At 40.1% G+C, this 1,153,433-nt stretch overlaps 26 protein-coding genes, 5 long non-coding RNA genes and 1 other non-coding gene across 75 annotated transcripts; 24 read left to right on the forward strand and 8 right to left on the reverse strand.

The window, feature by feature from the left end:
- Positions 1 to 2,366: 2,366 nt before the first annotated feature.
- LOC121889091 (ADAMTS-like protein 1) lies at positions 2,367 to 8,340 on the forward strand. The gene is made up of 7 exons (XM_042400775.1): positions 2,367 to 2,487; positions 2,633 to 2,755; positions 4,144 to 4,264; positions 4,446 to 4,650; positions 5,113 to 5,222; positions 5,349 to 5,569; positions 6,427 to 8,340. Exons 1-7 carry the CDS (start codon positions 2,460 to 2,462, stop codon positions 6,534 to 6,536), a joined length of 918 nt encoding a protein of 305 aa, XP_042256709.1. The 5' UTR covers positions 2,367 to 2,459; the 3' UTR covers positions 6,537 to 8,340.
- Positions 8,341 to 8,710: 370 nt separating this feature from the next.
- On the forward strand, positions 8,711 to 13,386 carry LOC121889089 (NLR family CARD domain-containing protein 3-like). Its single transcript, XM_042400773.1, has 6 exons — positions 8,711 to 9,124; positions 9,330 to 11,052; positions 11,233 to 11,316; positions 11,471 to 11,554; positions 12,842 to 12,919; positions 13,013 to 13,386. Exons 1-6 carry the CDS (start codon positions 8,809 to 8,811, stop codon positions 13,338 to 13,340), a joined length of 2,613 nt encoding a protein of 870 aa, XP_042256707.1. The 5' UTR covers positions 8,711 to 8,808; the 3' UTR covers positions 13,341 to 13,386.
- Positions 13,387 to 13,840: 454 nt separating this feature from the next.
- Positions 13,841 to 13,914, reverse strand: trnai-aau. The gene has a single exon. It is a non-coding gene; the product is annotated as a tRNA-Ile (tRNA).
- Positions 13,915 to 15,251: 1,337 nt separating this feature from the next.
- On the forward strand, positions 15,252 to 22,260 carry larp7 (La ribonucleoprotein 7, transcriptional regulator). 2 transcript variants are annotated; one of them, XM_042400593.1, is made up of 13 exons: positions 15,252 to 15,414; positions 15,895 to 16,109; positions 17,420 to 17,520; positions 17,693 to 17,776; positions 17,983 to 18,147; positions 18,257 to 18,359; positions 18,485 to 18,793; positions 18,927 to 19,083; positions 19,192 to 19,334; positions 20,062 to 20,165; positions 20,831 to 20,990; positions 21,283 to 21,374; positions 21,787 to 22,260. In XM_042400593.1, the coding sequence occupies exons 2-13, from the start codon at positions 15,908 to 15,910 to the stop codon at positions 21,862 to 21,864; spliced, it is 1,698 nt and encodes a 565-aa protein (XP_042256527.1). In that variant the 5' UTR covers positions 15,252 to 15,414; positions 15,895 to 15,907; the 3' UTR covers positions 21,865 to 22,260. The 2 variants fall into 2 exon arrangements, with proteins under 2 accessions (XP_042256527.1, XP_042256528.1); XM_042400594.1 differs by having other exon boundaries at positions 15,253 to 15,414; positions 18,930 to 19,083.
- A 221-nt stretch (positions 22,261 to 22,481) lies between these two features.
- On the reverse strand, positions 22,482 to 24,982 carry saxo2 (stabilizer of axonemal microtubules 2). Its single transcript, XM_042400595.1, has 4 exons — positions 24,640 to 24,982; positions 24,017 to 24,184; positions 23,620 to 23,792; positions 22,482 to 23,529 (listed from the first exon to the last, which is right to left on the reverse strand). The coding sequence occupies exons 1-4, from the start codon at positions 24,705 to 24,707 to the stop codon at positions 22,583 to 22,585; spliced, it is 1,356 nt and encodes a 451-aa protein (XP_042256529.1). The 5' UTR covers positions 24,708 to 24,982; the 3' UTR covers positions 22,482 to 22,582.
- Positions 24,983 to 27,575: 2,593 nt separating this feature from the next.
- Positions 27,576 to 173,621, forward strand: LOC121888957 (collagen alpha-1(XXV) chain). 2 transcript variants are annotated; one of them, XM_042400592.1, is made up of 38 exons: positions 27,576 to 28,635; positions 28,803 to 28,872; positions 110,948 to 110,992; positions 114,832 to 114,839; positions 126,409 to 126,435; positions 128,737 to 128,763; positions 135,145 to 135,216; positions 135,866 to 135,982; positions 137,153 to 137,188; positions 143,596 to 143,622; positions 145,300 to 145,344; positions 147,390 to 147,434; positions 148,101 to 148,127; positions 150,920 to 150,964; positions 155,663 to 155,695; positions 157,063 to 157,098; positions 159,081 to 159,125; positions 160,590 to 160,652; positions 161,805 to 161,873; positions 162,658 to 162,702; positions 163,308 to 163,352; positions 163,697 to 163,774; positions 164,181 to 164,204; positions 165,060 to 165,104; positions 165,217 to 165,261; positions 165,449 to 165,529; positions 165,668 to 165,730; positions 165,896 to 165,946; positions 166,662 to 166,688; positions 167,141 to 167,221; positions 167,538 to 167,573; positions 168,104 to 168,157; positions 168,331 to 168,384; positions 168,642 to 168,668; positions 169,320 to 169,373; positions 171,436 to 171,513; positions 173,082 to 173,120; positions 173,549 to 173,621. In XM_042400592.1, the coding sequence occupies exons 1-38, from the start codon at positions 28,339 to 28,341 to the stop codon at positions 173,549 to 173,551; spliced, it is 2,064 nt and encodes a 687-aa protein (XP_042256526.1). In that variant the 5' UTR covers positions 27,576 to 28,338; the 3' UTR covers positions 173,552 to 173,621. The 2 variants fall into 2 exon arrangements, with proteins under 2 accessions (XP_042256526.1, XP_042256525.1); XM_042400591.1 differs by lacking the exon at positions 171,436 to 171,513.
- LOC121888960 lies at positions 30,260 to 44,126 on the reverse strand. Of its 2 annotated transcripts, none has more exons than XR_006093391.1 (3): positions 44,038 to 44,126; positions 38,097 to 38,218; positions 30,260 to 30,593 (listed from the first exon to the last, which is right to left on the reverse strand). It is a non-coding gene; the product is annotated as an uncharacterized LOC121888960 (long non-coding RNA). The 2 variants fall into 2 exon arrangements; XR_006093390.1 differs by lacking the exon at positions 30,260 to 30,593 and adding an exon at positions 37,478 to 37,542.
- Positions 173,622 to 178,218: 4,597 nt separating the features above from the next.
- etnppl (ethanolamine-phosphate phospho-lyase) lies at positions 178,219 to 189,824 on the forward strand. The gene is made up of 13 exons (XM_042401486.1): positions 178,219 to 178,398; positions 178,891 to 179,009; positions 179,520 to 179,679; positions 180,831 to 180,905; positions 181,109 to 181,202; positions 183,621 to 183,737; positions 184,536 to 184,618; positions 185,125 to 185,350; positions 186,000 to 186,154; positions 186,553 to 186,642; positions 187,589 to 187,719; positions 187,871 to 187,941; positions 188,142 to 189,824. Exons 1-13 carry the CDS (start codon positions 178,340 to 178,342, stop codon positions 188,241 to 188,243), a joined length of 1,482 nt encoding a protein of 493 aa, XP_042257420.1. The 5' UTR covers positions 178,219 to 178,339; the 3' UTR covers positions 188,244 to 189,824.
- Positions 189,825 to 190,658: 834 nt separating this feature from the next.
- On the reverse strand, positions 190,659 to 192,595 carry ostc (oligosaccharyltransferase complex subunit). Its single transcript, XM_042401484.1, has 4 exons — positions 192,367 to 192,595; positions 191,857 to 191,950; positions 191,541 to 191,738; positions 190,659 to 191,359 (listed from the first exon to the last, which is right to left on the reverse strand). The coding sequence occupies exons 1-4, from the start codon at positions 192,503 to 192,505 to the stop codon at positions 191,341 to 191,343; spliced, it is 450 nt and encodes a 149-aa protein (XP_042257418.1). The 5' UTR covers positions 192,506 to 192,595; the 3' UTR covers positions 190,659 to 191,340.
- A 1,668-nt stretch (positions 192,596 to 194,263) lies between these two features.
- rpl34 (ribosomal protein L34) lies at positions 194,264 to 197,616 on the reverse strand. The gene is made up of 5 exons (XM_042400317.1): positions 197,552 to 197,616; positions 197,021 to 197,092; positions 196,349 to 196,448; positions 194,574 to 194,677; positions 194,264 to 194,391 (listed from the first exon to the last, which is right to left on the reverse strand). Exons 2-5 carry the CDS (start codon positions 197,083 to 197,085, stop codon positions 194,307 to 194,309), a joined length of 354 nt encoding a protein of 117 aa, XP_042256251.1. The 5' UTR covers positions 197,086 to 197,092; positions 197,552 to 197,616; the 3' UTR covers positions 194,264 to 194,306.
- Positions 197,617 to 205,376: 7,760 nt separating this feature from the next.
- Positions 205,377 to 252,705, forward strand: LOC121889359 (sodium/potassium/calcium exchanger 2-like). 5 transcript variants are annotated; one of them, XM_042401243.1, is made up of 10 exons: positions 205,377 to 206,041; positions 207,354 to 208,440; positions 225,193 to 225,240; positions 226,438 to 226,546; positions 238,699 to 238,797; positions 240,552 to 240,634; positions 245,853 to 245,987; positions 246,116 to 246,205; positions 246,543 to 246,709; positions 249,064 to 252,705. In XM_042401243.1, the coding sequence occupies exons 2-10, from the start codon at positions 207,532 to 207,534 to the stop codon at positions 249,311 to 249,313; spliced, it is 1,890 nt and encodes a 629-aa protein (XP_042257177.1). In that variant the 5' UTR covers positions 205,377 to 206,041; positions 207,354 to 207,531; the 3' UTR covers positions 249,314 to 252,705. The 5 variants fall into 5 exon arrangements, with proteins under 5 accessions (XP_042257177.1, XP_042257178.1, XP_042257180.1 ...); XM_042401244.1 differs by having other exon boundaries at positions 207,357 to 208,440; XM_042401246.1 differs by having other exon boundaries at positions 205,378 to 206,041; positions 225,202 to 225,240.
- Positions 252,706 to 266,854: 14,149 nt separating this feature from the next.
- Positions 266,855 to 279,053, forward strand: sepsecs (Sep (O-phosphoserine) tRNA:Sec (selenocysteine) tRNA synthase). The gene is made up of 12 exons (XM_042400894.1): positions 266,855 to 266,985; positions 269,726 to 269,841; positions 269,927 to 270,081; positions 270,914 to 271,032; positions 271,205 to 271,363; positions 271,707 to 271,860; positions 271,956 to 272,058; positions 272,242 to 272,371; positions 273,418 to 273,509; positions 275,515 to 275,608; positions 275,799 to 275,889; positions 278,308 to 279,053. Exons 1-12 carry the CDS (start codon positions 266,889 to 266,891, stop codon positions 278,552 to 278,554), a joined length of 1,557 nt encoding a protein of 518 aa, XP_042256828.1. The 5' UTR covers positions 266,855 to 266,888; the 3' UTR covers positions 278,555 to 279,053.
- lgi2a (leucine-rich repeat LGI family, member 2a) lies at positions 275,802 to 289,068 on the forward strand. 2 transcript variants are annotated; one of them, XM_042400892.1, is made up of 9 exons: positions 275,802 to 275,889; positions 282,683 to 282,801; positions 283,030 to 283,101; positions 284,159 to 284,230; positions 285,278 to 285,349; positions 285,682 to 285,753; positions 286,008 to 286,177; positions 286,333 to 286,497; positions 286,593 to 289,068. In XM_042400892.1, the coding sequence occupies exons 2-9, from the start codon at positions 282,692 to 282,694 to the stop codon at positions 287,408 to 287,410; spliced, it is 1,551 nt and encodes a 516-aa protein (XP_042256826.1). In that variant the 5' UTR covers positions 275,802 to 275,889; positions 282,683 to 282,691; the 3' UTR covers positions 287,411 to 289,068. The 2 variants fall into 2 exon arrangements, with proteins under 2 accessions (XP_042256826.1, XP_042256825.1); XM_042400891.1 differs by lacking the exon at positions 275,802 to 275,889 and having other exon boundaries at positions 279,152 to 282,801.
- A 2,208-nt stretch (positions 289,069 to 291,276) lies between these two features.
- Positions 291,277 to 299,925, forward strand: LOC121889283 (serine/threonine-protein kinase/endoribonuclease IRE1-like). 4 transcript variants are annotated; one of them, XM_042401126.1, is made up of 7 exons: positions 291,277 to 291,807; positions 294,495 to 296,454; positions 296,589 to 296,752; positions 296,839 to 297,062; positions 298,534 to 298,663; positions 298,739 to 298,839; positions 299,342 to 299,925. In XM_042401126.1, the coding sequence occupies exons 2-7, from the start codon at positions 294,513 to 294,515 to the stop codon at positions 299,559 to 299,561; spliced, it is 2,781 nt and encodes a 926-aa protein (XP_042257060.1). In that variant the 5' UTR covers positions 291,277 to 291,807; positions 294,495 to 294,512; the 3' UTR covers positions 299,562 to 299,925. The 4 variants fall into 4 exon arrangements, with proteins under 4 accessions (XP_042257060.1, XP_042257064.1, XP_042257062.1 ...); XM_042401130.1 differs by lacking the exon at positions 294,495 to 296,454; XM_042401128.1 differs by lacking the exons at positions 298,739 to 298,839; positions 299,342 to 299,925 and having other exon boundaries at positions 298,511 to 298,576.
- Positions 299,926 to 306,341: 6,416 nt separating this feature from the next.
- On the forward strand, positions 306,342 to 309,549 carry LOC121889900 (sensor for unfolded proteins in the ER ire1-like). The gene is made up of 6 exons (XM_042402125.1): positions 306,342 to 306,438; positions 306,573 to 306,736; positions 306,823 to 307,043; positions 308,522 to 308,651; positions 308,727 to 308,827; positions 309,330 to 309,549. The coding sequence occupies exons 2-6, from the start codon at positions 306,674 to 306,676 to the stop codon at positions 309,547 to 309,549; spliced, it is 735 nt and encodes a 244-aa protein (XP_042258059.1). The 5' UTR covers positions 306,342 to 306,438; positions 306,573 to 306,673.
- A 4,732-nt stretch (positions 309,550 to 314,281) lies between these two features.
- Positions 314,282 to 322,460, forward strand: LOC121889318 (serine/threonine-protein kinase/endoribonuclease IRE1-like). 3 transcript variants are annotated; one of them, XM_042401182.1, is made up of 11 exons: positions 314,282 to 314,347; positions 315,156 to 315,858; positions 315,970 to 316,133; positions 316,220 to 316,440; positions 316,648 to 316,777; positions 316,861 to 316,967; positions 318,386 to 318,515; positions 318,608 to 318,705; positions 320,154 to 320,283; positions 320,367 to 320,470; positions 321,625 to 322,460. In XM_042401182.1, exons 2-11 carry the CDS (start codon positions 315,174 to 315,176, stop codon positions 321,857 to 321,859), a joined length of 2,004 nt encoding a protein of 667 aa, XP_042257116.1. In that variant the 5' UTR covers positions 314,282 to 314,347; positions 315,156 to 315,173; the 3' UTR covers positions 321,860 to 322,460. The 3 variants fall into 3 exon arrangements, with proteins under 3 accessions (XP_042257116.1, XP_042257117.1, XP_042257118.1); XM_042401183.1 differs by having other exon boundaries at positions 316,870 to 316,967; XM_042401184.1 differs by lacking the exons at positions 316,861 to 316,967; positions 318,386 to 318,515.
- Positions 322,461 to 325,092: 2,632 nt separating this feature from the next.
- Positions 325,093 to 330,438, forward strand: LOC121890116 (serine/threonine-protein kinase/endoribonuclease ire-1-like). 2 transcript variants are annotated; one of them, XM_042402397.1, is made up of 9 exons: positions 325,093 to 325,180; positions 326,849 to 326,949; positions 327,398 to 327,410; positions 327,526 to 327,632; positions 327,715 to 327,935; positions 328,082 to 328,211; positions 328,295 to 328,401; positions 329,455 to 329,718; positions 330,133 to 330,438. In XM_042402397.1, exons 2-8 carry the CDS (start codon positions 326,923 to 326,925, stop codon positions 329,687 to 329,689), a joined length of 840 nt encoding a protein of 279 aa, XP_042258331.1. In that variant the 5' UTR covers positions 325,093 to 325,180; positions 326,849 to 326,922; the 3' UTR covers positions 329,690 to 329,718; positions 330,133 to 330,438. The 2 variants fall into 2 exon arrangements, with proteins under 2 accessions (XP_042258331.1, XP_042258330.1); XM_042402396.1 differs by having other exon boundaries at positions 326,849 to 327,410.
- Positions 330,439 to 331,918: 1,480 nt separating this feature from the next.
- Positions 331,919 to 334,134, reverse strand: LOC121890117 (guanine nucleotide-binding protein G(i) subunit alpha-1-like). The gene has a single exon (XM_042402398.1). It carries the CDS (start codon positions 333,858 to 333,860, stop codon positions 332,787 to 332,789), a length of 1,074 nt encoding a protein of 357 aa, XP_042258332.1. The 5' UTR covers positions 333,861 to 334,134; the 3' UTR covers positions 331,919 to 332,786.
- Positions 334,135 to 335,862: 1,728 nt separating this feature from the next.
- LOC121890154 (coiled-coil domain-containing protein 149-like) lies at positions 335,863 to 350,352 on the forward strand. Its single transcript, XM_042402440.1, has 12 exons — positions 335,863 to 336,036; positions 337,512 to 337,673; positions 337,902 to 337,940; positions 338,911 to 339,018; positions 339,117 to 339,233; positions 340,069 to 340,241; positions 340,724 to 340,796; positions 340,963 to 341,047; positions 341,650 to 341,794; positions 342,054 to 342,130; positions 346,787 to 346,891; positions 349,143 to 350,352. Exons 1-12 carry the CDS (start codon positions 335,986 to 335,988, stop codon positions 349,685 to 349,687), a joined length of 1,680 nt encoding a protein of 559 aa, XP_042258374.1. The 5' UTR covers positions 335,863 to 335,985; the 3' UTR covers positions 349,688 to 350,352.
- An 11,108-nt stretch (positions 350,353 to 361,460) lies between these two features.
- dhx15 (DEAH (Asp-Glu-Ala-His) box helicase 15) lies at positions 361,461 to 385,891 on the forward strand. 3 transcript variants are annotated; one of them, XM_042401051.1, is made up of 14 exons: positions 361,461 to 361,680; positions 363,587 to 363,899; positions 365,580 to 365,773; positions 365,960 to 366,119; positions 367,569 to 367,787; positions 371,780 to 371,947; positions 377,596 to 377,682; positions 378,068 to 378,217; positions 378,724 to 378,832; positions 382,058 to 382,249; positions 383,310 to 383,432; positions 383,525 to 383,715; positions 384,560 to 384,729; positions 385,504 to 385,891. In XM_042401051.1, the coding sequence occupies exons 1-14, from the start codon at positions 361,673 to 361,675 to the stop codon at positions 385,619 to 385,621; spliced, it is 2,202 nt and encodes a 733-aa protein (XP_042256985.1). In that variant the 5' UTR covers positions 361,461 to 361,672; the 3' UTR covers positions 385,622 to 385,891. The 3 variants fall into 3 exon arrangements, with proteins under 3 accessions (XP_042256985.1, XP_042256983.1, XP_042256984.1); XM_042401049.1 differs by lacking the exon at positions 361,461 to 361,680 and adding an exon at positions 361,706 to 361,859; XM_042401050.1 differs by lacking the exon at positions 361,461 to 361,680 and adding an exon at positions 361,866 to 362,494.
- A 9,051-nt stretch (positions 385,892 to 394,942) lies between these two features.
- Positions 394,943 to 672,174, forward strand: ppargc1a (peroxisome proliferator-activated receptor gamma, coactivator 1 alpha). 7 transcript variants are annotated; one of them, XM_042400798.1, is made up of 14 exons: positions 395,175 to 395,246; positions 616,250 to 616,288; positions 629,967 to 630,146; positions 649,109 to 649,303; positions 650,350 to 650,475; positions 652,613 to 653,984; positions 654,899 to 654,944; positions 655,149 to 655,222; positions 658,745 to 659,981; positions 662,668 to 662,760; positions 663,779 to 663,899; positions 665,802 to 665,923; positions 666,301 to 666,452; positions 669,087 to 672,174. In XM_042400798.1, exons 2-14 carry the CDS (start codon positions 616,274 to 616,276, stop codon positions 669,188 to 669,190), a joined length of 3,837 nt encoding a protein of 1,278 aa, XP_042256732.1. In that variant the 5' UTR covers positions 395,175 to 395,246; positions 616,250 to 616,273; the 3' UTR covers positions 669,191 to 672,174. The 7 variants fall into 7 exon arrangements, with proteins under 7 accessions (XP_042256728.1, XP_042256732.1, XP_042256729.1 ...); XM_042400794.1 differs by lacking the exon at positions 616,250 to 616,288 and having other exon boundaries at positions 394,943 to 395,246; XM_042400795.1 differs by lacking the exons at positions 395,175 to 395,246; positions 616,250 to 616,288 and adding an exon at positions 626,999 to 627,235.
- Positions 672,175 to 680,080: 7,906 nt separating this feature from the next.
- Positions 680,081 to 750,499, forward strand: LOC121888890. Of its 4 annotated transcripts, none has more exons than XR_006093373.1 (4): positions 680,081 to 680,172; positions 680,871 to 681,088; positions 682,733 to 682,836; positions 750,277 to 750,499. It is a non-coding gene; the product is annotated as an uncharacterized LOC121888890 (long non-coding RNA). The 4 variants fall into 4 exon arrangements; XR_006093374.1 differs by lacking the exon at positions 750,277 to 750,499 and adding an exon at positions 703,015 to 703,232; XR_006093375.1 differs by lacking the exon at positions 750,277 to 750,499 and adding an exon at positions 686,367 to 686,871.
- A 30,558-nt stretch (positions 750,500 to 781,057) lies between these two features.
- Positions 781,058 to 794,464, reverse strand: gba3 (glucosidase, beta, acid 3). 2 transcript variants are annotated; one of them, XM_042400792.1, is made up of 5 exons: positions 794,368 to 794,464; positions 787,484 to 787,708; positions 786,562 to 787,364; positions 785,915 to 786,038; positions 781,058 to 781,367 (listed from the first exon to the last, which is right to left on the reverse strand). In XM_042400792.1, the coding sequence occupies exons 1-5, from the start codon at positions 794,447 to 794,449 to the stop codon at positions 781,165 to 781,167; spliced, it is 1,437 nt and encodes a 478-aa protein (XP_042256726.1). In that variant the 5' UTR covers positions 794,450 to 794,464; the 3' UTR covers positions 781,058 to 781,164. The 2 variants fall into 2 exon arrangements, with proteins under 2 accessions (XP_042256726.1, XP_042256727.1); XM_042400793.1 differs by lacking the exon at positions 794,368 to 794,464 and adding an exon at positions 788,467 to 788,909.
- Positions 790,530 to 818,233, forward strand: adgra3 (adhesion G protein-coupled receptor A3). The gene is made up of 19 exons (XM_042400791.1): positions 790,530 to 791,573; positions 799,048 to 799,119; positions 804,073 to 804,144; positions 808,068 to 808,139; positions 808,246 to 808,317; positions 808,499 to 808,659; positions 809,272 to 809,485; positions 809,593 to 809,757; positions 810,377 to 810,578; positions 810,782 to 810,931; positions 811,644 to 811,802; positions 811,890 to 812,057; positions 812,286 to 812,493; positions 812,689 to 812,897; positions 813,325 to 813,449; positions 813,684 to 813,807; positions 814,420 to 814,565; positions 815,570 to 815,665; positions 816,436 to 818,233. The coding sequence occupies exons 1-19, from the start codon at positions 791,368 to 791,370 to the stop codon at positions 817,880 to 817,882; spliced, it is 4,068 nt and encodes a 1,355-aa protein (XP_042256725.1). The 5' UTR covers positions 790,530 to 791,367; the 3' UTR covers positions 817,883 to 818,233.
- Positions 818,234 to 827,354: 9,121 nt separating this feature from the next.
- Positions 827,355 to 964,608, forward strand: kcnip4a (potassium voltage-gated channel interacting protein 4a). 8 transcript variants are annotated; one of them, XR_006093488.1, is made up of 11 exons: positions 827,355 to 827,628; positions 841,072 to 841,165; positions 841,947 to 842,101; positions 953,926 to 954,050; positions 959,160 to 959,229; positions 959,782 to 959,852; positions 960,805 to 960,912; positions 961,747 to 961,851; positions 962,411 to 962,473; positions 962,559 to 963,466; positions 963,870 to 964,608. XR_006093488.1 is itself a non-coding variant. In XM_042401077.1 (10 exons), exons 1-10 carry the CDS (start codon positions 827,568 to 827,570, stop codon positions 962,604 to 962,606), a joined length of 900 nt encoding a protein of 299 aa, XP_042257011.1. In that variant the 5' UTR covers positions 827,355 to 827,567; the 3' UTR covers positions 962,607 to 964,608. The 8 variants fall into 8 exon arrangements, 7 of the variants coding, with proteins under 7 accessions (XP_042257011.1, XP_042257014.1, XP_042257012.1 ...); XM_042401077.1 differs by having other exon boundaries at positions 962,559 to 964,608; XM_042401078.1 differs by lacking the exon at positions 827,355 to 827,628 and adding an exon at positions 835,256 to 840,041 and having other exon boundaries at positions 962,559 to 964,608.
- Positions 964,609 to 965,137: 529 nt separating this feature from the next.
- On the reverse strand, positions 965,138 to 984,792 carry sec24d (SEC24 homolog D, COPII coat complex component). Of its 5 annotated transcripts, none has more exons than XR_006093487.1 (25): positions 984,682 to 984,792; positions 984,473 to 984,573; positions 982,565 to 982,768; positions 981,300 to 981,402; positions 980,785 to 980,921; positions 980,263 to 980,691; positions 979,804 to 979,922; positions 978,468 to 978,579; positions 978,060 to 978,187; positions 976,195 to 976,333; positions 975,983 to 976,098; positions 975,084 to 975,208; positions 973,045 to 973,236; positions 972,745 to 972,838; positions 971,816 to 971,932; positions 971,272 to 971,442; positions 970,593 to 970,689; positions 970,307 to 970,452; positions 970,063 to 970,201; positions 969,319 to 969,437; positions 969,021 to 969,200; positions 968,577 to 968,768; positions 968,062 to 968,151; positions 967,640 to 967,858; positions 965,138 to 965,255 (listed from the first exon to the last, which is right to left on the reverse strand). XR_006093487.1 is itself a non-coding variant. In XM_042401076.1 (25 exons), exons 3-25 carry the CDS (start codon positions 982,710 to 982,712, stop codon positions 967,718 to 967,720), a joined length of 3,204 nt encoding a protein of 1,067 aa, XP_042257010.1. In that variant the 5' UTR covers positions 982,713 to 982,768; positions 984,473 to 984,573; positions 984,682 to 984,792; the 3' UTR covers positions 967,536 to 967,717. The 5 variants fall into 5 exon arrangements, 2 of the variants coding, with proteins under 2 accessions (XP_042257010.1, XP_042257009.1); XR_006093486.1 differs by lacking the exon at positions 965,138 to 965,255 and adding an exon at positions 965,680 to 967,525; XR_006093484.1 differs by lacking the exon at positions 965,138 to 965,255 and adding an exon at positions 965,680 to 967,529.
- Positions 973,201 to 976,297, forward strand: LOC121889262. The gene is made up of 3 exons (XR_006093489.1): positions 973,201 to 973,286; positions 975,962 to 976,103; positions 976,209 to 976,297. It is a non-coding gene; the product is annotated as an uncharacterized LOC121889262 (long non-coding RNA).
- A 1,089-nt stretch (positions 984,793 to 985,881) lies between the features above and the next one.
- Positions 985,882 to 1,006,808, forward strand: LOC121889156 (synaptopodin-2). 2 transcript variants are annotated; one of them, XM_042400885.1, is made up of 5 exons: positions 985,882 to 986,087; positions 993,017 to 993,168; positions 994,526 to 995,292; positions 997,139 to 1,000,173; positions 1,004,426 to 1,006,808. In XM_042400885.1, exons 1-5 carry the CDS (start codon positions 985,980 to 985,982, stop codon positions 1,005,026 to 1,005,028), a joined length of 4,665 nt encoding a protein of 1,554 aa, XP_042256819.1. In that variant the 5' UTR covers positions 985,882 to 985,979; the 3' UTR covers positions 1,005,029 to 1,006,808. The 2 variants fall into 2 exon arrangements, with proteins under 2 accessions (XP_042256819.1, XP_042256818.1); XM_042400884.1 differs by lacking the exon at positions 1,004,426 to 1,006,808 and having other exon boundaries at positions 985,884 to 986,087; positions 997,139 to 1,002,252.
- Positions 1,006,809 to 1,006,894: 86 nt separating this feature from the next.
- On the forward strand, positions 1,006,895 to 1,019,391 carry LOC121889157 (myozenin-2-like). 5 transcript variants are annotated; one of them, XM_042400886.1, is made up of 7 exons: positions 1,006,895 to 1,008,849; positions 1,009,180 to 1,009,237; positions 1,009,758 to 1,009,848; positions 1,010,691 to 1,010,857; positions 1,015,889 to 1,016,018; positions 1,018,416 to 1,018,599; positions 1,018,840 to 1,019,391. In XM_042400886.1, exons 3-7 carry the CDS (start codon positions 1,009,767 to 1,009,769, stop codon positions 1,019,063 to 1,019,065), a joined length of 789 nt encoding a protein of 262 aa, XP_042256820.1. In that variant the 5' UTR covers positions 1,006,895 to 1,008,849; positions 1,009,180 to 1,009,237; positions 1,009,758 to 1,009,766; the 3' UTR covers positions 1,019,066 to 1,019,391. The 5 variants fall into 5 exon arrangements, with proteins under 5 accessions (XP_042256820.1, XP_042256823.1, XP_042256822.1 ...); XM_042400889.1 differs by lacking the exon at positions 1,009,180 to 1,009,237 and adding an exon at positions 1,009,293 to 1,009,307; XM_042400888.1 differs by lacking the exon at positions 1,009,180 to 1,009,237 and adding an exon at positions 1,009,391 to 1,009,450.
- An 8,239-nt stretch (positions 1,019,392 to 1,027,630) lies between these two features.
- Positions 1,027,631 to 1,061,158, forward strand: LOC121889412 (inactive ubiquitin carboxyl-terminal hydrolase 53-like). Of its 2 annotated transcripts, none has more exons than XM_042401356.1 (17): positions 1,027,631 to 1,028,072; positions 1,036,690 to 1,037,332; positions 1,037,978 to 1,038,070; positions 1,039,001 to 1,039,135; positions 1,040,499 to 1,040,609; positions 1,041,514 to 1,041,596; positions 1,041,853 to 1,041,937; positions 1,042,179 to 1,042,325; positions 1,043,921 to 1,044,070; positions 1,046,699 to 1,046,867; positions 1,048,091 to 1,048,237; positions 1,049,576 to 1,049,722; positions 1,051,861 to 1,052,653; positions 1,053,562 to 1,053,635; positions 1,058,665 to 1,058,731; positions 1,058,828 to 1,059,561; positions 1,059,672 to 1,061,158. In XM_042401356.1, the coding sequence occupies exons 2-17, from the start codon at positions 1,037,189 to 1,037,191 to the stop codon at positions 1,059,746 to 1,059,748; spliced, it is 3,156 nt and encodes a 1,051-aa protein (XP_042257290.1). In that variant the 5' UTR covers positions 1,027,631 to 1,028,072; positions 1,036,690 to 1,037,188; the 3' UTR covers positions 1,059,749 to 1,061,158. The 2 variants fall into 2 exon arrangements, with proteins under 2 accessions (XP_042257290.1, XP_042257289.1); XM_042401355.1 differs by having other exon boundaries at positions 1,027,631 to 1,027,915.
- Positions 1,061,159 to 1,063,415: 2,257 nt separating this feature from the next.
- Positions 1,063,416 to 1,149,089, forward strand: LOC121889017. The gene is made up of 2 exons (XR_006093413.1): positions 1,063,416 to 1,063,759; positions 1,148,963 to 1,149,089. It is a non-coding gene; the product is annotated as an uncharacterized LOC121889017 (long non-coding RNA).
- Positions 1,113,642 to 1,122,023, forward strand: LOC121889016. The gene is made up of 2 exons (XR_006093412.1): positions 1,113,642 to 1,121,080; positions 1,121,223 to 1,122,023. It is a non-coding gene; the product is annotated as an uncharacterized LOC121889016 (long non-coding RNA).
- Positions 1,149,090 to 1,153,433: the final 4,344 nt, after the last annotated feature.

Consider the following 1,153,433-nt stretch of genomic DNA (forward strand, 5'->3'; position numbering starts at 1 on the left):
CTCAAATATCACTAAATTCAGTGGGAGATTTAATGTAACTTTGCCAGGTTCCGGCCCCATGAATCACTCTTTTCGTTTTCACTCATATTCATTTTCATGAATTTCTCTTTCATGAACTTACACATTCATAGAACTGCAAGAGTGTCCTCTCGTGGGATCAAGAAAAAACATTGAACACTGACTGAACTCCTCCTGACTGCACTTCTGTATAGATTGGATAACAGGCTGCATAGATATGTACACAAAGAATAAAGAATGGTTATTAATCAGTTATGATCAAGGTTAAGAGTTGAAGTATAAATGGTCCAGCATAAAAAACTTCATGCCCCTCTGTAATATTCAAATCCAACCAGCATGCGTCTGTAGATAAGAATAAATACAGGGGAAAATCAGCAAGCAAATCTTGTATTACTTATCTTCCCAGGCACTTAAAGAACATGTGATTTAATGAGCATATATTGATCATTTACCATGATATAATATACAAGTACATTGTATTTTACAGGTGGGAAACAGGGGAGTGGAGTTCATGCTCTGCTTCCTGCGGGGTTGGTCTGATGACCCGCACTGTGGCTTGCACTCACCGGCCCTCTCGGGACAGCAACCGGACTGAAGTTTTGAGAGATGAAGACTGTCAGATCCCCAAGCCTGGCCCTGTCCAAGCCTGCAACCGCTTTGATTGCCCTCCTATGTGGAACACACTTGACTGGGAACAGGTAAAAGGATGTTCACTTACATAAGTGCTTGATCCTGCAATTGGACTTGTGTGATCCCTCACTAAAAGGAAATGGCACCTCTGTATTTTTGTCGGTACAGTGCTCCCATAGCTGTGGTGGTGGAGTTCAAATAAGGCAGGTCTTGTGCAAACAGCGGTTGGCAGATGGCAGCATCCTGGAGCTGCCTGACACATTTTGCCCTTCCAAGATCCCTGCAAACCAGCAGCCCTGTGCCAAGCAGGAGTGCCCGCCTCAATGGGTCACAACTGACTGGTCCCAGGTGGGCTTTTTCTCTACCTACAGTAGTTCACATTCAATCATAAAATGTAAAACTTTTTCTTCTGAGTCTGCTCATTTACATATCATGCAATGTAATTTCTTTGATTAGTGTTCAGTGACCTGTGGAAATGGTGTACAGAGACAACAGGCAGTCTGCAGGAAACTAGGGGAAGATGGGCAACATAGGACCGTAGACCCTGAGAACTGTATCTTTATGGCCCGGCCCACCAGCACCCGGCCATGCTCCCTCAGGCTCTGTGAGAGTAAGAGACCCTTTGTTTGGCTTTATTTTGTTCATTTGCATTGCTAAGAGACAGTGACAGAAACAGTTCATACTAAGCAGGATTACATAGCTAAGGTGTGTCAATAAAAAATGGCATGAAAATTACAGATCTTATTTTTCTGACCCTCAACAGCATGTTTATGAGATAGTGCAGACAATAATCAAGCTATTTATCTGTCCTGTTAATTTTATCACAGACTCAATCAAGCCTGATCCCACCATACTGGCCCAGAGGAAGGTTTATATTCAGTGGAGGAAGGGTAAAAAGATACAGTTGGTTGTGGGGGGCTATGCCTACCTGCTCCCCTGGACGACTGTGGTTCTTCGCTGCCCAACCCGCCACTTCCGTAAGGGCCACGTCCGATGGTTGAAGGAGGGGAAGCCCCTGGTCAGTCTCCCACACCTATCTACAACATCAGTAGGATATGTGAAGATTCAGCAGGTCCGTGCATCTGATGCTGGGATATACACATGCATGGCAGGCCAGGCACAGGAACATTTTGTCCTACAGATCATTGGCAGTAAGCAGAAGCTGCATGTGCCAGAGATAGCAGAGTCATGGTTACTCACAGGTGGACAACAGAAGATTAGTCAGCCAGATGTGGCCTCAACGGGAGAAAGATTTCAGGAGCTACCCATCTCCGCCAACCAATATGACAACATAGTTGAGCGTTTGCTTGAACTCAAAGGCTCTGTCCAAGAAGATGTTGTTGATAAGCCACATTCCAGTGAAAAGAACAAGTCGACCCAAGAAGATGAGAGAACAAGCTCAGAGCTTCCCATCCCAGTTGTCCTCATTGCTGATACCCACAGGCTAGATGAGATCATGCACAATCTCTCTGAAGGCCTCGGAGGACCACGAGGGGAGCAACTCATCACTCAGTTGCTCAGTGAGCTCACTATGACACAAGACGAAACCAATGAGTCTACTCTTCACCCTCCGGAAAGTGCGGAATCCTCCACACAAGGGCCCCTTCTTTATAAACCCAACATCAAAGCTCACACAACCAGGCCAAGAAGCCCGGTGATAATCCAACGGCCCAGGAAGGTTGGAGTGGTGCCGTCATCTGAAATTATAGTTCATGTGGGAGTGCCAGTTTTGCTCCAGAAACCAGTTGCTAGTTTGGAGATGAAATGCGAGTCACTGGGGAACCCTGAACCATCGGTAACATGGACAAAGAATGGAAAAGAGTTGCACTACAGCAGCAGGTAAGAACTCCCCCTTAACATGACTCTTTGTGCAAAGGGCATTAACAAAACTGCAGATTTTGTTCTACAAAAGTAGCTGATTGTTCTGTGAATGAATCATCATAGATTCAGTGGTTATTTTTTTGTCTTTGTGTTGGCAGAATAGGCCTATTGCCCAGCGGCTCACTGAGGATCCAGTCTCCAAACAAGGCGGACGAGGGTCTGTACACCTGTACTGCCAGGAACCGTCTTGGATATACATCTCTTTCGTCTTTGCTGCATATTACAGGTAAGGTTCAAAGACACAGAATCCTGTTGCAAATATGTTTTAATAAACTGTCATTCTTGCCAGGTAATGGTTAGTATAATTTTTTTGAGTGGTTCCATGAAGTAGTTCTGCTCAGAGATGTTCAAAACTTTAATTCAAATTGTATTCAAACCCCAAAGGTTTCAAAATCATCCTATGAAGTTATGTACAAGAAAGCTAGAACTTTGCATTAGGGTCAAAATGTCAATTTAAGTGTGATATAGCACATGCTGAAAACATTACTGTGACTATTGAAGTGTTTTTGTAGCTACACAAACGATGGAGACAGTATTAACCTAACGTCAAGTTGAGTTTGCCCTAATATTGTTTTATGTAGTCCAGTTTGCAGTAACTTGTGTTGTTCTTTTGTGGTTCAGGCTTAGAGGTTCTGGGAAAGCATTATTTTCAACTGAGTAACACACATACACACACACACACACACACACAGTCATAACCGCAGATACAGATATACAGTAAGCTTTTACTTTCAGGAGCCCAGTGGCTCGTCTGGCTGAGTCAGTGATGGGGAATGTCCGGAGCGTGCCACAGTTCGGGTCACCTCCGAGCTGTGCTGTCCTTCCTCTCCTCAGAGCATGATCAGTTGCAACCTTTCTGCATTCCCATCAAAGTATCGCCACTGCGGGTTTCCTGATGCGCCAGCACTTTTCCTCCACATACGACAACAATTAGAGGTTCCAGGCAATGTTTCATAGAAGATTAAGTGGGTACACCCTATTCGCCTAATCTAAATGGAAAGCATAAAGAGGCTTAAACATGGTGAAAAACAGCCAAACTGCATTTTCTTGTTTAATTCAAACTCATTTAAAGGCAAGGTCTAATGGCTTTACTTTTAAATCTTATGTATTTTGAAAAAATATGGTGAAAAGCATGCAATCCCACATGCACTAAATGACATTGAATTGAAAAATATAATTCCTTTCCAAGTTCTTGGAAAGCCAGACTCATTTCTGAATGAGAATAGGCCACTTGCCACTTCCAAAGATATAAATCAGAGAACCACAACTCTCTTGATGATGTCAAAGACAAAGTTTGGAGATGTAGAAGCAACAGTAACTAGAGTCTGATTCAAAAAGTAAGAAACATTTCTGACTGTGGAATCTTTCTTATCTAATGTATCTTTAACTCAGTGTTTCCATTTTCTCTTATCTGAAGTGTAAACTCTGTTTTATGTGTTGATTTACTGCAATAAGACATCTATAGAGTAGATGTTTGCTTTAAAATCCTGTTAAACAAAGACACTGAAATGCTATGAACAGCAATACACAGTATGTTTGGACACATTTTCTCTCCTCTTTTTATTCCTGCTAGTATCAAAAACCATATGTTTATTTGGTTTATTGTATTTTCAGGTGGCAAAGGAAGAAACTGTGTCCAAGGTAACAATATGGGAGTGACAGGCCCTCATTGCCCTGAGAGGACAAACAGCAGCCAGTCAGCTGAGCTGTGTCATGGACAAGACTGCCCCTTCAGGTAACTTGCTGCTACTATATGTTTGTGCTGTTGGAAACTTTGAATACTGGGTTTGTCAAGTCATTGCAATTCAATATTCAGATACTCCTTGAGATTTTCTAATGATCATCTTTGGACCAAACAAAAAACAGAACCTTTCTGATTAGCTTATAAACTTTTATAAGTTATTGATAACTTTTAGGTGGCGAGTGGATCCTTGGGCAACATGCTCAGCCACTTGTGGAGGTGGATCCCAGACCAGGAGTGTCCGCTGCATGAAGGGTCCTGAAGGCAGGTCAAGAGAGGTGGAGAGCCAGCACTGCATTGGCACAGGGAGAAGACCCTCTGACACCAGGCAATGCAACCTTCTGCCCTGTGCTAGATGGGCCACTACCCACTGGGGGCCGGTGAGTCCACTTAATACAGAGTAGACACACAAGTGTAGCTGTACTGTACCAAGGCTGTTTACTTGTTCAAAACATGCAGATAGTAATGCAAGGGGGAAGCTCCCTGCTATTTGGTTAGTTCTCTTTGGTTAGTTCTGTGGAAGTCCCCTTTTTCTCTGTCAACTTATTAATATCTTTCCTAAGTATATTATGAGGACTTCCCAGTCTGAAAATTCAATTTTAAATTTAGAGCATAATATTTGCAAAAAAGGGGCACCCCTCAGTGATTCTGGTGTAGTCAGAAGTGAAACAGGGACAATAAAACACTTTTTCAGCCTGGTTTTATGTTACTCATTTTGTTACTACTTTATTCAGAGAAGGAAGGCTTGAAAAGCCATAACTACAAGAGTAGCTACTAGCAAGAAAACAGTTTTGTATTAAAAGCTGAACTTTCGTATAATTTTGATGACATCTTTGTTTTAGTGTCATGGTCAATGTGTGGGTCCCAGTTTGGCTGCACAGCACCGCCATGTTTACTGCCAAGACACAAACGGAACCAAAGTCCCCTACAGGATGTGCAGTGGACTCCAAAGGTATATATGGAACTCAAAATATGAATTAATGTCTTCCACTGTTGAAGATTTATTATGTTGTTATACAATAAAAATGTAGCGATACCTAATATGTAATTGAAAAAGTGTGTGTGTTTGTATTTTAAGGCCCAGCTCCCTGAAGAATTGCTCCACAGAGGCATGTGCCCTTCATTGGCGAGTAGGGCCGTGGACACAGTGCACCGCCACCTGTGGACGACATGGTTTCCAGTCACGCCAAGTGACCTGCACACACCGCCAAACTGGCAAGGCTATGCGTGAGCATCACTGCATGTGGAGGCCACGCCCTCCTAGCTGGCAGCGATGCAATATTTTGTCCTGTGGCAGAGGTGAGATAAAGACAAATGTTTTTTTCATTCAGTGACATCAAAGAGTACATGATTGCATAACATTTTGTTCTTAATGCATCATTTATTGTATAGCTTATCCAGAATACAGTATAATACCATATATTAAATGTGCTATGCATTTCAGCAAATATTTGCCTCAATGCTAGCAGTGCAAGCATGTTGCCATCAGTCCCAACTTATGTCATGTACATATTAATGACAGATTTCTGAGGTCTTGCCGTAAATAAAGTAGTAAAACAATTACTTAGATTGGAAGTAGAGGAAAATCATCAAAGGAAAGAAAAAATGAATTGTCATGGCACATTACATTCCCTTGATGGGCTCAGTCCACAGTTTCAGTTTCATGTGCTGAGATTTAGGAGTATGTTTCTAAAATTCCTGTTAGCATCCCAAAACAAAGCAGGTGAAGGGAAGTTTGTTTGTGGTGATAAAAAAATCCACTTGGAAAACTCAACCTCACTGAAAAAATAGTCCTTTGGAAAATTCTTTACAGTGAGGTCTGTGGTTTAAAACCTTGACATCAAGTGTCATTTTTCAGTACACATGTAAAATCCCATGCCAATGAATAGGGTGACAGCAGAGGTATCTCCAAACCTTAGCACATAGAATCAAAACATGGCTAGATAAGACTCAGGTCAAGTGAGAAAGTATATGTTTTATGATTTGGTGAACTGACCCTCTAACCTAGGAGATTAAATAGGATTAATGAACTTTATTGGTAGCTGCACAGAATGATTTCCCCTGAATGTTTAAGGAAAAGCTGCTTTATCTTGGGAAGCAGTAGTCAGGCTCTAAGTGAATTCATGTAAGTAAACTGCATCCTTTGTGTATTCCAGCCGCAGACTGTCGAGACAGCACAAAGTACTGTGAGAAGGTTCGACAGCTGGAGCTCTGTGTGCTGCCTCAGTTTAAGAACCGCTGCTGTCACTCCTGCCGAAACACCTGAGATGGAGATGTGAGACGAGGGCCACGGACAACCTGGATAGGTCAGAGAAGGTGCTCAGAATGCCAACAGAGACTTCTTTAACTCACCCTAACACCCACAACTGTCTTCAGGGAACAGTCTTGGATGGGGATACTTGAGTGTGGAGGAATTTTTAGACGGTCATACCTCAAGTGGTTGTGATCTACTTTCCTCTAAGATGCCATGGGTGGTTTGAATTTAAAAGTATTGTTTTGGAGAGAAGTGACATGTCACTTAATGAAGGCTTCAGTTTTACTTCTTTTCTTAAAATCTGAAGTTAATTTCAATAGCTTTCTTAAATTATGCAAATGTGACTATGAAACATTTCTATTGTGAGTAATAGAAACTTGTGCTGACTGCATGGTTTCATATCTAAGGGGGAACTCATGAAGAGGCATTATGTCAGTGACACATGATCCACACACATGGTATTGGGTTTAGTTTCAGGGTTTTTCCTTAAAAAACAATGCCACACCTCCATATTCTAGCAGCATTATTCCACATCCAAAATAGGGTGTTAAAATGCATGTTATCATGCAACGTAACACGTAATATACAAAATATGTCAGCATACCCAAGATATCTGAATTTGTGATAACCACTGGATAGTTGTGTGATTTTACTGCAATTATCTCCAAAACAGTGTTGTTAAACAGTTTAGATACTAAATGAGCTTTTATTAATGTGGTGAACTGAAATACAGCATAATGCTGCATATAAAGGGGAAATAGCTAACATGACTAAAAGTCTAACATTTGATAAATGGTATACATCTGAAAAACCAGCCACCTGGAAAATAGATCATGAACTGTGCTACCATTTTGTTGACCACAATGATTGGTCAAGTCATTAAAAGAGGAAAGAAATTAGGGCTGGACTTGTTTTAACTGCATTTTTGGCAGAATAGAAAGTAGGACAAGATTAAGATTTCTCTTGCATGGGTTGCACTAATGGAGGTGTATGACTGAAGCAAATAGTTTTTGGGAAAAAAGACACTCATTTTGCACTCAGAACTCATCCAAGTCTTTGTTAAGAACATGGCTTGTAGAGTTTTTTTTAATCTAATTTGTTGTTAAAGTTACATTGTTTATATTTTGTTTTGTGATTTTGATATTTCTTGGAAAGATTTTTGTCAAAATGTCCCTTTAACCACTTTGTGATGTTATAGCACGTAATGAATCTTAATTCATTCTGTCCACCAAACATTTCAGAAAGAATCTGACTCAGATTTGAAACCTCTTTTATGTAAATATTTTGCCTTACAGCACACATTGTTAGCTGAAATAATCCTCTCTTGCAGCTTTAGTAAAAATGACCTCTGTGTCATTATAGTTGTGGGTCAAAACAGTAGGGAAGTTTTTAAAATCATTATTTATGTACAGCACGTTGCCACATAGGCAGGGTTTGCACTTTTGACATTATGTGCTCAGTTCAATAATGCTTAGAAGACATCTTCAAGTGCAACATACTTTAATAGCAGACTACTTGGCCTTTCATTGAGGTGTGATTATTTGATTTTATGAGAGAAAAACATTATTAACATATTATGTTTGCTCTTAAGTTATGTAGATATTTGTTTTGTCTTCAAACTATTTATTTTCATGTGTGTTCTTGTGCATAGTTTTGTAAATAATTACTGGGGTGGGTTTTAAGTATTCATTTCCCTTCAACTGGTGGTATTTGATGTGCATGCAATGGGGACCCTCTGCTGGTGACTTGATGTGTTGCTCTCTGCTCATACCTGGTTAATCATGAAATAAAACCAAACACATTCCTTTTATAAGCCGTTTGTTGTGATTGTCTCTTTTTTGTCGCATTGTCACATTATTTGGTCAAAGCACTCAAATGTGTTTGTTTAATAAAGTGGGTGTACAGGAGAACTGCTGGAATTTCTGTCAAAGCATTTCACCAATCTGTTGAGTCCTACTTTGGCACTTTGGCAAAGGTATAAAATGTACACACTACTGCAGTGGGAAGTTCTGCTATGAACCTGAGGACATTCATGTCTGCTGAGTTATTATTGCATATTCAAATCATAGTAAAAACATCTACGGGTTTTGTCAAGGGGGAAACCACACCCGCTTCCTGTTATTATATACAACACACAGCGTGCATTTCACTTGTCAGCTCTTGAAGGGGACACACACTAACAGGTTTCTCTAAATTACAGGAGGAAGTCACTTAAAAACAAGGATCTAAAGCCTCTGATTCAGATTGTCCCTATCAGCACATCATAACTTCTTTCAGAAGAGTTATGGTTGAAAAGGATGGTTGTAATTCTTCTTTGACAGCAATTAGGGTGTTGCGAGTTTCCCTTGTAGATGAACTGGAAGGATGGATTGACTCTCTGCTAGAGATCCTCGTAAGCCGGGAACTGTTCTCTCGTGATGACCGCGAGGAAGTGTTGTGTCAGATGGGGCCCCGGGCAAGAGTAAGAAAAGTGCTGGATATCCTGGAGTGTAAAGGCGAGGAAGCAGCCAAGACTTTCCTCTCCATTAGCACTCATCATAAGCAAGAAGCACACCAGACGCACTCCAAAGAAAGCAGCAGAGATCAGCATCAGTTCGTAGGTATGTAATTCTCACCACAGAGATGCCATAGGTACATTCAAGATTATTTTTGTAATATTATGCTATGACTGAAACACTCAGAATAGCATTTCATTGCTCATTCAAACAGTATAAAGTTCTGTATGGTACTGTCAAATGATCTTGTACTTAGGTTACAAGCATTAAGGTAAAGGAAGAAGTGTAACAGACTTATTTTCTTTTGCAGAGTACAACAAAGTCAAACAAAAGCATAAAGATGTCCTTAGACGCAGGAGTGAGAGCATGCTCTTCTACAACACTCGACACGGTGAGAAAATTCTTTTCTCTGAACATTATGTCAACCTCCTGTTGGTCGACGGCCACCAAGGCTTAGAGATAAAAAGACATGAAGTGCTGACCTTTGGACAAAAGCGACTATCTTTGCAGCAGAAGTTGGCAGTGCATAGGAAAATTGCACCAGCCGAACTCTTCTTAAGCGCAAATGAAAACCGTTCTGTCAAGAAGGTTCTGGTGACAGGGGTAGCTGGCATTGGAAAGACCATCCTGGTACAGAAGATGTTGTTTGATTTTGGGGGAAAAAAGGATAATCTTGCGTTTGACTTCATCATCCACATGACCTTCAGAGACCTGAATCTGATTGACAAACCCACAAACTTCCGGGAGTTGGTCTTGCGCAAAAACAGGCACCTGGCTAAAGAACTGGATAACATCTTGGCCAATGACAACAAACTGTTGATCATCTTGGATGGCTTTGACGAGTTCAAACACTACAGGAGCTGCGATGTGGATGTATTTGTGACTGAGCCAGATGAAGACGCTGAGGTGGTAGAAGTGTTTGGGAGCCTGATGCAGGGCGAGCTGCTACCCAATGCTTCTGTCATGCTCACAAGTAGACCCGCAGCTATTAACCACATCCCCGTGGGCTGCATCGACCGCTTTGTGCTCATCACTGGCTTCTCCTTGGCTGAAGTTCAAGACTTCTTCTTACGTTATTTCCAAGACAATGCCCTTGCTGACCGGATGTTTGCAGTGGTAGCGACGAATGAACTAATGCTGACACTGTGCTACATACCTGCATTTTGTTATATTGTGTGTTGCATCCTAAAAGAAAGCAAAGATCTCTGTGGAGAAAGCCCAAAGACCATGACAGACATTTATGTGCAATATCTGGTGGCCTTGCTTCGCTCTCACACCCAAGCCAGAGCTGAAACAGCTCTTCAAGCGCAAAGAGCAGGGGCAATACAGCAGCTGTCTGACGTTGTGCTGAAGCTGGGTCAACTCGCTTTCAAAAAGCTGATGGAACATCAAACACTGTTCTATTGTAGCGACCATGATGTTGCGGCGCTAGAGGGATGCAGCCTTGTAAGTACCTTCCTTGACAAGACGGTTGCACAGGAGCCTGGCTGCACTGAAGAGGTTTACTCCTTTGCGCACCTTACTGTTCAAGAATTCTTTGCTGCAGTTTATTGTGCAGTGACAAACCACCCTTTACCTGATGCACTTCAGCACTCCTCCAGTTCTGGAGAGACATCAAATGATGGACACTTGGACCTTTTCAACCGCTTCCTTTCTGGAATCCTCTCTGAACGCAATGCTAACCTTCTGTCCAGGCAGGTGGGGCTGAGTTTCCACAAAGAAAAAGTGGACACCTATCGTCAGAGGATGATCAGGGAGCTTAAAATGCTCTGTGAGAATGGCGCCAATATCCTAAACCATTTACACTGCCTGTTTGAGCAACAGGACCCCTCATTAGCCCTTTCTGTTCTACCACAGACACTACGAGTCAATGTAAGTGATGAAACACTCTCCCAAATGGATTACAATGCCATCAAGTACTTCCTTAACCTCACAAAGGGCAAAATATCAGAGCTGGATCTGACAGGGACGGGACTAAGCTCTGAAGCACTAAGAGATATTCAACCTCTTCTGCTCAGATGTGAGAGTCTTTGGTGAGTGCCAGGTAAAATTTTGTCTCATTCTCTGAGCTTACCTAACCGACTTAAGTTCTTCTTCATTTTTTTTTTTACTTCCATGTTGGTAATGTATACTGCTATGCATACATGAAACAAAAACTCCCTGCTTCTGATTGTAAATGGCTGATACACTAACACCACTTTTTCACTTTTAAGGCTCGGAGAAAACAACCTTGATATGGAGACAGTTCAGGTCATTGCTGATGTGTTACAAGTGTCAGACAGTGTAACCCACCTAGGGTAAGATGTCTTTTGATAAAATGCTTTGGTTAAAAAGGAGAAAACATTTTTTATCAAAAGAATACAAATACTAGGTGATTATTTGGTTGCCTGGGAAAGAAAGAATATAAACACTCTTTAGTGTATATTTAATACTTTCCCTTCCCCATTTTAGACTTGGATGGTCAAACATTGGTGATGAGGAACTACTGACTCTTTCTTGTGCCATACGGGTGAAAAAAAAGCTTGAAGAATTGTGGTAAGAAACTCATGTTAGGAGTATCAAAATATACAGATGGGTGACAAATTATAGGAAAAACTGGTGCAGGTCTGAATGCTTAATCCCTACAAAGAGGGGATCTGGTGGATCTGACACTGATAACACTGTGTTAGACAGCACTCTCCACCATCATCATCAAAACACCAAATGCGGGAGTATATTTTTGAAGAATGGTGTTCATCCCTCCAGAAGAGTTCCAGAGACTTGTAGAATCAATACCAAGTGTGATGAACACCATTCTTCAAAAAGATATTCCCTCATTTGGCGTTGTGATGATGGTGGGAGAGAGCGCCATCTAACACATCGGTTCAAAATCTCCCATAGGTGTTAAAATGGGTTGAGATGTGGTGAATGTGAAGGCCAGAGCATATGATTAACATCATTTTCATACTCATCAAACCATTCAGTGACCCCTTGTGTCCTGTGAATTGGGGCATTGTCATCCTGGAAGAGAACACTCCCATCGGGATAGAAATGTTTCATCATAGGATAAAGGTGATCACTCAGAACAACTTTGTATTAATTTGCAGTGACCCTTCCCTCTAAGGGGACAAGTGGACCCAAACCATGCCAGCAAAATGCCCCCCACAGCCACTTTAGGGGTCAAGCATTCAGACCTGTACCAGTTTTTCCTCTAATTTGTCACCTGTCTGTATCATATAATATATTCTGGGGAAATGAAAGTCTTGATTATCACATTTGAATCTTAAATAATTCAAATCTCACAAGGATGCAAGGATGTAGAAAAAACACTATTATTTCTGCCAACTGTTGCATAGGCAACCTTTATCCTATACTCCAGTGAATTTACTGTTTGATAAACTGCACTCCAGCTATAAATGTAAGCCACAAAATAGAATATATTTCTTTGATATGTTCCGTAAAAGTCCCCCACTATTGTGTCGCCTTTAAAGATCTTTTAGGTTAGTGCAAACTACAAGGTTAAACACTAAAATATCAAAGAATTTAAATGGATGCAAGCCTTATTTATGACCAAGTTTGCACTGAACATTATGTCCGTGGCAAAATGGCCAGTTTTACTCTAAAATTAGTCTGTGTTGAAATAAGGAAAGGCATGATTGCTTTTACAATAGAATCTGAATTGAATAGACAATATTTATTGATAGAGCACTAAGTACAGATAATTGTGTGGCTCTTATCTATTGATATAGAAGATGCTGATGCTGAAATTCTTTTCATACCTCAAAATTTACAGCTTGGTTGGGGTGTAAAACATTTCAAATATATGTTACTGTGGTCCCACAGGATGGAAGGAAACCGAGTGAGCTACAGAGGTCTGCTGTCACTCAGTGACTTGACTCCAAATCCTCTGAAAAAAGTTGTGTGAGTGGATGACTTTTTAAAATAAATAATTCTAATCCATATTTCAACAATTTTATTTTTTCTGAAGCTTCTGTTTATTCCCTTTTAATACAGAGCCATATGGAATGACTTGGCAGACACAGAACCAGAGTCCGTGTGTGCAGTCTCCGCCCAAGAAAGCATTACTGTAGGCTTCACGGATGATGATATGTGGGAAGCGTGGGGGAAATGGGTCTTCAAAAGGTGTGAGGACAGCAGCAATGAGAAACTGGTGACAGTACTCCACAAAGTGTGCAACATATCAGTCTGCTGCTTAGAGGCCCAGTGGGCGAAGACCTTCTACAAAAAACTCTCACAGCTCATCAAGAGCAGGATTGAGTGCTGCACTGAGGACGACATGTGCAAGAAGCTCAAAAAGTTTGAAAACGTTTTGAACCTGTGAGAGACTGAAGTCTGCACTAGCCTCATGTTAGAAGCGATTGATTAAATGTCTGTTTTGATGCAGGAGGTTTTGTGGGAAATAAAATGTTTTGTGGAAGAAAAAGAAAAAGGAAAAAAACAGGGTAATGTTACAGCACAGTTAATGAAGAACTAGTCCTCCTCATGCTTAATGCACAAACACAAAATCCCCAATCCCTGCAAAAAGTGAATTGTTCCTCAAATAAATGCATTGTACATTTCAAATGAATTGTTATTGAAGGGCGAACTCTTAATACTCACCCACATGGTTGCTTTGAATTAGCCCTATCTCCGTTTCGGGCCCTGGTAGAGGTAATCAGATTAGCCCTTGTTATGACTCAATAAAAAACACTGCAACACTAATACGGTGCTAGAGATTTTTAAGACTAGAATAAGCTTCAAAAGGCAGTTTACTTATAACGATAGATGTAACAGATGATTTCGTATGTTCTTTCCATTTTGTGTTGTTTTCAAAAACGAAGTTGGCCCGTACGGGGATCGAACCCGCGACCTTGGCGTTATTAGCACCACGCTCTAACCAACTGAGCTAACCGGCCACAACCCCTTCCCTACACTGGCTTATTTATAAAGTTGTAAATATGCTTAATCTTTCTGCGTATTTTGATTTATCGTGTGGGGTATTTCAAGCGATTAAAAGCGTTTAAAAAAAACAAAAACAAAAAAAATCATTTCAGTTACTTACGTTACTGGAAAAAGGTTAATCGATTACAGATACGTAGATTAAAGCCCGGATGTGTTTTTTTTCTCTTCCAAATAAAAGCACAAACACTTTGTCAGCTGGAAGTGAAACCATTTTAGATGTTAAACGAGATGTTAAAAATATTATAGCAATTAACACTATTAGACTATTTAGAATGTTATCTATTTATATTGTCTATTTATTGATATATTATAATGAATTGTTTTACATTCATGTTCATTTTGATTGTCAATGCTTCTACTCTTGTGAAGGGTTTTGTACACTGTTAACATATGTTACATATACTACTTATTATTATTTTATTATTACTATTTACAGTGGTGGAAGAAGTATTCAGGTTCTTAACTTAAGTAAAAGTACCAATACAGCAATGTAAAAATACTCCATAAGTAAAAGTCAGTGTGTAAGCAGCACGTTCAGCCTAGGGGTTGGGCCCCTCCAGAGGGTCACCAGATAAATCTGAGCGGTTGTGAGATGATTAATGGGAGAGGAAAGAAGAAAAAACAAAGTTCTGATTCACAAATCTGTTTTCAGTTTTTGGACTTTTTCTCTAATCTTTAATTTTTTATGAAATAATGGATCATTTGAACATTTATTGAAATGAAACCACGTGATAAGTTTAGAGGGAAAAATCACTATTTGGTGGAGTTGTTAACAACTCATAGACTCTCCCAATGTGTTGTATTTTAAAAGCTTGTTACATTTTCCATTCTGTCAGATCTTCTTCTGAAAAGTAACTTAAGCTGTCAAATAAATGTGGTGGAGTGGAGGGATAAAGTAGCAGAAAATGAAAATACTCAAGTAAAGTACCTCAAAATTGTACCTAAGTACAGTACTTGAGTAAATGCAGTTAGTTACTCTCCACCACTGATTATTTATCAGCTTGTGTACAACTATCAATAAAATATTGTAATACAACCTTGTATTTACATTGAAATTATTGGCCGGAAGTTGTTATTCTGGTATCATTCTGGTAATTATTTTTTTAACCACCCGCATTCTGCGAAGACCCGCCCTAATCTGCATCTGATTGGCTCTGACTCTGATATTCTAACTCAACCATCTCACTCTTCATGTCTAAATCTAATCAATCTAATCAACGGTGGCAACGAGTACAAGCCAATCAGAGACAGAGTAGGGCGGGTCTTAGCGGAATGCGGGTGGGAAAAAATAAGGCTTTCATGTTTCTGTTCTCGTATGACGAATTAATTCTGCGCCATCTCACTGAACGAACCAATGCCGTTTATATGAAGATAGCCAGCTAGCTAGTTGCTGTTTTATGTAAGTTTTGTGTATGCTGCGCATTAAACTGGACTGTTTCGTCATCTTATACCGGGTAAGTTCTGTAAATAGTTACGCCAGCTCAATGTTTAAGTGTCGGTTTGGCGGGTTTACAGTTGCAGTGGGCATGACTGCAACATTTTTAAAATACCACTACCCGCGAATTGACATAATAACGTCGACAGCTGTTTGCTAACGGTAGCAACCTGCACTGATTACTAAGTAAAGAGTTGCTAAATGCAACGCTAACGGTGTTTTACCAACTTATATAATTTACTTGTTAAATCACAATTAACCTGTGGATGCTGCACATTGGGTGAAGGTTCTTTAAAGAGCTAATAAATAACAACTTTGACTTAGAAATACAATTAGTTACTCCACAGTGTAACTCAGTCCACAAATCTGCTCTGTACATGAAAAGACACGTCCTTCCCGAAGATGAAGACGCTGCTCGACAGTTTCAGAGACCAGTAGTATAAATAGAGACAGTTCAGAGGCCTAATTACTGTGTGCCTGTTGCTGGTCTGTGTTGCAGTCAACCCTACAGGATGATTGACACAGAGAGGGGAGCTGTGGATGCTGGTGCTGAAGAACCCAGCAGTAAGAACAAGGAGACAGAGAAGAAGAAGAGGTCCCGTGTCAAACAGCTGCTGGGTGATGTGAAGAAGCAAGTGGAGTTCTGGTTTGGGGACGTCAACCTTCACAAGGACCGCTTTCTGAAAAAGCTCATCGACGAGTCAGATGATGGATGTAAGGGGCTGTTAATAACTCAGATGCACCACTTCATTCATGTCTGTTAAATGCATCCAAACCTATCCTTTAAGGACTCAGTCTATCTTAGTATAGTACTCACATGCCATGTGTACATAAAGAGTTGTTGGCTGCTGAAATTATCCCTCCCTTTATGTCTCAGTTTATGGCCAGTATGAACAGAAGGAAGTATTACAGGATCAACTATTCAGTGTATTTCAGTGTACACATGACATGCGATTATAAGAGATGTGCCGATATACCGTTTTACGAACGACCTCAGTGAAACATGCTGATGGTATCAATACCGCCAAACATTTCCTTTTCAGTCATGATCGTGAGGACACCATGAACAGAAAGTAGTGTGCTTTCATTAGCAGGGTTAATTTGTTTAGCTGTAAGGAAGGAGCTTTCTATTGGTCAAGCGGACTCAGAGAACAGCACAGAAAAAGAGGCTCCTGTCTGTCGAACTCTGGCTATTCTGGCCAAGACTTTCTATATTAACATGATCTGTCAAACCATTGAAGTGTGGCCAATTTATGGGTGTTAAGTTGTAATGTTCAGGGAGAAAGAGTTCTGTATTTTACCTGACTGACAAACTTCCTGCCTCAAGATCGCACACATCACCTTCTTCCTCATTGATCAGCTTCAGCTCTGCTGGTGTTTGTTAGTAGTGATGTGTAGGTGTGTAGAGCAGCAGTCAGTGCTACTGGCCTATAAGAGCCCAGTATAACTGTTATCATGTTATGTATGCACTTACGAATTTCTCTTTCTTTTAAAAAATGAATTTAACTGTTAAGACCCAGCAGATAACACTGACTACAAAGTAATCCAGTCCAGAAATCAATCGATCAATTTCATCAGGGGAACTTAATGAATTTTCAAAATACAAATGTGTGTGTAGAATCTAAGAGACACTGAGCTGCATTTGAAGTCATTTCCACTCAACTGTCTTAAACTTTGAACAACCTACTTTTGTTAACAGAGTTTAAACAGCTTTTGACATTATTACTTATTAAGAGTCCAACAAAACTGATACATACAGACCACTGTTCAATGAATAAAATCCAAGGTGATCATGGTGTACAAACAGTATTTTAGCTCTAATAGTAGGATTTCAGGAAACGCTGTGAAAATACTGTTTGCTGTGATATTTTTACCTATGAAAATAGTAGCATGAAACTTTGATGACGGCACATCCCTAGTGAGTATTAAGACAGAGTGAACATATCCTTTTATGCAAGTGTTGACATAAAGTCATTGGATTTTGCTTGTAACATTAAACTTAATGTCTTTTTAATGTGTTTTAGACGTTGATATATCCCTGTTGGCAAGCTTCAATCGAATGAAGAAGCTGACAACTGACACCAAGTTGATTGCCAGGGCGCTGAAAAACTCCTCTGTGGTTGAGGTACTGCAAAGAGAACATTGTCATGAATATCTTTTTGTTATGATTCTCATGAAACACCTCAAAGCTGTCATATTCTCACTGTGTTTGGATGATTTGGGAGGTTATACAATGATCCAAAATAAGATTAAATGACGCACAACAACACAAATGTGTCCTATTTTATGTGTTTCAGGTTAATCTAGAGGGAAATAAAGTAAGGCGCCAGCTTCCAATTGGAGACATACCAAATGATGTCGACAGCCGCACAGTCTATGTGGTAAAAAGAATTCTATTCTTATCTTAATGTGATTTTCACAGGGCTGATAAAATGAGACAGTAATTTGATCTATGTTGTATCTGAATGAAACCTTACACTGAATCCTTTATTGTAGGGAGACTCACAATCATTTGCTGGAGTCAGAAAAACAGTCTTGGATCAAAAAATAATAATTTTCTCTCTATTTTTTTGTTTTGTTTTATAAGGAACTTTTGCCCAAGGATGTGACGCACAGCTGGATAGAGAGAGTGTTCACAAAATGCGGGAATGTTGTTTATATCAGCATCCCAAGATACAAGTCCTCTGGCGACTCGAAGGGGTTTGCCTTTGTCGAGTTTGAGACAGTGGAACAAGCACAGAAAGCCATAGAGGTGACACTAATATTTCTCCATTGCCTGAGATATGTGATCATTCATGTCAGTCCAGTGTTTGTTTTTGGCAGGAAGAAAACTCATTAGGAAACTTCTATTTTTGAAACAGATGCTGAACAATCCTCCTGAAGATGCTCCCAGGAAGCCAGGCATTTTCCCCAAGACAAAAAGCAGGAAGCCCATTTCTCTGCCAGCCGACAATCCCCCATCAGGTACAACTGATCGGTTTCTCCCTACCAACTAAATCCCTGATTCATTAGACACTTTGTAATAACAAGAGAGGCTATTGTTATGATTAATCATGTTATTTCCACTTCTTGACATTCACATACTCTAGGTGAGGAAGAGGAGAAGAAAAAGCGGAAGAAGAAGAAAAAGAAAGAAGGTGCCACAGTGCAGACTTCTGCAGAAGAAGTGAAAGAGCAGGAGATGGAAGCAGAGCCATCTGAGCAAAAGAGGAAGCGCTCGGTAGCGGAGGATTTGGAGCAAGAGGTTGCCAGCAGTCAGAAAACACTGGGGAAACTGTCAGAGAAAAAAAGACGGAGGTCGCAGACAGCAGAGGGATCAGAAAGTGAACTACCATCTAAGATGAGAAAGACCAGTGAAAGTGAAGCTGGAGACAAGGAGAGAGAGACCAAGAGCAACGGTATGTGCTAGTGGATTACCAACACGTTACAAATTCACATGATCATTACACTCTCACTATACTTGAAGTATGACGACATGTTTGTTTTTGCAGCAGAGAAATCATGAGTTTGTTAACTGTGTTATTCCCCTAGTAGATCCGCCCACTGAAAGCGTGAAAGAAAGAGGTGTTGAGGAAGGAAAAGAAAACAGAGATGACTCAACAGTCAAAGCAAAGAGAAAGAGAAAAAAGAAACACAAGGAGAAACTGAAAATCGGGGAGGAAGTTATCCCGCTCCGAGTCCTACCAAAGTAAGATCCTACATCCCTTTTTCTTCACGCATCAACAACAATGAATTAATCTGTGAAACCCCCCTTACAACTAAAATGACATCTTTCTTCCTTTTTATTTGCATTAAGAAAAGAGTGGCTTGAACTGAAGGAGGAGTATTTGACCTTGCAAAAGCGCAGCATGGCGTCCCTGAAGAAGTGCATTAGTAAGATTGATCACAAGGAGCACAAGAGTTTAATGGAGATGGACAATGAGCCTCAAGATGGGAACAGTGAGTCTTGTCTCCACTAATTCCAGTAATTCAAGTTCAGCCTACAGCCTTTAAACTTTCCTTGTTTAACAAAACGATAATTGAGTACTAGTATAACTGAGATAACCGCCATAAGCATGGGAGATTTGCCTCTTATTGATGGTCATTTCAGTTATTCTAGTTGAAGGATTTCATGCTTTGAAGTGATGATCAGCAAAAAATTATAATGTTTATATACACCCTATGTTCCAATACATTTAGTTGCATTTCAGTTATTTTAATGTGAGAAGTGAACCTATTAGAATACTCCCATGTGTGCTTACAACAAAAATAATATGGAAGAAAGCAGAGATGCTAAAATGTGGTTTTCTAAGTACATCAGCAGAAATTCCAGCAAAAATTCAGTTTCTTCTAAAACTATTTCAGACAACCTGAGCATTTGTGTCCTTAAAAGGAAACTTCCCTATTTTCCCATTTATTTGTGTCTAAGTGACTAATGGGGACAACAATTTTAGACATTGGTCCAGTGTTGAGCAAGGTGACATTAAGACAGTCTAGACATCATGTCATCACGGCAAACTCATCAGATGGAATTTTGTAAAGAATTGCCAAAATCTAAGAAACCTAGAAGTTATGGGTCTTATCAAAGTATTGGGTAGCATATATGTGAAGGATTGGTATTCACTTTATTAAAAGGAGTGCCAATGAATACAGTTGATTTCTGTGTGTTTTTTTTCTTTTCTTATAGATGAGAAGAGTGAAAAAGCAACCAACCAGGGTCCTCAGTTTACCAGTGGTGTCATCATGAAGATTACAGACAACAAGCCGCTGCCAGGGAGGAAGTTCATCAAAGTACAGTATACCTCAGTGCACTCTCATCAGCCTTAACAGCATTCACCTATATCTGTATTTGCTCATCAAGTCATGACTAAACAAGATACTACTCACAATTATTCAACTTCTTGTTCGGCTGTTAACAGTCTCCATTCTAGAATAGTGTGTACGTATTTATTTTTGAATCAGTTTCCATGACAATTAACCAGTAGTTGTCCTAATATGCACATTTCTGTGATCTGGATTTGGTTATTTAGTTTCCATAATGGCACAAGAGCATAATATCAGAAGATAAAATAATTACACCCGCTTGTGAATTCAAAACAAAATGGTTAAATGGTAATTATGTTTTATAATGCAAAAGTTTAAAATGTATCTGCTGTATCATTCACCAAACAAGCAGCAGTGGACACTTCTGCTTGTGTCACACTTACTTGATTAATTAATTAAAATGATAACTTTATATTTAAGAACTGTATAATTACCAACAGCTGATTCTTTACTGTGTAAAGCTGTCCCTCATTCAAAGTAAAGTTGATTACAAAGAAGTATCTCAGCACAAAACAATGAAATCTTATTCTACAAGTTAATCTGTCAGGTGTCATTTATTTACTGACACATGGATCTGTAAGATTATTAACACAGGTTTTCTTTTGGGTTTGTTTGTGCTTTTTTTCCTGTAGGAAGCTCTGTCCAAAATCTCACCAGTGGCATACATTGACATCATTGAGGGAGATGCTGAGGGTCACATCCGTTTTCATACTCCAGAGGAAGCTAAAGCCGTCAGTGACACAAGAGCAGAACTACAGAACGAGCACAGCTGGAAACTCGAGATTCTCTCAGGTATGAATTTGTTTTTCCTTATTGAAAAGTGTAATTTTATTTTGTGTGTATTACTGTCTGTGTAGCCCACATGCATACACGAGGAGACGGTGTGGGATGACTGAGCTGCTGCTGTGGTTTCCATAATTGATGACGGTGAAAATAATTTATTGGGACAGTGCCCATTATCTCGTCTCAAGTTCTGTGTTTCTGAAAAGATTTAATAGTTAAAATTTTACCACTCAAAGGCTCAAGATTGGTTGATTGAACTCTGAGTCAAGAAAAACACATAACCGAGGAAATCTATTCAAAGGTGACCATGAGCAAAGGTACTGGCAGAAGATCCTGGTGGACCGTCAAGTCAAGCTGAACCGTCCGAGGGAAAAGAAGCGGGGGACAGAGAAGGTGAGATCACCCTTTAAACTTTTAAATATAAAAATACATACAGTACACATGCATATTACTGTAAACAACAATAAATGGTTGATCAGTCATTTTGCATATATAAATTAAAGGCTGTTTACAGTATATTGTAAAAGTTCTTACAGAACTTGTGAGAAATCCAAATATTTGGGGTGTACAATCTTTAGCTGTGACATTATAATGCAGACTGCATATACTCTGTTTAATATGGTAATAATAAAAAAGCACACAAAAAACCGTTATATTTGTGATTAGAATTTAGGATACATATATTCGAAGCAGCTTTAATTCATTTTTGGATATGGAATACCTGGAATACAGTCGTTTCACTTGCTGTATTCACCTCCATTTATCTGCTGTCACATCTTATTTTCTGTTTCTTGTCACATTTCAGCTCATATCCAAAGCAGAAAAAATCATCATAGCCCGGGCCAAGGAAGCTAATAAGCACATTCGCTTCCAAGAAGACTGACAGTTGCTGAAAACTGTTTTTTTTGACAAACACACGTTTAATTAACTGTAATCTTTACATGATGTGATGAGAAGGGGACAGTTTGTGTTAATGTTTACTAAGCTGGAAGAGAACTGAATGGAAAACTTGTTAAAATGCAGAATGTCCCCTTTTTTTTTTTTTTTTTTTTGTTTGTTTGCACTGGAGCCCCCATGATAATGTGGATTGCTGCTATGCATAGAGACATTTTGGCAACATTTTTTTAAATTGATAGCCTTTTTTTTAAAAAAAAAAAAGATTCTGTACATGATGTAAATATAATTCATTTGAAAGTTCTCCCAGTCATGAAATGGACGAGTTGAGGCATTTCCTTTTGAAGATGCCTTTTTGTTTTTTTAATAAAATGTCATTATTTTATGTTTATGCTTATTTATAACAAAGTTTGTGCTTCTTATCAAGTTTGTGTGAAGGGAAAACAATGACTCTTATGTCTATAATTAGTTTTAGTGAAAACCTGTTTCCAGACCTGCATATGAATCGTCTACAGTTTTCTAGATTACATAATGCTCAAAATGTGATGTGCTGAGTAGTAGCAGTGACATGCTTACTAGTATAAAAATAGCTGCCGTTACATAATCTCAGTGCATTCTGATGGCTTTTATTGTTATGAAGGTAGAAAGTACTTGAGGTCATGTGTGGCAGCACCACATCTCCTCAGCAGCCTGGTCTCTAGGAAGCCTTAGCTTCTGCTAGACACCATGCAGCTGATTATTTGGTGTGCTGGAGATGGTTCCTCACAATTCTCACAAGTCACTCCTCCAGAGTTGTCCAGTGAGGTGGCCCAGTACATCCTGGATTCTTCATTCCCCGAGGAGATGCATTTGAAGCCGGCTAATGCTCCGTTCTCAGCAGGACATTGAGGTTTCTCGGTGGTGCTGCAGTTGGCGTTGCAGATTCTGTTCGGCTCCATTTTGGGACGGAGGTTCACAAGTTTAGGAGTTGTTTTGGAGGTCTCGGCATGTGAGGCAGACTGAGGTACAGAGAAGGTGGTTTTCTTGGGGCAATTCAGCTCTTTATGGTCAGTGGAGAGGCATCGTGGTGTGTCCCAAACTTTGTAATCCTCCTTCTGGGTAGTCATTGCCTGAAAAGGCTCCTTGCTTCTCTCACAGGTTTGCGGACATGGCAGGATTGGCCTGGTGTGCTGGCACCGATGTGCCGTGTAATCTGCATGTGTTGTGGAGAGGAATCCACTGTGGTCTGCTGGTGGACTGGACTCTTTGGCTCTGCCTTGGGTGTGAAACTTGGTTCCAAGGGACCATCTCTTGAATTGCTGAAGGAATTCACTGGCTTCGTCAAAAGGGTCTGGGTTTGTGTCCCAAGCCTGCTTTGTCCTACAAGACACTGGACGCTCTAACGGCAGACCTCTGTTGGTTTGGTAAACAGGCTTAGCCCTAGTCACCCTGGGCTGCACTGGATGGGTGACGTAATCAGATCTGTAGCTTGTGATGCTCTCAAAAGGGAGGGTTTTTTGCACCTGTGGGGAGTTTCCTGCAACTGGAACAGAATTTTTCTGGGAGCGACCATCCTTAGAAGCATCATCTGTGATAACTAATCCTTGGTTGACTTTCAAGTTGTGATTCACCTTATACGGCTGACGCCTGTCTGCTTTCCACGCTTGGAAATCATCTAACAATGAGAGAGAATTTAAATCAGGATGTTATACATTTGTTTCATATTTCTGCAATGTGTGACACCAAGGATCTTCAAGTTGCTTACGTTTGTACACCGACGTGTAGTCCTCCACCTGGGATGCATTCTGGTTTGCCACAAAGCGTGCAGGATTGTGTGGAGCGCTGTTGCATCTCCTGTGGCCTTTGGGTTGCACAGGCGGCTGTGGGACCTGGATTTTCTGTGGATTTTTTATCCATTTCTGGGCCACAAAGTACGACCTGAAACACAAGCTTATGATGTAAGATTTCCTTTTTTTTGCTTTAGAAAAAAAGCAAAAAAAATACATACATACATACACATACATGTAGGTATTTAAAACACTTCAAACTCAGCACATCCCAGGAATTATTTTGTCAGTAGGTGTTAGGGTAATTTGGCCTAAGGTATGGCATTTTTTATCAACATGTATCCAGTGACATTAGACAAAAACTACAGAGCTTACCTAACATAAGTGGTCATATCAGCACCGGTCCCCTTCAGCGGATGGTAAGGGTCTATCTGTGTCGAGGTTGTGATGACAGCCTTGTGGCAGCTGGGTGGAAGGAACCTCTCCTGGTACTCTGTGGCCATGGAGGCCCGAGTCTGTGCTCTGTGAGAGCCGGAGTGCCTCCTGGACAACAAGACAAGTTTATTTTTAAGACGAGGAAATTTAAAGTGCTTTACATGAGACAAGGCAATAAAAAAGAAATAAGCTACAATTGAATAAAATAGGGGAAATTTGATGCTGTCTCATTGTCAGGTCAAATTCTCAAAGTTGCCTGAGTTTTTGCCTTTCCACAAATACAATCAAACAGGATAAATAGTTGTATTAATGCCTATATATTTTAATTCATAACAATATTTTACAGCCTATAGCACAATCATAAATCCCCTGCAGGAGTAAGCCTGAGCACACATTATTTGGAGACATATCACAACAGATAATTCCACTGAAAATAATGTGAAATTTGAAAAAATACAACAAAATGCATGCAAGTCACTAACAAATATTCTGTGTTTTCGTCGAGGACAGCCCATTAATTACAGTTTTCCCTTACATAAAACATTAGAAATAGATGTTCTCACCTCATAGACGTGGCTTGATGATTGTTGCCATGCTGTGTATTCTGCTGCTTCATAGTTTTAGGCTGCATGGCTCGTCAGGCGGAGCGCACTGTGCGCTTATCGGGGCGTCCTGTGGCTCGGGAGTAGTTGCCGCCTGCTCTCTGACTCTTCTCTGCTGCAGGCCGCCTACAGCATATGAATTATTGACCGGAGGAACATGGGATGTGTGTTGAACGACGGTAGCACGCAGCGGCCGAGAGCTTTCTAAAAATAAACACTCGTGGATTGTGCGGGGCCTGTTGTCAAGGCGAGGACGCAGATCGTGATGATGCGCATCTCTGGACGGTGAAGAGGATTCCAGGCCTCTTGTGCTGATACGAAAAGTGGGGTTGCAACTTTTAAAAAAGGCACCAAGTTGTCCAACAGTCCTGTGTGCATCTTGTTGTCAAACCAAATGACATTTTAATGCTCTGCCCTAGTGAGATTATGTCACTGTTTTACTGTTTTTTTTTCTTTTTAATGCTGAATATGCGAGGTGCAATTGGGTCGCAGGACTCCATCTGTCACTTTGTAGCGTGTCCAAAAAAAAAAAAAAAACAGAGAGGAAGAGAGAGATAGGCTACAAGCCTGCACATTGTGACGTTGTAACTACCACCAAACTAAAGTAAAGGGGATAAACCCACTTTTTGCTCCTCACAGGCCCAGATGTTAAATGATAGATGATTTAATCCATCAGGTCAAGGTTACTGCTACTTTTGACCGCTAGATGGCGTACAAAGCTTTAAAAAGATGTATACAGAGAGGAGAGTGCATTAGATCATTACAGTCTATTTTCTTCGGCGTCTACATTTTAAGACGACATTTGATTTTTAATGGAGAGAAAACTGTTCTAATAAGACATTTAGAAGCAGTCTCAGATTTGAATGTAAACTGAGTAAAAATACGTATTTTATAGGTTACACTTTTCAAGGTCTTATGATTGAGAACCAGGGCTGTAGGCTAAGTTATTGATGTTTCAGATTTCAGAGCTAAATTCAATATTATTTGATTTAACTATTTCAGTAGTCGTAAAGATGAATATTCAGTGTTTCTTCTAGATTCGTTTGGGGTGGTTGGCAGTTTAGACCAAGAGATACAAGGAGCCTCAACTGATTTGCAATTGCAGGACATTTCTGCTATTTTAGCCCTTTAAACAAGTCGATGAATTATTTAATTAATAATATATTTAAAAAAAAAAAAAAAGCACAAATGAACAATGGAGTTGACAAAATATGAAAAAGTAATTTAATGATAGTGTGTCAGTATGGGCCTAATATGCTGGCTAACCTGATCTAACCTTGATGAATACTTATTGAAATACATGAAATGCACTTTAATAACTAAAATGGGTCACATTCACACAGTTCACATGGTCCCATTGAATAGGTGCAGGACATACTACCTGTCTGTAGTTTTTGATAAAGGCCCTGCACACCCTCACAGGTGATTTTAATCATTCTGGCTGATTAGACCTCTGCTCAGGTTGGGTGAAGCAATCATGGGGATTATATTATGTCTTCCTCTACCAATAACAATCATAAAGGAGTAATTTGTCCAGCCCTAAGAGGTGCAACAAAGCTAATAGGAGACTGATGGAGATGACAATCAAGCAGTCTGTACCACCCACACAGCCCTGAGAAGAGGCCTAATCAGGTAAAGTAATTCAAATCACCTGTGTGGGTTTAATATGGGTGTGCAGGGTCTTGGATTTCCCCTTATTATATGAAGCATTATGGTTTTGCACTCCAAGCCTGCAGATTATGTAACATAACAATCACTTCAGTGCCTTGCTGTTACTGTTATCTAATGAATTTATTATTAATATATTTATATTAATTTATTACTTTGCTTAAATGACACACATTTTTTAATTTTCCAGTGATGGTTGTAGTTTAACTTTGCCAGAAAGATTATAACTTCTCATTTGATAATTTAGCACAGTCTTGACTCATCTGAGGGGGCAGATATGAACTTGAAGTTTAGAAGACAGAGCTGCTAATAGTTATTTTATAAATCTGATTACTGTAAAATATAATTAATTATCTGGCAAGTATAATAAGGAGACAGTGTGTCCCTGATGAATCACATCGATGACTCAGACTCTTGTACAATATTGTGTCTGCGCACTTCAGCTCCTTCATTCTCTCTGAGTGATCTAAGTGAAGATATATTTTCCCCGAGGTGCATTAAAATGCAAAAAGGTTGGAGAGGGGAACGTCAGGATAAGAAGCCAGGACCCGTGGGAGGTTTATGGATATTTGAAGTCCCTTGCACATTAAGAATTTCTGACTGCATACGAAAAATGACTTCAAAATCACTCAAAATGCGTTTTGGCGTCTTGAAAACGTGTAGAGAGAGAGAGATGTGATTCTATTGATGTTTATTAAATATAGCTTGAAACCACCTGCACACCGGCGTCATATCGCAGCCTTCAGCATTAATGCATTAACAGTATTGATGCCTATGTGAGCCAGATGGTGGTGCAAAAGCCTTGTAAATATAACTGCGCCATTCAGACAAACTGTTCAATTATGAATGTGCATTACAGTTGATGCAAAGTGCATGAATGTTTGGAACAATTCTTCACTTCTGCATTTCCAGCCGCTTTTTTTATATAAGAGCCCTGCTGGCACTTCTCAGAAATTACCTTCTCCATCAGGGAATTGTCATCAGTGTTTGCGGCTATCACGTAATGTGCAACATAATGAAGGCTTGTGTGCATTGTTTACTAATGTGCTATTATAATAACCAATATGCGAGATACAAGCTGAATAACAGCTTATCAGAATTCAGAGAATCAATCAGTCCTAAGGGAGGCAGAGCGACCCCACAGGCGCATCTCACTGAGCGCCGCAGGGCTTTGTGCCTCTTTCCTCTCAGCATGAGGTCTACTGAACACAAAGAATTCAAAAGATGTGCTCTTTTATCATATTTATTAAGTTTAGTGTGTGCCTTTATCTACCCAACTCTTCCAAAAAAGAACGTAAAGATGTTCATGCGTTTTTACGCAGCGCCTTAGCCAAAAAGAAAATGTGGACTGTTGCCTTATACTGGCTTCTGAAAACGTAATAACTCAACTTTAAACAGCATGAAAATGGCATGAATGATTTATTATCTTTGCGCTTGTTGTCTTGCGGTGAGTGTACTGAATAACAACTTTACAAAATGCAAGCGTTATCTTTACGCATTGTTCCGTAAGTGGAGATCTGACAGGAATACAATCTAACTTCACTTTATGTCAACTAATGGCCACTGTAGGCGAGTGTAAGTGCGAAAAAGGAACGCATCAATAAATTATGTTAATCAGTCTGGACAGATTGGAGGCGTGTTGTGGCTGTAATGAGGGGGAGCATGCCTGCACCGTGGAAAAGCTGCGAGTGGTAATGCTGCCTCCACTACATGCGCGCTGTTTCTATTTCCCCAGTCTCTCTTTCCACTTTATTGCGCATAATAGCAATTTCCTCTGCTGTAGACTACTGTGCAAGGCTCGGTGCAACAAGTTTGCAGAAGCCCCCCGACGCGCCGTCACACAGGTTGACTCGCTTTGGCTGGAGCGGAGTGGGCTTCACTAAACTATCTGTCACCGTCGCAGGCACACGCACTCACACTGAACAGTGTGCCATAAATTCGTGACTCCGCGCCAGATGCAGTTTGCTCCCAACAGCGTGTAGTTGTAGTTAAATGAAGACCGCGCAGGCGAGAGGAGCATCTAAGTGCGTGGAAAAAATGGAGAAAGAAGTGGCGCCTCAGAAGCGACAATATTGTCGCACCACAGTGCTGAACATAATCTCGTCATTATGCTCAGTGGCGTCCATCGCCTTTTGTATTATTCTGAGCATTAACACAACTGATATTAAGAACCGGGTTGTGGATTTGGAGAGTGGGAATGGCGAGCACACCTTCATCCGTGCCCCTGGCTACTCTATGGATGATTTTAATTCATTGATTCAACAAAGAGTGAATGAGCTGCTCTCTCAGGTAAGACTGGATCTCACACTTGCTCCCCTTGTTTTAATTGTTTTTACAGGTTCAACAACCCACGAAGTGACACTATTTCAGTTATGCAAAAATTACCTCAAATGCTTAAATTTTAATCAAAGCATCAAGTGCAAATGAATGAAAACTGCATTGTTTTAACATTTCAGCGCTCCTATGAAAATTTAGTCAAGATTCGGACTGCCAGACAAGCGTCACCTGAGTGCAGCTGCCCTCCAGGTAAATGAAACTACTTTTCATTGTATTCTTTGCATGCGATTGTCTGTATATGTGGCTGTGTGAGAGACACTGGATTTGAAGCCTATTTGACTTTGAGCTGAGTTGATGTAATAATGAATGGGGGCACTCTGGACAGATCCTTAGTTAATTTCATTGAAACCACTGACACTTGACAGTTTGCCTGAATAGTGATGATAGTTTGCTGTGAAGGATGCAGACAGCTGACTGGTCATTACGCCCAACAGAAAGAAAGGTATTTAACAGCGGCCTATACATAGAGGTGCTGAGTGGTTGTTTGACTTGAGATGTTGCCTGCTTACTTGTCCACAAAGCCACATGAAATTCACATTTCCCACCAGTAGATGGAAACATTTATTCCTTCAGCATGGGTCAGCATTCTGATCATTTTGGGAAGGAGTCGAGGTTGCGTTTATGCATCAGTGTCTAGGATGTAAGAGGCAATGCTGCAGAATTTTAGCTGTAACATCACTTTTTCCCCTCCTGATTTTTTACTTATTTATTTATTTTTTTTTTTACCACAGAATCCTCTATTGTCCATCACTGTCAGGTATCATCAGGAGAAACACTCTTATGTTGCTCCTGAATATGTGATTGACAGCTCCACCGTAAATGAAAATGATAAAAAGGAGGGAAATTTTAACCTTGCAGGTGTTTTTTTGACAGTATGAATACACAATTGGCACATAAGCTAATATACCAATCTAAAGAGAGAGATAAAGGTCTTTTATCTCCATGTTTTAACATTTTCTTCATACTAGTGTCAAAGGAATCAAATATCATCATTGTTGCATGACAATCATGTATTGCCAATTCTGATGATTTTAAATATTTCAGATAAACTGAAAGATTAAATGTTGGTTGAGAAAATTCTCTTTCGTCTTAAGCTTAAAAAAACATTTAAAAACCAATTGGATTATCTGAAAATGCATTGTTACAAAGCTGAAAACAAGGATGTTTCTTTTAGCTCTTGAAGAGATGTTTTCATAAGACAGCAGTGATATGTAATTTATTTGTGAATTTCTTTTGGGTTCCATCAAACATGTATATTTGAATTGTTTGTTCCTAGCCTTGTATGTTTTTTCCAGATATATGAAATATTGTTATGAACCCCTCAAATAATGTCTTTACAAGGTGACTGACAATCATCCGTTTTCAGAATAGCAAATTCTTACAAAGCAAGATCCCTGGCCCCTATCAATTTTAGATATAAAAAGAGTCCTTGAAATCGGAATGAAGTGCGCTCTGTTGCCTCAGTAAATTACATGTCACTGCACCTGACAGCCCCATCTTCAAGTGCTCACGAGAAACCACATGTGAACCTAATTCCTGTTCCTGGCAAACTGTTATCTGTGTAACTGCACTGCTGAACCACTAGCTTAGACTATGTGCTGCAGGAAACATGGAGACATGTTTTCACAACTTTTTAAAGTTTGATGAAAAGGGGTCTGTCCACATCACCCTCTCACTCAACTCCAGATGGGAATCAGATACAGTAAGTGTGAACATACTTGTAGGTGACCTCTCAGGAAGAAGTCATAGCTGTGACATAGCACAGAGCACTTTTGATTGGATCTTTAGATGGACAATCCAGGTACCAGCAAGCATCTGCACTGCAGGACTGAAGTGTCCTTGAGCTAGATGCTGAATCCCAGTCAAAGCCAGGGAAGCAATTTTGTTGTTCACCCTGACCTGCGGCCTCTCTGTTGAAGGAATATACATACATCATAATCAGACATAGGTGAAAGAAGAAACGTGACTGATGAAAATGATAATCTGCCGCTAAAAATGACCCAAATTCCGTAGTTTTCATAAGTGGTTTATCAATTGCCAATGACTCATTTGCTGAGTGGGAATGCCTGAATTAATGAGCTAGAAGTACTGGAAGTATTAACCATAATGAGACTCGCACAATCATGCTGCTCTCTGTTCTAAATCCCTATCATATGTCTGCTATTTATTTTCTTTCACCACATTTCTGTTCAGGGCAGAAATAAAACAATGAAAACATTTCACATCAAATGAAGCGCCACAACGTTAAAACCAGGGCGGCACCAAGCTTGATCTTTGAAACTGGCAACAAGTCAGGCTCTCAAATTGATTAAATATTTTCATGTTCAGTACTTATTCTGCAGTTTTTGAACTATGACTACAAATAAAACACATATATCATCAGTATACTTTGAAGAATCTGAAGTATATTTTAATAGTGTAATTGTATTACACATGCAACTTCTACCATATTTTGTAGATACTCGGGAGTAGGCTTTTTCAGGGCAAATGTCTCTAAAGTGCGTATGAATGCTGAATGGGTTCACTCAATATTTATCCTCTCTTATGTCTAGTAGACAGCCCGTGGCTAAGATGTGGGCTTTTTTTTTTTCTTTTAAGGGTGGGCCGTAATGTGCTTTTCACAGTCTTCACTTTATTGCTGTCAAAGAAGATGGAGTGGCTGCATAGACAGAGCAATGGTCCATAGCTTCAGGATGTTTTATAGGTTGCTTCTGAATCTGAGGGAGTTTGTGGCATCTTGATTGTCTGTCGTGAACTTAAAGTATATATTCATGATGATGTAATTCTTGTTTAAATATTTTTCTCTATTCTCATTTGTCATTGTAACAGTGTCTGGTATTGCTGTCATTTAGCTCTCAGTTATTAGCTTCTGAGTTACTAAAACCATGTTCACACTGATAATGTCGGTCTGGACATGCTAGTGGCTCAGCTCCAGGGATGGCAAATGTCGATTGGTTGGTCCACCGCTTCGGTTTAGACTAAAATATCTCAACAACTGTTGGATGGATTGCTGTTATTTTTTTACAGACATTTATGGTCCCCAGAGGTGAAGCCTAATGACTCTGAGGATTCTCTGACTTTCCCCTAACACCACCAGCATGTTGACATTTTTGTTCTTTAGTGAAGTGTCTCAACAGCTATTGGTGGATTAAAATTTGGTACATTTGTCCTTGTGCCCAGAAGATACATTCTAATGACCTCCGATTGTCTAGCTATTCCTCTAGCACCACCATGAGGTTGACATTTTTATTTCCTAGGGATCTCAACATCACCTTGATGGACTGGCACAAAATTTTGTGCAGACATTCATGGTTCCCAGATGATCTTACCTAAGGTGATCCCCTGACATTTCCTCTAGCACCCCCATAAAGTTGACATTTGTGGTTTGTAGTGAAATGTCCCAATTTAGGTTAAAACATTCATGGTACCCACATGATGAATTGTAGTCATTTTGGTGAGCTCTTAACTTTCAGTTCGTTCAAAACAAATATTAGCATACTAACACGCTAAACTAAGATGGTGAGTATGGTAAACATTATACCTACTAAACATCAACATGTTAACATTTTCATTGTGAGTGTGTTGGCATGATGATGTATGTATTTAGCCCACTGTGCCTAAGTATGGCCTCACAAAGCCGCTAGCATGGCTATAAACTTGTGTGTGTTCTATTTGAATTAAGTAGGGGTGCCACACCCCCATATTCATGTTAAACCCTGGTCAGTTTTTCTGGACTGCACCTTGAGTCTTAAAAACTGTTTTTACACTATACATTTGCTGTAAATGGTCTTGGGCTTGGGGAAAAGCAAACCCGTCAAACCGACTTGGTGTGAAAATGTCTGAAGTCACACCCGCTCAGTGTGCCACACTTCTAAGCGAGTCTCCCTCTAATAATTGCTTCAGCATTGGCGGGCTGTTTTCTTTTTCATTTTTTTGTGTACCTTCGCCTCCCCTGGGATCTGCATTCCAAGCAGGGCCTGTTGTTTAATGGGACTATAATAAAATGTGCAGTCAGCAAGCGCTGGTGCTTTGCTCCTTCCCTGTTTACTCACCCATACGCCTCAAACCCCCCTCCCGTGCATCCCCTGTTCCCACTCTGCTGCATTTCTTGAAGTTAACGCTTCAAAAAGCCTGGCAGCTAAACAGCGGCCAAAGTGCTCTTGATAAAACACCAACATACAACTTGTAATGTAGGACTTTGTTTTTCCCCACTAAACACTCAATACTGGTTGTCAAGTGCAAAGGGTCAGCAGCGGGTCATGTCAGCTGGCTGTCATGTCTTCAGATTTCGAAATCAAATCATAAACAGATGCAGTAATATCTTTTTCTTTTAGTTTGCTTTGCCAAGTCCAGATTTGATTCACTTCACCAAAAGCCAAACAACACACACACACACACACACATAGCCTGCAACATTATCAACCTAATCACTCCTTTTCAACTCCTTGTGGTCAATCAGGGTTACACTCCCCCTTTCTGCCTCGCAAAGTGTGTAATCCCAGTGGCCTGTTACAGTTGTGCCAATCCCCTCAGATATCCTCAACTCAGTGGGCAACTGGTAATTAATCACTGACAGCTTTTGAATTAAGCCCTCTGTGTGGTTTGGTTCTGGGAGGTGCCCTAATGGCCATGTAATTACTGAGTGCTAGGTAAAGCTAAGCAGACTTCCAGGTAGCCATTGTGGCCAGCTGCTTTTGGTTTGGTGAGTCAAGTTAAGCTGCCTTTGAGACGAAAGGTGGAGGCTTGGAAACCTCGCCTAGAGTCAGTGGTGAATGGGCAATTAGAATTTGATTGCTGCTCAATTGCTTAAAAGGGTATCTACATGTGAATCATGAGCATAATGTACTATACACACCATGAAAAACCTCTTGATTGATTTATGCATGAAAAGCCTGCCTCTTCAGCTCAGATTCTGCATCAATCCCGATAAATGAACATGATGTGATTTATCTTGATGAATCATCAGAATTGGTGCTAATTCTCATTTCTCACACAAGGTTTATTATAAAGGGAAAGACGCTGGAAATAGCACAGATGGTCTCTTTATACCTTTGACACAGCAGTTTTTTATGGGAGATGATAAGGCATGCCAGCTGAAAGCACTGGTAATGACTGTGGGATTTGAAAGGGTGACACACTTTTTTTCTTTCAACTATACATTAGCCTGAGGGGACACTCTGAATGAAGAAGAGATGACATGATTTTTATATGAGCGATGTCACAACAGCACTCTGCTGGAGATTGAAGTACCTCGGGCTCGGAGAACAGGGACAGCGCCAAAAGGAACGGAGGAGAATCAAAATGCTCGTGCCTAATGGTTCGTCTCATGTGTCCTTGAACATTTCCTGGCGGTGATCCTCAATCGTCGTTTTGTACGGAATAAAGTAGGAAGCCTGGAGATCCTGTCCTGGCTGCTTCTACGGTTACTACTTGGAGATGGATTAATGGGGTTTCCATGACCACAACATAACGGCACACCCCGCATTTGAATAAAAGAATTGTCCCCCTCTTTAAATTTGACACGCATTTGTTCTGAAAAAGGCTGCGTTTGTAAGAAAATATGTTTCCCCCAGGGATTCATTGCAGTTTCTGCATCATCAAAGCAAAAGTTGGACAATGTGAAACTGTTAAAGGTGGAGCTAAATTTTTATTTTAGGTTTAGGGCTTCAATAAGCTCTTAGTCATTGGATGTCGACCAAGTTCTTTGATTACAGTTTTCCTCTTGGATTTGGTGCATTCAGGCATTTCTTGGACTTCTATGTTCCTACTCAGACATGATGTCTGAGGCAGCTTTTTGTGCAGTGTCTTTTTTTTTTTGGTTACGCTGTGTTCTTGCAGATGCTTTCTTTCCAACTTGCATAGAAGAATTATCAAAATTGAGGAAAGCATCAAAATCATCTCATTAGCAGACCCAGCAAGAATCTATACATTCAAGGGGCACTTTGGTGGTGGTGATATGACATTACCCCTCTTTCCGTTGCTGTGTGACCACCAGTGGAGGAGGGAAATCACTGCTGTTGGTCCCCCTTGATGCTCCTTCTTCGTGGCCCCAGTGGCTCGCCTCCTTTGCCTCTCTGTCAGAGCTGGGTGGGCAAACCTTCCACAAAAGACTGCTCACAAACTCTCTGCCTCGTCCGCCGGTGCCCTCTGACACTGCAGTGAAATTTCCAGTCATCCTCCTACTGAAGTCTCCTTTGTGATGGCTTAAGTTCAACTCCCTTCACAAGCCCACAGAGTTAAATAGATCAGGGGAACCTTTTCTGATGTGACACCCTTCTGGAACAGCTGGTCTACTGTTCAATATGGTGATTTTTCTGTGACCTTAAGTTAATGCCACGGTAATGTTTGAGGAATTTCCTCTTTGTACTTGGACTCAAATGATCAAATCTCTCTTTACGTCATTTAATTCCTTTACCAACCTGCCTCACTGAAGGTCCCCTGGTGAATCTTTTTGATATTTGGTCAGGTTTTCCTGTTTGTGAAGCTTTATTGGCATGAGGCGAGCAAAATGTCAGCTGCCAACTACATTATACATGCTCTCTGATTGAAAAAGCAGTTTATCTCCAATGCTGGTTTCCATGAAACCATTCTTATATTATTCATTTTGTCTGTCACCAATTTCAAATCACAAATAAAGCACGATGATGCCAGTATTCACCCGTGTCATGGAAATTCTGGGCTCCAGACAAGCAAAGCAAACGAGGAACCCCTGAGGCGCTCCCCACATGCTCTGCTACCCCCTCCCCTCCTCACAGCCTGTGGCTTTGTGCCCCAGGCCTCTCAGCCCTAGCAGGCATTGAGGATGGGGGGGTGACGGGCACAGATGCTGCTGCTCTGTACTCCATCAGCCTAATAAGAACAGGCACTACAAATAAAACAGACTGGTGTGCAAAAAAAAAAAAAAAGTATAAGGACATGCAAAGGCAGGAAGCTATAATTTTGCCATCGTGTGCCTGACATGCAAACTATGGTTAATATGGCCTTGCCACCTTTCATGGGCATCCCTAAAAAGATGTCTTTTAATTTTGTCAACAATGCATGGATTGCGTTTGCTCAGTCTATTTATTTTATACAGTATGTGTGTATGCATCATTTACTGTAAGTCCACAGACTCAGTGAAGTTCCATGTTGTATTCGGCTATTGAGTCCAAAAACAGCTTACCTTGACACCAAGTCATTTTTCATTTTGGTACTAAACCTTTGAGGGACTGTAAAAAAAATATTGTGGGGGGAGAGGGGGCGGGGACTGAACCTTATACGTGTCATTGTTTAAAAATTCAAGACCCTTCACATCCACCGAGTGGGACACCCTTCCTCCAATACCACAAAATGATTCTACAGTAGGACCGTTAATAACTAAAAGAGCAAAAAGTAACCAATGTAGATAATGTACCCCAATTTAAACATTTATTATGCTAATAATACATAAGAAAATGAGAATTAACAATTGTCCATTTTACAGCAAAGAAATGATGGCATCCCCTTTACCTAATGTTCCAGCCACTCTACCTTTGAATTAAGAGCGTACAGTACTAAATGAACAGACATTACCACTGCACTGAATGTGTGAAATGGGAAAATACACCACCTTTGGCATTTGCTGACTGTATAAGCTAGTGAAAAAATCAGAGAGATAAAGTTCAAACACATTATTATTATATTATTATATTATATTATTATTATACAAGTATTCTTTCTCAAAATTGGCATATCTGTATCAGAGCTTTTAAGACAGCACTTTTGTCCTCTGCATATGTCTAAACCTTTATGACCCCAAGATATGACAATAGGTGCTTTGGGACCTGAAGAACTTTTTCATAGTTCTAAGAACTGTTAGAAGAACTACCCCCTTTTTATTGTGTCCGTACTGCAGGAACTGGAAATGATTGTAATTCTTAAAACTCTTTTGAGGGACTTTTTTAGCTCCTACTTCAGGGTAGGTTCCCTCCAAACACAAGAGGAACCTTGAGTGATGTAAGTGTACGGTGATTGATCCAGACATAAATGTACATTGATTGGTTGAACACATGAGCCAATTCCGCACTGGCAACTGCCATTTTTAAAAATGAATCCCACGACACACAACAAACACACAGCTCTTGTTGTTGTTGTTGCTGTTGTTGTTGTATCTCGTGTGGAATTGACATAGCTATATGAACCGCTGGCCAGCGTACGTCACTTCAGCGCTCCTATTGGTGGTGGGAATGCAAACAGAAAAAAAGCCCTTGAAGGTATGTTGTTCTCGAGGGAGCTCCCCAGTGGGTAGTTCCTCTCAGGGAGTCCCCAGAACTGTTTGGTCTGAAAGCGTCTAATGTACACCTAATGCAGTAATTCTTCCAGAACATTTATTTACAGTGGTTTCAAAACATTTATTAGGTTTAACGCTTCAGAGTGCACTCTTTTCAATTTTAAAACCATTCAGTCTCAGCAAAAACAAGCAAGCCATTCCTAAAGCTATCCAAAGACAGCAGGGATTCAGGCGATTTCTCAAAGTGGAAAAAATGATGGAAGCAAGCAGGGTTTGCCCAGCGGCTGGCCAGATGATTTATGTTCCCAGACTCCCCTGGGGTGCCACCAAGAGGTTGGACTCAAAGAAAACCAAACGGTCCAAATAGTTGGGATGGACTGTTGGTGTTTCCTGTGCTCCTGTGTGTGAGACACACATCATTAGATGTCCAGGGTGTTTGTCAGTGAAGTGGATCCTCTTGTTGTTCCCTCTCACAGTCCCCTTATATGTTCAGTTTTAGATACAAGAATGTCTTGCTTGAGGTCTCGTTGGCTTGTGATGCCCCCCTTCCTCACCACTACACACTGGGGGACTTGTACTTTGCTTGCCAGCTCGTCCCCCTCGAAGCTGTGCTAAATGTGACATGAAATATGAGTCATGCTTGTAGATCTGAGAGGGTAATAAACACACCGAGCAAACATATGAGCCCGTGTGCACTCACAAACATGCTGTTGCACACCCGTGGACACAACTGGAACACTGGCGGATGAGCTCACATACACATGTAGAGACAACAGCACCACAGAAACATGCAGCCATGCGTGACACCCCTGTAGTTTCTCGTTGTAGCTTTTGTAACTTGATCTATTACCAGTGGCAATGGTTTTTGAAGTTACTGTGGTTTGGTTAATTTTATTTTCTAAAACAGGGGAAGGAGAAAGCATGAAATAGACAAACGGATTGAAGCCATTCATTCTCAATTTCTTTCAACAAGCTGTGATGTTGAAAATGGCGTGGAATGTGGTTTTCTAATTAAGGCTTATGTAACTGTATTTTACTTCAATATTTATGGATACATTTATTTCTTTCCCCTTTAGCATGCAATTAATCTAGAACATGCAATGGAATAATTTGGCTAAAACAATACAGTGCCCAGGGAAGTGGCAACTTGCCAATTTTAACATACCTTGGAATATAAATGCATCTCCTGCATCAGTGTCAGTAAAGATGAATTGATATGTTGAAAGTTGCCTCATGGTCTGGTCATAGCACAGACAGTCTTGCTTTCAGGGGCCCCTCCCCTTGTATCTGATGAAGAAGAGGGTAGAAACAGCTGTGTAAGCCACAGTTAAGGCCGGGAAAACCCAGCGGTGAGACAGACAACCCTATGCACTTTAATTTAATTGGGCGGTCACTTGATATAGTCCAAGGAGGCTAGACGGCTGGTTAAATTGTAATTTTCGACAGCTTGATAAAAGGAGCTGATGCTCCGTACAGCAGCCTGAAAATAGGTTTGTGTAATTTCTCGTCAAGGTACTCGTTTGGGACCCTGTGGCATTGAATTGGCTATGTGAGCTGTGCTTGTCTGCATACTTTCATTGCTGTTCTAGTGTGGATCCGTTCTGAACTGTAAGAAGTTTGGATAAATTAAGGTATTTTGCCTTCCTGTCCTCACTTTAATGAGTGGCAGTTAGGTTATGGTTATAAATGGGACATTGTGAATGGTATATGTGCAGTGTTTGAATGGAAAGTTTAATAGGTGTAGCAACAGTAACTAAGTGAGTTTAACAAATGGCCAAATAAACCAACAAAAGTTAATTTGACATATGTATTAAAGTGTGTATACTGTTTATTCAGTATGTAGATAAAAACATAAATAATTAAATAAGAATTGAAGTACTTCTACTGGTGTATTCCCTGCTCCAGTGCACACTGCAGAGGGAAGATTATCTCAGTAGATAATGCTATTCATCTGGATTCATGTTGTTCACTCTGAGATTGATAAGTTGCTTGTGTGCATTCATGCAGTTTAGTGTTTGTTCGGTTTTTAATGAATCCGGCTTAATGAGTGGAAATGTTAAATTGAAAAATCTCATGCATGTTTTATCAATTTTCCTTGCAAGCATAAAAGTATAATGCTCATTTGAATGTAACATCCAAATGATACACAGACACACAAAAAAAGTCAGCCTAGTTGCCCTTTAAGTGTTCTACATTCTAGTACTTGCACACATGCATTCATTTATATCAATATATTTTTTAGAGAATGACCCAAATCCCCTGCTGTGGTAATACACAGATTACTTTTTTCTATCTATGGTGTGCCCTTTTTTCTGCTCCAGTGTCCCCACACACACTTTATAAAAGTTCAGAGCAGGATTTGAGAAGTTTTGAAGGTTTGCACCGCATATTTTGTTGTGGCTCCAATATGCTTATAACACATTGGGGCTGACAGTGATGCCCTGAGAGCATTGTAACAGACTAGCCCTAAATCTACTGATCTTTTTGACTCTCCACCTCCTGCCACGACACATTGCCTTGCATTGGCTTTGTATTCAGGTTAATGAGCGACCTCCCATGAGCCATGCTGCTATCTCAAGCAATTTCAGATCTCGTGAGATTCTCACGCTACACTTGATCCTGCAATACAAAGTTAACTTCTCCACAAGAATAAATCTGTCAGTCTGTTGGCTTACATTTGAAATGCCATTCATTTCTCACAGAACATTGCACTTAACCACCTGCTGTGGCAGCTGCAGGGTGCTTCAGGTAGAACATTCTTTGGATAAATTCAACACATGCAAGAAAGTCTATTCATATACTTGACTGCAAGTGCTGAAATATATCATATTTTGATCTTCTGTTGTAGGTCAACTTAAATTTAGAATATCCAGTTAGATGCTATATGTTGTTGTTGCTGTATGTTGCTTCCTTTAATGCACATAAATTGATGTGGTGGCAGATTATGAGTGAGATTTATGTTGTGAACTAGAAGGACCACATTGCCCTTTATGGCACCTGTTGATAGATAAACATAAGATAAACTGTGCAAAGAGCAAAGTCTCAATGAATCGGTTGCTTAATTGGAGCCATCCCTGCTCCTTAAATTTTTTAGCGCACTGTAAATGTTTATTGTGCTCATAAGCAAGCCCCCAAGTGTTTTCACTGTTTTCCCAGGGTCTGTTTGAAGTGTGATGTATGGCAATAGTTATACCCATAGTTTGAAGCTAAAGCACGCTAAGGTGGTCAAACCCACTGAAACCCTGCTGCTTTTGATGGGAAAATTAACTGTCTTCTTTTTCCAAAGGCACCACCCCACTGAGTGATTATGACTTAATCTAGAAGAGTTTTTGGTCAAGGTTATCATTATTGTGAATCTGGGAAAAAAAAAAAAAAAAAAGCAAGTGATCCTTCCTTCTCAGCAGATATACTGGGTGTCAGCATGACTGATTTGAGGTGCTGCAGGTAGAGATTATCTCTTTCTCAGTGCTAAACAGTAAAGGATGAGTAGGGATCCATCACCGTGCCCTTGACCTTGAAAACAAATTACCTTCCCAGCATTCCTTTCCCTGCCTCTGCTGCCACTGTTGAACATTAGCGGCATTTTAATAGCCATAGGAAAAAATTATGTAGAGGAGGAGAGACATGACTTTACATGACGTACATTTCAGTTGATTAAATATGACATGACGTGCCAGTAGTTTGAACTTGCTATATTTGGTGCCAAGAGTAAGATGGTGACCAGATTAGTTTATTTTCCCCATAGTGCCAAATAAATGTGTAATGTCAATTTAAGACATACAGAACTGACACCCAAACTGACTATTGGATTTCAGCTTCAGTGTGCGTTCGCTGACAGTTTTAACATTCTTTTTCCTTTCATGTAACATAATAAATGAGAGGGAAACTGTTGCACACGTGTGGGTTTGCTGTCAGATCCCAAGCGTAATACAGACTTGATCATGTTGTTATTCTTAAAGCAGTTATTCATAAACTATTGGCTATCCCACCTATGAACGTTGAGTCACTTTGAGGTGGAGGTCAGTTGGCAGGACCTGGCGAAGCGTCTATGTTACTGCAAATGTCAGGTCCCAGTAATATGAGGGTGTAGGTTTCGTCTGAGCGAGAACAGGGAATAACACGACATAACTCAGTGGAATTCAAGATTTAAACCAAAGAAACACAGAGTCCCAAAGGAGTTAAAGCACTCTTGCTCGTGAATGTCATACCCATAAATCTACATTTTGCCAGCCCTGGATCCAGTTGCAGTTTAAGATAATGTGCTGAGTTGTATGAAATTAATGAGATTTCATAGTAAATATAGTCAATCCCTGAAGTATATTAAGGAAAAAGAGATTGTACTGTGAAATGTCTGCTCAGCAAAATCATTTAGCTTTTCATCATCGTATGAATACATAAAAATACTTCACGGAAGATGACTGAAACTCATCAGCGTCCTTTAAAATCTACATCACCGTGAAGTGCTAGGTTCACGGGTGTATGTGGTTGTGTTTGTTTTGGTGGTAGCAAAGCGAGACAAAATCAGTGGGCCGGATATGAAGCTACCTCTGAGAGGTGCCGCCTGAGGCAGGGAGCAGCACTGACAGAGGTCAGAGCTGCAAAGTTTTAGGTTGCATAACTGACCTGCTGCATTGGGCATAATGTTTGTAGTAGCAGGCTTTGCTGAATTAATTAGTTTTAAAGAAGTTTGCATAGACTGTGTACATTCAGTCATTACATAAAGTAAATTGAGACAGTAATGGAGATATGACTCTCTTTAAGAAGAGCTGTATGTGTTGATTCAGTGTCTTATAGTGTTGTGGATGAGATTTTATTTGTGGTTACATGCTGGCTTGTAAGAATAGCACATTGAGAGAGGTATGTTGCAAGAGCTAGAGGACAACTTTTAAGGGCTTGCTAGAAAAGAAAAACAGATATGTTCTACATCTCACTCTTTATAGTTTACTGACACTCTGCTCCAGGTAGACTGCTCCCCTCTGGCCTGTTTTCGGATTAGCATGTGCTGGCCAAAGTCAACACGAGAGGAAGTGGAGAAACGACTTCCCCCATTTGCACCAAGACTGCTAATACCTCACTAGATCTAGTGTCGGACAAGTCAATTTGAGATGTGTAATTTGCGTTCAATGCAAGACAAATTCTAATCTGACAAATCTGAGGAAATCATTTATAATTTTATTTAATGTTTCTGTGGGTTTTGTGCATATGAATTTGATCATATTAAAAAGGCAAAAAAGATAAAACTTATGCCAGAGGCATTGTGATTTAAAAAAAAAAGGAGCTGTCACACTTTTTTGGGACTTTTCCAAAAATCCATGATGAATATCTCTTAAAAATACTCTTGACTACTGCCAAGAAACCATCTCACAGAGAGGGCCATAATCTACAGTATGTCAGATAAATGCATTTTATGAAGTATCTGACCTTTAACTTGAGACTATAATATGAACAATATGTAAAGTGCTGGAAAAAAATGCACTAAAAAAGTTGGAATGTGTTATGCTACTGTATTTGCATCACTGTGCAGAAAACATTTGGCAGTTTGCATTCAAAGTTTTACATCCACATTATACAGGCCAAATTGGAAGGGTTATAATTTGTAAAATGCGCAAAAGTCACCAACATATCATCAAGGCACTGCTTGCCACCTCTTGATGTCAAAATTGGGTCATGTTCAAGGCCCTTCCCAACCATGTTTAATTGCCATGTGCTAAAGAATTTCCCATGTGCGCACAAACCAGTCAAGTCTGGTGCGGCCTAATAATTGTTCACTCAAATCGCCTCTTTGTGCTGCTGTCTGCACTCAGGCTGCCAGGATTTTTCCCCCTTTCTGCACTCTTCAAATGAGAACTCCCCACGCTTGCGATGATGGTACAGAACGAACCGGGGCAAAATATTCTCTAATTGACAGGGGTTATCTGCTCTGCTTTACTGCTGTCTGCCACTACATAAAAGGAATGTTTAGCTATTTGATTTCAACCAGGAGCAAAGCTGTCTTTTACAAGCCATCTTTGACTCACAAGAGACATTTATCCCATCCGTACCCCCTCCTCTGCTCTGTGCAATCAGCTCTTTATCCTGCTCAAAGGCCTCTTTCCAGTTTCAATGAGAGGAGCATTGGGGAAGCAAGCTGTTTAGGGTCTACAGCTATTTACTGGATTTATCGACTGGGCGAGACAAAAAAAGTGACCAAAATAAGCAGCAATGACAAACACAGAAACAGACTGGTGGGCAAAAAAACCTCTACTTTGTTTTAAGCGGAACAGCCTGTGTGCGCGCTGCTGATATGGATCCCCCATGAGAAGGCTCAGGTCACTGAATCCCTCCTCAAACAGGCCTCAGAAAAAAAGATTTATTTGGATTTTTTTTTTAGCTTCAAATTGTTTGGGGGGGCAGGAAACAAACAGGGTTTTTAGTATGCTCTTTGCAAAAAGGTTTTCTGTGATGCTTCAGAATGATAAATTATATAAATGTCTTTGGAGCCCACATTAAATGGTTCATGAAAATAGCAGACCCTCTGAGAGTTTACTGTGCCTCCTCTGTATAGCATGCTTTGATGATGGTAAATGGTACACTGTTCTATCTACTGTGACAAAATGTCAGAATCCTGAAAGGTTTCGTCCTAAGTCATTTTCCCTGTGTTGGTGTGTTTTCCCTCCAGTGAGCACGGCAGTGTATCGGTGTGACTTTAATGATTGCTGTTGACTCCCTGATGACACAGTGTTGTCACGGGTTGCCACATTCATACATAAGAAGCTTCTGAAACTCTAAACGGGCTGCTGAGATGAAGCAGGTCAGGTTTTGCCCAATATTGATGTATTAAAATATTGAATATGTCAGTTAGGTCTTGTAGCTTGTTTGGTTGTTGTGTGTGTGTGTGTGTGTGTGTGTAGAAGTGGGTGTGCGTGTAGAAATTCAAGCTCAGGTTAGACAGACTGTTGGCATGGCTCCTATTTCTCACCAAGAAAGCAGCCCCTGTCAGACTCCTAAAAATCTTAGGCTGGAGATGAAACAGGGAGGAGTGTGTGTTGGTGTGCATATGTAGGTACTGCGAATGTGTGTACCTATGAGCCCTGTGCATCTCTGGCTTGCTTGCTCCTCATACTTACATTTCCAACTGGTGATGGTGTAAATAAGGCCACCGCAGCAGGTGTGGGGAGCAGGCATGGGAGCAGGGGAGGTCTTCGCCCCTTCAACGTCCTGGAGAAGTCAATATTTGTACTCGGTATCAAAGCCGGCCCTGTTTTTGTATGAGAAACCAGCTGTACAGAAGAAAGCTTGTCCGTAAATCCAGGAGATGTCAGGATGCATCAGTGCATCATACGCAACAGTTCCCCTCAGCTCTACGGAGTTTGTTAGCATCTTCCAGGTCTTTGTTTTGGTTTAATGTCCAGCAGCTGAGCTTTTCCGGTTCACTCCCAGAACTCTCATCAGTGTCTTTTTCTAGCCACACTAGGCAGCTTTTTCCAAAAAACAAACATACTGTACGCTACCTTCCGAGCACCAATTGGCAGAAGGACAAAGTTAGTATTTAGCAACAAACGAGCCAGATATTTCTCCTAGGAGTTGGTGGAGACCAAAACATGGCCTGAAACCAAATGAATGCTAATGTTGCTTCATGTCTGCTGCATGTGTAAATAGCTAACTTGTTTGCTAATTTGTGTCTTATTTATATAGTTTTGGCAATTTGTGCTATCAAGTTAATTTCTGAGATTAGAGAGTGTGGTGACTTTGCTGAAAAGAGCTCCGACAAGGCAAGAAACTTAGCCAGAAGATCTGATGGGTATTAAACAAACTCCCAGGTTAGCCAAATGTTTTTGGAAAAGAAAACAAAGGCAACAGTAAAATTATGACCCAAACTTTAACTTTGACTTCCTGGGCTAGCTATAGTTCAGTTACAGTTTTCCTGCATGAGTGATTAATACAGACATTTAATAAAGAAGTTTCGAGGATATAGCTAGTGTGATCTGTTTCATTGTCTGATGGCTCATGGTTTTCATCCCAATAGACTTAGCAGTGATGTCTCCTTTTCCCAAATCTTAGCAATTACCAGCTAATTTTATCGTAACCTATAGGAATGATGGCCAAAACTTGAAAATAAATTGTAACTGACCTTTAAAGTAAATTTAGTTGCTACATCTTTTAGGCATGAAATGGACCTGATTCATAGAAGTTAAAGGTAACTGTATATACAGCCACCACACAAGCTACATCAGCTATACTGCCAGTCTAATTTAATCTAAAACTTCTATAAAAAAAACACATATTCCTCAGTTTTTGTAAACAGAGCACACATTTTCATTTTGAGACATTCACAGGAGGCCAGACGGCCCTGGTGTCTGGGCCCATCCCTCCCTCCCTGTCTCTTGAAAGTGTGTGGAAAAACACTTACATGGCTTTGCTTTGATTTGCAGTGTGTACCGAGGGGTTTCCATCAGCTTCTCTCATGTGGTCCGCTGGTCCTGCACCCGTCTGCTCATTGAAACCATCCTCTCACAGGGTTCCAGGACAAGACAGTGTCTTGACTCTATCACAGACCATTGCAGTGGATTTTTTCAAGTTTACACAACCTCAGCTGCAGGGAGGGCGTTTCTGTAAATTTGCTAAAGGAGGCACAGATTGGTTAGTCATATGCCTGTAGGAAAGCAAAGAGACACAAGTTAGGAAGGATTACACATCAGGGATAAAAGATTACATTATATTAGAAAATGTAGCAGCCCACAGATTCCCAAAGTAAACAGGCTCTTGAAAGCCATTTCTCAATTGTGAACAGACCACATGAGTCACAGGCAGACAAGCTTTGGTTAACATTTGGTAAGACACTGCGAGGTCCAGTTTAGAAAATGGAGTGTGGACCACATTGGTTGTCACACACCTTCTTGTATGCGAAGCAAATCAGCCACACTTGAGCTTTAAAGTTCCACATTAGCGGGAGCTTGTGGTAAACAAGCCAAGCAGGGCACCGTTGCCCGACTCTCCTGTGTTGCACTCTTTTTTTTTAGTGTCCTTTTATAGCCTCCTTCCTTCCTCCTCACACTCCACAGTCTTCTGAGAAGCCGTGCAGGCACACTGGGGAGTAAGGAAGTCAGCATGCTTCATTAAGTGAATGCAGCACACCACGCATGTCACTGGAAACAACAGAGGCTCTGTTCAGGAAAGAAATGACACTTAGAAATAATAATGAACCAGAAGCTGCCTTTAAGGAATGGCTGATGGTTACGAGGCCTCCAGCTGTGGTTCACAGATTTTCATTTTATATTAGTGAGCTGGAAGTGTTGAAAAAGGCCTACTTTTTTCATCAGTTTGAACATAAAGACTTGATCAGTTAGTGGTTACAAGCAGTTAATTGAATTACTCCACACAGCATTTGTAGCATTTGTTGTTGTCTTGTAATTAAGTTATTTTATATGGTCTTTGTTCAACCTGCACTAAAACTAAAAACTAGTCTTTTAATCCATTGCTAATCAGTGTGTGATTTCCTGATATAGTCAAGATAAGGACACTCAAATTTTATCAGGCATCTATTATTTTATAGGCATGTACTTAATTTAAGTACACCATTCTGAATTTTGGTCCATTGAGTCAAGTATCAGCAAATATTTGAACAAGAATACAAGATCCCCCGCAAAGAACAGGACAAACATAAGCAATCAACAAATAGTAGATTAGGGTGGCACATTTCCAATGTATCTATGTGGCTGCCAAGATGAGGGATTAACACCTTTTCCTTAAAATTAGGTGGTAGTGGGGATAGATGTCCACTAAGCTGACACAAGCCCGGGGCTCATATTTGGAATGTGGTCCAGCTGTAAATACTTGTCTTTAAAACTCCAGACACATATTAGATACTATAATTATCAGAGCTCCAGAAAGTGGCTTGAGTCTTTGTGCTTTAGGACTGAGATTGTTCATATGAGTGGAGCTGAAAATGTATTTTTAATAATTGAGGGAAAATAAATTGACCACAATTTTGATGACCCATAAATCATTTAAAGGTGCCCTGTGGAGTTTTCTGGTAAATAAAAAAATATTTTTACAAAACCTATTATGTATATCCTTGAAGTCTAACAAATCTGTTGAATGCATTTCCTTCTTTATAGATTTTGCAAAGCTGATTTTTAAAAAATTTAAAATACTTTTTATCCATGTTTGTTCTTCACTGCCTTTGTTGGCACATTGCTGCAGTTCTTGTGAACCCATTGGCAGGAAAGAGTATCAGGTTGCCCACGTGCTTGTGCCTGTACATGTGTGTCCTCAAGCATGTGCATAGTAAAATACAACACAAACATTCTCTCATTCAAGCTTGAGGATTTGCTGCTTTTCTCTGTATTATATAATAATTGGATATTTTGGAGGCTTTGGACTGTTCGTTTGACAAAACAATCTGGGAGCTATCTGCAATTTGGGAGCTCTGTGAATTTGTACTTGGCAATTTGAATATTTTTTTATTATTCCAAAAATGATCAATTTATTGACAATGAAAATAACTGTTAGTTGCAGCCCTAATTCATAGAACTATTACAGTGATAAGCCCTAAATTCAGTCACATATAATTTGTTGAGAGATGCTATCCGCCTTGTGAACAGTCTTGAATCATGGTGCATTACATGGACAAGACTGAATGAATCCCCACAGACAGGTGCTTGTCTGTAGCACCTCCGGGGTGGCTCTACTGGGGGATTAGAGAAGGTGAGAGTGTTGGAGCTCTGCCGCAAGGCTCGTCCCGGCTGCTGCTGTTTAGCCAAGACAGCGCCAGCGAAACAGAAAACAGATGACAGAGGAGAGGGGGGGGAGCTGAAAGGCTGGCTTATGTTCCTTCTGTTCTGTGTCTGTGTTTACCCTCGAGGGGTGTCAATAGGATATGGCTACCATATTGTTCATGATATTACCCATGTTGCAGCATGATGTGGTTCCTCCATTTGTCCTGCTTTGCTGGTTATTGTATCATCAGTCAAGCCTAATACACACTGTAAAATCCAATAATAACTCATCACCTATTTGTGTCAAAACATGCCTCTCTGAACACCCTTCTACTAAAATGCATTTAAACCCAACAACCCCAGGCTTGTGTAGCTCTTATTTCTGTCCTTGTGAAACTACAGATTTAAGTACAAACTATAAAACACCTTGGATAATTTAATCCTTGGTCTATCCTATATAGATATTTGAGTTGATCTTCTACTTAAACAGTCATCCCTGTGCTCACTCAGGAAATTCTGACAGTCCACTTGTCTTGCAGCTGTGCAGTGGCCCATGTCAAAGTGGCTTTGGCAAAGCCTGACAGTCTCAATTAGGACTTCTGTGCCATCTAATTTTTTTTTTTTTGCACAGGCTGAACTGGCTCCTGCTCTAATCTCGCAGGATCACGTTATATTTTCTTTTAAGGATTTTTAAAACGATTTTATGTCCATGGTCATTTTTTGCTGCCTCAAAGCCAAGACCGTAAGCTCCATATCCTTGGAGGTTCTACTACACTTGGCTACAGGATACTGTTGGGATGTTTTCTTTCACCAACCTGAAACGACATAGAGGGATTATTCAAGTAATTTGTGAGTATTGGCAGGTATTGTAGACTCCAGTAGGACACACAAAGAAGGTCTCAGTATTGCCCAATGATCTTTATTTGTTGGATACTCTGTGTACTACTTGTTTTGGGGCTGTGGATCAGATTGTTTTTCAAGTAGAAATAAACCCTTTTGGATTAATTAGAGATACTGTGTTGTACTTCTGGTTTTTAAATAGAGGGATTTACAATGATGACTGCAGGCTGATGGCTGGGCTCCAGGTTGCACTGACCTTAGGTCACCACACACTTGTGTACAGCACCATGCCATCACGTCAGCCACTCAGCGTTGACAAGATTTGCCAAAGCTTGGATGTGCGGGTGGGCAGGCAGGCAGACAGGCAGACTCTGCTGTCTGGCATAGGCAAGGCTCAGAGACAGACGGCTGAGCCATGTTTGATGACTCCCTGAGCTCATCTTTCAATCGCCACCTATCCAAACCTTCAAGGAGATGCCGCAGATACCACACTCTGACATCAGTACTGACAAACAGAAAGTCGGGAAATGGCCACTCACTTGTTTATGGTCTGGTGCCCTCAGAGTGGACAAGGCCTTTGACCTCGGAGGGCGCTTGTCAGAATTGTGAAGCAGGCAGCAGAACAACACTTGAGACTAAAATAGTAACATGGGGGAAACATGAGATTTCTGCCCATCTGTTGCGATTCTTAAGTACCAGAGAGATGGTGCTGAAAGAAATCTTAACAATACTATTTGCAGTATCTCCATTGTAATGCACAGAGAAGAAGCTGTCTGCATTGTAATTTGTCTTCAGTCAACAGAGTTTGACTGCTTTTAAAATAGAAGATGATATATAGTATATGTTGTAGTCTCCTGACACTGTAAAGGGGTCAAAGTTATTGCAAGGAGCCCACACGCTATAGGGTTTGGTGAATGACACACATGTCCAACAATGCAACATTTTCATTTCTTAGAGAGTTGGTGAGGTGGCAGTGTGAGTGAGGAGATTAGTCTCCAGCTGGTTTTAAATCCTGGAGACAACCTTGGTCAACTTGGCACACTAGGTCATTTTGATAAACGCTTATGTCAAATTTTTACCTTTACGACTCATTTGAATAAACTGACTTACTCTACATACATTTTGAATTGTTCTGGCCAGTGCACACAATATATAGTTTCTCCAAATTGCCTTAAATAAGCAAACCTGCAAGAGATGCCAATGTTTCTATTTCTGTCAAGAAATGTCAAGAGATATAAGCATCATTGGTTGTATAGAAGATGAAGTGTTATTTTGCCCAAACCAAAATAGAATGTTTGCTTCTTTGAGCACATTTTCTTTTGTGTATGTGGAACAAACCTTAGCCAACAACACATTTTGTAAATCTTGTGGTACCAGTTCATTCTCTTCCTTATTGACAGTCCCACGGTTCCCTATCCATCCTCGTTCTCTCACTCTAAAGTTACCAACACCGTCAAAACATACTCTTGTACCATGGGATTGATGGGTGCCAATTGCTGCCCCTTCTTCTGGAAAACATTTCCTCAAGTGAAGGCTTGTGGTGAAATGTTTACAATGTGGCAACTATTAGCAACCTTCAGGGAGAAACAACTCAGCGTGGTATAATCAATACTTCTTTTGTTTGTTGAACCCACACACTCAAACCCAAGAGTCTTCAACTCCCTGGCTATATGGCCCATGGTGAATTTTGCAGTGAGGCAGCTGCTTTGTGTATCTGATTTAGTGAAGTGTAATACTAGAATTTTAAGAACACGTAAATGGGCTTACTGATGGTGTCTAGCTTAGCACAGAGAGCACGACTATAACACTGGAATTTACTAATCAGGTTCTTGTTACTAGCACAAGGCTAACACAAAAGACTAACTGGAAAGACAGTACGCATGAAAGCCTCTAGGTCTGTAAGTGCTATATTGATTGAGAGTATGATCCCCGGAGACTGACTTTGTGCAAATCCATCCTTTGCAATACATGCCAGCAAGGAATATAGGTGATAATAGGAGAGTTCAATGGGAAAACTTGTTGTCCAGAATGTGTCTGCATTGGTACCCTAAGTTGAGCATTGGTATTTCTGTAGCCATTACCGTTTGCAACAGCTGTAGATGTGAACAACATGGTCATTTCCGTTTGAGGACACATGCATGTAAGTCATGTGGTAAAGACCCACAAAACCCTGGATACAATCAAGCGGACTGGGTCATTCAGCAACACCTGCTATTGGAATTTGAGGATCAACACTCACGCTATACGTAGCAGCTGATTCCCTCTTTTCTCTCAAATCCCAAATGTATTGTGATGATTGATGAGTCAAGCACATGTGGAGTAACTGTTTATCTCAGGCGTCGTCTCTCACCTCCTTGAAATTAGTCTCCCATATACCTTTGTTGTATGTGGTATAAAGCTTGCTCTGAAATGCACATAGTCCAGCAGGCATCCACAGTAAAAATTGCCATGCACCTGTTCCCACTTTGGCTCCCTCCAAAGTCCACAACAACTGGGCTCAACGCCGAAATCTTTGAGGCTGAACTGAGATCAGTTTGCCAGTGGATCCCCCATAGTTTTCTGTTGTCTCTTTCCCTCTAATATCCCTCAGCAAATTTTTGTGTTTTCATCTGCCTGTGAAAAAACCAGGACCAAACTTGTGACATAGACAGCCGGATTCTCCACTTTATTTTCACATATTAAATTAAATTGTATCCTTTTTTCTTTGAGGATTAGGAATGATCTCAAAAGGTGTTGAAGAAGCAATTTAATAGAAAGGTACAGTGTATGCGGGGTGTTGAAGAAGCAATTTAATAGAAAGGTACAGTGTATGCGGGGTGTTGAAGAAGCAATTTAATAGAAAGGTACAGTGTACGAACCTGTTGTAAGGATTTCACTTGCCTTCAAAGCGAGCACATGGATTATGTTTAATGAGACAGTCATTGATTTATTCTTGGCAAGAAGGTTACATACCTAGTTAGAGCTGTACAATTACAAAGAATGTGATATTATTCATCCATTCACTTCCAATAAAATCATTGTGGCAAGGTCAAATAACCTTTCCATGTGTAATTGAACTTTGGGTTGTAAAACACTACATGACAGATTCGCTTCCAGCACTAGTTATCTAAGGTTGATAAATATACAAGGCTTTCCTCTCATAGGTAGACCTGTACTGTGCAAACACCTTACAAATTTACAAGCATGACACTATCCTTGGTGGTTAATTAATTAGAGGTCTTGTATCACTAACTTTCCTAAATTATGAGTTTTAAACCTCAGAAAGACGCCTGGAAAAGCAGTTATTAAGCTTTCAGAATAGGGGAGGGCATAGTGATGTCTGCCAACTAGGCGTGGACAGCTGTGAACATGAGAGCCATAACAGTAGCTGTGCACTTTTCCTTTTTTAGCAAATCTACTTTCTGATACTACAGTCATGTGTGAGTGTTGCGGCCAATATTTCATAACATTTCATGGGTCAGTGGGTCATCCAAATTAGACCGTAATCTAATTACATTGGCTGTTAATCTGACAATTATGTCTAAGGAAAGGTGCTCAATGAATGCATTTTTAAGCCAGACAGGGATAAGTGCAGCAGTTTAGTGCAAAATGATACAGCATAGCATAATTATTTATTTTTGGAATTCAAACTTTATCTGAAAAAATGTAACAGATGTTTGTATTGATTAAATCATTCAGATGCCTGTTGAATGATTAATTTAATTTAAAAAAAAATCACATGTCAGGATGTACAGTTATTGTCAACACTGGAGGGTGTCTGGCATTGTGTACTTGTTTAATATGCATTGCTGGCTCATAGTTCTCTAGGTGATGCAAAATGGCGCCCTTTATAACTCTGTATATACACTAAGAACCAATAAAGTTAAATATAGGAAAAGACACAGGTTCAACTCAGTTAAAACTCTGCTTTGACATCGTGTTCAATACTTCATTATTTATCCTCATTGGACAATGTTACTACTCTCCCAATATGGTCACCTCATAGTATGATATCGCCATACTGCTCATAATTGCCCACTTATACCACGGACGTTGTTTTATTTAAATCATACAATGGACCTTACAGCTGTACATTCCACAGCAGCAATACCTTCTGTCACTTACTTAACATTGTGCTCTAATAATTTAAAAACTGGTTCTGTGTCTGAACTGTGAACTGCAGTCAAATCAATCTCCTGGCAGTTTACAACACCTTGCAGCTGCTGACAGTTGGTTGGCAGGTATATGACCTGTTGTTTAAGAGGACAAAGTACATGTGATTAATCTCCTAAATAAAAAAGATATTTGCCTGTTTACTACTATGGTGTAGACACAACAAACATATATCACTAATATAAGAGAATGCTGTCAATGGTGAACCAGAGGAATATAGGTCCTTATTTTGGGCCAACCTGCAAATCCTACCATGAAATCCCCATGTTAAGCACACCATGTTATGCAAATATTGATATTTCAGGAAAGGGTTTTAAATTTTTCCTAAGGGAGCTCTAAGCACATCATAAACAAGGTCAGATCAATCTGGCAGGTTGATTATAAACAAAGTCTCAGCCTTTCGTCATCATGACATATGATCGACGCCGATGGTATTAGTCAGTCCTGTCTGTAAACACTGTTGCTCCGAGACGGGACAAAGCTACGCTCTGACTCTTGAACCAGCTTGGTGTTGTGCTTGGATTTAACGTTGTATACCAAAGGCAACTGGAGAGAAAGTGCCCGCTGTCTATGACTGCATTGCACCCGAGAATACCTCCACCCTTTCTCAGAACACTACCTCATACTGTGTTGACAACCAGTGCTGATTCTACAGTAAAGTACAAACAGTCTCTTGATGTCTTTGACCAAAATTCATCAGTTGAAACACAAATTAATTTTTACATTTGTGTCAGATATGTAAAGGAACCAGTTTGACATTTTGGGAAATATGCTTATTTGCTTTTTTGCCAAGTGTTATATAAGAAGATTGATAACACTCATATCTGTCTGTTAAATATGAAGCTGCAGCTTAGCTTAGCTTAGCATAAAGACTGGAAACAGGGAGACACAGCCCGTCTGGCTCTGTCCAAAGGTAAATGTCTGCCCACCAGCACTTCTAATACTCACCAATTAACACGTTATATCTTGTTTGTTTAATTTTTTTATTTGTTTTATTAATTCTCCAATTCTTAGAAGTCACTGCACCCAGCTTTTCCAGTTTCCCCCTTTTTCAAATGTTTATGCTAAGCTAAGATAACCAGCTTCTGGGTCAAGCTTAATTCTTACCAGACAGATATACTTTCATCTGACTCTCAGCAAGACAGCAAAAGAGTGTATTTCATAAAATGTTGAACTATTGCATTAGGTAACGAGGTCTTTACAAGCCTTTGTCATATCTGCTAATGTAGCTGTAGCAAATTTGACTGACTCACTTTTTAGTGCTGCATGTTGATATACTTTGGCATGTTGGGATAGATTATATTGGATAAAAATACTTTAGAAACTGCATCTCAGTGAGACCCTAGTGTTCATACAATTAATACAATTCTATTTTCTGCACCTGACAGAGAACCTGAATGTGGGCGAGGGTCTTAACTGGTAATGACTAAACCATGGGAGCTGGATCAGGGATGCCTCATAGCTCACCCTTCCACTTTTCTTTCAAGTCTTGTCCCAGAAAAAATCTAATGCTAGACACTGTTTCATCATGCAAGATCGATGGTGAGAGTAACCTACCTGTCCATCTTAATGAAATGTCTGAGGACTTTCCAAGCCAATTAGAGAGAGACAAAGCGAAAACTGCTCAGGTCACACTTGACTGCATGCTGATTATCTGCTTTATGAGCATAGAGGAAATTAATTTCCAATGGTTTTGGTCTTTTTTTACCTCCAAAACCCACATGGATATTACACTTTTAAACAATTCCATTAGTTTCTGATCATGCAAAGACTGTAATAAACTATTTTATCTGAAAAGACCAATGCAACTACAGAAATTCCCCCGCGCTTGTCTTTTTAATGTTATGAGAAACTCATTCTAGTATCACATTTTCATCAAGTACTCAATGTGGTGTTTGTGTGGCGTTTTAAAGCGTAGAGACAGTCGCGGTGAGGTCGGGTACCAGGCTGTAAGGTTAGAAATAGTGCCCTAGGGACTGCGCCGAGAACTTGGCATTGATCAGATGGAGTTCAGGTTACTACCAGCTGCCCACCCAGATTTGCTGGCAGGTTAAAGTGTCCAAAACCAAATCCCTGCCAACAGTGAGCTCAAACCCAAGCCCTGAGGAGAGTATTGTGTCTCTGGCACAACCCGATGTTCAGCTGCAGCAAAACCCTTGAGTGAAGGGAACTAAGTGTTGATACTGTGCCTAGGTTAGGAAAGCCACAAATCAAAGGTACTCCGCCCATGGAAAAAGATGCCCCATAAAATGCTGGAAAATGTGTGTATTCAAAATCAAATATGAACCACAATGGAGAATGTCTTGAATAGAATACATCCTGAAAGATGTGCCTGGGATTTTGGAACTTTTTGTAAGAAACATTTCATAATACAGTTTGTACATTATGTGGTGTTTTGTTGGTCCTCTTGTGCATGTGCTTGTTGCTTTGTGTCTTTACTTAACATTGCAGTAGCTGCTCTTTTGACAGAAAAATGTGTGAAGAACTTTATTGTATATGGAAAGTAACTGATTGCCAGGCAAACACACTGGCATACTGCCTGCACACTGGCATATTGACCCTGGCTATATGAAAAGCGATAACTTTTGTGGGAAATAAACTTGGTGGACCAAGCAGCAAACCTTTTGTGATTTTAGAATTCCAGGTTGGGTCTTCCATTATCTTGAAGTTAATAGAGCTTGAAATTAAACAGCAAAACCGCAAGTGAAGTGTTTTTTTGTTTCATGATCTCTTGCCCTTCCTCTGCTTTCCCCTCTGCATGCAGCATTTCCTCCACAGACCCTGTACCTCACAATCATTTTTAATCAGAGTTTAGGCACATTTGATCTCATTTGATTTCTGGGTGGTGGACAATTGCCCTATGATGGCATTCTTGTTGGGCATTGCTTGGTTTATATTTTTAGTGTCATGGCAACGGGTTGAGGCTCGGGCTGCAGTGAGGGGGTGTGTTCTGTGGACTGTTGAAGCAACCATGCCTGATCGATGAAAGGCCAACATTGTCAGTATCCCAAAGATCCCTTTGTGCGTGGATGTGTTTGATGGGGGCCTTGTCATCTCCATGAGACAGTATGTTTGTTGATTCACGACGGGACTCCTTTGTGAGGGCCTGTCACTACAAACGGCGGTTTGCTCCAATGCCAGCTCTGTCTCTTACAGTATCTCAGTGCAGTCGCCTCAAATGATGAGCCTTTACAATTGTGATGTCTTTAGCGATGATAGGGACATGGCTCTATGATTGGTAATGCTGGTCGGTTGGTCCAATACTGTATTTGAGACTGAAACAGGCTGAAACTCAACAACCACTGGATGTGTTGCCATGAAATTAATGTTCCCCAGAAGGTGAAATTTACAGACTTTGGCGAATCCCTAAACTCTCCTTTAGTGCCACCATGACATTTTTGACTTTTGTAAAATGTCTCAAATGGATTGCCATGAAATTTGGCACAGATATCCATGGTGCCCAGAGAATGACTAAAAGATTTTGATGATCCTGGATTTTTGCTCAAAATCAGGTCAAAGGTTTCAGTTTATTGGTACAACATTTTGTAAAGACATTGATGGTTCCCAGAGGATGAATCCTAATAACTTCCGTGATCCTTCTAGCACCATCATGAAGTTCACATTAGGGCAGCATGACATATCATTTCATCATCGACATCGCAATGTGCGCATGTGCAATAGTCACATTGCAGGATGCAATGTCAAGTAAAGCAAATTAACTCAAACACGTCATGCTACAACTTTTGATGTGCTCTGGTGAAAAGGTGCACTTCATCAGTTAATCAAACAACCAAAGCAAGCCCCAGTGTTAGAAATAAACTTTGGTGGATTCTAAATTTTACCAGCTACTCATATTTTTAACCAGCCACCATTTTGTAATCACACTTTTGTGCGTAACTAACTTTTGTGTAACGTTTGTCTTGCCTTGAAAAAACCCCCAAAACAAAACAACTAATACACATTTTCCCCATAAAATGTATCAATTTAATATTTATTAACTTATGGTTATCCATTTTTAATTCTTTCTCCCTCACACAAACACACACACACACACACACACACACACACACACACACACACACACACACAGTCTTCAAGTGCAAAAAAACAAAATACAGACACCCAAACAGCAGTGCCCTGTAGATCCATTTTAAGTCAGAACTTTAACAATCTCCCACACATTATCACACACACACACAGACACAGACACACACACACACACACACACTGCAGCCATTTTCTCCTGAGTTGACTTTCCTTGTACAATGCAGATCACCTTCTTTTGGCATTTGGAGGCTTCATGATAACCACAATTTTAAATTTTTGGTGCCCACAATAAAGCTCTTGTTTGTAGAGATGCACTGATCAATCTGCAACCGATCGAAAACAGCCGGTTTTCAGCTGATTGGCCATGAATGGTGACCAGCTCCAATCAGTCTCATATATACATTTTTTGCTGGTCAAATTTACATGTGCTGCACATAGCTGCACGATGATTCACATCATGCACACAGGGAACAGACAGTAATGTCACAGCCACACACACACACAACACGCACATCACATGCACAGCAGCACAAACAGTCACACACACGCTAAAACTAAATGATATGACCTGCAGCAGAGACTTGCTGTTGACTGGTAACGCTACAGCACGTAGACCAGCGTGGCTGGTAGGATGAGCAAATTCACCAGCCACTTCGCTTCACAAATTGACCGGCTTTCCATCCCTGGCAGGCCCCACTAGTTACCTAACACAGCCTGAAAATGAGAGCTGCCTGTTTTGATTGTTTGATAAACTGATCAAGTGTACCCCCTTCATCAGAGCACGTAGTGAACTAATCACTGTGTATGCAGAGTCTGTGTATCACCTGCCTGTAAACATGCACACAACGCGGCTACTGTCACAGATAATGTTGCCTGGATGATAGAAGCAGGTGTTCAGTTATGCAAGGCAGCTTTTGAGTATGTGTGTATTCCTGTTGCTGGTTAAAAGTTAAACAGTTGCCACATGCTTATTAAAGTGAAGGGGGTTAGCCCCATAGTGATGTTAGCCTTTTGTGACGAAACATAAATGAGCTGCACATTGGAACCTGACCAGGCTCACTTAAAGGTAGAGTCAGTGATTCTTGAGAAAGATTGTTCAATACACTTTTTGTCAGATTCAGCAAATATCTCCTCACAGTCCGCTAGCTGTCAAACAGCTGCAAAACAAACAAAATAGCTTGGAGCAAGCAACACAACACTATTCCAGACAATCAGCAGGGGGTGTTAATGCTCATGCACAGGATAGGGGGAAGTCATCGGAGCAGCTGTCTGTGCAAGGACATGACAGTCTCTCGTCTCCAGCACCCGTTGAGTGGTGGGAGGGCTGGCAAACTGGAGGGAGAGAGGTTGTGGCCAATTCATGTAGAAAGTGTTTTCTCACAGAACAGATATGCTTCCATTTTACTAAATGTATCAATCCACACTGAATCTGAGACAGTCTCACAGAGACCACCCCCCCGCGTGCGTTTTTTACGTTCCAAATCTATATCTGTTGCATTTAGTGAAGTGTAATCTGAGCAAGCAGCTGTTTAAATCACACAATTATCCCGCTGAATATGTGTTTTGAACTTTTAAGGAGCTGCAGCTGACAGATGACTGCTTCTGTGGACAGGGATGCTGAATGCAGGTCGAATGAGAAGTGGGCCGCAGACAGTGTGGATGGACTGTTGTGCTCACATGACCCAAATTTTTTCTTTCTGTTTGTGATAAAGTGTGGGAGGAATAGAAGTGACTCTACAGTTGATGCATCGCTCTGGATTCCGCCGTATTTCTCTTTTGGTCGTTGCCTTGGCAATGCGTGTCCATGACTTTGGTGGGCGAAGCTTCTGAAGGAGCACGAAGGGAGGGGTGTATTTGTTTGGGTGTTTTAGTTCAATTATCAACAATTTTTCTCCAGAATGACTGACTCTACCTTTTAAGGTGGACTGACCTTTAAGGTGGACCAGCTATTCTGATTTTAGTGACAATCTCAGCCATTCCTAAACCGAGAGAAATGGCTGGCTGCTTCAACCCCCCCAATCACAATATATATCGCAGGAAAAAAAGATATCACAGTGTCAGTTTTTTCCGATATTGTGCAGCCCTAGTTCACATTTGTCTTACATAACATTCTTTCATACCACACATCACACATTTCTGTGTGAAGTTGATATCTTCAGGTCCACTTTCTCTAGTTTCTCTGCAGTATAACAAAATTAGTCATTTGTTGGCGAAATTTGAATTTGAGATTACATTTCTCTCGAGGCATATTATCAGATTGAAAGATGACCTAACCCTTTAAAAAGGCGTCACAACCGTTGTGAGACAGTCTGTCTCAAATCCTGTCATGGGGAGATGCTGCTGAGACCGAACAAGTGGCCTCTGTGGAGCTGGGGGTCTGCTGGTTATTTGTGTCTGCACTGATCCACTGTATTTGCAGCTCGTAGTATCAAGTGTTGTGAGTGTGTGTATGTGTGTGTAAAGGGTGGATTTGATAGGGAAGTTGAGATTTGGTGTATGTCTTTGCAGGGGGGAGTTGGTCACCGTTGAGGTACGAGAGCAGCTGGTAACGCCACTCTCTGTTTGAAATGTCTGGCGCTCAACCCAGAGTCAGGAGTCCAGCCATTCATTCCCAGCGAGAGCAAACATGGCCAGGTCAATATCTGCCATCGTGGCCACTACACTCTTTTGGCTCTCCAATGAGGGTGTTTTTGACTAGTCTAGTTTGGCAGAGCAGGATTTTGTGTTGAGACTAAGACTGGCCAAAGAGGGGCCTGTGGGCCAAATCTGGCTCTCAACAGACGTTTTTGTTGGCCCTCCAACAAGTTTTTAAAACAGTGATATGGTTTTCTTTATTTGGTCTATTTAAATGTAATTTAGCAATATCTGAGGTGTGTTTTGATTTCCTTTGGTATATTAACAAGCATTTTGTGGACCAAGGAAAATATTCTTTCTTTTTTTATTTTAAGATTACCAATGAGCACTGGAGTTCTAGGCTAAGGGTCCACTTAAAATGTTAGATTTCAGACCTTAGCCATCATATCAAGCCTGGACAACTATGGCATAAAGTGGCAGGTCATTGTTTCTTTCTTTTATACATTAATGTATATGGACAGTTGGACATAGGTGCTTTGTTTGGCATTGGTGTCAGAGAATGTATTTAAAATTTTGTGCAGATTAGGTGTTTCACATTCTTGTATGGTGTACCATAAAGCAGACAGTGGAGAGTATGGAAAGGAAAACTAAAAATAGTTTGAGCAGGCTGCATCCACCGGAGAGCAGGACTGAATCTGTGAAATGCAGAGGCAGTCACATTAATCTCCATGATCAGTAAGAGTCTTCCCATCTGTCAGAGCAAGGGCTGCCGTGATTAATGGTGAGGAAATTAGCCCCTGTTTGACTGAGTACACTGAAATTGCCTGATCGACTGAGGGCAGTGCAGAAGGCCTTTAACTAGTTTGTCTTGTGTCAAACGGTAAATGAGGCAATTAATGGAAGAGCCATATTACTTGTCCAGTTGAAATCTACCCAAACGGAATTGGGTTCACTCTTTTCAGGGCATTTCTCAAGACTCTTTTGTGACTCACAGTTAGGATCATAAAGTAATATCCAGTGAGGTTCCATTTATGTCTATGTGAGTGTTACTGTAGTTTTAAGCACCCCTGTAAATGTGAGGCAGAAGATCTAATATGAATTGGCAAAACGCTAAAAGAGCCTCAACCCTGAAAAAGCCTTAACACAGGCACAGAACTCCCTTCATGCTTGGGTCACTGAACATATTCAGGAAAAAGGTCCTTTTGAAAGGAAAATAAAGCAACAAGCCACCGCCACTTCCCGTCATCGCCCCTCAGGCCAAGTGCGGAATTGACTGACAAGGTTTTCAGTTTCAGACCCCTCAAAGCTGTCAACATAAGACCTCAACTGCCAGTTGCTTACCACATGGACTGTTCATAAGCACAGGCACATTTCTTCTTCTGACCACAAAAATTACCTTGCTGTTTTGATCCCTTTTTGTTGCCCAAACCGCTGCTCATATGGGGCTCAGGAGGCTCATCCCACAATGTTTTAAATCTGACATTTGCTTCAGACGATCCCTCCTCTTCACAATTCTGTGCCACCACACAAGAAACGCCATCAAAAAGACCTCCCCAGTGCCTCATCTTGTACTAACCACCTTGCTCTGGATTCACAGCAATTACCCAAACACACAGGATAGTGCCATTACTCACAACTGTCACAACTGAACCCAGGTCACAAGCATGTGTCAACTGAGCCTGGCATCAGGCTACCGGAGCTCCTGATCTTTTTCATCACTGCCACTGCTGACACTAACAGCTATGAGTCCTGAGGAGAACTGGACGGTTTGATTTATGGTGAAGTGATTCTGTTACATAGACTATGTTTGCAGCATGTATTTACTCTTCAAGTGCTGTTGCTGGATCTACATCAGAGGGCAGAGTATTGGAATAGATGAGGGAGGATGCTTCAGTGGCTGAGTCAGCCAGTATTAACACCTGTTATTTAGTGCCATATTAAATTCTTAAGCCTCTGTGCCATCATTATACAACATACCAAAATAAATCCGTGCATAGTTTGTTGATCCTGTTGCCCGAAGGACAAATACCAATACAGATAGAAAGATTCGTATATTACAGACATAAATAAGGTCACTCAAATATCTCCTTACTTCATTAATCCAAAAGCAGACTTTGCACATTTTCTGAGACTTCTTTGCACGATCATAGCCACTGTGACCATTACAAGTGGCTTTCACTACTGACATGTAGTGGACAGATGGTGAGAGTGAGTACAGATAATGATCAAGGTTCCTATGCGCCAACACAGATGTCATTATGCCAGTGACAGACAAGGGGATATGCTATATTTTATGGTTAGGTGCCATGTCTGAACCAACAGCTGACCCAGCCCTCCAGTTCAGTGTGTGTGTTGTGAACACAAGTCTGGAGCACAGACAGCTTTAGCCATATATCTGTAAATGACATAGGGTTGTTGTCACCAAAACAAAGACAGACATTCACTACTTTCACCTGTGGTGAGCATCTGTGTCTGCCTATATTATATTTCAATGGTTACTTGTAACCTCTACTTTACATTTTTGAACCATGAAGTGCCATAAAAGAACACTTTAAAGAGTTACTACAGTGTTATTTTATAGTAATTCTGTCACCACTCTTGAACAGCAGTGGCAAACGTCTTCTTCTGTCATCATACTTCAAACAGTCGATGTTCCTGCTCCATAAAACTACATAAAACATCCTCAAGGTAGAGCTAAAACAATTTGATTATTTGAACAGTAAATCGAAAGAAAATGAATCAGCAACTACTGTATTTTGATAATTTATTAATCGTCATTTTTCATGCAGAAATGCCAAACATTCACTATAGTTGCAGCATCTTAAATGTGAGGTTTTATTGATTTTTATACCATAGTTAATTGAATGTGTTTGGGTTTTGGGCTATTGGTTTGACAAAACAAGCAATCTGAAGATGTCACCCTGGACTCAGACATTTCATAGACTAAAAGATGAATAGTGAAAATAATTGTTAATTGCAGCTGTACCTTCAGGTAATATCTGTTCATGACTGTATATTACAGTGGCCTCAAGCCAAATTTGTTTTATTTTATTTTTGCCTTACTAAGCTGCGTCCTCAGTGGTGAATTGTATGATACAATCAATGACTCCGGCAGCATGTTTTAAGACCTGAAGTAATTCATAATGTTGTAATATAATGTCATTAGGGCAGATTAAAATGTTCTCCTTTAACATTGATAATGGACTGAGCACTAGGGTGCATAAAGAAGTAAACTAAGCAAACTTGACTTCTGTTTCACCTGCTATCCAGATGCCAGAATACATCAGTGGATTGTGGAAGTAAGCCAGCTGCAGCGAAACAGGATAAATTGGCAACCATTCTATGGCTGTTCATGATTAATATATGGAAATTAAGTTGAAAATCAGCTAAGAGTTTAAATTTCTAAATTGCATCTGCTCTACCTGACGTTTAAGTTAACTGTTTGCATTATGACATTTTGAGGTCTCCTGTGAGACTTAACTTGAATAAGTACTGCCTTGTGTGCCAGAATAACTGATAAATCAAAAGAGGAAATCATTTGCAATCCTTCCACAAACACACAACGTCCAATTTCCCTTAGCCGATGCACTCACAGAGAGCACAGTATTTCCTCTCCGTTTTTCTCTATTTATTGAAAAGCACAGCATGACTGCATTTCATTTTTTTAAAAAACTGACATGTTTGCAGCTGAGAGACTTTTCAGAAATAAATGGATAATGCTGGGCGACAAGAAGTTGAGTTTTGAATCTCAGAAGTGCAAATAACTGGTGTCAATCCTGTGACAATTTCTTTGTAATTTGGCCCATTGATTGCCACCATAAGTCACACCATTTATTGGCAACTATCAGGTCTTTTTTTTAAAGATATGCTTTTGGGCATTTTTTGCCTTTTAAAGGAGAGCTGATAGCAGAGTAGCAGGCAGGAAACAAGGGGGGAGAGAGAGAGAGGGGTATGATATGCAACAAGGGAATAACAAGGGAAGGAAGCGTGGTGCATTTCTGGCTATAAGAACTGTCTGTATATTTCCTCGAATATTTTGGCAAGAACATTACAGTATATGTCTCATTTCCTTCCTTTTTTATTGCCGGTTTTCTTACTAGGATGATCCTTGGCCTTGAAAGGGAAAGAAAGTGAACTGGAGTCCGTATCAGCCAAGCGTGTCCTTGAATGCCCCATGCTCATGTAACAGTTCTCCACAGGAGTAGGTTGCAGTGTGTCTCCTATGATTAATTGTAATGATTATGACATGACCGTATAAAAACCAATATCTGCCACCCAAGTGAAATATAATGGCACAGTTTTATTGAGTGTACCCTCAGGGAAGGGCATATTAATTCATATTATTTAGCTAGTTTAATTTATACCGTCTACACGTCAAGACTTTCAAGGAATACTCTTGACATTTTGGGACATATGCTTTTTGGCTTTTTGGGTGTTAGATTAGAACATCAATAGCAATTTAAACTATGGTCATTACAGAGATGGTTAGCTTAGCACAGTGGACTAAAAGCAGGGGGACTCCTAGCCTGTCTTTGTCAAAGTTAGCTTCCAACTTTAACTTTAACATACAGAAATACAAATACATGTTAGTCTAACAAGTAGTTAGCTTACTATACACACTGTAAATCATCAACAGCTGGGTTACAGTTGCATGCAGCCCCTAAGAAGTATGTAGTTGTTAAGTTTCCATCTTCACACAATGTCATACCTCTGAACATAACCCAGATGACTCAGGTGTTTTGGTGGCTAGCTTTGTAGCTAACAAGATACAAAAATAAATAAGACAACTATTTGAGCAAACTTAAGCTTGGCTAAACACACGAAGGACCTTTCTACTAAACACACAGAGAGGAAAACAATGCCATTCTTCCTTGTCTAACTCTTGGTAAGACAAACCAAGTCGAATTGATTTTTCTTTTCAAATTAATTTAATTCATTTTAAAGTTTAAAGTAACATTTCTTGCCCCCATGTGGAGGCAGAGGAACAAGCTGTAAGCACAACATCATCACCTTAAAGGATGGGTTCACATTTTTTCAAGTCTGTGTTAAAACAATAGTCAGGTATCCAAATAAACATTGAAACATTTTTTTCTTGCCATAATCATTCCTCCTGTTCTGACTGACCATTAGAAGATCCCTTCATACTGCACATACAATTTAAGTGATGGGGGCACAAATCCACAGCCCTCCGTCTGTGTAAAAATATATTTAAAAGTTTATCTGAAGCTTCAGCCATCCAGATTAGTCAAATCAAGTGGATATCTTTCAACAACGGAGTCTTTTTAGACCCTCTTTTTGTTACTATACTTCAACCGCAGCTCAACAGGGAAACACTGTCCAAGGGACACAAAGAGGAAATTGGATGCTAAAAAGACTGTAAATGTGGCAGATATCCACTTCATATGACTAACTCGGACTGCTGAAGCCTCATATAAGCTTCAGATAAACTTTAAAATGTATTTTTGCACAAAATGACTGTGTGGGAACACTGTGGATTTTGGCTCCCATCACTTACATTGAATGCACATTTGAAGGGGATCTTTTAGCAGCCAGTATGAACAGGAGGAATGATTACAGCGAGGAAAACTTCTTTCAGTGTTCATACAGACACCTGACTGTTGTTTTAAGAAAGAGTTGAAAAATTGAATTGAAATGAACCTATCCTTTAAGAATTATTGTTAGAAAACAATTATCTATTTTTACATCCCGCAGACATGGAGTAACATAAACATTAATACAGTATGGAAGCAGGTTTCTGGCCACCTGACACGTCTTCACTCTCCTTCCAGCTCTGTTTTTGGTCTCCACCAAGTACAGGGGAAGAAATATCTGGCTCCTTAGCTGCTAAATGCTCCACTATATTCACCAGCTAATTGCTAACTTCTAATGCTAACACTGCCATTCAGTGCTGGGTAAGTAGTGTAAATAAGGTTTAGTGGTTTTTCACTAAAAACAGCTTCCTGCTGTGGATGGAAATTATAATGAGCTTTGAGTTAGTTTTGGAGCCTAAAATGCTGAGGGGAACGATCATTCTCTGTGGTTTCATCAGTATGATCACATTACACATATCATTTGAGCCACTGTTAATATAAAAATATTCATTAGTGCAGCTTTAATTCAATTCAGACTACTGAACTTTTTATTTGTTATTTATGTTAAAATTTTAATTTGAATATAAGTCCATGGAGATGCATTTTCAAGCAGGTCCTCAATTTTATTAGGGTGTTGTTGCTGGCATTTATGCATAATATATCTAGAAATGAGTCCTGTGTCTAGTGCTAAAACAAGTATCACCTGCAAAATGAGTGTGCTAAAAAAACATATTCACTGCTCCACTGGGAGCTCATTTGTGAGGAGGAAGAGACAGACTTGGAATGCCCGCTATAAACTTTGCTTTCTTATAAAACTGAAGAAAAAAAAAGTGTCAACATTCTGCAGCGCTCTTTATTTAGAAGATCAAGGAAGCCACTTGCCAAGGTTTTCTTTAAGACATTTTGCTTATTTTGACGAAACTAGAAGGAACCAAGGGCCACATGAGTGGATGCTTGACAAGTGTGATGGAAAGATAATAAACAGTAATTCTTGGAGCTGGGGGTTTCTTGCAGCGGCAGTCAGCTACCCAGTTGTTTCAAGTGTTTCTCTAAACTTTGCAGGGAGTGCCAGTAATGCCATTAGAAAATCTGTATTTGGTACAACTCTTTGAGAATTTCTGAATGAGTTGAGCCTGTTTTCTATTAATACTTTGGATCTCTTATGTTTTATGTGTTTCTCTCCTTTCCTGAATGATGCGTGTGTGTAAGCGTCAATCTTCAGAGTTACAATCTTAAGGGTACATTTTAGCTATACAGCAATATCATGGAATTGTTTTTCTAGATAGATTTAAGCAGGAATACTACCTCCTGTCTTCCCATTTGTTTTCCCTTTACTGCATTATGCTATTGAAGAAAATAACTAGGACACTTTGCCTCAGTTCAGCAACAAAGCACAAGGACAGTCTGTACTTAAAAGACTCATCCTCAGCAACCAAGACAGCAGCCAACATCTGGTGGCCTCTCTCCCCCTCCATCGATGAGTAAAGGACTTTTAACCATGTGTCGTGGGAAACCGACAACTTGCAGCATCCCATTATGGCAAAAATAGAAAAGAAAGAAAAGCTGGGTGAAAGTAGAGCTTGAAATTGTAATTATGTAAAATTTTAATTATTGTCAACAACTATCTACCACATAAAACATTAATAATAACCTATTTACCATTCACATGATCATTTAAGAGTAAATTACAATGGAATAATGGAAAACTGATCATTTTTCAGTCTAAAAATGCAATGTCCCCGGTACAACTATGCAGCTACCGCACAAAATTTTAAAACTAATCTTACTGTACGGCTCATAAAAGTTGCAGAAGTACCCTTCGGCATTTGTGGTCAAACAGTAATGTTTCCATTCAAACAGACAATGGATAGTATTCCTTTTTTTAGAATACTTTCTCATCCAGAACACTGAAAATGGTGAAGTGGGTAACTCTATCTGCACTGTTGAGGCTCATGCATAAAGCAACAACAATATGGTTACAAAAATGCAGTTTCAAAATGTAATTCAATCTACTTTTAGTGGTAAAACTTTTTTTTGTTTTGTTTGGCTTTGATAGTTTCCTATTCTAAGCTTTTCTTGACTTAATAGTGATTTCATTTGATGAGGAAACACAGCTAGGTTTAAATAAAGGAGATGAAAAAACTGAGGATGCTCGGAGAAACAAACAAACTTAGAGACACTCGGTCTTAAAAGCAAAAGCATCTCCAGTCCTTTCCCTGAATATTTTCAGACCTGTTCTTAGAAAGCATTACATAGAATTTGCAGTTCATACCCTTATTTGACTCTAAAATGAACTGTACACAAACAGATTGCTTAGCCGTCCACTGGTTTCTTCTGGAGGCCACCGTCCAGCAATGACATTACTTAAACTACTTCATTCCTCGTGTACATGCAGTTTCACTTCCTGGAACATGTTTATTCTTTCTCCCTCCCTACTTATTACTTCTCCTGCACGCGCTTCCTGAGGTTTCTGCCTCATCCGAGAAGCATGGGGCCTTTGTCTGCACCGTGCAGATAAAAGGTCCGCGGTGAAGTGGCAAACCGCGTGGAAACAAAAGGATTCTTTCTCTTGCGCTCACACATTGGAGCAATCTCAAAGACAGCTGTTCCCCTCCCGGGTGTCCCAAAATCTCTTTCTCCCTCTCTATCCCATCCATCCTGCTTGTTACTGATTTATGAAAATATCAAAAGGGAAACAAAAGGGCCCACCAAAGTGGTACAGAGTGAGAGATATGTTTTATACTTCTGTTTACTCTGTCCTCAGTCGTTCAGGTTCTCTCTCCAGTTCAGATAGCTGGGATTCTGGAGCAGTGGAGCTATCCAACCAGCACGGAGGATGTACTCCTGTCACAAGTTCCCCGAGTGATCTGGGCAGATGACTTTTCAACACCCACAAATTTAACTCATGGTGGGCGTGTCTGTGCGTAATGAAGGCAGACTAGGATGTAAATCAAAGTTGTGTACCGTAGCTGCAGCATGTGGGTTTGTGCTTAAAGGCAGAGGGCACTTCAATTACCGGCTCTGTCACCAAAGCATGATGAAAGTCCTCTTAGCGTGGAGAGCGACTTGCTCAAACATGGGACTGGGGCATTTTAAACAGGCAGTGTTACAAACTTGCTCCATGGAAGGACTGTGGATTTATTTGAAAGAGTGAACAGGATTTTTAGTCATCAGAATGTTTTTTCATTGTATGTTGTCACTTTTTCAGTGCCTGCAGATGGAAAGAAGGGCTGACAGCCATGATCAAATCCAATCTTGGTGGTAGTCGTCTGCCGAACAGTGTCATAATTAACTCCAGAGAGAGCAGTGTGTCTGCGCTAAACTCTGTGAAGAAACTGAATTGCAATGAATTGCGTAGGAATGGATTTTCATATTAAAAACAGGTTGATGTCCTACGGGATGTCTGCATTTTCAGGAATTCCCATTGCACTTTATTCATGCTTGCTTTTCTTTAAAAAAAATCTTGCAAGTTATGTCATGAATTTACATACATCTGTTTTTGAACTCTGTCTAAACACTGTGACTGTGCATTTGTAATTCCAAAGACTTTAAAAAATATGAAATATTACAACCTTGGCAAGCTTCAGATAGCACAAAAAGCATACCAAGTATAATAATGAAGCATTAAAAATCCTGCTCTGCGTAGCTTTTTTACATTTATTCAGTGTTTTCTGCATTAGCTGGATTCCTGAATCCCATGGCTCACACGAGTAAGACAAAGAACCACGAAAAAGCGGGTCAGAGTCGGCTTTGACCTGGCAGTTAACCACAAACCAGCTTTAAACTAAATGGAAATGAAGTGCAGAGCCACTTGCACCCTGGAGCTTGGAAAAAGCACTGGCCTCCTTAACGAATCCAGAGCATGGCAGGTTTACTAGTCATAAACACAAGAAAATATTAAAGATCCAAACATGGGGATTTATGGTACTTCTTTAAGGAATCTGGCACAGTTGAACTTTATGTGAAATGTGTAAACACTTATGTAAAACATAAGCCTCTGCAGTGACTTTGTGTGTACAAAATTGAAAAGTGCATGGGTTTTCTTTTACTGTATCTGCCCACTGGGAGCATAACTCATCTGATTCCAAAACCATTGTTCCAAACAGAGGTTAGAAAAACCTGACATTTGATCTTTCTTTAAAAAGTCACATGAAATACTTGTATATCTTTGTCTACTATATAAAACCTAAAGTGTCACGAGTGCTCAGAATTTATTTGTAGGAGGAGGTCAAAGGACTGATTTATACATCAATTTCGATACCACCGACCAGTATCACTAGTTCACTGGTTTCTTGGCAGTACTGCCAATCTGTAACAACCCACTGACAGAGACCTTACCCCTTGTTCATGCATTGAAAAGCATTTATAGTGTAGCACATACAGGATCAGTGTGTAGACAGCTACATAAAGCACAGCGCTCTGAGGATCGATCTGCTTGCTCAGCCCAGTGGAAAACTGCAGGCGTTTGAGGAAATACTGTGGCTGATCATTTACTGCAAGCATGATTTGCCTTGTAAGTTCAAACTTACAAAGACAAAATAATTAGGAATAGACATGGCTGAATAAGTTGTAAATTAAGCATAAATGCGCAAAATGAGCAAACGTTCAAGGGGTGTTAAATTTGTACAGCCAGAACCTGTTTGAATAGCACACAGCTCTCACATACACACTGTGAGCCAGGTAATGTCTGACATCCAGTCTCGTCGATCACTCTGGTACAGTATGTACCAACAGAAATCAGCTGAGAGGCAGCTGTTGCCTCGAGCTGAACAGAGAACGATTTTTAATCTGGAGGACACTGTCTGGCAATCATCAGATGGGATTGCGGGATTGTTTGTGTTTAGTCAATATCCCATGTATTTATGCATGCTGTCAACAGCACAGCTACAAGGGCTTGCCAGCAAGTTAAAAAAAAAGTGTCAACAAATCCATCTGGATAGCTTTTTCAGTCAGGTAATATATCCCGAAGTCGACACGCCCTCACTTGCCCCCTCCCCTCCCGAGTGTTTGCATATGCATACTGTAGCAACGAGTGGAGCAGATATTTAACTTGGAAGACTCACCAGTATACACAGTCCTTATCTGTTATAACAGTATTCAGAAAATGTCAAAATATCATAAATTGAAGGAAACGATTAAAAAAAAAAGTCATGTTTTTTTTCCATTAGGTTTAGTGAATCTTCTTTCTCTCTTTTGGAAATACATATGAGAATATACAGTTTTGACTCAGAGTGTTTTTAGACCAGTCGCTTCAAATATCATCCAGTGGGAGGCCGATGTGTTCTTACCTGCTGCTCTTGAACTACGTTGACAGCTGAAGAATGTTGTGTATATGCTCTACTGACAGTTTGCTGCAAACTGAATCGAAGAAGTCAACTTTTAAGTGATGTCAAAGTTCCTTTACCATGAAATAAAAATGCACTGAAGCCTGTGAAAGATACTAACCGTGCTCTCTTTCTCTGTTTTTTTTCTTTCTCTCTATCCATTTTGGCTGGAAAATCAACTGCTTGTCTTGGATTGCCTTGAATGACTTCAGGTATGTCAAATCCCTTTTTATACCGCAACTACAGTAATGAATGAGATTACCTCCTTCACCTTCTCTATGCTCTTTCAAATAGTAGCTCAATATATTAATGTAAAGCAATATTTGCATGTGGAACCAACAAATTTATACACAACACAGTGCATAAGTTGTGGTTCGGTTGCAGTCATTACTGAAACTTAGCAGAAAGCTGAGCTAGCATTTCGCAGCATAGCTATTACGTAAATTAATATGTAATGCAAATAAACACATTAATTCAGATCAAAGGCCACAAAGTCTTGAGTGGCTCAGAATAAGGCTTTGAAGTGGCCAGAATACCACAGACCTTAATGTTTTTTCCCCTTGTGTTTTCATTGCAGCAATGAAGAATCTAAGTCCCCTTAAGCTCTTGTGTTCTGTATCTCTGTATTGCGTAACTGGCAATTTGCACCCCACTTTTCAACCGGAGAACAAACTAGGCGAGGCATAGTGTGCAACTAAACTGTGTTTGCATCCCCCTACAGTGCAGGAATGTTTTCTTAAATAAAATACCCGATTTATGCAATAACACAAACATGGCAAGCAAGTACAATCTCGGTTATATTGGATTCCCCTCAAACTATTTCCTTTGCAGTGTTTCACTTTGCAATGTAATAAGGATTTCTAATTTAGCAATACAGAGGGAGGGGGAGGGAGGGGACACTGGCTGCAAAGTCAAGTTAAGAAACACTAAAATGGATAATAACAATATTTGAGAGGGAGGTTTGCTTTAATCCTCACAAGAGAGACTAAGGGATCAATTGAAAACAATTTCTAATCCCCGGGACTTTATTGACGAGTTCTGGCAGCCGTCTGAGGCAGCAGACAGCACCAACTAGGGCAATCAGAATATAATCTCATCAATCTACTTGATATGGTCATTACAGTGTGGATTAGAGTAATGCATATGATCCCTACTTACTCTGGGGTACTTTTTTATTTTTATTTTTTTTTACCCCTTTTACTGTGATATGCCCTCATTTAGTCAGAAGGAGCCAGGATATTTCACTGAATGGCTGCTCAGGAAATGATCATAAGATTTATTGGTTCCATTCAAACATAAAATGTACAAAATTGAAGCACGAGTTTGTGTGGTGCACATGTCAAAGCAATGACTAATTTGTGTTTGGTTTGGGTAATTAGCAGACTGAGCTACGGGAAGGGAGGAAGCTGTGCTCAGAGTGGCTCTTAAAAGTGAAGGACCAGGGTTATTGCTAAATCTCGCTGCATTCCTCCCCATTTCTCTATCCACACTTCTCACCATGATGCTTCTTTCCTTATTTAACCTTTCCTTACATCATGTTGCTTACTTCTCAAAATGTCCCCTCTTTTCATGCCACCACATCCTCTCCTCTTGTCTATCAACTCTCCTACAGTTTTCTCTCTTGTATATCTTACCTCTCCCAGTTTCTATCAAGACCTCTCCCTGCTTCATTCCTGGCTCCCTTCCTCATCCAGGACTGCAAGTTCACTATAAATAATGCCACCTGTTGGGCTGGCGCCCTCATTGCACTCATGTAACGCTAAATCAGTGATCAGGGCCAATGAGGGTGCCCTATACAGGCGAGGCAAGTTATACCACTGGCACAGAAAGCTATGTCTGGCACTCACTGACTAATGCATTCGCTAGTGAGGCCAGAGGGAGAATAGCTGGAGCAATGAGGCCAAGGTTAAACCAACCTCTGATTCTCTGCAGAGGGTGGATTTGAGATATAAACTTAAAGGGGTTTATGATGGTCTGTATTTTGGACAGCAAATCAAACATGATCTCAGCACATTTGAAATGCAAATATGTACAATGTGCTGTAAGTATGATAAAATTGCAAGCCAGTATTGGCTCTTGAAGAAGTCTGATGTAATGGCGATGCTCAGCGGAGGAATTGGGTAATTGATACATGTTTCACACTTTAAAGTCCAGGGCACGGCACAAGGGTTAGAGGGTTGAGCACTTGAAAGCACGCACAGTGGGACGTGATCAGGGTGTGGGTGATGGGGTCAGAGGTCAACTCTCTCAAATAGCCTCGGTGAGTACAACGGACCATCGGTTCCTTTAGCTTTGAAATGGGAGGCGGCGCTGGCTGCTCTCACATGTTGGACCGGCTCTCAGCATACCACGGCCTGCCATCAGACACAGTTGTCGTGTCAGGTGTCCTCCTAGGAGAGGTTATTTTTGAGATGATGAAGGAGGGATTTACGAGTGTATTTGACGATCACATGCTGTATTTGATGTACAATCAGCAAATTAGCAGTACAGTAGAAGGCATGAATACTGCTTTGAGCCTTGCTGTACACACGCTGCATGCTTGTACATTTCTACTAATAAGCATGTATGTAGATGTGACAGATGTGGCTGGTAAATCATCTGAGTTACTAGCCAGGAGGAAATACATGGCTGGTTAATTAGCTCATGCAACCCCAACCATAAAGAACAAAATGCCACACAGCTCCAAAGGACAGAAAATCACACTTTTCTCATGATGTCTGTCTTGAGGGCACTTTTGTTTCATCTGCTAATTATTGTCCGGTAAGTCTGCAAGGAACAAAAAATGCTTCCTTTTCTCCTTCAAAGGGACACCATGTCAGCCTATTCTGTATGCCAAATCAATTAGTCATCAAAAAGTCCCTCGGAGAAGAAGAGTTAACCTTTATCTCCATCAATGTTTCATTAGCTACCACCACTGCCAGCGCCACATTTTCTCCCATGCTGGAATAAAAGCAGGGCCCTGTGGTGGTTAATGTAAATAAAAACGTAAATGCGGTCATTAGTATTCTCTTTGTCCTGTCACAGATCTAATGTATCGGAAGAAGCTCAGAGGAAAAATGCTTTAATGAACATCTCTGAGCCACTTGCTTTCATGGATTATTCAAAGAGAGAGAGAGAGGTTACGCTGCCTATTGTTTATATGCCGGACGATCATGTACAGTAACATCCTGCCAGAAATGCTGTTTCTGCCTTCCTCCTGCAAAGTCAGGTACATGTACAAATGAATTCTCCATGCTGTGTCCTGAAAAAGTAATGAATAGTCCTCAAGAGGTCTGTCTGATACTGACATGAATTCTCATAGAGGATTGTGGTTTGTTACATTGGTCAGTGTAGCAAAAAACAGCAGTACAAGCTGTACAGATTATAACAGGAGAGAGCAGCAACATTTCAGCAGGTCAGGGTGGCTGGGATTCATTTTCTACATTTCCATTTTTACATTTCTTCACTGTTTTTCTAGTTCTACAGAAGTGACTCATCATTAGGTGTAATAAGTATTATGAAAGCTTTTGCTAGTGGGACTTAAATTGCTTTTGTCATATGAACATTAACTTAATGTTGCAATTAGCTTGTTGGCTCCTGTCTTTTTATAGCAACCAAGTTGCAGTTTGGTACTAAACTATAACTCATCCTCCTCATCCTCCTAGATAGCATCTTTTAAAGGAATAGTTCAACAGCTAGCCTGCTTCTGTTGTCCAAATTTTTTTCTTAAAAAGCGTCTTCCAGCTCATCAATTGTATCTCATTTGTTTAATCTGTACGTAGTATAACAATGACAGGTTGTGTTTTTTATGCTAAGCTAGCTGTTTCTTTGCTGTAGCTTCATGTTAAACTGACAAATGGGAGTGGTAGCAGTCTTATATATATATATATATATATATATATATATATATACTTCTATTAACCTAAGCCAAGAAATAGTAGTACTAGTAGTAGTAGTAGTAGTAGTAGAAGAAAAGGAAAGTATTTGATTTTGAGATAAATAGCTATATTGTTTTTAGTGCTGCCACTTGGAATGATTTTCATAATCATACAATCTGTCTATTATTTTTCAATTCTAAAATATGAAAAATAGTGAAAACAAAATTCAGAGCTCGAGGTGACATCATGACATTTCTTGTTTTGTCAAACCAACAGTCCAAAACCCAAAAGTACTCAGTTTAAAATGATGTTTACAATGAGAGAAGCAGCAAATCCTCACATTCGAGAAGTTGAAACCAGGAAGTTTTTGGTATTTGGCTTGATAAATGACTTGGTCGATTATTATTATTATTTTTCTTATACATTTTAATGACTCCAAACGTTAAGCTGGAGCATGTTAACAAAGCTGTCATCTCATGTTGCCAGAATGCCTTTTTTCCTCCTGATCTCTTAATTGGATCCTGAGAGGGATGATGGCTAGGTGGGAACTCCTGCTGGTCATATTTCCCCCCAACTCACACAGCCCAAACTGCAATGTCTCGCAAGCTGTTGTGCCCCTGTCCCAGCCCATTAGAAAAGCACTGACAGCAGGCACAAGCGACAGCTCCAAAGAGGAGGAACTGGAAGACTCTCTTCTTCTTCTCTCCCTCTAACACAGACTTGTTGGGATGGGTGGCAGCCAGACAGACTGCAGCTGGCTGTGCCTCAGCTCATCTAATCACAGCCCTGCTTTCCCAGCTTCAGCAAAAGCATATCCTTATTTCCTATAGGGGTTGCTCCATGCCTGAAATCACTTATAGTTGACATATGACAGGGTAATATGGGTGAAGATGGAGTCATTAATTCTGGCACTGTCAGCACCCACATAACAAGCTAAGCCAACTGAAACCAGTGGAGCAACAGTGCCAGCCAGCTTCAGCAAATCAGTGAGGAGAAACTGTTGAGTTAAGTTCTCCTTATGAAAGCTTTTAGAAGTGACTCTAAAAATACAGATTATTGCAAGAGTAGTGTTATTTCTACATTAAGAACCTTCAAGGAAATGTCTCTTATGTCAGCATTAATATAACCTCTCTAGTTGGTTTGTTGTCTTTATCTCTTCTGGATAAAATACAGCAATGTTACATACAGTATACCATACATTACGCACATTACATAAACACTGTTCTTATTGTAGGATTAAAAGCACTGCATATACAACAGTATGATCTATAATAAATGTTCAATTGCTTTCATCAAAAGGCTTTGTGGTATAATTTATTGTAATCCAGCAATTCAGTTGTTTAAACTAGAAGATCAGATCAGAAAACACTCATGAATCATTTTTCGATCACTGATATGGGTGGTTTTGGAAAGCACTGGCCACCCTATTTTGTTGTTTAGGTTTGAGCACTTGTTGGTCAATCTGTTAGGATGTATTTTGTCTCGAAATATGGACATAGAAGGATGTCCCCAGAGTTTGAATGCAACTGCACCAGTGTGTGTGCTGTCGAAAGTCAATTGTGATTTTGAAAAAAGCATGTTGTGACGTTATTGTATTTTTTAATTACTGTATTTCTTACTGTATATTCAAAACAAAGCCAGGACTTGCAAATGGAATTTGTGTTCGTGCAATAGCAAGAGCAGCCTTGAATTCCTTTGTAGTCAATGCACCCTTTTCTCCACTCAGCTCACACGTTAGAACAAAATAGAGCATTGCTGATACTGTTTCCAGAAGAAAACATTTTATTTCAAAAGGAAGACCTTTGCGCTAAGTTAAAAAGAAATAGTTGTGCTCATTGTTCCCCTTTTATCTTGGTTTTGGGCCTGCTCTGTCTCATTAGCAGCAACACAATTTGCCAAGCAAAGGCAGTCATGCAGACGGGTAAAGGTTCAAACTGATGGGCTTTGTCACCTCACATTAATCCTGCTCATGATGATTAGAAAGGATCCGCCGCCCAAAATTCCTCTCAATGGAATGCTCATCTTGATGAGAAAAGCCACTGCAGACGGTCCTGCTTGCTTTCCCTTTTTGTTGCTATTGAAGTGTCTTCCAAGAAAAACTGTATAGCATTAATGAAATGTCCATAGCAACAACATGAGAGGCAGGAATGAAACTGTGGTCCCGTACTAGACATAATTAATGAATATGTCCTTACAGTGATTCCCCAGTGTCACAAAGTTACGATAACACTTTGACAGTCACTGCCTGTCTGGAGGATGCCTTTCAGATCCTATGGTTTACCATGCATTGGAAATCAGATCATCAAACCATTACCACATTCCACACAGAAAATAAGTACATTTTCTAAACAATTTCCTGTGACAGATGCACCCCTCCATTTCACGCTTATGCACAAGGGCACAGTTTTCTTCCTGTCTTCCTGACAGAACAGACAGTGTTCCCGTCTGTCCCGGCATTTCAAAATTCACCTACCCCAAAATTGGAAGCATCCCCAGAACTTGGAAACACTACTGTACATGGGAGAGTTCATTTTTCACTGTCAGCAAATCGGCCACTTCCAGAACAAAGCCCATCAATTTTTAAAGTCATTTTTATGTGGCATGCTTGCATAAACAAGGTTTCGTTGGTGGATAATTGTTTGCTTCCAGCACAGGCCTGTCAGCAGGTTTTTTTTTTACCGATCCTCAAAAGTTTGAGGATGTTGCAGGGTTCTATGCTAGACTGATACTGATACACTGATTATTATTTGTGTCAATATTGATGTATTTTTCTTAAGTGAAGCTGTCTTCACCTCTTGTGGTCAATTAATTGCATTTTGAATAAACTGCTCATTAGGAGGTGCTGTCACGGTTGTGTTGGCAGCGAGATGCTCTGGCATTAATTGTCTCTAAAGAATATTGTTTTGGTGGAACGTCCCATTCTAATTAACTTGTAATTTATTCCCACAGTGTAATGAAGCACAACACATGTTCATCTTGTGTCTTTGTGGGCCCAACATGTCTGAACTACAGAGTTGCACAGTGATGCAAAACACTGTTCTTGTCACAATATATGAAAGGAAGGTTCTTTGTTTCTATATATTTACCTGAATGAATAAGTTAAGCAACGTTGATGTGAATTTGCACTGCAGTGATCATGCTGATAACAGAGCCACAGAGAAGATAACGGGACGAATATAGAGTGAGAAATGGTTCCTTCATTTGTCAGTTACTGGAAGAACTGCGAATCATCTACAGCCTCTCATTTGGGGCTCATGAGCGCGGTGTGGTGTATGATCAGTGGTGGGGAGCCAGTTCAGTGGGGTGCCATCAAGGACCCGTCTGCTCTTATTTGAAGCCACCCCAAGCGATTCATTAAACGATATTGGTGACCCAAGGAGGTTTTGGGAAGTAAACCAAAACCGCAGGCATTCCCACCATCCGTTCCCACCAGCCATTCGCATTTTGGAGATGAGAAAGAAAGTCTTCTTGCTGGAGACATGCTTCAGTGGCTTTCCCAACTTCGTTTTCTCCCTGTGTGCTAAAATCATGCTATAATCCATTGTGAAAGGTTACAGCTTCCCACAGACATATATCCAACCAACTCAAAAGCCAGAGATCTGTCTAATAACTAAGATGGTAAAAATTGTGCAAACGTGTAACCATATTTGTCTCTTATCCTGGGATCAGTTTGTGCTTTTCATGTACCTTTAGAAGCAAACGCTGCATCAGACCATGAAAAACCCAACCAGCAAAGTGGCAAAGCTGCTACCAGTCCCAGACTCTAATCTAGTCGTAACCCAATCCCTGCACCAGGCTTTTTGTGTACAAACGAGCCCTCTCAGCCACTTCAGCCCTGCAGCTTGTGGTCTGCATTCCGCCTGTCGTAGACACAAGCTGTCTAAATAAATGCTCGCCGTTGCCTCTTTATTCTGGTGGCAGCTTGTGTTCGGGGGGCCTCCAGCGCTTTTATGCCAACATCCATGCTGCACACATGCTCGTGAAACATCCGCAGACCAAAACAGTGGCATGCTACCAGGCTAACACATACAGCACACAGCAGACACCAGCTGGGGACCTGTTAACAACCAAATAGCATTGGTCTGTCAGAGCACAGCTTGACGCTGGTGCTGCCTGTTCATTCTTGTGCCGAGCTACACTGCCTGCAGCAGTTGAGGGTTTTCAGTTGGCACTCAAGGCTGGTATCAGATGTGCTAAGCGTCTTTGCCAGACACTATAGCAGTATGTGCATTCTGCTCAGGCTATACAATTAGCCTGGAGGCCCAGTCCTACAACTCTGCAGACAACATCTGCTGGGCTCCACAGGGGCTAAAATAGACCCATACTCTGCTAATGAAGCATTCCTGTTCAGTTTGTTGAACAGTATTTATTTTAAGTTAAGTGAGTAAACCTGTTCACTCTTTGATAAGCTTATGAGCTGCTATGTGGCTACATTTCAAAGTGTACACTGTTGTCCTGAGCTGGCATGTTTATATTTTGCATCTATTTTTGGATGAATGCTAATCGTTTGCCTGCAAATCAATCTTCTCCGCTTTGCCAAACAACCTTGCTCTTCACACTTTCCTGTGTGGTCTGCACCAGTAACATCCCAGAGACTCCACCCATCTTCCAAATGCCAAAACATGTCAGAGATGTGAAAGGCTTGTGACAGGAAAGCATTTCATTTCATCAGCAATAATTACACTGTATTCAAGAAGAGAGGAGATCATCATCCCTTCCATAATGAAATAATGACGGGAAAAAAACAGGCTGACTGAGCCATCCAAGAGACACTGGATATGATTTTTTACAGATGTTAAGGTTTAAAAGTAGAGTTGATGATAATTTTCTTAAAATCTATCTTGAAGGGTCCCAGGAAACAATTATTGCTTGGTAAAAGCACTTGCTGCAAATGCAGGATGCAAATAGTCTGTTCCTGATAAGGTCAGGGGCAAATCTACCTTGAGATTTGACAAACGAGAGATGACAAAAGCATGCACAGCTTCATGACAAGTTGTTTTTTTCCCCCAGATAAATGTTCATGCATGAAATGTAAGGATTTATTTGATGACTAGAACACTCCTAAAGCAGTCTGCAGTGACTGTGAGAGTGACAATATGATTTAACATTTTCTGTTGGTGGGATATTATTTCTCTCTGAACCTTTCTTGACTTTTATCCCTCAATACTGCAGTTAGCTTTGCAGTCGTCCATGAAATTTTCATCATCTCTTCCTGAAAATGACAGAAAAATAATGAACCTCTTGTGCTTGGCTACAACTTTGACTGAAAACATGGGCGTATTACTGTTTGTAATGATCTAATGATGTGGATGTATCTGTGACATTTAAGGCTTACGCTGCTTAAATTATCAGCCGACACTTAGTGTCTTTGACGTTCTTGATCAGTGCGGCTGCAGGATGGGACTTTCTTCGGAGCCTTAAGAGTGTATAATTCTTTGAAAAATGCTGCAAAAAGAGCTCCAAAAAGTTTGTTAACTTGGACTCATCCCCATTCCCCCTCCCGTGTCGAACCACAGAGAGAGCCAAAGCTTTGGTGAATCAAAAGCACAAATTGACCTTGTTCCATCTCTTGTCATCGAGTCTCATTAAAGGCTTGGTTTCTGAGGCCACAGGCATCTGGATTTAAAAATAGGACGCTAAATTGCCTTGTTGTATCCCCATTTGGTTTGTTTATTTATTTCATGTAGGCCATGCATCATGCAAAGCATTTTCGTGGGCGCCTTTCGTTCATTATCCTTGTTTGCACATTGTTGCACTTCGATGCAAATACCTTGATGAATCAAGCCCAGATGTCGGCGTTGGAATGCCAGAGGTAGGCCTTGGCAAACGGCGCCCTGGCCACCCCTCAGCTCAAATAAATACAGTCAACGTTGAACATGTCAATTATTTCTCCTTCTGTGGCCAGAGTCAACAGCCACGCAATGCAGTGTCCAGCAATTACGCATCTCAAAATTAATTTTATTATAAATCTTGACAGAGAAAATAAAATGGTGATGGTGCTGAGTTTTAAATGTGGGCTCTAATGACTTGTACCAGCAGCCGCTTCAAAAACTGTCCCACCCCCCGAGACAGAAAGTGATTCAGCAAGCCGCTCCAGAAGGCGCCAATTAAAATTCAGCAAATATCTTTTATGACAATCATTGCTGTGAAGTCACCACACAGTCCAGCTTACTCCAGCGATACCGTCAAGTAGGAGATGGAAACTTGGATTCGTCTCTCTCTTTTTCTCACTCTCTCACACACACATAAATGTCTAATATCTTTGGCATGCATTGCACAACCCAATGGGTGACAATGTGGGAGTGTTGGGTAATAACATCGAATACAAGACTGACATTTTTTTTTTTTCAGATATGAGTTGTTACTTGTTTCACTTTGTGGTACTAAAAATGTTGGCCAGTGTGATTTGTTATACCCAGCATCATGATACATGAGAAATATTGAACATGGAAGAAGAAATCAAAGCTGAATGCAGTTTGACAGATTCAAACAAATTTTAGTAATTACTGGAAATTTGTTGGCTGCTTTGTTGGACACTGTCATGCAACTAGAGCCACCAGAACATAGCCCTGTACATTTTCTGTTCTGTGCATCTATGAAAAGAGAAGAACCATTCATCTGTGTTTTTACAGTAACTTACTGGAAACATCAGTTTTTTCATTGATTTCTTTTTTTTTTCAGCCAATCGCTTTCATTTTTGCTTCTCTCTTCCTCATACTTTACAATAGAGGAGTCATACAGTTACAGTACAGAAAAGGTACAAATTGTGACTATTTGTTTATCCCCCATCTCCATCCAATCTCAAAGATTATCATTTTTGCTGCACTGCATCCTTGAGATTTCTCACTCAAGTTAAAGCATGTGCTGCTTCTTCCTCGCCACATTCTTGAGTAAAGCTGCATCTATTTGTGTTTTCCATCCACGTTGTATATACTGCTTTAGTCTTTAAATTTGTGAGTTGGAAGTTGTCACCCTCAACAAGAACCTGCTTTGCAAACCATATTGGAGGAGCCCTGAGTTTGAAGTTTTAGGTGCCTGCTGCCACCTCCCAGTGCATATCTTTTTATGCATCAGCAGTCTGATTTAAAAAGGGTCAAAGCTTTGCTTGCCTCTATGTCAAAAACATTTCCACAATCCTGCTTGCCTGTCTGATCTTGGCTGCATTTTATTCAGCTCAGCATTTCTTCTTTGAGAAAACTTTACCAAAATACTCCTGAATGTTTCCATGCATGTTCAACTACAGTGGGCACCTAAATGCACTCCCCCAACTTATAATGTGAACACAGCTTAATTTTTTACACACTTATTGTACACAACAAACAACCTCCTGTAAGAGTAAGAACAGATTTTTAACCTTAAACGGAATACCATGCTTCACACACATAATTGCAAGAGATAATCATCCATTTTTCCAATTTACCACCTTTGTATCAACTTTCCTGTTTTGCAGATCATCCTCATTGGCTGAATATGAAAATAATTGTTGCGGCCTGTCCAGAGGTCACAAGGGTCACCAGAGTGATTTGAGGGTTACGCACCCAACCTGGCTCCATGCTGCTAATGTCAATCAGGTTAACAATAGCCCACTTATTTGTAATTGTAGAAACTACCTGCAAACATCACAAGGTCAGAGTCCATTGTGTAGGAATGCAGAGGTGGCTACTTGGTGCAATTAGAAGTAAGAGCTTGCTGTATACTTATAGTGAGAAAATGTAAAAAGGAGGGTATAGATGGAAGCATGTGTGCTGTGTTTCTCACAGTGCCTTTAATTTCCGTGTCTGCTTTAATTTTCTAAACTAGGATTCATTAATTAATTAGATATATAATTACACTTCACAAATTTTAACCTTTAAAATATGACTAAACCAAAAAAACCAAAACAAAAACAAAAACCTGCACAGTCGATCACTTGTACTCACTTTATTTAAATTTCAGTTCTCAGACCTTCATCAGGTAAAATTTATGGTTTCGAACCAAGTGTAAAATGGTCTTGCATCCAGCTAACTAAAGGTGTTTTCAAACCTATAGTTTGTTTGCATTTGTCCAAATCAGTGGATGAGTTTGTAAACTCCCCTTGGTTCAGTTTCTTTTCACACAGGAAAAAAAAAAATTCAAGCAAACCAAAACCCATAAAAAAGCCACAAGAACGTTCACTCCACTCATTGGTTAGTTTTTTCTGAGGTGGGAAGGAGAATGTAAACACAGGAAGAAGGTCCTGAAGAGGGTCCACTTGCCAAATAACAAGAATGCAATGTTCATTGTTGCGCCAGTCCAGTTCGGATCTCAATTCACTCTCTGGCTAGCTGCTAGCAACTGTTCCCAGTATGCAAAGCACACCTAGCTATGGGAGCTGTTTAGCTCAAACTTGCAGTACGTCTTGGACCAGGTCAGATCGAGGTCGGATGTCATTCCCACCACAAACAAATCACTCCAGAATTCCTTTGGGATTGTATCGAGATGCTTTGAGGAAGTGGTATTGGTCCGGTTCCACACCTGAGTTTGATTGCTGTGTTCAGATCTGCCCAAATGAATTGTTCCAAGGGGGAAAACAACTAGAGTCCAATTCAACTGGACTTAACAATGCAGGTTTGAAAACCCCCTAAAGTAGAAAAGACATTGGTTTGAGGTATCAGGTGTCATGTTTTTGGCATTTCTTCTTGTACGGCCCAGGTAACTGACAGTAAGCGGAGAGTAACACTGAAACAACAGTAACACAAACTTTGACAAACGCACACCAAGGCTACATTTAACTGTGACGCACTGTATGGATAATTCACATCTACTGTACAGGCATATATTAGGCAATCTACAAATAAGGAAATATGTGTTGCAGTGTGCCTTTCTAGTACAGATGAGGCCACTTCTTCTTGAGAAACGAATAGCTTGGCAAATTTGGAAATCCTAAATCTAAATATTAAATGTTACTTTTTCCACAAGCACGTATTTGGTCCTAGTTACTGTTTGGACAGACAGATATAGTCTCACTCCACTTCATGGTTACTTGAGACTATTACCTTAATGATCTGCAAACTACCCTGAATTTAAAGTAGACACTCACGCAGTCCGTGGGCCAGTGACTGAGTGCTCAAGGGCAATCTGCACTCCAGCAGACCTGCCTGTCGATAATTTCCCAATCCCCTTCTCACTTTGCAAAGTAAACACACGTCTGCTCTCCAATTAACTACTACAGTTCCTTGAGTGTTATTGGTGTGTGAGTAAGCGGTGCAATTACTCAGTGCACTTCAGTGTGCGCTCACAGCCTCACAGTACAATAACATTTTTCTTTGCCACAATTATCACATTGGAGCAGTGAGCAAATTAAGACCCTTTGCATTGTAGGGCAATTAACCTCGTCTGGGTTGACCTGTCAGGTTACAAATGTGTTTGCTGAACCTTTTTTTAATATACTTTTTGGAGGAATGGTCTCACCTACTGAAATCTCTGCTTGGTGCAGAACATTTTATGTGAAAAGCAAGTGTGTATCAGAGTTCCACAGATATGTGGACACATATTATTATACTGCTCTTGCAGTGTTCAAGCGATAAACTGCTCCATAGCAAGCTACATTATGTGTAACAAAATAAGATGGTTTGTGTTGAAATTTGTTCATCTTCCAGTGACCCTAAAACGCTGCTCTTTTAAATTGATTCAAAGAATAACATTGTGGGGTTTTTGTTAGATTGTAAAAAAACACTTCCAGTGGTATGTGGAAACCAGTACCCCAGGAACAGCGCCAGGATTTGAATCCAATTTGACATAGTGGCCAAACTGTGGAATTACAACTTCTGGGTCCGACAGGGGCCCAAAAAGTATTTTTCCGCACACAATCATGGGAAAAGGAGTGGCTGTAAAACAGTGGATACATTTTTTTGAGCGTCACAACCCCCGCAAAATGACTCATTTCACTATCAGAATTTGAGCCATTCAGTTTTATCACATTTTGAAAGTCTAGAAGAGCCGCACCACTGTATTGTTTTATCCCTCTTCAAGTTAGCCGGAGGGCTAAACTTCTTGCTGATTTCTTTACAGCAGGAAGTGGCTTTTTGGCATCATGCGCCACTGAGCAACTTTCATAGGAATGAACAGAGCCCCGTCTCCGACGCAGTACCCAGTTCTCTCTATACATCAATGGTGGAAATAGGCTACTTTTCTTTCTTTTTCCTTTTTTTTACCATTTGCCTCTGAGCAGCAGTTTGTCAAGGATGTTGTGGTGATTCTGTCTGTTTAAGGGCAGGTAAAGTGAAATCAATGGAGTAGCTTTTCAGGAAAAGGGAAAGTAAGAGGCAACAGGAGGTTGTAATTGACAAATTAGGTTGGTTTTCTTAAGGGAATGGTCATTAATGTGGTGCTTTATCAGACCTGTTTCCTCTGCGTGCTGTCTCTTTAGTGCTCTGTCCAGATTTATAGCCTCACCAGTCTTTTTTTCTCTCTGCCTCTGCCTCTCATCATACTCTATCAAACAGAAACAAAAAGTCAGCCACATTACTGTGTTGTCAGTGACATCACCATGGTACACTTTTGTAATTTATCTTGTAGAAAACATTTGGTTCTTTCTGTCTAATTAATTAGAATAAAAAATTTCATTGCTGTGAAAATGTACCTTTAACAACTGTGTAAAATCTTAATGTATTCTCTCAGTCTTTTTAATATTCATAAAGGATTGTCACATTGCTGCGAATGAGCCATGGAGCAGCACAGAATCCTCAATTGTTTTCGGTTGCTCAGCCGTTTCTCTCCCTCTCCTTCCTCCTCATCACTCTCTCATCCTTCATGTGATCAGTATGAAGCATCTTCCTTGCTGCAGAAGGCCCTAGTTATCCTGTCTGGCTAATCAGCATCCCCTCTGACCCTCTTGTTTACCCATCTCTTCTTTCTGGAGGCTGACACGGATTGGTAATGATTTTTCCCCTCTTGAGGCTGCTCTTCTCAAATCCCCCATCTCCTGTTTGTTGTGGGCGGCAGGCTCAGGGAGCACTCAAGCTTTTCTATCACATATGGTAAACAAACAAACAATTACTGCCCCAATGACCATTTATATACCAGTAATACCAGTTCTTGGGATTTACTGCACTTTCAATATCTGTCTCCTCCCTTTTGTGAAGCATCTGGTTTATGAAATGTCTCGATGAAAAAGTGCACCTCCAAATGCCAACTTAGAACTTTCTTTTTTTGCAAACTCTTTAATTTGAAGCATACGTGTGGCTATGAACAAAGACAACTATGTTCTCTTCTACTGCATCGACTTCCCAATCATCACTGTTAAAGACGCTGCCTCATTTCCTCTTACATTTCTGTATTAGTAATTTTGATGAAAGGCAGGGGTTGCTACTCCAAATGTGAGAGGACGTCTTTGGTGGTTTTCCTCATTGTAATCGATACACATCCACGTGCCTGGATTTAATCAAGCTTGCAACATCACTGTTAACACTAATTGGCTTCCTGTACAGTAGACAGCATGGTCTTAATCTTTGCTGGCAATCAAAATTTGCAGACAGTATTTCAGTGATGTCTACTCTAATATACTGTATGTATTTAAGATCAACTGACAAAGGTGTCTATCTGGTTTCTGTACTTTAAAAAATCCCTCTTTGCAGTCAGAGTGTCAAAATGTTTTAAATGTATTGTTAATAATTTTGTATTATTGGAATGAAGGAAAAAGGTCTAAAAATAGAAAAATATTATAAATGCTGCTTTTTGTCTAAGCCATCTGGGGTTGGCTGTGTTGGAAGCTTGTTTGATTGACGTTAGCTGGCAGGCTACCGGTGGACAAAGTAAAGGAATGGAGACACAGTAAACAAACTGCTGTAGCTATAAGTCATGGACAGATATGTTGCTAACAGGGATTTTGAATAACAACGACCAAACCAGTATCTAACAGGACCAAAGTGACATTTTCAGGTATGTTTACATGCTGTTGAATGTGCTGCAGCTGAACAGCTAATTAGCTATCTAGCCTGCTAACTGATGCTAGCGGTGCACTTTTACTTGCAAATGTTTGTTTGGTGGCTTGTTCAACAAGCTAAGTTGCAGGACAAGATGTGTGTTCATGTTTGTAAATTAGATAAGAAGGAGACTTTAGCAGGAAAGACAATGTGGGTTGTTGTTCAAAGTCTGTGGCTCTTGTATTGTGTAGCAGGATGCTATCAGGCTCAGTGTGACCATCTGCTCTGCCCATGATAGAACGCCACATTATTCTACGGTTTGATTTGCTGCATCGAAATAATGTCTCCAGCTTACATTAAAAGATGACAGAATGGTATTTGATTGAAATAATGTAAAGCAATGGGGCATTATGAAGTCAAAGTAGGTGATGTCACCTATTGGTTTGAAGCCCAGAGTTACAGTTACAGTCAGCACCATCTTTTCCGTTTAGAGCCAGGACCTTCCAAATAAGGAGTGTGGGGTGTTGCCTTTCACGCTCTGGAAACACGCCCCACTACCGAAGAAACACTGAGTGGTCCACACCTGGGCTAACATGAGCTACTGTAGCTAAATTATGCTAACACGGCAGGCAATTTACCGTAATACCGCAACAATAGTCCGACTCAGTGCAAGTTCTGGACCTGGGGAGACCAGCAGGTGAGCCAGCTGTCAATTAACACCCACATGGCAGACATCAAAGCTACTATATGTCTTCAACTATTATTAACAGAGCAATAATTTCCAAAATGACCACCATCATACCTATTACAGGGCCAAAATTTAGTGAATGAGACCATGACTTGTAGAAAAAAAATATTGACTTAGTATTTCTAGAGAGAAGCTGACGCTTTTTGAATGAGAGTATATAGGAGCCAGGGATATTTTGGAGCCAGCATCTAGTGGCCTTTGGTGGCATTACACTTTAAGGGACTTCATTGGCTTCAGCCTCAAGTCATGGTAATTGCTGCTTGGTTCAATTTTTTTTTTTGCAAAGGAGAACACAGGACAAAGGATTTACAGAGCAGACATGTATGCTGTAGTAGACAAAGAAGTGCAATTTAATTTCAGTTGAACCTTAAAGCAGTCTTTAGGCACCACTGCACCCCAAAAAGATGGATTCATGAACCTTTATGGTGAATATTGAATACTGTTCTTGTACTATATATTTCATCTGCTGCTGCAGCCAAACTGCTCATTGCAAAATCTGTATGTCTGCCGACATGTTGCAATGCTGCTGCTGCTCATGTAGCATTTATAGGCAAGCTTGGTGAAGTCCACTCATGCCTTCAGGACGGCTCAGTGGGAGAATGCTAGTGTTTGATCCATGCTGCTAGTTTGACTTGCTACTGCTGTTAGGATTCTGTAACTCCATTCGCTGCTGTTTGTCATTATTATGTTGGCCACACATGCCACTTGCTGATGCTCTCCTGTGTCTGGAATCTCCCCTGTATCTGACTATGGGAACTCATAAGAAACTATTCTCCACTGAAATGTCAAGAGACGACTACTTCACCTCATCAAACTAGGCATTGCTTTTGGCTTAGTTTGGTAGTTGATTTTGTGTGTGTGTGTGTGTGGTTGACAGATGTCAGTAAGATGTTGTCGCTGCTTGTTAATGTCACAAGACTGACATCAGTCAAAAACAAGTAAAGTTAAACTTTTTTTGTTTTTGTTTTATTGCTGTCTCACACATTGGTTTGTGAGCCATGCTGTCTGCTGGCTGCTATAAGTTATGTGTTGTGTGGGCATTATGATGTTTCATGCTGTTTGATTCCACAGTGGAAACTATGATTTGTGGGGCCGTAGCTAAGTACAAAGTACACAAGCGATTTGTGAGCACTGCTTATATGTAGATTGCAAATAGTACTGTAGTGCAAATTGATGTTTGTGTTGCAAATTTGGTGAGACCATCCCCTAAAATGTTAAGTATATGTTTTCCCATCATTGTCATATTTTTTTTTCACATTTCCTCCACTCACTTCATATTCAGATAAGCATTACAGAGCTAATTCAACTCAAAAGCAATTGGTTTTCGACACAGCTTGCTGTAGTATTCATGTCATAATTTCTGCAAGTTATCTAAACTTATCTACACTATGCTATATTATAAGGAAGATGTGTCTGATCCAAGCCATGGATTTTTGCAATTTTTTATATGCATAAGTGATTCATTTTCTGCTGCATATCAGGTGAATTGCTGGGTTTAGATTTAACCATCTCTGTTCAAAAGATAGAATATCTCCCCCAGCAAATTGAGTTGATTTGTTAGGGAATGGCCTCATAGTCCAACACATAGTTGGTTTCACATATTTTATCTCATACAATTTGGGGGGGAAGTGTATTATCATTGCTTTCTTTGCTGAGTTTGGTGTATGCTCCAAGGAAGTGACAAGGTCAGAGCCTAGAGGGTAAATATCAACTCTGTATGTATTCTGTATTCACTAAGACTGAAATATTCATAACCAGAATATCCACACAACAACAAGTCCATGTTAATATGACTTTGCCCTAGTGTGCTGTTCGGTTGAAGAAGACACTTCAGTCAGTGGGAAATGGGAAGAATAAAATACCTCATTTTTATTGTGCTCCAGAGAGGGCATTCAGAGCTGCTTCATCTTACAATTCCCTGCTGTCAAAGGTATAATGTACAACCTTGGTATAATGTCATCTTAAGTTTTGGTCTCTTTTATTGCAATGGAAAGGATGGATGATTTGGCATGTTATTACCTCGGCAAGGAAAGATCATACCTTATCTCTACAAAAGGCTAAGACAAAATACAGCAATTACCCCAGAGAATTGAAATGTCAAGGCAGGTTTAGCATTTCCAGCAATAGAAATTAGATTTCAGACATACTTCCAAACTCTGATAAAGTAAGGTATTGGTCTGTATTCTGCTGCATGTAACTGTCTAAGCAGGTTAGAAAACTCCTTGTCCGTGGTGAACATAAATAATTGAGTTCTCAACTGTCTGCGGTTGAAACCGAATATTGTGGCTTGGTATATTACAATATAGGTTAAAGCTATATAATGAACTACAATTTATTAGGTGTGCTTCTGAACGAACTGATGAAACTTAAATGACCTAACCTGTTAGTAAAATGTTGTACATCAACTTCCTTTTTAATTAGTAATCAAACCTTTGGTTGCGGTGGGTCCAAGAGAATGGGGATTAATTAATTTCTAAGGGCTTTGGTTTTAAAAGAACACTTTTTGTTGCTATTTTATTAGGCCAGCTATAATTACCTTAGTAGCTGTATCAAGTAATTCCATTAAATTTTGCCATGGTTCAGGAACTGAGGATAAAGATACTCTTAAAAGTCAGACAAGACCGAATTATCATTTTCGTGTAGATAGTTCAAGGTTTTGCAAAATGTTTTTCATGGTAGAAATGGTAGATTAAAGTAGTGCAAACCAGATACATCAAGAATAAAATAAAATAATTACTTCTCTGAATCTGTAATCTCTGTAATTTACAAGAAAAAGAGGTGAAGTTTATTATTACATGTGCACCTGGTCTGTCTAGTAGTTTGTGTTTAGAATCCACCCTCTGCCTCTGAGAGACTTGAAACCAAGTAGAAACCCCTTTTGCTTACACGCAGCTGTCACCACCTGCCAAAAAATTCTCAAAAGCAGAGTGGTGAAGTCAAAACAGCTCCATGGGCTTGTCTGAGGCATCTAACCTCACTCCAGGTCTCTTGTGTTCTGCATTTGCGCCATGTCTGTCTCTCCAGTTTCCCCTAAATACACCCTGGACATCACCCACTGCTGTTCAATTACCATTAAAGGAGCCTTTAAAAGTAGTCCAGAAGCAGGGAGCTTGGAGAGGTTTTTGTCTCTCCGTTTGGCATATGCTGAATCATTAGTGGACAAGACAGGAACAAAGCATTTTCAGGGAGGAAAATTTCGAGGGGAAAAGGAAATGTCTCCGGTATGGGAAATGTCAGCTGCCTGACATCTGCATTTATGAATGCGTCATCAGAAGGCTTGATGGCTGAAAAAGGACATTATTCTGAAATCTGATGAGGCAAAGTTAAGGCATTTCTCAACTTGGATTCATATTTGAAAGTTGGATGCTTCCAATGAAATCATTTTCTATCTGTGTCAAAGATGTTAGAAAGTTATAATTCATATTTTGTCTGAAGTGGCCTTCAAAGAACAAGAAGAGCCATCCCAAGGGGGTGCCAGTCTGCAGTGATAAAAGACAGATCCACTTACATCCTCTTCTGTCCCTCCACAACCCCACTGTCTGTCATTGGGGTTGGGGTGAACATTGAGCAAAGACAGGTTGGAGACTCGCGTAGAATTCCCACACCCTTCTTCTGCCCCCGCTTCTTTTTCCTTTGCATCATACGCCTGGCACCGGCACAACCTAAGCAGGGCCCATGATCTAACTCCAACTACCCACTCCACAAATCACACAACAACAACGGGTGAAGGGGCTTTTCATGCCGGGGTGTACTCTTACCCTCTGCAGGAAAGTTTCACATGCATAATGCCTTCTGGCAACGTCATGCTCATGTCCCACGTCTTGTTACAGTGACAGGATAACAACTGAGCTGTTTACTGATTGTACAACAACACCGAACAATTGCACTATTGTGTGCTTTTGACACAGCTTTTTCAGTGCCAATGCTGTAAAGGGAGCTACAGACATTTTGGGTAAATTTATCTCCATGTTGGAGAAACCTTTGGTCTGATTTTGCATTCAACATTTCAGTGTCTGTGTTGAGTTGAGTCCGTCTGTGATATCCATCAGACTCTTTGGGAACAGAGCCACTGATTCAAAGCATTTTTAAGCAATAATTTTACATTTTGGGAAATACACCTACCTTTCTTGCCAATAGAAATGATACCACTGTCATATTTGTCTGGTAAATATGAGGCTACAGCCAGCAGTCAGTTAGTTTAGCTTAGCCTAAAGAATGGAAACCGGGGTAAAGAGCAAGCCTGACTCTGTCTGTAGGTAACAAAGTCTGAAATAGACACATATAGACACGCTGTATATTCCCCCTTAGAACCGTAAATTCTCGTTTATACACTTTCTTTGTGTGGTTTGAACAAAGAAGATATAATGTGGTATTTAGTGATCTTTTGAAGTGGTGGAAGGAAGATTTTGTTTCTGAGCCAGGCCAACTGTTCCCTCTTGTTTCCAGTCTTTATGCTAAGCTAAGCTAATCAGCTGCTTGCTTTAGCCTCATATTTACTGGGCAGACATGAGAGTAGTATTGATCGTCTCATCCAATTATCTCCTTTTTCCCCCATCCTATTTAAAATTGTACAAAACCTTGAATTTAACAATCAAAGGCACGCTAATGTCAGTAAAGTTTGACTTAAAAGTTGGCTGGTTGTGTCGAATTTGAAGACATATACATTTTGTCATATTCTAAATCGTTTAAGTACATGCAGTCACACAGAGCAGTGAGGTAAACCTTGGCAAACCCCATCAACGGCTACTTATTAGCTGGTCCAAGCTTGGTCCTGCCCATGAAGGCCCATTCAATCAAAAGTTATGTGGAAACCATTGTTGCAGGATTATTGTAGTGTGGCTGTAAATTGTGTGTAAGGCTCATTATCAAAGGGGCCTCCCTGGCAGAGCTTTGGCACAGGGGAGCCCAACAAGCCGGGGTCTCACCATCTGTAACTGGGGTATGAGAGGGGAAAAAAAAGTTGTGCTTCCACTGTGTACATGCATTAGAGAACTTTTCTTGGGCTAAGGCCAAAGCTGGACTAAGTTTCCCAAGCTTTATTGGAAACGGTGAAACCTTTGAATATGGTGGATCAAGCTGCAGGGAGAAGTGAAACTACCAGTTATGGAGCAGAACAAGGCATATGGTGGATCAGCAGCAGTGAGAATTCAAGACAAGTTTCCCTACAGGATCAGTGAAGTGTGGCATATGTATTTGATTCAGCAGAATTCTTTTAAAAAATCAATTCAAAGCAGAATTGTCTTGCAGCAACAGACGGTTTTAGTTTTAATCTACTAGTTTTACCAATGGATACACTTTCAAATATCTCTTCCATGTTTAAATGAGCATACCATCCATTATGGCATTTCATTTGTTGCCAGTAAAAGAAACACATTCCAATTTACTTAAAGAAATTCCTTTAATTTTTTTTATCAATATTTCCTTGTTGCTATGTTATGCTGCAGTGGTTTCAGTAATGGATTCTGGCCACAGCTGCAGCATGGAAAGACATTTACCCTACTCCTCATGTTTTCTAATGCTAACTGCAGGTGAAACCTGGAAGCAAGAACTCTCTTCAAGTGTTGCTATCTGGATATTTCTCTGCAGAAAATTGCCATACTTTCATCAAGTTTTCCAACCTAATTACAAGACCCAACATGGGCTTTCACTTGCAATATCTGTCTTTCTGTTTTGATAATCAGTTGATGGTAACAATAGGAAAATTACACTTGGAAACACAGAGAAGTTTGGATGCTTTACTCGGGTGAGGAAATGTGACAAAAACATCCGCAGGGCTGATATCTCCTGCAGAGACAAGTTCATCAACTTAAAGTGGTGTGTTGAAAATCTGCAGTAAATGTCATGATGAGGCGCTAAAAGATAAAAATAAGATATGTCTGTCATATTTTGGACTTTCCAATACAGAGAAGTATGCATCCATTCATCTGTGATTCCCTTTGAGTGTTGTCTCCATTTAAGTTGTCTGAATCAATGCAGCTGTTTTTTAGGTTTCAAGCCAGCAGCATTAGTTTGATTTGGTGGATTGTTGCACTTCCAGTAATCATGCTGAAGTTATTAAGGTGTCTGTCTTCCTTCTAGGTTGTAAAAAACAAGCTAATCTGAACATTTTATCATCAAATTACAACATCAGGATTTTAAATCAGAGCTAATAGAATGTCAGGAAATAGAACAAAAACATAAATGAACATATGGAATCTCTAATGTATTTCCCACACGATTTCCCCTTATTGCGTACTTGTAGGTGCCAAGGATCTGGATTTCGTGTTTTTCAAACATAAATGAAATTCAACCAAAATGGAAGTAAATGCTTTTTATATGTCTGCTCACCTGCCATGAGAAACTATTCATCAAAGTAATAATGCTGCAGCTACAAACAATCAAGGCATACTGATCCAATCTTATTAGCATCAAGCAGAACTCAAAAACATTTGACCCCATCACATAATGATCTGCATTTTCTTGGGGATTTAAAATCCGGTTGAGATTAGAAAGACAATGTATGAAAAAGTATTTTACATTTGGATTACATAATTTCATATGCCAGCAACTTTCTTTGAGTTCATCCACATTAACATCTTTTCATCACCTGTTTTTAATAATGCCCATCTGTAAATGTTCAGTGTTTACGTAAATCACAACCGCCTTAGCACGCACAAAATGATCCGCCAAAATTACTGCTGAGGGCCTCTGTTCGGGCATTTTTCCAGTAATGATTGATAAAGTGGAGCTTGTGGAAAATGCAGGCTGCCAGGGTAGGTGTTATATGTGTAACATCACAGGCAGTTAACTAAGCAGCACACGCACATGACAACACTGCTCATACACAAGCAGTTACAGAGCATGACAAGCGCTGTGAGAACTGGGTGTGTTGGAAGGCAGATAGATGCAACATCCCATCGCTTCAGAGGCTGGTAGATTTCAGAGAGGATTGTCAAGGATGGCTTTGTGTGGAATTTGGACCAGAACATCTTCACATGCAGGCTCCGAATAATTGAACCTCTCTTTAGGAGTACAGTAACACATTGCCTCGCCTTTCATCTGCTTCCCACAAATGCAAGGCAGTGACAAGTTCTCATGGAACATACGCAGCAATAAACAGCGTAACATGGCAATTGTAATGTGAACAGTATGCTGCCACTCGAACGAGTAATTGACTTCAGCAGACCGACAATCAGTGCCCTGTTTGCAGAAATAAAACCCACTCCTTTCCCATGAGAGTGTCCAATATTAGAATTGAATTTGGCTTTTCTGTCTCTTTAAAAAGAATCTACTTAAGGTAGGTTGATTTTTATCAAAGTCAAACAATACTAAATGTCTTTGTGTTTCCTAAATGGGGATATTTTCAGATACACAATTAAAGCACTCAACTCAAGCCAAAGTCTAAATGTATTTCCTCTGCTTCAAAAGAGTAGACATCGAAAAGCGTCATCTGTTATCATTGAATCTTTCAGGATGTCCCTTTCTATTAAAATGCTCTAAGCAAATGGCCTTCTACTTTCTGTGAATGGAAAGTGCGTGCATGTCTCGTGTGTGGCCTAGCTGATGTTCCAGTGGTCCCCATCTGTAAATAAGGAAACATGCATACAGTATGCTACTGTCTAATCCCATTTTCATTAGCGTTTGGAAATTGGAACTGCAGGAGACTCTAAAGAGACGCCAGTTACAGTGCTTGTCACTTTATTTGGTCAGAAAACCAAATCTGATCTCCACCCAAAAGTTTCTTTTTCAAGCCCAAAGTTTCCCCAATGTCATCATCTCTGGCCTAGTTCTGTCTTTTAATGAAGCAACCAAAAGCTTTGTAGTTTGATTAAACAGAGACTTGGTGAAAGGTGACAGCAACATACATGTTCGATGCTCTGGAGACATGAAAGACTTATTTGGATGAAAAATAATGAACCGGAGCATTAAAAATGCAGCTCATGAGCCGCTTAAGTAGAAAAACGAGTTGCTTTCGTGTTTCTTCATATTCTGTTTGTGCGGCAGCTCGTTATGCCATGAAGGTAATCCAATGCAGAGCGCGTTCTTGGATCCTTGTAGACACACACAAGCTCTAAATAAGAATAGATTTTATCACCGCCCCATCCAGGAACTCAATAGCTGCATTGTATGCTGAAGGATTTCTACTTTGGCTTGGACTGTAACAAATGGGTGGCCTGAAATAGCATCCAGGTTCTTCTCATAAGCCATTTAACCAAAAGATCCTCTGCCTGCACCGCTGGTTTTGTTCACTGTTTATCTAATAACGATCTTGATTCCTTTCTTTTCGGCTATGGTTATTAGTTTGTTTGCCATTTTACTGGTACAGTCCACCTCCTTAAATCTCTTCTGTAAATACCTCTCATACTGAGCTCAGGGTATTTGGTTCGGTGTGCAATTTCCGTGCTGCCAAGGTTAAGCGAGCAGGACTAATTGAATCTTGCATGTCTTCTTATGATTTATGGAGGAGCAGGATAGATTCAGAGGCTTAATCTGCTATAATCTCTCTCATTACAGGAGATGTAAGAAGAGATGATTGTCCAGCTTAATTTAAAACTGCTGCAAATCTTTCATAACCTCTTTGATACCGCGCTGGCTCTCATTTGCGATCGACCGATTGCAGGGTATGGCTGCCAGGTGGAATGTGTGCCAAATAAGGTGCCCCTTATCCCAAATTTGAAAATCTATTTAATTCACAAGCTCATTAAAATGCTACAGTTTAGAACATCAGTTGTTTCAGGGTAAACCACAACCATAAGGGACAGCTGCAAGGAAAAACTTGTTAGGAGAACTCCTAGACAAAAGCTAACTCAATAAAGATCAAATAATGTGAAAATGCACTTTGTCATATTTGCTGATTTTCCATTTTCTCATGTACACCTAGTGCATAATACAAAGCGACTCCTCTTCTTCATCCTGCCACATCCTGCACTAAAATGGTTTTGTCCACTTCCTACTGAAATAACTGCAGTATAAGAATAATTCGAGGATGCAAGTAGTCTTCAAAATTACCATGCAGGCTCATTTCCAGGACTTCTGACTCACTTTCCATGTTTGCTATGGTTCACCTTGCCCTCCAAACATCCCATTTTACTGGAAATGTGTCATATTATGGAAGAGCAACATTTTGGAATGCAGTTTCATGTTGTCTTGAACCGTTTAACTAATAATGCATTAGTCTGTGTTCATGATCCACACATTTATTTCTTTTTGGAGGAGGGTAGGTGACTATCAATGACACTGGGAGTCAGGTGTTACATATAAATGCGTATTATCCAGGGAGGAATCGACTGAGCATTCTACAGCCCTTTATCGGCTGCTAAGAAGCTCTGCAGAGCAGCTGGGGGTTAAGTGCTTTGCTCAGGGGAACTTTGAAATTAGTTGGAGAGGGAGGGGAGAGAGTGTCACTCATTTACTTTCTCCATACATACTGTACTTTCACAGACAGTCTGGGGGATTTAAACTGCTGTCACAAACCTGCATTTTATCATTTTCCCCAAACCTCAGAAGAAATTTTACTTAAACATTCATAAAAAATTGCTCTCAGGAAAACAATATATAACGTATATATAATTTTTTATGTCAGACATAAAAAGGGGGAGATTGTTTATACCAAGACAGCCAATGAAATAGCTCAGAGCTGAGGCCAGTTTTTGGCATGGTGGTGTTTGCGGCTGCTTTGCTAAAAGCCTTCAGGATCAAATCAGTAATAAGAACAATGTGTACTGATGAACAGCTGGGCCCCACCAGCAGCTTTACCGTGGCCTTCAACCACCTGAAACTACAGGTCAGGATTACAAGTCGTCCCAAGAGGACGAGCGCCCCTCCTCCTCCTCCTTTGACCTTTGACTTGGTCAGTTTGACTGACATATAGAGAGGAAACATGATTCAGAGGTACTTTGCCTGAATGCTTTCAAAACACTCTTTGTTGTCTTTTCTGTGAAGCTTCAAGGGAACTCGAAAAATCTCCTCCAGTTATTGCTCATGTGGCGTTGTGTTACCGCGTCTGGCATTTCTTTGTTAATCAGAGAAAAAGTCCTCCAGCCCCCGGGTGTCACATATGATTATCTTTTTTTTTTTTACACAAGCTTGATGCCATCACACTGGTATCTAACAATCTTATTTAGCACCAAATATTTTGGTTAATACAATTACACTAATGCTTTTCCTCATATTACATTACTCTTTCCAAATGTTTTGATTATATTTGCATGGTGGCGTGTGCCCTGCGTTTGATGTGTCCCAGAGCATGAAAGCAGCCAACGCCATTGGTGCACAACGGTCTACGCTGTTGGTTTTACTTACAGCAGTTTTGGGCTGGTGGTCCTCTGGTGATGTCAAAGTCACAGCTGGGATATAAAAGAGTCTCATGCCATGTTTCTGAAAGCCCTTCATTGTGTCTGCCTCATGGGAAAAGATGGATGCCTGATTCACTCTCATCTTGTTGGCCAGAAAAGATGTATGGCTTGTGGATAAAGATCTTGTTAAATAATGGTAATGATGGTTTTATTGTTTTCTTTTTTTGGACTACTTTAGGTTTTATTCTGCACCTAAAAGAAATACTATGACATTTTATTTATTTATACCTCTCAGCAAGAAATACATGCTTTCTTGCTGAGAGGTATATGAGAAGATAGATTTTTTAAATTTAGCTTATTGACAGACAGAGCCAGTCTAGCTGTTTCCTACTGCTTCAAGTCTTTATGCTAACCAAAGCTCTCCTGGCTGTAGTTTCATTTAATGGACAGATAGGAGGGGTGGTATCTATCTTGTCCTCTAGCCTAACTCCTGATAAGAAAGTGAATAAGCGTATTTCCCAAAATGTTAAACTATTTATCTATTGGATTTTACCCCAAGAGAGAGAGAACAGCAAAATGTAACAACTTCAGGCAGGAGATCAGCTGGAATTGAATTTGTTGGTGGTCTGATATTGAGAAAATCTTCAGTGTAAAACCTTCCGTAGTTGACTTATAGCTTAAGCAGTAAAGCGTGCAGGTTTTTATGCAGTTTCCGTCTAGCAATTTGCTGTATAAATGTTTCATTTGAAACAAGGCAAGACTGAATTAACCTTCATTCCTGTTTATAAGGCTCCCCTGACTGGATGCAGCAAAACTGCCTTTACACCATGTACAGCAGTAAAAATGAACAAGGTGTATTTAAAGCTTGTTCTTCACAGCTATGACTCAGCTCCAGAGGAAGGTCCTGCAATGAACTGTGATTGCTTTGTGAAAAATAGCCCTCATTAAGAGGAATTAATGGCTCACAAAAGTAACTGAAGGTGCAGTGGTTTATGTGTTTTTAAAAGGAAAGACTGACAGGGGTTAGAAAAACGGGAGCCTTGTTCATTTTGCAGGGAGTGTTGGCTCTCCCTACCAATTCATCTCCACTCTGGATTGCACTTAAACTGCATGTTTTGTGTTGTTGATGTATCTATTTTTCCTTACAACCCATCATTGCAAGTCCATAGTAGCAAGATTACAATATATTGTGGTCTCAAATCATCTCTAATACCAGTGCTTCATTTGATTTGGTTGTTTCGGGGTTGAAAGAAGAGGCAACATCCCTGAGAGCTTTGCAGAGGGGTTTCCTGGGTTGGGAAAATAAACTATTGAGTTGGCTGACTCTCAGTGAGTCTGGGTCTGACATTCCGATGATGACACTTTATTTTCATTTCCACTCAGGATCCATGAAAAGCTGGGAGACACTTACAGCATTCAGCATTCACACAGAGCTCATCTGCACTGTTTTGAGTTTATTTAGGGCGAAATCCTGCAGTAAGGTGAGGTTTTGATATGATGGCGCACATAATGTCTGATGTATTTTAGACATGTGCGTGCAAATATACACAAGAGTTACCCTGTTTACATTGCCAGCACCTTCACAGACTGTGCATGGCCTATAGGTGGGTGAGAGGCAGACGATTAGTAGTTTTGATATCCAGATGCTGCTTCTGGTAACTGTACACCTACCTGTCTTACTGCAGTATCAACCTCCCATCTCAGTGTGTCAGCACCCATGAGTCTGGTCTGGCTGGACTTACAGATAATACCACAGTTGATTTGACATACTGCACCATTATTTTATGACTCGCTGGAGTGCTGAATGGAAAAATGGGATTGTATTTTTTGCAGTCTGTGCCCAGCAGAGGGCTAAATTGGCACTAGTCTTTAGTGTGGGCAGTTTTGAGGGTTCAGTGGAGCATTGTCATTTTGATGAAATTCTAGTTTCACACTTTAATTGCATCACTCTCCCTCATTCTTTCATCTGAAATGATAAAAGGATCCCTTAGCTGTCTTTTAACAACCAAACATTTTGCCCTGATTTTTATAGGAACAGTGAATTCAACAACTTCACGCAACAGACTCAAAACACTCTGCTGCAGACTCTAGACTTTCCATGTTGCTCTTAAAACTTTCATCCCTCTATTCTACTAAGAGTTCTCCTCCTTGGCTTCTCTTTGCCCCCCACCCCCCCTCCGCCTCATCGCAGCCTCTCTATCATACATTTTCCTTTGCTGTTGACAAGATAGGGTATCTATGACACAAGAGCCTGTACCCGTCACGCTTGTGTGCTCAAACTGTTGCAGGAATAATCCCACATGGGTCAAGTAAACACCAGCCTCAGACCACCAGCGCTGGCTGATAAGTTGAAAGATAGTGAAAGTGAACCCCTCGGGAGCTGTGGGGATAAAATACAGTAGAGGGTGGAAAAAAACAATATTGCACTCACAACCATAGAGGGCAGATCAAAGGGGAAGGAAATTCCCACATAATGGTGAAATTGCAGGTTAGCTGACCAATGTAAAACAATGTCAGTGTATTTGTTTAGATAAAAGGGTCAGTTCAAGACATATTTTCTTACTTGCATCTAGTGGTATCTAGTCATGGGGATATTTTTTGTTTTATTTGTCTAGGTTTCAAGATCTTTGCCTCCACATCAATACAATAGAAGTCAGTGACATTTTGTTTGTGGTGTTCACAGCATTGAAAAATTACAATGCCATTGTTACTCCTAGCTACTCAGGAACTACTTTTTACTGACAAATAGTCCCCTGCTTTAATCACAAATTTCAAGAGGTAAAAAACAATCAAAGTAATTGTTTTTCAAGAAGAAGCACCTAAAATTTCTCTAGTTCCAGCTCTGAATGGTGAGGATTTATTGTTTCTATTTCTCTTATCTCTCTTTATTGTTACGTTTTGGCCTGTTGGTTAGACAAAATCCACAATATGAAGAAACAATTGTCAGCTGCAGCCCTTCTAAATTCCTCAACTATGGAGAGACAGTTATCTCCTAAACCTGGACAAATAAAGCCAGAACTATCTGCCTGCCCAGATACCACCAGAATGAGAGGAAAATATTTTCTTTTATATCTGTTATTTGGGTTTACTGGCACTTTAATGATTCAAGATTTTTTGGGCGGTGAATGATCATTGCAGCACAAATAAGGACGCAAAACTGAACTACACAGAACACCATGTGTAATTATTAAGTGTATAAATCTGTATATATCTATGAATTTACAGTATGTGATTTGTAAAACAACACAGAAAATACAGTATATGAGGAAGTTCTGTATGAACCTATGTAATACACATAATATTTGGTTAGTGTAATCCCAAAGACCTACCAGAAATAATGGAAAACTGAAGGAGTTTGGTTTCTCTTGGTGCACGAATTGTGTTGTCAGTGGATAGGTATTCAGGCAGAGTGTACTGTACAGTATGCCAGTCTATTAAAATAGCTGAGGATTGTAATAACATTCTTGACTTCCATCAAGGCAAGCGCAGTTGGCTTTTTTCCAGTGACTTTATCCTGGTTAAGGAACTGCAATGACTGTCCTTGAGCAGTTTGGGGCCCTGTGGTCCATGTTATATATCGCTCTGCGTCTCTAAATCCATCTGCACACATTCATACACACACCACAGACACATACGCACACAGCATTTACTGGCTCAAACATCCCTAGTGTTGATAAGGTCAGCCAGCAGTCATGTCATCCGTTAGCAGCAGGTATAGGGTTACACATGATTTTAATGTGACATCCAATAGCCACAGAAATCTTAAACACAGATAAAGTATTTCATTTGAACTTGAACAAGAGATGGATCATTTGATGCTAATCATGCACTGTATGTCCCATTTGCCTTCTGGCATCCCAGTTGACAATTTCTTCCAGTGACACGCAATGCTCCTGCAACTATTTTAGCGACTCAAGCACTCACGGAAGAAGCCATAGATACACATTCACAGGTCTACGTGATACTACGCATGTCGCCAACAGTATGCTTGGTGCAATATTTGCCAAACACACCCTTGGTAAGCTTCAAAAGCATCTGCTGGCTGATCCCCAGGGAGGAATCGTTTTGCCTCGTATTCATGTGGCCTCACTTTCTTTAGTGTTCATCTGGCTGCCGCAGAGTCACATGTCAAACGGACAAATGAGGATTCTACCAGACTGAAATCAGTTCATCTTGTAGTAAGTGCTGTACGAAAGGTAGCACACTGTAGGTTTATTTGCTGCCATATGCATCTCAGTATTTCACAGCCTAATTAGGGTTATTGATTGACTACCAGAGTACTCAAGTCTGAAGCTTAAATCAGTCACTCTCTGTAGCTAATCAATGTTTGCTAGGTTAGGCTGACGTTGCTTTCCCCTCTACATATGCTGAGTGGTTTAATTAACCCTCGGTCAGTGTTGGCCCTTCCTTCCTACCGCTTGTGCGAATCAGATGCCACAATTACACCTATGTAGAGACCTTAAGTCCTTCAGCGTTTGGTTGCTCATGTTTCTATTCCCAGCCTCTGTTAACATGCTTCCAACACCTAGCAGTACCCTCGGTGGAAGACGATACAGTTCAACACAAGGTGACTAGACTTTTGGCTTAACATGGTCACTTTGTCATGACAATTAAATTAGGTTTTATTTATCTGGTGGATTCCTTAAGCCCCTGTGCATGCAAGGAGTGTATGCCAATATATAAGTTGGTTAACACTCAAAATAAACCGTTAATTTCCAATGTGGATTACACTTAAGTCTGGCCAATCCAAGCTGGGCTCATCCTAATGTTTCCCTTTTTCATTTTCAAGACATGAGTTTGTTGGACTTTTCTCAATTTAATAATGAAAAGATTATAAAGTTACCCAAAAGTAACACTTCCTAAGCAAGCGTAGGTTATGTTACTAGAATTGAATTGAACAGCAAAGCTTTCTGATAGAGCCGTCACGATGGCCGCCTGTGCCAATTTAACTAGCAGCATAAAGTGATGGGACTTGGCCCAATCGATTGGCTTATTACTGACCTCCCCTCATCAGGGAGTGTGTTCTGCTTCCATCACGACCGCAGTCAGTACTGCGGGGAGGATAATTGCAGTGTGCAGTGCGCGGGGTGGGTCTCAAGTATCCCAGCACTCAGCCTGTTGCCAGAGGAAAACACATTGATCTCTGAAGGTGATGAAAAGGCTCTCTCAAAAGGCCCTGCTTCCTTCTCAGGAGCGTTCCAGCCTTGACACTGAACCGGAGCAAAAGCGTAGATGATCCATGCATGCCTGCCAGCCATAGTCGTATTCATGTCATTTGTCTTCTGCCATAGTGTGTGTGTGTGTGTGTTTTTGACAAAGAACTGGAGAAGAGCTGCTTGTTCTGTAATGATTTTCAGTCCCTGAAAATGTGCGTTTAGTGTTTATGAGTGAGTGTCTTTGTTAGAGATTAGGTGTAGAAGACTATAGCAGGACTATCTTTGTTGTAAGCATTCAATCAATGTCTTCAATTAGTGTAACACTGGGCAAGTATGTCATTCTGGTCATGCAGGGGGAGAAAGATGCATTTTTAATACTAGTTTCAATCTGCTTGATGCAGTGTTAATGGAGCCTGCAGCGACAGACCAATTCCTCGCATCTTAATGGATTGACTCGAGGTTTAATGAACTGATAACTGGCATCTGAACAAACACAGCACTGAACCCAACCAACACGTACAAACTCACATACACACAGGAACAAAATATTCATCAGGGATGGGTGGAGAAATGAATTAATTTCAAGTTGATAACATCCACTGACCACTACTGAGTACCAAGTATGTATCATTAGCTTTTTTTTTTTAATCAGTTGCTGCTTTCTGCGTCATAATGAATGCTGCTTCATGTAATTAATAATAATAGTAATTTCCGGTTGGGTGATGTCTTGGGACTAGCTGACATTAATAAGTGTTCTGTTGGTACTGTGAAGTAGTTTCAACTTAAACATAATGATAATAACACTGGCATGCACCCTTGAGTATCAGAACTCTGTGTTTTCATGATGTCTTGTAATAGAAAACTGCACAACAGAGTTTCATTATAGGTTGCGGAGCAGGCGTCACTGTTCATTACCCCTCACGACTGTTTGTTAGATTTAATTCAGGCCCTAATCAGTGAGATGTCTTGCTTTATGGCTGTTGTGTAAATCAAACTGTAAATTTCCAGCTAACTAATCATACTCTCTTGAGTAGCAATGTAAACACCTGTCTATCTATATATAACAATGCATTTATTATAGAGAAATACAAAGATGTCCTTTATTAAAGTTGTGGATTGTAATTTAGCCCTTTTACATTTTATCCACATAACAGAAAATCAGCATTTAAGCCGGGTATTCCCCTGCATGTGTGTACACCATGGACACTACTATACAAGACGTCATGTGGTGACAAAAAGACTGTGTAATGAGTAAATGTAAAAGTCAGACACAATGGTCTCTTTTCTGGGCAACAGATTAAATATAATTGCAAAGAATTATTTAGGAAATGGCTATAATCATCATATTTATACAGGAAATGGTTACATTGGAGTTAAGTGCAGATGGAAATAAGGATAATGAAGATACATGCCGCAGAATCAGTGAATAATGTGAAATATCCTTTAATACATTGTTTTTCTAGGTTGGGTTGGGATTCAAATGTGGGCCATGGGAAAATTAAAATAGGCCCCTGAATTCTTTTGCAGTATTTGGTGTTTATATTGTGTTGCCAAAGCCCTCTAGAGTCTGTAGCAATATAGAGAAGGCTGTATTTACTATAGACTTGTAGGTTAGCACTCTTTAAACAGGTTAACAAACTGTTATACAAGCCTGTATTATAATGCTCATCTTATTTTTGGATTGCAAGAAAAATAATCCTAACAGCGTGGCTCCTATTTAAAGACCAGTTAAAGAACCGCTGCCGTTAAACAAGGTTGATAATAGGGTTGCTCTTTGAAATGGCTTAACATTACATGCTAACCATGTAGTCTGCTCCTTATATCAGATTGCCGGAATGTGGAAACTTACTTCTAATTTCCAGGAGTTGAACTTTCATTGACATAAGTAAAGCTGACTTAAAATGAATCACATGCATCCACATATCTTGGATTCTGGAAAAAAATAAAAATCCTCCCAGTGTAAAGCTCATGTTATGTGTGTCAGTACAGCTTTTAGTTGCTGATTTGGACAACCTTTAGTTGACCTCCTCCAAAGTTGTGACAGCCATTAAATACATTGTGTGCTTTACTTATGGTAAGTAAGCACACACAGCTTAAAAGGGTCAGGTGAACTAACTATAGACCAGCACACTCGTGAGACAGTGCTCATGCTACTAACATTTAGAGAGCAATATGGTAATTTAAGTGCCAGCATTTATTGTGGAACTTTGCAAAGGCCTAACAAGCTGCTCTTTGAGAACAAACTTGTAGCTATGCTTTCTGTTTCTTCATCTCCTAAATTCAAAAGGGTCTGAGGAAGTTCAGGATTAGTAAAAGAAGTTAAGAAGGTCAATCAGAGTACTACAGGGGCTTCCCTTCCGGAGCCAGTTTGATGGGTCATGAGTTCAAGAGGACTTTTTTATTTCTCTCAACAATACGCTTGACAGTTGACCTCAAGTAGAGTCTTAAGTTGGTGAAGACACAGTCCAGATCTTCATCTTGTTGTACTGTTATCTGTTGATTGTGTTAGACTTTAAGTTTTGAATTGGTTCTTTATACTGGAGACACACAGATGTAGTTTGACATAGACAGAGGCGAAGACAGAGGTCAGCAGTAGTTCAATTTAAATGAGCTAAATCTGGAGCACACAACTGTTTTAGCGCATACATATGACATACTACTACTGTAAGTGTACCTCTGCAGTTATCAGGAGGTATGTGGAAAGACTGTAGAGTAACTCAACAAATTAGAAATATAGAAATTACGATTTGAGTGAGCTGTAACAACTGAACACCACCTGTGCATGAAAACTAGTTAGCAACCAAGCAGAGAAGTTAAAACAGGTAGTTAAAAGTGATTGATAGATGGTTAAAATAAGTAGCTAAAAGTAATGGATAAATGGTGAAATAGTTTGCATGGATAAATAATGAAATATAGCTGCAATGTTGGCTAAAATAGATGGCTAAAAGTAATAGATAAATGGCTACAATAGTTAGCTAAAAGTAATGGATCAACAGTTAGCTAAAGGTAATGTACAAATAGTGAAATGTAGCTTTGAGTATGTATAAATGGTTAAAATACATAGATAAAAGTAATGGATAAATGGCTAAACTAAAAGTAATGGACACTTGCATAATTAAATATAATGGATGTATGTTTGAAATAGCTAAAAGTAATGGATATGTGGTCAGAATAGAAAGCTATGGATAGTCTAATGGATAAAGTAATGGATAAACAGTTAAAATAGTTAACTACAGGAAATGGATGAATGGTTGAAATAAATGGTAGTGCTTAGAAAGAGCTACTTCAGTTTATTTGACAGGGTTTTGTGGAGGTAAATCTGACAGAAAAGGTTGGGAACAATTGAACTGTATGGAAGACAATCTTATCTAGCATTTCAAAGTTATCCTCACTCCTGTCTCTCAGGTTTTACAGTGAGTCCTGGGGGCAAAATCAGACTTGACATTTTATGAGGAGTATATAGGCCATTCTCTACTTTCCTCTTTTGAACAGTATGCTTATTCCATGTGCTGGCGAGGCTCTCTGTGTTAGCCGTTAGATTTTGCAATTCATATCTCTGACAACAATACATACACTATGTGAAGATGTAGAGAGCAGTGGCATTCACGGATGAGGCTGATTGTAAAATTATGGTTCAATTTCCATTTTTTTCCCTTGGACAGTGGACCCAGTGTTCCAGGAATTAGCATTTTATGTAATGATTTATTCATTGTTATGCAGAGTAATAAGGATCTTGGATCAGAATTGTTGTCCTCTTTGCCAGACATGTCCACAAAAATGCACTAGTAAAGTAACAAATGATTGTACAGTAGAAAGCCAGCTTTTGTGCAGCTTTAGTTCCGTTGACCTGGATACCCAAGTATTGCCAACTTTAATAAACTTATCCATCCATGTTGTGGGATTAAATGGACTATATTAAAGTCTGTTTTGACTAAATCTTCCTAAATTCTAGGAATGCTTGTAAAGACATTGGTCATCAGATTTTTTGAGAAGTAGTCTGAACATCTCACTCAACTAAACTCTAAGCCCCATGTTCTGAAGCTAGTGGAAGCCACCTTGAGATGGCTCAATATACGGTATATGTTGCACTGCTGGTCATTTAATTCTGATATTGAAAGACAAAGGGAATTAGCACAGACCTTGTAAAGAAGGATTTAAATGATTTTCCCAACACATAATGAAGCAGACATTACTTTTAAGTCAAGATGGAACCTGACAATGATGGCAAAACCATTGTTATACATTTCAAACTGGGAACTGAAAGCTAAGCTTTCTTTATACTATGTAACAATTACAAAAGAAAATTGTTCAGTTTTGCAGTAGAACATGTTAGGAAGCAAATCATTCAAAGGCTTTTTTGGTCTTGAGGGCTGTGTTCTATCCTTGGCGTGAAATTCACCGTAACTGAACTAAACACCAGCGAGCAATGTCATGTCAGTATCTGAAAACATTGGCGTTGGAAGTATGGTATCGCCATGACATTTCCCCAAAACATTCGTGCTGGACACTGTATTTCTATGACTCATATATAAACAGTAAGGTCAACATGTGGCGCTTTTGGTATCCATGAAATAGGATAGGATATTTACAGGTTAGCATGACAAAAAGGGAGTTTTAACATGGAAAATGTGTAGACGAATGAATCAAACATGGCGTGATTTTATGTGTGACACTAAGTTGATTTCAATAAGCAGGTGTTTGTTGCACAGTCATTAGAACATGCAGCTTTTCACTTTCAAAAATGCATGATTTTAAGTTTGAATCACCCCACTTTGCCAAAAACAGAGGAAAAAAAACTTCTGATTATTTGATTTCTTTTGCACAAAGAGAACATGGAAAGGGTCTTTCAACGAATCAAAATAGATTCCAAGTTTCACTCTTCAATGACGTGAGCATGAAGATAACATTTTAACATACGACAATGTGAAAACATCTGAATCTATTCACTCTACCCAGAAAGGTGCAGTTGGGCTTGCTGAGAGGTACACAAGCCAGTTCTCTTCAAACCTGATTTACTTTGGAGGTTGGAGCTGGTACCCAGTTTGCTATTTTTGGCATATACTTTGACTTTTATTCTGAGGAATAGCCGTATTACTTTGCAAGAGAAGCTCTGAGTGGTCTGATTATGTATATCAGGCTCTGAAACAATCCTGCTTTTGTAAATGAGTCTGACTGGGGTCGGTTCACTTAAAACTGATTTGATTTGAAAGAAAAAGAGAAATAGAGCAGAAGTGCAGTATTGTTAGCTGTTCAGGACCAATCAATATTTTATGGATGATGGGTAGTGATAAAATGAAATTTTGTCATGAATGCATGAAGTATAAACAAGAGGTTTATTATGTTAAGCAATGTGTAACTTTGAAGTAATGAACAACATGAGCGAAGTGGATTCAAAAACAATACAGCCATGGCTTAAAAACAACATGTTTCACAATGCTGCCAATTACATGGGATCCCTTTGTGCCAAGTAGCATTAAAAAAGACTACTACCATCAATGTTTTGGACAAAAACACTGTGTGGGATTGTAAAAATCTCATTTTGTTTGACTGATCCCGCAAAAGTTGAAAATTAATAAATTTTGAGACCAACAAAATACTCTCAATATTGTGCTGGTTTGTGGTGGTTTCATGCTGTTCTTACAGCTAACTTGGTGCCAATCACATCACAATCAATAACCATCATATTAACAGATGCAGTGACAACCTTTACAGCAATTGTGATTCATTGCATTTGAGCAACATGACAACTTTTATGTGATTTAAGAAAAAAAAGAAACAACCCACAAACAAACCAAAAAACACAGCTCTCATGTGACCATTACATATTCACTGGCCAAAATTACAATTTGCAATGTGGTTCTACAGTCTTCTACGGAAACAGTCTTCTACAGAGCAAATGTAAATTCCATTTGTTGTCTACTGTGGATACAGGTCAGTGACATTTTTTCAGACAGCAAAACGACATGATTTTTTCATGTTTCATGAGTTTTTCACGGGGAAGAAGAGAAAAACAGGTGTTGGTCATGCAGCAAACATTTTAACCAAATAGGAAATATGACAGGGCCAATCTTGCTCTCAAGTTTACTGTCAATGTAGTGTGAGAGACTTGTGTTTTTTCTTCTTAAGGAAAAAAGCAGTTCATGTTCTAGTTATTTCAGTGGGATTCAACTTAACTACGTTCGACGTAGCAGAATTGAGAACTACTGATGTATCTCATTGTGGCATACAAGTGAGCTCTAAATCTGGTAAATTCTTAATATTTAATAATGTAGTTGTAGTATTTTGAACTATTGTTTCAGTTCCAGCTTTTTTTTTAAATTAGCAGTTATGTTCATGCCTCTTTGTGTCTGCTGAAGCTGCATCATAAAGTGGCTTTCTGCTGTTGGATTTATAAAATACAAAAGCCACGAAATAACACAATGAAAAAAACACAATACCCAACACCACAGGGTCCATTTTGTTATGTCAGACCAAAAACACTTGAATGACCAACAAATTCACTTTGATTTATATCATACATTTTCAGACTCAAAAGCTGTTGAAAAGGTTGAAAAGGTTTCAACAGATTGTTCATAGCTGTTGACCCTCATCATGAAATCTGCTGCCACATTTTTTTTTTCTGAAACCACTGTTCCATGACCGTACTTGGGATGCTGTGAGAAAAGGGCAGGCCAACTGCAATGTTTCTGAGCAAGAATGATGTTTTGCCTTGACAGGCAGCTCAAGATCTCTCAGCACTTCAGGACCCAGTTTGAGCCCTGCTCATTTCATTTATGACTGGAAGTCTTGCTCACTTTTTTGTCTTAATTTGTTACAATACATCTGAGAAACAGCTTTCACCGGTTCTGATAGACTTTGTTAAGTTATTCTTTCATTTGTGTTTCATAAACTGAAATGTTATAGCATTTTTTTTGGCATACTTGCCACAAACGTCTTTAAATGGTGTTCTGAACTGGTGCAGTTTGGGTTATGTGGCGTTCTCATCTTTCAGTCCATAATCAGAATGAAAAATATTGTGATGAATATTGTGAATCATGATGATATCTGAAAATAATGTAGGACATTTTGTCTGGACCACCAGCTCCCGTGTGTGGAGTGTTTTCTCAGAAGTTGTCAAAAATGTACCACCGAAATCAGGAGGATGTCGTATCGTCATACCAAATATTCCTCTAAGAGGTGTCAAGTGTCATTTCAAAGTGAGCAATAATGAAGCGGCTGCCAAGTGCAGTAAAGCCCCTTCTGTTTCTTTTAAAACCTTAAAAAACAAACCTATGGAGAAACCAGGGGTTGATGTGAACCATAGTAAAGTGAGAGTCAAACTCCACCTGTGGTTACATACTTTAAACTGTGCCTGGACCCTTCGCTGGCAGCGCCTGACATTATCCTGGAAACTATCCAGCAGAGCAGAGTTGGAGGCTGAAGCCGAGCCAAACAGTGGGATCAAACTCAGGACTAAGCATCATACAAAGAGTTGTGCAACATAATCTTGCATTTTGCGCCCCAGTAGCACATCTGGAGTGTCATAAATCAGCCAAATGCTGCGTAAAAGGCATTGCTCTTTTTTATATTTTACTCTTTCTTTTTTAACAATTATTCTCCTTCTTTATATAGGGATGTACAGGGAGGATGGCGGCAGAAAGAAAAGTTGGTTAGATAATACGCTGAAACATTAAGAGAGGTTTGTGTACTTGCTGTGGGATGTGAGGTCAGGTCAGGTTATTTGGATTTGTAATTAGTATGCTTGTTTTGTATTTTTAGTCCACTTTTTTAGCTGTTAACAAAAGCTCTGTGTCACAAAGTCATCCTTGGAGCAACTTTGATACTCAGGCAATTAAAGATGAGCTGTGCAGTCTGTTCAAAAACTTTCACCAACCCCATTACACGACTGTAATTATCTCAAAACTCCAACATGACGACAAAATGCTATTCTTTGGTGGTGCGGAGGTCAAAAGAGTTTTCAAAATGATTTGCATAATAATTCTGTAGAGTATTGTTGCCACCTGAAATTGGATTTGGATATTTCCTGTGATGCAGAAGCAGACAGGGAGGAATGTTCCTCTTAGTTACATCAACTTCCAGTCTCTTTGATCCTGACAGGTTCTTTAATGTTGAGTAGAAAGTGCAATTTTCCTTTTTGAGACATCATCCATTCCATTGCAAGTTGACAAGCTCTTTTCAAGAGTCCCAATGCTCAACTTTTAATTTCCAGCGAGTCTGAAAGTCATAGTCTCACCCTTTGACTTAATTGTGAGCCCACTGTTTTTTAATGCAAAGGGCAAACAAAATGCCAGTGGCAGAAAGTTTGTTTCCAGCTGCTACCCTCAAGACAAGACTGCACGTATTGTTTCCAAGAGGAAAGAGGAGGTAATTTTGGGAGAGATGTTCCCAATGTCTGAAGGTTTTTTTTTGTCAGGAACTGAGGACTACCTGCAATAACCTACAATACGACCTAGTCAAGTCTACAATGTATAAAACTTGCCAAAGCGTGTAATTGTTTTACTCCTCCAGCTGAGTTTTAGCATATTGATAATGTTGACAGGAAAATGGCAGACAGGAAAACATTGTCTAGATAAACAAATTATAAACCGAGGCATCCGTGCTGAAAGGAATAACTGAAAAAAAAAGGAGTCTTTTGTGGCAAGACGGTGTGTGTGTTTCCGTTTTTCACCTCAGCATATGTCTAAATAGAGCCGAAATACTTAATGAACCTTGAGATTTTGACATATTTGTAGTCCAAAGGCAATATTTTTCAGTGACTCTTGCTCATCCTGCTGCAGGGCGGTTTGACTGTGAGAATACTTGAAGAATATGAAACTTATACAAACAAAAAGACAATCACTACAATGTGCAGTATTCTTCTTTTTTTTTTTTCAGGACCTCCGGGAAAGCGAGGAAGAAGAGGCCGCAATGGAGAACCTGGTATGTGCGTTTGTGTGTATTGTGTATGTGTGTGTGTGTGTGCGTGTGTGTGGCCAAAGATCACTGAAGTCTCAATCCAGAAACGTTTAAGGAATAATTCAGTAGGACATCAGCAATTCATTCTGCACTTACAATCATGTAAAAGTACACTGTATATCTTTGGAGGCCAAAATAGGTTATAGATGTGTAATTTGTGGCCTGGTGGTTTCAGTGTTCACTCGGATTGTTTCAGCTTCAGTTGCTATAGAAACACTAGATTTTCACAGTAAAACTGGGAGACACCGCACTTTGAGAAGTGATGAGAAAGTAAAAATGATGTCTGAACTCGTTAAAGCTGATTTTTTAGAGACACTTTAACCCTCCTATACTGATCCTTATGATACTCATACTTCAGCTTCAGTATGTATGTTGGCCTTCACAAATTCAGCAACAAGTCGTCGTAATGAGCTCTGGCCGCTCCAAGTTTGTAGGATCTCCCCCCTTCCTCCTCCCACTCACACTCTCTCTCCTGAGCTGACTCAACAAACTTGGCCCGGCCGACACCGGAGTATCTAGGAAAAAGGACATGTTGTGCAGTGACACTCCCACAGACGGAAAGTGTCGCCACAAATTGAATTCACAGCGAGAACATGTACTTGGCAGGGAGCTGCATCCACACTCCGCTCACCTGATAGTGAAAGTGATAATGGGCTCTGGAGTGTGGCAGCGTTCCTGCGAGGACAGCCAACGCTTTGGAACAAAAGTGCTGCCCTTGTAAAAAGAAATTAGAAAGACAGGGCAGAGCAAGGTCCCAATTTTTAATAGAGTAATAAGGAAGTGGTTTGATTTCACAGCCTGAGAAACAAACACTGTTGCTATTACCACTTAATCCGGCCACTATTTTTTAAAGTATTTTAAAGGATTCAGGCCTAATCAGTCGAGGTCTGTTATTTGAATATCAAAGATTCTGTTACTTCCTTTAATTTTGATTTTGCCAAATTCATTTACAATCCTTTTTGTGGCCAAGTTTCAGCATTTTGAGATGTGGATCAGTGTGGCGTGGCTCTCTGCCTTTCCTTTTCACTGATTTACATAAAACTAAAGTGATCCGATTGCTGACTTGAAAGCCAGGGAAGATGGAGGAAAAAAAAAAAAAAACAGTGAAATCAAATGACAGCTAGACAACAGTTCAATGTTCTGGTTGGCTGCAGATCTGAAATACCGCCAGCTTTTGTTTATGCAGTGATTAACTTTCCAAATAACATCCACCGTGCCAGCGTATTTCAAATGGCACCATTGTGCAAAGACAATTTTTTTTTTTTTCACTCTCTGGAAAGCCAGAGCAAATGTGAAGAATGTGAATGGCTTCCTCTTGACAAATCAATTGGAAAAAAGCAATCATACCCACTCACAGTGTCTGGACTAGACGGGCACAGTGGTTTATTAAAGGTGGACAATAGAGAACAACTGAATGACAGGTCGCGCCACTGTGTGGAAATAATACCTCCATTACAGGACTGAACTAGACTGGAGTGAGTGGTCAAATCAGACTGATTTGGATCACATTTGTCCACCTGAAGTAAGGACTACATCCTCCAGAGTCTTTTTTTTTTTAAAGAATGTCATGAATTATAAACTTAAGCTGCTTGTTATTTGCATGTTTACTGGTTATGTGCAGCGTCTGCAAAAGCATTCATGGCCTTAAGCAGCTTTACAAAAGCAATGCTTTAGAAGTATTTGTGATTTCAATATTGGCACTTTAAATGCTCTAAAAGTGATTCTGCATATTAGCATGCAATTATAGCTCAGTTATTTCTGCTACATTTGCTGCCTGGATATGCTGAGAAGCTGAAAGCAGTGGAATTGTTAGACAATATTCAGTGTGAAACTCACAGAAGCTTTCAAAACAAATAAATATGAAGGCACCGCGGTGCATTATTGGAGCCCAGTGTCAAACTCAGTGTACCCATTCCACAGGAGAAGAGAAAGAAAAAGCGTTTAGGAGACATTATTTATACGACTGAAAAATTCAGTCCTTGATGGGCACAAGTATTCTGCACTGTAAGCCTTCTGCAAATCCAATTTCCCTCTTTTAAGTTCTCAACAGTGGTGGATGTTGAAGGGAAGCATATTTAATTCATGATTCGTTTATAACCAAAAGTAACTAAGCCGCCGCGAGTTTCCCCACAAAGTCATGGCGAGGTGTTTTGCAGTTTGCTCATCTACAAAGGCGAAGGGAAGCTTTCACCCCGACTTGGCTGCAACTGACATAGAGAACAAATAGGAAAAAGCCTTGGTGATATTTACCTGTGCATTAAAAATTAATGGAATACTTCATTAGGACATCTTGTTTGTTTACCGGTAACATATGGAAAGGAAAAATGTGGCATGACAGTTTTAGGATGTTGTAGCAGTGAAAGCCACAGTCTCCAACTGTTCTAGCAGGTGGTCAATGTTGGAAAGTGTTAGAAGTTTCCTCCCATATTTTCCCTCTGTGTATAATCAGTACTTGTTTCTCGTTTACCTGCCCTAACAACATGAGGATTTGAGGCTTAAATTGAGGAATTTATCCTCACAGTTGTGCATTAGTGCAACAAATGCCTTGCTCTTCTTGAAAAAAAAGTGACTTTGTGGCTCCAGTGCAGCTGGCGTGCAATCTTTTTATAATTTTGGATCATTATAACAACTCTCCCCATTGTGTGATCAGTCACATACCGCCTATAATAAAAAGTCCAGTGAGTTCAGTTACCTTTATGTTCTCTGGGGACTCTGGTTAGCATAAGTAGGATGACAACATGCTGAGGGAATGACTTATGAGAACAGAACAGAAAGTGAAACTGAACCTGAGTGAATTAAACTGGAGGACATAATGACACAGACAATTTAATTTCACATGGATTATATTCCCACAAATGCTGTTTTTGGTCTAACTAAGGCCATCAACTTCAAAAATTTGTAATGCTTGAATAATTTTTTATACCTTTGCAGTGGCTGGTACATACTTTACAGGATATTGTACATTTATTACTTATTTCTTTGATTTTCCATAATTGCCAGTTGAACACTTTGTACTGAGCCATTCGACACAGTGGGACATGTCAAAAAAACACACCGTGTAGCAGGTTTATTAAAAGCTAAGTGGTCTACTGTAACTCAACGATCCATAAAACAATGCCACAGAAGTGCGGCCCAGTGAGCCTCAAGCACACGGCTCCTTAAATGCCCCAGCTGCAGGAGCAATTTGCACTTTCCCTTGGTCATGAAGAAGAACAGTTCAAGGACATTGGAGTAGTAAAAATAAAATCCCTTTTATTTTGGGGGGGTTAAAGCAGCTGGGTTCCTTTTTAATAAGAACCTAAGGACGTACAATGATTTGCAGGGTTCTGAGGAGCCCTGCATGTGTTGGCATACAGTCCTGTGAGCGGTAGTAATTGGGAAAAAGACGAGTGTCACGTCACAAAAACGTGGTGGGATTTTTTTTTAACATGCACACAACCCCTTGTAGTAGTGAAATTAGAACCACTTACACATGTCGAAATCAGATTACCAGGCTTGGTGGCCATTTTTGGCCTAACAGCATGGAAACCAGATAGAAATTTTCTTTCACAATGCTAGTGTTCAATGCCATAAGTAGACAAGTGGGATATACTTTGATAGAATGTCTGTCTACTCTGCATAGTCAGTGAACATATGAAAGTCTTGCATCTTTATAAAATGTTCCTTCCCATGGAAGAATTTCTCTGCAAGAGACTGATTTCCCATCCTCCTTATTTGGCTATGTGGTTTCATTGATGATCTGGGTTCTGTTTGCTTACTGATTGAAAACACTCTAACCAAGTATTTTTTCCTGTCTTTTTCAGGACCTCCTGTAAGTATGCCTGCTTCGCATCTTCTCCAGTTGTGATGGCCATGTGAAGGTAAAAACTCCAACTGGGCAACAGTAAAACATGACTGCGGGATTCTCCAGCTAAAATGTTAAAAACATCCATTGGCAAAACAGATGAGTGTTTCCAGAGTAAAGGTCCAGCTAATATTTATTCACTGTTTGAAGTCAAGAACAATTAACATGAAAGGAACAATGAGGTTATATTAAAGGAATAGTTTGACATTTAGATGAGAAGATCAATAATACTCTTGTAACTGTACACTACATATAAAGCTAGAGCCAGCAGCCGATTAGCTTAGCTTAGCATGAAGACTGGAAACAGGTGGAAAAAGCTAGCCTGTTTTTCTACAGATCAAACACACAATATAATCTGATTATTAGGGAGCTTTAGATTTTGTTACCTTTGGACATTGCTAGATCAGCTTTTTCCTCCTGTTTTCCAGTGTTCATGCTACACTAGGCTAATTGGCTGCTGGCTGTAGAGAACAAGCATATATATATAAAATTGTCGAACTATTCCTTTAAGTATGATGCAAAAAGAGGTAACATTAAATGGGTTTAAAGCTGGACAGCAAACAAAAACTACAAAACTATGTTTTTACAGTTGATTTAAAAGACATCTGATTATGACAAATTTGCTACTAGAAATCTCAGTTTCACCACACAGTCTTGACTCTATTATTAAAATAATCTCTTCATCCCTGCCTACCCCTAATAGGGACTCGTCCCCTGTCATCTGTGCAGTCTGGTTTGTAATATCCTTGCTACCAGCCTCCGTCCCTGCTAGCTCGCTGCACCCGAAAAGATTATCTCACCTCATTACACTGCCGGGTGATCACAGATTCACTCCCCTTAACAGATGGAAAACTTCAGAGTTTCCCCCAAAGATGAAGACAAATCCATACATACATAAGCACCAAACCTTGTGACAGTAGTCTGTATCACCAGGTCAAGCGGGCACTGTGTGTGTGTGTATGTGTGTGTGTGTATGTGTGTGTATGTGTGTGTGTGTGTGTGTGTGTGTGTGTGTGTGTGTGAGTGTGCTCTGTTAAAATTATTTATAGTCCAGAGGCAAGTGTGATTGAATAGGTATAATAGCGTGTGCCGAGTGAGCCGTAAAAGTCGTAAGTTAATCCTCAGAGCCTTCTCAGACACTCGCTCCTGGGGTTCTGGGACGTAAGTAAGTGCAGGTGGTCTTGCTTCTCAGCCTCTCTCGCCAGCTCTTACATCTGACAAATAAAATCACTGGGAGATGTCTCGGGAGCTGACTGAAGTCCAAGGCATGTTGTCTCTGATATGTTCCAAGGAGAGCTTAGTTTTGCTTGTTTTTTGATACTTTTGGGATCGTTCCTTTGGGTGAGACATAGTAAATCAGGTTCACATACAGTACAGTAAGTACCTGACAGTGTTCCAGTTGTGGCTAACAAATCACTCTCTGATGAAGTCATTGTAAGTAAGAGAAGGTGCTGTAAATGTTGTTAGAGGTCTCTAGTTTTACTGTAGGTAAGGGAAAATGAGGTTTAAACAGAATCTGTACTGTACTAAAAACAAAATAAAGCTGTGATTATAGTACAGGAAGGACAAAAAAAACTGAAGTCTGGGTGACTGCAGTTCTAAAAACAGACCAGTCTGAAAATTTCTTCGCGTCTTCAAAAAAAATGCAATGATCTGACAATGACTCACCCGATGGTCACCAAATCTGTTTCAGAAATAAAAAAAAAAATTCCAGCGCCAGTTTCTTAAAAAACAGACAGTAGAAAATGATCTAATGTGGTTTTTCCTTTGATATGCCCACCCGGGGGATGGCTGGGGACACATCGCTATGAATATTCAACAGCTCCCGCTATAACTCTGGGAACACGGCGTAAATTGTACACAGCCCTCTGAGCCAAACAAACCAGCTACTGCTGAAGTCATTACAGATCTCTGTGACTTAATCGTGACTCAGCTGCTGATGAACGGACGGGGACCTGCGGTTACTGTAGGTCTCCTCAATCAAAACTCATCAGGAAAGATCCTTATTGATTGGCGTTTAGACATGGAAAAGTGATTTGTTTTGTTTCCATTTCCCTTCTTTTTTTCCCCCACTGCTTGAGGTTTTGTGTTAGTTTAACATGGGATCATGAGGTCAGTTGTCAAGTGATGTTCTGTTCTTGTCCTCTAGACAGATTGGAAAAATATTAACAGAGAGATGTTACAGATAGGCCTTGAGGTGATTTTCATCTCTGGCAGCATTTACAAAAAGAGTTCTTTGCTGTAACCTGCCACTGAAACCAGAGAAATGTTTTTTTTATTGTTCATAAAGGTTATTAAAGTCTGTGGAATGACAGCTGAAGCACAAATTATCATGTCTTTGCTTCTCTTTTTTAATCATCTTTTCTCATCTTTCTGCGGGTCTTCAAGGGCAGTCTGTGTCAAAACATATACCCGAAGCACCCACCACTGCGTGCACACCATTTAGCACCAATCAAGCATAAAACACTATCCCTGAGGCAGCTCTCAAGTACCCACTAACACCGCCCGTCGACTGTACTTTTTTATCACCAGACTGTATGCCATACTAAATTAAAATTATATGAACACAGGAAGAAATGAGCATGCTTTGAAATCTGGTCAGAAGGAAGGGGAAATATTTGAAAATGATACAATGTTCAGCCCACTATGCATGCCTCTGTACCACACTAGAGTCTCAAAGCAGACCAGTCACAGTGCAGCGCATGAAACCTCTGCAAGAGTTCAGTCATATTAGCAATGAGGTAAATAAAGCTGGTTGCATATGTATGTGTATTTGACAGATAGTTTCCACCTCCCTGCGCTATCAGCTGAGATACCAACCATGCAGGTTGAGGATGATCTGTCACAACGTATGAATTATGCAGCTGTGGTACAGGGATTAGAGGCACGTGGGGGTGAAGCAGAAGAGACCGGGCGCCCTCTACCCTTCATCCTTCATCTGCTATGCACCGCAGCTCCACACCTGTTAATAAAACATACTCCGTCTGGACTTTGATCACTTTTACCCTACAGAGGTAGAGGATTTGCCAGTTTATCTAAAATGAACTACAAGTTAGAGTTAAGTAAAGCCCTGCACACTCAGATGTTGTGGTTTTTTTTACACTTTTTGTTATGTCGCATGTTTAATAGTCTTGCACCAGCTCCAGGGAGAACAAGCACACATACACGCAGGCTTTGGAATTGTTTTTAACACTGAAGAGTCCCACCAAGAGCTAAAAGTGGATCTATCTGATATGACAGTGTTTATTTGGGCTCATACGGGCAACGGTGCCTTAGGAGGCCCACTGGCACTAGATGTGACAACTTTAAGAGTTTGACCTTTGAGATGTCAGCCCTCTGCACACGCTGTGCCCATCAGCAGCTCTTGCCTGTCAGCAAATGACAAGAGGCAGCACTCGGGCTAACCGTGAGGTTTACACACAGCAATTTGAAGCAGTCAGTAGTGCACTTTGCTGAATATTCACATGGGAAACTGGCTGCTACTACCTTTAGCTTGATAGAAGAATTAGCACAGTATGAACGCGACGCTCGAAGGTTAAGAAAAGGCTCGACAGCTTTTTGATTGAGAGGAATTTTCCTCCAACTGACATCAAATGATGTGAAATGTAGAGCGGCCAATATGTGGTTCTAATCAAATCAACAGAAGAAGTGAAAGAAATCCAACTGAAACATTGTCCCTTTTTCAACATTTCATATCGACAAGAATTTTGCGGGTCAGACATTTCCTTACGTATTGCATAGAAAAAAATTTGGCTGAGATGTTTGGCTGTTCTGTGCCTGCAATTTGGTTAAAGCTGTTGAAACGTCTCCCTTCCTCAGGAATGATGAGACTTTCGCCTGACTGAGATTGTGAATTAATCCTCGATGTTTGATTTGCATCTTAACACTTTACATACACAACGCACACCTACAACAAATCAGACTTCCTCAGCTCACAGCGTCCCTGCTTCCACAAGTACATCCAACACATAACAACAAACAGACACACACTCCCAAACGCATACACACACATTAAAGTCATTTTATGCCGGCTAATTGTGATACACTGTGGATATGGGAACCAGATGCCATTCCCAAGTCAGTTTTCCAGTGTGGTTTCCCTATCCCTGCCTAACCCCTGCGTCCAGATTCCCCCGACGAGCACCAGCCACTTGTGGTCGTCCGTTCCTGCCTGTTCTGCTCTGATTACTCACATCCCTGTCCTCCATTAGTTTCCCGCCTTGAAAAAAGTTCCCCTGGGGCCTGACAGTAATATGATTGAGGGTTCCCATGCAGAACTAACAGATGGAGGTGTACATATAGGTATGTGTTTTGTACTGGATGTCTTTTACTGAATTCCAGCTTTGGAATAGAGTAGATTCCCTTCCAATGATTTCCACATTAGGCTTTTAGCTGCAAATGGCTAAATGAGAATTTTGCAATTGCTGTACCGCCACTCACTTCCGCTCTTGTATTAGTGCAATTGATTACATTTGTGTATCCAGATGGGACATTTCTACTTTGCTTGGTAAAGAGGTTATGGGAAATGTTGTGAGGAAAAAAAGATACATTTTTCTTCCACAGTGCAACAAGAATCACCCTTAAAAACACCTCACAGCTGGTAGATTGCAATCTTAAAAGAAATAGTCAGATGTTCTTGGAAATAAGCTTATTTGCTTTCTTGTTGAGAGTTAGATGAGAAGATCGATACCACTCAAGGCTGTGAGATTGGTATCAATCTTCTCATCTAACCCTCTGAAAGAAAGCAAATCAGCATATTTCCTAAAATGTCAAACTATTCCTTTTAAGTTAAACTGTATCCAGGCTCTTGTGTGATTTACTACTCTTTTTGTTTCAACGTATGGCAAACACGATGCACCACTTTACTGTGTGAAATGTGTAATTCAGGGTTTAGTCCTTTCAACTCCTTTTATATTGGCGATCTTCCCACTTTTGAGTGAGCAGCATTCCTCACCTGCCCCCTCTTCAGTTACTTGTTCGCTGTCAACACTCGGTGCCTGGAGGATTGCTTTGCTTAACTTCCTGTGTACACACATGTTTATTAATATTATGTAGCTGTGTGAGAAAGCCGTATGCCCATAAAGAAGAGGTTGTAAAAGCGGTAGTTGTTGGCCTGTGCTATCAGGGATGCCAGTGCTCCAGGGTGAGATGATTGGATCCATGTGGCCGGCAGTTCGGGCTACAGCAACTGCTGCCAGCCCAGTTGGCACAGGCTCTGTAATGAGGATATGAGCTCTATTTGATGGATTGATTTTCTGGACCTAGATATGTTTAACAGGTCACTGTGATGAAAACTAATACAGTTGAGACCAGACAGAGGTTACATGCAGATCCTCTGTTCCTGACTTTTTGCATCTTGTTGGATTAGGTGGATTGCTTCACAAAATTGCACCAGCAGATTGCAGCCAAACCCACGAGAATGATTTTGCTCAAGTCAACAACAGCTAAAACCATGGATGTGAGCCAGCCCCTCGCCTGGCGTTGCATAGTCAGACGAGCACTGTCAAGCTTTCATCCATCATGTTTCCAGAAAATTATAGGAGAGTAAGAATGTGAAGAATGGCTATTCACTGTCTTGACTTCTATGTGAGATATTTTGAGATTAGGCTGTCAGAAGTCTGCTTGTGAGAATGCTGCCTGGAATCAGTCACAGACACACAAACATACACATAGAGATCACAAATTAAAAAATGCTAATAACCAACCCAGGACTTGATATTGGTTAAGCAATAGCATCTCTACTTAAGTTGAATTTAGGAAATTTTAAATCCTCTCTTAATTATTATCATCACATTGTTCTTTTGCCTCCAGTAGTTGAAAACTAGCATTGCAGGGAGAAAATATAACCCAATAATCTACATTAAAAATATAATAGTTGACGAAGAAAGTTTACTCTTGACCTTGGAAACTGTAATTTGACTAAATAATTTCAATTTAAAGGTGCCCTGTGGAGTTTATTTGGTAAAGATAGTTATGTCTACATCCAGTAGTCATTTCTACGGGTAAGTTGCTACGCTTCTTTGCAGGTTTTCACCACCAACTGTCAGTCAGGAGAAGTGTATGAAACTAGTTTCAAGACTGAATATCGCATTGCCACTTGGTGTTCTCATGCACAATACAAAGAAAATGGGAATCCACTTGTGAAAACATTGCCCTATAACACTACTAGTGGTCAAAATTCCACGGGATGCCTGTGAAGTTCACTTACTAGCTTCCAATTGCATCTCAATCATCTTCAAAGATGGTCCAATGACCAGAGACTTAAGTGCTACACTTATGTCAAATGAAGACAACTGAGCCATTAGCCACAACTGAGAAAACTCCATCTGCTAATGATATTGTGAGATGAGGTTGAAAGCTGTTGAAAAAGCTAGGAATTAGACCTTGAGTTAAGATAATTTTAGTATAATTAGTATTGAGATTACCAAAAACACATCCTGTTTTTTAGCGTTTAACTCCCCAGACAAGTCATCCATATAAAAGTCAAATAAGAGTGGAGACAGTCTACCTCCCCGGCTAACTCCTGATATGAAAAGAGTCAAATACAGTGATACCTAATCTACATACCCATCAAACTAATACATAGATATTTAAGTTTTTCATTAACAGTTCTTGAAAACATTTTTCATGGCTGATCTGAGAAATTTCAGAAACATTCTTTTACTGTACAAGGTAGAACTAGAGGAACCAGGTTGCGCCATCAATTTAGGTCAATTAAGTAAATCTGTATAATATGTATTAAATTTAAAGGAACCATACCAACACTTTACTCAGAATGTATTAAAAATAATATCTGCTCCTCCAGCTGCTGTACAATCAAAGGCAGACCAACACAGAACATATAAAAATATAGTTGTGCAATGTTTTCACTTCGGCACAGCAGGAGCCACATATGAAATGTACCTCAGTGCCAGGATCATTTTATTGAACATCCTTTACTCTTTGCTTGTAATATGAAGTGAAGTAAGTTATTTGTCAGATTTGAATGGCAATGTTCTCCATGTTGCTTGTGGGTTTGGTCCGAGCTCTCGTTGCCTTTTAATACTTCCCTGCAGACCTTTCCATACTTCTCCCCCACTCTCTTTTAAAGGTGGCAGGGGTTTCTCCTCTTTTATTTCATACCAACAGCTCATTCAGGCCATTGCAGGAGACAGTGGTCACGGTTTGGCTGAGAATGAGAAGCTAGACATGTATCTGGATAGAAAAAAGCTTAATCCTGATCCAGTGGTCCACCATAAACTCGAAGATATCATGCACACAGGATGTTCTGTTACAAATCATCTCATGAAGGAAGTTTGACATAAGTAAAGCAGCAGAAGATGTGAGGCTTACCATCAACGTTATACGTGTCATTTTCAATAAGTGGATATTCTGCTTTTTTGCAACTGTACCATTCTGTTCATCACCACACATATGATGGACATATTTGGTATTTTTTAAGTCACTTTTGTCAGTAAACCTAAAATAGTTTTTCTGGGAAATGATCGGTCCTGCTCCTACAGTAGTAGTTAACCAGTCTGTTCTAACCCAAAGTATACCAAATCCAAAATGCAAACATGTTTGGAGCAACATTGTTCTTAGCTCCTATAGATATCTGTTAAAGGAATAGTTTGACATTTTGGGAAATATCCCTATTTGCTTTCTTGGTGAGTTAAATGAGGAGAATGATACCACCCTCAAAAGCTAAGCTAACAGCTTAGCTCAGCCAAAGACTAGAAACAGGGTGGAACAGCTAGCCTGGCTCTCCAAAGGTCAATAAATCCACCTACAAGCACATCTGACGTTTACTAATTAACAAACAATTAACAATGTCAAACTATTCCTTTAAAGAACATTGGATAATAGTGCAGTTTTTCAGACATGCATGTGGCCATTTGAATCCAGTGTAATCTGAATAGCTGTAAAAGAGTTGAACACACTACAAAGGCTTAATCTTGTTGAGCTAAGTAACTTGCTAACGCACAGTGAGTACATTTGATCAAACAGAAGCAGCCTGATGAGCCATGGAGCACCTGCTGGAGGGCTGCTTTTGAAAAAGAGCCAGAGCAGAAGCAGTAAAAAAAAAAAGATGTGAAAAGCATACACAGGTGCTGATTGGAAACCTTCCTCAGGGCAGACTGAAACCACAAAGCTGGAGAGACGGCTTGACAAATACACACCCACTGCAATTCTACTGTAGTACAGTTTGCACCTTTGAAATAGTCTTTGCAGGAGAGCTGTTTAATAGTCTCTATAAAAGACCCTCACTGTACTCGCTTAAATCTTTTGGAAGAGTTCCAGTGGATGCTGCCTTTCCAAGTGATGTGCAAATGATGGGCCTTATAATGAGCAGGTGCAGACTGTGTAGCGAAATCATTTCCACATGCTTTAACAACCAGATGGAAGAGTAAAATGGACAAGGTTTTTCAGTAAGATATGGTTAGATGTGTGAAAAGCAGCATTTCACTTACTGTGAGGTACAAATCTATAGGTAAATGCTGCTGAGTGAAGTGCAATTACCACATCTTTTTATTTGTCTGATACAGTTTAACAAGCATAAGATTATCAAAGGTTACAATTTCAAAAGGAGAACATGACAGTACCTGATAGCATTACATCGTTCGTCAAACCTATTTTATTTATCTGACATATCTGCTATAGAATGTACTGTACATCAAACACATATGACCTCATTTACCTCATTTATTCTCACTCAAAAAACATATGAGTTTTTGTCCTATTATGGTAGTTCAACATGGATTTGATCAAGTTTCATTATGTTGCTTCAGTCCTTGATATGCTAAATCATATAAAGCAGAGTTTAAATTTCTTTCCACAAACTTGTGGTGTCCAGTCATTTAGCCTAGTAATTTTCTATGCCAACTATTTGTATTTTGCATTGCCAGATGTTAAACAGGCTTGTGTAAAAAGCTGTAGTGGGTATATTTATGTATTTTTTGTTGTTGCAGCCTTTCATATGTTTGCAGCAACAGTATGTCAATCACCTCCTATTGTCCAAAGGCAATTTTCCTTCACAACAAAAAGCCTGCGCTGATTTTTCTTTAGCTTCCTACCATTTTCAGGAACAAGCTGGAAACTTATTAGCCTCTCTGGAATGCCACTACATCATTATGAAAGTAAAAGTCACATTTGATTCCAATGTGTTGCCTCTGTTATTCCTCCCCAGGGAACCACAATCGGAAACATTGTTTTCATAATGGCGCATTTTGTGTTTACAAGTGTGTTGTGGTGGCTCTGTCTATGGCTACTCAAGTAAGCAGCAGGACCACCTCCTTAGATGTGTGGGTATTAAAGCTGCATTTCCTGTCTGGGCTTGTCCAAGCAAACACGGGTGCCTCATACAGTATTTGAATTGATGGGACAAGATTGCTGTACAGGTTCACAACCTCATGACCAAGGCAAATTGCAGATCCAGTCGGGAACACATGCACCACTATACATAAACGAAAAGCTACGGATAGTTAACTATGCATCAAAAATAATGTCCGGAGGCACTGAGCAGGCAGAAACCTGGCCACATCTCTCTTCCCCAGAGCAGTGTGGTAGAAATTGGCTGAAGAAAAGTGCTGGACTACCTCTGGAGCATTTCGGTTTTAGACTGTGCTGTTGTGTGCCAGTGCAATGGGAGCCTGTCTGTGTCTGCAAGCCTGCTATTCTGGGTCACATTGCAGGAACAGCATCCAAACACGGGTCTTATACTAATGTCATCAATCTATGGATTACTGTCAGTGTACCTTTCCATGTCCGTCTGATTTCTTTGGATACAAATCATGTTCTATCAGTGTTAGCTTAGAACAGCAATCACTGCAGGGCTGTTACCATAGTTGTAAGGGTGAAAGCTGAATAAACTTGTTCTATTTCCATATCTTAATTACTTAAGGGTTTTTTGTGACATTTTTCTGGCAGCAACAAAATCAATGACAAAGTTAAAGGAGGAGATGCACAATTTCCCAAATCACTGAAGTAATACTAACTTTATCCAACAACCAGACAACAACCAAATATATTTGACAGATAGCTTTTCATGTGGAATATAGATTAGCATTGTTATACATGGCACAGCAATCTTTCTTAGTTTCTGCATGGGCTGAGGAACATTGTTGCTGAGCGGGTGGTCAGTTAGTCACTCTGCTGACACTGATCTAATACTGGTTTTTCCAAAGCTAGATTTTCCAAAGGCCTGACCTCAGAGCAAGAAAAGGAGCCCAGCGTACTGTGCTTCATCCCTCAACTTCAGTGTTAACAATACTATTTTTGAACACAAGCTCATTAGGCTCAGGCATATGGATGCACACCTCATCGTCAAACCCTCTTTTTCACCCATGATCTTTTACAGAGCCCACCCAGGAGCTCCTGCCTGCTGACTGACACACGCTGGATGCAAAACGGCCTCACAAAAACTGCTGTGTGAAAAAAAAAAAAGAAAAGAAAAAGTGTTCCTCTTGTTCAGGGCACAATTTTACAATGTGCTTGCCAGTATTTGGTTGGAGATTGCTGGATTTGATCCTCTAAGTAAACATGGACTTGATTTGGGCCTCTTTTTGGTTTTAATTGTATGTTTGTATAAGCCCTGATGTCTACAATGCATAAGGTACTGGTTCCCAATCTATGACAGGGCATTTTAATCAAATGCTTAAAGAGATGTCAGAAACTACACAAAGTTAGTTCCATCAAAACTCAAATTGTTAATCTTTTGACTTTCTCCTCTCCCTTTAAGTTCATGATGTTCAGGCCTTGTTTAGCAGCTCTGTTTGTTTTTTGGCTTATGTGACTGGTCACTGTGGTTTTTTACAGTTTGTTGCGGTGTGCTTGGAGCAGTAGTGAACCATGACTCTTTAACCTTGACCCTCTGACCCCCCTTCCCTTGTCAGGGAAAAAAGCAAACTACCAGCCTAGCTTAATTGCTGGAGTTGAAATGCCTCTCAACAGCCTTAGTTCCACACCAAATTATGCTCTGGTCCAGGTCTTCCTTTGCCAAATAACTCCAACTTTTCATTAAAAGTTAGCTTTCCGCTAGCTTGTGATTTGTGTCCCCCACAGGGGGCACAACTTGTCATAAAGTTACTGATAATAAAGCCCACCCATTTAGAGGGAAGATACTGTCATTTGAAATTAGTCTCTCATTGAATTACTATTGCTAGGCCCTCTGTAAATTTATAGTTGGACCACCAATCACAGAGCTAAACGCATAGCATTTTCTCCCCAGCAACTGCAGAGGCAGCAAAATTCTGATAAGTAAAGAAAGGGACTTCTTTCATTTTACCCTTCATATTCCAACACAAAGTGAATGGGCAGGTTTGAAGAGATAATTTGCTCAGAACCATTTTTTTATATATTGATTACTGTTTACCTTTTAAATATTACTTTTTAGAATATCTTAGGCCATCTCTGAGTGCCTACAGGGCCCTAATGGTTCCCCTCTGTCTTGGAGTATTGTATCTGCCCAAACTGTGTGATAGCACCATAGTTGTTTATTTTATTCATTATTCATGTGTTGTCAAAGTTGTTTAACAATCTTTTTTTTCCCTCTTCATAGGGTCCTCCAGGTCCGAAGGGTGACAAGGTGAGTAATTGATTTATTCATGACTATGCTATTGATCTAGCTAGAGCCAGCGGGCAGTTAGCTTGGCTTAGCATGAAGACTGCAAATGGGGAAACAGCTAGCCTGGCTCTGTCCAACAGTTACAAAATCCCAGCAACTCTAAAGCTCACTCATTAACATGTTATTTATCATATGTTCAATCCGTACAAAAACCAAAGTGTAAAAACAACATGTTGTTTTACAGGGAGGGTTTTGTGCTGGATTATTTCTTGGCTGGGTGCAGTGACTTACTGGAGTCTCCATGTTAATGACTGGACTCCAGGAAGGGGTTGGTTGGCAGATTTTGTCACCTTTGGAAAGAGCCAGGCTAGCTGTCTCACCCTGTTTCCTGCCTCAATGCTAAGTTAAGATAACTGGCTATATTATGCTCATATTTACCATACAGAAATGAGGGAGGTATTAATCTTCTCATCTTTTTCTTTCCCACGATATCAAACTATTTCATTCAGATTGGTGAAACTCTGTTTCTTGTTCTCATACATTTTTGCAGGACAAGACAATAAAAATCTTTGTTTTTTCTCCACTCACAGTTAATTTGTCCATAGAGAGTGTCATTTTGTATTTACTGCTGTAATTCACATTCGAGTCACCCTGACCTTAAGTCTCAGAGTCTGAATATTTAAATTCTCCCGTCGTTCACAAATCCACAGCACAGAACATTAATGACTTGAAAGCCAGAGCCCAAGTTGGAACCCTTAAATGCTTCACTGAGCATTCCTCCATAAAACAGCAGTGGAGCATGAAAAATAACCGCACTGTCTCTTTATAAGTCTGCAGGACTTGGGGACAAATGTGTGCCCATGGTTTTGTGTTGAAAGATGAGATCCTCTGATTCACACCAAAGTTGATTGTGTCCCTGAATTCATAATAGAAACAGGTGGCCGTAATGAGATTTTAAAGTGTTAACCTCTAAAAATGCTACTGGGGAAGATCAGGGCCTTTTTGGCCTCTAAAAGGCCTTGATCTTCCCCAGCTATGAATAAATTAAGCATTTATGCATATTTTGTATAAAAAGAGCAACAACTATATTTAAAGATTTAATGTTCAGCAAGAAAAAAAAAAAATGAGATAGCGTGAGAGTGCTAACCAGAGCTTAAGTCAAACACAAGAAGCAGATGATCATAGTTGTCATCTGCATCAAGTTGTATTTTTTGGTAACTTATGATTTACACTAATGTGTAGTGTGGAATGCTGTTGTTGTCGATGACCAATGTAATGAGTCAACAGTGTGATTTTTGCATTTGGTTGCCCTTAAAGCAGAAAATAGAACCCATAAGCATGACTTATAAAACCAGATTTAGATACTTGTGGAGCATCCGTTATGACAATCATGAATAAATGAATCTCCCTGATTAGATGCATGTTCATGCCTCTCATGTGAACCACTTCATCTGCAGTTTAATGAAATGAAAAACAACTGTGGGCCTTCTCCCACCCAAGACGAATAAAGCTTGCATCAGTGTGGCCATTCACAACTGTTTTCCCACTAAATTGGGTTTTGGAGTGACTGCCCAATGAAAAATTACAAAAATTCTGAAAGCTGTTTTATTTGAAATTGCTCAGGCATTACACTGAAGTTTGTTTGAGCAAAATTCCCATCCATGTGTGATAAGTTGTTTGGCTTGTTTTACTGCTGTGGCTAAATTGTAACTCAGCCAACAGGGGAGCGGAGTGCTTCAAATGAGATGGTTTTAGGATGTTCAGTTATCCGATTCTAGACAGATTAAGGGTATAATTTAGTGTCCAACATTTGGTCTTCCTTCAGTTATTTCAAACAAAAGTGTACTTTTGGTTCGGTTTCACTCTAATGTGATAAACCCACAGCCTTCACCATACAGGTTGATTCGAAACCAAATGTCTTTACGGTTTCTCCTTCAGGAACGTGCTCCGTCCTCAGAGATCTACCCCCAAAACAGGCAGAAAGCCAAAGATCTCTGGGGCATAAAATCTGGCCTGGCAATGCATTTCACCCACACTCAACCCCCTCACCAAATCCATCTAACCTCACACCACTACTTTCTTTCTCTTTCTCTCTCATACCCACTTCATGTCAGTCCATGTTATCATAAGTGATTTTATTCTCAACCGCAATGAATAGTTGAGGGTTCCTGTATTATTTTGCTTTATCAATGTGTTCTGAATTATGCCTCAGTGATTTTGGTGTGAGTCTTGGCTTATTAATAGCTCTGTATTTGTGTGTGTTTTCAGTGTGTGTTCGACTCTTGCATTTCAAGACAAATTCTCTTTTCTTGCCTTCTGCAGGGGGATCAAGGCGACCAGGGACCACGGGTATGCGGTTTACTTCTTGTGATTAGCTGATGAATGTGACTTTGTGTGTCTCCCTCAGCAGAATTGTGGGCAAAAGGTTTGAGATGCATGAAATTCCTGGGATAGTGTTCTTCCCATCTGGCCAAATACAACAAGCATTTCAGCACTGCTTATTTCTAAATCAAGAACGGGCAGGCATACGTGCAAGATACCTTGGAAGGCATGGGATGGTATACTTTTCAAGATGCAAAGACCTTTTTTTTGTCTTCAAATCAAACATGAATACAAGCTTTTGCATACCAGCAGCAGTGCTATAGAAAAGATATCTGCTCAATCGTCTGTCTCTATAATTACTCGTGATTCACTTCAATCCTAGACGTGACATGGCGCATTTAGAACTTTAATCATTTCCAGCTCTGTAGTCTGACATTTCTATGAAGGTGCAGCTTCTAAATGATAAAAATATGAGTGCTTTTTCGTGCTTGACAGACTCTGAAATGAATTACTCTATCTCCACCTAGCAGCAAGTGCGCCCTCATTTTTCTCACATAATGGTTAAAAAATGACTATGACCGCACAGGTTTGTTTAAACTAGACTGCATTATAACCAGGCTCACATGTGCACACGTGTTCACACACTTTTCACTTCCTCTGTATCTGCTGTCGTCATCAAGGGTAGATCGTATGGAGTCAAAGTCACTTTGAATGCCTGTAATTGATTTTCTGGAGGGCAGAGAGCATGTAGAGGTTAGAGCACAAGGACAAGAGAACACAACAACACAAAGGTTTGTCTTGTCACCAGAACACCAGCCATCTCCCAAGTGGATCTGATCCCAGTTCTGTACTGGCGCCCACCCAGACGTTAGTAGTTTGCCGATTAACTTTGTCAGCCCTCCTCCAGGCCAGTTCTGCACGTCAAAGTATCGCGTTTCTTATTATTTGGAAGTCAATACAACTGGCCTTCCCTGTGAAATTTGATTAGTGGTCTCATAGTGATAAGGTATACATCTTACGTTACACACGGGCACTCAAATGACAGCCAAGTTCACAGAGTTTGCAGATCTCCTGGTGCCTTTCATTTTTATTGGTGACCATAATAAGATCGACAAACACATTTGCAGCTCTGTGATCTCCGTAGTTAATTTTCAATGATATAAGAAGTATTGGATAATCATTATAGTTGCAAGAAGTGGACCACTGCAAACAAGCAGAAAGGAAATATCTTTGCTCTCTAGCCGAAATGAGGGGAGTAAACCATCTGCCTTTCAGATAGAATTTCCAAGTTTTACCCATAATCTTTACCCCTTCAACCCAGGAAATGGAGTCATTTGTCTCTATCAGTTAAATGATTTTTACTTTGCAAATAGCAGTGTGACTGACTGACAGATTTGTAACAGGGACTAGCCAAGTCCTATTTGTCTTACAGGGTCAATAAATAAACTGTCCACTTCAAGATACCATTTTGTTAACTTCCAATTACAGCAAAATGTCCCCTAACAGGTACAAATTAACACACAGTCACAGTCACATATGAAGGACTACAGGGGCATGAAAGCAGTCTAGGTCACCACCAAATCATATTAGCTCCCCAGAATAGCATATTGACTTTGCACATTAGATTAGTAGGTAAATGTAGTGGAACAGTATTTAAAAGATTTCCTTAATAAATGAAGACAGAACAAGACAAGTGCTGCCTGACCTTGACTCTATCTGGCTGGAAATGAAGCTCATTTCATGGCCGGTATTGACTGTGTGCAGAGTCAATTAAACCCATATGGAGGTACATGTAAACAACAGAGCATGTCAAGAATATGTCCTCTACTCGTTGCAGTCTGCCAAATTAAATCAAAACCAAGCAGATTTTGATTTCAAGCTAGAATCAGTGTACTCATTTGAATGACGGATTATTTGTGTTTGCATGTAAATGCAATATGTGTGTGTCTTTTAGGGTTGTGTCAAGAGGTCAAATCAAAACCTCTCAGCCTCTATGGCCAAAGACAGTGTGAGAATTGTCACATGGCTGGCAGAATTTCTTTGGCCACTTCCTCTGCCTGTTCCCCACATGTCAGGGTCAGCCATTTGTCGGCCCTAAAGGTCAAAGGCCGCATCCAAACATCAAAGGTTAACCAAGCAACAAATAATAAATTGGCCAGTTTTGACAAACAAATGTGTGGCTGCTGGTCGAGCTCCACTGGTGGGATGTAATTAACAGCAGTTACTGGCTATAAGTATTACCAAGGAAGGTGTGTGGTCTTTTTGAGGGATGACACTAGCTACAGCTGTCAAGCAAAGGCTGGGAGAATTCCTGGGTGGCAGTTTAGTTAGAGGAAAAATTCCTGAGATTTAACAAAAAAAATCTGCCCTCGTTTGTCCAGTGCTTTACTTTTCACATCTTGGGTTCTGACCAATTTGCAATCTTCTTCCAAAGTAAAGAGGCTGTGATTATGTAGTTTCCAGGATTTCACTTTTCAGTCGTGAACAAAGAAGTGTTTTACCGTCTGCTGTTTGCACATGAAATCAGGAGCCTTAAAATGAACTTCACTTGAGATAAATTTGATGTATTATATCGATGCCAAATCTGAGGCTTCAAATGAATGTATTATTCCTCTCTTAAATGTATTAAAGCCATCTGTGCACAGAGTTGGTAATCCACTCCACATATAGATATTCAGAAAAATGCCACAGCCTGTAGTTGCTTGGGATGTTTTATGTGTTTGGTGTGGTTGAGGAGATGCTGGTTCTGGCCAGTGTCCTATGACGGCTGTTGCTGATTGTCCTCATATCTGGCTTTTTGTTTACTACAGTACAGTTGCAGTCATCTCGCTGCAGGCACATACACAGCAATAGAGCTCCCCACCAAATAACCAACATCCGTTTTGGAAGAGAAAAGCAAAACAAAAGCAATCTGTAAATGGTTAGGATTCTCTGTCAACCGCCATGTCATTATCATTCTCACACATAGACATCAGCAGAGAGGCAGCGCAGAGTAAGCACTAACCCACACCTAAGATTTCTCCTCTTTCTCTCATGTCCCACAGACAAACTAATGTACTGGCTTTGGTCAGATAGTCTTTTTTTCCCCCCACATTTCAAACATACGTTGGGCGGTGAGGTTGACAACCTGGCCGCAGCTTTTCTCCAGTGTCTCCCCTGACATATGTATCAAAATGATCATAAAAGCAAACAGGCTACAACCTAGAAAGCAGTGCCAGCCTGCACATGCGCCACTTTACATTTCCATGCCCAAACTCTTTGTATCATCCATTCCCCCCTGACCATAATCCAGTACTTGTTTTACTTTTCTGTCTTCAATATGTTTGAGGTTGTAAATAACTTGAGAAATATTTGCGCTTCAAACCCAGTCACACACAGCATGGCTATTGTCTGCAGTGTACAGTAAGAGTATCCATCGCTCTGTTCTGCTGCAGGGCTGAATTAAATCAGCCTGCCTTGAAAGCCATATTCTTAATGAGCCATGCTTTTTGAATTATCTTTGAAAAACCAGAGGGATGGCACTAAAGCCATGTTTGGATAGGCCAGATTTTATCTTAAGTTTAAATATAAGAAAAGATCAATCTCTTACAGGGCATGTTTATGCCTGTGTGCCAGTCTTTGAGAAATACTTCACTCAGGTTGGTTATTTATGGTGGCGCCAAACCTGCAGTCTAAAGGGCGAAACCATCAGTCTAACGATAAACAAGAGAATATACATATTCTCTCTCTCTTTTTTTTAACTATTGAATGAGTTGGTTAAAAACAAACTCTGGATGACTTTTTTATGTTACCTGCCTGACTAATTAAAAAAAAACAAAAAACCCCCAAAAACAAACAAAAAACAAACAAACAAGGGATCTGCACTTGATGGCTTTATACATAATGTTGTGCTAAAAGGCTAAGGCTGAATCTGCATGTCCCAGGCAAACAGTCATAATATAACTGTGTTTAGCTGCTTAGCTTACCTACTTGGTAATATTTTCAAATCATAAGTTTTCAATTTTAACATGATAAGAGTGGGTATTCAAGAAGCAGATGAATCAATGTGATGTAACTCCATCTCGGTTGGCATTAGAGCCAATAACGTTACCTTTCTTTTTTGTTTACCTTACCTGTAAACCTACAAATAAATGTGTTAATGATGTGCTCTTTGGCTTTGGCAGGAGGTTGGTTCAGTAGTAATCTACTTAGCCGGACATGCTAAAATTGCCGCTTACTATATGTTAAAGCAGATAAACACACTGTTTAATCAATTTCTTACACTTTAGCTCTTTGGTTTGGAGAGGCTTTGAAAAGAGACACCACCTTCCAAACTCTCTAAATGCCAAATATCGCTCTAACTACAACTCTATGCATGCTGCTTGGACATGTGGCGAAATCCAAAGCTTGAAAAGCCTGCTGTGCCCAGTCATGGTTGCTAAACTATGATTGGACAATCACTGTTCGGGGGAGGGGTTTAGTGAATGTTGAATCAATGTTTTAGTGGACATTTATGTGGCATTGTAACTGTAAAAGACTCGTCACAAATCAGAGACCTTCTTTAACGGGCATGCAATAAAATGTCTGGACAAAAGTATGGACAATATCCACAAAAAGAATGACTAATGATAGTGAAACTTAATGCAGTGCATTTAGTGAAACAAAACATTCAAAACTATGTTAAACTGAAGATATGTCAATGTTTCTGGATTCAGATTAAAGCTACTACCCAGCTATAAACCATAAGCCCGATGCTTTCTTCCTTTATTCAGTTTTCATGAGTGGATCACATCTGTCATGAAGACTGTTAACAAGGGAATTGGAAACCATTTGATTGAACTTCCAGTGAATATCTCAGTTCCTTTATGTTGCCCAAAACTCTGAACTATACTGCTTCTCCATTTACCAGCATGTTATAGCTCAAAGACTATTGTGTGATAATCATCTCAGCAAATGTTCTGTCTGTTTTATATGGGAGAAAAAAAGAGGAAATGGTTACTTAGCTATGATATTGTTGCATACTTTACACACAGTGGTTGCAGTGCCATTGCACACACAGTTTCATGGCGGAGAGTAAACTTGGACATTTATAAATGGGGAATTTTTAAAATAAAAAGTTGGTCTTGTTTAGGTCTGGATTTAAATGTCTTGCCCTTAAAACTTTTAAATGTCATGTTGGCTTTTGACCATATTAAGAAATTCTTTTCAATCCCACCCTCAAAACCCTCACAAACATGTTATTTTCACATACTATAAGGCTTGTTTCTCACACTGGTAAGAATAATTAGAAGTAGGATGCTTATCTTCTTCCTCTTTTAACTGTTTTTTTTTTCACCCAGTGTTTGAATGTCATCTGTGTGTTGTGCCATGTTCTGCTGTTTGTCCCTTTAGGGATTGCCTGGTCTCCCTACGCTGGCTGCTTTGCACAGCAATCAGATCCTGACTGTCAAGGTTTGTCGGTGGTGGTGTGGCCTAGCTGCTCAGTCCGACCCCTCCGCAGCACACACTGGGAGTAAATGAATCACTGTCAGGTCCTTTTTCTCAAATGCCGATGATGGAGAAGGCACAATCTAATTATCCCATCTAATTAATCACGGCCAGTCAAACCAGTTATCCTCTTCCCCCACTGCCATTACCAGTCTTTCACTCAAGAGATTTCTGTTCCGTGCTACATGCCAGGTCCCCCACTGAAAGCAAAGGTGGCCTTTTACAACCCAGTAATATGTAGCTGACTGGAACAGGAATCGGCATCCTGAAACCAAGACATGGTCTGGCTCTTGTCCATTGATGCTAAAATGAATGGAAGGAACTCTAAGAGGAATACTCGATGATGAACTAATGTGGCAAAATGTTTTTCTAAAACTCATGCCCATGGTTGACCACAAATCCTTCAATCCACCAATTTGGCCTTCAGGATTGTTTCAGAGATAGATGAAGTCACTTAATACCAATGGATACTAGCAGAATAATGCATGCATTGAAAGGAACAAGGTTAGAAATCAACCTCAACTCAGAAGGTCGACCACGCTGGTTTCAGTGTGTGCAGCTCCCGGGGTCTGAATTAGCAGCAGGCACGTTGATGATGATGACAGCACTTTCACAGAGGAGGAGAAATTCCCATTTTTCCGGGGACTGCGAGTCTGTTGTGGCGCCCTCGCACCCCTGAGGTGGTAATTATGGGCCCTGGCTCCAAAAAATAAGCCCAGACTTCCGAAGCAAACCACCTCCATGGTGGAAAAGTGTGGATTTCTCCCAAGTCTGTGAAGGCGCTGGACCGGGGTTCATGAACACAGGCCTTTCTAACAAAATCTGTTTCTTTTTGCATTTGCCTTCCTCCTTCTCCTCCTCCTCCTTCTTCTGGGACCTCATCCTTCTTCAACCTTCTCTCACCTCTGACCTTCGACCTCTTGACCTCACACACCTGCTCAGATGGTCTTCCCTAAGATCAATCATGGCTTTCTTTCCGCTGACCAGCAGCTCATAAAGCGGCGGCTCATTAAGGTAGTGGCTGTGTCCTCACTCTTCTGTCTGTCCTCCGTGCCAAGTCTCACCGAATCACTTCTCCCTGGCCATTCTGCAGTTTGCATGCAAGCCTTTAAGCAGACCTGTCATAAGTGCTCTTACACTTCTTCTGTTATTGTTAAGGAAAATATGGAAATGTCTTTCTTTAAACACGGTTATATTAAAGTAAAATGAATTACTGTCCTGGCACCACTTAAAGCACTTTTCCTGCAAGTTAGAGTATTCTCTTAGAATTTCTTATAACTGAGTATGATAATGGACCACAGACCTCAGTATGTTTTTTGCCCTGATTATTGTAGCTCTACACTGACAAATGTGACTTTTTTATGCAGAACTCATATTCATCTCATTAAGTGCAGTTGGGAATGCTTACATTTTAAGGGATTAATATTTGAGCTATAAATCAGATAAATTACAGCACAATCATCATTGTTGTATGCTAGCGTCAGCCATTAGATCCAAGATGCAAACTCTCCTCCATGTTATGAATGGAGGCAGCTCATAGCCACCCACGAGATCATTCCACTACTCTCTCTTCATTATCATTTTAACTACAGTGGCTCCAGTCTCAGTGGATCCAACAATATCACAGCATAATGATGTTGAAATGTGTTATTTTGCCACACAGGGAGATCAGGGACAAGCAGGACCACCCGGGCCTCCAGGGCCACCGGGCCCACCTGGCCCCCGGGGGCCTCCAGGGGACACAGGAAAGGATGGGCCCAGAGGTATACCTGGTCTGGCAGTGAGTATTGATTTTCACCTGAAATCTGGAGAACACTGATTACATTTTTTGCAGTCAATATGTTATTAATACAACATTGAATCAGCAAAATTCTCTGGAATTGTCCTTTAAAAATACTGTATTGTTTCCAGTAAGAGGAAAACGAGTTCAGCTGTTTTTGTACTCATATTGAATTTGACTTTGACTCAATGCCGGGAGGGTTTATTCCAATGAAAAGCTTTCTAATGAAGACTAGACAAGCTATGTTGCAGTTCATTGCCCTAATGTCTTTAGCTAAACATGAATATGCTCCCCAGAGTACACTTTACTCTATGGATTTACGTTTACTTGGTTGTTTTTCATTATAACGTAACCTTTTCCATGTCTTTAAGCCTGTCACTGGCATCACACATTTATGTGCTCTGCCTGTGAGGGAAAGAAGACACAGGCCTGTCAATTATGTTCCACCATAAAACCCTCCGAGAGCTCCAGCTGATCTTTATTGTCTTGGCAGAGTTCACAGTGGGAGTGCAAAAATATTAAGTGTTGTTTATGCGCATCTTTCCAAGTTTTTAATGATTATTGGTTTCAGTTCTTCCAGTTGCAGTTGCAATAGTTGTTGAGTTTTTCCAATAAATTAAACCTCTCTTTCTGTGGTGCTTTTTTTCTTTAATGATTTATTTCTTCTGCCATGAATCACTTAGGAATAGTCACAAAAATTGTACCGTAAATGTAACAAAGAGGCAAAAATGGAATAATGTCCAAGCACGACTTTGGCATTGAAATCTGGACGTGGCATATGTCTCTTTTCTACCCTGAGAAATGCAGGAACATCCACATCCAAGAGCCAGGTCTGAACCAAAAGCAGAGACTAGAACAAGGGTATTGGACAGAGACGTTGAAGGGTACAGGTGGCACAGCATGATAAATACCTCCAAGCCAACATGGTATATGAGCTGGACAATGCTGAGCTCCACTTGGCAACCTGGCTGCTATGCACCATAGTGGCTGTTAAACACTAAAAGAAAGGGGGAATTCAACCATAATGTGGAAAACAGTGTAATTTTTTGCCAGAAAATAGGACGTTACTCTAAATACTGTTTAGAATACTTTTAAAACACCATGCATGTTCTCAACTTTTCAAAAAAACCACTGCTCTTCTATTAACTGGCTGTTTTGTATTTCCTATAGGGTGACCCAGGGCAGGCTGGAGAAACAGGACCCATGGTAAGCACAAACCTTTACTTTTGGAATCACATTTTGATCATGATGAGCAGCTGAGCATATATATTAGTTAGCAGTTTAGCATCAAGGAATTGTTTGAAATGTAGGCTGTGTTGTTCAACATTTGGGGAAATTTGCTGGTTCACTTTCTGGCCAAAAGTTAACTAGCTGAATAGGACATTGATTAATGAACCAGCCAGAGAAGAAGACAGATTCCACTGTCATGTCTGTATGGTAAATAAGGAATCTACCAGCAGCAGCCAGTCAAAATTTCACTTTGTCCAATACTTTGGTTTATGACTAATGACCCACAAAACTAATGACATTCCCATTAGCTCAGCTGTACTTTGTGTTAGTAGCTAATCAGCAAATGTCAGCGTGATAACACACTAAAAGATGATGAACATTTCATCTCCTTGTCACTGAGAAGATGTTAGCATGCCGACATTAGCATTTAGCTTAAAGAACTGCTGTGAACAGCCTCACAGAGCCGACTGCATGGCCATAGACTCATAGTCTTGTTAAAAGTAGATTAAATTTCCGAGATACTCATAAGGTGGTTTATGGATACTACGGTGACTATTAATGGCACATTTTATGATACACTGCAAAAATGTTTTCACCCACAAAACCCCTTATACAGTAGGGATAAGCCGTTCCAGTTACCAGCAACTGGATACCGCTTGTGGTGTTCAGCAAATAAAGCATTTGATTAAGATTTCCTCATAAATGCTGTATCAAATTGGTCAAGCCAAATTCCAGAGAAAGCAAGGATGGAAAATGTGACATGTGAAAACACTTGGTGATGTCAGTTTTCACAAGTGCAGGGGAGGGTAAGTAAAGCTGACAGAGAAGGTGCTATCAAGGGCTTTCATCTCTTGATTTCCATCTCCTCGGACCTATGGTGTGGAAAAAGTTGGTGTACTGGAAAGAAACGGACAGAGAAAATAAAGGGTGGCGAGGCTTAAATAGACACATTAAGTAGAGACAGAGAGAGAGGGGTAGAAAGCTAAAGCTGCTTATCATTTTGAGATCACTTAACACGCTACATTTTGTTAAATTGACTCCCTCTTTCTGTTTTTATGTCGCTAAACTTCTCTGCTTTTGTTGGCTGTAAATATGTTTTATCCATTTATCACCTTTGTGCTCATAGCTGTGTAAGCAGCGCAGTTTTGTTTTGAAATTCAGTGTCATGAATGTCAAATTTGCAATAGATGGTCCCAGGTGTACTCCCATAAGTCTCCAGTGCTTACACAACCACTCATGGCAGTGGCTGGAGTGTTTTCTCCAGAAGATGAATGGTGAATCACATTCAAAATGAGCTGAGAGGCCAGGCACAGAGCTTTGAGTAAAAAATATGCATTGCTCACTGTAATTCTTGAAATAAGGCATACTATTTCACGAGTATACACACAGCATGACACTAATGTACTTTTAACAAGGAATAATGTCATCATTTGGAAATCAATCCCCTACCGTAAAGCAGCTTGAGATGAGCATGTCCTGGAGGTTGTAAAAAGATGTGACATGGCCGCTCAAACACAGTCCAAACCAGTGTGCAGGTTTGTCAGGTGGCTTGAGTTTCAGATAGCTTCTGTTTCATCCAGCCAACAGCGGTTTGTTTGCTCCTCCGTGGAGAAAAACATTGTAATGATAAGATAATGGAGTAGAGAGAAAAGTTTCTGTAAATGATCATTTTGGTTGTTGAGCCTCTAGAGAGGGAATAAAACAAAACTTCTCTATCCAGACACACAATGCCAGTCCACATCCTTGATTGTCCTTTGAAAATCAATATTAATTGGATGTGCATAAGCAACTAGACTGATAGACTCCACTTTGTGCAGCAAGCTGAAAGGATAATCTTTGATTGGCACTTTTAGATCTCCACAAGTGAGCTCAAGGTAGGGATTTTGAGGTTGACCCTTAACCAACTTTTACTTCTTTTATGGTACTCTAGGAGCTAGCGCCCACTTGACACAGCTCAGCGTTTTTGATGTAGATGCTATTGTTAAAGAGGCAAGAGTAGATTCCACAGTTTTCCAGCAGCCTTCAAGGACATATGGAGCTGGTTAGAAGGATTAAGCGCTTGTGGAACAACGGGGAGGAGGGGGGAGGTGGGAAGAAGAAGAAAAAGGAAATATTTTCAGGACTCAATTCAAAATCATCAGTGCCATAAGGTCTCTCTGGGGTAAATTAAGGGGGTCTCTTCAGCTCTCTAAAGGTGGCTTGGAGCCTTGCACACAGTTTTCATTTAGGACTTGATTTTGCTTCAAAAAGACTAAATATGGAAAACCAGTGGTGTATTGTTTGCGGTGTTCCACCGGTAAGTGAAAAAATGTCCTCATCTGCTTTTTGGTGTTATTTCCAATTATGCTGCAAAAGTTCACGGCTCCCCTTTAACGTTCTGTTCATTCCAAAACTACCCACAATGCACTAGTGACTCACCTTTGACATTTAAAAAAAATGCACAACATGCATGCATGTAGGAAACCAATTTTCTTTATATGCTTGTGTAATGAGGACATACCTGTATAGTATTTTGATGTTGTTAAGTTTCCTTTTAATGTGAGGCCAAACATGAGGAGCAAAGATGTGAGTAAATGGCTCAGGCCGTGCTCGGTGGACCCAAACAATGTTGTGGCAAATGTTGACATAAATAACGGAGAGCATTTTTTGTGTGGAACAATTCTGTTTGTTCTTACAGGAAATTCAAGCTTTTGTTTTTTTTTTGTTTTTTTTACAATCTGAGTCTTTTTGTTCTTTATATTTACCCAGTATACATATAGGCAGGACCATTGCAAGGACTCTAGAAATACTGAGTCATGAAGTTTTGTTTACGGTAGCTGCCTAGGGATCACTGATGGAAGTTAGCAAGTAGCTAAATCTGGTACAAAACATCTCTTCTTTTCTCTTGTCTGGAATGAATGAATGGTCCTGTCAAAAATTTTAAATGTAAATTTAAGTTACAATTCCCCCAGAATAAACACCTTTTTGAATCTAGCATTTACAAAAATCCCAAAACTTCAGTTTTATTTATTAACTGTTCAATTAATTAAGTCTCTTTATTATGGTGTACATGTTTTAAAGCCTTCTCCACACTCCACCACTAGATATGTAATTGGAGGAGATTGGAGGAGACTGAATCCCTTTTATTTTAATTAACTTTTTTGCCTAGATAGTCCAAATATAAGATATAATTAAAAAATATCACCTAGACTTTAAAACCCCAAATTTTCTCTAATTATACAATGTAAACTCTGTTTACATTGCATAATAATAAATCATTAAATATCATTAAACCACCTAGGTTCACAGAGACCTCAATGTTGGCAACAGTCCCGCCAATAGACTAGTATAATATGATACTCACCACTGTAACTAGAAAAGGACAGAAGCAATCCACTGGAAAATGGAGTCCAATGAGAACCAAGGAAATATTAGCTTCAAATGCCCTTTAAAAATTCTAATCCAATTGCAGATACCGTATTTGAAACTTGCAATAGCCTAATTCATTCTTTGGCCACTTTGGGGCATCACCTGTTAAGCTGAAATGGCGAACTTGTTAGCATGTTGCCTATTTACACATCCAGCGGATGCAGAGCAACATTAGTATTTGTTTGGAGTCATGTTTCTGGCCAAATTATAATATTCACTCTCCTTTTGGCTCGGTTTTAGTCTCTACCAACTCCTGAGGAAAATATCTGACTCTTTAGCTGCTAAATGCTCAACTACTGTATGTTTTCCTGCCAGCCACTAACTTTGTTAATTATTGTTGTCAGCTAAGAAGTGCACAATGAGTGTTTAGAGCTTTTTACAGCTGCCTGCTACATCTGAGAACAACACAATGAGACTGAACCAAAACAGTAAAGTTGTGGGCCGGAAAACCAAAATAATGAGCTGAAAGATGCTAGAAAGCCCTGTAGAGATGATGGGAACCGCAGAATCTGGAGATAATTCTTTGTTGGTTTGTCACTATAAACAGTCATGTAATCCATTGTTAACAAAAATATTGATAATGGCCACTTTAATGTACAAATTAAGGTGAAGATTAAAATTAATTAACACAATAATCTATTGCATTCCATTTTGTATCCATTTTTTGCAAGCTTTTTACAATTGTGCAGTAGCAATAGCATTATAGCTACTGCGATTGAAAGGTCTTTCAGAATGAAAAGTCATGTGCACAGTTTAAATAAAGCACACATGTCCACAATCTCTACAATTATGGTGGTGAGCACAGTGTTATGCTAACCTATGACTACATTGGCCAAACTTAAGACAATAAGACCTGGGTTTTCAAAACAGTAATGTTCCTTTAAGGCTAAAATCACTCAATTTAACCTAAATAACAGCATTATTTTGCAAAGATCTCATGACTGACACAGAAACTTTGAACAAAAGCTCTTAATCTGCACTCCAAAGCTCTAACATGTAGCTTTTCAGCGCTTTGATCAGCCCAAATATTTTTCCTGTAGATGCGAGAAATACAGACTTGGGAAGTTCAAGTGCTGACTGCGTGTGGGAATTGACCAGTCAATTGCCTCATTGTCATTTCCAAGTCATGAATGAAAGTACAAAACATTCAGCGCTTTGTGCTTTGCACTCCACTTCAACAGGTGTCAATAAAGCACATTTGAGGATTCCTTGCCTTCATGAATGTTAAATGAGGCAGCTAAGGTGTATGATGCTGAGCATGTGCTATCATGATTAATACTGTTGGTTGAAATAATTATCCTTTTTCATAAAGATGTTTGGCTTATTCTCTAACTTTATTTTTCTGCCAATGTCAGGGCCCAAAAATGAGAACAAAACACCAAGACTTCCACAAGGGCTCTTGACTTTATAAAAAAAAAAAAAATCTCCTTTCAGCCAGTAGCTCCTGAGTGCTCTCAGATGTAGCCAAGCTAATTAGCGCTCAGGCGAGTGGCACATGCTCTCACATACCTATTGGGTCATAAACATGTTTACCAAACCCAACTGAAGATAGCTAACAAAGGCTTTTAAAGGCAAGCAGAGGAAAACCTTCTTCTTGGTTGGTTGGTGTAATGAAAGTTGTTCATTGAGGTTTTTGTCATAAGCGTAGATGGAATGCACTATAAATGTGCTGCAACTGTGTGGGCCGTTTCTGTAAATGTGAGAACTTGTTGCTGCCCGGATTTTAACAGGCTAATTTGGTAAAAATGGGAATTAAGAGTGGGAAAGTTTTGAGCTTCGGTTACTTGGTGATCAGCTTGTTTCATCAACAGAAACTAAACAAGGAAAGATGGAACAAGCGGTTTATTCTCAGAAAATTGGTCCTTTATTATTGTCCTTTTAGCTAAGCCAAGCATCCATCGGTGCGTTGGCCACAAGTCATAAGTTGGCAACCACCAGGCTGCACTTCTTCTTTACAAAAATTTGCACTGACAGTCAAACTTTTCAACCTGAATGTGTCATTGGCTACTTATGAATACAGATTCACAAAACTTTCACACTCATCAGGGGACCAAATCTTTGGTTTTTCCAATTATACTGCATCAACAAGAATAAAACTAGCAAGGTTGTTGTTTTGGAGGGCTTGTAGGGCATAAGGTCTGTCTGGCCTTGACCCAACTGAAGGTGATGAGCCAAATGGCACAATTTACCGTAGACTCTGAGCCGAGGGTGAGAAAAATGTTGGCCAACAAGAAGTGTCATAACAGCCAACCGTAAAGGTGTTGATGAACTGCTGTGGTACTGCAATAGTTCAGAGTCTTGTGTAGCCAACATGGAAAGAACTAACTTTCAGCTTGGTTTCTCATTTTAGTCATAAAGAAGTCCTGCTGTTTAGGCAGATTCTGGTGGAGGACGTTGGCCCTCAGTTTCACTGTGGTAAACAGCAGGTTGAAAATACAAACTGTCCTCCCAGACACATCTATCACTGATTTCAATCTCACTTACAGAATGTGGCGCCTTTCTTGCCCTAACTTATTACTTTTGCAAGGCTTTCCAACAATTGGCCCATTTAGGTAATGAACCTCTCTGTGTGTTGGACTGTAGATATCGAATGTAGAACAGCCAAACAAGACAGTTTTTACAGTCACTAAAACGATTACAGAAACAGATCAACATAAAAGATAAAACCATAGAAGTTTTTATTCATGATCTCATTAGCGATTAATATTTATGGTGGAGCTCAATGAAAAGAAGACACAGGGTGAGTTTGTTTTAATTTTTCGTCAATGGAATAAAACAAGGGACTGACTGTGATTTTGTTCTGGCTGAAGGGTGTGTTCTCACTGTATGAAATCCTACACAAGCCTTGCCAGTCTTTCTACTGTGACTGTGTTGGCTGTGTGAAATCATATTATTTCATCTGACATGAACTCTTTTTGTTTCTCTCTCTCTCTCTTCCACTCACACACTCTTTCTGTCTCTCTTCCCATTTATAGGGACCTGAGGGGCCACAGGGGCTAAAAGTAAGTTTCAGAGAATCATTTCTTGTTTCACTGGTATTTCTAACTTTTCTTTTAAATTAAAAGAAATGAGATTGTCTGAGTGAGTTATCTACTGAGTAATATCAAAAATACACCTCATACTGAAAAGGTGTTTTCTATATTATCTCTGTTATAATGCTTAGTTTTGTTTTGATATAAACCAAACCATTAGCATTAGAATAATGTTTTGGATGTGATAGTAACTGTACAAAAATGACTGTTAAAAAAAAACAAAGACTACAAAATTAAACACCAAAGGGTGTTGAATATATTTACCTGGAGATTACAGATACAGGGGCAGAGACAGGGTAAGTAAATAGATAAGAAGAGAGCTCAGGCTCTAACAACATGAGGGGGGAAAGAAAAAAGAGTGACAGAGTAGGAGACAGACAGAGAACAGAGAATCTGGAGCTACACTGCTGCGATATAGACTGCGGGTCCCCGGCGGCGCTGATGTGAAGAACAGATGTAAGCCATATCCAGCCATCAGGTAGCTGCCAGTGTTTGTTCAGTGTAACCCAATCAGACACTTCCTGTCTACGCTGTCATCTGTCGGGAGGGGTCAATGATGACACACCGCCGTGTTAATGACTCAAAAGCCAGGCCCCGAGGCTACTCAATTAGATCTGCTGCTGGTGTAGCGCTGTGTTTAGCAGAGGGGGCACGTCAACAGTTATTTCGGTTTCATCACCTTGGTGATTGATTTGGTGTCATTACATGATATGAAGTAGAGTGTGAATCATGGTGTATATTTGCACTGATCTAAGTTGGAACAATACATTTTATGAAACTTCCCACCCGAGTAAAGTTCACTGTCTGTTCTCCCCTGCATTCCAAATTATGTTTTGCTGCTGAAATAAGACCCACAGTTATGAAAAATATAATTTGTTTAAGTCTGTATACTGTTATTTTTACCCAACTCTAACTTGATATGATTTACAAAGACTATATCTACAACTGTGACCATGATAACAGTAAATTTCATTATTAAGGGGCACAAATAGCCAACATAAGCAAACCACTATGCAAGAGAGTGAGAGTCTATTAAAACATGTTTGTACATCCTCAGTATAAATTGTTGTCTTTAAGTAAGTTAAAGCAGTACCTGCAAACATAAAAACTATAGTATACAGGCTTTTTCAAACTCTCTTAGGTTGAAACTCAACGGAATTATTCTCAACACCCAGTCTTGCCATCTGCCTACAGTATGTCATCAATAACTTTTCAGATTTTAAAATATGACATGCAGTATTTATTCTGGCGGGGTTTTTGTGAGATCAGCACACACGTGTACGTGCAGAAGAGGGGATGGGAACAATAGACAGGCCTGTTCAGGAGCGCGTCTGCAGGCTGTTTAATCCCACATCTGTTTGTGTCTGATGTGTTGACCTTTGATGGTAGTTTTGTTAAGTTTTTGTATCTTTCTCTTTCTTTGGCTTGTTGAGTCTACTCAACGATGGATTGGGCCTTGCACAGGCAGATAGAAAGACAAAGTTCATTGTCATGTGCTGAGTTAGTCCTTTAGAGAAATATTGACTCTTTTGAATGGTAATTATTTCTATATGGAAATCCATGACACTCCAGTGTCCAATGCTTTCTGCAATGCAAATGAAGTGTGTTATATAATCAGACCTAAAAGCTTTTGCATTTATTTCCCAGGGTTCACTTGGGCCTCCTGGTATCCCAGGTATCGATGGACTGAAGGTGAGCTCACACATATAAAAAGGTTCAAACAATACAGTTGATGATTTCTACACCTTTTTTAGCTGTTCATGAGTTGTTAGACTGATTAGTTAGATTGTCCCTAATAACAAATCATTTTGTCTTATTTAGTTGGATTTTTTTTCTAAGAAAAAAAGTGACAAATCCAGATAATAATTTTATAATAAATGAAACAAGATGATTTGCAAGTGAGACAAGTCATGTCATATTATTGAAAAGAGAGTCTGAGACTAAGTTATAGCTATATTCTTCATATTGTAATTTGATTTATTCATAACACTAAATGAGAAGCCCGTCTAAAATCAAAGTACTACCTCCATCACAACTTCCACCCACACCTGAAAGTATTTTATCCTCAAAAGACTCACTTTAACATACTTACAGTTTTCATTAGTCTTTTTTGGCTATGTGTTGCACTTCATATTAGAAATGTTCTGCCATGCATTCTGACAATTTCAAACCGCCATCCTATTTAGGAGAAATCCTTTGGGCTGCATCCTCGAGCCTTAACCGCAAATTACTGTTTCGAGCTGCCTGCGAATCTGCTCACACTCTCAATTCATCTCTGCATTTCATTCTCAAGTCGAATAAAGAAGACACAGTGCAGGTGTGTCACAATGAGGAAAAATGGAAAAGCATATTTGTTCCAGAGCGAACGATGGTATAAGTGACGAGAGCGAATGGGGAGATGATTTGAGAGGCGCCATCTTTTTAATCTCAAGCATACATTTGTAAATATATGAGAGGAGAGGCACGCATGGCTGTAATAAGAACCAGAGTAAAGAAGTTTCATCTTGGAGTGAAAGCCATACTGACTGTGGAGACAGCAAAAGCTGAAGACCTAATTCCATACTTGTGTAAGGAGTGGGGTTTGCCAGCACCCATGAAATAGAACCCCAACGCTGTGCAATGCAGTTATAAAACTGAATCCGTTATGGTATGTAAGTGTCACTCATGCAGAAAGTTGAACTCCAAAGCAGTTAAAGCTCTTCTACCAGCAGTGGCAGGTTGACTGGCAGACATCTTATTGATCTGAAATAGATATCCACTAAAGGGGGATGATCACTAATGCAAACCTTATCAGCCCCAGTTTAAAAGTTTTTAATCAGACTCCATCATCATTATGGCAATATATCATCATCATTATGTCAATGGCTCCCATATGTGGGCTGATAGATGATACAAGATTCCAGCATTCATAACGTAGGAGGGGATACACCCTATACTGGGAGCATACACATTGATATTCCCACAATGCTTCATGCAGAGTCATGAAGCATCAAAGACTCAAAAATTATATCAATTAGAAAGCAGAAGGAAAAATATACAATATATACAGTAAGCCAGTATTAATCACAACATAGGCAGTATTGGGCAGCACATTGACACGTAGTTTTATCCAACAGTTTGCTTTATTTTCCATCCTGGCTACATTAATCAGCGTCATCCGGTCAAAGTTGTCTGTCTGAGTTGAGGAATAGCTGCTACTCTTCTAAAAAGCCTAATGATGCGGTAGCTTTGCAAAGGTTGGGAGGTTAATTGTTTCTGGCAACAGACGGACTGAAGTTGGTTTCTGGGTTAGAGCCGCAGAGAGAAGGGATGCTGGCATTCATCAGATGGACTTGGCTTTCTTCCTTTACTCATGTAAAGAACCAAACCAGAGATAATTAAACTTTTAATCAGCTTGTTTATCCTCTCTTCTTTCAGACTTAGTTTGCGGTTTTAACATTTTACACTGTTAAACTTTTTGGAATTTTATTTTTGACATTACAGTAACATGTGCAGAATCATTTCAAGCCCATTCCTTGCAGTATAGTAAAATACACTATCTATCCTATCTACCGCTCTGTTATCAGCCATCCTGCAAATGCATAACACCTGCGCGACACAAACTTAACCTCCGTTAAGGTTAAAGGTTATCTATAAACTGGGAAAAAAAGTTTTTTTTTAATCTCCTGACCTTTAGTTCACATTGCTGAAACAGCCCACTGAGTGCAGCCACTGTGTGTATGTTATGCTGTCCATAGGGGGATGTTGGCATCCCAGGATTGGACGGTGTCCCTGGAGCCAAGGTCTGGTGCACACATATTCTGTGTGCTCTTATTCTTACAAATTCATGGTGTCCATATTTTTATTTTTTATTTCGTCAAGTCATTTATAATTCTTCTCTTCGTTTTCAAATTTAAGGCAACTTTTGCCATTTTTTTCATCACACTTTTTGACCTTTTGGGACCATTTTTCATTTCATTATTTTTTAAATACATTTTTTGCATTGATTTTTGGAAAAAGAACCAATATCAATTAATTTATGTTCTTTGGGTAATTGCTTTCACAAGAAAAAATATGTTCTGCATATGCCAAAATATTAATAAGCACATGTCACCCTCAACGCAGTCATCCATGTGTTTAATTAAATGTGATGGTAACATATACACACGAGTTTTCATTAACTAACTTTGCAGTGTAACTGTGGAAAACTATGATTAGAATTGGCATTATTACCTGTTAATATTGACACATTTTGTAATGACTGTGCAAGTTGTAAAATACCTCAAAAAGCTGACACTTGAGGGTCTGTCTGGGGAAAAAGCAGCCATAACATGAGAGAATTTCCATAATCTAACATGAATTTAACCTCAGATACCATCTAAAGCTTAGTGGCTGCAATAATTCCCCAACTGAACCCAACTCCCTCTGAGGTTTTTCTGTCTTTAATGTTCTGCTTTCTTTCCCAACAGGGTGAAATGGGAGAGCGAGGTGAAAAGGTAAAGTGCTAATTCAGATCCCCAAACATTATTGCTCACATCAGCCTGAGACCCAGCCATGTGTTGGAACAGCCGTCATTATAAAATGACAGCAGCTATGCACTTTACTTCTCACGGCTCCAGCTTGTTTTTTTCAGTGGTGCTCCCCTCTGAGATTTGGCCATCAGTGAGTCAGTGATTCAGTGAGTCACAAAACTGAACCCAATTTCTCCAACTCGAGCCTTGGAGGAGACCAGAAAACTTGAACCCACACAATAGCCTCTGTGAAGAAAAGCAGCCTTATTCTGTCCTTCCTCTAATTCCAATGGTGCCCTTACTTGCTGGGAGGTGTGAACGCTGACAGTGCTGGGAGCGAGGCAGCCCGGGGAGGGAGGTGATGACTCAGTATGCCTCATCGACCACAGAACTGGGCTTCAGGCAGTTGTTCACAGTTGTTGTTCCAAGTTTTCATCAAATCAGAGATTTATTCCCCATCATTAACACACCTGATTCACTGTGATAATGAGGCTGTGCGGTCACAATCTCCTAGCAACCACCGCAGATCGCGCTATGGGTGTCCTGTGGAGAGTTAGCAGGCTGAAAATAATGGTTCAATATACAGTTATAGAAACTGCATCTAGTGGAGATTGATGTGAGGTTAGCTCCCCACAGAGAGTTGTAAATATAACTAAAATGGTCTGACAAGGTAGATTGATTTCCACAGTCAAAGTCGGTGTGAAGCTGTCTTGTCTCTTAGCTTATCCACTCTGCTTTTGTTCTATAATTTTGACTTTAAGGCAGAGTTTCCCAACCTTTTTTAGCCAGCAAATGCTAAAGCAATGCAAAGCACAGATTGAACAAAATAAACAGTTTGTGTAGCAGTGTTTATTTTCTTATTTACAATCTTGTTAATCATCATAAGACCCCTCAGATTTATCCTGCAACCCCTTAGAGGGCCACAGCCCTCAGGTTTGGAATCACTGCTCAAAAGTACTACGAGTTTTCATTTTAAAAGGAGCCAGATCTGTTACATAAAGTGCTGTTTTTGACTTTATTAGTTAGCCTCATTGCTCTTAAGTTAGAAAACAACTGTGTTTTTTTTAATCCTGACTGCTGGTAGTAATGCTAGCTTCTAATAACAAATAAAAGAAAGGCATCTAAATTGATGAAGACTTGATGTCAAGCCCAACAACTGTTATAATCCTGCGAAGTGCTATAAACTTTATGATTCGCAACCTATAAGGCTATCATTCTCTTCATATAAAATCATCTGGATTTCTCAAATGTGAAATGATCAGGTCCCTGACAAAAACAACACAACTTTAATTTAATCTTAATGACTTCACTCCAAAGTAGCTACTATGAGACTTTAGTTTGAAAGGAGCCAGATCTGTTAACTACTGTTTTGGACTTTGTTACCTAACTAAAGAGCAAGGACACCACTCTTTTTTAAAAAAATCATTGGATTTGCTTTTTACCTTCAAATTAAGAACATACAAGGCTATCATGTTCTCAGTATAAAATCAATTTGATTTATCAGCAGTGCAGTGATACATATTCTGTCAAAAGCAGCAGTCTTTTTCATACTGATTGAATGGCAAGTCATGAATTAAGAAGTGACAGTTGTCAATGCCAGGGGTTTAGGACCTCCACAATGCCCCACTATAGAGCTTTTTCCCAATCTTTATTCAAGAATGTGGTCTTTCAATTTGAGAGCATGAGTTATTGATTTCACGTTCAGATTTTGTAATTCCTTCTCTCAAACCCCTGCCCTCACATTCAAATAGCCCCTGCCTGTGCTTAGATTTGCTCTGCTTCTTCTCAAACTTTATGCTTGCACTCAGATTTCCTACTCCAGCTTCAGCCTTTCTCCTTGCACTCAGGCATGTGCTATATGGCTACTTTTGCATGTAGCTTTTATAGTAAAAAGTACAGGTGCTGGTATATATATTAACTGTCTTTTTATTCCAAAAGTTAAGTAAGAAAGAAAGCAAGCGAAGTACATTTAATAATGGCCTGGAGGGCGGGAGTGGATGAATCCGGTTAAAGAGTAACCGCACGTACAGGACGCTGTGAAAAGTAAAGCAAACGCGCCCGCAAGGAGGCAGAGATCATTTCATTGGTCAAAACCACACCTGGCTTTCTATTGGTTGGGGGGATTTTGACAGGGTTGTTGCACAAAAAATCCGAGAGCAGAAATCTGAGAGTAGATGTTTCATTAACGCACAGAAGCAGCCTGAATGTGAGGAAAAGGGCAGAAGCTGGAACAGGGAATCTGTGCAAGCAACAATACATGAGTGTAAGCGCACAGTTTGAGCAGGAGCAGAACAAATCTAAGCACAAGCGGGGGCTGTTTGAGTGTGAGGACAGGGTATGAGGGAAAGAATTACAAAATCTGAACATGAAATCAATAAATCATGCTCCACAATTGAAAGACCACACTCTTGAATAAAGATAAGAAAAAAGCCCTGTACCCCACAGGGTGTGTTACGTCACCTGACGTCAGTCATATTTGAACCATGTGTGATGACTCAGTTAGTGACTAATGTGAATTTAACATGTACAGTAATGTTACTTCATCTTTGCTACGATGTTCTTGGCTTTTTCTTCAAACATCTATTATACTGTTTTACAAGGCGGTCAGAGAAAAAGCAGAACATTTGGCAAATGTCTACTGTGTGTTATGCCTGTTTGAGAAATCTGAAAATCCTGTTTAAGCTCTTTTTCTTTGGAGTTTAGATTCTCTGAACTGATACATTCTTGTGACCAAAAGACTGAATATGATTCTCTTTGTGTGATTTTTTTCATCACAGGGCGATATGGGTGAAGAAGGGCCGAAAGGTGATATGGGGGAGAAGGTATGTAAATTCCACTCTACCTTTCACTCTCTGTGTTTATGTGTTGGATCCAGCTCGGAGGAACAGCAGAGAGTCTGACTGTGGCCGGGAAGCATTAAAACAAAAGTTAATGTTAGCCATCTGAGTGGAGATCTGTGGAGAGCGGCAGCAGAAGTAGCTGAGGTCAAGTGCCATCAGCTGTAGTCAAAGCTACACAACAGCAATCATCCTGGCACTTGGTGCATCCTTTGTGCTTAATGTGGACTTAATTGCTGTGCTACGCTGACGTTACATTTTCTGGTTGGATGGCTCTTGCATTAATTTGGTACCATTTATCATCAAGACAGCTTGTCAAGTTTGGATCCATTTCTAACTAAAATGCAGAGTAGAGCTCTGCTGGACAGATTGCTCTGTGAAGTAATAGATTCATGTTTCTGTCCAAAAGCTTTTGTTTTCGGGAAACGTTTCTTTGTTTTGTATTAGTGCACTGACATCATGTCCAGAGGCAGATGATGCATCCTATCCAGAAGTTGTCACGCCGCCTTTGCTGTTATTATTTTGTCAAAGCAGCATTTATGAAACTACGAGTTGGGAGTGAAAATAGGTCACAGCCTTATTTGTATTGGTCGACCTTGCGACAAAATTGGAGCCTTCCATTTCAGAAAACAATTATGGATTGGAATAAACGCTTCTTTGAAAATGTTGATTCAGCTTCAAATAGGCCTGTACAAAAATGGCTCACGCTTCTGGGAAAAGATAAAGATTCTTCTCAAAGTTGCCAACAAATAGTAACACAATTGCTGAGAACAGACACAAAATACTGTTTTTTTTACCCACCGGATGCTTCTTTTTGCTAGAAATACTGAGTTTGGTATAAAAACAAAACATAACTGATAGACCAGCAGCGCAGTAGAAGCAGTGTACTCAAAATGTCACTGCCAATTTATTGCTGTTCGGCGGTGAGCAACTTTGATAACTTCTCACTTTATGGGTAATCTGGTTTTTTTTAAAAGACTGCCGAACACGGCTGCCAAGAAAGACACAATTCGAGGGAAACAGATGCAGGATATCATCTGTGGAAAATGAGTGAACAAAAAGGAAAGTGGAGGGCGATAAAACTTTGCAGCTCAAGCATTGCTTTGATCTGGTCTACCTTAGTGCAGTGAAAGTGAAAAAAAAATGATGGATTTTCGCTGCAGGAGTAAGAAAAAAAAAAGGAAAAAATGGAATTGAGTGTCATGAGAATTCAGACTTCTGTAGCCAGTCACCTGCCATTCGTTCTTCAAGAGCGTACTCATTTATTTTGCAGTAAAAACATACAGAAGGTGCTGTAAAGAGCTGGGAACAGAGAGGATTTTTTCATTAGTATGGATAGGATTACCTCATTTTCAGTGAAAAGATCTAAAAGTGACTTTTTGAACATATGGCAGGAATAATTGCTTTTCAATCAAGGTATAACTAGATTTGGCATCCAGAGGAGTTTAACATATGTCAGACACCCAAAGGAATGATTGATTTTTCAGTGCATGTGAAGAAAATGTCCCATACGCGTTCAAACACATGCACGTATAGACTATTAGAAGAGAAATCAGCTTGTTATTCTCCTGTCATCATGTGGACAACAGAGTTTTTGTGTCTAATCAGTTGCCTCTTCTCTGATATTTTGCTTCGCTGGGTAGAAGAGGAAACCAGAGCATAGAGGACAGATGAGGGGGAGGGCATCTTGTAGTCTTCCATGCTGAGGATGCCAAAGTTAACAAAACACAGCACGCACTACGGGGGAAAATGTGGTAACACGGGGTGAGAGGTGAGGCAGTGAAAGCTTCAGTTTGGTGAGCAGGGAGACCTCAGGGAGCACACGAGGGACAGAGGAATGGCAGAGCAAGCAGTTGGACCGGACTTTGCTTGATACAAAGGGAGATTGTTTTGACGTCAGGGGATCTGCAGAGTGTGAAAGAGACTAAATGACAGGACAGATATACATGCATGCTCGTTTTTTGACACAAGTTTAAATGCACAAATGTAAATGTCTCTTTTTTCCTAAACACACAATCTGTTGCACTCTGGAACATGAAAAAAGTTAATTAACCGGAAGTTTTGTGGATTTATAATATACAACACATTTATGTAACATATTACCAGCTGTGTTGCTTTCATAAGCCATCATAAAATCAAAAGAGTAATGTTTCCAGCTGTCTCTGTGTGTCCATCTCTGGACTCACTAAAAACACAAATTAGCACAGTTTAAAGCTTTAGCTCTAAACCATTTACTTCTAATGTATTTAACAAGGTGTGAAATTAACTGTGACTCTTCTTGTTGAAAAGAGATAGGAAAATTCCTTCAGAAAAATAAATCTAAGTAAACTCTTGAATTAGTTTTTGGGAACTTCCAGGCTGTGAGCATTTGGCTCTGGTGCCAGTGTGGCACAGTGGTTGGTATAATTTTTGAGTCCCAAGATCCGGTCCAAGCTCTTGTGAACTGGCCGCGTTTCAGCTGTTGGCAGTGCCACTCTGCCCAGGGAGCCCAATCATAATCTGTGTTGCCTCACATACATCCCAACTCAGTGACTGAGTTTGAAATTCAGCCGAGGCCACTGAATTTGGTCATCTTTGCTAATGATCATAATGTTGAGTAACAGTCATGTTTTGAAGGCTTTGGCGGAATTTAATACTTCGATTTTTCACAACTCTGCTTCGGCTTCATTGCTCGCAGATTAATTCTCTCTATCTCAGGCGTTCTCACCAGGCAAACAGCTGGAAAATGGCCCGATTTACCAAGCATACATTATAAGATCTTCATGCTATTATCTTTAAATGCCAATATGCAGCGACAGCTCTGGGTGCACATAATGAAGTGGAGCTGTGGTGACAGCTCTCCATCCTGCTCTGCTTTGTGGTTTAATCACAGGCTGTAGCCTCAGCACGGTAATTGGCCCAATTGGGACATTTCAGCACTCTGTGCCACACCTCAACTCACCTCCCATCTCCCCCGCTTTTTCCATCTCATAGTACTTCATTTGGAATAGATTTAACTAGTGAGAACTCTCACTTGGTTCTTAAGCTTAGTGTCACTTGTGTTAGGTCTGTCATGACAGAAAATGTCACTGGGGTTTAGCACTTCAGCAGTAGCGTTAATTGCTTTTAAGGCAACCTCTGATACTTGTTTTCACAAAGGTCACAGTGGCTTTTAGGTTAGAAGTGTGCACACCATGCAGTAAATTTGTATTTTCTACAACATTAGCTCTTTATTGTATAATGCTGCTTGGGTTAATCATTTGAACAAAAGTTAACAGTGCTTGCATTGAGTCAATAGGTTGATTATGAGTTTAACAAGGTGACACTTTTTGTAGTTTCTTTTTTGTATCAGATGTAAGAATTAAATGCAGATGTGAGGCATTCTTGCACATCAATCCCTGCCAGAAAGCAACAGGTGTAAACCAGCGCTGACTTTGATGTTTGTTTTGTTGAAACAATTATTCAATCAAGACACAAAGAAGCCAGAGTATGGGGTTTAGTATAAAGTTTCCTGTTTTATTGTAATTCTTAGGTCAACCACAACATAACATCCGTGTTGTTTCTCACGTATTTGCCCAAAACATTTTTATTTCATGATGTTCAATCATGTAAAAGGCTTTCATTCATCTTCTATATCGTAATATGAGGAGGCTGTTTTTGTATTTAACTGTAAAACTCCATCCTCTCAGATCTTCTGAACCCGTAATGAAATCTGTAAAAACTTGTGAAAACGTCTATAAAAAAATTGGAATGATAAGTTTTAAGATAGGGGATAGAGGCACCCTTGAGTATGCAACAAAGCCCAGCTGTAAACAGTAACACATTTTATTGTCTGCAAAAAAAAAATGCCGCAATTAAACATGCCTTGTGTGCTATGCATCATAATGACTCCCATAAAAAGCTGAGGGCAAGAGGCATTCCTTCAGCAACTTCTGAGCGCGAGGCGTATGTGTAGTGAAACCACAGAGTCCACACCAGAGCTAAAGACCCAGTCTCCTTCTTCCCACTCCCTTTTCCCATCAACCGCCCATAATTACGCTTATTGGCCCCTTGTTTTATGTCTGTTTTTACTGTACACTGCAGTAGTAATGCAGTGCATAGGAAAGGCCTGGGTTCTGGACGTCTGGATGACTTCGCTGGAAAAATGTGATATAAGTAGCTCTGTCTCCTTTTAGTTCAATACACTACCTTAAGAGATGCAACAAAAAAAGGTTTAAATGGTTGCCGTTAGTACAGTATATCTAGCAAGCTCCTTACCTCCTATACTGTTGGATTTCTTCCTATATAGTGTTAGATTTCACCCATGTCATCACCAGTATGCAGCTGCGCTCTGACAGTGTAAAAACAATGAAATAATTCCCAGGACTGTAGTTATAAAAATGCTGTCTCAAACTTTTGTGAAAAGGTACATTCATTCTGAACACTGCCTAGAATAGCAGACAATCTTCTTTCTAATTGGATTTCCACCCAGTTTTTGTCCAAACAACTCAGTAAATGCAGCAGCCCTAACATTATGTTCTGCATTGTTCAATAAAAATGGACTTCTTTCATTTTTTTGTTGTAACTTTAATTACACAGTAATGATTGGTTTCTCATGTGACCTTACAGAAAGCACCATTGTGGGCTGTAATAACCTTTGTCATTGTTGGATTGTTTTCTTTGTGGCACCTTTTTCATTTTTTTTTTTTTTGCCTTTTCTCTTAGGGAGATGCAGGCTCTTCTGCAGCAGGCATCAAGGTGAGAACTGAAGGTTTTTAATTTCTGTATCTTTATTATCATCAGGAACCAGGGCTGCCAACTCTCATGGAACTGACACTTTTCACACATTTTCTCACACGGTGAAAAACAAATTCATAACTGATAATGTTGCATCACGGAAAAAGGACACTGACAGCACACGGACAGACAAGACAGAGCAGCACTGCGCAGCGAGTTATTCAGCGAGAAATATACACAAATCTATCATTCCCATGCATGCTGCTCAGAGTAATCTCAGTCAGCAGCTCTTCTCCCTCTCCTCTTGCACCGTGCACATGCAGGCAGGAGTGAGAGTCAGTTACTATGGTTACAGGAACGCTCGGTATTCCTGATAATAGGTTTTTAGTTAATTGTAAAGCTATTTCATTCATCCAAATTGTTTGTACTTTGTTGCAATCATTAGACTTTGTAGATGGCCTTGCGAGTATCAAGAATAGCAACTCTCAGGTTTAACATTGTTGAACCAGGTTTAATTATCCAAATCATATTGTGATGTGTTGTAAGGCTATTTCATTCATATAAATTGTTTTCCCTTGTTTGACCTTGAAGATGGCCTAGTAACCTGCAACCTACTACCATTTTAGGCTACATTATGTTTTTAGAAATATAATTTCAAATATGAAATGGCCATTTTTCTGCTAATCATTTCCTGTCCTGATCCACCCAATTATGTACTGTTCTTGATGCATTCTTGGTTTTCATAGCATCCTCAATCTAACTAATTTAGACTAGTGCAGGTGGCTGTTTTTGACTTAATCCAAGAGGTTAGGTGGTGTAGAAATGCTGGAAATTTGTTTGAAATTACAATTTTTTTCCTGGGGAGGACCCCCAGACCCACCTGCCAATTGTGTTTCTTTCCAAGTTTGCTCCCATATTTTAAAACATAACGAGGTGCCCATGGTGAGGAGCATAGATCATAGATCTGGCGTGTATATCAAAAATGCTACCCAATAAACACAAATTAGCAAAAAGAAAAAGTCTTATGAAAAAGGTGTTGGTTCATAAGGCCAGAGAGAGGTCGAATAATGTTCATTTTATTATGAACAAATATAATTAGCCCCTCCCCCACGAAACAAATCTCTCTCCAAGCTGAAGTCAAAACTTGGCAAGTCCGAGGAACTGTTTGTAAATTCAAACTTACGAAGTGGAAACTTACTAAAGTCTTTACTAAGTCTCTTCTCACATTTTAATGGTGCAACCTGATTCAGTAAATCACTAGTGAAACTAGCTAGTAGTTCCTAAGAATTTAGTAAAGACTTAACGCACAAACTTATTATGGATTTAGCTGGTGCAGTCCAATCCAGAAATGAAGCGGTTGAAAAGAAACCTCTTTGCATGTATTGCAGGGTGAACCTGGAGAACCTGGACGAAGTGGACACAAGGTAATATTTGCTCTTTGCTACCCATGGCTCTAACTATATTAGATAGATAGTATTAGCAAACATATAGACAAATTCAGTGTCTTATGACTGGCTATAGTTTGATAACTGTATGGTGGTTTCTGTATTGATAAGTGAATATGGGAATAAAATATCCCTCTAATGCAGCAGCAGAAAATGCTGGACATACAGTAGCTGTCTGAACATATTTCTTCAGTTTCTATGAATACAGTGTTGCCTCTGTGCCATTTGACACATACAAATTTTGATGTAAAAGGTGAAGCTCCAGTCTGTTGTGCAAGATGAAATAGTTCAAGTTCAAGTTTTGACAAGAGCATTCCAATCTCAGTTGAATCTCACTGTTTAAAGTGTAATGAGGGCTCATGTCCATGGGAGGCTCCCCACGCTGAACCTGACACTTAAACTTGAACTACGGAGCATCGACTCATTTTACATTTTCTTTGGCTTGACACTTTTTTTGAGCCAGACAGGGTAAGCTCCTAGGTATCATACTAACACCTCTGGACGTACTAAATCCTTTGAATGTTTTTGCTTAGTTTTATTGCAACCTGCATTCACAGCCTTAAACCACCAGGTCATTGCATTATGTGGTTAGCAACAGCCTAATTGCACATTGTGTTTGGTTTGTTAGTATGACCTATCAACCAGTTTGTATTCCAGTACACACTTTATCAGCCAACACACAGTATGAAATAAAATGAATATGCAAAAGAAACAGTCACTAAGGAGAATAAAACAAGCATGCAGCAGATAAGGAGCTATTTTCTTGCAAAATGAAAGCCATTACTTGTCCCCTTACCAGACTGCTGCTGAGATTGCACCAGTGCACCATCTAATTACACTTTTTAATCCCAAATGCTGCACCCCATTAATTTCCCCTCTCTTTCCTCTGTTTGGACAAACTGTTCCCAGACAGACAGAAGAGCTTTTAGCAAATGTCTTTTTACTGCTGTGCTGCAAAGAAAACACTTGTGACCCGACTAATTTTTTTGACTGCTTTATCTTATCTGTCATTTTACAGCCATTCTGCTTGTGCTGACACACTTACAACTTGTATTCCTCATCATTAACAGCCATCATGATTGAGACGTTGTCCCCCATTAAATATTACCATTGGATGGCATTCAATAAGTGTTGGTGAAGAAGTAGTCCACAAGAAAGACTTTTATTCATTAGTTTTACAATGCTTTCATTAACCACAATGGATATTTACAGCCCTCTCTGATCCCCTGAGTGCTATTATAGTTGATCATTCTCGTGTGGCGCTAATCATGTCTTTTCATATGCCATAAATACAATGGTCTTAATAGAGCGTTAAATTATCCAGAGTCAGAAATTTTGTTTTTAAAGTCTTGCAGAGGCCTCGCAAGGGACCTGACCTCTGATTTTTCCACAGTTGAATCAAATGACTGCGCGTTACTCAAACTTGCATGTAATGGGAGTCTGGAGTTGTCAACTTGACAATGACCCGACCTTGGTAACGGAGAAACAGGCCAACTCTTGACGTCTCGCACTGCCAAACTCTAACGACCTTGAGGCCACGGCAGCTCTCTCAAACAGCTTTTGCAACTTTAATCCAAAGTATCTGACAGTTTTTCCTTCCAGAAACCAGAACTTTTCACACCTGCCCAAACCAATAAAATCATAAAAACAAAACTCCATTGCACTTTGCGAAGGGTTGAGTGTTATAACAAGCACTAATCACACTGTCAAGCCATGGCTGCATGAGTTGGTATGAAAGTGCATGTGCAGTACCTTCTGCTAGTGCTTACCACAAGCACATGACAGTCTACACACACTTACGGACAGCAGGCCACTTTTCAGAATTACAGCAGGTTGATAGCCAGAGAAAACACAAATAGAAAATAAAATGTAGAGCTAATAGAACCCCAAAGAGCCTACCAACGAGGCTTGACTCAGCTTAGCTTGGCTTGGCTGTAACATGTCACACTCTTCCTGTGTAGGGAGAGCCAGGACTTCCAGGGCTGCCTGGACTCCCAGGGATAAAGGTAAATGCTTCGCTGTTTTTATCCCCAATCATTCCCCTGGTGTTGTCCATGTCCACCCGCTTCAGCCCGTCGAGAGCAGATTTCAGAGCAAAACTCAGCTTACCTATCGTCATGCCTCATGTTTGACAAATTAAAGTCTCATAATCTTGCTTTTCCTGCTGTGTGGGATTTTTTACCTCAACCGCAAGCTTCCATCTGCTGGAGTGTCGGAGGCACAGACATACCTGTGCATTCAGTGCAGAGAAAAGTCAGGAGCTCAGGCAAACTTACAGGGCCAAATAGTCAATGTTTTTGATCTGAACATGCCAGAAGTCAGACAGAAAAGGATCTCATTAAGGTTTGTGGGTAACGTACAGGTCTATGAATTAATGATTGGAACACTGCATCCCTGGCAAAAACTTCAGTCGGCTTCCTGGAAGGTGCAACATGTTTTAAAACTACTGCTTGTTAAGAACAGGAAGTTCTATTTTTTACTTTAACTCTTAGAATTTCCCAAACTACATTTTTTATTTCTTTTACTGTATCATAACAAAACAACAGCAGATGGTGAAACTAAATGCACAAAAGGCACATAATAATGCACCGCCATCTAGGATCATCAGCTTGAAACATAACATGTGAATGCAAGGAATGCTCAAATGGGCATGATGAGATGGTGCTTGTTGCTGTTTTGGTTTTATTTTTCCTCTTTGTGTATGCTTGTAATGTGCTGGCTTTGTAAAAGCCCATTCATTCTCTACTTTATACACTCCTGTTTTTACTTAGGAGGCCTGAATGCTTGATGGATTCTAACAATATTTTGCTAACGTAGCACTCACGGGTTCTGAGCTCCGCTTGCACTTTGTTCTGCTCTGCATTCTTCGCCGTTTATCCAGCTGTAAGTGTAAAAGGTGTAAAAGGCAAGTGTCCACTGCCTTTCCAAAGACTTTCAGTGCCTCAAGTGCTGGAGGTGGGTCCTCTGGCTGCAGATGGTTTACTAATAAATTGCAATTAAGTTATTTCACAATCAAATGTAATAAAACGAAGCATCATACCTCATACTGTAAGCCCACTCCTCATAACCTGTGTGCAAATACAGAAATGTTTAAGCTTCTTCATAAGTGGGAAAGAAGCTATTTTTTGCACACATAAGCAGAGCACTTCTGTGCCCTGATGAGTTTCTAACAAGGTCAGTCATTATATCTGTAAAGGCTCAGGAATGTATGTGAAACGAGGGGATAAATTAACAAGCCACTGATGATTTGCGTCCGTGTGTGTGATTTGTGCATGTGTCTCTGAGTGTGTGCGTGCGTTTGTGTGCATGTGAAAGGAGCAGTAAGTGCATGCTTGTCGTTTTGAATATGTTTGGCCATGCATCTTGTGTATGTGTTTAGCGCTCATTAGGACCGAGTGGAGGTAGTTCTACACCAAAAAATACCCTGTGGAAAACAGTAATATGTGCTGATTTTTTTTTTTCTTTTTTAGGGTGAGCCTGGATTCCTTGGTCCCCAGGGAGAGCCAGGGCTCCCAGGACTCCCAGGAACTAAGGTGACTTCAGCTTTCCACAAAGTGAACTACAGTAATCTTGTTTATTACTGTGTGAGAAGTATTTTCTACTGACAGCCGCATAGCAGATAATTCAAATCAATGACAATAACATGCAACAGCTTCCACAGATTTTTATCACATCCTGCCTGTGTGATCATTATTGAAAATCCTGATTCCTAGTCTCATTAGCCATTATTATTACACTTTACCAAGGTTATTAAGCCTCTGTTAATTCAAAATGTCACTTGGAAGTGGTCAGAATGAGCTAATCCTCACCGCTCCCTTTGTGTCGTGACATTATCACACTGAGAAGCCGGCGGTGATAATCCACACACACTAGAATTAATGTTCACATTGTCCTTTTACAACAGGCTGTTTGCAGTGCATTGATAATATATCAGTCTTGCATTGTGCTCTGACATATTTCTGTTGCTTAATCAAATGTCAGCTAGAAAGGAGCATCGCAGCAAATATTTGATCTGATGGTTTTTCCTCGTGTTTGTGACATTTTTCAAACTAGCGGCTACAAGTTATGATTAGCTGTTATTTGAAGAGGAACACAAAGCTGTACTGTCTCAACACTGCTGAATAATGGTTGTGTCTCACTTGGTTTCGAGTATCAGCAGTGAGTAATTAAGAGTATGAGCTCCGAATTATACCACACCTCCCTCTGTTGGCTCTCTTAATTCACTTCACATTGAGAGAAAATGCACATAACTATCCAACTATACACTGCATTTTCCCTAAAATATTCATCTTAAAAGACAAAGAGGGCTTGATGCAGATTTATGTTTTGTTTTTTGTTTTTTAGAAAATAACATTTAACTTTGTCAAGGGTCATAATCTAACACAAAGCAGATTGTGCTTAGCATAAATATCCACCATCCAACATGTAAATCTCTTGAGTAAGCAGACTTGTGAGAATTTGTCTGCGCAGGAAGGGCGGAGAACTATTACACAAGATTTCTCAGTCTTGTCAATACTGCATAACATTAAGGAAATTGAATGTTCAGAAAATACATCGCAGCTCTTTTGTTGACAATAAAAAGACACTGACCCCGGATCAGAAGCAAACACTTATTAATTACAGATTGCAGGAGAACAGTGCTAACTTACCTTTTTTGTTGAACTGTTTTTTTTCTGTCTGTGCAGGGTGAGAGAGGCGACCATGGGCCACAAGGAAAGGGTGAACGAGGTGAAATTGGACCCGTTGGACCAAAGGTCAGGAATGCAAGTGCGCATGCTTGCGTGCATACACAAATGGCATGAATTAAGAAAATATAAAACTGTATCCTTCAGCAGTATGTGCTTCAGAGCTTCATATTTGTTCAGATATGGCCCTTCGCCTATGTGGCACATTGATTCTTGCTGCCATCTAGAGCCTCCCTGATGTAAGCGCACATGAGAAAGTTCCCAGAGTTTCGGATGAGATCAAGTAGAATGCATTCCCAAAGCGAGGGTACATTCAATTCATCAAATATTCAGTTATATTAACAAAGAGAGCTGGCTAAACCATTATAGCTCGTAATAAGTTCAAGGCTTTCCCTGGAGTCCGTGCAAAGTAAACCAAATATAAACGAGTTTACCATTGTTTATGTCTGGCACTGACCCAGCAGGTAGCTTAAGCTCCAGTCTAAACTTAGACGACACACAGATCTGTTTCACATCCTATTAGAAACCCCAAAAGTGAAACCCCTCCTTTGTCAGTGACAAAGTTCAAATAAACACTCTCTCATTGCTTGGCAGTTATGGCATATTAAAAGCGGGTTATTTTAGTGAAGTTGACTGCATGGCTCTCTTGGGAGGAGTAAGAGAGGTTGATGATATTTCTGGTGTAAAATATGGATTTGACATACATTACATTTTTCATGAAGAATTTGGACTGAATCCATAAAGAGTGTTTGTATAATTTAATGTTTATATGTCAAGTATTGGATTTTCTTTATTTATATTTACCCTCAAACCATGACTCTTTTTGGCATCTGTGTTTTCTTACTCATAACAGGGTTCACAAGGAGAGGCTGGCACACCCGGTCCTAAAGGGTCAAAGGTAAGCGTGGCAGACATGTTTACTTTAAATTTGGAGAATCCTTATTGGTTCAAGGGTCAGTTGATTATATTTTTTTTAGTCACTACCGTTGTGCTGAAGTCACGTACTTGTAGGAATATCTGACATCAGCTATGCCTTTTTTACGGAAAATAAAATGATGTAAACTGTTTAAACAGATGCAAACCATTAAAGCTGCAGATTTGCAAGTGGAATTCAATGCTGATGGAGGTTTTGTGGTATTATTCATAGTAGCAGTATTAATAATATGGCTATGATTGCTATTGGTGTTGTTGTACATGCAAAAAGCTGAACAAAAATAAAGTTGCATTTCAATTGCACAGTTGTCTTCAGTAGAATAGTTTAAAAAAATGGTTACATATTATTACATACTATGTGGTGATATAAAATACTAGAACATGTCGCACTATAGTGAGGCATGATGTGATATATGATTCACAAAAATTAGTCCATGTTCCACAGTTTTTACAGTGTGGAATTATTTTGGACCAATATTCCCCCCCCCCCCCCCCCCCCACAATGTGAACATAGTAATAGGAGTGCTGACAATTCTTTGAGCTCGGAATTTTTTTGTCATCTCACATCAGGGGGAGACTGGAGATAAAGGAGATTTGGGATCTGTCGGTCCAAAGGTAGGCATCTATATTAAAAGATGATAAATGCCTCTATTCTCCCCTTTCCTTAATGAGTCTATGATTTTGCATCTGATTGAAAACTTTAATTTTCCCTGACATGATACACTGCTGACACATTTACTACTACTTACTATTAGTATAACCCATAGACTGTCTTTGATAAAACCACACATTGAATACCACTAGAGGGCAGCAGTCAAACCAGAGCAGGTACTTGTGTTCTGAGGATCCCATGCATGAAAATATTTTTTTACTCACACAAATTGATGTCGGTTTCTATTATGTTATGTATAAATCAGTTATGCAGAATGAAAATGTGTTTTCTGAATGTCCGTGTGCAGGGCCCCCCTGGGCAGAAAGGAGACCAAGGAGCCACTGAAATCATCGACTACAACGGCAACATTCAGGAGGCTTTACAGGTCAGACACATGACGACCTGATACTGTTATTGTGCCCATTTTTGCTGCTTCAAAATATCCTATTTTGTCAATAGTAGATGGTACAGTAAAGCATTTTGCAATGGCAGTCACAACAGGAAGGTTTTTCATAAAATATATGTCAGACTGCAAACATACCTGCACATATGCAACTTCCTAGCATTCATGAAGCAATAGATATGCATTTAAGCATTTGTATCTCATAGTAGCAGCTTTTTGCAGTATTTAATGTTATATTTTATGATTTTTAAAAAAAGAAGCTAATATCCATTCTTTTAGTAGAACTAATTTTGAGGATGTATCTGTACAGTATTATGCTTACACAAAGCTTTGTTTCCTGTGTGACCTCTGCAATCTCCCCATTTCCACTTCTATTGGCCCACTGCAGAAGATTACCACTATTACAGTAACGGTAATTAGGCTCTGTGCGTTCTGTGTGTTGTGTCATCTCCACAAGTGATTCATCTTTGTCCTAGCATGGGCCCAACCAAATCCCAGCCCCAGTTTGCGCTGCCCTGTTGCATTTGTGCTCCCTCACCCAGCAACATGTTATGCTTCTGTGTGACACCCTTACAGGCTGCCTAAGTTGCTAGTTGTCTCCTTGAATGTCAGTAAAAACATGCTTAAACTTAAATGTTGCTTATTCCTGAATTAATATGTTAAATCAGTTTATCATGCGAATAATCTATAGTGGAACCATATTACAGAATAGAAAACATGGTCAATATTTTCTAAAAGAATGGAAGGAAATTGGCATGTTTAGCGTCACAAGTACTAAAGTGAGAAAATCTTTGAGAAATCATCCTTGTTTACCAATCAACATTTGGATTTTTCTTTAACTTTTTACACCCTTTGTTTTACTCTCTCTGAAGCTACTAACCATAAAGCAGCATTTGTCTTCCATTTCCCCCCCCAAATTATTGATTCAAATGGGATGAAATTAATTAATTTCTGAGCCCTCAGAAAAAAGAACCTGACATCAAAATATGTGACTCTGTCAATGATTAATGATGATAATTATTTATTCATATGTTCAAGCTAACATGTTTTCAGCTTTGGCATGTGTTCTCAGTTCAGCATCTTGTTCATAGTTTGTAACTGATTGCTAATATTTTTTGTGCTGTTGGCAAATCATTTCATTGTGATGGGCAGTTCTGTTGTTGATTAAATGTAATTATTAATAATATGTCCCACATCTGTTGCTTTTCAGCAAGTGTATTCTATGTTGATTATAATGAAATCTCCGTCTGTGTCTCTCTCTGTGCAGGGTCCTCCTGGCCCTCCTGGGCCAATTGGACCAGAGGGTATAAAGGTGAATATTTTCTACTCTTTTTCCCCAAAATGCAATATGAATCTCATTAACGTCTGCATTTCATACTGTGTTTGCAAAAATGTTGACGTGTCTTTTTTTTCTCCTCCCCCAGGGGGATCGTGGTATGCCCGGCCTGCCCGGACTCGATGGAGAAAGAGTGAGATGATATTGTATTCTCATGTATAGATTACTTACATTTGAACTGGTTTAAAAAAGGGAAAGGAGACCTAAGCTTTAATATGTCATGATGTTTATTACTATATAGAAAATAGATTTGCATAAAGATCCACTTGGTGAAAAGTTAAAATAGTTAAATTCTTCGTGTGTTTGCCTTTTTCTATCAGGGCTACAAAGGCTCTAAGGGAGATATGGGAATGCCTGGAGCTTCAGGGGAAAAAGGAACGACTGGTTTACCTGGTTTACCTGTAAGTCTCTGCATACCATAGTCTAACTACTTTACAGGATAACTGCCTCAGAAATGTCTTTGTTTATGATCATGACAATTCCTCAGCCATCATATTTGATGGAAACTACATATATTTCATGACGCCTTTGCCCCTTAGGGTGTCAACGGAGTAAAGGGGGATAAGGGAGATTCAGGTCTACCTGGTCCTCAAGGTCCTTCAGTAAGTGACTCGACTTATAATAACTTGCTATTAGTATTCTCACTTATTTGTATTATAGATGATGTATATCACTGTATTATTTTGTCCTGTCTGTCTTGTCTATGATTAAACATGTCTTTTTGAATCATAATTTGTTAATAAAATATTTATATGTTGCATTTGCAGGTCATCGGCACTCCAGGGGCACCAGGGCCCCATGGTCCACCAGGACCTATGGTGGGTTTCTCTAAAAAGTTCTTACTCTCATCAGTGGACAACATACTGTACCAAACCAAATTGCATAATATGAAAGTACAAATATACAAACCATAGTAGCATAAATATTAGCAAATAGAGGCTGTGAAAAGAGTCTCAACTCTCCACGTGTCAGGTGATCCATCATATACCAAACCTTAAATATCGTTTGTTTTTATTTGTGGATCATGAAATCTGTATTTGTCACCAGTATTGAGACTACTTTCTCTCCATTAGATTCCTTGCTTTACACTGTACTAATCTAAGATAGTTTCTCACGGTATTCTCAGACACCACAACCTTCTAAAAGACTAAAATACAAAACTCATGTGTGATTGGAGTAGAGACAGTAATCAGAGACACTGTGAAATATCCGTTCCCAGTGATTTAGGAGTCTGTCGGAGTCAGCCGACAAACTGGTGCTGTCAGTGACTGATAGCATCATCAACCTGAATGTTTGTGGCCTAGTATACCACTTTGTCTTTTGTGTAATTCCACAGAAGTGTTGTGCTTGGGCAGAGTCACTGATGAACAAAGAATAAATAAAACAGAGCTGAAGATTTGGCAATATTTGCCTGTGGTAAATTTCATCTGTGCTGCAGTTGTTCTGCTTGTCCCATCCCATCATCACAGCTTCACTAGCAGTTCATTTACTGTGGTTTCAACTAATGTTTTTCCATCTTTTGATGTTTTTCAGGGACCTCATGGATTCCCTGGACCAAAGGTAAGCTCACCCCTAATGAAAGCTGCAAACACATACAAGGATGTATGTTTATTTAAGCATTAAAAGAATTGCAACACCTCCTGTAAATCTGGGTGTATAAACAGTTAATAAATGCTTGGTACACATAGTTGTTATCGCATATAAATATATTTTTAAAGTAGTTTTATAAAACATATTAAATCTGCCTATAAAATATTATACATGTGTACTTATCGTGGTTATGTACACATGTAAAAGTTTGTTCATAAAGTTCAGCCAAGACATAAAGTTCCCTAAATTTAAGGTAATAAGACAACCAAGTAAAAGAGCCACTCGGGAAGTCTTTGATTTTGAAGACACAAAGAGGTTGACTGCTGGATTGAAGGATGTATTTTTGGACAGGCAGGACAACACACTGTGTTACTAACTGTATAGCAAGAGGATGACCTTTCTTTGTTCCCTTGTTTACCTAGGGGGAACCTGGTTTGCATGGTGTGAAGGGCATGCGTGGGGAACCAGGCCACAAAGGGGACCGTGGACCATTAGGTCTCCCGGTAAGTTCAGCTTTGCACTATGGGATATCTCCAACTACATAGCCCTGTCACCCATAGAAATTCCACCTTTATACTTTATCCCTGTCAGATTCCTTGTTGTGCACAAGAGTGTGTGTTTGTGTGTGGGTGTGCGTGTGCCTTCTCCATTTCCTGTCTTCATTTTCATTTGCCTGGTCTGACTACTCTGCCAAACTCCCTGTAACACATGGTGTAATTTAGTTGTTGTAAACCCTGCCATCAACCTGTCCTAATAACTGTGTTCATCTGGTACTAATCCCGCCTTGTTCATGTCACTCATACCTCCATAACCACGCAGGGAGCCTCCGGCTTGGACGGCAAGCCCGGAATTATGGTGAGTGTCATGTGACCAAGAGGCTTCACCACCCAACTTTTGTCTACTTTTCTCCCCTTCTCACCCTCCATAAAGTCCACTTTTCCCTCAAATGTTTCAGCGACATCATCCCCATTGTATTGTATTTCATTGTGACTGAAAAGAAAGCTATGACAACATTGTAAGTATGTTAGCCAGGAGTCAAATTAAGCCACACTGAGTTTAGTTCACCAGATAATGACCATACATAAAGCTGTTACAGCAGGCATTTCAAGGCTCTCGTTTGTCCCGTGTTGCATTAACTCAGCATTAACACACACTCATACATTAACTGTGTCAGCAGTGTTGTAAAATGTCCTTTGTGGCCAATGCACGTGTACTAGCAACAGCTCTGTGTGCTGGTTGTAGGTCAAACCAGGTGAGAACATCATACAAATGTGGATGCTACACATGATTGTTGCTTTCCATCTGCTATTTGTTTGGAAATAATGTTGAAAGAGCTGCTGTGGTCAGATGATGTAAACTCACCATGACGACACTACTCTTTGCAGGGCATGGACGGGCCTCCGGGTCCAGCTGGTCCAGCTGGGCCGAAGGGTGACAGAGTAAGATCGACTTTTCTGTTTAACAAACTATCTGCTGGGTTTGGCTTTATATCTGCCTTAGGATACATGTACATGTTATCTTTAGTTTTAGGTGTTTCTACTGTAAAACTGGCTCATTTTAAAGTGACTGTGTATGATTCTTTGTGATTGCAACACTGATTCATCTGTATTAGGGTGAGAGAGGGGCACCAGGAGAGCCAGGACCAAGGGGACCTTATGGACTACCTGTGAGTTTGATGAGGATATTATCACATTGTGTTAGCAGATTTAAGTATCACAACCTTCAGCAACACATCTTTGCTGTTGTTTAAATGTTACCTGTAATAGCTCTTGCTGCTTGAGAGGGTAATTATGTTATGAGTTATGAATCTGCTGACATTACCCCCATTTATTGGTGTAGGTATGATCTCTGCCACAATAGAGAAGTATGATTGGTGAAAGTCAATTACATAATGTTGATACAGCTAATATTTTTTATTCGCAGGGAGCTGCTGGAACACCAGGCTTGGATGTAAGTCTCTTCATTTACTCAATTTTGTCTGAAGGCAAAGAGAAAAAAAAGCTACTAGAATTTTTTAAGTGATGTGACGGTGCAGCAAATTGTTCCAGTATAGGGATGCTCGGCAAAATAAGGCTTTTAAATGTAGAAAAAATGTGTAAAGAACCAGCTGTCTACAATCAACTGATTTGACATTAAGCCTAAGGTGTGTAAACATGCTCTTCTATCATTAGTCATGTGCCTAATTAGCACCAGGTTTGCAGCTCCACTCATTATACACAAAGATCCTTGACCCACATGCACAACTTTTGCTGTTTGTAATTTAACACCCCATTCCACACATTTTCACATATATTTCAAAGATTACTTGATGTAAGACAGTTCGATCCCATAAGTTCATCAAATATGTTCCAAGAGTTAGATATAACCAGTGAATATACAGTAGCTGTAGTTGACATGATTTTCATTTCTACAATCCACCTGACTCAGCTTAAGTGGCACAAAAGTCTCTAAAAGTACAAAAAAAAAAAGAATTATGGCATCACTTTTTTTTTTTATAGTATGATCTTGATATGTTTTCTTCAGCTGTGTCAGAGTTGCCTTTGCTTAGTTTAGTTGAGTTTATTTAAGCCAAAGAAATGAAGTGGAGTTGTACTTTTACAGGGTTTACCAGGCTTAAGGGGAGAGAAAGGCGACGTTGGGGAAAGAGGAGAAAAGGTAGATGTAGATATGCTACAATGGCTTATTAACCCATTAACATTAGAGGACTGATGTCAATGGACAATGACAGTTATAAGGTTTAGAGGTATAGAGGTTGACAGGTATATATATATATATATATATATATATATATATATAGCTACTTTGCCAAACTTTTTATGTTTCATTTTATTTTCTCCCAATCTGATATTGATAATAATAAATGTTCTGTATATTCTAGTCGGAAGACAGGTTGAAGTTGAAGTACATTTCTATGCTTCCTAATGAATTTCTTACATTGTTACAGATATATTTGACATGCTAATTTAAGTTCATTTTGTAGCATTTCTACTTTCTGGAGAGATGGACTAAACAGTTCTATACAGTGTAAAATCACATTTGCATAAAATCTCATCCTCAGTCCTCTCAAATCAGCTTTTGTTCTCCACCTTTGAATGATTTGTCATCTCATTTCTCAAAGTCACAAGTCATATCTCATTCTGAGGCATCTGAGACATGTTTGCCAGAACAAGTCCATTGACAACAGACTCTTCAAATTCATGTTTGTTTTATTTTCTGTTGTATCCATGCATGAACATCTCACTTCCTCGAGTTCTTGAGCCTGTTGCTAACTCTTCCCTTGCCTGTGTAGTTTAGTGGTAGTTTATATCTTTCTGTGTTTGTCTCCATTACACTGACTAACAGGTCTGGTGTGTTTCTTAGATGTTTTATGTCTTGAAGAAACTGTATCCCATTCCTTGGTACATAAAGATAAACATACTTTGCATTTGGCGTGCTCATATCTCTGCACTTAGCAACCATTTTCCAACACATAACAGATCCTGGCACTGCTTCTCCTTCACATATTTAGCAACAACTGTCAAAACTGACAGATTGTGGATAACAGAATTTGGGTGTGATCCAGAAAAGTGCCTCTTTTGAAAAACACACAATAAATAGCCTTTTAATTGTCAGTTATGAGTACTAATATAAGGTTTTAAAACACCTAAATGTGCCAAATCCTATATTTTACTTTGTTTACACGTAGTTTGCTGCAAATTCATATAATTAAAAGTACAATCAGGCACCAAAAAAGTATAATTCTCACACACTGTTATTGTAGTTTTCATTTATATCAACTAAAAAGAACATTTCATATCCAAATCATGAATTGGGAACTGTTTTATTCTGTATTTTGATAATCTCTCATGTATGCACTGAATGCTTTAAGAAGACTAGACTAGAAGACTAACTCCAACCCAAATATGACGGGATACAGTTTGAACTTTGTCAATGAACATCGTAATTTGATTAATTTTGTCCTTCTGGAGGTTTTTTCCCTGCTACTCTTTCTCATCCTTTGTGCCCTTGACACCCTTTCAGCGATTAGCTCTGTTTTCCAATCCTTCCAAGTACTGTTACCCTTTTTTGTCCTCTTCCTGTCCTGAGGAATGTTTTTTGGAATACTCGATATTGTCTGGTACCCCTCTCCTATCTAACATTGATCATGTCTCTTCCTCCTTTGTGGACCATCGCCTCCCTTCTTTAATCATTCCCCTCCTAATAGCAGTGCTGTCCCAAATGTTCAACAAAAATGATTTTAACTTGACCAAACCGTTGTATCCACAGGGGGAGAAGGGAAAGAAGGGCAAAAAAGGGCCTAAGGGCGAGAAAGGAGAACAGGGTGCCCCTGGATTAGATGCACCCTGCCCATTGGTATGTCCCAACTGTGAGGTGGAAATCACCTCCCAGCTGCGTAGAGCAGTCGTCCCCAAACAGGGATGAGTGCCCTGTGGCTAAACTGATCCCCAGCTTCCTGCCCTGAAATGGAAAATATCACCAGACCTTATCAATCTTAAACACAAAGTCTATTACTTTACTGAAACTCTCAAATTCAGACACAAAAACACAACATTACACATGTAAAAACATTAAAAATTGGGCTGGATTGTGGTATCAGCAATGTTACAGGGCAGCTCCTCCTTCGTCCCCTCTTGTTTCCGTCTTAGTGGACGGACACGGGGGTTAAAGGTCGTCCAACTCTCTCCCAGTAACACTCCTAGGTCATCTTTGCAAACAGGGTTTCCGGGGATTTAAGGGTGAAAAGGGGGAACCAGGGCAGCCAGGTCTGGACGGGCTGGATGCCCCATGCCAATTGGTACAGTATTTCTCTTTTTCCTCCACCTCTTACCCATGCATGCCTCTCACCTTCAGTCATTACTGAAAACAAAACCATGCATGACTTGAGAGTTTGACAAGCATGTAGATGTGAACACACATCATTTTTTGAAAACTACATTTATGAATCGTTACAAAACTACATGCACCAACATACACAGTATCTCACTAACTTCCTGACTGCAAGCAGCCTACTTTAGATAATACACATCATTACCAGTCAAATATACAGAATAAACATATGATTATTGATATAATCAATACTTAAATCCCTCTAACTAAATCCTTTCATGCCCTGGATTAAAACTAAAATAAAAAATTCTGCTTAAATCCTGTTTTCTTCCAGCTGATTCCTGTATGGAGCTATTACCTTTTAACCTGATGCTAACACAGACTCCTTTACTGATGAGTTACCCATGCTACAGGTGCATGGACCCTTCCTCTACTCTGTTAACTCCCCTTTTCCCTTCCTGTATTCGTACCAATTGGGCCAGACCACGACAAGAGGAGAAAATCAGAATTTACATTTCTTCAGACTTATTCAAGATGAGAAAATGAATTACTTCTTTATGCTTTTTATGATGTTTTGTGTTTCTAATGTAAATCAGTGCTGTGTAATGCATGGAAGCTATAATAATGTGGGAGGAAATACTGTATGTGTCATATAAGTGTGCGGGACAATGAAACTAATGAACTATACCTCATATATGACAAGGGTTAAATTACATCTACATTCATTTACTTTAACCAGCTGCATTTTATTTGTTATAGAGCCTAACAGTGCACCCAGATTCCCTCCTAGCTAAAGTACATGTTTTGAAACTCAACCTGCAGGGCCACTATAACAAAATCAGAGAGTAGGATCAATATATTTATTTGCATGTGATATATTTTGCTTTATATTATTTGCATGGATTAGCATACACTTGTGGCTGCCATTACATGTAATATTTCATATGATTCATATGATCATAACACCCATTTAGCATTAATAATGCAGATCTACTGTGAGGTTTGATCAGTGATGCTATGAAGATATCCATCTGTGTGATGGAGGATTGTGAAAATTTATTTTGTAGCATTTCCTTCTGATACTTAACACTGGCATCAAATTCAGTATTTCAACATGGACACAGTTTAGTAATGCAACAGCGATGCACTTTTCAAAAGTGAGCAGCACCAGATGGAAGTGAGAAGTAACTATTTCATTTAAAAGATCTTCAATACCCAGAAATCCTATAAATTGAGTATAATGAGAAAGCAGTAAAGTGCACACAGCTAGCCAGTCTGTAATCACCTTGTAAAGACAAAAGAAAGTAGTATTATTAACATGGATGAGTGCAGCTTTTGGTTGAAAAAGTCCTGGTTTGCTTCTGTTTTGATCAAGTTTAGATTTGACATTTGTTATGTGTACTTGTGCTATACAATCTACTCATGCATCACACTTTTAATCATTGTGTGTAAAACTAAAAAGCCTTCCAAGCCTTCCATTGCTGTTTCAGTCCTCATAGGTTTTTTTTTGCTTCCCTGCTACTCTTCTCTACACAGGGCCCGGATGGATTACCAATGCCTGGCTGCTGGCAGAAGGTAAAATAAGGATTATTTGAGCAATATGACACTTCAAACTTCAAAAAAGGCAACCAAAGTTTAAGTGACGATATACAGAGTGAATACAATATTAAGGGCCAAATGAAATAACAATCTGCATTTTAACTTTAATTAATAATTTGTCTCTGTATATGTGATATACTGTATATAAAAGGTGGAATCAGACTTGTCGTTTTGGATTGTGATTCACATACATGTTAGATGGACATAAGTGCTCCTAATATTTTGCTCACTCAGTGTCAACTCTTGTTTGATGTGGGTTTCAGCTTCTCTATGTCTGCATGGGTTTTCTGTCAAATTAGTCGTAACAAGTGTGTCAAACCAGATTTTACAACTCAGTCATGAAACAATGTGAAAACATCTCCATCTTCATGTCCTTCTCTCTCCTGTGTTTTTTTTTCTTGCAGTGATCACTCTAACCTGAAACGCATGGAGTTTGTAAATAATGCTTCTTTTATGGTATTTATAGTTTTTTTAATGGAAAAAAAAAATCTAAAAGAAAAGAAGTCTATGTGTACAATGATACGAAAAAGACATAACCGTCCCGAGTTTCACGCCCTAAGCTGCTTCTACTCACATCTCCGTGTGGAAAAAAACAAACAACAAAAAACGTGTGTGTCCGCTCTCTCACATCCACATTGTGGTGGAGTTCAGATCCTTGGCTGGCGGCAGAACTTGTCTTTTAGTCTTTGCATGGCTCAGACTGGAGCGTCGCAGCCTTGCCTGATTCACAGGGGGTGAAAGGAGACATGGGAGGAGGAGGACGAGGAGGAGGAGGAGGAGGAGGAAGTGGAGGAAGGGATCTGGACTGGCTCTCTAACACCAAACGCTAGGTGTTTTTGTGTTGTTTCGTCTCAACAAGCTCACAGCCCATTCATGCAGCACCATTTTCTAAAAGACTAAAAAAAAGAAAAAAAAAAGACTGTGCCAAACAGAACATTGCACCCCTGACCTTGCAAAAGCATGAGTAGTGTACTGAAACTATATTTATATGTATTGTACATACATGTCACTGTTTTGTGGTTGCGTCATGGCTTCTGCAGAAAAGAAAAACAACACTAACATATGGTTAAAAAAAAAAAAAAAAGCCCAGAGCTCTGAATTAGTAATTTTTGCTTTCCTTTAATCTTCCCAAGGGAGTCACGCCATGGCTGGTAGCCTGAAAAGAGTTCCAGAGAGTAAAGATGATGGTTATTGTTGCTTTATTGTGGTGAAGCCTGCAGAGGGTATGATATCAGCAGGTTTTCACCGTTGCACTCCGTGTGGAGCAGCATCATCACCGGTTTGTGGTGCCTCCCAACAGCCACACGTCATCCGGACGAGAGGGGGGAGAACTTGGCAGGCTCGCTGCACTGATAGGAAAACAAATTAGGCTCGCAAGGATTTGAGATTGGACAGGCCCGTTGTTCTGGACCTCCTCAGAGCACGGGAACGGATTCTGCAGGAGAGTCGCTAAGAGTCTCATCGATCTCCATAGAGATCAGCCGGAGCGTCTGCCTCTCCTAAACAGGCAACGCTTCAAGGTCTACTGAGAGCGTTGATAGAATGCAATCATGTTTTGTTTCTTTATTTTTTTTTGTTTCTTTTTGCTCTCATTCTTAAACATTGTTTGTATTTTGTGTATAATAGCCTTTGGTGCCTCAAGCTTTTATTCATTCCTTTATCAGAAATGTACGACTTTATATCATATTTTTAATTACTGGAATGGTTTTGATTTCAGAAGGGTAAGCTTTGTTTGGTAAAAAAAGTTTTGAGTATTGAAAGGACACACATTACGCACTGTTTTTCATATGAATCAAGCATTGTTTTTTTTTTTACAGGATGTTGAAACAGGATGTAGGTTTAAGCTTCACCTAAGCATACAGTAAGATTGCATCCATCTTGACTGTACTGCCATTAATCTTACTCATGGTTTTGATGAAGCTCTCATCCAGCAGCAAATATGCTACTTGTCCATTCTGGACTTGTTGTATGGGATGTTATTTGTACATTGTTGTCAATTCACTGCATGTACACAATATATTACTTATGGGTTTCTTATATATTGAAAATAAGTGTTGATTTAGAGGTGCGTCAGAAGGCTTTGTTTCGTGTGGTGTAGAGGTTCCTTTAAGCTCTAACAAACAACAATCCCATTTAAGTGAGCAGTATTTACAGTAGCTGGTATTTTACATGTTTCATATTAATGCAGATTATGTTGACCAGAACAATCTCTGTTAGAATAAACTGCTCTTTTATATCTCATTTATTGTCTTAAATGAAATAGAGATCATGTATTCAGTGCAGGAAAAGCTAAATTTGTTCATATCCTCTCAATGGTCAACTTCCATTCATAAACTACAGTTTAACTGGTGGCCAGTTATGTCACATTCCATAACAGATGGAGCAAAAAAAAAAAAAAGAAATGAAGCAGGTTAGATTAATTTTTCACCACAGTCTATTGATTTTTTCATGTTCATTATATTCAAATTGCCTTCTGACATAGTAGGTGCTATGCAAGGTGATACAGTACTTATTTTCTTCGACATTAGAAATATGCATGAATGACTTACTGTAAGGGCAGACGTGAAAAACCAACATTTTGTTGTGATGTAGCAGCAACCACAGGTGGATCGAAAAGGATTTATTTCCATATTGGTTTCTGTTTGATTGTACAGTTCATCTCATCAGTATGAAGAATTGATGCACATCTGTATAGATTATAATGGTGCTATCTGATAGTAGGTCAACAACAGTTTAGTTGATGCGCTACCAGTGGCAAGAACTACACAACAGGTTTCTTTATTGTTGTTGGGGTTTTATGTATGTAAGTTTTTTTTTTTTGTGCATATATTTGTGTATTTGTCTCAGTATTTTAAGTGGTACATTATTTATTTTTCTATAATTTCTTAAATGAAGGCATTTTTGGTTCTAAACAGCATTCCTCTCAGTTGTTTTAACTTTTCATGTCAGTTTCCGCCGCGTCTCTGTTGATATTATGAAGAATTTTGGATCATGAAACAGTTATGCAAATGGTACAGTGGGAAGGAAGTTGGTCATTTACACATTACAGACCAGTGTGTATTCACTGTGCATTAACTTCAGCTTATAGGCCTTACCATGGAAGACATACATCTGCTTTTATTTAATTTTGTGTGTCAAAAAGCTAACTATGACAACAAAGTACTGATGGCCTGAATGTTGGACAGGCCCAGCCAATGCAAACAGTGAAGTTAAACATCACGGCTTTTTCTCACGCTTTCTCTTCTCTCTCTCTCTCTCTCTCTCTCTCTCTCTCTCTCTCTCTCTCTCTCTCTCTCTCTCTCTCTCTCTCTCTCTCTCTCTCTCTTTGCATTGAATGTAGTTTGATATATGTATAGTGGATTATTAATGTACTGTTGAAATGTGTGCTCATTTGACAAGAAGTGCAATTTATACCTTGGTTCATGTGTGTAGCATCAAATGCAGCTGAAAATTCACACAGTTGTGATTTCTATAGCTCCATTTGTTCAGTCATGCTACCCTGTATACCACTACCTGTAAAAAAAAGACAAAGAAACACATGTAAACATGGACCTTTCATTAAATCTCAAATTTGATTGGTTTATTTTTGTCTCGAATACTGTCCCTTCACTTAAGTGTTATTTCCATTACTTACTATTTACAAGTTTTTGCAACGTGTTATTTTTTTAATTTTGTGTTTTGATTTCCAGCCTTTGTTACAGTATTTGTTCTCACAAGGTGCTGTATCTTTAGCATGTGCAGCTAATTTTTTAATTGATTTTTTTTCATTTTTAAAAAAATTTGATTGATTATTTTTGGTTGATTGTTGTGTTTTTCCTTGTTAAGGTTTCATATTTTGTTTATTCTGCTATTAGCAGAAGTGCCAAAATTTTAAACGTTTTATTTCCGTTTCAGTATTAGCAGAGCTGGTCAGAGGTTCCAAAGTGACTCACTAATATCCCACATCTGTGTATTTGTCATTGATGCAGAAATGTTGTGAGTCATGTTTTCCTCTGAAGAAACCGTAGCATACATTTCCCTCATCAAACCCCTCAGATTAAAAGTGCTGGGGTATAATTGATTTAGTCACATCCACATTATGGATTAAGCTGAAAGATACTTGTCTCTTTTGTCATCCTCCAATGAACTACAGCCTTACTGAAATAAGTATATTGCCACATACTCTCCGAAATCAAATGCAGTCTAAGTACAAGAGCAAAAATGCAAAAGCAAATCCACTTTGTGACTGATTTGGTTGTGATGTGTGTTCAGTTTCTGTTCTGCATTTGTATTTCTTTCTTCTTTTTTTTTTTACCCACTTGATTGAAATTTCTTTGAAGACCATTGTGTTCAAACACTACTATATTTCAAGATGACATTTCATTTGACTGTACTGTTGGAGCCAAATAAACACAGTCTTTCAAATACATCATACAATAGACTCGCCTTTATTGGTCCTCATCACTTTTTAACTCTAATGTATGTTGTACATACGCAGCTATACAAACTGAAGACATGAATGCAACTATTGCCAAAAAATTCTACTTTTGTATATGCCCTTTGTGTATTTGTGCAATTACAAGCCTGGTAAAACACAAATAGGCTACAACTGACAAATGTACATATACACAATTCATTATGTAACAGGATATTTTATACAAAAATGCTGGATTAAATCTAAAAAATATGACAGGAGTCTTTAGTTCATCAAGAATTGCAATCAATTACAGTATTTACAACTTACATTAAAAACCTATTGAAAACTTATAAGAAAGGTGCACAATTGTTTAATAAATTAAGGAATAAGTCGTGGAGTAGAAATATAAAGTATCATAAAATAGAAATATTCTCAAGTAAAGTACAAGTAGGCCTCACAATTGTACCTACAGGTAGCCTCATGTATTTAAAATGTACTTCAATTCTGCACACCGCCAAGTAAAATACACAGTGTGAAACAGCACAACCTGCCGGGATATCAGTGAATGACATGTTTATGAATGAATGTTTATGGCCTGTCTTCACAGCACCTACAGCTTGTTTCAGCTGTAGGTGGCAGCACGAGAGGGCTGCACGAGCTGCGGCTCTGTACGTGTTTTTGTATGTCTCAGTGCGCGCGCACACGTGTATAAAGCAGGACTAGTTGCGCTCGAGCAGATCATCTTCGAGTCGGTGGGAAGGAAAGAGTGTGCATTGTCCTGCAGCTGGAAAACATCAGGATGTCTGTGGAAAAAATTGATAAAAAGAAAACTATCGACTTGAGGAAGAAGCACATTGGGTAAGATAAGTGACATTCTGCACTTTTATTACGCCACAATGTTTCTGATAAGGATGACAGACGTTAAGTTATGGCTGTAACAACAATGTATATAAAACGGAAACAGAAAGTCATCCTGTCTGTTATCTAGAGTCATCCTTTAGAGAAGCACTTAGCTGAAACTCGTTAAGACTGTCAAATTTTTCAGAATTTGTTCGATAACAAAGTTGCAAAGCTAATATCTCATCTCTTTATTTTGTTTTTATTAGTTATATTCATAAGCAGCTATAAGTGCCACTTTATTTGATTTGGATTTGAAATACTTTGTCATTGGATTGAAAACGTACAATACTGCAATTGTAGTTCATTTGCACATTGTATTACCATTAATGGTTACTCATGATATCTATTTATAAATATTTATAAATCGCATTTTTATCCGTACTACATAAACATTGTAAAACCAGAGTGAAAGGCATTCTTTGCACTCATGCCTGTATTACTCCTCTGTAGACCATCATGTAAGATTTTCTTCAGTCATGACCCCATCAAGGTTGTGCAAGCCAAAGGCCAGTACATGTATGATGAAAAAGGACAGCGCTACTTGGATTGCATCAACAATGTGGCTCATGGTAAACACCACACAGTTACACACACACACATGTGCAGACTTCTGAGAAGAAAAATATGTACAGTACATCAAATCTGTTTTATACCACTTTTATGTCATAATCTCCACCAAAAATTGAACAAGAGATTTGTTCTCTCATATAGTCAGGCAATATGGAATAAAAGTTAGAGGCATGTGATATATTTTAAGCTCTGTTTTCACTAGAATGCATGAGTGACAAATGTCTTGACAAATGTACTTGCTCTACAAAGATATCAAGTATTGTACACCTAATTTCAAGTGACTAAAGCTGCACTACTGCAGGGAGACAGGAATGTAAAAAAGGATGTTTTCTGAACTACCACATTCAACACTCTTTCATTTCAGCATATAGCCTCCAATTATGTGCCTTTAATATCAGTTATCGTGTTTTCTTTTGACCACAAATTACAGTGAGATGACAAAGTGTGTTTTTGTCCTGAGCGTGAGTATCAGCTCTAATCCTGTGTTCATCCTTTCCTTGATTTCTCAGTGGGCCACTGTCACCCGGATGTGGTGAAAGCAGGAGCTCAGCAGATGGAACTTCTCAACACCAACTCGCGTTTCTTGCACGACAACCTTGTGCTGTATGCCCAGAGGCTGCAGGCCACACTGCCTGACAAGCTGTCCGTGTGCTACTTTGTCAACTCTGGGTATGTCGCATGTACGTCAGGAAAGAAAGATTATAGTCAGACTTGTTTTTTTACTTGGGAGTGGATCGTACAGCACAGATACTGTTCATTGATTTACAGATGCAATCAGCCTTTTGATTCATGTATGTCTCGTATCTTCTTGAACTTTATCTGTGGCCTCAGGTGGACCATCTACAAGAGGAGCAATAAAGATGTGTGGCAAATTGTTGTGAACGCTGTACATTGCAAGATAAAAGGTTTATAGTCCAATCATATACGGTTGTCAGGCTTACTGTAATCAAGGAAAAACAACACACCTTTTAAGAGATAAAAGAAAATTGTTTCAGTGGATCTTTGTCCTCCACATCCTCCTTAGACCAGCCTTCCATTAGTCAAAAGTCTGACAATTGTGCTGATTTAGGAAGAACAACATCACTATTAGTCTGTTTAATAACACCTTGAAAGCTGCAATAAAGGTGAAAGTCCCAGATCAGTGCTCCGAGGGAATGTCTAGACTTTCAAATAAAATAATTATGTCATGTTATAATGCATGATCGGCTTTTTAAGCCTTGTCATGGACATCCAAATATGAACCAGCACTGGCGTATTTACTTATTAACAGCACTTGCTGGAGTCCTGCAGTGTGAACAGGAATGATCTGGTCAAGGGTAATAATGTTGTAGATGATGTAACTGATATACAAGACTAAACAGATTATTTATTAGTGGAAGGGAAATAAATGTTTTAAGGGAAGTTATAAACCTGACGCAATATCGGCATAAAGATTATGTTTCTGCTGCACTGGTCAGAAACATTTTAGCAGTGCAAATGTTTTCTAAGCTCTAATGTGGGCAAATTAGTGAACCAATTTAGTCCAAAACAACATACCTGGTGTCCTTGAGCACCAAATATTTGAGGATATAAAGATGTTTTTGTGTTCCTGTTGGACACACATAGCATTGCTCATCTTTAAAAAACAAAAAGAAAGCCATACACTGCTGAATTACAGCTCCAGTATTCTAACATGCATGATGAATTAGCGTTTATTAAGCAGATGTCACCTCATATGCACTCATAACGGGAAGTGAAACATCAAACTGTGTCTGACGTGCTAGTGTGTATTTTGTGGTGACTGAATAACTCAGAATAACCCTTGCCCCTTTGAACTTCAGATCTGAAGCCAATGACCTGGCCCTTCGTCTAGCGTGGCAGTACACAGGCCACAAAGATATCATCACCCTCGAAAAGTAAGTGCTACTGCTGGTCATTGTTCGAAAGTACCCAGTGCCACACCACATGAGCAAATAGAAAGTATATAAATGATAATGAGTGGTAAAAGTAATTTTGTACTGTCTCTGACTTCATATGTCCTCGTATTAATAGTACTCAACTTTATATTGAAATTGAGTGAACTTATTTGGTCCCTGGCCTGTGTTTTCTTTGTTTGCAGTGCGTACCACGGCCACGTCTCATCGCTCATTGACATCAGTCCGTATAAGTTCCACCAGCTGTCAGACGCTGAGAAGAATCAATCTGTCCATGTGGTGAGTGCTTTTTCTCTCCTCGTCTGCCTGCCCGCACACTATTAAAACACCATGACTCAGCATGCTCTACTGGGCTTTGGCAGGCTACTAAGTATTCCCACCTGTGCATGCACGAGGATATGTGTGTGTGTGTGTGAAAAGGAGAAAGAGGGCAACTAATGACAGAAGCAAAGAATATTGTTTTACTACAAATTAAACAGGTCAAGACATGACCAAAGTAACTTTGGAGGGGGGCATTATTGTTCGTGTCACAGGCAATACATTTTATTTTCCCCCTGAAAATACCTTGTTAATCACAGAGGACAGAGAGAGGAATGGCAAGACAGCTGAAGGGCAGCTATTACTGAGCAAACAGCTCTAGCCTGCAGTGGTGTGTAGATGAGTATCTCAGAATAAACACAACTAACTCAAACTAGTGCACAACTGTGTCAGGTTCCATTACATCTCGTAAAGACACATGATGGTACCCAAAGTGTACCTTTGGAATGAGGCAGGACAGGATGTTTATTGCCTGGATGCACTGCCAAAAATGTGCACCAGCATGCTGTCATAATGTCAGCAGTGACTGAGATTCTTGTGCTGTTTTCCAGCTCCTCTGTTAAATCATGAGCATTACTCCTACAAATCATATTCCTGCAATGTCTATAATCAGATAATTGTTTGATATCAGTGAAATTTGTTTTAATAATTGGTAAAATCAACTAGTTTTTCCACTGTTTTTTCACATGTGATTTAACTATTTCAATCAACATTTAAAGGGGCACTTTAAATGTTTTGGATTAAAATGGTCCCTCCTTGATGATGTCATCAGGGTCATCTTGAGTTAGGCTTGAGACTTCAAATATTTGACAGAAAACCTGCGTTATAGACTGAGGGCATGAAGTTTGTGTGACAGGAGCATTTAACAGGAAATGAAGGTCTATTGACAATGGTTGAATAGGACCCCTTTAAATGTATTTAAATGTATTTTAAATGTAAACTGAAGATGTTATGTCAGCGTAAAGGTACCCTGCACCAGCGAAGGCAGGGAAGAAGAATGCAAACTAGAAAAAGTGAATGCAAACTAAGCAGGATTTAAGACTTAAATAGGATACACATAATGCGGTCTGGTGAGTAACATTCATTGTAAAAATAACTTTGTTTGTTTCAAAGAAAACTCTGCATGGCACCTTTAAACTTGTCTGACTAAACCGTACACAGACTCTGGAGTGAACCTATACCTGCAACAGGTTAAAAATAGCCGTTCATTCTGCTCTGTTCCTTGATAGCATTGGCGGAGTTCGATATGGCTTACCCAGCTCTAGTGTTACATGCCAAAGGTGGGGCTGTTTTCGCCAGCTTGCATATTTTATTCATGACCACTGACAAGGAGGATAAGGAATCAAGCTGTGGTTCAGATGCTGGCAGTTGTGGTCTTTGCTTACCCCTTCACTGCTTGACCAACATTTCACTGCAGGCTGCTCTGAGAACAGCTGTTTGTTTATCACCAGATGTTCACATAAATATTCTGATGAACATAAGCCTGGATGCTATAGCCAAATATTTCAACATATGCTGGACCAGAATGGTCACAAGATGGATCAGTGAGAGGGCGTTCAGTTGGATTCGTACTCCACAAAAGTATTTGTAGGACACTAAGTGAGAACAAAAAAATATTTTTCGATGTTTCGCATGTTCAAATCAAAGACATGGAAAAACATGAGCTATGTCCAAACATTATCTATTAATACTAAAACCTATTTCTATAATTATTCAAAGTTCTTGAAAACTAACTTCCAAAACGGCAGGAAAAATGTGTGCCAAGCAGATGTCAGTCCAACTATGACTTTGGTCTGCTTATATAAAATTTGGAAATGTAACAAATAGAAAGTCCATCCATCCATTTTCCACTGCTTATCTGGGACCAGGTTGCAATAGCATCAGACTGAGTAAGGAAACTCAGACATTTTTCATCCCAGCAATGCCATCCAGCTCCTCCTGGGGGATCCCAAGGCATTCCTAGGCCAGAAGAGATATATAGTCCCTCCAGCATGTTCTGGATCTGCCCTGGGATCTCCTACCAGTCGGACTCCAGAGGGAGGCGTCCCCTGGAGGTGTTCCAGGCAAAAGAAAGACTTTTGTTTAAATTACTTTATTTTGTTGTTGAGATGCTGCTGGAGCTGTCTCACTACTGTACACAATTTATTTCAATTTCTTACAGCTGTTTAGAGCGCCTACATTTCTGTTGCGGATTGCATTTTTTGACAAAAGTGTGCGTCAACACTGCAATCAAATATCAAGCAAATTTTGCCTGAATAGTCACTGCTTTTAAAGTAAATGTAAATGCTCCGTAAACTCAAAACACACTTAGAATAGTTTGCGGTATGTGGCCTGTGAATCTGCTTTAGTAATCATCTCTACATCTTGTCCCCCCCGCAGGCTCCGAGCCCAGATGTATACAGAGGCAAATACAGAGCGAACCACCCTGATCCTGCAACAGCATACGCAGATGAAGTCAAAGATATCATAGACAAAGCCCATGGGAAAGGAGGCAAGGTACAGTTTGTGTTTGATATTGTTGTGGTATCACATGTTACTCAAAGCAAGAGCAAAGTTTTGCTTTGTTTTTAGCATACAGCATGACTTCATGTATTGTTGGCTTGATGTGATTTTTTTTTTTAAAGTTTTTTTAATTCCAGAAATTCCATGGAAGGTCACTGGCATCTACTGTATGCATTGCCTTGTTTTATCTACAACTACTCATACTCTTCTACCTTTCCCCTTTTCTCCCCTTCTCTCCTCTTTCACTGTTTCTCCCAATTCTCAGGTTCAGGCCTAGGACTTGGACGTTAAGGGTCAAATCCCAGATCTTAATGCGCAAGCTTGTTGGCTCTTTATCCCATGTTCAAAAGCACAACTGATGGCATGTCCATGCTTCCAGTGGCGAGAGGGACGGGATTTCAGCCCAGAGATTATACAGAATGCCTTTTGCAGTTTCTAATGGAACTTGTTGCAGATGTGCGTAAAGGGAGAAAACCAAAATGACTAATAAGAGTACAGCAACACTTTCATCTCTTTCTGTGATATTGAAGAGATGAGTGGTTGAATATTGCACCATGCTTATCTTATAAAATATACAACTGTCAAGAAATGTTCATTTTTCTCCACAGTGACCTACATTAATGTCTGCCCCAAATATTTTGTGATTGCCTCTCTCTTTGTTTTGCACTGACAACTGAAAAGTGAACTTGTGAAAGAGGAAAGTCTACAAGTCAAAGATGCCAGGACTCCTCCTCTTTCCCAGTTTATCAGTCTGTCTATAGATTGGACCTAATGTGTTTTTCTCTTGTGCAGATTGCTGCTTTTATTGCCGAGTCATTGCAGAGTTGTGGCGGGCAGGTCATTCCCCCCGTGGGCTACTTCCAGCAAGTGGCAGAGTATGTACCCAAGAAATTGCAGAGATGAATTCATGTTCATACTTACTGTAGTGCCTGAAAGTACTTTTTAGTCTTTTTTTTGCTGTTCAGAATCAGCTGACAAAGACAAAATGCAGAGAGTTGTCGTTCTGACATGAGTAACTGAATGCAAAGTATGTTAAGCACGTGTAAAGTGTACATTATTTGCATACTGCAAAAAATGCTTGAAGCAATGAACAAAAGTACACACCCTCCAACAAAGTACACATCCCCCAACAAAGTACACATCCTCCAATAAAGTGCACGCCCTCCGACAACATTGTAGCAGCTTCATTTGACATTTGATGATGAATGCATTCAAAACAATTGCACAAGTGTACCTAAGAATGTATTCTTTAGATGGCTCTTGACTGTGTGCTATAGACAAACCTGTTGTTTCTGCTGCACTGTTTCATGTGAGCCTGTGCCTGACTGAGTGAGTAACTTGAGTTTACCTCTCTGCCTCTGGATTCTTCTGCCCTCCACAGACATGTCCGTAAGGCAGGGGGCGTTTTCATCGCTGATGAAGTCCAAGTGGGCTTCGGACGTGTTGGCTCCCACTTCTGGGCCTTCCAGCTTCAGGGAGAGGACTTTGTGCCCGACATTGTCACAATGGGAAAGCCAATTGGTAACGGCCACCCCATGTCATGTGTGGTCACTACCAAAGAGGTGGCAGAGGCCTTCATGTCATCTGGAATGGAGTATTTCAATACAGTAAGAGTATTATATGGTTATGAAAGTAATATAATAAAAAGTTACATTTTTATACCAACCTTCTGCAAAGTACTAAATGTATGGTTGATATAAATATTCCACTTTTTCTTTTTTTTATTTAGTTAATAAGAACTGGCAAATTGCAAAAACAGATTCTTTAGAACTTTGCCTTTTCTCCCAAGTTGACCAGAAATGCCACTGACCTTGAGGTTCTTGTCCATATTTGCTAAGCGCAGCAACACATTTGTTTTCCAGATTATGTGGAAAAAAAATATTCTGGTCATGCTTTTTTTGGGGGGGGGGGGGGGGGGTTGCACTGACAGTCTCCTATTACAGTTATTTCCTGTAAAAAGAAAACATTGTGATAATAATGCAAATATAAGAGTTCTCTGTTGTCACATTTTTTCAGCTAGTTTGCTGCAGTTTGGATCTTCTCCAGTCACACACTGAAAGTAGTGGAGTTGAATGTGTTGAAGCATTTGTTAGTCTTTTAGTCTGTTATCATGACTCTGTGACATTAGAAGTCTCTTATATATTTAATGCATCAAACTGGCTTAGTGTCTTGTCTTCCGAGTAGCAGATTTCCTAGCTGGTGTGAGGTTAACCTTGGTGTAATCTTTCCTCTGTGTGTGGGTTTTAAATTTCTCAGTTTGGTGGTAACCCAGTGTCATGTGCCATCGGTCTAGCCGTCCTAGACGTGATTGTGAAAGAGGATCTCCAGGGTAATGCACTGCGTGTGGGGGGGTACCTGACCAATCTGCTGGAAAAGCAGAAAGAGAAGCATCCACTGGTCGGAGATATCAGGTGAGCAAATGTACACACACGCACATGGTAACAGTAATTCAGTGACCTCACAATAAATATAATTTTGGCGTCAGCTGCTCTTGCAGTGAAGCATTTGCACAGCACTTCCCAGTCATGGTTGTATGTCACATATTTACGTTGGACTTACAGTTAATACAGTTGATGTTTTTGGTCATAGTGACAAGTAGTGATCATGCTAAACACCCAGTTGTTTTTTTTCACTTGTTGCACTGCTGCACAAAACATGTCACTACTGAGTAGACGAATATTTCTAAGAAAAAAGGATACATTTTAACTTTAAAGGTTTAATTTGATGTACATTTGATTACCATGATCCAGATTTTTCAGGGGTTGTGGGGAAAGAAAAAACTAATTTCTCAAATTCATTTTTCCTGCAGAGGTTGCGGCCTGTTTGTTGGGGTGGAGCTCGTGAGGGACAGGTTGAAGCTCACCCCGGCTACAGCAGAAGCCCAGGAAGTCATATATAAGTAAGTGTAAATGTGAGAACTCAAAAAGCACTATTCACTATGCTTCTGAATTGATATTTTACAACAGAAACAGCATTATAATTCAAACTCCAAACTCAAACTTCTAATGCCAGTGTTATGATAGTTTTGGTACACTGGAAACAAACATTAATCTTACATCACACAAAAGTTCATCAGCTTATTGTAAAAGCTGCATCATATACACGCTTTTGTATAATATTTGGAATTTAGAGCTCATTATAGCCATCTTGTTAGGATCTATGAATGATATTTCATTTACACAGAGACTTTCATATGCGGCCTTTGAAATCAATACGCCGGATATTATGCCATTTATACATTATTATGACATCACTCAGTCTGAGTTCACACATGTTGAACTTGATAATTACTAATTATCTTATGAGTCATTCCTGTGTGGTTGAAAGGTGTGTTTATGAATTAAATCTCAAGAACGTATATCTTGTTAAAATGAAAACCTGACTCTCAGCTTGTGATGCATGATTGGAGTCCCATCTTTATGCCTTTGAAAATAAAGGAGTAAAAAAAAATATTTTAAAATTTTTTAATAAAAAATAATTTTAAGGTAAAAAAAACCCCACCATCGTATCATGAAGGATGAAGCTGAATTCCCAATATCTGACATCAAGGGTCAATATCAGCTCAACATATTAGAAACAAAATGTTTTAACTGCAATAGTTTTTTTCACAGCAGACGTTTTCACTGTGAAAAGAAAAGCACAGGTGTAATTAATACCATTAATTACAGCTGCACATTTAGATGTGCTCTCTGGCATGAAACAGAACCATCGTTAATGTGATTAGTAACACCTGTGCTCTTCCTGCTGAGTCAAAATATCTGTTGTGAAAAACTGGGCATTTGAAATGACTCAACCAGCTAATATTATTGGCTTCATAGTGCAAAATAATTCATCTCTTGTCCCAGGCTAAAGGAACAACACATCCTGCTTAGTGCTGATGGACCTCATCGCAATGTGCTCAAATTTAAGCCCCCAATGTGCTTCAGTACGGAGGACGCTGACCTGGTGGTGGAGAAAATCGACCACATTCTCACAGGTACTTGACATTTTCTCTCCAGGACGGTGGTGCTCGAACTAGCTGAGCTTTTTCTGGGTCATTCACTATTTTGAAAAATCAAGGTGTGTAGTGATAGCCTACTGTCGCTGAAATGGTTCTCAATCATGTGCGCTATTTTGTCTGTTTCCAGAACTTGAAGCAGCATTAGGCTTGAAGTCATCCAACTTATTGAGTGCAGAGAATGAAAGCAGTAAAAGAAAGGTAAGTGTGACTCTGCTGAATATCAGCAATAAAACTAAGTTTCTTATTTCCCAATGAGTTGCCCGTCAAATCTTTGCATACAGAGGCAAAATAAAGACACAGCCATGTGTATGATGTAAAAAAAAATACAACAGATCTGTCTATATTTTCTCAATTTCTGTTGATTTTCATTTCAATTCTATCTGTTCATGGTTTACAAGATACCCACTGACGAAAACGGACATCAGTATCACAATGGGTTGGTGCACAGCAGAGGGAGCGGTCAAGGAGTCCATGAACAAACAAAACGCCTCAAGAGATAACAGTTAAAGCACTGAAGTGGCCCAACATGTCTCTGTGTGATAACAGACACTGTAAACCAAAAAAAAAAGTGGTGCTTTAGCATGTAATCCAATTACTGTTTTTAAAATTATTAATAATAATGATATATGCTGTATATCTATGAGACTGCAGTGTCTCCTCGGGTATTATTTTTTTTAAATTACACTGAGGAATCAAGCCACTTGTTGCATAACATGCCAATATTCACTTGGCCATGATATTCAGGGATCAAAACATGTATATGTCAATAATATAACATTGTCTTAATGGCTTTCATTTAAATACTGCTTTACTGATTTTAAACATTGTCCCGATGTAGTATGTAAGTAAGTATGAACAACGTATTATTGGTGAATTAATCACACTGGATTAAGTAAAATATTGTATGCGATACTTCATTGATCCACAAGGGGAATTGTGACCCTAACTTCTGCCTTGTAGGAGGACAGTTTGAATGAAATACATGTGTAATATACACTAAATGAAAGTGAAAAGTAGCTCTACTGAGTATATGCTGTTGGTTTCCCATCTTATCCCACTCTGCCTCTACAAACAAGCATGGACACTGTTTGACAAGTCTGCAATTATTTACCAATGTTCCCATGTTCCTCATTAACAGACTTGACGTGGTTTCCAAAAAGAGTTTACTTGCATATTGGAGCGCTCAGTAAAAGAGAGGCCCTTTTCTGTCCACAGAAAAACAAATGTAATGGAGTGCTGCACATCTATGGTGTTCATAAAAGACCAAGATGTTCTTTTAAGTCTCAGGAGATGTATAGTTGGCCAAAGTCCTGGGCCTTGCTCCATAATGTGGAGAGGAGCAGACAGGAGGCAAGCAGCCCACTCAACATACAATGTGAAAGAAGTGCCATCCGGTACAGTTTACCATCAACAAGCCCAGAACAATGAAGGAAAGACTGACCAAAACATTTGATTTTATATAGATGTTTTTGTCTCCACAGTCATACTTTTTTGTTTATTTATATTGACGGTTGGTACTTAAATGAGGAGGAAAAAAAGGAATACTTTGTAGGAAAATTGGTAAGATGAAGGCAGAGTGGAAAAATGAAGAGAGGAACAGAAGGAAGCAAATCTTTATCTCCGGAGGACAAAAGAGTAGTGCAGCTTTGGTATAGCTTCCAGTAAAACGCTATTTTAACACCTTTTTAAATTCCACTTGAGTTAATGATATTATAGCTATAGCATTATGCTACAGATGGATTTAACTGATGTGTTTAAGGCACTGCACCTTCTGATTGTGCAATGTTCCCTCCCTTTTTATGATTAGTGATAAGCAATACCATTACTTCCATTTCCTGATTATTTTCTGCATTGATTTTAGCTTCAGTTTTTGTCCTATGTTATATCTCTGTAGTGTCCCATGTACAGTATTTGGACTGTGGGAACTAGAGTGAACTGTCTCCCATGTGTTGCATGAGAGAGGACAGGTGTGCTCTATTTGATGTCATGAAAAGCTCTGAGATTCTTTTTTGTTAAACATTTGTCACGATGAAAGCTTGGCTTTATCATTAAATACTGCATTGGACCAAAATGTTCAAACATTTCTTTCTCCGTATTTGATTTTTATTTTTTATTTTTTCTGTCTTGCATATTGGTATGGGTGGCATGAGTGCAGTGACCTTTTCAAAAGTAATGACTAATAATGTCTAATAATGCTCTCAAGCAGTATAAAAATCTAACACTGAACTTTTTCAACACAAGTAGTTTTCTCTTCAGCTAGAAAAACAAATCACCAGCCACAACGTTACTCCAATGTTAGGTTGAAGTTTTTAGTTACCACATCCCCGTTACCTGTTGACAACAGATGGTATTTTCCCCATACTCAGCATTCCTTAGTGTATGTAATGATGGGGTGTGCTACATAGTGTTGAACCAAATAGTAACAACTAGGCATAACCATGTAGATCTGATTTTGTTCTTAGCTCAAAACTACAGACTAGGAAAAACTAAGCATATGTAACTAATTTCTATTGTAATATTTTAAATTGTACAATCTTTGCCATTTCCTCAAGGTAATTATCATAATAACCCAGTAAGTTTTGAGCTTAAGATGGATAACCATGACGAATTTATTTCTGTGAAAATATGATCAGTATTTTGAGGCTGTCAGTAGTGTCCGGTGGTATCTTTTTATTTGACCTCAATACAACACAGCTGCAGACAAAACTGTGCTTGGTAGATCTATATCGCCACCTTCTGGAGGGCAAATGGTTACCAAATAACTGTATATGGAAACAGGCCACAATAGGCAGATAGTTATGTTACTCCTTGCCCAGTTTTGTTCTTAATACAATATTTTAAACTCATACAGTAGAAATTGATCCTGAATTAGTTTATATAAGACAATTCATATACATATGACTACTGCAAGGAGCTCTGAAAAGGAAGATTTATTTCACCATCTTGTACAAAAATGCAACTGTGACAGGTTCAAGGCATTTTCAATAACTGCTTTACAAAAACAAACAACAAACAGTATTGAGACTCCCCTCTAAATGATTTACAGTGCTAATCTTGATTCCAAATCAATGGCTTCATCCCAACAATGTCTAGTGACTTCCTTTTTTCTTCTGAGTATGAGACATATTTTCTCCTACTGCATGATATTTCTAGGCTGTGTCAGTAAACTGAAAACGTAATACAAGTGTCCTCTAGATTAAACATACTAGGAGGTAAAGTACATGAGTTTTGCAATTTTCCTGGTTTTGTCAAGGAAACAACACACCTGGTAATGATGTGCCAGTACCAGTAATGCATGTGGCAATATAGAGCATATGCATTAGTGTTGGATTTAACAATGCAAGGGGAGAAAAGGAGAGGAAAGGAAGTTACTGAACACCAATAAGACACAGCCAGTGTGAGACTGTCAGTGCAGCCTGGTCTAATTTCTTAAGCAAGGTCAGTGCTTTCAGTCCTTATTCGTTGTTGGTTATATCAGAAGTTGAGTTTATTCATAATTTTAGTTTGGCTGCCTGTTGGGCCTTCTTCCACCTTTTTTATGATGCCTCCTGTCCACCATCCAAATCATCTGTCAGATGAAGTGTGCTCTTTGTGCCTTTAGCCCATGAGGTATCCCCTGGGGAAAAAAAACAACTTATTTGTAAAGACTGACAAAACAACTGCAAACGTGAGTGTAGTATTACTGCAGACTAACATTTGCAGTAGAGTCGGATCAATTTAGTAAGCAATAGAATGCTGTTTGAATTTTAAAAAATTACACATAGGTCTTTTTTTGTGGGAAACAAGTTTCGACTTACGGCAGCTTCATGCGCATGAACACTCTTGCCATGAAGAAGCTGAGGAGTACGCTGACAAAACCGATGAAGAGCAACAGGAAGCGGTTGAGTTTGGGAATGTTTGGTGCATTGGAGCGGTCCAGGATTATGAAGCCCAGGCCTCCCATTGTGAAGAGGAAACTGGAAGCCAGTCCTTCCATGATGTACTGGCCATTTACTCTGGAAAACATACAAACTTACATTAGCTATGATTTACTAGTACAACTCGTAGCTACTTTATCACTTCTGTGATTTAGTTTAAGTTTGGTGAGATGCAAAATGTTTAGGACTGCCATACCTGTATGCCAAAAAGGCAACTGGCCGCTGGTGTCCATGCTCATCAGTCATTGAACCCACACTTGGTGGTTCAACTATGACGTCGTAGATGATTCCTGCAGTGTCGATAGGAAATCATTGATTATTGATCAATCAAAGCATAATACAACTCCCAGTCTGAGCAGCGTTTGAGCTCATTGTACAGACAGCTGATAACGTTAAACACGACAACAAAACAACTAGCAAGATCTAAAAGAAAAACTACACTTCCTCGCCGTTATATTTAGACAACCACTTTTGAAAAACAGACTAAGATACACTCAAGTAGGGTCTTTGTGCTAGCTTAGCTGTAAATTTAGCTTCCTCTCTCGTCCATTACATTAACTTCGTACTTGCTAGCGTTAAGAAGCTGATTTACAAGAACACCCAAAGCCTTTTACCATCCGCGCTTGGGAATTATATGAAAGCTGACATGTCGTAGATTAAACAACTAACGTTAGCTAGCAGTCTTAGCTTAGCAGGGTCCGTTTACCTCCGGTGATGAGAAAGTAGGACACAATAACGACCGCATACACAGTCATAGCCGACGGCATATGCAGCCACGACGGTTTCTTCAGTTTTATATTTGGACATTCAAGCACAGCAAACGGTATACTGTATAAAGTCTCCATGGTTTTTGAAAATATGTCCTGTAGCGACAGTGCAGCAACTGACGCTGGCCGAGATCTGTGACGTCTGCGCAGCGGCTTCGCTGACGTGTCCCGGAAGTACATGCGCTCTTTTTTCCTTTTTTGTAGTGTTTAAATTAATTGATTTCATAAAGATATTTTACAGTAAAATTCCTAAAAAAAAAAAAATTCCCTTTTTAAATTAAAAAATATATATAAATACATTTTTAGCCTGCGTCACTACCAATTATTGGATGCAACGCAAAGTTAAAAACATAGTAATAAACAGATGAGTACACTTAAAATTTATCATGCTAGATTTTGAACATGAAGACCCGAAAATTATTTTTATCGCAATGTCAGTAATGGGATTTTCCTCCAATTTAAGTGTTTACTCTTTATCTTCAAGGCTTTGCATATCTTACTCTGACTCTTTGATAGGAATTGGGAGTGGAGCTTTAATTATATACCTTTTTCTTAAATAATGTTTTTGCGTTTTCTGAATATATTTCTAAAGCATGAGATAGGACAAGAAGAATAACATGGTAAATTCCTCATACTCTATTCTATATGGATTGCAGACTATTGGTTTATGAACTGGATCAAATATACAGTGTTTTGCACTAATGGATGCATCTGTAGATTTTGTTTTGTATATTGTGTTTTGGGGGCTTTGGGGCTGTTTGGGTATTTGTTGTATTTCTATTGTAGGGTATCTCTCTGAGCGTCATTTGTGGGACGTTTATGTTTGGATGGTGTTGATGTATTTTGCTGTTAGACGATGGTGGGTTAAAATGCCGGGATGTTTGGTTTGTTGTTCGTTAATGTGTATGAATAATCCCATGAGGCATGGGTCATGTAATGACCAGACACGAAGATAAAACTATTCATTCATTTACTTCAAAATGACATTAGAGTAAATAAGTATTACGACTGAATTTTTTATTGCAAAACTTTAAACTTAATTTGCCCCAGTTTAGTTGTATTTATTTCTCCTGTACTGCTTTGTCCTCTATATTATTTCCCTTTAAAGATTTGATTTTATCTTCTATTTACAATTCTTCACACGTCCACTAAATTATGACGACCCTTTGATCTTCTTGACATAATCATCAACTTTATCCTCTACATTTGGCACTCACAATTCTCTATATAATGACTTAAACTTTATTTCATGAAGATTTTAGTGACTTGAGCCATTTATACAATTTCATCCTAACTACCTCATAATACCAGATTAAAAAGTCATTTAACTCAGTTTAGAGCTTTTCCAGTCTCCGCAAAACAGATTTTAAGTGGTTTGAATCAGTGTGTCATCCTATTAGGATTTTATAATCCCATGGCACGTTAAAGGAATACATTCAAATTTAAACCAACATGTCAACAGGACACTCTGAGCACTCTAAGTGATTTTAATACTTGAAATATTTAGTCTGTAAAAATGTGTTCAAATTCTTTAAGCTATAACTGCTGCTTTCAAAGAGAAACTTTCTCCTACATAACCCTCTGATTCACAAGTTTTCATTGTTGACCGTACTGTATTTGGCTTCATGTAAACCTCACTTCATATAAAATGTAAAATTATCACTATCCCATCACGTTCCATAATTATTTCTAATAAGTTTTGCATTTTGTGAACATATCTGCAGTAAATCCTAATTTATCAGAAGCAAGGCTTTCAAAGATCACAAACCAGTCATGCAGATTTCTCCTTTGCCTGCCTTTACAATTCAATGGGAAAAAAAAAATCTGAGCAAGAAATGGATGGTCATTTTTTTTTATTGTGGCAGTACAAATACACATTTTACTTAGACTTTTGGCTCTGTGCCTGGGCCTTCAGCACCTTGACGACGATCTTCTGCTCCTCAATGAGGAAAGCACGCTTGATCCTGAGAATGAGATAACTGCATTAGTAATGTTAAACTTGAATAAATCATGACTGACTGTCCATCTTAATCCCCATTACACATGTGAAAAGTTTGGACTAAATCTTATCAGCGTCTTCAATGTAATAGGCGTTATTCTAACTTCTTAGCAAAGAAAAAAGATGAGGGAGAAACGCTTCTCTTACCTGTCACGCACACACTTGGCGCACATGGAGCCTCCGTAGGCCCTGCTGACGTGCTTCTTGGTCTTGGAGAGCCTCATCAGAACCTGAGGTCTAACAGCCCGAATCTACAAGACAAAGAACATGACAATCATGAGAACAGAGCTGCATCAAGTACCAACTCAAACAAATAGAGACCATAACGGTAGAGTTATCCCACACATGTTCAAAAGCAGTGGAGCAATCAGACATCTGTTTAAAACAAAATTTGAACAGTAAGCTACACAACAGGAAGGCCAAAGGATACGGTTAGAGCTACTCTAAATTTGAACCTGTAAGTGTTTAATGCATTGGGTTAGATAAGAGGCAAGCAGCACACGCAGCTTAGAAGATGTGTGCAACTGAAGACAAAAAAAAAAACTTAAATAGTTTAAGTTTTGAGTTTAAAATCTAGACCACTGTACAGTATACAATTATGCTGACAAATGAAACACCTTGATGATGACTGAAGTACAGTTGGACCATGTTGATTTGGACTGTTATGTCCCCTCAGATGCACACAGCTCTGATCTCAAACACTTGTGTGTGCTTCAGTTTTCAGATGTAAAATACTAATTTGGAACTTGGGTTTTGGGAACGGACCTTAAAATCTTATCCTTCTGAGTTTTAGCAATGGCCTTGACCCAATTACTAGAATAAACACATTGATGTAAGAGAAGCTGTTCACAATCAGGCTAACGAGCAGACCACAGATTTGAACAGCACTTGTTTGTGTGACCTTTCATTAAAGCCAACTAACTACTCGAGACACCACTTTGATTAAAAACTGTAATTATGTTGCCTAGTGCTACAGTTGCATTTCAGTTAATTTAGTTAAAACTCCAATCCCCAAATATAAACATCCACTGTTTTATTACAAAAAATTAGAACAGACCTCAATCTAGATAACGTAAACCACTACATGTTCTTTCCAGTTCATGTTGTGTACTGTTTAACATTAATTCAATATTTTTAACAATGTGAATGACCAAAGTTTACAAAAAAAAACCTAGAATCACTATCAAACAATTCTGTTAATCTCAAACATGATGGCACTAACAGATGTTCATAATGTTAGCACATTGAAGTGATCACTTCAGATCTGTAGTTACACCACAAAAAACAAAGGCTTCCTCATTTACCACCACTTAATACATCAAAGATGTGGGAAGCTTTTCTATACTTTTTCTCCCCTGAGGATACAAAGCAGCAACACACAACATCTGATAGAATACATCTTCTGCATCTGTGGTGGCTTCTATCAGAGATGCAGGTAGGAGAGTTCAAACTTTAAAAACAACACTAATGAATCTGACACCATGTGGAGAAGATCAACTATAGTCTGGCATTTTTCCCTCCAAAAAACTGCAGCGTAGGAGCTGTGTGGCTACTGGTGCAGGAATTCAAGACCAGTATCTTTACAGGCTAATGTAGCATCTATTCAGTCTTACTTATATGTCGAATACAAATTATTGTAATAATCTATAGTATGACTTTAAGGTTATAAGTTCTCATTAATTTTTTTAACTCTACTTTGTAGGACTGAGAAAAACTTTCAGTGCAAGTCTTGCAAATACTTTTCTGTAGTTGTTGTCTGGGGAGAGCATCCACTGATTGATTGATGCCAGTATTTAAGGGGTGCAGGTGAACCTAACAAAACCTCAAAGCATGTTATTTACATAGGAAAACAAGTCACACACATATACAGCATACTGGGGGGAAGCAAAGAGCCTTCATCCAAATATAAAGCATCTACTTACACCACGCAGTCTTCCTGGGCAGATGCCACATGCTGACTTGGGAGCTTTGCCAGTCTTCTTGGTGTACAGGTACACAATACGGTTACCAGGCGTCCGGGACCTACAGGTCAGCAAAGACAGAAACAAAGGCAGTTTTACAAATTGGAATGTTTTGGCTGTTAATGATGCTGTCGGCTTCACTAACTGGCACCATTAACACATACACAGACACACCTTCCTCCAAGACTGAACCACTAACTAGCCACTACTTACCATTATTATCAAGAGTGTATGCATATATCACAGGCTACACTGATTATATCTACTATTATATTACTGTCTACAATGTTTATATCTGATCTATAGTGTGTATATCATATAATCATACTTTGAGCTGTTTACTCTGCATTTCCTATTTATATTTCATGCTGTTACTAATGTTCACTCTATATATCTCAGTATATTCACATCACTGTTCATTTTGTTAATACTGCTCAAACTGCATGTATTTTGGCACATTCATACGTTCCCTTACGGTTTATTGTATCAATACATCATATATAAGTACATTACACTGCACTTCACTGCTTCTTTTGCGCTGCCGGTTAGATGCTAAGCAACATTTCGTTGTCTCAGTACGTGTACTCTAAGCAATGAGAACGTTAAATCTGATCTATTTAACGTACTACTTACAGTCTAGTTTTGTTGGAGGCGGTGTTGTAGGACAACCTACGACGGTAAGTCAGGCGCTGCACCATGATGAAGCTGGAAACAGACACAATGTTCAGTTAAGACAGAAAACATGCTGCTTAGATGCTAATAACTCTGGTTGCTATGCTATCGATGCTACGGCTAAAGCCGCTGGTTACACCGGCTAACAGCAACATTAGTAAACAATATGTAAGCAGTCTTTCTTTAACTCCACAGAAACACTCTTTCAAGTCTACAACTGAATTATACATATATAGACATTTTGAACATAGCTACAGCAACTCTACAACACTCAGTCTGGTGTATTAGTAGCGGCCTTTCAGGGACCCTGAAGACGCGCCTTAAAAATGTCACATATAATCCACTTCGTCATGAAATCATCACGCAGTTATAAACATAGACTTGTTTTTAGTATCATCTTTACTTGAAATCGACAAAATGTTCCTCTAAAATGTAGGATTACACTGGATTATTTAGACATAATGTATCGGAGGAAAGCAGGAGCCACCATACCTGCTATCGCCGTAACCGGAAGAGGAAGGACTTGGGCGCGTGTCAAGGGTTAAAGTGCCTCCATGCTGGTGTTACACCGTATTTGGTGACCCGTCATATTCTGTTCCCTGCAGTTTTGGAAGAAGTTCTCAGATCCTTTACTTAAGTAAAAATGTCAATACCACAATGGCAGAAAGTCACAAAGTCCTGCATTTAAAAATCTGCTTAAATTAGTACTTTACTTTAGTACCTAAATATATTTAGATGTTAGCTGTGTCCATAGTATTACTTAAGTAGAATTTTGAATGTAGGATTTTTATTTGTAATCAAGTATTTTTACATTGTGGTATTGATACTTTTACTTAAGTATAAGATCTGAGTACTTCTTCCAACACCGCAGGTCAGAGAATCTGATGGGTCACCAAATTCAGTGTAACACCAGCATGGAGGACCCGGCTATTTCAAGACTGCCTCCTGCTGGTGCTAAAGTTTTACTACACACAGTAAGTATGAAACTAATTTTTAGGTGTACGTATGCTTATTAAATAGAAATGAAGACTAACATTAAAAAATGAAGCTGGCTCTTTGATACAAGTGGCAAATATAGTGAATATATTCAAGACAAAACATTGATTAAAGTAATCCTGTGTGTAAATTGCAGCTGTTGTGACACCCTTTTCACTTGATATTGAAGTCCATTAAAAGACACAGAAACATTCACCAATTTTTCTTCTTAAAGACACACAAAAAACATTAAAAATCTCAGGCTTTCCTAACATAATCTTTTTTTTCTTTCTTTCTTTTTTCTGTGAGTGGACCCTTAGACCCATCTGTGAAAATCTCCAACAACAGTTACCTGTATCTGATTTATATTATTACAGTATTGACTGGAAAGTTTTCATATTTTCATGTAATTTTTCAAGCAATGACACATCTATCTCAAGGTTTGAGAGAACCCAGAAGGTACAGGTCACGAAATGACAATGCATGAGTTGTCCAGAAGATGGCAGCAGAGTTACATGTGCTACCCGCAGGTATCTGACAGGTTACAGAGTGGGACTGTACCAGGAGGCAACCTCCACAGCCTCTAGACAAGGATGCAAATACATATGTATGTGTGCAAATGATGTAATAATACATACATTTATGCCTAACCCTAATATTTTATAATTGTAAACATTTTTTTTTTTTAAATTTGAGAAGAATCTTTCAGCTGTCTCATTGTATGACACACAAGCACATGGACACAATGACACAGTGAAGTAACTCATATTTCTTAACACATTTCCTTACATACCAAGAATTTGGAAAGTTGTTTTTTTTTTCCACCATAGGACAGGGGAGCCTCTTCTTTCGAACATTATGATCTGTCTGTCTTAGCTATGCTAATGTATGCTAAATGTTTCAGTGAGTGACCCTGCAACTGCATTAACTGGTGATAAAATAAAACAATATGCAAAAGCAATCTGGGGTTTGAAGAAGTTAGCAAAGGTATTACACAGGTGAGGAATATAGAGGGCCATTTTCATCAAGAATATAGTTTTTCCCAACATAATCTATGGCAGCAAAAAACAATTATATTAATAATTTTGCAAACATATTTCAAGAATATTTTTTAATAGTATTTTTAAAAGCATCTGACTGATGCATTTAGATATGCCTGAGAAATAGCTCAAAATGGCTCCTTATCAAAGGTGTCACAAACTGACATTTGCTGAGCTCAGCCAACAGATGGTGAGCTTGGCATCCGTTTAGATGAAGCATTTGGCAAAGACAAAGTTCAGTGACAACACACAGCTCTGTAGAGTGTATTGGCACATTATGCATCCTGTTTAAAGGAATGAAACTGTCTGGTTTTATGCTTAACAGAGTTGGTTTTTTGACAGTGAAAATTACAAGTTAATTATTTTTGCACTGTTTTTGCTGATTATTCACTTTTCTGAAAATGTGTTAAACTATTAAATTGAATGACTTGATGATAAAATACTTCAATGTTTATAATAAGTTATGTTGTGGTAGACAAGTCTTAAGTCTAGTTTAGATTATTTATGCAAGAGGCATATATTTAAATGTTCAAAGTTTGTTACACAAAGGATTTTCTGAAAAAGTCCCTCATGCTAAGGTTCCTCAAACAAAGTGATTATAGTTTCTCCAGTGTTTTCCTCATTGTCATAAAACCTGACATAGACCAATCACATATTTTTTTATGTTTCTAAAATCCACAGCAACAAGATTTGTTCACTTTCTTCCACTTTCTTGATATATATATTTTTTGATTGGTAACCTTTTTATTAATGGTGACCTCTAGAGGTTGAAGCATGTTAAGTGTTGATTTGATTAAGTCCAGATCTTACACGACCTGGGACTAACCCGTTTTCTTATGATAGTAAAGGTCTCTTACAAAGGGTGCCAAGAAGATTTGCACCGACTCCAAGGGACACCGAAGTATACACACACGTCCAAATAATTAGTAACATCTGCAGCCAGTCTGTCTTAATCTTGTCAAAAGTAATTATTCTAACAGGCGGCATCTTAATTGAATCTTTAATTTAGCTCTTAATACAACAAAATATCAATAAATTCACATAATTCAATAATTAAGAGTTTATTTACTGTAAAGCCCACTGACTTTACTGCTCATTTTGAGGATCACCCCGACACCCGTCGCACCACCCTCTCAGTCAGTCCTGACTGGTCAAAGATGAACCATATCACCTTAAGTGCACTAGATTACGCAAGCCTCTCCGACCCCCCCTCTCCACATCTCCTTGGGCCTTCTGTGTAATCTGCTGAGATTTAAACCTGCTGCTCCTGTTTAATAAATCCACTGCGATTAAAATAGGATTACAGCTCTGCTTTCGCCTTCCTAATGACATCAGAGCATGAAACATTTTTTGACTCCCCCCCCCCCCTTTGCCCCCTCCCCTTCCAGTTGTTAGATTTTTGCCCGAGCTCACGCATCCCTCTCTCCTACTTGTCATAACTGGACAGGCAGCGACGATTTTCACCTCCTTCCCCTCTGTAACCTCATCCCTGCAGCCCAGCAGGTCAGCCCATCTGTGTGGCCGTTGACATAAGGATTAACCTCATAAAGCAGCAAACATCCTGTATCAATGCTGTCCTCCTTCACATCAGACTTCTCAATGACAGATAACAACCAAAGAGTCAGGTCAGTGTCAGGTTGTTGTTTGCCTGAACCTTGACACCTTCACAAGAAATCGCCTCCACCAAAACAACCTTCTGTTCTTTTAGCACAGCAGTGTGACCATTGCTCGCCTGCTCTTTGTGGCCATATCTCATCAATGTAAAGCTATGAAATATTAAACACCATATTCAGCAACCAAAGATCATGAGGACACGGTGCACATCTTGTCCCTCCTGCTTTTAGTGTGGGCTTCTTGTAATGTGAAATGAGGGATGGAGTGGAGCGAGCCAATCAATTCGACTCTTTTGTCCTGTTTGTCCTTCTGTAGCATTGTCCTGCAATGGTTAAATGCTGTAAGGTCCCAAAAGGCAAAGATTGATTGGATTTTTACGTCAGCTAAGCTCGTATTTTACCTTAATACACAATGTAGCTCTACAGCATACAGTCAATGTTGATGTGGAGTGTTTTATTCTGCAGTTTCTGCAGAACATTCAGTGTGTAATTGATGTGATATAAATGATTATATAAAAGATGAAATTTTTAATCGTCCCAAGTTTAGCTGCCTGAAAAACTCTTGCACACAGTCAAACTTATCCTGGCCAACATACACACTGTGTCCATTGTGCTCTATATGCTTTAGAAAGCTGAGTGTTGTGACTATTACAATTAAATCAGGTCAGAAATTCAGAGTTAAGTCTACTAAATTGTTTGTAGAGGACCACTATTTCACTTGTCATTGAGTGTATCATATTTAATAACTGCTCTCAGGACTGTAGCTGCTATTGGACACTACGCTAGCCGCAGGCCTCTATGGATAGCGTCAGTCTGCCAGTTGGTCGATCAACCACTTTGGTTCAGACTGAAATATCAATTATTGGATGGATTGTCATGAAATTTGGACATTGACAATCCTCAGAGGATGAATCCTAATGACTCTAGTTATCCCCTTACTGTCCTTCAGCGCCACCATGCAGTTGACATTTGTGGTTTTGAGAAAACTATTTTGAGTTTCTCTCTTTAGTTCTATAATTGTTAAACTGTGCAATAACTGATATATTGGCATCTGTACATGAAGCAAAGTGTTCAATAAAAATATCTTTGATATATAGAGAAAAATATATTGACAAGTGGATTTTCATGACGTTTGGTATACAATTTCATGTCCCCATCAGGATGAACCTACCTTGATGATCTCCTGACTTTTCATTTAGTACCACAGTATCGTCCTATCTTGACTATTGTAACTCCCTTTTCACCTGCCTTTACAAGTGGTCCAAAATGCTGCTGCTAAACTCTTGACCAGGTCCTCTAAAAGGTCTCATGTGACACCAATTCTAATTGCTCTTCACTGGCTCCCATTCAAATTCACACGGTCAGGCTTCTGCCTACATTTAGAGATCTACTGCAGCCCTGTGTCACCAGCAGGTCTCTAAGGTCTTTGATCGGGGTTTGCTGGTTGTTCCTAGAATGAGGCTTAAAATTAAAGGAGACAGTGCTATATCAGATAAGATGCTAAATCAAGATGGGTTAAGGGTAGAAAATGACTGAAACATGGAATGAAACATGGACTAATATCCAGATTAACAAACATGAACAGAATTTACATGGTTCTTCAAAATGATGGGTTTGTTTGCTTGAACATATGACCTCACCATTTCTAAAATTCTGTCTGCGCTGTGTGTTTGCATGGACCACCAATGAAAGCAGGGTCCCACTTTCAACCTATGTGCTCGTATCTAATTAGCTCCAGCACTTAGCGATCAGCACTGCGTGTGGATTATCAATTTGTTAATCTCTTTGGAGTTACTAATGCTAAAATGAATAGTCCCATCAAACCCCAATTTCCAGCTAAAATGGTCTACCACATTATCTTTGAACAATCTTGCTTTTGTGTGATAACTCCAAGGCAGACCATTTGTCTTTTGGAAAACATTTACTCAGCCGTTTTAAGAGCCTCATTGACTCACTATTTACTATCTGAGCATCCCATTGGTGCCTGTGCCCATTTTGTTTTGCTGACCACATTTTCCTAAGGGGCAGGTGGTCTGTCCAAGCCTCTTTGTACAGACTTGTGGTGGTGGGGGGAGGTTGCTAATATGAGGCTTTCAACATCTAATCCGGACCAAGTCTCTTAGAAAAAGCTTATCTTGGGACTCTCCACTTTCACTGCTTTACTCATCTACAAGACCTTTTGACGCCTGTTATTAAAAAAAAAAGTACTTGTTTAATAGAGCTAATTCAATACCTTGCTGTAGTCAATTGTCCTTCCCCCTTTACCGGAAAAACTTGCTTGGTTATCATCACCCTATCTATCCCCCACTGCCCCTGCCCCATTGCTGACAAATCCATACAACTATGTGGGACACAAAGGCTCGGATTTAGCTGCCGGGCCAAAGCGAGGATGGGCCGGGTGGGGGGCAGGGCCATCATGGAAATTTCTGTTGTTTTGTCACAGCACAGATTTCAGACAAATCAAAACAACTGCCACCATCACCCCTTCAAACCCCCCCTTCCTGCCCACCACAACCCACATGATCTGTGACCAGTCATCACTTTTATGCTGGAAATGCAGCCAGATCAGGAGTGGTGCGGTGGCGTGGAGGAGAGGAGCGGCTGCGTGTGCACCAGGGGCCATTGTTAAAAAAGAGCTGACAGTCTGGATGGGATCTCATTTGATAGGCAAACATATTGACAGATCTAATTCGAAAAGCTGGGGCTCACAGGCTCTGAATGCGCTTTATGATGACGGAGTGTACCAATCAGATACATGTGCTCCTACAGCTAAACGAATCATTTTAAAGAAATGGATCAGCTATTGTGATAGCCCTTGTGTGTCTTTCATTCACTATTAAAACTAACTTTTGATTTACTATCACATTTCACTGAGGCCATGTTTATTACACAAGGTCAAAATACCTGAATTTTACAAAGGCCTATTCTGTTGACATGTCATCTTCACTTTCTACGTCAAAAGGTCATTGGCTCAAACTGTAAAATTCAGCTGAGTTCAAAGGGGCAGTCCAGTGATTTAGTATTGGGTTTGGGTGAATCACAAGTGACAGATTTTTTAAAAAGAAGGAACAATATCAAATTAGCAGAGGCCAATATATCCTAACTTAGTCTTTACTATGAGTCAAGCTCAAAAAATGCTAGATCCTACATTTCCCATAATGCAACTCAGTAGCATCTTTCATTAGACCTTCTTTGCCTCCTGAATAGCCACTTCTACACCTTAAGTGTGTAATGCAGACTTAAGCCTGATGGCATCATCAGTTATTTTTCACTGAAATTGAATTTCATGTGTAAAATTGGTGGAATGCCCCTTTAATTCTTCAAATTGATAGATGGTTCAGTGACAAAACCCTGTCAGTGACAAAACATCAGAGCCTTATCTTCCCCAACCGTCTGATCGATGATGTAGCCTACTTACATGTTTGTCAACCAATCAAATCATCCAAATGTTAATCAGGTTGAGAGGGCGTCCACCAGTTTGTTTATGTGGAAGTACTTAGGGCTGGTTTGCAGGGACGCCCATTGGTGACAGCTCCAGTATGAAAAGCAATGCATTATATGGATCTACTGTAGTGAGGCAATCATATTCACTTTGCAACAGAATGAATATGCTTCTTGGCTTTGGACTGTGAAAGCATTACATTTGCAGTCTCAAGAGAGCATTTTGGTGAAGAATGACATTACATGAAGGTTTTCCTTACTTTTTATGTGGACAGATAACTCTAAATGTTGATGTAACTATGTGTTGGTCCAATTCAAAGGCATATCAATTGATTTTCATATCAGAGGACTTTCAGAGGGTTTATATTTGTTCCAAGTCCTACCACACCAGCTAATTTAGTTAGAAACCAGACCCATACTACAATGGATGGTGGTCACAAAATATCTGAGTATTGATAACGTGAGGTAACTCAAGTTATTGCTGTCAGCCTCTGTGCTTCCTGTTAGGTAACAGGCAGCTACAGCGGGAAGGAGAGAGGAGAGAGAAGGGGGGCAATCAATGAGGTCAGTGAATCATGATTTATTATACAGCATCAGGCCATTAGTGTTACACATACTTTGTGTAGAGATTGCATGTCTGCGTCTGTCCAACGGGGTTTGGCCTGTCGACTAACACTAAGTGGTTGGGGGCTTTATTTGACGTGAGGGGGAAACATGGCAACCTGGGGGCTCAAGGGATGATGGTCATGTCAGAGGAAGGCTCCGTATTAGATGACATATTCAACATGACGAAAGCTGGCATATAAAGCACGTGTGACCTTTTTAATGTTTACTCTGCCTATGGTTCTTTAAAATACCAAAGATGTTTAAATGAATAAAATATTAAAGGAATAGTTTAACATTTTGTAAAATATGTTTATTCTCTTTCTTGCAGAGAGTTAGATGAGAACAGGAAATGCTACTCTTATATTTGTAGAGTGAATATGAAGCTGGAGCCAACAGCTAGTTAGCTTAGCATAGGTGCAGCATCAAAAGAGTTTCTGTTAAATGATATATAACCTGTTAATTAAATTTAGGGGTGCAGGCAGTCAAATTTTGTTACTTTTGGACAGAGTCAGGCTAGCTGTTCCCCCGTTGCCAGCATACACATATGAGAGTGGTATCCATCCTCACATCTAAGCCAAAATTCAACTACTCCTTTATCAAATATTATATTCTAGTCTACAAGTGTGAAGATGTATAATTTGTATGTGAAAGAAACCAGTGATGCTGCACATCGGGCTGCATATTACAGTGTTATCTGTGAGAAATGAATCCAGCACTTGCAAGTAACCTTGGAATGACCCAAGGCATGCACATAAATCAGCTGCTGAGCTGAAACACATCCACCTGTTCCGTCATCGCAGGAATTTAAAAAAAAACAGAAAAAAGAAAAAGAAAGCAGTGGAAATACTGCCTTTGCTGTGTAACCAAGGCAACTCCTCCCTCAAAATGCAACATCACCAAAGCCCCCACTGCGTGAACCGAGCAGGAAAGGATGCGCTGTCTGCCGCTTACCTGGCTTTATTAATAAACCACCCAGTTCACGTGGTCAGCCCAGCCCAGCATAATATTCTGCTACATAAGCAAGGTATTTTCGACCGAGGTTTTTTTTTTCTCTCTCTCTCTCATCCGAGACGGGAGGGATGCTGCGCTGCTGCTGCTGCTGCTGCCGTTGCTGCTGTGAGAGAGAGAGGTGAGCGCAGTTGGAAAGGCAGGTTTTTTTTCCCCCCCTCGTCCAAAGCTCCTCCTCTGTCGTCGGAGAGCGGAGACCGGTCACATTTTGCTCAATGAGAGCAAGAGGGCACTGGAGAGGATTTCCTAATTTCAACCTGCTGCCGTGCCGTGCGGCTGTTTTCTCGCCTCTGTCAAAGGTAAGGCATGACACCGTCTGCATACTCCCCACGCGTCATGCGCCTCGGCATGGAAACTAATGTTGGGCTGTTTTGGTCGGGGGACGGTGGTTAGCTGTTTGCGGTGTGATGATACAGCTGAAAGGGCGAAGGCATTACTGAAGGGCAGACATGGAAAAGAGTTGTCAGTGGAGCTGGCATCTCAGACGAGCTGTTCAGCTTAAAGGCAGCAGGCTGCATCACTGTAAAAGTCAAACAGGACGGGATGTTTGTGTATGTGTGTTTTTTTTATCTGCTTTTACCTGAGCAGCAGCGTCATAGCGTTGACCGTTTTTCAGTGACTGCAGCCAAGTGGTGTCCGTAAACCGACGGCCTTCACATTTCATGATATTTTCCCAGGTAACAACAGCTGAGCTCAGATTTTTGATTGCAAGTTGCCACAGAATCAAAATTGGACAACCAACATCAGTCGGAATCATCTGCCCATATAAGTTTTCTCATTTTTGTTGTATCTTGTGGTTTGAATTTATTTTGGATTACTCAAAATTGCTAATTACTAAATACACTTACTAAAGATCTGAGGCTAATCGTCCTCTGAAGCCATAATATGACCACAGTGGACTATTTTAATTGAATTGAATGAATGAAAATATAAATTGACAGGTTCTATTATCAAACAAACATTCTTAATTAAGTTTTCCACATCATAAGATCTTTTTTCTTAATTATTGAGATTTATTTCAGTGTGTTATGAGAGACTGACAATAGACCATGGAATTATTTAAAAACCGTACTGAAATCTGTGCGTTAGATATGCATTTTAAGATGATTATTCCACATGTCTGCATGATATTGGAATTCAATTTTTGGCTACATGGAATTTTTTTGGCAGTTGTCAGGAGTAGATTAGTCCTAATTTGGAGCCGAGTCTTCCACAGCAACACTAAAGATTATTAGTTAATTATCTGGCAGGTGTTTATTTCATTTTTGAAAATTATTCATTTATTTAAAGAAATTTCAAAATGAATTGTCAATTTCACGTTAGCAGATAATCCATTTGCAATGTCATGGAGAAACAGAGTCTGTGTAGTTTTACTTTTTAGATGACATTTGTCAAAAAGATTGTGAGATTGTTCACTTCTGTCTCGTTTAACTTCCCAGCGACTAGACTATCTAACTTGACACAACAAGATCTTTAAAATAAACTTGTGTACTCAATATGCAAACAGCCTTTTTAAATATATTGTGTTTTGTTCTTAATTTTGCACTCATGGGTTTCTTTCCTGGCTCCATAATTAATTTTGTCTTTTTTTTTTCTTTTAACATATGCCAGCAGAGGCTAATATGAAGACATCATTTGGCAAACCAGACCCTGGAAAGCACCAAGAATCTTTTCAACTGATTTGAAGCCGAAGACCAAACCATGCATTGTCTCCGGTAAAACCTGCTCCCCACTCTCCCCTCTTCCTACCTAGCCACTGAGAGTGAGGACACTCAAGAACTGCAGAGAGATGGGTTCAGATCAACCCTGCATGGATACACTAGAGCAAAGGCCCATATTGGGCGCTGCCTGTAAGCGGCGGGGCCACCGGTGTCTGCGGAAAAAGCTGAGGCCCGTGCGAATCTTAGGGTTCGTCTTAAGCCTGGTGGCCATAAGTGCCGTCTCCTTCTCCTTCAGTGCCTTGACCTGGAGCTCAGGGGGTCTCAGTGAACCAGTGCTCCCCCAGGAGAGTCTCCATCAGTCAGCCCCCCACAGGACTCTACTTTTCACTCAACACCAGAGGGACCCCAATGTCTCAGTCGACATGCCAATAGCCATGAAATCTACAGCAGATAGCAACGACAGCCAAGGGGAGTACCCGTCAGACCTTTTCTCCCTTGAGGAGAGGCGCCAAGGTGCAGTGGTCCTCCACATGTTTGGCATGATCTACATGTTCATTGCCTTAGCCATAGTGTGTGACGAGTTCTTCGTCCCAGCGCTGACAGTCATCACAGAGAAGCTGACCATTTCAGATGATGTAGCGGGTGCCACCTTCATGGCGGCGGGTGGCTCAGCCCCAGAGCTCTTTACCTCCATCATCGGGGTCTTCATCTCGCACAGCAACGTGGGCATCGGAACCATCGTGGGCTCAGCTGTCTTTAACATTCTCTTTGTCATTGGGATGTGCGCCATCTTCTCCAAGGAGATCCTCAATTTAACATGGTGGCCGCTCTTCCGTGATGTCTCCTTCTACATTCTGGATCTGATCATGCTCATCATCTTCTTCCTGGATAACTTCATCTCCATGTGGGAAAGTATCACACTGCTCTCAGGCTACGCCGCTTATGTGATCTTCATGAAGTTCAACAGCAAAGTTGAGGGCTTCGTCAAAGGTTGCATTAACAAGAACCAAGTAGTAGAAGTAGAGGTTCAGCCCAAGGTGAGTTTGTTTCTTGATCTGTATTATTTTTCTCCCACTTCCCTTCACCTCCACCTGCTCAGAAACCAATATAGGAAAGTAAACCCTTGCAGAAAGCAAACTTTAATATAAAATATCTGACTATGAGGACATTACAGTTGGTTTAGTATTTTGGTTGATAAAAATGACCATTGGTGGCTCCTCTGGCATGGGCACACTCATCCTTTTCACATATCACGCAGCTGATTTGCCATACTTGCTTTTTGATTGTTTCCGTTTCAGCCAAAAATTAAACTGGCTTGTTAGTGGAGACATGCTTTTAATTCAATGCATCTTTTTTATGTTCTCATCAACCTAATGACCATTTTCAACTGAGACCAGAGTCTCACTGATGTCCCGCAACAACCGATGCCGCACATTTCTGTACCAAGACTTGCTGAAACCATACATGTCCGTTACTTTAGAATGAGCAAAATAACAGAAACTCTAACTCAGTATGTGTGTGTTAAGTGTAGAGTACTTTCCGTAACTAAACAACCGTTGGACATTCATGCGGTTCAAGTGATACAACACAAGGCTGGCATACAGTATTCCACTGTGGGATTAATAAAACAGAGTCAAATGTGTAATTCTGGGTTAAGCTCTACAAATTGTGTTCTAGTCTGACAAACAAATCCCTTGGAAAATCTCAGAAGCTATATTTTCCCCAGTTAAAGATTTCCGCCATAAATACTTTATTTAAAATCTTGTGTAAAGAAATGTAAACCACACGTAGCTTGATGAGGTGAACCACAGACTGTTGAGATATTGTTTGCTCTGTGTATTTTCTTCCTACATATTTACTCCCAGAGGAGGTTCTTCATGTACAGTCATTTAGTGTAATATTTTACTTTTTGCTCAATGGCATAAACACCGAATACTCTGTAGACAAAAACATTAGAAATCATTGTGTTACTTCACATAGCATTCGCCCCCTCAATGACACTTGAGGGCAAAAGACACTGCAGTGCAATTTGATACCGGTGTAGAGATTATCCGGACGGATTTAGATTTCTTTGTGACATGAGATGGAAATGAAATTTTGAGAAAGTTGTATTGTAAAGCTTTCATTAAATCAGGATTTATTCTAAGTACATAAAGGATATTTAAACGGCAGGTTACACAATGTTGTGAAAAACTCGTGAGGAAGACAAAAGGCTAATGTTAAAGCCTCTCCTCATTTAAAAAGCAAGCAAGAAAATAGGTTTATTTTTCTGTTTGTTGTGTTACTGTACATTGCATAGGTTGAACTTGCGCTATATTAGTATGATTTATGTGCAAGAAAAGGGTGAGAACCGAGTTGCACAGGCTGAGTGCCAGAGAGGACTCAGGTGACCTTGAGCTGCAATGGATTCTGGGTACTTCGGCTAACAGAAGTGTGTGTGTGTGTGTGTGTCTGTATGTGTGTTGAAAAACATCTTTCGATGGAGGGCGGGGGGATAGTGCGAGACAGGTGAGTCGATCAAACCCCGCCATCAAGTCTCTGCTTACAGCAGATTTAGCTTTTCCATTCTCTGGCATTGTGGGTAACACTCCCACCTCTTAGTGTCCTGCTTTAAAGTGCACACATATTCTTAATAGCTTTTACATACTATTTATGAAAAAAACGATTGAAAGGTGCACAAAATTAGCAGATTTAGCAGATATAGGTTGTCAGTTAACCTCTTATGTCGTCTGGGCCTACAGGGTTAATAGAACGAGAGAGTCACAAATATTATTAGAATATAATCATCTAAACACCCTTTTCTAATCAAGCTTTGACACTTTGGGGACGTGTGTATTTCAAGACACAAGTGTTATTTTGAGATTTTTAATTGGCAATTTAGCCTGTGTGTGTGTGTGTGTGTGTGTGTGTGTGTGTGTGTGTGTGCGTGTGTGTGCGCGTGTGTGCGCGTGCATGTGCAAGACAGGAGAGCAAGGACAAAGAGTAGTGAGTTAACTAATAAAACTGTCCTAGACAATATGATCTAAGGTCTGGTTTAGTGTTTTTGTCATGAAATTCATGCCTATGAATTGGGAGCAGCTTTTGTATACGTAAATCATTTCACGAGTGAGTTTCAAGGTGTCCTTAATCCTCCTTACAATATAGTGCTCAGCTATGAAGTATTGCAAGGTAAGGACAATAAGGTGTCATTTGAAGCTATACCCTTGAACTAAACACTTGATTAAAATGGGCTTCCCTGAGATTATCTCCTGCATTATGATATTGGGATGTCCCTGTAGCGTGTTACATTGCTGCCATCGACAGAAACACAGGCAGTCAGCAGTAAAAGATAAATAGCAGCCGTGTTATGGTGTCACCGCAAAGATAAAATTGTGTAGGTTACTTTGTTGGTAACTGGCAGTTTGCCGTTAACATGCAGGATACGCATGATGAGATTTTGGACAAGTGTGACACAGAGTGTCAATGAGAACAGTGTATAAATAAATACATGAAACATTTGATTCTGAAAGTAACATAGACAGCAGTGGGATGCATTTAGAGGTCATCTGTCAGTTTCGTGCTGACCAGTGACGACTGCATCATTACGTAGCTGCTTGTACTGTGTTTGCTCTTTTTTTTGACATGAAAAGTTTCCTCTGTGTAACTTCTTTATTCTGCTCTTGGTAACATAAAAATAGATGGCTTTGTTTCTCTTATTGTCTTGAAAATAATGGTTTAGCTTCCAGGCAGAGCATTAAATGGTAAAAGCAGGGGCTTGGTTTTCAATCCTCTGACAGACCAAAGGTGTCATAGGATTTTTTTTTTTAACCCCAGGGATGAGGTGTAACATTATCAATATAACAAAAACAGAACTGTCAGACCTCACTTCTACTCAGTGGATGCTAGGTCTATTTAAAGCCATTGTTTTATCGGCAGTTCAGTGGTCAGCCCCGTCAAAAGTAATCTGCAATAATCTCTCAATCCAGTTAACACAACTATAAAATGCTCTATAATACGCTGCACTTACACTGGCTTGGAATTTAAATAAAATAAGATTGCAAAGGCTGCTTTGTTTTGCTTTGTTTTGAGAGATTTTTTTTTTTTGGCATTTTCACCTGTATTGTAAAGGACAGTATAGAGGCAGAGAGGAAACAGGGGAGAGATAGAAGGGTATAACATGCAACACAGGTCCCCAGCTGGAATGGAACCAGGAATGTTGTGGTTATGTGGTGAGAGCCTTAACTATTCAGCTAGGTTTATACAGAGAAGAGGATGTCCCCACATAGTTTAGGGATGGATTGCTGTTCTGTCAAATCTTAAATGTGGAAATGCTGAAACTGAAACTACAGTTTTGAAATACTTACAAATTCCCTCATTACTGTAACTGCTTTCCACTGGTGATGACAACTTGACACAAAGTTGGAGAACTTCAGCTACCATTCAATAACTGAGGATGTTATGGGTGGAAAATGAACTCTTCTTGTACTACAAAAAAACACCACCACACCTTGCTGAGAAGTAAAAATGAATGTTTTTGACATAATGTGACTGCCAACAAAATATACTTGCATAAACAGATTTTCTTGGCCACTTGCAAAGCAGTGGAAACAAGCTGTAAACACAACACTGACATGATGATGGACTTGTTAGCAAACAGTTGCTTATTTACACGTTCCGCAAACAGTGAGCAACATTAGCATCCATGTGGAGTCGTGTTTATGGCCACCTAATGATTGAAAATCTGTTTTTTTAGCCCTCCACCAACTAAAGGATATCTATTTAGCTGCTAAATGATCCACTACATTCACTAGCTAGTTGCTAACTTTATCTGTCTGGTGCTGGCCAGGTAGCGTACAAAACAATGAGCTTAAAGATGCTAAAACGTTTCGAAGAGCTGAGAGGAACAGTTGGTCATTATTTCGATGTGGGTTTGTCAATAAGAGCAACACCTTTCACATACACATACTCATTTGATCTGCTGTTAATGTAAAAATAATAATTATAGCAGCTTTAATTTTTGTGGCTATATGTAAAAAAAACGGAAGAAATAATTTTTACTATTAGTACAGAAAAGTTACAATGAAATAAATTGGTGCACCCTGAAATCACAACTGACTTTATCGCTCAATAACTCACATAATAAAATCCTGCTTTAGAGTTATCAGTTCAGTTGATCCCAGTTCATTTGTTCATCTTTGACCCAAACAGATGTTGGAAGGATGTATTTACCTATTAGTTCAGCCCTGATTGGTGCCTAATACCTTTGAGTGCTTAGCTGCTGGTTAATCTAACAACAAGGGCATTCAGCCATAGCCCAGTGAGTTAGGCTGCCACCTCTTAACTCTTGTGAGACACGACCCTGCAGACATGGCTGTGTTTTACCTGCTGTCATCTACTTTAATGCCATTTATTCAGAAAGATACTGATATCATTTCTACTCATTTTTGAAGCTATAGTTTTGTTTTTCTTGTGTTTGATTGCAGCACATGAAGCGTGCTGCTGTTATTTTGTCGCATCTGTCAGGTCAGACCCCCTCTGCCTTTGTGCCAAAGGGTGACTAAAGTGTTGCACATCACGGCCCTGTGAGCTACAAGAGTTTGTATAAGTCAAGCCGGCGTCACTTAACTGTATCACTGCTCTTAATTGTTGCACGTTCTGTTACAGTTAATCTTCTTAATCTGTTGGAGCGGTCGGTTAACGGGACACAGTCGACTTGGGCCCATGAACAAAGGTCTGATTACTGAACACTAGGTCACTCAGTATGTGCAAAGGGGCCGAAGTAGGTCACCCAATGCCTGATGCCTTTTTAGCCCAATCTGAACACTATGCATCTCACACCCACATACTATGTTTATGTGGAAAAGAATTACAATTTTTATTTTTTCCGGTCTGCATATACAAATTCATTTTCATACATACATAAACACACGACAAAAGAGACAGATACTTAAACAGAACAGCTCAAAACAATAACCCAACAGTTTTTTTTGTAGTCCGAAAAAAGGTGTAGGCTGAAGCCACAGCTTGTAATGCCGACCCTTTTAACATCTCGAAAGGTAACTTCAAACAACAAAAACAAAACAATCCAAACAAACAAAACAATACAAATCAATAACACTTAGGTATCTTGTTCATCATTCATATTTAATATGCTCATTTTAAACGCCTGTTTAAACTTCCTTAATGTTTTACATGTTTTCAGTTCCTCACTACAGTTGTTCCATAAATTAACTCCTTTGACTGTAATGCAATGATATTTTACATTAGTCCTCACTAATTGTTTTTTGAACATAGAAATTCCTCTCAAGTCATGTTGACATTCTCTCATTTGAAACAACTTTTGGGTACTTTCAGGTACTATTTGATTTTTAACTCTGTACGTGATTTGTACTGTTTTAAAGTTGACCAAATCTTTAAATTATAGAGCCTTTAATTTAATAAAGAGTGGGTTTGTTGGTTCTATATAAATGGTTTAGTTGTTCTTATGGCTCTCTTTTGAAGGATGAGGATTGGGATTAGTCTTTGTTTTATATGTAGTTCCCCACACTTTCACACAGTAAGGTGTTTATATATGGGAGTGTAAAGGAACAATGTAAGATGTATAACAAAGCTTAAACTAAAAGATCTTTAACTGTATAATATGGCAATTGACTTTGATATTTTAGCTTTGATATAATCTATATGTGGCCTCCAGCATAATTTATTATCTATTATCACTCCAAGAAATTTCATTTCAGACACTCTTTCTATTTCAACGTCAACAGTTTCCTGTTAAGATTATAAATTTAGTTTTACTTAAAGTCAGTGTCAGTTTGTTAGAATCAGCATTTAGCATTTCCAATTATTTTCCCACTGTATCCAAAAGTTGTTTCAAATTCTTACCACAACAAAATAAATATATAAATAATATAGTTGTTAATATTTTGGAAACCTATTAAACTATTATTTATGTAGAAAAAAAACAACAATGGTCCCAACACTGAGCCCTGGGTAACCCCACAAGTAACCTTCAATAGTTGTCAGTGCACGTATTGATATCTATTCTCCAGGTAAGTGCTTAACCAAGAGAGTGCTACCCCTCTAATTCCAAATCTATGTAATTTTTTCTTATCTTTTATAGAATATTTTTTCCAGTATTTTCACAGAACTGTGAAAGTAAAGTAACAGGTCTGTAATTAAAAAGCAACATGTATGCAGTGGAGTAGGCTTTGTATGCTGATTTCTATCCCACTGAAACAATCATTTGTCAAACTTTTTTCTGTGTGCCCAGTGAACAAGCCAATCAATGCTGGCATCTTAACTACACTTCACAGTGAATAAAGAAAAGTAGCATTTTCCATTCCAATCTGTAACACTTGTTCTTTTGTTATCAATTTTACCCTGTCAAAACCTATTTTTAAATAGGTCTGTTTATGTCTGGCATGGCGTAAAATGATGAATGAGAGCAGTAGCTGTACATCATATGCACACGCACTTACCCCCTTCTCAGGACCACCACATTAGGCCGGTCAAGGCTTATCTTGTTATCTTATGGCCTCTCTCATTGTTTGGCTGATGGACTGACTGGCTGCTTTTGAAAATACTAGCTCAGGCAGATCAGATTAGCCAGCACTATGCTGCACTATGGTTTTATGAAGCAGGTTTGGATTGAGAAGGAGTGACAAGCCCCCCCTCCACTTGCTATGATTGGTGTGACACACCAAAAGTCAGTGTTTGTCAGTTATGATAATGTCTTTACAGTCATTCTGTCATTTTAAAGGAAGAGTGTGGCCACAGCTGGTTGGATTTTCACAACAGATCACAAACAATTTAATAGCTAGTAGATGAACAATGAATGTCATTGAATAATGTATAATTAAAGCTAATTTGATTATGTTAGCTCATTACATCAAATCCTTATGAGTATAATGACTATATCAGAATAAGCAAATCAAATGACTGATAAGTAATAATAAGACTCTCAAGAAAGTGGATCAAACCAGGGGAAAAAGTTGTTGAAATGAATGCAGCCTGCAGATTGGAGTCAGGGTAAGATTCTGCATCCAAACGCAGTATTAGATGCCTGTTATCGTCAATGTTGGATAAGCCAGTGTGTATCGAGGCAGGCAGATGTTGGTTCTGCTGAGATGGAAGGTGCGACCTCTGATGCATTACCAAGCTATAAATAGCGTCACGGAGGCGAGATCCTCCATCAGGATGCGCTTCAAAGATCAGTTACAAAGCGGGTTCTGTGCAGGGAGCAGACTGTTTGTGTTTCCTCCCTGTGGATTTGGACGTTTGGGCACCAGTGCTGATACTGTACAGCTTCTGTGTATTCAAACATAAAACCCGTTGCATGTTGCTTGTTCTGCTATGTTTAATTTTTATCCACTCCAATCCAAGTGAACTCCCACCTCATACACTATAATTCCAGGCTGCACCGCAGGAACGCCATCACTAGCTGTTTATTTTAGTCGTGTGTGACGTACTCACAGGATTATCTTCCATTATGACGGATGTCAAGCTAATTTTCAGATAAATCCAGATGTGCACAGCTGAACTCTTTATATAAAGTGCATCTGTTTCAGATAGCTTCTTTGGGCTTGAATGGGTTTTGCTATAATAAAAGCAGTTGTCAAGCTAATTTATAGGAAATCCACTTGAAATACTTATTTTTAATTATAGTAAAAGTATGGTTTGTTCAGTATCCAGAAACATTAACCTCCCTTTTCACTGTAGGCATGCACTGTATTAATAGTACAAGTTGTGGACTACTATGATTGGACTTAGAAATCACATTTTTGCATTGTACACACCCTTGTCCTTGAGTCGTCAATACTGTGTGTTTCCATGAAAGCAGTGAGAGTATTCATGCTTGCATCCTTTTAAAATGAAAGTTGTAGAAGTGACCTTGGTTTAAACTGAATGAAAAATAGGCAGAATTCAATAATGCTTGTGTGTGTTTCATGCAGGCCCAAGGTTACAAAGAGGTAGGCAGAAGCAACATAATAGAAGCACTCTACAAGCGAATACAGATGCACAACAGTGTGATGGTTTGTTGCCTAAATTTTCAAGCAAAGTTCCTAAGAAGCTAAGCTCAGCTGTCTTTAGTTGTGGTTTTAAGGTCTGTTATACACATGCTCTGCAAACACATAGGCTACAGTAGACACTTACTCACACAGAGAGAAACAGAATCATTTCGGTGCTTCAGCTTAGCGAGTGACAACAGAGCCGGAGTCCAATAATTTAAAAATAGAAAGCCTGCGACTTTGATCTCACCATGACGATGAGGAGTCCAAGTTTTATCATCCGTTCCAGCTGTGACTTCTTGTCTAAGGAGGGGAGGAGGGGGTGCGATATAGAGCCAGTAATTAGTTTTCCTGTTTTGGAGGTTTTACCTTGTTTTCAGGCTGTTAGACGAGTCAATAAAGATAAAGGTATTGTTCTCAATAAAGTAGTAGTTCAATCTAAACACATTGTGTCAAGTCTTAGAAAACCAGGGCAGATTGAGCCAGAGTTGCTTCTTTTATTGTCTCTCTTCTGTTATCTACAATTATTCTGCGAGCTCTCTTGACGATGTCGTTGTTCGGCCACGGCGGTGCCCTGCTTTTGTCCAAATTCAATTTGATTGCATTCAATGGTAATAATCGTACAAGTGAAGTCCTCATTTGCATCACAGATGCTGATGGCTGCTTTTTTTTATGTCATCCTCAATTCGTTATTGTGCTATTTGGTTTCCCCCTCCATTCTTATCAGGGTGAACAGTAGCTCTTCACTGCAGCCTTAGAGTTGTTAGCAGTTTGAAGGTCACCCTGATGCTTAATACACCGCCTGTGTAATTATCAAAAACACAATGTAGTCTACTAAAAAAGAAAGTTAAACAGTGAGGCTTATAATTATTGCCTATAAAAGATCATTATACATGCAAAGTAAAGCCATTGTGAGTCGGTCCGCTTCAAACATGTTTACACAACCAAAATAAATATGTACATCCCCCCTGATACCAACATGTCCGTGCAAATATTTCCTTCAGCATGGATAAAGTTCTAGCTTATCTTCACTTTATATTATCTTGTGATGTGCACATACATTCTGCTTGACTTGGCTTAAAAATTTTGGCTTCTCAGTTTTAGAGAGAGCCATGCTTGTCAATCAGTTGCTTTCATTTTACTGCTTCGTCTCTCTGACTTCATTCAGATGGTAAAGCCTTACTTTTCAATGCTGTGAAACCCAAGTTCAAAAACTGTGTGTACATGTAAGCCAGCTGCAGCTTATCACACACTATGTGCTTGTTTTCTGTTTACTTCCAGTCACACTGAAGCCAGTCTTTGCCCTTCATGCAGCACCATGGACAGCGCCTCCTCCACCTCGCTGGTCGACAGCACATTTTATAATGTTATAAGGAACTGCGGTGCTGTGTCCCAGCAACCTTTCCCCCATTCTGATTGTGTGTTCACATCAAATGTTGTGGTGGTATTATGAGTAGTGATTTCCAGAAATAGATTTCCCAGACAGTTGGTCAAAGAGGCTTCCTCCTCTTGGATTTGTCTTAATAATCTTGCACTAGGGAACTGGCAGAGACACCAACTGCCGGATCGTTCAAAGCCGCCACATTTTATAGCCCACGCAGAGGAGTGGATCTGAATAGGCCTGGATCATGAAGCTGTTTGTCTTTAATGCTCAATGAGTGTGTATGTTTGATGCAACCTAGACAGCCTGAAGAGCTCCGGCTCCAGCTTTAACTGCTGTCTGTTGGAGGCCATTTCTATTTCATCCATCCCTTGTGTGGACCTTATGTGAATTTTAACTACCGAGGCTAACAGATATTCAGATCTGATATGAGATGAGCTGATGTGGGTTCTCCATGCTGATTGAAATGGCTGCAGAGACAGACACATGTCATGTCACGTGATTATTTTTGCACATATGGCTGTCATCAGTAGTCCAAGGTCATAAAGGTCAAGATATATATTGAGACTTTGTGATACTGACTTGCTTATTTATTCTTGAAAACTTGAAATATGAGATTATTTTTTTGTTTTGTTTTTTTGTTTTTTTTTTTCTGAGGGAGAGCCTGAAGGTGAAACACTGAGGCTCGCAAGAAACTGAAAGCCTTATCGATCAAGAGCTATTTTTGAAAGCGGGGTCGCATTAGCTAATGTAACTGCACTGTAAAAGCATCATGTGAAGGGCACCAAGATCCCTATCTGGTGGGCGTATGAAATGACACACACGACCCACTGAGATGGAAACTGTGCATATGGTTGGAGGTGGCCGAGGACCAGCAGGCCTTACATACTTAACTCCTTCCTCGGGGGGATTTTTGACCCTCAACATCAGCCTCGCTAAGCTGCAGCAGCTGAGCATTACATCAGTACTGAGAGTTGTGGTTCTTGTAATACCCGTAATTTGTGAAATCCAGGGCGATGATGTCTATGCCACACAAAGTGCTGATGTATAGATCTCACAATCGCAGAGTGACCCGACATCACGCGGACACCACAGAGAATTTTAAACCAAATTTAAGAGAGTAAACTCTTTAAAATGGAAGTGATTGCAATCAGACAGTCCGTAATGAATTAGAAAACGCTCTGGGGCTCAGCGAATCTGCTGAAAGCCTCTTCTCCTCTGTTCTCATTTAAGAGGGTTCCCGCTTGTCATGTTCATCATGGATGGACAAGTGATGCATAAGACTGCCCATCCACCCAACCCCACTCCCACTCAAGCCCACCAAGGTGACCTGAAAGGGCTCCATCAGCATATTACCCCATCTGAACTAAAAATGACAGGTTTGTCTGACAGCAACAGCAACAGAAAGCTTCCTCTGCATTCTTCCACCTCCAACTTCTCTCCCAGATAAGGGTCTTCTGTGCATGCTCTTTGCCACAGATAGGTTGTGACTGACTGTCAGCTGTCCTGCTGACAGTGCAACAAAGCAAGTCAGTGGTCAGGATAATGTGGATGAGGTGCCATGAGTAAAAGCTGCTGCACAGATGGGAAACCCGACCTCAAAACACCATCTCCTAATGATGTGAGCTTCTCTCATTAATATTTAAGTGGGATTTAATTTAAAAAAAAAAAACTAAAATAAATCTAAGATCCTAATGACAAGAATTGCCTGTGTTGCCAAAGCCTGATATATCTTACTCCTCCGTTCCATAGAGCTCTGTTGTTGCCCCAGAATTATTAAAAATACATAAAGGCACCACACTGTCATACTGGGCTACATGTTTCTTCATTATGATGAGCATAGGCAGAACAATGTAGTCAAACGCATATACACCATCACTAGAGCACCAAATGTAAATTAATCCACTGCTGAAAATAATTCCCAACAAATGCATTATTTACTCCTGTTTGAGTAACACAGCTGTTTTCAGAAATCACTCAGCCTTTTTAAAAAATGAAACGATATATTTGTGAGCCATTTTAAAAGATTTACATCTTAATATGAATAAATGAGATTGGGCCTGAACTAAAGCATAATTGACTTTGATCTTGTAATGGGATTTGTGAAAAATATAGAATAACACGAGCCTTATCCCTTAAAATATGACCAATGAACTACTCATTTAAGGGGATCTTTAGACTTACTTGATGAAAATGGTCAATAGGCTATTGTAACATTTTGAAAAGCATTTAAATAAATTAAGCAGGTCTGCTGGTTGGACAGCAAACACTTAAAGTAAACTGTTTCTGCAAAACTTGTGGAAATCAAGTCTGCCCTTCTGGTCAGTGCCGTCCATTAAGAGTATAAGCTTTCTGGTGCCATTTGTTATTGACAGAAAAATCTGCTGCTCAGGGAGCCCCTATACATTTCATACAAGGGTCAGGGACCGTCAAAACTATCCCAGCATGGAGAGCAGGAGTGTTTTCTTTACCTTAGGGTCAGTTCCTTTTCACTGATGAGACTGACAAGATTCTCAGTACCTTGGTTTGGTTTGGCACTGGTGGGCAACTGGAACAGAAACACTGCCAGATGCCTATACCCATCAGCCACTGGTAGCTTTGTTTATATTGTCCCAGCCAGGTATTGACACTAGTATCTGTGTATGTTTTTTTATCCTTAGATAAAAGTGCCTGCCAAATGAAATTGAACTTGGGAAGTAATCCATAATGTCATCTTTGCAGATGGTTATTTCAATGTTTCAAGCCCTGGAAAACTACATCAGTGGATAGGCTGCTATAGTAATACTGAGAAAACTGGAAAGTACTGTGAATGTTACAGTGCACAGTGTGGATGTGTCATCCCTATGACCAATACCTGGAAAAGAAGCAGGGCTGCCCAGTTGCCTCGGGGCAGCTAGATTTGGACCACTGTCAACGATTGAGTTTGGTGTGGTAGCCCCTGTTGGGAACCACTTTCCTCTGACTAATGAAAACCATTCAGCATTGGTAACTGACAACACAGTAGGAGCAGTACTGATACAACAAGCAAAAGACAAACTGATACTTTATTAAAAACTCTTAGGTCACGCAGATAAACAGGAGAGGGCAGCTAAAATAAAATCTGGGGCAGAGAGCTCTGCAGCAGAATCACAGCAGACACGCTGCAGAATAGAAATGCAGACTCCTGGAACAAACTTTCATCTATCATTTCTACAATCTCAAAAACAAAAGATCGTGTTCAGCCTTTCTTTTTTTTTACTGCATCCACTGCAGATCAAAACCAGCTCTGATCTGACAGCAACATCGAGATCTGATCAGGCTTACAGGAGGTCTTTATTCCACCTCTTGTATTTACCCAGCTAATACTTTAATTTTATGTAGAATCTAATTTTAAAATGGTGAATGAGTGAATAAATATTATTAACTCATATTCAGCATGCCTATATTTTTTTTATTTGCTGTCTTACAATACAGTCAGGAAAATGACAAGGTGGCTGATCAAACCCCGCTTTGCGTGATTGTATTCACTTGCAAAAATGACACAGCAGTATTTGTCTCCCAAAAGTCTGAGTCTGATTGGTTCATGAGAGGCGGGGGGGAGTAAGAGGAAGCAATTTTGGCTTAGTCCTGGTGAGCATTGCCTTGTGGGAAATCAGCGTTGTGGCAGCTCCTGTAATTAGTTCTGCTTGTTAGAAAAATGAAGGGGTTACTAATTAGCAAGTGGATGGCTTCTTGAGTTGTTGTGCATCTTTTCCCTCCTTTCCTTAAAGATCATTATTATCATCCCCAAGCAAAATGGAGGGGGGGAGAGAGAGGGAGAAAGACATAGAGAGAGCGAGAGAAAGAGAGAGGGATGCTGCTCAGTCGTGCCGCTCAACAGTTTAGCTCTAGCACAATGAATCTAGATGGACAGATCTCGAGGGGTGTTCTGTCATGCTCTGAGAGACAGGCTGCCTACTGTAAGCACATGCGGGCAAATGCCTGTAGCTGTGCAAGATTTTACTTTTCAAGTTCGCTTAACAAGCCAGTCAGTCTGTGTTTTCACATATCTTTACATACACACTGTTTCACAGATGTTTTATTTACAATGTATCCACATACAATTTTAACAGTTTCAATAGATTTATCATTCAAGAAATGTCAGATCTACTGTATTGTAACTTTTGTCACAACAAGCTTGTCTGTCAGGCATAAATCTTGGCTTGTGCATGTTATTCTTCTCCGTCAGGCCTTATGACAAACATTAAAATACAATGAAAATGGCCTGTTTGGGTCTGTTAGTAATTAATAGTGTGAGAAATGGTGATTTGATTTCACTGTTTGATATACACATATCAAATCTTAAAGATTAACTTCAGAGTGGCGACTGGACTCAAAGCTTGAGTCACTCACTTAGTCAGCACCTTTATTGTGATTGAAGATTTGTGAAAGGAATAGCTCAACATTTTGGAAAGTACATAGTTGGAGCCAGCAGCCTGTTAGCTTAGTCTAGCATAAATACTGTTAGCATTGGGAAACAGCTATTAAGCTAATTTCCTTATAGAACCTTATCTCTATATTCAGTCAGCTCACCTGAGAATCCCAAAACATTTATATGATGCTAGTTGAGTTTTGGAGGCTTAATTTAATGCTGTGGAGATTGCAGTACGTGGAGCATTGTGATGGTAGTTGAATCAAGTATCACCAATGATGGATCCACATTTAGCTTTTGGAATTTGATTCCTTGCAAGCTCTCAGAAATCCAAGCAGGAGGAAATGAGGTAGAAATAATATGGAAAGTAGCTCATAGGATTTATAAAATGTAATGCTGTTATCATAATTCATGATATATCTGTGATATATCTAGAAGAAATTAAGGGCTATTTTAAGGATAAAGTGTTAAAAAAATGAAGGAGTTATTATTCTGTATAATTTGGCTTGGATGTTGAAGCATAAAGGAATTGTAAGTCAAACCCTTTCAGAAATAGACCCCTTTTGTGGACTGACATCACATATGAAAATATCTATAATCCGCCACTGATGTTCAAAAGTCAAGACTTCCAGCCGTGCTTCCAGTTTTTCACCAATGTGCTCAGATTCCTCCGAGAGTCTCTCCTTAAGCTGTGGGCAATTTGAGAGGCCATAGCGGAAGTACAGTGTATTTGCATGATGTCACACTCTTCGTCGATAATTCTCCGTAACAGCGTTACATGCGTGCGGCTGCAGAGGGACATTTATCTCCCTCAGCTGATCCGCTTCCAAGAATGATCCTGATGTGACATTACGTAAGAACTGGAAGCGAGAGCTGCTGGTATTAGAGAACACACAAACTCCAGAGAACATACTAATCTCTCTATGTGATTATTAGTCATAATATTTAACGCTGGCTTAATGAGCGACCCACAGCGTAATCTCTATATGGCACATTCACCTGTTCTCCTCTAACCCTCCTGACTTGCCTTTGAGGCAGGTAATAGGGAGTGAAATAGAATAATTAAACCTTGAGGGTGCTGGGAATTACCAAGAAGATATGAAATGGGTAAAAAATTAGGTTATAGTTGAATAGCTTTGTGGAAAATCTCAGGATTATCTCAGCTTCTGCTCAATTTTTTTTTTTTTTTTTTTGCAAATGTTTAATTTCAGCTTCCTCATTTCTGTAATTATTCTGTAAATATACAGAGGCAAAGCCTAATATATGGTAAATTATGAGCTGTTAAACAGAAACAGTGGGACACAGTGTGTTGTGACATTCACAATGACTGCAGTGGTGGATTTTTTTCTCAAAGTAAAACTCACTCCCAAGTAGAAGTTCTTTGAAGTTAAAGGGAATTTTATTTGAATTAGTAAGTTCATAATTTTGTCACGATAAACAAAGGGAGCTTGAAACAATTTAATTAATAGATAAGCATTTTTTTAATCTAGAAATCTGTTGGGATAGAATGTCAACACCCACATAAGCTTTCACCTCATGAACCAGAGTGTAAAACTATCAAGAGATTTAATATGCAATGCAATGCAGGGTCTTTTAGCATGCAAATGAATCACTTGGTTGACAAGCCTGAAGGCCTTGTCTAAAAATTTGTATATTTGCCCTGCACTTTTAAAAGCTCACAAGATCAAACTGGATCGTTTTCTGCATTTCATCGGGCATTGCGCATCTTATCAACGCACGCCAGTGCCGCCACATTGTGCACATTTCTTTCTGAAGACTGTGTAGGCTGTGAAACAAAGCCTTGATATGCTAAGATCTGAACAAAAAGCTTTGTGTTTGTTCCCTTGCAGCTCGAAGCAGAGGCCTAAAGTGACGTTTATTTCACACATAAACACGTTTTTCGGAGATGAAATGAGCACACTTCAGTCAGGCAGTTGGTGGAAGGCTTTTGTTTCAAAAATAGACTGTCTGTGTTACAGTGCTGCACATGCCAAATATGCCTGCTGAGAATGATGGCAGAGAATTGAGTGATTGTTAAAAGACTGGAGTCACTTTGGCATGATCTGGCATGCATCCACTCACGGAGGCAAAGTTATCACATTAAAACTGGCAGCACTGAACCTGCAGGGCGGCGAGTTCTTACAGCCTTAAAGTCTTTGTTGACTTAAAAGAAAAGTTTAACATTTTGGGAAATACACATGATCACTTTCTTGGCAAGAGTTAGATGCGAAAGTTGAAACCACTTACTTGTTTGTCCATTAAGTCTTGAGCTGGAGCCATAAGATGATTAGCTAAGCTTAGCATAAAGACTGAAGCAGAGGGAAATGGCGAGCCTCCGTCTGTCCAAAGGTAAAGGTTAAATAAGAGAGATGTATATTATAAATGACTACCAGTACCTCTAAAGCACACTGATTAACATGTCACATCTGTACAAAAATGTTTTTAAAAAGTATAAAAATGACAGGTTGTACTGTCTTTGTGCTAAGCTAGTCTTCTCCTGGTTCCAGATATGGAACTTACTTTCAGCAAGAAACAAAATTTTGAACTATTCCTTTAAAACACATTTTGAATTTAATTTTTTTTTAATCCTTTCTCAGTTTGAAAATATTAGTTTCATTTGAAAACTTTTACCTTTTTTTTGCCTTTCCCTGTCACTCTACTTTACTTTTACAGTGTATGCCAGGATATGCCAGAGAATCTGATATGAGTTGACACCCCTTGATTCAAACGGGTGAAATTGAAATGACATTTTTGAATGAATTTCAAGGAAATTCATGTAGACACAATCTAATCTTACTCAGCTTGCGACTGACACAGTATGCGGGCACAGCAGTGGGGAGGAATCTGTCCCTCAAGTCTTGTCCACTTACATCACAGTCAGTCATCGCCGTCACTGTAACTGTGCTGTAATGTCTCTCTCTATCGTCTATTCATCTTGTCCGTCTGGTTGTGTGCGGCATGCTTCACATCTATGTCCTGTTTTCTCTTTCTCTCCTTCTCCCCCCCTTTTACTTCTTCTCTCTTTGTGTTGGATGAGAAGGCGAGTCCTGGGGCGCCAGAGGATGACAGCAAGTTGTCGGTAGGTCCTGTCTGATTGACACTCTTCCCGTCTGCTTCTGTGTTTGTCCCTGTTTCTGTGTAGATGTAGTAGCGTAACTTGTGTTTCTCCCACCATACTGTGAACAAGACATGTACACTGTTATCTCTAACCTTCAGCCTCCCCGTGTGCAGAGAGTAGCTCCGTCTGTTTTCTGAACTTTTTATTTCCAGATTCATTTTGTACACAGCATGCAAAAAAGCAAACCAGGAAGGAGCATGTGTTTAGAAAATCTAAGACACTTCTAACACTTTCAAAAACGTAAACCAGGGTGTTAAGTTTTCATCCAGATTGTAAAGGAAGCGGATAAAACAGGGCGGCAGAAGGAAACTCTACGGGGTCCCACTGAGAAGTCACATCCCTGAGAACATACAGTACACAAGCCCTGGCAGTCTACATGTGTCCCTTGCCTCCCGCTCACACCCATATGGGCCTGTGAATTAGCACCTGACGCCTCCTGTGCGTACGCATCACCTGTGGGCAGCCAAAGGCGGGCACACTCCAAACAGCTGCCACCTTGCCTGGGTCCAGACCTTTGAATCCGCCCCCTCCACCGAGTTGAACGAGTGACAACGAGTTGAAAATTCAGTCTGATATCAGGCAAGATGCCGCCTGCAACGGTGTCTATTTCCCACATTTCTCAAGTTCAGCCTCGGCTGCTGGGGCGACCTTTTGCAACGGCTGTTTTGGGAGAAAGAACTCATATGCCACTTTAATTTTGAATGCATGTCTTAACCCATGGGGCTTATATTTTAAGAAGCTGGAGTACTTTATGGTAGTTTTTACTGGGTTGCAGGTTCCGCTTAGGGGTTTTATGCAAAAGAGGATTAGGGAATCATATTCCAACTGGGAGCACAATTGAAGGTGCTAGAACATCATATATTCATGAACAAATGTTGCAGTTACATGAATACTTCTCTCTGTGCATAAAATGTGCCTAAAATGACCATTCTTTATAAAACAGCATAGTTTCCTGCACTTAGTTAAATCAACTTGGATTAGAAATGGCTTTAGTAAAGTGCTTACATTTAATAGTCTGATGCATATGTGCTTTATGATAGAAATTTTTACCATTTAGTGAACCAGAGTTATGCATTTTTTTCCAATCAGGAAGCATGTCCTAGGTAAAGAGTCCCAGCAGCAGGATGTGTGACTGACATGATATCTGTCCTCTCACAGGCCAGGCCTCGGCTTCAGAGGGGGGGTAGTTCCGCCTCCCTGCACAACAGCTTGATGAGGAACAGCATTTTCCAGCTCATGATTCATACGTTGGACCCTTTAAGTGAAGGTGAGACGGTCAGACAAACTGCACACAGAAAACACAACTCTGAAATGCCGTATTTCACAGATGTTCTCATTTACTGTCCATAAATGTCTCTATTTTCAGGTTGTTCTTGCCTTGAACTTGCTTCTCTCTTGAAAACTGAAAGCGGTTTTGCGACAGCGTGGTTCATTTTGAAACAAACCAAACTGGAAGAAAAATATGTTATGAGCACATAAGAGGTGTTGTTGCCCTGAACTTTAAGCTCATATTGTCAGCATGGTGTTTTTTTCAGTCAAAATAAAAATATCAGCTTCCATCTGTTTGCAAGTACTTCATGTACACCTTAAAATCCAGAAGCTCCGTAACATTTAGAAACACTTGTTTAGCCCCCACATGTCTGGGACGGCATTGATCCTTTTTTAAAAATAGTCGACAAGGCGAGCTCAGTGCTGTGTCAGAGCACAACCGAGGTGGAAGATCATTTTCCTTTAATCCAAGATGAAGGCCTATTAGCTTAGCTAAAGGAAATGTAAAACGGCGGTGTCAGTGCTCGGCACAGAGGATGAATATGTTAATACGCTAGGGGAGGTGCAGTGTCATCCCATTCTCAACCCACCGCGAAAAAGCCGAGGGAAAAGGAGAATGGGGAGCGAAGAGGCAACAGGGGTTCAAGGAGGGCTTGAAGAATTTGTCATTACACTCTCTTCTTTTTAGTTTTGGTGAAAGGTCTTTGAATTAGATGTGGAAGAAGTATATCGTGACATGATGAATCCTAATCCTTTAAAAAATGAATACTAATGCTGAATACTAATGCCTGCTTACTGTATGATGTCATTTTTTATTCCCCTTTTCGCTTTAGCTTTCTCTGAAATGTATGTGCAGTGTGTTATTTGATTAAAGCATCAGTGACAGCATTATTAGATAACAAAATACAACATACTGTAGGACAAGGTCAAACAGCCATTTATAAGAAAAAAACTACGGTCTGACTAAATATGTCCCCTCTGGATTGATTGATCACATTAGGAGACATCTGCTCAGTAGTGAGGACGCATTTCAGCTTTCTCCGAAATGACTTTACATTCCTTGAAAGCCAAACCTTGAATGAGTCAGCTCAGGAAAGATTAATAGGCTGTGCAGAGACGGGCCTTAAAGTGCCCATTAACATGCATCAAGTCGTTGTTGTACGCTGAATCCAAGGCGTCCTGTCTCTGAGTGTATTCATCTGTCTATTTTGGTGATTAAAATGTAAATCATAGCCTGCTGGGGGGAATGGGAGTCTTTACGGACAGGCGTATATGTACAGTTATACATACTCCACCCTGCTGCTCCTTGTAGAGGCATTTATCATGGTGGTTTTGTTTGGGACATCAAACATGCACTGATGATGGTAGACTGAAATATTTTGTTTGACTTCAGGAAGATAAATAGACTGGATTGTGCGCCTCTGTTTTTTCTTATTGTTCAGGTCTAAGTCACAATGAAACATCTAAAAATAAATATCTAAATAAATGTCCTATATGTTATAAATATAATGTTAGTGGTGGATTTAAAATGGTCAAACAGGCCAATTCTGCTTCAGTATGAATGCAGCAGAAATGTGAGGATGTTGCACAGTTTGCCAGATTTGACTGATGAGCCTTTTGGCAAATTACAGGCTGGAAATGAATGCACTGAAAAACACAACAACAGTGTGACATGACTTGAGGATTGAATTAATTAACACAGAGAACAAAAGCAACACTTTGGGCTTCATTTTTATTCGTATATATTATTTTGAATTTTCCATGTAGCAGGTTGGATGTTTTCACAAGCTACAGTGAACATATAGCAGCGATGATGGACTTGGATACATTTTGAAATGCACTCATCAGATGCCACGTGTGTTTATAGTGTTTAATGATTTCATTGACCGTGTTACTGTAAGGGCCCGATAAAGGTCGGCCCAGTTCAGAGATGAGCAAATGTTTTCTATGCACCTTTACCAATATCATTAATGCAAAGTAGCATTTTGTTGGTGCACTCACTGCGTGGAGAGAGTTGAACAGGTGCATCCATCAAAGATGGAGGCTGTGCTGCCTGTCCTCATGTGCTCTTAGGCTTTAAGTGTAGCTCAGCTGGGCCGCGGGGGAGCTGGCAGGACTCCAGCCATACATTTTTCATACACATTTCTCAAAATAAATTGTCTGTGCTTTGCAGCCGAGGGAAAGTCTGAGGTTGTTTGCTAGTGCTGGGAAATGTTTACCTTTCACTTGTTCGACTATCAGAGTGGGGTAATTAGGGATGTGTGTGTGTGTGTGTGTGTGTGTGTGTGTGTCCGTGTTAATGTGTGTGTTTGTGTTTGTGTTCTGGGGGTTTTTCCTGACTCAAAATGAGGCAAAGGTGGTAACTCAAAAAACATGTAGAAGTTCCTAAGCAGATTCATGAGTGACTCCTCACTCCGTCATAACTTCCTTAATCTTGCAGCATTTGATCTGTAATTGACTAAAATTCACTTTTAATGACCATGTTACTATGTTGTTTTGTCATCTAGTGCCACCACAGTTGCTTTTAATGCATTTAATGCAACATAAGTAGGTTGTGAATAAGACAATTTACCATTGCATTTCTATAATTGGAGTCACGATGGCCAGTTAAAAAAAAAAAAAGTATCAAAATCAATGCAGAGATCTTTTTTATTATTGTCAAAGCTTTCATATACAGGTGTGCAGCAGCATTCCCCTCTATGCAGGAAAAACCCTGGTTAATGTTTGTGGATGTCAAGAGTATGTGTGTGGGCATGCAGGTGTGCCTCTCTTAAAGGAATAATTTGAAATTTTGGGAAATATGCTTCTTCGCTTTCTTGCTGACCGTTAAATACAAAGATTGATTCCAATCTCATATCTCTCTGTTGAAAATGAAGCTGTGGCCAGGACAAAGTTAGCTTAGCATAAAGACTGGAAACAGGGGGAAACCGGGCTCTTGCCAAAGGTAAGAAAATACACCTACCACCTCCTCTAAAGCATGCAAAGCGTAAGAGTGACAAGACAGTGCTGGCTGTAGCTTCATATTGTGTGTACAGAGTGATATCGATCTTCTCATCTAACTCTTGGCAAGAAAGGTTATTTCACAAAATGTCAAATTATTCCTCAAGTTTTAATCCTTTCATTAATTTACTAGTATATTTTAATAGTACATTTCTCATCATGGAATAATACATATCAATGGTTAAATGTGCGCTATCAGACTAAATATCACCTGGATTTATCTTATTCTCTGTTTCTGTCTTCCTATCTTTCTTTCTTCTACTGTCCCCTCAGAATTTGCTGACTCTGGTGAGTTACTCTAATTTCTGTATCCCCCCCCTCAAAAAAAAATCTGTTTGTTCTCATTCCAACAGCCTGGAGGCAACTCTTCTTGCCGACATGTCCCTTATGTATACATTTCCCAAGCGCTGCTGTACTGTATGTCAACTCTGTACTGTCCATCCCTGCAGACTCTTTCCTTCAAATATCCATTCTCTTCTGTGGATGTATTCTCCCCGGACACCCTCTGTGACCATTTCTGCATCGTTTTCCCCATTGTCCCCAATCCTCTCTCTCCTCTTATGAACTCCCTTTGGTTCTAGCTTTGGAGCGCTGCTCTCTGTGAGACAGGTAGGCCCCAAAATGAGAGATTTGCGTTATCTTGTCAACATTGTCCTTCAACTCCAGGTTTGTGAGGTCTCTGAATGGTCTTTTCACACTGCAGACATTCAGCTAAAGGAAGGAGATGGAGTGCCACATCCTACAGTAAAGTAGCTGTCTCGACTTGACAACGCTGTGCTTAGTTCATGATTTGGTATTCTGGGCAGATGGAGAGACTTGGTCAGCTGTTTTCTCTTCTCTTCACACGGCCTTTGTCAGGATTTAGAGTCAATAAGAGCTTGACCGAGCAATTAATGGCAATGGACTAAAATTTGTTTGCTTCTACAGGCTTTTACAATTAGCTGTTCACACCAAATCGTTATCGATTTTAAGTATTCAAATGCTTTTTTTAGAGATACGGTAGATGTTTAATCAGCATCCAAATTTCGTTCAAGAACAACAGTTTTCTCGTTCCTGTTATAGTGAATGTCCTTCAGTTTAATAGTACACCTTTAATCCTGCATGCTTTTGTAACACGCAAGAGGCATGTAATAGTCCGGTACAGTTAGTTCCAGGCACAAGTGCACCGCATCTCTTTTTCCATCAGTGCGGAGCTACAAACAATATCACTTAGGAGTGGCATCAAATATTGAACTACAAAGAGAGATGGGGAGGGAGAAGGGCAGAGTGGCTCTCATTCTACTGTCTGAGCCCGCAGTGGATGGTTGAAACAAGCCACGCAAAACAGCATTCACAACTCAAGCTGAGTGCAAGCCTTTAGCTGAAGTCCTTCAATAAGATCTATCACCCATAGATCTGAACTCTGGTGGTGAGTCTGTGCATATCCATAGCTTAGGTTGACCTCAGTATGGAGGAAGGTTGGGTGCTTATGTATGCAGGACATATAGTATACTAGGGGTGATTCCATGAAATTATATGCATTTTTGATAATAATGTGCAAAGATAAAGAATTAATCCATATTTTCAGATATATTTGAAATGAACTCCTTGCGTTTACTCAACAACACTGCTGTGTGATGATGAAGTGCAGCCCTATAAATATGGCGGCACAGAGTAAAGATCTCATCAGACACTTTTCCTGCCGATCATTATCTCACTGAGATAGACTTGAAAAGATTGCTCACAATGCCAGTGTGGTCTTTGTTGATATGAGGCCATTTTTATTGAGCAGACATTGTACGCAAGTCCGCCAAAACCCAAGCAGAGAGAGGACAAGGTCATATTTGTAAAACCTGATATACTCATGTACATATTGATATTGGCAGACAGTGCGTTTATGCGTTAAACTGGTGAGGCAATGGGTGGTTTGACCAACTGTTTCATTCGGAAAGGTTTTGATGCAGACATGGAAGGAAATAAGTTCAACTTACTGTAGGTTTATGTGCGTGGTTTATTGTGAAATCTATTTGGACAAATTCATGTTCAAAACAGAAGGAAATTAATAAGCAGAAGAGGAAACAAGAAAGGGAAAAGGAAACTTACAACTTTTCAATTTTAGCCTCATGACATTCCATTATTTTTATAGCCATAAAGGGTGAGAGGTGAATCCACTCATCCGGTCAACATTTCCAGATTGCCCCATACTGTCCCCCCCACCCCCCCATCCCTCTGCCACCAGTACTGTCTGTGTGGTGACCCAGGGCCCCATTGATCACATGGTTCAATAATGTAACCGCTGTCACTGACCTTCCAAACCCAATGTTTTCCATTAATGCAGATATAATATATTGACATTCTACTGTACGCTTTTCATTATTGGTGTCAACTTAACATTTAACATTTTCAGCATTTGATTACATGTAACACACACTAAGAAAATGAGGGCGTACCTGTATGTTTGAAAGAGAAGCATCTTCATATACATATTAAAAATTAACTAAATAATGTACAGTATTTATAATGTAATAAGTATATTGTAAGAGCATATAAAACTACATGTTTACTATTAATGTGAATTTGAGAAAAAGATGATGAAAAGTCATATTTTGTATCATAATTTTGAAGAAAAATGACAATATGTTGATTGGCATGTCGTGCAAAATATACTATATATGGGAGATCTTATTTTTTACACAAATAGTTCAACAATTTGGGAAATATGCTAATTCTTGCTGAGATTTAAATGAGAAGATTGATGTCACTCTTATATGAGAGTGACATCAATCTTCTCAGCAAACTCTCGGAAAGAAAGCGAATAAGTGTATTTCCTAAAATCAGCAATAATTTCTTTAATATTTATTAATGTGTATTTCATAAGAGATCCTTACTTGTTTCGCTAGATAATTGCACTTCCAGTATGTTATGTAACTGTGACCAGCCAACCGACACCTACCAACCCATCATCCCTCCATCTCCAGCACCAACACACACACACACACACGTATATAACACACACACACACGCACACACACGTCACACCCCCCTCCCGCGCCCTCTGAGCCACCCCGCGCCGGGTGGGTGAAAGAATCAATGTTAAAAGCCTTTTTGCTTCAGCACAGACTGTGAATTTCCCTGACACCCCAACCCCCAGCAGACAGAGTGGGCATGCACACACACGCACTCACACACACAGCTCACCAGAGGTTTAGAGGTCACACCACAAGGACAAGAGGGCCCCTGATAAACGACAACAAGCCTCCCTCTCTCTCTCTCTCTCTCTGGTAACAGAGGGCAAACAGATGACTGCGCTGCCAGTGATTGTGTCGTGGGTTAATTGCCCTCCGAGCAACCTCAGTTAGAGGCCAGCTTTGCAGTTGGTAGTGCACTTCAAACCTAAATCGCCTGATCATACGGGATTGAGGCACTTGTCTGGGAGTGCAGCAGATGAGCAAGACACTCTCAAAGGGGACGTGTTTTCATCTCATTAGATTGTGTTTTCAGGGCTGCCAAGACTCGCATTTGGCATGAGAATCGCACCATAATCCCCTCAAATGTGAGTGGAGTGGTTGCCCACTGTTGGGCAGAATTCGATAGTAGTGTGAGTGCATGTGGGCTTGCGGGTGTGGGCATATACAGTACTTACTGCACTGCGCACCTACAACATGTACAGAGCTTGAAATCTATGCTTGTTAAAGAGAGTTTAAGTGTCAGTTTACCCAAGTTATGGAAAACATTTATCTCTCTAGTTGTATATAGGTAGCTTTGGTTTTGTTTAGAAATGGATCACAGTGAAGTCTGCTGAGTACGCAGAATATCAAGGTCACTGTTACTGTTCAGTTTCTTAGCCACGCTAAGGGTGTGGCTCTAAGGATGGCAACGTTGGTCAGCTGCTTTGGTGATGTGTACTTAAAAGCACCACCATGAGGTTTGCATTTGTGGTTTTGTGGATGGATTGTCAATAAAATGTGGTACAGAAATCCCTGTTCCACTCAGGATTAGTTGTAATCATTTTCCATCTAGTGCCACCATCAGGAGAGGATTATTATATTGTCCAATACTTTGGTTTATGACTAATACCTGCAAAATTAATGACATTCCCATCAGCCTCAGCTTTATTTTGTGTTTAGAGCTAATTAGCAAATTATAGTATGCTAACACGCTAAACTAACATGGTACACATTATACCTTCTATGTTAGCATTTAGGTGGCAGAAATATCAGATCCAGATATCATAAAATCTGGGCAAATAAAAGTCAAACAATTTACATGAATGAGGTAATTAGGCATTATGTAATGTGGGTGAACCAATGTCCATTTGTGTAGGACATGTGTGGTAATTGAAATAAATACAAAGCTTATAAATGAGAAAATGTCTTTTTTAATTTTGTTGTAGCAAATTATGTAATACACCAACCATTATATATTTGATATATTTCTAAACATATTTGTACCTTTTGGTTAAGAGAATTGGACAGAGCAATGCTAAAAACTGAATCCCCATGCCATTAGTTATTTATTGTCAAACCAGGCAGAACAGCATGTGTTAGAGTGCAGCTCCAGGCTGTGAGCTACTGTACTTTCCAAGATAAAGTGCAGTGTGGGAAGTCTTGTGGTCTGGTGTCTTCTGTTCTGCTGCTTCACGCTCAGCTGCAGGTTTGAATTCCCGGCTAATTCATCATGCAGATGTGCTGACCGTCTATTTACTGTACCACGAAGAACTGCTACAGTAAGGGAATCAAATTAATTGTTCGGGTTTCATTGTGGAAATAAAATGCTGAATCATCAAGCCTTTGACTAAGCTTGCGTGCAGAGGAGAGGAGGACTCATCTTTTTGTTGCATGTTGACCCAGTAAAATCTCTTCTGACTTTCCTGTTCTGTTTGTTTTTTAATATATCATTTTATGAACCTCTTATATATATATTTTTTAGTATATTGACTGCCCCTGCCCCCTCCCTTCTTCTTGCAAATCTTCTCTAATAGCATCTAACCTGTGCCATTGGCAGGCTCTTTATCAGACTGAGTTATTGTTCGACTATGATGTATTTTATTTATAATTCAATTCTTGCTGCTTTGTTTTGCACTTATGCAGGGATGATTCGGAGAGACTTTGTCTTTCTGTATACAGTATGTCACCTTCTTGTGCCTGTGTGAGTGTTTGTACAGTATATGATGTAGATCCAGCGGACCTGTCTTGTTCTGTCATGTTCACTCTTTTCCTTTTCTCTGTGTGTTCGTTGCCTTACCCTTGTCTTTTGCTGTGATGTTGTAGAGCTTGGGACTTATGGGAAACTAAAATATTATCACTCAATGACTGAGGAAGGTAAGCCCGAATGTTTTCACTTGATTCTTTGTGTCAGCTTTTGCCATCCCTCTTTGTTTTCTCCATCTTAATCATGAAACAGCACCTCCAGCCCCATTGTTTTTGTTTTGGTTTTTTTCCGCTTGTGACATACAGTTTTGGCTTTTTAGTTGGACAACCTCTCTGAGATTTCACTGACATAAGTGCAAATCATGTTAGCCATGCCATTTTTTTCAATTTACTTTTTACTCTCATTTTTTTATTTTTTTTTGGCTTAATTTTCAGTTCTGCCCAGAAAATATGTACATATTGTGTGTTACTGTGTATAGTGATTTTATGGATTTTTTATTCTACTTATTAATAAGATATTTTAAATGAAGACAACTGCAGTCATATGTTGCTTATGTTTTATTTTGTGAGAAACAAACTGCTACGTTGGATTCTTGGTGAAATTTTAAGACATTTATTATTATGCAGGCTGGTAAACCCTCACACAAACACACACACACACACATACACACACACACAGATGAACAGCATACCATCCCCTGCCCCACGCTCAGTAAACATAAGCACAAGGTTTTCTTTTTTCTTTTTCTTTTTCTTTTCTCCTTTGGCACTGTTTCCATTCTGCGCCGCTGAGAAATACATCATCCATGCCTCAGCGCTCACTTGGAGGTTCCACTTGCACCAGCAGCGGGTGCACAGTCGTAAGATGTACGTTGCTGAATTTGGCAAACTGGAGTGACTCATCCACCCAGTGGTTGCGTAACAGGCAGAGCTGACAGGGAAGATGAGTGGCTGTGTAACAACGGCGAGGGAAGGGCTGGACTTGGTTAGTCTTAAAGACTATGCGATTGCATCATTATGCAAATTGGGTAGTTCTGACAATGCGTGCACCTTAAATGGACCTCCCAGGAAACATTTTCCCCACATTTCATAGACTGAAGTCATTTAATCGAGAAAAAAATGTGATTTTGCTTCGTTTTAGAGCATTTGTCTAAACATAAGCGATGGGCTTTTTTCGTCTTTGTACTCACTTTGATTCATGCACTTTGGTTGGATGATATTTTTCTTTTTGGTTTGCCCTACTTTGATCCATACCCTACAGGCAAAATGCAGTGATCATATATTTGGTGTAAATTGAGACCTGAATCTGACTTGTTGACCTCAGTTTCACTAAATAAAAAAATACTTTGTCATAGAAATGTATAATTTGTTTGAAAACAGCATTTTCAATTTGGAGTAAACTACAAAACAGAGATGAAAACCAAGGCAAACCCCAGGTAACTGCACTCTGGCTGTATAGTTATTGTATTCTGGCTTTGTATTGCTGCCCAGGCTGTAGTAACTGTGTTTCAGCTTGGTAATCTCTGAACTACAGAATTCACCATCACACTTAATACACTTTCTGCCACAAAGAGACAACCAACTAGACGGCTAACGCAAGAGAGCCGTATGAAGTGAAAGCTAGCTAGTGAGATAGCCACAGATAGCTGTTGTTTGTAAATGAAAATATCCATTGACATATTTCAGTAAGTTATTCCACATAATTAAATGAGGCAGTAAATACAATTAGCAAAGAAAACAGATAAACTCCTGCTAACGCTAATTAGGTTAGCAGATATCAGCATGCGATATGGTGTGATTAAGCTACCTTTAAATCACATTACATTACAACCACATTAAATTGTAAATTTAGTAAATGTTACAAGTAGATGGACAGACAGACACCTAGCAAAACTGAGGTACATTTAATTTCTAAGCTGTGGACTGTAAATAATCAAAATAAAGTTAAAGAAACTGGCTTAAGTGGACAAGAAAGCTGAGAAAACACATTATGGTTATAAATACAGCATTTCCCCCCTCTTGTATTTCATGAGGATTATACAAAAACACTATCATCAGCATTAAAAGCAGTATCTGCATTTTTTCAGGTATTATCATTAGTATGCAGGTTTTTTGGCAATGATTTTGGAGGTAAAATAATTAGCTTAAAAAGGAATAGAAAGATAGTAATGCTCATTTTATCTGTACTGCAGTTTGCCGGCCAGCCTGAAAACTTTTTTTTTTTCTCCCTAACTTTACTGCTTGTGTAGTTACTGCTCTCTCTCTTCATAGGTAGACATATTTTATTACTGAACCCTCATGTGGATCTTTTCAACTGTTAAAGAATTTCCTTTCAATGCCTACAGCAGCAAGCCCAACCCTGCTACTTGTATAACCAAGTAGAGACAACAATCTCACGCCCACATTTGCATTAATGAACACACGCAAATACCCACTCACTAGCATACCAACTGACAGTGACTGCCTACGGTGAGTGATGTCAAGACAGTGGAATGTGTGATTGCAGTCTTGTGAAGATGTACAGTATATGTGTGTGTGTGTGTGTGTGTGTGTGTGTGTGTGTGTGTGTGTGTGTGTGTGCCTGAAAAAAGAGAGACAGGGAGGAGCTGTGCATTGCCAAACAACAAAAAGGCAAAGTGGGAGAAAGATGATACGAGTGAGAAAAGCAGGGGCGATGAAGAAATGTAGAGTGAGATGGCGGAGACAAGAGGAAGGCCGGTGGTGACTTGGTGGTGTTTAATGATTTTGCAAGAAGGTCATAGTCAGTGTTGACATGGTTTGGTGGAGTACGTATCGACGCGTCACTGTGTCAAGCACTGACAAATCAGCCATGCCCTCTTAAAATGAAAAAAAAAAAAAAAAAATCTTTCACATTGATTACAATAGTCTGATTGGGACAAGGCAGGACACGCATGCAAAGACGGACACACACAGGAAGTGAGTGAAACATGACAACGTAAACGTTAATGATGAACAGTAGGTTTAACACAAAATATCTGACATTGTAGTTTTATTTTAAAAGACAAAACTCACAGTCTAGCCGTCAAATATTAACATGGGAACTCAAAATAAACTGCACTACATGGTTTTGGTTCATCATATTTCTTCTTGTCTCAGTACTGTATTGTTGTTTGTGTGTGTGTGTGCCGTTGTGGGGATTTTGAGCCATGGGGATTTTGTGGAAAGTCATTGTTCCACAAGCCAGCGGCCAGTCATCACTAGTCATTACAACACAGGCAGAATTGCCTTGCGTGAGCCATTATTTGTAATGTCAAGAGGGCATGCTGCTTATGTAAGCAACAAGGTCATGATGTTCAATTGGTTGGACTGGTTTCAACAATTCAGTGCACTGCGTCATAGCTTCATCTTTCCAGTTATTGAAATCAATAAATGTTATCTGCAAAAATATATCTACCAGTGATTTTCTTTAAACATCTGTTCCAATTCTCCAACTAGCAGATGTGTCTTAAATGCTGCAGTGTTAGTGTTTTTTCTGAGGTTTTGCACACAGCAACTGCACTTCAAAACAGGAGTGCACATGAAGCTAAAAAAAAGTGAGTAGCTACTATATAAATCAGATGCCTCCTGTTTGATTATATGAATACAGATTTTATTTGAATTGCTTTGACACCAAACTAAACCTTTGGTTGTATGTATTTTCCCACTAGCCTCTGACATCTCTTGTGAATTTTTTTGATCTGATATAAGAACTGTATAAGAACAAACTGACCTCTTCACAAGAGATTCCCTCCGCGCTGGCTTTGCCTCTACCAAGGACCAGGACATTGCAGGATCATCAGTATATGATATGCTATGTCATATTGACTGTCAGTGTTGTCTGAATGGCAGTTTTGTGTTAATCCGCCGCCCAGTCTGCACTGTGCTTTTGAAAAGTGACCCATCTGGGGTCAAAGGTGACGGCGAAGGAGCTCTGACTGGGATGAGGCCGAGAGGCTTTGAAGATGCTGCAGTACTGCAGCGCTCTGCTCCACATTTAACCGCTGTGGCGATTGTTTTGCAGGTAAATTTCGAGAGAAGGCATCCATCCTTCACAAGATCGCTAAAAAGAAATGCCAAGTAGAGGACAGTGAGAAGGCCAATGGAGTAGCAAGCCGTTCAGGTAGGAGGCTTACTCATATTTTCCTCAGATTTTAACTACATATTCAGAAAGAGTCAAACTTTGTGAGTAGGTGTTACCCTGCTAAATATTTCATATATTAGTCACTGGGATTTCCGACTGAAATCGTTAATGAGCGTCACATCCGATGTTAAACAAGCATGACATTATCAAGAACTACTAAATTGATTGCAAGTGTTGTCTTCAAGCAGTATTTAAATCAATCACAGTCACTGCCAAGTGTAATTTATGTGTGTTTTTCACTTCAAAGAGCACTGGACCAAAGGATGAACAGGAGGCGCTTTCATGGCCACAATGTAGTCAGAGCAGCAGAATCAAAGCGAGACATAGATGTTTATCAACAAGGCAAAATTATGCTAACAGCGCGGCATTAACATATTACCATCTTAATCAAAATGCATGACTGGTAGTCATGTCAGTATACTTTATTTTTTAGGCCTCACATTTCTCAAATTAATTTTGTGATCTCTGTAGTAAAAAATTTACTGCAAATGTATTAAACGTCAATATAGTTCAGTGTATGATGCGTGTGATTAGTTGCATATCCCGTCTTTATCAGTAATATCACAGCATCCAAGTAAAGGAAATAGGTCACGTGTTGGACGATAGTGGTACCAAGTCACATTATCCATCTGAGAATCTTTCTAATTGTGTCACAACCACACTTGGATTAAAGCAATTTCCACGGCAATTATAGTTTTATCATCTGATTACATGGCTTTCAGCTCTTTGTATGTTAATAAGGGCTGTTAAGTAAGTCTGGCCTCAAATGAAATGGAGTCATATCCGCCACCAGGATATGATGAGAGAGGGATGATAGTAACAGCCTCAGACATATAATGTACCTTTTGATCATCACATTCAAGATTAAAATGATTTGTTTTATTGTCTCATTAAGATTTCCACCCTTATCATAACTTTGTTTTACACCTGAATGCAAAATGGAAATATTAATGGAACAGACTGTATATACACACTGTAAATTGACTTGAAGTTGGAAAATTGAGTCAGTAGAAAACACTGAGATTAGCCAAACCAATTAGCAAATTGAAGACATAACCTTGGGCTCAGTGCCTTTTTTTTCTTACTATTTTATCACATATGACAAATTAATGATTATATACAGCAGTGGTGGAGCTATTTATATGCTGTATTTAAGTGGAAATTGCATCACTGAAATGTAAAAATACTAATAAACTTCATTACAATTACAAAATTACATTCAAATCTTACTTAAGTAAAATTACAAATATTTAAACAGAAAAATGTACTTAAAGCATCAAAAGTAACAGTGTTAAAAGCTACATTTTATAATATTAGATTTTTTATTTCATGTGCATTATTGTGTAAGAAGCCATTTCATGTTGTAGCTGGTGGAGGGTGGTTTCATTTAGGTGTAACTATGTATCATATTTAATAAGTTATCAGAGGTTTATTGTGTAAAATCTTTATCTGCAAAGTAACCTCACTTCTCAAATATATGTAGTGGACGAAAAAGTATCATATTTACCTCTAAAATAAAACTTAAAATGGTAAAGTATCTCAAAACTTTACTTATAATACTTTGTTTAACATAGAAAGCATTTAGATACAATTTGTGGGGTTGAAGGGGTTAACTTTAACATTGCTGAGGTGCTGTCTCCCACCTTTCTCTACGTCATAACAGCTAACACTGTCAGGTCTATTTGAGGCACTGACAGCTTCTCACTTTAATTAATCTCTGAACTTCTGCGCAGATAAGAACCTTCCAAACAGCTCCAGCGTGGAAGTGGAGGTGACACCACCCATGAATGGAACCGCAGGGCAAGAAGGGGAAACGGTAAGAAATCGAAGGACACACACACACACACGCACACACACACACGCACCACAATAAAGGGAGAAACTGCAGTGTATTCTACCAGATTCCTTTGTTATTTAGCCCAAAATATCCCACAGCCAACTCACCAGGTCGTCTTATGAGAAAGCAACAAAACTGAGAGATGGACATCAAAGTTAGAGAGACATTTATGAATATTTAATGTCTCTCATCTGTGTCTGTGTTCCACCTTGAGTGTGATTGATGCAAAGGTTGCACTGACTATGACACAGGTCACTACTGCTGATAATTTCCCAGCATGCACTCGGGCAAGTTCCTCCATCTTCAGCCAGACCTGCCAAAGACCCGCCTTCTCCCACTGAGTTCTGTAATCACACTCCTCACTCACCTGCTGCTCCCCGCCGCTGGGTGCTCGAGACCAACACACTCGCGCACACACACACACACACTGACGCACAGCCAGGCACGGAGAGCCTCCGAATGGCACCTGCAGCAGTTGTACTGGCATGAGCGATGACGATGGGATGCAGCAACCCGCTAGGCCAGCATACGGTCCTGGGGCAAGAGGGCAGCGATTCAAAGTCACACACTGAGAAGGATGCAGGAAGAGGAGACGGGCGTGTCGGTCATCCTGCTGGATTCCCGCTCGGTATTTTGAGACGACCAAAAATAAAGCCAAGATAGGCTGAATCCTGCCACCATTCTTTAACAGGCCGAAAAGTTGTATTTTCAGTTTGGTCTTGAAATATTTAGCTTCAGATATTGGATAAAAATAAACAAATGTTTTTCTACTAGCTGCAGATGTAATTTTCTGTTGATTGTCAGTTCATTACAGTGTGTAAAATACACATTAAAACACAGATTAATCGCTCAAGATTTCAGTTCTGGTGGGTCTGGTGACACCTGTGGTTGCTGGTGATAATATTAATAACATCTTTACAATACAAGTCCCAGAGTGTTATTGGAAATAACATATCAATCAATCATTGGTAGCAGAAAACGCATTTTGAGCTGCTACTCTGTAAGAGATGCAACAGAAGAAGACACACAATTTGTTTAACTGTTCTTTATAAATTGCTGCAGTTATACTCGTTTTGTGTACAAAACTATGTGATGTGCAAAATTCCAAAGACACAAGCTCTCATCGAGTTCACATGTGTTGTTTCCTGTGAATCCCTTTTGCATGCGCACACCATTTGAATCCAACGTGGGAATGGCGGAATACACCACTGACAAATTACTATTCAAGCCATAAATAGCACCAGAAATTGGGTTTCGATACGGAGGGAATTTATATCCTTAGTATTGCCATTGAAATTATTTTTCTCTGACATAATGAGTTTTCAAATCAAAACTTAGTGTGGCAGCATTTTCCAAATAATTTTTCTCAAGAACTAAAACTAATTTAATCGACTGTTCTCTGGGTTAATCTGGTACAGTTAACCTTGGCTCAAGCTACTAACCCACTATATTAATTCACTATCTTTTTTTCCCAACTGATCTTGTATTGCAGGGATTTGTAAAGGCTTAGCAAATAAACTGTAATATGGCCAGTAGTTTTGCATACAAAGGTCTCCACAATACTATAGGGACACATTGTAATCTTGCGCGATCCCCCTTTGAATCAAAGCCCAGTCTATGAATAACACAGTTCTAATATACCAAGTTGTAGGAACTGAATTAAAACTAAGACCTTTCTGTTCCTAAAAAATGGATACTGCAGCACTTTGAGATAAAGCATTCCTTGTAGGTAAGATAGTCTATAAATACAAACTGCTGTGAGAACATATAGGACGATCTCAGAATAAACTGCACAAGAAACCGCTACAGATGAGCTCTGATTCGCCACATGCCCATGTGTGTATTGATTTATTCCACTGCACCAAGTTGTTTTCAGATTGATCTCTCTCTCTGAGTTAATAATAGTCTTTACTGATAAAACTGTCATCACTCCCCTGAAGCTGAAAATATTTGCATCTGTAAAAATCGAGGCAATGCAGCCTATTTCAGCCAATTTTTAGACTCGCTTCAAAACTTTTGAGGTGAAGGCAAAAAAGCTGATAGATGAAACGGTGATTCACAAAATTTGGAAGATCTCAACGCCTATTGGCATGCCCAATTCTAACATGCTGCTATTTTTAGAGGTCCGTCCCACAGTGCACCTGTCTGTGTCAGCCAGGAAGTAGCTGGAAACAGCTCACACCTCCATATGCTGCCAGAGGGCCTGTCATACTAATTGTTCAATTCCTCATGGATACCTTGGCAACCAAGACTGGGGAATAAGGGGATAGTTAAGGTCAAATTAAAATCTGCAGCAGACTTCTAGCACAATTTCCTGGCTCCCCTTTTGTTGTTAAAACCCAAGAGGGCTGTGGTGAGAGAAATTATCATATTATATTCCCCGAAACAGCAAAAATTAAAGGGTTCATTTTTCATGAAAGCAATATTGTATCGTGAACATGTATAGTACACATTCATCCAGTTCTAATTTTATAATGTTTTTTTCTTGTAAAGATGAATGATGAGCACATTCAGTCTATGACTCACAGCAAATTGTCTGTATAAAAGATATTCACTTTCAGTGCGTATTTTGAATATTTATGAGAGCATAAAGCTCCTTTAATCACTTCTTTAAATAAAATACTTGGAAATTAAAGAAAACCACAACCAACGGGAATTTATGACTCATCCTACCTCCTTTAACACAGCTAAGACGATTTGAATAAAATACTGTGTGTATCATGTGTTTCATGGGTTCTAGGATAGAAATAACATCTGATTTGAATATTTTTTTTCTTTTCTTTTCTTTTTGCAAAACCACATGAAGCCTCTGTGTCAAAAAAATAAATCTAAATAGCAGGTGCAGATACAGCTGTTACGCTGTATAAAGAGTTATGTTCCAGACTGTACAGTGTCAATACTACAAGGATATTGCACAAGAATATTTGACAAATTTAACAAATTGTTGCAGTCTGAAATCTGTGCATTTGTGATACTAAAAGTTGTATCAATAAGTAATGAAAATCAGGTTTCCAGCTTCATTGCAGCTTTGTTGCAGCTGTGCTTGTGAACAGTTTTTTTTTGACCATTTCAATTTGTGTAGCTTTGTTGCCTAACACCAGGTGCCAGCACACACGCTTCCCCTCCGGGAAGAAAAAAAATAGTAAATGTCACACCTCCCCTTGCAGCTCTGTGGTGTCTGGTAAAAGTCAGTGCCTTTAATCTCGGAGTTGGCAGTGTTGCCAACTGAGGCCCCACAGGGCAGGAAAGGCCCCCAAAGGGCTGGCATTTGGGAACCAACTCAGGGTCGGGAGCACAGGCTCTATGGGGTACTTCAGCCTAGAAAGCAAATAAAGCAAATCATGAATAGACAAATGACAAACTCATGGTGTGCAGTGTCAGCCAAAAACAGTATCCTTATCAATGAAAGACTTGGAGGCCAAACTGCAGTGCACCAGCACAATCAATGACCTGAATCAAGAGACTTTTCCTGTTATGAGATTAGGTGACGGCGATATTGCTATTATTATCCTGCAGACACTGCCGTCAATACACAACCTCTGATATCCTTACGTCTTTGAGGGGCGTGAGTTTTGTTCAGAATTGATCTTCATAAAGCCTCAGGTTTTTGCTTTTAGGCCTTTTAACTGATAACAATACAGCCATCTGGATAAGGAGAGGAGGAGAAATCAGAATGCTGAGCATAAGTGATGCAAGCAGCTGTTTAGCAGCTCTGATTACCAAGGTTACCAGGCAATACTCAACAGCAGTAGCTGTCACAGCAGGATAAGCTCCATACGATTCATGATTTGTGCAGGAGCCCTGTTTACAGCTTTCTGCTTCACTCTCTGGGCATGCTTAGTTGATATGATTGATACTGTTAATACTTAAATAGTCTTCTGGAGAAAATAATATTTACAGAATGACATCTGCTATCAGCATCTGTCCCTCTGTATGTCTTTTGCACCCTTTTTCTGCCTGTTCTTTTTTTACACCTTGGCTCACATCACTCTCAAAAGGGCAAGAGACAAATTCTTTTTCATCAGTGTGTTCTGATCAGATCTGCATGTGTGGACCTGTTCTCTGCAGGTCCCCATGGCTTCTTAGCATCCCGTATAATTGAATACAAAGGGACCTAAGACATCTTTCCACTCTCAGAAGGCTTTGTTATGAAAGTTTGCAAGTGCCAGAATGTTTAATTTAGAATCTGCTTTTGCATGAATCAGCACAAAAGCTGAACAGGTAAGGCAGATTAATACTATACATGAAGATAATTCAGTTGGCTTTCTTAGAGCCCATCTGCCTTTAAGTATTTGTCAACTTCAGATAGTGACAGCTTATTTGACGCCGATCTGCAGAGAGGTGACAGTCTTTGGCTCGCTTGGCATTCCACTGGCAGGTCCAATCAGACCCCGGGGGGTCTGCTGGTACAGTCAGCAGTGATGAGCCCCTGATGACTGGAGAAGCAGAGCCCTTCGAGCTTGGTGCAATCTCCCAAATCACAGTCATCAAACTCCTCTGTCTTAGGGTCACTGCAGAGTAAAGGCATGTGCACATCCAGGTCTCGCCATCAATTCTGCACCTGTGCTGTCTTTTCCCTCTTGAAGTGCTTGTGTTGAAGGATTGCTGCCTGCCTCTCTGGACAGTTGCTATGGAGAGGTACAGTACATCCCAGTGAGACACGTTGTCAAGCTAAAGGACACACTTGTGCTGTAATGAATTTTTCAGACATCCCTTTAGGTACATGCAAAAAGCATGACTCAACTCAGTGGGTGATTTGCCTCATATACGCCTGACATTTATTCCCAAAGGGAAAATTACACGCCACATGTTTACACTATATAGTATGTGGACTCCCAGATATTACACCTGCATGTGCTTGTTGAACATCTCATTCCAAATATGCTGCTGCTATAACAACCCTCCTGGTTAGGCTTTCCACAAGATAATGGAAACTGGCTGCTGGGATTTTCTTGCATTTGGCCACAAGAAGAAACTGTTGCCACAAAGTCGGAAGCACACTATTGTCTAAAATATCACTGTTTGCTGTAGAATTGAGAATTCCCTTTACTCGAGCAAATGGGTCTAGACTAAACCATGAAAAACAGCCCCAGACTGAAAATACACCAAAATGCAAGCTTTAAAACGGGATTCTGATGAATTTTTGGTTACCTTAACTTTCTTTCCCTCTTTTCTGATCTCTGGTGTCTCTTCTCAGGCAGAGGATGAGGAGGAAGAGGACCAGCCTCTGAGCCTGTCCTGGCCCGAGTCCTGTCGCAAGCGGTTTACCTACCTCTTCATTATGCCTATCGTCCTCCCCCTGTGGCTAACGCTGCCTGATGTCAGGAAACAGGTGCGTGTCTTTGTAATTGGGTGCATGAGGTACAGATTGAGACTAATCAGGACCATGTTCTCTTAGTCAAAATATTTGCAACAAAAGTGTTACCATTTTCTCACTCTCTCTTCTTCCTGGTCTGCTAGTCGTCAAAGAAGTTCTTCCCCATCACCTTCCTGGGTGCCATCGGCTGGATCGCAGGCTTCTCCTACCTAATGGTGTGGTGGGCTCACCAGGTACACATAGAATTGGTAATATGATTACAACAGCAGCATTATAAAATCCTCATAGATGCATAATCCTTGTCAAAAAAACAAGGGTAAGACGCAGCTGTCTTTTTTCTCCTTTTTCCATCCCTGACATTTAAAATGAAACCATATTCTATAATCCGCACACTCATTAATAATTACAGCTGTCTCATTCAAAAAAAAGAGATTGCAGGTAAAGACAAATGTCATGTCAAAGCTAGAGTTTTTTCACCTCAACCATCACTAGGAAATTAAAAAAAGCTGGAACAACAGATTAGGTTTTATTTACCCCAAAGCTTAGTTTCCTTTTTTTCTTTTTTTGCAGGTTGGAGAGACCATTGGGATTACAGAGGAGATTATGGGCCTGACTATATTAGCAGCTGGAACCTCCATCCCTGACCTCATCACCAGTGTTATTGTGGCACGCAAAGGGCTGGGTGATATGGCTGTATCCAGCTCCGTAGGCTCCAACATCTTCGACATTACTGTTGGGTATGCCACCTGATTGTGTTTGAGTCTGCACAAGGTTATACTTATTTTAGAGTCATAGCTTTATGCCTGAAAGAAACAATGACACAAAGCTGTGCCTCTCCCTACATCTCTGCTCATAAATACTTGAAAAAAAATCCATTATCACTTAAACATTGAAAAAAATGTTCCTGTATTAACAATTTAGGAACAGTTTTGGTAATATGGTAACACAGTCCGCATATACACCAGACTATATTTCCTGAATTCAGAAGAGGCCATTTACTATTATTTAGTCTTTAGCTTGTTCTTTTCAGAGTTTCGTCATTGTGGCATGTTACGTGTTGAATTATCTGTGTGCACATTACTTTGCTGCTCAGTGTGAGAAACCTGACATTAACAAACAAAAAGTAAGTTCCCACCAAAGATAAAAAAACTTCAAAATTATGTTACAAACACTTGAACAGGATTTTTGACAAAATAATCTTGAAACAAAGTCTACTTACAAGCTTTTTTGGTGGGTTCATCCGTAACTATATATGGGATACCACAAAGGTTGCAGCTAACCATAATTATTTACATTACTGATTAGCAGGCCCACACGGAATCTGCAGATTTTTTTTACAGTTTTCAGCTGTGATCCAGAATGAAAATCTGCGGAATTTTGCGGAATGTTTTTTGCTTGTAATGTGGTAGACAATATTCATTTAAGATCAAAAAGATTGTTTCTGAGCAAAAATAAGCACACATAATACATTAAAACAACCTTAAAATTACTTCAAGCAGGCAAGTAATATTTAGTAGATTTTAGTAGAACCATTGAATTTGAGATTTTATTTCATTACAAACAGTTCAAAGCAAAGTTCTGAACATTTGTTGGAAAATGCAGGACACATGGCCACTAAAATGCAAGGTTCAATGTGGAGCAGAGAGAGCAAAAATTCATTTTTGAAAACATTAACCATTAATCATCTCCCAAAAATAATTCTTCAACACATAAACAAACAAATACATAAATAAATAACTGGTAAGGCCCTTGACCTCAACTTCACCAAATATCTTTTGAGAACCTCTAAAAACGGCAAAGGCAAAACACATGACACTCAAACATAAAACTTACAAGCAGCATCTCTGTTGGTTTAAAATATGCAGAAAATCTGTGGGGGTGTCGTTGGAATTCTGCGGGCGCAGATTCTGTGTGGTCCTGCTGATTATTATTATTGTCTATATAAACCAACTATTATTTTTTTCAGAAAATAGTGAAATATGCCCCCTTCACAAAACCCAAGTTTACTTATTCAAATTGTGAGCAATTTTTCACATTTGAGAAGCTAAGTCCAGCAAATGACAATATTTTTTCTTGAAAATGAGTAAAACAGGGCTTAGGCAGTGACCTCATTTAGGATCCTAGTGGCCTGAGGGTAGAAGCTGAGCCTCTCAGTGCTGGCCCGGTGTATCCGGTACCTTCTTCCCGAGCACAGCTGAGAGAAAAGGCTGTTATCCGGGTGGTTGGGATCCTTAATGATTCTCCTAGTCTTGTTCCTTCAGCGCCTGGTGTAAATATCATTTAGGCAGGGTACTTCTTATTGTAAGACACCTGGCGAATTGCAAGACAACTGTAGCAATATCAACTAGACATATATAGACATCCTTTATGCCAAAAGATGTTTTTGGTGTGATTCGGTGTTGGAAGTATGGAGGTGTCTGTCAATATTACATAGCAATGGGGCTTCATTTGGTTTGTGTTAGTCAGATTGATACCTTAAATGTGCTCTAATTGGTATTTTTATATTAACAGTAGATCACATGATCTATCACTTGTACTGCATGTGAGAGGGGTCACTTGAAGTGATGAATACACAGAGAATTATCACTCAACTCTGCAGTTCCCCACAGCTCTACGCAGAGTTTTAGCATCTCTCAGATAATTATTTTTATGGACCACAACTTTACTGTTTTGATTCACTCTCACAGCTCTCATCGGCCTCATTTTCAGCTGTAGCAGGCCCCTGTTTTCTGCGAAAAAGCTGGTGAGCACAGTGGAGAATTTAGCAGCTTAAGAGCCTGATATTTCCGTCAGGAGCTGGTGGAGACCAAAACAGAGTTAAAAGGAGAGTGAATATTGGACTTACATTTGCCAGGTGGCCAGAAACATGACTCCAAATGAATGCTAATGTTGCTACATTTCTCCTGGATGAGTAAGTAAGCAACTGTTTGCTATCAAGTTCGCCATAACAACTTTATAAGGTGATAATGTCAAAAACTTAATTCAGGCTTTAACATGAATAAAGACACAAAAAGTAAATGAGTTGTGCACAAGGACTATAGCTTAGATCCCACAGCAGCGTATGCTGTAATGTGTGTTTGTGTATTTGCAGACTGCCGTTCCCCTGGCTCCTGTGGTCCATTTTCAGCGGCATGAAACCAGTGCAAGTCAGCTCCAACGGCCTCTTCTGTGCCATCGTGCTCCTCTTCCTCATGCTCCTCTTTGTCATCATCTCCATCGCTGCCTGCAAGTGGCGCATGAGCAAGCTGCTTGGCTTCATCATGTTCTTGCTGTATTTCGTCTTCGTGGTGGTCAGCGTCATGCTGGAGGACAAGGTCATTATCTGTCCGGTGTCCGTCTGAGGACCTACTTCCTCTCCTTCGTCACCACCACCACCACTACCACCACCACCATCCTTCTTGTCTGCCATCGCTCTCACCTGACCCTTGTGATCCTTTACCCCAGGGATAAAAGAAGAACATGGAGAACTGGCAAAGAAAATCATATAAAAATTTGCAAGAAATATGGAGTCAACCTATATTTTCAGTAAGCAGGTGGTGGCGGGGAGAGGTTAAACCAAGACAAGACGTTGGCTTGGCTGGTTTACTGTAGGCCTAACCTGAGTGGATTTTTGTTTATTATTATCTAATTGGCAGGTGAGGGGGGGTTACGGGTGTATCAGCCAAATATAGAAGCATTATGCATGCCATTAGTATCACTAAATCAGCTGGAATCAAAACTGCGCCGGGTAGGTTGAGGAGAATGACCTCCTGTGAACTTTGGGGGGAAAAAAACACAAATCTTAATAATAAACGCATTGGCTGAGCTGAAATTGTGAGCATATTTGTACACACACACACACACACTAGTTCAACAGACTGATTCTAAGACACTGTTGCCAAGAGTGAATACAAATTTATGGATGAGGAAATGGAAGACTGTGCAGATGAAGATTTTGTTCAAAACGTTTCCTGTCTGATGGTATTGAGCAAAAAGACTCTTCAACAAGGGATGAAACACTCTTGCTAAGGCAGACAAACTTCTTTATTTATTTATTTTGTTTTTTTTTTGGCAAATTCATCTGTGCTCAGTCTGAATGACAAGTTTAAGCTTCCCCTCTTCCCTGCCGGTTGTCATTTTTCACCACTGAATGTCTCTTCAGACAATTCTTTTTTTTTTTTTTTTTTAACTTTTGGGTTATTAAACAATTTTCATGAAATATATAGAAGTAGCATTAGATGTACTGTAGCAGTATTAGTTGGTGTAGAGTCCTCTTGACAATCTGCTCCTCCTTTTTTCTTTTTTCCACACGTTCTGATTGTACAGAACTTTTCATGCTCACATGCACCGACTGACAAAGGCAAGGGGGAAAAAAAAGCCTAACTGAAGTTTAGCCTCTCAAAATATATGCTAGCCTTCAATATCTTTCACTGGTTGAAAAAAAAGCATGAGTACTTTAGGCTCTTTAAAGTTCCATAATGAAGTCAATGTCAAAATAATACATTTGAAAAGAACTTAACAGTGTTTAAGCGTCATGGTTGATTTAGATTAGTCAATGTGTAGTGCTTTGTTCACAGTAGAACTGGGCTCAACTCACCGGCTAGTCAAGCTCCTGGGGTAGAAGTTTCAAGGAGTCAACTGCATGTAAAAAAGACACTTGGAGGTGAATATTACCAATCAACATTTACGAAGTTGTATACCAAAATGTATACTTTTCCAACATGTTTCATAACTTCTTGAAGCAAACCAGTGCTCAGTCTCTATGTAAAAAATGTCAACATGTATGGTCAATGATATCTATCAAACTTGTGCAATTTATTTTCTAATCAAAGGTGCTTTTGTGTGCATGTGTGCAATCTGCATTTGAAGTCATCACACAATGACCATTCCTTAAATTTATCTATGAATAGAGGTTATACTACCAGTATTTTGCAACTAACTGCAAAGAAAAAAAATATACACCAATCTGTGTTTTGTACTGGAAATAGAAAATCATAATCACAATCTCTCTTTAAGCTACATAGAATGTGGAAATCACAGATTTAACAGCAATATACCGTGTGTGTCGTCGTCGAGAATCGCATCCCCCCAACCCCCTCTGCGTCTGTCCCTCGCTGTCCTTCCTGTCTGACGTGGTCCGAAACCCCCCCGTGAGAAAAAGTGGGTGACCATTTCTCCTAAAGCAGACCCCGGTGTTCCCACAACCCCTTCCTGTTAGAGCTGACCAGAAACACCTGCTTTACCTCAACACAGCCTCTGTACAGCAGCTTAGTAGGAATTAACTGTAAAATAATAGTAAATAGATTCTCTGAATGTGTGAGGAAAAATGCATGCAAGGAATTTGGGCTGGTTACCCACTGACTGTACAGCTGAGCTTAGACCAACTATAAATGTTCACTTTTATGCATCCATTCAGAAAGAAACACCAAGTACTCATTGGTTTTACTTTGTAAATATAAACTTTTTCTTTTTTTTTGGAAGAACCAACTGGTTCAAACATGTATTTTATTCACTTTACTTTTTATTTATTTTCTTTTTTTTTGTAATAGTGGATGGAAAAGGACATTGATATGCTGTTGGCCCTTAAGTATCATAGTATTATTGAGCAAAAGACATGCCTGTTCAGTCTCTGGGAAGAAAACGAGGGCTTTAAATACCATATTGCCTCCTCAGATTTAACAAATGTAGGACTGATGCTGCCAACAGGGTTTCTGACATTTGGTAAAGGTTGCAAATGCACAGGAATGCGATACAATCCCTGCAAAAACCAAACTTATACGTTAAACTGTTGTGTGTGTGGTGTGCTCTCATATACATTTCCTTGAACATTTCTACAAACCAGATTTGAGAAGTCAATTTAACGCCTCTCTAATGACTCCTGGACTCTGTGAAATTCTCCTGTGCACATTTGCTGTAAAATTCTTCCCCCAGAACACCCTCACACTCTCTTAACGGGATCACACTTCTCCCTTCTACTTGACCCTCTCTCTAAAGGAATAGTTTGACATTTTGGGAAATACACTTATTTGCTTTCTTGACAAAAATTAGATGAGTAGAGTGATACCACTCTCATGTCTGTATGGAAGATATAAAGCTACACCTAACAGCTGATTAGCTTAGCTTAGCACAAAACCTGGAAACAGGGGGAACACAGCTAGCCTTAACATGTAATGTCTCATTTGTTTAATCTGTACAAAAAGCAAAATTGTGGTTTTACAGGGGTTATGTGGCGAAGAGAGCTAGGCTAGCAGTTTCCAGTCTTTATTAGCTAAGCTAACCAGCTACTGGCTGTAGTGGTATCAATCTCAGTATCTAAATCTCAACAAGAAAGCGAGTATGTACATTTTCCAAAATTTTGAACAATTGGTTTATAACAGGTAAAAGTTCTTGAGTTTGGTCAATTCTCTACCACTATGGTCAAATGCACATACTGTATGTGTGCACTTCACTATCTAAAATTCAAGACATCAAACATATTTTTCCTTCTCCAAAGTTCCCTTGGTGTTTGTGTGAGAGCGTGAAAGAAAAAAAACGAAAATGAGAAAATCAAAAGGCAAACCGGTTAAGCACATGAGCTTGGCGTTGACAGTGGTTTACTCGGGTAAGCAACCATGAAAGTTGACCACTAATGAACATTCTTGCACTGTAAATGTTTTATTTTCTTGGTGTTAATGTAAGATTTATTTAAGGTGTACATATATACAGATACAAATTAACCATATAATCTATATGTGTAAAAGAAATATGTCTCTTTATGTAAAAACACAAAGTATATAATGAAACAAATAAAGATGATAATTCAAATATGCAACAATGTGTTTGCTGGTTTTGCATCACTGTCAGTGCTCATACATTTGTGTGTAGCGCATAAAGGTTTTGGTAACATTTTATTTGAACACATTATAATGGAGTTGTAAGCAGTAAGCGTTTATTAATGTATCAACAACTATAACTTTATTATAACTCATTTGTTTATGTGTGTAAGTATATATCATATGTAAGTCAAATTTTCACATGTGGAAAAGCATGCTGGTTAGTGATTATATTTGCTTACAACAACATTACAGTGTGTTACAAACCATCTATAAATGGTTTCTAAACTACTTATAAATGCTCAATTGGGTGGATTAAAATGATTATCAATCTGGATAGATTATGTACTTTGCATATAAAAAAAAGTAATATCAGCAGCTTTTGTGTCCTCAGAAAAATCTTCAGTTTAGAAACATCCTGTAAGGATTTTATTTGTATATTTGAATTAAAGGAGCACTCCACCAATTTTTCATATGAAGTTCTGTTTACTCATCACAAGGAACACTACTCAGTGTGTGAAAGCTCTTGTATAATGCCGTCTTCACTATAGGGAGCTGATGACCATAATGATGTCATCAGGTTTATTTCAATTTGGGCTTGACACTTACAATTTATTTTTATTTTTTTTATTTTTTACAGAAGTCCTACATTAACAACTCAAAAATCATTCACAAAACATTCAGGAAGCAGGGGGGTTCTAATGCATTTGGGAAATGTAGTATCCATGTTTGGGGATCTTGACCCATACTAGAAAATAAAAGTCAGGATGTCTTGGCCTCTTCTTCCTCAATTTTGGCCATTTTTTTGTTTTTAATCAGTCTCTTATGAGTCCCTCAACTCTATGGAAGTTTAATTCTAAATTGCTGGAGTAACCCTATCAAGGACATATGCTGCAACATCTGCAACAATACTTGATGAGTTCTTACTTACATAAACCCATGCAGCTATAAACTCACCTCAGATTATTTCAAGCCACTTTTAAAAGTGTAGAGGGTGCTAGGTCATGCAAAAATGTGTCTCAGGATTTACACCTAGCCTGTACATCTCTTAAGTAAGCCTGTCCTGTTTGAATTTTCAGACAGAGGTGAATCTTAAATAGCAATCAGCACCATAATAGAAAAGATAAAACCATACTCCAAAATATGTTCCACTTTTAAACAATGGCAGTGATTTGTTTCTTTTCACCTCTCCTTAGTGCCATCCTGCATGTATGAAGAGTAGTTGTAGAATAGGGTGCCCTCTTGTGCTCAAACCCTGACACTTCAACATCATTTTGATGAAGCCCAGATAGTCCACCCACCTAAAATTATGGTTTCCACGTAACATCATCACTTTTGTCTCTCCTCAGAATTATGTCTCATAGTTTTCCAAGCACTTCTATGTTTATAAGCAAATTTCCCAAAATTTAACAGGAATTAGACAAAACATGAGTCAGACTAATCACTCTTTGTCCACCATGTTGGTTCCACCTATTAGAACTTAGGAAATTTAGCGTTGTGAGATAAAGATATGGATTTTTAAGGTACAGTTGACACAACCAACCAGTGTATGGATGCCTTCTGTGTGAATGGGCCTTGAGCCAGCAGATAGCAACATCTGCTGTTCTGTAAACAAACCAATCAAGTTTATTGTAAGTTTTTGCATGACTACTCTTAAAAAGCAGCTGGAAATGAAAATGAGAAGGGGCATGTGTTCAAAATATGGAGCCCTGCCGTAGGCCTACATGGCTTGGAGGCCAACCTGGGGACACTTAGACCACCCAAGAATGCCTTTGGTGTAACACTGGAGCAAAAAAAGACAAAAAAAAAAAAAAGGCACAGACATATTCTGGATAAATATTGGTTTCCCAAAAAAGGGATCAGCAATTGGACACTCAAAGCAGCAAGTAGCATGTGGGTTTGTATTTCTTAACTTGATAAGACATGTATGAGATTCCTTATCTGGTTAATAAAGCTGTAATGGTGGTGCAAATGCCAAAGTATTGTTTGTGGTATTCGTCATAAGGTTTCCTGTTAACTCGTGTAGCTGCTGCCTGGAAGATAAATTGAACAATACAACATGAATATTAATTACTGCTCCTAATCTAACAGCTGTAATATTGTAATCTGTGAATACAACTTTTTTTTTTTTTTTTTTTACCAAAGGATCATTCATTTTACAACAAGAAGGCAGAATATCTGCCAAAAATTATTTCCTTAATCTACCATTCATTTCTCTTTCCCACAGCCTTATTCAAGCTAATGTTTTTTTTTTCTGTACCCTCACATCAACACCTTCTAATCTTTAGAAATCAGTATGACTTGTGAACAAAAGATGTCTGCCCACAGAGCGACACACAGCAGCATGGTTCCCGTATAACCAGTATAACTGCATGCTCTTTACGGGCTTTCCAGACCTTCCAAAATTATCCATAACACCATTTCCAAACTTTCCCCAGAAGTATGTCTCATTGTTCCAGCTCTTCCCAGATTTTCACTGTAATCCTGGTGATTGCTTCCCTGCGCCTTTCTCTGGAAACTAATTTCCATTCACTGCAATAGTGTACTGCTGCAGTGAGTCAAATTGAATCATCACCGGGGTAATTTTCAGTGATTATGTACACTTCCAGGTTGAGTGTATTTCAAGATAAGACTTCAGCATTGCCCCGGAGAGGGTTTATTTAATGCGTTGTTACTGATAGTACACTTCATTCTTTAATTTTTATTGCAATGTTGCTTGGTTTCAAATAGCATTTTTTTCTTTTCACTTTGTGCTGGATATACACGATACTTTGGATATACATAATAATATGGTAAGTCTGATGGAGTCATGTAAAGGAAAGCTTGATATAAGTGTGCTTATCCCAACACACAATTTGGAAGGCACAGTTTGTTTATATTATTCATTTAATATGTGTTTAATGGGCAGAGCTATTCAGTGCAGTGGATTACCTGAAATATATTTTGAATTTGTAAAAGTTTAAACACAAACAGTCTGAAACTGTATGTGTCCAAATGACAATTTTCCACTTGGGACCAATGGGACCAAAAACAAATTTAAATTCATGACCAAATAAGTTTTGTAAGTTAAATTGAAGAGAAAATTGTAAAGAAAATATGTTTTTAAAAATAAATTACACTTCAAAACCCAGACCAAAGTTGTTTTTCTGCAAATGTTGTCCCACACTGCATCATTCATTCACAAGCAACTCCATTGAAAGCATGAAGTGAATGAGAGAAACAATCTAAATGTCAAAAGATGACTGAGATTTTAAAAACAGGAGGAAATAACATAAAATATAATTGAAATTATAATATTTCCCAATAATTTTAGAATTGTTTTTTAAAAGAACATATTCTTCAAAATATTTTTCATCTCCTTTGCCAACAGTGCTTCCATTTTGCACATCCTGCTCATCATGCAATCCACCATTTGTTTTAATGTATTATTTCTACTTTAGATCTCATCTCCTTTATGTCTTATTTACATTATTTTCTTAAGATCTGGGAGTTATGCAGTAATTATAATTATACAGTTGTGTAGTATTAATGTTTTCTCAGTGGAAATAAATCTGGATTTTTGAAAAAGATACTTTTATTTTCTGTTACTGATATGTTTATGTTTCACTTAAAACTTGTTGTCTCTACTTTTGGTTTCGGTGAAAATACACAGATTTGTGGTGTATTTAAGGAAAGAGACAGTTAGGAAAGTAAGTGCTTAAAATAAATACAAGAAAATCTAAGAAGTGAGAGATAGTATAAAATAGTAGTAGTATTAGTCATGGTGGTGATCGTGGTGGTAGTATTATTAGTAGTAGTACTTGTAGTAAATTAGTATTAAAATGTTCAGTAGTTTACTTTTAAGTGCTCTCCAGTACACTTAGCAAACTGAATGGATTGAATAAGAAATAACTGGACTTTCCCTGCAATGTCCTTTGAAATGTTTTTTGACCTGTGATACTGTAGATACTGTAAGTGACTGAACAAAACAAAACATCTAAAGAGTTTTAGCAATAACAGAGTTTCATTTTAGTTTCTAATTCAGCATTTTTTGCAATTTACATGTGTTTAAATTGTATTGTATTTGTATAGTAGTTATAGCAACTGTAGTGATCGAATAACTCTCATCTAAAAATCTATAATATGAACATATAACACACACACACACACACACACACACACACACACACACACACACACACACACACACACACACACACACACACACAAACTCGTTACAACCTCTGTTACTTTTAGAAATGCCCTTTTTTATTTATCATTTGATCTTTAACACTTTTAATCTCAGACAATATTGTTTTGACTGCAGTTTTTTATGCTGCTGTCTTGGACAATCACTTGCAAAAGAGGTTTTCAACCTTACTGGGACTTAACTGCTTCAAAGATTTAAGGATACTTTCATACTCTTTTTAAAAAATAATCTTTTATACTTTGCCACCTAAAACACAATTGAATCATACAATATACTGTACATATAGAGTAAACATACTAAATATAAGAGTTTGTCTTGTTTGCATGAAGTACACTGATAGTGTTAATTCTGGTTAAAGCCAATTCAGGCGAATCTAGGAGGAGGTAATGTCATTTCAGAGAAGTAAATAAACGATAAACTGATGTTTATGTTTTGAGACTTGTATCATCAAGTGATGCAACTTGATATCAGGATGATGTCCACGATATTTTTCATTAGCGCAGCTCAAACATATCACGGATAATCCTAGCACATGGTGAAGATAGAAAAAATAATACAACAGGCTGTCGGGAAGCTAAATAACTTCAAATAATCAAGAAAATTCACTGATTCACCAAATGAATCAGTGAATGAAAATATTCCTTTTAAATGTGTGAGTCAGTGGCAGTCCTGGCACAGTCTGTTGGGATTTTCCCTCATCCAGCTCACATTTTTGACAGACCAGCTCATTTTCTAACTCATTTACCAGCAGTTAATAAACTCCACATGGTCCCAAGGGCAAAGTTAGTAGCAGCGAGGGCGGCTTGTTCAGCAAGTAAGCTTACTATCGGCCAGACTTTGCTCAGTGACTTCATCTGGTCGCTGTTCCAGGGTGTGCTTGCATTTGACTCAGCAAAAAAAAAGTCTCAGAGGAGGCTACAGGCCAAATCCTGCACACTCACTTCTGTTGCGAGCATGGCAGCCGTGAAGCATGTTTGAGGCAGACTCTGGCTGCAGAGTGAGAGAATACTTTCAAAATATCTCAGACGCAGGCGAGTCATCACCAAAACTGCCCCGTTTAGTTGTTTTTTGGGGATTCATGTGGGGAGTTGTTTTCATGACTCTTTGAAAAAAAGGGCCTCAGCGGACTTGATGACTCACAAGACGGTCTGTGTTGATCTGAATTGTAACTGCTGCACATGTGGCTGTGTGATTCAGCTTGAGTAGCGTCTGAGGGAGGTTTTGGTTTGCAGCACAGTGAAAATGATGTACAATAATAGCCAATACAAGTGGACATGTATTGATATGTCACTGTGACATTTTTAACTGAGTCAGAAACAGTGGAATAATACCAAATAAGGACAAAGTGAAGCAATCTATCAGAACTGATCTTTCAAAACCAATAAGTAGTTCTGTCATTAACAAGTAAAACTACTCACATATTAAAACAAGTGAAAGAACAGAAATTGCCTAATCATCAAAAAGCTCATTATATTTGAATATTACTTTTCTCATGTAAATTCCTTCAGGTACATTAAAGAAATGCTAATTGGCATCAGAGTTAAGTGAAAAGGTCACCAAAGGTCAAATGTTCTAATCAGTAGTGGAGGAAGTAATAATACTGAAAATTCTCCATTACACACAGTTAAAATTTTACTTTAAAAAAGTACAGAAGTATTATTAATGAAATGTACTTAAAGCGTCACAAGTAAAAGTATATAATTACATAAATTTCATTTGTTAGATTATTCTTACTGATGCATTAACATGTAATAAAACATTATAATGTTGTAGCAGGTCAAATTGAAGCTAATTTTAAATACTTAAATAGGAAATCAGTATATTTCAATAGCTGATCTCATGTTTTATGTATACAATAAACATATGCTAGTAGCTATTGCTGCCAAATAAATGCACTATGTATGTAATATCTCCCTCAAAAGTATAAAGTAGCATCAAATGAAAATAATCAAGTAAAATACCTCAAAATTGTATTTAAGTAAAAGTACTTAACTTCCACAGCTATTTACAATAATAATCATACAATCTCTTACACTGAATCAGAAACAGTGGAATAAAAGCAAATATCATAAAAAAAGAACTATGTCCTTTAGTGTGAGAAAATAAGACTTGCTAATGCTTTTCTGGTCAAGGACTTCAGTGTAAAATGTACCAGGTGTAGCACCAAACCTATAGTGTTTTTAAAAAATTAGCAAATTCTACTTTGGACTTTTCTATTCAGGGGCAAATATATGGAACTCATTTTCCACAGAACTTAAAATGGTTCATAAATAAGATCGTTATCAACTCATGTTGAAAGAGCTTTTAAAAAGGCATCATTTCTGTAGTCATGAATGATGTGGTGCTTATCATTGAGGTTTATGGTTATTTTATTGTGTCACTGTTTGTGTTTTGTTATGTTTTGTATATATATATTTTTGAGTTTTGTGTATTTGCATAAAGGCCCATCTGGGGATGGGCGCTGCAAACCAGTCAAGTCAAGTCAAGTCAAGTCAAGTTTATTTATATACCTGTCATACAACAGACGGAGCCTGTGCTTCAAGGTAAAAGACAAAGAAAAAGAAAAAAGACAAGGCAAAGGCAAAGATCATACATGACAAAAACATATAAGATAAGAACATATAAAATAAGAAGGTATTACATGTATAAAAACATATAAGATAAGAAGGTACTTTATTGGTATTATTAAAAAGTGAATAATAATAATATTAATAATAATAATAATAATAATACTGATTCTAAAATAAAAGTTTTACCCGTTAACCACATACGTTCAACCTAACTAAAAGCTTACAAAAAAAGATATACCATAATCACTGAAGGCACCATAAGCTGATTTAGAATTTATTCCAGGTATAGTGAGGAGACCTTTGATTGATGATCTAAGGGATCTGTCCGGTGTGTACTCAGTGAGCATGTCAACAACATAGGAGCCAAGCCATTCATAGATTTAAAAACAATAATAAATATTTTAAAATCAAATCTTTGTTTTACTGGGAGCCAGTGTAGAGAAGTTAAAATAGGAGTGATGTCTTCAAACCTTTTGGTTTTGGTTAATACTCTGGCTGCAGCATTCTGAATGAGCTGGAGTTTATTAAGCGCTTGCTTTGCCAGTCCAGCAAAAAGTACATTACAGTAAGTAAGTTTATTAGAAATAAATGCATGAACCAGTTTTTCAGAGTCTGACTGTGACAGGAAGGATCTAACTTTAGATATATTTCTGAGATTATAAAAGGAAGTCTCAGAGATTTTAGATAAATCAGCATCCAAAGTCACACACCACCAAGTTTTTGGCATGCTCACAAGGTTTTACTGACAGGGGAGTTAACAAAGAGTGAATCTGGTGTCTCAAAGCCTTGGGACCTACTGAAAGAATCTCTGTTTTGTCCTCATTTAGCTGTAAAAACAATTGTGGCCATCCAATATTTGATATCTGCAATGCATTGGATGAGGTCACTCACTAGGCTAAGGTTGTTGGCAGACACAGATATGTGTAACTGTCTGTTATCAGCATAGGAGTGATATTGAAATATTGTATTGCTGAATGGTGGACCCAAGTGGGAGCATATACAAATTAAATAGCAGTGGACCAAGAATTGACCCTTGAGGGACTCCGTATGGAAAGCCGACTTCAACTGATTCAAAGTTGCCAATAGAAACAGAAAAATATCTTCCAGTAAGATAGGAAGACAGCCAATTAAGAACTGTGCCTCTAAGGCCTAAACAGTATTCTGGGCATTGACGAAGAATTATATGGTCAACAGTGTCGAAGGCTGCACTGAGGTCAAGAAATACAAGAATAGAGACTTTATGGTTGCAACTAATTCTGACCAGGGCAGTTTCTTTACTCTAAAACCAACCTGGTAAACGTCCAACAAATTGTAAGGTGACAGACACGTGTAATTGTTGGTATAAAACATTTTCAAGAATTTTTCCCAGGAATGGAAGGTTTGAGATTGGATCAAGATTACTCTTTTTCAACAATGGTGTTATAATAGCATGATCTGTGGGGAAGTAGGGAGGCATTAACAATCTCAAGGACATCATCTACTAAACAGCTGAAAACATTTTTGAACAACTTAGTAGTCATTGGGTCAAAAGCACATGTTGCAGAACATAACTGCTACACCACTTCTTGTAGTTCACTACAGTGAATAAGAGCGAAGTTGGACAGAGTGTGGGCAACACGGCACTGAGTTAAGACTGTGGAAGAAGAGAGGTCACACCCACCAGAAATTTTGTATTTAAAGTATAAGGCAAATTCATCACATTTCTCTGAAGAGTGGAGCTCAGCAGGTATTTGTCTAAGAGGGTTAACCAATTTATCAATTGTACAAAACAGAAACTTTTCAGTAATAATTTGAGAAAAGTAGTACTGTCTAGATTTTTCATTTTTTTGTTATATTCACTGAGCAGGTCCTTATAGACATTATAATCAACCTAAAATTTGGTTTAACACCACTTGAGCTCAGATTTGCGACAGGTTCTTTTTAGAGCCCTCGCTCTCTCCACATTCATCCAAGGTGCTTTTGTTCTACCACAAATAAACTTAGTTTAACAGGTACAATGTTATCTACAATTTGTGTCACTGAAAAGTTAATTATTGACCATACTGTCACACAAAGACAAGGAAGGCAAATTAAAATCAGAATGTGACCAAGTACACCTAATAGAAGAGTAAAGTACAGTATAGTATAAGGAAAGTATATCTAGTGATAAACCTATCAGATGCGTCTACACACATGGAGTGTCTTTTGACAAATTTTAAACCAGCTATATGTTTGGATAGCCAAGCAACAATGAAAAAAAAATACAAAAGTGATCTGAAATTTCAACGTCTAGAGTGTACTTTGGAGTATTAAGGCCTATAGAAATAACCAGGTCAAGAGTGTGACTCTGATTATGAGTAGGCAGTGTGCTGTATGAACTCAAAAGTTGATAACATGTCATTAAACTGATTAGCAAAATGGTCTGCGGTGTTATCAATATGAATGTTAAAATCACCAGAATTAAGAATTGAGCCATACTCAACAGTAATTTCAGATAAAAACTCACCAAATTCAGATATGAAGCCTTTTTTAAGCTTTGGAGGGCAGTAAACTGTGAGCACTAGACCTTGATATACAGATCTGATGACCACAGCTAAATACATGTAAGAGCTAAGACGCTTTTACATGATAAAATATCTGAAAAAAATAGTAGCAACACCACCCTTCTTAGTAGACCTGGTACAGTGTGAAAATGAAAAATTAGATGGTGATGCTTCAATCATCGTTTGCTACTAGTTTCATCAAGCCAAGTCTCAGTAAGGAGAATACAATCAAGCCTGTGAGAACTTATAATATCAATAACAATGACATTGAGGAGTGCCATCGTTAAACAGCTTGCAGAATAAGTAGAAGTGTCAGCTGTGGAGGAGTCCGGCCAAGAATGGCTTGAGTTTTTCAGAGACTGTGTTTGCAAGTCACAGCACATAGTGGCAGGACCCACACTGTTAGGGTTGGATGTAATAGTGAACTGAAATAGTGTAATAGTAAACTAACTTAGGCTACAAATGCTGTATGTGGCATTAACCCATGCTACATACATGTATTTCAATGTTTAAAATAGGTCAAATAGGTAGTTCACGTGTACAAGTCTGAGACCTTTGATTTATGCATAATCAAAACCAGACACACCTTTACACTCGCCCTGCAGCAAAGTCACAAGCACCTGAATCCAGGGGTGTCCTGCACAGGCATGGTTGTGTGTTTACAATATTTGTCTAATGTACTTTATGAGTAACTTGTATTTTGTTGATTCAGTCACTATATTGCTTCAGACGTTCCTGCCTTTTCTTATCATCATGGGAACATTAATGGAGTTCTTGGCTGGGCATTACTTTAATGTATTATTCTAATATCAGGTTTCTTTTAAGATCATTGTTTGAAAAACATCTGACTGCTAAAGATCTCCTGATGACATTTAACTGTCAGCGTGAAGGATTTCTGAATGCTGTTTTTTCAGTCACAGCATTTGAGATCTGCATGAAAGCCAGATCTTGTATTGACAGATATTGATTTTGCAATGCCCATAGTTCTTAGCCTATTATAATATTGTTTTTGTGCAGGTTCCATGTTAGTCTGCTGCTTTCTTGGCAGGTGTTCTCAGAAAGGAGAGTCCTCACCTTAATGGGCTGATCTGTTTGAATGACAACCAAATTTAAATTCTTCACATTGATTATAACCTATAATTTATATTTACAATGTGGTAACCATGATAAACAAATGCTTACTGTACGTAATGGAAACATTAACCCTGTCAGGTCCTGTAATTGTCTTTTTACTGTAACATATTTGCTCTGTGGGAGTTGACAGGTGTGGCTAGTGTCGACACCTAAGGAAGTGAGTCATTAATGCCAAAGGTGCTTAAGTCAACTGTAGGATTGTCAAATTATTTGAAAAGAAAGAATTATGTCTTGTTCATCATCTTAGATGTGTACCCTTAATGTTTAATCACAGTACATTCTGAATTTAAAATGGCCTGTAACAGTCCGAGTAGTGTCCATGATGAACTTTTTTTTCCCAAAATGGAAACTGAGGAAGCAAAAACATCATCAGCTCCACATGCAGTGAACCTGGATAGTGTGAGGGCAAGATATTCTTCCTCCCAGCTGGTGACTGTTCACCAGCATGAATCAGTTATGTATAATAGCTGTAAGTCAGAGAAAAAATAATTAATTATGCTTCGCAATAAATGGCACTCAGCAACATCGAAACCCTGTGTGTTTGCATGGAACAGGTAATAATCAATTAAGGGCAATAAAAAGTTTTCTCATAAAATGATGCCGAACGTTAGAGGGGTTTCCTGTCCTGGATAGCCAGCAACTTCTGGTCTAGACAGTTTTTGAATCATTCTGTGATTCATTAATGAACCAGAAACTTACAGTCATGGTTTATTTTGTGTGTGGATCAGCAACTAAGTCAGATTTCTGGTAAAGTGGGACTGGAACATTTTGGCTTCTTGTCTGTGCACATATACATATATATATTTGTGTGTGTGTCTGTGTGTATATACTATTCCTATTGAGAATTGTATGGTAAATATAATTCCAATAGTTCCTTTAGCAACAATTTAAATGACCTATTACCTATGGTAACTAGTCCATATATAATGTCCTTATAAGAACATAATAGAGTATTCAGAAGTGATTTGATTGTATCTGTAGGTTATTAAGACATATCTATGGGCTATTTATACATTTTACAAAGCTATTACATAATTTCATCATGGGATTACTTGGGGATTTTGGGAGAGCCATCAGTTCTGATAGGTTTGTGCAGATTTGTTCGGGAAACGGATACTCTTTCAAACTAGGCTAATGGGATTCCTCGTCAGCGCCCAAAGGTGCAGGAAGCCGCGCCAGACCTGCCCCACCAACCCTGATACCGCACCGTAAACTGCGATAGTCATGCACTGACACTGCCTGCCACAGAAGTGGGCGGCGGAAGGCAGACTTATCTCTTCCACCCCTCAGTCTACTTTTTTACTCTGCTGACGCTTGATGCCAAGACGCAATGGATCTAGGACAACGGCCGAAGGAGATGTGGATATGGGAATCCCTGTTAAACACACCTCTACAGGTAGGTGTGATGATGACCATTAGGCAAAAGCAAGCGGGAGGCAATCGGCCTACAATGTTTTACTTCCATCCACTAAATGTGTTTGCTTTCTCTCGGTTTGTTTGCATTCTGATCGTCTTGGACGGTGGGAGCCTCTTTGTGTACCCTACCGTTTCCCAACTTTTCTTGCCTAATTGAGATCTGGATGAGGATTTTCTTCTCATTGTTGTAACCTAACATCATATATTTTTTAAATAGAACTGTATATTTGTTCAGTTATTGAACTCTGAATAGTGTTAAATCACACAATCTTAAGTAATCTTCAACCACAAGCCTGTTGGGTCTATTTGGCTCGATGGTTAAGCCACTTTTAGAAGTCTGTTATCTCAACAATATTTGGATTTTTTCACCCTAGCTCTCTTGGATGAAGATGAGCCTGCGCCTGGATTTGTGAATGGACTGTGTCATCCAAACTGTACTTGAACATGGGTCCAGGAAGGAAGGCAAGATGTTGGCATAGCTGATGAGTTGAAAGCCCTGCTATGCCATCAAACTGCCATCTTTCTCTCCCCTTTGCAGCAAAAACTCATAGAGAGCTGACAAGATTGTTTAAAAAAAACTCGTCATGTCAAACTATGCTCAGGAAGTGTTGTGCTCTTTTTCATGTTTTGGGTTTATTTTTGCTTATTTTGGTCATTTTGAATCTGGTGCATACTGTATCCGTAAGGATTTCAGTTACACTTACAGAAGTATTTTAAAGCAGCCACAAAAATGGCATGTCTATATGTGTGTGTGTGTGTTCATTGTTGTGCATTAGGGTTGTGCAATAATTCAATTTTATCATCTATCAACTTTCAGTGGACTCATATCGTGATGATATGACCATATAGTGTTACATTACTAAATTGTGCTGACTAAATTCATAATTCTAAAGAAAATGGTGGTTAAAAACTGGCAAAATTAGTTTTTTATCTTCATGTAATGCAGAAAAGTGGATGCAACGTCAGTTTAATCATTTTATTTTTACATGTATGTGCCATAACGTGATAAAATTAGATACTGGACAAACTGTTATTCATTTCATGATATTTATATCTCTCCATATTGTCTAACTCTGTTTTCTTGAATCATATTTTAGTGTACAGGGAGCCTATCATGTGTCGCAATTATCATAATGGTGGCAAAATATTATGAAAAAATGACAACTTCAGGACTGAAAATTGTGAGAAAAAAAAAAAAATTCCCCTAAAAAATAAAGAAAATGAAAATATGACAGCTAACCTCTTATCCAGTGGTGGTTTTAGTGCTGTACTTAGGGACAATTTTGAGGTTCTTGTACTTCACCTGAGTGTTCACTTTTTACTATTTTAAACTGTTACCCCACTTCATTTCAGAGGGATTCTTTTTACACCACTATAAACACCAAATTTCTTTGTCTATAAAATATGATACATTGTTGGAGAGAAAACCATGTTGCAAACACATAATACATTAGTAATATTTAATCAAGTTATATAGGGTAATATGTATATGGTAATGTGAAACTCTAAAAAGGGTATGTGGCATAATGTTACTCTCAATTCTCTAAGTAAACTTTTGAATGCAGAACTTCTACTTAGTAAGTATTTTAGTAGTAAATTTACATTGTGTTATTGCTTTTTTACTTAACTTTTACTTGAGTACTGGATACACTTCTTCCACTATTGTTCTTTTCACCTTTGCCCCTCTAAAATATTATATACACCAAGTAAGTCCATTATTGTTGATCCAAATACCATTAACCCTGTATGTAATGCAGCCTAGCTATAGGTGCCTCTTGTTCACTCTTTATTCTAATAAACTTCATTCAAGAGCTGAAATGTAAGGTTTGTTTTCTTAAGGCTTCAATATCATTAGTGTGTATCAATATGTGGATGTCCAGCTAAACTCCCTGTGTTCATTAATTTCTTGATAAAACATAACTGTTCCTACATTTAAGCCATTAAACTATTTTTTATATAATTTTCCTTATATAATTCCTCTTTCTGTCCTCTTCCGAAAAAACATAAAAATATTTAAATATTTTTCATGTGATTTTTTTTCCAGAATTTTTTTTTAAATTTCTGTAAAAATGCTGGAGAAATTAAAAAAATACCAATATGTCAGCTCAACAATTTTCAAATCAAATTTCAAGTAAAAATTCAAAATTAATCCACGAAAAAGTTTTTTCCATCCATTCCATTTTTCCATTCCATTTTCCATCAAACTGATCAAATTAATGGTAACATACAAGCTGACAGGGTCGGTCACATGATCAGCCCTCCTCGATCATGTGACCGCGTGACGTAGCACGTCCATGCTGAGCCTCTTCTTCCACGCTGCCTCCACCTCTTGCCTGCTTTGGAGGCGGTTTGACTTGACAGTCTTGAGGAGTCTCACAGGAAAGCCTAAAGGTAAGAAAATATGATGACATGTCATTAACCAGAACAGTCACGTTGAAGCTATTCGGGCCTGGCTCGTCACGCGAGAACATTAGCTTAGTTTAGCAGAGCTGCTAGCAACTTTGCTGCCAAGGTAAACAACATGAGGTTGCAAATTGAACATATGCCTGTTGACAGCTAACTTACTATTGAATTTATTACAACTACTGGAGCTAGTAAAAAAATATTTAACGCTGTCACAACACTACATTTCCTGTTAGTTTATGCTAATCTTAAATATTGTGCTGCTAAACCATAAAGTAAATCAGACAGAAAGCTAACATGGAAGATAGCTGATACATTTACTATTTCCCTAAACCACCGCTGCTTTTTATCACTAACACTTCTCAAAAAACGTTGAAAGGTTCCTTTACTGAAGTAAAAGTATCAATACAACAATGTAAAAATACTCAATAAACACACAAAGCTGCATATGAGCATTTGTGGCTTGCCCTCACTCCATTTTCTTCTACTCTGCTTTCTGAGCATGAGTATCTGCTGGCTGATGTCAACTTCCATCACACATAAACCTTGCATTTCAGGGTCATTTACTAGCTATAATTAGGATTATGTTCTCACTCCTACTGAACCTGACATCAAATGGCAGTCTGAAAAGGTCCAAACAAATGCCAGAATTATATGAATTACAAGTCCTGTTTAAGCCACATCTGGATCCTGTACGTGCAGGGATAAACTGGCCTGGGGATGAGGATCATTTGGGAGAAGACATCGTTAAAACCTAACCTGGAAACGCAGGAATGTCTGCCACTCTTCAAACTGTGCCCCAGAGGACGTAGAAATATCAAAATGATCAGGAGCGCAGAAAGAGAGTGATTAATGTTCTGTAAATAAACAATTAGACAAACAAAATATCCAACAATTATACTCTGTGCTGCTAAAAGGTAGATGAAAGCTTTAAAGACAGAGAATTTAAAAAAAAATCATCTTTGAGATATTTTTTGTTTCCAATGCAATATGTCTTATGTTTATAAGTCAGAAAGCTTGTGATCAAACTTCATACACCAATAAATTAAAAAATAGACTACTAATTACTAATATATGAGCTTGATTACATTTCAGAGATCCAAGTAAGAAGAAATAAGTTAATTCATTTAAAACTTGAAAAAAAGTACTCTAAGATAGTTTTACACCAGTGACGTTTCATATAAATAACCTCAAATGCAAAAACAAAAAATATTGCAAATATTTCTGATACCACTTTGTTGTGTTAGTCATTTTTAAGATAGTGATACTTAGAAAATACATGTAGAAAAGTGTGAGTACAGATTATACAAAGTGCCCATATAGAGGTATTACCTTGATTTCGTCAATGACGGGGGCTGTATCCCTCAGTTTCTCTGAATGAGCAGTCATGTCAGCCTCACACAGCGCCAGCTCCGTATCTGCTTGGCTGCGCTTGACTCTCTCTGCTTCCAGCTCCAACTCACCTTCCTGTAGAAGACAGTGATGGGGCAACTGATCAAGCAGTCAAAGAGCAACTGGGGTGAATCAAGTTCAGATCAAATGCAAGTCTTAGAGGTCCACTCAATAAACTTCCACTGCATCAAAGGTCCAGTAAGGGTGCATCACATGATGATAGTTCAATACAAACACTGTGCATGAACAGCATTTCTATATTAATAGGAGAAGTGACACCTTTGTTGTGCAACCATGTCCTTAAACTTGAGCATCAAAAGGTGTGATTGCCAGACAGAGACACTGTTGTTAAGTGGAGGAGGTTAAAGAGGTTTCCAGCTATATGATGTTAGACTTAAATGAAGTTAGGGAATCACAAGAGACTGATTTTTAAAACAAAGACTGAGATATCCTGACTTTTAATACATATGGGCCGAGCTCCAAAAACTAGATCCTGTACTCCCTGCCTGGTAAACACATGTCATTTAGACTCTGTTCCCTCAGGCTTTCCGTTTATAAATTTATAGTCTCCACGCCCAATCTTCAAAAACCTCATCAGGGTTAGTTTCTCAGACTTTTCAAAGCTCCTCCACAGAAAACAACTGTTTTCACAGGCTTGATAGTATTAATCATGACCAGTAAACCAAACTCCATCTGCAAAATCAGTGGATCAAAAATTGGTCAGTGGTCTTAATGGGATGTTTAAAATCACAATGTGCATGTATAGACTCATTGCAATTGATTATATTTTTCCATCTGTTTAAATGAATCAATGCTTATATCATTTGATTATGTTAATGCCTGAACATATGGCTCAAAAGAGACCCAAAGCAATGTACAAGTCTTTTTCCTGAGGACTGAAGGAGAAGCAGTAGAGCCCAATGATACTGGATATCTGAGGCTGATACCAGATTCAATATACATTTTTGAGATTTGAAAAAGTCTGACAAAGATATATATTGGCTGAAATCATTTCTTTTACATAAAGAATAACAAACATTTTCTAAGGGTTCCTATAATTTGCTGATTTAAGAGTTGTGAACAAAATATATACTCATGAGGACACTTAACAGTTGAAAAATGAACTTGTCAGTGCTCACTGGTGGACAGTTTTTGTAACGGAGAAACCATTTCTCTTTTTTCTTTGCAGGGACTGTGCTGCAAGTTCTTACGGGACAAATATGCCCACAAGCTAAAATCAGAGTTTACTGAAAAGGAAAAGACTATTTGAAATAATCCCATTTGTGTCTGAGAGGACCTGAGAAAGTATGTTAACATGAAGCTGTGTGTTTGACAGAGATGAACAGTGAAAACTTCACCCTGAGTGAGAAGATCGTCTCAACTTCCTACATTCGACAGGGCTGCCAGGCGCGCCGCGGCCACGAGCAGCTCATCAGACACTTACTGGAGCAGGTAACGTCAACAACTGCCTTCATGTTTCCTCAAGGTCACTGCAGATGCATCCACATCTTATGCTGTGTGTGTGTGTGTGTTGCAGGGTAAGTGTCCAGAGGAAGGATGGAGTGAGGGTACCATAGAGCTCTTCTTGAATGAGCTGGCTGTGATGGACAGCAATAACTTCCTCGGCAACTGTGGCGTGGGGGAAAGGGAAGGCCGGGTGGCTTCCAGCCTTGTGGCAAGACGACATTACAGGTTCAAGTTTGACATTAACTTTATTATGTTTGAACTGAGCCACTCTGCATCAATTTTTCAGTCAATAAACAGCCTAATTGTAGTACAGAAGGGCAGTTAGAGCTTGACTAATACTGGATTTGTGAGTTTGATATTGAGATTTAAGGTTTAAAAATATCTAATGATATAAATCAGCTGATATTTGTCTCTTAACATGAATAGTTTTTGATAAGGAAACCTTGGATTTGGTTATGGAAGAACCGCAACTAACATATGCACTTAAGCTTGAAAGTTCTGATCTGGGAAAAAAGTAGTTTGACAAAACACTCAAGCTCCTCTTACTAGCTTTCTCTGGAGCTTTAAAGCACATCTCAGTCTTTTGCAGCAGATGGAGTTTGCAGAGTTGTTATAGAGATAGCTCAGTTGTCATCACGTTGCATTATCACTCAAGTACCATACTTGGGTCATGTTATGTCATGTATCTTCTGAGGAAGACCGTGACATGCAGTTGCAAGCTTCAGAACAAGGGAGTAAGTAGAGCTTGATTTTTTTTATTTTTTTTTTTTTGGTCAAAGATATGTAGTGAGTGGGTCTTTTTTTTTTAGTTGAAATATAAACTTGTCAGCACTCTCTGGTGGACAAACTATGTAATTGCATTCTGAGTTAACTAAGGTTTAAATTGCTCCTGTCGACGTATCTGTGAGGATTTACTTCACATGACACCGACATGCTCAGAAGCTCTAGGCATACTGTTCTTTCTTAGTGAACAATAACAAATGTGATTTTCATGCTTCACAAAGTTTAGGAAGTTTGTATAACTGTTGCTGCTGTGACATTCAGCTGTTTTATACAGGTTGATCCATGGCATAGGTCGGTCAGGTGACATTGCTGCTATTCAACCAAAAGCTGCAGGATCCAGCCTACTGAATAAGCTGACCAACTCCATCGTGTTGGACATCTTAAAGCTCTCAGGTGTGTTTATCTTATCAAACAAAGAGAATCACACTTTCCAAGAACATTTAGTTCTTTTATATTAAATAGTTTTTTTTAGGTTTTGCTACTCTTGAGCCACTAAACAGTTGAATGAAGAAGTTCTTTGACTAGAAATTTTTTTTAAAAAAACACCCTGTGTGCTGTGTTTCAGGTGTGCGCAGTGTGGCGAGTTGCTTTGTAGTTCCTATGGCAACAGGAATGAGCTTGACTTTGTGCTTTCTGACCCTTCGTCATCGGAGACCCAAGGCTCGCTATATCATTTGGCCTCGCATCGACCAGAAGTCCTGTTTCAAAGCCATGATCACAGCAGGTGATAATGTGAATTTAATATCTAGCGCAGGCAGTCATTCCTGTCACCCTTACATCCTGTACGCAGAGGTCATGCAAAAATAGATCGGTGATTGAAATATGGAAGCAAACAGAGCTTCAATAATTGGAATTTTTCAGTCAGAAGTTGTTTTTGATACTATGAAATCCTGAAATAGTGCCATGTAAAGTGCACCCTATTTGCACTCTGTTAGCATTTTCAGATTAATCCAACTATCCCACTGTAAGCTAGTAAGAACTTGAAGTGTAATATTTACTGACAGAAACACACAATCACTTCCTGAGGGCTTTCACTGTCACTGGATCGTATCTCACTGATTTATTAGGCTTTGAACCTGTGGTTGTGGAGAATGTACTTGAAGGTGATGAGTTGCGGACAGACTTGGAAACAGTTGAGCACAAAATCAAGGAGCTCGGAGCAGAAAACATCTTGTGTGTTCATTCAACAACATCCTGCTTTGCCCCGCGGGTCCCTGACAGGCAAGGCTTTTCTAGACTTTTCCATGGTTGATTTACAAGTACTAAAAGGATTACATGAGGTTTTATATAGGTACATTTGTTATCTTGTCTTGTAGGCTTGAGGAGCTGGCCGCTATGTGTTCCAAATATAACATTCCCCACATAGTTAACAATGCATACGGAGTGCAGTCATCCAAATGCATGCACCTTATACAACAGGTAGGTATTTCTAATCTCCAATCATATCTCATGCAGTAGAATACTTGTGCATGTCTTCACTTGTAATCGTATGCAGCAGTTTGAACTGGAGAACACTTTCTTAATACAAATATGTATGTATGTTGCTCATTGGCTACAGACACAGCGGTTGCTTAAATGTTTCTTGGACTTGTCTTTCATCAGGGGGCTCGTGTTGGAAGAATTGATGCCTTTGTACAGAGCTTGGACAAGAACTTCATGGTTCCAGTAGGTGGCGCCATAATCGCAGGTTTTGATGAGTCCTTCATCCAGGAGATAAGCAAGATGTATCCAGGCAAGTATTAACAATACTAAAGCTGTGCTCTGTGTAAACATTAACAACATTACTTTATGATGAATTTGGAGTTTATAACCCTCTAAGGACATCATTAATGAAGTAAATTATTAATTTATTTAATTTTATTCGTAAAGCATGAACTAACACCACATACTACAGCATTTATAGCTAGTTTGCAATGTCCATCCCTAGATGGGCCTTCTATCTGCTTGTGTAGAATACAGTCTAAAATGAGGAAAGTTATGATTTAAAGGGTAATGTTGCAGGTATTCTGTATCGTAAGTCGTTTCCTAAAACACTTCATCACTTCTGGTATTTGGCAAACGTTGCGCAAATAGAGGGGTCAATGTGATTGTGAGTATTTACATCAGCACAACTGTATAAATGATTAAAATTAACTACAGTCCCCATTTTCATTGTAATGAAGGTGCAGTGATGTGGTTTATTGATTTTTTTTTTTTTTTTTTTAAAGTAGATCAGTGGCACAGAGGGATAAGCTCTATTTACATGTTAGGATAAAGTCATTGTTGGTTTTGGTCTTGTCATGTGGTTTGATGACAATAAGACAAAATGTAGAACATCACCAGACTTATCAGGAATTATTTAATTTAATTAATTAATCAGGAACTATTTGATCAAATAAAAAGTAATCAAAACCATAAAGCTGTCCAAACATTGGATGCCAGCTTTTAATACTCAATTCTCAGCGCTATGGACAGGTTTTGGTTGGTACTCAGAAAATACTGAGATTCAATACTCAGCTATCATCTACAGCTATACAATTTCAAATTACCCTCTTTGGCAAGCAAGTTCTGTGCGGGAGACACACAAACAGTCAGAGAAAACTGATACCTGGTCTGCCATAGACATATACGAGAGGCTTCACCTTCACAGCCTGTAAGACGATGACGCTCGTTTTATTGAAAAAGTTAATGTGAGAAATACTGTAGATATGTACACCTATAATTAGGTTTGCACGCGGCAAGGTGAATGTAGTTTATACAACAGCTTATCAAACTCACTGCTTGGCCTTCTTTGTCTAGGTCGAGCATCTGCCTCACCTTCCCTTGATGTCCTCATCACCCTTCTCACTCTGGGAGCCAGCGGCTATAAGAAACTCCTGTCAGAAAGAAAGGTGAGAGTATACACACATCACCTTCATAATACTAAATATAGTTTGACACATAATTCAGGTAGGATGTGATATCTGTTTAATGCTCTCAGATGGTTTGATTAGAACAATAATGTGGCTTGTAATAAAAACGCTGCGGCGACGCATCGAGCTGTACCCCAGAAATTGTACATTGGAGTCAGCCTGAATATGTTCCTGTGTGTGTGCTGTGTCGACATCTTTCTCCTAAACTACTGCAAAGAACAGCTTACATAAGTCATATTGAATTGCAGTGAATCACATGCTTTGACTGTGCGCGTATAGCCTTCAGCTTTACCTGCATTCCGAGTGAGAAATGAGACTTTTCGACCTGAGCGAACGAAGTGCTTCGTCGCGGGAGGAGTTAAGGCGAAGAGAGATTAAATTGATCCAGAAGTTTCAGGAAACATCCCCCGGTGGCTCCTTGCTTTAAAGCAGAGTTGCTCATAATGCAGCACCCTCCTCTTCAGATGTAGGCACTGCAGCATTTTCACACCTCTGAACTGCTGTAGCGTAAATGTACTGTAAATATATACCGGACTATATGAGTTTCTCTTGATGATCGGACCTCGGGAAGATTCAGAAATACATGACTCTTCTTTAATCTTCAAAAGACGGAGGCGGGACTTTTTTAGAAAGGACCTCACCTCGTTTTCTGACATGCTGGAGTAGTAAAATCCTTTGAAAATATATTGTGTAATCAGGAATCCGTCACTGATTTAAGTGGTTGTCCTTTTTAGACATGTGCAAGTCTTACAGTTATTGCTCCATAGCAATAAACAAAGGAAATTCCTCTGGCCTCTCACATGACCCGACGCCATCAAGGCTTATTGATTTCTCTTGATCCACATCATGCATAATTAATGTACCGGACCAGTTTTCCATAGTGTCTGCAGAACTGAGTGATTTCCTCACACGCCCCCCCCCCGCCCCTCTCCCCACCAGGGTCAAAAGCTTTAAATAATTCAGACATTTTATCTGGTGAGGTTAATTTTCAACCTCTTAGAAGATTTTTGAAAATAATCAGCAGGCGACGTGTGTTTTTGGTTAGGATGGGGTTTAGTCATTACACACACTCACTTATTGTGGGCAGAGGCGTAGCCATGCACTCTCTCTGCCACTAGCACCCCGCCTCTCAGGATAATAAAGTCGTCCTTTGTTATTAGAGAACAAGGGACACTTAGAGACTCTTGACATCATTGAAAGGCTGTTTGTGTTTGACTCATGACAGAGAAAATATTTTCCTTCTTGATGCTTTCAAATTAGGAACGTATGAGTCAGCAGAGTACACTAAGGCTTGACACACACACACATACATACACACATACACACACACACCCGCTGTTGCAGAGAGCAGATCCTTTAATGTGTTGATGCTTCACTGGGGAATCTGGCGCCAGTTACCTAGCCAGCAACAAAAACACTGGGATTTGTTGTTGTGTAGCTTCCCCGCCTAGCCCGGGCTCATAACATCTGTGTCCAGAATCTCTTTGCCCTTATTCAGTCTTCCAAACACTTGCTTTGTGTATTCTACAGAAACTCAAACACACATTGTCAGCACATTTAAAAAAAAAAAAAAAAAAAAATTAAATATTAAAAATCTTGTTTTAAAAGCATGTGTTCCTCCTCTCCTCCCTCTCTAATTGATCCCAGAGGTGGACGTGTGATGTGAGTAAAGACCCTGATCAGAGACGGAGAAGAAGCAGGCACACTGCTTGCGTTGAAGCTTGGAGGGAAACGCATATAGGCGGGCGGGCAGGCGGGCAGGGGGGAGAGAGGGAAGGGGAAGGGAGGGGTATGGACATGAACTGGCCTGTTCGCGGGTAAAATTGCTTGATTAGCAATAAATCAAGGCTGCTGCTGCTAAAATAAGGTTGTGGCAGTGTGTGAAAGGAGCATTGTACTACTATTTATAGTTCTTTTGTGTGGCCCTCTGCTCCCTCTAGTTTTGTCTCTCCATGCCTCTTCTTTGTGTCTGCATGTCCTGCAGGAGATTTATTCGTTCCTGGCTCAGGAGCTGAAGAGCCTGGCCTCAGCACATGGGGAGAGATTGCTTCACACCCCACATAACCCCATTTCACTGGGTAAGCTCAATGTACTGGTTACAGGCTGGCAGGTCCATATATTTTGATTTATTTGGGGGTTTTTTTAATAGTAAAAGCTACATTTCTCACCATGTATTTGTCAGCTTTTTAAGTATTGGTTATTTAGTGAAATAAAAGTGTGTGTGTGTGTTTGTGTATATGTGTTGGGTGTGGCACCTCTCTCCTCCAGCCATGTCTCTGGATGGTCTCCAAGCAGGGTGTGACAAGGCAGTGACTCAGCTGGGCTCCATGCTGTTCACCCGTCAAGTGTCGGGAGCCAGGTATGGACACTTAAAAAAGGGCATGGCAACAATCTGGCTGGAAATGGGTGTAGAGGGGAGGGAGAACAAGAGGGTGTGGAGGGAGCAGCGTGTGTGCGTAGAGGGGTTGGGAGGAAGCTCCGAGAGATAGAAGGTGAGTCCACGTGTCACTTAAGTCGAAAATGGGTTAGATGAGGTGCGTGTTGCCAAACAAAATGGCCAGCGGACATCTGCAATCAGCCAGATGGAACTGCTGAATATGGTGGAGTGGAAACTACTTTAGATGATTAGAGTGTCCTTCCTATCAGCACCGCCTTCTAATTCAGCAGGATGTTTCCATTACAGAGAGGTGTTGTCTCCACTGGGACAACAAACTCTGACGCAGCTTTAACAGCCATGTTCTGGCTCCCACTGCTAGTTTTTCTTAGCAATAGGGAGGAGTATTTGTCAAATCTTCATTGTTGCCTTCTGCCTCAGTCACTCAGTGCTGCATAAATGCAGAATTCAAAGCAGGGGGGGGGCTGCTTTTTGTCATTTTTTCCTTCCGGCATTTTTTTGACCAACCATGGGAGACCATCTAAATATTTTAAATATCCTCAATGAAAGATTTATTTGGGTCATTCTGTCATGATTGTTTTGTGTTGTTCAGATGTTAATGCACTCATGGCTTAATTTCGTTTTAAAAAGCATAAAAGAAATGGCTTCCACGGTTCCTTCCCTTCCTCCAAGTGAACATTTTTCCAAGGTCAGAGTGTGGAGCTTACTTAAATCTTTTATCCTTGTATCTTAGTAGCATACTTAACGAGGGGCGCTGACTTCTGGGGTTTATGACACACATTAATCTTTAATATCTGTGGCAGTATATAATAACTCTTTTTATTTAGTGAAGTATTTTCAGTGCTAGACATGAATTCAACATTTTGTATAAAATTTCAAGCGTTGCAATCGTAAGGGTTACGTCATATTTGTTGTTTCTTGATTTATCTCCTGCGACTTAAAGAATTTATCAATACATCATTTCTATGGGGTCACAGTGGTACTACTGTGAGAGGCAGCTGGCTTTCTCCACATCAACAATGAGCTATTCTCTCATCCAGCAGAGTTCTACATCTTATTACAATGCATTTCCTATCCATGATGGTTTTTCTCACACACATGGTCCTAATAGGTCCTAATAGCAAGGTTTCTCTGACAGAGGAGAAACCTTGCCAAACTTCAGAGGAATTGGTATTGTTTATAGGGATGCACCAATCTGTCTTTTTCAGACCCGATATCAATATCTGGGCATTGAGTATCAGCTGATACAGAGTACCAATCTGATACCAGAGTTTAATTAATAAGCTGTATGCTATACTGTGTGGAAGAGACTAGGATCATTCTTTCATGTGTAAGACAACATCAGGCTTGACTTAAACATTGCTTTCCTAACTTTGTGACACAAAATGTAACAAATGAATCCACAGATATACATTAACTTAATTGTTTTTTATTAAAATAATGGTATGTGATACTAGATTGGCCCATTGTCACCGATAACCGATCCAGCTGTTTGAGTCAGTATCGGACTGATACCTGATATCAGTATCGGTGCATCTCTAATTGTTTACAGTATTGCAGAGTCTGACACTTGGAAACCAACTTGAGCTCAAAAGTTCACTTGTTTTTCACTGTGAAATCCACCTCTGAATAAATTTAAAACTGCAGTAAGTTGATTTTGCAGTTTATAATGCAGCACTGCCTCAAGCCTCTCATCTCGGCTTTTTAAACAAAACAACTGGCGAGTTTGTGAAGAGATTTACTCAGCCGAGTAAAGCTTCTAACTTTGCAAAGACAACAACTAGCAGGAGTTGAATTACAAGGTAAACCTTTCCTGTTAGCATCTCGTAAACTGGCTTGACACAAATGTATGTTCTTGACAGAGCTGTCACACGCTAACTGCTAATGGTTACCTTCATTTAAGCAACATGCTCTTAAAGCTAACAATTGCATTTAAACCACAGAAATTCCAGTGAAATATATAGTAGCATTTTCTGTATAAATGAGAAAAGATCATCTATGAAAATTCTTGCACAGTATGTTTTATAAAGTCTTGACAGCTGTTAGAGTAGACTGTAACAGAGGGACAGAGTTGTGGCCTGTGAAGGCCTCTTGCACTGAACATTAGTGAATGGTGAATTGCTTTTCATAATTAAATACTTTATTTTATGCTTAGTTTTACATATATATTGAGTAAATGCAAATAGTGTAGTCATTTGACTTTCCTGGTGAATCACAAGATGTTATTGCTACAAGCTCATCAGATGGTAACTCAATGAGTTAGGGTACTACTTCATTATTAGCTTAAGCTTTGGCCAGGCCATAGTGGAAAAATAATTAATTCTAGATGTTAAATAGTCTTTACTTTACCACATCATGCTTGTTTTTCATCTGTGTGTCTAGGGTAATACCACTTGGCAAGGAGCAGACCATAAGCGGACACACATTCCGCGGCTTTATGTCGCACTCGGAGGTGTACCCCTGCCCTTACCTCAATGCTGCCTCGGCTGTGGGCATCACACGTGAAGATGTGACACTGTGCATAAAAAGACTTGACAAGTGCCTGAAGACGCTGAAGAAAGAGGGAACTGCAGTTAAAAGTAGTTCCCCGTTACCACCAAAGTGCCAGGAGGACGCTACTGGAGAATGACTGAGCTGAAATAGGAACGTTTCAACAGTCACTGTGACCATGACTGCATTGTTTATTTTTTATGTATGTGCGTCATTATGAATGTATACATGTAATTAAAGATATCTCTAAGGAATTAAAAACACACTGTAATAAGGTCAAAGACGGAGCTCAGCACCAACAGCTGGCGATGAAACTGTGTGCAGGTGTTCATAACAAACAAAAATGACACAAGCTGATGTCATTGATTAATTCCCTCCTGTGAAAGTGCGCTCATTAGTAGACATTGTAAGAACAAAACCTGCATACAAATGCATCTCAGAGAAGTATGGTTGTATATCACTGATCTAAAATTAGACCAAAGCATCTGCAAAGACTGTTGATGTATTATTTAGGTATATAATATTATGCTTCACTTTGTTATGAACTTTGGACTCAGAATATAATATTACGGATCTACTGCTCTACATAGCCTTTACTATGTCTGTCATTTTTCCTAATTAAAGCCATCTAAACCCCCCCTCCCCAGTGCAGTTATTGGATGAAATATGTTATAAACTAGCCAGTCTTTCAGTTTGAAAACAATGTTGGAATGTAATTAACTGCGAGTCCTCTTTTAGTCTTTGCTACTGATAGGCAGACTCATGGTCTGTGCATGCTTGTTTTGGGAATACATGAGGCTTTTACACTCGTTGATATATGAAACGATATAGCTTTATAATCTAGTATGTTGTGCTTATCTTCTGCAGTGTGTTGTAATGCGATACCAATGCTGTTGAACCATTAACTCCATTTGAACCCTGTGTATTGGATTAGCTCATTTATTTTCAGGCTCTGTGACAGATAGCAAGTAACGGATAATCAATGATGTACACCAAACATAGATCACTCCTGTGTTAAGTAGAGGAAATGTTCACTGTTAGTCTCAGTAAGGACTTGTTCTGTTTGTACTCATATCTTAAATGCAGTTACTGTAGCTGTTAAACTGGATTTTACTGTTGTAAGCGTAGGATGAATTTGGATTCTCCCTCAGCAGAGAACTTCACCAGGGGAATTGATCTTTAATCACACCAGTCTCCATGTTTGCACATTTTAGAGGTTTCCTCTCCCTCACTCCCTCCAATCTCAGTCATTAAGAAGCAGAGCAGGTAGTGCCCAGAGGCACAAAAATAGACTCCCACTAAAGCCTCTCTGACTGATGACTAATCTATATTTCGGTACTGCACCGTCCAAGTTCTTCCTGCCCCCTCCCCTTCCCCTTGCTGTGTTTTTATCAAGTTTGATTGCTCTTTGAAAAGCTTGAATCACGTGAAGTAGACGTGTTCTGAAATACTTATGCGTGGATCAGAATTGGAAGTACTAGCTGTCATGTATACATTTGACAGCTGCGTAGTCGCTGCGTCAGTGCAGGGCGCAGGTGCGCGTGGGTACAGTAATGTATCCAGTCAGCACATTTTGGCTTTCAACTGCAATTAGTAATGCAGGTCAGAATACATGTATAGCAACAGCAACTGCAGAACCAATCTTCCCAGCTGCCTTTGAATGTGAGCTGGCATCAGAGAGATAAGGGTGCTGTATCAGCACACTTTCACTGTTCCCAAGCTGTACTCAACCATTTACAAAATACAGTGGAAAAACACTGTGCAGCGTGACAGCGTTGGTACAGTGCAGCACTCTGAAAAACAGAAGTGGCTTCCACAAAATGCTATTTTCTTGGTTTCTTTTGCAGTGGCAATTCATCAGCTTCAGTCAGAATTAAGAAATAATCAGCTGTAGATGGTTTGAACGGCTGCTTGTGAATGCGGCACACTGCTCCATGACGTAACAATTTACATAAACAAAGGTGGGTGTCTTATAATATACACTAACTGTCTGGTGAGGGGCCTTTTTGTCTCCCTCCATTCCCCGTCATCACTTTTCAGTGTCTCCCCATCTTTTGCTGATGTTGCAGAGATGATATGGGGATAGGGAGAGTCAGACACTTTTTTTTGTGCCGGCAGTTTTAAAGGATCCCTTTCTATAGATCAACTCTGCTGCAGTGTGTAAATCAGAAAAGGTCTTGCACACTGGCTGTTCTATTCAATCGAGCTATCAATGTGATAGTGTCACGCATTGCCAAGAGGAAGATCAGATACATGAAACTGATGATATCATGAACGCTTAGGGGAAACAAGCCACGTTATGACCCCAGTGAATTAGCTTTTTCATCAGTGTTAAAGTGTTGTCTTAATGTTATAATGGCAAAACTCTTGCAGCTTCTTATTTCCCTGAAACTCAATTGATTGTTTACCTTCATCCATCCTCACCAAAATAGACTGCCTTTAAAAATATCCCTCCTGGATCTGCATGCCACACACTCAATCATAAGCCTCAAGTAGCCTGGGGATGTTGCTGGATGACAAATGGCCCTTCGCTCCTGGCTCTCAGCAGCTGCCAGGTAGAGTTCAGTGATGATGGAGTGTCAGAGTGGCATAAAAGGCCATAGATTAGCAGACGGGTACCAAATGGGGCCACAGTTAACAAGACTACCAACAGGGCCATTTGGTAAACAAAACAGTACCACAGGCATATTGCACCTGGCAAGTATGAAAGTTAACAGACCTGGCCTCTTATTTGTTAGACATCTAAGATCTAAAAGTTATTAACTTAGTGTGAAGAATAAGACACATTTATCAAGCAGACTTACTTCAACATACATGGAAGTTTAATAGTGATCACATGGGTAATCATGTTTATGCTCAGAGCAGGAAAAGCCATTCAGATACAAGGAATAAACCCATCTACATTGTAAATTAGATATATTTTTAAAAAGTTCATGCTGTTTATGTGATCTCCAGTAGCAATTCACATATTGTATCAATAGCAATTTTATACATTTCTAATAAACAAATAGGCTATATGAATGCTGGAGGAAATTGGCTAAAATGGAAACAAACAGAAAACCAAACTGCAGAGTTTGACACCAAATTGACACCAAAATGAAGATGCACGAAAAGTTGTTGGAAACAAAAACAATGCCAGCTTTATTCTTATTGTTTGCACCCCTGGAAAACACACACATACACAAACATCCTAATGATGTAACATTTATAGATCAAATGCAAATAGTAGGTAAAACCACCCCATTCTACATTATACATCGCTTCAGATAATGTATTACTCATGTTGACTATTGTAGTCATGTTTAAGAGACCTCTGGCGCTCACTTGAATTGAAGAGTGTTTTGATTAAATTAAATTTGATGAATTGTTTTATTCTTACGTTTGCAAGTAAAGTGAAGGATACTTCTATGTCTCTTGATTCCAAAATTTGAACTTAAAAATACTGTACAGACTCCATATACCGTCACTCAGACCGCCATTACATTTGTTTTAGAAACTAATAACTGAGCTGCTGTGTGTGGACCGCCACAGAGACGCTGTCCTTGGTGCTGCAGCTATGCGCCTCCGAGCCTCTGTGTGGAGGAGGGGTATAGCTTACTGTATATAAAATGTTCCAATGTAACAATACATCACTCCCTGGTGTCTGAGTCAAATGGTTTGGCCTCATCGACAGACTTGCACATGACACCTTTGATTCTAAATCTTTTGAACAAACCCGTATTGTAAAATCACTGCCAGAATTGCGCCAAAATTGGCAACAAAATATTAATGCATATGTAATTGACGTCGTTTGAAAAGTATTTGTGGAAATCTAGAAATACATTTAATTGACAGCATGCGGTATATCTGCATGTTGTCCTTACAGCAATGCCACACATGTTCAAAATGTCAATGTCTACATGCAAGAAGCGTCTCTGAAAGCGACATTATGTGACACATACGCTTTACCAGATCGGCTGTGGCAGCCAGAAGCAGGCTCATAATGTTTTTTTTTTTCGATGTATGGCGCATGGCTGTTTAACCAACAGTTATCCGACTGGAGCTCTGACTTAATAAATAATTAAAGTGGACGGAGGGGAGCTGCAGCTGATTTGCTGATGTCAGGGAGCCAGTGCAGCATTTCATGGTGCAGGGTGTAAACGCGCGGTGCCATCTGCCTCGATCGGTGCTCTCAGCAAACCTCACACATGCAAGCCCGGCAAGAAAGATGCTGCCAACTCTTAAGATTTGGGCACTGTTTTCTGTGTCGCTGTGCTGTCTGTCTCAGCCGGGTCATATGAAGAAGGCTTTCCGATGTCCTTCAACATGCAGCTGCTCCAAGGAGTCTATTATTTGCGTCGGGTCCTCCTATGTCCCAAGGATTAGCCCCAACGACATCAATTCTTTGTGAGTAGCCTTCTTATATGATGTTTACTAAACAATACATGTGTAGGCAAGGCATGCATGTATAATATGCAGCAATACAGGCTCATTAAGTTTCATTATAGTTGTCCGTGAGCTATTTTATAACATATACCCTGTATATAAGAGCTGAGGTTGAAAAGCGACGCAGTCCTGTTTCTTTTCTGTCTACCCTGGTTAATCACTTTTCTGTATTTTATGTTTATCTTTCAGGAGTATCGTCAATGGGACTTTCTCCGAGGTCAAAGAGGCAATGTTTTCTCACATGTCATCTCTTCAGCTACTGTAAGAGTAATTCAACTGCTTATCATTCCTTATAAGATTTCATGTGTCGCCCTTATCTTGTAGAAAAGGCCTCTATTTGGAAAAAATACTAAACTGATTTTGAATGTCATTTCAAATTCAGGTTTAAATTTGTGACTTTCAAAATGTATCTTTACTGTGGATGCTTAACATCATCAGACTGTATGGCCCAATGGTGGTAGACATCTGACCGTCTTAAGCTGCAATACACACAACATTACATGTTAATCATAAACCAAGGTCTTGGCATGTAATAACATGAATAAGTTAAGGATTTGATGCTTTTGAAGAACAGGTAGGCCTATGTCCAGTAACTAACTTTCTATGTGGCTACATTATTAAACCTATTTGCAAGGAAGGCTTTTTTTAAAGGTTTGGAAAGCTGGAAATAAATTAAAGCACAATAATGGAAATCTAGTGCTGAGCTTTCAGAGTAGCCCCATGCTGTCGTGTACTTAAAAGAGGCCATCAATCTACTTTGTTACTCAAGCAGTGATTGCTGTGAAGTCAGCAAACAAAGGCGTGGCAGGTATAGGGCATTTAACCAAAGTGATTACACACTTTAGGATTTACATTTCATGGTAAGAGTGCAGCTGCTGTCATAGCCTGGTAACTTTTTTTTTTTTTTGCCTCATACCATGACAAAATTTTCACCATATAATACAATAGAAGAATTCAGGGAACGCTGTTTTCAGTGTGTTTTGTATAATGTTTGTTTGGTGAGATGTGGGTTGGTTTTTTTTTACATTTAGTAGTAGCACATTGCACTAAAATGGTGATAGAGGCCATAAAATAACCAAGTGATGTGATTATTAAACTTTCCTGTGTTGATTTCACAAGTGTGTTGACATTAACAAATTTATTGAGAGCATCTGGAGATGGTGCTGTTTTGGCTACTGAATTTATTGTGTTGTTGTTAAGCTAGCTAATTTACAATCTGAGAAATTTCTTCTGCACTATTTTGCCAGAAAGAAGCATGAAACAGTACATCATGTTGGCAGCCAGCATTTGTTAAAGTGTATTTTATTATTCATTACAGGCTTCTGAATTCCAATTCTCTCACAACTATAAGGGATGATGCATTCTCAGGCCTTCCTCATCTGGAGTACCTGTAAGTTATTTTATTGTTTTCATCAAGGTAGGACAAAGACATTCAATGAATTAGTGTAATAACACGCATGTTGTGTTTGCTCCATTAATTTAATAAACTTTAGCTAGCACTAACATAACAGTCCTCTGGGAATGTTATTATGGACATGGGGTTATGTGGTTGGATGTGGTTGGATGATGGTCTTTTCTAAAGTGAAAGGGGTAGGGAAGTCCAGACTGTATGCCCTCCAGTGGTACAATTTGTACCAGAATCTTAAGTCACATATCTAAAACACATTTTCTAAAAAATGATTACAAATTTGTATCAGTATTGTTTGTGGCATTATGGTCCTTTTGTATTCTGTATAATCACCAAGCCTGATAATAGTAATTTGAACAAAAGAGGATGAATCAAATTAAGTGTCATCTATTCATTGAAAATGTCAACTTCATTCAACCATTTTTGTGACTGAAGTCCTAATCAAACTTTGTAAATAACAAATTTAAATCAAAATATTTCAACCTAACCATAACACCAAATATTATTGAACTTATTGAAATGTGTGTAGCAGCAGTTTCATTGCGGTTCAAGAAAATATAAATATGCTGTATTGGTACAAAAATCTTATTTGGCATGATATGTATTAACTTGTTTATGACCATAAGTATGCGCAAATGTCACCAGAATATTTAGTATCATTTTCAAAAAAATTCTAAATGGATCATTTTAGTCCTCTTTCTGAGGATGCAATGTCACTACAAGGAGGTGACTTGATCATTTTCCCTCCGCCTTCACAGAAACAGGTGCTTTTGGCGGAGATTTGGCTCAAAATACAATATATGTATTAAATGCTGACTTTCATTGTTGTTTTTCATGTCTCTTGAGAAGCAAAATATGATTAGCCGCATGCAACATTATGCATGTGACAAAAGTGATGAAATATCACAAACACATGATTTCTTATACACACTGACTTTCTGCATTTTTTTAATTACTATGCATTTTAGCGAACTGCCTTACCCCAAACTTATCACTAAATCCACTATGTTTTGTTGTTATCTTCCACAGGTTCATTGAGAGTAATAAGATAGAGACTACATCCAAATATGCCTTCAGAGGACTCAGGGACTTGACTCACTTGTATGTTCCAAAATTTTAAAATTATACCCTAACAAAAATGGACATATTTTGTAATATTTACCTGCTGAAAATGTTTTTAATACAGAGCAACTGTGGATCATTGTAAGTGGTGCTAAATAGTGTTTTATTTGGATTAAGGGTAATAGTCTTGAACATTAATGGAGATACGGTGTAAGACTGAAAAATTGAATTTCCATTGCAGGTTTTTATGTCAGAGTTATCCACACATTTCCACACAGCATATGAGAATATTTTTCTGTTGCTAGCAGTAAAATTACACTCTTACTGGGTAACATTTGCTGATTGTATTGATCCAATGCTGTTGTGTGTAGGTCTTTGGCAAACAACAACATCAAAGCCCTGCCCAGGGACCTCTTCATTGACCTGGACTCACTGATAGAGCTGTAAGTTTGTCACTCAGTTAAAAGTGTTGGGGTTAATAGTGGAATGTCCTTTACTGTCCTCACAATCCAGAAGAATTTGTCCTGAGTCATATTTAGAAATTTATGTCTTCTATTTTTTCAATATCTCACTTTGCCAACTCACCAACTATGTTCATCTGTAGTGCAGTGCATTATGTATAAAATATCTTCTTACATGGCTTTTAGCTTGTCTGCTTTGATTTTTTGCAATGACATACAGTACTCATCCTCTACAGGGACCTGCGAGGCAATGCCTTTGAGTGTGACTGCCGTGCCAAATGGCTGATGACGTGGCTGAAGAACACCAATGCCACAGTGTCAGATGTCGTGTGTGCTGGACCTGAGGACTTGAAGGACAAGCGCCTCAATGATATGACCAGCCTGCACAATGAGTGTATCTCAACAGGTGAAAAACACCTGAGCCAGCTGGCCTTGTCTCTAGTCCAAGTGGCATCAGTATCAGCCAACTTACCTGTGACTTACAGCAAGCAGTAAGAAAAGGGAAAAGTGTAGCCTTTGAATGTATCTAACTCTATTAATTCAGAATATGCCTTTCCACAGATTTCGTCCTCCATCAGTCCGTGGCATCAGAGTCTCTGTCTGTTGACACATTCAGCTACAAAAATGATGTCTATGTGGCTATTGCTGCTCCCAGTGCAGAAAGCTGTATGGTTTTCCAATGGGACCACATAGAAATGAACTTCAGGACTTATGATAACATAACAGGTATGACAGTGTAATGACAAACTGTCTCATAATACCCTGGTTGAGTTTTAGACTCATGTCTATGGCCCATTTATTTCCATTTCCCTGCCTTTCAGGTCAGTCCATTGTGGGTTGCAAGTCACTTGTCATCCAGGACCAGGTATTTGTCATTGTAGCTCAACTCTTTGGTGGCTCCCACATCTACAAGTTTGATGAGGATCAAAGCAGGTTCAGCAAGTTCCAGGAAATTGAGGTGTCCAAGATCTCCAAGCCCAACGACATTGAGGCATTCCAGATTGGCCCTGACTGGTTCTTTGTGATTGCTGACAGCTCAAAAGCAGGCCTGTCCACCCTCTACAAATGGAATGATAAGGGTTTTTATTCATACCAGTCGCTGCATGAGTGGTATCGTGACACAGATGCAGAGTTCTTGGACTTGGATGGGAAGGCCCATCTTATCTTGGCAAGCCGCTCACAGGTGCCTGTGATCTACCAGTGGAGCCGGAGCAACCAGAAGTTTGTCTTGCAGGGCGAGATCCCCAACATGGAGGATGTAGTAGCTGTGAAGCACTTCCGGATCAAGGAGGAACTCTACCTGGCTATGACACGCTATATTGGTGACTCCAAAGTTCTACGATGGGGTGCCAAACAGTTTGCAGAGATTCAGGCCTTACCTTCAAGAGGCTCCATGATTCTTCAGCCGTTCGTTTTCAAAGAACGTTACTACCTGGCACTGGGAAGTGATTACACCTTCTCACAGATCTACCTGTGGGATGATGACAAGAAACTCTTTGACCGCTTCAAGGAGGTGTACATCCAGGCACCACGGTCTTTCACCGTGGTTTCCACTGACCGTCGGGACTTCATCTTTGCCTCTAGCTTTAAGGGAAACACACAGATCTTTGAGCACATCATTATTGACTTGAGCTTGTGAGGGGTTGGCTTTAATGCCCCTCCTGCAATCAAACGTCTTCCACTAAAAAGATACAGCCATGAAGGGAAAAGTAAGGAGGAAAACAGACTTCATGAACTATTCCTATAGTTTTTGCCACAAATTAGAGCTGAGTCAAGTAGTATTTGGAATCCTTTTAGTTTGAGCTCATCTTGACTGTGCCTCAATGGCCTTGTCCTCTTAACCGTTCTCATGGCCTCTCAGACTTTCAGAGGTACTACCATTTTAGGAAGGCTGTCAGTCAAGAGGGTGGACAATTGGACAAGGCTGTTGGTATTGTCTTAAAAATCCAGCTCCTGAAGTTGGAAATATTTGAAATATGATTTGAGCTGTTTGGATGTATAGATTTTGCAATGATAAGTTTGAATATCCCTTGTGCTAATGGTTTTATACGAGAAAAAATATACACCAGGACCCGAGAAAGATCATATTACTAGTTTTGTTTTAGTCTCATCTAGGGCAACTGAGGATGAAACGGGTGTGGTTGCTCATGTATGTACCACTTACCTCATGTCCTCATACCCTGTGGTAATGTACTGTATGTTGCCTTATCAGCGCTGGGGTTCTGTGTTCTGATGGGCCTACAGTGCCTCCCTCTGGCCATGATAAAGTATCACACCCCTTGCTTTTTCCATACAGGGAATGTCTTGAAAGCACAAACCTTTAACCATTGATGCTGAGATCCCAGTCCTTAGAGTGTAGTTGTTTAGTGGTAAATGTTACTGTAGGTGCTATAGATTATATGGCGTACAGTAAAAAAAGAAATGGTTTGTTGTTTAAGAAGGTGAAATATTCAGGACTGGATAGCTAATGCCTTCTTAGGCAAACATATATGAATGGATAGACCCCATTTACTGATAGATACCCTTTTAGTTTAGAGGTACTATAAGTGGCAAAGTAAACAGAAGCTCTTTTTAATCCATGTAGTGGAAAGAACCTGTGTTTAGGTAATGTCAGGGAAATTAAACTATACATGTTTGAAAATAACAACAATTGTTGGTCCACTGACATAATTTAACATTTCTTTATAGTCTATTACTAAAAAGGCTCCTCAGTATTATTGAACTGCTTCTGACTGGGACCTTGACACTGGTCTGTCACTGGAACAGATGAAGTCAAAGGTCAAATAAATACATTTGAATGAGGACATAATTTGTTCATCCAAAAATGGAAGAAACAAAATGTTTATGTAAATATATCTACTCTAGTTGAGAGGCTTTTCAGTCTGTCATTCTGTTTTTTGAAAATACTGAATGTTGACTGACAAGCTACAAAATGTACATAAAACAAGGACTGCAGTGCCACTTCCTGTTTGTCACACAAAAATCAGAATGAAACTTTGCACTTACTTTAAAAAGAAAAAATGTTACTGCAGCTTGCAAGAGCATGACATTCAAAAAAGAGTGTTTACTAAATTCTTTTTAGATAAACCTAACAGACTCAGAAGTCTTAACACTCTTCTATTCATTAAGTGAATGGTATTGCAAATTTTAAAAAAAATGTAATGGAATATGCAAGCTTTACAACATGCAGATTCTTTTATATGATTTTGTTTTAAGCATATTGAATGTTACTCTCGAAGTATACTGTAAGTTTAATCAGTTGAGTATCAAAATAAATGTGTAAAAATATGATTGTAAGTTGTGTTTAATCATTTATTGACCATTAGAATTATGGGATATTATCTGTCAAAGTTAATCATTTCTCCTCTAGGAGTAATTAATTAGTCATTTATAAGGAAAACTCATAATATAATGTGACATCTCTATGACTTTCTTAATGAAGGATTTGGGGATTTTAAAGCTGTACCAATCAATATTTTTATAATAATGTATCCAATGAGTGTGTGTTATGTGAAAGAGTTTCTCTTAGTGACAAATCCACAGAGAATTATAAACTGACTCTGCAGTACCTCTCTGCTACATGAAGCGTTTTAGCATCTCTCAGCTTATTGTTTTGGTTTTATGACCCACAACTTCACTGTTTTGGATCACTATCACCTCTCTCATCAACCTTGTTTCCAGTCGCAGCAGGCAGCTGTTTTTATCGAAAAAGCCCTGATAAACCCACTGCCCAACATCAAACTGCAGACAAAGTTAGAAGCTAACTGGTTAAAAGTGAAGCATTTAACAGCCGAAGTACCTCATATTTTTCCAAATGAGTTGGCTGAAACCAAAACAGAGCCGAAAGGTGAGTGAATATTGGACTTACATTCACCAGGTGGCCAGACACAAATTCAAATCAAGGCTAATATTGCTTCATGTCTGTTTTAAGTGTAACATAGATGAATGCTAACACTCACCATAACAACTTCATAAGGTGGCATTAATGTTGTTCACAGCTTGTTCTGCTGCCCCCAAGTGGCCAAAAAACTCAATTATTGCTTTAAATCTAACATTGATATAAATGTCACCTGTAAATTTACTGTCTCTTACCTCTCACACTTTTGCAAACACAAAACTTTCAAGCAATACTCATAATATTGTAGAGATGGCAATAATGTTAATTAATCTCTTAAAGGAGTTCATTTTAGTTATTTGTCTATGGTATTAATAATGGAAAACATTTTGGCAATAGTATGTGTTCCAGCTCAAGGGTACACTGCAGTTTTGATAAATGACATCCCGCACCAATAGTTTATATTAATCGATGCACACAATACAATGTTGCTATCCTCCATGCTGTAATTTAAAGTGAGGATTCATATGAAGGCCTAGCAGACAGTTTAACACAGTGTTATGTTACAATACAAATGAGCACTGTAAAAAAACAGACTATGGTATCATAAATCTGCAGTCAGGGAGTTATATTGGTTCACCAGGTAACATATGTGATTGGGATGCCGACATCTTCCTTTACTGATGTTTCACTGAGAAGGCTGTTGTGGTATTTCTGTAATAAAATGGACTTCATCCCAGATACTTTTCTTTCAGAAGTTTAATTCTTAGTTGTGCGCAAAAGGAATGGACCAAAAACAAAGTCAGACACTTTCGTTTATAGTATTTTAGACAATACATCAACTGTAGCCTGCCCATTAGGATAGCACGTTAACTCAAGGCACTATTTGACCTCTCTTTCTTAAGTCACTCTTATCCTTTGTATGTCACAACATCCACCATGTAACATACCAGCCTCCTTAGATGCATCTTCCATTGTGGCATAGACATACATGAACCTATTCTCAGAATCATAGCAACCACATGATCATGAGTGCTGTCAGGATACATCTGGACAGGAAATCTGAGATGCCCAGATTCCATCTGCCTACTTTATGCAGGGGTTTCTCTAAAGACTGACTGTTTTCTAACCTCTAAAAGCCAATCATGTGAAACTCATACTGTGAAGCAAAAGGACAACACAAACAGTTCACTTCTGCAATGTGGTCTCACAAATGCACCTTCATTACTTATGTAGATACATACATACAAATGTTAATACATTAATATATATTAAATACATAATGTAAAATACATGAGAAATAAAATTTCCATCACAAAGCTCAACCATGTCTTTCAGCATCTCCTCTAGATATCATCCCCCTCTTTGCTCAGTCATACTTTACCACCATAAAACACTCACAATATGACTTTAGACACTATTATCACATGTGCACTTATACATATAGAGTTATGTAATATATTCTTGTCCAAAATTCAACTCAGTAGGCTTCATCCACATTGTAGTTGCTGTTAGTTACTGGCTGTGTTGCTTTGACTGTCAGTTCTATCTGCCTGCTTTAATGGATCATACTGCAGCAGAATTATACAACTATGGACTTTGACCCATTATCAGTGGTGATCATGTTTTCCTACCAGTCAACACAACTTTTATGACTTTCAGGGCCAAAGAATTACATCTTGAACATGAAGCAATCAGTTTTACCAAAATAAACAATACAAGAATAACTATAGGATATAAGTAAAAAGAAAAAAGTCCCAGTGTTTCATCAAATTAAAGTCAATGATGGAGGAAAAGACAGAACTCAGACAAAGTCTTTAAAGTGCATTACTGAATGAGTATAATTTTACATTTGCCAAAGAATTTGAACATGAATCATTTTTGTGTAATAATTCATATGCTGTGAAAAATGCGCGTAAAATCCACGGTTGGCAGATTTAGATCCTGTAGTAACAACGTGCTTTGTTCAAGTGACGATGCCGTAACTACCTGTCCAAGATGGTGGATCCGTTCGCGCATGTGCGACTCAAACGGCGGTTGACTCAAATCCGGCTTTACTTTCTAGCGGCAGCGAGAAGTGGAGACGCATAATAGAAATAGAGAGTGTCAGAGTGGCAAACAGCGAAAGAACAAGGACAACATGTTGACTTTTGATAGACGGATATAATTCATACTTACAGCGAACACCCCACTTCGACATTGTAAGTACATTTCCCCACATTCCTTAATCCTCTAACTTAAAGTGAATTTATTTTAAAAAATGGGCGTAATATTAACGTTATTTGCTTCAAGTGTACTCATGTGTGTCGTTAATAATGTATAATGTTAGTTATTCATATCCCTTCTTATGGTTTCATTCTTACTTTATGTCATCATAAACACATTTCTATGAACTTTTAATTTGAAAACAAGATTTCCTTCATGTACTATACTAAGACCAAAAATTGTTTATCGACATTTTACAGCTCTGCACATTGAAAGTTGAATTCCGGTTATCAGCCTAAATAAGTTTTTCACAGTCTCAAAGTCAGTGAGGGCAAAGTGCGGCACACTTTGTATATTTACAAGTTATATCTAAAAATATCAAATCATTAGCATGAGCAGTTCTATAATTTAGGACTAGTGTTCACTCTGAACTGTATTTTGTGTCCAAATCAAATTACTACTCAACTTTTTTCAACTTACATTACATTAAATGTAGGACAGTCTCAAATTGTAGAATGAAATGATTTTGCATACATGCATGTATTACTTGGCTGAGTGAGTCACAGCACTAGTGATAAATGTACAGCACTGTACTGTACTGTACTGTACTGCACTGCACTGTGTGAAGCCAAGTAACGTTAAATGGTTTCTGATTTAGGTGCCCAGATTTTAAGATATCCACCTCTGTACTAAGGGTGTACTGGTACACAAAAATCATGGTTCGGCATGTACCTCAGTTTTGGGGTCATGGCTCGGTACAATTTCGGTACAGTAGAAAAAAGCTCATTGGCCATAACTTTGAGGCTACTGAAACAGTTTAGTTGCTGCAGTGGAAAAATAAAACAACTTTTTTGTTGCCTGCATTGTGTCAGAACACGTGCTGACAGCTGTTTTATGCTGATTTATGGTCTAACTGTATATAAAATAGTTGATACTAGCTCCACCTCCAGCAGCTACAACAGTAACATGCTGCTTTTTTCACACTGATGCTTCAGTATTGATAATCTAATGATGTCATATATAATAATATATCAGTCAGAGGGACCAAACCACTACTTTTACTTTCATACTTTTTAACTACATTTTTCTCTCTTAAAACTGATTTTTATGACATGCTGTCTGAGCAGCTAATGTGTTTATCGTTGTTCTGAATAGCCTCATTCAAAGGCGACCTTCACAGAGAGGGGAGGGGGATGACTATGACAAGTCATTTTAACATTTAGTAGAACCACACTCCTATCTGTAATTACATTTTAGATATCCATAATAGCATTTCTCCTAGTCAAAACTGTATTCTCACTAGTCAGAATGGCAATTAAAGATATCCACAATAACATTCTTATTAGTAGAAATTGTATTTTAAGATATCTACAACTTTAATAAATTCAAGATATCTAAAAATCCTTAAAAAGTATAAGTGGCTGTTTTAACATTAAATAGCTAGACTGGATATGTATTGCAGATATCCATAATTCAATACTAGTCAAAATGAACATTCCAGATATTCACAATGACATTCTTCCTAGGACAAATGACGTCACTTTTGCCATTCATGTGTATTGGGCTTTCAATTTCAGATATCCACAACTGCATTTTTGTTATCTTGATATCTGTCCTAAACGTGTGCGAAAGTCAGAGATGATTTTTGGCTTGACCGCAACAGGGCCAGCCGAATGCACATGGGCATGACTGAATGATGAACTCAGATTAAACTGTCAAACTAGGCAGTGCTGATCAAATATGACTCAAGATTCTGTCACTGCATTGCCTCTTTCTCGCCTCAGATGTTTTCAGAAACATATTTTAGTGTACTGTTTAGCTGTAAAGTGAGATTGTTTCAAACGCAACCACCATGTTGAAAACGGCAGAGCAAAAGCCAAGCACTGCCCAACTCGCAGTACATCACCCACTACATTGATTCTATGTCAATTACAATTTCAGATATCTAAAATTACATTCTGAATAGGAAGAATTACAATTATGGATATCCACAATATTCATACAGATGTCCACAATTGTATTTTTCCTAGTAAAATTGCAGTTGTACATATCCAAAATGACATTTTTACAAGTCAAAATATATTTTTGGATTTTCAGAATTACATTATGGATATCTGGAATGGTTTTTCATTTTTGATATCTGAAATTAAAATTATGACTAGTAAGAATTAGATTGTTCATTCTAGATATCAAAAATGTAATTGTGGATATCTGAAACTGAAAGCCCAATGCACATGAATGGCAAAAGTGATGTCATTTGTCTAAGGAAGAAATCATGTTGTGGATATCTGAAATGATCATTGCATTGTCATGTAGTACAGTGGGCATGTCATGTAGGTCTGCAAGACTGCAGATGGACGCTTCTCGCCAGATAGATAGAGATATTTTAGAACTATTTTGACAGTAATTGTTTGGGTCACGGAGCATAACGAACCAAATAAATCCACGAACGGAACATCCTGTACCGAGCGGTTCAGGATGAATACGTGTATTGTTACAATAGTGGTAAATGGAATTTTGTTTGAGCTTTTCAAAACTTGTAAAATTTGAAAATATAAAATAAAATAAACAATATGAACCTTCAAGCTTAAATTCTGATAAAAATCTTTTTGGCTGCCTGTTTAAAGTTAAAAATGCCATCAAATGTTGTAACAGTAATATCATAATTTTGTTTTTTTCACAGTTACTCTGGAGCAAAGAAATGAATATCATCACACAGTTTCATGTGACAGTCGCCCCCATCACAGAAACACATCCTGTGATACAGTGTATAATTAACAACAACTATGAGACTCTCAAGAAATTACTTAAGGACAAAAACATAAATGAACGTTACCCATGCAGAGAATGCAATGATTATATAACCCCACTGATAGCTGCTGTTGTAAATCACAAGGAGGATATTTGTACTTTCCTTCTGCGTCAGGGTGCCGACCCAAATATTGCCTCCCAAATTGGCGTGACACCTTTGCATTATGTCTCACTAACCAAAGCCCCTATTGTGTTTGAGAGGAAACTGCTTGCCGCAAAAGCTGATCCAAATGGACAGGAAATGCAGCTATTGCGATTCACACCACTGCAGACCGCCGCCATTTATGACAGGGAGGATGTCTTTAAAGACCTCGTCTCTGCTGGCGCACAGGTAACACTGTTACCTATAACTGATCCTGAACATATGATTCACAATAAGAAAATATGTCAGAAGATTCACAACCTTGCATCAAAAGGAGATAAATTATGCTCAAAAATCACATATTTTTTGGATATGGAAGTTGCTGTGCGTGAGAAAACACCTGAAGAAGTGTTCAAAACCTTTGACAGTCACATGCTGCGTGAGGATCCTCAGAGCCATCTGATCATGATTGAAATACTCTTTAATGTTACTGGGCCTGATGCAGAAAAATACAGCCAGGGAAGTATTAAATGGCTGAAGGACACTGGAAATTTGAATTCCTACATTACAGGTGCAGTCAGTCGCTTTCCAAACATTCCTAACACAAGTGTAAACAGGGCTATTAATAGTTTACGTGCAGTGTTCTGTACAGTGGAAGAGATACCAAATGAGCAAGCACTGGCTATAATCCCCCAACTACTGGAACAGCTTTGCTCAAAGGGGAGACCTGATATATGGGAAGCTGTTCTGCAAGCACTATATGTGATAACACAGAAAACAAAAGGCACAAATGGCTGGGATCCCAACTTTATTGAAAAGTTATGCAAAACTGTTGCTCCTTTTGGAAAGGACCAACTCTCCTCTGACGTGAAAGTTTACACATACGGTGTATTTGCAAACTTGCTTTCAGTTGAACATGCGGCTAAACTCTTCTCATCAGTGGGGATAACATCAGTGCCCGAGGGTGTACTTACATCTGCAGATATGAAAATGAACGACAAGCTGAAAGAAGTGCTCAGACGATTGAAAGATCATTTCAGTAAACCAAATTCGGAATATGAAGACTGTACACTGTTACCTGAATCCAGCAAGAAGAAGAAAAAGAAGAAGAAAAAGAAGAAGAAAAAGAGGAAAAAGACAGAAAAGCAAGAAGAGCCAAATGATGAAGTTTGCTCTGCTGCAACTGAACCAACAGGAGTTCCTGTTGTGGAAACAACTTCAAATGTTAAGCCGTTCCACTTCAACTCCACTAATTCAACAACAACAGGCAAATGGCTACAAATCAGCAAGAGGTGGAGAGAAAAACTAGAGAAGCTTTCTAGCACTGACGAAAGTAAAGTCACCAGAATCGGAAGCATTATTTATGTGAATGATGCAGAATTCCGTATTGCAAAGGGAAGTGATGGTACCGAAGTCTTCTTGGGGCTGAGAAATGATGGCACTGAAGTTGCTATTAAGAGGATGTCTAAATGCAACTATCAAGTGCTGAAGAATGAAGAAGGAATACTGCGACTTCCAGAGCTAGATCATCCATCTATCGTACGATACATTGATGCTGCAGAGGATGAGAACTTTGGATATCTTGGTCTTCAACTTTGTGAATACACCCTGGAAGAATATATCAGAAATAATGATGGCAGTCTGCTGATAAAGAAACTGGTCTATCAGGTCCTCGACAGTTTAAGGGTGCTTCATTGTAAAAATCCTCAAATTCTCCACCGGGATCTTAAACCACAGAACGTTTTGATTGGTGAGACAACTTTCAAATGTACTGAATGAATTTTGCTATCTGAAATTTTGAGAAAAAAAGCATACAATATTTGAATTTATGATGATCATTCATAATTTGATTTCCTTAGTTTGTTTATGTGATTTGCCCTGCAGATGTTAACGGGAGGGCAAGACTAGCTGACTTTGGCATAAGTAGACGGTTACCTAAAGGCCAAACAACTTTGCGCACTGGCAGTGCAGGAACAAAATGCTGGATGGCCAAAGAGACTTTGGAAGAAGAGGCTGACATACCATACAAGTCAAGCACAGACATACAGGTCAGTTTTTTTCTGCTATACAAATTTAATTGTTGACCTGATGAAAAATATTTCCTTAACACTAACATGTTCTGTTAATTCTTAAGGTGGCAGGGATGCTGATTTATTATATTCTCTCTGGAGGACACCATCCTTTTGGTGACAAAGCCTGTAAATGTGAGTCTAACATTTACGATGGGATGTACAATTTGGACCATGTTCAAGATGTGGTCGCAAAGGATCTCATCGAGTGGATGATCAATGAGGAACCGAGGAACAGACCTAAAGTGGAAGAATGCCTGAGTCATCCCTTCTTCTGGACCAGTGAAAAGTGAGGAAGAAATGCTGTTTGATTCCAATTTAAATTCTTATCAACTGATTTCCTATTTTCTATTGGATGGCATTGTCACTTGTTTAGTTGGTCCACAACTTTGATCCAGAGTGAAATATTTCTACATTTCTAAACAAACTACCATAGTCACACTCTTTGGGGACAAAGGAACATGTTACCTAGAGCAACCATGTGGCTCACTGACGTGTTTTTATTAGTTTTTGGACAACAACCAAGCTCTACAGCACAGAGGAACAAGATATATCAGTCACTCAGAACCAAAACCACATGTGGCACTGAAGGGAAAGCCACATTTGTCTGTACCAAATTTTGTGATATCCAGGAGATGTTGAGATATTTCACCGTGTAAGTGAAAACATGGTCCTGCTGGTGACACTAGTCAGGTATCAGAATGGAAAAGAGGATCACGGAGGTCATTGGAATTCATCCTCCGGCCACCATGAATATCTGTACCAAATTTCATGGCAGCCCCCCCAATATTGTCAAGACATTTCGCTAAATACCAGAAATGTCAAACTGTTAGTGGTGCTAGCTAGAGGTAAAGTCAGGGCATCATCAAAGTCAGTAGGATTCAGTGAGTCGGAATCATAATGTCTTCACAAAATTTCCTTCAATCCATCCATAGTTGTTGAGATACTTCATTCTGGACCGAAGTGAACATTGCCATCCCTAGAGCCATGCTGCTAGTATGGCTAAAACAAGAGATAAATTCAAACCTTGCTTTACTTTCACACCTTCGCACACATCCCCACACACCCTCTTCAGTTGCTGACATCTCCTTATCCAACATTTTCTTTTCTCTTGGTTATTTTCGCTTCGTCAGTCAAGCTTTCCAATCTAGCAGTTTACTATGATAATGGTGGCAGATTTATAACTCAAAACTATACATTTTTTAAAATTTGGTTCTTTAATTTTACACATTAGTAAACAAAAGGAACCTTTTTGTTTCTAGCCAATGACTGTCAATGTTGGTGGCTGAAATGGTCACTGTCTCTGTCAGATTTTATCAGGTGTACCTAGCCAGCTAAATAAAACTAACTTTGTGAGTTGGCTGAATGTTTCAAGCTGACTCATTTTAAAATGAGAACCATGTACAAGGGTATTACATTTGCATTTGATGGCCATATTTTGTTCAACACATAATGCTAACATTATGACTGAGGCTTAATCTACATGTTGCAGGCAAAGAGTCACCATCCTCATCAGTTGACTAACATAACCCTGTTTGGATGCTAATGTTAGATATTGGTTTTTATTTGTATTTGTATTTTTAAACAGTCTGTTCCACTTTTACAGTTTAAATAAATAATTAATAATAATAATGGTAAAGGGATTTAGTGAATGGTTAATTTCCATCTCTAACACCATATTTAATCAGTAGTATTTAAGAACATTTTTAGGTTGTGTTCTGTTTGTAATTTTTGTAGCCTAAAGTACAACTTTTTTTCAGGAGAGTAGAATACCTAAGAAGGATTGGTAACAGGGAGGAGGTGGCAAACTGTCGAAATGCTGACCAGGAAATGATTTGTTCCATGGAAAAATGTGCTGGGGATGGATCCTTCAAACTGTGGAAAAATAAGGTGACTCCAATGTAACAACTTTTAACTTCTAAATTCCTTAATTCAGCTTCATGACTAATTATTTTGGTGCTGCAGTTTCCACCAGAGTTGGCCCAGAAGATGGATGGCAAGAACAAAGCCTACCCTGAAAACACGTTGGGACTACTGCGCTTCATACGCAACCTCCATGAGCACTAGTAAGTGAAATTCAAATGTTGTTTGGTGAAAATGAATTTAAAAAATGATACAGGCCTTAAATATTACAGAACAGATGTCCTGGTGACCTAGAGAGTCACTGGTTTGATTCTTTAAGACATTTAAATCTTACGAATAATGTACATACTTGAAATTTTTCTTATAATATCAGCTTCCACTGCTTGCTGATAATATGTGGCTATAACTACTGAATTCAAATTAAACAGTCTGCATGGCACTTGTTATATTTAAATTTGATCTCAAATTCATTTCACATTCAGCTATGAGAGCCAAATGCTAGAAACTGAGGCTGAATCTATGATGTAGCATCATTACTATTATTATTAATCAGTTTAACAGTAGATGACAAAATAATCACAATGTTATGTATTATAAAGCAAAGACAAACAAAGTAATCATGTCACCATGGTTGTCATTCACTCAGGGAAGGACTTTCCAAACATTGTAAAATTAAACTGTTAAATTGTTGTTCTCCATTTGCAGTGCCGAGGATGCAGCCAAACTTGACCTAATGAAGATGTTTCCTGATCTCTTCGGATGTGTTTACAAGTTTGCCAAGACCCAAGGATGGAATTCAGAGATCCCCCTTAGGGAGATGTTTCAAAGAGGAGACATTTCCACCAGCTTTGAAATGCTGTCCATAAACCCAGAGGAGCATCTTGGTGTCCCAGTTCAAGAGTCTCAGCCCAGTGACTTGAAGTAAAGTTGACTTCAAAAAAGATTTCTGACTTAATTACAATATCAAGAGTCCAATAAGCAGTCAGAGGAAAACATATGAGTAGTTTTATTGTAATAGTTATCGGCATGTCCCAATGCAAAGATACAAGACTGCTATAAATCGTTATTGCTATACAAGGAATGTTCAACAAGTCATCATTTTCCAAAGGTGAGAGTAAGTAACAGTAAATTACAAGTAGTAGTCTATGCTACAAAACTCATGTACTTTAGTACAATTTTGAAGGACTTATTTAAACTGGTGTATTTTTATTGTATGAGATTTTATTCTTTTTAAAATGTATGGGGGTGGCTTTCATATCCAGTTACTTTGCAGTTTAAAGGCTGATGTATCAACAGTGTAAAACCCTGAAATTAAAACACATTGAGGATGATTACTTCTACTTTTGATACTTTGATTAGATTTTACTGCTGATATAGATTTTTTTTTATTGTAATAAAATGTAAGCTTTTTAACTGTGTTATTTGGTTATTTTATATGATGCAGTAATATATTTTCTTTCACTAAAAGATACATTATCACAGGGAAAAGAAAAGACATTAGAATGGATGTAATGAACTGATAAATATCAATTCCTGTGTAGTTTTCTGTCACAAATAAAATTCGAGTCAAGAAATGTTTAGAATCCATTTCTTTTCTTAGTTTTCTGTCCTATGAACTCTCCTCGTGACCTCTCAGACTGTCAGAGGGAACACCATTTTAGAAAGACTGTTGATCAAGAGTGTAACCAATTGTACAAGGCAACTGGTATTGTCCTAAAAGTACTGAATATATTCCTGATGGTGCAAAAATTTGAAATGTAATTTGAGTGTTTTAAAGCTACAGATTTTGCAGTCTGTTTAATACTCCCTTTGGTAATAGTTTTATACCCCGCACAATACACAGACTTTATCACTAATTTTGTTTTACTCCCATTTGGTGGAACTGAGGTTGTAACAGGTGTGGTTGCCCATCTATGTACCACTTACCTCATGTCCTCATACCTGGTGGTAATAATACTGTAATGTAACAGGTTTATTGCATTAGAAAGCAAAATATTCAGGAACAACACCTTAATGGACAAACATATCTGAATTCTGATTTAGATACCTTTTTAGTTCAGTGGTCCTATATTTGGGCAAATTTTAAAATATTCCCACTTGGCTGGATAGTAAACCAGTGCAGCAGTTCTACCATCCCGTTGTCTTAGTTGTTTTCAGAAATGGATAAAATATGAAGAAATCTTGTGAAAGGAGCTGTTGGTAAGAAAGGACGATTACAAATGGTGAACAGAAAATATATACATTTTTGAGTACAAAACAAAAGTCAGTGATTCAGCAGATAGTTTAAATACAGTACCAGTCAAAAGTTTGGACACACTCTCTCATTCAAAGATATGGGAAGGTGTGTCCAGACTTTTGACTGGTACTGTATGTCTAGTACTAATGTGTCAATCCAATAAAACGTTCTAAACAGAGGTTTAAGGAAAAGGTCCAGTGAGGTCTGTGAAGATATTTCCAGTGGAATAATATGTATATAACACATGTATAAATTCATTACATAAAATGAACAAAAACTGAATAAAATATTATATACAAATACACATTTGACACTATTTTACTTCAGATGAACTATAAATGACAGATATAGATAGAATCCCTTTTTTTCATTTAGTGGGAAGGACTTGTGTTTAGGCCACACTTTTCACAAGTTTGAAATGTCAGAGTGCTGACATAATGAAACCTATCTTTTCACTGAAACATGTTACTGCAGCTTGTGAGAGGGAAACGTGACAGAGAGGAGATAAAATGAAACTTATTTATGCAGCCTAACCTCTTACACTGAAACACTTATGAGGTCATTTCAGACACAGATATTTTGGTGTTTCTCTTCAGTAATCTATTTCTGTCATGAATGTCTTTACATTTTTATATTCCATGTAACCGTATACCTATCAAATGTCATTGGAGTGCTGACATAATGAAACCTTTCTTTTCAGGCTATCACTGAAAAAAACTTCTGATGTAGTTCTTTGTGAAATTCAAAATAAAATAAAATGTTACTGCAGCTTGTGAGAGAGAACCAACAAACTCCAAAGTATTAAGGGGCTTCAATTCATCAAGTAAATTGTATTGCAAATAAAAAATTGAATAAGCTTTACAACACGAAGATTCTTTTATATGTGTCAAGGAAATTGCTGGAGCTGTTTAACCCAAAGTGAAGAACTTTTCAGAAGAAATAAGGTGAATAAGGTTATTCTTCACACATTATACCTCTATAGGCGATTGAACTATAAACAAGACACTATGCTGATTAAAGTTAACTGAAGTTTTATAGTCTGTAAACAGGTTACTTGCTATCCATTCCAATAGGAGACCATTCTGACCGTCTGCACAAAGCACAGCATATCTCCACCCAACCACAGTTACCATAGGAGACAGCCATCCTTATCAAGACAGCTGCATATCCCAGCCAATCTCAGTAGACAGAGAGAGAGACAGGTCATGACCTACTGCTCTAAGGACAGAAAATTACCAGATAATGACCCATGGAACACAAATATTTCCCACAATGTGTATTTTGTAAAGCCAATTGAATGTTACTCTAGCTACACAAAACATACAAGTGATGGTCATATACAGTGCAGTAATATTAAACTAATCTCTCAGTGGAGGCCATGGTAATTATTTGTCCCATCCCTCTAATCCTTGTCAGAGAACAATAAATAAAAAATTTGTTGGCAGAATGATGTGTACCTGCTCAAAAGTACACTGGGGTTTCTTCTTCTTCAGTTCTGGGAAGTGACACGCCCTACCATAATAACCATTTCTCAATGCACATAGTATGATATTATTATCCACAGTGCCACAGCACATACATTAAGTAAGTATAAAGTGAGGATTCATATGGGGACTCAGGGTGAGTGAGGGTAAACAGGCACCTTGCTTTACTGATGTTTCACTGGCTAAATATTACTGAAGGCTTAACAGTGTATTTTAGTAAAAAAAACAAAAAAAAAAACAAAAACACCTCTTCTTTGTAAGACAACAAATATACCCTTCCAACTTAACATTTTATCATTTCTACATTGTATGTACTTAGTTTGGCTGTGACGGTTTTGATGGTCCCATTTTAATGGGTCATGACAGCAGAATTATACAAAGGTGGGCTAAACCATTGTCAGTGGTTAACCTGACAGGGAGGAGATAAAATGAAACTTATTTATGCAGCCTAACCTGTTACACTGAAACAATTATCAACAAAATATAATAAAATATAAGACATTATTTTACTTCAGATGAGCTATAAATGACAGATGTAGATAGAAACCCTTTTTTTCATTTAGTGGGAAGGACCTGTGTTTAGGCCACACTATTCACAAGTTTGAAACGTCATTGGAGTGCTGACATAATGAAACCTATCTTTTCACTGAAACATGCTACTGCGGCTTGTGAGAGGGAAACCTGACAGGGAGGAGATAAAAATGAAACTTATTTATGCAGCCTAACCTGTTACACCGAAATAGTGATGAAGCCTGTCATTCAGACACAGATATTTTGGTGTTTCTCTTCAGTAATCTATTTCTGTCATGAATGTTTTTACATTTTTATATTCCATGTAACTGTACACCCATCAAAACACTTAATATACACATAAATGGTCCCCAGTTTTACCAATATGACAATATGCAGTGTGTAGCCTTTTTGACAGAATGTACTGTGAATGCTGTACCTTGCATTATATGTTGGTGTTATGGTATTTTGCTTATATTTCAGGCAATCCAATAACAAGTCCAAACATGTCTGATGACTTGGAAGCACAGAATATTTGAATGTAAATGTAAAGGGAGGAGCAATAAACAGGAAGAGAGAGTAGAGAGATACTGATCGACAGAGAGAGAGAGAGAGAGAGAGAGAGAGAGAGAGAGAGCGCAGAGTGAGAGAGACCATTGAGCTCAAAGTGGCTTCCAACTTTTTGTCACTAACATGGATCCTGCATACTCTTTTTTAATACCCAAAGAAGACATACTTCAAAGTTAAGTAAGTAATATAATTTTTACATTTCACCAAGTCTTATTACTTAGGACAGCATCTATTTACTTAGATCATATTTTACGATCTGATCCATGTGCTCTAAACTTAAGAAAGTTGAGTTTCAGTTGCTGTCCTGTATGAGGAACTTCACTGGGCATTAATAGCAAGATGTAGCAACATGTACTTAAACATTTGCTCAAATAATCCAAAATGAACACTTATTAGTTATCGTGGTGAAGAAAAAATAGTGGTATGTAAAGTATGTGGCCACCACCTGAAGGCAAGATGGTGCCATCCAACTGACTGCATAGGGGATTAGCACCTCAGTTTATATGTCGATATTGAACTTGACTGAATTAAGATTTGGTTACATCAGCATAAATCAACATTTTAATTGATTTTCTTGTGTCCACGAGTCTCTGGACAAAAATGAATGTTGTACTCACTAAGTATTTTGGATATGGCAAAGATGTTTGTATCACCCCACTCTTAAAACCCAGATGCCTTGGCATGTTACATCAATCAAGCAGCAATAAGTTCACCTTCCGGGAATGAAATGATTTTGGATACATGCCTGTACTTGGCTGAGTGAGTCACAGCCCTGGTGAAAAATACCACCTCTACGTGTACTGTATGTAGCCAAGTAGATGGTTTCTGATTTAAGTGCCCAGGTTTTAAGATATTCACCTCTGTACCTGCCTAAATACAATGGTGGTAAATGGAATTTTGCACTTCTCAAAACTTTGAAAAATTGAAAAAAGAAAAAAAAAAAAAACACATTAAGCTTAAATTCTTATAACATATTTTTGGCTGCTTGTTTAAAGTTTAAAATGCCAACAAATGTTGTAACGGTAATATAATAATTTTGTTTTTTTCACAGTTACTCTGGAGCAAAGAAATGAATATCATCACACAGTTTCAGGTGACAGTCGCCCCCATCACAGAACCACATCCTGTGATATATTGTATAATTAACAACAACCATGAGACTCTCAAGAAATTACTTAAGGACAAAAACATAAATGAACGTTACCCATGCAGAGAATGGAACGATTATATAACCCCACTGATAGCTGCTGTTGTAAATCACAAGGAGGATATTTGTACTTTCCTTCTGCGTCAGGGTGCCGACCCAAATATTGTCTCCCAAAATGGCTTGACACCTTTGCATTATGTCTCACTATCCAAAGCCCCTATCGTGTTTGAGAGGAAACTGCTTGTCGCAAAAGCTGATCCAAATGGATGGGATATGCAGCTATTCACACCACTGCAGACCGCCGCCATTCATGACAGGGAGGATGTCTTTAAAGACCTCATCTCTGCTGGTGCACAGGTAACACTGTTACCTGTAACTGATCCTGAACATATGATTCACAATAAGAAAATATGTCAGAAGATTCAGAATCTTGCATCAAAAGGACATAAATTATGCTGCAAAATCACATATTTTTTTGATATGGAAATTGCTGTGTATGAGAAAACACCTGAAGAAGTGTTCAAAACCTTTGACAGTCACATGCTGCGTGAGGATCCTCAGAACCATCTGAACATGATTGAAATACTCTTTAATGTTACTGGGCCTGGTGAAGAAAAATACAGCCAGGGATGTATTAAATGGCTGAAGGACACTGGAAATCTGAATTCATACATTACAGGTGCAGTCAGTCGCTTTCCAAACATTCCTAACACAAGTGTAAACAGGGCTATTAATAGTTTACGTGCAGTGTTCTGTACAATGGAAGAGATACCAAATGAGCAAGCACTGGCTATAATCCCCCAACTACTGGAACAGCTTTGCTCAAAGGGGAGACCTAATATATGGGAAGCTGTTCTGCAAGCACTATATGTGATAACACAGAAAACAAAAGGCACAAATGGCTGGGATCCAAACTTTATTGAAAAGTTATGCAAAACTGTTGCTCCTTTTGGAAAGGACCGACACTCCTCTGACGTGAAAGTTTACACATACGGTGTACTTGCAAACTTGCTCTCAATTGAACATGCTCCTAAACTCTTTACATCAGTGGGGATAACATCAGTGCCCGAGGGTGTACTTACATCTGCAGATATGAAAATGAACGACAAGCTGAAAGAAGTGCTCAGACGATTGAAAGATCATTTCAGTAAACCAAATTCGGAATATGAAGACTGTACACTGTCACCTGAATCCAGCAAGAGGAAGAAAAAGAAGAAGAAAAAGAAGAAAAAGACAGAAAAGCAAGAGGAGCCAAATGATGAAGTTTGCTCTGCTGCAACTGAACCAACAGGAGTTCCTGTTGTGGAAACAACTTCAAATGTTAAGCCGTTCCACTTCAACTCCACTAATTCAACAACAACAGGCAAATGGCTACAAATCAGCAAGAGGTGGAGAGAAAAATTAGAGAAGCTTTTCAGCACAGATGAAAGTAAAGTCACCAGAATCGGAAGCATTATTTATGTGAATGATGCAGAATTCCGTATTGCAAAGGGAAGTGATGGTACCGAAGTCTTCTTGGGGCTGAGAAATGATGGCACTGAAGTTGCTATTAAGAGAATGTCTAAATGCAACTATCAAGTGCTGAAGAATGAAGAAGGATTTCTACGACTTCCAGAGCTAGATCATCCATTCATTGTACGATACGTTGACTTTGCAGAGGACGAGAACTTTGGATATCTTGTCCTTCAACTCTGTGAATACACCCTGGGAGAATACATTGTAGAGCCAGTATTTCAAGTAGAAAATCTGTCTGTCGTGACACTTGTGCATCGGCTCCTTGACAGTCTAAGTGTGCTTCATGGTCAAAATCCTCCAATTCTCCACCGGGATCTCAAACCACAGAATGTTTTGATTGGTGAGACAACTTTCAAATGTACTGAATGAATTTCGCTATCTGAAAATTAGAGAAAAAAAGCATACAATATTTGAATTTATGATGATCATTCATAATTTGGTTTCCTTAGTTTGTTTGTGTGATTTGCCCTGCAGATGTTAACGGGAGGGCAAGACTAGCTGACTTTGGCATAAGTAGACGGTTACCTAAAGGCCAAACAACTTTGCGCACTGGCAGTGCAGGAACAAAATGCTGGATGGCCAAGGAGACTTTGGCAGAAGAGGCTGACATACCATACAAGTCAAGCACAGACATACAGGTCAGTTTTTTTCTGCTATACAAATTTATTTGTTGACGTAATGAAAAATATTTCCTTAACACTAACATGATCTGTTAATTCTTAAGGTGGCAGGGATGCTGATTTATTATATTCTCTCTGGAGGATCCCATCCATTCGGCATATCCTTTGAGTGTGAGTCTAACATTTACTATGGGAGGTACAATTTGGACCATGTTCAAGATGTGGTGGCAAAGGATCTCATCGAGGGAATGATCAATGAGAAACCGAAGAACAGACCTAAAGTGGAGGAATGCCTGAGTCATCCCTTCTTCTGGACCAGTGAAAAGTGAGGGAGAAATGCTGTTTGATTCCGATTTAAATTCTTATCAACTGATTTTCTATTTTCTATTGGATGGCATTGTCACTTGTTTAGTTGGTCCACAACTTTGATCCAGAGTGAAATATTTCTACATTTCTAAACAAACTACCATAGTCACACTCTTTGGGGACGAAGGAACATGTTACCTAGAGCAACCATGTGGCTCACTGACGTGTTTTTAATAGTTTTTGGACAACAACCAAGCTCTACAGCACAGAGGAACAAGATATATCAGTCACTCAGAACCAAAACCACATGTGGCACTGAAGGGAAAGCCACATTTGTCTGTACCAAATTTTGTGATATCCAGGAGATGTTGAGATATTTCACTGTGTAAGTGAAAACATGGTCCTGCTGGTGACACTAGTCAGGTATCAGAATGGAAAAGAGGATCACAGAAGTCATTGGAATTCATCCTCCGGCCACCATGAATATCTGTACCAAATTTCATGGCAGCCCCCCCAATATTGTCAAGACATTTCGCTAAACACCAGAAATGTCAAACTGTTAGTGGTGCTAGCTAGAGGTAAAGTCAGGGCATCATCAAAGTCAGTAGGATTCATCCACTAGTGAGTCGGAATCATAATGTCTTCACAAAATTTCCTTCAATCCATCCATAGTTGTTGAGATACTTCATTCTGGACCGAAGTGAACATTGCCATCCCTAGAGCCATGCTGCTAGCATGGCTAAAACAAGAGATAAATTCAAACCTTGCTTTACTTTCACACCTTCGCACACATCCCCACACACCCTCTTCAGTTGCTGACATCTCCTTATCCAACATTTTCTTTTCTCTTGGTTATTTTCGCTTCGTCAGTCAAGCTTTCCAATCTAGCAGTTTACTATGATAACGGTGGCAGATTTATAACTCAAAACTATACATTTTTTAAAATTTGGTTCTTTAATTTTACACATTAGTAAACAAAAGGAACCTTTTTGTTTCTAGCCAATGACTGTCAATGTTGGTGGCTGAAATGGTCACTGTCTCTGTCAGATTTTATCAGGTGTACCTAGCCAGCTAAATAAAACTAACTTTGTGAGTTGGCTGAATGTTTCAAGCTGACTCATTTTAAAATGAGAACCATGTACAAGGGTATTACATTTGCATTTGATGGCCATATTTTGTTCAACACATAATGCTAACATTATGACTGAGGCTTAATCTACATGTTGCAGGCAAAGAGTCACCATCCTCATCAGTTGACTAACATAACCCTGTTTGGATGCTAATGTTAGATATTGGTTTTTATTTGTATTTGTATTTTTAAACAGTCTGTTCCACTTTTACAGTTTAAATAAATAATTAATAATAATAATGGTAAAGGGATTTAGTGAATGGTTAATTTCCATCTCTAACACCATATTTAATCAGTAGTATTTAAGAACATTTTTAGGTTGTGTTCTGTTTGTAATTTTTGTAGCCTAAAGTACAACTTTTTTTCAGGAGAGTAGAATACCTAAGAAGGATTGGTAACAGGGAGGAGGTGGCAAACTGTCGAAATGCTGACCAGGAAATGATTTGTTCCATGGAAAAATGTGCTGGGGATGGATCCTTCAAACTGTGGAAAAATAAGGTGACTCCAATGTAACAACTTTTAACTTCTAAATTCCTTAATTCAGCTTCATGACTAATTATTTTGGTGCTGCAGTTTCCACCAGAGTTGGTCCAGAAGATGGATGAATATAACAAACCCTACCGTGAAAACACAGCGGGACTACTGCGCTTCATACGTAACCTCCATGAGCACTAGTAAGTGAAATTCAAATGTTGTTTGGTGAAAATGAATTTAAAAAATGATACAGGCCTTAAATATTACAGAACAGATGTCCTGGTGACCTAGAGAGTCACTGGTTCGATTCTTTAAGACATTTAAATCTTACGAATAATGTACATACTTGAAATTTTTCTTATAATATCAGCTTCCACTGCTTGCTGATAATATGTGGCTATAACTACTGAATTCAAATTAAACAGTCTGCATGGCACTTGTTATATTTAAATTTGATCTCAAATTCATTTCACATTCAGCTATGAGAGCCAAATGCTAGAAACTGAGGCTGAATCTATGATGTAGCATCATTACTATTATTATTAATCAGTTTAACAGTAGATGACAAAATAATCACAATGTTATGTATTATAAAGCAAAGACAAACAAAGTAATCATGTCACCATGGTTGTCATTCACTCGGGGAAGGACTTTCCAAACATTGTAAAATTAAACTGTTAAATTGTTGTTCTCCATTTGCAGTGCCGAGGATGCAGCCAAACTTGACCTAATGAAGATGTTTCCTGATCTCTTCGGATGTGTTTACAAGTTTGCCAAGACCCAAGGATGGAATTCAGAGATCCCCCTGAAGGAGATGTTTCAAAGAGGAGACATTTCCACCAGCTTTGAAATGCTGTCCATAAACCCAGAGGAGCATCTTGGTGTCCCAGTTCAAGAGTCTCAGCCCAGTGACTTGAAGTAAAGTTGACTTCAAAAAAGATTTCTGACTTAATTACAATATCAAGAGTCCAATAAGCAGTCAGAGGAAAACATATGAGTAGTTTTATTGTAATAGTTATCGGCATGTCCCAATGCAAAGATACAAGACTGCTATAAATCGTTATTGCTATACAAGGAATGTTCAACAAGTCATCATTTTCCAAAGGTGAGAGTAAGTAACAGTAAATTACAAGTAGTAGTCTATGCTACAAAACTCATGTACTTTAGTACAATTTTGAGGGACTTATTTAAACTTGTGTATTTTTATGAGATTTTATTCTTTTTAAAATGTATGGGGGTGGCTTTCATATCTAGTTACTTTGCAGTTTAAAGGCTGATGCATCAACAATGTAAAACCCTGAAATTAAAACACATTGAGGATGATTACTTCTACTTTTGATACTTTGATTAGATTTTACTGCTGATATAGATTTTTTTTATTGTAATAAAATGTAAGCTTTTTAACTGTGTTATTTGGTTATTTTATATGATGCAGTAATATATTTTCTTCCACTAAAAGATACATTATCACAGGGAAAAGAAAAGACATTAGAATGGATGTAATGAACTGATAAATATCAATTCCTGTGTAGTTTTCTGTCACAAATAAAATTTGAGTCAAGAAATGTTTAGAATCCATTTCTTTTCTTAGTTTTCTGTCCTATGAACTCTCCTCGTGACCTCTCAGACTGTCAGAGGGAACACCATTTTAGAAAGACTGTTGATCAAGAGTGTAACCAATTGTACAAGGCAACTGGTATTGTCCTAAAAGTACTGAATATATTCCTGATGGTGCAAAAATTTGAAATGTAATTTGAGTGTTTTAAAGCTACAGATTTTGCAGTCTGTTTAATATTCCCTTTGGTAATAGTTTTATACCCCGCACAATACACAGACTTTATCACTAATTTTGTTTTACTCCCATTTGGTGGAACTGAGGTTGTAACAGGTGTGGTTGCCCATCTATGTACCACTTACCTCATGTCCTCATACCTGGTGGTAATAATACTGTAATGTAACAGGTTTATTGCATTAGAAAGCAAAATATTCAGGAACAACACCTTAATGGACAAACATATCTGAATTCTGATACCCATTTACATACCTTTTTAGTTCAGTGGTCCTATATTTGGGCAAATTTTAAAATATTTCACTTGGTAAATTTTAAGCAATTGGCCCACTTGGCTGGATAGTAAACCAGTGCAGCAGTTCTACCATCCCGTTGTCTTGGTTGTTTTCAGAAATGGATAAAATATGAAGAAATCTTGTGAAAAGAGCTGTTGATAAGAAAGGACGATTACAAATGGTGAACAGAAAATATATACATTTTTGAGTACAAAACAAAAGTCAGTGATTCAGCAGATAGTTTAAATACAGTACCAGTCAAAAGTTTGGACACACTTTCTCATTCAAAGATATGGGAAGGTGTGTCCAGACTTTTGACTGGTACTGTATGTCTAGTACTAATGTGTCAATCCAATAAAACATTCTAAACAGAGGTTTAAGGAAAAGGTCCAGTGAGGTCTGTGAAGATATTTCCAGTGGAATAATATGTATATAACACGTGTATAAATTCATTACATAAAATGAACAAAAACTGAATAAAATATTATATACAAATACACATTTGACACTATTTTACTTCAGATGAACTATAAATGACAGATGTAGATAGAATCCCTTTTTTTCATTTAGTGGGAAGGACTTGTGATTAGGCCACACTATTAACAAGTTTGAAATGTCAGAGTGCTGACATAATGAAACCTATCTTTTCACTGAAACATGTTACTGCAGCTTGTGAGAGAGAAACCTGACAGAGAGGAGGTCTGTCATTTCAGACACAGATATTTTGGTGTTTCTCTTCTGTAATCTATTCCCGTCATGAATGTCTTTACATTTTCATATTCCATGTAACCGTACACCTATCAAATGTCATTGGAGTGCTGACATAATGAAACCTTTCTTTTCAGGCTATCACTGAAAAAAACTTCTGATGTAGTTCTTTGTGAAATTCAAAATAAAATAACATGTTACTGCAGCTTATGAGAAAGAACCAACAAACTCCAAAGTATTAAGGGGCTTCAATTCATCAAGTAAATTGTATTGCAAATAAAAAATTGAATAAGCTTTACAACATGAAGATTTTTTTATATGTGTCAAGAAAATTGCTGGAGCTGGTTAACCCAAAGTGAAGAACTTGTCAGAAGAAATAAGGTGAATAAGGTTATTCTTAACACATTATGCCTCTATTGGCGATTGAACTATAACAAGACACTATGCTGATTAAAGTTAACTGAAGTTTTATAGTCTGTAAACAGGTTACTTGCTATCCATTCCAAGAGGAGACCATTCTGACCGTCTGCACAAAGCACAGCATATCTCCACCCAACCTCAGTTACCATAGGAGACAGCCATCCTTATCAAGACAGCTGCATATCCCAGCCAACCTCAGTAGACAGAGAGATGAACTGCTCTGAAATAGACAGGTCATGACCTACTGCTCCAAGGATAGAAAATTACCAGATAATGCCCCATGGAACACAAATATTTCCCACAATGTGTATTTTGTAAAGCCAATTGAATGTTACTCTAGCTACACAAAACATACAAGTGATGGTCATATACAGTGCAGTAATATTAAACTAATCTCTCAGTGGAGGCCATGGTAATTATTTGTCCCATCCTTCTAATCCTTGTCAGAGAACAATAAACAAAAACTTGTTGGCGGAATGATGTGTACCTGCTCAAAAGTACACTGGGGTTTCTTCCTCTTCAGTTCTGGGAAGTGACACGCCCCACCATAATAACCATTTCTCAATGCACATAATATGATGTTATTATCCACAGTGCCACAGCACATACATTAAGTAAGTATAAAGTGAGGATTCATATGGGGACTCAGGGTGAGTGAGGGTAAACAGGCACCTGCTTTACTGATGTTTCACTGGTTAAATATTACCGAAGGCTTAACAGTGTATTTTAGTAAAAAAAAAAAAAAAAACACCTATTTTTGCCCAGTCACATTTTACCACAATAATAAGCAATACTACACATTAACAGTAAGATACTCTTAAAAATGTACTTCAACATTAGTTACACAGTGAATCTTTGTCCTCCCATTTCAATGTGTCATGACAGCAGAATTATACAAAGGTGGGCTAAACCATTGTCAGTGGTTAACCTGACAGGGAGGAGATAAAATGAAACTTATTTATGCAGCCTAACCTGTTACACTGAAACAATTATCAACAAAATATAATAAAATATAAGACATTATTTTACTTCAGATGAGCTATAAATGACAGATGTAGATAGAAACCCTTTTTTTCATTTGGTGGGAAGGACCTGTGTTTAGGCCACACTATTCACAAGTTTGAAATGTCGTTGGAGTGCTGACATAATGAATCTTTTCACTGAAACATGTTACTGCAGCTTGTGAGAGGGAAACCTGACAGGGAGGAGATAAAATGAAACTTATTTATGCAGCCTAACCTCTTACACTGAAACAGTGATGAAGCCTGTCATTCAGACACAGATATTTTGGTGTTTCTCTTCTGTAATCTATTCCTGTCATGAATGTCTTTACATTTTTATATTCCATGTAACTGTACACCCATCAAAACACTTAATATACACATAAATGATCCCCATTTTACCAATATGACAATATGCAGTGTGTAGCCTTTTTGACAGAATGTACTGTAAATGCTGTACCCTGCATTATATGTTGGTGTCATTGTACTTTGCTTATATTTCAGGCAATAATATTTGAATGTAAATGTAAAGGGAGGAGCAATAAACAGGAAGAGAGAGTAGAAAGATACTGATCGACAGAGTCGCCATTTTCCAAAGGTGAGAGTAAGTAACAGTAACAGTAAATTACAAGTAGTAGTCTATGCTACAAAACTCATGTACTTTAGTACAATTTTGAGGGACTTATTTAAACTTGTGTATTTTTATTTTATGAGATTTTATTCTTTTTAAAAATTTATGGGGGTGGCTTTCATATCCAGTTACTTTGCAGTTTAAAGGCTGATGCATCAACAATGTAAAACCCTGAAATTAAAACACATTGAGGATGATTACTTCTACTTTTGATACTTTGATTAGATTTTACTGCTGATATGGATTTTTTATTGTAGTAAAATGTAAGCTTTTTAACTGTGTTATTTGGTTATTTTATATGATGCAGTAATATATTTTCTTCCACTAAAAGATACATTATCAAAGGGAAAAGAAAAGACATTAGAATGGATGTAATGAACTGATGAATATCAATTCCTGTGTAGTTTTCTGTCACAAATAAAATTCGAGTCAAGAAATGTTTGAAATCTATTTCTTTTCTTAGTTTTTTCTTAGTTACCTATGAACTCTCCTCGTGACCTCTAAAAATCCTGAATATATTCCTGATGGTGCAAAGATTTGAAATGTAATTTGAGTGTTTTAAAGCTACAGATTTTTCAGTCTGTTTAATACTCCCTTTGGTAATAGTTTTATACCCCGAACAATACACAGACTTATCACTAGTTTTGTTTTACTGTTTTGGGCAGCTGAGGATGTAACAGGTGTGGTTGCTCATCCTATACCACTTAACCTCATGTCCTCATACCTGGTGGTAATGTACTGTATGTTGCCTTATCAGTGCTGAAGTTCTGTATTCTGATGGGCCACTGCCTCCCTCTAGCTGTGTATCACAAGTATCACAACAGGAAACAGGAAGACAGAGCTCAGTCACTTCTGCCTTCGACTTCGACAACAGAGTAGACATACTTCAAAGTTAAGTAAGTCATTTAAATTTTACATTCCAACAAGTCTAATTACACAGGACAGCATCTATTTACTTAGATCCTATTTTATGATCTGATCCATGTGCTGTGAAAGTAGAGTTTCAGTTGCTGTCCTGAATGAGGAACTTCACGGTATTAATGGCAAGATGTAGCAATACGTACTCAAACATTTGCTCGAGTAATCCAAAATAAACACTTTTTAGATTTGATTACATCAGTGTTGGTCAACATTTTAGTGTTGAACTGTAATATTGTACTTGCTAAGCATGTTGGAAATGGCAAAGAAGTTCATATCACCACACTCTTAAAACTCTGATGTCTTTACATGTTACATCAGTCAAGCAGCAATAAGTTCAGGTTGAGGGAGGGGGTTGTTCTGCCTACTGTAGGGAGAAAAAAACTGTGGGAAACTGGTCAGAGTTCATGCAAAGGCACTTGGATTTGTCTTTTGTTATTACATTTATTAACATTAATAAAATGACATCTACTCCTTTTCCCTAATTGAAAAATCACAAACAATCTATAAATATGAAAATATGTTTCATGTCAAATGTTTAGCTGCTGAACACAAGCTGATAATGTTGATGAAAAGTCCATCTTCATTTCATGAGCACTGGAGGCTTCAAGTTTCAATATCACACTGTATGTTGTAAACCGGATCACGATTGGTTTCTTAACTAGTTCAAATCACATTAGTAGGTACTCAACTCACATGGAAAAACAACTTTTTATAATATACTAATGACAGTCTGCAGGTTTGTATTGCATCAAATATTTAACATTAACCTCTGTCTTCCCACAGATACTCTGAAGCAAAGAAATGGATAACACGGTACACCCAAACATTCCACAGGAAGACGCACCTGGATCAAAGAAAAAGAAGAAAAAGAAGAAGAAAAAAAAGCGTAAGGGAGAAAAGCAGAAAGACCCAAATGATGCAACTGACATTACAACGGTTCCTGTTATGGAATCAACTTTAAATGTCAGGCCATTCAACACCACTAAATCATCAATAACACGCGAATGGTCTCAAAACAGCAACAAGTGGAGGAAAAAATTTGAGAAGCTGGTCATTGCTGATGAAAGTAAAATAACCAGGGTTAGAAATATTATTTATGTGAATGATCCAGAATTCCGCATTGCAAAGGGAAGTGATGGTACTGAAATCTTCTTGGGGCTGAGAGATGATGGCACTGAAGTTGCTATTAAGAAAATGTCAAAATATGACATCAACTATCAAGTGCTGAAGAACGAGAAGAATATTCTGCAACTTCCAGAGCTGGATCAGCCATTCATTGTACGATACATTGACTTTGCAGAGGATGAGAACTTTGGTTATCTTTTTCTGCAACTTTTTGAATGCACCCTGGAAAAATACATTAAGATTTGTTTGACAGACGAGCTATTTCTAATTGTGCGTTACATCCTCAAAAGTGTAAAGGCGCTTCATGGTCAGAATCCTCCAATTCTTCACCGAGATCTCAATCCACAGATTTTTTGGATTGGTAAGACAAGTTAAAACAAATAAACTTCTGAAATTCTCAAAGTATACAATATTTTAATTAATTTTGTTGAATGTGTCTTTTTTCAATGGGTTTACTCTTCTTGTCTTGCAGATGTTACCAAAAGGGTCAGACTGGCTGGTTTTGGCTTATGTCGCCGGTTACCTGGTGGACAAACAACTTTGTACATACGCTGTGTAGGAACAACAAACTGGATGGCCAAGGAGACTTTGACAGGAGAAGATAATGTGCCATACAACTGGAGCACTGATATACAGGTTAGTTTTTCTGCTATACAAATTTTATTGATGATTACATGAAAAATCATCCATTAATTAAACTGTTCTGCTCACTCACGCTTAAGGTGGCGGGGATGCTGATTTATTATATCCTCTCCAGAGGAAACCATCCTTTCGGTGAAACCAATGAATGTCAGAACAACATTCGTGAAGGGAAGTACAGTTTGGGCCATGTTCGAGATGTGGTAGCAAAGGATCTCATTGAGATGATGATTGATGGAAAACCAGAGAACAGACCTACAGCACAAGAATGCTTGACTCATCCCTTCTTCTGGCCCAAGGAAAAGTAGAATATCTTTCATTATTTGTAATTAATTCAGATCAATTCAACAGTTTTTTCAAATCTTTTTTTTTTAATTGCTGACTTTTCTCTGTTGACATAGCTCCATAGCATTTCTATTACACCATTTTTTAATCAATATGATATGGCAAAAATATGTCAGTTGTTTATATTTTGTAAAACATGCACCCTAAATGTACTAATTCTTTTCAGGAAATTCGAATACTTGAGGAGGATTGCAAACAGGAAGGGGGTGGCAATGTTTAAAGAGGCCTCCCAGGAATTAATTTCTTCACTGGAATCACATGCTGAGGATGGATACTTCAAAGATTGGAAAGATAAGGTGACTTTATGAAGCCCACTAGTTTGTATTCCTGAAGTTCACTTTATCAGTAGTATAATCTTAACTAACATTTGGTATTATAGTTTCCAAAGGAGTTGGTCCAGAAGATGGATGGCAAGAAGAAAGAGCCCTGTAACTATGATAATGTGCTGGCATTGCTGCGCTTCATACAAAACGCCTGTGAGCACCAGTAAGTTAAACTGAGTTAAAAAAAGATGACGGGCCTTAATGTAGCAAGAATAAACTCACTCTAAACACCGAAGGTCATACAGTATTTCTTCATTCTCTCGCTATAGTTTTTAATGAAGGAAAAGTTTTCACAGTGACTCCAGGGCATTTTTCTTCTGATCACTGAAGAGCAAATTTCCATTCACCTTCATTCTATTAGGTTGGAGACAGATATGTCAAAAAGTCCTCTGTGTCAATGATTTCTTGGTATGAGTTTAATTCCCTTCCCTTTACTTAAAGGATAGGTTCAAAATGTTTTGATTCTGTCTTAAAACAACAGTCAGGGGCCCAAATGAACTGACTTGGAAAATTGTGAACCTAACCTTTGAACATACACATAACATATACTTGTCACACCCTGCCTGGACTTTGTGTGTTTTTTGGTCTTTTTATGTCGTGCTCTTTGGGGTCTCCTGGTTTGCACTTCTGTTTAGTCCTTCGAGTCATATGGGTTTTCTTGTTATATTTGGGTGGTGGGTTTGGACTGTCTTTTGTTGTTTAGCCTGGTGTGCTGTGTACGTTAGTTTAGGTTCATGATGGTTCCTGGACAGGTTGGTGTGGGTTGTATTTAGAGTATTGTGTTTTTTGGGTTTTGGTTTTGTTTCTGTGTTTCCCTTGTGTGTGTTCATGTACTCATGTAGCCCTGCTCTGTGTCTTCCCCACACCTGCCCAGTATCAGTCTCGTCAGCCCTGCCCTGCTTCCTGTGTTTCCTCAGCCAATCACTCCCAGCCTGCCCTTGTGTCTCGTCACCTGTTCCCCATTCCCTAATTAGTTTAGTCTGTATTTAAGGTCTGGTTTTCAGTTGAGTCTTTGTTGGATCATTTGTGTTGTCTCGTCTGCCAGTTCTGTTCAGCTCTGTTTGCCTGTAGTTGACCATCCATCATTAGGAGATTTTCGTCATATCTGCATTCCGGCCTCTGCATTTGGGTGCACTCGTGCTTCACCACCTGACAATACTAAACAACACCTATCTTAATGGGCACATCAATTTTTGCCTATGACTGCACCTTTACTTTTTTTTAACTTTACTTTAGTCCCTTTTGTTGTTATAATATTTAATATTTTTTAAGTCTTTATTTTGCTGCACAAATTATCTCTACAAGTCAAAATGTTCCAAAACCTCTAACAGGCATACAGTAGATGGCTCTTTAAGAAAAGTAGAATCTCTTTCATCATTTGCAATTAATTCAGATCAATTCAACAGTTTTCTTAAAATCACTTTTTAATCATACTTTTTCTTCAATTGCTGACTTTTCTCTGTTGACATAGTTCCATAGCATTTCTATTACACCATTTTTTAATCAATATGATATGACAAAATTGTTTCATTTGTTTATAGTTTGTAAAACATGCGCCCTAATTGTACTTATTCTTTTCAGGAAATCAGAATACTTGATGAGGATTGCCAACGGGAAGGAGGTGGCAAAGTATCTGGATGCGACCAAGGAATTAATTTCTTCACTGGAATCACATGCTGAGGATGGATACTTCAAAGATTGGAAAGATAAGGTGACTTTATGAAGCCCACTAGTTTGTATTCCTGAAGTTCACTTTATCAGTAGTATAATCTTAACTAACATTTGGTATTATACTTTCCACAGGAGTTGGTCCAGAAGATGGATGGCAAGAAGAAAGAGCCCTGTTACTCTGACAATGCGTTGGCATTACTGCACTTCATACAAAACCTCAGTGAGCACCAGTAAGTTAAACTGAGTTAAAAAAAAAAAAAAAAAGATGAAGGGCCTTAATATAGCAAGAATAAACTCACTCTAAACACCACAGCTCATACAGTATTTTCCCATTCTCTCACTATTCTTTTTGTTGAAGGAATTAAAAGTTTTCACAGTGACTCCAGGACATTTTTTTCTGAGCAAAACAAATTTCCATTTACGTTCATTCTATTAGGTTGGAGACAGAAATGGGAAAAGTGACAATATGTGTTTAGGATACTGAGTTTTTGATATTTGGCAAGTTATGTGATCTTTGGAACATTGTGGATTGTAAGAATCCAAACAATGATTTTTTTTTTTTTAAATAATCACATTTATTTACTTTCCCCTCTCTGTTTTTTTGATTTCTTGATTTGAGTTTAATCCCCATCCCTTTACTTAAAGGATAGGTTCAAAAGTTTAAATTCTGTCTTAAAACAACAGTCAGGAGCCCAAATTAAATATTAGATTAGTTTTTTCTTACCATAATCATTCCTCCTGTTCACACTGACCATTAGAAGATCTCTTCATAAAGCATTTACAATGTAAGTGATTGGTTCTAAATCCACAGTCCTTCTGTGCAAAAATATATTTAAAAGTTTATCTGAAGCTAATAAAAAGCTTCAGCCGTACAAATGAGTCACATCGAGTAGATATCTTTCAACATTACAGACTTTTTAGTGCCAAAGTCCTTCTTTTTGTTATTGTACTTCCACCGCAGCTCGACAGGGAAACACAAAGAGTGAATTTGATGGCAGATATCCACTTGATATGACGAACTCAGACTGCTGAAGACTCATATAAGCCTCAGATAAACCTTTAAATGCATTTTTGAGCAAATATTAGATTTCAGTCCCCATCACTTACATTGAAAGAGGGATCTTTTAATAGCCACTATGAACAGAAAGAATGATTACAGAGAGGAAAACCTCTTTCAGCATTTTCCTGACTGTTGTTTTAAGACAGACTTGGAATATTGTGAACCTAACCTTTGAACATACATATAACATATACTAAATAACGCCTATCTTAATGGACACATCAATTTTTGCCTATGACTGCACCTTTACTTTTTTTTAACTTTACTTTAGTCCCTTTTGTTGTTATAATATTTAATATTTTTTTAAGTCTTTATTTTGCTGCACAAATTATCTCTACAAGTCAAAATGTTCCAAAACCTCTAACAGGCATACAGTAGATGGCTCTTTAAGAAAAGTAGAATCTCTTTCATCATTTGCAATTAATTCAGATCAATTCAACAGTTTTCTTAAAATCACTTTTTAATCATACTTTTTCTTCAATTGCTGACTTTTCTCTGTTGACATAGTTCCATAGCATTTCTATTACACCATTTTTTTAATCAATATGATATGACAAAATTGTTTCAGTTGTTTATAGTTTGTAAAACATGCGCCCTAATTGTACTTATTCTTTTCAGGAAATCAGGATACTTGAGGAGGATTGCCAACGGGAAGGAGGTGGCAAAGTATCTGGATGCGACCAAGGAATTAATTTCTTCACTGGAATCATATGCTGAGGGTGGATACTTCAAAGATTGGAAAGATAAGGTGACTTTATGAAGCCCACTAGTTTGTATTCCTGAAGTTCACTTTATCAGTAGTATAATCTTAACTAACATTTGGTATTATAGTTTCTACAGTTGGTCCAGAAGATGGATGGCAAGAAGAAAGAGCCCTGTTACTCTGACAATGCATTGGCACTACTGCGCTTCATACGAAACTTCCATGAGCACCAGTAAGTTAAACTGAGTTTAAAAAAAAAAAGATGAAGGGCCTTAATATAGCAAGAATAAATTCATTCTAAACAGCAAAGGTCAAACAGTATTTTCTCATTCTCTTGCTATTCTTTTTGTTGAAGGAAAAGTTTTCACAGTGACTCCAGGACATTTTTTTCTGAGCAAAACAAATTTCCATTCACGTTCATTCTATTAGGTTGGAGACAGAAATGGCAAAAGTGACAATATGTGTTTAGGATACTGAGTTTTTGATATTTGGCAAGCTCTGTGATCTTTGGAACATTGTGGATTGTAAGAATCCAAACAATGATTTTTTTTTAAATAACCACATTTATTTATTTCCCCCCTTTGTTTCATTGATATCTTGGTATGAGTTTAATCCCCATCCCTTTATTTAAAGGACAGTTTCAAAATGTTTTGATTCTGTCTTAAAACAACAGTCAGGGGCCCAAATGAACATTGAAATAGTTTTTTCTTACCATAATCATTCCTCCTCTTCATACTGACCATTAGAAGATCTCTTCATACTGCACTTAAAATGTAAGTGATGGGGCCAAAATCCACAGTCCTCCCTCTGTGCAAAAATATATTCAAAAGTTTATCTGAAACTAGTATGAAGCTTTGGATGTTCAAATGAGTCAAATCAAGTAGATATCTTTCAACGTTACAGTCTTTTTAGTGCCAAAGTCCCTCTTTTTTTCCTTTTGTTACTATACTTTCACCACGGCTCAACAAGGAAACACTTTCCAAGGAAACCAGAGAGGGAATTTGATGCTAAAAAGACTGTAAATGTGGCAGATATCCACTTGATATGACTGACTCAGCCCCCATCACTTACATTGAAAGCACATTTGAGGGGGATCTTTTAAAAGCCAGTATGAACAGAAAGAATGATTACAGAGAGGAAAACCTCTTTCAGCATTTTCCTGACTGTTGTTTTAAGACAGACTTGGAAAATTGTGAACCTAACCTTTGAACATACACTAACATATACTAAACAATACCTATCTTAATGGACACAACAATTTTTGCCTATGACTGCATATTTATTTTTTTAAACTTTACTTTAGTCCCTTTTGTTGTTATAACATTTAATTTTTTTTTTAAAGTCTTTAAGATTTTCTTTGTAATACAATGTTATTTCTCTTTGCAGTCAGGAGTACATGGACAAAGTTGATGTGATGTCACAGTTCCCTGATCTCTTTGGATGTGCTTATAAATTTGCCAAAAGCCTAGGGTGGAATTCAGAGACACCTCTGAAACAAATGTTTACAATCGAAGATGCCAGAGGTGTAATTCCACCAACAAACCCTGAGGAGCATCTCAGCGTCCCAGTTCGAGAATCTCAATACACTTTCACAAAACCAATCCCTGCCGCAAAGAGCTGATTTCAATGAACATCTGCTAAATGCATAATATGGATGTACATATCACAAAATTCATCCCAGGTCCAGAAACTGCAATCTTAGGTCATTCAGTACTGTGTTATAATAGTTAAGAAATCAAAATTTTCCACCACTACTATCATTTTGTTCTGCACACCACAGGACCCGGCTGTCTGCCCCGTCTTTCTCACCTGCAGTAAGGTGAAGTCTGGGTGAAAGGGGGGGTCGGGTAACAATAGGTCCCTCGTCCCTGGAGCACAGCATGAAGCATAAACCTGCTGCAATTAGGAGAGGAGGGGGAGGATAAGTCGAGTTCTGGGTAGCAGAGATTTATCACTCTTAGCCTCAAAATCTGGTGTTTGGTTATGTTTAGACCAATTATGCCTGATATCTGAAAAAAGAGTAACTAAGATTCAAATCAGACATTGTTTGACCTAATGATAAATGCTAAAATTTTCATTGATGATTGCTCAGCTCCAGATTTTGATCGATTCATTGATTTGATCGCCTATATACTTTGATTTTGATCCCCATTGGTGTTTATTCATTTCACGTTGTGAATGCATTTGAAATTTTATGTTTTCATATGTTGGGATAATAAATAGCTGAATAACTGAAAATGCTGACTCATTCTTGAATTGTTTTCTCACATGCTGAAATTTGTACACATCAAGCTTTAATCATAAGTGCCCTGCTTAATTTACCAGCAAAAATCCTCCTCACCCTCAAAAGGGGGCATCAGATGTTTTCTACTTTAACCTTTAAAAGAATAAAAAAGAATAAAAACTTTAAAAGAATACAAATTTCAACACATTTTAATGGAAAAAAAAATCACTTCATCTGCCTTGATAGGATCTAAAGAGCGATTTGACAAAAACTGGCCCCCGTCATCTGAAATAGTAACCCAGTAAGACAGATCTGTTTATTAAAATCTGTAAAGAGCCCCTGTAAAATGGTAGTTATAAAAGCTAAAGTGACGTGAATAGAGAATATTTTCAGTGCAATTTGCATTACATTAAACTGACGGGTTTCATTGTTTCCCAAAATATGTGCAGCAAGAAACTGAGTTTTTATCATGAAGGAATCTTTCCATTTTGTAATGTTTAATTGTATCTCAGTACTTTATTTTCCAATTATGTAGGCTATCTAGTGCTTCAGTTTTAAATCCATTTAGATTTCTCTATTGGAAGCAACAATAAGAACATTAACTATGTAAAGAATGATCAGTTTGAGCAGGCATGATCAGGTTTAGGCATGAGGAGTGAGGTGGTTAGGGTTAGAGTGAGAATATCAGGGTCAGAGCCAATCAGAGGCAGAGTAGGGACAGGTCTTTGCAACATGCAGGTGGGAAAAAAACACTTATTGGAACAAAAGTGATCATGGTAACAAGTTGCCAAAATGTGAAATTTATTCGTCCTGCATGCAGCATGGCCACCTGCTCAGTCCTTAACACCTACTTTCCAATTCACCCTCTGCAGACAAGACATGCCAGCCCAGAAGTCTTGATTCTCCTCATGACTCCTGCAGGGCCTAAAGATTTAGTAGAGCCTGATCTTCCTCAGGTTGAATGATGAAGTCAGTGACCTCATCAAACACAAACTGCACATTCTCGGTGTCAATGGCACAAGTGAAGTGGGTGTCGATCTTAGTGTCCTTTTGTTTGTCCTTAGTGTGCTTTTGCAGTCTTCAAACTGGTGCTGGATAAAAGCTGCTGTCTCTTCATATGAGTGTCCGCCAGAGTACTCAGGTTAGCAGATTGTGAGTGGGCTCTTGCTGATCTTCTCCTCAAACAAGTCCTTTTTGTTGAGGAAGAGAATGACGGAGGTATGTGAGAACCAGTTGTTGCAGAAGCTGTAGAAAAGCCTCATGCTCTCACGCATCTGGATCTGGCAAATCTCCAGAATCTCCTCATACTCGGCCAAGACAAGGTCATAGTTGCTGAGTGCTACGCAGAAAATGATAGATGTGAGCCAGGGTCTGTAAAAGTAACAAATCCACTTCCTCATAAACAAAAACTTCTCGGCAGAATGATGTGCACCAGCTCAAACGTACCCTGGAGTTTCTTCTTTGGTTCTGGGAAGTGACACGCCCCAACATGATAAATTTATCAATGCACATAATATGATAATATCCTTCATGCCACAGTAAGTATAAAGTGAGGATTCATATGGGGACCCAGGGTGAGTGAGGGTAGATATTACTGAAGGCTTAATAGTGTATTTTAGTAAAAAAAAAAACAAAAAAAAAACCCACCTCTTCTATGCCCAGTCACACTTACATTACCAGTGAGCTACTCTTAAAAAATGTACTTCAACATTAGTTACAGAGTGAATCTTTGTCCTTAAAAATGACATGTGTAAGACAGCAGATATACCCTGCCAACTTAACAGGCTTCATATCCACATTGTATGTACTTAGTTTTGCTGCGACAGTTTGATTCTCTCATTTCAATGTGTCATGACACAGCAGAATTATGCAAAGGTGGACTAAACCATTGTCAGTGGTTAACCTGACAGGGAGGAGATAAAATGAAACTTATTTATGCAGCCTAACCTGTTACACTGAACCAGTGATGAGGCCTGTCATTTCAGGCACAGATATTTTGGTGTTTCTCCTCAGTAATCTATTTCTGTTATGAAAATCTTTACATTGTCAAAACACTTAATATACACATAAATGGTCCCCATTTTTACCAATTTGACAATATGCAGTGTGTAGCCTTTGTGACAGAATGTACTGTAAATGCTGTACCCTGCATTGTATGTTGGTGTTATTTGTACTCTGCCTATATTTCAGGCAATCCAATGATAGCAAGTCCAAACATCACAGGTGACTTGAAACCACAGAATATTTGAATGGACTGTAAAGTCTAATGTAAAAATATAGTATGTATACTTGAATACAATATATTATTGTATTATCTTATTCTGATACTTTGCTATTTACACTTATACTTTGGTGATGTTTGATGATCTAGTGTATGGAAACTACTTTGTAGAGATAACAGGCCAGTCATACCTGTCTCTTAAGAGTACAAATAGTAAACTGTGTGTGACAGCTCTCTGTATCTGTTGCTGGTATTGAACTGGTTTACAAGTGTTGCTTTAAACCCAGAAAGACACTCTGTGGTTTGTGAGTATTAATTCCAGAAACTGCCATCACAAAAGAAAGGTGCAGGAAACAGGAAGTGAGAGCAGAGAGATACTGATCGACAGAGAGCGAGAGAGAGACCATTGATAACAAAGTGGCTTCCGTCTTTTTGTTGCCAACAGGAATCCTACACACTCTTTTTTAATACCCAAAGAAGACATACTTCAGAGTAAAGTAAGTATTTTAATTTTTACATTCCACCAAGTCTTATTACATAGGACAGCATCTATTTACTTAGATCTTATTTTATGATCTGATCCACATGCTCTAAACTTAAGAAGGTTGAGTTTCAGTTACTGTCCTGAATGAGCACTGAGCATTAATAGCAAGGTGTAAGAAGATGTCCTCACACAGTTGCTCAAATAATCCAAAATGAACACGTATTTTTTTTTAAATGGTGAAGAAAAAATATAAAAGTATGTGGCCCATGCCTAAAGACAAGATGGCGCCATCCAGTTGACTGTGTGGGGGATTAGCACCTAGGTTTATGTGTCGATTTTGAACTTGACTGGATTAAGATTTGGTTACATCAGCGTTGGTCAACATTTTAATTGATTTTCTTGTGTCCACGAGTCTTTGGACAAAAATTAATGTTGTACTAAGCATTTTGGAAATGGCAAAGATGTTTGTATCGCACCACTCTTAAAACCCTGATGCCTTGGCATGTTACATCAGCCAAGCAGCAATAAGCTATTGGGGGGAGGGGGGGGGGGGGGGGGTTGTTCTGCCTACTTTAGGGAGAACAAAACTGTAGGAAATTGGTCAGAGTTCATGCAAAGGCACTTGGATTTGTCTTTTGTTATTACATTTATTAACATTGAATGCAGAAACATTGCATCAGATATGATCTGGCTGTGACAAAAATTACTCGGACACTGTGACAGGATGGTCTGATAAGTGTAGCAGTGATGCTGATCTGGCTTGGGCTCTGTTGAAAGAGCATTTTGTAGCCGTACTTACTTATGTAATTCAAATAAAGCAGATGAGAATTAAAGCGAGAATGTCCTGTTCCTCTCAGTCTCTGATAATTATAAGGAGATATAGATGCTGATGTCAATATATCTGTGATAAGCTAAAATTGGAAACATATTGGTACAGCCGATATATTGGCCCCCACCTGAATTTATCTTCATTTATTATAATAAACATGAATTACAATATTTTGTGTAGTTTAAATACATTAAATATATATTTACAGAAGAAAAAGTAACATTAAAGATTCACTCCACAAATGTTTTAAGATGCATAAAAATATTCTGCTTGGAATAATAATTTATTTGCCATATAGTTTTCCACAAAACAAGTTCACTTAGAAATTCTTAAAGTGACATCTACTCCTTTTCCCTAATTGAAAAATCTACAATCTATGAATATGCAAATATGTTTCATTTCAAACATTTAGCTGCTGGACACAAGATGATGATGTTGATGAAAAGTTAAATTTCATTTTAAGAACAATATAGGCTTCAAGTTTACACATCACACTGTACGTTGTAAACCGGATCACGATTGGCTTCCTGACAAGTTTTTTTTAGATTTCACAAATCATGTTGGGAGGTATTAACTCAGATTTTAAACATCCAAGTGAAGTAACAATGAGCAAAACATAATTTTGAATGGATGGGGACTTAAATATACTATTGCCTAACTAATCAAATATGTTTCCGTGTCATCATGATTAGATACCTGAAAAACGTTCAAACACAAGTGTGACTGATAATGAAATTCATTAATAGTGGCCATATGGAATAACAATTGTTCTTATTATATACTAGTGATAGTCAGCAGGTTTGTATGGCATCAAATATTTAACATTAAACTCATGCTTTTGTCTTCCCACAGATACTCTGAAGCAAAGAAATGGGTAACGTGCTAAGCATTCACCAGGCAGGACCTGGATCTAAATCATCAATAACATGCCAAAGGTCTCATATCAGCAACAGGTGGAGAAAAGAATTGGAGAAGCTTGTTGGTGCTGATGAAAGTAAAATAACCAGGGTTAGAAATATTATTTATGTGAATGATCCAGAATTCTGCATCGCAAGGGGAAGTGATGGTACTAAAATCTTCTTGGGGCTGAGAGATGATGGCACTGAAGTTGCTATTAAGAAAATGTCAAAATATGACATCAACTATCAAGTGCTGAAGAACGAGAAGTATATTCTGCAACTTCCAGAGCTGGATCAGTCATTCATTGTACGATACATTGACTTTGCAGAGGATGAGAACTTTGGTTATCTTTTTCTGCAACTTTTTGAATACACCCTGGAAGAATACATTAAGATTTGTTCGACAGACGAGCTAGATCTAATTGTGCGTTACATCCTCAAAAGTGTAAAGGTGCTTCATGGTCAAAATCCTCCAATTCTTCACCGAGATCTCAATCCACAGAATTTTTGGATCGGTAAGACAAGTTAAAAAAAATAAACTTCTGAAATTATGAAAATATACAACAATATTTTGATTGATTTTGTCAAATAAATCTTTTTTTCAATGCGTTTACTCTTCTTATCTTACAGATGTTACCAAAAGGGTGAGATTGGCTGCTTTTGGCTTATGTTGCCGGGCCAAGGAGACTTTGACAGGAGAAGATAATGTGCCATACAACTGGAGCAATGACATACAGGTTAGTTTTTCTGCCATACAAATTTGATTGATGATTACATGAAAAATCATCCAGTAATTAAACTGTTCTGCTCACTCTTAAGGCGGTCGGGATGCTGATTTATTATATCCGCTCCAGAGGACACCATCCTTTTGGTGAAACCAATCACTGTCAGAACAACATTTGTAAAAGGAAGTACAGTTTTTACCATTTTAAAGATTTGCTGGCAAAGGATCTCATTCAGAAGATGATTGACAAAAAACCAGAGAACAAACATACAGCACAAAAATGCTTGAATCATCCCTTCTTCTGGCTCAACAAAGAGTTTAGTCTCTGTCATCATTTGCAATTAACTCAGATAAATTCAACAGTTTTTTTTAATCATACTTGTTCTTCAATTGCTGACTTGAATTGCTGCGGTTGTTTATATTTTGAAAAACATGCACCCTAAATGTATTAATTCTTTTCAGGATATTTGAATACATCAGGAGGTTTGGAAACAGGAAGGAGGTGGCAATGTTTAAAAAGGCCTCCCAGGAATTCATTTCTTTACTGGAATCATATGCTGAGGATGGATACTTCAGAGGGTGGAAAGATAAGGTGACTTTAAGAAGCCCACTAGTTTGTATTCCTGAAGTCTACTTTATCAGTAGTATAATCTTAACTAATGTTTGGCATTACAGTTTCCACAGGAGTTGGTCCAGAAGATGGATGGCAAGAAGAAAGAGCCCTGTTACTGTGACAATGCGTTGGCATTACTGCGCTTCATACGAAATGCCTGTGAGCACTAGTAAGTTAAATTGAGTTAAAAAAGACAGCCTTAATATAGCAAGAATAAACTCACTCTAAACACCAAAGATCATACAGTATTTTCTCATTCTCTTGCAATTCGTTTTGTTGAAGGAATGAAAAGTTTTTACAGTGACATTTTTCTCTGAGCAAAACAAATTTCTATTAGGTTGGAGACAGAAATGGCAAAAGTGACAAAATATGTTTAGGATACTGAGTTTTTGATATTTGGCAAGTTCTGTGATATTATGAACATTGTGGATTGTGAGAATCCAAACAAGGATTTTTTTTTTTAATAACCACATTTATTTATTTTCCCCCCTCTGTTTCATTGATATCTTGGTATGAGTTTAATCCCCATCCCTTTATTTAAAGGACAGTTTCAAAATGTTTTGATTCTGTCTTAAAACAACAGTCAGGCGCCCAAATGAAAAATGAAAACTGTTTATTCTTTCTTCTTCATAGTTATTCCTCCTCTTTATGCTGACCATTAGAAGATCTCTTCATAAAGCACTTACAATGTAAGTGATGGGGGCCAAAATCCACAGTCCTTCTTCTATGCAAAAATATATTTAAAAGTTTATCTGAAACTAGTATGAAGCTTTGGATGTTCAAATGAGTCAAATCAAGTAGATATCTTTCAACGTTACAGTCTTTTTAGTGCCAAAGTCCCTCTTTTTTTCCTTTTGTTACTATACTTCCACCACAGCTCCACAAGGAAACACTGTCCGAGGAAACCAGAGACGGAATTTGATGCTAAAAAGACTGTAAATGTGGCAGATACCCAACTTTTAAATGCTTTAGATGCTTAAAGGCATCACTTACATTAAAAGCACATTTGAGGGGGATCTTTTAATAGCCAGTATGAACAGAAAGAATGATTACAGCAAGGAAAACGTCTTTCAGTGTTTTCCTGACTGAAAAATTGTGAGCATAACCTTTGAACATACACATAACATATACTAAACAACACCTATCTTAATGGCTACATCACTTTTTGCACCTTAACTTTTTTAAACTTTTCTTTGTAATACAATGTTATTTCTCTTTGCAGTCCGGAGGACATTGAAAAAATTGTGATGTCAGAGTTCCCTGTTCTCTTTGTATGCGCTTATAAATTTGCCGAAAGCCAAGGGTGGAATTCAGAGACACCTCTGAAACAAATGTTTACAACAGAAGATGCCAGAGGTGTAATGCCGCCAACAAACTGTGAGGAGCATCTCAGCGTCCCAGTTCAAGAATCTCAACACACTTTCACTAAGCCAATTGCAAAAGCCCTGCCGCAATGAGTTGATTTGAATGAACATCTGCTAAATGCATATTTAAAAACCTGACCCCCGGGCCGAACCTTCGCGGTCCTTCACAGTCCTGATGGCATCCTTCCCTGGCTGTTGCTGCTTGTGCTTGTTGTTGTTGTTGTTGTTGTTGTTGTGATTGTTTTTCTTCTGTCCCCCCTCCCCCTTTCCCTCTCTCTTTCTCTCTCTCAACCCAACCGGTCAAAGCAGATGGCCGCCCACCAAGAGCCGGGGTCTGCTTGAGGTTTCTACCCGTTAAAGGGGAGTTTTTCCTTACCGCTGTCGCCAAGTGCTTGCTCATGGGGGAATTGTTGGGTCTCCGTAAATTAAAGAGTACGGTCTTGACCTGCTCTATGTGAAAAGTGCCTTGAGATGACTTCTGTTGTGATATGGCGCTATATAAATAAAGATTGATTGATTGATTGATTGATTGATTGATAATATGGATGTACATATTACAAAATTCACCCCAGATCCAGAAACTGCAATCTTAGGTCATTCAGTACTGTGTTATAATAGTTAAGAAATCAAAATTTTCCACCACTACTATCATTTTGTTCTGCACACCACAGGACACGGCTGTCTGCCCCGTCTTTCTCACCTGCAGTAAGGTGAAGTCTGGGTGAAAGGGGGGGTCGGGTAACAATAGGTCCCTCGTCCCTGGAGCACAGCATGAAGCATAAACCTGCTGCAATTAGGAGAGGAGGGGGAGGATAAGTCGAGTTCTGGGTAGCAGAGATTTATCACTCCTAGCCTCAAAATCTGGTGTTTGGTTATGTTTAGACCAATTATGCCTGATATCTGAAAAAAGAGTAACTAAGATTCAAATCAGACATTGTTTGACCTAATGATAAATGCTAAAATTTTCATTGATGATTGCTCAGCTCCAGATTTTGATTGATTCATTGATTGATCGCCTATATACTTTGATTTTGATCCCCATTGGTGTTTATTCATTTCACGTTGTGAAGGCATTTGAAATTTTATGTTTTCATATGTTGGGATAATAAATAGCTTTAACTGAAAATGCTGACTCATTCTTGAATTGTTTTCTCACATGCTGAAATTTGTACACATCAAGCTTTAATCATAAGTGCCCTGCTTAATTTACCAGCAAAAATCCTCCTCACCCTCAAAAGGGGGCATCAGATGTTTTCTGCTTTAACCTTTAAAAGAATAAAAAACAATAAAAACTTTAAAAGAATACAAATTTCAACACATTTTAATGGAAAAAAAAATCACTTCATCTGCCTGGATAGGATCTAAAGAGCGATTTGACAAAAACTGGCCCCCTTCATCTGAAATAGTAGCCCAGTAAGACAGATCTGTTTATTAAAATCTGTAAAGAGCCCCTGTAAAATGGTAGTTATAAAAGCTAAAGTGACGTGAATAGAGAATATTTTCAGTGCAATTTGCATTACATTAAACTGACGGGTTTCATTGTTCCCCAAAATATGTGCAGCAAGAAACTGAGTTTTTATCATGAAGGAATCTTTCCATTTTGTAATGTTTAATTGTATCTCAGTACTTTATTTTCCAATTATGTAGGCTATCTAGTGCTTCAGTTTTAAATCCTTTTAGATTTCTCTATTGGAAGCAACAATAAGAACATTAACTATGTAAAGAATGATCAGTTTGAGCAGACGTTGGTATTAAGCCAGTAGGTATAATATCAAAGTCTACAACAGACAAAATCAGTAACAAAAGAAATGAAAATCAAGATATTTTAACCTAATGGCAAAAAAAATGAGAATAGTTTCTCAAAACTCTTTTTTTGTGCCATCATTTAATGATGTTAAAATGAACCATTACAAATGCAGAGATTTAAAGTGGTATGTAAATGTCTGCTACCAGGCCTTCTCTGTGCAGGAAGTGACTGATGTAACCCAAACTGAGCTCCACCACTGTATATACAGTAACCACAACAGACTTCCTTAGTTACAGCCAAAGGACACAAATACAACCTCTGGCTATATCAAGCTTATAACCCACTTTTCATGTTTGTGTGTTTTTGTTTCTGCGCTGATATCCATAGGATTAAAAAATTACCTTGAAAAAAGGGAGGCTTCTCCATTGGCCTCCACTAAGTGAATACTATTAGTCATGTTTAAACTGCCATGGAAAGAAAAACAGAAAAATCAGGATATCAATCAATCAATCAATCAATCAATTTTTATTTATATAGCGCCATATCACAATAGAAGTCACCTCAAGGCACTTTTCACATAGACCAGGTCAAGACCGTACTCTTTAATTTACAGAGACCCAACAATTCCCCCATGAGCAAGCACTTATCCCTTCACAAACTCATTTGCAGTGATGTCTATTAAGTATAAAAATACTGTTCAATCAATACAAGGTGGTGTAGTTAATATTAAAATGACTATGTAGACAGCTGTGTTGCTAAATAATCCCATTCAAAAGTGTGCATAATATTTAATTGTGTTGCATATTATATTATATATCATTATCTATAATATTAAACTGTGAAATGCAGAAATGGATTTGGTGAACAGGTAGTCTCGTTTGGTCCTTGTGCATGTGGCAGACAAATTTATAAATGTGTCAGCTGGATTTGAGAGAGAGAGCGGCTTCACCTGCCAGCCCTTCACCAATGCAAATATGACAGGACTCACAGTGATCATTTCACAAGACTCCCTCACTAATTACTTCCTCCTAGTATGATCTGCACTATGAAATCTATCAAGACAGCCTTATTTTTTTCCCCACCTGCATTCCACGAAGACTCGTCCTACTCTGCCTCTGATTGGCTAGTACTTGTTTCCTTTATTGGTTAGATTTAGGCATGAGGAGTGAGGTGGTTAGGGTTAGAGTGAGAATATCAGGGTCAGAGCCAATCAGAGGCAGAGTAGGGACAGGTCTTTGCAACATACAGGTGGGGAAAAAAACACTTATTGGAACAAAAGTGATCATGGTAGCAAGTTGCCAAAATGTGAAATTTATTAGTCCTGCATGCAGCATGGCCACCTGCTCAGTCCTTAACACCTACTTTCCAATTCACCCTCTGCAGACAAGACATGCCAGCCCAGAAGTCTTGATTCTCCTCCTGACTCCTGCAGGGCCTAAAGATTTAGTAGAGCCTGATCTCCCTCAAGTTGGTCTTAATGATGAAGTCAGTGACCTCATCAAACACAAACTGCACATTCTCGGTGTCAATGGCACAAGTGAAGTGGGTGTAGATCTTGGTGTCGTTTTGTTTAATTAAGTCTTCAAACTTGTGCTGGATATAAGCTGCTGTCTCTTCATATGAGTGCCCGCCAGAGTACTCGGGGTAGCAGATTGTGAGTGGGCTCTTGCTGATCTTCTCCTCAAACAAGTCCTTTTTGTTGAGGAGGAGAATGACGGAGGTATGTGGGAACAACCTGTTGCAGAAGCCGTCGAAAAGCCTCTCCTGCATCTGGAACTTCTCTGGAATATCCTCATACAAGACGATGTCATAGTCGCTGAGCGCTACGCAGAAAATGATAGATGTGAGCCAGCGTCTGTCGAAACAACAAATCCACTTCCTCGTCTTTTGCAGGCAACCGATATCAAACATCTTGAAGTTGAGATTTTTGAAGGTGAAACGAGTTTCCACGATGTCAGTGGTCCTCTCATATGTACGCAGCACGTCCTGCTGAGTCGGGACGTAGTTCGGCTGGCAGATCCTGTCCAAGTCATTCAAGTAATATGCAGCAGAGTCGTTGAGCTGATACTCTCGCGACCTATGGAAGCAAGCCTGAACTCCACTATCATTCCACAACCTCTGGATCACGCTGGTCAGCTCTGCAAACAACACCCCTTCGGCTACATTCACACCAAATCCGGCAAAGCGGGAAGGTACCGCATCAAACAGCTGGCGGGCATCTTCAGCCCTTGCAGCATCCCCAAAATCTATCTTTAACCGTTCCATTGCCTCGATGATGGTCATGATGGACTGGATGGTGTTGCTGTACACCACCACCTTGTACTGTTTGCACTCCTCCTCTGAGTAGCCACCTTCATTAATGATTTTCATCTGCTTTAATATTGTGCTTTTCCCAGATCCTTCAATACCGATAAAAAGCAGTTTCACTTCTCTGGCGGAGTCTTCTCGCAGGTTTTTGTCGATCATTTTACTCCTGTTTACCGCAGCTCTGTCCTCGGCGCTGATCGTGCAGCCCATTTTGGGCCTCAAACAACTTTTTAGTGTCCGGATCGTGGTTTCAGCAGCTCATGAGTTGAAGGGAAACGCCGTCAGACAGCTGTTGTGAACGGAAGTATCAAAACCAGGGGTAGAGGCGGAAATTTGGTCCAAATGCTCCACAGAGCAACTTTCATAGGAATGAACGGGGCCCCGCCTCCGACGTTGTATCCAGTTCTCTTCATACATCCATGATCCAAACTAACCCCACAGTCCGATGCTGAGCTCACACGCCTTCAGTCCAACGCTCCTGCATGTCCAGGTGACTAAATTCTTGGGTTTATGAGGAAAAGTCCCCCCAAATAGGTGTTTTTAAAAAAATACTTAATCTTATTTACCTACAATTAGAAGAAAAAAGCGTAAAAAGAAGAAAACCAATTGTTTTTTTGTATAAACTTGTCAAACAATCCGGCGTAGTCCAGCGCGTCCAAAGAAAATGCTCAAATTGATTATCACCGGCCTTTGTCTCGGAGTTATGAAAGAGACTGACTGTTGCGCGTATATCCGGCTGACCATATTTGGTAATACGACAGCTACTATTACCTGCAGTGTGGGAAGAGCCTACTCTCATCCTTTAGTAAAAGTATCAATGCCACAATGTGAAAACACTTCATTACAAGTATGCATTTTCTTCTTTCCAATATATCATCTGAATACCCCTCAGATGTTTCTTTCGATCCACCTCGAGCAGATGAAACAATAAATGCTGATCTCTGATAAACATTAGAGGAAAAGACCTTTTGTTTTCTCGTGATAACGGGTTATCTCGAGTTAACATACTCAGAAGAACTCAGATCCTTTACTTAAATCCTACTTAAGTAAAAGTATAGAAGTATTACCAGCCAAAGAAGTACTAAAGTAAAAGTATCCTACTAATTTTGCAGAAAATCGGGCCGCGACTGATATGTTGACTTCATTTGACAAAGTACGTTTTTAATACTGATGAACAATGCTGGCGACATGTGTAGGGTAACTTCGACATTGCTTTCATATGCAAGGAGTCGGGGCAAGTCGTCATAAAACAGGCAAAATAGGGGAGACTGGGGATGGTTGCAACCCTTTTTGCATTTTTCTCAGAGACTATTTGGACTAGACCAACCAAGCTTTTATATATTGAACTTATATCTGTCTGCTAATTACCCACACCATTTAAATAAGATGACATACCGTTCACAATATTTATTTGATTGGGAAAAAATCAGATGTTGCAACTGACCCCAACTCTGGGGACAGCTGTTGCCTATGTAAACTCACTGTTTGATGTTTTCTGTTATATTTTATTCAGTGAAGGTTATTTACCAAAAAACTGTCTTAGTGTGTGGATGTACAAATATATAAGGAGATAATGAGTCATTTGTTAATAAGGCTTAGGCCCTTATAAACTTAGGGATGAATCCTCTCTGACAGTCATGAAAGTGATGTTGAAGGCTGAAATCAGCTGGAATCAAATGAACCAGACACTCATTATCGAGTTCTCCATAATTACTGTTTTGTTTTCTCGAGATAACGAGATAAATTAACTCCCTATCACGAGAAAACGAGCTTTGTTATGTCGAGATCACGAGAACATTTTATTAATACAATGGCCATCACAATAACAAGTTGGCAAAATCTACAAACTGTACAACTCATAGACTGAGCTATTACAACTTATTTTAATATAACACAAAGCAGTGGAAATAAGAAAAAGGTCAAAGGTCTAATCAAAAATCAATATGTTTTTGTAAATATCCAAGGCTAGTTTGTTTTTATACATTTCAATTCATTCATGAAGACTAAGAACGGTGGTCTGGCATTAACAAATCTGCTGACCTGCTGATGAAATTTAGACAGCTTAATGGGTAGTTTAGCAATACAGAAATCATATTTTAACAGAAAATCCGTCCCAGGTGAATGGAGATTGGAGCAGCCGGATGGACGATCTCGCGATATTTTCACGCTAACCTTAACCTTAACCCTAACTGCACTCGCGAGAGTTCGTCCCTCCGGCTGATGAGAGCCCAAAAAGTGACGTTGCAGGATAAACAAACGGAGGCGAGGTAGCCCGGACGGAGGCAGAGAGGAGAGGGAACCTGTATCCTGACATTTTTACATAATATTTGGGATAATGCAGTCTGCCAAGAGGAGTGAGAGTGACTGGCAGGGGCTCGTCAGCGAGGTAAGTGAGCGGCGAAGACCGTGTGCTGCTACTGCCGAGGCGGATTGCTTTATAGACGCTCCCCGCTCCATATGGAACAGCTATTGCTTTAATACACCGAGGAGCTGTTTAATATCTCATAGAAAAACTCTCACTTCTCCGTCTTCTCGCTTGAAAGACTCTTCATTGATGGGAGTAAGCTAGCCTGCTATTCTGTTAGGCCGATAGCATCTGGTGCAATAACTGCCCACCTCTTAAACAGGCAGATAACCCACCACTGCATTTACCCGTCCATTTAATCTGAATAAATTCATTTCAGCCGACTGAGAATCGATCTATATGTATGAAATGATGAAATATAAGCCTCTAATTTTATTTAAAAACCATCATACCGCTGAAATGTATGAATGACAAGGTCAAAAAAAACAGCTGTTAGGTGTAAAAACTGAACAGTGACAACAAGACTAATTAAAAAACTTAAATGAGTGGGTCATTAACGCAGGATGACTCACATGGACAAGAATAAAATGAGACAGACTTACCCATATAATCAATATTGAAAAATTTGAAACGATATTTAGAGAAAACCAAAGTTTTGTTGCAGCTTTTAGGGACTATTTATGTAGCCGTGGTAAAAATAAAAATAAAAATAAAAAAAGGAACTTCCACTTTGTAAATGGAGGACATGACTGGTTTATAATCTGATATCTCATGGTGATACAGCTGTTCTTTCTGAACTCTGTAAGAAAGATTCTTGCTTCACAGAGAGCATAAGAGTAGAGCTGAAATTATTCATTGCTTGGTCAAACATAGAGAATGAATCGGCAATTATTTTGATAATTCATAGTCACTTTTTTGAGCAAAATTGGCAAAAAAGTTCCACAGTTCCAGCTTCTCAGTGATGACAATCTCAGTGATGAGAAAACAATCAATTTAGTGCTATCACCTTGGGTTTAAGATAACTGTTATGGACATTTTTCACTATATTCTGACATTGTCAGGTTAATCAATAATGAAAATAATAATTTATTGCAGGCCTTCATAAGAAAATGGCATAGTTCTAATATGCAAACCATACTAGAAATTTTACACACACTACTACTATATATCCAGATACAAGATATCAGCTGATATTTAATTTGGTTTTGAGCTGGTCTGACACCTATCAAGGTTTACACTGTTCATTTTACTGTGTCTTATCTTTATTTAAACACTCGGCTCCGATGTTTGTTTTTCCACCTGTACAGAACTGGTCTGGGTTGGTATCATTTGTACAGTCAGGTAATTTGAACCAACTCCATCCCAGTATAGGGCTTTGATGAACCTATGAAGGGGATGCTGCCAAGAAAAAGCTGGATAGTATATTTTTTAGCAAGTCTTTCAGTGTTACGTTGGCCCTGGAATCAGCACATATAACCTACAATGAACTGCCCACAGTAATACGTCTGATAATATCCTTTTAACCGTCAGCCTTGTGTTTGCTGTGTTCATGGTAGTTCCTGGTGTGTAAGCGCAAGCTGGAGAGTAAGAAGGAAGCCCTGCTCATCCTGTCCAAGGAGCTGGATACCTGTCAGCAGGAAAGAGATCAGTACAAGCTGATGGCCAATCAGCTGAGGGAACGCCACCAGGGACTCAAGAAGAAGTACAGGGAACTCATTGTAAGTGGTGCAAACTTTCAACCTTTCTTTTTGTCTGTGTGTATCTGCATAGTATTGTCTACTTTAAAGACACTAGCATAGAACTTGTCCAGTAAAGTAGTGACCTGATACCAGATGTTAGAATAGTCAGTCGAATGGGAACCTTAAACTGTATGCATAATGTAATATTTACTCATCGTATTTGATGAAAAGAATATATTAACAATGTCATTTTTCTTCATATTTTAGGATGGTGACCCTTCTTTGCCACCCGAAAAACGCAATCAGGTAAGTTATAAGTCACTGCATTTGACTTTATTACATTTCACTAATGCTAAGAGTGTAATACTGTTTGCCTTCATTATGTTACAGTGTAAATTATATGATGGTTCAATCTAACTGTTCACATAAAATATTTCAGATAATTATGGTTAGGTATCAATTTAAAGTGGCCATCTCTTCTAGGAGTGCAAATACACCCTTCTTAACCGATTTTAAGAGTTGACTGCTGTATAGCATAACGAAAATGAGCTATGTGATTTTTGTAAAAAGTACATTTAGAGGACAAACAATACAAATGTTGTGAAAAGAATAATGATGACATCAGTCACATTGCTTTTTATATAAAGATTGAGATTCTGATTGTAGAAAAAGGGTAAGCAAGCTGCAATGAAAGAAGGGTTTTTTTAAGTTTAGATTGTTATTGTAAAAAATGTAATTTCTGATAGTTGGTATCTGCCAATTTATGTTGTAAAATGCTGTATTTTTGCAACAGTTTTGTTAGGAATTTACATGTTCAGTGTATCTAATTTACAGTCACTTCATTTTTATTGAGTTCACTTAAAATTCAATACAATTTTTCATTCCTTATTGGCTGAGATTTTGCTGATACTAATACTTGAAATAAGACGACTGCTCTAACAGTAATATAGTTGAGAAATCAGCCATGGCCAAGACAGAATTTAGTATATTTTTGCTCAACCTGATACTTTATCTCTGTCCTTGTCTATTTAGTATTATGTGGCTGACATGAAACTGTTTCACAGTTGCTCCTGTATGTTTCTTTGTGCTGAAGATGAAAGAAGTGGTAACCTATTTGAATGGAGGTTATAGTTTTGATTTGCACCCACTTTACAAGGAGTCAAGTTGCCTGCTATTAGCTAATCTGGATTTTTTTTTTTTTACCATGTTGCTCTTTAATATGTCTCTCCTTCTCTGTCCATTCATGTTTCACTCTTCTTTTCCAACCTCGTCTCAGGTGAACCTGGCTCAGCTGTTGAGAGACTCGAGGGAACGAGTGAAACAGCTCGCTGAGGAGGTGAAGGAGCTGACTCAGAGGTTGGCGGAGGCTCAGGGGGATAACAAGGTGAGGTTACGCAACGTATACGCACTTTGAGATGTGACCCCTTGCTCAATGCGTTGCATGTGTATCTGACGTGTTGTTTTTTTTTTACTCCATGGCAGCTCCTGAGGATGACCATTACTCGACAGAGGCTGGGGGATGAGGAGGTGGGGGCTCGCCACTTCCCCGCCCATGAGCGTGAGGGTCTGGTTCGTCAGCTAGAGAGAGCAGGGTTACAGGTTGACCGTTTTCCTTTTTTCTACCTTGGAACAACTAAGCACTGTATTCTCACTATCCCTAATTAAGATCATACTCACATCTGTGTACTGTATTTCCAATACAGCTACAATGATGTTAGATCATGAGTCAATTTCAGGTATCCAAAACATCGACAGTTGCTGGGACTCCATATCAAAAGTGAGATGTCAGCACCAGTAAAGTGTCGAGTGTTCAATCCACAGTGACTCCAACCTCGGTTCAGCCTTTTCTGTCCTCAGAAACAGCCGTCCTGGAGGAGCTTAGAGGCCAACTGTCTTCACCTGGCTGATAAACATAGTTTTCTATAAGGCTCCGTGAGGAGTATACAGGAAAAAAACTGCATTTTTTTGTATTTATTGATCGTAGGTTTAATTTCTCCGAGTCTGTGTGGATTGATACATTTGATTAAACGGAAGCGTAACGGTTCTGTGAGTTGGGGAAAGTCACAGATACCAAAAAAACGCTTCAAAAAAGCTTTCTGTGTGTATCGCCCTTTGACCTAAGGCTTCTTTCTAATTTTCCACTTATCACTAGATTCAACATTGATATAGAAAGAAATCCATCATGGATTTCTTTATTAAAAGTAGCCTTTAGAGTCTATAATTAACTTCTGTCTGCTCTAGTGGAGCCACTCAGTTGAAAACAGTAGACAGGGTTTCACAGCAGGGAGCTCCTAAGTTGCTGAATGCTGAAAACAGCGTATGCATTCTCAGCAAACTCTACCTGAGTAAACAAAGTTTTAAAATATCTTTGTTACTTAAACCTTTTTAGTTGCTTCTCTTACAAACAATTCTTTGCCTGGTTGCCTTTTTCTAGATGGAGGAGATGGAGCACAACATGAAGGCTCTGACAGACGAGCTGCAGGACGTGAAGGCGGAGCGCACTGTGTTCAGGGAGAAGGCAGACCGGCTCAACGTGGAGCTCAATCATGTCCTGGGCAACCGCGAGGCACGCATCATTGATGTGGACGCCCTCTGCATGGAGAACAGGTGAGTGAGAGTTACAGTTAACATCAAGAACATTTTCTGGATGTTCAGTTTTCTGCCTTTTAGATTACATGAGTTTCGATGTAACTTCACTTATAAACATTTACTTTTTGATGATATTACGTAAGAGAGGTTCAATCATTTTTGATTTTTGTGAGACTTACAAAGACTTAAAACTGACGAAAAGATCTTATCAGTGTTTTACTGATGTAATATTTTTAACCAGCAACACTTTGATGAATATTTTTCTGCCTCAAAAGGTGTATTGACTAATTGATTAAAAATGGGCATGGCGTACAGGATACATGTATACATCTTTCATGTCTGAACTTATTTCACTGGTTTTTCCATGTTTCATGTTCAGAATACTCACGATGAGCTTCAGCTTAAAACAATTAACATCTTTTTGTTGTACTCTGCACCTCATCAACCTTGTCATATGTGCTTTGACTCCTCTGATTGCGATTTGATCATTGTTACCGTAGATACTTGCATGAGCGCTTCAACCAACTACAAGAGGAGGTGAACCTGCTAAAATCAAACATCATGAAGTACAAGGTACAGATGAAACATCTCAGTTAAAACGTAAACTGCAAAGCTGATATCGAGGCTGAATGAATCGTGACGAAACATGTGTGATTTCACTAAAAAGTGGTTACTTTTATTTCAACCGTTCATCAGGCATGGAAGGGTAAGATTATTCTCTTGTTCTCTCTCCTTGCAGACAGCTCTTGAGAGGAGGAAAAACTCCAGCATATATGGGAAATCAACCAGCAGTCCCCTCACTGGAGTCCTCTCAGCCAAACAAGGTGAAAACACAAACTCACTTTAAAATTCTCTGTAAACTCAGACATAAATAGACGCCAAATCAGCTAATTGGGGAAACTAGTACGCCAATATAATGTTGTCCATCACCTTTGTTTTATAGCATCTAAATCAGACCCTTGTTTCTTGCATTATTTAATAACTCCTATTTTGCCGATCCTTCAAGCAACCTCCCAGACACCAGCTGGGTTACTAATTGTATTCTGAGTAGTAGAGAGCATCACTGGCAGGGAAATGAACCTGCCATGATGACTGACAGTCGCTGGCAGAAGCAGCACAGTAGGCTGCGGAGTTAAAGTTAGGGGAATGTCACCTAGCAGACAGCTGTTTCCAACTCTCCATCCCTCCGTCTTGCTCTTGTCATGCTGTTTTTCCATCTCTTATTATATCACCCTGTTGTCTCTGTTGTGTTTTTTAAGTTTTGTGCAAGTTTGCTTGGCAAGCTGTAGGTTAGTACTTGCATATCTTCAATATGTGAGGTCATGTTTTCACCGATGGTGCACTTAACCACATCTGGCTTTGAATAAATACAGCTTTCTGTTGATATATTTTCTTCTCTGCACTGTCCTCTCCCGCTCCTTTGTAGTCCAGGAGATGTTGCTTGAAGAGCAGGGCTGCAGCCTGCCGGCCACGCCTCAGTCCATCTCCGACCTCAAGTCCCTGGCCACAGCTCTGCTGGAGACCATCCATGAGAAGAATTTGGTCATCCAGCACCAGAGGCACACCAACAGGTAAGGACAGGGCACATCATAATGATGTTGGAGGAAGCCTCACCCGCTCTTGTGCTGACTGCATAAAACACTGTTTCATAGGGATCATCTTTGAACTTCATCCACCTGACACGCTTGTAATGTTTGCCTACCTGTTCTGAGAATCCTCCTCCACCCCCAAGGCAAACACTGCACTGTGACACACACGAACACACATACACACACACACATAAGCACTGTTCAGTCTGAAGAAACCTGACCCATCGTACTTGGTCTGCAGGATCCTTGGAAACAGAGTTGCAGATTTGGAAAGGAAGCTGAAGACCTTGGAGGTGTCGGGACTATGGAGTCTTCCAGGTGGGTCTTAAGACCAGGTGTAACACATTGCACTTATTACACAATTACAGCGTAATTAACAGTAATTTTACTGTTTTTCATTGTTAAAAAATATGAAAACAAACAACTGGTGATTCATTCTAATACTGTATAGTTCCTCTCATTAAATAGCATTATATCAGCGGCACACTCATTTTTCATGGATACATGGATTTTGGTTTCTCTATAAAATTATCAGGTTTGTCTATCTTCTTACAATTCTATACATTTTTATATATTTCTATGTAATCCAGCTTGTAAATGGTGATTTTTAAGAATATAGAATTCAGAAATACAGAAAAATAATGCATCAGTCTTAACCTCTGTGTGTATGCACACAATCTGTGCATCAATATTTCTACATACTCTTTGACCTAAAAGGTATTTAGCATAACTGTAGAAGGCCACCGCAAAGAACCTGTAACCGTACCACACCATTAGCAAACATGGTAGTGTGGGTGTGTTTGTGTGTCTGTGCATACAGTAAATGCTAAAAAAAAATTCACTCATGAGAAACTGTGCCTCTTATTGTATCATTTATGTCTTTATATGTAAAAATGCTCAGGAATCTTTTTTTTATGATTCTTCTTGCAACTGTTTCATATTTATTTCCTCTCTTTTCTTTAAAATCTAAATACTTGAATACATTTTATGCTCATAACAGTGTCTTTCTCTCCTCTCTGGCTGCGTCTCAGGCTTGACCTACCGCGTATCTGTGGGAATTGGGAGTATGTATTCCTTCTGCCCCACTTAGCCCCTCCATGCCCTCCACTATGTCATGCCAGGACAAATCTGGGTAGACGCCCAGAAAGCGTGTTACCTCATGCCCACCGAACAATGTTTTGACTCCATTGACCACCCCGCTCATGTGTCTGTTCATGATACCATTGACTGAACAGGCTGCCTGAATATCACACACTGATCCTTTTGGTCCAGTGGTTCTGTCTTGAATTTTACACTCAACTTTTGTTGGGGTTTGGCGTGTTTTAAGGGCAGGAGAGACCTTTTTAAGGCAGCACACTACTGTTTTTGGGATCATTTCACAATGTGTTCAGATTCTCACTTGCAAGAATTTGAACCATAAATCATGTCACAACAAGACTGAAGGCTGTCATACTATAAACTGATAAATCATCAGCAACATTTATCGAGAAAAGAGACTTTTGATGAGATTTTGATTCAACAGCATGATTATTATTTCTCTGGGAATCGAAGCCCAACCAATGCAGAGTTTTTTAGGATATGAGAGTGAAAATTAGTTATACAATATTTTCTCAAAACACTTGAGACATTTTCTTTTCTTTTCTTGTCATTATGCAAGACAGAAGAGAAATGCTCCTCAAATGTGAGTTTCAAAGTTGCAATAAGTCATTAATAGATCAGTAAAACAGATTCTTAAATATAAAATATGTCCTTGAAACCCAAATAGTATTTGAAAATACAATTACATATACAACAGCGTTTTAATTTTCTGTGCTGATAGTGAACTATTTAAAAGAACTTCTATCTATGTATTTATGTATGTGAAGCCAACTCAGGCCTATGAATTAAATAATTTGACAGACACTGTATCAGTAACAGCCCAGATGTGGCTGTGAACTGTCCCTCTCCTGTAAACAAACCTCAAAACAGAAACCAAAAAATATATTTAACATTAAAGCAATCTATGAAACATAAACTATATCTAAAATGATATCCCAAACTATACTTACAGCCTGAAAAGAATTTCCAAAATGCAACAAAGGCAACAAGACAGTCCTCTTACACCAGAAAAATAGTTCCCCCCTTTTACCACTGGAGGGAGATGTTGTGCCGTGTATGAACCAGCCTGATAGGTGGAGGGGCTGCGCCTGGATGGAGGTGCCCTGTCATGAGACCGTCATTCTCACCGCCATAAAACTGACAAGCATCCATTACTGAAAATGATTGCCCACATTACAAACACATTTAGGGGAATGTGCCGTTATTAGGGAATTTGTAGGCGAGGGCCCAGAGTGCCTGATGACCACGCTGTCCACCACAGTTGGGGAGACAGAGATATAGAGAGAGATGTGAGTGTCTGTGGCCTTGATGTGATATGAAGTTGTGCTGATGGATATTAAAGGCAAACAGGATAGGATGGAGAGCCTTGGCTTCCTACCTTAGACTCGAAGAACACTAAAGGTGACTATGTTGTCTCTGGATGAGAGAGAGCCGAAAACAATAACAATGACATCGATGCAGTGACTCAGATAAAGTTTTGATTGATAGAGCCCCCACCCCCCACCCTCCCAAGTCCTCCACCACCACCACCCTCTGAATGAGTGCAAGCTGAAATGTAACACAGCAAGTAAAAGCCTGTCAGTGTGCATTAGCTATTGAAAAGACAGAGGTGAATACAGAATGCACCCGTGCAGGTCTGTCCTAGTCCAGTGACAGACTTCTTCCAGTTAAGGCATTTCCTTGTCACCTGAGAATTGTGGATTTGACTGTGTGACTTTTCGACAGGCGTGTACACTTCTCTTCTTTTTGGCTCCTTATTTGTGATATGGAGTTGCTATCACGTCACCCAGAGGGGGCCTGTTATCCTGCGTATATGCATATATAGTATATCCTATGTATGAGAGAGATGAGGAGATGGTTAGAGGGCTGGACTGGCAGCTGCCAAGATAGTTTAAAACAAGCCGTCTGTGCCTCCTGCCCCCTCATGAGTGCTGCCTGGCTCCTGGAGACACACTGCTGTGCTCAGTCTGAGCCTTGCTCTGCATACCTAATAACCAACACCACCTTATTATTTGCTTTAAAAGGCAGTCCGCAGAATTCCTCTAAGGCCTCTCTCAAAAACTAGAAGACTGAGCTCAGATGCAGTGGCACAGTCTTAAAGATACAGGCCCGCTATCTGGGCTTAATGAAGGAGATTTTTTTCCAGAAGTGCTGACTCTGCTGCTCTGACTGTATGAAGTGTGATTAAATAATCAGGTATTTCGATCACAAAATAACACATTTGTGAGCAAAATGAGAGTTTAGATTGGGTGATGTAACAATAAATTATTATATCTTGATATGACAGACTTTTGTCAACAGTCACAATCATAAAAAGAGATTTTTCTATATAAATATATGAACATTTCCAATTGTACTCAGTCATTGGGGCAGTCAATTTCAGTCATTTCATTAAGACTTACATTTTTCTGGTAATAGATTTATAGGATGGGCCAAAACAAAATGTCCCCTTCTGTCATTTTATCTGTTAACACATTGAATTTCCAGAAAATGATTTCTATCAATGCAATATAATAAATACAATATAAATTTACATGTACCCTGAAGGGAAATTTTATCCATATCACCCACCCTCAGTTACAGTGAATAAGATACTGTCTCAGAACCTGTCGCTAATACTTACTTAAAAATTACTTACAAAACAACATCACTCAACACATACTACATAGGTGGCTGTTTGAAATAACAATTTTATAGTTTAAGGCTAACTTTAGGAAAAATAAGACTACAAGTCTACAGCCATGTTAGCGGCTCTGTGAGGCAGTGCGTATGGCTAACGTCAGCATGCTGACATGCTAACAATGACAATGCTAACATGCTGATGTTTAGAAGGTATAATGTCTTCTTCGCCGTCTTAGTTTAGTGTGTTAGCATGAAAGGATGTGCTAATTAGCACTAAACACAAAGTACAGCTGAAGCTGATGGGAATGGCATTAAGTTTGCAGATATTTAGACCTCAACCATTTGGACAGTTAAAGTTTTGTTGTGATGATGGCGCTTGATGAAAAGTTAAGGGATCACCAAAGTTGTTGCAATTCCTTCTACATAATATAACAACAATCCATCCTATAAGTGTTATAAGTGATATGTCAGTCTGGACAAAAGTGGTGGACCTACTGATTGACAGACCAACAGCACGATAATAATAATAAAACATAATGATTGAAATCCATGTCTCTCTCTAAAAGAAATCAAAAAAACTTTATAGCCAACCAACAACTTTGTTGATTCTCTTGATAACTCTCAAGATCCCAAAATCCCAACCTCGCCCTCTCACTCACTGTCCTCACGTCAGTGCAAACACTGAGCATCCATAACAATATGGACTGCATTCATAACAATATGGTCTCCGTTCACCATTCATGATTCTCACGCATCGTGTCACCCAGTCATCCATTTTCTCATTCTTCTGTTTGTTTTTGTGCCTCACACTTGAACGGTCAGAGAGACAGGCCGGGTTTTGCCTATTCACAGGGTTTCTGTGAATGCAAAGGCTGATGTGCACACTTACAGCCTCGCATGTGTGTCTACGTGCATTCGGCTTTGTATTCGTGATGTCTGGTTTATATTGCACAGTCTCCTATCAGTAGCATATGGTGTCAGCCTAAGAGGCGTGCAGCCATCACTAATGAAGACAGATGACAGGGAACTGAAGCCACTTCCTGTGAGCAATGCATATGAGAGTATGTTTGTATGCTGTGTGTAAGCACATACAACACAGTACCATACATGTGCTTGGATGAGCTCCATCCAATCATAACATGCGCAAAAAGTTAAAAAAAAAGCTGTCTTCATGCTACTTTCTTTGTCTTTTTGTGGTCATTTGGGGATGAAACTAACAACAACTTTTTTTTTTCTGTGGTTGGGAATTTGCAGGGACACGGGACAATATCACACTGAATGAAAACCTTCAACCAGAGCTTCATCCAACACGTGCCACATCTCAGCCAAACACGCAGCCCAGAGTGCAGCCACCCAAAGGTGAGCGTGTAATTGTGTGCAACCGCCTTCTCCATTCATTGATAAGAGCACCCACAGCTAACGGCATAAACACTGTAATTAGCCACTACGTGCTAAATACTCCTTGCTATCTTCCATGTTTAACCCAAGTCCTTTCCCTTCCCGCCTCCACACCTCTCCGCTTCTCATTGGTGCAAGCTGCCCAAATGCCATGGCATTTTGGAAATGTGAAGCAAATTCTCGCCCGCTGACATTCAGAAACTTCTGCCGTGTTCTCTTTGAAAGGAGATAGGGGGGGAAAGGGGGGGATGGGGAGACCATAAATATGGATGCCAGCTCAAGTAATGTTGCTTTTTTCCTGCGTGTTTTTGTGTACGCATGTGTGTCTGTGAGAAAAGGTGGCAGGGAGTTTATGTGCAGTCTTTAACCTTTTTGCTTGCACATCCACAAATATGGGTCAGTAATCCCCAAAGTGAGAGCATATTTTGACGAAGAGGCAGAACTAAGCTCTTGCTATTGCCGAGATGCGGGGCGTCACACTTGTCTTGAGTCCCCTTGTCTGGGGCACTGCTGCTGCTATATTTAGCCTGTTGCCATGGAAGCACTTCAGTCACATAAGTAATTGAAATAACTTTCTGCATTGACACGGTGCTCCAACTCCAAAAGAGGAAAGTTTTTCTTAATCTTATTTTCTTCTGAAAGTGTTCTTCATCTTATTTTAATTTTCTCACATAAAAAAGACAAACTGAATGATAAAGAGCCAGACTAGCATGACATTATAGGCCCTGGTCTGTCAGCATACATTGTTTATATTGGCTGTTCATCTGGTTTTCTTCATAGTGTGTTAATGGAGCCTCAGATGCGCAAACAGGGCTTGAATGTAGCCCTCTCCCCAAGCTTTTTCTACTAAGCTCCTTGTCACAGTGCTTTTTCTGCTACTTAGACTATAACATCTCAGTCTATAAGGCCATTAACAGAAAAAGAACAAACTAGCAAGACCAAAAATAACAATATATTAAACTGAGCATCCGTAATTGGTGGTGCATCAGTCTAAGCCACATACCATCAGTATAACTGCAATATCTCTGGTTTGGGTTTCACCACAAAACTTTCTCCTCCTCTCTATTTCCCCGCGTCTCATCTGTAAACTGTCAAATTAAGGCAAAAATATTTTTCATTTCTTGGATTGAACAGTTCTTTTAGTGCACGGTTGCTCATGCCCCGATGCTCAACAGAAAAACTGAGAGGGTCCCTGGTGCCTGCTGTGGTGAAGCTTTTCAATGACATGCTGAAGTATTAAGTGGCCTTTATGATTATTTATTACTGCTGGCTGTGTGGTCTTTTGTATTCTTTATTTGCTCTGTGTCGGCACTTTAAGAAGTTTTTATTGCCTTGTGTTTTTATCCAACACATTACTTATCCATGTGTCCAGTGCTGTCTTTCAGACTGTTTTAACTGTTCTATCCCGGATTTGATTGTCTTTGTTTTTATGTTCTTTCCTCTTGACGTATATGTTGGCATTTGGTGACTATTGTAGTTTCCCCTTTTATCTATCTGTCTGTCTGTCTGTCTGTCTGTCTGTCTGTCTGTCTGTCTGTTCACTTATTTGGACTTAATATTAATACATTTTGTACAGACTATTATTATTATTTCTTATATTCTCTTATTTTTTACTCTTTCAAAATGTGTTGTATAGTCTGGCTTTGAAATGCCACTTGGCTAGAGTTCATTAGTATTAGTATTAATAATAGTAGTCTTAGAGCTGAAATGATTAGGTGAGTCACAGAAAATTAATTGCAACAATTTTATAATTAATTACTAGTTTTAAGTCATTTATCAAGCAAAATGCGTAATATTTTCTGGTTTAAGCTTCTCAGATATGACGATTTTCTGCTTTTCTCTGTTTTCTATCATTGTGAATTGAACACATTTGTGTTATTGAATGTTGTTTTGAAGAAAACAAGCAATTTGAAGATGTCAGTTAGTACTGTTGCACATTGTGACAAACTCTTTTCACTATTATCAGATTTTTTAGGCTAAACCATTAACTTAGCAATTAAAAAAAGATAGATTCATTGATAATAAAAATAATCATTACTTGCAGTCCTAAATAAGTGTGGTAGTAGTTGTATTTGTAGGTAATGTTGCTAGTGTTGCTAATGTTGTTAGCAGGATAGAATACGGCAAAAGTATTTGTTTTCTGATGTACTGATGGCCTCAGATAATAAGTTAGCAATTAAAATGACCAGTTGTCTCATCTTCCTTCTCTCAGTTGTGTCAGATGACAGAAGTTCACATGAATCATCATGGGAATGCCACACCGCTGGCAGCGACCTTGGCACAGATGGCGTCAGCATGGAAAATACACCTGCGCTGCTCAGCAGCCTGGAGCCTCTAGCCAGGGTAGAGACGAATGGGATTGACAGGAGAGGAGGAGAAATAGTGACCCTGACGGAAGATCAAGCCGCCTTAGAGCTCGAGGAGGGGCGGAGTCCAGTGGAAGAGGCGGGGCATGAGGTAGAAGGAGTTGAAGATGAAGAACTGGGTTCCACTGTGGAGGAAGGAGAAGAGGCGGAGCTGGCGCTGGATGTCCCTCCTAGTGAATCAGACCTTTCATGGCTTCCAATTAAACAAGTGTCTGTTGATCATTCAGAGGTGGGTCATTTGCCCTGCAGACCCCAGGACGATGGGTCCAGTAATGTACATGGACATGTAGAAGCCTCAGAATCAATTCCAGAAAGCCTGGCCACAGACGTATCGAGCACAGAGGATTGGGACGTTCATTGTCAATCTTTGCAGGGTGACAACCTGGCATGACACTGAAAGACTTAACAAGCTTATTTAAATCCTCGTCTTTGTCGTTTATTTTGATGATTGCATTCATCATCCCTAAGTCTCACAACGTATCCACTGCTCACTAGCTCCCTTTTCCGATGAGGAGTTGTGTTTCAGTCAATAAAACTGAGAGAAAACACTTTCTCAGCTACCGTTGACAGAGCCGGAGGTGCATTTTGTATCTAGACAGGCTTGTTGCTGCGCAGGAACAGACAATCTCGAAATCAATGGAGTTGCAAACTATATGCCCTACAGGAAAAATTTAGCTAGGAAAATAACAAATATGGCAGCTCCGACTCCTGTGCCCTATATTCCCTTCTTCCTTTCCCCAGCGATAAGATAATCCCAATTGTTTGCTTTCTTCTTCCTCCTAAGGGATGCCAATAAACTGAGTGCTGCGTTTTGTTTTACCCTCATAGGGGGTCCAAACTGGCTCGCCAAAAGTTGTGATGAATGTGTTGTACATAAGTGTAAACTAATATTAGAGATTCTACTGATGTCTGTTCATCTGTATGGGTGACTCTTGCAATCATCAATAAGTTATTTTTTATTTTTCTTTATCCAGAAGATGATATTCATATGAGACTAAATGTGCCTTAATGTGGAAATATTTATGATATTTATAAACGTAAATGCATAAACCTGCAGTATTGTCAGTCATTTTTTCTTCCCAGTAAAGGTATAGGCATGTCAGTTGTCCAGGAAGATGTAAGTAAGCAGAAAGTTTGATTGATATTTGTATCAGCTTCCTCCTAAAGCTAGAAACCACACAGAAAGGAATTTTATCTGATCAAAACTTCAACTCTGACACAGACTGACTTTGTGAACTTGGTCTAATGTTTGTTTGAGCTTTAACATGCTAAATTAGGTTTGTTTGATAGTAGCTCTGCCTAATTTCTAAGTTCACAAGGTTGGTCTCTCATTAATTCTAAATGCAGCAGCCTTTTGATTGTTTTACAGATTAGAGCTGCTTTACATGATTCTCTACTTTACAGCCTTGGGAATGAATTGTTTCTGCATCACAAATCTACATAAAGATGTCAAAAATTTGCTTTTTAGTTGAATTTATGTATCAAGTTTTGGGAAAAAAATATTTTGGCTGTACAGTATACATAAATACACTACCACGCACACAGTAAGCATCTCAATATTATTATATAACTCACAAAAAAAAAGTGGTAGACACCAAAAGTTTCCCAGAGCTGTAAAATGGATGCACAGACACACCCGTTATGTATTGCAGCCAAAGTCCAGAGCCCACTGTGTACTAAGAATCAGTGATGAGGCCTTCTCTTCCTGCGTGCAGGTGACAGCTGGCCTCTCCAGGCAAACACAGCGTCAAAGCCAGAATCCATGAACTGCTTATTCTGCAGAAGGCCACTTGCTATTTTTAATCCCTGACACAAAATAGAGGCGAGGAGAGGGAAAGAATTCGAGCTAGGGAGCCATGGTGTGTACCCAGCGTCGGCCCTGTGCCAGGCAGCTGATTTGGCACGCTGCAACAAGCCTTTTTTTCCCAAGGAGTTTGTTAAGTTTATAAACCAGATGGAATCTGAACTAATGAAATTGCAAGATGATACCAGCTTGCCACTGGATTCCTCATAAAGATAAGATAAGAAAGAACTTTATTAATCCCAAAGGAAATTCCTGTGCTATCAACAGGCTCAATACAACAGAAACACAGGGTAGACATTTCTTAGTCACATATATATATAAATATTATGTTCAATAAATAAAAAATAAAACAAAGAGAAAGATAAGATAAAAAATTGAATAAAATAATTACCCAGTGCAGCTATAGACATAGATGTGACAGTGCTAAAAGGAACATAGTTGTCAGTGAAGGGTTGAAAGTGACAATTTATATTAATATTGAAATGATAAAGTGATAGAATGATGGCCACAGCACTTATAGCAGAAGCAAAAAGATACTGCACCCTCTACAGATATTGTACTCAATGTAGATTAGAATGTAAATTACTTATTGCACATATTAAGTGTAACCCCGTAGAATGTTACATGATGAAACGTTACAGTCCTGTAACGTGAGACAATAAGTCACCTGCTGCATGTGCTCTGATGTCCTTCTAGGGAGGCATGCAGGGCTTGAGAGGGATTGGTCATGATGCTGAGAAGTTTCTGCAGCATCCTCCTCTGAGACACATCCACCAGAGTCTCTAGTTTGACTCCCAGAACAGAAGCTTCGTGAGCTTGTTAAGTCTGTTGGCATCAGCTGTCTTCACCCCGCCGCTCCAGCATACTACCGCATAGAAGAAGACGCTCGCCAACACGGATTGGTAGAAAATGCACAGCATGGTCCTGCAGATGTTGAAGGACCTTAGCCTCCACAGTAGGAAGAGTTGACTCTGGCCCACAGTTTCTGTGTTCCTAAATCAGTCGAGTTTATTGTATACTCCCAGGTACTTGTAATCCTCAACCACCTCAACGTCGGTCCCCCTGATGATGACAGGAGCTTACACCACTATACAAAGCTATCCACCAACCCCCTATATTCCTCCTCCTGTCCTGCCACAATAGCCGAGTCATCCAAGAATTTCTGCAGATGATGCAACTCTGATCTGTACCCTGAAGTCAGAGGTAAAGATGGTGAAGGGGTAGGGTAATAAGACAGTCCCCTGCAGCGCTCCAGTGCTGCTCATTAAGGTGTCTGAGGAGCAGTTCTGCAGCTGGACATACTGTTCTCAACCCATGAGGTAGTTGGTTATCCAGACCACAAGTGGTGCATCCACCATGTCAGCACTTTCTCCCCAGTAATGATGGTCAATGGTGTTAAAAGCACTGGAGAAGTCAAAAAACGTAACCCTCACAGTGTTTCCATCCTCCAAACTGATGCAGGGCTAATAAGCAAACTGTAGGGGGTCTAACCATGGTTCCACCAGTATGCACAGGTGGTTGAGGACAAGTCTTTCTAATGACTTCATGACATGTGAAGTCAGAGCCACTGGCCTGTAGTCATTGAGGGACAGAGGGTGGGCATTCTTGGGGACAGAGACAAGGCAAGATGTTTTCCAAAGAACCAGTACCCTCTGCAATGCAGGTTGGATATCTATTGGAGGACTCCACACAGCTGAGCAGCACACACCCTGAGGACTCTGGGGCTGATGTCAAGTCATTGACCAATTTCTGATGTTTTGCATGCCTGAAAGAAATTAATGACCTTTGCATATTTGTTAAAAAAAAGAAAGAACACAGTAGTGGGATGCATTGTCTGACTCAAGAAAGCTGTGGCTATGGAATAAGTGAGCAGTGTCTGCTGCTTCTTAGATGTGACATATATTCAATTTGGCAATATTTTTATCTGCCCTGGCCTTTGAAGATCCCCTTCAGACATGTTTTAAGATGTATATAAAATACTCTACTTTGAATAATAATAAGTGTCTAATGGGGTTATTCCACAAAAAAATTCAATTATCTTGTTAAAATCCTTAATATGGGTAAAATGGGTGGGACTTTAGTGATTCCCTTCTCACTATGTTGCTTAGCTGTGAATCTTTCAACATTCAGCCACGTTTTTCATTAAAATTGAAATAATATTTTGGTGAAATATATCAGAGGGTTTCCAAAAGATGTGTGGCCATAAATAACTGAAGTACAACCACTAAAACCCTGAAATCTTTGTTTAGTATATATTTTATCCATATTGGACAGCAGTTTTGGCACACATAAGTGATTTTAAGCTGCAGCTAATGCACTGCCTATTAGATTAGGCATTTAGGGGACAGAAAGAAAAAGGAAACATCAGCCGCTAGTAATAAAGGGAACAAAGTTTGTAAGTGGATTACTTTATCGAGAATGACTTGAATTAACCTCATAACCATACAAACAACTGCTATAGACATACTGTGTGAGCTTTCACTTTCTAAAGATTCATCAGATCTTCAAAAAACTTTACCCCACTGACCCATCAGGATTTCATTGGCCAGTATTTGGTCTTGTCACACAGCTGAGAGATTCAGTCTGCCTCCCAAGCCCCCCACAGGGAGCAAGAGAGGATTGCTGTTGTAGCCAGTCATTACCACTACAGATAAAATGAGGCTACGGCACCAGCAACTAGCCCATGCCAAAAACTAATCTTAGCCCCTTATTTGTGATAGCAGCATCCCCCACTATATGGCAGGTAAAAAAAAGTGCATTGCAGTGCTTAAATCACTCAGGTGGGTGTTTGGCTCTATATTTGTGCTTGAAAGAGAGATCAAGAGAGAACTTATTAGTATGTGTATGCATGTCTGTCTTGTGATTTTTATAGCTTTGTACTTAGCTGCTACCCTTTCATGTTTTAGATGTTGAGATGGGTTGTACCATATTATATATACCTCTAATCTTATCTCACTATCAGCTTGCTTTGTTCTGATCCCTAGCCACCATTCATCCCACCTTGGAGCCTGGATAGTGAGAGAGACCAGCCGGGTCAGAGCAATGCTCATCGGCTCTAATAAGTGTGACCAGGGAGCCAGGGGGCTGCTCGAGGTAGGAGGGGTTGACACCACATCATCTCTTGGTCCTCTGAAGGTTTGAGGGATAGGGGTGGAAAGGGGCATTTAGAGCCAGCAGTTTCCAGACCAATCACTCAGCAGGGTTAATTACTATACCAACCGGTCGCCCCTTGCAGTGATGGTCAGTGCCCTTGTGATCCGCGCTTCATTCGCTCACCTTGCTTTTTTACGCTTACCTGAGTTTTATCATGGGGTGCCTCTGAGACACTCGCCAAGCCCTGCAGCTTTGCTCCCCCGGTGCTGTGATTTGAGGAGTGTAACTTTCTGCTCTGTTGCTGACAAGGCTGTTATTATCTGAGATAATAGAGGAGAGAGGGAAAAAACTAGCAAAATATGTCAGTCATCTTTTTCCTGCTTGTTTCATGTGGAGTTAATAAATCGAATGTATCATAAATACGATATGCATAACTACATTGTTACATACCCAGACTGGACCTATAAAGTTAAGTCAATTTTATTTATACGGTGCCAAATCACAACAGAAGTTATCTCAGGGCACTTTTCACATATAGCAGGTCTAGTTCGTACTCTTTAATTTACAGAGACCCAACAATCCCCCATGAGCAAGCAGTGGCAAGGAAAAATTCCTCTTTAACAGGAAGAAACCTCAAACAGAACTGGGCTCTAGGTGGGCGGCCATCTTCCTTGACCGGTTGGGTTGAGAAAGAAAGAGGGAGGGGTGAGGAGAGAGAGACACACAGCAACAATAATAATAATATAATAACAACAATAATAATAATAGAAATATGACCCATAATAATAATAATAGCAGGCAAGGGCGTTAAGCAAGACCACCATAACCAGGTGGTCCACGACCATGATCCATAGAAACCTACAAGACGAGAAAGCACAAAAACTCTGGGGAAGAAGCCAAATTAGTAACATGCGTTAATGGTACATGACTGCGTACTGATGGAGAGGGGGAGGAGGAGAGAGGAGCTCAGTGCATTTTCGGATGTCCCCCAGCAGTCTAGGCCCATAGCAGCATAACTAGGGGGCTGGTCCAAGACAAGCCTGGCTGGCCCTAACTATAAGCTTTATCAAAAATGAAAGTTTTAAGCCTACTCATAAATGTAGAGAGGGTGTCTGCCTCCCGGACCAAAACTGGAAAATCCACAGGAGAGGAGCCTGATAGCTGAAGGCTCTGCCTCCCATTCTACTTTTAAAGACTCTAGGAACCATAAGTAAGCCTGCATTCTGGGAGCACAGTATTCTAGTGGGATAATAGGGTACTACGAGCTCTTTAAGATATGATGGTGCTTGACCATTAAGGGCTTTGTAGGTGAGGAGAAGGATTTTAAATTCTATTCTGGATTTCACAGGACGCCAGCGCAGAGAAGCTAGAGTGGAAGAAATATGATCTCTTTTTCTAGGTTTTGTCAGTACACGTGCGGCTGCATTCTGGGCCAGCTGGAGAGTCTTTAGAGACTTGTTAAAGGCAGTCTGAAATGAAATTTTTTGAATCTGAAATTTGGTTTTTACATGGGAGTTGAAGGACATATCCTGATCAAAGATTACTCCCAAATTCCTTACAGTGGTGCTGGAGGCCAGGGTAATGCCACTCATTATAGCTATATCATTAGATAATGTGTTTCTAAGGTGTTTAAGGCCAAGCACAATTGCAGGTCATCCAGCTCTTTATGTCCTTAAGACATGCCTGGAGTTTAGCTAACTTGTTGGTTTCATCTGGCTTCATGGATAAATATAATTGGGTATCATCTGCATAACAATGACAATTTATGGAGTGTTTCCTAATAATATTACCTTAAGGCAGCATTTATAAGGTGAATAGCATTGGTCCAAGCACAGAACCTTGTGGAACTTCATGTCTAACTTTTGCATGCATGGAGGATTCATTATTAACATACAAACTGAAATTGATCCAATAAATAGCACTTAAACCAGCTTAATGCAGTTCCTTTGATGCCAATTAAATTTTCCAGTCTCTGTAATAGGATGTGATGGTCAATTGTGTCGAATGCAGCACTAAGATCTAACAAGACAAGTGTAGAGAGAAGTCCTTTGTCCAATGCAATTAGGAAGTCATTTGTAACTTTCACCTGTGCTGTCTCTATGCAATGGTGCACCCTAAATCCTGTCTGAAAATCCTCAAATAAATATTGTTATGTAGAAATTTACACAACTGATTGCTGACTGTTGTCTCAAGGATCTTAGAGAGAAAGGGAGGGTTAGATATAGTTCTATAGTTGGCTTAAACGCCTGAATCAAGAGTAGGCTTTTTTTAAGAAGATGTTTAATTACAGTTGCCGTAGCTGCTAAAGTGACAAATCTTAACTTGACAAAAAAGCATGTTTACCAAAATGTCCAACTATTCCTTTAAAGTGACTTCAAACTTGCATGCCCTTGAATTCAAATTATAAGCAAAAACATTGCCCTTATATTAATATAGACGTTAACTTGATCACAGAAATTACTGCCTGTCCTGCTGGCGCTGCCTATGGTTCTCTGTCCCCTGTGACCTACCTCAGTAGTTTCCCAATTTCCTGGAGGCAAAACTGAAACTGACTGCAACAACAACAACAACAATAACATGGCTCCCAAGGCCCTGCTGGAAAGCAAGGTGGGCAAAGTCGCAGGGTGTTGGAGGAGCGAGGGTTTGTGGACGGCCGATAAGCAGAAAGGCCATGCCGGGGGTCAGCACATAACCACGGCATACAGTCAGATCTTGATTAAGATAGGAGATGGTGGGCCAGTGTGATAAGAGCCGACTGAACCTAGTGATGTGATATCAGTGATGGGACACCAGCTGCAGCTGCTACTTTCCCCAACCAGCAGACTCAGGGTTTGACCAAAGTTGAACTTTTTTACAGTTCCTGTATTTTAGTATTACAACAATTCATCATTGTAGTAAGCTTTCTGTTTTACAGAATACCAAAGTATTTGTCTTCACTTTGTTTGAATTAGTATTTTCTTTAATCTCTTCAAGACAGGAATCCCTTCATTATGTAATTTTCCATGGCTGTTGCAAGGCAAAAAAATGAGCGCAGTAGATATTAATGAACACATTTATTCAGAAAAGTAAACTATTTTGGTATTTCATCAAAGAGTCTTATAGTATCAGATCATTGCAGCTCAACGTTTCCTCACAAAAGGAATGCAACAGTGCTTGTTCTCTCCACTAAGACAGTGCATCAATAGACATTTGATATCAAGATAAGAAAACAGGTCAAGTAAGAGAAACAACATCCTTGGTTGCAGTTTGTTTGCCAGCAGCTTTCCTGCAGGGCTCCACTGTATTTTCCCATAAACTGTTCACTCCATTAACACACCAGGCAGTGCTCTGGCCTGCACCCCCACTCTTTTGGCTCTCCTCTTCTCCTCCATTTCCAGAGTGATGCTCTGTACTTGACCATCTGGGTAGACCTGCTTAAAAAGGACTTGCTTGTTCAACTGTTCCCAAGCAGGATGTGACTGACATAACAGTAAGCAGTATAATGATATTGAAAACAGTATATTATTATGCTGACTTTGCAAATACTCAGATGAAACGTGTGCTTAATTTGTGATATCAAAACCCAGATCAGTTCCCCGGGTTGCAATTGCCGAAATAAGTGATTTTTGCAGTTAAATTCATTCAGCTCCACATCAAACATTTGAAAGTTTTGCAAAGCATTAGCATATTTCCCTAAATCTCTTAACAGCCTCAGTGCCAAGCACACTTAATTCTCCGTTGTCCATTTTTATGAAATGCCTTACCCTTATAACATTTGATTGGTAGCCAAGAGACCTATTAAAACTTCTTGTTAATGCAATATTAACACATTATACAAGCCCACACACTGCACTGGAGGCATGCATGCTTACTACAAATAGGTACTGATGCAATGGAGACACATGACCTGACAAGCACAGAAAAGCATTTTACTAATTTCACATCAAATTTAGATGGAAAAAAGACAAGTTGTTATTTTCATAATGCTCTCCTCCTTCCTTTAATATAGCATGAAAAGAAATAATGGTAGGGACATTAAAATATCCCTAGTTCTTATTTTCTATTCTGGACAGATATTGCATATCAATATCTTTTAACCTTTGTTTAAAGCTGGAGGTTTCAGTGTCATTTCATATTGCAGTAATCTAACTGATTAGTACCCAGTATTGTCCATTCTCTCACAGCCAGCACTATAGCTATACAGTATGTTTGCCAGAGCTATTTCATACACAATTGGACTGCTATTTAATAGCCCGTGAAACAGAGACAGACAGAAAGGTGGAAAATCCCCAGTATTTTAAATTATCCTTGAATATTAGAGCATTATGACTTTGTTGTAACGTTGACTTCTCTTTAACCATCGCCATCAATCCCCCAGCTATAAGCAATGAGCCATTCACCATTATGCAGCTTGTTAGCAATGTCCAGGCTGTGTAATTACCTGTGTCAACAGCAATGATTGTCTTCAGTGACAGATTATTCATCACTTCATAATTGTAGAGGTTGAAAGAAAGATTGTAAGCTCTACTAACAGAGCCTTGAACAAAAATATTCATGCTCACCCACTTTTCCTGGTTGCACAATTTAGACAAGATCAAGTTTGTTCATGTCTACAGAGTCCTGTAAACTGCAGTCCTGATGAAACAAACAAATATAAGGGTTTCATTTCAAGACTATGGGAATAGTTTAAAAAAATCATGATTTCAGTACTACAGTATTTCCTAATATGATTGCTTTTCTTGTCTCTTTCAGCTGTTGTTTGCCCAATTCCCACATATGAATAGACAATAAAACCTCTCATACCTACAGGTAGGTTTATTAGATCACTGCTGGCCTGCAGGGCTGAATGATTATATTCAAAAGGAATTTAAGCAGTTTGATGAGAGTCAAATCCCATGTGCCAGCACACAGCCAATGAAGGCAGCTTTCAGATCAAAGAGCTTTAAAGGGTGTTTAGAAATTAACATTTGCCATATTTTTTGTATGTGAGGGAAATTACAATTATCTGCTGCCTGTTGAATGTTTTCTTAGTGTAAGGCAATGCTTCAGAGAATGGCAAGATTGTCACAGAAAAAACAAAAAAAAGTGGTCAGATCCGTCATCCCAGCAGACAGGTGCAAAGGAAGTAAGCCCCCCCAGGCAAGAAACATTGATAAAAGTTATGAATGAACAAAAGGACAACTGTGTATTAATTAAATGCCAAGGGCAAGGTCTCTGAGGTTGATGGAATACTCTGTGACGTGTGAGGCTGTATGTACAAATATGATCGCTGGACTTCATTACATGTATCTCTCAGCCCAACAAGCTCTGAGGTCCATTTGCAAATGATTTACTGAATATTACAATAAAACTCTGAAAGACAACTGCTCTCTGTGAATTCATCTTTTACTAAGAGGAATAATTTCCATGACATTGTATGTGACATTATATTCAGAAATATTTTAGTAAAATATTAGGTTATTTGCTGAAATCAGTTCACCTGAATTTATTCATTGGCTATTTTTGCTTGCATTGTAGTTTTTTGATTCAGCACATTACAGCTAACCAACTAAATCATAGGAATGCGCAGCAGATTCTGTGACGGTGTTAATATATTACATTTCCTCACAGTAGGGACACTGTAACGCCATGGATCCAAGAAGTGGCTCCCAGGGGGCCCCTGCAGTAAATCTTCTGTATAGCTTTCTCTACTTGTAGCATCAAAGCAAACCTTCATGAATATTCTGAAATAATTATTCTGTTCTCCCAGCCATGCATAGACATGCATTTTTGCAACAAGTAACACATAACAACAACATATTTTCAGGTATGTTCAGGTGTGAGACAAACCCAGACCTGCCTGTACAGCAGTGGGGGATACAGTTTGGACTGAAGAGGGTGAGGCAGCTGTGTTTGTGTGTTTGTGTGTGTGTGTGTGTGTTGTTTGGCGGGAACATCATCATCATCATCCCGACCCGACAGAGAGTCGGGTTGCATCACAGTTGCCAAGTCCACTTATTATAAGCGACTTTGGGCTTGTTTTTCTGTGAAGTCGCTTAAAGGTTCAGTGTGTAGAATTTAGTGGCGTCTAGTGGAATGGACTTGGCAGACATTAAATATAATATTTATATGTATGTTTTAGTTAGTGTGTAAAAAAACTAATGTATAATCACCTGAAAATAAGAATTGTTGTGTTTTCGTTAGCTTAGAATGAGCCCTTTGTATCTATATAGAGAGTGGGTCCTCTTCCACGGAGCCCGCCATGTTGCATCGCCATTCTACAGTAGCCCAGAATGGACAAAGCAAACGCTTCCTCTGGAGAGGGCTTTTCATGTTTTTCGCAAGTTTTGCAACCACCGTAGGTTCTACATGCTTGAAAGGGAGAGGTGAGGGTGAGGATTGCAATCTGCAACCCTCACCACTAGATACCACTAAATCCTACACGCTGGTCCTTTAAATAACGTTTGACTGAGCTCCATCTAAATTCTCAAATATCACTGCCTGCTGTCAGAACCACACATGTCCTAGCTGACATTAAAATTCTTAGCTGCACCCCGGTGGTTCACCGGTTAGTGTGCGTGCCATTTAACGTTAGGCTGAGTCACAGGCGCAGTGGCTTGGGTTCGATTCTGACTCAGACCCTTTGCTGCATGTCATTCCCTCTCTCTATATCCCATCCTTCCTCTCTCTCTCCGCTGTACCTATTATTAAGGTGTGTGTGTGTGTGTGTGTGTGATTTATGTGTCAAAGGGGAACAGAGCTGAGGACAAGAGACAAGTTTTTTTTTCATATATTAATGGAGATGGCCAGTCAAAGGCCCAGTATGTGTAATTTTTTTTAATGATTGTTTAAAAGGCCAACATGATATCTTTGTTTTGCCGTCGTTGATATAAGTACTTGGTCAGTTTGTTATATGCAACTTTTAACTTTCATTTTCATTCATTAATTTATTCATTCCTCATTTTTTAGTTGGCCAGGTGATTTTGTTCAACTTTTTAGAGTTAAAAAGAAAAATGTAAAATTACAAGTTACAGTATTTTTGAAATGGTTGCTTATGAAATGCAAAATAAATTTATACATATATATATATATATATATACACACACATATATACATATATATACACACACACACACACACACACACACACATATATATATATATATATATATATATATACATATATAGATCAACTGGCCTCTCTCTCTCTCACATTGTGGTAGGCGAGGTCGCCTGTTTTGGGCTTTTTTTTTTTTGAAGTGCCAAGTCCCTTTTTCTGGGCTTATTTCCACAGACCTGGTTGCTTGATCTCTCGCGAGATCTGGCAACACGGACTGTCCCGCATCCTCCCCCGCATCCCTGAACTGCTGCATCTCACCCGCATGCACAGAGATACGATTTCTTGGACAACATCATGCGCAGGGCTCTGTAAAGCCGGGACCTTTTTCTATGCAACGTGCTCGCCGGGTATCGCAGTAAAAAAAATAACGGCTTTCGAGTAATTTTGTCAAGGATATAATAATGATGAGGTAAGAGCTTCCGGTGGCCATTTTTCCCGGTTGTTTAACGGTTATGGGGAGAATCTGCATAGACATAATTTAGCCGTTAATGTCGCTGTTTGGACGGTTGCTGGTAGCGATATGCTCTACCGACATCGTTCAGATTTGGGTGATGATTATTTGTCGAGTAGAAATAGATGCTCTGATGGGTATGTAAAGTTAGCGTTTATTGCTGGAGGTTGTTATTGACCTGCTGCTCTAACGTTAGCCGTTAACTCTAACCAAGCTGAGCCACTAAGTTAGCAACGGCGGGGGTGATAATGCATTTCTCTAATAAAATGACAAAAAGCAAATGTATGGTTGCTACCGGGCTGTGCAGTGGTCCTGCAGCAAGTTGTCAGTGTAGCTAACGTAGCTAACAGGTAGCTAGTGTAACCCAACTGGCCTGGTCGGGTCTGCACGTAGCAACGTTACATATTAGTCGGTGCAAGGTGAAATTAAACAGTCTCGTACTTTTCGTGACACAAAGTCAACCTGTCGTGATGAACTCTGGCTTGTTAGGGCATGTAGCGTTTACAAAGTGAAGAAGGAAAGCTGCGTTGAAGCTACTCTTAGGGACCACTAGCCGGGCTAATGCTAGCTGCCCGGTCTCACATCCATGTCCCATCATAGATAACAGCCCAGAATCAGTGTCAGTCTACTTTGGCTGTGAAGTCAATCACTCTATGAGAATATGAAAGTATTGCAGAGTGGTCATGCGGGTCTAGGAGACCTGGCAGACATGTATAAGTTGGATGACCCAGTTTGCAGAGACACTGCTTGTCAGTTTATCAAAACACCGAGAGTAAGTTACAAGCGCAGGGTCACTGCTCTTGACATGTCCTTTAACCTTACGGCCAAACACATATTTCCCCCACAGGAATAAACAATTATTCCACGCATTACGTGTATTATAAATCCAGTCGTATTGATGTAGAAACAGTAGCACCTAGCAGCATCGTCTCTTTCTGATACTGGTGTGCAGACTGCAGCTTCCCCACAGACAAGGACACAGATGCCAGAGATGTAGCTGCACCTAAACAAGTTGTTTGGTGTTAATGTGTTTCCAAATTAGAAATTACCTGGCATCGCCTCTGTTGTCAGCTTATGTAAATACTACTGAACACATCGCTCACAGACATACATTGAAAAAAAGTATTATTTTGAATTAAAATGTTGATAGGCAATAGAGTTGTCTTGTAAACGTGTTAATGATCAATTTCAAAGACAAAGTTAGTGGCATTTCAAAGGGAAATATGCCACAAAACTACTAGTACTAGTGCCAGATCAAGGTGACATTGTCCTTCTTTAGCCTTAATTTATCCCTAGATGACTCTTGTATCAGTGGTACAACTGAAATGAGTGAGATAAACACCCTATACACACCATCTTCTACATTTGGCTGGTGTGTAGCCAGTTTTATGGCAGTAGTTGGCTGCTAAGTACCTAGCTCTAGGGCCCTTTAAAGTCAATGTGGGGATATAAATGGCTTACATTGTGGCCTGAAGGCATTAAATACATCTTTCTGCAATAGGAAAAAAAAAAACAATGTTTTGCTTGATCTACATTGTGGACAATTACTGTTTATCATGACCTTTGCATGCTACACTTGATTAGGCTGTGCATTTTGCCACTGTGAATAAGAATGCGCAGTAACCTTTTCATGTGATTTTTCGAGAAAAGAACTTGACAGGAACCCACATTTTTGCACTGTCTGTTCCATGTTTTGCCTTTTTATGTTTGGTTTGATTGTGTTTCACGTGACAATATCTAGGCTAATAATGTTAGATATGGTCTGCTCGGATGTCATTTGGAGTCATGTTGTGTCTCTGTGGAAAGCTAAATTGGTTAGTTTGAGCGGCAATGCAACTCATGCACCTTTCTCTTACCGCGACAGGGACAGAGACCGTGATGTGCGGTCGAGGTACAGGGAGCGTGACCGGGACAGGGATCGAGACGGGGACAGGGTGAAGTACTCCGGGATGCCCAACAACCCTACTGCAGGCAGTGGAGGCTTCTTTAAGCAAACCCCCTTACAGCAGCAGATCAACCCCTTTACCAACCTGCCCCACACACCACGCTACTATGAGATCCTCAAGAAGCGACTGCAGTTACCTGTCTGGGAATACAGAGAGTCCTTCACTGACATCCTGATGCGTAACCAGTCTTTTGTGCTGGTTGGAGAGACCGGCTCTGGAAAGACCACACAGGTAGAAAGGCAGAATTTTGGGCATTGCTGCAACACCAGCACAGTAACATACACTTAAGTTGTCAGCTACCTTTTTTAAAACACATTTTTTACTCTGACTTGACTGAAGTGTGTCAAATTAAATGAAAAATTGCAAATCTGTGATAAAATTGGTATAATAATAACATAGAAAACAGGATGCAATGACCAGATGATGCATTTTAAACAGTTTGTCTCTAGAGTTGAACAGTGTCTAGTTGTTAAGGTTATTTTACATTCTAGGAAGAGCTAGGTTGTCTGTTTTTAAAATTTGAAGGAGAGATTAGATTAGAGTAAATCACTGGTTGAACCTTTGCCTTCTCCTGAGGGGAATGTAAACTTCCAAACATATTTCGTTAAATTAAGAGGGGTGATTTTGTTCACCAAGGCAGGGGCTAGTACATTTATGGATTTAAGGACCTGCGGTGATGCAGCAAGGAAAAGAAGTCAGTGATGCATTTATAAGATTAATAATTAATTGTGTTTATTGAATCTTAAAGAGTGTGTAGGATTGTATTTAGCCAAAAAAACAGAGAAAGATCGGACTGAATACACACTTCCTTACTCAATTTTCTCACTTTGAACTGAGATCCTGACTCTTTCTCATAATTTTCAGGGAAAACATATTAAAAAACAAACATTTTTTTATTCCATTCACTTTTTGTCTTGATGCAGACAGAACAAACAGTAGAAAACGGTCACATCAACTGATGCAAATGCAGCCGAGATCTTTGTCATGAGTTTGCATACAGGTGTCAGTTGAAATCATAACGTAAAACATTTGTGCAGCTCTACCGAGCATTCCACCAAATGTATTTTGATGATCAGCGTCAGATCCTGTATGCGCTAAAAACATATTTTTAGTCTGTCTGTGAAATGTTTACCTCTTCCAAACCTGTCATCTTTGCTCTTCTGATTGGTTGACATTTCAAAGACTGGTAAGATTTTGAATCATCTCTTAAGAGCAGTCATCCGAACCTCAAGCTTAATATAGTGGAAGTAAGATGCTCTATGTTAAGGCCTCTCTTAACACGCCTCTTCTTTTTAAGCTGTAAGCAAAGGGATCCCGAGTGAGCGAGTTAGTCTTGCAGGACATGAAGAACTGTAAAGAACCTCCAAAAAGTAGTGCTGTGCAATCTTTTCATTCGTCTTTTTTTTGTAAACACATTTTTACTGCAGTTGTACAGTAACAGAGATATTAGCGTCATAAAGATGTTTTATTTCTTGAACCCATTAGGGTTACCATCACCAAATCCCACTCCACCCGTATCCCCTGTGAGCTGGCTCACCACGGTTTATAATGCGATAGGATACGGCTTTTCAAATAGAGAGCCTATGCATGTATTCATGTATCCATATATTCAGATGTATACTTACACACATATGTGAAAATACATCACATATAAAATAAATAATAATAAAAAAATATATATAATAAGTAAACAAATATGATATGTCATGATATATGAGATGTTAAGTGCTATTTACCCTCCAAGTGATTGCAAGGCTTGATGATATTAACCAACTAGTCAGAGAAGATAGAGGAAATAAGAGGTTGCCACTTGTCAGCGATTTAAAGAACTTTATTTAACACATTTCCTTTTTCGTTCGGTTTTTTGGAAGCACTATCTTTGATTCTAAGAGCATCTAATTTGCCTCTCAGATTCCTCAGTGGTGTGTGGAAATGGTACGGTCAATGCCGGGACCGAAGAGAGCAGTGGCCTGCACCCAGCCCAGGAGAGTGGCCGCCATGAGTGTCGCCCAGAGGGTGGCTGACGAGATGGATGTGATGTTGGGCCAAGAGGTGGGCTACTCCATCAGGTTCGAGGACTGCAGCTCTGCCAAGACTGTCCTCAAGTAAGACGGCTATTTAAAAGTCCCAACTTTTTCTCAGCTCACTTCATAAGAAAAACCAGAAACCTTGTACAAGATCATTTTACAATCAGTTTCAGTAAACTAATGAGGGTGGGTTATTGCTTTAATTTTAAGCAGATAATCCTGGTGTATATCATGATAAAACCTGCATCTCTTCTTTTCGCACAGGTACATGACAGATGGAATGTTGCTGCGGGAGGCTATGAACGATCCCCTGCTAGAGCGCTATGGTGTCATCATCCTGGATGAGGCCCACGAACGCACATTAGCTACAGACATCCTCATGGGGGTCCTCAAGGAGGTGGTCCGCCAGCGGCCTGACCTCAAGGTATAGTCCACTTAATCATCGCAGTCATTTAAATGTAGTGTAAGTTCTTAAATCTTAATGTAACTAGTTATTCAGTGCCTGCATTCATTGTTTGTTCCTCTCAGTTTTATATTGTTTTACTTCTGTATTTGGTATTGAAAGTACTCTTGACAGAAGTCTGATTTGTTTCCACAGATATGTCCCAGTTAATGCCTACAAAACATTGTTAAAGCCCTAAATATTACTCCCCCCTGAGGATAAGCTCAGTGACAGCCAGTGTTTATGTCCCTCTTCTGTCACTCCTCCCTTTTGTCACATTTTTCCTGACAGTGTCCCCATGTCTGACAGTTGTGTATCCGTTGAGGAAAGAGAAATGTTGCTGTTAGGCTCAGAAATGCACATCTATTCTGCGCCGCAGCGCTAGCAAAGATTGCTCCCAGAGTCAGCCCCATTTTAAGCCTATCAACCAGGGGGGGGAACACAGCAACATGTCGTGTGGATGGGGGGGCGGGGGGGCGTAGAGGCAGGCAGAACTTTTATAGCCAGACTGTGCCAGACATCATTCTCATAAAGCAGATGGATAATGACTAGTTGTTTGTCAGTGTGGAATCAAAGGTTAGATTGTTGTTGGTGGACTGTTAAATGAGGTCTAGGTTATTGGGAATGATCATCCACCCACACCCCTCTATCTCTTTCATCCCGATCCCCTTTCAAATTTGAAAGTTTAATTTGCCTTGATTAAGAGCAATTATGATGCCTCGCAGAGCGTAAAGCGAAATGCCGAGACGCTGGCCCCTGAAAATGTTTGAGATTGAAAATGGGAGATGCGTTTCTCATCAGAATCCTAATGCGCTCTGTCTAATGGCTCTGGAGAGAACATTGTATACCCAACATCAGGAACAAGGACTTACATAGCTGTGTGTAGGTCAGTGACTTGAAGTGTAATGCCAAGTTCTAAACCATAGACACCATCTTGGATTTGCGCCAGTGCCTTCATCCTAAATTCTGATTAAAAGCCTGATCCAGCTCTTCACCTTTTTTTTTTCCATTCTGTATTGTTCGCACGCCTATCCACTTAGTATGTGTCCTTATCCCCTATCATCATCCAGCGATATATAAAATATTACCTCGTTCTTCACTCGAGTGCTCACTCCCATAATTAGGCCTGTTACGATAACTACTTTTGTTTGATGATATTTTCTCCCCAAAATAATTGCGATAAATGATGTTATTGTCATTTTAGGAGCATTTTATGCCACTGATATAATGATAATATAATAGCATAATAACACAAGTACACCCTTTCAAAGAGCAATGAACTTCTAAATCTTAAAAAAATCTTCAGACATTGGAATTGGAATGTGAAAATTTTTGTATTTTCATCTTTTCCATCACCTCTTGTATGAATACATTGTCCCTTACAGACTTTTCTCACACTTTACTTTCCTCCCTGCGCCCTCCTCTGTCCAGGTCATTGTCATGAGTGCCACACTGGATGCCGGTAAGTTCCAGGTGTACTTTGACAGCTGCCCGTTGCTGACCATCCCAGGACGCACGCACCCCGTGGAGATTTTCTACACGCCCGAACCAGAGCGTGACTACCTGGAGGCCGCTATCCGCACCGTGATCCAGATCCACATGTGCGAGGAGGATGAAGGGGATGTTCTGCTCTTTCTCACCGGACAAGAGGTACAACTCCATAGGCTTTTAATGATGTTTTTTTGTTTTTTTTTTTACCGGATTGACTGTGTCGCTGTTGCAAGCATGCCACGCTGTTACAGTTTTAGGTTCGGAGCTCGGTCTCTCCTCCGCTCTGCTCAGAGGACACACACACTCTCACACACACGGAGCGCTCAGCCCCGCCCACGGTGAAACATAGGAGAGAAACTTCAGTCTGTCTCTACCTGCTGGGTAGCTAATGCTAGCTAGCAGCTGTCTGCAGGTATCAGACTGATCTCTTGTCAACACAAACACAAATACAAACAGCACAGATGAATTAATGAGCGGACTTTCAGTTTCTGCTGTCTGTGCTCACATTGATCATTAGAGGAGATGCGCTTGACTAAATTGAAACGGCAGCCACTGACAGTCCAGGAACTGCTGTATGAGATAGCAAACACTTTTTTTTAAAATATGCATTATGATGAAGCCCTTGTTAGTGATACAGGTCTTCTGTTATTCTTACTCAACTGTTTTGCACATGTAGGCCTAAAAAATTATTTTATGCAATATTAGTATTTATCTAATGGAACTGAATCAAGAATCAGAGATCAGTGTTTCTATCCAGCCTTATTTAAGAAACTAGAAATAGCAAATATTTGGTATTTGTTAACAATTGTCACAGCTGTTGGCGGTTCATTTTCTGTTTATCGACCATTTGTTCAATGAATACATGTATAATATTGTTATTTATGTCCAAACAAACCCATGCAAAGATTTCATACATCTCTCAAAGTTAAGAGTGTGTGTGTATTCATCTTATTTGCTCAGAGGAGTTACATACACTGTCACATGAACACACATGTGCACTCTCTGCACAGGAAATTATTGATAATTAAATGATTAAAATAATTAAAACAATTAATGAAAGATGTTAACGCACGTGACCGAGCCTGTTTGGGAACCACCAGGATTTGCACAGCGAGGGGTGGGCGGCGGGGTGGGGGGGGGGGACGAGGACGAGGAGTGACCCAGATTCTGCCCTTCCCACGGATCTCTGAAATTAAGTCATTTATTTTTTTTTTTTCCCTCTCCCTGCAAATGTTGTCCACTGATGTGTAATGGAGGGCAGGGTTCATGCCCAAAATGATGAATTTGGTCACAGCTGGGTGGACACACACATACTCACTTACACACACACACACACACACACACACACACACACACACTCACTCACACTGAGAGAGAGAAAAGCACCAACAAATGTTTCAATCTCCTGATCATTGGACAGGAGAAGCCTGTCAGAGCCAACAGTGCCTGTGCTGGTATGATTATTCTCTCACCACTCTTGACAAAACGGTTTTGGAGACCATGTGATTTACTTGCGGTTGAAAAGGAGAATGTAACCGGTGTGAACGCGGCACAAATCGCTCCAGAGCTTTGAATGACATGTTGGACTTTATCTCAGCATTTACACTTTAGTGTCACAATACATATTTTTGATCTTCATAAGGCATCTGCAAAAAAATACCTTGCCTCAATCCCGCATTGTGATGGGTTGTTTATTAGCGGTAATTATTTGCCACTCAACATCAGCTGACTGTTGCAGTACACCTATGTCAGATCTCATTTGCCAAAGCAGGATCAATATTCAGCTTGTTACGAAGGGGATGAAGTCATGGAGGGCATGGTGTTTGAAGTAGTCTCCTTTGAGGGCTGGTAATTGATTTTAGATTTAGTGGTATCCAAGCTGTTCAGACGACCAGAAACACGATAGCCACTGCTTTGAATGTGTCAAAGTCTGGGGAAATGTGTTTAAACATATTCCGCAGTTAGATGTAATTTGTTGATTACATCTAACTGCAGAAAATACCCCCTCTCACCCCCACCGCACTGTGTCAAGCTAAGGCATTACTGAGAGCACTCCCACGGTGAGTTTATTATCACCCCCTCCTAATTGGGTTAAAGTAGTTAATGTGTGGTAGGTCTGGCAGAGATGGGTGTTCAAAGGGTGCTGCAGCACGCCCCTTGAGCGCTTCTTAACCTCTTCAGTCTCCCAGCAACTTTGATGTAGACTAATGATTGGGAGGCAAATCCATGGCAACGCTATAGACTCTTTTTATCTGACGGTTTAATTTATAAGAGACGAAAGCAAAATGCACAGGACTCTCTTCCTCCCGCTTATAGAGTTTTTCTGTGAGATATTTTGCTTCCACAAACAAATAGAACTGAAGCACCAACTCCAAACAAGAAAGTCGAAACTTATCACAGCTGTTGAGCAAAGATAAGTCCTAATATTTAAGCTTCCCCCTCAGCAGCTAACATCAAAACATGGGGATTGTGGAGGAGGGGGGGGGGTTGTTTGCTAGTCAAGAGGAGTGCCTAAATGTGTTGGTTATTAGCTTGGCTGTAGATTGTTGCTTCTGGGGTCGCAGGGAGAGCTGGTGGACAGGTTCCCAACACTGGCCAAATGCCCCTGTGTGTGTGTGTGTGTATGTGTGTGTTTGTGTACACACACACACACGTGCACACACCCACACACACACACACACTCTGTCTTCATATCCCTAAGGGACAGACAGCCAGCTTGCTTCCAGCGCTTTGGCAAAGAGGTCCATTTTTTTTCTCCATGGCAGCTGCTGCATCCAGAGGCTTGATAGGCTATTAATACCCAGGCTAATTTTACCAATCCATTCAGATTTACTGTTTTCCACTTGTCAGTGTGTTGATTAAGAGGCACATGGCCATCAGCAGGGTTTGACTTAATGCAATGAACAAGGGGACAAACGGGGCTAATAACACACTCGCAGTCCAGAAGGAAAACAGGAAACATCACCGTGGTACTTTCTCATGTCAAGGCAGGTGTTACCGGCTTGACACAGAGGTACAAATTAAGTATATTTCAGTCATGCTTCAACTAATTTAAGCATACTATTCTTTTAGAAAAGGAAACAAAAATATCTGAGACATTTATAGGCTGTTTTGTTGGCCCATTAAATAATGAAAATGATGCATGAAGAGCTGTGATGTAAGCCATTATCTGTCCACAACCACCAGTAAAATCTTTTTTGGAATCAACGAGCTTGTGCACGAGCACCTTGCAACACCCCACTCGGAGAAGTCGCTGCATTGCTCCCCTGGGCCTGCAGGTGGTGCAACAGTATAGGCTGTAACGTGACACATAAAGTAACTGCTGCTGCTTCATGAGGATAAAATGATTGTTGTTAGGAAAACAAAGAAAACGGTCCTTAACAGCAGGAGTTTCTAAAAGCTGTTTTGTTGTCTGAGGCTATACCAGAAACAGTGTAAAACCAAGTATGATCAGTTTAAACGTATGAGAGTGTGTGTCTGTGCGTGTGTGTAGAAGTGGGTGAAATAAATCAAGTCTATGTTAATTAGTTAAGCAGGGAATGCCTGTGGAATATGTAGATTTTAATATAGGCCCTTTGAGAATGGGCCCTAGCCTTGTGCTCACTATCATGCTTTCTTATTCCTGGCGCTACTCAGGTCCTCTGTCTGTCTGCCAGCCCACCGGCTCTAGAACGTTCAGCTTCACTAAACTGATCTGCCATGATTTGCCGCTGGTTATGCATCAGTGCTGCAGTCTCATCTCACATTCCCCTCTACAATGCTGCACTGTGGAATAATGAACCCTGTTTGAGTCAGTCTGGCTCTGTGTGTGTGTGTGTGTGTGTGTGTGTGTATGTATGTGTGTGTGTGTGCCTTCAGAGCGTGCGCGTCCATGTTTTCCATGATTGCTGCATTTGACAACAGAGCCACAGGGAGCTCAGCAAAGCATACTGCAGTCCAGGTTTAATTTCCTCCGTCAGATGGAGCGATAGTGAGAACAAATGTACTGTAGCAGGGAACCACGGTTTCCCCGGCCTCCTCCTCCCCTTGCCTTCCCTATCACCCAGATACACCGCCATTGTTTATCCAGGTGTTGTTCAGAACCTGTTTGATTTTGCTGTTTGCATACACAAGTGACGCCCGGGTTAATTGTCGTGCCTCCATCTTTTCAGGAAATCGACGAAGCCTGCAAGCGAATCAAGAGAGAGGTCGACGACCTGGGGCCCGATGTCGGTGACATCAAAATCATCCCACTGTACTCGACGCTGCCCCCACAGCAACAGCAGAGGATCTTCGAGCCACCCCCACCCAATAAACCAAGCGGTGCCATCGGAAGGAAGGTATAACTGCCTTGCTGCTTAAAAAAAACGCTCAGGGGGGGAGAGGTTGAAGCGGGGAGTTTGAAGGAAAGGGTGAGCGTAACGAGAAATTGAGTGGAGTTGATTCAGAAAGGACAGATGGGGAATAAGGTGGGTAAAGGAAGAAAGCTGGAAGGTAGGGACTGAGAAACTTTTTTTTTTTTTTTTTTTTTCCCTTCCTCAGCTTTAGCGCAGAACTGACTCACACAACATATGCTGCTTTTGTCAGCATGCGATTCTCTGCTCTAAATTATAACTGGGGTATTACTCACGCCCTCTGAGCCTGAGGAAAGTACTGCATTCTCAGTCATTTTTATCTCTCCACTACATTTGCACAGGCGCCGCTGCTGCTCAGACAGGAGGCCTAAGACCTCTGCTGTCTGAAACCATGCAAAAAGGTGCGCATTATATCAGCTGACCAAAACCAGCACTTTTCTCGCTAACATAACACCATCTTCTTCAACCACTTAATCTCAGAGGAGTGGATGATCCTCTTATTGATACAGACACTAGACAATTCCTGTCTTTTGTGTGATCGTTTCTATTCAGACGAGCTCATCACAAGAGTAGCAGCACCACCAGCGCTGGCACACTGTTGGCCAGTGATCTGACAAAATATCAGAATATCATCACTGCCAGTGAATGAGCAAACATTCTCCCCCGGCATCTGATAGGGGACGGTGTTGATGAATGACTCATTGCTACAACCCCTCTAATTGAGGCAGATCAGGCTGACATATGAGCAGTGAAAATATTTATGGGCTGTCAAAGTTTAACATATTGCGATACTTTAAAAACGCTCAATTCAACTGGGATTTTCAGAATATAGGAATCCTCGCAGTGCGACTGAATCGTCCAATTAATCAAGTTTTTTCAAAGTATCATTTGACACACCTTAAAACGGGGATCAAGTCTGTCTTCAAGTTTATATTTCCAGTGCGGCACATGCCGGGGGTTTCCCTACAAAGTTTGGATCTCTTTTCCTTTTACTGTCTTGAGTTTTATAGTCTCATCTCTTCAGGCTTTCTGTTTGAGTGGTGTGTGTGTGTGTGTGTGTGTGTGTGCTGCGCAGGCTCAACAGGCTCAACATTCGTAGTGGTTTGATTACCCAAGCGTTGGATAAGATCTTTTTTAAAAGTTCAATTATCATTCTCAGTGTTTGCCTCTGCTGTTCAAAGGGATGTTGACATGAAACAGGGCCACTGTTACACAGGGTTGCCATGAATATTACTTGGATCTGGCAGTCGCACCGGCATGGCCCTGTAAGTTTACATACTTAGGTTTGATGTGATAGAACTAAGGGGAAGACGGTGATTTTCCACTGCTAGCGAGCTTCTTGGATAGCAGTGGGGCTATTGCTTCCTCATGCAGGTGAACATGGTTCAGCAGCTTCTCCCTGGTTCCCATGATTAAGTTAATACAGGAAACAAAATGACTGTAGTGCTCACACTGTGACCCAGCAACCCCGACACAACCGATGCCCCTTTCTACCTCAAGATCAGTTGGTAAGGAGCTTGTTTAATTGGTCAAGGCGGTACCTAAAGTTGCTGTGCTTGAAGTAAAACGTGGTTCTCCTCCATGACTGAAAGCTCCATCAAGTGAAAAATGCCGAGATGTCATCCAAGCCAGTCCAAGAGGAAGTAGTGAAAAAGAATTAAGGTTCGACACGTCTGCTGCTACGCATGCTAACGACTGCATTAGGAACCCCTCAATTAACATAAAGCACTAGCTCGTAATTTATCTATTTCTCGAGGAAAGCCACTGATCTTCCATTTTTTTGAACAGTTTTAATTATTTAGAGCCAAGGCAGCGATTGACTAATTACAAACAAAGACTATAATCTCACTTTGCTTTCCAGCGTGTCGAAGATTGTCTCAATAAATGTGCTGCGATGAGTCTAAGGTTTGTTTTTAGCTTTGTCACGTTTGGAATATTCCCTCAAATGTCACTCGTGATTCTGCCACATATCCATTTCAATGAGCTTTGAATGCGGATGCGTCAACACTGTCGAAGGCACGTTGTCCTTTTCCCCAGTCAGGGGAAGGCTTTATTTGTCAACAAGGCTCTGTTCCCTAGCAGGGAATGTGAAAGATGGCCCATGTTAGCCATAGTACTCGCTCTTCTGCAGGTAATAACCCAGAAATAACATGCAGAGATGATGCTCTAATGATATTACTGATGAAGAAGCCAGGATTATCCAGTGCAGCAACAGACTGGAAGGAGCCAGCCTGCATTCAGTGTAATGGCCCTAGCCTGGATAATCCTTCAGAATCAATGAAGTCAATGAGGCCACCCATATGATCATGAAATGTGAGAGGGTGTCATGTGTGGCATCTGCTGGAGCACTGACTGTGTCCCAACACGCGGGACAGTGGCAACCTCACCTAGTCCATTTTTTTTAACCAGACTTTGAAACATTCCATGCCTTTCATTCCTCGCTGGGAGGCTGGTTGCCGGCATATAGTGCCTGTCATGAGACACTGTCCGATAGGCCGGTCTGTCTTTTTTTGGTCAGGCTCTTTAATTTCAGACTACCACAGTGTGGCTAATTGGTTTCACAAAGATATGATTCCTCTGTAGCTTTGGGACACTGACAGTCCTTTACCACTGCAGGAACTTTACCTGTTACCTGGGGCTTCCCATAAACTAAACTTTTAGAAAGCTTGTGGGTGTAGCACCAGGTTCTTTCTTGTGTTTTCACTATATTTTACAACCTCGTACATTTTTGACAATAAGAAGGCAAATGCTGGACAGAGTAAGTCATTTTCATGTGCTGCTTGGTAGGAGATGCAAGTGGTTGTGGGACTGAGGACAGTTTAAGAAGGGGCGCCAGTTTTTAAAAGATACAAGTAATACACCGACGGAGATTCTAGGGCACTGCTGGGGCAGGTACAAGATGATCAGTGGCGCAAAAAGATGTCCAGTCCGTCAGATTTCTTCATAGTTTCCTCTAGTGCTCCAACTGTGATCTTTAATTTTTTCAATCAGTTTTTTCATCTTTGACACTATTTGGCTGTGTTGTATTCTTGTTTCTGCTGAGCACTGAGAAACCTGTTATACCTTTTGTGTCTAACGACTGGCTCAAGCTCTAAATGGCCTCCTCAGATATTCTCCGTAGTTCTTCTTTTTTTTACAGCATTGTTTGATACAGATTCAGTAGTGAATGGTGGTTGCTATTGTTACATTTGATCTAGTTGTCTGTGTTGTGATGTGACCACACATTTGCATGAACATCCGTGGTTGACAGCGCTGCCCCCCCCAATCCCAGATAGTTCCTGGAAGTGAAGACTTAGCCGGAATTTTGTCTCAAGAATGTGTCCTCAAAACAAGCAGGGAACAGTGGAAACAAAAGCAGAACCTCATGTGACGTTTCATTAGGTTTGTGCAGTAGGAAAGCGCTATGATAGTACCTTTACCTCTGATCTTAAACCTTGATGTAACCCCACCAGGCTGGCTGTTATTCACATAGCTTATACCATTTTCAGTTCTCTATCAAAATTAAGCAACTCACATTTGTTATGGCACAATCAGATCTACACAGCCATTCAGCCAAGAAATACCTGAATAACAACCCAACCATTTGCCAGATATTTCATATGGGGAATATGTCTTTCGACAGGTGAATTACCCGAGGTCAAGGGCTGAATGAAGGGAAAAAGGCCCTCCCTGGCATTAATAACTCAACAGTCAGGCATTCTCAGGCTGGAGAGAAATCCTCGCTTAAAAGGTGGGATTTAAAAGTCTCTGAGGCTCACAGCTTGAAGACAGCTGAAGAGGCACCGCTACAAAGGAAGTGTGTCAAGTGTGCAAAATTGGTTCTGTGGACCTGTATCAGCAAAGACTACAGAGAACTGTTTGGTTTTGTGCTTGGCATTTTATCATGAAGACTACCAAGAAAGCAGGCAGCTACCACCAAATGACTGCTTAGGTCAGCCTGCAGCTTGTTCCTATCTTGGTAGATGTTGAGCAAGTGAGCAAGTAAAAGATGTCCAAACTGTAGAGAGGCATTTTCCCCCCAACGCCCACTTGTATAGTAAGTTATGACACTGGCTATGCCCACTCTGCTGGCAACTGCCAGACCAGGCTGTCGCAGTCTAAAGCACTGTGATGAATCGAAAGGGTTTCTCTGGCAAGTCGGTCTCCACTGTTATATAAGGACAGCTCACCCTAGCGGCGGTCAGGGTTTGCGTGAGAGCAGCTGCAAATCTGTCTTCCTCTCCTCCCCCCTGTTTGTGTATATGCTGACAGCCAGAGACCCATAGGGTGATGTGACTCATTTGATTTTGTTTTTTTTCTGATTCAGCTGTCATTTCTCATAGACAGCTTCGCTATAGGGGATAATTGTGATAGAAAAAGATCTGAGACTGAGATGGTGCAGGTTCACAGTTTCTCCCCCTTGCCTTGTTTTGAGAATCCAAATAGCTTTTCATTTCTTGGTTGTTTTCCCCCTACTGTTTTCTTCCACCTTTTCCAATTTTTCTCTGCACAGTAGACAGTTAACAATAATGACTGCCCTGATGCTAAAGCTAGCTCCCTTACCAACCTGGTATTATTTGCTCAAGTGTTGTAAATAAACTAGATACTGTTAATTCTCAAAACCTGGTACTGAACCATAGCCAGTCTACTGTGAACATACTAGGATATTTATCAATGTTCTATAACTTACAAAATGTGTCAAACTAAAATTACTGCAAACATTTGCAGGGCTTCTTGTCTCTGGTGTTTGAAGCACAGCTTTGAAAGAGGCAGCATTGCATAGCACACAGCAAGAGCCAATCACCGACAATGAGCCATGCACAGTTGGCATGTCTGCAGTGCTCCAAATTTTGAGACATTGGCTTGGGTTCACATGAGAGATCTACAGCAGCCCTTATTTGGGGGAGAGATGCTCGCTTGCTCTCAATGTGTTAAAAAGCAGGCCACCTGTGAGGAACTATTACATCAACTCTTTTCTGGGAAGAGCTTTCCAAAAGAGGGAAGCTGACATCTTAACAGAACCAGCAGCAGGCTGAGGACAGTCAGACAGACCCCCAACCTCTCAAACACACACACACACACACACACACACAAAAGCCAGAGGTAATGCATTTGGATTGGACACTGAGCACCAAGCCAGCTCTCTCCACAAATGCGTTGATAGCACATTGAACTTGATTGCAGAAACTGTTGTGGTACTCCCCTGTTGGGTCACATCAGACTGCTTGTGTACAGTGCACCATAGTGGCTTTTCTACAACCTTTTTCAGTCAGCTGGCTCACATCACAGAATGAATGTCTTTCAAGTATAAGAAAAGCTGATGTCTCCACCTGAACTGCTCCACAAAGTTCTTGTTTGTTCGGGTAAAAGCGCCAAACTTTATGATTCCTCAAGACACTTCAGTATGACAATCCAAATTTAGTTCTGCACTTCAGTGTGTTACCATTTCCCCAGAAGAATTTACCTTTATTCTTAAAATTGTTGAGTCTGTATTTGAATGCATTTATGTTGGAATGAAATTCCCCAATAACTGATGGCAATACACAAAATATTCTAAAAATATTTTGATGCTGGGTCCAACAGTAGAGTTTCGTCAGTCCTTCCAGACATCCCATGTAGATCATTTCTCAACCCAGCTGGTCTCATTTCCACAGGTCGTTGTGTCAACAAACATCGCAGAGACGTCCCTGACCATTGACGGCGTGGTGTTTGTAATTGATCCCGGATTTGCCAAGCAAAAGGTTAGTATCTCACACACACACACACACACACACATAGCCTGTCTTCTCCCACTACTCTTTATCTGCTCCGATCATCTGCCTCTGTTGCCTGAGAATCCCCAGATAAACACAGCAGTGCACACCTGACAGCGGCAAAGATGGAAAAGCCAGTTATTTATTCCTCTGACATTTCACCAGCCTGGAGCCAAGTCATACACATGGCGCATGAAGAGATTATATGTGCACTATAATGGATTTTGTGTATGTGTTAGTATAATTTGTCTGTGAGCTACTGTGTATATGTAGTATATTCTGCGTTAGTATATGTTGACTACTTTCTACCCCTCCACAAAAGCTACATCGGCATCGTTCGAGCTCTGATTTTTATTTTCCCTTTTCCTATCAGGTGTATAACCCACGTATCAGAGTGGAATCACTTTTGGTGACGGCAATCAGCAAAGCCTCAGCCCAGCAGAGGGCAGGTCGTGCTGGACGGACACGCCCAGGGAAATGTTTCCGCCTTTACACTGAGAAAGCTTACAAGACAGAAATGCAGGTAAGAAAACAAGGCAGTTTGAAAAATTATCAGAAATTCTATGAGGTGTAAACAGCTAATTTATTCTCATATCTCACATTCTTCAATGCCACAAGCAAAGTGTATTTCCCCCAGAGAAGCCTTTTAACTGGAAAAGCTCTCTATTATGCAATATTTGCTCTTAGTACTCCATGATTTTTCTGTTCAGCTGAATTATAATTCCAAGAGCTTGGTGCTAAACCACAGTGCCTCCGCCCTTCTTCATAACCTGTGCTAACGACACAGCCACCTTGTGACAGATGAACCTGTGGAAGCCCAGTTCTCCATTTTAACAGGCTAATTCTTTCACGTCACGCTGACTGGCAAAGGGAATTTTTTAAACAAGTTAAATAGCCCTTCAAATGCCCTAGACTTGCAGTCTCTGTTCAAGTTGACATATGAGCGACACATGAGGAGATAAAAAGCACCCTGACTAATTCATTTTGAATTGTTCCTTGGGTTTCTCTTGTACCTCTTAACTGGCGCAGGACAACACGTATCCAGAGATCCTGAGGTCTAATCTGGGCTCAGTGGTGCTGCAGCTGAAGAAACTGGGTATTGACGACCTGGTGCACTTTGACTTCATGGACCCACCAGGTTAGTGTGGAAAAATATGAATTATTTTTTAGCATTTAAAGATACATTTCTCCACTGTATGTTCACATTTTTCTTCGTGTTGTTTAACTCTGCATTGCATCCCATAAATATCAATCTTTGCATGGCAAAAAAATCGTTTATAATGTGTTTAATATCAAATAATATTGAGATCTTGATTTTGATCAGTGTCATCTGAATCAATACAAATGCAGTTACAAACTGCTATGAAATCTGCAAACATTTAGATGAACTATGGGTGTTTAATTTACGATATGAAATCTGGGTTGGCTGTGTCACTCGGGAGCTTGGGGGAACAACGACAAAGCAAAGATAAAATGATCTTGGCAGATATCAAATACTGCATACTGAATGTTTGGAGATTTGAGGATAAGTGCTCTGACAGACATGGACTACACAATAGTGTTTTGCAGTTTTTATGAGCAGTCTACTTAGAGTTCAGATTATTTCCCTTAAAGTGGGAAAAGACAGCGATGTGTTAAGTTGACTGCCTTTGTTTGTATTTTTTATTTCTTATACATCTGAATCATGCTAGATCGAGGCTAAAAAAAAGATTATCTCACTGAGGTGCCAAGTTACGGCGTTCTCCTGGAGAGTGTGTGTTCCTACATCTTTCCGTGGAGACCACCCCTCCTTTTCCTATCCTTAACCTCCTCTTCCCTCCCTCCTTTTCTCACCATAATATAGTTTTCATCTCACCTCTGAGATTAAACCCATCTCTCCCCGTCCACTGTGGCAAACGCCATTTTGAGAATGAAATTGGTTACATCAATAGCAGCGCTATCACCTTGGCTATTGCCTTCTCTTTATATTCCTCCAGTGAAACGTGACTGACCTCCACCACCACCCCCAGGTTTCTCACAAAATGCAAGGGTAAAGCGTCAACATATCGGATTGGCCTTGTCTGCTGAGTCTAACTGGGAACGGTGGGGTGAAGGGAAAGGGGAGGATTACCCTTTTATTTATTTGATCCACTCGTGGCGGACGGTTCCTCCTAACTAGCTCCTGAACACATTGGAAGCTGGAGCTAGTTCGATGAAATGAATGAAGTCTTCCTTGAGTCTGTGCGAGTTCCCGGTCAGGTGCTTTATAATATCTAGTTACAGCGGATCAATTTTGATTCGCTGTGTCAAAGGCCCACCTCAGAGCGAATGAACAGGTCAATGATGTGTCTCTGGAGTCAAGAAATGGAAGACGGCATTGTATGAGATTTAGATTTGAAGGTTTTAATTGAACTGCTTTGTTAATCAGTTATTTAAATCCGAAATGGGTGTCATAGTTTAAAACTCTCTGCTATAAAGCAACAGTGTTAACTGTGGTAATGTGGGACAAACATACATTCAGTATTGTTGCTTCTTGGTGTTTCGATTCCACCTAAAGTTAAAGTGAAATTAATCTTATCTAAGGTGTTGTCTCTCGGTAAGCTGCCCTGATGATCAAAGATACCAGCCTCAAATGCCAGCGGCGTCTTCTCTTTGAGCTTGTCCATAATGTTAATAGCAACCTTGATTTTCCTTTTACTGTGAAATGCCCAAATATCTAGTTTATTTCTCTCTTTCCCCCACCTCGCTCCTCGCTCACTAAACACAGGAGCGACAGTTTGAGCCAGCCAACCAAATGGAAAATCCAAAAGAAATCAGTAGCGATTTACACAAGGACTTGGCTGGGTGGGATTCATTTGCCTCGTGACATTTTCAAAGAAGTACCTTTCAGAGCCAATGTGGTTTAATGTACCTTTAGCCTTTCGTCTCATTGATTTGGCCCTTGGTTAATATATCGGATTCTTGTGTGTTGAGGCAGTCAATACTTGCTTTCTGATGAGCCACGTTGTGTATAGATTGAATTTCCACACTGGTTCATCATGCTAGCAGTACTTGGAAATCAGATTTTCACCTTTTTGTTCAGCCCCACACGAGCCATTGGTGTGGTAAGTAATGTGGTCGGCACTCACTTTGTGTTAAAAAAAAAAAAAAAAGTTGCTTTGATGCCCCAAATCAATATTTGTTAATCATAAAAAAATGCCTCCCTGCTGTCTGAAATTGAATTTTTTTGGGAGCACTTGAGAGAAATGAAAGTGAGCACTGCAGCCAGCGCTTGAAGCTAATTTTCAGTTAACATGCAACTGGTCATTAGGCTTCAGCTCTCGGGAGCCAAAGGTCAATAATTGCATCTGGAGGAAAAATCTTTTAACCAAACGGTGGAAGCCTTTTGTGTTGAAGCATTAAGTAGAAAGTTCCCCTGTAATTGCATTAGTTGTTTAGGATTGCCTGAGCGGAGGATGAAAAATGAGCTCTGCCATGATTACTTCTCCGCTAAGTTGCTGTCTAGCGTAACTCTGGCCATCACATACCAAGAACCTTCTAATTTTGATTCTCCTCATGCTCCCTGCCATGAAACCCTGCCAACAGCCTCCCTTTGTTTGAGTGTCTGTGTCTTTTTCTTAACTCGCATTTGTCTTCCATTAAAGGTCCGAGTACAGCAGATGCGGGAACTCTATTGTTTTATCAGCTTTCTTTCCTCTTGCGCTTCCTCTTTCTTCACATACTCCCAATCTGACACTGCAAGTGTTAGAGCTATCATATCTGGTTGATAAGGTTGCAGATATTCCCCAGAACTGAGCCATCAAAATAAACCAGATAATACTGCAAAAAGCAGGTTTATGTCTTGCCAAAAACCACTGAACCACATGGCATTGATTGAATTTTTACTTCAAAGTGGCTAAAAAGAAATCCCATGACATTGTTCTTTGTTTTTTACTTTTGCTATTATAGTTTATCCATGATTTTGAATGTTATTTATGCACTCATATTAAACAATATTTTAAATATCCATATTTTTTCTGCCTCAGTGACACACAAACAGGAAATGAGGTGTAGTTTTTAAATGCCCAGGGAAACAAATTTAACATGTTTTGGATTTAGTGAGCTTCCTAATGTTTAATGCTAAAATAGACACATTTATTAAGTGTTGAGTGTGAAGTTGCACAAGCCTGAACATGTAATACTAGAGAATTAATCAAACTCGCATACATACGTGTGAAAGAGCTCCAAATTGTTCTTCTCAAGTGTTGCTGTGATGAAAGAATGACAATTTTGCAAATTGTGCAATCTCTGTCATCCGTGTGTGTGTGTGTGTGTGTGTGTGTTTGCTTGCCCCATGGGCTTGGAACATTTTAATGGCCCATCTATCCCATTCTGTCTTCTCTAGCCCCAGAGACCCTGATGCGAGCCCTGGAGTTGCTGAACTACCTGGCAGCGCTCAATGACGACGGTGACCTGACGGAGCTGGGCTCCATGATGGCAGAGTTCCCCCTGGACCCCCAGCTGGCCAAGATGGTCATCGCCAGCTGTGAATTCAACTGTTCGAACGAGGTCCTCTCCATCACTGCCATGTTGTCAGGTAATGCTCAGGGCTGGCCCACTGTGTGGGACTGAGCTGCTACTCTTTCCATTGCCTGTGCTCATGGACCACGACCCAGAAATAACTTAAGAGCTTGAAGGAAATACACAGAGCAGCCTCTTTAACTTCTAAATGTTTTTGCATTCTTGTACCTTTCTTTGTATTTTAGTTGTGAGGATTTTAATTGATCTATTTAACTCAAATCAAAAGCGTAGGAGTTTAAATATACATTCTGGCTTCATCAGTATGAACAGTTCAGACACCAGAAATCTAAATCTACTTAGAATAAGTGTAATGTTCACCTGCTGAACTTAACTACAAGGCAAGCAGAGGATAAAGTCAGCGGTGTCAGCTATTATTTGTGAGAAAGGGGTAAAAATACATGTCTGTACGAAATGTATAGGTGTAGCTGGAACAGCACCAGCGTGCTACAGCAGTAATTGCACTTTAGGCTTGCCAAAGCAGAATGCTGCTCATTGAGATGAATCTTGACGCCTTTGAAGGGACTGTGAGGGTCTTTGAGAGTGGGGAAATGGATTTAACTAGCTGTTTTGGACGTGGTATGCACTTAAAGCAGGTGTTTCAGGATGGCAGGTTTTTGCTGAGTTCATTAGAGTAAGCAGCAAAAGTACACCTGAGAACGCTGCCTCCACAGCAACCAACCATGAGGCTCAATAAACACCGCTTTCACCCATTAAACCCACAATCAAGAGTGTTTGATGTTAAGCAATTCAGAGCAAGTTCACAGAGGGGGAGAGGGCCACTGTTTTATCTTGCCTCAGTGCCAGGTAGGATGCTTGTTTGGACTGTGTGTCATGTACTATATCATGTACTGTATATAGCATCACCAGTTTTTTTTCTGCTCAGCATGGAGAAACCCATTCTTCTCCCCTTCCCTTTGACCTTCCCTCTTTCCTTTTCCAACTTAAACACTTCACAGTTCAGTGTGCCCTGTGAAGTGCTCTGTGCCTCTTGAGCTGAGGCCTCGTTCCTCTCTGTGGGATTTGCTTAACTTATCCCTATGGGCGGCTGTGTTGGGGCCTATACCAACCTTGTTTAGTCCCACAGTGCTTCGTCCGGCCCACGGAGGCTAAGAAGGTGGCTGATGAGTCCAAGATGCGCTTTTCCCACATCGACGGAGACCACCTGACGCTGCTCAACGTCTACCACGCCTTCAAACAAAGCAAGTGACCCTCTGAAGCGCACAAATTTCACCGAATAAGATTCATGTTGTCTTAATTCGCTCTTGACTAAATCGACCCTCGTCTCAAACAGACCACGAGTCCACTCAGTGGTGCTACGACAACTTCGTCAACTACCGCTCGCTGATGTCAGCAGACAACGTAAGGCAGCAGTTGTCCAGGATCATGGACCGTTTCAACCTGCCGCGGCGAAGCACTGAGTTCACCAGCAGAGACTACTACATCAACATCCGCCGAGTGCTGGTCACTGGCTTCTTCATGCAGGTCAGGTCATCATTATTATTAATAATATTTAGTCTCCCATGACTTTAAGTTAATGTCAGTCTTTATGAAACCTCTTTTCTCTTTTCTTTTGGTCAAACTACAAAACTACATCTGTTATTCGAGCAAAGGCAGTCTTACTATTCAGCTCCACTGCTATTCTGATGCTCATTGAAGTTTTTCCTTTTTGAGTTTTGAAAAAAACAAAAAAAGTGTTTTCATGCAAAACATTTGTACCGACTAAAAATGCAGCGGAGATTATTGGAATGGATAGCCGTCTTTTAACATGTACACCTACACACACACACACACACACACAGCAGCTGCTGTTTTAAACACATAACAAGAAATCAAGTCAATTTATCCCTTGCTCAAAGAAATACATGGCATTTTGCAAGAAGCCATTTTCAGGGGTACCTGAAACAAGCAACCTGACAAGTTGAATTATGGTGTTAATATTTAAATATTTGTCAGCATTAACCTTTATCTTGGAGACAAATTTGCAGCCCATGTGCGACTATTCACAGCGTTAGAGATCATGTCTTTGTTTGGAAAGGCCTTTATTGAGACTGATTGCCTTGGTTAATCACAACAGCCTCTGTCTGTTTTACCAAGTATCGGATAAAGTAATGAAAAATCGCTCACTGTGCAGCTAAAAACAAGTTAGCCTTCAGTGTCAAGTTGCTTTTTTATCGAAGCATTAGTAACTTAATTAGATTCAGAAGGATCAGTATAGTTAAAATACCTGACATAAAAGCAGAAATTAAATTAATCACCAATAAATGGTGTAAATGTTTGAAACTGGATTTCAGTGTGTGACCCTCTTCTCTTCCTGTACCGCGAACAGGTCGCTCACCTGGAGCGCACAGGCCATTACTTGACGGTGAAGGACAACCAAGTCGTACAGCTGCACCCCTCCACTGTGCTGGACCACAAGCCTGAGTGGGTGCTCTACAATGAGTTCGTGCTCACCACCAAGAATTACATCCGCACGTGCACCGACATCAAACCAGAGTGGTAAGTTTCAGGTGTAGCTCCACTTTCGGTAGGAACAGTATGTAAAGACTGTTATATTTCATTAAATTTTCAATTCATAGCCATAGCTTATACACAAATTATTATTAACATTGTTATTGTCATTGTTATTGTTATTATGTGTGTGTGTGTGTGTGTGTGTGTGTGTGTGTGTGTGTGTGTGTGTGTGTGAGAGAACGCCTGTGTGAAACACCCTGGATTTCGGTTAAAAAAAGAAGAAACTTTCTTCAAAAAGATCAATTTTTTTTAAGGGCTTGTTTTGTTGTTTGGTTTTGTCTGTGTGAGTCAGGCTTGTTGTTGGAGGGAACCTGTAAAAAAAATAAAAAATAAAAATAATTTTCCAATGGTCTGCCTATTTTACCTGACTGTTCTGTGTCTCTGTCTGTACGGTATGTTCAGTGTGTACGCTGTGTATGTGACACACACAGAATCAAAGCTGAACATCAGCATTTTTAATATTCTGATCCATTGTTTCATTTCCAATGCAGGAGTTCAGGACAAACACAATAAAAATGTAAACTTAAGACTAAATAAATAAAAAAACCACTGTAAACTGGTGCACTGTATGCTATTGGTGAAACTGCATCAAGCCCTACTATCTGTGTGTCTTTCTTTTCATTTCCTTGTTCAATTAAGTATCAAATTTGTTGTGCCTGCACTGGTAGTCGCCATGTGAATATGGAAGAACTGCGTTCTCCCACAAGTAAACACTGAAGACAATTTTTGTGACTAATATTTACTTGCTTTCTTTCCTAGGCTGGTGAAAATTGCCCCGCAGTACTACGAGATGAGTAACTTCCCCCAGTGTGAAGCAAAGAGACAGTTGGAGCGTATCATTGCAAAACTCTCATCCAAGGAATACACTCAGTACTAAGAAGGTTTGCATGTGCTGCAACAGCATCCTCAGTATTTGTACAAAGTTAATTTTGAACTTATTGAGCGTTTTTTTTTTTTTTTTTTCCACCAGAAACCTCATTTTGAATTCTGTTTTTGTCTCACTGTGTCTAATGTATTTTCATAATGATTGATGTTACCTTTGAGGGCCTTGTTTTTTTTTTTTCCAGCCAAGAAGGTTAAGCACTACGAAAAATGTACTGTAAATGACCAGGAATTAGTCATGAACCATTTCTATCTAGGTTGCATTCACGATGCAGGGGGCTACAATGGTGGGGGCGTGTTGTTTGAGGTACCGGTGAGGCAATGAAATTCAATCCAGGAAGTCAAGTTGGAGTCACAGATGAATGCATTTAAGGACTTATCAGAAGCCAAAACACCACAAAGTGGTTTGTAAAACTCACAGACAGGATTTTACAACTCTTGAAAGTTTTCACGGAAGCAACTGTTTTATCTTTCATCACGATGATCACGAGGTAAACAGCCGAATATGGCGGTCACGTAACAAAAATAATCCACCAAGAATGTGTGCTTGCATGTATGTGATTGGCCACCACAGCGTGACATCGAGTTGCGTTTCGGCAAAAGTTGAGTGTGGTTCAACCTCTTGCTAGACGGCTGCTGCAGTTTTTTGCTGAGCCCTATGTGGCCCCCACACCTGCAGCATAAATATACCGCCCTCATTCAAATGAATGGGAGGACTGCCGTTTTTCATACATTCCCGGATTTGGTGTGAATGCAGCCAAAGCATGATTTTTCATATTTAATGTAGATTTCAACATTCCTTTTACAGACATCTGTCATGATATGTCCCAACTCTGGAGTCTTGGCTGTTGTTATGCCCCTACTTCTAAAAGGTATTAGTCCATGAAGAGAGGCTTTTGATCAAATGTAATTTATACTGTATTTTGATGCAGGCATAATTTAATGTTCTCTTGTCATGGAGATACTAATTTCCTGTCAACCGTTCAACTTAATAAAAATGACTTTTGTAATAAAAATTTCCAGTGTCAGCATTAAAATAACAGGATAATCTGTGTGTAAACTTTTCACTTAACCCTCACGCACACGCACACACTGAGCAATCACGTCTGACCTGCCAAATCCAGCTCGTTTCCTGGCTCTTTGGGGAAGTTAAATCTTCTTACTGGGATATTGATAGCTTCAGAAACAGTTGGAGTGAGGGGGAATGTTAATTACAAATGTTTCGGAACAAGATCAGTGTGAAATCCCTGCTGTGCCGGAGCCTGTTCTGGCTGTACTGCTTTGTGTCAGCGCCTCTTCAGTGTGGAAGGTAAAGCTTGCAGTTTGGAGAAGCACGAATCCTAAGCACTGCAGTGATACAGAGAATAATCAGAATACTGCTCAGTGACATGACTTGAATGGTAATTCAGTTTTACTATAGTCAACCCATTACAGTTTTGTCAGGTTAAGCTTCATTTAGCATCCTACTTCAAACGTATAAAATTTCCGTAGCAACAAAGAAAGTTGGATGAGCTCTAACAAACTTCATTTTGGAAGCTTTCCCGTCTCATTCTGTCTCATGTTTAGTTGCATTATGGGAAGGATCCAGCTTTTTTCTTTTTTTTTTTTTGTTCGACTCATACTAGCAACTAAAAATAAAGATATCTTGGCCTCTTTATTGTTGACCATTCCTTTAAAATCTGTCTCTCGCAAACCTTCCAACTTCATAGAAGTGCATTTAAGGGGTAGTTATGCTTGAACAAGATGAGAGGCGTGTCCCATACCCATACTGCATACCAATTCTACACAGTATAGTGAGTAGTTTTAGCAGTAAGTATGCATAAAGTACACAAAACAACAATCAAACTGCAACTTTGAATGTTGTTGCCAATTATACTTCACAAAGAGAAACCTAAAATTCTGCTACTTTTTTTTGTTTTCCAAGATCTTTCTGAAACCGTCTCATCACAAAATTCTTAATTTTTTCCCCAGCTAAGAGCAGGTCCGTTATCCCCCGTATTTAGTATGCAGTCTGTCTGTTTTAAGTACATTTGAATTTTTCCAGTGTGAACACATTACATATTCAAAAGGTTTAGTTTAGATTTAGTGCTTAATATGGATTTGGTGACATGTCGATAGAGTCCACAGCCACGTTGGCAGTTCTGTGAAGCTGTATTCACATTACACTTATAGTTAAATGCTAACATCAGGATGCTAACATGCTCACAATAACAATTCTAACACGCTTATGTTTAGCAGGTATAATGTTTACCATGTTCACCATCTTAGTATAGTCGAGGGGTTCTCAAACCTTTTTCATGTCAAGGACCCCTAAACTGATACAAATTAGACTATGGACCCCCATTTGATAAAATTTTTGCCTTTAGATGTTTTATCAGAGAAAGTGTATGAAACCCATGACCAAAATAGTCACACATTCTGTCATTGTGTTACTTATGGATGGAATTATAGTGAAAATAAATTATTCCCCTTTTTGCTGGAGAGCCCCTGGAACCCCCTCAAGGACCCTCGACCCCACTTTTAGAACCACTGGTCTAGCATATTAGCATGCATTTGCTAATTAGTACTAAATCAAAGTACAGATGAGGCTAATGGAAAGTATTGGACAAATATTTTGACCTGATGAAAGTCAGAGGATCCCCAACGCTATAGTAATTCATTCTATGGGGATCATGTATGTCTGTACGGAACTGGCAGTCCATCCAATACTGGTTGAGATATTAAACTCAAAACCACGAAATTCTGATTCATGGTGATGCCAGAGGAAAAGACAGGGGTTCACCAAAGTCATTAAGATTCATCCCCTGGGCATCATGGATATCTGCACCAATGGCAATGCATCCAATAGCTGTTGAGATATTTCAGTCTGGACCAATTGACTGACGTTGCCACCAACAGAGCCGCTAGCGTGGCTAACAGTAAAATTGGCATGTTTTAGAATTTTGTGCTTTTCCAATGGGATTTTCCAATCATTATACTTCCCTGAAACAGACTATTCTGCGTGGAAGTGTTGAAAGTATGTAAAAGAAATAGTAAGAGTAATAGTTAATATTACTCTTATCTGCTAAATTTGAGCTATACCTTAAGGCAGTAGGCGCAATGACAAATGCAAAACAAAGACCTCATTTTGTTATCAGCATCATTACATCACCTTAAAAAAGGCAATTTATTTAACTGCCTCTAATCCAAATTTCTTTTTGTGCAGGTGCACAGCATGAAATCAGTGTAACCTTTCTCGGCTCTTCATCTCAACCTAACATCAATTGGCAAAGTACATACATAACACTGACCAAAGGACGGAGGCAAAAATGAGACCGTAAGCGTTTTTCCACAATCTCTGTAGTGTCTGGAAGTAGACAGGCAGAGATACTAGACCTGCTATGGGAGTTTTAAATTAAGCCAGCAGATTGTGTAATATGCTAAGTCAGGAAATTAGCATGTATGATTTAATATTTTTGGACTGTTGGGAGACAAGTTTTTAAGTGGATGGCCTTTTGCTGGAGAACATACACAGAACCGCAAAATAGTGCCAGAGAGATTAGTCTCTCTCCAAAGTGAAACCAATAGAAAACCCATTAGTTTGAGCTGATCTGGAAATTATATGGAATTGATCCTGAGGTAAGAACAGTTTTTCATGCTCAATACTTCTCATTGATTCATGCTGCCATAATTACAAATGAAAATCATTATGTCTCCAAGTTGTATTTTGTTAGTGTCTGATAGGAGGCTACACAACGAGAGCATGCGGTCTTACTCCCTGTGCTTAATCATGTCTCTGTAGTTGGTGGCCAGATGTTCATACATAGAAATTCTTGGATATTATTCAAGTTGAATTTCTGACAAAGTTGGAATGAGATTTTTTTGCTCACCTATTGTGTAGCTCTTTCAAAGCTGAAAAGTTATTTAAGGACCAAGATATGCAGAGCTGAGTCGCACAAGTAGATACTGTATATTTCCTCTCACAGCTGTTCCTGACACACCCAACATCATGTGCTGATCCTATGGTCCGTTTTATGTGGCCCTTCGACAGTAACTCACCAAAAGTAGCAAACACAAACAAATACCAGACAGGTATTGCTCAGCGTGTTTCCAAACAGTGTGAATCACCAGCTCGCTACAGCTCAATCTCCTACCACCCACAGAGTCCTGGATGGTGCCTCATCATCATTTGAGACTGTGGGTAGGGGAAGTTTATTGCAGAACACCTCAGCGTTTCAGGAAATCCATCCACCCACCCGGTCCTCCTCCCATCCCACACCGGTCCTTTTCCCCCCACCAGGGCCGCCACCAATCGGAGCCGAGACAGGTGTCTTATCTCCATCGCGCAGCACAAGCACAGCCAATCTTCCAGGAAGATGGTGACTGGAATGTGACAAATCCATCTGTCCTGGTTTGAATTTGTATGCTAATTTGAAGTAATAGCCCCTCTGGTGACAGTGCAAGGGAACAATTCAATCATGCCATCTATGACAGTTGCTTTCCAGCCTACTCTGTGATATGGGAGTATATGCACGTACCGCCGGGTTAGGCTTGATAGATTGGTTATGTAGGGGAGATGTGGCATGTAGACTGCATGTTTAAAATGGGCTGCCAGTTTGAAATGAATCACGCGACTAGTGAAGGCACCTGTGCAGCAATGTGCGGCCACTACCTGTAGGCAGAGGGAAACAATATTTGATTTGACTTCATTTATTTCTCCCACAACGCCACCAGATTTGCCATGAACTTTCACCCAATTTCACTCCCCGCAGCCTTCATGAGATACGTGTGAATGATAGAAGTATCCCAACATAAAATCGCACTAACACAATTGCTACATTGTCACACTGAATTATCTCAGGCTGTTGATTTGATTCAGTGAAAAGCTTTCATGGTCACTGGGCAGAAAAAGAAACAGATCAGAGAAAGACCACAAGAAGATACAGGCGCAAGTGTAGCTACAGACGAGCTGAACTGTGCCATATATTCAGAAAGAAGCCGGCTATACGATTTGTGATTTCTCTTGTGCCTTGGCACTCCCCTGCGCTGTGCAAATGTATGACACTCCATAATCTTTAAATTAATCTACAGCACAGGACAGATTATGGTTGATGGTGACAGATAAGGCTAAAGAACAAACCGCTCTTCATTTTGCTTGCATCATTCTTTTCCTCCTACCTCCACATCAGGCCTTGCTTTCTTTCAAGGCACTGAGTTGGTTTACCATACATTTTTTCAAACCTATAATACATCTCAATTAAAATATGCAACCCAAACACAATCCTTTTGGCTTGTCAAAGGCGATTTCATGTATTTTCATTACATAATTTACAGTATTGACACTGTTAACAAGGCTCATGAGAATGAGCTGTTTGAGAGCTGGGTTATAGACAATCACTACAGGGAACATTCACTGTCATTTTCTGTCTTTCTATACTCTCACTACTGCAGTGTATTCTTGACACTTCCTGCAGGAGAAGAAAACGCACAGCGCTGTGCCAATTGACCACACTTCAAACGGGTGCAGATCATGCGTGGCAAACGTGTCTGATCAAACAAGGAGGACAGCAAAGAAAACTGATGAACAAAAGGCCCATCTAACCGCACGGGTCTCACGTCAACGATAAACAGTGCGCTTAAAAGACAGCTCTCCAAATGAGCTCTGCTAGCAGCTCCCCTCGTAACAGTTTGTAGAGAAGTGAAAAGATTTTCTGTGCTCAGCATGGCTGCACGTGGATAACACACATTCTCTAGTACATATTGCACTAGTTTTGTTCTGAAGGAAGAAGGTTTTCTTCAATGCTTAGCAATTATTCAAATGTTTGACACATCTTCTCAAACTAGTGTTTTTTTTATGTAAAGCTGTACTAATATAATTCAACTTTAATCAGACAGGCTTTTCATTTTAAGCATGATTTACATTCCATCATAATGGGCTTGATCATCACTCACATCTCCTAGTTTTATGTGACTAATAGAACAATTAAAATGCAATCAAACACTACAAAACAAGGCAACAATTTAAAGGCAAAGTTGATGTCAAAATGTTGCAAAAAAAGTTATATTTACATCAGCATCAAATATCTTTTAATCATCTGCAATAACTCGTATTGATTTCAACATTTACATGCAGCTGATGCTTTTATCTTATACAAATCTCATGCATGAGCCACATTGTTACAAATGAAGGCTCTACTATGTAGTGCTTTAGTAGGTTTATGTACAGGTGCATACTGTACTGTAGATGTATTGCACAGCTCCTATTTAATCCTATAGAAGTTCAGGCTAATTGGAACGGCGTGCCAGTAATGTGGGTAATTCTTTGCCAACTTTTGATCAAATTAGTTTATAAATCTTTAGGTGTACAATTTGATTTGGGATTCCTCAGATTGTACTGGTCATGGCTCCAGATAATTGCTTTTCTATCCTACCAGTAAGTTTACTGCCTGCACCCGATGTCTCGGGTGTAAATCAGCCTCTCGAAGGCAACATGGCTACAATAAAACCAGCAGGGCTCGTGTTGGGGAGCAATTTTGAAGCTGCATTAAAGCACCAGTCTCATGGAGGCAACAATGTGAGGGACTATGTGTTCAATTTGCAGTTTGTTAATTGTGCCAAATGTAGTCAGCAAACCTTCAGTTATAGCCTAATAAGCTAGTCAGCTAGTAAATGAAATTATTATAATGTATGATATTACTGACCATCGCACTTTACAGATAAAATTGTAAGAAAGTATAGTGAGAAGAGAATGAGGTATAGCTCAGTCTAGATTCTAAAAGTGATAAAAACGGAGCTTTTTACTTAATGAAAGAAGTAAAGTTAGATGTAACATTTTAACTTTCATCTTTATTGAAGGTCTTGCATACCCACAGCGAGGCCAATTAGACCTCTGCTCAGGTTGAAGCTGAACAGAGCTATGCTGGGAATTAGATGAAGTCATCATTCTCTGTGTACTAATAATAAAGATGATAAAGGTGTAAAAGGTATCAGGTGCATTAAAATTATCAGGAGAGTGAGAGACATGTCGATCAAGCACAATATGCATCTCCGCACAGTGCTATAAGAAGAGGTCTAATCAAACACCTGTGTGAGTGCACTATTGGTGTGTAGGGAATTAAATTCAATAACAGGTATAGAGAATTATATATACTGCATATATATATATTTCTCTATATGATAAAAGACCAAACAAAATTCAAAACTTTGTCCTTTGAGTCCTAAACAGGTCATCATGTGCCTTTAAATTTTTAATAACAGTATAGTGATTTTACAGAAATAATGAATGCGTCTTACAAAAATGTATTTATCACTTTAACATTTAAAAACATTTTGCGTCCTGTGACACAAAATCATTTGTGCTATCTGAGCTGAATGTTGCCATCCATTTTTGGTTTTTACCAAACAAGACATTAGCTGTTGTCAATCCTCTGGCCTAAAGCATCTTTCACCACCAACTTGTGCAAAGTGATTGGCTGCTGTCAAACTGATTCAAAGTATACCTGTTGTCAGGGAGAGTTTATTTGCTGCACACTTATTTTATAACATCATTTTCTGTCTTTGGGCTTGGGGAGGATATCAAGTCATTCCATGTCAAATGGCTAAAATCTAAGAGAAGTCACAAGTTATTATAGATGTTATTCTGATGTAAAAAACAGAAGTGCCAAAGCTGCGTAAATTGCACATAGCCAAAATGAAGATGAAACCTAAGTGTCGAAATCTCAACGTAGGAGTAAACTATTATGCTCATTGTGTACAGCAGGTAATAGCATATGGAGTAGCAAGTGGACAGCTAGTGTAGCTATTGAACTGTGGGTGTAGCGGAGGCAGCAGATGAATTGAATTAGCCTACAGGAGGAACAGTATTGTAAGCAATAATGACAGCAACAGTCCTTTTTTCACATCCACTCATTGAGATACGGAGTGAAAAAAGTTAAAGATCCCCTCCAGACATGTTTTAAGATGTACATAAAACACACTGCTTTGAATAATAGGCAAATTTGTGTCTGATATGGTTTTTCCACAAAAAAAAAGTTCAATTATCTTGATAAAATCCATAAAATGACATCTCATCCTTCTCCCTTATTAAAAATTCCAGAATCTATGAATATGCAAATATATTTCATATCTAAAGTTTAACTGCTGGACATAAGATGTCTCCTACTTCATTGTAAAGTCTGTTCTCAGTATGTGTGTGTGTGCACTGGAGGCTTCAAGTTACCAATTCACCTGCGTGTAAGTTCAATATTGGACAAGGACTGGCTTGTGATGTCACAAATCCTGCTCCTGGGCACACCCTTTCAAACTGGATTTTCAATGAGCGCAGAGAAACGCTTCCCCCTTCAGCAGATGAATGTGAAAACAATCTTCTAGTGTCAAACTCTGCACATACTGTACATCATTCTGTACAAGGAAACTCAAACATCTAACTGTGGGAACAAGAAGAAAAACACTTTATTTTTTGTAGAGAAAGGGGTTGTTGAAGCAGTTTTCATGTCAGTCTACAGACACACGTTCTCTTCCACTCTTAAACTTCTGGACTCTGTCTGTCACCCTGTCTTGAGATTTATTTATTTTTTTTCTACTTTGTATTCTTTGTATTTTCTCTCCAAGAGAGATGGAATACTTCCTGGTATCCTTCTTTTATCTACAAAGCCCTTATTGGAAAATGACCATATTACCTTTCGGATTGCTTTGTTACTCAGACGGTCTCTATCAGACCTGCTCTACTGACTGACTCCTGCTTCATGAGTTAGGTCTGCTTTTAATTTTAATGCACCTGATTCCTGGAACAAAATACATCACCAACTCAAAATCAATATTTATATCTTTTGGACAGTTAAGAAACTTTATATTAAACCTCCCAACCTCTACTTGCAATTGTCTTACATAACTGTATTTTATTTTACAATTTAATTATCTTTAATCTATCAAATTACCTCGCCTAATCTGAGCGTTTTAATGACTTTTTATTAGCTAATTATGGTGTTGCCTTTTCTCTCTTTCTACATCTCTTTGTTGTTGTTTTCCTTTTCTTTTCTTTTGTAATTAACACTATGGCATTGTAAATGAGGGTCACCCCTCAATGATCTCTTGAGTATAAATAAAGGTTGATTGATTGATTGGTTGATTGATTGATTGGTTGATTTTTGAGTGGAGGGGGACTTTAAACTAAAGTATGCCACATTCTTTTGGGGGCACTCTTCACCCTGACTTGATACCTTCAGGCGGGTCCGCGGACCCCACTTTGGGAACCATCTCACTCGCAAGCATCCCACTCTGTATTTTGGGGGAAGGCGCCCACGTGACAAAAGGGGGGTGGGAGGGGAGGGGGGGGAAGCAGCAGCCAGCACACGAGCCGCTGTTCGTTTGATAGCTACCACGGCGCCGGACGAAGAAGCAAGCGGGGCAGAGAGAGAGAGAGACAGACGTGGAAAGAAGAAGAAGACTCGTCGAGGGAAGACTTAAATAAAAGACACACACATATACAAAAAAATCTCCGTTTGCAACAGAACAACTGCGCAGACTCCTCCACCCGAAGCTACGCGGCTGGCACACACACCATGGACGGTTATGCCCGGACCGAAGATGAGCTGTTCTCCTCCTGCCTCCTCAACCTCACCTGGGAGAATTGCTACGAGCAGGTAGGACACCACTCTCTCCAATAACACTAATATCAATTTCAGCAAAAAATAAACCTGTCTGTTATCTGTTATATAAAAAAAAAAAAGAAGCTCTGATAAAAAGAAAAGAGGTAATAAGTTGTAAAGGGTGTTCTCAGTGAGTCAGCACATGAGGTGAGAGCGGCAACTTCACAAACTTGATTTTCTTTTAATTAGTCTAATGAACTTCCTGCTCAGCTCTCCCCTCCTTGCTTGTGTTTTACAGTCAGGTCTGTCCAACAACTTTTACAGCATGACATTACACTTCTAATTAAACGGAAAAGTAGCCGACTAAGACCCCCCCCCTCACCTCCCCACACACTCCCCCCTCCTCAATGTCTCCAAACTACTTTTTTTTTTGTTTCTTAGAGGTTGCCTTCCTGAACCTCCATACAGCTCTCTGTAAAGGCTCAAACATCCCGCCCTTGAGATCAATAATGAATTAACCTAGTAGACAAAATAAATCTTATGCCAGGATTTCTATCAATAAATTAGAGGCAAACACAAACTTTGCATTCCTTTTGAAGTGAACTGAGATTCCAGTATTATGTGGACTGATGATCATAAGACACACTCTTTTTTTATACCGCTGTGTCCTGTCACCCCTGGGTGGCCAGGTGGGGTTTTCAAATCAGCTGATTCAAACTTTGAGTTTACTTGAGGAGAGGCGGGATGCTGAGCACTTTGATCCTGGGCCTGTTCTCACACATCAGAGCGGCACTGTCTGTTTGGAGATCCCCCCCTCCACCCCACCACCCCACCACCACCCCACCACCCCCCCTCTACTCCTCAAGCTTAATCAGTTCTGCCTTTAAAATACACTTTATGGTACTGTATGAAATCCCTCTTAATTCTCACATTCTAATTTGTGTGAGCTCAAGTCATCTGCCACAAGAATGCCAATGAAATCCTTCTCTATGAATGCTAAGAGGGCTCTGAGCTATTTAGCAATTTATGCTCAATGATTGATGCCAAAATATTTGTACAGTGATTTTTATGGCACTTAACTTGAATGCCACCATGAGAGCTCAGGATATATATATACAGGATATTTATTTCCGTTATCAGTTTCCACTTTGCAATACAGTGGAGGAGGACATTTAAACAATAAATCTCCCGTGGTTTAGTGGGCTACCATTTTGAATTACAAGTAATCACAAATTAAAGAGGATTAGGCTCTTAAAGCCCGAGCTTGCCACTGGCTGTGCTAAGAGTCATGTTGTAACAGTTATTTAGGCACAGGAAACAAAAGCCAGCCCAAACATGATTCAGAAATTGCAAAGTCATTGTGAATGGCATTTAAAAATGTGTAACAGTTAAGCCTCAGCCGATTCTGCAGCTAAATGGATTTTTGGCACGTCGATTGTGAGCCACACATTTTACAAACTTGCGACACTTAAATCCAGAATTGACTTAGCAGTGTAGATTTGTTCACGTCCGTTCTTTGTGTTCTACTCAATCACAGGGAAGTCCACGGCTTTACTTCATTGTTCTAAGTTGTGGCAAATGAAAAACATGCTTTCGATTCAATTAGAACAATGTAAACCAGGAAAATTAGAACATGAGTGTTGGGACATAAGTTGTTATATTGTGGTTCAAGATTTAAAGCTCTATTTTATACATTTCTGTAGTGCTGAAACATTTAGTTGACTGACTGACAGCAGACTACATCGCCAATGATTTTGATATTCAGTTAATTCATGTTTTCTTGTTCCAGCTTCTCATATGTGAGGATTTCTCAGTAATATATCACCTTAAAATGAATGTATTTGAGTTTGCAGACAAAACAAGCAATTTGAAATGTTACCTTGGGTCCTGGGAAACTGTGATGAGCATTTTGGATCATTGGTTGCATATTTCAGTATCATATGGATGGTTCAAAAGAATTCCAGTCTCCTTAAAAAAAAAAAAAGCTTGCATGTAATCTCTCAAATTCAGTGTTTTACAGTCTTCACTCTTCCCCTTAAAACTCCCTCCATATTAAAAAAACAAAACAAAAAAAACCTTCTGAAAGCAGGTCATCCTCTCAGCCAGCGTGTTGTTAGCCATGCACATTGCCTCCCGTGCCCTCCCCAAGTCCGACGGCTGGTGGGTAAATAAATAAATAAGCGAGTAAAGGGAAATGTTGACACAGCCTGTCCTTGTGGCCAGATTATCTACTCATGCTTGAGCGCTGGGTAAAGGCCCTGCATTATTCAGCCTAAGACACAGAGACGGAGGAAAAACTGGAAAAGCTGGGTACTTGCCGCAGGAGCGTGTGTGCGTGCAAGCAGTTTTGGGGTGAGTGCTTCCACTTTTGAGAAGAGCAGACACCGGGATAGCCGAAATACACGGTGTGAAGAGGATGACGTCTTTTGCTTAATTAACAAATGAACTTAATGCCTTATTTTACCCAATCTCTGTTGTCATTTTCCTCTGCTCTCTGCTTCTCAACCCCCCTCTCTCTCCTCTCCTCTCCTCTCCCCTCCTCGTCAGGCTACTCCAGGGCTGCTGTCCATGGTGCTGAAAGTTTCATCACACATTTTGTGCATGTCTTTTTAGAATTCCGGGCTCCAATCCCTGCACGGCCCTCGCCACTCTTCAAAAGCAATGTATTCAGTTTGTCTCGACAAAAAGCGTGCCAGCACTTGGCAGTCCGGCTCAAAAGGGTGAAGCCTATCATTCAAGACGTTTTTTTTTTTTTTTTTTTTTTAAAAAGCTGTAGGTAACACAGCGTGCTCTCAGAAGCAGTGAGGACTAATGCGTTTTTTTTTAGTTTTTTTTATGTGTCTGCTTTTGCCTGCAGCATGTTTCATCACAGCAAGGCTCAAGTTGCGTTATTACTCACTCAGTGGCTTGGTTAAATGAAAGCTCCTTTGTGTGTGCTCTTATGTACAGTATTTGATCCATACGAGGCACTTCACTTCCTCGCTTTTTTTTTTTCACTAAGTAATGAGTGAGTAGCTTGAATGTGAACGTTTAGTGGAGGGAAGGGATAAAAACATTTAAATATGGGACTTTAGAATGACGTGCTCCGTGTTGAATGACAGCAGAAGTTCATATTTTAAATGTTAGTCATTGGTCGATTGGGCCTCTCTGTTCTCTCTCACCATACTGTTATGCTTCTGGATGCGCGAGTGACACTTAGTTCTCACCTACAGCTGAAACAAATAGTCAGTTAATCAATTAGTCAGGAACTACTTTGATGCCTAATAGTTTTAAGTCATTTTTCAAGAAGAAAAATCCCCAATCACCATGTACTCACTGACTAGTGACAGTTATGAGACCCTATTTACTCGAATTATCCTACAAGCGCAAGCTAACGTGACATAATGTCAAAAAATAAACTGTATGAGACAACTATCAACAACATTTGAAGTAGCTTATTCCATAGGTGGCAAATAGTGCAGCAGTGATTGATTTTGGATTGATTTAGCCCATGTGTATCAGCTCCTGAAGATGCCTGGTAGCGGTGATAAGAAATGTCATATGAGGTGAAGTGGTCATTCTAAACAGGATTAAAAGGCACAAATGCAGGAAGAAATTAAGCAGTCTTAATACCTAATCCATGTTCTTGAAACTCACTTACTGTTTGACATGGTTTCAGTCCATGATCCTGCACTGTGTACCGAGAACTACTCCCACCTCTTACAACTACCCCCAAGGAGTATATCTAATTTCCATGTTGGCACATCTTTTTTTTTTTAATCAACAAGTGTGTGTGTGTGTGCCTGCTGAACACCTTGCTTTTGATAGCAACCCACAGGAGCAGGGCCTGTCGGTGGTTTAATGAGAACCATGTTGTTCCCATGCAACATATTGCCAAGATATGGATGGGTAATTATCTAATCAAGACTTTGTGAAAGTGCTGCCACTTACTCACCGCTGACCTGCTAACAGTCTGCCAGTGTTGCAAGATGTTTACACACTCTAAACGGATCCTATGGCTATATTTTACCGCCACTTGTTTCAGTGTGGGATATTTTTTGAAGGGTTACATGGGTACTAAAACAGAGGATGATGACTTTTATAATCTGTACTCAGATCTAACTGTAATGTGTATATAGAATATGAAGCTTCAGTTTTCAAATGCAGTGTCTTCAATGGTTTATTGTTGCTTGGAGGGGGATGGACAACAGTTTTTTTTAAATAATTAAAACAGCAACATCATTGCAACATGGCACTATGTACTTATTTATACTGACATGCCAATGCCCAAGTGTGATGCCGTCCTCAGATGTAGCTGTAACTCCGTCTCCACGGTCATTTTTAAAGATTTAACTGTGCAGTTGTTGCACAAAGTTGAGGAGATGGGCAGGGTTTCTTAGCAGAGACTGAAGCAGGTTTTGGTGACCACATCATAACCATAAGAAGCGGACTGTTATTCTAACTCCAAAGGGAGATGTGAGCCACCAGAGGGAGCAACAAGCTTTGATTCCCCACGGACCAATAAAATGATTCATGTGGAAAATCTAATGTACAAATTTTCCAACAGGAGATTTTTTTTTTTTTTCTTTCTACAACATTGACGAGCACATACTGGTTAGTTGAGAGGGAGAGAAAAAGAAGAATAGTGGCGCCCTTTGATGGAATAGCTTTCATTTTCAGTCTTCATCATGTCTCCGTGAGGTGCTTGTTTCACAGATAAATTCATGTAATCACAATATTAGTTTCAAGAGATATGAATCTTGTTTTCTAGCCTTCTCGCTGTCTGAATCAGCATCATAGCAGGGAGAGTGCAGACACTTCAGACTACATTCTTTGATTATGTGTGGGAAAATGTCTTCCTCACCACTGACAATCTGTTGATACCTTGCAAAATCTGAGATGAAAGGAAATGCAGCTTAGACTGTGAAAAATCCTTGCCTTCTCACCGGGAGGTAAAAGTACTCTCACAAACATTGAATTGTACATCTGAAGTGTTATCAATTCCACCTGAAACGGAGGGCCCCGGTGGCAACGCTGAACCCCTGTGCTTTTTGATCACGCCAGAAGTGCCTGTAAACAAGTATTTTCCCATCTCCCTCTCTGTCTGTCTCTCCATTTCTCTCTCCTCCCCTCTAACTCTCCTCCTCCCCCACCAAGGTGTCTGGAGGGGGAGGTTCCTTTGATTATCTCCACTGCCGATTAATTGCTTTTCTTAACCTCTGCACAGACGTGCTCCTACACCGCCCCGGAGCCCGCCGCACGCGCCCAGATGGACCCCTGCCAGGAGAAAAACAAACCACACCATGCTTCTATCTCCCCACCTTCTCCCAATTACTGACCTTCATCCTTTCATTTCGCCTTGGATGTTATCATCGCTATTATCAGCGTATTTACTTTGTTTGTTTAGCTAGTTACTTGGCGCACTGCAGCATTCTCGGCTAGATTTTAAGGCAGGCTTGAGCGTGTGTGTGTGAGAGGTTTAATCATTTCTGGGAAGAGTTACAGCATCGGATGAGGTGAGTTTGTGTTGTCAGGTAAATTGTGAGGCGTGCACAGGTGAGGCGGAACGGGCAGCAGTTTTTATGCAGGAATATTACGCTGCCTTTTTGTGAACTGTCCTTATTCCATGATTAAATAGATTTGGCCTTGAGTTGTGCTGGCCAAGCAATTTCAGTCACGTTTTTTTTTTTTTTTTTTTTTTTTTTTTAGCAACACTGAGTGCTCATTTCCATCTCACTTTGCCTTTGAGACACGCGTGTGCATCACATCTCTGAAAAGGTCCCAGCCCCTACCTCCAAATACTGTCATATAGCAATGGCATTTCTCCTTCAGATCTTGGCCTTTTTTTTTTTTTTTACTTCAGGACATCCTGAAAGCACGTCTGGGAGCCATCTCAATGATTTATGCACTACATCTCACATGCAGACCCCACCTACAGTACCTTCAGTGTTTGGACAGCGCCGTGCTAAAATGTTCTCAGGACGATTCAGAGTTCAATTGCCAAAGAAGTAAAGAAAAAGTTTTTATACGTGCTTTTTTTTTTTGTTAGTGACTGTTTCCTGAATTTTCAGTGCTGACAGAGTTCAAGTCAAGGTGGGTTTTATTTAGACATAAAGAAGTTTCTTGGCCTAGAGTTGTTGGCAGAAAAGTGTTGGAATATAACCTTTCTTGTAATCCATAACTCAGACTTTTTGGTTTTGGTCTCCCTCCAGTTCATTTCTCTAATCTCAATAAGTGAATCCAGACAAACTTTCCTTATTAAGTTTTGCATGACTGTGTGTGACATTACTGTAAATGGCTTTAGGGATATTTTTTTTTTTTTTTTTCGCGAGTGTAGCCTAATTGGTTCAGGTGTTTTGATACAGAGAGCACTGTGGGGCTCCAGTCTAACCGAGATGAGACAGCCCACACATATCCGCACACACACACACTCAAGGTACACAAATGCAAAAAAATCTGCATGTGAGACATGAACAGACACATAATGTGCAGACTGACTCACTCATTCACTCACTAACAGGCTAGACTCCCTGGACTGTATGGTCAGTGTGGTGTTGCTGATTTTCCCCATCAGCAGAAAGCTGGGATGAGCTGAGCTAATTGAGCTGGGAGGCCCGGCGGGGGGAACAGGGCCCCTTCACGCACTCGCTCGTCACTTCCTTTCTTTATCCATCTACCACTGTGTCTTTAGTCCCATATCTCCAAACCACTCTATTTCTCAAAAGGAAAACTACTTAATGCATGATTCAATGTTTCAGTAATGCCAGATGAATGTTGATATGATCTAAAATGTGATTGAAATGATTGCAGTTTCCTTGCTTCCCAGTAAAGGATAGTGGTGAACAGTATTGCTTTGTGAAGGTTAGCCTAAAAAACAAATTTTCTCGATACAATAGGTAAACCATAAGCTTTACATACATACCCAGGTTGACAGGCAATAGTTTTTTTTGTTAAAGTGTTGTGCTACACCTAAACAGAATCACAAGCTAAAATGGACAAACTGCTCTCTCTGTATCACAGCAGAGTAGCCGACAACAAAAGCAGATTACCTGTTCTATTTGAGGGATATTAAGACATTACATGCCATTCGATGGGCCCTGGGAGGCCCGTCATAAAAGCCACAGCAAGCTGTTGAGACGGAGACTCAGAGTTGTTTCCATCTTTTAGCTGCACTTGGGGACTGATTATGGTCAGGCAAACGGCCTTTACCTGGAAAGTCACTTTCACTTTCTCGTCCACCATTTGTTAGTATGGCTAATGTCTCATTAAGTCTCACAGAGGGGAAATGATGTGCTCTTTGGGTGAAGGTTAGGCTCTCAGCTTATCATGAGACAAAAGAGAGACTGATTATCCCAGCACAGGCGTGCCTTAGCCTGTGTCTTTCACAACGAGGCCTATTTGTGTTACTGCTGGTGCTGCTTCATTACCCATAATCTATTAGCACTCCATCCACCTCCCCCAAATAAAAGTTAAAACATTTGGGCTAAATGATAAATGCTTGATCACTTTTGCGTGGTGTTCTACGGAAAGGAGTGGACGGAAAGGGGGTGGGGGGTAAATTTTACATTATCTAGGAGATAATTACAAAGCAATCATAAGCTGTTTCCGGTAAAGTGGTAAACAAGCCAAGGGCTTGTGCTCTTTTCCCAAGAATAATTAAAACTCGCTTTGCATTCTATGCATCATCAGTGTCCTTTCCCCTACTCAGTGGCCACCTCTTGGCATAATAAAGCTGGCTGAATGTTACCATAGGGGAGGGGTACTTCACTCACAAGTGATTTGGCATTTTCTGGACCTTTCTCTGTCTCATATCTTCTCATAAATCTGTAAGAAGCAAATTTGTAGTAGTATTTCTGGGCATTTCCTTTTCTGTAATTTTTGTTTTCACGTTTTTTTTTTTTTTTTTCCTGGTGCCAACCTACAATTCTAAACAGCTGTGAATTGCTGTGTCACAAAGTGGGAAGGATTCCAAATATGAACTACAACTCCTCCATGGATTTGCATTTAATGCTCAAGTAACAACTTCATTCATTGATTGGTCTGGACTTGAGAGAATGGCAACTTGCCGACAGAGGTGTAGGAAAATAAAATGAGAAGCCTCTCCATTTGGCTGATGTCTTAGCCATAAAAATTCCAATCAACTTTTCCTCCAAGTGACAATTAAGAATATTTATATGCAGCAAGCATTTCAGCCAGGACTTAATATGAGACTCAGCACGAATAAGCTTTGCAAATTTCGAAGTTTCCCATGGTTTCTAGTCGCTACAGGTGTCTCTTACAAGCTTATTGTTGTGATCTCTGGCCACAATTTGCCTACCAAACCTTTTTTAACACAATATCCCTCAGGAGAGGACAATTCCATCACAATGTTCTCAACTTCCTGTCTCACTTTCCAAGCCATGTCTAGAAAAAGATGCCCGCGGGATGTGTCACATCACAGCACTGACATGTAGTCGTTACTCCACTTCTAACAACACTAGAATAAGTCAATTATCCATGGAATCGATCAACATAACCCCTCTGCCACTCATTTAAAAGAGCCAATCAATCTGCATAGGTCTTTTCTGTTTTTCTCACTGCAGTACAAGCAATTGTGTGCGTGCTTGCGTGTGTTAGGTGTCGCGGATTGGTCCATGATGGATCTACTCGAGTGACAGCCCGTCTTGTGATTTATGGTTGTTTATTGCCAGAGTAAAACTGGAGTTGACCCTTCATCTGGGTTGCCACCATTTCCCATGCTGCCTTTAAAGCCGCACATTGAGCTTCATGCTTGCCTTGCTGACCAAGGTGTCGTCCAGAGAAAAATTCATATCGCACGTAGGGAATTTGTGTACCTTAACTTTAAATATTTGTACTTAAAAGCTCTTAACTTTGACAGCCGCTCCTGTGGTACGGGCTGGTTGCACCTGCCAACTCCTGTGTGACTTCATTACTAAATGAAGCGACCCATAATTCCACAGCCCACCGTGGATAAATGCTGTAACGGCAGTCTGTTAGGTAGAGAGGGCGGGGTGGTGTGAGGAAGGGGGACACAGCGTCCTCCCTACCTGATGACATGCAAGGTTTATCACGTTGAGCAGAGACATGGTCACCTTACCCCGGGCCTCATTGTGACAGCCAGCAAGTCACTTGAGAGCACCATTGGAAATCAATAAGCCCCCGCTCTTTAATTGTTAGAAAAAAGCTCCCCTGTTTACAGCATCACATCATCAGTCAGGACAACCTGACTTTCATTTATTTTTGCCTTTTTTTCCTCTCTTCCTCTTTGTCTTTTCCTCCTTCTCTAACACTTTCTCCTCTGTGGAATGTGCTGGCTGGCTGATCGCTTGGTAGATTATGCAACAGGAGCTGGTTGGATTTTTATTTTAGGGGACCTGTTTGTTTGATACGCATACAGAAAGCTTTTCTGGTTAACTTCAGGGTGTTTATGGCATTTGTGTGTCTTGTCTGAGCAAATGTTTGCCTCATTGTGAGCTGTTGTCATGTACTAAGAGAGAACAAGTGCTCGCTTCTGTCTTCTGTTGACTCCCAGATGCAACTGCTCCAATGCGCTTGTCGTGTGCTGATTCCCATCATACTTTCTATCTCAAAATCACACAGCAGTCCCTTATACCACTAGATAATGACCCATCATTATTACTATGAACTGTGTGAGTTTACACTGCCTCCATACAGATCATCATCATTTTAAAATAATGTATAATATTTCAAAAGTTGACTAATTCAGCTAAATATCCAGTTTGTCTTGGGTCAAAGCGATTGCTCGAAACTCCTAAGAGAAGCCCAAAGCCAGTAGTTACCCTGTTTCCACACTCTTTACTCCATCTGTGGCTCCAAAAGCTTCTCCTATTAGTGCGTTACCTGGGGAGGACCACCGCTCCAAAACTCTGATTAGGCCCTCTCTGGCTAATTAACTGCTCGAGCCACAGTTGGCCATTTGCAGCGTTTAATGGAGGGATGATGCCGCAGCTGTCCTTCGTCCTGTCATCTGATTTGTGCCCTTTTTATGCCACAATTTGTGCCATAAAATGTATAAATAGCCAAAGCTAGCATAGCATTTATCGCTGTCATTAAAGTGACAGAGAATATGGTGCACACTGCTTCTTCATGTAAGCAGCAGTAAAGGCTGTCTTTTAATTATGAGAAAGAGAGAGGGAGAGAGAGAGTAAGAAGGCTTTTGTCCCAGCAGAAGAAATTCCTGGTGATTCCTAGAGAGTGGAGCTAATTATGACGATGTCGTGGTACTTTAAAATGCCGCAAGCGGGCTGATCGCTGTTAATTTTCCTCTGTCCTCCCTCTTCTCTTTTGCTCTCAGGCTATTCAGGGCAACAGGCTGCTCAATTATTTATACCTATCTGTTACGGTATGAAAATCGGAAGGACACTAACATGCACACAACAGAAGGAATCTAATATTCCCCCCTCGTGTGTCTAGTTTAGACTTTAACCCTCACCGAATCCTTTACTCTGTCTTGTAGCGGTGGTTGGGGGAATGGTGGCATTCAGTGGAATCATGAACAGATGGCTTATTTTACCTGCTTGCACCTACGCACCAACATGAACATATTCTAATAAAAGAATAAGCACCAAAACTACTGTATACACTCACTCACCCACCCACCCACCAAGCCCCAGGCGCTATAGTTTCATCCAGTTGTCGTGTGTTCATTAGGCAGAGAGAGTGTTTGCCCGCTCTGCCCTCTTGTGTGCATAGAAACAGTTAAATCCTTATTTTTTTTCTTTACTTGAGCAGTACTGCTGGATTATTTTGGAGTTGTTTGGTTTTCTACCACAGGCCAAATTTTTACATTCAGCTTGCGTGAAATTCTGCAGAAGCATTTTTACTCTGGTTTTCTTGCACTTATGCACACACATGCATAAATAAATGGAATACACAGACATGTTTAGTACCCAATCTTCATACTAGTTTATGTTTCATCCCTTTTTCCTCTCTGGATGTTTATTTCCACCATTGTTTTCTTGTTTCTGTGACTAGCCTGCACTTTTTTTTTTTTTTTTCTCCAGCCCTTCCCGAGGGAAAGTGGATAGCACATGTGAACGGATCACTTCTGATTAGTGGGGGGTGCTTTAAAAAGATGCCTGTAGTGTTTTTCTCCAGAAACAAACAGTGGTGTGGCCTCCCCAGGGAAGACTGCCATTTTCTTAGCACAGCACAGCCCCCGAGAGAAGTTGTTTTATCTCCCAAGTGCTGTTAACTTTGGGCTTTAAACTGTGTGCTTGCCGATGCCTTGTTTTTCACATCACAGGATGATGATATCGCGCAGGATGGCGACAGAGCTGATTTAACAAAAAAAAAATGTTGGATTCATCTTAATCTAGTCCACATAGGGAATGGCTTTTTAAAAAAAAATGTTCTAACAGCCTCACAACATAAACTTGCTGTCATTCAATTCTCACTGCAAATTTACACATAAAATGTCTGATAAGCATATTTGTGTGTTGCTGACATGTTTGCACAATTTGTGTCAAAACCGTAAAGGTTGGGAGGAATTTGACTTTGTTTTGAATCATATGCCATTTTGTGTGAGAAGAGGCAGACTGAGGGGAGATAGGGGAGGTAGGTAAATAGTGCGGGAGGGTGGGAGGAGAAGCAGGCGACTGATTTGTCTCCGTTCTGTCTGGAGGATTTACGGTGCAAGTGTGTTGAGCCATCAATCAATTGTGGCGCACTCCAAGGACAACTTTGTCTCTTTATGCAATTTGTAAGGCTGTCCAGTCAAATTGATTCCTTAACCAGGAGCCGTCCAGCTTCCCAGAAAAGAGTAAAACCCCCCTGAAAAGAACATCAACCTCTGTGTTTGCTGTAAATCAGACAATAAATGATACGATTGTTGGCTATCGATGGCCAAAATCCAACTGCAGAACAAAGTGGGTGACAGAACAACAAGATGAACAGTGATCACAGAAGTGATTGATTAAATGTGATTAAATGGAACACTTGAATTGATGTTGTTGAGTCTCTGTGACCAATGGTTCTGGCATTGTTTTACGACTCAGCCCTACATATATTATGTCTCCACAACAGAAACAAATTATATCCACAACCAAAAATGAACATTTATACGCAAAATTCGATAAGTTTTTGAGGTATAGAAATATTAGTTGTGCACTTCTTCTTTCAGTGAAATGTCTTGACAGCTATTGGATTGATTTCAATTAAATTTGGTACTTACATTCATATTCCCCGTCAGGATTAATTGTAATAACTTTGGTGATCCCTAATTTTATGACCAAATACCTGCAAAACTAATGACATTCCCATCAACCTTAGCTGCACTTTCAGTTCAGTGCTAATTAGCAAATGTTAGCATGCCAACATACTAAACTAAACTGTGAAAATGGTAAAAAACCTGCTAACATCAGGATGTAGTCATAATATGCTGCAAAGCTAGCGTTTATCTTAAAGCACTGCTGTGCACAGAGCTGCTAGCATGGCAATAGACGATTAGTCTTGTGCATCTTAGTTGGATAGCAGGTCTTCATATATTATATTTTGTACATTATAAATACATTTAAATGGATTTATAATGACCTTAATTTAGTTTGAATCAATCAATTACTGTGTATGTAAAGTTCTGACTGTATACCAAATAATACCACCTTCAAAATGTTCCATGTATGGGACCAGAGGAAACCCCATCCCAACATATCCTGCTGAGCACAGACTCATTCTTCTACGTCCACTCTGTGGTGATTTGGGACGTTTAGCGGGAAATAGGAGAAGAATTGTAGAAAAAGGCTGTACACTTGAATAAGTGATGCTGGAAATCGTGCTCAGCTTTTCGGAATTCCTCATGATCCTCCTCTTATCCTTCACTTTAACGCGCCCGCACACACACACAGAGACACACACACACCCTAAAATATTCCATTTGTGTACGAACACCTACGATCAACTGCTCTGACTCACTTGCCTGGGTGCAGTGATCACATTAATGTGGAAATATTAAAAAAAAATCCAACATTAATGGCATATGATGAATTACACTGCCGAGTAAATGTCTTGGCATTGCTTTTAATATGGTCTTTAAGATTTTAGATTAGCATCCCCTCATTTTTCTGCTGTGAAAATCAAATTCAAAGGAACATCTTCCTTCCACTCCGCTGACTGAAATGACTAGAAACATAAATATAGAAACAAATTGAGTCAAAGATTATCTAATGGAGCGTGCATCAGTGCAGTCTGTCACAAGCCTTATATAAGAGTATTGCTCAATGGCTACAGTTCTTTAACTATTGAAACCATTTTATTTGCCAAATAGCATCGGTTTTGAGTTGTTGCAGAGCACTTTATCATTAATTTATAACATGAAAACATTCTCTTACCAGTAAAGCTTTGACAGCTGGCACAAGGCACATATCACATCCATGAGAAAAATGGCTGGATTTGTGACAACAAATAGCCTGAAAATATAGTTCATTTCAGTTTGATCAGGAAAAGGAAAAAAAAAAAAAAAAACATTCTATCTGAGAGCTGTCTGACAAACAGCACCATGACATGTCAGCCCCGCTGCACATTTTGTGTGTGATAAGGAAAATCTAGAGGGAGTGAGATCCAATATTAACAACAGCAGTTTCTTTTACAAAAGAGATCTTTTTGGCTGTGACATCCCTGGCAGTCATAACAAGATGTGAAAGATCAGTCAACTCAGTATGCTGTCTAAGGCCATGAACTCAGGTTGTCCCAGCAAGGTCCTCAAATTGTTTTTTTTTTTTTAATTTTTTTATTTAGACTGTGAAATATTGATTTTAAAAAAAGGAAAATCATTCTGGGAAATTGTCTATATACTTTGCAGCAAATAGGGTAACCATGTAATTAATTAGAAAATATACCAACATGGTTTATTTTGACATAATTGTCAGTTGACACAGAAGTTGCAGTAAGATCAGTTATAACAACTTGTACTGCAGCGTACATCTCATCAGGACTTGTCACCATTTTTCTTTCGATATACAATACTGTGCAAAACTTTTAGGCACTAAAAGCAAAGTGAGGATGCTTTCAAAAAAATGCCATACATAGTTTTTATTCATTGATTAACTGAAAGTGTAGTAAATGTTAAAAAGCCTAAATGAAATTAATATTTGGTATGACCACGCTTTGCCTTTCAAACAGCACCCATTGTTTAATTTGTTTATTTGTTAGGATCCCCATAAGCTGTGCCCTAAAGCACAGCTAGTCTACATGAGGTTCACAATTCTCCCAGGAACACTTATGCACAGCATCTTGGAGACCTTGCCACAGTTCTTCTGTGGACTCAGTTGCTTCTGTCTCGTTATGTAATCCCAGACTGACTCACTGATGTTGAGATCAGGGCTCTGTGGTGGCCTTGCCATCTGTTGCAGGACTCCTTGTTCTTGTTGCTGAAGATAGTTCTTTATGACTCTGTATAGCTGTATGTTTGGGGTCATTGTCATGCTGCAGAATAAATTTGGGACTGATTAGAGACCTTTCTGAAGGTACTGCATTATGGATAAGAATCTAAACATCTAAAGTGCCTAAAACTTTTGCACAGTACTTGTGCAAAAGTACGTTTGCATTCTTAATCATGCGTACTGAGCTCTGATAGGTCAATTGTTTCTCCAACCAGGGGACACAGCTGTCAGTGGGCTCAACACCAGACTTATCTGAATCACTGAACAAATATGAGATGTAGGTGGTGATTCAGAGGTCTGGAGAGGCTAGGAAAGTTATTACTGTCAAAAGTAGAAAAAAAATACTTTAACAAGCTTTAACAATCATTACCTGCAGGTGGTGCAGGTGTTAAAATTGCAGCAGCTGAAACTGTCTTGTTTTTCTCTGCCCTTAGAGTGCCACCACCTATTGATGGCACAGGTTGGAATGTGTTATTTTTATTCCCAACCGCATTCTGCAAAGACCCGCCCCTATTCTGCCTCTGATTGGCTCTGACCATGATATTTTTACCCTAACCATCTCACGCCTCATGCTTAAACCTAACCAACCTAACCAACAAGGCAACAAGTACTAGCTAGTCAAAGTCAAAGTAGAATGAGTCTTCGCAGACTGCAAGTGGGGGAAAAAAATAAGGCGGTTGGAATGTGTTGAACTGGTCTGACAGCGAATAAACAGCTCCTCCTTGTGGAGAACATGCAGCCTGCTAAATGTGAATATAAGTGTTTGTGAGTGAGTTACAAGTGAGGTCCATGAAGTGCTTTGCATCTAAAAAGAACAGAATACATGACACAATTGTGAGATTTATTTCTATTCCAAGAGTTCACGACTAGGTATTTGAATGAAGATTGTACGACTGTATCAAAGGGCAAACGTGTGCCAGGAGAGACTTAACTCCAGTTATTGGACTTCAATGACAAAGGCTAATCAGTAACTTAGCCAGGAGGCAAGGATGCTAGTTGGCATTCAGGTAACAGCAGGACACCATGGTGTAGGAATGGATTTTTTATTTTTATTGGATTATTTGGACATGGTCTCCTGGCAGAGAAAATGCTGAGGGATAATTTTGTCTGTGGGAATGAAAAACATGTATGGCAGCAGTGTGAAAAGTAGAGCTTACTTTAAAAGAAGTAAAATAGGATGAAGAACTGTGGCTGGAGTGGTTTTAAAAAGTGTCATGCTCGCATTGTTAAAAGGCCCGAGACATGTTGCACATTTTTCCGTAATTGGCCTCTATGGACAGATTCGATTAGTGACTGTCTGTGTAACCTATAACCTTTTTTGTACCAACTCATTCTAAACTCTGTCCAGGGCCAGTGGAGTTCACAGGCAACAAATGAACAATTCATGGACCCAGCTGTGCTCAGATTTCAGTCAACAGCTCCTTGCTACAACCCCTGTTGGGAAATGACAAACAAGAGATTTTGATTAAAAAAAAAAAAAAAAAAATCCAGACAATTGGGATCAGAGGTGCCATTCTACCCCATCCCTGCTTCAAGTCTGTATAAAGTATGATGTCCAGCTGGTCTGATCAGAATAGCTTTTTGTGGTTCCTGTCTAAAGCACTGGACATCACAGCTAGTGCTGCCACTTCTGGCGCCATTAGAAAGTTGGTCTTTATTCAACTTGGTCTCTCGCTGCTTATTTGACATTCTGCTCACCTATGCATTGGCGAAGTGAGGCATTGTGTTGCTATTGATTGGCCAAGACCTGGTCAGTCAGGAAGAGTGTGTGCCCGCCAGGTTATCAGTGACATCACTCCTCAGAAAAGTAGCGTTTGCCTCTCCTCTCCCTTATCGATAGTTTGGGGAGTGCATTAAGAGTGGCTGCTCAGCCTGATTTATTGAGACGCGCCAGCGCCTCTCTGCGCACCCAAAGGGCACTGGGTAACAATCCAGTCACACTTCCTTTCCCCTGCAAACAGTGTTTATTTACTCACTCTCAGGGAGGCAAAGAAGGCGGCTCTGACAGACAAACAATCTTATGATGCAGCCTTCATGTCAGGACTGGATTTTTTTTCTCTCTCTCTCCTCTCCATTCTTCCTCCCTCCAGAATGTCTCAGTCAGTTGTCAGTCCTTTTTCCCTAGCCATGGGCCTTGTTGACACAGGAATCCGTCACTCCTCACACAGGGGAGAGCGGGACATGTTGGTGGCCATTACTATTCATGAGGCAGTGTCATCCACTCTGTCACCCGTTGTCAGCAAGAGGTGTCTGTCTGCACCACTGCTCCCCTTACTCTCTTTATCAGCCAGGGGTGGCTAATGAGAAGCACCAGGTTAATACCACCACTAGAACAGCAATGGCTTTAAACCTCTTAATTCATTTAGACACTGCTAATTGAAACCCATGTGAACTACACTCTGGACACCATCCATTTTCCTGCAAGCCACTCCTGAAAAGCAAATGCATATGCCATTTGATCTAATTTTTGAAACCGATTCCTGGATTAACGCACCGTGAACCAGATTATTTTCCTCTGAATTTGCATGTTTTATTTTTTAGCTATTCCAAGCCTCTGCACGTTGTAGCTATTAAGTCAAAGTTGAGTCTTGCCGGGAAATGTCCGAAGACAACCAAGACCAAACATACTGAGAACCAGCGGTGACATGCTCAACCAAAAATAACCAGCTTTGGATAGTCAAAACCATCTTAGTCCAATTACAGCGAGTAAAAACAGCATCCATGACTAAGACTAGACATCCTCCTGGATGTGGCAAAGTCTAAATTAAAAACTTCTTTTCACCCCGCAGTTGTCAGACATGACTTAGTCATCCTGCACTTGAGTGTTTAATCAGCATGCAGTGAACACTGTGGGCTCGTTGACTAAAACCAGGAGTTCTTACTCTCCTTCCCTCTACCTCCTTCAGCCTTCATGAATATTTATCCTTACAGCTTTTGTCAATGCATGTGGAAATGAATATTGACAACAGCGAGAGGGCGTTCTCTATCCCACCACACGGTTAAGTCTGTGCATCTGGCACCTTGCGGCCGTTCTTTCCCTAACTGTGTGTGAGATAGCTGAGCACAATGCAAGCCAACTTCTTGTTTTTTACCTTAAATTTACCCCCCACCTATGATGCATCTTCCTGTTACACTGAAGGACTGTGGCCTAGAGATAGGAGATCATTCTGCATACCTTAAATGCAGCTGTAAATATTCAAATGTGCCATCATCAGTCGATGGTGTGAGAGATAATGGGTCCATCTTTTACCTGCTCCTGCTTGTGTGCGACAGCAGGATATATGTAGTTGACGGCATCATCGTCCCCAAAAGCGCATGATTTGCCAGCATAAATTTCAGCAGACACACATCCCTCCCTGCACCTGCAGAAGCAAATGCTTATTCATTTACCCGTTTGTCATTTCAATAGTTATTTTATGGTGGCGCTGTATTAATTGAACTGCTTCTACTGCACAACAATTCAAGGCCCAGTACATCTATTACAAAGGGAGTGTGCCGGAAACATCGCTGAACGGCCTCACAAATCAGCCTAAGCTGAGAGGGGAACCTCACAATAATGTGACACAATCACACTAATCTTTCATTTACAGTGTGCTCCTTCCTCAGCCATGCAAGGAAAATGTCTTAAAAGCCCGCAGTAGCTGCTGTGGAAAAATCAGATTGGTTGCATGAGAGTTTAACAGTGTTACTCTGTGCTCGGAGTTGTTGTAAATTTCCTCTGTTAAATAAGATATTTCATAAAATGTCTTTTTTTTTGCTGGTCATCATTTGAACTGTCACCTTTGAGGATTGTGCAGGATTGTTGGAAACTTTAAACATTTAATTTCTAAGAAGAAAATGTGAAATATCTGGAAGTCCCTCATTATATCACATAATCATCATAGTAAGGGTTGTAGGTTGCATGAAATTATCAGCTGCAGTCAGCAGCTAGTGGTGTGTGTGTGTGTGTGTGTGTGTGTGTGTGTGTGTGTGTGTGTGCATATGGCCAAAAGTACACTATAATACTTGCTATCTACATGTAATTCTAGTCCTTTGCAAAGTTTAAACTACATTTTCCAGCTTTGGTGAAAATTAAATGACATTTTTGTGACACAAAACACATGTGATGTCAACTAAATACATTTACGTTATTTTCACAGAAAACAGTTTTTAATCACTTTAATTAAACTCTAACTATATAAACACAAGTGAAACTGACCAAGTCTGACAATTTTTAGACACAAAAGAAAATGTGTTTGCTCACTTTACATCAACTGTTTTTTTCTTTGCTTCTTTTGTCTGAATAAATCTTACAAACTTTGATTTAGAAAAAGCATGAGATCACACTTATTTGGTAATTCTTCCCACATGAATCTTTTTTTTCAACTTTAAATGCTTTCCATATTGTCTTCCTGATCATTTGCACCCACCCTGCACTGCCCAGTTTGAAAACCACTGGCATACACAAAGAGAAACAAGTTGCTGAGGTTTGTTTTTACCATCTGGCAAAATGAGAACAAGAGATTGGTCGTTTACTTGAAGTACAACCAGTACTCTGTCATTCTTTACTTTTTCTAGATTAGATCTTAGTTCAAATGTTATTTTTGATTATGTTTTTTATTACCGGAAGCAGATTTAACATTATTATGTGACCCTGGAGAATCACTATGCTGTAAAACTAAACTACCACAGTTAAACTTATCCGTGACGTCCCCAAACAAAACATTCTGTACATACTTTATTGACTGTAGCACTTCCAGGACTTCCACTCAAGTACTGTCAGTGTTCACATCTTCAGTCTCCTCCCTGTTATCATCGGCATTGCTCTGCTGAGTTACTTGACATCACATAATGAAGTCAATGATGTTTCAAGCTTGGAGACACTTTCACTATATGGAAAATCATTTGAATAATATGAATTTATCTTAAATGTGGATTGTGGCTTAACAGTGTTTTGATTTATTTTCTTAATAAAGCTGGTACTGCAGGAAAAAAAAAAAGACAGTAGCTTTTTACTTGCTTTGTTGCTTTAATTCATGTTATCTTCTGAAACACTTAATAATACTTCTGTGACACAGCATCCCGTTCTCTCAAAACAAACAACATGCTCCAGAGCTGATGGGGACATCCAATTTAACTGCCATCTTAATGGAATCTATAATAAGTGCAGGGGCACAATAATGGCAAAGCACTGCATCTTCTGATAACACAGCAAGCATCAAAACCGCTGTGATCACCAAACAAGTCCAGTTTCTTCCCCTCAGAGGAGCAAAATGACCAGATGTCATTGTCAAGTCGCTGGTAACGTATTCCCTGTGGGCTCCTCACAGGGGGCTGCCTCAGCTCTCCAGCGGCCCTCATGCCATATAGACGTAATCTGCTGTCTGCAGCACAGGGGCTTCTCTGCATTTTCCTTCCACACTTCTGAAAACCTCCCCTGACTTTAATTTCACGGGCACCTGTTCTCTCATGTACTCATGGCGGAGGAGTCAAATCACAGACTTTCATATAAGCGCTGGGACCAAGCCAGAGACTTGTGATTCAAGAAGAGGAAGAAATGCCTTCACTGCGGGAGCATGCTGTATGACATGCTGACATGCGGAGCCGTGTTTCACAAAGACAAATTTGTGCCGGTGTTTGTCATCTGAAGTGGCCGCCTCAGTGTGTTAGTTTGATGTGCAGGCATGACATGAAAACGATAAAGCAAACAGGATTGTATGTCGAGCCGGGGCCTGTTATTGGAGCTACAGGGGCCACAGATGGCTTGATGAGGTTGAACTATGTTGTAGAAGAAGTGTGTGGGAATTTACTTCTGTGCTCAGCATCTTTCTTGGATTGCCTGGAGGTCAAAGGTGAAACAAAGCTCGAGGGGCACATGAAACCCAAAGGGTTCAAAGTTTTCCAACATTTTCAAAGCTAACAAAAAGATTGCTTCATGCGGGCGATCGGACAGACCGGGGCAAACACTGGTCTTATCCATGGAGCACGCATGCGACAGCCTGATGAAACGATAGCAACTTTGGCTCCCAAACAAATATTCAAATGAGATTACATGAAAGCCAGAGGAATGACAGACAAATGGACACAAATCGGGTTTCATTTGTTTACTCTTCTGCAATTGTGTTAGGCATCCCCCTCCTGGCTCCAGAGGTAATGATTGTGGTGGGACCAGATTAAAGGCTGTAGTCAGCTGTTTAGTGGGCCTCTGCTAACAGAGATTAGCGGCAGCTGCTTGGCGACAGACTTGGTGGGAGAAAAAAAAAACACAACATCTCAGCAGAGGGTTTCATTGTCTCAGACTACAACCACCTTGATGAGTAAGAATCCTGATAACAGGAGGCAGTATGAGCATGGAGGATTGGCTGGCTTTTTCTTCAAGCCACATCAAAACTCAGTTACTCAGCTTGTAGACTTTCTCTTCTTCTCTCCCTCCCCCTTCCTTTTCTTTTCCTTGCTCTCCCCCTTCTTGGTAGCGTACGCATGGCAAATCATTGCAGATGTTGCCCGTAATGATGCAGACGGCGCACACAATCACACAGAATGGAAGCGGAGCTAGCTGAAATTAGTAAAAATTACTTTCTCATTACCTCCCTCATTGCTCCTGTAAGTAGTCTGAGTTTCCGCACGATTAGGAGAACGAGCCGTGGAGCACCAGGCCTTAACACACACACACACATACACACACACAAAGAGTAAAAAAAAAATAAGCTAGGTTAGCCTAACCATTTCTACAACCCATCTGAACACTCATCACCTCTGGTCACTTCTTCATCTCCATTAATCACTGAACAAGCACAGTGTCAGAGACACAGCTGTGTCATGTTTTACACTTGGACCTCACCTTCTTTTTTCCCCACATATTACTTTAATGTTTCAACTACTCAACCGTCAACCTTTCTTGGGCCTGACGGGAGCTAATTATTGCATGAGCTTCAATGAATCCAGTGTGCCCATTTGTCCTTGTCTGAATACAATCAGACTCTCCATTGGCTTAGTCCTGTAAAGCCCGGGGCCAAATAAATTTGAATAAATTCACAAGGTAAAATTACCTGTTTTTCTTGCAGGTTATTATGAGTGATATACACAGGGCCACTGCTGCAGCCTTGGATGGTACTTCGATTGTTTTAATGTTAAGAATGAGACTTTAGAGTAGATTTGTGTCTCGTGGGGTTTATACGAGCATGTGTATGCATGTGGGCACTCTGAGAGAAGAAACTCACTGATTTGCAATAGAAACATGCACTGCAAGAAGCACCCGGGATGACATTTCTGATTGTGTGCCTGTTCTACAAGCTGCCAAAGCTCGGAAGACTTAAAAGGGTGCAGTTGGCATAGCTGAGTAATGGATCACCCGAGACGGTCCGGAACAGTGGTGTGCCAGGATCGCTTTACACAAAACCCAGGAACAGCGAAAATGCAGTGTCCGCACAAAGCATTGCAACAGGAAACCCGGAAACTGGTAGCTTGTGAACTACAGACAAAACTCTGTTAGCTCCTTTTTTATAGGAATGATCACCTTTTATATATATATATTTTTCCTCTTTGCTCTGAGTACATGAGGGAAGTGTGCAAGGTGTGCTGTGTAAATCTGGGACATGGCAATACGCCTAGGAAGGCGTTGATAATGTAATGAGTCTCTGTGCAGAAGAAGATATGAATTAGAGAGTCGGAAAAAAAAAGGTGTCCATCTATATTTGCAATGTGCATCGTGTTCCTGAGCCAACAGAATCTGCTGTTTGTTCAGTTCACATTGATTCTTTCACCCCGTTATTCATTACTGCATGCAGAAAATACATGCAAGACAAACATTCATTTGTAAAAACACGGGTACAGTTTAATTCCAAGGTGTAAATATAGCAGAAATGCGTAGTAGTCCCCTTATTACACCATTAGAGGTTTGTAATTTAATCTTACTATCAAGGATGGCATTTGAAGATTTTGACACGTCATAAGCTGTGAAAGTGGTCTGTTTTTAGAAGCAAGTAACAATATTACACTCACCAAATTAGACTTGTTCTCTAGCCAAAAGCTTAACTGCGACTATATGTAGGATACAAGCGTTTTAACACCTATCCCTGGCTGCAGGACCTCCTACAGTGTCAGATGTGTCATGCGCCCATTTCTTCCAACTGTGTGGTATTTCTTTCCACTGTGCCTGGTGCCTTGTAAAGCATCACCCCAAAAATAACTTCTCCGCTGGAATGCTGGAATAGGAAGGAATCGTGTTCATCCAGTTAAAATTATCCCCAGTCACTCTCTGGAAACCCACGCACTTCATCCCAAAATACTCTTGCCTTGCATCACGGCTGGACCTTTATATAGGTACAGAGAGGGGAGACTGATGACAGCTCCAGCAGGCGCGTGAAGCTCCAGTGGCCCGTGCCAAGTTCTCATGGTGTGGAAACTGTGCCAGCTGACTCCCCTCCACGCAAATGAAAAGAGGCTGTTGCAGGTCACAAGGTCGAGTCATCTGAACTGGGCTGCTGATCTCTAATGCTAAGAAAGCTGTTTCCCTAAGCATCAGGTGGGCAGTTTGAAACAGCCAACTGTACATGTTCTGTTTTGTAAAGAAATCTCAAGTCAACCCAACAATTTAGAGCTCACCATATTTGGGATTTGTGTTAGCACTTTGTCAAATGATGGTGGTGATGTAATAGAGCCCAACTACATCACTACGACATATGTTAAAAACACACAGACAGCAGAGCAGGGACACATTATATCACTTTAGTAAAGAGCAGCTGATGCAACAGGCTGTTGAAAACCAGCACTTTGAAATTGTGCTTAGATACAGTAAAAAATGCGAAGTACTTCCTACTTGGATTTATAGTCTGGCATCTTGACATGAATCTGCTGTTTTTTAAATTAGACATACTTGGTATTCCCCCAGTAAATTTGTTTTCATAAGAAAAGCCAGGGCTGTTAATCTTGGCATGGCTGTGGGGGCCCAAACAGGCCTGGGAACTACTATCAGGCTTTTTGCTCTGGCAGCTGGCTTCAAGCAGTGACCAATAAATGATGGTCATTTTTTAATTTGCAATAGTCTTTCATTGGGCTCGCCGTGGGGGTATTGTGGAACAACTGATGATTTAAGACCATCTTTGATTCCCCAGTTGCTCCCCCAGCATTCACTACATTCACTCACTCGGGCCTAATTAATTTGGTGTATATCAGATTCTTTTTTTTTTTCTATTTTGTAATTGATGTAGCTCTAAATTTTTTGAATTAGACTATGTTTCCAAATTGTTCTCATATGCTTGGATTCTCACAGTGAGTTTTAAGTGTAGGCATTATCTTTACTATTTAATAGCAGAAGTACAATCATAGTAAACAATCATACTGTATGTTCTCTAATCAAGATGGAAAACAGTGGTGAAGAGGGCCTTGCAGATTACAGAAGAACAATGACTGGACAAACCGTGCACTCTTAAATGTATAAACTGCACACATAATAGGGACGGGGCTTTTGATTACACAACTGCATTAGGAATTTATTTGCCTGAAGAATTGTGTGTCAGCACACTTCTACCCTGAAACTGGTAAAATCTTAGTGACATCCAGACTGACATTTTAGCGCAGCTTTCAGGCATTACAAAACTGATTCTCACTCCTCTAAAGGGTTGGTCAGCCTAATGAATCTGCGAATGGGCCTACAAGCTACTACTGATACTCAAATAATCTTAACCTGCAGGGTTATTCAATCCTGTCTAAATGGCAGGTTATGTCAGTATTAATCTGCATTATGAGGTCACTCAAACAAGGTTGACATTTTGCCTGCCTGGATCGCCTCCCTGTCGTTTTGTGTTTGTGATACCAGCCTATGTAAATAAGGGAGCTCTGCTCTTCTGTTCCGCCTTGCCTCAGAATTTGTTTAGGATTAGAAATCTCATTTTGCCCCAAGCCCTGCTTGCTTTAGATCAGTCAGCTCATCTGCAGATCTCGGAGCAGATAAACACTGCTGTTCTCTGGGCCTCAGCGTTTTTTACATTCTGCAATTTGCAGAGAACCAGTATGCTCTGTTCCTGTCACATCACAGGCCGAACGGGGGAACAAGTGGGGGGATGAGGAGGCGTTGGCACACCTGCAGGTCGTGACAAGTGTGCAAGGCATGGCAGAAAGAGTAAGCGCTCCAGGGGTTATCTACCTAATTTCAAATCCATTCTGGGAGGAAAGCCTGGGCGCTATTCCCATCTTTACAGAAAGATTTAGAGCGAGTCAGTTGACAGGGCAAAAAGGCAAGGACAGCCTTTGTGTGGGAGATGAGTGACAAAATGAGTCATGGCCGTCAGTTGGGTTATGGAGTGTGATGAGGAACAAAGAGAGTGTAGGCCTGTCAAAGAGCAAAGCTATTAGACCAAATCTCACTCCACCTATCTTCACCACTGGACCTGTATTTCAGATTTAATGGTGACAAATTGAAGATGATCTTTAAGTTGTGTAATTTAAATAATGTAACACCTCAGATGAATTGCTGTCAAGCAAACAGATAATAATACAGATAAAGTGTCATTTGATCACTTGCATTTATAAAAAAAATATGTGCAAAGGCCTAAAAATTGAAGAAATTATAAAAGAAAGATGCTGAAGCTAAGGTTGAGTGATGTCTCCTGCAGCTTTTGTTTTGTCACACCTCTTGGCTGCTGTCATGCATGGCTCCCCAACACTGTGCCAGGCCCCTGTTGCTATTTCTGGGTGAAAAATATGGATATTACATAATTTTTCTTTCTGTGAAACGAGGTGCACAGGTTGCACTCGAGCCCTTTACCTTGCCACCACGCAGAAACTGAACTGGAAGGGGCCTGGGCAGAGCACTGAATGTACTCGCTTTGTACGGCACACCAATCTGTTGGGGTTGAGTCAGAATGGCCACCCACGAACAACTTCCTCTGTATCAACGCAAGCTGGCCGCTTGCTGTGAGACGTCAGCCGCTAATCTAGCATAACGGGGACTGAAAATGAAGCAGACCAGAGAGTGCCGAGGTATTAGCATTTGAGCGTAGCATGCAGGAGGAAAAGCTTTTTACCAGCCCACTGCACCCATATGGCATTAGCACATAAAATGCCACTGTTGACATTTTGGAGGCTCGGTGCCTCTGTAAGTGCAGGGCATCGATATTAAGAGTCATTAGAGAGGGTACTTGATCCCATATTGATGGTGAAACAGTCAAGCGCCACCTAGCCAAAAGATTCAGAATTTCCTAGACTGATTTTCCGCACCGGGGGATTGATGCAGTGCTTAGAAGGACCAAGTGATCCTGAGCTATGAGAAATTAAATGACAAGCCAAGATAGCCAGCCCGAGATCCACCTAACCTCAAATACCAAATATCTCTTTACCTTCACTTAAAGAAATTCTCATATTTCTGTGGATTCCCCTGCAGGATTATACGGCTGCAATCATTACCTCCTCTTAGCTGTTTTGATGCACGTCATCGTGTTGCAAATCCTACTCTTGATAGAAGCAACAAATTAAGACTGCTTAAAGGTCAGTTAAAGGTGTCAGGCACTCATCATCAGCTCCCTGGGTCCTTGTAGATGTGCTTTGAATTGATTTTATTTTTTGCAGAGCAAAAGTAAACATTTCTTCAATGAGTCTTGACGTAGTCTTGAATTCGTGTAATAAAATAATAGATATACTGTGGTGATTCATTGTGATTATTTATAAATGAGCATGTGCAAAGAATTTCTGGACAAAATGTCTTCATAGGGCACTGCCACAGGTCTTGTTCAGGAAAATAACTTTTAAAAAATAATCTTTTTCTATAGGCTACAGCTCATTACAACCTTTCAACTTAGCTGTAGAAAGGCTTTTCACCCAAAATTGAATTTACAGCAAAAACTGCATTTCCTGGAAGCATTATGTGCCTAAAGTCAACCTAAGGGTTTTGTTTCACACCTATTTTTTAAATTCAAGAATTTAAATTTTCAAGCAGTAAATAGTGTTTTTTTTTCCTCTTGTAGGCCTAGTGAAGCATATAATACCCTTCCAGAACTTCCTGTGAACTTCACAAACTTTCTTTTACAAGATTTTTTTTTCTCCAGCCTAGTCAGAAATTAAATGCAACATAACTAAAGTCACGGTTGGTGTGGAATTGAGCGTGGGCACTTCTGCACTCAGCTGTAAGTGCAGTGTTGTCTCAAAAGTTTTACACTGTTCATTCCTCTCTGTACTGCTGTTATTACAGACATGTCTGAACCAGCTGTAGACATTCAGCTTGCACATGCACCCGCCTCCATTGTCGAGCGATGTTTAACCTGCAGTGCTCAAGGACTAATGGGAAATGGTGTTCTTTAAAGGCCAACAAAAACAGAACTCATGTTTTTCTTCTTTATCTAGACATATATGTAGACATAACAACACAGCATCCTGTTGAGTAAAGTTATGTTCCAAGGCTAGATATTTAACAATTTGCATTATTACAAATGTCAATGGGATTTTGAACAAGGTTTTTTTTTAAATTTTATTTCTGGAACAGACCATGGAACTTCCAGTTTCACTATGGCTCTTATTTTGTAGGTGAGTTTGGAAGGCAATGAAAACTATAATTAGCTGCAAGCAGGATATAAGTCAAGAAAATGCACATTATCTCTAATCTTAACCATTTATTCTGTTTGTCAACATCTAAAATACTGAGTTGCGAATGTCATGGTTGACCTGACCTGTGGATTGTACTGTTGAAAGTGGGGTTAACCCAAGCTCTTGCTATGCAACCACACCTGACGGGCAACAACCACACCACTTCACCTGCACACCTTTCCTTGCACTGAACTCTCACTATCACCTTTGCCTTTCCCTCCCATCTCACAACCCCTCCTCCCCAAAATAATCTCCTGATAAGAAATAACACAGCTGATGATTAATTATAGCCATTGTGCTTGTGGACTGATATACTCCCTCCTCACATCCATCTTTAACCCCCCCTCTTCCCTCTCTCGTTCTCTTCCACGTGACCGTTTGGCTCTGAGGATAGTTTTCAGAGGAACATAAAAACTAGTCAGCTGTAAAGCTAAATGAAAGTCGTTTGCTCTCCACATAGTCTACTAATGTAACATGCAGCTTTAGGGACTATTGGTCTTTCTGTAGTTATAAAGTAACTCGTTCTTAAAGGCGATGTTAATAATTGAAAGTGATGGAAGGGAACAAAATTAGAATGGGCGTAATTTTATGATTGAGTGTTCAATTCTTTCTAAATCTCTTTCTTTCCATCCCCCTATTGTCTTCTTTGTCTTGTTCCCCTTTCACCCTTTCCCAACATAGGATCTGTACTCAGATAGATGGTGACGGTAATTTAGTTTTCCATTTGTGTATCACTCTTCATTCAGCGTGTTTCTGGTGGTTGTTGGCAGCGTTTGTCAGTGTGCATTGTTTGTTTCGCTCAATTGATTAAAAAAAGATGTTGTCTCATGCATTGTGACGGAGTATTTCCTCCAGAGATTGCAGAGTTATTACAGAGCGGCGGTCTGGACACCCATTGATGTATTGTGCTGGGCTTTGGGACAAGGCGAGGTGAGGAGGAGGAGAAGCGGGAGCAGGGAGAGGACGGGAGGGCGTGCTCAGTTAGGAGTTAAAGACGGAAAGAAAAACAAGTCGCTCGCAGACAGACCAACTTCATCACACACCTCTCAAAATGACAGCGACTAGGACTGCATGTCTTTTGCCATGTTCCATCCCCTCAATCATCTTTCCATCAAACACCCCCCTACTAGGGTTCAGACACACATACACACACACACACACACACACACACACACACGTTACCTTACTAACAGGTTGTCATAGCACTGCCGCATGGTTGTCAGTGTCAAGGAATCTTCACATGTCTGGAGCGGTGAATGTGAGAAGGATAGTTTGTGTTGTCAGTGACAACACCTTGTCTGAGTTATCCCAGGATGTGAGAGAGAAGAATATTGCAAGAGCAGAAAGTCACAACACAGCCCAGGTGGGATGATAATCAGTGTGATCTAGTGCTAGAAATGAGTGTGAGATCATTCCCTGTAACCTAGAAGTTCTATGCTGATCCAATAAGAGAGCCTCAGTGCCTTTTTTTTTTTTATCTCTCATGGAGTCTCTCTCCTTTTGTAACTCCTGTCCAAAATATGTTTTGTGTAAATCTTTAGCGCTCTGTTTAAGTATGTTTAGACCCCCCCCAAAAAAATTCCCAGTGAGCACTGCAGTTTGGATGGATTTGGCAAGTTCATGGAGACGTTTTCAAAGACAATTTTGTAACTAAAAAATCCTCATTGTAATGGAGACAAATATGTGCAAATTGGTGAAAATGCACTTTCACTGTAGATGAACATCTCAACCGTTTGGTAGAGGCTTATAACTAAAAAAGTCAGTGTCTTTTTTTTTCTTAGTGCTCTAAGGAGCTTAAAAAATGAAAAAAACTAACATGTTCATCCATTGTCACATATAGTAACTTTGAAAATCGCTATTTTGTCATGAAAATTAGCATTAAATGTGTGTATATACAGTCTTTCAAAGACACTCTCAAATTCAATACTTGAGTATCAGATTGTGCCAAAAATCCAGGTGCACAGGGAGAGCAGGAAATGCAGGTCAGTGGGCAGGGAGAGCTTGAAGTGCATTTGTTTTACTGGCACTGTTTTCTGCTCCTGTGACTGTGTTGCAACAGGGACTATGTTTACCGCAGCCTAGTTTTTCCTAGGTACCCTTATACTGGCACAACATGAAAGATTTTTGAGGGCTGTCTTGGAAACTGTGGTTTTGAGAAGTTGCATACAGATTCACTTTTACTTTGTTCACTACGTGTAATGTTGATTTTGAAACCTGTTATTCTCTGTTATTGAATTAAAACTAGCCTTCAAAATTTCAAAGGAGCAAATGTGAATTACATCATATTTAATTCAGATACACATGAGTAACATTCAATATAAGTTAAAATCAGAGCACACAGTTCAGTCTTAAAGTTAAGAATTCAATTTTATTATGAATACTCAGAATTAGTACATATATTTCAAATTCATTTTAATGTAACAATTTAAAGCTATTAGCAAAATCTGCAAGTTAATTTGATAGATCCAACAATGAAGTTTTCTGAATGAGTATAAAATACAAACATCACAACATTGACAAAACAAATGGTCTTGGATTGCAGGTTTTAATATGGACAGGTACAATATGTCTCAATCACTCTTTCAGTGGAAAAAAAAGGACTGAGAACTCTTTAATTGTCTTAAGATCACAAAGTTGCACATGCGTCCGCATTGTATGTGCTTGTCAGCTCTGTCATAAATTGACATTTTTATCCAATTCTTAAGCCACATTTTACACTACACTTGTAGATCCTGGTTGTTTTATCTATATGTTTTAACAAGGCAAAAGATTTTAGTTGTTGGACACTCGGATTTTAAGTTATACATTTCCTGGTTGGGACAGCCTGCCGAGGCTAGCACAACTCTCCATCGCATGTCCACTCCTGGACACTTCCGGTCTCCACCAGAACCCCCCCCCCAATCAGCTTGCCCAAACTTCTGTTTTGTCAGTGAGGCTAGAGTGGAGGAGGAGGTGGAGTAGCCTCTTTTTAATGATTTCTATCAGTGCAGACACTTGTCGTAATTGGTGATTTTAACATTCATATTGATAATCCCAAAGATGGCAGTGCTAAAGAACTTCTGTACATACTGGACGACTTTGGACTTTCCCAGCATGTAATGAAACTAAACACATAATGAGGGACATATTCTGGATCTAGTTGTTTCCAAGCATCTACACATTTCTGAGGTTGTGGGGACTGATGTTGCCCATTCTGTTCATTACTGTGTTTCTTTAACATGACCATCTCTGCTGACACCAGTAGAATTAAAGCAGAGGTAATTAGAAAATGCTATATCAACGACACAACACCTGTACATTATTCACCCAGGCTTTTACACCCACACCAGCTCTGCCTTCAGTTCCTGTCAATGATCTTGTGAACAATTTCAGTTCTAAAGTTATGAATGTTATTGATGCCATTGCGCCCATGAAGATCAAAGTTGTCTCTAGTAAGAAAAAGCACCGTGGAGGAATACCACACTGGTAAAAGCTCAAAAAAAAGTGTGTAGATAAGCAGAACCAAACTCTAGATTCATTGTAACATCTATAAAGAGAGACTTCACATCTATAATATGGAACTAAAAAGAGCAAGGCAATCCTTTTTCCCTGGGATTATTAATAAAAATAACAATAATGCACGCACCTTATTTACTGTCGTTGACAAACCCCTCAGCATCAGTCCCTTCTGAATTGTTATCCACCAAGTCATGCAATAACTTTGTATCTTCTTTAACAGATAAAATTCTGAGGAAAAGGCAAACAGTCTGTAACTCCATCTTGGGCAAAATGGATATGTTGCCTGTGCCTCAGCATAAAACCACTTTAGTTAATTTGGCACATTTTCACCCCTTAGATTATGCAACCCTGACAGAAATTGTCCAACACCTTGAGACCTACTAACTGCTGCCTTGACACTCTGCCTGAATGCTTTTTTAAAAATGTTTTTAACTGCGTAGCATCAGATGTACTACAGATAGTTAATAGTTCTCTTCCCTCAGGCCTTTTTCCAAGGGCCCTGAAGTTAATAACCACAGTTATTAAACCATTTTAATTTTTTTTAAAAAGCCTAATCTGTATGCCTCATTAATAAATAACTACAGGGCCATATCAAACTGACATACCTTTTTTAGGAAAGATCATTAAGAAGGTTGTTTTTCAGCAACTCAATGCTTTCTTCATGCAAAACGGTTTCTTCAGTGTTTTTAAGTCTTGATTTCAACCTCACCACAGCACCGAGACTGCACTTTTGAAAGTCTTGAACGACATACATCTGAGCAGTGTTGCATCAAAAATTTCGGTTTTGGTATTACTGGACCGCAGTGCTGCATCCGACCATAAGATACTGCTCGACAGACTGGAAAAGTGGGTGGGACTCGCTGCCACTGTGCTAAATTGGTTCAAATCATATTCACAACATAGGGACTGTTTGTGTCAAATGGCAATTATGAATCTAAGCGAACAAAAATCACATGTGGAGTTCCTCAAGGGTCCATTCTCAGGCCTCTTCTATTCAGTATCTACATGCTCACTCTTGCTCAGATTATGGAACATTATAACATCTCTTACCATACTTATACGGATGACACACAACTCTACATAAGTGTCATCATATGACTACAGTCCCTTACATTTGCTTAATAAGTGCATTGAACAAATCAATGAATGGATGTGCCAGAATTTTCTACAACTGAACACAGAAAAAACTGAACTAATTGTTATTGGCCCCAAAGAAGAAAGATTAAAAGTCAGAGCTCACCTTGACTCCATGACACTAAAACCTATAAAACAAGCCAGAAATCTTGGTATAGTTATGGACTTGGGCCTAAATTTCAACAGTCACATAAGGACAGTTATAAAATCAGCCTGCTACCACTTCAAAAACTGTGAAGAATCAAAGGATTTCTGTCTAATCAAGATACAGAAAAACTTGTTCATGAGTTTATTTTCAGCAGGCTAGACTATTGTAATGGGTGTCTTCACAGGTCTTAGTAAAAAAATCAATCTGCTGCAGCTAACTCAGGGTGCTGTCATCACAGTCCTCACTGACACCAAGAAAATGGAGCACACCGGTCCTTAAATCACTGCACTGGCTTCCTGTGCGTCAAAGGATAAACTTTAAAATCCTATTACTACTCTGTGAAGCACTAAATGGTCTCAGGCCCAAATACATTTCTGATTTGCTTGTACGTTACGGAGCACCCAGACCCCTCAGGTCATCTGGGACAGGTTTACTCGCTTACCAGCTTTTAGTTTCTATGCCCCCACCTGTGGAACAAGCTTCCTGAATACCTGAGGTCTACTAAAACTGTCAGCTGATTTAAATCAGGGCTTGAAACATTTTTACTGCTTGTTTTTGTTTTTATTGTCTTTTAAAGGCAATTTTAATGTCTTTTTGTCTTCTTGCTATTAATGTATTTTAAATGCAATCTTTGTCTTCTTAATGCCTTAATTTTGATGTACATCTATGCCTTTGTAAAGCACTTCGAATTGCCTTGTGTCTGCATGGTGCTATATAAATAAAATTGCCTTGCTTGCCTTAAGCTATACTGCAGCTAAAAAGTTTTAGCCCTCAGGCAACTGGAGGGTAGAACTACATTTTTGTCTTTCATTGTCATTGTAAGATTTGAGTGATTACATATTCACCAGAACAAGCATTCTTTGTGATTTCTTTACTGTTTGATTTGATTTCAACTTTTTCTTGAAAAAAAGAAACACAGCTTAATCCCACAGCACAGCATTTCATGTTTTCCTGATTGTCTCATGTTATATGTGAAATCGCCTTATTGCTGTCAAAACATCTCAGAGCCCAGAAATCATCTCCATTTAGATTTGATGTTTATTCCTGCATCTCATGCATTTTAAAATTGTTGTTTGAATAAATGACAACTCCTTCACAGACTGATGTAATACCTTTCGCCCAACAGTTTCCTGCCATAGTACGAAACAGTTTCAAAACATGGGAGATAAATTTGCAAAACTACTCAAATTTACAGTACCGTAATGTTCCACTTTAGATGAAAGGAACATCATTCAGTTGCACAGTAATGTGTTGCCCCTACTATAGGGAGCCATGATTGCAGACGCAGGCAATCAGGAAATTGAATCTCACATGTGCATGCCAATGTGAAGTGTCCAGGTGACCTCTAATTGAACAGCCAGCCATTCATCCCCACCATCATGTTCTTAAGCCATAACTGATGCTAGTTTCATTCAACTCCACCCTAGCACCTCCCTCATGCGCCTGTATCAGCAGCAGATGTTTGATCGGAGATAAGCACGCAGGTCAATGTCGACCTCATCACAATGGACCTAGTTTTGCCCATCATGCCAATAACTGCCAGGCGATGGGTCCTCCCCTTTGCTGCGCTCTGATTGACAGCTCTCCGCTGACAAGGTTTATGGGGGTCAGGACCTTCCTCTCTGTCACCTCTAATTGGAGCAACGTGTCATTAGCTGGTGGACCCAGACCTTGGCTGGCAGGGAATGGACAGTTATCCTCCTCTGTGTGAAAGACAATGGAACCCCTGTGATGAATTATCTACAACACACCAATCGTCTTCCTGTGAAGATGAGGCAACCGTTTTTGAGTAATCAGCATCTACTCTGTAAGCGCAGGTGTGTTCAATCAATTGTTGAGAGAAAACTACCTTGCGTGGGCCGTTAAGAGAGCACATACCCAACCATGTCAAGGCCAGCAGCACCACTCAGCCTAAACAAACAAATGAGTTAGAATAATTGACCTTCAGGCTGTGTTACTCTGTTAACCTGTCCTGCTGGGAGTTAAACCTCCACCATGATTCCTTGCCCCCCCGCTATGCCAGTGATTCCACACTGCACGCGTCGCCTCACACACAAACACCGCAGGTGAGCTGACCATATTTGCATAAGTCCGTGTAACCATGTAAGTGTACGACCCCTGCCAAGCAGAGGTGAAAAGAGATCCCGTAAACCATTAAGTGTGAGGAATGTACATACGAGAGCTGCTCCCTGTTTGCAGGAGTATAAATATTTCCTATATGGCAGATTGTGGCTTTGTGTGGGATTACAGCTAAATCTTATAATTAGCATGAAAGGCCAGCGGGAGAGGGAGACGAGAATATGAATGGACAAGGGGACTGACCTCCGCTATCTCCCTGAGGCATGCCTATTGCTTATCTGGCTCCACGGCAGCAATGTTTATGTATAACTTAAGCAGTGCGGAGATGTGCGCTGCATAAGCTCCTGTGTGACAGTTCAATTTCTGAATTGGTTTTTGATTACGGAGCAAGCTGGAAGAGGCTTTCTGAGAAGACTTCTTTGACCCTGAACAGGTTTTTACACAAAAGTTACTGATAACATTTCAGTTCATTATCAGACAGTTTCCAACCTTGTTTTGGGGGGAAAAGCACCCCATAAAGATCCATAATGTTCTGAGGCTGAATTCATTGGATCTTTTTATTGTACATTAATCATTCGCCAAAAACAATGCCAATCGTAACAGGAAGTGGTCAATGTTTAGTAGGCTTGGAGGTATTCATTGGTCAGATCATTATGGATGGCCTCTTACTGTTATGTCCTGAGGTCACTGACGCTGCAGCAAACATCCAATCTTAAACCTTGGCAGCATTTTATTTACTCTGCCAACAAACTCTGGCCATTATGCTTTCTGCACTAAAGTTTTTGGCACCAAACATTTCACTTCAACTTTTATTTAACTGACATATTACTTCAGTTGCTTTACCCTGGAAATTCCACACAGAGCTCTATTGGTTTTCCTGTTTTTCCCCCCCTACAGTTATAGAACTGCGTTAATCATTGTAGTTGTTACATAAGGGAACACTCAATCCCAGCAGCCACCATGACAATTAGGCAGGAACTGTCCTACCCATGTAGACTGTTATGAAAATCAACTTTGATCACTTTTCAGTTAATTGTCAGGATGCTAATTTTGCTGTTGATTTGAGGTTGGTTCACAGCAGTCTTTGAGGGATTTCTGACTACAAATAATTCAGGGGAACAAAGATGCCAGAGTTTGATGTAGACCCATGTAGTGTCACCCACTGTCCCACTTTGATCTACTGATATTTTTATATTTGCTAATGTGCTGTGGCTCCTCTGTTATTTTCTCTGGGCTTCATAGTTTTCCTTTGTATATACTCAGGCAGGAATTATTAGGCTAGATAATAACGAACCACAACAGACAGTTTCTTGTGAGGTGCCTCACTGTGAAGGTGGAGTTTCTGATATTCTGGGTCTATTTCATTAATTTTTCAAATCCAGCATGCTGCAATAAGAACTTTGAATTTGAAATTGGACTTTTCTTAGTTCGATAAATATTTATATGCTCATGTTTGGTCATATCAAAGTTTGGCAGAGTTACGATAAACCTGAGGTGAAAATTAGCCGTGTAATCACAAATGGATTATGCAAATTAAAGATCAATTGCATTTTCCTTGTTTTCCAGAAAATATAGAGACTTTGTTTCCGAAAAAGGCTTTTGGCCATCAAGGTGAGTTTGCAGAGAGCCAGCGGGGTTCCTCATCTCCCTCCAGCGGGTAACGAGCTTATTTTCCATACGTAGCCAGGTGCATGTTTTAAGATAGAGCCTTAACAGCGTGTCGTGGCGGTGAATTCCAATTGAGCCGATCCAGGTACAATAACGCTGTTATGAATGCAGCCCGTGATGTTGATGGCATCCATATCACACTCAGAGGGACGGGGAAAAAAAGAGCCTGACATCTGTTTCAAGCACACTCCAGCCTTTACATCTCCCCACAAAGTCATGGGTTGGGAGGCGCACGTCTGGCTTTCCTAGATTAAAATGTGTCAACAAGCTTAAAACTGCTGGCTTTGAAACTTGCCTCTCTCCCTTTGTAATTCCCCTGATGGTAGGTGAATTTCCATTTTCTTAAGCATATGGTTAACACAATCATATGTGCACTGCTTTACATGATAACATTGGACTTTTTCCAAAGTGTGACCTCAATGCAGATTTTTAATTCAAAATTACACCTTTGATGAAAATAACACCTGATTAGTGTTACTTTTTGAGATATTGATTAATGTCTAACGTGATGAAACTCACTGATGATAACCTATGTTTTACACAGTGGATCGCTGCAGTACAATAGCAGTGTTAATAGCAGCTATTCAGGAAATATTGTTATTTCCAAGTACACGATAATCCCACACATTGTTTCTGAAGAAAGAAGAGTTGTTGTCTGCTAACAAGCCAGTGCTTTGGCTACCTCATCCAGTTGGACTTGGACTTTTTTTTTTTTTGGTTTAGTTATGGGGATTACTCTTTTGGACGAGCTTTAAAGACTACAGTGGGAAGGAGAGAGGGAGAGGCAGCTGGGCTTAAGGATAGGATAAAATAGAGGGGGGGGTGGGGGGTGTTGTGGTGGATAAAAGATGGAGAAACAGAGACAGAGGTGTTCAGTTCCTCAGGAAACATTCCCTTTCTCTGTTGCCTTCTCCTCTTTTCATGGCTGAAGGTCAGGATAAATAATCGATAGCATTAAAAAGAGCTCCCCATCCCCGGTCTATTGTGCCTGAGACTTGGTCCCCATTGACAATTAAAGGCCCCTGAGTCATTAATGTTGAAGTAGCCTGGAAACCCCTTCGCATTGTTCCTTCTGAATGAGAGGAAATCCAATGCAGGCTTGAGGTTTGCCGCGGTCAGGTCATGACATTGACCGGGGGAGGCGGGGTGGGGTGGGGGGGGGGGGGGGGGTGGGGGGGTGGATTGGGGGCGGCTGGATGATTTGCCGCCACACTGACACTGTTCACTCATAAAAAAAAAGCTAAAGAGAGGATGCCACCTTCTCAGACAGTCCCACTGCTCGACTTAACAGTTATTTTTAAAACGGAGCGAAAACAATTACATCGGCCTCGGTAGAAGAAGCGGGAGCGAAAGCGGGAGAGGCAGAGACGGAGGGAGCAAAAAACAAAATGTGAAGGCTGGCTCCTTTTCAGTGCGCTGTGTCACTATCAATAGTGACACCTTGAACAATTCAGTCAGTGATATTGAAAGTGCTGTGTGTCAGCAACCCTGCCTGTGACACTCCCAGAAGGCACCAGCTCCCCCGGTGGCAGGTCACACTATAAAAAGAACAATCAGAGTGGCCTGATGGAACTAATTTCATCTGGCCTTTAATGTTCCTGTCCCTCCCTTCTTTCACTCACCCATCCTTCCACCTGAACTCACACACACACACGTGTACACATATTTATGCCTTCTTGTCTGTACTCTCCCCCCCCCCCCTTTTGTCTCTGTGTGTCTGTTTCTCTCCTGTCTGTCTCACCTCTCCATACCCTCATCTCTCGCTCCGTCTCATCTCCTCGCTCCTCTGTTCTCGTCAGGCTTTCCTTACCTTTTGCTTTGCAGTCACGTTTCATCTCTGTGCATGACTCATTCTGCTCAATAAGCTCCAAAGTAAGCAGATTTGTCCATCCTCTCCTCTCTCTCTCTTCTCCCCCTCCTCCCTAAGAAGGCTATTGTGATTCACGGAGGAAACCCTTCAGAGCAAATATTCTCTGGGCATTTCATGTATAAACATGCCTGACTTTCTATCACCAGGGGGAAAAAAAAAAATGAAAATGCAAAAAAGCTTTGTGTAACACAGTGATTCAATACGTAACAACCAACAAATGTTTTGATGCATTGGTCTGAGCCGTTCGGTCAAGTTAATGCCAAGTGTGATAAATAGATTAGTCTCTAGATGGTGGCCTCAAACGAGTTTCCTCCAACGCTTAAGGCAGAGTTTTCATTCCAGCTAATTTGTTGGGATTTTGCCTGCCAAAAGTCCAACTGGTGATGAAAGGAGTCAGCCCCTTTAGCATTTAGACAGAAATAAACAAATTCATACTCTCTATTAATATATATGTATTTTAAGTGGATGTGAAATCCTCCCTCCGTATGCCATTGTCAGGATTAAGGGTCAGAAAATGCAATCTGAGTTGAATTAAGGAAAGCAACCTCGGTGTCATATGCACAGAGAGCACACTTAAAAAAAAAGAGCATTAGCATTCTCACATTTGCATAACGCATATATAAATTGAGTGTTGTGGAGAGCTTTTGGAGTGACTAACATGTACAGAAACGCATCAGAACGAGTGGGTTGTTTCAAAGCAAGGGGGTGTCGTTGCTCTAATCATCCAGCAACATCACGGCAGACAGGGAACGCAAAGATTTTTTTGCACCTTTTTCTTCCATCTTTCATCAGCTGCTAAATTATAAGAGCAACTCATCAGGAATGTTGACAATACAATAAAACATGGCTCTGGCACCGCTCAGCAAAAAGTGCCTCACTAAGCAATGCAAACAACAACTTCAATTATGTTTTTTTTTTTTTTTTTTTTTTTTTTTTTTTTCCTCTCCCCCTCTTCTGTCACACAGCCATTTATTGCCTCAGATAATGTACAGTATGCTGCACTGGGACATACATAAGGAACGGCTTGAGGACTTTAGATTAAAATTGATTTTCCTCCCCTTGGGAAGTGGAAAAAGTCAAAAATTGTTACTTGCACATTTATGAAACAGATTTAGTCTGTTGACATTGAAGGCTATTTGATAAGTAATTAAATAGCCTTTACCCAAGACAAGGTGACAGGTAACTCTTTGTCATTCTCCCCTGCGTACAGTAGCTCTGTAATGATGATATACAGTCTATGGCTTGCTGTTTTGTGCCTGATACTATAAAGGGAATAGATCTTATTTTGTGCTCGCAGTGGAGGTTTGCATTAGTATTTGTCAGTTGTGGCCATTTGTGCCAATTATCGAAGAGGTTCAGGCTGAGATTGTGACAGAAAGGAACTGGAAATATATGCAGTATGTCAATTAATATACAATATGCATCACAGGCCGTAATGTGTTTATGTGTACAAGCTGTGCTGTGGAGGCAGTGGGCAGGGAAACACTTGGCGGCAGTAGTACCCTCCGGCTGGCAGGGTCCTCTGATTAATGAGTTATCCCAGCCTCATAGCCTTGGACGGGCAAGAGGCCACACATCTGTGTGTCACTCAGGTCTGACACCTTCTCCCAGCCCGGCTGCCAGACGCTCACCAAGGGATCTTCCAGATGTTCCAAGGCTTCCGTACACGGCACGGGGGCCACTGTCCCCCATATCACCATCCTGACATTGCGTTTGTGACACCTGTGTCTGTAAAATAACTTTTCCAGCAAAGTTAGTATATCAAAGTGTTTGCTTGTAGCTTTTTTATCAGTTTTGTTCCAGATGTTGATTTGGCTCGCAGGGGTTTGCGATAAAGGCAGCTGCCTATGATGACATATTTGAGATTAATTTGTGTCGTTGGCCTCCTCAGTTTGGTAACTTGCAACATAGAGAAAATTGAATTTCAACTTTTTTTTTTTTTTCCCCCACACAGCCTCTCTGTCCTACATGAAGCAGTTAGACCCAAGTTCAAAATAGGACCTGTGGGTATCAAGTATCAATAGCCTATGATAAAAGTTCAGCAAGCAAAGCTGATATATTGTTGCTGTCCCCAAAGGGAGGATAATTTATAAAACCTTGTCCTCGGCTACCTTTTGTGCACATAGTAGCTTTTACACCGGAGCCACCGCGTCCAAGCAGCTACTGTATATTGATGCCATTTTTATAATCTCACTTTTCCCTTATTTCCCACAAATAAAGGAGGGGAAAAACTCATAATGGAATTCAGCCAAGGCATTGGATTATAAATGAGGTCTGCGCCAGGCTTCATAACGTTATTTAGATTCCTGTGTACAGAGACCCGTGTTCCAACTCCCATCAGCACTGCGACAGAATCAAATGTGAATATAAGCTGATATAGGGAAATTGGTTTGTAATGTGCTGATGCTTTGGAGACCCTGTGCAGAGGCAAAAAAAGAGAAAAACAGCAGTTCTTTGGCACATGCAGAGTGATGTTTTAATTACTTGAATTGGAATGATAACAACCACCCCTCCCATCCCAGAGTGAAACAAATTAAAAGGGTTACACTGAAAGTCACCTCATTTTTTTTTTTTTTTTTTTTTCAAGGAATGCCTCATTTTGTTGTCATACTATGTTGCATATCCGACTCAGTAGTATTTGTTCATAATTCACTTTCATTGTTTGAAATTTCTACTTGTTTCATGTGGCATTTACTAACACAGAGCAGGTTGGCGTCTGTTTCTCAGTGCCATGACCATGATAAAACTCTGACAGAAACAAGACAGATTAGAAAAGATGGAGAATGAGTAATGTGTGTATTCAGTCTGTTTGCAGACAGAGAACCTTTTAGCATGTCCTGCTGCACGTCTCTCACTATGCTACATAATGAATATGTCAACACCAAAATGGCTAAAAAAAAACCTGACGGTTCATTACCCAGCCTTTTAAGATTTTCCATTTGATGTTCAAAATGTTGCGTGCTTTAATCATATTCTGCCTAAAAAGTGATGTCAGTTGCTTTTTCAATTTTCTTTTTGCTGTAGACACGGGTTATCAGTGGCACTAAATAAACTGGTTTGTTTGCATAGTTTTGCTGCTTTTGCATTACTGAGCATCATGGACCTTTTGTCTCTCTTTGTTACAGTGACTGTTAGTTGTTTATCCAAAGATATTACATGGAGCTAGTTGTCCAACTCGGCACTGCAGTGACACACAATTACTCACATATTTATTTACCAATCATAATCTGTTATCAGTAGGGAGGGCTTGTCGGTGTATCTGTCAGTTAGTTGGTTCACCGCTTTGATCTACAGTGAAATATTTCAACAACAATTTGATGGATGGCCATTAAACTTTGTACAGTTGATGAATAGACTGATCCTTCTACAAAAGTGTTTTTGCTAGTCTGATTGAAAACTTGCTAACACCAACATATAGGCCTATTTGGAAACCAATATGATGAAAAAAATAAAACTGTCAGGACAGCAACACGCCATAAAAGCTCATAAAGTGGGGTATTGTAATGTCAGCTACAGGTTAGCTACCTCTTTTGAGCCGTTTTTAGCCTGTTTGTTTATAATTTGGCAAATTGACGCCATTATAACTATGCCTAATTAGCGATCAGCAGGTCATGTTTGCAACGTACCCGCTGATGTACAGATGGCTATCACTCGATTACTTTGATACTGAAAAGAACTTGTGAAAAAGATGTGATGATTTTGAGACAAGTTCTCTGTGATTTCTAAGCGGATTTCTGGACGTTTATTTGTGATGGATATCGGAGATAATATCATCAGGGAAGTGTAAGTCACACCGAATGATACCAGTATGTGCATCATGTTGTCTTCATTATGTCAAAGCAACAAAGGGAGTGTTATTTTTGACTCCAATTCACCTCCCGCGGTTTCTTTGCCTGATCTTCAATTGTTCAGCGCCCCCTTGAGGAGAATCTTCATGTTTATAACAGATCATATCCTGTAATTTCCTGATGATTAAAATCCTGTCTGGAACGAGTTAAAGGTGCAGTGTGTAGAATTTGGTGGGATCTAACAGAATGGACTCGGCAGAAATGGAGTATAACTGTTTCTACAGTAGCCCAGAACGGACAAAGCAAACACTGGCTTTAGAGAGGGCCTTTCGTGGCCACCGTAGGTTCTCCTACATGCTTAGAAGGGGAGAATAAGGGGAGGGGTATTCATTTGGTTGCAATCGGCAACCTCACCGCTAGATGCCACTAAATCCTACACACTGGACTTAAATAAATATAGATATTCACTCCCCACCTCCCTCTGTAATGTTAATCCTATCCGAGTGGGGCTTTAGTTGTGTTTATTAATGACTGTGTGGTTGTTGCTGGAGGTTGCTCTTCAAATACAGAAAAAAATAAAACACCGTTTTTTTTAATCATAGTGAGACACAAAATTTTGACTTTCCTGTTCAGGCTTGTGACACTATAGTGGGGAAAATGAGACAGTCTTTCATCCTCAGGCACAAAAGGACTCATAACTTCAGTACTTTGTCAGTTTTGTATAATTCTCTACGAAAAGCTAAGTGCACAGAAGCAGAGGAAAACTGGTATGACATGTCTTGAGCTGTTGTGCAGAGATGCAAGATATGTCAGTTTTTCCACCTTACTTGCTACAAGGTTAACTTTGGGGAATTTTGATGGAGGCAAACAGCGCCTGTTTTGGCAGCCAGACCTAGTACACCTCAGAGGTCCCTTGAAAACAAGCAGTGCTCCCCTGCAGTTCCAACCCAATTCACTCGCACAACTGCATAACATGCAAACTGAATAGGCTAGATGTCTAATCCATCCATTAAATGTAATTGAGACTGAAACGCTGCATTAGAAGCCAGTCTGTAGGATTGAGCTCAGAGGCGACAATTGTAGGGATTAGAAAAATCTCAAATGTATATGCTCATATTTTTTTCACAGTGAGAAAATACTGCAGAAAGTCCCTGAGTACAGCAGCTAAAATTACTTTGTCAATCGTGTACCAGCTGCAGAGTAGTTTTCTGCTCATCTCACTGGCACATGAAGAAAAACCGATGTAAAAGGGTCAAAACAAGCTCTGTTTGGATGGTTTTCAGGGCCATGTGTCTAATGGATGGTTTTTAATGAGAAGAGGCTATGACGCCTGATTTAGAACCACAGTGACAGCCAGTCAGAGGGAAAAAGCACTCCCCCACCCCCACCTCCACCAACACTAAAAATTGCACTACCATCATTTGTTATGATGCAGACAACGTTCCAACTAAAATAGCAGCAGAAAAACTGCAAACAGAGTCGAAGTCCCTTCCATTTCTCTTTCTCAAAAAAAAAAAAGTTGTCAGCTTTCTGTCAATGGTGTACTTAAGACTTATACTCACAAGCTTGGCAAATGTAAATATGAACCTCCAGTTGCCAGTGAGTTCTGTGAATAACAAATGAACAATTTGTCAGAACGGTACCTTCCCTCAGTGTTTTTAATGTGGCAAAATTAGCACAGCAGAGGGAATCGATGCTGGAAATTCAATCCACAGAATGATCACACAGTAAAGTGACGAAATGAGATGGTGTAAAGATGAATCATATTATGGATCTCGGGGGTAATACACATTGCAAATGGACAACCTACTTTGATTCTTATATTCCCCAGGATACAGAGTCATAATGTTGTTCAGGGGGGGAATGTGACTTGCTTTTTGATGCACTTCCTTTGTGAAGTGTCCGACATACATTTGCATTGTCGAGCCAACTTACACATGTCAGCACAGCTGTCATAGTTAAAGGCGTACGGTTGTGTTTCTGTGTTGCTGTAGTATATGTAGTCCATAATGAGGCTGAGAACAGAAGAATGTTAATCACGACACATAGTTGAATCAGACAAACACTGCAAGACCTGCAGAAGAAAACACAGACTTTAACACTCCGATAGCTGTTGCAAATGACTCGGTATGTGAATCAATTTGCACCAATCATATTTTTTTGCTAAGGGGGGACTGAGGGAATCATCAGTGCAAACTGTGATCTCATCAGAAGGGGTTGCAAGCTAGGAAAGACAGAGGGACCTCACCTATTTACCCAGAAGCAGTCTTGTCCTCTTTATCTCATCATATATTTCAATCACAAGAAACAGCTTTTAGGAATTTTATTTCCTATGCCGCAGCAAACGCTTGACCCTAATCAGTCCAGTCAGTCTTTCTGTCTTCATCAAAAAGCGGCTACATTCATCTGTTTTTTTTTTTTTTTTTTTTGATGATTGCCCAAATTTCACTCATCAACAAGGACAATTTGCCAGATTTTGAGAAAAATACAGACTCTCCACCACCACATTCTCTATATTAGGACTTGCTGCTAACCAGTTCTTTATAATAACATGGTAGGCAGACTCCTTGCAGAAGTGAAGGGAACATAATGGGGGATCTCCCTTTCTATTTAGCACAAACATGCCACCCTGTTAGACGATCAGGTTCCCCCAATGATCATTATTACAAGTCCAAACCCCCTCGGCCCGGCACTCTCGCGCACACACATTACATACCCATCCTGGATAAATACGCCATGGGTAATTATAGCTGGGAAGCGTGTCTTAGTGGAGCTGTCAGAACTGTAATTGCTAGAGGGATGGTGGGCTATCGAGAGGCAAATCGCGCTGCTAGTGCAACATAGGCAGTGGCGAGTAACTTTGATTATAAGGAAAGGGGTGAGAGATGGAGGTTATCACCCAACCCCTTCTCATATCTTGCATGTTATGAACAAGGCTGTCTATTTAACACAAGATAAGCAGAATGCTTCAGAAAAGTGGCAGAGTAAATACTCACATGCGTTACCTTGAATGTGAAGAGACTCCCACCCCCCCATCACTTTCTCTTACACTCTCTTTTCCAGAGGATGGTCATGCCATGAGTATTTAGTCTAGTGGGATATTACAGTGCACTTGTCTGGGCTTAGAAAGGTAACATCCATACCTGTATCACATCAAATATGAGACGGAAAACACCGCTCATCTTGTTAGAAGAAATTGCCATGGGTAAATGTGTGCACTAGTGTGCTCACTCAGCTTTGCTGTCATGAATTGCCCATTTCTGTGCCAGAAGCTTTGGGGGAGGAAAAAAAAAAAAGAGAAAAGGATTGAACTCTAGCCAAAAATGGGATTTTAATTTCTTAGAAATTCCCATCTGTTTGTGTATGTGTGCATGGGGGGGGGGGGGAGTGGGAGAAGGGAGGGGAGAAGAGAGTAAAGGATGAGAGAACAGGAAAAAAAAGAATACTATATAGACAGGGTGAAGTAGAGTACTGAAATCATGACTTTCAAATGAACAGCAAGCTTCCTCTCATGGAGATTGCTTGCGAAAATTACAAGTCATAATGTCATCAGGAAATCAATGGGGACTATAAAGGTAATCATAACAGTACAGTGTGTGTGTGTGAGCTGGGGCCAAATTGCCACTCTGTTTGCCACTTTCCCCTCAGCAGATAATTGCACTGGACAACCTGAATCAAGTCTATTCATGCCGAAACACTTTACATACATCTCCCCATGCCATGAAGCTAATTGCATTTCAAAAAGTTATTGTGCCACAACACCAAATATTGATTGAATGCTAAACATGCAATCTGTGAGTGTAAGCATGTAAGCAAATAGCTAATTTGATTTCAATCACCACTCGCGTGGGGGATTTTCGGCCGGACTAACCTCTTCTGTCACGAGCCAGTTTTGAATCAAGATATGAAAGTCACTGCATGGTTAGCTTTAAAATCTGTCAAAATATCTAAATTGTAAAGCTTTTATGAGGAGAAAATGAACTTAATTGAAAGTGGCATACAATTGGCCAGCATTAACCTAGCGTGAAATTTGTCTTCAGCTACCCTGGGCAGCGGCAAGCACCAACTTTACTGCATTATCTTCAGAGTGATTGGAGGATTTGTAATTGGTTATGATCATTATGGCATGAGGTGGCTGCTCACCACCACTCAAATATCACAGTTACTAGAGATGGGCAGTTTGAACAATACTCTAAAGGTTTCATCATTTGGTAGATTAATTGCTCATAACACAAATGTACTTTAGAATACACACTCATTAGCAAAAAGCTAAAGAGGACAGAGGATTGATACTTACGGCCATGGCGCACGTCTTGTTTTGCCTTCTATAACAACGATATCTCAATCATCATCTCTTATGCACAAAATATGTTTAATAAACTAGGAAACCCTGTGAAAGAGCCAATTTTAAGGCATTGAGGAGATTGATCTTCTCATATCAGATCAGTCTATAAAAACTATTTTTCTCCTTGTGGTTCAACTGTAGCAGAAGAGGTTAAAAAGCCTTACAACCCATAGTGATAAACACACCAGCCTCTCTATATTTTCAATTTTCATTCATGCCAACTGTTGACTAAATGAATATCCAGTTAAACGCTCTGCATACAGCATGTGAGCAAATAAGAATTATGAGAGTCCTGTCATTCAGCGCTCGTGCACTGTTGAATTTTATAGAACAGGCGGCAGCAGAATTCGCTCTCTAATATCGTTAAATGATGAAATTGAAAGTAGCTGTGTCGAGCGTCCCTCGCGCTCACAACGGTCATTAAGGCTCCAAACGGCAAAGTCAGTTAAAATCCATCAGTGACGCAGCCTGAGAAAGAGCAAAACAGTTTCCTTCCTTGCTATCATAACATTTTTAACTCTCTCTCTCTCTCTCTCTCTCTCTCTGATTCCTCTCGTGCACCAGATGCCAATCATATCGGAGCATTGTCTCTTTCTGTAAATGTCCTGTCAAGTCTGAATAAAGCAGTAAGGATCATTAACGTAAAAGTCACCCGTGTCTGAATGACACCAGCAATGTTACATATTCAACATCTGAAAAGGGCTCAAATATCCTCAAATTGCCTCTTAGCCCCATCAGACATTTTTGAGCAAATGTCCAGGTTCTGTAGCTATTTTCCTATTATTAGAATTTTCTTTATTTACTAATATTAAACTGCTAAATTATATTTTCTGTAAAAATGTAATTTCCTTAATGAAGGTCTAACTTCTGCCCTCTCTACACCGCTTGGAATAAATTGATGGAGGAAAACTGAATTCTTTATTTATTCATGTTTTACCCAGAAAGTAGTCAAGTTTTAACATAATAGGTCTAGAAATATTGAAATCATCCAAGAAAATACCCATTTTGTGTATTTTTTGTACAATAGACTGTAACACCTCTGGTTGCTGAAATCCCCAAATTGCAAGAAGGTTTTGAGTCTCTTTGTTCTCAGTGGTAGTTATGGCCCTGAATACAGTATTAGTATACATTTTTTTTTTTGTCTACTGGAAATATAGTATGTACTTTGTAGTGAGCCTGTATAATTTAAAGATTCAGCTGTGGCCCTTGCCTCCCCTTTTTTTAAAAAAATATTCAAATCATGCAGTGCAACAAAACACATACACCTTACTTTTTCTTTCTTAAGAGCACAGTTTGATAAAAGCCTTAAAAAAGTTAGAAAAAAATGCACCTAATTCCAACAGCTTGATACAACACACACACACACAATAGTTAAATAGTATCAAATCAACTTGATTGTCTCTCCATCACTGTATCCATGGCAACACACTCATTTTAGCATACCATTGGCATTTTCTAAGTACATTTTGTTTGCATATGTATGTTTTACTTGTGCAATGTAGAATCATGGCCTTTCCTGAGACCACAATAACAAACAATGTAGTATTTCACCCCCCACCCCCCAACATCTGACACTATGAATTAATCCACATGTGCAGTAAGTGACATGATGTCTAATGGCATGTTGTGTATACAGAGGTTTGACCTTTTGTGCAGTAATGTAATCAGATTGAATTTAATCTGTGTAGTTAGAAGTACGACATTATCAAATCTCAAAATGGTCAGTGGCTCTTGTGAGGTTTTTTTTATATACAGTATTGACCAAACTGTGGCATAAATGTTGTTTTTATGTCGAGGACTGCAACTAACATTTCAAAATAAGCATGCATCTATGAAATTCAAATAGTCCAAAAAGTAATTTACATTAAGTAGAGGATCTCAGATGGTGAGTTTGCTTGTGAGCTACTTCCTGCTGTGAGTTTGGTATTTCATCAGAGATAACTTTCTGTTTACTCAAGCAGCACCGCTCTCTTTCTGCCGCATGCCAACTTATTACTGGAGACACTTGTAGCAGCTCTCAACAAACATCATATTGTCACACATGGGCACCAATAATTGTGAACTCCACAAAGCATGGGCGTGCTGTTGCGGCGGGGCCTCACGAAATCGCAGCTGCCACCGCCACCCGCCACGCGGAAGAAGGATTCTGTTTGCACGGAGAGAGATGAAGGGGCGCCTCGCTGTCACGGAAACCTAACCATCTCTGATTGCATTCTTCAAATGGTCTGTTTTCATATGCTGTTGTTTTGAACAGATGTGTTGTTTGGAACAGATAAGAGCTAAAGCGTGATGTGTACATGCATTATACCCTGCCTTTTAATGTTCTCTCTGAATCTTTCTCCTTCCCCTCCCCTTCTCTGCCTCTCTCCCACAACAGGTATCATGTGTTTATGTTGTTACAGCGGCTTCTGAGTTGTAGCCTTTGAAATGGAAACTTCATGTGCCTCTGTTTCCCTCAGACTTCCTTGAAGTAGACTTTTGTTCAATCTCAGGGCCTCATTCTCATTTCATGATAATCAAGTAATACTCAAGACAGTTCCACAGTGATCCCACCTATGGAGTTACAGCACATAATCTAATGCACAGACACTAATGGTACTATAAATATTATGCCTTCAACAAAGCTGGGCCACTGTGTAATCTACTCATGAGGGATTTGTGAGTTGCTTGACTGATAGATCACGTTGGAACGTAAACAGGACTAGAAACGATAGTCCTATGTACAGTTTCTCCTCTTCTGAAAGTGCCGTCTTCCCTTCGTGCACACCACTCTTCATTCCCTTCCTCGTTCAACTACCAGGGGGCAACAGACGGCATTCAATCATCACAGGACCTGATAGCTGTAAATTGTATTTGCGCGCCGAAAATGCATAATCAACAGTGGTACTTTCTTATTCATAATCTTCTCTGTGACTCCTTTCGCTTAATGCATTCATATTCAGGTTTCTAGATAGGAGGAGGGTGGGGGGAGGAGGGTGGGGGGGGGGGGGGAGCAATGTGTGATTACAGACGATGCTTTGAGCACTTGCAGAAATGCAGTGATCACCCCGTCTCCCCTCTCAGTTGTCTTTATTTTTCTCGTGTTTGGTCGGTGTTCATTATTAATTTATGGGCATGCCATATCATCATATTATGTGATAGGGCAGGGGTTTCTAGTTGATTGTGTAGTGTTGATTTTTTGGGGGGGCGGGGGAGGGGGTGGATTTTGCGGGTGTTGTGTTGATGTTTTTGGGTTTTTAATTGCTGTATCGTATGTTTTATGTACTTTTGGTGTGTGGTTCATGCTTATATTCTTATATTGCTTATGTTACCTATGTTTATGCCTATATATCTATATTTTGTTTTTCAATGTGACGCACATTGAGTTCACTTGTAATGAAATGTGCTATATAAATAAAATTGTCATTGCCATCATTTTTCTGCATAGATCCTTTTTCTCCTGTTATTTCATACACCCCGCAAAAGTCCGTGTAGCTCACCCGACTGGTTTGCATGTGCAGCGTATGATTAGAGCGTGTGTTGGTGAGGCATGCCATGTTGGTAGTCATCTTTTTATAGTAGTTGTCGCTTCACCACAGTTCACCTGGCTGGATAAGGAAAATGTTATATTCATGAGGCTGTCTACAGTAGTCTTTTTCGACAAATGGCCCTTGTGGCAACATTGGAATTCAGTTAGTGAGGGCTGCATGTGGACATGCATGACGCCCTGCTGGGAGACATTAGAAGGCTGTTGTGCCTCCACTTGGCCACAAAACATATTTTGGAATATGTCAGAGAGCAGGATTTCTGTGTTTATATCAAATTGAGTGCACTCACTAGGTCACAGCAGACCTATAAAAAAGGGCCTGATTATGCATGGTGCTGTGCATCCCAATTATGCATAACACTGCACAGTTTTATTCCTGATGCAACATATTGCAGACATACACATTTTGTAAGCCTTTGCATGTTTTCCATTTCAGTGGTGATTATGAGTGTTCATACTGTACATTTGCGTACAGAGCGTCACAGTTTGCATTATTTGTTTTTTGGCCCAGTCTCGATATTTTCTCTGAAGCTCATTTAAGCAGTGGCGCTTACTAATGAATGGAAATTGCCTATGTGCAACTTTTCTGAAACGGTGCCTCATCATAACTGAAATGTGTCTACACTCCGCTATAATGTTTGCACTAAATATTCACCTTACCTTGCCAAAGTGTTCTCTGTCCACTCCTTGTACTCACTCATGCTGGATCTAGTACTTCAACTTCAGCCTGTCCATAACTCACACTGATACAGCCTAAAGCCTGCTCTCTCTAAAAGAGACTCTGCTTTGGAGAAATTTATGCACACGTCTAGTAGTAGTTGACTTTCTGTCTTGGTTCTGGACCACATTTTAAGAACTGATAATCAGCTGGTCCAGTCAGACTTGATTTTACAATACTATGAGTCTAAAGCCAAACTAGGGGCTCTGTGTGGCTGTACTTCAGCACAGTGGTACTTTGAGATAAATACTAACACATCTTAGTTTAACGTGTTTGCATGCTAACCCTTGCTAATTAACACTTAATACAAATTACAACTGAGGCTGATAGGAATGCCCATTAGTCTTACAGGTATTTGCTCATAAACCAAAGTACTGGACAAACTGAGCTGATGGTGGTGCTAGAGAAAAGTTAAGGGATTACCAAAGTTATTGAAATTCATCCTGAGGGGAACATGAATGTCTCTACCAAATTTCATGGAATGCATACAATAGTCGTGGAGACATTTCACTCAAAACTACAAATCTAATGGTGGTGCTACAGGAAAGATGAGGGGATCACCAAAATCAGAAACATTCTCTGGGAACTGTACATAATGACATCACTAGAGCCATGCCGCTTGCATGGCTGAAAAGCAAGGGAGTTGTATGAAGCAGGAGATATAAACAGAAAAGAGGCAAAGTTGAAGCCCATCCAACCATCTTAACATGGGTTAAAGAAGTGCTCTCCACTGGGATTTATAAGTTAGAGATCATCTGCTGTCGGCGAGAGAAAAGGCTGACTGCGGGCAACTTGAAGTCTGTCTTGCAGTCTGTACAGCTTTCTAGAAAGTCTCTTCTCCCTGCCCTCTACTCTGCTGTCCTCTTGACCCCTCTTCTCTCTGATAGCTTTTACCTTATTCCTTCTTCCTCCTTTACTTGAGCGTGTTCTCGTTTTTTATAGTCCTTTCCCTCTTCACCTAGATTTCCTCCTTGGAGAGGTCATCTCTTAGCTCTTTGCCAGGCATTCACTCCTGAGATTACCTCTTCATTTACACACCCATGCAGACACCCACCCACTGACACACACACACACCCACCCACATTCATGGCTACCACTCCCCAGAGCTCCAGCAGGCATTTTGTCCTTCAAACCAGCATCTCGTGTTTCAGTCCTACTAAATCACCCCCTCCACGTGCATAAATACTGACCATGCTTTGAGGCTGATAATATCAGCTCTGCTCCATCCCTCATCATAATAACCTCAAAAAATGCTTTGATTCTAATTTGTCTCAGGATAACACAGATTTGGCAGAAAGGTTTGACTGCAGTTTGGTTGAAGTACTTTATGACACTGTATCAGTTTCCCCATGTGTGCACCTGGCTGGCTCGCTCAGGTCAATATATCATGCCTCGAGAGATAGGTCAGAGCTTGGTTTTTATCTCTGCAGTGTTGCTAAAAGCAGATTGTGCAGTATATATTTATGTGTAAGAATTCTGCCAGTGCTGTCATTCGAGGGTATCACACCAGACTGAAGCTACAAAGGAACGCTGTGTGAATTTAATGTGCGTTTATGATGGACAAATTCACCAAGACTGGATAGGTGACCTCAGAACCAGCTGTTTTCCTCCCATTGTACAACACAAGCACAAAGCGGAATTGCAGTAATTACTACCCCTGCATCACCTCATTGAGCCATACCGCACAGTGTAGAATACATTGCTAATGTAATCACACTATCCTACACATTCTTATGGCCCAGGCTTAATGTTGAGTGTCATTTGAGAGCCCGCTGCCACAGTAAGAGGTTCCGTCTGGTTTATAAAGGCACATGTTTATTGTATCATGCATTAGGGCCATTAGCCCCAGTGCTAGCTGAACCCAGCTGGTTCCCAGGGTCATTCCTCAATGTGAAACTGAACTGCATGACATGACCAAAATTGACTCCTCTCAGAATACTCCAGAGCTAATGGACGTCTCAGTAATTGACATCAATACCTGGGAACGAGCTGGTGCTCTGGCTGTGGATAAGATGCAGTCAGCACCTATCAGAGGGGCTATTTTTGTCTTCATATCATGTTGATTCGTGTTTACATGGGCTTCTATCAGGGGAGGGTTGGGAGGAGGGCTTCTGGTAGACAAAATGCCAAGTCATCCATTTCTGCCATAGTTTTGTGTAACCCAGTAATCAAGGAAAGAAATAGCTTATGGTTACATGTTTCAGTTATGTTCAAAATATCATCGGTTCAATAATGCATACACTTTTCATCATGATAGCGATAAATAGTCTTACTCTTGAATAATCTGTAAACACTGTATAAAAAAGTGAGTCGTCCCAGCTGGGAATTGAAAGCTCTAGAGGCTGCTGCAAGAGGCCCACGTTGCTGATGCACTTCAATATTAATGCTTATGGAGCCCATCAACTCTAATTACGCCAGCCTTGCTCGACGCTACCAAGAGTACTACTGAATATTAATGTTAAGCAACTCTTAACAGCAACGTCACTTCATCAGTGCAATAACATCATTAACAGTGGTGTGTTTCTGAATAGTGATTGATCCTGGGGTTTGGCTGGGTTCAAGGTTAGCTGAATATGCACGTTTCGGGAAACCTGCTTTGTTTTCTATTAGATCAGGGTGAGGGGGACTCGCTGTCTTGAAGGTGTGAAACCATCATCCCAGTTCTTTCTCCTGATGGGCCAAATTTAATCAGTACTTGTATGTTTTCCTTAATTTATCCACACACAGAGGAGGCAGCTTGCCATTATCATGCAGGGAAACATTTGTTGTCGCTTGATTACGCTAATGGGAAAGCACATACGAATATGAAATGTTGAACGTTATTGAAATTAGGCTTAATTGCTGATGGCATCTCAGGTTAATTTGTATTCCCATGGTAAGAAATGTGTCTGTGTGGGGTGTTTTGTTTTTGTGAGCTGAGCTGCATCTAAGTGACTATAGATGTACAGTATGCTCTTAGTGAATGGGAATTTCATTGGGGGTTCACAAAAATAGGACGTTTATGTGGAGATGATGGCATAGATAACAGCATATCATTAATGATGAATACAGTGTTCCCCTCATGAATCCTCTTGTTTAGCCTTTCATTCCACCATGATGCCGGGTCATCAGGGTACACTGAAGGGTAGGCGGAGTCAGAAAGAAGCACGTTCAGCTGCTTCACCGGGGGATAGTGATTAAAAAGCACTTCAGTGCAGAGACTCACACAATCCAGATGAGGTTTGCCTGCATTGAAGACCTCTTTAACCAGCAAAGAAAAAACACAGTCTGAAGATTTCAAGTACAGCTTGATCACTTCATCTTACTGTTAAGCTTTTGTCTTTGCTTTCTTAATTATTGATGTTGATGCGTTTCACTTCCCGCCAAGTTCTCCATTAAAGACTTGCTCTGAATTGCGGAGGTGAAAAAAAAGATAAAAGAAATGCAATTTACTCCCAGCATTCCTGATGTGTAGTGGAGGAAATTAACCAACTACATTTACTCAAGTAGTGTGCTCATGTACTTAACTTTCCATTGCATTTTTCTGTTGTATTTTTTACTTCAGTGTATTTATTTGAGAGTTATAGTTAATTGGCAGATTAAGAATTTACACATAAAACAAATTACCTACATACTGCATTGAAATGCTGTGAACAGAATCTGTAATAATAATCCAATACATGAATATGTTGCTTTGAGAGAGGGGCCATTTTTATGAGTAATCTTCTATTGATACTTAAGGACATATTGAATAAGTATGATTAAGTAAGATATTTCTGCACTTGAACCTGCATCAATTGTTGGGGTTTTTTGCGACTTTTTGTGGTTGTGAAGACTGCTAAAACATCAACATAAAAAGTTATAATACTGCTTATTTACACATCCAGCAAATATGAAGCAGTATAAGCATTTATTTAGAGTCATGTCTCTGGTCACTTTCAGAATGTAAGTCAAATATTATTCACGCTCCTTTTAGCTTTATTTTGGTCTCCACCATCATCTGAGGGAAATGTATGGCTCATTAGCTACTCCTGCTTTGTTTTAGAGTGGTGAGAGTGAACCAAAACAGCAATTTTGTTGAACACCAAAACAACCAATTTAAAGACACTGACATGCCTTGTGGAGCTGAGGGGGAGCTTCTGAGTTGGTGTGGATACATTACTACGAGCAAACCCTTACACATCATACAGTATGTAGTCATTTGATCCATTATTAATTTAAAAATATATAACAAAGCAGCTTTATGTAAAGGATCCTCATACATCTTCCCCCACGACTGATGTGACTGTAGACAGCAGCAAGTAGGCTAAAGCCTGTGTTTACATGTATTATGACTCCCGTACAGTTGGGCAATAGCAACCCATCATCAATTCATAAAATACAGAGATATGAAGCAATTATGCAGGAAATGTAGGTCTGGGTAGCCAAGCGGAAGAGAAGGCCGAGCTATAATACACAGAAGGGGAGAATTTAGCCTATCTGTGGCAATTATCCAATGTGGGACAGGTCTGGAAAATGATAATGGCTAAAAGTTGTCATGCAGAACAGAGTCATAAATGTGTGAATCAATGTGGCACGAACTTCAGCCTTCTCATGTGAAATTATAAAGGTGGTCTATGCAGAGGGAACATGCAACAATTTTTGCATTTTGATATTTTATGAAACCAACTTGTAATTTTTTTATAAATCATCAAAGATATTGTTGAGGTCACTTATTACTCTCAGTTGTGCCCTTTGAAATGAAAACATACTGCTTCCACAACACTAGCAGTCATAGATGTGTTAGATTGAGTCACTCAGAAATACACTGATGTGCTGCTCCGCTTTATAAAAGCAATTTCTTCCTGATTTCCTCACAAGGATGCAGAGATGAAACAACTGCTTTATCATCACACTGCTTTTTCGTCTTTGCCGTTCTTTCATTTTTGTTTTGAACATTTTGGTACCATCAAACAAATGCATCACGTGTTCAGGAGAGCACACTTTACTGTAGAAGTTGACTTTTATTTTATGCTGACCCATTTCTGAGATATGATAATAGAAACGCTGGGCTATCTTGTTGAACCTCCTGTCTCCTCTTCTCTGGTCCCAGCTGACTGCCTTCATCATCTCAGGGAAGGCCTCTGAAAGGATGTTTACACATTGAGACTGTGTACATAGTCCTCAGTGCTTCTCTTTTCAAAGGATTCTTTTTCCCAGCTTGCACTGGGGTTTGGATAGGCAATGTGGGCAATGACCCGTCTGCTTTTCTGAGGAGTCTGAAAAGTCCAGACTTCACTTGGCTGAAGCCTTAGGGAGGGTGACAGAGGGATGGACTCAGAGTGGGGAGCTGGATGTTAAGTTCAAGCTTTAAATCATAAATCTTAGTGGATGTCTCTCAGCATGTAGCTGTGAACGTGAAGAAAAGGAGAAAGCAAGTGAGCGAGAGAGAAAATCATTTTCTGTAGAATAGAAAGACGCGTCCAGAACACCTGCTGGATTTGTCGGCCCTGTCTAGTCCAGGGGACTGGAGGACGACCTCAGAATAATTCATTTTACACCTTCTCCATAGTGGCCTGCTCCTCTACTCTGATTCTACTCTCCTTTTTTTGGAAATGCCTTGTTAGCTGAGGCCGAAAGGCAGGTGGATCACTTTGAAAGTGGACTAATAACATAAAACTGTCAGCACCCTTATCTTGTAATGACCTGTGAGTGGGCAGGTAGCTGCTCCTGTTGCATCCTGCCAGAATATGTACCTGTATGTAAGAAATTCAGTTTTTGAACATTGAATTTTATGTTTTCTTTAAACCTCTCTCAGGAGAAGTTTAAGCTGCCATTGTCTGTGAAATTTAGTTGAAACAGATGGGTAATGGCACAAGCCCTGTTTTCCATAGTGATAAAGATTGGACTGCAGACAAAAATAGCAAATTATAGTTGGAGTTTTAGAAAGGGAGGGAATGAGAGAGAAAGTAAGGATGGAAAGCTCAACAATAACACATAATCTGCAACTCTGACACTTTTTTGCACCTCCTGTACTGAGAGACAGCTGCTCTACCTAGCTATTCCCTGGTAGTTTTGATGGATTCTTCCCCTCAGAAGAGGCAATGACTCCTTGACTTTAACGCCCAGCAGCGTTTACACAGGAATGAGTCTAGGAGATGTACCATTGAAGGTAGAATACATTCAGCAGGCCTAAAAAAAAAAAAAAAAAGTGAGATTCTGTGTAACTCTGCTGAGTTTGATTTAATACAACATGGATGGTGTAAAATATTCTAATTCATCTGAAATGCTGAACAAATTAGAATTAAGCAGACAGTCAGTGTGTTTGAGGTACAGTGAGTAAAATTTGGTTGAGTCATATTAACTTGGGTGCAGACTGAACTGGAACGACTCCCTATATGAGCTGATGTTGACCTTGCTGTCAGGAGAAATTCATTCCGATGTAAAAACATCAATCCAACATTCACACTTCAAAAGAAATGCTCAACCACATTCAGTGATTTTATGCAAATACTCCGAGAGAGAAATTAGAGCTTGAAACACTCTGAACTGTTCTGCTTCATTGTGACGTCTGTTTCTCTTGTCTGTCTGTCAACACCTTGGCAACTGTGCAGAAAACAACTGAATTTTTTTTTTTTTTTTTTCCCAAAGAAGGAGACAGCAAAACGTGAATTATTTAGTCCACCTTTGCAATATCGTAGTGGAATTTGTGTAATTCAAAGGCAGACAGTGAGGCAAACCACAGTATTCCTCTCGAAGAACTCCCAAGTATTTGTTGAATAATGTATGCTACAGCATAAGAAAGGCAGCTGCGGATACACAGGGACTGAGACTTGAGATTACAGTGGACCGTACGACCTTTCCTTTCATGAAAAATTAACCGGTCTGATATTGAGCAGATGAGGCTTTATTTAGCGCAAACCTCCAGTGAGATCTGAGAAACAGTTATCATCAACTTGGCTTGTTTTATCATCAAACCTGATAAAGCAATGAAATTGTTTTCATAACTGTCAGTTTATTGCAGTAGTTTTTTTTGTGGATGTAGTTAATAACATTCCATTCATTAGAGACAAGTTTTAATAGCATGGCTGACTAGATTAGAAGTACATTTCATGACTCCTGCCGTATCCTTGCCTTATTTTTTGAATACTGATGCATTCTAAAGCTTTCCATGTGCCATTGTGCTTTCTGTCTCCACTGAGAACTTGTCCATAGATGTATAATACAAAAAAGGAAGGTTAGTGAGTAAACAGTCTGCCAGTGCTAGCCTGTAGGTGCCAATCTGCCTGTTAGTTTGATGTTGGAAAACCTAAGACGATCTCCAATGCATCAGAATACTGCATCTCTACTCCAAATCCGAAATTCGCTCCGTGTACTGTATGCTTGTTTTTCAAAGCACAATATACCTTTAAAAATTCCAAACTCCCCCAACTACTTCTGCTGCTCAGGCAGGTATAAAATCAGCAGCGCTTTGATGTCATAAAAAAGTTAGTCCCCGCTCTAGCCGTCATTTTCCTTTGCAAATGAGTCACAGATGAAAAATACCATATTATACAGCAGGACCGTCAAGCTGTCACTTAGGTAATGAAGTTGGTCCAAACCATTTGTCTTATTTTGTCACGCTTTTTCCCCATTAGTCATACCGCGCTAACCATTAGCTCCTCGGGAACCCCCTTCACCCAAGGACACTTAGGCTCTCTCTCCAAGTGCGACTGAGGCCCGCTGATGCACCGTGGAAGACGACACAGTGGGAGGAGAGATGGAGGGAGTTGAGCCTGACACCAAGAGAAGAAAAGAGCGGTAGAGCATGCTAGAGACTTGAGCCGCGTCCAGAGGCAGCTTCAGAGAAAATAGGCAGGTTGATTAATTTGTCAGAAGTGACTGTTTTATAAGAAAGTTTTCAATTTTCCAAACCATACCTTGACACCATTAAAGTTGTAGATAAGCAATTCAGACTGGTGAAGGATTTACATGTGGACATGAAGTGAAGAATTATAGGAAAGGGATAGAGTGTGTGCACACTGGATAAAGACTGCCTTAGGCAACAGAAGAGAGGCTGACAGACTATGCTGACAGGGATGGAGGGTAGAGGAGGATAAGTGAGTAAGACCGTGTAAGATACTACAAACTACAGTGTAGTGTATAAGTAATAAAGGAGGGAGAACACAAAGAGAGTGAAATTGGGAAAAAAGAGAGGAGTGGGAAGAGAGGGGAAGTACAGAGACTTGACCAGAACAGGATTTCTGGAGTTATATCTTCAGGGTACAGTTGTGTTTGTCCTACGACAGGGTTATTACTCAGCCAAGTGTGGTAAACACTAACTGCTTTATGAAAGCCAGAGGCAGGGCCACACCAAGTGCAGTAAAAGTAAAGTGCTTTTGTTGTCTTATAGCATGTTTTACAGCATATCCATATTGAGGTATTGATGGTGCATAGCATCCTTTTCATTTAGAGGACTTTTTGAAGCCCTTCTGAGGAATTGGACTCTAGGGAAAAGCTGTTTTTTTTTTTCCTGTTTTGTAAAGTTAAATGTTGCGGCAGGAAATAGAAGCTCAGGAGCTGCATCGGAGATCCTGTGCAGCTCGGTACGCAGAGCATGGCAAAAACTAGTGTGAGGAATAGGAGTTGAACTCCCACAGGAGCTATTCATAATGAGAAGGTTTGAGAAAGATCAAGTCCCATATGGCTTATATTTAGAAACTTGGTCAAACTGCATGAGGAACAAAGAAAAAAGAGGAGGTTGTACAAGCACACTATTATAGGTATAATATCATTGTATTTATATCGACACACATTGTCACATCTATCACACAATTTGACCAGGTGTGTGTTTAACTGCAAGTGAATGTGATTAAATAAAGCCAAATGGTTCTAACTGAACTGTGTCCTGAGAGCTGGATGAGGGCCACGTGCACTGTTAGTTGCTGCTCCGACAGATGCCAGGGGGCAAGCACAAGGGAGGGGACTAATTACCGGACAGCTGCCCAGCAGACCCTCACCCTGCCCTGGGGACAGCGTCTATCTCACTCCCCCGTCCTCCAACGCTGGACCTGAGACCTGGCACCATCGATGCCAATTCCAGTCCGTCTCCATCACAGGAGGTTGGCAGTGGTACCTCAGGGGAGTTATGGTGGTTCACCTCCAGCCATCAATCGAGAGAAGCTAATTTGTTACTAGCTTGACCGCCATCCACCCCATGAGAAATGAAAGGCTATGATATTGGATATAGTTGGCGCTAAATTCTCAAGCGCTCCCTGAGTCGACCTATAAAGTTACCACAGATACTTTCACATTTGACTAAGTGAAAACTCAAAACTCAACGCAATCATGTAAGCAGTCATGAAACACAATACATCTCCCAAAATGGTAGTTGGTTTTCTGCCACTGCATCTGCATGAGCCTCCAATTTAGCATTTGTCCATTGTTAATTCCCAATATGGATATAAATATTTCATAGTTTGGTGCCACAGCAGACTAATAATGTCTCAATTGATGCTTTGAGTAGGCGGTGTCCTTCACCCTTCACTGGGATGGGTAAGAAAGGTATTTATAAGAAAATTGAGGTCACCACTGAGAGGAGGGCTGGCTTTTAGGCCCAAAAAATATCGAGTGTTGAAGAGGTTCAGGCAGACTCATTTTGCTAGAATTGAGAGGCTACTGAGCAGACTGCTCATCTTGCTGTTGGCATAAGCGTGAGAAGAGGAGCTAAAGGTTGAAATTATGCACCCAGAAAGCATTTGGCTCGGGTGAGGAAAAAGTGCAATGCAATAATTAAGCGGCACAATAAAAATGATTAGAACTGCTTTTGACATTCTCATTGCGAATAACTTGCGTTTAATTGCAATCACAAATTTTAAATGCCAGTTTTATGTTCCATGGCTATAAGCTGTTTAAAGTTCAATAGCTATACTCTTTAAATCTCCTTCCAATTTCTGCTCGGAGGCAGCAAGAGGGAATGAATACAGAGAGAATAGGATGTAGCCGGAGACAAAAATATGTAAAATTAGTAGAAAAAGAGGAGGAGTGAGAAGGAAAAGTAGAGAGAGAAAGAAAGAGTGAATGTCTTTTACCATTAAGTGTTGGGCAGTGTGGCTTGCTGGCCTGGAGGAGGACCCGTGTGGCTCAGCTCGAGGCTAGTTAGCTATTCAGCCACAGCATCTGTTGCAGGCTAATGGATGTTATAACCTCATAAACGTCATGAAATTGGACATTATCCCTTAATTAAAAGAACAGAGATGCATTACAATGATTAGAGTGGCACTCCAGTGGACCTGCCACACGCTCCAATAATGTTTCTAGAGGACGCACGGCTCCTGAGCAAGGTGTTGGTGTGGGAGGGGGACATATAATATTTTTAATGAGCCAATTGCTGTTATGAGCCACAAACTTTTGAGAGTTGCAGGAGGATCCTGTCAACTTTGGACTGCACATTAAAACTTTCTCTCAGGCATCTTCTTGACCTTTAACCCATGCCTTTAGTGCTACCTGGACAGCTCCACACTTGTACTTTTTTTCCCTTTTCCTTTCATTATTTGCATTTCAGGAGCTTTTGATGGTGATTTGAGTGTCTTCACAGTGATTATGTGTGCAGCGTCAGCACAAACAGCTGTGCTATAAACCAGATATAAAAACAAAGCTTGATGCTTGTGTTCCAGAGCACCTGGGCCATCAGTGCCAAATAAATACCAGCAGCCAATCAATCTCCCTGCCTTCCCTGCTAAGGAGCTTAATGAAACCTTGGGTGGGAAACAAAGGGGTCTGGACAATGTAACTTGCATGCAAAGATATGGGACATATTAACCCTCACGCTGGCCTTTACTCACAGACAACTCAAGGCCGGTATAACAGTTGAAATTCTTGGAGCGAGTCTTTGAGTGTGCTGTAAAGGTCAGGAGAGGCCTGCACTCACATATCTGTCATTGCTCGTCAAGTGGCATGCGCATGAAAATGTCACATTGTCTGAGGAAGTTGTATGTCGCACAGGTGCGCGGTGACCGCATGGGTAGACCTTAGTATCACATGATGTCATGCCCATTTAAATGTTCCCCAAGGTACATGCCTTTCTCTATTATCTGGTTTATGAATGGCAAGGTATTGTGTCAGTAACCCTGTATTATGCAAAACTGCAAAAAACACACCCTTAATGTATCACTGCATGCATTTGGTTGAACCAATTACATGCTAACATTCACAAGACATGTTACTGATATTGCACAAGCCTATGCGAGAGCAATCTGAATGCCACTCTTGGCTCCGCAGGAATCCATGTGAAAAGTAATTGTGCATTTCTCATTTATGTATTAGGCATTCTGTCTTCTCTATGATCTCTGTTCTATCAAGACAGACACAATAATATAACACAGAGCACGGCCTGATAAAGAGTCTATTTTTGCTCAAAGCTCCGTCTCCTGAATGAAAATGAATGAAGGCGTGTTGCAGTGGTAATGTATCAACATAAAATATTGAAATAGCCCAACCAAGGGCAAACTGCATGTAATTGAAACTCTCTCTGTACTGAGAACAAGGAACCGGTGTCCCTGCATCTGAGATTTGGCAGAAGGGCTTTCAGAAGGCATTTGTTTCAGGTTTCTCTTCTTCTCCCCCTCCCCTCACCAGAGTTAATTGCCTTTTTGAGAAATTTGTATCGCAAGTGTTTGGTTTCTGCTGGCGTATTATTTATAACCCTTATTTTCTGACAAGAAGGGTACTTTTCCCCCCTTTCGCACCAGCTAAGATGATTGATTTGTCCCGTTTAACCTTGATAAGGGAGGAAATAGGAAAACAAATTGCAATATTGACACTATGCTGTGATGGCATGCCGTTCGCTCAGGTGACCTGGAGGTGAGTCAGAGGTGACTCTACAGAGTAAGAGAGGCAGCACTGTGCTTTGCGGAATGACTCCCCTGATCTATTTTCTCTCCCTTTTCCTAAAATTTTCTTTGATATCTTGGCCTCTAATGATGCCACTTGTGCTAAAGCCAGCTGTGACAATGCCGGGCTTTTTGGTAGTTGCCTCACATTCAGACTGTGTCATACAGCTTTAGCGAAATGAGGTGGGGGAATAGAAGTCAATCTTTTTAAAATACTGTATGTTTTGCATTACCGGTGAGGTGTCATCAGTGCAAGGTGACTCATTATTTAAGGATTACTCTGTGTATTGTAGAGATTTAGGCATAGTTCTTAAGGTATCACTGCCAGCAAAAACATCATTATTAGAACCTCTACACACCTACAGCTTGTCATCTATGGCAATTTTTGCTCATTGCTGTCATGTAGTCTTATATTCTGCATGTAGTGATGAATCAACTCCCCTGTCTGTGTCTGCCCCATGCTCCTCTGATGGCTGCTTTGTCCTCTTCCAGCATGGTGAAGAGCACCATGGGCTGGTCACCCTCTCCAGAGTCCCTGCATCTGGCAGCACCATTAATCTTCCACAGCAGCTGTGCCCCTGTACCTGTCTCTCTTTGTGTAAGGGAGATGGAAAGTCATTTTTAGTCATTATCTTCCCCCTGGCATATGCTCATTCCGCTTATCGCACTTAACCTGCACTTTGACGTTGAGAGTCAACTGCTCTTCTGGATTCACTCCTATAGTAGCTGACCAGCAAGACATCCGACACTGAAACTTAATTGTTGCAGAGGTGACTGTTCGTTTTCACTGAAGTTGCAAAAGTAATGAATGTATATTCACCTTGTGCTATAGAAGGTGATGTTTGTGAATTCATATTTAAGAGAGGGAGAGGCTTGCTCAGTCCTCAGGGGGGCAGCAGGTCTTTAGGAATCCCTAAAGAGTGGACAGCTGAAGGACCATAACAGGGTCAAAGCCTGGAAGGTGGCAAACTGTCCTCTGCATAGTATCAAGTTTGACAGAGTTGGAGGATAAACACACGAAAACCGAAGTAGCCATCTTGTTGGACTGCCTCTTTTGATGTACGCTCATCTGTCTCTGGGCAGACTGTGTGTGTTAACCACTAATTAACTGCTGACACTAAGGACTGAGAAATACAGTGTTTTTGAAGTTTTACAAAGACTGAGAGACTTTTGATGGAGCTCGAGTTGAAAAATGATTAAAACTGAGATAAACAGTGGTTGAAATTATGCTAGCTCTTGTTGGCAGCTCAACCTCACATTTTTAAGAGCATATTGAATTCACTTCAGAGGTAAAACAACTTCATTCGCAGGTGCAGACTTGAATCTTTAACATCCTTATCCCAATGCTAACTGCCCATCTCTATGTTGCCAATCAAACATTTTGAATCCTCTTATTGTGGGAACAAAAAAAAAATCATTCACTAATCAGTGTGGGTCAATGTGTGTGTATGGCTCACCTATCAGGCTGGCTTTCATGTGTTTGCTGTATGCATGTAGATCTCAAAGGGGTGTGGACTAGAGGCACAATCCATCACAACATCCAGAGGGATGAACTGTAATCAATGTACAAAGTTTAGGTGGCCACCCACCTCCTGGCCTCTGCCTTGTTGGCTGCTGTTGGTGGCCAGGGGGATAGCCTGGGTTGAGTTGGCTTAGACTGTAGCTAATTAGATCAGGAAATGGAAAGGTTCCTGTGGCTCCCCCTCATAGGTTGAAGAGTTATTGACATGGCTACAACAACAGTATCTGCTAATGTCAATCCAATGGTACTAGCTCTAAACACGAACACAGTGATACTCTGGCAGTGTGAAGACTCTACTGTAAGGTCTGTTCATCCCAGGACACATTTGTATGTGAAGGATTGTTTTGATCCCTCTGCAAACGTTTGAGGAAAGACACATACTACTGTATTCAGTGGTAGTAGTAGTTAATATTTAGCTGTGCTAGTGGTGTGTCTCTAGGGATGGCAGTGTTGGTCTGTCAGTCGGTCCACCACTTGGGTCCAGACTAAAATATCTACACAGCTACTGGATGGATTGCCATTAAATTTTGTACAGACATTCATGGTTCCCAGATGATGTATCCTGATGACTTTTGCAATCCACTTACTTTTCATCTAGCGTCACCAGCAGGTCAAATTTTTTATTTATTAAGTGAAATATCTGAATGTCACATGGATTGTCACAAATTTTGGTAAAGACGATCATATTCCCCAGAGGATGAAACCTACAGACTTTGGTGATCCCCAGAATTTTCCCCTCGCGCCACTATTCGGTTGAAATTTGTGTTGTTTTTTTTATGCGTGTGAAATGTGTCGACACTCATTTGATGGATAGCCATGAAATTTGGTACAGATATCCATGTTGCACAGATAATGAATCCTAATGACTTGGTGATCCCCTGACTTTGCGTACACTGTCATCATCAGGTTGGTCTTTTAATTTGTCTAAAACATTGGTTTATCTAGTTTGGTTTTCCTTTCAGTGATGGAAATTAGCTTTTAGCTATATCTGGTACAATAAATGTACAATATGTACAATAAATGTAGCAAATAGCTAGCCACACCGGTCATATAAAACTGCATTTCACTGTTTGTGGGTAGTAGTAGCTAAGAGAGTAATATGAAGAGAGGTGGGAGGAGATGTGTATTTGGATATCAGTTGGCAAAAACTCTGTTTTCAAAACAATGTGGCTGCTGAGGTCGAATTCATTCATCTCTCCCTCGTCGTCCTCCTGATTTAACAACAGGTGAGGGAGGAGTGTGTGGAGTCAACAGTCCTCTGCAGCTCCGTATTGTGCTGAACTCTGTAAGCCCCTCCCACTTTATAACAGTCCAATGAAATGTGAAGGATTTGATTTAAAACCCTCTTGTAACTGTACACCGCTCAAATATTCTGTTTCACTGGAAAATACATCACAGTGCAGAGGCTAAAGATACTCTAACCTTCGTTTCACTTGGACTTTAAACAGCTGTAAAAGTGATTTTGATAGGAATTTTTTTTTTCTAGAAACGATCCACATACTTGACATGGCCACAACAGCAATATCTAATATATGATTTTGTGCACCATTGGATAAATCTATTTTGACCATTCTCAGAACATGCAACCAGAGATTACAGGTGCCCCTCTGTGATCTGTGATTCCAGTAGCAAGGTTGGAAACCACTATCATAGCACACCTTACTTCTGGGATTTAAGAGGCACTTTCGCAGAACAGTTCCACTGAATGCCCGTATGCTGTTTTGAGCTCATCAGCATTTGTAGTTGTCCTCTAGTACACGAACACCAGATTGCCAGTCCCGATAAGGAGTGAATGATACCGCCCCACAGTCTGAGCATGACATCCATATGCTGCATCTCCACAGACAACCAAAGCATCTGATAAACAAAGCACTGGTAACCATAATGATGAGGTCAGAGGGTTCACCCCAGGCGTCTATGGGAAGCCCAGCCACCAGGAGTCTGGAGGTTGTGCAGCCATCGCCTGCTCTGTCAGCCGATGCCACCTGATAGCGTCTAATGAGAAAAACAATGGCGCTGTCTCCATTCACTTTGCTCTCGAGCCGTCCAACAAGCGTGCAATCTGATCATGTTGTCTGACCAGTCTGATACTGATGCTTCTCTTACTTGAGTCAGAGCTGACCATATAGCAGCTTTCAATGCACACACTATGGTTTTACTGCTGCTTCCTTTAACATCTGTATTTGCTTAAAAATAATGCACATATTGTATATAACTCGAGTACAAGAACTGAAAATGTGATACAAGTGATTCAAGTTATTCAGGTTTGTTTTATGCCCACTGCTTGCACATGTTCTTCAGTATATAACGAAGTGAGGCTTGATTATTTTGGTGTTTTATTAATTAAGGATATCCATTACAGAACAGGTCACTTGCACTACAGTGTCTAGTAATGGAAACATTACCACAGGCTTTCCCATGAAGATGCCCTTTAAAAACATGACTGTGATTACAAATTTTACAATTTTACTAATACATGTTTTTCCTTTCTGGTAATTACTCATAATCAGCTTAAAATTCAAATTATTATCGTTATTGTTATCTGTCCAGTTGTTGTCATTATTAATACCATTCACTTATTATGTCATTCATTTTTATTACTACTTTTTTTTTCATTATGTGTGCTTGTCACAATATATGCCCTTATTGTATTTTGACTTTCTACAAAAATAAGTTATCTCTTTTATGTGAAGGTATTTTAGATACTAGGATTTGTAATACATTTATGTATGTGCTTAATTAAATTTGATCAACATGTCCCCCAGTTCACAGCCAAAGCACCATACAAAGGAAATCTCTCTTATGAAGGTGTACAACAAAGGTCAGCTTGTGCCTTTCTGATCCTAGAGATGATGCTCACACATACACTTGATGAACAGAGGCTTGGAAACTCATAATCCCTATCAATCCCCTTCCTTCCTCAAGGTTCCCATTATAATCATACCCCTGAAACAGATCAAGGCCCAACCAAACTTGTTTTTTCCCTTCAAGTCGATATATCAGACGTGCCTCCTCGGCCAGTGGTCACTTAAAGGCAGCGTGTGGACAAGGAGAGAAAAGGAGCGGCATGGTGTAGCGTGTCCCACAGACCGTTCAGCCAGAATGCAGCGCCTGAGCCATGAAGTGTAGCAAGCGATACACTCGAGGAGTTGGATCTCCGCCTCGCAAAAAAAAAAAAAAAGGGAGAGAAGGCTGCTGTAAACATACTCACCTGGCAAAGAATAGGGCTGGTGAGTGGTGTGAAAAACTGAATACTGAGCTACAGAATGGAAAGATGCAGGAAAGAGTGGAGTGTTCTCACTTGTAAAGATATCGTAACTGAATTTTTGATGGGTAAACAAAAGTTCAACAACAGGGGAAGAGCACATTTGTTTACAGCAGGCCAAACACTACTACCGTGTACCTGCATATTATCAAAAGGGGGACGTTTGTTTTGTCCCATCCAGCGATTTCAGTGGTTTTAAAACTGCCAAGAGGTTAGGCTGTTACACAGCATGCATCTGTTCTGTCTTTGCTCAATAAGCACAAATACAGATGAAGTTGTTTTATGAGCTCGCCGAGTGAGAGGCACCCATTGTCTCTGTATGTGGCTGATTCAAAATGGCCGCCCTCAGCACTCAAATTGATCATAATTGTATTCCCAAACTCTTGCTCAGCGGGGCATTACATTTTGTGTTATTGACTTTAAAAACACATTCAGCGATTCTACTTTTCAATTTCATTACACCACTGTCAATTACCACTCTGTGAACAAAGCGTGCCCGCAAATAAAATGTATGAGGTAATTTTCCAAATGCCACTTAGGAGGTACCGCCGTCTGAGCGATGGGCACGCTTAATTTGTGCACTTGCTCACTGCAAATCCAGCTACGCACAGACAGCCGTGCACATTTCATTAAAAAAAACACAAGAGACTTGGGGTGATTGCCCTCATGTTTTCACATCAATACATAAACTGCCGGCCAGGCCCAGGTAATTAAGCATTATAAACGTTTGAAAAAAGGAAATTCTCTATCCCTTTTTTTTTTTTTGTGTTCAGAGGAATGCCGGGTGCACGGAGCATTTCTGAATCATAAATCATGCTAACAAGAACAATTACTTTGCACATTCGCTTCCTCGCTTCTGTTTAAAGTGTTTGTTGGTCTCCCCTCTCCAGGGTGTCCTCTCCACCGCCTTAAAAGGGAAAATAAACGGTGCCACAGTGGCTAATTTGGCAACCTTAGTGTCACCGCTTTTCCATTTTACACTAGTTGCCCTGATGTGGTTAAACCTCTTCCCTGCTCATTTTCTTTTAAAAGCAGGGAAATGGAGCATGATGGGACTAGTACAGCATGTGTGTATGTGTGTATTTCTCTTTTCTTCTGACAGAGATATTGGCTCGTATCATCTGTCTGTTGGCTAAAATGAAGAGGTCATGTGTGTGTTGATGACAGGGTTAGAGGGCGTTGAGCCAGCTGGGGGCCACTGATAAGATTGTCAGACACATAGATGGAAGGAACACCCCCCCCCCCCCCCCCATCCCCAGCATTACCACGTTCACTATTTCCCCTCTACAGCCAATTACAGTAAGGGAAAAAAAAAAAAAGTAGACATGTACGTTACAAGCTCACAAACCGAAGCATGTACAGTAGAACGTGACTTATAGCTGTACGTTCACTGGCAGCCTCTCAGTTTGAAGAGCAGTGATTACTATAGTTTGTGTGTATTTGTGTGTGTACTATCCGTCTGCACATTTGATGACTTTGAAGGATACGGTGTTTGTCTGTGTGCACTCTTCATAAAGAAGAGCAAAGCGACAAGGGCTTTCCGTTTCTGAGCCCGGCAAAAAGTGCTGAAATGGGCTGTATTGATCGTCAGCGAGGGGAGTCAAAACAATCACCATGAATTAAACTCCTCAAGGTCTTAGGCAAAGGGGATTAACAAAATTATCTGGCCTCTATTCTGGCCATTTATTGTCGGTGCTGGTGTTGACAAAAGCCTGGAAAGGCAGCGAAAGCGGTCGCGGGAGAGGCAGAGGAGGACGGCAGTAATGAGAGAAGCGTTCTTGATGAGAAACTAACAACAATGTAAACACAGCAGATAAGTGCTTTCTTGGCCTGGCAGTATTGATCATGAATAGGCTTGATGCTCAACTTTACAGGGTGAATTGTATTTTCCTGCTGGGTTTTGATAGCCAGCTGTTAACACACTGTGCAATTACTGGCTGCGAAGACTGCTTTTTTTGGTTTTGTTTGTTGTGAAGAGAGGAGGGGAGGCTGCGGTTAAATGTGTAGCCTCATTACAAAATGCGTGTAAGTGGATGTGAAGCGCAATTAAAAAGTGAAACAAAGCCTTTGTTTCAAATCATCAGCAATGAAACCCGAAATTATCATTAGTGCCACGGGTGTGTTTGGTTGCAAAACGTTCTTGAATCAAATGGCTTGCCTCTGCCTTTGGTGATTTGGCCTTTTTTCCCCCCTCCTTCTCTCCTCTTACCCATCGACTTGACTTGCAGCTAATTAATTTGCAAATTTTATTCTCAATAAAGTGCTTACAAAAAGATAATTGTGACTTTATTAACAGTTTCTTGGGCAGCAGATGGTGTTCTGCAGGCCTGCCATGTTGAATTAGTGATGACGCTGTCGTTTTATGTGCTCTCTACTGTGGCAACCCATAAAACTCCTAATTAAGGCTACACATTAATACTACTGCTTCCCAACATTATACCCAGTCATTTCACCCTAAATTAGGGTAAACAAATGCAAATATACAGGTAAGTCTTTCATTAGTATGCGCCTTTTCTCTGTTTACAGTAGCTGCATTTATGTAAGGAACCCCTGTTATTACAATCATTTGTTCTATATTAAGAGCAATTAAATGCCTATTAAAGATGCCAAAGCATTCGTTGGCTTGTTTGTGCTCAGCATTTGCAAGACATGCAGTTCCTTGGAGCCAAATCTCAGTAAACTCCATCGACTTAATCCCTCCGATGTTTTATTAAAAACAAATTATGTCCGACTTCACCGCCGGTAATCCAGCGCATCAAGTATTGGTAACCGCCTGAAGGAGAAGTGCTTGCATTTTAATTAAGAGCCCAAGTAACGAGGCAGCAAAGTGTGCGGATTAGTGTGTTTACTTGGGAAAAGCAGGAGGAGAAAAAAAAAAAAAAAAAAAGATCTTCATTTCATTTTTTAATCTGGTCTTGGATCACCTCCAAGTGTACAGTGACTTGACATATTTCAGGAATTGAGACACTGATCTTATTTGGCAGAGAACAGAGACCTTCTAGGTGTTGGAACATCCTCTAAATTTGCTTTTCCAAAGACCCAGGTCTATTCGTGACATTTTCCATTCACAACTGTCTTTTTTTGTTTATGCCATCAGATTTATTTATTTAACTTAAAATATATCTCTATATTTTTTCACACCGTAATGTTTGGCAGAACAGTCTGTTGACTCGAGGTCAAATTGTTAAATAGTTAAATGCTTTTAAATCCAATAGCAAAACAAACTAAAATATGAATTATGCAAGTATTATATAATACTTTGTATTGTTGCATAGACACAGTTTCACAATTCAGTGAGGCAACTCATTTGAAATGGATTATCATGGGAATGTACAGTATGTACAGCATTGATAGTTGGCATCTAGGCTCTGTCCTTGTCATTCCCCACAAGGCAACGCACAGCACAGCAGGGAGTAGGGAGTGACCATGACAACCCACCCCCTCCTTGTTACTACACACTTTATCACACTTGTAATTCAGTGCCAAGGGGCTGGCATGATGGCATAAACGCAAACAACCTGAAATGTCAGTATTAAGCAATATACCGCCATTAATGTATGCTGTAAATATTTAGTTGTTTTTGGGCATAGACACAACAAAACCATCTATTTTGAGCCAAGGTGGGATCAGAAAGCTGCAGAGATTGGCAGATCCTACCCTTGAGTACTGTAGCTCTGCGTATATACTATAATTGACATACTCAGACATAATCCCTTGTGGGACTTCCACACTGTTCCCAGACTTCAGTGGGAGATTGCTGCTTCTTGAAGAAGTCATGACCACTGTTTGATCAAAGGGGCTCTGCTCCCAACGCCCACTGCTTTCTGCCAGTGCTTGATCTGGATCGATGCAGGGGTTAGTGTACAAAATCCCCAGCTTCCTAGAGCTCTGCAAACCCACTTTTGCCATTCAGAAAGGGAAGTCATGTTAAGTTCATGTGCGCGCTCGTTCTCGTGTTTCTTGGCAGCGTGGTGCTTTTTTTGGAGTGTTTGTCTTGATGTGGCACCCTTAACAGCGAGGCAGATTTGTTATAGAAAACCATCAGCCGCCACCCTGAGAAATATCAAGTGTTATATAGCTAAGCAAGACTCTATTTCAATTTGTTTACATTAACTGAATGTTAATAAAAAAAATATTGGCTTAATGAATCACTCATGTTTGTTCATGAATGCAGCAGTTTATTTCGCCTCCAGCTGTGGGATGATTGATACCACTGTATATGGGCTTCTGCCTGCAATTACAAACCAAAAGAGTTCTAACAGGCATTTTTATTGTTTGTCTTAACTTTTCTAATAGCAGGCACAAAGCCAGACTTTGAGTTCCTATAAATGCTCCCTATTACCATTAAAAATCTGTCTTTAGCCCAAGAACGCCAAACCAGCTCAGCTCGTTCCTTTATCAGCTTACAACCAGAGTTCTCTGGGTGCTTATAAATCCAGTGAATATTGTTCATTGTGAGTTTCCCATCCAAACAAGAATAACAAGAAAAGGCCCATAATTACAGAATTTACTGCAGTTTGAGAACTTTGCCCAAAACTTTTCTGTTCCCATTAATGGAAAATATGGTAATTAGTTTTTCATATTCCCTCATACATTTGAGGTTGATATAACTTATTCATGACAGCGAAAACAAGAATTGCTGTTGTCTGACCATTTTCTTTTAGCAGTGCTAGATTGAAGCAGGGGCTCCACTGATTCGAGCAGCAATTGAGCCTTTGCCTCTCTCGCTCTTTGGGTGCGATACCCACCGGATATGCATCGACAGCATCATTAAGCGGGGCACTGTTTCATCAAAGCGGGAGTCAAACTGAAAAGATTCCGAGAGGAACGTAATCAGTTTGAGAGATGAAGGTTTATTTATACCAAACAAAATGAAATTACACTGCCTCATGAGTGACTTTTATGGGTGTGCCTACCTGCAGCGCTGACATGTTTACAAAGTTAAAAAATACATACTTGGTTTGTTTCGGTGATGTGAAAGACACACCGCACACTTTCTGACCTTAAAGGATAAGGCTGACGATCTTCCATATTTTTCTTATTGTCAACAAATGCTATGAAAAGACCAAAACTAACAATATATCTTGTCTGTATTGCCAAAGGTTGATAGAGCATATTGCTCTCTGCTGTAAAGCTCTATTGTTGTCCAAAAACTATAAAAAACACATAAATCAGCCACCATTGCACTGTGAGACTTGCTCCTGTAGTGTGATGAACATGGACACTGTAGTTTATTTAGCCTCAATCACTAATGCACTGTCCTGGTGCCATAAATACTCACCAGAGCATTTTGGCGTGTGAAGACAGTTTGCTATCTTACATACAAAGTACAAAACTCTAAATAAGATGCTTAGTCCTCAGAATGCCACCTCATATAATATACATTATACATTTTAATACCTATTACTAAGCTTACAGATCACTTAATCAAATCCCAGTCAGACAGTGCTGAGAGGCAGACCTAATGCATTGGTTTTTGTCTTCTAATGGGATTTGTTGACTGTAAGAAAAATTAAGACTAAAACCATCCTTATCCTTTAAAGACAAATATACATCCATTTAGCTGGTGGGTGCCAATGGTCCGCTGTATGGATTTATACAATATTTAGTTTCGTTAATCTGCTTCTGTTCTCTCACATCCACTTCTGGCATCTTGATGTCACAGCTCCAAGTAAATTGTCTCATGTTGTTAACAGACAATTGCTCATTATCTACCACTCCCCGATCCAATTCTCGGGGATTATTCCTCAATTAAAGGTTATTTCGCCTCTTACTCGAGGTGATGTGGCCCTGGTTTGAACCTGCTTGAGCACCGGAGGATAAGTGAATGACCCCAGAGAGACAAAGAGGAACAAATCCCCCTGTTTGGCCTCCTCAGCATAAAAAATTACTATTTCATGAAGTGTGAAAACACGCAGGCAGGCATTCTATAAATTACTGTTAAATATAATGGCTCTGTTAGCACTGAAGAGGCAGCCCCGGTAGCATTCCTGCTACTATAGGACTATATGGGTGAATATGGGGGCTTCCTTACTAATGAAGAGGTGGGTAGGAGTTGGACGCGGGCGACGTAGCGCAGCGAACAATGTGCCATTGTCGCCGCTAAGGCTGGGCTGTCACACGGTGCTCTGATCATTACTTACCCACAGACGTCCAATGTCACGCACAATATCCCCAGGTTTGTCCTTCATAGGTTGTTGTGCATCCTCCGATCGCTCGAGCTTGCTAAATGATAACAGGCAGCAATTACACTCACATGCCTGCACACACACACACACACACACACACACACGCGCGCAAACAAGCTTGCATACAGTAACGTACTGCAGGAAAACAAACACATTCCCCACCCTCCTGCTCGCCTTCTCCCTTGGCCTTTTTGTTTAGGAAGGAAGATAAATATCCCCATAATAGAAAAAGCCTGCTCGTGATGCATTTTCAGCAGTCCACTGCTTCAAATTACATGTATTTACTTAGAGTACAAGTCAGAATTTATTCTTTGCCCGCTGCAGTCCGATTTGTTTTGAATGGTAAATGAAAAGGTCTCCAGTGCTATTGTGGCAATATTTTAACGCTTTGCCTTGCCAGCACACCTAGCAGTGAACTTTGTGTGTGCGAATGGTTTAATAAATCAGCTGAGGGGGGTGATGTTGTAGAGACAGGTGGTTTGGGTATGCTGTTAGTAGGCCACAATGAAAAGAACAGTTTATATATTGCAGCCTCGTCTGTATGAAAGACCCCTACAATACGGTCCTGCGCTGAGGGGAGAGGATTAGAGGAGAGGCCAGGAAATTATTCACCCAGGGTGTATGAGTTGACACTGTACTGCAGGAGTGTGCAAAGTAGTCACACTATTGGTTTCCCAACTGGAAATGTTGGCAGTATGCAAAGCCATCTTTAGAGCTGCAGTTAGATTTCATGGGGCTGTACGCGTATGATGTCAGAGTATGGATATCAGGGGACACGACTGAGCTGGTGTGCTGGTAGGGTGGCACGCTTATTGAGATCATGATTATAGCTGTGTCTAAACTCCGGTCCCTTTGTGACAGAGCCATTAGCAGGCTGTCACACTCCTCAGCGCGCTCTATGTATGTGACGGCTAATGCTAATACACTGACTGCAGCTCACATTCACATAGTAGATTATACCCAACACCGTGGCATTGACCCTGGATACTTGGGATACTTTTAGAGCAAACGCAAGCAGCATAAAATCAGTTTGTTTTTAGTTGAATTAGTTGCCATTTTCAGCATTTGTGTTGTGGCACAATAATGGATCAGGTGCAGGGTGTCATACATATCCAGGTCTCCCATTTCACTGTGCTCCAATCCACATGCTTGCTATTACTCTACATCACTGGTTTATACAAGCAGGGCTGAGCAACACCAAGCTGCAAAGTCACATTGCTAAATTGATTGCCCATTTAAAAGGATTGTGGCTTTTACAAGGTTTGGCCTCCTTCAGTTGAGTGCAAATCGAGTGCCACTATATTAAGTGGTAAGACCACAGTGCTGATAGATTACCTTTGGCCACTCTGTTTAATTGTTGGACATTGGTGGCAAACCTGTTAAAAGAAAAGGAGGGGAAAAAGGGAAAGAGCTAAATCGAGAATGTTAAATATTGAAGTGGTTGCCGGAGGGCTAATGAAATTAACAATGCAAGTAAACAGCCTCCTGCAAGTGCCAGTGCCACATCCTCCTCCTCCTTTGCCTCGCTTTGTCCCTCTCTCTCATTGGCTTATAGCGAGGAGAGCTTCAGGGCTGAGTGTGAGGGGTGGTGGGTGGGAAGTGTGTGTGCTCACAGGTACCCATGCATGGAGGGTTTAGAGGGGGTGATCCAAGGTCAGAAACCCCAGTATTAACACCATCTCCATCCCACCAAACCCTCCTCCACGCCTCCTCCTGACCAAACTCTATCTCCACCGTGCTGCATCAGCTCTATAATATCGTTAACCATAATCCGCTTCCCTGCCTTTACCTCTGGCCAAACAGCTCAACTGAGCTTTGAGGCTTCATAACAAAGCTGAAATTATGTGTTTATCTATTTCATTTGAGTACTAGTTTGCATCCTACACATTTTGTCCATTTTGAAAAAGATATGACTATGAATATTAAACTACTGCACCTGTAAAAGTATACTGCGCTATTATTTTGTGGCTGATCCTATATGCTATATAAAAAACACAGTGACTTCAAACATTGATCGTAACTATTTTTATGATAATTTGTTGTAGTAGTGAGATGAAGCACAGCCCTGTTTTCTTATCTTTGTAAAGACTGTGATTGAGCAGTGGGAGAGCTTTGACAATTGTGTTTCAACTTGAAATGGCTCAGTGTGACATAATTATGTCAGCGCAGGCTTATTGCTGCGGTTTTCTCAGATGGAGATGTTGTTAGCTGTTGGGCAGCTAGCTGGGGGCTTGGCTCTACTGCGTTTGTTTTGGGTTTTTTTAGTTTAACACAGGCCACACACATGGGCATATATACACAAACACACACATGTGCACACACACACACACCTGGAACGGATCTGCAGTAAAGCTGCTGGAAGCCAGGAGAAGGAGCTTATCCCCATTACACATTCTTCCTGAGGGCACCACTGGACAGCTGGCACATATACTGTACCAGTGCACAAAGGGTGCACACACACACTAACACACATTCGCATGTGTGCATACTTTTTGTTCTGTGTAGATTAATACTATATTCATACACACACACACATACAAAATCCAGGTTATTACACCATAAACCAGTCCAGTTGGTGGATAGTTGGCTTCGGAGGACACCCAGGGGAGACTGGGTTGGAGGGTCCCCTCTGTCCTGAAGAGGACAGGCTCTAAGCAGATGTGCATCTCAGGGGCTTGTGTTTAAATCCTGTTCGACTGCTGTGCCCGTGAAAAGAGAGAAGCTTAACAAATCAATTCCTCCAAGATTAATCTGCTTTCAGCTTCTTTTGTCATTCTCACTCTTGTCTTTGGTAACACACACATTAAGATACGCAAAAACCTGAGTAGGTACTGAGTTAGGAACAAATCAGGATCAAATGTTAATAAATCAACGGCTAATAAATAGTTTCTGAGTAATCCATAATGAAGGACTGTAAAGTAGATAATAAGTTACCTTAGAAGATACTACAAAGTACTGTGTTAAAGGTGCCCTGTGGAGTTTTTGACCACTGGTAATGCTCTGAAGTAATGGTTTTATGAGTAGGTTCCTGTTTTGTTTGTATTGTACATGCTATTCCATTGATCTACAGGTGGTGGCAGTAACACGAAAAGCACGCGAATGCACCAAAAAGCTAGCAAACATGAATGGAAATAATATAGGATTTTAAATACTGAAAAAGTCTGCTCCACGAATGTTTTACGAGGAAGGAAATGCATTCAACATGTGTGTTACAACTCAAAGATGCACGTCATATACAACAACTCAAGGATACAAGTCGTATCTCACAAACAGACAACAGTTCATCAACATCAACAACTGCACCTCCTCCACCCCTCCTCTGTCCCAAGGTGTCCCCCAGGGCTCGGTGCTTGGTCCTCTCCTGTTCATACTTTACATGCTGCCCCTTGGTAACATCATATGTTGTCATGGTCTCACTTCCACTGCTATGCTGATGACATCCAGCTATACATCTTCACTACATCCATCACCGCTGCAACTCACTCCACCCTGACCAACTGTTTCACTGACATTAAATCATGGATGCAAGCCAACTTCCTCAAACTAAACTGTGATGAATCAGATATGATCATTATTGGTCCCAAATCCATCCCCAAAATCATTCACAACTTCTGCCTCACCATCGATAACTCCACTGTCTCCCTCCCCAAATATCCGCAACCTTGGAGTCATTTTCGCCTGCAGCCTCTCCTTTGAACACCACATCAAACAAATCACCAGAACTGCCTTTTTCCACCCTAAAAAACATAGCTCGTCTCCGCCCATCACTCTCCTTCTCTGCTGCCGAAACTTTGATCCATGCTTTCATAACATCCACAATTGACTATTGCAACAGCATTCTTTATCGCACATCATCCAAAGTACTAAATAAACTCCAGGACATCCAGAACTCTGCTGCTCACCTGCTCACCCACTCTCGCTCCTGTGACCCTATCACCCCTGTCCTCCAGAACCTCCACTGTCTCCCTGTCCCACAACAGATCCAATTCAAAGTCCTTCTCACACACAAAGCCCTCCATAACCAGGCACCCTCCTACCTTACCGATCTGCTCTGCCACTACACTCGCTCCAGCAGCCTTCACTCCTCTGATGCCATCCTTCTGTCTCCACTACTCAGGACAAAACACCAGACCTGGGGCGACAGAGCCTTCTCCATAGCTGCCCCCTCCCTCTGGAACTCTCTCCCCAAACACATCCGAGACTGCACCAATCTGTCCATGTTTTCTGTCCATCAAAACTCATCTTTTCATAACTTGCTTTTAATGAGTATGATTAATGATATGTGTCATTTGTTTTTTAGTATTTTACTGAAAAGACTGTGTATATCAGTTCCTGTATATTTTGAATATACGTACTGATCACTTTGATAATTTACTATTCTGGAAAAACTATTATTAATTAGCAATTTGTTCCTGATTTGCTTTCTTTGCTCATTCCTTGGTGACTACTCTGAAATTTGTTCCTTTTTGCAAAATGTTGCCATAGTCTTTATCCAGAGCCTGTAAAGTCTAACTTATACTGAGATATGTATGACATTTCTTTTTCCTCGTATTTAAGGACATGAAATTCACACTTTGGGACATAATATGTGTCATATCTGTGCTATAATTAACGGGTACCAAACACCTGAACCACTGTTGACGCTTGAGCACAGGGCATGGCTTATTTTTTGCCAAAAAGGTGAACATTTCAACCATACTGTTTCTTTGACACCAGCCTTTTTTGCATCATTCATCACTACTGGTGGCAACCATCTCAGCAGGTTGGGATCCAAGCCCCCCCCCCCCCTCCAGAGAGTGTACTCTTTTCTCAAACCTGAGCTTGGGATTTGGTTTCACTAACAAAGCCGTTTTCACAGTTTGTTGTGGTGCACATGAATATTTATGCATGATTGCTCAGTTTTCTTTTGTTCTTTACCTATTTTGTTTAGTTAGACATTGTATTGGGATGACAGAAGTAGGATTTTATTTTCTTATAAAATAAATTGCCCCCAATAATGATACATTTTGGAAGTTGAAGATTTTTTTAAAAAAAGGGAATGTTACATTGTAATTATCATTAACATCACAATTATAAACTCAACTTTTTGCTGTGGAAAAGAGTTTTCTTTTTCTTTAGTCTTGCTAATGCCTGCATAAAAACATGTTGTATAGTAGTAGATGTACAATACTTATGCATCAGGTTTGGAATCTGACAGAATGTTATTTCTTTTTTTAAAGATTCTTAGTAGTATTTACAATTTCAATCAATGTATCAAATAAGCACATATTTAGAATGGAGAGCTAAAACCTGGGATTTACCTAAGTCTGTCTTATAGTAGTTCCATAAAAGAGAGGAAAAACAATACATGCAAACAGGTGCATCTTAAAGGCTTTATGTGTAATACAAACTTTGCCTTTCCCCTATTTTCATTTTTTTGAAAGCCACTGAGTGTGTTTCTTGAAGGTGGTGATTGATTTTTAGGCCCCTGCTGTGTGTGTGGCCTCCATGTCACACTATCTATCTGTCTTTATAGAATTTATTTTTGAAGTGACAATGGTCAGGAAACGCAATAAGCCCAGTAGCCATGGCCTTTTACATTTATCCACTCCATAAATTTGTAATTGATTTTTTTGTTTTGTTTTGTTTTTTGAACAAATGGTATCTGTGTAGAGTACTTTATTCACTCAATGTTGCAATAATGCTATTAGTGTAGCTTTCTGTGATTAGGGCTTCGTCAGGCATTGCCCTAATATAGACAAAATAAATAGTATGGACGAAATAAAATAACATCAATACAACCAGCAAAGATGCTTAACTTCTGGACATGATTCACTATTTTTAACATACTCTTTTGATTTGACTCATAATGGGCTTTTTTTTTCTAAAATAAAGCTTTTTTTCTTCTTTAAACCACTAAAAGGGTTATTCAGGGTTAATAGACATTATCAAAAAAAAGTGACATTCTTTTGACTTGGGAACAGTAACACTTTCAGTGAATAAACACCCACACAATCAGACTGTAAGTAGTCTGGTCTGAACCAGAAAAGTATAACTTGTTGTTTATCCTTTTAAAATCTTAAATGCTAAGGTGTTGAGGTTAATAGATTTGTTTGATTCGGAGCCTAATGCTATTTGTCTTCTGTGCAACTGTGTGTGGTAACAGGGTTGAGCAGGCATGAAGTCTTGGTAGACTAAAAATCATGCCAGAAAATGTACCTCCGACTGGGTAAAAGACTTAATGGTAATGCTTCCTCTTTTTTTATGCACCCACCCCCCCACCACACCCCCCCATTTCCTCTTTCTCACTCACCTCTTCTGCTAGCTATCTAGCGCTGCATTACCTTCAACTGTTTTTAGTAGGGGATTAACATAGCATTAACAGCTTACACCGTTTTCCTCTGTTGGTCTCTGACTTTTTTTTTTTTCCCCCACCCGTCTCCCCAAACCTTTTACTTTTCAGAGTTAAAATAGAGGATATGATTTTTCATGCAACATCATAGCAAAGCCAAACTGAAGATGCCAGTTACATTAAGAGATATTCCACAGGGGGCTGGAGGCAAAGCGTACTGCTTTGACTGAGAAACAGTGAGGCACTGCGCGGCGCCCCCAGAGAACCAGCCTAGTGTCTGATGTTGATTTAGCTGTAGAACGCTGGTTATTCCCACACGCCACCAAATCTAGTTATAACTGTGTTGAATTAATTTGGCAGCGCTCTACAGAGAACCGAGCAAAAGAAGGGGAAAAAAGATTTATTTTGATCGAGGTATGAAGTAAAGAAAGAGCGGTGACTTTCTTTGGTCTAGACAGCTATTGGATGGATTGTCATGAAATTTAGTATATTTATGGTATATATTCACGATGCCCAGATATTGACTTTTCTTAGTTAGGTTGACATTTATGGCTTTTAGTGAATTGTCTCAACAACTATTGGATGCATTGGCACAAATTTTGGTACAGACATCCGTAGTTCCAACAGGACGAATCCTTATGACTTTTGTGATCCCCTGACTTTTCCTCTCGCACCACCAGCAAGTTGACATTTGTGGTTCAGAATGAAATGTCTCAACAATTGCTGGATGGATCACCATGCAGTTTAATGCATACAGTCATGATCTGTCAACTTTTGATCCACTAACTTTTCATCTAGTGCCATCATCGGGTCACAATGTAAACTTGTCCAATACTTAGGTTTACCTATCGAAGAGTGTGGTTTTCCTTACAATGAGCATTACAGCCTCACAAAGCTGCTAGCTTGGCTGTAGACTTAGTCTTGTTACGGTTTACATCCATGGCTGGCATTGCAAAACCTGTTCCTCTCCTGCTGTGCTCACTGAATATATACCTGCTGTAAGTATTTTTAAATCCATTTTTATTGTTCTTATATACATTTTTAGGGCAGGCAGGCATGCAGCTGTATGATGTATTAAAAGCTAAAGAATGCTGCAGATTAGGTCAGAGCCCGTAGGGAGAGGCATGTATTGCTGTCAGATACTGAATACTTTGTTGCCCTATGTGCGTTTCACTTTTCTACACAATAACATGTTGGATTATTTTTGCTCCCCAGTGTTCACTTCATTTGGTACAACTTATGCCTATGGCACTGTAGCTTTTTCCCATTCATCCTGTCCTTTAAGGTTGCTTGCGTGTGCGTATCCTTTTTACGGCCTGTTTGCGTCAGTGAACTCCTGCATGAGCCTTGTTTAATTGCTCTTGATGCACAGCGGGTAGAGATCCCCCGGGCAAGGCCTGTATGCATGGCCGCTCAGAGAAGACATCTGCCCCATCAACCACCTCAATGCCACCAAACACACATCCCCAGAGCTCCTGTGGACCAACATTACATGTGTAAGCGTTCCCTACAGAATCTCTCTTCATCGCCTCTGTCACACAAGTTAAACACTTGAATTACACAGCCTGGGAGTTTTTGTAGTGATGAACCACAATTACAAGGTGTAATTGATGGTGTTAAATTGTTCATTTTATGTCAACCCGTTTCTAGCTATTACAAAAACCCCGCTTTTAGTATTTTAAAGATATTATTGTCCTCTTGTTCATGTGTGCAGACAGTAGAACATGATGGGCGTGCAGCTTTTATTGGAATGAATAAGACTCCATGTTTGAATACTTCATCTTTTTTTAAATTCTTCCATGATTTGTACCTGTATTGTGCAGGTGCAGATGTTTTCCGTCAAATAAGATGTGGTAAGCAGCACAATTTAACAGCAGGCAAGGTGATATAAGACTGTAGTTTATGGCAATGGTAGCCCTCTTCTGGAAAACCTCAAGTGACTTCCACAGCAGGGGTCAGAGGTCACTAGCTCTCATAGTCCTCGACAAGCTGCAGCTGATTGCCCCTGTTTCCCTGAGGAAAGCTGAACGCCACAAACACAGTTCCCCATGAGAAAACAAATTGGCCGCCCAATGACTCCTGTCATTTTGAACACTCCTTAAAAGCCTGAATCACTGGCTGAACCTTTATGGACACCAAGTTCCTGCTTCCTGAGCTAGAGGGTGATTCCAGTACTGCACTGGGAAATGAATTGAGATGCATTCATCTTTCAGGATTAAGTAGAGGATTGTCAGATACGCAGTGTGTGTGTGTGTGTGTGTGTGTGTGTGTGTGTGTGTGTGTGTGTGTGTGTGTGTGTGTGTGTGTGTGTGTGTGTGTGTCTCAGTGTAAGAGTTTGAAAACATGGAATGAAATGAAACATCTGTCTTCCTCCCTGCATTGCTCCAGGGCCTAAGGAGACATTTATAGCAAGCAGCAAAGCAACGGTTTCGTTTGTCATGTAAGTTACCAGAACCACAAGATAAAGTCATTACTTCAGGGCGCCCCCCCCCACCCTCATCTTGTCAAAAGCTACACAGTGTCCCTGTAAGCACAGTGGTACTTTATGGCATATACAGGAAATAAACTGTAATCATCACACCAGCAATACACCTGACAGGAATAGGTTCCAGATTCATTATGACAAGATGAAGCCACATGCCTTTTTTTTTTCTCCCCTCCTACGTCTTCATGCTCAAATGGTAAGTCAATTTGTTGGCTTTGTCAATCCCAGGGGACCTTTTTGAATATGTCACATCAGCGTTAATTGCCATAGACATACAAAACACAGCCCCCTCGTTGCTGCTCCCGCACTCGACAGCCCCCCTCCCCAGCGGCGATGAACTAAGTGCACCCCTGTGTTCCTCTCTGCACGGCTCCTCTGAGGATGTATTCTAAACAGGTTTTGACAAGGCGACTTATGTTATAGACTCTGATGATCACTTCCTGCCCTGCTCAGACAAGAAAGACATTTTGTCAGTAAACAAAGTGGAAAGAAAAAAAAAGTCTCCTTGCATTATCTGATTCTGTGGAGTTCAGCATATTACAGGGGAAATGAAAGATGGACAGTTTCCTTGGGGATAGCACAAAGGTCAAAAGAAGTTTTCAGTCTAAGGAAAACTGCCTAAAGTGAAGGGACACGTGTAGGCACAAGCCCGGAGCCGGAGCCATGAAAGAGGGGTTTTTGATTTGGCAGGGAGAGAATCATGTACCCAAGCCATCATCACAAGACAGAGGACTTTCTTCACCTTTTAATTTAACATGGAGGAAACAGAGTGGCGCCAGAGGCCCAATGCCCTTAATCGAGCACTGTAAGGTCAATGGAAAATGCTGGACTACTGTTAAAATGGAGTCTGTCTAGATGGTAGACAGTGAGAGTGAATGAGTAAGGGAAGAATGTTCAGGGCTTTTAAGAGCTCAAATTACTGCTGTTTGCTTGTGGAAACTGCTGTTTCCAGCACACATCAGGGACAGTGTGAAGAAAACCAAGATGCAAAGGAAGAAGCTGAAAATGTGAGTAAACGGGAAGGGAAAAAAAGTAAATGTCAAAAAGTGTTGTTTGTCAAAGGTGAAGAGAGTCTTCCCAAAATAAACACTTTTTTTGCTGATATGGCCAATGTGGTAGTATTAAGAATAAATGCAGGGAATGGTCTTTTCATTGATTACTGGTGTAGAAAGCCCAACATCCAGCATGAACTGAGAGAGCTGATAGGGCCAAGCATAGAGCTTGTAGAGACAGCAGCAGAGATTGCACTCTGATGAAAAAAAAGGTGAACTATACTGCCATAAAACATACAGAGATGGTATCTGGCATGGTGTACAAGAATAGGCTGATGGTGCCGGCCGGTGTGTGACTGTATGTATGTGTTTGGGAGGGGTGCACAGTGATTTATTACCATTGCAGGGCTCAGCAACAAGTCAGCTGTTAGTGTTTTGACCAGGTGGCCAGGGACAAAGAGGGCATTCCCCCTCCAGAATAGGCTAGGATTCAAACTGTGTGCCTGTGTATGTGTTTGCGTGTGTGTGTGTATGCAAATCTGCATGTGTCTAATTTAGCTGTCTCCACAAGGACACGCAGAATCAAGCTGCTCTTTCGCAGCCTTCAGCGACAATTGCACCGCAGTGCTGTGCATACGTAGGGAACGGCATGCGGCGGCCATTTCCTCTAAATGTGTCAACAGGATGCTGCTCTCACACTGTGCCTCCCAGAAGATTGATAATGAACGATTGGCTCATTAACAGAGACTATTAGCCATGTCCACATGTGCAGTCCCATGAGTGGGTAGAATACTCGCTGAATGGACACACTACAATATGAAGACTAATTGCCTTTGAAGACGGAGTCTGTATTTTCTCCTCTAATTCTCCTAGGGCCCACAGGCGGGCCTTAAGTCGGCAATAATTGCTGCAATTTTCAGTGTCATTTACTCATATCCAGACTGACATGAGCTTTCCAGGACTTGTTCTCTCACAAGATGTCAGGTTGCCACTTTCCTGTGCTGAAGTCTGGATCTGAGAACCGTTGCACCTGCACCTTGGTCAACTTGTACGTTTACAAGAAGACGCCAAAACCATTTTTACCATTTGCAATTGTCAAACATGTTCTTGAGTTTGCAGGTGACTTTCGTTTGATAGTTTCCAAACAACGGGACCCACAATATGAAATAAGTCAATAACATCATGATGAAACACTTGTTGGACACTTTGGACACCTTTCAAAACTTTGCAATACAGTAAAAAAGGAAATTAAGCAAAGGAAGATGTCATAAAATGTCAATTTTACACAATTTCAGTCAACATATCATTTTAATTGCATATCAACTTTTGTTTCACCATGTCACATGACCTTTACATCAATCTCGTATCAGATTTTACCCAGAGAAATCCTCCATCACCTGAGCTTCATTGACTTTTCCAAGGAAACCAAGCCTTTGTTGTTTGTGCCAGGCTTGCGTGCATTCAACCTCTGACTCAGCTGACCCCCAGGAGTCAGATACTGAAATGCTGACAGACGAGCAGCACCAAGAGATTAGAAAGAAAAACAGAGAAAAAAAGGTCTCTCTTCTACAGGCTTTGTTTGTGGGTAGCTGGTATTGCCATAACAACATATGGCCACCAAGCTGTAAATTCACTGAGCTTGGATGTGCATTTGGTTGGTCAATATTCTCTCAAATGACATTGGCAGGTTTATTGTGTGAGGAATTAACCAATTTGTAGAGCTGAAAATCAGGCTGTTGCACAGTTGTTTGCTGTAATGTCTCAGTACAGCACTAGTTTGAAAGGTTTGAACAGGTTCTTAGTGTTGGAATGCATCACTCTGGACTATACTTGGGCAAGATGGAGCTGCTCTTTCTTACTAACACACATGCACATGATTTCAAAATCTTGGAAAGATATGTACCCTCTGGCTCAGTGTATAAGGATCAACAAGCAAGGTTACAACAAAGCATTGTATTAGTAGTGATGCAATGTGAGATTTTTTTTTTACTGGAAATCAAAGAAGACGTCATTACATTAGCACATATAGTTGGACACAGATTCCATATCCTTTTTAGATTAAAAATGGTGGGCTCTCATTCTTTTTTCCCCTCTCACTTGGCTGAACTTTCCGGGTAAACATGTTGGTTCGCACTCATTAAGATGTGATTATTTGGGTTTACTGATGGAGTTAAAAGTAAAGGTGTGGTATGCTTCAACAAAAACTTATCAGATGGTCGTGCAGTGTCAGAGTTGGAGGTTGACTGTGTCTGATAATTCGTGTAACTTTCTGAAACAAGCAATCTGACTTTCATGCCCACTCCAAGCAGCAATTGGCCCGGTATACAAAGGTACAAAAGCAGGCATGGTTGGAACTTTCCTCTGGAACATGACAGAGAAAATATGAAAAATGATCAAATCAGGTCCAAATAACAGAAACTTTAGAAACAGACTGGTGGTTATGGATGACTGTTCCTGAGCAGAGCCTGAACCTCCCTCCTTCTGTCCTTTGGTCCCAAGACAGTAAAGTGTGGAAACAGGACTTAAGCTTGCATCTCTCTTTTTTTCTAGTGTGACAGGTATGATAAATAACAAGTCATGTCTTGCCAGTATGATATCAAGTCTTTAGAGAAAAAAGGGCATTCCCTCCTGTCTTGTCTGGAAATGACTGAGTTAGAAAAGGCAACTCTGATTTTCTGTCCAAATTCCCAATGACGGTTTGGACACATGAAAAGACATCTTGCTGTGTGAGTGCACGAGTGAGACGAGACCTTGTCGTCTTGAAGCCCCCCTGTGGTAATTTATGACGTGTGTTCCGGGCCTGTCATTACCTCTCACCAATGCTTTCTTCCCCTGTCCATGAACAGAGACGGCGAGATAATTAATGCGTTTGTGAGTCCTCGCACTTCCCTGACACACTTGACTCCGTTTAATAAATGATGTCCCATATTTTCCCATTCATTATAATGTCATTAAGACATATTAATTCCCCCTGCTGCTTTAACCTTTTAGCCCATGTTACCACAGTAGCCCCTCTCCATGGCTAGCCCCAGTTCCTTGTTCTACACCTCTCACATGTTGTACCACTTAAATTACAGGACCCTCCATGGGCTGTTATGCAATAAGCCTATTTAGAAATAAACGAGGACAACACTCAGCAGTGAATGCGAGCGCTCGCACAGAAAGCACGCGTTTTCAGATGTTTTACAGAGTGCATAAAAGTCAAACTTCACAGAACCCGTTAAGTACTTTAAGCCTGCAGGTACAAGGAGAGACTCCTTAACAAGAAAAAACCCAGCGACAGTGTGTTGACCCAATTAGAAGTCCACACTTTCATGGAGCAGATGTAAGAGATGCTCTTTTTAAACACGAAAATGTACAGTGTTAAGATGCCTTTGGCAACACTGGGTCTGGTGGTTATGAAGAACATGCAGATCTGTGAGTCATTACCCTGGATGAGGATGAGTCTACGAAAAAAAAGTCACTTTTAAGGAGTCATTTATTATCACTTATGCATTCAGCACAGTCAGTCTGGTTGTACATGCAATAGAGCAGATCTGTTAATTTCCCTGCGGTGATAAATGTCCTTTTTAGATTTTCTTTTGAGTCGGCTTCATACAGAGGGAAACCATATAGCATCCGTCGGCCCACTGACCTGCCAAGCATACAGCAGCACCTTGCACACACTCGCAGCAGCAAGAGTATGTGAACATCCAAAAGGGGTGGGGTGGCTAAAAAAGAGAGAGGTATAGAACTGATGGTTGTGTGTGTGTGTGTGTGTGTGTTTGTGTGTGTGTGTGTGTGTGTATGTGTGTGTGTGTGTGTGTAGCTAGCTTATGCCCTTGAATTGGCCTGGGACCACCAATGCTTGACTCGTTTAACTGCTCATTTATAACAGGTGGGCAGCATTAAACACTGCAGGTCTGAAGTCTGATCTCCCATTCCCTATTCATGCCTTAATCATAGCCGACTAAAAACCTAATCTGTCTCCAGATCAGTGGCCAGGGACCCATTTTATCTAGCCCCGCTAAACATATTGTGCAGAAGCCCATTTGCTGTAAATTGCAGCAATTAATCGTCAACTCAAACAGGCACCTGCATTGTGTTTGGACATAAGAATTCATGGAAAGTTCACCCAGTATAGTTATGAAGCCCTCACTAATAAAGGAGCTGGTGCAGTGCAAAAATTAAAAAAAATGTTTGCCCATGATTCTTCATAATGTGGCAATAAACAATTAATCACAGGTTTTGGACTCTGTGTATAGAGAGAAGGCAAAATTTCCCCAGCTGGTACTTCAAGCTTTTATCTTAGGCCTCACAATCTGAAACATTTTCTACTACATACTGTACTGTACTGTAGATGCTACAGCCAGGGTTCCTACACAGTATGGAAAAGTATGGAAAAAAGAAAAGAGAGTATGGAAAAATATTTGTGTTTCCAGATTATTGCCCCTATTCTGTTTTTCTAAAATATAAGATTCACAATTTCTAAAAATAAATTGATCATACAAGCAGAATGATTTTCATGGCATTTGCAGCAGGCAGCCAGCACACTTACTGTGTGAGAGAGCACGGGCCAGATATACAAGCTGTGACGTACAGGCATAGAGTGCGGGCCTCTATGCATGTACGTCACAGCTTGCAAAACAGCTCTGCCCTAAGTGCCTTATAACTGTACCAAAACCAGACATCTGTGACCAAATTAGTTTGAAAAAAAATGCAGTAAAATCTTTGAATTGCATATGTACATACAGTAGCATCACAAATAGCCAAATATGAAGCTTGTCTCAACATTTATGAGTTATGCAGTGATGTAGTTATCAGAAAAGTAATCAGACTATCTTTTCTGCGTAAGGAAACCATACCTTTATGGCTACGTACATCTTTGTTTCCATGGACACAGTGAAAAACAAGGCTGCACAGATGCCGTGAAAATTAAATTATTTTCCTTTTTTCAACTCATTCTCGGTTCTTATTTATAAAAGAGACTAAAAAATATGGGGGGAATGTATGTTTAGGTCTCAAAAAGCATTCTTTTAATGTATGATTACTAATTATTATTCGACTTTATTTATAGTTACTTGTTAAACAGTGTTTACAAGAATGTTATGTTTTACTCCATCTAACAACCAATGACGCAAAGTCAATGGACTTTAATTCTCTTTTCTAGTTCCCTGGTGAAAATGAATAACATTGTAGCATTTTTGCATTGCAGCTTGAATAAAATGCTGTGCATTGAACTTGTCTGGGTTTGATGTTAATTGATTTGTATGAGCTACAGTGCCTAGCCACAATCTTCTGGCAATTATTTGGCAACGTAATAGCATACATAGTCAGAATGTAACATACATGTTAAGAGTTGGATTTTAAAACCATTTATTTATACAATAAACATCTAGCTATTTGTACTCAGACGTCAAATATGGTCTGAAAAATCTACCAAGTACCAAGTCTGGAAATTTGAGTCTGGAAAAGTATGGAATTTTGAAACAGAAAATGTGTAGGAACCCTGTACGGCACAAGAACTCTGTCAAGCAAAAAGGAGTACAGTTGAACCCTCTTCTACCTTGAGTTTGCCATACAGCAGCGATCCCAGTACAAGATATTACATCTTTTCCATCGCTGTTATTCGGAGAAAAAACCTGCTCTTGGACACCTTAAATTAGAATCTAGCCATAATGGTTTTCCAACTCATAACTCATTCTGTGTTAGATATAGTGCCAAATCTCATATTACACTGTCTGATAGAGTACTGTGGGATTTGAATATCATCTTTCCCTTGTGTTCTGGCACTACCTCAGTTTCCTCCAAAGGCACTAACATGAATTTTCATCTCCAGTCTTTGCCCTAAATAGACTTGTCTGTACGCCTGCCTTGTTTTCTTCTTAGTTCCCGATATCATAGTGTAACCACTAGCGTTCTTGGTACTGATTGAGAATAAAGATCTTTCTATCTTATTCTGCTTGTGTGGGGAGTTAATGGTTGAATTAGACGTATTGTTATCTGTACCTTTTTGAGAGCTTTTGCATACAAGTTTAATCAGGTAGTGGAGCATTTGACTAAACTTGGAATAAACTAGGCTCGTTCATAGATTATTACTAGTCTATTACATTGAAAATGTACTTGTGAATAACTTGGAATCATTATAATCATATTACATTTCTCAGTTACATAAACTCCACCAAAACGAATCTATGCTAGACGTGTTACCCAAATCAGTGAAAAAATCACCTATTAAAACAAGCTCAGAATATTTCAGTTCCATCAAGTGCCACCTAAAAGGTAAATTTGTAGTGTATGTGAAGTATACTGACAAGTCAACGAGCATACTTGAAATAAATAGGGCAATTAAGTAATGAAAAAGTACATTTAGCAGTAAACTAAGTTAGTCAACTTCATGTTGAAGTTTATTACTTTTTTGCCAGAGGACACTTGGCACACATTAGCATTTTTAAAATGTTTAAACTGTCTCATTACTATATAGCCATTGAGTCACAAGGACTGAATTCTGTCTTTGCCCAGAAATAGAAGCGTTTTTCTTCTTGTCTAGAAATATGCTTCATGTTTTTTTGTAATGCTTTTCACTCAGGCTTTTGACAAAATGGCACCCCTTATGACTTAGTTTCAATAGACCTCCTCATCAGACTTTATACGCTTCTCTCACATTCAAACACCTCAACAATTTCAACTGAAAGAACACCCCCAGTCGACTGTCTGTTATTTCTCATTTTGGCACTCTGAGGATGACTAATTTTTGTGGGAAATCTGCACACAATCGCAAACATGATTTCAAATCTGTCTCTTGCTTACACAGAAATAACCCCATATGTCTGATACATTGTTTGGATCGCCAAGGTGCCATTTGTATCCCCCTGTTTTTGGCCCTGTTCAGTAAATTAACTAAAGCCAGATTTCAGAGAACGGCTGTATATTATCCACTATCAGTTTGGCAAAGGTGTCTCCCTGCATTTTTATGCCTCACTGTCCATTTGGGGATATGCACAGTATTTGGTTCGGTCCTACTGTATAATTTATCCGAGGTAAACTAGTGCCATACATCATCACATGTATTATTCATGGCTAATATGTTCCTCATAAATGACAGTAAATATACTGGTGGGTGTGAAGAATAGTTTGGCAAACTGCCTCACCCTCGCCACCATCACCCCCCTCCCCTCACTCGTTAGATTGTGTTATTTTGTGGCTGTTGCCTGGTAGACAGCTGGACAATCCCTGGATTTTCTGTCACTCAACAGACGCCTCAGTGTTTTTTTGCCCAAAGCGCATTAACCCTGGCGTGACTTCTTTTTTTTCTCTTCTATTCTTCGTAACAGTGACTGCAGCATCAAACTGTATGTGCTGCGTTCTCTCATTACAATTGATGCAGGCATGAGCAAGCTGAGGTTCCTTTTGGTATCTAGTACAAAAGCTTTGTGCCACTTTTACCCTGAAATGTTCCCTGTGTATGTGTGTGTGTGTGTGTGTACGCACATGTGCATGTGTGCACATGCTGCATCCAGTTTCAGAGGATCCTTGACAGTATCACGCAGCCAATAAAAGACCACCTGTTCCAGTGTGCTAATCTAATCCAGCCTTGCACAGACTTGACGGTATTTCTTCCAGTGTCACGTTCCATCGCCACCCCCCCCCCCCCTCCACTCCATGGCAAAAGCCGGGCCTAGTTGTTAACAGAGCACCCCTGACACACAATGTGACAATTTCACGCCCAGCCCCTAATCCAGCTGACACGGCTATCGACGCTCCTTTAATTGCCCTGTAAGTTTTTGCTTTTTTGAACATGTTGAGGAATAGAAAGAACCGTCAAATCTGTTCCTGTGCCTCTGCTTGTCTGTCAGACTGGCTGTCACCTTGTTATGATTAATGTATTCCCAGGCATGCACATTTTATTCTGAGAAAACACACCTTTCTCCAGACACAAGGCTGCTGTGAAGTCCTATCACGTTTTCTCTTGCCAAGAAGCCCAATATTGCACATGGCAAATACATATTTCAGAAACAACTACTTAAATTCATCTTTCAGGGTGTTGAATCAGCTTGTCTCAGTTTAATTCAGTTTTCTCTCAGGGCACTTTTGGAGTGGAGTTGAAGTGTACCAAATTGAGATATAGATTTTTCTGTCTCTTTGAGCTAGAAATAAGATCACTTGAAGAGTTTGTGAGGCAGTTTAGGGATCATATGTGTTAAGTTGGAGAATTAATTTTGTCCACCTTTTGCACAGTCAAACATGCACATAGTACTCCATGAGTACATAATACATAAATAATGTGAAGATGCCAGAATGCTGCATGATATTTTCTCACTCTGCAAATCATACTTACTTGCATCTGAGGCATAATTAAAATAAATGATAAATTCAGGGTTAAAATGAAGCTATAATCTTTCTCAGTTTACTGTATTTGCAGGACATGTGAATCCACTTTATTACAAAGGCATACAGTATATATTCAGTTGATTGAAGAAAAGCCACATGTGCTAAACTGTCCATTAAATAATAAACGTTAGTCTTGTGGATATATTCTGCAAAGTCTATTACTTGTTCCTGATGTTGCCATTCTACAAAATGCACATCCCTGTGTAGCAACCAACGGCCGTGTTGTTACAGGTAAGTATGATCACAAGATGGAAAATATTGTATGTGTCAGACTATTTCAGCGGTATTCATTTCACATCCGCTCAGGAAAAAAAAAAACATTTTGAAATGAAGCCCATATGGAGCAAAACAAGAAACAGAACCTCAGATGGCTTCACCAATCTCAATCTCACTGGGGGTCTTACAGGGGAGACTAGCTACTCCTCCCTGAGCCTGCTAGCAGATCAATATCAGGAATCAGGCCATTACGCTCCTTTGAAAGCGCTACGTGCACAATCGATATGTTATTATTTTTCATCTGCTGGCTGTATTTAATACCCTCATTATTATTTCCCCTCACTGAACAGGGAGGAAGCTATTCCCGTCCCAACTTGAGTCATTTTTTTGGCTGTCTGGGATTGGTTCTCATTTACATTGTTGTGGAGGTATGTGTAGCGGTACAATCCCTGTGCATATTTATGTGAGTTTTGTTTGGAGTCCTCAAGGATTGCTTGTACATTGTTAGCGATAGCGTGTGGTCTCTTCAGATCTCTGTGAATGTTTTGCTTCCTCTGTGAATACATCCACAGATTCACAGCACTGAAGGATTATGTGATGATGAACCAAGCTCTGAAGAGCGTATGTACAGTAGTTCACGTATTCTCATGAACTACATTTGCACAAGCATTATCGGTTTTCATTTGCTTAAAGCAAAACTTCATGATTGTCCTTGACTGGTGAGGATGATTGACAGCTATGACAAGAGGTTAACTGAGCAAATGAGATTCAACATAAATGGTCCTTTTAGTGTGCTATGTTAAATTCAGTGCATAATGTTTAATGTCCTCTTGGACTTATCATGTTTGCAAGGGCACTATGGAATCATGATATATGCGTTACGCTATGTGTTTTTCTTTAATCTTTATGGGAAATCACAGCAAGATCAAATGTGCATTAACTCTTCTGCAATAAAACACTTGATGTATGCCAAAGCTGCCACGAACCAGGTGTGATCTGAAGCTCATGCATGACACACGCTGTGTCCAAAATGTATGTAGCGAATTAACTGGTAATACTCATTTTAATATAAATGAGCTCTCTCATAATGATGTGAAGGTTCCCTCAACACAGCGGGAGAGTGGCACGGGGAGAGAGAACGGAAGGGCCCAGTTAGCAAACGACAGTTTGGTGATAAATCATCTGTAATTAAACACTTTGGAAATATATGGACCACAGCAGAGGGTGGGGATGGGGGGCTGTTAGACGGTAGGTGGGTGGCATGGTTGCCCATCTTGGTGGTCTGTTAATGAATGCGAAGGAGATGATTGGACGAGTTTTCTGTTGAATCTTTCTGATCAGATAGCCTGGAGCTAAGCCTCAGTGTTCATTAATCAGAGGATCGTTCTCATAGATCTCTCTCTGGTTTACCTATTAAAACCTCTTCGCTATATTTAAAAATTTGACTGGGCCTTAACTGCACTTCTCACTCCTGGTGAAAGATGAATTGCTCTTGATCAAAGTCGTCAAGCAGAAGCCGCGCCGGGCATAATAGACTCAGAGGAGAATGGCTTTCTTTATATAGGGGTGGAGGGAGCTCTATGCTCCTATTTTGTCTTTCTTGTTCCTGGTGCGGGAAATTTAATTCTTTACCATACTTTTTACTTTCCGCTGGTTTGGAGAACAAGCCTTCAATGTCAAGCAACGGTGCGGACGAAGGCTGAACATGGAGCGCTATCACAAAGTAGCAATTGAAGTGGAGGCCATAGACTGGCTTATTGGGAAGGAGTATAAATCAGAGAGGACAAGTGACAGAGATAAATGCCAGCCAAGCCCACGAAATAACCCTTCCATCCCACTCCAGCCTCACCCTAAAACAACTTCCTGATAAAGCCACCAATGTGACACTACACAAGGTACAATAATAGAAATGCATTACTCAAAAGCCCTTTGAGACATGTAGATAGGAGAACCGTGCCAAAGGAGAGATGTAGAAGACTACCTGGGCAAAATAATATTTTTATGTCCTTCAAAGGACAAATGGTGTTCTCTCAGACAGTATGAATGAGTTTAGAGGGTTTATGGCCCCTATCACAGTCACTCTCGGAGCGGATGTTCATTATGTGGTCATATTTATGATGTCCCTTAGTAGAGGCCGATATCTGTGATATATTTTTAAGTATCTGAGGTAGTTAGGCTTTTGCTGAATTATCATTAGGAAATCTTTTATTCTTTGAAAGACAAAGCCATGTTGTATTACTTTGCCAATTGTTAATTTTAACCATTTGTTAATTTAAACCTATTGCTTACTTCATTTTGATGTATTGGACTTAAATAATGCTGGTCTGTAGGCAAGTATTAATCTTTTATTTTGGCTCAGAGTGTGACCTTTTCCCTTAAGGAATGCTTATACATTACATTGCAACCTTTCAACTCTCCTTTTGAGCTTTACTGAGTAATTCATGGAAGTACAGTGCATAATCTTACCTACAATTCCCAAAAACCCACCACTTTTTGGCAACCTGCCTCTAATTCTCCTGTAGGTTATTTTGTAAGATTAACATATTTCCCTCTTCATGTGCTAGATTTAGACAAATGCCGTGAGAAAGCTTGCACAATTGTTTACTGCCTAGTATAAAAATGTAATGTGTAGGCAAGGTTCTCTCTTTCCTCTCTCTAGTCTCACTGCTTTTGGGGTTTTGCTTCAAAGTCCCCACAGCTCTGTATTTTTTGTATCATTCCCATGAATCTCTCCTGATGGTAATCTGATTTTGCGGCTGATTTATTTGCAGTAGAAAAGGAGAGGAAGTGAGTGGAAGCTTTTCACTGAGTAGGCTGGCAGCGGGCAGCGCCACTGGGCAGCGCGCAATCAGCTTGAAAATGAAGTGCCATGTACCCTCCCTGCGATCCATACACACACACACACACACACACACACACACACACACATGCACACGCACAAACACAGACACACACGCACAAACTCTTCCCCAATGAAATAAGACAATACTGCAATTTGATCCAGCATACTCTCAGCTTACCTTCTCTTTCAACTCTCTTCTCTTTCTCTTTTATTTACAGGGGGGTCTCTCGCCCCCCTGACATTCCAGATCCATCCATTATGTTCCTCCACTCTTTAATTTGGTGGGCAAATTTAATTTCCAAATGAATACGGTGCCATTTTAATGCAAGCCTCTGAAGATAAATGTGCTTTTGTGCTGTACTTGTTTGATTGCTGACTTTGAAGAAGCAGCCTCTTTGTGTGGAGAGGCTGAGAGATTGACCCATGTAGGCCCTGACTGCAGTGAGATGTGAGCTATCATAGGTGTTAATACTCACAGTCACACCTGAATAAATCTGTCGCAACTTCTCCTTCTACTTCAGCAACTTCCATATTTAGTCAGGTTTGTGTGTTCTGAATCATGCCCGTAAGCATTAGAATAGTTGTCAGAACTGTCAGGACTGTTGTTTTTTGTTCTTTCCTGTCGAGCATCCCGATGCATCAAAATGGCAAATGCAGGTCAGGCAAACAGTCATCCAATGTATTGCTGGTGCTGATTATAAATGAGTATAGTTATAGAGTGCTGAACTGAATGCCAAGGGCATGTACTGTATTACATATGCAGATAATAATCACTGCAGCTTATTGCCCAGGTGGGTAGTTCCGGGTCTGAAAAGTGGAGCCAATATGGAAATGCCTTAAACCTGCATTCTGTCTAATCACCATTAGGGGGTGACTCCACTGGCTCCAAAATAAAGATTGTTTAGACAGGAAAATGACACTACTTTTACCTTACCTATCTTACCTCAGTAAACTGTTTCCTAATGAGTTTATGTTCTCAATCACTAGTTTCAAGTCTTATTCAATACAGTATGATGTTCATTTTGTAAAGTATGGTCCCATTTAATTTAGATTTGACAATAAAGCAGGGTATGCTTCAGGGCGTGGCTAAGTTGTGATTGACAAGTTGCTACCACGGTGACAAAGTTGGCTAGGTAACGTAATCATGGCGTAACCCCAGAGTAAAGGCATAGCCATAGCCGTCGCTATTACAATGTGTTTTCAGTTCATGAAAGTTAATTGTAACATTTTGGACACCTAAATAAGTCTTGTTCAGTGTTTGTACTAAAAGACCCTCTAAGGAGTTGGATGTTTTTCCGGTAAGTACATTTTGTTTTAATGGTTTTAAGCCTGTTTTTCGCTAGCGAAAATTAGCATTAGCATTATCACGGTTAAGTATAAACTGTAAATGCACCAAGCTAGCAGCTAGCATACCCTCTCGTCCAAATATAATCACTTCTTATCACTTCTGACTCTAAAAATTCAAGATGGCGATGGTCAAAATGCTAAACTCAAGGCTTCAAAACCAATGGGTGATGTCACGGTGGCTACGTCCATTATTTTTATACAGTCTGTTATTGCCACATGGACTTACTAGCAGCTAAACCTTAACTGGAGCATATCTTGTTTACTGTTTGTGCATGTTTTGTACACTTTTTTCTTTTCATTATTTGACACTTTCAAGAGCTGTCACAGTGTTATTCACAAAATTCAATTTGCAGTTGTTCTTTCTTTCCATGATCTACAGTTTTTCTACTCTGACATGAATTAACATTTATTATGAAAATATAAAACAAGATTGTGAACATACAAGTATTGTGAATATTCTATTAGTAGGCTATTCTCTGTTCCAGTATTTTAGGTTTGATTCTGTAGTATTTAAATATTTGGGCGTTTGATATACACTGTATTTTTTGTCACTATCAGTACTTAAACAGAAGATGTCCCTGAAAAATCACCTTGGGCAAAGGGTTATTTTTATTTAAATTACATGTCACTCTGTTGTGTTCAAATCTATCAAATAACTTGTCAAGGATCATAGATGTAGCAGGTACCTGTATGTGGGTACTGCTTAAGACTGGGGTTTTTTTTTTCCTCTGCGTTATCTGGGCTCGTTGCCAGGGTGCCAGAGAGATTAATTTATCTTGTTTGATGAACTGCAATTGTTGATAGAGTGGAGAGTGAAAATGGTTTTTAAAAATCTCCAAGGTGTAACTTTCTAAGAGTGTTCTAACAAAGCGAGTCGAACAGAGACATACGGGAGGCCCAGTGCGCTCTGATCATGTCAGCGTCGGCAGGATTGTGAAAAGGCATTAATTGGGGAGCATCAGGTTATCAGGCTGAGGAAAAAATCTTCACAGAAGTAATCAAACCTTGATGAATTAAAGGAACGTGCTAAGCCCTTGTGTCCGGCGGTGATAGAATTGACCCTCAAGCTTAGCTGATAGCTTTACTCTGATAAAGAGTTAAACAAAAAACAACACAAATCCAGGCTTTATTAGCATCAGCATATTAAGCATCGTCGAAAAGAGGATAAAAATGCAGATGGTGCCAAAAATGGAACAAGAAGCTCGAGTGGAATGAAAATGTAATCACTCAAACACTCAAAAGGTTTTGGAGAGGATGCTTGTGTAGCCTACATGCTGATCTTCTTTGGTAAATTACGTTTGTCAGAATTTAAACATCTTAGTGGTTGATTTGATAGCTTGATTGACTCGATGAAAACAGTACAATCTTGGATAATGAGAATCGACAATATTTTTTGGCAAATGCATCCCACTAGTGAAGAAAAGGTTTGCATCTAATTTGTCTGTGCGCTGATGCTGATTGATGCACACTTCAGGTTGTTTATACAGCTGGCTTGACGGACATTCTAATCTTAAGTGAATTGAAACTCAGTGTAATAGTACATGGCTTTCCACAAGGATATGGAGTATCCAGCCAGTGGGAAAAAGTAGCCAGCTAGGAGGGTACGGGGACATGTCTCCCCAGACAAAAATTTTGGCTGTAAAAGCCCAAATTTGGTGGCCTCCTACACATTCAAATGCCACTATTCCATCATATACACTGATCTTAATTATTGCATATTTAATGAGTTTGCTAGCTTAAATTTTTGGTTCCTTTTCTTCTCTATTGATACACTCCACACCTATGGACAGTAAGCAGGATATACTTGGTCATATATATTACCGTAGGAAGTTCCATTAGACCATATTTTATTTTGAAAACATGATTTGGGTCATCTTTGCATAATTGGTCAATGGAAAAAAAAATACAGATGCGTTCGAGGACATTTTAAACTGTAAAATTACAGTGTGAGGTTGAGGTGTCGCCTACATCTTCCTCATATGACATAAACCTGTTACTTTGACAACATTGCTTGCTTTAGTGTGTTTTCAATGCATCTTAGAGATGGCTCTGCTGTAAAAAGTGCAATGTAAATATAGATAATTCATTCATTCGATCATTCATTAAGCCATAAATGTCTGTGTGGCGTATATAGAAAATGCAACGCTTTCAGTGGACTTTTTAATAGTTACTGCGCAATTGTCAAGTTGCTGCCACTGGTGTTTTCCGGAGTAGCCTGTCTAATGAGGATGTCCTCTGTCTTTGCCATCATTGCAATTCTTAATGTGTTTTGTCATCAATTATTTTGCTAATATTTGTCAAACACTGAAGATGAGTCTCCGCTCTTTACTCAGCAGGACACAACCTCTCAGCTGAGCTCACGCGCACACACATTCATAAAGAGTATGTGGGGGCGGGACTGATAAAGACAGATAGGCACATTTCTCTATCATCGTGCTTGCATTGTTTTGAAGCAGAGGATAGTGGTCGTAAATGTGCATGCATAGCGAATCGCAACTTGTTAATCAAAACTATTTTATTAGAATCAAAAATTAACATAATTAAAGTAGCCAGCTGGACTTAAATGAGTAGTCAGCTGTTTGGCCGGCAGCCGATGCTTATGGAAAGCTCTGATAATAAAGTTTTCTGTGTTTAGATTTTCCTTTTTCTTTTCAGTTTTTAATGGCCAGTTCCCTGCACTGCGGTGTTTGTCACTGCTTACTCTATTGTTGGCCTAGGGAGGGAGAGGTAGCCATGCGCTTCCTCTGATACAGCCGCCACTTCTTGGGTGGTGGGCTACTGGTTGCCACATTGACTATTGGCTTAGCAAAGTTTTAGACAGCCATGCAACCTGAAATTCACCTGGAGGAGTCCCAGACTATTAGAAGGAGCCATTTGGGCAGCTACAATGATTTGATCCCTCACCGGCTTCCCAGCAGTGAACTGGAGCCTGTCCTCACTAGAAAAACCCGTTGGTAGTTTATTAAAACACTTTAAATGACCCATGTTTACACTTTCCTGATGAGTGACTTCTGTGTTTGTGAGTGTAATTACTGTCCTTTTAAGTAGGGAAGCAGGGTATTGATGTTTGACCCCAGCGCAAAACTGGTTGGATGGTTGCATCTTTGCAACAAGAGATTAATGTATCGCCTAAATGGAACCAGAACTAAATCGAAGAGTTGGCAGATCAGAAAACGCTTGATTGAGTCATTGAAACAGTCATATGGGTTATTAGAAGACACTGACGAGCGGCCTATTTTGTTGTTTACATTTGAGGACTTGTTGGTTTGATGAGGTGATTGGCCACGGTGACAACACCCCTGTCAAGGACTGACCCGGGCAAGTGCCTTTTTTCTCCACCCGGGCTGTTAACAGAAACCTGACTTTAATTGGCTGTAGAATCTAATTATCAAGGTTCAGATGTCAGATTTTACAAGGAGAAAAGACCAGGTGTTCTACAATCTACACACTCATTTGTTGTAACACTTTAACCTTTCCTTATCGCACATTTTCAATTATTTATTCAGTCCTTTCTTGTAGTTTTCCTCAAGTGCGCCCTTCTTGTAGCACAACACAGAAATGCCAACCCAACAACAAACCCATATCTGTTTTTGCATCTTTAATATGTGAGGAAACCTTGAGATTTGCATATTGTTTTTCTTTTTTTTCCTTTTTTTTGCCAGCACTAACACCAGTGAGTGGTGAAAGTATATCTCTTTATCAGCCTCATCCTTTCATCACACGTGTCTGAACATGAAGAAGGGAAGTGAAGGACATCAGGCAGCCAAAATCATCCCCCTTTTTTTTTTTTTTTTTTATCTAATCTCTCTGTCCAATCGACCTGTCAGGAGTGCCACAATCACCTGAGGCAACATTTAATTTAAAAACAAAATGCTTAAATTTCATTTCAAGCTCCTGCAAGAAGATGATGTACCAATACATATGCTTACTATCTATACTAGATCTTGTGGTGTTTTCATTTTTTTCTGGGATTTAACTGGGATGTGATGCTTCTTCCTTTTTCCTATAAAGGGCTGGAAAAGGTTGGATGGAGGAGGTGTATTGAGAGGTGGAGGGAGGGAGGGAGGGAGGGAGGAAGTGAAGGAGTCAGCGAGTGGGTGCTGGCGTGCTTGCTGCGCTGGGCTGATATCATTAAGGACTCTCCATGCGTTCTGCCTTTACTGAGCTCAAAGGGCATGTTAGCCCCAGGTTCATCAGCTAGCTATTGTGTGGCGGTGGCTGAGAAAAGGCTGCGCAAGTGGCTCTGAACGGCCGGCGAGGAGGAGGGTGCGAGGGGGGGGGGCCTCGACACAGGCTGTGTTTCCCATTTACCAGCAGGGATGGGGGGTACACAAACAATTCAGCCCACTTTCCCCACACATGTGCATGCAAACCTCTCTCCTGCACTGCCTTATTCTCTCTTTTCTGCTCTGTCTCACACTCTCCCTTGCAGTTTAACACTCACTATATTTCTGTCACCCACTCAATATCTCTCTCTTTCTCACTCCCTCTGTTTTCTGCCTCCACTTCCTCTGTTTACCTCTTCTAAACAACCCCCCCTCCACCCCCCACACCCCCTCCTCTCCTTTTTCCTTCCCTTCCATTTCTTTGCTGTGCCGTCTCCCTGCCTCTTGCGCTGTGTCTTCGTCCCCTGATTAGATTTGGCCCCGGCGCTATCTCATTTGGCCTCGTCTGTCGCGGTGCGCTGCCGTGGCTCGCAAGTATCTTGGGAAGGCTCTTTGTCTGTGTCGCTGCAGCGGTAACCACGTTAGCTGTGCTTAGGATGTCACCGATGGTTTGCCTTACAGACGCGCATCCGCCTGGGAGCACTCTCAGTCCCATAACAGTCTAATGGCAACAACAAAATAACAGCATCCAGAAACACACGCACAGCTACGTATTCATACACCCACAGAGAGGATATTATTATAGAATTTTATTTTACTTTTAATATCTGTGTCTAGAATGTGTATGTTTATGTGAATAGATGTGAGTAATTACTATGATTTGTCTGTGAAATGTATTCATTTGATTTTTAATCCACAGGGTTTGACAATGCTTTTATCATTAGGATTATCAAAATTAATATCTGATCAGTGGTGAGTATAGTATACCACTGTGTCATGTGGGGGCATCCTGGTGGTCTAGGAGTGGGTGTACTGATCATGAGCCACAGTGTCCCCAGTTTCTATGCAGGAGACCGCAGTTGCAAGTTGTTCCCCATCTGTCTCTCGCCTCATTTCTTGTCATCTCTCTATTGTCTGCCATACTAAATTAAATGCCCAAAAAAAACAATTATACAAACATGCCATAATTTCGCAGCCCTTGAAGAAAGAGAAGCGATACTATCTGTGTGTTTCTTCATTTAGTAAGAATTCTTTTCATTATCAATTTAAATCTAAATTGTTGCGATTAGTTGTTTAGTTTATACTATATCAGAAAGTGATGAAAAATAGCACCATTTCCCAAGGAGATGTCTACTCATAGATTATTTTGTCAAACAGGCTACATATATTTAATTCACAGTGTTATTAAACATAAAAAAAAGCAGAAAATCCCAAAACTCACAAGCCGGAACCAGGGAATGTTTGGAAATTTTGTCCATCAGTTCAGTTTTCTGTCAATCAAGTAACTGACTAATCGTTTCACCGCTACTTCAGATGTTTTCAGGTGTGTCCGTGAGGTTTTGTCTTTTGTTCTGTGTGTGTGATCATCTGGTGGAATTAGCAGAAACATGTTTTGTCTGCTACTTGGTCTTGAGATTCCGTCAGTAATTAAAGCACCACCTGAGGCAGCGGAGTGCCGATTTGATGAGGGTTGCCAAAGATGAAGAGAATGGGCTTGATACAGCAAAAAAGACCATTATATCACCAGCTTATTGCACTATTGTGTATTCCTCCTACGGGAGCTGGGCTTGTGTTTTCTTCCCCCCGTTATCACACACTCTCTTCTATCTCTCCCTTCCTTTTGCTCTTGCGTGCTGGTTTCGCTCTCTCTATTTCTGTTATACCCCCCTCACAACCTCTACTCTAGCAATCCAGCCTGTCAGCGCTTTTTACACTCTTTCCGTAGCTGTCCCTTTGTTTTTTCTCTCACTTACACTACTTTCTATTTCTTTACTTTTTCTGTAGCACAGCTGAAACGTCTAGGAACCTTACAACAGTTTGCTGGAGCTAAATTAAGTCTTTTTACTCTTGGCAGAAATAATTTTGTTTGTCATTGCTCTTGTCTTATTTAACAATTAGCCTGAATTTTAATGCATGGATGACAAAAACCCAAAATGTTTGAACTTCATTAAGTCGGCATACAAGCTACTGAATGTTCCCTAATGAATGCCATCATAACCACAAATATATTTTCAGATGTAGTGACTGTTTCAGCTCACCTAATAACTCACTCTTTACCTAATCACAAACCTTTTACTGTATTCAGCCTTTGTAGCAGTCTTTCCCTGATTTCCCATCTCTTTTTATCTTCTGGATATGTTTCCACTTCTTACCCTGCCTTTAACTCACTTGTCTGCTCTTTCACTCACCCTACCATGTAAACTCCACCTCTGCCAAACCCATCATGTCATTTTCTTCTTCTCTCCTCCCTGTCTCGCTCTCTATTTCCTATATTTTTTTGCCTATCTAATTTCTCTTCTTGTGTCTCTTCTCTCCATCCAGTTGTCTGTTTCTCCTGTCAACTCTTCCTCCATCTCTCTCCCTGGCTCTCTCCTTCTATCTGGGGTGGTGTGTATGTCCTGGCTCTGGCTTCTGTGGATATTAAGCTGTAACAGGCAATGCGCTGCGTTTGTCTCTGATGTATGTGTGACCTGCTTTCCGCCAGACCCAATCTCCAGCAGCCTGCCCGCCTGCCTGCCTGCTTGCCTTTTCTGGGTTAGCCCCTGCCAAGAGTAGCAGTAGTCTTTGCCTGCATCCTGCAGCCAGGCTCACGGTGTCAGGGGGGAAAATAACCCTGAATTGACTGTGTTACACCAATACAGCTCTTGTCCAGGTATTTGAACTGGTTATCACAACCGCAAAGACAAAACTACACACATTTGTAAATAATTAATAGTGCAAGGAAATGTTAACAATCTGTGATGATACCAGATGTGTTATTTGTTGTACCATAATACGGTAGAGCAGAGTAAAGCAAATCATTTGCTTATGAGGAGAGCCAAAGTACATAAAAATGTTTATCAGTTCTCTTTGAAGTACTCTTTCTTCAGTCTCTAATTGCTCCCCTCTCTCTTGCTCCCTCTCTCACTCCCTTTGTTATATATTCCGTAATCTTTTATTTGCAAAAAGAATAAAAAAAGGGGAAAAAAGGCAGTAGGCATTTTTTCCTGTCCCCAGCACTTTTTTGTTGTTGCTGACATGCATCTGTTCAAATTAGCAGCCTCTATGCAGTCCTCATAGCAACCATGTACTGTACTTTATAGCACACAGAGACTAAAATGATGGAGACCCAAGGTTGTACTCGGGAGGCATGTAGAAAACCATGCACACACGCACCCGGGCAATACAGTTTGGTTCATTATTTAAGGCTGAATACATCATTTCCTTTAGCAAAACTACAAATACAAAATCTGCATCTCCTCATGATCTGCTTTTGTTCACTTGCAGTGAGGCGATGCTGTGACCTTCTCTTACCTTCTGCCAGTAGGGGGCACACTATAAGGACATCCTACAGCTACCCCAGCAGAGGGTCAACCACTGTGCCATGAATCCCTTGGGATCTTATGTTGAGTTCTTTCTCGCCATCTCTCTGTCAGGGCGGCTAGAACTTGCCCATGATTTCACCTCCCCGTTGTTCCTCCTGTGTCCCACCCTGCTTGCATTGTTGTGCTACAGAAAACATCACGATCACCTAGGGCGATGCACAGCTTTGTTGATCAATGAGGCACACAGGACTTTTCAGAAGAGGAATAAACTCTAAAGCATGGTGTGTTGGGAATTGAGGACAATGCGTCATTATTTTTTTGTGGGTATTATAGAAGCCTATAGAATACAAACTGTCTGAAAGTCTCCAGCAAACGCTAAACTGGGACCGTGCACTATATGTAATCTGTCTTCATGCATTTCAGTAAGCAGAAGTTGTAGTGAATAGTAAATAAATCTGCAGAGAGCAGATGATGTTCCAGCAGCTTAATTTGGTTTCCTGTTGGAATGTGTAATGTAGGAAAAGTCTCAAACTGTGCTCTCTATTAACCCCGCACCTACAGATACAGCTGTCCCATTCTCCAGCCCCACCCCCTGTAGGTGTCAACAGGCGCCCGTGTTGTATGCCGCCATCCTTCATCACCAGCCAATGAAGATCTCCAACTGCAACATGTTTCTTTTTTTTTTTTTTTTTTTTTTCATTTTCTTTAATCCAGCAACCAGCCACCCACTGGAGGCAAACAAAGATAAAAACAAAGTGGGAGAGCAAAGGGTGGAAGCACGTGGTCCCTGTGGTCTCCCAGTGCACTGGGAACGCTCCCATAGAGCTAGGAAGCAAAAGCATATGTTTCTAGTGCTGCTTTTAATTCACATTTTCATCCATATGCCACAAGCACATTTCTCCTCCTGAGAACGCAGGCAGGGATATTTTAGTAAATACAAGGTTTTATCTGGATGGGAATTCCCTCTAATAAATTTGACAGTTGCCAGTAACAGTGCCTTTTATTGTTGCTTCCCAATGATGGTTGACCACAAGCAATTTAGATTTTTGTCAGTGTAACAAATGTGTTTACATCTTGTTTTGTGCACAGTTGCACATAAGAACTATAACCAATTTAGTGCTTGAAGAGTCCATTTTTCTTTGACAGTCAATGCGTTATTTTGTCAGGAACATTGTCTGTTGGACAGCCGAGACAGACAGTCTCTTGTGGTCTTTGCATGCAGATCCTGCAATCAGCACCTGCCAGAAGCATAAACGTGCATCTCAGATGCTCATCTGGCAGTCGCAACACGCCTCTGCTGTGTTTTTCATATGACAGTAGTGACTCATAGCTCCGTTGACCCCTCTCCCCAAGGGGTAGCTAACATGATCTGTTCATCCCAATACAGTCCTGATGGATTTCTTGCAAACTTGCTCGGTACAGCGGCACAGGTGGGTGGTGGGACTGGGGGAGGGGGTCCAAACTGATGCTCCCAAGGGCCTTGCTTGGATGGAGGAGGGTTGAGCTCCTTCATAACAAACCCAGAGTGGTATGGACCAGATAGAAGCAACACATCAGTGTTATTTATGGTGTACAGGAAGATCATTACGGTCGCTTCAATCTTAGCCTGATGGATGTCTCTAAGTGCCTCCTCTCTTGATCTTTAATGGTACCTTGTAATCAATGGGATACCTGACCCTCACTGCCCCCCTCAACTTAATCCTCCTGCCATCTTATTTTTTTTTAAAGAGGGGTCCACGTGGATTGAGTTTTAAAAGGAGGTAATTAAACCAGTGGCAGCTGAGAACTTATTATGCCGGTGAAAGAGGAGCTGCCTATATGTTGGCCCGCTGATCGTTCAGAAGTTATCTTTAATCCCCCATAACATTAAAGGCTGGCCATTCATCAAGTCACAGGGCAGCTTTGTGCACTGAAAGGCTCCTGTCGCTGCCTTTTTTCCACAAACATAATTGAAATTTTTTTCCCCTGTCTTTCAGCAACACTCTCTGGAGCACTTTACTTCAAATCGAAAACAAACTGGTATCAATAAATTAAGGCAACATCTCAGGATACAGTAAATTAACTATTGCTTCAGGGCTCCATTTCAAACTCTTTCCTCTGCCCTTACAAAATAAAATTGTGAATATCAAAGCACATTGTTTTTTGGTGAGTCGTAGGCCCAGTAGACACATTTATCCAACTCACCGTAATTATAATTTTGTAATTAAAACAGCGGTCAAGTTGGGAGATCATGCAGAGGTTGCTGCTGTTGTTTAGCTGTATTTCTGCTGGCACACAATCATAGCTGAACTGCCAACGGCCACTAAAAGGATGTTTTCATGCTTTAAATTAGAATATTCATAAGCTGCACAAATGGGTGGGATTGAAGAGTATTGTGCTCTCTAATATGAGGATAAAGGGCATCGTTTATTGCTGTGTTTTGCTGTGAAGCTTAAACAAAACAGAAAACCGTATTGGATAACTATTTGAATTGTTTGTTGGGAGACCTAGATGACTACGAAGTGCCAGCTTTGGCCCTTAGCCTTTTCCTGTTCTCATTTAATAAGTAAGTTTTCAAATATGTGTCTTCCAGTTTTTGTTTATTGAACATACTTTTCAGGGTTGGGTATTCTGTGACCCGGCAGCCCACCATCTCCCATTAAGCATGCAGAACAGTGTTACCATTATCACTGTTATTTATTCACATGAGAATGCTAATGTGGGAGACGGATCTGGTTCAGGCGAGGTCTGATAGAGCATGACTAGCCCGAAGCTATATATCCAGTCAGATGGGGATTGGGACTAGGGAGTGCTGCCATGTTTCCTTTGTAGTGAGTAACAAATGTTTCTGCTGCTGATGTGGTAAAAGCTTTTCCTCCTTTGTCACCTTCGCTCTTGGTTGAGCCTGGCATCCCAGTGCTCCATCACGATAAAGTTTGGCCTGGGAATCGGTGACCCATGTTATTGGTTGGCAAGGCTTCTTCTCAAGAATGGGGGTGGGCTCCTTTCCAGCCTTCTCTTCTAATCCGGCAGCCTTTTCTCTGTTTATCAGTGACTCACGATGAAAAAGACCCATAGGTATCAGCGAACTGTAGGTGTTGGAGAAGAGAGAGCTTGATGTATTGTGAAAGCTGCCTCTTCCTTTCAGTTTTTTTTTTTTTTTTTTTTTTTTTTTTTTTTGCATTCTCACCACTTGCCAAAAAGTTTCAGACAACATGCTCTCTCACTCTTCATCAAAGTGGAGTTGGGCCAGAGAAAAAAGACGGAGAGTAAGTGAATAAGAAAGAGAGACAGAGTGTAAGTGAGAGAAGTTTGGCGTCTGAACAGCCATGAAATACAACCCTCCAACGGTTATTGCTGCAGTAAAGGCAGATACATAAAATAGAAAACAGAGACTGGCGTGTCTATTTATGGACCAGATTATCGGTGCATTAATCAGGCCTGCTATTTGGCACATGATGTACCAACCCCCAGAAGCCTAGGCTACCAAAGTCTAGGGCTGCTTTATGGGCTGCATCAGATCGATGGGTGATTCGCTCAGACACAAACAACATTCCGATTACTTATGGATAAAGTTTTCTGAAACCACAAAATCTTACAACACTGCTCATATGATGTGGTTAAGCGCGAATGTGGCTCTAAACTAGTCAGTTCCCAAAAACAATATGTGAATGATAATTCTGGTTTACTATATCTTGGATCTTATTTTTATCTGGGTTTTTTTGGGCCGGTTATGATGACATTGTACTAACTAAAGTAATTGCTGACATCTGGGAACATGTTGACAGGGTTGTCATAGATTAGTGAGGGGAAACATGGAACTCTGCCTACCCAGGGCCCTACATGGGGAGAGCCCCTTTAGGAAGTGTGAGTAAACTATCATTGGCGCTGGTGACAAACGTTTTATGTCTGTGTTGGAGCCTCTCAGGGGCCCTTCCCCCCTCTGAAAAGGGCACATGATTTAGTCCACCCCCGCAATAGGGTTGAACAAAAATTTAACACAACTTGTTAGCAATGAAAACTAAAGAAGTCTTCTTCAGTTATTTCTCGTTACGAAATACGCTTATCATTTGTCGGTAGAGTCGCAAGAAAGGGCAGGCCTTTTTTTCTACCTGTATCCTACATCCAGGGCATAATAAAGATCAGAACAACCATGAAGGAAATCATGTTCCATAATGATCTCTCTCCAATCAAACCTCATAGTAAAAGTATTACAAGATAATTGCATGGTAAGAAAAGAAGGCTGGAGTTTGAGATTTCAGACTGTGCAGACTCCCTTTTTGAAGAAAACTTGATTAAATGTGGTATAAACATTTCATTACTGAGTATCCTAATTACCACTACAGATGCATTTTAAGCTGTCAGCCATGTGTGCATGCATTAGAACTGATGAGGGCAAGGGGCCCGCGGAGGCTCGCGTGCACAGGGCCCAGATTTTCGACATTGCTACAATAGACAGAACAACAAAAAACAAGTGATCAGATGATCAACCAAGATTTTTTTTTTTTCCGGAATTTCCTTTAAAATGAACTGTTTTTCTAGCAAATTACTGATTTGACCTATTCATGCAGCTACAAATAAAGGTCCCAGCTGGTTGTTGTATGCAACCGGTGATGAGGGGCAGACATTGCTTTGTTTTAAAGGGTCTAAAGCCAAAAAGTGTTGGAAACACTGATCTAAACCACTTAATTTGAGGGTAACGCCAAAAGTGCATGAGTGCGCCAACTATGGCAAGTATGGTGGGTGACGGGTCTTAACAACAAACATTGTTTTACTCCGATTAACTTGGTATAAATATCAACTGGAACGACGGTCTACTCTTCAATCAGTCTTTGAATTTAGATGTATGTTGCTAATATTAGGAGGTGTGAATTATTAGGCCTAAAGGATTTAAGGGGTTAATTTCCATCCCAAGCCATCTCTGAGGCCGCCTCCATTATGTGGCATTGTTTAGGCTCTGTCAGTCTCTCTCTCTCCCTTTTCAGCCCTCTCCCTGCCACTATAATATTATCTTTCTCTGTGAGGCTTTAGGCTCTATCTCTACTAATTAGAATTTAATGGACCAAAAGTGATTGGTGTACTTCCAGAAATAAAGTGGGCTATTCATATGTAAAGCAAACAAACAGTACTTGGTATAGAAATATTGTTTGGGTGCGTCTCTTGCCAGAGTCACAATGACGCAGATACTAGGAAAACATACTAGGCTAAGAAGCATATTTAAATGCATGAGTTTTTTCTGTTCTTTTATCACACTTATTAGGGAGCAAACACATAATCTCTGCAATTGAATGTCCTGTAATTTTTCTTCAGCATATACGTTACTTCCCGCAGTGTTTGCTTGAATTTGCTCTTTTTTTTTTTACGGTATGGCCCCTGAGTGGGTGCTCATTCCATAGACCCTGAGTAATCATCATTATAAAATCATAAGAACCGTACCTTGACTGCTCCCTGTGGAATTAAGCATTAGAGACATTTGTTCTTTAGGTCTGCCCACACCGTGGTCTCACTGTCTCACACACTCATTAACGCTGTCTTTCTCACTCTCAATTTTATTTTCTCTCCTCTTTTCTCTCTCTGCAGTTCATCTAATTTTCTCCCTGTGACTCTCGCACTGTTCTCTGCCTCGGTAACATTTCCTCACGGCTTCCTTTCCCTTGTTTCACATACTAGCATAACTGATGGCTCTAATTTGTGTACTTTAAAGGGCCAATTCATAGAAGGTACTTAGGCTCGATAAGGAAATTGAAATGAATGACGGCAGCCTTATCAAAACTCTCTCCCCTCCCTCCCTTCCACTCCTCCCTGGGCAAGTGAGAGGTTTCATTGCTTTAGAAGAACATCATCGCAGTGAGAATATAAATGCAAATCTAAATGCCTTGACGCTATTGAAGGGCCCCTCTTTATAGAATCAATAATCATATGCAGACATGGGGCAGAGAGACTAAGAATTACTACGGGGAATTGATATACACGAGGTTGTTTACATGTTGCTATAAGAGTGTGCACACAGGGACCGGAAAACAAGACTGCTTACACAAGGAGGCACCAGAAGATGTTCATGAACATAATTTTTGTAAAAGGGTTTGCAGAAAATATAGATTGTCACTTGCTTTAATTCAACCCTCAACAAGACACAGCTGGGTTGTTCTCAGAGTGTAAACTACGCTGTCCTATTTTCCATTAACTTGAGCACATGATGCAAGATACATATACTGTAAAGTGTCATGCTTATGATGCATAGGTGTACTGTATTTCCCTAAACTGCAAAATATCTTCTTCTTCTTCTGCGATCTGAAGTAATTTCCTGGTATCAAACAAAAAATCTGTGTCGTGAGCAAATATGAAAATAGCAGCAATCATACATGATGACACATGATTACACTTAAGTTGCGTCATATGAGTTGTAGTAGTCGACAAAAATAATAATCAGTGATTATACGATTTGTACACAAACTAAATGTGAAAAACAAATTGAGTCAGGTTTCATTTTTCTTGGGTTTCTCTTGAAATACATCTAGTTTTCTCTTCATATATATTTCACTATTACCGTGATAACCGTGCAATACACTTTTCAAAGTTGTTGCTCAGCAGCTTTTAATGAAAAATACATTGAATATCTCATAAAGACAGATTATGATCAGTTATGTACCTTGAAACAGGTTTATAAATCTAATGAAATGATGCTAGGTGAGATTATTTATCTTTGATATGGGGGGGAAAAAAAAGATACGAGTTTCTTGCATTTTTGCTGTATATATGAATACATTGCCAAGAGCCAACAACCCCTTTTCTTCATGGAAATAATCAAGTAATCCTTTAACGGTTTCTCTAACTTTAGCAAAGCATTGTCAGAGCATATAGGTCTCAGCACATATCTTTATACAGCAGAGTCTAGTGAAGTGCAACGGCATGTTTTGACGCCCCGGCCTGGCTCAGCACGGCCCAGTGCCCAGTAATCACTCCGCTATTGGAGGGCTGGCATCAACGGCTGCGCCCTCCTCACCCCTACACACAGCCCAAACAACAGTCAGAGAGCTCTTGACAAATTGGAGCGAGTTAGCCACTCCTCAGTTCATTGCACAGCCCTGAACGCAAGTGAAACAACAACAAAATATAAAAGCACATAAAAGAAAAAGAGAGCATAGTCAGTTTCTGTCTCTGCTGGCTGTCTCCTCCTCTCCCCCTCTCTCTCTCTTTTCTTTCACTCTCTCGTTCTTGATCCCCCTAACCCTCAACTCTCGTCTCCTTCTCTCTCTTACCGCACACACACACACACACAGTCATCAGAAGAGGTGTTTGCGCTACATCTCGGCTCTCTCACTGTGTCATGTTCAGAAATCAATCAGGGGTTAAGCTCACACCTTCTAACGAGCTCTTCTCAGAGGTACGCCTCAGCCATGTGCTCCAGGCAGCCTCCGCTAAAGGTACAAACGCCCAGGAAACACAGTGCAGAGATGTAAGATGAAGAAGGGAGAGCGGATTGGAGAAATGAGAGGGCAAGCTGAAGTCTGATGGATATGGAAAGAGAGACGGTTTGTTCAGGCAGAACAAAAGGAAGGAGGGATGGAGACAGATGGAAAAGAGGGGAAACAGGGGTGAGGGCATTAGTCAAGGTGCTGGGTCTCCCGCCTTCTTCCCGCAGCACACAGGTGTGTGGTTCACCAGCCCCTCATTAGCTATGCACCTGGGCCCTAATGGTGAAAGGTGTCAAGATGAACTGGGGCAGCATGGGCCTGGAGAACACGTTCACCCAGGAAAAAGACAAATACATTTACTGGCTTATCCTCATGCAGAACGGAAAACAAAACCCATCCCGCGACGCGAAGCGCAGCGAGCAGCAGCCATTTTGTTTTAAAAACGACCCCCCCTACCTCAAGCAAGTTAGGAGAGTTGCTTCTCTTACCCGGGGTTTATTTCCTTGTAATTCGTTTTATCGTTGTTGTTCTGCACCTCAGCCCAGCTGTTCTCATCGAGACTGGCAATTAATGTAATTTATTCTTTTGTGAGTTTAATGGCCTTAGGTGAGACCGAGACACAACAACAGCAGAGTGAAAAATGCTGGCTGCTTGACAAAGGGTTTTTCTGGGCTGGGGCTGAGGCCTGTGCAGGAGTTTCTTTGATAAATACCGAGCGCTGGGAGACGTCGTCTCGCGGTTGGAAAGGAATTCTCCCAGTAAATAGGCGCACTGAAATTAGATGGGGAGCATTAAAGGTGAAACATAGGTGACACTTGAGACAGCAGCGGTTTGGGCCTCCCTTCTTCCTCTCTACTCTCTTTTTGCTTGCTTCCTCTTGTCTCTTTGTATTTGTATTTTTATCCGGAGATGAGTGACTAAAGCTGTCAAAGTTTAGACCGGGTTAAGACTTTGACTGACACTTCTTTTATACTTCCTTACCCCTAAAACACTTTCTTGTCTTTGCACCACATTGTTGTCCTTTCATTAAGTTCTTTATGCCAGTACTGTATGCCTTTTAAGCAATAACTATAGGTGTCAACTGAATAATATTGATATTGACAGACTGCTATTGCATACAGCGTGTGGTAGAACTAAACTGTATAATTATTGACAGCGTGTGGCTACTCACTGTCACATGATCATCGAATCACTGTCACGCTTTTCGAGGCTGTTGTGTTACTGTAATTGCTGCCTGGATGATCGCCCTGAAAGAGACCCGTCCTATCACCAGTGAAATGCATCATGGGATGAAAGTGATTGCTCTGAATTGTAAGTGATTAGAGTTTGTCTAGATGTCTCAGGGGGTGATTGGATTGATTCAATGCCAGGGAGTAAATCGGACTCACACAGAATGACTTCTAACTCTTAGATGTGTAGAGATTTCATTTCGTAGGGATCAGATTTTTCATGGTAGATTGATTACGTAATCTGCATCGAGTGATACTTCTACTTTTTTAGCAAAAGGTGATTTTTTTATTATTATTATTATTATTGTTGAATTAGTGGTTGTAGTAGTCCCCAAAGAGCTGTACAACATTGAAATACATATCAGCCAACTCACAAAGATCAGCGGGGCACAGAAAGTAACTCAACATTCTTGATACATAGTATTTTATATACTTTTTTTTTTGGTTTTGTTATTTTTTTATACTGTTATGATGTCGGATATTCATGTTAAACATGATCAAAGTGGAGTGCCCCAATAGCTGAATGCTTACTGTACATGCATCATAACTGCAACGTCCCTGGTTCGATTCCAGCCAGGGACCCTTGTTGCATGTGGTACCTGTCTCTCTCCCCATGTTTCCTGCCTGCCTCTTCACTGATCATTATTTAACAAAGGCATAAAAGACAAATAAAAAAAATGGTCGGAAACTTGAGGTGAACGTATGTAGAAATGCTCCCTCGACTGCTTTAAGACAGAGGCTGAACTGAGAGGCTGTGGATTAGTATAATATAAGAATGAAAATGTAGACCTGGAAATATGCAGAATATGTCCCCTTTTAATGAAATAGTTTTACACCAGCTCTCATATATTCAGAGACTTATACCACCGCTATATGAGATTGTTACAGCCTCCCGGACGTTGCATAAAGCATCATCGAAATCCATTTATGGTCAGCTTGCAATCCAAATCCTTCTTCCCGCGCCATTTCTCCATCAGCGTACGAGCATCTCTAAACTCGTGTTAGTTGTAAACATGACATTGTCGGTTTTGTTGCAGATTGACAGCACATAAGTCAGGACAAAAAAGTGGCAGCCTCCTCTTTTACCTTGCTTCCTTGGCCCAGTAGTCCGGTACTTATTTGGTTGTTAAGTGTCCTCAGTGTACTGAATCTTGTAAGGTTGGGGAGTCTACTCCAGTCCGCTCTGTTAGTGCATTTAAAGAAAGGAAGAAAAAAATGGTAAAAATTGACTAAACCTCAATGACAATACAGACACCACAAGCACTACATCACATCAGCCCAGTCAGTAGCAGCAGTAGTATGTGTAATAGTAGCATGAGGTTATTGATTAGAAAATGTGAAAAGTGTGATGTTATATCAGTTATTGGCACTAAAGAGGCCTCTAGTGAATGGCTGCATTACTTATAACATTATTCTTGTTTGTTAACAGTCCTAATCCACCTCCTTGAGACCTCTACCTCCAATCCTTGACAAAGTGCCCTTGGCATGTCCGAATTAATGCTTCAAGTGTCTATAAGATTGTATCTGGAAAGTAGAGGAGAATGCTGCCAAGTGGCTCCCATCCAGCTGCTTGAAGAAGTCTGGTGTCATAAAGTGTACTATACTTTAGGCTGAAGTACCTCAAAACAGGCCATTTAACTATTTCAATTAACATTAAAATGATCCTACCCCACTTCTGACAGCATGTACAGAAAGGAGTTAGAATGTAACTGACATCCTTTTATAGGTTAAAAGGGATAATTTACCTGATGCAGACATCGGAGGACTCTATTAAGGCTACTTCTAAAGCCATTCATCTGTTTTGGGATGACTCATTTCCCTTCCTGTGCAACTGTAACTCTCCCTACTTGCCAATCAAGCATATGTTCCACTTTAGTAGACATGTGGCTCTCGTTTTACCATGTATTACATTCTCCAATCCATCCAGAAGAAACCTAGCGCCGTTTGATTCTTTGAAATGTTGTAATCAGGTTTGTTAAATTGGTTTTTAGTATGAGGGAGTGATTACAGAAAAATCTGTGAAACAAGGCAAAATCTGCACTGGAACAAAAAAAACAAACCAAAAAAAAACCACACAGGATGTTTTCTTCCACTTAGCTCATTTGTCATGCATGGAACAAAAGCAGAGAGGGTTTTCAAGGACGAGGTTTTAGACACGTCTGCTCTATTGATTGGTTAACGAGCCTGCATTCAGACCACTTCCACATCGAGGGGTGAGCGCTGCACAGACACAATGGAGCACATTTCCCCTGCTCACAATGCGGGCATGCGGCGGTCTGCTGCCTGCTGAGGAAACAGGCCCACACTCAGGCCCTCTGCCAGGAGGGCACTGCCAGGGGAGAGGATGGAGAAAGGGAGAAGTGTCGAAGGGAACACAGACAGAGACGAGATGTAGAAGGAAGGGGGGGTGCAAAGAGGAGAAGAGAGGGGGGAAGAAAGTCGAGGGATGGATGGATGGAGTGGAAGGGGAGAGAAATGGTGATGAAGGGGAAGAGAGTGTGTTGAAAGGAGGGGAGCACTTTTAAAGGAAATTAGAAAAGTGAAATGGGATGAAGAGGGACTGAGTTGGCTTTGGGAGTAGTAGAGTATTCAGAAAGAGGTGAGGTGACAGGGAAGGACTGATGGCGGTGTATTAAGATAAAACTAGGATAGGGCACTAAAATATTTAGGAATTGAGATAGTAAGAGGGAATTATCAGATGATTTGTTTGTATATATGGAAATATAGCAGATTAAGGAAACAATACTGAAGGTTTAGAAATGAGGAAGGTGCTAAAAGGTAAAAAAAAAAAAAAAAGAGCTAAAATGAATTATGCATGAGGTGAAAATGTACAAAGTGATATACCTACAGTAAGTACAAGTACCCACTGCAAGTAAAGGTCCTAATTCTAACTATTTTACATCCATTTGTTAATCTAAACAATGTATTGTATATTCTTATTAGATAATATTTCTTTGTACAATAAAAGTAGTGACGTAAAAAGTTCAATAATATTAAGAAAAGTCAAATGTGAGTAAGTAAACATTTCAAAATTGTACCCAACTGAAAGAAGACAATAGTGACATTTTAATAGAAATATTTTGTCCATTGAATGTCCTCTCCGCTCTCTCCAGCCTTCTGTTTCCTTCTCCCTCAACCCATCCTACCCTTCACCACCTACTGTCCTCTCAAGTCTTTAAAAATACAGTCCATCTTGTGCGCTTGCCTTCATCGCATGTGACACACTCCTGTTCCGAGCTCTCGCTGGATAGCTGCACGGTGTCCTCCCTAGGCTTGACTAAACTGTCTGCCTTCCTGCCTGTCTGTCTGTCTATCCGTCTGTCTGTCTGGGTCTCAACTTGTCCTACCTGTCTTTTCTATATGTATCATTGCCTTTTTTCTTTAACTTTGCCTTTATCAACCTGTCTCTGTCTATTTTCTCCTTCCTGACTGTTTTTATTGTCTGTCACTACCTGTCTTGTCTCATTCCCTTGATTTTTCTGATTGCTCTTTTTTTCTTGGATTTGTTTCTGCTTGAACTGCGAACCAATTCCCATCAGTATTGCCTCGTGTCATTTAAGGCGAAAAGTGTCAAAATGTTTAACTGCTCCAAACTAGCTTTTAAATAAATCATCATCTAACAAAGAAGGTGTCTGTTCGCTACCTAAAATATTAAAATCATCTGTTTTCCGAGCGAGCGTTTGAGCGAAATGTAGTCGGACACGGGGCAAAATAAAGTGGCAAATGTGGGAAAAAAAATGCCAAACACATGCGTTATCTGACAGACGGATAGGAGAAACCGAGAGCAGTGGGGGTGAAAGAGAGAAAGCAGGCAACACGGCAAGACTTGATTTGTTGTCACCTCTCCCTCCTACGCTGCCGGCTCGCTGTGGCGGCAGTGTACTTTAGTCCTGGGGAAGGGGTCATGAGCTCAACTCAACACTCAGTGGCTGACCTTTTTTTTTTTTGTCTGGCAGTTTTGTATGTGTACGGACCACACAGCAAGCTCTCAGCGCCCCCACCCCGCACCTGTACTCAGATCTCATTTTCGTGGGCCGTAAAACATTGAGTTGTTAAATTTCTTTATGCGTCCTGCTCCCCTCACGCCCCAAGGGCTCCTGGTGCGTTTTAAATTGAATGATTGCCTGCAGCTCTCGGATTGTTTAACCTCTGCAGTGGCACCAACTCTGACTGTATTTTTAGAAGTTTTGAGTCCCCCCCGCCCCACATTTCCTCTCTCTCCACCTGAGGTAACACAATCGGGGGGGGAAAAAAAAAAAAAAAAAATGAACGATGGCCATTTCTGGGGAGGTTCTCAGCTGTAGCCAGCCACGCTCCACACTGCGCACATGTGTGTGTATTGTGTGTGTGCATACAGGCAAGAAACGCCTAGAGCTGTGCATACGTGTGAGACAGTGCGAGCGCGTGTGCGTATGCAAGCATGTGCATGTGACATGACTACCGTTTTTCTTATTTATGACCCTCACCTCCGTCCAGGCTGCCGATTCGTCGTAGGAGCGGAGGGAGGGAGGTGAGGCAGGAAGAGAAAAAAGGGGGAGAAAAAAAAAAAAAAAAAGCAATCGGGCGATTCCGAGGTGAGCGCTGTTCCGGGCCCGTTAGCTTTTATGGCCCACTAAAGAAGAAGAAGAGAGAGAATGAACATCCTTCCTGTCTTGATTGACTTCTCCTCCTCCGCTTCCCCCAGCTCTGCTACAAGCTCCTTTTCTCCACTCTCTTAAGTAGCAATAATGGACATTCTCATATCTACCCTGGAAGCATTTCTCGAGGCTGTAGGAAAGCAGCAAAAATAAGTACGACAAATTACCTCCCATAATCATACCTGCTCTATGAGGTTATTATTGTAGATTTAAACAGCTATACTTTGATGTCACACATGGGGAGACGGCCTCTTGGGCCTTATCGGGTAAGCCAGATATGTAATAAAGAGCAAGTAAGTGGTAATTACGCACTGATAACTTTGGCAAGGACACAAAGAGGTTTTGATGTGAAGTTGTAAATGTGACATGGCAGTCATGTCCTGCTGCACCGGAGGCAGCTCCTTCTCAGTCTGGAGGCTTGTAAACACCCAGCAACCCCTGATTTGTTTGGTCACACTTTTATTTGCCTCCTCATTAAGTCTTATTAGTCTTATTATAGTTTCCCATGATGTAATGAAGATCATTATTGTGGAAAATGTGACTTTGAGCCCGTCTTTGTGTATTTCCGTGTCGCATCCAAGTCAATTTTTCACTCCCGCATTTGTTATTGTGTGTTTTTTACGCGATGTATGCGTATCTCTAAGCTCTCATTTTTATTTGTTGGCAGTTTTTTTGAACAGCATCTTGTGGGTTTGTGGCTTATATGACTTTACCATGTCCTCCATTCCTACAGTGTGCAGTATATGAGAGTGCAGGGGGGAAAAGGAGCCCAGGCCATGCTAGTGATTCAATACGCACACCCCCATGGACCAAGGCTTAGGGGAGTGCATGTGCTGATGAAAAAGTAATGTACTGTGTCTGCAAGGTAGTGCTTGCTTTTCCCTCTCGCTTCTTCAAGTCGTTCTTCAATCTCATATCTCATACCAACCTGAGACCTCTTTAGCTAAAAACAGCTCCCCAAAATGCATTCCTGTCGGTTTGTCTCTGTCTCTTAGTCTTTCTTCAAATTTCTGAGGGAAAAGCCGGTTTAAGATATCATTATGAATACAGTATTTATGCTAGAAAAAGTACTTGTCTGAGTAAGGGTAATGTTTTATAACTAAAGCCAAAGAATCATCAATCCTATGATCATGAACATTTATACTCAAGAATCTACTAAGCAAAAACATGTAAAGCACATTATATGTAAGTAATGGCACCATACCTGGAGGTACATGTTAAAGGAAAACTATAGTTTACGACTTTTTTTCATGAGCTGTACTAAGTTCATTTGTGAGATCTTGGAACATAATGATATCACTATACAGTAATACATCATGCATGTTAAAATAAAACAGAAAGAAGAAAAATAAACCTCCTTGCTAGTAGAAGAGGAACTCTAAATTTACCACCCAAACCGGCCACTTTTAACTACCATATTTGCCATAATCGTGCCCACTCACTGTTTTCCTTCGCAATGAGGGATTATCAGAGACACTACGGGTGCACGCGCTTCCTGTTTTTCACTCAGGGTTGTAACTAATCTGCAGACATAGTTGACTAGTTTACTAGTTTTCAGCAATGTTGCAGTGTTCCAAGATTTCAGCAATCACTTACTACTCCAAATTTATCATGATTTATCATCATCCACATATCCACATACAAAGTGAGACGTGAGCGGCGTGTAAGCACGTTCTGTCCGTTCAATCCACAGTCCTGTGGACCTGAGAGGACAGTGGCCACTGTGGTAGACAGGTGGAATCTGCCTGTGGTGAAACCGGCAAGCTCACAGGCAGAACAGGAGCCTTAATCAATCAATATAGATGCAGTTAATAAGTTCAAAACATACAAACAGCCAGAGATTTGTTTGAGCCAACAAGTCTTTTGAACCATCAATAAAGCATAACTTAAAGAATATAAACTTATTAGGGTTTCTTATTAAAAAAGTGATACCCAAACAACTAGAAAAAGTAACTAACACTCCAATTCTCAATCTTTTTCTCTCTCTCTGGCTTACATTCTCTCCACCCCTCATTTATCCGGATCCACATACTAGAATAATCTGCCGCTCTAATTTGTGTACTTTAAAGGGTCAGTTCATAGGAAGCACTTCTTACTAAATTGAAAAAATGAAATGAACGAACGACAACCTCATCAGCGCTGTTTGACTTTCACTTACGCTCTTCCTCTAATATTAGAGAGCCCCGATGAAGAGAAACAGTCGCCACTCCTGCAGTAAGAGTGTCACCGGCGAGTCACTTAAAGTAACAGCAGCCCAATGATTGATGTTCTCTGTGTGTTTGTGTGTGTGTGTGTGTTGGAGGTAGGGTGTAGGTAGGAGTGAAAGGAAGGAAGGTAGAGGGCAGACAAGGGATTGATATTGCACAAGAGAGTGGTGGGCCAGATGAAAGAAGAGAGGAGGAGTGGGTGGTAGCAAGGGAGTTGTCCCACAGCAAGTTGAATCTATCTTCCTCTCTTCTTCTTCAACCACGGCCCTTCTGTCCTTGGGCGCTAAGTGCTGACGCGGCAGGGTTTGTCTTTGTCCCCCTTCAAAAAGTACCAAGACTGCAACCTTATTATAAAAGTTTACCCAAGGACTCGGTGTTCACAAGAAACTTTATTTAGACTGTACACTCAAACAACATGGAGAAAAGGCGAAATGAAAAGGCAGATTAAACAACAAAGAGCCAAACAACCGTCACTTCATTTTTTAAATGTTTTGATTGAAAGCAAATGTAGAAAAAGAGACGAGTCAAGAGGAAGTGATATTGCTATTGTAGTTCAACACTGGATACGGATTGTGCCTAATGCTGCTGCATCATTTATGTCTCTATTTTCTCCATTTAATATCACCATCACTTAATCTGCATTGTTCTGTAAACATGATCCTTTCCCAACATTCATCCAGCAAACCATTTCAAATCACTTCCCCAAGTCGCTTGCCAATTTACTTAAGCATACAACAGTGCGGAGCTGCCTTGAATTCATATGCTGTGCTATGTATATTCAGCATAGCGCTCTCTCCACGGGGAGCCAAAGCCCATTTGCTGGCCGGGCTCGTTTGGCAGTCATGGCTCCAACACATACAGAACAGCACATTAGCATAAAATCGGGTACATGCGTGTGGCAAAGCCAGCTGAAAGAGACATAATTGCTATTGACAGAATTAACAAACACATTAAATCCCCACATTAATTAGAAAGTCAAATGTAAAAACTGTCAGGAGTGGCAGACAGCTGTCATCCATCATCCCTCTCATTGGAGTTTCATGGTAATTCATTTTCCGACGGTTAATTTGCTTCATTTTGCTGTGGACTTAAAGCACAGCATGTTTTAATTATGGTCGCCCCGTACACAACGGTCAGTCTCATAAATATGGTGACTGTGGAGTGCTGGTGTGGTCAAACCCTGTGATGACCAACCAAATGAGCTTTTCAAGGCAGTTTAGCTCGCAGAGAGCTGATTGATCAATTATTTCTCCTTTTAATTCACCAATTGGTTGAACAATTAGGAGTAAAATGGGCATCATGACCAAAACAAATAAATGTCTATTTAAATCATGGTAATGATCAAAGGGAATTAATAAAAGATCAAGTCATTTATCACTGATAGATGGGCTATTGTTCTTTTTAATGCATCATTTAGTCTTTAAGCTGACCATGTAATGGTTTTCTCACATTTCCAGCTTAAATATAGCCTTTTTTTATCATCATTTATTGATAATGTTTTCCTCTCTTCTCTTTTTTTTCATGTCTCTGTTTGGCGCTGGCGGAACTGGACATGGAAAACACCCTCTCAGGTAGTCCTAATATCACTGTTTTTTATTCTTGTATTGTCACACTGTTTTGTACATACAGAGTAAAAAAAAACATCTATGCAAAATTGCATTTGTGAGACTGTAAAAAGTTGTTAAAATCAAACTCATTGAACAAAAAAAAAAACACATATAAATTGCTAAAACAAATGCTTTTCAATGCCTTCCCTTACAGGAAGTATTTCACTTCCTATTAGACTACAATATGTTATGAGGCTTACTGTTTGGTAGGTCTGGTAGTTGCATGTGCAGCCCCAATATTCCTTAACAATCCACCCACATTAGAGCCCACACACACACACAGACAAGATTTCCCCGGCAATGAGTAGTAGTGAAGTTCTTGCTATTGCTATGATGACAGTATTTCTCCTCATCATTACTCCCTCTTAACCTTTGATCCCTTCCCAAACACCCTCCTACAAAACCCACCAAACATTAAAAAAAAAAACTGGCTGTGGCAGCATCACAAGGTGAGTTAAAACACACACAGGCTATATATTTACAGGATGGAGGGGTGAAGGGGTTTTGGATATGTAGTATAGGTATGCATCTTTGCACTCGTGTGTTTTTACAGTGTGCATGTGGGTACATTTGTAGGTTGGTTGGGTCTCCTGTCCTGGAAGAGCAGCTCCTCTAGACAACAAGCTTCCCTTCAGGTTGACGGCCCCACCCGCTCACCCATAACAACACACGCAATAGCTCTTAAACACATGTCCCTGTACTCGCTCGTTGTCTCGCTGTCTGCTTCTTTTACTCTCTGCCCAATCTCCCGGTCTTTCTCCTCCTCCCTTTTGTCGGCTTCCCTCCATCTCGGTGTAGTCAGGAGAAATGGCAGTCTGCACATCGATCCCTCTGCACACAGAGCGTCGCGCCGGGCGTGCTAGCACACTCCTCTTGTCAAGGAGGTTAAGATCACATGTTTTTTTTTTTTGTCGGGGCTGAACCCTGGTGCAAGCCTCCGTAGAGGAACACGTGCACAGCGACAGGGCTGACCTAAACATGCCTGTTAGCCCCTCAGAAAGCTGAGCTGTCAATCTTTGTGTTGTACATGAGACGTTCGGGTTAATAATAAAACACAACACCATTGCAGTTTTTAATGATTGTAATAGTATACAGACTACGGAGCAGTGGGAGAAACGTTGCTCTACTAATGCCTCTTAGGAGAGGAAGAGTTCAGAATCTGCCTGTGAAATTTTTTGATCTTTCTTGGCTTTGATTTCTTTCCTGCAAAGCTGTTTACACACAGCAAACGTGGTAGTTTCATCAGTTAAACAGCACTATATTATCGACAGGATAGCAGTCGAGCATTCAAAAAAGACGCCACTGGGATACAGCGGTATGGACGTGATGAGTGTTTGAGCTACTAATCGAACCGGAGTGACCAAATGGACAGGATGTAGAAACGGTGTTATTACATTGTGCAAATATTCCTCTGGTCATCCCTTTCCATATTAAACCCAAGCATGATTGATTCAGTCCCATGTAAAATCCTTATTGGTCCCTGCCAATGATAAAGTGACCGTATTTCTCATTTGAAGACTCCCCAGACATTCGCCCTTTGAGAGAAAAGGTGAAAAAAAAAAAAAAAAAAATCTCAATCTCTTCCCCTCTCTCCGACTCCCTCCCTTTTCATCCCGTCCTCGCTCTCTTTACATGTCCAATCGTTTATCTATCCGCCGCCAAATTCATTTCAATTAGAGCCTGCGCCGGCTTGCTCCCTCTCCTTATCGATCGCTGCCCCTGGCAACTTGGGGCACACGCGCTTCACAAGACCACCACTGCTATCTTCGGCACACACATGCGTGAACACAGCACTGGGGTATACTGTATGTGTGTACGCGTGTGTGTGTGTGTGTGTGTGCGCGCTGTTTATGGGCTTCACCCTGGTCTAAGACACAGCGGGCACCTTCGCCACTGCGATCAACAATAAATATGAGCAGTGGCAAACAATTACCCCCTTAACGAGGGATTAATTGTGTCAAGATGGAGTGAGGTCAACACAGAGGTCGGTTAACGCCGTACATTCCTAATGTGTTTATTTTCATTAGTTAGGAACATTAGTCTTCCCCTTAGTAGCACCACTGTCCATTGATTTCCTTCCCCTTTGTTTTTTAGAGACAGTATGAGAGTGTGTGTGCCATGTCTCTGTGTATGTATGTATTTATGCGCATGTAAGTGTTCACACTGCTCAAAGTAATATTATGAGTGCCTGAGCAGAGCGCTGGCTATTGACTCATGCCAGATCAATATTATAAATGCCTTTAACGGTGGCAGTTAAACTCATTTGTCATTTATTGGTGGTGGTAGCGGGGGGACGAGAGTCCTCAGCGCTGCAATAGATTGATACATTTGTCGCTTCTCTAACTTCCCTCGCCGGCCTCTAAGTGTGTCATCATCCAGGAGCCATAACTTGAGGCAAAGCTCTGTCATGTTCGCTGACGACAAGTGATTAGGTGGGACAGTGTTGTGGCGGGGCGGGGAAATGAAAGGACCGGTCATTTGTTTCTGTGTGGCACAAGCGAGTGCGTGGCGTACACCGAGCTGCCACCGCCTGTCCCCCGTGGCTGATGGAGACATGCCGTCTGCATGTTTACATTTGATTTGTGTACATGTGCGTCGGTGAGAACGGAGAGAGAGAGAGAGAGAGAGAGAGAGAGAGAGAGAGAGAAAGAGAGAGAGGGGAGGCGGCGGGTTTGTCGGCTCGCTTGCGAGTGGAGGAGAGTAAAGCGGCTCTTAAATTGAATCACTTTCTGGTTGCTGCAGTTGACATTGTTTAGGCTGTGTCATTGACAGGCTGTTGTAAAGCTACAGTGAGGTAGGATGGATGCTGGCCCTCCAGGCCTGTACTGTATTGCATGCTGGGTAATTCACTGCCATTGTTTGATGTGACAGAGGCCGTGCAGGATAGAACACAAGGTTTGTTTCAGTTCTGCTTTGAAGACATTTAGCTGTTGATTTAACTAAATATATTTCTGGGGGCTTTTCAGCCAAATAGCTTCATTTAGTTTAACAGTCATTATGGAAAGACATTTTTATATGAAGAAAGTTGCATTCAGGCGAGTCTCCCGTCCACATTTCTGTAGTTATTTGAATATTTACTAACATTTTTGTTACATTTATTTCAGTCAGAAACTATTCTACTGTTATGGTTAATGGGATTTATTTTTATGCATGATGGCTCAGTTTAAGGCAGCTTTTCCTGGACTATCAGAAATCCATCTCACAATGAGAAAAAGTAAAAGCAAAGCTTCCTGTGGGCATGTACCAAACTAAGCCAGGGCTGTTTAGTGTTATCTGTGCACATATGACAACATACTAAATTATGAAATATATTGTGCACAAATACTTGGTGTGTAATATAGGTAGCACATGCATGTTGGTTCTAACTTTGAAGGACCACACCTGTAGTTTTCAGTATTTTATGCTTTTAATTACAAACCACATATACCTCACATTATTGATGACAATTTTCCAAAGCTATGTATAGCTTTTTAGATTATTTTCTTTCTTTGTTCGTTGTCATTGTTGAACAGCGATGCATTCGCAAGAAAGGATCATTTACAGTATAAATGTCAACATGTTGCTTTTGTCTATTGTCTTCAATTTTTCAAAATCATAGCGCAATAGAGTAACGCAGTGCTTTTTCAAACATGTGACTGAAATTTTGGATGATTTTGGATGTCGGGGCATCCTTAAATGCAACACTTTCAAACTGGTCCCTGCTCACAAGCTGCGTTACTTCACTACTTAGTAATGTGCACTAACTTGGTCAAATGTCCACTGAATTATCTCAAGCTTGTGTCAAGCTGATGAATTTTCATAGCACACAGAAATGGAAGGTAGGAAATAGATCTGAAAACATATGTTATGCTTCAGAAATGGTCAGTAGTGAGGTTAAGTTTAGACAATTTAAGGTTAATGGGCTAAAACATCCAAAATCACCAGCAAGCTCTTTTTAAAGACATGATAGATAATAAGCCGTCACATGCTATCATGTCAATTTGCTCAACACATGTTGATGATTGCGGCTTGTACCAGTGCTGTTTCTCACTTTGCCTTCCATTCACACTCTTGTCTCCCCTATATAGCTATAAGGAACCTGACCTCACTACTGGTGCAACATGCCCCGGGCTCCTAAACCTCTCTCCATCTACACCCATGAGTGTGTTTGTGCGTGTGTGCGCTTGCATGCATGCATCTGTGTCAAATCCTGCCACTTTGTTCAGTTGTAAACATTTTCATGTCTTTGCCATTGAGAATTGGCTCTCAAACTTTTTTTTCTTTCATGTCAGATTGTTTACGTATGTTCGATGTATGCATATGTGTCCCTATGTGCGGAAAGCACAAAATGTTATCTCTAGGGATCTTTCCTTTCCTCGTTCTCCCTTCCTCCTCCTCTTGGCACTCTTCGTTTTCCCCTAAAGCTGTTGCTAGCTATTTATAGTGAGAAGAGGGGAGAGACCATCAAAGCTGGTTCCATATATCAAAGCCGATCCGAACGTCTCCACTCCTCTCTCTCCACCATGTCCTCCTTCCCAGCTCTGCCGTTCTAAAACGGGAAGACAGGGAAAGCCCCAGAAGAAATCCTGCTCCCTCTGCCCACCAGAGACCTACCGGTGGGGGAAAAAAAAAGGCTCGGGAGGCGTGGGGGAGGGTGGGAAGATTATGGGAATGTGTGAGAGAGAGTGCGAAAAGTGAGCCAGTGAGTGGGTTTCCGTGTTTACGTGCGCACGTGCACACAAATGTAAGTCTTTCTGTTCTGTGCATGCGTGTGCTGGCTCGTGGGTATTGGCGGCCCAGGGGTTTGATGTGTTGATGCGACACGGTGCTCATTGTCGCCGCGGAAGCTAATGAAATTACAATGAGGTCTGGGAGGCCCACAGTGGGCAGGCCTGCAAGGCGCCGGCGCCTGAATCCATATTAAACGAACTGTTTCCCCTCCAGCACGCACCGCCTCTTCTGTCCTCGTACAAACACATAGCGGAGGGAAAAACAAGACCGGCGTTCCGCTGAGACAAGGCATCTAATGTTGAGAATCTAATGTGGCTTTAATAGGAGCCTGAGTTCATTCACAGATGTTATTGAGGTGACTGCTTATTGTGCTGAGTGCTTCTGTGTTTTTTTTTTTTTTTTAATGCTATTGACATGATGAGATCCAAGTGAAGCAATCCAGACTCGATACCTCCTTGAACTTTTTAAACGTCTTGTTTGTGTTATCAAGAGAGAGCAGCAAAACAATGAAGATTATCTTCAGAGAGGCAAAAAGTAAAAAAAAAACACTCAGATAAAACAAACAAAAATAAAACATTCAGGCATCCTTTTCATCAGAAGTTATAGCATGCACAGTATAATGTGTACTTTATCATCAAGTGATCAGTACTCATCACTTATACTCCGAAACTTTAAGTTCTCTCCTGACCTGCAGAATACTTAATAGATGAAATCGTTTCAAGATCGTTTCATATTTTTACGTCAGCTGTACATCTTTGGAAATACCAAGATATCTGACTAATATTGACTAATCCTGTCCAATGACAGCAGTCGTAATCACAAACATGCATTTAAAAGACATGTTTCAGAATGAACGTCATAGATTCAATGCCACGGGCTTAATTTTCGATTAAACGCTACAATCTTATGAGTCTCCCCCATTTAAAGACAGAACAATAAAATAATACTGTGCAGTATGGAGCCCTGTGGGACATCTGGGCGTTGATCCAGGATCTACAGGATGACTGTAACACATCAAAAGCAGTTGGACGTTTACCAAGACAGTGTAGGTCTTCCTTAAAGCCTTATTGCTTTTTTATATGGGGTCACTTTTAAAATTCCAAAAAAAAGTAAGCACATGAGAAGGGTAAATCAAACCTTTTCATTTCACCTCAATGTAGCCTTGATCATTTCAATAAAGATGGGGTTTAATGTATCAAGTGCCAAGTCTTAAACGTTGGATTTTGAGTCCTAAATAGACAATACTGTGTGTGTTTTAATTTTCAAAACAAAGCAACGCAAGGGACGCATAACAATGATAAACCAAACCAAGTATTGCGATCATAAACAGAAATCTTTTCACAATAACCTCACACTAATCATTTTTCTTTCCATCCCTCCGTCTCTACACATATAACCTCAAAATCCCATTTTTTTTCAGTTTAAAAAGCAAAAATCAGAACTTCAGCTAGATCTAAAATATGAACACTGTCCTAGATGTCTGCGCTGTCTCTAAATATGGGGAGGATATGCAAGTCTTTCAAGTCATCAGGCTCAATTGCAGCTGTGTTGATGTCGAAGTTAAAGTCAAAGTCGAGTTGCGAGTCCTTTTTGATTTTTTTGTAGTATGAAGTCTCGAGTCTGACTCAAGTACGTATTTTGTTACTCAAGTTCAGACCTTAGAAGTCACTCCGCAAGTGACATTTCATCACTGAAGTGTCACTTTCAATGATAAAAGTGACATCATTGCATAAAGGTACTTTCACTGCTGCGCCTGCTGCTCTGCAACATCAGTGTTCCGTATTTTTGAACGCAACTATCGGCAATAGCTACCAGCTACACCTAAACCTACTGAAACAACCTGTACAGACTTACAGACAACATCTCAGTTCCGCTCCATCTCATTTATATGCCTTGTGTGGGAACAGAGGAACTGTACATGTATGCAGGTCATGTATAGGGAGTTGATGTAGAGAAAGTTTGAGATTGCTTTGATTTGAATAGCTGCATATAAGGTTTATACTGCAATCATGTGTGCAAATGAAAACAAATCCTGATAAATAAAGCAGGAGGAAGGGGTTGCATATTGATAGACGTGAGCTGTGCTTGTCATGGAACATGAATAGAATGCAAACATATGAGACAAACAACTAAAAGAGACTTTAAATGCTCATAGTCCAACTGCCTACAAATGCTAATAAAGTCATTATCACGCTACCATTATTATTCCTCATATTGAAACCGATATGTACGTCTGGTTGCAGGTTATTAAATGACGTGCCGGGGATCAGCGGTACCTATTGGTTTGCAATGAGGGATGCTAACAGTACAGGTCATTTTTAGGGTTAGCTGAATTCCAGATACAAAAAAAAACCATTTTTTCTCTCTCATGGTGTGCAGAATGATGGCCGGAATACAATGTACAATACGTGTGTGATGCAAATGTGTGAATAGGAAGGAACGTGTGTGTTGGGCTCATGCGCTATGCAGTATCCTACGGTAATTACATCGTCTGTTTATCTTATAGCCGTGCCTGTCTTTGTTGTATGTACCTCAGCTTCACAAGCATGCCAGGAATGCCGTGATGACTTTCCTTGCCTTCAGCTCTAGTTACACTGAATTCTGACACAGAGATATATCCCAACACAATAACGTGTGTGTTTTGGTGGCCAGAGTTGTTGTTACTGGATATCATATTATGCAAATTCTGTGCTGAATATCTTGTAGACCTCAACTAAGGCTCTGGCTTACAGTTTAGGATATGCTTACTTTGCGTCTTATAAAATAAACTCCCAGCTCATACAGTTAACGAAGACCAATCTTAACATTTTGGGGGGAGCACATAAATCCAACCGCCAGCTTCCTCTTCTCACATTTAGATCGCAATTCCGCTTTTTAAACTCGTCTCTAGAGGTTGACCGATTTTGATAGCTTCAGAGATCAATGCGCGTGCAAAAAAAGTGCAAAGTGATACGAATTTTACAAGTTCAAGTGACTGATGCAGACATTTGTGAACTCTTGTGGAGAAAACGCTCTGAAATAAGTGATTTTCTAAAAGAACTAGACAGCTGATAACTATGAGACACAGCAGGAGAAAGAGTTAAAATAAGGGAACAACAGGGGCATAACTTGTCTGTCTGACACACACACACACACACACACAGACACAGTCACAAAGCTTCTTTTGTTAAGTTTAGCTGCTAGTTAGAGCCTGTGCCTTCAGGTAGACATGCCCGTTGTATTTCTCTTGCTTCTCCTTTTCCTCCTGCTCATGTCAGTATTAGAGCTGTGTGTGCATGCGCATTTGAGTGTGAGATCAAATTTTGACTCTCTTCTGGAGTCTGAATGTCCCTGCATGATGCAAAAAAAATCTGTCATGGCAAAGATTCTTAGACAAAGGGGCCAATTAGTGTTATTGTTAGGGTTAAGATTAATTAACAGGTTTCAGGTAGAGCTACAAAAACAACATCATACCTGCACATCCTCGACGACATTACTATCTCGGATCGTGTGTGTGTGTGTGTGTGCCACCGTCTGCAAAAGAAAGCGCCATCATGGACCCTGGATGCAATTAAGAGCCTGTCAAGCTGGTGTCAAAGGTGCACACAAACCCACCCATGCAAGCGTGGCCCCCCCAACACACACACACACACACGCACAAACAAACACATTCACACAGACGCACCTGACTACTGCAGACTGATGACAATGTGCTCCCTCTGAATTGTGTGCTCTATGTGTGTGGGAGGTGACAGCATGCCTGTGTGTGTGTGTGTCTGCAATGCACGTGGTGCCTCACACATGTTGAAATATGGCTCCCATATTTCACTGCACCCACAGCATTTGTAAATGCCAACTGCTTTCCTGCATCCCCCACCCCATCCCTCTCCTACGATTGGACCATCCCACGGAGGCTTCGGCTTTTAAGAAATTGAAGGAATAATCCACCAGGAATGGGGGGGTGACGAGCGAGAGGGGTGGGGGGGGGGTGCTTTGAAATGGCTGGGCCCCTGCCTCCAAATATCAGGAAGATATTGTAAACAAAGACAGATGCTCCAGTAAACGACACAAAACAGAGGTCATATTTTTCTTTTTTCTTTTTTCTTTTTTGAGCCAGCCCTCAATTTCCCAAATTGAGAGAGCAGCTATTTATAAGTTTTGAAGGTTTTATTATGTGTGTGTGTGTGTACAAGAAGGGGTTCGTGTCTGTTGGTGGCACCCATGAAATTGCGTTTATCACGAAGGATAATGGGAGACGAAGATCAGAGATCAGCCCCTCCCAGCGATAGCCCCCCTCTACCTTCATCTTCCTCTCTCTCCGTCTCTCCTCCTTCCACGCCCCACGCCACACTCACTCAATCCCCCTGAACTGTCACAGTAAATGGCTATCCTGGAGTAAATTTATAACTGCCACTTCAGCTGACAATCAAATACTATCACTAGATTCTCACTGTCTATCACTTTGGCCCCTACGAGCGGGGCGGAGGGAAGGATGAGGACGAGGAGGAGGAGGAGAAGGAGGAGGAGGGGGTGAGGGCAAGAACGGGGGCGAAGGAGGGATAAGAAGGGGTGAGGCCTGCGTAGCCAGTCTGACTGTATCCGATCGATGGGAGGTTGTAAGGAGCGCTCTTTCCTCCGCCTCCTCCTCTCCACCTGCCCCGCCTCATTATTCCACTCGTTCTCTCTCTTTTTTCCCCCTCTTGTCATTTTCTTTACAGTGTTTTTCTCCGTCCCTCACACTCTTTCACCCTCCCTCCTTGTCTGAAACAACCCTCCCTTTTTTTTTTTACATCCCCATTTCTGTCTATTCCCCTGCTTCCCTCTTGTCCCCGCATCCCTCCCTCCCCTCTCGCAGCCTCTCCCTGTGTGGGCTGGCCTGTGTCAAGGCCTCTGTCTCTTGCCCTCGTTTGACATGCCGCTCATAATGGTCAGATGGGGGAATACCACTCTCTGCCTGTCTCTCTCCATCTTCTCCCTCCTCTATTCTTCTGCTCACCCTCTCCCCTGTCAGAATGTCATGCTGTTGCAAAATGGAGAAAATCAATTGAACGTGAGCTCTCTGAAGGCTGTCTGTATAGATACAGCGAGCAGATTTTTCAAGCATAGACGGGTGTATACATTTGGATGGTTCTGTGTGTGTGTGTGTGTGTGTGTGCGTGCTTGTGGAGGGAGGAAAGAGAGGAGAGGAAAGGGTGGGGGTGGGGGGGGGGGGGGGGGGGGGGGTACTGACAGACTCAAGCTGGGGACGTTTGTCGCCACTCGTCACTTTTCCCGTCAGCCAGCGGACATGACAGCCAAGGCGGGTGAGAGGCGAGTGGCGGGCTCTCAGGACCCGAGCAGGAATGAGCACAGAGTGACAGATGGCTCCTTCATGCTCAGGCCATCATGATGGGACTGGGAGAGGAGCGAAGAGAGCGATGGACAAAGAGGAATGGCGGAAAGAGGAAGGAAGAGATGTCTTGTGACAGTATCAAAACCCACCAGACATTGTAGACACTCTTCCCCAGTCTGTCTGTCAGCTTTTCTTAACAGGGTTTGCCACTGGCTTAGTGGCGGCAGCTCCAGCTAACACTTAACACAGGTAAAAAAAAAAAAAAAAAAAGGGACTGAAAGACTGAAAGCACAGTGACAGAGCTGGAACGAGCTGGTGGGTTTATCCTTAAGCCCCTGCTTTAATTGAGCATTTCTGTTGAAACTTTTGGCAATTTGTGTGATAGTAAAATCTTTAAAACTGGAAAATCAAAACATTTATTAAATTTGAATTGTGAAATGATACGTTGCGCCCAAAATCAAAAGTATCAAACATTCAGCCCCTGTAAGCTTGAAAGACTGTTGTCATGGTCTCTGATGTCAAAGTCACATGCTTTGTTACGCCCAACCATCCACCTCCACCTTGTCCCAAAGAGTTTTTGCGGCGGTATAACGATGCTACTTCCACCTTCCACCAAAGAAAGAGCGGTTATTAGTCAAAACTTCATGACTGGTCATTTTAAGCGTTGGAATGAAAGAACAATGCTGTTGTTTTTCTGGTTAGGACAGTCTAATGGGAATAAGGCAACATAGGACCATGTTTTTACAGCAGGACAAGATGCCAAAATGTCCATGGAACCATTTTTTTACATGAAAGGTCCCTCAAATGGCTTTGAGATAAGACTGTACATTTCTTTCACGATTTTCTGTGTTTTTGCATGTCACCGGATGTTGAAGTGGAACTAAATGTTGGGCCTGATTGAGAGATTTAAAGTAGTTGAGACAAAGTATATAAAATGGACAATGACAGTTGCCTTTGAGGATCACTCACCCCCTCCATCACTCCCAATTATGGGCAGAGGAGGACAAAAGGGAAGGACATGTTCTTAACTGGGCATCAAGCCACATGTCATGCCACATGCCTTTGGCAGGGAAGAGAGCTGTGAGTAATGTTGTAAACTGACACTTACATTCATACCTCCGTTTCATGACAATGCTGCTAGTAGGCTACTAATATGCTTGGTAAAACTGAAGGTTGGGGTTGGTAAAGACCACCCCAAAATCTATATTAGTATTTATGGGATTAGTTTTATGTATGGCCCTGAGAACAGAATGAGTCATCAGAAAAGTTTTGCCTCTTTACAGGTGGCGAAACAGATGGATTGCGTTTTTGAAAAATTTGACATGTGATGATAAATAGCACAACAACGTACCAACAGGCACAAGTTAAACAACTGACTTTAAGTAAATTTCTCAACTGAGTTATAGAAATCAAGTGAATTCGACTAATAACAGGTTTGATCAGGTAACCAGTAATCTAAAGTAGCATTTTAATTCTGGGTGACACATAAAATAATGGAGGCTTTAATCATGAAGTCCACACCATCAAAGAAGAGAAACACACTTCTAACACATTCTACACGGCAAAAAAGACAAGAACATAAAATAAAAGACACACCACAAAAGCCTCTTTTCTATTTTGATTCAGGTCACTGAAGGCGAAGCAGAAACAAAACAGACACACACAACCTTGTAAGACAAATAGGTTTTGTCATCCCCTCAGAAGGCTCCCTTTTTGTCAAAGACCCAGAGGCTGCGGCAACGATGAATTGTGACATAGCCTAATTCCTTTGGAATTGCAGTATAGTCGATAAAGGAGCAAACGGTCTGGCAGTGACCTCCAGGATAGTGTTATTGACCTATTTTGCATACACACAGGGTGCGAGAATGGACAGGCGCTTTATTTGTGCTGTTATTTATTGGCCCGCAACATGACTGTAATGCCTGTCCAGGGACTCGGCTGGAGTGCAGTTATAGATTATCATGATTGCTAGTTATTAGTGTGTGCGAGTGTGCGTTTGCGTGTGTGTTAGAGACACACACACACACACACACACACACAGGGAATGAGAGAGATTATTCAGAGCCTTTCTGTTTGAATAAAGAAGACAGAGGCAGTCTTGTGCAAATTGTTATTGAAATAGTTTAATGCCAGTCCAACTTAACTTCAAGGACAAAACTGCCACCACTGTAGTTGACGGCTAATATGTAAATATTATGTGTATGTATGCACTGTGTCGGTACTGTCTCAAGACATACTGTAATTACAGAGTGAAATGTGGCAAATATTTACCTTGACATTCAGTTCTTAGTGAGAATCAATATTTTGCAACAGCTAGATAGGACTGAAATCTATTCACACACAGCTCTTTTCTTTTTTCCCTCAATGTCCCTAAGAGAGACACGGTGCTATATGTCACAGTGCAAGACGCTTAAGCGCTTGTTGTCTGTGGCACTGGGATGAACCCTTTCCTCTCACATCGCAAAGAAAGCAAAAGGACAAGAGCCACCCCTTTCCATCTCATCCCTTTTTCATCGCCTTCTTTCGCCTCTGAATCAGCATTAGTGTTGCACTTAAGGACACTTCTTGGCAGCGGTGTAGGTACCGGATCGGCTCGGCCTTCCAGATCGGCTCGGGGTCCTGCGTTTACGGATGACGTCACACATTATGATTGGCTGTATGTCGGAAAGTGTACGGGCGCTGTGTGTTCGCGCCGCAGACTACCATTTAAATAGCAAATTATGATTGTGTAGAGAACGAGATTTATATCTAATCTAAAAGCCAAACTTTACATGTAATAATTTCATATCTGTTTGTGTAGGGAGTGTAAGTTCACTATGTCTGTGTGTGTGTATATATAGCCAAGCAGATCTGGCAGGCTGAACTGATCTGGTACCTTCACAAGCTCAAGGTCCTTTTCGCCTCCCTCGTCCATGGAAAGTCGCCTCTATAGTGGGCCATGTAATTTACGTTGACAGTGGTATTGACTATATTTAACAGACTGATGAATGGCAAAAATAAATAAGACTTCCAGGAGAGCCCTGAGGCCCACCACAACAATACATTACAATTAGGCCTTCAGGGAATGAAAAGGCTAAAGTCATCCACAAGCAATTAGCTGGAACCTTTTAAAAGGAAAATGGCAAAACGTAGTTTAAAAATTAGACTAAGGTGTTGCTTGCAGACATATAAGTATGTGCAGTTTGGATTTCTCTACATTTCCAAATGTTAATGATTATCATATCAGGTAAATCTAAATTTGTTAAAACTATCTGTAACATTAAGGGAAGTTAAAATGGTAATTTGCTCTCTTTTCTACTCTGTTCTTTTCCCTTCCTCCATCTAAGTTTTTGCAGGTACATGGTATCTCCATGGGATTAATTGCTCATTTAGCAACTCTTTTCCATATTTCACGGTTGAGAGAATATCCAAATTAGCTTTGCCATCAGAGTTCACTTCATCCACTGGGGCTTGAATGACCACACTATAGGACAGCACACCAAGCCAATCAGGCACTTGTAACTCATCAGCTGGGTGGGACAACAGCTGTGAAGACATTGTCAACTTCTTTGCTCTGTGTTAGTTAGTTGGATTGGAATGAATTGTTGTGGGAGGACGGGTCAGATTCATGTAGATTGGGGCATTCAGGCCTGTGTTATTATGAAGATAACAGCTGTTAAAGACATTGTCAACTTCTTTGCTCTGTGTTAGTGAGTCGCATTGGAATGAATTGTTGTGGGAGGACGGGGCAGATTCATTGAGATTGGGGCATTCAGGCCCTTGTTATTATGAAGACCATTTATTTCTTTGTAAATTAGAGTTTGGCTGAAAGCGTCACAGGGTACCAAATGGACCCAGTCGATGCTGGTCTGGTGGACTGAGGGAAGGGCAGCAGGGTGGTAGGGTTGAAACTGAGCGGCAGTTATTATTCAGATATGGACGGCACAGTGGCGGTTGTGCTGGAATCGACCTAATGGGGTGGGAAGGCGCAGTCGATGGCTTCCTCTGACGCTTGGCTGCGCTGATATCTCTCCTGCTTTTCTCTTCTTTCAACCCCCCCAACTGGCTATCCATCCACACTGACGTATTCTGATGACTCGTGTCATTAAAGCTAACGTCCGCTGAGGAGGTAATTAGCCAAAGTATGGCATTAATCAGTGGCTAGAGCCCCTCACGCCTGCTGGGGTGTCTGGGACGTGCTTTTTGCAGCTACGTTGGCCTCCTGCGGCCCCCTGTTCCACACATGGTGGGCATTAACCTTCGGAGGCTTGGTCATTTGTCTATGACGAGCTCATGCTCCCTTGTTTACAAGCTTTCTTTCTGTATTTCTGCCACTGGATGGACCCTGTAAATGCCAGAGCTGCACGCTCGCATGTAGTGGGAGTGGCGGAACATGGAGAAAGGACACGCTGCAACAGAGAAATGTAGTTTTGGGGTGTTTTTTCAGCAGCTGTTTAGTAAAACTACCAAATATATCCACTGCTTCATTGAGACATAAAGGCATGACACTGTTGAATCCATCAGCTATCTCTCACCTGTTGCAGTTTAAAGTGGCTTACATGAAACTTGTACCTTGTTTATACTGAGTGGCTCGTGTGTTTTAAGAAACAAATGTCTTCTTTGACAGTGCAATTTTGAAGCCCTCTGTTAGAGCAGCTAAATGAAGTCTGTTTAGTGTTGACCGATGGGTCATTTCTCTGTCCTCCTGCTCATCAGTGTCCTCCCAGACAAACAAATCACTGCTGCCTCGCCAAAACAAAATGGCCTCCATCAGTGCGCTCACAGTGACATCTCCATCTGCTGTCAGACAAACCATTAAAAGTGCAGGGCAAAATTTCAGCCCTGTCAGTGCATATAAAGTCTCTCATTTCTCTCCATCAGCACAGTCTACCAGTTCCGCACAGCAGAGATAGACTCAATCTAAAAACGGACTCCCATACTGAACATTTTGATTTCATTACCACCCGCCACTGAATATTCATATACTTTTTTTTAACTGCTGTGTCAAGTCACACCTGGAACCAGCAGGGCGTCATACATTATTCATTAGTGAAAGGCAATGGGGTGTGGTCTAATAGAGTTTACTGGGGTGCCGACAAGCTCGGTCTTCACTTCCTGATTCATTAATGATGCATCTTCTCCCACCAGTGGTGTCGAGCTAACCTCCCGCCCATGCGACAAGGCCCCAGGGTCCTGGAGGAACCGCTTGGCTCTCCTCATTTAATTGTTCTTGTGCTGACCCGACTAGGAGATTAGCGCGAAGTACACGAGGCAGGGAGGGAATACTGCCAGCCCCGGATTTCACTTTCCTAACCTCAGCCAGTCCAAATCCGCTGCTCGCCAGGGAGTGGTGCACTGAAGGTGATGTCTATCCAGATAAAACAAGCCATCTGCACACTCCACACACACAAAATCTGGGCTCAGATTTGACTGGCTATACATAAAACTTCAAGTTAGAGAATAAGGCATAAATGTAAAAATAAAAACACAGCACACAGGCAGTGCTTAGGACTTACCTGGCCTGTGATTAATGTTAAGCAGTTACTTGCTGACCAGAATCAAATGCAACACAAGACTTTCAAATCCATGGCTCCATTCATAAATATCTAATCAAAGCTCAAAGACTTTATAGCCAGTGAACAAGATGCAAAATTGAATTTGTCTCAAAGAAATTATGTCAGGACATTAAATCAATGAAAGACATAAAAGCACTGTGATTGGCAGAAGGTTTCAATATTTAAATCTGAGCATGAGATATTCTAAGAGCTGTCACATGATATAAAATAAGTTCTCTCCCATCCTAGCGTAAGACAAGGGAGCTGTATGTCAGTAATGACTGAGGCAACAAGAGTAAATAACAGCTGATTGAACTTTTAATACCTGTAAATATTCTCAGTGGTACAGCAGATATGTAGCAACTGATATCACTTGAGCTACTCTAAACTTTCTCAGTGAATTTGCACCCTCTTCTTTTCTTTTATGTCTGGCAGGCAGTGATCTTAAACTTTGCAACTCATTATGGTTAACTATGCTATAATTCTGCTTTAGGTGCAGACACTTTAATTGGCTGAGACATGTGAGGCATGACACATTTTTCTCTGAAAATGCCTTGGCTCAGGTTTTGTCACCTATTTGCCCATTGCCCTGCCACCATCTCGTAAGTCCCACAACTGGGGAGAGTGATTCCCCTAGGCCTAGATGGCAGAAGAGACTAGTGTTATCCTTTACTATGTGACACACATGGCCTCACCACACATAATGGTCACCTGACACCAGAAACATCTGACACGTGCAGAGGGCTTAGGGGTCATGTACACAATATTTTGACTGGAAACACATCAGAGTCTGATCAGGGATCACCTCCCATCATCTGTCATCAGCTCCTGTTCATGACCTTTTCACCCCAGGATGACAAAGGTCTCACTGTGCATTAATCCTATGGGTATTAAAAGCTTTGTGCAGGGTCCTATTCTCATCTCAGACCCAAACACCACAGCTCAGTGGTAAAGCCAATGCTGAAGTGAATTAAAGGACCAGTGTGTAGGATTTAGTGGCATCTAGCAGTAAGGTTGCAGATTGCAACCCCTCGCCCTCATCCCTCCCTTTCAAACATGTAGGAGAACCTACGGTGGCCACGAAACTCGCGAAAAACGTGAAAGGCCCTCTCCAGAGAGAGCTACTGTAGAAACATGGCAGGCTCCATTGAAGACGACCCGCTCCCTATGTAGATATAAAGGGTTCATTCTAAGGTAACGAAAACACAATGATTCTTATTTTCAGGTGATTATACACTAATGAAAACATGCTTATGAATATTATATTCCATTTCTGCCAAGTCTGTTTTGCTAGATGCCACTAAAGTCTACACACTGCAACTTTAAGCTATAGATCCTCTATTTGTTGTCCAATTCCTTCTGCGGTATGTTTATTCAAACAGTCAAAGTAGGATTCCTTTAGTTCATTTCACAATTTATAGTTCATGGTGGCGATTCGGAGAACCATTGTTCCATCAAGGTAATAAATGGATGCGTATGTAGGAGGTGCTTGAAGCGTGGTGACATGGAGATTACTCGCATTAGATGTGTTTTTACCATTCACTCCTGTTGGGCTACTGATTGCATTCATTTATTTTGTGTAGCAGTTTATACTGAGCAAAGTAGGGTTACACAAAATTAGATAATGTGACACAACTTGTATCTTTCTCCATTTCTGACTTTCTGGGTCTCTGTTCCATAGTAGGTCACACCTGTCGAGACCTTGTGCAATTGGTCAACTGCACAAATTTCTTTGTTAAAGTTTGCCAAAGTTGAACTCTATGCAAAAGCAGGCTGCTGATCACAGTGAATCAATTGAAATGAAATAATCTTGGTCCAAAATGCTGCTGTTATACTGGTACAACTGGTCCCTGAGGTTTAAGGAGACCAGTCAACCGTGTTTTTTTCCACTTGCTTATCCCACCTCAGCTGTATCCAGGCTTCCTCTCCATTGACCACATTTTTATATTGTTTCTCCAGTAATCCAAGATGCCAATCCAATACACCCAACTTGAATCTTTAATATATCCTTACAGAAACAGACCTGATACTTGATACTGTGGAGCAGAATTAGTTAAAGTTAACAAACTCTGCTCCTAGTTCTTGTTCTTCAAGGTAAAACAGAATCCTTGGATGTTTTAGTCATTTTGTTTGTCTTCAAGCCATCTGTCAGTAAACAGAGGCAGTAGAATAACGCTTATCTGGTCACATGCAAATAAAGGTAAGGTAGACTTTTCCTTTTTGCATATTCGTGACCTGTCCCTGACAGACCAAAATTATTGTCCTTTACTCTTCCGTCTGCCCTCAGTCCCTCTTCCCTATCTAAGATGGAAGTAGTGTGGCATCTGTGGGTACCCAAGGGGGCTGCAATGCTAACTTTGTGCCTGTCCTCTGCACCCTCTGAGACTGGGCTTTGTTTGAGTAGTGGCTGGCTACTCAATCAAACCGTGACCTTTTCTTTCCATGGACGTCTAACGTCAGGACCACCGAATGCACTAGTTTCTCCTCTCTATTAACTGCAGTGTTTGTACTGTATGTCATATCACATATTCACTCATTCCGAGTACAGAACCACTCTTTCTATACTGAGGAGGAGTAAAAAAAATGTCTTTCAATTATTGTGAAATTGTATGAGACAGGAGGAGTGTCTCAGACAACTTTTTGCTTTTGACAGCAGGCTTTTTCAGCCACAACTATAGAGACCCAGTGAAAGAAATTAATAGATGAATGGATAGATGGGTAGAGGGCAATATTGATCATGTTTTATGAGCTCACCAGTCTAACTGGTGAGGAGCTGCCACTTGTGTTTTTTGTCCCTCAGATCCTCCATCACAACGCTCATGTCCAAGGTAACAATCAATCTATCAATAAAAAGCAAAACAAACAAAAGGCAGAAAATGATGCATCACCCTAACACCCCACCCCCCACCCCCCCCTCACCCCACACCCTCCCCTCAGTCGCCACAAACATAAACAATGACAACCAAATAGATTTGAGCAAGCGCACGCAGGCCGTACTGCAAACAGGGGTTGGGGGGTGGTGGCGCTAAACACAATTCAGCCTTATCGCGTCTCGTAGGCTTCCCTCCCTGAAATGATTGTTTCACTCAAATAAACAGATTGAATATATCATGCATCCTTGGTGTAGATAGAAATAAATCTTTCAAATCTTTTTTTTCAACAAAGCAATTTCTTAGCCGGCGTCCCTCTGACTGAGGAGGCCGTCTCTCATAAATTCACTCCGGCAAGTGCATAAATCTCCCTTACAGATAACATCAGGTGTGGATTGACGAGAGCTAGAGAGCAGCGGGGACATGGTAAAGTCTATGCATGTTTGTACTGCAGGCGAGAATCTTTCTGGGGTGTGTACACATTTGCGGAGCACCTGAGACTATTTACTGCGTATGCATTTTGTTGCAAGGTTTTATAGGTGCATCTGCTGTCTGTCATTTAATTTCTGCATCATACACATGTTTGCAAGCTGTGTGGATGGTTTCATATGATTGATTTTAACGGGTGATTATCCACCTGCCACAATGCAAATGATCTGTCCTAATTTCTTAGCGGACACCTCGGCCTCATCTGCACTTAATTCTGTTTGGCTGGGATGAGATTTCGTTTGTCCCTGATAATACATTCAGCTATATTCAACTTTGTCCATGATTGTCCTGCCCCATTTCTCTTTTAATCCCCATCATCTCTCCCACACTCTCATCCTCATCCCTTTGTCTCGTCTTTTCTCTCCCTCCAGCTTCCTCGTCCTTCCCCGCCTCCCATCCCCTTGTCCCCCTTTTCATTCTCACTCTCTCCCTCCATGCAGCCCTCTGGTTACTTTCTGACTTGTGTGCAGTTTAATAATCATTAGGACTGGGCCCCTAATGAATAAAGTCACTCGGACTAATTGCTCGCAGTGTTTTAAGATACAAGAAAGCACGTAAGGGAATGAGAAAAAATGAGAATGTGGACATTTAATAGCTTGTTGGTGGAATTTTAAAGAGGTAATTAGAGACATCTACAGTAGGATGACCACACACACTGATTGTTTGTTTTTTTGCAGGACATGATAAATCTTTTGGGTGATGGAGCGAGACGGCGTAAAGCCTCGACAAAAGAGCGCGGTTGAAAACAGATAGAAACAGAATTTCAGGATCATTCGGGTAGAAAATTAGACCACCAGGGACGAGGGGAGGGGGGGATCCATTTCTTGCTATGATCAGGACATTTGACTTGGTTAAGCATGACAGCAACTTGTAGATATGTGTATTTAACAAGACCACGGCCACATCAAAGACACTTTTGTTGTCTAGCTAAGTGATTTTTGAATGTCTCTGTTACTATTATTGAAGTATTTCAATTCCAACCTCTAACCATGTTAGTGTTGTCTGGTATCCTTGTGCGTGATTGGTCCAGAGGCCCTTATGTTAATATAATTTATGTCTTCACTAAATGCATCAGGAGATTAATGTATGCCTCAATCCAACACACCCACAAAAACACATACAATTACATCAACACTCAGTAAAACCAAGAATTGAAACACTCCCCCCTTTAAACACACACACACACACACACACACACAACAGAAAATTGTAAGCGTTGTGAGGTGAGGACCCTGTCACTCTGGATCAAACATATTAGTAGCCACCTAAGTGCAGGTGGACAGGTGTAGCTTAGCCCTAGGGCGACACAGTGTCCTGGGGAAACTGCGTGCTAGCAGAGCAGTGTGTGTGTATGATTGTGTGTTTGTGTTGTTTTGCTCCAAACACTCTCAAAGGAGAACGCAGGTGTATTGATTTTCAGCACTAGCCATAGAAGGGAGCCAGATATTGGCATTAAACCCTTTTGACATGTTGCTCCCAATGAACTCCACATTGTACACTTAATGTGACACACAAGCAAAGGACTTGAGTACAAGCAGCGGTCTGGATATCATAAAGCATGTGCAGTAATTGTGTGTGTGTGCATGCACATGCCACGGCACCCTCCCAGGAGTTTCTCTCTGACCTCAAACATAACTACATCCACTGCTCAAATTCAGGCAAAGACAAAAATCACCTAGACTTAACTAAAAATATACACACCCAAACATTTTTATTTATCACACCTGCACATTGTGCACAAGCACACCTTCACACCAGATAAGCCAGGCATGCAAAATGGGCTGCCTCTTCACGCTAAAACATAGCCTAAAGCTCTCTCTCTCTCTCTCTCTCTCTCTCTCTCTCTCTCCCTCTCTCTCTCTCTCTCTCTCATTCTTTCTCTTCTCATTCTCTCTCTTCCTCCATTCATCTATTTCCACTATCAAGGCGTTACCAATTGGTAGAAACTGATGTTTCCTCTTGCTTCACATCCTGGCTCAATTTCATTGCCCTTTGATGTTTCTTCCTTGAGTCGCGACCTGTATCCCTTCGCTGGGATCAACTGTGATGACAAATACACACAGATTTCAAGTCACTTTGTTCCCTAGCAACAGAAGACGGTATTGTCCCCCCCCCCCCCACCACTCTCACCCCCCAGGTCTTCGTGCGAGCCTCCTCAGTTTCACTAACGCCCTGGTGAAAGTAATGCCGCCCATGCGAAGATTGCTTCCGAGCCTGACAGGGTGTGAGAGTGGGGGAGGTGGGGTTACGGCTGGGTTTGAGTGTCCATCAGGGGGATGATGGGATAAGATGATGGAGTGAGGGGGTTGGGGTTATGGGTAGCAGTTGATGGCCGTTTGGCTATCACTTAAGCAGCCAGTTATGTCAAGAGCTTTACCAGCACCCCTAACTACCACCTCCTCCTATCTGAGGCTTTTGTCTGCTTCCTCACTGTGCTCTTTAAAGGGTTACTTCACCCAAATTAAAAAAAGACATATTTTCTCACTTATCTCTCGTGGTATCCAGCCATGCAGATAGTTTTGGTTTGGTTTAATTTGGCCATATTTTAAGATATGTCTCTGAGGTTTCATAAAACTACTTTCTAATAAAGATATTGTTCCTATGCTGGAAAGAAATGTTACTGTTGAATTTTTAAATGTATTTATTCAAGGCTTTAAGGACCAAAGATGAAAATCCATTCATTCTAGTGTACTGGGGTGGCAGCAGAAATCTCAGAGACGGGAAAACGCCAACCACCACGGCATAAAAATGAATCGTGAGTCACTGTTGCTCTTAATGCACACACACGTGTTCATAAAACAACTACACACACGGACAAGCATTCTGTAAAAACCACCAGATACTTTTATTTGCATAACATGTCTTTTACTTTTTTCTGACTCTTACTTTAGCCTATTTCCTGCCCTGGAATACATGCAGAATGCCATATGTATGAGCATCAGGGCAAGTGTTGTTATTTGCTCAGCCCCTGTGGCGGACTCTGTTCGAGAAGACTCCCTGCGATGGATAGCTGCCATACTGTAGCCCCAGGAGCGGGGCTGTGGAACATACAGAAGGTACAGACAAGCGTTTTATAGCTGTTTTTCCAACCTGCGCAATTCAGAGCTGAGTCCCCAGCTTGCAGCTCTGCATGGGCGCCCACTGTAATTCAGTGAGAGCCAGATGTCAAGAGAGACGGACCACCTCAAATACAGATGGGTGTTTGTGTTCTAGATTATCATTTGCTGGGTGTTAGCGAGTAATGACAGATTAAGGATTTGTTTAAGGGTATTGATCTAGTAAATGCCGTTTGTGTGTGTTGAGTAGGGGAGGAGGGGGTGACACGTGTGCGGTCCACTACAAATTTGTTCATGTGCGTGAGCCGTGAAGTCGGTTGTGACAAAAACGACTCCCTCAAATGACAAAATGAGCCTTCTTATAGGTCCAGAGTTCTCTCTTGTCACATTTGTTTTGGTCATGCGGGTGGCCCTGCGTGCAGAGGTCAGCTACACATGCATAGAGATCAAGGCCAGACAAGTGAGCTTGTCTCGTCAGTTATGTCGGACCCTCAATGTCCTCCTCCCAGTACTCATTCTAGGTACATTGTGAGCTACCTGCCATTACAACTCAATCTGCTTTGCTGCAGTCAGTGTTGGAGGGATTTTTCTAATTAGTACAGTCTTCAAAATGATTGAAAAAGATGGTCTGCTTTTATATATTTTGATAGAAACCCTTTCTCCACACAAGGTTTTTCATCTTAAGACAAGCTGCTACCGTAAATTGCTGTGATCTCAGGAAAAGTAACCTGTGATGGGAATCATTTTGAAGAGTTACTAGCAGTTAACCAAAGTTTCTGTCAAACTGGTGTCAAGCAGTGGTCAGCCAAGGGGTAAAACAGCATGTGATTGGTTGCAACAACTCCAGGCTATAAAAAGAGATCTTGTTTGAGCAGTTGTATGGCTTTAATTCCATTGCCCTGAACACTAGCTGATAAATTGAGCTGGTTGCCTTAGAGACAAGTGGCAATAAAAAAAAGAGCATTTCTAACGTTTTCATGGCAAGAGGATGCCCGCCTGTGAGAGCCTTGAAATAAAAACAACCCTCCCTTTGTTGATATCAATTACCAGGTGACTGTTAATCAATTGCAGTGACGGTATAATGATTTGTTGTCAGATGTTTGAGGAATGAGCAATGGTGGCCTGAGTTGATTTTCTCCCTTTCTCCTTTTCTTTCTTTTTTTTTCCTTTTGGGTTCCGGTTGACATTTCCCTCTCAAGACAAAGACAACATGAGGTAAACAGTCTCCTTTTGGGTTGGTTTCATCTCCATTTGGATCCCCCTGTTGTTGGGCAACTCTTTCTTTTTAAGTAACAGAGGAGAAGCTGATTGTTCTTTTGCTCTGTAATTTTCTACTGATGGGCTCTGCCAGCTCCGTCTGCAGCCACAAAAGCCTGCTTGACAACTCGACAATTACCGCCACTCAATCGGGATGGAAATGCTGCTGCTGGTGCTTGTTGTTGTTGCATTGCTTTTCCAGCCTTCCAAATCGCACAACATTAAATGCTTCATAGTGGATGCAGAGCCAGATTCAATTCAGCATACTTTTTCTAAAAACTGCCTCATGCTGGTATGATTGGTTCATTGAGGCACAATAATTATTTGGATAAAAGGTGGCTCAGAAATGCGTCTTTGTAGACAGTAACAGAGACCCGAAGTTGGAAAAAAAATCTCCTGTCGCTGATCTGTTTGCTGAGTGGTTTCCTTCATTTCCTGCTCCCTGATACACAGATAAAGAGTCTTATTTTATGGTTAGTTAGTTTTGATTAAGGATTAATGGGGCTTTTTAAGCATAGTCTCTTGATAAGGTAAAAAAAAAACACTTGATCAGGATACTGCCATACATATCACATGCGCTAGTAAGAGCTCTGCTTCTCTATCATTGCTAAATTAACAATTTGGTTGTCATTGTTGTTCCAAAACGCACGTGTGTTACTTTGGAAAGTGCTGTACCAGTGGTTTTCCATGATAGACCTCAAGTTTGACTGGTCCTCCTCCCTCACACTGTTCCATTATGCTGCTGTCTCCAGAGCAGGAGCATAGTTCTATTTGGAGCCCAGCAAAGCTCTCAGCTAATGCCCCGAGGGATGCAGCATCATATCTGGCCAGGAGCGATGCAGAGACGTCTAGTGGTGGAGGCTTTGTGGCTCGCCTTTTACCAGCACATCTGGCTCCACAAGATTAGTGTGCTACTGGACCCCAGGAAAATACACATCACGTGTACTTAAAGGAACACAAAAAACAAACAAGCCTCGAAAATGCTTTCCGGAGCGGTTTGCCGGGGAAGAAATAAAGCCCTGCCATAAACAGATTTGAGTTTGTCAGAAAATGAATGCAAATACAAATGTAAATATGCAGAAATTAGATTTTTCAGAGAACAGGGAGTTAATCAAGTGGAAGTTGCTTTTAAAACATGCCATCAGTCGCCCGGGGTTCCTCTATCGTCTCACTTGCCCTCTAATGTCTCTTAGCACTTTAGGCTTTTAATGCGCGTCTTTGAAAAATGCTTGTCTGACCAACACATCCATTTTTCCTTTCCTCCTTAATGACAATTGTGTATTTATATGTCCCTGGTATGCTGCGGCGTTAGTAAATACTACACTCCAGAATGATGAACAATCCATCGTTGGACATGTTACGGCAGCCTTGTAATGAACTGAAGTCATTTGTGTGGCAGTAATTACACACTCCTCTGATTAAAGATGGCTGTGCTGGATAGTATTTGGGTAATTATTCCCTTTTGCTCTATGTGATAAGCTCATAATGTCCAGTCAGGGGGGGTGTGGGGATGGGGAGGAAGTTAATGACATGCTAAGGCTGGTTGGAGTGAATATCCAGTCGCTTTTCCTCAATCACTCACTCCCTTGGCCTCTGTCGCCCCTGCAGCACGAGTGACTATCTTTATGTGTAGTGTCCCAGCATGTCGGCACTAGCCAGGCTAAAGTAATTGCTACTGAAATGGCCGGGTTGCACAGAGCCCTCGTTATATGAATGCTAATGACAGCTAGCCTTAGCTCTTCGGGGTTAACGCTAACATGTGACTGCCCCTCCAACAATGCTAATTAAAGTCAGCTCTTTTTTTTTTCTCCTCTTCTTCCTCTAATTCCGTGCTCCATGGTTGACCTAATCCCTCTCCTTATCCCTACTTGCTGTTTGTAATTAACACTTGCCTCCCTCATCTATCCATTAGCCACTCTGTCAGCTCTGCCTGCTCTCCCCTCAGCCAAGGGCCTGTCTCTCCTCCAGCAGTGCATACCTTGATCTTTCCTCCAGAGTGGCATCCTCTCATCTCGCCAGAGGTTATATTTTCCTCAGCCCAGCCACACCCCCTGCAACTACCTTCATCCATCACACGCACGCACATCCATTCGGTACAACAACATGACCCCAAAGACACAGTCAAGGCACAGGGGAGTAGAGAGCTAGTGATGTTAGTGATCAGTCAGCTTCATTTTGACTTTTTCTGGCATTAAGGATTCTAAGGGCTGAGTAGAGCTGGCATGTTACCTGTCATGCCTGTTTCAGTGTTCAACTCGGAGCTCTGAATGCACCAGGTAGCAGCTCCCGCCACTGTAGAGGTCATCGTGTTGTTGTCGTTGTTGTTGTTGTTGTGTTGAGCACATATTTGTCATCTCCACGCTCCGTATGGGGGCTGAGCTAAGGGTTAGCATGTTGACAATGAAGAATCTTAGTCAGCCAGGCGCGAAATGAGAGTGTAAGAAGGTAACCGTTGTTCCCCAACCACCCGACGACGACTGCATAGGACAGTTTTGACTCCCCACAAGGCAACATGTCCAGTGATATGAGTCAAGCAGAATTAGAATGAGGTTAACGTGAGGTGGTTAACCCCCCCCCACTCCCCCAGTCTCACCATCCCCCCTACCAGAAGACCTTAATGTAGCTGCTGCAGTGAGACCAGCCACTTCCAGACCCCTACCACTCAGCACAGATGACAAAATCCACAAGGTTAAGGTTAGTGTGTTGGAAAAAAAATCAACCTAAACCACCATTTTGTGGCACAAGTGGCACAAAAACTGCCAGCAGTTGCTTGGAAGTTGGAAATTGTGTAATTTTTTTGTCTGCTTATGAAGTAGTGCTTAGTGCTTTATCTGCACAGTCAGAGGCCTGAACCAAAGCTACTGAAACACACACAAAACAGGTTCAAATGCAGTTTCTTATGGTTGCCCTTTAAGACTTGGAACAGTGACAACCTGTGCTGTTTTAACTAAAAAAAAAAAATAAAAAAAAAAGCCAGAGTAAAGACCAAAACAGAGAGAGAATCCTGCCAGCAGACCAGAGCCCAATGCCCACAGAGGGGTGCTGTGGGGCGCCATCTCAGACAGAGAGCGGCACAGGGAAAAGCAGAAGAAAGCAAAGCAAATGGGCAGTGAGAGGTGGCCCCGGTTTATCTGCTGCGGCAGGCTTGGCGCAGCCTCCCAGCGCTCTGGGGGAGCCCAGTGCTACCGTTTTAATGAATGTAAACGAGGACGGAGGGGACTTCCGTTAATGCTTAGCAGCGCTTTGGAAGATGCCAGGAACAGGGGCTCCACAAGCCATGGCGGACCTGGCAGCGGCCGTGGCACATGCCCAGGAGAGAGGCGCCAGGAGCCGTTTGTTTGACAAGGCCCAGAGATGGAGCTCATGCTAAGAACAGAGGGGCTTTGTAGTCAGGGCCAGATATGCTGGAGCACAGGCGGGCACACACACTCACACATATGGAGAGGAACACGAGTACACATTTGTTACACACATTTGATGGTCTTACAAGCTCACAGGACAGATAACACACACTGTTTTGTATCTTTGTGCACTTTCACAGAAGCACATACCTTTTTTGTTTTTGAATATACAATAGTCGCATGATCTCCCCAATCTACATATAGATATGACACTATTACATCAAAAGAGGTGAAAAAAACAAACAAAATGATGAACACCACAGACAAGCATATACATGCTGTTGATCCCTCTCCGTGCATGCACCCACAGACACACACAAACCTCTCCAGGCTGTGGTCATTTTCCTGTCATGATTTAAACAGTTGTTCCAAGGCCTCTTCCAGCCACCCATCCACCAGCCCCTCCCTAGACCCTTCCCCCGTTTTTTCTTCTCTCTCTCTCTCTCTCTCTCTCTCTTTTCCTCTCTCATCTCTCCGAGAATGAAAGTGACATTTTTGAGCCTGCATCCCTCAACTCGCACTCTGCCGCGCTCCGGCTTGACAGCAGCACATTCAAGGCAGTGTCAGGCTGAAATTATACTGTCTGTGAAGCTCAGTAACGAGGCAAGGGATACAGACGCGCCGAAGAACAAGCACACCCTGGAGCTGTGAGAGTCAACCTTCGCCTTTGAAGAGTGATGAGGAGTAGTGGGATGAATCAAGTGGATGAAATGAAAAGGAGTGTTTGTTTTTATGCTGCAGTTTATGGAGTCTGTTTCATCTGATATTTGAAGATTGCAGGTTCAATATGAAGTGCTTTTAATTTACTACAAGTACAATTTCTCTTTAATGGTAACACTTTGATTAAACAAAAAGATGTGGTTTTGATTTTGTGGCGCACTAACGCAGCTATCATATCAAAGGCACAAATACTGTAAGCAGGTGTGCTATCAGCAGTAAGTACTTAATATGTGCTTGTTACACATACAGTCTCCCAGAGAATAGCTCTGTTAACTATGTAAATCAGCCCTAGGATGACATCACAGTTAGCAAAAGGTCAAAATACTCCACTGAGCCTCCAGCTTCACGTCACTGACAGCTGACAGTGAGGCGACCCTCCAACAGCAGGAGCGCTGTTTCGTCGGTGGAGTGGCTGCTCGTTGCTGACTGTCACTCTCAGCAGTGGCACCATTGCTCATGCAACTGGGATAAGAATGTGTGCTCACAATTCAAGGTTCCCTCTTTACCTCATTATGATTTAGGAAAGTTAATAAGTAAAACTGACGGCGATGTTTTAGTTATGTATAAATTGTCTACATTGTTTGCATTTGGAGAAGGGAAAGAAAGGAGAGAAAAATGAGGATTTCCCCCCTTTTCTATGTCAGGGTAGCATTGTTTTCTGTAGCTATGTTGCTACTAAAGGTGTTTTTTTCGGAGGGGGGGGGGGTTGTTTCTTGATGTACTCAATTTACCATCTGTTTACATCACTGTTTTAGTGTCTTATTTCTCACTGTTATAATCTTATTTTCACAAAAGCCTTTCTAGGGACGGGTGTTGCAAATTAACACCTGCTATAAACATTATGATACTTACGTAGGAGAGCTGTCTTCAGTTTGTCTATGTACATTGTATCTGTCCCTCTCAAGTAAACAATAAATAAATAAATAATATCCTAAGGAGGTTCTCTGTATGTAGCTCTTCCTTACCTAGCAATGAATATGCGGTTGACTCATTCTCTTTACTCTGACTCAAATCATGTGCTGTATACTGCAGGCTAGATTCTTACCCAATCCCCTGCCCATGACGAGCGCTTTCCCTGGCCAAACTGCAACTGCCACTGACACAACTCGTGACACAGCCCAAGAGGGAGCCAAATGTTGTCACAGAGGGAGATAGGGGCAGAGAGAGAGAGAGAGGAGGGGCCATGTGGACGCCATGTCTTTCTTTGCCTTCTAAAAAAAACAAAAAAAAAACAAAAGTCAGTGGCGTATTTCTGCCGCCATGGAAACATACCTTGTGACAGCACCTGCACCCTGCACAAGCTGCCCCAGCCATGACCTGCGGCATTCCACGTCAGGCCTGAAGCAGAGGGGGGGGGGACAATTTAGATTAGACAACGACTGAGAGAGACAGGAACATGAGAGAGATTACGCACCCTGGGATGAGGCTAGAGTTACAGTCAGCTGGATAGGGGTGAGGGGGTTGTGATGGCAGTGAGCTTGGGAAAGTGAGCTACGCTCAGACTTCCACAAGAGATAATGTCTCGTGTGTGTGAGGGAAATGGGGGACACTTGAGTCTAAAGTTTCCATGGACAAAACGGTCAGCTGGTGCAGTGCACATGTTAATGTTCAACACTAAAATCCGCACAGTGTTAAAACAGTTACCAGGGCCATTACTTCAGGGCAATCAGTCATGTTGCTGTGGAGGTTTAAACATAACATGGTGGTGAGAGACAACCACTTATGCAGGTTTCTTCCAGTTCTAACGTACCCACTTGACTTGTCCTGCAGACACTACAAAGCTTTAAGAAAATCAAAGCCATTATTGCCACATTTATGCTATTATGTTATTTAATCTGTCAGTTGGCCAAATAATATCTAGAAACAATGTGTATACGGCCAGACTGAATTCTGATTTACCTAATGCTTTACTCCAAAAATAAAAATTCTCCAAGACGTTTTGTTGCATTTGGACCCGGCTATTTGATCAGATTAAGACTCATGAATAGGCTAAGTGTAAATTAGGTCTATGATGTATGTGCCCTGACCCAGAACCTCTTCTAGGAACAGATTGCCCAGGCTCCCCTTTCCAGAGAGCGGGTGGAGTTTCAGTCCCATGACTAAGCTGTCAGTGGAGCCGGCCAACACTAGTTGAATCCCCCCCAAGACCCACCCCTTTTCTCGCTTGCACATTTGCCTTTGTGGGGGGTATCAGTTCCTGCTCTATGTAGGCATGCAACATCAGACCTCCCCTCCTCCTTCTCACACACACGATATGTCCTACTCTGCCCCTGCAAAGCGAGACCATGAATGGGCTGGAAAAGTGGGGCCCCTCAGAAGCCCCATGACATATTCAGCATGTAGGAAACTTAAATGGGACAGTGGCATTGAGAAGGCTGAGGGATTAAACTACAAGTTAAAGAGGGGATGTCTTATATAATCAGCTGAATTACCAGGTTTCTTGAATAAGGCCCAGACACACTGGGAACATTTCAATTTTATCCAACCAAGAAATACCGTGGTGCCTTTAATTATTCACAATAACCCCGCCAAACCTTCTGTGTGTTTCAGACAGTGCTGTAATTGATTGCAACTTTCAAACACTCATAAGTTCATGTCAAACCAATGCTCAATAGGAAAGAAAGCCAACATGCTCAATCAGTGTGTCCCTGGGACTGACATTGAGATGCGGTGTACTCCATTGTTTTTGACAGAGCGTTCCCCAGTAGCAGCACAAGTCAACAGAATAGTAGCCTGAGAAGCTTCAGCGTTAGCATTGGGGATCTGCCCTTGCCCTTGGTGGACGTGTGTTTAAGACAGGCGGGCAGCTGTTGGCGCCGGCTGGAGGAGCTGCTTTAGAGGCAGGGGTCCATCCCGTAAATGGAGCCGTGCGGTTCTGATGGATCAGCACATCAGTTCCCTCCTGCAGGGTCAAACAAATGGAGGGTAGCACAGAGCCTGTATCACTCATGATGAAGGGAACAGGGGAGGGCGAGGTGGAAAGGACTAAAATGAGGAGAATTCCTCAACTTTTTTTTTTTTTTTTTTTTGATGGGTTAACAGATAAACAGTTAAAATTATTGTAACTCAACGTGATGACAGATACAGCTGTGAATTATTCATGAAAAAGCATCTGAACTCGTAGTACTTATGCGTCATTCAGTTTTGGAAAAAAAGCTGAATCCTTATTTATATAACACATTAAAATCGTCACTACTGCTCTACTAAATTTCCCACTGAAGCCACGGAATTCAGATATTCACTTGTCAGTGATTGCTGCTTGGATTATAACAGTGAATCATTGGCATTACTGAACTTTGGATGCTCCTCACTAAACACTGCGGATGTAAAGTATAAGCTGTACAGTAGTATAGCGTAAGTAAGATTTTGCAAAATATTTCAGTGTTAAATATTATCTCATTTTTGAAGTTTGAAATACTGTCTGTCAATTCAGGGAGGTTAATCCACACCACGTGTAACACACGTCAATGTTTTCACCAGTTCCACAAAGACAACTGTCTCTTTATGACACTGTAACTGATTTGTCTAAATTCTGCCGTTAAAAGAATGTGCTATTAGCAGCAGCAATAGCAGCTACCTCAGCAGCCAGATGCAGCAGGCTAGTGTGAAAACCAGCCTCATTCCAAAATCAAATATCAAAGCAAACATGCCACCACCATCACCAGCATCAGAAAGAAACCGTCCTCTAAAGAATAGTATGAATTACCTGCTGACAAACTATTGTAATGTGTACAAGAGTACATGTACATTAGATCATTTTAGAGGAGCATCTGTCTCATTGCATTTCATACTATAATCATACTGTACCATAATAACTTATCTGGGCTAATAGAAATTCCACTTAGCTTGTTCCCAAAAGTTCCACCACTCTTACTAAACCAAAATTAATCATGGAGCTTTTATCATTATTATGATTGAGGGGGGAGGGAAACAGCAATTTCATCATGACACATTATGGCCATTTCTTTTTAAGGTGAGCCATAAAAGGGTAGAAACAACAAAATAAGGAAAGAAATTTTACAACATGAAAAAAAAAACTCAACAGAAACTGGTGGCAATAATCTATCAGCAAAACCAAGTTGCAACCTGCAGATTAATAGTTTGGTATGAATAATTTTTGTAATCTGATTTTTTTTTTTCTGTTGAAATGAGTAATTATTGTTTTTTGTCCACTCAACCAAATGTCTGAGCATATTTGGTTATATGCTCATAATCGACATTTCAATACAAAAATATAACGAAAACCGCTACATGGATGAACAGAGAAGTTTTTAAATAAAGAGTTGAAATGTAATCAAATCACCTGCATATGTGAAGTCACAATTTAACAGTTTTGGAGCTCCAACGTCCTGTAAGATTTTAACATCGTGGCTCACCAGTAGCGCTCTCCCTGTGCTGACAGTGAGATGCTGATGAAGAGAACATATCCTTCCCTCTCAGCCCATCCCCCATACTTCTCCATCTATCCCTCCATTTATTTCTCCATCCCTGTATTCAAACCAGCCAGTAATTCATGTTGCATCATAGGGCCCCTGTCTATATAAATCAAGAGCCCCATCTATGAAACATATCTTTTTGATAAAGCTGCCCCTTCATCAAGGTCTTTTGACGCTCTGTTACTAACCATATTGATTCGTCCTGAGATTATTTTCGGCCACATGGGCGTTTCTATTTTTTCCCCCCGTCTTTTTCTTTTTTAAACCATGACAGAAATGGATCTATGGTAATCATATTCCATCTGTGACACTGCTCTCGGTCCATTACTATACACTATCCTTGCTTAACCCAGAGAATCCCCGCCCTCCCCCTCTCCAATCTTACCTTAATTGTCCTGTTAGGGAAGCAGAATCTAATTCTGAAAAAAGCATCTACACGCTTACCCTCCTACTATCTCTCTTTCCATTCTCCAGCCTCCCAGCTCACACACACACAGACACACACACACAAACTTTGGTCGACGGCAACTCCTAGAAAGCAAACAGGTCTTTGGCTGGAGGAGCCAGATAGGAGCTGGTTGGCTCCCACCAATCCTTTATCTGAGCCAGCGCTGCACATCAATAACACAAACACCACCATTCCCCCCTATTCCTCCTCCCTCCCTCCATCCTCTGTCACCAAACACCCTCCCCTCCTCTCCTCCCCCCTGCTCCCCCCCCCTCCAGCTTGTACTCCTCCACTTTTAATCTTTCAAAACAAAACGGCAAAGCCCCCTAAGAGAAACTGCATCAAGCTGAGAAAGTGATAAAGCAGTTATTTCTTTTTTTTTTTTTTTTTTTTTTGAGGGAGGTGGGGTTGGGCTGGTGGAATTATTTCCACATTTCAATGTTCTCTTTTTAGGTACCTTCCTGGGCTTATGCTAATAACCTGTTGATCTGTGCCCGTGCTTTGTGTGGTTGCTGTCAACTCCAGCTCCACCGCACAGAACCGGGCAGACAGGCATAAACAAGCAGCCTGAACATCAGTCATGCAAATACTTTTTAAATGCCATCGTGTTACCCAGGCGAGTGCTTTTGTTGCAGCGTGTGATCCTCACTTTGATTGTACTTTTTGTGTCCAGTACTGCCTTTTATGATGATGAAGAGAGTAGTCATTTTTCATCCATCGAAATGGAAGAGTGATAACAGCACGTATTCAGCCCGAAATCGTCTGGATGCAGCTCTAATTGCAGTCAGTTTGTTTGATCTCTGTACCCTGTATCTAGTGAAACATGCCAGATACACACACACACACACACACATACATACACACAGATGAATTCCTGTTTGTCTCTGTTTCTTTATCTCCTTTTCTTGTGCTTTGGTAAAGAGGTTCAACTCTTAACAAAACTGGCGTCTTGCTGACACTCAGATAGAGGAATGAATTTGCCTCTGTCCTAAATTTTCTAATACAACATCTTATTTTTCTCACCTAAAGTGATATTTCCTTAAAATGGTGTGTGCCTGTGCGTGCACTTGTAGCTTTGGGGTGTTTGCCTTAGGGGGGATAAACACTACAAGTCTTCTGCAGACTCCTTGCACTTACAAAAAGTCATGTCCCAGCCAAAAGCGCAGCAATTCTCCCAGAAAGCCTCTGAGCAAAAACGTGGATTTTCCATCAAAAATTTGTAGCATGAATTGAGCATAAAAGATATCTGTGCACTTTGCACACGGCCTTAAAACCAAGCAACATGCCACTTAAGGTCACAAGGTCTCGCTCTAACTCTACTGAATCAATAGTGCAGGCAAAATGGCACACTAATCAACATTCCATTATTGCTATTTGCATATTTGATCCAGGATTTGTTCAATGGATTATACATATTACCTGCATGATGTTTAATTGCCTTTTTAATAGACTCTGTGATTAAACAAGGAAGTCAGGGTAGTCTGGAAGAGACAAAATACAGGGGAAAAAAAACAAGTGCAGAAAAATCTTATTAGAACAAGTTGCTTGCATCCTCCGGAAAAGCGTCTGGAGGTACGGGAATGAAATAAAGCAAAGATCCGTCTTATGATAGAGGCAGCAGTGGCTGTTCAAAATTCATTCATTTGCCTGGTGTTTGTTTAAGGAGATTGAAGAGGAGGCTGCTTGTTCCCGTCACTGCAGAGTTCTATATCTTATCGTGTTTTGACAGATGAGGGGCGTGAGACACTAGGATGCACACACGTGGAGTTTTGTTGCATTGTGGGTGAGCGTATAAATGAAAGTTTGTCTTCAATGCAAAGTTTTCTGCGACTTTTGTGTGACACCGGGGTGAAAGCGTGTGATTGTTGGGAGGCTTACTTGTAAATACCCATACATAAAAACCATCAGCTGCATGCAAATTATCACAAAAATGCATCTCATCATGCAAATACGCATCGGTAGTCATCAACCCTTCTTACCTGATGTACTGTTTTCTGTTTGGAATGGTGGTGAAAGAATGAGAAAGAGAGAGAGACTGGGGAGGGAGACATCCACAATCCAAGCATTAAGACAGAAACTTTACACAGTGACAACAGACCCTCTTAAGGCACTAACAATGCGCTCTCTAATCTTCAGCAGTATTAGTGGCAAGCTGTAGGTAACCCAAGACAGGCTCTACTGACTTTCAAAGCAGGCTGGATGTCCAATATGTCAGGGTCACATTGCATTTAAGGTTGTGTGTATATCTGATCATACAGTGTGTCTTGATATGATATATTTGAATTCTTTGGTATCAGGGCAGATTAGCTCATAGTACATTTAGCCTGCTCCTGTTCATGAACTGAAATGCCAATATGAGATATATGGGTGTTAATGGCTAAAGGCCAAAGCTACTCTTGCACACATAGCAATGCTGTACATAGTTGCGCACATGAGAACATATCAGAAAACATAGTTTGATTGCATAATCGCACATTGTGATCTACAGTATCATGTGGCATTTCCTAACAAGGGGAAGTTAAAAAAAAAAAAAAAGAAATGTCTCTCTGAGGTCACCCTCCTACAGTTAGCGGCCAGTCACCTGCTCTCATTAATAAGGAAATTAATGTTGCATTCCGTTTCAATTAACCTTCCCCGGCTACAGGAGCAAGACTGGAGGGGGGGTGGAGGCCCAGGCACCCGCCGAGGTCAAGGTAATTGAATCAGAGGTACAACGACAAGGCCAAGGAGTTGTTGCTATGGCGTTGAGGGCAAGCGCGAACCCGCCATTAGGGTGGAGGTTGAGACTGCTGTGTGTTGTGTTGTTGCATCTCAGAGATGTGACAGTCATCATCAGTGAGATCAGCCGTTGTAACTATCAGGTAGGAAATTAGGGGAATGTCAGGCTTGACTGTTGGTGGCAGTAAATCTGCATAATATCTGATGATAGTTCATCAAATGTTGTGTGTTTGCATGGATCCGCTCGGTCCAAGTGGGGAAAACATGAATGATCGAAAAGCCGCCTGGTATTTGTAAATCAAATAAACAGAGGACATGGTAGCAAATCAGGAGGTTTCTGAAGTATTATCCCTAGAATTACATCCATAACGGAATCATAATTTACAATCGGTGCCAATGCAGGAAGTTGTCTGCCCCTTATGTTTGTGAGACAGTAAGTACCTGTGTGTATTTCCTACAATATCCACTCCTGACAACTAAAGCATGACTAACATTTTCCTGATTCAGGCAAGGCATTGGTTAAACATTAAAAATGTTAAAACCGACTTGAAACACTAGAAAATATATGTTGCTTTTGTTTAACCAAGATCAGTCTTTCCGGAAATGGAAAAGTGTTTTAATAGCCTAAAAATAACAATACGTGGGATGCAGGATGCAAACCTTAGTTTCCGGTGTCATAGCTCTGTACTTTGTAAGCCCAACCATCCACCCACACCTTGTCCTTACAACTTCCACGCAGAATAAGGACGTCACACTTCATTATTGGAAAGAAACATACCACACAAAAACAGTAGATGTTGTCCAGGCAGCAATTATGTTTATTAGCAGGATATAAACTTATTTTGTAGAAGACAGAGTTGACTCCTATCATTTTGTGATACCATGACAACGGTGATTAACAGCCTTTTAATACTGGTACTGCTGTTTTGTATTACACAAAATATATTTTTTTCTGTAATTACAAGATTCTTGTGTATTTTATTTTTTAGAATCTTACTTATTTTGTTACTGTAAGATTTTTTCCTCCTTCATCCACCTCTCCCTATTTCGCTCTCTCCTCCGGTGTGTCTCCGATGATGGTTGTCTGCTCCTCGAATGCGCTGCTGAGCATTGGCCAACAGTAAAACACACCTGGGTGTGTCCAGCCATCTGATGAATGACCCTGCGGCTGGCGGTCGGATCGATACGAAGAGTGTGTGTTTGTGCGGGCACGCGCTTGAACATGTTGGGGGTGTGAGACGAGCAGGTGCATTCTGCTGAGCTGGAAATCCCATTAAATCCCTGCTGCCCCACACACACACACACACACACAAACACTTGCTTTAACACACTACATTCTCCACTAACACACATTAGTAAACACACCCACTAGCTATCTATGTCTTTACTGACACACACCAGCCCACACAGAGCACGTTTCACAACTATGTACCTACACACACAACACAGGCTCTACCTTTGTTGTAAGAGGCCAGCTATAACTCACTGCTCTCCTGTTCTGTACCAAGTAGAGCGATGCAAAGCTTCTGCTCTCCTCTCACTCGCTTAACACAACCAGGCAGAACCCTCAGATCTTCTCCTTTTTGTCAGGGAAATGTCAAAATGCCTGTAACGGCAGTACTCAAGCAGCACAATATGTTTGTTTGTATGTGTTGTGGCGTAGTGATATGGATACTATGACTCATCTCTCTGCAGGCGCCCAGCAGGTCTTTTGGCAACATGTAGCTGTGTGTGTGTGTATGTGTGCATGTGTGTGTATGTTGTGTAAGCAGCCACCTTGCCGCCTTTATGTGTGCACTGAGTGTGCAGCATTGGCATTCGAAATAATCTCTTTCTATCTGTCTCTGTGTGCTTATCCCCCCTCACTTGATCCCTCCTTTCCATCCTTGTCTCTCTTTCTGCCTAACACCTTCAATCCACCTGTTTCCCTCCATCCTTCTTTTGTGTACTGCTCTCTTTTGTCGATCTTGCTTCATCTGTCATCTCTCCCTTCTTTCATCCCTCTCTCCATCCAGGGGCCCCTAGCGTGACATTCTATCTCTGACACATCATGCATGTCCTGCTCCGATGATGCCAGCGCACTGACAGATCAGCCACAATGTGTGTCATCTGGCTAGAGGAGGAAGAGGAGGAGGGGAGGGGGTGGGGGCAGATAGACAGGGATGATCACCCACTCCCTCAATCACCTATAACTGGCCTGTGAACCATAAACAGTTGTGTTGTTGTCTATACCTCCAGAGGTGGAATTAAGTTTAGACAAAAGCATTTTTGAATGTGGATAAAATAGAGGTTTTGTCTTTGTGTGCTTTGTCTGCTAATAGGCATCCATGCGTATATACATTGTAAAACTGGCATGCATATATCAGATTGAATTTCACAAGAATGGTTGATAAATAGCAAAACATGACATCTATGGGGAGTTGGGGTGCAACAGAGGTAATATCACTCAAGATGGAAAAAAACATAGAAAGTTGGAAAGTGAGTGCATTTATTTTCCATAAGGCTGCACACATATCTAGTCTACATCAAGATGCTTCATAGTAACTCTTCACCTGCAGGTTTCTACCAGAGAAATTAAGCAGGCAAAGTCCCTACATTTCTTTGACCAGATAATAGTGTGAATATTCAAAAGTCTGTGGACAGTATAAACATTATAAAAGTTGTTGGATGGACCAAACACCTGACTGGCAAGTTTGCCAAGTTTTTAAGGGTGGCACCAGAGGGAAAACAGCAATGGTTTTCAGAATGAAAAGGGTTTGCATAAAGGTGGTTTGTAACTGTCATGGAAATCTGCCTGATAGATGATTAGATATATTTTATGTGAAACTGGTGTTTTGGCCTGAGGGTAGCACAGTAGCAAAGCTCATGGAATGTGCCAAATGGAAATGGTTCATCCTCTAGGGAGCATAAATATACTCATAATATACTAAATCTGTTTTGTGTTGAAATGTTGAACTGATGTTGACCTACATAAAATGTCAGTAGGTCACCCAAAAGCATAGGGATTTATCCTCATACTACTGTGAATATCCAGAGCAAATTTAATGAAAATACAGCAATTAGAAAACTATATTCTTTGTCATGGTTCAAATTGTTTGTCAAGTGGACATTTTTGGCTTAATGGTGGCATCTGACACTAGGAGTTAATAATGTTGCAGAGTCATCCTGTGAACCATGAAATAATAACTAACATTATGACAATTTGGCCAGTAATGGTCCCAATGCAGTAGGCTCCACTGCTAATGGGGCAAAAATTCATGGCTAAACACTACAGTGATAGAGTAGTTGAATATACAATATTTCTAATGTCACTATTTGAAGAGGAAAGCCCACAGAACAAAATTAATCATGTTAACTTCAACTATCCAATTTAAAAGGATGAACACTGCCTAATGTGATTACTGAGGCAGTCTGATCACATCTCTATCCCCAGTCAGCACTTCACATTTTGTAGTGTAAAGTGACTGTAATATGTTTGCCCCATCTCCACTTTCTCTCACTGTTCGTCCATTTCATACCAGTTTTCGTTTATGTACATGAAATACTTGGAGAGACTGAATCAATGAGTGCATGCACATATGCACAGTACATACATGTCAGCAAACAATCATACATAATGTGTATGCAGAATGCTAGAGCTTATATATCCTGTTGTTGGCAACAGTGAGGCCTACTGGCTCAGGCTCATCTCTGACCTCTTGATCTGCTGCTGGGTCACACTAGCACTTAAATGCCTGTTAGTCAAAGCAATCCTATCAGTTATGTCACGCAAGGATGAGGGGCTTTGGACCCCCCTTCCCCCATCCGCCTCCCCTCCCTGAGCCACCTAGCCTTGCTTAGCCTAGTAAATCTCTTATAGTATTCCCAGGACATACAACACATTGCCCCACAACAGCTAACCTGGATCTGGTTAGACCAACTGTATCACTCCTGCCACTGTGGATTTTAGCAATGAAGTCGTCTCCCATGCTCCCATCCTTATTTGCCCTCTTATCCTTGCCTTTAGCTATGTAGTGGTGTATAAGCTAAACTAGCTTAGTGGAGCTCCCACTGTAATAGCAGAAAAGCTAATGGTCTACATTTCTAGGAAAAAGATAAAGCCGTGCCAGTTTTTGACTGAGCTTTGCTACCACAGGGTGCCACAATTTAGTTGTCTTGCTCGACTGCACTTTTAAGAAACATTGGCCAGAAAAAAATACAGTTTAGGGTCATATTTTATCCTTAAAATTGCGTCGCACCAGAGGCCTATACTACGAAGCAGGATTTGGGGTTAGCAAGGTAACTTCAGGTTTAACCCTTGGTTTTCAATGTCATGAAGGTGGTTCACTTTTTACAGGGGTACATCACCATGGTAACTTATGCTGCACACTTAACCTGCTCAGGAGCAGGTTATGTTAAAGATAACAGATCAACACATATAAAAGCACCGCCTACTGACCAATCAATTCTCTTGGAAAATGGTATCACCATTCCTAGAAGATTCCATGGACCTCAGTGCACAAATAGTAAGAGAGTCTCTTAAGAAGGCAAGAGTTTTTAGAGACCAACAAACCCTTTGGCTTTCCTTGATGAGTATCCAGGCTTGGGATGCTCATATTGAAACAGACTTTACAAACAGTTTCATAATTTAGAATAAAATGAAAAGATTATTGATACAGGGTAAATAACAACTTAAGTGTAAAGAAAGAGTGATAAAAATTTATCAGTCATAAATAATTTAGAAGTTTATAAATTCACCTTTGATTGACATTTTACCAGAATACAGTGGAGGCTGCAAGACACAGAACACAGAAAAAACTTTGACACCATGAGATGCGAACAAAAAAGACCTGACAAACTGTTAAAAACAGATGTGATAACAGAGCGTTTTATTTGAAAACATTGCAGTCATATTGTACATTTGATCTTGTTAAAAACATCTCTCTTTTAGGGGGGCAGAAGTAAGGAGATAATGATGAGATTGATGTACATATGAACTCAAAATGTTAAACTATGGAGCTGCATGGTGTTAACTTCCATGGTGGACCAGAGTGAGTCAATGAAGTGAAGGGAGTTACTGAAACAGAGTAATTAAACTAGATTTATTATGTAGAAAAAAAAAAGAACTTCAGTTTCGGACAATGGTTGTTAAGTCTGGGGAAGTTGAAAATTTGAAAAGTTGAAAAAATGGCAACTGTACATTGCATATATTTTTTGTTTTGTTTTTTAAAATGCATTTTGTGATACTGATCATGGCAATATTCCTTTTTATCCTTAAGGCTTTTCAGTGGATTGCTGCTAGCAGACAAGGGATAAACATGCCAGCCCTTTTAAATGACCCCTTATCCAAATGCAGGGCCACAAAATAAATTCAACATGGCCCTTACCAAAACAAGGGTCATGATAGAAATGACTTTTGAAATACTTGAAAGCCCGCTTCAGCTGCCTACGTGTGTTCAGAGTGGCACCAGACCGGGCTTGCCAGATAGTCACAGCATGCGTTGTGCTTCACAACATAGCATCCATACGGAAGAAAAGAGCCCTTTATGTCAGCCAACTCCCTGATGTTTGCCGACCCCATCACTGTAGACCACCATACTGGCAGGGCTGTGAGAGAGCCTATCATGCAGCAATGTTTTACCTAAATAAGAAAAACAAAAAACAAACCTTTTTTTTCCATTTACAAATCTTTATTTTTCAATTATTTTTTGTACTCCCTTTCCTAGGAACAAAGAAAAATTCATTTTAATTTAATTGTTACTCATGCCTGGAAATAAATTATGTTACTGAAATACCTTCTTTTCATATTCTAGTTTCGCCACCTCAAGCTTCACTGTTTCGATTAAAACTTTTTGTATTCAATCTCAAGTTTTAAAGTCCTCTTGTACAGAGACCTCACATTGTCTGCTCCAACCTGAAACAAATAAAACAAATTATGCAGTTACTTTAACATTTAAGCATTTTACCTTTGCAAGGCTCACTTGAAGAAAGATGCAAATGTCACCTTGACTACCCTGTTTAAATTAAGGTTAATTCTTGTGATCCTCTTGGTCTAGAAGTGGAGTACATAGGGTCAGGAGGAGGAAGACTTCCCTCTTCGTGCAAAATTAACATCATAGCAATGGAAGCAACTGATTTATTTTTGGATGGAGAACACTTAGAGCAGTTATTTGTCCCATGTGCAAACCACCACCATTAGCAAGTAATTAAAGACACATCAATTACAGCCAAGTGTCCATACTCTCACCTCCTGTGTTAAGATGGGCAAATTGAAAACTTGATAAAATTGGTAACAAAAGACTAAAGTGTACCCCCAAAGCTCTTTTTGAGTATACTCACACTGTCTCTTGGTCATCCAGGGCCTCCACCTGAGAAAATAAGAAATGTAAATGGTCTATTTAATCCATGATCAGCAACAACAGATGGCATGCCAGTCTGTATGACACCTCGCTTTCACTGTTGCGTCTGTATGGGACAGTGGTATGTAAGTGGGTGGTGGCAGCAACAGCAATGTCTCCCCATCAACTGTAGAGAAAGTTAATGTTATACTATTTACTCCCACAGTAATTATTATATTATATAATTATGTTTTATTAGCAAACCAGTATTTTAACATTGACTCATTGAAACATACCTTGTACAAATTGTCCTTGTTGGGAGCTGCCACTTTCACCAGGGTCTGATAACACACCCCCTTCCACCCCTTCCATCAAGGAGCTACCCTGATTATTGGAGAGGGCCAGCTCCTCAGCAGGAGTGTAGTCCTGTGGAGGAGGGCCCCCTCCAGTCTTCCTCGCTTCATTTTTTTCCCCTGTTGGCTGCAAGCAATTTCAAAGCCATTTCATTGTTCTATAGGCCTTTATATACCGATATCATCCTAAAAACAGAGACTGATTAAAGCACTAAAGCGCTATACTTGTTAACCTTATAAGATTTGGAAGTAAGCCTACTTACCAGTTTGACTTATGTTTTTATATTTGTTCTTTATTGCTTCCAAGTCTTTTTAACACTGCCGGGGAGCAGCTCAAAGAATAAGGCTAAAATTGTCTTACACACCATAAGAATACATCTAAACAATGCATTAATCTAATGGAATACACAATTGTAATTATAGTCAGATCTACTCGTGCCGTAATGATGTAGCAGTGATATTGATAAGCCTATTACTTATTTGTTTCACATTTGTTTAATATTATAGTTTGTTCATCTAGTGTAACATATGCAGCTCTGGTAAACTTGTCCATGTTTGCGATTGGTCATATGGTGCAAACACTGCCCCTTTTACGTGAACACACTCATAGCCAGATTGGGAAAACCTGGGTTGATTTAACAAGTTGATAACCACCGTCATGACACCTCTTAGTAGTGATTGCGGTTGTTAGATTTAGTGAGGGCAGCTGATGAAAAGATATCCTCGGTATGTTGAACTTGCTTTGTAGTGAAGGCCCCTGGTCACATTTGTGTTTGTTATTGTTTAGATTCATCTTTGCAACTACCAGCCATGGTATCCTTTTTTTTTTCTTTTTGGACTTATTGTCAGTCTCATAATTATGATTGATTAATATGATTAAGCGGGACTTGAAAGCAGCGTATACATATTCAGAGGGGATCATTCCTTCTCTGGTATGGTGAGAATAGCTTTAGGCTTAGACTACCAGTTTATCTCGGAGAGAAAAGTCGTTTCGAGGAATCCAATTCTATCTCATAGACACTAACATCATTTGGCACATCCTTGCTTCAAAAGCATACTTAGAATTACATAACAGTTGTTTTTGTAGCATTCTAGAGGTTAATATTTAGTGTAAACCACTTCAGTTTGTTGTCCTATGTTGTGGTCTGATACATTGATACAGTATTTGTTTGGCCTTTGTAAGGGGACCTTGAGGTACTGAATACTTTGTATATTGCATGTCAGCATTATGTTTTCACACATTTTCATCTTTAACTCACCCATCCTTGTCATCCTATACTGTGCATATTAACAAACACACACACACACAAATTCACCGCCTCAAACTGCACCCTCACCAACCTCTTAGGAAGTGTGCCGTGCATAACTTGAATCGCTTTCGCCCTGTGTAAATGCAGATCCAAAAATCCATGGTTTTTGTTTAACACTGCGTCTGTTTAACAGACCGGGGTCTGAAGTGACTGCTAATTTCTCTCTCCTCCTTCCCTCTCTCTTTCTGTCCTCTCTTGCTATCTGTCTCACCCTCTTTTCCCCTGGAGCTTCTTCAGTAGTAGCCTGGACCCCTTTGCTCTCTTAAAACCAACTGGATTTGTGCCTCCATAATGAACTCAGTCAGTGCAAGAGAATGAGCAGGATTAATCCAGCCAACGGCAATGAAGGGATTTGATGATGTCATCCGTATGAATGAACCAGTTAGCGGATTATTCCCTCCAAGGTGGAAGCGATCCAAACAAATGAATGTGAACGCCAGGGCAAAGGGTGGAAGAGTTGGGGAAGAGATGAGGATTACAGTCTGGAAACAGAGAGGTGGATGAGTTAAAGACAGAGACTAGGAAGTCATGGAGGTAAAGATAGCAGGGCAGGACAGAGGAGAAGATAGAGACACAAAGTGAATAAGTGAGGGTGAAAATGATTGATGGATGAGCCAAGGAAGACAAAAGAAAGGCCAAATCAGTGAAAGAAGATATAGGTTGGTTTCAAACCTCTGTCTTTCCATCTGCCAGGACAAATGGCATGGTGAGAGGTTGGTCTGGGCAGACAGTGCTTAGTGGGAGATGTCAGCTTTGAGCTATGGGAGCGCCAGAGGAATCTGTCCCGGAGGCCCCAGCTGTGGCAATCACTGCTCAGCGGGCCGCTGGGCCAGAGCAATCAGGCCACCAGCAAGCCATCAGCTGAGCTCTCTCCCTTCTCTGTGCGTCACCCACCTCTCCCATCATCCCGATCACACACATGTTGTCCTGTAACCGTACAACATAGCAGGTGAATTACACACCTGCCATTATAATGCATTTCTTGTGTACACAGTAAAGTTGGATTTCAGTATCCCTAACAAAACAGCCCGCACTTTCCTAAACAAAAGTTATGCCCTTAAAAGTCAAATGCAAATACCTTGCCTTGCTTGTCAAAGGAATATACTGTTGCTCAAATATTAAATGGGATATCGATGGAGTGGAGTGGGGCTGATTTCATAGTTGTTAGGTGTACATACATTTACACACAAGCTGTCAGAACAAAAATGTGGAAGTCAGCAAGCAAATGTTTGTGCACACACTCAAAAAAAAGAGGCAAAGAAGCAGTACATTTATGTAATCTAAAGTACCATAACATTTTCCACAGATGTAGCATCATAGGCACATAGAGTAATGGGCCCTCCTGAGATGTGTACCCTGTGATCCGCATAAATGGGATAGTTTCTGATTGCTGATGGTATGAATTTTTTACCAATTTGGCCTGAACTATAGTAGGTTAGCATGCTAAATCTTAAACATGAATATTTGCCACTGTATCATACCATATGCCCGATTTGGGTAACCCATTGCAGGAGGCTTGAAGAGTTCCATCATCATCATCCATTCATTCAACCTTTATTTATACTCGAGAGATCATTGAGGGGTGACCTTCATTTACAAAGACATCGAGTCAATTACAAAAGCGAAATTAAAATCATTAGCTGAAGTCGCTTTAGCTAGCATGCAGAATTTTAGGAAGGGCTCACCCAGCACCACAGAGACATGTGGTCAATTCCTGTCGGGGTTAGCCGGGTGCTCCATAAATACATTTGGCAGTGTTTGCTAGTGTGAAGCCAGTGAGGCATTATGCTCCTGTTGGTGCACTGTTAACTCCATCAGGTTGTTAGGGACAACTACACGGGAGGGGATCTTTGTGTGTGTTGTGCTGTCCTGGTGAAGCAACTGGAGTCTTTACTGTATCTGTATTGGATGAAATACATGGGTGTCTACATGCTCCCCAGGGCAACAAACTTGTACTTTACATAATTTTAAAATTTAGAGAGACTTAAACCCATAATTGCGCAGTCCATTTTAACTCTTGTTAAAACTCTTAGATAAAATCTAAAAGAAAGACTGGTGCATATTAAGAATGCTCTCTTGCTCTTTCCCTCTCCGCTCTCCCCCTTCATAAAGGTCCTAATGAGTTGTCGGCAGAGCTGAGGCAAGACATCTGTAATGTGCCATGAAATATGTAAGCCAGGCCTTTTGGAAAGTGTGTCTGTTTTCTGCCCCCCCCCCCCCCCCCTTCTCTCACTAGGAGAAGGAGAAGAGGTCCCTCTCTTCTGATTAATGTGCACGGCAATGGCAGCAGGGGCAGGTAAGGGGGCGCGGCACAGCCCAACGTATGAATCCATCCCGACACTCTCCCTTTCCCCCTAATTAGATTATTGGACTGATGAGGTAGCACCAGAGATTAAGTCCTTCATCAGTTGTAAGAAGGGAGGGAGGGAGAAGAGATCAGGGGGAGGTGCACCATCCACTCTTCGTCCTCACTACATCCATCCACCCACTCATTCTCTTGGTGCTTCTCAACCACTGTAAATTGGCGAAGCATTAGCAAGTGGCCAATGAGAAAGTGCAATGTTCTAATCATCAGTTTGGGCATCTTCAGAAAAGAAACTGTAGATGCTACTTAGAAATGTCTGCAAAAACATTTCAGATACATGCCGTTGTGATCTGTGAATGTTGACGGTTGTGATCAAAATTAAGTGACAATTGTTCTCATTTTTACCTCCTTCTATGATATCAGTACAGGCGATTGTACAAGAGACTTTCAACAATAAGGGGTCATAGAGCACCTTGCACAAAAGGGTCCCGCTCTTGTATGCGGTTGCCCTGCATCTACCCCTTGGCCTTAATTTACGGGCTAGACCTTTCTGGTTCTTTTTATATATGCCCCATATTCATTCACCTTCTCCCAACGGACATAAATCCCCCCCTTCCTCCTTAGGGCTCCGATATTTTAAGGCCTTGTTTTCAAAGTAGGAATGGCGATCTCAGGACCAAGCTAGGGAGCCAGCTCCTGCACTTTCATGTTTTATGACTCGAGGGTATTTCTTTTTCTGCGTCTCAGCAAGTGCTGAAAGGTTTTGATGTATATTATTGGTAACCATATGATCAGAGGAGATGTTCGGAAGCTAGGAATTATACGCTTAGATCTTCAGTAATGTACCCATTGTGAAAAAATTTGGTTATGAAGGGATGATATGTATCAGTCCTGTTTTATGCAATGTGCCGAATCCAACATATGTCACTGACTTGACCAGATGTCCTCAACCTCAACTTTTCCAGTTACCCAGGAGGCTTATAAATTACCACTGGATGGAATTTTGGCTTCACAGCTCCCAGAGTGGCTTGGAGCCACCATCTCGCGCCATGCATAAACTTACATGTACAAATGTGTGAGCACCAGCTCAGTACGAGTAAAACTCTGACCCCTTTGTTGGATGCAGGCCCAGCTGCTGTGGTTGGGGGAACTGGGTGGGGTGATTGGTGGGTCTGGAGGCAGCAACTGCAGACTGCTTTTAGTGTATTTTCCCTCACAGGTTTCAAAGGCTCCTGCATGCACATGAATGTTGTTCCCCAACTGCAAGACTATATTTGAATTTAAACGTGGCAGTATACATGTCATTACTCATGTGTATAAAAATGCACGTGAGCATGTGTAAGAAAGCGTTTGCCCTCTTGCCTGTTTTCCATATGGCCATGCCACAGTCATACTCTGGCTGGCACCCCTGTTCCTAAAATACCCTTAGAATTATGACTCATGATGTGTCCTCTGAAAATAAGACCCTTGATGTGTGTTGTCACACCTCTCTTTTGATTGCAGTGTCACGATTTTATGAGTCTCTATTTTCATAGAATGTTGCAGTTGGTGTGCAGTTGCCAGCAAGAGCCCTGATGACAAGCCAGGCAATGTCCTTGTCTAACGTATTTGAAACAAAAGGTCTTATTGCTCATGACACAAGTCATTTTTTACCCTGTCAGTTTTCTTCCTTTGAAAAATGCTCTTTAATGCACGTCTGATACAGTGCTTGTCGCAAATAAAAATGCTTAGATCATTTGAACATAGATTTTCTTTTAGAAAATGTTTGAACAGAAGACTACAGAAACTATGTGATAAATATATTCATAGTTTTTCCGTACAGAACCATGTAGTGTATATAACTGGCATATGTTAAATCGGCCTAACTGATGTAACATTCTAACATTTTTTTCAGGTAAGTTTGTTTTTCAATCCTCTAGTGACAAGTTTTTGTGACTCTATGAGGCTGCAACTTATTTATGACCGCTGTCACCACAGTGTGTGTGTGTGCTAGTGCGTGTTTGTGTGTAGTCATAAGGTTGGAAGAGAAGCTTTGAAGCAACTTGTTGGATGACTTGCAGGGGTGTGCTTCTGTACTGTACTTATGTAGTTTATGTGTATGCACATGTGTGAATATGTTCAATATCTGTTTTAGGTGCATAACTTGCCACAAACAGTATGTACTGGTTCAAGGACAGTGTACTGTTAGACAAGTGTGCATGTGTTGTCTCCTATGATAGCAATCACTGTAATATCTGTACAATACATACAATCTTTACAATAGATGTTAATCCACAACACTCAATTTAAAGTGTTCTTCCTCTCTAAGACTGGCTTTGTGCCAGCAATGGATTGGCATGGTGGGGTGCTAATTTGTCTGTACCACATTTCAATGCTTGTCTCCAAGACATGTGCCTGATATTCAGGCTTTTGTGAAGTTTTGACTTCTTACTTTTCCTTACTTACTTACTTACTTACTTACTTTTTTCCCTTCCACTTTTGTCTGCCCATCTTTTGTGTTGTTCAGAGGCCAAAATACAGAAAATGTGAGCAAATTTGTCAGTGGGAAAGCAACTTACATGAAAAGCAGGTCTTTGAAAAATGTAATTTAAAGTATAGTAAAACTGTTTGGAAATTGCGTGGTGTTTGGGGAAGTAAGCATTAGAATTGTTATCAACTTCCAGTATTTATTCATTCACGTCACTTGCTGCAGCCTCGGCAAATGTAATGTATTTGTTGGTAAGTGTGTTTCTGTGTGTGTGTCTAAGTGTGTTCTTGTAGGCTATTAGGCCAGAGGGGATGGTAGTTTTGTAACAACTGGAGCTTCCCGGGAAGACTTCCAGGAGTGTGTGTGTATTTTGGTGTGTGCGCACATGCATGGCTCTTCCTATGCCTGCACTGTGCCGAGTGGTTGGTTGATTAAAGACTTTCCCTGATCTTTTTTTTATTTTTTTTTTACTTTTTCGTGCCTTGATCACATCCTGTCTATGGCAAGCATGCAGCAACCAGTTCACATAAATATCATGAGGAGCTTAAACTTGGAGTAATCACATACAGTTTCCAAGACCTTGCCCATCCACACAAGTGTGTGTGAGTCTGTGTGTGTGAAGCATCTTAGATGTCATCGCGCAAGGCCGTGAGTTATTACGTGGTGACAATGTTACAACACCTCGGTCCCTCCAGCAGGCAGCACAGCATCCTGAACCAACTCTTGTGGCTCATCACAGCCAAGCTGAAATAGCACACAGGCACAATTTGTCTCGTAGGACATTGAATCAAGAATACATATTGGATCACATATTGGATCAAGAAACAGTGTGAAAGGGCAAGATAACATACAGGAACATACATATATTTAATCACACTGTTATTCATTGAGCTCCTAAGTCTCAGTGTGTGTATAGATGTGTAAAGTGCAGCTCTGGAAGAGTAACATAGCCAGAAATTTTAATTTAGGTGTGTCTGTGGGATATAAGGTGTGCAAGAACCAAAGTGATCTGTAGATCAACCGTAACAGTTTTTGACTCTTGTATTAAGATTTTATTAGTATTAGTATTTGCCTACTATTCATTGTATCGATAGCAGGCTACTGGTTTTGTTTACTGTTGCTTAGCAACATGTGATAGTTTCAAGAAAAAAGGTGATGGAGGCAAGCTGCAACATTATTTCTTCATTTAATGCTGCAATGATTTCCCCAATAACATTATAGCACAACAAAAGCAATGTCAAACCCAGAGTTGTGGTGACTGCAATGGTTTAACTTACTCATTGAACATCTGCAGCATTGAACATGCAACTACATCACATCAGATTTTCTAATAGCAAGGGTAACCACACAACCATACGTTTTTTGGTTTGTTTTTTTTAAGGCTAAGCTTATAAGCTATTTGCACAATGCCACTACATGGCAAAAACAAACTGACAGCATGACACTTACATAAATTAAATAATCATGTCTCCAACAATATAGCGAAGTGTGAGATTAACAAAGTTTAGCTTCATTTATATATATCATTACAGTCACAATCCCTCACTCAGCCAAGAACACAAAAGGTTGCACCAGCAGGTCCCATTTCAAAAATTACTTCTACCATCAAAAAGCACAATTTCTTACGAAAAGCACATTATGACTTACATGGGTAAGCACATCTTCAAGGTTTAGAACAGTAAGAAACTTCCACCGAAGTGCAGTGTCATTTCCAGTGCTTCCGGACTTCAGCAGAATTACATGAAAAATCAGAGAGGAGCCACAGAAATGTAGCTGCAGGATTTTAGTGAAATAAACTCAAATAATATTTGCACATTACAGTACACACTGGACCAACTGCTTACTGTAGGTTCAACATTGCTTTAAATCCAAAGACATGCATATTTATCACAGAAGTAATAGAAATGTCCCCAGATAGTGTGAATACTATATTTAACTGAGCTTATGTAATGTAAATGAATCTGTTATTTTTCTGTCTCTGCTTTCTGCAGAGCTGAAGTTTCATCCCATAGCAAGACATGATGCAACCGCACCTCATTGCTTGTTAGAAATATGTCTCTGAAGGATCTGATGCGCTTATAGACATATACATAATTCGGCAGAGCGGGTCGTTAGGAGGGAAACAGTAGCTCACTCATCCAAGAAGTCACTCTGATACAGGTTTGAACTCTGCATTAACAGATATAAAACCTTATGTTCACATCAAAAAGTATCAATGCATGTATCAGATACATGACTTACACACCCTCATTTATATACTTGATATGCAAAAAATAGCCCTCAAGGCGTACAATACTGTAGTTAGTTACTAAAATTTGTACAACACAGCAGCAGACATTTTCAGGACCAATCAGCAGACCTTCTGCACAGGCCCCAAACAGTTACAAATTACAGACAAGCAGCAGCAACAGGTGATTTAACAACCAGCAAACAACTTATTCAAAGCCTCGGCGGGCTCCACAAACAGCAGCAACAACAGCTTCAGCGTCCAGACAAACCACAAACAGCACAAAATAAGAGCTACAAACCATCAACAACAACAAGAGTTAAATGTTATGTTACACACAGAGAGCCACGGCAGGACATTTAACCAGCAGGAAAGAAACCTATGCGAGCAAAGAGACAAAGATGTAGACAGACACAAAGAGAGGGTGTATTTGACTCATGTTTTTGAAGTCCATGCTCTCGTCTTTCATAGACATGAAGTATCTTTAACTCACCTGCTCTCGCTCCTGCTCCTGTGCTGTTTTCTGTTTTTTTTTTTTTTTTTGGAAAACCAATATCTGATGTCCATTTTGGCTACTGCCAAAAAAAAAAACTTCAGCCAAAAAAAACAGTGTTCATTTGAGCATTACAACAGGCTGTCAGCCTGTCACAGGTCAAAAATTACATCAATCAGGGTGGGGCGGGGCCGCTGTCAGAAACTCAGCAGGCAAGGAGTTCAAATGTGTCAATGAGCAAGCACAGGCTATGAGGGTGTTCTGGAAGTTGGTTTACTTCTGTAAATTGTCATATCAAAGTAGTCTTTTCTTGATCCTCTGAGCAACAATAAGGATTCTGCTGGAGAACTAATTACCACTAGTAAATACATGAACATTAAATCTTATTAAATTCAACAATAGTAGCTGTGGCAGCAAGCTGTGCTGGCATGAAACTGTCACAAGAGTAATAGGGACAATGTTCAGGTGTTAATGGCTCTGTACACCTGTGTGAATATGATTGGACATTGCTAGTCAGTTGGTAACCCAGTAGCTAATGATGGTTTCTAAACTCAGTGTTAAATTATTCTTTAAGCAAATTGGCTGAATGTTTTTTCACCAAAATTCTACTCGAGAGTCACAATGGATTTCTACACAGCTATGTAGAAAGTGAACGGGACTTTTGACCCAAAATAACCCCACTATGCAACTCTATAGTAACATTTACACTCAGCAGCCCACAATTGTCCACATTCCACTCAGGATCCATGCAACAGAGTGAACATGATCTGTATTCAACAGCAGCCCGGATGGGCAGAAATAGTGGTCTATACCAATCGCAGACTGGTGTTTTAAAGAGAAAACTTTCAGTTTCATGCAAATCCAAATCAGACTCTTTATGTCGTTCACTCATAGGTCCTGACTGTGTGTTTTGTAGTGTAACAGCACAACATGAAACGTGTGAAAAGAGAGAGAGAGAGAGAAAGAGAGCACTCTCCCCTCCGGCTGTGTCTCTTGAGGAAACATGCTGCCTAGATCCATGGTGAAAATAAAGGAGCACAGGGAGTGTGCTTTTTCCATTTGCTGCCCCCCCTCCACTTCCATCTCCCACTCTCCCCAGGGTTTCAATTACTGTCTCCCTTCACCTCTCATTAGCACGAGCAGGCCGCTCATTCTTAATGCTCACACACACACACACACACAGGAACAAATACACACACACACATGCACGGAGCATAACACACATTTGAACTCAAATGGAGCATACGCAAGTGTACCACACAACACACACTCACACCGCTAATTCTAATATGTTCCATGTTGAGCTCTGTAAACATAGCGCTGTGGTTTCCCCTGTGTCTGTAACTTGTGTGAAAGGTGTTACTGATAAACACTAGTTCTCTTCCATCATTCATATTCATCATTTTCTATCAAATTCAGAGCATCATACCTGGAACCACAGAGCATCTTGCATGATTGATGGTGTTAATTATCGGAGGCTGATGTTTCACTTTCTTTCTCAAGGCAGATAAAGTTCCAGTAATATGGTAAAAGACAGCAGGGATGACGTGCTCTATGTTGTTGTCATTAACTGAGAATTATGTGGGCATCATTTAATACCCTTTGATGATATTTTACTGATTTCCCACATCAGACATTGTTAAGCTTAGTAAGCAGTGTTCAGTAACACGGATGAACAGGGATGTATTGGAGATTTAAGCCACGTAAACTCATTTGAACATGTTTTCGATGCAGAAACCAAACTTATCAGGCTAATATAAAATGGAGAAAATTGAGATCACAACTTCAAATGTTGGTTTCTGTTTACCTCTACATCACAGTAAATGACCCCTCTCCCCATCCACATACAGCTGTCAGTGGTCCCGCATCCCGAGATCACTCTGGTGGACAGGGAAAAGAGGCCTTCTGGTTGAGACATCTGAGTTAGCCAGCAGGCTAATTCTGCTAATACAGATTAGCTCCCATGGGAACTGCTGTATTGATTGGACAACAAAGGCTTGGAGAAAAACGCTCCAACATTCAATTATCCACACCGATAGACATAATGCCATTCTACTCCTCCCTCTTTCCCTCCCTCTCCCTCCCTCCTCTCCTTCCCTCTCTGTCTCTCCTTATCCCTATTTCTTTGCTGAAAGAAGCAGTGAGGTCGGAGGAAGTGAGCACAAACACGCAGGTGTGTGTGTGTGTTTGTGTGTGTCTGCGTTATCTGATTGTGATCCGGTCGCTGAGTGAGAGAGCGGGGGAGTGTTTGAGTGTTTTCGATCTTCTGTCTGTCTGTCTGTTTCACTCACTTTTTATTCAAATTTCCATTGTTTGTTTATTTCAACATTTACAGATGTGATTTCTAATGTTCAGGGGAAATTGTGTTAATTCCACTCCTGTGCATCAAGTAATGATAAGGATATAATGTCAACATGTGACATATGCTGTCCTCAGAATGGCCTGATTTCCCTTGAGGATACAATTGTAATAGACTGTCTGTGTATGTATGCGCATACAAAAATGTTAAGTGGGAGAATGAGGGAATGAACGACATGTTGGCTGCATCCCAATCAGCAGAATATGACAGGGTGTGACCAGTACACACAATTAATAACGTTTTGAAGACATTTCACACTAGAGGGAACAATGTCAAGGTATTTGAGTTGCCATTGAGAGCACTTGAAGTATTTTATTGAACACTTTATGTTCCCTCCCCACTGTTTCCTCACCTAAATGCCAATACAATCCAAATAGCTCATCCATTTCCAGCGCGTGTGTGTGTGTGTGTGTGCAATGCGTCAAAATCAACTGAGCATGTTTGCATTAGCCGTGGCTCCACACCCTCTTTACACAGTCACAGCGCTAGCCCTCTCTCATTAGCTCCCACCGTTAAAGCTCACTCTGATTACCTCCAGTCAGAGCTGCGCACCATTCAGCTCCTATTCCGTGGGATGGGAGGCTGAGAGGCGAAGGCTTCTCATTTCCTGCAGCCAATGACACGTGAAGGCGGCGCAGGTAACAGATGCATCCGCGGTGTATGTATAAGCATGCGCATGCTAACACACACACACACACACACACACACAAAACTTTCTGTTGCACGCACACACCTGGGTCATCACCATTAGACGAGCGTGGCAGTGCTTGAGTGAGTGAAGTAAACGATTCATGATCTGAGAGAATTATTAGCTAATGGCTGGAGCATGTGGACAGGGTGTGATCTCTGAGGGTGAGATGAAAAAGGAGAAAATGAAGGAGAGATGGGGAGTAGTGACACAGCGAGGCAGCTAGAGAAGCATAATCAAAAGAATACTTGCACACTTGGATCAGCGTCATTGGGTTATATTCATGTCTGTTACCTAATGTGCAACTTGATTGGTGAGCTAAAGGTCTATCTTTTCTGAAATGTCAAGGCTTATGAACAGGTGAGAGAATATTCTTGTAGCAGAGGTTGCCATATTGCTTGTGCCTAATTTATTTCCCATTACAGAAAATGTTAACAAAGCATTAATGAGCTGCTGACTACATCATCCAAACTTGAAAGCACTATGTCAAGGAAACATCCGGTCCCACTTTGTATGCCATTGTAGTCTTCTGAGGAATATTGTGCTATGCAGCAACATTTCCTCTGAAATTCAGATCCTCTCAACACCTTGATATGTGTTTGCAGCTGCTAGAGAGGAAGCCAGGTTATGATGTACCTCGATAGTGAGCATGCAATTTAATTGCTTGCTAACATTGTAAAGCAAAATGTTTGTTTTTTTGTTGTTTCCTCCTTTCTTCTCAAAGATTTGTGAGATACCAAAAAATGTCATATGTTGACCATAATATCAATCATCAAACCATCACTTGGTTATGGTGATATAGAAACTGAAACAATGGCTTTGTGAGGCTGCAATTAGGCACAGTGTTGCCAACAATGACAATGCTAATATGCTGATGTTTAGCAAGTCATGTTCACCATCTTAATTTAGCATGTTAACATGCTAACATTCGATAATTGCACCAAATACAAAGTACAGCTGAAGCTTATTGGATTTCATTAGTTTTGCTGGTATTTGGTCTTAAACAAGAGTACTGGGAAAATAAAATTTTTCACTTTATTGCATTAGACAAAAAGTTAGCACCAAAGCTCATCCTCAGGGTGACATGAATGTCAGGACAAAATTTCACATCAATTCATCCAATAGTTAAATCCCAAAACGAAAGACATTGGAATTCATCCTCAGCTGTAAATGATGAATGTCTGTGCAAAACTTGGTACCATTCCATTGAGTAGATTTTGAGATATTTCACAGGGTAAGCAAAAAGTTGGCAGTGCTAGGTGAGAAGTCTGGGATTACCAAAAGTCAGTAGGGTTCATCCTTTGGGAACCATGGATATTGTACCAAATTTCATGGCAATCCATTCAGTAGTTTATATTTCACTTAACACGAGAAACGGTGTGGAGCTAGATGAAAAGTTATGGGATCACTTTAGTAATTAGGATTCATCCTCTGGGGACCATGACCATTCTTGGTAAGCATTTCACGGTAGTCCATCCAATAGACTGACATTGCATCCTAGAGCCAAACTGCTAGCATGGCTAAAAATAGAACTGAAGGGCATTTTGATTTGGGGGTGCCAACCCCTTTCTTTACTTGCTTACCATAGGATTTATTAACCTATGCCATTATATACAATGTTTTCTCCCTGTAAATTAAAAAACAAATACTTTTCATGTTTCATTTTGTCAGATGGTGTTAATACTAATCATGTCTCAATAGGTTGTTCTAGCCTTTTGCTAACAAGTGGGACCAAGCATCATTGGAAGTTACATTTTGGCTTACAGAGTATACTGTTAATGGCCTTTTCATAATAATTTTGGTGGCCCTTCACTCTTGGCTTGAACCAAAAAAAACAAAAAACAATGTCACTTCACAGTTATGTCAGTCCAGAAAAGACAGCACCATATCACACTAACGCATCACCTCTTTCACAACCACCCAAAAGTAATTTCAGGGTTAGAGCAAAGGAGCCAAGTTGTCCAAATGAAAAGGCCCTCGATGAAGAGAGGAGGCCATTTTCCCGAGAAGCCGAATTGACTGTTGCAAACAAGAGGCATGACCCAGATGAAATTGGCTCACCTGAATCTGTTCCTGGGAGGGAGGGGGGAATAGAGAGATGAGTGGAGGGTGAAAGCGTGACAGAGACTGGCAGAGAGAGACGCAAGAAGACAAATGAGACCATGAAAGAGAAAAAGGAACGGGTGTGGGTGCAGGTGCGGGTTCAGGGCCAGCAGAGAGGAATAGAGATGACAGGAGAGTAAAAGAGAGGAAGAGGCAATATTATATTGGTAGAATGGAAGACTGAACTTCCCTCGATGTCATTCATGGTCTTATCTTAACCAGAGGAGTTGTTCTAAAACCTTCAGTGGGAGTATTATCCATTTTAACATAATCTCCACGCAAAAGAAGGCCCACACCCCCTTCATCATCAATAATAAAACCTCATCCCAGAAATCAAAATGAAATATTTACAACTCATCTGCTGTATATGCTCTGTCACTGGACGGAATCTATTCGTACATATTTATATAGTAATATTACTCCTATTTGAAAAAAATGTTGGCTTATTGAGATTAGTATGTATGTGATGGTTTAAGTTATAGCTCTGTATACCAAACCAAAAATTCATTATGTGGATTGTGAGCCATTGTGAGTTTCATTCCAACCACTTTCAGCCTTGAAAGCTGCATATTTAAACAGATATTAGCCTTGATATGACCAGAGATAAAAGCTGGCGTAAGTATGATGCAACTTCTTCCGCCCGTCTCATGATCATAATTGCACATCAAATTTCTCAAATGAATTTGTAATCTGGAATCTCTACTCAGCAACTTGGAAACTCAGTGAAACTTTTTGCTCGGCCAGTATCAGACTTTTATAGCCTAGCATAATTGGGACCATAAACCTGGTCTGAGCCTCATTCAATAATGATTCCCTGCTCCAAATACCTGCTGGCCTTTAGCAGAATATTACTTATTAAGCACTCCAAAATCTAGCGGAAGTATTATCCGTAAGGTCAAGCGTGGAGAATCTTTCAGAGAGGCCAGGCTTTATGAGCTTGGCTTCTCTCACATCTCTACGCATTGCAGATGGCATGCTAATGGACACTGACTGCCATTTTAAGCTGTTTGTCCCCTTCAGGATGCTTGTGAAAGCAGGCAAATACACATGAAAATGTATCCTCTTTTAGGAACTTGTAAACAAGTTTCAATTTATTTATTTGGTGAGGAAGTCATTTTAAATATAGCCGACACATTTGTAGCTTTAAAGCTAGAAAAGATAGCTCAACACCATACAACAATGTCACATGTACAGAATCTGCTTGTTCTAACACATATAGTACATCACATTCAGAGTAAACTACACTAACTGAACTAACTGAAACATTAAAATCCAAGATTTTATAGCTGTGCAATTACATCAATCTGAAACTTTGAGGTGTCTTGTGCATAATTTATCTGTACTTAGTCTGACATATTTATTATCTTAGAAATGTAGGGGTCTTGGCTAGGCTTTAAAGCAAAGTTCTGTAGATTGGAACAATGCAGGTCTTCATATCATGTTGTCCTAGACTGTTTCAGGAGTGTAGACAATAGGGCTTGTTTAAATCCAAATTCTTTCATTTTGTCTTATAAGAACTCACTCATTATTCACCATTTTACACTTTGCATTAACATGTGATCTGTCTGCCAGCCACGCGTAACTAATTTTATAGAGATCTGATCACAATGCGGGCGGAATCGAGATAACAAGAATGGTGTGAATGCAAAGTATTAGGGTTTGGATGTGATTATCCAGATAATATATTCTAATACAGATCACATGTTAATGTGATGTGTAAATGGGGTCTTGGTGGCCTTACTTATGCATATTTAAGCACATAAGTCTTGACTAAAAACAACAATGCTTTTGTCCACCCCTCAATACTTTCAGACTTATCAACCCTCTCTATGGTACTCAACCCAAAGCCCATTTATTCTAACCGTAGATGTCAAAAAATATTTAACAACAGGTCACAAGCATAAAAAAAGTGTTAAAAAAAGTACTGTAGATATGAGCAAAGCCTACTCAAATGGGAGTGAATAGTACATGAAAATAAACATTAGAGAGATCATCGTTTAACCACCAAAGTTGGTTTAAGCTTTTCTTTTTGACTCTGCTGAAGACAGATTCTCTCTGAGGATCAAAAAATATTGAGAAAACAGGTACTACTGTAGCATCTTTAAAACACCTTCATAAATTAGCAATTTCTTGTGTAAACCCAGTTCCTTTCAGTTTGTTTAGTAAGAACTATCCTTGATGTGTTTTATTTATTTGACTTGCAGAGTACACAAAGAAAGAGAAAGAAAGAGCAGAATTTGTTTTAGATCCAATCCACTAAAGAAGTGTTTGAGATAAATCATCTCTGGTGTAAGCACAGTTTCATGTTCAGTAATGCATTGGCCTGCCTTGTAACTTCTATACAATTCTTCTGATTGCCTCATGCTCCAAATATAGTCATTTGACATTGTCGCGTTGTATCCCCGTCTCAAGCAAAGTGACGGTGGATTTGCTTGATTTCTTTAAGACAAGGGTTCAATCATCCCTGCTATCCCACGGTGTCACATCAGATTTTATCACACAGGATATTCAAGGGTATGCTGTGTGATTATCCCTTGACAATACAGATAAAAGCTCTGTGTCTCTGTTACACAAACACATTGCTCAAAGACGCACACACCCATGATACACAGTCTTGAAGGAACCCATGTGTTTGTGTGTATATAGACACACGCACACACACACACACACACAATGAAAACCAAACCTTTAACAGTGTACAAAACATCCCCCCCCTGGGTCAACAGAATACCAGGAGCCTGTGGAAGAGCAATTGTTTCAATGCGGGACCCGTAGTGTTCCCATTGTGAGCCAAGGCCACCATCATCAGAGAGACAGAGGAGAGAATCATCACTGAAAGAATGCCACAGATCGCTTCCCCTCCCTCAGCTTCCTCTCCCAGGAGACTGGCAAAGAACAAGGCGAATCCATCCGATCGAATGTCACGCAAATACACAGCCCCCACGTCCAGCAGTCCTGTGATTGCTGTTGGTATACCCTGGTTATTGACCCGTGCTGTGTGTGATGTGTGAGTTTCTGAGACTGTGTATGTTCAGGGGCATGTGTGTGTATGTGTGTGTATTGTTTGTATCAGAGACGGATTGGAAGGCCATCATGCGCTGAGCTGACCCTATCTCCAAGGCTCGGAGGCTGCATGGAGAGATCAGAGCGAAAGCCAAGCCCACTGTCTCCTACTGTGATGGAGGAAGGATCTATGTGTGTGTGTGTGTGTGTGTGTGTGTGTGTGTTTAGAGACAAGATGACATAGCCCAGAGCCCCTCTGCAGCCGAGTCCAAAAGATAAGAGAGAAAGAGAGATGGGCAGCTCCACAGATGGTGGAGGGCTCTGGCGAAACTGTTTGTATGTGTGAAGGATGACACTTGGTGACATTATATGCATATTTAAGCACATAAATTTTGACAGAAACTTGAAATTAAATGCAAAATAATGTCTAGTCACTTCAGGCTGACTTTACAACAAGGTGATTGTACCTGTTATTTAAATAATGCAGGATAAGTCTGCCTTCACTGTGTGTTTCTCTTATTGTCAACAAATCCCATGAATAGACCAGCACTAACAATGCGTTAATCTGTCTCTCAATATTTTCACTTCCCTATGTCTGTGGCTTGTTCGCCCCAAGCCCATTTGTTCCTACTGAAGAAGTAAATCTTTAAAAATTGTTTTCAGACATATAGTTTCTTTTTAAAGAAAATATTATTCCCTAAAACAGTGGGGCACTGTAGTTTTTAGCAAACGCAACAAAAACCTGAGTAAATAGTAATTTTGTTGGGGACTTCAGCTTTAGAATGATGCAACGATGGGGCTGATTTATGTGTTTTTAATAGTTTTTGGGACAACAGTTGAGGTCTGGGGTTACACCAGGCCTTAAACCTGGATCTAGACCTCTGAATTGTGCCCCAAATGAAATGCAGTCTGAAAGTCAGGCTAATCAGGCTTTAGCTACACATTTGTCAGTAAAATTATTGAACTGTCTTTTCATGAGATTGTTGATAGTAAGAAAAATGCCTTACCCTTTAAAATGTTTTATTTTAATCAGATATTTACACCCACATAGTAACTACATCCTCCTCACTTGTGTGTTACACCAAAACACAAATATTACTATATTTATCTGTTGACCACAACGTACACACACGAGGATCTTGCAATGGAAAGTGACTGGCACCCTGGGCAACAGCTGCTGTAGGCCCGCGGCTCCCCTCACAGCGCTGTCTAATCCTTATGCAGGTTAATCCAACTCTGACCTCTTCTAGTCCTCACTGACCGATCATATCTCCACCTCTTCCTCTCTCTCTCTCTCTCCCATACACTCAGCTCATATAGTCATTTTCAGCCACCCTTGTCTCCCATCGCTCGCAATCTCTTTCTCACCGTCCTCCCTCTATCCCTTATATAGCCCTTATCTCTCTCTCTCTCTCTCTCTCTTGCTCTCTCTCTCTCTCTCTCTTCTACTTTTGACCCCACCTGGCTGTCTCTCTTCCTCTCCCCACCTCAGAGTTGCCTTAAGGAGATTTCAAAGCCCATTCGGCAGCAGTTCTAACTGCCAAACTGATGGCCAGATAAAGTCCCCATTTACCTTGTCCTCAGTTTCCCATTAAAGCCCATTTTTGGGGACCATAACTTTAGAGGAAATGGGAAGGAGCGTGGAGAAAAAAGAAATCAGCCACTCGGCCACCCTTAAGCCCTTTCCGCTGTTTATTTGCAGCAGCATGAAGGAGGAAGGGGAGTTTTTAGAGGGGGAGAAGAAGGGGGAGAAGTAGAAATAGGACTGGAAAAGGTGACTTGAAGTGTCAGTGGCCCTGTCCCCATAGGAAGGCATTGCAGTGCGTAGCTGCACCCTCGGGCAAGGTAGCTTCATTGGCAGCAGAGATGGATGATCCGGAACACTGTACACTGTGTGCGTATGGAAGTTGTAGTCATTTTGCCTGCGCAAGGGCATAAGGCACTCTAAGTAGCTCAATTAAAATGTATATTTTCCTCATTTACTGCCCTCCTGGGTGAGCTGGAGAGATGACAGTGAGGTTTTCTAAAGGTTGCACGGGCCGTTGTGCATGAGGGCATTTTGGAAGGTGAGCGCATTTAAAGGAGCATATTTTAAGGCAAAGGCAGGGAGTGGGTTGCTCGTTGGCACAGATATATACCGTGCAATGGTGCATGGCACATGTGGTCCCTAGAGAGACTGGGCATGGTGCCAGCACAAGTTGGCACTGTCACCTTCAATGTCTTGGGCATCACTGGCACCATGGGGGGCCTTTAGTTTGTTTTTGTTTTTTTTGTTTTTTTAAAACAACTTATTTGCTCCCTGGGGATTTACACATCTAAGTAATTAATAAGGTGTTATAGTAAATTGTTTTTGCCCATTAAGAATTTTGATATGCATGTACATTGAAAACTGCTGAAACTTTATTAATTCTCACTTCACTGAAAGGCAGCTCACCTTAACCATATTTTTATTAACCCATGCAGGCAAGGCAGTGTACACCAAACATTGTGTATTTGGGAATACAACCTCACAATTACCTTGTATGTTCTACAACCTGAAATAGACTACATTGCATAATTTGAATAATGACATAAAAACATTGCCTGAAGCCTTTCAAATTTGCTAGAAACATCTCTACCCTGTCCAACATTTACATGAGCCAAACCTTACAGCGTATCCAGAAACCTAACCTGTTGCTGTTTGTCCAGCATGCTAATAACCATACAGTGTGTGAGCTTTTGCACCCCCATGACTTTATAACCAGACAGAGGCTTGCCATTCTAGCTGTCAAGAAGGACATGGGTCAAGCAGCTGAAGGTGGTCATAAATATTTGCATTGACCCTGCAAGGTCCGATGCTGAAAACTACTCACTACAAGCTTGCGTATGTAAGAGTTGCGATGGACAGATGCAATGGTAATGACGTACTGTAGGCACATGCTTGTTGCGTTATTTCACAGGATTTTGAGCTAATATTAGTATGTTTTCAGTATGTTTTCATACAGATTTGGCAAATTAATTAGAAACTGCTTGACTCCTCAGCAATCTCAATCAACCCAAAGCCTAAAAGGCATGCAAGATTTTCCTAAAAAAACAATGTATACAAAAATAATCCCTCTCAATCATCACTTATGACCTACTAGAAGTGTGTGGCGGTGTATGTATCTACAAGGACCCTGCCCTCTGCCTGTATTTTTTTTTATTTTCTTATTATTTTTCTGTGTTCAGGACATTTCTGGGTGTCAGCCTTTGGGCAGGGCGTGTGTAGCCCACAGCCAGTAACAGCGCTTAGGTTGTGAAGTCGGGACTTGTAGCTTAGCGACCAGGTTACATCAATGTTTTTTTATGTGCTTCAGTATTTCCCCTGCTTCTTCGTCTCTCTTCTCTGCTGTGTGAAGAGTGCTGCTGTGTGCTGTGTGTTTCTCCTCTCTTGTCTGTGTGTCTGTTTGACTGAGGGCGGGGCTGAGCTACACACACACACACACGCATACACACACATGCAGAGCAGAGAGGCCACAGTGGACAGGATAAAGCGTGCGCTTTGGCTGCATTCACACAAAATCTGGCGCAAAATCTCTCTCGCTCTGCTCTCAGCTCGCTCTGGTGTCGTTGAGCCAGGGAGGAGGGGTCAACTTTGAATGCTGTGTTTACAAACACCAACCAACAAATCCTGCATAGTATGCCTTTAACCTACATTAGTGTTCAAGCCTGTATTAAATGTTTAGGCCTAAGTGGAGTTTGTACCCTGAATGTAACCAATTAATAATTAGAAACTCTTCAATGGGAACTTATCACTGTTAAGGTAAAATCACTGCAACTCTACATCAAGAAGATGTCCCTCATGTTTTGTATACTCAATTTATATACAAGTAAGACAGAAATGAAAAACAATATTAGTAAGAAAATGTGTGTACATGTATGCACTGGCTTTTATGTGAAATCAAAGCCCTCTCACTCTGTCTGCTCAAAGTCCTTATGGCTTATTATTCACTGAGATTGTTATTGATGGCCAGGATTTAGGAGTGAGCAAAAACCCAATACCCACAAATAATAAAATCAACCTTTCGCTCACACCCTCTTTCTCTGTCTCCGTGACCCCCCCTCACCTCATGTATGCGCATATGTAGTCATACCCACAAATATAAATCTTAGCTGGGTCCATTGGTATCAAAGGAAGACTATATTTGGCCCCTTGGGCTGTTTTCTGTGCTGTGCTGCAATCAAGGGCCAGAGAACTGGCTGTTAGTCCAGGATTAAAGCTAGCCCTCTCCACATCCATCAGGGGATAAGGCTACACACAGCCCTGCTAGCTTCGTCTTTGGACCCAGATTGATCCTCCCCAGCAATTTTATAGATTGCAGGCAGTAGAGAACCGGCTTTTTGAAGGAATGCTACCTCTGCTTTTCAGTTAGTCCAAGAACAGAGACAGATTCTTTTCAAGAAGCCTAGGCCATTTGCAAGTCTGGAGGGGTTAGGTGAAAGAGTCAAAAAGGATGATTGACGTACTGTTTTAACAGGATTTAGAAACATGTATTACTACAGGTGACAGGGGAGTTCATAATTGATGGCTGAACAGAGCCTCTGCCAATGAGATGTTTGTCAAGAAGACTAAGATTAATTTTAACTTTTTGCTTCATTAACACCATGTTTGCAGAAATACATGCACTTAACTAAAATATACATGAGGAAAATATTCCTTGCACCTGGTCAGCCCATATATCTGCTGCTATCTTTCTTTGGCAGACTTTTTTTTTTTCTTCCTTTATCCATGCTATCGCTCTGTCCCCTCTAGGCCTGGAAAAGAGGGATTACCGGTTGTTGTCACTGAGTGCCCTTCGCTAACCTGAAACAAGCTTGCTTTATGATAGACCTCCCCTTTTTCCCCTCCCTTCTCTGCATACTGCCACATTTCCCCTTTCAAATGGAGGGCAAACCAAGAAGATAGCCTGGCCTTATCTTATCCTCATTCTCCCTCTCCCTCTGACAAGATGAAGAAAGAACGAGGGGTTGTAGTGGGGGAGGGAGAGGAGATTCTCATGCCTTAACACTGTCCTACAGTAGCAGAGGCTTGATGCGTGCACTGGTTGCGTGTAAGCACTGCTAATTGCACACTGGGCTGAACGTCCGATGCATTATGCATTGTGTGTATAGATAGCTGGGGCCTTAAAATGTAGGAACCACATATACAAACTTGCACGCGCATAGTGCGTAATGACCATTCCATGTAACATCTTTCTCACATGCAAGAACCCCCTCCAGATGAGGGATCCACACCTCAGGGTGCTGAGAAGGCCTCTCTTCCCCTCTCCACTCCTCTTTCTGTTATCCCACTCTTCCCTAGACTTTCTTGTGATACATGATTGATCTATGTGCTGCTGGACTCAGGTGGGCTGTTTTTATCCAAAGCATTTCTCAGAGAAGACTTGAGCTTTAAATGATTTATGGCTGCGTGCTCTTTTCGTGTGGGTATCTGTGTGTGCATTTTTGTCTTTTGGCATGGCTGCATGCGTATTAACTGGCATGTTTGCAGCACTTATGCATCATGAAACATCTGAAATATATAACAAAGACCAACACGAATATAGCCACCTCAAAGAACAAAGATTGCTTGTGGAAACAAAAATGCAAACAGAAGTAACACAATGAAGACAGGGCATGATTTGAAATGTATTTCTACAAGGGTCCATCGTTCTGGTGGAGGACTTAAAAAGAGAAAAAGAAAATATATGGAGTTCCCCAAGGCTCAATTGTAGGCCCAATCACAAACCACAAGAATCCAATCTCAGAATAATAATAGGAATTTCCTCCAGCTTGACAGGCAATGTCCACCAAGCTACAGGTTCAGAGAGCTGCTTCGATATAGTGCAAAGGTCCTGATCCACATAGAACACTCCTATCCATTAAAAGCCCTGTCAAAAGACCACTTGGTTCCCAACAGAGCTAGCCAAACTAGGGCATGATTCTCACTTATACTCGCCACCTGCTTTTTGACAATCTGCCAGGCAGAGAGTGAGAGACCCTTTAATGTAGCCCCCCCAAGCCCTGTGAATGAGGTCAATCCATTTCCTAGGTGTGTATATGAGTGCACGTGAGGAGTGATGGAGGGAGGAGTGTATGTGGGAGGGTTTCCCCATAAGTGCCAATTAGTGGCTAAAAGTATAAGCATCAGTCACAGAAGAACAGGTGGAGTTGTTTTGGAAATGCCCGGGTTAGATTTGTGATTCACATCTTCAGCATTTCAGTGAATCCTGAGCTTATGAGAATCCATAACTATTTGATGATCTTTTTTAAGATTATTTTTATGGCATTGCTGCTTTATTGGGCAGTAGCGTGAAGCTATAGCAAATAGGGAAGAGTCTGGAATGGTTTACTGCAGAGACCCTAGTAGAATACTAGAGTGTTGCTGCAGTTCATTGAGAACCCTCACTCAAATGAGCATTTTCCTACCTAATCCAAACAAACAGCTCTATCTCAAAAACAGATAGAAATTGACAATCAATAGTTGCTTTCATTTTTAAAAACACAATGTTCTCTTTAATTTGGTTCCAACTATGTGGCCTGTATAGCAGACAAATCAAGTAATTATCACTATAAACCTGCACTCTCTTGTAACTTCACCTCCCCTAAAGATGACATTTATGTGATGAGGCACTGATCAGTTTCTACAGCATGACGCATGTCAATATAACTTCACAATTTATCCTATCTTCCTCACACACACAGCATTTTTTTCTTTGGAATAAACTTTATCATAACTGCAAAAATCACTACAAACTGTACATGCATTAAAAAAAAAAGTGAAATCTCAAAGTCAGCAAATAATAGCCATCAGTAACATCCTATTTATTTTTACTTAGGTGTATGTAACATGAAATGAATAAATGTAATGATGCCAAACAATCAAAATGTTCAGTGAGTGATGCAATGGATTCTATCTTGTTACTCCTGGTCAGTTTTACAACAAGAATGTGATCCATAACATTTCCCTCCATCTGATTCCTAGTGTCAACAAATCATAGCCTATAATCACACCATATTTTTACTTAGTTGCACATGAAATCAATATATAATTATGCCAAACAATCAAAACATTCAATGAGAAACGCATCTGAGTCTACCTAAAAGAAGAGAAAAGTAACTTAAGGTCAATTTTATAACGAATATGTGATCCATAACATTTCTCTCCATCTGCTTCCTGAGTCAACATTCAGAGTCTGACAACAAAACAGATCCTTCACTGGATAATGCTCAGCTTTCAAAATACAAATGTCCCACAATAGTCGTCAAACTTATATGGAAAAAAAAAAAATCACCGAATTTATACAGGAAAAGTCTCCACAACTTGGTCAGTCCTCCCTACCGACTCTTCAGGACACTGCCTCCCTGAAAACAGTGTCCATCTCTGGCAGTGAGAGCCAGGTAGGTACCGCTGTTTACTGACAGTGATTATGTGATTTTGGGCAAAAAACTTGACCTCACAACCATTAAAATGATGGGCGCTACAGTGAAATATAGATTAGGCACCCCAGGGCGCTACGGGGTCTAGAGTGTTAACTTAAGATGCCAAACTCAGACTCATAACTATACTATATTAACCTTATTATCCATTGCAGCATGAAGCTTTCCCACTGCAATGATGTTTTCCTTGAGCCTCTAGTCTCTCTATGCTTTTTCAGACTACATTATCTCTGTGACTCCGTCTCTCTCTGTCTGTTCCTGTCTGTTTGTACATGCTATGTGGAACATGCAGTCTCGCTGAGCATTCAATCTTTCATGGCACTGCTACACTTCAGTCCTGTTTTGACACTCCACTCAGTCAGCATGAGAAAATAGCCGCTCACTCTCACTCTGTCATTCTTCCTTTGTTCCTTCCTTTCTTGCTTCCTCTCGTTCTGTTCCCTCCATCTCTGTCTGTCACTGTGAATCTAACGCCTGCAAACACAGGTAGCTCAAAATGTACCCCAAATAGGTGTACCGGTACTGTATTTATCGGTGTGTTAGAGGAAAAGAAGGAGAAGAGGAAACCGAGAGTGAAAACTGAAGAACGCTATGATTAAGTAGACACTAAAAACAGACACACACACACACAAGTACATTCCAAGTAAATGTCAGCCTCTTTGATATTCTGATGGTTCACCCTGATTTCTCTAAGCAGATGATGCGTGGCCACTGCAAATGAGAATATGTAGTGAATACATAGTGTTGTCTCTCTTATGTCCTCTTAATTCCGCTATGAGGGAATGTTTAGCCTGTTGGGCCACTAAGCAGGCATAGGCATATAACAATAATAATAATAATGATGATAATAACTTTATTTATCATAATTTATAGCACTTTTCAAAAACAAGTTACAAAGTGCTTTACGAAGACAGTAGTAGATAGTAAATAAAAGTAGAATTGATACAGTAATTATGATAAGTGAGGTATGAATTACTAAAACATAGTAAAAGCAAGTAAAGTAAAAAATGGAAAAATAAGCAATTCAAGAGAAATGAAGTTTTTTTTGTCAATTTGTGATAGCTGAAGGCTACAGAAAGACATTGTGTTGTAGGCGCGTTCGACTACTGTTTTGGGTTGTCTGTTATCAGTGTGCTTCGTTCCATTTCAAATTCCCGCCGGTCGGCCGCAACTTAAATCCAAACACTACTATCTTTGTTAAGAAAAGACCCTTAAAATCACCTGTGATTCTAAAATGTAAAGTTGCTCATTTATTTCTATATTGCCACATTATCCAATAACCAATGTTTTGTGTGTGTGTGTGTATGTGTGTGTCAGGGGCAGATCTAGAGAAATATTCATGGGGTGGCAAGAGGGTGACATGGAGACTTTAAAGGGTGACAGAAATATAAACATGCTGATTTAATCGCAATCACATATATCAACATTTGCTTGGAAAAGCACTCAAATGAAGATATTTTAACTCAAAAACGTGACATTACTGTGGCACACAAGTAGAGCATTGAATAGAAATATCTAAAGGGAGCATTAGTAATCCATAAATTGTGATGCTCTCCCTCTTCCAACTCATCATCCCTGTGGTGTTTTCCTTTTCTCTGACTCGTCATCTCCCTGGTTATCTTTGCCTTTCACCTTTTCACTTCCCTGTTGCTCTCTTTCTATCACCAGTTCTCCTGATGTATCTCTCTGTTCATTAGTTTGTGTCCTCTTTGGTAAAAAAACAAACAAACTGGTGATGTCACCACTCCTCTTCATTGTTATAAGTGTCTCCTCCAAGATTCAGAGTGATTTAACATGTTTCCTTTAATAGTCATTATTATTAATAATGGTTTACAACTTAACATTGAATGTTGTGGAAAGTTTGAGTGAATGTGTGTTGTTTTTCACTTGCTGTCTTTTTTTGAAAATGTGGGGAAAGTGCAAACTCTCGGGTAAGCTTTGAATGGACTGTCACTGCATTGCTGACTAATGTGGCTTTTTGTTTGGGGCTTGGAGCAAGTGATTTTAATACTTTTTAAACTGGGTGCTTGTATGTTGCACTTGCTGAGTGGTTTGAAATTTGGACATGTTTGTCTGCAGAATGAGCAGTTGCAGAGATGTTGGTAGCTGCAGACACTTGTAAACACCAGTGAATATTTGGATTTATTCAGGTTTAATCCGTCATTCACACAATGAAACACGAGTTACTATTCCTAAAACATGCTTCAACAAAACAACCTCGCCACTTTCCATCTGAGGCTGTTGCATATTTCTACGAGTGGAAGTTGGCAACCCTACACAAACATTTAGCAGGGAAAAAAGCCATCAGCAGTCGTTATGTGCGGCCGGGACCGGGGAAGGCTGCACAGAAAGCTGCCGGGGCCAGGAGAAAACGGAGCTGCTACCCACTGCAGGGACGGCTGGTGGAAGCTGGCATCATCTCTTGCTGCATTCACTTGCACTTGGACATTGGAGTTTTGCTCTTCTAAATTTCTGACCAGCCACAACTTTTCATATATATATTTTTGAATTAGATGTCCAAAACTGGGGTAGCATGGCATTTTCTAGGGATGGCAGTTGCTATCCCATGCCACACTGGTAGAGCCACCCATGGTGTGTGTGTGTGCATCAAATCTTGTCCCATGGCCATATAAATGGGATGAAGATGGGGTTATCAAACTGGACTTTACATTTCACATCCCTCATTTAATCCCTGCGCTTGTCTCTTTCATATATTTCATCAAACTGGACTTTAGATTGTGCATCGCATTCCACCTCCACTGTTACATAATTTAATTATTTATGCACGTCACATTTAATTTTTGCTCCTCACCTTCATATATTTCATACACTTAATTTCTATGTCCATAGCACTGTCCTATGTACAGTCAATATCAAGTTTTATATCCCATTTCAAAACTATTACTATTCCATTCTATAAATAGATTTTAAAAGTGAAATTAAATTTTAATATTATTTGTTTATTTCATTATTATTACCTTACTTTTGACTATTTTTATTCTTCTATGTTGCATTTTTTGGGAGCAAACGCCAAGACACATTCTTTGTATGCTTGCATTGGCTAATAAAACAGATTCTGGTTGAATGGGCTATGTTATGTTGACATAAAATCCCGAAACCAAGAATCATAAAGATACAAAAAATCTCTAGGGTTGTGTAAATAGTAACCTATGCATGTGTCCATATTTGACGACCTGGGATTGAGAACGTGTTGGTCTTTTATGCTCTTACCCTAACCCTAACCCTAACCCGAGCACTTCAGGCCTTCCTCCAAGCCTGTAATAATGCCCTTGATTGAGAGCAATATTGTAATATCTGAAGGTGACTTATTTTGGTCACTGTTTCTACCTAAAAACAAACAAACAAACAAACAAAAAGCTTAATTTTATATATTGGGCCTTCAAAGTGCTCTCTGAAACTAGACCTGGGATGGCTTGTGTCCATGAAATGAGAAAATCAAAACTTTGACATAGAGCTAAACCAAATACATCGTTGGAGAGGTCTCAGCCTGGAGAGTAACGTGTCAATATGAAGTTTCTACATGGCTCCTGCTTTGATATACTGACCTTTGAACCTTGACCAATGTGCATGTTTAAAGGCTTATAATTCAGCAACAAAAGGGGCTACAGACATGGGACCAACTGTTGTAGAGAGCTATTGACCTCAGCTGTCATGTGAGTATAGTCAACAACTGGAAGTGGCATCAAATGTGGGTAAAATATGGTTTAAATTCACTTTCACCTGTTTAACAATCAGATATTTAAAATCTGATTACATAAATGTATTAATGTAATATCCCCTTAAACTCCTCAGTGTACTCTCATTTCAGTATTTACAACTTCCAATTGTAGAAAAAACACTAAAAGGGTAATAAAAAGATATCTACTGAATATATCCAGTTTATTACAGCCGAACTAGTAATTACACTACATCTAGATGATCTATGTTAAGAAAAAGTAAAGGTGTTGATTTATTTCAGATATTTAGGCCAAAACAGGAATCGAACACACCAAGTCTGCCCATAACACAATGCCCTTCCGTGAGCCGGGTCATCCAACTTAGGCCAAAACAAATGTAGGCATGTCACAATTTTAGAGCTGTCATTGTGAAATTAATATGTTTTGTGCTGTGGACCAATGTAGCCTTTACACATTTTGATGTGAGACTGGGTTGCACTAGAACATGGGGGAGGGTTTGTGGTGTGGCTGATAATATCAAAGAGGCATCTGGAGTCATGTTTATATTTAGCCATAAGATCCAAAAAATAATTAGTATGTGCAAGTTCAACTTCCAAGTTAAAACTTTTCATGAGATCCTTCAGCCTCTCAAGATGAGTGGAAAGTTTTGTAGCCCTCCATTTGTGTTCTGCTTTATGGCAAGTTCTCTTTATTAAATGGATTTCATTGTTAAGCCAGGGCTGAGATGGCATTTTAGGCTTTTTAAGCCTAACAGGAGAAATATTGTTTGAAATATTTGCACATGTGGAATTAAAAGAATTTAAAATAGCCGAGGTGTTTATTAAGGAGCAGAGCTAGAGGTCAGAGGAGGTCAGGGCTTGGCAAAATTTACCTGCTGAGGATGAATTGAGAAAACGAGAGCGACTGACTTGTGCATCACAGTTCATAGTACTGGAAAATGAGATATTGTGTATATTGAGTGTGACCTGGTGGGGAACATTCAACAAGAGAAATGTTGTCACCCTCAGACAGACAAAGTGTCTGTTAGCAGGAAAGAGTCAATATTGTAAAAAGTAATGAAATCATTGCATATAAAAGATTTGTTAGCAAGTGACTTGACATTGAGCAAAGCAAAGCTAATTTGCTCGAATTGATTATTAGCCATGACAGTGCGACTGCAGTGAACAAGGGCGAGTTTACCCGTGTTAACAGATCTATGAGGTTAGATGAGCTTGTGGCCTGTTATTGAGAAGTTCTGGGATGCCAGATACAGGAACAGGATTAGGAAGTCTGTGTGTGGCCCTCCTATTGGGGTTTTATTAATTTTGAAACGATCTCTCCTTGGAATCAAAATGACTGATGAAGCTGTAAAGCTGTAAAAAGCTGTAAAAATTCTGCAGTCACTGGTCAACGCCATAAAGACAGCTGAACCACTCACAACTTATCTTCAGTGTGGGAATTGGACCAGAGAAGATACACTGTTTACCCAGACTTTCAATTGTTTCTGTGAGTAGCTCAAAATTCTGCAGAAGCTTCTAGATTGTCTGAGCTTTATGTCATTTGTGCCTTTATGTACAATAACAGTGTGGACAGCGGGATGACCGTCTAGGACAGGAGGGATGTTTTCAACAGTGTCCAAAACAGTACATAATTCCCCTCAGTAATTCCACAAACCTGATAATTGAATCTTCAATAATGAGGAACACAGGGCCTCTGCAGTTGCTGTTGTACATGGCGAGATTAGAGGTTGCACCACTGGGAGAGGAGAGGAGGTTAAAATGGTCACGGAGGTTAGAATGGTCAGCCCAGTCAGAGTGACCAACGCAGCTGTTTAAAGAGGTTGTGCAACCTGTTGCTACAGCGGGCACCACTCAGCAGCATTGGAGGCCCTGACACAGGACCGCTTCCTCTTGGGAGATGTAGCTGGAGAGTTGTTGAGGGAACAGGGAAAGGGACCCTGCTTTTTGACCCCTCGGGGGGAGAAGATGATCAGCTATTCATCAGGTCCAACAGCGACACAAAAGAGTTTGACAGCAGAAGGAAATCCTTGTTGCCCATCAGGTCGAAGAGAGGGAGAGAGACCCTATGACTCCGCCTGACAACTGTAGCCCAGGAGGGCTCACTAACAGTACATCCATTTTCATCTGGCAAAAGGACTTGGGGACTCCTGGAATGATGCCAGGCTCCGATGCAGCCAGCCGAGAGCCGAGTGGAGCTTGCCACTGCAGGAGTTCATTGATCAGACATTCAATGGCTCTTAGCCCTGATTTAACACCAGACAAAACATCAGCAGTAACCATCTTGGCCAGTCATACCAGGAGTCTGGGTTTGGTGGCTTGGCTGTTGCTACAGCCAGCTAGTGGGGCTAGCTAAAAACAACAACAGATGCAACCAAACTTTGAATCAGCGGTAATCCTGGGACTCTACAAGCCATAAACGTAACCTGGTGATCAGCATGGATGATACTGGCTCATTTTAATGAAGTCTCAGAGTACCTTCAAGACCACAGAGACCAAGTTCAAACTCAAATGACTGAAGACGACCGAAAGACCATTTTCACTCTTGATATCATGTGTATGATGTATAGATGTGTGCGACTTGCATGAAGTTTGAATAAAGGAACAAATGCCATAACACATTATACACCATCCACTTAACTGTGGAATCAAGAACAAGTGGAGATGTAAGGTGCAAATGTGAAAAGGCACACAGTGTAACTGAGAAACACAGACATATAAAAGATAAGCTCATAAGCTCATACACAAAATAAGTGAATTGCTTTACTTCCTTTTCACATATTTAAAGTTAGGTGGAAGACTTGCATAAACAGGATTATTAAATTAATAGTGATATCATTGTTGACCCACCATCAACGAGACACACTGTACCTGAGACAGTTGATAACCTGAGGCATTCCTAGCTTCTCTCAAAATTAAGGATGTTTGTCCTTTTCCCTATTTTAGTGTTATCTTTCAATTAACTGAAAATGAATGTGTTGGGAGAAATATTTCAACAATCTGTCACTGGAAGTTTTGTCAACATTTTGCACCATAAGCAGAACTACCTTCTCACCTCAAGGTCTGTAGCTGTCCTGAGTTTTCTATCATGTTATATGATACTCACCATGTGCTGTATTATCAGTTCACTGAATACAGAATTTTGAGTTTTAACTTTTAAGAATCAAGTTTTAATTTACAATCTCAGCTTTTTAAGAAGTCCTTAAAAGGGCTCAGAAGAAAATCTGGTGATGAAGATCATGTGATATGATCGAAAGCACCAGAACAGCCAGGTTAAGAATGAACTTTGAATTTCAACCTTCCTCTTGTTTTGTGCCATTTTTCAATTACCTTTTGTGCTGGACAACAATTCATCAGAATTATTTTGAAAGCGGAGCTGGTGGCTGTGTATAGAAAGTGGCTGCCAATCTTTAGTAAAAATGGAAAGAAGTATAAAGGAAGTAAAAATGTGATGGCTGTAGCCTTGTCTGTCACACAAAACAATGCCAATTGCCTTTTATTGTTATTTGCCAAAAGCATATTGTTATTCACAGTGTACATAAATAATTCAAATAGTGACATGGCAGTCTTTGGTTTCACAGAACACAATTTTTTTTAAATTGTAACATCATGACACTGCATGTTTTCTAATTTGCAGAGATTAATAATTGATATTTATAGTTGACATTCTGGGTTCATCAAGTTATCCATCTGTTTTGTTTTACCACAAGAAGTGCACTCTTCTTCTGTCTAAATGTACATTCAACACAGATAATTATTGACTTTATTTGAATTTGGTTTGTGTAGTTTCATAGAGCCTGTATTTATTATTTTTTAATTATAAAATTATAGGGACTTATAAATTAGATCAATATATAATCAACTAGGCATCTTTTTTATCTTTTTAAGTCCTAATTTTTCACTTTTGCACTGAATATTCACTTCATAGTTTCTTTCAATTATCAAATCAGGTTAGACTCATGTTGGTGTAAATGCCATTGGGCATGTTTTCAGTTGTTTTGGTGCTGACATAATATAGTTGCTGATCTGTTCAGAAAAAGATTAGTTCATGTAATGTACTGAGAGAGAAATAGGAATAATCACAGCAGGCAGCTGATAATGCCATTGGAACTTCTGCTTCCCTTTGCCCTGGTAAACTCCGCCAGACTGCTCTGTGCACCCCACGCATCCCTGTCCCCTGCCAAAGTGTCACATCACTCACTCCATATGTTGCCAAATATTTGTGTGCGTGTGTGTGTGAGTCCATGAGGAGGGGGTAGGGATATTAATTCCACCACTGTGAGTCAGTCCTTTCGCTGCCTTTTTCCTTCTCCCTCTTTCCCCACTTCTCATTTCGTCTGGCCCAGCTCTACTGAGCTCAAGTGAGCCAAAGTTCAGCTGAAGGGCAAACTGACTTTACAGTAGTAGGCAAGAGAGTCATGTGTCTCAATGGCGCTGGCGGGCCACACTCCTAATTGACCCCCCTTCTTGCACACACACATACGCACTCAGTGATTTTTTTTTTTTTTTTTTTTTTTTTTTTATCTGATTCCATTCCAACAAAGCTGGTGTTGACAGCACAGAGCGCTTTATGGGAACAGCACGTCCATTCTTTCTAACGCCTCCTAATCACTGGCACTCCTCCTCTCTGCTAAACCTGAGAGGGGAGAAATGAGGAGAGACAGAAGCAGAGAATCAAGGAGTATGGAATGAGATAAAAAGAGAAAAAACGAGGAGTGAGTGGCAGGGAATACTTGCAAAGGAGAGACAGGAGATTGTGAGAGACAGAGGAGATAAAGAGGAAAGGAAATGAACATGTCCTATTTGTTTTGGAGGAGGGGAGGGGGGGTGTATTGTGGAGTAATATTTAGGTGGGGGGTAGCATATGTGATCAAGACCCTGTCTTCTGTTATCTACCCCCTTTTCTGCTACCCCATTCCCCATCCTGAAGCCAAGAGGTAAAGCCAAACCACCAGTCAATCTAAACAGATACAATAGCTGCAGGCCAAAACAATGCACAGAGGAAAACAAACAAACAAACAAAAAAAAAAAGCAGTGTAAGTAGGCAGAGATTGGGACAATGCACGAAGGAGGCTGCTGTGAATTGCAAATGTGGTTTGGATGCTGATATGCACGTGCATCACTCAAACACACCAACACAAACAATGATGAAAGGAAAAAACTACACATGCTGGAGCATGAGCTATGTGTGTGTGTGTGTACACGTGCTCAGGTGCTGCACACCAAGGATGTTTTCTGTCACCCAGCACATAAACAAAGAGGGTCACACTGTTCACACTGTTCACATGCACTTATTTTCCACATCCCTGCATATAAATGCATTAGTGCTGAGAAAACTAGTTAGTTTAGTCAAGTGGCAAAAAATTAATAGACAATTTAATAAACAATTATGTAATTTTTGAAAATAAGCTTATTAACTTTCTTGACAAGAGTTAAATATGTATATTATATATATTATGTAGCTACGGCCAGCAGCTAATTAGCTTAATTTAGCATAGCATAAAGACTGGAAGCAAGAAGAAACAACTAGCCTGGCTCTGTCCAAAATCTGCCTACCACCACTAATTAACAGGTTATATCTTGTTTGTTTAACCAAAGTCTAAAAATGACAAATCGTACCAAAAAATGGTCTGACATATAACCCTTACCCTTCAGTTTTTGTACACATTAAACAAACAGATAAAATGTGTTACTTAGTGAGGTTTAGAGGTGGTGGTAGGCGGATTTTTTTTCTTGTTCAGACAGAGCTAAGCTAGCTGTTTTCACCTTCTTTCAGTCTTTATGCTAAGCTAAACGAATCGGCTACTGGCTGTACCTTTTTATATTTAGCGTACAGATAGGAGTGTATCTATTTGCTAATCTAAGATAAAAAGCTCAAACTTGAAGATCTCAAACTTGGCGTCTGTGAATTTGTGATTTTAACAATTTTTTGGACATTTCTTAAATTAAGCGATGCCTCTTAATCATAATAAAAATCGATAGATTTATCAGTGGAGTAATATTATATAGTATATGCAGTTTGAAAACTTAATCCAGGTGTTTTACCCACAGTTTCTGCATTTTTGTAACCATATAGACTGTCAAGCTTTAAGCTGAACAGAGACAATTGTACTGTACAGTAATCTCATACACTGGACAATAGATTGGAAAATTAATAACTCTATAATGAATGTACAGTTGGTCAATGTAAAGAGGCATCTGACTTTAAACACAGTAACTCATGATTTAATTTCCAGTGTATTTCCAACCACCTTAAGCTCAGTGACAGATTCATTAGGCTGTATACATGCACACTGATCTCATGCTGACGCCATGGCACGCAATACAATGGTTTGCCATCGCTAATCTGGCATTAGAAGCCAGGCAGCATATTCTGCAGTCCTGCAACGCAGCTTATGTTCTCTCAACAGGGAGTCACAGGGTTCTGGCTGTGCTTCCTCTCTCTTTCGCTGTATCTTTCTCTCTCTGAATCACACCAAAACAAACCAAGGCCAAAAATGCTGCAGTCTTGCATTGTTCCTCCAACTAATTACAAGGCAATGCATGCTCAACCTTCATTTATTAGCGACAAAAATAACACCAAGATAGAGAATCACAGCACTCATTTGGAAAACATGGTGAGACAAAGGGAGTTAATTAGGACATGAGAAAAAGGAATGGGGGGGAAAAAAGTGAATGAAACAAAAGGCACTCATCAAAACTATCCCTTCTCTTGACTGCAGCATGAAAAGGGCATGTCACCGAATGAAGGGTTGTGGGGGGGAAAAAAAGGAGTTTTGACTGATGTCACCATTTTGACAGTTTTGACTAGCTGATCAGCCTTTGCTAAATAGGAAAGTTGTTTTTTTTTTTCTGTAAATGGCTCATGATTTTCAAAGAGTGACAGTATGAAACGTGAGCCTGTCATTAATGAAGCCTGTATTAACAAGAAAACGGCAGACAAGAATCTCATCTTCTCCTCCCTAACAAGCGGCAGTTAATTTGACTGGCTATCTCTCCAATTTAATCTCCATTTGCTTGTATCTTCACTAATTTCTATACGTCTCATAATTGATTAGTTGGACTAATGGTACATGGGTCTGTGTTTTTAGATGTTAATCTGAATGAAACTGAATACATAATTCATAACATCTCAGGGAATTGCACATGAAAATTACGTGCATGGAGCTCTGAAAAAGAGGGGAATGCCTGCATATAAATGTGAGCTAAAGTGCCAGCATGTTTGCTAGTGTGACCATTCCCTGTATCAATTATTCAAACTGACAAATGGCCACAGGCCGCCTGGTGTTTTGGCCAATTACAAATGGGCATACTGCGGGGCTAAACAGGGCCAGTTTTTGCCTAAGGCATTTCTCCTGACGCCTCTCACGCAGTGTGACAAGTCAGGACCCAAAACAGAGTCATCGCCACAGGTGGGGTTGCCGCCTGAAATCGACCAAAACAAACAATCCCTAAATGTCAAAAGTAGTGTGTGTATGTGTGCCCCACATATGAGCCAAAAAAAACCTGTGTGGTTTTGTCTTTCTCTGTGTGTGTGTGTGCATGTGTTTGTGTGTCATGAAACGGGACTAAGAAAACTATGAGCCATTTCTAGGTGATTTAGTTTGTGTGTATATGTGTGTGTGTGTCCATGCTTGTGTGATGACAGACAGAACTGTTGCTTTCTTATTTTCTTTTTTCTTTCATAACTGATATTTTCTCCATATCATGACATTTTCATGAGCGTACCTCAAGGCCTGTATTTATGCTACACAGCAGCTGCTTTGTATGGGTAACAAGACATAGGCACACTGACATTCTAATACACAATAACAAAACACAACTCGGCAAAGAGCTCAAGTTTCATCCCGGAGAATGGGAGAAAATGCGCCGGTTCCCTTCGGTCCTAATCTGATTGGCTAGTCACGTTTGAAGCTGTTGTAAAATGTCCAATAAACGCACACCTTTGACCACATAACAGTTTATTTAAATATTAACGCTCTAAGCAGAAATCATCTCTTATGCAACTACTATAACTATATCGCTCTGTGGGACAATCATAGTTCATTTTCATACAAATATTACTGATCAAAAATAAAAAGATTATGTTCCTTTTATATCACAGTGCATTACATTTTGTTACTTTTGTTTTATGAAAGCTGTAAGCCATAAGAGGCCACACATGACATTTATTTTAGGACAGCTTCTCTAGGATTATTGCTTAATTTTGATGTAAACTTTTTACCAGGCTGAAAAAGATGTATCCATTTTCTCTCGCGGCGTCTTCACTTAGTCTGCATTAAGCACCTCTTTCCAGCCCACCAGCTTCGGTCAGGTTTTGCAAATGAGTGGGGGATGTGGGGTGGGATCACTGATCTCATTTGCATAAAGACCCCTTCTGTGCAGTGTCACTCTCATCACCTCGGACCCTGCAAGAAGGAGAGAGGTGGAAGGAGAGAGAGAGAGAGAGAGGGAGGGAGGGGGAGCGCATGAGGAATGGAGGGATGGGAGGAAGAAAGAGAGGAATCCATCAGTCGTTCTGTGAGGCGTGGGAGTGGGAAAGTGTGGCTTGTCATGAATCACCTCACATTCGGCATCACAATGGAGTGATAGGCCCAAAACAGCTGGCCCTATGATCAGTATTGATTTTTCTGTCCTCCTCACATTATGTGTGGTTGTGTGTGTGTGTGTGTGTGTGTCTGTGTGTGTTTGTCACGGTTTGTGCAAGATTAAATTTCTGATGTTTGAGTTTGAGTGTTTGTGTGTGTGTGTGTGTGTGTGTAGAGAGAGAGAGAAAAAAAGAGATAAGTGAGAGAGTAGGCGGGGAGGAGCGAGTGTGAATGATTTTCTTCCCTCTCACGTCTAGTGGTGTGTGATTGTGTAATTGGCTGGTATTACTCCACCTCCGTGTATGAGTGCACTGTACATATGTGTGTTCATCACTCCACTATAATGTTTGCATAAGCCTGGTACTAGTGACGTCTGTGGGAGGTTAGTTCTCAGAGCCAAACAACCTGTTAGCCAATAACTCAGACAGGCTAAGACCACTGTGGACTTTTACCACGGGGACGCTCCACCCCTGACCACACGCTAGCTCACACACATGACTGTGCATAAATGAGGGTAACAACTCCCAAACGTCTAGTGCATGTTCTACTTAAAAAGCTTTTTTTTTTTTTCACCATTTGTCCGTTTTCTTTTGGATGTGATTGGTCTGTGGAGAAATGTCTTGGGATTATTAAAAATAAATAGTAACACATATTCTGGGTTTATGAATATTTAAGCTCTTTTATGTCCTGCGGTGCCTCAAACTGCTACAAACTCCTCCAAATAAGATTCACTTATATGTTTTAGTTTTTAAATCTTTCATTACTTTTTATTTTTTAGCTGAACCTAATATAACAATTAACATTGCACGTTTGCAGAGTATGGGTGAATGCACTGTAAATGATAAATGACTAATTGCTAATTCTCAGTGACTTTCAATAGAGCCTATTGACTCGACTAGTCTCAGTCTGCTGGCTGTTAGAAAGACAATCCCTTCCTGACACACACATGCACACACACACACACACACACACACACACACACATGTGCGGTAATGAGTAACCCTCGGTGGTCAAGGGGTCAAGAACCTTGTGTGTGTGGAAGATAAACTCAACACAAGGGTTAATGACTGTTGGAGAGAAAGACAGCAGACAAAAAGGCAAGAGACAAGTAGGTAGCCACTGTCTGGAACAAAAAAAAAAAAAAAAAAATCCAGCATGCTTTTTAATGGCCCTCTGGGAGTGTGCCTAGTGAGTGTGTGTTTTAAAAAAACATCAAAATCGTTGGTTAACAATAAAAAAAAAAAAAACAACCTTGCTGCTCTTCTTTCTGTTCATGATAAATTAATAATACAGGTTAATTTATCATGATCTTCTGCAAGTGAGGCTAGCACAAATAAGAGTTAGAGAGACACACACTCACACACACATAAACAAACCTTTCGTCAGGTCCCTGGAACACAGCAGGGCTGGTGTAAAGAATGGCTTTCTTAATTATGGCGGAGGTGCAATTGTGAAGTGTGTGTTTTGGCCAGAGCCGATCAGGGTCCTGTGTTTTTTCAGGAAGCAGCAAGGGGGGGGGGGGGGGGGACTAGGTGAAGTGAACATCAACACATAAGCCCAGAAATGAGGCTGAGACCTGCCCTCCCTTAGGCGACAGATGAACCAACACTGGGAGGAAGTGTCTCTCCTGTGCTTAGAAAACAGTCCCAGATTCTGTCGCAGCCTCTCGGTGTTGCAGAATTATCAGTGTGATGCTGATGTGGAATTCTGCCCTTAAAAGTTCAAGCATATAAAGCATGTATAATAGGATTACACTATGTAGGTTCTTAAATCATTCTCCATGCCCAAGCAGCAGGGTATACTGTACATTCCCTTAATACATCAAACAGTGGAATATGTATTCTTTGGGACTACAAAGAGAACAATTCTATCGCTGCCATATCTAATAATAGCTCAATTACCATATCCTTCAGGGCTGTATCTACAGTATGGGGAGATGTGTGCTGGCGTGTTCAGTGAGAAATAACATGAAGCATTGCTTAACGTCATTTGAAAAGCAGTCATCTAAATAACACCAGTATAAACAGACCTATGATACTTTAGCAGTCCCAGCACACATTCCCTTCCCAGCCTCCTCACACATGGTTTGTGTGGAGTTTTCGTGACAATGGATGCGCTGTTAATAGGGAGCGCCTGACTTAGAGGTTCAAGCCAACGCCATCGAGGCAAAGAAGGCTTTGATGTGACCGCCACCATGTTAGAGTGCAGAAAGTGTCGAGACGGAAAGAAAGAGGAGGAGACAGAAAAGAGCACCGTTGTTTGTGAGTCTTGTAAACTTGGATTTGATGTTTGCCTTTGTTTTGCTCACTTGGAGCAAACTGTGCAGCGTTTATCGGATAAAATGGGCTCAATCTGAGCTTATCTCCTCGGCCGCTGAACAGTTTTGTTACATTTCGAGATGCCCCGTCCTGATGGAGTACTTTTCTCACCCGCTCCTCCATTTTTTTTTCTCCCTTCTTCAAACAAATCAATACCCCCATAGTTTAGCCTTTCATAGGAAAGATTACAGAGAAATGGCTATTAAGGGCTTAGCCTCTATCACTTCTCCCATCTCAAAGCCACTTAAAGACTCTGGCAGTCGTGGGTTGGGATCCAGGACCCGGTGCCCCGTCACACTGCAGGGGTTGTGAGAGAGCCTGAGGATCACATCGACTTCAGAGATGCGCTTCGCACTATGCACAACCAACTTCACCCGAGGCACAGAACTTTGATGGGACATATTCAACAAGGAGGACAGACAAAAGTGGACAAGGGCAAGAAAAAAAAAAGGTCATATCAAGAAATTGGCTTTTTACTGTTATTGAAGTTTTTACTGAGTCACTAGACACTATTGATTCCACCATGGCTGTCCCAACACATCCTCATACCAAAACAACAAAATAGGTTTATTTCCAGTAACTCCCAAAACCTATATGGGATTTCAGCGCCCTCTAGAAAACGGATGGCGACCAGAAGAATGACCCACAGGACTGTTTATAATATAATTATGTTTTATGGTGCAACAACACTGTGGTTATGGTCTGGTTAGGTTTAGGCACAAAAACCACTTGGTTAGGGTTAGGGAAAGATCATAGTTTGGACACAACTCGGCAACTCACGATGTAAACACCGGTGAAATGCACTGCTTCTTGTGGGGAAAAACACCCAACCCGTAACGACTCACGGTGTCTTTCACAGGGAAAGACACCCCCCTCCTCCTGATAAGGAAGCCACCTCAGATTGACGCCACCTGAACAGCTCCCTTGTCATAATTACAATGGCAGCTAGATGGCGCAACCATAAGTCATTTTTTTCCAGCCTGAATTTTAGACCTATACTGTTGTATTTCTTGTGAGGACGGGCAGGCTCCCCACACCAAAATGGCTTCCTGCTCTATCAGGCTCTGGGTGAATGTGTGACTGGAATGAGCAGCAGGTCGTCTGGCCTGAGCAACCAGGGAATCAAAATAGCCACCACAATCAGTACAAATATGAAAGGCAGGCCACTGCGGACTACTGGCCTTTAAAAGGAAGCACCCCAGGTGATGGAAACAAACAGGCACCCTATGCATATAGCTACTGAAGTGCTACACAGCAACTGCTAAAGAGCCACAGTAGCACTAATGCTGGATGTTACCCAGGCCCCTCAGTCCTTGTGCTGAGTTTTATTTTATTTTTCAACACATAGCAATAGCCTCTGAGAGTTACTCATGCATTGGCAGCGTACGCTGTTGCTCACACAATTAGCTGTCCACAAAATGGCTACATCAGCTCTCGTTTTCTTGCAAAGTGATGAGAGAACATGAATAGCATATAATTAGGGATGTTGGCACTGCTTCCTTGTCTTCTAACTGTTTGTTCTACAGTTGTCTTTTTCACAAGCCTGAAAACCACAACGTTCATTTGAACAAAAAGAACAAGATTTGTGTTGTTTTGGAATGCTGTGGCTTATTTGCTCAGAATTTCTGGTACTTGTGAATGGAATAGTATTGTGCTCTCTCTCTCCTTCTGTCTCTCTCTTTCTCTCTCACTTACACACTTAATCCTCATGATTTAAAGTGCAGCAAATAGGTTTCTCCCCTTTTCTCATTTTCTCACATAGAAAATGTGTTGTCAGAAATGAAGCATAAATGATCACCACCAGAAAGCAGTGAGGGGTAAAATGAAGCTACTGAACCACACACATGGGCGGGATTAGCATGCAGTCAATCATTCACTGATATAGTCCAATGAACACTCCTCAATCAATAAATGGCCCTTCTCCCTGCAGGTGAAAACTTTTAGGGCTACCTTCAGTGACCCCAGCACCCTTTTTAAATGACTAACCTCTAAAACCAGCACTTTTATAACTAATATGGGATTATTTATGCTTAAAAGACAGTTCAAGTGTTCATAGGTATCACAGACACGCCTGCCACTGACACTTACTCTAAGACTAAGAAAGACTAAAGATTTTTTTTGTCAACTATGAGCAGCAATATGTGTCACTAGAAACTGAATTTGAATCATTTATATTTGAATTTGAATTGCTCATCTTGAATAATTGCATTAAAAACAGAATTTGAATCACATAATTTGAATTTGCATTGTTTAACTTGAATAATTGCATTGAAAAACTGAATCTGAATAGCATCATTTGAAGTCGAATTTATTAGTTTGGAACTGAATTCCAATAAACATGACAATGAATGTAATATTATGAAATTGAATTCAACTCTCTTTATACTTCCATATTCAGTTCTCGCAATTCAAATTAAATTCAATAGTGACACATATTTCTGCACATAGTTAACCCCCATCGTTCATACCTCTTAGTTTAGTCCTTTGGTACATCTAGAGGCAGAATGAGTAGGATTTGTTGGTTGTGGTTTGTAAACGCAACATTCAAAGTTGGCCCCTCCTCCCTGGCTCAACGACACCAGGGGTCAGATACATAAACGATGCATACGCACACAAACCATACGTACGCCATTTCTCCGCACATAAACTGGTAATTATACACAGAGAATGTTCTTAAAACTATGCGTACACATGATTTTCTAGAGCAAGCCAAGTGTGATACAATGAAATGAAAATACAAAATAAGGCGAGACATCGAATTTAACATAAAACAAAATAGCCAACTTCACAGAGCTTGCATTTAGGATTATCATCATAAGTTTTACTGTTTACACAGCTATAGCCTATGTAAATGATCCAATTAATAAACAGCATTGTAAGTAATTGCGCTTGTGTGCTCAATTCGATCAGGCCTCTACTTATTTTGTTTCCTTTAGCATCATTTGATCTTATATCCTTATCCTTTATTGTGAGGCATTCTGTAAACTGTTTCAATACTATGTCAATTAACTAATCATTGCTGTTTTGGGCAGCTTACTGATAATTAAGACGCACTGCAGATGATGACACTGTGGGTATTATAAATAGCTGCAGCTGTGTGTAATGGTCGTGTCAAGGATGGCAGCTCTGGCGCTGTTGGAGGACGTTGCCAATGCAGCTATAAGATGAGAGAGAGTATTTAGAGATCGTTCTGATTTTCTGGATAATGATGGTAACTTGGCTCATGTGCTGTTTTAGGCTTCCAAGGGCTGTTCTCCTTGAGCTGTGTGAGGAACTGGGTCCAGCTTTATAGCGCCAGACCCAAAGAAACCATGCATTTCCTGCAGTGTTGAGGTTTTAACAAGACTTGGATTCCTTTCAGCAGGGACATTTCAGAGGGTGCTGGTGGATAGGTCTGGGATATCTCAGTCAACATTAAGCACTATTAATCTAAGTTGGATATACATCAGATTCCCATACGATGCAGGTGGGGAGGCCGACATCAAAATGCAATTTGCAGCAATGTCCGGTTTTCCAAAAGTGAGCTGAGCAATGGACTGCACACATACTGCAATAAGGGCACTTTTGGAGGATGAATATGTATTTGTGAACAGAAAACACTTTCATTCTATCAGTGTCCAGATAATCTGTGATGCACAAATGGTGCTAACAAACGTTGTGGCTAAATGGCCAAGCTCTACCCATGACTCATTTATACTCTCTCCAGCAGCGTTGGGAGAGTAATGGATGGATGGACCAGTGAAAATACATGCTTAATATTTAGATTTGGTAGTCTACAATTTAAAATATGTTGTACTTCTCTTTTATAAGAGATAACGGCTACCCCTGTATTCCTGGCTATTGACCCCTTTATTAATCCATGGACAGTACAAGAAGTGCATTACTATATAGTGCATAGCCATTCTCTCTCTGTTGTAGGATGCTGCATTGGCTTTCTTAAGGGAAGATTGTAACTGGAACTGTCTACTGGTGGTAGATTATAAGCCTGAAAAAGTGTGCAAGATTATCTGGGCCTGTGCTGTGTTGCATAATGTGACCTGATGACCAGGAGAATCATGGGGTCCCACATGAGCAAGCTCACACAGCTAATGACATGTCTTAATGTGATGTGTTGACTATAGGTTAGTAAAGTTTCATGTAATTCAAAGCATATAGAAAAGTTGATTTTGTTACCAATTCTTTTAAACTGCAACTTATGTCAGACATAACAATCTGTAATTCCCTCAACTCCATTGCCATGATGTCGATTGTATTTATAATCTCTCTCTTTGACACCGACCTGCAAAGTTAGGCGATGGCACAGATTGCGCACAAGCAGTGGAAGCAACCTCCCCATGCGCACTGGCGCCGGCGGTAGATGCAGCCTCTCTCAATCTCCTGTGTCTCTGGGAGACACTGTGGTCATCCCTTGAGTCTGTGGAAATATTTCGTTAAAGCAATTCTGTTGAGCCTAATTAAACCATCTTAATAAAACAACCAACATATCATGTTCCATCTGTGCATCTGTGTCTCAATTTATACACAGTTCATAAAACAGAACCATGCATATGCTCAGCTTTATAAATCTGATGAAAAGAATGCGTATTTCTCTCTTTGTGCGTACATGCAGTTTTAGTCATGAATCCACACAAAGTTTTATGCATCTGGTCGTAGAATCGCTATGCTGCAGTGCAGCACTATGTTGCTATGTTTTTATAGAGTCCCGCCCCCACACCCTGTGCACTGTTATTGGCTGGGGGCTACAGACCCACTGCCCAAAGGTTGACGCCCAGAAACATCCTGATTACAGCAAAATAAGGAAATACAGGCAGAGGGCGGGGTCACTGCTGCACACTTCTAGTGGATCATAAGTGATGATTGAGAGGGATTAATTTTGTACGGGTCTATACATTGTTTTTTAGGAAAATCCTACTCAACTACTGGTTAGTGGCCCAGTGATTACTTTGGCAATTCATGATTATTCATAAGAAAGAAATCCACAAATCTTTCACCATGTGACCCTTTGAAATGTAGTGTTTGTTCTGCTTGTGTATGTATACATGGATGGGAGACTATGAGTGTATACACCAGTTGAAAATATACATGCATACTGTATTTTATGGCAAACTAGGGCCATCAAATTAACTGTAAAACCAATATCGGTTAGATGGACACAGATTGATTTGTGTACCCTCATTATATGACGCACGGGTGAGATGCAGTTGTTGATGCATTTGATTTGAATTGGGTCATCTTATCAAGCTTGATTGATTGGGTCAACAGTATTGGTGCTACGTGGTACAACACAGCACACAAAGGAGCTAATAGTGAAGGTTTGAGCCATAAAAGCCGCATTAGCCGATGGATATTTTGTTTTTATTTTCAGACTCATTGGCAGAGTGTCTGATTCCATGTAAAACAGAAGCTCTACTCAAAGGTGGATATATTTCTACGTATTTTCTAAGATAATATTGAAAATGTATGAAATTGTATAAATTACAGTAAAAAATCCCAAGTAATCTCGAGTGATACTGCATGCATTTTGAAAAATGAATACTCCTACATGCAGCACTGTATCTAATTTTAAATAACACTTTGGCTAGCGACCTTTTTTGGTAATCACATGCTAATCAGCTCATTGTCTTTCCCATCTTATCATTGGCATTTTACATGTGGGAAAGTATACACATGGAAGGTTTCTGCAGATGTGTGAGAATTAAAGGCATAAATGTACAGACGCTGTGACATGAATACGATAGATGGCTGAAACCAATCCCCTGCTATGATTATTTCTACAATAATATTCCAGCTTCCCAGCTGAAACCATACCATTTTGATCCAGCTCTCTCTCAGATGGCAATATAGAGCAAGTCTATGGAAAATTGCGCCCTAGAGCAGTACACCACACTAGTGTTATGGCACCCACATTTAAGATTGGTGTGTTGGGTGCGGGTGGGGGAGAGCTTTATGGGCAGTTGCACAGAGAAAGTGAAAGGATATCTTACTTTAGACAGTTTTTTGAGTGAGGGCAATGTCAAAGAGTGGTTGCAAGCTGGGTCTGAGTTGTTGTGATCCATGATATTGCCAGATTTAACGCTACTTCCAGGATGCTTACAGTAGGTCACTGTTTTTCTGGCATTTTGCAATCCTGGCTCATCTCGACCTCTCAAGTGTGCGAGTATGTGAGGGAGAGAGCAAGCGAGAGAGTTTGACTTTTCATGACTCAGTGAGGTGACTTGACTGTAAATCTCCACACACACACACACACACACACACGCACATACATGTATGTAAATGCTACAAATATACATACAGTTTCAAAGAGGTCTGTTCTACTGCGCTAAATTCAGTTGGTTGGCTCTTCTTTCTATTCTTTCTTTCTTGGCTCTCTCACCCTTTCCCCCTTTCTCTCTTCCTCTCTTTCACTATATCCCCCTCTCTGGCTGCCTGTGGCTCTCTCTGGCCGGGGGTAGTCAGGAACACGGGTGCTGTGATATGGACAGCTGGTCGCTCCATCTCTCAGGGCCCCAGAAGGTGTGAAATCTGGGATACCTTTCATAGCACATTACCCTCATTTTGGCAAAAAGAGAGAGACAGCACAAAGCCAGGAGAGCAAAACAGAAGGGAGGCAGTTATTTATACTGCAGTGAAATCTTTTACTTCTTTAAAGGACCCTGGATCATGGATCCTCTCATCAATAGTGCCCCATTGACTAGTTTTCTTAATTGATTGAGGGAAAGGAGAGCTAATATTTGTCATTTTGACACATCCATTATGGCAATGTAGCTATGTCCACTGGAGTTTCAGATGTGTCAATAGATGGGAATGAATTGCAAGAGATGGTGAGCTTTCAAGTGACAAGCATCTGAGGATCCAGTGTTTGGTAATAGGATCGTTACGAAATGCTAAAACTATTCACTGCGAAGGTTCTTGCTGTTCTCTGTCACACACAAAAATGCTACATTAAAAAAAGTATTGCTGATATACAAATAATAGTTTTACAGCTGTTATTTTAGTTGTGATTTGCAGCAATAATATCAGCTGTGATCACATGCTTTGTCATAGCCTGTTCTTTATGTCTGACCCTTTGGACATTAAAGCTAAAACCTCATCTATATCCTTATGTCAAAGATGACAGAAAGGTAAAGATATTTATTGGCCAACTGTTCTTTGAAGGCTGCTTGAGAATGGCATTCCCAGTGACAAGTTCAACAAGTGCCTAGGTCATGTTCTATTTCAGATGCATTTATTAAGCCTGCTTGCTAAATAACAAGTTCATCGGCTGTCATAGTGTTATTAAATTGACAAATCTGTACCCTGGACTGTGCAATAACTGGTTCACTTTTAGAAAACATGATGTCATGATGATATCTCTTTTGTATGTGTTCACACTTTACTTTTCATAATCAGTGAATCTTCTTTTTGTGTTTTGCAAACCCAGATCAATCCTTATTTCAACATATTCGCCACTGCAAGTGCCAACCTTCCTGCTGAGGAGGATAAATATATGGTCTCATACACCAGAGCCAGTGGAGAGGGGAAATGCAATCCCATTGTGAGCAAATAGATGAAGATGACTTATTCCCCCCTCCCAGCCCTCAGAGCTTGCTCATTCCAAAAAAAGATATCAGAGACAACGTTGGTGGCAGAGAATGCCAAAAGGGGAAAGAAAAAAGGACCAAAGTTTGCTGATGTGTGAAAGCAGATAAAGTCAGGAGGAGCGTTGCAACTTTCTCTTATCTGATGGCGGACCTTTCTAAATGTATCGGGAGCCTCCTCGGCTCAGTGGCCGCCCGGCTCGAGAGAAACTGCACAAAGATTCTCCCGTCGATACGGTCAGTCCTCATTCGATTAGTGCACCCCTCATCCTGTATTTGGATTAGTGGCCGGACCGGAGCGGGTGTTGCACATGTACCCAGGACTCTGCGTGTTCCATCCACAGCTTGTCAGTATGCGCGGGACACCGTGGATCAGTGTTTATTGAATCATTTTCCAAATAGGGGAAACGATAATTACAAGAAGTGGCAGCTCTGCACATTATGCAAGTGCTGTGCCATGACTTTGGAGCCAAACGGGCCTTCTTATTAAAGGCAGCTGGGCCAGTGAAGCTCCTAATCTATTTCCAGGATTTCCGAAGCTTCAGCAATCCAGGGATTAGACGTTTTCTCACAGATTTAGACCCCTCCCCTCTGCTTCACCCCCACCTCTTCCTCTCTTCCACCCTTTCTGCTCAGGGCCCCCCTCACTCTCTTGCTCTCTCACTCTTGTAGTGTTGGCGTCTGCAGTTTGTCAACTTGAACCCTTTCTATTCTAACCCAGTGGCACACACACACACAAACTCAAGACATATCCTTTAAATATGGAACACACACTTTCACATGCCTGCTTTGCTCAGTGTGTGGAGTCATGTGGGACAGCAGTATCAAAGTCACAGAATGCTAACCTGTCTCCTGATACTGGCACATGTTGCTAAACGATGTGCACAAATAGTCAAGACACAGCGTGTACTCACTGGGAGACACACTGCTGTGCCTAATTTGCAGTGTTGATCTGCCACAAAGGGCACCTACTGTACCACTATTTTCTTTATATCTTACTACCAGCACATATACACACAAATGAGTGCAAACTAAACACTGTGTTTTGTAGACTTACTAGTTGTAGACCATAGCCTAGACTGCATCAATACACTATGTCTAAGCTGTTAAACTGTAAAAATGACATGTGTCTTAGCTGCTTAACCTTCTGTCCTTCCTTCCTGCTCTTTGTGATCACATATTATGTTTTTAATACAGTCAAATTCACAATTAAGTTGTTCTCATTTATATTGTTTTCTGTTGAAAAATGAACAAGCATAAAACAGTCATTTGTCTCATAAATGCTACCTGTTAACTAGGTGAACCAATCAGTAATTTATTAACAAAGTCATTCGACAAAATAAACATAAATGCAGCACTTTGTATTATTATATTATTATTATTGGCTATACTGACCCTTTAAAATGACTGCAGAAGGGACAGACCCTGTCTTCTTAACAGAGGGCCAAAATGGAGAGAGAGAAGATGTCTTATCAAGTTTAGCCGGCTTACTGTGGACAAAATGGCTTAAATGGCTTTTGAGGTCCATTGTTTTTTTCAATTTAAACAGTCTTGTGGAGAAAGACTCTCAGGGATCTTCCTCTACATCTAAAGCTATCCCATCTCTCCTGCTTTAAGATCAAACAATAAAAAGGTAAAAAAGAGACTACTTTGTGCTCAAAAATATGTCCACAATGAAATAATACAATTCTGTGCTGCAAAGGTCATAAAACAAAGGATTCGAAAGCCTCATGCTGTTATTTAGAAATTGTGGATATTTTTTATCGTTATATTATCACACTAGCCTTTATCTTCCTTTTTATGGCGACATTTTATTGGTCGCTATAGACACCATTTTCCTGACTAAACAGTGGTATTCATTATGCGATGTAGAAGTAAATTAAAAAAATGCTCCCCCTTAAGTTTAAATAAAGATCATTTCCCAACAACAGTGCTGTGGAATATAGTTTATGAGGCAGACAGCTGTGCTCAGAGTGAGGAGGTCAAACCAGGGGGGTCAGAGAATGTGAAACATGGGGGGGGGACAACCGGCCTTGTGTTGGTTACTAAGCCTGGATAGAGGTTTAACACTGGTTGTAATCAACTGCGCTCATGCTACAGTCCGGATGTCACAGTGACACAAGTGAATATAAATACAAACAAAGACATAAATATGAGTACACGTGCTAACACACACGCAAATGTCTGACAAAGACAAAGATAGATGCATGCACACTGTCAGGTATTCCTGCCTGTACACATGTCCTACTTGTTTGTCTGCGCTGATATAAAGCAATGCAAACGGTGCTCGTTTGCCGTCACACTCACATGCATGAATCGTCACACCGTAGACCTATCTTTACTCTCTTTCTTTCTTTAATGCGATGCTGTTTTGCCCGCTCTTGTTCTTTCATTTGTCACGTTCCATACTTCCTCTCCTGGTGTTTATCTGACATACTCTTAAACAAAATTCGTCTGGCACTCAGCAAGTCAAGATGCCAAGCAGATGAGCTTTTCAGTGGGGCAGATTTCCTTTTTTCCCTCAGGGGTCTTGAGTCACCACTGTCGGCAGGGTCGGGGTGTTCAAAGCACTCTCTTGCCTCACGAGCTCTGGGAAGTGGGTTTACAGGGATGGACATTTCCAGCACTTACTGCTCTCCAAGCTAATCATGGAACAGTTAATCATGGAACAGCTAATGCATGCATCCCCCCCCCTGCATCACAGACACAGCTTCAGTGCTTTGGAGGACCCCCAGAAATTGACTAAATGAGAGATGTTGGCTGTCATAAAGGTTTTGATTAAGTTGACATATTCATATTCGAGGCTATAAAAAGGTTCAATGTTTCTAAATGGAGAAGGTACACAGTTTATTAAATGGAGAGTCAGAGAACAAAAAAAAATGTTGAATGAAGATGAGAAAATATGGAAATTGGAGAAATACGGGAAATTGAGCTGCAGCTGTAAGCCTTTGGGGTGATAAGCTTATCTTAGTCTGAACCATTTTAATTTAACAGTCGCAGCAAACAAAAAGAATATTTGATAAAATATGGCAGAGGTAGGCTGACCACTTAAAACAGGAAGGTTCTGGCAAAGACTTCATATAACAAGCTACTCAAGGGATGCAAACTCAATGTGACCAGATGAGACAGTTATACACACTCTTCCCCTTCGCCGAGTCCAACCCCCTGCACGCCGCTCAGGTGGGACGAGCCCTCCGACGAGACATGTCACGACTCGCCTGATGGGATCCACGGAGCGGAATAACCAGGTCCGACAAACAGTCCCCCACTTCCACCTGCCAGTTTTCCTGCCCCGCCCTACCCCCCATCCCCTGTTCTCCCAAGCAGCCCAGACTTGACCAGCCATGGGACGTTGGGAAGAGACTGGGGAGGGGGGGAAATTTGGATTAGACCTGATCCCCTCAGCTTTTAGCACGAGCTGGAGGAACGCTGGAAAAACAGGCATTCTATCAGCGAATTAAACTAAGATTCATCCAGGGCTTATGTGATTAAAAAGGGAAGAGGACAGCATCAATTAACAAAATCCCTCCCCAACTTTTTCGCCAATATTTGTTTGAGGACGTGCTGTCTGCGATGTAAGCCCCTTTTGATGCCATGCACAAATATTTGGAGTTTATTTCACTGGGGCTTCTCATAGAAAATGAGCCTGTGGCTTTTAATGGGCATGGGAATTTAAAAGAACACATTACTTGTGCATGTTGAGAAACTGACATGTTTACGCCTAGATTATACTGACTTGAAATAGCAACAAAACAGACATATTGTGTCACTAAACTTGACAATGCTGTTTTTCCTATTTGAGTAGCATTCAAAAATCCGTCTCTAGCATTTGCTTCAAAAGACAATCCTGGCTTATATTCTTTCGGAGACAGGTTAACTCAGAAGACCTTGTCTTTGTGTGTCACCTCGATATGACCCTGCTGAAATGTCACAGTGAGCGGGCTAAGCTATCACAGAGAAAGGATTTACAACACCTTTGTGTACAGTGTGTTGCCATCTCATTAGCCCTACAGTATGGTGATCTGACATCCCCGAGGGCTCTCGCCGCTCCCTGAGACGTTTGTAATCTCGGTCGACACTGCTCCCCCGTTCATTGTTTCTGGCACCATTGTTCACCCGCCACATCAATGACTAGATAAACCGCGGACATGTCAGTTACAATTGGCTCCCCCTGATTAGCTGAGCTGACACAAAAACAAATAATAACTGAACACGCACACAGGCTTTAATAAAAACACACCCAGAAGTCACACGCAAACAAGTGGCAGCTCATAACTGTAGCCTTATTGCTGTACAAGTGCATCCTTAAAAGTTGCTTCTTTGACTATTAAGCCTAATTAATGGGCCTGGTGTGAAGGGGCGATAACCGCTAAACAGCGATTATCGGCCAGCGTGACACTCAATAAAGAGCCACTCTGCACACAAAAGCCTTGGCTGCACTCAACGGCCGGTGGCAGAGAGGAAAAGAGGAGGGGAGGGGGAAGAGGAGGAGCAATAAAGGAAGGAGTTAAAAAAAGATTGAGCGATGGAGGAAGACAGTTGTTAAAACAGAGGTGGTTGGAGGGGTGCTGGGAAAGGGGGGGGGGGGGAAGGAAAGACAGGAAAAAGCGGGGTTGAGAAGAGAAAAGGGTCCTTTATCCCTGATCCCAAGAGTGTGGACTAGAGTGTGAGCAGCCAGATCAGAGGGCTCTGCCAGCCATCAGGGAGTTCACGCTAGCGTAGCTGCAAAGCACAGCCTTCTAAGACACATGGAAGTGGCCCCTGGGTACATGCTAGAAATAAGATGTTTCAAACAGGTTTTGGGTATGGCTGTGAAAGCCCTATGCTCCAGCCAGTGTAGACTCTGTCAATCTTTCTTGCTTTCTGACACAGCCCAGCTTCTGTTTCTTCCACTGTATTAAAGTACAGACAATTTCTATGCAATGGTTCTGCTTTTATCTCTTTTTGTCCGGTACATACTCATCCCTCGTCAATGGACTAGATTTTCAAATCCCAAAGCAACTGCAGCAGATTCATTTGGGTTCGATTAATCTGTCCATTTGATGCAGGACAGGAGGCGTCAATGGTATCTGTTTTTAGTAGCTCTTGTGTGAAGGTCATTGTCACATAGTTCAGCTGTAGGTTATTTCTCTGCCAACTTTGTGCATCATCTGATTCACTCTGTTGAAGTCATTATACACAAGTTTTTCATATTAATGTTTGTTGTGTTGCTGTGTATCAGTGATTGATACCATGCAATATCTCAATTTCCAAAAAATGGATTATTAGAAAACATTTTGACAAAAAAAGGCAGTGTTTTAGAAAAAGAAATACAATGGGTTGTGTTAGTGGGGGTGTACTTCTACAAGTACTGGTGAGAAGATGAAATACAATCTAGGAAGTCCAGTTTGAGTAACATATCCACGAGCATTAAGCCTTATTAGACCCCAAAACATAGTGCTGCAATTTATAATACTATGAGGAATAATCTTACAACTCTACAAAGTTATCACAGCAACAATTATTTTATCATCTGTATCATCTATCAACTTTCAAAAAGTTAACAATACCAGTTATCTACCCTGGATATACTGTTGTGTGTATTTGATTGGGCAACACGTTGCATCAGCGCCAGGATAACTTTTTTACTGGACATCCTGTATGTATTCGAAGGAGCCCTTTGTGTTGGCAACCCCAGCTGTGTCAATGCAGTAGTTGTATTAACAAGGAATGGTGAGGCTGCGTTTTTTTCATGCAGTCTGAACGCAGCTCTATACAGACAACTAGAAATGCAGGCAGGACTTGAAGCAGCTTGCTTTGCTACTTTCATCAGTTCAGTATTTGCTGTTGGCAATCAGTTTTATTGGATTTGCAGGGGCACTGTAACTTGTCTGATCTATTTATATAGCGTAGGTATACACTGCCACTGTCGACATTGGTCACTCATAGGCCCCGAATAAAAGTCTGTTGTTCTGTCATTTGTAGTCGATTCACAAGTCTCAGCAGAACATCTCCTGCTTGTTTGTTGGGGATGTGGGAGTTGCTGTCTGTTCACTGATGTCAAAGAATTGGCAACACTCTTCTAAAGTAATCACTGGCAGATGCCGTGCTCAACACTGTGGCAGTGGCTGCTCATTACCAAGGGTGTTACTGAAAGCATGAAAAACAATGGATTATCATTAACTATAACAACATATACACGTAATGGATAATTTTCTCTGAATATCGCAGTATACACATGCACATACTAGGTCTCAGAATTCTGTATGTGTTACCTGATTTATGCAGTGAAATGTGTTTCAGTTTCAGTGAGAAATCTGCTTATATTGTTTCTGAAACAAATTACTCTACTTAATCTGTTCATGAGAATATAGCTAAATTCATAAATGTATCTTTTCTCTGTTTTGCCATCATTTTTGACCACCAAAAACAACATTTTTTTAGATGCTCTCCTAAGCAGATACGTGTGAAAGTGCCAGTCTTGCATGATAGTGTTGGGAAAACTGAGCTTTTTTTGAAAGCGCTGATGCGTAATTGTCAGGTGATCTAGCATGAAGTAGCTGCTGGCTCAACACCTTTCTATTGTTTTGGCATTTTAGAGTGGACAGCAAACTTTTAGGAAACAACCAGAAGATGCCAATGTAGACAGAAAACTTTGCAAAACATAAACAGCTCATTTAAAATGCGACCACATTACTGTGGACATGAAATTAAGGCACCAAATGTGTGGAAACGACAGTAAAGGCAGGGGGAGACACTTCTGAGTGCAGGAGGTGACACTACAAATGAGCTTGATGATAGAGACTAGTTTGCATATGTGAGGGTCATTAGGAAAAACAGCTTCGTTGCTTGCAGGATGTCACAATGCATCAACAGCCAAAGGTGTTGCCGGGCTCAGGCGTTCATTTTTCACAGGAGCTTCTCAAACCACATTCATCCAGTAAAGTTTAGTTTAATAAACAGAACAGAGATAAAGGAGTTGTTAACACTATATTTTGAATGGTTGGAACCATTCTGCTGTACCCTTTGCCATTCAGCAGCCATGTTTGATCAGTGAACTGAAAGGAGTGCGATGGATTATTATGAATTGGATTATGAATGAATGAGAAAATGTGTTTTTTCGTGTTAAGAAAAGCCAAAAGCTAGCCTATAATGCTAACCAAATAGAGCCATAACAAAAAGACTTGCTCATCTATTATTTAAAAAGAACATCTAGATGACATTTTCTGGTTATGGGTGGTTGAGTGTATATGTGTGTGAGTGTTAGCTGGTGGGGTGTGGGGGTTGTTGGGGTGATGTTGAACATGCCCAATGCCTTATAGCCCTCCGGAGTCGTATCCCAGTTTACGATTACATGCTCATCACAGTCCAAAGCAGCGTTAACTTGCACGTGATGTGCTCTTTGACTCCGGGTTGCCAGTTCGGCAGATACCTCCAGCTTTGCCGCGCCAGGCAAAGCCAGTTTCCCCAGGCTTCATATTTATTAGCCCTGATGTGTGTGAGCTGGCATGCAGCGTGAGCAGCCGAGCGAAAGCGCAGCGGACGCAAACCATGCTTGACATGGCCATCTCATGTGGAAGGCGAGAGTAAATAAGATTCCAGCAGGGAGGAAAATGCACAATCATTGCCTGGGAACTGGGGCCTCCCATCATGAGATTCATGCAAACCTAAGCAGGCTCCTGCTTAGACTCTTCACTGAGGCTGAGTTAAAGTTCTTGCCCAGTTAACCATTCTTTAGTGGTTAAGAATTGACTTGAGGAATGTGCCTGGTCTCCTGCGGCAGCTAGCTTATGCTAGACCTATGTACATGAGCTTACACCACCTCAGGTTGTGCTTGAGAAATCCACCACATTCCTCCCCCTCCATTTCTAAATGTCAATCTCCACAATATCTTCCCTGTACAGAAATGCTGCCCTTCAGCATGACTGAATTCTCTCAGGGAGAGATGTGAAAAGACACAAGGAAATTCACTGCTATCAATAGAAAAGTGTCCTGTGTTATTACAACACTGTGTGCACTCAAGTACAGGCTATAACTTAATCTTCGTGAGGAAATGGTGTTTGGGGCCTGGGAAAGAAAGGTAATTTGCAAGTCAGAATAGTGGCTTTAATAGAGGACTTGAAACGAGGTTACTTGATATCGAACAAGTCTAAAAATCTGGTTTCCCAGCTATCTTGTATGAAGACCACGCATGACTTAAAATAGCCAGCGGAAGGGCCAATCATAATACTTTATTTTGAGAATGTAATTTTCTCATGCCTTGCCAGTAATTAACCTCCACACAATAAGGTATTGGAAGCACCACAGACACAATTCCAGCCCCACAGTTTGTTTAAAAGACTAGGCTATATGATAGGCTGTGTGTAACAGGGGAATGGAGGAAGAGGGAAAAAAGGAGCCAAGATTCGACTTTATCTTCGGCAGGGAGCCTTTTCTTTTGCATTCTCTGCCGGGTTTTATTCAAAACTGCTGTTTCTTCACTTCTGCTGAATTGGGTTTTGTTCCTGGCTAATTCCAGCCCGTCTCAGTCCAGGGCTCGTGGGAACTGCCGCGATCGCTTACAATCACTTCAGTCAAACACCTGGGAGATAATTGACTGGGCTTCGGTCAAACTTGTTTTTTTCCCTCTCTCTCTCTTTCCCTGAGTCTTCACAATGGAGACAAAGAGCATAGGCACAAAAAAAGATCAAAATCACTAAATCCATTCCCAGACAAGGCACTGTATAGATGGCCCGAGAGCCAAATTGCCTTGCCCTAGTCTGGGCCAACTGAATGTGAAAATGGTTGAGGAACAGTTGTGGTTTGAGCTTGGCAGTCCCTAAGGAGATGTACTGTTGGAGACCATAACAGTGAAAAACACATAGACAAATGTATTGTCTTTTTCCTTAACAAATGCTTCCAGACCTCAATTCCAAAACCTAGAACCTGTAACATAGCAGACCTGTGTACAATAAGTTTTCATTCCTGCAAAATTTTTTACCTGGCTGTGTCGGAGATGGCCAAGTTGTAAGAACATTTAAGGTATGTAAGGCCCTCTATGTAGCCATCTGTGGCTTTTAATACAGTCAGTCAGTTTATGTTGGAGCACCGCTACTTGCTCTATGTGGGCATCCCTGCATATTTGGACTAGTGTGGGTACATTTGCCTCCTAACGCAAGTCCCAAACTCTCAAATCAAAGTCATGTAACATTTAATTTATCACAACAAATGGAAATGTTAGTTTTAGGCAAGGTTGGAAACTCTTTCTCGCAGATACAGAGCACAACATTAAATATGAAAATCAGCATCTTAAAATGTGAATTGTCTGTATGTGAGAGGTTAATTAGAGTTGCAGTTGAACTCAAGTTGAGGTGTCAGTTGAAGTTGAAGCACTGAAAGAGTTTGAAGTGTCTGCTGAAGTGTAAGCACAGACAGCAGCTGAAATTAGTTAAAGTGTGATTGCTGAAAGCATATGAAAGTTACATTTCAAACGTAAGCGCTGTAGGCAGTCGAATTGTCAGTTTGTATGCAAGTTGAAGAGGAAGCGATTAGAGCAGATGAACTGCTAGATGATGTAGGTATGAAAACAGTTGAGATGTCAGTTGATATAAGTTAGGGAGTCTATGAATATCAGCAGCATCAAGTGGGTCCAGGGTTTTAGTCTTATCTTGGACTTTTAGCTATTAAAATAAAAATGACCTGACAGTTCTGATGGAGCTCAGGATTCATCCATAAGGGCTGCTTCATTACAAACAATTCCATCGTATAAACCTGAAATCTGTGTAACAGCTGACCTCTTTCTATACAGTCAATGATATAGATGGGTAGCAGAACACGGAACATTAATTATCGTCAGATCCTGACCAATCTCTTGTTAATGAAGTTACCGCTGCTGTGCCACGTACGTAAATGTGCACATCACTCTCTCAATTTAATGGCACACTTAGCACACTTTCTGCTGCTGTGTGATGCAGCAGGTATTTAATAAAGTCAAAAGAAATAATCTGATACACAGCCAGCTGTGGGCAACAAACAGAACATCAGTAGTGATGTTTCTTCAACATCTTGGATTATATTCAGTGACACCTGAACAACATTAATATAAAATTCAGACATTAATCTAACACATTTCAGACCTGCCTGAGTCAGATTAATAGCTATAGCCTATTCTGATGGACATTTCAGTAGATTGTTACAGATACGAAATACTAGAGAAGTAAAAGAAGCAAAATACATGGAAGTTGTTTTGTGATAGTGGAGAGCTCAGTGTGTGTGCAACTCTGCTAATCAAAGCCACACAATTTGAGGCTTTTGTGCTCTCTGCAGTTTTCATTATGGACCAATCTCTGTGCTGAAATGTGGAGGAAAGCATGAAACACTGGAAACTGCTCCGCTCACTGTAAACAGTAAATTTACTGCCTGTAATACATCCATGGCCTGTTTGCATCTTGTTATGCGCAGCACCACATTTCTCCCCCTCCATCTGTCGCTCCACGTTAAGTTCCACTGCGTTACATTAAAATACCAGTTTAGAGGACCAGAAATATGTGGAGATCAGCTCAAACCATTCGAGGCTAAAGCATTGGCAGCCCACAGGACCTACAGGATGGACCCAAAGCTTTTGCACCGGGCTCACAGCTGTTGTATTAACTGTTGCTCTTGACATGAACACAAACGAGAGGCAGGAGGTTTTCTGTGAGTCACAGAAAACCTCCCGCGTCTTTTTACCGTAAGTGTTGCAGTATAGGGGTATTTGAAGGGACACAGTTATTCGTGACTTAAAAAGAATGTGAGAGGAGGGTAAAGTGGGGGGACAATGGCCCCTTGGCCCCCTTACACTCAGCACCAGTGGCCAGTTCAATTATTCCGCAGTACTATCATGCTCAGATTTCTATTTCTGCACACATTTCTAATCAGGAAAGATAGGGAACTAAGCAATCATTTTTGAATTAGTGCATGGCAGCAGCAGCCATTAAAATCACACTGTTATTAGTCATTATACAGTAGTTAGACTTTGCAGTTTCACTGTTAAACATAATCATGTCCTAGTTTCATTATCCATAGGAAGTATTTATTATGAAACAATTCTGCAGTGTGTTCTTATCAGTGATTGCAACTTAGTGAATTCATGTTATTGACGCGCTAATCTTATTCAAGGTCATGATCCACTATAAATAAAATCCATAAAAACGAACCTTGTAAACAACAGTGGACTCAGTTGACCTCTTATCTTGCTTTTGGTAGCACAGTAGTTCTCATACATATAGAAAATGATTTATCTCCCATACCATGTGGCCACCTCCTGATGAGAAATCACATTTTACCATGGAGGGGGGTTATATCCTTGGCCTGTTTACTCCAGCTGCCTGTGGGGCAGAGGGTAAATTGAGGGTAATTATTATTAGGGTAAGGAAATGTTGACAGCTTTACATAGACGAGCCTGCCTCACTCGCAAAATGACACATAGGGACACACAGTGGCACAGTAACTCACACCTGTTTATATGGGAGGCACTCCAGCATGGATTGAAGTCTCTAGAGTGATTTCACTTTGTTTGAGGGATCTGTCTTCCTGATACATCTGTTCTTTCTCCTCTCTGGACTGTAATGCTGTGGACGATGTATCCTTTCATTATGCGCGTGGCCTCATTATCCATTTATGTGGCTAATACTGTTATCCCTTGTGGCTTGGCATGCACATGAAAAAATAATTGCTTATAAGTAATTCTGATATGACCATGTTACATGCTACAACAATGCTCTGCCAGTGTTGCCCCTCCCACATACCCCCATCCCCATCTGATTGTCCTATTCCTTACAAATGCTTGTGCGGACCAAAAACCTCTGTCATTCACTACTGAAAGCTATGCTGATATGGTTTAAGAGTGTACTGTCTAACTACAGTGGTGTCAAGAGAGCTAACAGACCTCACTGGCTGGCATGCTTTCAAAACCAATAGAAGCATTAAAACGCAAAGCTAATCAAGTCTTTGTCTTTTTGTCGAGTGGTCTTGTAGACAATGGCATAAATCCAGACACATTTATGTGTTTGAGCCAGCTTTAGACCTGACAGGGAAAAAAAAAAGAAGTTGTTGCTATGGGATGGGACAATGTGAGCTATTCTGTCCGGCCTTTTGAGCAATAATCAAAGTCTTAAAGGGTCTGCACATGTGATCTCTCCACGTTGTAACCTACTCGGGTTGCAGTTGAAAGCATGCTTTGTCGGCTCGCATCTTAGCACTTCTCCTTGAACCTTGTGCTATAAGAAGTTCATATAGCAGTCATAAGGATGTCATGACAGACGCAGTTATCGAATGACCTCCACCTTGTAGTACACCAACAAGTATGTTACCTACATACAAAGAACACAAATAACCTAAATAAGCTACAAATACAGTGTTTCTGGGATCACGCATGTTGGATTTTTGTAAATTTACATCAGTATCATGTTGGGTTAAAGACATTAGAGAGGCACATGTAGTATGTCTTTACTGTGATATACCTCTGCCTAATTTTCTGGTGTATATTAGGATGACTGATATCCTGAAATAAGAATGGATACCTCAGAGATGATTATCTGCAGTACTGTAGATAGAACATTAACAGATTTTTTTGCCGTTATCAGGCTGGAGCAAGATTAAATCATGTCATCTTCCAGTTCCATATGTATCTTATGCTGCTCCGGACTACATCCTGGCTGTTGTCAAATAGTGCTTTGGCTGCTGGAGGATTTTTTCACATTTCTGGCCCATTACGCTCGGCTGGGCCTTGATGAAGCCAAAAGTACCTGCTTTAATTGCTGTGTTTTATAGACTGTACACAAGGCTACCCTCGCTAAATACAGCATGCTTAGATTAATGGGAGCGTTCAGCGTTAGTGCATTTTTAATGAGGACTGGAGGCTGCCAGACTACTTTTCTATATGATGAGGCACAGTTTCCCCTTCGTTTGTGACACTGGCACGATATGTTGTGGCGCCCCAGTGCCCGCCAGCTGGTATCCAGTGTGAAGCCAGGAGAATGCTGGTGTGCCTAGTAAAGTACATCCCACCCACCTATGACAAGCAAACAAACAAGACTCTGTGTTTGGTGATTTTTTTTTTTTTTTTTTTTTTTTTAGGCAAGCAGAGCAGGTTGAAATGCAATGTCTGTGTGTGATGTAAGTACCCACATTCACAGACACACCCACCCACACAAACATACACACATACAGAAAGAGCACTACGCACATGGATGGTTTGGTATTTTTCTGCGTTCACACACAAGAGTGCACCTGTTGTCGCTGCAAACACACACACTTTTGCGCATGCAAACACACACATATGCAGAGCTTATCAAAGAAAAACAAGAGTTTACAGCCTGATATGTTACAGGATACAGGGTGCGACCCTGATTTACATTTGCATGTGGAGTGCAATGGAGTACAGAGAGTAGAAACGGCAGTCAGCAGAGAAGATAACCCCAAACATTCACTCTAAATTTATGCCAGGATCCTATTCCCTCTCACTGAATTAATGCTTTAATCTCTCCCTCTTTGTTGCATGTGTACTTGGGCTCAGTGTGTGTGTATTTTTGTGTGTGTGTTGGGAGGCTGGGGGTGGGGGATTATATTTCTCAGCAGCTACTGTTTTAGTAGTTCTTTTGGAATGAAAGAATTTACCAGAGAAGTCCGAAGCCTGAGAAATTGCACCTTTTGCCATTTTAGTCTTTCCTCTATTCAAAGTCACACCAATGGTCCCCATCAGTTCTGCTGTCTTTGCATTTCTCCTCCACAAAGAAATAGCTAGTATTCTTTAATGGAAGATTACCTTCAAATGCAAGCTTAAAAGATTATGCGCTTTCATATATGTCTTTGAGGTCCATTATTCGATGTCATTTCTTGAACATTCAGTCCTCTCCCTCTCTCCTCCATCTCTCCTTCTCTTTTAGTTGTTCACTCATTTATCTGTGTATCTTTAATTCACTGCTTTATCTGTTCAAATAATACTCAACTTCACCTTGCTCTTATTGTGCAGCGAAACTTCCTTCTTTTATTGCCAGACGCCTACGTCGAATCTGTGACTTAACGTACTGCATCTTTGATCCTGCGGCTCACTCTGCATGCAGTACCACCAACATGTCCGCTGACAGACCATATCCATAATTTATTCCATTCTAAAATGAAAAATCAAATGTATGCCGGGGAATATTCATTTTTTCCCACCGCCGTCGAGCCACCTGACTCTTCGCTTTATGAATTATTTTGACTATTGGTAATGATGTCCTGTGTTGGTAGGCCATTACAGGATAGGAACTTAATTTGCCCATTGTTAATTAATTGCTTCATTCTTAGCGGGAGTAATAAAAATGCTATTAAGTAAAATACCTCTATCATTAACCTAACTTTGTTAATATGGGTATCAGTGGGGCTCAATAAACAAAAGCTGTAGTGCCTACCGCCACACAGGGGTAATTAAAAATGCACTGTCATTAATTATATTGTATGGAAGATTGTCCAATGAGTTGGAGTCTTGTTGACTATTCCCCTTCCAAGCAAGAGCTCCATCAGGCGCTCGGTGAGAACAGTCAGTTTTCATAACGTTCGGACTTCCTGCTGCTTATCTGCAGTGTAACATATACACCACATATACCCTGTAGTTGCTCAAAATTAATTACTTTTCTAGCTGATTTTTTTTTTTTACTGCAATAATGAATTAGCTTTTGTAACTATACAACTCATAGTTGGACAGATCTTAAACGATCCAATGCTTTACTGATGAGTCATAATTCTAAGTACCAGTCAGCTCAATTTCTAACAGATGAAAGGCGGGAATTATGCAAACAGCTATAAAATGTGTTTGGTCAAGAAACCATAAAGCAATTGCCAGGTTAAATATCTGCTATCTCAGCTTGTATAAACAGACATGTTTGCACCATAGATAAAACCTGGCGATAACAGAAACACCTTTTGGAACTTAGTGGAAGTTTTTTGTGGATCAGGTACTTTTCCTTTGAGGCATGACACACACACACACACACACACACACACACACCACCTTAGACAAGATTCTACTAGAAGTAAACCAGCTCTAGTTTTATTACTCCACTTATCGGAGAAAATACTACAGCGGTGAAAAGTCCACAGGTAGGAGATTGCGTTGAAGTTAATTATGTGTTTAGTGTATAATGACTAATAACAATCAGTACCTATGATTCTGGGAAGTAACACCAAAGGATGATTCATGTCAACTTCACATATGCTCATTCCAAGGCCTTATAGCACTACAAACAAATGACTTCCTCTAACTATCTGCAAACATACCACAAAGAGTAAACCTATTGCGGGAACAACTCCTTTGTTGCATCAGTGTATTGTGAAGAGGGTGAGCAATGCTGTCAGTGAAGATATTAGCTTTAGAGATATTCTCATTTGTTTGTTCACGAGACAGCTATGACAGCAATCACTCGCACCAGGAACAGGCCCTCAGATTAACATTGCCAGCTTTATGTATCTAAGCGCTCGTTGTTTTTTTTTTCCCCCTCTCTTCATCCCCACTATCTCCTCCATCCCTTTTTTTTCCTACTTTCTCTTTTTCTTCCCCGTCTTCATCTTGTCACATTTCTGAAAAACTGGCAGCACAGGCGTGAAATTGATGTGATGAAAAACAACTGGGATATCTCTATGAGCCATTTGCTTTGCCGTTATGGCCACCCTCTCTCTACTCAGCGTGGCTCTAGGATTTCTGTTGCGATTGGGGGAATACTGCAAATTAGCCAGCAGCTATCTGAGGTTACCAGCCAAGTGCATCGCTGACCTCACTCCCTGCCAAGCTCACCCCTCCTGGAACCAGCTCCACGCCCAAATTCGACCCAACTTTGTTTCAGTGATGCTGGGCTTCCTTTGGTTTGTTTGATATGTTTAAAAGTCTCTCAGAAACATGTATAACTCTTAATATTCATTTATTTTGGCACACCTTTAATAATCCTGAAGCAATTGAATTTATAGAGAAGAGGCCGTGCAGGTTTGGCATACCTAATGTTGCTTCTTAAGAGAATGTAATTGAAAATTACATTTACACTGACAAATGGCTGCGGATACTGTATCTAAGTACCTATGAAATAATAAATAGGTATGGGTCTACGCTATGTTTCATAAGAGCTTAGATAGAGCATCATTCTAAAGCCTGGCAGTGAATTTCTTTTTATTACTGACTTCCCTAACAACCAAGGAAATATAAGGAGCAAGGGCAAATAAGAAAACTCTCCCCTCAGTTATGTTCATCCTAACATCTCCCACATGAGCCATGAAATCGGGCTCTGACTTATCCCGGAGCTTCACGTTTACAAGGAGAGATAAGGGCAGTTCAGACCTATTGTTGCAGCCGGCGTGACCCTAAACATGAAAGGGCATCTTGGCCATCTCCCATTGTGTGCAGGCTACAGTATAAATTGAGCTGCATAAACCCTTCCTTTGTGTGAAGTGAAAAGAGAGGGGCCTCTTAATTAAGCAAGCGAGAATGTAAGTGACTTCCTACGTGCATAAATGAATACTCAAGAAAGTAACTGTGTCATCCTGGATGTGGATAAATGAATAAGTTGCTGAATGCAAGCGGCAGTAAGTGGGTTAGCATGTAAATAAATGAATAAGTTAGCAAATTAGTGTTTAAGTGTGTTAGCATGTAAATAAATGAATAAGCAAGTGAATTACAATGTGAGGGAGATTGCAGGGTGAATAAAGACGTTAAGAAAGCGAAAGTGTCAGCAGTGCAAAGAAAGTTATCTCTCTGCTAAAAGCCTTTGAGGACACAGTTGTTCAAGCGCTGTTTGTTGCGGGGCGGCAAACGAGTACATCTGGCTCGCGCATGTCATATTTCCTCATGTACAGATGACATGCCAATTACTCCTTAATTACACGCGTCATCTGGACCAAAGTGCCCAATGCCAGCGCTGATTAATCCTGTTTATTGTGGCGGCGATGACAGTCCCAGTGGACACAGAGCACCACGAAACGCCCAACAAGGGATTATTGGAGGGACTTGGAGAAGGCTGAAGGTACGGGTTAGCCAGGGCAAGGGTTGACTGATTGAATGACTGCCTGACAGTTAATCTTGCTCTTGATTTCTACTACCAACGATCAGATGATAACATGAAAATAAGTGATGGAAATCACTTTATTTCCAGACAGTGGAAATGGCTTTGGGCATAACAGCATTTGTCTGGAAAAAACAGAAAAAGCTTTGGTTGCCAAAAACACTGAGGTTGCCTACTCGCAAGGAAAAGCCAACACTATTGCTCAGCACAATCTGCAATATGCTTACACCCACTTTCATTTTGATGGACGGCTGCCAAGTCATTTAAATATCATGTCCAGTTAAAATCATGATTTTACACACATCAAAACCAATTACTTTCTGTCATCTTTGAATCCGCATCTCATTATTTCTTCCAATTTAATATTGCTAACAAGGGAGAGGGTGCATTTGCAACACAATTTTATTTCCAAAACGCGGGAGTCATGAGGGGGCAATGAGGTCATGTTGGCAGTGGAAGGAACAGTGCATGTGTGTGTGTGTGAAAACCTAGACCTTCCTGTAAATGAATACATAGCACATGTGAGTCAGATACCCATCGTAAGCAGGAAGATCTCAGACCGTGACCGGAATATGCGGGGGAGGGGAAGGTGGTAACCATTAGATCAACACTGAGATAGTGGACGTGGTAGGACCGGCACTGGGAGGCCAGCGGGGACCAGGGTCAGTCCCAGCAAAGGTGACAGTAAGGTGGTTTATCTTCAGATGAGTGATGGAACGGCTAGGTGGTTGCTAGCCTCCCCTCGGGGTGACCCTTTTTAAAGTCCACACTTCCTGTCCCCATTCACTCGTTCTTGTACTTAGCTTCCATCTTCCTTCCCCTCCTTCCATATCTGCCTCTAATTCATGCCCCGTCTTTGTCCAACTCTTTCTATCACTCACAGCGGCTCGCTCCCTCTTGCTTTTGTTACTCCCTCTCACACTCTCTTTCAGCATTAGCTCCGTCTCCATCCATCTGCTCCTTTTGTCTCTTTGCTCTTTTTCACTAGGATGCCTTGGCAAAAATGGGTATTGACTGTGCCTTCTCTTTCCTCTCATGCCTGCTCCGCTTTCCCTTTTTTTCCCCATCACCGTGTACTCCAGCAGTACATGCTCCTTTTAGGAGGTGATGTGAAGAGTAGTAGAAATGCACCCTGTAAGGGGAAAAAAGGTGATGATACAATCAGTTTTATTGTGCCGTAAGGATTTTTTCAGGCTTGTGGTTATACATCCCGTATGCAGGCTGTATGAAAGAATTGCAATTCGCATGCATTTTTTTTTCTCTCTCTCATTCTCCTTTTCCTTCTTTTCATTGCTCAAAATAATTAGGCTGCAGTCTGGACTCAGGGGTGTAACGTTTCTGCTCACGTTTCCATGATACAAGAGTAAAAGGAAGAAAAAAAAAAAAAAACTGGTTGTGCTGCTCCAGAAATTTCTACCTGTGTGTCACCAACCACCCCCACCCCTTCCCTCTCCTCTGATGCTGTTTTAACATGGAGTTCCACAAGGCACAATTCACTTCAGCTGACCTAATTCTTCCCTGGTGCTCTTCCAGTGCTAAGAGTACATAAGGACTGTGCTGTCAAGGTATTCAGCCCTGCCTCTCTATTATTTTAGAAATCAAGCAACATCTGTTGTGCTTTGGGCCTCCTCGTGACTCACAGGAGGTTTTTGCAGTTTGCAGAAAGATGCACCTAAATTTGCCTGTAGCCAGTGATGAGACCTCAATAATGTGTTTTTCACATTCCAGAGTTCATTTTGATTCCGTCTAGATTCCTACTTAGATTAAACTGCTGTAAACATCATTGCTTTTACAGGCCATGGCTTTTGACTCAGTAAGTTTAAAGTTTGCTATAAAACTTTAAAAAGTGCCTTACTGGATATTGAGCATGACAACAAGCGCTATTTTCATGTGCCCTTCCAGTAGAAAGAGATTTAACTGCATCTCCTCCACACAAGCGCATCTCATTTCCTCTAGTTACATCGCCGGGCATGTGGCATCTGTTGGAATTTTACAGCAATTTCAAAGTTTGGGTTTGTAGTATTTTCAGCACAGGAGTATGCAAGTCTTGTTTATGTGTGTGTGTGTATGTGTGTGTGCAACCCAAAGCCTCATGGTCCATAAATTTTAATATTCCTTGTGAGTGCTATACACAAGCAAAACACAAAGTGCCTCACAAGTCCCTGCCTTGAGCGCTAGTTTAGCACAGTTCTCCACCAAGACGCATTACACACGCATCTTGCATGACTCGCTGGTGATTTTAAACAAGCCCAATAACAGCCCTACAACACAGGGCTCCTACGGGAGACCCCGACTCGCATCACCATGTGACCGTGATATTATTCGTCTGTAGTGGGGGGGGGGGGAGGCAAGGCTGCCGCTTTTCCCCGGCTCCTCCAAAACAGAGCTGGAGTAGGGAGGGGAGGGTGGAACCGTCCTGTGTTGCGCCCCAGGCTCCTTTTTGTGTTTACCAGCCCCTGCATGGGACTGATGCTATTTTCAATTCCAAGGCTCAGCCATGGCTAACTGGCCCTAGCCTCTTCATGCCATTTGCCTTAATAATGTGGGCCGGACTCTCTGCGGGGAAAGTAGCCACCATCCTGAGAGTGGCTAAATGACACAGTGGAGTTCATTGATGGAAAGGATTACACGCTTGCACGCAGGGCGGCAAGGCGACGGGTTCTCTGAAGGGCACTACAAAGAGAGGCGATGTAAAATCTTCACAGGGGGAGAATATACTAGCTCACTGTATGTCAAAGGGTGAGCGCCGGCATAATTTTTGGCGTCACACTGTTTACCTTGTTGCCTATAATGTACAAGTTAGGAACCTATGGCTGCAATGTAAATGTATGGACCTTGCAAGAGATCTTTCTGTGGCACTGAAAAGAAATCCGACAGTATTTGAGTAAAAAAAATGTATCAGACTGCAAATTAAATAAAACAACTTAATGTTAACCACTTTAATTATCTATTAATTGATCAAAGGGTCATTTTAAAGCAGTCTTGTGTGATAATTTGACACCACATTAGAACCACAAATTTGATTGGTGTATCCATTTACATTTCCTCTAGACAGTTTTCTATGGTATTCCATCCACCCCATGTTATTGTAGAGCATTTCAGTATTGTGAAATGTGACCATAATAAGGAAAAAACAAGACTTATCAAGAGGAAAAACGACCCAATCACCAAAGATCTGAAAGCACATCAAATGACAGGCAGGAGAAAGAAGCATAAGCTGTCTCGTAACAGTCCTGAACAGTACATGAATAGATGTAGCACTCTGTTTTACCTCCGCCCTCAATTAATTCATATAAATCCAGCCACCATGTATTAAAATGGCCAGATGCTAGGATAGATTCTGTTGGGAGCAATGACATGCAACAAAGTGATATGAATCATCCCCGCACACTGTGCAGCAGCCCACTCTCAGAGGGCCGGTGACACAATTTATGGAAAAAGGAAAACAAGACACAGCCACTTAAGTATGGATGGACTGTCAAAAAAAACAGTGTCAAAAAAAAAAGACTCTTAAAGTATTAGAATTAAACCTGTGACTATTTCCACCACAAGACAAAGTCAGCTCTTTAACAGAAATCGTAATATCAAATTCAATCTAAGACCAGAAATGCAAATAAGAGACTCTGCACCATGAGTCAGGCCATGTTGAATATTCAAACAAAGATAATTATCTGTGGATTAGCCCCATTTTGGCTTTGAGAGTGTTCCACTTGTCATCTGACTCTTGGGAGAAATTGTTTAATCATTAAGACCTTTTGCTTTCTGAGAACTGCCAGCAGCACAACCCCGCACAAGCAAGTCCAGTTGTAGTTTTTTTCCGCACGTGCCGGGCATGTTCTTCACTGTGTTCATAAAAAGTGACCACATGTATTCTTTTATTGTTGTGAGCCGTTTAGCAATTAACCAACAGTCATTTTCAAATAAATCAGGTTTAATGGATCCATTTAGAAGCATATTTGTCTGCAAGGTTATGCTCCGCAAGTCGCAATATTCAAAGCCTCAGAGAGCTTTGGAGAAGTCAGCTCCATCATATGACAACATGCTTTGCATCAAATGGGTGTGAACAACTTTTCACACTCCGTCCTATAGATTCACTCCCCTTGAGACGTGGTATCTATAAGAGTGGCTAAATGCAAGGACAGTGTGAAAGCAAGACCCGAGGCCATTGTTGGGAGCAGAGTGATCGAATACGCAGTGATGTTGGCCCCCGTGGCTGCCAGCGTTCTGGCCCAAATATCTCCTCTTGATGTTGGCAACTAAACATTACCTATTTCTCATTCTGCACCAGTCTGTGACAATCTCCCCATACTTACCCGTTCATTATCAGCTCTGTGCAACTGAAACAAAAAGCTGTGGCATTTCAAAGATTACCTGTACTTCAGTAGGGCTGTAGAACCCCCTTTTTTTTTTTTTCCTTTTGAAATGATTCCTATATCTACAAATCTCTACCACTGCATACCCAGCAGCCTCTAGCTAGAGTGTGTTTGCAGAAAAAGAATCAAAGGCCATTCAAGAAAGGAAATCATAACATTATATCTATATTTAGCTTCCGTTGTCTTAATTGCCATGAAGAGTACAATCAGATAAGCCTTTTGACTGTGACTCACATGCCGCTTCAGGAGAGAGAGAAATATCATTTACCAGCATATATCCCCTGCCAAGATTTTTTTCTTTCTTTTTCTTTTTATGGGGAACAAGTCTGTGTTCATTAAGGTGCAATTACTCAAGTTGTGAGGAATCTATCTGACCAGAAGCTACTACCAACACTTTTTTCATCACAGGAAGACTTAAATCCCTGTTGTCTGAGGGCTTTATCTATGCCGCAGCCACAAAGCCAGCTACCATCGAGCTCCATGTCACTCCCATGTCGCCCCTATACTACGGTCTGTGTGGTACTGGTCCATCTGGGCTCTGTGAGGTCACTGCACACGCCACCTGCTCCGATCGGGTTTCGCCGTGGCTTCTGGGTAGCATCTCTGGGCACGCATGGAGAGGCAGATGTATAGATTTAGTGGTACAAATGCCCTCAGATACCCATAAGCATAGCACACACACACATATACACACACACACACACACACACACACTCTTAATGTCTTACTGCACTCACAGGGCATGCACTGGCATGCTCACACACACAATCTGTACAATTTACATTTTCAGCCCCAGAACCTTTTCACAGGTTTCTGTGCAATTTTGTGTTTAATGAGACTTTACTGTACATGGTTCACTAATTTAGGGAGACAGTTGCTCTTTGCGTTCTCAGGTGGACTTAATAGGCTTACAAGACTAAAAATTGGATTGGGGTTAGCATATTCCATGGAGTGAGCTTCTTATTACAGAAATGTATAGTCAGAAGTTAACTTAGTTGTTCCCTGAAAATAATGTCTTAACAGAAAAAATAACTGTTGATACTGTTTAAGTGTTTTTTTTTATTAAAATCTCATGCAACAGAGTTGGTTTGGAATACTTTAACTTGCTAAGAAAATCCCAATTGCTCATGATAATGTGCTTACAGAAAGATGTTTCTATTTCATTGAGACAATAGCAGTGAGGACTGAAAGACAATTCTTCAGCCAACAGAAAAACCACTTTGTTTGAAATGTCCACAAAGCTTTTGTTTTTATTTTACTGAGGTAGTGTTGCCTATACACGTCCTGTTGATACTGTATACACGGTTGATACTGCCACCTGTCCTTTTATCGCCTCTGAATGGACAAAGAAAGACTGAGTTACCGTCATTGATACTCTGTACGCGGAACATGTGCGTTTTAAGTCACAGTCTTAAGAGTAAACAATAAAAAGCATTTGTCTTTTGCGAGGAATTTTAAAAAACATTAGTTTAAAAGACATAAAAAGACATCCTGTTCCTGTAGTGCGAGGAAAAACCTGTGATCACACAGCTGAAACGTAAAGAAATGCTAGACGTCAAAACGTTACTGGTGCACTTTATATTTAAGATGTTGACGCTGGCATTAAGTGTCTTTATCCGTGACTATTCTAATATCATTTTCAACAGTATGATCGGTTTTCTGCAGGCAGTGATTTGGCTGTCTTGTGGTTATTGCGCATTCTTGCAGAGGAATCCTGAAAGGTGCACTGGACAGCTTTGTGACAGCTTTTTTCTGTCTTTTTTTGGGGGGCGCTAGAAAATATCAGCGGCGTCAGTTCACTAACTCAAAGTCCATTTCTCCTCCAGAAAAATCTTAACCGAGGACATGATTGATGATAGGTGAATTATTAGAGGGAGATCGCCGATAAGAACATTGATCCTGAATGCTTCATATCGCTTTCTAGCAATTTCCCTTCAATTTTTTTTTTTTTTTACCAGTTTGAGGATTAAAAACTACAATACCATATTTGCACTCATTTATTTGAGTTTAGCGATCCAAATGGCGTTTAAGCTGCAAAAAATGTCCAAACAACTTTTTATTTGTCCATTAAACATTTTTGCAACAAAGCGCAGATTATGAGCTTGAGTTGAAAATGTCATCTAAAAAAAAAAAGATATTAGCTGCCAGTTTTAGCAATTAGACTTCATTCTAAAGTAGATCCGCCTGTTTTTCTTTTCAAATTGCAGAAACGAGCGTGTTACCCCGCAAGCAGAGTGCCTTTCTTATTTTTTTGAGGCATATACAATATATCTATGAGAGATACAACATGATATGGTTTTTTAAGATGGACATTTTTTGCAGTGCACGGAGAGGATTTTACTATGTGCGCAGCCAGACCCCGCCTGCTCACTGCGCGTCACTGGCGAGTAGTGTGGACGCGGAGTCACTCCCCTGCCTACTTTTAATAGCTTTGTCATGTGATGGAAAGCAGTTGTAAGACAGGTGCCCTCGGTTCATTCTCGGCGAGGGGCAGCATTTGCCTGTGTGAGAGCGAGTGGGAAGCGCGTGTGGATTTCTTTTTTACTTGATTTCTTTCCTTTTTTTTTTCTTTTTTTTTTCTTTTTTTCTTTTTCGGACCGTCATTCAGTGGCTGGATGGCGTGGGACAGGTGTAACCAGGACTCGGTGTGGAGAGAATTAGAGGTGAGCGCATCTAAACATCCGACTTCTTTCATCTTTCTAGCCTTGTGGACTGTCTTTTTTCCACTGGAACGATGGACAACAATGACTATCCGAGACAGCGATTTGCTCATAAGTCTCTTCTCCTCTGCTGGTGCTGGCCGTGGCATTCCGGTGTAGTGCGCGTCTGGACACAGTTGAGGATGCGGGGGATATACAACACGGGGACATATGACAAGTGGAGGGAATGTGCGGATTCTCCCTTTTCACCTCAGTTAAAGATGTAGTTGTTGTAATGCGTGCACAGGCGGGACCATTGCTTTCCTCATAGGATCTCTGTTCAGTCGGAGCGAGTGCTTGCAAGCTGGCGGATATCTTTCCAGCCGCGGACTGTACGCGCTCCGGTGCCGAGAGGGTTTTCATGCCAAAATGACTGAAATGTCTCAAAGTCAGGTATTTGGCCGCGCATGAAATCCACTGACGATAACAATCCTTTTGATGTGCTCTGTCGGGATAGCGCGTGTTATTTCTAAAAGCAAGAGCAAAGGTTGTCCACACTGAGGGATCGCTATTTGGCATTGCGCAGGAGCATCATAATACTAACGGTACCGGGCACGTTTATGTGCCAACGTCGCGGCTGGAGGAGCGTGTCACTGGCTGGAGAGCAATATAGCATCCAGTCAGAGAGATCATTTTATGTGTGCGTGCATTTTATATTACCGTCTGCATGTTTTAATCTGTTTTTTATCTTAGCAATTAGTTCCCGTTCGCTCCCGTCGCCTTTTTAATCTGCCTTACCTTTATCTAACGTTGCAATTAAAGTGCATACAGATGATAACGCACATCAAAAGGATACTTATTCGTCCCCTCTTTCCTAATAGTTGTTCACCGAGTCCGTCCAGCTTGTTGTGGACGTTTAGATATACCTGGCTATACTTAGGTACTTGTCTGCATACAGGAGCTCAGTGATGCTTCGCAGAGGTCTTCCCAGTACCAACATGATGTGACTGCAGTCTGGCTGCATATTTGTGGTTATCTGAGCTGCGTGATGAGGATGTGATAGAAAAGAAAAATGCATTAATTTAAAAAAAAAAAAAAAAAAAAGTAAAGGTTCTGTTATTTGCGACTGATTATAGGGGTTGCTTTGATTCAGATGCACTCGTTTGCACTTTAATCGCCGAGGCAGACACATACCCTGTCACTTTAGCCAGGTAGGATTATCCTAAAGCGTTTAGTTATGTCAGTCAGACAAATGTGCGCATTTTTCCTTGAAGATCCTGTTATTCTGTGAAAATGTTGATATGCACCGAGACTTAATGACATTCAATAAATCCTTGGTTTTACAATGAGGGAATTGCCAACTAGGATCACGGTCCTTCCACTAATAATCTTCCTCTAGCAGGTGCGTAAATCACTGGAGCGCTGTGGTGCGCCCTGATTGTCTGTCTGGCGGCGCTATTTCATTAGTTCACCAAGAAGTCCATAAGATAATTGGGCATAGGACATCCAGCCTCTGAATATCCTAACATCGTTGTTACCGTTTTTGCCATGCCGTGCCTTGTCAGACTGGATCATCTCAGGGGAAGCCTAAGACGCAGTGAATCTGTCCCCTTCGCTTTTCCGTTTGCAACATAACGGATTTGTCTCATCATAGTCGAAGCCATGTGTATTTGTGTTGGTGCGATTCCGAGGACAGATGAACTGTGACACCAGTGTCTAGGCGGTTTTTCCTACTTGGCACAGCATCCGTCTCTCAGCTTAGCTGAACCCGACTCTCATCCCTCCTCTGTCTGGGGGCCAAATATCCCCTGGCTTCGCCCGAGGATGTCTATTTTATATCTATCTTAAGGCCATCGTGCAGCGCTCATACATCTTGTGACGTGTTGTCAACAAAATTAGAAAGTGTGTCCTATTAGACAGCGGCCAGAAATCTGTGTTCTCAGGCTTGGATTTGCATGTGCACAGTCACAGGGTGTAAACACACCTCCACTGTGGTGTGTTTTTGCCTTTTAATGATTGCTGACTGTAGAGCTCAAAGTTTGCTCACCTTTCAGGGGGAACACAGTGACAGATCTGACTGACTGTTGCTCATTTCAGCTGTTGGTTTCCTGCCTGGGGGGGTTACATGCTGAAATGAGCAAATTATACATAATTATGGTGGACAAAAATACTTAATAATGTGCAAAATCAAGGCATATGGTTACTACATAATGGTAAATATCTGTCATCTCCGGTTTTAGTTACAGTGACCCTGCAAAATCAGGGGGAGAGAGGGGGGGGGAGGTGGGGTACACGCTGGCTAGATTACAGAAAAGTGGCTGGTGAATAACAAAATGTCAACAGGCAGTATTTAGTAGCACCGAGGCCAGCACCAATTGCAGTGCTAGGGGGAGGACATGGTGTACAGCAGGCTGGACAGAAACAGAGTGGAAACAGGTTGCAGGTCTGCACGTTGCTGTGCAAAACGAGCTGAGCTGCAGCCAGTAAGAAAACTCATCTGATAGTAAGAGGAGTTCAAAAGCAAGCAAAGTCATGAGAGCACATGAGAGCGGCAGACTTAACTATTTTTTTATTTTATACAAATGTTCGGATTTCCTTGGTTTATGTCTCAACAGAAGGTTTTTAAAAAGCTGTTCAAATCCTGTCCAAAATTTCAATTCTCCTATTGTTCTCCAACTTGGCACAGACAAATAATTGAATGTATGATTTGCATATGATTTTCCTCTCACCACCGCTGTTGTTTTTATTCCTCCAGTGTGCTGCCTTGGTTGGTGAAGACCAGCCCCTCTGCCCAGACCTCCCTGAACTTGACCTTTCAGAGCTGGATGTCAGCGACTTAGATGCAGACAGCTTCCTGGGTGGCCTCAAATGGTACAGTGACCAATCAGAGATCATTTCCACTCAGTATGGCAACGAAGCAGCCAATCTTTTTGAGGTAAGCAAAGTTTTTTTTGTTTTTTTTTTAATTCAATAACTTCATTATTGTTTCCCTCATTTTGCATGATCATTCGGAACATGGCCGGTAACTGTTTCCAAGCATTAATGGTGCTATGGAACATCTTTGCATCCACAGTAGTTTCATCATATGCTCTCCCAGGGGTCAGGAGTGAGCTGGGATAACAACATGCCCTAACAAACTCAACACACTATCACATTCTTGATTGTGAGCCAAACAAAATGTACAGTCGTTACCAGTTTACAAACATGCTTCTACATTGCTCCGAAGTACAAAAAGGGGAGATAACATGAAGCACGATAAGCCCACGAGGACCTTTGTCCCCTTGTTTGGATTCTGGTCGCAATGGTAGGCTCCCTTATCAAAACATGGAGCATTTATTTCAGCTCAGTCAGTAGTGCGGCACACATCTAAAAGCAGTAGTAAACTCTGAACTTGGCGGCTATATTGCAAAACGCTTCTCAAAGGTTGGAGTGTAAAACTTTAATCTTTGCTTCCCCCTCTGTCTCCTCCTATCCCTCTTCTTCCTTCGGACTCTCTCTTTCTCTTCTCACCCAGTGACAAACGAAGTCCACAGAGGGTGATGATCTGGCCAGGGCCATAAATCCATCGGTCTTGGGACTGAGTTCCAGTCCCCAGTTCATTATAAGCCTTTATCAGTGGCAGAGATAGACAAGAAAGACTGAGATTGGATGCTTTAGCCTCGCCTCAGGAGGAAAAACCCTGTCTGAGAAGGCAGTGCTTGCTTGTGTGTGCCGATGGCCCTGTCATGTAGTCACGTTTTCAGGGTCTCTGCTGTTTGTGTGTGTGTGTGTGTGTGTGTGTCCTCAATGGTCTTGCAGGCAACAGTTGATAACAGGCAAAATTCTTTCCACGTTTAACCTCCCCACCACCACCACCACCACCACCACCTTTTTCAGAGTCTCTTTATATCACCACACATACTACCTCTGTAGACCATCCCAACACACACACACATAAGAAGGGGGGCCTTAAGTACTAGCTGGTGTGACCGTGGCTCCTCTGTCGTCTGAGACTGATATGGCTTGCAGCCACCGAGTGGCTCTGGGGATGGATAAAAATACCATTGAGAGCGTATGTATGTGCTTGTATGTGTGTGTGTGTGTGTCAGTTTAAAACACAATGGAACTTAGCACCTACTGAGAACCCTGATGCAGGGACTAGCTCCGAGCAAGAAGCCGTGGATGACTTCCAATGTGGGAAAGAGCTTGTATTGGTGTGCCTGCGTGTGCACATGCTCCTGCACACCAGCACACGTGTTCATGCATCCACAGGAATATTGTACACTGCAGTAATCGGGTGATGTTTTCACACACTCAACTAGCCAGCAGCTATTGTATTATTCTGAGGATATGGAAAGGCTTCTAATCAAGCAGTGAAAACTGGGGTTTCAAAGCAAGCCTCATAACAGTAATACATTTCCCTGACCAGGGTTTTTTTTTTTTTTTTTTTTCCATCTTTGGAAAGTTTCAAGTCACCATATGAAGTGCTCAGTTCATCATACGGCAGGACCCAGTTAATCCTACTTAATCTGACAGGGGAAAGTTTGCCGCTCGGCAAGGATCAGAAGGCTGGGGCTGCAGCTGTACTTCCTGCACCCCCCTGATTGGCCTCTGCACAGGGCAGAGAAGCATCCAATCAAAAGTTGAAGATTAGAGAACATGTTAATAACTGGCCAGATTTAAAGCGTGTAAGTGTAGCCTTTGTTTTTCTTGCTTTTTTTTTATTCCTCCCTCCTGTATGCATGCATCCACTTAACAAATCAGTGTGTGTTTTAAGTAAAAGCAGGTAGCGCATTGTCAACGCTGCCCCGAGTAACATGTGTAACAGCTGGGTGCAGCTGTCACACTGAGGCCCCTCTTTTAAATGTCCCCCATCAAACAACATGCTCTCTGGAAGTTTGAGTCGGATTTCATTAGTTCAAGTAAGTCAACTGTTGAAATGATTTGCAGCTCAGACCAAAAGACAAACACCTACTGTTTTTCTTGCACGTGGGCTTTTATTCAGATTGCAGAGCCACGTGACAGACAGTAGCAAATGTGTAAACAGGGTTGGCTATGTAGTTAGGACAAGGAACATAGCTGTCATATCATAGAAAGTCTAATTTGATCATTAAGGGGATAATGGAAATTGTTTACATCCCGTGTAAGCGGTGTAAGTGTGTGTATGAATGTGAATATCCCCATGTTTCTATCTGTGTATGTGTGTGTTCTGTTCCGTTAGCAGCATACGGCCTGAGATCACAAGCTGTCCCCTGGCTGGCCTTTTGCTCCATTCCCTGCCACTGTCCCAACTGTCCCTGACACGAAATGTGAAGAATGATACACCACACCTCCTCCCCTCTTATAACACACACACAAACGCCCCCCCACCATACACACACACACACACACACACGCACACACCCACACACACATAACAGCTATCGCTCCTGGCACAGTGTGTTTGACACCTCTTCAAAACGGGCCGACCGTGAACGTCCAGTCTATTTTGGGCTGCAGTTGTTAAGGGGTGGTTACTCCAATAAGTTCCCAATGTACTGCCAAAGATAACAGCACAGAAGCGTGACCCAATGTCTTTTTAACCGCAGGTCTCAGCTCAGATTTCATGTCAAGCTTCAACCACTTGATTGATGGAAATGTGTCTCACTGGTTTTGGCTTATTTGGATTCCGATGTGGACGTCCCAGCGGCGGCTGCACTGGCCACATCAAACGTATATAGAGAACGTATACAGATGAAGGCATTTACAGTTGTTGCAGGTTGTGAGTTAGTCTACGCACTTATGCAAGGAAATTGGCAGGAGTTGAACTCCTGACACATTAAAGCTGCTGTCCTGTTGTGAGATACGGCGATGATAGATGGACAGGTGGCACAAAAGGACAAGGACAGATAGAGAAAAGTAAAACAAAGGGAGGTACAGAGACAGACACGAAAGGCCAACAGATGACAAGACAGACATGAGGACAGATGGGTAGTGAAAGAAGGAAACATATAGACTGGGAGAAGTTTGGACTCATGCCAGTCTAAATCAAAGCCCATGGATTGCAAGTAAAAGGTTGTGGGCTTTACAGGTAGTAAAATAAGATGCCAAGGCTTAAAGCATTATTCAGATATTGTATATGGACATGCTGTGAGTGTATGCATGCAAGTGCACATATAGTATGTAAGTCATGTGAACGCTTTATATCACTCCAACAGGATGCGGTGTGTGTGACAGCGTCCGACTTCGAGAGGCATTATGGTGCTTTGTCTTGCTTGTTTGTGCCTTTTTGGACAGATGCTCAGGCGCTTACTCTTAAGTAAAGGCAGATTAGATTGATTGGGTCATCTTTAGCAGGCTTTGAAAGAACATGTTGTGATAAAAAATGTTTTCCTCAAGCAGCCCTTCATTTCCTGCAAACACGAGTAAGCATAGATTAGTTCACACACTTGTTGGAGATAGGCGCTCCTGTGAGCTGAAAAAGGGAGTGTGCACAAAGTTGTAGACCCCTCTGAGAGGAACTGTCACGCCCACACACACAAACACACACAAACAGCAGAGACCCTTATTGTCCCTGTTCCTATTCCCTGCTGAATGCCGGTTGCGTTTATTTTGCAAATTTATGCTGACATTTGAGAGTACACCACCCGCACCAGTTCACCGCTCCAGCAATGGGTGTATGAATTATCATATTCCACTGTATAATATGATTTTCTGAAGTGAGTCTTATTAGAATACACCATACTTTCCTCATCTTGAGTTCTCTTCGGTTTTTACTGTGCTGATACATTGTTTGCACTATCTGATGGAAGAAATCCTCCATCACTGTCGACCTGAAAGCAAACCGCGCTTTGAGACCTGCGGCTATGTTGTTTCAAGATACACAAATGAGAAGCAGCGCAGACAAGTAAGCGCAGATGTATAGTAGAGAGATGCAGACTTAGACTGTCCAAGCCCTTGTCATCTTGGAGCGTCTGTCAGATCCACTCCACAACAAGAGCTCTCAACTCGCCGCCCCGCAACACTGTGGGCTCTGCTCGCTGCCATCCTTTCTCCCTCCCTTCCTCCCTCTGTCTTTTTCGCTCCCAAGGCAAAGCATTTGTTCCTGGCTGATGGGAAGTTGAAGCTGCAGTGGCTAAACAAATATATTCTGGCCTCCAACAGTCGCTTCTGGAAAGAAAGGCTGGAAGCGGGAAGGGAGTGAGGGGGAGGGATATGGCCAAAAAAAAAAAAAAAAAAAATAGCCCCCTCAGGGAATGTTTGGAAAAAGAGCAAGGGAGAACCATCTTTTGGTCTGGTGGTGGCTGCTTGGCTGCCTGTCTAACTCTCTCCCTTTCTCTTTCTCTCTTTCTCTTTCTCTCTCTCACTCACACACACACACACACACACACACACACACACACACACACACACACAAACACACACTCAACCCACAGTCCCAGTGGACTGCTACTGCTGATTGAGGCATGGTTTGGTGTTCCCGCCCCAGCTGATCCCCTGCCCCCAGTGGATACCCATCTCTCTCATCACATCGGAGCTCCCGATGTGTACAGGTGCATGTGTGTGTGTGTCTGTGTGTGTTTCTCTGTGTAATTGAGACACCCTATACAAAGATCAGATAGTGGTCTTTTCTGGCTAGACACAACACTTTCATTGCTTTCCGTTTTGTGTGTATGTGTTGGGTGGGAATGACTATTTTTAGTACCTGGGGTAATCTCCACTAAGAGCCTTTCAGGACTGTTTCACTTTAACATGGCCAAAACACCAAACCAATAATGTAACCCCCCCCCCCCCCCCCCCAAGACTCATATTCCCACACACACGACAACATGTTGCAACAATGCCACATGTGACGTTATAATGTTCACTGTATTATTTAATAGTGTACACTTTGCATTGGGAGGATGATGTAAACAGTGGATTCCTAGAATTCTTTTGTACTCTTCCCCTTATTCAATGACGAGAGGCAGAGGAAGTATGAGATAAGAGACTCTGTTTGCATAGAGATGAAATGAATTGATCAAAGAGTGATAGGGACCGAGGTACAAAATAAGGAGTGAAATTGATAGCCAACAGTGAGAAAACAGTATGAATAACAGACAAAAAAGGGAAAACCTCGACAGACAGAAAGAGGGAAGGGGACAATGGAGAAAGGCCTTCAATCAGTGAGTGCTGTGATTCATGGTGAAGCGCTATCAGTCTTGGGCGATAGTCTGCTTCCCCTTTCCAGGAAAGGCCAATCGATCCCAGGTGTGTGTGTGTGTGTATGCTGTGCCAGCTTGCCCAGCAGTGGCAGTAGCCTTGGCCAGCTCTTCTGCTCTGGTAGTTTGCCATGTCCTGTCAATCTTTGTGTAATTTGTAACACAGCTTCCAGAAGAATTTAATAGATCTTGAGCAATAATTAATGATTTGCTAGGCAAAAGATTTATTTTAGCACGTGAAAAAACAAAGTAATGCACTTATGGGAGGAGCTGGCAGATATTAAAGAGGAACTTAATATGAGACTGAATCAAAGTGTTCCACTGCCCTCTCTGGTTGAAAGTTTTAAGTGTGTTGGATCTCTGCACTTATCAATGATGCTGGGTGTGTTTGGGGTCAGAAGTGTGCTCTGTTGCACCTCTTAATAACACCCAGCATTAATGTCATGGTGTACTGACATATAGTATCCTGTTTGTACACGCTGCAGCAAGATGAGAACCATTGGAGGTCAGCAAAAACAAGATTTTGCTGTTAGCTTACTCTTTAAGTTAGCTCTGGCTCCTCTTTTCTGGCAGAAACCATACTTGTGACTAAAAACTAATTTTAAAAAAAAAAGTAAAGTTCAGAGAGGGGGACTTTTTGTTAGGAATGAATGTTAGCAATTGGATTAGATTAAAATTATCATGTGTTTAGTGCTTTTTCATAACTTTATCTAAGGAGTTTTGCATTTATATAAACATATACAAACATACAAACATACTGAACTTGCATAAACGTGACCCCGCATTGTGCCCACCCCTTATCCCTCCCCACCTCCCCTGGGACTAAGAGCGCACTCAGAAGGAAAGAACAATGGAATTCAGAAAATCACCAAACAATAAATTTTAGAGGAGAAAAGAAAAAGGTAAAGGAATAAATTAAATGACAATACATAAATAGTAATAAAAATAAATAAATAAGAATAAAAAACAATAAAAATAAATAAATATAATTATAGATAGTAAGTAAATTTAAAAAAAGGTCCAAAGTATACACATTAGGTATAGTAGCAATAAACTAAATAGAAAAAAAAAACATCTTTGCTTTTTTATGCACATGTGTAGCATGAGTTTCCACTGGTGTTACTGCAAAGATGGTGGTGGGTGGGTTGGGTTCAAGAAGTGTATTACATAGTACTGAAAGGCAGTTGAATATGGAGGACCAGAAATTGACTAGGGAGGGACAGGACCAGAATATGTGGCCTAATGAGACTGGGTTACTGCAGCTAGGGCAGGTGAAGTTAATAGATGGGTATATTTTAGCTAGTCTGTTATTGGAGTAATGTATTCCATGGAACACCTTGAATTGAATTAACCTGTGTCTTATACAAATAGAGGAAGTATGTATTGCAGAGATGCAATTTACTTGGATATCCTCAGGGATTACCGTTTATAGGTTGCGTCTCCAGACTTCCAGTATTTTAGTCCTTGTTGGTGGATCAATATTTTGGATAATATTATATGTCCTGGAAATAAAGCCCCTGTCAAATAGATTCCAATTTAATAGTTCATATGTGGAATCTTTATTTGGGGGTTTGGGTTAGTTAGTTAAATGTTTGTAAGCAAAGCTGTGAGCTTAAAGATATCAAAAAAGTCTGATTTTGGGATATCATGCTCTTCGTGTAAAAATTCAAAAGACATGAATGATTTGTCGTCAAATAGGTCTTCAAAGAAGATTAATCTGTGTCAGTGCCAGCCAGCAAAACTTGAATTGATTTGTGAGGGTGTGAAGAGATGATTGAGAGACAGGGGAGAAAAACCATTCATCTGATTAAAATTGAAATGTTTGCAATATTGTATCCAGATTTTAATGGAATTAAACACTACAGGGTTGGAAAAAATCTTAGTATTAGTGCATGCTGACAATGGAGAGAATAGGGAGATTGGGGAGAGTGATGTATGTGAGGTGAGGTCCATTGTTGCCCAGACATACCCATCTTTATCAGAAAGAGAGTATGTCGTCACTCAGTGTGTCAGTTTGGAGATATTTGCTGCCCAGTATTAAGAAAGAAAGAAAATTAGGGAAACCGCAGCCCTCCTTCAGATTTAGGTCTTTCCAAATAGATCTTCTTCATTTGAGGGGTTGATTGGTACATACAAAAGTTGAGATATATTATATTATATTATATACTCTAATTTAACAAAGAATTTTTTTTGGAGCCAGACAGGGAGTGCTTGAAATAAATGCAAAAACTTGGTAATACTGTTTGAGGGCTCCTGTAGCAGACCTAAGAGGTGGGCTATGGATTGTACCAGGTTGGCTACATAAAGGAGCAGGTCATTGGCATATAGCAAAACTTTGTCGATTGTATCTCCCTTTGAAATGCCCCTAATTCTCCCATCATTTCTGATCGCAATAGCGAAAGGTTATAATATAATATATAATATATATAATATATATAATATAATATATTAAGGAGTCGCCTCACTTTGGAGAATGATTGTCGCACTGGAGACTGATTGGTCTGTACGATGACCAGTCAAGTGAGTTTTACCCTTTTTTAGTAATACTGATATAGATGCTTGTGTGAGGGTTGGTGCTAGACTGCCATTTTCTAGTGTTTCATCATACATGGCTTTAAGAATGGGTATTAGTTTGGAAGAAAAAGCCTTGTGGTACTCAATCTGAAACCCATCTGGTCCTGTAGCCCTTCAACTCTGCATGGAGTGAATTGTGGCTTATATCTCACTGGTGGTAAATGGTTCATCTGGATTGAGAATGGGAATCTCTAGTGTATCAAGGAAAGATTGTATTTTATATCTAATTGTTTCTATATCTGAGAGATACAAATCTAAGTAGTATTTCTGAAATTGATTGTTAGGGTCACATGTGGATGCATCTGGGCCAGTATTTATATCTGTAATTTGGGAATTACTGGATGTTTGTCTGAGGTGATGTGTGAGTATTCTACCTGCTTTGTCTCCATGTTCATGGAATTTGTGATTCCTCTCTGCTTGATGGGTGGAGAGGTTATTAAAGTCCATTTGTAAAAGGAGATGCTCTTTGTGGAGTTCTGATGTGGGAGATGCTGAATATTTTTTGTCCAACTCTATTATAGATTTCTAAAAGACGTTTATTACGTTGTTTATTCATGTGGGCTGTGTATGAAATTATCTGACCTCTGATGTAGGCTGTAGGTGTTTCCCATAATGTACATTGTGGTATGTCTAGACAGTCATTTATGTCGAGGAAGGGGTCTATTTGCCAATTTAAATTGGGTGCACAATAATAGAGAGGGGTCAAGACACCATGACCGTTGTGGCTGTACATTATTTGGCAAATTTATGTCCAATTGCACTGGAGAGTGGTCTGATATAACATTACTATGATATTTCAAATTGATAACTGATGGGAAGAGATTACTGTTGATTAATAAAGGATCTATTCTAGAATAACTTTTTTGAACTGATGAGAAAAATGAGAATTGTTTCGTTGTGGGGTTTAATTTCCTCCATTGATGTGTAAGACCATAAGACTGCATGAAAGAGTTAACAACAATAACTGCTTTGGATGGTGGGCTGTCTGGCTTGGGGTCGGATCTGTCTAGTTGAGGATTCCGTGTGCAATTTAGGTCTCCTGCTGTGATGAGCTGATGAGTGTCGACATCAGGGATAGAGGCTATTAGTTTAGTAAAAAATTGTGAGTCATCCCAGTTTGGACCATAGATGTTTACAAGGATAATCAGAGTGTTGCATAGCCTGCCTACTAATATAATTTATCGGCCATTAGGATCTTTAATTCATGTGGTTTTGTCAAACTGGACTCCCTTTCTGAAAAGACTTGCTACAGCCCTTGAGTTACAGTGAAAATTAGAGTGATAAACCTCATCCAGTTATTTCTCAGTCTAGTGTGGTTATTAATCTTAAAGTGTGTCTCTTGTAGAAATATGATGTCTGGATTAAATGATTTTAGATGAGAAAAGATTTTGTTGCACTTAATCGCATTGCCCATACCTCTAATGTTCCAAGAAGGATTGAAAAGTGTGCTTTGGTTCCCTCCCCCAGAGGCCCCAAAATGTAGGTTGCTCCAACACCAGTTGAGTATTCCATCTAACAAGAACATCTGGTACCGGACTAGATCCGTATAAGAGATATGCATGATTCAAACAATCCTCTAACAGTTGCCATACATTCTCATTTAAAAGTTAGTGCCTCGGCTTAGGACTCATATGAGAGAAAAAGAGAAAAGGAAAGAGAAGGAAAAGAATATATACATACATACATACAAATACACACACACAAACACACAAACACACACACACACACACACATATATATATATGTATATATATATATATATATATATATATATATATATATATATATATATATATATATATATATACACACACACACACAAATACATACATATGCATATAGCAATAGCAGTGGCAACATAGTGGTAATATTAGCAGGTAAGCAGAAACAAAAATTCAGGGGGTAAAGAAAGTCATATTAAAGTAAATGAAATTATATTGGTCTATCAGTCCACTCTTAATGAGACTCCTCAATCTTATGACAGTATAACGTCCATTGCCAGAAGGAAAACAAACGCAATGATTATATTGACTTTTCGCTTACACTGCTGTCATAGTTGTTTACTGCTTGTTAGACTAGTAACAGCCCGCAATAAGCTTAGCCTTGTGGCCTTCTATCTTGAACAGGCTATTGAGATTAAGGTCGACATATTCACCTTAGTTACCTGAATCCTTCGTTCGTAAATGTCTGATTATGTACTGCTTTGCCTCAGGGGGGATTGTCGAATGATCTCCGTTCTCCATTTGGGGATGTGATTTTCAATGTTACTGGAAACAGGAGGCTAAACCTGGTGTTTGGGCAGCTGCTTAGCAGTTCTCTTGCTTCCTTGAAAGCTGCCTGCCATTTCCTTACTGTGCCTGTATAGTCCTGGTAAACAAAATATATATTAATATATTATCATCCTGGATGGGGTTCTGGCTTGATGCCTTCCTCAGAATGTCCATCTTTTCCTGAAAATATTGGAACTTGACCACAATCGGTATCAAGGGTTCCCCATGTTTTTGTTTGGGCAGTATACGTCTGTGGGCTTGGTCGAGTGTCAGAGTGTAGACCAAGCCAAGCGACTTCTGGGGTAGCTTAGCCACCAACCGTTCCATACGAACATCTCCGTTTTCTTCCACCCTGATTATCCGGCAGTTGTCTCTGCATTGCCTCAACTCCAGATCTTCTGCTTTGGCTGTCAGTTTTTGACTTGGCAGGTTAGCGGCATCACCTGCCATTCTAGCTCCATGACCCAGTCAGAGTAGAGATTAGCTCCCTCCTCTAGGCCTTGCACTGATGTAGCCTCTAGCTTGACCTTCTGGTTAGTGCTATGCAGAACTTCATGTAATTCCGAACAGACTGTGGCTATTTCTCTTCGTAGCTCATTGGAGAGTCGTTCTATTTTCGTGTGCAGGTCCGTCGATAATGCAGTAGCAGTGTTTTCTATTTTTGCCATGACCGATTGCTCAGAGGCTTTGATGGCATCCATTATAGTGGCAACAGCCAGACCTGACATGTCCTTGGGTGGTTCCACCTCGGTAGAGTCTGAGGCTTTGGCTCCTTGTTTCGGCATGTTTTTGATGGCCATCTGTGTGAACATTTATTGTAGTTTTAAATAAAAAGGAGAATGAAAAAAAAGTTGTTTTTGTGCCAGTTTTTGTGGAGTTAGGATGTACTTTGGGCAGTCATAAAATTTGGTTTAAAGGCTGAATGTACGAAATAGTTATTGTCATGCAGAGCTCAAGTCAAATACATGTTTACATGTTGCTGCTCACAAGCGCCCCCAAGGTAAGTTGATTTTAACACATCTTTGGCCGTATGTGCTACAGTCTTGTACTTTACATGTGAAGGACTAGTTTTCCCTGGTTGAGATTCTATTTTTAAGAGCTTTGTCATCCATGCAGAAAAAAACCTCCCCATTCTAACTAAGCTTTATGATGTGCACTGCATGCTTATAGCTCCAGCTTATTTCTCCCCTGAAGCATTTAAGTCTGCACAGGCCTCAAATAGTTCAAGAGGCTCTCTGAGGCTCTGCTGATGCATGAGTGACTGGATGCTTGGATGACTCACTTGCTGCCCAATCAGTAGCTCCTGAGTCTAAACTGAAAGCAGAAGCTTTTACAGACATTTGGTCATTGCTGATAGAAAACATTCCCCACCCTCTCTACTTTCTGTGAAACAAAAACTTGCATGTACGAATATATTATTTGCTATGAAATAACAGTACAAGAAAAGTGCACATAGTTACAGTAAGATTAAAAAACACGCAATATATGATAAAGGAAACTGGACACAGTTTGGCGCTAAAAAAAGACAGAAAAGAGTTAATACATTTACAAATACCTAATACAGAATCACATTATAGATGTAAAGATGATTATAAGGCATACGTACAGCTAAAGAAAGTATGGGTTTTTGTTAGGTGAACCATAAAATATGTCTATTATGAAATTGTGAGGCAATGCATCCAGGATAAATCTGCTCCGAGCATCTGCCATGATGGGGCTGTTGACCCCAGGAAGTCAACAGCTCTAAAATTGTCTGCTTGTTGATCAGCTGTTTCCAGAAGACCATTTTCAGGCTATACTGTGGCCAGCGAAACCTCTTTTCATATGGCTGGTTGCTGTGTTGTATAATAACTTGATGGGCAGATTGGGAAGGGATTTCGAGCGTTGGATGCTTGTCATCAAGTGGTCAATGACCATTGATCATTCTGCATTTGGCAGACAGTTAAGACCTGTGTGCAGGTGTGGCGGGTATGCTTAGCTAAATGTACGCTGTGAAAGGCAAGGCTGTCCAAACTGAAGGCAACATGATCAGTATTCCATAGAGAATAGATCCTAGATTAAGATGAAAAACAGCTCAGCATTTGATGTTGATGCTACAAAGAAACCTCTATGAGCTTTCATGCTCCCCCTCATCCTTTCTCATAGTATCCCTGCCTCACGTCAACGAGTTGGAATTGTATCGACTTATGTGCCTGATTCCTTTGTTGTCTTTATATTTCTTGCAAAGAGTGGTACATCCCCACATTGTTACCACTCAAAGAATGTGCAAAGGCTTGTGAAGTCCTCTGTGTTTGACCATTGCTGCTACACGTGCAGCCCATACACATACTGTGCGGCACTTGAAAGTGCGCAAGAAAAAAGAAACTGCCTAGATAACATGCTCACAAAGTCATGACACGGATAAGAGGCATACACACTGCAGCGGCAGCCTTCTACCTGGATCCAGGAGCGACAAGGCACTCGCTTGCACACACAGAAGTCAAGGTAAAAGATAATGCGTTTATTTAGTAATCAGCAAATAGCTTTTATGCAGTGGGTAAGTGGTGAAGCCTGTGAGGCCTTGATAAGATCGTTTGCTTTCAGGTGTTTCCCTGTCACACTGCGTATGGCATTGAGTGCAAATTGAATAGGGTGACCTTTTTTGCTGCAGAATCAAATTGACCGCATTTTCCCCAAAAGATTCTGCCATTTCAATTACCATTAATTTGTGATATTGCGTCCCCTGTTGTATGCACAAACATGTGCACACAAAGATGTAGAACAGGACAATGACACAGAGACACACCTATTGTTTGAAACACTGTAGACCACTATATCTTGTCCACTGTACCCTGGCTCTCCTTGCATTGGCATCTTTCCGAGGAATACATTACTGTGACAAATGAAACACCACAAACCCTCGATGGGCTTGGCAGGGCCTGAAAGGTCATGAGCTGCATTTGTGTGCAGGTGTATATGTGGGTGTGCTTGTAATTGCGTGAAGGTGGTATCAGTAGCTGATAATAACATTGAGTCCTCTGTCCGAAAACCAAGAAAGTTGTGGTCCATTCTGCTTCCCTCGCAAATCTATGTAAATGGAAAAACCAAAGTGACTAGCCTTCTGTATATGTGTAATTGTTTTATCGCAGACTTGCATTTCAGCCAGGAAGTTTGGCAGTGTCCATTTAGCAAGATGGGCATTGAAACAGTCTCTACACCCCCTTTCTTTCTCTCTCTGTGCTCACTCTTTCCTCCTCCCTATGTTCCTCCATCACATTATCAACAGTGTAACAGTATGTTCAAAGGCCCCTTGCTTAATGGTGCACATTCAGAGCTGCCGACTTAAGCAAATAGCTATTTGCATGCCATTAGGCGAAAAAAGCAGAGGGAAGCACCATTCCTCATCCCATCTCTGCATCTAGCTGAATATTCCTTATGCGAGGCTCCAAATCTCTGTTTTTCTCCCCCTCCTGCTGTGACTGTCAGAGCAATCACAGCAATCAGTGTTTTCTCGTGCCAAGCCGATTGGGAAGTAGCTGCCAAAACAAAAGAGTGAGTGTCCAATCATTATGATGGTGTGTGATTCTGTGGTGTTAGCAAACGGCTGCTTGGACCATCTGTTGGACGACTGGAGTAGGAAAACAGCAGCTTGGGGTAGGACTGTAGATGGGGAGGCTCCGCCAGGACATACTGTGCCCCCTCATGATCCTGACGTTTGTTTGAATAGCTGTAAGAGAATGTGTGTGCGTCGACATGAACAAGTGTGCATGCATTTTAAGCTGTGTTTGGACAGAAATGATCAGATTATTTTTATCTTGACATCTGCAATAAACATAAGGGATATGTTTAATTGCTCACACTACTGTTTGATCTCCTACTTTCCCACTGGAAAACTTTCTGGTTGTGTGTGCTTTTTTTGTTTAAAGGTACATGACCAACTGCATGATTTTTGACCCAAAGTTAGACAAAAAGGGTCTGGTGAGTCTGAAGGCATGTGACAGGTTCAGCTGATCTCAGCAAATGTGTGACAGAGTTCAGGTGGTTAGTTTTACCAGCAGCAGCAGCAGCAGGATAACCGGTCAAAGGACTTTTCCAAAAGGGAACTAGAAAAAACAGCACTGCTAACATCCCTAGGGTAGGTCTCTCAATCGGATCTGGCCTGTGTCAGGATGTGTAACAACAGTTCTCTTTCTCTCTTTGGCTCACTCTCTCTCACACACACACACACACACACACACACACACACACACACACACACACACACACACACACACACACGTACACACACACAGAGATATCTCCTCTTCTCACTTTCTCTTTTCCTCTCTCTTTCCCCATCAGCTCATCTGATAGTGCTCTAACAGTCTGAAATGGTTCCCAAGAGATGCATCATCTCTGCACACACACATCCTGGTCCTTATTGATGGGTTGAACTGTTTCCTCACTGATGTATTACTCGCATGGCCTTCTAAACTGAGACAGACATCTGGCATATAAACAGTCAGCATGCTTCTGCAATGGCACTTCTTCATTCACAGAGCTGCCATGTTTGTTTAAATGGAGGCACAAAATCGTGAATTCCTGCCAGGACGAAGGGATTAGCACGACGCCAGTTGTGGTATTATAGCTAAGTAGGGTGCAGAAGCCTAAAATCAGCTGCCGGGTGCTTTGACCGGACAATCTTGTCTGCATTTATAGGATACAAAATTTAGCAACTTACAGCTCTAACCGTCATGATAAAGCATAATGTTCTTGAACCGAAGGTGGTGACAACAGAGGAGAGACAGAGGGGCTAAGCATCATGTTGATAGATATAGAAATATACCGTTGGCTATCAGTACTGTGGTATTTGGGTCCAGAACATTTGTTTGGGAAATTGTTTCTGAATAACGAGACACTCTATTGACTCTGTAGTCAGATGGAAAATGACAAGAGCCTTCAGTTCGCTGCTATGTGTTACAGAGCCAATCACAGTCCTGACCGCAATGGAGGTTTAACACTTAGTTTTATGATTTGGAACACTGTCAGACTGTGCTACCGCAACCGCACACACACAGACACGCAGAGGGACTTAACAGTGTTTTGTATGGTTTCATCACTCCGTATAGGCCATAATCACCCTCTCTCCATCTCAGTAAGCTCATGCTAAATGATCAGATGTCTCTGGCGGCTGCCATGATTTGTCTCTCGGCCTTGCATCATGCCGTACCTTACCCTGCCTGCCTCCCTTTCCTCCCTCCTTCTCTGCTGCCATATGTTGTGCCTGTGTGACCGGCCGACGTGTCAGGCCTGACTAACGCCTTAACGGCAAGGCTGACTTTGATTTATTTCCTCTGAAATCTGGGGGCTAGGGGTAATAACACAGAATGACATTATTTGTTTATCAAATCCAAGGCTGCTTTTCTTGGCAGAGTCAAGATGTGACGACTTGATACCACCCCCTCACTCACCACACACACACATATACCCCCCACAATGCCTGATTGTGCCATGATTAGAAGGTCTGGCTAGTCGTTTAACCTCATCCAAGGGGTTACTTTTGAAATCTGGCATAGCACAGAAAAAAAGAATTAAAGATTGAGATGAAGCAACGCAATTAAATTGTCAAGATGCAGATTTAACCCCACTATGCAATTTATGGGCCAATTTATCAAGAATGTTTTCTGTTTGAACCAATTGGTTGCTATTCGTCTATTTGCAGAAGGAGAGAGGGAAAGAGTGAGCAAAAAGAGACAGTGAGAATAAACAGTACTTTAAATACCAGATGACCCATTTAATGGGAAATATTTTATCTTCCCACATCCAGAGTGTCTGTCACATGTTCTGCCTCTCATTTGAAGATAACGGCGGGGCTGTTTAGTCTGTTGAAACTTCATCTTGGTGTTATTCAGAGATCAGGTCTATCATTCTGGCACTTTCACAACACATTTGGTTCCCTTTAACATGTAAATGATGCATTGCCCCGAAAAGCTCGTTAAAATTTGATCCTTGGCAAATTTGCTCTGGAGCTTGGAATCCTCAAGAAGCAATTAGCAGATTTAATTTGGCTATTTGCCCCGGTGTTCAAAAGTGAGTGTTTGTTTAAAACAGCACCTTCACCTTCTGTTATCAGCTGTGTGAATAGTATCTACTGGAACACAATGCTGTGGTGTGGAGCTCAATAAAATAGTTAAATGCAAGGACAATCTCAACGACTGCCTGCCTGATAACAAAAGGGCCTCACCTAATAATGAACAACTGGAGTTGGCTTTCTTTTCTCCAGCGTAGGAAAGCCGGGGTGAAGGAGGGGGGAGAAAAGCTCTGCCAGCACTTGCCAGCATGTTTTATGGCTAATTGAAGCATTTGGAATAAAACAGCCACAAAATGGCACCCTTTAGAATTGGAGCGGGGTTAATATATTGTGATCCCACAATTAGCCCAGGATTGTTAAGATCTCTTTAATTCGGTGAGGTCCATTAAGCGGGATGGGCGAGAAAGTGCTCCCACCGAGACAATTTCTCTTCTCTCTTTGTTCTTCCTGCCCTCTTTTCCTCTCAGCAGCTGCTGTAGTAATCAATATAAGTGGACACGGCCGTCAGCAGGTTGCCAGGTTATCCTGGAATTACCCCCTTTGGGTGCTATAGCTCCTGAAGTCGACCCGCACAGAGATTTTGTTTATATATATACAAAGGGCAGATAAGTTAGAGGTAGTAGATTGACTTTGGAGCTGACACTCTACAAGGTGTGGTCTTTAATCTGGTATGGAAGAGCTCGCCCTCCTGGACAGGGGTATTAGATCGTGCGCTCTCCAGAGTAGAAATGATCACTGAGGTTTGCTCTTTACCCCAGTTTCTCAAATCCCCACTTGGCCTATGAGTGCCTCTACTAGAGCCTCAGCAGCGGTAGCAGCATGATCGTCACGACTCAGGGTTTTACAAGTGTCTCTTTCAGAATATGAGAGTCCCTTCTGGGTTATCTTCGGGGATACAGTGTGCCTGTGGGAGCTTGCCAATTGGTAGAGGTTTTTGAAACAGGATTGAAATTGCTACATTTGAGCCTGCCACAGCTTCAGAAATTCCTCAATCCTTTCCAAACCATGACATAATGAAGCTTGCACAGCCCTCTCAACTTTTAATGCAACTAGTGTCACACAGTGGCATAGACTGCAATTTCTACAAAATGTATAGGTTTGAGCGTATTCTGGAGAGGCGAATAAAGCCCCACCTAAATTCAGCATTGCTTGGATAGTCGGTGAAGTTGGACCCAAACAGATGGCTGGCTCTTTAAAGACTCATTTTTTGATAGATATAAAATGATCCTACTTTCAATTTCTCATGTGAGTTGGTGTATGTTTGGGTTAAGAAAAGCCTCCGGATTTATCAGCGGTTAATACCTACCTGCTTAGTGCTCAGGTAATAACTTGGGATACTGGCAAATAGTGAACGTTTCAGTAGCACAGGTTTCCAGCACAGTGGATTTGAAGCTCCTCACAAGTAATTAAACAGCATGCCACCTCATACAGAGCAATTTCCTGCAAGGCATTTGCTTGCCAATGCGGCATGGCCCCAGTCTACGTCGTGTTATCTCTGTGAAATATGTCCCCTTTATCATTTTTTAATAATGACTGAGTGCTCATGTTGTTAGGAGAAAATCTGCTCAATGAGCATCAGATTAACGTTTTCCTCACTGTTAGCTAGCTAACTGAACGTCCAAGAAATCTGTGTCATCTATAAATGAAAATTGGAGGGGGAAAGAATTAAAATGGCCACTATCTGCTTCAAAAGTGCCATCTATGATGGGTGTTCAATTGTGTAAAATCAGTGGGGTAGACAGAAACAAGTGGGTGGATAAATTTTATGCATGTGGGATTCTGAGTCTTACAGGTACAGTGTTGGTATCTGGAAGGTTGGTGGCCCCCTCGGCATAATGATGGCCACACACCGTCGCGGTGTGATGATGGCCTTGGAACTTACAGTTCCTGTTGTCACTTGTCACTGCGCGAAGGCACAGCCGTGCACACACACAAACACACACACCTTGTCAGGCGAGCTGCATTCCTTTCACTCTTAATATCTATCTATATACATTGTCTCTATTCTTGTTTTGTCTCTACACATATGCATGGTTATTATCCCTTGTAAACCTCCCATGTTGATAGTTGGCAGCTCACAACGCTCTCTCTTTCCCTCACTCTCACTATCCATCTCTATGTATTCATCTCTCTGTTTCTATCTGTCTTTATTCCGCACACTCGGTTATAATCTCAAACAGCCAGCAGCAGCAAGAAAACAACTCTTGTGGTACATTAAAGAGGAGCTGAGTGGCAAGAACAAGCTTTATTTTTCATAGATAGAAACTTCCCATCTGTTATTGACATCAACTGCCATGTCAACATTTTACATTTATCACATTTATTTAGCATTAGCGGATGGTTATTAGCCTTAGCCGAGGATTGCTTGCATACATCTTGTCAGCAAGCCAATTGTCTCTCAATTCTGTGGGGGTAGAGGAGAGTCAACTTCCACTTATTGTTTCCTTTCCCCCCACAAACTCCTCCATACTGCAACCAACCCATTCCTGTCTTCCCTAGATGCTTGCTACTTGTCAGGGTTTCTTGGGGGAGATATTATTTTGGTCCAGTAACCTGCATGCTTAAAATATGAGTGACAGGCTTGACTCACTTGCACAGGGAGAGAATTTTGTTTTTTAAAAGGCTGCCAAAATAGAGCCAGCTCTGCAGCAGCAAAAAAAAAATTGAGAAAAAAAATTGAGAAAAAAATCTTCTCACTTTATTAACAATGAAAGCCCGCATGCAACCACCCATCACCCTTACATTCCTGGGGAAAAAAAAGAGATGCTCCTTCTCTTGACTAAAATGTCCTATTTTTCCTGTCTCTCTATTTTTCTGTCTGTCTTCCCCCTTTCCCCCTCCTAAGAAGATAGATGAAGAAAATGAGGCCAACTTGCTGGCAGTGCTTACAGAGACCCTGGACAGCATCCCGGTGGATGAGGACGGATTGCCTTCGTTTGAGGCCCTGGCAGATGGGGACGTGACCAATGCCAGTGACCGGAGCTGTCCCTCCTCCCCTGACGGCTCGCCACGCACCCCAGAGCCAGAGGAGCCTTCTCTGGTAAGACCTACAGCTCTTGCTTTTTTACGTGATTCTCCGATCACCATCAGTCCAGGATCAAAACATATGTTATTCCTGAGACATGACCTCCAACCATGCATACACACACACACACTGCTTATTTTGTGCAAGTTTATGGCAGACACCAGATATGTCCCTTCCACAAGGCTGGGCACCAAATGTGGCCTTTTGTCTGTTAGACTTCTGCATTTGGCAGTGTCCAATCCATACTCTGCCACATTTGCCACAGTGTGTTCACTGTATCGTTAGTGGTAGCGTGCACACATGCAGATGCAGGGAGGAGAGAAGTAAATGCAATGGATCAGCGTATTTGCTGTTCATTGCTAATTACATAACAGTGCTATTGCGGCACCAATTCAATGATATGAACACTGTGGTGGGGCCAACTATGGTTGACACAGTGCCACAGGTCCTGAAATCAAGCCGGCACATAATGAAAGTAAGGGGGGGAAAAGAAATCCATCTCATCTCGTCGACTCTCAGTGGGTCTCGGCTAATCCCCCTGTGCCCAAGTCATCTTTTTTGGCAAAAACACAGGCCTCTCGATGAGAATTTTATTCTTACCGTTGTGCTGTTATTTTTACACATAACCATACCATCTGGGCATTTCTCTAGCTTAAAGGCTTTGACCTAAAATGTTATGTTATGTTTAGTTATAGTCCAGTTTATTCCATGCCGGTCCCTTCCAAATGACCTCTAGCCACATGCCCAAGTGTGTTTATTCAATCACATTAGAGAAGCCTGACTTTGTGTACACAAAAACACCTGCACAGGAAGAAGAAAAAAAAAAAATCACTTGACTTGTGCTGTCACGTACTGGAACCTGCTTAAAAATCTCTGATCTTTTAAATATTTCAGTGATTTTATCTTTTTTTTTTAACTGCTGTATCAGTGCCCTTCTGGTTGTACATTTACAAAGCACAGGATGTCTAATTGAAAGAAAATGGTAATTTGCATAACCCACACTAACTCCCCCCCCCCCCCCCCCCTCTACTTTCTCTCATTCTGTTTGGGTCCATTCGCAGCTGAAGAAGCTCCTTCTGGCACCCGCAAACTCCCAGCTCAGCTATAATCAATACACAGGTGGCAAGGCACAGAACCATGCAGCCAGCAGCAACCACCGGATCAGACCACCACCTGCCGTCGTCAAGGTAGGGAAACACACACACACAGACACTAACACACACATATACATGCACTGCCTTGCTGCTTATTTCACTCCTGTACATTAGCGTTTGTTTATCTTTCTCACTCTGTTCTTGCTCTGTCTTGTTTCTTGCTCTCTCTCTCCCTCCCTCTCACACTTTTCTTGTTTTGGTGGCCGCCTTTAGAAGATGTTAGACTACTGCTCTAGTCTTCTATCCCAGGGGGCCATCTCGTAATGAAAACAGGCTGATTGCTGTTGGGCTTTCCAGGCGAGGCATCGGCACCATTGTCTCATTAGCTCCACCACTTATCCGCCTTGGTATGGTGCCTGTGGAAAAAAAACCCCCCAAAAAAACACAGCGACAGGCGCTCTTGCGGCGAGATTGATGCCTTGAGACGACAAGATCAAAATATCAGACTTGATGTTCTCATTAGATGGCTCTTAAAAGAGTTTTTTTTTCTAAAGGGGTGGGGCTGATTAAGATTAATGTTAGTAAGTTTAAGTATCATAGGTTTATGAATGTGAATAAATGAAGTACGTGATTTCGGTAATTTGTTTGCATTTCATGTCAGAACATGACATACTGTATGTTCAGTGTCATATACAGCTTACAGCACTTGATCATTTGCTCTTGTTTTGGGAAAATCTCTTTCTTATGCCTTCCCTAGTGCTTAATACTGTATACCTAAAACAGCCAACGGGTAAAATTCACCCGTGCACCTGGCTACTGCATTTCTTTGTTTGGTTTGTGTAATCATCACCTGTGTTTTGGTCCTCTTGTTTTATAATCTAAGTATCTTTGAAAGCACTAATTGCTTTGCATGGCTGTCAATATAAATCAGTCTAAAATGACACTGAAAATGGGTATAAGGAGGAGATATTTGCATATTTAGGTGGTGTGATATTATTATAAAATGACATTCATCCCTTAATGAGATAACCAATATTATTTAAATTACCAAAGTAGCCTAAATACTCATATGGGCAATAATGAACCATAATAATAACAATAAACAACATGACAAAGTCAAGCGCACAATTTCACCTAATCAATTATTAATTTAGATATTTCAACAATGTGTGAATTAGAGAACATCACCAAGAAACTTGAGGTAACGATAAAAGATTTTTTTTTTTTTTTTTTTTTTTTTTAATTTATAACATTATAACGTAAATGTACTGTACTGTCTTTTGGTGTTCATTCATGAAAGAGAGTAAGGCAAAGGGCAAATTAGGCTAAATAGCCTATGAACATATAAACGGTAACATGGCAAAACCAAAATGAATGAATAATCAATAAACTAAAAATAAGTTTTATATAAAATTAATGTTTATGAGTATGCTGAATAATTTTCATTGGAACACATCTGACACCTGTCCCTCAAACACACTTTGGGCAGACATTCAGCACACAGAAAGTCTTCCTGCACTTGGCAAAAGTCCTCTGCACTTTTTATGATTTAATTATGACTGCCCATGCTTTTAATCTGGATTTATCTTAACTATTTTTAACAAAACATTATTTTAGGAAAAGTCAAAGACTAGGGGACATGAATATTTTATGAAAACATAGTAACGTACAGTTGAAAAACTGCCATGGGTAAATTTTACCCTGTGGCGGTTCTACTGTTAATATCCTCTAAATGTAAAAAGCATCTGTATGTGATCATATTGTGTAGTAAACAGCACAGACACAGATATGTGTGTGCTGTGTGTACTATGTTTGCACATGCAATGCGTCAACCTTCCTTACAGAGTCTATTTTCATACTGTGCCTTTGAGTCATCCATTTCTGGAGCACAGCGAATGAGGACTCCCGGAGGACATGGTGCACGTACAGAGTGGTGCGGTGGTGTTTGGAGGGCCACGCAATTAAGATGATGGGCGGACCGCACTCCCACCATCGCCTTCCAGACAGTTGGGCAACCACTGTATGTGGGCTGTCTGAGTCTGTCTTTTAGCCTCTTGTAGTCTCCATCTCTTTCTACTTTTGTGTTTGTCCCAAATAAAGCACTTAACATTTCTCACAAATGGATCAACTGCACTGTACTAACAACAGTGAGCAAAACTTTTTATTTAAGCAAACCTAAATAAGTCTCTCTCTCTCCCTCTCTCTCTCTCTGTCTTACTGTGTTGAACAGACGGAGAGCCCCTGGAATGGCAAAGCAAGAGGGGGCTCCAGCCAACAGAACCGCCCGGTGAGGCGGCCTTGCACTGAGCTGCTGAAATACCTAACGGCCACCGATGACATCCTGCTCCACACCAAAGCCAGTGAAGCCAAGAGCACCTGGGGTGGAGCCTGTAGCAGGGACAAGAGTGGCCTGGGTCTTGGCGCCTCTTCCTCCTCCTCCTCGCCATCCTCATCATCCACCTCCTCGTTCTCCTCCCTCTCTTCCACTTCCTCGTCCTCTTCCTCCACCACCTCCAAGAAGAAGTCAGCTGTGCCATCTCAACAACAACAACAACAACAGCAGCAGCAGCAGCAGCAGCAGCAGCAGCAGCAGCCGCCGCAGCAGCATCACCAGCGAGGTGAGAGCCGGGCTGCAGGCGAATGTATTGTGGCTGGTGTTGGGGCTGGGAAGTGGCAGCGTTGCGCTCACGATGACGGGGTTGAGGAGTCGGAGGGTGCTTCTATCCCTGTCGGCCACAGAACCTCCACCTGCGGTCATGCCTGCCCCAAACTGGAGCACGGGCCGCCCAGTGAAGAAGGAAGGCCGCCAGGCGATGTGGGCCGCCTGGCCGCCGCTAGGTTTATTAGGTATATGCATTCTTATTCCCTCCCTCCCCGAGAGGTGAGTCACAGCTGTGAGCATTGCCGAGAGGCTGCGGGCGCCACTCAGGCTAGTGAGGGCTTTGGCAGGCAAGGCCGTAGTAACAGTAATGGTGCCAGCCGTGCGCCACATAGGCATGTCACAGTGACTATTAGGAAAAGAGATGAGAAGCCGGGGCACCCCTTACTTAGCCAGCTGCTCACCTCCAAACAGAGGCCTGCTCGGTATCGGGCCCACCTACTCCCACCTAAGATCACCCCCTTACCTAGCACTCAGAGAAAATTAGCAGGTAAGAGGTCTGAGAGACCAGTTCAGGCTGTTTCAAAGGTGGAGGAGGAAGAGTTCAGAGGTATCACTGATCTTAGAAACCAAGGGGTAAGTCAGGCTAAAGAGCCTGACTCAGAGCCCCTGTTGTCACCTCTTGCCTTTGACCTAGAAAGCTGGGTTAACCAGCCAGATCCAGGGCTAGATATGGGCTTTGGACTAGAGCTGGGGTGGCCAAACCAGGGGGGCTATGGGGAGGATGTTGACCATGATGATGATGATGATGATGATGGTGTTGATGATGATGACCATGTCACGGGCAGCCCCGCAGCGGTGCTCTCACAGGGCCCACCAAGCCCACTCTTCCCAGATACTAGAATTGCAGAGCCCGCCCCTCCCTGCATCATACAAGGGCAAGGGCACCCACACAGGCAGGCACTCAGCGAGCACCCCGACGACCAGGGCCACCCGTTGTTAGGTAATCATGACTGCATCCCCCCCACTGGCCTTATCTCTGCTCTCTCTTCTCCCTCTCCTGCTCTAACCACTTCCCAGTTTGACTTCACAACTAACCCCTATTCTAATTCGAATCTAACAGTCATTCTGAGGGAATAAACAAAAATGACAACAAACAGCCTGCTAGCCAATGCTTTTTGCTAGTCCCAGAGGCATTCTTTTGAATTTAAATAGAGTGAAATTAAAAAAAAAAAAAGGAGGGGGTGGGAAAAGGGGCGAGCCTTGTCTTGCTACTGTCCGTCCTGTATTCATAAAGTCAATCCTTGAACCATCTTTGGCTGGTGGAGCTGAGTGTGCTGAATATGTACATTTAGTCTCAGAGCCCGGGTGCTGCTCTTTAGCGTCGTGCTACTAAAGCCACGTTCCCTTAGCTGGAGCACAAGTCGGCCAGAGCCTCGGGCAACTGCACAAGCTTCCTTGACTCTCCTTTCTTCCTTCTTTTTTCCCCTCCTCTGCTGTTGGTGCATGCGATTATGACTTTATTGTCCAGGGAGGGGCTCACCCACTGTCATGTGTCTTGTTTGTGGCATCGTCTCTGTATGTCTTTATTCCATTTTGATCTGTTTGTTGTCTTGAGCAGAGTATGTCTGTATCTAGACACCTGTGAAACACGTACCATCACTTCATCCTGCCTCATAGAGTGAACAGTCTATCCTAAGAGAATAAATTGTTAAAACGGGGTCAATCTAAAAAGATATGATTTGTATAGTAGCGTCCATAGAAAGACTTTCTAACCAGGGATGGGTGTTTATGTAGTGATAATTGCATTTAATGAGCCAATTTTAGATTAATTGTTGCAGAATGTGGACCTGTTCTCTTCTGCCATGAGTGTTATACCTAGATCAATAATTACCCATGCTCCTTTGTGTTCTGCAGCCAAACCAACCACCTTGCCACTTCCTTTGACCCCAGAGTCTCCAAAGTAAGTGTGAGAAGTTTTTCCACATTCTTCTAGGCAAAAAGCAACAACAAACTACAGAAAAAAGCAAAGCCAAAGAAAACTATATAGACTAGAATCCAAGTTGAGGCATTCTTGTGACTCATTTCCATTTCTTAGATCACAAAAGCTTTTTTTTTCTTATTTTCACCTGAGAAGTAAAATGTTGCACTTTTTTTTGTCTTCCAGTGACCACAAGGGATCACCGTTTGAGAACAAAACCATTGAACGCACATTAAGTGTGGAGATTGCTGGAACCCCAGGTAAGCACACTTGATTATTTAAAACACATTTATTAAAAAAAACCCAAAAAACTACTCAATGGAAATTCTCAGTTCCACTTTGTAGCTAGTAATGGGTTAACTCTGGCTTTTCCAACATCTTGATAGTTCCATCACAGTTCAGAGTTCAAGGTGAAGGCATAGGAGAACATTTTTATGTGCCTGAGTATTGATTACGCTTTCCAATCTCCTCAGGGTTTATTAGCAAGCCCCTCCCATACTCCACCAACCCCCCTCTCCTGTTACTTAAGAGTTAATATGCTGTTCCTCTTCCTCTATCAGACCCTAATGCTTTCTGACTGACAGCTTACTTAACCTACACATCATAGGAAAATTGAAATGGCAGTGTTATTGTTTTAATTGGTTTTCCTGTGTAATTCAGTTTTGCCTGTATGATCTGTGTCTTCCTTTTCTTTAAGTCTCCAGACATGTTGGCAATTACATCAGCTGACATGGGACTAATTTTCCAACGTTAAGACTTATATGAAAAGGATGTTGTTTTGTAAATGGAGTCAGTGTGAGGGTTTCAGCGTTATTGACATCATCCTTTTGTGTTATTGAGTTATATGTAACTACATCAGAAGAAAGCTATAGGGAAAAGGTAATTACAAGCTGAAAATTAAGAGAACATCAGCAAAAGCTGCAGTACTTGGGGTCAACTTTCTCTTTCTCTCTCCGTGCGAACTATATCAGTAATTACCTCTCTTTATTCATTCACCAGATGAATCATCTAAGGTCAATAAAACAAAATGGCTGCCCTTTTGCCTCTTACACTTTGTCATGTTGCACTGGTCCCTTTGGGTATTCATTTACCAGCAGGGGAAATGGTCCCAAATGTACATACCTCATGTCATCCCCCTGCACCTTTTACTACACTCTTGTGAGGGATGGAAATTTGTGGCACATCAGACCCCAAGAGGGTTCCCTCTGTCCTTCTGACCTTGTCGAGGTGCTGTTTAACCCTTTTGTGTAGATAAGCTTTCAGGTTCAAAGGGGATGCCTGTGGAGACCTAAAGAAGGGAAAGAGCAGGGCTGCTTAAGCTCTGGGGCAATCAAGCACAGTTAATATTTCTTCCTGTTTTACTGCACGTGAACGAGTCTATTGACCTGTGGCCTTATCTGGGCACCCGTTATGTTCCACCGCGTCCATTTTACAAGCACATTCAAATAAAGGCCTTCACCTGACTTCACCATCCTGCGCAAATTTCAGATTGAATATTAGCAGGAAAGTCATTAGTCCAGAAAGCTCCAGGTTACTGAGCCCCGTTCCGACTTAGGGATTAGCTTTTCAGTCTTGTGCTGTGTGAGACGGATGGATATAGATCCCAGTAAGTGGAGGTGAAAGCTATTTGGTCCGGAGTTACATGTCCTTTGCAGATTTAGAGTAACATTCTACTACAATGGAGATTATGATGGTGTAACTGATATCCAGATAGAGGTTAGACAGGTAGGCGGTGCCACCTTTTACCTTCAAGGCAGGTCGACAACCTACTGACGGAACTTTCCATGAACTGGCGCCACTAACAAATTATTTTATGCGTTTATGATGAGTTGTAGTAGTACTGATTACTGTTTTATAGATAGAGAGATAAATTTAATTATCAGTTGAACATAGACCTGTACAATTTGTACTGAGTCAAAAACTGTTTAGCACCAACTAATGTCAACTTTTAGACTGTTGGCTGTATGTTCTATTGACACTTCCCAGAGAGGTACAGCAAAGCTACAACAGGCACTGAGGCCCCCTGGGATTTGACTGTTCAGGGCCTAATCTCTGCCAGGCTAATAGATTTACCCTGTGCTGCCATGTTGTCTTTAATTACTGTATCTCATGACACTGGGGTGGTCTGTGTGTTGCTATTTGCATGGCTTACCGCCGGATCAACTCTTTAAGCCCGGAGCTGTTATTCGCTCCGAGGTCTCCTCACAATTTACAGCTGGACTAGAAAAAATATTATAAAGCCCTCCTCTTTCTCTCTGTCTTGCTCCCTTGCTCCATCGTTTTCTCTCCGGCGGCTACATAATTGGTGTTTGCGTCTGCGGATCATCCATCACTAGCAAGTTTGACTGAGAGGCGCATATTTATCTAATTCTGATTTATTTCACCCCCATCGCTAATGGCTCCTAGTTTATGACCCCACATGCGCATTGTTTTGGACACATGGCGCTTCATTGGTGAAACAGAAGTTCCTCAGGCATTGTGTAGCACCCCCTCTCTCTTCTTTTCATAGCTCATTTCATTGGCATAATGCATATATATATGTCTATATCACTATCAGAACTGAGATCATGAAGAGAAAGAGGGAAGAAAAAGGAGGGAAAGAGGGGAATATGGTCTTGCAGTCCTACTTACAGACACATCCAGATAATAAATAGGATGATAAGTCGTTGGATCAGGCATTCCAAACACAGCAAGTGGTTTCAGAAACTCGCATATTTATGCATCAGGCTCCTGCACTCTCTTTGTCAAGCTGTCTTTCCGGTGCATACTCTAATGCTGGATTTGATACTAATAGCTGTCATTTGGTGCAATTCACCAGCAAGGGAAGAATGATGTGCATTATAAGAAAGGCAAAGAAGAGGGGAGAGCGTAGGTATTTCAAAGTGCCTGAGTTTGACTCCAGTGAGAGACTGTTAGTGACGTGTGTGTGTGTGTGTATGTATGTGTGTGTGTGTGTGGGCACATTTCTTCGGTGCAAGACAGGAACAGGAAAAGATGCTGAGAAATGGAAAGGGATACAAGATACAAGACTAAAGGAGAGGGGGGAAAGAGAGAATGAGAGTAATGGTGGCGGCTGTTTGTGTGAGTGCATTAACAATGCTATAAAGTGGGCTCATCTCAGGACTTCCCATATAACTGCCATCTGTCTGGTTATAAATCTGTAGGAGGTGGGGGAAGAGATGGGAGGGCACAAGCAGTAGTGACATGCCATCTGAGAAGAATGACAACCCATTTGCCAGTAATCCCTGTGCTTCCATTACATAGCATACATCCCGCAATGGCAACATCACCAGACACACCAATGTGTACATTAAGAGTAGTTAGAGCATCATGTCAGTAACTGTTCTTTCAAAAAGAAGGCTGTCCAGTGCCGACATATGCATGAGGCAAACAGAGATATTATACATGCACTGTAATTATTTTCATCAGATGCAATACATGTGTTTGTGTTGTTATTTTTTTTCATGAAAAGAGATCTTTCCAAGGTCAGGGAGGAAGGGGATGGCAAGTCATCCATATTACAGCACTACCATATTAAGTTACATCAAGCATTACATTAATCTGTCAAGATCGTAATAAAATAGAGATCAGGATTAGTCCAAGTGAAAGTGAATATTTTAATCAGGCATGTATCTGTGTCCACTGTCCATAAACTGACCTGGGAATTTATAGATAAGTGGGGGTAGGTGGGAATGGGGGATGTTTGGGGAGGTTTGAATTATGATTCCCATTTTATTGCCCCCATTCCTACCACCAACTTCTGTCTCTCCCTCCCTCTCTAGGTCTGACACCACCTACCACGCCCCCACACAAAGCCAGTCAAGAGAATCCTTTCAAAGCATCGCTCAAAACCAAGTTGTCTTCATGTTCCTCCTCGGCCTTGGCATGCAAAAGAGCCAGGCTGAGCGAGTTGGGCCCCGGCGCTCTGGCCCCGGCCCCAGGTGCCTCAGGCGGGGGCCCCACCAGGAAGGGTCCCGAACAGACTGAGCTATATGCCCAGCTGAGCAAAGCGTCCACCGCCCTCCCTTACTCCATCACCCAACAAACAGTGGAGGGCAGCCTTGAGGAGCATCGCAGCACTAGCAACAATAAGCGTGTGGCGCCCCGTGGCTACAGTGACCATGACTATTGCCAGGCGTCAGCTAGCACAAAGAAGGACGGCGGCACAGCCACTGTTACCATGACTACAGCAGCGGAAATGACGGTCACCCCAGGTGCCACTGCTGCTCCCGTGCCTGCTGCAGGCACAGTGGAGGACAGGCATGTCGAATGTAAGGACTCAGCCATGCCACTGTCCTCTTCATTATCTTCATCTTCTTGTTCTCCATCATCAGCTTCATCTGGTCCTTTGGCTAAGCAGCAGAATTTTGCCTCTGTGGATGGAGAAGCAGCCCACGTCCAGGGGTTAGGAAAGCAGACCCTGACACAAACCACCCAGATGCCCTCACAAGAGGCCATTGCTGATAGGGACCAACAACACCCTTCTGCCATCAGCCGGAAGCCCCTGTGCGACCAGGAAATCAGAGCAGAACTCAACAAGCACTTCGGCCACCCCTTAAAAGCCCTGTACAGCAAGGATGGCCAGCAGAGAGAACCAGGCAGCAAACCAAACAAGGCTGCAGCCCCTCAGTACCTTGAAGAGGGAGAGGGTGACTACTACTCCCAGAGGCTGTCTGGATCAAGCTACCTGCACCCAGGGTTCCTGCCCCTCCACGATGAGCTAGAGCTGGGTGAAGGCCGTGAGAGTCGTTTCCTTTATCCGTGGGAGGGCACCCCTCTGGACCTACTCTTTGACTGCCCCCCCTGCTCTCCCTCCTGTTCCCCACCATCCAGCTGCTCCCCTTCACGAGGCTCCGTCTCCCCACCTTCTTCCCTCCTTCTCTCGCCCAGCAGGCCTTTCTGCTGGACCAGCAGCGGGTCCCGCTCCCGTTCTCGTTCCCACTCTGGCTCCCGCAGCTCCTCTTCACACTACCGGAGGCGCTCCCTCTCCACCTCACCTGACAGACGCCCCTCCTCCTGGTAAGTCATCTCACAGACCCACTCATACACACACACACACACTCTCGCTTCCTTTGGCTGAACCTTGGCTGCTCCCCACCCATGCAGTTTAAACAGGGCTTGGAGCTGGCAGGGGGTCTAGCTTAGGAGTGTAAAACAGGCCTGATCAGTTGTCAGAGCTGGTATCAGACAGGATAGACCCTTGAGACTCTTAGCATGGGTTCTTGACCTCCTGCTAGTCTATGCCTTGTGTGGACTAAAAGCAGGATAGATTTGTCATGTCTTACACAGAGATTTAACAGGTGAAAGAGGGGTTGAATGGATTCTTACCAAATTGTCTGCAGTTGTTGTACTAACCAAAGTCTGATGATTAAACCATTTCTCTGAACTGACAATGGAAAAAAAGATTGGTTGGTTGGTTGAATGGTGTGGTCTCCTCAAAACAACACTCGATGGAAAAAAAAAAGAACATGAAAGGTGCCAGAGGCACTGGACTTTTGAACAGTATGAGTTTTCATCTCTAGGCAGCGAGTTTTATTTGAGTGTCTTCCTAACATTCACCCCCCCTCCTCACTCACTCCCTCGCAAGCTCCTTTTTTTTTTTTTTTTTTTTTGTTTGATGCTGGGGCTATTGTTTTAAGCGGCAGCTGTTGTTTTTACTGAGTGGCAAACCCTCCTCTTTTACATCCCCAGAGATGAAAGCCAAATCCAGGCTGTGGGAATGTAGTCTCAAAACCCCTCTCAGAAGAGACTCCTATCATCATAGCTCTGTGTGAGAACTACATTTCCCATGCTTCCCTTTGATCAGAGCCAAGGGGGTTTCTTTTGGGTTTTTTTGGTAGAAGAACAGAGGCAAACCATAGTTACTGAGATGGTTCTGAGTAAATTCAGTTTGTCAGTAGTAGTTCATTGAGTGCCTTGCAGAGTCGGACTCCACTGCAGTGACTCAGTTTGTTTGCCTGATTACTTAAAGGTCAGTTTACTCCACAGAGCCAATAGAATCACTTTATTCTGTTCGGTCCCTTGTTCTTTGCGCTACACCAACTTGTTCACACATTTATACAGTAATAGTCCCAAGACATTCGATCACAATCTGACACTGACAAGCTTTCTGAAAATACTGGGTAGGGATTTGAGTTTTGAGAGTGACAGAACAAGAAGCTTGTTATATTTTCATGCAAGAAAAGATAAACAGAATTTCAGCAAAATAACTCTGAAAATCCCTCATCTGTGTTTCAAGTTTCACAGTGTAAGATCCTTGATCTTACCAAACTGGCATTCTTTTGCTTCACTGAGCTTCCCAAACTTCTCTCCCTCCATAATTCAGGTCTTCCTTTTTCTTCGGCAACACTTCAATAATGAAGCATCCATAGCTTAAGGAGTGAAGGGGTACAACAAGCTCTATAGTCAGGCCACTAGGGTCTACAGTATTGACCATTTTCTCATACAACATAGATAGCAGCTTCGTGTACAGTATACGCAATCTCAGGTGTGTAAAAAAACGCTGCAGAAAATCATGCACACTTTCTGTGGCCATGGGTTAGTTTAGGCCAGGAGAATTTAAATTGCTTTTATCTGGAATTAACCCAGTTTCTAACATCTAAGTGGCTCTTGTGAAAAAGTTAATTTGGTTCCCAAAGCCAAGAACAAATTAACCAACGTGTCACAAGTTAACAATGTAAGTGTAAGTTAAAAGTATGTCGTACGATGCTTGAATTTTTTTTTATGCCTCCGCACTGGCGACAGCCGTGGCCATGTTTTCGGGTTGTTCGTCTGTTTCATTCTCTCGTGAACGCAATATCTCAGGAACGCCTCGAGGGAATTTCTTCAAATTTGGCTCTGACGTCCACTTGGACTCGAGGATGAACTCATTAGATTTTGGTGATCAAAGGTCAAAGGTCAAGGCCACTGTGTCCTCACGTCCGTCCCAATCTCGTGAACACAATATCTCAGGAGCGCCTGGAGGGAATTTCATTACATCTGGCACAAACGTCCACTTGGACTCAAGGATGAACTGATTAGAATTTGGTGGTCAAAGGTCAAGGTGACTGTGGCCTCACAAAACACGTTTTTTACCATAACTCAGGAATTCATATGCTATTTATGACAAAGTTTCATAATAATAATAAAATAAAGATAAATAAATATAATAAATAATAGATATATAATCAAATAAGATAAAATGATGAAGTGATGACATTTTATTTCCAAAAGGTGAAACGTCAACTTCAATGTGACATCATGATGTTCTGCAAAAACACTTTTCTGGCCGTTATTCAACACCATAACTGAGGAACAGAAGGGGAGCTTGTGACCATATTTCATATTTGGTCGGATACTGAATGGGTGACACTAATCTTGGTTGTCCACCTTGAAACCGTGGTGATTGTACTTCTGTTCTGCCATGTTGAAGATGAGTGTGAAACATCCACGTTTTAGAATTTGTAGCTTCTTTGCGGTAACATCCATATCTGAAGCTTTGTCTACTGTCATGGCTACAACTTTGGAAAATAAACTTAAAACATTTTATTAAATTCTTTCAAAGTCTTCCTTACAAATATTATATGAATCTGGATAGACATGGATGGATAAACTGCAACTTTACTGGTTGGCGGAGGAATATAACCACTAGGCGGTATTTCTAGTTTTCCTAGGTGTTGCTAAAAATAATATTTTCATATTTAACATTTTCTGTTTTTTCCCTCAGGTCTCGTCACAACACAGATTCAAGCACTTTTCGTTCCAGGACTCATAAGAGCCCCCACCCTCAGTCTCGATCTCCTCTCAGCCGCAGGCCAAGGTGATTATTTAAAATGAATTATTTAACCTACAGTTTTTTGTGTGCTATTAACCTTTTTAAGTTGCGCACTGCATGTTAGGACAAATGTTTATTCTTAGCAACTGCCTGGCAAAATTCAAAAGACATCATAATGGTATGCAAGGATGATAGTTATAAAAAAAAAAAGAAAAAATCAAGCAGTTACCATATATAAATGAAGTAAAAGAAACTTTTCCCTGTCACCACTCACAGCGATTTCTGTGCGATTCCCTTTTCACATCAAGACAGATGCCTTCTTGTGGTCTGTCCCCTCCACATGGGGGCCATGTGACAAATATTCAGGGCAAATATGTTTAATTGATTATATTTTATTGGACTAGTGACAGAAGAATCCTGAATCATACTGATGCGCATTAATACTTCACTCTTGAGTTGATGCTCCCAGCTGTGTAATGACACTTATTCAACATAGTGCCTGTGTAGTTTTCCATGAACCACTGCAGAGGGGACCATTTCATATGCAGAGAAGTATTGGCACAGTACAGAGAGAGGGAGGGAGAGAGGGAGACTGACACCATCTCAGTGCTCCGAGCTGATTTGGCACCCACGTGCCTAATGACACCCGACAAGCCAGAGAGTCGCTCATCAGTCGAAAACTTAACGGACACATCTTGTGCTAGTCTGGGGTGGGGGAGAAAGTTGCACTTTCCTTCTTGATGAAGCCCTAACTAAGCAGAAAGTAATGACATGTGAAGTTGTGCTGACAGTTGCAGCTGCCTGGCTCCCCAACCGCGCTGCTCGCCGGCACTCCTGCGGGCCTATCCTGCGGGCTCCGTAATCATAGCGATGGTGAAGAGACATCTTATTAACATGTCCATTTCCTTTCCTTTGCAACCCCCTTCTCAACCATCAGTGATGAGAAAACAGGGGACTACTCCTTGGTGAATACTGGCAATATTTCTGCATAGACGTCAACAGGAAGGGTGAATTTAGAGGACAAGCGAGGACAGCGATGTCACATGTATCTTTTTCTCCACAGGTATGACAGCTATGAGGAGTACCAGCACGAGAGGCTGAAGAGGGAGGAGTACCGCCGAGACTACGAGAAGCGGGAGTTCGAAAGGGCCGAGCAGAGAGAGAGGCAAAAGCAAAAAGCAATAGTGAGTCAACTGACATAACTGCCATCTCGTTTCCTCTATCGCCCTGTTTTTTGCTCTCTGTGCTTGACTTCACGTCTTTCCTGCCGACACTGATAAAAGACCACATGCAATCACTGCTATAGCACATGTACAAAATGCTGCAAACGCACATAAACCTCCCACAGACACACACACACACACACACACACACACACACACACACACACACACACACACACACACACACACATTACTTTGAATGAGACAGCCTCCAGCCCAGTGCCATGTGCCATAGTCTCTCCACTGAAAGAATACATACAAAGTGAGTTCCTGAATGATTCAGGCGACAGGCCCTTCCTCTTTATCTCTGGGTTGTGTATTTTTAACGTCTCTGTCGTCTGGAAACACTGTCGACTCTTATTAATCACACCACAGGGGTAAAATGTTAAAATAGTGGAAAACAGAAACTAGGAGAGCAAGACGGGGACAGGACAAAAAAGGAAACGGCCACTGATTCTCTTGAGCTCTTTTTCTTTATCTATTTCAAAATTCAGCCTGATGCAGTGAATATCGCATTTCTTCCATATCTCTGTCCTCCTTGTCTCAGTGTGAAATTACTCAGGTTTCCAGTGGGGTAGCACTACTACCACCCGTTGATAAAGCACACATTAAATGATGCAGTAATGCAAACGCGGTTTGGCGTGCATGCATTTTCAGAGCTGGAGAGACAAACAATTACGAGCAGTAAAGCTCAAGCTGTCAAACAAGGTTTGGGAGGCCAGAGATGTGAAAGCATCTCTTTCTGTCTTTCTGTCTCTCTCGGTCTGTTTTTGCCTCATTCTCTCACTCACTCACACACCCACACACACAGGCAGCCCTCAGGGTGCCATCAAGAAAAGACCGCCTATTTATCAGTTGTCAGCAACTAAACCGCTAATTCAGCAAATACTTTTTTGTCTCAAACAGTATGTAAGCATTAAAGAGAGTGGAAAAAGCATAAAAACAGTCATCTGTAGTTAATTTGTATTTTTCCCGGCTTCTCTTTATAAGTCTGACAGGGCAAAGGTGAACTTTGAGTTTATCACCAGGCAACTGATTTACATACAGTATATGTTACTACTACCCTCAAGACAGCATTCAAAATTCCAATGGGCCTCAATGGACTTGCCCCAGTAATGGATGAAGTAAATGAATGAATAAATAAATAATACTAGTGATACACTACAGCCCCAGGCTTGTGCTGTATTATATGATTAGCAGATGCAATTAAACTACTCAAAAGCTATAATTGCAGCCTGGTGCAGTTTGTTCCTAAATTATTCTGCTGTGACCCCCTTGTCCTCTAAGGTTCAAGGAAATCTATGTTTTTTTGCCCTGTGCTTCACTGCTAATGCTCCCTCCCTCTTGTATATGAATATAATGTATATCTTTATAACATTAATAGACCTCTCAGTAAGCAACTCTGCATACTTTACTGTGTAATGTAAATGTAACTTTGAGGTTGGGGAAAAAACAGGCTTTTCTGATATATAGCTGAGTCACCCCAGAGCTTTATTTTTAGACTTCATGAAAGAAGAAGCAGCCCCAAACTCAAGACATGGCATCATTTGATAAAAATCACTCTCCTTCTGGTTGATGAGTTGCAGAGAGAAAGAGGAATTGTGGTGCCAAGACAGATTGAAGGCACTTCCAAACTGCAACTCTATCAGATAAGAGGAAGTCAGCTGAACCAATCACAGAGGAACACAACAGACAGCCAGGATAGAGGGACAAAAACAGGGGCACAAAGTCAGACCCAGTATCCACAGGAGTGATCAAGACCAATTCATTAGGGCTCGGTGAAGAAAGAGTGGGGGGAAAAGGAAAAACAGACTCCCCCTTTTAATCTCCTTCCTCCACTCTGTCTTTCCTCTTAACGAGCAGGAGGAGAGACGGGTGGTGTACGTGGGGCGACTGAGGTCCGACTGCACCCGGACAGAGTTGAAGCGCCGCTTTGAAGTCTTTGGCGAAATTGAAGAATGTGCAGTGAACTTGAGGGACGATGGGTAAGGCCCCAGGACTTTCTGTGCATGTGTGCGTGTGTGTGCTTCTATATAGCAGCTGGGTATTAGTGTAGAGGGATAGGAAACATTTTAAGCATTTTTTCTCTCTGGTTTTGATGTAATAGACAAAAATCTTCTGCTGTAACTGTGGAATTTTGAGCAAAGGCAAGTGTAAAGGTTTAAGACAAAGACAGAGCTTTTGCAGTCTCAGAGCATCTCTTGATCCATCTATTTCTAGGCCTAAGGAGCCCCACAGATACACTTTTATTGATTCTCTTTTGCATATAAATAGCATGATCTTCATCTAAGACAAGGCCCTCTGTTCAGTTATTGTTACCCCACAGCACCACTCTGACATATCATTTTCTATTCTTGACCAGGGACAATTTTGGCTTCATCACGTACCGCTACACTTGTGACGCCTTTGCCGCCCTTGAGAACGGACACACCTTACGCAGGTCAAACGAGCCTCAGTTCGAGCTGTGCTTTGGCGGACAAAAGCAGTTCTGCAAATCACATTACACAGACTTGGGTAAGTGCAGCTTTGTTGTTCTCTCCATCAGCCCCCTGCAGTCATGCAGTATATTTGCGTGGCTGGAAGGACTGACAGTGAAAAGAGGGAAAGGGAAAAGGAGGGGGAATAATACAGCTTGAGTGATGCTTCCAGATCAAAAGAGACCCATCTCAGTGCTAGTAACCATTCCTACAGCCATGAATGTGTCCATCAGGCATTTGTGGCTCAAAAGGGCAAACAGAGTTCAGAGGTCAGCCCGTGAACATGCTGAGAATAGAGCTCCATTTCTTCCCTGCTAGTAGCTGTAGTATCTCCAGGAAAACAAGACAGACCCCATTACTCACGTGGACATTGGATGCTTGTTTCTACTTTGTTGATATGAAAAGCAAGGCATTAGGGAGAAAGATAGCACTTAAAAGCGTGTGTGCCGCTGTACACAAGGTGTGTTTTCATGTTCTCTTTGCTCGATATATGCGTGCGTGGGTGTGAGAATCATTTTAAGTGCATAGAGGAGGGAGGAGTAGAGATGAAATTACAAGGAGAAAGACGTGGTAGGAGAACAAGAGGAGATGAGGTGAGGAAGAGGAAGGTGGGAGCAAGGTTAAGTCCCAGCAACCTCCCCCATCCCTCCAGAGTCTCCAGAGTGAGGTTCCATCTGTTGCCAGCTGTTGCAGCGTTGATCTAGGCAGAGCTTCCATGTGTCACGTAGGGGCCAGTCATTTAAATAGAGGGATGGGCCACTGTAGGAGCATACCTACTTATGCATGCCTACTGCCTTTGTTGGAAGTCTGGGGGTCGTGGTAGACTGTACAGTATAGCAGAATTCATATAATCTAAGTGATTCCTCTGAGTGAAAGTGCATATATGTAGGATAGGTATGTATATAGCTCCTATATCGGTCTGACGCATGAATCTGAGACATATCTGAACTCAAATGGATGTAGCTGAGCGTTGAATGACGCATTTGATAAATAATGCAAGCTATCAATGAAATCAAGGCTTTTTCCATCTGGCATGATGCCCCACTTTTGACATGCAAAAATAAAAAGGTTCTTTCTTCTCTTCTGTTAGTAGCACAATAATAAAAGTGTCGATAATTGAGCAGCCACATTCAAACTTAAGGGACAAATGCTCCATTATGTTAAGTGTTGCACAGCCACAAAAGATCATCTTTTCCATTTAATGATGACATATAAGATAGGTATTGACTGTTGCCTCTGCAGCTAGTTTTCCTCTGACATTTATTTACCAGCAATATGGGAGGTCAAAAATGTATAATGCACCACTACAAGAGGGTCAATGGGTCACTTGAGAGAAGAAGAGCACTTTCCTCAATAAATGAAGCGGTTACTATACATTTTCAAAGCACATGCTGGAAGCCATGAGCTTTTTAAAAGAGGACATGATGAGAAATTGACACACAGAAACAGTTGCTAATCCTAAAGCCTTGAGGATAGACATTATACCAAGATTGACTAATCAGTCTACTGAAATGGAAAGGCCTTCATTCGACCGCCTCTTTGTCAGGATCGGGCTATTTTGGTCGTCCCCATACTGATAGCACAGGATAAAGAGATTGAGAGGAAGGGAGATTCTTATAATAGTGTGGTATCCAAACCTCTCTCTGTCTTCTCAATCTTGTTGGCTCTCACTTCTTTTTTTTTGTTTTCGGAGACACTGTCCATTAGTTTTAAGTAGAGCGCCGGGGTATTTTTCATCCCTCAAGGTGCGCAGTGTGACAAAATCCAGCCCTTGGCCATTGCATTAGATCACGACTGGCATCTCCTAGCTGCCATGGTCATTCCCATTTCTCAAAGCTCTTGGAGTGTGCTGCTGGGCCCTTTGGGGGCCCCATTTGTGAAGCTGTCTGTTGGCAGAGATAAGATACTCTTTATGTATTATCAGGTTGATCAGGAAAAATAGGACACAAGAGACGGAGAGACAGAAGGATACGCTTTCACATCTATGGCCTCTTTGTACTTTTGTACGTTTGTCATCCTTCAATAACTGAAATTGTTGGTAGTAATTAATTGGTTTTTGTATAAACAATTTATTGTGCTTTGCGCTAAAGTCTGGCCCAGGACATACAATATGTAGTGCAATATTCTCTATGTACAATGCCCTACACGCCAAAAAGTCAACTTTGACAGGGAACACATCATTTGGTTTTAGGGAAGATGCAGTTCTAAACACGCCCAAACTTCAAGCAATAGTACAACATTTTGGGAAATACGCTTACATGCTTACTTAGACAAGGAGATTGATACCACTCTCATATTTGTGTTCTCTCATATAAAGCCTTTTGTCACAGGTTAGATGTTTCTTGGTGTTTACAGTCTTTGTGCTAAACTATGCTAGCAGCTAGTGAGAAGCTACAGCTGTCATCTGGCTAGAGCTTCATTTACCATACAGATGTTAGTGTGGTATCAATCTTATCTCACTCTTGGCAAGAAAGCAAAAAAAAAAACTACTCCTTTAACAGCTTATTTAACACACATGACTGAGCAATAATGGTGAAAAGGCAGAATATTCTGTGAGCTCTGACCATTCGTTTTCTAAGAATACAAAGGTGAACGTCGCCCTTTATGAACATTTTTAAAGAAATCATGCTTTGCACAACTCTGACCACAATTCAACTTGCCCCCCTTTCAGACTCCCATTCTGACGACTTTGATCCAGCCTCCACAAAAAGCAAGTATGACTCCATGGATTTTGACAGCTTGCTGAGGGAGGCCCAGCGCAGCCTGAGAAGGTAACCAGTTCAATGGCACCTGCCGTCTGTCACAAAGAGGGACTTCTTATACCTCACTGTTGTTTCTCGCTCCTTTGACGACGAGACTACAAGAAGTTTTACACTCTATGTCATAGAGTATATAAGAATAAGTCTATAGACCTATATCAATATAAATGAATATATCAAAAATAAAGTTTACATGAACATAGCTGCTGAAGAGCTGGGAAGAGACTTTGCATTCTGGAAAAGCCAGTGAACCCTCAGAACCTGGTGCACAGGTTTGGTGCACTCTACTGCTGTACAACCATCAGTGAAAGAAGAAAAAAAAACTTTCATATTTTTTTTTCTCCAAGCACTACAATGCCCACAATTGTTTGGGGGTGAAGACATGCAGCTTGTTCAGCCAGATTTGTTTTTCTTTTGCTGTTGATTTTCTTTCTTCTTTCTTTTAAATCTGGTGTTTGGATCTGGTGTTACATTACAAACAAGAGTATAGGGAATTGTATCTTGGAAGTAAAATTCTCAAGGTAACATTGTTGTCTACATTTTAAGGAGAAATGTAGCTGTGTATTTACAAATACTATAAAAAGGAATATTTTTATTTTATGTACATATCGGATAAAGTTCTTTATTTGTTACAGCTATGCACTGTAAAACGCAGCCTTTTTTAAAAATGAGGAGAAAATTTCTTAATTCAGAATGTCGATCTGTAGTAATTACAATACTGTAAAACATATTGTACACCTACATGATGTTTTGAAGACATGCTATGATTGTAAAAAAAGAAAAAAGATGTGTGCGATTGCTCATTTTGAGGGAGCATGTGAAGAAACGTTTTTAAGTTATTTTGTTTGGAAAAAAACAGTCAACCATGTATAGTTTTCTCTGTTTATAAAGTTTCTCAATCAGTGTTTTTGCTTATACAACCAGTGTAAAATGCATTTTTAACGTGTTTTTCATGATTGTAAAAAAAGGTACCCCATTTTTTATTAATGATTTCTGAAGCAATCAGTATATAAATACAACACGGTTTGATTTTATTGCTTTGTATGGTTCTCGTTTTGATTACCTTCAGTGAGAGATAATAATGCATTCAAATCTTTTCAATCAGTACAAACACATATTTATCTATTTATTTTAATATTTGAATCAAAAATATTTATGGGCTCCATTTTACATGGCGTACCTCATGAAATTTATTTGCTATTTATGTTGTTATTTGATTTTTTTTTTTGTTATTTAACTTACAATCACTAGACAGGGTGTACAATAAATGGTTTGGTGGGGATAATATTACCTTCTATGCCTTTCTGAAACAATCAGAACATTCAGCTAATCACTCCAGCAGTCAGCCCCCTCTTCAGATGTGCCGCTCATCATTTTAGTGATTTCTGTCTCCACTATCAGTCAGATCGGCAGCACGTCGCTGGTTTTTCTTTTTTCCTCACAAAAGCAGAACATGAAGCAATAAAATGATTTTGCAGGAATTTTCTTGTACCACTGTAAACACTTTTGTCATTGCTCCACTCACGCTTGATTATGTGAATGCCAAACAAAAGTTTACAATTTCCTTTCCTGAATTTTTTAAAGATCTTGTATTTGATGTACAAAATATATATATACAATGATGATACTACTAATATTCTTCACAATAATTACAAGATGATTAATAATAATAACAATGATAATAATATAAATGAAAGAAAAAACTATATAAAAAGCAATAAATTATTTTTCAGAGTTGTATTTTAGCTCCTATTGTTGTGTGATTTTTGGACTTGACCCATTACCCAGTCGCTGGTAGCTAGGATGACTCCATTCCAGTATCTTGGCATTTCATCACCGTGACATTACCCTGTGCGGTAAATACTTGAATGTCCCCTCTCCCACCTGCTCTTCCCTTTAAGATGTAATTGAGTCTATGTAATTTGTAATGCACGCATTACCTTGTGACATCTGTGCAAAACGTGACTGACTCTTAACTTCAACCTGTGTGTAAAATGTGTCGAGTTGAAACTGTTTGTTGTGTAGTGCATGGCTATTACAGGATGGCAGTCGGTACAGTATATACCACTTTGGATATCTGCCCCTCAGCTGTCTTAACTGGCAGATTTTAAATGACATTCTATAAGCCTAGAGAAAACTACTCAACAATGTATCGCATGCCGCACCACTTTCCATTACCACCCGCCCCTCCACCCCCACTCACAGTCCAGATATCACAGCACCGTCGACATGACATAAAAGGTAACCTTGCAGTTTCTGGTTCAATTAATATCCCGTTTCTAGCGAGAGCCAAGTAATGAGAGAACCAGCTTCCATCACGGGAAGGAAAAATCTTTTGTATGAAAGCTTTGCTGATCACAGGCTTTCTTTCATGGAGTTTGACTGTGGAGACAAGAAACGGCAAATTTTTATGATGCAAAGAGGCAAAAATTGGTCGAGGGAAGGATTAAAAAAAAAAACCCTTTACCTGTGTTTTATGACATTGTTTTACTTTTTTGCTGTCTGTATAGCGTTTGGGTAATGGTGTCGTGTCCCATTTGATAGATGTGGCTTTAATCATTGTAATAAAAAAATGCTTTGTAAATTGCCTAGAGTAGCAATATATTATAACACCTTATGGTTCAAATTTCAACTGTGGCAGACTTTTTAATAATGTGACCTATTGAGGACTTTGCCACTGCTTAAACGTTTGTTCGGTAATCATGTTTCTTTTGGAAGGACAATATGTGTATGAGCCTATGTATGTATGAGTGAGTTTGTGATTTTAAGTGAGTGTGTGTGTGCGTGCGTGCGTGTGTGTGCGTGCGCGTGCGTATATGTGGGTGTGTATGGGTGTTTGGGGGGAGGGGGGATCGCTATGGGTTGTTACCTGTTTGTGTCCTATCCACGTTGCCTTCTGCCAAGTCCTTACCAATGCCTTTGTGGTTCTACCTATTGTACAACTTTCTTGTGAATTTTATTTTTTATGTGCAATTCTCATCAGCCTCACCATGCCAATAAAGGGAAATGTGTTTGAAAAAAAAAAAAGATCTTTCTTTCCTTATTATCTTCTCTTTCCTGTGATGAATGTCCCGTCATCAAGCGCTGTTGTACCACTTTCACTTAGCGCTCTGGAGTGATTATGATTTGTGCTCTCTCTGATTACTACTGTACCAAGGAGACATCCTTTAAGTTTTTAAATGGCAGATTTTAAAAAAAAAAAAGTTATGAAAACACTTCATGTTGTAAATGCGGATTCACAATAAATCCATCATCCCTCCCTCCTGCGCTGATATATCAAAGTGTTGAATGAAAGCTGACTGACGCAGGAGAAATGACACGAGCCCATCCTCGGCACATCTGTCTCTCTCTGAAGTTTCCTCCCTGATAAAGAAACTCAGCTTAATTCAGAGCAACTTCCCTCTTTGATATTCATATCACCTGGGAGAGAACATTGTAGTCTTTGTCTGTGTCCACAACTTGACTCCACACCATGAGTCTGCAAGTTAATTAAAAAGTTGGGGGGAACAATTTCATTAACAGGATGGAGAGCTATAGTGAGTTGATGGTGTGCTTGATATTCAATGGGGCTTCATTATGACTATAACAACCCCGTTTTTTTTCTTAACACACACGCACACACACACACACACACATCTTTGCCTAGGAGCTGGGATCACACCAGGAGCTTCTACCATGTCCTTTTTTTACTGGTGCAAAGAGAAATATGGCAAGAATGTGCATTAAACTTTAAGGTTGGGGGTCTGATTGTGTTTTTTATTAAGGCCGCTGTTTAGCCCCAGAGAAGAGAGCGGCTGGCTTTCATTTCGGCTTGGCTGCCGCATTACAGCGGGAGGTCTCCTTCTGCTTGCCCTTTCCACAGAATGAAACTGTCCCTGGAAATCTCTCTGCTCCCTGTCGGCTTTTTTCCCCACCTCTCTCTTTCCATCACGATAGAATGGCTTTTTTTTTTTCTTTCTATCTGTTATGTGTCTTTTTTATTATTAACCAGTAGATAAGCAGCTATCTCTACTCCAGTTGGAAGTAAGTGGTAGCCTTGGAGATAATGGGGTTTGATGGGGCTGGGCTCTCTGTGGGACAAACACTGAGATGTTGCCGCTGAGTTGTGTAGCTCTGTATTTTATTTGGCATCTAGCTGAGGCTGCTGTGTCGGATGCTGTTAAAATCCTGAAAATGGCACCGACTATTCAGCCTTTGTTTCCAGCAATGTGACAAGAATGTGTAAATGGTTTGTGTTTTGTGAATTTTGGTAGCCAAGCACAACTTGAAAATGAAAACCTTCGACTCTTTTGTGAGAATATCATCCTTCTACTATATTTTTCTCATGTTCCTGTCTCTCTCAGTATCATGTAAGCAGGTCAGGGTGTGGAAAAAGCAGTCATCGATAATAAGATTAGACTACCTGAGACTAGTTAATTAAAGCCTGTGGGGTGGAACATGAGCAATTCTACCGGTAATTTACTATCAAGAACTCTTTTTTTTAAAATTCTCAGCCTAGCACAAGATATATCAAGAGGACAAATTTCCCTTCTGTATCAATAGAGAACAACTGACATTGAAGCAACAACATTTGTCTCAGATTGTATCTCAATAATTAAAGTTAGGTGACACTGATTATCTCCGACTACGAGGCTGGCAGAAAGAATAAAAACAAGATTATAATGTGCCAAAGACGTAGGATTAGGGAGCTGTTGGCGATGACAAAATAACATCAAAGAAACTATGCCAAAATGTGACGCTGCGTCGCTGAGTTCTTGCCTCTAGTGTCCCTTCAAGGTTTCTCTTTGCTCAATCCCCCGAACTCCTCTTCGCTGTGTCTCTCTCTTGCCCTCTTTCTCTCTGTCCCTCCTGTCGCCTTTTTATTTTTAGAAGATTTCATATAAGCTGAGTGTGTAATAATAATATGTTACCAGGCAGAACTTGATGCTCCTGTAGTACTCTAATGAAGCAAAACCAACAAGACTTTCACTGAAACTAGAGGAAAACGCTAAATCTGAAACATCATGATATCATAACTGCCATAGCTGCAGGCCAGAGGCTGTTATTATAATCAGATTGCACGCACAAACTGGAGACGATTGGTTAAGTCACATGGCCTGTAGTGTTCTGTTGCAATGGTCATGTGACACAATGGCTTTTATTTGATTATAGGAAAAATAAACATTTCCTCTGGCGGTTTCTAGACCCCTCATCTTGAATGAAACTGTGTATTTTGTTCCTATCATCTCTGAAAGTGGTCTTTGATGAATCTGAACAGAATGAACCACTAGATGTTGCTTGGCATCCACTTACTGAAACGCTTCTTTGTTAGCGCAATTTTTTTCTTTTTTCCTACAAGCCTTCTATCGTATGCCACCTTATGGGAGAAGATAATGACAGTGCTATTAAAATCGCAATCTCCCTATCCAGCATTCTAGTTTCAGCAGTTTCTGCTGTTAAAGAGTAATGAGGAACAGAAGGACAGTATTCTTCTTCCCCCCAAACTATCAACTTTGGGGACTGAATGTATTCTTCGCTAGATAATTAATGGCTACAGACAAATGGTGGTTGATTGAGCGACTCATCCCTCTATTTTCAATCACCATCTGCTGTGTGTTGCTGGCAAAAACAATGTTAATTACCTCGAGTGTGCCCAAGACGTGGCGTATTAATTAGAACAACAAAAAAGGGAAACCTAAAAGATTCCAGTGTTTTAGTGTCTGTAATGATGTGTGCGGTTTTTGTGTGTTCATATAGATTTTGTTGATGGATTAGCATAGGAATCAGATCCAGAGGGCAATCATTTGGTGATTTGGCCATTTGATCATCTACTAACAGATCAGTGTCGCCTTGACGCACTTCCGTTTACCTGCTTCCTGTGCCTCGAGGCCATGGCAGGCCTTTAAGAATGCTGGGGCTGGCAACTCTCTGCCACACAGAAGGGACGTCAGCAGAAAGATGACCGCAGGGACAGCCAGCTGACAGAGAGCGTTAGGGCTCCGGATGTAGACAGCCGGGCTTTTTCTGTGTGTGCATCACCTGACCGAAAAAGAAAGAGTGAGAGAGGGAAAGAGGCGAAGTGGGACTGACTCAACATGACAAGGCTGCGATGGCGCTCTTTGGGCCAAAGCTGTGATGGCACCCTGCAGACACTCCGTCCCCTTGCTCCCAGACTCAAGAGAGTGCGGGTGGTGAGAGTGGATCCTGATAGGCCCAGCGTCACGGCGCCGTCGCTAACGAGACGATGTAGAGAGCTACATGTAAATGTGATGATGTGAGCAGCATATCATCGCTAATTATTTGGCAATCATCAAGTAGCATCAATAACAATTAACATAATTTCCATGACTTAAGTACTTAATGACTTCATTAAAATACTGACAAATCAAATATGCTTATTTCCTTCATACAAATAGGTCATTTACAGTCTGTTAAAGACTGGATTAAGAACATCAAGTACTGCATATAAAAAATAGTATGAGACCTGAATTACAAAATGACTTTAGCTTCATTACACACAGAAGTAAACACTGCAGGCCTCATTTATCAAATGTGTGAACACACAGTTTTGTGCTTAAAGTCCAACTGAATCAACTTCTTTGCAGTCAAAATTAATGTTAACATGTTTTTTTTAAACATGCTGTTAATAATTTTGTATTATGAGACTGAATAAAAAAGGTCTTTGGAAAACAGAAATGCTCCTTTTTGTCTCAGCCAGCCGGGGAGAGGTGGGGGGCTTGTTTGATTGACATTAGCTGGCAGGATACCAGTGTTACACTATACAAGACGGAGACAAAATAAACAAATTGCTGTAGCTCAAAGTCGTGTGGGCAGACAGTGTGTTGCTAACAGGGAGTCTGAAGAGCAATGACCAAACCACTATCTAACCAGAGCAAAGTGACATTTTCAAGTATGTTTACAGCTGTTTTATGTCCTGCAGCTATAATTAGCTATGTGGCCTGCTAACTTAATGTTTGTGTGGTGGCTCGGACAAAACGTGTGTTCGTAAGTTAAATAAGAAGGAGACTTTAGCAGGAAAGCTATGTGAGTTTGTTTGGAGTCTGTGGTTCTTGTGTTGTGTAGCAGGATGCTATCAGGCTCAGTGTGACCGTCTGCTTTGCCTATAATGGAATGCCACATTATCGTTTTATAGTAGATTTGATTTGCTGTATCGAAATAAGGTCTCCAGCTTATGCAAGCGGATGATGGAAAGGTATTTAATCAAAATAATGTAGAACTTGGGGGTACAATCATGAAACCAAAGAATTTTTTTATGATGAAGTAGACTAAAAAAGACAATTTAATTTCAGTTGGATTGGAAACAGCTCAGGATCACTTCTGGGGACCCCAATCTCCAGTTGGAAACCACTGCTTTTGAAAGTGTAAATCTAGCTGTGTAGTTTTTATTCTTGTTATTTAAAATATCCCATACTGGTTGGATCCAGGCTTCATAATGGCTCCATTCAAGCATTCTTGACAAGATGGCTTGGAAAGAGAAAAAAGCTGAGTGCTCTCTCCCTCTCTATGTATTCTCTATCTGTGTCTCTCTCCCTCTGTCTCTTATCTGCTCCTTGTATTTTTTGCAGTGGTCCTGGTGGATTGCAGAGTTGTGTCTAAATCCAGTTCCCAGCTACTTAGCCCCCACCCACTCCACTCACTCTGACACAAGGGCGCATGAGAGCATCTCCCCCTCTCTCTCAGACCCCAGCATGAACTCATGTATCACACAGCAAGCCATCACAATACAGTAGAATGGGCACATGGACAGTTATTGTTTGTTTGCACTATGTCAATGTAGAGTCTGCGGCAAATGGCACCGTAATGCAATCATTCATTCCTGCCATCCTGCGCTCCCGTCCATTAGGCTAATGATATTCTGTAACCATCCTGGGTTCCCTGGCTGTTGAAATCATGAATGTGAGAAGTAGGGAGGCCACAGTTTAATTGGAGGGCCCATGATCAAATTCTTGTGTCTGGAAGCATCTGCCCTGTTGTCGTGTCCTTGAGCAACACAACACACGGAGTTCCCAGCAGCTCCAAAAAGGCTGCTGTAAAAGTGTTCTCGTGACCTCACCAACATATGGAGTATAGAAAGTGGACAGAAGCAGGGAATCACAGTATCGAAAGAAGGCATATGCCCATGTCCTTCAGTGACATTAACACTCCATTTAAGACCTCAAGTTCTCTGAATACAGTCCATCTCACAAAATAATATCTTCACTTCACCAGTCACAACAGCAGCAAAACAAGGTTCAGCAACACAAACAGGACAGAGATGTGTTTTTGTCCATTAACAAGAGTCTACAGCCACGCTAGCTGCTCTGTGAGGCTGTAGCTACTAGGCACAAAGCTTTGAGCTAATGCTAACACCAGTATGCTAACATACTTACATTGGCAATGCTATGTTTTGCTGGTATAATGTTTATCATGTTTACCAACTTATTTTAGTGTTAGTATGCTAACATTTGTATCTGAGGCTAATGGGAATATCATTAGTTTTGCAGGTATTTGGTCAAAAACAGAAATATTTTTTTACTTTGATAAATGTTGACCTGATGGCAAATGGAATTCGATGGCAATTAATCCAATGGTTGTCAAGATATTTCATTCAAAAACCTAAATGTGAACCTCATAGTTGCACTAGAGAAAAAGTCAAGGATCTCCAAAGTGAGTAGGGTTCATCATCACAAAATTCTGTAAGACTCTATTTAGATATTGACATATTACACAAAGGGAAAACTATGACCAGCTGGTGGCACTGGATGAAAACTCAGGAAACATTCTGAGGTCCATGGATATTTCAAAACATTTCATCGAAATCCATTCAATAGTTGTTGACCTATTTCAGACTTCACCATAGTAGTGGACTGACCAACTGACACACCAACATTTCCATCCATGTAACCGCTAGCATGGCTAATAAAGTACTCTGTTGCCAATTATGCTTTGTAATTTAACTAATATTTGGATGTGGGGGCTGGATGAAAATTTTTAGGTCAAAAGTTGTTAGGTAGATAGCAGAACACAGGCTAAATGTTGCAAAGATTCCATGGCTGACATACAACCTGAAAATGGAAAAAATGACCACAGTGTACTGAGTCTCTTTCATTTCAGCTCCCCTGATTCTCTCCTCTGATATATAAATAGCATCAAATCAAGGCAATGTCTTGTCAAATGACTTACTCATTATCACCAAATATCCTTTTAATCCTTGTTTTGTGGGCACAATTACAGCTGAAATGCCAGACTTATCCCAAAGCATTACTGATACATTTTGTAATGGAACTTTTCTCTGTGTTCAGACTGTCAAAAATTTCAACCCAAATCGTCCTGACTAAAGTGCATTAAAATGCACGGACAGTTAAGCTATAATTACTGGGCAAAAATACCCCATGCCTTAATCCACATGGTAATAACGCAATTAAAGTGGTGTTTCTTGGACTTGGTAATCTTCTGTGACAAGGCTTACAATTCAATTAACCCTGTTTTAACACTTTGTTTCAACTTCCTGTGATGCTAATTTGCTTTAAACTTACTACAGCTGCTATAATTATGCCTTAAGAAATGTCCAATTTCAGAATTATCAGTTGTTTATGTCAGCGAAGCACTGATTTTCAGTGGATGGGTTCTGCTCTGATCCAGCGGGATGCCTGAAAGGGGATTTCTTTACTCTCACTCCTAACAAAATGATAGCTTTGTCATTTATTATAATGTCAGGCTGACTTTATTGAACGCTATTGATGTGTTAGACTTGTTGCACTGATACAAAGTGAACTGAACTGCTGCAGTGCGATATTCAGAAAAAAAAAAAACTCAATCACCTCGAGAATAAGGAGTGAAATATTTCTGGAATTAGAAAATTGTCTCCTATTCTTTTTTTTCTTTGAAACATTGCTCTGAAAAGTTGGATGCATCCATGATGAGAGAGTTCCAGCCTGATACAATTTGCGATAATCTCATAGTACAACCGGAGCTGCACTCCTCCTGACATCTACCAAAGCCAGCCACGGATCTAACCCATTTAATCACTCCTTTCTTGTTCTCTTTCTAAGCTCATGCTGGCTGTGACATATTGAGCCGGCAAACTTTCCATGTTCTCTCAGAGAAGGTCATTGGGCCAGGCCCAATCTAGCCTCTGAAACTGAGCCAAGATTTCCACTGCTGTCGTTCAGATTAGTATTAGACGTGAGCGCCTTTCCTAAGCAAATCAGACAGTGTGAAGGACAGAACCGGTCTTCCATTCAAGCACGCCTGCGTCTTGTTAAAGAGAGACAGGGCAATAAGTTGTAGGACAAAGGGAAGTTTGTGGGACGTCTTCACCTTTCAGGAATGCTTATTTTTAAATGTAACAAGCCGGTTGCTCATGTTAGAGGAGGAACAATTGTATTATAGTATTTCTACATATATTATAGTAATTTCTCATGCGTGTAAGTAAAGAAAGCTTTTAACGTTTGATTACTTCAAGGAATTCTGACCACATGATTGTTCCAAGAAATGCGTATTCTGTTAACAAGTGCCAAATGAGGTTGGCTGAAGTTTACTTTTGATACAATTTCATAGGAGACCATCAGAATCACTTGTTCCACGAAGTACAATATCATGCAGGAATTTTTTCTGTGTAACACTGGTGCAGCCAGGCACACACTGTATTGAATGCTGACACATGATACAAGGACACCAGTTGCTGCTAAAGGACAACGCAGGACACTCAATGTGCTATACAGATATGTGAGCCTGGGACGCTATGTCTGCATTGTGAATTTGACACCATTTGGATATAAAAGGCGACATACTGTAATTCAAGAGTTTTGTTGCAAGCGTGAACAAATTTGGTGGGTGAATTGGTATCGATTCAGCTCTGTAGCACTTGGAAGGACAAACTTGCACCTGGACTCAATCAACGTTGATTGGAGAGTGGCAACATGCCCACATGCACACAACACAGCTGATAGGATACACTATCCAGTTCTGCAAAGGAGAAGTTAATAATCGAACTTAGCTCTTCCAAACTTGCGACTGGTAATGCTTTCTCCTCATAATTTCACATTTAACTTGCAAATATCCAGAGGCATTAAATGTTTTATCTCATACATCATTTGAAAGCTAAGTAAGAAGCCCTTAGATGATCGAGACCTTTAAGTAAATTCTGCATTTACATGTTTTTTCCCCCCAACAGTGGGTAGCCTCACAGAGAGCCAGACACTATTTCTGCAGATTTGTGTGATTTAATTGGAAACTGTGTGTCAGTTATTCAAGTCCCCTGTTGTTTGTTTGGTCTTGATTTACTGCTCTCCCCAATTTCACTGACACAGAGTTTTTCTTTTATTATTTTCAAAACCCTCCTAATGTATTTGCTTTTCCATTATTACACACTCAGTCTGTAAATGCTAAGCTGTAAAAAGAGTACAAACATTTCGTTTGCAATTTTTCAGCTAGACAGAACAATGAGATAAAATGTGGAACAGTCTGTGCCATATGGCAACTTGTTTTAGCCTATAGGATGTAAAACTAACTGAATCAATCCTATAAACATATCTTTTATTTTGAATTAGATATTGTTATTTACACTGTAAATGCTTTTCCCCTTTTACAAAGCCTTACCTTCAACATAGTCTATCTTTCTGAACTAATGGCTTTAGACCAACAATTATTGTTCATCTTTCTTTCCTAGTTTGTCTGGTTGTTGCAGACTCACATTTTAGATCTCTTGTCTGCAGACTTGTTGGCATGCCGACCGGATGGCTCAGTTTTGGGATAATGTCAACGCCTTCAGCAGATGCTATTGCATTACATAAAGAGATATGCCATGCTGGAGAGCTTCCACTCACTCCTAATGTGTGCATTCTGGCCACGGGCAACAACTTCACATCCAGTCCTATCACTGACACGGTAATCTGGGAGCGATCCCAAAGCTGTTTTGCATCACTTGTCACAGGTAAATTCTGACTGAGTTACTTGAAGTTTTATTAAGCAATCTGACAACTGGGGGCAGAGAGACTTCTAAACAAACTCAAAGGAACAAGCTTTGATATTTATCGCCTTATCAGGTGCTTAGGGCTAACACGTTAACAAGCAGATGCTTTTAATGTTCTTACTGCATGTCAGATTTTTTGAAGTTTGTATTCTGAGTTAAGGCTCCATTTATCCAATATGCTTGCTTGTACTGCAGATCCCACGGAGAATCTGACAAACCACCAGTCTGCAGCTCAATGCAGCTTTGTGAGCTTTGAGTTCAGTAGTGTGAATTTCCAGTTGGTGGCCCAACAAATCCAGGGCCACGATCTAGAATCAGTGATCAATATCAGAGTGGGACTGTGTATATTATGCATTGCCCGTAGCATTGTTAAAGGATAGGTTCATATTATTTCAAGTTCATTTTAATGTTTGCTGTAATCATTCCTTTTCACCATACTGGCTGTGAAGGATATCTTCCCTACATTATGTCAATTTATGAGATTTACATTGTTCGTTCTGTGGAAAAATGAATTCTAACATTCAGCTGAAGTTGATATGATGCTTCAATCAAATCAAGTGGGTATCTTCCAAAGTCCCAAGTCTTTTTAGTATAAAATTCCCTCATTGTGTTACCCTTGGACAATGTTTTCATACTAAGCTGCAGTGTAAAACTAGTTGCACAAAGAGGGAATTTCATTCTAACAAGACTCAAACTTAGGAAGATAATTGCTTAATTTGTCTAGCTCAGACTGCTGAAGCCTTATATTAGCTTTGGATGAACTCGCTTTGGCATTGTTTACCCCTATCTCTTAATGTACTTAAACTGTACTGAAATTGCATTCAGAAGGAATCCCTTCAGGGCCAGTATGGCCAGGAGGAGCATTTGCTGCTCCCAATAACTTTTTCAATGAACATATGGATATGTGAGTATTGTTTTAAGACAGCCTTGAAAAAATGGGACTCTATAAAGCTACAGCTGTCTGTTTTGAGGTGTCTAAATTTAATTAGCCCGTTGAACTTGGCAGAAACGTGTCTTTGCTTTTTTCAAAAATTCAAGTCAAAACAATTTTTTGATTAAAAAAATTACAACTTAGAACAACTGTCTGATTTAATTGAAGGCAACTCACGTGGTCTTATCCTAAACTACATTGAAGGACTGAAGTTGTTCCTTTCATTTGTGGCAAGCTAACAAGCTAGTGGCAAGCTAACGTTATAAAACAGTTGCATTTTACAAAGTTGATGAACAGTCTTACCTTTATGTACAATTTTCCCATCTATATAAGAATCCACAACGCTTCCTCACATTACCTCTCAGATGGCTCACTGTAACCACTATCTGTTCTTTAGCACAGCTCACAAGTTTTCTCCACTTTGCATTAGCAAAAAAAAAAACAATAGTAGCTGGATTAAGGCCCGTCCTGCTCTTGTACATTGTGTATTTTTAATTTGAACTGATAATTGCAGATTGAATGTTCTTTTTTTCATGTTCAAACTGTAGTTCAAGTTAATATTAGTGACAGTCCTTATCTACAGATATGCGTAGTCCTAAAATCCAAAATTCTCTTGGGCATTGTATTTTCTGACACATGCAAGCCTTTCTCTCAATAAAATCAATTTCATCTAGGTCTGATATCCCAGTGGAGGCACAGCAGGTTGTGTAACGGCAGAGAGGAACAGGGTGGAGCGGCTATTTTTACCTGAAGCCCAGGAGTCAGCGCAACACAGAAGGTGAAGCGGGAGGAGAGTGGAATTTGGGCAACGTTTGGGAAAGGGAATCGGGTAACGTTAATCATCTGGACAGCAGAGACATTAACTGTGCATGAAGCTCGGTCTCTGGACATTGCATGTACTGTTCAAATACTGACAGAGGGCGTGTGTATGTGTGAGAATCAGAGGCAAAAAGAGGAAGGGCATGGTGTGTTTTTGTGTGCAAGTGAGTGAATCTGGGAGTGAGAGGACATAGGCCTAGTGTAATTATGTGTGTGTGTGTGTTTTTGGAACAGTGTGCTTTTGCTGAGGTGATATACAGTGCCCTGACTTACTCTTGTAGATGAAGTGCACTTTACTCAAAGCTACACACCCCCAAAGGAATAGACTGTGTCTTCCAACTCACTTTTCGGGTTGGGAAAACACACAGATGAAAAAGGATGAGGCTATAGCGGCACACTCACTCTTCGCGGCAGCCCCCGTCACACACTAACATCATTACAATTTCAGCTCCAATGCCTTCTAACAAAACTCTGCATATTTACAATGTGTGTGTGTATCCACTATTGTCTTGTTAAATTTTTACAATGGCTGCTGAGCTGAGCGCCTTTGCATACTGAATGCAATATTGTGTCTTAATATGGCCTAGTATAATGCTTACAGATTTGGAGAGTGCTGATATGGCACATTTCGCAGTGGAAGCATCTGAGTCGCACGAAAGCAGAGCGTTCACCCCTGAGAGAGTGAGGGGGCTCACCTTTTGTTATTATTTTCGGAGGCGCCGATTCGTGCTGACCTACTTTGGGAGCAGGGATTGTTGAGGCGCAGAGCACCAATGCAAATGAAATCTGTTGCTTCCTGCCTGTTGGATTTCAAGGATTTCCAGGCACATGATGCAACTGGGGAAAAAAAAAAAGACTAGATGTCACATGTATTGCAGTTTCATGCATACTGTCATCGTTTTATCTGCCATTTCAAAGCTTATCTGGACTCATCACTATTCTATATTTTCTATGTTGCTTGTTTTCTTGGAAAGATTATTGAATCAGTGGCCTTACATCAGTTTGAATTTTTTGACAGCAGCCTGCTTGGTTTACCTACAAAACCTTATATAAACCTGCTCAGCATTGCAAATGACAGTGATCACACTGTGACTTGAGCGCGACACCTGCTTGACAGGAAGCTGTCAAAAATACCTGTCATCCTGTCAACTGCACAGCCTACCCACTACCATCAACTCTGTCTTTTTTTACAAGGCTTTTTTTCTCTTACACACACTTGTACTGCAGCAATGGAAAATGAGGATACTTTTTCTCTTATGATTTGTCATTTTGATGGGACATATTGTGAGATAATGTAGTACAGTTGTAGTGATAAATATTAGCCGGGCACAATTTACAAATACACTCGAGAAAGCATTCGTCTTTCTTTAAAATTTCCTATATTTACATAAAAAGTACTTTAATTTATGTTTGACACTGAAGTACACTGCGTTCTGCAAAGGGAAAAGTATGTAAAACTTAAAGTTCAGGTGGGTTTATCCCCCCCACAGTATGTATAACACGGACTTTACTGACTTTTTAAAACCTTTTCTATCACCTTTTTATATACATGCAAATCCTGTTCCTTTTGAATTATTGTCAAGCTGCAAGTATTTCCGTATGTGGGTGCTGTCACTATATTTTATTACACACTGTAATTGTATCAAGTGGCCATTTTTTGGTAGGAAGAAGAATCAGAAGTGCCGTCGCCATCCCTGCAGGGGATGGAGTGCTCTAAATGTGGTGTGGCCTTTGTAGCCACGTGTGAAATATGATTTGGTGAAGGATGTCATTTGAAGGGGCCCAGTACTGCAGTTCTGACAGCCCCCGAGCACTCTCTTACACAGTCGCACTGTCTTTACCCCTGCCTCTCTGTATCGCTGCATCTCTCCGCTATCTATCTATCCTTCACACATTCTCTCACACCTTTTCTCTCGCTCACTCCTCGCCTCCCAGTGGCTCTTTTATTGGGCTGCTTTAAAGCCAGATGTTCCTGTGCTGCGAGGGTGAGGAGGGAGAATGGAGGGGGGTGGGGGGGTACAGTGGCGAAGGGGAGGGGCAACCAAATGACTTGTAGCTTCAGAGTAGCTCATTCCCCACACAATAGACTCACTTTCTCTCTAAACCCTCTTCCTATTTTTTTTTCACTCCATATCTCCATTTTTCATGTCCTCCATTTTATTTTCCTATTTCTTTCCCAGGATCTCACTCGCATTATAAACTTGCAACACACCCACATACAAAACTAACTTTCTCTCCCTCCTCTCTGTCATATAATGCAAGCGACCTAGTTCTAAGTTGGACCAACAGTTTGATTTGAATTGGGTAAGAGGCTGTAGCTGTGATTCAGGCTGTCTTCAATACTGCTCTGCCGCACGCAGGAGATAAGAGGTGTGATCTCAGTGGCCTGGCCCTGTTTTCAAACCCAGATAATACTCTCTCAAAATCAGATTCCCACAACGGCACACTGGCCCCTGTAATTGTCTGCACTTGAGCTGCAGTGGATTTCTCCTGTACTGAACTTTTGCACAGTGTAGGGGAATGAATAATTCTATTCTTATAACTGAAAACTATCTCAGGCACGCTGTGCTTTTTTTATTCACCAGAATTTCCGAGTTGGAAATGTCAATTTGCCCCGTCCTTTCTCTCTCCTCGACTATAATCAACGACAGCTCCTATTTTTGCAGATTATACAGACATCGGTGTAAAGAGAGGAATAAAAATTGCTGCCATGCTGAGTTTACGCCTGACAAACAACATCCACGTGGAGATCTGACACTGCAATTTGCACTTACACACAGAGGCAAATCCTAGCCTTATTCAGATACATTTCCAGTACAGGCCTATTTTGCAAATCAATCATGCAGCACAAAATAGTGGCACAGAGGCTTATATTTTCCAACTGCCCAGAGTCGGAAAGCAGCAAAAAAAAAAAAAAACCTGAGATGTGGCAGGGTGTTTATGGAGAATATGAATGAAGGTAGCATGCAGCTTTTATGCCTCCTAATAAGCCCCCAAGGCTGGGGAACATTACGACTCTACAGTTTTACAACCACTGATGGTCTACTCAGAGATGTACATTGTGCCTCTCTTGGGTGTGTGTATGTGTGTGTGGGTTTGGGTGAGGGGGGGATCAGACCCGTGGCTGTCTACTAAAACCATCCCCATGAATATCTAGCCATAAATCAGGCTGCCAGACTTCCTCTCACACGATACTCTTCACAAATGATATGCTTGATAAATACCGAAAAGTGCGTGCAAGTGTGCACATATGTACGTGCAAGACTGCGTGCTTTTGGGGTTCATCACTGCAAATCGATTGGGATCTGACAGGCATTCCAATGAGCTGCTACGATGGCGTGATGAAATCATGACCCCACACTAAAATTTTGCCACGTTCAAATTAAGAGGATGTCATGCGGTTGCGTGCGTGAGGTTCCGTGTGAATGTGCACCTTAATCGTGTCACATCCGAGCGTCGCATGATGTTTTGTTGTGGGTGTGTGTGTAGGTGTGTCTGCACAAGTGTGCGTGCCTGGCATGGTGAGGGTGCAGTCCATCAGCAAACCAACGAGGGAGAACTGACGCAAGTGCATGAGAAAAGGCGGTGAAGTGATTCCTCTGACACAGATCTGAGATGAGTTTTGCAGCCATAACCAGGCAGCACTGTAGGAGCTAATTCAAAGTTATTGACAAATGCCTGGACTGTATCTTGTGTAGCATCTTTGTATATATTGCTCACTTTCTGTATTTTACAGTTATTTGAAAAGTTATTTTGATATGAAAACTATCACTTCTTGAACCGAAGTTCAAAATATTGGGGTTGTTCGTACTTTGGAGCTACATCAAACATCACCCTCTCATAAGTGTTTGGGCTCGGACACTCTCAGAAAGTGGCACAGTAAAATTCATTAATGCATCCTCATGAAATATGGTGCTGGAAGATTGGTGATGTAGTGACTTCTTGAGGTTTGTGAAGTATTTGTGAATGTTGGTGGCAAAATGAATATTTAGAAGAAAGTTGTACTGGCATTTCTTCTAATTCAGCAGTGCAAGGTTCTATAAAACTGGATGGTGCAACACAGCTAATACGATAGCTTCTTCCATTTGGTGCACTTCAGTTTTCTGCATTCCCTCAAAGGTCAGCACTTTTAAAGGGGACATATCATGCTTTTTGTGATTTTCTGTTATTTTTATACTGTGATGTCAGATTATCTTAAACATGGTCAAAGTTTTTTGACCGATTTGAGGTGAACGTATGTAAAATTCTCCCTGAAAGTCAAAAGCCAGGACTTCAGCCTGCTCTGAACATTTCATTTGCAGTATTACACTGGTACAGATGTATTTGATAAGTTTCCATTTCAACTAAATAACAAGAAAAAGAAGTGAAGTACTACTACTACTATTACTACTACTACTACTACTGCTACTGTTTGTTTACATAGCCTCAGGCCTCAGCCAATCAGAGCAGAGTGAGCTCATCAGGAGGGGAGCCTTAAAGAGACAAAAGCTAAAACAGCCTGTTTCAAACAGAGGCTGAACTGAGGGGCTGTGTAAAGGACCAGTATATGATAAATACAGAGTTTATCATGCAAAGATATTCCAGTAGAGCCCCAGAATATAAATAAAGACCGGCCAATGTGCATGATATGTACCCTTTAAAATGATTCACATTTGGACAACAACCCAAATTCGTGTGTCAAAGGTCACCACAAGATGAATTTGCGTTACTTTGCAAGCGAATCCACAGATTGCAGCAAGTCCATTCAAATGACCAAATTTAGGTCAGAGGTTTTGCTGGCATAAATAATTGTGACTTAGCCCTAATAGAGTTATAATTGGTGTTAGGCTAACTAGCTAAGGTTCATGGTAAGCAAGTAAAATCAGTTCCCCTCTAAGCTGTTTAGTTTATAGATAGTTCATGGTATCTCTGATATAACAACCCAGTACCCAGTATCCAGAAACCCTGTATGTCATCTGAACTGCACCACCTGACAGGCTCTTTGAAAGTTGTGCTGAGTGTCACGAAAAAAATGAAAAATTTGTGTCCATGCATACAAATCTATAGACTAAATTTCGTGACTATTCCACAAACTGCTATGATATTGGGCTGAATATAAAGGTGCGGCACTAAATCTTTCATTATCTTGTCTTCATCATATGAAGCCATGTAGAGAACTTCTTGTGGATATACCAAACAAGACCAGAGGCTATATGGTCTTCACAACATTTCACAATGGGCAACAGTTACTGATCTACTTCTTCCTCTTTCTCTTGTTTTGAATGTAAACAAAGGCACTGGAGAGAAGTGGAGGCCATGGGCCAGGATGAAATGACTGAGGGGGGCTGTTAAAAATTGCGAGGGGGCAATTTTTTTCATAAAAAACATTGATTTAACCATGCAGTAGCCTCAGAAAGGCTAAATAACAACAACATAAGGGTACTGTTTCAAAATCAAAGGATACATTTATCAATCAGAGCACTCACATAAGAACATAGGACCAGCAGAGCACTAAACACTTTTTGAATTCATAAAATAATGATTCTCTGTCAAAATCAGCGCATAGAAACAGTTGTTTGCAGCTTGCTGTTTGCAGTCCCTTCACTCCCCTGTTGTTTCCCTTCTGTCTGGGGATTGCTACAATGGGGAGATAATGCAATAAGGGCCACAAGTTCTATTTACAACCACAAAAAGCAAGCAGGCTAAGAAACATACCTAAGTGACGTGGTCTCTCTATCTCCTCCGCTCTGTTTTTTCTTTTTTTTTATCATGTCACATGCAGTGAACACACCCTCTATACACAATAGCAGTGTCCATTGCTCTGAAACAACAACTAAGTGATAGTCACATGTATCTCGACCAATAATTTTGTTACTGCTGTTACTGCTTTGCTAATTTTCTATACATACAGCTATACAGAGGCTAATTTCCCATCAAAATATTAAATATTATTCTTTCCCTATTGAGTAAACCATTTTACAGTTGTGTCATGTCAATGTCATATTTTTGTTAGGACTGAAGTGTAAGGAAAGCATTGTCTAATTGGTATATTGATGGAGTTACTAGACTCAGAAGAAGCAACAAAGGACATTAGAAATACTCTGTGCTGGACTTGGAAAAATCCTTATCTAACCCGCTTTGTATAGCTAGCACACTTCAAAGATGCTGAATACATTAGTTTTAGGGGGTGTTATTCAAATGTGTTGATCCCTTTTGGGCCTTCATAAGCATATTGATAGTATTTTGTCACACAAATGGCTTCTAGTCATTGAGGCATAATCAGACAATGAATTTCAGTGTGCCGCCATAAACGGTTTAAAGCCAGGACAAAACACTGTAATATTTATGTGTTAGAGCCATTGTTCTGTATTACATTGAACTATATGCTTGGTTTTTAGTGTTTCTAGTTTATAAATGCATAACTGTGGCTGTTAATGAAAGTCTTAAGTCCTTCATTTGTGAGATATATGCATTCTGTCTTACAAAATGATTTATTTTTTCTTTTGTATTACCACTTGGCACATTAGCTTTACATAAGAGTTCTTGTGATAAAAAAGAACTATCTTGTGTTTTTTTTTTAAGTAAATACTTTGATGTTTCATTCAATATGAACCACTTTGATTTTAGGCACAAAACTTGCCTGCAGTACGATTAGCCGTGGCGGTGCATATCTCCTAGGATATCTGCTAAATCGGCACCCAGCAATTTTCCAGAAAGATTACACACAACACATGCTATGCTATCAGTTAAATCTGTGCAATTAGAACCTGAGCATTGCCTCTTTGGTAAATTCCAGAAGTGAATCCATTATTTAAGCATTTTTAATGTTGGGGAGTGCTAATTTGCAATAGTTTCATTAAGAAGGCAACAATAGATTAACCACACAGAGAGATCAATTTCTCAAAGCATCCATTTGTACTATTTAGAAAACCTGGAGGGTGTTGTTGATGCTTTATGTGTGCATTCTCATTTGTGTGCACATGAATGTAAGAAAGATTCTTTAAACCTGCTGTTTTTGTCTATTTCCAGTGTTGGCCAGCCCTTATAGTGTGTATACGTTTTTTTTCTTTTAAATGGACATAGTGTGTGCTGGCTTTTTGATTTGGCTTGTTGCTGTGACACCACCTATAGGACCAGTGGGCTTCATCCTTTGAGACAAAAAGCAGTTAAGAGACAATAGCGAGCACCACTGCACTGCTAATAAGAGAGGAACAAGTGACTTTAGGGTTCAGGAGCAGTTAGATTTTTAAAATATTGATGAGAATGCATGCACAGGAGGCATCTCAAAACAGACAGTATTTAGCTTTAACAGTATTTGATGTAGCAAGCACTCATTTAATTCAACGAGAAGTCCATTCCAGAAAGCAGGTGAAAAGTGAAAACTTTTTCTAACCCTTAGATGACGGAAACTCTGGGTTTTCTGTTCCGCAAATATGGAGAGATCACTTTAATACTGGGTCAGTCACTGTGGTAACTAATGCTTTGAACCAAACCTGCTCACTGGCAGATTTTCTTCAACAAACCTTGAGCTCCTAGCCGTACCACCCTCCTGCAGAGCCTGAAGGAGCTGTCAGACACACAGTTTCATTTCCTCATTGATACAGTTGGTATCACAGCATATATCAAAATGCATTAGGACTATCTTTACCAACCTTGCCGCTTTTATGCGTAATCAGTCATTTCTCTGCCCTTACATTCAAATAGGCTATTACAACATTGTGGATTCAGCCTCAGCTCAGAATGAAATCTAGGCATTGTCCTTTTCTTGCAAGTGTAAGTTTTTTTTTTAATATTAAATAACATTGTGATCTATCACTGTAGCAGGATAATCTCAGTTTAGATTTTAAAAAAATCTGTATGAAGCTTTAGGCACATACTGCAAGACACTGATCAGTTAATAACCATGTCATATTTCTATTTCTCTTGATATGATTGGTTGCGCTAATGGAACGTTCCTATCACAGTTATCTTATTATATATTGGAGATTATGTGATTATTTCTGACTGAGCATGATTGTGTTGCAGCTGAAAAGACTAGAAGATTTTAAAACTGGTCTAAATATAGTTGAAAAGTTTTTTATAAATATATTGCTTGTATAGTCTTAACCAGCATTTCAGTGACTGTTAAAATTTGAATGCTGTTGAGTCATTTATATCTATGTAAAATGGGTATCTAAAAATGCACACTCAATTTAAACTATAGACGCCTTTTCACTAAAATCATTATTACTGAATCGGACTATGAGGTTACCATGAAAGGTTTATATGTAAAATTGTATTTTATTTTGTATTTATTGTATAATATACAGTAAGATTCCACCACTTTCTCATCTATGAAGGAAATTCAAGTTAATGATGAATGAGTGGACTATGCTAAATAAAAGTTAATAGTGTTAACTTATTGACTCTTCTCTCCACTCCAACTGAGGCTTTATTGCTGCTGCTGCTGCTGCTGTGTTTTAGATAAAGATAAATGCGCGTAGTTTGCATACAAACGCATTAATATTTCTAACTCCACTGGATTAAAATGGGGGCTCTGCCTTTTATTTACCCATTGCCATAGTGGATTCCAATATTATAGCTCCATTGATGATCAAACCAAAAAGTCTTTTTGAGTTTCCCATCTCTTGGTTAGTGAAGTTCATAGTTTGTTAAACCCGCTCTCTGGAGCAGGCATTATCATACTGAAAAGAAAGCTGTGTCTCACCTATAATGCAGTCTGACTCTCAGATATTTGTATATTTTCTCTAATGTATAAACACAAACACTGTCACATTCGTCTGGTAATGCTTCCCAGAACATAGCGGCCAATACAATCGATGGCTTTCTAAAAATATTTATACTAGAGAGGATCGATTCCCATTCTACTCCAATATGTATACACAAATAGACCATTGATGGTATTGAGTGCACAATGGTTATGTTGCCTTGCTGTCGAGGTGACAGCATTGCCGGAGTCGGTGCATATAGCCACTACTACTATATCTAGCTCCTCTTCCCTGTTGCACACAGAGCTTTTTACATATCATAATGCAAGGTTGAGCTTGACTCACAGAATATAAAACCTCAGGCTTACAATAATGCCAGTGAAAGGCGGCGCGTGCCCTGTCAGAGACACTTTTCTTTGGAATGTGATTATGTTTGGAGATTTTTCTCTGCAGCAATTTTCAAGAGTGAACAAATTTTCTATCTCCTCTCTCGTGCCAAACTTTCTAACACAGCCGTTGTCAAGTTGTTTGCATTAGGATTTCTTGTAAAGCCCTGTGATCGCTATCTGACTATTGCTGCACACAGGGATGTTAAAGCAGTCTGTAAGTGTCAACTGTAGCACAGAAAATTACCTGATTTCCACTTGTACTTTTAGAGAAAGATCTGTTGGTGCTGCTTCTGTGGCTTCAAATCCTTGAGGAAAGTTAAAATGTTGCTTAATGGATTTAATAAGATAATGGCGAGCCCTTGTGTGTCTATCAATATTTTTGTGTCTGACTTTCAACTTTCTCTCTCTCTCTGTCACGCATGCACACATTAGTGTGCAATCACTACCTGTGTAACATATCCACTAACACACCAGCATTCCCCCCAGAACTCATTATTCCATCAATGGTGTATTAAATAACCATGAAGAGCATGTCTTTGTAAATGAATGTGTTGAACTGGCTACTATGCATCTTCCAGCAAAGATAAACGGGCAACTATAATTGGTCAATTTCACTCCAGCACAGTGTGGCCTTAACCTGGAAACTATGATAGAAATTGAACTAACAGCCAGTCGCCTGCCTGCTTTCCCCAATGTTGAAGCTCTAGCTGTCAGCTTATCATTGCGATGGGTGGCTTAAAGAAATGGGTGGCAACATGTTCATTGTCATTTCCGGTGAACTGTGGAGTTTCTTACAACTAGTGGAGTTGTAGAATAACATTTTCATGTGTTTGTCCCCATATTTTTCATTTCATGTTTTACAAGCACAAACATAAAGACATATATCTGCACCATTAGCATTTGTGTTGCATGATTCGCAATCTCTAGAGCCAGTGTTTGGTTTGTCCGTTCTGGGCTACTGTAGAAACATGGCAATGCAACATGGTGGGTTCTGTTTAAGAGGACCCGCTCCCTATGTAGATATAAAAGGCTCATTCTAAGGTAGTGAAAACACAACATTTTTTAGTTTCAGGTGATTATACACCAATTAAAAATTAATTAAATTAATTAATTGAAATAAATTAAATTCTACACACTGCACCTTTAAGCATACACATCTTGTATGTGTGTGTTTGTGTGACATGTTGGCCGAAAACACACAGGGTTCCTTTGGAGTTATCTAAGGTTGCAAAGTTGGCAACAATAAGTGTGGTCAGGGTTAAGGATTGGCCAGTTGTTTATCCACTGAGGATTGGCATAGTAACTAATTAAATGGCAGAAAAACCAGCAGCATAAAACTGATCTAAGCACCCACTTCCATTGTTTGTTAAGTAAGCCAACACTGACGGCATGAAGACATGCGTCATTGCCAGTTGACATGCGCCACCATGTCAAGATACGTCACTGGTCCTATTTTCCAACGTGTGCTCCAGTTTAGCAGAAATTTTGTCACCTTCGCTCCCTTGATCAATATATCCCGATTACTGTACCTTTTATTCATTCTTTTGTCTGTATTGCATGTCCAAGCAGCGTGGACGGTGAATGTTTTTCAGTAGGGAATAGAGGCAATGATATTTATAACAGCACACATTCTTTACCGAGGATCCAGTTTACTGGACACAACACTATATGTCAGGGTTTGATAATCTCTTGTAGCAAACCCTCAACAGTTCAAATACTACCTTTCGTGTGTAGTGTCGACATCAGGGTATGGGATGCAAGCATTGGCCTTTGCTCAATAGAATTCAAGCCCAGTTTAGAAGAAGAATGATGATCACAAATTGTAATTCTACTTCCATGAACAGGAGTAGAACCTTCTAACTTTGCTACCGTGTTCATCTCCTAGATGCTGAACTTAAATGGATTCAGTGGGTTGTGAATACCTCCTTTTTATGCGACTCATATTGGAATGCTGGCTAGCTCACCGTACATTGTGCAAAAATAATGTGTGCATCTGCTAAGATTTAACTATTTTCAGCAATAATATGCATTTTAGGTTTGGTGGTGTGCCTCTGCTCATAGACAAATATGAACAAGATTAATACAGGCTGTTCCTGAGCTCTTGTACTCCCCGACAGAGCCTGAGATGCACAACATTTGAATGTACATGAAAACATAGAAACATTTGAACTAAACATAAATCTAAATGCTGATGCAGGAAGGATGCAGTGCTGAGCATTTGAGTTTGCATTTTGCATATAGAAAGAGTGCCAAATTGTTTATAGGGTTGGTTGTGCGAGATAGGTCATGGTCATATATGATTTAACAGTATATGGAACACGTGACTATAAAACTTCCATGCTTGCCTGAACTACGACGGGGCTCCATTGATCCCTTTCATCTTCATCATCTCAAATTCATCCCATCACTCGTGTCCCTGTAACCGGATTTGTCCGGCAGTACATTGCAATATTACTTAAATGTGCTCTCATCAGCAGGTTGGGAACTTAAAGATCATGTCTGTTGACAGGGGATGTATGGAGGGTATTACAGTATGGAATTAACCAGCTCCACAACATTGCTTATGACTTGGCTTGCTATCAGAGGACACTGCTCTGGCCGAGCCATCCTTCCCGTGGAGCTCCATAAGCCAACAGGCAGTTTGGGCAGAAAAGCCTTTTTCATTCCTGCCCTCCTGACCCCCTTCTCCCCCCTCATTCTGCCTCCGTTAGGGAATGCTGCAGTTACTAGGCAACAAGGAGGGGAGGGGCTGGAGCCATTATAGAGGCCAGCTGTGTTGTGCCCAGTTATTATAAAAGCTATATACATGATATAAATATGCTTAAGCCCATAAAGTCCAGTCTACATTATTACTTCTGAGAATTCTAAAGTTGTAATTCTTTAAATTCTCTTTTTAATATTTTTATAGTATCATTAGGAGATGACATTATTCAACCATTTCTTTAGTGGAGGGTTACCTCAAAGTGCATGTTATTGTAAAAAAAAAAAAAAGCATTAAATAAAAATTATGTTTTGGCACACCCCATTGCTCCATTTGCTTCCCCCATTAAATTCACTCAAATTCACTCATGTAGGACAAGATTTCTAATTGCCGTATTTAATGTGTTAATGATTTAATTATTCTTTTAATTAATTTGTTACGACTAAATGATTGACTTAATTTAAGGGCTCTTGGCTTGTCTTCAGGGAGGGCGGGGGCATAGGGCTGTGCAGATGACTTACTGATGCTTTTCATATCAGAAATCAGAGAAAGAAAAAGAGGAGACAGTGCAACAAATTCACATTTGCATTCACATATTTTCTCCGGCAACAAAATGAATAGGTCACATGTCGGTCGACACGTGGGAGAATGTAAAAAAATTCTCACGTGTGTGATTGAAGCTTGTACTTAATTTACTTGTCTGAGTTGAGTGTGCGATTGTTTGACCCTGAGGAGTATGCAGTTGGTCTTGTTTTTATAATGTAAACTATCAGAAAGACTTTTCAACTTTTGTACCTTGACTAAGAAGTGCGCCTTGACTTTTGTTGGGATTCATTCCCCTTTTTTGTGAACACTGTTTACCTAATTGTGCATCAGGAGCACCTGTTTTGTCGCTGTCAGATCCAAGAAGCACTTCCTCATTAGTTTTGTTTAATTGCTCTTTTTTTTTTTTGTAAGATGGAGCCTTACGAAGAAAAATATAGTGGAAAATTCGGAAAACAAGTCCTGTTTATTCCAAAGACCGACAAAGAAAGCAAGATCCATTTTCCCTCCCCAGTGAGAAATGACTGTGGGCCTAATCTGAAGTAAACAGGCTCTCAAGGCCTCTTTGGGGGGCGTTGTGGCTTCTCAAGCACATCAACCACGCAGGCCTCAGCATCAAAGGGATCACCATTTTTAATTGAAATGCCTTTTAACGTATAATGTAGTTCATTTATTTAATTTAGACTTGATAGCCACAGAAAAGGAATTGAGCTGGAAAGGTCAGACAAAATATGAGCATTCCAGAGCACACCAGCTCTATTAGTTTTTCCAAATAAATCTACCTTCACAGACGATGAAAATGTGGCGTGAACTTTTTTAGGCAGCTGCAAATTGCCTCAAAGTTTTATTGATGATAGAGTAAAAACCTCAGTTGATGGATAAAGAGGCTGCTGTTCAGTATGCGGGGGACACAGCGTACTGTTGAAGGGATGCTTTTATCTCTCTCCTTGCAGCTGAGACCCTACATTTTCTTTATATGTGCCATATGCAGTTATCAGCAAATGTAAATCATTGTTTTACTGTCAATCCTCAACACTCAACACAATCCTCACCCGTTCTTTACAACACTTTTGCTAGTCATTTGCACGACGCACGTTGATTAGCATGGATCACTGGAGTTTTTTCTTTGTGGCAGTGGGAATGTTAAAAAGTAAGATAATACATGGAGCAGAGTGTCAGTTTATCATAAATGTCATAAATGGTGTGAATAGGAAGTGACTTCATTCATCTCAGAGCAAAATCATTAAGGTGTCCCTGAAAAAGGTTTAAAGTGAAGTGGTCATAGGTCAGTCACTGACGAAGTTAAGCAAATGCTTCGACTGTTTTTGTGCTCATCATTTGACAAATCAAGTTGTTCAGTGTGCATGTTGCTTTCTTGAATAGTTTAACATAACAGGAAATACATGTATTCAATTTATTTGTGAAATGAAAAGATCAATATCATGTCTGTATGTTAAGTATGCAGGCAGAGCTTGGATGCAATTGTCCTAGCTTAGCATAAAGATTGGAAGCAGGGGGAAACTACGGTGGCCCTTAGGTGGATAAATTCAGAAAACACAACATTTTAGAAAACACATTAACAAATTAAGAAAACATAATAAATTCAACAAAGAGAAAAACATTCCAGGAAACACGAGATCCATCTGATGTCTGTGCACCCAAAGAAGAGCCAATTGGGGATCGAAACCTTGCACTCTTCCTAAATGTTATAGAGAAAAGTACGTTTTTAAAGGGAGCCTTTTGTGTTGTGAGTCCCTGTGAAACAAAGTATCTACATTTCTTTAGACATGAAAGATGCACATTTATTCTTCACACTCATTGCTTACATCTTCAACTGTAACAATAGAATTTTATTGTCCACACTGTAGAAAATTATCTTTGGCTTCACCATGCAGCACCAAAAAACAACACTAAACAAAACAACATCTTTCAAAGGAAACAGTCTTAACCTTATGTAAAGTGTAGAGACATGAAATTGATATTGATCTTCTTGTTTAACTCTAAGAAAGAAAATAATCATTTCCTTCCTTCCGAATGTTATAATTTTCTGCATACACTTAACCCTCACCTCTTTTTTATGTGATTTATTGTCTCTCAAAAAAGTTTACCAAGATTCCAGTATCTTTTTTTGTTGGACAGAGGTGCTCTCATGAACCATTACTTTCAATACAATTACTTGTAAACTTCCCTGCAACCCAAGACTACTCATGTGTGCCCAAATTGGTCTTGGTATTTCTGTATGTCTGAGAACCTAGTGAGCCACTCTGCTCACTATGGCTAACTCACTTGATGGAGAGGCACAGGATGTAATCTGGGATTAATTACTGGAATTCACTGCACCGCACCGCTCCTCTCTTCTCCTGGCGGCTCTGAGGCATCTGGTGTTGTCCAGGCTAATCTGGATGACAGTGGATTTGGATGGCAGCTGGAGGATGCAGGTATCACTTGGTAAATGCAGTGCCATTCTGAACTCAAGAGTGTGTATGCCGATGAAGCTTTTTAGGATAATTGTAGCAGGCATTGTACAGTATATTAGTGGTGTGTGCATGTTTATTTTTGTATGTGAGGTTTTGTATTCATGCAAACACGTTTTTGGTCATGTGAGAGAGTAGGTGAGTAAGTAGCAAGTGGAAAAAAGCCTGACAGGAGGCCCACGCAGGCTGTCGAGCCACGGGTGTTTACAGTTAAAATATTTGCCTGTCTAGGGATCTGAGAGGCAGGAGATAAGGCAGAGACAGGCCCTGTCATGAACAGAACTGTCTGTCTCCCTCCCACCCAAGTCCTCTTTATTAAAAGAACATTGATTTCTCTTAGCCTTTGATAATCCCCCCCACCGGAGTCTAATCAAAACACATCAAATGTTTGCCACCAAGGACAACCATGTCAAAAAAATTCCTCGCATCCTGGCTGCCTTGTTTTGCACTGTGCTTCACTGCAGCGCACGTCAATGCGTATGAGGAATAATGTGAAAAAGCATTTTACTAATTGGAATAGCCAAAAGTGACAATCAAATCAGCAAATCTTGTGTTTTTGAAAGCATTTGCACCTCTGCAAAACTTTCTTATAGCTGCCATCATTCTCAAGAGAAACTGCACGAGTTGTTGCAGACGGCTGCTTTTTGCTATCTCCAGTGAAGCTTCTCCCCTTAAGATATATGTGTTTACACATTGTGTGTGTTTATGAGCTTGGGCGCACACATTTGTGCATGTGTAGACAAATAGACTCTTGCTTTCTACCTCCACAGGTTTTATTATTTTGCTGCATTCCCATGGTGACAGGGTGGTCCACATCAGGAGTGCAGGGTGGGTTAGAGTTGTAGCCTAAACAGGCATCTGGGCTTGTCTCCCAGTTGCTGGGTTGGGCCCCTCCTGGGCCTGGCGATGAGCGAAATTATTTTTAATGGATCTTCATAAAACCATCTGTATCAGCGCACCTGCACACTGGAAGGCTATCGACAAAATGATTATGACTCCAGGACCCAGAAATTGCTCTAAAATGTGTAATCATTTTGTTTGGTGTATCCACAGCCTCCCTTTTCTTTCATGTATCTGTATTCTTTGGGCCCGGTTCAACAAAGCAAGGTTATTTTCCTCCTCTTGGGTCTGTGGCCGGCACGATTTCCATTTAGATTTGAGGCTGTGTTTTTAACGTATAACAGGTCCCTGCTCTGCATTCGAGGATGCTTTATATTAAATGCCATGCAAATGGGTTGTCTGACCTGGCCGGAGGTGCATTGTCCGCAATAAATAAGGTTTAATTGTGGATGTTAATTTCCACAGATTGTGGATATAATGAAGCTGATTTGCCATCCAAGTTCCATAATGTCCCACTATCTTTCAAAACAGTGTTGATAATGGTTGGCAGGCATTCTGGCAGCCTTGTTAACCCAATGCTAAGGATGCATACTGTTGAACAAAAGATAAATACTCCGCCCAGTTTATTGTATTAAATGGCAATGCTAGAAAAAAAAAAAAACCCCGTTAGCATGTCTCACATTTGCAATCATGCATTTTGAATATCTTCTTCCCAAATCATAGATCTATCTACCACTGTGCTCACTTGTGTCATAATTTCAAATGCTGAGGGGAGTAGCTGACAGGTTCAACTGTTTCTACGACACATTCCCCTGTTACTTCTCATCAAATTGGATTTGTATGAAGATATAGCTGATGTTTTATTTATTTCTGCCCTCTGAGACAACCCGTAGGTACCCTCTGGGTGTCATGATTTATACGTACCGAACAAAAACAGAAAAAAGACAGTTAATGTCCTTGCACCTGCTGGCGTGTACTTTAATGAAATTCAATGAGATGAAATTTAGCACAACCTCTATTGGGGTTGGCCATATCATTTTGAAGTGCTTCATTACAGCAGTGGTGGTGGCCTGTGGGATATCTTCATTTGCAATGTGGCATGCCTCATTCATCACCATAAGATAAGGAACCAGAGGCTCCAGTATCTGCTATAATACAGCTTCAATTCACAGCGTGCAACTTTTTATTTCCTTAAGTTGCAGAAGTTGCATTACTTCATGAGTTCTGCATCTGATAAAAATTTGGAGCAAACTGAATACAGTGATTTGATTAATACTGACCAAAAACAGCATCAAAATGTTTTCACTGTGTTGTGAATGCACCATCACTGATATAGAAAAACTAAAAACCGTTACGGCTGTGTGTTAAAAATAATAATGTTGCATTACAGCTGCGCACGGCTGTGTGTGCTTGCTCCCATGGGTCCCTTTGGATAACTCAGAGGTGTGTGTACTCATATGTGTGTCAAACGTATGAATGCCCAGCCAGAGCTCTTTTTATTATTCTTTAGAGCCAGATGTTCCTGTGATTGGAGGATGAGGAAGGAGAGATGAAGAGGAGAGACAACTTATTAATTAGGTTCGCTGCATCAGAGTAGCCCCTTTCTACTGCTGTTACACTCACTCCACAGTACAGTTTGCCACTCTACTCTTCTGTTTCAGTAACTCCTCTGTGCCTCTTATCTCCCTCCCAGATTTGTCAGTTTTCTCTCTTTTCTGTTTCCCCACATAGTCTCTCTATCTCTATCTTCTTCCACTCAGTGTGTCTCCACCCCCACCCCCCTCACTCTTACTGATGTGGAGGCAGATGCTTCAGGCCCCCAGAAGGAGAGTGTCTCTGATATAAAAAGGCCTAATGAATGGGAGCCGCCTGTTTGTGTGCCTGCCGCCAAGTAGTGCAGCTGCACAGGCGCTGGATGGCACAAACAAAAGCCTCCATGTCCCTTCTGCAAATCCTCCTGCAAAAGCCAGGATGTTGCACGTGTGCGGCCTCAGATTGAGGCAAATCAGTTAATCCATAACAAGACTTAACACAAAAACAAACAAATGGGCTGTACTCATTTTTAACTTTCGGTCCAAAGGGCTTTGTCCCAATGAAAGGTGAAGTTATTGTTGAGACAAGGCCACCAGATTATTTCCACAACCTTAATGTCTGTGTACTGTAACCCCATGCTGGGGTAGTGTCTCTGTGCTGAATTCTCTCACTATTTCCCGCCTGTGTTCAGTAGCTATTTTCGGTTAATTACTCCTAATGAATTTGTGTATCCTTATTGTCCTCTAGAGCACTGAAGAGTGGTCTCTTGTCAGAGAGGGGGGGGAAAATCCAAACGCTATTTTGTCAGTCTCTAATCAATCTCCTAGGTTTTGATTGATGTCTGCCTGGTCTACTTTTTCTCTTTTTTGTGCATGTGGCAAGGGAAGTATTGTTTTTTTCCCCCTTTTGTTTATTCCATTATCTTAAAGCTGTGTTGGGGGTGTAATGGAAGCTTAGAGGAACAGGTGATGGGGCTAATTAGTCATTAACGAAGAGATTAGGGTCCCAAATGACAAGTGCATGCTTTACAAGGTCATAATTTGATTAAAGTCGCTGCCAGTTGATGGGAGACGCTACTCTGAGATGATTAACTTGTCCCCCCATTCCTATGTCTCTTCCTCTCCACATGCCACTGAGATGATCTCTAATTTTACCATACATATAGAAGCGAACACATGTTTGTTAGTTCGTATGTGGCGGGCTGATATACCATAGATGATCTCAAGGGTCATAAACTATAAACACCAGTTGATCTGTGTCTACATATTGGATTATTCTTATAAACATGCTGTCGTATGCAGCGCAATACAGACACAGTACAGACAGAAGAACCTGTTATGGTAAAAAATATGTTAATCTGGAGTGCAAACGTGATAAAACTGTTGCTTTTAAGAAAAGTTGACGCACATTGATACTATAACATAAACTATTGTGAATCTTGACGTCGATACGCACGTCAGCCCGCGATGATGCATGTCTTATTGCCGCCGGTGTATTGGTTTACATAGAAAACAATAGGGTGCTTTGACCAGCGTCATATGCCGTTGGTGTATGTTGCCCTTAAGAGTCATGCCTGTAATGATGCGTCTTTTTGACATGTGGATGAAATAAACTGCAAGTAACTACAACTAACTATACTGTAAGCCTGAGCAGTTTCATGCATTCAAGCAAATGGCTTCTGCATTTGCTCATGAAAAATTGTGAGATCATCAATTATACTCAGGTCATGGGTCAGAGCAGCCTTGAGGCACTGTACTCTCCTCCGGAATGATGCCTTCAATAGCTGTTTTTAAAGCTCTCAAGCAACAAGCAAACTGCACATCTCTCTGAGTTGAAAACATGTCCAACATCTTTTGTGATTCTTCTTACAAGGACCACAAAGAAGAGTGTGACATATGTCTGATTGATTTGACTTATGGATAGATGAGTTATCGGGGAAGCTTTTCTTTTCGGCGCCCCCCTCATTTTTATTTCGTAGCAACCAGTACTTTCTGAGCTCTAAACTTTCAAATGGTGGATCACATTTGATTGGCATGCAGTGGAGTTTCTATAACACAAACATTTTCCAAGGGTGCAGTTCTTTGAGCTTCATGCATGTGCCCTGCCCTTCACCTTTCACTTCAGTCACCTTCTCTCTCTATTGTTTACTAGTTGCTGTTCACTATGATCAAATATTGATAGAGGTCAGTAGCAGAGCAAAGTAACCCCATCTCAATTTTTAATGTATAATATAGTACCACAAATGGTGTTCCCTCCACTTTAATGCTTTCGAAGGCAAATACTTCCCATTCCCACTGGTTCAGGATTCAGTTTATAAATGTGTTCCCCTCAGGTCCATTGAAAGCCACACTGCAGCTTCATATGCCATGCCATGCCACCAGTGAATTACAAATACACTTAAACCCACTTCAAAAAATCGAAGAGAGTCAACATATTTCCACTGTGCATCCTAAGTGGCCTTTTGCAGAAAGTAATAACCTTGAATAATCTTTGAAAAGAATGAAAAAGCTGAAGCGGGGCTGAAGTAGGCTAAGGAGGCTAAGAAAGGCAGATTGTAGTGAAGTGACTAAGTGTCAAAGAAGCCATGAGTGAGATATTGAGCCCATCTCATTTATGTTTAATACACCCATGGATGAGTCAAATTGGAGATGTGGGGTCAGTTTGGACAGGTCACTGAGCATTGGAGTCTGTAAGAAAAACCTTGGAAAGAGTGGCAGAGTGTATGCATGTTTGATGTATGTGTGCATGCATGTGTGAGTAAACAGGTTTGTGGGTTCAACTGCCTTCTCTTCAACTGTGTTTCTTTACATTTCCTTGTCCATGAGCACCATGGCCTCCATATGCTGCACAAATAAACAAAATTTCTTCCTTTCTCAAACAATAGTGTATGTCAGGTGTATTTTAGGAATGCACAGGTGAAGAGTTTATATATCTGTTTTTGACTGCTTTTCTTTCTCTATCCGTTGGCAGGACCCTGTTTATTTTGCTGTCCCATTGGTGGCTCCTTGAGGGTGTCAGTTGTCACCACTTTAACAGATGAGCATATTCAGCATAAGCTATCGGGCCAGGCCCACTACAACAGATGTGGCTTAAGCATTTTAATGCACTGCCACCACCTCCTTCTCCTTGCACATATATAGATGTGTGAAAACGCGAAAATATCTCAAATAAACTTAATCCTGTCTCCATACAAGAACATTAATAATCTCTGCAAGTCCAGAGATTACATTCTTAGTCTTTTTTTTTTTTTTACATCCAATGCCAATGTTTTTAAAATTCTCACTTTATATCTGTGCATGGCTTGGTAACAACAGTATGGTTAAGGTTAGGGACAGATTGGGGATATGACAAATAAACTATGGTTAAGGTATGGTTGGGGTTGGGGTTAGTCATGGTTACAGTTAATAAAAAGGTGAAAACTGGTTGCAGGTCTTCAATGAGGTGTGAACTCTGGTCTCCTGTATGAAAGTCAGGCTGGCTTCATACCTATAAACCACCATGCACTCCACATCCTTACAATCTGCCTCAATTTTAAAAAAGGGCACACTTCTCCTAGCATTGGCACTGAAGATTGGCATTGAACGTAATTCTTGAATTCTTCAATGTGAACATAATTCCTGCGATACTGAGCTGAGATACTCAGCATACAAAGGCGGACGAATACAGAGAGCAGACAGCCAGTCCATTACCCTCTACACATCTCCCTCAGTGAACTCAGTCTTACCTTTTTGAAAGCCTCTCTATTGTAAGAAGAGTATCAATGTGAAGAGATCACCAAGGGGACTCAGGTCTCCTGTGGCGTTCTGAGGGCAATTCCGCCATTGCTTATTTTAGACACAGCTTGCCTCTACAGTACAGGGCAGGGTCACTTTACATGCAGGACCAAGCCTAGAAACGCTATCCTTTACTCATGAAATAAGCATGCAGTTAAGTGAATTGATGGTCTCTTGTCTCTTTTGCCTGAAAGTGGCCTTTAGAAGGGTTAGTGATTCTGCCCTCAGAGAAAGCACTTGACTTGGTGCACTGTAGCGGATAAGGGTTAAGATGAATCACAACAAGGCCATTTGGAGTTAGTAGACAAGGGTCAGAACATGGCACACATACATGGCCACATGTAGTAGCTTTCATACCACACTGACATTTGTTTCTGACTGAGCTGCTCAGGAAGGGCAATATCTTGCAATTAGATTGTGTCATTGGCTCTAAATTATGCTTGTTGACTCAAGGAACATAATCAAGGTGCATTCAGGGATTGCTTTTATACACTTAGAACGTGAATGTTAAGGTAGGTTAGGGGTAAGAAGCAACACAATTGAGAGTTAAAATTTCTTATTTTCTATCATGGTTAAGAAGTTACTTAATCTGTTAATTTGACACTTGATGAGCTCTTTTCTAATCTGTTTCTAAATGCTTCATTAAATGGGAGAGACAGCACAGTGCAAAACAAGCTGATGAGCATTGCCAATGAATTAAGAGAATCTGTTTTTGTTGTTTTGCTACAAAAACAACATAATGTGATAAAAGGTTTATGCCAACGGAACAAACCCTGGATTTGGAGATGCAGAGAAATCATGTAATTCTCTAAGATTTGGGTCCTTGTGTTGAGAAATAAACAAAGAGCTGCATTGAAAGATGACAAGAAAATGAAGAAAGAACAACTGAAATAGTTAAGACACTCCCCATCTCAGCTGTTTCTCGTGGGAAAATAGAATAGGAAAAAACAACCTCTATTTCTATCTATTGGACCAGCCAAAGGCACATCAAGTATTTTCTCTCCCCTCTCCCCATCGTCACTGAAAGCAATCATTTTAGAATTGATTTTCATGGCTCAGAGAGAAATAATGGGAATTCTTTCTAATGTAGAAATGTATGTGTTCCTTTTGGTTAACCAGAATAGACCATATTTCAAGCTTGTCAGTTAGAGGAGTAAAAATACCTCTCATCTTTTGCTCAACTTTTTCTCTCCTCCTATTCCCACTGTCTAAAGTGACAACTCGTCATCTCTAAAAATCAATCATATAATTCTATATTCTTCAGGCTGCTGAAATGATAGAAGTTTGGTTCTTTTTAACACTCCTCGGGTCCACATTTGTCTATGTTTTGAGGAGATAAAATTGGCACGTCAACCAGCAAATCATTCTTCATGGTGTCAACAGGGAGGGGGGAATGACAATTGTCTTAACATGCCCCAGTTAACACTCATCCAGTGTGTTCTCATTCATCCCCACTTACACTCACTCACGTCTCTTTGCAATGCGGCTGAAGTCAAATCTACATGTCCATCCATGGCACCCACTGACGCCCAACTGTCCAATTTTAAAAGCTCACTTCCATGTACTCCCGTCCATTCTACAGCAATTGTACCAACCCTTTTCACCCACTACAGCTCACAGAAGCAGAGTCAGTCCAAAAACAGCAGCTCCTCTCCCCTGGATGAGCCCAAATCCATTTACCTAGGGTTTATCCATCAGCAGCTGTCGAGTGCGTAACACCCTGCCCAGGTGCCATTACTGTACCATTACATACCAGATTCCCCCAGTTTATTACCACTATAGGAGCGTGTCAGCTATTATTAATGATAGCTCAACCCCTGCCGATGAAAGAGACTATTGATTGACAGAGGAGGTGAGGAGGTTGGGGATTGCCCAGACATTACCAGTATTTTTTTTTCTGTATTTTAAGATACTGTAGCTTTTCAGCAGCGTTCTGCAAACTGGGACAAAGTGTACTCTATAACTTAAACAGTTGCTGCTATTTCAAAAGTAGATTTGCTGTTGAGATTCAGGTCAGCAACATCTAATGCGTAGCTCCTTGCATCTCTGCAAAATAAGACTGTACAGATGTGGAGGTAGATTGGAAAACGCATTCTGGTGGAACTGTAAAAGCTGTGGACTTGATCATATTTGAGAGTTGCCAGTCATTCAATCTGGTGCTGTAACGGTGTATTATCAAATGCTAATTGTCATATTAAAAGGCCTCTCCAGCAATTTTGTATTGGGTCTCCATAAAGGTGGTGGACTTAAAATATACAGATTATAAGAAGAAGCTTCAACATCAAAGTATCAGAAGCCGAGATATCCTGATTTAAAACCTCAAGTGTAGGTCAAGCCTGCAAAACATTTGATCCTACATTTCCCATAATGCAATTATAATGCACAGATTTTTCAAACTACATAACCCAGTTCATAACTGAGGTTGTCTACTAAAAATTTGTCGTGCCCAAGCCAAGCAAGATAACCCTGAGGACATCACCAGGGTTATTTTTTCAGACTCAAGAAAGGTTGCTACTGAGCCACAGAAGACATTACACAGATGTTTTCACAGGCTGAAAAATACTTTGTCATGAGTAAATTGAAATTGAGGTGTAAAATTGGTGGCGTGCCCCTTTTAATTTTCACCATTCACCGTTGTTTTTAACAAACACAGATTTATGCTAACACTACATTTTAATAAATGTCAATCTAAAAGAAGATCTCTGTAATAATTGAGAGGCAAAGGGTGTTTGAAATGATATCAAGCTGCCATGACACTTGCACAATAAACAACCAAGATGTCAAAAGCAATTAGTGTTGAAGATGATGCGAGAGGAGGGGAAAAACTCATCCCAACTCATAAGCCTTTTCATCAGTGCCATGCTTTGTTAAATTATCATCAGCCAGTGTCAGGAGTAATCTGCAAGTGGCCACTCCCCAGTCCTGATGGGAAAAAGGTCTATTGGTCCTCATGTTGACCAACGGAATATCAATGAGCACTTAACAACCCAAAGTGGATGAAAGAGAAAAAGAGAGTAAATGGGGTAAGGAGATGAGGAAAGAAAATACCCAGGGGGTTTCTATAGAGAGCGTTTGCATTTGCTTTCCCTGACAGAGAAGAGAGATGACTGAAAAAGTAAACAGACTTTGTCTTGCAGCAGCAAGAGAAGTTCTGTGACAACCCCAGTCTTTATCTGACAAGCAACCTCTAAAAAGAATCCTTTTCGATAAGGAATAGAGGTAGTTATTAAATTGTAAAAGCAGGAGAAAAGCACTCCCCTGAGGACAACAAAGAGGGAAAAGTACTATTTCTCCATTAAAAGGACACAAGAGATGGAAAATGTCCCGTTTCTATCCTGTTGTCTCCATTTTCCTTATTTGCAGTTGTGGAGGATCAATGATAGTGTAGAGGCGTAACCTGGCAAGGTTATTTCCTCTGTATTACTGTCTTATCAAACTGAGTGAAAACCTGTTGGTTCTGTCTGCAAGCTCAGCCAAGCACTGGGCTTACGAATGCTGACGACTGTGATTGCTCGTCTGTCGAGAGGTCATCTTCCAACACAGGGAACATTTGGTCCTTGAATAGAAGACATCTTTTGCAGGCAAAATTGTCACAAATAACTGAGGATGCACAGCAATTTTGAAAAACTGAAATATTACTTTGTCATACCACTGCTTAAGTGTTCTTTCAGAGGCTTCTTTAAAACCAGCAATGCACAGTCATGAACAGATTAGTGAGCATGATGGCTATGAGCCATTTTCAAATAATAACTATAGACACGTTTCAGTTTATAATTTGAATATGCCGACATTTAAAAAGGTATTTCAGTCATATAAACAAATTCATTGTTACAAAGAGAGACACAAATAGAAATGGGACTTTCATGAAAATAGATTTTAAAAGAAGATAATCTCAAAGAATCTGGACCTTGATTTGAGACTCAAATTCATGGAATTCACGGAAATTCAAAAAACACAGGACCTACATAGAGTCAATGGAAAATGATACTGTACATGCTTATTACTGGATTGTATGGTTACTACATACAGTATGGGCGTATTGGGCAAAAATGTCAACAAAAATTAAGAGCACAACCTCAAAATTGCTAGCTTGTTTGCTTTTGAGCATTAATATGTTTGTGATACCAGGTCATTTTTAGGGCAAAGGGCAAGGCCTTTGATAAAAACAAATTTATTGGGACATCATGGCCAAAATGTAGGGCACCAAGGCCAAAACCAATGGTGCAATAACAATAAGTGATAATTACATTGTATGAAGACAAAACAGCATACAACAATTAGGAGTCAGTGTATTGAAAAACAGAGTTTATTAAAACTGACACTGAATGTTTCACTTGTTTGCAAAATGCTGTCTTTTTTTTTTTTTTTTTTTTAAATGGAACAATTTATTATATTAATTGTTAAAATAATAAAGACAAAATATGGTCTATAAATGGGCTACCCACACAACTATTAGCATTTGAGTCTGTAATCATTAGAGCAGTCACAAAAATGACTTAAAACATTTAACATTAAACTCACTGATGAGAAACTTCTCAAGGAGAGACTAGGATGATGACTGCGAGTCATGTAACAGCCAACAGACTCTCCTGATCTGTCTTAACCGAGAAGTGGCTGTGTCTGCTTATAGAGAAATATATGTGTGTGTGTGTGTTTTAACGGTATATAGCGCTAAAAAAGTAGCAACCTGTCAGATCTCACAGCAAGTTATCAACTCTCTGTACGTTCGTAGTTAGCTAACACTGCGCAGCAACCTGGTAAACTTTAAAACACAGCATGTACTTAAAATGTACAGTGTTTAGCTGTTTGTGCTTTTCACATAATGTTAATTGTTAGCTAATGTTAGCTAGCGGGTTAGCTGTTAATGTTTACGTTAATGTTACACATATATTTGCGGGAGTGGGAGGAATCTGGCGCTACTGCTGATGTCCAGTGTGATGATGGAGACACTGGGAAATGTGAGTTTGTTTATATACAGCATGTATATGTACACACTTGTCATGTAGACTCTTAGTATACAAATGGATACATTTTCACAATGCCTATGTAAACAGGTTTTGCAGTCTTCTGACAGTTTCAACTTTTAACCCTGTGTCCTAGAAATGATGTTTATATACTAATAATTTGTTTTGCTAAATATTTTGAGCGGAAACATAACTGCTGCCTACATTATGTGCCCTGGCAAAGTTTTTGTTTTTTTTCTAATGTGGGAAGTGCTACATTTATATACTGCACACACACATCCTGACTCCCATGTGTGGTTAGGTAAAGTGACAAAAGCACTTTTGTTAAGGTTAGGGTAACCTCGGTAAGATGGTGGTTTCAGTGAAATATTAATACAGTAAACACATTGTGTCTCATGTTTGCTTTGGCCTTTCTGTGTCAACATTTTGTGACTTGGCAGATGCATTAAATAAAAACAATTACAATTATTCTAGCATTCCCGTCCACTCTAAGACATTACCTAAAATAAAGCAGGCAAATGTAAATATTTACATTTTAATCCAATCAAAGAGGACGTTGTCAAACAAATCAAATGCATACAGTGTATGTTACATTCATGTGACTTTGGTACTTGTTCATGTGAAAGTTCACGTGAAATGGCGATTCAAGATATCGCATTGAAATGACAGGTCCAAAGCATTTCCTTTTTGAGTAAAGGCAATTGCAATGCTCCCAAAGTTTATTAAAGCTGTTGTAGGCTATGAATGACACTTTCACAACAGCATTGTATGTTGATAATTTGCAAAGGTGAAGCGGTAGGAAAGCCATGTTTTTTTTTTTTCTTCTGATTTATCGTTAAATATGGATTTGGGGCATGGCTGCTTACCACACAAGGAAAACATTAACATTTCTCTTGCCTGCTTGCTGTTACTCAGCCGCAGAAGTGTTACTGTAAACTCATAGTTTTGGGTAATTGAATGAAAAAGCTTGTATCTAATCCCACAAGCACCAGTTAGCTGCTTTGTGTTTGGAATTATTCCACGACCCTGCGGTGCAATCAAGCTACATAGGTATAGTCACTCCGCAAAAAAAAGTGAGTCTCAGGTCTTTATACAGCTACACGTACACACGCACACTAACACACACACACACACACAAAAACTTTTTAGCCCCCGCATTTCTGAAATGAATCTGGCGCCCCTGTATGGATGTGTATTTAATATACACAGATGTATTGTGTGCACAAGGCAGTATCTCTTTAAATTGAGTTTTGTTGTCCTGTGATAATTTAATCTTTGGGATTTTCTTTTCTGTCACTGAAGAAAAGTGTATGAGGAGTAGGGTTTCTGCAACAATTTCATAAAAGCAGCTCCCAATGGTTTTCAAAGGCTAATCTATCTACTAAAGGAAGGAATCTCTCGACTCGAGCATGTCAGGGAGAGAGCAGAGACGAGGCATGTCACGAGTCAGAGAAAAGTGCTCTAAAAAGAGAAAAGTAGACGGTGAAAACAGAGCTTTTAATCAAGAATGGATACTCTTACCCTGTGTCTAGACAGAAAGCCTAGCGTTAGCAGCACATTTAGCAGATAAGCAGCGAGTGTTTTACATACATTGTTTTGCATAGGTCACCCAGGTTTTGGAAGCGCTCACAGCCCAATACACAATGACTGTAGTTACGTACATAAAACGGAGCAAATACTTCCATGGGCTGTTCAAAACCAGTTTGTCTCATATGTTCCAAGACCGTGGTGAATGTGAAGCACCACTACAAAGCACAAATCTTTGGAGCAAACATACCCACTCAAAACCGAACTCACAGAAAATAGAAATGATCTAAGAGCCCACTATGATCAATCCATTTTATTTTAGGATGCACATTATTTTATTTTAAAATGCATCCCTTATTTTACTTCAAATGAGAAAAGAACATGTAATTACTATTAGAGTACTTAGCCTTTCATTTCATCTGTGTATAACAGAATATTAGTTTCTTTCATGTTGTTGGTGTATTTACTCATTCATACCTCATATCAACTGTATTCATTTTTCTGTGCATTGAAGTTGCGTCCAGAGGCCAAGCAATCGGCGTGTTCCAAAAAGGCACGTTTTGAAAGGGCACTGCACTAGTCCTAATGAAATGGAAGAACAAAGATAAATGTCTGCAATACATCGATGCCTTGGCAAAATACAAGATCTCAGTTCTTAAACAAGACTAGGTGAAAACTTAGTATATGGCTGGACCTTGCATTCTATGTTTGGGCTTTTAATGTGTACCTCGCCTGGTTACCATTAGTCATGGACATCGCAAGTGTTTTCAAGATGTTTGTTTTTATGTAAGGTTAAATTTATTTATTTGTATAGCACTTTTCATACAGTAGTTGTAACTCAAGGTGCTGTACACATAAGAAAAACATTAAAAAATACTTACCAGATTTGGGGTAAGACTATATGGTGCTGTTGTAAGAAGGGTTAAGTTAAGATTTAGGCTACAGTGTGTTTCCTGTGTGTGAAGTTTGCATTTGTAAATGTATTTTATTTATATATATAATCATTTTATTTACCATGAACAGGGAAGTGCTTTATTTAGAAAAGACCCTAGACACATGTAACATCTGGAAAGTGACAGTAAGTAAGCACACAGATCCCCTCTCTTCACATAAATGTCACATGACAGCCTCCTTCAGTAGGTAATTGTGGCACTATCTACTCACCATAGGTCACTAGCAGCAGAGATGACCAGCTGGCACCTGGCCAGCGGCTCCTCACATCTCCGAAAACATTCCAAAATTCCAAATAGGCATTATTTAGTTAAACTGACTACATATTGAGAGTCTAAATGGTTACTTTCTTACCTGAAAAAATATTAAAACTTAATAAAGCAACATATTAATAGTCCTACAGCGAAAATTACAACAGTTTAATCTCTTCCATTGCTGTCAGTTGGTGCAAAGTGCAGTCTGGGATACTTAGATATGGCCAGCTTCAGCCAACCAATGTGTACCAAAGTGTAACTTCATCACTCAGTCAGTGACAGATATTCGCGGTTATAGGGCTGGCCCCACTGTTGTGGTCCAGCCAAAAAGCATTTCTCTTTGATTATTGAAAATGAATACAGCCTGCCAAGAGGTACAGTGGGTTTGGCTGTTGTGCTGACATGGTGTGGTGCCATTGCTCACCACTGAGATTGTGTTGGGACTTCCTGAAGTATTACTTAAATATATATCTTTGCCCTGACAGGCTTTTTGTTGTGCCAAGCCTTCCATGCGGGAATATGCTGGTGGCCTGATCTGAATTTAAAATCTGAATCAATTATTCATTTATGACTAATGCTGACTAATTGTGGCCTTTTTCCTCCTTCACGCTAAGAAAGAAAGTGTGAAAGAATGGGACAAGAACACCAAAATGAACTGTCCCAAGTGCTGTGTCAGTCTCTGATCAACTTGCATTGCAGCAATATTTGCTTCACCATCAAGTAAAACTTTGCTTATGGTGCTTTGTTCCTGACAGTGAGGCTTAAATTGAATAGAATCTTAACTCTCATGTTCATCAGCTGATCTCAAGTATTGACATTTTCCTCAAAGGTAGAACAGGTGTTTTACTAATGGCCTGTCACTCAACAATTGGCTTTTATGGCATCAGCTTCCCATTGAGTTAAATGCCACCCATTGTGCTCAGAATTTTCAGGGGTATCCTCTCTTTAACACAAATGAACGACACTGGCAAATCCTACATGCAATAACAAGGAAAATGGAACTGATAACCATTTAGGTAGTCACTTTTCATCTTTATTACTGTTTCTAGAGATGACTATAATGAGTTTGATAATGTTGTTTTCATATAGATTAAGATAATTGATATTTTTGTCTGTGGCAATATACATATCTAAATGTTCCCTTACTGCAAACTGTTAAGTGGAGTTGTTACACAGTGTGTGTGTCATTTAAAATGCTGGAGACACATCTGAACTGCATGACAGATGTTTGAACGGCATGCTCCTGGATTAAAGCAGTTGTTTTTGGAGGAGTGCCATTCAAGACACAGTTGCATTGCAGGATGTATTAACTGGAGTCAATTTGTAAAAGTCTGTGAACTGAGTGCAGTTCTTTAAAATACAATTCTTTAAAATGCAGTAAATCCTAACATTCTTTAGGTATTGAATCAACAACTTGACAAGTAATCTAATACACTGTGAAGAAGCCACCTTGTTACTCAAATTTTCTATGAACACAAAGCAACTCTAAAAACTTAGCAAATCACAAAACATAGCCCACATCTTTAATTAGTATTTTTTGTGCCACATTTTCTTCCAGAAAAAAAGTCAGTATGGTGGCAGTGTTTGTTGGTAAACAGATGGCTGAATGAGATGCTTCAGTGTGGCGGTGCAGTGGCTGGGAGAGGGGGGAAAGTATTGGTGAGGGGGCACTGGTGTTGCGCAGAGGGAATGAAGGGCAAGACTCTATGTACCATAGCCATTACTTCATAGCTAATGAGGAAAGAGGTGGCTGTCTCCCTGTGGCATGTGTGCCCCGCGTGGATGGAAGCATGGGCCGTGTAAGGTAATGGCACAGTAGGACCATGGCCTTAGGCAGTCCCATTGTACTCTTGTCGTCACAGCCCAGAAAGCAATTGCATCTGAGAGAAACATAAAAAGGAGCAACTTTCTATCTACAACAATGAACTACCTTTTCACTGCTGATCTTAAAAGAAATGGATGACTTAGTAACTGGACAAAGTCCTCAGCTGACAACTTTGGCCTGCCCTTCAAGATGCATGCTGGCCAGAGAGTGTATATACACATACCGTATGTCTAGAGGTATAGTCTGTGTGTGTGCGCTTGTGTGTGGTTGCATGCCGCCTGCGTGCGTCAAACAGCTCTATTTGAGGTGGCAGGCACAGGTGCGCTAACGGCATGGCAGGCTCCAGCAGGTTATTGGCCGACAGATGGAGCGGAAGGCGGGGTGTGCAGGGGGGGACAGGGGTGACCGTAGGGTGGAGGGGTGGGAGTTGGAGGAGAGAAGGGGGGGGGGGGGTGGGGGCATGGCCACTGTTGGGTGGGGATCTGCCAGGAGTGGCAACTGGCAACGTCTAAGCTTTTTATACAGTCTGCATGACCTGAGCTTTGTCACGCCCGATAAAAGCCTGTTCTGTCTGACAGATCTGGGCAACAAACAAAGCTTAATACATTTCCACTGATTGAAAAACACATGAAGGGCACCAGATTAATCATAACTAACAGTTGAATATTATATCCGAACTTGTGCATTTTTAGGCTTGTATAATTTGGCAAAATAAGTAGTGCCTATACTGAGCGCTTTTGATGTAGCAAGTCAGTGAATGTAAATGGATCAAACGTTCTATTTTTTCTAGTTTTACAGTTTTGTCTCTAATTAGGTATTGCTCACCTGTCAAGAACCTATTGGGTACTGCGTGGTCCACCTCACCAACTCTATAAGTTTGATGGCTTAGCCATTTCAGTCAATGACAATGATGATTCAGTTAAGTCAGCCAGACCGTTCAAATGTTATTCTGCACTCACCAAATTGACTTTTAACTTTTTGGTAATACCTGGACATGCTGAAAGACTGATGGAAACAGATTATTCAAATACACCTTGTTGTTGGAGTATCAGCTTCTGCGTCATTATCAGACGTAGCATTCATGTCATATTGCCACTTGCTGTTCATCATTCAAAACACAAATGCCATTTTTGTTGGGAAGCATCAGTGAATTTCCACCAGAGTTACAGGTGCTTGAATCTTTCTCACATTTTATTTGGAAACATAACTAATATGTTAATTACAGACTTTAATAAACCATACTAATAAACAGCTACCATACTAGGAGTGGATTAGCAGGAGGAATATTACTTTAAAAACGTTATCATTAAGCATCATCACCATTTAAAAATATGAAGTTATGAATTTACAATTGGCTTCACTGACGGTGTTCTGCATCCTCTGGATGACAATTAATCACACCTTTGCCAATCATACCAGTGGCAGCTGGGTGAGTCACAAAACTCTGTAATCTGACAGCATTGCGCCTTCAAATGAAAAAAGAAAAATATGATCATCAATATTAATACAGAAAAGAGTAGAAATAGGGTGTGGGAAAACACGGATGTCGGAGGTTGGGCAAATCAGCTCTTATCGGGTTTAATACTATGGCCCCTCTGTAGGGCTCATATTTTCCATTAATCTGCACCGCATGAATACTAATAGCCCCAGTGGCTTAATGGCCCTGCCCAAATCCCTGTATTTGATTTCCACTTCTCAAAGTGACCTTTTCCCCATGCTAATGGGCTTACCTGTGCTAGCTCATGTTGGAGCATGAGAAGGGATGGGTCGAATTCGCTATTTCAGCTCATTGCGTTTAAAAGAGACGTCCAAATTTCAGTCTGACACTCAGGTGATCAGACAAACACACACACACACACACAGACACACAAACACAGGTCTGACACTGAGTCACAGAGCGCTCCACCTTTTCATCTCATTTAGCAGTATATTATGAAAAGCCAGAAAGCAGCCAAGCCATAATGACCTGCTATATTCCATTTCTGGCGAGCTGGCCAGGAAAGACATTGGATAGCTTTCATTCCCTTAGTTGGAAATTATCACCTTGTCAGAGAAGGTTTCAGTTCATTTCAAGTTTTGTAAATGCAACAAATATTATAAAATACAAACACTCTAAAACATATGATTTATCCCTAATTGTTCCTTAACCCTCAAGAGATTTTTGAAAGATTTAGTAATGGTAATAATGTAATACATTTGCTTATTACAGTGTAATATCTGTTCCCCAGCTTATCTTTATGGTATTTGTGCAGATTGTTCCATCTGATGTAATATCTTGGCTCAATGCTTCCCACTGGCAGCCCTGATGGACATTGTTTATCATTTGGTTTTAATAAATAACTCACGTTGCGTCCTACTTTGTTTCTTGTTGTGTTTATGTTTGCCACTGATATACCGCTGTTCTTTGCATATTCAATTAGTTGATTTATTTGTGTAGTATGCAAACAGACATGCAATGCCTTACAAGGTTATCCACAAACAAGCTCTAGATGCACTTTACAATGCTAATTAATTCTTCTCTTCCTCTTTTTCTCTTCTAAACTTATACCATACACCGTGTTAGCAGCTTGCACTTTTAACCCACATCATAATTGATACTACAGCCCTCTGTCAATACATGGATCATGAAGTGAGTTTATATTCTGGGTAGTAATTGGACCATGGATATCCACAAAACAATCTATGAAACATTGTCACTGTGATAACAATACACAGTAAATTATTAAAATATAATGTTGTTTTTGGTGGTCCTCATGCATGTCAACAAGTAACCCGTGTTGCCTATTGCCAGCAAATACATTGGCACCATCAAAGTCAATCTCTGCAGAAGTAACTGAGCTACATTTTCAAGAACTGGGTTTTACCTTTACCTTTTTACCTTTTACCTTTTTTGAAGTTAAGCGGCCCTATACAGTCAGTATACTGGATCCTCACAGGCTTGAAACACTGAAACAGCCTCCCCGCCTTTACTCATGTGGCCTAGATGTGATTATCCACCGATGAAGGTTGGCAGTTAGCAGATGGTGAAATGTGTTGGGGACCCCGAGATGAAGGCAAACAGAGCTCTTAGGGTCCAGATAAGATTGGACAGGTCAGCTCCAGTTGGGTGCTGGGGTGAAAGCCCAGGGGAAAGAGGCCTGTCGCCACTGATAGATGTTCCAGATACATGGACTTTAGTGAGAGCTGATGGAAATGGCTGCATGGACAAGCATACACTGTCTTTCAATCTTTTGCTTAGTTTCTACTACATTGTCTATTTTCCTACCCTTGCCTATGTCTAACGGCCACATAAGTTAATTAGACTTTTTAAAGGATTATCAGTTTCATGAACAGTGATAAATTGGCCAATTGTCTGATCTGTGTGAGTGAATTTGATCCGTTTTAGTAGTTATATATTTTTGGCAAGATTTTAAGTTTTACATAAAAGTCATAAGAGTGATTTGAGCAATTTTTCTTCAGTTTCTTCTGCATCAAAGTAGCTTGTTTTCTGTCAGTCTTTTGATTTGTGTTGAATCATTAACAGTGTTAATACAGAGAAAATCTACAACATGTCATCTTTAATTTTATATTGCAGTTTTGTGTGTCATAAATAGTAATGTCTCAAAGCAGAACTTCTATCTATGCTGAGAGTGTGTGTTGGTAGACTCATAAATTACTCAAGTCTTTCTCTGAAAGGGAAAATCCTTCTAATTCCAATCAAACTCATAACAAGGATTTTCTGAGATGCTTGATAAATGCGGGTCATGGCCTATCATGTGCCCGAAATACCTAAACAGCAAGGATACTGTGTGTCAAACCAATTGTTCCAATCATTTTTAAGTAGCATTTTCCTCCCATCTACCTAGTTTTGACCCTTTTCACCTGTCTTGGAGCACTGGGACTCAGGGCGTATTATAGAGGTCTGTCATCAGGAACCTACTCTTGGCCTCCTCTGTCTCCTGTTGTCACATTGTGCAGGTGTCAGGACCCCAGGGCTCTGTCAGTGACAGAGCTATGCGAGCCCCAGCAGTCCCCACAGGCAGCAAGAAGGGTGAAAGGGGTCAAAAATCTCCCAGTGCACCACTCCCTCCTTTCTAAATGGATCCCCTTTAGGGTCTCTCAAGGGATCCTTCATTTCCTTGCCTGGTAATAGAATGTAAGTAGGAAGTTGGATGGATGGGCTATGTCCATGACAGAATGGGATGTGGCGTATTTATGATGCTAGTAGAAAATCACGGACGTTTACAATTCAGCTATCATCTCAAGATCCCTGCATTTATGTGTAGGATGCAATGGGATGTAAAGATATATGGCTGAGTCAAACAGATTTTCTCATTCAATATTGAAGCATCCTTCTCTGTTATTGTGCATTGTACAAATCAGATGATATCCATTATGTTGGATCTCTCTAGTCCTTCTAGAAGCTGTGCCCTGCAAATGAAAAGATAAACAGGGAGATTGTGTGAGGGAGATTTTTGAGCATATTTGTGTTTCCTACTTGAATATTTCTCTATTTAAATCCATATGTATCAGCTAAAGACAAGCTACAGTTTTCATGCCCCACACAATTTTTTGAATTTAAGAAAGAAACACTTGAATTTCCATTTTTACTCAAGACACAATTCTTGACATTATCCTGAGCTTTACCATGCACAGTAGCATCACATTTAATTTTTTTTATAATAGCCAATAACAAGGTAACACTTGTAGTTTGAGTCTAGGAGACAAGTGTTAGATGAGTGATGTACAGCTAAAGGGGAGACTGTCGGGGATCACTATCCCTTGAAAGGCAAGTTTAGCATTATCGAGTGCAGTCAAGCTAGCACAACTGCTTGCTAGCTAGACTGCATGTTTACTGTGCAAGTCACTATCACTGCATTATGTTATAATCAACTTTAGTTTAAAAGAAAATAACAGGTAACTTAATAGTTTCTTAATTGCATAGATCATTTCTTAAATGTGGTTTCCAAGATCTGATTAACCCCAAGTTATGTTTGCGTGAATATTTATGAAGGTATAGCTTCATATACTGGAGGGGGGGGTTGGCTTACTAGAAGTCTTCTTAGTTTGTCTTAATGCTTTTCTGCGTTTTTCCCTTGGTGGACTTTTGCAAGTTTTTCAGGTCAGTTGTGTTATGTGCTTTTTCACTGATTATCTACAGTATAAGTAGACAAGCTCACAACACTACCAAAAAATACTGATGCCGTCACCTGTCCCTGTCTGTACCTTGACAATGGCCTTGCAGGCCATCGCGGTCCCCCGTGAGTCTCTTGCATCTAGCGAGAGACCAACAGGAAATGGGGGAGGGAGGAGGCAAAGGACACACACACACAAAACGGTGCCTTTTTGTGTAATTTTTGTTGAATACTGTGATGATTCGCACCAGTCATGGATCTCTCCAACTGGTTATAATCTTGTAATCAGTGCACCTCTTCTGAAATCAGTTGTGTGAGTTGCACACCCTTATATCAACATGACAAACTGTCTGAAACAAAAATGCCTTGTAGAGGAAGCAGTGCACTGAGATTGTCAAAGACTTGTAGATTTGTACAATGCACAAGCTTTAAGTCTATATAGATTTGCCTTTTCAGGATATGCTTTCCCAATTCTTTCTCATCACCTGATGTTGTATCAGGCCAGGATGAGATCTACTGTCAAGGCACAGCCTCAGGCACAGGGCAGGGTCAGTAGACTCCCCTAACCTTAACAGCAAAGCCCTAAGGCCTACAGCCGTAATCATCTACATCCACTTCTTCCTATTTTCTCCCTGTCTTGCTCTCTTTGTCTCTTCCACCTCTCATTGCTTTTCTCAATATCTCTGTCCTTCTCTCTGCATACCCTACTTTTCTGTTTCTTTCATGTTGTTGCCTTACACCTTTCACTCTCACTTTCTCCCCTCCAAGGCCAGTCTTCATTACAGCCCCTCTCACAGCCCACTCATCCATAGGCCCCATCCATCACCATCATGCAGAGAGAATAAAGAGGGAGGGGAGTAGACATATGAGTGTAGACAAGAGAAGAAGGAAAAGAGATCCACAAAGACGAAAAGTCAGATGTGGGCATCAAACAGAAAGACTCTGTGAGTAGGGAAACAAATGGAGATGCATAGAGACTGTCGCAAACAAGGAGAAAGGAACACAGGAGGAGATGACAGAGAGGTATTGTGAAACTGGGACACGAGGTGAAAAGGGTGAAGAGAGGTAAAGATTCACATTTTGGCAAGGCAAAAATAGAAATCAGAAGGATACAGATTAGCATTTGCTGTATTGAACAGGTCAACTCAGTCTGTTGCATCTAAAACATAAGAAATGTTTTGAGAGGGTGAAAAAAATCACTACCCAATGTTGAAGACTTCTACGGTATGTCTTGCTTTGTGTCCTTGTTTGTGCTCGAGGCTGTGACCTTTTGACAGGGTGCTCTCTCTTTTGTCGAACATGCCACAGGCAAGGCTAGCAAAACCGGCCCGACACCAAGAGTGATAAAGATGTTATACACACTGGCAGACACTTTCTGAAAGATACACGATTATTTTAAAATACTCTACCTTGAGAGACAAAAATGCAACAAAAGTCGGTCGATAGGCACAAAAAAATGTCTGGGAAGACTTGGTTGAAGTGGAATCAAAGCCGAGAAATGGGTCCCAGCATCATCCTCCAGCTATGCCTGGAGGCCTACATGTCTAGCTGACAATGTCTATATCCATCAGTCAGAAAATAATGGGCTTTAGAAATCGACCCCTGCGCCTTGAAAACTCAATCAGCAGAGAAAGAATTCATACAATCTGACAAAAATTGATCAGTAATAGAGTGGTCAGCCTTGATTTTTGAATCTGAGCATAGTAAATACTGCATGTATAGATTTCATCATACATTGATGTTTTTTTTGTTTTGTTTTTTTAAAATCTATTCTATATAACATGCATATTAGAGGTTTCAATGTTTACGTTAGGATAGGATTATGGTACCATATGATTTGACTTAAATCTTCATGCCAGTGACCATATGTTCATATCGTAATGATCATAAAAATATATCAATAAAGCAAAGCTTTTTTGATGATCTAATGAATTACAGTATAATCAGTATGTTTATTAAAAATGCCATATGCCTTTTGGTGTGTGGCTGCCTCGCCTTCTCATCTGTGTATCCCTTTCTCTTTTTTGTCTCCCTGTTTTCATTCAATCTCTTCTTCTTTTCAGCGCCACAAATATAATTAATGGCAGAGCGCAAGGAAGCATGTTACTGGTTTATGGATTTTTGATGGTAATCTTCTGGATTAATTATGTGATATATGTGCCTTGTTAATGTAATCGGGCTCGGGTAAATACAATGCATGAACTTTGATAGCGAACTGGCAGGCGTTTCTCCCCTGCCTCCCTAAATCAATTTGCGCCGTTCCCCGACTCATTCCTGCATCGCTTCACACAGAGATACTGCCAGGTATGAAGGTTGCACGTTTACTGAAACGGCCAAAAGAGGGTCAAATGATTACAGTGATTACAATGATAATGGCATGGTAAAACCCGTGCAATCACTCATCAGCTGTATTATAATAGACACCTCGCACACCAGTATGTTTAGATGCATTTATACTGTAAATTCACAGTTCCATCAACATGGAAATTGGATCCAGGGGTGGGATAGATATCATGCATGTGTGGAACAGCCAATTCATCTGGATGAAAATGGGCTGGAGTGTGGGTGTGTATGGGAGCGCATGCGTATTTGTATATTTGTATGTAAGCACACAGATGAGTACACAAATGGCATCTGTGTCTTTCTGCCTGTGAGGTGAGCTGGTATGTAATGGGAGGCGAGCAAGCTGGCAGGGATAGTAAAGAATGCATCGGGACTGTGGACACCCACCCAGCGCCGGCAGACAGTCAATCTTCCTCGCTGCATCTCTGAAAATGCCACTCAGCTACCAAGGTTGTTTAGCAAGTAAACAAGCCTCTGGCCACCATGCATCCAAAGGCGTATATTTCCCAGGAATAATGGCCAGGCAGAGGGGGAGAAGGTGAATTGGGCTCTGCCGGCATCCTACCGATCTCCCACATAGCCAGCTGATAGGTTTCGCCCATCTTTTAACACATTTCTCACACCTACACACACATATAGGTATATGCATTCACATCAACTTGTCTCCAAGCACACACACACAGGTCATGGTGAGGAGGAAAAGCAGGGAGATATTTTTTGATTCCTCCCTTCCTCCAGGGTCCCTGTTGACAGCTTTGATTTGAGTGCTGTGGTGGCAGAGGTACTCCCAGGGCCTCATCTGTACTAGTAAATCACCAAACCGCATGTGTGTGTGTGTGTATGTGTGCGTGTCTGCAAGCATGCACATGACAGAACATTTAACTGTGTAGCTGAACATGTGTGTTTATAGTTTAGAGTGTCAGTTGTCTGGCTGTCTGTTGGTTTGTATGATCATTTTATATGCATTCATCTAATACTATCTTGAAGAAAAAGCTTAGAAAAACTGATCAGTGGTTTTATATATTTGTGTATCAGTGTCCACATATTAAGTCTCATGCAGATTTCTTAGAATTTGCAGACCTTGTGATAAAAAATGATTTACTCCCTTCCTTTTAACCAAATTAAGCAAGGACAAAAGTGACACAGTAACATGTCTTGATCTGAGAGCGACACAGTAATGTAGATACACAAAATGGATTGAACTGACAAAACCTATTTAGGCCAAAGCAAGCTCTTGCTGTTGACTAAATGTGGCTCCATGTTTTTTTATTAAGCTGGGTACGACGGGCCCATAAATAAGCCCGTGTAAATTGTGTGTGAATTTAGTCATGTTTTGTCTCTAAGGATGTTTCTTTGAAATTGGCTCTAATTTGGTGGATGTCTTCCATCCTACTGGACATTTCTTTTTGCATTTTCAGTTAATTAGCTGAGGAAATCATTTAAGCTTACTAAAGAAAGAAAACTGTTTTTCATTTTAGTCCATTTTAATAGTGTTTAATTTGATTTTGGAATACAGGATATTAATTTTAGTTTCACAAGTTTCGTCCCAGTTTCATGTTTGATTTTTCTCTTCATTTCTGTTGCAGTTTTTATTAAGTATAATAACCTTAACATGTGCCATTTAGAGTGAAAATACTGGCATGTACCCAAGGCGGCTCAAACTTGTTTTGATGCAAAAATGTCCCTACACCCACAAACTGTGCAGAAAAGGCACATCACTGTCTTTGTTGCATTTCCTTACTGTGGTGTTCCCAGCCAAACAGTAGTATTGTTAGCGATGGAACATGTTTCTCTCCCTTGTTCTTTCTCTCTCTTTGGTCTGGTAGTCAGTTATTGGGACTTCTGGGGGTGAAAACAGCCCTAGCTCAGGCACACACACACACACACACACACACACACACACACACACACACACACACAGACAAGAAGCATCCACTGCCCCAGTGGAGCACAAGGCCATTCACACAGCCACTGGGCGTGCTAGAGACTCCGATATGGCCTAGTGGTGCGAGCCACACGTGGCTAACACCATTGTCCCATATTAACACACTATCGACCCGCCCAGACATGCTTTGTCAATGGAAGGTGCCGCCACACCAGATTTTCTCTGGGTCGTATTGATGTGGGGGCACCAGAGGAAGGCAGTAATGGATACATAGTTGGCAATAAGAACCTCAGCCAAGCTTGGGGAAAAGAGGAAGAGGGTATTTTTTGTTTTTTCTCATCCCATAATCTTTGAGCTGCTCAAGGGTCCTATAGAAAGCATCCTTGCAGGCCCATTCTCAGGCCAGAAGACACAGCCTAGGATGTCCACAGAGGTTTAGGGTTGCTATTTCAGTTTCTGGGCATGATGGATTATTTCTTGCATCTCCTCCTCCTGTCGCCAGCCATGCATCTCAGCCGCCATACCGATTTGGCAAATATGAATGTATATGTTTATATTTATGGGTTCAGATATAAAAATGGGTGGGGGTGGAGGGAGGTTTATCTCAGCACTTTGCCGTCCCCTGACGCCTTCTCTATCTGTAAATATCTCCAGACAGCCATGTCAGGGATTTATGTGAAGGTGACAATGCCAAAACTAGCTGTCCAACTGTTTCAGTCAGCTCCCTGTCAGAGCTGTGCAGAAATAAATGAAACGGATGACACACACATTCTGAAAACATGCATATTGTCAGTAGAATAACAAGACACATGCACACTGTTGTATTACATTTGGACACATGTTAATCAAATACTGTCAATCAAATCAGTGTTACATTGCTATTACTGATTAAAACACCACTGATCAATATTACTCTGAATAACTACATAGGTTAGTGATTTATTGCTGGAAAACAGACAGGGATATACTATACTAATGAATCATTAGGTAATGAGTAGTGCATAAATATCTGTGAATTGTCATGTTGACCACTTCCTTCATGCATTGTTCCTGAATAATTCAGAATCAGACTCTGAGCAGCACAAAATATCAATCACTCATTAATTACTAATTATTTTAACTTTGACTTAAATTACTTAAACTAACAAGTACTATTGAATTTTACTGGGGAATTCAAAATTAGTTCCTAACAACTAGAGACAGCAGGACTCTCAAATATTTTAATCATATTCAGAACACGTATACATTGATATTCACATCCACATGTCATATACTGTAGCATTAATGATGCTGATACTTTAAAAATAAATTTAGCAATTCATCAACTATCAGGTCATTCCTGATTTGTTCCTCACCCCTTCCTCAGTTACTGCTCACAATTGCATGTACAGGATTGATTGGTTTTACCAATTGTGTGTAATGTTAAAGGTGTTGCTAATAGTGACATAGTTACTTGAAAAATGTAATCACTTTCTTACTTACATAACTTACTTATGCTGAAAAATTAATTACATTTCTTTGCTAATTAATAATCAGCAAAAGTATAGTTACATTATGTATTACATTATTTTCAGTCATCCAGTTCTAACAAAGTTGCCTTTCAAAATGCTAAAGCAGCCACACCCACATGTTGTATATACTGTAGACAGTTGGCTAGCCTATCTAGCCTACAGTTTGGATATATTTACTGACCATCAACAGCTAGTCCCTAAGTGACTGCATGCAGCTCTCCAGAAGTCCTGTCCTCACAGTGAAGCTGCAGGGTTCATACACCTTTCAAACTATTAACAAAACCAGGTAATTCCTCAATGTAGGCTTGGCTAGCTAGTCAGATAAAAACTCGACATGTAAATAAGACAACTTTGTCACGAGGCATCTTCCTCTTTTTGCTGAGGCTATCTGCACCAAGCTAATACATCCCAGACAAGACTCTCCACTGACCCACAAAGACAGAGACAAAACTGAAATCAACCCTCCTATCCAACTCCTGATAAGAAACATCAAAGTGTTAGTATCAAGTGTTAATGTATCAGTATCAAAGTGTTAATGTAACTTTCCTCAATTTCAAATTGCGTTATTGGTCAACACTTGAACACAGAGAAAATTACTACCAAACTCTGCAGTTCCTCTCAGCAATACAAAGCCTTTTAGCTTCTTTAGCTCATTGTTTTGGTTTTAACCTCGCAACCTTGTTTTCAGCCATAGCAGGATGCTGATTCAGCAAAAAGGCTCTGAGAAACAGACTGTATGCTACTTGCCTAGCACCAAACGGAGACAAAGTTAGAATCATACTTACAAATAAAGTCAAGCATGTGGAAAGCTAAAGATTCAGATTGTCAGGAGTTGTAGACCAAAACAGAACTGAAAGGAGAGTGAATGTTGCCAGAAACACCAAATGAATGTGAATTTTGCCTCTGCAATTATTTGCTAATACACTCACTGTAACATTTTTTATCAAGTAATAATGTCAGATGTGTTTTCATCAATGTACATTACTTCTGTTTTTGTTGTTCTGCACACTATTCTATAAGAACAAAATGACGATATGTCTCATTATGTCTCACAACATGCCTTGATGTTGTGCAGTTGCTGTCAGTTTTTTTTAAGAGCATTTTCATTTTTACAACATTTTGTGACTTCCTCAGTGACACATAATGTTCCTTCCTCAGTGACACATAATGTTTTATCAACCTCAAGTGAAACACAGGAAGTGGAATGAGAGCAAAAGCTTAGCGGGTTCGCATGCAGCTCTGAGAGACAAGCAACCATGTTTCCCCACAGTTACTAGTATTAGAAAATTTCTTACGGCATACACAAGCAGAAAGGTTGGACACGGCTGTCCAGCGTATGACAGTCCCTCAGTGTTATACTGCGTGCAGCATGCTGACGAAGTGAGGTCAACCGTGCTGCCAGGTTAGAACTTCGTAACCGAGTCACAGTCCTCTGGGACACAGGGTGATATCTCATGAGAGCTGACCTAAAAGCTTCAGGTGACTTTCTCTCCTACCCCTGCCTTTCCTGCTGCTGGTAGATAGATCACTAGATGGATGGATGGGTGAACAGATAGAGGGACACAGTGGAAAGAGCCGACAATTTCATTTCACATCTGCCACGTTAGTGCAGCATCAGCAAGCGTTTCATTCCCTAACCTATTTTGGTCTGTATCCCAACTTTTTTTTTTTATAATGCTGGGTATCTCCCATATCGACATGTTTCAATCAGTGTAAACAGAGGTTAGGCAGGTTTTGAGTTTGGGCAGGTGGCATTTAGGCCCCATGCGGCGTCACCCACCAGACCTTTCTCTTAATCTGAAAGACCGAGTGATGAGTCAGCGTGAAAAGTATGAGGTGTTAGAGTGAGAGGTCTGGCTTATCGGGGTGTCAGCCAGCAGCTGGAGCCTCCATGCTGAGAGAGAACCTCACTGGCATCAGGGAAAAGTATTGGCTTCATTAAAACATCCTAGGATTGGGTGACATCACTGGTTTAGCTGATAAACCAGCTGAAGCCAACTGTAGAGAAGTGATAAATGTCCCATATAACAAGTCAAGAGTAAAAGGGAACTAAGACTGTTGGCAGGGGATGGGATGCAGGAAACGTTACATTTTGTTTTCAATATGTAAAACAGTCATGAGGAAGCTGACTATGTGTAGTATCCAAAAAAAAAAGAATCAAATTGTTCACATATACCAGGAGGATGCAGTGCCCAGCAGAACTGAAGTTTCCTTTTTCACAACCAAAATGAATCCAATCACTTTAATGCAATAATTTCCAGCACCGAAGCATCATTACCATAAAGGCAGATTGATACACTGTCCAGGCGAAATGGTGGAGATACAAGAGGAATAAAGTCACACAAACAGACAGCTCATTAATTTCCCCCGCCTGTACTCGGGCCTAGCGACCTGAGTTTTTCACGCGGCGCAGGGAAATTTACTGCTTTGACAGACTAACCAAGCGCGCTCCTCCTAATTTGTATCAGCTCAGATTTGTTTTTGTTTTGGCGTCATCTTTATTTTTTATTGCAAATTACAGAGTGCCCCGAGTAATCTGGTGGGTCCGCTGAATGCTAATGAGATTCGCACAGGACTTGTTGTTCTGGGAATACGAGCCGGATGTTTATGATTATTAGAACTTTTCCTCTCAGTCAATGTTTTCATCTCCTTTTTTTTTCTTTCTCTCCCCTTCTCCTCTCTTGCTCTGATGAGCTTCCTGATCATCATAAATCTTTAGCTAGTAGTGTCCCCCGAGCAGAGCTGCAGATCTTGTAAGCCACTGTACCTCCTATGCATCCAGTTTTTAGTGTAAAAGGGGGAATTCTTCTATCAAGAGTGCCAGGGAAAGGTCAGGATGTTGTCAGTGGAAACTTGAATCTGCCACAACAAAAGGAACTTAAATATTTGAATGAATTAATGAATTAATTAATGAATTAATGAAATTTTTATTATTGTGTCATGCATACAATGTATGCCCAGCCCGCATGGGCTTACAAGACATAAATTCCAACAAGCCAGGAGTACAATTTATATATGTTAAAAAGATCTTTCACCTTCAAATCTAGAGACCATCATTAAATTGTACAGACATTCTAATTTACTGTCAGAGGCTTACCATATATTACTGGAAATTCTAAGTAAATACTAATTAAACAATCTATTCTTGCCTTCTTTTCCAAGCTTCTGAGATAAAGTTAGCAAACTTAAATACATCAAAATTAAACAGCCATTCCAGTTTTTGCTCATCTGAACACCAGAATATTTCAGGGCTTTGTCAAGCAATTTCATGAAACAGTAACTCGCTTAAGTCATCATAATTTGTACAATATATACAATATATTTTGCTGCACATATAATATAGCTGACTTGAAATTACAATCTATGGTTTCCCCTCTGTTTCCCCATTGTAATGCTGATGACTAATGGCATTTGTTGGATAACTTTTCAGACATATATATATATATATATGCATGATCGGATAGGCAGAACAGTAGGTAGGGGTGGTTTTTAAAAAAGGAACACTAATGTCATTAAATCAGTAGACCAATTTTAAGTGGTGGGGACTAATCAAATGATTCCGAAAACTTGTCAAGGTTACGTGGACAGATGCAACGTTAAATTAAATTTTACTCTGCGGCTGCTTGAAGTAAGATTGAAAAGCACTAAATAGACTTCACCTCACATGCAGCTGGAATTTCATCTCAGTTCATCCCTGCAAAAAACACATCACATTCCTCTCACACACCTCATCCAATATCATCCATCTGTACACGCACAAAAAATAGTTCAACGTTTTTGAAATACACTTATTTGCTTTCTTGCCAAGAATTAGATGAGAAGCAGTCGGTTAGCTTAGCTCCTCATAAAATTATTTCCAACAAATGAGATATAATGGGTTAATTGGTGAGCTTTAGCTCATATGTGTTAACTGAAAGAAAGTTTTTGAAGTGCAGAAAACATTTTTTGAAGTGCAGAATCAGAAATGCCCCAGATATGTCACTGGGATTGGGACTGGGATTTGTTTTTTAATGATTGTACTGGTGATTTTAATTTACTGAGGGATGTAGTGACTGCTTATATTGCATACTGTGAGAACACTGTCACTCCCACCAAACAGCTCTTCATCGAAACAACAAGCAATGGGTCACCAGGGGCATGAAAATCTGCCTGGTTAAAAAAAAGGCTTTTTTACATGGAGAAAAGTTCAGAGTGAGGGAATTGGAATAAGAGTTCAGAAGGAAGGCCAAGTTGGCCAAGATCCAAGGACAAGGTGGAGCAGAAACTAATATCTGGAAATGCAAAAGAGGCATTGCAGGGGTTAAACACCATGATGGGTAGAGCCCCGAAACCTGCAGAGACTGACTGCCAGGACCCCACCTCCTTTGCAGAGCAGCTTAACAACTTCTTCAGCTGGTTTAACAGCTGCAGCACACCAACCAACTGGACCCTCCCCAACCCCAGCCCATCCCTCCAAGCTTTCACCATAGACGAACACTTGGTGACCTCCATCCTGTGCAGAGTCAATCCACAGAAAGCCTCTGGCCCTGACAAGCTCAGAGGCATGGTGCCCAAAAACTGCTCCACTCGGCTAAGTGGGGTCTTCACCAAGCTGTTTCAGTGCCTTCTGGATTCTGGCTGGGTTCCAAGCCAGTGGAAGGAATCCCCCATAACCCCAATCCCTAAAAAGACACATGCTAAGGACCTGAATGACCATAGGCCAGTTGCCCTGACATCAGTGCTGTGTAAATGCATGGAGAGAGTAGTGTGACCACCTCTTCAGCATTGCAGCAGAGACACTGGATCCACTCCAGTTTGCCTATGAGGCAAAACGCAGGGCACAGGATGCAAATCTTACCCTTTTAGATACTGTGGCCAGACACCTGGACTCACCACACCCCCACACACTAGGGTTTTATTGATGGACTTCTCTTCTGTTTTTAATACTGTACACACAAACACCCCACTGAAACGCCTAGTGGAACGTCAGGTCAACCTGACACTGATTTTATGGATTAAGAGTTTTTCACAAGACAGGCCACAACAGGTGATTGTAAATGGTTTTAAATCCAGCAAGTTGATTTTAAACACAGGACTCCCCCAAGGTTGCGTTTTATTCCCCATTCTCTTCTCTGTTTACACCAGCAACATCTCCTGCAGCAGTGAAGGAATGACACTTTTAAAGTATGCAGATGGCACAGCCCTAGTGGCCCACCTGGCTGGCACCAATGCTCTGTCTGAATACTTTCAGGCAGTAAAACAACCTGATCTGGACATTTTGGGAAAGCTCCCTCGAACTCAACACCACCAAGACTAAGGAGCTGTGCTGTAGGAGCAGAGAGAAATCAGACTCACAACAGCCACCTCATTTCCAACCCCTCAGTATTGAAGACCAGCTGGTGGAACAAACACAATCATTCAAATATCTTGGGACGGAGATGGATACCTCCTTGTCCTTTTCCCAGCACACTGACTGAAAGAAAGCCCAGCAGCGCCTCCACCTGCTGAGGAAGTTCAGGATTTTTTATGTCGGCAAGGACATTTTAACCCTGGTTTACAGGACACTGATTGAATCCCTCTCTAGTTGTAATCTCTGCTGTCTTAAACTTCTACAATGTTCTCTCTGTCCTGCTGTTATAACTGAGCTAGCCGTGACCCCTCGACTCGCTCATGGACGCACCTCCTACTGTTGAGCCATGACGTTTAACCTGCAAACATCTAGGGCTTATCGGAAATGGTGTTCGTTAAAGGCAGCTAAAAAAATAATTCCTGAATCAACAACGGTATTAGATTGGTTTCAAAAAAGCTAATTTATCTAAACACATGAAGCAAGCCACATGACATACCGGTGAGAAAGAATTAGGATCTGATCTGTGCTTAGGTTGCCATATCTTTGATACCATTCTCACATTATCACAGAAAAAAAGCTACCGGTTGTGCTGCAATTAAAGACAGAGGAGTGTTTCTAAATGTAACGATACAATAACAATCATAACCATACTGAGATCAAACTGAAAAATGTTTGTCTCACACCCCTGATTTGTTTGATGAAATTTCTCTAAATAGGAAGGTAGGTGTGAGACTTAAATTCAAATCCTCCCTGAGGCTCGTCATCACCAATAATACTGTATTTGTTGTGTTCACAAAGTGAAAAAAGGTATAGCTTATCACACACCGGGTGACATCACCAAACGAAGCAGGTGACAAGCTTTTCAGATTAGTCTGCGAGATTAAGCGTTTCTGAAATGTTAATCTCTGGAAAAACAAACAGCCGCGCAGTTTGTCATGTGGGGAGGGAATCAGGCTTCAAGTAATCAAGAGTTTGTTTGAATGAGATACAAAAAAGTCCTCGTGATCTTTTACGTTACAGGCTCGCATGTGGGCATGTATGTGTGTGTGAGATTTTGAGTATGTGTCATTGCACTTGCACACGTTGTTAGTATGCATAGGAATGTGACTGATGACTTTCATTAACAGGAGTGAACAAGGATTAGGCCCCCTTCAGTGTCGCCTACTTTCACCTTTGCTTTACTCTAATGATTTTCTCCCTTCCTTTTTTTCAAGGTTGACCCTGTCAGTCCAATGGCCTACTCTACCTCTCTTTCTTTTCCTTCCTTCCTTCCTTCCTTCCTTCCTTACATATTCACACACTCACTCAAACACACAACTTTCTTAACTGTCACTTACACCGATACAAGCTGGCACACATACGCCACGCATACGCATTTAGCAGGAATCCAAATAAGGCATGCTGTGTGTGTGTGTGTGTGTTTTGTTAGGCGGGCTAAACAAAGCCTGGCTCCTTTTTATTATCAATGAAGCATAACCAAATCAATTTATAAACAGCCTTATCTGCTCACAGGAACGCTGGTAGCCCAGGAGCGATTAACTCCAACAGCCATTAACTCTTTGCATACAAAACCACCATCGCTAAGCTATTTAAGCGATAGGGAGAGGTGGGATGAAGTAGAGGGGGCGTGCACTGAACTTCATTTGTCCTCACGAAAGCGTATGTGCATACATGTGCATGATTATGTCCGTGTGCGTGTGTGTTTGTGCATGCATTATGGGTAAAAATCCTCAGCGATGGCATGTAGGTAAATGCAGAGAGGTGTATGCTAAGAGAGAGGAAGAGTGAGCAAGAGTGGAGGAAGGGTTCGGGGGAGGGTAAGGGAGTGAATTTCAACATGTCATTTCTGAAATTGAGTTTTGATAACTGACAATTTGTTCAGCTAGTGAAATGTCAAGAGTCCAAAAAGATTGATGAAGTGCATAATAGATGTCTCAGATTGACTCTCCGCTGTGGGCTTGAGTCCCACGCACGCATCAGACCACCGAAACGATACAGAAATGAGATCTCTCATACACACACACACACATACAGAGCAACACACACACACACACACATACACAAACAGATACACACAAACTTGACTGCTGGAGAGCACCTCTGAAATGGAAAACTGGTCCACGTCAATTTAGTTGGGGTAGATGTGATTTCTGCCTGAACACGGAAGTGTCATTCAAATGATGGTGGCTACTGACTGAGGACTCGTACATTTATTAGGAGACTGTGTTGTGGCTATGCAGAACACATTAGTGGTAATCAGAAAAACACAGGATACCTTTATGCGGTCCCATTTATATAAAAAAAATAAAATGCACCCAAACACTGATCTACCACTGGTTTATTATTATTATAATAGTCTGTAAAGTAGCTTTTTAAAAAACAGCATGCATTACACTGTGCATACAAAGATATACCTGTGCACAGAAGATAAGTGTTCTGATATCACTGTTTTTTTAGCCGATAACAGCCAACGTCAGTCGAGTTCCCTGACTGACAGTTCAGATGTTTGCTGTAGCACAGTGTACAGTGTGTGTGTGTGTGTTTGTGCTGCATGTGTGTCAGCTCAAACTTAGAAAAACCCCCGTGGTTCATTTTCTTCTCCTCTGCTTTTTGCTTCTGGTTCCTGTCCGTGCACAATAAAGAAAGGCATCCAACTTAGAATAACCACAATTTCTGCTGGTGTTGAAATACATAAGTCAAGCAGACACGTAAAGGCGTGCTATATTTCTTGTGGCAGCAGATTTACATATATAGGGGACCTTTGAGTAACACGAAAATAGACAAATCTTGAGCTTCTCCAAGTAAGCTGAGCTGATGGCAGTCATTAAAGTGTGATATATATGTATTCGGGGTAAATATTTGTATGTATGAGTAGCACTTTCAATACATATTTTTTCAGGAAGTTTGTAGAATAAATATGGGTACAGCCAAAACTTCACAAAATGAGATAAATTCAGTTGATTTCACTCCAATCCTGTTTTAAGAAGGAGATTTTAAGTAATAACATTAAATTAGGCCTATAATAGCTTTGGCAGCAGTATAATTTGTTGTCCTCAGCCACACATTCTGTCCTTAAATCCCCTTCAATTTGTCTGTTTTTTGGTGCCATCATGTTGAAAGCCTCTCATGCTTATGCAAAGACACAGTATATCTTTGGGGGATGCTAGCCTTGTAATAGTGAACATATATGATGCTGCATAGGATAAGCCTCACAAATGAAACTGCTTGCATTTCGTCTTAACTCTGACACACATTAACTCTTAATTTAAATTTTCTGAAATTGAAATGTAGGCGGACTGCATTAGATTTAAAAAACAAAAAAACCTCTGTGAGGAAGCAAAGATGGTTCCGTAGGAGGTTTTCCAAATGTAAAAGATGAAGCAAGCTTGCAGCACGACTCAACATCCCAGAGCACACAGGAATGAGCCGAGACATCCCTCTTCTGTATTTGTCTAGCTCAAGGGTGTGACTCACAAAGGTCACGCGTGTCATTAAAATTAAGGCATCAATAGATGAGATATTTTCACAAAGGTGACACTCTCCCATTCCAGCGTAATTAGCCTCATTTTTATAGCGAGCAGGTCACTTAAAAGTCAATTCCAATGATCACGCCAATGAATCTTTACACCAGGTGATATAAACCTGTTATGCTGTGGGTATGAATCCCCAGTGCACAACACACAGCTAGCCTCTGTAATACCTCACTGTAGGATGAGGTCCAACTTTTCCTGTTATCTTTGGGTGTCCTCTGCGAGTTGTGTGGATGCAGCGCTCCAATAAGCCTTAAGGATATTGGGAGCGATCCAGGAAATACATCTGACATAACAAAGGAGTTTTGAAGAGCAAAAGCAAACGGCTTTGATGGCATTGAAGATGTAACTTTTTTCGTGCATTTTTCGCATTAGTCATTGAGTCGTACTGTATGTGCACATTTCACCCGATTTAAGATGTACGTTATCACATTGACATAAGACAAACTGTAACTTTAGTCTTGTGTAGGCATCTTAATATCTTCACTATTAATTAAGAAAAATCATTTAAGAGAAACAGTCAATCCTTGCCAAAGATGGCACCAATGCTTGATTTTTAATGAATTTAATGACAAGATAAATGAAAGTGAAGCAACATTATTCACTTAACTTAGCTTGTTTTTCTGTGAGGATCCGATATTTCTGTATCGGCTCTCTGCGGTCATTGCAAGTGGTTTTAAAAGTGTGAATTTATTAACTTAAATTCTGCTCATTGATTTTCTATGTTACCCATCCTTATGGCAACTAATATCTGTTTATATGGAGAGTTATATTATATTAAAGAACAGGTTCCCCCAAATTATAAATATAAAATAATATTGAAATAGTAATTTAATCATATAAATAATATGACAACATATTTTCTCACTTACCCCTTGTGTATCTAGCCATGCAGATAGTTATGGTTTATTTGCCCACCTTTCTCTGAACAATGGTTGGTGTGTTCTATGGATTATCCAGAGTAATGAGGACAAGGCTTCTGGGGTGCATGCCTCTCTGAATTATTACTTACAACTTTAAATGTAAGTAAGAAAATGTAATTTGAATGAACTGTCCCCTCTACAAAAAAATTATAGCTGCTTTTTTTATGTAGGTGACTGTTCCCCTAGTGTTGAATCTTTTTTTAAAAAGTCATTAAATAAAGATAACATATCACACTAGTTTTCCTCTGAGCAGAATATTTTTTAGCAAAAGCTTCCCTGTACGGCCTCTGTGTAGCCCTGGATTTGTTCTACTGTATGCAGAGTGTATCTCCTGCGTAAACACACCATTAGAGTTTAGAGCAGAGGAGCTTGTGCAGCTCCTCTTATCTGCCAAGGATGCCTCTGATGGCTCCTGATTGAAATGCCAGCTCTGAAGTTCTGTGCTCAGCCACACGTGTAAACGCCGCAACAGAATGTAACTTATTCCCTCAAAGCGCTTGTTTTCTCTCCCCAGGCAACTGGAGATTAGTTAGTTCAAATTCTGGACGGGTGCTTTTTGAAGAAAGCCGTTTTCAGGGAGATGCGTGTGAAAAATTGGCAAGCAAGCATTAATATGTATAATTAATTTTGTTGTTATCCACATATGTAAGCAACGGAGGGAGAGGCGCCGACTGAATTCGGAGCCTGTACTCATAGGAACCCAGGGACAGCATGTGGATCATTTTTACCATTTACATTCCAATTCAATTTGCTCAACTGGAATTATCTGGCTCCCCTTCTTGGTGGAGATTAATTCAGTTTCCTTGTTGTTAATTTCTAAGTTTAATAACATAACCCAAAGGTATTTCTTTTTTTCAGTGAACACAGACAATTTTGTGAGCCTTCTCTGCAGTTATTTTTTTTCTCTCCTTGTAGATTTCAAATTTTGCATCCCCTATACATGATTATATAATAAAATCTCAATATATTTACATCACAGCTTCTGTAGCAGCCACAACTTGACAAGATAATCAGCCTCTGCGGCAAGAAAAAGTGACTCTTTCGCAGTTCATCATCACAGTTCTTTAGGTGCCCGTGTATGAAAACACAAACACAAACAGACACCAAAAGGAAAAAAAAAAAACATACAAAAGTCTGAAAAGAAGGGGAATTACAGGACAAATTACCAACAACACCTTGTACATCTGCTACTTCCTTGTCTTCTCAATCAGGATCAATTTGACACCTGCTCGTTGCACCGTGTCATCACTGAGGGATTCACAGATCCAGTTACCAGGTGTCTTGAGACCTCAACGCCAGCCACCGTTCGCCTCATAGGTGGCTCGAAGCATGCCGGGGTCGCTGGTCCCTTCTCCGCCACCCCCTCATCAGGATAATTAAGCTTTCTCAGCCTGCTGCACACAAATGGGGAATTTCGCCAGCCCCTCCAAGTTGTAGAGATAGTCTGCAAATTGCCTCTGATTCGCCACCTGATTGTGCTATGATTATGTTGTCACTGGATGCTGTGATTATGATGGCCCATAATTGCTGGTGTGCATTAGCTGCTGCACGACACCCCCCCCGATCTCTCTGTCTACCTGTCTATGTATCTACAGACCTCCTCTCTGTCTGTAAGTCTGACTTTTTTTTTCCCCCCCCTCTGTGTCACCGGTCTGTCTCAACTTCTTTCTTTTTCTTCGCTAATTCAGACAAACACCGAGTGATTCCAGTTGTGAAACACTTTTGATGTTCTTTGATGCGGGGTTTTTTTTTTTACGCATTTTCTCTGATGCAGTTTGAAAATGGTACTTCCCACAGCACTTGAAGTCTACAGCTGATGTCTGTGCCTTTGTTCGTAGCTGTAAATGCGTGTTTAATTTTTATTTTAATGCGGTTAAACCTCTTAACAAACACTTTATCCATTTATTCATTCTTAAAAGTGATTTGTTGGTTAGTGTTAAGGCTTTCTCTGACAGGATTGATTTGCGGATGCTCACTTTTTATAATAACATTACTTACTAGAGCAAAGATTCCACACTACCACCTGAGAGAATTGCATGCATCTTCCTGTAACACCTGGGTTATTTAATGATTCTGCCAAGGTGTGTGTTTGTGTGTGTTGTTGGGGTGAGATGGCAGCAGGGATATTGTTTTACAATATGTACAAACACACTTGTCCAACATACATGCTTACAAAGTGTCTCCTTGCGGCACAGGATTCTCATTTTCACGAATGTCATCAAGTCACCTGCGGCAAGCCAGCCGAATGTGCCACATCTTGGCGCGGAGAAGCCATTTGTTTGGGTGGTAAAACAGAGAAGTGTTTATTTGGGCTTGTTGGACTGACAGTGTCCCCTGTCAAAGCGACGCTTCAGCTGTCAGCATTTGAACAAATGGGGACTAATTTGCATCTCATTAATCCCACCTCCCCTCCCAGCTCTTCTTGAAGAATTCTACTTTCTCTTTCCTCCTCCTCTCTGAATTCCCTCGCTGTTTCATGCCACGTTACTGTCTTAAGCCAAGCTCATTAAAAGACAGCACTTTTCTTGAAGTCCAGAAACAGTCTAGCTGTTCTCACTGAATGACTGATAGACGTGTTTTCGCTCTTTTCCGGTCTGGAGTACTTGATTAAAAAGGCATGACTTGGACCCTTGATGAGCATATGGATTAAAAGCGCTCAGTGATTGCCTGGCCATTCCCCCCACTCTAATTGAAAGCCTAATGTGCACCCACCGCATATTAATTAAAACCAGAGGTTATAGGCCCTTGGGGCACACCATTTAGGTCTCTCATTAAAAATTAATAACCTCAGTTAATTATTATTATCGTGTTGTGAATCACGTCAGCAAATAAATAAGACAGTGGGGAAGGGGTGGGGGGGGGGGCGATTGGGGTAACACATAATGTGTCTGGCTATCTATTTGACAATCCGGATGAGTTTCCAATTGGAGAACAGCTGATGTATATTTCTCTTGTCCTACCACAGTGGTCATAATACATTTGGCTCGTAATCAATGGCACAATTGAATGAACTGAGAAGTCAATTCATTATAGAACGGAGAAATTTCTTCAGTCTATAGTGCACTATGAATCTCCAAGCGTTTACAGTAGTGTTTTTTTAACTGTAGCATACAGTTAAATCAGATGGGATGTGGCTATCTGTTCAACTGTAGAGGACTGCAATGTTTCATGCACCCACAAATGACCAAAACCTTGTAAATATTCTCCAATCAGTAAGCAAAGAAGAAATAATGCACCATCTTAAATTTCTTTGATCTCTTACTTGTACTGGCTTCCACTTGCACCTCCCCTGCAGACTTTGTTGCTTTAATAGGCGTTTAGACTGAAAACAGCCCTGCATTTTTATAAAAATGCAAGACGTTGTGTTGGTGGAGATGTGTTGCTTTGCATACCGGTGGAACTGGTATGCAACTGAAATACAATTCAAGAAGTTCTGTTTTAATAATAGATTCATTAGTTTGAAGGCTTATCATACACGTAAACATTGCACAGCGGTTTATAATATGACTAGACAGGATTTTACAACTCTGGAAAGTTTTCTCGCTGAAGTCCCCTGCATTGGCACCCCAACTTTATCAACAGAGGGGTCACATCAAATTGGAGGGGGCGGTGTTTTTTCAGGCAGGGCTGCTGTTGCTGTGAATATGGCCTTACACGTGTCTGACATCAATGGGTAAAGGGTTGAATTACATCGGGTGTCTGCATACAAATGCATCCAAGGATGTGTTCACATGTTTGTCCATGCCGTTGTAAATTTGGCCTGCATACGGACGGTCTGCACAGACTCTTGCCAACATCTGCTCATGTCCAAGGGTCCCAGATTAGTATGTGAACTCCAACTCCTAAAAACCTCTTCTCTGAACCTGATAGCAAAGTTTACCATTTATTGTTGAATGCAACCACTAAATTGTTATGTTTTAATTTTTACTTTTCAAATGGCTTTGGGGAATTGACTAACTAATTGAGTTAGACTTTCCTTTTTCTGACCATGTGTGTGGATGTGCTTGTCGAAATCCCCAAACTCTTGAAACCCATTTAGTCATCTCTCATATGAAGTTGTATGAAAATTTTAATGCACAATAAAGTCTGCACACATACTATAAGCTTGACCCCTAAAAGGTCCCTTGAGAGTGTCACACTGGTGACCCACATGGTTTAAGGCACTGAAAATGTGGTTTTAGGGTGTATTTGTCTTTGTCCTTCTTGTTTATAACCAAACTGCATGTGTGGTTTTCTTAAGGTCTATGTTATCTCCTTAAACATAACTTAACATGAATTTGTGTCACAGCTCTTACTTGAATACAAAAGAGGTGCTTGGACCCATCAGACACACAACTAACTAACCAAATAAGTTCCATGCAATGTGACATGGCAACCACAGGGAACATAACCTCAACATGTTAACATCCTTCAAAAGACAAACATGTCCGCAACAGGGAGATTCTTAAATTGCCATGACTCTGCATTGTGATTCTGAGAAGCGTCTCAAATAGATCGATTTTCCCATATCACTGAGCATTGATATTTTATTAATGTAGACTCTGGATTTATGTTGGAGCAAGCCTTCTTTTTTAATTATGTGGGAACTGTATTGGATCTTGGTGGAAAAGGCCTCTTTTCACCCCAGTTATTTTATTCCCTGCCACCTGAGCGTAACCTTATGGTGGGGGGCCTAGATGATTTCCATGCATATATATTTGATTAATGACATGCCAGCATCACTGTCAAGTCCAGTGCCATTCAGCACTGCCAGCTACAAAAGAGTGCTATCACCTTGCAACAGATAACAGAATAGAGGGAGAGAGCATAGCTGTTAGTCGTGCTTCATATAGTGATTTCAGCATTGTTTTTATAGTTGTTAATTTCCCCTTTTGAAGTGAGTAATGATCACCTTACTTCACAACATTATCATCATCATACCTGTCAGCCTTTTTGCAGCCTAAGATGTTCAGAGTGAGCAAACACAAAACATCTGTTTACAATGTTTTTGTCTCGAGATCAAAGACGCCTCTGACTGCAAACAAGTTCAGCAGATGACACAAGGTGCCAAATGTTTCTTCAACATCAGATGGCTTCTCCTCCGATCCATATTGCATTCTAGGCCAAACATCCCGAACACCATCACAAGTATTTCCCCTGAGGGTCCTCCCTCTCCATTCATAGTCGAGAAACATCCCCTAGGCCGCGGGGGCGCCACATGAAGTTAAACGATTTTGAAGAATTCCAATCATAACATTGGAGTTTTGTGCAACAGCAATCCAAGAAACAAGATGGAAGAATGTGCAAGGCCAGGATGGAAAAAAACACAAAACAGGGATATGATGGAGGGAATCGAGAAGACAATACAAAAGGCGGAGCTGCTGTTGAATTCCTCATAAGAATTATTCAAGGAGAAATGGCACCTGGCCTGGGGGAAATCAGCGCTGCCTTCAGCCGGATTACTCCTGGCACAATCCGGACACAGTCTTGTTTGATGTCCCCCACCCATCCGTCTTGTATGTAGTCTTTTATCTCACTCTAAAGTAATATAGTCTTCACTGCAATTCAATAATGGCCCAGCCGAGCCTGTCAGGCTGCGTTTGCCCGTTATCTCACAAAGGCCTGTCCACTCCAGCAACGAGCCACCCGATATTTGTGTGTGTTTGTGTGTGTGTGTGTGTGTGTGTGTAAGTGATTTCATCCCCAAGGGAGGGACTTCATGCTTGTGTGTGTGTGTGTGTATTTGTGTGTATAAAAGAGAGAGAGTGAGGGGGGTGGGGGGGGGACGGGAAGAGAGATGCCGAATCAATTGATGTGTGTCTGCACCATGTGGCAGACAGAGGGGGAAGTGAGGAGACAGACGGTCTATTTATCCCTCAGTGTGTTTGTATGTGTGTTTTGACCGGTTATCGTACTTGAGATCTAAATTAAGAAATAGCGCGTGTGATGGGGCAGATGCTGTGACCAGCACCTGGGTGAGTGAGTGGGTGGGTGGGGGCATGTGTGTGTGTATGTGTGTCTGCGTGTGTCAGCTTGTTCCAGCACAAGTGAAGGGTTTTAACTCATTTCCTAATTGGATGAAAGGGGCAGAAACAGCCCAGTCTGACCCGGGCCTTACAGCAGGACAGTGGGAACCACAGTAATTTACCCACAGAGTGACAGCCACACTGATGTGTTCAGGTTCCTTCACTGGAATCGGGATAACAGCGGGTCAACTCCTCTGCATAACCCAAATTGGATGGATGCTAGATAGGAAGATTGACTGACTTGGGCACACAAAGAAAGACTTCAAGGATATCCTTGCACAGACTGATGGGTAAGGATGTGCAGTTACATGAGATGGATGGAGGGAAGGATTGATGGATAAATCATAAATATACCAAATGTATGGATATATGCATAGCACTACATCTCTGCATAATGTTTGAGGCCATTTTCAGTTCATGTCAGGCTGTAAATGCATCTGCATAAGCAAGCGGCTTTCATTTACCTCGCAGTCACGGGGCATCATGTCCCACAGCTCATTCAGTGCATGCTAATATATGGCTGCACAGGCCTCCCCATCATAATCACCCATAACACTAAAATGAGACGCATGACAGTAAATAGCAGTCAAGCCTTACAAAGACTATTTGGCATGGGAATGATTTTTGTTGCTAGCAAACACTTCAGATGCCAATAAATCAGACAGATTTTTTGATATATTAAGCTGCTTCTTTTATTGTCATGCCTCGGTGCAGTCTGTGCATGCAAATAAAAAGATATATTTACAGTGCATATGGACGAGAGAAAGAGAGACAGAGAGAGAGAGAGAGAGATGCTGTTCCGGGAGTCAGATTGCAAATAGTGAGTGATTTGTTTTTTCAATCAAAAAGGAGAATTTGATTTAAGAGCAGTAAGTGAACAAAGCACTTTTTGCAATGCATAACCAAACAAATAACAACTCTAGACTGAACATGTACAACATCTCTCATATTCTTTGCAATCTAATATTATTTTTCTCAATGCACCGTTTGAGTACCACTGTCTGCATTCTCGTGCACACTGCAAAGCCCTGACACCAAAGCCTAACAGCTTTATTTGTCATACAGATGGTCAATTTAGTCTGGGACTCCTGCTGCCTTAACGTTATATCCTAAAACATGTCAGCATTATTAAACATGCTGAACACGGAGAAGCCATATGAGCACAGTGTGACATTCATGGTGAGGGTTTGCACATAGAACACGCTGGTGCTAGCATCTGCATGGAGGAACGCGACGGAAACACCCCGCTGATGCAGGGGGCTCTGAGGGGTCAGGTAGACTTAATTGCACTGAGGGAACATGTGTGGTAGTCCAAGCTGGTGGAGCCTCTCGGCGAGGGGGCCGGCCATCTGCCACTCTGTACCTCTAAAGCCTAAGGACCAATTTGGGTTTAGTAAAGGAAGCGACAACACTGTCAAAGGACAGCGATTCAGTACATGGATAATCCTCGGAGGCTGCAGTGCTCACGCAGGCAACAGGAAATATTATTTACTGGATTCAGGATGCAGTTGTACAGAACTATGATCAGCATTTACCTGGATGTTTATGATGCATTTTAAAGACCCTATGTGTTGTTCCTTGTAAAACTCCTAGTCACTGGCAGACGTGCAATGCAAGGCCACGTTTGATCATCATGCTGAAAGGCTGATGATGTCTGTAATGCACACATAATTAATTCAGGCATCAAAAGTAGTTGCTCACATACCTGTGCTTACACGTAATTTTAGACTAGTGCCAGTTTGTTGAGTTTTATCCTCTTAATTGAGATAATCTGTAAACTTGACTTGTACTTTACATCCTTCTCACGTCAGTCCATGTCAAATCAGACAGAATCCAGGAAAGTGGTTGCAGCACCATCTCAGACTTTGTTCAAAGTTTGTCTATATAATGTTTGGGTCCCAAAACTAAAGCCTGTAAAAATATTTTTGTTCAATTCCAATGTTTTTATATCAGGTTTGGGTATTAATATCTTAAAAGTATTATTTGTAGCTTCACCAAACTTTGGATGGAAGACAAACATGTTCTCAGTATGACTGAACCATTAAAAGTTTGCACTGCATGACTATTGATTTTCTGTAAGGCCCTAGATTTGGAAAAAAGTGCAAAATTCATAAATGAGAGTGGTATTGAGGATATTATAAACCCATTTTTTTGCATCAATATGGTATCAATCATTAATTTTTCTTCAAATACAATCTCTTTTTGTGGCAATATTTGAGGTCTCTACCACTAATGGACATGAAGATATTATGAATAAAACAAGGCGTGGTAGTCATTTTCATCGGACCAAAGTGGTATGTGGGGTAGCTAGTGGGAACATGAAAATGTATGTGGAAATAGCTTAATGTATGGTCATTTAGTGTACAAAGTGCCGGTGTCCTTCCATGTTCCCTTCATAGATAAATACACATAGGTAAAGGCATCGTTTAACTCTAGGAAGAAAATGTCCATAATGAAGAAGCAAGGTCTTCCCTTATTATCTGTAGATGTGAGTCCCAGTTTCTTTCATGTGTTTATGTATGTAAAAAAAACAACAACAAAAAACAAGCAAAAACAAATTTATATATGCAGACTGGATATAAATTTTATTCTTTTTTAATAACGACTGGAGTAAAGAAATATGTTTTCTGTATAGGCTTAACTATAGACCATTAATAAATAATGAATAAACACATCCAACCTTTTATGTGGAAACACATTTAGATACTCCCACTGGAGCTTGAGAGGGCCATTTAGGATACCACTTATTCCTCCTTATACCAGAGGTTTTATCCAAATATATCACTTATTTTCAATATCCAGGACCTTACCGTAGATACAATCCCATCTCAAATGCCGGAAAACATGTTTATCCTTTATTTCTTACATTTCCTATGACACAGAAATTCAATAATCATGGGGATACTGAGGCAAAAAAAATGTAATCCTGAAATGGACGTTTTTCTACCATAGGTAAAATATCTCTCAAATCTTATCTATTTTTGTATGAAGGAAAAACAGAAGGGCATTGGCACTTTGTACTCTTAATAACCATCCATCAACCATGTACATTGTTATGTTCCTACTTGCTACCTCACATACCATTTAAAATGACCAAAATATGCTATCATGCCTTATTTTATTCCATGTCCATTGATGGTAAAGACTTCAAGAATTGGCACAAAATTAATAAAAGATTGTATTTGCAGAAAAAATAATGACTGATATCATACTGGTGCAAAAATGTGGGTTACTAATACCCTCAATATTACTCTCATTTAGGATTTTGCACTTTTTTCCAAATCTAGGGCCCTATAAAAAATAAAATGGCATGCAGCACAGGCTTTTAATGGTTTTAGTATACAGAACACATGTCTTCCATTCTACAAAGTTTGGTGAGCCTAGAAACAATACTTGTCAAGAAATTAATACCCAAACATGGCCTCCCAGATAAGGCATTTTTAAGGCTATAAAAATGAAATAATATCAAGGACTGAATAAATATGAAAACATAGGATTTGAACAGAAATATTTTACAGGCTTTGGTTTTAGGGGATCCATTTATGATATAGACATGGTCTGAACAAAATCTGAGATGGTGGTGCAATAACCTTATCTGATTTGACGTGTAATGACCCTGCTGCTGTTTGACTTACTTTTGAACAGGGCCAGTATTACTTGGCTTTTCCTTTAGGTCAAATATCTGTTCTTTTTCATTAATTGCAAACTAAATTTGTGAGTATCAGTGATTCTGATTAAAGGCACCCTGTTGAGTTGTTTTTTCTTTTTTTTTGTTTAAAACAAATTTTTAACAAAAGTATTTTGTTTTTTTAACCAGCACTTGTGTGTGTGTGTGTCCTTGAGGCGTAGCTATTATGTTACATGTATTTCTTTCTTCATAAAACATTTGCATTTTTCTAAATTTTGTTTTTTAAACTTGTATTGTTACATCCATGTTTGCTAGCTCACCTTCTTCTTCCCTGCCTTTTGTTCACACACTACTTTACTTTGGTGTGTTAATAGCGTAATACTGGCAGCAGGAAAGTGTATTGCCCTGCCATGCGGTCATGCATTCATATGCGCCCTTGTGCGTGTGCACAAGATTCAAACAAATCAAAGATCTGCACAAAAGCACTGCCCCAAAGCACAGCAAGTCACTCACAAACTCCACAGTAACTTTAAAAGAGCAACTTAACAGACCCTGAAAATCTTGTTGCTGACCTCCAGTGACATAACCCCTCAGCTTACTGCAGTGATGTAGATGTGTACAGCAGGCTGTGTCAGTACACCATGACATCACTGTTGGGTGTGGTTATATGTGCAACAGAGCACACTTTTGACCACACCCGACCACACCCATCAGTGGTGTTGAGTTGATCTTTAAAATCAAATTGAGTAGTTTATCCTCTCACTCAAGAAGATTTGTACTGATGGGAAGCAATAAAGTTTACTCTTGAACCCACAAGGGCACTGAAACGAGAACAGAACCACATGTAATACATGATAGAACACATAAAGATTCATACATGCATTGGAAGTCATCTGTGTGTCTTTCATATATGATCTCATGTTGCTAAAATGGAAGAGGTATGGTGCATGTCATGTGTCTTTGTCACATACTCAAGAGTTAAAATTAAAACAGGCAGCACATTGATGCAATGGTTAGCACTGTTGCCTCACTGGGTTCGAACTCACCAGCTGACTGGTATGTCCTTATGTATGTCCTTATGTAGAGCTGGTGTTTCCCATTGTTACTAAAATAACCAATAACAAACTAAAGATAACTGTTTTGGACGTGAGCAGACACAGTTATGTGGACTGATAATAAGACGGGCAAGTTGCCAAGTGCCAATGCCACTGTTGCCTGTGAAAGCTTGCATTCTGACTGTGTCTTTGTATCTATTTTTACACTGCACCCTATTCATTAAGGCTGATGACTGATAGGCCACTTTGTTGGCAGCCAGCGTCCATAGTGTGATGCAATGACCTTGGGTCTGAACCAGGGAGACGGGGCTCTAAATAAAGAGCAGGTTGCCACTGAGTCTAAGCGCCTGTTCCCAAAGCCTGAAGCCATAACATTTAAACAATGGAAAACACACAGATCAAGTGAACCAACACGTTACAGGTGTTCACGTGGAGGGGTGGCATGCATGATTGATGTGAGTTAAACCGCTTTGACTTTAAAAACTCACCTAAGTGCCACAGTAAAAGACTTGTTTACACATAAAACAGTTCAGCCGGCTGACTCACGTGGAGAAGATTGTTATTTAAATGTAGAATATGTACAGCATTAGTGTTTGGCCAGCAACCTTGTCACTACCCTCAAGAAAACATTGATCTCACACAGCAGGGAGTGGGGAACGACGATACTAACTTCCCCCCCAGGGGAAGATAGACTAAGAGCCTACTGGTGGATGCTGGGGTGGAGGGCTTTTGAAATGCTTTATGAGCAGCAGCAGCAACAGCATAGCTTGTGTGTGTGGGGTGGCAGCAGGCATGCAGCACAAGTGTGAGCAAAGCACTGCCAACTGAAGTACACTGCCATGATTATAAGGGTTTGTTGGATATATGTTACAGTGAGGGGAGTATGTCATGTGAATGAAGCAGCACGTGGAGTTGGGCTTCTGAACTAGCTAGCAGGCGTCACGTCATTAACAAAACTGTCAAACAAGACATGTAACCAGCAGTGCCACATTTAAAAATGTGGGTGTGTACACATACTTACATTGCCATGTATGCATTTCATAGATTATTCTTTATAAATCAATTAGCAGAGTAACAAGACTTAGAGTTTACAGCAATGCTAGTGGCTGTACACAAGAAACAGCAGACGTTTGTGCTAAATGCTAACTTCTGCGTGCTAACATTCTAACATGCGAACATGTTTTTTTTTTTTTTTGTAATGTTTACCATTGGCACCCTCTTAGTTCAGTGTGTTAGTATGCTAACAGTATATACATAGTAAGTAGCACTTGATTCTTACACTCTGGCTTAACTCATATTTTTGAAGTTTTATGTCTAGTAATCAGGTACAAAATTTTGCACGACTGCACACAATGGACTCAGAGAGAGGGGAGTTTTAACCAATGGGACCCTTGGTGTTAATGTCTGTTTTGAACTGGGAGGCAAGACTCAGGAATGAAGGCCTTCACTCATATCACATCACTGCCCTCCCGCTTCTCCATTTCCACTCATATTTCCCTGACGGTCCATAAAGAGACAGCCATTTGAGAGGGTGCATTGATTTCTGGGCATATCTAGTGATAAAATGCGCTTCTCTGCCTGCAGCTCCTTTAACTACCCAATTTGAGGGCCCCTGATTTGGCAGGGCCATGCAGGAACTGTAAATAGAGCTGTGAATCAGAAGGGAGTAGGCAGGACGTGGGGATAGCGTCTTTATTAAAGACACATACAGACAGTAGGGGCACAGATCAAGCCAAAAAGGGTTCTCCTTATGGATTTCAAGCCTTGCTGCTGTTTCAGGAAAGATAAAATGTGCACAAAAAGACAAAGACAAAACAGTAGACTGTCCTGTAGAAATCAGCTACATGTAAGCTCTTTTATATCTGTCCAAGCAGCACTGTTGCTCTGCAAATACTTGAATTTCTCCACAGTAAGGAAAAGTTTGTCATTTTTGTTGAATATGCCCTTCACCTTCTGTTTGCTTTAAATGTCTGCCACGTTAAAAGCGGCCATATTTTACAGTCTTATTGAGCTGCAGATGAGAAAAAGGTGTTTCTTCAGAAAGCCTGAGTCCCTTTCTGACCATTAATGAAGCATTGTCCCGGTCGCACCACTTTATCGTGATCTATGAATCTCTGATTTTGATGCAATAGAAAACCAATCACTTGCAGCGAGTCTCCAGGCAAAGCATTAGTCATCATGTCTTTGACACCACCTAAGAATTGAGTCATTCTTTTAAATTATAAGCGCTCATTTGTAAATATACACTTGCAGACATAAGAGACACACTCGCTTCTTATTTTGATGTATGAAAGAATAAAGCAACAGTGCTCAGGTGAATTAATGTCTGCCCACAATGCTGGGATACTCTCATACTGCACTTGCGCAAGGAGAATGCAGATGATTGAGTACTTTGGCTTGAATCTGGTATTTGTAAATGTGTATTCTTTATTGGGATTATTTCTGTGGGCCTGTGCATCCTATTCAGCATGTCACAGCGTACATTAATGGCCAGGTGCTGTGAGATGCCAATAAGATGCCAATATATTCTCTCTCTTCATTGTTCTTTATCTTATTTTTCATTAAACCTCTCTCCTCAACATTATTCAGGTATACATCTTTGTTCTCAGCTGGAGAGGCTCAAGTCAAGAAACTTAATCTCTGTTGCTCAATAGAGAGCTTCTGTCGTCTGATGGGGTCTGACGGTTATTGAGCACCTGGGGTGTATTCAATAAACCTAAAGTTTGTTCCTGCTTTAGTTCAATAAAGGAGCAATCCGTATCAATTTGCCCATGAGATATATGTCTCACGTAACTGACGGTGAATCGCCACATGCTCAAGCAATGATGTCCTAGAAGACAAATGCACTTTTTTGGACTTTATCCAAAAAGCTTTATTCAAGCCAAACTGAGTTAGTTTCACATTAGTTTCACAGTCAACATAATTTGGGGGATAATGTCCATTAAGCACCAATTTTAGTTGTATTCTTTTAGGAAGGAAAATGGGCTACAACCTAAACAATCTTACCAGATGTCAGTGGACAATAAACTTTGAAAGTACAGTGTTTATCCGAAGGTTACTGCTGCAGATTCCATGTTATTTCATTGCTTTTTGTTGGCACCGGCAGTCAAAATCTGAAACTCTCAGCTGTCATTTATCCTTTGATATCTGGTCCAATTCATCTTGACACCCAGTTCTGCAGCTTATCCGTACTCCCAGACCCAATGAGGGACTAATCAGGTTATTTCGTCCCGATCGATGTCTCTGCACCGCCTTGGCACACCTATCATTAAGGCTGTCTCATTGAGCGAGAGGAAAAGCACCAAACCTCGGGAGCCACACACAAGGGCTCAATGCCAATGAGCTTGGCAAGTGTTTTAAGATGGCCACAAGTTCAGCCCCTGTCTGAGCTTATTGTCCCCGGGGTGAGCCAACAAACAGTCACAATAAGAAAACCTCACGCTCAGAGTTGGAAGGGAAAAAGACCATTTCCTCCTGCTGACAATTACTCCATACTGGCAAGACACTTTGCTAAATCCAACAGGAATTGCTTCGGGGTAGCTGTGAGTTAATGCAACAGTGGTAGTTGTAGGGCTCATTATTGGCATGGGGTGGTGGGAACGTCTGAGTAAAAGCAAGGGAGTGACGAGGGGAGGATGGCAGCGGTAGATCTATGCGGTTGTGTCGCCGTACAGTATGAGGAACTTGGGGAGTTAGCAGCGGAATGCTAATCGGCCTCTGGGACGCTGAGCCGCAGCAAATCAACTCCTCAGAGCGGATCATGGCCTGGGCTGACATTAAACCCCCTCCCCCCTCAAACACACATTCTCATCTTACTGCTCACAGGGGGGAGGAGAGGTGTTGAAGGAGAGATGGAAGGAGTGAGGGGAAGTGAATGGAGGAAAAGGTGTGATTATGACTGTGTGTGTGTGTGTGAGAGAGAGAGAGAGAGAGAGAGAGAGAGAGACAGGGGTCCAAAGAAAGAGTTAACCAAGGAAGGGTAAGGTAAGTGAGCTAGGTAGACAAAGATGCAGAAAAAAACAGCAATACACTAAAGAAAAGGTAGACTGGGAGAGATTAAGGTGGGAAAAGTTAAGGGTGTGAAAAACTTTACAATAGTCTGTTGCAACCCAAATGACTTGTCCTTTGTTACTGTTGCTACACAATCTTTGGATTCTAGCGTGCCACATATGCAGTGTACTATGATAATTGCGGCAGATTAACCTCTCAAAATTCTTGGTAATTTTCGAAACAATGGGTCTTTGATTTCAGACAGTGGTAGACAAAAGCAGCCTTCTCATTTCTAGCCGGCAAGCATCAATTTTGTCAGCTGAAATGACAACATAGCTAGATAATTAAGCAAACGAAAATGTTGTCTCTGGCTGCCTTGTTAATGTTTCAGGTTTACTTGTTTTACAATGAGAAGCTTGTAAGGAGGTCTTAAATATGCACTTGTTAGCTACACACATGGTATCATGCTAAAAGACGGAGGCTAAAGCTGCATCTCCCAAGCAAAAAGTCAGCATCACCTGCTGATGATCCATGTAGAATACATGGAAATTAAGAAACAACATTGTTCTTGTTGTTAGTCTGAGGTAATATAAATATAATAAGGAAAAATATAAGATCAGACTCTTATTTCATTCTAACATAACCCTGTTTACTACTAAGCTGATATACCTATACTTGATAAATAAGGCAGGTTGGATTGAAACTTTATAGTTGATTTTCAAACAGTATGTTTTACTTTTAACATTACCAGAGAAAAGGCCTCTTAGATGAGGATTAGTGTTAAAGATTCACTGTAGATTCACTGTATATTAATACATAAACAAATACTCTGTTTGGAATAATAATGTGTGTTTGGGTTTGTCCCACAAAAAATGTATAATTACCCTGTTAAAATCCTTAAAATGGTATCTATTCCTTCTCTCTCATTAAAAATACCAGAATCTATGAATATGCAAATATTGATCATTTTAAAAGTTTAACTGATAGACACAAGATGTCTCCTACTTCATTGCAAAGTCAATTTTCAGTGTATTTGCACTAGAGGCTTCAGGTTTCCACATCACACTTGTGTCAGTTGTAAGTCATGCTCATAGGCCCGCCCCTTCAACTCAGATTTTTAGTGAGCTCAGAAACTTTCCACTTTCAGCAGATGGATGTGAAACAGCTTTCTAGTGTGCTAATTGTAAACAGGGTTTTTTTCTTTTTACTACAATCTGTAACCCCAGAAAATAATGTTGTATAAATTGCCACAGGCCTTGGAAGTTACACTAGCTAAGGTTACAACTGTGGGTAGTAAACTAGTTCAAATGGTTGCAGCTGACATTAATGCAGATGAACACATGATTTAATCCATTCCTTCCACTTTTGCTCTTGTATTTGGTTTTGGAGATTGTATAGAAATATCACATGCAGAAAATCCAGAGCTTGGCAGGCCTGCTTTGTCTAGTTAGGGTTGCTAAGCTATGATTGGACAGTTGCTGTGCAGGAGGAGAGGTTTAGTGAACAGTCAATTACCTAATGGCTTTCTTCATTATTATTATATACCTTGTCTACAATTCTATTTTGTTACCAAAAAGGATTGTTGCACATCCACTCACCAAAAAATTGTTTTTCGTTATTTTTAGATGGACAAGCAGTTACAGAAACAGACGAGGGGACACAGGAACAAAACCATTGTGTCACAGATTGGATCCAAGATTGGTGGAAACACAATTGGGGCTCCAGACATGTTGTTCTGAACCATTTCATCATCTCTGCGCATCCGTGTTTACAATTTTAATGCATTGACATTGTGATAAAATCAATATGTTTGATGTTAAATGCTCAGTAAGACAATTCTGAATTCTCCACCAGCGTCAGTCCTCGTCTCTCACCCGACATTTGTGTGGGCGAAGGTGAAACCTTTCAAAACGCAGAAGTCATGTGACTCAGGCGATTCGGAGAAAGCGTGGTGGCTTGATCAGTTAGAGTGACTGCAGCGCTTTGTGTTTTTGTCCGTCATGACACCTTCCCCTTGAAAAGGTACATGGAGTAGGAAGAGTAGATAGGAAGCCTGCAGTTTTCCAGAACACACATGCAAATGCACACGGTGAGTTGCCGAACAATCAAAGACAATGACACACAAACAAATTACTTTGCTCCGCTCTGTTCTTTTAGGAGACATGCTTGCATCAGCATGCTGAGCCCACAGCATCTCTTTTCACCTGGGAGCTGTGTTGGACCACTGAGGTGTGGTAAGATACTAAACGCTCCAGGGCACTCATGACCTTTGAGTTATGGCCGTCAGAAACTATATGTGTATACTATGTGTGTGTGTGTGTTTGTATGTGTATGTGTGTATGTGTTGGAGAGAGAGTGACAGAGACAAAGGGGCAGTAAGAGGATAGGAGAAACAGAAGGTGTATGTGCTTTTGTGATTCCACTGACAATGTAATATTGCAAATAGCTTTTCCCTTTAACAAGCATGAGAATGAGTTTTTGTTTATAGCAGCATCTATAGTGTGACTGCCCTTACCTGTTTCCAGGCTCTGTGCCCTTTTCTGAACCATAATCATATTCATACACCGTATACTATTCGCATTTACATCCAGGCCTCTGAGGAATACGCAATTGTGATGGCTGAGCATCTCTTTGTAGCATTCAAGTACTTTACAAGTGGTGATTCTTTAAGACCAATGACACAAGGATGTTATTATATTCAGCAGAAAGTCTCTTAAAACAGTTCTGTTCTCCATGCAGTGCCCAAACTGTGTTGGGTTTTTTTGTGCCAGCTTTATTCAACTAGGGTCTTACTTACATAGTTTTGGGCATTATTCCACAATGAATGCCTTTTTGTATTTTTTACAGTTAGTAAAGCTACAGAAATAAATGATGCTTTTAAAATTTGCATTCAGGGCTCAACATTGCAGGCAAGCAAAAATCTGATGTGTGCAAATGTGAAAAATTATTTGGGCGCATCAGTGAGAATTCAGACACCTGGATACGCTGATTCACAAAGTCCCAACGCTAACAAACTTGTTATCAAACCTTTTATTTCTCCTCCCTCTTCCTTATCAGCAAATAGCAAGTGAACTGAGTGTTTTATTGTTCCAACAATTCCAGTGGAGAGAGGAGTCTTCTCCAATAGACACATCAGTTTCAGGAGATGTGTTTTCTCAGTTAAACTTTCAGTCATGTCTGAATGTCCTGATGTCTCTGAATCAGGACCGTCAGTATCTGAATCAAGTAGCTTGTGAAAAATGAGGAATACCAAAGTCAGTGAACTACAGCTGTTACTTCAATGTGTTAGATACGGGTTTAATCAACATTATAGATCTTCTGTGCCATGTATATACAATATGTATTTTACTATGTATACTGAGCATATTTAATTGATGAATAAGTTCTTATCTCATTTTCAGTTTGTAGCTGCAGGTTATGAACATTAATTAGGCTGCCATTTAAAGTGTTCTCTGCCTTTTCAGCCTACAGATTTCAACTGAATCCAATTTTATATAATTATGTAAGTTTTTTTTAATTACAAAAGCTATGATTTACAACTTTAGTTACTTTCAATAGTTGTACACTACAAACCTAAACAGACTCAGTCCTGAAGCAAATTCAATACTGAAATCATATTCAGTAAGCGGATAGCAAATTGCAATAAACTGTAATTTCCCTTTTATGTTCCTTAGCAGAGACAAGAATTTGTCTGTCCTCAAATGAAACTTTTCTATGTATTTTTCTAACATTAATGTCACGCTCCTCTGCCACATTTACTTGCTTGGGAGTATTCACCTCAAATAGAAAAGTGGTTTGAATAATAGCGTGGCCAAGTCTTCAGTTTGTTGGGAGTATATGAACAAGGTAAATAAATTTTCTTCTGCACGGCATCATCAGTATGACTTTGGCTACTCTGGAAACATGAATCTGTCTTATTCCTTTGATTTTCTGTTTGGTGTTAAGAGGCAGTGTAGTGAGGCTCCACAGGCTCCCTGAAAATAGTTTGTTTTGTTACTCCCACGCACACAAGAGCAGCGACCGTCTCCCATAAGATGGAGAGCAATCTGATATCTCGCCGAGCCTGCTTCATTTAAAATATGGTAAAGCCTTCTGCTTTGCTTCTGAGAGATGCTCTCTGTCTTGTGTGTGTGTGTGTGTGTGTGTGTGTGTGTCGCTAAGACTCAGGGATGATGCATAGACTCTGACACTTTGACAGATGAACAGATTTAGAGTGCTCGAAGGACCCAGCCTGTTCAATATAGGCAGGAGCGAGAGTGTGTTTGTGTGTGTATGTGACTGCTTGTTTATATGTGACTGCTAAGATTTGCTAAATGTACAGGTCATGCTGCTTTTATTTCTGCTTATTGATACATAAAAAGTGTGTAATGGTTGGGGCTACATGGGTGTGTCAGTTAAATTTACTGCCGTGATTGAGCCAAAGGAAGGTGCTTGTGCTAGTGAGCAGTGAGGCCATCACGGCCAAATTCATTACTATCCATCTCTATGGCCCTTTTTCACCACATAAATTTTTCCTGAAACCTTTTTAAGAACTACATTTACATCGGAGCAAATTAAATCAGTTCCTGCTCCTGAGCCATAGTTCTGGCTAACCAAAAAGTCCCTTCTCCTGATCAAGTACTTTTTCAGTGGCTCAAAATATCTCATTAGTTAATTGTATGACACTTAAAATATATACTAGTGATGACACCATACTAGAGTTACCACTGAAGTTCCACTACTCAACACCTGATTTGATACCATGGTAAAACCAGAAATCCCATTCAGGAAACACTCTTTTATTAAAAAACTTTTTATAAACATGAATTATTGAACAGAAACTTGGTGTGTTTCTTTCTTTAAGCATACAGGCTGTATTAGAATAAGAGTTACAAATTAAATATTGGCCTGTAGCCTTCAAGAAGAGAGCAAAACAGCCCCAAACAATAGTCATTTCAAGTTAGAGGAACTGTCGCCTAGGAAATGTCTTGCTGTAACAACAAATACAACTGTGTGGTTATGTGCTCTCATTTTGGTTTGCAAATTTGTAACTGACTGAAATGACTGAAACTTTAAGTGTTTCAGCACTTAAACAAACTAACTCTGGCTGTATTAGAATAATAACACTGACACTACTGATGCTGGTATTAGTATCATTTTCTAAATGCTGGCATTGATTTGGTATCTATGGGATCTATGTATTGATTGTTGTGACATCCCTAATTTTGTCCACTTTGTAATGTGGTTATCGAGTCGTTTAGAAGAATGGTTCCCAAACTGGGATCCGCAGACCACCAGGGGTCCTTGAGAGGGCTGCAGGGGGTTCCCAGCAAAAAGGACAAATAGATTAATTTCACTTTTATTACACTAACTTCCAGGGAATTTATCTTCTTAGACGGGATTTTTTGGACAAAATCCTCTCAAACATGGGTCTGAGGTCTATTGTGCATCTATTTTGGAGGTCCTTGACATGAAAGAGATTGCCTGGTTTCTCAAAATCCCAAGAGTGCTGGATTTTTCGAGCTTCCATTTATGTCCATTGCTCACTTTTTGCTTCTCTGAGAAGCAGAGAAAAAAGGTATGTTTTTATGTTATGTTATGTCTTTATATTTGGAACACGCAGAATTTGTAAATCTGAACCCATGATTTGAAAGATTTAGTTGTATGCATATTTATAATATCTTTCATTTTTCAACACAGGCCATTTCAATAGAGGCATTAAATATATGACAACAGAAAGAACTTTGTTTTACTTTTGGATGGCACTGGCACTGGCATCATTAAGGGCTTTGATAATATGTTATTCACCTCCAGTCCAAAATGGTGGAGACGTAGCTCTGTTGTTTCATGCTGATGTTGCAAAGGAACGACCAATCAGCTTTCACTTCTTATCAATGTAAGTTCTTTGCTGAGCTCATCTAACTGTATAAACTTAATAAGGTAACAATAAATGGGATGACAGGTCCAAACTCAATTTAAATATTGTTATTTATTCAGAACATTTTATCTATTTAGAACATAGAACACAAAACAAAACCCCTCCTTACCTCCCTCTCTCCTCCCAAACAAAGAAGAGTTGAATCTTACTCAACTCAGACTTGTTTTTAGCCTAGCTGATTGCCAGAAATGCCTTTTGCTGCAGTTGTTGATTACTTGCAGCCTCTACCGGCCTGGTAAGAGGAGTGAGGAGACAGCAGTAAATGGCGATGTAAAATATGTTATAAAGTAGGTTTTTCAACCATTGTGAATTACTGCAACCATGAGAAGTCCTTGAGCATAGATTCATAAATTTGCACAAAAAATATTAGGCTGATGGGTCCAGTAGTATGCAAGATTAGATGTGGACAGATACACGCACACACGCGGACATACACAACCAAACACTGGAGGAGATAGTAATAAGGGAAAAGACTGATAACAGAGACAATGAACAAGAACTTTCCACAACTGCACATCTCTTTTCCACCATCCATTTAAATATCATATTCGCACAACCGTAAACTGAAACAAAAAGAAGTCGACAATGACTCTGTGTTGTTGTCTCGTCATTTGCAAAAGTTGCATCTTTTAAAAAATGTGTATTTTTAAACTTTTGTCACTCATTTGGCTTCTTCAGATACAGTCGAAAACACAAAGGAAAGTGCACAAATGGGACTTGATCCTGATGTAGCTCCTGAGTATGATCAAAAAAGGCCCTTAGTGCCATATGTTGTCCCACTACAGGTTCCAAATACTCTTGCTTCACACTGCTGGTCAGACACAACTTGAATAATTACTGAAAGAAAATACAAACATCATGATCTCTTCTTGTCATTGACAAGCAGTAGGGAAAAAATAGATATATTTAGGTCATGATCATTGCCTGCCTCAACTTTTCCCAGATTCAGAAAATTCAGTTTTCTCTGAACATTCCTTCATGAAACTTGCCAAGTCAGAAAGGATCACTGAAATCAAATTCCAGCCTCAGTGTGGCTGACTGCAGCTCAAGACATAGATAGTTAATTAGTGTCTGCCCAAAGACCACAAGACTTGCCTGGCTTCAAATTCCTGAATCATAGCAAAGGTGACACAGTTCCTCAGCACACACACACACACACACACACACACACACACACACACACACACACACACACACACACACACACGTACACCCAAAGTAAAATAATTTTTAAAAAAAGCTCTTGCATCAATGAGACGTCATCCCACTTTTCTCCCCCGGCTATTGTGCTCCAGTCCCCGTGCCCTCATCCGGACACAATGTTCTCCTGTCGAAAACTGCCGAACACAGACAAAACGCTCACTTTGTCTGCCTAAGCAAATAATTACTCCGATTAATTAGCCATGCTGTGGATAGCTGGAGGCAAACATTCCATTAAAAAAAGAGCTAAAACACAGCAGAAATTAGCTGTAACGTCACCACTGGAGGGTGCTACTCCAGTGACCTTCTCTGACAAGGCCTGGGATGGTAGATGATGTATAGGGTGAGCTGCATTTGGACACCAGACACTTTACATCCTCTGTTACTTGACTTGTTGAATTCTCTACTGATGGGCAGAGCTCATTTTCAGTGTATGATTAGAATGAATGCCACATGACTGGTGTTAATTTGTTGGTTAATTTGGTAAAATGTGTGATGTGAATGGTGTTGCTCAAACCAACAGAAATTTACCACACGACTCTGCAGTTCCCCTCCTGCAGCTCTTTTAATGCATTTTAGCACCTTTCAGCTCATTGTTTTGGTGCTGACTGTGGTTCACAGTGGAGCTTTTAGCAGCTAAAGAGCCAAATATTTCCAATTTTACCAGGTGGACAGAGACATGGCTCCAAATGAATGCTCCAAATGTTGCTCCATGTCTGCTGGGTGTGTGAACAGGCAACTGATAGCTAACATATGCGACACATCAGCTTTATAAGGCAATATGACAGTATTGTGCAGCTTGTTGGATATCCCCAAGTGGCCAAAAAATGTATTAATGTAGATTTAATATAAAAAAAGGTTGTCAAACACAGAGGTTTACTGCAACAAAGTGCAATACAATAAGTTGTGAAACACAGCTACAGCATGTGAACTCATAAAAGCAATGGTTACTCTCAGTTTCATTTTCATATAAACACTCAGTTTTGCAATTAATATCCAACATTACCATTACATGCCTTCTGTTTTCTGACAGCTGGCAAACTTTCTGTCTGTATGTTGCTTAGCTCAGGTTATTGTGTGTAAATCTGCGAGTGACTATATATGTGTAGCACCTGCAACACACACAGTTGTATATAGTTTTGTGTGTCCACTTGTTTTGTGTGTAAGAAGTTAAGGCTCTAATCTCTGTCTAATTTATTTTACCTGCTCTCGTGGTTTTTCCGGCGCCGTCTGGCACCATTACCCACTGAGTGACTAATGAGTCTTACAAATGTGTATTATTTGCATCAAAAGACGGGGACAGATTTCATCGGTGCAACGCACCAATAGCTTAGCAATGAGAGGCAGTTAGAGCCTGTTCTGCCAACAGAGAGAAAGGGGGAAGTTCTCTCTCTAGTCTGTGCACTGAATACTATTGTACACATCCTTTGTGTACAATCTTTTGTTGTAGCATACCAGTATATAGATCTGCATAACACACTTAAAAATGTGTATTTTGCTTGTGCTTTTTGTTTCTGTGTGGATAGAACCTTCATTCACATGCTTGCACCCTTCCTCCTTCTTTCCTCCCTGCACTCACATTTCAACCAATCAACATTAGAAGTGGACTAGGATTTATTTATGACCTATGACTGGATTTTACAACCTTACTATCAACAACTATTATCAACTACTGAGCCCAATGATCTAAGTTGGAGCCCCAACAAAACATCATCACTGTAAAAGCAAGATCCAGGTGGAATAGACTTGAAGCAGGCTCTTTGGGACTGAAAACTACCACTCCCCCTAGTGGGTCCTGCTGAAATATCAGCCAGTTTCACCACCTTGGGGTGTGTGTGTTTCCACCTAAGTGTATAGACATACACATGCTTTGCCACATGGAGTGGGGGGCTCTTTAAGCATCCACATATGTGTGTGCATCTGTGCCACAGAGACAGAGAGATAGAAGTTCATCTGAACCTCTTTATCTTTGTGCAAATCAGTGTTTCTGTGCATTCACTGATGTTGGTCTTTACTTTCTGTGTGCCTCTTTGTGCATATGCATGTTACTGTGTTTCTTTTTATAATGAGTCTGCTGCCCAGAATCTCCTCACAAATGATATTTTCTCCTTTTGTGTGGACAGAAGGGGAAAACGGTCCCATTTGGGCAAGTGACTGAGGTAATTTCATTTCTAATTTCAAATGAGCTTTTTCTTGTTTCAGTTTGCACCATTTCTGAGTGCCGACTGCTTTGTCGCTGCTTCATTTTCTTATTATTGTTCACTAAAATGGCTTAGCCATTTCCCCATGCAATATATTGACTTCTGTCCCCTCGATTTCACTTTTACACAATCACGGATTGTCCAGGAGCAACGGCAATTTCTTCTGGAAAAGTGAAGATATTTTGGATTTCACACATAGACTAGACAGACTTCTATAGTAATGGAGTTTATATGTCAGTTATTCTGATGGTGGACACACATGTCTGGAACCATCCTCCCAGGAGGTCAAAATGTTTGATGAAATCAAATATATCAGCGTCCGGTGGGAGCACATCACCACCTCGGTGGCACACCATGGGTGGTTGGGTAATGTAACCAAATATATTCGCTACAGTGAGATGCTTGGCAACACTCGCCATGGTTGTCGCAAAGGTAATTTAGAGCTCTAACAGGTATGACAGAGCAAGGAGTGGATGTGCGTGTATGTGTGTCTGTGTGTATTACCAATGGAAAGGTTAGACTCCCCTCATATAATGAACCATGGGGCAACATCTGGATTTGTATAGGTCATTTGCTTCATACAGTAGTAGCACAGGTGTCTATTTCTCCTATCTTGCTTTCTGTCTGGGCTTGGAAGACAGATAGACATGACATGACAGACCGGAATCCACCTCATGACTGGCTCTCCAGGTTTGGATTGGGCCAGTGGGGCAAACCAAGGAAAGCATTAGTCCCCAGCCCATGTGAAGGGACCTTGTGAAAGCAGATACGGCCAACCCAACACCCATCCCCTCTCGCTTTCCTTTCCCCCTCCTCCCAATCCATTAGATGGAGCGCTTCTTACACCCACAGGAAGTAGCAGAGGCCATCTCGATAGCATCCGCCATCTATTTTATTTTTTCTTATTCTTATTTTTCAATTTGGTGGCTGGGGAAAGGTCAGGATTAGTTATCGACGTGGCTGTGTCTAAGCCAGAGACAGGGAACCACAGCCGCTGCCATGGGTCCCCTAAAGCCATTTCCCTCAGTCCCAGCAGTAGCCTAATCTGTGTGTAGGTGTGTGTTTGTGTGTGTGTGTGTGTTTGTGTGTGTGCACAACTGATTGTGAAAGCAGCTGTGTGCATGTGTGTGTGTACATTTGCATGTGCACTCCAAATGTGTAGTTATGTATTTACTTAAGGGAGAGAAAATACTTATTTGTGTATGGCATTCGAGTGTACTTGCATTTATATGCGTGCATGTGTTTGTGCGTGTGTATGTATTTTGCCCTACATTATGTCTTTTGGCGGATAAGTCTTCACATTGTGTACAATGTATGTGCATGCCCTCACAGAGTTGCATTTGCATGTTTTTGCACAGAAATTGAGGAAAGCCGCCCAGCATCTCACTAAGCGTTCCAAATACATTTCCATTCAAGTGCTTCTCAAATGCTGTTGTGTACAATTTCAATCAGTCTGTCAACTCACTCGCTGGCTTTAGTCGATGGTTCTTTAAACAGCAGAGTCTAGTCCGCCAAACTGGTTGCATTCCGCCTTCCTGAACTATTCTACTTTTCTTCTTTTACCATCTCCCATCCATTCCCAAACCAGCAGTGATTCCCAGTGTGAGAGGCTGATGTCTCACAGTCCCAGACCTGTGAAATGATGATAGAGGAGCATGAGCCCCTTACCCATCAGTCTTTATCTCTCACTTTTGCCCTCCCCCACTTCCACCGCCACCACCACCACCGCCTCCCCGTATGCTAGACTGAGCTCTGGTTGTGGTCACTCTGACGGTGACGGATGTTCCTGGTCGGACAGGGCTGGAGACCCCCCCCCAAAGTCATCTCAGCCCTGGCCTCAACCTGCTGGCTGGGTCCCTGAGCAAGGCCTCTACAGGTTAGAGGTCAGGGAGTGATGGAAGGAACTACTCAGAGCAAGACAGGTAAGCACTGTGAGAGGAAGACAGAGGAACGACTGTTGGAGTAAGAAAAAGTTAACTAAATCCTCCTTGGGTGCTCTCAACAGCCTTTGTTTCCTCTGTGTTCCTCTAGCAGAGTTTAAGCTTCTGGAGTGGTGCGATTTGTTTCATGTCATCAATTTATTCTGAGTAGTGCATTGCATTATTTAGATGATGCTTATCTCGCCCTCAGAATCACTATCTTGTCGAGACTGGCGTAGAATAGCATCCGTATCTCTTGTGCTCATCAAGGCATCTCATTTATTAACCAAAAGGAATTCTGAGGAGAGGAAGATATGCAAGAATGATTAGATGCTCAAAATTTGATGCTATCTGTCAGCAATTGGTTTTCCTTCATCTCTCTGTAGCTGCTAGATCTTTAAAAGACATTAGCCACATACTGTAAGAAATAAATCAAACAAATGGATTAGCAGAGCTAAATAGTTGTCAGGAGCCTCACAAGGCCTTATGAAGACAGATCTGCCTCTTATGGAGGCAATCAGGTATGGAACTTATCATAACAGAAATTAGGAGTGAGAGCCATTTTTTATTCCACAACCCAAGGCTATATTTCCATAAAAACTAATGGCCAAGTATATTATTCAACTATACTGACTTATGTGCTGCCTGCCTTGTATTTTAAATATACATATATATATATAATGTTAAAATTCCCAAGATTAATGAGGTGCTGCATTTTGAGATAAGGTGTAGCAGGGTAATATGAACAGATATGTCATTAATGTGCAATGCCCTTCGCACCTCTTGGCACAGGAAAAGAGGAAGGCACTGGCAGATGGGAGTGGTAGTCCATGTTTGTACCCTCATTGTAAGGAGGAACATTACTGTATGAATAGATATGCATTCCATAACAGCTGTGGTATCTCTGCCTCTGATCGGCCGAGAGATGCACACAGTGTATCCACCATAGTCTGACCCTAAAGTATAGGGCACATGTTTCCAATTCAGGTTGTTATCCCTCACTGAAACTGTGATCCATCGACCATCTGCTATTTTTCATGAGGGGTAATGGTTCACTTACACATAGTTCACATTCAGATGGCCCTCTGGTTCATCTCAGGGCAAGATAACGCTGGAAAAAAATGAGAAAACATTGCTGATTTAAAGTAGCTTTCACTTGGAAGGGAGATTCCAGTTTCACACAAGTAAATGAACACACTCTAGGTCTTATTTTTGTATCTTTAGCCATCCCTCCTGTCTTAAATAGTAACATTGGACCACTTGAAGGTATTGCAACAAGCTGTGAACACAACACTGACATATTATCACCTTATTAAGTTGTTACAGTGAACATGCTAGTAAATAGTTGTGTGTTTTCACATCCAGCAAACACAGAGCAACATTAGAGTCATGTTTTGGCTACCTGACAAATGTAACGAATGTGAATTTAAAAGGCGTCGCAATACAAAGTCAATGCAAAGACACGAGTAGACACAAAGTTTCCCAAGCAGCACAAACTGACGCGTCTGCACAAGTTGAAAATGTTTCAACTTGAGCGAAAAATTTGTGCGTATCCCGGGGCTTTATAAATGTACAGAGATGAGAGGGAAAAGGACAGAGACTGGAGGGAAATAACAGGAAAAAATTGAGTCTCTGGTGAGTTCTGAGTTCAGTCAAAGGCTGAACCGAACACCCCACACACTCGTACAACCATAAGTTCAGGCTGCTGAGGTCAGGGAGACGCCTCTGCAGCCTAAAGGCACGGACAGAGAGTCTGAAGAGAGGCTTTCTTCCCCATGCAGTCAGAATATTGAACAGCAATAAATGAGTCACTCACTGCACTTTAAACTCTAAACATAAGACAATCATGCTGCTGATCCCTGAACTGTTTTACATTATCTATTCATCTATATTCACTTTCCATTAACACTTGTTTACATTATCTGTTTGCACCTTCATATAACTATCAATTGCCTCTTTTTACTATCTGTATTAATATTTGTTTATAATATGTTTACTTTATAATATCTTTATCTATCTCTTTTCATCTTTTTTTTATCTTTACTACTATTCTTATCTTTTACTATTCTTTAATCTTACCAGTTATAAACTAATCTAAGAGGGCCTAAAGTGCATTTCACTGCACATTGGATTGTATGCTTTCTAAAGAACTTTGAACATGAACTTTGAACACATAGGCACACAACCACAGACACAGTAAGTGTTGCTAGCTAGCTTACAGCTAATGTACAGTTGGTATTTTGGGCATTTGGGGTAAATAAACACAAATGGTCCTGTGGTTAAATACGTGCAAATGACATGGGGCGAAAATTCCCTTCATGGTCTGTCTGAACGCCTCTTAAGTCAAATATTCACCCTCCTTTAGCTCTGTTTTGGTACCCACCAACACATGAGGGAACTATCTGGTTTTTTAGCTGCTAAGTGCCATTTGGTGTTGGGCAGGTAGTGTAAAGTGGGTAAAAATGAGCTTGATGACAGTGTTGAGAGTGAATCAAAACCAAAACAATGAGCTGAAGGACAGCACAGTCAGTTAACTATGGGTTTGCCACTACAAGCAACATGTTCATATCATACATAGTCATGTGACCCATTGTTAATACTAATACTGGTTAGTGCAATTTCATGGCTCAAATCTGAAACAGTGACACCATTGCTAAAAAGAGGACCAACAGAACAGGGAACATGAGCAGTGTGCATTTTCTAGTAAAGGATAATGGGAAATTTTAGACTCCTGTTACACTGTATAATGACCTCTGGATTGAAAGAGGGAGTGGTGGCTGTTGCACAAACATCCTGATTTGTATAGGTCACCTATACTACATGCAACTCTAGCTCAGATGTCCATTTCCCCTATCTCACCATGCATCTGTAACTGGAGGACAGACACGCTTCTTCCACATTACCTCGACCCCTATACAACATGATTGTTGATGATTGTTTTTGAGAGTTAAACTGCGAAAGGTAGACAGTTGGCATGTGAAAATGTCATCACTGTAAAACTACCCCCCCACCCACCCACCCACCCCCCCACACACACATACACACGGAAATGAGAAAGGGGGTGGGAGGGGTAGAGGTGGGGGGTGGGACAGCAAGCCAAAAGGCCATTAAAATCTGCGATCATTTATTTCCACTCCTTCGTCTAATCCATCTCTCTGGGGAATGGTTCTGTCCTTATCCACCCAAGGCTACCAATCTATTCTCCTGTCTGTCTCCATGCATCAGAATAAACCTGTGAAACAGTCAGACATGCTCTCTTTCCCTTTTACCCCTTTCTCTTCTTCTGTCTCTGTCCCTCGCTCGCTCAGCCCCCTTTTTTCTGATTTGTTTCTTTTTATCTCTCCTCCTGCTCTTCCCCTCTCAGTCTCTGATTGCCCCTGTGTCTTTCTGTTTTCACCTTTCCTCTCCCTCGGCGCCTCTTCTTTCCTCCCCCTCTTCCTCCCTCCATTTCACTGTGTCAGAAATGTCTACATGGATCCAATTCAAATCATATCCAGAAAAGAGGGAGCAACAACAAGACTTTGTCAATGGCAATTTAATCCGTGGTGAGCAAGGTGTATGTAACGCTGTGTATGTTCCAGGAAGCTGTCTGATTGCATTTGGATTTGTGCAGATCTGGTTGCTGCTCACTTGTAGAGAGAGGAAAAATTACACAGAAAGAGACAGCTGAGTCGTTTTTCACAATGTACTTTAATTTCTCTTCTTTGATTTTTTTTTTTTTTTATGGTATTCGTGCAGATTTTTTTCAGAGAGGGATGTTTATTTAAGTTTTGATGGATTTGTTTTGCTCAAAGAATGGGTGTACCTTTGCATGTTTGTGTGCGAGGAAAGGGGGGGTGGGGGTCCTTCCCTCCCTAACCTTGTATTTTTGGAGGATAAGAATGAGGGGTCTGAAGCATGCAGCTCATCATTCACTGCCTCACTAGTCATGAAAAGCCAGCGAATAAAAGTAGTGCCTCAAACCAAGGTCCAATTCCCCATCAGGCCAGATCCCCAAGGTTAGCCACCCCATTGCGCTGTCACGTCAAGAAATAAAAAACTCCTGTCTGCCTCCGCGCCCGACACAAACGTCTTCTGCTAATGGCCGCTACAAAGTCCCACTAAACATCGAGTGAATATTTATAGACCATTAATAACCTATGTGTAAACCGCTAGTGTCACCAACCGGGTGAAGCAGATGATGGGGAATCATGGTCAGGGCATTAATATTGGCTCAGACTTCCCCAAAGGTAGATAAATGGGCCCTAGTACCTCAGACTCGTGTGCACATGGGATTGGCTGCCAGGAATCCCAGACGGAGAGGTCTGTGATCTGAGCCCGTCCAAATTCCAGTGACATAATTGGTGTAATCATGTGATGAATTGCAGCCATTTAGTTTTTTTTTTCTCCTCTATCTGCAAGCTTCAGCAATTTTCCTTATAAAGGTATATCCAACTGAGTTCGTCGGGCATCTTATAGTCGAGTTGGGAGAGGACCGGGGCGATGTTAAATATGTACAATTGGGCAAGTAATTAGATTAATAAGGTCTAAATGAGCACCAGGGCAAGAACTGAAACCCAAAATCCCTCATCCTTTGAGAGTCTGGACTGAAACACATTACAGTATCTGTTCAAAGTTTAAATGGAGCCTGAAAAAAGTTCCTACGCTGCGGCTCCTCTGCTCATTTCTCCTCCCGACAGACTCGAGTCCCCCCTGCTCATCTCTCTGTTCACCAGACTAAGAAAGAGATGTTCAGCAAAAGTAATAATGAAGCAAAACTTGTGAGGCTCTGCGAGGGGAAAAAAATAGAATGAGATAAGAAAAGGCCCTTTAGGATTATTTAACTGTATTCAGGCTTTGGCTGCAAAAGTTTCATGTCAAATTTTCATTGATTTTGAGTAGTTCCAGCATGTTCCAGATGCCTTTCATACCTGAAGCCTTTATTGATTAAAATGTATGGGCCAACTGTGCTGAATATACAAACTAGAGAAGGGGCCATATGAAACACCAGAGAGCTTCAAGATTTTTTCTTGGAACAATAGTACAGCAAAGTTATGTTGTGAACAAACTAAAGGTGTGTTCAGGCTTGCTTGATATTCACAATATTTGACAACTGGACCAATCACCCCAAACATCCAACATACCAACTGTACAAATGTTAGCTGTAAGCTAGCTACAAACACCAACGCTATGTGTGTAAACTCACCAAGAACTCAAGTTCTTTCTGTTATTTCCCTCTAGTCTCTCCTTTTTCCTCTTGTCTCACGTTTATGAACTAGATTCATAAAGCCTCAGGATAAGCATGAATTCTTTGGTAAACATGAAGGCATCTGTGCTTAGTTAGCATGCAAACATATGGTAATGATCACTAAACACAAAGTACAGCTGAGACTGATGGAAAAGGAGAGGGACATTGCCATCAAAAAGAATCCCTGGTGCAATTAATATACTGTATAGTTGTACATTGTAGACTGGTTTATGTGCCAATTTCATTTTCATTTTATTCTCTTATAAAAAAAATGAAGACTAGGGCATCCAACTCCAACAAATGTCAATCAGTGAATACTACCACTCCCATTCAGGGTGAGCATTCTCCCATCTGCAAATGCAAGTGTTTGTCAATATGATTGACAGCAGCACTTCTGATCAGACTAATTCAAAAAGCTTCCTATTGAAATGGGTGAACTTTCATTATATCACCAAAGGTGGGAGTGTAATGAACCTTTTCGCCTCCATTAAACCTGAAAATTGGTTGTAGAGCCTTTTATTCTCCAAACATCATAACTTTGCGCTGGGACTTTTGTAGCAGGGGAGAGGATTTTTTTTTTTATGTCACTTTATATATTTTATATGGATCACACATTTTAATTTCAGTTATTTCTACACTCCTGATTTGATGGTGCAAGATGAAATTGGGGTTATACTGTGGTCACATATATGAGCCCAGCATGAATTGTCTTTTGAAGATATATATTTAGTTCCGCCCCCGCTAGAAGGCTGCCTCTGTCCTATAGTCGTACAAAGTCGTACAAGGAGTACAATGGGACAAATAGAGCTTTAGCAGGCTTTAGAAACATGAAAGTACTGTAGGAGGGCCCAAGCTCCTTGGGGGTCCCAGATTTCCTTCATGAATGTAAAACAATATAGCACAGCCGTGTGTGTGTGTGGATTGGAGTGGGGTGGGGAGTGCTATCATCAAAGGCACCTCATACTTCAGCTCGTTTCCCTTCGTTTTTCCTCCTTCTTCTTCTCTGACCTGACATGGATTAATTACAGCCCTGCACAATTTACACCCTGCTGGAACTGTGGCAGAGAATAAAGAATGGTTGAAATGTGAGCCCAGTGACAGGGCGTTAGAATGCTGAATTGCTTTGTGCTGCACGTGCCGCTCCTCTATTGCCTTTGCAGGGAGCATGTTTACGAGGCCCGGCTCAGAGGTGAACTCCCAGGCCTTAAAGTGACAAAATGCCCTCACTTAGATCAAGACAGCCACGATGTTTTATGGACTACACGGGATCTGAACCATTTTTGTCATTCACATGCTGCAACTTGATCATATCAAACTTATCTAGAAATTACAGTGTGCCTCTTAGGATCTTTCACTGCTGTAATACTATGCAGCTTATTTTTGAAATCCAGCAGAGGACTGACACATGTATTACATATCGCATACATAGCAAGTAAAATTTCAGCTTATAGAACGTGCACTATGAGGCCTGCATATTGGCAAGACAGTATTAGCAAACACCTCATTCAGAGCCAGCCTGGCGCTGCCAAGGAGGTGTCAGCAACAACTGGCAAAGCGGGCACTCTGCCAGCTCGCCTGGCCGCCCTGCCTATGAATGGTGCTTTTGTCAAAGGTGGCAGTGAGGACACTTGAGAGGGCCACAATTAACACCACCTAATATTAGAACACATGACCCTGTGCATCTGGCCTGGAAACAAAGCCCTCCTCCCTTTTTGCTGAATACATTTTAAGACATTTTTTTAAAAAGCAATTATTTTGACAGGTTTCTGCACAGAACCGTGTATATGGGGACAACCGCACATCAGAGGCCACAGGGTGAGGGTCCAGGCAGTCAGTAGTCCACTCAGGTTAACTGGGTGGGAGCAAGCAAGACAAGGGAAGCCATCTTGGCTCAAAGTGACCGGCGGATCAATGCACTAAAAGGCAGAGCCAAAGGTCAGGCTGCTCAGTGGCAGCTCAGGGATTCACTGTGACAGGAGGGGGGGGGAGCCACCACCTATATGTGACCACACACTCTATAGCTATATATTTAGACCACAGACAGCGCTCTGAACGCCCCGCTGCATTTATGTGTTTTGAAAAAAGTTTCAAAAAAGTGTTTGAACATGCATGAACAAGTGTAAACAAGAGTGCTATCAAATGTGCAATTTATTCATACAACTAGATTCTGAAAATATCTGTTAGGCATTGAAGACATGTCAAGTGGACATATATTGGAAAGTGGACAGCTTCCAATCCCCATGAATTTAAGAGATATACTCAAAGTATTACCAATTTGTCACAGATGGGATGCGTGAAAGCAACAGCATTGCCTCTCTTCTCAATACTCATCTCCCCACAAAGGCTACGTTGGCTCGGGGACAGAGCTGTTGATATATTGGTCTGGACACCTGCTTTGAATACCACTTCTGTTGAGTGGCATACTTGGCAGACCACACCCGAGGCCACGACTTTTATAGCAAGCAAACCGACAAAGGAACAACCTGTCCACAGGACCTAAACCTTCAACTCTTGGTACAAAAACCAGTTGCGTTTGGCACATTTAGCTTTACTTTTTCATCTCATTTACTTTGCTATATATTTATACCTTTGCAGTCATGAGTTAGTTTCATATTTTTTACTTCCATCCTCTGTATTTATGTCATTTCGCCTTCTCTTTCTCCTGTCGCCATCACCAATCCCTTATTTTCCTCCTTTAGCAGACTATGATATCAAACTGTCTCACAAATCCAACTGAATTATAGAGTTTTTTGGGGGGGGGGTGTGGTGGTGTGTTTGGCAGTGAGACGCAGTTATAGCAAGAAATAAACAAGATGCCCACCAAATTGAAAAGAGGGGAGTTCCCCTGCTGTGCATTCAAATTGGTCTGCGCAATTTGACAGGCCACTGTCGAGCACGTCTGGAGGATTAGAAGACCCTGAGATGCTGTTTATTTGTATCCGCTCATTCGCAGGATATCTTCACTTTTGTCTGCAGCTTATCATCCTCTTCCTCAACCACCACTGTCACCCAACTACACTATTAGTGGCTACAAAACCTCTGTCAGGAAGCACTGACCCCTAAATCATCCCCTCTTTTGATGTGTTCCCTCTCCGTCATTGTTGCTCCAAACAATCTAGAAGGGGATTTATCAGTGGGATTTTCCATATTGCTTGACAGCCACATTGTAAATTTGGATAATGTTGAAATATTTAATGTGAAATTGTGGCCATTTCAGACTTATTTCATCAGTAATGTGAAATGTAAACTTATCATTGCCTCACTTTTCTTGCATTTTTCTTAAGAAATGGTGTCTTCAGAGATCAGCATTATAATGTGAATAAGTCGTTTATTTGTTCTATATTTTTCCCCCAAACCACTTAAATGCATTTAAAAATATCAAAAAGCATTACTCTCATGCAATCTTCAGTTCATTCCTCCAGTCGTGAATACTGCTGCACGAACACAGAATCACCCCCCCAATGCAGCCTCTATTTTCCCTGAGATCGCTGGACGCCAAACAGGCAAGAAAAATGACCAGCATGCTCTCCTAACTCCCCTGAGAAGTCAGTCCTACACACAGGGATGTGGCTATTACTTATCATCATCAAAAAGTGCTTGTTTGGTGATAATAAGGGCCTGGGATAGAAATCTCAGCTAAAGGGAGGGAGGGGACTACCTGAAGTAGCAACGGAGGAATCCTTTCTCTGCTTACCCAAGCATTTTCTGCATCTCTGTAAAACGGAGGGCCAGCTCTAAGACCCGGCTTAGCCCAGAAATAGAGGAAGATAGGAAAAACTGCTATTAACCATGGTTAGAAAGACCAAATAAGATAAAGAATAACAGGCAACAACTTCAAATGTGCTTACTGTGCAAGAGACAATCGTCAGGGAATACGGGAAGAGGCTAATAAAGCATTAGGTCGTAGCATCTTGTTTTTATCTCATATTTTTGTGTCTGCAATAGTAAACATGAAAGTAAAATCACTTCAGATAGAAAAGCTGTCAATTTGCGAGGCCCACCTAGAAGGACTAAGAGTAAAAAGCTTTTGATTGAACAGGCTTTATTGTGTATTCTATCACTGTGTATTCTATCCCCACCATATTCAACCTGAAGCGTGGTCACATTGCTAATAGCAACATTCAGCCCAAAGGGAAAGTCACTGCACATAAATTTCCATCTACCTTTTTCTTTTTGCAGTGGGTCAGGAGGACGGTGCACCCAGGGGGAAAGCAAGGCAGCTCACAATTCAACATGAAACATAACTCATGTCATGCTACGTGGGGAGAAAGTTCATGCAATACATAAATTTAGGGTCATATGTTACAGTTCCAGCAGGGGTCACGCTCGATAATAGCCCAATTGCGATGCAGGGCTAGCGGGCCTTATCTGTAAAAGTTCTCGACAGCGCAGCACGCGGCTCCTCGACTCCCTCTGCAAGCAGTTCACGTTCCTTGTTTGTTTTATCTATCGCCATTCAGCTATTTGAGTTTGACACTAGGTTCATGACCACTTCAATTCACCTCCTGGTATCTGATGATTCCGTCGCTCACACTCCCCTAATGTATTCTGAGGAGAGAGGGGATACGTGTTGGGGAAAAAGCCCACGTCCCATCTGATTGCAAGGTCTTTGATGAATCATGCCGCAATGGACATCTCGGCTATATCAAAGGGTGCTTTCCATCTCACGGGTGTGATTAATCAGAAAAAGTCTTTACTGTTAACATAAGAAGTCACTGCAGATCACTAAAAGACTCATAAAATCAAGTATTTATCCACTCTGTTGATGAGATGAGACCTCGGTATAAGGGGATGTAGTGCCAAAGCTCATTTCTACAGAGATCATCTTTTTTCAGCTTTTAGCTTAGCTTTTGGTAAATTAAATGTGGAGGGGCGATGTTGGTTTGTAACTAAGGAGAGAAAAAAAGATGAAAAAAGACAGCTTCCTCTTTTAGAAAACTGAATGGGAGAGGAAAATGGGGAAAGAAAAAGACTGATAGATTTGTATTGACAGAAATACTTGCCTTGCCACAAGCATTTCTCTGTTTTGGGCAGATTTTTCCAGCGGTCATAAGCAGTAAAGCTATACCTGTAGGACAGAGGGGAGAGAGAGGAAGAAAATTTGAGAGAATGAAATAAATATCTATTTAAAAATAGCCTCTCAGCATGGCAAGGAGAGATTTGAAGATATTATCCTCAAAGGCTGCTGTGAGTGAGGCCGGGAGAAGGGAAGGCTGTCTACAGTGAAATATGAAAGGCACATACTCCCTGACAGCCTATGGCTTTTCCTGATACTGCCAACACCAGCCCACTGGAGTGATCCATAGACTCTTTGTGGAGACTTGTGATATAAATGCTGAGGGCTAGATGTTGAAGATCCTCAGCTCGCTGCCGCCGCCCCACCCTCCCTCGTCATCCGCCATCGCCTTGCCCGCCGCACGGGGGGAATTTGTTATGTTCCCTCTCGTATGCCTGCCTCAGACATATCAGGACGGCGGACAGGGGGCAAGCCGACTGACTTGTCCTTGTCCCTTTTCAATTTGACAAGGCAAGCAGCCTTGGGGACTTTCCAGTCTATTTTCAAATTGACCATTTATAATCAGTTTTCTAAAGGAGAAAGAGAAGGGGTGGAGGAGTCGAGCCAGCCCTGTGTTGTTGTGGAAGGTATAGAGCTGGGGGTTGGGAGATGATAATACAGCAGCGTGTTGTCAGATGTGTCAGCAGGTAAGATGAATGAAGAATAGGGAGTGGGTGCATAAAAGGGAATGTACAGGGGGGAATTGACCTCTATTCAAAAAAGAAAAGAAGCAAAAAAGGAAAGAAATCTATATCCTCAAGCAAATAAACATACAGCCTCACTTTGAAATATTCACCCACCTTTCCATGAACCCAAATCGAGGAAAGAAGTTTAGCTGGCGGTGGCTAAAACCTTCCAGGAAGAAGAGGCACACAAGGTCCATTTTTTGACACCAATGTGACGGCATATATCAGCACCTGCAAGGTCAGGCCGACTCGGGCGTGGCAGCGTGGCGAGGGCCCCAGCCCGGGAGGCGTTACAGCATTCTGTCACACTGCTTGCTCCACCGCCACCACACGATGACATTTCCACAAGATGGCTCTTCTGAATTATGCGGCCCAGCGGAAGGGTAAGAAGGGAAAGGGGGGAAAAAAAGCTCATTTTCTGGGTGTCTGCTTTCGACCTGAAACCACCACTTGTTTTCATCAGCGCCTTTTGCCGCTTATGCAAAACGGTGGTGCAGGGTAATAGGGGAACAATCAAGCTGGCCCGCTGCTCCTGATCTCCATGCCACCGCCGCCTTTCTCTCTTTGGGGTGGAACGACATGGTGTCACCTCTAAACTGGCCTCCATCCTCCCCAAATTAATCCCAATTTGGCCATCAAGCACGGGGCCGTCAAAAGGGGCAGGCGGCAAGTAATTGACATTCTCAGGTGCATGAGTTTTGTTTATGTTGTAATGCTGAGCCAAGGCCTTTCACTGTGGATGACAGCAGACCCGGTTTGCATACACCGCTTGATTCGGGAGCACTGCATGAGTGACTGCTCAGCAGCCCGTGGCCCTGTGGCATTTCAGCAGAGGACATTTCAGTAAAGATCGCCTCAGGTGTCTAGCGGCTTGGAAGGTGCAGGCGGCAGCTGGAGGTCGTTTGTCCAATGCATTGATTCCATCATGACCCCATCGCTCTCTCTAACTATTGATCCATTCCCCAAGACCCCTATACAATGCCCATGCCACACTGGGGAATTAGAGCTCAGGCATCAATGTGGCCTACCCTTAAACAAAAGAATGGCAAATTTTCAATAGGACGTCACACATCACTATATAAAATATACATTGCGTTGGTCACTTACCGCCGAGGTCATTCCAACGATATGTGGAGTCCATTTTGGTTATTGGGATTCCATGAACGTGGGGAGTGGAGAGTTTATAAACATGAGAGCATGTTGGGAGTAGGGAATGACCGTAAGTCATTACAGGTGGAGGTTCTGTGAGTGTGTGTGTGTATGTTGAAGTGGGGGTGTTGGTGCTCATACATGGAATACCCTTTCCTAAATGCTCTCCTAGGCAGATCTCCCATGCCTTTTAGCATGTCACCCAGGGCCATGAATCACCATTACAGCACCTACATTTTTACCTGGGCACCTCTAAGGCTTTTTCATTAGGGTAAAAGGGACCCCAGGCAGGCACAGACAGGGGTTGTCGGGGGGGTTGGCTGTGTTTGTGGAAGGGAGGGTCAGGGATTTGGGTTGGGTGGGTTAATTACAATAACAATGGGGGCGGCCAAAAAAAAAAAAAAAAAAGAACACACGCCATGGCAGGGCTGAGCTGCTCTCATTTATTTCAATAAGGTAAATTGATTCCTATGTCCTCTGGTGCCATTTGCATCGCATCCATTTAGTGCGCGCCTCTCGTCCCACTCTCCTCCCACCCTCCCCCACCTCTTCCTCCCCCTCCATTCACTTCACGTGCAGAGGGCAAGACAACATCACCGGGGACGCATTGATCTTCTCGGACAGCAGATGCATAAGAACACACACATGAAAATCCACGAACATTCATATATTCCACGTGTGCACTGATGTGCATATATGTAAATACACACATGTCCACTCAAAGGATATTTGACATTTCCTCTGTCTTTCTAAGAACTGCTGATTCTAATACCTATGATTATACTTTTTTTAGCCCACTGGTTAGACTGACAGTCGGGTCACCCCAAACCAGCTTTGTGCTTTTGTAGATCTTACAAAATGTCCCTAAAAAGAGAACCACTGTTATTTTAGAATAGTAGTTGTCAAACTTTTTCTTGGGAGCAAGAAGACAAACAATTTAATTTTATTCAATGCACAATACTGAGGAAAACAAGTCAAATGTAACATCATTTCATTGAAATATCATGTTAAACAAGTTATCATTATAAAGTTTACCTGAGTATACCAAGAGCTAGTTTTCAGATGTAAAAGACAAGGTTTTCCTGCTCAGTACATTGATAATGAACCCTAACACAAGATGGGCTTTGTCATATTTTCTTGACTTCAATTTCAACTGACAAGTTTGTTTGATGAGCAACACCTGTTTTTCTTGTCTTACCTGTCAAAGATCTGTCCATTCTACTAAACATTTAATTTTGCTGTCTGAAAAATTGTGCTACCCATAATCTTGTTAGTGATGCTTGCGACAAAGCACTTTTGTTTGTTGTTGCATCAAAAAACAGATGCATTCAACTTCAGTTCCACTGTTTTAGAGTCATAGTAAAGATATGTGTGACAATGCTTCCAATCTACCGGTGAATTCGAACCACATCACATTTCTTTGTTAGCACTCCATGCCATCCAACTGCAGAGTGCCCACCTGCCGACTCTAACTTTCTTTTCAGTGTCATGCTGTCCATGTCACAACTGATCCATCTCACCAGCACTGTTGTTCTTGCTTGGTTGCTGTGCCCAATAGCCCCCGTATTGCTCACAGGCACGGTCAGTGAATGCAGCGCTGCCCACTGGCCTCTAACCCAGCCCTCAGCTAGGGTGGTATCCATCTCGCCTCCCTCACTGCCTGCCTCCCTGCCATGGACCCCCCTTGGTGTGACACACTGTCTGGTGCAAACACACACTCCCATCCCACACTCCCATCATCAGTCACCGTCAGGGCAGATAGCAGCGGCCGTCAGGCAGATGAGTGACGACTGGGCCTGTTACCTGAGCGCCTGCATGACAATGGGCCTGTGGGCTGAGATAGAGACAAAAGCTGCAACTCTGCCACACACACGCATGACACAACACACCAGCTGATCTGTATTGTCTGCTGTGCAATTAGCTGTCAACCAGTGGCATGTAAAGATGTGCCATACAATGTACCCAACCTAGTATCACATAATTGAATACCATGTATATGTGTGTTTGCACAAGTCATCACCGCAAAACTTTTCAACCACCATAATTACAACAATATTCTGATGCTAGGTTTGATCACACATGCAGAGCAGTCAAAAATACCATTAGCATTGATGCAAATTAGTTGAAATCAGGCTACTATATATCCATATAGTAGTGTCATCTTTCATCACATCTTTCAACACTCTTCGAAGGATTTACTCCTGATTTAATACTATAAATTAAAAGTTTACATTACAGAGTGAAATTGCTACAAAAGGTATTGCAACCACCTCCTTGAATCAGCAATACAAATCCTATTAAATCCCTTTTAATTGGGCCTCATTCAGGCAAATCCTGACTGCTTGTGAACAATATAAAAATATAGATTCTTATGACTTCAGGGAGGTGGAAAGACCTTGCACATTAGTCTCATCAATTGTGGGTTTTTTTCTCTCAATCCTAACACACTTCTGTCTGCTCTGTGTGGGATAGTTGCAAGCAAGGAAGGTGTACTTGCCTTCTAAACCTCCATTTACACAAGCAGATGTTGTACCCAAGCTTGCGTTAGAATCCCTGGCACACACAAACACAGTCACTCAAACATATTCGCTCCGAGTATGCCACAAGATTTATAACAATAAAAGTCTCCCCAAAAGGCATTGAAATCCACCAACCATTTTGCGAGCAGCCTTGAACTCTGGCTGATCTGCTATTTGTTACCTCAAGCACTTGGCAAAACAAAAACGACTACAGCCCAAACACTTGAAAGGGCTTATTGCTCATGTTGCCCACAAGTTCAGTGCTGTCTGGCTGAAACAAACCATCACAGTTAAGCTTGCTAGACAACAAACAGAAAATACCTTGATCCAATTAGAAACACAGGCTTATTTGCTTAAGTATAAATGCTTAAATTGGTAATACCTGCAGGTAATTATTTAATTCCCCCAACCCGCCCCCTGCAGAACATTTGTGTTGCATCTGAAAACACTGTGAACACAACAATTGAGTCACAGGTTTGGGCACCAAAGGATGATGATTATGGTAATCCAACAATGCCAAAGCTCTATTGTATGTCACAGACTTTTGTTGCAAACTCATGACCTTATTAACCTTCTTAATCCTCAACTGGGTTCTCATGATAAGGGGCTTACACGCACACACAAACATGCACACGCACCCAAACACTTTGACTTTGATGCCCGGCGAACTCTTTGGAAGCCATATCCACCTGTTTTATCCCTCACACCTGAGGTTCACTGCATAATATCAGCAAAGGCCCTTAAGTCATCCAAGACAATTAACGTTCTCCCTTAGATCAACAGCTAAAAAAAAAAAAGTGGATGGCGGTGTTTGGAGCAGAGGGCCCTCCCACTGTGGGCACATGAGAAAGCAGGTCTGATTGGTATTAAGTGGTGAGATTAAAAAGCCATCTCATAGGTCAGGTCAGCTGGTGTTCATTTGAATGCATTACCAGGGTCCGAGGCTAGATAATTCTCTCATTAGCGCCACTCAAACCCTGAGTGACAACACGGGTGAGAAGGGAGCATGTCGTACAACACTTAGAGTTAATTAGTCCGCGCGCACTGTTGCTCTGCGCCTCATGCATCCGCTCTCTCCTCCTCTTCTCGAAATGGCCTGAACCTAACGCTTCTGCAGTTAATCAAAGATGAGATGTGGAGTTTTCCAAAGGAACCACTTGTTGTCTCAGGAAATACCTGTATTTTTTTTTTTCAAACTCCATGAAAAAGGTGCACTGCCAGATTTGTTAGATGTGCTGTATGTAACTTGAGATGTAATGTCCCCAAGCTACCTCTTTCCTTGAACAATATATTTAACATTTAAAGGAATGCTTTTTACAACTTGAACCTTTTTTCATAGTTTTAACCATCATTTATTGGTTATGATGTACTTACCAAAGTAAACGCTGAGATCTGGGAACACATCGACATAGCTACAGTGAGGTCCAACTGGGCAAGGAACACAAAAGGTCAGACTGTAAACAAGTTAACAGGTTAGCCAGATTATCTAAACCAGGGATTATCTAAGCCAATGTTTGGATATATAACACACACACTAGACTTTTTATTTCCCCTGCATCCGATAGACTTTCAAGCTCTCTCAGATTGTCTGGGCCTAAATGTTTTTGCTTTTTGCTCATGTTAGCTAGCTTGTAGCATCATGAAAATGCAACACATACAGATAGTTTAGCCAAGAAGGTCATGACAAACTGATTACCTCAAGTATGGATAATGTACTTGAGTTCAAAATCAGTGTCCTGTTTTTGTGGGCATGACAGGGAGTAATGAGGAAAAATGCAGTGCCAACAGACCATACCATTTTCAAGGTAACTACCACACAAATAGCCTATAAAGTTCAATTATTCAGCTTTTTCGCTGAAGCATATTGTTTCAGCACAGCCTTGGATCACATACTCTGCCACCGGGTACATGTCCGGGTCTTAAAGGTTGGGAACCACTGATCAGACAAAATGAAAGCAGGAAATTGGTCTGTAAACTGTGATTGAATTGTTTACAATGGATAGCTTGCACATTCGCCTTAATTTGTGTTTGTTGCCCTGTCTAACCTCTTTTTAGCAATGTTACCACAGTTGCAGATCTCAGCAATTATCTTGGTATTATTATTATTAATAAGAATGATGGGGGGCACTCTGGTGGCCTACCACATAACTGATACGTCCATGGTTTGCCTCCCGGCCGGGGGCCTCATTACATGTCATACCCCTATCTCTATGTTTCCTGTCTTGACAATGTCTGTCAAATAAAGGCAAAAAAGCTTTAAAAAACAAAAAAATAGGAAGGGTGGCTAAAACTTGGAAGACCTAGGTTGTATGAAACTGGGATTTTCTCTTAAATCTATGATTGTAGAAGGACATGAAAAGCCAAAGTAAATGTGGAATGAAGCATGTGCCCCCTGTATTCTTTCCATTATTTGCAGATAGATAAGACCCACAGGTACCCGCCGTCTGTCTCTAAAGTTTCTGAGGAGATTTAGAGCAGATGAATTTTTCACTCTTTCTTTGTTGATGACATTGTGTTTGCATATTGGGAGCATGAGGTTATATCCACGTCATTAGTCTCTCTGCTTGGATCCAGGCCTGATAACCACACCGCCATCACAGTTATATTCACGTTCTAAAGGTTCCATAAATTGTCTCTTTCCCTTCCTCACTTAAGTTCGCTCGCACTCCTACCACTGTTCCCATGAGACACGGTGCTCAGCTCATTGGCCACCACACACACGCACACAGAGGGGGGGTTCTCTCTTGCCACCACTGCTGGGCTTACCCACCACACATATACACACACATACACGCACACACACCCTGAATACCAATCTCAGCATGTGCACCCCCATCACCACCCCCAACTGAGCGCACAGGGTTAGCTGAATATTCTAGGAGCTTTCAATTTTTCAGGCAGGTCTGCGAACCCCCTCCCATCATGCGGCGCCATCACATTCAAGGGAGTTAGAATTTTGACAGTCGTTAGCAGGGTCATCTGCAGTCCCTCGGGGAGGGACTTAAAAGAAAAGATTTGAATTGCCTTTCTCTCTTTTTATTCCCCTTTTCGTCTCCCCGCTTTAGTTCTCTGTATGGGTCTGTCATAATTCCACTTCCTGTCTTTGAGGCCTAGCAGTATTCATCCCCCTCAATCTAGTCACTGCCGCCAAATTCATCAATCAAAGACGAGGTCTTCCAAAGCAATTTTTATAACTCCGATGTCACGCTTCTTACACCACTGTCAAAAGTGGTGACAGAGCTCCAAACCGCTGGTTATGCCACGGTAAGGCGTTTATCCACTTGTATAATGTACTGTAGTGCTCATACAGGATCAAATACGGGATGTGAGGAAAATGGCTTCCAGCTGAAAGAGAAAGACAAGGCGGGGGTTGTGAGGAAGACGGAGGGGGGGAAAAATGAGAAAACATTTCTTCTTCTAACTCTTTTGCACTAATATGAATTCCCAGTGAAATGTCTGGCGAAGTAGGTCAATGGGATTTTCAGAAGTTTGTGCTGTATTTTTTTTCTTCTTTCTCCCTCTCTCCTCATACTCTCTTGTCAATGGAAAATGAGCAATGCGATTAGGAGAGGGGAAGATGATGAGCTAGAGAGAGAGAGTGAGTGAAAAAGAGCAACAGAAAGGAAGAAAAAGACAGAAGACTGGCTCAGTGGTGGTTTGGGCCTCTCACGGGTCCCTTACCAGCTGACTGAGAGACCCAGACAAAGAAAGAGGGAGAAGTAAAAGGGAAGAGATAGATCTGTATCTGTGCTCTAGAGGAAGGGAGTGGCTGATGTCTCTTCATCTTGATATTGAAGCAACAATCTAATTATACCGTTTCTCCAGGGAATATGCATATAAGGGTAATCAGTAAATAGAAAAAGGTAATTATTTGCCAGAAGTCATACCCTTTGCACCTGTAAGCACTGCGCCAATACACGAGATTGTGATTTTTCGTATAATTCACAATGAACACAGTTTATTAGCAGCTAAATTATTTAGTTAATTTATAATAAGTAAATGAATTTCCCAGTTATTGAATATTTCATAGTGCCTGTCAAAATATAATGAGTTAAGTTTGGTCAAATACAAATGGGCCTCTCTTGGTAATTTGCCAGAATGTTCCTCGGGGTAAATCTCCGCCAGTGAATGTGATTGAATGTTACAATTAAACGTACTAATTCATTGTCAAAAGCAACTTATCTATACACATGATATATTTGGCGCTTAATTGGAAAGCACATTTAGAAATGGTTTCCTCTGTGACTTTCTACATCACGGCCTAATCAGAATAAATTCGGCCCGCTGTAATGAATTGAAGTTGAATATTCGTAGTTGGGCTATTAAAGAGACTGGAAGAGTGAATTATTTAAATGCTAATTAATGTTTTAAGCTTTCCAACCTGCAATAGGCACATATTATTCCTCAGTTCCCCTCAAATGGCTAATTTCAACATTCACTAAGTGCAGAGGAACTTCTTGCTCATATTTCATTCAATCAATTCAACAGCAGTGGTGCCTCTTTCACCAATGCGGCTACCTCTAGCCAGTGATAGAGGGAGATGGAATCCATCAATACAGGGAGACAGTTGGTGGAATTACTAATCAACCCTTAGCTGGGAATTGAGTTGCCCATAGGCTGCATTGATGAATCATCGGAAACATGATCCAAACCGGCTTTAGTTATGATTTTGTTTCTGTTGTGTGTTGCTTTTTTTTTTTGGCGAAAAGATCCAATTTTTAAATGTTGTGCTTGAGTATCAATCAGATATCCTTTTTGCAGCAGTGTCTCTACCTGACAATATGCATGTTTTGTAAATGTTTAGTGCTCCTTCACCATTATTCTGCAGAGATCACAGCAGCCTCTAACAGAGCCGCAGATACTAGATGAACTCCATTAGCGTTGGAATAGCGTAAGATGTGCTTCAACTTTGTGTTCAAAGCAGCCTGCAAAGAAGTTCTAATGCGAGCGGCAGTGGCATTATTCATGGCTCCACAATAGCTTGTTATTCATCATAAGACAAAGGAAAATCTCACTCGGCTTGACATAGATGGAGGAGGGCCACAAGGGTATTATTCACATCTGTTGAAAATAGTATGCACAGCCAACTGGATGTCACGATACACCATGCTTATTAATGCAAACAAAGTCTCCCAACACAGAATATAAATGACATTTTCCTTCACATCAGAGCATAAATATTAATTGTGTTAAATCTATGATGTATTGTGGTTAGGGAACTGCTTTAGTTGTTTATTGTTACACCAACAGGATGCATTTTATTAATCAAAGCAGCACATCATGTGACACCATATTGTGAAGTGCTACAGTACAGTGTACTGTTGAGTTCAAAACTGTAGTTCCTTTTAAAACCACAAGGTGGCACTGTAGGCTTATAAACAAGTACCATCCAACTGTTCATCCTTGGTCTCTCATTCTGTTTGCTGATGGAACAAAGATTAAGTTGGTTTACATTGGAATTTCCTCAATAACAAATTGTCTACAATGTCATATTTCTTTTTAGACACCTGTACACACACGTCAAAGCCTAATATTCAATATGGCTCTCTCAGCCTAGTATATCTACAGTCCATTGTTCAGCACTCCATATAAATAATCCTACCTTAACCACGGTATGCACAAATAATCAATAGAAGGCCTTAGGGAGGCTTTCCGCCTTGTTCCCTCTTTTCTTTCTTAAAGTAGAGTTTGCACAGCTGTCTGGGAACACACACAAATGGCATCACACTCTCTTCCTGTGGTAGGACATCTGTTGCTTTCAGCTGGCATCCTTTCTGAGTCTGCTAAAGTGTGCTTTATGCAGCCTGATGGAATTATAATGACTGAGTCGACTATTTTGATTTTGATGGCTGCATTCCCATGTAATATTGTAGGTGAGCTGGTACAGCAGTTTTGTGTCGAATATAAAAAAAGATGACCAAATGTACTGTGTAATGTGTGATTTAATTTCCCCTTGTATTTCAAATAACAATCTACAATGAACAAGCTACAGTATTCACTTAACCTTATCCAAAAAGTCATTACACCATTTGATCAGAACCTGTATACCAAATAAATCTGGGCTTTAACTATTAATGCATGTCAGGCATCTCCTGAAGGCCAATCTTCATTCCTCAGGTAGTTACTCTCATGTGGAGATGCTACACTTGTTTGAATTCACTAAAGCCATGCATATTAACATGCATTGTTTCCCTTTGTCTGTAAGTTCCCTCTGAAGCCCTGTGAACTGTCTGCGGCAGCTTGGTCTGGAGATTTTACAGCTGCCTTGGCCCTCTGAGTCAGAAATGCTCCCCTCTCCACAAGCAACCTTGTGCAGAGTGACTGGGAATTGGACAGGATGGAATACTAATTTCCTTTCCATTGAATCAACTTAACACTCTTTGCCCATGTCCTCACATCCCCTGCTGAAGTCAGATTTTCTACAGAGCTAATCAAATAAACCTACCAGTGGCTTTTTTCCTGAAGATTTTCAAAACTGAAAATAAAGTGATACAAATGATATGGTGAAAGAAGTGAGATAAAACAACCAAAATATCAACTGCCAGTTTATTGCAAATGTATGAAACACTGAAAACTTTTTTTTTTCTTGAATAATTATACATGATTAAGAAATCCATGCACACTGATGCCTGTGTTTTCTCATCTGGACTGAGCAGATTTGTATTTTGAGATGATCTTTGCATACTCCCGTCCAGAGTGATATATGGCTCGACTCAGCTTTGCATCAGAGAAGTCCACATGGAACAATCCAAAACGAACACTGAATCCATCAGCCCATTCAAAGTTGTCCAGCAGTGACCATGCGAAATATCCGCGGACGTTGACACCATCCTCTCCGATAGCTACACATGGAAGGACACAGAGAGCTTAGTGACTTGTAATTTTGGGCACATAACAAGACTTGATGCGAGTGCAGTATTTTTAAACAGAATAATCCCATCTTTGTGACATGACAGGAGAAAAGATTAGCGTCATTATTAAGATTTCTAAAGAATATCTAGGGGTGATGTATTTGCAACAAGTGACAACAATGTAGCCTACTGTGATTTTATAGCAAGTCAGGCACTAACTGTTTTTTTGTATGACTGGATAACAGCTACATTTTATACCAAATTTTACTTGACAAAAGGTTTTGAGTAGAACTCTATATACAGTGGTCTTGGATACAACTGATTGCCAGGGTGACTTCTGGGAGTATTTTTTTAAAAAGTACAAATTCCAGAAGTACACAAGAACAGCATATGGCTACTCAAAAAAACAGAAGCGCAACTTTCAGTGTGGATCTTTGCGTAACTGTGAAGAGAAAAGAAAGTTGTGCAGCTGTGGCGATCAAGAGGAAAGTGAGATTCTTTTTTCTCCGTAACGATGTTAGTTGTATGTCACCGGGCTGCAAACACAATCACATGACAAAAGGAAAAAAAAATGCAAAAAAGAAGTGGCATGGTCAGCTGTCATACAGCACGTTTTGGTGGCTTAGGCCATTTTGGGTTGTTACACCCACAGATACCGCAAGACATTGTGTTCTCATGTGCAAAACACATAAGAACACACAACTCAACGCCAGTGTCCTCCACAGTCATGGTATATTGTCTACCAAATGCATTGAAGATATGGTCGACTCAATTGTGTGCAATTCAATGGCAAAAGCATGTGCTTACAGTGAGTGTAGTGAGTGCCTCCTCAATGCATATCCAACCCTTAAACAACCTGGGAAAGCAGAGGTTTGTGAGGCCCAATGGACCACGGAAAGGATCCATAAAGAAGAAAAATCCTCCGTAATTACAGTCAGTAATGGCCTGGTTAGCCAATTTCAAGAAAGGCCCAACAGATTTAAGCAACTCATCTTCAACATCAGATGGCAATATACAGCCTACAGGCAGATCAGGGAGACCCTAAAAAGAGATGAGTGCATGCTGCACATTGATTTTAGAGAAAATTACTTGTGCAAACACAGCCAAGAAATTCAATCAGTTCACTGTGAAGGATGGCACCAACAGGCAACTCTCAACACAGGGGTACTTTACACTGCTGAAGACCAGTCACCTCTCGCCTTCTGCTCCATTTCTCCAAGTCGACGGCATGACCCTACAGCTATTTGGGCCCTCCTTGACCCAGTACTTGGGACGATAAGGCGAAGGTACCCTGAAGTAGAAAAACTTCACTTCTTAAGTGATGGGCCACCCAGTATCGGCGGAAGGGAAACTTCTACCTAGTCCCCACAGAGCCATATAAACTAGGATTTGAAAATGTCAATGGGAATTACTTTGAGACAGGACACAGCAAGGGGGCACCAGATGGTGTTGGTGGAACGCTGAAGAGATCAGCAGACAGCCATCAAACATGGAGAGTACATCCCTAATGCACAGATCTTTTATGAAAACCTGTAATGTGCCAACTCTTCAGTGGAGTTATTCCACATAAGTGAAGATGATGTTGAATCAAAGCCAGAGGTAAGAAAAGAAACTAAACATACCCCTTACTTTTTACAATTACCAACATATATACATGTACTTATTCATATCTGCTGGAACTGAATTCTGAATAGATCTGTTGAAAGAGAATAAAACAAAAAATGATCTACCTACCTACCTACATACTTACCCAGATAGATAAACTGAAACAGAACCTACCTGCAGTACAGTATATACTTATCCAGGTAAGTCTGCAGAAAAATAATAAAATAAGTGGATTACCTACCTATATACAGTGCTTATCCAAGTAGAACTACTGAATTAAAATAGAATATAAATACCTACCTATTTACTTACCTAATTCGGTCCGCTGGAATAAAAATAAAGTAAATGACCTACCTACCTATATACTTACCCAGTTAGATCTGCTGAAACATAATAAAATGGAATGTGAATGGTGCTAAGTGTGTCACCAGGCAAGTTCAAATACCGGGACATCACACGGCTGCAAGAGAGACGGAGGTATGTTGGACTGTACCTGTTACCAGTTAATGGAGGCAACAATAAGTGAAGAAGATAACCATGTCCCTGCATCTGACGGAACAACTGAAACCAGATGGCGTCCACAATTCATTGAGGTGAAACATATCGGAAAGTGGTGTGTGGTGAATTATGATGATGAAGTCTATCCTGGCATAGCATTGAAGTGGAAGAGCTCACACATTTTAATGGTTAAGTGCACGCACCAAACAGGATAAACAATGTCTTCTGGCCAAGTTCCAGAGAAGATATTACAGTGCATGTCACAGGTGCTGGGCCATTTATACTTGGTGCGTTGTCTGCGTAGTAAGAGGCCTCCACTCCCATATTCTGCCTGATCTGGTTCCAGCTATTCTGCATAATTTGGCTGTCTTTATAATCGGGAGATGATGAGTTGTACAGACGTCTATGACGCCGAACATCTTCAGCTAATCATTCTTTGAAATGATTCATTGTTCATGAATGTACATTTATGTTTCTTCTCAAAATTGCGTTTCTCTGTGGTGTTTTCATAACTGTTAGAAGGTTTTTAAGATGTAATTCTTCAAGAGCAAGATCAAGAATGTATGTGAATCATGACATTTTTTGATACCCTAAGTACCTACAAATAAACAAACAAAACAAATTAAATTCTAAACTGAATAAGCATGGGAGAAAATGATTTATTTCATATAGATTGAGAATATACCCATTTTAAAAGTTGAATAAATGTTTCATTTTCATATTTTGTCATGTTTTGTGTGTTCTGCTTTATATGTCCACCTTGTTATCTTTATTTTTAAATAATAATTCAATCATACTATGAAATATCTGTATATATAATCCAGTGCGTTCAATAACTAAGTGCAGGGCAATAATATGCAAATAAAAATTGCATCCAAATATCAAAGTTTTCTCAATTAGAAAAAAAAGTGCAAATTGTATGTTTCTTTAAAAACAGATGATTTTCATAATGTATTTAATTTATTTTTAATTTGAAACTTGGACATCATACCTTTTCAAAAAATCTTAATACTGCAATGAAAACAAAACAGTAATGTATATGTCCATGACAGGGTGGACATAACTTTTGGTTTATTCTCTGACTATTGGCCCATAATGATCTGAAAATATGTGTGGGAGGTCAGCTAATATATATTTCTCCAACTTAAGTGTCTACTATTTATAAGACATAAAGTGAATGGGAAATTACGACCAAAATGTGTGAGAATTGTGAGGGTTGATATTGACCCAACTAGTAAAAACACATCAGTGCGCCACATGTATTGTGACATTTTCCGTTTTATTACCATGAACACAGACACTGTAGTTTGTTTTAAGCCAAATCTACATAATGCAGCTGTAAATACCAACTAGAGCACCTTATGTGTATTCATTTACATGTGAAAGGAGTCTCCTACAAGTGCACTATAGGCCTTTTTTTTTTTTTACAGACATTTTGACATGTGACAGTAAGTAAAACACAGGAGTTAAAAAAAATAATGATGGCTGAACTCCATTTAGCTTTTTTCAGTCTCAGGGATCTGGTATTGTGCATGCTGGCTCACTGTCACGCTGTCCTGACTTACTGGCACACTTAAACAAAACGAAGCCTCTTTAATGTTACTTGTGCTTTTTCTACTATGACAAGTAAAAATGTGTGCTGTTGAAAAGGCTCCTGCTTGAGTAATGTTTGCTAAAAACTACACTGTCCAGCTGTTAAAATAAACTATATTTTTGACCAGACTTTAAAGATTTTTGGAGGGAATGACTGGGCTTGGGGCAAAGTGCAACAGGCAGGTTGGGGAAGTCGGACAATACTGAATAATGGACTGACAGATTGCTGGGTTTTGGTCTTTTCATGGTATTTGTTAAAAATAATAAATACATAGAATGAAGCCAGTCTTATGCTTCATGGCCTAAAATTGAAAATAATGTGTTCTTGGCTCAAAGAAAATCCGTAACACATCCAGGTTTTGTTTCCACTATGATAGTTTTTTCCCCATTTTGAATTTAATGCAAAACCTACTTAGTGATATATACAGTATATAGCCCCAGTACAATATATAAGATATAATAAATATACACAGCATTCTGACAACTAAAAGAATTTATCCATAGTGCACAAATTATGTTGTTGTCAAATATGTGCATAACAAAAATCAGGTATGATTCAAAAACACTAGATGCTACAGCAACCAATCTTTGCATCTTGATTTGTAACAGAAGATGCTGTATTATGCCAATTACACTTGATTGCAGGAGGGTTAAAGGTGCATCAGACAAAATTTGGTCCTGACAAAGCAGTTTATCAGGCAATATTTTCATTAGCAGCTGCAAGCCTAACACCAAAATTATATGCAGAAAGTTTTCTCCATTGGTTTGGACCCTACTACTGTCTGCTACTGGCTATTGACTTGTTTCAGTGTATTTAGGAGTACAGATTTACCAGCTGTTACCTTTAGCTACTTCAAAGATGGTGTCCTTGTAAAACTCAGAGCGCCGATCATCCTCAATTTCCAGTGGCCCCACCTGAGAGAAACCATTCTCTGTAATGTAGACTGCTGGGTTGTTGAAAGTGTCCTGGAAAGTCAGGGGACAAATATTATTGTCAAACAAGGCATCTTAGCTGTCAGACATTCTAGAGAGAGACAGATTGGTCTACGGTGTGCCGTTAAGCTGCATTTCAACAGTGCCAATCTCAAACTAATGGTCTGTGACAAGTCACAACAGCAGGAAATTGCTCGTTTGCAAACACTGTTCAGCAAAGTAACTGTTTCATTCAATGTGACAGCACTAATGAAGCATCAATGTGTTTCTGGAGGTGTTAAAAGGAGATTACTGCATACAAAATCAATAGCAAGACACTAAACAAATGTCAGTGTTCTTCTCATTTGGTTGAAGGCGATTTGTTTTCTTGTCGGTCAATTCAGGTTGATGTTACGAGAAAAATGACTTCACATTTCAACTGATTGAATTCAAAGTCAAAATAAAGGATGTGGTTGTGCCTCGTTTGGGGTGATTTTTAGTGACTGTGTCTGTTGACTTCCACTGAAACATGCAATAAAAATGACTGCAAGAGATTAATTATGAGTAGTTATTTTACCTTGATGTACTTCAGAAGTTTCCTTAAGCCATGGGGCACGACAGCCAGCCAGGAAACTCCACAAATAGGCCAGGATGGATCCAAGACTTCTTCTGCATCTTGGTCGCTTTTCACGCATAATACCTGCCCACAACCCCCTCTTGGCTTGACTTTACGAGACGTATAATAGTTCAAGGCGAAGAAGTCAGCTGTCCCCAACACAGCAGGTTCATCCTTTGAGAAACTGGGCAGTCTTGAGCCGCCACTGTATCCCATCTTCTTACTTTGAGCATCAATGGCAGATCTCATTACTTCTGGATAATCTCCCGTGACAAACACTGGCCAGGCAAACCATCCAAGTGTAAACGCAAGGTAACGTTCAGCAGCAGCCACATCCTCGGCACAATCTGGGTGTAATGGCTCAACCCAGTCACTGTTGATGGCCAAAGACACAGCACCTCTCTGCTTCGGCCTGTAGAAGGAGTTGTAGCTATGCCAAGCCATAGCATGGGCACGCAGCATGTTATGCCCCACCACATAGGCAGCAATTCCTGGTTCTTTTAACCCTGGGGCATGGACGCCGTCTTCGTGACCCAGTTTGGCACACACGTACGGCTCGTTGATAGTGATCCAAAGTTTGACCCGGTCCCCAAATGTTTGGAAACAAAACTGAGCATAGCTGTCGAAGAGGGTTGCTATACTTGGTGATTTCCAGCCCCCTTGGTCTTGCAGAGCTTGAGGCAGGTCAAAGTGGTAAAGTGTGACCATAGGTGATACATTACAGGCCAGCAAATCATCAATCACCTTGTTGTAGTACTGTACACCTGTAGGACAGTGCTGTTGTTAATGGATAATAAGGTAAAACACTAGAACCATGGCATCTAAATCAAATAAGCTTGCTCTGGTGTGCTTGGTCTTTCAAGGATATGGAAAATGGAAATACCTTTTTGACTGACATGTCGTGTGGTCCCATCAGGCAGTAGGCGGGCCCAGGAGAGAGACAAGCGATAGTGTGTCAGTCCAAGCAGCTGGATGCACTCCAGGTCTTTCTCCCACAGCTCATAGCTGTTACAGGCCACATCTCCATTCTGCTCCCCAAACACTTTGCCTTTCTTGTGACAAAATGTGTCCCAGATACTTGGTCCCTTGCCGTCTGCCTGCCAGCCCCCTCAACACATACACACATAAAGCTTGTTTTTTTAATTTCATAAAAGTAGGTAGGATGTTGACACAAAGAAAAATCACTGTAATGTTTCTGTTGGGACTTTCAGTGTGTCTGTGGGTTTCATTGAATGTATTGGGACTTTGTCTTTGGCTATACTCCAACAAATACTTGTTCTAATTTTGCTCCTATTGTAAAATTGTAGCTTTTTGCAACGTGGCTTTTGTGTGGTGACAGTGTAACATTTTGATTACTAATGTCAAGATCTATATACTGTCTCATACAATCTCTGGTTTGAGAAAATCACCATTCCTTGCGCTTTTTGTCTGTTGTGTGCCATCTTAAAGAAGTGAACACATTATTAAGAACACCAGTGCAGTTTAATGCAATCTAATACAAAAGCTCTGCAAGAAATGCAACCTTTGTGGAGCCTTTGATATTCAGTTTGTTAGTGGTGTGGATCATGGCTAATGTTATCTCTCAAACAACAATTTAACACAATGACTGTAATATCACCACAAACCAAGGCAGAGTTGTAGTTAGAACAGACTTGAAACCACATTTTTACATACCGCACAGCAATTATGCGCATTTTTGGATCACTGTAGAAGCATTCACTGAGGGTTTAATTAGAAAAAAACTTAAAGCAAGTAATTCTAGTCTCCAGGAAAGCCTTGCTTCTTAACTGTGGTCTCTATTGTAGTGTTATTACATTAGACTCCACAGGTGATTATATTGTGTCCATGCCCAGGTTGTTTACATACCTTCTATTTGATACGCAGCAGTTCCCGCTCCCCACGCAAAGTCACACGGGAACATTTTATTGAGACACTAAAACGAAAGCAGCTGTAAAGTTTTTTACTGCATTATAATTGCCTTGTGTGTCTGTGTCTGTATAATCTCCCTTTTAAAGTGTCCACATTGAATGCAATGTGGACAACGTGCGACCAGGAACAACTCCAAAGTGTGACGTTTGCAATAAAGGAAAAAAAAAAGTTACACTTTCACACCATTACCTAATATGCTTTCTCTTTGCTTCGTTTTGGTACCGCAGTAAATGTTTCTACTTGACCAGTGTGGATAAATAATAATAATCAAACCAACTTCAGTTATAGGGTCAATTTTTACGATTTTCACTCGAGAGTTGTGTTCACGACTGCCGGTCTACAAATCTTACAAAGAGCGCTTGAAGGCAGCACGTACTTTGCAGTCCTGCGTGATGACGTTTAGACTGGACTTGTTTGCGGACGTGAAACTCGCACAGTAAACATGTTAAGATGACATGCAGATATTCTGTATTAGCTTATCATACAGTATTACAAGAAATGTTGAAGTTTGCAATAATGTTTGGCATTATAACGTTAGCTAAATTATGTCTTGTTCGCATAAAGAGCAGACAAAATAAATTGGCCTTAAGTATTTCCATATTTATACATCATGTATATTATATATAATAGTACGTTATTGTGTATAACGCAAACAGTCACATACAATGTGAAGTCCTGTCTGCAGACAAAAAAGGTCAAAGGTTGCTTGTCAATGAACGTCAAGCCTCGCAGGTCCTGAAAACAAATAGACTGGTGGAGGTGAAAGCATTATAGCCTGAAGGCATATGTTGAATGACTCACACTACAATGCTGTCCTCTGGTCTAGTCTTCTACAGAATAAGTGACTCACTCGACCTGATCATAACAAAGAAAATGGATTGTTTGCCAAAGGGCAAGTCCTTATCAGCTGTATGTCCTCCTCACACAGCTACACAGATACAAGGATTTTTGCCCCTCATGTGATTTAATCTTTCATGGCTATTATGTGTACAGTAAACTAGACTGACGTTATTGAGACAACAAAACTGAATAGTGATAACAGCAGTCATGGTGTACATAACTTGATGGATATCAAAATGTTTGGGGTCAGCGGTTAAGGTTAGGAAAAGGGTTAGGTTTAGGCAAGTAGTGGTTATAGTTAGGGTTGGGTTAAGTCTCCAGGAAATGAATATAAGTCTATGTAAATACCTCAAAAGTGACTTGAGTAAACCAGTGTGTGTGTGTCTGTGTGTGTATTTGTAGTTCAACCTATGAGAATGTGTGACTGTTGATCTGTATGACCTTGCTTGAGTATGTGTGTGTATTTATACAGTATATGTGTACGTGTGTATATGTAGGTATTGTGGGTATGTATAAATATATGTTGTTTCTTCATTATTATTATTTTATTATCTTTTAATCTACTTGTTTCCCTTCTTTTTTCTTATTTAGCACTGCATTGCATACCTATGCTTGATGTTTATGTCTCTTTTTAAATGTAAAGCACATTTAGTTTCCTTGTAATGAAATATGCGCTATAAATAAAGATGCTTTGCCTTGCATTGCCAAAAGTAAGAGTTCTCATTGTGCAGAAAAGTACAGTATATCATAGACTTTAATAGTACACATTACAAATGCATTTATGTACATTTTACTGGAGCAGTTGGTCAAGGAGGAGCAATAACTTTTGGTAGTTTAAAGCATCTATGCATCATGTTTTATGAACTCATCATTGATTTGTTTTCACTATATCTGTTAAATAAAGAGTGCAGTAAAACTGCAACAGTTGCCTCTTAAATGTAGTAAAGCGCAAGTATAAAATAGTACGGAAGTGCGCTGTACTCGTATAAAGTACCTCAAAAGTGTACAATATCACAGTACTTGACTAAATGTACTTCCGTTCCACAACTGGAGAAGAAGGTCTACATCAGTGCAATAACTGTATACAAACTGTAGAAGACCAAAAATGCATTTGTTTAGGATTTATTTTTCCTTTTTTTTGAAATGCAGACCGGATATGGTTTGCATTTCATGGGACTTGACGAGAGTGGAGCCTGGGGCAGGATCATGGGAAGAGATAGGACTTCTCTCAATGGAACTTGCTTTGAATACTTTACAAAGACACAGGAGGACTAAAAAAAGAGACAAAACAACCACTTTGGATACTTTTTGTGACGTAATGTCGAGTAATTTGTTTAGTTTTTTTGAAGATTTACACCACACTTTGAGCTGAAAGGGGCTGTTGTTGTCGCTTGCTTCTCTTTTTGTGTGTGGGGTTTTTTTTTCATGAGTAATTTGTGCCTTTGGAGTGAGAAGGAAAAGGTTCCTCGCTGTTGTTGGGTTCAGTCTGAAGCTCAGAGGAAACTTAAGTGAGAGTTCCTGAAGTTAGTGCGGGTTACCCGGGATGACTGCAGCCGCCTCCCGTGGGAAAGACCCTCTGACTTGGACCCACGCTATGGCCAACAAAGAAAACCTCCCAACAACTGGACAAGTTATTTAGCAACCAGCGAGCATACGCAGCTTTTGAATTTTTCGGGATTAGCAGAGTTGGAGGAAATGAACACCTCGCCAGCATGGAAAAGGAATTATAAATGAGTCGTTTGGCAAACAAAGAAGAACAGTCGGACTGAATACCGCCGAGCGAAGGGAAAAGCCTTGCGAGAAATGGAGGAGGAAGGCTCACTTGAGCCAAACAAAATACTGGCAAATGTCTCATTTTTCTCTTTAACAGGGCCCGGCTTTCCGGTCACCTTTTTATAACAAAGCTAACTCCGTATCAACAGCCCGTCTGGCGTTATTAAAACCAATCTATTCTTCTCTTTGCCAAATGCTGCAGTGCTTTTCTAGTCGTGCGTGAAAATGAGGGTGGATGTGTTGCAGTTGTTTGTGATTTTGCTGCTCAGCGGCGGCGGAGGCTCTGCGATATCATCTGATTGCAAATCATATGATGAACGCTCGAAAAGCTCTGGGAAGAGCCTGCCAGCCGATAGGAAAGTGGTGTGCAGCAACATGGGGCTCCATCAGTTGTTACCCCCGGATTCCTTCCCCAACAGGACAGTCACACTGTGAGTATACAGGAGATGCTTTTTAACATTCACTGCACCACTGATTCTGTAAACTAATGAAAAAGCAGTTTTACATTAAAGTTTGGATCTTGGAAGTTTTATTACTCTTTCACAGTACTCTTTTTCCCCAATATTCTCTGCATTGCCTACTTCTAAATTGTAAATTTGTTCTCACTATGTGGACCTGAGCATGTTTTTTTTTGTCCACCATATTCCTAATTAAAGGGAAAATTCTGAATCAGGTATCCTGTTCCTCTTTCACAAGATAAATGTGGCATGATAAGTAGTTCTCTTAAGCTATACTTGTGTCCTTTCCTTGTCAGCCATACATCACTCTTTCACAGCTGCATACTGTAATGGTGTAAATGTAAACCCTGTGTAACAGTAACCGCCTGTCCGCCTGTAACTGTAGTGATTCACACACACACACAGGAAGATGTTTTGGCTACTCAGTCAGGGCTCACACGCAAGAGCTATTCACTTGTCTTACCACATCTCCAAGGTATTTTAATAGCCTAAATGTAGAGCTGTGAAAAAAAACCTAGTGTTTTTTCCTCTGCCCTGAAATACACACTCTAATTTGGAGTATTTTTATACTGACAACACACCTCAGTAAGCCTAATATTCTACCCCCTTTTGTTTTTTTTAAGAGGACAAGAATTATACTTGTATATGCATCAGCTATCAGTTTTATTTTTACGTTTGTTTGTCTTTATGTGGCCTTTTACATCCAGAAAGGATGAGACACACAAGTCATTGTGCACAAGTGTATTTCCCTTTATAATCCTGCTCATGGATTGAGGTCATTAGATATTTTTCTGCAGGCCTTTGTGTTATTAGGGTTACTTAATTTCAAGTCAAACCAGATTTAATAAAAGAGCAGTCTTGATGTTGGTTTACCACACAGTGCTTGACAGAACAGAACAAATGACGTGAACAAAAACTAGCAAAAAGAAATTCAAAGCTTGTGCGTCCAGAGCACTTGTGCTTTGTGGTGGTGGTGAGCGATGGGGGGAAATATGAGAATACCAGGGCAGGGTGCAGGACTAGAAAGAAAATAATAGACTCCAAGGAGGGAAAGGAAGGGAGTAGGATTTGCTGGTACATTAGGAGTTAGAAGAGCATTTCTGTATGTTTGCTTCAAAGTAATGTGCATGTGATTCACAGTGAATAGATTAAAACATGTGGTTTCCAACACGTCATAGGTTATTAGAGTTAAATATCTACCATTCATGCAGCCATGTTGGTTTGTAATCAATTCAGGACTGTATGGAAATACACTTGTAGATATTTGAAATGTGCTTGAGTAAGGTAATCCAGAAGTGAGAACTGTCTAGTCTTATTTTTGGTCACAGTCATACCATTGTAGCATCGAAATGCAGACGCGGTTTGGAAAATGTAATGGCAAGTGAATGTGTTGAAATGTGAACCTGCCAACCCTCTTTGATTGCATTGCTGTAAGCTGTAGAAAACATGACCACAGTGTCTGTGATATCAATTTTTCTGAGGGAACATTGTTAAGCTTGGAGTTTGGGTTGCTTTTGCAGGCGTTTTGTGAGTTATTGGAGCCAAAAAAAAACAAACCTGAATTAGGCCAGTGTGGTGAAGCTGAGGTTGGTCAAACACATGGCGACTATTCAACTTGGAATGATAGCCTGAAGAGATGTTGCAGGTCTTCCTCACTGTCTTCCCATTATGTCTTTTTCAAAATGGATTTATTCTTTTACTTTAAAAGTGTCAAAGCAGCCATTAGAAACGCATCATAAGGAACTTCCACATAAGCTTCAACACTTAGCTGTGGTGAGGTGGCTTGTATTTGATGGCTGACGCTGAAATCTCAAATGTTGGAGCTGACCACCACCGCATTATGCTGAAATCAGTCAATGCTAATGACAAAGTCGATGGGATTTATTGTCAAAAATGGTTTAAACTCATAAATACACATGTACAAATCCGATATTGTGGCAGCTTTTCTATTCATATCCCTACAACTTTCTTCTCTGTGGGCCATAATCATCCCAGCGCCCTCTCAGATATGTATAGAATTTAAAATATGCCAATCCATTTTATCTATGAACTGTTGTAAAGTCACAGTGAAGTGGCGAGTGGGCCCTCTTCCAGCCCTGCTGTTCTCTATGTCTGTATGTCCAGCGAGCTTGGACCCTGTCATCTCCTTCTGACAGTGATGGATCGGAGGCTGAGTCAGGTTCCTCGTGATTTAGCATTGAGCTTAAGTGCTGCAATATGGAGGATGGCCTCCACAGAAGAAGAAAGATGTAATTAGGGAGCACGGATGCCAAGCTGTACAATTCTCAGGGATCCCTTCCAGGCTGCACTTTTGTATTTGTGGACATTTGTTTTCATCCATTGTAGGAAAAACAACAGATCTGTCCTCCACAAGGGGAACTGGCCAATATAAGTTAGTTGTGATTACAGAACAATTCCATTCATCATACTTATCCCCCTCCTTTTGTACTTAAGATTTCCTGTTTTTCCTCTTCAGGGGTCTGGATTCTAATATGTGCACATTTTAATCCAGGCTTTTCAGAGAACCAAAAAAAAATCCACAAGCACACATTGAGAATTTTCTGAACAAGTCTTCAGGCTGTGCTGAACTTATTGAACCACTGGGATAATTGGTTTAACTACATGCCAGAAGACTAACCACAAATATGGGCAAGAACAACCAGATCTCTTCCTACCTTGTCTTTTTATTTTAACCATGCCTGTACATGAGCAGTTAAGCACCTATCATTTTTCCAGACTTAGGTAATCACTGGTAGTATTAGTATACCTTGATATTGAATGCATGTAGTTATCCAGTGCAGTTCAGCTCTTGAATGCCTCCCTGTAGAGAAAAAAAATGAGTGATGCATTCCCCGCGTTTGTGCGCTCCAAATAATACCGCATGCCTAAGTAATCCGAGAGGAAATGACACAAATGTGTTTACAGCTGGCCTGTCCTCCCATGTCAGTGTAGGACCTGGCTAAAATACAAGGGCTTGAATTCAACCTTTGCCTGACACTACAGGATAATTAAGGTTGTGTGAATAGTATGTACGGGTGTGCACATGAGTTTCTATTTCTGTGTACCTGTTTAAGTTTGAGCCTACATACCTGTGCAGACAGGAACTGACTATATTTAAGCTTTCTGTACTCACCCAGCTCATATTTCTTTACAGGGCTTGTTTAGTGTAATCAGGATCCATTCACAGGAGCACCTGGGTTGGACAGTTCAAATAAGCGCACCTGGTTTTGGCTTCCACAGAACAGTGCAGGATTAATGACAGGAAGAAAGCAGGGATTTCCTCCCCTCGCTGCAGGAAAAGCTCGCTCGGTTTGATGACACATCGGAGTGCAGTAAACTGTCGTGTTTCACAGCGGCGCAAACTGGGAGTTAGGGTTACATTCTCATCTGGTTTCCGTGAAACTTCACTCCCCTCAGGTCAGAGCTGTGTAGTAGTTTTCAGATCTTAAAAAAATGATTTCAGATCTTAAAAATGTTAAAGATGATAATAAAGTCAGACACATCAGTTTGGAATGCGTGATCAGTTCTGATGTCAATCATTTCATTCGTTTCTAATCCTCAACGCTACTATATATCATGCCGGGAGCCATTGAAGTGCTTGTTTAACTAGAACACAGGTGCCTGCTGTGCATTCATATCCTAAGAGGATTTGTTTTTGTTACTTTAGTCTAGTTCTCAGCCTGTCATTTCACAGACCTGTTGAGCTTTGACTCTGCCAGGTTGCCCCAAGCCTCAGTTAATCCCAGACAAGCAGTTCAGTTTAGTACATAGACATGGGCTAAGTCTGAGCGATGTCTTCTCGTCTGTGTTCATTTACTGCTCATCTGCTTTTATCCTGGTGTTTGCATGGTGGATCATTTTTCCATTCAGCCCAGAGAGCTATAAGTTGGCCTGTTGGATATTTAAAGAGGATATTGGAAGGGCTTTGACTTATGAGAATGAAGGGGTAAAGAGAGCTAGTTTGACTGGTCCCCTTTTCATCTTTCCTTAACACAAATACATTCATTTTACATGACTAAATATTACCCCAGTGTATCTCCTGTAAAGCAAAACCCCTTTTTCTACTCTTTGGTGCCCATTTTCTAAATAAACCCAAATAAAAAAACATAAATCTTCATACTTGGATGATTTGTGGAACTAGAAAGTGTTGGATAACCACAAGAATTACCTTGGCGAGCCGCAGCACGTTGACCATTGGACCAGTTCCCTTTTCCACCTGAGCTGAGGTTCATTTTTCCATTCAGTATATTCAGAGTAAGTCACTCTAGACAGGTTTTATGAGCTCAACTGCAGCCTGAAACTTATTTGAAAAGTCCTTAAAGAGTTGCAGCTCTGCGCTCCTGGGAGTTCTTTGTCTTAAAGCCCACTGAGCATAAAGAAAGTGTTGAGAGAGAACCAGTTGGCTTTGTCCTTAAAACGCTATGTGCCTGTGAGGGGCTTGTGTAGTGGTTAGCCATTTTTAGTTCATCTCTGGTTAATGTTGTTGCCTACAGCTAGAATCGTATACTTTTTGAAGGTGTGTTTTCCTAAGTGAAAAAGAACCCGGGCCTACCTTCAAAAGTGTCAAATTTATTCACGCTGAAGGCGAGATGAAATGTAGGCCAATGCATTTTATATTCTTCCCCGTGACTCAGAGTAGAAATTCTGGTTCCAGAGATGGCTTTCCATAAATGTCGTCGAGATTTATAGCATTTGTATCTGGGGACAGGATGTGAGATTTGGTAGGATCCCCCTGCAGCTTGTTCCTGGCTTGAACTCAAGCAGGTCTTATCTATGCATCAAGATAAGGGAGACTCCACTCCTCCATCGTTTGAGGCCCAGCCCAAAGAAATTCCATAGACCTCAGGCCGGAGTTCAGAGACAGACAGTAAGGAAGCAGACCGTCTAGCTACAGACGTCCTGAGGGTGGTGGAGACACTCGCTGTTAAATGGCCGTGATCTCCATACAGATTTGAGGCTTTGATGTATGCAAATAAAGCCTGTATACACACGGATACAATGTCAATATCTCTATTTGACTAATAGACATGCGTGGCAATTTGTGCAGTTACACAACAGGATGTAACAACTATAGTATACACCCTAATATTCTACTCACACATACAGTACCAGTCAAAAGTTTGAACACATTTTCTCATTCAAGGGAATGGGGAAGGTGTTTCCAAATATTTGACTGGTATATATCTCAACCTGCAGAAAATATTAGTACTTGTTTAATAGGCAGTATTTTGTCTCTCTCACCAACACAGTGGTGTAAAGAAGACCTAGTTTTGCAGCCAAAGCAGTTTCCAACATGCCGAGGTCACACTCCTGTCATGGGGAAGGAGGGAAGGAAAGAGGGAGGGAGGGAGGGAGGGAGGGAGGGAGGGACAGGGCTAGTGAAGGAGGGTAAGCATGCAAAGAAGGGAGGGATGGAAAGAGGGCAAGAAAAAGGGCTCATGACTCTCAGGAGAACTTTCTTTCACCGATTTATTTTGACGACCCGCAGAGTCACGAGGCTAGAAATGTGTATTTATGCAGCTAGACTTGAATGATTCCCAAGACGTGTTGTGTTGAATTCATAATCTACTCTGTAAACCTAATTATACAATTTCTCTGTGAAGATAAAAAGGGCTGTTCGCACTGTATCTAACCTCAAATAACTTCTTCTGTACTCTGGTCAATATTGGGACCATTCTTTCTTTTCTAATGTTATTATGATTTGTGACCTGTCATTAAGTAGTTGGTTTATGGTGAAATTGGTTTATGGTGCCATAAAAAAAAAAGGTTGGTTATCAGACCAGTATTAAACATGACAAATACTACTACTAAACTGTAGCTGCCTTTTGAATTTGTGATAAACTGAAAGAAAGATTCTACCTTAATTTCTGCATTTTGAGCCTCCCCAACCTGGTATTTACTGGTACTACCATTCTATCTTAAGGTGTTTTTGAGTTTTATGACCATATCTCAGAAGGCTCAGCATTTCTGTCTATACCATCAGATCATGTGTGCACAGGCAGTGATAGAATTTGCAGTCATGAGCATCACCGTGCTTTAACATCTGCCATTCCAGCACTCAAAAAGCCTGCAAAGGGGTGAAACACAGGAACTGTTTGTGTGAGCGCTCTCCCTGAGAGGCAGGGAGCCAAGCAGCAAATCTCCAATGAGCCTCCGCTGTCCAACCCTGTAATAAAACAACCCCTCTCAACACCCCATAATGACTCCAATCTGGCCCCAGGTTGTGGGTGCCACTAGCATGTCACCCACCACATCCCCTCCCTGCTGGCCAGAAACATATGCTAACCGCCGGTCTCTGCTCGGGGTTTTTCTGCGAGTTCTCAGACCCTTTTGGGAAGAGTTAGAGTAGAAAGACGGGGGAACTCTCAGGGACACGGGGATAGCAAGTGGAGCTTTACTGTGCAACTTTGTTTGCAGTGAATCAGCTTAAACTATGCACAGGGAATAAACTGGGTAATAAAATCTGGTTTATTAAGCAGGAAGGAAGTAATTAAGCAACTTGGACCTGACGGTTTAAATTTAGATTAAAGGAGTACAGTGTGTAAGGAATACTGATTTATTTATTTGGGGAATTTTTTGCATTGTGTGCACTTGTTGCGTTGTATGGCATTGCATTTAATCTAGTGTTAGTGGTTTATATGACTGATAATTATCTGTACATAGCACTTTTTTCCTAGGAGTTACACTTCGAGTTTCAATTAAAGGTTTTAATTTTGTGCCACTTAATGGCTACATTTAATATGACCTAAAAGGATGTTATTGTTGCATAAGCATTTACTTAATGTTTGAGGTGTGTGATGGGGGGGATCTGCAAATGTATCATGATGCTGCTAATCTACAGATGACATTATGATACACTTTACCTGTTTAAAGTCAAAGAGGCTTCACAGAAACATCTCTCTTGATCTCATTTTGCTACCTGACTCAAGAGCATTCAGATGCTGCCAATTTAACATGAAAGAAAACACTTGGCTGAATTTCAACTGGTTTTCCTTCTGATCTCTTCCTGGTGGCAGGGAACATTCTGTGACTGAAAGCTAAGTGTGGCTAGAGGACAAAGAGTGAGACTTAATATTGTTATCTGTCAACAAGTAGCGGTGTGGCAGGGTTCCACTCGTTGAAAAAGACACTCGATTCTTTTGAATTCGCTTCCCCAATTTAATTAACACACATTCCTCGCTGATGTTTTGAGCGTTGAGGTTGGTTTTCTATATAAAAATTGTTGTCACTGCCAAACATTTAATGAAGGCCCATATTAAATTGGACTTAGTGTGATGATTTGACAGAACCTGCTCAGCTGCCAGCACTGTGTAATGGAGTAAATATAAAATTACACACCGTTAATTACACAGCAGACATAAACATGTTAAGATCACTAAAATCAGCTTCACTAGCTCTTTTCTTTTGCTTTGCATTAATATTATTACTTTATTTTTTCCCTCCACAGAATTTTAAACAACAATAAGATTCAAGAACTGAGAAATGGATCATTCTTTGGATTGTCTACATTGGAAAAATTGTAAGTATATATATTTTTTCTGCTAGTGATAGAAATGTATCAATGTTTACAGTCAACTCTTGTCTTTCTTACTGTTTTGAATGCATTTTAACATACCTTTTTAAATATATGATTGGATGTACTAATAGAGGAAATAATGTTGGCTTTAAAAAGTCCTTATCATTTACTTGCAAAGCTATTTTCATCCCTGCCAGTGGACTTTACAATGGTAGCTCTGTACTTCACGTAAGATCTACAGTACCAGTGCATTAGCAGGACTTATCAATCACTTGTCAAATGAAGCTTTGGCTCGTGGAGTAGGAGGTCTGTACAACACACGTTGGCTTCACGCCAGTGGAACATCCAGGTCATAGAAAACGAGAAGGCATCCGCACAGCGCTCTGCCTCAGTTAAGAATATCAGTCTGTGATGGAAGACTGGAGATGGCACTAGAAAAGGCTAATTATAGGTATAGCCCCTAGGGTTGGTTGTTGTCTGCCTGGTGACATACTCAACATACAGCTGAGTATGGCGACCTCTTTGCCGCCCACAAGATAGAGTAATAGTAGTATTTAACACAGGCCGTGTACAGTATTTGGAAGGAGAACCTAATGAGGGAAACTACGATGAAGACGGAAATGAGTTAATAATGACTGGTTAAGACATTTATTGGTATATCCGCGTATGTTCTCTGATTTGTTGAACTACAGAGAGATGCCTCTCATGCCATGTGACTCTGACTTTAGAGATAGGAATGTCATCACCCGTGTTTCCTTCCCACAGAGATTTCAAGAAAATGGCTCTGGGCCCGCACATATGGGCCATGGGTGATTTATCACTGTGGAATGACTTCATGCAGATAAAATAACCAGACCATTAATGGCTGTGCTTTTACCCAAGGCTACAATAACACATGTCTGCATTGATATGGAATTCTAAGGGCATGTTTCCCTTGTTATTCTTCCCTGTCTGCCTAAAAAGACCAGAAATCTAGAAGGTATATAAGGCCGTACTGTACCGGCCAAGTGTAGTACAAGATATAGGTTCAAATATGTTCCCAGATGTCTGATACCACAGATTACGGATGCTTGTTGATTTTAGACTTCTTTCCAGACACCCTGTTTTTCTGGGTCATATTAAATAAATGCTGATGTCTTCTCATAAAGGGTGTTGATTCAGTCTTTCAAATTTGGCATGAAGCATCGTTAAACATGCATGACAAATACAGCATTTAACTGTAATTCTGCTTTGTATGGCCACACTTTCAAAGTTTGACCGCATGCCCGTCTTTGATTTGACTCCCATATTAATAAGACATTCATGCTCTTCTAGATTGTTCAGGGATTTGCAGGCGATGTCCTTGTGGGCTCTTGAATTGGGTCAGATGTTAGTTTTTAAAGCTCAAGCCTAGAGGATAAACAGGAGTCTCTGCTGAATGTGTAAAAAAAAAAAAAAAAAAAAAAGCTTTGATCTTCCTCCACCAAGAAAGCCTTTAAGGCATTTGCGTGCTTTTGTCTGTGAGTGGCCAGCCGATTTGGTTGTAAACTGTGTTCTGCCTGTCGTTGCATCAATCCACAGGCAAGTTTACCTCCAAATGCAGCTCCCATTGTGCCTCAAAGGCCCCACCCCACTCCCGTCCACTCTCAACCAGTGAAGCAAGGATGGCTTGCTTGCTTTGTCATTGTAATGAGGCCAAGCCAAGGCCAGAGGTGTCAGCAATACGATTCCCACACACACACACACACACACACTCTGCATGCTGAAGCCTCTCCCCTCTCCAAAATATTCCTATATACCATCCCTCCCACCTTCCATCACACTCCCCTTCTTTTCTCCTCAAACTCTATAAGAGAGAGAGAGAGAGAGAAAAAAAACATCCCGCATGAGTCTTTTTGAATACGCCGAGGCTCTCCATCTTGCCTTTCACCCCTCCTTCCTCCTGCCTTCACAGCTTTTTTTTCCTCCCCTCCACCACCCCCCCTTAGTCCACAAAGAAACTCTCCCTCATTTGGACTGTCGATATCCAGTCGCGAACACTGAGACAGCAGCTGGCTGTGAGTGCCAGAGAGGGGTAGAGAATCGATTACGCCTATCCGGCACTCTGCGTGAAATTGCAAAGTAACTGTGGAGACCGCTGTGTTTGTCGGGGGCCAAAGGTGTCCCTGCTTGGAAATAAGCCACACAGAATCCCCCATTATCACTCTGCTCATAGAAATAGGAGCCAAGCTAGGCAACCGTCACATGCTAATTCCTCACTAAATCCGCTGCTGTGGAGGAATGCTTATTGTGGAAAACAGAGAAAGGATAACAGCTCTAGTGTTGAGTGTTTTCTATAGAACTGATTGTTGTCTATTCAGGAAAGGCACAATATGTATGGAAGAGGTATGTAACAAGGTTAATCAAAAATATAAAGTTAGGCTGAGATGGAAAAAAAAAGTGTGAAAGGAGTCATATTTCTTATAAACAACAAACTGCTGACAAATCTTAAATTTGCTTTACTAGTGAGATTAAAGCCAGCCTGTAACTTTTTTTTTTTTTTTTTAACAGTCTTCTTTTTACACTTTTTACAAGTTGAATTCTTAACCTATAAAATACACCATCACACTCAGTGGTTTTGTCGCTACAACCTTACTTGGTCTGGTATGACCAGAAACTTGTGGTTGCTAATGTTACCAAACAAACTTTAACCAGATATTGCTGTGTAACTGAAATAAAGTACCAGTCAAAAGTTTAGACACACTTTCTCATTCAAGGGAATGGGAAGGTGTGTCCAAACTTGCATGTTAGTTCACTGATGTAATGTCTCTTTCCCATTTAAGCTGTTATAACACTATGTTTTAGTTTGTTTAACCATTCCAATGGTTTTATCCCAAAAATAAAATAAGAAATGAACACATCGACTCAGTCAGGTTGCCAAATAATGTCTTTTTAAAGGATAAAGTAGGCATTATGACTGGAGAATCTTGAAGTGCTACTACATAGATACATAATCTTGCTTTAAGATAAGTTTTACATTGAACACAATTGAGAAGGGCATCTTTTTATGAGTTCTGTAAGGATTATTACCCATTTAAAAAGGACCCATCCGTCATCCTGTTGAACCGGAGCCTTATTTAACACCATAAAAACGACGTGGAGCTCTGTTAATCTTAAATGTGTTACATGTGTCTTTTAAAAATGAAGAAGACTGCCTTTGTGCCCCTGCAAAGATTTCAGCAGCTTGCAAAACCACCCTGCAGTTTGGGGCCAGTTAAAGAAGAGTTCTGGAAAACACTTACGAATACTCAGCCAGCTATTTCAATTTAAGCATGTAGTGAAAACCTGGCATTTCTTTCCTGCAAATAGATTTAAAAGATGCCAGGTCATGTGTGGTCAGCGGTCTCTGGAATCTGAAGTGCAGTTCTGGGTGGTTAAGCACGGGCTGGTTCTCTTTGACTCTACGTATTTTATCCACAAGTATTCCACTATCAGAACTACAGTGTTCTTATCATTAGCAGTGGTTACTCGCAGGTTTATGTGTGACTGATATTACAACTGTGAAGACTACCTGAAGATATCATTCAGTATAACAACTGGCAATGCTTTAATAAAGGTTTCTGAAGCTATTAAGCTAAGCTAGAAAGAGAAAGTGAAGCCTTAGAAGAACAAAACGTCTTGCACACTTTCATCCAAAGTCACGTAATACATTAAAACTTTAAAATCAGCAAAGACAAATCCCCAATGTCTGGAGAACATAAAACAGTCATGCTGGACAATATGTCAGCAAATCAGCAGTATTCATAGTGGCATTGTTTTCTGTTCTGCTAATTTCGTGACTCGCACATATGAGCAGTGAGTCAAACCGGAGCAGGAGAGCTTTTCGTTTGACTCATCAGTCTGTTGCATTCTGGACTCAGGAGTCAGGAGAGGTGGGCTGATAGTGTGTGTGTCCTGCTCTCTGTGACCTGTAACAACTCCGAGCAAAGTTTACATGAAAGCGGATTAGCTTCAGCAACAAGCAAATTAGTAGACTCGACCGTTTTTGGACCCGGTACACACTCTAAAAACTGGCTCTCTAACTGGCTATCATAGTGTTTTTGATTTCTTTATCCTGCCTTCTCATTTTTCTCTCAACACTCCCGCACAGGGAAGCCAGTTCTTGTAGCTCACATCAAAAGCTTTAACAAGCAATAGATTTTTTTGTCTATGACTTATCTGTGGCCACCTACCCACCTTCAGATGACAGCTCTTTGACATCAAACAGGCCGAGTTACCCAGAGGCCCTTTGTGTGGGTTCAGGTGGTGACTAGAAAGCCTCCTGAACCTCCACTGTAATGAGTGACTAGGCAGTGCCAGCACAGGTGAGCACTGCAGGAATTCTGTGACCGCAAGCCTTTGAATCTCAGGGAGGGAGTTCTGAGGGGGTGGGGGGGGGGGGCAACCTGACCCTTAAAAAGCCCTTTAAGGGACAGGTTGTCAGTGTGTTGTAATGATGGGTGGGTGAGCTTGGTGGAGGTCTGGTTGTTCCAACTGGATAAAAAAGAAACGTCTACTGTGTATATTAAAACCTCATTATTATAGGTTGCAGTGATTGTGAATCATTAGGTTACATGGATGGTAATGCAAGTCCTTACTTGCCCCTTTTACTTGCCATGATGCTAATGCTCACATACTGAAATGTTAAAAGATGGCACTGTAGCCCAGTGGATTTCTATAAACTGGAATATTCAAGGTCCAGTCTGCACACAGTAATGAACTCCTATCTGCTCACATCTCATAACTTTTACCCGCTAATTGTGAGTCGCTCCGGATGAAAAAGGTCAGCAGAATGTTGGAGAACTTTTTAAAGAGGGGAAAATGGCAAAAAAAAAATTGTCAACTAATGCAAAGCAAGAATCTTACCCTGTACATCCTGTTACATTTAGTTTTGTTGCAGCATTGATTTCTCTTAACGTAAAATTCTTTTCTTATGTTTTTTTTTTTTTTTTTTTACAGGGACCTACGGAGTAACATGATCAGTCGTATCGAACCAGGATCGTTCCTTGGATTGCCGGCGCTCAAAAGACTGTGAGTAGTGGTTGAGCTTCTGCAGCTTCACTGTTTCTTTACTGTGGTTTCTGCAAGTGTCTGTATACATTTACCCTTCCCCTTTACTGAGGTGTATTGTAACCAAAACATCCAAAGTTCATCTTTTTGTTAGTAGCAGGCCAGTTTCGAGTGCTTGCTCTAATTCATTTATCATGTTAGAATAGTGGTTCATGAATCGTGTGAGTGAAGAGACGCCTTTTTGTTTAAATTTGTGATTTTGAATTTGAAAAGCCGTTTTCTTTTGGTATTTTAAATTGGTTGAACTTTTGTGCTTTTTGTAAAAATAAATGACAGATCCAAAGCACTTACAACTTCCTTTACAGTCAGTGTTGTGTTTGGCATGTGCAGTCTATATGTGTAAGTTCTATATATAATAGGGTTTTGGACTATTTTAAAGCTTTCAGCAATGACTCTTGATTGCGTATATTGTGTTCGCAGCAGCTGTTGTTTTTTATCTATATTTGCAATGTGCTGTGCGTGTTCCAGCAGGTCTAGTGTGTATCCAGTGTCCATGAGGGAGTATGGTCAAGCAGTAGTCTATTCCTACTGCCTTGTTTTGTCTGGCCTCGTGCCAGAGACCACTGCAGACAGCGTGAGGCCTTCTATACTTTCACACACTCACAAAAAAAAAAAAGAGGGCGAGAGCGGGGATATAAAAAGCGTCTGTGTGTGGGGGGTGTCTATGAATATCACGTAAAGATAATTTTGATACGCAGAAAATAGACGCATCTAGTTAGGAATACATCTGGGATATGTGGTGCGTGTGTGGGAGGTCAGAGACTGCGTATGTCAGTGTATAGTTGTGTGTGTTTTCTCTTTGAATATGAGAGCGAGAGCAAGAACACAGCACGAATTGGAATCATCCGACAGTACCCGCACGCTGCCAACACAAACTTGAGCTTGGCTGCTGCTGCTGCTGCAGTGCAATAAGAGCAAGACAGGAAAGCAGTCAGCTCCTTGGCTCACACCCCGCCTCATATCCCCCTCCCGCGTGTTGCATATTCATACCACACTCAGATGGACTCACGCCTGCCTATATGTCTTCTGCATATTAACGTCTTTACCCCCCCCCCAACACAAGATAGTCAGAAGGAAAAAAAAAGCTCCCCTTATCGCAGAGTGATCCGCAACCGCACGTGGAAATGCATGTTCCAGAGTAGAGTTTGGTTTCGCCTGAGGGTAACAAAGTTTAATTGGCCCCACCACTCGTCTGAGTTAATTTCAAAGGGTGGTAGTCGCTCAGTCGACTGCGAAAGGGAGGGGAGAAAAGAGAAGAAGAGCGGAGGAGACGATGAAGTAGTGCTGGACCCTGGGAATGTAAACACAGAAGCCCTACATCAAGGTTTGGCATCTGCAGCTACACATCCACCCTACTTTTTTTTCTTCAGTTTTAGGAAAACTGGAGTGGAGTTAATTGGCAGCAAGGAATACATAAAAATCCTTTTTTTTCCCCCTGTGATATTATACAACATACCTTTGGGCACAGAATCCTCCTACCTTTCTCTCTGTCCTTCTCTGACTCCCTTCTAAACAGTATCGCCCCCAGTATTGCCTAATTAGATTTCCTCTCACTTCGAGACGTGCCATTTGGAGGGCCTATTTATCTAATCTGTTTTGTCACAGAGCGGTGACGGGGACATTTTAAAAAAAGACGGCTGCACACGTTTGGATAAACAGCGTCCAACACATCAGACATTAGCGTTATTGATGAATTGGCAAACAGCTTTTGTGTCAACACAGTTCAGGGAAAGTTGTACCTGTAAGTTATTTTGCATGCAAAGGCTACTCGAGCCAACGTATTTACACTTTTGCACATATGTACATATTGATCTCATCAGGGTTCCCAAACAGCGGTCAAAATAGAAGCAGAAGAGGCCGAGATATCCTGACTTTTAGTGCCTCTTAAATTTCCACTTCTTCACTGCAAACTTAGAGTTTTTAACGCAGGCTCTCTGATTTATTTTAAGCTTTGAACCTACACTGATCCTGATGAAATCACTATAACGTCATCAGGATTATTTTCTATTCCCAATTTCCACACTTTCAGACACACTGTTGCAAGCAAACATCCTCTCTCTGACACTGTACAGCACACGCAGACCCATATGGATTCCTCTCGCCTCAACCCCCTTTTTACTCCGCATTCCACCGACAGCTGAACAGCCCCCTACTCGAGCCTAATCACATCGGGCTATTTTTATTTCTACTCCCCCGTATCGTTCACAGCAACTGAACCGCTGCACCGAAAACAGTCCTCCACGCTGTTAATTTGCTACATGCCTGTGGCCGAATGGTGTGATGATGCGTCTTCGGTTATGAATACTAGTCCGCCGAGCCTAAGAGGAAAAAACAGAGTGACAGTTGAGACATTTAGGTCCATAGCAAGAGAAATCAGTCATATGTGTTTTTTTGCTTTGTTTGTGATAAATGATATTACATGTTAGCACAGTGCCTGGTGATAAAATGAATGAAAGTAATAACAGTATTCATCATCTTGTCTTAACTCTTCTATCTCTTCTTCTATTACTGTAACTTGAGTATTTGAATCCAGGCGATAAAGTGAGATGAAAGTCTGCCTTCATCTAGGGAAGCCCCCCCCCCCCCCCCACACACACCCTCCCTCCCTCCTCTTCTACTGTGTTATCCTTCCCCTGACACACAATGCTCACACAAATTGACAAGCCTGCGAAAGACGCCTTTTTTCTTCTCTTCCAAGTGGAACTAATAACCTCACACAGTAAAATTCCCCAGCTGGTACCTTAAGGACCAACACCAATAATTACATAAATGCTCGGATGTTAGCATACGCCTGACAGTCATTTTCCAGGTATCACCGTGTCAGTGTTGCGTTCCTCGAGCACCTCAGGATACAGTTTAGCTGGCGGGATGAAGTAATGATCCGCCTTTTCTTCCCTGCTCTAGTTTCTTTTACTTAGCACCTTTCAGTGATTGGATAACTCACAGAGGAATATGTATCAGAGCTGCTGTCAAGGTGCTTTGACTTTGAACCTTAGTCACTGTGACTGGTTGCTTCAAATGTTATCTCTCTGGGAATTTAAATTTATTACGTTATCATGCTCATTTTGATTGTCAGATAGTGGCCTTGTTTGATAACTTATCAAATCTATTTAGGTTAGTAAGTGGACCTTGAGCGAAGGGTTTTTTTTTGTTTGTTTTATTGTAATTTTTTATCATTCTTGGCCTTGGAGAACTTTGACAATAGCCTGTGGAAAAGTCATGTCAATGTATATCAGCAGACAGGGGGAGTACAGTTGATCTAGAACCTCCTCTTTGCAGCCGTTTCTAAATGTTTGCACACTGGCTGTAATTCACAAAAGGCCGGATCAGTTAGACGGCGGAACAGTCTGCGATTCCTCCCGAAAAGGCGTCAGGAGTCTCAGACACTTCCATCTGATGTTTGCCAGAGACGTCATGTCAGGTCACATCCAGAGGAGAAACACACACTTTTGACGTGTTTGACATTAATCACAGGCGATTAATCACCTCCCAGTGTGTTACTCTGCCTTTGATGTGTAGGTTCCCCCTGGAGGCCCACACAGACATTATCTGAAATCACCTTGAAAGTTGTAAACCTGTCAGCTGAAATTTTTGGGCTCTTTGCCTCAACCTGCCTCTGTTAAACTTGGCTTTTGAAAAAAAAAAAAAAAAAACAACAACCCTACTTTTCTTTTCTTTTTTTTCCTTTTTTCATTTCCCCGTTTTCCCATTTTTCTCATGAGGCGATCACATTTTTCATGGCTTTCCTTGTTGTAAAACATTCCCAGCCCTAATTCAGCTGGCTAATTGTTGGTCTTTTAGACCACTGTGGCTGTCACGTTGAATTATTTCTGAAATATGGAAGAAATAAACCAGAAACTTATTTTTTTCTGCGTTCGTTACAGAGACTTGTCCAACAACAGCATCGGCTGTCTCAACGTCGACATCTTCAAGGGCCTCACGAGTCTGATCAGACTGTAAGTTATTAGTGTTTTATATTGTGTGATAAAATAGGCATCAGTATACTCATAAGTTTATAATCTACTGGGAGAAATGATCTTTTTTTTTTTAAAATCTTTTCAGAAACCTTTCAGGGAACATGTTCTCTTCATTGGCTCAGGGGACCTTTGACAGCCTGGCGTCTCTGAAGTCACTGTAAGTATGATGACCAGTCAGCATGTTGCTATGCACTGAAATGACAGGCAAACCGAAGTAAATTATGGCAACAAAAATAGTTTTTTTCCATCAGAGAAACACCTGTTTGTCACTCCAATATGATATCTGCTTGTGACCCATCCCTTAACCCACCATCCTCTGTGTTTCTATACGTCTCCAGGGAGTTCCAGACACCTTACCTGCTATGTGACTGCAACCTTCTGTGGCTGCTGCGTTGGATCAAAGAAAAGGGCATTGTGGTCAAGAACACCAAGTGCTCCTACCCCCAGTCCCTCCAGGGCCAGCTCATCACCTCCATCAGGCCGGAGCTCCTCACCTGTGGTAGGGACACACACACCTAAACAATTAAAAAAAAAAAAACTGCATACATAAGCACAGAAATCTCAAATGCTGTAACACAAGCATCTTTGCAGTTAACTTTATTCTCAGAGCAGCAGTAGTTCTAACACTTTAAAATCATTCATCACTTCGGCGACACTATCTGATGCGTCGTTTGTCCCGTCGCTGACATTTTGAAAGCTTGAAATAAGTCATGTTAAGCAGATTGTATAGTCTAAACGGCACACTGTCTCTTTAATTTCTCTGTTTTGCTATCAGTGAGGCCGGTGTTTGGGGAACAGGGGCTTGTGCAATGACACGGGATATAAGAGAAGGGCTGCCCGGGCCAGTGCTGCCTTTGTTTGTACTTGCTCATGTCTTATCAGTTTGGCACTCATCACAGTGGGGGATTATGAAATACATGGCACAGATCTAGCAGGAGCCGGTGGCCTGACATGAATGACAAATAGCACTTAAGTAGCCTCACTGTTTAAGTTCTTTGTGTCCAGAAAAGTGCTGAGAGTGATACAAAAAGGTAAAATGTAAATATTGAAAACAACAAATTATTTTACTGCAATTATCTGACTCTCCTGTTTTCTGTCTGGTTCCCCTTAGATGCACCGCTTGAGCTGCCCTCCTTCAAGCTGACTCCATCCCAGCGTCAGGTCGTCTTTCAGGGGGACAGCCTGCCTTTCCAGTGTCAGGCTTCCTTTGTAGCGGAGGACATGCAGGTGCTGTGGTACCAGAACGGCCGTATGGTCAAGCCAGACGCCGCCCAAGGCATCTTCATCGAGAAACGCATGGTGCAGAACTGCTCCCTGATCGCGAGGTATCACCACTTACATTCACGCTTATGAGAGCTTATCTAGGGTCAATCTGATCAGTGAGACAGAGTGAAATGAAAACACTTTCTTCTTCATGTTTTCTTTCCATCAGCGCTTTGACAATCTCAAACATCCAGCCCGGTTTTACTGGGAACTGGGAGTGCCGGGTCAGGACGAGCAGGGGCAACACCACAAGGACCGTCCACATCGTGGTGTTGGAGAGTTCAGCCAAGTACTGCGCTCCCGAACGTGTCTCTAACAACAAGGGAGAGTTCAGGTTAGTGCACATCATGCATAACCAGACACAGCTGCTCACTTCACACCAGTGGAATGCATGATCTCTGCTATCTACAAAATATATAAAATGGTTGTCAGATTAAACCAATAACACATTTTTGGGCTAACACACAGTTCCAACCATTTCACCCAATAATTTCTATAATCAGCTTATCCTTCTACCTAAAAGTGGCACACTAAGCAATTTAGAAAAACAAATTACATCAGCAAACAGCACTGCATGTTTATTCATAAATAGTAAACAGTGGTTTTAACTCTTAAAATATTTCTGACCTTCTCATTTGCCATATACTTTAAGGTGAACATAGATTTGTGCTTGGAAAGTGGATATATTTTATAAGTATGAACCAATATTTGAATGTGTGATGAAATGTTTTCCGGCTGTGACGCCGTAGCTATTTTGTTTAGCAAGCACCGCCACCTTGTGGTCAAATAAGCGCACTACCGAGCAGTGTCACAGCGTCGAACAGGGTGATGTTACTGCTCCACACACATTACGGCTCACATGACACAAAGTCAGGAGGAAATAAGGACATCGCATGTGTCAGCTAATCAGGAACGGAAACAGCTGGATTGTGATTTATTCGGTTGCTTTCCAGGTGGCCGCGTACCCTGGCAGGGATCAGAGCGTACCTCCCCTGCAACAGACTGCCATCAAGCGCAGGCACCTACTCAGGCAGCTCCGGGGAAGAGCAGCAGGCATGGCGCTACTGTGATCGCGAGGGACTGTGGGCGGAGGAAGATTACTCCCGCTGCCACTTCCAAAAAGATGTCACTAGATTTCTCTATGTCATCAACCAGGTGTGTGTCTGGTGGGGCGGCTTGTAATTTTTCTGACTTTGAAGCTTATTTATTTATTGTCCTTCCCTTTTGCTGTGAGAATTTCAGTTACTCCTTTACTCCTTTGCCTTATCCTTTCGCTCTACTTTGATCAGAGAAGTCAGTGTCTTTAGCTGCATATCTGACCATTCAAGCCTAATTTTCTCTCCGTATCTTTCTGCCAGATGCCTCTGAATGAGAGCAATGTGGTGGCCAGTGCTCGTCGCCTCTTGGTCTACACAATCGATGCTGCCAACTTCTCAGACAAGATGGACATTATCTTTGTGGCCGAGATGATTGAGAAGTTTGGCAAGTTTGTCGAGAAGTTTAAAGATGTAAGTGCTGTCGTGGCAGCAGTTATTTGTCCACATTTCCAACCCCACATCAAACAAAGCATTTATTTATATAGTGTTTAAGTAAGAATCTGAATGAAAACAATAGCTTAACAAACTGTCTTTTAACCTTTTTAATGTCATAGTATACAAGCTTAAGCTCAGAGCAGAATGTGATGCACGCGTTTGACATATTACCACATTCAAGGACAAATAGATTAATGCTCAACAGCTGTTCGTTGTCACTTCGTTTAATGAGAAAGGATGTCTTGTCATGACTTTCAGCACAGCTGCAGGCCAACAAGAAAAGTTTTTAAAGTAACGCGGCACCTAACATGTTGTAAGCGCTGTAAGCAAGGAGCACTAGACTTTTAAAGCATATCAAAGTTTAATATGATGACAGCATGCATGAAAGGCTTTTCTAACAGTCTCTCAGCTACAACAAGAGTCATGTCAAGCATCTCCTTCAAGCGTCTGTTTAAAACACTGAGTGAACACGTTCATATTTTATGTTGTAAGTCATACTTATGTTTTCACTCCAGTAATTGAGAAAATGAGCTGTTGGGCTGCTGCTATATGTAGTAAGTCGATGTTTGTGGGCGACAGAAGTGAGAATTATGATGATTTGTTTTTCCCCAAGGCACTACTACTGAATTTCACATCTGTATTTTTTTTTTCATCTGCACATGTTTCACTCGTGTCTCTTGTCTCCTAGCTGGGTGAGGTGATGGTGAGCATGGCCAGTAATTTGATGCTGGCTGACGAGAGGGTGCTGTGGATGGCTCAGCGCGAGGCCATGGCCTGCTCCCGCATCATCGCCAGCCTTCAGAAGATTGCTGTCCACCGTCTCGCCACAGCGCAGGCCTTCTCCCTGGTTAGTCCTGTTAACAACACTGTGTCACATTGCTCTATTTTTTTTTTCTAAAGAAGTCAAATTTTACCGTTCCTGTTCTCCTCTCAGACTTCCCCCAACATAGCACTGGAGGCCCACGCCGTCAGGGCCAACGACTGGAACGGCATGACCTGCATGCTGTTCCAGAGGCCCAGTCCCGAGCGCACGCCCGGCCAGGACCGCCAGCTCACCTTCAAGTGCAACACTACCAGCTCTTTCTCCAGCATCCTTCACAAGGTCAGCTCCTAGCAGGGATAATTACATTTTGTTGGCAGTGTCTTGTGGTCAAGGTTTTATTGTGTTCTTTTGTTCTGATTGCATCTTGTAAGCACATACTTGAGGTCAATTCATCAACCTTAAAAAAAAAAAAAATCCATTAATGCTTAAGATGATCATAACAAGATATGTATTGTAAAAAATCTATCATAGTTAGATTCTTACTTCATTGTCTTTTTATCCCTGTAGAGCACCATAGTGGAGGCGTCTCTGCAGCTTCCTCAGTCTATCTTTACTCAGTCTGCACTCCCCGGGCAGGTGGACGACACGGTCTACAAGCTCCACCTACTGGGCTTCCGCAATGGCAAGTTTTTTCCCTCCACCGGCAACTCCTCTCAACTGGCTGATGGAGGGAAGAGGAGGAGTGTGGCCACCCCTGTCATCATGGCCATGATAGGTTAGTCTTAATGTTTTGGTATAGTCATAAGTGTTTGAATATGATTTTGAGAAATCTGAAAATATTGTCAAACGTAAATGATGCGTTAAGCAAAGGAAACTTGACAGCACAACAAGAACTAAATAAGCATGTATCTCAATTAGGACACAAAACTCGTATTTATATATTCTTATAACCTTATGTCTGTGTTATCAGACGGCATGTCCCTGCGTGTCCTGCGGACCCCCGTTAACATCACCCTGAGGCGGTTTGCCCGCGGCTCGGACGCCGTGTCCGCCTGCTGGAACTTCAGCCTGGTGGGAGGCCAGGGAGGATGGCAGAGCGACGGCTGCCGCATCCTGGGCCATCACGACAACTTCACCACCATATCCTGCAACTCTCTCGGCAACTACGGCCTGCTCATGGTGGGAATTGTAGTCGGGTTATTCTTCTTTATGATCATGTTTATTGCATGGCGCAGAAACGTTTGGCTGTTAGTAAGGTGATGTTTTTCTAGTGATCAGCAGCAGTTAGGATGCAATAAGTGTTGACCTCCAATGTCATATTTTGCTCACAACCCAAAGATATTCAGTTTACATCACAGACGACTAAAGAAACCAGAAAATATTCACATTTGACAAGCTGAAACCAGAGAATTAAAAAAAAAAATCTTAAAGCAATTGATTTATTAAGTAAGTAAATTAAGATTATTCCATCGATTGAATAATTGATTAACCGACTAATCGCTGTAGCTCTGTCTATAAGCATTATAACTCATGGGTGGTGACATATAATGACATGGCATAAAAATATTATTTTAACTGTGGATTTGTTATCTCGTTTCTCTTATAGGACCTCAGCAGTGTGGAGTATTTTTCTCCCAGCATCCAGCCCCTGCATCCAGTCATCTATGCCACCACTATCATACTCCTCCTGTGCCTGCTCACTATCATTATCAGCTACATCTACCACCACAGGTAAGAGGGTTTTTTTTTTCGCACTGAAAGCAAAATGGAAGCACATAGTTCAAAGGAATATAGTAATGGCTAGATAGCGTAATAGCATTTGAATCACGAGGCTAATGCATTTAATAATAATGTTTGTTTTTTTTTACATTGTCTCTACCTCCTCGGCCATCATATTCTCACTACACTGCATAACAGTTTCTTTTAATTATCTTTGCTAATTCTGTGACGTGTTTCTGACTTCAGGTCTGTCCGTGTCAGCCGTAAGTGTTGGCACATGTTGGTCAACCTCTGCTTCCACATCTCCCTCACCTGCGGGGTCTTCGTAGGTGGCATCAATCAGACGCGTCACGCAAGTGTCTGCCAAGCAGTGAGTATACACCTCCACACACCTCCACACACCTCCAACACTCCCGCTGTGCATGCCCCCCCCCCCCCCCCCGACCAAACTTAATAGTCAGCAGTTAAAATTGAACAAGTGCTTCAGATGTTTTCTAGGGGGAAAAAAAGTTGAAAAAGTTGCCTTTGGGTAAGTTTACTCAGCTTGTAAAACTTGTAGAAACACAGTAAAAGATACAGAGAAAGATACAGTGAATTGTTTCCATTGCTTTAGGCAGTCTTACACCTCTGCTCATGGTGTGTTGTACTGAGACACATTACTTAATCATTTTTCACCGCACAAAGTACCTGGATGAAAAATTTTGGCAGATAACTGATTTATTTATTTAACCCCCTCTGGCATAAAGCTATATCTCACAAGGTGATTTTTCAACTCAGGCTGATGATCATGACATACTCAATACGAAATTGCTCAAGGATCATCATGCCATTTAAAAGACTCCCATGTAGTGCATTCCATCATTTTTATTTTTATTGGTGAAACTTGATTTAACACAACAGGTTGCATTCAATCATTCTGATGTAGGAGATTGATTGCGTTTCTTTTTTTTTTTTGCTCTGATGAATGTGCAATCTCTTCCAGGTGGGTATTTTGCTGCACTATTCAACTCTGGCAACAGCTCTGTGGGTGGGTGTGACCGCACGCAACATTTACAAGCAAGTGACACGCAAAGCCAAACGCTACGAAGAGCTGGACGAGCCGCCGCCACCGCCACGGCCTATGTTGAGGTATGACAATGGAGCTCTCAAAGTATAACAGAGAAGTCAGTCTGTTATAAAACCAGTACATGTAGGATTTTTGCATTTTGACAAATGACAGTTCTAATGTTGGTAAAGGAATAGTTCAACATTTTGAGAAATACACTTATTGACTTTGTTGCAGAGAGTTAGATAGGAAGTCTGCAGAGGCAAACAAACACAACACCGGAATTTAATCTGGGCAAATAAGGCAACTATATGACATGTCTATTTTCTTTTCATTAGTTGCAACATATTGTAGCTGTTTGTACGGCTGCAACTAACAATTATTTTCATTATCGATTAATCTGACGATTTTTTTTCTCAATTAATCGATTAGTTGTTCGGTCCAGGAAATGGTGAAAAATATCGATCACTGTGACTTTGAAGTGACGTCTTCAAACGAAGAAGCCGAAATGAAAGAATTTGGACAAAAATTACTCAAAATGATAAATAATCAATTATCAAAATAGTTGGCAATTAATTTAACAGTTGGCAACTAATCGTTTAATATTTGCAGCTCTATCCGTCTGGAAGCATGGAAGTACAATTTAAATCTGTACTAGGGTTTGTAATGTCAGTATAAACTGTTGCATTGAAAAATAGGAGCATATTTCTGTAGTGAGTGATGCCTTGTCTTATACATACCCTCCTCTTTTTTTTTATCTTGAAGATCAGACGAGACAAAGCAAGGAAAGGATTTTTACTTTTACTTTTAACTTGATCTATTTTACACAAACAGTGCGTCTAGTGCAGCAAAACATTATATGTAATAAAATAAGTGTTTTGATCTTTACATGTTTGTAATTTAGATTTTTAGATATGACTTGATGTATGTCATTTGGCTTTCTCTGGTTATAAGTGGTGTTGGGGAGATTGCCACATGGTGTCAGTGTAGAGGCCTGATGTACCATTGGACTTGTGTGCAGTTTATGCGCACTGTCACATCCTACAAAGATTAAAGCAGAACCATTTTTGTACGTTCTCTCCAAAAGGTTCTACTTAATTGGCGGAGGGATACCCATCATTGTCTGTGGCATCACTGCAGCAGCTAACATCAAAAACTACGGCAGCCGGACCAATGCACCATAGTAAGTAGTCCCTGAATGGAAAGCTATTAAAGTTCCTGTGCCTCAGCGTGTGTGTGTGTGTATGTGTGTGTGTGTGTGTGTGTGTGTGTGTGTGTGTGTGCGCGTGTGTGCTCATGGAAATGCTGCGTCATCCTATCTGGACAACAGCTTTTAATAAGGACGCATCCAAGGCTTCATCTTTTACATTCTGTCTTCAGGAGGAATTGGCTTGTTATTGACTGGCCAGACTGCGTTGCTTTGGTAAATAATGGATATTTTTATGAGAGTAGGAAAAGTTTATTCCCTGAAGTTCTGATTATAGAGGCCTGTTAATGGTATGTGCATCCAAGCAACAAGCAACCGCTGCCAGTTTACAGCGAGCACCCCGAATCCGCCCCCCCCACCCTCTCTCTCTACAGCAGCAGCTGTTTAGATTGCATTGTGGCTAACTAATTGAGAAATCTGGACCCATATCTCTCTGAAGTCTTTGGAGTTTAATTAATTTCTTGCAAGCAAGACAAATCCAGCCTGTGTTATTAAATACAATGGGACAGTTATTGTAAAAATTGGGTGCAAAAGTTTTTCAAAGACTCATTTAAGTTTGTGAAGTAAATAGTGATGGTGATAGATTAAGATGAGAAGATGAGGTATTCTTTTAATGAGCTGAATTTTCCTGCTAGGAGGTGCGATATGATGTAGGTTACTCTTAAAGAATGTTAAAAGCTACATCCTTATCTTGCATGAAATGTAAGAATTTGATTAATTGGTTTGTCTGTCTGTTCTCTTTCTAGTTGCTGGATGGCATGGGAGCCCAGTATTGGGGCTTTTTATGGCCCGGTGGGATTCATCCTCTTTGTGAACTGCATGTACTTCCTCAGCATCCTGCTCCAGTTGCGTCGCCACCCTGAGCGCCGTTACGAGCTGAAGGAGCCGACCGAAGAGCAGCAGCATCTGGCTTCAGCCAACAGCGAGGCCGGGCCAGATGGTCCCAGCAGCCACTGCCATCCCCTCACTCTCCAGCTCCAGCCGCACGAGGCCTCTTCCTCCATAGTGTCAGCTCCCCACGCTGTGCCCCTGTCAGCTCTGGAGAATGAACATACCTTCGCTGCTCAGCTGATGGGCGCGGCAGGGGCGCTAGGATTGTATGTAGCCCTCTGGGTGTTTGGAGCCATGGCGGTATCACAGGACCACCCATTTGACTTAGCTTTCACCTGCCTGTATGGTGTGGCTGCGCTGGCACTCGGGGCGTTCATATTGGCACATCACTGTGTCAACAGGCAGGACATGAGGCGCTATTGGTCCCAGGCTTGTTGCTCCGGGAGACGAGCCTACTCCGCACAGGAGGATGTCCTTCTGCCTCAGCCAGGCGTGGCAATGACATCCACAGCAGGATCCACTAACAAGGCAGATGGGGAGTCAGCAAAATGTGGCCACAGCAGTGCAGACTCTTCCTACACAAATAAGAGCGCCCCAAGCATGCGTAACTCCGCCCACGGTAGCAAGCTGACCAATCTGCACGCAGAGGCAGCTCAGTGCAAGTCTGTCTCAGCACCGGTGACCGCTAACGGTGCCGCCGTTTTGGACAACAGCCTTACTGAGCATTCAGTAGACAATGAAATTAAAATGCACGTAGCACCAGTTGAGGTGCAGTTCCGCCCGATGAACAACATTAACAATCCCGCAGCTGCCACTAACGGACACGCAAGCAGGCATCACAAAAACAGAGCACGGGCGCACCGGGCAAGTCGGTTAACCGTGTTGCGAGAGTACGCCTACGACGTGCCCACCAGCGTGGACGGCAGCGTTCAGGGCGCCCCCCACAGGCGGCACCACCATTACGATATAGCAGCACGCAATAGCCGACGGGCCGCTTACATGGCCTACAGAGAGAGGCATCAGAGCCAGCTGCAGCAGGACAGCAGCGATAGCGCAAGCCTACCGCGGCGCTCTCGCTACGCAGACAAGGGAGGTGGCAGCAGTGTGGGGAATGGGACGGTGGCAAGTGTGGAGACTGAGCAGGAGGCTACCGCTGCGGCGTCTAGCTCAAGTAAAGACTCCGGTCCTGTAAAGCCGCCCAGCAGCACAGAACTAGAATCCCAACCTAAGTCATATGGGCTCAACCTCATCACTCAGAACGGTGGCACACTGAAAGAAAATGGACAACCTGTGCCTTTAATTAACTCAGAGAGTGCAGCCAGTATAAAGACCGGCTTGTGGAAACATGAAACTACTGTGTAGCGACAGTTTCCGTCCCAAAGACTGCATAGTGATATGCTCTCGCCTTCAAACTGTGAAATGTCTTTTTTTTTGTTGTTGTTTTTGGATTGTACATTTTTTTTTGGAAAGATTCTTTTGAAAATGATAATTGGAAAATTTACCCACATAACTACCACTGAACTGTCTTTGTAGATATGTTTTTGTAAATGGTCTATTTTTATAACTTTTAATCCCAACTCCTTTATTCCAATTGAGAGTTCTGTACATGAAACTGCATGGTCTGAGCTGTGGCCCTGTTCATACCTTGAGGGGCTTTTTTCCAATTTTCTAGTTTGTCCCAACAATAATAATAATAAAAAAAGTTCCATTTAACTAATTGAAAGTTTTTATTCTTGTTATAACACCTACAATCTCCTCTCTTGGGTCTCTGCAGCCAGTGCAAAGGTGAGTCAGAGCTGTTTTGTTTCCAAGAATTACTCTTGCTGACAATATATGACAAGCTGGTAATTGGGTTTTTCACTGACCTTCAGGTGGCCTCAGGTCCCTTTCTCTGCAGCGGAGCAGCACTTTAATTGCAACTCACTGTGGCTTTGGGCTCTGTAGGTGTTTTCTACCTGGCCGCTGGCAGATTTGATGATTGCATCGCGAAAGCTGGGCTCCCGCTGACTTGATGCCTGCCTGTGATTGACAGCTGACTCACAGGGCAGCGAATCTGCCATGAGAAGAAAGGATAATGAGAGGAGTGTATCTTCTTGTTTCACCTCCTTCCATTCTCTGTCTCATCCACAGCCGACAGCTGAGCTAAAGTCCCACTCACAGCTTGACATCGCTGTTGGGGAGAGAGCGTATAACGGACAGCGAGTGTGATTTGAATGCTGAGTACTCTGGAGATGGATTAGTATCACTTTTCTGGTTGAATGCATCTGACTTAATGATTGTGTGAACAACCACAGACCATTCAAGCCTAACATTGGATCAGTTGTTTGCATTTGTCAGGTTTTTGTAGGAAAACACTTTGAGCATGTAGCATCAAAGCCTTATGTTCACTTTTTTCACTCTTTTCTATCTTAACTAGTATGGAAGCTGTCAACAAAGCCTCAGTTTAATTAATAGACAACAGGCATGCCCCCTCCATCCTAACCTCAATACTACTTGCATGCAGTACTGACTTATCTTACAAATGAAGCAGAACACAAGTGGAAGCAGCCGCAGGTCTGTGTTAGACCAATCAGCTTTGCCCATATAATTCCTAAACTATTAAAAAGTACTTACTCTTTCTAAAGCAAACCTGGTGGCAAACCTCAGGGTTAGTTCCTGAGCTCCTCAAACGGTTCTTGGTCCCCTCAGAAGGTTCCTGCAGTGGAAAAGTCCAATTATTCAGTAAGGAACACAAATTGAAAGTCACTAAAATTAATTTTAATTCAATGAATCCTGCATTAACGACCATACTGAAGTAGGAAGAGGTTCGATAAGGTCAAATTATAGAGTTATGTTACTTTTAATGCAAAATTTTCACCTTAACAGTAGCAAGTAACAATAAGTACAATATTTCTCCAGTAATGTACAAATACCTCAAAGTTGTACTTGAAAACACAGTATGAGTAAATATACCACATTTGTAGTTAAACCCTCTTTATGTGTAAGTGGGCATAAATCATTATATCCTTATGTGTTCTTACTGAATGAGGAATGCCAAATCATTTTCAGAATCTCCATGATGCACTGTTTGAGTTTCTTTGCTTTATTAAATAAGTCAAATACTGCCTTTTGAAAGTGATATTATAATGACATCATATCATCATCATTAGCATGACTCTAACTAAGCATCTTGAAATTTTGAAGGTCATACTGAAAAATATTCCTGCAATTTTGTACATTTAAGAAATGATCAGTAATCTGATCATCCTAGTGGCAGAATAAGCAGAGACAGCACAGCTTCAATAGCTCCAATTTTTCATTAATGACATATTAATAAAACACATATTTCACTCAGGCAAAGATATATTGCCCAGCCATCTTGGATATGACAAATTGTAATAAGACTTTTGAATTATGTAGAGAGTAGTTATGCCTTGATTAGTGGCAGCCTCGCTGATTCCCTAGAGGCAAGAGTGATCTTCAAATAATCGCCAATGTTCTTTAGTGCCTCCATCTGTTAAAAAGTTCATTTAAGGTTGTCAGCGAGGCAGGAATGACAGTCGGAGGATGTTTGTGCTGTGTGGGTAAAAGCTCATCAAGCCAAATAAACTGATAGTATCTCTGCTTTACAATCACAGGGACACCTTGGGCAGAAATCGATAATAAATTAAGATAAAACAAATTAAGTCATTTAGATCTATTCTTAGTCTCATTCACAGGTCTTAGGGTCAGATTACACATCTCAGAAATAATAAATCAGAGATGTGAGAATTATAATCAAACACCACCACAAAGCTTCACTTGCTGATAAACAGACTATTTTCAGATACACTGATGATCCTTCCGTGACATCTCTTATACTTTTCCACCCAGTTTCCACTTGGTGTGCTCTGTGGAGCATAGCTGAGAACAATTCTTTACCAGGAGGCCCTGGGACGACGACCATTTTCCAATCACTGCTCGCGGCGCCTGGAGGAAGCATCTGGCTTTGTTGTGGAAACTTGCCACTGGAATGAAGATTGATACTTCCTCGAAAGTAAAGCCATCTGACTGTGCTGATTGTAATTAGCTGGCTTTGGCTGTCCAGGGGAACCAAAGTATTTTACCTGCAGTGTGCTAATCACCCACAAACCTCCAAGGCCTGACATATAGATTAAAGCAGTAATTAGCATCCAGGGTTCCTGATGATCACTGTGAATGTCAAGCAGCTGTCATCAGAGATAATTGGTGAATTTACGCTGTTTGATAAGTTAAGGTGGACTCTTTAGATATTTGCAAATGAAGCATAGTAACATGCAAGTTAAGCTTAAGTCAGGGATTTTGCAAATGTTTGCATTTAAACACTTAGAAATCCAACACACAGTTACATAATAGTGCATTTTTAAAGGCAAATGCATGCTTACTAAGCTGAAATTGTCCTTTGCATCGCAGGGATACTCTGACATTATTAATATACATTTCAGTTTTTTTCCATACTTGGAGAATATTACATTTGCAGAATGTTTTCTAAAAAATGGCTTATGTACATCCTCACTGGAGCCAAAGGATGTGACCGTCTGCAAATTAACATTTTGTGATGCCACTTGGTTTTCATGCTGATAATGCCAAAGAGGCATTTTAGGGAAACTAAATCAGAAATAGAGAAAACCTCCCCGGCCCACGTTATGTATCTGAATTAAACAACTGAAAGTGGAATGCATGAAAATAACTGATATTAATGGCAAATGCAGATTATTCAAAAGTTATTCTTCAGTTTGTGATTTCAGGGGCAAGAACCACAATCCTCACAGCATTTGTTGAACTCTGACCTCAGTTTTACTTTCTAATAGTCAAAGCAATGTAAAAGCTCTCTCGGTTTAAAATTATAACATATTTCCCCTGTGAATAAGGCTTTGTTCTGAAGCTGTGTCTTTGTTGTGGTTGATCAAATTTCTCCTCTCGCTTTAGATAATGAACTTTCTTTGGTCTTTACTCTACTTGGTCATATTATGTCCTTCGAGTTCAAGAATCTTTGACAGTCTCATAAGACAAAACCAGACAGATGAAGAGCTTGTTACCTCTCTTTGATAACAGTGCATTAATGGGTTCTGAGATTGCCTTTGTGACATTCAGTACTGGGCCTGAATAAGATTAATGCTTTACCTCTCTGTCTTACTTCATTCAAACTGTTTTATGTCCAAATGGCAGAAGAGCGGCTTGTAAGTGCCATCTTAAGTAATGGTGACTGTCAGCGACTGGAGATTGCGACTCCACATCTCATTCCGTCAAATCACCCGAAACTGCAAAATCAGCTACAGTTCCCACCTCATAGTGCCAAAAAATTCAACCTTGACGTATTTTGACTTGCAGTACTTGTCCTGACTACTAGAATGTGTTTGATGATATTACAGATAGATATTACAGTCATTTTTTTTAACTGTATGTTTAGATGAATGGAAGTGATGGAATTCTAATATCAGCACAGTCTCCTCATTAAACACAGCACAGAGACCTTGTGCAAACCAAAATATATCGTGATTAAACTTTGGGCACCATCAGAGAGGAAGACAAAAATAGATGCTCATTTCATGATCTCAGGGGGGGAATGTGAGGAGAGGAGGGATCTGCTACTGGATGATATCATTAAATCAGAATCATGCTGAAAATATTTGCCTGGTCTTCAACTACATGTTATGATGATATATTGTGGTCTACATGCTCTCAAGTTCTCAGCTGACCTAAATGGATAAATTGCTGTTTTGAACAATATGAATTCCCCTTTTCTCCATTTTTCTTTCCTATTATTAGCAAGAAAAATGAAGGTCAGTCACTCTCCAATGTCAGTTTCAATCTTTTTTCATATAGTCACACGTGCACACACTGCCATATAATGATGACATCAAGCCATCTGCAGAGCTCTCATCCCCATGTGTTGGCGGACCTGTGCTTTCATTAATGCCCTCATATTGCCATCCATCTACCTGTGCCAGTCTGTCTGGGCAGATTTTGGCTTCATTTTTCTGCCCAGGTGTTCTGTTATTTATAGCTACCTCAAAAACAGTATCAGTCATTGTTTGCGATGACAGTTTCAGTCAGAGGCCCTCTCACTCGTCTTGGAAATTGACAGTTGTCTGTTAGAGTGCATTTGACTTGTCTGCACAGTTAACTGTATTTCCTGGGGTTTGGGATGGAGTTTTTTGGAATTGAAATAAGCAAATGTGAAGACTGACTTATTTAAGTTTTGTGCTCTTTTTTGATGTCTTGTGAGATTATTGATAACCCACAAACACCCACTGACAACAAAAACTTGAAAGTGTTTAATGTAGTTGATTACAACATACAATAAGTCATTTTAGACTTAGCAAAACATTAAACATTTTGAGAAATAAGCTTGTTCGCTGTCTGGAAGAGAGGTAGGTGGGTAGCTCCCATGGATGTATTATAATAATATATATAACATGTATTACATAAGACATCCATGGTAGCTCCCGGTCTTAAAAGTGAAGCCAATGCGGAAGTACCTTAAACCTGCATTCTCTCAAATGGCCAGCAGGGGGCGGCTCCACTAGTTGCAAGAAGAAGTCCGATTTTATGGAAGTCTATGAGAAAATGACCCTACTTCTCACTTGATTTATTACCTCTGTAAACACTTTCCTAATGAGTTTATGGTCTCAATCGCTAGTTTCAAGTCCTCTTCAATACAGCATGATGTTTATTTTGTAGATTATACTCCCATTTAGAGTAAAATAGATGATAAAGCCGGGTATGCTTTAGGGTGTGGCTACCTTGTGATTGACAAGTTGCTTCCACGGCGACAACGTTGATAACGTAACGTAACCATGGCGGAACCTCAGATTCAGAGTATAGGCGTAGCTGCTGCTATTTCAAAGTGTTTTCACTTCGTGAAAGTTCATTATAACTTTTTGGTCGCCTAAAAAGGTCTTGTTCAGTGTTTATTGTACTAAAACACCCTCTAAGTAATCAGCTGTTCTGTTTTTCTGGTAAGTACAGTTAGTTTTAATGGGTTTAGCACTGTTTTTCGCTAGCATTAGCATTATAAGACTGTGAATGCACCGTGCTAATCAATGACTGATTGTATACACAGTCAATGGTGCTAACCAAGATAGCAGCCCGCGCTAGGGTTAGCTCCACCCTCGTTCAAATATAGTTACTTCTGGCTCCAAAAATCAAAGATCAAAGAACTGCTAAACTTGAGGCTTCAAAAGCTTCGAGACGGCAGTCCACAAACCAATGGATGATGTCCATGCAATGACTATGTCCAATTTCTTTTTACAAGTCTATGGTTGAGCGAGAAGATTGATACCGCTAATATTTTTGAGACTAGTATAAATCTTCTCATCTGATTCTTCACCAGAAAGCGAATAAATGTATTTCCCAAAATGTCAAATACTCCCCTTTCCTTGTAAAAGTCACAAGCAATAATGATTGCATGCAAAAGACGATGCTGCTGTATTGACTGTACTGCAATCTGCTGCTACTGGGATGCTATTTTAGGGGCACAGCAAAGTTTATTTCAGTGGTTGGCTGGAATGCAAAACTAGGTGCTGATCTAATATTCACGACTTCTCAAAAGATGCTTTCAGTACATGATAGATAGATAGACAGGCATATTTCCATTGTGATCCTCTAAGGGAGGGGAGGTGGGGGAGGGTTAAATCAAAGTAGTGGGACAGATATTTGAGGACCTCATTATGAATAATTTTATGTATAAGTCCCAACTTGATTTGTATAACTCTTTTTTTCAACTGGAGGCCAATTAAGTTGTTGAAAATATGCTGAATCAAGATGTGCACAGGGACGTAACTTTAATACAACCCCGACTGACTTGTTTTTGGTAGTCTGGAGTTTATTTTTGATGCAGTTAACCTATGCTGCAGTTTATTATCCACGTCTCACCATGACTAACCTGACCAGTCCTCATGAATCACTGCATAATCATGCAACATGAAAGTTTAGAAAGCTTCTGGATTACCTTTTATTTTTTTTATAAATCTGTTTTATAAATCCATGTCAGGTATGTGGAACATATAAGCACCAGGTGCATACTTTCCTTTTTTCTTTTTTTTCAGCTACAATACATATGATGCATGCATATTCCAGAAATAAATGCATCTAAAAATATGTATTACACCATGGTTCAAAGTAGCTTCTTGCACATATGCTCATTAAAATCATTTAAAGGTAAAGCTTCTGTTTTTGCGAAATGTCAGCAATTTCCCATGATACCAGCTGATACATGTCGTCTTGTTTCATAGTTTGTCTGAAGCTGTCTATTGTGTTTAACTGACCTGTTTGTTTTATAGTGAGACAGAAAACTATCCTTTATGGTATTTTTGGAAGACAGTTAAATTATCCTTTGCAAACTCTCTTTGCTGCCACAACACAGATATGCTCTGTTGTTAAAAATGCTCTCATCTTGAAAATGGCTGACAGTTGTCTTGACTTGCTAAGAAGCAGTCTGGTTTATTCCGGGTTCATCTTTTCATCATGGGCTTTATTGTTAGCTGTAGTGGCCTTGTTTCATTGTGTAACCACAGTATGTGTGGAAAATCTCCACTTGATTACTTGCTGGTCTGTTTACAGACATACTGTTCTTTCCAACAGCTGATATAGTGTTTATACTGCAGTTTGTTTGTGTGCAAGAAAGAGAAAACTAAAGAGGGGAGAGAGAATACTGTGCATTGAATGTGTGTGATACCCATCCAGAGGTATGTGTGTGTTTGTCTGTAGACTCGCAATTTATCAGATAGCATCCCAAACTGTTAAGACTTTGTGCAGAATTATGTAACAGTCTAAACTGTTTGTGGCGAGTTTGGAGAAGACTTAAGCTGAAAACACAAAGACCCCCGGTGGTCCCTGAGCCCACTTCTTAAAACTTAGTCTATGGCATGCTAAACAAACCACAGTGTAACAGAGACACCATAAATTCAGGTTATGCCAATTGATTGAAATGCCACATTTTATTTCATATACCATCTGGTAAGATTTTTTGGACATTAAACCAAATTGGTTCTGTCAGTTTGGTACCCCAGTGATTTAGTATTGCACCCGCATAAAGTTGGTGGACTCACAAGAGAGAGATTTTACAAAGAATAGCCAAATTCGCTGTAGCCATAGAAAAGCTATCCTGACTTTTAGTCCAAAATTGCCCACACTTCCCACAACACAGCGATGATGTCTTTTTTGTAGGGTTCTTTTCTGCCTAGTAAATTTTTCCAACTCTATGCCCCTAGTTTATACTACCACAGCCTTTTTGTAAGCTTCCGAGCATCCCAAGCCAAGATAACCCTGATGACATCATCAGGGTTGTGTTCTCTAGGACAACACACACAGGTGGCATATAATATGCAGTGTTTCCCCTATAATAGTACAGGCCTGGCGGGCCGCCAGACTAACGAGAACCACTGCCAGGCCAAAAAATAATTTTTTAAATGCCAAAAATATCACCAAATATGCATTCATTCGGAAATCAATAGCGTTTGGGAGCCTCTGAGTAGCGCTGTTTCGAAACATGAGTCAGCGTCTGTGTAGTTGCCTGGGAAACTGCAGGTAGAGTAACTCCTTTTAAGGAATAGGGCAGTACCAGCAAGTGAGTGGTTAAGCGAGAGAGCGAGCATCAGAAAAGTGACAGTGAATGTGAGCAGAGCAGAAGAAAAGGTTAGCAGTAAGGCCGTATTTAGAGCAAATCAGGTGGTGCAGCGTTCAGCCGCAGGGTCGAGTGGAGGTGTGTGGGGGTGTGGGCGTGTTTATTTGTCCTCCGGAACGTAACCGCTGTGAAACAATCAGAAAATAACGTTTTATTGATCTGATTCACCGGCTTTCTCACTACCAGCGCTCCCTCTCTTCATTCACTCTTCAGCTTGCTCGACCACTGCTGCTCTCTCTCTCTCTCTCTCTCTCTCTTTCTCTCGTCTTTTTAAAAATGAGTCGGGAAGCAGACAGCAAGCCTAACTTTACTTTTAACGTTAGTTGTCGTTAGTAAGTTGTCAGTCTGGCAGTAAATGTACAGTCAAACTACAGTGTGTCAGTTAATAAATGCTGCAGCTTTTCAAGACCAAGAACAGGAGACACTGATATGTATCAAAACACCCACAGCTATTTTTTTTAAAGTGGTGTCTTGATGCGTGTCATCACAGGTTGACCATAAACTCTCTGAGGTGTGCCACTGTTCTATTCCCCAGCACTGATGAGTGACAACTCTCATGAAACATAATTTACATACTTCTTGATTGTAAGACATGTCAGTGTGTGCTATGGGCAACGCTCCATGATGTGATTGGTGTGTGTTATAGCCTTCTTGACAAAGCTCCTCAAGCCACAAAAAATAAAACTGTTTTTTACACAATGATTAGTACTCCCCATGTCTAGTAAACTCATTTTTAGTTGAAAAAATGGTGGAATGTTCCTTTAAATGGAACCCCTGATAAGTATGAAGTTTAAAAAGAAATCATCCATGTGAATAACGCAGAGGCTTAATTTTATATACTTATCAATCATATCACCAAACCTGAGCAACCACAGGAGTTCAACACAGAGAAATAGAGGCCACACACACTTTACTTACTTAAGTCACTTTTGGGGTATTTACGTAGACTTACATTCATTTCCTGGAGACTTACGCTAACTAACCATAACCACTACTTGCCTAAACCTAACCCCTACCCTAACCTTAACCACTGACCCAAGAATCAGCGTGTTACCAATTGGGGACACGGTTTTTGGTCCCAAATGCACAACCTGTCTCCAATCAACTGGTCTTAAGTCTGGTTTGTGTCCCTGAAAGTGACTTAAGTCACTCCCCACTCACACACACACACACACACACACACACACACACACACACACACACCGCCACCACCACACCACCACCAACACTCACCCACCTATGCTCGCTCCCGCCAGTAAGCAGGTGCGCGAGCAGCTTTCCAGCGCTGTCTCACATACAAACTTGGGAGTTGAATGAGCAGCAACTAGTACCAGCCGTATACAAGTCAGCGCTGATACCAGCTCCTGTGACCGAAGCGAAGCTCTTTCGCCTTAAACAAAGTCCACCTTCGGCACAAAAACTATGGATGCAAAAAGAGTGGAGACCATTTCTGCCCGGGTGGATGCTGCTGTTTCTTCAGCTGGTAGGACAGTGGTCGCATGTTTTGGCGTGTTCACCGATAATTTGGCCGATTTTATGGGTTTGTTTTGTTCGGTCACGCGTAGAGAAAATGTCAGGCAAAACTCCGAGCAAAAAAAGCAATTTAATTTCCCTGCCTTTGGCTTATTGGCCAAATAGAAATGCCTGGTAAAATATAAGTTGAATTTGCGTGTTTATAGGACCACTCCTTAATTCTGTATGCAATTAATACAAGAAACACTTTTAAAAAATGCTTATTTCACTGTCTTCCCGACGTTACACCACAATGCACCGTGAATGGCGGCAGGTAGCAAAGCACCAATTCAGTTAAAAAAGTTGAAGATTCAAGCCAGTTAAGAAGTGATTGACGGGTCATTATTCTCATTCGACATGTCAATTAGTAGTTTCCATGTAGCCTAGTTCCGTCGTTCTAATTGGTAGCTGTTGAAAGGCAATATTAAATTGCTCTATTTTTAATTGAGTTTGGCGTGACATTTTCTTACGCCAACATTTGACTTGCATGCTTCTGCAACATAGATCTCTAACGTTTTTTTTGTCACTACTTTAACTGTGGAGTCATGTCTTGACTTTTGCCTTCTTTTAAAGGATAATAATATGTTCATTTGATGATATACTGGCCACTTTTTCCATTGTTTGTTAGGATTTCAACTGGGTAGCAGCAATTTTCTACTGTTCATTATCACTGTTTCTGCTGAATGATTTAACATATGGGGGCATTAAACTTATATTGTGTTAGGTAAGGTTTAGAAATCCCTCTTGCAATAAATAATGAATTCACTTCATGTTTATCTGACACTTTAGCCTACACTCTGCATACACGCAACTTTTGAACCCCCTTGTGATTGAGTATAAGGGCACACAGGCATCAGTAAAAAAAAAAAAAAAAAAGACCATAGGATACAGTGGCATAAATCCTCTCCTGGGTTCTCTCCACAGTTCTTGGCTGGCATCCAGAATACTGATCACTCAGTTATAGTCCATAGGTTTCCCTTCAGGCTGCTCAATGCCTCTCTCAAAGCCAGAGGAACAGTTAACTGCTCATCATCCCTGGTGCAGGTTAATGTTTGTTTGCACACCTAACTGATTTCTAATTATCCTTTTGTTAAGGATATGAGTAATATCTTGAAGGGTTTAAATGGATGTGAGCTGTTGTGTCTCAGGTGTTTTGATCTCCCATTAATAGTCCTTACGCAGGACATGAAGAATGGGAAACAAAATTGTATGCCACTGCTAAAATAACGGCTACTGAGTAGCAAAAGTTATGCAAACTAATGAGGATGTGCAGACTTTGACAAATGCTATTTGAGGGTTTGTAATAATCCAGATTATGGATATGGGCTCCCGAGACCTAATTCACTTTTTGAGCAGAATAAGTCATTAGTTGTGAAGACCATTATCTTCATGATCATTTATAGGCTCCTGCAGTATTAGAGGCCAGATTTTTTTGCTGTGTTAACACTTTGGGTGTTATTGAAGGATATTGACTGCTGTCCCCTTCCCAAGTGTAGATCATTATAAAGACTGGATGCTTGTTAACTAGGATTTATACAGATTCTGAAAAGTTTGGAATTCCCAGCAGTTTATCTCTCGCTTCCTGACCAGACTTCTCATTATTCTGGTGGCTTAAATGTCATTTGGTTTATAGAGGGTGAGTCAGGGGGAGATTGGAGAATATTTGTTTGTAGCTTCCACTGCTAAGTAATCACTAATTCTTGTAGAGAGATGTACAGAAACTAAATTATCCCACAAGCATGATTCTTTCTCTTTATGCGTCCTTTTCTCAACTTGTCATTCATTTCTTTCTAAGCCCCTACCACTCTGTCCCCAGTGGGCTACCACATCACGCTCCCTCTCCAGGTAAATCTTAAACTGTAACGATCGCCCACAAAAAATGCTACAGCCACCCAGCCATGAGTCGATCCTCCCAAGAGCCGTTTCCTCGGTGCAGTGATTCTTTGCATCAGTGCCTCGGAGCTCTCTCAGATCACCATTGCAACTTCTGTCGGTGACTGCCGGCGGCTCCCCTAGACAGTTCTCTCCTTTTGTACCGTACTCCTCAGATTCAGAGATGTGATGTATGCAGCCCCGTAAGGTTTGTTGTTGTGATTGAGCTACTTTCAGCACCACGGCTAGCTCCGTCTTTTGCACTTAAAAAGTTAAGAAAAAGCTCTGTCCGTCGCAGGTTTTTGGTGATGAATCACCTCTTTTCCTTTGTGTCAGTATGAATCATCATTGCTAATTACTTCCTCGTATTGTATATCCAGGGCCTCAAACAACGCTAAACAACATTAAGTAATAAAACATAAACCACAGAAATTTTACCACGAGGCATTACCTCATAGCTGTTGAATCAATGCTTCATTTACTCTGATTTGCATTTAATTACTTTGACTTATGTTTAGCTTGCTACGTGCATAATGTTTTCCAACAGAACTACTTCATAAACTTTGCAGATTACTGTCTGTCAAGAAACAACATAAGAAATATCCAATCTAAGTAGACCAGTGGGGAGATGTGCAAACACGCTGTGGCTGTCTAGAAGCTCAGTTACAGTACGATATGCAGACAGGAGACAAACAGTCCTTTCTGAAATAATCAATATTTAGGACACCAATACTGAGTCAGGATTTTAATGTTTGAGCCAATGAGTTATGTACTTTGGCTGTGATGCAACTGAGTGTAACAATCCATTTGCAGCATTTATGAATGCTATTATTTAGTCATCAAGATCTCAGGATGCAGAATTTAATCGTGACTGCAGTTTCACAGTATCGAACATTCTTACTGTGAAGTCACCATGGAATGGGAAAAAATCAACACATACACCTAAACCAATTAATGCCCAGATTTTCAGGTCCGACAATAAAATATATAAGTTGTCTAGATAAACACACATGGTCATTTCTGTGTGAGATGTTTCACTTGAAGAACGTGCAGTGTTTGTGTAAAAAGCTGTGTATTTGTTTTGTAAAGTGATGGAAGGAGTCTTGATGTGTGTTGTCTCTTCCTAGACATCAGCTTTGAGCTGTTGTGGGGTCATGAACTGACCACATGTGATGGTGGTGGATGCTTGAGTGTGAATGTTTTCTCAGCATCTGTCAGCCAGGAGTCCTGAGATCACACTGAAGCAAAGGTACAGATTGAAGAAGCTGTTCCAAATCTGTCAGACAGCAGAGCAGTGTGCTTAAGCTTTTCAGAGAAAACTTTTGACAGTATGTAGCTCTAGATCATGACATGAAGGTTTTTCTGTTTTTTGTTTCATCAAAAGATGTGCAGTTTAATTTGTTATTAGGCAAAAAGAGCTACAATGTATAAAGGAAAGATCATCTTAAAGGACCAGTCTGTAGGATTTAGTGGTATGTAGCGGTGAGGTTGCAGATTGTGATTAACTGAATACCCCTCCCCTCTCCTTCCAAGTGTGTAGAAGAACCTACGGTTGCTGTGAAACTTGCGAAAAACGTGAAAGACCCTCTCTAGAGCCAGTGTTTGGTTTATCCGTTCTGGGCTACTGTAGAAACATGGTTGTGCAACATGGCAGGCTCCATGGAAGAGGTCCCGCTCCCTATGTAGATATAAAAGACTCATTCTAAGCTAGCGAAAACACAACTATTCTTATTTTCAGGTGATTATACGCAAAAGAAAACATACTTATGAATATTCTATTTCTGCCGAGTCTGTTCCACAAGATGCCACTAAATTCTACACACTGCACCTTTTAATAAACACATTTTTAAAGCAAATCAAAGGTACTTAGAATAGGACCACACATTGTTTTTAAGGAATGACATCTAGGAAGTGATGTCATTCTATGTTGTTCACAACATAGGTTTTTAATTATGAATATTGAAGTAAATCTTAATTGGACCCCTTAGAAGTCAAGAGAATCTGTCAACATTTGGCATTAAACATTCAGGGTCTGTTTGCCTAGCTTTACATTCACTCTATGAATAGATTCACAATTGGAAAATTTGACTTATTACACAGTCAGATCTGGCACATCAGTTGGTCTTAATGGCATACCAACTGCTGTGAGGTTAAATGTAGTTCTTGTCATCAAGATAGTGGTCTTTGTTGTTTGTTGTTGGTAGATTTTTTTTTTGGACCACCTGTGAGCTTCCTCTCTAACTGTCAATTAAAAAATGGTCCTTGGTCAAATCCAGGATTAATTGCAGTGTGAACTTCCCCTCTCGTCGCTCAGGCACCCTCCAGCAGATTTTGTTTGTTTTGGATCCAGCCTTTGTTTTTCCCTTCGAGAGACTGGGTGGGGAGCATCTGCTCGCGTGGACCATCTGTCTTGGGACTCAGGCCAGAGAAGAATGAGGGGAAGGAGATGTGGAAATAAAGCGGGTGAGGTGAGGATATAGGGGACAAAGCACTGTTGCTGTGGCTATAACTGCAGGGATGGCAGAACATAAGGTGCTTGTTTATGATTGCTGAAGGCTAAAAGAAGTGGACCGTCTTTCATGTTTATATTTCCACCCGCAGGCTTGTTTATGCCACTGATTCACTCCATTTGACTTCCTTGGATAGAGTGCCAAACAGCTGATGCCAATTGGGTGCCAATGTTTGGCCTCAGCTCGCAAAACGCGTCTTTCTTTCTTTGTGCCAAGGTCAGGTTGAGGATAAACTGAATTCCCCGAAGCTGAGAAGAATCTGACATTTCTTACCTCTCTGTCTGAAATCTCAAGTGTTTCTTCAAAAAAGTCCTGCCTCTATAAATCACAACTTTTCCCACAAAGCACCTCTGAGGAACATTTTCTTTTGTCAGGAGTGAATTTTTAATAGTTTGGCAGGACACTGCTGCCACATTCTTCTCAGTGCACATCAGATTGTCTAAGAATAAAGAAATAACATATTTCAAAGCTGAAGTTTCTCATAACTTTGTAATACTCATTAACTTTTCATTTGTTGTTTTTTTTTTCTTATCTTTATAGATAATAAATTATGTTCTTTGTTGTGATTCCGACAGCAAATGAGTTTGAGTGAATTAAAGCTTTGGTAGACAGATTTTAAATTTTAAATTAGCTTATATGGCAGCAACTCTGAAATTTTTGAAACACCATTGCATTGCTTTCATAAAACACCTAAAGTGATTATATAAGGCCTGCATTATGTCGTGTAGACAATATTTATCTGATGTGATTAATTTTTCATCACTTTCTTATCTGTAGTGTAAACAATGGCTAACCATAGTGCCCTGCGATGGCCAGTGTGTAAGCCGTTTTTCCAGTACATGCTGGGAAATGCTTAGGATAATCAGCAATAGAAAGTGAACGATTGGATGGTAGTCTCAAAGCTTCTTTCTCTCTTCTTTATTATTAAGAATTAATTTGTTGTATTCCCTTATCATACGACGGATCTTGCTGTTTTCCACTATGTTGTGTTCTGTCGGCAACTTGGCATTCAGATCCTGTTAATGAGTTTAGCTCTTATGTTGCTTGTCGGCTTTCTTTCTGTTTTCGTTTCTTTGAGGTAGAATGTCCTGGGGCTTGAAATCATACCTGCGCAAATTGGTTATCATTGGTATTTATCACTGCACCTGCATGACTCATTGTCATTTCAATAATAAGTGCAAACAATGCATTACTATGTGCTTTTGAGTTCAGTTCTAGTTTGTGAACTTTGTCACATCACACAACATTACTCTTCACTGTAAAAAGCGTAATAAAACTAACATTAACGAATCAGCCGTATGCTTGTTAGAACGAGCCTTTCCATGGGACTTCTTGATGAAATGGTGTCAGAGCTGAACATCATACAGGCCATATGTGGAGGCAGGCCTGGCATGAGTAGCCAACTGGAGGGTCCGTCTGTCTTTCTTCTCGTCCCATTGGGGGGGGCTCAAAAGCCTATTTTGGCCTTTAGCCACTCCAAAAGTCCACGTCCTACAGGGAACTGCCAACACTTATTATAGACTCCACAACAACACAATACTAAACATATCTGCCGTTCCAATGGGAGATTAGGACATGCAAAGCGTACACACGAGCCATATGCAAGCCTGAGTCTATCCTGTTAATTTGGGGAGACCTGAAATAGATTGGAAAAATAACAGCAGTATGCATCGAAGAACAACGACTGTCAATAGGCTTATCTACAGCGGCTTTGGTAATTATGAGCAGATCTTTCTGAATGTTATGTCAACTAACATTCAACCTCTCAAATCATGGAAAGAATGTGTCTGCTGTATGGTAGTCGTGGCATCCACGGAGCGTACAAGGCTGACACCAAGTGGTTGTACACTGAAAATGGTGTCTCATCAGTAAAGAATAAGTTTGTCACACAAAGGTTAAACTGCAGGCCTGTTTCTTGTGTTATTTATTTGCCTTTTTTAATTGTATTGACATAAACTAGGCTTCCTTAGTGTATCTTTTACCAGTTATAGCCTGTTATATCTCACATCTCAGGTCAGATGTCTGTGTGTGTATTTATTGTGTGATACTTGAATGTGCCCAGACATATAGAACACTATGAGAAAGTGATGTTATGGACTTGCATAATGTACCTGAGGGGGAAAAACACACACACACACACACCAGATAATGTGTATTTTAAATAGATGTGGACATCCAGGTCAGGAGGATATAATTGGCGGTGGAGCTGCAACTAACGATTAATTTCATTGATTAGTCTGCCGGTTATTTTCTCATTTACTTGTTTTATCTATAAAATGCAATTACAATTTTTACAATATGCAATTACAATTTCCCCGGGCCTAAGCTGACATATTTAAATTGCTTATTTATTCCAACCAACAATCCAAAACAGAAAAGGAAAACCAGGAAATATTCACTATTTAGAAGCTGGAATCAGTGATTTGCTTAAAAATGATTTATCATTGGAGTTGTGGAAAATCAGTGTTGAGATTTAAAAAAAATAAATAACTGTATGGCTTATATTTTAGAAGGTGCGTATTTAGGATTGTTTAGGAGTAGATTAACATCAGTTTTATTCTGAGGCGCTGCCATTTTCCTAAATACTGAAACAAATATGAATGGCAGGTAACTTTCCTGATCTTTAGTCTGCATTATTTATGCACAGGCAAAAGAATTGCCCTTTTGTTTGATGAGCTAAAAATGAGCAAATCTCCAGAGAAAATGAAAGTGACCTTACAACATAAACCTGCAGATAGGCTATATTCTTTTCTATGCTCCACTGCCACAATGACACGCATCCTTACACAGAAGGTGCCCCCAAATCCCTCTAGGTGCTTGTATAGTCACCAGCGCAGTGTCTCTGTACACGCTGACCGATAAAGAGCCACTGTTATCTTCAGATAGCAGGCGCTGCGGCTGAATAATTTATGGAGGCATTCCAACACATTGACTCGGAAAACGACACACACCCACAGAGGGCAGGGAAGTGGTAAAAGGTTCGATGCGCGTGTGTCTGAAGGTGTGTGTGTGTGTGTGGGTTCGCGTCAGGCTTTGCATCACTGTTTCAAAGCGTGCACGTTCAAAAGCGTGTGTCTCTGTGGTGTTTATCTATACACGCAGCTCTCTATTTGCAGTAAAGGTTGTATGTTTTTTTTTTTGTTTTTTTTTACTTTTTGGCTGCTACATGGCCCATAATGCCACAGTCCATTTAACAAGTGGAAGAGGGAGCAAGGGTGAGGGAGGGTGGGAAAATGTGAACTGATGGACTGTCCGCACTATTCATTTTCATTATGCTGAGTCGCCTTCTCCCAAGAGCTTTGTCAATTACCCATTTAAAAAGTACTGAACCCTTATTCGTGCAATAATTAACACTGGTGCATAATTGAAGCATGATAATGAACAAACGCTGTGATTGACGCATAATTGTATAAGCAAGATTATTAGGTGGGTATCGCGGGCCATTTTTCATCATCATTTGTGACCTTTCAATTAGCCTTTGCAACACAAGCTGTTGATACTTGTGATCTGAGTAAACCTTTTGCGTTCTTCTAGGGCGTCAAAAAAACAGAAAACTACAAAAGAAGCTGCTCTTACTACAAGGTTATATTAAGACGTTGCAGCCACCTTCTTTTTTTTTTCCTGTAAACCTGACACTGATCTTTGCTTTCATGTGGTCAGTATGTTCTCCCTCCTATCAGATTACTTGGCGATGGTTCAAGAGGTGGTTGTATTGATTTCAGGTCAGCTTAAGTAAATAAGTGAACAACCGCTGGTTCCATAAGGACGCCATTATGGAGCTCTCGTGTTTCAAACGAGAAAGAAAACAGATCCATGATATACTGGTACATTCTGTGACTTCACTAAGATGAGCTTAGATCTCCCATCTTTAAATACTGCATTGCAGTTTATTTAATCCGTGGGGCTGTTTCCCATATGCATTCTGCTAATTTTAGCCGCCACATCGGCGGACAAGGTCAGAGTGGGTGTGTGAGAAATTGGGAAGAGAAGTGTGCATGTGTGGAGTGTGTGTGTGTGTTGGAGGAAAGCAGAGAGATGCAGCACAGCCAGCCTAGATCCACATAGCTCAATGCGTCTTCCGTCCAGCCCTGCTGCGACTACCAATTGACCCGCTAACACTGAACCACAGGGGTTTCTGACCACCATGACATTGGAGCTGGGAAAGGAAAGATGGCATTGAAAGTAAAAGCTCATTTCAAGCTATTGCAACAGAGAATAATGAACACTCTGGTTTATGGCTCCAACTTGTGACAGCATATTTTACAGGGTTCTGCAGAGGCTGTAGCTATTTTGTGTGTGTATGTGTGTGTGCGCGTGGGTTTTAAGTTTCACCAGGGGTGGGCTAGGATGATGCAATCATTTGAGAAAGCGTAGATATGGTATGTATAAGGCTTTGTTTTTGGACACTTTATTCATACATTTGTCCACTTTGAAAATACAGTATTAACAATATAATAGTGAGCACATTATAATTGCAGACTTCCCATTCTTAGAGTGTAATTTTAGCAAGAATCCTCATATGAGAGGCTCCACTTAACTGTCACATCCCTGAGCATTAACATTACACTCGGGTTGTAAAGACAATTAATGAGTTCTACTTAGTAATGTGGTCGAGAACATTTAAGGAATAAAAGAGCTGATTTCATGTTATGTTGCTGACACTGCCGGGCAGCGTCCTCCTTGGCTACGGGTAATGGCTTCTGTAATGGGCTATTGCATTATCCTCGCAAGGTTTTATGGAAATGCGGAGCTCGGTTCAAAATGAGCCTGTTGTCGCAAATGTGTGTCTTCAATCATTTTATACTGAGACAGCGAGGTTGTTAATATTCCTTCAGTTTTTCCAAAATCGTGTTCACCACTGAGAAAATAGGCTGGAGTCACAGTCGGCTTTAAAGGTACTGACGATGTTTTGGAAGTTCTGCCAGTTAGATTGGTGGTTTTGACAACTTTAACAACTAATTGTATTGAATTTCTATTAATTATTTACACCTGAATGTCCACTTTTAATACAAGTTTGTATTTTGACGCCCTGTAATAGTTGTTGACATGTGCATAGAATACTAGTGCAGAAGTTGGAGCATCACACTGGTGAGTTAAAATGATTAAGACTTCATATTCAGCTCAGGAACATGAAGGTCTTCATCTGAATGCATTGTGTATACACGTAAACATTGCTTACAACACAGTTAGAAATCCAGTGTAAAATGTTTTGGGGTGACAGTTAGTTAATAATGTGTTTGCAACACTGAAGGGCACTTCATTTTAATGCAAAAGCATTTGCTGAATATGTAAATCCACACACATATTTAGAATCTCACCGTGGTAAAATGGAAACGGCATGATAATTCTCTGATTTATTCAGTGAAAGGTGAATTCTTCTGTGTTTGTGGGGCTTTGGGCTGGAGCAACGTTGCTTTGTTTGCACGTGTATGATGAAATGATGTAATGCAATCTGAGGTTGTTTTCAGCGGCCTTCCAAAACAAAACAATATGCCCTTTCACTGCAGAAATTTTGACTTATTATTATAGATAAAGGAAGAGTTGTGTTTCTAATAAAAGTATCGCTTATGGCTCGGCCTAGTTCAGTTCAAGTGTTTGACAGTAAAGGCCTTAACACCAGGACCCTGAAACTGAAGCAGATAAACAGAATTCAGCCATCATGAATTTTATTATTTACACATGTTCTCTTCCTACTGTGACATAACCTCAACCATTTGTTACCCAGGACTAGAAGTCATGAGTCATAATTGATTTCAGAATACATTACAACAAATTACTTCTGACTTAGTCAATAGGTGTCTGTGATAAAGAAACGAGGAAGAGTGTGTGTAAGAGCAAAGCACCTAAAAGTCAGCTGCATATAGACAAATGCATGTATTGGCTTTTGGTAATTTTTCATGTATTGACTTGAACAGGACCAATAATCGTAATTGTGGTAAGCCTGCAAACTAGTTCAGGTACTGCTACACTCACTTAATCTGCTCCCAGCAGCATATATCCAATACACCATCCGTTTAATCTGAAAACCACTGCTACTACTGTTCATGTTTCATAAGCCACTCACACACTTGAAATGTCACTTTATGACAATAGTGTCTTCAGTTGTCTTCTTCACAAAGCTTCTCCAAAGCTCACTAAGATGCCAGGAATTGTTTCTTCACTTCACCCAGCATTAACGTTGCTGAGTTTGCTAACAAGCCTTTTGCGCATAGATGTCTTGTCTGTCTTTAGTTGGTGTATGTTCGCTTGGTGGTATCAGTGAGACTGCTGGTGTAATTTTTTTTACCCTTATGCTGTGTATAGTATTAATAGTGTAAAACCAAGGTTGATGTCTTGAGATAGTTTGTTGTGTAAGACAAGTCCAAAATCTATCACACAGTGTAAGACAAAGAAAAGCTGAAAATCTTCACAATTGAGAAGTTGGAACTCTTATCTTTGCTTGGAAAATGACTTTTGGCAATTAATCGATTATCAAAATTTTCTGTCAATCAGCTACTTGATTGATCAACTAATTGTTTCAACTCTAGTACTGTTATATTCTGTACAATCATGCTGCTGATTTACGTAAAGTGGTGAAATAGAACTTCACATACAAACTTAGAACCGTTGAGGCTCAGCTGGTTTTGCACTACTTCTGTTTGCCTGTTTTGGGTAGGTGGGGTTCATGTTGGAGGGTTTATGTGACAACTCATTTTACTATTTAATCTTCATGTTATAGTTTAATATCCTTTCTGAGCACCTGTTTGATGGATCAACTGCACTCAGTACCATTGTTGTTGATGGTCTGATGGTCGTCTTATTATCACTGCTTTATAACATTTCATTTTGTTCTTGCAAGACCACAGGATGTATCCGTATCCAGCTGGGAGGGAAAGTTTATAGTCATCACTCCAATCACCTCCATGTTTATTATTTTTATTGTATGCCCACAGGGACGATTCTTATCTCATCCAGATGTGGAATACTAACTCTGTACATATTCTGTATTCTCATAAATCCATTCCACATGAGCAGGCTGTCTAAATTGATTTCAGAATACATTACAACAAATTGTTCCTGACACAATCAATAAGTGTCTGTATTAGAGGAACAATGGAGATTTAAGCGTATCCACGACAAGTGCAACTGTATATGAAATCTCATACACACAACCAATATAGCACCTAAAAGATTACATTCAGCAGCTAATGTATGTGGATTGTATTTCACTCATTTTTCATGGATTGACCTGAGCAGGACAGATAATCATATCTGAGAATGATTAGATGGGGAGATTAATCCACCCCATCCCCAACCAACGTTCATATCTGTACTCCGTTTACATGCTTGTGATTTGTTTGCTCCAACATGCTTGAGTGTAGACACAGGTTCAATCACTCCAAAAAAAAAGTTATTTGTTTGCTCGTGTATATTCACGTCAGTCATGAAAAGAATGTTAGATCCAGAATTTTATTTATTTTTTTAAGGCCTTTTTAGATATGTTGTAGAGAATGGACTATTCCTGGTCAACCACACTTTCTAAAGAAGCAGTATAATGGTTGTCTTCAATTTAATCATTGGTTGAATAAATTCTTGCACATTATTAATGTGAAATTGGATATATAGGTGTATATTTACTGGTACTCTCTTTTTGCCTTTCATGTTTTGCTTTGTTCTCAGTATTAACTTGGTCTTAAACCTGGTCTTGACTCGAAAGTCAACTCTACCTGGTCTTCGAGTCGACGAGTACTCGACAAGGTGGCCTTGAATATCAATGAACCTGCATCTGGAATATAAATTATTCAACATATCGGGGACAAAGCTCTCAAGACTTCTCCCTCAGGATGTGGACGTATCTCAGGATGCGCTCACCTAACAAGTGTCACCACAGAACGCGTACCATACCGTAACACTGAGAGACCAATCTGCTCGGTTGTTTCAATCAGGCGTGTGTCTTAGCCTGCTGGGAAAGGATGGCTCTATTCCCAGCTCTCCGTCCAGGGCCCCCCCTTTGTCTTCTCAGGTACAGGATATGCCTTGCTCATCTCAGGGGAAGCAATTAGATTTAGTATTGCTGTCTCCCTTTAAGCATAGCCATCTATCACCGCACTGTAATTAATGTTATGTGCATTTAAATGGGGAGCTTAAGCCCATTTTGCCGATGACCAGGGACAAATCATTTGCATATCCACGTACGTACATTTATGACACTTACTGTATGTCGTAACATAAATAAAAGGATTGCTGACAAAATCCCACAGCGAACATATACTGGAAGACATTAACACTGTGGTAATAAATTCAGGGTAGTAAAGTCTATGTGGTAATGTCTATGCTGTGGTATGCATCATCTTCTACTGAACAACTAAGTACAGAGTTATTAAAGGGGTACAAAGTAAGCCTGCATCTGCCCTTCAGCTAGATCAGCCTTATCATTTTAACTGCGAATAACCTTGTAAGTATCTGACATTAATAACTGTCTTGTTACTTTAATTAACAATAATTTAGCACACACAGAGGTCAGAGGACAGGTCAGCCACAGGACACGCTCTCCGCTTTGATTCACCTTTTCTATAATTAAGGCCATATCTCATTTTGACTCTGTCTTTTTTTGGAAAATGTTTGTATAGTTGCCAAATTGTAGTTAAACAAGTAGTCACAAAAGTTGCTTACAACCTTTTGAAGATGTAGATAAATTGAAACTATAGATTTTTCTGTTGGATACAGTGATCTGTGGGAGGAAGTGTGTGTGTGTATTGGTGGGTTCATGACTTGAGAGGCTCAAGGAGGCTGATCAAAAGGATCCACTGTGAATTCAGAGACACCAGCATCTTTGATTCTCTCTCTCTCTCTCTCTCATCTTCTGATCCTCAAATGAAAACATACATGTATCATCCTCTAATTTGAAGCAAAAGCCATCCTGTCTTCCAGCAATTCTCCCTTTCTCTTTCTCTCTCTCTCTCTCACTCATTCACTCACTCTCTGCCTGCCTCACAGAGCGGTCCTCGTTCTCCTCTTCCTCTTCCCACCCCCTTTCACACTCTGTTGATCAGCTCAGGAAAGGGAAAGTGCTTTTGTGAAACCTGAGGATCACTTGCAGACTGAGGAAGCAGCAGAGACCACGCGCATCGTCTTTTACCCTGCAAGGTAAGATGATGCTCAGATGGACAATTGATAGCATTTAAACCTCCCAGTTTCAGTCAAGTTAGCAGTGCATTGAAGGTTATAAATTTGCGATCTTCAAAGCAAAGCAAAAGCCCCTCCAGTCAGAGCGTGCGTGCGTGATGTGCGATCTGTTGACGTCTGAAACTTCTGCTCTTGAAATGGGACCTTCAGGAGGAGTGTAGTAGTACTAGCAGAGGTAGGGTATTGCAAAATCATGTTTTATTCAGTGGTGTCATAAAGTCTTGTGTGTTATACTTGGATGATTATCTGGAGACAATCAGAATGCCTGCAGACTTCATTTGAAAATCTATTCGTGTGAGGCAGGTAGTTTGTATTAACAGGATGAGTTTGGTGTGTTTATTTTTTACCATCACTGGTCCTAGAATAGCTTGGATGAATAACTCATCTTCTTGAAACAACAGCTCAGGACATATAAGACAAGCATTTTCCAGTTCCAAAAGGGCACGCTGAAATGTCTTGCATTTCATTATGGCTGTGTATAACTTGGGGGCAAAAAGCACTCCAAATTAGCATATGTTCTCAGGTGTATTGCCTGAACTTTTGACAGTGGCTGTAGCTATTTGTGTCTGAGTGTTTACCAGAGGCTGTTAAGGGTCATCATTTGAATTATGATGCAAATTCTAGAATGCAGTGTCATAACTGTGCACTTTTGGGGTTAGGTTTCATACTTGTAGACAGCTCCCAAATAATTAGGTGTATCTTTGTACAGTCTTTGCAAATAATTGGACGCTATATTTCACAGTAGAGAGGTTCCAGCCATGTGTACACCAACCAAAAGGACCCAGTGGAGGGAGGACCTGCAGCACCTCCGTAAAGAACATGGCTTCTCCAAGAAAGTCCTGCTCAACTGCTGTCTAGTGCGGCGCATCATTACCTGGGCCTCCCCAAATCCCAAAGGTACAAAAACCAGGTTTAAGGCTACAGATATGTGCTACACACAACCAAGGCAGTTTACTCCATGAGTGCAGATGTGATTAATTGCCCTCTCACTAATGGGATAATTGCTTATTAACTACTTAGTCTAGTCTGAGTTAGTCTAGGTTTTTTTTTTTGTTCACATATCTTTCTTAAGAAAGATATTGTGATCTCAGTGAGATTACCTGACTAATTAAAGTTACTAAAGATACATTTTATTGTGTATATCAACGGTTTTGCATTATTTTATTTGAATGTTTTTTATATGCAAGAAAGAAGGTAAAGATTAAAGTCTGAAAAAATGCACATTATTTGGTGCAGCAGAAATTGGAAATGTTTGTCAGACTCTTTAAAGCTGGCACCGGTCAAATATCAGCCTTATTACAAAGGAAACATGTTTGAAACGCCTAAGAACTTATCTGTTTTACATATATAGATTATCAACTTCCTGGTGCTGGGATTTGGCAATTTTATGCCATGGACAGATTGCTCAGGGCAAACCATGCATGTCAAGTTGATAATGTATGTGTCACATATTCACAGCATAATTTATTTCATTATTACAAAACAGAGAGACAGCAGCATTTACTCCACTCAAAGTCAATCAACCAGTCACTAGTTAATAAGAGAAAGCTGTTATCACAGCTACAGAACTAAGAAAATGTCAGTTCCACATACATATCTGGGTAACAGTGGACGTACAATGTGTTCCTGCAGAGGAGTGTAAAAATGAACGAGTGTAATCTAATCACACATATTTGAGATTTTTTTTTTTTATTGTTACACTATATACTCATTAACCGTGCTGTTACCCTGATCCTCCAAAAGCCACCCTGGCTGTCAACACTATTTAAAATGTATTCAAGTTGTATTGATCAGTAATGCTTTCACCTTATAGGAACAACAGAATTTATGATTTTTCAGGAATGAAAAATGACCAGATCGCACTGCACCATGAGTCACAGCTCCAGTGAATGAATTCACATTGAGCCTAGATCAATATTGATTACTTCTAGGGTTATATATTCACAATGGCCTTATAGCCTTATAAAACAGGATTCATAGCTACACTGGAACAGGCAACATTATAGACAGTAATATACAGAGGGAAAACACTAAGCTTTCGTTGGACAAGGCCATTACATCCCATTTAGATACATTAGAGCATGAATTATCTTCCATTTCTTAGGAAATCGTATAAATGTTGTGATGCATTTGGGTCATTTTTTTCAAGATTTATGATATTAAAAAAATGATTTATGAGAACTTCAATCAGATAATATGCTTATTTTGTAAAATAATTAGGCAATTTGCTGTTAATGCGCATAAACTATAGATATGGGTGTATTGTAAAACTGCATTATTTTTACAAGAACTTTATAATTGGGCTTGCTTAGTGCTATATGCACTTCATTTATCTAAGTGCAGTGATAATGAGGGCTACGCTTTCTCAGTTTTTGTTATCTTGATTATGTATTTGGCCACAGTAAAAGTTCTGGATGCAGATTAAGATAGCTGTTTTCTCTCCTCATCTGTTGAGTTCCTTGGTTCCCATGATTGTGTAATAGCTCAGCAACATGTCAAGCATTATCTTAAAAGCTTTTTATAATTGACAGGCGCTTTCCCGCACTGGTATAGCATGTCAGTCATTAAGACAAATGGGTTGTGTTTGAGTGTGATTTAGGATGCTATTAAACAGTCATGAATGTCTCTATAGGGATTCCTTAATGACATCTGCAGTAAAGATTTTTTTCTGCAGGGTAAAAACAACAACAGAAGCACTCCAAAACAACTGTTCTTGTCATAAATAAGAAAACCAGGATTATGCATATTCAGCTTTTGTGAAAAAAGAGAAAGCTTTTCTCATTTTGTATTGTTTAAATTGGTGTCGATGGGGCAGGTGCAGCTTCTAGATCACAAAATCAGTGTAGTTTCTTCTCATGCTTAGCCTTGGGTTGTCCTATTCCTGTGTGTGTGTGTATATGTGTGTGTGTGTGTGTGTAATTTTAATCTATCCCTCTAATAACATGCGAACCGGCAAACACAGCTGGACCCATACCAGGACCCAGGTGTTCCTGTCAGCCACATTTGAATTAGAGTATTTGTTTAGACTTTCATTTCTTTCAGTGCTTTCTTTCTCATTGACATCAACATGCTGCCTTCATCTCAGGGCAGGCAGCATTTTCATACCACCTTAAGATTTGGCTTCAGGTAGCTGAAACAGGAACACAGTGGTGTACTGCACTAAGAAAGGCAATAACTTTTTTACAATAGCATTTCAGTAATGGAATTGTATTCCTTTTTTTATTGAGGTACAAAATTCAACTTTCAATTGCCAAACTGCTGAGCACAGCTACACTTAAAGTTTTTTCTTTGTGTAATGTCTGTGCTTAATACAGACAACCATGATATAGAGTGCACAAGTTGCCACAGTAATGATAATTTACCATTTAATCTTGATTCAAGCATCTTCTCCTAGCATATTGTTTTAGTCATAGGTGTTATTGTCACTAGTAAACTAATAATATTGTCCCCCAGTGTCGCCTTGAATAATCTCCCAGCATGCGCATGATCACACTAGAGACCTGCCAGGTGGCAATAGTAGCCTCCGGATGTCGGAGCAGTCTCCAGAAAATGAGCATGCAGGTATTTCTGGAAATACACAAGTCTCATGGTGTGTCCGCAGGACAGACGTCTGCTCTGAGAGAACGTTTCACAAATCCCTGCTGTGTTTGACGCACGCAAATGGGTCAATTGTTGCATCCACTTTGGAAAATGATGATGTACTGTGTGACTTGCCTGTGTTAACATTACAGTTGTATGTAACCAGTTTTATCTTCTTTTTTTAATCAGTTCTTGGATATATATCTTTTTACTCATTACGGTGGATCAAGCACCCTTTCATTGTACATTTTTGCTTTGTATCACACTCATATAACTAAGTTGAATCATAATTTTTATTTATTTAGAATTTATTGCATTTTGAAAGAATTTGCATTTGTTCATGACCTTAAGTTTTTTTATTATAGACACCTCTTGGTATAAATCCATCACTGTACCTCGTCTTCACAGCCAGGAGAGGGCAGCAAGCTACAAATAAATTAAGGACTTGAGCTGATGTGCTGTTTGCTGCATTCAGAGCCAGTAGCAGTGCTGTTGAATGTGGAGTAACTTAAAGGAGTTATTTTATTTGGTTATGATCATTTTACATATATTTCTCTACATGTACATCATGTGCTCCAGCAGTGCCTGAAAAACACTAAAGCCTATAGGCTCTTTGAAGATGGTGAATGTTGATGCTCAATAATACAGCATCCTGCAGATGTTTACCTGACCTCCTCATACTTCTTGTTTTTCACTGGAATGTACAGAGTTTGGCACAATGTCAACATCTGATAAGAACCCTGCAAGAAAACACCACCTTCCAATACATTACGTGTGTCTTAACACTCAGATTGTGATATTTGTTGTATTGCTTCTCTGCTGCCATATAAATTATCTTAATGTCTGCACTGCAGTAGTAATTCTGTGGCACCAACTGCACTCACTGTAGTGAAGATGTGTCTCTTTGCTGATAGTGGCAGAGCACAGTATTGAAATATGATGACAGGGAAGTATGAATATGGATGCTCAGATTTCATTCTGCTTCACGATTGGACATCCAAGCAGGAAGTGTCACTGGCGTGGGATTTGCAGCTCTGGCAAGTTCCATTTTTCTCTCCAGATGCGTTTTGTGCAGAAGTTACAGTAAGACATACTAGAGAGACTTGGTCTTTGTCAGCGGATATCGTAGTATACACATAATAATTTTGTGTGTTACTGTAGTGTTAAACAAGGAGATATTTCATCTGAAGTGTACTCATTGTTTGATGGAAAATCTACAATGCAGTGCCATTTAATTCCAGTCTCTCTAGCCAGTAGTTTCCTCTGCACCAGATCAACATGGCTTTAGACAACATCTAGACATGTTGTTTCTCCTTATATATACACTTACCAAGCACTTTATTAGGAACACCTGTACAATCTAATGCAATCCAACACAACAGCTCTACCATAAATTCTGCTTTTACAAAATACTTTCATAATCGAGGTCGTAGTGGGGGGTGGTGGTGGTGTTCTTTCTAATATTTTGCCCACCCAATAAACATACATAAGGGAGATTATAGGCAAATTATAGGGAACACTTTTAAATATGATGCACTCCAGTACATCACCAGCACCACCCACTATGACCTCAATAATAAACACAAAGAAGAATTATCACCTTTCTGACAATGTCAACAAAAAATGAAAATGTACAAGCTTTGTAAATTTATGGCAGCGCTGTTGTGTGGTGTTCCTAATAAAGTTCTTGGTGAGTGTATGTATATACGATGTCTGCTTGCATGCTCTAGAACTTTCCATAGCTTTACTTATTGAAGCTATAAGTGACAGTATCCCACCACTTTGAGGCTGCATTTTACAGTTATTTCCCTCAAAAAGCAATGGCCATAAAATTGATTACTTACTGTTTTGGCTGAGTCAACATAAATGGATCCTCATGAGGAAGTTCTAAATTCAATATGTTGCATGTGTTCCTCAGTCTATTTGTGTTTACCAATAAAACACTTTTTTTCTTTGCTCAGGAGGCATAGTTTTACCACACTTGTTAAGATGAAGTAGTGGTTAGTTTAGCTTTTCATTGTCACATCTAAATCCCACCGCTTCTCCTCACTGATTTGAATTTAATTGCTGAGAATTGGTGCACAGTGTGATACCACATCCAACAGTTTGACACCATGGTGAGAAGCATCGCTGAAAGGACCCTTAAACCTTGAGAAATAGCGCCAGGCACTGTGATGCTCTGTTTTGGAGAAGATTTTAAATATCATGGCCTAGGGTGTATGTCCTTGATGAGTGTAGTGCTTTCCATTGAGAGTGGGCAGAATGTATTGAATGAGAAATCACAAATTAGCCAGTAGCTTTAGAACACAGGCCTGTCTCCTGTAAAGCAAGGCGCTTTACATTTTAATCTCGTTTCCCACGTGGTCAACAGTGCAGGCCTTTGTAGAACTAAGGTGGAAATGGGAAAAGGCAATGATGGATTAGAGGGAAAGTTGAGGCAGCGTGCATCCTCTCAGTCAGGAGGAGAGGGGAAGAAGAGCGATCGCCCAGGGACCGCTGGCTGGCTGAGATGCAGACATGTCCTACTCTTGTCATTCACTTGATTAATATGTTGTGAAAACGGTGGCCAGAGAATGAGGAGGAAAAGATTCAACAGTGATACCTTTCCCTGACATTAATCTTATTCATAGCTCTAGCACTGGTGACAGCCCGAGAGAAAATACTACACATTGTTTACAACTAATGGGCCCTGAGATGACGATAGCGAGTTTGTTGAAATGCACGAGGCAGCATGTTTCACATTTCTGCATACTTGTAATCTTGCATATATTTGAATAGCAGAGCATTGGATGTAATAGTGGGTTAGTTCTTTGCTGTTGGGGGCACTGTCCTTGCGTTTGCAACACTTTGAGTAATGATGCAGGTTTTTTAAAAATCTGTAGTAAGTGTTTTTCAGTATAGAAAACACACTACAACAGGTTTCTACTGGTCATCGCACAACGCAGTTAATACGCATCCTAACAATTCTATAAATGGCTCAAATATCACCCAGCTGTAGCTCACATGAGTTGAGAAGCACTTTCCATTATGTCACACAACAGTAAGCCTGGCGTTCTCTTACTCACTACTTGGCCACAACCCGCACCGTCCGCTGATAAACAAGGATTAGCAGCTAACAGCCAGGGATTAGTTGGAGAATAGGCGACCCCAGTGAACCATGTTGTTTGTAAAACACCTTAAAGTAGCCTGTTGACAGACAATAACACTCACACTCCATCCTGTCAATTGGATACAGATAACTGAGATGCCGAGTGGCTCAGCATGTGACTGTGCGCTGGTCATCGCTGTAACCAAGACGGCTCCCTTTGTCTATACAAGGAACTCATTCTACACATCATTAAAGATGCATTCGTGGCCACATGCAGGTGTTTTTCCACAGACTTGGTAACTGTGTTTGTTTCTGAGGGAAAGCCATATGTGAGCTTATGCACTTCTTTAGTGCTGAAAAAAATCTGTTGATTAATAAATTGGTCAATTAAGAAAAAATCTGTAAATGATTTAGATAAGCAGTTAATAATTTAAGTAATTTATTAAATAAAAATGACATTTAGAGTTGCTATTTTTATTATTACTTAATCTGCAAATACTTTCACGATTAACAGTGAAAGTACTTCCCCAAAAGTATTCAGTCTACTATTGCAGAGTAGTTTTTGCTGTTCTTGCATTAAAACTTGCTAAAATAATTTGTGACTAATAACAATAACCAATCAATCATAAAAAAATGCTGCTAAGTAATTTTCTGTCTGCTAACTAATTGATTAAATGGGTATTTCTGCGATTTAGTATGACACTTCCACATAGTTGGGAAATCCCCAAGTCTTTCAAACTCCACACACCAAGTTTGTAACAGAGAGTTTCTGTGTCTCCAAGCCTAATCTGAGATAACCCTGATGACATCACTATGACTTCATCAGGGTTATTTTCTCAGATTTCACAAAGCCTCCAGAGCCAAAGGAGACATTAAACTGTTCTCACAGGCTAGTAGTGCCCCTCGTGACGAGTAAACTGGACTGAAATCAGTGGATTGCTCCTTTAATTGTCTGATAAAAGACAAACCTTTTTGTTCTTTAAGTTTTATATGATTGTAAATTGAATATCTTTGCTGAGGTTTAAAGTTTATTATTGACCATGGAAGCAATCGCTGAAAAAAACATCTCACCCCAAGGTCCATTTAGTAGTTTTTCTTGAGCTTTTGATCATATCACATGATCTTCAACAGAAAAAAAAAGTGCTTAGAAGAAATGGAAGTTTGACAAAACAAGCAAGTTGAAGATATCCCCTTCGTCTCTGGGGAACTGTATAGGGATTTTTTTTTTTCTCTAAGTCTCACTTATTTTGTAGACAAAGTTGTCAATTGGAAAGAAAACATTTTTGCAGCAAAAAAAAAAAAAATCAGTTGATCACCGGGTTTTCAAGCAGATGTTCCATATTGTTGGAGCGGTAAGCACACAGTGGAGATGTGAAACTTTCCCAATCTAGTTATATGCAAAATTAGATTTGGAAAAGTTGTTGTGAAGCTGTGAATGTCATTAATCATCATCATCTTCTGCATAACTTATCCTTACCCTTAACCTGACTGCCTTCTTTTTCTCTCACGTCCTCCTTTCTCCTCGTGCCTGCGGGTGATGCAGGCGTATGCCGGTAACCTACTTCAGTCAAGTGTTTGTATTCTCGCAGTGGTCTGGGTCCTCTATAAATAGACCCCCCTGATTGATACACGGTACAGTGAAACCTCGTAAACCTTTGGCTGCCGCAGGGCAGAAATGACTTTCTTGCCTCTGTGTCACTCGGCTTTAACACACCTGTCCCTGTCACTGTCTAATTTATCTCCCCTGCCTGTTTGTCAGGCAGCATCCAAACAGCAGGCTGGGGTTCACTGTCAGGCCTGAAAGACCACGCAAGTTCATTCATATTTCCCCTTGAGATAGCATCTAATGAGGTGTGATGTATTTAATGTTCAGTTTCAAGTATAAGTATCTCTGGCCAACTGTCATTAGCTATTTCAGGAAAATTTAATGTTTTAAAGTTAGTATAAGTCAATAGTTGTCTAATTTTCTTTTCTCAACACCTAACTTTATCAATATTTTTACACACACACACACACACACATTGCTTACATGAGCAGCAAAACTGCACAGAATAAAACTTAATCATCTGGAAATCTAAGGAAAGTAGTATCATAATACATTGTGTTCCAATAAAAACAGATTGGAAATAGATCAGGCTTTTTATCGCTGATTTGATAATTAAAAATGCTTTAATAGGCAATATTGAATGTCAGCTCAGGAAATAGCATCACAATCTTTGAAACATCACATTGTCTCTTATGCCATGACAAACATGTCACATGACATGGAAATGACAAGTCCAACACAGGGTGTGGGTACTGTCCCAGATGGCTGCATCACTGTCACTGCAGGAAATAAGATTGATGTCCTACTGGGAGCATCCCAGTGAAGCTGCTGTCCAACAGAGCACCTGTCTGCAGATCCCAAATGACAGAACTGACATTCTTCCTAACTAACTGTAATTGGATGCTTAGAGAATGTTTTGGGATTGTACAATATGTAGATAATTTACCTGTGGTTATGCCATTTTATCACATGAAATTGCAAGCAGTTTTTGACATTGTATAGAGGACTTGCTAGCTAACAAAATATTAACCTCCTTCTGTCATTGATTTTGGTTTAGCTTAGGGTAACTTAGGGATACATTCTGCAATTTTATTGACAATGCTGCAGGCAGCAAACAACAGGGAGAGCTAGGGTCAAAAATCTATCCAATATGCTGAGGCAACTCGCAGGGTACTGTTTCACATCAGAAGTTGCCCATAATGTTAATTTGTCTATCACTATCCCTGAGTTAGGGATAATCTGGGCAATATTGCAAAAGCAGATATATTTTAAAACCATCATAATAATAAAGCTGTAGTAGCAGACTAGTGTAAACTAATAAGTACATTTTAAAACATTCATGTTGGATGTTGAGGTCAGCATTTATACTGTATGATGATCTGAAGACAACATCATATAATAGAAAAGGCAATTTTGACTTGAGAACATACATTAGGTAACCTTTTGGGCAACATGGCAACATACCTGCTAACAGGAGTTAAAGTGAGTTGTAGAGAAAATATATATCATATAATGTACCTGTGTAAGAAATTACCATATAGTAAATGTAATATAACAAAAAATGCCCTGAGTATCCCTAACCCAAGGATAGCTAGTCAAACTATAAAATATCAACATCTAAATATTACTTTCAGGTCGTTTAAATCTGAGACAGAAAGATGGCAATGATCATCAGTTTTGGCTAGTAGCAGCCTGGCTAACTGTTTACCTCTGCAAGATAATATTACCTTACTTCCATGGTGGAAAAATGCTAATCTAAAAAGCAAATATGCATTTTAATATCATAATAATAATAATAATAATAAAGCTGTAGTAGCAGCTTAATGTAAACTAACGTTTCTACCTGTTTTTTTTAACCATCTGATAGCATTTCTGTGGCAGTGATGTGTTTGACATTTACAGCTTTACTAAATTAGTCTACATTAGTACGTAAATTAGTCTACTGTACATATAAGTTTGTTTTACTGTGACTATCTCTTAGTTGATGAAGTGTTCTTTTTTTAACCTTTGCTTTAGCTCTAATTGCAGCTTTTCCTCTTTAAGAATACATATTTGCTTTGCACTCCTGAGTCAGAGCAAAATGAATAATTAAATGATGGTGACTTTGCAACCTCATTAGGAAGGCAAATCACCACCCTGGCAATAGAATAGATATGCTGGCTCTGTGTGTCTCCGCTATCTGTCCTGTACCCTGTCCTGTACTCTGATCTACACACTCATTCAAATGGAAAGTGCAAGGGCCCACAAACTGAGCAGGAGACAAGCACAAGGTTTCGTAATGTGAAATGGAGGATTTTTAAGTCTCAAATTCCAAAAAAATACAAATCACATTCTGGGAGGCTTTGCAAGAGTAAGCCCTGCCTTCTGGGTTATTTGCTATTGCTGTTGCCAACCGAAATATATCTCAGGTTTGCCTGTTTGGAGTTTATGTGCTAGTGATGCCAATACCCTGCAATTGAGCCTGTGAGACTAGTGAGCAAGGTTATATACTGTGGAAGTGGAAACAACCTCTCAAGCCCAGCAATGCAGATTACTGCAGCCAAGAGGGATATCTCTGAGCCGATACATGGCAGAGGGTGAAGAACAGAATACAGTGAGGGAGACATTTGAGACAATAGAGAAGATGAGAGAGAAAGAGTAGAGTAATTAGCGAGAGAAACGGTGGAAGGAATAGATAAGGACGGAGCATGTACAGGAATAGAGACAGAGACAGATGGCTGAAGGTGGAAGCTCTGTCCGAAATGGCAGAGAATAGTTAAATTTTACAGCAACGAAGCTGGCAGCCTGAAACAGAATGAAAACCTGATCCTCAGAGACACAAGCGGAAGTCTGTTAAACAGACTGGAGTCTGCTGCAGCTGTTCTAATAAACCTTGACATATTTGACAGTAACTGAACTATGATAGCCTTAATCTTAGGCTTAAGAGAAACACTTGTAAGAGGAAGAAATTCTATTTTTCACATATGTACAGAGTATATATTATATAAATTTACTTTATAAAAGCAGATACTGAACTTTGAGCTTGGTATTAAACCTGTACTTTTTGGTGCAAATCGACGTCTGTAGCAGTAAGTATCAAAATCTGGCATCGAATGCTAACTCAGAGTTGAACTCTGCATTTTGTCTTTGGTTTCTGATTTAAATAATATTTTCTGCCAATTTTTCTTTTTTCGGAAAGATTCTTGTTTTTAGACATTTAACATTTAGAAAGTTTAACTGTAATCAATATCAACCAAATGACAATGCCAATGATTTAATAATTCAGTGCCAATTAATTATTATCAACTCTGCAGTTCCCCCTCAGCTCTACAGTGTTTTGTTGCCAATTCAGTTCATTATTTAGGTTTTATGGTTCACAACTTCAGTGTTTGGTTCAGTCCTTCTTTCCAGCCACAAGCAAGTAACTGTCTTCAGGAAAAATCTCTGATAAACCCACTGTACACTACCTGCCCAGCACCATACAGTAGACAGACACAATTAGAGACTAGCTGGTGAATATAATGAAGACATTTCCCTCAGGAGTTGGTGGAGACCAAAACACAGCTAAATGGAGGGTGAAAATTGGACTTAACATTTGTCAGTTGAGTTGTGTAAATAGGCAACAGATTGCTAGCATGTTCACCAGAACAGTTTTAGAAGGTTGTTGTGTTCGTCTGCCCCCAAGTAGCAAAAGAAGACATATATTTTACATACAGCACAGTAAAGTTTTTGTCAAAATTTAACACAGTTCATGAGTTTCCTTTGAAACACCAGCCTTTGCCTTACTATACACCTTTATTGACCTTAGAGCTGTCATAGAACTTACTGTGAAAGAAACCTCACTTTGTTATCTGTTATACTGAAGGTCTTCCTCTCGCTGTAAAGCTGTAAAATTGGTGTTGTTTAGTCCCTAGGTAGCACTGACCCAATCCAGAACATTCTTTTTTAATGGCACTTCTAGGTTTTCACACCATCTCAGAGAACAGAGTTGGGAATTTCTCACCCATGCAGCTACACATTAGCGGCAACCTCTATTTTCGCTGCTCCATTAATGGCACCAGTCCCATTTGTTCTCACCTGAAGGGAAAACGGGGAGCATCTCCCAGCTCCCAGTGGATGAGGCCTGTGCTCCTTAAATAAATGTCGTAGTTTGTGCATGTCAGCCCGTCAGCAGACGCGCACCCTGCAGAAATTAGGTCAACAAACCACACCAGGCCTCCTTAGAAGAAACCAAACAAAATGAGGTCATGGAAAAGCGAAGGCTCTCAGCTGGCCTGCAGAGCTTTTTAGCATGGCACAATATATGCTTTGTTATGACAGTTAACTCTGTCTTAACACTAACAGAGTCACTCTCCAGAATAAATTGTCTGCATGAGTTCTCGCTGTGTGTTTGTTTGACATTACGGAGCTTAAGTAACAGCACCTATTTTGGAGTCATAGTATTAGTTCATTACACTCAAGTGTAGTGAACAGGCCTGGTTTCCTGCAAAAAAAGTTCAGCCTCCTTAAATTATTCAAGACTGTTAGATAATTTAATAGCTATGGTTTCTATAGGTAACATTTAATACATCATCCATACATCCAAACTCGTGCAAACAGTGCCAGTGAATGATACATGATTGTTTACAAAGAAACATGGTTTCTTTTCCAAGAACTGTCTGAGGGAATGGCACCTTTTTAGTAAAACAGAGGACATTAGCCCATCATATAATCCCCTTGTGATGCATTTCCTCGTGCTTCTAGGAGTGCTTACTGGCAATCCACTTCTACTGATGAATTTCAAACTCTCAGTAATTACAGTGCTAATGACCATTTGTACTGCATGGTGGTGGGTGTAATTTGCCCATTCCCATGGCAGCGACTAAGTTGTTTTATTTTTCTCATCTTCAAGGCAGGCATTCAGTAAATAGCTTTTTACAAGAGAGAATAGTGCTGTGCCCCGCAGTGTTAAAAGGTTCAAAGGAAGCCCTCATGAGAAGCTCAGCTGCAGAATAAGTGAATTAAAAAGTTTGTTGATAGTTAGGGTGAGCTTGTAATGCTTTAACTACAGACGGGTGACAAATTAAAGTGAAAAAGTGTCTTAGTAAGGTGTTGGGCCACCATTTGCCAACAAAACAGTTTCGATGCATCTTGGCATTGATTCTGCAAGTCTCTAGAGATCTACTAGAGTGACGAACACCCTTCTTCCAAAAGATATTCCCTCATTTGGTGTTTTGATGATGGTGGTGGAGAGTGCTGTCCAACACGTCGGTCCAAAATCGCCCAAAAGTGTTCAACTGTGTTGAGATGTGGTGAGTGTGAAGGCCAGAGCATATGATTCACATCATTTTCATACTCATCAAACCATTCAGTGAGCCCTCATGTCCTGTGAATTGGAGCTTTTTCGTCCTGGAAGAGACCACTCCCATCAGGATAGAAATGTTTCATCATAGGATAAAGGTGATGACTCAGAGCAACTTTGTATTGGATTGACCCTTCTCTCTAAGGGGACAAGTGGACCCAAACCATGCCAGCAAAATGCCCCCCACAGCATAACAGAGCCACCAGATCCCCTCACTGTAGAGGTCAAACATTCAGACCTATGCTGGTTTTTCCTTTCATTTGTCACTTGTCTGTATATTCCTCTGTTGCCACATGTCAAGTCTTAATTGCACAGTCGCAGGTACACATTCATTTAAGTGTCTGCCAGTTTAGATGTGGAATTAATCTTACTGTATTTCCAGGACATTTGTATAATGACATTTCTTTGAAAAGTAGGCATTGCTATGTAATGTATTTCACATCCTAAAAGCAACGAAGATATCTGAGCTGCTACCTGTGAGAGATTTCTCAGGACTAAACACCTGCAGGTTTATGGAGCCTCATCTTATGAGGCAGTGTGAGGTAATTCTCCCACAGTAGTGGGAGGTTGGTGCTTTGATTTGCTCAGTGCATCTTTGCTCTGGGCTGGTTAATAATTAGGGTATCGTTAAGATTTTAAACAGTACTACAACTGTAGTACATTAACAATATTCTTATTGGTTCTTTTTGTTATGCTTTTAAGAGAAAAAATGTTTACTTTTAATCATTAACCCATGTTTGTATAATTTAGTTAACTCCGTGTGGGATCTAGACTGCTCGCATACATAATGTACCCAAGGTGGTTGGGGCAATTGGAGATGAACTACGAGCTCGGCAGTTGAAAACTGTGCATTTCTCCGGCTGTATGTGATGCACTTTCACGAGATGTTTGAAAAGATTGCTCGTGTTTCCACCCTTACATGCAAAAGACTTGAAGCAACGAGCATTGTCAGCATCGACTAGTGAAGTGTAACCAGACTTTTGAGCGTTTAATTCTCTCTGCCATTGTCAGCAAGAGCAGGGTCTATTTGTGTGTGTGTGTGTGTGTATGTGTGCGTGTAAGAGAGAGAGAGGCAGAGAGAGCTGACCCTTGCACATACAACAGACTCAGAGAGAGAGATCTCTCTTCTTGATTGGAAATAGCGAAAATGCATCACAGACGAATGTGTGTAATTTAATTGCAAATTAGAAACGGAGATAAAAGTTGTAAGATAATGTTTATGTAGCCTAAATAAATAGGAAATCTATTTTCTTAATCTCTCCAATACCAAGAGCAGAACTCGTAACGTCATAGCTTATTAATACGATGGTCTTTTATAATTTAGCCCCATTAATACCGAGTTTCAGTACCCATCCCCGTTAATAATACAGACGACCATATACCAAATCCTAATTGTTCCCTGAAGACTCTGAATGACTTAATGGCAACTGTGATGTGCATATTGAACAAGGTTATTTTATGCTGCACCTATTGTACACAGTTGGTGTCCTGTTTTGATTACTGTCATAATGTGGAGCATATTGTGCAAGGAACATATTTCCCTTGCAAATGCAATTTCCACTGTTGCATGGAGCTTAAATAATTTCTGGCTGTTGGGACCTGAGGTCAGCATGGCAGTGAGTCAAATTAAGTTTTGATATTTACATTGTTTACATATTTACATAACTGAGTATTAGTAATTAAATAATTAAGATTAGCCTAATTAATGTTGTGTGTTCAATAATGGCAATGATTTAAAAAGTTTTAGAACATAAAAACACCCCCAATCATCACCTTAAGGTACCTTCTATCCTTATAGGAGGATATCCAATTAAATGTGTCTCATGAGATAACTGTGGAGAACATAAAAAATAATTAGCCTCTCTGTTTGATCCTGAACATTATTGTTCAAGCTCATGTACAGGAGGCTTTTTCATAAATTTACATTTTACATAGAGTTTATTTAAATCCAGCTTTGATGTATTTATCAAATAGTTTGTACATATATTTTTAATGTGACATACTACATTACATACATACATTTTTAAATTGTCTTTAGTCATGCTAGCTGCAAGGCTCTAGGGATGGCAATGTCTATTGAGTCTGTCACCACTCTGGTCCAAACTGAAATATCTCAACAACTATCAGATGGATTTTCTTGAAATTTGGTACAGATATGCATGATATCCAGAGGATGAATCCTAAAGAGTTTGATGATCCCCTGATTTTCTGTCTAGCACCACCAGCAGGTCAAAGTTTACACTTGTCCAGTGAAATATCTCAACAACTACTAGATGGATTAGCACAAAATTTTGTGCAGACATTCATGGTTCCCAGACAATTTATCTTACTGACTTTGGTGATCTTCTAGCAGCAACATAAGGTTGATATTTTTAGTTGGATATGTTGGATGGATTGCCATGAAGTTTGGTACAGAAATTCATCTTCCCCACAGAATGAATTGTAAGAACTTGGTGATTCTCTAACTTTTCATTCAGCGCCATCATCAGGTCAAAACCTCACTTTGTCTAATACCTGCAAAGCTAATGACATTCCCATCTGCCTCAGCTGTACCTTGTTTAATGGTAGTTAGCAAATGTTAGCATACTAATGCGCTAAACTAAGATGGTGATCATGCTAAACATCAGCATACAATTGTCTTTGTGATCATGTTAGCATTGTAGATGTTTGCTTTTAGCTCAAAGCATCTGTGCCTACGTAAAGCCTCACACTGATGTGGCAAAAGACTCTTAATCTTCTTAAAATGTTGAATTGAGATGTCGACATCATCAGCAACACTGCAGCTATTGTCAACCCTGACTTGTCCTGTCAGACAGGGGTTTACTCTGTTTGAGTCTTGAATATATGTTCTGCTGTGTAATTCTGCCTTCACTCTATTTTAAGTGCTCCCTCAGTTGCTACAGTGTCTGCATGGTCCATAACAAAAGCAGTTTAGTGGACCTTTGTGGGTTAGCTCTGAATCATGAAATAAAAAGCAGCCGCACGGCAGTAAACCTAATTTCCCGGCTCGTATTTTTCCTCCCCTCCATCAAAGCTCAGGGCTACCTCTGCCACGTTATTAGTGAGCCAACTACAGGTGGCCTTGGTGAATTTGCTCCACAACACCGTAGCTCTTATCAATGATTCAGTGTGTCAGGATTAATGTTCACACTTCGTCCAAATGTTCAGTCCAGGCTTTGGTTCAGTGATTTCAAGTTTTGTGGAAAAATATGTTTTCAGGACTTTATATGGGGAAAAAGTTAAATAAAACAGAGACAACCTTTTCCTGGCTGTGCTCGACTTAATACAAATGCTGTGCATGTACATTTGTCTTTCCTGGTTTTCATCAGCATGTTAACAAGAACTCTACCACTTTATTGGCTCTGCTTAGCGTAGCATTCAGTGCTCCTGAGAGACTGATGAAAGGCTGATTGGCTCCTACACAAATAGATTTACATAACCAACTCCCGTATGAATGCCATATACAACTAACAGTGCCATTATTTGAAAATGTATCAAAGTAACAATATTTAAAACAAGCATATTAAAATCTTGAGAGAATGAAATTTTTTTTTTTCTCTCAGGAAACGGTGTTTGATGCTGCTTCGTAAACAGACTGATCTGTATGCAGATCTGAGTGCTTGGCCAGAATATCAAGATTGATGTCCTAGAAAATCAGTGATTTTATTCAAAACCAGGATTTGCACAAGATTTGCATCTAATTCCATACTATCAAAAAAAAAAAACCCATTTTGAGCATTTCCAAGCTGCAAATGAAAATAACCATATTTAGGAATCATTCCCACATGCGGTGAATTTTTAAAGTCTTTTGCAGTTCAGTATGTTAACTGTATTATGTGTGATGATTTGTGTGTTGGCTCATGAATATTTCCAAAACAAACTTTCTAGTGACTTTCTATCCATCCTTGCTTGTGATAAAGGATATTTATTTTTGTTTTGTTCCCTGAAATACTATTATGTTACAATATGAGAACACACATAGCAGCTTGAAAATGTATTTCCAGATACCAGATGTTTGAGTAAATAAAAAAAAAAAACTGACATCCTGAGACATTACCACAACATTCAATACTGGATCAACACCATTTCAAAAGAGAAGCAGCACTCTAAAAACTCATAATTAAATTCCATCTACATTTCCCTGGTGACATACCGTGCCCCATTTTCCCCATTCAGTCACCTGCAGAAAATAGTTTGAGATTCATGATGTCTGTGTCTTTAGTGCGCCATCATATTTTAAGTCCTGACTGGTCCAGAGGATGGTAAATATGAAGGACTGACGCTTTTCAGGTCATTATTGTTTTTGCTCCCACTAAAAACGAACGCTGACCCCCTCATTCAATCACACTGAGTGATGAGGTTGAGGAAGAGAGGATGAAGTTCATTACTGCTCCCTGTGCTTGATGTGTTCATTACTCAGACAAAGTGTGATTTCCTTCCTCTTTCCTCCTTTTTCATTCTCTCTTTCCAATTCACACCACTCTCCAGTCTTAGGAATGTATTCAGGCAAACATAGAATGTCAAAGACATGCCTGAAGGCCCATAAAATCTTAGCATAAGTGGCAAAATCTGTACCTAAGATTCTTTAAGATGGTAGAAACCAGCTAGAAACATAAAGGAAACTGGCTCTTCTTAGCACTATGGATCTTGCCAACTGGCATTCCTGGCTGTGTGATGAAGGAGTTGTTGTCATGTGGGGTTTTTCTTTTACTCTTATGTTCCTCCTCTCACTCACTATTCATCGGACAAATGGAAGCCTCGTGGTTTTCTGAACCACACTCCTTTCTCTGTGCTGCTGTTAAGTCCGTTCGATTGCAATGTCATGTACAGTTTATTTAAAGACAGCTGCTTCACCGTAAATCCTGGTGCTTCCTCACTGCATGTCTTTCATGATATTTTAATAGTTTTCCTTCAGTATTTAGGTCTGTTTTCCTTCTGTGACGGATTGGTCATTTTTGTAATTTTAGCAAATTACTGTGATTGAGTAATGTTTAGATTTGGCTTCATCAAAATACAGGTGTAAATGCACTCAGTACACATTGAAGATAGTTGAAACATTTCACTAAAATGTAAGTGTGGTTGGATCTGGACTCCGTGTGGATGTATACGGATAGTGGAGACACCGGTCTAATTGGTATGGATTTGTTATGGATTTCTCTTCTGTACTCTTCTGTGGAGTTCTGTACTGGGAAGCTGATGAAAATATATTATTTATTTTGTGTAATAAAGGAGTACAACTGAAAGATGAAGTTTACAGAGTTCTGCCTTCTTTCAAAGAGTTAAAATTCTTAGGACCCACTCCTTTCTTTTAGTCATGCACCTTTTCATTTCATGAATAACCTGAGGCAATTGTGTTGCAATGTGGTACTGTAGGCAAACAGCTACAGAGTTTGTGGTGGGTGAAATGGGCTCTGGCCAGTGGGGACATACTCAGCCACACCATGATATGTAGATCACATAAAAGAGAATGATTGCTCAAGCACTTAGTTCCCTCAAGAATACAGCTGCATTCTGTGTGCGCTGGATGTTTATAGAGCTCAAGCATGTGTAACACTAAGCAGAACAACAAGCAACAAGAACCCTCATCTGTTATAGTGCTCACCAATACTAATCACTTCTCTCTGTTGAGTTTTAACGTCGCCAATCAGTTATCTTCGGTTTTGATTTCCAGTCCACAGTCACATCCCCTGCATCCATTATCAAGCTGAAAGGGGCACCATATATTAACTTCTTTGCCCTGACAAACGGTACAGCACTGTAAGATATACAGAATGCTTTGCTTCTCGATAAGCAAACCAATTTACACACAAGGTCACCTGCTCTGCTAACAGATGTAGGCATAGCTATAACTGGTTCAGAGCCAGAGGTGAAGAGCTGCTTTTATGACAGTGCTTGAGACGCACCAGGCTTTGCATATGTTTAAAATGAGTGTATGGTTAAAGTGGTCCAAATCAGATTTTTCTTCTTGTATATTATGCATATTCCATTTGTGATGATTGTATAGAGAGAACATCATAATGAGTCTGACATTTTCAACTCTAATTTGGTCCCTTTTCACATGTGGTCCCAAATCTGACACATGGGTAATCGGATATGACGTCTGAAAAGTCTTATTAGGATTCATACAACTTTTATGTTCCTCCAACATTTTGTTCAGTTTTGTTAAGTGAGAATGAAGGACATTGTTCAGTGGAGGGATAATGAGGTGTCGGACCTCCATAAGGATTTGTATAAAATGCTTCAAGCGAAATTCAATGGGTCTATCATAACTCGGTCAGTGTTTGAAAGCGTATCAAAAGAAATGGTTGGATCACAGGTGAAAGTGACTGAAACGTCACTGCAAAATTAAGAGCCTTAAGGGTGGGTTCAAACATTCAAAGAATTCAACAAAAGAAGCATTTGTGGCTACTTTTGTGCACGCAAGTCAGTTCAGGATCATGTTAGCTATTGGCCACACTGAGTCCAGAATATGTCCACAAAAAAACAAACAAAAAAAACCCCCATTGGAACTGAGCAGTAAGCCTTCCAGTGTGAAAGTGTCTTTTGTCAGCAGGCATTAATAAAAGACCTAATGCCCCTTGAAAAAGAGCTGGAAGTCAATTTACCATTTCAGAGCCTGCGATTAAAATGTAAGCAGGGCGGGAAAAAAAACATTCATCTTTGAAGTGAAGCCAGGCCAAACTCATCCTGTTTGGAGCTTAAGTTCCCCAGAAAATAAGAGTTTCCCATTTACAGGCCCCTTCTTAACCGTATGTGAATAGACATACAAAGTGAGTCACCCTTATCAGCATCTTGTAAGAGCCTTCATCTCCCCAAATAGCCTCGGCAGATAAAACATAACCTGTGCATTGGAGGCATAATGACAGAGATATACTCTATAGTGCTGTGTTCTCACCGGGGGGGAAAGTAAGATAGGGTTTCAGGTCTCACTATGCCGTTGTAAGTATCACATCAGCAGATTTATAATGAAGGGGATTATATCAGTTTTCCGTAATGACCTTTTCAAAACAATCTCTGCCTAATTCTAAAGAGCGGTAATGAATGCCAATGAAGACTAACTGCACTGGGCATCCCGATAAGCCTTTAGACTGGGTCACTGCACAATTTTAAACCTGCCATATGGTCAGAATGACTATCCATCATTCTGTCGTAACACAAAAACTACACACTGTATCTGAGTGATCCGTAAAGTGCATACAAAGTAGGAAAATGGATTTTAATGTGAGGAGGCATCCCATATGCTTTTCAGCTGTGCCCTAAGGGAGTCGTTGTGCTAACATTAGTACACTGATGTCATAAGCAATTCATTGCTGTCTTCAGATATCGACCAGGCTCTTATCTGCAGTGACACCCTGCATTGTCACAGCTACCGTTAACCTTACGTTTCAAGAAAGGACTGAATTGCTTTAGTTGACTCAAAATGGTTCTTTGCAACAGCTTTTCCCTGAATGCAAGTTGCTGATCTCTGTTATCACCTTGTTTAGGATGTATGTCGTTGCGTTATCAGGGTTTCAAGGTTTTTTTCCCATAAAAGGTGATGCGCGTGCAACTTCCAGTTTCACACATGCTTCATAAACTGCTCTGTACATTCACAAAGATGATATAGGCTTAATAGTCTGGTATTGATTTCTGGTATTTTTAAGCAAATGAATAGAATGGCTTAAGTTTTATTTTTCTCCTCCAAGCACTTCAGCTCCATTAATGAATGATTTAAAAAGTAATGGTCCCTTCTGCCTTTTGAATGAACTATGTTTGCAACCACTCACTTAGCAACAATACACTTAAGACGACTGCTTACTTTATATGCATCTTTGATTTAAATGCTTTTGACTAATGATTCTTAAGACCAAGTTCCAACAAATCTGATAATCATTTCAGTCATTTTTCAAGGACAAATGACAACCGTTCAGTGTACCATCGCTTCTCAAATTTGAGGATTTTGCAACTTTTCTTCATCATAAATGATACTAAACTGAAGTTTGTGGTATTAAATTTTGGTTTGGACCAAATATCCAATTTGAAAACATCACCTTGGACTCTGAAATAGTTAGCTGCAGCCCTGATTTATTTATACTTAGGTTTATGAAGAAGATTAATAAAATGAAGATGCATTAAAAATACATGAAGATGGTAATACCTCTCAGGTCAGAGGACAAGCCGTAGAGCTTTTGCTGAGTTAATATTGGTCAGCAAGGAGGAACGATTATCTATCACTGCATATTGATTGGTTGTTGGTACCAATATTGTTTTAAGACTGGGTAAGCTCAAACAAGATAATTAGCCATACTTTGCTTTGTTCACCCTTCACGTTTATTCCCAGATCTGCTGAGGAAGATGCAGCAACAGCATTCATCTTGTGTTTCAGGGGACTGTTTTTCATCACTAGGGTCATGTGCTTGTTTTTTTTTTTTTTGTTCTTCCTCATATGCTCTTAACAAATCGGCTCACCTTTTTCCTAATGACAGCTTAACAAAATCGATCAACCTTTTTCCTAATGACAGCATCTGTGTGCTTTGTCTCTCCATAAAGGTTACTATAGCAGCCATTTGGCTTGATAGCTTTAGAGTGTCCTGCATCTCCTGAGGCAGGGCTTTTCTCTTTGTTCCCTTTTGGTTGAACAATCCAGACCTGCAGTTAAAAGCCATTTAGTTCAGAAATCATTCTTCTTTTTTCCACTGAATCTCTTTCATTGGGGCTACACTTGTGCTTTTTATTGAACTTGCTTGGACCACTAACATGAAAAAAAGTACTTTTTTGGATGGCCTGTGAGGTGTGACAAGCAGGAATTCAGTGTTTTGTTTTTTAGAGTTTGGCAGCCATCTAATGCCTTTGAGCAAAACAATAAACTTCATGTGGAGAAGAGAGAGCCGCACTGCACAGTGCCCTGAGTTTATTGGGTTCACACTGACAGAAAGTATGAGCCAGACATAAATGAGAAACCCCACAGCTCACTCATCTTCTGCTTTACCAGAGGATTTTAAAAAAAACTGTACTTAATGTTGATTAAGTATTATGGTCATTTAAGGTTATGCACTGAAAAGTGTGTTAAATATCATCTTGCTGCATTTGGTTAAAGGTTTTACTGCCTCTGCTGAATTGAATATGGATTCAGAAACTGTTGCTAAAGCACATCCCCAATATTTTTATTTATTTATGTATAATTTTGTTCTATCACTCTCTGCCTCTCTGCTGTGAGAATGTCCCAATTTATTGTCATTGTGTGCATGTTTGGCAATGATGCATCATATTACCACCTTATTTTTGAGGCTCATGAAACTGTGTGTTCAGTAAGCAATCCTGGGCAGAGAGCCCAGACTTAACGGTTCTATTTCAAATTGAATGCATGCAGTATACAGTATATCTGCTGTTTCCAGTTACTTCTCCCCTTACTGTGGAAATCAACTGCAGGAGAAATGTTTAAACTGGCAGTCTCCTAGGATTTATTCCGAAATAAACCTGTAAATAGAATGGACATTGCAGTTATAGTCTCCTTTCGTCTTTCTGTAAACTCAGCAGAACACCCTGTGCTGTAGTGACTCATGTTGATGATCTTTTGTTTAATTGCATGTTCTCTCAGTAAAATGTGCTGCTTGGTCGCTGGACCAATGCTAATTCCCATATTTGCAAGCAAAACAGTTTTTCCCCCAGAGTTTGTCAGTGACTGTATGATACGCTTTTTCATATGTTTTTAAAAATTAAAATGAGCACTGAAACAAATTGTCAATTATTGGTTAGTTGATCGACAGAAGATTAATCAAGAGTCTGATAATTCAATTGTTTGTCATTTATCAGGCAAAATTGCTCTCAGTAGTTTCTTCGTCAGTGTTTCAGCTATAACTTACATTTTTTACTCACAGCAGGTCACTGACTCCTTTGACTCATGTTACCTTACATTTAAATAATTCCAATGAGTTCCATGCAGTGAGTTATACACATTTTTTTTTATTTGGGAAGAAAAGAGTGCTCATGTCGGATCGGGAGAGAAAAAACTAGACCGATGCATCCCTAGCAGAATATTAACATATTGAAACATTCTGCTTGTTAAAGGAGGAGAGTGCAAAAACACCTTATTTGTCAGTGCCTTTTTGTTCCCGTCATCCTATTGTCAAGCATCCCCGCAAGGTTGACACAGTTCACACATCAGATTTACAGTAATAACTGTGTTGAATTTCATAGTCACTAGATGTCAACTAAGAGAAGAAACATACTATACTTATTGAAGAAATTATACAGAATTTTTAATAAATAAAAACCCTAATAGTGGGTGACGTTCACTCTGTGCTGTGCATCCACATTCTGTGCTGACGGCATAATGGCACTTGCTTTGTTTACCAAAACTCAGCTAAGCTTGGCGCTGGTACTGAATGCTAGAATTATTGCTCATCTCAGTACATGCTGCTGTTCAGTGATATGTTCAGGTACTGGAAGACATTACACTCAGTGCTTGTGTAATGACGGCCTGCAGATGCTTCGTCCTCAGGGTTTGGCGAAGCAGACTTTTGTAGCTTTGCTGTTAATGAGGTTTCTTGTTCTGTGTGTTGGCGGATATAACGGTTTAATAGTCTCCATTCATTTTTCATATCCGCTACGCCCAAATAACATAAGTGTGCTAATAGATATTAATTATAAAGTAGAATCAATCTCCTTCGAATAAAACATTCCATAATTCATGAGTCATCGCTTCATATCCTAACTTAATTGTTGTGTTAAGCTAATGAAGGTTAGTTTATCCAACGAAAGACCCCCTAAAACCCCCAAAGTTTGAACTCTCTCCACCATAGTTTAGCACCAGAAATATGGTTCACATGTGAGATATGCTGTAGGAGGCTGGTTGACAACAGCGTCCCGCTCCACTACTACAACTTTCTGGCCCTTTTTCTGGATATTGTCAAACAAGCCAAGATGAGTGGGTGGTGCACTTATCCAGCACAGTGAAGCACACTCCACTGCAGACGGGTGCTTTATAGATTGCGGCTCAGCTCTTGTCGTTCAATTTAGTGGCCACTTTCCTGAAAGCTCCCAGTTTCTGACCTTCCATGATGGAGATGTATCCTGGACGTTAAAAGATTCAAAGGAGGTTTTCCATTTGTCTCTCCAGGTGTGGTTTGTGTCACAGCAGAAGCTAGGGTCTGTAAATTTACGATTGCCGTCTTGCCATTTTGTGTGTTTAATGGGCAGCGTACATCTTGCAAAGAGGTATTTGGTAGTAAATTGTGCCTACTTGTTTGATGACAAGCTGCTCACGGTAGTTTTCCATCTGACCAAGCTGCTTCCACACAGTTGGGGAGGGGGTGAAAAGCTCTCGATGGTAATGTCGGCTCTCGCCCCTGGGCACCCGCAGTCAGTGTTTTCTAGATGGATCAATATACTGTATCTGTCAACTTCTCTCTGAGTAGAGCCTGTTTCATGTTACTCCTGTCATTGTTGCAGGGTGCAATGTGGGAAAAGCTCATGTTCCATCAAAGTCTACAAAGAAAAAAAAAGATCCATCGGGACTTCTAGATGACGGTTTACATTAAATGCTGAAGGGAAAGTTTATGGACACAGCTTGGACTTCTCATCTAATTCAAAGACGTTGTGAAGCCAAATCCTCCAATGTTAATATTATATGGTGTACAACTTACAGAGGTGCAATCAGTCCACACTTCATCAAGTAAACTCTTCTGGTGGGCTCAAGGGTACTTAAGAATAGGATGCCTAGCCGAATCATTCTGTGTCAAGGCCACTAGTACTTAAAGTGCGCAATACTTTGATGCTCTGTAGCTATATCTGTCTGTGCTGTTTGAATAAACATGTTTATTTTCAGTTGAAGAAGTTTGCACTCGAATATGACATTGAAGGCTGCAGATACAATAAGTATAATTTAAGATTAGGCTACTATAATTTCTGACTTTAAAGACATTTAGATTGGTCTGTTTTGTTCAAATGTTGTGAAGCTCTGGATGACAAAGAATTTTTTTCAATGTTCAAAAACCAATGGTCAAATAGAACAATTCAGGGACAGACTAGACGAAATCCTACTTGAAGATTTATGTTGGCATAAAAGCTTTTTAAAAATAGGAATCCTCACTGTTCTCCAGATGTCACCTCTACATGTTTTTTGTCCTGAAACCCACGCACACATCCCCTGACATGTGTGTTTGTATTGACCTCAGCTCCCATATCACTTTTTGCCTTGACCATACTCATTAAGGTAAACATGAGTCATGTTGAGTTTTTCCTGACTGTATATGGACTTGGAATGTAGTGATTTGTTCCACACATCACACTTCAGACTCAACAAGGGGGATGGGGGGGGAGCCTTGAGAGAGATCTTTGAATTCAGATACTTGTGGGCTCTATCACAGAGGAGACAAATGGGGAGTTTGAATTTAAATGCCTCGCTTGCTGGTGACAGTGTACATGAACGATGTTGTTTTGTGTCATTGTTCGTTTGCCAATCACTCATGTGAACAGCGACCCATCTGTTCACCTCAGAAATAGTGAGGTGACAAACCTCATTGAACTCATTTTGTCACGGACGCTCAGATGAGTGTGCACCGTGTGACCTGAAAATACTCAAGCGTAGCTGCTCCCAGTCACCTATATGGAAATTAGAGACTTGAGGGGCGTGTTTGTTTATCGGAAACATGGATAGAAATGGAAACCACGGGCTAGGTGAGAGGTGATGGAGTTGCACACATGTTGAAATTAAGTGTTCTCAGGGGGAGAAATGGGTGGGCGGGGCTTGCAAAATATGGACTGAATGCAAGTCTGTAAGTGTGTATGCAGAAAAATAGACACAAACACACACTGCATGGATTCTAATTGCTGGTCTGTAGAGCTGTCTATAGCTCCAAGTATAGCAGCCATATCCTTAGTTAAGTCTAAGATGGGATTATGGTTTAAAAATATTCACAAAAATGGCAGGTCTTTCAAGCTTTGGATTTCTCCACATACTGAAGCAGTGTGCATGGGGCTCTAGTTAGAGTTTGTATTTAGATTTTGGAGGATGATTTTTTTTTTTTTTTTTTTTTTTCCTTCTCCAAACCAAATATGCAAGAAAAAGAGTGTAAGGAATGGATTATATTTGTCTGTTCTAATGTAAACTGCAATCATTAGCATGTTCAGCTAACTTGCTACCAACAGTAGTAAGGCTAATGTGGCGTTACTTCCAAAGCCAAAAGCATATCAAGAACTTTGAGTGGTTAATCTGCCACAGTTATTATTACAAACTGCATATATACCATGTGAGAACGCAACACTTGACAGGCATAGCAGCAGTAACTAAGAGCAGCAGGTCTCAGCAAGCGGTCAGTTAACAAGCAACTCTTGTTCATCGAACGACGACTGCAAAACAGTTTTGAAAGCAATTGTCCATTTTAAATTCGTCTGTCATGTCCCCTGCCAAATCCTATGAAAGCAACTAAATCATGTCACAAAGGGCCTGCTACGCCCCACAGGTACCTTGTAAATTATTCACCTAATTGAGACACTGCGCTAGTTCTCTGTGCTGCTCTGACCCAGTAAGAAGTTCCACAATATATTTTCAAATCCTTGAAATCTTTGTTTTTCCTCAAGCACTTATTTTTATTCCTGCCTGCGGAACAGTCCCCTCGCTGCTCATTCCTGTCCAGAACATGTATGTGCTCGCATAACAACTCCGACAAGAACTCCAAGGTCAGAGTCTGCTGAGACTCTACACCGAGCTGGATTCACCAAAATAGACCTGCCTCGCTGTCAAGTGACCTGTGGAGTCTCAACCTTGTTTCAGAGCAGATTTAAGCCCAGTCTTGTTTTATATTTGAGCCTGCCAGCCTGATGGACGTGTAATAATGAGAAAATATGCCTCTTAGTGTTTCCTTAAGCAAATGCGCTGCAGTAATACGTTGGGAAACAGTTTGAGTTAATGACAGGCTTTTCAAGAGGGAGAGCTTGGCATTGATAGATGAGTGCAATTGAGGTACAGTGTGGTCTAATTAGTGGAGAAGATGATGCACTTGGCTGGTACTAATGTCATCACAGACGCCGGGCGTAGCCTGTCAGTCTTTATTAATACTGACCTTGACGTTTTGTTGGAGGAAATCTCACCAACTTGGGGTCCACAGCTCTTCTCTCTGCCCTCCCTCTGTGTCTGGACTTTTTAAAATTTTTATAGTGTATTTGTCACTCCTTTAACCACATCCCTTATCTGTGTCTCAAGAGCCTGTGGTGTACCATTAACACTGTCCATTACTGTCACTCATTGTTTTAATGTTCAATTACACATCATGCGGCAGGCTCATAATGTACTGTCATTGCTGATTCACCGAGGTGGACACTTTCCCCTTAATTTTCCTTTTTTTTCCTCTCCTCCTCCTCGTGTGCTTCCTATCTCTCCTCTTCTTCTCCTCCTCCTCCTTCTCCTCCTTCTTCTTCTCTCGGGCCAATCAGGCCACACCTCCATGGCAACCGTCAGTGAGGGTAAAACATCCACAGATGGTGCTGAGTAGAGCGAGCAGCAGGCGCACTACGAGATCAAGTGTGGGAGTGTGTGTTTGTTTGTGTGTCAGAGATAGACGGAGAGAGAGAGAGACTAATTGGATAACCACTGTATAGTGAAGCCAACAGAGTAGTCTCTAGTAACTCAGAAGAGGAGTAAAGGAGTGTTTTTGCTCAGAGGAAGTTGTGGAGGAAGAAAATAGAGGGGAGTGAGAGAAGCACCCCCTTCCTCATCTTCCCCAGAGCAGAAGATAAACCGCCGGTAAGCAAATATTAATGACCTGACAAAAGAGCACACAACATCCCCGTGTTGATCAAGACAGCCTTAACCTGGAGCTGCGTAACAGAGGAGCCGGGATACATATACACACACACACAGAGCCACACACGCAAGACGAACCCCCTTCGCTGCTCTCCACTCACTCATGATCATCACTCCCGCCACACACAGACACAAGGGCCACGCTGACACAGCCAGAGGAGAGGAGGAGAGAAGAAAACTGTCACCCTGCTGTGGGACTTTGTCAAAGTAAGAGTCTTCCCTGGATTTAAAAAACAAAAAACAAAAAACAAACTCTAAAGCCAGAGTCTGCTTTTTGTGCTGACCTTTCCAAGCCCCCCTCCCTCCCCGACAAGGAGCAAAGATGAGCTGCAGGAAAAGGTGCAAGCGGGAGATTTTCAAGTTCGCACAGTACCTGTTCAGGCTCATCACGGGAACACTTAACACCGGTAAGGCTCCTGGTGGACTTTGAGAGGTGGATTTCTCCTTCCTCTGTTTCCATTTGCTGAGATTCTCTTACAACTGCAGAGACGTTGTTGGTCTTTTTGCACAGTCTTCCTGGCAGTTTGGTCTAACTTCTCCAGTTGATTAACAGTTCCATAAAATTAGCTCATGTTAACATAAAGTTATCATTTAACACACTTACTTTAGCAGTGATGCCTCGCACTATTTAGGTTGTGTATACATTTGTGCCTGCAACCTGGCTAGAGCACTGTGAGGATTTCCAGTGTGAGCTTGAATGCATTACCTGCTGAGCATCATAGTTTTTTGTACGTGTATGTGGAAATGTGAGAGGAAGATACAAGGAATTTCTATCAAAGCCAGTTTTTGAGTATGGCTATCAAAAGCAACTTTTGATGTACCCTGAGGATTTGGCAAACTCATTGGTTATGTCAGCTCAGTCTTTCAGTCACCATGCTTTTAGCACATTAATGTTGTCAACCAGCATACGATGCAGATTCTGTTTATAGTATATAGTCTCATTTTCTTTGTTATCAGTTGCTTTGGGTTTCATCAGCTCTCAAGTTGAACTTGTGTTAATTTAGTAAGAGACAGTCAAAAGCAGAAAAGCTAAAACTTATAGAATAACCAGGTGCTGCTTCTGAAATCATCACCAGAAGCAGGTTTTGCGTATTGTATTACACGCATCATTATTCATCACTATTTCTGTACCTGTATCATACCGCAAACCGTAATAGATTTTGGGTTTCTCTTTAAGTCTGTGTACACATACCAAGAGCTTTTCTAATAAGACAGATAGTGAGTCAATGGTTTTAATGAGATGAAATCTTAGATTATTGTGGATTACAAGCGGATTACTTCATGAAGAGTTCAATACAGGATAAAGGTTACCAAGTAGTAGCATGCACTGAGTGGTATGCATCAAAGTGTTGCTATAGAATATTTATATATGTGATGCAGCCTGTTGTGGTTGCTTATTATTGGATTTTACAGTGTATTGTGTACCCTTTTTTTATACTGTACAGATAATGAGACTACACTGGTATCACGCCCCTTGGTTCTGTCTCGTTTTTGCATTAACTGAGCTTCACTGTCGAGTAAGTTGTTGATTATCACGCTGCATGAGTGAGAAGGTGCTAGTCCCCAGAGAGGTGCCACATGAACATGCTAATGAATTTCAACATGCTTCTGAACATGTGAGATATTTTTACGAGCAGTGGCTCCTTCCAAGCTGTTTTACATATTGCAAGAACACACATCAATAAGAAAAAAGGGATTTTAAAATGAAGCAGTTCACATTTAGAATATTGCCGTACAGCCATGGCCTACTTTCTACAGTCTCCTTGACCTTCGAGACAGAGAGAACCAGTGGGGATGATGGGAGGCAGCTATAGAAGAATCGGTCCATCAGTGGGCTGCCCTATAAAATGTGTAGATGGTTTCAGCTTTCAATTCAAACTGATAAATATAGGCTCGTGGGAGATACCCAGCTTGGAGAAATCCATCTATCTACCCAAAGGAGTTCACTGTTCGTTTCCATAGCTACTAATGGGTCATTTAGGTCACATTGCAATTCACATTTGGTGACAACATGATTATTGGGGAGTAATTTCCTATATTGTCCTCAAAGCTTTGGTTGAAAATGCGGCATTGCTGCTCTCAGGCTACAGTGTTTGTTATTGGTGCAGAATTGCGGTCTTTAATGTCAGTGCCTATTAATTATTGATCATGTTAAGTACAAGGCTGGACATATTTCCCTTTGGACTAAGTCCAATTACTGTAGGTGTGCTGAGTTAGAGAAACATGTTCTTTATCATTGACCTCAAGAATATTAGTTTGGCTGCTATTTTCTGAACCTCCACACGAAACCTTGAAACTCTTTTATCATGAAATATGGACACAAACATAGCCTCTAAACCAGTATATTGGATATATGCAGTACATACAGTTAGTCCAGTAAAGACATCAGTTAGTGGAGCATAAGTACCATCAGTAGTGTAGCCTGTTGTCCATTATTGGATACAAGAAGATGCTCTCAAAATCCACAATGTTGAGCTACTCTGACCCATATCGACCATGTAGGCATATTAACCAAAGTATAATGTTGGGGTATAAAAGCCATCTTTAGCTCATACGTTTCAACTGCTACTTTGTGACCAAATTATAGAAAAAGAAATTACACATATAAAATTACGAAACCCATTATCAGCCCATTATTGGACAATTTCCACTTGAGTGGATCCATTTCTCTATAAACACAGCATATTAACTTATCTTACACAGCCTGCACTACAGATTAATATAAATGGAGTTTGACCAGAGCAAAGCTGGCTCGGCCATCTTTGGCTGACCGGGGAAAGAGAATGATAGATGGAGTCAGTTAGCAGACCATGGGATTTTAATTGAGATGTTCATTGTCCTAGAACAGCGGCACAGTCATTGCTTCATTGATCACTTAGTTGCTAAGGCCAGCACAAACACATAGTGCAGGTCGAGGGTGATGTGCATGATGTAACTGAATGGTCCTTGGCATATTTTGCTGTATATTACATGATGTAATGTCACGAATGAATCTCTGTCCACACAAGCTTTTTCGTAATATATGCCTTCAAACGAGATGTATGTTAAAGGTCTACATTTGACAGCATTATCCTTAAATGCAGTAATAGAGATATAAACCAGGCCACCATTGGTATTCATGCCACCACTTCTGCCCAGTAGGCCATGAGTTTTTAAGCTGAAGGGGAAAAAAGAGAGGAAACAAATCACAGATGCGCAGAATTTCAGGTTATAAATCCAAACAGCAGCAGTCAGCACATATTCAATATACTGAAGAGCAGAAACTGATTTGCTGCTCACACCAGAGGAAATCTGTATCTCCTCCTACATTTCCAACACTGCCTTTGCTACAGACGAGTCGGGTGGGCTACTAGTCCACCAGAGTATCCATCAGAATCATTTGGACGTGCTAAAGCTGGGTGATTTATGCTACTTACTTTTAAGTGACACATTTTCAATCCCTATTGGTTATGTAGTCAATACCCTTGATTGTGCAGCGGGACAGCTTTAAAGATGTCTTTTCCAACTCTATTCAGCTGCATTGCTTTCAAACACACATTAAATCTGCCATTTGCACCGGATCAGAGCGATAGTTTTTGGAATCTCTCTCCACATCTTCACAGTTCGCTTGTCCCCAAGCGTTTGGCTGTCAGGCGTCTCAGCTTCTGCGATGCATCATCCTTTTTTTCTCATCAGGACAGGCTCACATGCTCGTAACTGATTCCAGCGTATCATTTGACATCACAGCACATGTGTCCTCAAACCCCTGCTCACACTTTTTATAACAAGACAGATAAAAGTCGGCTTAATTTGACTTTCCTGTATGAGAGCTTTGATGAGCCACTGAGCATTTTAACCCTGTTGTATTGATTTCAAATAATTTAATTTAGCTTGTCAATGCAGTTGTTTTGAGTTCAGTGAGGATACATATTTCCTTGGCGGAACAATGGTGAACGATTGCAGTGTCTCTGAGCTTTCAAATAATTACATATTGGATGCACAGGGCTGCAGTAAATGCAGAATAAGCAATTATTTCTCCCCTCTTGAGATTTTTAATTTTTATTGCTAAATCAGCTAAATTGGATTTTTTGAGGTTGTTTCTCAAATATGCAAATGGTGCCGGTTTACCAGTGCTATTTGTTTATAGGATTTTGTACATTCAAGTTCAGCAACGTTATCTGAAAGCCCATCCTTTGGTTAGACGGACAGCTTATTTAGACAGCTTGTCTGGGTCAGGACTGCAGTGGCAGTAGGACAAGCAAAGCCCACTTCCTTTTCCCCAGCGACTTTGCCAGCTCTTCGTTGGCAATGAAAGGTCAGTTTGGAGATGCTGTTGTCCCAGCTTGTCTAGGGTCAGTCTGAGGTCTCCTCCCAAAGGTGTCATGCGTGGTAAACCCCCCAAAGTGAGGGTCTTTACCACGTGCGTCCAATGGTTGTTTTCATGTGGAGGAGCTGCGACAGCTTCAGTTCAAGGTCCTCCAAGGTCATCTGAGAAAATGCACGGTGGTCTAAAAACTAGGAATATCTGTCTGAGTAATAACTTAAGGAATAAAAATAACCTTTTGAACTACTCTTCAAATAATTGGTGAATTATTCTTGTAGAATCATTAAAATGTTTTTAGTTTTTATTATTGGTTGAAAGAGGGTCTTATCTGGCACCAAAGAAACCAAACTCAAAGTTATAAAATTGCTTTCCTGCAAGTAAAAAGTCTATTCTGCTTTGATCATTATGAGGAAGTGGAACTACTCATCCAATACTACTGCCATAAAACAACGCTGTGAAAAATGCACTCTTCAGCATGTACATGTGTGGGGGCCTGGCCAATGACGCGAGGGCCCGTCTTTGTTTCCCTCTCTTTGGTGTCCTGATGGCTATTAGCAGGTCATGTTCCACCTGTCCCATGAGGACAGCAAGCTGAAAGCCCATAATCCCTGACCAAACACTGAATATTTGATACCCATAGGCAGGTTAGGTTGGCATCATGTCTGTGCAACCCTGTCCCCATTCTGAATGGCAAGAGAAGACTCGTGGCTTGTTTTTATCTAATGTGGTTTAGAATCCACAGAGCAGTCATAATGTATAGTGAGTCCCTGCAGTGCTGCCAAGTGTACACGGCTTTTATATAGGCAGTGATAAAACATTGCACATGTAGACATTTATTATAAGCTAGTGTTTGAAGTCCATTGCTGCTTTGCTAATAGATAAACCCAATAAATTTAGTTTGTGGATTAACTATCAACCTTTGTGCCACTTCTGTAATAATTTCTGCTGATTTTATAGACCTTTGCAACCTCTGCAGAGCTCATAGAAATATTAAAGCAGAACAAAAATTACCAAGGGAGCTTCCAATATTTCATTTTTAAAGGTTTCTCCTTAAATTCACAAAGAGGTTAGAAAGCACTTATTTTTTTTATCTTTTGTAATAAAGCAGTGTATCTGTCTGTAGAAGCTGAACATTTCTTCCGTGATGTTTGGGCTGGCGCATCAATACCAGATGGCTAACCATGTTGCATAATGTTTCCTTTCACACCCAGTGAACTAACATGGCATCTGCTTGATTCACCTGACAAACATCAGAATCAGCCTGAAGTTTGATGTTTGTGTTCACGCTATGCAAGACGTGACCACTTGATTAGTTTGCTGAATTTCCTGTGGTGTGTTTAACTCCTTCTAAAGGAAGTAATATACCAAAATCACCCATAGTGAAAGTTTGTTCCTTCACTTCCTTCTTGTAGATAGAAAAAGACTGCAAGTAAAAGAAGGAATTAGATGACAGTAGATATCATATATGTCATAAGATATGTGAGAGAAAACAAATGGGATTCCACATTGTGTTGTTTGATGTCGCTACAGAGTAAGAATATACAGTAAAATAGCTAAACAAGATGTCTAACACAACCTGGATTGTAACAACAGATTAGGATGCTGTAGTGATCCAGAACATCAAAGCATCTGTGCCAAGCTTCTTACATAATGGAAAAAGGGAGAGCAAGTATCAGTGTCTTCTGGTAAAGGCTTTCTTTAACCTTGCTCTGTGACCTTTCACCATGACCCCTTTCACAAGGGTCACCGCTTTTGGCAAAGGCAGAGAGAAGACGTTGACCGTGATATCTGTATCCATATCAGCTTCCTGGCAGGCCCAGTCCACCGTGTCTTTGTTTGCCTGCCTTCTTCTGGTTTCGGGTTTCTGCTGTTGTGTTGCCGTCCAACACCAGAGCGGCACAGATTCTTTGGCTTGTTTGGGCGGTACAGTGCTTGGCCAAGCTGCAGGCTTTATCGGAACTTACTGTCCTAATGTAATATTCTACAAGCTGGCCCGCTCAGATACTCCTTTGCCTGACTGGGAATGAGTGGTGAGTTGTTGAGGCCTGTTCAAGTACTACAAAGACAATCTGACCGAGTGTTATGTAAAAGAGGACAGCGAGAGCGTGCTCACTGTAGTGGAAAATGAACAGCACCATCATGTTCAGTCTACAACTCAATATGGAACCAGAGTTAAAAAATCTTTTTATTGTTTAGGTCAATAGAAAGTTGAACATGAACTAATACAAGTTTAAATCATCCCTTTATCCATTCACCATTACTTCTGCTCCAAGTCCCTAAAAACAGCAACATTTTGATGCAGATGCAGTCATTCAAACGCTTGCTGTGGGTTCAGAGAAATCTCTCTGTCCCACACCACCCCCACAACTGTGCACTTTGTTAATAATTACTAGATGTAAAATGAATAATTAGGTAATGATGAGCTTGTCATAAAAATTTCACCCTCTTGGTTGAAATGTGATTAAAGATCTGTGTGTATGGGGACTCTAGTCAGAATTTTTGTATACCATACGCCCACAAATCCTCACTCTGAAAGACCCTGTTATTGAGATGAATGTGTTGAATGCTTTTTTTTGCATGCCATCCAATGAATATGGAGTCAAGAAACAATGAAGTAATTCTGTTTATAAATTTAAAGGGACACACCATTGATTTAGTATTGTACTTAAAGTTGGGAGATTAAAAAAAAGAAAAAATACTCAAAAAATTATAAAAGCTAAAAAAAAAAAATTCTCAATATAGTCCTGAACAATTAATTGTTTTTATACCGATAATGTGATTTTCAAATCACAACATGAGCCACGATTTTATTTACTTAATTAAGAATATTTTAAGTTGTAGCAAGTAAAAGTTTAATCTGGCGACTGTTTATTTTAGTGTCTAAAAGGACAACTTTCATTAATACATGTACTTAACTGTAGTCTATTAAAGTCTATTAAAGTTAATGAGTTGGCCAAATTACAAACAAGAAATATTGGCTGTTGCCTCGCTACTATACTTACTCTAGCTGTACATTTATGTTTGGCCAAAGATGGATTTGTGGAGGAAGAAGCACCACTCTGTATCATTTGAACAGCCTTGATCAATTTCATAAAGGTAGCTGATCAGTTGTTAAGTCACTGAGTGATGTGAAAGAAACCACTGATGTACTATGTTTGTAAGATAAGGGGGTGATTATGCTTTATACAACCATATCTTGTGTAATTGACCAAAATACAAGCATATAGTTTAATTTATAGAAAATAATAGCAGTTGCTATATTGGTCAGAAAAATTAGATATTTCCTCAAATTGTTCAGCCCTAACTGGATCCTACTGGATCCCATGATGAAACTTGATAACATCTTTTCATTACAGCCTTCAGTTTGTAACGTAGGCTTTCTGTTAAAAATATATAGTCACCAAGCCCTGTTCTTAGACTTAAGAAAGCTCAGTTCAGAGCCACAGAAGACATTATACTGGAACTGTTTGTGCAGGCTGGGTAGTACTCCTCATGATGATTAAACTGACCTTCATTTGTAGAAATGGTGGCATTCCCCTTTAATCAAATCAAGAAGTAAAATGGAATTAAAATGAGTTACTAGCAAACCACAGTAATTCTATTACTGGAATCTTCAACAGGTAGACTCTCACATTACCAAAAGTTGTGTTTTTTATGCTTGTATTGATTGGCTCTTTGTCACCACTACAACATCCTCTAATCCCTGCAGGTTGACTGGATTGCATAGTCCCTCATTTTTCATATATTTGCATTTTACATTGGCCTATGGTTATCCCATGACACTATCTATTTAAATTCACCCTTGCTAGCCTGTGTAATCAGTTTTCCCATTTGCCCTAATGTTTGTAAACGAGATTCCTAAGTGGAAAGAATGGAAGGGTTATTTTTAGTCGGATGGGCACGGCTGAGTTACAGGCTGCTGTGTAAAAGGTATCGCTGCTTGCTGAATGCACTGTGGGTTCGGTTTCGGAGATGAAAGAAAAGCAAAGTAACAACAAAATCATTGGTACATTGTTTTCATGATTAAGTTAGATATTAATATGAGGAGAGAGGCGACCTCGGCAGACCGAATCGAAACAGCGCTGAAGAATGGCCAAAACAAGACTGTGTCCTTTTAAAATACCAGACTATTAGGAGAAGTCTTCATTTGTTTGCTGTGGATTTGTTTTCTTTGCTCTCTGTTATCACCTCGTTACCCCATAGCTTCTCCTATCTGCTCTGACTCGGCCTCAAGTAATCATTACTATTGTTAACTTAAATTAAAAAGTTTTCTCCCCTCTGCTGTCCCCTCTCTTTCTTCTGCTTGCTCCCTCTCTGTCCACATTATTCTGCTCGCTGTCTCCAACTGTGCGTTCCCCCATTTCTCCTCTCCTGCACAACTTTATCTCCTCTCTCACACTTATAATCAGTTAATTTTAGGGTCCCATAGAAGCTCTTTGTATCAAACGTTTCCTCGCCTGTGTTTTCACAAAACGTGAACCCTCTGCCCCAGAAGCTCTGCGATACGAGAGACAATGTCCTCTCCACGCACCGTTAGCTGGCAATTACTGGAACTGCAGCCCTGCTCCAGCTCCTCGCCAACAAAGGGAGCATCAATACACCTTTGAGGGTTGGAGTGGAGCCTCAAGGGACACAAGAGGGGACTTAGTATCAGATAATGCCAGATAATCATTATCAATGTCAGATAATGACATATTTCATCATGCATAACAATACTGCATGCAGAATTGTTAGTAACATCCAAGAAAGTGCTGAAAGTAAAAGTTTCTTGCTGCAGTCCCGCAGGAATCTAGGCTTTTGTGTTTTTCTTTTTCATATTTTATTTTCCTCGGGCGCTCTGATGAAACAGCTGTTCTCAAACGGTTTCCATGTCTTCTTTGATTGGTTGTAGATTGAAATTTCAAGCAGATCAATCTCGAGGTTTGCGCGAAATGTCAGACGGTCGGATAAACAGAAGCAAAGAGGCAGGATGTAAATGACAGCCTATTATAGTTTTTGACATTTTCACAGTGCAGCAGTGACTCATGACCAAACTTGTGGCCAAAATCTGATATTTTGGTCAAATTAGTACTTACATGGCTGCTGCTCTTCAGCGATTTTCTGCAGTTTTGGACAGGTCTTAATAATCTTGTACACAGCCTATTATTTTTTTTGTAATTATAGGAGCTTTTGTTTCAGTGACCGAGTTAATGAAGTATCAGGAAAATAAAGTGTGTGTGAGCATCATATATCAAGGCAAGCGAACAGGGTTTCACTTAATTACACCCTGATAGCTTCTGTCGCTGTAGAGCAGGTTTTCATTTTGTCTCTCACATTGGTGCGTTATGAGTAAAAAGTCAGCCCCACATGTTCCCAGCTGGCCATGAAAGAGCTCAAGAAGAACACACACGCACTGTATACAATCCCATGGAGAGAGTACGTGCACCTTGCAGTCCTTGCTGTTAGATACATCAGTGCTTTTGGCATCTGAAGCACTGCAGTGTAGAATAGCTGTGGTATGGCATCGGTATTGTATGTGCATTGTCAAATAGGTCGATTTCAGTTCAATTTTATTGCACTGGTATCTTGCTGGTATTCCTTTTTTTCTGGTATTTTTTTATTTTTCCACTTGTGTGCACTATAATCACCTTTTTCTTGCGTGATTCTAATTTAATTTTCATAGCCTCAATGGTCTCAGCTGCTCCAGAGGTCAAGCGGAGAAAATACACTCGCTCATGAACCCTGCTCTGGTTTGTTGGCATGGAAGGGTGCAGAGGATAAAGTGCTGTTGTGTGACTAGAATGTTCCGTCCCATCCTCAGCACTCAACCCACGATCTTGATGATATAAGCTCAAAGTCAAGGACACAAGTCGGTCTATAGGAGTCTTGGCCAGTGTGGCGGGGTGACTGTTTTTATACTAAGATTGATCCCAGGTACATGCCCCCCTCATCTACTCCCCACACCTCTGTTATAAACCGGTGTAATCAGTCACTCTCTTTGGCAGAGCCCATCGTGGACGGCCATGCAGAAAATGGAGCTCCTTCTCCATCATTCCGCAGACAGATCCACCCGCAGCCCCCATTACTTACTTGACTAAGTCTGTGTCAGCATCAGGCAGGTGTAAACAGGAGGGATCTCACCCTTCTGACATCACTATTAAAGTATAACGAAGTAGCTCAAATGCCTCCATTAGAAGACAAATTAATTGATAGATGTGCTGGAGCAAGCTTAATGTGTTCACTGATTCTTTTTGGACGGCGGGTGGTTTTTCAGTATTTAGCGCGTGTGTGTGTGTGTTGAGACTTAAATCTGCTTTTCAAATGAATTCATATAACAATGTCTTCGCTCTGAATGGTGCTTTTATTTTGATAGGTGTTGGTGCGTCTCAACCAATGTGCATGATTTGTTCAGGTTTTCTGTTCTTAAGCATTTTACTGAAAACTCCTACAGTATGTTAGAGACCCTGTAAAAGGCTAAAGTTCTTATTTCTTAGTTACTCATTGTATTAGTCGAGGTTTGGGCTATTGCTGTGAATGTGCTATGTGGTACTACCACCTTTTTTTTCTTTTCTTTTTTTTTGTGTAAAAATCAAGGTATGTTAGCCTGATTATGTTGTGCTGAATGGAGCAGCAATACCTAATGAACACAGAAAACAATTTAAATAGATAGATATATGAATGGAGTCTGGCTGGACGTCCCTTTAGATTGTATGATTGGTAGAAAACTACTTTACCTCGAGGTTAAATGGCAGCCTGCTCAGCCGTGCAGTGACCCGTGAGAGTATAAATATATCACCGAGACAAAATATCCACACAGAGGTGTTTTTAACTACCTAGCATCAGAACCGACCCCCGGTCAGCTCACCCTGAGCCCGGCTCTGATATAAGGGCTGTGCGCCAGGTTAGCTTGTTAGCCTGGATGCTAGCTGTGGGATAGACCGGACCGGGGGAACTGCTGAACATTCAGTACACTTGCATTGAAGTGTACAACACGAAGTGCCTAGCCCCATGGGGCAAAAAAAAGGTGAACACATGGATTAAAGCAAAAAAAAATCTTTTGACTGACATTTTTTTCAAGCTGCAGCCAGGTCATATTCTCCATCTGCAATTTGTAAAACGTTAGAGGTTACATTACTTGACGCCACCCCCCTGCCCGCCAGGCCAAACCACTCAACCTAGGGGAAACACTGGTTACACTATAATACCAACTGTACCAACAAATTATGTACATTTATTTTAGTCTAAAATACAAAATGTGTAATATTTCACTCACTACTGTATATCTGAGCAGGCTCTAAGTTATATACTGTCCATAAAGACCTAATGTTAGCTAGCCAACTACCATCTGTAGCGTTTATGTTCGTTTATGTTTTCACTGTCACTGACTCGTTTTCACTGATTGAACTTTCAACAATAATAATATGAATCTTACCATTGTTATTCCATCGTGTCGAATTCTGATGTTTGATCAGTCACTCAGAACTATGAGTGACAGATCTACTGAGTGTGACAATCTGCAAAGAACAACATCTGGTTGGATGCAGCTTTCACTGTTTTTTGTACACCATCAAAATTCAGAAATGAGATAGAGAGTGAATGGGAAGTTACCCCCTCTCTCTCTCTCTCTCTCTCTCGCTGCTCTCTCTCTCGCTGCTCTCTCTCTCTCGCTGCTCTCTTTATACATCCATGCTCTCAACACCCCCCACCACCCTGTCTTTTTTTTCTCCTCGGAGCTACACTGATCTCATAAATGGCCTCTATGGACTCCAAAAGATGAAAATTCATTGTAGCGATGGAGAACTTAAACCCATATGAACATAGCATAGCCTAGTTGTGGCAGTTGATTACCATCCATCGCAGTTGGCTTCTCTATAGTATGGTATTACAATATTGTGGTTATTGTGACAGCTCTAGTTGAGATACTCTATTTTCCTTCATTTGTTACTCATTTTTAAAGGTAATAATGTATTTTCCAGAAAAGAGTGATTCTTTGCATCCTTTTGTATGCAGGTAAACCCCTCAAAATCAGCATTATATGCCTCTTATCGTCAAAATTCTGGACTGGTCTCCCTGCTGTGTGCCCGTCTGAATGGTCAAAGAGCAGCTTGAATGATTCAATTATATTCCAGACAAATGTGTTTTTTTCATCTCTGCCAGACATCTGGTAAATGTATCTGACCTTAAAACAATAAGGTAGCCCTGCACTTTTTGCATCCCGAGTCAAGATTTTGTCTGTAAAGCTCTCTTGACGTCTCTCAACAGCTAGACAGGTAGATAAACTTCTAACATCTGTGGGTTGGAGATCAGAAACCATCATAAATTGGTTTGCTGATGTGTGATTAAAAACAACCAATTGAGTCTTCTGAAAAGAATAGCAGCTGATTCCAACCAGTGCCCGATTAGAGCATCTTTAATGTTCATCATCTTTTAATGACATTATTTTTTCAACAATAACAGAACTTGCACAGCACACATCATCATGTTGCGGAACCAGTAAGACAAGTTTCTAAGCTGTTTCTTCGGGCACATTTAGGTATGACTGCAAAAAACCTTGAGCAGATTAAATGGTTGTGTGAATATGGCAAAAAGGAGAGGAGGTGATGTATGACACACCAAGCAATGAAGCATCCGCCGTGGAAGCAAGGTGTCATTTGGCATCTCTCTTCTGTCTCCTGCATTTTCCACGCACCACTGAAACCACCGCAAATTCAATTTAAATGCAAAGCAACAGAGGAAAAGGTATTTGTGTTTACTGTTTACAGTACTTCTGCCTCAGCAATCACTGTGTTTCGGCCAATATGGCTAAGGTCTATCTCCTGGTGTGCACTGTTCCACGGATCACACTGACCATGCTATTGCCTCTGACTGGCTGCTTGATACATTAGATTTGTGCCTAATAAGGATGGATAACCCCTTTTCCTCTTGTTCCTTCTTTCAGTTTCCTCGCCCTATTTTTCCCCCTGCTGTCGTTTCCCTTCTCTTCTGTGATTAAACCGATCCCCCAAAGGACATCTGTGCTTTTTCCTACGATCTGTTTTTCTGTTTAAATTGATTCTAGTGTAACTTACATTAACACATCTGCGGATGCATGGCATTATGGAATAATACAAATATATTATTGTGGACTTTGAATCACTGTATGTTGTCCAGATAACGGTTTACTTGGATTCAATGATGGGTTAAGTGGATTTGTTCGATTGATTTGCATTGATTGGTCTCAAGCTAGCGCGATGATGATTCCTATAACCCTTTTCTGAAGGGGAAAGGATCACTTTGAAATAAACTTGTGCAGCACTCATTTGGATGCAGAGCCACAAGTTTTCAGCCTGCCAACAAACGGGCAAAGGCAAGTATGTGTGACATGTTTTGTATCTCTCATTGACACTTATAATATTGTTGCAGAGAATGTTGACAGCCTGCTTTAATCAGGTCACATCAGCTCATACCCTGCCCTGGTCTGTCAGGTCAGACAGCTTGAGGACAGTGCAAACAGGAAGACATTTGTGGCATTGTCTGTGACAATAAGGTGATGGTGTACTGCACAGCAGAGCGAGCTGTCATAACTACTCTTTTCCTGTATTATTTGTAGGCCTTTGCCATCACGATGTTTAGTTCATGCACAAAAAAAAAAACAAGACAGAGTCTACAGTAATGCTAGTGGCTCTGTGAGGCTGTACAGCAATGCTTCAAGTTGAATGCTAGCATCAGCTAACAAGCTCACAATGACAATTTTAACATGTTTAGCATTTTAAATGTTTACCACATTCACCATCTTACTTAAGGATGGTAATGTGCTAATTAGCTCTAAACACAAAGTATAACTGCGAATTATGGGAATATCATTAGTTTTGAAGGTATTGGGTCATAAAAAAGTCTTGGATAAAACATTTTGACCAGATCTAGATGAAATGTCATGGGACTGGCAAAGTTATTACAATTCATCCTGAGGGAGAAATGAATGTCTGTAGCAAAGTTCATAGCAATCCATTCAGTAGTTTATTGAGTCATTTTACTCAAACCCCCAAATGTCCACCTCATGTTGACGCTTAAGGAAAAGTCCAGGGATCTGCAAAGTCCTGAGGATTTTTCATTTGGGGATCGAGAATGTCTGCACAAAATGTCATAGCTATCCATGAAATAATGGTTGAGAAATTTCAGTCTGATCAACCAAGTGGCCGACATTGCCCTCGATAGAGCCACGTCGCTTACGTGCCTCCAAACTACTCTGCTTTATTCTGTTCCTTGTTATTTCAACACTTTCATTTAGATGCAAAAAAAAAATGATCTGGTCAGTGGTCAGTGTAAACTAGCCCATGAACAATATTTCTATTCAGTATTTTCTGCTCTTTCTGCATTGCATCTTGCTCAGCCCGGGGATTCCTGTTTTGCACTGTACAGATGTAATCTCATATCCAACAGGAACGGCTTGTGAAGAAAGGGGAAAAAAGTGTAATCTGAGCTTTGCTAGAGTAAATAGAGTGCAGTCAGTGGCGCAGAGATGGAAAAGCTAAAGGAGTAAATAGAGATGCAGACAAAGCAATATTTGCTTCCTGTGTTTTCATTCCTGTCCTTTGTGAAATGTGTTTCTTGATGCCAGGGAATGGGTTAGAAAAACTATTCTCTGAGGTGACAGTTTGACTGGAGAGCCAACCATTTCTCCATGCCAACATTAACAGATAAGAAAGAAAGCGATAGAAAAATAGTGTTCTAAAGCAAAAAAGAGTGCTTTTAATTATTTTTTTATATAACAAAGACCAAAAAAAGAACTTATCCATATTAAATGAGAATTTAACTTTAATAGAGCTACAGAGGGGATATTTTTATAGTTTTGTGATTGCACAGAAGAACACTCCTCCTGTGCATATGTGCAGAGACACATGCACACTCATGTGACCTGGATCAAATTAAATCAAGAGATAGAATCTCAAATAGATTGGCGTGAAGCATGAACAGACACATAAAGTTGGTTCATCTTCTGCAGACACTTAACCAAGGTCACATAACATTCCTAGTGCTGTGATGCACCATTTGCAGCAGTGCATCATTCAAATAAAGTTGTCCATAAGTCCCTATCTTAAATTTAAACTGTTTATCTACTGAAATAGAGGATGTGTTTGAACTCTAGACTAACCCTGCTACTGCAAAATTCAAAGCTTCGACATAAACAAGCTGTCAGGGTCAGTTCAAGAGTTTTGGTTTATAATCATGTTAGGCTGGAGATATATTTGCTTTTAACTTGCCGCTTTTAACTTGGCATCCTCACTTATCCTGCCTCCATTTGGAGCTTTGGTTGTGCACGTCCTCAGAAATTAATGCCACACGTACACAAAATAAAATACGCACATGAATGGTAGGGGCAGTGTAGGGGGAGTATTGGGATGTGACAAGGTCAGGGGTCAGTAGGCATGTCAGCAGCGATAACAATGGTGGAAAGTTTTGAAGACAAATTAATTGACCAAGTCAGCAATTACCTGCATCTGTACGATGAGTCATTGTCGCTGCACAGTGACAAATATGCTTGACGTGTTTGATTTCGGGGCCTTACATACCATCTACTGTGGGACTGCTGTTGCTTTTTCTGCCATGATCTCAGAATTAACCAACCTTCTTGAATGTTTGTTTTACATCATGCAATTCCGGAAGTTCTATTTATGTCCATAGTTCTCTAGTAGAATCCTCCGGTAACACAGAAAGTACACAGGCAAGTATGTGAAGGACACAGCCGGTTGTCTACGTGAACGTGTGGATGAAAAGTAAGTATATCTCCTGCCTTATTTACTGTGACTACTCACAACTTAAAATCAGACTTGAGAGACACTTAAAATATAGTCCTATATTTACTATTCTTGGTGATAAGATCACTGTATGAGTTGACATTGTTCTGATGGCATGAGAAATGTGACTAATCTAATCCAATACTTAATGGAAAAAAATGTATGAAAAGATGAATGATTGATAGATCCGTTTTTTGCAGAGGATTAATGGAAATGATCATGTTTACATCCAAAATATGAGTCAGTGTTTTATAGGCATCACAGAAGAGACTGTTGGCTTCTAAAAAGAAATGAAGCATAAATAGTGTCACATGGTTGATGATTGTTTTCTTTAGCTTTAGTGAGAAAATAGTATAGTGAAAATTATTATGTGTTAATATCACACTACAAGTGCATTTCAAGTGGTGCATTCCAGTGGTAAGTCAATATATATCTCTTAACTCCTGTTGTCTTAATATAATGTTTTTTCAGGCACATACTTTGCCCTATTATGCAACTTGCTTTTATAATTACTTGTTGAACCAGAGGGAAATTATGCTTTAGTTTGCTTATAACCAAACTTAATTGCAAACTCTTAACCAGATTCGAAAATGCAGTCAATTAAGATTTTCTACCGTGTTTTAAAACAAACACATCGAACAGTTGAACAATTTCATTTACTTAGACATTTAATAATATTAAGTCCTCAGAAAGAGGGGAATGGTCATGGAACAAGCTCCATCAAACAACTATTAAGCTGCTTTTAATAGCTGAATATATGAATCTGCCTTACTGAAATGATGCAGAGGATGAGCTGGATGTTGCTGCAGTATGTGGTATGATAGAAAATGAATGTCATGCAGAGCCCCCGTATGATTAATTGCATCATGACTGCGTGCATGTGTCCACAGCGGCATGTGTAGATTTCCTAATTGGTATCACCGAAGTAAAATAAATATAACCTCTTGTTTGATGTTTGAGAGAGGGCAGCATGTGGTCCAGTATGTTGTTTGCATGCTGCTATTAAAGAGAAATTTAAAAGACATTTGAATTAGGCTTGAGCAGTAGGATGTCTAGCCAAGTACCATCTAAGGGCTTTTATCAAACCAAACGTATTCCTCATTTCTACCACATCGCAGCATGTAGTTTTATCCATCTATCTTTGAGATTACATTTCACTTACTATGCAATGTATTATAATTTTTCTTTTTTCAATATAGACCATCCTGCCAGAGGCAACTTTATGACAAATACATTGTAGAGTATTGCATGCATTTATGCATATACTGTATTGGCTGTGGAAGTGTTCGCCTTGCTGTAATAATATCAGGACTGGGATAATGTATTATATTCATGCGATATTGTGGGATCTGTAATTGTGTAAGGTAGAATCACAATTCAATCACATTAGCATACCTGTCCACTCTTACCTTGTAATACCTCAGATTGCCCTTTATGAATTTTTATTAGAGTTCTGCTTTAACTTTTCATTAGCTTTCTGATTTAGTCTTTCACTTCACTTAGGCCGTCTGATGAGCGATGACTTCATACGCAAAGGGCAAATAGAGAGTGCCAGCGTACGCTAAGTGGCTGCAACTGAAGCAGTGTACTTCACAATGTGATGACTGAAAAGTGCCATCAAAGACGAGGCCCTCTTGGGGAGGCTGATATTGTCTATCATGCGGGGGTAGTGGTGTGGGGTTTCAGTGTGGTACAGTAGGAGGCTAGATTGCTCTGCCATGTTTCACACTGCTATTGTCTGTGTAATCAGACACTTATTGGTTTTGATAAGGCATCACTATATTTCCTCCAATAGTGGCTGGTAGCCAATGAAAAGCCAGGTCTCTGATAATAGTCGGGGTCGTGGTTGACATAAATAAAGGCCAGCCCCAAACAGTACCTGTTGTATAATGTGCATGTCAGTTAAGCATAAATGTGGTAGTAGTTATCTGGATGTAACTCCGGTTCTATGAGTAAATGTGTAGCCCTCTAGCCGACTGTCACAGAGGGGGGAGGGGGACGGAGGAGACGCGATATTATATGGGGATAATAGTGCATATTTTAATAATATCCCGCATGCTACAGCTATGTGGTGCACTGCCAAAACATTCTGGGTAGAACCGAAGTGTTAGAATTATTGTTCCGCACATTGGAGTAAGTCAATAACAATTACACCAGGCAAATGAAAGTCCAAAATTGAGTCTCCTTTTAGCTCTGTTTTGGGCTTAACCAGCACCTTAGAGAAATATCTTTCTCTTTATGAACAAAATGCTCCACCATATGTTCACCACCTAGTTGCTAATTTTGATAGCATAGATCGGCTTTAACAGAGTTTCTTAATAAGCAGCTGTCAGCTAACAGAAACTGGTTTGATGAAAGCAGTGAGAGTGAACCAAAACAATACATTTGCGGGTTGGAAAACAAAAACGGTTAGCTTAAAGATGCTAAAAAGCTCCGTAGAGCTGAAGGGAACAGCAGAGTTGGGTGATAATTCTCTGTCTGTCTGGTTTGTTACTATGATCAGCATCTTTCATGTTACACATAGTCATTTTTTTCCCCATTGTTTATATAAAACTATTTATTAGTGCAGCTTTAAAGCTAAGTAAAATGAACACACTACACATTGCTAATCATCATTTCTCAAACATTTCTTGGATGATTTTCAGAAAAAAAACAATAGTCAGTACTAAAATACCTTCACATTTCTGTAAATTGTAAATTTTAAGTGTAAATTTCGAGCCACTAACTTTGCACACAAGTATACTGCAAATGTAAATGGGTAAGACACTTGATTCAAATATGTTTTAAGGAGTGTCACATGGTAGGGTGCAATAATTGAGAATATTAAACTGAATCAAGGAAGATTGTTCTGACATCTCACCTTGAGAAAGCCACGGGTGAGAGTAATTAGCCTCCCTTGTGGTAAACTCATCCTTGTAGCTACAGGATACTAGAGGTTGAATGTGAACAGCTTTAAATCTGTGCCTTTGCTCTGTGTTTGTTAGTTGTTCTCTGTCCCTCTTTACCTTTTTTGCCAATGTGTCTCATAGAGGCTGTATCTCTTGTATTATCTGTTGCTGGTGTGTGCAAGAGATGGCGCCAAGCTAAATGATAGTACCTCCAGGTTCATGTTTAATGGAGGACCCCATTACACATGAAAAATGGGCTTTGTTCTGTAATGGTTGGATAAATTCAGAGCCTGGAGCAACCACAGTGAAAATGCTGCTAAAGTGGGAAGACATAGAGGTGATGATATCTCCGCTAAAGATGCTATGTGATATTTTGTGATGAGGTTATATGAAAACGTGTTTTCAGGTACTGCCACACCGAGGAACACATTCACAGCATGTTGTTTTTATCAGAGAAATACAGCGACAAAATGTGTGAAATTCCATTTAGCTTGAAACAGATGGGCTTTGTTGTAGATTGTTCATGGTTGCAGCGTGTTACATGAAAGGACAGCATTGGCATGTTGAATGGTGTTTTCAGAAGGTAATGCTGATTAAGTGATTTATTTGGCCAAGTCAAGGTGTTTATTCTCTCTGGATCATGGAGAGTAAATGAAGCTAGCAGAATAGGATTTATTGATTTTTGCTTTCTTTGTTCAAACAGGAGAAATCCACCTTAGTTTGCCCAATTTCACTGCAAAAATGTCTCTGTCAGACATTTAGTAGGAGTGTAAATTGACTTTCCCACATTTGCATTTACACCTTAACTAATTTTCTCCTTTTTCAAAAAAGATTAAAAAAAAAGCTAAACTACACTGGCTGAGTCACATGTGAAATACTACACTCTAAAGCAACAGCAGCCCGCTACGCTACAAACACCTAAACAAAAGGGGCCTCATTATCGATCGTCAGTGTTGCGGTACCCAGTAGTACACACACAAGAAAATACACTCACTCATCAGCGAGCCATCCCACACAAACAGACAGAGAGGAAGCACTCGACACGTCACAGGGAGATCACATTTCCAGTCAGCCTCCCTTCCTGCCCAACACCGAGTTCTGAGCTGCAGCCCTCAAGTGACAACCAGACAAATTGGTCTTGAAGAAGCCCAGAGGCAATCAGAGCACACCACTCGCCCACAATTACTTGTCCTTTAAAGAAACGATCAATATGCTCAGTGAATCTGACCGTTGCAGGCTGAGACATGCCAAACGAAACTCTGTTCGGGTGGGTAAAGCTCTGGAATAATGAGAAAGAGAGAGGTTCAAAAGGTAAATTTTGATATGAAATTTCCTCAGGCTAAACTGAGATTTCTTAAACTCCAAGTGCATAAAAACAGCCCCCGAGGTGTTTAGCAATAGCACTTCTTTTTTTCAGTCCTTGATGAGTGTGCAAAAAAATAAATAATAATAATAAAAAAAGAAACCCTTATCACATACATTAATTGAATTTGGGCTGTTAGACAATTAAAGCACACCATAAATATAGTTTCAGTCCCATAAGGAGGACAAGACAAGACTAAAGGAACATCATATTCTTCTCACTATGAAGTCAACTCACGTGCTGCTGCTCTGATTGCCTACCCCCGTTTTATGACCCTTGCATGGGTATAACCTATGCTAATACTGATTGCCCCCGCTTTGCAAGTCTGATCAGTCAACCACAGCGATATAACGGGCTATCAAAATAAGTATAGAGAAGGGCACAGAGCATTGATTTATATGTATGTTCCTTTGTGTAAACCTATAGCACATGCATGCTTGTTGACTCTGTGGGATTTTTATGATATGAAATGACTTTTATGATGCACCTATATACACATGTTCACATGTCATATCCTCTGTTAACCCACAACTGTCAGGATTTTTTTTTTTTTTTTTTTTCCCCCCCCATAGCAGGTGGTCACTGCAGAGGCTTTAGAGTGCCTTTCACTGATGGTTGTGAGTGGGTTCATGTCACTATGCAGAAATACTTGTACATTTCAAGGGGACTTGTGCGTGTGTGGGCTGTCACAACGAATCTGCCTGTCATCACCAGCACAGAATATGATGGGTTTTTATATATAGATGCAGATAAAGATTCTATTGCATGGGGTTCAAGGGCATTTTGAGGAAAAATACAGATTTTATTTTATATAAATGAGATACGAATCCAATCATTCAATCAGGTCACATCAGAAATTAAATCCTACCAGTACCTTCGCAATTAAGCTGTTAAGATTCCTCACTCTGTAGCTAACTTGTGTTTATTTAGTTAGATTTATGTATGAGATTATTGAAAGTGCATGTGCAAATATCTTATTCATGACCTCAGCATGACTCCACTCATCTAACAGAGCCCAACATATCAGCTACGCATACAAAACACACAGACCTCATGTTCACTATCAAGACAGTTGTGTTCTCATTATTATTTCATCTTTCACCCATCTCTGTTGTTTTGTACAAACAAACCGAACAATCTGCGCACACACACACACAGAAACTTGGCCTTCACCTCTTTTCTCTTTCTGCTCACACACTCTATAACTTTCAGCTATGAATCACAGAGGATTTGTGTTCACGTCAGGATTTTTATGAGGTTTAAAATTCAATTTTCCACTTCTGGCAAACGATAGAATGTGAATAATTAATGTGTAAGCCATGGGGGCAAGAATAAAGGGGAGCCTGTCCCTAACTGAGCTTAAAGGTTTACAATTCTGGAGGCGATAAAGGAGACCCTGGTATGAGGGATCCTTTCAGAAATGGGAATTTGGTTTAAACCCATGCTTATTGTGAAATAGGTCTGCCCTGTTGAAACCCAATATGATTTTGGGAGGAGAAAGTTCACAAATGATGATGAATTATTATTTTAAACATGTAAATTGAATTGTTAAAGATTAAATTAATTTCCAAATGCTTTAAAAGAATATATCACTCTCTGGATAATCAAGACAGATGCTTATCTAATTATCTTAATCGGTGGATTGAATGCCGTGACAAAAAATGGTAAGAAAAATTCATGCAACCTTCTTAGAAATTGAATTATGTGTGCTTGATGCAGCTTCTCATGTGAGCAGTACCTCAACAGCTCTGTGTTATGCTGTATGCACGTTGACATATCTCCGTGCACATCAACAGTATCCTTTGTTAACTCATTTGAAAGTGATAATTCAAAAATTGTAATCTAAAATACCTGCCTGCCTGCCACACAGAATTCAGACACGAACTGTATCTGTTCAGTCCGTACATGTTCTCAAATAAATCGGGTCAATTTCTGTTTCTGAGCTATGAGGATGGGAAATGAAATTTATCGATTGTCCATTGACCTCAAGCCCAGATACAGAGCAGCTCTGTGACGCCACAGCTTGACCATGAAATGAGATTTTATGATGCTTGCTGTGCGTGCACTGTTGGATGCAGACTTTAACTCTTTCTGCAGTGTTAGAGCAGTTAGGTGAGACAGAAATGTTCATCACAGTTTGAAAAAATAAGAGTTACTGTGATGCTTTATTGATGCCAGGACAGCTATAGTACACCATCACTGCAGCTGGTCAGGATTCAGTGCTTTTCCTCAGGGATATTTGGCAGACACCTGCCATAACACAGACCATTTGAAGGGCTTTCTGCTCACGGCTGCCGTATACTAGAAGAACATTATTGAACTTGTGAAAATTCAAATTGCAGTTGAACTGCTGTCAAACTGTGCCACAAGCAAATGTCTCTGTGCTCACTGAGAGTTGAGACCTGTTTTTTTTTTTTTTCCCCCCTTCCTGACACACTGCATTGCGGTTTTAACTATGAAATACAATGAGACAGTCTGTCTTAGCTGGATGTCTCTGTGCTCATGTACAGTAAAGGCATAAATTCTGTTACTTGAACTTCAGCAGGACTAAATTAAAAGGATTCATACTGGAGATGAGCAGAACATGTCATTGATTTATTTGAAAGACATCAATCAATAATGAAAATTATCATTATTTACAGCCCTAATTTAGATTATGTCCTGTTATTTTATTCTCTGAAATGCTTAACTCAATCAATATCATGATCAAAAGCAGTCATCCCTCATTTCTGCTATTCTGAGCTGCAGTTTCTGTCCGTGCCCAAACCCTGGCCAGTCGCTCTCCCTCTGGTCATTCCTAAAGAGCAGAGAAGATAATGGGCTATGAGCTCAGGCCAGAGGCTCACAGACTGATGTGTGTCCTCCACCAGTGATGGATGACACGGTGCAGCACTCCCTCACTGCATTAAAAGCCCCTCAGTCCACCATTTCTCTCTTTCCCAAAGCCCATACTGTACAAATCTAAGCTCTGGGTAGAAAACTCACCTTGGGTTGGTGTTTATGTGTGTGTGTGTATATTGGTGTCCCTCGACATCACTGTGTGAATTTGTATGGTTGCACGCCGCCATGGGAATTTTAGCCTAACTTAATTTAATGTCGCCTGAAAATCAACATATTAACACTTGAACAGTATTCACTCGTACCGCTGTGACGAATGTATGCTAAACAGCTGCAATTTGAAGTGGCCTTACATTAAAGCTGCACCGAGGCTTGTATAAACCTGCAGGGTGGGTTAGTGTTATTGACTTGCGTAATTGCAGAGATGAAGGCTGGTTTTTTAGCATCGCGTTCTGATTTAGAGCTGAAACTGTGAAAAGCCTGCTACCGAGCAAGTATTGTCACGACCCACAATGCTCTGGTGCCTGGCTGGGAAAATGAATCCCTCCCTAAGGTGACTGGGGAAATGCTGGAATGTATTCGCTTGTATTTGTCATGTACAGTTGGTGGGTAGAATCTGAGAAAGAGTACACCTGAGAAAAGCCTTGCTTGTGTTGTGTGTGTGTGTGTGTGTGTGTTTTTCATACAGTAGGTAGACGACACGACTCAGAGACTGCACCAAGCTGACACGTATCAGTGAAGGCAGAGTCTGGCACAGCACCAACAAAACAGTTGACTCACACAAATTGGCAACCCTTGTCACTGTAATAATTGCTCTCACCGCATTCTCCTTCACATCTACATATGGATTATCAATGAGCCATGACTGCATCACTTAAAGAGAGGCCTAACTCATAACACGCCATTAACAACCACAGCTGCCAGCAACAATATGGCAACGCCGTTGTCCACCTGACTTCTGCAAATGATTTCTGTACCATTAACCCCCTTTTTTCCCCCAGGGGAGATATCCATGTTTATGTTCAGTTTACATCAACCTGAAAGGATGGAGTACACTGTCAGAGCTCAGTATTTACCTCGCAATGCATAATTCAGACAATTTCTGCCAGTCATGTAATTTTTATGAGCAGGAACTCAACCTTGGTCTGATAGGTACACCGCAGAAGAGTTGGGTCTGGAATATATCTTTAATAGGGTGAAAGGCCGGTCACTATAATGGTGTGGAGGTGAATTTAGAAAGAATGAGAAAAATGAAAAAAATGCTGAAGTCTTTGGCAGATGAAAGCATCTGTGTACAGTAGCAGTTACACAGCAGAGGATTGCTGTGTGAATAATTCATAGATTTTTGCCCTCAGTTATGCATGACTTACATTGTATGGCATACTCACATATGTGGTTTACCTACTGTATCATCTTACACACCGTAGTGATGTTGACAGTGTTGTGACTAAATCAAGCATTAGCAGCCTTGTTCTAAGCTAATTGCATTTCTGTTCTTTTGTAGTTACAAGTTCAACACAAAGCGCTTAATTGCCTAAAATGTACACACTGAAGGATTACATTAACAGTTTATACCCTTCAACATCCAGTTTGATATTTTTTATTTCCCCTAGCTGTAAAATTGGAAAAATGATCATGTTCCACCATGCTTCACAGTATTATACTGTATTCTCTATCAACTTGTTCCAACTCTTCATCAAAGCTGCAGTATGGTATATGGTGTTGATACTGAGGAAGATACTGAAGATGTTTTCATGGCTGCACCATTCCATCAAATGGAAATATTCACAATGTCTTGTGCATCATTTTATACAGAATTCTCAAAAAATTCAGCCTGGTATATTTAGTGTCTTTGGAAACTCTGACATCTCCACCGAAAAGTAAAACAAAGTTTGGTGGGTTTGAACAGCTTGAGTTTGTCAGTTGGGTGAAAGAGGCTGTAAAACTGCATCTCAAAGTGTTTATATTGGTTTTTTTCCCCCCAAATTGGGCAGTCCCATAATAGGTTTTAAGAAAGACCTGAGGGGTTGCAAGTTCATTGACAAGATTGGATAAAAGTAATAAAAAAACAACCATTGGTCTGCTGCACAAAATTCTATTTGTTTTTTATGATTTTTTAAAATAATCTTTGCTTTTTTTTTTATCATGAAATAACATAGTTTTACCTCTTCAGTCCCCTAAAAACAATTCAAATTTAAGAGGGAGCATCATTCTTTGGGTGAATTGCTCACAATATACAAACATACACAACTGTGACAACGGGTCGATTAGACATTGCTTTGCTTGAAAAGGTTGGAAAACACTGATTTAAGACATTCAGCAGTTCATTTCCCACTCCCCATCCACCTCCAGATCTTTACAATGCATTTGGTGAAGAAGCAATTGTCTTTCCTTTGTCTCAGCACGTTAAGAGACACCAACAGCAGTTAATCACAGCGCTTGTTCCCCCGCTGTTGGTGTGAAGTGTGCGCAACTGAAATAGCTTGACAGGATTTGTACTGTGGCATCCACTCGGAAGACAATCTGCGGCCAGCAGTGTTCACCCTTTGTTCCTGTCATCGCAAAGTAGGCACATTAGTGCAATGACAACAGAACATAAAGGCAGTAGAAACTAATAAGAGAACATTTTAGCGGTGCAGTCTTTCAGTGTGTATAATGTACTGAAATCTTTGGCCCTTACATGAAAGTTATGTGGCTGTGTGAGCTGAACATTTTGTGTGATGTTGTTAGTAAGAGCCTTGTAGATTGCACACAATGACTAGCTTCTAGTTTCAGATAAAAGCTGCGGGCAACCACAAACAATCCACAACCAGTCTCAATGCAAACGGACTTAAATAATTTAGAGACACATAAAGCAAAGACGCACTCTAGTATCCCCTCTCATTCTGCTGGGATTAATGACCAAAAGCTCTTGGCTTGAGTTCAACTTTTAAATGAGATAGTAAACACTGCTTTTTTAATCATTTGCCTGCCTCCTATATCAGATTAGACTGATAATAACAAAGTAAATCAACTGTTTTCAACATACATCATCATCAATTTTTCTGAGGTCCCGAAAGTGAACTGAATGCAGGCATAACATGATGAAATTCATGCTGCAACTTCCCAGCACTGACATGTAATCTGGCTTTGATGTGGGAAACTTAAGAGAGGAGGTGATACTTGAGTGTTACGGAAGCCTCTAGCACAGTTAGCGTTTGGTTAAGAGCTGCAGGTCTGTGTGAGAAGATGACTTTCAACATGTCTTGCCATTTACCCGTGGATAAGGGTTTCCCCCTCCACTCTCTGGTTTATTAATAGAGAACTCATGCATGTCGGGCATGGCCTGAGCGTCGCCACAGTGTTAGCATCATTGACACGGTTAGTGTTTCACCTGTCACTGTTGGTGATGGGCTGTCATCAGAGCTGGCCTAACAGATTTGAGATGAGATTGTGGCCAGAGAAGGTTGATGAATGTGTCATTCAGGGTACTGTTTGAGACCCCGGCACAGCCAAGGGCTGATCAAGGTTGTCCTTCCAAGGATACACGATAGTACCAGTGTGCACATAGGGTCATATACTCACACAATGGCGGCTCATAAAGCAGTTCCTACATGATTTTTTCAAAGTATCACCACACTGATTTGCCACTTTTTCATGTCAGATTATCACATATAAAACTAAACTGGCCATGAGAAGATTGGAACTCACTTTACATTTGAAGACGCCATAATGGGATGCAGGTGTTGCACTCAAATGCATCACGTTGCATTGCATTTTCCAAAATGTATGTACTATAAGTCCCCCAGGGCTAAAACCAATAAAACTGAGAGACACTACCGCTGCAACTAAAAAATAATTATTAATATGAATAAGAATGTTTAATAATTGATCGTTTAATCTATGAAAAGTCAAAAATTGTGAAATCACACATTGTCTTGGAGGCCAAATGTCTTCACATTGCTTGTTTTCTCTGAACAATAGTCTAAAATCCAATAACATTACAATTTCCACTCTAAATCAACCACACTAATGGAGCACTTGATGAGTTTTTTTTTTTTTTATCAGATCATGAAGGGCAGAGCTTCAGGAACACAGAGTCCTGTGTTTCCCACAATGCAACAAATATCAACTTTTCATTAGACCTTCCCTGCTTGGTAAATGCCAATGTCCAACTTCATGCCCCCAGTTTGCAATGCTGACTTTCTGTCACAATTTTGTTGTCTCCAAGCCCAAGTTGACTTGATTGACAAAGTTCTTGCAGAGCCACAGATGACATAATACATCTACCTTCAAGTGTAAAGCATAGTGAGCCAAATCAGTGTTTGGTCACTTGCTATTATGAATGATGACCATACGTACGTACATCCATCCCAATCTTGTGAACGCGATATCTCAGGGAAGCCTTGAGGAAATTTCTTCAAATTTGGCACAAACAACAACCGATTCTTGGGGTCACGATTCGATTCACAATCAATCCGCGATTCAAAACGATCTGCGATTCAAAATCAGTTCTCAATTCAATACATTCATAGATCTGATTCTAGATTGATGTTTTGAGTTACTCTTTCCATTTGACTGCAGTAGACACTTTTATAGGTCTCAAAGAAAAAAATCACACTGAATCCAATGTAAACTTTATTTACCACTCAATATCAACCCTGAGTAAGATTTATTTTCCTTTAGTTCATTCAGTCACCAACAGGAAACCAAGGCAGCCCTGAGATAACAATAACTTAAATTCCTACTTCAATTAACAATATCAGACAAGCAATAGCTGCCTGCTTGATTTAGCTGCAAAGTGCAAACAAGAAAATTGATCACTATTAGCGGGTGATTATCATAACCGATTTTGTTTCTTTTTCCTAATTTCTTGTGCATATTACCTTCTAATTGATATTTGTATATTTACTACATGAATATAAAGTAATGAAACGGGCATCTTTGCTAATTATAGAATTTTATTGACTGCTTCAAAATACAGAACAGCTGTTTAAACACTTTCGCTGCTGCATCTCATTGGCTCGTTTTTGGCAGTTTGTCATAAGCTTCAAGGAGACTATGTTTTTCATGAATTGGTGACACTAATCTTGGTTGCCCACCTTGAAACTGTGGTGATTGTATAGATCTTCTGTGCTGCCGGGTTGAAATTGTGTGTGAAGCATCTGCGTTTTAGAATTTGTAGCTTCTTTGCAGTAACATCCATATTTGAAGCATTGTCTACTGTCATGGCTCCAACTTTATGTTCTATCTGAATCAGTTTTATTGGCCAAGCATGTGAACACATACAAGTAATACCTTTTTATTAAATTCCTTCAGTCTCCACTACAAATATTATGAGTCTGGACACACATGGATGTAAACTGGAGGCATAACAACTGCAAAGTGCTATTTCTCCTTCTTTAATGCAATAATTTTCCAGCACTTGGATATTTGTATAGTTCCAAGATGCAAGCCTGTGCTATTCAGTCAGATCACATCAAAGGGAAAATCTTACTGATAAGTCTTCTTGCTTGTTTTTTGTTGGCCTGTGGAGCAGAAGTACCATAAAAAAAACTAATTAAAACTTCTTTATGCACAGGGACCACTGATGTGCTCATTCCCGTGCATGACATTACTTTCTGGATAAAATCCTTGTCCTCTTAGCTGAACAAGAGATGTGACTGAAACATAGCAGGCTGATTAAACTGTGCATGTTTAATAATATATTTAAGAGCTCAGTAGAATTTCTCATGCAGAGGACTAAACTGCTCCCTTGCTATCTCAAGTGGAGCACAATTGGGTAAGATAGTGTGTTGAATGATAATGTACAGTATACAATATTGCTAAAATGAAGTGGGGTGAGAAGTAATGTTTATTGCTGCTGGGGTTTTGGACCGCTCCGATTCAAAGGAGCATTAAATTATGTTTTCATCTAGTATCTGGGTTGCTTATTTAGTGATATTTGTGGCCACCAAATAACTGCAGCAGTCATAACCGTGAACGTACCACGGAAGGTTTTATTGAGTTCATCATCACATCTCAGCATGAGTTTCATAGTTTTGTATTTGGAGATGACTCGGGTGTGAGGAGTTATGATTCAGAGCGAACACTGCTCATTACACTGCCGTAATGCAATATCCACTGTGTTAAGAAGTGATGAAGGGGTTTGGTTAGGGAAAACAAAACCAGAATCTTTATGTCCTTGCAAGCATCTGTTCAGATTTGTTGCTGCTCAGTGAGAATTTTGATCCTGATATGTTTTCGCTTGACCATATACATTTTACACCTGATGGAGTAGAGAAGCACTGGTCTTGCAGCTGTGTTGTAATTTGTAGTCGTCAGTTGGGACACTTTTCGATGTCCTGTATGGCTCGGTGAACACCGATCAGGCTCAGTGTCACACAGACAGCAGCTACGTGTCAAGGTGTAAAAGAATGTGACACAGGCCGGGCCTACAGGGTGCACAACGGCAGAAGGTCGGGCTGCACTAATGACAGATCGACTGGAGCGGGTGCCGCCGAGACTCACGCCCAACTGTAACTGCTTGGCTGGTGTCCATGTTGGACAGCCCCATATAACCACTGGTGCAGCATGTGAGATAGTTCAAAATCCGTGTGTTGTGTCTTATCTGCAGTCAGACTGCAGTAAAGAGAAGTTAGTATTACAGAGGAACAATTGGTAAATTTGCTGGATGTGCTTTGTGGTCCTGCAGGACTTGATTTAAATTATGACTCTGGCCAGCTCCTCTGCTGTTATTATGGTTTGAGGAAAGTTATGTACTTGGGTGCATCACACAAACATAATTCTGAACTATACACCTCTTACAGTCAGCAACTGAAGAAAAGATGGAAGAAAAAAGAGAAAGTTGTTATGTGTATTGTAATAAACACACATACATTAATACAGACAAGTAGTGTTTGTAGGATATCATAAAAAAGCAATGTCTATAAACTGTGGTACTGTACATATCCAAGCCTTGGACAATTGAGCATGCCAAGGCTTTCTCAATATTTATTCTAGATAAACTCTCCTAAACTGCTGTGCTCCCTCCTTTTTACAATGTGGACAAGACTTTTGTAAGCCAAGATATAGTGCCAAATAAATAGTGGATTCACTGGGGTTCAATAAACATAAACCCGGCTGAGTTTCCCCGCTTGGCCCTGTTGTGGAAATTAGGCTTTTGTTTTTGTGCCACCATTTGAAGGGAAATAACCTTTTCACTGGGCTGTATTTGTGGGTGATTGATGGCAGGTGGATGCACCATGAGGCCCGAAGCTTACTGCCTGCTGATTCAGACCATCTGGGCAGGTAGTGTAGCCCGTTGTCACTGCATATTATGGTTAAACCAGTCTCAGGATGATAGTAGATTCTCTTTTGCGGATGGAGGTGTAGTAGATATTTATGATGGTAATAGCTGTGGTGTGCATCCATTATCTGATGGTGACAGTGCTGGAAAAATAAAGTGAATGCTGACAGTGCATAAGCTGGCATTTTTACTGTTGCATCATTATCGCTGTTACCGTTGTTGGTTCCTGTCCCAGCTATCCTTCATATATGTCATTAACTGTACACCACAGCTTGCATTTGCAGACTCTCTCACATATCATCCCCTTCTGCTGCCTTTTGGCTTTGAAAATATGCCTCATGACAACCTCTGTGCCCACTGTGTTTCTTATGTCCTCTAAAGACCCAGAAACAGCAGGTTGCAGATACTTTCCAAAATGAGCATCTGGATGCTGGGCATACCTTTGCCAACTGCTGCTTAAATACTCTTGTTTTGGGTAGTGAGTCTTAAAAACTGCTAGAGGTTGCATTAGGATCAGATACTGCTTTTCTGTGTTCGTTTTTAATAGTCCAAAAAAGTCTTATAGCATAATAGAGGATAACTGGAAAGTCATTTTTCTGTTTTCCAGTATACTGTAGCTGACGATTCTATTTCCTGTATTGCTGCTTACCGTTTCTTTCTCTTGATGCAGCAAAAAGCACTATTCATTAGCAATTTTCACATTTTGTCTTTTGTTGATGACTTGCCACTGGAAAGGCTTTTAATGTGAACCATTTTGTTTGAGTCTTTCCATTTCATTTCCTCTTTAAACAGCGCTGCTTTGCTTGCACTTCTTAGAGATTCCCTAGCAAATGTTGCAGGAAATCACTCACTCGCTGCTCAGAGTTTCCACTCAACTCTCACCATCTTGATCAAACAGACTGGATCATCACTGCCTGGTGTGACATATTTTTTTTGTGTGTGTTTGGATTCTAACCCAAAGCTGATAGAAAAAAATCTAATGTACATCGGAGAAGGAAAAGATTTATAGTTTGTTTTTGGAAAGAGCTCTGACACCTAGCAGTGTGCTTTTGGCAGGCAGTGTGTTACATCATGGAAAAAAAGCATGTCTGCACTCTGTTATTTACATTATTCTTTTCGTCAAGGGCCCCTAATCTTTGTTATAAAATCTGTCGTATGCAATGTGTAGTTGTTTAGGCAGAGTGGTTTCGATCTAAAAGCTGTTTAGATAGGAGGAATGAAGTCATAGTAGTATGTTTGGTTTTAGCACGATAACATGAGATTATTGTCAGTTATAAAGTGAACAGCACAGAATTCAAGCTGATATCTCTCCCAGATATGTACTGAGATGCAGAAGTGCTGGTTTTGTTTTTTTTAAGTTAAGTCAATTGCGCCCTCTACTGTCCAAAACATGAAAACATGCAATTTTCTTTTTTTTTTTAATTCTTTTTTTTTTTTTTTTTTTTAATTTTTTACATCTCAATAAATGGAAAACTATTTGTTTCTGTATGCAAATGATAGATTATATAATAAACGGTAGGTAATGAAATGTAAATTTTGCAAACTCTCTTGTAAAAAGAAATATGATTTCAACTTGTGCCATTTGGTCACTGATATTTTAATTCATTCACATCCTCAATGATGATACTTTGTGTAAGTATATCTCTTTTGTATGAGTGATGGGTTTAGATGTTTGCAGTACCAATATATGAGTAAAATGAACACGTTTAATACTGATCTTGCTATATCATAATTCCAACTTTTCCCACTACATGTTTGTGGGTGGATATTAAAGCCTCTTTGCTGTATTGATTAAGGCACTTGTGTACATGCAGTCATTCCCCTGGTGCACACTAGAACCAGAACTGTCCTTGTGCAGATAATCAGAGATCACAGTTGTACTGTTGAGTGAAATGATGGCATGTTTGATACCCACAGCTTGGAGCAGTTAACTAAAACTCCAGTTTTTGTTTGTTTTAGACAGGAGGGACATTACTCAGTTGTCATAAATCTGGTCAGATTTCTAAACATATATATTGGGCTGATAGTGACCCCTTATTTTATGTCAGGTATCAACCAGTTAGTGTTTAATCTGCAATTTAATGGAGACCCTTCTTGATCACAGTTACATACTGTATTTTTTGCCTGCTTATAATGTCAAAAGTTAAACATTTCTTTCAGACATTTTATTCATTCATCCATTATCTTTTTTGTAAAGTAAGAGCTTCCTTTGAGTGAGGGTTCACCCTACCTTTATACTTGCATTAATTCATTTTTTTGTCCACTTGATGGCAGCACAACAAGCTCTAAACACAGCTTTGACATTATATCCTTATAAAGATGACATGGTGGCATATTAGCAAGTTATTTACACATCCAGCAGACCCAGAGCAACATTAGCATTCATTTGGAGTGTTTTTGGCCACCTGATGATAAGTGTGATAATCACACTCCTCCTCTTGACCAACTCCTAAGAAAAAAATCATATTTTATATATATTATATATTTTCAAGAGTTCAAAAGTATTTGATTTTCTCATATTGCCCTGAATACCCTTTTTTAAATGCCTTTCCACCCACCTAGTCAAAATTCTTGGAAAACAATTGTGCCACAAATTAATCAGCAGTAGTCAGTGCTTATTAGGACATTTCTCAGGTCCAGTGTTGTTTCCTTTTTGATTTTCTAGTTTTGTAATAAGATGGCATGAAGAGCATGCCAACAGTTGCTTTTAAGCAGCTGTAAGTTGGTCATCCCTCTCTCCTTGCAGCAGGAGGATAATGTGACAAAAACTAATAAGATCACTCAGTTTAGTTCCTCGCACTTAATTTATCAATTGACAGGAGCTCCTCCTGTCTTAAAAGAACAAGCTCCTACATTGGTTTTATTGATTAGATGTCTACTCACTTGTTTGTATGTGTCAGTCTAAAAGACACTGATGTAGCATTGGAGCATTATACAGTAATTTACATTGTAGTGCAGGGAAATGAGCTTGCAGCTTAAAGCTCCCATATATCACAAGTAAATGTACTTAGTTTCTACACTGATTTCATACAGCTGTAAAATACTTTGAAAAATGCTTGTTTAATTGTTTGTCCTGTCTGTCATATATACTGAACATAAATGTCAGCAGTGTGTATGGTAACATAACCACATTGTTTTGTTTTTTTAATGCAAAAGCTGACAAAGGTACAAGTAATTGTTGCACTTTGCTGCCACTTAGTGGACAATATAAAACACTGTTCTTCTAGAGATGAAACTAACGATTCCTGTAGAGAAACTGGGCCACTGCAGACACAAACACATATTTGTTGGTTTATATTAACATACACAGACATCAGAAAGTATGAAAAATATGTACAATACAACACAATATGAAGCAAGTGAGACTTTTAACAATCAGTAGATGCACAATAAACCTGACATCAGAAAAAGAACATGAGTTCATGGATATTATGCAGAATGTGCAGCAATGTACCCAGTCTCAACAATATGCATCTCATTACTTATTTTGAATTAAAAATGAACTGTAAACAAGTACACAAATTCCCAGATTTGGCCACATTAACTCCTTATATAACATAATATACAAAGTACAAGTGTTACCTCATTTCAGCTATCATAATAATTACATGCTGTATAGTTGCGCAATCAGTGTCCATAATTGAACCCTTATTCAGATGCAGAGGATGTGAATAGTAAATGTAATCTGGGGCAAAATGCAAAAAAGGGGCTCTGCTCTCAATTTACATGCTCCGCTAAAACATTTGTGATAATGATGTACTTGGGATTTTATTAGAATGTGTTGGAATTAGGCTTAATAACCCTGTAGCACATGCCACAATTTATTGACATTTACAGTATGATATCAAATTACTCATAAAAACTGATTAGCTGCATTTTATTGACCATTGGTGGTGGCTAAGGACTCGAAAACAGTGTCTGCCACAATTTACCAATACTGTTAAGTTATCTGTAAATTAACCATAGCAGTCAGTTTCATTTTTGACATTGAAATAAAACATTTTGCAGTGCCGTCCAGGTTCTCAAAGTGTGTCAGGTTCCTGGAAGTTGCAATTTCCATATGTTACTCTGGTACTTCTGCATGTAAGAAATTGGAAAAAGATGCCTTATGAAAGTTGCAAAGGTTTCGACTGCCAGAATTCAAGTTTGAAAGTAACTGTCATGTCTTACACATACCTCTCGTTTTGATCTTCACCTAGAGCCACTTCCTGTGCAGCTAAAGTGATTCATCGCTCTCGTTTTGCATTAACTGCTGTTCACAAGGTTCCTGTGGTGTTGGCGCAACTACATTTCCACAGTCAGTTCACCCTGTTAGTTCAAAAGACAGCAGGGGCAACTACCCACCTATCGTCTCACCAGTCTGTGTCTGACTCACTGCCACCTTCAGACTAACAGCATTCCTTTTAATGAAGTGCTGAAGGTGGCATCACATTGATTAAAAGGAAAAAAGAGGAGGAAGTTAGGCGGGTTAGAAGAAGAAAAAAAGGAATATAACCTGCCACTTATGATAATGGACAGACATGTCAAGTATGTAGGTGATCTGTGGGCAGCAGAGCACCTACGTATTTGAGATGTACAAGCGCTTACATTTTCAAGCAGATTTTTACGTGATGGACTGATGAACACTGGACTCAGAAATGACCAGATCAAATTGTTATTGGAAATCTCTGTTTGAGAAGTGTCCTTAAATTCAACTTTATTTCAATTATAAAACACTTGGCACCAAGATTGTGATGCCATTGCTGTTTCATTGTCAAAACCCATATAGTTAATCAGATTGTTTTTAGACTGTTTTCCTCAAGTGGTGTGGAATAAGCCTCTGTGTGTGGAGATGATTTACCCCAGAGACATTCGATTATTACACCCTATTCTCTGGAGTGTCTTATTTAATGAAAAGTCATTACTGCTCCAACATAATTAGGCTACCCTTTGAAAAGCCATGCTCAGCTGATTTGGACCGCTGCTCAAACTGGGGCTACAGCTTAAGGGTTCATGCTAAGTGGCTATGCTATTGATGCTGTCTCACAGTTCCACTTATGTCTACTATAATTTAATTTAACTGGGATCTCTAGCTGGGATTGCCTATCATATACATATGTAAATACACATGCACATATGGTTAATACAGAACATGACTACAACATAACTTGCTGTTTAAGCTATAAATGGTTCATCCTAAGCCCTTAAAATATAAATACTACTACTACTACTACTACTACTACTACTACTACTACTAACAACTATTGTTATTGTTGTTATTATTATTATTATTATTACTTTATTTGTATAGCACCTTCCATGCCAAGATTCAGCCCAAAGTGCTTGACAAAAGAACATCAGATGACAATAAACAACAATAAGTAAAAAAAAAAAAAAAAAAAAGTCCAAACAAACAAAAACGGTTTGATCACAATACAATAAAACATAAAAAATGATATCAGTAAAGTTAACCCAAATAAAAGCCAAATTAAAAAGATACATCTTTAATTTCTTTTTAAAAATCAGAAAGCAGCCTTACTAACCTTCCTAAAGTGGAACACTTTAGGAACTTCTAAAACAAAGGCAGTGGAAGATCTGAAAGTTCTTGATGGGACATAAAATGAAAGGCAGTTGCTGATATGAAGGTGCTAGATTATGTAAGGCTTTGTAGATAAGGACTTTAAAATCAATTCTAAAAGATACCGGTAGCCAGTGCAGTGATATGAGCAAAAGGGTAACATGATCTCTCTCAAAATCCTGCCTGCAGCGTTCTGAATCAACTGTAATTTTTTAAAAGACTTTTTAGGGAGACTAGTAAAAAGAGAGTTGCAATAATCTAAGCGGCTTGTAATAAAAGCATGTATCAGCATTTCAGCATCATAGTTGTGTAATGTCAGTGTAACAGTGATATTTGACATTATGGTGACTAATTATGATGCGCAAAGGGAGCATGTATAAAGAAAAAAGAATAGGACCTAGAATGCTTCCTTGAGGAACTCCGTATTCAATGTCAAATGTCAGTGATACAAAGTCGCCTAAACTAACAAAAAATGTCTTGCACCAGAGATATCCTATTTCTCAAGTTGATTGATTAAATGCCATGATCAACTGTATCAAATGCAGCACTTCAATCTAACAAAAAGAGGACAGCCACATTGTTTGAATCAGTCGAAATTCTAAGGTCATTTACTGCTTTTTAATAAAGCAGTTTCAATGCTATGGTTGGTTTGATAGCCAGACAGGAATTTATCTAATATATTATTAGTATTCAGATGATCATGTAGTTGGTCAAATGTAGTCTTTTCAAGACATTTACTGAGAAAAGGAAGATTTGAGATAGGCCTGTAATTAGCAAGGTCACTAATGTCCAGATCAGAAATGGGTTTAAAAGAGTGTTGATTGTGGAGAAGAGAATGGGCTTGTCTTTCTTTTCTGACAGCATTATTTTAAATTCTCATGTGAAAATTTAAGATGTCAAAGTGGACATCTAATTTCGTTTCCTGCAACAGTTTCATTTTAGCTGACAAATAGAAGCAGTTTTCCAAGGTAATTTATGGGCTACTTAGAGGAGCAACAGTGTCAAAAGAAGACCTCAATTTATTATTAAAACCAAGCACTAGATCATCAACTAATAAACTAATGCTTGAAACAAACTAGTACATACAACACCTGATTATAGCTGCTCCAAATGGCCATATTGACATGTTTTTGTGCCTGTTTGTCAAGGTGGTACAGTAGTTAGTATTATAATGCAGGTGTTATGCTGAAATAATTGGGTCCATTGCTGCCCAGACTCCTTTAGGAGAACCCCATTACAAAAGAAATAGAGTGCACATTGGTGATTTGAAGGCCCTTGACCTTCAGAATGGTCTCAGTCCTTTGTGTGAGTGGGGTTTTTTTTGTTTTTTTTATCCAGTGTATGTATGTGCACAGTTTTGGAGACTGCCTCCACAGTATGACTTGGTGCATTGATGCTGGTAAACTTTGTCACCTCAGTGTTACTTTACCTCCTGTCTGACATCTGTAGGAGGCCTCAGAGCAACAAAGAACACATGGTTGACAGGAAGCAGGTTAATGTAGTGGGTGCAAATTGGTACTTGATTGCAGTGGTTGGCTGATCCATTGCTGAATTGGACTGCCGTCACACAATTTATGAAATGAATTGCGCGTGGGTGGCACAGGGAGCGGAAGTATTTTTCTTTCTATTTTTCTCTTTTGATGTGTCACATCAAGCGAGCATCGCTGTGGTATTTTTTACCCGCTCCGAGCGAGAGTGAAAAGGGAAAAGACGTGGGCATCAACATGACTCTGACCTCCAGAGCTTCTCCGTAATCCAGAACATCTCCCTGAAAGTCAGTCTGAGTCTGCCAAATAAGCAGCCGCAGGATCAACTCTGAAGAGGCAATCACTGGTTTTTCATAGGTTGTATGATGGGATGGGAAATAACATTCACATGGAAGCAGATTTTCTCTTTGGTTTCGAGAAAGGAATCAGTATTGCATCAGTATCCATTCTTTCTCTTTCTATCTCTCTTAAGATGTGATGTTACTGAATTTTTCTACAGATTAGAGGGCTCAAACCATCACTCCTCTTTCTATTGTTTATTTTGTGTTGGATACTTATTATGATTGACAGTATTTACATTATAAATCAGAGGGATTAAATTATTATTGAGTTAAATTCAAATCTCTTGTGGGACCTCAACAGAAAGCTTGTTGTGAAATAGTAATGATTTAATATCAGTTTTTCATTTCAGCCATCTGGTTATTTGAATGTTACCATTAAAGTGGAAGTGATTGAATAATGTTGACATTACATATTATCAGTTTAATCCGTTTATAAAATGGTTTGTCAGTATTAGTAGGTAGGAGAGACGCTCAATGAAGATGCTCACTGGCGATTGCTTGTATACATTTAAATATTTACACCAGCCGCTGCCAGCCTGATTTCTCAGTTCTTACTCAGTGTCGTGGACACAGCATGGTTTTCTCCTCTCCTTCCCAGCAGGAGATGTAGTTAAAATGCAGCTAGTAAGGAATAATGGTTATCTACAGCATGAGCTCTCTCACCTTCCTCCAATCTCTCCCTCCCCGTGTGAGGAGAGATGTGTTGAAAAGAGCGGCAGTACCATTCTCCCTCTCCGAGCGCTCAATTAATCTAGGTGCTCAACTGGTACAAAGTGGCTTTTGCAGAACAGAGATCATCTAGCAAGCTCACACTTCAGGGCGGGAAAAAGGGGAAGGAGGGGGCTGTGAAGCGTGCGCGTCAAAATTCAAAACTCAACCGAGGCACGCATGTTTTTACTCCCAGCCCTTTTGCTCATTGTGCAGCCCACCACCACCTGAATATAAAGGGGAAGTTTGGACCGGAGTCTTGATTTTTCATGTAAGGCTCCCAGCATCTCCTTGTTTCTTCTTTCTTTGCCATTTTCCTTCTCAAGCCATCCAAGTGTGGGAGTGAAAGTGTGTGAAATCTAGCAGGACTTCCAGATCACTAAGCGAGAAAGTCTGGAGGGCATCATGGGGGCTTTAATGGTCATCTTCTCTCTTCAGCCGAAACAAAGACGCAAGACGACAGGTAGGCCTGATGGGGAGGAGAGAAGACAATTTTATTTTATTAATTTGTCACTAATTAATGGTTGATTTAATTGGCAAATAAGACATGTAATTACTTGTTTGAAAAAAAAATGTGATCCATCTTTATGTTGTGCTTTAGCCAGAGAAACAATTGGTAAAATACGTGCACATATACATTTTTCTTTTTATGTTTAAGAATCTCCTGCAACATTTTTTGTGTGTGTTTTGGACTTGAGTTTTCAGACGGTTCTCCATTAATCTGCTGTTTTCTCTTTAATCCCATCTAAATTCATGTTGCCACACCAGCAGTCCATGAAATTGACTTGAAATCAACCACCTTTTGGCAAACATTTCAGCCTGAACTCTACAAACTTGCTAGACTTTTTTTCCCATTTGCTTTTCCCAATATTGATTTTACAGTGGCAGCACACACGCACAGCATGCCACATCGTCTCTGCCAACGCAGTCGCACAAGCTTATGTTACATCTCTGTCTCCCTGCAGTAATGTGCTGATCAGCATCACCGTCACAGCTTGTCACTGTAACAAAAGACGAGGAAGTCCAGTCTTTATTAAAGAACAATGAAATATTTAGTGGGTAGCTGACGGAGGACAATAACTGTCAGAGGTTATATTTAGTGGTGTAGTGGGAGAGACAGAATGGATGACACTTACAGCGCTGTAAGTCATATTTCACTTCGTTATTGTGAGAGAACCTGAAAGCAAAATGAATGAGGGGCTCGTTGTAACTCTCAAGCAATAGATCTTAGAGAAGGCAGTTGTGTGCACTGTAAGCACATTCCACAGGGACCTAGAAAGGAGAACATGGGATCCAGATACAAACACAGTCTTGCAGTAGATTGTATGCATGCACAGCACCACATTGTTGTGCTTAATTAGATGTATAATATAATTGAGATAGGCCGAACATGTATTGTTTTCAGCACAATATCAAGTGGATAAGGGAAAATTTTAAAATAGATAGTGTTTGAGAAATATAGGACATCACAGCAGTTGATGGTTGATAATTACAAAAGCCTTCAAAAATTTACTGTTTGCTAAAACCCGCCCCCCTTAGTTACAGTTGCTATGTCTGTCGAGGTTTCTGTTCTTGCACATCACATATAGTATGCAGTTTACAATGATAACATGGCAGATGGCAATTTTGAATCATTGTTCCTTTATTTCAAACAGAGGTAGACAAATGGTGTCCCCAGCTGACAGTTTATTGTCTCCAGCTGTTATAAAAAGATAATCCTGTAAAAAAAAAAAAAAAAGGGTTTTAAATATGCATTTGATGGGCATGATATTGCTGAGGACTGAAGCTAAATCTGATTGTTTGAGGCATTGCTCTAGTGTTGCTGTGTAGAGCCAGTTACTCCCAGTATTATAAGTATAAGGAAAACAATTAGTTAGGTAAGGTATTTGGTTAAAAGTTTAGTTACTACTGTAGCTAGTTAGCTGGGCATGCTAACGTTTACAGCTCAAGTTAAAGCAGATAAACTCACAGTTTCTTCCATTCCTTACACCATAAACAATATCAATTTAATTCAAATAAAGTTTATTGAATGATTTATTAACCATAACCCAAATATTTGCTTGTTCCAGTTTCTGAAATATAAATATTTGCGTCTTTTCTCCTTGGGCTCTTGGAAATTGTGATAGCCAGACTAAAAAATCAATTAATTGAAGAAGTTATCAAGAAATGAATCTAATGAAAATAACCCGTCAGTAGCTCTGTTTTTGATGCTTTTTTTTTTTAACCTGCAGCAAAAACTGACACTGAAGTGTGAAAGTGAAATTCATTGACTTTATCCTGCAAATCCATTTCAAAACAGATTTTGTACTAAAATTTCTACCAGGTATTTTGTCAAATCATGTGATGTATTGATTCACACTATGTAGAGCTCTTCAGTAGAGGACAGAATAATGAAAATATGCACTGTCTGAGAGACCTTAGTGCTACTCCACTACCCACTCTAATGCCGTCCATTTATTTTCATAGCTGCACTCATCTACGTGACAAGAGATGATGGTCCAATAAGCATCCATAGGATCTCTGCCCTTCAACATCTTTTCAAACTCACCCGGCTTTGAGTGTTCCAAATGTCCCACGGATAAGAGACGTGCCAGTGTCATTGTGGTGGTACTTACTGATTTGTTTTGCCCTGTTGTACTTTCTATGATTATTATTTTAAATGTCTTGCCGGTTTGTGTTGTCGGTTGCTGATATAAGTAGAGTTTGTGTAGGAGTGAAATAGGTACACTCAGGAGTAGAGCCACTTGAATGGAAACCACAAAAACATTAACTGTGACTCAGGCTTCTAACTGGTAAATTAATGTTGGTGGTGTGTTTAGTGCCTTTCAGTCACTGTAAAGAGTAGAAAAATGCATTGAAATTGCTTAACAAAGTCTGATTGAATGATAGTTGCCAGTTTGTTTTTTTTATAATAATAATACCATTGGTCTGTTGTCATCTCGCAGAACTAATAACTAACCTAAACTAAGTGTGAATTCCTTGTGACATTCACACAAGGGGCGATGGAGATGTCCAGTATGGTCCTTGTTGCTGGCCCCGTCTCCTTCCAGGCCTTCTGGTGTTTACGGAATTGAGTTGAGAATTCAGCCGACCACAGGGACAGCAGCTGTCATTTTTGGTAGTAATGTAGCCAGGACACCATCACCACTCTTGCTCATAGCCAAATATGATCATACAAAAGGCAAACCATTTACTGTCAAAAACCTTGACAGCTGACGACCATGCTTGGTAAATAAGAAATGACTGAGCTTCGCATCCGCTAGCTGAGCGTAATGGCAAAGAAGAAACGTATAGGATTTAAATTCAACTTTCTCTGTAGGTTTCATTACCATTTTGGAAACAAGTCTTGTTCAGTTTTACTCTTATTGGCATCTTTTAGATACAACTTTTGTCTTCTTTAGTCTCAAAAAAGAGCTCATATAACAGTTTTTATCGTATGAACTGTATTCATAAACAGCCTCGTTGTCAGAAATTCAGTATAAAGCAAATATTGGACCATACCTAGAGCACTTTGAAATGGTGTCATTACATTTTTTTCAAACCATCTGTCACATGCAGCATTTTTAACAGAACTACTCATGTTGTTCAGAAGTGCCAGATGGATGTCACAATGTGACAGAGATTTGAGAGAACATTTATGCACATGCTTCTTTAGCATTCTGTTCATCTCACCACAGGTACAAGTCTATTGATCCGTATCACAGTATTAACTAGAAGCCAGTGAGAAGTCTTCTAAGGACTCAGTGGTCATTTATATAGGGTACATCATGTTCGGAACTTAATTGTCCTTTATGAATTATTCTGAGCGGCTACAGACTCCAGAGAAGCACTTAGTGGAAGACCAGTCTTCCACTTTCCAACATGTTCCTCATATAAGGCTTACCTTGCATTTTAAAAAGCATATGAATGAATCTATAGTCTCCCACTGGAAAATTATCTTGAAATAAAATGGATTTCTTCTCCCAACAGTTGGGAAATGTCATTGATTTTATTAAGCCACATGGTGTGCAAAAGGCTTCAATATGCATATTTTCTGATATGCAAATGTGCAAAGGCTACTACATGAGGATATGAGGAGGGGTCATCTATGCAGCTCTCAGTTCCCCTTGGGTGTCTTTTTTTTCTTTTTTCTTATCAGCAACGTGTAATCTCAGCCCTTTTCAAAGTCACTATGTCATTATACTGTACTGTATTGGTTTTTCGGTTCACTAAATTAGCATTTAAATTGAAAAGCGAAGCCACACCAGTTGGCTTTTGGGGCTGCAAGCTTGTTTTGGTTTCTGCTGTGACATGGCACTCAGTGCCGCAGTTTGTTCTGTGAAATTAATCACTCCATTCCCACAGGGCGCGCTGACCAGTATTAAGAGGCTCACTTAGAACTGGATTAATGACCAGCATCCTGCTCAGAAAAGCTCCGCAGGTGCATACAAGTGGGCTTAGCCATGCACAGTTAGAGATGTGGCTCTCAGTGGGTCGTGGTAGTGCATACCGACATCTGCAGAGCAACCGCAGATACTGACTGTCACCCCAAGCTGCAGATAGTGAAGATATTTTATTATCAGTATATATCATGTATCAGAGAGGCAATGAGCAGACACATAGAATCCCAATCTAGCATGTAGCATAAAATAAAAACGACAGAAATTGAATCTTAATGATCCTGATAAGATTAAGAAGATTAAGGCACTGAAAACTACAGAGAAAGCAATGTGAAACAACATGTTTATACTAAAGCCACTGGCTGTAACAACCAATCAAAAAGGGAAATCAAATCTCAAAACGCCTGAGACAATTAGCACATCATTAATTGATAAAACCATACTATAAATGAATGAGACAAATACATATCAGAATCTGTAGAATAGAAATTAAAAGACAAAAAACAAATTACCAATAAATGACTAGGTGTTCAATACAAAATGAGTATTTTTTTAATCAACAAAAATGTTCAAAACAGGGGTATAGGAGACAGTTCAGACAATAACCAGTCCAATTATATCCAAACTGGGAATATCTTCATTACCTTGAAGAAAAACTAATTGTATGAAACAATAAATTACTGTGTGTATATATGATGTAAATAGTCTAGTATTAGTATTTTTCCTTTAGTTAAATAGTATAATGGTATTGCAGGGCTCCAGACTAACGTTTTACATCAGTGGAACCTAACTTTTTCATTTAGGTGCACCAGCACATAATTTAGGTGCACCCAAAATTTTTCACTGCACCTTTTGGTGCCACAATCATTTTAAATGTTACCTTTTTTCTTTTTTTTTAAATCTTTTTTGTCAGTTCCCATACACATTGGTAGTTTCTTAACTCAAATAATTGTTTTTCTTTATATAAATCACAGCACACTCAGCAAGAAATCACCTCAACTGTTTAAAAAATAAGCTTAAAAAGTGCTGATGTGTAAAGTGCATGACAAACTCATAAATGAATCAAACTCAAATATAGGCATATATTTTGGCCTTTTTGTGTGTGGGGTTGGCTCTGGCTCGGAGTGCGATGAGGCCATCTCTGCTGAATATGTTGGGTCAGGATGAAACATTTTAGGACCAGGGACAGGGCAGACAGGTGGAAAAGGCACCGCAGCATTTTTCTTGATGAAAAAATAATTAATAGTTCTCTTCATTTTGAATAATGTTTTAAGATTATGTTGCTCACAATTTCTCTCATTCAATACATCACATGATTTGACATTCAAGGAATGTGGGAGGAGTACAGGGCGCACATACAGTACACACACACACACACACACACACACAGACATGCACAGCACATGCAAGATGTAGCCTACATAAAATCCTGTTATATGCTGGCAAACTAATCTACAAAAGTTATGTTTATAATATTTGTTCAAAGTCAAATGTCTACACACCCAGGTGGTGTTTGTTAAAAAATATTTTTACACAGTTTTTTTTATTTATTTATTTATTTTAATCAGACCTGCTAAATTTCAGGCAACCAATGAAAATGTTTAGTCACATTTGACAGATTTTTGGTCACATGTGTGACCAAAATGGTTGCACCCTGGAGCCCTGTACAGAACACATGGCCTATATAGTTAGTTAAGCTTCATTTATTCAGGAGATCTTACTTCGATTAGGGTTAAGGTTAGTTATCTTTGCAAGAGAGACCTGAGAATAGATTATACTCAAGATCACAATAAGACAGTTCATTCACACAAAACAATCATATACAATCACAGACACACAAACTAAAACCATCACTAATATTATGAAAAATATCTGCTTGTAAAAGTTGTAGGTCCCTCAGAGGAGTCTCTCCAACTTCAAGCTTCAAACTGTGATGCAGTTCATTTCAGTCTTCCTCAGTTCAGGGTTTGTATGATAAACTTTTAAAGCCAGCATTGTGATCTGGTGTCATGGTTATTAGCCCTGAATTCAACTAAGGATGTAGGTGTATTTACAGTATTTAATCTTTAATCGCTATTTGCATTTAAGCAAATTTGACCCATTTATCAGTTCCTCCTGGGTCTCCTCCACCTGGTTCAGCGCTCTGGCATGTCAATTCTTTCTATATCCACTTGATGGCAGCAAAATAAAAGAAACAAACTTCTTCAGTTTGAAGAGATGGAACCAACAATACTGCATTTTAATAAAAAATGTTTTTGCATTTGCTTTAAATACTTCCTTAAGCATAAAGTAACCAGTTTTTTTTCCTTGCAATTGTTTTGAATTGGTATGTTAACTTGAAATGCATCAAGTTATCTTAAAATTGGAAGATGTGTAGGATTGCATGTTTGAATCTAAAGAATTAGGATGATTTAGTGTAGGAATCTAATAAATGTAGCTCCTGTCAATTTCACACTGATCAAAACCTGATGAATGTTGCTAGAATGTCACCAGATACAGGTTATTTATCCTCTGGAATTATGCTTTTCGAATCTCAAAAAAGCATTGAAGCAGTTTCGTTGTATTAATTAGTCATGTATATTTATTTATTTTCACTCTTAATTTGAGATCTGTCTTGCATAACAGGGCCTGTAATATTGTTTTCTATAAACCAAAGAGCCTGTTTAATTTGATTGCATGTGAATACTTTCTATGAGGTTATGTTCTCTTTCCAAGAAACTGTCTTGCACAACAAATTTGACTGCAAACTCATCGTACCACGGTCCATTACTGGGAATTCAACGAGACCCGAATCACATTAATTTGCAATTAACCATATTGTTTGAAGGTTACAGGCCACTGGGGCCTTCTTGTGTAATTTCACCCAACAAATGGAAGACATTAATTTGTTTTAACGCCATGTTGGAGCACTGCACTTTGTCTACAGATGGGAATTCAATTGTAACTTGATTTAACTAAACATAAGGAAACAGCTTCTTCGTAGTGTTTACTCGTTTAAGAGGAGTTTTACCTGCAGGCCCACAAATCACAATTGTAATCACTTTGACTTAGAGTAGGCTTAGATATAGGGAGGAGAAGGAGGGCTAATGTAATTGTTAAACTTCTGTTAAGAAATTGTACACAACCAGAACATTTAAATTGTTTTTTATGCTTCAGATGCAGATAATGTAGATGGTTAGAATTGGTAAATAAGTCTTCACAGACAAGGACTGAAATGGGTGATGACAACAGCTTTTGCTATTCCTCTAAACTGCAGGTCAAGAAGTGACTTCTCTCACACTGTAATGAAAAATATAATGGTGGTACTGTCAGGCATTAATGGTACAATGAAGGAGTATTTGGTAGAGGGGACAATGAGCATCAATATATGTATTTTTGTGTTTTCCATGCAGCAGCTTGCAGGTGCCGCAGATGTTCTCTACCACCTACAGTACAGAGCTTGCTCTCAGCTTCAACCAACACACATACCACAATGCTCAGGCAATTACCTTCATCACCAATCACACACTGATTGATACAGCATACTGTGTGCTGATGACATGCACAAACCTTGATTATTTTCATTACCATTAGCCAAGGGCCTTGATTACACCCTATGCAAAGTTCTGAGGTAATTGGAGAGCAAATGTTGGAAAGTGGAGGAAGTTTCTTGGATATTAGGTCATGTTCTGATCTTAGTTTTCTCCACCGTTGAACAGAAACACATCTCAGAAAAAAGCAGAAAGTAAAACATTTTAAATTGAAACACACCTGGAAGTTCTTTGCTTTTTCTGTCTCGCTGCTGCATTTGCCAGCAAGACTTCCATCGCACCTTCTTTTCACCTTTACAGCCCCAGTTCTCTAGGAGCTTCCTACGCAGTTGCCTGTCCTGTCATGTCCAAAGACAGCGCACTCCCACACATGTGCACACACACACACACACACACACACACACACACACACACACACACACACACACACACACACACTCTTGGGGCCACAGGAGCTATATTTGGATCTTGCTCAGCTGCCACAAACAAAGAAAAGTAACTGATAGTGGGCTAAATGAGCTGCCCAATAGCATGCACAGCACAGAGGTTGTTTCCATGGCAAATCACTGTCCTAACAATTCCCTTTGAGCTGATGGGCTGTGAAGATGAAGGTGGGATCAGTTCCATCCCTTAGAGAGTGTGCAACGGGCCTTATCTGAGGGGCAGCTTTTAATTATAAACCACATTGTCACTTTTTCTTGATAAGCATGCAGTGTCTTGGAAGGATCGTCTTCCTGTGCTTTGTACAGGGCTGTGGAGGAAAGTGCTCTGCATGAAAGAAATATTTTTTTTTATTTCTGCTCATTTTGAAAAAGGTGAGAGGTCCTTTCATCTGCTTTTGGCAGCCAGATGTCATAAGTTTATATGGCCCATTTTAAAGACACACTCAAGTCACACTGTAAATCCTGTAAATGTCAGTTTTAGTATCTATAGCATGTGAGGCAGTGATGGATATACTCCTTTTGAGACTTTATAAAGGGCTTGGACTTTCTAGATTTACGGTAGAAACTAGTGCAGTGACCGTTCAAAACGTATCTGTTCGGAACAGGACTATTACTTGGCCTCCAGTATCGCTGCTTCAGTGCAAGATGAAAGATTAATATTGTTGATGTGAGATGTGGATGAGTATATACACCAACGACATGAAAGAAACATTCTATTATATACAGATTTTAAGTGCTATAAAAGTGAATCTTTTCTCATTCTAAGTAGAAAGAGGGCTGCAAGTAAAAATAAAATGCATAACAGAGCTTTTGAAAAATGAGCATCGTAAAATAAAGTGGATCGATCATATTGGGCTCTTAGATTGCTTATTTTCTGCCTAAGAGTCTGTCCATTCTTGATCAAAAGCTCTTTTTTTGCTCTCTACTGTTCTCCTTTTAGAGCACACCACGTGAAAAAACTTTTCTCTCACTCACTGTTCAGCTCTGATTGCCAGCTGTGCTTGTGCTTATGGTTTTATTATGAGTACAAAACAATCAGAAACATAACTATTTTTTGGTGAAAACAATTCATGTATGGACTTGATGCTGTAACGAACACTCACTCAATATTTTTGGTAGTTTTTTCGTTATTTGACTATTAGGAACTCCACCTTGAACAGACGTGAAGTAAATTTAAGTACATTGTGCCGATGATGCCTCTTTTTCACTCTTCATTTTAAGAAAAAATAGTGCAGGACTTTTACTGTGCAGTATTAATAGGTTTACCGTTAATAGTTTTACTTCAGAATTTTTTTTTTTGAGTAAATCCGCCCCTGAAAAACACACCCGAGTCGCGGCTACTCGCTATCTGGTCGTGCTCATTGACTCATGCTCGACTCCAGGGCTTCAGGAGTATGCAAAGTCCTGAAGCCCCACCCTACTGCTGCACAGAAAACTGCTCGCTTGTTTATTCAGAGTTTATTAATATTGAACATGTTGCGTGTCCAAATTGCACTGAATTCTACACTGCACATCCTTGGGTCCCCAACAATACGGTCACCAAGTGTGAAGTAGATCGGAAGAACAGTTCTCGAGATATGCGAAGGACATACATACATACATACATACATACATACATGCATAGAAATTAGAACATACAGACAGACAGACAGAGAGTCCTTGCCTTATAGTTAGAGGTTAAATTTTCAAAGATGCAATCTAAGGCAGTGGAGACTATCTGACCATTTTATACGTTGGCATCTTAAAGTACTCTGAATTTGAATGTTGAATAAAACAAAAGATTAAAATCGACTGAAGGAATGAGCATTTACCAGATGAATTCTTTTCCTTTGTCTCCATCAGCCACCTTCTACTGACCGCAGTCACATTTCCACTCGCAACCTTCTCCAAGTCCTTTCTTCTCTGCAGTGTTGTCTTTCTCCCTGACCTCTCTCGTGTCATCTCTCCCTTAAGGCTGTGTACTTTATTTTAAGTCTGGGTGATGGTGAGGTCACACACGCGGGTTATTTCTCGAGCTGACATTTTACACTGATCAGTCCACCCACAGCTTCTTTGTCGAGTCCCTACTCAATCATACCTATTATTAGTTCCCTAACAGAGTAAATACTGAAAACGTGGAAAACACTGGAAATCTTTCCACAGCATTGACTTAGAGGGGAGACTGTGAGGGGTTCTTTCCTTCAGTGAAATTACTGCAGCAGTTTTGCTCTCATTTCCTGCTATTATTCAGACAAAAATCTGTGTTCGTGATGAGCTGTGTTTCTAGCCATATTCAACCTTTGTTCCCTTGGGGCCATAGAGATAACATTGGGGGTTATTATTTTTTCACCGGTTGTCTGTTCAGTCTGCCACTCTTTCATCTCTTTTCATCGTAAAGTAATTTACAACTTTTTCTTAAAAAGAAATTTTTGTCGTTATTATGCAAAACAGAAATTCATTTTTAGTCATGCGATAGGCATCGATGGTAATGTCAGTCTTTCAGTATAGGTCCACCACTTTGGTCCAGATTGAAGTATGAAGTTGGAAGTTGTATTGAAGTGGATTGCCTCAAAATTTTGTACGGGATGAATTGTAATAACTTTGGTGATCTCTTAAAGGGCACATATCATGCTTTTTGTGATTTTCTGTTGTTTTTATACTGTTATGATGTCACTGTCTATGTTAAGCATGGTCAAAGCTCATTGGGTCAAAATGAACACTCTGGTTTATGAAACTTGCAAAGCTAATGACATTCTCATTAGACTTAGGTGTACTGCTGTTTAGTGCTCAATGTTTGCATGCTAACATGCTAAGGTTGTGGTGAACATGGTAAAAATTATACCTGCTAAACATCAGCATCCTAGTATTATTATTGTCCGTATGTTAGCATGCTTTTACCTTAAAGCACTGCTATGCCTAAACAGTCTCACAGAACCACTAGCATGATTGTAAACATGTAGTCTTATTGAATCCACATCAGACATTTATTCATGTATGGTTTTCACCATGGTCAACTGATTTTTTTTAAATAGATGGAGATCATGTATAATTTGCCACACATAATAACACACCTAATAGGTATTTTGTTATAATCTTTCTCCAAGGACAAGTGGCTCTTGTGCCCTAATCAAGAGTAATGCTCAATGTAATGCTTTATTATTACAAAAAAGAGTAAATACAGCAAAGCAAAAAACAGTCTAGAATTTATTCAGAAAATGTACAGTGGACTACAAATCAGCACCCAGTACATAACAGGACATGAAATGATTTGCCCAACTTCAAAAGAAATATTATTTTGGAAAATTTTGTCTGTTTAGAAATATCAGGATATGCATCAACCATTTTACAGGCTAATAGAAATGAGTGTGAGGGTGTGTAGAATTATATTGGTGAAATTTTTTTTATGTATAAAAAACTGAAAAAAAATGACAACTTAAAGTGCTTTTGACCTTTCCACATATCCAAACCCTACCATCATCTCTCATTCTCCTTTTCTGGGACAACCCAGAGCATCATTGGATGTGAGCTTCCCTCCATCCAGGACATTTACAATGGACAGTGTGTCTGTAAAAGCCTGCAGGATTATCAAAGACCCTGACCACCTCAACCACAGACTGTTTCAGCTGCTGCTGTCTGGCAAGCAGTACCGCTGCCTCAAGGCCCGGACCAGCAGGGTCCGGGACAGGTTTTTTTTGCCAAGCAACCAGGCTTATGAACAATGGACACTAACGGTCCGTTACCTGTCTGTCTGTGACACACACACATACACAAACATGCAAACAACTACATACACATGCACATTTATTAAGGCAGGACCTACGCACACACACACTATGCATTATTTATATTATTTATATTTTTATTGTATTTTTTAGTACTATTTTTACTGCTATTTCTATTGTTCCTTTATTGCTATTGTTGCTGCAATGTCGAGGAGCCGAAACCCAAGAATTTTACTCTCTTATACTCGTGTAATGGGATGTAACAGTGAAGGAATCTTGAATCTCTTAAGCATTCGTCCATCATTTCTCTCTTTGTTCCTTCACTATGATCAGGTTCATCTGTCTGCTCCCGCTCTCCTTATTGCCTCTTTTTTTCCCCCCATTCTCTCCTCACGCCCCCTCGTCCTCTTCCTTGCCACTCCATCTCCCCCCCTCCTTCCTTTCTCTTCCACACACATTTCTCCCCCTCCCTCCCTCCCTCCCTCTCTGACTTGTGCTGGTCTCTCATCAGAGCCAGAGATGCAGGGCTCTTAAGTGAAGTTAAATGGCCTGCAGACAGTGCTGCACGGTGAGCTCTGCGTCTTTGGCCATGGGAAGCCTGTGACCCATCCGACATGTTGACTATGAACTTGGAGGGACTGGAAATGATTGCTGTGCTGGTGGTTGTCGTCCTCTTTGTTAAGGTCCTGGAGCAGTTTGGTTTGTTAGAAGCCAGCTACGACGGTAAGGACAATAATAAAAAAAAAAATCCTCCTGTTTTTGCTTTTGGTGGCAATCAACCACTTGTTGTTGCCAAAGTTTAAAAGCATAAAGAATAGTTTGTTGTTTGCTGAGTGAGCAAACCAGTAATGTATTTTCATAGCAGAATGTGTCTGAAGCGTTTGCAGGGGATATGATCATCTCTTTTCGTGAGAGGGCTCCCATCTGTTGCTCCCATTTTCTCCTTTGCTCGTTAATATATTTTATAGTGTCCATAGTTGTGCTCCATTTGCAAATAGAGAGAAAAGAAGAAAACATATATAAATTAAGGTAGTAAAAATGTCACAGATGCATTTCAAGTTGTGGCAATGTTCTCATTTTTGGGAAGAGTTTGGCCACTTCCTCTGTGACCCCTCGTTTGTCATTAAGCACATCGTAGTCTCTCGCCGATCAAACTGAAGTCCTCAGCAGTTTCTGCATGTGTCCTTTAAACTACATTAATTTAAAGTGTTGCATCTCTGCATAATTCACCTCACTTTGCTTCTAATTGGCTCAACAGTTATGATGACTCATGCATTACGCATATGGGTGAATATTATAATTTGACATTATGCTTTTAATCCTTGTTTTTATCTTTTCACTGTATCTCAATATCATTCCAAACGTTCATTTGATATCCATTAGTCTCTGTAGCATCTTGACACTTTGCTTTGATGTTAGAGTTTATTAAATTTGGAAATTAGATTGGATGTGAAAGTGGGTTGGCTAACTTGTTTAACCAAATGAGAGTGAGACAGTTGAGGACTGAATGTAATTCTGCAGCAGCTGGAACCTTCTTTTAGGTACCTGGATGTTAACCAGTGAGAGCTGGAAAGTTTGTCTTGGTTTAAACAAAGGCACAAAGTTCTGTCAGTGAAGCTCTGTAGTGATTTGTGTTTGAGTATTGTTTGCATATTACTGTGAAAGACTGTCTGCTTTATGATTAAACTTTTGTTTTCAATTTCTCGACTGTTCTTCATTGTGATGCTGTTTTCCATTTAGCTTAGTGGAGAACAATGGTTGAACCTGTCCACTGGAGATTTGTCAAGGTGCCATAGTGATTCTTTCCCTCGAAAATGGGAATTGAATATGCAGGAGTTGGGTCTTTCTGGCAATGATGACCACCTGTTATTTATGTGTTCTGCTTACTGTACAGGCTGCCAAGCTGTTTGCCTTATGGCTAGGGTTTCACAAGAGAGAAACAAACAAACATCTTCAGTTTCTTGCCAACCAACCAAGTAAAAGAGATTTGATAGTATTAGTTTTGTTTCCTCAACTCTTTCAAGTTGAAATTTTAATAGTAATTTATTTTCCTTTTGAATGTTTACTCATGTAGAGAGGGTGTGATTGTCTTTCTGTTAACATTTGTCTCTTTATTGGTTTCAACTCAAGTGATTTTTTTCTTGGTCTAAAATCCAAAACAGTATGTTTATATGAACACCCACTCAAAAGATGCATTCACAGTCATGTTCACACTTTGAATTGTGAAGTCCCATCAAAGCCAATTCTCTCTATTTTGTTTACTGGAGGAGAAAAATGCATATTTCATACTCTAGTGGTGGTGTTCTTCGTTTAAGTGCTTTTAAATGTTCTTTAAAAAAACACAATGCAATCCAAGTCAAGGAAATCCTCAGGTAGCATCATATGCACAGTTACTTGTTATTCTTTTTAAAGCTTAAATACATAACAACACACATATTGTTCCCCTCAACGTTAAATATGAATGTATTTATTGTCAAAAAGGTACAGATTTCAGTTTGGAAAAATGATTTTTAGTTAGATATAGGTGGCAAATACTCTACAATGTCAAAGAGTCCAATCAAATGACTCATGAGAAGAAGAAAAAAAGAAAACTTGATTAAATAGTGAAAACATGAAGATTGATGTTTTGAATTTTGCCTGCTAATTTTTGAATCAGCTCCTTGACAAGTAGTCCATTATAATCACCATTTTGATTGAACATGTAGACTATTTGATAGAGAAATATGTCACTGTTTGAATTACTAATAAATCAATTTATTAGCATCCTGTGAATAGTTAAAAGGAAAGTAATAGGGTCGACTATCCAAACGCTTACTTATTTAAGTTAGGCCAAAGACATGGCTTATTGTGAAGGTTTGCCTGTTCCCACAGTACCCGGTGTTCATTAGGAGGACTCACTCAACACTAAACTGAGAGCAGTAAGATTTCAGTGTTAAAAATGTAGAGTTTTCATAGTGATTTTCTGATTAGTGGGTGTTTAAGTTGCCTTTTCAGACACCCAACTAAAACATTAGATCTTGTTGGATTTGAGATGCTTTTCATTGTTTATTAATGAAAATAGATTTAGATCAAAAACTAACCCAAAAAGACATGAAATGAAACCAAAATTTGTAGAGCGGCTTATTACTCTGCGGTACTCTCCCACTTGATGGCTTTCGGTTAAAAATAGACTTGCAACACAGCCGGACGCAAACGGCTCTTTTCAGTCTCTGCGCGTCTCTTTAGTGGCATGACAGTGAGTGACAGTGGAGTGCCACCAGCGCGCGAGGACGCGACAGCTGACAAAAGCAGCCTTTGATACGGCAGTTTTTGCAAATTATTCCCCTGCTGAGGGTGTGGCTTTCATCAGACAGGACTGTTTAATGAGCGATCCAGTTTACGAATGGACAAAGCTACAGTCACGTGAAGACTGTTAATGTTTGCAGGTGGTAGGGGGAATGATTTTCCTTTTTAAATTAGTTTTTTCTCTTTCCAAAACACATGTTCATCACTGTCATCATACTAAGTATTGTTTTTTATTTTAAGTATTGTAATTTTTGAAAAGGATTGTATCCAACTGTCAAACAGTGCACACTACACACCACCTGTCCCACCTGTCAGTCTGAGCCCTATACTGTATGTTATTGTGTTTGCAGAGCTACAGTATATACAGTATATATGACTGTTACACATTATCTGCCCATTGTTGCAGGTTTTAGTTCACTAAAATCCCAGCTGAATTAACTGGCTTGTGTTTAGAGATCATACTATACATTCTGTTTGCCCTTGACTCACTTAGGATGTTTTTCTCAAGCAGTTGGTGGTCACATTAGTGTGATATGAAGCTGTGATTCAACATGGCAAATGTTTATCTGGTAGAGTACTGTAAGTGAGCAAGAATATAAATGGATCCGGGTTCAAACTGCGCAAGGAGACATGATATATTTAACAAAGGCCTAAGCTGTTCATGGTTTCAACAATAACTTGAATTTCCACATTTCTGTTTATCATAGATGGTTCAGTTACATTGAGGAATGTAATGATTTCCAATGTGAATACATAGTGGAGTGACACTTTGTTTGCATCTTAATATCTGCTAAGATGATATTTTTATGCATGTGTTTGTTTTATAAGATGTGACTACTTAGAGGCACATTCAGTGGAAAGAAGAAGTTCATAAAGAGATTTGTTTCACATTTATTTGCACAAACACCAATATGAGCAAAGTATAAAAACCTCATAACTTGTTTGGGCTAAAGATGTCATTCTCAGGTTTGAAACGATAAAAACAAACAAAAAAATTGTTCTTAAGAGCAACCCTCCTCATCTAACAGTGTATGTAAATAAGATTGAACTTTTCGTTCTTTCCATTGAAGTACATGTGAGAGTTAACAGATGTGCCAGCAGAGGGAACCAAAGCTTACTGTCAGTCTCAGCCAATCACACCAGCTGCAAATGTAGTTTTCAAGGGGAGAAGTAATATAAGCTCAGCCAGAGTTTCTCACTATGTTCTGACAATTATTAAAGCGGTTCTGTGTAGATAAATCAGTCTAAATGTCCAAAATCCTATAGTACAAACAACTCTTCTCCACATTTAATCAGCCTTTTTATCATTCAATTACTTTAGCAACTACTGGTTCCAAGTTGGGTCATTTTTTTGGCAGGCAGGTTATAAACTACAAACACAAGCCTCCAGTAATGACCATCTATATAACAAAAACAATATTAACTCAATGTATGTAACATTTTTAAAATCAGTGTTACAAAGTCCTTCATAATGCTTTGTTATGTTTTTCCACTTGTAGTATGTGTTGGCATGTGGTGACTATTGTAGTTTCCCCTTTGGGGATCAATAAAGTCAATATCTATCTATCTCTATCTCTCTCTCTCTCTCTCTCTCTCTATCTCTCTCTTTGTCTCTCTCTCTGTCTCTGTCTCTCTCTCTGTTAGCTACTCATATAAATGTTAAGAACTAAATGCAAATAATGTAAAAACTAATCTCAAATCCCCAAATGAGTTAAAAGCAAAGTGCAAAACATAAAATGTAGTGACATGGACTTACATTTTAAATTGCAGTAAGGAGTAAATGAGGCCTTACGTTCTGAGCAGGCACGGTAAAGTGGTTGAGGGCAAAAGCTGAAACCGTGGTCAGCACAGTTAAAAATGGCACGTGCCCTCTTAATTGCTTGCTTTTTATAAATAATTGTAAGGCGAGACTGATCCACCCCTGTGATCCTGCTTGCAGCTTTGACACGGGTTACTTCACAGGCTAAGGATGACATACCCTGCCACAGTCCAAAAAGTTAAAAGTAATTCCGTAAACCTTTATGTGAAAATACACTCGAGTGAACATGAAAGTCATGGTTTGACAATTAGAATATTCATTCAGGCAGTCATTAGTGTCTAAAATATAGAGATAAAAAGAGGATGATAAGAGGAGCTAGCTTGAATAGAGCAGTTAACTGATCTATAATGAGCAAATGTGAATCTTGGCATTGTTCTGTTATGAAATGTTAGTGCATTCATCTCTAGATTTAGGAATCAAACGCATCTGTTTTCTTTTTAATATTTGTACTATGATTCCTATTCATGTTAGCATTGCTAATGTGCTCTTTATTGCCTTCTTCATACATTCTAAATAAATTACTTTGATCTTATTGAGTAAGGGAGTATTGAAAACTCTGCAATATATTAGAATTTTTGATAATAGCCTGGAGTCTCAGACAGGTATCACAGGCATATGGTTGTTCATCATAGCTTTCCACCGAATTAAACAATGGTTAACTGGTTTTCCACAGCCATTAGCTTTACTCTCTCATCCATTCAAGGAATGATGAGGGAGCTACTAAAGACTGATTTTCAGAATCCACATGCACTGTGCAGTAATATTTTTTTATGTTGGGCTCTCTCTACAGGAACACTTCTGTGCAGATTGTTTTTTTGGTTTTTTTTTTTGGTTTGATTGTAAATCACTTGAGTGGGAACTGTTCAGCCGTACTGTAAAGCCACATTGCTGATTACTGTACAATCAGTATTCAGAGTGTCGTTATTAAGAGTGTTTGAGCTGGCCTGCTTTTCATTTAGTCAAGGTAATTTTTGACGCCACTGAATATAAGAGCTAATAAATAAACTGTATATCAGCTTTAAAGAAATAAAGCACAATGTCATTAACCTCTTTGAACCTCCTTGAACACTTCACCTCTCATCAAGTGAACTCTCCCCTTTCCTACTGGCATTGAAATTCTCTCAGACAACCAGTTTCTTCCAGCATGAACTCTTTTAATCGCACTAAGGATTTAAGAGTTATAAATTTGTTTTGTGTCCCTTTGATTGGTCCAAATAGCAAAATGTGTTTGGCAGCTTGTCAAGGGTGCAGGGCTTTATATGAAGAGCAGGTCATTAAAGCTTGGCTAACCCTTATCTGTCCCATAAAACTAATCATAACATCTAAATGGGATTGGGTTTTTTTCCTCTTTAATTCCATTCAATGTACTTGTTTTGTTATTTTTTCTCAGGAGATGTGTAGGACTAAGAATGAGCTCATGTAAAATTTAAAAAAAGCAGAAGAGCTTTTTGTTTTAAGTGTTCTCTCGGTTTCTCTATTTGTGCAAAATTGTCACACATGAATTTGCCACCTCCCAAAATAACGCCGTGCCTGATTGTGTGCCACACAAAAAATATGGTGCTATTGTACTTTTGTTGCAAACATTAACAAATATTCTGAGTTTGAGGTTACTTTTTCAAGAGTTGAGTACTGCTATTAGACTACAGATCTGCTATTTGCTTAATGAATAATGTTTAGAAGGGGTTAATTGTGTTACCCCTCCAACCCTTCATCTACATGCGCTTTGATGTATTTCAGGAAATTTGTGTGACAATGAATTCAGATTTGTCTGTAGGATCATTCAAATGTGTACATTATTCCACTGCCTGCTCTGATGCTAAGGGATATCCAATCCGCTTCATGGATTCATGAACAAAATAACTCCAGTAAATTATTTTCATTCATTTAATACTGTTATGACAAGGGATGTCTCCACGCAATTAGAATGAGATGTCTTGAGTATCGGAATATTTAGTAGCGGGAGATTATTAACACCTAGACCAAAGGTTGCCTCAGGAGTGCCCCTTGCTTGGAATATTAAGCAGATCACTGAAAGTAGATTTTATTCATTACGCTCTTTATGAGCTCTCAGTTTATTCAGGCTTTAAGGGTGAAAGTAAATGTTTTTTAAATTTTTGTCTTAATTGTGAATCAGGATATAATAAAGTGTAAGATTCTGTTTGCCCTGTAGCAGGTAGTAGTGTAAATTTTGTATGTAAGATTAAACTTTATCGTCATGGAAGATCAAGATTATGGGGAGCCTAAAGTTGGATTGGTTGCCTGTTTGCAGTGGTTTGCTTTTGTGAATTTTCAGCACCGTTTTCCATGAAATTGGAAATAAGATAACCAAGATTGCTGCCATTTACATGTGTCTTGTGTCATCAACCTGTTGAAGGTACCCTGTGGAGTTTTTGACCGTCAGTAGCACTATGGAGCAGTGTTTTGTTGTTTTTTTTTTATCACTTGGTCCTGGTTTCTGTTGTCATGATACACATTCCTATCAGTGGTTTCACACTATCCCACTGATTTACAGGTGGTAGTAATGCGCCAAGAAAGGTAGCAACTTGCCAACAAAGACAGTGGAGAATAATAATGCTGGGTGTAAACAATGCAGGCTTAAAAATGATCAAACAAATCTGCTTTGCAGATGATTTACGAGAAAGGAAATTAATTCAGAATGTAGACTTGGGAACAAACAGAAAAAAAGCCTCAAGTTCTTATAGCTAAGATGTTAGAAAATACCTGCTTTACTCGTTAAGCTGAAACAGAGCAACATGGCCAACCTTTTGGAATCCTTGTTCTCTCTGCCTGTTGAATACAGGTCCAGTATTCACTCATATTTTAGCCTTGGTTCGGTCTATCAAAACAGGCTGTCTTTGGTTTGCCAACTCAGCAGCACTCGCAACTCTATCTCATTACAGGAAGTCATTTCAAGTGACTTTCAAGTCATTCAAAGCTTAATTGAGTTTTAACATGAATTAGTTTTCATTAACCCCTGGAAAAGTGAAGGGGGTTAGCCCAAAAGTTAGCAACAATTGGTCAGCCTAACCTGACCAGGCTCACTTGAGGTGGACTGACCTTTAAGGTGGGCCAGCTATTCTCATTTTAGTATCAATCTCAGCTATTCCTACTGTAAACAGAGAACGGAGAGATGTCTGGCTGCTGAGTCTATCCCAAGTTTGGCTCTCCCCACCACCCCAAAGCAGTCAACCAAGGGGAAACACTGAACCATTGAGTTTGGACAAGACATTTGCACTTATATATTGCCGGTGCCTTCACTCAATCCCTAAATGTGAACTTTAAATTATTTTCTCATAAATGAACACTACTAATCACTTTTCCAATGTTCCAATGTCATGTTGACCAAGCAGAAGCACTCTCACTTTCACATTCTACTTCAATAAATTTGTCCCCACATTCACGATTCCCTTAAGAAATAACCACCTGTATTGATTTCCTTTCATCGTCCGTTACCTGCTGACGAACGATGCTCATCATATCTCACCCTCTGGACAGTGGCTCCAGCCATCCTGTATTCTGTCTGCCATTTTATGTCCCCTTGTCTTCATTCATTTTACTCTTCCTGCTAATGCATATTCGCCGTTGACCTTTGTACTTCAGGTTCAGTTTGACTGGCACTTTGCTGCTGAAGGATAGCACACTGTAAATCAGATGACGGGCTGGCTGTGCAAAGGCGACCTATGTCTTGCTCTTTGCCTTCACATGTTTTCCTCTGTGAGCTGTCAGATAGCCATACTACAGCTAATATGGCTAAGACACTGAGAAAAGCAGGTCAATGTTATCAGCTCTAACACATTGGCCTGAGCTTTGTGGTACTGTCCATTTGCAGACAATGCCATTGACTTTTCCTTTTTACAGTGGAACTAATCGTCTGGAATGAATTGGGTTGTTGATAAAAATCTAGATGGTCCTGCTGTAGAGAGAAGGCTGGCGCGTCTTGTGAAAATTAATGATGGTCACTGTTAACATATCTTAAGAGAAGCCTTACCAAACACATATCACATCTGACATGACAAAGCGCACATTTGCACAATATAAAATTTAGTTTGTGTTATGTAGCTCATATAGCATCATATTCTCCTTTTTGGGGCATTTTGCCTTTAATCAACAGTATGCAGGCCAGAGACCGAAAGGAAATGTGGGGAGAGAGGGGGATATAATGCAACAAAGGCAGTTCATATCAATTTACTTGTTTAAGAGAAGGTAGCTGCGTTCTTCAGTGAAACAACGGCTTATCTTTGCGCACTTTGGTGTGAAAGCCATTGATTAAGATGATCAGACAAAGAAGGCGATCTAATGTGTTTTACTATTCATTCAAGCTTAAATGATGGCATCTGTAAACATACATTTACCAAAATCTTTGATGACATTTAATGGAATGGACACCTTCACACCCCAAGTAAAGCTGAAATAGTTGGCAAGACTTGTTTATACCTTCTATTTCCTTTGATAAGTTTTGTTATGGCACTATGTGAGTGTGTGGTAGAGGCTAAAGGGCTGAAAGTTGCATATTCCCATCGATGCATGCATGCACACGCACCAGGCAGAGTGAGCCTGCATTATCTAGAGTCTACAAAGTAAGCCCTCAATATCAGAGTCAACCCCATGGCACTCCATGGTTGATTGCACATGCTGCTTCTCCAAGGGTTGCCCCGGTTCACAGCTCATAATTGCCTTCCCCTTCACAGGCGCCACTTCAGTAAATATGACAGCCTCATTTTAATGTGCCTTCGAAAACACAACCCAAACACTAATGCCGCTTCGCTTGCCTGAGCAAATCACTGCAGGTGTCGCCTAATTATATCACCCACTTGTACCCTAAGCTGATCTGTAAACGGCGAGACAATCTCATCTTCGCCTCTTTGCCCGTCCACCGATCGGCGACGCTTTGATTGATGACGGTTACATCGAAACCAGCTCCTTCTCTCCTCTCACGTACTTTCACAAAGGGTCACTGTGAGCCTCAAGAACGATAACACTTGTCCAATACTTAATGGAAATGTTGTTCTCAGGGGTTGTTTGCTAAGCACACTCCATTGCTGTGTGGAGAAAACTAATAAAAATCCAAAGGTTGTTAGATTTGCAGGGAAAAAACTCATTCAAATTACCTCTGCACTTGTGGTGTTCAATTTTGTTTTTTATCACAATTTACTGTTTTACACTGTTTATATAATTGTCTAAAGGGACCATTCACCACAGTGTAGAGCGGTTACATTTTAGGTTTGTTTGCATACAATAGATGGATTCAAGTTTTGTTTGTTTTTTCCTCTCTATATTATATTTAACATGTTGATGAGACTGATTCATTGACCTTTGCTGCTGATTGTGTCCTCCACTCTGCCCAGACGACAAGTGATAAGATCCTCCCCTTGCGAATAGTGTCGAGACAGGTGGCAGCGATGAGTGAGCAAAACATATAGGCTAATCTTTTCCTAGATCAATGTCTATCATTCTACAGAGACAGATGAACAAAAAGGTGGCAGCTTTGTCACTCAGACTTATCATCTTTGTCGCACAGATAAGGAATTTGGACTAAGAGATGGTGACATGCCAGACCTCGGTGCATCTTGACATTTCAGACTTTGATCAGTTAGAGATGCCGCTCGTCAGAGGTGACGGAGGATGGGCAAGGTTTTTGTGAATCCCTTCACTGAAGTCGTGATGGCATGTAGTGATTTGGGTGGTACAAACTGTCATGAAGTGACTGGATGTGTTTTTGTGTAGCCATCAAGTTCCCAAAAGGAATTCTTACCAATTAAATGGTTCATTTTTCTAATTAACATCATCTGGAAATGTGCAGCAGCCTGGAAAATGCCACACTTTAGAAGACCAATTTTACCAATTAGTGTTGTTAAAAGGCATGTATTTTCATTTATATATTGAGAGAAGCAGTCGACTGATAGAATTCAATTTCTTTCAAAATTGAATAGAGTCTTCTTTCAAATCTCATGACAGCTAATAGCAGTAATTTTGTCCCTACCGTCACTTTCCACATTTTAGCTTCAATCTCAATGTTATTGAAGTCATTTGTCCGGTCGACATGAGGCTGCAATGTTCCAGAAGATCACAGTAGATACATACTCTTGTATCAACATTTGTACAATTTAAGAGATGAACCAGAGGTGATCTGAACCACTACTCCCAACAGAAGTAGAACAGCCATGTGCTGTACAAGACTGTGTGTTTACATATAATACACATTGTTTATGTCATTTCAAACTGGGTGGGGCATGGAAGGCTTTTGTTTTACAAAGCAAGGTTTCGCTTTAAAATCAAAACTTTCACAAAAATAATAACCGCAGGAAGTTTCTTCAGCATCAGCATCTCCATATTACAAGAATTTTTAGTATTTAAGTGTCCATGATTAACCTTTCTCACTATTCTAGAAGTTTTGTCTCATGAAAAACAAGCAGCACCCTATGTGAAGCAGAAGTTAATCACAAGTCAAATATCTCTGTGTGCACAGTTACATTCAGGCTCATTATCACTGGATATAGAGACATGTATGTTTATTTATTTATTTATTTATTTATTAAAAGGCCTTGTCAGTTATGATTTTTTTGTCATTATGATCATTTAAGGACTATACTGTTTAATAAAATAAAATGTTCTTTGGTTGACTTCTTTTGGTTAGATGATTATAAAAAAAACTGCAGTTGTGTTTCAGGAAGGTAACAATAATTGTCTGACAAATGTTTCACCAATCCAATGGTATTTTTCAGTCCGTATGGGCTGGGCACTTGTATGACACAAAAGATAACACAACTGGTCAACTAACTTTTTTCTGAACTGTCCCCATAAGGGATAGATTTCATTTACTGTCACCTGTGTGATCTTCCAGAAGAAAACACACATTTTGGATGCAAAATTTTAGATCCATAAAATCCAGTTGAAAATGCTTGCTTGCTCCTTTTAAAAGCCAAATCAAATTCAAAAAGATCTGAATAAATCACATATAAATTGTTCTGTTTTTAAATGGTTTATAGCATTTTTAAACAAATACTCAACGTGGAGTAGCTGTGGCACAGTAGTGCTCTCTGTGGGAAACATCACTGAGTCATTAATGTTCTAAATTGCCATACAATATCATTTAATGGCACTTTTTTGTTTCCAATCTTTGTTTGCAAAGCAATGAAAACACTCTACAGCTTCCATTTTCTTTTTCTAATTTGAACACAATGATTTTGTAATTTGAATCCTCCAAAACAAAATGGCCCCATCAACTCCATAACTGCAGAATTTCAAGGTCCTGCATCTGTCAGACTCATTACGCTGTAACAGTCTTAGGGTGGTGATTGTCCAGAATTTGTGTGACATTAATGGAGCAAGATGTGTGGTGTAATATTTACCTGTCAGCAGTGCCGATGAAATCACGGCTCCTCTAATATTTGGACGGATGTTCTGTGACACGAAATCCCCCACCCTCCATTCTGCTTTTCTCATATGTCTACTCCTCTCACCTCCACCCTCATGGCTTCAATAATTTATTGGTTTGTTACAGTATCTCTGTGCTGGGTAAAGGTTATGATTGGTCAATCATTCCTACATGTTTTATTAACCATCGGCCTACCAAGGACCATTTGGAGAGCCAAGCTGTGGCAGGGAAAGGCCTGAGGCTTTGGGAAACGCGGCTGCTGCTGTATTTTATATGTGGCTTGAATGACATGTCATGTGACTGTGGCTCTACTGATGTAGTGCCAGTACCCACATGTTGGCTGCACTCCCGTGAGCTGGATGTTGCAGCCCGGGAGACACAGTACAGTGCACTGTACATGACAGCTGGGTAATGCTTCAAAACAAAATTCTTTTATAAGCTCACCATGGTGCTCACTACAAAAACATTAAAAGGTTTTTAGCAATTTGGTAGTTTTGGTGATTTTTTGAGCAAATGCAGAGCTGGATTATACTAAACAAAGAGACCAGAAGTAAAGATGTCCTCAGCAAATTTTAAATTATTTGTTCTCGTACTTCATAGTTTGTATTTCATATTTAATCATCATCAACTTCAGTGATAAAAGTTTCTTCCTATCTCCTTAAATGCAGTTCGTAGGGGTGGACAATACAACAAAAACTAGGTTCTGATCTGATAAAATGTAATACCAAGTCCAGAGTCACCAATATTATTCCTAACACAGATGCTTTTTATAGTTGAAAGCAGTGTATGCACTACTAGGAGAATCATATGTCATGATTTGAGGAAAAATTATCAGTAAAAGGCTGTTTTTAATAGATCCGAAACAAGGCTTAGTATCAATAGTATCGACACTTGAAGTATCGATCCACTCGCCCCTAGCGGTTTGGAGGATTTGGCAGTTTTATAGTAAGTGATAATGATCTTGACATGGTGTTTTGGATAAAGAATCTGTAAGCTAGTTTGTTCTTTGTGGATCAATAACAAAGGAAGGTTTATTCATAGTGGCGTCTTGAAAAAGTTTTGACTCTGCAGTTACTCTTAAGTGGAACAACTGATCAATAAGCTCATTTCCCAAACAGACAGCATACATCACTTTGTCTAAAAATGTATTTTTCTCAAATTCAATTTTAGAAACAACAAGCACACTCAGATGTACTGTGCTGTTAGAGTGATCCTTGAAATGATCATATTTTCTACCGATCCATACAGTCTTAATGTCAGTGGATATTTTTCACTTTCTGTGGATGAGACTCACATTCCCGATGACTCTTCACATGGCCGGGGGCCATTCAAATCAAGTGGGATGTGGCTGGTGAATATTATTTTCTTTTTCGAACAGCGTCAAGCTAAATTATTCAAAAAGATATAAAAAAAAAAAAATTAAAAAGTCGAATTACGTCCCTCATTTTCTATTCTGTGTTGTTCAGAAAGGAGCAGCAGCAGATGGACTGAATGTAAATGAATGCATGTGAGTTTTTCACTGGAATAAGCTGCTTCATATTGAACATTTATCATAGAACAATTGAGTAAGTGGTGAGTCACTGTTATCTTTCACAGCGCCAAAATAATATGCAGCCTTAATGATTGTGATTAAGGTGGTTTTGTTCACTTACATTGATGTTCTACTTCATTGTAGATGGAATTAAAGCAGAAATTTCTCAAAATAGTCCAATTGACTGCAGAGAAGTTCTGTTTCGAGTAGCATAAGCTTTTAATAGTGTTTATATATGTTTTGAGCTCACACTTAATCATATGTAATGTTGAGTACAGTCTTGATTGGATCAAGTGATATTTTTTCAGGTACTTGCTATTCACTGTTTTGTAGAGACGTGTTAAAAAAAAAAAAAAAAAAAAGAATCTAGTGGTGGATGACAGTGATTGTGACAGTCTATACGGGGCCAGTAGATGGTGGTGTCCTCACTCATTTGCTGCAAACACTGACTACATGAATCAGCCTCTCCCAGCACGCACACACAATCTCTCACCCTGTTATTGTTCTCACTCCATTACATCTCAGTGGCATCAAACTTCATTTTAATAGAAGTTATATTTCAATTGGCGCCATCGATACAGATTTTCTGCTCGCTTTCTCTACTCTTACATCAAACTGTCCTACAATTCAGCCCTTAGAAGCACAGAGAAGACTAAATGAGCAGTTGCATAGCTGGATATTTTTAGGATTTTTTTATTTTTTATTTAGCTTCTTTATAGCTTGATAATATATATTTTTATTTCTTCCTAACCCTTTGAAAAAAACTTTACATTTGAAAAATTACCATATGACTAAGATAAATAATTGTACGTTAAAAACAACAGTTTTTTTGAAACCCTCTTAACATGAAAGCTTTACTCTGTCTCTGTTGCAGCTGTCCATATTGCTTCTTACTGGATTGTTTTTTTTCTATTCAACTTCAATCTCTCTTATAGCCCACAGAAAAAAGGCAATGATTAAATAATGTAAGTGTACAGTAGTAGTGTAGTAGTAGTTTGTGTTTCTGTTTGAAGTTGACGCATACATGTATAACACGAGTGAAGGTTGTGTATTTTCTAGCACCACACCTCCCCGCCTCTGTCTCATCTCCCCTCCCTCTTACTCCCTCACTCATATCTACTCGCTCTCATCTTCCCTCCCTTTACTTTGCAGTGAGGCAGTCAGTGTGCCTGAAAGAGGGAGAGAGCGCCACAAACTGTCAAGAGAAGAGCAGAGTTTGCTCTCACTGCTTTTCCCCGGCTCTCACATGTCTCCTCATTTACGAGGAGAGGAAAGAAAAAAAGAAGAAAGGAGGCATTGAGATCTGTTGAATCTCTATTCGCGTGTCAGACTTTATTTCTCTTTGAGTCAGCTTTTCTAAATTCTCAGTGACCCGACGTGATCAGAGAGACCCTTAATGACTTCAGGCTCTTCACAAACCTGAGGCCAGGTTTTTTCTTTAACCTTAACCTCACCCAGACTGGATTTAGGGAGCGAGCAGGCAGTAGGCGGGTGCCGGGAGGCGCCCGGCCCGTGCGTGTGGGCCGGCGTAGCGCTGGAGTGGGTGCAAGGGAACTGGAGTGCAGGACCAGGTGGCAGTGTCAGTCCTGGTCCTGGCGGTGGTCCCGAGGTCGAGGAGGCCGGCTCGGGCTCCGGGTTCGGGTCGGGGTATGGTGGCACTGAGAGGGCGGAGGGTGGAGCAATGCTGAGCGCGATCTGGGAGACAGAGGGGCTGCAGACGGTGGGCATCGTGGTGCTGGTGTTCGCTTCGATCAAGCTGCTGCACCTTCTGGGGCTCATCAGCTTCTCAGAGGGTAAGACACTGATGATGGAGACACGGAGAGAGAAAGGAATCAGGACAAAGATGACACACAAAGAGAAAGAAAAATTGCTTGCTGATATTTAATGTGTTTTGAAAATTGCTAATACATTTTCAATCAATCATTTCCCCTCAATTTCCAGCTTATTTGGGTTAGTCTTTTGTTGCTGGAACTCCTTTGAAACAGACTTTAACTTTCTCAGACAGCAATTTGAAAGCTTGAGAAGTTAATTGGGGTCACCGAGGCAAGGCAGGAAAGACTCAATGACACAGAAAAACAAATGGAGGAGCTGAAGTTGTGAAAACAGAAAATGTGACAGAAATATGTGTTTCAGAAACATTCTGATTGGATTTCTGGATTCGATAACTAAGAAAAAAGAGTCTGATATTTTCAAGCATCAGAGTTCATTTTGTATTGGTCTGTTGGGGTGTTATTTCTGTCTTTGTGCATATAGGATATAAGTATGTGTACGGGCATATTTTACCATTGCCTCATAGCGAGATTTAACTAACTGCTTCTTGATGTATATGTATCTCGTTGTGCACTCAAGCGAAACCCATCATATACTACTAAGTAAGGCCACTCCAAAGCTCACTAGGCACAGAATGTGTCAGGCCAAAATAAATTGTTTAGTTTGGACCTACTGCAGTTGTATCATTAGATAAAGTGAGCAGCATAGTAAGCAGTTTGAGCTCAAAACCAGCCCATCCATCAGACTGCAGTTTAGCAAACACCCCTTATCTTCTAATTAGTATAATCAATCAGAAGTCTTCAGTGTTGTATGCATATTCAGGGAGGAAATAAGTAAACAGAAAAAGTGATCATGTGTATTAGCAGGTAGCTGGAAAAAGCTGACCTGACCTAAGAGAAGTGTTTAGATGGAGCACTGAGGCGTTAGCGTCTGCAGATTGGCTGCGGCTGTGTTATTTCAAAGGCACATGAGAGTGTTTTCATTTGGAGGAACTGCGAAGCTCATGCTCAACGTAACAGTTTACATGCTTCGCTAAACAGCGGCAAGCCGAAACTTGCTTTCCCTCCTCGGCATTTCCAAACGCAGCCGACATGATATTGATTTGGCGAGACGAGATGCAGACCTCAACGCTGACATGTCGATTGCCATCTGCTTGTTGATGTGATCAGTATTCCAGACAGGTGTCTCTGAGTGTAATTACTTACAGAATATCTGCTTTCTGAGCTTGTGATACCTGACAAGCTGTCAATGCAGGTATTGATATTGTGCATCTGTGTTAAGTCATGTTCTGAGGACAAAGGGGGCCACGAAATGGCAATACAGAGAGGTACTGAAAAAGTCTGATAATCATTTAACAGTTAAAGAAATTGGCTTGAAAATGAGAGCTCTTTTCAAACTTATTCCCACTGTGTGCAATTTAGTTTTAAAATCAACTGAGCTGCATGTATTTTGGGGTGCAACTAAAAATTATTACAATATTTTCATTATTGATTTAATTTGATTATCATTTTTACAATTAGAAAGTAGTGAAAATGCCAATTAAAACTCCAAAATGACAATTGTATTGCACAACAATATTCTGTTTACTAGCATATAAAACAAAAAAAGCATTCAATCCTTGCATTCAAAAAAACTGTAAGCAGCTAATCTTTGGAATTTTTGCTTGAAAAATAATGATTCATTGATTATTAAAGTAGTAACAGATTAATTTATTATTTCAGTTTTCATGCAAACTTCACCAGAGCTGCATTTTACCATTATTTTCATTATCAGTTCATCTATTGATTTATTTTTCCGAATAATCAGTTTTACTAAGAGATTAGTCTATGAAATGTCAGAAAATAGTGGAAACTGTTCACAGTCCAAGGTCACATCTTCAAGTTGTTTTTCCCTACCAACAGTTCAAAACCCCCAAACTATTTGGGGTTGCACTAAACAGTTGTCATCAAATATTCTGGCATTTCAGAGGCTCTAACCAGCGTGATTGGAATTTGTGCCAAATAAAATGTAAATGATTAATCGATTATTAAAATTAAATTCAGTCTCCGCTCATCAACTGATTGATTAATCAACTGACTGTTTCAACATTTAGCTTCACACACAAAGAGCAAGGTCTAAGATCTGAATCCAAGACCTTGTTGCAAACTCACAATCCTAACCACTGAGCCTCTGCACTGTTTGTACATAAATAAATATATAAAAGTCATGTAGAATTACACTGGTTTACACTTTAGTACCGCAAATCCCTTATTGCAGCTGTCACCTTCTGCAATAGCTAAAAATGTTTGTTTTTATCTTTTTATTTTTGTAAAACCTCCGGGGAAAGTGTTTCACCAACATGTACGCTCTGCTTAACATTCATACAGTCAGACATGTTCACAGCTGGCAGCTGCCCTGTATGATCACATCCCTCTACTGCTGGCCACCTGAGCAGCTCCACTGGGGCATCTGGGGTAAAAGGGTCTTGCTTTAAATGTCTCGGCGTGGTAAATGCCGAGGGAGCTTCTCAGCTGGGCTGCTGATTTGAACTGGCAACTTTCCAATTGCAAAAGGGAATGTGTTCTGAGAGTAATGTACATTGTTCCACTCTTTACTGTAGCTTCAGCTGGCATCAAAAAATGAAACTGTAAGCTTTGTTAAGATCAACTCATAGCAGACCACACATTGCAAGAGGAGAGGAACATGTCTGCCTTGCAATGGCCATACCCAACGCCACATTGTAACACACTGATCACTTCTACTGATTGTAAGGACTTCAGACCTGGAATAATAGTTGTCCCTGCCAGTGGCGTGCTTCCATGTTAAATAACTGTAACAAGATCATTGCATCAGGCTGTGCACAATCACCAGAGCATTGTACTAAGATTACAAGCAACACAGCAAGGCCTGGAAAGCATCATACGAGTAGCCTCTTTCCGTTTTATTATGAATAGAAAGACTGATGTCTCATTATATTTGTGCTAACTGTCCTGAGGCTAGTATTAGAATTTCAATGCAGCTGGCTAAGTTTAGGCTAAACTTGGCTACCGAAATGATAATAATGAGCTCTCTTGTCAGATAAATTTGGACTTTCTGTAGTGATATACAGTATCTTCACATTTGCAAGGCTCATTTTCTTAGATATATTGCGGTATAACCAGGGACACTTTTTATTTCCCTCATACAAACACACACACACCGTGATCCTTTTCACACATATGTGCATTTCTTACACCCTTACAATGCAGAGCCATTAGTGCAAAGTGCTGAGCAAAGACCCATAGGGTGCAGACTAATCAGTGTGTCACACAATGATAAATAATTCTCTGGTTCAGCCATACGCAGCGACACCTCCAACCCCATACCCCCTCAATCACATTACATTTCACTGTGATTGTACCTTATATGATTACATCTGACAAATAAACTTGATTGACATTCACAAGCACGCCATTACATGAACAGGGATGGAACACTGTGTCAATTTGGACCTGCCATTTGCTATTATGGGGTAGGAGCACTGAGAGTCTTAGCGCTGATATCCATCTAACAAGATTCTTGTGTTCTCTGCGTCCTTGATGGGGATTTATGGCCTGGCAGCAGAGAGAGTTAGTGTCAGCACTGACCTGGGTCGGTTTTGCCGCCGATTGCCTGTTTTCACTTCCTGGAAAGTGTTGTGACATCTACAGTAATGAACAGGACGCATTTGTGGTGGGTCAGCTGCTTTGCGCTTGAGGGCCTGAGTTGAACTGCAAAGTGTATTTGAAGGCAATTCAGAAAATACTACAATTAAACCAAACCTGTAACATTATAGAATTGGATAATGTGACCTAAAGTCTACATCACAATAAGCAGTTCCATTTACCCTGACAGTGATAAATGCTATTATAACCCTTTAAGCCATGTTAGTGGTGCACTGTTGGTCTATGGATGACGATGTCAATCGGTCAGTTGGTCCACCACTTTGGTCCAGGATGAAATACCTCAACAAGTGTTGGATGAATTGTCATGGCATTTTGTACAGACATTCATGTTCCCCAGAGGATGAATCCTACTGACTTTGATGATCCCTGCTTTTCCTCTAGTGCCACCATGAGGTTGACATCTTTGGTTTTTAGTGAAATGCTATTGGATGGATTGCCACAAAATTTTGTGCATACATAGATTTCTCGCTAAGGATGAATTTGAATGACTTTGGAGATCCCCACCTTTCATCTACCGCTATCATCAGGCCAAATTTTTAATTTGTCCATAAACCAAATACCTGCAAAACTAATGACATTCATATCAGCCTCAGCTATACCTTGTGTTTAGCGCTAATTAGTGCATGTTAGCATTGGCATTGTAAGCATGTTGCCTTGCTAGCCTTAGCATTTAGCTCAAAGCACCACTGTGTAGCCTCACAGAGCCACTAGCATTGTTGTACTCTTAATCTTGTTTTGTCAAGGCTAAAGCTAATGCACTCTAGTCATTGAAATGCAGTTAATGCTCTCACATTTTTTAGTTAGGCGTTAAGAAGATTTCAGTTTGCTGTTTTTAGGAAACCTACGACATTCACTGTCATCCAGCACTTGAAGGGTCAAAGCGAACATGCTGTTAGAGCCAAAACAAAATTTGGAGTTTGTACACTGATAAATTTAAACATCAAAAATGCCTGTTGAATTTTTATGATACAAAATGATAAATGACCTTTCTGCTGTTATTTGGTGACATTCAGCTGTGATCTCACAGTTCTGACGTGCCTGTCATCAATAATCACATCATAAAGCTGGCCTTCAATATGAGAATCACATTTATGTTTGGAGTTCAAGGCTGACTGTGTTAGTCTGAGTGGTCTTCATGTCTTCATTTCCTGTATAGGTATTTACGATGTTGTTCAAAGCAGACCACCAGTGATCGATCTGAACCACTGTCAAGTATTGAAGCATGTTCCTCATTTTGTTAAGTGCAGAAGTGTGTACATTTCCAGCACAGACACACACTGTTTTATGGGTGTGGTATAAACTACGCTGCATTTTTTTTGAGTCACACATCCATCATCAAAGTTGAGTCAGCAGAAATGTTTAGTATATTTTTCATCGTTTCAGATGATTGCATATATGTCAGTTAATTTAATTGGCAATGTCCATCTGGCAAATAAATCTCATTGTTACTCGAGCAAGCCAACATGGTTTTAAAAGATTAAAATAAGGAAACAATGATTCATTTGCAGGTAGTGAATTGTGAGATATTTGCGACCAACTCCGCTGCAAACTGTAATTGTCCATCCACTTACCAATCCATTGAAAGGACAACAATCAACTGGCCCAATTACCCTTTGGCTATTTTCCATGATGCCTATTTAGAGCAGTGACATGATTGACTTAACCTTTGCCTGAGCGTCCTAAGTTATGGGTCCCTCTTGTGTCTTTAGAGAAGAAGGGCACGGCGGAGGAGCTTATTGAAAGTAAGAGGACTCTGTCTGTCAATTTGAGTCAGGAAAGCAAGGACAAGTATCACTCAAGCAATCAATTTTGATGAAAACATCACAGATAATAAATTCTGATAGTGGGAGGATGACAGATGCTTCTGAGCCAAGGATCTGATATGGATGATTGCAGAGCTTAAGGCTCCCTATGGAAGAGGGAGCTGGAGGCAGATTGTATTCTTAAAGATGTATTTAATTAAATGACCTCCGTCCCACAGCAGTGAAGGGATGCAGTGAAATATACAGTGTGTAAAACATCAGAGCCCCGGATAGTCTAGTGATATCCTCAGATGTTATTAAATGTGCTTGTTGAGGTTTGGGATATTCATTAATTCAGATCTCCGTGATGTGAACCACAACAGTATTTGACTATGCAGATTTTCAGGGTCTTATTCAAGGAAAATATTGCACAGTTTATGTTTAAGTGCTGTAAAAAGAAAATAAAAATACATAAGCATAATTCATAAACCTTCAACCATACAGAGCTTTGAAGCTGCACATTTGGTATTTATTTTTCGATCAAGGCTATACAACTGGTATGCTCATTCAGCACGTTCATGACTTTAATTAGCTAACAAAATGAATAATCATGTTGCCACAGGAACCCAGCAACATTTTCCATAATTAAGCCAAGGACATAGGTTCTTATGCATAATGCAATAGTTTTTTTGCCAACATTACAGCTAATTGAGAATTCTGTGCTTTTTTACACATGGATTGAGTGCACCCAGCCTTTATACTCCCTTCTAATTTCCATAGAACATATTTTTTATGTTTCTTTTATGAAGTCTGCAAACTGTCTTCTTGGTTCACACTGATGTTTTTGACTCTATTGCTACTGACTCTGAGTTCATTTTTCCCCCTACTGTTTGAAGATAACATTTCTGATGAAAGACATATGGTGGAAATAGCCTGGTCTCTCTGCAAACTTCATGCACTAATCTAAAGAGAACTTGGACACTAAGATGGAAAATGCTGACTTGTACCTATTGTGAACCAATCTCATTACCAGTGACCTCTATAGTATGTTGAAACCATTAGCTACACAGAGCTAACTTTGAATTTGTACCGAGTCTTAAAAAATATCATACATCACCAGCTGTGAAGCCAGAAGAATGTTAGAAGCTAGCTAGCTCACAAAATAGTAATAGTCCTTTGTAAGGCAAACAAAAATGGATGCACAAAAGACACAATGAACATCACAAACATAGATCACTTTACTTGTTTTAATGAAACTGGCTGGTGTTGCAGACCATAAATCACTTTATCATAACTGGCTGGCACCTTTTCATTAAAATAGTGAGTTAAAGCCTCATTGTCATAGAAATAATAAAGTAAGTAAGTAAAAAGTTAATCAGCCCTCTGAGCCAATAGTGCCAGTAGTGTTTGTTATTTCTGGCGGGGAGATTTTCCAGTCTCAAATCTCACCAGATGCTGTATTGCCCCAGTTTGCGTATTGTGTTTGCCTTTAGGCTGAGCTACAGTATATAGGGATTTTTTTTTTTATTGAATATATTTTTTTAATTGAGTTTTCATTACTTTTACAGCAATATATATCAATATGGTCCATGAAAAACAGAGCACTTCAGTCCAGCATCAAAAACAAGAAACAAATGCACACAGAGAAAATGTTTCTATTTTAGTTCAAAAGGTTGTTTTGGGATCTCAGAGAATTGTACAGTGAATACAGTGAATATCCTGCTTAAATCATTAGAATAAAATCCATAAATCCATTAAAACACTTGTCTGAGTTTGCTGTCAGCATCTGTAATACAGATGACTCACTTGGAAGTGACTCATAAAGTCTCTCTCCTCTTTGGATAACTTTTTTTTTCTCTTTTTGCTCTTTTTCATGAAAGCTCAAAACCTCTTTCCCTTCCTCCCTTGTCCTACCTTATAATCTTTAAAATGATTGGAGTAAAAAGGGCAGAGGACACTTCCTTCCAGTGCCAGAGCAAGGTTTTCTTTGAGACAGACCATTATTGAAACTCTTCCAAGTGACAAATGATTGTAATTAAAAGAATAGACTGCTCTTTCCCCCAAGATTCCAATAAATGCCTCAGCCCGCTCATGGTGTGTCATTATAGCAAGCATGAGTGCATGCTCTCTCCCTCATAAAGAATCTTGCCATTGAGTCCCCAGGAGCTCCAGTCAGTCACACTCAGAACAGCAAAGGACAGCATATATATGTGATGTGCATCCTGAGGTTGAAAAATTAGCTTCTGTGACTTCAAGACGTTGACATTTCTTATGGCCCAGTCAAAATGTGCTTGTTTAATCTGATTTATAACTACTATAAGTGCATGAGTCAACACACACACTGTAGCAAATTGCAGTAATGGTAGAAAGTTATCACTAATGCATTCTTTTGGCCAGTAAAGACACACTGTTGTTTGTGCTACTTTGCCTTTGCCTGTTGTACTAGCTAACCTGAAGGGAATAATCAAGGCTACAGTCCATTTGGCTGTTTATGTAGCTCTATTCTCAGTCTCCTGGGACTCAGATTTATTTGGATCTGCCTTTCATCACTGGCACAAAACTTGATGTCATGTCCAAGAATAAGTACATTAATATTTCAGCAGAAAGATTCCAAATGCAAAGCAGTGTTCAGGACTATTGCACAGACAGTTGGTATTTACAGTCTCAATAATAATCTGCCCATTTGGCTTTAGTTTTAAGACAGGCAATGCGCTGACCCTTCTTTCCTGTTCTTCCTATTTCTAAGACAGTTTCACTGCCATTTTTCCTGCCAGCCATAAGGAACTGGAGGCTGCTTTATTAAATAACAGCAATGACATATCGCTCTCCATGACTCCATTCTTAAGGCTTATTTATATTTGGGCCCACAAAATGGAACAAATGGCAGATGTGTATCCACCTCCCTGATCATCCATGTGATTTATCTGGAATAAAAATGAGCCTTTCTCATTACACTGTTGGGACTGTTTGAATTACTTTTCTTTTATTGACTTGGATCTGCAGATCTAACACTTGCAAAAGCAGAATTGTAATCAGCAGATGTCCACTGTTGGCAGCTCTGGCGTTCTGGATGTCAGCTATAATTTGTTTTGAAGCATTAGAAAATATTTGGTGCCACACAGGGGGAATTCATAACACCTCAGGAAAGAAAAAGTCAGCCATTGTAATACAGTGCAAGTCTGCTAGATGTTTTATCTTCTGTCCTCAGACAGATCTGGATACAGAGGCAATATATTTACTGTTGCACTTCCATCCCCCTTTCCACAGTCGACTCATTTGATATCATTTGGTGTATTTCTACTGGGATTATGTTTCTGGGGTAGGGGGAAGACAGCCGAGTACCTCCTCTTCCAATACAGATGCCATGTATGTTCATGGTATCCCCCAGATTCTACCTCCTCCAATTACTAACTGCTTGTACAGTGAAACTTTATAAACTTTATGTGAGCAAGTAAAGCTGGGAAGCTGAGGCAGATGCTGAACTCACAATAATTCCTCATTGCATGTGTATATCCAAAGTTTATACACATATAGTCATAGTCAACTTGCAGTCAACTAATTTTCCACAACTTTTGCACTATTTTCATTTAATTATTTTGCACTTCACTATGTAGTAAAATCCCTTTCAATCACTCTGCTCCAGATCTTAATATACTGTAGTATTACATTAATTTATTCTCTGTATGTTTTGAATTTTATAAAGAGGCAGATGGTTCATCTGTAAGTAGATGTGTTGTTGACTGAGGCATTACTTAAGCAATAAATCAAAATAGTTGTACTAATTTGTCAAGTACTCTGCTGGGGAGAACTGGTGCCATTATGGCTGGTGTAACTTTATCATAGCAGGTCAGTTTGATATCACACTGGCCTTTTTCTTTTGGGAATCATGCCAACATGAATAAAATCCACCACTGGCCTTGAAGGCTGCTAGACGCTTCTCATCTGCTGTCCTTGTCCCGTGTTTCGCTTGGTGTAATTTCAGTTAATTGCTAGCTGCCAAGTGTCTATCACATTTGTCCCTGTTTTGCTAAAAAAAACAACATTGAGCCTTGGGACTTAAACACTGGAATCAGGTGTTAAAGTGAACCTGTTGTCCACGCACTGACAAAATAAATATTGGGCTTAAAAATGCAATATGAAGAAGTCTCCTATCCCCTGGCTCTCGCTGATGTCTTAGATTTAATTTGGCCAAAGGCCTTGCCTCTGCATTTGTGTAATTGACCATATGACAATATGACCTTCTCTAAATGTTCCATATGTACATTGTTACTAATACTGAGTTGACCTTTAGAAAGATGGGAGAGTATAAATTCAAAATCGAAAGAGGTATTGACCAGCCAGCATTGCATGTGGCCAATCATTATCTTCAATTTAAATATCATGTAATTTAACTGGAAGGTTTTTTTTATAGACATCATTAATGAATTTTGACTCTGCATATATGAGCATATTTGGATCTTATCATTAATAGTGTCACATTAGGATTGAAAGGCCTACAAATGAAGGATCTACAGGGAACATACAGCTTTTCAAAGATGCAGTGATTCCCTGATTTTAACTTTGATACCATCTGTCTATAGATTAGCAGGAGACAGATAAAGATGTTAAGAGATTAATACCTGGGAACCGCTGAGTTTTATACCTGATGTGAGGACAGTAAATATTTCAAAATATTCCCTCAGTAGCTCGCAACTTCAGTCAAGTCAGGTTTATCTACACAGCTTTTAACGTGGCAATGGATGCCAGTAATCATTGAACACTTTCACAGATGTCCACTAAAATGTGCTTTAATGTGTATAATTTGAAAAGTCCCAAGGTGACTGAGAACACTGTTGTTCACTGTCCTACCCTTCTCTTTCTTTCCAGTTCCACTTTAAGACTGGAGTGGTGTAACAACAGATCAAGTCTTACCACGGCGCTTACAACTTCCATTTACTGCTTATCTAGGATCCAGTTTAAAAGAAAGAGAGCCATTAAGATGCAGAGAGATAGGAGGGCAGCTCTGGTGTCCACCTCTGGATAAAATCATGTACAGACAGGAGTTGAAAAGTTCTTGGAAATGACTGCTGATTATAATGTGCCAATAGAAATGATAAAATCAAACCGGAGGCCAAGAATTCCAATTAGAATTTCCCTGAGGTATAAAATGCTGCTTTTGACTCGAAGCTTGAAAGTAATGGATGATTTCTATTTTTTTTCTGCCATCAATCATCCATACCTGTTGTGTAACTATGTTTACATATTTTGCCCATACACGGAAAGCAGTAGACACGGTGCAGCCTTGTGATGAACTCGATACACTAAGATTGGTGCTTGATTGTTCTGTGTTACATTTCCAGGAGCCAGAACAGGCTATATTAGGAGTGAGCTCGGGTTGAGATAAGATCAGTCTTGAGTTTGGTTCCGGTATTAGTTTGTCAGTGACAGCAAGACAGTGTATCATCAGCAGTGGGAACTTATCAATGGGAAACAGTGAGGCAGTTTAAGTAAATCTGATTGACATCGGTTTCATATGGCAGTTTGGCATGTTGTGATGATCAATCAGCTACCAATAGCTAGAAAACAAAACACGTTCCCATTGGGCCATCAGTGAGTTACTGCCCCCAAAAAAACTTTTTTTAAAGCAAAATATGGTTCAGATACAAAAATTATGGTTTATTCGTACATGATTGACTCATGTGTTGAGCTGCCCCTATTTTATTTATGCATGTGGCATATATATGCATCAACTATATATGTATATATTATACATCTATTATGAATTTTTGATCACAAAGAATACCAATGAAGTTGAAATGTGTTTTGAATCAAAGGGTCCATTCACCAGTTATATTATTGTTACTCTCCATCTACCTTTTCTACTAGACTGAGTGTTTAAATGTTTATTATCAGACTCATTTTTAGCCATGTTTGACTTTGGTGTCTCCTCAACTTTTCCTCTGGCACCAACGTAAAGTTGGCTTTTTTTCTGTGAAATGTCTCGACAGCTGTCGGATGGATTGCCATGACATTTGGTACACACATTAATTTCCCCCTCAAGATGAATTGTAATAACTCTGGTGATTTTGATCGTTTCCTCTAGCGACATCATCATGTCAAACTTTGAATGTGTCCAATTAGTTTATGACTTAATTCCTGCATAATTATTGGTAACCTAAAGTGGTGAACATGCTTAATATTAGCATCAAAGCATTGCCATTGTAAGCATGTTGCCATGCTAGCATTAATATTTAAAGGAAAGGAAGTTTTGCTTGCTATAAATACTCCTTTTCGTCATACTGTGTATTAAAGGATCCCTTCATAATGCAATTTCAGTAGAAACACAGAGGAAGTAACTTTGGAAGTTACCCACTTCATTTCACTAACTTAGACAGCTGGAGCCTCATATTAGCTTCAAATACATTTTTACATACATTTTGTTCAGAACAGGCACTGTAGATTTTGTCCCTCATCTCTTACATTGAAAGTGCATTAGGAAAGGATCTTTTAATGACCAGTATGAACAAGAGGAATGATTTACAGTGAGCAAAACCTGTTCCAATGTCCATATGGGCACCTGACTATTTAAGACAGAAAAATTGTGAACCTGTCCTTTAAATCAATGCTTGGCCTCACAGTACAGCCGCAGAACAGAGCTGTTAGCATTACTGTAGACTCATGTTTCTTACTAAATACATGATTATTGACTCATTAATCGGTTATTGGTACAGTAAATCAAATTATTGACAAAAGAAAGTGTGTCACTGCACATGATACTTGGGTAATGCTTTCGAAAAAATGATTTATTATTTAAAGGGGTTTTCAGATTACCTGTGTGAAAATGAGGCTTTGTATTCTCATCATTGAGTGAAACCCAGAGAGGTCACTGAGACTGGTTCAATTAGACTAAGTCAGCCATTAACTGTAACGCAGAGCCACTGTCCGAGCATTGTCTTTAAAAAAAACTACTGAAGCTGTGTAGGCTCATATATAGGGTGCTGCTGCCTGTAACTCTATCATGTAAATTGTCAGAAGATTATTTGTGCTCCCTTGGAGTCATGGCCTACTTTTGTGAGCCCCACCTCCTTGGCGCCGCGATGCTAAAGGGATGGCGGGAGCTGGAGCTAAATTGTATAAGTTAAGACCTCGTTTCACACACACACACACACACACACACACACACACAGAAACACACAATAACAATAGCTCTTGAGAAAAGACACATGGGGCTGGTATCATGTACACAGACATGGCTATGCTATTTTAGTCTCATAACATTGGGGAGAAAAAAAAGGCTTGTAACAGCAACTGTAAGAGACAGTGAGGAAATAAGGTCCAATGAACACATTCAATGCCTGAAATAAAAAAAAAACTATCTTGGCCAATTTCACACACATTAAACACAGATTTTTCCCATCATAGACCCATTTAATAATTTTAATCTGAATATCAAGGTTTTGCACTTAATGTACTAAATTCATCAGTCCCATGTGGTCCCCCAGGCTATCATTTGCCTCTCTGTACTGTAGTGTGAACTGTACATACACTCTCATACAATACAACAACAAAGAAACAGCAAGCTCAGCAGAACGGTTCATCAAACTGTGCTTCAAGCACAAGTATTGACCTAAGATTTATTGATTTTAAACAGCCACCCGTGGTTAACTGAAGACTTTTCTATTTTGTACATAATACAGATTTATCAAATATTTATTAGCCTCTCTTTTTTGGTTCATGGATTAGGGCTAGTGAGGTTTTACCCTCTAGCTTGACTTAACCTTCAAGATCAATGACTCCCGAATCACAACCTTGAGGGAGTGTAGCAGTTTGGCTGTGATTGATCAGTTCAGACTCATTTTAGGGGGTAATATTCTCACATTAATTTTTCAGAGTTTGAGTGGTATTGTGGCTTTGTCGGCTCATTGATGAAGAAGATATTGTGTGGTAGACCATTTTATAGCCATAGTCTACAAAGCTTGTTACATTGTGTCCCATGGTAATTATGTTTTGCTGAGGCATTTTTCTTTGTTTATAACCCTCATAAGGCATTCGATCTCATTCTCTTGTACCACTGCAGGGCAAAATGGCTAAGGCAGCTTTGTTATTCAGGTGTGGCTGTGAATTACATTTATGATGAGCCGTACAGTCGGCTACAACCTGCCATTATAGCACCAGTCACTCAACAAGCTGCAAAGTAGAAAGCAAGGTCAGTTTTTTTTTTCTTTTGAAGAAGGCAAAAGTACAGCATGACTTCATGTGTGTGTAAATAATGATTGAACATGTTAAGACTTAAAATCCTTCATCGTTGTTAAATATGCTTGATTCTTCAGGACAACAACACCAATTCAGTTTTTTTTTTTGGAATAGATATGTGACATGTGATGTAATACCAGCAAAACTGTGAACTTTAACTTCTGTGGGTAAAGGCACAGGGCCACAGCATGAGGCTCTCTCTGCATTATCACACACATACTCAAATGTCGTATCCATTTTGTCAATAAAGTAAAAGGGCAAACATTAATCAGACAGCCATCACTGCATGCTCTTTTCCTGCCTGATTAAGCGCCATGTCACTCATGCTCTGTGTTACTCCACTTTAGAAATAACTTTTTATTTCCCTCGTGTTCGTTTAGCTTTTCAACTACAGTCAAGCTTTCTGTTCTGTCGGTGAGAAAATAGCACAGATCATCAGTTTTTACTTTTTCAGTCGTACTGTTTGCGCTCAAAGTCACACGTGGGTCATGTGCCAAAGAAAATCTTTAGTATTGTAGCCCACCACATTGTCCCGGAGCTCCTCGGTAGAAAAGATGTCTCTGTATAGCGCAGTAATGCTTCCAAATAAAGCCAGCTTGCTGTCAAGGCTGTTATATCTTGGTAACAAAAGCAACATCTGTCTAGTTCAACCTCAGCAAAGACATTTAGACATCTCCTCTCCACTCAGGAGGGAAGGTGTGTGGCAGGTAACTGGAATGGATGAGATCTTCACTGTGTCTCCTCATCCTCTAAATCTCAGTTATTGTGTCATTACAGAGGTCATTATGAACTGGCCTGAAGCTAACAGTAAGACTTAGTAGAATCAACAGTATCTTACATTGTTGAGAATTTTGTCGAGCACAATAATGTTGGTCATTATGGACATTGTGCTAGATTTGAGCCAAGAGCAGTTAACCATCTGCTCTGCATCTGTGCCATGTTTAACTGTAGGGGCAAAAAGCTGCAACCACTAAAGATTTGACTTTGCAACTTTTCTGTGTACGATCGTTGCCAGCTTGCTGATAAAGTATTTGGCAACATTTAGATATGAAAGAAAATCATAGCCAAGTATTTAAGCCAAGTTTGGTCAAGCTGTATTCTGCCTCAAATGCTACAATTTTTGCCGAACATTTAACATTCAACACATAAAAATATATATAACATTTGATTAAAATAATAGAGAAGTCCAAAGAGTAACATAAAAGCTAATTTATTTAATGAATGTAATATAATTTTTAGCCTCTCTACATTGAAATTGAAATTTGGTACAGCCATTCATTCCCCCCTCATGGTGAATGGTAACAACTTTGCTGATCCCTTAACTTTTCATCTAGTGAGCAAATACCTGACAAACTAATGACATTCGCATCAGCCTATCAGCTGTATGTGCTAATTGGCAAATGTTAGCATGCTAACTTGCTAAATTTACCCATCTTTGTGAACTCACTGCACTCACCCGAGTGCACTTTAATGGACTAGAGACAGACATTTATAAAAAAAAAAAATAGTCCAAATGACCTTATTAAACTGAACAACACTCAAATCTTCATCAGTTTGTGTCCAGTAGTTTCAGAGTGAGACATTTTTTGCACAGAGCCAAATTTCCACTGGACCTCCACGATGTTTTCAGACCAGGTTGCAGATTTATAACAAAATTTTCACAGCCTCCATTTAATGATGTAATTGTTACCACTTTGTCCCTTTATAGCCCAGGTTTATGGAGGCCTCTTACAACTCCCATCGGCCGTCTTGACGTTTGGTTGACTACTTATAAACATGCCATGAGCTCTACATCTGCTCTTATTTTCACCTGCAGTCCCAGCCTTGAAATTAATTAAGTGTTGCCGTCATTGACAAATGATTTGCAGCGCTCAAGAGCTCGTCTTAATGTCCACTGCTGCCATGAAACATCATATTTTTCAGAATAGCCCGCAGCAAGAGGGGAAATGGGCTTGTGCGCTTTTAAGCAAGACTGTGAACTTATTACTTAATAACTTTGATATCCACAGAGGGGTGCTACATATACCATAAGAGAATGTTTTGTGTGTTGTGGACATCAATTCAATCTTTTGATAGTCCACTGTAGTTTACTGTACCACGCTACCTTTGTTTCACTGACAGGAAGAAAATCCACTTTTGTCTAGCAGCATGCTCTGCTATGTGTGAAAAGAGTTGACGCCTGATGAGAGATTCAATTACACCCTGACGTGAGGTCACAGGTTCCATATCATATTCAGAGCCTGTCTTTTACACTGATGACCTACAATGTGCTGGCAGACTTATTCATAAATAATGTAACCCAGTGAACTAGTTGGTCATCACTAGCAGTGATGCCATATTTGGGCAGCCTTGAACTTGTTTATATCTATGGGTTTACATGTAGATAGACACAGAAACGTAAAAGAAGCTTATCCGTCTAACTGCATGATATTCAATTGTCTGTGGATAAAAATCTAGACCTACACTTTTAGACATTTGGCTGTTTTGTAACTTTGTATGAAAACAAAGTAGCAGCATGTTAATTATAGCAGATGGTTGTGTGGGCTTGTGTTTAGGCTACTGTCTTGTAGAGTTTACTTAAGTCGCATTACAAGGCATCATTTTGGGATGGCGAAACATTTCTAATGCAGCTTTAAACTTAAAGGTGCCCTGTGGAGTCTTGCAAAAAAACTAAAGTTAAGATAAGTGTACCTTGCCAAAACACATTCTGTGTATCCTTGAGGTCTTACAAACATGTTGAGTACATTTCCTTCCCCGTAAAACTTTTAAAAAGCCATAGTCATTTGTAGAATATTTAAAGTCGTGCATTGTTTACATTTATATTCACTTGCTAGCAGTGTCCTTCTTCATTACCTTTGTTGGCACGTTACTGCCACCACGTGCAAATCGGGGAAACAACATGAACACCTCCATGCGTGTGCATTTGCGTCCTTGTGTACATGCATGATAAAAACAAAACAGCATAGCACTACTTGTGGCCAAAAACTCCACTGGGTAGCTTTATTACAGTGGCAAATATGGTGTTGTTGTCCTGAAGAAACAGCTACGAGAGGTAGCTTTATGCTTATATGAACTTTAATACACCCTCTCATGTTGCATGGTGTCTTCATGTCCAGTTCCCTAAAATGTACTGAAGCTGCCAGTTGCCTGGGTAACCGTAAGACTCAATGCTGTATTTCCCAGGTTACCCTCAGATTGTCCACAAGCGCGGAGTGAGAGCTCGTCTCATGAGGCTCTGTCCATGCTCCACAGCCAAAAAGCCTTCCTCCAGTAATCAAAGCAAGTGGCTCTTTCAAGGCTCTCTCCCTCTCTCTGTCTCTCTCTGTGATGATTTTTTTTTTTTTTTCTTGTTGTTGTCTAAGATGCTTTTTATTTCTGCGGCGACTTTTTCCTGTGTGGGGGCATAAACTCAATATAAGCTTTAGTCACACATGATTGCTCAAACTGCATTTCAGCCACAGCATTCATTTTTAGAAATCTTTTTCACAATGTCACGTAGAACATTCTGGTTTTGAAGTTGTAGAAGTAGAAAGAATAGTGCTTTTTTTTTTGCCCAAACCCTTTGGTTTGTTTTGGGTTTGTTGTTAAAATGTTCCCCAGATTTTGACGTTTGAAAGCACAGAAACACAGCTTGTAAGTCTGGGCTAATTTGACAATGAAACCTTAACGAAGAGAGCAACATATGGGATCAAGGAACTATTTAATTTCTTATAACATATCGGTTAACATCAATTATTATCTCACAGCCTTAGCTCCATTGCAGCAGGTTAATTGTGGTCTGTTATAAGATGTGGCCTTTTGGCTGTGGGCCACAATAAGACCTTTGGAGCTAATGAGGCATTTAGACAATGTGTCGCACTTCAGGTATATGAGAGGCCCTGCGCCAGAAAGACAAGTCAAACACTGCGCTGCGAGGACAGTGCAGTTGGTGACAGGGCCAAGACAGCATCTGCCATCATTACGGGCCCATTAAAAAGTTTCACAGAATTCAGCTGCCCTCCTTTATGAAGAGGCTCTCTGCCACGAGGGCTTTGTTCTGGTGTCTCAATAACGCTAATTACCTCTCCTGTCATATTTAGTGTAGAAGAGGGCATTCAGATTTTTGTTTGGTTTTGTCAAGTAACCTTTGCAAATAAAAGAATGTCATATAATAAGAAAAATTCACTTGAATGGATTTTTTTTTGTTGTTGTTATCTTGAAGGTTACCCAATTTGTGATACTACATGCCAAAATGTGGCATTCTGATTAGAACGGTTGCAATTGTGTGGGCCTGTTTGCTAAGCTATTGTCAATATTTGGAAGTCTAATGGGATCTCTCTAATTAAAGCCTTTAAAAATGTTAATTTGCAAACACTCCTAACAACATCTGTTCATATCTGAGCTTCTTATTCCTCCTCCTCCTCCTCTCTAGACAGCGTCGAAGATGAGCTGGAACTATCTGCAGTCCGCCATCGCCCCGAGGGTTTGGAGCAGCTTGAAGCCCAGACACGTTTTTCCCGCAAGGAGCTACAGATCCTTTACCGCGGCTTCAAGAATGTAAGTGACAAGGCCACCATGCAGCTGTAGTACCATACATAATGTACAGCTCAGCGTGCTTTGTTTGCTCCTGGACATCTCTCTCTCTCTTGGACATCAAAAACACAAGTTTTCCTTTGATTTTATTTGATTTATTCTTATGTACAAGCCTTTATAGTTGGCAGGGGTGTTGCTACTCGAGTCTCCAGCTCCACTTCCTTCTCATCACGGTTCAGCTTCAGCTCTGCTTGTGTACTGTAGGATAATAATCAAGCATCTGAGGACTGCTATTTTACTGAATCACCTGCATTTTACACTAAATCTTATCACGTCAAAATGTGCTTACCACAGAAAATTGAAATTTCCTGCACATTGTTCACTGTGCCAGCGATAATTAGGTCATACCTCGAACCCATTGTGGAAGATAACTGATGAGCAATCCAGGTCACGCGTAGTCCTCAAGAGCGGCCCACATAAAACCACCTCACTTCATTGTCACCTCTGGTGTGAGGCGTAATGAGATGACCCAGAATTAACTCAACCCAAATTGTCTGGCAATGAAAGTGAGCAGGATAAGCGAGAGTCCTGTGATGGTGGAATTCCCGCGGGGCTTCAGTTTCCTGTCGTGCTTGCACTGTGCTCCAGCCAAGTCCCTGCAAAGCCCTGCCCATTAGTCCGCTTCCACTTGAGACAGAGTGAGAGGTAAGAAGTGTACTAATGAGACCTTTAATTTGCCACACTGCCTGATTTCCTCTACCGCCACTGTGAGATACAATATTGCATATTTTAACAGAGAACTCCAAGTTTTTTTTTGCTGTTATTTGCTAAGGATAAACTTGCTTTTCCATTTTACTCAAAGTTACTCATCACTAATGCGTGATAAGACAGATATTGTTCAGGCAGAAGTCCAAATTAGACAAGGAAAGAGTCATGGCACTTAAATTACAGCTACTAAATAGCTTTTGTCCATCACTGAGTCCATGGCGTAGCTCATTTTTTAACTGCCAGGGTCAAACCACTCATCTTTGTCTTACCCCAACCCGTTGACATTGGCGGAATACAGGCAGGCTTTTAAGTCCAGCCAGACTAATAGAAGCTGGCATGGTCCCCATGATGAGAGATTTGGCCCTTTGTCCTTGCTGTCTAGGGTTTTGAAGCAAATCAAATGCCTCTAATGCGGGTAGCAGGATGAGGTCGTTTGTCTTGACAACAGACTTTACGAGTCATTTACTTGTAGCGCAGGTGGTCCAGAGTGAAGCTTTGTCTTAGATCCAGCAATATGTCTGACAGAGACCAAAACAAGACCTCTGGCTCTGGGTCTTGCTCTTAAGGTGGAATGTGAGAAGAGGTCACCTTAAAGTCTGAGACAAAAGCTTTAAGGTATACGAGAACGAATAGTTTCATAAATCCCTTAACTGTTGCTTACATGAAATAACACAACATTGTCCTCATGTCACGGTTAAATCTGCCGGGCTTTGACAGTTCGCAGTCCGGGGCATTGCCTCAGGCATTACATTAAAATCTCACAGTTTCTATTCCATCAGCGATGAGGCCTCTGTTTACAGGTTTATTTCCCTCACACCGCTTATTGCCACAACGCTTGAAGAGTCTCGGAAAGGAATTTCATGCCTGGATGATTTTGCATTTCACAGATTGTATTTGATATTTTATTTTCATGGATGAGATAATTTTACAAGCATATTAAATGAATACAAATACATTTTTTTCTGACCCCTCACTCTCTCTAATGAGATTGGCACTGAGTAATGTGCAAAATATAACTACATCCGAGGGCAAGTGTGAAATTACACCCTCATTTGTTATTATTCTGCACAACATAGCGCCCAAATTATTCCACTTCCTCTGCTCATTGACCCTTATTGCAGGTTTTATTTACAGGTTGATAGACAAATATAGAGAAATGATAAAAAAATCCAGCCTAAATGGGAGATAATGAGTAAGTATATATACAGTATCACCAAAATCTTTGGAGGATGGGTTAGGAATGAGAGAATAACTGCTACAGTAGTGCAAGAGAAAGCAAGTCTGAGCTTCACAAAAGCCATTGAATCTGTTAAATCTTAAATGTAAAGCATGTAAATGTAAACTGTTTGATGTCCTTCACAGGGCTCTTGAGTTATTTCTCAGCGCTTCATCAAAACGGGATGCAGAAAGTCATTAATATTGAGCTTTTTTTTCCCGAATGAAGTCCCGGCTTGTAGCTTTGTGGCATCAAAGTTTATCCTGACGTGACCTTAAGGCAGCCTTCAAGTGAGCGCAACTATTTCACCGAACTTTAAATTGAATTGCATTGAACAGTGTTATACGTGACCATAACTAGATAACACATGGGCTTCATTCTCAATTGAAAAAAAACTGCCTCCCTCACCAGTGTCATCATGAGGCTCAAAACAGACGATAAAATATAATCAGATGAATTCCGCTGTCAATGTGAGACTCGCTTCAGCGGTCACTGAGTTTCACTGACCTTTTAGTTTTCCTTCAGATTTAGTGAGGTTAAAAGTAGAAGAAGAACTTGGAACGCAGCCATTCGTATATTACTGTCCCACCTCATCAGAGTGTTATTAGTTTTGACAGCTGTAATTGTCCATGTGTGTACAGACACACACATACAGAAGCATGCACATACTCAACAAGAGAAGTGTTTTAAAAGTCTCCCCCTCCCCTCTTTAAGTACTTAATTACAAGACACTTCCTTGCACTACTTCAACTGAAGGTTGACTGTTGACAACCCGTTCACTGCAGTGTTGTAGACATAAACAATGCTCTAATTAACTAAAGCTGAATAACAAAGAAATACTGTCAACTGTCAAATACAAATAGATGCTGGGGAGAAAGTTTGCATTTAGTGTGGATGTTAAATTTAAAATTGTCTAGTAGAGAGACCTAAAGCAGTAGTTCAACATTTTGGGAATTATTTGCTTTCTTGTTGAGTTAGATGAGAAGATTGATACCTCACTAATATGTCTGTTAAATAGTTCGCTTAGCACAAAGACTGGAAAGCTGAAACAAGGAGAAATGGCTAGCTCTGCTCTTAAGCTAACAAAATCAAACTATCAGCACTTTAAAGTTCAGTGAAGACGTTCCTAATTTTAAAACTTCCTTAAAAAAAATCCTTTTAAAAATAAACACTAAGCAGGTTGAGACGAACTTGTGCTCATTCTGTCTCTCTAACTTCCCCTAATTCTTGACCTCACCTCACCCCCGCAACATAAACTGGGTCTGCGAGAGAACAGAAGATAAGTGTCAGGGGACTCATGCAGACAACCTTGCAGCACCCTTTTAGCTTGAAACACAAGGAGCCTGTTTGAAACAAGAAAACAAAGTTTCATCTCTATAATCTCAACCCCCCCCCCCCTCCCCCTCTCCCACACAGCTCTGTTTCCCAAAGTGGCGGATAAGTAATGGTCACAGGAAGGAGTAAAGCCAGTGTGCCTTGTGATACTTACTCGCTTCTTCACACTTAGAAAACTGTGTGTCTCTCACATCCCGTCACCCCAGCAAATAACTGGCTGTAGCAAACTCTCTGCCCTGCAGTAGTCTCCTTATTGCACATTAGTTTTCCCTCTTTTTTTGCGACTGTTTGATTTTTGTTGAGACTTTATCATGTTATGTTAAGGTGTGGTCATGTTATTGTATCGACCCCATATACTGTGTGTTCCGTCTTCATCTTTCATTTCCTATAAGAGCTTCCACTATGACCATGTTCTACTTAGAAACCCAGAAAAACGTGCGACTGCCGGTTTGGAAATTGTCTTTATTGGTGGAGCATTTCCTCTGTTCCAAAATTCAATATCCTGCCACAGCGTGTAGCCTCGCACCACACAGAAATTGAATCTGCAAAACTACCTACCTTTATCAAGACGCTGCTCTGAGCATGGTCATCCACGTCATCTTTAGTTAGCCCTTTTCTTTGGAAGAGTGAGCCTCTTGGAGTTGCTATGTAAAAGCATTACATTTTTTCCACTGAATGCTACCAGACAGCCACAGGTGGGTGACATTTAATGGCTGCCAACAAGAAATCTGTTTAGGCTCAGATGACGTGGTTTGCAGTTTGAATAGCACCAAATTGAATATGAGTCTTAAAATGAAAAGTCACCACTCTAAATGCATCTTTCCTCAATACACAATCAAATAAAAGCAAGCAGAGATGAACTAGCATCTCATTGATAATTTGAAGTTAAACCCAGCATTAACAATGGTTGTGTTTGGGTGTGGTCCGTAGTTCTGGTCTTGGTGCAGTTATAACCACACCCCATGGTGATGTCATGGTGTACTTGAAACACCCAGACGTACAACTCCCCAAAGCAAGGTGAGAGTTTCAACCACTGGAACAAGAACAAGATTTTCAACTGCTGTTAAGTTGCTAAAAAAGTTTACTAATGCAGTGTTTGGCTGCCCTGGACAGCTGGCTTGAGTTCTGCCTCTTAAAGGTGCAGGTGTGTAGAATTTAGTGGCATCTTGCAGAATGAACTTGGCAGAAATGGGAGATAATATGCATAAGTATGTTTTAATTAGTGTATAATCACCTGAAAATAAGAATCGTTGTGTTTTTGTTACCTTAGAGGCCTTTATATCTACACAGGGAGTGGGTGCTCTTCTACGGAGACAAACCAAACACTGGCTCTAAAGACGGCCTTTCACATTTTTTGATGGCCACAATAGATTCTTCTAAATTCTGGGAAGGGAGGGGGAGGGGTATTCAGTTTGTTGCAATCTGCAACCTCACCACTAGATGCCACTAAATCTTACACACTAGTCCTGTAAAAGTTAAAGATCCCCTCAAGAGATATAGAAAAACTGCTTTGATTTTTTTCTCAAAAAAAAAGTTCAATACACTATTTATAAAACTCTTAAAAGCACATCTAGTTTTTTTCTCCCTCCTTGAAAAATCCAGGACCATATGAATATGCAAATATTGTTTATTTTGAAAGTTTAACTGCTGTCTCAGCAAGTATTTGTGTTGAAGGGTTCAAGTTTCAGTCACAGCTTTGTAAGTTGTATGTTGGCACGTCTTATACGAATTTATTGGAAGAACTTACTGATTATACGAGGTATGTCTCTAAATTAGATGCTGAATTACCTGTGTAATTCTGTTTTGTCTTCCAGGAATGTCCCAGTGGAGTCGTCAACGAAGAAACTTTTAAAGACATCTACTCACAGTTCTTCCCACAAGGAGGTTTGTACTCACTGCTTTGTTTTGTTTTTTTCAGCTTGTCTTGCTTTCCCCAACCACTTCTTATCTCCTCTGTGCTGGACACAAATAGTGTTTTGCTTATGTGTAAGAAAATTGCAGAGTACTTAGACGTTAAACCTCTATGCGAGTCAATGCAGTGAGACAGCGAGAGCGAGGGAGAGAGTAGTTTGTATTTACGCAGCCTGGAGTTGCTCACTGTTGGCACTCATCACTATGCAAAGATTGTACCCGAGGAACAAAAGAAAAAACTTTAGGAGGCTTTGATATATCTGAAGTGAGAAGAAAGGCAGGCCAGTAAATATAATGGCGCACCACTCTTAGCTTAGAGCATGTTGCTCTCGTCTCTCATCATGAAAAAAAAAACATTCTGAGTAGCATTTTTTTCTTTCAAGTTGTACAGAAAAGCCACAAAATGTTCCTTTGAACCCCTTTCTTGTTTGCTGCTGTGATATTGTAGGTGTTACTGTTGGTGTTAATTGCTATCATGGCAGAATATTGTTGATTTTTTTACACGTATGTTTGTTGTCTCCATAGATGCTTCAACATATGCACATTTTCTGTTCAACGCATTTGACACAGATCACAATGGCTCTGTGAGTTTTGAGGTAAGCCAAGTATTATCACAGAACCTTTTGGGCTGCTAGTTTCACGACTATCAGGACAATAATATCGTTTCTGTTTCTCCTGGGGAGTAATTACTGAATTTGGAAGAATCCCTACAGTCTCTGGCAAGAAAATGCTTTTTCAAAACATTAAATGATACCTCAAAATATCTTCCGCACACATATTAACTTCTGTCAAATAAAGTTGTTCCACAGTGACTGGGCTGTCTTTTCAAACTGTGATTATTTCCAGAGAAGTATTGCCATGGGGTCAGTCTCTCCATGGTACCTGTTGTTTGATCAGCTACACGTGGGTTTTTCCATTGCCAACAAAATAATTGTCCTTCATATTAAGAACTAGTGTTCTGTATGTGTGTGTGTTGGGAATTTTAACTATTTCAGAAGAAGTAAGCCCTGTCCAAAACTGAAATCCCCACACAAAAGTACATCCAACTTGATATTTTCTTTCTTTAGACGCTGCACGGCCCTCAGGCTTTACACTTGAGGATTATGTAACCTGCAACCCCAATCATTTTAATTTAGTTTAAGCAAGTCTACTTGAGAAGCTATCAACATGTGATTAATATTTATGAGGGGTGTATATTTGCTCAGGACAGAAAATGTGATTACACTAAAATCAAAGCTTCACTGGCTAATGTGCGGTCCATTCTGTTCAAAAGTTCAGGGTTTCCCAGAGGGCCGATAAAGATTCTGAGTCAGCTAATAATTTGAATAATGAGATATATTTGATTTTTAGTGTCTGTTCCTGTTTCATCATTTGTCTCAAATTAACACCTGTGTGCAGAAATTTTGATGTATGAAATTGGCTGAAATACTGCATATCAATGTGCATGGTGGACATTGTTTTGTGTTTATTGACAAGAAGCTTGTTTTTAACTGTATATTCTGTTCTACCTTAAAAGCAAAATTCTCATGAATCATCTTCTCACTGCAGGATTTTGTTATGGGTCTCTCTATCCTCCTGCGAGGCACCATCCAGGAAAAACTCAACTGGGCTTTCAACCTTTATGATATCAATAAAGATGGATATATCACTAAAGAGGTATGTCTCTTAAAACTCTATCAGTGCTGAAATGTCAGGCGCTGCTCCCAAATTACAAATAACATTATCTCACTAGTGATATGTAGCAGCACAGATAGTTTTGGTTTAGTTTTCTGAGGTTTTGAGATGTCTGACTCTGAGATTTCTGCCCTTTACTCTTAATACTATTGGACCTGACTGGAATTTTATGTGTGCTGCTCCCAGCACAAAAAAATGACATTTAAACAAGACTTAGCAGTCTACAGACATGCAAGCAGAGGCTGCACTCAAACACAGCAGTGCTTTGAGCTAAATGCTAATGTCCTCATGCTCACAATGCTAACATGCTGATGTTTAGAAGGTGTAATGTTTACTATCTGTTAATATGCTAACACTTGCTAATTAGCACTAAATACAAAGTTCAGCTGAGGCTGATGGGGATGTCATTACTTTTTGCAGATATATTCATAAACCAAAGTACTGAACAAATTAAAATTTTGAGCAAGATGAAATGTTCAGTTATTACAATTCATGAGTGGGACATGAGTGTCTGAATCAAAATTGACACCAATCCCTCGAGGTACAATTACACAGTGTCCCTTTTTATAATCCACAAACCTCACTAGAGACTGTTTTTTTCAGTAGAAAATAGTCTCAGTTGAAACAGTCGACAGTGAGATGTGTGGAGTATCCAAAGTAACTGGGACATTGTGTCAGTGTTGTTGTCAGTTCCATTTACCTCCATTACACGGTTATCTCAAAGGGTTGGCACACAAAAACCATCCTGCATGGTTCAATTTTGTATAATTTAAGTGAACTAACCTTTTTAATTAATAGCTATTCTGTATATTGTAGGAAATGCTAGACATCATGAAGGCCATCTACGACATGATGGGAAAATGCACATACCCCGTCCTCAAAGAGGAGACACCTCGTCAGCATGTAGAAGTATTCTTTCAGGCAAGTGTGTGGTTAACAGCATACTGTAGGTTCACAATTAAAGGGATAGTTTGACATTTTGAAAGATATGCTTATTTGCTGTCTTGCCATGAATTAGATTGAGTTAATATGGTAAATATGAAGCTGGAGCCAAAAGTTTAGCATAAAGACGAGAAACATGGAAAAGCTAGCCTGGCTCTATCTGAAGGTTTTTGGTTTTACTATCTTGGCAGAGGGCAGAGTAAAATCTCTGTTCATGGAAAAGACAGGAAGTGTCTGTGCCAGACTAAGAAGTGTTCCTGCACATACTGTAACACTCATACATAAATAACATTTTGTTACCTTCGGACAGAGCTATGCTAGCTGTTTCCCCCTGCTTCTAGTCCTTATGCTAAGCTATGCTAACTGCCTACTGGCTGTAGCTTCATATTTGCTGTAGCAGTCAGATATGAGAGTGGTATCGATCTTCTCACATAATCTCAACAAGAAAGCAAATAAGCACATTTTTCAAAATATTGGACTATTGCTTTAAGAGTCTTTGTTCATTTTTCTTCCCTTTCTTTCCCTCTGTCTCTAACAGAAAATGGATAAGAATAAAGATGGAGTGGTAACCATAGACGAGTTTATCGACTGCTGCCAAAATGTAAGCTGGATACCTCGACACTCCTGCTCTTACTACTGCTGGCATACTTACAGTTTCTCATTACATTGTTTCTTTTTGTCCGCAGGATGAAAATATCATGCGATCAATGCACCTCTTTGAAAATGTTCTTTAACTTTTGCCTGACTGTGGAAGCTTTGGAGGAGAATATCATCTTTAGCTTGGCCCAATAACTGACTTGGACTCATACTGTGTACTGTGTGCTATGCAGACTTTTGACCGTAGATAAAATATTGTTCATCACCGTGGGCCACAACACTCTGGAATTAGTCGCCACTTGAACATTTTATTCAATACATTGAGGAAATTTATTAAGTAAAATAAATAGAAAAGAGAGAAAAAAGTGTTTTTTGAATCCGCAGACTTGGTTGAATTCTCGAAACATCTTAACATCAAGGTTGATTTTTCTCCATCTGTCTGGAGCGTCTTTTCTATTTGCTGAGTTCTGCAAACTGCATGAACCTCCAACATTATCAACACAAAGGGAATAAGAGATTTCTGATGAAAGGGTATAGACAGGTTTCTTCTCTCTCTGTTGCAGCCTTGACTTGTTTTATTTACTGCCAAGTGAAATCACTGTGACTTTTTACAGCATCAAAAAAAAAAACGAAAAAAAAAAAAACCGAACACAACTACACAGTATCTAAGGCAACTGCGCATTCATCTGTTTTTACATTCAAGATACTATTTAGTGCAAACCGGCTTTTGATTCCAGAGTGTTCTGACCCCGACATAGTTAACCATTGTGGTCTGTCTTTCTGCTTTTTGAAGGAAGCATTTAGAGAAAAAAAAACATACATTGTACCATTTTAACTTGTATATACTATAGATAGAGCGATAGATACTATAAGAATTCTATGAGAAACTTTTCAACTTTGTTCATGTTTACTTGCCAATTAGAATGAAACAACACAAGGACTGTATTGATGTCAAATCGGACCATAATATCGATGGTTTGTCTCAAGAAGCACACAGGTAGCTATATTTACCACGAGTATATCATTAGACGACGATATCTTTAAGATAAATGCTGCTTTCAGTGTATTTCATTTAACCTTATGTATGTATATTCCTTGTATACTAAACCATTTATCAGAATGTTTTTATTTTGTTTTTGAAGCACTGTTTAGGAGTTTACACTAAGAGCAGTGTTCGAGGTTATTTATATGGTATTATGATCATTGTACAAAAAGATTGTCGGTTGTACAGTATTAAATGAAAATGCGCTTTCTGGTGAATTTCAGGTCTATAGATTTGTTCATATAAATCACTGTTTTTAATAAGAAAGGGAGGTGGGGTTTGGTCGTTGATAACAAACATTGTAACTTTGTATGATACTCAGCCAATATGCTTCCTGCTGTTTTCCTCTTCGTCCTAGCGGGTCTTTATCAGCCTGAATGATCCCTGCTGTCTGTGATTAAAGCATTGATTGACCCCAAGTGTGAGCAAACTCAAGGCATGCTGGGTAGAAGTCTCTCACTGAACTTCCTCTTGATCGCTGAGAGAAGTGTTTGGATGTCGTGTAAGTAAGTTACAGAGTGTTGCTTCACATTTATTTAACTGTTTTTTTTTTCTTTATTTTCTACAATGACTTGGATATTGGATACAGCAAGTGTCCATCAAACCAGCCGCACATCTGACATATATTTAAGAAATGGTTGATATCATTAATGTTTTTCATGTCTTTACACTGTATGACTGTGTGCTGCAGTCACAAACACACCAATCTCCTCAGTGAAGGCATGTTGGTCGTCCATTATTTTAGTAAACTACAGGAAAATTTCTCTATGTTGTATTTTTGGAGGCAATGTGCGTATTCTGCTCAAGAAAAGCATCAAACCTGCCATTCTTTTCACTGATTTGTGTTTGTGTGCCTTACTGTTTGTAAAATTGTATGTTAGTGTTTGGTTGTTGGCTCGGTTTTTCCTATCATATGTTCATGAAAAATACCTACAACATTAGCCCCTTAAACATATCTGCAGTACAGTATATCTCAGCTGATGTACTTTCTGAACATAATGTAACATTTCTACATTTCTTCTGTAAATAAAATCGCAAGCTTTAAGATCAGTGATTTCTGACAAAAGTAAGAAAATAAAATATACAGCTCAAACTTCCCAGTTTGTGTTAACTTGCTTAATGCACATTAAAAGCTGTAGAATACTACGTGGTTGCCAGTTTCAGTGTGCTGTAGTAGTCCCAATTGATTCTTCAGATTCTGTATTTGGTTAACATTTTCATTGCTTGATACCTTTTGAGTAGAAGATGTACGTGCTGTGATTTTCAACTTGCAAATTCTGAAATTTACATTATTGAAACGTTTGACTGTGGTTTGAATGTTTTATATGAATATTAATTTGTATTTGTGTGATGGCCAGAAAGCCTCTTGTCAATTAAGCTGTGACATTTTGTGGGATTTCATACAGTCAGCTTGTATTTTTGGAAAGAACAGAAACCTAAATTCAGAATAACTGAAGTTCTTTTATCTTTAGTGTCAAATGAAAAATCACAGTTCTGTTTATCCAGCAGCTCTCCTTCCTTTACTGTTCATTATATCTAAAGTTAATCAGTTGATCAGACAAAACAATTATATATTTTGAATATAGTTTTTATGGATCAATGTGTTCATCTATGCATTTAAAAGCAGTTTGTTATCCAGTAAAAGCAGAACAAGTTGTCCATGATGTCTCTGACTGAAGAGAAGTCATCTGACGCCCCCTTATGGTGGCAAGAGGATAACACACAAACAAAAATCCTTTGACACCTGGATAGGATTAAAGAACACAACAAATCAATCATCCAAAATAAATACTATCTTGTAAATTTCTCATCATGAGCACATGGCTTGCATTGATCAAATTCAGAAATTTCTAAAATATTTCTGATGTACAGTTGTGTCATTGTAGATTTTACATTTTCTAAAAGGTCAGACAAAAAGGTCAGAAAGTTAAACTGTTTGTAATCCAAGATGTTTGTAAAGGTGGAGGCAAACCTGTAACTTTACAGATATCACTTAGAACATATAACTTGTGTAAGATTATCTGTACTTATATATAAAATGTAGGTGTCAAAGTTGAAAAAGTCAGGTGCAAAAGTTACAGTAAAGGATTTAATTAGACAAAAGTTTTAGATTTTAGAATAAAATGTTGGAGGTGAGGAGGGATGTTTGTTGAAGAAAAGAAAAAATGGAAGGAAAAATATTGCTTTAATTGTAGATTGTATGACTTGCATCTGTCCTTTAATAAAAAAAAATGTACATGGCACAACGAGCCCATGAATTTTCACAAGTCTTACCCCAAAAACCAACCATCCATCTTTCCAGTTAAATTCAAATCACTGTTTAAACAAGTAAGGTACTCAAATTACCTGAGATAAGTTTGCATACAAACCAAACAGATTGGAATCAGACATATACCTCTAAGACACATATTTTTAACCACTTATATATCAACTTAAGGCAGATGGTAATATTAAACTCAAGTTGCGTATTTCATGTACAAAAAGACTTTTTGTAGGCCACAAGTACACAAGATCATACAATATTTAGCAAATGCATAACATGAATTACACAGAAGCAACAACCTCCATAAAAAACAATGCAAGGCTGAAAACGCATGACTGAAATGTTAAATATTATCATTACAGACTATTTTGCAGATAATAGTAATTAGTAACTAGATTTTACTGAATTTGGATGGTTGAACAGTGACAAAAAATCTGATGATGGTCTTGTAACTGATCATTTTACAGTTGTCCACACATTTTGATATATTCCACAAATCTGATTTGTGCGTCTTAACAGAGGTAAACAGCTTTTGTTTGCTCTTTCATAAAAATATGGCTATGTTGGACAGTATTTCCTTAAATGAATCATTGCAACAAGATTTATATTCCATCCTTAAACTTGCTCCGTTGGCAAATCCTGACACCTCTCAGCATCATCAGCGGTCCATTCCTCTTTCATACCGGTCTCATTACATATTTAAATAAGTATCCCTTAAAAGTCGCTTTTGTGTACATATTCTGACTCATGCACTGAAGATAAAGAAGTGTTCATGATTCATGACGACATTCTTCATCGTGACACAAGTTGGTCCTTGCTCTCTAAGAAGAGAAACACAGCTGGTCTTTTCATTGTATCCTCAGAGCACCAAAACAAAACATTTTCTGCGTCACTGCACACTGTGGAGATTGTATCTCTGCCATAAATGGTCGAAAAATCTGAATGCTTTGAATCACTCATGGTGTAGTGACAGGACCAACTTTCAGTCCTGGAAACCCAGTGGCTTATATTTAGCCATTGTTTCTCTTACATTATGAATGACCTGGCATTATGGATCACTATTCTCTATATTTAAAATTAATGTGAGTTTCCAAGAAGCATTTATTTAATACATGTTACACTATGACAGCAATTGTGAGAAACTGTTTCAACCTCTTTAAAGTCATCTAAATATTGTAAAAATTTCTTTGAGCATATATTGTTTTTAAAAAAAGGAAATTACGACATTAACTAAGACTGTTAACATATCTAGTCTTCATGGGAGAAAGTGTATAACAAAGACTGGCGAGCTTCATTTATTGACTTTCAAAGTGAACATCTACAGTATGGCCCACAAATAACCGCTTGTCTTATCCAGACTGCGCAAATCTACAAAGTGATATTAAAAAATGTTTTACTCATTGCACAGTGGAGATAAAGTAACAGACAAAAGTTTGGAACCAAACTTTTGACTGTTACTGTATATGTTGTATTGCTGACGCCAATGGGACTTATGCCAAAATGCATTGAAGGCTCAGGCGGTAATGTCATTCTTCAGTCAATCAAACAAGATATGTGCAGGAAATGCAGTGAGTGCGCATATTGTCCGTTTCATTCCTCCTGATTAAAATGGAAGTTCCTCTAGTGACAAGTGGTTATTTGAAGATCATACTGAATGTACACTAACAGGTGGCAAAGGCGTGTTGGAAAGGCAGCTTTGGACTCTCGAGGTTGAATCTCAAAAGGCTCTCGCTGGTTCCTTGTTTCCTCTTCTGTCTTTGTAAAAAAAAAAAAAAAAAAACACTTAAAAAGTTCCTGTCTGCGGACCGTCCTTCCTACATGCAGCCAAAATAAAGAAGAATCAAGTGGAGCCTAGTGAGACTGACCCTGTGAGATTTGAGCATGGTCCGTTTTAACGCTGTGTTTCTCCCAGGCCAGTCAGGAAGGGGCTGAGCTTTGAGGGGTTAAGTGAGCAGCTGCCTGATTTCCCGGTGAACGTAGCAAAGGAAGTCCATGTAGGAAGCTCCGCCGTGCAGGCCTTTATCCTCCACCAGGAACTGACGGAACAACATCTCAGGCTTGTCCTTCTGCCTGACAATTTGGAGCTGAGCGGAGCAGAAAAAGAAAAATGTTGATTGATTAGCTTGTTTAATATAACATAAGGTTGATGTAGCAGTTGTGGGGGGCAATGTAGTTACTTAGTAGATCCACTAGAGGGAGGCAGACATCATGAAAAGTTTTTCTTAGTTTAAAAAAAATGTAGAATCCTTTAAAAAAAAAAAAAGATTTTTGGGAACATGTTTCTTACTTTCATGGAGTTTGGCCTCTTTTCAAGAAGGCCACTGATGATGGATCGGACCTTATTTGACAGTGGGTTGTCCAGCTCTGGCAGCGCACACTGACAAGCAATAAGAAGGAAGGTTAAGTCTACAGTCACTGGCACTGGTTCAACACATGTATCATACTTAAAGAAGGAAATAAAAAATTGAGAAGATGGAAAGCACCCTTCACTGATTTCTAAATTCATCATGTTGTTAATTTCCCTTGAGTTTTGCCTTGGAAATAAATGTCTCTCTTTGAGCTTGGTGTACTGTAGGGTTTCCATGACTTTAGTGCTGACTCTGATAGTTGTGAAACTGTATCAAATGATCGGGCCGAGGAAAACTGCTCAACCAAACACTCAAACATTCTCTTTCCATACTGTCATGTCTCCAAGCAACGCAGTTAATGAAACATCACACATTTGAACATTTCTACAAACAGACACCTTTTTGTTTGACATTATATATTTTCAAATCACAGTGCTAATAAATTGATTCTGACCATGTGTCCTTGCAGGTGGGCGAGGGAGGGTAGGTTAAAGATGCCCTGGATGTGGTCTGGCGGGCTTGCTTGGCCCAGCCACAGAAACATGGAGTGGCCGTTCTCCAGCAGGAACATGCCAGAGTCGGCCAGACGCTCCTCGGAGCAGCGCACTGGAGCTGGCAGAGCCTCGCTGTTCACGTCTATGTTGTGCTGGGAAAAGTACAGATTTATTAGATTAAAACATGATCAAATGTTTCCCACTTACATGTCTTTCTGTATCGCAAATGTACAAAATAATAGTTCTGATGTCTCCTTATTTTGACCCTCAGTCCCTTGGGCACAATTCATATCTTCAAAATCCTGCTGTAGCTCCCCTACTTATCTTTATAGAAACACTTCTATTTTGTGGATTTGTATGAAAAGCGAGAATAAATGTCCCAAAAAGGTTAGTTTGTCCCTTACCAGTGGGATGAGTCGTGGATAGAGCAGCAGCTGACTTTCCTCCACCCCCATTGCCATGACCGACAGTCTCTGGTGAGCCCTGTCGTCCGTGGAGAGCTCTGTGCTGCCGACCAGAGGTGCAGTTTTCATCAGGCTGTTCATGTAGACTGGGAACACCTTCATGGCATCAGGCAGGATCAGCTACATATGGATGGCAGGGACACAGGCATAAGAAAAAAAAAAAAAAAAAAGTTCACATCATTGATTTTGCACCTAAATTCAAAGTCTAAATTCATTCCAGGTGCTGTCCTGCGCTGACCTGGCTGGCAGCGGAGGGGCTGGCGCAGTTCTTCCTGTAGCAGGCCAGCATGTGGGCTGTCTGGTTGACCAGGATCTCCTTCACATTCTTTAGAGGCTGGTTCAATATGGCACGGTAAGCTGTGTGGGCGTGAGAAAAGGTGAGTGAAAAAGACAGAAGAGGAGCAGAGGGGACAAACTGGCTGCTAAGGATAAGTACGGGAGAAAAACACAAAAAAAATGGGAGGATGGAAAAAAAAAATCTGACTGGGAAAGTAAAAAGCAGACAAGGGAGCTGAAGAGTAGCAGGACCAATGAAAGGAGGCAACTGAGGGTCAGTAATACAGCAGTACTTAAGGCTCGCTATGTGCAGATTACAGAACGGCTCAGTGTCATCTGCACTTTATGTGAAACATGTGGTCCTTATTTCCACAAGTCATTCTGTTTTTACTCATGAGTCAGTGAGCATTAGTGCATTATCAAGTGATGCATGGGGTAAATTCAACAAAGGTCAACATGATACTGCAGTACATCAGCAGAGTACCTCTGCACTACATTACACCCTCAAATAAAGAGAGCTGACTAGTGGATGACCCCCTCTCGACATAATGGACTGTTTAAAGATCATAGCAGGAAAATCCATCATCCTCTTTCTATATGAAGGTAAATTTATGGCTGCGTGGTTATAAAGTTAACAGATAATCTGTAAATGGTGGAAGAGAATATCTCAGTATTTCCATGCAGTGAAGTGTGCAATGACAGTCACCTGATTTGGCAAAGAAGTTGATGAGTGAGTCGGTCTCACAGCTCTTGTACAGCTCCGACAGCTGCGAGGTGCAGTTCAGACTGAGGTTGTGGATGCGGAGGCGTCGCTGCCCGCTGATGGTGGTGTACAATAAGGCACACTGGGAAACAGGGTTCAAACAGAAGTTATAATCAGACCACTGAGATTCAACGCTCAACAACAGATTGTTTTTCTCACATGAGGCTAACTTTTAAAAGACGGATACCTGTATGTGTGCTCCGGTCTCTTCACTGAGTGTGTCATCGTGCTTGAACTCGACAGTCACGGCCTTGTCGCAATCCACAGCCGCCATCTCTATATCTGTGGTGTTGTTCATGTGGATGGCACCGAAGAAGTCCGTAGCTCTGAAGCCTGAATGCAGACGGACGCAGTAATGTCAATACCTACGGCACTTATGTCTTATGATCAGTGCTTGTGGTTAAAGAACAGTTTACCATGACTGATGTCTTTGTTATACATGGATACACATGAGTAAATATTATATTCCTTACCTGTACTGGTACGAACACGCATGATGGCATCAAATCCGATGCTCTTCTGCACATCTTTCCTCAGGTCTCTCAGGAAATGCTCTCCATCTGTCTCCACCTGACAACATTGAGTACCATTGAGTCAGCGGCAGTGTTGTAACTATTGCGTCCAATGCTCTTGACAAGCAGACTGGGGCTCATAAATGCACTTTAACACAGGTAATTTCATCGAACACAAGCAGAGTTCATTGACTCAAATGTCAGTTTGGGCAAAAGTTAATAACAGATTGCGTATTTATATCACACTAAATTACATTATTTAGTTTTTATGGAGTGATAAAATGCTCTTATTGACAGATGATACTTTGTGTTAAATGCCTACATTGTACTGCTACTAATAAAACACTTCAGCATAGGGTTTAGTATGTGGTGTGTTTGTACTGTTAGGAGGAGTTTCCACCGTTTGTTACATCATTCCTATGGGACGGTACTATATTAGACTGCGGTTACTGTGCCAAAGTCATTATGTGGATGCAGCTAGCTTGTACTGAGCTGCAACTGCCTTCGCCCACATGTGTTAAATTATGACTTCTTAGTAAAATGACAAGAAATAAAAACTAAAAAACGTTTGTCGTACTGTCTATATGCTGTGTAACACACTACGTGGCCTATACATAAACAGACACGCCTTCAAATGTACCTGGAAGTTATTGTACTTGTAGACAGAGCCTCCGGTGTGTGAGGGCACATCAGCCATGGTTGTCAAGTCCACATACTGGCTGGGAAAAAGGAAGAGATCCACACAGCAGCCTTGTGCCACACAGTCCTTAGACAGCTGCTCATACACTCCTTTCTGAGGCTGGAACAGAGTCTATGGACAAAACAGAGAATTTGTTTGGCTAAGTCAGCAGTTTTTCTACAGCAGCGGTCTCTGATTTCAAACAAAGCTTAAAGATGGCATCCAACACAACCTACCACACTCGCACAGGTGATTGCAAGACTTTTCAATTCAGGTTTCAATTCATTTCAAAACAAAGCTCAAAACTAGTTTATTGTCATGACAGCCATTTATTCTACCATTCCAGTGTATAAACCCTGCACACAGAAAAAGAGATATGTAGTTTTCTTACTGCTTACTCTGCTTACTGCAAGTAAATTGACCTGAGCTCTGCTTTTCTTCTCTCTACAGATGACAGCAGTTCAGAATAAACTGCAGTGTAACTTCACTCAACACGGTTACTCACTTTCTCTTTCTCAGTGTTGACCAGTTTTTTGTCATCCCTGTTCTTCAGTTTGCCAGGAGCCTCAGCAGTGGGCATGGAGGAGTGGAAGATGAAGAGCTTTCCACTACATTCTGCTGCCTGGAGGGAAGAGAAAGATGAAAAATATCTAAATAAGCGGATCTCATCGCTAAGGTGCGTAGCGTGTTCCTTCCTGATGTGTTGTTTCAAGCATTACAGTGAAACTCTGAGGTCAGGAGGTTCAAAATTCAACTCCTGCAGAGGAATCAAATCGTCCAATAATAATAAACTTTTATTTGCTGAGTACTTTCCTGTGTTGCAAAATAAATTGATTAAGAAAAGATAAAGATGTTAGTAATACTCGAAATAAAAAATATGAACATGAATAAGCATGAAAAATAAACCAGAAGTCACTGACTCTTTGGTGTTGTGTAATGTCACAACTGCTTCCAATTAAAAGCTGTGTGTGAACTTTTCCTTTACTGTGTGCCAAAACGCTGACCTCATACCACTGGGGAAGTTTGTTGGACTTCAGAGTAAACACAAACATAGCAGGAAGAGGAAAAAAAGAAGCTTTATTGATTTGATAAGTTGAGTGAGTTGGCCTGTGCAATATATCTAAAATAGCTGAAACAAATGTGAAAAACATGTTAAATGTTGTGTGTTTTGGCTGCACGATATTTTAATTGAGTCCATGAGCGATTAAAAACTATGAGTGATTGGAGTGTTACAGTAGATTGACGAACACTGCTCTGCCGTTAAAATGCGGCTCCTCAAACAGGAAGCTTCCAGTCAGACTTATGATGTTTGATCTTTCACTTTAGAGACATTAGTCTGTTTCCAAAACTACATCAGCTACACATGCTTCCACAAGGTTTCCGCGGGCCCCTAATCTCCCACGTCATGCTGACAGATGTCACCCTGGGGCTAACCTTGAATGCCTCCACGCCGGCCTGGATGACGGGGACAAAGACCGTTTCGCTCTCGTTGGTTTCTGCAAACATGTCAGGGATCTGGTCCAGGAGACTAGAGATGAAAGGAACAGGATTATGGCTTTGCTACGGTATCTCAAGCATCCAGCTGACTTGAAGCATGCTCATCTATTGTGTTTTAATGTACCAGAGACTTGTTACATTGTCTTCACTGAGATTTATTAGGAGGAAAACATGCCTGATTGCATGAAGGGGAATCTGAAGAGCTCTTCCATAAATGAACAATAAACTGTGTCTCACTTGTAGATAACAGCTTTGGAGTCCTGGTAGTTGACGAGGAAGCCGTCGAGCAGCGGGACGAACATCTCGGCTGTGTCTGACACCACCATCATCTGGGGCTGGGCCAGGGCGCTCTTCACATTGTAGAAATGGAGGACCTTGTTGTAGGTGACAAAGCCGACCTTTATCGCCGAGCTCTCCGCACCTTCCTCGCTAGTGAGGGAGAAAGAAGACAGACATCTGTGAATTCCAGGATGTTTCTAGTAAGTCGTTTGAAATTTTATTCACATTGGCCGCATGTGTGCAAGCGTATAAAGGCGAGGAAACTGTTCGTGCCGGCTGTCATGTCATCCCGCAGTCACCGTTGAGATCCTACCACTTGTAAGCTTTCAGGACCTTTTGTATATTTCCATTAATGCCATTAAAATCATTCAGATGCTGAATCTGGCACTTTTCTAGCATAAAAAGAAACACGAGAAAAATCTGGTTTATCTTTGGGATGGACATCACTTTCAACTTTTAAAGGACCATTTCTCAACCATGTCAAATAGTCAAGTATCAACATCCATCTAAGAGTGGAATTATATCCGTTATGGGATTGTTTATTAGTGTTTGAGTGTATCTGTCAAAAAAAAGGAAGGACACAATGGCTACAGATTTTCAAAATCCAAGTAAATATTAGTTGGAGAAGGAAACAATTAAACCATTTTACTGGTGAGTAATGCCTGCCATTTGTTTGTGTCCTCTTTCTCTGATTTATAGACTTAACTTAGCCTGGCTTATTTATACGACCCCTCTAGATATACACTGTCAGAAAAAAAAAGGTATTTTGCCAAAGTAGATACTTAAAGAAATGAAGAAATGAAAACCTCTGACATTTACCAGAACTCTTGTGAATTGGGGTGTGGAACTGGTAGCAAGGTTGAACCATAACCATACATCAAAACCTATCACCGTCATAGTCATTTAAAAGCATTCTTTACTGACGCTGCCAACTGCAGTTTGTAGGTCTCTCTTCGTAAATCACGGCAGGCACACTATTGTGGTTAAGAACATTTACATCAAGACCCTTTTGAAGTGAAGATGCAACTGCTCAACTCTATGAACATTTATAAGTCACAGGTACTGTTAGAAATAACACATGGGGGGAATGAATGAGGTAATTTAGTTTTTTCTCATACCAGTGATTAAAAAAATACCAGTGATGACAAAAAAAAAAGTTATTAAAGGATTAGATTAAAGTCTACATCTGCATTGACTTAAACTAGGATTTTTTTCAGAATTAAACATGAATTTAGCAAGCACAAAATAAACCACATAAAAGTGCAGGGTGTCCAGAAGATTGAGTGCCTATAAAAACAAAAGATAAAGATTCAAACACAGCTGAAGAGAGGGTTTATCTAGAGTATACTTCTACTAAGTGTTTAAAGCATGATGTCATGGCAGCAGACAAATATGGATATAGTGCTGCTGGCATTAATGAAGTGGAGAGAAGAAAAGAAAACTCCCAAGTTATTTTAGGAGTAACCAGGTGAAGTATATCATTCCTTCCTCCATGATAAATTAAAAAAACTCACTTCCAGAGTAATGGTTAACAAAAAAAAAACAGAGCCATCTGTACAGCAAACTTTTTTTGTTTTGTTTGTGTTTTGGATGCCTGTCAAAGATGAGAGCCTACACACTATAATATTTTCCATTTTTGGCTGCCTAGGCGCCGTCCCTAACCGATGCCCACCATCTGTAAAACCTCATGCGAGATTATTCCGTTGGTGAGAATAAATACTTCTCTCGATGTTTAAGACTTGAGGAGGTTTTTTAGGAAAGGCATGTGTTGGTTGTGTATTAACAGCATCGAGTTTTACATTTTAAACTGATTCTGGTAGTCAATTGAAAATATGATCTATGTGGATAAATTAGATAGTGGAAGTGGTGCGATTCCTCCAGGGTTTTGCAGAATAGGGGATTATGATGGTTGGATGGCACATAATTTAGCAGAAGATGCATATTTAATCACTAACAGTACTGTGTGAGTGTGTGTTTCTCTGATTTATTATGCGTACCTGGGCAGCTTGTCCAGCAGAGTCTTCAGCTCGTCACATATCAGTTTGACCAGTCCACTTTTAATGTTGTTATAGGACACGTCAATCATGAAGATGTAGGCGGGAGGATTTGGAGGCTTGTTGTTCTGTGGAAGAAGGGAGCAGGTGTAATGGATGCGTTGCTTTTTTAGAATCTAAAAACTCCTGCATTGACTTAACATGAGCTCTACTCTTATGCCCTCCACTTTATATTTCTGTTATTTCTTCTCAAATACCATTGATTCAATTTGGATTTGCTCATAAGTCGGGGTAGTTGTGAGAAGATCATGGCAGGCATAAATTCCTGAATGGAGGGTAACTGCACTCCCGCTGTGTGGGAGATGGTCTTCAGTAAGACATTGTTATGTTTCCACAGTTACAACCCATGACAAGAAACTCACCTTGCAGGCGTTTGTTTAATAGCTGGCCTGCAGAGGCTGTTTATAACTCTTAATAAACAGAGCAAAAGTAGGCCACTGGAGTGACTCAGCTTTGCCAACTGACTCTGACCCTCTAATGTTTTTCTCAACAGCACCGGCCTCCATGGGGACATGTAGCTGATTAATATCAACGTCTTTTTAGAGTTCTCAAAAGAACTGAGCTTACCACTTTCTCTTCTGCATTCAGCTTTGATATAATAAGAGTGTGCTGAATAATGAAAGGTGCCTGCTGAGAAGTAGAGAAAACTCAGCAGTGCAGTCCTGTAGAGGCAAATCTATGGGACTATTAAGTTGCTGACTCCAGACTCCAATGAGGACCATCTTTTTCAAGTGACAAATCTTTTGAGACTGTTGAATCATCTATGCATAAACTCTGCTTTACACCAGCAAATAATCCACTTTGCATAATGTGTATTGAAGCAGTCAACAGCTGGACTGTACCTTGCAATAGTCCAGGGTGGCTACAAACTCATAGGATCCCAGAGACAACTCAGGTCTCTCATAGAAGTCCACCCTCCGGCCCATGTGATCAAGATGTTGGAAATAGAAGACTGGCACTTGGGTAAGACAAAGAAATGAGTTTAATGTATAACTGCTTACATATACAATTGACCTATTTGTGTAAGTCAAATTTTTTTTCCACAATAACGTACCTTCATTTACACAGTTGCAGAAACCACACTGGTAGCGACGACCGCCATCAATAAACTGCATGGAGGGACACATGTAGGCCTTGCATCGATTGCAGCGGATGGGGCCTGTCTCACCATGGTTCACAACATACAGAGGAGTCTACATGGGAAAATACAAAAGACATTATGGTCAATATTATATTAAAACTAAATCTCATGTAACTTTTTCCAAAAAGGCAATGGATGTAACAGCTGTAAGATCTTAACTATAGACTGAATGACATCTAACACACAATGTATACTGTAGATTTAATTTTAATTTCTTCTTTAGTATTATAATTTAGGTCACTACATTTCATGTTATGCTTCCTATGTTTTCACTACTTGGACGTGTACATTTTTATGTCCATATAAACACTGCTCTGTCCAAAGCATCAGTGATTCCTTGACATCCAAACAATATACATTGTATGCATACAGAACATTTGGCTATTGTGGAATGTAAATGCTTAGCATGAAGCTGTTTAATATACCAAGGCCTGCAGATTATAGAGACTGTTTTAACCTCATAAATTTAAGGCTCCCTGCAGGCTTTGACACAATATAAATTAAAAATATTTGGCTCCAGTGAGCTTCCATAAAACCCCTGCAGAAAAGCCAGCTAGTAGGTTTATTATTAGACTTTGGACTTAAAAGTGTTTACAATATCTGAGGGCTGTTTACGAAGTGCAGTTAACAAAATCTATGTGCAAAAACAATGGATATGACATCCAAGCACAACATTGTGTTCTTTTCAGCTATGTAGAAATTCAGATCACTGATTATTTTTACTGTTTTGATATATTTCTGGTGGGAATATGCTTCAGGTTGTACTGGATGAAATCAAATCTGAGAGTACAATACAGTAAAGTTTAATTCCCATTGTATAAACCTCCTTTCTTCTTCAGTGGTCCAAGTGTCTCTGACATTAGCTAATTAGCCTACAGCCAGCTAGAGAGAAAGCTAACATTGCCTAAAAAGGTCTATTGGTGTCTGGGAGAAGGCGGGAGGAGGAGAAAATATCTTGGACCACACATGATCCAAAAGGAGGTCATTCACAGGACAAATTAACTTTTACAATACTAGGAGTACTACATCCATCAAAGGAGAACTAAATTTGGTGGCTGTGACTATACTGTGATGAATTTCATTTTTTTCATTTTCTTTTTAAAATAAGAAAGAAAAGAAAGTACTAATCTATCATACAAGTTAATGCCTCAGTAGGGACTCATAAACAAAAATCATCATAAATGTTACAATTAAGGCCTGAGGTGCCTAAAAATCTCAAATTGTAACATTTATTTTAAAAAATGCAAACCGCTAATGGGAGAATAATACGCACTACTCTCTGACAATGTGGTCATTTTGGGTTCCTACTGCACTGCATGAGTCCCCCCACATGAGTTAGTTTCAGTTTCGTAAGTCATTATTGAGCTGACAGTGCGGAAAATTCCAAAAACAAAGTGCACTCTAAAGATAGAAACGCTTTAGTGTGGTATGCTATGTTTTGCATGCGATGTTCACCATTTATAGAATTTGGACCCAGCCAAGAAGATTTGTATTGTCTTCTTTTTTCTCCCCTTCAAAGGTCATGCCAAAAGTACAGACTGACTGATACACCCACGTGAAAAAATTTAGATCAGCAAAATGACTAACCTAATCAAAACGTTTCTTTGAACTGTTGGACTTGCAGCACACCAGCAAAATGTGCTTATTTCCCAGCAAATATGTTAAGAATCAATTCAATCTTTCTCTTCTTGTTTACTTTAGCAGATGATTATGTTTTTTTTGATGTTATTTGAACTTGTGCAACTGACTTTCAAGTAATAAGTAAAACCATGACTTACCTCATTCTTTGGCAAACTGGCAAAGGGTTTAATGATGGTAGCCAGGGGCACTTGGCACTGTTTGGCCAGATCGATGGTGCAGGGTAAGGAGTAGGAGGTGCAACGCATAAACCTGGGACTGGCATTGCCTGGGATTAGCAAAAAGAAGAGTCAGTGACCTCAATATCATGACAGAGCACGTTCTCTATGTTTAATCTAGCGTTACCAGAAATGGTCAATAATTACAACCCTCAAGGAAATGTCTACAGTTTGTAAAAACGCCAAAGTACCTACCACAAATGACATGGATATTACTGAACTTGATTTGCTCAACATGAGTATTTACAAAGGCTATATACTTGCTACAGATTAACATGTGCTACAAACCTTTTGTGCTTAAAGAGAGTTTTAAGTGTTATTTTGGGTTACCTTGGTCCTGTACCGTGAAGTCGGTGGTGACCAGAGGTGGAACTTGACCTCTGATGTTTGTGTTGAAGACTTGTCCTCCTTGTTTAGCTTGGTCATCCTCAATGACTTGGGTCTAAAAACGAGTTTTGCATTACAGTAAAATCAGAATCCTTTGGAGTTGTTTGATAGATACCAAACATTCATAGAGACAGCCAGGGCTGGGCGATATGACCAAATTCTCATATCCCGATATAGGTCATTTCATATCCCGATAATGATACCTATCCCAATATAGCACATTTTAATTCAATGAATAATTAGTTGGTCCGTCTCCCCCTGCCAGCACGAGAGAAAGAGACAGAGAGAGAGCAGCTGTGGTCAAGTGAGCAAGAGAGTGAGTGAAAGTGAGAAAGCAGATGAGTAAGATCAATAAAAAAAAATTTCTGATTGTTTCGCAGTGGTTAAAGCACAAACACAAACACCTCTGCTCAACACCGGGGCTGTACGCTACACCACCGGATTTGGTCTGAATATAGGTTAAGGGAACATAGAGCAGAGGAGAGTAGCGCGACCATAAATGACAGCAAAACGCAACATAGACTCTCACACACTGAGCTGAAATTAAAAGAGTGCACATAAATTTGGTTAAATAACACAAATAAAGACAGTGTCTAATTCATTTTGCTGTAATTTATGGTCGCCATCTTGCTGCTTCTCTGCTCTTTCATCACTGCGGGGCTGAGCCCTCCGCGTGTGTGCAGCACAGCAGAGTAGAGGCAGACAGCGGTGAAGAGTTGACCACAACTAAACTCGGTATGTTACTGTAAGTACAATAAAACATTTGCGAGTAAAAAGCCAAGAAAAGTAATTTATCAATGTGATTCGTGCTAAAGATGGACAGACTTAAAATGACAAAAAATATCACCGTAAAGAGTGTGATTTGTGTCACAACGATATAAACAATAGAGCATAATATGAAACTATAGACATTTTTCTCTCGCCACACGGTATATATCGTCATATCGCACAGCCCTAGAGACAACCAAAGTACATGGCAAACACATATGCAATGTTCATCAATTTTATATTTGCATTTTGCCTGATAATATGCATGAATGTGAGGATAAATTGATATCACCAACCATATTTCTGTAAGCCTAAACCTTTTCACAATCATTTATCAATTACTGTATAATTAATACAATTGATTAAAATACTAGTAAAATGAACAAAAAGAGAAGGCAGCCTCCTTTGAGGAATTAATAAGCTGCTGGTTCAGGGCAGAAAATATGTAATGACATATGCGGTATGTTGGTATGAAAGTGTGCAGTCCCAGGGGGATTAGTCGTCCACTCACTGTGCTGGGGATAGAGTCAGGGTCCAGTTTCTTCTGAGGTGGGCCAGCCAGTTGGGCTGGTGCTCCAGGGAAGCCCCCAGGCATGCCTGGCTGAGGCCCAGCCATGCCCCCAAACGGACCTGAACATTAAAAAGGACATCATGGCTATCAGTGGATATTTATTTGGTGTAAAAGTGTAGAACTGCATGCAGAGCTCTAATCAGTTGACTAAATATTAGCTGTAAATGGTTTTAAAATAGAGAGCAGTCTGCAAGGAAAATTAAGGATCAAAGACACACTACATACAGTACATACAGATTTTTAATTCTTTCCAGACCCTGAGTTAATGGTAATGTGTCAGTATCACTGCCAGTGAGTAACTAATAAAATCATATGTCAAAAAAGCTGTAATATCCCTTTAAAGACGCTTTTTTTAATGGTGTGAGCTCAGCTTATTTTGGTATGCAGGGTCAAAGTTACCTGCTTGCTGTGGGTATCCAAGTGGACCAGCAGCTCCAGGACCAGGCTGCTGGAAACCTCCAGCACCTGGAGGAGGTGGCCCAGGGAAGGGTCTACCCATGCCTGCCATTGGTGGTCCTCCCATCTGTGCGCCTGCCATTGGTGGTCCTCCTATCTGTGCGCCTGCCATTGGTGGTCCTCCTATCTGTGCGCCTGCCATTGGTGGTCCTCCCATCTGTGCGCCTGCCATTGGTGGTCCTCCAATCTGTGGGCCTGCTATTGGCATGTTTGTCAGGGGTGACTGTGGTTGAGACATCTGAGGTGGCATTTGGGGTGACTGCGGGCCTGGAGGTGTCTGCGGCTGGCCCATTGCTGGAGGAGGGGCCATTTGGAAAGGCTGCTGGGCTACAGAGTTTGGTGTAGGAGGAGGGCTCTGCATGGGTCCCTGGGCTACAGTACATTAATCGTGGATTTGGTGAGTACATTCTTGGTGTTATTTTTCTAATCAGATGGTATAAATCAGTTAAAAAAAAAAAAACTTACCGTAGTTGTTCAAGTTCATAGCACTCATCTGATTAGCAAGCTGCTGCCCTGGAGGCGGAGCCTGGGAGGCCATGCTGTTGTATGCCGACTGTGGAGGTTGTCCATAAGCAGCAGATCCAGTTGGTGGAGCAGGGTATCTGAGGAATATAAGAACAATTAGTAATATACAACAAGTACAGTGTTGTCTAATGGTGACAAAGTGCTTAACACCTGAATGTGCTTTTAACCAGCAATGTGAGATTTTGCCAACATGATACCAAAATCACTTTTGCCAACTAGCTGACCTAGTAACAATTTCTGATAAAGAGAAAATCAGCAGCGTCTTGTTACACTTCACCAGTGGAACTCTTTATTTATGCAGCCTGACAAAGTGAAACATTAACTGCATAACAGAGCGCATTTTTACACTCTCATTTCGACCACAACAGTTGCTCTACACAATCACAACCTATTTATGTTGGCTTTCAGATAAAATTAGCCATGCCAAGCAGTCGCTGTTTAGTGAAGATTGTTACCTTTGTGGATGAGCACCATTCTGCTGGACATTTGGATTGTAATGACTGGAAACTGGAGGTGGAGGCATGCCAGCAGCAGAGGAAACCGGTGGTTTCATCATACCTGCAGTGAGTAACAGACATCATAATTACATTTGTATGGTCCTCGCTGTCCGGACAAACTTAGGCTGCCAGTGCATCTTACAATTTTATGTGAGTTTTACAATGTTTGCAAGGCTCTAATTAGCTTTACTGTACATAAAATTATGGCAATAATAAGTTACTGATTTTTTTTTGGCAGATAATTGTGAATTTTAAATTTTAGGAACATGACATGTTTTGTTACTAGACTCTAAACATGGTTCAGGTTTTAAGGGTTCTTAGAGGATCAGAGTTGGGACCTCAATGCAGATGTGCACCCTGAGACAGCTGTTTTAAAGGAACATGACACAGAGCTAGGTTTTTACAGCAGTATGCCTTAATAGTGTACTTGTGATATCTATTTTAAGCTGCCATTTTGGCCAGATGTCCCTTGTAAAAGAGATACTATATCTCAAGAGACTCTTTGGTTAAATAAAGGTTAAATAAAGAAAATAAAGTAGATGTCTTTGCCTGAAATGGTTGATCCAGACAGAATCCTGGTTCCAGACAGTGCTGTCCACTGTGGTTGCAATACTTCTACATTGTTGCCAAAAACTATTTATGTTGCCTTGACCTTCTTTTCTTAAGACCTTAAGTTTGCTAGTGGTGTGTCCAGAGATTTCAAAAATGCATGCATTCAATCAGAGCTTGCCTAACTATGTAGTGACATTTAAAATAAAGCCATTACATTTATTGTATCATCTTTGTGGGTGCTACTACTACTTAATTTGTGTTATATATTACAGTTAGTGTAGAAAATGAATTATTTAAAGGCCAGGCACACAAATTCACTTCACAATGAAGGAACATAATGAACAATACAATACAAAACACCTTCAGCTGCCAACTAGGACACATTTCATGCAATATATTATTATTTTCAAAGCATTTCTTGACTGTAATTTCAATATAATCATGTAAGCCAAAAACCTAACATAAGCAAGCATTAACTGTGTGAGCTTGAGAATTGCAAGCTATTGTTATAGCTCATTAACCACCGTTGACATCATTCAAGGATGAATGAGCTGAAGTGTACACCTTCAAATGGCAAAATCAGACCTGTTAAATACCAGCCTATCTACAGCCTATCTACAGTAACACGTTGTTTGTAAAACTATCCAAACAGAAGAATGAAAGTGGTTCACCTGTTGGTGGAGCATTGAATGCCTGAGGTGATCCCCCATAGTGCCCATAGGGCTGAGCAGGACCAGGTCCAAATCCACCTTGGTAGCCCCCCATCCTTGGCTGGGCCTGGGAGTATGGGGGTGCAGCAACATAACCCTGTTGACTCATTTTGATGGGACGGCTGTTACTGTCTTCTCATGCCAAGATGAATGGGTTTTGACAATCTGTGAAGTTGAAAAGATGCAATTTAAGTGTGTACTTTAGTGTTCCTATTCAATTTGTATTGTCATTATCCTACTGCATAATAAAGACACACCATATAGAAATAGAAAACCTGCCATTATTCATTTGTGTTACTCATAAACTTATTTATTTCGAGTGCATACAAGATTAGACCAACAACAACTGATATTTGACCTTGTGCAATCATCAACACTCGTGCAACATGGACCTTTGATATTGCTTATTGAGAGATAAAGCAGGCCTATCGTTGATAATATAATCTTCAAGCAATTACATGAGTTGTCTATTTCTGTTTTGCTGTCAGAACTACAGTTCAGTGGCAATTTTCATGATAGGCAGTGTTTACCCTCACATTTGCTTAATTCTGTCATTATGACTACCGCAGAAGCCTGTAAGGCTATTTAAATAAAAAAAAAAACACTTTTAGCCAACTACACCTTTTCACGTTGTTTAGCTTTTTGGCCTTTAACCCTCATATATAACATACAAGGACTACCAACTGGGGTCCCTGGGAACCCCAAGAATAGACTACTGTAAGAAGTTAGTTATGTAATTATGTAAATAGTTATGTAATTGATGTCATCTGGAAAAAACAGATTATTAGGCTGTTTCAGGAAAGTTACAGTTAATTTGCATATTGTGTAAAACAAAAATAAATACTTTTCTTTAATACAAATTGCAGCTTTTATCTCAAGTACAATATTTCCACAAAACCTTCAAAATGACTAACAGAGTGCCCCTAACCCCCTAATAATGTGTGATCCTTTAAATAAGGACCCATGGCAAACTTGGACTCAATAAATAGTTCCATCTATTAAAACTGCAAAGGTGGAATTGAGTGCTTTTGCTTAAATAGCACCAATTAAAACAGAAAACAACGATATGAAGTTATTAGGAACAAATTGATTGACAAGTCATGAAAAATTGGAATGATCTAATAAAGCACCTGTGAGATTTGACAAAAGTATACCTGTAGGGTCTGTAGGTACTCCAGTCGGTAGGATTAGGGTTAAACTGTCGGTGGGCTATACGCAATAAAGCATGTGTTAAGAGTAAAAGCTATGGGCCGGTAGACTTTTTAAATGTGTCAAACCTTGAAAGACAAGATGATGAACTTTGGCACAGCTGGGTCAACAAAACAGCTGCGTATTGACACACTCACTTTTCTAAACATGAAACACCTCTTACAACATAACGAACGATGTTACCTATTCTGCAACCGGCAAAAAAGTATATCGACGAAGACTTAATCGTGGTTTACTGTGAGTAGTTGTGACATATTGTGTCTGACTCTTCCGAGAATTGCCACGTCAAAGACCGTTATGATGGCTAAAAACCCAGAGCATCCCTGCCTGGTTTCAGTTCACATCTAGCTGAACTCACATGTTGTCCTCTTTTGTAGTAATTACATTAATATCCTGGCTATTACAAGTAACGCTAGCGTAATATGTTATCGAAAGAAAGAGCGCAGTGATATGACAGCACAGCACCTCCTTCAGCGTTGATTACACATTGATAGAAAACATCTTGCTAGCTAGTTACACGCAAATTACTACAAAGTTTTCCTTTGCGCGAGAAGCACACATAATTCAAACATAAACAAACCATCAAATATAGAATGATATGACATACATTTACGTATTTGTATTGGCTATATGTCTAAATGTTGTCGTATTGGTATTTACCTGTATATCGGGCAGAGTCCTCTTCTCAGTGAAAGCAGAGTGCCACGTCAAACTCCACCAAAGCGCCGGTCGCTATGTTGGTTACGCGACGAAAATCGCCACTGTCAACAGTAGAGAAAAAGACGTATTTCCGGTAATGAAATTCAAAATAAAAATTCTAATAGCGAATAAATATGCCTGAACAATACATATTGAAGCAAACACAATACCAGATGTTTCTAAAGTCTCTTCTTTTCACACCATAGTACAGTTCTGATGTCCTGTACACTCAACCGAGCTTTTTAAAAGGCGTTAGTGTGCTTTTATGTCGAAGAGTAAGGAGCTGAACTTCTGGTTTGATTGCGGTGTTTTGAGCTAACTTGAGGATACAGCTGTGCATCGTGTCTGGCGCTGTACGCATGCGTGAACTAGAGGGAACCCATACACGTCAGCACAGGGGATGTGGACTTAAGCTTTTCTTCATCCACTACCTGAACACTGAACATGTACAGCTTTCACTATCTATTAGGAATACAAAATCACATTCTACGGAGCTTAAATTTTAGTATATGTAATGTACCATATTGTGGATGAGGATAATTGAAGAAAAGTGTGATGGAATGCTTTAAATGTATTAATTAGACAATTGATGATTACGGCTACAATAATATAGCTAAGTGAAAGGGCTGTATATTATAGCACTGAGCACACTGAGGTCATGTCTTCTGTGGTGTTCATAAGAGTTAGTGGATCTGACACAACGTCGGGGGGAGTTCTACATACAAACAGAAATGATATAGCCTATGGCGTTTTTATGTCTTGCTCTGTATAATAATCCTATATTTTTTTTTGAAAAAAAACTTTTGTAACAGTGTGCAATATTTAGAAAATCAGGTGAGGAATAAAATATACAGTACCAGTGAAAGGTTTCACTTTCCCATTCAAGGGAATGGGGAAGGTGTGTCAAAATTTTCGACTGGAACAGCATATAAGTTAAATAAATATCCATAAATGAAATGTTGTTGCTTTATATTATTGGCTATTCCCGTATTATCCTAAATAAAATCTCATTTTAATTAATGATATAACACATTTTTGATATCCTGATGCATTTGTAATGCATTCCCTAGTGTGTGGCTGCGGTAATCAGTGCTAAATGAATTGTGATAACCATAGTTTTACCTCTATACTTCTGTGATGTTTTCATAAGTTTTGAGAGAAATCACCTTGATGTTTTGTTTTTTTGATTGTTTGTGTGGTGTTAATATTTTTTTATAGCCGGGCTCAAAACTGTATGTAGACTGCGTTTGGCAGAGAACAAGCGCACTAGTACAAACCACCGGTTGCATGCAACGCCTGCAGGCGGGTCCGTGCGCCGTGACGTTTCCGAGCGGGCTGGACTCAGGGAGAACTCAGATGATGGGGATTATACAGCGGTGTGGTGGAGGTGGTTTTTCTAAAGTGCTGCTGCTCTGCTGACAGCTCGATGATAGCGCTGTGGAGGTTTGGCTGAGGAGCTGTGCACAGCATGGGCACCGGGGATTACATCTGCGTAACGCTGCGTGGTGGTGCGCCTTGGGGATTCACCCTGAGAGAGGGAGAGGGGGACACCTACAGACCTTTTCTGGTTTCCCAGGTATCTATCTATCTATCTATTTATTTGTCTGTCTGTCTGTCTGTCTGTCTGTCTGTCTGTCTTTCTATCTATCTATCTATCTATCTGATAGGTCTTCAATTTATTATCATGTTCCAATATCAAAGTGAGATTGCAGTGCCAGGCAGGAATATGCCAGAGATAAGATATTGATCAATGATACTACTGATAATCTGAAATTATTTTTTAGTTATTTATGCCTTTTACTACAACAAATAAAGATCTCCAATTTGGACTAACAGTAGCATGCAGCATATGGTGTCATATCTAATGGATCTTTAGTAGCTCAATGATCTGATTTTTCAAAAAAAGTTGAATAAACTTTGGTTGAAGAGAATGTATTTGTAGGAGTGCGCGCTCGCTGCATTTTTGTGTGCGTTGGCCGTGTTTTGGTGCGAGATTCCTCGGAACCCTTATATGGTCAAGGCCAAGAGAGAGTGTGAAGCTGAGGGCAGTGTGATCTGTTATCACCCACAAAGACTTAAGCACGAAACCAAAGCAATATCCAGTCGAGTAACCTGCCCCGAAGAGTGAGAGGTATGTGCGTTATGCAGGTATACCTATGCAAATAAACAAGAAAAAGTAAAGCTAAAACTGAGATATGAACATGTAGATACCACTTTAAAAGAACATTCAAATAAATGACAGGAGGGATGGTAGGCAAATCCAAGGTTCAGCTATATGAACGCTTCAGTCACGTAACATTTGTCTAGCCTGATATTGTGCCAATAAACCTCATAAGTTACAGCAGAGTATTTGATCTGCCCTCTGGTGACTAGTGATGAAGCTACTTTCTCAAATATTTCTTTATATTAATTTTGAGGCAGATGGATAATATTCTTCATGTCATTAGGTTGTTATTATTTGCACAGAATTTGCATGTCAACTCTGGTCTGTTACACCTTATCATTAAACAGGCAAGAATGTTCAACATTGTTCATAACTTGAAGTATAGTAGATATTGGGGAATTTTGAGCTCTAACTAGTTGGCTGTAATGTCATGATCATACACAATGCCCAGATCTGGCTTAGAAGTCAATTAAACAGATACTTTTGTGTGTGCATGAACTCATATACTGTACACCAGCAGTTTATATGTTAAGTGTATCGGCAGGTTTTGCCTTCTGCACTGAAGTTATGCTTCAATATAGTGTTCTACTACTGCAGTGAATGAGTGTCTGTGAAAGTGTATAGATCCTAACTTTAACTGAAATTAGATTTGGTAAAAATTGGGACTTCAAAGCTTTATCTCAGGTTAGTTCACATAAATATAAGTAAATTTAGTCTTAAGCATGTAAAATGCAAAAAAATGACAGTGTCTCAGTGATGCAGAAGTTCACTGCTGTGTTGTAAATGTGTACAGAAAGAGGTACAGCCAGGTGTCTTTACTCTAAAAGCAGCTCACACTCTATATATGGTATAGTAACGCATGCTCACAAGTACTCAAGCCGCGCAGATCCCTCATCGACTTGTCGTGCACGTAGTGAAGATGTAAATGTTTTTCTTAAGCTGCATTCCTGCGACATCAAAGCTCCACCATAAGAGCGTTTCAGAAACTCTGGAAGCATCGATAGATCATCTTAATGACAGACCCTTAACTTGTTTCAAACAACTGAGTCCACAATTCTGAAGCTCATATGTGACTTTTATTGTGATTTTTTTTGTGTGACATTATATCCACATTTGTTGGCATTAGTCTCCTCGAATTGAGTGAGTGACCACACATCCACTGAAGCCTCAAATAAAGCATTGTAAGCATGTAGATGGTTGATGCGAAGAGAGAAAAATCCCTTGTTGTGTTCTGGCATTTGGTGAGTTGCTTCTGTTCTGGTTTTATAAGATTGTACTCTTTGTCTCTGTTGAAATAGTTTCCATTACTTGTATTAAAATATAAGACAAAATCACAAATGTAGGCTACAGGCAACACTTCATATAAACAAATTCCTGTTAATTTTCATTTAAGTCAACAAACCAGAAGGCCTTTTACACTGACGGTAAATTATGGAGCAATGCTTAATTCAAGTCAGATAGCAACAGTAAGTTTTAGTAAGCCCCTTTCCCATTTTACTGTCTAATTTTAGACAAAAACATGGTGTTTACAGATTTCAAGTCTCCAAAGATTTATCATGTTACATAAGAGCCTTGTGAATACACAGCATTAAATGTTTTCCACTCTAAAGTGAAGTAGCCACATACAGTATGATGCATCCTCCCAGTGTGAGCCTCAGTGTTGGACATCTGGGGGTTTTAGTCCACCTCATCTGGAAGGCATAACTCTAAACATACCTTCTCCAAACTCTTCTTGTGGGAAGGACAGAGAGCCAAGTCTGTTAGTTAAAAGTTGAAAAAGCAAACATACCAAGATCATGAGAAATGCTCTTATGCTCCAGGCTCTCCTGTGTCTGATAAAGTGTGTGTTTTTAAAGCTCCCGTTGAATGTGATGGAAACTGGGTTTTGTTTCCTGGGAGAAAGTGATTGTTCAGTGTACTGACAGGCAGTGCGGTGTAAGGGCACGGGGTATCCACTCTTAAAAGGTTCTTTCCATATAAGGGAGGCTGTATTTTTCTTCTTATTTGGAGTCCTGGCCTGAGTACAAAGTTGATGAGGTCACTTTATTTTTAAAGATACAGAAACTGCATGGTTCAAAATTGTACAAGTCGTGACCTACGAATGCACTAACAAACCTTAGAAAACATGAAACATGGGTGGAACATTAAGGATTAGACTGAACAATAGATACTGCAACTGATGTAATGCACATTTTGGATGTCCTCACAATAGTAAAAATATACTTTCTGATATCATCTGTATTAATACTCAACAGATATTCCAAATAAGAAATTGCGTAAATTCTACCACCCTGTACAGGAGACATTTTAGCCTTCTAATTAGAAAGGTATGTCATCATGGTATGTGGAATGTCAACATGCATCAGATCAGTTATGGACCACTGAATGACAAAGCAAATGTAATCTTAATACAGGTAAAGTCTGGAAAGTTTACGGTTTTAAAGTCAGATGGTACACATTCTACTTTCGCTGGGTTATCTTGCCCTTTTCGGAGCAAAGAGGGCTCTTGTTGCTGATGCCTCAGCCTTAATAGTGCACCATAGGAACCTTATTAAGCTGCCAGGCAATTACAAAAATGCCATCGCCTCATTCATTCAGCGCCATTTTCCCGGAGTAAACAAAGTGCTCCACACCTCCTTCCATGATTTGAGTTAGGTCGTTGTGTTTTTCAGCAAAACATCTACATCCTAGCTCTGTGAGACAGCAATGACCTCAGATAATGACTGTGCTGGTTTAAAAAAGAACAACAACTTTTCTCCCATCACTGCCTTCTATTTGACATCGTCTGAGCGAATGAAGGCCAGTGCTCCTACAGGTTTATAATGTGATGATGCAGTAGTGAGTTGCAATGATGAATGTGGCTGTGAATGGTTTGTGCCAGTGCCGCCAAAAGTGAGGCCAAGTTGAACTTAGTGTGATTCACCAAATGATGACAGAAACAAAAGGATTAGTTCCAGTAATAATGTTACAATAGTGAGGTAGGGGGGTTTTGGTCAAAACAGTCATCTAAATTGTATCCTAGTTAGGTAACACATATCTACATTTGTTGTAGGACGAACATGTCAAAGTTTCTCTTCCTCACCTCAAGGCAGATAATGGTTATATTGACAGTATGTTTTTTATTATTAGTTATTCGACTGACAAATGAAATAAATAATATGGCATATAATATGATTGAACAACACATTAAGTAAATGTTGCAAACATTAACTCTTCATTCAGTTTATTCCTCTGTGGAGTTTGGCAGAGTAAACATCTGTGCTTTCGGTAATTGCTTAATCGAAATAACAACATATTTCAACATTATCTTCTTTCCAAAAATAAATTAATGTAACAAAACCAAAATTAAGAGACACTTGGGTAAAGTTTTTTTTTTTTTTTTTAACTCAAACTAAGTTAAATAATAAATTAAGGGAACCGGGACCCTTGTAAAAACACCATATGACAATGTAATTCAACATATGCATAATTTCTGACCCTCCAAAGTTATATGGAAAAAGACCAAAAAAAAGAGAAAAGAACAGTTTAGTGAATATAAACATTAAATCTAACTATCCTCCTCACACAATGTGATTGCTACCTGTAAGGCAGCTGGAAAATGTTTTCCTGAAATGTAAAAACATAATTGCTTAAAGCTGTAAGGATCAGGAACTGCCAGGAGCTATGTGGACATATTACGCAGTCCTGTGTTTCCTGCGGTTTTCTGCCGTGTTTAAGCCCATTAAATACATAATTTGAAAATGGGTAACACAGGATAACGCAAGCATATAATGTTGTCTAATTGTGGCCCCACATGATGTCAGTAATAAATTCTGATGGTCAGGATCATGTTTTTTTTGGGAAGCAAAAGCCTGACACTCTGTATGTTCTTCTCTTGTTTGTCTTTCTGTCTGTGTATCTTTATGTTGCGAGGGGAGACAAATGTTTCCCCTCCTTTTTTGGAGCAGGAGTGGTTGCTGTTCCAGACAAACCATCAGCCCTGTAGTGAGGTGTGAGTCCCAATGGACAGGCACAAAGGCTGCCTTATAGGGCCTGTTTGCACACTGTTAAAACCTCAGGGATGAAGTCAAAGACGTTTTATCTGAAAGTTACCAGCTCTATAAAGTAACTCATAAAATATTTTTGTATATAAAGCAAAGTAGCCTCTTTTTATTGCCCATGCTGTTGCTTATTGCAGGCGTATGTGTTTGAGGCTTTGTACTAAATAAGCAGGCAAGGTAGTGCTGCCCATATATTTATTTTTGGAACACTTGCTTTAATTGGATGCAAAAAAAAATACTGTTAATTTCTGCATCTCCCTTTGAAATACAGGTAATGAAAGTCAACAGGCATCAATGGTGTGCCAGACAGATGAGCAACTGTTTCACTGGTATGCTTTGTAATATGGTTTTGGCATAACAAAGCATTGAATCTGTGCTCTATATTTGGTGTTCAAAATAATTTTGTGTGTATTTGAACATAGATTGCAGTATATCCCCATGCATACTTGTTATGCTTCTGCAGGGATTTTCCTCCTCTTCCTTCAGCAGTGAGACGTGTGTATGTGTGTGTGTGTGTGTGTGTGTAAGGGTGCACTGCCATCTAGTGATAAGATTATTTTACTGCAAGTATCTCGAGTTGCACGTCCATATAATGTATAGATGGTGAGACTACTGATCAGTATTTGTGTCAAATTCCAAAATGCAAAGCTTATTTAACTTAACATAAGTTTACATTTAGTTGTAAATTTATAACATTATTAATCCTGATTTCATTACAGTGCTCCGTGGTTAGTGCAACAACACCAGTTTTTTTTAAAAATATCACTATTCAGATTTGTTCATTAATAAACTAGAAAATAGAGCAAATTCGTCGTTGGAATAAACAGAGAGATAGATAACCACAGTTGTTTTAAGTTTTGAAATGCCTGAGCTGTGAGCTGTTCCACAATTTATATGACTGCTGCTTGCCAAGAAGTCTCTCTGGGTAAAAAACAAAAACAAATAAACTTTAATATAAGAAATGATGAAAATAATAAAGAATGATGAAATAATTCAAAATTCTGCCACAGTAGCTGAGGCACATAAGCTTGACCAATTGCAGAACTGCAGTTACGTCATCAAAGAAACTGCATTGACTCTGCTGTACCACACACGTAACTGTAAATTGGTCAGTAAATACTTTAGCGTAATTAGCCAAGACTTACAATGAAAAAAAAAAAAGATTATGGTGAATTAATTGACTTGTGGAATGTTATCACTTCCAGTATTTTGAGACTGATTTTATGGCATTTTTGTCACAGTTACACAGTGCACATATAAAAACACAGTTGAATTGGCACTTTTGGACGGAGTTACCCATCTCAAGAAATCAGCAAATCATTACAGACCTTATAAACCTCCCTAAAACTGTTTATTTGTAGTATCTGCAATATATATATGTATTTACTATCATATCAAGGCAAAGCATATCCTCTAATTGCATGGAACTGAAGTAATCATTTATCCCCCTAGCTATATAAGTGGCCTTTTCTACAAAATTTATGGGGTATTTCTCCTTATTAAATCCTCTAATTAATGAACCATTTTATTGGCCTCAGGAACCAATTACAAGAGAACAAAACCATCAGTCACTGGTTTAACTGTGTAAAGAGGTGCCCTTTGAATGGATCTGCACAGAGCTGGCCTAAAGCAATAATACGCAGCTGCCCAGTTAAAATACAAAGTACAAGGCCTTTGTCTTCCATGTCAGTGACACTGATTGTACATTGCAGTGTGAATTGCGCAAATCGTTGCCCGACTCTACTTGTTGATCGTCTATTTTTAGAGTAAATTTTAAATGTTTGGAATCAATTCAGAGAAAAAATACACTACCTCAACTTCCATGTCCTAATTTAATGTCTCAAAAATATTTATGATCCAGTCTCTGGTTGGATAATGTTTCTCCTGCATTTGATATATGGTTCACATAGTCCAAGACTTTTCACATATTATTCTAATGAGCATGCATAGTGCCCTTTTGCTAATTTTTATAACCTAAGGTGCTGCACGGTTCTCTGACTTTGCTGATTAAATTGGACTGGCCTGAGGGAGAATTCTTTGTATTATGGACATGGAAGCAAACATTTATTATGACTCCGTGTAAATAGCAACATGTGTGGAGGTTAGGGGGTAATTTTCACACATGGGGCATTCTGAGTTAGTTTATGTTTTTGAGTCACTGGCTGTTGAGGATACTTAATGTTAATCTGACCCTGTTAGTGAAGTCTTTACCCATGCAGATAATGGACACTCATCCAGTATGTTATATGTCTGTTTTTCTGGTAGTTTCCTGTCCTCTTACTACGATTTTGTCTTCCACAGGTAGAAGTGGGTGGCCGTGCCTTCGTGGCTGGAGTGCAAGAAGGCGATGAGGTCGTGTCACTTAACGGGGAGCCATGTGCTGATCTCACCCTCTTACGAGCCTGTGCGATCATCGACACATCCATCGACTGCCTGCAGTTACTCGTCAAAAGGTAGTGCCATGTACCAGCCATATGAAAATTAATGATTGTGCAAGAAAATCTGGAATTTGCAAAAAACACAACACAAACGCATCATGTCTGAAAATGCCTGTACACTCCATCTTGCCAGATATAGAAGATGTCATGCCTGTGTGAAATATAATGAAATGTGTAATAATTTATTATTTTAGGCAGTTCAGTAACACTGTAATATCTTTGTATCATGACAACTGAGCCATGCAGTCGGCCCTGGTGTTCACACCAGGCAAAATGATTATAGCACCACTGTATTAGCATTTAGATAGCATGTTGTTTTATGACCAGGGGCCTTTTGCATGTAGTTCACTGAACCACTGTGTGTGTGCACATTCATGTCTGTGTGTGTAAATTGTGTGAGCCATGCTGACCTTCCAACTGGCCTGGCTGAGGTGTTGCAGATTTGTGTGTCTGATTGACATGCAGCTGCTCAACCATTAATCAGTTGGAATTGCCAGTGTGTTTATGAGGACGACATGTCCTCAAATATTGCTGCATATATCTTTATAAGTCCTCATTAAAACTGCAGTTTGGCATACATTTCTCTTTCTTTTTAAGGCAGATTAAAGTTGAATTTGTGTCACTTTCTGATTTAAACAAATTATTCTCTGTGTAGTTGGAGGACTATAATCACAGTACGGGTTATTGATTTGTATTTAGATAGACTTACTAATTGTAGAATCCTGGTTCTGTAGATTTGGAGAGCAGATGACCTCACCTTGTAGCTATCAAAATCTATTACTATGATATGTCACTCTTTCCCATTTGGAGAAAAGGACTAGTCACTGAGGTCTAATTGACTTAAATTTAATAATTGCTCTCACATAATGACATTCTGTTATGCTATTCCTTGCTGACCTTGAAGGTGGAAAATAGGCATGAATTATGTTGAAACATGATTACTTTCCACTTCAGTGACTTGACCCTTTCACTTAGCTGCATGATGATTAAATCTACTTGACAACTTTGACAACTTCAGCAGTGGAAGATAAGCTTTGCCTCATAACAATCCAATGGCTCCATTCCTCAGTGATGATGCATTGCTTATTGAAATGGTTTTGCAATTTAATGAGAAAAATGATTTGTTCAGATCTAACCCCCGTCTTTTATATAGAAGTGAAACAAAAACACTGATGTAAAGTCAGATTGTTTGAAGGAAGAACAGAGATTTTGTATTAGTCTTAAAGTCACTTGTAGTGTCAAACTATTATTGCCATTTATATGCCCTTATGTTAGCATTTAAGTGTCTCTTGTTAATTTTAATTATCTAGTTATTGAACAAAGAGAAGTTTCCCCACTCATTTATTCCTATTCTCCCCCTCTCCTTTCAAAGATACTGCTCCAGCCCCCCTGGAGATATTGAGTCAGAAGAGACATACTATGGTGAGAGGGATTCTTCTGCTCAGGCTTTAGAGAGCACCACCCTCCACATCATCTCCCCAAAGCACAGATCCCAAAGCCCTAGGGAACTCTACATATCTGAGTCCCAGGATGAGGCATACTACAACAAGGGACCCCAGCTGCTTTGCACCCAGCTACATGCTCCCTCTTCTGGTGACCAGAGAGGCCCGGCGCCTGCTTTTCAGGGAAATGATAATGAGGTGCCAAGGTGTTTCTCCCCTGGTGACATGGTTGAACTCCAGGTATCCTTCTCTGAGCAAACCTTGGACAACATCGGCTGTACCTCTCTTGGGAGTGCTCATGGGATTGAGGGAGAATTCTCAAAAAGAGAAGAGATAGAGACACTCCATACCACCACCGCATCTCACTATGTGCCGTGCTCTGTCAGAGAGCCACTCAGCCAGCATGGAGTGGTGCTCAGCTCCCCTTCAATGCTCAGGCAGGTGGAGGTCATTTTGCAGCAGCCAGCAGCATCAAGAGCAGGGAGGGGCATCCTGAGTGTGGGTGGCCCCAGGATCAGTGGAAGTGTTGGATCCCAAAGCGAAGGAGAAGAAGTAGGAGGGCACAGTGAGGGAGCTCCTGGGTCTTTCAGCGTCTCATTTGGAATTCCCTCAGAAGAGGAAACACCAGCGGAGGAGCAGAGCTCTGAATCTGAGGGGGATCCAGACAAACCCAACAAACACCGGGCAAAGCACGCCAGTGAGTACCATGTGGGCCATTTCCATTTTTACCATGGTGTATTATCTTGTGTGTGTGTGGGGGGGTAATAAGGATCTATTCTTTACGGCAGAATCTCCAAGCTAATAGGTCAACACTAAACTGCATTTGTCAACAACATGTGTGCATTCCAAAGCTGATGTCCAGTGTGTGTACTCCTCAAAATAGTATGTGTCTCTCACTACAGTTGGAGGAGGGTGCTCATTCCTTCGAAGTGAAGCAGATATATCCGGGTCTAACCCTCTAAATTAAAACAGAATCAAAGTTGTAGTAAGGGGGCACAGTACAGTTAGGATGGTGACAGTCAACAAAAGCTGAATGTAATGTATTAAAAAGAAAAGAGAAAAAAGGACACCATATGATCATCTTCGAAAAACTGCTGCACTTTATAAAAAGCCTTAAATTATCCATTTGCAAAGGCTTGATGATGAATATGGATACTGAGGCGTTTCTGTGAGCTGTGTAGAAGACATAAATATAACACCAGCACACTGATGATGCCTGCAGAAGTGGCCCTTTGACAGACACCAGCATGTGCTCCCCTAACCCGTTACCTGATCCTTTCAAACTGGGTGCTTTAACTGAGCTAAAAAAGTGAGTCCATTGCTCACTCCTGCTGTGTCCTCCACCTTCAGGTTAGTCTTGTAGGAATATAGAAAAGTAAGCCGACTTGTTACTTTATTACAGTCTTGCTTTGTTAAATGTTTGAGAGAGTGTTTGTAGTGTGATGTTTGTTATAACATTGGTTTAAGTATCAGCAATTGTGAGAGATATAAGAAGAGCATAAGGTTTTAACTGAACAGCTTGCAAACTTACAGATAAGGACTGGTAAAGACGCTCTGGTCTTGGTGAATTTACTGCATGCAGGCTATCTTTAATCTCTCTCAGCTCCTATTCATGGCTACTTTATGGGGATGAATATCTGATTTAATGTAGTGCATTGTTTGTGAACAAATGAGGATATTAAACATGGGTCAGAGAATTTCATAATATCTTTATGTGTTGTTTAATGTTCAACTGAATGAGCTAATTCAGGGTAATGCAATCACGAAAAGTACATAGCTATAGATGGATAAATATTATTTGTGGACTAAGAATATATGGAATGGAATGTTTCTCATATGAATGAATCAGTTAATAAGGTAGTTTATATTTGTTGTGTGTTCGGATCTGTTCAACAGTGCATGCTTGTATAGTATAAATGGTTTATTTATCATACAGGAACATGTCAGTTCTGCTTTTCAGTTAATGTAATTTAACATGCTGAAAAGAAACAGCTTTGTTTCTTGCTCAACTGTTTTGAAACTTCATTTTGTCATCTGTCACCATTGTTATATGTGCAAGCTCTATCTTTAGTCTTCAGATGAGTGCTAAACCAAATATGGGGGTCATACAATAAATTATAATCTTACTTTCCAACTGATATTCAGGATGGGCATATTATAAAAATAGCTTTCCACATTCATGATTTAAAGTAATTTAGTTAACTAAAATTACATGATCAATTCAGATACAGTGAGCAAGTATTGCCTTAAAGTTGTCCTTAAGTCATTGATCAAAAAGCTGAAAAATACAAACAGTACAAAAATACAAACAAAAATGCAAAAAATGGAAGCATTGAAATGCAAGCTATTTCTAGAATAGATTGTTGTTTTTTTTCCCAGCACATTCTCCAAACAGGTGGAATATTTTGTGCTGATCTTAACTCCACTGTCAGTAATGCCTGTAATTTCAGATGAAGGCTTTCTGTTTCTTTTGATTCCCCTGTGTAGGACCCTTTATTGTAAGTTTTTTGTGAGTAAACTCTCTTTTTTCCTTTTCTATACAGGGCTCAGACGTAGCGAGAGTCTGTCTGAGAAGCAGGTGAAGGAGGCCAAGTCCAAATGTAAACGTATTGCTCTCCTTCTCACTGCTGCTCCGCCCAACCCCAACAACAAGGGGGTGTTGATGTTCAAGAAGCATCGGCAGAGGGCCAAGAAATACACACTTGTCAGCTACGGCACAGGAGAGGACGAACCAGAGTACAGTGACGAAGAGGACGAGGAGAACGAAGACGACACACAAGGAACCCATGCTGTTGAATTTACCCTTGTGGCTCCAAACGACTCTGAATTAGATAAGCATTTCCTCACTAATGCCCATAGTAGCAAAGGTGTGCTAACTATCAACTGGGACAAGGGTCTCCTTGAGATTGAGAGGAACCTGAACAACAAAGCAGAGATGGAATGTTTACCTGAAACCAAAGGAAAGGGTGCCCTAATGTTTGCTCAACGGCGCCAGAAGGTGGATGAGATTTCTGCTGAACATGAAGAGCTTAGACGCCAGGGGATTCCTGTGGAGGGAATTCAGGAAGCTGAAAAGAAGAAAGTTGAGCACTCATACATGCAGTCCACAACAGAGGATCATGCATACATGGATGTGAATATAAACCAACAAAGCCAACACCAACAACAGTACCAGCAATATCAAGAACAGCAGTACTATGAGCAACAACAGCAATACCAACAGCAACAGCAATACCAACAACAGTATCAGCAGCAGCAATATGAACAACAGCATTATCAACAACAGCAAATGTATCAACAACCACATGAATATCATCAAGAGCAACAGCAAATTCAGCCCTATTCTGCAAACATCAATGGTACAGTCCACCATCAAGCCAATGAATTGCAGAGTTCTTTCAGCAATCGTACCGCAAAGCCTTTTTCGGTACAAAATATGGCGGTTACCCCTTATTCTCCCGCAATAAGTGGGACCAATCAAGATTCTATGGGCCAAGGAGAGCAGATAGCTTCCCGCGATGAGCGCATTTCTACCCCTGCAATTAAGACTAGCTTTTTGCTGGATGCAAGGAGAAGAAATGCTGGCAAACCTATGTTCACATTTAAGGAAGCACCAAAAATATCACCTAACCCAGAGTTGCTGAACCTCCTCAACAGGAGTGATAAGAAGTTGGGTTTTGAGTCAGGACCTGAGGAAGACTATCTCAGCCTTGGGGCTGAGGCTTGTAATTTCCTCCAGTCCCAACGTGTTAAACACAAGACTCCTCCACCAGTGGCTCCAAAGCCTGTGATCAATCCCAACTCTCCTCCTTGGTCCCCACAGGGAGAAGTGACCAACCAGGACATGCCTCAGTGTGCTGAAAATAGTGTATCCACACCTGCTGTTGTAGCCCCCACCGCAGAGACTACCCCTGCTCCAGAACTAGAGCCAACCCCTGCACCTGCCACTGAGTCCTCTTCTGCTCCTGCCCTGCAGGAGGCTCCTGCCAGCACCACCACAGAGGAACAGCACACATGGACTCTCCCGGAGCCTGAATCCCAACAACAGCAAGTGACAGCTCAGGAGGAAAATGGTCACATAAATTCGACCCAACAGCCTGAGACTGCCCCAGTGAATTCCTGGGCCTCAGCACAAACACAAGCACAACAACAGCCATCCACCATTTCTTGGCATCCAGCTCAAGTGCAGCCCCAGGAGCCACATCCAAGTCAGTCCCCACCACAGCCACCAAAGGTTACACATCAACCTGCTCAGACCCAAGTGCAGCCTCAGCCCCCAACAAATACTTGGACACCTCAAATTCAGCCATCCTGGAATCAGCCTCAAGAGCAAGCACAAGCCCAGACACATGCTCAACCACCCTGGGCCCAGCCACGTGAGCAATCACAGTCTCAGCCACAGGTTCAGCCACCCTGGACACACTCTCATGAGCACCCACACCTGCAGCAAATGCAACCAACGTGGGGTCAACCTCAACAACCAATGGAGCAGCAACCCCAGGCCTCATGGACACAGCCATCACAAGCAGACACTCAGCATCAACCACCATGGGTGCAACAACCACAGCAAAAATCTCAAGTACAACCTCCTTGGGTTCAACAGGTTCAGCCAGAAACCCAACCACAACCACCATGGGTTCAGCCATCACAGCATCAGGCTCCACAGCAGGGATGGCCACAGGCCCATGCACCAGGTCAGGCTCAACCGCCATGGGTCTCAGCTCAGACTCAGCCTCAGCCTCAGCCTCAGCATCAGCCTCAGCCTCAGCATCAGCCACAGCCACAGCCACAGCCTCAGCCTCAGCCTCAGCCTCAGCAGCAACAGCAACCTTCAATTAATGCATGGCCTTCATCACAAACTCAAGTTCAACCTCAGCCTCCTTGGATGCAAGCAGCCCAAGCACAACCTCCACCGCACCCTGCAGCCAATTTGAATCCATGGGCACCAGTACCTGCCCAGGTTCAGTCTCAACCATCATGGGCCCAGCATCCTCCAGAACATGGGCAGCAACCCATGAATTCCTGGGGACCAGAGCAAAATCAGGCCCAACATCAACCACCTTGGGCTCAATCCGTTCCTCCCCAGCCCACACCACAGGCAAACTGGCAACAGCCTATTTCAAAGACTCCACCACAGTCACCAATGACTGCATGGCCTCCAGGTCAAACACAACCTCAGACACCTGTGAGTGCCTGGGCACCACAGTCACAGCAAACACCTGGGAATATTGCAACATCAATGGTGAACACTCAACCCTCCCCAAAACCTTGGCATCCACCTCAAAATGCCCCACAAAACCAGAGCCCACCACCTCCACCACAGCGAACCAACTCTTATACAATTGGTCAAAGAGATTCATCACCTATCAACCCCATGGCCACTGTCTTTAACACATCATCCTCTGGTTCAGCTTTTGAGATGCCAGCCGTCAGAGGGAAAGGAGCAGATATGTTTGCCAAGAGGCAGTCTCGTATGGAGAAGTTTGTTGTGGACTCTGAGACTGTGGAAGCAAACAAGGCAAGCCGATCAACATCGCCAGCTGCTTCCTTACCGAATGAGTGGAAATATACTCCCAATGTACGTGCTCCACCTTCACGGGCATATAATCCTATTCATTCTCCTTCTTATCCCCCAGCAGCAGCAAAGCAGCCCCCTCCAGGTAGTCCTTTAACCAAAGGCAAGAAAAAAGGCAAAGATAAACAAACACCTGCCCCCAAACCCCTAAATGTTATAGACGTCATGAAGCATCAACCCTATCAACTCAATTCCTCACTCTTTACCTTTGGCCCGGCAGTAGAGGCTGCCAAGCCCCCTGCACCTAAACCCGACTGTTCACCTCCTAACCCACCTATTGAAAACCAACCAATTCAATATGAGCAAATGGCTACCATCCAGCCAGCTGGACCATTTAATGCCCCATACCCCCAGCAGCCTTATGGGATGCCCATGCAATCTATGGTGCATGATGGCCACTACCAGCAAACCCCAACTAACGTTTATCCTCCCTCCAATCCTTATCAGCAACCTCCTGGTGGTCCATACCAGCAAGCATATAACCAACAGTATCAACAACCTGTCCCATCTACTTATCAACCCCAAGGTCCTCAGTCTCCAAACCCTCCCTACCAGTTACCCCAGGTCCCCTACCAACCAGCCAATAGTCCCCCCTATATGGCAGCTCCCTCAGTACCTTACCAGCAGCAGCCTCCCAGTAGCTTTGTTGCTCCTAGTTTCCCTGTAGCTGCAAGGCCTGAACCTGCATCAGGTGGCAACACTGTAGCTGCTCCAAAACCTAAGTTTACGGCTAAAAAGAGCTCAGCTCAGGTGTGGAAGCCTACGGCAGTTGATAAAGAGTGATTCTGGTAGGATCATGACATGCTTGATTGTCTGTTTGAATCAAAGATTTGATGCTCTCTAGTCTACTGCCAAGTGGAATATTTTGAGCTGCACTATCTTCTTCACCACCTGCTCATTGTTAATGTCATAGGGCAGAGCTTGATGGTTTTCAAAGTGTTGAGAGCTAACGTTAAGGGCATCACAAACACATTAAGCACATAAGAGTAAGAACAGGATGTAAGTATACCTTATCAGACACAAATGGTCATGTTCATAAAGCATGTACATTTTATCATGTTTCTAAATAAAATGGTGCATATGGATATTTAGAAAATCCTTATAAATTAATATTTTTTGTGTAATAGAATCTGAAGCGGTGGCAAAATAAGAATGTAGGGGAGTATGATGTGCAGTATGATATGACAGAAAGGAATGAGAGAAAAAGATCAAAAGTGGATGATATTGGACAGTGATGATAAGAGGTTGATTTTTGAAATGAAAAGTTGAAAATTGAGAATTGTAAATGCACCTAATCTTATGTGATAAACAGAGAGACTAAAATACAATACAACAATTTTGTATATGATCACAAAATAAAAATGAAAATCAAGTAGTGAGTGAGGGAGAAGGGTGGGTTTAGTGGGGTGTAAAGATACCAAGTAGAAGCAGAGGGCTAAATTTGCAACATCACTGATGTCACAAGTACATAGGATACGCAGCAACTCTGTGGAGTTTCAAGTAATGGCAGGAGGATACAGCAGTACTCCTTACAAAAAGTGACAACTAACACTGGCTTGCTTAACTTCGAATACTGGATTAGTAAACAATTTATTCTTTAGTGCCTTTCTCCAATGTCTCTTCCATAGCACCTACTTAAGTGGGTTAGTTATATTTAAGTGTTTTAACAGCTGTTGCATCATGTTAGGCACTATATTTAAACTGCCTCATGAGAGGGAGCGCTGAGGTCCAGAGATAGTAGGCTTAAATTTCAACTTAAGCCAGTGAAAGCTTCTATCTGTCAGACTATTTTTTTCTGATAACAGAAAAATATATAGTATTGCTCACTCTCCTAGCTTTACTCTTCCATGCATCTTCTGCAGGTTTTGTTTTATATGAATAGATGATGAATGGTACACCAAAAAAAAAAAAAATAATATTGCAAGGATAACCAGCCCGGTAATGTTCACAAATCTATTTTTGGTACAGGGCTGCTTTCCTTCTTCATGTTCTTTTCTTTTTCCTTTTCCTTTGTGTGTTTCTCTTCATAGTGCACTTTCTGTATGATTCACTGCAGTGCCATTAAAATGTCTTTTATCCTTGTTTGGCTTTCCTTTCTTTTGTCCTTTGAGCATGCTTTTTGGGTTTCTTCTATTTCTGGTCTCTTTACTTTACAGCTTTCTGAATTTCACCATTCCAACTGTGCTATAAATACTACTAAAGCCATTCTGCAGTATTAGTTCAGACAAAAATATTGATTGAATTTCAGTTGTTGTTCAGTGAATTTCAACTGATGTACTATCACATTAAAATAACTCACATACCTATCTTTTTTTTTTTTTTGCAAAAACAGTGATTCAAACATGAATCAATTTCCAACAATAAAGAACAGTTTTCAGTCTATAAAGATCTTGTTAATATCAGCCAGAAACACCTCATTACCCAAATCACCTACTTTTACTGCAATTGAGGGGTGCTTGAAAAGCACATTCTTTCAGAGTGACTACCTGGTGATGCATTTAAGAAGGGTATTATTAGACTGGTGACTTCACTGAATACAGGCAGCCTCTTTGGGTAACTCAGGAGGTCAAGTGAGTGGGCCCCTGGTGAAATGTATAGCCATGGTGTGTCATGCAGAGGGCAATTATTTGTTAAGTGGAAGTTTTAATATTAGATTTCTGCTGTTACAGTATATCTGGAGGAATTTGATTCCTACTCAAATGGCTGGAGTGGACCACCACTACCTCATTGGTTCATTACACCTGCATCTTTATCTCAACCATTTTTGTTTTTCAGTGCACACTGAAGACAAAATTACATTTAAATGATTGTGTTATTCATAAAGTAATACATTTAAAAGCATTGTTTATATTTCACATTTGACCAGACATGTACTCTAGGTTCACAGACCACACATTAATTTGTGTAGTCTGAATCGGTTTAATTGCAATATAAAATGTATGCCTATTCTCCCAAACATTTGTACATAATGCTGTATATTGTCTGCTGTATATATGTTTTCATTGATAAAATATATTGTGTATATACAGGGTAGACATATATATATAAATTTATAGGGCAGATGTTCTACATATAGATAGATTAAAAACTAAGTGAAACTCAACCTTCTACTCTCAAATGCACTTTCTTATTGACTGACCAAGGAAACTCTTACCATGGCCTTACAATAGCTACAGCTAATCCACATAAACAAAGCCGTAACACTCCTACATATGTAGACAATTTTGAACATCTGGCTCAAAATGGAAGTCACTGTATTCACACTACCCTTGACACCAACTCCCAAGACCTGCTCATCCCCGTTTGCGAGATATATGTTAAAATCTGTAGAATGACAGCATTATTATAGACAAAAACATTTTGCTGCAAATATATGGTCATATAAGCAATCTCCTTCAGTAGAATGAAAATATGACCTTAGATTGTCTTCTAATCCCTTAGATTGTCTATTTATCCCTTCTTGTGTCTGCCTAATCCAGGCTAACACTGCTGCAGGCATTTTAGGCCTATCAGATACCTGAGTCAGCAGAGAATTTATTCCCCTTTGACTCATTCAGCTACATTTCTCATTTTTTATGACTGCACTCTCTTCTATTCTGTCCTCTTATGATCCGCTGATCTTACATATTTTTCACCAGATGATGGCAGCACTGCCTTTTCTGCGAGTTAGACAGTGTGTAGGGTGCTTTTTCACCCCACATAACCCTTAGCTGTCTAGGCCTGCTAATGGAGATTTTTGAATTGAGCTTTTAGTAGTTCCACAATCTTATTGATATACTCTGAAAGTATTTTTATCTAGCAAAGCAGAGGTCAGATCCAATTAAAACAAGCTGAATGTGGCTTACTTTGAGAAGCAGCCTACTTTCATAAGCAAGTTGTTTGAGAAATATCAGGGAAAGCCACTCTCATAAAGCCACTGTCTTTGAACCAATGCTTAAGTACTGGGTTAAGTAAGCTTACTGTGGAATGGATGAGTCTAAAATACGTTTTTATATGATTTTGTTCGAGCTTTAATAGTTTATTTGTTTTGTTGGCTACTTCAGATCTTAACATTTATTTATTTATAAATACAGAAAAATGATACACATATGTTTAAACATTAAATACATAATTAGAACATTTCAACACTTAAAAGAAATATGTTGGTCTCCATTTCCCAATGTTTTCCAGGCTGATTTAATTTGGCTGGAGGGTTAGTCAGCCAAACAAAAATGAACCCTTACTAAAATAAACATGTCTGTGTCTTTCTTTACAGGCACTTGGCAGGAACTACTCCCTTTCCCCACCAGCCAGAGTGCCATCCACAGGCCAGCAGTCAGCTTCGGCTTATTCTACCCTCAAGCCTCCGGCTCGGGCTTCCACAACTCCCCCAGCAAGGCAGACATCCTGGCTGGAGAAGGGCCACAAGCCTGTTACACCCTGGGAGGCTGCCTCCAGGCATCCCTTGGGCCTGGTGGATGAAGCCTTTGCTTTCCAGAACCTCCAGCAAACCCTTGCCTCAAACGTCCGCTTGGCAGCCCAGCGCAAAATACTTCCCGAACCGCCAGCAGAGTGGAAGGCCAAGGTGTCCTACCAAGCTCCGCAGAAAACAGGCAGCCAGACTTGGAGCCAGAGCCAAAGCCGCAGTCAGAGTCGAGTATCGCTGCCATCATTTTTGTCCCCAACAAGGAGTGCTGTCTCCACCCCTGCTGGTCATGCTGGTTACAGGTCCCTGCCCAGACAGTGGCAGCCTCATAGGTCTGTGACAGAGGCAAACCTAGGGCCCTCAGTGTCCTCCTATGAGTATAAGAGGCCCTTGGGGAAGCAAACCTACAAGTCTGTGTACACCAGCAATACAACTTGGAGCTGGAAGCGGTAGGATACCTGTGTGACCTTCAATGAATAATATCCCACTGCTCATTGATTCCATAACACATTTAACTGCAGTTAGAGCTTTTTCTGTTTTATTGATAAATATCTAGATGCAAACATTGTGTGAGGAATGAGGAGAGCTAATATTTAAAGCAAATTTTTTCAGAGGTGGGTGTTTGGAGAGATTGCAAGACTGCTTTAATAAGCTCCTTTTATTTTTAGAAATGCTTTCTAAAATGTTGCTCTTAGTATAAAATGATTTACTGTACCAAAGTTTGGACACACTTTCTCATTCAAAGGAATGGGAAGGTGTGTCCAAACGTTTGACTGGTACTGTAGTTGGAATCATAAATTTGGCATGCCATAATGAAATGTGAAAAGAGATAATTAATATTAATGATTACTATCCACATACTGTTACAAGTAACAGTGTATGGAGACTTCAATTTTATTTCAGTGACTTCATAGTTTGGTAAATACATTGACTTGGGCTTGTAGTTCAGATTCAGAGCATGTTGTTAAGAGTGGATATGATGAGTGTGCAATGAATGGACATGTTTAGTACAAGGAAAGATTTGAGTGATAATATAGAGACATTAGTGTAGTTAGTTTAATTTAGTTAACTTTTCGGAATATACAAAATGGGTAATTATGGTTTTCTGAGAAAAGAGATTTGTATAAAGACATAATTTGAGGTTGCTGAGAGGCAACCGTGACCCACCCATCATACAGTAAGTTGCAAGAGAAGATTGTCTTTTGAATTGTATTGAGTTTGTGGATTTTTCGTCTCATCCCAGTTTGATTGTCTGCTGTGGGTATTTAGCATGCTGGTTCTTGCAGTGATTGTGCACTTTTTTTTTTTTTTCAAATCCGTGAAACTTGAGGATGGCTGCATTTTCCAAAGAAATATGTATTTGTTGTGTTTTCATATCAGGAAATCACTTCAGTGTGGGAATGCAATTAGTGATGCATCGGAAGTGAGGCTTCAGACTTGGGGAAAGGCTAGTGTTATTATAACTCAGTTTGTTGTGGGTGGACATGTTGTTATGCAAGCTCTAATAAGTGAGATTAATTCATTAATTTACCAGGTGCATTTTAATTAGTGCATTAGTGTGTGTCCACTAACTATGCAGAGAGAGAGAGGGAAGATGGGAAGATGAGAAACAGTAGCATCTTTTCTACAGTTAGACCTTTTCCTCCTTTACTGTAACTGTTTAATTGCTGCCTGCTGTACAGTATATGAAAAAGTGAGACACCCTATGTAGAGGGAGAATGTAGTTTTGCTGTTTGTTGGGTGTCTTTGCTGAGTCAAAGTTAATTTGGGGAATGCTGAAGAATCCTAATTATGAACATGCAAAATATTGTTTTAGTTTATGATAGCATGATGGCACTAGGAAAGTTGCTTATAGAATGAATGGGCTTGTGTTTGGTTTGGGCTTTTGCTATAGATTGCTGATTCGTTATCATCTCCAAAGATTAAAGCTAGTTTGGTGTTTTCACAGAGTGTACATAAAGTCCTAATGTGATTCTCACCAAGCAATCTCATTAACGTAAATAAGATGTATCACACAGCATTATGTTGTGTCTCAATTGAATCACTGAGCATACTGACGTGCTACTGTATATTGTATGTGTGATAATGCCACTGTATTGCTTCCATTCGAATGATACTTATTATGGTCATAATACAGTACCAGTAATCAATTTCTTTTCCAAACTATTTCAGATATGGATTCACATAAAGCATTTTACAAAATAAATACAACCAAATAGCACTATTTCACAAATTGCACTGTGTGTTTGTGCTTTTTGCTCTCTATTCCAAGCATAAAATATTCTGCTCTGGGCCATTTGTTGCTTGCTGTACCATCCCATGAGGCTTTTTATATGATGTGTTGTCTTGAATAGTCACTCTCTCCGTATCCAGCGAAGGGGCTTGGGAGGGGGGTTGGTGGGGACTTGTTCCCATGGTGACCACCAGTTACATAATAACAGTGGGTACCTACTGTAGCTGAGCCATTAGAGAATGAGAGATAAAGACACAGAGGGAAATGATAAACAGAAATTATTTCCCTACCAATTTAGATTTGGAAAACACTGTAACGAAATGGGATTTGAATGCTATTTAGAGGGTGGAGCTTGAATCAGAATGTGAATATTGCGTCATAAAACCCAACACACATAGTTTTAAAATATTCCATTTCGTGTATGGGGTTGCTGGCATTTTCTATATGCCAGGCACTGCAGTATGTCCATGAACTTGCTGCTTTTAATTTGCCACCTTTTCCTTCCCTGCCCTGCTGGGTGCTGCAAATTCAACCTGACTCCCTTTATTTCTCTCTTGTATCAAGTAAATAAAAATATATAGGGGGTAAATTAAATTTAGCAAGGTCAATTAAAACATAGTGACTGGATTATAAGGTGAGTAAACCCTATTAAGCCTTGGTCTCTTCTATATCACATGTTGGCATTTAAAACAAATAGTATCTGATTGGTCTGCATGCCCTGAGGGCGCCGTGTTCCCATGTTGGATGCCACGGAATATATTTGTTGTTGGCTGAGCACTGCAATTCTGGAGAGCTGATAAAGACAATTGTAGCTGAAACAACTTTTTTTTTTTTTTTTTTAAAGCTTTGTCAGTAGTTTCCAAGAGTCATTATGTGTCCATTTTATCTAGGCCTGCCTTTATTGAAGAGGTGATAGTAGCAAGGCCATATAGGAGTCATGTAGACCATTGGCTCCCAAAAGAAAAAAATCCTGATAATTATTATTGGTTCCTTTCATGTCAAATAACTGTACCCCCACAGTCCTGTCAAAGATAAGTAGGCTACCCCTTCAACAACAACAGCAGTCATTTTCCAAATGTCTCTATTTGAATTGATTTTAAACTGGGTATTATGTAACTATTAATAATATAATATGTGGATATAATAATAGGTGTTAAAATACTTTTCAAACAAACAGACTAATGTTTAGGTCAGTTAATACATTTGTGTTACTAGCACGGACGTTTCAACCATAGGTCCATTACTTGTATCTCATCATTTCATCCATTACTTTTAGCTGTTCTAACCATTATGTTTACCCAACTATTCCAACTGTTTAACCATTACTTTTTACCTAACCATTACAACAGTTTATCAATTACTTTTAACTAACTGTTAAGTGTTTATCCATTACACTTAGCGATTGGCTATTAACCATTTATGTATACTTTAAGATATCTGCAACTGTTTATACTTTTAGCTAGTTTCAACTGTTTATCCATTTAAATACTCTGCTCACTAAGTTGTTCACACACTAGTCACAAGATTGATCTGCTGTTATAGGTGACTTAATATGTGGATATATATTTTCAATCAAATTGTAAATTCTGTTTTATTTTATCAAATTAGTTATGCTACTCCACAATCTTTCCACATACCCCCTAGCAATTGCAGAAGTAGCCTACCCCTGGTTGGGAATCACTGATATAGATCATCCTGCTACTGTAATCATACTGGCAGAGAGATAGATAGATGGAGGGCAAAGCGAGCAGTAGTGGCAGCACTCTAAATTTAGTCACCCCTCCGCTTGTGAACTAAATACCAATGACAACAGACAAACTGACACCCACCCCACCCACTCATTCAGTCACTCAGTCAGCCGGGTCAGGCAGCAGCCCCCTCCGCCTGCACCCTTCCCCACGACAAGCTCCAGTCCTGAGGAGCGCGAGCACCCACACAGGTTGCACTACCCAGTCTGACCCTCTCGCCTCTCACCTTTCTGACTTCCTACCCAGAGGAGACAGGCACAACTTGAGACTCCCCTGAGGGTCCTTCAGGACAGGTAAGCCATCACTCGGGCCTCTCCACAGGTGTGCTGTGGTTTTGCTGTCCAATCATCATGTGACACTTGCACTTGAAATCAAGCATGACTCTCAGTGCACTCATTCTCTACACATTTTCCCGTCAATCACACAGCTTGTCATGTGTCATAATTAAAATATATTTTTTATATCTATTTTTGAATGTTTTTGGTAAATGCATCTCCTTTTTCGTGTTATTGCTTGACATTTTTATGTGTACATATCCTGATGTTGACAACATACAAGTATTCATAAAAAAAGTTTTATGTTTGTCTTCCACTTAATGTTTTTTAATCAAAAATGATAACAAGATTCTGAAGTTGATTTATGGGAGCTGAGAATTAACTCTACAAACTTGTCTCTTATCTGGTGAGCTGAAATCGAATGATGAAGTGATTTGCATGGTGTTCCTTTGTTCCATCAGGAAACCTTGTTAGAGGTACTTTGGATTGGAATTAAACATTTGTGTTGTGTTCACTGACGCGTTGTTGTAAACTTTCCATTGTGCTATTTCATCCGTAGACTCACGTGTTTGCTGTGACAGCACTATGTTCTCGATCTGTGTCCTTTCAGCCCACTTGGGTAATTTCAAACATATTGATTCCCAGACCCCTGACACAGCTGGCTGCCATGTCTGAAGAGCATGTGCTTGGCGTTTAACGGCCCAAGGTTATTTAAAGGGATGTGCTAACTTTGCCCTTTTCACTGCCCCAATAAATTCTATCTGCTTCGGCGGGTCTTTGTGCGTGGTGTGGATGCTTGATGTTGGGCAATCGATGGCCAACATGCAGCCGTGTTGTCTTGCTTTTGTGTCTCATCGTGTGTTTGAACAGGTTGTACTGATGTGCGCTGTCTCCTGTGACTTTTTTCCTCACCCCTGGCTTCCCAGGGGGCAGCCATGTCACAGTTCTCCACCATGACGACCAGGGAGAGGAAAATGCAGGCGGCAGCAATCTGCAGGGAGGTTCAAGCCGAGGAAGGTAGCCACATCGTTTCTTCTGTACTTTGTTGTCTAATCCTTGAACTCCTACAGTTTTTCTCTCTTTCTCTTGTTGCATCAGTTCTTTGCCTCTGTTTCCAGCTCATCTTCTCTTCCTCCTCACATCCTGCTCCTTTCAGCCCCTTCCTACACTTTTTTATCACACATATCAGCATAGACATGGATTTAACACCATTACTTACAGTACACACTTAAGGCCCACACATATTAACTCTACTGTAAGAACCAGCATGCGCTGGACACTGCCAGATTCACTTTAAAGAAGGTATGAGCCAACCATTTGCTAGGGCAGTGGTTGCCAACCCTCCCTTCTACGACCCTGACTATAAATAAGCAAATGAATACTTTTATGGACCAAAGTAACTAATCCCTTTGTCGTTGTCCTTTGAACACGCTATTTCAAGGCGAGGACAACTGTGTGGCTCTCTGGGATGGGGAGGGTCTGAAGGCTACTGACAGCTGAAAGATATTCTGGCAAATTATACGTCTCACACTTGGCTGGTGACATCTCCATGATCAGCATGCAGTAGCTAGCACGCAGTGCTAACCACAAAACAAGCACTGGACACGAGTGGATTACATGGGAAGATAATTCCTCGTTTATCATATTGGCAGTAACACCAAGTCAGCAATCCATGTAGAGTGCTTTTTTGTGGCAAGGTTTTTTTTTCTCTGCGTAATATAATTTGTGTTCAATCAGATCATCTTGGTGGGAGTATAGAAAAAGAAATTTGTCTTGACAGAAGTCTGATCAATGCACAAGTATATACTGTATATGTGCATATAATCTCTTTAATCCTCTGTGTGTGTCTCTATGTCCAGATGAAGACATGGATCTGGGGAAGAAAATGTGCGTGCCTAAGGACATTATGCTGGAGGAGCTATCTCTTGCCTCCAACCGGGGCTCCCGTCTCTTCAAAATGCGCCAGAAGCGCTCAGAAAAATACACTTTTGAGAACATCCAGAATGAAAACAACAAGCAGTTGAATGTAAGCAGAAACTGTGCAGTGAAAACTTAAATTTTATTGAGTCAGCTCTGTCTAAATTGTGTCTAATAGGATTTTTTCAACATTTTAAAAAATTTGCTTATTTGTTTTCTTGTTGATCGCTAAAGGAGAAGATTGATACCACTTTCATTAGTTAACCACAGTTAACCATGGAGCAAGAGCCAGTTGACGATTACTTTAGCTTAGCTTAAAAAATGGAAGCAGGGGGAAAGAGCTAGCCTGGCTCTGTCCAAAAGTAAAGAAAATAAGATACCATGTCATATAATTAGTTTCGTATGTACAAAAACCGTACGACAAGAAAACACTAAGATCTTATTGTTTATTTGGATCCCCATTAGTTGTTACCAAGGCAACAGCTACTCTTCCTGGGGTCCACGTTAAGAACATAAATGTATACACATGCTTTTACATACATGCATACATAGATGCAATTACAGCACTAACCCCGTCCCTCACCCCAATTAAAACCGTATCAACATTACAAAAACCAAATACAATTTCAACGCAACCATGTGAAACTCTCCTTATACGTCTCTCTCTATGTGTATACATACAATATATATATATATGCAAACATAAACACACGCATATACACTTATTTACACATGCATACATACATACAAACAAGCATCAATGACCACGTTTACCAAATGCTTAAAGCTACAAATTTCACAAAACCAAAGAGAGAAAAAGTTACTGATTAGATATTTTGCAGGCTTTTACCGAAGAAAAACCTCTTTAGCTGCTTCTTAAACTTTCTTTACTTGTTGCTTGTTTAATAAAGTACAGCAGACTATGTCAATAGTGGTTTTAGTGAGGCTTCTGTGCTCGCTTGTTCTTCAAGGAAAGAGGACAGTTCTGAGGAGGTTAGCTGTGGGTCATTATATGTCACCACAGCCATGGGGTTTCCCTTTTGGCTAAGCACAGATCTCATAGAGCTAATCACTGCAATAGTGCTCTGTGGAGCAAAACACACCTCTGACCACTCTGAATAGTTGTCCACCATGGTAATAGCGAACTTGCAATCAGCAGTGCCAGCTTCGAAAGGGCCAACAATCTTTTGCCAGGGTCCATCAGGCAAAGGGACCACCACTATTCTGTGACTCCCTCTCAGAAAAAGTGATTTGTGCATGGACAGTTCATTCCTAACCTGGTAGTAAGGCACCATATCTACAGGCAGGCCTTTGGATGATGCAGGCCACCCTTTGGTAATGTAGGTGTGTAGCTTGGGTCACTCTGGGCAGGAAGAGCAAACATCTGTGAAGTCAGACATGGGAAGAGCAGTCAGAAGGGTGGAAACAGCAGCAACAGTCTCTGGTTCCATGTCTGGGGAGAAGTCCTGTTCATATGGCATTGGCAAGTGGGAAAGGCAGTCTGCTGCATGGTTCTGAGCACTGGGCCTGTAGACAATATCATAGTTGAAGCAATCAGTCACTACAGTCTTGTTGGGCTCCTTGAGGTCTGTATACATCCATATTCTCCCTGAGTTCTTCCATTAAGTCACAACGACTGGCGACACACAGGGAGATGCGTCGATCTTCTTGATGACATCGACATTTTAACTCTGCAGAAACATCATCTCTGACAGAGAGGGGCAATCTCCTCAATTTCTGTTGCACAGGTTTCACATCATCTCTCATTTTGACTTCATGCAGAAAGTTTTTCACATAGCAGGCTTAGAATAGAATGGCTGCATATTAGAAAATGTGTCTAATTCTACAGTGCACGTTATTTTCCTCTCTACTGGGACAGTATCTTTCAGAAATAGCACAGTCAGCTCAGGGATAACAAACTTAACCTGACGTGCCAGATGGTTTGTTACACAAAACCATCTGAGAAGTTGTCCATGGAAACTGTTTGGAAAAGGGGCAGGCACTTTCAAAAAATAATTGGCAGGTGATTGGATGAACCATCTGTCTATCACTGTCTTACCTTGCGAGGCAGCTGGATACCACCAGTGGTTCAGACACAAACACATAACTTGAAGCCTGATAAGATGGATTCTCGCATGATCTCATGATCTCATGATCTCATGATCTCATGATTTCATGATCTCATGATCTCGTGATCTCGCGAATTCAGCTGCCTCGCAAGTTAATAAAAACCTCCCTCATCTCATGTTTTTGATCTGAGTGGCACATTTTTTGCAAAGAGCCCAGTCTGTCCACATGATTTGCATATTTTGTCTGCAGCAGGGCATTTTGTGGAATTTGCCAGGTGCTTGTCTGAGTCATCTATAACATTTGCATGTATGTTCAGACTTTGCTTCACCTTTTCTTTGGTTACTTGTGCTGTTGGAGCGTTTTTGTTCCCTCTTTGGCAGCGTTTTGGCACTTTGAAAGTGCAATGGCATTCCGTGCGGCCAATTCCAACTTGATTGGCAATGTGAAGCAGCTTTCTTCTATTGTAGAACATCTTGCTCTGCATTTCCGAATTCACGCAATGCAAGCATCTCACATAGTGCGGAGATGTATTGTGCCATAGGTTCATCATGTCTCTGTGTTCATTGACGAAACTCAGCAATGACATTTGCCCTCTGTACAAAATGTGCTTGCATATTGTAGGTGGTACCTGTTTCATTCAGGGTATAGAAAACCCTCTGTACTTCGTTTGTGATGCTGTGCAGTAGTACAGCTCGCTTTTGGCTCCTTCCACATCAATCACAAGTAGGTAGTTTTCAAAGATTTCCAGCTTTGTTTCAAATGGTATTGCAGGTTCTCCCAGACATTGTAGGAAAGTGGGAGGCAAAGGAGTAGTAGCCACAACCATCCTTGTCGCCAATTTTGTTACGTATTTGTAGTAAAGCACCTAAAAAGAAGCACTGGCCAAAGGATAACGTTCCATATTTTACTGGCGAGCATTTCACAGCTCCACACACTGCAATACTTCCTGTCTTTTTTTCTTATCAAGTACCATAACAGCGGTGACATAGTGCCACCCATTGGCCTGGAATATGATCAGCTTTTAGAACACAACATTTCACATCTTGACAAAATACTTGTAGGCAAGATTAAGCACTTGAAGTGTTTATTTGACTTGTGCTATAGACACAGAGTGGCAGAGAATAGTTGTGAAAGTGTTCTAGCGGGTCATAAGTAGTTTTATTAATGTCCCTTTGTGTATAGATGGGCAGTGTGCCAAGTCAGTGTTTTCTTTTCTCAGCAGCGATTATCTTAGCCCGACCTGGTCACCCATAAAGCAGTTTATGTAGCGAGGCTCTCAGTAAAATTGAATCAAGATAAACTAACAAAGTTTCTCTTGGCTATATCTAATTAATTAGCAGCACTGGTTATATCCTCTTTCATTTAGTTGTGTGGTGACCTTGTGTGCTTTTCACTGCCCTCTTGAATTCTAGATAAAATAATTATTATGCTCCAGGGAAGTTTTTCCCCTCATCTTTGAAGTAAGAAGGACTCACATATCTCTGGTTTGTTTATTGCTTGGGGCGATGGAGGGATTTTGTTTCAAGTTGTCAACATTTCCTGAGGAAGTCCTGGAGTAAATCATCATAAATATCTTTCAGAGGGATGAAAGCTGAAATCCTTGGGCTGCAGTACATTTCATCCAAGCCCAGAAAACAGTGTTTCTCATGTTGAGGAAAAATGGTCAAGCAAAGAATTTCTCTGCTGGCAATAATTTACTGCACATGCAAATCACATTTTTCATATATTTCAATAAATCTAAACATGTCAGAAAACTGATATAGTTGATTATTCTTGCCATTGGTGGGTGTATGAAATAGTCCCCTGTGTCATGAGGTCAATTGTTGACAACAAATTCTTTCCACCAGGACCACCTAGTAGCAGCTGTGGAGCTATCATTTGTATTACACAATCTTCCTCAGCAGAAAAAGTTTGCTCACATATCATGGAACTGAAGATTTTCAATTTTCAATTTTTCTGAGCATATTAAAGGCCCTGTGTGTAGGATTTAAGGGGATCTATTGGTAGAAATGGGATATAATATTCATAAGTATGTTTTAATTAGTGTATAATCACCTGAAACTAAGAATCATTGTGTTTTTGTTACCTTAGAATGAGCCCTTTATATCCACCTAGGGAGCAGTTCGTCTTCCACGGAGTTGCACAAGGAGGGGGGGAGGGGTATTCAGTTAGTTGCAATCTGCAACCTCACCGCTAGATGCCACTAAATCTTACACACTGGTCCTTTAAGTACTTTTCTCATCTATGTTGGTAGCTGTCCTGGAGCTTTCAATTTTATCACATGTTTCTCAGCAGATGGATTTTGCCCATATTTGTCTTTTTTTTAAGCCAACATGGATAAAAAGTCTTTAAAGGAGCTGTAATCAATATTTTTATACTAACAATAGAATTATCACCTGTGTCTGCAGTTTTTGTTTGCTCAGCTCTGCTAAGTATTTTAGCATCTTTCAGCACATTGTTTTGGTTTTCCATTCACTCTCACTATTCTCATCAGAGTCGTTTCCCAGCAGCAGCAGAAAGCTGATAAATCCACTGTAGGCTCCCTGCCCAGCACCAAACAGCAGCCAGACAAAATTAGTGACTAGCTAGTGAGGAAAGTGGAACATTTAGCAGTTTAAGAGACAGATTTTCACTCAGGAGTTGGTGGAGAAGGAAACAGAGCTAAAAGAAGAGTGAATTTTGGACATTCATCATGTGGCCAGAAACTCCAAATGAATGCAAATGTTTCTTCTGTATATGCTGGAGGTGAAATTAGTAACTATTTGCAAACAAGTTCACCATGTCAGTGTTGTTTTACAGCTTGTTTCTGCTGCCCTCATGTGGCCATAAACATAATTGTTCCTTAATTTGAAAAAGTTAATACAGGTTTAAATTGCTTAGAAAATTAAAATGACAACTGGGCTAGTCCATTTCCCGAGGAAGGTCTTGTGTTATGATTGAAAGCTCAATAGATCTTGTGGTGAGACTGTTTGGTCAACTACTGTCTCCAAGATAAAGAATGGACTTTCAATCTAAACACATTTTCAGAGTTTCTTTGAAGCCTAACACATCTTCTCTGTCCTTTGTTTAGAACACAGTGGTTTCTCAAGCTGAGAATGAGCATGCTGTGGACAGCCACAGTGGTGAGGACAACTTGGGTGTTGATCAGGCCTGCATACCAGAAACAACAACGGAGCCAAATCCAGACAGTATCGCCCCGGGTAGGTAACACTGGTGATACAGCGTACTGGAACACCAACACATTTCAAGGACCCAAAAACATTGCAGCAGTGATATACTGTAGCTAAAGTTAGGTCAACAAACATTATGAGCTCTGTTCAACTCAATGACCTTATTAGTGCCGAACAATACACTATAAACTGCTTTCACTTTATTATATCAATGACAAAATCTTGTCCTGAGTAGTCTGTTTTAGGTGGGATAGACTTTGATTTTTCTTTGCAAAATTCCATTTAAGGCGTGCAGTTTTTCAAAAATATGCTTACATATTAAATGTACAGCACATTGTAAACTATTTTCCTCCTGGTGGAGAGACTGTGTGGATGTGCTCTCCACAAAGCACTGGATGTGCCGTGTTTTGATAAGGATTCAACTGCTTTTCATTGTTTGTACTCATGCGGGCTTTGATCACGTAGGAAAACATTTTCGTCTTGCCTGGAATCTGCTGGCCTCAGGCAGAATATGATTACACGTTTGTCTTTTTATTCTCTCTCTGCCCTGCCTGTCTCCCTTCTGTCCCATTCTTTCTATCTTCATCCCACTCTTTGTCTCATGTCTACTCCTCCACATTCCCCTAATTCTCTCGCTCTCCACTTTTTTTTTCTTACCCCTCCTCGTTACAATCAGCTTTGACCATCTTTTAGAAAAGGTTGTTGAGTTTTACCCCATGAGAAGTGTTTCCTGTTTGCCTCCCGTGCCACTGATACCATCAGCTTTGCACTCACATCCTTCCTCGTGTCTGAATTCTGCCCAGTTGACACAAAACCAATACTGACTTAAGGATGAGTATGTCCACACAGGGGTGGGGTGTTATTTCTGGACCTCAGGATCAGACACCACCCCTCAGTGTCTGAGTGATGTCACTCCAGCTGTAGCAGAAATCAGGCCAAAGTGCATTAGGTATCAAATGGTAAGAACTCTTAAAATAGCACACTCATCTACCCAGGGGTGCATGTTCCATGTGCCTGTACTGGTACATTTTTTAACCAGACTATACTGATATATAGGCAGGACTTTAGATTCTAATAGAGCTTGAATAAGACAAGACATTTGGCAGAAAATATATTGAAGCTGTGTAAAGCTTAGGCAGGAAAGTGGTAATAACTTTATATAGTTTTGCATTTGTATTGTTTTGTTCCGTTTTGAAACCAAAGCACAGCGAAATGTCAGATGCGTCTTTAGTTATTGGACCATGTTTGCCTAAATGTTGCCACATTTGAAGATAGATTTTTCAGAGAGAAAGGAAAAACATTTATGTAGAAAAAGCCAGACTTCTGTCTTCTTCTCTGTCTTTTCAGAGCTTTTTTTTTGGGACCTTCTTTCATCTTCACAGTGAGAGCGTAGAGCTGGGTGTGTGACAGTCCTTTCCCACAAAAATCTCAACTCAGCCAAACATCAAGCCATAAAAACAATATTCCATGGCCTCAGAAAATCTTTTACACAATGTTTTGTAATCGAGTCCCCCCCAAAATCGTAAACTTCCCTACAGGTCTGTTTGGTCTCTCCTGCTTCCCCCTCAGGGCAAAACATAAACTCAGGAAGGGGGATTGTTCATTGTGAGAGGTTAGGACGTGACACAACGCCCCGTGTTATGTAATGCTCGAGCTTGCAAGCCCCCCTGAGTGAAGCGCTGGGTTTGAAGGATAGTGTTTTGGATAGGCCTCTCCCATCAACACACATAGACTATGTAGGGAGACATACATGCAGCTGGGTACACACACACACACACACACATACAGGGAAGCTGCCCCTTGATTTGTTTTGCTGTGATCTTTGACGAGGAATACAGGGCTAAAGAAAAAACAGTAGGGGGTGTTGCAATCTGACACACTCAAATTGATATGATTGCGTTATACACACACACACACACACACACACACACACACACACACACTTTCTCTTTCTTTCTCTCTCTATTATGCAAAAAAAGAAACAAAATAACTGATGTATTAAATTTTATGTAATAACCAGTGCTTTAAAGCTACAACAAGCAACTTTAACTAAACTAAATGCCAGTAAGAGATGGCATTTTTGAACTTTAGTACACCAAAATCATATGGTGAGCAAGCTACATACACTCTTACAGTTTACTCATGACCATCTGACTGTTCTTTCATCTGCCTTTTTTTTGGATATGTTTGCTATTTCTGTTAAATAGATTTAGTTTAGAATTTGGCTTTTAATTTTCACTTCATCACTGGCCATGTGTGGAGAAATGTCCAACCCTGACACGAGCACTCTTACATAAATGAATAGACATACCAAGAAAGTAAACTGAGAATAAAATAATTTAAAAAATAATTAAAAAAAGAAAAATAATGCCTGCTGTGTATCAGACAAGCATTATGTTTAATCACTGTGTTGTATAACCTACTTAGGGTATGGAGGTCCTTTAAAAGACATCCCTCCAGAGAAGTTCAATGCTACAGCTATACCAAAGTCCTACCACTCACCCTGGGAACAGGCTATCATCAATGACCCGACCTTGGCTGACACTCTCATCACTCAAATGCCTGAGCCGGAGCCCCAACCAGACCTACCAGGGTACAGAAGTTTTAACAGGTAAGAACCTCACAGGTGGAAAACGTGATTAAAAACTGCAGAGTGAGCAAAACAAGTGTTGTCCTTCATATAAGTCATAATGTAGTGTGCTTCTTTCTCTGAGCAGCTATCTCTTAGAATATGTCCCCTGGTCAAAGTCTTTGCTTCCTTTTAATTAGTTGCATCACTTCAACTGTCACTGCAGTTCCTCTCATTAGCACATGACGGCTACTGTTAACACTGTCACTCCGTCACCTCCAGGGTGGCAACCCCGTTCGGTGGCTTCAGCAAGACACCCAGACCTGATCCCATCAAGACCCTGCAGGTGGAGCCCCTCCCTGAGTACCCCGAACTCCAGGGGGACATAGTGGTAAACCGACCCTCCTTCAACAGATCTGCTCTGGGGTGGGTGTCGGCAGGCGGTTCAGTCACCCTCCCTACAATTTCCCTTGAGCCTCTGCTCATCCCTGAGTCAGAAGACCTTTGAACCCATAATGAAGTCACACAGAGATGCTGTCTACTTAGTTGCTGCACCCGAGGTTATTGTGGACAGGGTAGCGTTTCGGTCAGAACAGAGTCAGGGTGAGAAAAAGCATCCCGTTGGGCTGTGCTGGTTCGAGTTACCATGTATGCAGTATCCCTTAGTTTTCCAGGGATGTTAAATATTTCTCTGCACTCAGAAATAAATTAATCATCTTGAACAGTAGGCAGAGACTACTGGAATAAATGGAATTTGTATATTAATGTGCATAAGAATATTTTATCTTGCAGACATACATTTTTGCTCAATAAAATGGTGTGGAATGCAACAAGTCCAACAGTATTTTTTCTGCTTTTTTTACATTTAAATTTCATTTCCTGCTGCTAAAACAGCGACTAAAATCAGTTTTAGTCTTTCTTGAGGCTTTTGCATTTTTGGACATGCAAATCTCTAACATATTCCACAACATGCCCCAGGTAATAATTTCACAGTGAGTTGGTCTGTGCCACACTGAAGGCTCACTTGAGTGAATGATGCTGTGTCTGTGTGCTATAGTCGTATGCAAACCCATCACTTATTGCATCGTGTGAGAGGCCAAAGATACATGTGAGCCACTGTAACACAGCTCAAGGTTACACCGCCTGACAAATCAAATCTGCTTCACTGACATGAGCGGCTTGACTGATGTGTCTCTCACCTTTTGGCTATGCCCAGTCGAAGGATTGCGATTGATGGGAGAGCTGCTTGATGAGTTGTGCCCACTTCTTATCTGTCTCTCTGTTTATTACTACAGCACTTAGGGATTTATCTGAGAGATAACGGGCTCGAGCAAATAGACTTGACTGACTGAAAGTTACCAGCAGTCTGCACAAGAGAAGCACAGACGATGTACAGAAAGTTAACTGTTTTCTTCAGTTAAACATAAAAAAAATAATTGCCTATTTAGCCTAGTCTTTATTTTAAAGTCTTTGGGTTCTTCTAGATAGGTATTTTTTAGCAAAATTCTGAATTTCAGTTATTTATACTTCAATGAGGATATATGATGTTGTCTTACATTGTCTTTTTTGCATGTTGCAGCTAGTATCATCGAGCTAACATGCTAGCTTTTTGCTCTCAGTGCTAACTGCTTTTAATGAGTAATGTTACTAAGATGTGTTTTCTATGTCTATATGTACATATTTATTTTCTTGAATGTAACAAGTGTGAGAAATATAACAGCGATTTAAAACACTTATGTGTCTCTTTACTGTCTTTAATACTGCTTCATAACCAAGGCTGATATTTGAATAACCAAAGAAAACCTGAGGCAATGGAGAAGGTCAAAAATTCCAGATATTTTTTTTTCCAGTTTGTCTCAGACCATCTCCATGATCTTACTCCACCTGTGGAATCACTGAACAGCAGACAAAGTTAAATCCCTTAAAGAGCATATCAAGTAATTTCACCCGTGACCACCTGAGCCACCATGGGCTAAAAGGGAAACTTGCACCTCCTTAGTACAAAGTCTAGTATGTATGTATTACAAAATTATCTCTTAAAGGTGCAGTGTGTAGGATTTAGTGGCATCTAGTGGTGAGGTTGCAGATTGCCTTCCCCTCCAAGCGTGTAGGAGAACCTATGGTGGCCACGGTTCTGAGCTACTGTAGAAACATGGCAGCTCAACATGGCAGGCTCCACTGAAGAGGACCCGTTCCCCATGTAGATATAAAGGGCTCATTCTAAGGTAACGAAAACACAATAATTCTTATTTTCAGGTGATTATACACTAATTAAGACATGCTTATGAATATTATATCCCATTTCTGCCAAGTACATTCCATTAGATGCTGCTAATTTCTACACACTGCACCTTGAACATGGGCAACAATAACACCAAAGGGTGTCAAAGATTACTTTTTTAATGGAAAATGCAAGCATTTGATGAAAGATGACTCTATGACTCTCTTAATATGATTCTCACTGTAGAATGTGAGCCTTGTGCATGTGTAGCATTTTTACAGGTATGACCACAGTCTGGACAATGGGTGCATCTTTGTCTGAAGAAGGGGATGTGTTTAGTCTTGTAAAGCCATGTGACCAAGTCCAGCATCAACATTCCTTGCCTCTGTCGGAGACCCTTTGGAATGTGCAGCACATGGTGCCACTCCCTTTTTCGGTCCTATTGAATTCCTCTCGCCAGCCTCTTCAGGAGAACGGTGTGTACAGCACACCACCCAGCATCCGACAGTACCGCTACCTCTGCCAAGTACCACAGTAAATATCGAGCAATGTTTATCAAGGGCAGGCATGAACTCTCTTTGAACTTTGATTGTAGCCATTATCAAAATGCAGCAACGGAAATATTATTGGCAGGGACTGTAGGCTGAGGGTCGGGGAGCCAGACAGTTCGATTATTAGTCTCTAACTGCAACTAGTTTCCCCTCCGGCGTGTTTGCCTTGGCATGAGATGGCACAGTAGGCACTGGATTATAGGCTGTGAGGTCTAGAGTTATTGCTTTGTCCTAATAGAGTGACCTACTGGCTAAACATCCTGTCCCCAAACTGATGGTTGAAGCATGACTCTTCTATTGTCCTTGAGCAGGAGGCTAAACCTGTCCTTTATAGTCCTTCTAAATCGCTCTGGATAAGAGCATCAGGGAAAGTAAGGGGATAGCATGTTGGAGTCTCAGTGAGATGAAATGCAGGACAGTCCTTTTTATAACGGTGTTTGGACAGGGAGAAGCAATACACAAACACCTGATAGGTATCTCAGACCGGAGTGACCACTTGTTATGTAACAAGAACCCTGATAAGGTGGGAACATGCCTTTTTTGTATGTGTTCAACAGGTGCAAGAAGTGAGATAGCCATTTTTAATTCAACTAAAGTTCAAATAATTAATCTTATGTTTTATACTCTGTGCTTAGTGTATAACTGAGCAGCTGGCCTTCAGTATCTTCATCAGCAGTTAATGACAATGGGCTCTGCTGCTGTTGTTTTCACGGTCATCTTTTAAAGCTAAAGTCCCCCGGGTTTCCATCTGCGCACACAGCACCAAACACTGAGTGTGCAGTATGCTGCTGACACAGACAATTGCTAAAAGGTTTAGCCACAAGACCAGCTAGTATCCCACAAGGATTTCCTTAAGTATGCATGGGTTGAGTGAGAAAACAAATGTGTTGTGAAATAAAAATTGCAAGGGCACTAACCTGTACCCAGATGATTGTCCTCTCAAAGGTTTTAGCATACAGACACACTTTTGAGGAGTTCACGGTCAGATTTCAGGTGGACTTTATGCTTAAATTTTCCACTAGACATGCTATAAATCTGGGATTAACCTTGTAATATTGTGTTAAAGCGACCCCCTGACATAAAAATCTGTAAATAACTGCAAAGAACAGCTAATCTAACAGTGTGTCAACATTTTAATTTATGCCTTTCTCATCTGATGACACGATATGCTTAGACTTGCTTTGGCTGATGGATGTTCGCAGCAGGTGGTCATTCCCGCAGGGAAGTGCAAAGCCCAATGGGATATCTAAAAATATGAGTGAAAATAAAGCATCTCAGGGGTCAGTAGGGTGGTGTTGGGTTGCCGATGAGGTGAGGTGAAGGGTGACGGGCACACATTCCACTCCTGAAATGAAGTGAAATGACGCAATGGGTTGAACTATGTTTGCTCTGAGAACATTCTCAATCCATCAAGTGTCAGCAAGGTGTGCGAGGGGGGATGCTTGCGTATGTGCACGTTCGTCTACAAAGAGTGATGAGTGTGCTTGTGTGTGTTTGTGAGTTTTGGGGGATTATTGAATTCAGTGGGATCATTTGATGAATGCCAGAATGAATCTATGATCTTTTGGTACAAATAAGTCCATAAAATGATTGTTGAGCAATGTGCATTTATTTTCATCAAGTGCAGAGAGGTTAAATAGCTAGCTTACACAGAAATTCACCACTGTAGGATGGAAGGATGCACACAGCTAGGCTAGTAATTAGCCTGTTTGGACAAATGAACATTCAAGACTGTGTTCCTGTTTACTTGCAAAAGCCCTCGAGACCAATTAGAGCTGTGTTCTCTCACAGTAATCCAGCCTCTGACTTTTACCTCAGGGGGCTCATCTATATTCCTGACTGGTCAATATATGTTAACCTCCTCTCTTTGGTGAATAGTCAGTGAAGAGTTATTAACTTACAAATGCTACCACAACCAAAGTGTAGCACTGAGACTTAAGGTGATGTGTAAAAAGGTCTTTTCTCATCTAATCATGCTTGGAAAGAGCAGAAAGTAGCAGAGGAGTAGCAGTGAAGATGCAGAGGAAATAGCCCATTTTTGATTATGTTGCTGGGGAAACAATAATTAATGTGCCTTATCTTAGCCACTGACGGGTATTACTTTTCCTGACAGACAGCACTGAGGCGATAGCATGCTTTTCCTGTGCGCCGCAGCTACTACGGATACAGCAAACACAGCAGAGAAATATATCACAGTCACCCCTTTGGCTGCACTCCAGAATTAATGTATGATGGTCAATTGCCAAAAAATGATGCTTATGTCATCTACTTTTCTACAGTAAAACAATGAGTACTGTCACTACTTGGGAGTTGGAAAGGAAATATAAATGTAAATAAGATAAATGCACACTAACATGCTAGTGTAGCACTGAGGAGTCTTACCTCTTAACTCACTTGGATGGGAAAAATCTCTCACCTGAAATACATCAAGGCTGCGACATCATGCTGTGTTTGTGGTCATGCTAAGTCATCATGACGGCACACAAATACCATTCCAGTGAATAATATACAATGAAGACATAATGTACTGTATGATACTTTGTTGTATGTTATCAGTGATCCTTTGAACTATGCTTTGTGTGGACCATTATTTTTAAATTTGACTGAACTGAAATTAATTTCCAGATGTCACATAGAGGAAGTATTGAAAAGTATATTTAAAAAAAAACAAAAAACAGAAAGAACTGCTGACTTGGTTGTTCTTAAGATACTTGAGAAGCGGTTTCGTTCCAAAAACTCATCATTACAGGATTTTAATCCCCGGTTAAATATAGCACGAGTTGATTCAGAGGCGTCGCCTCCCGTGGCCTCCATTGTGGCGTTCGAGCATGTCTAATCTCTTACATAACAACAGGGCATTCACTTCTGTGTGGTTCCTCATTAGTAGTAATCCAATAGTATAACACAACAAATGGTGTTCACAAAAGACATTACAAGCTTTGCTTTGTTCAGTCATTCCACTTTGTGCAGTTTTCGCAGAAAGTGAAGAAAGGGCGTTTTCATTTAAAGGGAATCGCTTTGATTGACAATCTCACAATTTGAACTCACACACAATTGTATTCTTCACAAGTATCCCGTATCTGTTTGTGTTTTTGCACACGGTCAGGACAACTTGTGTCCTCATATTACTTATTAGTACAAGCTGTTCCATTTGAATTATTTGCATTTCCCATGATGCAAGTTTACAAGTGTGTGTACACAGATGCGTACATAAACTAGGGCATTTATTATTACCCAGGCAGGAGCAGATTAAGTTTACATTTTAATTAGACACTTGCAGTTACCATTACCACAACAGATGAGAGCAACAGTAGAAGGAGCTTTAGCCTATTTATTCATTTTGCTTTGCTTCTTTTATTTACATCATCTGCCTACTGTCCTGTCAGAAAAGGCTTGAGGAATTTATTCTTGCTTTTGTCATTAATCAGATTAATTTCTCCCTAAACTTCCAACTTGTGTGGTTTATTTTACATATGTCATGGTGTAAAAAACTGCATTGAAAGCAAAGACTTTAAAAAAAAAAAAAAGTATGGTTGTGGAATTGTTGCCCCACTTTCCTGTTGTGTCTCAGGGCTATAGAGTACAGTAAGTATGGATTTAAAGGCCAGATAACAGTGCTAAAAATATCCCACTTCAAATGGTACAGCACATTTGGGATGAAATGGAATTTAGCTGCCCAGTGACCCAATCAGGAACATCAATAAATCTATATATCAATCAAAATCAAACGCTAAGTTGTTCAGAAATTTGACATTGGACCAGAAAATTATATAAAATATGTCTGATGTGTCACAAAGTGGACACTTATTAGTGCTGTTGTTGGTAAAATTGCAAAAAGGTCTCCACAGGCAAAGAGAGGACACAGGTTTGTCATTTGAGCTGTGTTTATTCACTGTGTTCAGCAAAACTCTTGTTGGTCATTTGGGGCTTGCTCAAGGTGAGAAGCCAGGGCAATGGCACCAGCTCTCAGCGGGACATTTACTGCGTGCACTGTCTCCTTGCAGCGCTGGCAAAGTCTCACTAATTAATCTTAAATGAAAATGCCCTTCACAACAGAATAAACTTGCGTAGATTCAGTGCTTTGAGATCAGGAACAATTTGATCCTGAGTTCACTGAGATATACTTCTCCATACTTAGAGAGTCTAATTGCAATACCTCATAAATTTGCAAAGTTGGCAATACAAGCAAATTAGCCAACACTTAGGACAAGGAGATATGTCCAAAAACCAATGAGCCACTATTCTGCAGAAGTCATTCAAAGCGCATTCCAGCCAGGCAATGATGTGTCTATGCAATGATACAGTTGTTTTTAGACTTTTGGCTCAGAGCGAGGCAGCGATGCTGACTGGGCACAAATTGTCAGATTCAGCAGCTGATTGCAAACTGTCCACCAAGGTCAGAAAAGAAAAGTTTACATTTGTGGAACTTGTAAAAGACCTGATCTGCTTGACCTGTCTGATCCATAATTTATAGGGAATGTAAACTATTCAGTGGCAGCACTTCAAAGCGAGGAGGGCTAACAGCCAGGGTGGGAATGTCCAGTATGTGTCATAATGTGAATTCTCTATGTGAGCTCAGAGTAGCACATGTACACCTTATTCTTTTTTTGTTAACCCTATCTAAAAAGTTGTGGGAATATGCTACAGAATGGCTTAGAGTTTGTTGGTATTTCTCTCAAGTGCTCAAGAGTAAAGTTTGTGGTTAAAAGGTAAATTGAATACTTCATCGCCAACAACGTTAAGACTCATATCACTCAAACAAATTATTACCACATTCAAACCTTGTTATATTTTAAAGGGAAGCATTATATGTCCCTTGAGGAAATGTGTGTGGAGGGAAATGGTATTGTCTCCTCGATAAGCCCTTTCAAGTACTTCCTGGGGAAAGGCTGGACCATGCTGATACATTGTGACCCCTCACCGCACACTCAATCCTTGTGTCCAGTTTCCTCTCCCTTAATGAGTGACTGTGCTGATTTTTTTGGAAAGCTGAAAATGTGTTCTTTCAAAGCTTGTTGGAAGTGTGGCCTGATTGAAAATGATTTTACAACAGATTATGGGTGTCTCTAACTGAGGATCTACGTTGAATATAAGGGTTTCATTGGGGGTAACACAATGTTCTACAGAAGTGAATTTCCTCGAGCAGTATTAAGCCTAAATTAATGTGCCAAATGAATTGTGGAATTTGCACAATGAGCTTCTGAATTTGAGAGTTGTAAACAAAGAGACAGCCTTTGCAAATCAGTACAGTGTACACATTTCTTTTCCATAGCAATATTAAATAAAACTAAATAAAAACTAAATAAAGTCACAACATCTAAAAACCATGCATGTCTGCATGTGTATTTACTTGTGACAGCTGTTTCAAAAAAAAAAAAAAAACATACAATAAGAAATATTTCCCTTTATGATTAGGATCGTTCATGATTGTGGCATAAGTGAAATGTTATTGCTTAGAGATGTTTTTGGAAATAAATGAATGGACCATCAAAAATATAGTTTATAGCCTCACACTTTTATATCCCAATAGTATGCCCTCTTGTCAATCCAAACTACTTATTTTAATTAATGTAATTATTCCACATAAAAATGTGGGCAGCTTGGTAGGGGCTTTGAGCCATGAAACATGATAGGGCTATCACAATCACTAGTCTCCCTTGCTTCTAAAAAGGGGAGAAAAGCTTTAATTTTACATCCCTTTCATTCGCTTTCTTTATATAACAGGATCAGGCAGATGGTGTTTGGGTAACGAGAGCCTTACATCACTTTCCTCTGCTCTCTGTGTTCCTCATAATCATCAGTGTTATAATTGTCACCACATTGCTGGGTTATAACCATGCAAGTAAATATTTAACACCCCTAAAAGCATGTTTAATCATTTCCCACCACATTACTGCTATGCATAGTTTACACACAACTGCGTGCACCCAGATATTCTACTGGTTGCTGTTTGTTTTTGTGACTTTCTGACATTATGTACCTCCATGACAACAAATCCAAAATATGATTTGCATGAAAGTCCTTTTTCTTAAAAAAAAAAAAAAAAAAAAAAAAAGATTTACTACTTTTAAACACATTCTGAACTACAGTATGTGCGTAAAATACAGTTTGCAGAAGCAGAGTTGTAAACTAACATTACAAACTGTAGTAGTGGGCTGCAAACTGCAAAGCCCTGCACCATAAAGCAACATTAACGATCCTGCCAGCAGAGTTGGCGCTCTGCAAATATTGAGAGTGTGTGTGTATGTGTGTGTGTGTGCGCTGTAGCTGTGGCAGTGGTGTACAGTAGCATGGCAGACTGCAGTAAATACAGTGTTGAAGAGGCGGGGTTTGACATCTCAGCTCTGAAAACATCTCTAATCCAGTATTTCAGGTGCCGAAGTCGACCGAGCGACCATAGCTCACTACCGCCGCGCATCAGCGAACTGCTGCAGAACTGCACGCCTCTCAAAAAACCGGAATATATATCGCAAAGTGGACAGAGACGGCTGTTGTGTCCGAAGTGGAATTTCTGAAAGAGGGTAGACCTTGTAAAAGCCAGGGAGAGTGAAGTTTCAGCGGCGCAGAGACAACACTTTGTTTTCTGGTAGGTGTTTTAGTTTCCAGTATCTGCCTCTTGAAGTACATTTTAACCAGCGACTCCTGCGGCTCCTCAGTTCCTCCCCCTTCGAAACTCAACCAAAATACTCCCAACTCTCCACGCTGGAGGATATAACCGCACTTGGGTTTTTATTCTCTTTAAGGTGAGTGGTACGTTATTTGAGACGGGCATAAGAAGTCCTTCAAACTTTCCTGGTTCGTGTTTTTAACAGTAGTACGTGGGGCGGAAACGTAGCTACACCTGGAACTCAGGTAAACCAGGTAGGCCTAGCCGTTAGCCTCCTGTAAGTTAGTCGGCCAGGTAGCTTTAGTTATAACACTTGTCAAGTTAAGAAAAATGTGGTGCGGAAAAGTTTAAAATACCAGACTCATGTTGCCATTTTGGCTTTTTAAATTCTGTCTAATTTACTGCTGTTTTTTTTCTTTAAAAGGTCGTCCGTAGTTGCATTGTTGTTGACAGCTAGCTAAGTTAGCTATGTGTCAGTTTATCATTTAATATTCAATTAAGTAGCTTCACAGAAAGGTTACTAATCCTCCCATATTATTATTTTTTTAGCACAATTGCTCATTAACCGACTGGTAATGGGCATATATAGGCTCATAAATACACTTTTAATGTAGTTTTTTAAAGTGAAAAACATCAGCCTTCCTATCTTTTATAGTGTTGCGTCACCTCAAGATAAACAAGCACAGTCAAAGCTATCTGCCAAGTCTCCTGTTATATTATGTTGTGGTGTGGATTGTGCGGTTACATACTGAGTAATTCTTGCACGCCCATTTTAATATTGTGGACAAAAACATTCAGGAGTTTATTGGAGCTCAGTCTGAACTCATTGGCAGACCACCGTCCTGTGCACCCTGTGAACCGGTCTCTCCCACTTTAATTCATTCCAGTGATAAGAGCACTGAGCAGCAGACCTCACTCACAGGAGCACAGTGATGATGAAGCAATGAGATCATGAACCCTATAGACACCATGCACACTCATCCTTTATGTGGATGTGGAACATTTCCTTCAGTGGCGGAGATGGTGAAGTAAATGTGGAGGCATGCTGAAGAACCAGTTTTGACTGCAAGTCTGTGTCACTTCTTTTGTTTGCAAGCATGTTGAGCAAGACTGCTTGGAATAACTACTGTTTTCTTAGGCACTCTATTGTCTAATACACAGTGTGACCTCCTTTCATAAAGCTTATATGCTAGACTATGGCAGCCGAGTGTAAATAACATACCTGAGCTAAGAGTTTGTCACTTTACATTTCACTTCTAGCTAAATGAATTCACTTATATAGTAGGAAAAAGTGAACAAAAACAAACAAAGTTGTTGGTCATCATCACACTTGATTTTTTTTTTTTTTTTTGGAGGGGGGGGGGGGGGGCAAGCTGCTGTCAAGTGGGAGGACATTAAGGAAGCAATCTAAAGAGCAAAGTGGAGGATGTTATATTTCAATGAAACCCTATTCAGTATGGGATCTTGGAACATGTGCCTTTGTTCTCTCCCTTTTCCTCTGTTGGACTTGGTAAGGAATAATGGGTGACTCAGCTTGGTGTGGGTGACCTGTTCAGTTTCACAGGGTTGAACGCGGTGACTGTGTGCTGGAAAGCGGCAAGCCTTTGAGCAGGAAGCCTACACAGGAAACGACCGCTGCATTGTTGCCCAAAGGCTTAAACCATGTCTGCAGTCTGTAGGGAATTTTACAGTGAAGTTTCACTGTTATTTTAGGGTTTTAGCATGCAGGGTCACGTTTTATTGCCCCTTCAGTTATTTGAGGTGTCTGCCTGTGCTAGGGCTTTTTAAAATCTTTTTAGACTTTTGTGTGTTTGCCTAGTTCCAAATCTAGATTACAATAAAAATTGTGAAGAGCCAATGCAGTAAGAGCATGGTGTTGAATCTAGTCAGACATTAAATTCACAGGAATATGGATCCGCAAATATCATTGATGAAGTGGGAGAACAACTGAGTGGGAGACTGTCATTTGTGACTTCATTTCTACATTTACCTTATGAGTCAGACTTCTGAGAAGTTTGCATGACTTAGCTCAGAATAAGTACAAGTATGAGTGAGAGACTTGTTATTTGTGACTTTATTTCTACATAACTTTATCAGTCAGACTTCTGAGAAGTTTGCATGAGATAACCCAAAATGGAGCTTTTTTTTTAAACATTTATTTTACCAGGCCTAACTCTAAACATAGAAGATGTCAGTAATTGTCCACTTCTTCATTGTCACTGTGTCTTAGTGAATGACTTTACATTCACTGGTGGGTAACTTGGCAGTCAGGTAGAATTGAAACAGGTGCATTTGGCAACAGAACGAGTGCAGGACTTGAAATGACAATTTATAACAGACACAATACGATCTGTTACTTTTCTCAATATATTTTTTTGCATTCGTTTATGTATCTGTTGCTGTTTACCAGACTTGAAAATAACATCACCCAGGAAATTTAAGATAAAGATGTAGCTAATGATCACAAATCATCTATAAAAGAAGTGGTTGCTCATGGCATGTGTTTAGTATTTAAGTTCGTATCTTAAAACTTGAGTGTTTGGTTTACTTCAGCAACAGCTTAGTTTAATTTTGGACACCATCTAATTATGTTGTCAGCCAGCAATTTGTGCATATTTTACATCCAAAGTAGTACGTCTGTGTGGGCTACTTCAGTGTAGATCTTAAAAAAAGTGGATATCATGTTTTTGAAACTGTCAAAGGACACATTCAGTATAGCTCCAAAGTTCTCTGTTTCATGCTTAATAGAAAGTTATTGTAATGGTTAAATTGGACTAAAAATAGAGGAGATAAAAAAGCACAATACTTTGCCACCTATGGGAGTAGGAGTCGCTGTTGTACATAATCCCTAAAGCCGTTCATCGACACTGAGTCAGTTGAGGAGTAACATGAGGGAACACTCAGCTGTCATGCAGATGGATAATGCACCAGCTTGATAGAAAGATGTATTGATCTGTATTGAGAAAAAGGAGATTGTACCTGTATGTGCTCAAACAGAGCATGATGGAGAGAGCTTGTGTCATCTTCCCCTACAGTGTTATGTAATGAGTATTGGCGAGTGAACCTGCAAGCTAAATTGGTCCAACAAAGGCCTCTATATATATCTTGAATGCTTTTTCTGTCTTTGTGCTGTTCCCACGATGTGTTTCTGATCGCACATTTTACAGATATTGAATAAGTGTGACTCAATTTACTACAGATTGATTCATCAGAGGCTCGTGGCATATAAAGGAGATCAATTGAATCATTTTTAATGAGACCATCCATCAGCAGATCACTAATGGACAAATTATAGCATCTGACTCCCTGTGCCTTCACACTGAAGACGTCCACATCTTACCGATCCTGATCCTGCCTGTCAGACTTGCTGATGCACAACACACACTTTGGCTGATTGCTCCACGGTGCTAGCCTTAGCATTTTCCCTATGGCAACGGGGAGAAAAGAGTCAATCCTTGACTTTGCTTTACAATTCGGAACAAGCCTTTGTTTACAGAGGAAGACTGGACTTCCTGTACTGGTGTGCCTGAGAGAAAAAGTGAAATTGCTTCTTTTGTTTGGCTTCCACTCAGATTTATACTACATTTTTGGCCAGACCTCAATAATACAGTGAGAGCGATGTGGGTTGTGTTTTGGATCTGTAAATAATTACAATATGAAGAATGTTATAATTCTCATGTAGCCTATTTTACTCAGGCATCATTCAGTCCTTAAGCTGTTTTTAAGTTGGTAATTACATTATTATTCAGTTATGTTCATAGAAATATGTGATTTTCAATGCTCTGTGTGTGTTGGTGTAGTTTTGTCTGTTTGATGTCCTTTGCTTTTAAATGTTAAAGATACAGCATCTGTCAGCATCTGGCATTAAGTAGAATTAGTATGTTGGTTAGGCAGCTAACTTTTGGAAATTAACCCCGGCATTTTGGTCGTACGAAGATGGCTTGAGTTCCACTGCTGTGATAAATGATGCCACAGGTCAAACCCGCAAGAAGCATTATTTTTTCCCAGACTTACAGATAAAATATAAAAATGTTGATATACTAATACCTTCTCACCAATCTGCTGTGAAAAAGAAAAAAGACTTGCAAATCAATAATATATCAAACATTTGCTATACAACCAGTGTCCCTCTCTGATTTTAAAACAGAGCTTTTAACAAATTGCAGGTAGTCAGTTTTTAGTAGCAACAGTCATTAATAAAATAGACAGTAGAATATTAATTGCACTGAATTTCTTTTATGTTGTTCCTTTTGGTTCAGTGCAGCCTGTTGCACCCTTAATCCATCACTGTAGCTCTGGAGAACATGAGGTGACTTTGTGAAAAGAAGATAGTTTTATAGACTGAATAAGAGCTGCAATGATTAGTCCATCAGTTAGATTAGTTGCCAACTATTAAATTAATCATTAACTATTTTGATAACAGATTAGGCTAATCATTTGAGTCAATTTTTGAGAAAAAAAGTCACATTTTTCTTCCCAGTTTCTCAAATAGGAATATTTCCTGGTTTCCTAAGTCTTCTGTGACAGTAAAAAGAATATCTTTGGGTTGAGGACTACTGTGACAGGACATTTGAGAACATCACCTTAGGTTTTGGGAAACTGACATTTTTCACCATTTTCTGACATTTTACAGACGAAACACCTAATCAATTAATAGAGAAAATAATCGACAGATTCATTGATAATTAAAAGAATCGTTAATTGCAGCCCTAGACTCAATAATATGAGATCATATAAATACAAAGAATTCCCACTGTGCCCTGATGATGGGCAGTGATTAACTGTTTAAGTTAAACAAAGGAATATCCACACTGAAAATTTAAAACCTAATTTATTCACACAAAATGTTTGTTTCCATACACCTTCATCAAGCCTTGTTTTCTTCTCTGCTCCAACAGCAGAAATAGTGCTGCCATTAAAAGTTAGATGTTATGATGTATTACTTGTCACTCAAGTGTACATAACATGTAAAATGTCAGCTGCAAATTAAACCATATATAATCTTTATACACACTTGATATAGTATAGCTTGTAGTGTTTGTCATATTTTCTGCTATTCCTAGTACTGCTTTTTATGTTCTGATAGTGTGCTTAGATGTCATATATTTTATCTCACTGTCTGTTACTTTTTACTGCTGCGGTGGCCTAATTTCCCCACTGGGATCAATGGTTTCATATTAAGAGACTGCTCTTGATCTGTCAGCGTTGCATGTGATAGCGCTAGGTGTAGGAAAGCCAGATAACTCAAAGAGAACTTGAGTAAGATACTTGCTGTGCAAGATGGGGCTACAGAGACTGGTGTTGAATGAAGAACTGAGATTCTTATCAACATGAGCTCATTATGGTTTGTTGTTGTTGTTATTGTTGACATGAAGCCAGGGGGTTTGGGGGGGATTTAAATATGGACAAACTGATTAGGATCCACCTGACGGAAAGAAAAACAACCTAAACTGGATGGTATCATTCAGCACCAAGACTTGAAACGGAAGGGTGTCAACAACTTGGCTCACATTAGGTAATGATGTAAAAATCTGGCTTCAGGACAAATTTGTGACCAGCCAGTTGAGTCATTTTCTCCACCTAGGTTTATAAACAAGGAAGCAGATATTTCATGTGGCTGCATTCACTTAAAATCAATTTCAAGGGATCTGTTTTCAGTTTTTGAGATTATAAAATCATGAAACAGCAGCATATGCAATACAGTAAGAATGTTCATGTTAGCAGAGTTGCCTGTGGGCTAACAATGTTAATCGTTCTCTCCAACTTATCACTCTTTCATCTGTATCCTGCTCACAGGTTATGTACTGTTTTCTTAAAAATTAAAAATTATCTAGCCATCCATCATAACCTCTGTGCGTTGTAACTCAGCCAGTCCACATATAATAATGTGCGCATGTTTGGCAGTGCAAGCACTTCATGGTTCTTGTCTCCTGTTGCCAGACAAAAGGTTTCTTGCTTAATCTAATAAGCCTAAAATGCTTTCTGAAAAAAGAATTGAAAGATGTCACATCTCCTCACCTTCAGCCTTAATATTTCGCAAAAGAAAATTACAGTGAAAATAACGTTTGTTATTGTTAAGTACAAGCATCATTTGCCTTTGTTAAAAATATGATGCTCTTTTCCCTTTAAACAGCTGCAAATCATCTTTTAAAATGTCATTGAATTAGTCAGCAAGTGCCAATTTCACTCAGGCTAAGACATAGTTTAACATGAGTGAGGTTGGCAGTTTCTCAAGTGGAGTACCGTAATACAATAAAATCTGTAGGACTAGAAAGGCAGGGCCATATTTACTCCTGCTGTTGTCAGCAATGTCACAATACAAAACGTGCATTGGCTTCGCCATGTCATTGAACTGATGTTGAGTAGTGTGGACATGTGGATGTGTGGTATTGTTTTTTCTTGCTGCTAAATTGGTTAGGGAGAGATGCTTCACAGACATGTTGGAAGTTTGTGTGATAGCTTTAAAAATAGCACTAAATACCCCTTTATTGTAGGAATCAATGAATCGGAATGTGGGTCATTGTTTAATTTGGTGTCAAAGTGATGTTGACACCCTGCAGTAATAAGAGCTAATAATAATAATAATTGTGCTATTAGCTTGTTAGAGTAATGGCTTTGGGATTTTTTTTTTTCAGGCCATTTGCAGGTAATTAGTTTCTCCCTATCAAAGAAATGTGAAACAATGTGATGTGATTTTGTTTTTCCATCTCATCATATGCTACCAAAATGGATGTTCATGCGTGTGTTCATGGCTTTTAATGAGACATACACATGGTAGCAACATGTCAAGGCATGTGATGTCATTAATTAAAGGTAGACTGCATAGGAGGACTGTACAGTTTTCCACTTGCTCCTTCAGCCCTGAAACTAATCCGAAAACAGCAGCTCTTAAGCAACTCTGAGCTTAAGTGATTGCATTGGAATGCTGTTGCTATGGAGTCCAGTTGCAAAGTACAGAGGCAGAGACGTTGGCGTTTAGTTGAATCATGAGAAGATGACTGTAAATGCTACATGTAAATACTAAACTTGAAGTTCTACTTTTAACCTGCTGTTAAGTTACATCGGTGCAACATCATCATCACCCATTGACAACTCCTGAAATACCAGGATGGCAGCGTTGTCCAACTGGTTTTGGCTGAAACTTTCTGTGTTCTGGAGACTGTCACAAGAGGGAGGTTTCATTGTTTGTGCAAACCAGGGCAGTATTTTTTTGTCCTCACTGTGAATAACAAAATGTTTGAGGTTTATTCTTTGAGGTTATTTTTTTTAGGTGTCAGGGCCCAAAAGAGCATGATTCACCATGTATCACACAAGAAACAATTGCTCATTGTTGCTTTTTTGTACTTTTGTGTCTGGAAATACATCTGCTTTGCCATAATGTTTTTCATAAAGTCACAGGACAATCAATGTTATCATTTAGAATGGCATAAAAGAATATCCTACAAAATTCACAATATACACATTAAAACGTACAGGCTGTGACTATATGAACCTCTTGGGGTATTCAGTAATGTAATAACCTAGACACAGCTTTCGATTGCCTCACTCAGCACAAACATATTCATCCATCAAACCTCTTAAAGTCTGTGTTCAGGGTTGCTTTCATAGGTGCACAATTCACACTCACTGCAGAATTTGTCGGCCTTTTCACTATGCTGATAGAGCCGCATGGACTGCAAGTTTCATAAATTGAACAGCATCTTCTGTTGTTTGTTATAATGTCCCGTACTGCTCCTCTCATGTTAAAAAATAGGTCAGACAAGTATTCTTTTGTAGTTGAGTTTATAAAAGAATGACAATGCCAGGCGAGTTGACAACATGAGTATGAAATTTGAGAGGAAATGGAATTTTTCAAATCTCAAGCCGCAAATTGCTGACTAACAACTTCAATTTGGGCTCTCATCTGCAAACGTTCATGTTTAAAATCTACTTAAAATCCTCTCAGCACATGAAAACATGGCATTGTAGACTTAGGCAATGTTATTTCACAACATAACTGCATATTAAATGTGTAGGTCAGTTAGTTGATCAACAGAAGAAGACGAGGTATTTTGCACTCATCAATAATGAAAACAATCAGTTGTTTCCATCCAGTTAAGGTTATGAATATTAAGAGGTGCAGAAAATTGAGAGCTGGAAAAGACTTGACAGTAGTGACAGCAGATCTTTACAGCAGTTCATGTTAAAGGTTGAGCTCTTCCTGAACAAAACAAGCAATTGGAACCAAATACAGTCACAATATGTGATTTTTACAGTAGTTAGAGTGATACTGCTGCACTTCATTTTATTTTTATGCCTCGTACAGATAAATAAAACACACATGAAGTCAATGAGGTAACATGTTTATGCAAAGTTTGCTTTAGTTCAGTGTTGTACTTTTATTTGTAATGTTTGTATCTATACTGGACAGGAAATTGAAATACATTTGAATGTTATTATGTAACTCTAGCTGGGGTCACTTTAGTTTGACAACGCCCTCGGTGCAAAGGGTGTCTATAAAAGTTAATGTACAAGCTTTGTTGTCCAAGTCCAGTTTGACATCTAAACCAGAATTGGGCAGGGAAAAGTAGACTATCAGATGTACAGTTCACTTCCCAGTTATGAAAGAATCACTTTATTATTCTATCAAACTAGTACAACAATCATGCACAATGAAAGGAACACTAGAAAACAGTTATGTCTAATAAAATAGGTTCAATAATGTCATAATTATGTCAAAATCTAATTTATTGTTGTTTTTTTCTCTAACACAGCCCAGCTGCCTTTGCTGTCTAGTACTAAGAGATGCCTGGATAAAACTTTACTATGGATAAACCTTGGAGAGGGACGATTTACTGCAGCTGAACAGTCTCCTCAACAGCATTACAACCATGTGGCAAAATTTGCTTACAGGGGGTCCACAATCCCTGCATCTCATCAGAAGTATCAGACCAGTGAACATCAGAGACTTTCCCATACGGAGACTCGGATTGTAATTTTTTTTTTTGATCGTGGCGAGTTTTTTTTTTTTTTTTTTTTTTTTTTTTAAAGACTTCTAACTAGCAGACAAGGTAAAAGGACCTTTTACATGCACTGCAGAAATGGACTAGGAGCCCATGTGTAGCAAGGCAGCTGCTGCAGCTCGTGGAATAACTTAGCCCCAGACTGTTGGGTAGTCACTCTTTCAGGGGCAGAGGGATCTAATCCCAGCACCAACCGACCCACCCTGTCGTCTGACTATCCCACCTGTCAAAAGGCAGACCCCACTATCCAATGGCATGGGTCAAGTTCTTCAGGAAGCCGGGGGGCAATCTGGGGAAATCGTACCAGCCGGGGAGCATGCTGTCTTTGGCCCCCACCAAAGGACTATTGAACGAGCCGGGCCAAAACAGCTGCTTTCTGAACAGTGCTGTGCAGGTAGGTCTGTCCTTTTTACTTTGGTTGTTTGTAGCTGAATGCCATTTTGATTTTCTTGGGATGATGAAGTGATCCAATATCCCTGTCAATATGATAAATAATTAAGGAGTTAAAAGTATGCCAGACATAAGATGCAGCATTGTATTCTAAGGTGCGCTTGACTTCTTTTACTTTTCTATTCTTGTAACCACTTATTTCACTTTATTCAATAAACACTTGTTGCTGTCTTCCTTCAGGAGCTGTACACCATGCTCAACCTTACTAAAATAGGAAATTTCAAAGCTTAGTCACTGTCTAAATATGCCAGAGCTTCCCAGCAATTTATTAATGTACTTGAGGGTTGCTTTTGACTAGTGGAGCACTTGCTGGTGAGTTAGACTGTTATTACTGCCAGCCCACAGTGAGGTCATTCTTGGAGACTGTGACTCAGAGGCTGAGACAACTGATGAGCTGGTTGAAGATGATCATTACCTTCGGCTTTGTTTCTATGCAAGGGCAGTTGGTCCTCTTGCACAGTCCTCATCTGCATGACCTTGGAGACATGGCCTAAATGCCATATGTAAAAAAAAAAACAAAAAAAAACAAAGGGATGTTAAGTTTTCTTGTTAAGAGCCCTGATGACCTCTTCTGCTATCCCTTTTGTAGGTACTATGGCAGCTGGACATCTTCAGACGCAGCTTGAGGCAGCTACCTGGACACTTCTGTCTCGGAGAGTCATGCATCTTTTGTGCATTAAAGGTAGGGAGCTGTGTTTGTCACTGTTGGTGTTGCGACTTGTTGGGTCACATAGCCAACTTGTGGCTGAGTCCAAAGGTCCACCCGCTGGACTTGCAGACTGAGCTGTTGTGGACTTCAGTCGTATGTACTGTGATTTGTTCACTGTCATCACATCAAGTCTGTGAGTGCGCTGGACCGCAAGGTGATAAAAATGCGCTCTGAGAATAGACTTAAGACCTCAAGGAACTCCACGGAGAAAAATTGAAATTCCTTACCCTGTAACTCATTTCAAAGTGTTTTTCTGAACAGTTGTTGGTTCTGATATGTGCAGCTCTGCTGCTTTACACTCATCAAATCTGGTCAGAATGCTCAGGGAGCTTTTCCCTTTACAGAAACTACTAAACATTGCTAATATTATATTCACAGTAAATCCTCAACTGAGGACCTACACATTGTAGACAGACAAAAACCAACCTTTGCCCGTCTAGCAGATTATGACAAACAAATCCACGTTATTAAGCCTAAAGGCCTCTTACTGTGTGTGTACATTATACCTCACTACATCACAGTCAAAGTGAAAAGTCATCAAAAGTAAATATTTTACACAGCCTATAATTATTTTAATATTATTGATAATAATAAGTAGTAATATGCTTTACATCGTCACTTTATAGCCCATTGTGGCAGGATTATGATTAATTTCCCAAGCGACTTCTCTGGAAGTCTGCAGAAAGTCCAAGTAAGGTCCCTTGTGGACTTGATGAATTGTAGATTTGGACATCGCTCGCATACTGCTGGGGAACGTGCCCGCAAAGTCCACGAGTCTGCAGATGCGGTTAAGTCTGGGCATTTGGATTCAGCCTGTGTATTGAGCAGGGAGGGTGACACACATTCTTTTGATAAACAAAATGTCCCATAGTGCACGTGCAAACAAGTTCTTTTCCTCTTCAGGGCATTTTCTCACAGTTCCAGCACAGTCGGGAGCGCGCCCTGCCCTCTGACAACCTGCGTCACGCCTTGGCAGAGACCTTTAAGGACGAGCAGCGCTTCCAGCTGGGCTTCATGGATGATGCCGCAGAGTGCTTTGTAAGTTCCTGTGGCAACCAGGCTGCCCTTAGGGAGCGTATGGAGAGGGATGTGTGTATGTTTGTGTGTTACCCTGCCACACAGTTCGGGTAATGCACTGCAACAAACTGTTTGGCGAGGTCACTGAAAGAGCTTCTGTCCCTCCTTTCCCCTCCCATCAACCCCTGCCACATTGCCGCTAAATATCATCATGACAGGTTATATAAGCACCAGGGTTGTGTTTGAACCTCTCTGTTTTGTGCTACCATATTATGTTGCATAATTTCTGTGCCTTTTAAAAGTCAATTTCATTCGTCCTTCATCATTTTTGCATATCAGTTCCAGTTTTGTTTTTTTGTTTTTTTTGCTCTTTTTGGCACAACAAAGAATTGTTTGGCCAGAAGTTGTTTTTCTATAACTGCAGTGTAATTTTCATGGTTTTGTTTTTTTGCCTTTGTTCCAGTTTTATTGTGACTCCAGCCATCAAATATTAACTAGATCCTAGAGCATTTTTTACCCTTCATGTTTTCTTTTGTCCATCAGACTTAATTCGTTTATTTTCCTCTCATGATTTCTATCGCTTCTGTTTATTGCCAGTACAGCCACACAGCATAGAAATATCTTGATTTTTATCCTTTATTCACTTAGGAAGTCCACTTACACAGCAATGGATAAACAAAAGAGAGAATGAAATGTCTCTGGACAAGCAGTAGAGAGGATTGTACAATATGTTAACATTTGCACACAAAATTAATTGATAAAAATCATTTCTACTGCATAATGTTCCATCTTTTGCCTTTCAATCTGATGCAACAACGTTGGTGTTTTGATATGAGTCCCCTAATACAAAAACTTACTCTGAAATAACTTTTTCCATCCACACATGAAGCTTTCGTGCCAAAGCTGCTATCTTTTATAGACAATCTTAATTCTTAATCCCACATAGATCTTTGCCCTTAAGCACTCGTCATGTAATGCACTGGCAGCGGCATGCCAGCAGAGAATTTATGTGAGGAGTTAGCCAGTGTCAGATTAATAGGCTGTGAAGTTGTGCCTGTAACCTTTGCAGGCCTACCTTGCAGCCTTAATATTTTATGAATCCACAAGCACTCCATAGAAACGGGAGAGGAGAGGTGAGGGTGGCTTAACTGGAGTGTAACTTGCTGGCGTATAAATTTAAATGTGTTCCTTTTGCTGTCATGTTCATGATACAACTCGTAAAAATGAATTCCTTGTATTTAACATTGTGTTCCGTTGCACTTTGTTCCCGGAAATACCTGCACTGGAGTAAAAAAAAAAAAAAAAAAAGTGGTAATTGTAGGAAAAAGAAAGCTGGAATTTTTTTTTTTGTCCCATACCTAATGGATGTCATATTCTGTCACAGGAGAACATACTGGAAAGGATTCACCTGCACATTGTGCCTGAGGAGACAGATGCCTGCACTTCCAAGTCTTGCATCACACATCAGAAGTTTGCTATGTCGCTTTATGAGCAGGTCAGTAGAAGCTTAGAAAGTATTTTACTTAGAGCATCATAGTTTCCTGCTGCTGTACCAATCTGTGAAAAAAGATGATGTTTATATACAGTATGTGTTCATTCACAAGGATTACTCTTTTTCTGTTTGTGAAAGAGGTATTGATTATATTATAACCCTTCCTTTTTCTGCTCTAGATGTTTTAGTTCATACAGTGCGGAACTGAACACACACTAGCTAGCCACTGTTAGGATTAAGTAGCGCACACACCCACACACGCATGCACACAGGTACATGAATCACTGTCTGAGACAGTAGAAATCCAATACGTCATGTTTTGATACTGGTTCGCCTCAGTGGAATAAGGAGGGTGTTTCTGGTCAGATTCCTCGCCAGATAAATCACAGATGGTGTACACATAAATTCCAGCATAACACACACCACCCTGCCCCGTGGCTGTGATGCCCATCACTAACTCTGTCCCTGTCCCAAACCAGTTCCATCTCTGAATCAAACAGGTAATACGCCTTTGGACTAAATCCCTCAGGGGCACAGTCAGTGGATTTTGTTCTACCTCGACTTCACAGCAACCAATCCAACAAATATATTATCAAGGCCTTAATGAGGATTGCTTTGGTCAGGGCCAGATTATAAGTTCAGAAATTAAATTGGATGCCTGATAATGTCAATCATTTGAGATGGTGATGTAAGAGGATATTACTGAGCCCACAATTTATAATTGACTACAAGGAAAACAGAAAGACAAGCTTGTCCTAGTCAAAGTTCAAACAAAACGACTGTAACAATGCTGACTTGATAATTAGTGCTTAACAATGGCTATGAGTGCTGAAATTACACTTTTGTATCATTTTTAGTAACTTATTTGTGTAACTCTCTTGGTCTCTGGACTCTCTCCCCTCTGCAGTCTGTGTGCCGTAGCTGTGGGGCCTCCTCCGACCCACTGCCGTTTACAGAGCTAGTGCATTATGTTTCCACCACCGCGCTCTGGTAAGACTAAGGGAATATGAAACTTCCTTTTCCTCCCCATTGTCATCTGTCCCACTCCACTGTTATTACTTCTCATGTATCTCTCTCTGCACATTTAACTCGAGGCCATAAACTTTTTTTTTTTTACCTAATATTTCGCCATTTTTTAAAAAACTCCCCACATGTCTTTAATCTTTATTTGTCTCTGTCTGTCTCACTTCCTCTACCTTGAGTTTGTTCCAGTGTCTCAGCTGACAACGTGTCTCTTCTTTTTCAGTCAACAGACACTTCAGCGCAGAGACGAGTCATTTGGGGAACTGTTACAAGCTGCGTGTACGATCGGGGACCTTCGTAACTGTCCGGTAAGCAGTCTTTTCAAAGTCTTGTAATACTGAGGGCTTTAAGAAAAAACACTTGTTCCCTCAAAAAGTAATATGCAGTGGAACAAGTGCTCCAGTGTCCTGCAAAAACCTTCCATCAGCAGTTTAGCTATTTGTGTACTCCATAATATGTTTCTTTAACTGACTGTGCAGTGTGGGAATTTGCGTGGTGATCGGATGTTGCTTTTGGGTAACGCAGTTTTTCTTTGTCTGTCTTTTCCAGAGCAACTGTGGCCAGAGGATTAGGATCAGACGGGTCCTCATGAACTCCCCAGAGATTGTTACCATAGGCTTCGTCTGGGATTCTGACCAGTCAGACCTCACAGAGGATGTTATCCGCTCACTGGGACCTCATCTGAGTCTGTCTGCGGTGAGAATAATTTAAACAACAATTTATGTCCAATTTATGGTTAAGTTTTTAAAGATTCTTTCCAGATTTTGTGACTTCTGTGTGGTCTTTTAATATGACGTTGTTGGACAGTGACAGGGTGTTTTGTACAAAAAGGAAATGTTTTTCACCCTACACAGCTACATAAAATAGTCTGATTAAAGATTTAGGTTTTAAGAGATGTTATATTCAACAATACATACAGTCAGAACATTTAATCCAACTTCTCATATGAAGTAAAGAGTGAATGTATGGAAACACATCCCTTCAGACTGGATTCAATTTGTCTATATATTAGTAGAAGTTGTTCACACACGCAGTTACTTCACACAGCTGCCATTTCTTCTCTTGCTTGTTTTGGGGTCAGTTTATTTTGGTGCAATCGGACATATGTGGGAAATAAAGTGGGGATTTATTTCTCTGTAAGTCGGGGCCGTTGCGTAAGCAGTCAACGCCCAATGCCCAGTTGGCCTGCACCACTGATCAAAAAGCCCCTGCTGGCCCTGGTCAGCTTGTCAAAAACCCCTCCCCTCATCTTTGTGTGTGTGTGTGTGTGTGTGTGTGTGTGTGTGTGTGTGTGTGTGTGTACATGCCTGTCTGAGGGAAAATGGGGGCTGAATAGATGTCAGTGAAATAGAGGAAAAACATGACTACTTTTGTCGTAGTGTTTATATTTCCACATCCTTGATCCTGATCAAAAATATGAATAAATGTTGGATGTTTCTCATTTTTTCTCAATAAAATCACAATTTCCCATATTTCTATATAGTTAGGTTGTCTGTTCATATACAAAGAAAATGGCACATGACTTCCCAAATATTCCTCAGTAGTCTGTTCCCATAAGTCCACTGTGTTGGGTGAAGTTCACAAGCAAAAAAAATTCAATCAGTTCAGTTCAAATCAGGGCTGGCTCATACACTCCACACATTACATAACTTCTTTATTGAAGTATTCAAACCATTTATCTGACAGCTCCCTCTTGTGCGTTTCCAAAGCATACCATCAGAAGAATTTGTCAGCCCCCCCCCACCACCACCGTCACCACCACCTACTAGTGTGCCACAAAGACCTTGATTCATTAGGGAGTGTTTCATGTGACTTTATTGGGTGTTAAAGGGAACCCTCCACCCCCATCACTTGCTTTGAAATCTATTGTTTGAGAGAGTGAGAGGCAGACGGAGAACTGGCTGTGCAGGAAACATAGGAGGGAGAAACAAGTGACTGTTTCAAAGCTACTTTCTTTTTATGTCTACTTAATGCTGTGGCCTTCTGTGCTTTCTTTCTTTCTTGCTGATATTTTTACAATACTTATAAAAGAAATTCAATTAGAAATTACTACTACATATTAGTATTTAGGCCCTCAATAAGAATACTGTGTAGCACTGCAGCTAGTCTAGATATCAAGTGTAGTTGATTTAAACCAGCCCTTATTTGCACTGATTGTCAAATCAATGCTTGTTCATTCCCTCAGAGCTTAATCTATGAACAGATGGAGTAACTGATGCTGTGCTGATGTCTATGAGTAATTGGTGTATGTATTCATATATATATTTGTGTGTGTGTTTGTGTGGACACAGCTCTTCTACAGGGTGACAGATGAGCATGCCAAAAAGGGAGAGCTGCAGCTCGTGGGGATGATCTGCTACTCCAGCCGTCACTATTGTGCCTTCGCATTCCACACCAAATCCTCCAAATGGGTCTTCTTTGATGACGCCACAGTGAAAGAGGTGAGGAAATACACGTCAGTGTTGTACTGATTACTTGATTAATGAAGTTGATCAACGGAAAATTATTAATGAATTCATCGTATAGGCAGTTATCAAGGAAAATATCACAATCAATCACAGGTTTCAGCTTCTCAAGTATGAAGATTTGCTGCTTTTCTTAGTTTCATATCATTCATCTTCTTGTTTGATCACCTTTGTGGATTTTGTTGATGTCACCATATGCTCTGTGAAATTGTGATGGACATGTTTTAGTATCTTCTGACATTTTATAGACTAAACAAATAATCGACTAATTGTAAAAGTAATTGATAGATTAACTGATAATGAAAAATTTTGTCTGTTGCTGTTTTACAAGCAGCAGCAGAAAGTAGTGATGTTTAGTCTTTTATCTCCACCACTAAGTCTCTTTATCGCCCAATAAGGACCACATCGATTGCCCTTCTTGAGCCTCCGGGTTGATGAGCCTTTATGGTGCTGAACAGTCAGCTAACCCCCCCCCCCCAATCCCACTCCACCCCCAACCCCTATTTCTACTGCAATTCCCCAACTGTCATCACAAACTACTGCGTAGTGAAGTGAAGCTTAACAAGTAAAGATCTTTCTACTGATCCCTTCACTGGTTAAAGTTGAGGGGTCATTGAGAATGCTGAGTTGCAGGGTATATGTGTGTATGCCGTCTGTGTGTGTGATAAAAGAAGGTTTATTTGTGTGTCTGTGTTTGTGTTTTACAGGCTAGTGGTTGTGTGTATGTGTTACAATATATAGCTACTGAAGCCTTTCATCCATTTTTTTCCCCCTTTTTTTCCTCCTGTATATTGGATTTATTTCTGTGGTGTGCACATACGAGCATGCCTTTTGTCTCACTTCCTCACAATTTTCTCGGGAACTGTGGTGCAGCGGCTGGCTGGCTCTGTGTCAATCCATCAGCAGCTTGTGCTGTGTGTGCAGCCCCCCCTGACTGAGATGGAGGAGCTTCAGTACTCAGCGCCTGCCAAGTCCATACCTGGATCGAAACTTGCCAGCATTTCTGTGACTCCCCAAGTCCCAGCTGCTAAATGACTACAGTAGTGTGCTGTGATGGCTGTTTTTCCAGAGCACAAAAAAGGCTACAAAATACAGTTATTTGCAAAGGTTATTTTTAAATCGTATTATTTCTGAGTAGCTTTTACTGATATCATGGCCACTGAGAGTTTTGATTGGTCCGCAGTGTCCATTATTTTCTTGTAATGGACAATATAAATGGGCACATATGAATATGTTGCTCTAAATTAATTTGAATAGTAGGTATCGATGGCTACAGTGAGGCTTTAATAGTCCAACTTAAGGCCTTTGAGTTTGTTTTGAAGCTACATATTTAGTTTGTGTAACTAAATGGATGCCAATGTGAGCACACAAATTAAATTTTAAACTTTGGATATCTAGAATTCCACTTAGAGGAAGGAAAATAGAGAGCTTTGAATAGTTATGGCAAAGCTGGCATGTGGATTTGAAGGACAGCTGTAGGAAAAAGCCTGTGTGGCCAAAATTGCCGAACCGCTAACTCAGATAATGAATATCGTGCCTCAGTAGAGGTAAGGATCTAAAAATAGCAATTGTCTCTCTAATTTTCATCCACCCAACAATTTTGTTTTCTGGTGTGTAATGAGCTTTACAGCTTCATGGGACTACTGCAGTGGCTATAGACTTTTTTTCCCTAATTTGCAAATACACACAATAGAAGTAGAAACTGCTAAACAGGCTTTATTCATCGTGGTGCACAAACGTACCACAATCTCTCTGCTGTCTTTATATTTTTTTCCATCTCTGTTGCAGCCCCTCCATTATCTTTTGTTTTGCTTTGCATCGGATCTTCTTTACCTCATCTTTTCACCCATCTCTCCCTCTCCTACCCTCTCCTCCTCCTCCCTCTTCCCCCGTCATTTGCTTAATTAAGAAGCACACAAGCATCTGTTAGCCCGCAGCCTGCCTTTGTGGCGCCTTTGTGGTGAGACACACACCTTACATAGCTTAGCTAATGTGATTGTGTGATTTGGCCTCGGTGTGATATATTCACTCACAAATTAGACCATCTAAAGAGAGGTTTCATTTTAAAGTTGTCAGTGAATTTTATTAAAACTCCTCAGTCAGTTTTTCGCAGGTTTAGATTGACTTGTGTTGCCGGTGTTGCCATTAGAGCTGGGTATAGTGTATAGTGTTCAGTTCTGATATCAGTTAAATTGCTTTATATCAGATGGCAGTTTCTGATACTTCTCTGTAGATTGAAAACAGATGGGTCAAGTATTTTGTTGTCTGCAATCTGTCTGCTTTTCTAAATTGAATTGGTCTAGTCCCTTGATTTGCACAACAAAAATGCGTGTGATCTGCTGATATATCTGAGGACCCATGAAGAAAATCCTGCATTTTAAACCCTCTTTAGTATCTTCAAATTGATTGAAACCAACATGGTATTTATTAATCCCAGAGAAAGCATGTAGATGGCAGACAATGTCACACAAAGGAATGCTGTAAATCTTTTTTTGTTTCATTGTTTATTATAATGAAGACTTTGGCACACCCTTCCTGTGCGTAATGTGATTAAATCCGCATGTTTATGATTTTTGATCACCTTTCCTTTGTCTTTCCCTGTAGATTGGCTCCAGGTGGAAAGATGTGGTCAGCAAATGTATCAAAGGTCACTTCCAGCCTCTTCTCCTTTTTTACTCCAACCCCGATGGTAGTGCCATCAACACAGAAGATGTCTCTCGACAAAACAGCAGCCAGTCCCACTTGAAGACCCCTGTCAATGGAGAAGTACAAGGTAGTAGCCCTGCATACCCGATGTCATATCACTTTAAGACTGAAAGTTTCACAATCAGTCTTGGTTCTGTATTCGTTTATATCAACAGTTTTGACTGTGCCAACTTTTACTGCAATGAGGAGCCTAATAATGATGACCTAATCATAATGAACGTCAACTGTAACAATTTCTGTTGTCAACATAGTGGCATTATATCACCATTTCTGTAAATTGCAACATCCCTTTTAGATGCATTTATCTTGGTTATTAGTGCTGTTGAGCTTTATTTATTTTTCTTTGCATTAACTAACCATAATGCTATTCTAAGTGACCTGTTTGATCATAATGCCATACCATAAAACACCCATCCACATTAATATGAACTTAAACTGTGGAGGGCTTTTGTGGTGCATTGACAAAGATGTCCAGCTCTTCTTGTTGAGTCTTCATAGTTGTAAGAAAAGTACAGAATGAAGAGGGAATGAAAGAAGTTTGGTTAAAAGGGTTTTGCTGATCTTTGCTGGTTAAATCTACCATTAGTGTTTTGATAAAAGTGGTGTTTAAAGTCAAATTGGAATGTATGCAACGCAAAATTTTGAGTCAGAAATTTGAATTAAATGTTTGACTGGTGAGTTCAAGTGTGACTTATTAATCTTTTGAACTGGTGGTTTCACTTTAAATAAAAATGTAGAGTGCTGTGGGTTTCCTGAAATGTGTGCAGAGGGACTACATGCACAACCTAATTAACAGTAAATAAAATGTCCTTCCTTTTATAAATAATTTTAAATGGAAATCAAATTCAAGAAACACAACAAACTCTCTCTTTATAGTGTGTGTAAAATCCCAGACCATATTAGTTGCCTTTGCAGGCAGTAATGAAAATGTGTTGATGACAACAGCTGAACATCTACGCTGTTTGGATTATATATCCCAGGATTTGTTGGGTAGGGGAGGTTTTTATCCCCTTTAAAGATCCTCCTCCAACTCTCCATGCTGGCTGTGCCCCAGGTCCATGCTGTGGCAGCCGCTCACTGCCCATCAGAGCTGACAGGGCGCCGGACCAAACTGGATGATCCTCCAAAACCAAGAAGAATATTATGTGTTATATTATTACAATATTTTGTAATTGAAATGTTTCTTAGTTTCAGGTGCAGTCTGTGTATTTGTTTATATAGAATAACTGTTATATCATGAAACTTCAATAGTAACATATGTTGTTGTGTTTCTTCTTTTGTCTTACTCAGGCTATGAGTCTTCAGTTTCAGCTCCCAAGAAGCTGGACCTCACCAGGGAGAATCTGAACGCTGTGTTGAGTCAAAACTCTTTCAAACAGAAGAGCCCTTCAACCTTTAGCCGGGGAAGTGCTCAGACCAGCGGTGGACGGGGACCAGGTAAGGGACAAAAATAAAGGAAATATGGACTGAGCATGTTGTGATTGCAAAGCAAAAGAAGAGGGAGAGAGATTGATAACCCAAGATGCGAAGGAACATATTGCGTAAATAAAATCAAGAGTCAGGGATTGGAAAAAGTCTCTAAGGATGTAAGATAACAAACATAGTATGAACGTGTAATTTAGACTTGTGTAAATGTCGTGTTCTGCAGTGAATAAGAGAAGGAAACAGGGATGAGTCACATTGCGTGGTGGTTTTAGTTTTGAGCCTTGAAAGACTCTTTAATTTATAAATATTTTTGTCTACAGAGAGCGGTGACAAACATGGATCTGGCATACTAACCAGCAGAAGAGATAATTAAATGTCTTCGCTGTAAAACTAAATCTGGCCATGTTGGTAATACAGAAGGGATTTAGAGACCCATGTTGATGAGAGGTCACAAAGACCTACCAATTCTGCACATAAGTCGAGAGAAGAGTGTAAATTGAGATTGAGATTTTCTAAGATGAGAAAATGGCCTCACTGGAAAGACAAGGCAAAGCAATCTGATGTTGTAACAGGACACACAATTGTGCAATTGCACGTATTATTTACAGCCACAATGATTAGTCGATGAGTTGATTGTCAGAAAATGTGACTCTTGAAAGCTAGTTGCGTAAACTGTGGTGTAGGCAGGGAAGATTGCAAGACAATAAAATGTCAGCTGTTGCTCAAAGCTTTCAGAAGTGTCAAAGACAAATGATTGAAATCTTATGTATCATTTGGGACTTTGTGAGTCCCAAAAATATAGTCTCAGAAAACACGCAGTGTTTTTTTGAACCATCATGTTCTCTTCACAGCGATTGCTGTTGAAAACTCAGACAGCTAACAGAGCCACAGTATGATCATGTTTTCCAGTGCCATGACTAATCATGGCATTTCAAAGTTAATATCTGCCAGCAACGGGGCAGAGAAGCCTCTACATTGCCATGTTTCCACCCTGCTGCCTGCTCCCTCTTGTAGCAGAAAATGTACCATATAGATCAGTACAACTATGTGCCATCTACACACTCAGTACCTGCTTAGTGCCTGAAGGTTGCTGGGACTAAGAGGTGGAAAACAGTGTTAAGGAAATGGATGTAGTGACAATGGGTATCTAAATGTACTCCAAGATAAAAATACTTTTAATGGTGTCTGCAGTGGTGGAAATCCCCTCCTGATTCAGCAGAGGTACAACTTAGACTGAAAAAAAGATATTCAGCATTAATTACACACTGGCTGTATGCCCTTTTTTCTCTCATTGGGGAAAATGTGTCAAATGCCTGATTTGTAATACCTGACATATCTCTGGTTTTGCAGTGAAAATTGGCACCACTGATCCAAAGAATCGCCTCAGGGAGATTTCTAGAGAAGTTGCCCAGAGAGCAGGAGAGGTGCGGGGGATGCATCCATCCAGAAGAGAGCCTGACAGGAGCGGTCAGCAGAGGCTGGAGTCACGATACAGAGGTTGGTCACAGATGTATAGCATGTAGATCTATAGATGCAACGCAGCACATACACATACACACAAGAATTACCAGGCTTTATGATACAAAAGGCTAGCCTTTCCACTTCTCCAGCCCTTATGTAACCCTCGGTTCGGGAGCAATGTGTCAGAAAGGGGATTAAGTGCTGACGTCTGTTGGAGCCTGGCTTCATCCCACTCTCTCATAGTCAGAGCCATTGGTTCCCCTTTCTGTTGTTTACATGAACATTTACAACAAACACACTATAAACTAAACAGGTCAAAACAAATAGTGATAAATGTTGTGTTATTTAATTAGAAAGTGAATTTATCTCTAAAATGTTTTTATTCCTGCCACTATTTTTCCTAATGTTTCCTCTTACTTGTACCTCACAGATTGAGTTTGTTATGGTTCCAATCAGTGGGATGATTGGTCGGTCGCGTTAATACTCTTGAAGTGCATCATTGGTTTCAGTTGAGTATCAGTGAAAGCATTAGGGAACACAACTGTAACACGCTTCCAAATCCTCGTCAACAGCAGTGGCCCGTGTTAGCACCGAGCTCACGTACCATTATGATTGAATGCAGTAGGCTAAAGGAGGCTAGTGTTGCTGCTGTGATGAATGGCAAGGCTGGAGGTGACACTACATTTAATGTAAGTAGTATAAATTTCACCGCAGCACAGCTCATGCTCAGGCTAGCACTTTACGAAAAAGTCATATCCAGGAAAATAAAAACACTTGAGCAACTTTGCTGCTCACATCGGACTGTGGGATAACCCTTTAGGTAAATCTAAATAATCTCTGACTGTATTGATTTCTCTTCCAAAATGATCTGCAGCCCTGTATGCTGTTGACAACACTGAGCCAGCACTAGAAGCTCCTTAAAACACGCTGGTATCAGTATATGAGCAAAAAGGTAGACAGAAATGTTTGAAGTGATTTAAGTCTGGCTCACAGTCAGCAAAATCCAAAGCAACAGGGACTCCATCTCTTGAGGGCTTATTTCCAATGGCTGACAGGTCTGTGTAGTATTAAATTCACTTTTTATACCTTTTTACACCACAGATCACATTTCAATGTTGACACCATTACAAAGTGCATAGCCTCTGATTCATAGATTAACCGTAGAAATTAAATGAAGAATAACTTTAAGTCCTTTTTCTGCTTTTCAATAAAAAAATAATAATCTTGTTGATTTTTAATTTTGAAATAAAAAAAACATCAGATGCTGTTCAGAAATCCCTGTTTTGGAATGTGTAGATGCATAAATGTGTAAAAATAAGTGTGGGTGTGTAGTTGCCCATGAAGGAACCAGTTTCCAGGAAGGATGTCTGGCCATATATTTTGAAAGTGGCTATTATGACTAGAAGTGTCCTTGGAATAGCGGACACACATCCGTAGCACACTATCACTATCATGTGCAGACGGGTCACTTGTGCATTTGGAAAACGGATGTATGCATATATACACACAGAGAAACACACAGCAGCAGTGCGCTACCTTTTTATCATCAGTATTTGCATGGATGTCTGTACACGAGGCTCCTCTTTGTGTACACGCCGCTGAAGAAAATCGACTCCTGTTGGCTGTAATTTACACCTCCCTGTCATCTGCAGACATAAATGTCAGTAACCCCGCTGTCGTCATGCTCCTCCTTCACTTTTGCCCAACCTGCTGTGTTCTTTAGCACAGCTTTGTGCCTTGCTGTCAGTGAAAGTCAGTTTTTGGTCTTGGCAATGGTATTCAGAGCACTGTTTTAGGCATCAGGTGCAGCAAGAGAAACATGTCAAACAGATGAAATGGTGTGAAAAATCAGCATTAGTTTGCAGGAAAAACATCTGAATTGTTTTGCATCACCATATGTTTCTTATAGTATACAGCATTCTTAAAAGATGATTAAAAGATACCAAATGCATTCAATTTACAGCATTGATATGGCTTTTTGATTGGCCTTTTGGAGGTGAGGGAAGATTGATGTATAGGATAAAGATTCTTTTCCGACTTGGATTTACTGGTTAGAAGTTTTACAAAGAAATCATACTTTTGAATCAGAACATGTGTTTGAATTTTTTGAAAGTTGAGTTCAAGTCGAGTTTCATAGTTCAAAGTCTCATGAATCTTCTTTTATTTAAACTCAGATCCAGGTCAAGACAAGACCTACTCCCGCTCTGCCTCCCCTCCAGAGAACGGCTTCAAAAAACACCTGGAGACTCGCCTGTACAGCAGCCAAGGGAAAGGTCCCACCCGGACTGAGCGACCTCCCCACCTCGGCAATCGGTCCTCCCATGAGCCCTCTCGCTCTCACTCGAGGGTCCAGGTGTTACCCAGCATGCCCAGTGGCAGCGGCCATCACAGCCGGAGACTAGACCAGCTCTCCAATGGATATGATACCGACAGCAGCCAAGACTCTCGAGAGCGTCCTGGAAGTGGAGGGAACAGCCGCAGCAGGTCCAGCCGTCCGTGGAAGCCCATGCGGGAGGTGCTAAACGTGGACAGCGTTTTAAGCAGCGTTAGTCCCAGTGGCGGCAATTCTGTAAGTGAAGAGCGAAGGCAGCATAGCCCCAGGAGAAGACCCAACAGTCAGTCGCCCTCACGTGACCGAGAGCGAGACAGAGATTTTACGTGGGGAGGTCGGGAAGAGCGCAAACCCAAGAGCCTTATGACCATTTATGAGGACGAGCAGAGGCATGAAACAGGTGGCAGTCGAAGCTCGCTGGACTCAGATGGCCGGGGCGGCTACAGTGACAAGGACAGGTCAAAGGGCACAGCAACTCTTAAAGTCCGCAGTGACAACTGGAAGATCCAGCGAACTGAATCTGGATATGAAAGTAGTGACAGACTAAGCAACGGCTCAGCAAATCTTGACTCACCTGTGGTAGAGAACCTTTCTTCCAAGGACCTGCGGCCAATACCTGAGCTGCATCAGACAAGGTAAAATGTTTTAATCAGCCCATTTATTCCAACATATTTTATTACAAGTACACAAAGTATGACAAAAATAGCTGTGCCAGTACTTTTTTGCTGTGTGATGCTGGTGTCAGAATGCGGCTTTGTCATCATCTCACGCCCTCCTCGTTTAAGGTTTTGAGTCTCAAAAGTGCTGCCATTTTTAAATAATTAAACATGACAAACAAACTGTTCTAAGAATAGCAAGACCCATGTAACATAAATGCACACGATGCAGATACACCAGCCTTTATTTATTTATTACGCTTGGCTGTCATTTGTTGGCTTTGTAGTACAGGTCTTGTTTGGAGATAATGATCCCAACTAGCTGACAACTCCTGTACTCAGAGGGGAGAGCGAGCAGATAGCTGACTTGCTCAACTGCTAGTGCATTATTCAAGCCTATGTCTTGACAGTATATTGGTAAAGTGCTCTTTAATTATTAATTCTTTAAACATATGGTTAAGATGCTCTGTGACAGGGTTTAGTCCTTAAATCACTGAGAATGTGTAAAACCAGCTTCTTCAGGTTTATTATAACATCTTACTGCAGATACAGAGCAATGCACTTATAGAGGCATAAAACTGCAGGACAAAACAGGCTTACTTTAAAAGGAATGGGATAGTTGTATGTGTGCTGTCTTGACATTTAAGCAAATAACGTTGCATGAATTAGTATCAGATTACACCACTGTAAATCATTCAGGATGAAAATGTATATTTAGGCTGAGGTCATCAGGGTTTATTTCCTCCTTTTTTTGCTCACAGCACCATCTTAGTCCTTTTTAAGAGATCAGTAAAGGGAAAATCTACATGTTGAGTAAAAGATCATGCACTGAAATATCTCGTGGCATTCCACAATGCATACGTAATTGAATTTATTTTGTATTTTAGGGATCACCTCCCTCAAAGAAGAAGTGATGATTCGAAGGCTGATATATTGCACTCATACATTACATTTTCCACTGGTAAGTAACTCTCTCCCCCTGTGCACTGACTTATTTCTCCACACCAATAACTTTGTTTGTAGTAAAAAAAAGTGCATATTCTGTTTATTCCTGTCTAAGCTAGCATTTAAAACATGCTCTAGTTCAGATTGTGATTTTATATTTATCAAGCCAGTTATTTACCTTTTTTTTCCACCACTAAATCCATGAGGAATATACATTTTCTGTCTATTACATTGTGGAAATAATTCTCAAATTGGAAGCCCTCCACAAAGCTTGGCCCCTCGACATTAAAGAAATTTCCTCTGCCCACTAGACTTCCGTGTGCTGTAAGGATCTGAAACATTAAGATAGTACGCTGCAATTTCCTTGATTTATTGTTCCATCAGTTGTGCTAAGGTCACAGCCTGATTGAAGGGATACTGTATGGAAATAAGTGTGCTCCAGTTCCTCACTGACTGGCCTTGACCTTTTTTCCTGAGTAAAGTTTATGTTATGCAGCATGTAGAGAAATGTACATGGGCTTTAAGGAAGAAAAAACCCAAGCATAGAACAGGTTTTGTAGCTTGAAATTGTATTTTGGTGTAAAAAAAATGGAATAATTAATAATTAATAAAATTAAATTCAAGTCTCATTCAAGGCTGAGGGGAAACACTTAAAATCCTAGTTTGCCAATAATGTCTGTACCTTCTTGCACAGTGAAAAAAGAACCTTGAGGATGTTATTCATTTTAACTGCAGTGAATTTTACTTTCTTGGAGCAGTAAACTCAAAAACTTTTGGATCAATATGGATACAAAATCGGGGGAAAAAATCAGTTTATGCCTAACTTCTGTCTAAAAAAAAGATCTGTAAAAATAAATGATGAGCCTCAAATATGAGTCATATTAAGAAGTTGCAATAATGATGGCATGAATAGCATTAAGGTGTTTGTTGACTGGACACCTTTCACATTCTTTATCTAGCACACGCTCACTATCTTATAATTTCACAAATATCTCTGAAAAAAAAGCCTTACTAATTCTCTCAACAGGAATACACAGAGTTAATCCTGAATAAGAGGGGGAGATGAGTGAGCTTGTAGGGGCCACCCAGCTGTGCTCAGCCAGGCAGAAAAAATGCCATGACTGGGCCTGTCAGAAGGTGGTATTCAAACATGAGGCAAATAAAATGCCATTTTGTAGCTCTGCAACTATTTCAAGGTCCCAAAGAGCTTCAAAGTAAGGCATAACAACGGTAACTGAGAACGGCATCCTCAATTTAATCTATGCCGAGTTTTATTCAAGGCCGAAAATAGCTTTTACACAAGTGTGGTGAGTTGGGGAAACAGAAGCAGAAATGCGTAATGTTTAATGCTGGTCTTGTTATTGGCCTGTGAGCATCTGCACATGCAGAGGGATTCATGTGAAACAATCCCTGGCAAACACTTCTGAGGCATGGTCATGTTTTCACCGCTGAAGATATGCCTTTTGATTTGGTTTTGCCCAGGTCTATATCTGATAAAGCAGTGGTTATTATTGATTACACATACCTCCATTTTGTACAAATTATTTTGGAAATAGTTTTGGGAAATTAACCTTAGATTATGGTTCTTTCTTGGGAGAGCATCCATTTATTGAGGTTATTTGCCCCCTGGTGTCTTTACGGAGACATGACAGTGTCTTTAGATACACACCAAGATCATTCACTTGCTTCCTCTTTGATTGGGAAAATCTTTTTTTTTTTTCATATTTGAAAAGTATTTATAGCTGTGTTTTGAGTTAGTGTTGGTTAATTTGATAAGCCTTGAAATACTGAATTGTTTATTGTAAAACTGGTCAAAATGTAAATGTATATGGATCAAAATCTCTGATAGGGCCTTTGAGGTCTTTTCTACTGTAGCTATTTTAGAATCAGTATAGGATATTTACGCCGTGCTGTCTGCAAATTGTGCAAATTGTATTGACAAGCTGCAGTAAATGTGTCCAAAGTCAATTTGGCCTGACTTCAGCGGTGGTAGTCTGGCGTGAGCTGCAGTTCCAGAGAAGCCTGAGCAGATTCCAGTAGTCCATTAAAGTCCGAAATCCTTTCTAAAAGCACATTCATGTGGGAAGGGAGGGGGGTTGTGAGGAGCACAGTTGACATTTTGACCACAGACATTTATTCTTATGTTCTAGATCGTTTGTTGCATCAAAGAGGGGATATAAAGTTAAGACGGGGGCCTTCTTGGTCGCCTTAATGACAACCTTTTGTCCTTGTTGCAAATAAACCTCAGTGAGCTACATCATGCTGAAATGGAAATTGTAGCGGAACATCCTGTCTATAATGGCAGGAAAGGTCACGGCTGCCACGGAGATGGGGGGGAATTCTGTACACTTTAACCTGCTGTGTAGACAGTAAATCATGCCTTTGCTCAATTTACCCTGATTGTCTCCGGTGGCTCCTGCACGCCTCATCAAGACTCCATAGAAACACACTTGAGAAGCTGTTAGGGCTCTGTTTGCACTTGACCATATGACCTACTAGCCGTGTACTTAACTGACACCTCAAGTATGACACAAATATTGTCCTAAGATGATGTTAAACTATGCTTACTACATTGCGTGCCTCTGCCTTTGTGAAACAATGCTTCTGGTGCAAGTTTCAGTAACAGATAAAAGGAGTATTTTATCCTTTTTATCCGATTAAATGGATTTGTTATACATTGCGTTTGTTTGCAAACATCTACTGCGGCGCATGTCTGTCCATGAGTTAGTGTGTTGAGAGCTGTAATGCCTCTCTGCTTAGTCAGCCTACTCAACAGACAGACAGTGACTGATGTGATAACCAAAGTGTTAATGCCATGGGATGAGGACACATTTATATTGTGGCCTAATGTTCCCATGCCTGAGCCACAACAACACACACATACACAAAAGCTACTACTAAATGTTTTTTTGGTGTTCTGGCCTCTGATAGATTCAATTTCAATCAGATGAAAGGGTATGAAAGGGTTTCAAAGGTTCATTTCTTTCCTCCCCTCACAGTTAAGTTCTACATGAAAAGCTGAACTGCAAATATGCATGCAAATCTGATTGATGTTCAAGAATTTTAAGTACCCCAGACAGCAGAACGCAGAAAACTACAAATCTTTACTTGACAGCCTTAGAACGGAAATGTGTAGGGTTTTTTTTTTTTTGTCACATCAACTAAACTTCAAAGGACTGTCAAGAAATTTAGCATGTACGATTTCTCAAAACCTAGTTAGGGTTTGCTTTCATGGTCTGTATAGAGGCACGTTTTCTTTTTCCTTTGGGAGTTTCACACTCTGGCAGTAGGAATAATTGAAATGATGTCAAATCACGTCTCTGTTCCCCTCAGTTAAATGCCTTGAATAACTTATTAGTGGAGAACAGCAGCTCCCAAACAGGTGTCTCTCCTCAACTTTCTCAGAGTAATCCCTTACGCTGGAATGTGATCTGAGGCAGGTCCGTCAGTGATTTACATCAGGAGAGTATATCTTTATACTCACCAGTGTTTTAAAGCTGAATATATAGTAGCACACACAGCATGGGACTTAATAAAACAGCCACACATTTTGCAAGAGCAGAAAAACTTGTATATGCATATGAGATGGCTTCACTTTACTTAATCCTTTTTTATAACAACTTCACTTCATGTTTTCCTGTTAACATGGGAATGTCAGGGATATTTTATTGTACACCACTTGGTGTAGTTTAGATAGTGCATTGAATGCCACTGAACCGCAATCTAATCCATGCATTTAGAGTACATGGACGGCTTCCCAGTGCAGTAGGCCATGTAAACAGCAGGACACCTTGAGTACATCTGTTTTGCTGGCATTTGCAGCTACAGCAGTGATCCCGAAATTCCACTGTAATGAATGTTCTTTGGATATCAGCCAGACCCCAAACCTGAGGAACTGAAATGTTAAGTTCAGATAGAATTACAGTGATGATTTGATAGCTGTTGTCTGAAAAACCTTTTGATTTCAACAGTAACAGACAGTCTGGCAACCCAACATCACAATCGCCTTGCCCTTTTGTTATCCAGCTGCTTTTCTCCTTCAAGCTCTCTATTGGCAATTGTGCACGTGACCATAAAGATGCAGGGATTTTCGAAGGAGAAAGGCTTGTAAACTGCATCCCTTTTTAGTTTTGAGAATGATATTGTTACACTTGCTTGCCAACATCGCAGATCAGCAGCATCAAATTGTGAATTGCCACATGGACTTAGCGGCTTAAAAATGCAATAGTGTTGTGGAGGGGATCTGGAGTCTGGAGTCTGACCCCGGCGTAATTGCATGCCAGCACAAAGGATTTAGCCACTAATGCTTTGAGAGAGCACAGAAAAAAAGAGGGTATGCTGACACATCACAGATGGTCCTTAGCCACTCACTCTCTTCCTTGTCCTGTTAGTCAGCTGTTGTCTGTCCCAGGCCTTGTAAATCACACCCACCCTGCTAACTTGGCTAAGCTCCACACCACCACCCCCACTACCCAGGGACATGTTTTTAAATATGTGTTTGTGTTGATCTAATGAGTGAAATCAGCTATTATCCTCACATTATTGCAGTTTTAATTCATTGACATTACACCAGAACCTGATTGACCTTGTTGGATAGAGAGTTTTACTCTCTTTTCATTAGGTTGTGTATTTTGCAACTTCTGAATCTGCTAGAGTTCATCCTGGGTCCTTATTTTTCATTAGGACTATTAACTAAAAAGCTAACAGGGCCTGGATCTGAACCCAAGTTCCCTTTGAGGGGCCATGTTCTTTGGCTGTATCAGACAGTCAGAGTGGTACACAGGGGGCCTGAGGGCGCTCTGCCAGACTAGCTGCTTTGATACTTCCTCTCCCAGCACCAGGCAAAGGGCCTCACCATGACCCCTGTTAGGTAACATGTCTTTGCTGGAGAGACATAGAAAAAAAATATTTTGGCCGCGTTCAAATAGAAACCCATGACAGATGTTACTTAGCTCTATTTTTGAGCATCTGGTAGTGATGATCATGAGTTCACCAAATTAGTATCTTGTGATATGAAGTGCTGATGAGCTTTTATTATTGTCTAGGTGAACAAGGAAGAAAATCTCCAGATCTGCAAGACACAAACATCCTATCTGGTCAGATAATAAAAAGGTAAAACAGGAATACTGCATAATATTTTTAAAAAAAGTCAGTTGGTACAAGGATCCTGTAAAATACTGATGTTTGTGTTCTTGCGCTTTTCAACAGAAGTAGAGCTTTCCGATACACTCCAGGAATCTTGGAAAATGAAAATGGCCTGGACAGCGAACAAGAGGAAAATGTGGATGGCAGCCCCGTGAGCCCCATGCCTCCTTATTTAACAAAGACCAGCAGTTCTGAGTGGAATAGCTCAGATGACCTCGCTGGACCCTTCTCCGAACAAGAAGAGACTGGCACTGTGGCCCACGTAGACCCTTTCCTGCACAACTACCCCCCACCGTTACCCCCCAAGACCTTTGGCAACAGTCATGCTGACCCATCTGACACCCACTCGCAGCCGCTGGAGGTGCCAATGCGGTTGAGCCCCCGCAATGAACCCAAAAATAGCTTGTCCCCACTCTCGCACACCACCCTTCGTCGGTGGATTGAGACACCTGCCGAGCACAGGCTTTCATCAGACGCCAGCTCAAAGTCTGGGTCATCAGACCAGGACAGGAACGATCTTTCGGCCAGCGAGAGTGACGACAGGTTACCTAGTCCAAAGCCCAGCAACAACGATGGTACAGACTCTGCTTCTGTGACAGATATGGTTCTTCCCACCACTTACTTTTCTGTGGATAACTGTATGACAGACACTTACCGGGCCAAGTATCATAAGAGGCCTGCCTTGTACATGAAAGTAGAGGACCATACATCATCAGGGGAGAGTGACGTAGAAGGGAGGGGGCTCCCTGTAGCAGATGTTAAGCCACCAGAGCCCTCCAAAAGCAGATCAGAATCAGGTATCCAGTAGTACAATATATTTGTATTAATACTATAGTATTTGAATTACATTTTTTTGGCCTTTTTGTGAACGTTTTCATAGATTCAGTGTTTGGCTTTTGTTTTGCAGGCTATTCTACGACTAAGACTACTGCAAAGTGGAATCCAGTTACTCCAAAAGGACTTGATGAGCATGGTTTCCTATGATTTTAGCAAAAGCATCAATGGACCTTGTATGATCCCATGACTGGATGCCAAAAGGAACTGTTAACTGCTTTCTTACAGGGATGTGTCTTTACTTGTCATGACATAAAGTTCGACATGAATGTGGATGCCAAAGAGATTGGTCCTGAGACATTGTAAAAAGAATTGCAGAGGTCCTTAATAGAGATCTTGCTGTTTTGGTATGAGTTACCAATAGCTTTGAATAAATATTGAATTTGCACAGTAGATAGCACCAGAAAGGTACAGAAAGAAACACGCCTGAAACATTTTACTGTTGATTATGTTCAGATGTTTTGAATTCACAAGGGTCGGGTTAGGTGAGTTAAGAATGTGTCACAAAAGCCACTTTACCACACGAGATTAAGAGAAATTCACATGAAGACATAACCTTTTTCTTACAATTCTCTCATTCTATGGAAAACTTTTTGTTTATTTGTTGAACTACTCCCATTTCAGTGTTATCGAGTGTTTTTGACATGATATACCTACCTTTCAGTGGGTTTTAAAGAACATGAGAGGTTCTAGTAATATTCAGAACTTGTTTGTTTTTTTGTTTTGTTTTGTTTTTGCTGGTTTTTGAAAGTAACGCTACTTATTGGACACTCCTGGCACGACTTAAAAATGGATCCCAAGGATCCGTGTGAATATGAAACTCACAAAGGTTTTTGGCTAATGAGAACTCCTCACAGGACTGTTAAAGTGAGACAGCTTACAGCCATGGATTACTGATGGTACATGGAGTTTAATGACCATTGGAAATAACATACAAAGTCATATGACAACCAGAGGAGGTCTAATATGCCAAACAAAACAACTCTGATAACCACTGTGGTGTCCAGGGGCTATATGTTAAATTAAATGCTAATTGGCAGAAAAGTATGTGGCACATTAACTTAAGGCACGTCCCTATCTTCTCACATGCACACCTGCACACCTCCTGTCATCCCTACATATTAACTGTGTTCTATGTCTTTGCACTGTATTTCTGGTTGATCATTTCTCGTTTCACACTCTTAACAATTATAAGCTTCCAGTTTGTTTTTTTTTTTTTTGTCTTTAGCAAAATTGATAAATTTATCAGTTACCTATCCTGTTTCTTAAAAATAGTTCCTATTAGCAAGTCTGCACTGGTAGGAAATGGACATGTCAGGATGTTTTTCTTTAAGGGGGTTATTAATAAAATCTTGTAAATCTCTGTAGTGTACTATTTTTTGGTTCAAAATGTTTTCTATATGCAGCAAACTTTAATGCACAGTGCCTTTTGTATTTTTCTATGTCAAGAGAAGATTGAATTGGAGCCATGATTTGTACAATTCTTTCTGAGATTTTGTAACATTTTATTTTATTTTTATTGATTAACGATTGTTAAATAAACAATTTTATTTAACCATATCTCTGTGTCAAGCTATTTTTGCATTCATGAACAAAAAGGTCCAAGATCAGCATTTATATTATCGTTGGTGGGAGGAAATCAGGAAATCTGTACTAAGATCAATGTGTTAGTTATTAAAATATAGTCATAAACATTGTTTTAACTGAATACATTGACACTGAAGTGAAACTAGATGAGTGGGTCTAAGAAATGTTAGAAAAGATGGTGTTCTGCTGCCACCTGCTGTTGTTTGTTTTTAATGCACCTACTATGAAGTGGTTGCGGTGCAAGTGAAACCCTCAGCCTGTAAACCAGCATGTTGTTATTCTGCTTTACTTTGACACAAGCATCAGTGATCAACATATTTTTAACTTTCCCAGGATGTAAGATAGTGTCCAGATTACAATGAACATCAAATTTGCCTCTGTCAAGTTTAATAATTTACCACTATGGATTCAACATTCTTTCATTTGCACTCATTGGCAATGTAGTTGCCCATGAGTCTTTTTGCATGGCCATCAGTTTTTGTAATACTGATAATTTGGCTCACTAGAACTTTGTGCTATGTAGGTGTAAAATGCAAACTGTGTGTTCTTATGATTTTAGGCTCTTCTATAGTGAATCATTCCTTTATCTTGATGAATCTAAGCAAAAAGTAAATACTTGCTTCATCCTCAAGAGGGAAGTAGAGAACTTTGCAACTAGACATTCATAATACTGTACGCTGTAACTTTTAAACTTCATCATTTCAAATTATCTATGTTTGCTGGTTTAACATGACATTATGTATGTAGGTAGGCCTTCATTACAGAATTTCGGTGCACAAAAGCAGTGGAAAGTGTGCATTTCATTAAATGTCACACTGATGAAACTCCTGCCTGCAAAAAGATATTTTAGGCATTATTTCACTTTTGTACATTTTCTAACACATTGACCTCAACATGTTTTCATTCTCCAGAGGTATAACAAAGAAGGTGATAAACCACAGGTATTTCAGGATTTTACTGAGCCTTCAACAATGCTGGAAATATCCAAGATAAGTTCCTAAAATAGACATGAAGGTGTGGAAATGATGAAACAAAACAGACTTTTGCCTGACCAAAATGATAATAGCATATCTGGCTGAGAAAAAAATAAATAAATCACTTGTAAACTATTTGTTGCCACTTCTTGTGTAAAGAGAACTCAGAAATATAATTAAGAATTTATTAAATACCAACCTGAGACCAGAATAGAATTCAATCTTCCAATGTTCACTGGAGGAAGAAAATGAAAATTTCATGCCATGCAATGTATTCAGAGAATCCTGACAGTGTCCTGCCAATGCTCCTCATTGCATGTGTGTGTGTGTGTGTGCGTGTGTTGTCCACCATCCGTCAGAGTGGGACTCAGCCTGTCAGTGTGTGTTCCTCCTCTGCAGCTGCCGTACTTCATTAGGGGCCATCCGCTGAGCTCAGTGCTCCACTGTCAGAGTCAGACTTCTGTTTTCTCATTTCTCCTCCCTTTGCACTCTCTCTGTTTCTGTCTCTCTCGCTGGCAAACTGACCCTCAAGCTCACTCACATCCTTCATCCATAAGATTTCTCACTCTGTCAATTTACCTCAGTTTTTCCCCTCTTGCTAAAAAATCTCCTGCCCTTGCTCTTGCACCATCTCTTCTTCCCATACTGCCTTTTTTCAGCTGACCTCCTTTTTCTTTTCAGGGTTTCTTTAAATCGGCTGTTTAAGAATCAACTTGCACAGTTGATTTTCTGGCTTTTTTTCTGATTAATTTTCTCCCTTCTTTTCATGATGTTCTTTTAAATACATTTAGCAAGATTGTAATAAGGAAACTGTAATACTTCATGCCTTAGAAATAATTTGTGTTTGGCCCTGATGCTGCCTTTAAATGCTGTCAGGAAGCTTCTATATTTTTTGCTATTCTGTGTAAATACTTGACATTAAATGACATTACAACATGTGTGAGCAGGGCAAAAACCTATATGCAACAATATTTGACAAATTAATTATATTTACATTTCGAGTTCCATGGTCATAGCCTACAGCTTATTGAAACTAAAAAGGTTAAGGGTGAGATGAAAAGGTGTAAGAATAATGAAATTCACCTGTAGTCATTAGAATAGGTCGTGTTTTGATATATTAAATACATCTGACATCGATATTATGTTATTCTCCTGAACTGTGACTGAGAAAACAAAACAGCCACAATAAATTATTTTGTGGCAACGTAAAAGAAATTGTGTTAGTAAATTCAATCTGTGAGGGAAGGGGAATTTACGAGGACTTCCTGAACGCAGCATTGCAAACTCACCTGTGAAACACCGCCGCGGCTAATTAGCAACACCTGGTGACAATATGGCTGCGAAGGAAACCAAACAATAACGTTAAATGAAGGAAAAGTCGTTTATTCAAGCGGCAATTCATTTTATTGTCGAATATGTTGGTGGTCAAGTACACAAAACTGTGTTTAACCCTCGGACATAGCGTTAACTTTGGACAAGTCATAAATGCGCCGAGCTTGAACAGCGTCTTTGCCCTGGATAAGACATTGCAACCCTTGAACATCAAAGAAATCGAAGACACCGTCCTAAAGATGACTAAAAGCAACATTTTCCTCCACTGGTGAGTCATGGTGTCTCTGAGAACTTTTTTTAACGTTTTTTTTTACGTAACTAAGCTACCTTTAGCTACTACGAAGCTTAGCTAACTGTTTTATTTGAAATTTTCAGCAGAATGCATCTCGTGTTGCCTTCCCCATTGGTAAGGGGACATATCTAATATCTAGTGAATGAAACATAAGTGAAATATGGTCATTTTACTACTGTACTGCCCCAGAAAACCTTGACCCAAGTTTTCAAGATGCAAACTGTAGGCTAAATACAGACCCCAAAAACTCTCCAATACAGTGAATCCCTTATGAGTTAATTAATGTCCTGAGTCACTTTGTCGGCTAGTGTTAAACTTGTCAAATAATGAAGTAAATGTATCTGCTGTTTCTGCTTGTACTATTCCTCCCTGCATAACTTTACGGCTTAATAAAATTTAAACGGGTGAGTAATAAGTACAGGACCCGTACAGTTGTCGTGAAAGGGGAAATTAGCTATAGAGACCTAAACTGTTACTTGTACCAGGCTGTAAACATGTTTATTTCTGCTGTAAAGTTGGGCATTTTAACATGGGGGCTATGGGGATTGACTCGCTTTTGGAGCCAGCTTCTAGTGGCCATTCAAAGAACTGCAGTTTTTGGCACTTCCATATTGGCTTCATTTTACAGCCCCAAAGGTTGCCGCTTAGTGCCACCACTCGGCAACTTCCTGAAAGCTGGCTGGTTCAGAAAGGAGTGGGCTCATCGGGAGGGGGGCCTTAAAGAGACAGGAGCTAAAACTGTCTGAGAGACAGAGGCTGAACCGAGGGGCTGTTTAAAGGGCCAGTCTAAGATAAATAAGGAGTTTTTTGAACTGTGAATCATGCAAAGGTACTCTACTTTTCAACTCTCTTCAATTGACTGTTACTGAATTGTGCTTGGTTGTGTCAAATACGAACATGTGGAGCTTTCCTGGAAGAAGCATCTAGTGGCCATCGGAGGAACTGCACTTCCCATGGCTTTTGGTGATGTTGGTTGCTGTTTGGGTATAACTAGTCAAAGCTAGAAAAAATGTTTGGAAAGTAATAAGTAATGACTTTTCAGCTTTAAGCTTCAAGTTTATGATTTTTTTTTTTTTTTTTTTTTGTCCAGATCTCCCCTTGTGAGGGAAAAGTAAATTATACTTTCAGTGTGTCCTATTTAAGAAGGGGATTGACATATCTGTGGTTAGAGTTGTGACTGATAGATTTTTATGTCAGCCAGTTATATTTGTAATAGATTTGTTAATTTTTGTTTTGTTTTTTTCAAGTTTATTCTTACTGACTTTACCCACCTAATTTCTTAGCTTTTTTCAGATTTTGTTGTCTGGTCTGTATTTCTTCCTCAGCAGACCAGCCTGTGCCCAGTTGTGTGCATGTTGTGCAAGCACAAACACACACACACACATGCACACACAGCCCACAGGCTTCTGTTCTTGTTGTCATCCTGACAAGCAGTAGGAACAGGATTATGGGTAGAGGCCCTCTTACTTGGGACAGAAGAAAGTGTGAAATCTGATTGCTTCAGAAGATTTAAAAAATAGGACCCTGTGAGGTCCATGGAATCCTAAATATGAGCAGGCTGAAGAAGTATAACAGTAGGGTGTAGTCTGTTCTGGGGATTTGCCAAATTTTCAGACTTGAGAAGGTGGCTTAAGAGAAGACAGAGAGAGAGGAAGCCGCAGGGTGCCTCGGTGGCAATAGCTACTTTTTTTTCCAGAGTCTTTTTTGCAAGTTTGGTTTTTGATAATGGAATACTGTCAACTTGATAAAGGATGTTTTTGTGATGTCAAGATATTTTTGGTACTAGATACTTTTGAGCTAGATATTACACAGTACAGTGTAGTAGATTTTTGAAACAGTTTCACGTATCATGTGGTGACAAACATACAAAGTTGTGAGGTTAAATATTTGACATATGGGATGTCTGCTGTGACATTATCATTATTCATCACTAGGGGGCATTGAAGTACTGTTTTTGTTCCATTCCTGCCTGAGGCTGTTTGGCAAAGCCCACTTGCCAGTTTCCACCACTTCCACTTATGTGCCTCTTCCACTTGCCTGCATGAAACAAAATCACTATAATGACTGCATGGTGCAGAGAAACAGTAGCAAAACACTGAAATAGAAGAGCTGTCTTTTGGGAAATAAAAACAGACATAACGACATGTTTCTTTTTTGTTTTTCCCTGGCAATACTGGAGTGGAGGAGGACACACGTTGAGACTAGTCACATAATGCCAATCTCATGTCATAGAAAGACTCTGGAGAGGCTGAACTGATAAAGATAGTGCGGCTTTGATGTTTGGAGGCTTCGGCACCACATGCTTCATCATGCAGCATCATATGGAATTGTTAGCTGTATGCCTCCCCATCTTTATCTTTTTTTTTTTTTTTTTTTAATTTACCCATTTCCAGACATTTTCCCCTCCGCATTATGCAAAACTTGACCCAAGATGGTTTCCTATGACGACACGGTTTTGTTTGTGTTTGTTTTTGTTGCCTACTCATGGTATGTTGTTTGTCTCTCTGCACCGCTGTCGGCTTTCCTCACTTGCAACAAATCAATATTATGCCAGAAGGAAGCTTAGACTCTATTTAAACTCTAAAGGATTAGAGTGATAGAAAAATATATAGAGCAAAAGAGACAACACTGAACTTGAAATGTGTCTTTCATTAATAAGTGCTTGCTGTTAACTTCCCCCCCCCCAGATGTTTTTTAATTGTAATTTGAAAATTGTAATCCTTTCTTTAGCTGAGAAAACAGTTTTTTTTCTTTGTGCCGCCCATAATCGTTCTGCTTTTCACAAAGGCCACACTGATTGCATGTTAGTGCTTTGACCCCAGCAGATCGCTTTTTAAAACTCATTTAGAAAACTGTTGACATCTTTTCTTTGCTTTGATCGTTAAGCCCTGTAAGTTAACGTTAAACTGTAAATATTCAGACAAAAATGACATTAAGGTAGACTGTGAGACTGACCTTAGCTTTGATTAGTTGTTCAGACTACATGTCCTGCATGCTACTCGAAGATTTTGTTGATTTAGTTGGATTGGTTCAGTTTCAGTTCAGGTTTCTATAAATATGTATCAGTAGCTGAACGTAACAAAGTGAGATGAATCTACCATATAAACACTTGCCTCGTCCTGCAGTAACAACTCGTATGATAGTATCAGTCACAGATACAGTAGTTGTTTTTACTTTGTCCTTTTGTTTTTTAGACAGATTATTGCCATATATGTCAGCCTGTATAATATACAGTATGTGAAACATCATTATTATTTTTATTATCATTATTTGACACATTTATTTCTAACAAAATGATTCTATAAATGCCTAAAATATGAAATATAATTTTCACTTTAAGTTCAAATTTGAGGTTACTGGTCGGCCTCACTTACTATTAAAGAACACTGAGCCTGAAAAGAAAACCCACTTTAAATGGATTAATTCTTACTTATAAAAATATAGTTTCCATCTTTTGCCACTTTAACTAGGCTATACAGTTTAACCTGGTGAAAAGAACATTGAATATTCAAAGAGGCAATATGACTGGATTATAGTAGCTAACAAGTTCTCTGAATACAAATGTCTCTTCAGAATATTTAGTATTATATAGGGCCAGGAATTACAGTAGCAGAGAACAAATATACTGTAAATGTATTTTGAAAGAGAACACTAACGACTTAACAGTAATTATCAGCAAGTTTCAAATAATTGCCTAATTGTTCATTAATAATAGTCATATTATGGTAATTCCTCTATAAAATATTGTACTGAAATATGTAAAAAAGCTTCAAAATGGCCATATCTGTTGGAATTACTTACACACACATTAGCAGGTGGCAAAAGCGTCCACAGTTCTTATTGCCCAAGATGATGTGGTAAACACGGGTTCAAGTAGAAGCTTGCTGGATAGAGGCTCGTGCCTGCCAGCAGAAATGGGGCGTAACGCATTGTATCCCTGTACCTCTAGGAGCATTGCTTTTACTGTCTCCCTGGAAACCATTACTGCGCTGCCACTCACAGGCAGTCTGTCACAGATTCAGGTGGAAACACAAGCATCTTCATGTGCCAGTGAGAAGAGAAGGCGAAGTAGAAATGGGAGGAGCGTTTACAAATGGCTCTGAAGTCTGCAGGCTTAAAGGTGTTGATAACCACGGATTAGCTCTGCCTTCTCCCTCAAGCAGCTTTAGTTGTGTGGTCTCTTTCTCTTGAACCTTTCTACCTGTTTAAACAGCATGCAGAAATGCACATATGTGTACAAAGAACATGCGGGTGATGTGTTTGATTGATGAGGTTTATTCAGTTTTATAATGATTTTGCCATCTTCATGTGTTCTCTGGGTGGTGTATACATACACCATTAACATACTGGGCTCTCCTCTACTTTAGAAATGTTAACATGATATTAATTTGCAAAACTTGAAACAGTACAGCACATGTCCTGTGTACAGTCCAACCTTGACTCTGAGGTCAACAAGGTCATCTAACCTTTAGTCATTTAAAGTATGCTCACTTGTGCTTAGCCTGAAATTGCTTTGAAACTTTGTCATTTGTTTGATGCCAAGGAGGAAAAGCAACGTTATCTTTGCTACTTGTTTAAACAGACCATGGATGCATATAATTTGTAATCTCCATCATCCACTCCTCATGTATTTGTGTGAACAGCTTTGGTTGCAAGGATCAGTTGATTGACATTGTGCAAGCAGACACAATTAATGCTCTCAAAGACTTTTAGTATTCAGAGTAACTGTTTTTTGTTTCTGTTGTTCCTTTGCTCGCTGCAAATGGTCAAGCTTGATGCTCCTGTGTTCTGAGACTGCCAAAGCATCAAAGCATTATTTTAAGGCTGCAACTAATGATTATTTTTATTATTTATTGCCTATAACTTGATAGAATGTTATCTATAAAATGTCAGAAAATATTGAAAAATCTCCATCACATTTTTCCTATGTCTTAGGAAATGACATCAAATGTTTTGTCTGGCTAACAATCCAACAGTTTACAATTATACAGCACAAGGAAAACCAGCAAATCCTCACACTGGAGAACCTGGAGCCAGAGCATAACTGCTTAAAACGTTGATGTAATGTAGTATTTCAAATATTTGATTTAAAAAAAACAGTTTGAGGTTATAACTTGATTTTGAGCCAGTACATTCAAATACATCATGCAGTACAAATCAGTTATATAGAACTTATGTACACCAATAACAGCACCATGATTGATTATCCCTATACACTTTGCTTGAATGCTTTTTGGGCGTCCACTGTGTGATCAGAGTCGTCCCTCTCCAAATGGCTCAAATCCCATTGCTCATCTCAAGTACCTCCAGTAAAAAGAAGATAGATACCCTGGTAATCATGCACATCATAAACAACTTCATTTTCATTAAGCCACTTTACGCTTTATGGTAAATTTAATTTAGACGATCCTGTGATTAATGTTCTCAGCTGACTATACTTAAGAGGAGCAGTGGGAGAATATGTACAGCTTCCAGCATAGTGAAGAAATGCATACTGTAGGATGGCAGCCGGGTTTGGGCCATAATGCATAGCATTTGATTTTAGGTTTTTATTTTGATGTGAGAGTAAAGTATACTTAAGTAGACAACTAAATGTTCATACTGTAGATTATGGCAGAGGGAGTTTCAGAATTTTAAGTAGATTAAAAAAACTTTAATTTTTGTAAGGACACTGAACAGATGGGGTCTGGGATGTAACGGCACAATCAACTGAAGAAGAAAAAAAAAGCACAGCTACAGTTCATGATGCACTTAAAGGTTCAGACCAAAAAAAAAGAAAGAAAAATGGCTAAAAGTCCAGGCGATTACTGGAATCCTATTTCTTCCAGTATATTTTGCCCTTCTTTTGAAGTCGAGGGGTAAAAGTCATGTTTTCAATTGAGCGAACAGAATTGATAATATTGGTAAGAAGGGCAGTGGTGGGAGGGTCACTTTTACAGAGACCTCTGGGAATATTTCTAAGGTACAAAAAAGTGGAAGAGAATTAAGGTTTCAGGTCCAGAATCGCTGAAACTAAACTACCCACTTCTTCCCAAAAAGGCTGAACAGATGAACAAAACCAAAAAATATGCGCTTGGTCCACTGGAACCAATCCACACTCCAGCAGGAGCACTGAGACCCACTTCATTTGGATTTCTGCTTACGAGTAATAAAGAAACAAATCAGGTTCTCTCAGCAGAAATCTCTCCAAAACAAGGAATTAGTGGAAGTAAACTGGATTTCCCAGAGTTGAAGCCACACCTCCTCTGATATTACTATATTAGCTTAGAATTTTATCAGATTCTTATTGTGAATGATAATGTTAAGCAAGTTAGGGCATTTCACAAGTGACATGTACATTGCTAACAGAGGAGAATGTAGTATGCATTGATTTGGAGAAGTCATAAGGATTATTAGCAGTATTTAAGACGTAAAAGCCCACATTTTTTTATCCATTGAGATTAGAGTGTGATGATATGCCATGTGAGACACCACTACACAAACAGCTGCTCACAGTGCTGTACTCATTGCCCTTCTCTGCTTCATCCTACAGTGATAATGCTGTGCTCATGTGCTTATTTCATAGGGAAAAGTACAAGTAAATATTCTTTGACATTTGACAAAACTGCACATAGACAAACACGTGCATACACAGAGACAGATCACAACCCCCACTGGTGTCATCAAATTAATTCATTTTGGATTTCACAAATATGACCTGTGATTGCTGGTTGTCAGTAGGTGGAGGGAGGGGGGGGAGGGGGGTCAGTCGGCAGCTGATACATGAAATGATTGGGAGAGTGCAGCGTGTTCCCATTATCTTGTCCCTTGCATTGTAATTATCACTCCTGCTCTTTCTGCACCACTGCTCCCATCTCTCCTCGCCATTGTAATCGTGATTGACTGGTGCGGCGGCCAAAACAGCGCAGTCTGAAAAGGCATCAGACACACATCTCATAACCGCCCTGCCATTTGATCTTCTCCTCCTCCTCCTTCACACTGACTGCTCCTCCATCTCTCCATCCCTCTCGTTTTTTTTTTTTTTTTTTTCAGGTTGAAGGGAAGTGGCAGCCAGACGATAAAAAAAAACACGCTTGTAGATGAGTGCAGATTCGACAAGCCAAAAGCATGTTATTCAGAGTTTTCTTATTCGATGTGATTGAATATAATTACAGTTTATGTTCGACCCATGCATGAATTGATAGAACACGCATTCAGCGGTGCTTAGGGCTGCTCTAAAGTCTTGGAATTTGACATAATGGATACACATAGCTCTACTTGCAGCCGTTAAAGTTAGCGGTGGGGGAGAAATCATTTGCAAACACATGTGTTGTGGACACATTTGTGTTGTGGACACATTTGTGTTTGTAAATGTGTCACGGACACACATTCAGTGGTGTGCACACCAGGAAAAAAAAAAAAAAATTTAGCCTTCAGTTTCCTTGATGCTTTGAAATGCCAGACAGAGTCTTGCTCTGCGACAGGTCTGAATGATACACCTTGTCAGAGAGGGAAGTTCATCAGCAGCCACTGAGAGTGCCATCGATTGAGCTGCCCTGAGCCCCGCCAGGTAATGGATTGGATTTATCCCTCTCTGGATAAGGCTTGTGCTTAAACGTACACACATGCACCCCACACACATACAGACAGAATACAGTAGTGCTCTTTGCACATCTGTGTGCATTTGAACACAATCAAGCATCCACACATCACATCATACACAGCGTACATGTGCAAAACACACACTGACAACCTTACTGAAAACGTGACATTCAGCAGACAGTTTAGACATTTGGGATCAAAGGCAGTGATGTATTGTCAGCAGCTGCATGGATAGGGAAAAAACAAGACAAGGAGATAGTACTTTGATAGATATCAGAACATTTGTCAGGCATCTGTCCGCGCTTATTTTAGGAGTGAGAGATGAGTATCATCAAATCCATATTTTGAGGAGGAAAACGGCTCAAAGTTGATGGAAGACGTCTTTGATGTGGAAGAGTCACAGTAACTCAAATATTTCTTGTGTTTTTCTTGTGTTTTTGCGGCCAAGCTTTCTCAAACTAATATTAAGAAAATAATCATTAATAAATCGTTTGGAGAGCCATTTAAGCATTTCAAGTCTCATTATGATGACATGGGTAAACAGATTGGAAGATGTAAAACACTCTATTAAAGTGGCATTCTACTAACTTCTCTAAATTTTAAAGAGGCAATGCATCATGAATGTGTCCAACCAAAGATGAGCATAGTTGAAGAGAGAACTAATTAGACTCATCTTTTTGCCAGGAGGTTTACCTATAATGCTTATAATCTATGGACTGTAATATGATTCAGAAAACACTTAGTAGCAATCCATCTTCTCCTTTGCCTGAAGGCAGTCTTTTGTGTGCGTGTCTGTGTGTATGCATGCACACGCTCAATTGCAAGTTCTGAATTTTCTCACCCTTTGTAACTACCATTGTTTAAGTGGAAAACTGCAGAATCGTCAGTGAATTGGACCTAAATGGTGCCAGTACTTTAATTCAGCAGTTGAATGACATGAGCATTGCATGTATCTTGGATATATTTATATTTATACGCATATCTTGGTAATATATCCCACTTCAAATGTATTTTTGTATGCATTGCATTACATATGACATACATTTCCACAGTTTGTACATACATGTGTATTTGGTTAATAAAAAACTTTTCTATGTAGCTATTGATACAAATCATATTGTACACAAATATCATATTGCATATATGCTACAATAAAACCAAATGAAAACATATCTGTTGGCCAGATTAAATTGGATAATGAGAAGGAATACCAAAGGCAAGTCCATAATGTATGGGCAAGACTGCATTTATTTAGCTCCAGTGGTGCAGTCCCATCCAATGTCACCTTGAAGTACAGTATGTCAAATCAGGATAATTGAGTATAACTGAAAACTTATTATTTAAATGTCTCTCTTTATCTTATGGTAAATCAACATAGCATAACCTGACAGAACAAAGAGGGAGAAAAGACAAAGTTGTGCTTATTTACATTGTTGTATTGGCTGAGGCCTAAAAATAGGCAGCCCTTCAGCGCTTTCTTTGTCATACTTTTTTTGACATTCAAAACTGGATAAAGGCAGATGATTGCCAAATAAGACCTATACTTGAAGGATATGCTCTCAGTAGTGAACACTGTGGTGAACACACAGGTCTGTAAATTGTCTGTGACCAACTTTCCTCACCAAATCAGATCTGGAACTGGAAAGTTGTTTTGAACTTGCAAATATCAATTTTACATTCCACTGTAAACAAATGTCCATAAATGCCCATCACAGTCCTGAATTGAATTGAAATGAAAGTACCTCTGATGCCTCAGTCTCCAGTAATGAAGTTGAAATCAATAGTCATGTCCTCAGGATCTGGATCAGCATACCATATCTGCAAATTAGACAAATACACTCAAATTAATACTATAATGGTCAAGATGGATCAACAAGTAAGTAATTAGGATTCATACTGTGTTTGTGAGATAGATAAAGATTTTATCTTTTTAAATTCAACTTATATTGTGAAACATTGCATTAGGTAGTAGAGATGTATTCTTGCCAACATTTTTTCACAATACTGTGTACATTTTAATGTAGCCTAATTTATTTATAGCATTATACTATAACTCTCTTACACTGACACTCTTAAAAAAGGTTCCAGAAGGTCACAAGCTGGACCTCGACAGACCCTTTTTTCAGCACTTCTCCTCCCCTTGAACAGCCACAACCTCACACATGCATCTGGATTCAACTGTCCCCAGTGGTGATCTGTTGCATTTATAAAAAAACAAAACAAAAAAACCCCAACAAAAAACAGACTAGAGTGTCAGCTCACAGAAAGTGCATTACTTTTTGCAATAAGGATGTCATTCATGGTGCTGAATGCCCTCTCACACTCACTAGTGGAAACAGCAATAGTCCTGACAGCTTTTAGTAGAAGCTCTAACGAGGCAGGCCTGATATCCTTGTATTTATGAAACCCATGAACACACTCTCTTCTCTCCACTTTGAGCACTTGGTACAAGCGTAGCATCTCAGCATCTCCATACTTTATATCTAACTCCTCTTTAGGCCACTACCAAGATCTAGAACTTTCATGTCATGCATTAGCTTTTTGTAATGGTCATGTAATGCATTTTCTCAGATGCTGACATGGGAAGACGTTGTGCAAGTCATCTGGTGTCTAATTCACACACGCAGGGTAACACTCATCAAAGTAATTGGTAAATGGACTGCACCTCTGTAGTGCCTCTCTAGTCTTCTGACCACTTCTTTTACACTGCAAGCCACATTCACCCATTCACACACACATTCATACACTGATGGCAGGGGCTGCCATGCAAGGTCCCAACCTGCGCATCAGTAGGATCTAATCATTCACACACTGGTGGCACAGCCATCGGGAGCTATTTGAGGTTCAGTATCTTGCCCAAGGACACTTCGACATGTGGACTTGAGGAGCCGGGAATCAAACCACCGATCATCCGACTAGTGGACAACTCGCTCTACCTCCTGAGCCACAGCTGCCCCAAAAAAGTGTTTTCTTCCACAGCTGCATGAGCTGTAGTCACATGTGGGCCAGGAATGGAAACCATGGACTCAAAAACTCAAGTAACTTGAGTTAGCAGCCAGTCTGCTTCTGGCAGTGTCATCTCTGTTTTTTTGGAGTTGCTGAGAGAGGTCGCTAAGCTATGTGAGCGCATCATACGTCAGTCCCAGATTGCTGACAAATGCTGCAGATGTGAGCACATCATCAAGCCCTTTATAGTTTACCCTGTCTCTGGAATCTCTGCTCATGTCATTTGCAAGTTTTGAAAAGTGATCAATAAGGACTCTGTAATTTGGCGAGACAGCTCTGACACTCCCTTGACTTGATGCCACCCATCAGATGGACAAAACACATACTATCATTAGTAGGCGCTGTCCAACTTGTGCACACTGTCCTAACTCCCTCTGATTTTTTGGGGGAAGCATGGTACAGCGAGTAGAATTTATCAAAAAAGATCTGAAAATGATTGAGGCCAGAAACTTCCTTGATGACATCACTAATTCTAGTTCAAGCTGATTGTTTTAAGCAGTGCCACACAAAAATGCCTGGGAATTTACTGCACAGCTGGCTAGCAATGCCTGCTCTCTTCCCTAACATTACTGATGCCCCATCACAAGTAAAAGAAACTAGACACTGATCTAAAAAATCCCCAGTAAAATGTCTTTCAAAGCACTCCATCAAAGCCGTAGTGATGGCATCTGTAGTTGTTCCAACTCCCAAATAAATGTTTCAGGGTTAGCATCCACTAATGCTGAATGTACACATACAACTAGCACAGATTTAGCCACTAATAGTGGTAGATTAATTGATCAAAACACAGTTTTCTTGTGATTTTCTGTGATGTCTTTTGCCATTTTTTTCCTACATCAAATCTGCAATGTGATCGATTATTACTCCACATGTTTCACTGGAGTGCAAGATCCTGCCCACATTTAGTCCATTCAGCTGTTGCAAATTCAGATCAACCGGCAAGTCCACCAGTGGCCGGCCATGCTTGCCAATTTTATATGCTGTTCAAAAGACTCCAGCCGTGCTCTCGTAATCTGATGTATGCGTAGCCTGTACTTGTTTCTTAATTGCTTTGCGTGAAGCATATTTCAGTATGTCAGCAGCCTTTTCATGAGCAATTGATTCTTTGTGGTGTTTGATCTTTTTTCTGAGGCTTAGTTGTTGTTTGTACTTATCACGGTTGAAGTGGGTCACCACACACTCACCCCATTCAGGTCGATAGTTTCAGTACTTGTCCATGATGTACTCCCAACAATTTAACTTCTCTTGTTCAATATTTTTTATTATCAGTAGTATTGCATAGTCAAGTGTACACTTTTGCAAATACAAGAACTAACTCTAAACAAAGAATACATATATGTACACCATTCCTCCTCTAATTCAGTAATAATCATATACTACAGTATCAGTACAGTATCCCACCACCCTACCCCCCGCCCCACCCTGAGAGAAACAAACACGAACATAATAGGAATGACACCTACATACTCACACTCTCACTCAGGGAGCAGCCATAATACGTGTCTTAGTACAAGTAATAGTCACAGATCTACGAGATAAATCTTACATACATACATACATACATACATACATACATACATACATACATTATAAGTAGTCACGATTCAATGGTGATACATTCATATACTTCTGAAGCCCAATTTGTAGCTCATCTTCTATACTAATTAAGACGGGCTGGCGGCCAGGTATGCAGGAATTGGTCCAATCTGATTTTAGTCATGTATGATAACCTTTCAAGTGGAATTGAATTCAGGAATTTTTCGAACCAAAGGGAAACATCAGGAGGTTTATCACCAATCTACCTTTGAAGAATACATAACCTAGCAGCATACCAACAAATTCTCAAAATATATTTATACTGAACAGTATGCTTTGCTACATCGTCTAATCCTAACATACAGATGCCTGGGTTTAATGTTGACTTGCATCTGAACATACCATCAATTTTTCTTTTTAAAGTTATTCCAAAGTTCCACAATATTTGGGCATTCCTAGAAAGCATGGAAGTATGTAGCTTTGCCAGTATTACATTTTGGACAAAGTATAGTACAGTCAGGATCATCCAACTTCTCTGCAAATCCAGCATCCAAGCTTCTTATCTTTCACAATGAGCCAATCATTTGCCTTGCAGACATAGTCAACTTGGTCCGTCGTCCAGCAGTCAGGTGCACTGTGCCCATGGTGCAAAGTGTCACTACCGCCAAGGTAGTTGGCACTTGACGGGAAAGGCTCGGTGTTGGTTTTGCAGAGTCAGTTGCACTGCAGCTAGCTTCTTACAATGCAGTTGCAGCAGCAGCAGAAAGGAACTCTCGTCAGTTGCTAAAGTTTCTTCCTGATCCTCTGTTTTTGTTTTTTTTTCTTTTGGCGTTGTTTTGTCCATTTTAAAAGGACATTTTCAGAGCTGTTTTCTCGGCGTTAAGCTAGCCATGTGTTTACACAGAGACGCAGTAATGCAGGTGTTTAGGGGTGCGTACCTAGACTCGCCAGGTGGTACGCAAGAAGAAGTAAGGGTACTCATGTGGACAAAAAACAGAAGTATTAGTAATCAGAAGTACTCAGTGCCAGTGAGTACTGGCCCATTTCAGGCACTGAGAACCATTCTTTCAAAACTGCTGTAGATTCTGTTTATTGATGAACATAGCAATGTGTGTAGATGTTCTAAAGTGCAACTTTTGAACAGTGCCTGTGAAAAGTGAATTCGTGCAATTGAAAATGACCTTAACCAGTAGAAATACCACCACACTTGTATTTCTTTGTGTAGTGTGTTATGTAGTTTATTTAGAAATCAAAATTTTCAATTAACAGTAATTTTGACTTTATAATGCTCTTTGAACAAATACATGTTTGTGTTTTTAGAATACAGATGGCTATGGTCACAGTTGTAGTTACTGGTTCAGAACCTTGATGGCCCTTGCTAATGAGTCTGTGTGGCTGAAGCATCTGTCTGGATATCTAATGTAGCTCGCCATGTGGAGAATGTCATCCACCGTCTGGCCTCGAGCCACAGTCACGTCTCCACCGGCAGGGTTAATATTATAATTAGTCTACAATCAAGGCATCCTGAGAGGTTCACCTTTCTTCGTGCTGACCATGACCTATCAAAAGTGCCATTTTTTGAATGGAAGTTGTGCTTTTTCATGTTACACTTAAATTACAACAGAAGCATAACTGTTGTTATGGATCACATGGACTTATCCTGCCTTATTGTAGCAGACTATAAGAAATAATACTTGGTGTAGTTTCAGCAAAGATGATTTAAGTAGGATTATAAAATGTTTTATGAGTGCTCTTAAGTGTCTGTAATGTCAGAGCTGCAGGGTGGTCGTTTGGATTTTGAATCGTCACGCTGTTCTCAAGATTTTTAAAATGCATTACATATCATGTAGTTCTCAATAATTTCATAGCACATTATGTAAAATTATCAGGGGTGAAATGGATGATTTTGATCAAAAAAAATTGTTCTTCCATTTCTTGGTTTGAGTGAGACCATGAAACTTGCAATCACTACAGTTTGAGACTTTCCTGTTACCACATAGCCAGCATACAGACATCAAACTGTTACAGTCAAGGGCTCTTTAGGCGCCTTTTCACTCTACGGAAATCAGAAAAACTATGAGTAAATACAGGCAACTCGGCATAAAAGCTAATGAAGCACCCACGTACCCGCTGTTGCGAGGTAATGAGTGTACTTAGCTCTAAGGGAAAGGACATCTCCAAAGGATTTTCAGTGTGTGCCCACTTCCCCAAGTGCTTAATCATGGTGCTTGATTACGAGCAGCCATTAGAAGCCTGTGAGTCAGCCCCACTCGTACACTGCAAGGAATTATGGTGTGCTTGATTGAATTCAACATTCTTTGCCCCTGGTCCATAAGAGCTTGCCAGAAGATGGCAAAAAGCCTACAAAAGCCGCCCTGTATTGATGTATCACTTCAAGCAAGCAGACAGGCTTTGTTTGGAGTGTGCTTTTTATTAGATGCAAAGCACCTCATGAAACTGGCCTGAAACTCACAATCCGACTCTCACTTTTAGCTTGCTGTACATTCTCCACAAGTGGGGGCTGTTCAGTCCTTGTCAATCCAGTTTTACACATGCCAACACATGCCACCTTTAGGAACAGAAAGGAACAGCAGAAGTGGATGAGATCTGTAGATATATGGCAGAGTCACCACCTACAGGCTAGGAAAGTGAAAGCTGCGACAGTTTTTAACACTGTAATCAGTGTTACAGCAGCAGCAGTTTCTTATAACTATGTGTGTTTTTACTCTCTTGTTTAGTAAGATAAAATGAAAATGGAAAATTATTCTGTCACACTGTTTTCCAGTGAGTATTAAATTTTCAGAAACGTGGCAACCACACATTAGTAAGACTCAAGTGTATAGTTCAAATATTCAGTACCAAAAACAACACACACGTACACTACTAATTTGCCTCTCTTTAAGCCTCTCATCCTCTCCCTTTTGTTATTTTTCTTTGGATGTAAAAAATCTAGTTGGAACCCTGTTTTTCCCACCTACAGTGTCTTAAATATCTAAAGAATAGTAAGAATCTCCCCTTGCTTTTTTTTAATCCATTATCACTCCCGTTTCCTCATCCCATCTTGTGATCCCTCTGTCCCTTTCTCCTTTGTCTCTCTCATCGTGCCACTGTGTCACTGGGCACACCTGCTTCATCCAGCTGTCAATTACAGCACAGAATTACAAACTGGCACGCAATTAGGGTCCGCCTCACGCACTGGCCCACGCTGGTAATGAGTTTCCCCAGTCATTGATCAAAGTCACAATCACACTCTAGCCCAGAGTTTCCCAATTAATTTTCCTTTTTTTCGCTATCCAGAGAGCATCTATGTTGAGCCGCCAGAGACTGTTACTATATTTATATGCCAAAGCAGCAGAATTTTCCACCCAAGAAAAAAAAGATAATCCAATTTCAGTGTTGTGGTATGACCGTTTTTTTTAAGCGGACTCTGAGCAATTTAAATTTACTTGTGAAAAGTTGTTTCTCACAGTTTTGACATTAGAGGAAAGGATAGCTAACATGCTAACAGGGAAGCTAATAAGGTCAGTTACCTTGTGGTGTTGTACAACTTGCAATATTATATTGATTACTTGATTTTTTTTTTTTTTTAATTTATTGTCAACAACTCCTGTGAGGAGGTATTTTGAAAACAAAGAATGCAACTGCCGAGGACATTTTTGCCATTGTATTGGAGCACATATCCATACATTATACTATTGTGTATTTTTCCTTATCCAACAAACTCATCAAACTCCTTGGGCTGTTTCTGCAGATCATTTAATAGAGCTCTCATCTGAGAAGGGGCCGCATGTACATCTACTTCTCATTATGCAGGTGTCAAGACTTGAGTAGTGGGCTTCCTGGCAAATAATAGAGGAATGACATTGCTTGTTTGTTTTCCTTTAGATGTGAAATGCGCTGAAGCAGGAGGGGAAATGGGTGGCGGGAGGGGTGGCGTGAAGAACAGAGTAAAAGAACAAGCTGAGCATGGTCACACACAGTGTTCAAAGCCGCCAGGCATAGGTTTCTGTGACTGACAACCTGCTGTAGATGGGAACCTCCCAGTTACACTTTCCTGTCTCAGTAAAATTGCTTCAGTGATATTGAGACAGGCTGTAGTCGTCTTCTTTGCCGTATTCACTCGAGCAGTTATATTGTCTCTTCTCTGTTTCATCAAAGTTATTCTAATTAATCCAGCTTGGTTTTGTGAGAAAATATAGAAAACGTCAAATGTTTGAGTTTGAAATGAGAACTCAAATCCGGCTAAGATAGCAATCTTGTGGTGAAGACAAGGTAATGAATTAATTTTGGTTCATGGCTCAGTAGTGAGGAGAAGTAGGTTGAGTAATGAGAAGAGGAAGCTGTGATAATGGAAATCTAAATGATTAAAGTGTGTGTTTGCGTGGGGTGGGGACTCGCAAGAGGGTTAGGGTGGCGTGATGGGGTGCAAAATTGAAGCAAAAGCGGTTCTGCATCAGTTTGTATACTGTCATTGTATGTTACCCTGCCTGCAACCAATGACTCATCCAGTGGAAAAGGACATTATATTGGTTTCAAATGCTTGAGCTTTACTGCGCCTGAAACAGGTGCCATTTCAAATATAGCTTTAACACAAGGACATGGTGAACATGACTTAAAAGATGTGGACAGTTGCATTTGCTAAATGCACTAATGTACTGTATAAATCTGTGTCCATGAAAATGAACAGGGGTCATGTTCATTGAAAAGGACAAAAGATGCACTGTAAGAGACAATCTTCATATTATATATAATTCAACAAGAGTGTTCCACTACTGTATACCTGAAATCACACTTGTTTTTTGCTGGTATTAAGAGTCATGCATGAAACCAATGACTTCAGCGATATAGTCTGTGACTTCAAAAGAACACACTATTTTGTAAATTTATATTTTTGGTGTCAGAGGCTTAACACTTTTTAGGCTGTCACTCAAATTATGGTTCATGCTGCAGGAGATGGTGATGGTTAGAGGTTTGTTTTCATGCTTGTCAGATCAAATACTTTATTGAAAGGACTTGTTACTTTCCCCAACATCGCCCGTTGTGTCATGATCATGTATGTTCAGCTTTTATATCTGTATTACAGATGCAGAATTTGAAGAAATTAATTTTTTATATTTTCCTGACTTTTGATTGAAAAATGAAGATCACTGATACACTGCATTGATTCTTTGTTTCACAATTTAGGAAACCAACCTTTAATCAATGTTGGCATAATTGGTTTCCATTTTGAAAGGATTCCTTCTCCACAACACATTTGATATCAGTAAGATATCAAAACAAGAAAGATCTACATCTGAAAATACTGGAATAAGCTGAAACAATGAAGACAGAACGGGGACAAAAGATCTTCAGTCAACCCAAGCGCAAAGAACAAATTATTGATTTAGCATTGTAGGATATGGATTGATAGAAGACATTAGGTGATAGTAACCATGATTCTTACACGCCTCACCTTAACAGTAAAGCATTTACATTTCTTACATTTGTAATTATTGAAGTAAATTACTATAGGAACATAGTAGTAATTAATAGGATAAAAAATAACCCCACAAGGGCTTTTTGTAGGTCAACTGATATCGTGATGGACAGGTCATTATGCACATCCAGTTGGACATAAGACAGGAAGATGTGAGTGTAAAGAGTTGTTACCCTATCACACAAGTATAAATTATTTCTGTCTTGCTAATAGTTAGCATGACCAGTTATAGCTTCCACGACTGAGCAGACTAAAACCCGGACATGTAGCTACAGTAACTCAAATTTCATCAACAGAAAAACCGAAGTGCTAAGATGTCACAGTTTTAGCACAAGGCCAGGTTATCCCTGGCAAGCGCAATACCAATCCCCATACTGTAATCATTGCTAAAGATATTGCCTAAAGCAAAAATAACAACTATTTTATATTACTACTTGAAATTAAGATTGTCTTGGGAGAAGGAGCTCACCCAGTTTGATTTATTGATTGATTCATTCATTTTGTATTATGTCTAATAACCATGGTGCAGTTTTATAGTTTTTTTGCAGAGAAGTACTAGCTTGTCATACACCATGTGACTGAGGGTTTGGCATAAGCATCAAAACTCGATTGCTGTCTTTAGGATGGCAGGTGATGTGATTCAGTACACATGCTCATTAAAAAGAAGATCCCCGATAGTGTTTATTTGCCTTTTAAAGTGCAATTCATCACTCAGGTTCCTAAGTAAGATGTCCCGGCGACACAATGAGTTATGGCTTATTAAATTAAATGGTTTCACTGGCACTTCCCTAACTGGAAATGACCTCACCCACCATCCACTTGCTTCCTCTCTCTTTCTGCAGTGATGTACTATACGCAGACCATACACACACATAAATACAGTACACACACACACATATTCGGCACCTCTGTGGAGGTATAGACGCAAGTAGATATTTCCCTAATGGAAAAGCTCATTGCGAAAAAATAACTGTAAAACCAGCCAGTGCTCTGTCAAACTATTTTACAGTGTCAGCACAAATGCAGCAGTCTCTCTTCACTCTGCAATGAAATTTATGGCCATTGATGACTGATTGCATTTCTCCCCCTCACAGTACTCTGAGCCTTTTGAAAGTAACCCAGCAGCACATTAATTTCTCCAAAGTCATCATTTCAAGTGCAGTGACTTGCTGGAAAATATAAAAAAAAAAAAAAAACCTCAGATGAAGAGAGAGCCTAATTTTAGTAGTTCTTATCAGTTCTGGCAATAAATGCTCCTAAATCATATTTCAAACATTTTAAAAAAGATGGTTCATTTCTATGTAGGCATGCGTATGTGTGACGTCTACATCTGATTATTTTTCTCTTATTATTGAATCAACCAATCTCATCTCAAATTAAAGGTCCAGCATGTCATTATGCCTGGAGGACCACGAGCTAGCTAAGTGCCTCAGAGCATTCTCGAGAACATCAATATGCAGCATGCATTTAGTGGAACCACCGAGATAGACACACTGGCTCAAAAGTGTGCCTCTAATTAAAGGTCTAATGTCTCATCTTGTGCATGTCTTTTCCATTTCTTTTCTTGCCATTCCTTTTGAAGGCAAGGAACGCTCAAGCAGCGATGGACAAAAAGCTTGATGAAAAGACACTGATTAACCTGTCATGTTCCAGACAGGTATCCATTAGGCTCTTTAATCAAAGTCTATATGGCATGAAATTGACATTTTCAACCCACCATAATGCCTCATGAGAAGCATTGAACTGAACTGATACTGCCCCATACGTCAGTGCACTTGTGGCTGTTCCAACCTGTACTTTCATTTGCCATCTTCACGCATCAAAGCTCCTGAAAGACCCTTTGTTTTCCCAGTCGCATCGAAAATAAACGTCTCTCGTCTTGAACGTGTTGGAAGATCTTGGAGGGATACATAAATCATCGGGTCATCTGGCAGGTCTCGTGTAGTGTCAACCAAACTGGTAGCCTAATTATGAGACACCAGCAAGACCGGGGTAGTATCCCCCCCTTTCTTATTTCTTGTAATGTCAGTGTATAATTATAAAGATTAATTTTCAAGACCCTCACGTTGGCTGTTTCCCCTCACCACAGAGGAATGTTACAGTGTGTAAGACATGATCCGAGGAGCAATAGCAATGAGTTTGCACTTAGCAGGATTGGAGCCAAAGGTCCTCCTTGCTGGGGGCTTCTCTGAAGTCACCAGGTTGGGTCATATGTTCATTATTGGACACAATTCTTCTCTTTCCTTTCACTACTTCTCTCTCTCTCCACCCTCACTTCTCTCCTCTGCTATGTCTGTGTCCTTAAGTCACAGGGAGAGAGCATGGTTGTTTTGATGTAGGATTTGATAGATTTGTTTGCTGCTGCATTCATTTGCTCTGTATCAGGGAGCTGACGGGCCGTAAAATGAAAATTTGCCTTAGATTTTCAGCATGACTGTTTGGGGGCAAATGTGAAAAAACTTCCCATGCATTCCAGATACATATTTTTCTATATCTTAAAGTGCGTGCGTGCATGCTATGCATTGCAATTAATAACAAGGATTGAAAGGTACTTACTGACTTGAAATGACGTGGTTAAAAACTATTAAAGGCTATTTTTTTTTTCTCCACAAACCCCCACAACAGCATTGATAATGCCCAAGAGGTTGTGATACTGTGATGAGAAACTCTTGCAGTTTCACTTATTTTGTTGCTCTTGTAAAGGAACCTCATGATTAAAAAGTGACAGTTATGGATAGAGTCCTGCTTTTCAGGTAATTAGATTAAATTAAAATGCATGTTGTCGTCTTGCGATGCCCACAATCTCTAATTAGAATGAATGTGATGCAAACAACAGGAACCGTTTTCTTGTTAGAAAACAAGTTGAAGTAGAGAAAGTCAAACAGCAGCCTCACCTTTTGTAAGGCTAAATGAGAAACCAGTTGTAGTAACGTCTGGTAACCCCAAAACAAAAGTGAAACCTGAACATGTATTCAGCTTTGTGGTAACTAAACTTCAGTGTACAAAAGACAAAATACTTTTTGTACATTGTGGACAATGGTAACGGCCTTGATCATGAGCAGCCACGAAGGTGTTCATGTGCGGTTGATGCGTGAGGTGAAACCAAAGCAGGCCTAGTCGCGCCATGAGGAAGGTGCTTGTGGAGAGCACGACACCCCATTGCTCTTTCCACCCTGTTGCCCAGCTGGTGTCACAGAGCGCGTTGGATGATGGAGCACTCTCATTCCGAGTTGAGAGAGCGCTGAAGGTGAGAGTCGGCCAGAGACCTAGTTCTTTAATCCTGGCCGGCTTCTGCCACCTTGTTCTGCAAGATAAATGGACTTTTGACACACAGTCAGATCACACGCTGGCCCAGCTTTGATAAACAAACACTTGTTTGTTTGGACTTTCCCATCACCTGAGACCATTACATGGCCATCAGTGAGAGTCTCAACCAATTAAAGATATCCACTGTTGAATGGGATATGGTGAAGATTAGGGAAAACATGACTGCTCTGCCACAGAAATTATAGAGAATTAATTTTAAATGTAAAGCCACAGCTGTGCATTTCACTATAGCAATAGGAGCACTAAATATACTGTTTCCAAAGCAGTTACGTTGTTTTTTGACTTAGAAAGTTCAGGGAATCCTGACAGTTGTCACAAAACAAATCTGTTCTTCATGACAAGACGTGCAAACGTGCTTTAAGGTAGTCACGACTGTCAGTGTGCCTTGTCGAAGTCCAGGTGTGAGATAGACGGGCAAACCATGGGGGGCAATTAAAAAGGATGTCCAACACCTGGGTCCACAAGCGGGATGGAGCTGGAGAACATCCCAAATGACATTTCCTGCAAATCCACAGCGTATATTTCTTATTCTCTATCAGAGATAAATCACCAACAATGTTTTCATTATTCACTGTTACGTCTTAGTCATAACGTAGAACCAGCTGAAACGCTAACATAAAATAAGATAATTAGAAAGTATTTTGTGTCAGCTAGTGTCCTGTTTGTTTTGCAGTGTGCTCTGGTAAATGCATCTCTTAATGTGGCATGGCAGCAAGTAAATGTATAAAGTCAAGTTTTTACTCAAGTACCTATCGATGGGTGGTAAAGTCCAATTTATAAAGAGCAGCTCTCACACCCACACTCCCCTGGCACTGCACAAGTACTGCAGACAGATCAGTTTAACACAAGAGTCAACACTACCCATAATCTTTCCCACAGTGTCCATACTACTGATAGCCATTGTAAAATATGTGTTTGTATTGTGCACATAGGTATGTGTGCAATGAGTTCATTATTGAATTAATTCTAACATGAGGTAGGCTAATTATGTTCTAACATGGACAACATTATATGTGACTGCATTTTCTTTTTATCCTTGTCCAGTATATGTATTTATGAATCCTGCTTGGATTGCATCATTAATGATATTATGTGCCTTTTGTTTTATTTACAAAAGTTTCACAAAGCTACTTTGCCTATTTCAAGGACTGTATTAAAGCTACAACAAACTTGATCTAAAATTTATATTTTAAAATGCAAATAGGTAGACAATATACGTACTGTGATTGAAAAAAAATCACTTTAAAAAATCATCACACCAGTTTGAATATTAGGAAGCTAGTGTGTTTCTTATATGCAAATGACATCAAAAGGGCACATTTACTGTAGCACATTTTAATTCTCGCTTTTGCTACAACTGGTGGCATTTTTATCACTTATAGTTTGAATTAACATGAACATAACCCACGTAGCCTAATTCTAAATAGTGTTGTCAAAATGTTGTGGTTACCTTTTATTCACTGTTTTCAAATCCAAAATGAATCCACACATTACTTCTCTGTTCGTTTGGTGTCATCTGGTCATCATGACTGCTAGTTTCCTCCAGTTTTCTTTAACAAATTGAACAGCAATTGCCTCGTTGATTTGAATAATATGACAAGCGCTTTTTACCAACACGCCCACCCTGGCACAGTGATTTGCTCTTATACACTGAACTTTGACTTTGGACAGAGTGTTTGATTGATTGAATATTTAATTTTTTCCCACATTCAAACAGTAATTACTGTGTCTTTTATTTAAAAAAAAAAAAACTAAATACAGCAGTGTTTGGTGTACATCTATTCAGGAGACAGATTTTATCCTCCATCAAGACTGACAAAGGAAAATCTAAATAACTGTCTCGGATTGATCTACTATCGAGAACCCAGAAGTGAATTGCCTATATAAAGTGTGAAATTTGACTTGCTCAGTGGTACTATTGGTTTTGCCCATACACAACCAGTAGAGACGCATCTATCCTTCCATCCATCCTTTGTATCTCTCCCCCCTCTTTCTCTGCGTCGTCTTCCCTCCCAGCTTGTAGCATAAATGGATTTTCATGCATCATCTGAGCGGGTGTATTGGAGTTGATGGAGTGAGGAGGATGACGCGGATTCCAGTCACATAGCTCCTGTCCTGTACCTTTCTGCCAATTCCCTCTTCTTCTGTCAACTCACCCCCCCCCCTCCTTTTTGTGATCCTCTTTCTAACTCCTTCTCGTTTGGACAGTTCCCCTCCTTTATGGACTACACACTATTGTTGTAAGGCATGTCTGGACACAGTATTGGCTGAAAATGGTACCAAACCGTGGTAAAATAACGTGTTAGGCAGTATATTTGCAGTATATAACAGATTGTACCAACCTTATTTCAATTTAGTGTTTAACACATGGATGTATTATATGTATTAGATGTATTTTATGTATGTCACAAAATACAAATGTACAACTATTTATGCATTATGAGAAAAAACATCAACAATTTTATAAGAAACCTCCTTCTAAAGCACGTGCAGTCCAGAATATTAAAAAGGATTTCCATATAGTATTATATAGTAGGAAAACAATGCATATAGTAGCCTATAAGGCTTCCAGCTGCCTGTGAGCTTGTGCCTGTTTGTCTTTATGTTATTGATTTTAATTAGTTCCCAGTTCAAAGTTGGGTGATATTTTTGAAAAGACTTTCTTTTAATCTGGGTAACTCCAGCTATGAAAAGCCCCCCTCCCCTCTGTGCCATCAGAAAGAATGAGAACTGATATTGTTCCCTTTACCGCAAGTCAGCTTCCCATTTGATTGCTTATCTCTTTTATTAGCTTGATGCTATTACTGGCATGGCTTCTTGGCTTTCATTATCCATTTTTATGCTGCAATATTCTCTTGGAATTGTTATCGTAGGCGAGTTCATCTTGTCGTGTTGTTTATGCGTGATTGATTTGTGGGTTGCTGATCTCGCCCTCCACCCCTTGCTCAGTGCCGACTTGGCGGGTCGACAAGGTTACTTATTCACAGATGATAGACATCTTTATTATGAGAAGAGAATGCTTAAAAATCTTAAGCACAGGCATTTATCTGGAGCGCGGCATCTTATGGCCCAACACCCGACATGCTCAAACCCATCCATCACGGGTCGGCCGACGGCCCAAGTTCAGCCCGTTTGTCCTCTCCGTCAGCCAAGGACAGAGCTGGGCCAAAGTTGGCAGCACAAAACTAGCTGTGAGCGTTGGGAGCCAGGACAGGACTAGGCCACAGGTAAGTTAATGCCCCTTTGTGCTCACCAATACCTTGACCATTTTTCTGCATATTAGGCTGGTCAGAGTCTGCTGGATTCTCAGTGGAGAGTATTTTGTAGGCCAAAATATGTCTTGAAAGGAGTTGGTTTTTCTTGCTGTTTTTTTTTTTTTTTTTTTTATCATGGAGAAGTAGATGACTGAAAATACTCATTACAGATTCTATTGGGAAAAGAGCCAGCTTTGTTTACCCAGAGGCCCAAGTAGAAGTCTTTATGCATTTATGCCTGTGTAATGAAGTTTTTGCCCAGTAGTGATTGCAAATGTCATTAATGCTTGTAAAGATGATGACTTGGAGTACTCACATTAAGCCACAACTGTGGATGCTACTTGTTTTCTGTAAGGCCTATCATTCTCTCCTCCCGCTGTGTGTAATGGCACTTGGCATCAATGCTCGATGACGAGGCGATTTAATTTATCTCTCACTATTTAGTCTTTTCAAGTCTGTGGCTCTACTCTGCCAAGGCCATACACAATGATCCTTTTCCAGTCAGACTGAAGTGTACATGCACGCACACAGACATTCTTACACGTTTGGTCTCTGTAGTTACTGAGATGGCTTGCTCAGCAAAGGCATTGCCTTTCAGTCTCCGTCTTATCCCGGAGCTCTGTAATCCTGTTGGTATTACAGAAGCCCTATGAAGCTCAAACGAACCCGTAACAAGCTCATGAGTTAAATAAATATTATTAGGTAGGGCAGGTGGTTTACAATTGGGAATAGTATGTTTGGTATGCAGTATTTAGATACTCTGGGGGGCCTTTCTTCTCCATTATTTAGTGAGTCAGATGGCTTTTAGCCTTTATTGACCAAAAAGTGAATCAGTGTAATTTAATACTTTCCAAATGAGCGATATTCAAGGCCTATTGAAAATTTCAACATTTAACATGGCAGTTCCCTTCATCTTTATTGGCCAGCTAAATGGTCTTTTCCCAGAGCTTTAATTATTCATAGATATTAAAGTTTAAATCCACTGGCTCTTGGGTATGCAGTCATACAGCTTTGAAATAAAGGTCATTAACATTGGATGATATTATCTTAACTGCTCAGAGATACTTTGTATCTTTGTATGGCTGTGCATAAAATGTGCACATAGTGTGTTGGACAGGATGAAAATGTATTTGTAGTGGTTGGAATCTGTGACATTAAACATTGAAAGCTGTAAAATATCTTATTAAATTCTGACTTCTGACTATGGAAGTCATTAACTTATATGGAAAAAAACTAATATAATCTAAAAACAAACACACACACAATAATACATAGTAGAGACAAAAAATACAGGAAAAAATAACTTGGTGTGCTTATTTTTTATGGAAAATATAGTATAAATATAGTATGTGCTAGTATTGAATTATATCGGGCTGACCAATACTAATTCAGAAATACTGGAAAGTGTCTCAATTGTTGAAATCTACTTGTAACACAATAAAAGAAGGCCACTGTGTGGGAATTAAGATGTGAAATTATGTGTGCCAGTGTGATGCGCAATTTCTTTTTTTTTTTTTTCTTTTCTGTGGAGTTTTTGACAAAATTGATTATTCATGCTTGGCTGACATTTTACATTAGGGCGTCTGATGCCCCTAAGATGAATGCTTACATGTGCTCAACTGATCTATATTTGAAGTTTAATTACCATTCGAGAATCATTAGCCTCTTTGACATCATAACGGAATGGGATCTGGAATGGCCATCTTGACAGCAATAATTGGTCATTGTTGATTAGATGCAGTCCAAACATTTTGGCCTGATTGCATTTGTGTGAAGATCAAGGAGTGGTCAGCACACTGGCCAGTGCATAACAGGGCTTGTAAATGCCAGTCCCACAAACCCCCACTCTGCCAATCCACCAATTATACACCACAATACAAAGATATAAGTAGTAACCTCACACAGTGAATGTAATTAGGCTTTTTGGTCATTGATCAACAGATAAAGAAATACAATATAAATTACAAAATAGCAGATTTTTAAAACACTAGTTTTGCCTTCTTATTTCAAGTCAATTTGTTCTTTTATTTTCTGTTTTTATGCATGTACTTAAACCTTTTGATCAGTTTTAGAGATTTTTCACTTGCCTTATTTTTATGTGGCAGGCTGAAATGACTACTGTAATACATCTCCACCTGGTACTAAACTCCATCAACAATCAGGCAGCAGCACAAGTTCTTTTTAATACAATTGTAACATTTCCTACCAACCACTGTTAGACTAGGTTAGTTTATTGTGAAGGAGCTACATCTTCCTGCAGGCCTGTGTCAACAACATTTGCAACTGCTAATTATTTGGTGTGTTAAAGTAGGTCTAAATGACCATATGTGCATTTAAATGTATTTTTTGGCAGGGAGAAACCGTTAAAGGAAGAATCAGCCACAGCGAGCTGATTTAGAAGAAAAGCTGCACATGACAGGCTCTTGCTACAGTTTGGGTGAAGATCAAACCTCAAGGTCAGTCCTCTCCTTTCAACTTTTGGTTAGGTTCAGCAGTCCAGTGTGTGGGGTTGTTTGAAAGCCTCCTACTGTAACTGCTGGGGTTCACTGTTCTAAGACTACAGTGAGAAATCATCAATACCTTCACAGCTCTAGAGGAGATCCACTTTATTATATACAGCATGATGGTTCACCCGGTGCTCCATGTGAGTGCCGTCCAAAGATGACTCATAAATCTTTGCAGGCTTTGATTAGTGAAAACCATGATTGACTTTTCAGGATGTGATCGATGAGAGCTCTCACTGCTGATGGTTCAAAATGGCACACCTTCAGTATTGATAAGCACTCATTGGGGAGGAAAAAAAGTGTACTTGTTGGATTGCAGGCAGCATCTGCAACTCTCAGGTAATGGAACTGTCATTCTTCCTCCCTCAGATAAAAATCGTCTCCCTCCTTTCCTCTTTCCTTCCTGCCATCTTCTGCCATATTAAAAGGGTTATAAATTCAGCAAGGTGGCAACACTATTACTGAAATAACTTGACAGTTTTTTTTTACTGCTCCTGCAGACTAAAACAGAAAACTGCCTGAGCAACCAAAAAAATAATCTATTTTTATATCAAAACTAAATTTACCCTCCTTGTTAGTGTAATTAACCAGTGTTTGCTTTTCTCCTTCATAGGATCTTGTCCTGCTTCCCATGAAGGAAGCCCAATCACAACACAACATTTAGACATCCCCTGTGTTTTCACTTGCATGTTGTACATGTAGTAGAACAAATCAGAATTTGCACTAATCAAATCAAAAACCTTTTGTAGCTCACATTTGCTTTTAAAATGATGAACAACAAATGATAGTTCAAACTGTGTAAAATTCCCTCAAGGTGTCTTTTGCTTGTTGAATATACATGTGATTACCTGAATGATTAACTTGTAGAAGCTTCCACACTGTAGCTCTAGAGTTAAAGGATGAGAGGTGTAGGTGGCTAACTGACCCGATTCCCTTCTGCTGTTTTGCAGAGGGGTCAGCATGACATGTCGCATGACTATTTCTGCCTTCATTCCTACAGTTTTTCTATTTCCAGACCAGCTCGGATGTGTGGGATTTTTCAGGCAGCTCAGTGACGGCGCGCATGTATGTGTGTGTCAGAGAGATGGTAAGAAAAGAAAGAAATTGAAAGAGTGGGCGTCAGGGAGAGACGTCTCCAGAGATTCTGTTAGAGCTGCTGTGTACTCTGGGATGACTGCCAGGTATACAGTTGATAGAGAGGGAGACAGAGAGGATGAAGTAGGGAAAGTGAATGAATATTACAAGCAATAGAGAAAAACATATGGTCATGGAGTCCACAGGAAGCCAGCAGTGTCCCAGTGGAGTGAAAGTGTGTGCCCTAGCTCTCAGCTCATCAAGTATTGTGACATTGTGACCAGCTAGACGTGTCTGACCATTTGCTGCTCCAGAGAGGTCTGTGATTACAGTGTTTTGTCGCATCATTTTAAAACATCTGTGATAAAAGTTTATCTTCTAAAGGCTATATTGCAAAAGTATAATTTTTCGTCACTAAATGAGTGAATTTGATTTTTAATTTACTGCACATTCAGTTTATAATATTTTATAAAAATGTTTTAGGTCAAGGAAGACACTGTCATTGTCAGTATTCTCCATATTCAGGTGGGTGTTTGTTAGAGCAGCTTTCATCAATCAGGTTGTTATCTGATTTGGCACCTGGCTTGATCAGTTGGTACAACATGCTGCCGACATCCCTGATAAATAAACCTGGAAGAACTATCCATCCCATCTGCCCCTACATATGTCATCTGATGTAACTCACTGGGATGGGAGCTTACACCTTACTGAGTCAGAATCAGCACATGCTCGGCTGCCAGGTGGTTGTAACGCGTTCATTCAGAGGCTAATGTATGAATGCTTTTATTAGAAGAGAATGCCAGTTCATTTGAGAATTTAGAAAACCAAAGCAATTTGTTCAGTAATTGTACTGCACTGACCTGCCTGGTTGGTATAATTTAAAATCTCTTTGTAGACTTATAGATATGTTTGTTTTTCTTCTCTGTCAAGCAGCTACTGTGTCCATGTTTTATTTTGTAAATGGGGCTTTCTGTATGTTAAAATGTAGGATAGCCACTTTTAAGTGGGTAAATGAGACACTAGTATTTTTTTTCTAATTTCTATTGGAACAGCATTGTTTTTATTCACTTAGTTTGTATAATGTCATTTTTGGAGCATGTAATTTTAGTCCTGTTAGCCAATAACAGTAAAAAGTTCACTAAAATAAAGTGAATCTCTTCCTGTTTAAAATGATTTCCTTGAGATTGTTCGCAAATATTGAAGCATTTTCTTAATCCATCTGAATTTCATTTGAAAGCTGTATTAATGTCTGAACTCTGATCCAGTCATTAATCTTTGCACTTGCAGCTGTGTTACATTGTTATTCTTGACATGTGTCAACATCAGTTGGTGGTTCCATATGACTTGTGGCTGACTTTTTGGCTGCTAGTTTCACGGCAGTGTGGTGCAGTGGTATACGCTGGCGAAAAGACCAGCGGTAGTATGTGCAGGCTGCCAGTAAAGTATGTAGTAAAGTATGGTTAATTAGTAATAATGATGATGATGATAATAATAATCTCCAATGCTATTCAGTTTTTGTGTGAATGAAAAATAATTTATTGATTATGCCTACATTTTTCCAAGAAAAAGTACAAAATTACTATATTTAAAAAAACAAGTGTGTATGTATGTGTGTGTGTATATATTTATATATATATATATATAAAAAATGCAGAACACCTCTTCAATTAGTTTAGCAATCTAAGCCCCTAATATTTATGTAGTAACCCTGTCAGGGCTAAGAATGTATCTGAAAGGGTTTAGTGACATTACACTGAACATGACATACTTCTTTACGTTCTTTCATGTAATTTCTAACATGACTGTTTATCACATGCTCTCTCTCATCAGTGGTATAGTTATGCTCCGTGATTTCCTCCAACTTTATCTTACTTTTAATTTATCGTGTCATACATGTTGTAGCTACTCAAGTGTGACATGATATTTTTCTCACGGCATCACTGTATTATTATAGGGACTGTCAGTCTGTACTTCTAGATAAAGGGGGAGAGAATATTCATACACATTCACATCATGATTGCCACACCAGGTGCACTGCTGTGGAATCAGTTTACCGCTGTGAAACTAAAGGTTTTTGTGTGATAAAGGATTTAGACACTTTTCTCTGTGGTTATTTACAAATTATTATGTAATTATGACTTACCTGTTATATGGTATGGTAATGAATAATACTTTGAAAGCAGGAATTCATTAAGTTTTGTGGTACCTGGACCTCCTGACATTTTGAAAAGTATAAGCATGTTATGTTACAATTTAAAATCTTTGCATGCTGAGACTCGGCTTGTTAACATGACACATGCGCTGACATTTAACAGAAGTAGCCCAAAGTAAAAATGTTCTCAGTGTTAACGTTTCTGAGTTATTCAGTTCAGTTTATAGATCTCCTCCCAACTTTGAATCTATTTAATGTCAACTGACATGGCATTCCTTACAGGTAAATTCAGATCGTCCTCTTTATGTTGATGCACAGCTTTTCAATTATATCCCCATTCTCCACTTCACCTCGGGGATGGGGAGAACTCCATTATGTGTCCCCTCACACAAAGAAACTTCCATTTTCCTCCAGACTTTCAATACGTCTTAAGCTATGATGGCCTACACATCCTTATTTCTTTTCTGTATGGAAAATGGGGATGATAAAAGTGCAGGGGAAATCCTTTCCTTTTTCATTATTTTCACAATATGTGCTCATTACTTATTATCTACAGTACTGGCAGTTATGATTATATATATTTTTGAATAAACAAGAGATAACTGAAATCCCCCATCTCTTTCTGCAACCTTGGCCCAGACCTGGAGCTTTAGATAATGAATGCAATTAAGGACTTGCTGCATTAAACCTGCTGGTAAACAGTGGGTTTAGAGCAGCACAATATAAGACTTATTGTCTGTTTTAGGGCAGAAAAGGGGGAGATAGGAGACTATCCATGAGGGAAAAGACATTTTGACAGAGGAAGAGAAATTGTTCTCACATACAGTACAGTAGTTAAGGCAGGTTTTTGAAAAAGGAACCGATTATCGCTGTTAAAGATTAAGTACATTTCATTACATTTGAATGGAATTTATATGTGTAGAGGGCACTTGTAATGATTTTCAACAATTATGTCTCATAATTAAATGATGATGAATTTGTCTGATAACTAAAAATTTTGCAAATGCCTACAGACAAATCTGTAGGCATCTGCAAAATGTGTCTAGTTTCTTCCAGTTGAGTTTAAAGGGGACCTATTATACTTTTCCTTCAGTCATTTATATAATGTTGGATGTTCATATTAAATGTGGCCAAAGTGTCAACTGATGAGGTAAACGTATGTATGTGAGCAAAAAGCTCAGGCTTCAGACTACTCTGAACACTCTGTTTCCAACAGTTTTACTTTAAAACCAAGCCGACGTTGGCTCGTGACGGATTTCTTTATATGGTCATCTGCTCCATGCACAGCATGCAAGTTCACTGCTCCACTCTGCTAACATTATGGCATTTTTCCATTGTTTTGGGGTAGTCACACTGAGCCATGACTTGAGTTGAGCTGGCACGCTGTGAGTGTTTCTCCATTACACAGCACGGCAAAGTTGTTTACCTGTTGGAGGTGTGGTGGTCATCTGAAGCTCTTCATCAAACATCTCACTGTGCCTGTTTCTGCTTGTACTATTCCATTTGTACTATTCAAATATATTAAGCATCCATATATATCTTATCAGTCATTAATAAATGGGTGATATCCATCAGTAATGTTGGAGCAGAGAGAGTGTTTTCTTTAGATTTGACACTATTTGTTTATTGAGAAAATAAATTCACAATCACGTGATATTAGGATCCCATGTTATCTAAAACAGGGGAACAAAACAGCCATAATTATTTCTATGAATTTTACTGAAAGTTAACGATGCAACTGGGGTGTGCGCTATGATATTAGATTGTGAACGATTAAAATGTCTCCATGATCTGCCTTTACAGAGAGATTGTTAGTATCATGCTACAGTGCACATTCTATCAGTTGCAGTTCTATGGCTCATAAACACATCCGGTAGTGCCTTGGATTTCTTCCCCTCCCCCTTTTTATTTGGCAATGTAGTGGCATAGCTGACAACACAGAGGAGGAGGGATGTGGTTACTTTTACAGTTTCAACAGACATGTTCATATTCAGCCTGTATTGTTATTAGGTCATCATACCATTAAGTAATAGCCTACCTATAATGAGAATAGCTGTATTAACCAGCTCTAAAATATTTATTTCACCATAGCCACAAAATAGTCTGGTTTAGGGCTGGTTAGGGTTTTATGCCTACAGTGTCATTGTCTTTTCAGATTAGCTGAAAATCATATTTTCAAAAATCAAATTGACTTAAAGTTTGATTATTGTGGAGGTGTAAACAATAAAAATGACATAATGCAGGAGTAGCGGTAGGTTAGTATGTAGCCTAAGTGAAATTGTGTTCTTTGGTAAGCTATGTTTAGGCAAGTGAAAGACAAATGGACAAACATAGGCATAAATGACTAACAGTACTGGCATCTGCAGATATTTTTGTAAACAATCTGTTAATGGTATCAAGAAATTTCATATCAGTGCTTCACTCACTTTTTTATTTGACTGTTGCGTATATGCAACTGATGCACTGTTATGTGTATGTATGCAAATTATGTACAATAATTCATTGTGTGATCAGCAGTGATTTGCACCTGATGCATCTAGGTCATCTAAGTGGTAGTCAAAAAATTTGTCCAGGGTTGGCAGGTCTGTTCATGATAAAAAAAACTGCCAAGGACCCTTGTGATGATTGCACAACATCTGTCTGCAACAAAGTGGTCAGTACATTCTCCTTCAGCTGTAGATTTGAGTAGGGTTCAAACAGAGCTGAAACTACCTCAGCAGAAACTCATCACCGAGTCACCAACATGATGTGGTTCCAGACTCAGCATGATTGAGAGAGTGTTGGATCAGGAAAATGCCATTTCCCAGGTCTTGAAGGCAGACAAGAAGGCGAGGCCCTTGGTGCCATCATGGCAAGAAATTGATGTGATGGAGTCTGCGAAGTATGTCCTGAGTCCACTTAGAGACTTCATAGATGCTCTCTCAGGTGAGGACTATGTGAGTGTGTCTTATGTAAAGCCAGTGCTTCACCTGTTGAAAGTCAACATGTTGAACCTGAATGACGATGACACTGGACTAACAAAAACAATGAAGATAACCAGTCTCAATTACCTCACTGCCAAATATCATCATCCCACCACTGATGACCTGCTGGATATGGCTGCGCTTGTTGATCCAAGGTTCAAAACCCAATACATTCACAGCGACAGGACAGAGAGAATACAAGCCAGAGCTGTGTCTGAGCTGGAGTCCCAGCTGACTGTATGAGCACAGCATCCAGCAGCATCAGTTCAGCCTACATCTACCTCCACATTCTAGAACCCTGAGGCAGAACAAACACCACCAAATGAAGCAAAGGAAACACCGGCCAGCCTTTTGAAACCCTCAGCTGCTGTAACTGCAGCCACGGCCGCCACATCTGCTTCCCCATCTCTAAAAGAGGCAATAGATGGGGAATTGAAGGCCTACCTGTCCACCAAATGCAGACAGTGAGATGTATACTCTGGAATGGTGGAAAGTCCATTAGGGAAACTTTCCAGGGGTTAGCCAACTAGCTAGAAACTATTTGTGCATTCCAGCAAAAAGTGCTCCCTCAGAAAGAGTCTAAAGCAGTGGTGGCAATATTGTCACATGCCACAGAGCAACTCTCAAGCCTGATAAAGTCGATTAACTATTTTTCCTGGTTAAAAATATATTACTGGGGCCTGTCATACTTTGTCTCCTTCTAGAAGGAGATATAATTTGAAAGATGATGTGAAAGATATGTTCAGAAGCTGCTGGGTTTTCAATGGTCAGGATTCATACATAGCATTTCACCTTAAGTTGATTGTTTTGGTTCTGAATCACATTGCACTTTAAAAAAATATTTGTTTATTTAATAAATGTATAGTGTTTTACCTTTTGGGACCAATTTTCATTTTGGGAGTTATGCTAAAGGCTGTGATTGTACTTGAAGTCTAGACCATGTTAAAATTATTACTGAATGTTAATACTTGGCAGAATTGAGTGAAAATAGACTGGTTTTGCTGAGCATCTCTAATAAGCTACCTGCCTGTTACAATTGCTACTAATGTTACATGTTATGTAGCAAGGGTGCACTATACTTGAGTGTTGTTGTTTACCTTTTGAAACCAATGTTCATTTTGGGAGTTATGCAAAAGTCTCTGATTGTACTTGAATACAAGTCTAAACCATGTCAAAATTCTTGTTGAATGTTCATATTTTCAGAATTTCATTATTGATTAAAATCTGTTTGAAAAGGTAATTTGGCCCAAATTGTCTGTTGTTCTTTTTTCTTTTAGGTTTTGTTACTTTGTGGGGCTATATTTTTTTAAATTAGGGAATTAGTTTGGTTGTATTGTTCAGTAACTTGCAAAATGGTCTCAGAAACCAACATGAAAAATAATTGTGATAAGTTCCTGGATTATGATCCTACCTGGAAAAAAAAAGGTGATGATATTTTTGTCATATCACCCACCCCTAGATGCAAAAACATTTTTGAACGGTAGGTTTCATTATAACCATGAAAACCATCAATCAACACTGTCCGCAAACCGCATACCCTCCTTTTCTTCAACTCTGCATTGAGTGTATTAGTCATAAAACAAAACAACAAACTGATTGGGAATCTCAAGTAAACCAAACTGCAAAAAACATTGACAATTGACTTTGGGACTTCAGACAAATCAGGGCAAGATTTGGACTATTGTGCTGCTGTGGCTGGCGTGTGGGGAAGGTGGTGTCACCTTTGCATGAGCACAGTTACAAGGGCCTTACCTCAATTTTCTCTATGTTGTCCTCTTCTAATACTTTCTCTTCAACTCACTATCTCCTTTTCATCTTGGAATTACAGATCCACCAAATCACTCCTTCCACTCCACCAAATCATTGAAGCAAGGGCTCAGGTACCTTTTATAGTCCTATGAAAGCTGCCCTTCACTAAAGGGAGGACTATGTTGGGCAACCGCTGTGTTGGTTGCCTGGGAATTGATGGGTTTGATTTGTTACTTTGTACAGGCTTGTTAGCAGGTGCAGATGCCCACCTGGGTGGGAAACCTGGCAAGTGTAGCAATATGTTGGGAACACGGCCAGTGTCGGCCAGACACTGTCAAAGTCCACCTTGAGCTCTCTCCCCACTGTCCCAGTGACAGAAATACACACACATGCCAATGTTTCAACATCCCCCATAACCACCCTTTACCTTGATTTGACCCCTTCTAGTGACTTTAAAATCCCTTTGAATAAATACGGGTCAAATTTGACCCAGAACACCCTCTATGTGCGAATATTCATACCAGCTGCACAAAATTAAAAATATTTCCATTTTTGTATAGTCTGGGCCACATTAGGAAAAGTCATAAAATTTCATGCTCAAAGAATGTCATTTAGGGTGTTGCTTTCAAATATCAAAATGGGTCAAATTTTGACATGAACAGTGTGGAACGGTTAATGTGTTCAAACACTGTTATTGTTGTACTTTTCTATAGTAAGTGGATACTAAAAGCTTCCCTGTTACATGCTGCCTGCCACATGTGACATGGCACCGGTTTAGTTAGAAATGCAGGTGCTCAGAAAGTTTGATATAAGTATCAATTCAGAGTTTGATTGCTTCATATGCACACAAAATGAAAGGATGATTGATGCTGAATTATAATCACCCCCAAATCTTCCTTAATCAGAATGGACTTAATTCTTGAAATTGTACAAAAACCACCTCATGCAGGTGAGGGCCGGTACAGTTCACTGATTTGCACCCATGTTCGAAAAAGTATCTTATCAAATTTTGATGTAGACTGTACCTAGATTAAGTTAAACCTGTCAGTGTGAAAGCCCCAAAGGTATCTATTCTGTCTCCAAAACTGTGCAGCCACTGGAGTTGCTACACAAATCTTTAGGATATGACATGCCTCCTGCTTTCTTGACAGCAAATAACTTAACTTGTATGTGGACATTTTCAGAAGAAGACAAATAACACACCAGTTTAAGCCTCAGGCTAGACAGACCAAGCAAAATCATCACAGTTGGAGAGCAGCAGGAAAGCCAAGTTTGTGTTTTTGAGATTGCACCACAGCTTAAGAAAGGTGCGCAAAGTCGATATGGTTGACATGTGACTGTAGTGACACACTCCAAGGCCATTTTATCTGGCATGGATAGATGCGGTCCTGTGGCATTTCTTTAATCTGTTTTCATTTTCTAATTTTCTGAATGTACCAACAAGCTCCCCAGAGAGTGAGTGCTTGTCAATCACAGTGTGGAAATATGCTCCACTAGAGTCCAGCACTTATGCCATAATGCACTGCCATGCACAATAGATATAGAGTCATACGTGGTAGTCTGATTGAAGTAGTGGCAATCATTTCTCAATGGGTTGTCCCCTTTTTGAACCCATATTTCTTTTTTGCCTTCAGGTCTACTGGCTACTCCAGATGATTTGCACCAGAACATATTCCTTGAACAGTAGTATTTTGTTAAGTAGTTTGTTTTTAATTTAATGAAACTTGCTAAAATTGTAATTAGTAGTTGTTCTTTTCACTGGGCCAGTTGCTGATTGTTAATAAATTTTAATTGGTTCTCTTTCATCTTGAAAATACCACCAATGGGGTTAATCAAACTTAATCCAATAGGGGTTTTAGTCTCATGTTGAAAAGGGCCAGTCCTGTCTGAAAATGTGCACACACACACACTCTCTCAATCACAACCCATACCATATCAGGAGGTACAGTAATAATTGGGCAGCACTAGATTATGACAGTACTCTGAAACCTCGCCCTTAATAAGAATTATAGTGCAGGCTGGAAGCAGTCAGACCTTATTAAAATAAGAGGTTGTACAGTAGCTATGAATTCCATGTGTCAGAAGGGGGTGCTGACAGTTGTAACAGCTAAGCTGTCCTAAATCACGCCACAGCTTGCTAACTTACTACTGCAAGTCGTTTGGTGGACACTGATGCAGAAAAGGAAAGATGGGAAGGTTTTTATAGAAACTATAACACTCATTGAGAATCATTGGAACCATAAACGTCAGTCATCAGTAGTTGAGGTAACAACTTTCCGTCATATGTGTCTGAAGGGAAATGAATTTGGAATCGAATATATGGGGTACTGATATAAAATGGGTTTGTTGTAGCAACATTTTATGTGCGCACACAGTGCACAGTGCAATACATTGACATCCACTCAAAGTAGTTTTAGTAAAACAAATCATGGTGTCGCACTTTGGGATGAGAGGAAAGCGGAGTGACCCAAAATCACTGTCTATCTTTTGTATATGTAAGTGTATGAAAATATGGTATTTAAAAAAAAAAAAAATCATTTTGACGAAAACAAGCATTTTTCTTTGCATTTAATGTGACCATGATTTAAGTTAATATTTTCTTCACTGTGCAGAATGATGTATGTGTAGAGTTTCACACTAGAAGGCGGTTTCACATTTATCTGCTGAAGGAAGAAAGTTTCTCTGTGCTCCCCAAAAATCAGAGTTTTAAGGATAAGGTTGGCAATTTTCTATATTTTTCTTATCTTACTCATCCTACTTGCAAGTATTGTGTGTGTATACAAAGTCTGATGTATCATATTCCTCTGTAATACTTTTTTTGGAGAACAGAGGTCTACGGCACAGAGGAACATGATATAACAGGCTTTGGATACTCAAAGCCTTACCCTTTGAGGCGTGCACCTATGAACGATGAATGAATGATTTGGGAGATCACAAGTAGTTTGGAGCCAGTTGTGGCCCAGTATATATATCTTACATAAGTAAGATGTGGAAACTTGAAGCCACCAGTGTACGTACATTGAGAATGAACTTTTTAGTGTAGTAGCAGACATCTTAGGTCAAGCAGAGTATTTTTATGGCAAAACGTGTGGAGGGGATCTTTTAAAGTTTAACCTTATCAGGTGAAGTGTACTTTTCCATTATTTGAACAACATAAAAGCCTTTGCTACACAAGAAAGATTATAAATCCACTCTAGAAAGATAAAAAAAAACATAGGGCTGCTCGATTAATCAAATTCTATTTTCAATTACGATTTTGGCTTCCAACGATTATGAAAACAAGATGATCGAGATGAATCGATTTTTGTGCCGTATTGTGTTTCACAATGATGATTTTGTTTTGTCTTGTGTTAAAAATCCAGCGCAGTGCATGTCGGAGTAGTCGGACAGTTCAGTGAGAGACAGACGCACATTTTGCACACAAATGTGCAGAATTTAACAAACTCAAATGTTCAGTGGTGGAAACTGACTTGTTTAGACATTTACAGGCTACTTTGTTTTAGTTTCAGTCTGACTTTGGATGCTATTATTCTAGATATGAGGATGCTTCACTCTGTGCAATGATTTCTCTTTTCATCCAGCCGCTCAGCGGCGTACTTTCTGTCTGCAGGCTGTTATTGTGGGCACGCTTACTTGTAAAAAGCTGATTAGGAGCCTGGTTATGTGTACACATGGTAGAGAAATCTGTGTTCTCCAGGGAGTAAAATTTACCTGTGGAAACCAGGTTTTTCTAATCCCATACTCCGATTCCAGAAGGCAGGTTTCTACTTAACATGACAGTTAAAAAAATCAGCTTTCTGGAGAAAACTGACTGTGACCTGGTTACTAAAGTGCATGTAAACACACTGCATGATAATACAAGTCAATGATTTCTGTCAAACCTCTTTTTTCTCAGAGTACCATGATGAATGATCATTTTCGAATTGATCACTCCACATAACATGCATCTTTACAATCACCACAACAATATGATCTTAATTGTCATATTATTGTAGTATTGTTTTCAAAGTCAGTAAGTAATCATGTTAAATAATCATGATCTCAATATTGACCAAAATAATTGATTCCTGTCTATATAGGCACTTATGATGTAGATGATCATTATAGCTCTGAAAACGTTAAAACATATAAATACATTGCTCCCAAATATCTCTGAATGGTAAATGGTCTAAAAGGATCTGCATACAGGTACACATAAGCCTATTTGCCGAAGGGCAGACTGAGGAACATCTGCAGGTGGGCTAAATAAAAGCCATATTACTGGCCACCTAAAAACAATCAAATTAAAGCAAATGACACCTTTTCAGAAAGCCGGCGAGGGGTCTGTCAGCCTGATGGAATCCTCATTTCTCTGGACCATTTGGCAGCGAGTTGCACCCCTCTTTCCCTCGTTCTGCCTTAATGGCCACGCTGACAGACATGATATTCCACATAAAAGGAGCCAAGAGGAACGAGACAGGGTGCAAAACTTTCATTAACTTGATCAGAAGTTGTGTTGCTTCAAGGCCTTGTCAGGGTTGCCCATTATCGCCTTGTCTGTTTTTCCCAGTTTAATTTGTGCTAATGCTGTTACTGAGATTCTGTGTTTATGTGCACAGCGCATGTTGCTGCGTGCCTGGTTTTGTGTATGGGTTTTTTTTTTTTTTTTTTTTTTTTTTAATGTTTTGTTGTTGTTCAAACCATTTATGCAAATTGTGCAAATGCAAAAGTTTCAAATTGTGAAGTTTTATGATGCGACATATGATTCATCCCTCTTTATTTAAGTAGAACAAAAGTTAAGAAAACCTCCCTCCCCAAAGTGACATGTAAAGTATGTGAACTTACTAACCCATACATGGTTACTTATGTAGTGTTTTGCCAAGCATATTATAATCCAAATGCATAGCAGGAGTGCACATTACATTGTAACACTTGTTTGCATAAAAACATGCATGTTTGTGTGTATCCAAGTGTACTAGATGCTCTCAACACCCCGGCTCCTCCCCTCGGCCTCGTTCCGTCGGCACAACTTCAGCAGGCTAATTATAGCCGTCAATCACTGCTGTCTCTCTACATTTTTTTTTTACCCAGCAGCCCCCTTTGTGCCCTTGCCTGCTGCCGCCCACGCTGCTTAGAGCCAGATTAGCTACAGCCAGGCGCAACGAGTTGAACTGCATATGAGAGACAGAGTGAAAAGAAGCGAGGGGATTCATGAGCTGTTGATGGGCTCAATACTTGCTTTGATGGAGATGGTTGTCTAACTCCAAATTGGAGCACTGATGATATACTGTTGAGCTTGACCAAATTAATGTAAGGTACAGAGTGCCTTGAACTGTAAAGATACGGAGCTAGAGAAAGTTCTGGTAATATCAGAGCAGTTAATTCCACCCTTTCTTTGGCACCTTCTCTCTTTACACACACACACACACCAAAATCCTCTTTTTTTTGTAGTCATAACCAAACTGGCTCATGTGAATAATAAGGTTGTTTACTTTTTTTCACTGCTGAACTGCTGAAGTGAATACTTTGCTATTATTCAAATGTTCAAGTTAGGTAAAGACCACAGTAACATTAATCAGCATTAATTAAACATTTTGATTGCACAACCCACGCAACAGAAGTAGCTTATTATAGGCTTCTGCAGGTATGAGACCACACCTGCCTGCTGAAACGGCATCTCCTCCCTCTCACCCCCACTCTGCTTTTTTTTCTGGCTGTCATTACATTTTACACACCTAGGGGGCAGTGTTGTCTTTCCCTGTCAAGTCACAAGTACTGTTGCAGTGAGACACAAAGATGGTTTCTCCTCTCTGTTGGGTTGAGGGAAATGGTGAGTTTTCTCTCACTTCAACAGCTTTTGGAAGGTGTGGGAAGAAGGGAGACCCACCCGATTGATGTGAGATTAGAGAATCTAGACAGGAGAACAAGAGGAGGACAGAGTGCAAGTGAAGGGTGGGCAAAATACACTGAGTGTGAACCTGCTCTTTACTAGTGCCACATAGCATAGCATTTTTTGAGTTTTTTGTCTTTCGGTCGTTGTAACTCATCCTTTCTTTCAAGCAGAACATTTACAAGTACAGCATCTGTGGTATTATCTCTGAGGAGTTTGTTTGCAAATTTATTATTTTTTAGGGGTCCAAAAAAGCCAGAAGTATAAATAATTTGGAAAACACATGTGTAGCTTTCCACAGGAAAACTGGAACTTGTAGGTTGGGAATAGGGGATGGCCTTAATTATACAGAACTTTATGGAAAGTTTAAAAACACAATCGCGTTTGTGTTTATGTCATTTGAGCAATGAATCACTTCAGCCCCAACTTGCCCTCGAGAGAGCAAGATGAAGGTCCAAGAACTGTCTCTCCATCTTTAATCATAGCAACAACCATTATGACTGCTGGAACAGAACTGATCTGAAAACAGCAGCTTGCTATCTGTGCCCTGCAGTGGCTCCACTGTGGATACCATTACATGATAAACACCTTTCACTATCAGAGCCCAGCGCAGTGCAGTACTCTGAGTTCAAGAAAGTTGGATTCAGAAATGGCAACAGTAAACTTGTTGGATTGATTCTGTAACTCAAATGTGGATTGTGCAATTTTTTTTGTATCAAAAAATATGCAGATCTAAGACCAAACTTATTTTGTTTACACAAGTTATATCCTTTTCCTGCCAGTCCAAAAGTTTATGAATTTGCTCTTGCAACCCAAATACTGGATGTGCATTTTACTAATAAAAAGGCCCTAATGATTAAATGATGCCAATCTAGTCTGCAGCATCTAGAAGCCCCTAGATTATTTTTAGATGTTCTAATTGATCATTAGATCATTGGAAAAAAACACCAGGCAGTTTCCAAGTATGGTTTTTACATGACCATGCGTATTCCATGATTACCTCAGAGAAGCCAGCCCTTAAGTGTGATTGGTTCTTCAACTTTGCCCCACCAAGGAGACCATTTTACTATTCTGACTGGTCTACTTCGCAGCAGGCTCAAGACCTTGTGCAAATGAATAGAGGCAAATGTCAGCAATGAGTTGCTAACCTGCTGGGCAAACAACTTCCACCATCAGCAATTCTTCGTGGCTCTACATGTACCTACTGTGAAATTAACTCTGCATTTAATTTCTATCAGACAAGTAAAGGATCCCTGCAGTCCACGTGTTGTGAGTGCAGAAAACTTGCAAAGGTGTGCAAAGAGTATTAAATTGAGGGAATATTTGACTTCCTGTGAAAAATAATATTCATTCTCTGGTTGATGAACATGATACACCAGATTTAATTGTTTGAAGGGGAGGTAGGTGAGAGGGTGGGGGAGGACATCAAGCTTTTTAATCCTAGCCTGTGTCGCCTGCAGCCATGTGAACCACGTCTCTAGCACTCTTTATGGCTCAAAGCCTTTTTACATATCGATGATGTCACCGCTCTGCAGATGTTTTACAGGGTGACTTTGCAGGTGTGTGTATGCACTTGTCTAAGCTCTTGTTAGAGACATGTCAGCTGGTCTAACCCCCCCTCCCAGAAAGGGAGGCTCTTCTTAAAGTGATACCCCACCCAAAATTTGAAACACTCACCCGCTGTAGAGTTGACAAGAAGTCAGAGTTGACTCTGAAGTCCTCAGTGCTCAAATCTGAGCTGCAGAAACTAGGTGTAGTTCCTTTGATCAAAGCTGGAACAAATACAAACATTATTTATCACATTAAATGTCAAACAGCAAAATTTAACTTATTGAAGTAAAGCTGTTGTGATTAACAATGAATAAGGGGGGTTATAAATCTGAAGATTATCCCGGATAGATGTAACTGTTTTTAAACTAAAATTTGATATGGCTAAAGTTGAGATTGCATATTTGAAGTGAGATGCTGCACTAACTTGTCACTAAACATTATCTGGAATGTCTGCAGTGATAAAGTTGATGTTTTGTAGTTTTTGTACAAACAACACACAAGAGGAAAATGGATCCGGAAACTGTGTGTTCCTTCCCAAAAAAATACCAAGAAAATAGTGATTACTTCTCACGTGCTGTGCAGTTTTTAGGTGAGCCGTAACATGCTTCCTGTTAGACCTTTCTTGGACAGCTTAATCAGTAGAATTGGTCAGCTACGGCCTTTCTGTGCCTTGAAGGTCGCTTCCAGACATGTTTTTAGACACATAAAAATACTCTGCTTTGAATAATAATTTGTCTGATATGGTTTTTCCACATAAAAGTTCAATTACATAATTAGGGATTCTTAATATGAAATCTACCCTTTCTTCCTTATTAAAAATCCAGAATCTATGTATATGCAAATATTTTTTATTTCAAACATTTTACTGCTATACACATGTCTCCTATTTCACTGAAAAGTCCGCTGTCAGTGTATATGCACTGGAGGTTTTTAAGTTTCCACATCACACTTGTGTAAGTTGTCCACTGGGCCACGATCAGCTCCAAACTAGTTGTGATGTCACAAATCATGCTCATAGGTACACATCTTAAACTGAGATTTAAGAAGAGCACAAAAAAATTCCCCCTTAAGCAGATGAATGTAAAAACAGCCTTGTAGTGTCAAACTCTCCACATGCATCATTCTGCACAGTGAAGATCAAACATCCAAGTGAAGTCACAATAAGCAGAACACATTTTTGAGTGGAGGGGGACTTTAACTTTCAACATGCTTTTTAACATTGTATTTTATCATCCTTTTGGATTGTGTTAAAGTTGTGAGTCTGCAAATACATTATGAGTGACCCCTATTCCAAAAATAAATTAGGTTTGATCTTGTGGACAGGCAGGTAGGCAGAAGAACGTTCAGGAAACATACTGTAATGTTTTGTTTGGTGTCAGAGTATAAAGTTTAATGTAGTGCACTTTTGTGGATCTTCTGGCTAATGAAGGAGCCAGGGCTGAACCCCCAAAGGTAAAATGGTGGTTTTACCCTGATGGACATAAAGAAGCTCAGCCACAGGCTGTGTACTGTTGCAAAAAGTCACATTTTTGTAGTGTTTGTTCTTCAGCTTTTCTTACATCTCTCTCCCCTTTCTCTGTCTTTGTCTCAGTGTTTTTTTCTTTCTGTCCCTCTTGCAAGCTCTAGTGAACACAAACAGCTTTTGCCAAGGGATTTGTGGATGTGTATGAATCGAGACTGAGACTTGGGAGCACTGGGCGTGCCTTTTGTTAATAGAATACGCATGGTTGGGTCTCCCTGGGGCTGTTAGTGATGAAAGGAGAATGAAAATGTTAATGTTTGTGGAGCTGTCGTGGATTCTCGAAGACCTCTTCAATTTACTTATGTGTACAACAACAGTCCATAGGAGGAAGAATGAATGGCTTTAGAGGTAGAATACCTACATTTCATCCTACATTTAATTGGTTCAACCATAAACAAATATAAAATGGTCACAGGATGTTTTATTTTGAACTTAAGGGTTTGCTCGGAACTTTCTAAAAGTCCTGTTATAATTTAAATAGTGCTGTTAACAGTTTCTGAAATAGAATAGTAATTATGTATACATATGCATCTACTGCCTTGTACAGATGTAGGATAACAACTTTATTTACACCAGAGATTGTTTGGAGAGGGCAGATACTACTTTTCTGTGATGCCATTTCAAACTCATTTACACACAACTTGGACCTGCCCAGCCTCACTGGAGCGTTTGAGGCATGAGTGCATTTGGGAGTGGGCATTTCCACAGTAGTTTCTGAGCAAGATGAGCACATTTCCAGGTCAGTCTTTTTCACCAAGTTATCCATGGTGGTCAGTTGTCCAGTCTCTCCTTTTCTTCATCCCCAAAACAAGCTGGCATGGATACATGGTGGACTCCTGCAGTCATAATTTTACTTTTTGTTTACGGTGTAAACTTGATCAAAAATGATCCTGGCAGATGTGCAAGCAGTGTTGGGTTCCTCAGTGTTTAGTACATGCTGTAAATAAACATGTCACTTCAAGTAGATATTATTACCTTAGACCACCATGGTTGTATAGTGCAGTAAAGAGAGTGAAACTGCTTGATGACTAGTGTAAAGAACACAAGGATAAGCTTGTGGGCACTCGACCCAGGATGGATGCATCTACCTGCTTACAAACTCAAACCAATGACATGTTATCAGTAAACTGTTTGATGCCAGTAAGTCATGCTTTTCCAGAAGTTTGGATCACTTGATTATGTCTCTTTAAATTGAATTGAATTTTTAATCTTTTGTCTTTCTATTTCTAAGCTTTAAGATGTTAGGATCTTTAGATATGAGGTTTTTTAGTATGATTTTAAATCATTTTTACATCAGTCACTTGACACTCTCCATATCACCATCACCTTTTATGGGCGTTGATGATATAAGCTCCAATGGAAATTATGAAGTATTTGAACAGCATTGCTTTAACATCGGTGGGAGGCTAAATTGTAAGCATTTTGCACCTGACCCGCTGAAACATATAAATAACAAAAAATAACTTCATATTCATTGCTACATCTTAACACTAGAAGTCTTGGTATGCATCATGATGATCTAATCTCCCTTTCGGCCGATATAGGTCATAGTTTTGATGTGATTGGCTGCAGTAAAACCTGACTTAAGGATAGATCATATGTGGATATTCTTAACCTTGATGGTTACAAATTATACAACAGAAATATACTTGGCAGACCAGGTTGTGCAGTGTGTCTACATATTGATTCAGGACACTCTGTAAATATTTGTGATGACCTCATTATTGAAAATGGTCACTCAGATTCTCTATTCATTGAGATAAAAGTAAACAATGGTAAAAACCTATTTGTACGGGTGATTTACTGACCCCCAGACTCTTCATCTGAAGATGAAACTGGATGAACCTTTATATTGCATAAATAAAAATAATAAAAATTGTTTTATTCTTGGGGATTTTCATATTGGTATTTCTAAAGAGGATAATGCTAAAAACAATCCCATTAACACTCTATTTTCTTAATCCTTTTTACCCACCATAAATACATTTACTAGAAAAATGAAATTCAGTGAGTCAGTTATTAATAAAATTATTACAAATATTCATAGTGCTTGTGTTGACCCAGGTGTAATGCTTTCAGATATTACAGACCATTTTCCTGTTGTACTCTAAACTGATCTTGCTAAAAAGATTTATTATTAAAACTTTTGTTTTATGTCCTAAAACAAAAGTTAAAGTTCTAAGTGAAAATAACTTTGCGACAACAATACGTAAACCTGCAAGCCAAAATGTGAGTCTATAACTGTAAAGATCCAGTCACTGCATATAATGTGTTAATTGATGAAATAACTGACTCCATTGATTGCATCATCGTGATAGGTGATTTAAACGTGGTGCTGTAGATCATAAATTATGGCTTACTTAGGGGAATCTTAAAATCTATTAATAAAAAGAACAAACTTTATAAACGCTATATCAACAACCAAAGTGATGCAAATAAAGAATCATATACAAAATACAGAAATAAGCTCACACATGTAATACAAATGAGTAAACGAAGACACTACACCAAGCTTATTAAAGATTCTCAAAAGCAGAAGCAATCCTGGAAGGGGCTCAACGAAGTCCTCAGCTGGGGTCACAGAAGCACTGTGCTTCCTGACACCAAAATCAAACACAATTCCAGAAATACCAGCAGTGATTTTGACAATGCTGATCTTGCTAACAGTTTCAACAATTATTTTATCACCATTGGTGAAAATATCTTTTAACAAAATTAGCTAACCGGAGGGTACTACTTTTAGACAATGTCTCCAAGGCAATTATTTGAATTCATTCTTTTTTACGCCAACTGACAGAAATGAAGTCCCTAAACTTGTTATGAATATGAAAAGCATCCATTCAGCTGGTACAGATGAAATCTGTAGCAAAATTCTTAAAGTTATTTTGAATGAAATTGAGGAGTCACTTGTTTACTCTGTTAGTCTCTCTACTTTATGGGGTTTGTGCCTAAAATGACAAAGATTGCTAGAATTGTACCTCGTGTCTTCAAATCTGGTGATAAAAATGTACAACTACCAACTATCTATATTGCCTACTCTCCGGAAAGTATTGGAGAGAATTGTGTATTGTAGTCTTTGTGATTACTTTGATAAATCAAATATTATTGTCCCATCACAGTATGGCTTTAGAAAAAAAGAGCATCACTTGTATGGCAATTCTTGATCTCATTGAAAAAATCAGTGACGCTATTGATAAAAGTGATTGCAGCGTTGGAATTTTGATTTATCAAAAGCATTTGACACTATTGACTTTGAAATCCCTCTAAGCAGACTACGACATTATGGTGTCAGGCACAGCGTATAGTTGGTTCAGAAGCTCTATGTATGGGAGTAAACAATATGTATATGTAAATAGTCACAAATCTCAAACTAAAACCATCAAATATGGGGTCCCCCAGGGGTCCATTTTAGGACCTCTCCTCTTCCTTCTGCAGTGTTTCCCCTATATTCATTATACACACTGCTGCTGCTAAAATTTCACATTATAATTAATATCAATTGGCTACTAATGATTTTCACTCACACTGTGTGAGCACAACAACACCCTAGTTACTGTGGAATTGTTTTGACTCATCCTCCCTTTCCTCATTCGTCAAAGGACATCTACGTGAAAGCTACTGTTATAAGAGTTTTGTAGCTCCTTTAAGGAATAGGACAGTGCGTAACTTGTGTGTGTAGCGAGTGTGTAGTTGAGTGAGTGGAGAGAGCAAGCGGCAGAAAAGTGACGGTGAATGCGAGCAGAGGAAAAGTTTAGCAGTAAGTTGTCAATCTGGCAGTAAATGTACAGCACAGGCTAAAGAGTGTCAGTTAATAAATTCTGCAGCTTCTCAAGACCAAGAAGATACTTGTCTATCAAAGGGGGTTAGCCCTGAAGTTAGCGACAATGCATTAGCCTAACCTGACCAGGCTCACTTAAGGTGGACTGACCTTTAGTGTCAGTCTCAGCCACTCTTAAACACAGAACAGAGAAATGTCTGGCAGTTGAGTGTCTTCCAAGTTTTTGATCAGCCTGAATGTAATATCTTTCCCAATACTTGTATAATGTTGTATATATGCTCAGCAACAGACTTTGTAACCTTATTCTGAGTTAGCTTCCCTCACATACACATAAGACTAGAAAAAATCATCTTATAAAGGTTAAGAAACGTAAACTTAAATGCGCAAACTTTAGTGTGGTTTGCAGAGGTCCACAGGTGTGGAATGAGCTTAATAACACTAAAAAATGTCATAATCTGTGTCTGTTTTCAAAAAGAGCTTAAGGCAGCAGTTGCTGCTAACATATGTTTTAGCTTCAATACCCTGATTGGCTAGGAACTTCTTAAGTAGTTACTCTACTCTGAAATTCATTTAAATTGTACTGTTATTCCCACTTGCCATATGTCTCTATTTATTGTATCGTAACTATTTAATCTGTGTTTAGACTCTTTAAAATGTCTTGGGACCATTTAGTAGTATTTTTAGGGTCTTAGGTTAGTCTTAGGTGTTTTGTAGGTTGTAAATGTAACACTTTTCAAATCTAGACAATGTATTAGTGAACATATATTTTAAATACTGTCTGCTTAGTGTATGGGCCCCTATTCTCAAGCTTCAGATAGTTTAACAGGGTGTCCCATTTCACATACTTCCATTATGTCTTATATGATTGTACTTGTATTTTAACTGTTTTATGAATAAACTGAAACCAACTGAAACTAACTAACAGAGGGAGCGCTGTTTAATGACCATGCCAGGCTGCCAAAAACCACAAATCAGCACAAGGCCAAAACTGACAGTTGTTTTTACAGGGAAGCAGTGGGGCTGCATTATTATTATTATTTCTTGCAGAGTTGAATGTGCACTTTTTACTTTGTTTATTTGGACAATGGGGAAAGTAAAGAGACAGACAAGGGGGGGACACTAATGCAATTTAAACAGATAGTGGAGGTCCAATTGTGGTTCCAGAGGCAGAGGCTAACTACTAGATTATTTTTTGTATTTTTGAGTGGAACAAATAGACAAACAAAGTGAGAGACTTGTTGATGAAGGATGTTGCACTCTGAGGTTACCCACATATGTCTTTTCCATAGGGCAAACTGCCTGCCAGTGGATCCTGCCTGTGAATAATCCAAGCCTAAATTGAAGTCAAAATGTCAAGGTTTCAACCACAATGCTGATGGGTCAGTCTACAGTATGAATCATTGTTCCCAGTACAAAATCTAAGAAACAACAAAACATGTGTTTTGAATCAAACCACCCTATGTGAGCACTGGTGTCTTTCGTACTTCTGTATCCTACCTGAACAATATCACAAAAGCTTTAATTTATACTCGGTAGAAAAAGAGGTGTTCTGTGGTTTCTCTAAACTCCCTCTTTCCTCTAGCAAGTGTCAGAGGCAGTTCATATTGGTGCGGCAGAAATGGGATAAAGTATTTCAGCAAATATCCATCTTGACAGTCCATAGATCAGGGAGGGAGGGAGCTCTTCAATGCCTGTTCACCAGAGTGAGCGGCAGTGTCACATAGGACGTTTTCCATGCTCCCTCCTCTTTTCACCTCAATTTGTTATTGTTGGACAGGTTTTTCTATCAGAAAATGTCCTGAAATGTAGCAGTGTAGGGTTTTTTCCTAAGCATTTGGACTTCTTTGAAGTTACATTTAGTAATTTTCTTCCCTTACATTCTGCTTTTGCTTCTTTTTGTGTAGAAGTGGTATGTTCATTATATTTCAAGATTTCATATTTGAAATCACAGAAAGAAACTGTCCTTTGAGCATATTGATGTTAGATGATTTTGTTGTGATTCAGCAGCTCACTACAGGGTTTTCCCTGGATTTTTTTGAGACAAAGGTGGCGAAGGCTGGAGAATGTGCATGGTGCGGTGTACACAGTTTGTACACACACCTTTGTTGTGCACTTAAATGAAAAAATCATGATTTGACAGATGAAAATGTCCATGAGGATTTAAATTTTTTACCAAAATGGAACAAAAAGATGAAAAGGTTGTGACAAATGACACTGTGTATTTTGTAGGTCTGGGACTTGGGTGCCAATTCAATTCAAAACTGATTCTTGATTGAATGATTAGAAAAGGTGGCACTATTTTCAGTCTATTGCTCCAGTATAGTGTGTGCCAAACCATTTTCTGTTGTCCTTATTTCACTGAAATATAATATGAAACATAACTGACAGATAAGATAAATTGTCTGCAGGCTTTTTATTTTAACAGCATTAATTAATGAATTAATTAATTTGAAAGCATCTTACAGTCTCCTGTCTGTATGAGAATAACAAAATGAGGGGGAGGTGGAGTGCTCCGCTGTGTTATTAACGTCATGTACCCAGCAGTTGAGAGCAGCCTCTCTGCTGCACCGTTAGCTCCAGGGAAAGCCATCGTTGTCCAAGACGCTTGAGGTGGAACAGACTGAGCACCAAGGTTTTTTCTTCACCTCAGAGTTGGTTTAAGTTGTGTAATGCTGCAGTGTGTTGGTCAGCTGGTCTTGTTTGTTACTGCTGGAGTCTGCTGCTCTGCTCCACTAATGTTAGTCTCTGAGGGATGGTGTTGAAAGTTCACAATATACTTCACATTTGTCTTGGAAAGGTAATTATTGAGTCATTAAATCAAAACATGCTTGCAACTGCTGCTGTTTTTGAAGCTGTATTACAAGATAACTAACGTGTGTGCACTGTGCACAGGAATTTTAACAAAGGTGGTGGCCAGTAATACAAAGGCCTTTGAGTTAGATACGCAGGGAAAACCCTGTTATTAGACATCTCGGCAGCCTTATTTATCAGTAGTAGACAAATCCACTACTTTTTTGGCCACAGTCAATCTGTTTTGATTTGATTCCCAACGTAATTGCCAACACTTTTTTATTGCTGATGCATGCCAATTAACAATACTTGCTTGTCTAATCCAAACAAGTCTGATCAGTGTTTTCCATAAGTGGCACAGCACAAGGATCAGTGCACAGATCCTTTATCCCTCTATAATGAACACACAGGCTTCCATCCAGTATTCTCTATTAAGTTGGAAGGGAGGTTATCTCATAGAGGAGGGGTATCTCTCCTTCTGTTTTGTCTCAATCTGTGAATGCGTCCCAACTCTTAACAGCATTTTAGAATATTTAAGTATTAAACAGTGTGCTGTCTGGTTTTGTATGAATTTAGTAAGTTTATTTAGGTGGTCTACCTGTAACTCACATTCCAAGCTCCCATACAGCCGAATGTTTTGGTGCTCTATATGTAAATTGGCACATGATGATCAGCATAATGTAATCTGTAGTAGTAACTTTTTAAATAGCCAATAGCATCTTTCCTTACAAGGCAGTTGCCAAATCTAAACATTTTTGTAGTTACCCATCAGACACATTTCACCATCAGCAGAAATAACACACACACACAATGCCTTCAAGCCAAAAGAACATGCACACATCACACATTATATTGAACGTCAAGGATATTTTATAGTTTTTGGCTTTCAGAATTATATTACACATCATCTTAAAAATCTGCTCTCCAAATATATGATCCCAAACTTAATTGCATTTGAAAACCAAAAACAAATGTTACATTTTTTTTGTTTTACATATGTGAGGTCATTACATATCATAATGACCACAGTTTAGTCTTGTTATACATATATGTAATACATATCAATAATATACAATATATAAGTATCAAAGACTGGCCTCCTCTTGGCTTAGAATGTGGTGAAGTTAAAAAAGAGGAGAAAAGAAAAAAGGTGGTCATGTCAGTTAAGACTGAGTCCAATGCTAACTTTCCCTTCATTTGAAGGCAGCCTAGTAAAAATGTTGTGTTTGTTTAAAGAATACACTTTGAGTCTGCGGGCAGTGGAACAGTCAAACTATGAGCTGTCAGATACATCTGACCTGCTGACCACATACATTATAGCAGATTCCAAACCTCAGGGTACACTTGCCAAGCAAACCACACAAACAACTCAACTGCTCTCTAATGACTGGACAGACCTGTTATTTATCATACATGCTAGCAGTTCCCACGATCAAGATCAAACATTCATAATCACATTAAGTATGTGTGGGGTACATGTGAAGTGTTTTGAATTTCAGTTCCCCTTTTCAGTGACTGTTTTTGTCCATGCTGCATTTTGTCAAGACGAGGTAAGAAGGGGTCCATCATTGTGGTCAATATTTAGCACTGTGTTTTGACATGAAACTCCCATACACATGATGTGTGCTTTTTGTGCAGATTTTTTTTTTTCTGTTGATCTGTAGGAGATGGTGAATCTCTCTATAGTTGATGGCTGGGACAAGGTGGCATCAGACAGCCTGACCACTCCAAGTGATCAATATGGGATGGTACTGTGTGATAACAAATGACTGTCATGGGGTACTCATTCAAGAAAATGAAAAGCCATCTTCCAACTCTGTGAAACAACAGAATTTAATCATTTTCAGCCCTTGGCAAACATCTACACTGTTTTTTTTTAAAAGAGAAATAATATTAGAAGGAATTAGACCAAGTTCCAAACAATAAGCCTCTGAATGTAGATGCTCCTTTCAAGAAGAACACTTGAGATAGACTTGGTTTGAGGTAGACAATGATGCTCTGTACAAAGCATATTTTGGAGTATCACAACACTCCTTTTTGAGTGGTGGCTGTAAAAAGCTGCCCCCTTATGAAGACCTTCTCCTGGCAGAGCTTCCCGAGCTTTGAGTAAGTCAACTTTGAAACAGTGTGTATTTAAACAGACTAGAAAATACAGTTTAGAGATTTCGATGGACGTTTTTCCTGCCGTGAAAATTTGTAACAAACCTACAGGGAATATCATCTCTTTAAGGTAATGAAGTAAATCATCATGTTCCCTCTTCCTTCAGCTAACTCACCAAAGTAAATATTTTCCTCATGTCTTTCCACAAACAATAAATCAGTAGTGGTGGGCTGATGTTATTTGCACTCTATTTTCTCTCATTCATGCTCTCATATATTCACACACACACACACACACACACACACACACACACACACACACACAGCACAGATGCAGACAGTAATCCTCTTAAACTGCTTTTTAAGCAACCATTTGTCATCCCGCTGTTGCATCTTGGGAAAATTGCAGTCCTACAGGAGGAGGAGGATGTGGAGAATGACTGACTGAGGAATAGCAAACACAGTCACGTAGCAACCTTTAGTAAACGGCCACTTTTCAGTCATTATGGAGGATCCAATAGCCCAGACGCATAATGGCAGCAAACGTCTCCCCACGCATCTTTCTTCTTAATCGTCACTGTTTGCGCAGTGGAATCTCTTTAAATTATTGATGTCATGGGGGCTAAAGTGTACCTAACCCAGAATGTATTGTCATTATGCTTGGATTAACGGACATGAGCATTGGTCCACTAGAAAGAATGGCATGAATATATACTTGAAATGTTGTAACGCCATTTGACCTTGGCTACTGGTTGTTGAGATGGGTTCAACTATGCTTCATATTATTACAAGTTAAGATGTGTTTCTCAAATTTCATTAGCTGCTATGAGTAAGCTCTGAGCTTTTCTTACTTGGACACTTCTGTTAAGGGATTGACCATTTAAAGCAAATGGCTTGTGACCTTTAAGACATTTCCGTCAGCCTTAGCTGTACTTTGCATTTAGTTTTAATTAGCTAATGGTAGCACGCTAACACATTATACCTGCTAAACATCAGCATATTAGCATTATCGTTGTGACCATGCTATCATGCTGATGTCAGCATGTAGTACAGCCTGACAGAGCTTCTAGTGTGGCTGTAGACTCTGTTTGACTCTTGGTCTTGTTTATATGAGTTTGGCACACTGGTGGAGCTTGGTGGGTGTGTAAAGATATCATGTATTTTTGTTGGATTGGGTTTTTAGTGTAGAATCTATTTAGAATAGTAGATTGAAGAAATCCAGGCGAAAGTATAAATGGAAAAATCTTTTGTCCTTGTGTTGCTTCATTGATACTTAAAAAGCATTATGCAGTATAATAACTTCACTCAAAGGACATTCACCAAACTGCCTTTGCTTAGCACTACTTTTGATGCTCTCCAGAGAAAGAATAGCACGTTTTGTCCTTCTTTTAATGCAATGTCAACAGTGTTTTTTAAAGTGACAAAAAACACCCAACTTCTTCCCTGATAAGACTGAATAATCTTAAGCAACAGCCGAGTAAGTTGTGACTTAACTCAATTTATATGTAAATGTAATATTTCCTGTGTAATGAGCTTATTGTATTATGTCAGCATTGGCTGGTTTGGTTTTGTGTCATTCAGAAAGGCAACCACAATCAATATCGTTACTTTGTATTTATATTCTTTTGGATGGGCAGAGATTTGCATAGTTGTGCACATTGTGTTAGCCTTTTAATCTGTGGCAAGAACTATATGAAGCCAAACAATAGAACATCTGTAAGCATGAAAAGGGATGAATATTTGTTAACTTCACATACAATTTGTCTCTCTACTGAAGCTATTTCAGGAGATATTAAAACATAATTTGTACATGTGTGTGCATTTTGAAAAGGCCTTATTTTGAATCTTATTGTCATAAAGCTTATTTAACAGTCAGCTAAAGTGGATGACAGCTGTTTTAAAAAAAAAAAAAAAAAAAAAAAAAAAAAGATTTCTATGCAGTGTGTGTATTTGTGTGTGTATCATATCACTGTACAATGCCTAAATGGTCCATGACGTGTGCTGAAGCCTTGTGTCAGCACTTTACAGTGTATCAGGCAGTGACTGTGATATTATAGTGGAGTATTAGTATGCTAAATGAGTCCCAGTATACAGTATGGTTTGTACATCACTTCATATCATTACTGGGAGATTTACATTGTCCCTAAATTAATAGATAGGTGGATACAAGTTTGTGTGGTGTCATCCAGTTGAAGTTGTATTGTCATTCATTCAGTCTATGATTGAACACCACTATGTTATCAGCGTTTGTATTATGTTACTGTGCATTACTGTAGGTCTTCTCTGGTATTTGAATAAGTGTTTTGGTGTTTTAACTACCCTGATCTTTGTAAATTGTCTCTTATGAGAGAAGGTTCACTCAAGCAACGCCGTAAATGTTTTTAATCCACCAGCCTGGCAACACAGCTTCATGTTAGCTCTGAAGCAAAGCAATTAAGCTCATTACTGCGTCTGCATTCTGCCTGCCAACACACAAAGCGCAGAAAATGCCACAGATCTGAGACATTTTATTCGATATTTTCTCACTTAATACCAAAGTTAAAATTGAGATTTTCAATGTCAGCAGGCTTTGGTCAGGTTCAGGTTTTGTTATTTGCATGTTATCTTTAGTTCTCTTTCTGACTGCACCATGTGTGACACATAATGTCCAGTGGGGAAAAAAGGCAGAGAGCATAGTTTATGCATTGCATTAGATGTGCAATCTAACCAGAAATAGAAGAAATAACTCCACATCATGGTAGAGGGGGGTTTGTAAAAGTCCCCAATTATTTGGGCTTTTTAATTTTTAATACTGGTAGCATATTGTCTGACCTGCAGTCATGCCTGGACAAAGTACAGTTCCTGGGTTCTGAGGTTCAGTTACACTTTACACTTTATTACATTACATTATTATTCACACTGACCGATAAATCGTGTTTTCATTGTCATCGTGATATGAACATATGCCGTAAACACATCGCAGAAGACAACTGCCTGAAACACGATGAATAAGAAAAATCATTTTAGTTACACATGCCCTGCATTCACTCTCAGCATGCCAACATTTGTCCTATCAGATGGAGCCCATGGACCATGTATTCACACTGTTTGGCCAATCAGATGAAGTCCCAGCTAGCCGTCAGCTACCCTCAGATTAATTGGTGTCAATTTTGGTGGCGACTGCGAGGATAGCTAGCACAATAGCTGAGGAAGGGGAGAAGAATGTGGTGAAAAAGAACAACACTTATGATATTTGGAATTATTTTGGATTCAGGAAAGATGATGTGTTACAAATACAGGCACTGTAAAACATGCAGAACAGTTGTGGGGACTTCCAGAGGAAGCATAATCAACCTCCATCACCACCTGCAATACAACCATAAAGAACTACACTAACAATTTAAAACTAGCCAAACCACAAATGTCGAATAGCAGCGAATCTAAAACCTTCCCATCATAGCAACAACAGTCCATTTCTCAGAGTGACAAAACATTCAACCGCCACAGAGAAATAACAAAGGCCATTACTTGGTGGTGGAGAGAAAAAAACACTGGGTGAATCGCAGATCCTGCTTTTGATTTTGAAGGTCGAAATTGAACACTCATTTTGATCCATTTTCAAGTTAGTCAAACGTGAAGGCTATCGAACTCAACCACTTGGTCAGACTTCAGTGTTTTGGCCACAGGTTGCGCCTTGCCATCGGTAAGTGTAAATGAATACATTTGCTTTATGTGGCATTATTGTAATCTATTGCAGTCTTATTTTATAACCCGAACAGATTGGATTATTCATTGAGATGATTCAAGCATGCCCATTTTATTACCTAATGTTATTGTTGTCAATTGCAGTGTATAGCCAAAGACTGAGTTCTCACGGGCTTTATTTACCCGAGTCCGACCTTGCCCAAGAGGGGGAAATCATGTGATGGCATTTAGGCTGTCTTAATATTATTGATTTGAATAAAAATGGCAAACACCATTTTTTTTTTTTACATAATTCTCATGTAAAAATGAGAATTATAATTGTACTTTTTTTTCCCCACTGAATGGTCCACTGAATAGCCTTTTTGGTTAATTCTGATACATGTGAAATACACTAAACTGATGGCACACAGTTTGGGAAACACTTAAGCTTGACATTGAGCTAGTGTTTTTGCATTCCCCTGGGGGGTGCCAGAGTTTCAGGGGAGGCATGCCTCATACAATGAGAACCTCTGTGTCTGTTGTTTGTATGTAACCTATTGATCTTGAGCTCATGTCTACAAATTAAACTACTACTAAATGTCACATGATGGTAGTGTGTCTCATAGTGCCTGAATCATTACTTTGTAATTACTGTATTTACACTAGTATGTAGTCCTGGAATTGTTACTTTGTAATAATTGTACTTATTTATGCAGTCTCTGAATTATTACTTTGTAATTATTACAAAATTGTTATTTTTGCAGTTAGGTTACAATGATTAATGGTAGGTTTTAATATTTTTTTCGAGTGTTTTCATGTCATCTTTTCAGAAAGTGCTGTTAAAAGATGAAAGCCGCATTGCCCGTGCTGCTGGGCTTTGCAAAAAATTGGTGGGACATTTCTCCCATAGCTTGAAGCAGAGGATGGCACTGAAAGAAGCACAACAGGAACACAACGTCCTAGAGCACTCACTCATCACAGAATGCCCAACTAGGTGGGGCTTGAGGCAAAAGATGATAGAGAGGGTCTTGGAGTAGCAGTGGGCCATATCTGATGTTCTCTCAGCAGACCGAAAAACACGGCATGTGGTTCCTTTCTGGCAGGACCTGGATGTACTTGAGTCTGCAAACTTGGCATGAACTTACTGATGTTTTTTCCGGGGAAAGCTATGTGAGTGTTTCATATGTGAAACTAGGCCTTCATCTCTTGAAGACATCAGTTTTTGCAGAGAAGGAAGATGACACCAATTTAACAGACCATTAACGTGAAAATCCTTGATTACATGAGTATAAAGTATGATGACCCCAGGAACACAAGAACTTTTGGACACTGCATCCTTCATGGACCCCAAGTCCACGGTCAGCTATATCAGCAGCGAAAAAGTCCAAGACATCAAGACCAGGTAATTAGGTTATAAATTCTAATGACGTGAGCACTGGTGGGATACAAGATGTCACATACTTTAATCATATGGTGCATTATCTGAATGTGAATGGAACATGTATTTTTCTGTGTATTCTTAATTGTCTCTCTGGTTTACAAAGGAATACCTTCTGACAACACTGAGGCCCAATACATGGATCCACCCAGCAACAAGAAGGCAAAGCGATCATTGGGCAGTTTGCTCAAAACAAATCCAGGCCCTACTCCCACTGCATTTTCCATGCAGCTGGAGCAAGCCTTTGAAGCTGAACTTAACAGCTTCTTGCTGTCCCCTGCCATTGACAGTGAGGTAGACCCTTTGGCTTGGTGGAATTTCCACCGGGTCACCTATCCAAAGCTTAGAAAACTAGCTCGGAGGTATCTTTGTATACCTGCCACTAGTTTACCCTTGCAGAGGCTCTTCAGCACATCAGGGAATGTAGTAACATGTCATTGTGCATGTCTCAAACCTTTTCTTGGCCAAGACCTTGTCCTAAGGGAATAACTAAGGTAGTAACTTGCACTAAGGTGTAGATATTGATTTGATTTTATCTTATTTTGTCTTGATTTAGCAGCCTTACTCTATTTCAATTTTCTGCCTTATACTATAGATCTCTGCACCATGTTGGGCAGAGTCAAGGGCCTAAACGATTGTAATGGGAGACGTTAGTTATTTTAAATTGCTATGTTTAATTTATATATATTTAATTATTTAAGTTGTTTTACCCCAGATTTTTTTTTAATTTCAACACTGTATAGTAAGAGATGTTTTTGTTGAGTTTAGAAGAAAATACTTAGCGGAGCAGGGGAAATTAAACTTTAATTTCTTATAGTTGTGTCTTATGTCTTATCAAAATGAATGTTCTGTTTAGTTGGTTTGGTATTCATGTGCAATTTGTTCAATAAAAGCATGTTTGAAATAATTTATTTCATGTACTTATTAAAGCAGAAAGACATAGGAACTGTATAGCCAATATATACACTTATACATGATACAGATACTGCTTATCAATACTGATACTTATTGATACTCTTATTGATAGTACTCTCCATAATTTGGTGCAAAAAATAAAGACATGACATGAAAAGATTCAACAGTAATTTATTTTACGAACATAACTGTTAAATTAGAAGTGCTTAAAACTAATGCTGTGTAATGCAGATTTTTGGAACGATTAGGGCTTTAGTCAACCAACGAAACTTGGTCAACTAAAATTCTACCTACTCTTCAACCAATCAGTTGGTTGATGGGGACAAAAGCGACGTTCATGTAATATAAACAAGCCAAGTTAGCCCTCCGAACTAATGCATGCTATCTACTTAGGGGGTGATATCATGGTGATATCTAATGTTGGCAACATTTTTTGCCAATACTAGATATCAAACAAAAGCCAGAGACTATATTTTGTTAAGTTGCTGTTAGCTGTAAATTCACCACTTCTAAGTAGAAGGCAAAATATAACGTTATCTCAGAGCCTGACAAGCCCGGGCAAGGGCTCTCTTTCTCCAGGCAGCCCTGCTCCTGCCTCCTTCTCAGTCACCCTGGTCAGTGGCTGTCCTCGGCCTGCTGGTGGCTGTGCAGCACTTTCTTCTAGTTCCCGTTTTATGGCGGGTGGCAACCAGCGTTACATAAATACCGATAGTAGCACCATTTGTACAGGAGCTTATCAATATTTGGTACCAATTTACTACCAGTTCTCGATACCCATCCCTCTTTATCGCAAGTCATATGGTCATCGTGGTATTTAACAATGTTATCACATGTTACATATTTTTCTCATATCGTGCATGCCTAGTTTATGTACTGGTAGTTTGTACAGTGGAGTGGCGTATTGTCTATTACAAGATACCGTGCCTTTATACTGTTTAAGTCTTATATATTGTGGTTTGGTGTTTTTAATTATGAGAAAGCCTTTCTTTTTGGCTAAATCAAGCATACTTAAATCTCTTTTGAGAAGGAATAACTAGAATAAAATATTCACTCCCAGATTTGTCAGATACCGCGAGCAACAGTTTCAGGTTACTTAACCTTCCTACTATTGTAGCCAGTCCTTGTTACAGGTACTTCTTACATCTGCATGACAAATGTGCAGAGCTGAGATCTAAAGAAAAGTGTGCATATAAATTATGTAAAGCAACTTTACAAACAAAGGTTGTTAGTTATGTATTGCAACTCGAGATTCTATGTAGAATCTATATAGAATAGCATAGGCGTAGCCCTCTAAGAGCTGTTGCTGTTGGGTTTATCTCCGTGCATGTGCAGTCGTGAAGATTTTCTTTTGCGCCACTGTGCCCCACACAGTTGCCCCCCTCAGGTCCTCCTCTTTGGTATATAATACCGTTGTGACCTGAGCTCTGCTTCCAATAGCCAACTTTTTCTTGAGCTGGCACTGGTGGCACGGGGAGGCCTGAATCTTAGATGACTACGACTATACTCATAGAATCTAGAGTTACAATACGTAACTAACGTTCTATTTCATATAGGCATAGCTCTCAAAGAGCTGTTGCTGTTGGGTTAAGGGCAAAGCTTATGTAGTCAATGCCCCCACTGTGACACGGCAGTCCACAAGCAGATACACACACCAGGTCACAACTCTACAAGTGCAGAGCATAATAAGAATAGAATGTGCCATGGTCATTCTTCATGCCAAGCCCTGTGTGAAAAAGGCATAGTGAAAAACTTTACACTCCTTTCACACAACACACCTACCACTGCAGGAGAGTGGAATGATAATCACGTACTGTAACAGTCCCACGTGAGCAGCAATGAATGAGTCAGGGAGGACACAGACACATCACGCAGGTAAAACCAAATAAAGGGGCATGGGAGGAGGATGCCCTGCGGGGGATCCACCCCTATGAAGATGGATCACACCATCCAGTTGCAACAGTACGTCTCTGCTCAATGGGAGCGGCTGTGGCTCCCCCACCAGCAACTGCACCATAGTTGGGAAACATGACGCGCCACCATGGCCACCAGAATGACTGCTAAATTCTCTTCCTGAATGCGCTAATAGGCAAGGAATAAGGGGAACGGGGGGAAATGCATAAAGAGGAGCTTTGGCCGGTGAGAGAAGGCGTCCACTTGCAGTGGAGGGTCGTGTCGTTCGTTAATGGAGAACCACAGCGCCCTGGCGATCTAAATACACTGCTGTTGTCATGCTGTCTGTCCTCACCTCTACATGTTTGTCTTTCAACAGTAGGGCAGAGAGTTTCAGCACTTTCAGCACCGTGGACAGCTCCAGGCAGTTTATCTGTTTCCTCCCCATTTAAAGAGAGACGCATCATCCATCCACCCAGCAAGCTCATCACTGACAGCGCTGTCACCACTCTGTGAGGTGCAATGCATGACAGAAGAGAATTGAATGCTGCCAGCCTGACTGGGGACAGCTTCGCTCTCATGGTGGAGGAGTCCATATGGATGCCCAGGTAAATCATCGACTGGGAGGGAAGAGTGGAGCTCTTCTGCCAGTTTATGGCAAAACCCAGTGCTGAGAGATGCTGCACGAGCTCCACCATGTGGAGCGCAGCTGTCTCCTTGGAGGGTGCCATGACAATCAGATTGTCTAGGTAAAACAGCACTCTGATGCCTCTCCTGCGTAATGGCTCCAGAGCCATCTCCACACATTTTGAGAAGGTGCACAGAGCCAGAGAATAACCGAAGGGTAACACATTCTCCGCATCCCATCATTACCATTGCTGCCGTCGTTTGCGAGTTGGCTTGGAGGGCAGGTTGGTCCAGGTGCACGCTAGACGCTGGTTCCTGACTGTGGGACAGTGCGGAGCCTGTTGGACCGCAGCCACCGAAGGAGGATTTTGCGGAGGAGGAGGTTGCACCAGGGCAGGTGCAGGCTGAGGTCTGTTGCTAACTCTGGGGAAAGTGCACCAGGCTTCGTGGCTGTAGCGGAGACAGTGAAGGAAAGCAGCATGATGTTGTTTGTTGCTGCAGCCACCTGAGTGGCATATTGGTGCGAGCAGTCAGACAGATGAGCATAAACTTGGTCCCGAGGAGACGGCAAGTCAGGCTTGTGTCTGCTGAAGAAAGTTTCTCTGGGAAGCAAGATGGTGGCTAGGCTTTGATCGAGTGGCAGACCAGCGGGAAAACTGTGCTCCATATCCCTGTGGACTCTGGTGAAAGGCTTGTAGTGGGACACCAGTGCCTTTCTCGGGTCAGAAAACGCTATCTCCATGTAGGGCCAGAGCTCCATGAAGTGAGGCCACAACAGGGGATGCCTGGATTCAAACATCCCCACCTAGGAGGCAGAAAGCAGGTGCAAGCAGGTCCACTGACATAGGGATACCTCTCAGATCTGCCACCATTTTGATGATGCCCAGCAGGTCCTGGTAAAGTGCTTCCGCGGCAGGCAGATGGCTGGCAGGTTGTGGTGGAGAAGGAGAGAGCCCCAGCCACGGGGCTCCACTCGAAGTGTCGTGAAGGCGTCTGCTCAGGTGGCAGGATGGAGCTGGTGTGGCAGGTGGGACACGGATGGGCTACTTCGGGATGCCGAGTCTTGTTCATTCTTCCTCTTTCCGACTGCTTCATAACGTGCTGAAGAAAAATTGGGAGCAGAGCTCAGGTCATAATGGTATTATATACCAGAGATGAGGACCTGACAGGGGCAACTGTGCAGGGCACAGTGGCGCAAAAGAAAATCTTCACGACTGCACATGCACGGAGATAAACCCAACAGCGACAGCTCTTAGAGGCTGAAGCCTTTACGAAATATGACATATTCATGAAAGCTTGAAACTTGAACAAGGTCTGTACTTTCCTGAAAGTCTGTATAGGTTTTTAGGGATGATGACGTGGTAAATGTAAGGCATCATTCATAAATATTGCTCCTGTTTTTTCTGATCATCATTTCCACCACCCTTGCTCTTCCTATAGTTTATTTCAAGAAATTAAGTGTTTTGCCATCCACTTCGTGAGACATCGTTGAGAGCAGTGCAGAGCTCGTGTGAGTGAACCAAATTATGTCATAGCATAGCTTCATTTTACCCCAAAACCACTTTGTGAAACTTTGAACCCAACTACTCTGGAAGCTGTGATTTGCTCCTTCCTTGAGCTGTTGCTTTTGTAACTCCAGTCACGAAACAATAAACATGCCTGACAAAAAAACTGGCATGTTGGTTTGCAAAATGCAAACAGGAACAGTTTACAGAGACTAATTTAGTTGTTTTCAACAGAAGTGACACGTTTGGAGGTTTGGTTCTATTTCCACCAGCAATACTGTAAACAAACAGTACTGATTTGAAAAAGGACATTTGGGGATTTAACTTGTGGAAACTTTGGTGTGGCATTTAAGGAAGCGCTGCTGAGAGGGAGAGAGGAAGAACTAAAGTAGTACTGGGAAATGAGAAAGCGTGAGGAAGAGAGGTGGACGGACAGACCTGGTCAACAAACCCTTAGTTGCCTCTTCACCTGACACAGTGCCAAGATACAGACGGCATGGAGGAGAAGGCAGTGGATGGAGGGGTGGAGGGATAGCAGTCAGAGGAAAGGAAAGGAAGCCCAGGCCAGGCCCTGATAACGCAGAGCTGTCGGGGCTCAGGAGAGGAGTGGGAGACATTAGCCAAATCCGGACGGATCACAAGCCTCTGGATGCAATCCAGTTTTGCGGGGCTGCGATAAGGAGGCTGATTATGTGTCACCCATCAATTCGCCCGCCTCCCGCCGCTGTCTCCCTAGCCATAAATCCACTCATGACAAGCTCTGCTCTACGGCAATCACCCCTCTCTACTTCCTCCCTCTCGCCTTCCCTTTGCTCACTTCTGTCTGCACTATCCTCTCAGTGGTTTGCTGCAGAGAGAAAGTGAAGAAGGGGATTAAGCAAGTCTGGAAGTGACTGCAAGGACTGGGTCCCAAGTCATAGAGATTTAATTGATAGATCCTTTTTGAGAGAGTCAATCTTTTTGATAGGTTGGACTAGAATGTGTGGATGTGTAGATAATGATTCATTCAAGGAAATTTAAAAGTAAAGCAATTGATAAAAAAGTCAGGATCAGGAAAGTATCTTTCAAAATCTAATCTGTGACAGATTATGGATTATCAGGTCAAAAATTACATTTTTTATCATTGTTGTTTATCTGTATCTCTCTGTAAATCTTATAATCTAATCCTTATCTGATTTTGGGCAAATCACTTCCAATCAATATTTAGCATATTGTGAGATATATAAGTGATGTGTCTACTAAACTAAATGTTTTTTTGTTTGTTTTTTTTAACATTCACACCGAATTAGGGATGTCAATGATTAATTGATTTAATTACTGTTAATAATTTAAACAATTAAAAATATAATAACTCATAAAGCAGAAGATGAAGGACATGCATTGTAACTTTCAGAAAATGTACTGTACCTCTGCTGTAGTACCTGGTTGCACTACTAGGTGGAGCAGTTTTCTTTTTAATGAAATTCAGGTGTGTTCACTGATCGCGGATGAGGGCTACACAAATTGTAAAACCAACGTACCTCCTTGCTGTCCAAGGAAGAAAAAAGTTGCGGTTTGCCTCGCTCTGCTCACTGTGGCAGTTGTGTTGATGAACTCTGAAGCACAAAGTTGTTGTCGGGTGGCTGTCCAGTTCAGCTAGCTATGTGAGACTCTTGCTAATGCTAAACTAGCTTCTTCAACAGAAGCATGCAGGCTGGGAGCTGAGTGTCAGACAGCAGGGAGCACCGCTGTAGCTGCGGTGCTAGCGGTAGCGTCAGAAGTACTCTAGTTACACAATGATCCAACAAAATCAACACAAAAGTGATAAACTGTATAAGGGACACCCCCCTGCTTTGGGTATAAATGCATTTTAGTGGTGGCATAAATGTTTCCTGGACTGATGCAGTTGGAGCCACAGTGTTTGTGCGTCCCCGTGACATCTGGTTCACATTTTTGTGATTTTATTTTTGTGATTTTTTTATTTTTTCCAATTGTTAGATATGTCCAACACATCTGGTCTGATGTAATTTATGTCCTCTAAGGAAGCTGGAAGTTGTTGTGTTTTAATACTTTGGATTTTGTCAGCCAATTGTTAAATAGAGACAGACAGGAGCTCCATAATTTTAAAAAGTCATTATTTTGTTTTAATTTAACACACATATAAACTCAATGAACTTGGTGTTTATTTAACTTGTTCTTTAAATTCTTAACATACTCTGATTTTGCATTGAACATAGGTCACAGCAGTTGTTAAAATGGTTATGTCATAAATTACTGATTAATCGATAATCGATTGTTAACATGGCAGACTACCAATTAAGGAAATTGAATGAAATTTGCATCCCTACACCAAATCCCCCACCCCTTTGTCGAAAAACATTGGGACATAAAATATACTGTCTTTTGTGCCGTAACCATAATGGATTTAATGGACTGTAAATGCTCAGATAGCCTGCTTTCCTCCAGCAATGATTAGACAAAATGTTTATAGATCTCAATGTAATGACAATTTTTTCAGATTTCACCGGTAGTTTTCAATTAAACAGATTAGAAGTTTTCATGCACAATGTATTTTGAGTGTGCTTGCATTGCATGGTGTTGCATACAACTTCTTGCAAAGATATCAGTGCCAACATAATATTTTTCTTTCACACAAAGTTTTCCTTAAATAGCCACTTCAAAGTGGCATCCGCAAATTATGGCTGGTTAAATGCTTTTAGCACTTATTAATTACATTAGGAAACCAAATTGGGCAGCCGAGGTTTGATTTATTACTCAGCTAACTAGTTTTGTCACTCTGGGAATATGCAGATGGGGGCGGATGGTAGGATGTTCACACAGAGAAAGATAGATAGAGACAGCATGGCCAAACTTGGCCTGACCCTTATACACATCTCCATGCTAACCTGAATCTAAAGCAACACAGTCTTCTTGACCCCCTTAGGGCAAAAATGAACTCTTTCTAGAGATGAATAAGGGTAGGGAGATAAATAACGTATAATTTGGCACTCATGGGTCAGTCACTTAATCGCTCCTCTCCCACAGTTTAACAGGTCTTGCAGAGCTACGTTCTTGACAGTTTGTAGCATAGAGTGCCAGAGTAATTATTTTCAGAAAATGAGCTCAAGAGCTTTATGATTCAAGTTTGACACACTAAAGATTAGCAACAAACTAATTGTAATCAAAAGACAGTTAAAATCAAGAGTATGTTCTGAACAACAAAGCAGTGGTTGCTGTAAAAAATAGAATCAACTCTTTTTTTTGTCATTTTAGTCAAGACAAGTCAAGGTTTTAACTATTTATTGCAAAAATACACATTTCAGTTTGATAGTGTGTATCTACTCATGTGATGCTGTGGAACAAATCTGAGCAAGCATGACAGACTGTCCCCGCTCACAACCCCCCGGCAGACAAAGCCTGATATACACAACATTTAATGAACATGAACGCATATTAAAGAAACATTAAAATTCATGAATTAAATGTTAATAAAGAAAGTGGCTGGGGAGGCAGAGGGAGTTAAATGTCTCAGTGTTGTTGTATACAGACTGAATGAATGTTAATATGGACCACCTATTGTGAGAGATTGGTTGTTAACATACATGATTGGAGGAGGTATGGAACATGTGCAATAAGATTAATTTCCTGAACTACCATTAGGCACCATTAATAAACCTAGTTTCACTCACTTCAATGCAAAACTGTAAATTTCACATTTTCCTTGACTCACTTAATGTTACCTTGGTACTAGTGAAGTGGTGTCATATATTTCACAATAGTGTCATTGGCTTTGAGAACATTCTTTAAACTGGTGAAATTGAAGTAGTAAAAGAAAAAAATCACCCAACTTTTTCAACTTCCTACCTTTTTAGATCTGTTTTCAATCACTGACAGATGAGCTGGTTCTATCAGCAATAACAATGCCGAATGTGTCCTTGAAGTCACAGTACTGTCTGTAGAAGAGCTATTTACTCAGACATGAGTTATTCATCAGTGAACTGCTTTTTGCAAACCTGTTGACTCAGTAGAGATGGTTCCATAGATGAAAGTGAGTTTAGCCCATTCAGTCTTTAAAATAGATTATTTGACATTAACATCATTAACACTTGTGTGATAATACAACTTAAATCCACAACATGGTATTAGTGTCTGGAGGGTGGGAATACTCATTATCATCTCCGTTGTGTGGAAGAGAAAACCCAAAAGCTTTTACACTTATTTCACCAATTATTAACAGGGTTCACCCAGTATTGTTAGTTTGAACTAGAAACCACAATCTTTCCATGATGAGAAGTAAGTAGCCCCACTGAAAAATTGTATTGTCAATGTTTAAAGTATGGTTTTTGACAAAATGTAAATGCAGTAAATTAAATTAAAAGCAAATATTTTGAAGAAAGAAATTACATCAGATATCAAAAGTTCCTTATTGTCCAAAGACTGTGAGTGAAATTAATTTGATAAAGTGATGAAGTGAACATCTTACTGGTCATATTTGTTCCATTGGAATATGTAATTTCATTGATTTAATCTTGAAATACTTGTGACCTGTAATTCATGTAACATACTGAATGATTTCAAGAGCAAATATGTAGTTAGTCCATATCACTTCTTTGTATCTAGCATAGTGAAATTGTACAGTAAACCAGAGACTGGGTTGAAGCTTGGTGTTGCCAAATGTTCACCCTGCTTCCGTATCTTTACAAAAGAAACTGAATCCCTACCAGTTTCAGAAGTGCTGTAGTGCAGCTCAGCCTGACCCATGACCTTGTCTTGGAAGATCACATATACATCAATATTAACAATTAAATAAATGCTCAGAGATCTGCAGAAATGTACTAATAGTGAACAGTGAGAGAAAGAACGTAATGGCTTTTGTGTGCGTTCAGTCTGGTTTAAACCTCAGGTTAGTTACTTTAGGTTTAAACCTGTATTAACTGCACTTTAACAAATGGAGACAGAGCAACAGCTGTAATATCTGTACTATGGGAGAGATTTCTGTGGTAGATGTAGACATAGAAATGAAGGCAACACCTCAATAAAGTCATAAAAAAACATTCCTGGTCATCAGCAACAAGCATTTGTTAGTTTTAACCAAACTGTATATGTTGTTGTTTATGAACCTTGATGATTAACACGTAAACAGAGAACTATGTGTCTCCTGCAGAGGCTGCTGCTGTCAAAGTCACACAGAAGACATGCACATAACTATGCAGTGAGGATGCTAACCAGCTAGCTGGCAAACATTACAAAACATACTGCAGTTGCTGATTTCCACCCAGGAGTATTGTTGCTTCCATGAAAGTAGAAAGTGCCACTTTCTTTTTGTAGCCTTGTAAGTTTCTTTTGCTGACATTTTTTATACTAGTGTTGCACTGTATTTGGTGACCCATTAGATTAACCGGTAAGAGGCTAGCGGGCTAAGAGCGCAGCCTTCCCCACGTGTATTTCAGCGAATCACAATGCATTTCATTGGTCACGTGTCTTGAAAACAATGACACCTCCTAAAACGCGCTCACATCGCAGACTCTGATTAGCCGTGGCCAGTCAGCTTGCCCTGTATAAGCTTTTACTGGCCCTAGGCCATTGCACTATGGTTTATGTTGAACCCTGGGATTAATAATAATGCAGATGATCTTTGTTTACTTTCTGCTATGCATTTACATCACAAGGGATATTGGGGCACAACAATGTAACATGTTTGTTAGAATCATGAATTTCTTAAGGGTACGTTGAGTAACCACTCTGGTTATGGTTCCTCACTGCTTTATAACCCAATAAGATTGTGTGGTTTGGGCTATAATATGGCATCAGCAGGCACACAACGCTATTGTTGGTGCCATATTGAGATTTAATTTTCCAATTTTTCCCCTGCTTATTTCTGAATCTAGTTTGAGGGTAAGGTTAGGATGAAGAGGTTGTAAAGGGCAAGAGGGTGTTTGTGCGCTCAGTGGCAGTCATTGCATTTTATTACTAACTTTTATCATAAGCTTCAGAAATTCGAGGTGATTTTTTTTTTAATGGAAAATGTTTGTGGTTTGTAAAAGGATTTATTGTAGCTGCATGTAAAAACATGATACTCTCTTTGTTCCTAATATCTGAGCTACATCCCTTCACTGTTCTGTAAGATTTGTTTGCAGTCAGTATGTTAGGACACCATCATCATATTAATACATAAACATGCTTCACATAATGGGGTCATTTTGTCAAGTTATCACTGGTCTTTCCATGCCAGTGGTGCTCAAAAAGTCATTGCACATCGCATGCTACTGAAGACCAAGAAAATAAAAAATAAAGAAAATCCAACTGACGTGATTATCCTAAGTGCTGCGGTTGTTCAGTGACTGTCCGACTGCTGACCCGTTCATCCTGTGTTGTGGTTGGTGGTTCACTGCAGATCCAAGCTTCAGGCAGGATGTTACTAAACATCTGAAATTAAAGTACAATTTACAGCCATAAAACAGTCTGAAACTGAGAACAGAGAGAAAAGCAGAAAATACTCTGAAAGGCTGGAACCAGGGAATATTTAGCCTTTTTGTTTGATAAATGTCTCAAAGGATTAATCAATCATGTTGTTTTTGATACATTTTTGTTGATTGACTAATAGATTAATCATCTAATAATTTCAATACTACAGTAAATCCTTGTTAGTGTGAACATTTTGTGTTATGGCATGGTGATTTCTTATTAGTCTACTTTTAACAGATATACATTTTCCTCACTACAAATGGCTCCCTTTAGTTCAAATTTCCTTTCCTTTCTTATTGTTTGTACATATTTTACATAGTGCAAGCTGTGCCCTTAAATTTGTCATAATATCGCTTTGAATGGATTCCTCCATTCCTTTTCAGATTTGCTTTGATAAATGGCTATCAAGCTCTGCCCACACCAGTTCATCTCTTCAAATCCTGCCTCATGCACAGCCCCCAGTCATTGCTGCCCTGTCTAATAACTCTTCCCATGTTTAAGCAAAGCGTATGCCTAATAGACTGCTCTCAAATCGCACATCAGGGGACGCTGGAGTGAGCTGAATGTCACAGTGCATTTATCTCCTTCTTGCCCCCCCGACCAACCCATCTACGCTGGGACCATTATTTAACCTAAGAGAGGTCAAATCCTCCCTGTAAGGCTTGAACAGAGCATGAATTAAGCTAAATAGTTTAGCCATCCATTACAGTAGCCATTGGCTGCTTTAAAGGCTCTTGGAACACTACCATCCTGCATTGCTTTATGGGTGTCACAGACCAAATGGGCTGACGGAGGGTGTGCCTGACAGTATGTGACTCCCTCACCTGCTGGGGGAGGGGGTTGAAGGGCAAGAGGAGGATAGGGGGCTTGGATGCTGCTAGGTCAGCACTTGGCATGCTATGAGGGGAGTAATGAGCCTTAGATCTTCCCCTCTTTCTCTTTGCAGCCTGTGCCTCATTTTATATTTGCGAGAGTTCATCCTCCTGTGATGTATCTCTTGATTTCTCTCTTTCTGTATTTCACTTGCTGGCAGTCTGGATTTCTAATAACAAATTTTCTCATAGTTTATCGGTTGGTTTGCTAGACTCACAGGCTAACAAATATTCTTACAACTCTGGCATTTAGCTGATGAGCTTACAGACAAAATGGAAGTGCAACAGCAGAATAAGCACACATTTATAGCTTGGTGCATTAAAAGCTGTCAATAGTATTCTTCTGACAACTTAAAATGAGTAGGACTTAAAAGACACACTTCGGTAAAGAGCTTGGAGCTGATTAGATAAAGTACATTAAAAGGGTATCAATTTTATTCTGAGACTAAAGACATTAGAGCAATTTGAGGGTGAAGATTGTAAGTGTCTCTTGCATCCTGACTGGAGTTTAGAGTTCAGTCAACCTACAGGAGTTGATGGAGCAATAATGCAGCCTTTCTACTGAAGGGTTATGAAAAAAGGGGATGCCTCATTGTTAGCTCATCAGCTTTAAACTGGATTTCATTGTTAAAATTTCAACAGGCTTCTAACATAATCTATGTAGAACATTCTTTTGCATTTTGGCTTCCCAGTGAAAGAATTATGCTGCAGGCTAGCTCTTTGCAGCCAACTGGACAGCAAAATTTGGATTTTACAAACAATGGAACCAAGATCCACAGCTGTGTGACCATATTGCATAGAAGACATGGCAAGACATGGCTTATTTCATATTCCCCCAACCATCTGTGATGTATAAATAAAGCTGTAGTTTTTTGACATTCAGACAACCAAGAAATTAGTTTGTAAAGACAAAATAGATTAAATGCTCTACACTCTGGTTAGTATTTAGTGACACTGATGGCAAAAATTATGCTGATCATGGGCAAAATGGTAGTCATAAAAAAGCCAAAGTAGCTTTATTTGTGTTAAAAAACTGTCAGCTTCTTAAACACCATTGCTGCCTCTGCTTCATTGGATTACAAGCACTAACTGACCCCTATGCTGAGATAGAGCCAGAGACACTAAGGCATCATCCATTTTGGGCTGCCAAAGTACAGTAAGCTTGTCACAATGGATCTCGGCTCTGTCAACCAAAAGCCAAGCTAATATCTGTGGAGAAAATAAAGCACCAAATAAGAAAGCTGCCACATAATGATCAAACCAGATTATGACCCTCCAATCAGCACCTCTACAACCATCAATTACAAAGCAGGTCTTCAGAAAATGTTTTCAGTCCAGGGTGGCCAAGTAGATGTTTTCAAACCTAACGTGAGGCTGTTAACATTGGTTCAAGGGGATCTTCTTGGTCCCTTTGGTGTGATGGATTTTTATGAGGGTCCTTTGCAAGGATATTATTTCATATATATCTTTGTCAGTGACCTATGAAGGTCTAGCTTGACTTAACAATGATCTACGCATGATTTGATTCACATGCAATTAGAAAGAGGTGTGGGTATAGAGGTGTACATGAATCAATAGGATCACCAGGGAAATCAATCATAAACGGTGGCTGAACAGAGGGGAATGTATAGATTTATTGATTGCTTTACAACAGCACTACTCTTTGAATGCACAGTAAAAGGACCTGGTTATGCACTTGATGTCAACACTGGAAGCCAGAAAAAAAAAAAAAAAAGGAATAAAAAAACTGAGAAATTTCCATATTGGCATATGTAAGTCAGCTTCCTCAAATGCATTTTTTGGCTTTGCATCTGCTAAACAGAGTAAGATCTGGCAACCTTCCATCCCACAAATGGCCCTATTATTTTTGCTTTGCACTCTCCGGTTACTCTGAATAAGCAGAATTTATCTATGTCAAACAGCCTTGTCTGTGTTGTTCCCTCTTTTACCTCATCGCTTGTTGTAGCTCCACCACCACTACCGCACATATAAACAGATATTCCCACCCCACCCCACCAACCCCAGCTCTTTAAAACTTTCCTCTTGTCAAATGTCTTTCTTGACTCTGAAATTTTGTTGTCTTTCACAAGTATTATCTTAATAGATAATAGATCATATGTTAATAGATTTAGTTAATTCCAACAAAATTTATTAAAGCAACAATACATTGGTCTAAAATGTCATAGGGTGATAACCTGACGTGCCAGATGGTTTGTTACACAGAACCATCAGAGAAGTCATCCAGGGAAACTGTTTGAAAAAGGGCAGGCAGTTTAAAAAAAATACTTTGCAGGTGATTGGATGAACAATCTATCACTGTCTATCACCGTCTCACCATTTGAGACAGCTGGATTCGCGACACTGATTGGTCCGAACCACCGGTGGGTCGGAAACAAGCGCATAACCTGAAGCCTGACAAGACAGATCTTCGCATGATCTCGTGATCTCACAAATCCTGCTGCCTCACAAGGTAAATAGGGTGATATAGTTTAACAAATCAAACCTAACAGATCAGTCCTCAGGTATAACGTGCACACAGTGTGTGCCAATGTCAGCATACCATGGCAGATAGGGTGAGTGCCTCTCCATATTGAAATTTGTGATTATTCAAGATATTTTTCTGCTTTATGTAAATTGCATATCCGATGAATCACAGTGGATGTGCAGTATGTTGACTCATAACCTGTTTTTAGAAACCCACATGGGAAAAAACACTGTATGCTATGGGGCTTTTCTCCCGCTGTATCTTTATTCAAGAGTGTGGTCTTTCAATTTAGGAGCATGATTTATTGATTTCACATTAAGATTTTGTAATTCTTTCCCTCAAAGCCTGCCCTCACACTTAAGTAGTCCCTGCTTACGCTTAAATTTGCTCTGCTTCTGCTCAAACTGCATGCTTACACTCAGATGTATTGTTGCTTGTATAGATTTCCTGCTCCAGCTGCAGCCCTTCTCCTCACAGTCAGGCTGCTTCTGTGCGCTCATGAAACATCTGCTTTCAGATTTCTGCTCTGCTCTCAAACTTTTTGTGCATTAACCCTGTCAAAATCCCCCAACCACTAGAAGGCCAGGTGTAGTGTTGACTGATGAAATGATGGCGTTCGCTTTACTTCTTAGAGCGTCCCATACGAGCAGTTACTGTTTAACTGGGGTCATACACTCTTGCCCTCCAGGGCTTTATTAAATGTAGTTCCATTGCTTTCTCGTATGACTTTTGGAATAAAAGGACAGTTAATGTATATACCAGGTCTGTACTATTTCTTTGACTATCGCTGGCCAACATAGACTGTCAAAGTCAAGGACCTCAAGTAAGTTTTTTATTTTAATGGTGCTATTACTTCCTTCAAATTGAATTTGTTGAGTCATATATTTGGCACAAGAATACATCCATGAAGTGTTGTACCTTATGTGAACACTGTTGCTAGGCATCTAATAACAAAATTGACACCACCGTGTTTCTATTAATTTTTTTTATCTGTGTTTTATTGTTTAGGAATGGTACCAACAGCAAAAGTAACTGGCTAACACATGAAGACAGTAGAAAACAAAAAAAAAACTTCAATGAGCTACTAAATTTTTAAAACAGTGGTGAGGTCGTGTATTGTGTGCTCTTTACCGTTTGTAACAACGCATTATGTTACAACACCACATTATCTAATAACTCGACAAAATGTAATCAACTTTCACTTCATTATGTAATAACACCTGCATTTTGTAATAATCTGCCGTATTTCATAATAAACAGCCGGAACGCAATATGTAATAGATTTCCCTGCATTTCGTAATAAATTATTACATATTGCGGTGGTTATAACAACAAGTGGGAGTTGCACTTTTTTATGATAATGTAATAATACAATGCATTATGTAATAACCAACCAGAATGGATGTCTTCATCTGTACACATTATTTTTTTTACCTTTAAGCTAAATTAAACTTCCCAAATATTAGACTAGTGTTATAGTTGACTCTGATTTTAGTCTAAATAGTCACCTAAAAGCAGTAAAAAGATCAGCTTTTTATCATATTCCAAGTACAGCCAAACTCAGGGACCTCATGTTGAAAGCCGAACTAGAAAAAGGCTTTCACGCTTTAATTTCTAGCAGGGTTGACTACTGTAATGGTCTTTTGACAGGGCTCTCCAAGAAGACCATCAAAAAGCTTCAGCTCATTCAAAATGCAGCTGCTAGAGTTCTTACAGGGACTAAAAGGTCAGAGCACATCACCCTGATTCTTAAGTCACTACAGTGGCTTCCTGTAAGCCACAGAATTGAATATAAGGCAATGCTGCTTGTTTATAAATCAATACATGGACCTAATACATTACAGATATGTTTAAGGAGTACGCTCCTGCCACGCCTCTCAGGTCAAGTGGGAGTGGGCAGCTAGTAGTGCCCAGGGCCAGAGCTAAACTTGGCTAGGCAACCTTTAGTCACTGCACATCTCTGAAACAGACTCCCTGTCGATCTTAAAAGTAACCTAATCCTCAAAACTTTCAGGACTCAAAACCACACTGTTCATGGATGGTTTTAGTTAAGTTACTTGAGTTCTTTAAATATGTTAAACTTATTTTAAATCTTGTTTTTATATACACCACTATTTTTTCATTTACTGTTCTTATAAATCTTTTAATGTGGATGAACCCGGTTAGAGTAACTGTCCATACACAATGCTTTAAGAAGTAAAGCGAACACACCTGCAAGGAGGTAGGGATCATTTTATTGGTCAACACTACACCTGGTCTTCTTTTGGTTGGAGAATTTTGACAGGGTTGTTGCACAAAAGATCCGAGAGCAGGGCAGCAATCTGAGAGCAGACGTTTGAGAAGTGCAGAAAAGCAGCCTGAGTGTGAGAAGGGCTGAAGCAGGAAATCTGTGTAAGTGACAAAATATCTGAGTGCAAGCATACAGTTTGAGCAGAAGCTGAGCAAATCTGTGCACAAACAGGGGCTATTTGAGTTTGAGTTAAGGAATTACAAAATCTGAACGTGAAATCAATAAATCATGCTCTCAAATTGAAAGACCTCACTCCTGAATAAATATAGGGGAAAAAAGTCCCCATAGTATGCCAGTATGAGTAGCTAACTGTTAGTTGAAAGTGATGTACAGTACTTTGTTAGCCCCCCAAAATATACTGTAAGAACTAATGTGATTGTTGATACGTAAGGATTTGATTTTTGCGTGGCTAAAGGGCATCAGTCTCCTCAAGATGAATATGTTCACAGGGAGGCATGTGTTTGCAAGATTGTTTACTTTCAGTAAGCTCTAGTGTGTTGAGGTAGAAAGATATATCTAAGACATGAGTTCCACCAACTTTGCAATACTTTGGTTTCAAAGCAGACCAAAAATACAAGCCCGAAGTTTACCAACCTTTTAAAATGCTGAAACAGTGAAAAAGCTACACCATCATGGTGGCCATTTTCAAGTATAGTGCCCCACCATTACATTGGCTTTGCTTCTTCTGTATGGATCAACAGTTTCTATCCTCAGACTGACCACAAAGACGCAGATCAACATGTGATTGCTAAGTAATCACAGTGCTTTTACATGATTATACTCTATTGTGTGCACGCCTTGAGTTGAATGCCTCCATTTTAGTTTTTACCAATGCAGTGGGGCTAGGCAGATCGAAGCTAATGTCTATTCCATAAACGCAGAGTGATGTTCCACTTCACATGTTTATATTTTCAGACAAGAAAAGTATTTTCCTACGGTCTGTTGGATTAATGTATAACCATTATGAAGAAAAGCAAAACCACCCAGTGTAGCCAACCACCAATCAAAACTATCATGCATGTATGAGTCATTCATTCTCCCTCCCACACAGTTCAGCTGAGGTGAAGAATAGTAAGGTCATATTTCTGAGTCAGGTCATGCTCACAGAGAAAGTCCCATAATTTAACATGAGATCATTCTCTTTGTTTTCTCCTCTTCAAATGTGAACACAAACAAAAACCAGGAGCTATACAGGACTTAACCCAGACTGTATCTCTCACTAACATCAGTGGAAATATGAACACATGAAGTCAAACAGTCCAGTGGGAATTGAGATCACAGGATCAAAGAATATGACAGGGCATTGATTATTTTTAACTGAGGGTGACTATTCAAATGCATCTTAATGATCCGTTTATTATTGTATTTCAGTGGGTACTTGGTTAACCTAAAAAAAGACTTCATTACTTAATTTTCCTTGGTTTGCATGTCTTTGACATTGCCTGCAGTGGCCCAATAAACAGATATATTAAGCTATATAACTATAAACAGTATGGCAGTATTTCTGACAGTTGACACACATTGTATATTGTCATATTGCCTAACTCTACTTGTGAGTTTGTTTTTTTTCCTGTGGGATTTACAGTAAGTGTAGACATCAACTGAGAATCATTCATATACTGTATGTTCATATACACTCATATAGTATTGCAAAGAAAGCCTGACTTTAGTGAAGTGTGTACGGTGAAGGATTTTGCACTGAGTCAGACCGTGTCTAGTACAAATAGATGAGGACTGAACCCAATGCAGAATGACATCCCACAACTCCTCTGACACCTCCTCCTCCAGATCCTCCTTCCTTTGAGTTTTTATATTATGTAAAGAGGCTGGAAGCAATGAGTGGATAAGATCATATAGATGTGAGATCATACTCTTTATGAAAGGGAACTGGGTTGAGAAAGAGTCAATAGGTGAGGCCTCTGGGAGATTGGTAAAAAGGTTGGACTAGAATTACGAACAAAATTGCGGATCTGTAGGTACCTTCAAAAAAAAAAAAAAGGCAAGGTAAAATGAACTTCTCAAAGAGCTGCTGAAAGGATGTAAAGGTATTGTCAATATAAAGGTTGTCAAATGTCTCAATGCCAGAGTTGGACCACAAGGAGAATGCTCTATCAATCAGAGAAGGATGAAAAACCGGATTAGCTGATATTGGAGCTAAGAGAGAAAAGGTCTTTAGACAAAAATGGTTTGGAATTGCTGTCAGATCCTCAAAGTTGACTTAACTAAGGCATTTTTAGAATAAGGAGAGGAAGAAAAGTAAAGGGGGGAATGAGTAAGGGCTGTCAGCGAGGCAGGTTTAGTAGAGAATGCCTCAATATGCAGCCATGAAAGAGGAGCAGGTGACGTCTCCAAATGGATCCAAAGCTTAATTACTCTCACGTTGGCAGCCCAATAATAAAACCTAAAATTAGGAAAAGCCAAACCTCCGAGAGACCTCGGCCTCTGCAACAGCTCTGTAATGGAGACCAAGGGTTCCATTACAGGGATTTATGTGGAGATGATTGACAAAAAACAGTAGGTTAAATTGATAGTCAAATATTTGGTAAATTTCTTTGCTGTGGAAGCTCCAGAAGGTGGTTGAGGAAGCTGGCCATCCTGCATGTCCAGAGAGATTTTTCAGGTTTAATCTTGAGTATAGAAATAAACACACATTATCATGGCAAAGTGCAATACTGTATGCACAACAAACACTTCAACCCACATTTATTTACATTTATTGCAGCGCATTTCATATTTGTCATCCCTTTTTCCCGCAAGTGATTATGAAAAAATACACTGACTTTGCACATTCATTTGCACCAAAACAGAATTACGATCTCTTTCACTTAGGAACAAACTCGAACAAAATACTCTAGAACAGAGATAGCTATTGGTCTCCTTATTTAAACTCTTGGGTTTTTGCTGTACCTCTGGTCAAGTTTCATTAGTATCTTACTGCCTAGACCTGTGGTTATCTAACTCTAAACTCTTTCCAGATACTTCTGCTCATCCTGTTGTCATTTTAAGAGTCAGATAATACTTGAGATCATTAAGAGTGCAACAAGAAATCCTAAGAGGAAAAGCAGGGTAGTCTGGCTAAGGGTGAGGGGCCACTGTAAACTGGTATAGACCATGGAGACATACAGGCATCACCACCATGCTCGCATAATTCCCTTCCTCTAATCAAGAGAGCAGGGCAAGGTTATATCACCATAATGCTTCTCTATGTTCTACCAAAGGTGTTGGGAGCAAATAACTCACATGTGAGGGCTTTAGCATCCCTGTTGACTTTTCTCCATGATTGTGAATCTTATCTGCTAAGTGTGGGATCTGCAGGACGTGATTTTTAGGGCACCTGAATATCATGGTCAGGTTTCTCCTGGTGGGAGAATGTCTCATCAACACATGGAAGAAAATAAATCAATACAGCTTTCATTAGTTTCCAGCGAATTAAAATGATCTCTGCATGCATTAGCTGTTGTCTCAAGAGATAATTATCTTATGGTCCTCTTTGGGAGTACATTGATATCTGGAATTCTGTATGACAGTGGACCGTCAAGTGGCATCTACAGCTGTATAATCTACAGTTCAATGTCACACCTGTATGCCACAGCTGAGGTGGAGTCTGCCTGCCTTTTGTGGACAGGCCATTGTTATTCCTTTGGTTAGTGAACTCACTAGAAGCACTTTAGGTTCCCAGCATGTATTGTAGATGTAATAAAGACAAAACACAGCCCATTGAAGCTTGTCTATTGGATCAAAATTACCCTGTGGAAGATATAATGACTAATAAAGGAGCTATGCTTATCATCTTTCATTGCACTTATTGTGTACATACAGTACCTGTGATAACACTGAATGCTCCCCTCCTACACTGGCTAACTCATGTTTTTAATTTCCTACATATACATAAACTGTTGGTTGTAAGCCTAAATCTGCTTCTGCTACATATAGAGACTGGACATTATAGGCTCTATTATTTAAGCATCTTATTACTGCATTATAGATTATTGTTTTGACTAAAGCCCATCCACTTAATGGAAGACTATACACCATCTAACCAGCTTGTGTTTGCTGCCTGAGTGCATGTCTGAAGTATTTGTGTCTGTCTGTGGGGGTTGAAGGTTGAGGTGCTTGTAGAAGGGTTTTATTATTTGTGTGAATTGGAGATTCCCTTGCTGTGCATTTGAATAATACTTTGGGCTGGATTTTATTAAGGTGTGTAAATGTCATCTCTCTGAATCCCCTGGGATTTAAAAATATCGATGCTTGTATACTTGAAAGTGATGCATTTAAAGCCCACTTTTTTATGTAAGATCACCATGGAAATAGACATGCTTATGCACACTTTGGGCTGGGTATCATTCAATATTTTTCAATACCAATACCTTGATTTAATGTCAGTTCCTGAAAAATGTTTTTTTTCAATAAAATCCATTTTAACAAAAAGAAAATTACATTACACGTTACAGTACAAATCTTAAATTTTATTTTTCAGCTACTCTGCATTTTTACACACTCAAAGCAGTTTCATAACATAAAAAATATAAACGTATTTACTTAGTGCTGGGTACTGCAAAAAGGGTCTGGAAGCGGCTTAGACTAGCAAGCACACCACTGCCCATCCCTCACATTGTCTGCTGGCAAGCTGGTTGCAGAGGACGACGGGGAAAATTTCCTTTTCAGGGCTTGGTGAAGCACCAGCCTCTCACTTAGGTCCACTGTATACACTTGATGAAGAAAAAACACTCACCTTGGCCGGCTGTGTTGTGTTCCACCTGGAAAGCTGCTCCACTGCCATTGTGTTTTCATCACTATCTTCCCTTAGAGCAGCAAGGATAGTCAGGATAACATATACCTGTCTGGCGTCATTTTTCTTGCCACCCGCATTCTGCGAAGACCTGCACCTACTCTAACTCTGATTGGCTCTGACCCTGATATTCTAACCCTAACCATCTTACTCCTCATGCCTAATTCTAACCAACCTAACCAACAAAGGTAATGAGTGCTAGCCAATCAAAGGCAGTATAGGGTAGGTCTTCAAGGAAGGTGGGTGGTGGCGGCTAGCATTGCTAACAGCGCTAACAGTACTAACAGGTTGCCAGAGGGATTAGTGGTTCAACCTTGAGCCACTTACTCACCGGGGCGACATGGGGGGGGACCGGAGGGTGGGCGCTACACTTCCACAACAATGCCGGCCCCCACTGTGGGTTGGGAAGACATTATTAGTGGCAACCACTGTATGAGAGGTGCCGCTCACCTCCGCACTCCTTAGGTATCAAAATTTAGTATTGAATGACGAGGCACTTTTCGATACTGGATATTATCAAAGCAATGCGGTTGGTGCCATAATAGTATTGAAATTCGGTACCCAGCCCTATGCACACTAGTTATGTATAGCCGGTATACTCTAACTTTGCTAAGTTTAGCCAAGCTTTGGGGTGTTGGTTATTATGAATAGTTGAAAACTTTATCAGCACTCTTCAATATAGTGCAGCTTTGGGCTTTAAGTCAATCATTACTTTAGCAGCTCTAGCAGAGCACCATTATTGATCACCCCTTTGTCTGTTAGAGGCAGAATCACCTCAAATAGCAGCTAACCTCAGCTAGCTCAAGTACTTCATGGGAATAATCACGCCCATGTGGCCCCACATTTAGGTCAGCAGGCTCACCGCAGACATCAAATTGATCCTGACAATGTGAATGCATTCAATCAGGTTGAGCTGATGATATGATGAAGATTAAAGGTCATTATTCTGCATATGGCAATTTACTCTACTGAACACATTACCTGGCAAATCTGTAATTTAAATTGAGCCTGGGAAGCATTGCTCTACTAGTTTCATTGTCCTCCAGTGAAGTTGAATCACTTTTTCATCATGAATTTCATTGATGTTTACTGAGTACACCTGTGTATGTATATATTGTGAGGACCATTGTGTGCACCCAGTCACATTATAGAGACTCATTTCCCATTTGGGGAAAAAAGGGGGAAAGCACTGGTTCCCATGAGGAAAACAATTCAATTTTAGGACTTGTTTTTTTGAATACTCTCAGGGTTGGGGTTAGGCTTGTGGTGGTGATGGTTGAAGATAGGGTAAGTCAGGGAATCACTGTAGGTAATTGACAGATTCAAATAAAGCATTTGAAATATGTGTGTGACAGAGGATATGTAAAACCATTATTAAACCATTTTTCATCAATAAAGTACAGGGTGTAATCACACAGCACCATCGTCACTCCAATTTTAATTTAAAATACAGGAACGATTCTGTCAAAACTGTCAACCAAAAGCTGATGACTGGTTGCCATTTATGCTACCATTCTTAAACATTAGAGCCAACATTAAAACCTAATGTTTGCTCTGATTACAGTTTTACCTCTAACACACACACATCCCACATACACACCAGACACTAAGGAGTTCACTGTGTGAGAAAACCTATATAGTTGCCATTATATTTATGCCTTGCTTTCTTAAAAACCACCTTTCCCAGGAGCGAATCCTCCCTCACAAAACTTACAGTTCCACTGGAGGACTGATAGCCAATACCCCACTCTCTGACCACTTTCCCAGGACTTCACTCTTATTTTGCTTGGTTGCCAGGCTTTCAATGAGTGAGTTGAGAGATTTTGCAATGACTTTAGGAAAACTTAGAATTCGTGATCCTCGGAATAAACCATAAATAATTTGAGGATTCTTCACTTTCTCCCTTTTCTACAGATCTAGCCTCAAATGGTATAACTTGAACCTAGTGGCCACAGGACAGGGACTTCCATATGGCTGTATTTGCTATAATGAATAGGACTTGTTTACATTGGGTCCTTTTTTTAAATTCTAGGAACTGCCTTTCATTGGTTTCCTCATTGAACCCCTTCATTGCACCCTTTGAGCTGTGGGCTTATGCTAAATCTGCAAATGATTCTTAAGCATATTTGTCTCTGGCTTTTGGGCTTGGAAGAAGTAGAGGATTCAGAAATATGATTTATCAGGAGATAAAACAGAGGATAATAAAAGGATGATGAATTCTTGGCCTTAGGTGTAGCTCAAGACTGTGATCCTTTCACATTGCATCAGTTAACAAAACCTCTATCTGAAATGGTAGGTTATGAATAAAACCCTCTGCAAGGGAACGATGTACAACATTTCCAACACAGGAAGAGTGGATGTGTGTTTGGCACATGCAGATTGAAAAAAATTCTATGGCCATGCCTGTAGCACCACACATGTCAAGAGTAGGTAACGTTTCAGATAATTTTAGATGGCAGTCATAATGGGCTATGGGCAAGATCTTACTTATTTTTACTGAAAATGTGTGTTTCAAGCCAGACACTGTTTACAACAGTTATAGTAAACCTGGTCCACTTTTGGACATCTCAAAATAGCCTTCTAAAAGAGAATTGACAAAAAGAGGGGAAAAGTACCAATATATTCCTCGTTTATTGCTCAAATGAAGTCAATGTGCAGCAAGGTTGGTCTAATTGCAAATGAACATGACAGCAATCTTGCCAAGATTTGAGTAAATGCACTTTTAAATATAATGCACACCTACAGAAATTATACAAACAATCTACACACCTGATTGTCTCCACACAACTTCAGCAAACTCAAATATATTTTAAAATCTAATATTTTGGAGGAGATTATATTGGAATTGCAAATATTATGAAATTGAATATATTAAGAATGCAGTAAATACTGTGTGGATTATTAGCTCGAGGAGCCCGCTGTGGCAACCACCTACATACGGTGGATTTGAGGCCTATCTTTGGATGCCACCCTGGAGACTACATTGTTTCTACTTCCCTGAGAGTTAATGATATGCTTATGCAATGGAAATTTTCCTCGCTGTTTTTAATTGTAGTGTTTGCAAGAGCCCACCTGATGTTCCTCCCCCACTTAACTATATAAAGCTCAAAAATCATCACAATAAACATGTCTATTTTCATATGAGTAAACTATTACTTCAGAACTTGCAAGGATGTGGAACTTTTAAAGCCTTTTTTTCTGGACTGTGGGCTCACTTAATTTTGTGCTTTTGTAATTGCAACATCTAAGCCATTGGTTTTCTTGTGCTGCATAAGTCATTGCATGCTGGTCTTTTCTTTGTCTTCTGGCCCTCATGGAATGAATCATCTTCCAAACACTAAATTCTGTTATTCTGCAGCCCCACAGTTAAAGACAGTTATTATACAGTGATATCCATAGCACACTTGGGTGGCACGGTGGCTGAGTGGCCAGGCTGGATTAACACAGTATGGTTCCCAACAATGTCCACACCAAGGCAAGGCAAGTTTATTTGTATAGCACATTTCAACAACAAGACAATTCAAAATGCTTTGCAGAGAACATAAAATGCATCAAGACAGAATATAAAAGCAACACAAGGCAATATAAAAAGACATTTAAATACAATTAAAAAGTGTTAAATTGGAAATAAAAAATAAGCTAAAATAGAATAAGACACATAAAACAGGAGAATTAAAGTTACAGTGCAATGTAAGATATTAACCCTTAAATTTGGTTTAATAAAAGGCAGCGGCAAAAAGAAAAGTCTTTTTAAAAGAACTGAGAGTTTCAGCAGACCAGCAGTTTTCTGGGAGTTTGTTCCAGATATGTGGTGCATAAAAACTAAACACTGCCTCTCCATGTTTAGTTTTGACTCTGGGAACAGAAAGCAGACCTGTCCCAGACAACCTGAGAGGTCTGTATAGTTCATAACATAGCAGCAGATTAGAAATGTATTTTGGCCCTAAACCATTCAGTGCTTTATAAACCAACAGCAGTATTATAAAATCAATTCTTTGACAGACAGGAAGCCAGTGTAATGATCTGGGAACTGGAGTGATATGATCCACTTTCATTGTCTTAGTGAGGACTCGAGCAGCAGCATTGTGAATCAGCTGCAGCTGTCTGATTGATTTTTTTTTTTTTTTTTTTTTTTTTAGGGAGACCTATAAAGACACCATTACAGTCTACTGAAGATAAATGCATGGACAAGTTTTTCCAAATCCTGCTGAGACATAAGTCCTTTAATTCTTGATATATTCTTCAGGCGATAGTTGGCTGACTTTATAATTGTCCTAATTTGGCTGTTGAAATTCAAGTCTGAGTCCATGACTACTAAAAGATTTCTGGCTTGGTTTGTGGTTTTTAACATTATGGATCGAAGCTGGGAGCTGACTTTTAATTGTTCTTCCTTGGCTCCAAAAACAATTACTTCAGTCTTATCTTTGTTTAACTGAAGAAAATTCTGGCACATCCAATCGTTGATTTGTTTAATGCACTTATTCAGACTATAGTCCCCTGGTGATATGGTTATGTAAATTTGTGTGTCGTCTGCATAATTATGGAAACATTTTGTTGTTTTCCATAATCTGAATGAGTTGGAGAATATAGATGTTTAACAGAAGAGGCCTCAGAATGGAGCCTTGGGGAACTCCACAGGTCATTTTTGTCTGCTCAGATGTGAGTGGACAAAAATTACCTATAGACAGAGAGTATACCCTGTCTTTTAAATAGGATTCAAACCAGTTTAGTACTGTGCCACAAAGTCCCACCCAGTCTGTCTAGTAATATGTTGTTGTCAACCGTGTCAACATCAAAGTGCTGCTCTCCCACTGCGCTAACTGTGTATGATGTGATAACTGGATGTGATGTAATAAAAAATTTAAGATCCTCTTCAGACATGATTCAAGATATATACAGTGATGCTGATAGTCCCTAGGACCCAGGGAAATTGAGTGGGTACCCAATAAAATTTGTGATCTTTGAAAAGTCGTAGTGTTAAATTTGCGATTGATGTTATATGGTTATAATCATGGTTGTATTCATGTATGCTGAAAATGTATCTGAAAATTAAACAAATAAAATACCAAATCTGAAAATTTTATTTACAAAACAATGTCACATCATCATATCATACTAGTCTACAAAATAAAAATAAACAAAATGGTGTCTGTTGCGACATAATAGCACCTAAATGAATTATTAAATAACAGGGAGTTGAGTATAACACGTGAACAAAACAGTACAGAAATGTCTTATCACCATGACACAGTCTACAAATAAACTGTCACCAAAATAGCACCAAAATCATTTACCCAGTATCAAGTAAATCAAATGTGATATCAGTGATAAGAAAATCAATTGGGTCTGAACTAGTTGTAATGTCACACATCCTGCCTGTAGGCCCACCCCTTTAAGTGAGGTTTTCAGTGAGCACAGAGAAACTTTCCACCTTCAGCAGATGATCGAGAAAACAGCCTTCTAGTGTCAAACTCTGTACCTACATCACTCTGCACAATGAAGCTCAAATGTCACAGTCAGATGACAAGAAAAACACATTTTTGAGTGGAGGGGGACTTTAAAAAAACTTGTAACTTGTAACTTAAATGTCAACGGTTACTGACTGTTGTGCAAATTTTACATTTAACTGATAAATGCAATGCTTATAGTCAGCACTCTTGGGATGATCTGAAATATAGTGTGGATGTCTCCAGTCAAAGTATATATGATATGTAGGCAGCAACTTCCAGGCAAAGTAGTTGGTGAGCAAATTAATCACTTTCTTGGTGTACTTTGAATATTTGAAAGCTGGCTATGAACTAAGTAACTGGTAAGTGAACATGTTTTACCTCTAATGGAGGTGTGCCATAAAGATGCTTTTCTTTTCTAAGGTTGAGATAATCTTAGTTGTAGTTCAGGTGCAAGACCACCTGAAGCACTTTCCTCTTCTTTTCATATGACTAATAGCGCCCTTCCGCCCTGTTTGTTCTCATTTTCCGTGCCCCACCCTCCCTCCATCTTTCGTCTCTTTCCTCTGTCATCTCTCATAGGGTTCCCTGAGGGGCTGTCCTTCCCAAAGCCTTCCATATACCACAGCCATCATCATGCTCCACCATTCCCATCTGCCAGTCACTACTCACACATTTCATATTTAATAAACAATTTATTCGTATCTCAGCTAATGGTGTGGTCTGTGCTCATGAATGGGCATTTTATGCCTTTATTAGACAGATGACCGCAGAGAGGTGACAGGAAATGAGGGAAGGAGAGATTGGGCCTGACACGAACCTGGGACGTTGCAGTCCGTGGTCGGCACCTCAACTGCTTGGCCACCAGGGCTCCCCAGTGCTGCATTTTTGGTATTCTTATTCTGGCCATGACAAATGATCAGTTCCCTGACTGTACTGTTACCTGACTTTACTGGTGCCTCACAGTTCAGGATCTGAAGAAACACTGCAATGTTGCTCCTGCTAATCACCAGGATTTAACTGTGCTGTGTTGAGATGTATTGTTCCATTGCTAATGTACTCCTTGCCTCCATCCAAACTCCTGCTGTCAAGTCTTACTGGAAAGGCTGTAAAATTGATGCATAGCAGTACGTTGATTTTTTTTTTTTTTTATTTATTTGTTATAAAGCCATCTGAATAAGTTGGAGTCAATTTGATTCAAAGGTGTCTTCTTTTTTTGTTGAAACACTGCCCTATGGCTACTGCTACACTTGTGCTAAAAAATAATGCACTAGCTTGGTTTGTGACTGGCTGAACTTAGAACATTTTTGAGTTGTCAGTCTTCAGAATGGAGAAACGGGAGAGCCAACAATTCCACATAATATGGCAGTGTTTATCAGTGAGCTTTGCAAGTAGAGCCACATAAATTTGCGTCCATTTCTGATACATTTTGCAGGCTCACTGTGCCTCAAAAGTTGTGCTGTGGTGCAAAACTACATTTGAATGTCAGTATTTTATTCATGCTGATATTGAAGAGAGACTGTTCAAAGCTTGTCCAAAACCTCCTGTCACACACTGGCGCTCCTCTCTCCATATAAAAAAAACATTATAGCACACTATTCAAAATATTAGAGACTATTAAAGAAAAGTTGCATTGAATATATTTGTATGATTTGTATGAGTGTTTCTACTGTTAAATATATATTTATATCTTTGCTTATTTTAATAAATATTAGATATATTTATTTATGCATATTTTGTTCACTTGCTATCATTTATATGTACAGTAGAGTGCAATGAACTCTTAACCGTTTAACACACACTTCAGCTTAGTTTGACTGAAACCCTCTGTGGTGACAACACGTTCCTTAAACATAAATCATATGACCTAACTGTTTAAATGTATCCATGGAGAAGCACTGGATGCAATTCACATAATATTTCCACTGGTGCTTTGTTTCCTTTAATGGTCACACAGCCAGAAAACCATTCCCACTCTCTGACATAAAGTCTGTTTTCATTCATAGCTGTTATTGGTGCCAGTGATTTTGAGCTATATCCTATAATTACTGTCTCTATGGAGAAAATGTTTGAACTTTTGTGTTTATATATGCAATTTAAGTGGCTGTCATGCATGGTTTGTTGCATGCTATTGTGGCGCATCATTCTTACCGCAATGACCACAACAGTCTATAAGAGTTGATTCATGGGGAATTTTATAAGAATCATAACAATTCTGTGACCAGTGGTCATAAATTAAGTGAGTCATTGGTGACATGGCTGTGAGATGCAAGCTGAGTTGCAGTAAAACTCACACACACATACATGCACACAAATCCAACGAGCCTTCCCAATCCTAAGTCTGTACATCTTACCTCAAATTTAAAATTTCTCCAAACAGATCATTCATTGGTTGATTACATACCATTTGTAGCAGCATGCTACTTTGAAATGACCTTCTCTCCAGTCTTCTGAACTGATGTTTTAATGATGCATGAAATGTGCAGATTAGCAATGTTAGTTTTATTTCAGTGCTCTGTGCTGGCCTCAAAATTGGTCATAGGTTCTCCTATGTCATATTTATGAGATTCAAGATGTCTATTCAAAGAGGACCTTTCATAGTCTTCACATGGGAACAGGTCAGCAAATGTCAATTCCAGTGATTCATATTTCATGTCAGAATTGAAATGTCTCACCCATCCATCATACCAGCTCTAATAAAGCGTTATGGAGGAAATCTATTCTAGATATCGTTTCTGTAACAGAGTTGAAATTCAGTTGTATCAGTTACATTTGTGTCACACGCATGGCATCAATTGTCTAAGGAAATAAGTGTCTCCACACCTGACTTACTAGGGGTGGGGACAAAAGTGAAAATAATTTTCACTCATTTACGTAAATTAGAAATCCAACAAAGGAAGTGCCTTCAGGCAATATCAATAATTATAGAGAGAAAAAAAAGAGTTTTGAGTCCTAAGTCTTAAATTACATTTTTCCTAGAATTCAAATGAGGTGAGCTGTTACTCGGAAGTCGTCTGTGATCGTATCTTTAATATTTCATTGGGGCCAAGAGGGTTCATATTGTTATGGTCTCTTGCTCATCAAGAAAAAAATAGCAAATTAACTTTACATGTTATGCTATTGCTGTGTTTTGATTAGACTTTTTAATGAGGTCTAACTAGTGCCCTGAGCAAGAGCTTTTACAGGGATTTAAAGTATGTGATCTTTCTTGCGTCCTCAAAAGAAAACACTGTGTGGCAACCCTGAAAGGCTTCCCTGGTCATTTTGACAAAAAACCAAACAATGTTTGGTCTGTTGGTTTGATCAGTGTTTAATGTAGTAGGGAAATGACACAAAGGCTGTGAGCTGCTTTGGGCTGAACCATTGTCATATTAATTTCAATAAATTGATGGGTGGATGGATGAATGGAGAGATGAAATCAAACCGAACTTCTGTTTCTTTAAGAAGATAAAAAAAATGTCTGTTCAGATTTTACCTGCTGGTGCTAATAGTATTAGTGAACATGTGAATTCAACAACTGCAAGCAGCTGAAGAGATTTCATGCTGGGCAGCAGTATGCAAACACAACCCTGTGAGAGTGAGAGACGTCTCTGCTGCTGTTGGAGTATTGGCACCCGCTTAATGGATGTGTAGTAAATGACCCTCGTTCTCCAGTGTTTGTCAGCATTAACGGCGTTCCTCTCTGCTGAGAGTAATGCCACAAAACTGCCTGGGTGACAGCCTGCAGTGATTTGTCGCATTGCAAACACACAGCTTCATGACACTCCAATAATGGACCTGTGTGTTTTACTCAACAAATGGCACAATGACTGCCGTGATGGAAGAAATTGGCCTCATTTTTATTCAAGCAGGGCTGTCCAGGGCAGTGCAGCAGGGCAAGGAAGGTGCAACTGTGCCACCATCAACAAAAGATGGATCCATATTGATGACGAATTAATGGAGAGGAATGAAACACTATTGGAGTGTATGCACCTGAAGGGCCTAACTCCTCTGAACAGCTGCCAATACTTGCTCAATAAGACGCAGAGAGGACACAGGCCTGGAAGTTGAGTTATCGCTCAGAGTTTTAGAAGTTCTGTTATGGCCTTTGGGTCCCTCACATCTAATAGCTCTTTTAAGGACAACCAAAGAGGCACAGTATGATAAAGTGATGTCACAGTTGATATTTCCACAGTGTAGTCAGTACAGCTGCTGTCAATGCATGTAAGTATAGATTGTGCTCTTCAGCTTCAGTTCTTACATCCATATAAAAATTTATGTTCATTGATGCATACAGCTTTTTGTGATAGTTGTCATAGATTTACTGGTTCTCACAAATTTCCACACAGACCCACTAGAACCAGCACAATTATTAACAAGCCAATCGTGTTTATTTTGATGAGAACTGCCTGACCGAACCAGTTGTGAGCTCTGAGTTGGACGTGCATATGTGTCTCGCTAATCGTCTTGCAGATGTACTCGTAATATACGGCAGGGTGGCGTGACGTCCTCATGGCGAGCTTAATCGACGAAACGGCGTGGAAACTTTGTCGACATCAGCGGATCTCTGTCATGCGAATCCAACTGCGGGCTCGTCAGAAGGACACAAAGCCATCCCCGGTGCCACTCCTACAGACGTTTCTCCTGTCATTATGTCACACATCCTCCTTTTCACATACACCGTTGCTCATGGCAACTGCACAGTCTTTGTAGACAGACTTGGGGGCCACAGAAAAAGAAAAGTTATTTAATTATATAATCACAGTAATGATTAACAGCCTGTGAAATGAACAAGTAAGAGGGTGAATAGCAGAAAAGGAAAGGTGCCTTTCACATGTCTGTCTTATCTTTGACCAATTTAGATGACGTGTGAGCAGTTTTAACATACAGAAAAGCAAGGCTAATTGCAAACATATCTTCGCTTGTCTGATTGAGTGCTCATCAGAAAGAGAGCAGCTAATTTCTGTCATAGTTGTTTTTACACCAAACCAAAAAATAATATAAATTCAGCTCATTACCGACCAAATATTAAATCCTGTGTTTTTTCAGTCAAGGTTAAAATGAAAAACTGAGA

Source organism: Thunnus maccoyii, chromosome 22 (genome assembly GCF_910596095.1).
Source record: "Thunnus maccoyii chromosome 22, fThuMac1.1, whole genome shotgun sequence".
Classification (NCBI taxonomy): domain Eukaryota; kingdom Metazoa; phylum Chordata; class Actinopteri; order Scombriformes; family Scombridae; genus Thunnus; species Thunnus maccoyii.

Coding starts and splice junctions, on each gene's coding strand:
- LOC121889091 (XM_042400775.1), top strand. CDS start 2,460: ATGGAAAAGAGTTGCACTACAGCAGCAG. Junction 2,488..2,632: donor GAGTTGCACTACAGCAGCAG/GTAAGAACTCCC, acceptor TTGGCAGAATAG/GCCTATTGCCCAGCGGCTCA. Junction 5,223..5,348: donor ATGTGCAGTGGACTCCAAAG/GTATATATGGAA, acceptor TTGTATTTTAAG/GCCCAGCTCCCTGAAGAATT.
- LOC121889089 (XM_042400773.1), top strand. CDS start 8,809: ATGGTTGAAAAGGATGGTTGTAATTCTTCTTTGACAGCAATTAGGGTG. Junction 9,125..9,329: donor AGATCAGCATCAGTTCGTAG/GTATGTAATTCT, acceptor TTTCTTTTGCAG/AGTACAACAAAGTCAAACAA. Junction 12,920..13,012: donor AATCCTCTGAAAAAAGTTGT/GTGAGTGGATGA, acceptor CTTTTAATACAG/AGCCATATGGAATGACTTGG.
- larp7 (XM_042400593.1), top strand. CDS start 15,908: ATGATTGACACAGAGAGGGGAGCTGTGGATGCTGGTGCTGAAGAACCC. Junction 17,521..17,692: donor AAAACTCCTCTGTGGTTGAG/GTACTGCAAAGA, acceptor TATGTGTTTCAG/GTTAATCTAGAGGGAAATAA. Junction 19,084..19,191: donor CCGCTCCGAGTCCTACCAAA/GTAAGATCCTAC, acceptor ATTTGCATTAAG/AAAAGAGTGGCTTGAACTGA.
- saxo2 (XM_042400595.1), bottom strand. CDS start 24,707: ATGCAGCCTAAAACTATGAAGCAGCAGAATACACAGCATGGCAACAAT. Junction 24,185..24,639: donor CATCAAGCCACGTCTATGAG/GTGAGAACATCT, acceptor CTTGTTGTCCAG/GAGGCACTCCGGCTCTCACA. Junction 23,530..23,619: donor CTACACGTCGGTGTACAAAC/GTAAGCAACTTG, acceptor TCTCATTGTTAG/ATGATTTCCAAGCGTGGAAA.
- LOC121888957 (XM_042400592.1), top strand. CDS start 28,339: ATGAAGACCGCGCAGGCGAGAGGAGCATCTAAGTGCGTGGAAAAAATG. Junction 150,965..155,662: donor AAGGTGATATGGGGGAGAAG/GTATGTAAATTC, acceptor CTTTTCTCTTAG/GGAGATGCAGGCTCTTCTGC. Junction 155,696..157,062: donor CTTCTGCAGCAGGCATCAAG/GTGAGAACTGAA, acceptor CATGTATTGCAG/GGTGAACCTGGAGAACCTGG.
- etnppl (XM_042401486.1), top strand. CDS start 178,340: ATGTCTGTGGAAAAAATTGATAAAAAGAAAACTATCGACTTGAGGAAG. Junction 186,643..187,588: donor GCCCAGGAAGTCATATATAA/GTAAGTGTAAAT, acceptor CTCTTGTCCCAG/GCTAAAGGAACAACACATCC. Junction 187,720..187,870: donor AATCGACCACATTCTCACAG/GTACTTGACATT, acceptor GTCTGTTTCCAG/AACTTGAAGCAGCATTAGGC.
- ostc (XM_042401484.1), bottom strand. CDS start 192,505: ATGGAGACTTTATACAGTATACCGTTTGCTGTGCTTGAATGTCCAAAT. Junction 191,951..192,366: donor CTACTTTCTCATCACCGGAG/GTAAACGGACCC, acceptor TCGACACTGCAG/GAATCATCTACGACGTCATA. Junction 191,739..191,856: donor GTTGCCTTTTTGGCATACAG/GTATGGCAGTCC, acceptor TATGTTTTCCAG/AGTAAATGGCCAGTACATCA.
- rpl34 (XM_042400317.1), bottom strand. CDS start 197,085: ATGGTGCAGCGCCTGACTTACCGTCGTAGGTTGTCCTACAACACCGCC. Junction 196,449..197,020: donor GCCTCCAACAAAACTAGACT/GTAAGTAGTACG, acceptor GCTGACCTGTAG/GTCCCGGACGCCTGGTAACC. Junction 194,392..194,573: donor GCCAAGTGTGTGCGTGACAG/GTAAGAGAAGCG, acceptor TCTCATTCTCAG/GATCAAGCGTGCTTTCCTCA.
- LOC121889359 (XM_042401243.1), top strand. CDS start 207,532: ATGGGTTCAGATCAACCCTGCATGGATACACTAGAGCAAAGGCCCATA. Junction 226,547..238,698: donor GTTGGACCCTTTAAGTGAAG/GTGAGACGGTCA, acceptor ATTGTTTTGCAG/GTAAATTTCGAGAGAAGGCA. Junction 240,635..245,852: donor CAGGGCAAGAAGGGGAAACG/GTAAGAAATCGA, acceptor GTCTCTTCTCAG/GCAGAGGATGAGGAGGAAGA.
- sepsecs (XM_042400894.1), top strand. CDS start 266,889: ATGCTGAGCCTCTTCTTCCACGCTGCCTCCACCTCTTGCCTGCTTTGG. Junction 271,033..271,204: donor GGACATCTTAAAGCTCTCAG/GTGTGTTTATCT, acceptor GCTGTGTTTCAG/GTGTGCGCAGTGTGGCGAGT. Junction 271,364..271,706: donor CAAAGCCATGATCACAGCAG/GTGATAATGTGA, acceptor CTGATTTATTAG/GCTTTGAACCTGTGGTTGTG.
- lgi2a (XM_042400891.1), top strand. CDS start 282,539: ATGGTGCAGGGTGTAAACGCGCGGTGCCATCTGCCTCGATCGGTGCTC. Junction 283,102..284,158: donor ATGTCATCTCTTCAGCTACT/GTAAGAGTAATT, acceptor TATTCATTACAG/GCTTCTGAATTCCAATTCTC. Junction 285,754..286,007: donor CTGGACTCACTGATAGAGCT/GTAAGTTTGTCA, acceptor CATCCTCTACAG/GGACCTGCGAGGCAATGCCT.
- LOC121889283 (XM_042401126.1), top strand. CDS start 294,513: ATGAATATCATCACACAGTTTCATGTGACAGTCGCCCCCATCACAGAA. Junction 298,664..298,738: donor TCAAACTGTGGAAAAATAAG/GTGACTCCAATG, acceptor TTGGTGCTGCAG/TTTCCACCAGAGTTGGCCCA. Junction 298,840..299,341: donor CGCAACCTCCATGAGCACTA/GTAAGTGAAATT, acceptor CTCCATTTGCAG/TGCCGAGGATGCAGCCAAAC.
- LOC121889900 (XM_042402125.1), top strand. CDS start 306,674: ATGGCCAAGGAGACTTTGGCAGAAGAGGCTGACATACCATACAAGTCA. Junction 307,044..308,521: donor TTCTTCTGGACCAGTGAAAA/GTGAGGGAGAAA, acceptor ACTTTTTTTCAG/GAGAGTAGAATACCTAAGAA. Junction 308,828..309,329: donor CGTAACCTCCATGAGCACTA/GTAAGTGAAATT, acceptor CTCCATTTGCAG/TGCCGAGGATGCAGCCAAAC.
- LOC121889318 (XM_042401182.1), top strand. CDS start 315,174: ATGGATAACACGGTACACCCAAACATTCCACAGGAAGACGCACCTGGA. Junction 316,778..316,860: donor TCAAAGATTGGAAAGATAAG/GTGACTTTATGA, acceptor TTGGTATTATAG/TTTCCAAAGGAGTTGGTCCA. Junction 320,471..321,624: donor CGAAACTTCCATGAGCACCA/GTAAGTTAAACT, acceptor TTCTCTTTGCAG/TCAGGAGTACATGGACAAAG.
- LOC121890116 (XM_042402396.1), top strand. CDS start 326,867: ATGGGTAACGTGCTAAGCATTCACCAGGCAGGACCTGGATCTAAATCA. Junction 327,936..328,081: donor TTCTTCTGGCTCAACAAAGA/GTTTAGTCTCTG, acceptor AATTCTTTTCAG/GATATTTGAATACATCAGGA. Junction 328,402..329,454: donor CGAAATGCCTGTGAGCACTA/GTAAGTTAAATT, acceptor TTCTCTTTGCAG/TCCGGAGGACATTGAAAAAA.
- LOC121890117 (XM_042402398.1), bottom strand. CDS start 333,860: ATGGGCTGCACGATCAGCGCCGAGGACAGAGCTGCGGTAAACAGGAGT.
- LOC121890154 (XM_042402440.1), top strand. CDS start 335,986: ATGCAGTCTGCCAAGAGGAGTGAGAGTGACTGGCAGGGGCTCGTCAGC. Junction 341,048..341,649: donor AGTCCTCTCAGCCAAACAAG/GTGAAAACACAA, acceptor GCTCCTTTGTAG/TCCAGGAGATGTTGCTTGAA. Junction 341,795..342,053: donor CACCAGAGGCACACCAACAG/GTAAGGACAGGG, acceptor CTTGGTCTGCAG/GATCCTTGGAAACAGAGTTG.
- dhx15 (XM_042401049.1), top strand. CDS start 361,792: ATGCTCTACCGACATCGTTCAGATTTGGGTGATGATTATTTGTCGAGT. Junction 367,788..371,779: donor TCTTTCTCACCGGACAAGAG/GTACAACTCCAT, acceptor CCATCTTTTCAG/GAAATCGACGAAGCCTGCAA. Junction 371,948..377,595: donor GCGGTGCCATCGGAAGGAAG/GTATAACTGCCT, acceptor TCATTTCCACAG/GTCGTTGTGTCAACAAACAT.
- ppargc1a (XM_042400794.1), top strand. CDS start 395,166: ATGGACGGTTATGCCCGGACCGAAGATGAGCTGTTCTCCTCCTGCCTC. Junction 659,982..662,667: donor GACAGACGCCCCTCCTCCTG/GTAAGTCATCTC, acceptor TTTTTCCCTCAG/GTCTCGTCACAACACAGATT. Junction 662,761..663,778: donor CCTCTCAGCCGCAGGCCAAG/GTGATTATTTAA, acceptor TTTTCTCCACAG/GTATGACAGCTATGAGGAGT.
- adgra3 (XM_042400791.1), top strand. CDS start 791,368: ATGAGGGTGGATGTGTTGCAGTTGTTTGTGATTTTGCTGCTCAGCGGC. Junction 808,318..808,498: donor CTGGCGTCTCTGAAGTCACT/GTAAGTATGATG, acceptor ATACGTCTCCAG/GGAGTTCCAGACACCTTACC. Junction 808,660..809,271: donor GCCGGAGCTCCTCACCTGTG/GTAGGGACACAC, acceptor GGTTCCCCTTAG/ATGCACCGCTTGAGCTGCCC.
- gba3 (XM_042400792.1), bottom strand. CDS start 794,449: ATGCATCACTCATTTTTTTTCTCTACAGGGAGGCATTCAAGAGCTGAA. Junction 787,365..787,483: donor ACGACATGTCAGTCAAAAAG/GTATTTCCATTT, acceptor ACTGTCCTACAG/GTGTACAGTACTACAACAAG. Junction 786,039..786,561: donor AACTTCTGAAGTACATCAAG/GTAAAATAACTA, acceptor CTGACTTTCCAG/GACACTTTCAACAACCCAGC.
- kcnip4a (XM_042401077.1), top strand. CDS start 827,568: ATGGATGCAAAAAGAGTGGAGACCATTTCTGCCCGGGTGGATGCTGCT. Junction 827,629..841,071: donor TGCTGCTGTTTCTTCAGCTG/GTAGGACAGTGG, acceptor TCTGTTGATCAG/CTCAGGAAAGGGAAAGTGCT. Junction 960,913..961,746: donor ATGGATATATCACTAAAGAG/GTATGTCTCTTA, acceptor TGTATATTGTAG/GAAATGCTAGACATCATGAA.
- sec24d (XM_042401075.1), bottom strand. CDS start 982,712: ATGAGTCAACAGGGTTATGTTGCTGCACCCCCATACTCCCAGGCCCAG. Junction 976,334..978,059: donor CCAGTTTGCCAAAGAATGAG/GTAAGTCATGGT, acceptor TTTCCCATGTAG/ACTCCTCTGTATGTTGTGAA. Junction 970,202..970,306: donor AGACCGGAGCACACATACAG/GTATCCGTCTTT, acceptor CCTGTTTCCCAG/TGTGCCTTATTGTACACCAC.
- LOC121889156 (XM_042400884.1), top strand. CDS start 985,980: ATGGGCACCGGGGATTACATCTGCGTAACGCTGCGTGGTGGTGCGCCT. Junction 986,088..993,016: donor GACCTTTTCTGGTTTCCCAG/GTATCTATCTAT, acceptor TGTCTTCCACAG/GTAGAAGTGGGTGGCCGTGC. Junction 993,169..994,525: donor CTGCAGTTACTCGTCAAAAG/GTAGTGCCATGT, acceptor CTCCTTTCAAAG/ATACTGCTCCAGCCCCCCTG.
- LOC121889157 (XM_042400886.1), top strand. CDS start 1,009,767: ATGTCACAGTTCTCCACCATGACGACCAGGGAGAGGAAAATGCAGGCG. Junction 1,009,849..1,010,690: donor GGAGGTTCAAGCCGAGGAAG/GTAGCCACATCG, acceptor CTCTATGTCCAG/ATGAAGACATGGATCTGGGG. Junction 1,016,019..1,018,415: donor TCCAGACAGTATCGCCCCGG/GTAGGTAACACT, acceptor TAACCTACTTAG/GGTATGGAGGTCCTTTAAAA.
- LOC121889412 (XM_042401356.1), top strand. CDS start 1,037,189: ATGGCATGGGTCAAGTTCTTCAGGAAGCCGGGGGGCAATCTGGGGAAA. Junction 1,048,238..1,049,575: donor CAGCGGTGGACGGGGACCAG/GTAAGGGACAAA, acceptor CTGGTTTTGCAG/TGAAAATTGGCACCACTGAT. Junction 1,049,723..1,051,860: donor GCTGGAGTCACGATACAGAG/GTTGGTCACAGA, acceptor ATTTAAACTCAG/ATCCAGGTCAAGACAAGACC.